Source organism: Pseudorca crassidens, chromosome 19 (assembly GCF_039906515.1).
Source record: "Pseudorca crassidens isolate mPseCra1 chromosome 19, mPseCra1.hap1, whole genome shotgun sequence".
In the NCBI taxonomy this organism is placed as follows: domain Eukaryota; kingdom Metazoa; phylum Chordata; class Mammalia; order Artiodactyla; family Delphinidae; genus Pseudorca; species Pseudorca crassidens.
Window position 1 is genome coordinate 36,207,150 of NC_090314.1, and position 1,018,932 is coordinate 37,226,081.

Genomic DNA, 1,018,932 nt, shown 5'->3' on the forward strand with positions numbered 1-1,018,932 from the left:
GAGATAGAAATAAGCAAAAAGTAATCATGAAAATATTTTTAAACAATATATTTATATATCTACATTTTCCTACAACATATTTTTCTTAAAATCTTATTTGCTGACCCACAGAATTTTATTTGTAAAATATCTATCTAAGATTTTGAATTATATGTAATGACATCTTTCTTGTTCAATTTCTATTACTGTTGTGATTACATAAATTCAGTGGGTATGAAATGCATGAAATTAGCTGTCATTTGTGATATGACAATTTCGTCATAATTGGTTTATGCAGAATGTGCTTCATAATGATCTAGAACATCTTTGGTAATCTGTCTGCTCCTGGAGCTGAGACTTGGCCACAAATGAAATTATTGCAGCCGTGGAAAAGAAATCCTCACCCATGAAGGATTCAGGTCGATTTAGCTTTATAATCTGGTTTAAAAGTTTTGAGTAGATGGAATTAGATTATTGTCTTTCATCTTTTCTCACCAGTGAGTTTTAGGGAAGAATATTTATTATTTTATATTTTATCAAGGAACTGAATCCCCTCAAATTCATAAATTACAAATTTTACTAAGAATGAGTTATTGTCAAACATTTTATACGTAAAGCAATTATTATAGGCTGTAAAATTTATTACTATAGTACCTATTTGAATGAAAATATTCACTTTAAAAATTATCTAGTACCTTTGTTTTTTTTACTATTTTCATTTAGATTTACATCTGAGTTTTTTTTCCAGCTTCATTGAAGTATAATTGACAAATAAAATTGTATATATTTAAGATGTACAATGTGATGTTTTGATATTTGATACATTGTGAAATAATTACTACCATCAGCCTAATTAATATATCCATCACCTCACATCGTTACCTTTTTTGTGTGTGTGGTGAGACAATTAAGATCTACTCTTTTAGCAAATTTCGAGTATGCAATACATTATTATTAACCATAGTTACCATGTTGTACATTAGGTCTCTAAAACTTATAACTGAAAGTATGTATCCTTTGACCAACGTCTCTCTATTTTTCTCACCTCTCCCTGCCCTACCCCTGGTAACCACCTTTTAACTCTCTGATTCAACGAATTAGACTTTTTCGGATTCCACATATAAGTGAGATCATGCAGTATTTGTATTTTGTGTCTGGCTTATTTCACTCAGCCTAATGATGCCCTCCAGATTCATCCCCGTTGTTGCAAATGGGAGGATTTCTTTCTTTTTTAGGGTGAGTAATATTTTATATCATATTTGAATATATATGCATATAACATATATACATATACACATATACATACACACCATATTTTCTTTACCCATTCATTCATTGACAGTACTTAGGTTGTTTTCATATCTTGGCTATTGTGAATAATGTTGAAATGAACTCAGGAGTACTCACATCTCTTCAAGATAGTGATTTCATTTCCTTTAGGTATATACCCAGAAATGGGATTGCTGGATCACATGGTAGTTCTATTTTTAATTTTTTTTAGGAACTTCCATACTGTTTTCCATATTGGCTATACCAATTTACATTTTCACTATAGTGTATAAGGGGTCCTTTTTCTCTATACCCTCTCCATCACTTATCTCTTATTTTTTAAATAACAGCTGCCCTAACAGATGTTGTTTTGCATTTCCCTGATTATAAGTGATGTTGAGCACCTTTTAATATACCCATTGCCCACTTGTATGTCTTCTTTGGAAAAAATGTCTGTTCAGTTCCTCTGCTCATTTTTAAATGGAATTATTTGGGTTTTTGCTGTTAGTAGTATGAGTTCCTTATATATATTTCTGGATATATAGTTTCCAAATATTTTCTTCCATTCCATTGGTTGTCTCTTCACTCTGATGATTGTTTCCTTTGCTATGCAGGAGCTTTTTTAGTTTGATGCAGTCCCACTTATTTATTTAGATTTTGCTATGCTTTTGGTGTCATATCCAAAAAATTATTGCCAAGACTAATGTCAAGGAGATTTTCCCCTATGTTTTCTTCTAAGAGTTTTACAGTTTCAGGTCATACATTTGAGTCTTGAACCTGTTTTGAGTTGATTTTCATGTATGATGTAAAAGAAGGATCCAGTTTTATCTTTTGCATGTGGATATCCAGTTTTCTCACCACCATTTCCTGAAGAGGCTAACCTTTCATCATTGTGTATTCTTGACTCCTTTGTCAAAGAATTAGCTGACTGTATATGTATGGGTTTATTGCTGGGATCTTTGTTCTGTTCCATTGGCCTTTGTGTCTGATTTTATGTCAGTACCATACTGTTTTGATTACTATAGATTTATAATATAATTTAAAATCAGGAAGTGTGATGCCTCCAGTTTTGTTCTTCTTTCTCAACATTTCTTTGGTTATTTGGGGCCTTTTCTAGTTTCATATGAAATTTAGGATTTTTTTGTTTTGTATTTCTGTTTTAAAAAATGCCATTGGAGGGGCTTCCCTGGTGGTGCAGTGGTTGAGAGTCTGCCTGCCGATGCAGGGGACACGGGTTCGTGCCCCAGTCTGGGAGGATCCCACATGCTGCGGAGCGCCTGGGCCCGTGAGCCATGGCCACTGAGCCTGCGTGTCCGGAGCCTGTGCTCCACAGCAGGAGAGGCCACAGCAGTGAGAGGCCCGTGTACCACAAAAAAAAAAAAAAAAAAAAAAAAAAAATGCCATTGGTATTTTTATGGGGATTGCATGAATTTGTAGATCACTTTGTGTAGTATGGAAATTTTAACAATAATAATTCTCTCAATCCATGTACAGATATCCTTCCATTTATTTGTGTCTTCTTCAATTTCATTCATTAATGTTTTATAGTTTTCGGTGTGAAGATCTTTCTTGTCCTTGGTTAAATTTATTTTTAAGTATTTTATCTTTATGATACTGTTATAAGTGGGATTGATTTCTTTTTTGGATAGTTTGCTGTTAATGTGTAGAAATACAACTGATCTTTATATGTTGATTTTGTGCCCTATAACTTTACTGAATTTATTTATTAGTTCTAACATTTTCTTGATGGAGTCTTTAGGGTTTTTATATAGAAGATCATGTCATCTGCAAGCAGAGTAATTTTACTTATTCCTTTCCAATTTGAATGCCTTTTATTTCTTTTTCCTGCTTGATTGTTTGGGCTAGGACTTCCAGTACTATGTTGAATAGCAGAGGTGAGAGTGGATATATTTGTCTTTTTCCTGACCTTAGAGGAAAATTCTTCAGATTTTCACCATTGGGTATGTTATTAGCCATAAGCTTGTCATATATGGCCACCATTATGTTGAGGTACAGTCCTTCTACACCTAATTTGTTGAGTTTTTATCATAAAAGAATGTTGAATTTTGTCAAATGCTTTTTCTGCTTCTATTGAGATGATCATATGATTTTTATCCTTCTTTCTCTTAATGTTGTGCATCACATTTATTGATTTGCATATGTTGCACCATTCTTGTATTCCAGAGATAAATCCCACTTGATCATGGTGTCTGATCCTTTTAATGTGCTGTTGAATTCAGTTTGCTAATATTTTTTGAAGATTTTTGCAACTATATTCATCAGGCATTTGACCTGTAATTCTTCTTCTTGTAGTATCCTTGTCTGGCTTTTTTGGTAGGGTAATGCTGGCCTCATAAAATGAGTTTGGAAGTGTTCCCTCCACTTCAATTTTTATGAGTTTGTGAAGAATTGATATTAATTCTTCTTTAAATATTTTGTGTATTTCACTTATGAAGCATCTGGTGCTGGGATTTTTTGGGGTGGAGGCGGGACAGTTTTTGATTATTGCTTCAATATCCTTAATAGTAATTCATGTGTTTGGGTTTTCTATTTCTTCATGATTTAGTCCTGGTAGATTGTACATTTCTAGGGATTTATCCATTTATTCTAGGTTACCCAATTTGTGTATAATTGTTCATAATAATCTTTTATGATCCTGTGTACCTCCGTGGTATCAGTAGTAATGTTTGCACTTTCATTTCTGATTTTATTTGAGTTCTTTCTCTTTTTTCCTTAGTCTAGCTAAAGATTTGTCAATGTCATTTACTTTTTTAAAAAACCAACTCTTACTTTCATTGATCTTTTCTACTGTTTTTCTAATCTCAGTTTCATTTTTTTCTGCTCTGATCTCTATTTCCTTCCTTCTGCTAACTTTGAGTTTAGGTTTTGTTTGTTTGTTTGTTCTAGTTCTGTGAGGTGTGAAATTAAATTGTTTAGTTGAGGTCATTTTACTTTTTTTTTTTTTTTTCTTTTGGCTGGGCTGAGCAGCATGTGGGATCTTAGTTCCCCAACCAGGGATGGAACCCGTGCTCCCTGCAGTGGAAGTGCGGATACTTAACCACTGGACCACCAGGGAAGTCCCTCATTGTACTTTTTTAATGTAGATGTTTATTGCTATAATTTCTCTGTAAGAACTGCTTTTGCTGTATCTCTCATGATTTATGTTGTGTTTCCATTTTTGCTTGTCTCAAGATAGTTTTTAATTTCTTCTTTGATTTCTTTTTTAACCCATTGGTTATTCAGGAACATGTTTAATTTTCACATATTTTGGGATTTTCCAGTTTTTCTCCTGTTACTGATTTCTGGTTTCATATCATTTGGGTCAGAAAAGACACTTGATAAGATTTCAGTCTTCTTAAATTTCTTAAGTCTAGTTTTGTGGCCTTACATATGATTTATCCTAGGAAAATTTAGTGTGCACTTGCACTTGAAAAAAATGTGTATTCTGCTGCTGTTGGATGGATTGTTCTGTTAGGTCCATTTGGTCTGAAGTGTAGTTCACATTCATTATTTCCTTATTGATTTTCTGTCTGGATGAACTATACCTTGTTGAAAGTGGAGTATTGAAGTCTTCTACTATTATTGTATTGCTGTCTACTCCTCCCCGCATATCTGTTAATATTTGATTTATATATTTAAGTGTAGTGATGATGGGTACATATATATTTACAGTTGTTATACCCTCTTGATGAATTCACCTCTTTATCATTATGAGATGATCTTCATTGTCTCTTGTGACAGTTTTTGACTTAAAGTCTATTCTGTCTGATTTAAAAATAGCTGCCCCCGGTCTCTTTTTGTTTCCATTTACATGAAATATCTCTTTCCATTTCTTCACTTTCAGCCAATGTGTGTCTTTATTTTTTATTTTTTTTTAACATCTTTATTGGAGTATAATTGCTTTACAATGTTGTGTTAGTTTCTGCTGTATAACAAAGTGAATCAGCTATACATATACATATATCCCCATATCCCCTCCCTCTTGTATCTCCCTCCCACCCTCCCTATCCCACCCCTCTAGGTGGTCACAAACAACCGAGCTGATCTCTCTGTGCTATGCAGCTACTTCCCACTAGCTATCTATTTTACATTTGGTAGTGTATATATGTCCATGCTGCTCTTGCACTTCATCCCAGCTTACCCTTCTCCCTCCCTGTGTCCTCAAGTCCATTCTCTACATCTGTGTCTTTATTCCTGTCCTACCCCTAGGTTCTTCAGAACGATTTTTTTTTTTTTAGATTCAATATATATGTGTTAGCATACGGTATTTGTTTTTCTCTTTCTGACTTACTTCACTCCGTATGACAGACTCTGGGTCCATCCACCTCACTACAAATAACTCAATTTCGTTTCTTTTTATGGCTGAGTAATATTCCATTGTATATATGTGCCACATCTTCTTTATCCATTCATCTGTTGATGGACATTTAGGTTGTTTCCATGTCCTGGCTATTGTAAGTAGTGCTGCAGTGAACATTGGGGTATGTGTGTCTTTTTGAATTATGGTTTTCTCAGGGTATATGCCCAGTAGTGGGATTGCTAGGTCATGTGGTAGTTCTATTTTTAGTTTTTTAAGGAACCGCCATACTGTTCTCCATAGTGGCTGTATCAATTTACATTCCCACCAACAGTGCAAGGGGGTTCCCTTTTCTCCACACCCTCTCCAGCATTTATTGTTTGTATATCTTTTGATGGTGGCCATTCTGACCCATGTGAGGTGATACCTCATTGTAGTTTTGATTTGCATTTCTCTAATGATTAGTGATGCTGAGCATCCTTTTATATGTTTGTAGGCCATCTGTATATCTTCTTTGCAGAAATTTATTCTTATGTCTTCTGCCCATTTTTGGATTGGGTTGTTTGTTTTTTTGACATTGAGCTGCATGAGCTGCTTGTATATTTTGGAGATTAATCCTTTGTCAGTTGCCTCATTTGCAAATATTTTCTCCCATTTTGAGGGTTGTCTTTTCATCTTGTTCATGGTTTCCTTTGCTGTGCAAGAAGCTTTTAAGTTTAATTAGGTCCCACTTATTTATTTTTGTTGTTATTTCCATTTCTCTAGGAGGTGAGTCAAAAAGGATGTTGCTGTGATTTATGTCATAGAGTGTTCTGCCTATGTTTTCCTCTAAGAGTTTTATAGTGTCTGGCCTTACGTTTAGGTCTTTAATCCATTTTGAGTTTATTTCTGTGTATGGTATTAGGTAGTGTTCTAATTTCATGCTTTTACTTGTAGCTGTCCAGTTTTCCGAGCACCACTTATTGAAGAAGCTGTCTTTTCTCCATTGTATATTCTTGCCTCCTTTATCAAAGATAAGGTGACCATATGTGTGTGGGTTTATCTCTGAGCTTTCTATCCTGTTCCATTGATCTATATATTCTGTTTTTGTGCCAGTACCATACTGTCTTGAGTACTGTAGCTTTTTAGTATACTCTGAAGTCAGGGAGACTGATTCCTCCAGCTCCCTTTTTCCTTCTTAAGATTGCTTTGGCTATTCGGAGTCTTTTGTGTTTCCATACAAATTGTGCAATTTTTTATTTAAGTTCTGTGAAAAATGCTATTGGTAGTTTGATAGGGATTGCGTTGATTCTGTAGATTGCTTTGGGTAGTATAGTCATTTTCACAATGTTGAGTCTTCCAATCCAAAAGCATGATATATCTCTCCATCTGTTTGTATCATCTTTAATTTCTTTCATCAGTGTCTTATAGTTTTCTGCATACAGGTCTTTTATCTCTTTATGTAGGTTTATTCCTAGGTATTTTATTATTCTTGTTGCAATGGTGAATGAGAGTGTTTCCTTAATTTCTTTCAGATTTTTTATTATTAGTTTATAGGAATGCAAGAGGTTTCTGTGCATTAATTTTGTATCCTGCTACTTTGCCAAATTCATTGATTAGCTCTAGTAGTTTTCTGGTAACATCTTTATGATTCTCTATGTATAGTATCATGTCATCTGCTAACAGTGACAGTTTCACTTCTTTTCCGATTTGGGTTCCTTTTATTTCTTTTTCTTCTCTGATTGCTGTGGCTAAAACTTTCAAAACTATGTTGAATAACAGTGGTGAGAGTGGGCAACCTTGTCTTGTACCTGATTTTAGTGGAAATGGTTTCAGTTTTTCACCACTGAGAACAATGTTGGCTGTGGGTTTGTCATATATGGCCTTTATTATGTTGAGGTAAGTTCCTTCTATGCCTACTTTCTGGAGGGGTTTTATCATAAATCGGTGTTGAATTTGGTTGAGAGCTTTTTCTGCATCTACTGAGATTATCATATTGTTTTTATCCTTCAATTTGTAATATGGTGTATCACATTGATTGATTTCAGTATATTGAAGAATCCTTGCATTCTCAGGATAAACCCCACTTGATCATGGTGTATGATCCTTTTAATGTGTTGTTGGATTCTGTTTGCTAGTATTTTGTTGAGGATTTTTGCATCTATGTTAATCAGTGATATTGGCCTGTAGTTTTCTTCCTTTGTGACATCTTTGTCTGGTTTTGGTATCAGGGTGATAGTGGCCTCATAGAATGAGTTTGGGAGTGTTCCTCCCTCTGCTATATTTTGGAAGAGTTTGAGAAAGATAAGTGTTAGCTCTTCTCTAAATGTTTGATAGAATTCACGTGTGAAGCCATCTGGTCCTGGGCTTTTGTTTGTTGGAAGATTTTTAAACACAGTTTCAATTTCAGTGCTTGTGATTTGTGTGCTTATATTTTTACTTCTTCCTGGTTCCGTCTCAGAAGGTTGTGCTTTTCTAAGAATTTATCAGTTTCTTCCAGGTTGTCCATTTTATTGGCATAGAGTTGCTTGTAGTAATCTCTCATGATCCTTTGTATTTCTGCAGTGTCAGTTGTCACTTCGCCTTTTTCAATTCTAATTCTATTGATTTGAGTCTTCTCCCTTTTTCTCTTGATGAGTCTGGCTAAGGGTTTATTAATTTTGTTTATCTTCTCAAAGAACCAGCTTTTAGTTTTATTGATGTTTGCTACTGTGTCCTTTATTTCTTTTTCATTCATTTTTGATCTGATTTTTCTGATATCTTTCCTTCTGCTAACTTGGGGGGGGGGTTTTTGTTCTTCTTTTTCTAATTGTTTTAGGTGCATGGTTAGGTTGTTTATTTGAGATGTTTCTTGTTTCTTAAGGTAGGATTGTTTTGCTGTAAACTTCTCTCTTAGGACTGCTTTTGCTGCATCCCTAGGTTTTGGGTCATCATGTGTCCATTGTCATTTGTTTCTAGGTATTTTTTGATTTCCTCTTTGATTTCTTCAGTGATTTCTTGGTTATGTACTAGTGTATTGTTTAGCCTTCATGTGTTTGTATTTTTTACAGTTCTTTTCCTGTAATTAATATCTAGTCATAGCATTGTGGTCGGAAAAGATACTTGATACGATTTCAATTTTCTTAAATTTACCAAGGCTTGATCTGTGACCCAAGATATGATCTATCCTGGGGAATGTTCCATGAGCACTTGAGAATAAAGTGTATTCTGTTGTTTTCGGATGGAATGTCCTATAAATATCAATTAAGTCCATCTTGTTGAATGTATCATTTAAAGCTTGTGTTTCCTTATTTATTTTCACTTTGGATGATCTGTCCATTGGTGAAAGTGGGGTGTTATAGTCCCCTATTATTATGGTATTACTGTCGATTTCCCCTTTTATGGCTGTTAGCATTTGCCTCATGTATTGAGGTGCTCCTATGTTGAGTGCATAAATATTTACAATTGTTATATCTTCTTCTTGGATTGATCCCTTGATCATTATGTAGTGTCCTTCTTTGTCTCTTGTAATAGTCTTTATTTTAAAGTCTATTTTGTCTGATATGAGAATTGCTACTCCAGCTTTCTTTTGATTTCTATTTGCATGGAATATCTTTTTCCATTCCCTCACTTTCAGTCTGTATGTGTCCCTAGGTCTGAAGTGGGTCTCTTGTAGACAGCATATATAGAGTCTTGTTTTTGTATCCATTCAGCCAGTCTCTGTCTTTTAGTTGGAGCATTTAATCCATTTACATTTAAGGTAATTATTAATATGTATGTCCCTATTACCATTTTCTTAATTGTTTTGGGTTCGTTTTTGTAGGTCTTTTCCTTCTCTTGTGTTTCCTGCCTAAAGAAGTTCCTTTAGCATTTGTTGTCAAGCTGGTTTTGTGGTGCTGAATTTTCTTAACTTCTTGTCTGTAAACGTTTTAATTTCTCTGTCAAATCTGAATGAGATCCTTGCTGGATAGAGTAACCTTGGTTGTAGGTTTTTCTCTTTCATCACTTTAAATATGTCCTGCCACTCCCTTCTGGCTTGTAGAGTTTCTGCTGAAAGATCAGCTGTTAACCTTATGAGGATTCTCTGTTTGTTATTTGTTGCTTTTCCCTTGTTGCTTTAAATATTTTTTCTTTGTACTTAATTTTTGTTAGTTTGATTAATATGTGTCTTGGCATGTTTCTCCTTGGTTTTATCCTGTATGGGACTCTCTGCACTTCCTGGACTTGATTGACTATTTCCTTTCCCATATTAGGGAAGTTTTCAACTATAATCTCTTCAAATATTTTCTCAGTCCCTTTCTTTTTCTCTTCTTCTGAGACCCCTATAATTCGAATATTGGTCCATTTAATGTTGTCCCAGAGGTCTCTCAGACTTTCTTAAATTCTCTTCATTCTTTTTTCTTTATTCTGCTCTGCTGTAGGTATTTCCACTATTTTGTCTTCCAGGTCACTTATCCGTTCTTCTGCCTCAGTTATTCTGCTATTGATTCCTTCTAGAGAATTTTTTATTTCATTTATTGTGTTGTTCATCATTGTTTGTTTGCTCTTTAGTTCTTCTAGGTCCTTGTTAAACGTTTCTTGTATTTTCTCCATTCTGCTTCCAAGATTTTGGATCATCTTTACTAGCATTACTCTGAATTCTTTTTCAGGTAGACTGCCTATTTCCTCTTCATCTGTTTAATCTGGTGGGTTTTTTGTATTAAGTTGGTTGGCTACGTTTCCCAATCTTGGAGAAGTAGCCTTATGTAGGAGACATCCAGTGGGGCCCAGCAGTGCACTGCCCTCTGGTTAACAGCGCTATGTGCTCTAGAGGTGTCCTCTATGTGGGCTGCATGTGCCCTTCTATTGTGGTGGGGCCATCTATTGTTGGCATGCTGTTAACCAGGGCTGGCCCCTGACCCAGGTGGCTGTTAGTTCCTACCTCATGCAGAGACTGCTAGCTCATTGGTTTGTGTGGCTGGGTCCTGGTGTGGCTTGCTGCTTGGCCTTGGGGAGTCCCAGGACTGGAGTCAACCAACTGGTAGGTGGATAAAACCCTGGAACTAATAGCCTAAAGGGAGGAGTCCAAAATGGTGTTGCCAACACTAGTGTCCTCATGATAGAACAAGCTCCCCAAAATGGCTACTTCCACTATCTATATTGCCAGGGGGAGTCCCAGCTGCCTCCTGTCTCTCTGGGAGACTCTTCCAGATCAGCAAGTGGGTCTAACCTAGGCTCCTTTCAAATTACTGCCTCTGCACTGGGTATCACAACATGTGAGACTTTTTTGTGAGCCCTTTAAGAGTGGATTCTCTGTTTCCTGCAGCCCTCATGCTCTCCCATACTCAAGCCCTGTTGGCCTTCAAAGCCAGACATTCTGGGGTCTTGTCTTCCTAGTCCAGGACTCCTGGATGGGGGAGCCAAATTAGACCCCTTGCTCATTGAAGAGAACCTCTGCAGTTGTGATTATCCTCCCATTTGTGGGTTACCTAACCAGGGATGTGGGTCTTGACTGTATCCTGTCTCCTCCCCTCCTACCCATCTTGTTGGTTCCTTCTTTATTTGTTGACAATCTTTTCTTCTTGTCTTTGATAGTTGCTCTGTAAATAGTTGTAATTTTGGTGGGAGGTGAGGTCAAGGTCTTTCTGTTCTTCCATCTTGGCCACATACCACCCCCTCTCACTCCCAATTAGGATTATTTTTGAAAACTTTCAGCTAACCTCATACTTAATGATGAGAAACTCAAAACTTTCCCACTAAGATCAGGTACAAAGCAAGGATGTTCTCTCTCATCACTCCTCTTCAACATTGTTCATTGAAATACTTAGTTATAAATCTAACAAAATATGTACAAGATCTATATGAGGAAAATTATAAAACTCTGATGAATGAAATCAGAGAACAATTAAATAATTAGAGAGATATTCCATGTTTATGGTTAGAAAGACTCAATATTGTCAAGATGTAAGTTCTCCCCAACTTGATCTATAGATTCAATACAATCTTAATCAAATCCCAGCAAGATATTTTATAGATATCAATAAACTGATTCTAAAGTTTATATGAAGAGGCCAAAGACCCGAATATCCAGCACAACATTGGGAACAATATGTAGGACTGAGACTACCCAACTTCAAGACTTACTAAGCTACAGTAATCAAGACAGTGTGATACTGGCAAAATAATAGACACATAGATCAATGGAACAGAATAAAGAGCCCAGAAATAGACCTCCATAAATATAGTCAACTGATATTTGACAAAGGAGCAAAAGGAGTATAATGGAGCAAAGATAGTCTCATCAACAAATGATGCTGGAACAACTGGACACTCACATGCAAAATCATTATCATGATCGTCATCATCATCTAGATACAGACCTTACATCCTTCACAAAAGTTAACTCAAAATGGATCACAGACCTAAATGTAAAATACGACAGTATAAAACTTCTATAAGATAACATAAGAGAAAACCTAGATTACCTGGGGTATATTGATGATGTTTCGTATACAACACCATGAAAGAAATAATTGATAATCTGAGCTTCATTAAAATAAAAACTTATGTTTTATGAAAGACAATATCAAAAGAATGGGAAGACAGTTCATAGCCTCAGAGAAAATATTTGCAAAAGATTCATCTGATAAAGGACTATTATCCAAAATATACGAGGAACTCTTAAAAACTCAACAAGAAGGAAACAACCCAATTTTAAAATGGGCCAAAGACCTTAGCAGACACCTCACCAAGGAAGATATACGGATGGCAAGTAAGCATATGAAAAGATACTCAACATCCTATATCATCAGGGAAATGAATATTTAAACAATGAGATACCACCAGACAACTATTAAACCAAAATCAGGAACACTGACAACACCAAATGCTGACAAGGATGTGGAGCAACAGGAATTTATTCATTGTTGGTGTAATGAAAATTGTAAAGCCACTTTAGAAGACAGTTTGGCAGTTTTTTACAAAACTAAATATACTCTTAGCATGCAATCCAGCAACTGTCCTGCTTGGTGTTTACTTAAAGGAGTTGAAATTTTAGTCCACACAAATTCTGCACCAGGATGCTTATAGCAGTTTTATTCATAATTGACAAAACTTGGAAGCAACCAAGAGATAACAAAGAAAGATACATTCAATAGGTGAATGGATGAATAAACTGTGATACATTCAGTCAATGGAATGTTATAATGGAATATTATTCAGCACCAGAGAGAAAGGAGCTATTAAGCTTTGGAAGGACACAGAGGAAACTTAAATGCATATCACTAATTATAAGAAGCCAATCTGGAAAGCCTACATACTGTATGATTCTAACTTTATGACATTCTAGAAAAGGCAAAACTATGGAGACAGTAAAATGATCAATGTGGTTGCAAGAGTTGGGATGAGGCAGATAAATAGGCAGAGCACAGAGGATTTCTGGGGCAATGAAAATACTCTTTTGATGTTATAATGAAGGATACATGTCATTATATAATTGTCTAAGTCCAAAGAATATGTAACACCAAGAGTGAACCCCAAGGTAAACTATGGATTTTGAGGGATTATGATGTGCCATTGTAACTTCATCTGTGGTAACAAATGTACCGCTCTGGTGAGTGTTTTTGGTAATGGGGGAGGCTGTGTATGTGTGGAGGTTGGAGGAATAATGAAAATCTCTGTACCTTCCTCTCAATTTTGCTGTGAACCTAACACTGCTATTTAAAAAAATAGTCTTTAATAATATTAGTAATAAGTTCAATCAGGAATAAACTTAATTATGGTGAAAGATTAAGTACTTTTCTCTAAGAGGAGCAAAATAAGGATATCTACTCTCACCACTTCTGTTCAACATTGTACTGGAGGGCCCAGCAGTGCAATGAGGAAAAAAAAAAAAAGTAAAGCATACAGATTGTAAAGGAATATGTAAATCTGTTTTTATCCACAGACATCATGATCACCTGTGTAGAAGATCATACAGAGTATACAAAAAAAAAAAAAGCTACTGGAACTAATCAGTATGCTTAATGAGGTCTTACAATACAAAATCATTACAAAAATAAATTATATTTTTATATAGTACTATTCCTTTTAGTATTTGTCTCCCAGTGATGAATTTTTTCAATATTCATTTGTCTGAAAATTCTCTTCTTTCACATTTATTTTTGAGGGATATTTTTACTGGGTATAGAATTCTAGGTTGTAGTTATTTTCTAGAACCATTTTGGAAATAGCAATCTTTTGTCTTCTGACTTCCATTGTTTTCATTGGAATGTCATCTGACCTTTCTTTCCTCTGGCTACTTCTAAAAATTTTTTTCTTTGTCTTTGGTTTTCAACACTTTTACTGTGATATTCCTAGTACACTTTTCTTTGTATTTATTGCTCCTGGGTATTAGCACTTCTTGAAAGTGTGGCTTGACATCTTTTGTGAGTTTTAGAAAATTCCCAGGAATTATCTCTTCAAATATTTCTTCTGTCGCATTCTCCCTTTCCTCTCCTTCTGGGACTTCAAAAAAGTCTCAGAATTTTTGTACCCAGCTTATTCCATGTTTACTGGAAAAAATTAACTAGAAGTGCCCTCATCTCTCTATGTTAATATTTTTTAGACTATCATGCTATAATTTTGTTGCATATTATAACAAAAATAATTCCTTACTTAAGATGGGTACCAAAGCTTTTGAATAACTTTCAAAAGAGTAAGTATAATTTTTCTTTATTTGATTTATATCTTCTTGTGAATTAAATGAATGTTTCAGCTTTAAAAAAGAAGCATCAGGGGCTTCCCTGGTGGCACAGTGGTTGAGAGTCCGCCTGCCAATGCAGGGGACATGGGTTCGTGCCCCAGTCCAGGAAGATCCCACATGCCGCAGAGCGGCTGGGCCCTTGAGCCATGGCTGCTGGGCCTGCGTGTCCGGAGCCTGCGCTCCGCAACAGGAGAGGCCACGGCGGTGAGAGGCCCGCGTACCACCAAAAAAAAAAAAAAAAAAAAAAAGAAGCATCAATCTTAAATACTGTTTTCGTAGTTTGTATTTTATAAGCATTAACTTCTATTCACCCACACTTATGGGAAAAGTCTGTATCCTTCATTTATTACTACCAGCCAGGGATATATGATTGTGGATGCATATTTCTGTTTCAACTTTTGTTTGAGCAGCTTCCAAAACATCATCCTATAGGTTTTTAGAATCTGTGCCAATTTTAGCTCAGATTAAGTTTCTTTGTTAGAATTGCTTTTTAAAGCATCTGGATCAGAAATCATATACCTCTGCTGCATAGCAAAGAAACATTTGGAAATCATCACAGACATCATAGTAGAGGATGATGATACTGTATGTTTTTTCTCAGTGTAGGTAAAGGCTACAACAAAAAAAATTTATTAAGAATTTAGAAAGTGTTGGGTTGATATGGTTAAAACATCTTAAGCAGCTGATAGCTTGCTTTGAAAATAATAATACTGTTCCTAAAGCTATCATGGAGTATTTCTGAGTAAAAATAGATATTTCTGCTTTTGCCTATTTTTAGTGCTACACACATACACACGCGTGCTCACGTTAAGAAGGTATGCAAGATTAAAAATTTTAGTTTAATTATAATTTTATCTTTGTTTCTTGCTCAAATTTGAATCAGAGACCTAAATTATTCTCATATCATTTCAACAAATAGCGTCCATTTGAGAAAAGAGGTTTTCTTGGGATGGTTTAGATTTCATTAGATGACAATAATCCATGTGCTCTCCTAAAGAGAAAGACCCATCTTTATTTAAAACAAACAAACAAAAAAGGAAAACAGAAAAACAAAACAAAACAAAATCTTCAAGGGAAGCCTTCCATTTCTAATATAGTATATTGTGTCATTTTCATAAATGGGCTAGAACTTTAAGAATAGTCTCAGAACTTTTTTACCTATGAAGCAAACTTAAATCTATGGTTTTTAGGCTCTCCAATAGTTTCCAAAATGATTTAACGGGTTTTGGAGAGATCATTTGATTATCCCATATATAGCCATAAGAAGTTACGTTTAGGTTGTGGTCTGGAAATCCAAATGATTTAGTGGATAAGCTCCTGACTGTGGAACCAGAAGAAAAGAGTTCTTTTTCTGGCTGGAGTGTGACCTTTGTCATGCTTCCTTCTGTGCTTTTCTTAAATTTAGAAATAATTTCTCTTCTATGTTTACTTCCAAAGGATAGCGCAAGCCTATGAAGTTATCAAGGTACATCACGACCTAAATGTACCTACTCGTGGCTATATCTGGTATAATCAAATGACATCTCCAAATCTTATCAGTCATGAAATTATACTAATTATGATTAGTATGACCATTTTGGTGCCAATTAAAATGTCTGTAGTTCTAATGTTTGTGAATCAGAGCCTTCATATTGGTAGAGCTATTTTTTCAAAATCCCTGATACATTTTTTTTTTCTCATCTTATTAGTCAAGGAAGATATTAGAGGAAAGGTGAACAGATTCTTCAGAGAGTAAGGAAATACACTTTTGCTTCTTTATAGTCTACCTTATCTCCACCTAAAAGACACAGCTAAAATGTGATGTCTGAAATATATGTAGCAATGAAGTTTTTATTGATTGATATAAATATGGGTGGCTTTGCTCAGCTGAATACTGCTGGTAGGAGTTAGTGGCGTACGTAATACATTATCTTATTACACTCATTTTATGGAAGCTGATCCTGATGGGACAGTGGAAGGAGAGCTTACTCTGGCTTTCTGGAAAAGCAATTAATCCTACTGCTTATGTATCAACCATGTCTTGGATCTCATTGGTGTGCTGGCACCCTTTCTCCTTTTATGAAAACAAAAATGCAGCTGCTGACCAGAAGGGCAGCTCTACAAGTGGGGCTTTCATTGTGTTAGTAAGAGATTCATATCCAGGGTTGACATCATTTCAGTTATGGCCTTTTCATTATTAAAGTTTGGAATTTCAAGTTTGTTTATTAAAGATTTAAAGCTGTAGATTAAATTACCAAATTGAAATCCACTTATTTTCCTATACTATGATAAGTGGATAGGTGTGCTGGAAAATGTATTTTTCAGATTTTACCAGCAGATGAATTATTTTAATTGTGAAATGCATTGTATCATAAAGAAACTGACTTTTTTTTCCTGAATCTTTAGCATTTCTTCTTTATGAGTAACTCTCCACATCCCTCAGTTTCTAGTAAGTAAATTTAGCAAATAAATTTAGCTCTAAGAAGAGCTACTGACTATTAAATGTTGGCAAAAATAGTAGCCAAGGCTTCTACTTAGCCCTTGTGGCAACTTTACTGTGTACATGATCTGTTTCTCATCAGTCTCTAAAATTGATAATTCTTTAAAACGTGTGGCATTTACCTCAGTATAGTCTTGTATATAAGGACTCTTAATTTGTAATCCTATCTTTTTCATGGCAGTGCATTTTTTTTGCAAAACAAAAATTAGCAGAATGCTTTTTATCTAAGGTTTAATGTAAATTCTATTTTAAATAGCAGAATTAACACTATAGTTAACAAAGACAATTTCACAAAGATATTAATGAAACAGAAAGTTCCAACTGCAATATGTTTTATATTTTTAAATTCCTAGTGTTTTGGGTTTTTGGCATTTTAGTTCTTGCTTTTCCATTAAATCAAAGGCTATTGGGCTTCAATTTTTATCTGTATAAAAAATAATTGTAAAAAAGACCATTGAATATATATATATATACAGTGGCTTTTATTCCCATGCCCCATGCATTCTGCATATGTATTAGTAGATGATAGTTGGTTTTTAAAAAATTGTTGCTGTTATTTATTTTTTCTGTTATTTAAGATGAAAATAACATTTAGAAAAAGCAACTGGAGTAATGGCTGTGATATCACTCTGACATATTTTCTTTAAAGACTATTTAAATTGTTTGGTTACATATTGAAGGGAGCAGGGTGGAAATAAATCCAAAAGTTTATAATTCTTTTCTTTAATATAAATGTATGTATGTATTTATTTATTTATTTACTGGCTGTGTTGGGTCTTTGTTGCTGCACGTGGGCTTTCTCTAGTTGCGATGAGCGGGGGCTACTCTTCATTGCGGCTTCTCATTGCAGTGGCTTCTCTTGCTGCAGAGCACAGGCTCTAGGCGTGTGGGATCAAGTAGTTGTGGCACGCTGGCTCAGTAGTTGTGATGTGCAGGCTCAGTAGTTGTGGCGCACGGGCTTAGTTGCTTCTTAGCCTGTGGGATCTTCCTGGACCAGGACTCGAACACATGTCCCCTGCATTGGCAGGTGGATTCTTAAGCACTGTGCAACCAGGGAAGTCCTTACAATTCTTGAGATAAAATTGTTTGTTGCTGGGTTCCAACACCAGTTCTCTGACACCAAATTGGTGGCCTGCAATTCAATTCAATTCTGATACCAATTACCCAGAGTTAGAGTCAAACTTTACAGGTTTAGGATAACATCCTTTACAAGACTACCCCCACTTCAGATGTCAGTCACAAGATTTGTGTTTTCACCAAAACACCCAACTTCTGCCTGGTCTATTACAGATTCAGGCAGGGCTTCCCACAGCCTCCTCAGGTTCAATAATTCAATAGAATGACTCACAGAACTCAAGAAAGTGCTGTTCTTATGACTGTCATTTTATTATAACAGGTACAAATGAACAGTCACATGAAGAGATACATAGAGCAAAATCTGGAAGTGCCTGGAGTGCAGGGCTTTTGTTGCTGTGGAGTCAGGGTGTGCCACCAGTAAATCTGTATGTTCACCAACCAGGAAGTTCCCCTGGGCCTGGATGTCCAGACAGTTTAATTACATAAGCAAAATTGCTCAAATCGAAGGATACTGGTTGAATGTTCAAGCCTATCTCCTTTCCCTGAAGGTTGGGCTGGCCCAAAGTCTCAACCTTGTTCTTTTTGGTGATTAACCCTATCCTGAAGCTTTCTTGGGTCCTGTCTTGAGTAACCTCCTTAGCATAACAAAGACACTCCTATCACTCAGGAAATATCCAGGGTTTTTGAAGCTCTGTGCCAAGAACCAGGGACAAAAGTCAGATATAGGTTTTAATTATACTACAGTTACATATTATAATGGCCATAATTATAAATAGTTGTCAGTGGGATAAAACACAAAGAGATATTTAAAAAGATAATTCTGATGGAATTTCACATGCAGAGGTAATCAGTAAATTAATGGCCGTCACACTGGGAAAGTCTCTTAATGGGAGTTGCAAGTTTTCAATTTCTATTTCTACATTTAAAGTAGATTTAAAGATCCATTATAACTGGTTACTTATTTGATGCAGAATCATGAAAATAATGTTCTGATTACAATCTTACATTTAAAAGACAACTTAAACTTCATAAAGTAAATGGCAAACATCATTCAGGGTACTTGAAATATGCAGTTTGTACCCACTGAAAACTTTTTATTTATCATTAGGCAACTTGTGTTTATGATATCCATGTCATTGCAATTTGCTAACATAAAGATCAGTTTATTTCTTCAGCCACATGTTGTTAGTGCCAGAAACTCAGATCTGAAAACTGATTTTCCACAAGCCTATGCTCAAAATGCTTATCCATAGTATAATTCAAGTTATTAAACTACAATTTTCTGTAAAATAATTTGATGTTCAGATGATAGCATGATATAATAATATTGCATTGTACGTATCACATTACCAAATCTTATTTTCCTTTTGTTACCCAAAAAACTGGGTTCGCCTCTTGGAAGGTATTAAGCCAAAAGACACAACCAAGCCAAAGGGTGGGAGAAAGAAGGATTTATTACTTGCAGCAAGTAAGGAGAACGCGGGGATCTGTCCCAAAGCAGTGTCTCCCTTAACAGCAAAATTGGGGTAGTTTCAAGCTAAGGGTACATGCATATTCATGAAGAGGCTTGAGCAGAGGAAAATTCAGCATAGAATTGGGGCAAAGGTCGACAGAGTCCAGGCTTTAGTTGACTGAAGTCAAGAGGGTCAACATCATCATTCCATCCTCCACCTGGGAGGGGCCCTTAGTTTCTGCAGAACTCAAAGACATGTATCAGATCGTTATGTGCATCCCTTGAGGAGGAACCAGGACTCTGCTTTATTGCTGAACTGTTGTTTCTTGACTGCTTTTTTCCTTTGCTCCTGATTTCCCTCACTTCCCTTAAGATCATGAATTACTGAGACCTGTTCAAGGACAAGCACTGTGACCAGGCCTAGATCACAAAATGGCTTAGGCCAAAAATGGCTTCTCTTATGTCAAGAAAGCCATGCCTGTTCTCTTCCTCCAGGGACCCCCTACGCTATCTGCTTACACTTTTGTTAATATCATTTCCAATTGACATAATAGATTTACTTATGAATAATGAATGAATGAATGTGTTCAGATCTTACACACATAGATACTGAACAACCATGCTGTTTTTATTTTAGAAGGGTAGGAGTTGAATTTAGCTTTCCTACTAAATTCCGGGTCTGTGTATAAATTGCTATACTAAATGTACCTTCTTTCTCCTAAAACAATTATAGGTTACAGAAAGATAGGAGGATTTATAATCTAGGAATGGCTGAGCATTAAAGTTGAGATAAGGCTGCTAACACCACCATGAGAAGAAATCAAGAATGATTTTTTTTTTTAAATCCTCTTTTATCAGTAACAACCATTTCTTTCTTCCAATGGAATTGGCAAATGTAGTAAAACACATGGTTTTCAATAAATTAATAAAATTAAATGTTTTAAGTAGTGAATTATTTGAGTGAAATTATTGCTGTATTATGGGATAATGTAGACCAACCATTAGAAAAGAGGATTAGTGATTTTAGTGGGAAAAATCAATTTCAGATAACCTAAAAAAAAATATTTATTTAGTTTTTTAGATTTCTTGTAAGGCAATAAGATAGGAACAAAGTATACTTACTATTTATATATAAAATTCTAAACAATTATATATTATATTTTAGAGTATATAATTTTTGTTATTATTTTAAAAATATTTTTGTTATTTTTCAAATATTTTAAAAAAAATTTATTTATTCATTCATTCATTCATTTGCCTGTGGTGGGTCTTAGTTGCAACATGCAGGATATTTAGTTGCAGCATGCGGGATCTAGTTCCCTGGCCAGGGATCAAACCCAGGCCCCCTGCATTAGGAACGTGGAGTCTTAACCACTGGACCACCAGGGAGGTCCCAATAGTATAAAATTTTGGAGAAATGTTATATACTTTGTATTGTGTGTGTGTGTGTGTGTGTGTGTATCCTACCTAGGGAGTGATTGAATTAAAGTGTATAAGACAACTAGAGAAGTAAGTTATATGATATTGGTGTGGAATGAGTTAGCCTCTCCAATGAGGTAGAATTTGTAAGTTTTAAAGAAAAAGCATGCAAATTTCTTCCTGAAATTTTATACAAACATTCCTGAAATCAGATCTTCTTTGTTTTCACTAGGAAATTATAACTTCTTTCCTAAAACTATGGTTACCACAATTCCTTTTACAGAGAAGCAGGTCTATTTTAATGCTAAAACATCACTATTTTTTGTTTTTCTAGAGTGTAGCTGTTAAAGATTTAAAGCCTTGCTTTTGCAACCCTTCCTGTGTCTGCTTCAAGAACCAGATAAAGTTAAGTTGATGTTTTCATTCAATCCCTGATATTAGGCTGCAAGTTCTCCTTTCTCTTTTGCCCCTCCCCTTTGTATAATAGATGAAGAAAAAAATATCAATAGAAAGTACATACAAAAACACTTAAATTATCAATGGAGATAAATTTTCAAGAAATAATTCCTCATGTTATTCCAAAACTATTAAAATTATTTCAGAAAACGTCAATTTTTAATATGAAAACTTTAAACTAAAATTAACATCCATTTGGTGACGGATGTTAACTAGAATTGTATAGATCAAGATTGTTTTACAATAGAGAAGTCATTTGTGGTCAGTGGGGCATAAAATGTGGTTTTAGATGTCAAAGTGTAATGAAATTAAATTTATGTCACTCTTTTTGCTTTCTTTTCTGTGGACTAATCATGAATCTACTATGTCACTCGAGTTTAACAGCTGGTGTTGATGAAAAGATATTGGTCTTCATATATAGTAAGGGTGGTTATAATAAACCTAGTACAATATGCTGAAAATTTTTATGAGTCAACTCATAATGTACATGTGAACTTGTCCAAAAAGAAATCAATACCTTAGTGAAGGATAAAGTTGGAAGGGATGGCTAGCATCAGAGTTTTTTGATTATTCTACCATTTGTTTTTAAATTTTTTGAAAGTAGCTATTTTAAAATTATATGTGGATTACATTTGCATATTTTCAGATGGCTATTTTGTCTTATTAGATTAGTAAACAAATCAAAGATACCTTATTAGAGAACTTTTCCCAATCTGATAGCTTCTAGGTGTTAAGAAAAATTAGGTATGATGATATTAATTTGCTGTTAACTAATGTCGTACAACATTGCTAAATGACAGTCCATCTATCAAATTAACGTCATGACATCCTACTGGTTATTTTAATATGTTATAAGGATGAAATGTGTTCTTTAGAAATGTTTTACATTTGCACTAAGTAATGGAAAGTACAATATATTATGTGCCTCTGCCCAGAGGAGGGTTCTTAACAAAAATAATTGAAGGTAATAAATTTTACCCCCTTTCCCTCTGTGTTGCCCCTACCCCAATATACCTTCTACATTATTCTATTATTCTATTTCCTATACATAGCAAGCTTGCTAGATAGTAACAAAGGCTCAGCACTATTGTGTGTATTTTAGAATAAAACCCATAATACTTGCCAAAAATTTGCCTTGCCCTGAAATGTGACTTTAATAAAAGCTCTCTGTGATCACTTTTATAATGATTTGATCCCAGCTTCTAAGATTGAAATGTGCTCTTGAATGATGTTGCTATTGAACATAAGACAGGTTTTTCAAATAATTAGGAACATCTACAAACTAATAAATCTCTCCTACAGTTTTAATTTGATTGTATACCTGGTAGGTGTTTTTGCTTAAGAGAGTGTGTATGAGGGTGCATGATTTATAATGTGCTTCAGTTTTTTGTTTGTTTGTTTAAATTGTCATAGGCAGCAGTGATAAAATTTGGTGCAAAGAAGTGATGCAATTCATATTTGGTGTATAACTTACCATTATCTTTAATCATGCCTTAATCTTGCCAACATTACATAATGTGAATTTTTAAAATTTGAAGATAGCTCATTTTAAGACACATTATTCTAACAACTGGTTTTCTTCATAATGCTTTGTTTTCATGTGTAAATATATAGTACATATGATTACTTTTAAAAATGATTACAGTTTCATAGCTTTTGTGTAACAATATCCAGAGCATTTTCAGTGTATATTTAATTGTCACATTTAATGTGACAGTATATTGTGAAAAGTGATTTTTTAAACTATTTAAATGGGATACTTTTCAACAAGAAATAATGATGTGAATGAAAACTAATCCAATATATATGAATGTAGCCCAGGCTTGCAATATTGGTTTATCCATTAATTTTCTTAGCCCAGGTGTTTGTTTAGCGGGAAGTCATCTCACAAAGTGATGATAGATGTATTTTACTCAGAACTGGTTATACAAGTCCAACATCTTGTACTTTTCATGCTCAAAACTGTTTGGTTAGGAACAATTGCCTATAAATGTTCAAAAGTCACAATTCAAGAAAATTGCTCATGATCTTTCAATAGAAGAAACACTTTCTAAAAGCTTTCAGTGAAAAAATTAGAACATTTAAAAACCTAGGTAGGAGTCAATTTTATTCATAATTTCATTATAAAAATATTATTAAGTAACATTAGAACAGAAATTTTTCTAAAATGGAAACACTTTACTGATTTTTCACACTTAAAAATAATACATTTTTGTTGTAAAAATCAAGCAATACAAAAATCTCAGAACTGGAAATTTTACCTATAATCTCACCTATCAGAGAAAACTATTGTTAAAACTCTGCTGTTGGGCTTCCCTGGTGGCGCAGTGGTTGAGAGTCCGCCTGCCGGTGCAGGGGACGTGGGTTCCTGACCCGGTCCGGGAAGATCCCACATGCCGCAGAGCGGCTAGGCCTGTGAGCCATGGCCGCTGGGCCTGCGCGTCCGGAGCCTGTGCTCCGCAACGGGAGAGGCCACAGCAGTGGGAGGCCCGCGTACCGCAAAAACAAAAACAAAAACTTTGCTGTATATCCATCCAGGACTTTTTTTAACAAAATACTTTTAAAATATACTTATGCATACTACTTTGCAAGATGCTTTTTTCACTTAATATATCATGGGTATCTTTCCATGTCAATACGGATAGCAATGATAATTTTTAATGATGACATAGTATTCTGGAGATAGTTAACTCCCTATAGGTAAACCACAATTTATTTAATGAATCTCTCTATTGACGGACATTTAGGTTGTGTCCAATTTTGTGCCATTATAAACAATGTTGCATTTGTTTAATGATTTCTTTGGAATAAATTTCTAAAAATTGAAATTACTGGATTAAGTGTTTAGATATTTTAAAGTTTTATATATCTTGTCAAATTGCTCTCTGAGAGTTATGCTCAGTTATGATCAGTTATGCTGATCGATATACAAATTTACAGTGCCACCAACAGCGTTTGAGAGTATATACCCTACCCTACCCTGAGTACAGTCCATGTTTCTAATATTTGCCCATTAGATGTGATGGAGTAGCACAACTTATACATGTATTGGTAATTTTAGATTTCTTTACTTGTGCAGTACCAGGAAATGCATACCTTTTCCCTAGCTTTCTAAGTATTCATCTTTTTCTTATTGATTGGTAAGAGGCTTGTAATGACAATACCAACCCTCTGTATATCATATGTTGAAGTTTATCCTTTAACTTGATTGATGTTATGTGTCAATTTGTGGTCCATTATGCAGCCAATTTTGTTAGTCTTTTTTTTTTTTTTTTTTTTTTTTTTTGCGGTATGCGGGCCTCTCACTGCTGTGGTCTCTCCCATTGCGGAGCACAGGCTCCGGATGCGCAGGCTCAGCAGCCATGGCTCACAGGCCCAGCCGCTCTGCGGCATGTGGGATCTTCCCAGACCAGGGCACGAACCCGTGTCCCCTGCGTCGGCAGGCGGACTCTCAACCACTGCGCCACCAGAGAAGCCCTTGTTAGTCTTTTTATTGATAGCTTCTAGCTTTAGTGCATGCTAAGAAAGTCTTCCTCACCCAGGTTATGAAAATAATATATTTTATTTTCTTCTAGTGCTTTGATAGTTTTGTTCCATTTATGTCATTTCTATTCATTTTTAACTGATATATAATTAACATACAATAAATTGCACATATTTAAAGTGTACAATTTGACATGTTTTGATATACTTGTAACCCATGAAATCATCAACACAATCGAGATAATGAACATATCTGCCACCTCAAAAAGTTGTTCCATGCCTCTTTGTAGTCCCTTCGTCCCTCCTCTGATCAGCTTTCTGTCACTGTAGATTAGTTTTCATTTTCTAGAATTCTATATGAATGGAATCATAGAGTATGTTTTTTTTTTTTGCCTAGCTTCTTTAACTTAGCATAATTATTTTTAGATTCATCTATGTTTTTGCATATAACAATAGTTCATTCTGTTTTATTGCTGAGTGGTGCTCCATTATATGAATATACTAAACTTTATTTATTCACATGTCAATAGATGTTTGGGTTATTTCCAGTTTTTGCTATTACCAATAAAGCTGCTATGACCACTCGTGAACAAGTCCTTGTATAGACATATACTTTCATTTCTCTTGGGTAAACATGTAGGAGTGGAATGGTTGAATATTATGCTAGGGGCATATTTAGCTTTTTGAGAAACTGCCAAACTTTCCCAAAGTCATTGTACCATTTTACATTCCTACCAACAAGGCATAAAAGTTTCAGTTCTTCCATGTTTTTGTCAACACTTGGTATGATCGGTTTTTAAAATTTTAGCCATTCTAGTTGTGCGGTAGTATTTTATTGTGATTTTGTTTTGTATTTCTCTAATAATTAATGATATTGAGTATCTTTTCATGTGTTTTCATGCTGTCTATATATTTTATTTGGTGAAGCGTCTGATCAAATCTTGTGCCCATTTTAAAAAGTTGGGTTGTTTTCTTATTATTAAGTTTTGAGAGTTCTCTCTGTATGATCTGGATTCGAGTCCTTTATCAGATATATGCTTTGCAAATATTTTTTTTCAGTCTGTACCTTGTCTTTCATTCTCATAACAGTGTTTTTCTAAAAAACAGAAGCTTTAGATTTTGATGAAGTCAAATTTGTCATTTTGTTTTTTGGATCATGCTTTGGTATCATAACTAAGAAATCTTTGCCTAACCCCAGGTTGCAGAGATTTTTCTCCTACATTTTCTAGAAGTTTTGGGTCTATGATGCACTTTGGGGTAGTGTTTGTATATGGTGCAAGATATGGGTCCAAGTTTATTTTTTTATATCCAATTGTTCCAGCAACATTTGTTGAAATGAATATCTTCTCTCCACTGGATTACCTTTGCATCTTTGTCAAAAATAAGTTGTCTGTATATGTGTGGGTCTATTTCTGAACTCTCTATTTTGTTCCATCTATTTATTTATCTCTCTTCAAAATACCACACTGTCTTGATTACTGTAGCTTTATAAATCTTGAAATCAGGTAGTGTTAATCCTCCAACTTTATTCTTCTTTATTGAAGTTGAATTTACCATTCTAGATCCTTTGCATTTCCATACGAATTTTAGAATCAGCTTGGCAATTTATACAAATAAGTTCACAGGAATTTTAAGGTTGCAGTTGGAAGAACTGACATCTTAAAAATATTGCATCATCTGTGCATGAACAGGTATATCTCTCCATTATTTGGGTCTTTTTTAATTTCTTTCAGCAATGTTTTATAGTTCTCATGTATAGGTCTTGCACATCTTTTGTCACATTTATTCTTAGATATTTCATATTTTATGCTATTATTTTTAATTTAAATTTCTGAGTGTATGTTGTCAGTATGTAAAAAAGACATCACTGATTTTTTTACACTTACTGTGTGTCCTGCAACCTTGCTAAACTCACTTACTAGTTCTAGTAAAGCTTTGTATGCTGCAATGGATATTCTTCATAAATGATCATGTCATCTGTGAATAAAGACTTCCTCTCAAACAAGAAGCTTTTAAATTCTTCTACTTGTTTATTACACTGGATAAAACCTCCAGTACAATATTGAATAGGCATGGTGAGAGGAGACAAATTTTGTCTTGTTATTGATTCTAGGGAGAAAGCATTCAGTCATTAACCATTAATTATGATGTTAGATATAGATTTTTTTTGTAAATAATTTTTAACAACTTGAAGAAGTTTTCTTTATTCCCATTTGCTGAGTGTTTTTATCAGGAATGAATGTTGGATTTTGTCAAATGTGTTTCCTGTATCTATGAGATGATCATGTAGTTCTTCTTTTTTTCATGTGTTGATAAAATGACTTACATCGATTTATTTTTGAACGTTAAACCTACCTTTCATTCCTGGGAGAAACCCAACTTTACTGTCACGTATATCCTTTTCATATATTGATAGATATGATTTGCTAAAATTTTATGTAGAATTTTTTTACATCTATGTTTGTTAGGACTATTAGTCTATAGTTTTTTCTTGTAATATTTTTGATGGCTGTGGTATCAAGGTGATGCTAGCCTCATAGAATGAGTTGACAAATTTTACCTACTCTTCACTTCTCTGGAAGTTTGTGTAGAATTGATGTTATTTCTTCCTTAAATGTTAGGTAGCATTCACAGTGGAGTTTTCTTCATGGGATTGTTTTTTAACAGTTTCACTTTCTAGATGTAGGTCTATTCAGGTTATCTATTTATTCTTTTTTTAATTTATTTATTTATTCATTTATTTAATTTTTGGCTGCATTGGGTCTTCGCGGCTGCACGCGGGCTTTCTCTAGTTGTAATGAGCGGGGGCTACTCTTTGTTGCGGGGCGCAGGCTTCTCATTGTGGTGGCTTCTCTTGTTGCAGAGCACAGGCTCTAGGCTCACGGGCTTCAGTAGTTGTGGCTCGCAGGCTCTAGAGCACAGGCTCAGTAGTTGTGGTGCATGGGCTTAGTTGCTCTGCAGCATGTGGGATCTTCCTGGACCAGGGCTCGAACCCCTGTCCCCTGCATTGGCAGGCGGATTCTTAACCACTGCACCACCAGGAAAGCTCTTATCTATTTATTCTTTACTGAGTTTTAGTAGATTGAGTGAAGGGATTTTTTCCACTTAATTTAAGATATCACATTTATGAGCATAAAATTGTTCATAGTTTTCCTTTATTATCTTTTCAATATCTATAGGATCTATAACAAAGTACTTTTATTCCAATATTAGTAATTTGTGTCTTCTCTCTTTTTCCTGATTAGTCTTGTTAGAGGTTTATCAATTATATTGATTTTCATACAGTGCTGGCTTTTGGTTTTATTGATTTTCTCTATTGCTTCCTTTTCTTTTATTGATTTCTACTCTGTTATTTATTATTACCTGCTTTTGCTTACTTTGGGTTTAATCTGCTCTTCCTTTTCTAGTTTCTTTTTTTTTTTTTTTTAATATCATTAATATTAATTATATTAAAACTTATATATGGCAAAGAAAATACATACCAGTGCCTCCCCTACCACACACGCAAAAGCACAGTCAATACAGACACGAATGCAAATTGAGACATTTGATATAATATGACAAAAAAGGGTTAATGCCTTTACTTTTTTTTTTTTTTTTTTTTTTTTTTTGGCGATAGGTATACCTGGATTTAATTCTCACTTCTACCGCTTGGTAGCTGGATAGCCTTAGGCAAGTTTCATACCTCCCTGAAATTCACTTAATTCAGTCTGTAAAATGGCATAATAACTTATTATAGCATCCTTTTAGGAATTTTAAATCAGTTCTTGAAATAAAAGTACACAATATATAGACAAGTATGGATTCCTCAATAGGTGTTTGACCTTTCATTTCTCCAGTATCCCACCCGCATCAAATAAAGAAAAATACTTTTTAAAATTTACGAATATTTCATTGTTGTAAAGTTAAAGCCATAAAAATAATCAAATGGCCTACTATCATACCGTTAGAAGAAAGAAAAAAAAAAAAAAAGGTGTTCATGAGAGTTCCATATTAGAATACAAGTTTTCCTTAGGCACCTGTTTATGTATGCTATTCTGCTCTTTACAATAAATAATTAAATTTAAAAGACTTAATTCCTCACTTTTAAGACCTTATTAGTTTACAAATTACATATTGACCTATGCTAAATTTTATACCGACCCATGCTAATGAATTCAGTACAGAAAACAAAAAACACTGCACTCAAGCAAACTATATATATATATATATATATATATATATATATATATATATATATATATATAACTTATATGAGAATTGCTACTCCAGCTTTCTTTTGGTTTCCATTTGCATGAAATACCTTTTTCCATCCCCTTACTTTCAGTTTGTATGTGTCTCTAGGTCTGAAGTGGGTCTCTTGTAGACAGCAAATATATGGGTCTTGTTTTTGTATCCATTCAGCCAATCTGTGTCTTTTGGTGGGAGCATTTAGTCCATTTACATTTAAGGTAATTATCGATATGTGTGTTCCCATTCCCATTTTCTTAATTGTTTTGGGTTTGTTATTGTAGGTCTTTTCCTTCTTTTGTGTTTCTTGCCTAGAGAAGTTCCTTTAGCAGTTGTTGTAGAGCTGGTTTGGTGGTGCTGAACTCTCTCAGCTTTTGCTTGTCTGTAAAGGTTTTAATTTCTCCATCAAATCTGAATGAGATCCTTGCTGGGTAGAGTAATCTTGGTTGCAGGTTTTTCTCCTTCAACACTTTCAATATGTCCTGCCACTCCCTTCTGCCTTGCAGAGTTTCTGCTGAAAGATCAGCTGTTAACCTTATGGGGATTCCCTTGTGTGTTATTTGTTGTTTTTCCCTTGCTGCTTTTAATATGTTTTCTTTGTATTTAATTCTTGACAGTTTGATTAATATGTGTCTTGGCGTATTTCTCCTTGGATTTATCCTGTATGGGACTCTCTGTGCTTCCTGGACTTGATTAACTATTTCCTTTCTCATATTAGGGAAGTTTTCAACTATAATCTCTTCAAATATTTTCTCAGTCCCTTTCTTTTTCTCTTCTTCTTCTGGAACCCCTATAATTCGAATGTTGGTGCGTTTAATGTTGTCCCAGAGGTCTCTGAGACTGTCCTCAGTTCTTTTCATTCTTTTTTCTTTATTCTGCTCTGCAGTAGTTATTTCCACTATTTTATCTTCCAGGTCACTTATCCGTTCTTCTGCCTCAGTTATTCTGCTATTGATCCCATCTAGAGTACTTTTAATTTCATTTATTGTGTTGTTCATCATTGCTTGTTTCATCTTTAGTTCTTCTAGGTCCTTGTTAACTGACTCTTGCATTTTGTCCATTCTATTGTCCATTCTATCTCCAAGATTTTGGATCAACCTTACTATCATTATTCTGAATTCTTTTTCAGGTAGACTGCCTATTTCCTCTTCATTTGTTAGGTCTGGTGGGTTTTTATCTTGCTCCTTCATCTGCTGTGTGTTTTTCTGTCTTTTCATTTTGCTTATCTTACTGTGTTTGTGGTCTCCTTTTTTGCAGGCTGAAGGTTCGTAGTTCCTGTTGTTTTTTGTGTCTGTCCCCAGTGGCTAAGGTTGGTTCAGTGGGTTGTGTAGGCTTCCTGGTGGAGGGTACTAGTGCCTGTGTTCTGGTGGATGAGGCTGGATCTTGTCTTTCTGGTGGGCAGGTCCACGTCTGGTGGTGTGTTTTGGGGTGTCTGTAGACTTATTATGATTTTGGGCAGCCTCTCTGCTAATGGGTGGGGTTGTGTTCCTGTCTTGCTAGTTGTTTGGCATAGGATGTCCAGCACTGTAGCTTGCTGGTCGTTGAGTGAAGCTGGGTGCTGGCGTTGAGATGGAGATCTCTCGGAGATTTTTGCTGTTTGATATTATGTGCAGCTGGGAGGCCTCTTGTGGACCAGTGTCCTGAAGTTGGCTCTCCCACCTCAGAGGCACAGCACTGACTCCTGGCTGCAGCACCAAGAGCCTTTCATCCACAGGGCTCCTTAATTTGGGATGATTCGTTGACTATTCAGGTATTCCACAGATGCAGGGTATATCAAGTTGATTGTGGAGCTTTAATCCGCTGCTTCTGAGGCTGCTGGGAGAGATTTCCCTTTCTCTTCTTTGTTCTCACAGCTCCCAGGGGCTCAGCTTTGGATTTGGCCCCGCCTGTGCGTGTAGGTCGCCGGAGGGCGTCTGTTCTTTGCTCAGACAGGACGGGGTTAAAGGAGCCGCTGATTCGGAGGCTCTGGCTCACTCAGGCCGGGGGGTAGGGAGGGTCACGGAGTGTGGGGCGGGCCTGCAGCGGCAGAGGCCGGGGTGACGTTGCAGCCTGAGGCGCGCCGTGCGTTCTCCCGGGGGAGTTGTCCCTGGATCCCGGGACCCTGGCAGTGGCGGGCTGCACAGGCTCCCCGGAAGGGCGTGTGGCTAGTGACCTGTGTTCGCACACAGGCCTCCTGGTGGCGGCAGCAGCGGCCTTAGCGTCTCATGTCTGTCTCTGGGCTCCGCACTTTTAGCCGCGGCTCGCGTCAAGCAGCGTTCTTAATCCCCTCTCCTCGTGCACCAGGAAACAAAGAGGGACGTAAAAGTCTCTTGCCTCTTCGGCAGGTCCAGACTTTTCCCCGGACTCTCTCCCGGCTAGCCGCGGTGCACTAACGCCCTGCAGGCTGTGTTCACGCCGCCAACCTCAGTCCTCTCCCGGCGCTCCGACAAAAGCCGGAGCCTCAGCTCCCAGTCCCGCCCGCCCCGGCGGGCGAGCAGACAAGCCTCTCGGCTGGTGAGTTCCGGTCGGCCCGATCCTCTGCGCTGGAATCTGTCCGCTTTGCCCTCCGCACCCCTGTTGCTGTGCTCTCCTCCGCGGCTCCCAAGCTCCCCCACTCCGCCTCCCGAAGTCTCCACCCGCGAAGGGGCTTCCTAGTGTGTGAACACTTTTCCTCCTTCACAGCTCTCTCCCGCTGGTGCAGGACCCGTCCCTATCCTTTTGTCTCTGTTTAGTTTTTTCTTTTGCCCTAACCAGGTACGTGGGGGGTTCCTTGCCTTTTGGGAGGTCTGAGGTCTTCTGCCAGCGTTCAGTAGGTGCTCCGTAGGAGTTGTTCCACGCGTAGATGTATTTCTGGTGTATCTGTGGGGAGGAAGGTGATCTCCGCGTCTTACTCTTCCGCCATCTTCCCGGAAGTCCCTCTAGTTTCTTAAGATATAAGTTGAGGTCAATCATTTGAGACCTTTCTTATTAAAAATTTCTCTCTAGGGACTTCCCTGGTGGCACAGTGGTTAATAATCCACCTACCAATGCAGCGGACACGGGTTTGAGCCCTGGTCCAGGGAGATCTCACATGCCACAGAGTAACTAAGCCCATGCACCACAACTACTGAGCCTGTGATCTAGAAGCCTGCACACCACAACAAAGAGTAACCCCCACTCACCACAACTAGAGAAAGCCTGACTGGCAGCAACAAAGACCCAACACAGCCAAAAATAAATAAATAAATATAATAAATAAATTAATTAATAAAAATTTCTCTCTAGTCAAAATACATTCTAATTTCCCTTGTGATTTTTTCTTTGACCCATGGGTTATTTAGAAGTATATTGTTTAGTTTCCAAATACCTGGGGTTTGTAAAGATGTCTTTCTGTTATTGATTTCTAATTAAATTGCATTGTGATCACAAACCATACTTTGTATTATTTACATCATTTTAAATTTATTGAGACTTGTGTTATGGCCCAGAATGTGATCTATCTTGGTAAATGTTCTATAAGCACTTGATATGAGTGTGCATTCTGCTGTTCTTGGTTGGAATGTCCAAGGTTGATAATGTATTCAAGTCTGTGTACCTATACTGGTTTTCTGTCAACTTGTTCTATCAATTATTGAGAGGGGTTTTAAAATCTCCTATATAATTGTAGGTTTATCTATCTTCCTTTCAGTTTTATCAGTTATTACTTCACGTATTTTGGAGTTCTGTTGATAAATTGAAAACATTTAGGATTGTCATCTTGATGAACTGAAATTATGTTTTAAAGGTTATAGTCCATTTAAATTTATTATAAAATATTGGCTATTTTTTAAGATTCCACATGTAAGTTATATCATACAGTATTTGTCTTTCTCTGTCTGACATTTCATTTAGCATAATACCCTCCAAGTTCATCCATGTTGTTGCAAATAGCAAAATTTCATTCTTTTCTATGACTGAGTAGTATTCCATTGTATGTATGTGTGTATATATATATGTATATATGTATACCACATCTCTTTATCCATTCATCTGTTGATGGACACTTAAGTTGCTTCCATATCTTGGCAATTGTAAATAACTCTGCTATGAACATCGGGGTGCGTGTATATTTTCAAATTAGTATTTTCGTTTTTTGTTTTTTTGGATATATACACAGGAATGGCATTTCTGGGTCCTACAGTAGTTCTAGTTTTAGTTTTCCAAGAAACCTCCATACTGTTTTCCACAGTGGCTGCACCAATTTACATTCCCACCAACAGTGTATCAGGGTTCACTTTTCTCCACATCCTCTCCAAAGTTTGTTGTGTTCTTTTTGATGATAGTCAAACATGAGCACCATGTTTGAAGTCCCTGAGAAAATAAAGAGCTTAGTGTATTCAAAGCCAGAGTTGCTGCAGCTCAGTGAGCAATGCTATAAGACAAGATTGGTGAAGTCATCAGGGACCAGATTATGAAAGGTCATGTAAGCTCTCTTAAGGATTTTAAATTTTATCCTAAGAAAAATGGGAAACAGTTGAAGAGTGTTAGACTGAGGACTAGCACGATCACATTGGAGTTTTGTTTTTGTTTTTTCTTTTCTCTAGTAGCTTTTCTTTTTTATTATTTATTTATTTATTTATTTTTGGCTGCATCATGTCTTAGTTGCAGCACGTGTGATCTTCATCGTGGCATGCAGGATCTTTCGTTCCCACACATGGGCTTCTCTTTAGTTGTGGTGTGCAGGTTTTTTCTTCTTTAGTTGTGGTGCACAGGCTCCAGGGAGCATGGGCTCTGTAGTTTGCGGCACACAGGCTCTCTAGTTGTGGCACATGGGCTTAGTTGCCCTGCGGCATGTGGGATCTTAGTTCCCTGACCAGGGATCGAACCTGCATTGGAAGATGGATTCTTTACCACTGGACCACCAGGGAAGTCCCCAGATTGGAGTTTTAAAAGATCTCTGTGGGGGGAATTCCCTGGTGGTCCAGTGGTTAAGACTCCAGCACTTTCACTGCCAAGGGCACAGGTTCAATCCCTGGTCAGGGAATTAAGGTCCTGCAAGCCTCATGGTGTGGCCAAAAAAAAAAAAAAGATCACTGTGGTTGCAATATGAAGAATGGATTAGATTTGAGGATGACCATAGTGGAAGCATGAAAGCTCTTGCAGTGGTCTGGGTAAGAAAAAAAGATTGCGGGTTAGATTAGGGGTGATGTCAGAATAGCTGTATAGAAATGAATCTAGATCTATCTTGGAAATAGAATTAACAAGACTGAATGATGAATAAAACATGTGGGAAAAGGGATAATGAATTAATTAGAGTTTTTTTTTTAAGGCAACCTTTTTCTTTATTTCATTTTCAACACAATTTTAGCTCAGACAGCAATTCACAGAGGGTTTCCCAGTAACCAATCTAAGTGGTCTTTTTTTTTTTTTGAAATATAGTTGATTTACAACATTGTGTTCATTTCTACTCTACAGCAAAGTGATTCAGTTTTATATATATATACACACATATGTATATATATATATATTCTTTTCTTAGCTGTAAAAAAGAAAAGTTGGACTAATATTATCTCCTTCTCAAACTGACTATTAAATGATCTAGATTAGACTGATTGGAGTAGAATATGTGGCTGAAGAGAAGTACCCAGAAATAAGATCTTTTACTCGGTTTATCCCCTGTGCTACAAAAAGCTAGATTATGGAGCTACTTTACCTACTATAATGTCAACCTATACTTAATTTTCTTTTTATAAATCTCAGTAAGTAGTAAAAAAAAATTTTCCCATTCAAAGAAGATAAGTATTTTGAGGGTGTGTTGCTACAGACAATTTAAAACAAGAAGTACAAGAGAAAAGAAGGGCTACCTTCCCAAGCTGTGAACACAGGAAGAAGCCTTAACCTATTGGGTGGTGGCAACAAAAGCAGGAGCTTAGTATTTCATCACAGAATGCAAGAGTGTAATCCCCATTTATGTGTGTAGAGAAGACAAGACGTTTAAACAATTTGTCTATTGCTACACAAGGAACTGCTATTGAACAATGGATTAAATCTAGTTCAGCTAGTATATGTAATCAGATGCAGTTACAATAACCTTTCAGGTAGCTAAATAAGCAGGAGGTAGAATATATAGCTCTGTTAATTTTGGTTAACGTCAAACTACGGTATTCTGCCTGTAACCAAGCAGGCTGTCATCTTAAGACCAGGGCCAGCCCCTCTATATACAGTGCTGTGAATCCCAAGGTATATAAGTTAAAGCTGGCCACTTATGGAGATCTCTTTGAGACTATGTACATGAAATCAATAATAGGGTTAAAATTTTAAAAATTAAATCCAGAGAGGTTTCCCAGAAGTTATGTATAAATCTTCATTAGGTAAAATTTCCATTTTGAATTCTGATGAATGGAAGCCAATAGTTGGTGAAGCCAGCACCACATACTTCAGTATACTCAATACTTAAATGCTCAGTATTTTCAGCTGAGTATAAAGCAGCATCTTTCAAGCCAAGTGAGAATAATGAATGAGAAAGTTTTCATAAGTAGAAACACCAATTTTAATAAGAAACTAGAATCCCATGATGCTTTGACACTTATCCCCAATTTTTAAGTGCATGGGAAGAAAATGTATTTATCTTTGATGGCTTTGGAGAAGAATACTTTGAGAATCCAAATAAAATAAATATATATATTTTTTTATTTTTAAATCTTCAGACTTAAGCAGTGAGTATATATATACACATATATATTTATACATACACAAGTATATATAAAACAAATTAAACAAACATATAATTATTTATCTTTGTTTTTATTTTTTTTGTTGTTTATTTATTTTTTATTTTTTTATTTTTTGCTGTAAGTGGGCCTCTCACTGTTGTGGCCTCTCCCGCTGCGGAGCACAGGCTCCGGACGCGCAGGCTCAGCGGCCATGGCTCACGGGCCCAGCTGCTTCGTGGCATGTGGGATCTTCCCGGACCGGGGCACGAACCTGTGTCCCCTGCATCGGCAGGCGGACTCTCAACCACTGCGCCACCAGGGAAGCCCTGTTAATGGTATCTTTTGATGCACAAGATTTAAAAATTTTATGGAGTCTAATTTGTCTATTTTGCTTTTTGTTGTCAGTGTCTTTGGTGTCATATCTAAGAAATCACTGCCAAATCCAATGTCATGAAGATTTTGCCCTGTTTTCTTCTAAGAGTTTTATAATTTTAGCTCTTATATATAGGTCTATGATTCATTTTGAATTAATTCTTGTATATGGTATTAGGTCAAGTCCAACTTCATTCTTTTGCACTTAGATGTTCAGTTTTCCCCAGCATGATTTGTTGAAGACTGTCCTTTCCCCCACTGGATGATCTTGGCATTCTTGTCAAAAATCATTTGACCTTATGTGCGAGGGTTTGTTTCTGGCCTTTCTATTCTATTTCATTGGTCTATATGTCTGTTTTTATGCAAGTACTACACTGTTTTGACTCTTGTGGCTTTGTAGAAAGTTTTGAAATCAGTAAGTGTGAATCCTCTAGCTTTGGTTTGTTTTCAAGATTGTTTTGGCAACTTGGGGTTTCTTGAGATTCCAAATGAATTTTAGGATGGATTTTTCTATTTCTGTAAAAAACATTGTTGGGATTTTGGTGGGATTGCATTGAATCTGTAGATTATTTTGAGTAATATCAACATCTTAACAATACTAAGATGAACAATCCATGAACATAGGATGTGTTTCCATTTATTTGTGTCTTTTTAATTTCTTTTATCAGTGTTTTGTAATTTTCATTGTACATGTCTTTCATCTCCTTAGTTAATTCCTAAGTATTTTATTCTTTTTAATACTATTGTAAAAGGAATTGTTTTCTTTTAAAAAAATTTTTAATGACATTATTTTTTTCTACTTTTACAAGCAATATATGTTCATTGCAGACAACTAGAAATGCATAGAAGCATAAAGTAAAAATTAATGCTCACCCATAATCCCCACCCCCAGAGATAACCATCATTAGCATTTTGATGCATTGGAATTGTTTTCTTTTTGGTTGCTCATTGTTAGTGTAAAAAATGCAACTGATTTTTGTGTGTTGACTTTGTGTCCTGCTACTTTGCTGAATTCAATTATTAGTTCTAATAATTTTTTTGTGTGTGAGATCTTTAGAGGTTTTTACATATAAGATCATATCATCTGTGAACAGAGATCATTTTACTTCTTCTTTTCCAATTTGAATGGTTTTTAAATTTATTTTTCTTGAATAATTGCTCTGGCTAGAACTTCTAGTACTATGTTAAATAGAAATGGCAAAAGTGGGCATCCTTGCCTTATTCCTGATCTTAGAAGAAAAGATTTCAGTCTTTCACCATTGAATATTATGTTCACTGTGGGTTTTTTATATATGGCTTTTATTATGTTGAGGTAGTTTCCTTCTATTCCTAGTTTCTTGAGTGTTTTTATCACGAAAGGGTGCTGAATTTTATCAAATGCTTTTTCTGCATCAATTGAGATGACCCTGTAGATTTTTCCTTCATTCAGTTAATGTGGTGTATTACACTGATAGATTTTCATATATTTAAACATCCTTGCATTCCAGGAATAAATCCCATTTGGTCAGTGTATAATCCTTTTAATATGTGGCTGAATTTGGCTTGCTAGTAACTTGTTGAGAATTTTTGCATTGATAAGTGTTGTTGAACCATAGTTTTCTTTTCTTGTAATGTCTTTGTCTGACTTTGATATCAAAGAATAAGTTAGGGTGTTTTCTTTCTTCAATTTTTCAAGAAAAGTTTGAGAAGGATTGATGTTACTTCTTATTTAAATATTTGATAGAATTCACTAGTGAAGACATCAGTTTCATTGATTTTCTTTGTCAGACTTTTTATTACTGATTCAATATCTTTACTAGTTATAGGTCTATTCAGATTTTCTATTGCTTCATGATTTTGTGTTTCTAGGTTTTGTGTTTCTAGGAATTTGTCCATTTCATCTAGGTTATCCAATTTGTTGGTGTACAATTGTTCATAGTACTCTCTTATAATCCTTTTTATTTCTGTAGAATCAGTAGTAACATCCCCGCTTTCATTTTTTTAGTCTTCTCCCTGTTTTTTTTAGTCCATCCAGCTAAAGATTTGTCAATTTTGTTCATCTTTTCAAAGAACCAACCTGGTTTATTGATTTTCTCTATTGTTTTCCTATTCTTATTTTGTTTATCTCTGCTTTCATCTTCATTATTTTCTTCCTTCTGCTAGATTCATTTGTTTGGATTTCATTTGTTCTTCTTTTTCTAGTTCCAAGTTGTAAAGTTAGGTTGTTGATTTGAGCTTTTTGTTTTTTTTCCTTTTAGCCCTTTAAATATATCAGCCAACTACCTTCCAGCTTCCAAAGTATCGAATGAGAAATCTGCTGATAATCCCATTGAAAAGCTCTTGTATGTGACAAGTTGCTTCCCTCTTTTTGCTTTCAAGACTCTCTCTTAGTGTTTATCTATCAGAAGTTTAATTATAATGTGTCTTGGTGTGGTTCTCTTTGAATCCATCTCTTTGGAGTTCCTTGAGCTTCTTGGATATTTATTTTTATGTCTTTTTTCAACTTGGGGAAGTTTCCAGCCATCATTTCTTCAAATATTCTCTCTACACCTTTCTAGCTCTCTCCTCTTGCAGAGAACCACACAATGGGTGTGTTGGTCCACTTGATTGTGTCTCACAGGTCCTTTATACTCTGTTCACCTTTCTTCAATCTTTTTTCTTTCTGTTCCTCAAACTCAATCATTTACATTGTCCTATCTTCAAGTTTACTGATTCTTTCTTTTGCTGGCTCAAATCTGCCTTTGAATCATTCTAATGAATTTTTAATTTCATTCATTGTGCTTTTCAGTTCCAGAATTTCTTTTTGGTTTCTTTTTAGGTTTTCTATCTCTTAATTGATATTTCCATTTTATTGATACATTGTTTTCTTGACTTTCTCCACATCTTCCTTTAGTTCTTTGAGCATCTTTAAGGGAATTGGTTTTTGTTTGTTTGTTTTTGTTTTGTTTTTTTGGCTGCACTGCACAGCATGTGGGATCTTAGTTCCCTGACCAGGGATAGAACCCCACCCCCTGCTGTGGAAGCATTGAGTCTTAACCACTGGGCCTCCAGGGAAGTCCCTTAAAGTCTTTGTCTAGTAGATCCACTATCAGGTCTTCTTCAAGGACAGTTTCTGTCGTTTTATTTTTTCAATTGAATGGGTCATACTTTCATGTTTCTTTGTATCTTGTGGGTTTTTGTTCAATACTGGACATTGAATAATGTGGTAACTCTGGAAATCAGATTCTCCTCCTTCCCAAGAATTGGCTGAGTTTTGTTTTTGTTTATTATTATTATCATTATTATTATTATTAGTGTTTCTCTGCCAAGGATTAGTCTGATGTGTTTAGTGCTTCTCAGGTCTTTTCTGAGCCTGTGCCTTTCCCTGGCCATACACAATGACTTTATGTTTTCCCTCATATCTGCAGTTCCTTTTGAATGTCCTAGTTTTTAATGTCTGGCTACCAAAAGGGAAAGAAAAATGAAGGGGAGATAGAAAGGTTCCAGTCTTTTAAATCCTCTGGAAGTCACTTCAGCTGAAGGGATGGAGGTTGCAACAATTGGGGGAGGTGCAACAACAATGGCCACAGATCCCTGATGTTTTGTGGACAGAGTTCTGTTTGCTACCTTGGCTCTTGCAAGCTGCATTGCAAGCTGCTCCTGGAATATGTGCACAGCTGCCTGCCAGGGGGCTGAGAGGTGGGGAGATGGGTAAGTGCTACTGTGCTAAGAGCTGAAATTGATCAAGATTAACCACAATTTACCATCCAAACCTTCCCTTGGAAGTTGCAAGTCTCCTGTAGACTCTTGAGTTCCAAAATAGTTACATCAAACAGATTCTGTCAGTGTAATTTTGTCTAGATGGGAGAGAGATTCCTTGTGCTTCCTACTTCACCATCTTCTCAGAATCCTCTCCATGAGTATCTTTAATTTCTTGATTTACTTTAAATAATTCCCCCAAACAGGGAATCATAGACAATGCATTTATGGATATTATTTATGTGAGAAAACTGAGACTGATTTCAATACACATATACCAACAACAGATCATAAAGAAAGGTTTAGGCCCTGTATCAAAGATTGGCAAATAAATGTACAGTTATATGTTTCAGATTAAAATAATGTGAAAGAATGTGATTTTGTTTATGATTATCCAATTTAATCACTTTTTCAATGAATTATTGACCAATTTCCAGGTCCCACTCAGAAAACATTAATTTAAAGTGTTTCTACTGTACTCTGGATAATCTATACCTTATATTCTGTAAATCCAGTAGATACTTTTCATTGCCAACCTTACCTGACCTCTTGGCAATATTTGACACTATTGACATCTGTATTTTTTAATGCTCTCTTTCTTTGGTCTCCATGCTACCACATTCTCCTGGTCTTCTTTCTGTCTGGCTTACTTCTCAGTTTCCTTTGTGGGCATCTCCTCTTCTGCCCAGCTCTTAAACATTGGTATATCTCAGGTGTTTTTCCTAGCTTTGTATTCTTTTCAGTCTGTACACTTACCTTAAATGATCTGATTCATTCCTGTTGCTGATGACTCACATATCTGTAATTCCAAGTCCAATCTTCATCCTGAGGCACACACTTATATATCCACTGCCTACTTAACACCTTCACTTGGATAACTCTCTGGTACCTTAAACATAGCATATTCAAAAATGAACTAACCACTTCTCCCCCACTGAATGATTAGAGCTCCTTCTTCAGTGTCCCGAGCACAGTGAGTGGCACGATCACACCCTTATTTTCAAACCAACAACCTAATAATTGTTCTTAACTCTTCTCTGTTCTTTTCTGTGACATCCAATGAATCTTCAAGTCCTGTTGTGTTTTTTTTTTTTAACCTGCTGAGTATTTCTCAAACCCATGTACTTCTCTCCATCTCTACTACCATCATTTTCTCCTAATTTTTGTAATAATAACCTACTAAATGTTCTCCCTACCTCCAGTCTCTCTTCTTACCAATTTATTCTGCAACTGAAGTTGCATACTCAAGCTTCAGTGTGTGTACAACTGAATTAGTAAAATGGCTTATTAAGCTCTGCATGGTCTGGCCTCTGCCAGTCTACTGTTGCTATTCCACCAAACACTCTAGCTCTACTGAATTTTTTTCAGTTCCTAGAACATCATCCTTCCTTTCCGTCAAGCATTCACATGCTTGCCCTCAAGCATTCCCCCTACCTGGAACACTCCTACTCATCTTTCAAATCTCAGCTTTAAAGTCATTTTCTCAAGAGAGTTAACCCTATCCCTAGACAGATCTCCCTGAAACATGTTCCCATTACACCTCTCTTTACTGTAATTACTTATTTAATATTTGTTCTCCTGACTAGATGAAGTTTCTATAAGAGTAGTGGCCATGTTTGTCCTACTCACTGCTGGATCCATAACCCAATGCCTATCACATAGTAGGTACTCAATAAATACTTGGTGAGCAAATGAATGAATAAGTAGCACTCAATAAATGTTTGTTGAATGAAACTGTTAAAAAAAATACACTGCAACTTTCTATTTGGAGCAGAATTGTCCTCAGCGAGCTCACTGACGTGGAAGATGTTATTCAAGTATTTGTAATTCTGGAATTGTTTTTGGAATTACCTTCAGAAATGCAATATGTTCTCTTAATACCCTAGACAGTGGCAAATATTTACCCTTTGAGGTTGGATTTTATTTTGGAAGTAGCAAAATCACTCAGAGTCGAGATGGGTAATTAATCTGGGTAATACTATCAGAGGTGAAAAATTATGTGTGACTGTAAATTAATGAGTCTGACTTTTTTGTATGGCTCATAAACTGGGTCTTAAGGCAATTCCAGAAGAGAAATTTCAAAAATGTTTTGAGCAATGGCAAGATTGTTAGAATGTTTGTATAGCTTCCCAAGGGAACTACTTTGCAGGGGGCACTGCTCATTTAGATATATACAGTCAAGAATGTTTTGTTTTGTTTAATAATTCTTGTTTCCTTTAGATACAGTTTCTACCAATGTGTGAGCTTTACTCAAAGCTTCAGAAAGAGCATGATATAGTAGTATACAGAGCCCAAAAATGTTAAGTAAATGTTACTTATCATCACCATTATTGAGAACATTTAATAATGAGCAAAGCACTTACAAATTAATCATCACTGTAATTTGGCCCATATCACCACAAAGAAAAGCTACTTTAGCCCACATACTTAACTACCTCCCCCAGCAAAAATGTTATGAAATATAGAGTAATCCTTTGCCAAATAAGATAGCTCTCAAGGGTACCAACCACTGTGAGATTTGGTTGGCTCAGTTTACTGAAGTTAATGAGTGAGACCAACTGCCACAGATGGTGCCTTCAGATTCTGGTCAGACATCTCAAAAATATGTATTATTGGTCACAAGGGAAATCATGGGCAAGACCAGAACTACAGAAATAAATCTATCTTCCCTATTAAAAGGAAAAATAATAAATCTCATTTAGATCCCCCTCTATGTGCCAGAAATTATGCTAAATTAAGCACTTAATGTACAAGTATTATTTTTTCATTTCAGAAACCAAAGCCAAGAGAGGTTAATTAATTTGTCCATTATCATACATCCAGCAGTTGGAAGAGTTAGACTGGGAACTCGTGATCTACATAATGCCAAAGCCCCAGTTCTTTCCACTTTACTCAAAGTACCTAATGAACTAAGGCCACATCATATGCAAAGACAGTACATTTTAAATCCCACCACTATCACTCTAATTCTTTTTGTGGCCCATCTTATCACCAGTGTCCCAGTCTTCTGGTGCCTCTACTTTCTTCAAAATGAGCATCAAGAGTTTTCTATTAAGTATATTTTTCTCAACTTTTTACTGTAAAATTGAGTGTTTTCTGACTGCATTCTCAGTAACTGTCTTTGAAGAATTATGCCTAACTTCTAACTTCATTGCCCCAAAAGTTGTTACTAAGGCTCAGATCCTGCTTCTATGACCTGCCCTATGGAAACTAACTTTCCATGATCTCTGCTTCCTATAGAATGGTAATGCACCAATCCTTTACGGGGAATTTTTCTTGCCTCCTGATATTGAGTCTCCTACGGGAAATGGGGTGGTTGATGGGACATTTCCAGTTACTAATCTGATGTCTATACCTTGTCCAAGCAAAGACTCCAACTTGGATGTTTACCTTGCTACAGACTGTCAGTTTCCCACAGAATACATTGACAGTCATAACATTTTTGTCATATCTCCATCTCGATTGTGCCATTATGTAGATGGAACCAAATTCATTTACCCCCCTTTTTTTTAACATCTTTATTGGAGTATAATTGCTTTACAATGGTGTGTTAGTTTCTGCTTTATAAGAAAGTGAATCAGCTATACATATACCTATATTCCCATATCTCCTCCCTCTTTTTTTTTTTTTTTTTGCGGTACGCGGGCCTCTCACTGTTGTGGCCTCTCCCGTTGCGGAGCACAGGCTCCGGAAGCGCAGGCTCAGCGGCCATGGCTCACGGGCCCAGCCGCTCCACGGCATGTGGGATCTTCCTGGACCGGGGCACAAACCCGTGTCCCCTGCATTGGCAGGCGGACTCTCAACCACTGCGCCACTAGGGAAGCCCTCTCCTCCCTCTTGCATCTCCTTCCCACCATCCCTATCCCACTCCTCTAGGTGGTCACAGAGCACCGAGCTGATCTCCCTTTTAACTTGATGCCCTTGGAGGAAAATATTTGTCTTGGATAGGTAGCTTGACACATTATCTCTGTCTTCTAGCTTAAAACTAGCAAAAAGACTATGATGCAAGAGCCTTTAGTTCCCAATGACAAGGAAACACCCAACTAAAGGAAATTAGAAAAGAATAGTAAAGCTTTGTGTCATAAAAATCAGCAGTACATTCAAATATATACCAAACTATAATTTTTTTTTTTATTATTTACAAGCTAGCATAATTTAACCCCATCTTTTTGTGTTTCTCCTCTTGTCTCTATTGCTGACTGATTTCATGGCATTTATTTTAAGGTCAGTAGAGTCTGTTTCTAGCACCTCATAAATTTTAACTCTTCATCTGTCCTTCATCATGATTTAATTATTTATTATAAGCATCTCTTAAGTCACATCTGTTCATAGTGCTCTTTTCTGGCCCTTAAAATGATATTGAACCTTCTAAATCATGCTCTATATTCTCAAAAAGCTTCTTGGATTGTAATAGGAAGATTACACACATAAAAAAAAAAACTTGGGCTTCCCTGGTGGCGCAGTGGTTGAGAGTCCGCCTGCCGATGCAGGGGACGCGGGTTCGTGCCCCGGTCCGGGAGGATCCCACGCGCCGTGGAGCGGCTGGACCTGTGAGCCGTGGCCGCTGAGCCTGCGCGTCCGGAGCCTGTGCTATGCAACGGGAGAGGCCACAACAGTGAGAGGCCCGCATACCGCGAAAAAAAAAAACTTACCTAAGACAAATATTTTTAAGGAACAGTCAAAAAGAGAATATGCAATGAAGAAAATTAATAAGGGTATTAAAATTGCTGTTTTAGCAGTTCTCTCCATCCATATATTTAGCCTTCTCTCGCTCAGAGCAGCCTACAGTATTATTAGTCTGCTAATATTAATTTTCCAAGGGTTCTGGAAAGTAATTTAGTAGCAGGAATTATTCTTACCAAATATACTGGGGAACTAAATCACAGCAGGACTTGTACAAGGTCTCCTGACAATCATAGAAATAATATTTAGACATCCTGACTTCCAGTTAATTATTTACTAAAAATAAGATGATTTCTAAGGAGGTTTAACTACACATTCCTTTGTTATCTGTTAGTATACAGTATTATTACACATTAGAATACTAATATATATGTTAGTATATGTTATCTGTTAGTACACCTATTTCTTCCTTCTGCAAAGCTTTAAGTATGAAAAATAGATTCTAGCATATGATAATTAGTGATAAAAGAGTCAAGGGTTACTAAGAAGAAAACCAAAGAAGAGAAACATGTACAAAATGTTAAAACTAGTAATGATTTTCATAATTATTTTACTCTAACTCAGTGCCTTTCAAACTTTTAAAACCATGATTCACATTAATAGATACATTTTATCTTAAGACTCAAAGTAGTTACTCTCACTATGTATAATGCACCTTTGATGCTATTTCTATTTCATTTTTAAAAATTCTGATCAGGACTTAATAAATGGGTGAAAATTCATAGTTTGAAAATCACTGCTTTAAACTGTCCATATCTACCAAAGGGGAGAAGAAGAAGGAGGAGGAGGAAAAAAAAGGAATAAGTTAATGATGACATAGGCTAGTCGAAGTCAAGTTTAGTACGAGATATTTAATATGATCATTTTTTCCCTCACTGACAAATATGTACATTTTCTTCCAAAGAAACCTAGTGTACTTGAATTCATATTTTACTATGACATTCATCTGGGAATGTAGAACACTGTGTTTACCAGCTATAAATCATACAAGAAACATTTTTTTCTGAATTTTATACCCAATTTTTGAAACAAAAGACATGATACAAAAGATATTCTAACTCCATTTAAAAAAAACTTTTCCAAAGAAGGAAGTTATGTTCCATATTTTTAAGATGCCGAAGAGTCTTTACTTAGGTTTCTTGTTCGTATTTCAAGTGATAGCCCAAAAGCAAAGATGTATTTGCTTTTTAAAAAAATCAACTAGTGTGAATTTTGAATACCAGATTTCTGCTTTCACAAATAAATCATTTGTGTCAAATTCATCTGTTCCTCTTCATATGGCATATCACAAGTGTATTGCAGCTGGCTGCTTTACAAACTGGAATTTGGATTCTATTAACAGCTCTGGTGAAAGTTTCCTCTCTAGTGTCTGGGCTTCTTCATTGCTGCACACACTGAACATGGCTTTAGCACAATTACTTAAAGCTCCTTCAATTAGAAATTACAAGACAGTTGTCATCAAACTTATGTAACACGGATCAACAAAGCATCTGGGAGAATTCGTATGTGCAACAGATCCAAACCCTGCAATGCATTCTCATCTTGAAGCATATACATTGATTTTATAGCTGATGGAAAAATCAGAAGTGTCTCTGTTTTCCTGGTTTTAAAAATACACATACAACAAACCAAATCTCAAAGTAAAATGCATGTTTTGTAAAAATTGCAGTTAGGAAGTACATAAAATAGCTTTATTTTCATCAGAGTGAAATTTTAGCATTACTTTTAAGACATGAAATATAAAAATCACAAAAAATTGGTAATTTTTGTATAAGTAACATCACTGCTAAGCATTTTGAATTTTGCCATCTGGAGAAACCATTTAAAAATTCACTCTAGGGGCTTCCCTGGTGGCGCAGTGGTTGAGAATCTGCCTGCTAATGCAGGGGACACGGGTTCGAGCCCTGGTCTGGGAGGATCCCACATGCCGCAGAGCAACTGGGCCCGTGAGCCACAATTACTGAGCCTGCGTGTCTGGAGCCTGTGCTCAGCAACAAGAGAGGCCGCGATAGTGAGAGGCCCACGCACTGCGATGAAGAGTGACCCCCGCTTGCCACAATTAGAGAAAGCCCTCACACAGAAACGAAGACCCAACACAGCAAAAAATAAATAAATTAATTAATAAACTCCTACCCCCAACATCTTAAAAAAAAAAAATTCACTCTACTTCTAAGCAATATTGTGTCATATAGTAGAACAGACAGTATAAAAGGCCTGGGATTTGGGCTTAGCTCATCCATTAACTGCTAATGTAAATTGGGGTGATTTGCTTAACATTTCTAGGCCTTGGTTTCCTAATTTTAAAAATGAAGATATTAAACCACATGGTTTCTAAATTCCATAATATCTTGGGAATAGTGAGGTGTGAGATAATTTAATCTACAAACGTTAACAGACAGAAATTATCCACTTTTTTCTTTCTGCATTAATTAGTGGGTACCCCTCATCATGTAGGTAGGAAGTAAAGCAGTATCTTTGCTTGAATGTAAGAGGATTTAATAAACCTTTTTAAAAAAATCTCTGACCCCACTTAGGAACTAAAAGAAAAGAGGTTTCCGAAAGCCTGTTCTGTTTATCTAGGCAAAGCTTTTGATCACTACAGTAAAAGAATAAATCCTGCAGAAAACACATTAGCAAAGACTGAAGTGAATAATAAGATAAAACAGTGTACTCATCCACCCATGTCAGTGAGAAAAGGCAATGTGTTTTTATACAATTGAATTGAACAAAAATTATACTAACATATGAATCCTAGGGCTGCCAGAGAGAGAGAATGGCGACCATCTGGAGGTAAGAAGTTTCTTCTTCATGGAATCACAGTGACGACATCATTCACAAGGGGCAGAACACAGTAAAGTATTTATCTTTCATTCCACAAGGTGGTGTGTTTTATGTATAAAAGATTTGAGGTAGTGTTTTTATTCTGAATCTAATGATGTGCTTTTTAAATGGTTTTCTTATTTTTGCCTTGTTAGTACATCACTTAATATCCTGCCTCTGGATCTAACAAATTGCCTGATGCCAATGTAGATACAAGTACTTGTTCCCAAATTGATAACATATGCCAAGATTTTCTGTATTGCTCTCCATAAACACACTTCTGGGGGTATTCTTGACCCTGATCTCAATGAGAACTTCAAATGTGTTCCCTCTCTGCAAGATCACTTTCCGTGTGCTTTTCCCCCTGTGGTTATGGCTTTAAAAATTAAATATACGTTAGAGAAATAATATGATCCTTTACTTAGAAATGTTATTTGCATATAGTATAGGACTGAATGAGATTTGTGAAATAATATTAGAAGTTACTTAAAACAAAAGTTGAAGAATTGTTGGCAATAAAGTTCACCAACTTTAACCTACGAATCTACTTAGAGCCTTCCAAACACCTAGGATTCTGCCTTTCTTCTCTTCCATAATGACTTCTTCAACCAAAACCCCTCCCAAATACTCTCAAAAGAGTCTAAGAATAGTTTCAAGGAGTCTGGGTTAAAGGTGTTTGATTTCTGGTTCTTTATGTTTGCCTCCTAGATCTTTGTTTCAGATACATCTGTAAACTGAACATCAGTGGGTAAGGTAAGGTACAGACATTCATAAACTGCAGTGTATATTTAGAGTACATTTGCCATTCATTCATTCATTCATTCATTCTCTCACTCATTTTTCAAATATTTATTAAATGCCTTCATTGTTCCAGGCATTGTGTGTTAAGACCGAGGGTACACAAATGTAAAATAGATAGCTAGTGGGAAGCAGCCACATAGCACAGGGAGATCAGCTTGGTGCTTTGTGTCCACCTAGAGGGGTGGGATAGGGAGGGTGGGAGGGAGAGGCAAGAGGGAAGAGATATGGAGATATATGTATATGTATAGCTGATTCACTTTGTTATAAAGCAGAAACTAACACACCATTGTAAAGCAATTATACTCCAATAAAGATATTAAAAAAAAAAAAGACTGAGGGTGCTAAACAGAATGAACTCTCTATTAAGAGTAATATTATAGTAATGATAGCATCAAACTTAATATTCAGCAAGGTAAATAAGAAAATAACTTTATTTTAATAAAATCTTAAAGATTTTCTCTATTTTTTCATTATGGATTTGAAATCATTTTTTCATTTATTTTCTGCTTTCCTGTCTTCAATGTAGTTTAAGCTAAGAATTATTTATGGTTTAAACACCACAACTTGCCAGGAAAAAAAAATGACCAGTAAGTGCATATGAGTTTTTAGTAACTCCTAATTGTTATTCCACTCTAACGTTTGCTTTAAAATAATTTTAGAATCTCATGGTATACTTGGGTCTTAAGATACTAGAAAAATGGAGGGAAATGTTCTCTGCCAGCAGGTCTATGGGGATTGGAACTTGGATATTATTTATTTAGAGAGAATTATAATAGATATGAGCTCAGAGATCAGGAGATGGTACACACTACAAAAGCAAATATAATTACTAATAGGATACATAATAGAAGGTTTAGCTGTGTATAAAACAGAAATGAATAGTCACTTTCCACCCTGGGAGGGACTGGTTGTCTTCTTAAACAGTGTCCTGGTTCAAAAAGTAAAACGAAGCTGTTGATCAAATGCTTTCCTAACTAGAGATTAGCTAGGTGTTTACCTTTGACAGTCCTACTCAGGGCATAAAAAATGGTGTGATAAAATGAAAAAACATTCTGTATACTGAGAGAAAACGATGCTGTTTAATGGTAAGATAATTCTTATTCAAACCAAAAATGTCCTTTTTTTCTTTCACTCAAATTGAATCATCAGAATGTTCGTATTATGCTTAAGCCAATAAAAGGAAGAAAGACTAAAATATTCAGAAGTTAAACATGTCCATACTTACACAGTTTCGTGTTAGAAATGGTTGGTTAATTATCTTATTAAGTTGCTATCCACTACAATATTTAGTGCTTTATATTTCTGAAGTGCTGCACAAATACTAACAAACTGATTCCGTAACACTCTGTAAAGTTTGTTAGTGTTGTCCCTGAGATTTCTAAAGCAAAGAGAAAAGAGATCATTTCAATGAGTGTACTTTGGGTTGAGGGGACTATAGCACGTTCAAGACACCCTTAAAATTAACCCTGTTTTGGAAGTAAGATATGCCCTTCTGGAACATTTAGGGAATCTTCAAGATTGGACATGATTGTGTACCAAAATAGACAATAAATGCTATAGATCAGAGTAGAGAAAACCAGATCTATAGTTTATCTTAGAGCAAAGAGCATTTTGCTTCTTAGAAACAGGAGGAAATAATATACCATGATTTTGTCTTCTACCCTAACTACTTCAGTAGTTACTTTGAGACCAGGGAAGGTAATTGCCCTCCTTCAGCTAACTCTGCACACATATGGAACATACTAGCCTTGTACTCAAAGTCAGTTACTTTAGCATCTAATATGGGTGCAGCACTGCTTGTCAAATTTTTCCAAAACAAGAGACAGTAAAAACTAGCCTTTCCCCAGGAGCAGAACTTCAAAATTAGATGCGTGATCAGAAACTTGGAGGAAAAAAAAAGAGTTGAGGCAACACTGTGCCGTTTTCTACATGAGCTCCCCGCACCCCCGGCCTTTTTAAAAAATAAATTAACTCATCATGAGATTTTCAAATGCATTCTTTTAACATATGGTAAGAGTGTAAACATACTGGATTTATTTCAGGGGAAAAAGTAACCTGATTGATTCAAACAGTACCTCAGAATTTATTCAGTAATGTCAAAAGTCACAACTTCTTTTTATCACTTTGGATTCACAAAATTGCATCAGGGGAAGATATATGCTTGAGTGTGATTGCTCCCAGACATGCATTTTTTCCTCCATCAAGGATCTGAAATAATACCAAAAAGCCAACTTGTATTTGTGTGGGTTTTGGCGGCACTCATCCAGAATGATTTCCCACTGAATGTTATGCCAAACCTGTAAAACAATAAGGATATATCCTGACAACAGTAATTTTCTCTCTGGCATCCAAAATTCAGATCCTTCTGTTGATAGAACTGTTCTCCGAATAAAACTATCCTGTATTGCCTCTGCTAGGTGAGGGGAGGAGTGCTGAGCAGGCAAGTATGGGAGTGAACATGTGAGAAATTAAAAGAACGTGAGCAATTGCTTAATAATAGAAGAGCTCTAATAGCAGAGATAATGGTATTCTTACACTTAGAAATGAGCAATGTGAAATTCAAAGCACAGTTTAGTTGAATGTAGAGAAAGTATACATTGGAATGAAGTCACGTACTGCCAAGGATTAAGTCTTCATTCCTTTTCACTAGGACGAGTCCCTCCGGTGCACACGTGTCGCCACACTAATAGGCAGCAGGAGACACTGTTGCACTGTTTTCTTCCCAACATGAGAGGCCTGAGGATGAAATCAGAGATCATCTGCTTGTGAATGTGGGGAAAAGAACCCATTTTTACTGCAAGGATTTAATGTGATGTTGATGGTAAGTGACATGATCACTGAAAACAGATGCCATCTGGAGTCTCACTGATTGATGTGCAAACCTCTGACAGCAGAAACCCATGTTGCCATTTTGCCTTCATGCTTGTCTTATTGAGATCTAGTCAGGAAAGGATCCTCTTCATTTCAAATGTTGGAACATGAATCACGCTGACAGAAAAATAAAAGGTCCTTCTATCTGGCGTTATTATTCCAAAGTGTAAGCAACAGAGGGAATTTTTCTAAAGGTGAGACTCAGAAATTTTGAAATCCCCTTTAACAAATTCTCCTCTTTAAATGAAGAACATTTTCACTAGAACCTGTTTTCTTGTTTAAAACAATGTTTTATTGTCCTTTCAGATGGTTGCTATAACTTTTATAGTGTTCGCTATTTTTCCAGTTCTATATGTGACAACTTTGATTAACTTGCAAAATGAGGAATTATGGGCCCTCATGCTTTTGTGTGAGCTTGGATGCTGCCATAGTACAAAGAGAAAACATGACTTCACCATGTGCAGTAAAAGAGGGACTGACTTGAATTAGGAAACCTCTCAGGAAGCAGCCAGAGAGCCTCTCCACCTGAACTAAGTTTGGGAGACGTGCAGTTTGGTTTTAATTGGTGCGGTCTGACCAAGCAACTCACAAGAATGAAGTATTTATAAGATCTAGAGTGAATGGTATTCTTTAGAATCTCAAAGAACGACATATTATGATAGATACTAATCGTACGTGATTCTGTAAAGAAAAGCACTTGGCAACAACATGAGAAAAGATGGCATTGGATAATATGTTGTAGTGAGTGGAAAGGCATCTGAACCCAAGCCTATAAATACTTCATTCCAAAGGTAGATCCTAATTATATTTTCTGAATTGGTTTTTGATTGGTTGGCCCATTTTATGTTTGTTTTAATAATAACATCTATTAAAGATTTTCTACTATAAAAGCAATATATTTTTCTCTTTTAAAAATTGGATAATTATAAGCAAAACCACCCATATTTTTACTACCCAAAGGCAACCAATATACTTTTCTATGCAGAAGTTTTTATATTTTTAAATATACACCACATATAATATTTTGTATTCTGCTTTTAAAACTTACTATATCACATAATATTTTTTGTATTAAATTCTAAATTTTCTTTTATTAGCTACCATGATAATCATCAAATGAAAGTACTATCATGTTCTTAATCTTTCGATCATTGATGTTTACCATTTCTTCTCATGATAACGAACGATTCTCTGCAAAGCTGTGTCTCTGGATCTTGGTTTATATTTATTTAACTGGTTTCCAGATATAGAATTATTAGTTTAAACTATAAAAAAATTTTAAAGGCTTTTGAGAGACACTGTGAAAGTGTTTTCTAGAACGGTTGTTTCAATTTACACTCTCTCTAGCAGAGTGTGATATTATTCATTTTCATGGTTCATTCAAATGACTGATTTTTTTAACTCTTTTGGGATTCTGTGAGGCACAGTGGAATTTGGAAAGAGATGTGATTGCAGTTTGGCCCTTTGCTTAACCCCCTTAATGTCTCCATGTACAATTTTCTTCATCATGAGATGAATTATAAAATATCTCACAAAATTATTGTATGAAAAGACAGTAAAAATCAATGGAAAATAACTCATAATTTAAAAATATCCCGTAAGCACCTGCTGTGTATGAGATTATTCTACATACAAGTATTTTTTTACAAGTATTTTTTTTAACAGGGAACACCTAACAAATTTTTATTTTCTCCAGATGATAGTAGTTTAGGGAAGGAGAGGATGAAAATTTTTGGTTAGAGAATCAGGAGACCCACTTTCTATTTTACTCGTGCACTAACTTACTGTGTGACCTTTTGCACAAATTACTTAATCTCTTTGGGTCTTTATTTCTTCATCAAGGAGGGCAGTGGATTTAACCAGATTATCTCTAAAGTGCTTTCTGACTCTAAGATTCTTTGATGCTATCAAAACCATTTTTCCAGAAAAGAATGACCTTTCTAACTACTCCTCCTTCCGAAATCCAAATGGAGAGTGTCTGCAATATTTATTTCCAAAACCTTTCAGTGAGTTCAAATCTATATGTCTATGCTGGCGTAACTTTCATGTTCCTATCCAAATTCACTTTAAAGAAATATCATGATGAGAGCATAATCTTTGTGTGATCCTTTTGTCAGTTAAACAAAAACAGAAGAAAGTTACAACAAAGAATCCTTTAAAAAATGTAAGTATACTGCAGAATGTGCCAAATTATTTCCTAAGTTTTGTAGCATAATGGTCACTGGTTTCAGTGGGAATTTCATACAGACCTCTCAGATTAGAATTTGGGGGTCATGACTACAGCACAGTAGATATCCTATCTCAAAAGATAGTAACACCTTATCTGGGCTGCAGGGAATATTTATCTTGTTGATTTCACTTTTGTATACACTCTTAAATATGATGCTGACAAAGAAAAAATCATATATCTTTTTCCTAGCAGGATTTTGTTACAGAACACTTAGCTAGATTATTTTAAAAATAACAGCTTTATTGAGATATAATTCACATATCATAAAATTCACCCTTTAAAGTGTATAATTCAGTAGTTTTTAGTATGTTCACTGAGCTGTAAAACCATCACCATCGATGTGTTTTTAAAACAAAATGAAAGTGTGTAGACAGTACACCAACCACTTGCTTCTGTTTATTGGATTTGGTATTACGTGTAGATTTTTTTTTTTTTCACTCAAGACATGGCTCAGTTGTAAGAATTTAAACTCTTCAGAGTTAATGAAATAATTGCTGTGTTGTGGGCACATTTTCAATTTAATTCAAAATCCACCATCTATCAAATCATACTTTGAAATCTTTTGTTTACATAATATAGAAAAATTGAAAGTGTGTGTGTCTGATGGTTTTGCAATACGATGAAAGGTGAATAAGAGGCTGAGGAGGATTCATGTGTTTTTCAATTTATTTAAAATATTTAGAGTCATTTAAAAATTTTGCCTCCCCCTGTTGACTTAGAATTCTAATGGATGATTAAATATCAAGGCCAGAGGTGGTGGGGACGGGGAGGGGAGGAACATCTGAAGGTGATGGAGGGATAATAATTGTCTTTTCAAGCCATGAAAAAAACCCAGAACAGGGCTTCCCTGGTGGCGCAGTGATTGAGAGTCCGCCTGCCGATGCAGGGGACACGGGTTCGTGCCCTGGTCTGGGAGGATCCCACATGCCGCGGAGCGGCTGGGCCTGTGAGCCATGGCCGCTGAGCCTGCGCGTCCGGAGCCTGTGCTCCGCAACGGGAGAGGCCACAACAGTGAGAGGCCCGCGTACCGCAAAAAAAAAAAAAAAACCCAGAACAACAAAACCCTTCTTATATTTTGAGAAAGCATAGGTATGACTCAAAGTGATAATAATAACTGAGACATTTATATTTTTATCCTAAACATTTCATAAGATCAATTATGAAAAAGTTAACTAGATTTTTCTTTTACTTAAGCCTTTGCAATAAGCTTGCTAGTAATCTTTTCTTAACTATTTTGTAAACAAGCTGAATGACTTACTACTGCATCGAATGACTTTTTAGTAACTTGTACTACTGATGCTATAAAAAACACAACACTACCTTTGTAAATATAGATAAAACCTTTTCTCTTTAACACTCCACTATAAACTTTTCAGTGTAGCATCTCATTTTTCTTTTCCAGCCCATCTCTTCAGAAATGAATGGGTTGTCATAAATTATTCTCTCACTGTTAAATTCTCTCACCCATGGAAAATTTGAAGTAAATCTCTCACTAGAGAGGTGAAAAAGAAGAGGCCTAACATTCTTGCTAGGACCTCAGGACAGACTGTAATGATAAGAGCCTCTTCTCTAAATGTTTATGCAAATTACTTGAAATGACCTTGAATAAGTCATTTAACATTCACATGCCTTATTTTCCTCATCCACCAAATGAGAGTGAAGAGTGGTCTAGTTAGGTGGTTGCTTATGATGATCAAAAATATAACATCAACTAATTGTATATCTTTTGTCCCTCAGAAAGACATTAAAAACTAATATTTTCAATATGACTAAATTTTCTATGATACCTTTATCTGTATTTGGGGAACTAGTTGAACTCAATCTAAAATACACTGAAACATTGGAAGGGTATAAATAAACTAACTCATATTATGGTATTGTAGAGACATTATAAACATTGATTTTTGTTCTTGAGTTTTTAGGTGAGCATTGAGATATATAGGACGCAAAGTTAGCTTGAGGAAAATAAAATGACTCATAATGAGACATAAGAAATATTCAGCAAAAGTGTGGGACAGTTAGCAGAGATTAAATACTTAGCTGAGAAAAAACAAACTTGGATACAATAGACACTGGTAATATTGGGCATGATTTTCATTTTTGTAAAATTGGTTGGTTATTTCTGGGAATGTTCTGTATTTTATAAATACGATTTATATCTTAGTTGGATGCTACTTACTGAGACAGCATTGTTCTCTAGAAAAAAGACTGATGCCCTCTACTGTCATCTTATTTCCTCTGCTTGCTGTCAAAACAGGAGGGAAAGGGCAAAACCCAAGAAAAGTGGTCATGGAGCAGTACTGTTAGTAGCACCCCATGGGCTGAATCATCTGCCTATGTCTGACTGTTTTATAACTTCACTCTGAAGTGAGTTCACATCATCATTAGAGGAACAAACATAACTGTTTTTAAAAGATTTTTTTAGTAATACCATCTGATAGAAATATATGCTGTAGAAATTCAGGAAAACTCATATGAGGTGGAAATATCTTTTGTATGAGGTTTCTCTTGAAGTGAAACTAAAATGGATTCCTTTGGTAATCAGAAGAAACCTTAGCCAAAAATTCTTTTGGAACTAATGAGTTTTGGAACTTACTCCACGAAGCGACCAAAAATATTTAAAGTGTATGCTGACCGGACAGGCCTAGAATTGTTATTTTTTATTATTTTATCAAGGCCCATGGAAAATTCTGGCTGTAGATGGCAGCATCACACTAACACATCCATTCTAAAGCCTCCTAGGGCGAATTTGCGAGAAAGATGCTAAAAGCTCTGGTGCCTGGAGGACTACAGTTCATTCACTAGAAACCAGCCACAATTTTTCTTTGTCAAGGATGAAAACTTTCCTGGACTCTGCAAGCATCCACCTCTGAATTCACTACATTTAGATTTATCCTCAAGGTTGTGAGTGTGTTCCTTTAGTTGTGGGGTTCAGCAGACACAAAGGATATGAATTTTATTAGAGCTTCTGAAAATACCAGTTGTAGGGCCTTTGAAAACCCAGAGTTGTCAGCATTTCACATTAATGGGTCTTTTATTTGTTTGTTTCTCTTCCTGATTTATAGACAACACCCCATTATAGAGGTAATATATCTTCATTTAAATAACTTTCAAGTTATTTATGACTGGCAATGACTTTGAGGCTGGGGTGTTTTACTTTGTTTTATTTTTGTTAACAGGTTCATTTCGGTGCTAGTGATAATACTATAGCCTAAAATAAAGGCAGCTTTACAGAGTTCTCTGGATGATTGGAATAATCTAGTTAATTGCATTAAAGACCCAAATTTTTCATGAAAAGTCCTTTTTCATTTCCAGCTATATTCGAACTTAAGTTTTTAACAAAAGCAAATAATAAGTAATCAACAAATGATGAAAACACACTATGGCACATACTAAGTATGGCTCTTTTATATCTTATTTTCTTTTTTTTTTTCTTTTTTTTTTTTTTTTTGCGGTACACGGGCCTCTCACTGTTGTGGCCTCTCCCGTTGCGGAGCACAGGCTCCGGACGCGCAAGCTTAGTGGCCATGGCTCACGGGCCCAGCCACTCCACAGCATGTGGGATCTTCCCGGACCGGGGCACGAACCCGTGTTCCCTGCATCGGCAGGTGGACTCTCAACCACTGCGCCACCAGGGAAGCCCTCTTATTTTCATTTAATCCTTTTTACAAACCTATAGTTATTCTTATTTTGCGCATAAGGAAGCAAGCGCAAAGAGTTCAGTGACTTGCCCAAGATTTCACATCTAATCGTGGTGGAGCGAAGCTGCAATACAGGTTATTTATTCTCAGGTCAGTTTCTTCAGAGCCATTGTAGCTGCTTCTCTGAGGAGACTGGTAAGACATGAGAGATTTAAAACAGGAAAATGGATATAATTTGTAAGCACTTGGAATGGGTAGGTGGGTGATTTTTAAAATTTGCTTCTTCATTCAATAGATATTTATTAAATGTCTGCTATGTTTTAGGCCCAGGATAAGAACTGAGGAAACACTGACATAGTCTAACATACATAGTTCTTGCCTTTTTGTAGTCTGTAGGGAGAAACTAACACACACATAGATTATAACATAACACAGTGTAGTCTATCATTGCATTTAGTACATTGTAATATGTGGTAATGTGGTAACACAGAGAAGGCAAATCTTACCTGGGATAGAGGGGAAGACAGTTTTCTTGAAGGAAATATTTCAGTTGTGTCTTATAGGCTGGACTAGACAATTGGAAGGGATAGAGGAGGGGCATTCCAAACAGTGGAGCAGCATAAACCAAAGACAGCATGGTACGCACATCAAATAACAATCTAGCTCTAATACTAAAGTGCAAAATCTAGAAAATAATTTTATTGAGTTCAAAGGGAAGAATCAGGGTCACTATTTTCTTGTCAACCCTTACTATAACCTAAAACCTATTATAATAATGCTAAATCTCAAGGACACTTACATTACAACCTTAACCATCAAAAATATAGTTAAGTACCTGGGAGAGGAAAGAAAATAAGAACATTGACAGTTCTTGAATAGCATTCATGCTGTCTCAACACTTCACATTAACTCTGTGATATTAATATTAATGTACCTGTTTTATGATAAGACTTAAAAACATTAAGGAACTTGCCCTTGGCAAGCTAGGAGAAGGTAGAGCCAGAGTTGGTGGTGCAGTGACTCTAAAGCCCATGGTTTTTTTATGCTTTTGCAGGAAAGGAAAAATATCTTTTCCCCCCTACCCTTCCAAGATCTTGACTGGGATCCCTGTAACAAAAGACAGATTAACAAGAGAAAAGCATACAAATTTATTTAATATGAGTTTTATGTGACACAGGAAGCTTTGTAAGGAAATGAAACCCTAAGAATGATTTTATGCAAGTGTAATGAAGAGTGGAAAGTCGTGGGAGAATGTGATAGGACAAAAAGAGTATAAGGCAAATGTAGTAAACTGGGGGAGACTTAGTAGGGCCTATTTGATCAGAGTCCTCTCAGCGTCCCTCTGTCTTCAGAGATAAGGATGCTCCTTTCCTCCAGGTACTGGAGGGGAGAACCTCTCACATGAGGGTCTTATGACCTGCTTCAGGGAGAGGTCAGAAAGTTCTTCCTGTACTTGCTGCGTCTCAAATTCCTTTAGCTTAAGATATTCACTATGCCAACAGGTAGCAGGTCCTGAACCCCATCACTTTCTTTCCTCATAGGAGCCAAAAGTTAAGCATTGCTAAGTCTAAACACTATGACTTCCTACACACTTCACCCGTAAGACAAGTTCCTTGAACTCTGACTCTGGTGGTTTACTTTCATAAATCACAAATCCAGTCTCATGCCTACTGCTCAACATCTCAGACATAGATTAAAAATTAACTTCCTCTCTCTGCCTCAGTCTTACCTCTCTCTGCCATCAGCACCACACTGCATACAACTTAAGTCATTTTCCTAAAACAGAACTAGTCACATCAATTATCCAAACAAAAACCTTTACTGCCTTCCAGTTTTCTTCATCATAAAGTTCAAACTCCTTAGCATAGTATTCAAGGCTATTCACTTAGACCTGGCTTTGTCTAGCTGTCTTTTTCTCTCCTTCCCTCCCTCTCTCCCCTTCTCCCTCTCTCTCTCTTTCTCCCTCTCCTTCTCCCTCTGTCTTTCCCACTTCTTCTGTCTTTCCCTCTCCATTTGTCTCTTCTTCTTCCTGTTTCCCCCCCGCCATCTCTGTGTCTCTCTCTATCTCATCCCCTTCCATTTTACCATGACTCTTGTCACACCAGAGTATTTATTGTTCCCTGAACATAGTATGTTCTCTTCCCCTAAAGTGTAATTTTCTATCTGATATGATCTGACAAAATCCAATTCATCTCTCAAGGCATATTTAAATGTCAGCAACCCTGTGACATCTTCCCCTCTCTCCCTGGTTAAATTAATAGTTCTTCTTCATACTACCACAATACTATTGTCACCTTTATTAGTGCACTTAGTGTTTTGTTTTACAGTTAGCTGTGTACATATATGCCTGTTAAATTGTGAGTGTGTTCATGCTCATCTTAGGGTACGAAAGTCATTAGCAGTACCTCAGAAACTAAATTGATGGACACTCAGAATGTTTATTGAATGAATGAAGCTCAGTTATCTGAATTCACAGAGGCATTAAATATAATGAATTAGGGTAGGAGTCAAGATGGTGGAGTAGGAAGACACGGAGTTCTCATCTCCTCACAAGTAGGGCACCTGCCAGGTGCTGGTGGGGGACCTCAGACACCTAAAGTGATGGGAGGAATCCCCAAGCGACCGGTGAGGAATCCCCGAGGATGTGGGGGCCAAGGAGGAGGGGAGGAAAAGTGGAGGCTGGATGGGACAGGCACCCCTGAGGGGCAGCTGGGGGAGGGGAGGGGTTCCCACACTCAGAGGGGCCCACCCATGGAGTGGGGATTAACAGGAATGGGGAGAGACCTTTGGGGTGTCAGGGGATCAGAGGGGAACGAGGCTAGAGTCTCCCCCACCCGCTCGAGCCCCAGTGAGACTGTTGGGGTCCCAGGACTAAACCTCAGCCCTCCAGGGCCCTCTTTGTCCAGGCTGAGCCTAGGCCCTGCCCCCCACCTAAGCCCCGGCCCCCAACCAAGGTCTTTTCTGGCTTTTTTTTTGCTCTCGTGGTTCTGTTTTGCTTTGTTGTTGTTTCATTTATACTTTTATTTTTTCTAACATATTTTTTATTTTTCTAATTTTCTTTTTAAAATTCATTTATTTATTTATTTTTGGCTGTGTTGGGTCTTTTCTGTGCATGGGCTTTCTCTAGTTGCGGCGAGTGGGGGCCACTCTTCATTGCAGTGCGCAGGCCTCTCACTGTCGTGGCCTCTCTTGTTGTGGAGCACAGGCTCCAGACGCGCAGGCTCAGTAGTTGTGGCTCACGGGCCTAGTCGCTCCGCGGCATGTGGGATCTTCCCAGACCAGGGCTCGAACCCGTGTCCCCTGCATTGGCAGGCAGACTCTCAACCACTGCGCCACCAGGGACGCCCTCTAATTTTTATTCTTTGTTATTGTTTGGCTCTTTTTCTTTTTCCTGCCACACAGTGCCGCTTGTGGGATCTTGATTCCCACTCTGGGGGTCAGGCCTGAGCTCCCGTGGTGGGAGCACCAAGTCCAAACCTCTGGACTAACAGAGAACCTCAGACCCCAGGGAATATTAATCGGTGTGAGGTCCCCCAGAGGTCCTCATCTTGGCACCAAGACCCAGCTCTACCCAACTGCCTGCAAACTCCAGTACTGGACGCCTCAGGCCATACAACCAGGAAGTCAGGAACACAGCCCCACCCATCAAAAAAAAAAAAAAAAAAAAGAGAAAACAAAAAAATAAGTTACAGTTGAAGGAGCAAGGTAAAAACCTACAAAACCAAATAAATGAAGAGGAAATAGTCAAACTACCTGAAAAAGAATTCAGAGTGATGATAGTAAAGATGATCCAAAATCTCAGAAATAGAATGGAGGCAGAGATCGAAAAAATACAAGAAATGTTTAACAAAGAACTAAAGAACAAACAAAGAGTGATGAACAACACAGTAACTGAAATGAAAAATACACTAGAAAGAATCAATAGCAGGATAACTGAAGCAGAAGAACAAATAAGTGAGCTGGAAGAAGAATGGTGGAAATAACTGCTGAGGAGCATAATAAAGAAAAAAGAATGAAAAGAATTGAGGACAGTCTCAGAGACCTCTGGGAGAACATTAAACTCACAAGCATATGAATTATAGGGGTCCCAGAAGAAAAAGAGAAAGAGACAGGGCCTGAGGAAATATTTGAAGAGATGATAGTCAAAAAATTACCTAACATGGGAAAGGAAATAGCCACCCAAGTTCAGGAAGCTCAGAAAGTCCCATAAAGGATAAACCCAAGGAGAAACACACCAAGACACATATTATCAAACTAACAAAAATTAAATTCAAAGAAAACATATTAAAAGCATCAAGGGAAAAGCAACAAATAACATACAAGGGAATCCCTATAAGGTTATCAGCTGATTTTTTAGCAGAAACTGCAAGCCAGAAGTGAGTGGCAGGACATATTTAAAGTGATGAAAGGGAAAAGCCTACAACCAAGATTACTCTACCAAACGAGGATCTCATTCAGATTTGACGGAGGGATCAAAATCTTTACAGACAAGCAAAATCTAAGAGAATTCATCTCCACCAAACCAGCTTTACAGCAAATGCTAAAGGAACTTCTCTAGGAAGGAAACACAAGAGAAGAAAAAGACCCACAAAAACAAACCCAAAACAATTAAGAAAATGGTAATAGGTACATATCGATAATTACCTTGAATGTAAATGAATTAAATGCTCCAACCAAAAGACACAGACTGGTTGAATGGATACAAAAACAAAACCCATATATATGCTGTCTACAAGAGACCCACTTCAGACCTAGGCACACATACAGACTGAAAGTGAGGGGATGGAAAAAGATATACCATGCAAATGGAAATCAAAAGAAAGCTGGAGTACCAATACTCATATCAGATAAAATAGACTTTAAAATAAAGACTGTTACAAGAGATAAGGAAGGACACTGCATAATGATCAAGGGAACAATCCAAGAGGAAGATATAACAATTATAAATATATATGCACCCAACATCGGAGCACCTCAATATTTAAGGCAAATGCTAACAGCCATAAAAAGGGAAATAGTAACACAATAATAGTGGGGGACTTTAACACCCCACTTACACCAATGGACAGATCATCCAGACAGAAAATACATAAAGAAATGCAAGCGCTAAATGACACAATAGACCAGATAGATTTAATTGATATTTATAGGACATTCCCCCTGAAAGCGGCAGAATACACTTTCTTCTCAAGTGCACACAGAAGATTATCCAGAACAGATCACATCTTGGGTCACAAATCAAGCCTCAGAAAATTTAAGAAAATTGAAATCATATCAAGCATATTTTCTGACCACAATGCTTTGAGATTAGAAATCAATTGCAGGAAAAAAAAACTGTCAAAAACACAAACATATGGAGGCTAAATAGTGTACTGCTAAATAACCAAGAGATCACTGAAGAAATGAAAGAGGAAATCAAAAAATACCTAGAAACAAATGACAATGAAAACATGACAACCCCAAACCTATGGAATGCAGCAAAAGCAGTTCTAAGAGGGAAGTTTATAGCAATTCAATCTCACCTCAGGAAATAAGAAAAATCTCAAGTAAACAATGTAACCTTACACGTAAAAAAACTAGAGAAAGAAGAAGAACAACAACAAAAAAAACCCCAAAGTTAATAGAAGGAAGGAAATTATAAAGATCAGAGCAGAAATAAATGAAATAGAAACAAAGAAAACAATAGCAAAGATCAATAAAGCTAAAAGTTGGTTCTTTGAGAAGCTAAAGGAAATTGATAAACCTTTTGCCAGACGCATCAAGAAAAATAGGGAGGGCTTCCCTGGTGGCGCAGTGGTTGAGAGTCCGCCTGCCGATGCAGGGGACACAGGTTCATGGCCCGGTTCGGGAGGATCCCACATGCTGTGGAGCGGCTGAGCCCGTGAGCCATGGCCGCTGAGCCTGCGCGTCCGGAGCCTGTGCTCCGCAACGGGAGAGGCCACAACAGTGAGAGGCCCGTGTACCGCAAAAAAGAAAAAAAAAAAAAAATGGAGAAGACTCAAATCAATAGAATTGGAAATGAAAAAGGAGAAATTACAACTGACACTGCAGACGTACAAAGGATCATAAGAGATTACTACAAGCAACTATATGCCAATAAAATGGACAACTGGAAGAAATGGGCAAATTCTTGGAAAGGTACAATTTTCCAAGACTGAACCAGGAAGAATTAGAAAATATAAACAGACCAATCACAAGTAATGAAATTGAAACTAATTTAAAATCTTCCAGCAAATAAAAGTCCAGGACCAGATGGCTTCACAGGTGAATTCTATCAAACATTTAGAGAAGACCTAACACCTATCCTTCTCAAACTCTTCCAAAAAATTGCAGAGGGAGGAACACTCCCTAACTCATTCTACAAGCCACCATCACTCTGATACTGAAACCAGACAAAGATATCACAAAAAAAGAAAATTACAGACCAATACCATTGATGAACATAGATGCAGAAATCTTCAACAAAATTCTAGCACACAGAATCCAACAACACATTAAAAGGATCATACACTATGATCAAGTGGGATTTATCCCAGCAATACAAGGATTCTTCAATATATGCAAATCAATCAATGTGTTACACCATATTAACAAACTGAAGGATAAAAACCATATGATCAACTCAATAGAGGCAGAAAAAGCTTTTGACCAAGGTCAATACCCATTTATGATAAAAACTCTCCAGAAAGTGGGCACAGAGGGAACCTACCTCAACATAATAAAGGCCATATATGACAAACCCACAGAAAACATCATTCTCAATGGTGAAAAACTGAAAGCATTTCCTCTAAGATCAGGAACAAGACAAAGATGTCCACTCTCACCACTATTATTCAACATAGTTTTGGAAGTCCTAGTCATGGCAATCAGAGATGAAAAAGAAATAAAAGGAATCAAAACTGGAAAAGAAGAAGTAAAACTGTCACTGTTTGTAGCTGACATGATACTATACATAGAGAATCCTAAAGATGCCACCAGAAAACTACTAGAGCTAATCAATGAATTTGGTAAAGTTTCAGGATACAAAATTTATGCACAGAAATCTCTTGCATTCCTATACACTAACAATGAAAGATCAGAAAGAGAAATTAAGGATACAACCCCATTTACCATCTCAACAAAAATAATAAAATACCTAGGAATAAACCTACCTAAGGAGGCAAAAGACCTGTACTCAGAAAACTCTAAAACACTGATGAAAGAAATCAATACAAACAGATGGAGAGAAATATGATACAAACAGATGGAGAGATATACCATGTTCTTGGATTGGAAGAATCAATATTGTGAAAATGACTATACTACCCAAAGCAATCTACAGATTCAGTGCAATCTCTATCAAATTACCTATGGCATTTTTCACAGAATTAGAACAAAAATTTTTACAATTTTTATGGAAACAAAAAAGACCCCAAATAGCCAAAGAAATCTTGAAAAAGAAAAAGGGAGCTGAAGGAATCAGGCTTCCTGACTTCAGACTGTACTACAAAGCTACAGTAATCAAGACAGTATGGGGACTTCCCTGGTAGCACAGTGGTTAAGAATCTGCCTGCCAGGGGACGTGAGTTAAATCCCTGGTCCAGGAAGATCCCACACGCTGTGGAGAAATAAAGCCCACAAGCCACAACTACTGAGCCCACGTGCTGCAATTACTGAAGCCCGTGCACCTAGAGGTCATGCTCCACAACAAGAGAAGCCACCGCAGCGAGAAGCCTGTGCATTGCAAGGAAGATAACCCCTGCTTGCCACAACTAGAGAAAGCCTGCGCACAGCAACGAAGACACAACGCAGCCAAAAAAAAAGACAGTATGGTATTGGCTCAAAAACAGAAATATAGATCAAAGGTACAGGATACAAAGCCCAGAGATAAGTCCATGCACCTATGGTCACCTAATCTATGACAAAGGAAGCAGGAATATACAAGGGAGAAAAGACAATCTCTTCGATAAGTGATGCTGGGAAAACTGGATAGCTACATGTAAAAGAATGAAATTAGAACACTCCCTAACACCATACACAAAAATATACTCAAAATTGATTAAAGACTTAAATGTAAGATGGGGCACTATAAAACTCTTAGAGGAAAGCATAAGAAAAACACTCTTTGACATAAATCACAGCAACATCCTTTTTGACCCACCTCCTAGAGAAATGGAAATAACAACAAAAATAAACAAGTGGGACCTAATTAAACTTAAAAGCTTCTTGCACAGCAAAGGAAACTATGAACAAGACGAAAAGACAACCCTCAAAATGGGAGAAAATATTTGCAAACGAAGCAACTGACAAAGGACTAATCTCCAAAATATACAAACAGCTCATGCAACTCAATATCAAAAAAATAAACAACCCAATCCAAAAATGGGCGGAAGACCTAAATAGACATTTCTCCAAAGAAGACATACAGATGGCCAAGAGGCACATGAAAAGATGCTCAACATCACTAATCATTAGAGAAATGCAAATCAAAACTACAATGAGGTATCACCTCACACAAGTCAGAATGGCCATCATCAAAAATCTACAAACAATAAATGCTGGAGAGGGTGTGGAGAAAAGGGAACACTCTTGCACTGTTGGTGGGAATGTAAATTGATACAGCCACTATGGAGAACAGTATGGACGATCATTAAAAAACTACAAATAGAAATACCATATGACCCAGCAATCCCACTATTGGGCATATACCCTGAGAAAACCATAATTCAAAAATACACACGTACCCCAATGTCCACTGTACTATTTACAATAGCCAAGACATGGAAACAACCTAAATGTCCATTGACAGATGAATGGTTAAAGAAGATGTGGTACAATATATACAATAGAATATTACTCAGCCATAACAAGGAACGAAATTGGGTCATTTGTAGAGATGTGGATGAACCTAGAGTTTGTCATACAGAGTGAAGTAAGTCAGAAAGAGAAAGACAAATATCGTATTTTAACGCACGTATGTGGAATCTAGAAAAATGGTACAGGTGAACCTATTTGCAGGGCAGGAGTAGAGATGCAAATGTAGGGAATGGGCATGTGGACACAAGGGTGGGGAAGGGGAGGGTGGGACAAACTGGGAGATTAGGATTGACATTTATACACTACCATGTTTAAAACAGATAGCTAGTGGGAACCTGCTGTATAACAGCTCAGCTCGGTGCTCTGTGTTGACCCAGATGGGTGGGATGTGTTGGGGGGCATGGGAGGGAGGTCCAAGAGGGAGGGGATATGTGTATACATACAGCTGATTCTCTTCATTGTACAGCAGAAACTAACACAACATTGTAAAGCAACTATACTGCAGTTAAAAAATAATAAAATAAAATAAAACCAGGCCACTTTCTCACTACATTAAAAATATATATATATAATGAATTAGGAAGGGAAAAATGAGATTACAAATTATGATAGGAATCCTGATTTTAGCAAAAATGACAGCTCTCAGCAAGGGGAAGATAGAAAACCATATAAAACACAAATAACTAAAAATACCAGTCTGGGACCGTTTCCTGTGGAGCCAAACATCCAATTTGTTTCAGCGTACCTTGAGTGGCACTATTACTACATAATACAATATAATTGTTACTAAGAGTAATGATCCTGTATCATTATGAAAGCATTTACAATTTGTTCTGTGTAGTGTGTTTAAGAAAGCATGGTAGAATAAAGATAGATGTATAGATATTAGTTCTAATGGAATAGAACTAAGAGTCCAGAAATAAACCCATGTGTCCATGGTCAACTTATTTTTGACAAGAGTGCCAAGACTATTCAATGAGGTAAGAATATCTTCAACAAATGGTGCTGGGACAACTGGAAAATAATTAAGTTGTGCTCCTACCTTACACCATATACAGAAATTAACTCAAAGTGGATCAAAGACCTAAATGTAAGCACTAGAACAGTACAGTTTTAGAAGAAAACTTAGGTGTCATTCTTTATGACCTTGGATTTGGGAATGGATTCTTAGATATGACACAAAAAGTATGGGCAACAAAAGAGAGAATAGATAAATTGGGCTTCATCGAAGTTTAAAACTTTGTATATCAAAGGACACTGTCAAGAAAATGAAAAGACAACCTAATGCATGGGAGACATTATTTGCATATCATGTATCTGATAAGCGTCTAGTATCTAGAATATAAAAAGAACTCTTACAGGACTTCCCTGGTTGCACAGTGGTTAAGAATCCACCTGCCTAAGACAGGAATAAAGATGCAGACCTACTGGAGATCGGACTTGAGGATATGGGGAGGGGGAAGGGTGAGCTGTGACAGGGCGAGAGAGAGTCATGGACATATACACACTAACAAACGTAGTAAGGTAGATAGCTAGTGGGAAGCAGCCGCATGGCACAGGGATATTGGCTCGGTGCTTTGTGACAGCCTGGAGGGGTGGGATAGGGAGGGTGGGAGGGAGGGAGACGCAAGAGGGAAGACATATGGGAACATATGTATATGTATAACTGATTCACTTTGTTATAAAGCAGAAACTAACATACCATTGTAAAGCAATTATACCCCAATAAAGATGTTAAAAAAAAAAAAAAAAGAATCCACCTGCCACTGCAGGGGACACGGGTTCGACCCCAGGCCACGGAAGATCCCACATGCAGTGGAGCAACTAAGCCCGTGCGTCACAACTACTGAGCCTGCGGTCTAGAACCCACGAGTCACAACTACTGAGCCCGCGAGCCACAACTACTGAAGACCGTGCACCTAGAGCCCTTGCCCCACAACAAGAGAAGCCACCGCAGTGAGAAGCCCACACACCACAACGAAGCATAGCCCCCACTCGCTGCAACTAGAGAAAGCCCGTGCACAGCAGTGAAGACCCAACGCAGACAAAATAAATAAATAAATAAATAAAATAAAAATAAAAGGTATCAAAAAAAAGAACTCTTACAACTCAACAGCAAAGGACACACAGTTCAATTTCAAAATGGGCAAAGGACTTGAATAGACAATGGTCAATAAGTACATGAAACGATGCTCAACAAAATTTGTCATTAGGACAATGCAAAGTAAAACCGCAATGAAATACCACTTTACATTCATTAGGATAGCTATAATTTTTTAAAAAAGGAAAAAGAAAATAATAAGTGTTGGTAAGGATGTACAGAAATTGGAACACTGTACTTTGCCTGTGTGAATATAAACGGATGCAGCTGCACCATTTTATATTAAAGCAGTTTGATGGTTCCTCAGAAAGGTATAGAATTACCATATGATCCACAAATTTTGGTCCTAGAATAAAGAATTGAAAACATGTGTTCATAAACAAATCTTCAAAGCAACAAAACGTAAACAAATCTTCAAAGCAACACTACTCATAATAACTAAAATGTGAAAATAATTCAAATATCCATCAACTAATGAATGGATTCAACAAATGTTAACATTTTGCTATGTTGGCTTTAGTTTTGTTTTTCAAGAAATAAAATATTACAAGTAAAGTCCCTTTTGTATCCCTCCTTCATCCCATTTCCCTCCCTCTTGCTCCCAGAGACAGCCACTGTCCTGAACTTGGTATGTGTGACTCAATCCCATTTATTTTTAAATACTTTTTTACATGTTGAATCCATGAACAATATATAGTATTGTTTGATGTGATTTTTAAACTTTATATGAAAAGTATCACACCTATCCAGCTGCATTTTGCTTTTATCACTCAACTTTTTAAATATATTATAAAATTTATGTAATTTTAAGACCTTAAAAGACTGTCGCAAATGTCTCCTAACTTTGTCTCCCTCCCTTTAGTGTTCCACTATCTCCAGTGCAACCCTGTTTAACTATTTCATCAGTTGAAAATTCTGATGAATCAAGGTAATATATGACATAAAAACCAATTCTGTAGTCCAAAAATACAGTCTTACTATGTTATACATATTTTTCTGTTATAACTAAAATTATAGAATTTAAGCTATAAGACATAAACCATTCAAAGAAAATCATAGTTAAAATGTTCAACAAGTACCCAAGAATCTTTGTTTAATTATATTTCAATTTCTGGAGAACATTGGCCATATATGTAATGCAAGTATTTATTTAAAAAATTAACACTATTGAGAAATGTAAGTATATTCAAAATGTTCAAATAATTTGGCAATAAAACCATACAAAGTCAAAAGTATGGGCTAGATCATAACTATATTTAATGTCAAACACACATGGTTCTGTGTGTTTGTATCTTTAAATCAGAACTTGCAAAGTTGTATACTCAGACCAATACTTCAGCTTCAACCATATTTGTTTTGAGAAACTAATTTTATCAAGGGGTGAACTTTGGTGTTTGATGGTTTTATACATCCTTCAGGTACCCCTACACCCCACTGGAGTCTGGCTATTTTTCATTACTGAGTATGTGACAAAGGCAACCTCTCTTTTGACTCAGGAAATACATTTATTCTGACCTGGAGTGTGATGTAAGTCCCTGATCTTCTCTTCCCTCTCCCATCTCATATTGTGCTCTTACTGTCAGCTACAAGAACTCAAAGATGGACCAGAGGTTTGGCTCCAATTAATATCCTCCGGTACCTGAGCATTAGGTTGGCAATTCATTTATGCATCTTTCTGCCTAATGCATGATCCGCCTCAATAACAGTATTTTCCTGGGTGGTATTTTTTTTTGTTGATCATTATGCTTAAATATGGGTTCTTATATTTCCCTGTGAATCATTATATCAACATAGGTGTGGTTAGGTAAACACAAAGGAGATAAATGAGCTAAATCTGAACCTGTAGAAACACTTTATTTTCAGTGCTTATAGTAATGACTTGCACATTTGTAATATTTCTTTCTGGCTTGTTTTCATGGGGCGGGGGAGGGCGGTATTGAGTGTGCAAGCAAAAAAAAAAAAAAAAGAAGAAGAAGATAGGTGGAGGTTGGTGGGGAATGCTTCCCACCAAGAGCTCAAGACATCTAAGGTGAAAATTGGCTTTTGAGTAACAAATATGCACGTGAAACACTTAAAAGAAAACAAAGATACCTAATAGTTCTCAGGTAGAATTAGTCATCATAACTTTGTAATACCTTCTAAAGTGTGCTTCTTTGAACTTTCAGTTGAAATGAAACCCGTGTCAATTAGCATGCAGCTTCTTGTCTTGGATATCAACACGTTTTAAAACCGGGTAGAGAAGTCAACTTCAGTGTTAATCTAGGAACACCCTAGATTAACCTTGAAACTTCTTTTAGCTTTAAAACATACAACCTCCCAACTCTACAGAAAAGTAGGTGTTCGTTGAGGAACTTTTCAGCTTGTTTGTGCTTCATCTTCATTGTTGGTTTTCATAGAGATAATAGTTCCTAATAATAATTGTTTCCAGTGAAAGGAAGTTCAAGGCAAGTTGAAAATACTTTTGAATGAGCTCAAACAATTTACAATTTCTATAGAATACAGCACTCGCCTACTCATAGGTAATATTGTTTGATCATTGTTAACATGTTAGGTACAAGATCAGTGATTTCTGCTTGATAATACCTTTCACTTTAAAGTGTATTTAGTGTTTGCTTATCATCTGGTTTTAATGTGGTAGAGTCATAATACATAAAAGAGTATTTTCACTAGGGACATCTTTTGGGTTACACCCATTAACACAAAAGTTGTAATGTTTTCCAAAATACCTTCATTTAATTACCAGTTATGCTGAACTTTTCACAAGTTGCATCAATGATGAATCACTTAAACTAAAATCCACGAATGTGTACAATAGAACAAAAGAGAGGCGCAAAAGAAGTTTCAGCCTCTAGACAAAAGTAGAATTTTTCAAAAGGTACAAAGAAATAACCTTTTGTCAACTTCTCATCCTATAGAAGAGCTGTAAAAGACTAAAGAGCCTAGTACCATGTAAACATTAATAGAAAACTAATATTTCAGCAGGTGTGCATGTTGCTTTTTAAACTGAATACAGTTATCCTTTGATCATATCTCTGAAAAGATTTTCTTTCCCAGATATGTTGCAGCAGCTTTTCTTAAAGGTATAGCTTTCCTTTCTGGAAATTTCTTGATATCGTTATTAGTTTTTGTTAAAAAAAAACTCAATAAAAGTAATTTGGAAAGAAATTATTGGCCATTCTGCTTTTAGAATTTCTCCTCTTTAGATAAATTTACTAACTTCTGCTATTAGTCATGCCATTAACTGATATTAAGTTTTAATACAGTCAGAATTATACTTTTCTTCATAAGGTCACATTATATTAATATAATAATTAAGCACACTAATCAAGTATTTATAGTATTCCTATTCCATATTTAGGACTGGACTATGTACTGTGTTAGGAAAATATAAGAAATGGTTACTGCCTTCAAGGAGCTTACAGTCTGAGGGAATGACATTAACATATATTAATATAGTATGTGCGGGATTAAAAATATACATGACACCAAAATAATAGCCAGCCAAATTGTCTACAATTAGAAAAGTCATTTAAAAAAAACTATAAAAATTTCTTTAAGCTATAAAATATATTAACATGTTTTGAAGGTACCACCACTGCAAAATGCTTTCACCAAGTTTTGTCAAGGCCCTATAGACACAGCCTAAGGACAAACCTCTCCATCTCTGCTACAAATACTTTCATTCAAACCTGCATCATATCTTGCCTACAAGCTAGAATTCCTGCCTCTCTATAACCTTATCTTCTCTTAAATCTGCCATCCATATTGCACCCAGAACAATCTGCCTACAACTGCTTGCTTAAAACTTCAGCAATTTCTCATTGCCAACTGAATAAAGCCCAAGTTCTTTAATGTGCATGTAAGACCTCTGGCCCCTCATTGCCCAATCCTTTCTTCTGCATCGCTCCATCTAGACTTTTATGTTCTAGTTATACTGGATTTTCTTTATTGTTGCAAATACACACATACTATTTCATACCTTTGGTGCCTTCTTTTCTTATGTTCCCTCTACCTGGATTGCCCTTCCCATGAATCTTTGTTTGTCTAATTCTTACTCATCTTTTAAGACTGCAATTCAGGCATCACTTTCTCCTGAGGTCCTAGGTTGAACTTAAAAGTCCCTTTCTCTGTGATCCCATAATGATCTCTGAAAATCTCTATCAGCATATAATGTATGTTGAAAGCATTCATATACATATAGAGAGAGGAAATGTCTTCTCTTTTATGTCATCAGTGCCTAATACTGAACTTAATGCATACATTTGTATGTTTTCTGGAGTAAACATATAATAGTTTAGTAGGTGTTTTCTTTCTTGTATATCGCTTTACTATTTTTTAGCTAATTGCCTAGGGCAAATCACTTGCCTCTTTGAAACAGTTTTTTCATCTTTAAAATGAAGATAATAACTTCTAATATTTATTGAACACCTGCTATGTTACAGGTATTCTTCTAAGTACTTTGCATGTGTGCACATCAATGCTGTGAGGTAGATACCATTATCATCCCTATTTGACAGATAAGCAAACTGAAGCATAAGGAAAGAAATTTAACCATTTTGCATAGTTAGTAAGTGGGGAAGCTGGCCTTCCAGCCTAAGCAGTCGGATTCCAGAATTCAGACTTTTAACAGCTGCACTACGCTGCAACACAGGAGAAAGGTTATCAGAAGGACCGAGTGAGATGCCAGTAAGGACACTTGGTAAAGCACATAGTATTATGCAAATAATAATAACTATAGTTTTTGAAGCACTAGTATGTGTTGTGCATAGTGCAAAGAAACTTACACATAGTATTAATTAATTTAATCCCGGGTACTGTTACAATCTCCTCTAAAGATAGACAATCAGGGCAAAGAAAAAACTGTACAGCAGTAGGTGATGCAGCCTGCATTCAAGCACAGCAGTCTGAGTTTACAGCCAAGTGTGCTTAACAGTGATGCTGCGCTGCCTCTCAAATATTAGTTATTTTAAATTAGTTGCTGTGTGCTCCCTACAGGGGAATTTTGTCACATAAATCTTCCCATTTACATTGCATGTATCTGAAATTATATATGCTTTAATCAAAGTGAGTTTCTTCCACTTGGAACCAAAAGGAAGTGTTACAAAGCAGAATATACCTGTCATGCAAGTGAGGACTTTCAGGATTGGCACCTTTAAAGAACTTGCTTACCTTCTTAAAGGCATGTATTTAAAGATGGAATAACATATATACTAAATGTACTTATGCATATGTTTTTTTTTTTTTTTTTTTTTTTTTTAGCGGTGCGTGGGCCTCTCACTGTTGAGGTCTCTCCCGCTGGGGAGCACAGGCTCCAGACGCGCAGGCTCAGCGGCCATGGCTCACGGGCCCAGCCACTCCGCGGCATGTGGGATCCTCCCGGACCGGGGCACGAACCCGCGTCCCCTGCATCAGCAGGCGGACTCTCTACCACTGCGCCACCAGGGAAACCCCTTTATGCATATGCTTTAATCAGTAGAGGAAATCAACAAAAAATTCAATTGTGATTTAGAAATCAAAGTCTCCAGTTCATTATTATCTAATTCGTTACTTCTTAAATAAATACCAGCATTATATCCTCTTCTGAAGAATTATAACATATGAAATACCCAGACACATTTTTTAAAAATCCTAAATTGGGATCCACTACTTAGTGGAAATAGAGAGATATGAGTTCCAAACACCCTGACTTTAGTGGGGTTAGGTGACAAAATAGAGTGATTTCATTTTAATGCTGGGTTTTAACATTTAATTTCCTTTTATAAGAGTAGTTTGACCTTTGCGGAACATGGGAAATGTAAAAGGACTGAAAGAAAGCCCCAGGGTTCTCTCCAGAACCAACTTCTCCAGAGGATCCCTCAAGCAGGCCACCTGCTTCAGTATTACTCAGATGGAGAGGCTTATATCTTCTAACAGCAAAACTGCGAACTGAATCTCCTACATGAGAGACCTGCTGGTTAATGTCCCTAGCAGCTATATACTCGGTATAATACGGCATGTTTACCTAACGGCTTGCTACGTGCTTAACATGTGAAGTTCCTTCTCATGGCTGTTTGTTTCTGTTGGACTGTATGTGTTAAAAATAATATAAGGTCAAATTCCATAGGAAAGCATGGTTCTGATTGAATTTCCAGTCCCAAACTCTGGACCTAAGCCAGTAGGATCTGGGAATGTGTCAGGGAGAGTATGCCTTACATGGCAGTGCTCAAAAGTGACTACTTAGGTTGATTAACTAGTGGTGAAGATAGGTTTGGAAAGATATTTCAACCAGACTAATTAGCAAGCAGTCAGATGTGACAGAAAAGTGAGTAAAATATATGCCATCTCTCTGGAAGGGAACGAAAGAAATTGCACTGGGAAAAGATGGAAATAAGTAAGATGTGTGCTGGAGCCATGGTGAGAAAAGTTAGCTCCATTGCCTGCCTCATGCTGTTTAAAAATAGAAGTGAGAGCTCCTAAACATGATTTGAGTTAGACTAAGAGTCCAAGCCCTAAGTATATGTGTTTAGCTATATAATTTTTGGTGTAATTTATTATAGGCAATGTTGCCTTTAAGTCCATTTTAAAGTTTGAAATAGGACATAAAATCTAAAAAAGAAAAAAAGAAGACTTTATGATGTCCCTCCAAACTGCATTAGTCTAAATTTAAGCTCGGAAAGGATCAGTTTATTATCTTTTTAATTTCCTTTGTAAAATGCCCAGCAAAACACATGTATTCATGCTGACACTTTTTGGAGTTAACAATACTTTTATATGAAACCATCTGCCCAAGAAAACTGCCCTTTAAAAAATGGATTATGATTGTGAAAATGATGACTTCTCTCACATGGCTCAAACAACTAAAACTTTAACCATTGCTTGGTCACCCTCACACTCAATTTTTGTTTCTTAGATTTTGATTCTCATTTATATTTCCACTCTGGGACACTTTCAGTTGTCTGCCTGGAATGCCTTTCTCAACTTTTTTTTTTTTTTTTGTGGTACGCGGGCCTCTCACTGTTGTGGCCTCTCCCGCTGTGGAGCACAGGCTCCGGACGCTCAGGTTCAGCGGCCATGGCTCACGGGCCCAGCTGCTCCGCAGCATGTGGGATCCTCCCGGACCGGGGCACGAACCCGTGTCCCCTGCATCGGCAGGCGGACTCTCAATCACTGCGCCACCAGGGAAGCCCTTTTTTCAACCTTTTTAGCTTAATAAAATCCTGTTCATCTTTTGAGGAATATTAAATATTATCTCTTACAGAAACTTTTCTCTGTTTCCCACCCTCCATTCTTCCCCCACAGAATTATTTCCCATACTCTGTGGTTCTATAGGATCTAGTACTGCTTCTATTACAGCACTTGTCGTATTATATTACAGGTAGTATGTATTTGTCATTCTCCCAAATTAACTGTAAGCTCTTTGATGGCAGGAACTGCTTTCTTTATGGTGGAACACTTATTCTCCCCGTTCAAGAAATTAACAGAAAGACTTTCACATGGTTGACAATATATTTTGAAACCAAAGGATCTTCAAAGTAGAAATTCTGGTGAGGGGGCAGCATCTTTCCAAACATTCTCCTGCTCTGTTATTGAACTAGGCTTCCTATTTGTCCACATTCTCCGCAATGTAGAGATGAGCTTTCCTTCTTACACCGGCAAATCTGTTTATCAATTGTTTTCACTGTGAGATTGGACATGTTACTTTGAATCCGTTTATTTATTCAGAAAGTATGTTTTGACTACCTACTATGGCATTGCTGAAATTTCCACCAACATTAACGCCTCGATTTTCTAAAATGCTGATAAATAATAATATCCACTACCACCACTGTTTGTACAGCATTTTGCTGCTTCCAAAACTCTCTCATTTCATTAAAATTTCCAAAATGGATGGAGTGGATATTATTATTATCTCAACTTTTAAGGCCTTTCTTAGATAGCTGGCTAACTTCATTGAAGAATGCTTTTGTTTTATCTAATTACAAAATTGAAGATCTGTAAGGGACCTTGAAGGGTTCTTCCCCTTCCTCTTACAGATAAGTAAAATGATATCTGGACAGATGAATTGGCTTCTCTGTCACATATTCTTAATAAATGGCAGAGTCTAAACTGCAATAAAACCTGTCTTCTGGTCCTACTTCTAGCCACTACCCCTACTGCCTCTAAGACAAAAAAGTTTGAGTACATCGTCCTCATTTTTGAGAAATTCTCTTTCTTCATTTTTGGGGAGTGTCATTTCTGACACAGTTTTGTAAATCTCGGTGTTCGTGTCATAGTCTTCTGCCTGGACTTGTATTCTCTTTTTCTTTTCTTTGTCTACTTTCACTCTCTGAAGTGTAACTCACACGCACACCTGCACCAGGTATTGTTACAATAACCTGTTCTATGCAATTTTCTCTCTAGTGGGCTCTATCTAACCATCATGTTTTTCAAATCTCCTAGTTTCTTGGCCTTTAGTTTCTAATTTCAATATTCAGATAGCTAGTTGGGTCATTTTATAACATTTACCCAAATGTCTACTGACAGAGCTGGGTGATGTGATATGTGGGCACCATTGTCTGGTACTCCTCCTTTGCTGAGAATTCAGAGAGTTTTAAACTGGAATGAATTATTAGAGATACTTGGTCTAATTCTGTTGTTTTCCAGATTAGGAGAATGAGCTCCGGTGGGGGAAAAAAAAACTTGCCTAAAGTTATATAGCCTGGATCCAAATCTAGGATTCTAACAATGGTCCTTCTACTATTTACATTGCTTGTGGAATGAAAATAAGATCTCCGAACAAGGGCAAGGGCATTAGTTGAGTACAGAGAAGGGAAAGCGAAAAGTTTGTGCTGACAAGGCTCCCAAACTCGATAATCAGCAACTGTTTAAAAATTTAAAAAATTGACCTTAATTTGCAACTAAACCTGGAGAAGTCTTCTGAAGAGCCTGACAAATCTTATTTTCCTATTCCAATTAATCAAATTATTAGAAATGTGATCATTTTTTTCCCTAAGGAAAATGATCGTCGTGTGACAATTTTCTAGCACTTTACGTCATCTTACCTCTAAAAGCAAGCCCTATTATTCTCTTCATGGCACATTATAGGGAAACACTGATAGTGTCTCAGCTGAGACTAGTTGAACTTAAACATAGTACATGAACCCTTTATAATTTATTAACAAGATTTGAGCATAGAGGCTGATTTTTGTAAAATTTGCTTCTGTGAGACAGAGTACTTTGCATTGATTTGGGATACTGACATGCAGACTGACACTTTCCAGACTTGAGTGTGTTCACATTTTTCATAGCTTAATTGTAAATCATCTTTCATTTAGAAGATTTAAAAACAGGCTAAAGACCTAAATCTTTTCAGTCACCCTCCTAACTGGGAAAAGCCTCTAGATGAGCCTTATTATGTTTTTTTCTAATGGATTAGAACAAATGGTTTGATACTGTTCAAATAGAACAAATACCATCGCAAGAAAAACAACTCTTTCCTCCAAGAGTTAAATGTAAAATTAGGTGTCATTATAGGGCATTTGGAAGATGTTTGAACGCCGTCTAGCCCAAGCAGGCCAAACCGCTCCACTGTAATGGGCAGCAAATCAAAACCAGAGTGGGAGGCTTGTTTTCCCCTATTTGTTTTGCTTCATTCTGCTTGATTATCTTGGCAAAGTTAAACTGAAATGGCAATGCTCTGAAGTTCTGTAAAGTTAAGCTTTTAATTAGGTAAAAGACTCTTTTGCAGCTCTTGTTGAGTGCTCATTTTGTGCTTGGAATGCTTTATTCCATACTTTGGTATGTTTTGAAAAGAGTTGTGGTACTCTGTGCCGACTCCCTCCAGTAGCCGTGAAAACCCTCCGTGGATGTTTTCCAAGTTTTATCTGCTTGGAGGTTGCTCTGTAGGTTCCTCGTGCATTTGAACATCTCTGGGATTTTCTGCACATTTGCACTATTAAAAGAAAACTGATTTCTGCTTAAAGTTAACTCTTTAAAGATCTTCTATTTTAAATCATTTTTACATTTTAAAAAGTTTTAATTAACCCTGCCTGTAAATGGTAGATTTTTCTCAGAAGCTTTTCTACTTTAAGCTTTCACTAATACTCTCTTAAGGGTTTAGCTGATAGGCACATGTTTTTATACCCATGGTTTTAACTAATAAATGGAACATAGGAGAAAAACAGTTATCAAATGATGGTACAAGGGCTTCCCTGGTGGCGTAGTGGTTGAGAGTCCGCCTGCCGATGCAGGGGACACGGGTTTGTGCCCCGGTCCAGGAAGATCCCACATGCTGCGGAGCGGCTGGGCCCGTGAGCCGTGGCTGCTGAGCCTGCGCGTCCAGAGCCTGTGCCCCGCAATGGGAGAGGCCACGGTAGTGAGAGGCCCGCGTACCACACACGCACAAAAAAATGATAGTACAAGACTGTGGCTGTGTGTGTGTGTGTGTGTGCGTGTGTTAAGAAGAAAATATGGTCTTTACATTAATATTTTTCATCTGGGTAAAAATATCTTTAAATAATACTCTCATGTACTAGGACTTTAAAAGGTTCAAGTCTCCCGTATGAAGAATTCATTTAAGCAATGTAAGGATCATGAGGAAAATCTTGATCAGAATCAAATAAGTGTGTGTGTAGAAACATTAAGTCACTTTTAGAGTTTTATAGGGGAAATCTCGAAATTGGATTCGTTCTGAAATAGGAAATATACTGTTTCTGAATTAGTAACCACAGTTAGCGGTTACTCTATTTTTGATTAGAATCTGGTCTGCTTTTTTCCTGGAATTTAACACTTGTCTACATTATAGAAAAAGCAGCCACCATTGTGAAAATAAATCCTGAAGCATGTGTGTCAATATTCAAATGTTAAGACTGTCTACAGAAAAGAAATTGCTACCAACAGACAATCTTATCACACTTACTCTTGGGAAACAGGTGTCTGAACTGATTTGGGAGCTTTGGTTTTATTTTTGTCAGTGTTTAATTTCCTGCCACGCAGATGCACTTCACGTTAAGGGATTTATGTGATTAAGTGGCAAAATGACAAACAAGGTTTGTCTGGTTTGGTGCTCATCTTCTCTCTTTAGTTGACTAATCACCTTTGGATTCTGGGCTCTGTCAGGGAGTCCCTTATGCAAGCAAGCCACATTTATCAATCTAGACATTTGATCTGTCCGTGACCACATTGTTAGAGGCGAAGTCCAAGATAAAAGTTACAGTTTGGATTTAGGAGGACATTTTATAATCCTGGGTTGGAAATGGTTTTCTTGGTTAGTGTAAGTGTCTTTCCTCCTGGTTATGTTGACAGCAGTATCCTGCACATGTACTTCAGCTTAAGTGGGAGTCACAACACTGTTGCCAAGATTTAAAGCCTCAAGAGAGGTAAAGTAGTCAAGATCACATCTTCTCATAGCAATTCAGAATCATTTTCTTAGAAGCGAAATGTTCACAGTGAAGGCTTGAGGCCTATACAGAATCATTCTGACACCAACACTATAGTTTGCATGTCTCTCACTTGCCCTTAACTTGACACACAACTTGAGGGATTTAAGGTGATTAACAGCTCTCCCCCTCTCTTTCTCCAAGGTGATGATTACCTCCCTGCAGCTACTATCATCCTAGTGTATTAGTGGTAGTAATGACCGGGATTTATGTAACACTCTCTTAAGGAAGACTGCAAAGTATTTTATGCTTATTGCATCCTCCCTTTGAGGTATAAGCCGGAATTGTTATTTAGAGCATTCTGATGGGGAAACTGAAGCACTGTATTTACAGGACTTGTCTTAGGTCCCACTGACAGGCAGTGGCATAAGCAAGGCTTAGATTTTTGATCTCCTGATTGCTAACCCGCTATTTCTCTAACAAGAATGCTGCTCCCTCTTCATTTTTCAAAGTGAATAGGAACCACCAGCTTTCACATTTCACCCCAAGCACTGAAAACAACAAAAATACATCTATGCACTACCTTGAATTTGTATTGTAGCACACCATTCTCTGCATATGGGTTGACATACCTTGCAACAAAAAAGTTTGTGACAGAGTGACCTGACTTTGAGCCGTCAAAGGTGAGGCATGGCGCTGCTGAACTTTCTTTGTATAGGCTGCTCAAATACACGTGTTGCATGTTGTGAATGTGACTGGATGATGCTAGAGATGGTTTGAGCCTCTTTTATGTTTGGGGCTTCAGTTTGTCTTGTTTTGAACTTTCATTGGATTCTTTCCCTCATCAGCCCCTGTACCAAACCACATATTCACACATGACTGTAGGAGCTGACTAAACTGTTTTGCAATTCTATCGAATTCCTTATACAAAATTTGGATTATGCCTTTGGTACTTATATGTACAACCAAACCCTCTAAAACCCGGTTCCTTTGGTCAGCATCAACCTTTAACTGCCTTTCTAGTGATAAAAACACAATCTGATGAAGAGAAGAATTTGGTTTGATTCACATTTGGCTTGAAAATATGTTGTTGATAAAGGATCCCACCTAGGCATAGTTTTAAACACAGATAACTCTAACTTTTAAAAAATTTTTATTTTATATTGGAATATCATTGACTTACAATGTTGTATTAGTTTCAGGTGTACAGCAAAGGAAATCAGTTATACATGTATCTATTCTTTTAAAAATTCATTTTCCATTTAGATTATTACAGAATATTGAGCAGAGTTCCCTGGGCTATACAGTAGGTCCTTGTTGGTTATCTATTTTAAATATAGCAGTGTGTACAAATCAATCCCAAATTCCCAATCTATCCCTCCCCCAACCCTTTCCCCCCATAACCATAAATTTGTTCTCTAAGTCTGTGAGTCTATTTCTGTTTGTTTTTTTAAAATATTTATTTATTTATTTGGCTGCGTCTAGTTCTTATTTGGGCACGCAGGATCTTTTTTTAGTTGTGGCATGCAGGCTCTTAGTTGCGACATGCAGGATCTAGTTCCCTGACCAGGGATAGAACCCAGGCCCCCTACATTGGGAGTGTGGAGTCTTAACCGCTGGACCACCAGGGAACTCCCCTGTTTTGTAAATAAGTTCCTTTGTGTCAGTTTTTTTTAGATTCCTCATATGAGCAATATCATATATTTGTCTTTCTCTGTCTGATTTACTTCACTTAGTATGATAATCTCCAGGTCCATCCATGTTGCTGCAAATGGCATTATTTCATTCTTTTTAATGGCTAAGTAATATTCCAGATAGCTCTTATTTTGAAGTGATTATTAATGTGTTCTTTGTAAAGGAAGGGAAGGGAAGAGAAGGGAGACTTAGACACATTGAGCACTGATTTTGTGCCAGTCTCTGTCATGTATGTTTTCATAAATGCTGTCTTATTCAAACCTCCTAAAACCTGCAAGGTAAACACTATTTTCTCCCATTTTAACAGAGGAGAAAATGTAGAGTCAGAGAGGTTAAGTGACTTGGACAAGTTACTTAGTAATGAACTAATAAATAGCAGAGCTCAAATTCAAGCCCTAGTGTGTCTGATAGTTATTAGCTAATCTATACTGGAGAGGCCCTTGGGTTAGTTTAAATGCTATAGATGAATAGCGTGGAAATAATGGAACTAAGGAGTTCTTAAAAAGAAAGGCCACTATATAGAGAGCTGTACCTATGCATATATTAAATATAAACACAAAAGAAATCTTTCCCAATCCTATAGGTTGTGGCAGTTGAGAAATCTTCTCACAAAACACCGCTTTTAAAAATAACTGTACTGGGCTTCCCTGGTGGCACAGTGGTTGAGAGTCCGCCTGCCAGTGCAGGGGACACGGGTTCGTGCCCTGGTCCGGGAGGGTCCCACAAGCCGCGGAGCGGCTGGGCCCGTGAGCCATGGCCGCTGATCCTGCGTGTCCAGAGCCTGTGCTCCACAACGGGAGAGACCACAACAGTGAGAGGCCCACGTACTGCAAAAAAACACAAAAACAACTGTACCGTTTTAAAATCTTCTGAGATAACTATGAGAAATCAGGGAAAATGAGTGTCAGAGGCTCAATGGCTTGAAAGAATCAAACATTTTTTGGATTCAGACTTTGTGGGGGAATAAATAGTAAGAAAATCTGGTGTTTTCAGTCAATATTTCAGCGTCTGGGTAAAGGAAAAATTATCTGAAAAGGGGACTATTTCTATTGACCATTTTGCATTTCTAAGCACTAACCATTTTAGATGGAGCACTTTTCTCTAGAGGCAGGAATGGATGTAAGAAAAAAAAAAAACACCCTCTCCCCTTTCTAAAGGGATCTAAGCATAGACTGGGAGACATAAGATAATAGATTACTTCCAACTCTTCGCATCAATGGATTTAAGTTGTGTAAACATTAAATTTGCTTGTAATTTTGCCTTGATAAAAGCCTCAGAAAAGATGTAAGCCTCAAAAAAAGAAAAAGAAAAAAAAATAGTAATCAGACCCAATACAGACTCGGCCAGAAGACAGCAGTAGGACAGGCACCTGGAGATTAAGAAGTAGTTCCAGGAATTGGGAGGAGACCGAGATTCTGCCTTATAAGCATATCTGCAGAGACTCCAGTGACACAACTATCCGTGTGCCTCTGAAAATTATTTCCAAACTTTGGCAGGCTGTAGATTGCACATGCTTGGTTGATGTTTTTCCGAATGTTTAATCCTAGAGTTGAAGCCATTCATATTCTTAACAGTAGAGGTCCTCAGTGCCACAGTTCTTCAACTAAGATGCTGAAAAATTCTCCCACCCTTGAATTATTTGGCATTTATAGGTACTTGTGGAATTTAAGTCATTTTGTGGATACCAGTGTCTATTTTTTTACGTCATTAATAAGTGAAAAAATTTTTAGCTTGCATTGTCTGATCTTGGCTTAAATTTTCACAATCTTTTGTAATAGCTGAAATGATGTGTCAAAATGAGTTGACCCAATAGTGGGATATTTGAAAAAATACATAAATTTATTATATATATAATATATAAAAATTTATTTATATATAAATATGTAAATCATTTTCTTGAAATTTTGGAAGGACCACGAGAAACTATTTAGAGAAAACTTTAAAGTTTCTTGAGATGAAGGACAACAATGATTGAGGGGGTGTGCCGGTTTAGGGGTTACCAGTTTGGTTTTCTAAAAACTGCCGAATTTTTTATTGTCCTTTGTGTTAAGAACTATATATGTACAAGATCCTTGAGGAGGGAGGGGGTAGGTTTTTTGAGTTTTGTTCCAGGGGTTTTTACTTGAATTTACTGCCCATAAACACAATTCATTGAGGACATCCCCACTTATCCTCTCTTTTCACCAGAATCTGACATTATCCTTAATTCCTCCCACTTCCTTACTCTCCATAGCTAAACAATCAGTACATCTTTCAATTCTATCTCCTGAATATTGCTTGCACCATTTCTTGCTTGCACCTTTAACTTAGCTATTGAAACTATCTTCAAACTAATCTATTTCCAGTCTCACCTCCTTCTAAACCATTCCCTGCATATTTACAAAACCACCTTTCTGAAATGCCATTTCCCTGCTTAACATTTTCAGTGGTTTGCCATCACTACTCAATAAAGCCCAAATTTTCTTAGCATAGCCTGCAAGTTCTTTTATAACCTTGTCCCTAACTACCTCTCCAGCTTTATTGCTTCCTTCTCCCTTCACCACAGCACTCAAACCTATGTTCCAACCATGTACTGAATTACTTAGCGTTCTTCAAATGCATCAAATTATTTCAACCTTTCTGTCTTTACATGCTGTAGTTCTAATACTACTATTCTTTCTTCTCTCACTCCTTGTTTGCCTGACAAACACCTAGTTCTTCCTTTAAGATCCAGGCCAAGTATCTTCTGCTTTGAAAAGCCTTTCCTGAACCCCAGGCAGGGTTAGCCCTTACCCTCTTTGTGCCAATACTCTACTGTATATATTCTTCCACTAACACACTCCCCATATTATATAGTTACTTCTCCTGCAAGACCAGTGGTTCTGGAGGGAAGCAGGGGCATTTGGCAATACGTGGAAACATTTTTTTTATTGTCACACAGCGGAGAGGGAGTGTTACTGGCATCTAGTGGGGTAGGAGACAGAGACTCAGCTAAACGTCCTATAATGCCCAAAACAATCTCCCACAACAAAGAATTACCCAATCAAAAATGTCGGGCTTCCCTGGTGGTGCAGTGATTGAGAGTCCGCTTGCCGATGCAGGGGACGCGGGTTCGTGCCCCGGTCCGGGAAGATCCCACATGCCACGGAGCGGCTGGGCCCGTGAGCCATGGCTGCTGAGCCTGTGCGTCCAGAGCCTGTGCTCCGCAACGGGAGAGGCCACAACAGTGAGAGGCCCGCGTACCGCAAAAAATAAAAAAATTAAAAAAAAAAAAGTCAATAATGCCAAGTTTGAGAAACTCTGCCAGACTATAAACTTGTGCCTTTTTTCAACTTTAGATCCTCAGGACGTAGAACAATGTCAACCAGAACTATACACTAAATGAATATGGTTCAGTGAGTAAAATATTTCATAGGATTCTCTGAAGGGAATTCATCCAAAGGTGGAAAAATAAGATTCTTTGAGAAAATTGCCAGAGCCCAAATTCAATCACATTCAAAGATGTAATTTGAAATTCATTAAAAAATTCTCTTTGTAAGGCATAGAGGCTAGATTAGAATTGGGATCTGATTATGTGCCTACTTCCTCTCTTAAAAAGTCATGTAAAATGTAAGAAAACATATGTTAAAGGAAGAAAAATTCATCAGATTAGATATTTTGAAGAATACCTACAGGAGAACACAGAGGATAAAAGGAAGAAAATAATTAAAGAAATAATAGAAGAAAGTTTCCTAGATCTAAATGAAAATAGAAGCCTTCAGACAGAAAGGGCTTATATCAGAATACCAAGGATGAAGAGAAATCTCAGAATACCCAGGATAAGGAGAGGAAAAACAAATTATCTACAAAGGAATAGATATCAGTTGGGCATTATATGTTTCATTACTAAGGCTGGATGCTAAAAGACAATGAAACAATATCTCAATATAAAGATGTAAAAGTATTTTAAAGCTAAAATCTTATTCCCACCCAAGTTAACATTTAAATGGGGGTGGGGTGGAGGTGCAAAATTAAACATTTTCAGACATATGAAGACTTGAAAGTTAATCACCCACAAACTTCCTCTTTAGAGAATTACTAAACAATGTAACTCAACCCCTCCTCCCCAAAAAGGAATTCATAGGAATATGAGAGATAAGGAACAAATGATCAGCAAAGAAACAAAACCTAAGTAAGTCTAATGATGCTCGTGAATAATAAGAAATAATTAACAACAACCTGGAACTAAAACACCAGATAATTTCAGTATGGGCAATAGGAGGGAAAAGATGAGAGCAGAGGGAAGTGAATGTATGCTTGCTAAGACTGTTCTGTTGTTGGGGGCAAGAGGTGTATTGATATATAGATTAATCGTTAGGAAAAATGATAGAAAAATAAAAATGTTTAAATCAATATTTAAAATGTAAGAGTAATCATTAGAAAAATAAAATATAGCTTTAAATCAGTCCAACAAAAGGCAATAAATAAGAAAATAGAAGAAATCACAGTAAATAAAAAACATAAAATAAAGTAGGAAGATTAAGTCCAAATATACCAGTAATCACAATTAATGTAAATAGGTTAACTTCTCCAATCAAAGGATAAAAATCTAATTGGGCTTCTCAAATCTTGCTGTATGCTGTTAAAAAAATATATATATATAATATATATATACATATATAAAATATTAAACATAAAGAAAATAAAATAAAGAAATGGAAAAATATATCTTATGTAAATGCTAACAGAAAGAAAGCAGTATAGGAATATTAATTTCAGACAAAATATTAGTTTCAGTTTAAAAAAAGTGAAAAGCAACAAAAGGGGCAAAGAGGGACTTTTCATATTGATAGAAAGTACAGTCCACCAAGAAGAAATAAAATTTTTGAACTTTCATCAACTAAGAACATAGCTTTGAAATATATAATAGTAAGTGAAATTTGATAGAAATACAAGGAGAAATTGACAAATTCACAATTAAACTGGGAGATTCTAACAACCTTTTCTCAGAAATCAGATAATCAAGTACACACACAAAAAGTAAAGATAGAGAGGATTTAAAGTACACAATCAAACAACTCTGTTTTAATGATACACATAGAATATTATACTCAACAAAGACGGAATACAACTATTTTTAAACATCCATGAAAGAAAGATTCTTAGAATTTAGCCATGTATTAAACTACAGAAGAAATTTTAACAGATACTAGAATAGAAAAATGTCTCTATGTTCTACAAATCTCTGACCACAATGCAAAAAAATAATGATTTGGAATTAATAATTAAAGGAAACCTCCCCGAATCTCTCTGCATGGAAAAAATTTAAATGTCCTAAATGCTATTGTATCAAATTACAGACTATTTAGAAATGGAAACCAATAAAAGCACAACGTATCAAAATCTGGTGGATTAGGCAAAGAGATATTTGGAGGAAATTTTCGAGCCTTAACTGCATTTATTAAAAAATAATAAAGATTTAAAATAAATTAATTTAGCATTCAACTCAGAAAACTAAGGGAAAAAACATAAAATAAACCCTAAAAGGAAGAAATAATTAATGAAGATGAAAGCAGATATTAATAGGAAGATCAAACTAGAAATCAATAAAACCAAAAATTGGAGGGTTTTTTTTTTTTAAGACCAATAAATAATACAAAACTTTGGCAAATCTGATCCAGAAAAAAGAAAGCACAAATAAACTCATTGGAAAAGATTTAAAGTTGTACTTACATACCCCAAATTTGAAAATCTAAATGAAATGAAAGACTTTCTAGAAAAGTATAACTTAGCAAAATCTACTCTACAAGATAAACAATTTAATATATCAAAAATAAAAAAAAATATAAAAGTGGGAAACAGTCTTCCTCTAAGAAAGCATCAAGCCCAGTTTTTTATAGATGAATTCTACAAAGCCTTAAGGAATAACTGTTTCTTTTGATGGATAAAATGCTCTAAAACATAGAGAATGAGCTCAGGCTTTCTAACTCAGCCTCCTAGGCTGAACCCAAATCTAGACAAGGGCAGTATACACTTAGATATACACTAATGTCATTTATGAAAGATTCAAAACTTTAAGTAATATATTCAAAAATCAAATCTAATGATTATTAAAAGGTAAATGCATTGTGTCCAATTAATATTTGTCTCAGAAATGCAAAAATAATTTAATATTCTATAAATTATCAGATTAACAGAGGAAAAAAAGGTGGTCTTCAAAGTCCCCAACTCAGAAAAGAACATTTAATATAACTGAGCACCATTCCACATTAAACAAATAAAAACCAATAATTTTCAGTAAATTTGAAATAGAAGTAGACTTCCTTAACTTGATCAAGTTTATCAGAAATATACAGCAAAATGGTTCTGAAGAACCTAGGGGTAGGACAGGAATAAAGGCACAGACGTAGAGAATGGACGTGAGGACACGGGGAGGGGGAAGGGTAAGCTGGGATGAAGTGAGGGAGTGGCATGGACATCTATACACTACCAAAGGTAAAATAGCTAGCTAGGGGGAAGCAGCCGCATAGCACAGGGAGATCAGCTCGGTGCTTTGTGACCACCTAGAGGGGTGGGATAGGGAGGGTGGGAGGGAGGGAGACGCAAGAGGGAGGAGATATGGGGATATATGTGTATGTATAGCTGACTCACTTTGTTATAAAGTAGAAACTAACACACCATTGTAAAGCAATTATACTCCAATAAAGATGTTAAAAAAAAAAGAAATTAAAACTAAAAAAAGAAATATACAGCAAACATATAAGCATTCCCTTCAAAATCTGGAACAAGGTAGGATGCCCACTACAATTACTGTTCAATGTTATAACTGAAAGCCAATGCAATACGAAAAGGAAAAGAAATGAGAATAATAAATATTGGAAACAGAGACAGAAGTGTCATTGTTTGCAGACTACATGAGAATCTGCTTAGAAAAATCAACAGCTCTAAAAACTAAGAGAATATAGCAAAATAGTTAACTAAAGATCATTATAGAAAGATCAACAGATTTCTTATATCCCAGAAATTACATGTAATGGATAAATTCCTAGGAATAAACCTAACAAGAAATGTGTATGACCTATATAAACTGCTGAACTTCAATGAAAGCCGTAAGAGAAGAATCAGTGGAGACAAATACCATGTTCTTGTATTGGCAGACCCTAAATTGTAAAGATGTCAGCTCTCCTCACATTGCCTATAAGTTTAATGCAATCCCAATCAAAATCCCAGTATTTTTCATGGAATTTGACAAGCTGATTCTCATTTAGTGAGGAGAAACTGACTGAGACCATAAAAGGACGGTTTGATACAGAACAATGAGGGGGGAATTGCCTTACCAGATATGAAAAAATACTGTAAACCTATGATAATTAAAACATTCTGACACTGGTGCAAGAATAGGCAATTAGGTTAATGGAACAAATGCAGAGCTCAGAAACACACACTCATATACAGAAACTTAGTTTATGATAAAAATGGTATTTTAAATGAGTGAGAAAATACTGCTGAGGTAATTAACTGTCAATTAGAGAAATAAAACAAAATCATATCACAATCTCACACCAAATATAAAACTAAATTCTAAATAAATTAGAAAGCTAAAATAATAAAAATATCAGGAGAAATGTAAATGAATATTCTAAATTTGGTCTGCAGAAGTCCTTCCTAAGCATAATGAAAAATCTAGAAGCCATAAAATAGATTGACAGTAAATGAAAACTACTGAAACTGAAAACACATAAAGTTTTAAAAAAATGACACAAGTGTAAACATGTATAAAAACTTTTGAACTCTATACCTACCATATGTAAATTATACCTCAAGTTTTGTTAAAAGGTAAGAAAAATGACAGGGAGAAAATAATTGCAGCATATGTAATAAATTTATTGAATGTAACATTCAAAATATAGAGTAATAAAAAGCAATCAGAGAAATTAGAAAACAAGAGTAAAAATGGCAATTGACAGAAGAAATTAAAATGACCAATTATCATCTGAAAAGATGTTCAAATGTGCTAGTAATCAGGAAAAGGCCAACATAAGCAACAATGAAATGCTACTTTCTGCCCATCTGATTGACCAAAATTTTTAAAAAGATAGGTAATATCCACTGTTGATGAGTATAAACGGTAGGCACTCGTATGAATCACTGAGAACTAGTGGAGTTTGAAAGGTGTTTTTAAGTTCTCATCAACCACTTCATCAACCTGTCTCTGCAGTTTCTTGGTTTTTAACCTAGATAAATCCTTGCACCTATAAATATTGAAATATATATGGGGATGTTTATTGAAGCTTTGTTTATAATAGCAAAAAACGAAAGAGAAATAACATAAATATTCCCAGAGCTAAGTAGACTAGGGCTCTATGGATTCATGGAATATGATCCCACTTATAAACAAGACCAAATATAAAAATATATAAACACACATATATAAGACATAAATATGTAGAAAAATAGTCAAGAAGGATATACCAAACTGTTAAGAGTAGTTACATCTTAGGGAGGGAATAGAATTGGAGATAGGGATGGGAAGAAAGAACTTTCTGATATTTATGCTATCTACTTGTGTATTTTTAAAAATTTCATGAGACTATATTTCTCACATAAATAATTTTAAATTTACATAAATGTTTGAAATGACACCGTTATTATAAAAGCAATGCCTTTTTATTATAGAAAATTCGGAGAAGGAAAATAGGAAAATAAAAATTAGCCTGTAATCCAGAAATATCCACTATTAACATTTTGATGTATAGCCCGCCAAATTATTTTATTCATATACATGCATTTTAAAATAGAAATGGCATTGTATATTGTGACCATCTTCCCTAATATAAAACTACTTGTGTTCAGTATCCTTTTTAAAAGGATATATTTTCCTTCATTTGTTCAGTAAGTACTAGGAATACAATTGTGAGTTAAAGTGTAATGTATTTAATTAATCGTCTGTTGTACTTTTAGATTTCTCCCAATATTTTGCAGTGTTGAAAGACCTCTTTAACTAAATTATTATTGTGATTTTATTTCCTCAGACTAATTCTTAAATTGCTGGAAGTGTTGTTGCTGGAGCAGATGCAATGTGCCTTTTCTAGGCCTTGGGTGTGTATTTCTACAAGACTTTTGGTAAATTACTGTTTAATACTCACCAGCAGTGCATGAGAGTAGCAGTTTCCCAGTTCCCTGACCAACACTGGATATTGCAATTTTTAAAAATATGAATTTAATAAGTAAAGTCTGGCATTTGTTTTTATTCATGCTAATCAATTCTTTGATTATGAATAAAGTTTAATACTAAGGATATTAACCCTTTGACAGTATATTGCAAACACACAAACTTTTTAGCCCCCAGCTGTAAACTAAGGTTACATTTGATTGCCTTTAGAAGTCTCAGTAATATTAATTGCGCAGCTATTATGTATGTGTGTGTGTGTGTGTGTGTGTGTGTGTGTGTGTGAAATACATCACTCTACATACAAAAAAATAACATTACCATCTTGGCTTGTGATTGACTCATATTCCCTTAGAGAAAAATTAATTTATTTTCCATCAGTTAACAATGTTTTAAAAATTAAAATGTTTTCTGGAAAACTACATTCTTTGGTAAACCTTTCTTCATGAGAGATTGAAATCTGCCTTAGACTTTTACATGGATTAAGTTTTAAATTAGCATAGAAGAATAACAATATGAATCAATTTGATCAAAGAAAAAGTGTCACTAATTATTTAAACAAGACACTTACAGCAGGGATTTAAAGGCAAAGCAGCGGATTTCCCTTGCATGTGGATCAAATCAGAAGTATCCCATAATTGACTCTTTACAAGACCCTGCTTCAGTATAATGGACTAGATATTAAAGCTCTAAGTATTTAAAGCTAGTTTCCGTCTTTCTCTAAATGGAGGCCCGCCACTAAGAGCTATTTTACAAGTCTGACACATTAGCTGCATCACGGGGAAATACACTGGCTCTGCTTCTAGGGCGCGGAATTTCAAGTGCTTTCAATAGTTAAATGGTGTGAAATGGGTAACGTTGAACCTGTGAGAAGCAATGAGTGCCTAAAAAATAAATTCCAGATGGGAAGTTTGATGGAAAGGGATATAGATACTGTAATGGTTCTTTCAATGAATTAATTCCAAAAAGAGCTCATACGTTTTGTGTGGGGTTTTTTGTATTTTTAGCCAACTTATCTGTGCATGACTTTGAGGGGGAAGAAACTGTAATTTTCCCTTTCTATTATTTAACATTGTTTGGAAACAAAGCAGGTTTTGTAAACTATTACTGTCAGATCAAACACAGGAATAGAATAAGACGAGTCATATAAGGAGTATTTTATAACTTTCTTAGACCAGTAAAGTCAAAGGGTCAAGTCCAGACCACAGCTCTTCCTTACAGGGTAACATTAGACTAAATAACTAACCGCTTTGTATGTTAGGATTCTCACTACAGAATAGAGGTTTTGATATCTACCACTGCAGTACATTATTCATCAGGACAGGATGTGTTTTAATGTTTTGATCTCATAGCATCTTTAGTAGTTCACACAAAGAACAACTCTGAAGAAGAATTGTAGTGTAGTGAAAAGAGTTTTAATGTTTGACTAGATGTGGGTTCAAATCCCAAATTTGCCACTTAGTAAATGATCTGGGTCATTTTACTTAATCTCTCAGGGCCTCAGTTTCCTCATTTATAAAATAGTCATATCACTAGGAATGTTGAGGGGATTATACAACGCAATGTCTGAAAAGCACTAAGCACTAACTTGTAAGTCCTCAAAAATCATAGCTCTTATTATTCACAGTAAATGTTTATTGAATTAATTTTCTTGTAATTATTCTTACCAATAATCAAAATAATTACTAATTGGTATTCAAAAGACGGCCCATTTTGACACTCAGATATTGGCCATTCTTTCTCCTGTACAGTATGCAGAATGTTGGAAAATATATTTGTGCTTCTACCACCCAATATAATGAATAGAATGGAGCCAATGCAACACGCTCAGAATGGGTTTTTGAAGTTCTAGCTTCACAACTTACCAACACAACTGCAAAAACCAATAGCTCCAAGGTACTGCAGTGTTCCATTAGTGTGAGAGTCACATCGGCCAGTGAAGGGGGGTTCACTCTGCAACCCCTCCTCTCCATCTGGCAGTAACTACTCGTAAGTGAAAGGTGCTGGAGGAGTCAGGATAGGGATCTGGCTCTGACTCTAGTTAAAGTTTTCCATGTTTTCATTACCAACTCCATTTTTATGGTTTAGATCTTGGCTGTAGTAAACTCCAGACTGAATAGACGCCTCACATATACATCTGAGACCAGCATTCAGTCTTAAATAGCAGACAAGTTGCCTGCAGATGCATTTTTTGAAATGGGGCATAGAAAGGGGTTTTTTTTTTTTTTTTTTTTTTTTATGTCAGGCATCAAGCAGCCTCACAAATCATTTTTACGTGGCTTCCTGGACCTTTGTTTTTAGCAAATCCTTTAACGGGGGATTGACTCATTTGTGTATTTCTTCAAAGGAAGGATTTTGCAGGTAGCTCTTCATGAGGTCTGTCACCTTCTAGGATTTGGGAGAAAGAGAGTTTTAAAAGAGTAGAGATGTTTACTTCTGAGAAGTCATTGTTTGGCACCTGCAGCCATTAGCTCAGGAACTAAACCACTGGCAATCTTGGGCATAAAAGTAGGTGTCTACGCCACAAGTCTGAGGTCCCAGGACTGAGCTGGAGACAAAGCAGTGATGTTTCAGAGACTCATTAGCATTTTTCAATATCACCGTTTCTTTTTTTCTCCAACTTTATTGAAATCTCATTAGCGTTGCTAATAAATGGACATGGTTCCATGTTAACCTAAGAGCAGATTGTGGCCTATTCATTTTATAAACATGAATTCTGTTGTATGATGCCTGCTTTGAAAGCAAAATCATTTAAACATTATGAAATTATTTTTCATCCCTTCATGTTGGGTTTTTGAAATAAAAATATAAATGTAATTTAGGTGGCTTGTGCCTCTAAGTTAAAACATAAGCAATTCTACTTAGCCAAAAAGCCAAATTTATTGTCATTTTATTAGGCAGGTGGTATACATATTAGATGATTTCCCTCTCGGGTTTTACATTTATTTCATGTGTTTTTCTCCAAAGAACAGGAGTTATTCTGTCAAAAGTGGGGAGGTGAAACCTCGGTTAAGGGGATACTGCAAATTCTACCCTTTCAGCAGAAGTAATTTATAGTTTCATAATATTCCAGAGTTTCTCTTTGTCTTTTACATGACAATTTATGACCAAGGTATTTTCATGTTTCCCTTCCTCCTTGCTACAAGCCTGAACAAATAAACTGTGTGCATGCAGCATCTTTTTCCCTGTGCTATTTTCCAGGTATCATTATTTTTTCTTCCCCTGACCTCATATGACATAAGCTGGATTCTGCATTGCATTATTTTAATCCAGAAAGCACATAATGTGAAACTAAACTAGTGAGAATGAGGTTTTTGTGTTATTTTGTCTAAAACTATTCTTTAAAACAATCCAATTGTTAAAATCCATATCCTGAATACTAAAAAAAAAGTTCTTGGCTGCCTGGATATATATATTTGGTATACCTAAAGAATGACTTTCTTCAGGCATCTGCCCTAAGGTTTTTTTTTTTTTTTTAATTGTTGTTACAGGTACAAAACTGGGGTAGGAAATAATACAACAAATACCTTTCTACTCACTGCCTAACTTAAGGAATGAAACCTTAGCAATAAATAGAGGTTCTCTGTGTGCCCCCTCTCCTTAGTTGCATCCTCCTTCCAATCCTCTAGATGAGGGAATCTGGAGTTTATCATTTTGAGGGATTTCTGTATATTTTTACTGCATATATATGTATCTCTAAATGATATTTAGTATTAATATCCATTTTTAAAACTTTATATACATGTTATCCTACTCGCTTGCTTTTTTCTTTCAACATTTTGTGTCTGAGATTGGTCCACATTGATATATGTGGCTCTGACTCATTAAGTTTCACTGACGTAAAGTATTATTCTGCATGGTTATACCACAATCTATTTAGACATTTCCTGTCAATGGACATTCAGCCTATTATTGTTTGCTGTTATTAACATTGCTGCTATGAATATTCTTGTGCATATATTTTATGCACACATGTAAGGATTTTTCTAGAATATATCCCCAAAGTAAATGCATATTCACTTTTTCTACTTATTGCCAATTTTTTCACCAAAGTGGTTGAAGCAAATTCAACCCCCACCAGCATGTTCTGCTTCACTATCTCACCGAAACTTAGTATTATAAGACTTTAATTTTGTTAATCTGATGGATGTGAAACAGCTCATTTCCCTGATCACTTAGTGAGGTTTAATATCTATTTGTTTATTGGCCACCCATGTTTTATCTTCTGTGAAATATAAGTTTATGTCTTTTGTCCTTGGCGGGGGCAAGGGGATTATTTGTCTTTTTCATACAGATTTGTAATATATCCTGAGCACTTATCTTTTGTTGGTTTTATGTATTACAAGTACGTTTTTCTAGTTTGTGTCTTCTCTTTTCACCTTTTCTGTGGTGTGTCCTTTGATAAGCTGAAGTTTTAATAGTTAAAATAGTCAAATATATCAATCTTTTCTTTATAGTTTATGCTTTTTATGTCTTGATTACTATAGCTTTATAATAAATCTTGATTTGGGGTGGGACAATTTTCTCCACCTTGTTTTTGGAGATGTCCTTGGACAAAATGATATCCTTGGATTTTTAAAGTGTGATTATTCCTGCTTTTCTAATAGTAGGACTTTATTTGAATATCCTTTTCTAGGCTTCTGATCATTTCCACAAATGCACTGATTATATCTTTCCTGCCTCTGCTCCTCCCCTACTCTATCTCCGTCCCAGTCTTTCTTCTGCCCACTCTGATTTCCAGAAAAATGTAAAAAATAGGGTTATCTCTATGCAGATTGCCAAATAAATGATCAGTTGCTCTATAAAGAGCCAAGATTCATACACTTTTAATGCTATTTAAAAATTTAATGCTAAAAGGAATCAGAGATTATTGATTTAAACCTCTTCATAAATGATATGAAGATGAGAAAATTTTTAATGAAATCAAATTTCTCTGAGTGATGGAAAACTAAGGATCAAATACAAAGAACATGTGCTTTGGATTCAGCTGTTCTTCCTCTTACTAGCTATGCTATTCAGCCTCTCTAAACTTTGTTTCTTCATCTATAGAATTATCTCAAAAGGTTTTTGTAAGCATTAAATGTTAAATATCCTGCATGATACCTGAAGTATGGGAGGTACTTAATGATGTTGTTCTCTCCCTGCCCCCGTGCTAACCTTTTCTCGTGGTGGTGAGCACAATGCTAGGGGAATACAGTTTTAGGGGATTCAAGAAAGCTTCCCAAAGAGGTGATGCTCAGCTGAAATTTGAAGAATGTGTAGTAGTTAGAGGGATAGGGAAGGGCCAAGGACACTCCAGGCCCAAGGAACAACATGTGTTTGGGAACAGTTCACAGTCTAGGTTTCTCTACGTAGACCACAGCTATCTTTTTGTTTGTTTGTTTGTTTGTTTTGCGGTACGCGGGCCTCTCACTGTTGTGGCCTCTCCCGTTGCGGAGCACAGGCTCCGGACGCGCAGGCTCAGCGGCCATGGCTCACGGGCCCAGCCGCTCCACGGCATGTGGGATCTTCCCGGACCGGGGCACGAACCTGTGTCCCCTGCATCGGCAGGTGGACTCTCAACCACTGCGCCACCAGGGAAGCCCTATATTTTGATAATTAATAGAGAAAAGGACTTCCAGAGGCTTCCCTGCAGGTTATGTACTATGGTGATGTGTTGGAACAAAGGGTTTAACTTTCTTTAATGAGTTTTGGATTTACGTTTCTTGCTAAGCATTTCGATTGGTTGTGGGTGTGTCAGCACAAAGGCCGTATGAAGCAGTGTACTTCAACTTGAACGCACCTCTGGGAGTTCCCAAGATCCCTTCATGGTGTCCACAAGGGCAAAACTATTTTCTTAACAATACTAAACATCATTTGCCTTTTCCACTATGTAGATATTTGCACTGATGTTTCAAAACAACGGTAGATAAAACTGCTGACACCAAATTGCAGTAGTAATCATTGCATTCTTCACCACTGCGTGCACACCACACACACACACACACACACACACACACAGCAACAAATAAAAACAGCCAGTTTTGTTTAAGGAATCCTTGATGAAGCAGTAAAAATCATTAATTTTTATTAACTCTCAACTCAAGTATAGGACTTTTTGAATAGTCTGTGTAACAAAAAAATGCATAAAGCTCTTCTGCTGCATACTAAAGTGTAATGGCTAGCTCCAGGAAAATTACTGTGCACTGGTTTGAGTTTCAAGTTGAACTAGCTGCTTTTTTCACAGAACCTTATTTTTACTTGAAAAAATGTCTGAGAGACAAGTTGTGGTTACTCAGATTTGGCAGATATTTTCTTTTGTTTTTTTTTAAATTTTATTTATTTTTGGCTGTGATGGGTCTTCATCACTGTGCGTGGGCTTTCTCTAGTTGTGGCAAGCGGGGGCTATCTGCGTTGCAGTGCGTGGGCTTCTCATTACGGTGGCTTCTCTTGTTGCAGAGCATGGGCTCTAGGTGCGTGGGCTTCAGTAGTTGTGGCACACGGGCTTAGTTGCTCCACAGCATGTGGGGTCTTCCCGGACCAGGGCTCGAACCTGTGTCCCCTGCCTTGGCAGGCGGATTCTTAACCACTGTGCCACCAGGAAAGTCCCAGATATTTTCTTTTCCTTTTTTTTTTTGGCGGTACGCGGGCCCCTCACTGTTGTGGCCTCTCCCGTTGCGGAGCACAGGCTCCGGATGCGCAGGCTGAGAGGCCATGGCCCATGGGCCTAGCCGCTCCGCGGCGTGTGGGATCCTCCCGCACCGGGGCACGAACCCGCGTTCCCTGCATCGGCGGGCAGACTCTCAACCACCGCGCCACCAGGGAAGCCCGATATTTTCTTAATGATGAAAAAAGGGAGCCAGTCATTTCAACAACTAATATAGTATTTGTTGCCAATGATAAAAGCCCAGCTTCCAAGCAAGAAGAAAATTTTGTAAAATTTTAGATATTTTTAATCACATCAGTGGTGATATTAACGTGTGATTTTTTTTACATTATATAATGAAATGTGTCAACATTTGGAAGATCTGAATAACTCAGTGAACCAATATTTTCCAAATTACCAACGAATGATGTTAAAAAAAAAGGATAAATGATCCATTCTAAGTGCATGAGAGACCAATGATTTTGATGTAAGGGAGTACAAAAAGTTCATTGATAAGGTTGCAGATTCCACCTGGCAACTAAACTTTAAGAAATTACCACTTGTCAATTTTTCGTGTAGCATCAAAGAAAAATAGCCACAACTATCTCCAAATCCTCCTTAAAACACTTTTTCAACTACAGGTCTGTATGAAGCTGCTTTTCTTTGTATACTTCAATCAAAACATTTCACAACAGATCAAATGCAGGAGCAGATATCAGAATCCCCTGTCTTCTATTAAATCAGACATTAAAGAGATTTGCAAAAATATAAAACATCCCTGCTATCTTTTTGTTTTGAAAATATAGTTTTTTAAAATAAATGTTACTTATATTAACATATAATGACATTAGTTTTTAATGAATTAATAAATACCTATATATAATTTTTCTCAATTTTAGTTTCTAGTACAGTAAATACTGATAGATATAACTTACATACATAAGAAGTCTTTGGGGTCCTCAATAATTTTTAAGAGTAAAGGGTCCTGAGACCAAAAAAGTTTGGTTCGCTCATATAGACAGAGAAGAAACTTCGAGATTTAAAGAAAAAAGTAACCAGTATGTTAGTATGGTTGATGCATTGTGTTGAATTAGGGCAAAACTATGATGTATTACAAGATAGCACAATGTATTAAAAAAAAAATCACTGGAGTCAAAACTGATTTCTCCTAATTCTACCGTTAAGCAACAGTTACTTCAAGTCAAGTAACTAGAAGTTACTTCCTTTTAGGGTTGCTAGATTTAGCAAATAAAAATACAGGACGCTCTGTTAAATTTGAATTTCAGATAAACAATGAATAATTAGTTAGTATAAGAATGTCCCAAATATTGCATGGGATTCATATTTAACCGAGTGTCCTGCATTTTTTCTGGCAGCCCTACTTCCTTTTCCAGGTCTTAATTTTCTCGTAAGTAAAATGAAGATGTAGGTGAAACTCCTATATGTCTACTCTTGTATTGATGCTGGTCTTTGATGGTAAAACAAGAAAATTTAGGAATATATATTGCACTTGTATGCATGTATTAATATAAAGTTGTAAACAGTCCTTTATTGAAAGGATTATCACTTATTTTGAGGTTATTCTTCTACGATATTAATTCATAGCTTGAGTGCCTACCATCTTCAAACCCACTTCTAATTCTAATTCCATTATTCCAAATTCTACTACTTGCTGCTCTAAAGTCCAAAATTTCTTCTCCCTCTGTACCAGCAGTTATCAAAATTTTTGGTCTCAGGGTGTTATAATATCCCTTTTTTCATGATATGACTGGTATTGTTTTTCTAATGTCCTTTTGGGGCAAGTATGATAGTTAATCCTTAAAATTGTTTTTGAAATTTTACTTGTATAAAATCCAAAAGATTGGAAACCACGGGACTAGATGGGATCTAAGTTTTCGCCTAGCTTTTACATCCTATGGACTTTGCTTTGGGGAGTCAGGGGAACACGAGAGGCACGCAGACTTTTCCGCCTATACTCCTAAGCGACTCTAGCATAATTTCTTTTCTAAGCCGCATTTCCTCACTATGTAATATAAAGAGAACAGCTCTCACTCCCTTCTCCTGCACTGTTCCTTACTGGGAGAGTGAATGAAGTCATGTCTGGAAAGTGCTCTGAGCTCTTCAGAGAAGTACCTAGAAAGGGAGGGAGGTGTCGTTACCCTGTACTGGGAGCAAGAGTTGAGTTTTTAGGATAAACTGAAAAGCTGAGAGTATGTTTAAAGTATTGTTTTTGATTTGCACATCTTCGGTTTGATCCCTAACAACATGTTTTCTATGATTCCAGGAATTTTGTGATCTTAGTTCAGTGTTGACATTTTACATCCTCCCTAGGACTCTAAGTACTCTTTAAGGAATGCGTGGTTAATGCAGTAGAAAGAAAAATCCAAAATCGCACTGTATCCGAGAGCCAAAAAGTCCAGCCTTTTTATTGGCTTCCAATACTGGCCTTAAACAAACATGACTCGTTTTTCTGGAAACACCTGTCAACTTAAAACAATCAAAAAGGACAAAGCCAGAATCCTCAAGATTCACTGAATAGCTATCAGCCATGATTTCTAATCTTCCAAAGGTTGTGATTGTTTGTTTATTTTTCCATACCATTTCTTAGGCTAACTTTCCCCCCAAATAAAGGCTAAATATGATGCATCATGGGCAGAGAATCCCTGATCCAAAGCCCCAGAGATAACCTGACTCGATTATTCCACATGCTCTGTATTCTCTACCAAAATAGACTTCTTTTTAACTAGAGTCCAATTTCCAATGGGTTTAACCTAGAAAAACAGCAAAAAGCTAATAAAAGCTCAGAGGCTGGTCCAAGGAAAGCATCGTGGCTGCTACACGTTTGGAGGCCTGGTCCAGCGGAGAGGTTTACAAAAGCTGCCAATTCCTCCAGTGAATTTGCTGTTCTCTGGGATGTGGCATGGGGTACCTGGTAGACTCCTGTTAAGTTCTCGTCCAGGAATAAATTATACTTGACTTCTTTCCTGTATTGCCAAAACCTGTAATAATTGTGATACTGGAGTTGCTAACAGACTTGATCTTTGAAAAGAAAGAGGGAGTGTGCAGATAACTTCTTCTACAGTTTCTTCCTACTCACTCTTCACCCAGATTAGGATTGTGACAGATTCATCTTTTGTGGCACATCTGAGAACCATATTTTATCAGAAAAACATATTTTAAACACCTGGAGTAATACCTACCACTCTCCTACTCATTCTCTACCATAGTATCCCACACTGGGGGGTTTCAGGAATTTTACTCAAGAGGTATAACTTACAGTCACTCACTCTTCAAACTTGAGTCGATTTCGCTGTTATCCGTAGCTAGGTAATCTCAGCCAGCATCAGATGGGTAATGACCTTTCTTACCTCGCTTCCCACGCCCTCCCCGCCTCCCTGTATTTACAAGATCTCTGAATTTGGTGCTCTAAGTCCTATTGTCAGGTTTAACCTCTTGTATCTACACGTACTGTATAGTACTGAATGGTAGATTTTACATCTGCATATAGTGTAGGGTCTGATCAGGAATTTCTTCTTTCTTTCCTGCCGAGTTTCAAAGTCTACTTGTTTTCCTTGTTCTCAGCGACTGACTGCAGACAAAGAGGTCCTACAAATTTGGCTGTCAAAACTATTAAAATGAGAGGGTTTTTTTGTTTTTGTTTTTTGCTGGATTAAGGACCTAGTATGTCTTAACATTTCTCTGAGTTCCAGGTTTCTTTGGCAGCTTCTTCTCCGTATCTTAGAAAAATTGATCGCACACTCTCTAGATGAGAGAACTTCTACCCAGTAAGTAAAACAAAAAATTATGAAACATCATGATTGTCAAGGAGGAAAGTAGACATCAAATACAAAATAGTAAATATCATTACGTAAAAACGTCTCCTTGAGGCTCAGGTTGATGTTACCATAAGAGGTCTCATTTCTAGTATACTATACATGTGGGATCCTAGTATCAGTTAGTGGCTTGGGAGGGCAAAGGCCAAACAGAGAAGTTTTTGTGTGAGATGAACTCAGCCTGCTGGGTTATGATGGGCCTGAACCACTGAGAAAGTCAAGTGATTCCAAACCAACTCCTACAACAGCTTCAGAGAATTTGCCTCTCTGCTGCCAGGGTGAGTTTACTAGATCTCTCTGATGGACCGTAGGAAAAATTGATAATTATCATCATTGAAAAACAAAACTCCGGCTTCCCTGGTGGCGCAGTGGTTGAGAGTCCGCCTGCTGATGCAGGGGACACGGGTTCGTGCCCCGGTCCGGGAAGATCCCACATGCTGTGGAGTGGCTGGGCCCGTGAGCCATGGCCGCTGAGCCTGCGCGTCCGGAGCCTGTGCTCCGCAACGGGAGAGGCCACAACAGTGAGAGGCCCGCGTACCGCAAAAAAAAAACCCCAAAAAGCAAAACTCATTTATTGAGAGCTTAACATGCGCTGTGACTATGCATATGTTATTCTATTCTCAAGACAATTCTGCAAATTAAGATGTTATTGTCCCCATTTTAGAAATAAGGAAACTTGCTTCAGAGAGATTAAAGGATTTATTCAAGTTAATGAGAGAACTGGAATTTAAAATCAATCCTATAGCCTTAGAAGTCCTTTGGTCTAAATTGGTCCTCTTTATACAAATAGGGAAACTGAATCCCAGAGAAAGAAAATGGACTTTCCAAGTCTATATTGTTGGTAAGTAGAGAAGCCGGAGTTAGAACCCAGTTGGATTGTATGATTGCATTTACAGGAAGGGTCTAGAAGAGGCAAATCTATAGAGACAGGAAACGATTAGTGGTTGCCTAAGGTGGAGTGCGTGAGGTATAAGGGATACAGGGCTTTTTGTGAGGTGATGAAAATGTCCTAGGGTTATTATGGTAATGGTTGACAGCTCTGTGAATATCCTAAAAATCAGTGAGTTGTGCACTTTAAATAGGTGAATTATATGGTGCATGAATTATATCTCAAAAAAGCTTTTAAAAAATGCATTAGTGGGCTTCCCTGGTGGCGCAGTGGTTGAGAGTCCGCCTGCCAATGCAGGGGATCGGGTTCGTGCCCCGGTCCGGGAAGATCCCACATGCCGCGGAGCGGCTGGGCCCGTGAGCCATGGCCGCTGAGCCTGCGCATCCGGGGCCTGTGCTCTGCAACGGGAGAGGCCACAACAGTGAGAGGCCCGCGTACCGCAAAAAAAAAAAAAAAAAATGCATTAGTGGCAGCGAGTATTATAATTAGAGCACCTACTCCTGTTAGTACTAGGTCAAACAAAGAAGGAACAAATAAAAGTTTTCCAAGTGTTTAAAAAGACGAAGCTTAGGGACTTCCCTGGCAGTTCAGCAGTTAAGACTCTGCACTCCCAATGCAGGGGGCGCAGGTTTGATTCCTGGTCGGGGAACTAAGATCCCACATGCTGTGTGGCACAGCCAAAAAAAAAACAACAACAACGAAGCTTAAATCTGAAAAAAAAAAAAAGAAAGAGAGAAAAAAGAAAAGTTAAGTGAGGTACAAATGTGAAAGCTCACAAAATCAAGGCTGTGGCTAAAATCAAATCACCTAATGTAGGTTCTCACCCCATGTGTTGAGATCTTTCTGTATATCACAAGGGCTTCCATTGTCAGTTTCAGGTCCTGTGTTTCTTCACACTTCTTTTAAAATTTTTGACCAAGAAGTAAAGGGTTTAGTTAGTGATAACAATGAGAGAAGAGGGAGAATGCCTTCTCGGGTCATGGAGTGGGTGGTTAAAAGGCATATCAAGAGCCTACTCTATGTTTTGTTCTAGGCTTTGTAGGAAACACAAAGATGAAAAAAATATGATATCCTTGTCCATCAGGAGCTTGCAGACTCTCGAAGAGATTCGACAGAGTAAGTGACCAAGCTCTTTGAGCTGGAGAACTGGAGGGAGGAGAGAATATCTACCTGACGTTTCCTGGCAAGTTTCATGTTTCACAAGGTTAAAAAATTGAAAAAATACTAACCCGACTGGTTATGTGCATGACAGTGTGTGATGGATGATTCTTTTTCACTTGTCTGGTCAGGTCAGTCTAAACTTTAGAGTGCAGATCCTCCAACAGATGCAACAATCTGTCTGTCTGCATTATGTGGTTTCTCGTTTCCTCCACCCTTTTTCCTTCATCATCTCATGTTGAACTCCCCACATCTAAGCGGAGGGCTCAGAGCAGAGTTCTTCCTGACCTTAATGATAGCAATCTCTATCTCCTGCAACAATCACAGTTTACCTGTTGGAGCCCCAAACTGGCCACTTGTTTCACACAAGGTTTCTGTTGCTTTTTTTTTTTTTTTTAAATAGAGCCGGTAATGTTCTGGATGACTCTGCAGTTAACTCTGGTCTGACCCTGCACCTCAGTGGTTTTATTAGCTGTGTGTTTGGCTCTGGGATCCTCTCTCTAGCTATTGTCGTTACTGAGACTATTTGTGTCTCCAGTGAATCTCTCCTAAATCCCTGCCTGTTATCTGGCCTGGGTATGTGTGTCTAAGAAGTGAGTGCATTCTTGTCTGAAGTATGTCCTGACTGTCTCTGATAGCAGCCATTTCTGACCTAACTTTACTGGGTACTCAGATTGATATGATTAAGATTAACGAGACTTACTCTCAGTCATGAACCTATTCAAGGATAAACTTGTAAATCCAGGGAGTTCTGAAGATGACTTGTTACTACTTACCTTTCAACCTTTAGGGGATTTGAGGGATGATTTATAACTACTCCTTCCCCCTCCAACAATATCATTAGAAAGATGTCGTGAAAGATACTCTGCTCCTGCAGCCCACAGATTATTTTTCATGAAAAATATGCTTTTATTAATAATAATCCATAAATTATATTTATGTGTTTGTAATGAACAGTGGTTCAGTGAAGTCATTGCCACAAAGACAGGACAACACATACACCAGCTGAAAAGTATACAGCTCTCATGATTTCTATGACAAAATCCTTCCTGGGTTGGATTTTCTTCAAAATGTCCACTGAGAGGACCATATAAAATCATCTACTAGAAAGACAGACATGAAAATTACAAAACTGCACTAACACAAAGTTGGGAAAAGTGTAAGGAGCCTGGTTATATGGTAGGTCCTGTGGCACTATGTATGTGGTCATTCCGGAGAGCTAAGTTTTCCAGGTAGCTGGGTGCTTGCCATTTAAGTACACTTTTCCATTAGTTTAACCAATGCAATTTCCCTGGCTTTTTTTTTTTTTTGCGATATGCGGGCCTCTCACTGCTGTGGCCTCTCCTGCTGCGGAGCACAGGCTCCAGACGCGCAGGCTCAGCGGCCATGCCTCACGGGCCCAGCTGCTCCGCGGCACGTGGGATCTTCCCGGACCGGAGCATGAACCCGTGTCCCCTGCATCAGCAGGCGGACTCTCAACCACTGCGCCACCAGGGAAGCCCCTTCCCTGGCTTTCTAAACAGTTATAAGTTAATCTTCTTTTAGTGACTCAGAGCCAGGTCTATGGATGTTGAGGCAGCATGACAGTGGGAAAAGCACAGGCTCTGGTCTGCAGACCTGCATTTGAATACTGGCTCCTGCTCTTCATAGCTATGTGATCTTGGGCAAATTTCTCGAAGTTTTTGCGCTCCAATTTCTCATTTATAAAATGACAATGGTAGAATGAAACTTAACAGTGATGATTTGAGGATTAAGTGATATAATGCAGTGGTTTTTAAGTATTTCTCATCCTAAAACTCTTTTTACAAATGAAATCTTACGCAGAGCCCCATTGTGAACAAATAGAAGTGGAAATGCTCTGAGTTTTAAAAGTCACTGCATCTGGTACAGAGCCTGACATGTAGTAGATACTATTGATATTTAAATGATAGCAGTTTAGTATTGTCATCACTTCATGTGAAGATTTTATTCATATTTGTGCTTTTATCCTCATATCTGGTTTTTTAAAATTGAAGTATAGTTGATTTACAATGTTTTGTTAGCTTCTGGTGTACAGCAAAATGATTCAGTTTTATATATATATATATATGTATATATATATATGTATGTGTATATATACATATATATATATATACACTTTTTCAGATTCTTTTCCACTATAGGTTATTACAAGATATTGAATATAGTTCCCTGTGATATACAGTAGATCCTCGTAGATCTATTTTATATATAGTAGTGTGTATCTGTTAATCCCAAACTCCTAATTTATCCCTTCCCTCCCCTTTCCCCTTCAGTAACCATAAGTTTGTTTTCTACGTCTGCTGTTTTGTAAGTTCATTTATATCATTTTTTTAGATTCACATGTAAGTGATATCATATGACATTTGTCTTTCTCTGTCTGACTTACTTCACTTAGTACGATAGTCTCTAGGTCCATCCATGTTGCTGCAAATGCCATTATTTCATTTTTATGGCTGAGTAATATTCCATTATACATATATACCACATCTTCTTTATCCATTCATCTGTCAATGGACACAGGTTGCTTCCATATCTAGGCTATTGTAAATAGTGTTGCAATGAACATGGGGGTCTCTTTTCAAATTAGAGTTTTCATCTTTCCCAGATATATGGCCAGGAGTGGGATTACTGGATCTTATGGCAATTCTATTTTTAGTTTTTTAAGGAACCTCCATACTGGTCTCCATAGTGGCTGCACCAATCTTATATCTGCTTTTTTTTTTTTTTTTTTTCTTTCTTAACGGTACGCGGGCCTTTCACTGTTGTGGCCTCTCCCGTTGCGGAGCACAGGCTCCGGACGCGCAGGCTCAGCAGCCATGGCTCACGGGCCCAGCCGCTCCACGGCATGTGGGATCTTCCCGGACCGGGGCACGAACCCGTGTCCTCTGCATCGGCAGGCAGACTCCCAACCACTGCGCCACCAGGGAAGCCCTATATCTGCTTTTTAATGTGGTCTTACCATCAAGTTGTCATTAGTCTCTTCTCACTGTAATCATTGTACTTGCTCACAGAAAACCTTCTCCCATCTTTTAATTCACCATTTCTTTCTAATCAGCTCTGGACTTAGACACCAGACAACCATGACTTAGAATGACATGTAAAGTAGAGCAACCAAGTTCTGCATGAGGGTTTCAGAATCCTAATGTGAGTAAAATATATGATCCCTTTTTTTTTTTTTCTTTTTGTGGTACACGGGCCCCTCACTGCTGCGGCCTCTCCTGCCGCGGAGCACAGGCTCCGGACGCGCAGGCTCAGCGGCCATGGCTCACGGGCCCAGCCGCTCCGCAGCGTGTGGGATCCCCCCGGACCGGGGCACGAACCTGCGTCCCCCGCACCGGCAAGCGGACTCTCAACCACTGCGCCACCAGGGAAGCCCTGATCACCTATTCTGAGCTCATATTTTGTAACACAAGTCTTGGTTATTCAGAGACCTTTTCAGAAAATAGTGTGTACAGTGGAAAGAAACTGAGTTTGGGAGTAAGACCTAAATCTGAATTTTAATTCCTCTACTTGTTAGTCATATGACCTTGGGCAAGTTACTTGACCTCACTGAACCTCAGATTTATCAGCTTTAAAATAGAGAAAAGAGAGCTTCCCTGGTGGCGCAGTGGTTGAGAGTCCGCCTGCTGATGCAGGGGACGCGGGTTCGTGCCCCGGTCCGGGAGGATCCCACATGCTGCGGAGCGGCTGGGCCCGTGAGCCATGGCCGCTGAGCCTGTGCGTCCGGAGCCTGTGCTCCGCAACGGGAGAGGCCACAGCAGTGAGAGGCCCGCGTACCGCCAAAAAAAGAAAAAAGAGAAAATAAAACCTGTATCATAGAATTACAATGATTAAATGAAGATATATATATATATACATACACACACGATGTAGTGGAGTCCTAGACACATCGTAGGTGATATGCAAAAATTCATTCTCTTTCTTTACTTCACCCTTCATTTTTCCTGGTTTTTCACTGTGTTTCTGGATAGATTAAGTTGCTGACTGGCTCAGGTGAGATATAATGGTATAAATTTTGGAATATGTTAGGGAAGGGGTAGCAGTGATACCAGAGAAGAGTGAAGACCATAAGAAGCTGAGAGATGGAGTGTGGCTATCATTTCTCACCCATAAAAGAAAAAAGGAAGAAAAAGGCCAAGAAGATAAGGCAGTTTTTCAAAGATCATAGCATAAAACGTCAGTAGCACAAACATCAGTACAATATATTCAGTTACAGGATGCTGCATCCTTAAGCAGGCACTATTCTGAACTATCCTCTCTGCTCATTTTTGACATAAAATCTTGCCTGGAATCCTGTTGGTTTGAGTAGCATCAATAGTTAAAGGGTTTTGTCTGTTTGAACTCAAGTCTTCATAAAGACTTTTAAAAGGATCTTTTGAGAATAACTATGTATTACAGAATGAACTATATTTTATCAAATAGTTAATTTAAACATAAATCTATAAACACAACTATAGTAATAAATAATATATTTCTGACATTAAGCACTGGCGGAATGACTCTCTCTTGGTCCTATTCAGACCCTCTTCTTCCATTGCCTGGCAGTACACTCTCTGCACATCTTCTGTGTCCCATGCTGTCTCGTAGCCCTCACTTTTCGACCTTGTCCAAATGCTTTTAGCTAATCGCAGAGAATTTTAGGCTTCTCTGTCTGCAATGGCTCAAAGTTTAGTCTTTAATTACAATCCTTTTGAACTGTATTTCCATAACACTAGCAAAACTGTTTTGCATCTGCTCCTGAGCAGAACCATTTAAAGCTCTTACATAGGAAGGTTTATTTTCTTTCACGGTGCTCCTTGCAAAATGTGTGCCACCACTGTCCACTCTTTGTCTTGCACAGCTTTGATATCTCTTGCTCTTCCTCCCTTGCTTGCATCCTCTGTCTCTGTGTGTCTCTCTGTTTCTTCTTTTAAGGATGAGACTAGTTTCCAGGTTGAAACAACTTGAAAAGTCTCCACTGTGCAGAAGAAATTATAGTCTGGCTGTAACAAACCAGAGTTTTGTTGTCTAATTATTTCAGGCCCATCTCTATGGGAGCATCAAATATCTAAGCATATTTTACTGAGTTATGCAAAATTTCCTAGTTGTTTCCTTTGTTTTATTGTTGTTTTACCTTACTGTTTTCCAATTAAATTCTGATCATGGAACAAGAGGTTTTATAAAACAATCTCTGAGGAAAAGAAAATTACTAAAACTAAAATTGGAGAAAGTGTAAAAGAAAAAGGAATTAAGTTAAACAACTTGTTTTAATTCCTTTTAAAAACGTATACGCTCATTTGAGCCTTCATTGCACCAATTCCAAGGTACTTTCTGAGATTCTCAGTAATAAAGAAATGATACGTGCTTTCTTTAGACAGTGAGCCTTTTTTAAAGTATAAAGTCAGTCTTTTATACTGAGAACCCATAAGGTGATGAGGATTCTACCATCTCCACCAGCCCTTCTTTCTTATTCCACAAAATTCATGGAATAGTGAAATGAGCACCAAACTTAGAATCAGGACATGGTTCAAGCCCCAGCTTTTCACGTACTAGCTATATGACCTTGGCCAAGTCACTTAACCTCTCTGAGTCTCAGTCTGTAACATGGAGATAACCTACCTTATAGGGATGCTCTGATTAAATCATGAGACCATACACTATAAAGCACCATGCAAATAAGTCATCAGTTTTGAAGTCATCAATTTCCATTCTTCTCTCCCTTGGGTTCAGTCATGGGCAGTCCTCCCAGAGCCAGTCCTCATAGGTCCTGATCCCCTCTCTTGATTCAGGAAGAAAGAGCACTGCCCTCACTCAATACTCACCTAGTGAGTGTCAAGCACTTTGCTTATATTACTTCATTTAATCTTCAAAACGATCCTGTGAGGTAGGTGCTGCAAGTATTTGAATCCAGGCAGCCTGACAGTGTCTGCACGCTTAAAGCCATGCTGATTTGAGGTACGTTTCAGGCAGGCATCATTACCTGTCACTCTTGCTGCCATGAAGGAAAAAGCTTCTGATAGAAGTTTTCTTTCAGGAGGATGTAAACTCAGCACCAGCCAAAGCCATCGGTAAATCGGGGGAGCCCTGGATACTTCAGGAATGGCGCCCTTCTGCGTCATGGGAAGGATTCACAGGAAGGCGGTAGCTGGACCTAGGATGATAGCTTGATGCAGTACCACTCAGGGCCACTTGGGAGATCTGAGGCTAGGAGGGCCTGGTAGAGGGCAGTCCAGGGCGGCACCAGAGAGCTTTGAAACCAGTAAGGCTTCCACAGGCTGGGCTCTGCAGCCAGCCAGGCTTCACACTGAACATCTCCAGATGGGCCTGCATCTGAGCTGCTTTCTTAGCTGGGCCAGAGGGAGGCTTGGGAGATCTGAGAGGAGAACAAGAGGCCCCAAAGAAAGCTGGACAGGAAGTTTCCTAGCACAGCAGAGGCCAGCAGCAGCAAGAGAATAGCACTACCCCCACCAGCACGCAACGTTCTACGAAGTGCAAAGATTGTGTCAGCGTTTCCATTTTAAACCCTTAATTTCATAGGCTTACAGCTCAAGTCATAAAAATTCACTCTGGGCTGAAGTTTGGCATCCAGTCTCTTAGCTGTTCTTGTGTGCTCAAAAACAGAGACGTTTCCAGTTTCATACATTTTGGGGACTTCTATAAACACCCCCAAAACTTCATTTGATAAAAAATGGGTTTCTAAGCTGTCGGCCTATATGCAGCGAAAGCCTGACTCTGTAAATATGCAGAAAATCTGTTTTGAAATAGTAATATTGTCCCAGTAGAAATATCGATTCCCTACACACTGAACTAGGGCAGTGGAAGTAAGTGGAATCTAATGTTATTGCATATTTAGAGTAAGATGTCATGTGACACGTGACCTTCACTGCCACTCACCACCAGGGGCTGAAGCTGTTCTCTCCCTAAAAGATATTTGGATTTCCAACTGGAGACAGTTTGGTAGAGGGTTGAAGTCAGCAATGGATTCCAGTTTTTACAAGTTACTGGGTCTTGACATATTTACACCTCAATTAGACTTTCCTTGCAGGTTTAGGTACAGACAGAAAAGATAACATATGTCAACACAGCCTGACATATAATAGACTGACCTTTATCGGTAGCAACTTATTGGTAACTCAGGGACGTGAGTATATGGTAGTCATGAGTGAAAAGTCCTCTAACCTCTTCATTTTAAGATTTCCACCCATTCTGCTCTTCCCCTAATACCTCTCACTGGCCCCTGAAGCTATAAAGACATTCAAAATATTAGGTAAATTGAAAAATAAATTCCCAAGAGAAAGCTCCCAAGAGTGACGTTATAAACCTCAATCTTTGAAAAATCAGACAAATGACTAGGAGTTAATAACTCTACACGTATGGCAGGGGTCTCCAAGACCTGTGAGAGCTCGAATCAGATAACTTAGCTCTGTAGGTAATGCTTGGGCACTTTGGCTCTTGTAACAGTCAGCCTGATTGGAGGGAAGTTAGAAGAGGCTGGTCTTCTCAAGTGCTGGGACTTTGGCAGCTAAGAATAGGAGCAATGACAGTCACTGAGGCAGATGCCTCAGCTGGAGAGAGGGCAGGGCAGGAGCAGGGCAGCCACTGTATGGACCACCCATCCCTGGGCAGGACGTTGCCCTGCTTCCCAAACACGCTGAGAGACTTGGGGAGTCAGTGCTAACCTCAGGGGAGAGAGAGGGAATGTCTGGCTGTGGGGCCTGGTTTGGGAGCCAGGAGAGGAATCCCTGGCTCTGAGCCCCAATTCCAGGCTGCCAACGTGATTTCCATCTCTGGAAACAAGTTTTCTATCAACAAAGGGATTTTCCAGAAACATCTTCTTCATTAACGGAGGCACTACTGAAATGTCCATGGAACATTTAGGGGTCAGTCAAACCTGAAGTTTAACTTTTACTTTTTAAATGTCAAAAGCAAACTGCAGATCTACGAACAGTTAACAATTTTACCTACTGCTGTCTAATCCTTTTATCCACTGCAAATTCCATTCCGAAGGGAGTCATCAAGGCAAAGTAAAAGTGTTTGGTGAATACTAACTGATTAGGGAGGGGAAGTTAGTGAAGTTTCTATTAAAACTAATGTGTTTCTAAGCCCTTCATACTCTTTCTTTCTTTATATTTTTAAATTATGCATTCAAAAGAATGCATATAAAGTATACATTAGGCAGAAGAATAAGATAAATGCTGGTATACCCAAAACACAGGCTACGAAACGAACACCATGCATATCCCCAAATACTCCTGTGAGCTCCTCCCCATTTCAAATTCTGCTCCCTCTTCCCTGGAGGTTACCCTATCCTGGTTGTCATGTTTATTACTCCTTGACTTTTCTCTAGCATGTAGCTCAGCTATGTGAGTACATATCTCTAAACTATACTGCTCAGTTTTTTCTTTTGAGCTTCATAAAAATGGTGTCATACTGTATTCTTCCACAACTTACTTCATTCATTCAACGTGCTTGCAATATTCACCCATGTTGATCTACATGGCTAAATTCATTTTCACTGCTGTGTAATATTCCATTGTTTGACCATACTAAAATGTATCCAACCATTGTCCTCTTAGATGTCTGGGTTGATTCCAATGTTTTGCTATCACAAACAGTTCTGCTTTGAAGCTCACTGTACCTATCCCTTGGGGAACATGACGAGAGTTTCTCTAGAAATTTATTTCTGCCAGGTCATAGAGTTTGCGCATCTTCAACATACCAAAAAATGCCAAATTATTTTCCAAATGTTTACACACAACCACCAGCACTGTGTATTTGTTCCAATTGCTCCATATCCTTTTAAATTCTTGGTTTTGTTTGACATTTTAAGTATTGGCAATCTAATGTATGTGAAATGTTATCCCTTTGCGATTTTAATTTGCATTCCACTGATTTCCAGTGAGGTTAAGCATCTTTTCATATGTTTATCAGTCAACTGTATTTGTTCCTTTGTGAGCCAGGTTTTCTATGGGATTGTTTGCCTTTTAGTAATTGCTAGAAATTCCTTCTATGTGCTTTATCCTTGTCACTTGATGTGTTGCAAATATATTTTCACTTATTTATGCTGACATTTGATAGGCAGAAGTTTTAACACAGTTTGTTTTCACTGTCTTTGTTCCTTTCTTCCATGGTTGCTTCTCACAGGAGGAAATACAAGCTGGAATTTAGTTCACCCTTGGTGAATGGCTCCCCTAGTCCCTCTTGGGTAGTATTGGTTGGGATGGATCTGGAGTTGATTCGGTTTGTTTTACACAGTTTTTTTTCCAAAGCAGGAGCATGTCTCTAGAGGCTCTCAGAAAGTACAGGCTTTTGTTGATAACTTTCACCTGTTTTGGGGGAATTCTGCTTAGTGTCAAACAGCCATCAGAGTCTCAGAAAGAGTCTTCTGTTCCTAAGAATCAGTAAGAAATTGGAAAAAGGAATCCTTATCCTTACTTAGGGTTCGTGGTGGTGTGGCAATATGGAGCCCCCAAACCTGGCATCTAAACCCTGTTCCAATCCTTATCCACTATGTAAGCTCTCAGAGCCTCAGTCTTGTCTGTACATGAAGACAATTACACTTGCCTTCCTCCCCTGTGAGACCCAATGAGATGATACACATCAAGTGCCTACATGACACACAGCTCTCAAAACTGTGTGTTCCCTTCACCTTAGGAAGCATAGTCCTTTGACAGCAGTCCACCTGTTCAGCGCATCTGTGATCTTTGGCCAAAAACCTTTCCTCCACTAATCTCGCCAAACCTGCACCTCACATTTGGCTTACGTGAAGACTAGAGTAGACAAATAATTGTTGTCTGGGGCTTCTGATATTTTTCTCTTATTTTTTATTTTTATTTATCTATTTTTAAAAACTTAATTTCTTTCTTTTCTTTTTGGCTGCGTTGGGCCTTTGTTGCTGCGGGCGGGCTTATCTCTAGCTGCGGCAAGTGGAGGTTACTCTTCATTGCGGTGCCCGGGCTTCTCGTTGAGGTGGCTTCTGTTTGTTGCAGAGCATGGGCTCTAGGTGTGTGGCCTTCAGTAGTTGTGGCACGGGGGCTCAGTAGTTGTGGTGCACGGGCTTAGTTGCTCTGCAGCATGTGGGATCTTCCCGGACCGAGGCACGAACCCGTGTCCCCTGCATCGGCAGGCGGACTCTCAACCACTGTGCCACCAGGGAAGCCCAGTCCCCTTCTCTTATGTTTTTAAATACTCAGAAATATGAGCACCATGTGCTTAATCATTCCAACTCACCTCTGTCACCATGTTCCATATATTTGTCAAATGAAAAGCCAGTTTTATTTTTATAAGCACATAATCTTAAGGAGGAACACTTACAACAAAGTACAATTGGACATTCTGATTTTCATTTTGTCAGTCACAAAGTCCACTCACAAATGCCACATAGACTTTCATTCATATTCTGTCTGTCTGTCTGTCTGTCTGTCTCTCTCTGTCTCTAGCTATGATCAGAATGACTCAGGAGCAGTTGCAGTGGTGTTCTGGTTAAAAGCTTCCAATTCCATCTTTACTACTTTTTATCACAGAATTTAAGAAGCTTTGTAAGGCCTTTCTCCTTGGTCAATCTTTTCATCAATTGACCCTGCCCTGGGTAGTACCAGCAGTTGTGATCTTGGTAACGAGATGACCTAGCATATATGCTGCTCAGTCTTTCTTTAGTCAAATTTAATTTTTAGTAAATGTACCAGTTCAGGATCTCAGATACTTTTTGTAAGCCGTTCATTCTTTTATCTTATAATCTTTCCTGCTTGATCAGTTGCACTGGTTCATTTATCACTTTCCCATTTTGAATTATTTTAACGAATTCTACATTCATTCATTCTTCATGTAATCAACATGTGTTGGGTGTTATGTTTTACTTTAAAAAACGTGCTCTTAAATTTACTATTGCAGAAATCATTGCTAGAGTTTAAAGTAACTCATAGCACATTTATCTGTTGTTGGTATGCACAGTGCTTTTGTTACGTATACACTCAGATGGTTCTATCTCATTCTACTTTCATTAATGTCAAAGCCCTCCCTTGATATGGTGACTCTCAGTGTCTCTGTTCTCCTATTCTGCTCTTTGTATATACCACTCTTACAGGATGTATTTTCCACCGCTTTGTATCATAGTTATGACTTTACTTGTGTTATCTCCCCTTCTAGATTGTAAGTGCGACTTAAATGTCTGCCTGGCCACCCCCCCCCATTCTTTTTTTTTTTTTTTTTTGACCACACCATGCGGCTTGTGGGATCTTAGTTCTCCGACCAGGGATTGAACCTGGGCTCTCAGCAGTGAAGCGCGGAGTCCTAACCACTGGACCACCAGGGAATTCCCTGGCTGCCTCCTTTTAAAGATCACTTTCTTCTGATATCCTGAGGAAAGAGCGTTTCATTTCAAGGGCACAATCTTGAATTGTCCTCCACACACTGCTGCTACCAGCCACGCTGCCTCAAGGGAGGTGATGTGGAGTAGACTTCATTTCTTTTATTGCCCTCACCCTTGGTTCCTGCAACATCACTTATGCCAGGCTGTTATGGATAGCATATCTTTATGGGGGACACAGATAGGTTAACAACGCAGTACAGTAAACAACTTAGAAGTGAACATCCCTGTCCCAAAGTCCCCAGGCCATCCCCATTACAGAGAATTTTTCCCAGAGAGAAAGGAACTTTCTTTCCTTCGGTTCCTGCTTCTTGTCATCTTCTTAGGCCCTCTTTTCTCCCTAGTCCCTCCTCATCTCTCCAGACATCTCTACCTTGTTGTCCCACCCCATCTCTTTCACAGTGATGCTTTACAGAATTTCAGACCTTCTCTCTTTCTTCCACAAAGAACTTCAGCTCTCCCTGTGTCTAGCACATCTAGGCTGATCCTTTCTCAGCCAAAAAGTTCAGCCAAAGAGTTTTCCTAAACAATAATGTTATGTACCCTGAAAATCAGTTTGGCAACTTCCCTATAGTAGAAGTGGCTGCAGTCAGGTGTTTTTTCTTTAATAGCGTCATTTCGCATCACTACAAACATGAGGACCATATCTTTCACACATCATACCATCATGCATATGAGAGGCTCTGATCTTGCTGTTTCACTCTTTTGGCCTTATTTAACAAAACCAGCTGCGTTTCAACGGTATGCGAAAAAGAGAGGTAAGATAAGAAAGGAGATGACTTTCACTCCAAGTTTTCCAGCTTAGGTGACCAAGTGATTGGTAAATCATCAGCCTTTGCTTAGGACACACAGGAGGAGGAACTTTTTTTGTGGGGAAAAGAGTTCAGTTTTAAGCATGTCAAGCTTCAGGTATCCATACGATCAGATATCAGATAACAATGCAGATAAATATTCAGGTATCAGATAATATTGCCAAACAGCAATAGGAATGCAGATGTTGGTCCTCAAGAGAGAAGTAATTTCTCTCTCTCTTTTTTTTAATTTATTTATTTTATTTATTTTATTTTTGGCTGTGTTGGGTCTTCGGTGCTGTGCGTGGGCTTTCTCTAGTTGCAGCGAGCAGGGACTACTCTTTGTTGCGGTGCGCGGGCTTCTCATCGCGGTGGCTTCTCTTGTTGTGGAACGCAGGCTTTAGCTGCATGGGCTTCAGTAGTTGTGGCGCACAGGCTTAGTTGCTCCGCAGCATGTGGGATCTTCCTGGGCCAGGGTTCAAACCCGTGTCCCCTGCATTGGCAGGCAGATTCTTAAGCACTGTGCCACCAGGGAAGCCCATTTTCTCTTGACTTGGGAATCATCGGTGTACGGGGCACTGGTTAAGCTATAAGAGAAGTCATGCAGAATGCCAAGAAAAAGAGAAAAACTACATTGAGAGAGACCATGACAGATATAGAACTCAGTGGATAAATGTTGCTCCTGGAAAGAATAGAATAAATGGGAACAGATGCAATAATCAAATATATAATAAAAAACATAAGGATAAAACACTAGGAGGATTTCTGTAGAAGTCAGGGTCAGGACAAGAAGGGTCGCTATCCCTACGCTTATTTATCGTTGTTAAAGTTAATTCTATCCAACAAAAAAATAGAAAAGAAGGAAGGGGTTGGGGGGGGAGAGGTGGGAAGATGATCAATATTTGCAAATGATAAGATTATCTAACTAGAAAATCCAAGAGAACCAAATAATTACTGCTAGAACCAAGAGAGTAATAGTATCTATTTACGAAATAAAAACTGTTTTCCTACTCTTTTTCAGAAACAACCACTTAGAAAATCTAATGGAAAAGTAATAAATACCATGTACAATGAAAATGAAAATAAGGAAAGAGCTACATTTGGAGATGCAGAAGAAGAAAGTTAAAGGAACTCCTTTCTTATGGTCCCTGTCACAGGTGGAGATTACGCTGCACATTTTTGCTGTTGCTGCACGTGTGCTAGCTCTGAGTCCCCAGTTAAACCACAAGCTTTTGGACCACAGGACCTGTCCTTCCTTCTGTTTCTCATCTGAAATCTACTAGAAAGCTAAGCACAGAGGAAAAGGGCTGAAACTACCTTATTCCTCCTGTTTTTGTGCATTTTTCTCAGTTTGACATAAACTTCAAGTAGAGACTTAACAGAAGGAAATAACTACTTTGTGAACTAATGAAAAAATACCACTATATCAAAATCATTCATCTAACTCCTTTCCCCCAACTTGAAAACTAACAGTTCCACACGACAAGATTTAGTGGCCACATTCCTGTTCACTTTCTTTGCTTCAACTAAGTACGTTTTATAAAAAGACCTTTTAAAAATGAATCTGCTGGAATAGCCATAAGACAGCCTCCTCAAGCAGACTAGGGTCAAGGGAAAGAGAAAGCAAAATCTTTCAAACCAGAGTCTCCTCTCTCCTGTCACTTCTCTCTCCTCACCTTCTTGCTGGCAGATAGATTACTTGGAGCAACAAGGAAGGTAATTAGTACATGTAAATCAGACATAGAAAGACAAATACTGTCTGATCTCACTTATACGTGGAATCTAAAAAACAACAACTTCCCAAAAAACCAAACTAATAGAAAAAGAGACCACCAGACTTGTGGTTATCAGAGGCATATGTGGGGGGAGGCAGAACTAGATGAAAGTGGTCAAAAGTTACAAATTTCCAGTTATAAGTATGAGGATGTACCATAGAACATGCTGACTAAAGCTAACACTGCTGCACAGTTGCTAAGAGTTCTCATCACAGGGAGGAAAGTTTTTCCTTTCTCCTTTTTTTCTTTCTTTTCTTTTTAATTGCATCCATATGAGAAGATGAATGTTAGCTGAACCTATTGTGGTAATTACTTCACAATGTATGTAAATCAAACCATCATGCTGTACACCTTCAACTTACACAGTGATGTGTGTCAATTCTCTCTCAATAAAACTGGGGTGGAGGTGGGATTCAGGTGAATCCAGGGTGATATATGAAGAACCATTTAAGACTATTCTAAATCACTGGTCTTTAACCTCATGGTTGACTGAGCCTAGATCCCTGCTTCAGTTAGAACAGTCACTTGAGAAGTAAAAATGCTTAAGGAAATTCAAACAAATGGGGTATCATAGTATTGTACTGTGGTTATAATCTGCATTTCCCTGATGACTATTGAAGTTGAGCACCTTTTCATAGAAGACTTTTGATGTTGACAATATTGTGACTTAGATAACCTGAAAATGCTTCAGCTCAAAAACCTCTCGAAAGATGGATAAGACGTAGCAACTTTCTGCTAAGAGAGTGGATCTTAAAAGTTCTCATCAAGAAAAAAAAAATGTGTAACTACATGTGTGATGGACATTAACTAAACTTTATTGTGATGATCATTTTGCAATCATGCATATATCAAATAATTAATTTGTACACCTAAAACTAATACAATGTCAATTATATCTCAATAGAAAAATATATAGCAATTTTCACTTAAATATATAGCTGAGCTTTTAAAAAAGTAAGAAAACCCCTCAAAAATGAAAAATGTAAGAGGAACTAGAAACAGTCAGTTGCAAATTTAAGCTGATGCTGGGACTACCTGGCATTAAAGAACCTATCTTACTAACCCAGGGGCTTGAGTTTTTGTCTTTTTAATTGGTTAAGGATTGTGTTTTTTTAATAAACTTTTTTAGTAAACTTTTTTGAAGTGTAACATGCATAACAGAAATTTGCACAAATCATAATTGTACAGTTTGGTGCATTGTAATGAGTGAACACACCCATGTAAACTAGTACCCACACCAAGAAACACACTTTTTCCTGGCACTCCAGAAGCCTCCCTTGTACCCCAGCCAATCACTACCCACCTCTCCAAGGGAAACCTCTATTCTAACTTCTAACAGCATCAAATTAGCTTTGCCTGTCTGGACTTTGTATAATGAAAACACATGGTATGTACTCATTTAAGTCTGGCTATTTTGTTTAACATTATCTTTGTAAGATATATCTACAATTTTGCATTAAGTTGTCATTCATTCATTCTCATTGCTGTGTAATAGTCCAGTGTATGAATATACCACAATTTGTTTATTCTTCCTATTGCAGATGAGATGGTGTTGTTCTCACTTTTGAGTTTAATGAATAGTGCGACTGTTAAGATTCTGTACAGACCTTTTTGTCAGCACACACATGCATTTCTTTTCTGTATGTACCTAAAAGGGGAATTGCTTAGCCATCTGGTATGTTCCCATGTTCCTACTAAACATAATTGTAGGATACTGACAAACAGTTTAGTAGATACTGCCAAATATTTTTCCAAAGCAGTTATGCCAATTTATATTCTCACCAGCTGTATTTGAAAGTTCCACCAACACTCTGTATTGTTTTTTTTTCTTTTTTCTTTTTTTTTTTGACCCTGCCTCGAGGCTGCAGGATCTCAGTTCCTCCACCAGGGATTTAACTCAGGTCACTGCAGTGAAAGTGCCCAGTCCTAACCACTGGACTGCCAGGGAACTCCCTTGTCTTTTTCATTTTAGCCATTCTGATGGGAGTACAGTAGTATTGCATTATGGTCATAATCTGCATTTTCCTGATCACTATTGAAGTTGAGCACCTTTTCATACATTTCCTGGAAATTTGGATATCCTTTTTTGCAAAGAGCCTGTACAAGTCTTTTGCCCATTTATCTATTGGTATGTCTGCCTTTCTCTTATTGATTTATGGGAGTTCTTTATTCTGGAGTTGATTCCATAAATATATACAAAAAATATCTTTAGGGCTTCACTGGTGGCGCAGTGGTTGAGAATCCACCTGCTGGTGCAGGGGACACTGGTTCGTGCCCCAGTCAGGGAAGATCCCACATGCCGCGGAGCGGCTGGGCCCATGAGCCATGGCCGCTGAGCCTGTGCGTCCGGAGCCTGTGCTCCACAACGGGAGAGGCCACAACAGTGAGAGGCCTGCGTACCGCAAAAAACAAAAACAAAAACAAAAAATATCTTTAATATCTTCTATTCTGTACTTAGATTTTCATTTTCTTAGTGAAGTCTTTTGATAAAGATAAGTTTAGGGACTTCCCTGGCAGTCCAGTGGTGAAGACTCTGTGCTTCTGATGCACGGGGCTCAGGTTCCATCCCTGGTCAGGGAACTAGGATCCCATAACAAAAAAAACTGTTATCATGGAAACTGACACTTACTAAAATTGACACTTATTACAGCTTTTTTAAAAAAAGATAAGTTTACAGTTCAATATAGACCAGTCTATCAGTTTCTTCCATTATGGTTCGTGCTTTTTGTGTTCTTTTTAAGAAATCTTTGCTTAGCTCAAAGTCATGGAGATATTCTTCTATGTTTTCTTTTAAACATTTTATTGTTTCATATTTCGATCACAATCCAACTGGAATTTACTTTTCTGTATGGTGTGAGTCAGGGGTCAAATACCATTTCGTTCCACATGGATAACCAATCAACACAGCGTCATCATTTTCCACTGCAATGCCATGTTTTTCATAATTCAGGTATTATATATGTGTGGGTCTGCTTCTGGACTCTCTGTTCTGTTCCACTGGTCTATGAAATCTGTCTTTGCACAAGTATCATACTGCTTTAATTGTTCTAGTTTTATGACAGTTCTCCTTACCTTATAGTATAAGTCCTCCAGTTTTATTCTTCTTCAATGTAAGGGACTTGAGCTTTTAACTGACATATAATGATAGGAAAGTAGAGAAGTTGATACTGAGACTCAGGAATAGCTAAAACCCTAAAAACTTCCAGCCAGCACAAGACAAATTTTTTCCTCCTTTGGGTTTCAGTGTCTGAATTTATTCTTCCTGCATAGTCTAAGAACCCAAGTTGAAAAGTCAACATAAAAGGTAATCTTCACGGCTTCCCTGGTGGCGCAGTGGTTGAGAGTCTGCCTGCCGACGCAGGGGATGCGGGTTCGTGCCCCGGTCCGGGAAGATCCCACATGCCGCGGAGCGGCTGGGCCCGTGAGCCATGGCCGCTGAGACTGCACATCCGGAGCCTGTGCTCCGCAACGGGAGAGGCCACAACAGTGAGAGGCCCGTGTACCGCAAAAAAAAAAGGTAATCTTCAAAAGCAAAACCAAAACTGCTCTTGTTGTGAAACATCAGTAGACCCAATAAATAGCAGAATTAGCTCCTCCTCCCCAAGGACCTCAGATAACAGAATTATCATCTAGAGATGATTTTAAAGCATGTTTAAGATAATTAAATACATAAAAAGAAGAGAGCACAAACAGAAAAGGCAATTTTTTTTTTTAAAAAAAGACTAAACTGACTTGGAGAAGAATCAAATAGAATTTCAAGGAGTGAAACATATACTCCTTAAAATTGAGAGTATTCATTGCTTCCATGAAAGTGGAAAGTCTTAGTTAAATAAATGACAGGTTTTAATCATAGAAGCATTAACATGACCCCTGATTATTGTCCTTTCCAACTGCAGGCATCAAGCAACCTTTCATCTTTGGTTGTGACATGATTAATACCAGAAGACATGGAATAAGCAGGAAATGTTCGGAATGGGCTGGGCATCCCAATTCATCTTCAGGGTATTTGTCTTAAATGTTAAAAGTGGCATTTGTAGTGAAACACCACCAAGAAGGTCATGCTCAAAAATGACCCAGAGAAATAGAAATTCAGAGGACGATTTCCTGGTGACTAAGTAGTTAGCGTTGGAGGGGGTTTTTAATGCCACATAAGCAAAATAAGTCCCATCTGGCTGATCCAGGCTTGGATTGTGTTGCAGGCAGCTGACATAATTCTCCATATTTAATTTCCCCAAGCTGGACAGTGGAACCAGGCTTTGGAGTCAGATCTGGATTTAAATTCTGGTTTTTGGTCCAGAGTTGGGCATCCAATCCCTAAGGCCTCCTTTCCCCTCCCACTTCCAGAACCCTTAACATAAGCCTGAGTACTGTACGCACAATGATGGTGCTTTTGCCTATCTGAGTCCTAAGGACCCTCACAAGGTAGTAGAGATGGCTGTTTACAAATCTTCGAGTCTGCCGCGGCCCTCGATGTTTTATATACATCCTTCCATTTCAGTCCTCACAATAACCCTGGGATAGAAACAGAGATAGAGATATAGAAGACAGAAAATCGACAGAGAAATAGAAAATTTCCCCCATTTTATTTGCCCAAGATCATATGCTAAATTGGGCCGGAGATGAGATTTGAACCCATGTGTGTTCTAGGTTCTTTCCATAACACTAAGTTGCCTGACTCGTGGCTTATTTCAATACTTTCTACATTCAACTTCCTTCTGAACAATGCATTTTCATGAAATCTTCAGCACTGACAAGGAAACAAAGGGGCTGGGCTGATTTTCTCCCAGGCGGCTCCGTGGTCTTCACAACAGCCATGTTCTGTCGCAGGGCTGGCTGTTCCCCTCAGCTGTGCGTTGCTGCCTGCTCTTATGTAAACCCCTCGTCCAGGACAGGCTTTACTGATGCCGCCTTCAAAGGCAAGGCGGCTATCTGAGAGGACGAAAGAAACCAGTAAAAATGGTATTCTGGGGAGCCATCCCAGGTAGAGTTGTGTTTTTATGCACCAGCACACTTGTGAAGCAAATTTGGTGCACTCATAAGGGCAGTTAATGAAGTTCAGTTAATGAAGTTCATTAAGTTCAGTTAATGAAGTTCAGTTCTTTGTGTAAACAAGGGAGACAGCATGTGTCTGAATGTAATTCCGACTGCATCAAGGTCATTTTAGAGCTCGTGGAGCTCTATTTGTCTTAGGAAATCTCGAAAACTTTTATAGGGAATTCGGAAAATATTTTCTGCCAGCAGGAAAGATAAAATCCCTGCACACAAAGTACAGGCATGGGCCCAGAGACTGAACAGACAGACTGCTGTAAAACCCCCATTTAATAAGGCATTAAAATGCCATCGACCTGGATACATTTTAAAAAAAAAGAGAGAGAGAGAGAGAAAGCTATGAAAACAAATACCATTCAAATAATTAGGATCTTATGCCTGAGGCCCGCCTTGATGCCAAGCAGAAACTTCCCTGCAGGAATTGGAGCTAAGCCTGATCCTCAAAAGGACGAACTGGCCAAGACAAAGGCAGCTCTGCACCCAGGTTTTTCCCAGTCCCCCTCTACCGCCTGCCCCTTGATGCTGCAGGCAGTGTGTTTGAAATTGTTTCCCTCGCCGACATCTTGGGTGACTCTGCAGTCCAGTGACTCGAGTGGGGAGTCCGGGCCCTGGTGGACTGCTGGCCTGTCTTCAGGAAGGGCCAACAGCGTAGTCCCTAAAGAGGCCGCGAAGCTGGGAGCATGGGCACTTGTGCCACCTGCTCTGTAAAGTCAAGGAGGCATTTGAAGGCCACTCTCTGGGATAAATATGCTGCAACTGGGGTAGGGGTTGGAGAGTGAACATTTGTTTGTGAACGTAGCTGTGAGGGGAAAAAAGGTATCTTTTCACCAGCGCCTGCAAATACGGAAGCTGCCACAGACCTATTTCCTGCCACCCAAGCTTCTGAAGAGTTGAAGGCCAGGTGCATAGCTGCATGTTTCATTATCCACCTCCCTCAAGGTAGTTCCCAAGGGCTCAGCCCCACAAATTTGAAATAAAGGATTTGTCATTATTTCTGGAGTGACTGTTTATTGGGGGGCACCCAGTGTTGTGTACAGAACTGCCTGTTATGAAATGATGCTTAGCAGGTCTAACTGAAGGAGCGTTCCTAAAATTGAATTTTAAATCAGATTACGTCTGTGATACAAGTTGAGTGGACCTTGTAGTTACTCTCATATGCATTTGTGTCACTGATCAGTAACTTTCCTTAAAGAATCCTGTAGAGAAACTCGTGACTATCTGAATGTTTCTCATACTTTATTTCTTCTTCCTGTTGTACGTTCCTTTTCTTCCAATAGATTGTAATCACCAGCAAAATTTGAAAATGAGAGCGTGGAGAAAGGGAGAGAAAAAGAAAGAGAGAAAGGAAAAAGAATGAAAGAAACAAAGTCTATGCATTCGCTGGGGTTGATTTCAATGGACCAGTTGGTTTCATTTTGCAATACAAACAAAAAATTCAGGGCTTAGGGCCTAACACTTTCATTAAATTAAGCTTTGGTGAGTTCTAATAATATAGCGGTTTATTAAAAGTGTGAACAATGTCATTGCAGAGGCCTTCCCTAAGCAGCAGCCTCACCTCATGACTCATGCTTCCTCCATGGCTGCCTGAGCTGTAAAGTTGTGGGCAGGATATTTAAGGTCCAGTGAACCAGCTTCTTGAGTCTTTCTTGCCGTTTGGCTGGGATCGTGTCCCGGTTAGCAATCTTGCCATCCAGAGGGGTAGCTGGACAGCAAACGTGAGAGAGGGGCTGGCTGCCTAGGGCTGTTGTAAAGGATGAGCCCAAAAGAGTAGTGAAAAGCTCAGAACTTAGTCCCCAGCAGGAGTCGGGCTGGAGGAAATGAAAGGATCAACAACAGAGGAGCGAGGAGCGCTGTGGCGATTGTTCCTGATCACAGCCACAGGCTCTTCCGCATCAGCCGGCAATCGACCTCATCAAAAGCTGAGGACGCAGGCGAGGCAAGGATCATGATAAGGCAGGTGATGATGCTAAATCATCCACGTCTCAGAGCTGATGAGATTGCTCAATACCTCACCACCATTCCCCTTCCTTAGTCTATAAAAAAAGCACTGTTTGTTTGTTTTTTTAACGAAAATGGAAAAATGAGCATGGATTGGTACTCACCAGACCAACAGGAAGCTTAATAATTGCAATCCCATCCACTTCTTACTAAGTATTTCTATGCAGAGCATCTCATTGGGCCCATGAACCGAACCTAGGAGGTCGGTGGCACAGGTATTACCCATATCTTTTTGTAAATGAGGACCTTGAAGCCAAGAGAGACTGAGAGACTTGTCCAAGGCCTCCAAAAATATAGTGGCCGAGTTGGGACTTTCTTTTAGGAATAGATTCGTTCCCAGTGTCACTGAGTTTGGCTATCGGTTCTGAATGAAGGGGCAGAAAACGCAACCCGTCCCTTCCTGGAGGCACTGGTAAAGATGGCCGGCTTCTCCTTTGCAGGGACACCCTTTCCTAACTGTTCTTGAATGTCGTCCTTACTGCTGGATAAGCCCCAAACCCTTGGGGTTGTGAGGTGCTCAGAGGGCTGAGAAGACCAAGCAGGATTCTTCCCGGCATCACCCTCCCACCCCCACTAGCATTGTATACCTAACTGCACATAGATCTAGGCTTTGGCATCTGTTAAAGGAGGCTTAACTGTGAGACAGGAGAAGCAATAAAGTCCTGAAAAGCAATAAAAGGAATTTCCTAGAAAAAAAAAGTCTCACATCTTTTTTTTTTGTTTGTTTTTGCGGTACGTGGGCCTCTCACTGTTGTGGCCTCTCCCGTTGCGGAGCACAGGCTCCGGACGCGCAGGCTCAACGGCCATGGCTCACGGGCCCAGCCGCTCCATGGCATGTGGGATCCTCCCGGACCGGGGCACGAACCCGTGTCCCCTGCATCGGCAGACGGACTCTCAACCACTGCGCCACCAGGGAAGCCCTAGTCTCACATCTTTTAAGCATCAAAAATAAAATCTGCGTAAACTGGCATTCCATGTGGGGGGAGGGGAGCACACTTTTATCTCTATTATCTTATTTAATCTTTTCTGTAACCTTGGAAGATAGGTAGCACTTCATTGCTCCTAATTAACACATGGGGAGATGTGGCAAACATCTAATAAGTGGTGGAGCTCCAGGCTCACTCTCTCTCCACTACCTCCCTGTGCCTCTCCATCCAAAGCTCTGGTAAACCATCTCTGGAAGGTCATGCAGATCAGAGCCTTATGGCAATTCCTCTATCATCCTGTAGTCGCCATACTTTTTCTTTCTTTTTTTTTTTGGCTGTGTTGTGCCTTTTTTGCTGCGCACGGCTTTCTCTAGTTGTGGTGAGTGGGGGCTCCTCCTCGTTGCGGTGCGCAGGCTTCTAATTGCGGTGGGTTATTCACGGAATCATAGACTTTCAGTGCTGCAAAGGATATGAGGAGACTCAGAGAGAGGGCAAATCACATAGCCAGCATGTGACAGAACTGGCGGTAGGGTCCACATCTCCTCACACCCAATCCCAAGCCCTTTTCACTGCTCTACACTGATGTAGATAGAAGCTGAAAGTTCATTTTCTTGGGCTAGAAAATGCACCGGGGTCTCCAGCATGACAGGCCAGAGCCTAAACACAATGCCTAACCCTTCAGCGCTGTGTCTGGAGTAAATTCAGGTCCATCGACTGCCCTAAAAATGCAGCCCCGGGCTTTTCAGTCCGGGCCGCAGCGCACATGCGCCAGGTCAACAGCGCATGCGCTCTAAGGAGAAGGAAGATTGTGCTATGCTGTATTTGATGCTATTAAAAGCAGCTCACAGGGCTTCCCTGGTGGCACAGTGGTTGAGAGTCCGCCTGCCGATGCAGGGGACACGGGTTCGTGCCCCGGTCCGGGAAGATCCCACACACCACGGAGCGGCTGGGCCCGTGAGCCATGGCCGCTGAGCCTGCGCGTCCGGAGCCTGTGCTCCGCAATGGGAGAAGCCACAACAGTGAGAGGCCCGCGTACAGCAAAAAAAAAAAAAAAAAAAAGCAGCTCACATAGTTTCTATCATTCCTAATGCCACAAGTTATTCACTGAATTATGTTTAGAGGGGCCTCCGAATTCCTTAGAGCCAAGCCTGAAGAAGTGTCACATTCGAGCACACGGAGGAGCCCATCTAGCACCACAGCTTGAGCGCAGGTAAGATGGTGAGCGTCTCAACGGCTGCTGTCCCACAGTTCATAGGAGCACCGTCATTTCCCAAGCGTGCACCCTTCCCAGAGGCTTACACAGGGAGCCATGTTTGGGGGCTTCTTGCCTTGGTTTGGTGTGGTTCTCTCTTCTTAAGAGAGAGACAAGGCCAGTCCTTTCTTGGAATAGGCTGAGTGGTCTCGCAGAAGGGGGTGGGGGAGGGGATAGTTTGGAATCCCCAGAAGAGAAAGAGATGTAGGGACATCGAAGGCAGTTGCTGGAAAACAGCCCCACTCTAGTACCGCTGGGGCTTATTTGCCCCTAGGAAGCAACTGGATAAGACGACAGAGAGCTGTCAGTGAGAGCATCACACTCTGGGTGCAGGCCTATCAGGGCAGGAGGTGCTCAGATAGCTCAGGACCCCGGGAGCTGGTCTGTGACCCTGAAGCTGAGCTGCAGGAGTGCACTGCTTCCTCATCACACCCATGACAGCAGCCAGAGCAGAGGACTCAGGCCACACCAAGCTGCAAACTGAGTCCCTGGTGGAGGCAGCATTCCTATCCTGTCTTCTGCTTGGGCAGTTCCCTGACTCATGTGTCTGAACAGCCGTCACCCCGTGATGGACACTTCACAACAGCCCAAAACTCTGCAGCCTCACGCGGCTGGCGCTAGAGGGCGGGCAGCCCAGACCCAAGGCTTTGCTGCTAGGCGGATATGCCGGGCCTGATGGAAGAGAGAAAAGTTGCGCAGATGTGAGCGCTCTTTACGAAGTAGAATCTGCGTAATTCAGCAAGCATTTGGGGTGGGCAGGTGGGGAGTCAGCACTGAAGCCCAGGTTTCTGAGTCGAGCAACGGGACGTTGGCTGGTGGCTCCATTCACCCAAAAGTAGAAGGCAAGGGGAGGTTTGGAGGGGGAGGACGGGTTCAAGTTTGAACAGGGGGAGCTGGAGATCCTGACATTTCTTAAGTAGAACGGTCCAGGAGACAGACTCAGGAGAGGGAAGTGAAATTAGACTTAAGATGCATTGGCATTTGTCGGTGAAAGAAGCTGTCGGGAACAGACGGCATCACCAAGGGAGAGCAGCTAGTTAGAAGAGAAGGCTAATATATAAAATTGATAAACAGTAAGGACTTGCTTACTGTATAGCACAGGGAACTGTATTCAATATCTTGTAATAAACTATAATGGAAAAGAATCTGAAAAAGAATAGATATAGATATAGATATATGTGTATATATATACAGATAGATACATATACCTATAACTGAACCATTTTGCTGTACAGCTGAAACTAACACATTGTAAATCAACTGTACTTCAATAAAAAATAAATAAATAATGAAGAAGGCTAAAGCCCCAGACCTTGAACAAGAGCAACGTTAAAGGCCTAGGCAGAAGAAGGGGTGTCTAAGAGGGAGACCCCGGAGTCAGGAGGCAAACAAGCAGAGAGAGGGGGCCCAGACGTCAGTCTCGGGCCACCTCACTAGCAGCCGCATCCACCTCCCAGAGTTACCTCTACAGCGTTTGGGCACAGTTTCTTTCACTCTTCTTTTATTTCAGGCACTTCTATAATCTTACCTTATTTTTCTTTTTTCTTTAATTAAAACTTTTCGTTTCAGAAGTAATACATGCTCATTGTAACAAGTCAAACAAAACAGAGATGTATGAGGGAACTATTAGAAACAGTTCCTCCTAAATCCTCTGTGCCCCTACTGCGCGTGAACGCACGTGCACACACACACAGAGATACACGTCACAGGCTCACACATCACACACCTTCATACGTACTCACACATCATGCATATATACTGCACACCCATATGTGCACACACACACAGAGGTGTTTTTTGTTTTATATTTCACACAATTGGGAAACCATACATATTACTCAGAAACTATTTTTCACATAATATATCATAGAAATATATATTTATATATTTCATTCTCTTGTTGATTGCTATTTAATGATCTATAGTTGGGCTATGCCAATTCTTTTTTTTCATTTTCTAATATTCTTGAGATCATACTCTATATTACGATCCTCTTTTTTCACTTAGCTTTAAATCAATTCCCCATGTCATTAAACACACTTTGTAAACACAGTGTCAGTGACTACATCATATTCCAGAATATGGGCATATCATAAGTTACTTTCTGACAATTTGGGGCTATTAAAAATAATACCACAATGAACATTATGGAGCATTAAGCTATGCCCACATTTCTGGATATTTTCTTTAGGATATGAACATTTTTAGAGTTTTTGTCCACACTCCCAAATTGCTTTCTCCAGAAATAACAATCTGTGCTCCCACCAGCAAGGACTAAAAGAAGCTGCCCACATCTTTTCTTAAATGTTGATTAGTTTGTTAGACGAAAGTGGTATTTTGGGCTTCCCTGGTGGCGCAGTGGTTGAGAGTCCGCCTGCCGATGCAGGGGACGCGGGTTTGTGCCCCGGTCCGGGGGGATTCCGCATGCCGCGGAGCGGCTGGGCCCGTGAGCCATGGCCACTGAGCCTGCGCGTCCGGATCCTGTGCTCCAAAGCGGGAGAGGCCACAACAGTGAGAAGCCCGTGTACCGCAAAAAAAAAAAAAAAAAAAAAGTGGTATTTTATCACTTTCCTTTGCATTTTCGGTTATTAGTGATGTTAGTCTTGTTCAGGTTAATTATCCATTTGCCATCCTTCTCTTAAGAATGATCTGCTCACCCATGGCTCTCATTTTCCACGTCAGCCCTTCCTCCTTCCTCATCACCCTGCCCCGGATGTTTACTCCTCGCCCTGGGCTCCAAGAGCACCCTGCCCCTCCTGTTTCTGCATCGCTTCCCATCTGCTCACAAGTCTCTCCTGTCCCCTCCACAGTCCGCTAGCTGGTCTCTCTCGGCTTCTGTGCCTGTGGGTACCCCTTCTCTACCTTCCCCAAACCCCAGCTCCCGAGAACCAAGCACGAGCCTAGAATTCTCGAGCAGGCTGCCAGCGTTCACCATCGGCCTGGGGTCCGCGCAGACCGCGGACACGCACGGCAGGGTCCTTCCTGCCCTGCGCTGGGTCCAGGTAACTGGGGGGCCCCGGCCGGGCATAACCAGCTGGGACTTTGCATGACCCTATCTCATCTTTCCCTTTCCCATTTTCCTCCTCTCCCCATGATTCCAACTCAGGCTTTAATTTTCACAAACGATACAATTTGGCGGTTTGGGGTTTCTGCAGGAGAATTTCTGTGCTCCTGAGAGCACTGGGGCCTGTTTGCTCTTGTTAGAGAAGAGGGACTCCGGACGCTCTGCAGACCCCGTCAGGCTGTGGTAATAAGCAGGGGCTGTTTGAGCGGCAAAGTGTAAACCTGGTCCTTCTTAGTGAGACTTCGCAGAAATCCCACTGGAGATTTTTCTGCCCCTGCCCTGTCTACTTTCCTTCATAATGATAAATGGCTGAAAAGAAAACTATCTAATCTCCAAACTGCTGGCTTTTTTTCGACTCTTTCTTCAAGGAGAGAAGGAAGAACACCGTCACATAAAACAGAGTCCTTCATCGCCTGCTCCTCAGGATGACGGTTCTTTCCCTTTTCATCCGGGCCTGTTTCTGATCTGTGATGGGCTCGCACTGAAAGCTCCAGCAGGGCCCTCTCTAATCAGCTGCGACAGACGCGGCAGTTGCTTGGGTTGCCCATCGAAATTGAATTGATTACCCGGCCCCTTTGCCATTTTGTTCTGCACACAATTGCTTAATAGCTGTCACCTTGGCTTTCAGTCGCAGCGGGCTTCAGGCTGACTGGTTCCCATTACTCAGGATGGCCAGTGCAAGTTCATCACCTTTACAGGATGTCCCTGATTGATTCCGTATGCCTTGGAGACCTGTAATATATTTGCATAGGAGGGAGGAGGGCGTCGTCGGGGGACCGAATAGAAATCTCTTGGCCTCGGGAACTGCCAGGTTTTGCTGTGGGGCTCACCGCATTTGAATCATTACCAGGCCTTCTTGTCAGGAGTCTGGCCTCTGCTGACATAGCGGCTAATGAATTTGCAGATTTTTTAAAAATACAAAACAATCCAGCCTGTCCTAACCTTTGCCGTCGCCACCTGCCGCCTGTAGGGTGCGGGCGGCCAACAGGACCCGCGCTTTTCCCGCCTAAGTTCCTGCTGGTTTTTGAAATGATGCCCTCTCTCTCCCCACCCCCTTCCCCGGGCCGCCAAGCAGGAGAACCCGGGCTTGGAGGGAGACATCTTTCAAGTGAAATCCTTTGCGCTGGGAACTACTTCAATTAGACAGCAGGGGGAATGTTAACATGCCCTCCGGCCTTTTAAGTGGGTTTTAATTTTATGTTGTAAGATAAGACACTGCAGGGCTGGGACTGCTACTCCTCCAGCAGGCTCCATTAGTGGGGAGAGGCGAGGCCTCTTGACCCCCTGAGGCCCAGTGGAGGCTGGAAGTTGGTTTGGTTTTTTAACAATTTGTCAGTCTGACCCAGCTTCTCTTTTCATTCTCCCTCTGGTTATTCCAGGCTCTTCTGTCGCTGGAGGGGCAGCTGGGTGGCTGAGCTGCGGCTAGGAGCCTAGTCCAGCTTACTCCGGGGGCCTGGCCCTGGGCTGAGGGCAGAGCCCTGGGGGCGGCCTGCCTATGGCTCACAGTTGAACGTTCATCGTTTCTTATTTCCCTTCCCAGGCAGGGCACAGCAGCAGCAGACACTTTTCATGTGGCAGGTTTCTGGCCCCATGATGTATGACCTGTTGGCGCTACTGAATGGTGCCCTTTGTTCCAGGGTATCCCATGTGCCCCCTTTTTATTGACTTGTTGACTCAGAGGGGCAGGAAAGTTCCACAAATCCCACTGCAGGCCCTGTTCTAGCCATGTCCAGCTGGGGAAGCCCACGGACCTCATGCTTCCCAGAAAGTTGGTAGGAAGCAGCGGGCTGCCTAAAGACAACATCTCTCTTAAGAAGCGGCTTTCTTTACCTCCAAGTCAGGCAACTGTGTGTCTGGAGAGAGCCTGGGAACATACGTCTAGCTCCCAGCCCCCTACACGTGGTTGTAGAAGGTATAGAGTATCCCAGAATGCTGTCTTCACCCAGAAAGAAAAGAGCGGTGCAGGTGTGGGTTAGGAAGAACCCCCCTCTTCCCTGTCTCCTGAGCCAAGTTAAGTTTTTCTCTGTGACCAACAAGCCCAAGGTGGGAGCCGACAGCAAAGGGAAAAAAGGAGCTTGGCCTCCTTCTGCAGGGAGGAGTCCAGCCAGAGAGCAACCCAGGGCCACAAGGGCAGGACCCTGGGGAAACAGGAGACGAGGTTGACTTTTTACCCAGCAGGAAATCTCATCTTAATCCTGGTGAGGACCAGCTTGAAAGGGCATCCCTTACCCCCTGCCTTCTCTTCTCATGGCTCCCTCCTGGAGATGGTGGGTGACAGGGAGCAGCTTTGGAAAAGGAACCAGGAGGGGAGGGGGCGAGAGGCAAGGGGTTGTGAGGAGGGAGACCCAACATGCCTTCCGACACCAGCTTCTCTTCTCATCTAGGAGGGTGAACCTGGACTGGACTTTGTCTCCTTTTATCCCACCCCCATCTTGAGGCCAACGTCAGGGAACTGGCAGAGGAGTAGACAAGCGGAGGTCTCTGCCAGGCCTGGATTCCTCCCCTGGGGGAGCAGGTGGTTGATGGGCTCACATAGCTGACTGCTTGCTCCAGGAAGCCCCGGGCTCTGACTCCAGCCTGCTCTTCAGTTCCTTCTCTGAGGCAGCTGCACAAATCCCACCAAGAACTCCCCACCTGGGAGCCCGTCTCCCCCAAACCACCAGGCTGCATGTCCACTACTAAAAGGTGACAGATTCTTGCGTACTGTCTGCCCTGCCCGTCTGGGGTCTTTGTGGGCCCTGGAATCCAGGTCCATCGTCTGGGGAGTAGCATGAGATCAAAGGTACAGTTGCTCCGTTGGTCCTAAATGACTTCACTCTGAGCTCAGAGGCTCCATGGAACAAACGCGCAGAGGCACTGAGGGCTCCACCTGGCCCTTGAGAAAATATATGAGCAAAGGGGAAGCAGAGACCATTGCTGAGCCAGGAAATGACAAGTCAGGAGTAAAAAGCATCCACACACTTCACAGTTGTAAAATGGCTTTATGTTCTGATATGTAAAATAAAATGTCCATGCTATATAACAAAACACTTGAAGTTCCATATCCCGTTAGCTAATGTGTCTTCTAATAAAGTGTAATCTGTAGTGTGTGTGTGTTTATATATAATTATTTATTTGTATGTTTTATCTAAACCATTCTTTGTTTTTAACATCAAATGTGTAATAAAGATTTAAATAGATGTCTTTCCAAACACCCTCTCCAACGTTCATTTTATTAAGTTTATTCATTTGTAAAAAAGCAAAGCTGAATTGGACATGTGGCCTGCATTTGTGAGATATATATATTTATATATTTTATTTTATTTATTTATTTATATAATATATAAATAGCTATTCAGCATGCAAAGAGTTTAGTGATTTCCCAAATTTGATTACAGAGTTCACACCAGCCACAGGGACGGTCTGGTGACTTTCAATGCTAAAGAGCTGAGCTGAGGACGAGATCCACCTCCCTGGAGAAGAATTATCCTTGCTCCTCTGAGCTCACTGGCTGAATTCACTGGAAGAAATGAATGTCTTCTGAGTTCTCATTTTAATTTCTGTTGGGCTTTCTTGCTCCAGAGGCGAGGATTTTCTGGGAGCAGAACGGGCTCTAGAGCTGCTGGGCAGCAGCTCCAGTGTGGTCTCCTGGGGACACTGCTAGGTCAAGTGTGCTTCCTACTGGCCAGTCGTAGGACGCAGATGGGGCCTGAGAGGTGAGTCTCGCGCACCAGAGAGGGTGAGGGGCTGTATACTGGGGACGGAGGGGGAAGGGCTTTGTACGTTATAAGAAAACCTGAATGATGCCAGAGATGCTACTGGTTGTGTTTTCCCTCCTCTTGAAGGAAAAAGCAATGTTTTAATACCCATCAGGTGGCACTTCGCCCATGACTCTCTCTCTAAAAATTGTCCCTCAGACCTCAGAGCTCCGGGGATCAATTTCCGGGCCACTAACTGAGCAGTCAGCGCTCCTCTCCCAGAAGGGCTTCGTGGCTTAGCTGAGCCCACCTCTCAGGTGGTCTCACAGAATCTCCGGAAGCCAAAGGAATGGGCCTCCTGCTCCCAAAACAAGATTCTCAGCTCCCTTGCAAGGCCAGGACTCTTAAGATGTGCAGAGACCCCTCCCACCCCGACTTCCCCTGCGGGAGAGACCTCACCACCTGAACTCTCCACTCCCATCCCATCCATGGGCATGCCAAGAGATATCAGATAACAGTGGATCCAGGTCCTGCAGCCAAAATCACTTCCGAGATAGTGTGTTTTTCCCTTTGTCATGGCCTCAGTCTTATGTCAGAAGATAGATGCCCTCCAAAGAAACGCTCACGCGCACTCGCACCCCACCCTTTATGATACCTTCCTGTGTTTCTTGGTAGTGCACGCCACCCTCAGAGGTTAATGCTGGGTCAACCCGGTACTGGGGCTGTGGGCGGGCCCTGAGAGTCATCCGTCAGTCCAGTTCTCGACAGTCCCCATTCCTGAATGATACTGTAAGGAGGCTTCCCGGGACAAGGAGAAGCTCTGCGAGTAGAGAAACTCGTTGGCAGCATTCAGGTGCGGCGAGGGCGGCTTCCGCTCGCACGCGGTGCCGGTGCCGGGGAAGCCGCGCTCCCTCGGGAAGGAGGCGCCGGGCCCCCGCTCTCGCTCTCGGACCTGAGACTGTGAGAGCTGATTGTAGACGCTGAAGTGGGCACTTCCGGGCGGCTGGGAGCTCGGAGCCGAGATGGGGGGCAGCCGGGGCATCATAGTGGTGGCGGTGAAGTGCGTGGGGAAGGACTGGTAAGGCACAGTCTCCACGGTCTGAACGCTGTAGCTCGTGTACGGCGACACTGACGTCCACATGTTACAGCTCAGTGGGGGCGGGGGCAAGTCGTCCACCCCGGACACACCGGCGATCTCGGTCCCTGAACCTGAGTACATGCAGGCTTCTCGTGGGGTCACCTCACTGCAGTAGGAGGGGCTCAGCATCTGTTGGTCGTAGGGAGGGGGAGACCGGAAATAATGATCCTCCCCCACTGCAGTGGGAGCTTCCAGATAAGATCTTTTGCAGGGTAAGTCCAGGTGGCGGGCACTGTCTGCCGGAAGACAAAGAAACCTCAGGAAGAGCCACTTCCGCCAGCCCAGGGCCCCGAATACCCCCGCTGGATGCTAGGACAGCCCATCCTTGTCATTCAGGGCCCCCACTGCCCCACGCTACCACGGCACTCCCAGAACCATTTTAATCAGCTACAGCTTTTCAAGGGCGGCCGCAGCCAAGAAGTGGTCCGATCATGGGCACGCTCAAAGGCCACGGGGCGCGCTGCATCACTGGACGCTGAGCGATGTGTTTAGCCCGGCAGTGGATAGCTTTGATCCTTTGCCACCCTGACTCTTGGGGATGGTAAAAGGCCTCAATGTGCACTGGCACTCTTAGGCTAGGCCCACCCTGGCCAAGGAAAGTGCAAGCCCCTGCCAGCCCAAACCGGGCCCGGAGGCTACATCTGCCTGAATTAGCCAGAAAATTAAAGCCTCCATGCTTCAGCCTCAATCCTCCACTCCCAGGAAGGCTCTAGCGAGACAAAGCTACTCACAGGCACGCTCCCATTGCTTTTAGAGGAGGAAGTACACCCTCCCTGTGTTCAAAGAAGCCCCATCAGATTGTAATTACACAGATTCCAACCTAACAGCGTTTACACAATTAAGAAATGGAGCTGTTAATAAGTAAAAGGTGACTGGTACTTTTAAGGCTAAGCTAATACTCTGTCTCAGGAAACGTGACATTAACTGCTCCAGACCATGGGTGTGTGTCTTTCAACATCCTCAAGCATGAGGGCTTGACTCTCTGGACCAGCACGGGCTCCCCTGGGATACAGGGATGACCCAGGCCTGAGGACTTGGGCGGCAGCCCACTCAACAAATTTAAGAACACTTGTCGGGTCGCTTGTCTTGGTCTCCCTCCTGCTGTTTTCTCTAGGGATTCTCAACAGGAAAGAGGCCACAGACAGTAGGTAAATAAATGTGTTTGGCTGTGTTCCAGTAAGACTTTATTTATGGATACCAAACTTTGAATTTCATATAATGTTCATGTATCATGAAAGAGTCTTGACTTTTTTCAACTATTTAAAATGTAAAAACCATTTTGTATGACTCACAGGCTGAACAAAAACAGACAGCAGGCCAGATTTGGTCCAAAGGCCACAGTTTGCCAGCCCCTGCTCTAGGTCACTAGTTCTACTGGACCTGGTGTGGTGGGTACTCAGGGGCCTGCCTGGCTGGTCCCTAGGAGCTGGGCTGAGAGAACATTCTGGATTGCAAGCAAAAGTCCCCAAACTCATTCCCAAGACAATTCAGTGGCCCTGTGAGGACTTCTGGTGTAATAACACTGATCATTCATATTTTATAGAGGGAAAAATCGAGACCTGGCACCAGAGCACATCTGGTTCTCGGCTCAGGGCTCCTCTTCCTCACAAAGAAGCCAGCACGGACAAGTCTGTTGCCTGTCTTCCTGGTCCCCAGTCTGCATCCACAACAGCTCCCTGCCACTTTCAAGAAGCCTTTGCAGATCTGGTGTGATGCGGTGGGGAGCCTGTGCTAGGGACTCCCTGTGTTAGGATGGAGGTCGCCTCCCTAAGTGGAAACCTCGGGATTGTGACGCTTCCACCTCCTCCCACACCTAGAGACAGAGCCTGGCTGACTCGTGTCCTCTGCCCACCCTGCTGAAAGCAGCACCTGGGGCCAGGGAGGGGTACCGGTGTCTGGGGACACCAAGGCCGCAAGCTGCCTGTGAGGGTTCTGAGGGCTGCGTGGAAAGCAAGAAGCGTATCCCTGCACTGAGCCTGGCCACGGTCCCCAACCCTTCAGGCTCGCTCTCCCAGGCCACACAATAACCAGGTGTGTGTGTGTGTGTGTGTGTGTGTGTGTGTGCACCCATGCGTGATCACATGTGCAGTGGGCAGTGTCTGTGGGGAGAGTGTCACCCCCTGACCCTCCAGGGCTTCTAGACCAGGAGAGAGGTACCTCGTCTTTTCAGGCAGTGATAGAAGAGGCTGGAGTCCCTCTGGGCTGGGAAGGTGTTGAGGGGAAGGTCCTGGGGCTCAGCTGCAGCGAACTGCATGTGAGCCCCGTTCTCGTACTGGTAGTGCTGGAGCGCCTGGTGAGCCCCATGCAGGGGGCTGACGTCAGGCTTGGATGCCAGCTGGGTGGAGACTAGCCTCTGCCTCATGATGCTTTTGGAGATCACGGGATATTCTTTGCTGGAGGAGAGGGGAGGACAGTCAGCGGGACACGGGAAGGGAGTGGAGATACCTTGAGGGTTACGGAGTCTCTGTGCTTGAACCCGGGACACCCGGTCCACCCGCCCCACCCCCAGGCCAGAGCAGCCCCACCTCTGCAGCCGGGCCACGCGCAGGTCACTGTCGTCACTGCCCCGGAACCCCTTGGCAAAAGGGTTGTTCTCAATTTTCAGCTGTGTGATCTGTCAGGACAGGATACACGGTAGAGTCACTGCGGGGAGAGGACTGGGCTGGCCTCTGGCCCTCCTCCCCGACCCCGGGCACATTCGGAACCCCCGGCAGTGTCTGGGGAAGTTGCGTCTTGCTGAGGCCTCCTTGGCCTTGCCCTTCACGTGGCCGGCTCCTATCCCTTCCACTTGCGGCAGAACCTCTGGTTCTGTCTCCCGCTCTCCCGCCGGCTGTGCTACCTCGATTCAGCCCCTCATCATCCTCTCCCAGCGGCCTGTAGCAGCTTCCCCTGCACATCATCCCCCTCTAGTGCAAATGCCACATCAGGTTCTGCGTGACTCTTCTAAATGCAGACCTGACTCTGTCACTCTTCTGCCTAAGATCCTTCCCCTGATCTGGCCAGTCCCACTGTGCAAATGTGAAAGCCTTCTGAGAAGGATGGCGTGGGCAAAGGCGGGGGGCAGGGGAGAGTGGCCCGGGAGGGGATCGGGAGGCAGTTTGGGGTGGTCGGCCTGGGGTGGAAGGTGGGCCAGGACATGCCAGGACCCTGTGGCCGCTGCCTGGGAAGGGCCTCCAGATGGCTCAGTCAGCTGCTCCCACACAGCTGGCAGTGCCCCAGGGCTCCTCCCCCTGTTCCATCCCCTTCTCTCTGCAGGTGCAGAACCCCACCCGGGAGAAGAAGACAGTAGAACGAAAGGGCCCAGCACTGAGCCACAGGGCAAGCTCCACGCTCCCGATCTTTACAGTTGCCAACTCTGTCCATCCCCAGCGCAGAGACCACAGTTACTCTGTGCTGGGGGTTCAGGGATCTGGTCTCCTTTCCTGCACATCACTCCATTTCTCACTGCTCTGCAGGGCTTAGCAGGTTCCTGAGGCGCCTTCCCTGCCTGCCTCAGCCCTGCTGCAACGGGGCTTCACTTCCTGCCTCTGTGGGGGTGCTGTACCTTGTGATTCTGGTAGGAGGTCACAGAGATGAAGGAAGTTTCTGGGAACACGTGGGTGCAGAAAGCTGTGTTTTTGGAGCCAAAAGCATTGTTCTCATCAGCCTTCACGATGTGTAGCCGCGGCTGGTACTTGTGCATGGAGTTGAGGATGATCTGGAAGAGAAGGGTCTCCTCTGAGCTCCGGGTCCCCACCCTCTTGTCTTCGGCCTCATTCAGCTGGCCTGGGGCTGGCTTTCCTTGTCCTAAACACCCGGGCTCCAGGGCCTGACCACAGGGGCTGAGCCCAGAAAGGTCCAAACCTCCCTTGAAGGTTGAAGAACCAGGCCCCTGGCCCCACTTGGACTCTGCTCCAGCACCAACTCCTGGTCCCAGGACCTCCCGGATGCTACAGACCCTTCAGTGTGGAAATGGGGACACAACCATTTAAAAGCCCCAATGAGCTCAGCACAGTGTAGTTGGAATTCTGAGCTGTAGGCGAAAGTCCAGGTGCCACTGACTCACTGTGTGACCTCAGGCAAGTCCCTCGACTTCTCTGAGCCTCAGCGCGCAGCCCGGCAGGCTGACTCTTCCCCGGGCCTCCCCCTGTCCTATCCAGCTCTTCTTCCCCTGCTCACCCCTCCCCACTTATGAGGGACCTGACTTTTGGAGAGTTGTCAGCGGTGGGCGGCGCTCAGCCCCTCCTCTCACATTTGTCAGCAACAAAAGCAGCTTCCCAGCCCAGGGTTTGCAAGATGGGGGAGGGGGGATGCTGAGGAGAATGGTGCACTCCGACCTGTTCCCTCGGGGCACTCCTTCCTTCATTCACAGAGGCCTGCTGAGGGGACACGGGACACCCAGAGGCACTGTGCCTTCAGACTTGTCCCAGGCAGCTCTCAGCCAGGAGTGGAGTGCCATCAGGAGGTAGGAGGAAGCCCGGAGGCCCCAGGCACCCCCAGCCCTTGAGGATGCCTGGGGCAAAAGGCAAAGAGCCCAGGAGACTTGGCCCAGAGCCCTGGGAGAAACACACGGTAGTTGTGGCCCCAAACCCACTCCATTTGGCTGTGCCCCACGGTAGCGCAGCATCACGTGCCATTAAAATGTATTTTTTATCGTTGACATTTACCAGACGCCCTTCCCACTGGAGGTAGGACCAGGCGTTTGGGGCATTTTATCAGCACCGCTGCTTTTGTTAACCCTTTGGCTCCTGTCCGGGCTGGGTGAGGCTGGTCCCCTCTGAGCTCCTTTCTCTCCGCAGGGAGTGCCCCTCCCTTGGGCTGTCTCTGCTGGCTCCTACCCTTCCAGGTTCCCAGGGGCCACGCCTGGGGCTGAGGCTTGGTGAAACATTTAACCCCTGAGTGACCAGAGTGCCAAGTCCCTGACTTCCATGGCAAGTCTGGGCTGAAGCCTTCGTCTGGCGAGGTTCTGCTCTCCTCACACCCTGGGGACAGAGGCAGCCCAGGGAGAGGCTCAGCCAGGGGCGTGGGTAGCCCAGGAGCTGGGCTGTAGGCTCTGACGTTCCCCGGGCTCCTCGGTTTGGCTGGGCAGCTCCGTCCAGCAGAAACTAGCTCTTCTGCACGGGCCACTCCTCACTCAGCCCTCAGTGACAAACCTCTGGACCCTCTTGGGGCAAGTACAGAGCTCCCCAAATCCCAAATCCCATCCTGCAGCTGGGGACCCACTGCCCAGCTGGGAGCCTGCCAAGCAAACCTCAGGGCACAAGTCCTGCCCGGGGAGGCCTCAACGGACTTCGTGTTCCAGGAGCCTGGGAAGGGGCCCCTCGGGAGAGGGGCTGGGGGTTGGGAAACACCTCCCAGACCCTTTAGGTTACTCTGTCATCCTGCACTGTACCCACGCTGCAGGAGCCCACAAAGGACCCCAGGGCCCAGAAGACCCAGCACCTGACTACCCGGGAGGCAGCCTAGATGCCAGATTTCCGCCTCTGCACCTGTGCACAGGCAGTTCCCTCTGCTGCCTTGATCTCCCTTTCCCATTCTCCCTCACCTTCTAGGCCTATCATCTCAAGGCCCAACTCTTCCAGGAAGCCTTCCCACACTACTAAGGCCTGCTCTGAACTCCCAGTTCATGAAACTCCCTTTCCACGCATTGTCTACTTGGCTTTGTGCTGCTTCCTAGCGGCCTCCCATTTCTTCTTGGCCCTTCAATTAAATTATAACTCCTCAAGAGAAAGGGTCATGTCTTTTATACCTTTTGTACCTCCAGGCTCCTCTCCTTCAAAACAGGAACAAGCAAGTGTGAGACCAGGATATGGGAGGAGAAAGACCTGGGCCATGACCACGAACTCTCTGTCCCCTCCGCCCTTGTCTTTCTTTGCTCACTAGAGACAGGATAACCTCTAAGGCACTTTTCAGGTCAAAAATAGTGATCAAACATGTGCACAGACAATCCTTCCATGACCACTCACACGCTCCAGCCCCTGACATGCAGGGCTAACCCTGCATCAGTCCAGCTCTCCTGGCAGCGGGTGGGGGGCGCCCAAGGGGAGAACACAGACGACGGGAGGACAGAACCCAAAGGAGGTGTTGCAGTCACCGTGCAGTAAGGCTGTGCCGTCCCTTAAGGACACCTGGGGACAAAAAGCACCCGCCCTGCTCCTCTGCCAGCTGGGCCGTCACAGGCTGTGACAGTCCACCAGAGCCCTGGGCATCATCAGTCCCCTCCCCCTCACTGTCACCCACCTCCAGGTCCAATCAGTGACCAAGGCCCGTGACTCCACCCGTAAAACAAAGGCTCCTCCATTCCCCCCCCCCCCACCCCGCGCAGCCCTGGCTCAGGCCCCGCCGCCTCTCACTGGGCTCTGCGGCAGCCCCCTCCCTGCCGCCATCTACTTCCTCTCCATTTCACCTGCTACACATCAGATCAGGTCACTCCCTTGCTTAGAACCTTCTGGCTCATCCAGGAAGACTGTACATTGCTTGAGAGCAGGGCCCTTTCTATTTCTTCCTCTTGCCTCCCTTGTCCGCTGGCCCCCAAACTCCTGCCAGTATTTAGGGCTCAGTAAATATCTTAAGTTCATGATGCCACCTTTGATGGCTCCCTCTTGCCCCCTGGGATAAAGGCCGAATCCTTAGCCTATCAGACAAGGCCCTGGATGACACGGGTGGTGAGACTGCCAAACACACCTTCTAGGAGAGGGAACCAAACAGGCTGGCAGGGAAATCTGGGAAGAGAGCAACTGCCAGACGTGCAAGGGCAGGTAGGGGCCACTGGGGAGCCCAATCCCAGCCACAGAGAAGCCAAGAGAGGCCCGGAAGCTTCTATGGATCTCTGCCCACCAGCTGCAAGTCCTGAGCAAGCTCTCCCCCTCCAGTCATCGGGGTCCCCCATCTGTAAAGTGAGGCCTTCGACTAAGTGGTCCCAAACACCCCTCCCGCCTCTGACAGTCTGGAACTTGGACAGGTGTGTGGAAGGAAGTCCCACCCATTGAACCAATGCAGACGCAAAGCACAGCATCGGTCCCGACGGCCTGGGAGAATGGGAAGCTACCTCAGTGACTCGCGCCTGGCTTTACTCGGAAGTTCCTCAGGCGCCGCGTTAAACTGTTTAGCTAGAATCTCACATCCATATTTCTTGCAGAGGATGTTGGGTCAAATGGGCCAGCCACGTCAAAAAACCCCACTACACGGCTGGTCCCGTCGTCATCACTGTTCTACAGAAATGGGATTCATTATGTTCTGGCTACAAGTCAGAGGCCTGTTCTATTTTCACAATTGTGATAGCGCCAAACATCCATCTCCTCAAGAGATCGCCACAGCGTGCTTGGCTAATGAGGCCCAGATTTATCTGTGTTGGAATCACAGCACATCAGGGCATGGAGGGACAGACCGTCGAGATCATTCTAGTTCACCTCCTAATTGTAAAGATGAGGAACAGGAGGCGAGTAGTGGGAACGTGACTTGCCCAAGGACACACAGCTGGCTGGAGGTTGAATCGGGGAAGATTCCAGATGGCCCTTGAGACAGCACACACTGCCCTCAACAACAAGCTCGGTAATTAAGGATAAGGTTTCAACCAAACACTGCGGGGGATGAGGATTCCCCAGGCCCTGTCACCCATGGTAGGGCACAGCGTATCTGGATGCTAGCCACACGACAAGTGGGGCTAATGTCTGTTTGTCATATATTAAAACCAAATTTTCTCCTGCATCACATGTTTACTTTCTAAGACGACCTTCTCCATCATCCTTCTTACCCCCTCCAGCCCTGTAAAGAGGTTTAGGAAAGAGACAGGATCCGCAACTTAGAGAAAAAAGAAAAAAACACAACAAAACTAAGACCGGAGAGACCCAAAGATTGGCCCGAAGAATATCTAGACTAGAACTGAGTCGGACAACCCATCAGCCGATTCAAGAGGCCTGGGCCAGACAGGCCTGAGGCCTCACGCCCAGGGCAGCAGCCTTCCCACCTTCTCTCCCAGTCACAGCAATGACAGCCAGCGTTGACTGAACACAGCCTCTGTGCCAGGCCCTGCGATGAGTATTCTACACACATCACACAGCTGACCTTACAACATCCCTGTAAAGGAGGTATCATGATTAGCCCCATTTTAACAGGCAAGGAACTGAGGCTCAAGCGGGGGAAGGCATCTGCCCAACCTCAGACAGCGACGGGAAGCAGAGCCGGCATCACTACTCTCCGAGCCTTAGCTCGTACCTGCACCTGCACCCGTGTGGCTGGGGAGGGTGAGGCCCGGTCTGGAGCCGGACGGGTGGTCTATGTCCCAGAGCGCCCGGCAAGGCGTGGCGCATTGTCGGGGCTCAGCAAACGTGGGAGGAAAAGAGGGAGACCAGTGGTTCTGGGTCCCCGCTGGCTGGCATATGCTTTGGGGGGACATCAGCCTCCAGCGGAGGAAGTGCCTTCTCTGTCTAAATAATCCCCCCGTCAGCAGGTTCACTCACTCACTGCTCACCACCACTCACACGGCCAGGCACCAGGACACAATGGTGATGAAAAACCTCACGGTTTACCGTCCAGTGGGGAAGTCACACGGTAATCCAAAAATCAAGCAAAAATCAGTGGGGAGAAAAAGTCGTGGACCCCAAACTGCATTGATAATAGTAACGAACAAGATGAAACAGCTCGCAGCACATGTGTAGGACCTCGGGAAGAAAACCTGAATACGCCTTTGAAGGACAAAAATCAGACTGCAACAAAGACAAAGGCATCCCTATCAATCCTCCCTAAGTAAATTTATAATTTAAAGTGATTCTAATAAAAATACAAGCAAGTTTCTTTCTCAACACTACAAGCTGATTCTAAAGCTCATATAAAAAAATAGACAAGACCAGCCAAGAAAACGCTGAAAAAAAAGAGCAATGCAGGGGGACCAAGCCTGCCAGACACTAAAACCTATTACGAAGGCTCAACAGTTAAGGCACTGGCACACGAACAGACACAGATTCAGAAGGGGATTTAGTGTACAGAAATAAGGCATCCTAAACCAGAGAGGGAAGGGGACCAGTCAGTTATTGGTGTTGGGAACCACTGGATAGCTCTCTAGAAAAAAAAAAAAAAGTTGGATTCACACCTCATATAGAATGCCAGAATAAATTCCAAAAGGATCAATGGTTAAAGTGTAATAATAATTCTGTAAAATACTAGAAGAAAACACAAGCAAACTCCCTTATAAGTAAAGAGTGGAGAGGGGCTTTCAATTACTCAAAATCCAGAACCCACAGAGAAAAGACCAATACATTCAATCAAAAACTTCTGTGTAGGGGGCTTCCCTGGTGGCGCAGTGGTTGAGAGTCTGTCTGCCGATGCAGGGGACACGGGTTCGTGCCCCGGTCCGGGAAGATCCCACATACCGCGGAGCAGCTAGGCCCGTGAGCCGTGGCCGCTGAGCCTGCGCGTCCGTAGCCTGTGCTCCGCAATGGGAGAGGCCACAACAGTGAGAGGCCCGCGTACCGCAAAAAAAAAACAACAAAAAAAACCACTTCTGTGTAGGAATACCACTATAGGCCAAACCAAAAGACAAGTGACAAACGGGGAAAACATATAAGCAATTCGACATCCCAGAGTAGGAGCGAAATCTTCCTAATTTATAAAAGCTCCTAGAATGGATAGGTGATTGAAAAAACAATCTAAGAGAAAAATGAGCAAAGGGTAAGGACCGAATAGGAGATACATATAAAAAAGATGCTTTGGAGCTTCCCTGGTGGCGCAGTGGTTGGGAGTCCGCCTGCCGATGCAGGGGACGTGGGTTCGTGACCCGGTCCGGGAGGATCCCACATGCCGCGGAGCGGCTGGGCCCGTGAGCCATGGCCGCTGAGCCTGCGCGTCCGGAGCCTGTGCTCCGCAATGGGAGAGGCCGCAGCAGTGAGAGGCCCGCTTACCACACACACACAAAAAAAGATGCTTAATCTCACTCATAATAAAGGAAATATAAATTGAAACTAAAACTGACATCTATATTTCACCCATCAAACTGGCAAAGATCCAAACCTTTCTCTCCCACCATGTTCGTGAGACTACAGTGATGGTGGGAATACACATCACTGGGACTCCAGTGGAGGGCAGAATTACAAATTGCAAATCCAAGCACCCCTTGGACAGGCAATTTATCAGAAAGAATACTTGCCATAGGTATAAAACGACGTATGTACAAGCTTAATCAAAAGAGCAAATATAGGAAAACATCTAATTCCTTCAATAAGGACTGGCTACATAATTAATGGAACGATCACATGATGAAATTCTATACAGCTGTAAAAAAAGGAATGCGGCAGCTCTATGTGACTGGAATGATCTCCATGATACATTAAGTTTACAAAGCAAGGTGCAAAGTGTTTACAGCATGTTACCTTTTGTGTGGAAAAGAAGGGATTTGAGACTCTGTATTCTGCCTGCATGTGCAAAAAGAAACACTGAGAAGAAATTAGTAACAATGGTTACCTGTGGCCAGAGCTGGAAAAAACTAGGTGGATGGGGAACCAGGGGACGGAAATGTCTCATTGCAGACGTGTTTTATTTATTCATTGATTGATTTTTAAACCATGTGAATGTATTTCCTATTCAAAAACAAATTTGACAAATAAGTATAAAATTATAACTGTGGTAAGTACTTGGACAGAAAGGTGCATGGTGCTCTGAGAGCATATAATGGGGACCCTGAACTGTCTCCCTGAAGACGTGGCATTTGAGCTTGGATTCCAAGGCTCGGCAGTAACGAACTAGGCTAAGAGGCCTGTGGCTGGAGAAGGAAACACACTGAGGGGATGGTGCATGTGCCACTTTGTGGCCTGGGAGCCCACACCCCCAGTCCGGGGCTAATTTTGCCTCTGGAACAGTGAGAACTACTATGCCCAAAATCAAAAGCTAATCTTCAGGCTTCCCTGGTGGCGCAGTGGTTGGGGGTCCGCCTGCCGATGCAGGGGACACGGGTTCATGCCCCGGTCCGGGAGGATCCCACATGCCGTGGAGCGGCTGGGCCCGTGAGCCATGGCCGCTGAGCCTGTGCGTCCGGAGCCTGTGCTCTGCAAGGGGAGAGGTCGCAACAGTGAGAGGCCCGCGTACCGCAAAAAAAAAAAAAAAAAAAAAGCTAACCTTCTACCCCGGCAATCTGGGAGTCCTGAGACACAAGAGGTGGTGAAGACGGCCATTCCCCTTCACACACACACACACACACACACACACACACACACACACACACACACACCCCTCACTGCAGCCATCCCCTCCCTGCCTCCAGATCAGGAGAAAAGTAAGACCCACGTGCCAGCCACCTCCATGTCCCGCTGCAGGACCCAGGCCCCACCCCAGTGAGGCCCTCTTCAATTTCCCGAAGCAGCTTCTCTTCCCATCACGTGGTCACCTGGCACAGGACCCTGCTAGGGGTAGGAGGGGTTGGCGAGTAGGAGGGGAGGATGGCAGGCGTCCTCTGTAGCCAGTGGAGCCACAGCAGTGGAGCTGAACTGGAGCAGCCCAGCCCGGCCCCAGCCCTGATCCTTTCTGCCCCTGCCGCCTGCCCGTCCTCTGCCCCTAGGCTTACACCCAGAACCCAGGGGTCACACCCTGAACCCACCCCTCAAGAACAGAGGGCTTTCCTGGACTCACAGCAAAAACCTACAGGAGTTTTCTAGTCAGAAGCCAACCCTGTCTTTTCAGAGCATGTGGCCCTGTGGCCGGAGGGGTTCCTGGACTCTGGGCCCTTCTCCTGGGGGAAGTCTGTAAATGGGAGACAGCTGCTAAAATCTCTGAGATACTGTGAGACCCAAGGGGAAAGTCCACAGTCCATTTGGCTGGAGAAAGTTCCCTGAGGTCTGGAAGCTTTTAGGAAACATTGCAAGTGTGGAGGTGAGCTGTGCAGAAGGACTTGTCTGGGGCAAGTTCTCAGTAGAAGATGGCTCTTTCCCAGGCTCTGCACCAAGAAGGGCGACTGGGAGAGCTCAGCACTCCAGGTGGCACAGACCAGGAGCAGAAAGCCAAGGTTCAAATGGGCCACTCTGCCTTGACATGTCGAGGAAGTTAGCTCATCCTCCACAGCCCTTGCCTGCGTGGTCAAAGGCTGCTCCCTCTCCAGTGATGCCCCAAATTGCTGAAGATCTGACAGCTCGAGCCCTGGGTACGGGAAGACAGGTGCAGAAGCCAAAGGAGCGCGGGACCAGGCATCAGAAGGCGGGGGTCCACGCTCTGCTCCTTTACTCCCAGCTCCTGAGACAAGCACCTCATCTCCCTGAGCCCTGCCACCCTACAAAGGGTGTTGTAACCAATAGATTGCAAGTGCTGGATAAATTCGGGGATGGGGAGAAGGAAGACGCTCTGCACCCAAACCCTCCAGGGAGGAAGCTGAGTTAGTATGGGGAACATCCCTCCTGCCAAGGAGAGGAGAGCCCCAGGCAGGCACGGCGAGTGTAGCCAGGGGCACCTCCAATGTCACGAGCCCAACACGCAGCCCCACAGGCCCAGACTCAAGACTATATGCAGGGTTATTGCAAACCTCTTATGGACTCCAGTAGAGCCACCAGACACAAGGCAGGCTGGGAAGCCTACTGCTGGGCTATGAAGGCCAGGTCTCCTGATTCCTAAAAATCCCAGCTTTTCAACCACCTGACTCTCTCCCCTGCCACATTCTGCAGGGGCCCAGGGAGGTGGAGGAGTCTTCAGAGGCATCCCTGCAGCTGGGAACCATGAGAGCAAGCTGTGCATCCGAAATTCTCCAGAGCTTCGGTTCCCTGGGTACTTCTGGTCACTCACCCAAAGATCCCGCTTCCGCCAAGCTCTGTGTTCACCCCAGTGGTCTGTCCCCTGGGGTCTGCGTGTGTGTGCAATCACGGGCAGAGATGTGGCTTCCCACTTCCCACCATCGAGGCCCTCGCTAACCTTTTGAGGTTGATCCCACAGCCTGGCCAAGCAGAGGAGGCCAGGTAGGAGCTGACCAGGAGCAAAGTCTTGGCCAGAATGGGAGGCCCCTCCGGCCCTCGGTTAAAAGACCCTGTGCTCTGAGAGATGGGGGCTCGGCTGACCCTTCCCGTTGGATGGTGGCTTGTCTCTGCCCCCTGGGAGAGGCTGGGGTTACATGAGTACACGTCACCATGCACACCTGCAGGTCTCTGTCACACACCCGACGGCATGGGCCTGCCCTGCACGGGAAAGCCCACGCCCCTCGCAAAACAGGTAAGTCAGGAGTTTATTATGTTAACGAAGCATTCTCCTAATTGCTGGTTTATAGATCACCAGTGACCCAGAAGAGAACTGAACAGACTCCGAGAAAATGAGAACTGAGAGCTGCTTGCCAGTTACACACCAATCAGTCAGAGATGAAGCGTCACTGGCATTTTCCACAAGGAACTATGATTCACAGAGTTCTGATTTGCACACAGCTCCCCAGAAATAGAACTGAGGCATAAAAGAGGCACATGCCTGCACAGCGCCCACCCCTGCTTCCCCCACCACCGTCCACATGGACAGTATGAGTGTTAGGGGTGCAGCCAGGGCAACTGCATCTAGGAGCCTCGACAGCACCCGCTCCACCACACCACACCCTGAGTTTCCAGGGTAACCGTGGGTAGCCTAGAGGGGCGAGGCCTGCTCCCTGGCAGATGACACCGGGTCCCTAGGCTTCTGTTTGCCACACACTTGAGCTAACAATTTCCACATAAAAAGCTTTTGTGGGCCTGCCAGGGACAGACGGGGAAAGAATGAGCTTCAGCGGCCTGGATGGGCATCAGCGGCAGGACCCCTGGGGCTCCAGAACCTCGTGACAGCCAGGTCCCGGTCAAGGCCAGGAAGGCGCTGACCCAGGAGCCCGAGCGAGGCCTTCCCTTCCAGGGCAGGTGGCTGCCGGGCCAGGCAGACGGTACGCGCCAGAGACAGGCTTCGGAACCCATCAGTGACTCTTTCTCAAGAAGGTTTACTTGTCTGAGGCTCCAGCAAGGCCAGATTTGGGGAAACTGAAGCTGAGATTTGGTCCATCATCATCGTTGCTGTCATAGTTGCCATGTATTTGGAGCCTCTTAGGTACAAAGTACCTCATGCGTAATCATTTAATTCTCACATGGTCATCTCCATGCTCTAGACAAGGAAACCAAGGCTCAAAAAGGCTAAGAGACTTGCCCAAAGTTACCCAGCCAGTAAGTGCTAGGGGAAGGATGTTCTGCTGTGGGACTCAGACCCTGTGCTCCTTCCACAAACCGGCCTGGAGCTGGATCCCGAGAATGGATTCTCCAGATCCCAGATCCCTGGACCGGCCCATCCCCAACACTGGCCCTGGACTCGCCCTCAAGGCCAGGCGGTCCCATGCTTACATGGCCGAAGGGGTCCAGGTGGTTGTTTGTCAGCTTCAGCTTCTGGAAGGAGACCAGCTGCCGCATCCAGTGGGCCCCAGTGGCAGGAGAATCCGGGTGGACGTAGAGCCTTCCGGGCATGGCCGGCTCAGCCTTCCCTGCCACCATCCTGCCAACAGAGCATGGAGAAGCCAGAGCAGTTGATTGCCCTGCAGCCTGGGGGAGCCCAGATTCTCTGTCCCCTCTGAGAGCAAATCCCCAGAGACCTGAGAAACAAATCACCGATGGTCCTATCAGACTGTCAATTTAGGGCTTTGGGGGTAAGAGGGAGGGACAGAGGAAAGAGTGCTGGGAAGGGAGAGCGTTTCTGAACCTCCTGTATTTCACTGCAAAAGAAAGAGAAAGTGAGATTACAGAGACATGTGATGATTTACTTGAAGGAACGGGGCTAATCACAAGTATGTTGTGGGGAGATTTAGGCACTGCCATGTATGTGTTATTTTTACAATTTTTAAATGTTATAAGTTTGGAGGTAGCTTCTCAGAGGATGTAGACAATTTTCAAATTGCTTGCCCCCAAAACAAACATAAGAAACGAACTGCTAGCTGTCCCCTGAGCCAGGAGCTGCTCCAGCCCAGAGACAGAACAGAGACAAGCCCTTGGCAGGACCTGGCCACCGAATCTGGCCTCCCGGGTCCAGGCTCTGCAGGCCTATTACTCATCCACCGCTGAGCCCACGTCCCGGGCTGTGGATTCATTCATCCCTCTCTCTCCCTGGGCGCTGTCCTGGGCTCTGGGGGCAGACAGGGTACTAACGGGATGGCCTCAGGAAAAGCAGCCCAGCGTTTTTTCACCCAGTCCCAGCTTGGTTTCGCCCTTCAACCTGACTGCTCTCTCTTGATGGGGGGCACAGCATAAGAGGGAAGCCTCTGCAGCCAAAGAGCAAATGAGCGGAGGAACAGGAGAGAGATGCCACAGCCCAGGTAACTGGGCCCCAACTATGGAATACCAAAGCCCCCAAGGAAAGTGGCTTCCATCTTCTGCCCCCCTCCCCGAGCACAGCACTGCCAGAGCCTAAACCTGCCCAGTGCTGGGGCTCATCTGTCATCCCAAAGCACAGGCACCCACCCTGTTCGTCCACAGCTGTGGGGCGAGCACAGACCCTTGAAATCCACCAGAAGCCCAAACACTGCGGCTCATTTTCAGCCAGCAGCAGGTGTGCGAACATTTGATGACCCTGTAGCCTCAGCAGGCCCGGCGCCCAAGGCTGCGGATCTGGCCAATCACTGGGACTAACTGGTAAGTCCCTGGGCCAAACGTCAGGTGGGGATGGGTGTGCGAGTGGGAAGGCGGGTGATGTGAGGGTCCCGGGTTCTTACCATTTGTTGTCACAGAACTTGTAGCGATGGTCATCCGCGGGGACGATGTCGATCAGCAGGATGTACTTGGTCTTGGGGTTCATGCCTGTGACTTTTACCTTGTAGCTGGGGAACATCCTCCTGGGGGAAGCCGAGAGATGACGCAGAGGCGTGGACAGAGCACCAGGAGAGGTGGCACAGAGTGGGCGAGGGGACAGAAGGCCTTAAGAGGCACTGCCCCTTTAGCAAGAGGTCTCGGCACTGGTCAGAGCTTTGTGACCTTGGGTAAGTTGCTTCCCTCTGTGGTCAGCCTCCCCCTCCATGAGGAAAGGGCTGCACAAGCTGCTCCCTCTGAGCCCCTGCAGTTGTCAGTCTGTGGTTGTGAGCAGCTAAAGCACAGAGACCCTGGTCAGGATGTGAGAGAGGATCTCAACACCAACAAGGCTGCCTTGATTTCCCTCCTGTCTGTCATCCATACACAACGAACGTTCTGGGGTGGGGGTGGGGGGGCATTACAGGGGCCCAGAGCAGAAGACCTGGGAGTCCCTGTCAGCTGCTTCCGTGAACAATGAGGTGCCTCCTCTGGGTCATGTCTCTATGGAAACCCCCAGGCCTCAAACCAACTCGTAGCAGAGCAGGAGTGCTGCTCGCTCTCCGGATGCCTCCTGTGTGTTTAGCAGAGGTGTTCATCCCTGTGAATGCCTTGCCTGGGCCTGTGCGCACTAACTGGGTGTCGGGGAAAGTCAGTCTAGGAGCCCTGAGGAGTAGAGCACGGATTCTAGAACCTCCCTGCCGTGGTCCACAGCCTGGCCCCACCACTGACACACCATGCTGCCTTGGCCAGCTTGCTTGGATCTCTCTATGCCTTGGTTTCCTTATCTCTAAAATGGGACTACCAATCTCATAGGTTGCTGTGTGGATTAAATGAGTCCACTTACAGCTCTTACCACTGACCCCCACTGCACTCCTTCCTCCGCAGACCAGTGGTATGACCTACCTCTACGAAAATAGAGTCAGCAAAAAAGCAGAAAGTTTTCCAGGTCCTGCAGCCCATGATGAAACTGTCCAGGACCCTGAGGCTCAGGGAACATTCTAGAGAAGAGCTTCCTCAGACTCCTCAGCACACCAAACATACAACAGCATGTACCCATACCTGCGGGGTACCCTCCCCTGGTCACCAGGTCCCTGACACCAGACTTCCTCAGAGGGGAACTTCCTCAGTCCTCCTCAGATGCTCCCACCCCCTCCTAGCTGATCTCCCCCAAAGATGTCCCCAAGAGAGAGGCAGAAGCCAAACCTAACTGAAGACACTAAGGCCACTGGGAGCCAAATCCCCTGAGCTGGGAGAAGCCCAAGCAGCTCTGGGAAAGCCATCAGGGGGTCCTCCGGCTCTCACGAAGCTGAGAGACAGCACGGGAACCCTCAGGAGAAGCTGTCCTAAACACCTCAAACAGATGATTGGAGTCCCCCATTTTGTCGACAGGGAACCAGCTTACCTTGACAGAGCAGGGCTTCCAGAGGGATCCAGGCCCCCACAAGGTGGCAGACCCTACAGCAAGCCCAGGCCAGGACGCTGAGGTGGAGGGTGCCCCAGCCCGTGCACCCTCTCTCGCTGGAGGGCAGGCCCATGAGTGCTGTGGTGGGCCAGGGGTGTGGGAGCTGTGTGACCATGTGTGTGCACGAGCACATGTGCTTGCGTACACGGTGGAGTGCGCGTGTGTGCGGCTGGAGAGAGGAGGGCAGTTCTAGCGGCAAGTCTAGGGACTCATAAACCGTGTGGAAGAATTTGTCTCAGATGTCAATTGAAAGCGTTTTCAAATGTCCACCCAACCCCCTCCCCAGGAACCCAATGCTGCCTCCTGCTTACCAGCCCCCTGCCCAGCCGGCCCTGGGGCACAGCTGGAGCCTGCACCACCCTCTTCCTGGCCCAGCCTCTCTCCAGGTGGGCCTAAGGCTGAAGGAGAGGGAGGCAGCAGTTTGCTCAGCTCCCGCCTCCCTGGGGGAAGGCCAAGAACCCCGTCCCCTGCAGCCTATCATTTTGTAACTGCTACAGAAACAGCCACAGAGTGGGGCAGCCCTGGCTGGGCTTAGGGTTGGCCTGGTACCAGTGGCCTGCACTCAGCCTGCTTCTCCTATAATCACTGCAGGTGGCGACAGCAGAGGGCAGGCACAGCTTCTCCCCGCTCCCCCCAGCCAGCGTCCACAAAGGGGGCCAGGAGAAAACTGCTCGCTGCCACTTCAACGGTCTTCATAACCTAGGCTGAGAGGGGGGTACGGGGTCCTGCCCTTGCCCTTCTACCCGCTACTGTACTTCACCTCAGCAGCTCAGGAGGCCAGGCGGACGTGACTAGTGCTTTTGAGAAGGCTGGCAAGGAGCTGTCCTCGGCCTCCCAAGGCATGGGGCTGGTGTCCCGTGATTTGGCCTCTCCTGGAAGCTGACCGTGGACCAGATTCCTGACGGATAACAGCCTCCAGGAGGTTTTAAGGAAGTTGGGGCAGGGAAGGAAGGTGTCTCCTAGCCACTGCCCTGCCTTTCCCTCTTCCTAGGGCAACTGCCCTCAGAAATCAGGAGGGACGATGAGATCTGTGGTTTGAATGGGGAGCTCAAAAGTCCTCTGTTCCGGGCTGAGCTGGCCTGAGCTGGCCAGGTGACACCGCTGCCTTCATGGACACAGGTATCTCCGTCTCTGTTAGCGTCCAGTTTGGTGGCCGCTTCTGGGCCATGGAGAGCACACCCAGTGGGGACCCTGGGCACTATCATTTCCCCACCTAGTGGGCTCCAGAGGATGAAGGTCCTGCCTGGTGTGCAGCTGAAGCACACACTCCTCCAGCCTCGCAGGCCTCCTGCCCGAGCTGAGGGCATCTGCCCTTGGTTCCAGAGGGTCCAAGGTTGGAGCCGAGAGGCCTGGCATGGGAGTGTTCACCAGGAGGGCAGGCCTCAGGAAGCTGAACTGGGAGCTGTGGCTTCCTCTGCGCTCACCCCGCCCTGTAAAGGTCTTCTCTATTGAAACAGATGAAACCATAGAGTGAATTGTAAATTGCTTCTGTGATTTAGGACCAAAAGAAAATGTACCTGAAAACCATCACCCATGTCGGGGAGGGGGGGCGGAAGTGAACACCTCAGTGGGACAGGGAGGGAGGGCCAAGCAGGGAAGTAGTGACTGCGCAGCCCGTACCCCACTCAGCCCTGCCACCGGCCAGCGCTGGTGACCGTGAAGCCCTGGCTCCCTGTCCTCAACACCCGGCAGCCACCCAGACCCCTGCTCGGTGCGCCCCTCCGCACCCCTTCCCCGTGCCCTGCGTGCCTTCTCTCTGCGGCCCTGGCGCCCTCTCCCGGCTCTGGTTCCCCGCCCGCCTCGGACTCCTGGTCCGCAGGCATCTGGGGCGCTCCCGGCCCCCGCGGAAACTGCTCCGCCAGGGAATAAACAAGCCGCCTGCCCCGCCGGCCCCGGGAGGAGATGAAAGCCGGGGGGGTCTCTCCTCTGATCATGAAGCAGGCTCTGAAAGGGTGCGGGCGTGGGGCCTTATCTACTTCATACTCGGAAATGGTTTTAGAATGAACTGCTAAGATAAGCTTCCTTGGACGTTTCTCGGTGTTGGAGGCTTGCGGGGCGCCGGGCAAGGGTTTGGGGCATTTTGATTTTGGCAACAAACCCGTAAAGACGCACTGAGAGAGAGGCCAAGTAAGTTTCAACTGGGCTCAGAGAGCCGCGGGGCGCCCGGTCCCGGGCCAAAGGGGTGGCCAAATTCAAGGTGCTGACCTATTCACTCCCCACCAATCCAAGGGGGTGGGGGGCAGGAAAGAACGAACCGAGGAGACCCACGAGATTCTCTCCAGTTAGCAGAGCCCCCCAACCCCAAATCCACCACACCCCCGGCTTCCTCAGGGGGATCCGGAACCCCAGGAGCGGCTATATGTGCCTTCCCTGAAATGTAGGTGCAAAACCAAATCGAAGGGCTGAGAAGTCTGGGGAGGGGATTCGAGGTGGGCAGAGGCGGTGACTGGGAGGGCAGACAAGAGGGATTCTGGGGGCCGGCAACGTGCTGTTTCTTTATCTGGGTGGCGCTAACACCAGTGTGTTCATTTTGTGAAAGTCTGTAGAGCTGTACGATCAAGCTTTGTTCACTTTTCTGCAGAAAGGTTCCACTTCAATAAAATTGATATTAAAAAATTATATGTGTGTGTGTATATATCATAAATACGTGTACATAAACACATACAGAGGCCCGTGGAGGCCAGAGTTTGAAAGGAAAGGGATGCAGGAAAGGGTAGGGGTCCACAGAAAACCCCATCCATTTTCTATCCCTAGTGTCTTGGGGTCTTAAAGAAGAATTCTGGGTGTGTTGGAAAGAAGCCAGGGCCTAGCAACTAAGGCTAAGTTTGGGGGTGGGAGGTAGGGGTGCCGTCTCTACTGAGACCAAAGCTTTTGTGGCCAAATGGTTTCTGAGAGCAATGACAGAGCTACGTAATTTATTTCCACTTTACACACACACAGAGTTTTCTACTTCACTCAAAGCATTTTTAAGAAATACTTTCCCTGAGGTGGGGGGCAGGAGAGAGGGTGTGTGGAATGGATGCTGTTTTGGAAGGCCAGTTGCTTCTCTCAGATTTTTTTGAAGACACTTCCTTCTGATAGACTTTTGCTTTCAGAAAATACTTTAGAAAGAGATCAAAGCACTCTCTCCCCAACCCACTTTCCCAGTGTCTTCAACCCTTACTTCTCTTATCACCCACGCCACTGGGCTCTGACGCTCTGTATACAGAGCAAGGGCAACTGGCTTTGAAGCCCCGGATTAAGCCGGGCCAAATCCTTGCCTCAGAATAACAAACAATACAGGTTCAACAGGAGTTCTCATCAGTAGTTCATTTTTCAAACACAAATTCACTGTCACTAACACAAGCAACATTGAACTCAACAGGCTATGAAGGCTGATAGTGGAGATTTATCTGGTGGCAAAACCATGACCTAGGAGTAGAGCAGTCAGACGGTTAGGAAATTTTCATATTGGGGAGGTTTATATTTAAATTTTGTAGAGCTCACTTTTATCTGTGTTTGGGAGAAAATGCAGTTTCTCACATGTATCAAGCTTGGCGGGGATGTGAGGAAGCAGAGAGGGCTCTGTTCTCTGCAGTTAAGGGCATAAACTCTCTGGGTGCAGGGGCCTAAGAGAGACAGAGACTGGCTAGGGAAGGCTGTGGCCCCATTATATACCTGACATCGGGGGACCCCGAGCGTTCAGAAATTGATGGCTTGAACTGCGGCTGGCATGTTAGTCACCAGCTCAAGTTGTTTGAGAATTCAAAATCACTATCCAATGAAGGGGACCCTTTTTTCCTTTGGCCTTCAGCTCTTCGGGGCTTAAGGCAGAGGCTTGTGACTAAGGACTCATACTGGCTTGAGAACATTCGGGCTCCTTTTCTCCAGCCCCTGCCCCCCCCCCCCCCACCATGCCTCCACGGGCCAACCAGAGAGCAATCACGCCCCTAACCAGCCAGGGTCCCTAGGGCAGAGCAGCAACTCCACCTTGCGCAGGTCCCCATAAACAAGCAGTCAAGGGAATTTCTCAGTTAGGGGCTTGTTCTGGGGGGAGGGGCATCATTGCTTGGCTCGCGTAGACCTGGCAGCTGCCTAACTCTGCTTCTATGGGCAAGGGCCAAATGCCCTCCCTTCTCAGGGGTTGGGTTTATGTTCTCTTGGTTCTCCTCCAGCTCAAGCGGTCTAGGAATCTATGATTCAAGGTTCAGGAGAAATGTCCAGGCCATCTGCTGAGAAATAGAAGTGTCCCAGGAAGTTGATGGTAGAGACACAAAGAGGAGGACAGGGAGAGGCATTGGACAGGACGCTGAAGGGCCACAAGCCCGAGCAAAACACAGTGCATTCCAAGGCTGCCATGGGAAGGAGGCAGCGGGGAGGAGGGGGACACGGGGTCAGAGCGGTGAAAGTGGTCTCTGAAGCCAGTGGGCAGCTACGCAGGAGAAAAAGGGTGTGTGAGAACCGTGCAGGCAGGGGATAAGGCTAGTGATTTTCCTAAGGACTAGACCTGGTGCAAGGATAACTTTCTGCCAGGGAAAGACTGTGATGAATCCCTAATGGGCCACCATCGTCATGGTCATTTAAAAATTATTATCATCATTCCCTGAGGCCTGCCTCTAAGCCTCTAGGGATGTGCCTCTTCTGTCACTAGGATCAGGCACAAATATCTGCCTGAAGCCCGTCACCTCTGGAAATGTGTGTGTGTGCGCGCATGTGTGCGCTCGCGTATGTGTGTTGGGGAAGGGAGGGAGGAGGACCCATGCAGGTGCAGGAAACCCCACTGAGGAGAATCACAAATGCCTTGTTTAAAATGGCAGGGGCCACACATGCCCAAAGAACATGCTGGTTCATTTTCAAGAGACAAGGTTATTTCTGCTGCCTCAAGATGGAAGTTCTGGATCCTTCTCTTCTTTTCTTCTCTACATCCCAGCAGTAACAAGAAATAAATCCCCTCTTCACACCTATAATCCGCTCAACAATTTACCAAGCACTGCTCATAAGGTCCCTGGTTTGAGTCTCACAGTAACTGAAAAAGGAAGGATGGCAGGTAGGTCTGCAGTCACCATCCTGTTTTACCTGACACCTCTGAGCCACAGGAAGCTTGGGGACTAGCCCAAGTGCACACAACTAGGCAGAGGCAGGCCTTGTGACACCTGATCCCCACTGTCCTCAACGACCGTTCCCCCACCAGGTTCCCCAGTGCATCCCGGGTTCCCCATCCCCAAAATGCAGCAAACTCCAGTCCAGACATTTCCTTGTTCCTTCCCCCGATAGAGGCCCTGGGTGGCCCTGCCACCTCCCTGACTTAGGCAAGAGGGCAGCCGAGTGCCTAGACCCCCTCCCCCAACAAAACAAAGGAAAATTTGCAAGGCCTCTCAGTAAGCAGACTGGAAGGACCCAGCAAACTGCCAGCTTTTTGTTTCCTCTGACCCATCATTCCCTAAGCAGTTCAGCAGAGCTCTCTAAAAAGTAGAACAAAACGCTGAGTAAATGCCAGACATTTCTCTAATTATGATGAACAGTATTCGCTAGCATTTATTGTGTGCTTACATGTGCCAGGAGCTGTGCTAAGGGCTTTACATGCAACTGTATAAAGAAAAACCTATTATTTTACAGATGGACATGAGGAAAGGGCATAGACTCTAAAGTACCTGGCCTGAGGGTGGCACAGATGGAAGCAGGTGAGCGGAACGGGTAGCCTGCCCCCACCCCAGGTCTGACTCCCCCACCCCGGCCCTTGAAGCTTCACCACCTTATTCCTCAGAAAACCCAACTACGGGTCCAGTGTCAGATAAAGGGACATTTTCACACCTAAACTGTACCCCGGGAACCAAAATCCAGTGTGAGTTTGTGGAGGAGGCAGAGTAGGGGGGAGAACGTTTCTGAACCTGAACCTTCCAGCTTCTCCATCTGCAGCCATCTCCCTTCACCTGGTAACCGCTCTCCTTGTGATTCCAACCCCACCCAGGGTGCACCGCCCCAGCGAATCTCTCCATCATGCCCCGTTCTGCATCTTCCTCCTCTTTCCCTCTCCTCCAGGCTCTCTCCCACAGACACCAGCACATTTTAAAGATGGTTCCACTTTATAAATCATCCCTCTCTGGCAGCCACCCGAGGGCTACTCCCCGAACAACACACACACAGGGCCCAACGGTGCCTTCCCCTTGGCCGAGGAGGGTGCTGGCAACTGGCGGAGCGGCGCCCGTGGGATGAGAGGCTTGGGGTTCGAGCTGCCCCGGGAAAAGCAATGGAAATAGGAAAACGTGGTCCCATTACCCTTTCCTCAGTCTGTTGAGGGGCATCTCCGGGTCCCCAGTCAATACAATCCTGAGAAACCCAGCAGCTCCCCAAAAGGAGGAGGACAAAGCAGCCCCCCAGGGGCCAAAAGTGCTGGAGCGGAGACCTCCAGCAACGCGACCCTGCTTGCGTTTCATTTGCATATCACTGCCCCTCCCCTCCCTCCATCCCGTGCCTCTCGATTGTGGTGTAGCCCCCCGCGGGCTTCCGAGGTCAGTTCTGATGCTGTGGCGGGACTTGGAGCTAAGGCCAGAATGGCGAAGGGGACTCCAGTCGCCCCCTGGGCTGAAGACCGAGAGGACTGCTGAGGGAGCCCCTGGGGCTCCCCACTGCCCCCATCCGTCATCCCCACCCCCGAAGTAAAACCAGCGCTGACCTGCCCGCCTTGGTGATGATCATCTCGGTGCCCGCCTCGTGAAACTTCTTCCAGAGCTCCTTCTCATGCAGGCCCACCTTGATGTTCTCGATAGTCTAGGGATGGGAGAGAGGGGACTTGTGTCGCCCTGCCCACGGCTCCACGCAGAGCCATCAGAAAGGGGAACACAGACCCAAGGGACCATGCAGGACACTGCCAGCCCCAGGTGCCCACGCCTCGAGATGTCGTTTCAAAAAATTATTCTGTACCACTGGTGAATTTTTAAAAATTTAATCAGTGGCTGAAATCCCCTTCTTCGGAGCTGCATCTACAGACGGGCCCGCAGAGGACACACTAACCGACCGTGCCAGGGTAGATGACACACCCTTGCACAAACATAAACACTGCACGTGGCCCGACATAGCCACAGGCTTGCGGGCAGACACACCAACACAGGATGGGCACACACACCCTCGGCCAGAGGCGCGCACCCGCAAACACCTCCTGCGGACCCGCACAGGCAGAGGGCGTGCACATGGTCACGGTGGTGTCCCCTAGGCCTCGGAGCTCGGCGGCGGCTCCCGCAAGCACCCGGCCAGGGGCTACTCACCCCGCCTGGTCCCAGGCTTTTGTCCCCGCCCTCTCAGGGTCGTCGGAGCTGGACTGTTTTCCTGGGCTCGCTCCGGCGCGGGCTCCCCTCCCCGGCCTGTCTCAGAGCAGCCTCAAGGGCTCGAGGTGGAGGAAGGACGAAGGGCAGAAGGCGAGCCCTGCCCAGGGGAGCGCGAACAGGCAGACAGTCCTGCCCGCAGTGGGGCGGTTGACAGACACAGGCGGCCCTGCAGACAAACCGACGCCCGACCTCCACCCGACGGCCTGCCCGGCCCGGCCCTACCTGCTCGGCGGCGGCAGCGGTGGCGATGTTGGCGCCGGGGCCCGGGGGGCTGCCAAGCGCGGCTCCGCTGAGGCCCGGCGCGGCCAGCGCGGGCTCGGGGGCGTTGGCGGCGTTGGCGGCGCTGGCCTCGCCGAGCACCGAGCCCGGGGCCCGGAAGGCCTCCTCGCTCTCCGACAGGCCCTTATCCTGCAGCATCTCCTGTGGGCACAGCACACGCGAGTCATATGCCCATGTCCACACGCGCCCGAGACCCGGCAGCCCTGGAGCCGAGCCGCGGCTGGCGGTGGGGGGTGCTTCGGGCACTGCTGGGAGGCCGCCCTGATGCACGTGGACCCCGCCCCCTCCCGAGCTGGAGGAGGGAGAATAGCGCGGTCAGGACCCTCGCCTCCTCCCTCTGGGTCTGGACCTGGGAGGGTTTGTGTGCGGTTCCAGGTCCTCCTGCCCTGGGTGTGGGGCTGTGTGACGAGTAGGTCTGGGGGAAGGACCGCCCTCTCAGCATTGCCCCAGCTGCACCCCCAGTGCGTCCTCCTGCTGGGCTCCAGTGGACCCTGGAGCCTGAAGTCTGGGTCTTTTTCGTCTGTTCCTAATAACTGGGGTCCAGGCTCACTCTTGGCCCAGGGCAGCCAGGACACCTTCTGGGTAGGGAGGAGAGGAGAGTCAGCCCAGGAGGGCAGGGCCTGGGCTCCCAGGGCTCCACAGTGGCAGAGAGGGCCTTCGGCTGAGCGGCCTCTCAGGCTCCTGGTCACTCATCTGCCCAAACCCACTCCCTCAGACAGCAGTCAGGTAGAGGCTTCCTGAACCAAAGGTTTTCCTTCCTGTACGTTCCCACTCCCTCAGATGCCTGTGTGGCACCCACGCAGGCACCCACGTCCTCACACACAGACACAGCACCTTCTCATAGCCTACAAGTCACCCAAGTAGCCACATTTTCCTAGGGCCACTCTGATTCAGGCCCCGAACTCAGCCAGGGGCCACCCCAGCCTTGCCCTCACATGCACACTGGCTGGCTCACTCACTCACACTTTAGATTTTAGCTTCAAAGGGCTCTGCTTTGAGGCAAAGGACTCAGACCCTTCCCAGCTAAGGACCAGGCCAGTTGAGTCCAGTTGACAGGCACAGCCTAGTCCTGCCCCAGGGCACAGCTACCCTTCCCCAAGCGACTAGGACTATTCACACGCCTGCTCATGTGCCTGCTTCCTTCCGGAAGCTGGTCCTGGGATATCAGGATGAGAGTCCCGCCTGCAAGGACCTGCCTGTCCTGCCTCATCGTGGGTGCAACCCTGCGTTATCCCTGCTTCTCCTTTCCACCTCCTAGCTCTTCTCCCTTCATGTGGATCTGGGCAAGTTCTGGGGAGGCTTTCTAAATGTCTGCCTGCCTTTCTTGCAGCTGAATGTTCCCTCTTTCTCCCCCTATCTTCTTTCTGTCCTCTCCTGGCTCTCCCTGGGCATTCCAAGGCCCAGGTCCCTCACCACTGGCCTCCCATCCCAGGCCTAGACATGGGCTCCCAGGGCCTCACAAAGTAAACAAGCCAAGTGCAACCGAGGAGATAAAAAGGGGCCGGGGCCAGTTGGGGCTGGGAAAAGCCCATAAAGATAAGGCTGACAGGCGGGTCGGTCCTCCAGCCACAGGCACTGAGGAGGAAGACTCGCCCGGCATGGCCAATGCCAGCACCGGCCTTGGGCCACATGCGGGTTCCGGGGCCGAGCCTGGAAACCCAGGAGACTCCAGGCAAGGGGACATTGTGCAACGGGGGTAGTTGTGCGCTCTGGCCCAACACGCTGGTTCCAACTATATCTGGGGTCAGCCGGGATGGGCACCCGCAATCCGCTGGTCCAGATGCTGCGGCCCGCGGGGCCAGGAGGGGCCGCCTGGCCTGATGCTGTCTTGGCCACTAGGTCCTCTGCGGACACTTGTCACACCCGGAGCTGTGCAGCGGCTCCCCGCGACTTGCGCCGCGCGCTCTCAGTCCTGCCCGGTGCTGAGCACATCCGCGGCCGGCGTCCACTGACGCCAGTTCCACCGCTACCACGCGGGACAAGGGCTGCGTTGGGCTTTCATTCCCCAACTCGAGGTTCGCCTCTTCCTTTTCTCTCCGCCACGCAGCCACATCCCGACATCGCGAAGATTCGCCTTCGCTGGAGCTCCCCGCTCGTTCCTTTTTCTTCCCGCCCGGCACGGCCATCCCCGCTGTCCGGTCCCGTCGGACCCCGAGCCCCGGCGCGCTGGGACGCCAATAGAGCGGGTCCCGCACCAGCCGGGGTGCGCGGCCCGCGCTCGCCCTTCTTCTGGAGCCCTCGGCGGACGCGGCCGGCCGGCTCCGCGCCCTGTGCGCTCGGGTCCGTCACTTTCAGTTGACTCGTTTTTTTAAGAAGAACAGCATTTTTCTTTTCATTTCTAGATTACTGGTGATACTTTTCTCGCACTGGGGGAATTGTTAATTTTTTATACTATTTTAATTATCTCTATTATCAGAGTAGTATTCTGGTCAATTCAATAACATTAAGACTACTTATTCTATCACACAAGCTATTAGTACGTTATTTTTAATACTGTATGGTTTAAGTACTGGTTTGATTTGTTAATTCATCATTATCAAATATGTTGTTATTGCTTTCCTGTCACTGCTCCATCATTCTAGGGCCTCCTGGCACATTCGTAATACTATTACTAAAACCTAGGCAATTATTAAATATAGTCTTCCAATAGGTCATGTTAATCTCTCATTATTTTTATTTTTACTCTGTATCCCTGAAATGTTTCCGTGCTGCCTCCTCAGTCTCTGTTTGTACTTTGTCACAGTTTCAGTAATTTATTTACCATAACTTGTAGTATTATTGTTCTCAATATTCACATTCATTTCCTTCATGTCCTTATAATACTTCTCGTTATTTTACCATTATTTGTTTTGTTAGGATTGTTCATAATACTCCAGGTATTCTTCATCACATCGTTACAATATCTTGTTACTTTGTCATTATTTGTAATGTTATGGATCTTAATTCGCTACTTATTTTTCAATGCATCATTACTTCTTGTTACTTTGTCATAATTTGTAATATTGTTGTAGCTCTTAATACTCTGTTTTCTCATCACATTGGTACAATACTTATTACTCTACCATTATTTATAATGTTGTTGGGACTATTAAAACCTTGGTCATAAATTGTCATATTACTCCAGTAATTCTTGTTGCTGTCTTTATTTATATTACTATTGTTCTTAAGATTTTGGTTAACATTTATTTTAATAATTCACTATAGTATCAATAATAAATTATATGATAGTATTCTGTCAATACTACTAATATTAGTATTTCCCTTATTAGTATTTTCATTGTTCACCTTTTTCCTACAGTTTTATGATTTTTACACTGTTACTATTTCTTATTCTATTGATTTTAATACAATAGTTCTTATCACATTGTTCCATCACTTTGTCTATGATTCTCTCAAATTTGTGATTACAATTTTCACTTGGTTTTGAGAGTGACTGTTATTTTATTGTTGTTTTAAAGTCCGAGTACTGTATTAGTTATGCCGCTTAGCCCTGCTTTTTGGGTAATTGCTCATATTTTGATAATTCTTGATCATGGATCATTATTTATATAGTATGCTCCTTGCTTTAATTTTGACGACCCTGTTGCATCAAAGGCACTGTAGTCCAGTGTTCTGATCACGAACATTTCCACATCGATATTCGCCAAGTACCTGGGCCCTCCTCCTTGGCCTTTCTTATTCTTCAAACACCAATTTCAAGGCCACCGCTCCACTTGTCTCGTCCTAACCTTGTTCCTTTGGCGCTGGCGCTGTCGTTTCTATGTTCTTGGGCCCTTAGACCCAATTCGTCCGGTTACTAGGAGGAGAGAAGGGCTCGAGCTCCGACCGCTGGGAGTCGGGCGAGGCGGCAGCCGGATTAGAAACTCTTCTCGCCGCCCTCTTGCCGCCTTGACTGTCCCCGAGGTTCTTACCCAGGTCCTGTTACTCTCCCCCTTTCCAGCTCATCCTCCCTGGTTTCGGGGTTGCCCCTCTCCCGCACTCCCGACTCACCCCCACCCACGCCGGGACCCTCACTCACCCTAACTGCGCTGCCGCATGCGTTGGCGCCTGCGGCCCGAGGTCCGCTGCAGGCTCGGGTCCGAGGAGCCCGGGTCAGCCGGGACTCCGACTCTGGGCAGCTGGGTCAGGGTTCCGCTGCCCGCCGCGCCCTCGTGGCCGCACACATCCCGGTTCTGGAGCGGGCCCTTGATCTCCGAGGCTGCACTTTGGGGCCTCAGCTCCCTCCTCCTCCCTCCCTCCCTCCCTCCGGGGCCGCACCCCCCTCCCCGCGCTGACGTCGCTGCTGTCAATCAGTCCGCGCCCGCCGCCCCCCGGGGAGGGGGCTCGAGGGTCCCCTGGCTCCATGGTCCGGGGACCCCGAGCTCGGAGTGGGCTGCCGCTCCACCAGCGCGCGGCCCGGTGCCCTCTCCGCGGCCCTCGGGCCCCGCCGGCCGGCTCGGGGTGGGAGCCCGCATGGTTTAGATTAGAGTGGGGGGGGAAGAGAGGGCGAGCGGCCTGGCGGCGCCGCGCGGCTCCCACCCGAGGCTCGACAACCAGAATGGCCGGCCAGGGGCGGCGGCGCAGCCCGCACCCAGGGGCGCCGCACGCCGGGCCGGCGGGGCCGGGGCCCACTTCCAGACGGCCGCCCTCCGCCGAGCCGCAGGCCGCGGGGCCCGCCTGCCCGCACGCACCGCGGTCCGAGCCCGCTCCCGGCCGTGCCCGCTTTCTTCGTGAGCCCGCTCGGCGGCCACAGCGCACACGCGCCCCACCGCCCCGCACGGCGGCTCCCGACCTTGCCCGCCTCACATTCTCACACCTCCGCGCGCTGGCGCGCGCTCGCTCCTGCTGTCGGGTTCCGGGCCCTCTCGCGACAGCCGGGCCGGGCCTCGTCTGGGACCGACTCCGCTGCTCACTGGCCCGCGCTCGTCCGGGCCCAGCGGGCAGCGGGCGCTGGAGTCGACCGCGGGGGTCACGGGTTAGGGCAGGCCCTGCGTGCGCTAGGGCGGTCCGGCCTGGAGCGGCGGCGGCGGCGGCGGCGGCGGCGGCGGCAGCGGCAGCGGCGGCGGCGGGGAGGTGCGGCGCCGGCCTGAATCCGAGCCCAGGCCCAGGCTCCGAGGTGCCAAGGCTTGGCAGAGCCTCTTGGGGAAACTGCGGACCAGGGCCAGGACTCTGCCAGCAGCTCCCCGAGATCTCGGAGGGCTGAAGAGGAAGCCCAGTGCCTGCTCCAGTCTAGGAAGCCCAGGCGGCTTCGCACTGAGCCAGACAGCCAAGGTGCCTCCGAAAGTGAGTGCCCCTCAGCCACCTGGACCTCCCGGTCCGGCCTCTGATTCCCTCTGTCTCACTTATCTCTTTTTCTCTGTGTCTGACTCTACCTCACCACAGGCTCCTGCAGCTGCACAGGCACACAGACCCATGTGGACCTCAGCCCATGCCCAAGCCTCACAGCCTGTAACATGCCCAGAACACTGGGGCCAGGATAGGTCTGCCTGCCCACCCATCTGCAAAGGCCCCAGAGTCCTCTGTCAATAGGATTCCCAGATTAGCCCCTCACTTCTCAGCATGGGCTGTATCCCTGCCTCCATGGTGTCCCAGCCTCTCCAATCAGCCTCTGTTCCTTTCCAGATTCTGACCTCAAAATCATATCGACGGGAACAGGACAGGGAAAATCCTGGATGGCTCTGTCCCTTTTATAATGCTAGGAAATGGAAAGCCAGAATCAGTGCTTTCCCCAGAACCCTGCACACAAAGGGGGAAGCAGAACACCACCTCAGAAAAGCCAGCTGCTGCTGTCAGGAGCCTGTAACCCAGCTCCACAAGGGCCCACTGCTCAAGAATCTTCATCTCCCCCAGCAGTACCAGATCCCACTGCCTCATCTTCCCTTCCTGACTTGTCTCATGGAGTCCCAAACCAGGAAGGGGAAGTAAGGTCTAAGAGGGGTGGAGAAGCTGAATCCTCCCCCAATCCTGCCTCCTCCTGGTGTGGAGAAAGGGAAGGCCCTGGTGTTTCAGGAGACGCCTGGGGAGTCATGTTTCCTGTGTTAGGGAGAACTGGATGACATGCCCACTTCTGCGCCCAAGCCCCCTCCCATGCCCTCTCCAACAGCCTGGAGGGAAATCCCTTGCAAGTAAATAGCGTACAGACCAACCAACTACTGTGTGGAATGGTGAACAGGGAGGGCAGTGAATCACCAGTTACCATGGGAAAACTAGACTTAGGCCAGACTCTGGAAGGAGTTTGATGACAGCCACTGGAGGAAGTTCATAATAAGACCATCTAAGGTAGCTCTTTAAAAAAACTAGAGTGGAAACCTCCTATGAGTGCAAGGCTTTCTGGAGACTCATGAGAGATAATCCAAATCAAAACTGACAGTTCATGATGATGTGGAGAAATGCGATATTGAAGAGACAGGCAAGGTTTGGGTGATGAAAAGGAAGGGGTGGGGGGGCTTCCCTGGTGGCGCAGTGGTTGAGAATCCGCCTGCCAATGCAGGGGACACAGGTTCGATCCCTGGTCCAGGAAGATCCTACATGCCGCGGAGCAACTAAGCCCGTGCGCCACAACTACTGAGCCTGCATGTCGCAACTACTGAAGCCCGTGCACCTAGAGGCTGCGCTCCACAACGAGAGAAGTCACCGCGATGAGAAGCCCGCGCACTGCAACAGAGAGTAGCCCCTGCTCGCCGCAACTAGAGAAAGCCTGCGCGCAGCAACGAAGACCCAACACAGCCAAAAATAAGTAAATAAAATAAATAAAAAAATAAGAAAAGGAAGGGGCAAACCAGCCAGCAATTGAGCAAGAAAAGAGGGGAGGTTATGTACACAAATTCTCCATTAGTAGGATGGAATACATCATTTTGTTGATTCTAAGACACACATTTTTCGCATTTTGACATCTCTGAAATTAGGATGCATCTTAACATCAATGGTGTGTCATAGTTTAAGTAGCAGGGTTTTTTTTTCTTAGTGGTACATAAAATAATAGAATAGCATACAATTGATGAAGTATGGTATTTGCTGATAAATGGCCTGTGGCGAAAGGAAAAAGACCAATTTTTCCCCCAAGACTTATTTGAGGAGTTCAAAGTACAAAAACTCTCCTCAACTAGCTAAGTAAATAGTTGACCATCACCAAGCATCTATCACACCAACTTGGGTTGCTTAGGGGAAAGGTCTCAGATTTGGTGTAGACTGGCCTTGGTTTTGAAATCTGGTTCTGAAATCTTAGCAGCTGTATGACCTTGAGCAAGTCCCTTGACACCTACATAAAATGGGGATAATCGCACCAACCTACTAGCTAGTCGTGAGATTTGGCTAAGTCAATACATGTGAATGCCTGGCATGTGGTAGGTAGATAATAAAGGTTAGTTCCCAAGTATTTTTAAAATTAATTTTACCCCACCTCTTTCCCAAAAAGGCTTGAGGTGGTTTATAACCAAAACAAGCTAATAAAAATACAGGTAGAAAGACAAAGTAGGGTCAAGGAAAAAGGAGAAAGAATATATGCTATCGCTAAGTGTTGACAAAGTTGCTATAATTGAGAGAGAAATCTGGCTTACTAGCAACAGGGCAAAATGGTAGTTCTCCATTTCAGAAATGTGGAAACACTATTTCCTTGGTGAAGGATGGGGGGAAAAACTTTACTCTGGCCCTAAATTTTAAAGTAGCTTCTCATGTAAATGTTATTCTTATATCTTTACAGTGTTTTATCATTTACAAAGTTCATAGCTACTATCTCATTTGATGCGGTATTAACTCCGTTTTATCTCCATTTTATGGATTCATTCACCCAAAGAAATATTTATCAAGTACTTACTATGTGCCAGACACATAAACAAGAGGAAAGGCCAACTAACCATTCTATTAATTAGTTACCCAGCTGATTAGCTAACCAGTTACTAACTGCAAATTCACTAACAAATGACCTACAAATGTACTAATTAATCACCTATATAATCAGTTCCAAAGGGAGCAGGGGCTACAGGATAAGCTAGAGAATCCCAGTCAGTACAATAAGGTGGCTTGTCCAGAACCCAGGGTGGGTTTGGCTGAAGATGATTACTTGAGTTGGCACCATACTGTAGTAAAAAGCAATTACATTTTTTTTTTAAATCCTAGGTTTTTGGAGAATTTAATAAATACCAATGTCAAGCCCCAACCCTGACCAACAGAGTCAGAATCTCTGAGAATAGAGCCGAGGTTGAGAACCACTGTTCTGTGCCAATCATGGAAATCCTGTTCCATGCTCTCATAGACTCCCTTCCTTGTAGCTAGGAGTGGTCATGTGACCCAGTGTTGGCCAATGAGGCCTAAGCAAAAGACTGGAGAGGAGAAAGGATGTGGAGAATTTTTTGCTTTCTTGAAAAAGGGGAAGACATAGTCTTCTTTTCCCCTGTGGATGAGATCCTTGGAGTTCTCACTCTCTAGAGACCTTGAGGCAAGAAAGATAAAGGCCAATATGCTAAGGATATCAGAGCAAAAAGAAAGAGTCTGGGTTCCTGATGGCATCACTGAGCAGGTAAACCTGCTCTTGTAATGTGAGAAGAAATAAACCCTATTTCTTTACATCATTGTTAGTCTGAGTCTCTGTTATTTACAGTCTTACTCCTGAGGCATATGCAAAGGTCCAGCTCAGTGCTGAGTGAGTCCTTGGGCATTTCATAGTGAAAGATACATATCTTAGTGTCCATATGTGTTCTTATGCACGTGCACATACCTTCTCATTCAAATCCAGGAAAGAACATCCCTCCACACTGCCTTCCCAGCCATGTTATTCTATGTGTGCTATAATCTAAGGCCTGGGATCCTTAGTAAGTCCCCCAAAGAGGAAAGATGGGTGAGGCAGCAGGGAATTCACCTGTCCCCTGTGGCTTTATTGTTACCCACTAACCCCAAATCTTGGTTCCAGATTCCCCAGCCCACATCCCGTTGAGATTATCAAACTCAGGACAGCTGGAGTTGGGGCAGGAGCTTGAGCTCACTCTGGAAATTGGAGGATTGACTAAGGAGAATGGGTAGTGGGTGGCAGCTACTGCTGCAGGTGCTTCCCCTCTTGCCACACGTGCAGCTCTGCACACCTGACCTCTCACCCTGGCCTCCCAGGCCTTCTCCCCCAAAGAGAATTAGGAAACTTCCAGTTAGAAGGAACTGAGGACTGGGCTGGCCTGATCCTGGACCTGGGTGAGGTAAGCTGGTCTGAGCCCCTCCTCAGGACTGAGGACAGGGGCGGTGATTCACCAGTAACACAGGTGGATTCCTACTATAACTCTCACTTGAGGAACTACAGGGATAAGGAATGAATAATCACATCTGGGTTTTGCACAGTCACAGGTAGCAATATAGACCTTCTGTTCCAGAGTCCTTATCAGTAGGTGGATTCACTGTAGACGATCACACTTTCTTCCCCATTACACTATATGCTCCTGAATTGCCACTTCCTTCCATTTCCTCCAGTAAGACTTCTCTGAAATACACATTTATTTTACAATCTGTCCGAGGAAGGTATATCCGCTAGGGTTGTGTTAGGTTAAAAACAAAATCCTAAGTCAGAGAAATTATTTAATGTTTCAATCCCCTCTGCCCCTTCTTTCCTCCTCTTTCTCCCTTCCATTCTTCCTAAGCATAGATTATCCAAAACTGGCTTTTAATTTGGGCCCTCAAGGATTTCTTTGAACCAGGGGCTGAAACAAATTAGAATTCAAGAATGAAAATATGTGCACTATTAGAAAGCCCTTGGAATTTGAAGTTTAAAAGCCTGAATTCTGGTCCTCAACATGCTGTTTATAGAGGGACCTAGAGCAAAATCTGCTTTAAGCCTCTTTCCTCATCTGTAAAATGAATTTAATAATAACAGCCACCTTACAGGGTAGAAGAAAGCATGAAGTGATATCACATAGATAAAAGTGCTTCCTGAGAAAAAGAAAAAAAAAAGTGCTTCCTGGCTTCCACCCCTCTTGCTGCAGTTGGTCCATTTTCTGCTTCTAAGCAATCAGAGGCATACCCCTGCTGTTAACTGGTCAGACCTCCATACTAAGTTTCCATTCCCTCACCCAAAGCTGGGCGGATGGAGCTGCCCAAGGAGCCCTGGGCTCAGGCGCCATGCCAACACTGGCACTGAACAGGGCACAGACCCCAGCCTGTGTGTTCCCGGGACGTAGTGCCCCTGACTGTGGCTCTTCTAGAATTCAACAAGACCTTGTTGAAGGCTGAGGTTTGTGCCCTGTTCAGTGAAGGCTGGAAGAAGTCCAGAGGCCCGACCCCCACGTCCCTGCATTTTCTGAAGTTTCTCCTTTGAACACATTCCTTTATTTACTGGGACTCATTTAACCTCAGCCATATCATTTATTTGGTAACTGTCACTCAGCCTGCTCTGGCATTAACCTCATAATCCTATTGATTTTCTCCAAGCTAGTTGGGGGCCTTCTCTACTTCTCCTTGGGCCAGCTGGGGCTGATTCCCAGTTCCGGTCATTACCGAGAAAGAGGCCCCAGACGGGTAAGGACCTGCCTGGAGGACCATCTGGGGGTTCCTTGTTTCCACCTTGGCCCTTCGAGGCTGCGAGAGACAAGATTGATGAGGCCCTGGTTGCTTAAGCGTGAGGTAAGGCGGCTGAGCGCTCACCTACACCACAAGGAGTTCCCTGAATGGCTACTGAGGCCGTCTTTCAGCACAAAAGACCTGTGCTTCACCAATCGCAGTTTCGCTTGGCCAGGAACCCCGCCTCTGTCCGCCATCTTGGATTCCGGAGGGCCCAATCACTGCGGGGGAAGCAGGGAGGGTGGGGCCGAATCTGCAGCTCGCACCGAAGTGGCCACAGGCTTGTGCCTTCTCGCCATCTGCAGCCCGAGTCTGGCCCCTCACAAGCTGCGGCTGCAGCTCCCAGACACCACCCCTGCCCGTCGCCAAGGGATTAGTGTCCGTCTGTCGTTTGGGACAGCCTTGGTGGGGGTTGTCCCAGACCAGGGCCTCCCCTTCGCCATTCCCCAGGACCACTCTCTCAAGAATCCAGCTTGGGCAGAAGGGATTGTGTTAGGGGGTCCAACAGCCTGGGGTGCTGTCTCTCCCAGAGCTGAGTGGGGTGACGGGAGTCCCCTTCCCCACCAGGCTTGAGCCACATGTGCTGGGAAGTTCATTTCCCCTTGTTCTGCAGAACGGGCTCAGGGATTGACCCCAGGAGTGACCCCAGTGTCAGGAGGTATTAATGATCTCCATACGGGCAATAAACAGGCAGACCGGCTGGCTTGGTGTGGAGGTGCCCTGGAATGGGGCCGCCTCATTAGCCTCACATTCGCTGGAGGGTAGAGGCTTGATTAGCGAGGGCTCCCTCATCTGTCTCTCCTCCCCCAAACCTCCTTGAGCTCCATGGGTACGTGGTTGGAGACACTGGAGACCTCCGGCTGGTTTCTCAAGAGGCAGCCTCTTCAGGTGTCCGCTCAGCCATTTGTCCACTTCTAACAGGACTTCCAGCTTGCTCCTGATAAAGTCTCCCTTGTTTTTAAAAGCCTGCAAAGGCCAAATCCATGCATTCTGAGTCACCTCACTTTTTTGTCTACAAGAACCCAGGAACAAGAAGACCTTCCTCTTCTATAACTTAAATCTCTCCAAGCCCTGTTTTCCCAAAGAGCAAAGGGAATAAGTAGGTGGTTACCTGCCTTTGGTGCGGGTGGGCAGTCTTTAGCCACTGCCTAGACTATGAAAAACACAATCTGGTTTATCACATCTCCCTCCAAATTCATTTCCATCAGGTTGGTTACTTGTTCTAGGTGTGTGACTTAACCTCCCAGTCTCATGGGATAGACAGACTTGTAAACAAATGCAGTAATAAAACAGGCCCAGGGCTATAATCTATTTCCATATTGAGTGTGATGAGACTACAAAAGAGGGAATAACCAATTCATCCTACCTTGTTCCACAGGGTTCCATGAGGAGATGACATCTGAGTTCATCTTTGGAAGATGAATATGTATGGGATCCTGAGAGATAGAGGATGTGAAAAGGGACTCCCAGGAGAGGGGAAGCACAAGTACAAAGGCACAAAGGGCATATCTGAGGAGCAGCGGGGCTGCAGTGGTGGAAATGAAGCTTTGTAGAAAGGTAAAGTTTGGAAAGGGTCCTGTAAACCCTGTTAATAACTTTATCTAGACAGCCATTGCAGGACACTGAGCTCCACAGAGACAGCACCAGGGCAAGTGAGAGCCAAACAGGTACTAGGTAACTCTGAGCCTCGCTGAGGAAAAATAATTAAACACGGGCAAGGAGAGCCTAAGAAACTGAGAGGCAAAATGTCGTCATATGCATCCTTTGCGCAAACTTGCTGGGAGAAGCACAAGAAGAAGCACCCAAATGCTTCAGTCAGCTTCTTGGAGTTTTCTATGGACTATGTCTACAAGGAGAAAGGAAAATTTGAAGACATGGTGAAGGTGGACAAGGCCCATTGTAAAAGAGACATGAAAACCTGTATCTCTTATAAAGGGGAAACAAAAAAGAAGTTCAAGGATCCCAATGTACCCAAGAGGCTTCCTTTGGCCTTTTTCTTATTTTGTTCTGAGTTTCACTCAAAAAATCAAAGGAGAACACCTGGGTCTATCCATTGGTGGTGTTGCAAAGAACCTGGGAGAGATGTGGAATAACACTGCAGCAGATGACAAGCGAGCAGCCTTATAAAAGAAGGCTGAAGGGAAAATATAGAAAGGATATTGCTGTCTACTGAGCTAAAGAAAAGCTGATGTAGAGAAAAAGAGAGTCATCAAGGCTGAAAAAAGCAAGAAAAAGAAGGAAGATGAGAAAGATGAAAAGGGGGAGGAGGAGAAAGATGAAGAAGATGATGATGAATAAGTTGGTTCTAAGTTTTTTTTTCTTGTCTTGTCTGTAAAGCATTTAACACCCCTGTACACAACTCACTCCTTTTTAAGAAAAAATTGAAATGTAAGGCTGTGTAAGATTTGTTTTAAAACCATACAGTGTCTTTTTCTGTATAGTTATGCTGCTGAATGTGTCTCTAGCTAACCCTGTCCTGGTGGTATTTTCAATGGCTGCTAACCTTGCGTGATACAGCGTTGGGAAGTAAATTGGCATGGAATTTTTTTTTTTTTTTTTCGGTACGCGGGCCTCGCACTGTTGTGGCCTCTCCCGTTGCGGAGCACAGGCTCCGGACGCGCAGGCTCAGCGGCCATGGCTCACGGGCCCAGCCGCTCCGCGGCATGCGGAATCTTCCCGGACCGGGGCACGAACCCGTGTCCCCTGCATCGGCAGGCAGACTCTCAACCACTGCGCCACCAGGGAAGCCCATGGCATGGAAATTTAAAGTAGGTTCTTGCTGGTACACAATACAAATGAGTCATGTATGGGGATAGTTTTTTCATCTTCAGTTGTCTCTGATGCAGCTTATATACGAAGTAATTGTTGTTCTGTTAACCGAATACCACTCTGTAATTGCAAAAAAAAAATAAAAAAAGTTGCAGCAATTTTGTTGACAATCTGAATGCCTCTAAGTAAATACAGTTTTTTAAAATTAGTATTGTCCTTTTCCTAGGTCTGAAACTTTTCTTATTGAGAGGAAGCTTGTCTTTTGCCTTTGCCCATTTTGGATCACATGAACTATTACAGTGTTTATCTTTTCAATATAGTTAGCTGATAAAAAGCTTTTGTCTACACACCCTGCATATGATGAGGGTAATAAAAGTTGAAATGAGACCCAAAAAACTCCACAGACTCCCCCCCAAAACCAAACCAAAACAAAAACAACAGCAAAAACGTTATCTAAGGGCAATGGGAAGCCATAAATGGTTTTTAGCAGGAAACGTTCTGGACTGATCAGATTTGTGTTTTAGACAATGATTGCTGGTAGGGTGGGAAGATCTGCGAGTGAGGAAGAGTAGCAAGAAGACCAGTTGTGAAGGCAGGGAAATTATTCAAAGGATATTTGGGAGAAGTGGAGTAGGAAAGAGGCTGGAGTTTAGGATGTCTCTGGGCAGGAATATGGTAGACATTTGTGATTTTGCACGTCCTGGGTCCACTCCTCTTTTTCAGGTTCAGAACCCCAATTGAGTTTTAGGGGAAAGAATCATTGCCATTGGTAAAGTTTGGTGGGAAGAGTTTCAGTGAAGGCGCTCCATCCCCAGCCAAGAACATGTTAAATGCTTTCTTCCTAGAATTCTAATCTTGAGCGTAAGGGCAGAAAGAATGGAGGCAGAGGAGTTGAATCATCCTTTTTGGGTCTCAGCTTCCTTACGCATACAGTTGATTTAAGCTTCAACCAACACTGCGTGGTAAGCAACAGTCCTTTTTTTTAAATTTTGTTTTATTAAAGTACAGTTGTTTTACAATGTTGTGTTAGTTTCCACTGTGCAGCAAAGTGATTCAGTTACACATACATATATTCTTTTTCAAATTCTTTTCCATTATGGGTTATCACAGGATATTGAATATAGTTCCCTGTGCTATACAGTAGGACCTTGTTGTTTATCCATTCTATATGTAATAGTTTGTATCTGTTCATCCCAAACTCCCAGTCCATCCCTCACCCATACCCCTTCACCCTTGGCAATATGGTAGGTAACATTCTCATTCTAGATTCTCCAGTCTTCATGCCCTGAAGGAGCCATTCACCTACACCCACCACTCAGCTCCCCAGAGCTGCTCCGGCCTCCGTCATTTCTGAGCCTGGATTTTGAGGCTTCACTTCAAGTTGGTGAGTTGCTTCATCCTTCCAGTAAACCCCTCTCTGCTTAAGCCAGCCAGGTGCATTTCAACAGCTTTGACAACAGAACCCTATCTGGTCCTGAGGACATTAAGTGAGAGAAGAGGCAGTGGGCGTGGGCAGAAATAAGTTTAGTTTTAGTCGTGACAGGACTTTAGTTGGAAATACAGGGGCTGAAGATTTGGGACACATCAGTACACAGTGGGGTTCACTGTGTTCACTGTAGCTGATGAGGCCACTAAGGGAGAAGTTATTTAAAAAAAAGAAAAGAAGGAGTCCAAGAAGAGAATCTGGAGGGTGTGGAAAAGAAGATAGGAAACCGGCAAAGTGACCCAAGAAGAATCAGTTAAAGGGCTGGCCAAGAAGGGGTGCAGTCCTGGCAGAAAAAGAACTTTTTCAGAGCAAGGGAGAGGTTAGTATAGTGTAAAATACCGGCAAGAGTGTCAAGGAGGAGAATGTAAATGACTGGCAAGGGGAGCACCAGGGACGTTAGAAAGAGCACACTGAGGGCGGGGGAGAGAAGAGACTACCTCCCTCCCAGACTGTTGGAGGCTCAGATGAGCTGGCTTTGGTGAACTGGGAGGGGGCCACCAAATAAGAAGCTTGCACTCTGATTTCCCGGGACTTCTGGAAAGAGCAGTAGTGCTTGCCTCCTGTACCATCCTCCCCTCTCACGGGCATTGACAAAAATATGCTGGCAAGTTCCTACACCCCACTGGAGCCCTCACCCACCCAGAGGGCCTGTCCTGGGGAGCTCTGTCTCAGTCACCTAGGAGCCCAGGGCCCAGCTGAGAGGCTGGAGACAACCCTGCCGTGGCCCTGGGTTCCTGCAGTGGACTCTCCTTCACAGCCCACCCTTCCACCCCGCTGTCACTAGCGTCCAAACTCATCCAACTCATCGTCTGACATTAGAGCCCTCCAAGACCAACTCCAAACCCCCTCCCACCCCCGTCGCGCTTCTCAGAAACCAAAGTTCCCTGAACACAGCACTCTCGAAATGGCCTACACAGTCCTGTTTCTGCACCTTTGTTCACACGACACACCTTCTCTCCTTTGATCTCCTGCCTACACGCACACTTCACAGTTTCCGAAGCATCTTCACATACCTGTGTTCACAACAGCCCTGAGGAGTAGGAAAGGAGGAAGTGGTATAGTTACGCCCCTTTTACAAATAAGGAAACTGAGGCTGGGGGGAGTAAAGGGACTTTCCCAAGGTCACACAACTAGGAAGTGGCCTGTGCAGACTTCTGGAGTCCAGTGGCTTCTAGAAGCCAGGCCCTGGAATCGTGAAGGTTAGTGCAATTGTAGCCTCCTTGCCAGCACAGGGCAGGCTGTTGGCTCCATGCAATTTGGCTAGAGGTGTTTGGGGGGCATCATGGGTGCAGTGGTCAAGAGCTGGCCTCTGGGTCCATAAGGCTTGGGTAACTTAGCCTCTCTGGGCCTCAGTTTCCTCATCTATAAAATGAACAAAACCCATTTACGTCATCAGGTCATTAACTATTTGGGAAGCATTTAGAACACTACATAGTAAACAGATTTACTTGAAAGAAATCAGTGAACCCAGTGATTTAGGCAAGATGGCAACTGGTTGAAAAGGACTAGACCCAATCACTTGTCCACAGCTTTACAGTAATGTCCTCCTGGTAGGGACTCTGGCAGTCACAGCAGGCTGCAGAGGAAACCAAAGAGATAACCACTGTCAGCATTTTGCCGTATTCCCTTCTCTTCTCTTTTTCTTAACTTAAAAAAATTTTTTTAATCTATTAAATTTTAATAAAACAGACCTAGAAAATTCAGTCATTAACTTTTCAGATGAGAATCATTCTGAGGAACGATTGAGCACCTTTTGTGCATATTTAAGCGCTGTTGCCCAGTTTTTATAATTTTTCAGGGTCTTGTTCCCTTCCCAACTAATATTTAGTCCATTACTTGTGCTCTTGACTACTTGTAAGAGCAAAGAGGTGGAACAACAGAAATGTTCCTTACTTAAATGATGGCCACTTACCAAACTGCATGTGATCCAAGTTTTATAAAAAATTAGACTAGAGAATTAAACACTTTTTTCATATGTTTAATTGCTGCTCGGTTATCCTCTTTGGTGAGACTTATTACCTTTTTATCCATTTTCTTCTGTCCATTCTTCTATTTATTTCTCCGCTCTTTTCTTGCTGATCTGTAAGAATTTTCTGTATATTATTTATACCAGTCTGTTGTATTGTATGTACTAGATGTCTGTGTGGCAAGTAGCTTCTTTCAACCTGGGGGTGGGGTTTTCACTCTATGAATGGATCTTTTGATGATCACATGTTCTAAATTTTAACATAAATTACTACAGCAGACATTTTTCTCTCAAAAAACAATTAGTTATATCTCTGCAAGGATCCATGGCAAGGTGTGACCAGTAGTTGTCTCAGGGAGGGTAGGGTTGTGGGTGTTCTGTTTTGCTCTTCTGTGGCTTATGTCTTCCTTTGGCTCATCTGTAAATTTTTCTGTAATGGATATGTATTGCTGTTTTCATAAGAAAACTAGAAATTAGAGCAATAAGAGCAATAATGAAGGGGCAATAATAAACCCTTACCATATTGCCAGTGTATTAAATGCTTGATATGAATTCCCTTAATGGGTGCAACAACATAATGTAGACACTGTTATCCACTTTCTAAAGTAAACTTTTTATTTCAGAATAGATTTATAGAAAAGTTGCAGAGATGTGCATAAACTCCCCAGATAGCTCACACCCAGTCTCCCCTACTGTTAACATCTCACGTCACGTGAATATCGTGTATTTGTCACAACTAATGAACGAATATTGATCGATAATATTAACTAAATAAAGTCCGTCCATACTTTATTCAGATTTCCTTAGTTTTTACCTAATGTCCTTTTTCTGCTCCAGAATCCCATCCAGGATATCACATTACATTTAGTCATCATCTCTCCCTAGGCTCCTCTTGGCTGTGACGGTTTCTCCAACTTTCCTTGTTTTTGAAGACGTTGACGGCTTTAAGGAGTGCTGGTCAGGTATTTGTAGACTGTCCCTTGATCAGGGTTTGTCTCGCGTTTCTCAGGATTGAAGGAATCTCAGGATTCCTTCCTTTGGGGGAGGAAAGCCGCAGCTGTGAAGCGCCCTTCTCATCACATCCTATCAAAGGGACGTGTTATCAAGATGACTTATCACTAATGATATTGACCTCGATCACTTAGCCGAGGCAGTGTTTGCCAGGTTTCGACTAGACTAAACGTTCTCCACTCTCTTTTCACACTGCAGTTGTCGGGAAGAAGTCGCTGAGCGCGGCCCTCACTTCAGGAATGGGGAGTTCTGCTCTCCTCCTGGAGGGAGGAGTATTTACGTAAATTATTTGACGTTCTTCACAGAAGATTTATCTATTCTCCTCAAATTTATTTATTTTTTCAATCATTTATTTATATCAGTATAACCTCATGGATATTCATTTTGTACTCTGGGTTATAATCCAATACTGTGTTATTTATTTTGTCACATTGTTGCAGTTTTGGCCATTGGGAGCTCTTTCAGCTGGTTCCTGTGTCCCTTTGATATCCTATCATTAACATCCACCTTTCACAGATGAAAAAAATAAAATTGAGAGAAGATGAATTACAGCATTGAGTCACACCACGTATGACCATTAGACACCGTTGTCTCCTCTAAACACACACACACACACACACACACACACACACACACACGCACACGTTTTAAGAAATTTTGGAGTTTGGATCAATTTTGCCCTGCTTGCAAAACTTTTCTAATTTCTCTTAATCCATAATCTTTGCTATGGTTTCCTTATCATGCCTGTGTGTGTGTGTGTGTGAACATCTAGTTTGTTCCCACAGATACTTGTGGTTATATATTAATTCTGTTTCAATAAATAAATACTTTATTGTTGGGCATTTCAGTTATTCCAAATTTTTGCTAATACATACAACACAGAGAAGAAATACTTAGCTATAAAAAATTAGAAATTAAAAAGTAGATTTAAAATGCCTTGAAAAGATGGGCAGAAATGCTTAAAGACATCTAAAGGTTGCAAAACCACTTCGCAAGCAACTGAAAATTCAAAGACTTTCGAAACACTGGCTTTGGATATGTGTTCGTTTCCAAGGCCATCCTGCTGATCAGCCTGTTTTGGGCCAACTGCCAGGAGCCCATCTACCAGCCCCTCTTTCCCAGATAACCTCCTACAGCACATGTGGCCTGGACGCACTTCCAGACCCCTGTACGGTTCCTGCCCCCTCGGTCTGAGAGCTGCAGGGAAGAGCTTCCTTGGAGGAAGGCGTCACTGGCCCAGCACCGTGATGCCGGCCACTCCCCCTCCTTCCTCCCGGAGGCCCTGTGATCTAGGCCAGGTGGGTGGTTTGCACCCTCATAGGTTACACCCTCCATCCTCTCCGCCCAGAGTTACCCTCCCTGCACCTGCCGCCACCTGGGTCACCCCTATATCTGCACACACCCTCCCATAACAACCCTGTGAAGGAGACAAGCACAGGAACCTGTGCCCAGAGGAGGGCCTGAGGAAACCAAGGCACAGAGGTTAAGTGAGCCAGTCAGAAGCAGAGTCAGGCAGAGCTAGAACCCAGGCGTCTCCCTCAAAATCCAGGGCTCCTTCCTACTCCCTTGCTGCAGGGGTCTCTGCTCTGGAAACTCTTCTGTGATGGGAGATACTGGCCCGAGACCCTGCCTGTCTCTCCCTGTGTTTGGCGTGGTGTCTGGGCCCGTCTTCAAGGGCAGTTATCTCCTTGCTTCTGCCAACAGAAGAGGATGCAATGGAGAGCTGAGGGGTCCCCAGCCTCTCCCCTCTGACAACAGCATCAAGGCCAGGACCAAAGTAGGTAGGAGGAAACACAAGTGCCAGGGCTGACACCCTGGGGTGCACCCCGGTGCAGCCCCGGAGAACTTAGACCAGGGTTTCTCAGCCTTGACACTATTGATATTTGGGGCCAAATAATTCTTTGTTTCAGGGGCTGCCCTGTGATTGTGGGACATTCAGCAGCATCCTGGCCTCTACCCACATCCCTACTCCAGGTTATGAAGACCCAAAACGTCTCCAAACATTGCCAGATATCCCTTGGGGGGGGGCTCAAAAATCACCCCCGTTTAGAAACACTGGCCTAAACAGACAACCACTGGGTTTTCAGGACAGTGTCGGCCTTGACTGCATTTTTTCCAGAAGTATAATTTATTCAATATGTAACCAACTGTGACTTGATTTGTATACATTTAAAGAACTTTTTGCATCGTTAAATAACAAATTTTTATCAAGCATGGTGTTCTGATTTGGGGGGTTTAAAATATGGTCTCCGTGGCATGTTCTCAAAGAGAGGACAGACCTGAACTCCGGTCCTTGGCCAAAGGTCCAGATCCTGGGGAGGAACCCGGCCAGATTTGGGAGGGGGTGGAGCTGCTGACCCAAGGTCCTGGGTCATCTCTGGCTGTGACACAAACCCTTTCTGAATGTTGTGTCCGCACTGCCACCACACAGCCTCCTGGTGAGCGGGCTTTGCCCATGAAAGCAGGATGGCTGTCTGCAGAATAGTGAGAGCTCACAGCAATGGTGACCTCGTCTCCCTGTGGCCTGAGTGAGCACAGGACGGAATTTACCCCACCCTCACATCCATCTTCCTACCACCAGCAGCGTGGGTAATGTGCTTCCTAGGTTAGCACTGAGTTCTCAGGCCACAGGAGCAGAAACACTGTCTCATCAAAGGACCAATATGTTTGGCCCACGTTGCAGACCCTTTCAATAAAACCTTTGACCTTCTGAAAGATGGTGGGATTGGGGGAGGAGGGGTGTCTGTTTTTTGTTTTTCCCAGGATGGACCGAGTCAACTAGAGAGCGTCACTTCTGGCAGACGGGCCGAGGTCTGGGACTGGAGGGAGAGGAGGCGCTGGTGAACTTGGACTCATTGGCCAGAGGCAGGGTGGGCAGGTGACCCTCCCTTCCAGTTCAAAGTCATCTCACCTAGCTTTGTAAGGTATTCCCACCTATGACTGAAATGGAGATCCAGTCAAGCACTTTCTCTAAACTTACCTGATCTGAAGATGTACCTGGGGCACTTGTTAAAAATAAAGATTCCTAGGCCCTTTCAGCAATTCTGACTCAGTAGGTCAGGGACTGAGCCCAGATGTTTTTAGTGCCTATAACAAACACCTCAGGCAAGTTGGGCAACACAGAGGAGGCAAATTCCTATACTTCGCCCTTGGCGTGTTATTTTCATCTAGCTCCTTTCTCTTTGAGAACTTGGCAAGTTCTCTTACAGCCCTGGGTCTCCTGAGGGTGGAACTTACCTTATCCACCTCCAGGGTCAACCAGATACCTGCAGTGATGGATGTTCAGTACATTTTTGTGGACTAAGTAAGTTCTCAAATAGGCCTCTCCACATGCAAGTCACATGTACTATTTTTCTTGGAGTAGAGGATGCCGTATTTAGGATCCAAAGCTTTATAGAATTTCTTTTAAATCTACTTTATTGAGATATAGTTTACATACAATAAAGTGTACCCATTTAAAGTATCAGTTGGATGAGTTCTGACAAGTGTGCGCTACATCGGTATAACCACAACCACAAGATACAGAATATTTCCATCAACCCCGAGTCCCCTCCTGTCCCTTTGCAGTCAGTCCCCGCTGGGCCCCGGCTCCAGACAGCTTCTCTTCTTCCTGTCACTATAGGTTAGTTTGCATCCTCTAGAATTACACGTAAACAGAATCGTACAGTATGTATTCTTTCGCATCTGGCTTCTTTCATTCAGCGTAATGATTTGAGATTCATCCGTACTGGTGGGTAAATCAGTCCTTCATATTGCCGAGTCGTAGTCCATTATATGGATATGACCCCAGTTTGTTTATTCAGTCACCTGTTGATGGGCATTTAGATTGTTTCCAGATTTGGCTGTTGTAAAGAAAACTTCTATAAACATTCATGTACAAGTCTTTGTGTGGACATATGTTTTCATTTCTCATGGAATTTTCTAGGACTGGGGTAGAGGTAGCCAGGAGTAGGGACCATCAGAAAAAGCCCTCCCTCATCTATTAAGTCAATAAACATTTACTAGGATGCTGATGTGCCAAGCCTGATTTACAGGCTAAGAAAGCCAGGTCAAAGAGAGCTCTCATGACCTTTCAGTGTGGTCAGCATCGTGGCAGAAATGCCCTCTGCGGAAGGGGCCAGCCCAGCCAAGGAGACCCAAGAGGGCCTCAAAAATCTTCAGACCACGTTCCGCTAAGGAGGCTTCATTTCGAATGCAGGTGTGTGAGGGAACATTTTTAATGGCTCAGAGGGAAAGACTCCTTAACTAAATTATCGCATTTTTTTCCTCTTAACGCCAAGGTAAATTTCCCTAAATGGGAGTTTCCACTGGGCAGAGAAAGAAATGTGGACAGACTCTTCTGGGAAAAGTGAGCCTGGGTAAGTTTTCTGGACAATCAGAAAGAAAAGTATATTAGTATATCACAAACTGGGTGGCTTAAACAGAAGACATTGATCCTCTCACGGTCCTGCAGACCAGAGTTTGGAGTCACGGTGCCTGTGGAGCCGCGCTCCCTCTGGAGGTTCTAAGGGAGAATCCTTCCTTCCTCCTTCCAGCTTCTAGTGGCTCCAGGAATTCTTTGGCCGTGGCAGCATCTAATCCCTGCCTCAGTTTTCACGTGACCTTCTTCCTTGTGTCCTTTTTATTGTAAGGACACGAGTCCAGTAGATTAGTGTCCACCCTAAATCCAGGATGATATCACCTTGAGATCCTGAACTGATTACATCTGCAGAGATCCTATCCAAGTAAGGTCACATTCACAGGTACTGGGGGATAAGGATTAGCTATATCTCTCTCAGGGTGGGCAGGGGAGGGGACACAATTCAACCCACCGCAGAAGAAAAACTACCAAGAGTTTAAAAGACTCTGGGCCAGAAACTAAATAAGATAAAAAAAATAAAAGTCAATATTATTTAGAGTTTCCTATGTGCTAAGAACTGTCCTAAACACTAGACATAAATTATCCCATTTAAACTCCTTGGCAGTTCTGGGGCAGGCGAGATCACTCGCTGCAATATGATGACGGAGGAAACCACAGGTGGTACCAGATGCTTCATTAACATGTTCACGGGTGGTCGCACAGCCTACAGATAAGCGGCCCAGGCCCAGAGCCACTGCATCACTTTACCTGCAGCAGGTGTTGAGGAGAAGTGCGTCGCAGTGCAGACTCTGCCCCTAAAGTTCTTGGAGGTCTTGGACATCTTTCTCCTTTCAGGGCTTGGGGGAGTTCTGTGTAAGGGGTGGGAGTGACCTCTCAGAGCCTAGACCTTGGGAAGCGAGCAGAGGCGGTGGGTGAATCTACTGCCGGCTGGCTCTGTCCACGACTTCTTTTAACCCTTGAGTCTGGGGGCCACAATTGAGGCAGAAGGGCCAGAGAGAAACCAACACAGAATCTTGGGAATAGAAGTTGAGGCAACATGTCAGTTTTGAAACATGCATTTTAAGAGTAGGGCAGCAGGTCCAGCATCCAAAAGGCGGCAAGAATGAGGGTGCACAGGGTGAGGCTGGCTTGCAGCTGGGGGCTGCCTTGGGAGTCCCAGCCACCTGGGGAAGAGGTTTGCCCTGCCTGGGAGCCAGGATGGGCCAGGCACCCACCTTCTTAGCCTGGTATCTAGGAATGGGCTGAGGAAAGTAAAATTCTGAAAGCACAAAAAATGACCAGCTAAGAGGCAAAGAGGAAGCAGTGGATAGAGGGGTCCTCTCCCAGTTCAGCCAGTCCTCCTTCCTCCCACTTGAAGGATTTATTCTCTTCTCCCTGTTCTTCCTTAATCAATCTACTTTCTTCAGGTAATCAATGATCTACCCATTACCCAGATCAACCTAGGAAAAGCTGAGGCCAGTAACTGACCAACCCCAGCTCCAGTGTGGAGTTGAGCAGTTTAGAAAAGCAGTCAGCACACATTCATTCATTCATTCATAGCCCAGCCGTCACCCTCCAGGTGATTCTGATGCAAGTTTGAAAACAACTGCCCTGCATCATCCAACCCCCTCAAAGATTCAGGCAGGCCAAAGTCATCTCATTTTCTTTTATAATAGGGTGCCCAGACTGGCAGATGAAGGAAACAGCCTCTCTCTGGAGTTTAGTAAAGCCTTTGAAAACTTTGAGGACAATGTGGGAAAATGTGGAGAAGACCAGTGAGGAAGGAGGCTGGATACAGCACGACAGTGTGCTGTCATTCCAGAGGCACAATTAGGACCAATGGCAGTTGGACGGTCACACCCAAAGAGTGTTAGTTAACAGGTTAGTTACAAATCTGGCAGGAGGTCTCTACTGAGGAGCCACAGGATTCTGCCCAGTTTGACCTTTTTAATCAACGCTGTGGAATATGGCATAGCATCTGCTCGGTAGGTGGCACAAACTGGGGGAGATGGCAAATATACTGGATAACAGAATGAGGACCAAACATGATTTTGACCAATCAGAAAGAGATATAAATATAAAATCCAGCACAAAGTCGCCATGTATGGTTGCGTAGGCTGTTGACTACCCAAGTGCATCTTCCGAGTTGAGGAACTAAATGGGGGCTGAAATTCAGCCAGCTCTCCACTCAATTCCACCCAAAAGAAGAGGACCCTTTTAAAATTTCACACTGAAGGTATTTTATGAATTTGCAGCAATGCTGGCTTATCATTTTTTCTACTGCGGTAAATATATATATATATATAACATAAAATTTGCCATTTTAATCATTTAAAAATGTTAAATTGTGGTACGATATACATAAGAGTTACCATTTTAATTTTTTTTAAGTGTACAGTTCCGTGGCATTAAGTATATTCACATTGTTTTGCAACCATCAGCAATATCTATTTCCAAAATATTTTCATCACCTTAAACAGAAACTGTACCCATTGAGAAACAACTCCTCATTTGCCCCTCCCCCCAGGCCCTGGTAATATCTGATCTACTTTGTCTCTATGAATTTGCCTATTTTAGATATTCCATGCAAGTGGAATCATACAATATTTGTCTTTTTGTATCTAGCTTATTTCACTTAGTGTGATGCCTTCAGGTTTTATCCATGTTGTAGTATGTATTGGAGCTCCGTTCCTTTTATGGCTGTATAATATTCTATTGTATGTATATACAGGCATACCTTGGAGATATTTTGGGTTTGGTTTCAGAGCACCACAATAAAGAAAATATCTCAATAAAGCAAGTCACATGAATTTTTTGGTTTCCCAGTGCATAGAAAAGCTATGTTTACACTATAGTGTAGTCTATTAAGTATGCAATAACATTATATCTGAAAAAACAATGTACATAACTGAATTAAAAAATACTTTATTGCCTAGAAATTCTAACCATTATCTAAGCCTTCAGCGAGTAATAATCTTTTTGCAAGAGTAACATCAAAAATCACTGATCACACATCACCATACAAGTATAATAATAATGAAGTTTGGGCTTCCCTGGTGGTACAGTGGTTAAGAATCCGCCTGCTGATGCAGGGGACACGGGTTCGACCCCTGGTCTGGGAAGATCCCACATGCTGCAGAGCAACAAAGCCCGGGTGCCACAACTACTGAGCCTGGGCTCTAGAGGCTGTGCACCACAACTACCGAGCCCGTGCACCTAGATCCTGTGCTCTGCAACAAGAGAAGCCACAGCAATGAGAAGCCCGCGCGCCGCAACAAAGAGTAGCCCCCACTCGCCGCAACCAGAGAAAAGCCCATGCACAGCAACAAAGACCCAATGCAGCCAAAAACAAAAATAATAAATTTATTTTTAAAAATAAATAATGAAGTTTGAATTACTGTGAGAATTACCAAAGTATGAGACAGAGACAGGAAGTGAGCAAATGCTGTTGGAAAAATGTCACTGATAGACTTCCTTGTTGCAAGGTTTCCACAAACCTTCAGTTTGTAAAAAAATGCAACATCTGCAAAGTGAATAAAGTGAAGCACAATAAAACAAAGTATGCCTATACCATACTTGATCCACTCATCTGTTGATGGACACGTGGGTTGTATCTGCCTTTGGACTGTTGTGAATAATGCTGTAATAAACACTGGTGTACAAGCGTTGGTTTGTGTCCCTGTTTTCAGTTCTTAAGGGTACATACATAGGAGTGGAATTGCTTGATCATATGGTAATTCTATGTTTAGATTTTTGAGGCACTGCCAAACTTGTCCACAGTGGCTGCACCATGTTAGATTCCCAACAGGATGGACAAAAGTTCCAATTTCTCCACATCCTTGCCAACACTTATTTTTTATTTTAATTAAAAAAAAAATTCTAGCCAGCCTTGCAGGTGTGAAGTGGTATCTAATGGTGGTTTTGATTTGCCTTTCCTTAATGACTAGTAATGTTGAATATCTTTTTAATGTGCTTATTGATTATTTGTATATCTTCTTTGGAGAAATGTCTATTCAAGGTCTTTTGACCATTTTTTAATTGGGGTGTTTGTCTCTTTCTTGTTGAGTTGTAGGAGTTCTTTATGTATTCTGGATATTAAATCCTTATCAGATAAATGATTTGCAAATATTTTTTCCATTCTGTTTGTTGTTTTTTCACCCTCTTGATAGTGTCTTTTGTTGTACAAAAGTATTTAATCTTGTGAAGTCCAACTTATTTATTTTTTTCTTTTGTCACTTGTGCATTTGGTATCATATTTAAGAGACCATTGCCAAATCTAACATCGTAAATATTTTCCCTTATGATTTCTTCTACAAGTTTTATAGTTTTAGCTCTTAAACGTAGGTCTTTTTTAAAAAATTTATTTATTTATTTATTTTTGGCTGTGTTGGGTCTTCGTTTCTGTGCGTGGGCTTTCTCTAGTTGTGGCGAGCGGCGGCCACTCTTCATCGCAGTGCGCGGGCCTCTCACTATCGCAGCCTCTCTTGTTGCAGAGCACAGGCTCCAGACGTGCAGGCTCAGTAGTTGTGGCTCACGGGCCCAGTTGCTCTGCAGCATGTGGGATCCTCCCAGACCAGGGCTCGAACCTGTGTCCCCTGCATTGGCAGGCAGATTCCCAACCACTGTGCCACCAGGGAAGCCCAAACGTAGGTCTTTTTGATTCATTTTTTAGTTTATATATGATATAAAGTAGGAGTCTAATTTCATTCTTTTGCATGTGGATATCCACTTTTCCCAGCACCATTTTTTGAAAAGTTTCGTTTTCCCATTGAATAGTCTTGGCACCTTTGTGGAAAGTCAGTTGACCATAAATTTGAGGGTTTATTTCTTGGCTCTCAATTCTGTTCCTTTAGTCTATATATCTATCCTGATGTCAATACCACACTGTTTTGATTACTGTAGATTTGTACTATGTTTTGAAATTGGGAAATGTGAGCCCCCCAACTTTCTTCTTCTTTTTAAGTTTTTTTTGGCTATTTAGGATTCCTTGATATAGAATTCCTTGATATTCTATATGAATTTTAGGATGGGTTTTTCCAAACACAGTTGACCCATCGCTTTTGATTTAAAAAAAAAAAATCAGTGTCATCTGTCCACAGTGGGGAGGGGATCTGGCATAGAACCAACTTGAGCCAATACTGCTCTGTGGTTGCCAAAGAGCAAGTGATGTTGGGCTGTGTTTAAGCCCATGCAGGAGGAGAGAGGGCCCTGTCTCCTGTGCTCTACCCACTGAGGCCCACATTTTTCTAGAGGATTCTTGAGACCATAGATGATGTTTCCAGAGACAGGATAATATATATAGTGAATAAACTCAATTGAGGAAACTTGGGATATGACTGGGTGGAGTTAGAGGAAGGGGGTACATGGTAACTTTCAAATATTTGGATGGCTCCACCCTCTACCCAAACTTTCTCTCTTCTCTTCCACCTATAAAACAAAAGCTCCCCCTACAGATGAATGAAGACAAACAAATGATCAGGAGCCAGCCAAAGCTGCCCTGTTTCTAACCATTGGTGTGGTTTTTAACTACTAGACCAGTTCAAATCTCTAACAAGCTGCCTACCTTGGGAGCGGGTGAGTTCCCTGGGATGAGCAGTGTCCAAACAGAGGCCAGGTGATGGGTTACTGAATCAGTACGGCAACAGGAGTCAATGACCCCAGAGACTCTTTCAATCATGGAGCAGGGCTTGTAAAAGATCTTGTCTGAGTGTGTGACCCCCTTCTCCTCCCAGGGCATCCTCTCTGTGACAGCTGCTGCAAAGTGTGCTGGGAATGATGTGGCTGCCAACAGGAATCTACTTCTTCAAGTGATGTTTCAATATCACTTTAAAAGGAGGCAGGGTGATGTTCTGGGAAGAGCAGACAGACGTAGGTTTGAATCCCAGCTGGGTCTCTAGCTATATAGCCCTGACAAGTTACCTAATCTCTGCAAGCCTCAGTTTCCTAATCTGTACAGTGGGAAAATTATACCAACTATAGCTGACCATATGCAATCTGTCAGCCCCCAGCCAGTTCTGGGGACACCAACCCCCACAGCTCTGTCTCACCCTCTTGCTGCAGGCAGGGGTGGGCATGTGACCTGGCCTGGCCAATTATGGTTGCCTTCCCCCTGTCCACTGAGTAGATATGGAACCCTCATAGGAGCTAGTCAGAGTCTCCCCAAGTGGTCTGCTCTACACACAGAGAGCAGGCCTCTTCCTCTGGGATTGAGTGATCTAAAGGCCATCTGGGCCTCAGCTGCCTTGGGCATCTTTCCTGCTTTGCAGGGAGAATGTGCCTGAGAGCAGAGCCAATATAGAGGGGAGTCAGGTTAAGAGCTGGAGCTAATGAGAGACAGCCCAGACTAATCTGACTCCCTGGACCCAGCTATGCCTAAAGTCCACTCCTATTTTTATCAATTATGTGAGCAATAAATTCCGGTTTGGGCTTAAGCTAATTTGAGTTGGGCTTCTGTCAGTAGGAACCCAAAAAGTCCTAACCAGTATATCTTTCTGCAGGGCAGTTGTGTGGATTCAAAGAAATATTGTCAAGCACCTGGCACTTAGGCAGGCATTTTGTGAGAGCCCAGCAAGCCTGGTTTTCTGGTGTAACCATAATGGACAACAGTGGAACAGGGTGTTTGTTCGGGTGTTTGAGACAAGCGAGAATGTGATCCCCGCTGCGCCAATCAGCGTTTCCCTGGGTTGTTCTGAGGGGTGCAGTGGGGCAATTTCTTCTCCCCTTGAGCCACGAAGCTGGATTTCTGTAACCACAGCTGTCCGCAGCCAAGCTCCCTGTCCCCTGAAGAAGCCCACATGCGGTGGGAGAGAATGACACCAACCCCCAAAGAGAAGAAATAAGAGAGCAGGTCAAGAGTGAGAGAGGGCTTCCCTGGTGGCGCAGTGGTTGAGAGTCCGCCTGCCGATGCAGGGGACATGGGTTCGTGCCCCGGTCCGGGAAGATCCCACATGCCGCAGAGCAGCTGGGCCCGTGAGCCATGGCCGCTGAGCCTGCGCGTCCAGAGCCTGTGCTCCACAACGGGAGAGGCCACAACAGTGAGAGGCCCGCGTACCGCAAAAAAAAAAAAAAAAAAAAAAAGAGTGAGAGAGTTGGGGACACGTGTGCCCAGCCGTGTGCCCAGCCACCAGAGTTCTGAAGGTGGGCTGCCCCCTCCCCTGCCCTTCCAGGTACCACATAAGCCAACAAACTGCTTTTTTCCTTCAGCCTGAGCTGTATTTCCATCCCTTGCCAATGAAGGATTCCTGACTAACGTGCCCAGAGGCCAGCTGAGGTGAGTCCACAAAAGACCCACTGGGTCAGCTCTGCCGCTGGGACAGTCCGTCCCTGGCTCCCGGCGTGGGAAAGGCCAGCATCCTTTCCTGTCAAGCAGCTCTCACATCTCACGTCCCTCCTGGAGGGGACAGATAGGGCCGATGCAGGACGCTGATGTCACAGTTGAACGCCCTCCCCAACTGCCACCGTTTAAACCCTTTGACTAAACTGTTGCCTTGTCTGTAAACTGTGTCCTATCCAGTAGGCAGGCCTGTTGTAAGGACTGCACAGCGTCCCGCCTAGTTTAGGGAGTAGCTTGGGTTCCCCTTTGCCCCTGGTGGGCGACGGTGAGAGCATGAGTGGTCTGGGCTGAGCCCCCATGACAAGTTTGACAGGCGGGGGCCTCGGTGATCCTCGGAGCGCCCTCACCCCAGGCCTCACCCTGTTCTGCCCTGTGCGCCCAGCACAGTGCCCTCCACCTCTTCATTCATGTGACCCCAAAGTGGTGAGAACCAGGGACAGCAGATCCCTCTGGGCCTGGCTAGTTCAGGTTTCTGAACAGGTGAGGATTCTCACTCAAATCCCACCTACTTCAGGGGACAGACGGATGAGCTCTGGGGAGGAAGGGGCACCTGGCCAAGGAGTAGACCCGTGACATAAAAGGAAGGATCCCAAGCTCCACGTTCTGCTTCCCTGGGCTGGTCCTTCACTTTTTCCCACTGGTGGAACCTGCGCTGGGCTCTCTGGACCTCAGTTTTCCTGCCCATCACTGGGGGAGAAGGGAAGTTAGCGCTCAGCCCTGGCAGGGGGCCTGATGGGGGCACAGGAGGAGGGGGAGGGGACTTCTGAGCCTCTGAAATGATGCCCTGGGACTCAGACCAGAGTCTGATCCCTAGGTGTTGATGGAAGCTGCCAGCGTGGCACCTGGAAGAGGGAGCACTAACTCTAGCCCTAACCCTCACCCTCACCCAGCCTGGCCCTGGGGGAGGGAGTCCTGGGAAGGGTAAGTTTCCACCAGTGAGCTAGGAAAGTGGGGAGGACCTGGAAAACAGGGTGTTGTCCAGAAACATGGGGGAATGGGCAGCCCTGGGCATTTAGGAGGTCACCGTGCAGGGCCGGGGAGGCATCCTGAGGACAAGCCACACTAACGCCACACACCAGCCTGAGGCTCAGGCCCGGCCTCGATGTGAAGAAAGGCGAGTTCTGCGTGCAGCTCAGCTGCTCTCATGCAGATGCCCTGTGGCAGCAGAGTGGGGGGAAATAGGGCCCACCGTGGGAGGCGTTGAGGGGAGCACTGTCGGGGGCAGAGATGCATCAAACATAGTCTACTCTTTGGGCTTCCCTGGTGGCGCAGTGGTTGAGAATCCGCCTGCCAATGCAGGGGACACGGGTTCGAGCCCTGGTCTGGGAATCTCCCACATGGCGCGGAGCAACTAAACCCGTGAGCCACAACTACCGAGCCTGGGCACCTGGAGCCTGTGCTCCGCAACAGGAGAGGCCGCGATAGTGAGAGGCCCGCGCACCGCGATGAAGAGTGGCCCCCGCTTGCCACAACTGGAGAAAGCCCTCGCACAGAAACGAAGAGCCAACACAGCAAAAATTAATTAATTAATTAATAAACTCCTACCCCCAACATCTAAAAAAAAAAAAAACATAGTCTACTCCCAGGCCCTCAAGGGAGGAGAGTTGTTGATGGTAAAACACATTGTCTCCTTAAACCTCAGGAGAGGTTGGGTGAGGAGTGGGGGAGGGGGACAACTTACTCCCATTTCCCAGGTGAGGAAACCAGAGATATGGAGCCATTTGCCTAAGGTGACCCAGCTGAGAAGTAGCAGAGCCAGGCGGAAGTCAGGTCCATCTGCCAGTCCAAGATCTTCCTACGCTGGCCCTGCTGGAAAGCCGAGCTGGGGGAAGAATGGAAAACCGTCCCCAGCAGGGCACCCAGCCCCATGGCGCATTCTGGTTCCACTGGATACGTCCGAGGTGGTGATGGAGGAGGGGATGGGGTGTGGTGGGGTGGGGAGGGCATGACCCTCAGAGAGGCTAGACTGGGCCCGGGCCCTGCTCCACCACTGTGGCCAGACAAGCTGCAGGTTTTGGATTTGGGGCTCCCAGTAGGCCCTCTCAGGGCCTCTCTCCCCAGGTCCTCTCCCCAGGACCTCTCTGCCCAGGTCTCCCAGCCACCTCCACCCTCCGGGACCTGCCTTCTTCTCCGAGGCTCCTAAGCAGAGGCCCCCCTCCCCCCTCCCCCTTTGAAAGGCCTTCCCATCTTTCAGGTCGCCTCTCTATGACGTCCTCCTCTTCTGGCAATGTTCCCGTATGTTCACTAAGCATCTGCCCTGTGCCAGAAGCCTGAACCCAGCCAAAATTCTGGGTTTGGGGAAAGGGACTTACCAGGATTGAGGGAGCCCAGACTGGAGGGAGGAGCCAGATGAGGCACCGGGAAGGAAAGGACTTTTGACCTGAGACTTCGAAAATACTGGTGCATTTAGATAAACAGGAGAGGAGGGACAGAGGGCCACTCCACGCAGACAGGAAGTGGGGTTTCCCTGTCGTGGAAGATGAACCGCCCAAAGCTCTTCCTTCCTACCTCCCTGTGGACCTGCCATCTTGTCTGTTGGCAGCCTGAGAAAGGGGACCAGGCCACGCTTCCTTGGGACCCCTCAGAGCCCTGAGAGCAAGAAGCTCCGGAGGGAGTATTGGATAGGACAAGCGGAGATCACTTTCGGCCCCTCCTCCTGGGTCAGCTGGTCCCACATCCTATGTGAGCATGAGGCACAGGCTTCAGCACACTTGCTGGTTCCCCCAACTCTGTGTGACCATCAGGGTGGCCCCATTTCCTCTCGCCCTTTGCAAGATAAATAGACGAGTCTATTTCAGAGATGAGGACCCTTGAGGCTCAAGGGGTCAAAGCCACAGAGCTAGAGGTGCAGCTGGGATTTGCACTCAGGTCTCTCTGGCTGCACAAGGTCTTTGCTCTTACTTCCCTCAGTGTCATTGCCTGGCAGCGGGACTAGCCAGAAATTAGGATGGAGGCACAGAGAGCAGGCCTGGATCCCCCCAGAGGCAGCAGCCAGCAGGCTGTGAACCCCTGTGAACAGGCCTGCAGCAGTGGGTGCAGGGGCTCTGGGCCCCAGACTCCAGGCCTGGATGACTCCAGATCTCCACCTAGTGGTAGCAGGGAGCTACTGCCACACCACCCAGGCAGCTCAATGAGACACAGATCTAGCCAGGTCACCAGTAACCCATCCTCCAGCAACAAACACCCTCTCCCTGGGCGTAGGTTCTTAGGAGAGAGAGGAGGTCCCATCAGCTGGCACTGGGGTTCATTGCCCTCATGATTTCTCTGTAGCGACATAGTCGCATGTCGGAGCTCTGTGCTCAGCCGCAGACACTCTATCCCACAGGCCCCTCTGGCTACATCTAGCCTAAACATCCAGGTCTAGGTCAGATTCCCCAGGCTCAGGGACTTGGCAGCCTGTCACCCCAGACAGCAGGGTCTCACTGGCCTGCACTGGCCTCCAGGGTAGAAGGGGTCACCCAGCTCTGGTGGGCTCAACCCTGGCTGCTGCCCAGACCAGAAGAGAATTTGCCCTGTCCCCGGATGGCCCCAGGCCCCCATCCTCAGGCTCCTCCAAAGGGGCAAGGCCTCCTCAGGAGGGGCAGGGAAGCAGCGTTCACTGTGCCAGGCGCTGTTCTACACAGCACCTCAGTTAATCCTCAAACAACCCCATGAGCTAGGTACTATTATCTCCAGTTTGAAGAGGTGATGGGGGAGGGGTAAACTAATTTGCCCAAGTCACACATTCATTAAATACTGACTATAAAACAATGTGCATGGGCACCACACTCAGAAGGGAGAAGGCCAATGGGAAGCTTCCTGGAGAAGGAAGTGATTCCAGGCAGAGGGCAGAACTATGGGTGTGAGAAGTCCCTGAGGCAAGGTCAGAAATGTTAACCTAGACCTGGGCAGGTGGACAGCAGAGCGGGCGGGGGGTGGGGCAGGGGGGAGTAGGCAGGACTCATACAAGCCCCACTGCCAGGCTAAGGAGTCTGGACTTGACCCCAAGAACACAGGAAGCCTTTGGAGGGCATTAAACAGGGCAGCGACCCCATCTCATCTGTGTTTGGGGAAGGTCCTGCTGGCAGGAGAGATCAGTGGGGAGACACACTGGGAGGCTCCCTACCGTCGCAGGTGCAGGGGCGTGCCCTGGAGTGGGGGGTTGGAGGGGCGTCTGTTGCTCAAGGCAGGGACTCAGTGGCAGCAAATGCCCAGAGGCCAGAGAGCCCCAGAGCCCCTAGGGAACAGAGAATCACCCAGCACAGCTGGAGAGCAGGGTTTGAGGGCTGGGAGGGCCCTCAGTCCATTCGGGCTGCTGTAACAAAATTCCACAGACTGGGTACCTTCTAAACAACAGACATTTATCTCTCCCAGTCCTGGAGGCAGGAAGTGTGACCTCAGGGTGCCAGCATGGTCCAGTGAGGACCTTCATCCGTGTCAGAGGTGTCCCATTGTATCCTCACGTGGTGAAAGGGGAGGGGCTCTCTTTTATAACAGCACTAATCCCATTCAGGAGGACTCCATCCTTACGACCTAAGCTCCTCCCAAAGGTTCCACCTCCGAACACCATCACCTTGGGAGTTAGGTTTCAACATGAATTTGGGGGGGACACAAATATTCAGACCACTGCAGCTTTGACCCTTCTCCTGCAGAGGCAAGTCCTCAGGCAAGATATACGTCCTCCTCCCTGGGCCTCAGTTCCTCAGGAGAGAGAGGAGGCCCCATTGGCCGGGACTGAGGCCCTTGGCCCTCAGGGGCTCTCTGTGCCGACACCAAGTGAACGTGGAACTTTTGGTCCAGGGCCTGGCAAACATATCCTGGCGGGGCCAGGTGTGGGCCCTGCTTCTGGAGGGTACATTTCACTTACTCATTCATTCATTTATTCAGCGAATGCTTTTTGCACCCCTTCCGTGTGTTAAGCAGTTTCAGGTCTGGAGACCCAGAAATAAGCAAAGCAGACACCAGCCCTTCCTTGAGGGAGCCAATGATCTCATAGGAAACAGAGACCTTAAGCAAATATATCCCTTCCCAGAGGAGATGTGGCAACACAGAGGGGTGGGGTGGGAAAGGGCTTGGCCCCAGCAAACTGAGGGCAGAGGGAGAGCCTCAGAGCCTCAGAGAGGCTGGGGAACTCGTTTCTCCATGGAAAATCATCCTACCAAGCGTCTCCATGTAGGCTTGTCTCTGTGTGTTTGCATGAACGTGTGTCTGTGTGGTAGGTACAGGTATGTGTCTGTGTCCATTTGTGAGTCTGAGTGTGTTTCTCTGTATGTCTCTGTGTGTTTGTATGTGGTTGTTAAGGAAGTGCCTCTGTGTGTTTGGGGGTGTGTCCATATATGATGACATTTGTGTGTCTGTGTGTGGGTGTTAGCATGCTAGGTATGGGTCTCCACGTGCATGCATGTGTGTGGGTGTCTTTGTGTGAGGGACAGGGTGACCTCCTGGGTGATTTGCTAAGATCTAAGGGGTTTCTCAGAACTTGATCTAGTGATACTAAAGTCAGAACTGCTAGGGACACACCATGACAGTTGCAGGAGACCAAAGCTGGGAGAGTGGACAGCCCCCCCGAGAAGGAAATGAGACCCAAAGTGGGGCAGGGCTAAGTAAGGACCAGTCCCACAAGAGTCCGCCATGGGGGGCTGGGCTGAATGCCCAGTGGCACTTGGAGGTCCTGGGGCTGTCACCTCAGACAGCAGGGTCTCACTGGCCTGCACTGGCCTCCAGGGTAGAAGGGGTCACCCTTTCTACCCTGTAGGAAAGAGGGCTCCAGGAAAGAGCTTAGGCTTAGGGTCTGCCAGACCTTGCCATGACCCGTGACCTGCTTCTTAGCAGCTTTATAACCTTGGGCAGGCCTAAGCCTTGGTTTTCTCTTCTATAAAATGGGGATGAGCATACCCACTACCCAGCTGAGAATGCAATAAGAAAAGGCATGCCCAGCGTTGAGCACATGGTGGGTGTTCCACAGTTCCTCCTCTCGAGCTGAGGAGAAGTTGTGGTGGGACCAGAGGACACCTTGTTCTCTTGGGGACTGAAATCAGCAATAAGGAGACCAAACATCCCTGAGCTTAGCACTTGCCACGTGACATTCCCCCTGCTATGGTTTACACAGAGGAAGCCCCTGCCCCCAGCAGGGGGTCCTGCCCCCTGATGGGCTGACATGAACAGGGGAGGCCACCCTTCCCCTGGTGTCCTAGTCTTGGGCTCCAAGTCAGGCTGCTTCTCCCATGGACACGCAGCCTGGCGGGCCACAGAGGGCACCCGGCCCCTTTGCCCTTTCCCAGCCATGAGGCTGACTCTCACCCGTCGTCACTTCATCAGCTAACATTTCCAAGGACCAGGCCGTGGGATTGTGAAAGAGCTCTTCCTTTATTTACTGGATGGCCTGGGGCACTTCACTTCACCTCCCTGAACCTCACTGTCATTGGCTGGGAAATGGGGATTCGCAGTCAACAGCCTGCCAGTGAGGGTTCAGTGAAAGCCCATGCACAGAAGTGCTTTGAATGCCCCCAAAGCCTTCCACCAGCTAAGGAATTAGCCCACTGGGTATCCCAGGGCTGGGGGGCACCTGAATGCCCTCCATCAGTATCCCCTTCTCTCTTTGGGAAGAAGCCACAGGCAGTGGGCAAACCGTGGTGCTGGGTGCCAAACCCACCCTCCACCAAGCTGTGCCTCTCCTCCAGTTTGTGCCAAGGTGGAAGGGGGTTGCAGGGCTGGGGTGGGGGGCAGGGAACCACATCCCACAAGGAGTGGAGGCAGCTGGAGCCAGCCGGTTCCCTGAGGGTTTCAGGACCTGGAATGTGATTTCCTAATTGTGAATTCATTCTGGCCACCAGCCTCACCCCCAACCCTAGGAATCTCAGCAGCAACAGCCTGGGTCTGTGGATAACCCCGCCTACCCTCCAGGCTTGGGTTCCTCAAACATTAAATGGAAGCAGAGTCCCAGCCTCTTATCTGAAGACGTTGAGACTGGGGGTCACTGGGCATTGGAGAGCGAGGTCACCTGCTCACTCACAGACCAATGTGATTTTACTCCAAACCACTTATCTTCAGGAGGAGGATTTGGCCCAGAGAAGAAAGTCACATTGTCCAAGGTCACACAGCAAGACTCACAGCTTGACTTTATACCTGTCTCTCCAGCTTCAGCGGTAGATGGACATGCAGATAACTACTAAATTACCATAGGTTTGATTCTATCCTGTGTTATACATTGAAGGGGAAAGAGCTGGAGGCCTAGGGCAGGAAGGACACTCGGCTGGGGTCACACAAGAAGCTGGTAACTGTGTTGCAGCTCTCTGGCTGTGTACCCTTAGTTAATAATAAGGGAGGTAATCTCCGAGAGTGCCAGAGCTCACCTGGGGACTTTAAGCGTCAGCTGGAATCAGCCTTCCAAACCTCGGCCCCTAATCAAACTGGCAATAGGACATTGGGCCTCACACTCGCCCGTCCCCATTCAAACCTGACCCAGAACCTTGGTGGCTTTTAAACCCGAGGGAGAGATTCTCAGGCTGACCCCTGTGCCCTCTCCAGTCCCCACCGCTTCCCACTGGAACAACGCAGACCCGAAGCCTCCCCAGGGCTTCTGGCACCGGGGCCCACGGAGGCAGGACCCTGGGGAAGCAGCTCCGCAAGTCTCGCCCCTGGGTGGCAGTGGGGGACCGGGGGCCCATCCTGCCCCTGAAGACGGGTGGGGGAGGAAGGTGCCTCGGTGCACCTCCCGGCGGGAGGCCCACTGGATCCCGCCCAGCACCCGGGAGCCTCCTCAACCTGCTATCCCCCAACCCCGCACCCTCGTGGGGGCCCCGCCGGGCAAAGCAGTTCGTCCGGCGCGCGATGGGTCCAAGCCCACAGACCCGCTTCTGAGACGTCCGGAAGGCGGGAGTCAGGCGGCCTCCTGCCCCGAGAAGGATCGCAAGGGCCCTAGCCCGCCCGGCACACAGAAGGCGGCCGGTGGGTGTTTGCAGCTGGGGCTTCGCAGGTCGGAGAGCTGGCCCGGCAGGGCGGCCCCGAGGAGAAGGGAAGCCCCCATCCCGAGCCTAGGGCAATCCCATCCTTGTGTCTGCAGCCGCTGTCCAGAGCTTCCTTCGGGCTCCGCGGAGCGCCTCTGTCTCTTGGCTGGCTGCCTGTGCCCGTGTCTGGCCTGGATCGACGGTAGTCTGTGGCTCTGCCTCCGTGCCGCTCTTGCTGCGGCTCTCGGTCCACCCCAGCTCTAGCCCGGGGCGGGCTGTCCGGCTGCAGCCCGGCCCCTGGCCTAGAGCGCCATCTGGTGGGCATGTGGAGAGTTGCCACGGTCCCCGGACAGGGCTCGCTCCAGGTCCGTTCCTGGCCGGGAGCTGAGGAAGGTACCAAAAGGAGGGGCCTGGAGAAGAGAGGCGGCCGTCGGCTCTGGGAACCTGGTGCTTCAGGAATGAGTGAGAGGTGGGGTGAGCGGGTCCGCGCCTCCAGAGAACCCAAAAGGAGCTCCAAGGGCAAATCAAAGTCCCCGGCGCGTTCAGACGGAGACAGGAACGTATTCAGTGAGGGTGACCAGGCTGCACTGCCAAGGGCCCTCCTGGGGGAGTGCCCAGAGAGGACCCGGAGCTCAGGGTCCTCAACCTTTGCCCCCTACCCCGGGTGCTCACAGGTCTCCCTTCTGCTGCCCAGGCCCTAGAGCACGGAGCCCTTGGCCCCTCGACGGACCTTGTATGCCGGGCTGGTGCTACGGACTTTGGGGTCCAGGACGGCGAAGGAGAGGACAGAGTGGGATTGGATTTGGGGTACTTCCTAGAGCAGTGAGGAAGGCAGGCTCAGAGTTTAAACCTCGGTTTCATCGAGACTCTGTCCCTTGAACCGTCCTATACCCGGGAAACGGGGGTGGGGGTGGGGCAGGCGGGGAGGGGCCTGCAGCTGGGGCTTTCACCTGTGGGTGTCAGGTGGCGCACCAAGCTGAACGCGCCCCTCTGTCTGCAAGGGGTGGCCTGCGTGGGCATTCGCGGTAAGCTGCGGAGGCGGGTCCCAGTTCTGGGCCCTTGGGGAGGACAGGGCGGGGCCACTGATGCTCAAGATTTTCCACGGCAGCCTTTTTGGGGGTTGGGTTGGCGGGGATGGGGGTAGGGGTAGGGGGATGACTTGAGGGCTCGGGAGACTCGGATTGGCAGAACAGGAAACAAGGTCCCCTAGGTCTCGCACTCCTCGCTGCCCATCCGCTAGGGGTCTCACGGAGCCCCCGACACCCACACCCCTAGCCTCCAAGCTCCCCTGTGAATCACACTCACAATCCCACGCCGACACGTATAATTCCCTCTCACACCCCGCAGTCCCAACGCACAGGGCCTCGCGCGACACACCAGGTCAGCAAGCCCTCCACACTCGTCCGCTGGGGATTCTGCCGTCTAGGGCGCCTGGTGCCAGGCCCTGAAGGGTTAAGGAGGTCTTGGGACACCGGAGCGGCGGGACGCGGGGAGCCTGGCCTAATTGGCGACCCCGGGAACAATGAAAGCTGGGAGGCGGGTGGCTTAATTGGGCCAGGGAGCGGCCTGGCCTTTGTCTGGGACTCGACCGCGCGGTTCCCGCAGCCGAACTCAGGCTCGCAGCTGGGACCCAGCGCAGAGGCGCGAGGGCGACTCAGGGAGGGGACTGTGCGATTGGGGGGTCAGGGGGGACGACTCTCCAAGCTGCGCTCGGGGCCCAGGGCCTCTCGAGGCCCTGAAGTATCACTCCACCCCACCCGGGGCGCTGCAGCCACCACGAGGTGAGAACGCGGCCGCAAACTGGCCGCTCTGCCCGGCTTTGACAGCGACCCTCCTCCGGTTTCCCATCTGCCCGCGGGCCCGCCCGCGGCTCCGGGTTGGTGCTGCCCCCTGGTGTCAGCAGCTCGCTCTGCAGCCTCTTCCCAATTCTTCCTAGACGGGCTGACAGTGAGAAACCGGAAGAAACCAACGCGCCCCTCTTCGAATTTTAGAGGCGTTTTTAGCTCAGAGCGACCTCGAATAAACACACTGTCCACAGAGGATTTTATTTGAGCTGAGAAAAGGACCTTTCTGCCCCACCTTGTTCCTGAAGTGCCCGCCTCGCTGTCCTGCACGCCCGAAGGTCAGAGGCATGGAAGCCGGAGCCCACCATCCGAGAGTGGGACAGCGTTCTGGCCCTCCCACCGGTTCACTGGCTGAGCCCCTCGCCGAATTCAGCGTGACCTGTGGCCAGCTCCCTCCCTGGAAGAGGCAAACATGATTCTCTTCCTTGCAAATGTGTCGGCCCAAGAAGGTGTCCTGGGAGCTTGGAGGCCAATTCCACCTCCGCCTTCACCCTTCCTCCACCTCACCATCCTTGATGGCCCCGGTGAACAGGAAGCCAAAGTCTCAAGTCCCCCGAAGTACCCAAGTTGAGCGTCCTGCTGGGCCAGGGTGTTACGGATCTGCAAGGCTTAATGAGGAAGGAACTGGGTTTGAAAGAGTGACCGCCCGTCTCCCATCCCTTCCACTGCTAGGATTTGGGGCTGGTGACACCTGTTGGCTCGCTGAAGAAGAGAGAAGATTCCGCCCTCATGGGATAGGGACAGGAGGCAGCTGTCCTCGCAGACGTGGGCCACGAGGAAGGAGGCCTAATGGAGACTGACACAGTGGGGCTCCCTGAGAGACCACCATCTGAACCCATTATTATACAAGGGGAAAGTGAGGCAGGAAAAGAAAGAGCCTAGTGACCCTCACTCCCCACACCCCCAAGAGGGATTTAGATGATTTCCACGGGAGAACTTTCAAGCTAGACTTTGCCACTCTAGTCAACAACCCTGATACGGAGAGAACGTTTCTTTTTGAGGTTCAGGAGACAGAGCGATGGAAAAGGATTCTAGGGTCCGCGGTATATGGGGGACCATGGCCAAACCTCTCCTCCGAAGGGAAAGAGGGAGCAGGCAGCACCCATCTTATCAGCCCCACCTACCCAGCGGCTCTGAAAGTGGGTGCAATTCCGCTGTGGTGCCCCGGACTGGGGGCGGGAGAGGCGGACAGAGGCTAGCGGCCAGCAGAGGGAGCCCGGCCCCCGGCCTGGGACGCGGACGCGCTGGGAGCGCGGGGGCTCGCGGCGGCTCGGCGCCGCCCGGCCCAGCCCGCAGCCCGCGCCGGCGCCGCCCGGCCTCGCAGCTCAGCTCGCTGCCCCAGCCTTGCAGCCGCCCCCGGGGAGCAGCTGCCGCCGAGCCCGGGGCGCCCAACCTTCGGTCCCCGACTCCAGTCCCGCCTGACGAGCTTGCGGTGCCCCTGCCCCGCGCGACCCACAGAGCGCACTGTGCCGTTCACTTTGCATTGTAGCGTTTTATTGTTTTCTCGAGTTTTTGTCGTTTCGTCTCGCTCCAGAGCGAAAAGTGAAAACCTGAGGTGGAGCCCGCGGGCCGGAAGAGCAAAGCCCGGGCGCAGGGGCCGAGGGGCTGGCGGGGTGGGAGCTCCTCCAGGGATCGGGGCCCTCTCCCGCAGCCAAGGAACCCCCAAGCCCTGTACAATATAGATGCTCATGTAAAATGAAAAAAAAATTAAATGCTATGAGTTAATCTCTAAATATTATGTACACAGCAATGTACACCTTTGAATAAATTAATACCAATTTGCATATTCTGGGAACCTTAAAGCTTATTTACACAAATTACCATTTATTTCATAAATATCTTTTTTTTTTTTCACCCTGGGGACTCAAGGCAGAAGTGCCACTCCCTCTGCTGACCCAGGGGTGGGAGGGGCGCCTGTCTGGGTGAAGAGGTGGAAGGACTAAAAGAACAGGTTCCTCTCAGCTCAAGTCTACACTGACTTGAATCTTCACTGACCCCAGCACCCCTCACCCCAGATTCTCAAGCGGTCCCAGCCCGAGGCTAGGGGTTCTGGGGCTCCCCCGCCTGACGCCTGCACCTTCTGGCTCCCGAAGAGCCAGCCTCTGGCTGGGCCAGGGACGAGGACTCCCCACAGTGCTGGAGGACCCGGAGAGGGCCCCGCCGATGACACCTTGACACGGGAGCAGGCTTGGACCAAATCCAGTGGCTCCAAAGCGACTGCGTTCCTGGCAGCTGGATTCCTTCTGAAGCCCAGGGAAGTGTCCCAGGCCCTGGCTGGCTGATCGGGGCTTCATTCCAGCCTCTGCAGCCCGCTTTTTCTCCTTTATTTAAATAAATACCCATTCTGTGCTGTACATGTCCCAAGCAGCAGGGGCAGGCAGCTCAGGAGGCCTGCGCGGCAGCGGAGCAGCTGAGCAGCCCCTCACTTGGGCGACTCCCTGCCGGGCGAGAGGGCTCGCTGGCTCTCCAGCCCACTCACCAGCCTCTGGATGCTCTGCAGTTCACTGGCTGCCTCTTTGGCTGAGCCGCTGGGCGACAGGGCCCCGCGGGGCGGGGCCCCCGCTTTGCGGAGAGCCAGCTCGGGCGGCGGGCTGGGCTCCCGGCTGTTGCCGCCTGCAGCCTTGGAGCCCTCGGCCGCCAGCCCAGTAGTGAGGAGGCTAGTGCTAGGTGGGATGGTGACTGGGATCTGGTAGGGGCTGAAGCGCAGGCGGGGCCGGGCACTGCCCAGAAAGGGACTCCGGGATAGGGAGCCTGCGGCAGCAGCGGCAGCCGCCGCAGCACTAGTGGCTGGCAAAGCGGAGGCCGCCGCGGCAGCAGCAGCCATGTAAGTGTAGGGGTAGGGGAAGAGGCCTCCGAAAGTGGGCATTGGGATTCCCTGGAAGAAACAGAACAAGACAAGGGTTAGGCATCCTGCCTGAGGTGTTTCTGCAGGTGATCTGGGCTCTAGGGGTGGTGCTACAACTGGAAATCCTTGCCCTACAGTTTTTAGGAATATGAGACCAGAGCTCACATGACCGTAATCCCCCAAAAGCACAGGTAGGCATGAGCCGGTATGCCTATGGCCAAACCCAGTCAGAAGGGGAGCTCACTTCAGGTTATGACGCACAGACCTGGCACCATCAAGCTCTGTGCCAGGTACTACAATCGGAGTATGGGAAGGCCATTACAGGCAGCTGAACTAGCATGGGCCTTGAGGGAGGAAACAGGGCTGGCACAGGGCCAGGTGGCCAGTAGGCATCTTTGGCTGTGCTGGGAGGGAGGTTCTGCTCACTTAGAACAGTGTCCTCCCCAGCCTTTCTATCCGCAGGTGCCCCGCGGGGCAGGGGAAGCACAGGCGAGGGGCGGGGTGGGGGCCGGGGGCCTTTGTAAATTCTCCCTCTGCCTGCCCACCTGCTCAGGGGTCTCCTGCCTGGACCAGGAGAAGGATCCAGATGCCAATCAGTTTATAAACTGGCCTGAATACAAAGGACTCCTGGCGGCACCTAAGAGGCAGCTGAGGAAGGAATGCAAGGCCTTTGCCTGTGGAAAGCACAGTAGCTGGGAAACCCTGGACAAACACTGCCTGAGTCCCTGAGGCCCGACTTTTGGATTATCTGACCTTTGAGATAATGTTCACTCCACAGAGTATGTGGGTATGGGGAGGAGGGCAGGAGCTGACTGGGCTGGGCTTCCGGGGAGCCTCAGGCCTGGCTCAGGCAGGGAGAACGAAGAGAAGTAGCTTAGTCAGGAATGAGAAAATATCCTTCCTGAGAAGGTCAAGCCCTACTGAGCATTCAGACATGGTGTCTCAGAGGAAGGAGGGAGGCTTCAGATCTCCCAGGTTTGGGCTCTTCCTGATGGCCAGAGGTGAGCTATCCTGGCTTGAGAACTTAACCATTAGCCGTCCACCAAGTGATGCGTCCTGAGTGCTGAGTACTTCTGCCCTGGCCTTACACCTGTGACCAGGCTGTGTCTAGAAGCCCTGACTTCCCTGTGACCTCTCTGATGCCCATGCTTATCACTAGAATTTGTCTGAGGAGGAGGCATCACATACACACCGACTCAAGGGTGCAGATTAAACCTCCAGGCCCTGAACTCCATTTTCTGGAGGCTTCCTTGCCAGCTCAGATCCCCAGATAGGTGATGTTAGTGCCTCAGACACTCACTCCACACGTCCCCAACGCTGAGCTCTATTTAAAACTCATTTCAGAATCCCCTCCCCCACTTTAAAAATATTTGCTTCTGAACCAAAGGAGCCTTCTCAGATCTGAACTCCTATTTTCCTTCCCTTAAGATAAGATCTCACGGGTTCAATTTGCCAGAAACCTCAGAGGGAGGAAAATGAATGTAGAGATTCCAAATCTTTCCACAGGGAATATTCCACCTAAGCAACCAAAGAGGCCGCTCTCCCCATCAGATCTTCTTATTTTGCTGCTGGCCACAGTTTCATAAACTTTCCCCTGGGAGCTCAGAATTTCAACTTGGGCCTGGGGAACCGAGCCCCTCGTCTCTGAGACATGTGGCTGGGAGAGTTGGGAAACCCGGTGTGGGGGAAGGGAGAACCCAGTCCTTTGTCAGGGCAGAGGACTTCCTGGGGGGTCTGAAAGGGGCCAGAGACATCTGGGAGGTGGGTCATTTGGGTGGTCAATTATCCAGAACATATTTCAAATTTTCCTACTCCTTTTGTCCAGCCACCTTAGCCTTTCAGGGACTGACAGTGAGCCAGGGATCTTTGTTCCCAAGAAAAATGTCCTGAGGCAGGCCAGGCAAGTGGACTTACAAAAGCCCGGGGCAGCCCCAGTCTGCCATAGCAGAAAGAGTCTAATGGGTTACACTCTATGCTAGGGTTATAGGGAAGGAAATAGGCCCAGAGAGGGTCAGGGACTTGCCCAAGGTCACACAGGAGTCAGAAGCAGTGCCCTTGCAGACCCTGGACCTACAGTCCTAGTCTCCCTGAACCTAGGTGTGTTCCAGAGGGTCCATTGGGTCTCCCCAGGAGGGAGTCCTTGCCGGCTGGAAGCACTGGAGCGCCTATGGCATTCTCAAGCCCTATGCCTGCCTCCTCTGCCCACCTCAGTCCTCCTCCCTCCATCGTGCTGCCACCAGCTCACAGGCCTTACCTGAGATGCCAGCATGTGCTGGGAGAGGTGGAACGGGAAGGGCCCGGCGGTGCTTGCCGCGCTGGCTGCGGGACCCAGCCCGCCTGCGTCCAGCCCGGTGGCTGTCCCTGGTCCGCCACCTCCTCCGCTGCCGCCGCCTGCCACCGAGGCCAGTAGGTGGCCCATGCCCATGGCGGAGAAGGCGCCGGGGCCCATGGCGAACTGTCCCGGGTGCAGAAAGAGCGGCTGGCCGGCCCCCAGAGGCCCGAAGAACTGCTGCCCGTGCAGGTGGCCGGAGAAAGCCAGGCCCGGCAGGTGTCCGGCGCCCAGGGGGGACGCACTGTCTGTCTGCACCACCAGTGGCGCCAGGCCGGGATCCTTGCCCTCGCCGGCCTCCTTGCGCCCCTCGTCCTTCCGCCGGGCTTCGGCGCGCTCCTTCTCTAGGCTCCGCAGGCCAAACAGGCCGTCCCCGCCGCTCTCGGCCGGCTCCTTGGCCCTCTCGGGGCTGCGCCGCTCCCGGGCGCGCTCGGGTTCGGTCAAGCGAGGGGGGCTGCCGCCGTCCAGGGCCGGGCTGCGGCCTAGCGCCTGCCCCGCGCGCTCCTCGCTCAGCCTCTCGGGCTCTGGGTCACTGTCCGCGGCGCACGACTTCTCCTCGGCTGCGGGGAGAGAGGACGCGCGGGGTTACGGCCTGGGAGAGACAGGAGCGAAGCCTCTCCCGGTGTCGGCGCCGGGCCGGAGAGACGTGCGAAAGCCTGCTCTCGGGGAGGCCAAGTCGGAGGAGCTTCTAGGGGCTCGTCGGGCTAGGGGCAGTTGTAGGTCACCTCATCCAAGACCCTTTATGTGCAGTGGGAGAAAGTGAACCCGGTAGAGAAAACCTTACTGCGCCAGAGTCACCCAGCGCCGGGGCCCTACCCCGGAGCCCAGCAGGATCTGCGGGCCACCTGGGACCGCCCTCACAGGAGAGTCCTGGGTTAGAGCCCTCCCAGGCTCACTGCTGACGCTTCTCCCAGGCCTTAAGTTAGCCGGATGTGGAGCACCGAGCCACCTGGCGCCCGGTGGACACCCTCCCCTTCTCTTCCCCGCCAGATCCGCACCTCTAGTCCGGTGCAGGCGCAGGGGACTAGGCGCTGTCCCCGGGGAGGGTGGCGGTTCCCGCGCGGGGGGAGGGTCGCAGGACGAGGCGTCCGACTCGGCACCGTCGCGCTCTGGCTTGCAATGCTCCTCGTACAAGCGCAACGACGGCAGCGTTAGCTGCTTCCTGGGGATAAGCGGACGGAGCGGGTCAGAGCGCAGCGCAGCACCCCCACCGCCCCCTTCCACGTCCTGTTCCCCCAGGCACCGCCATAGGTCGGTCCTGTACACCCTCACCTTTTCTCCCGCCGGCCATTCCCGGTGTCCCGGAAGCCCTTGGCAAACGGGTTGTTGTCGATCTTAAGCTGCGTGATCTGCGGGGACCGAGGGGGTGGCGCCAGGTCAGGATGCGGCTCTTCCAGCCTGGCCTGGGGCACCCGGAGGTCAGCGGCTGCCCACCCAGAGGAGAGCCCGGGGAGTGCACACTTGGTACCCGCCCACCTGGGATAGGACACTCCAAGCCACAAGGCAAGGTGAGGCCGGAGGGCGGGCCTCGAGGAAAGCGACCTCCAAAAACCTTATTCGAGGCATAATCCCTCAACTTGCACGCACAAGCCCAAAGCTCTTCGGCCAGAGTCGAAATGCGTCCAAGCGTGCACACAGGCCCACGAGGCCACTCAAGTTAAACTAACCCGGAACCTGAGCAGGGCGCAGACAGCAGAGCACACGCAGGTCAGCAGACACACACAGTCAACCACACTCACGGGCCGCGCACATGCAAGTACACACGGGCAAAACAAGTGCCCAGGAAACCAAACGAATTCACACGCCTCCACACGAATCTAAGGCACTCCAAATGGTGCGCGCATATCCGCGTGGGACAGACACATCGGTTCACAAGGACGGAGAAAACAACCGGCAGGACACTCAGACACTGTCGTTCAGCCGAGAGTCGCGCACATGGGCACAGGCCTAGTGGGGTGGTGATTTGCCTCTCTAGAGAGAGGGCGTAGAAGGGCAGCAAGCAGAAAAGGCCCTTTCACTTGACGGAAAAGCCTCTAAGCACCTCCCAAGGGGTCCCGGGCCTGGACCGACCCAGAGAGGGATGGCGGGGTGGGGGCTGTCACCTGTCCCGCCCTCTGGCTCCCCCAGGAGAGTGAAAACTGGGCCCCCTGCTCCTAGCGTTGGGTTCCTAGCAGCAGGAACGCCTGGGCAGATTGCCTCCGGCGCCCTCTTTTCATTTCAATTCCCATCCCTGAGCCAAGAAATAAACGAACAAAATGTAAAAATGTCAGCACGGCCCCGGAGTCTCTGCTAATTGCTAAGTAAATATCCCCACCCCAACGAGCGCCCAGCTGCTCGCGCGCCCGGGGGAGCTCGTGGGTATGTGTCGCGGGCTTGCGAGAGAGCCTGGGGGATTTCGGTGGCTGCTGCGCTTACAGACGTCAGGCTTGGTGCTCGGGAATGGGCCGTGAGGGAGCCGGGGGCTGCGGGCAGGTGTGAGTGGAGGGCTGGAGCCTGCACGTGGGGAGGGCGTCGGTGGAGGGGCTGGGCCCACCGCCGGTCCCGCGCACCTTGTCGTTCTGGTAGGCAGTGACCGCGATGAAGTCGGTCTCGGGGAACACGTAGGTACGAAAGGTGCTGTAAGGCAGCTTCAGGATGTCGTTGGCTCGCACGATGTGGAAGCGTGGTTGGTACTTGTGCATGGAGTTCAGGATGGTCTGCGGGGAGGGCGCGGGTCAGCCGACAGCACCCCCCCTCCCGCCAGCCTGTGACCCGAGCATTTCTGTTCTCTGGGGACCCGACCTCTTTCCATCTCTCTCTCTCTCTCTCAGGGTTTTGCCTTCCCCATTCCACCCCCCACCCTTCCCCGTTTTCTCCTGTCTTCTCTGCTTTTTTTCGCTCCTATATTACTTTTTCTTTTTTCTCTCAATTTTCTTCATCACAGTTTCTCTCCATTAAAAAAAAATTTACCCCAGTTGAAAACAGAAATAAAACAAAATAAAAACCCCTACAATGCCACTCTTAACCTCTCTTCCTGGGCTCACTGCTAAGACCCTAGTAACGCCACGGAGAGAAGACTGGGACCTTCGAGGGTTCACCGACTGCCCTACGTTCGGACAGGGAGTCCCTTCTGCCCCATGAACTTCCCCCCTCCCATTCGCTGGGGTCCTCGCTCAGGCAGAAATGATGAGAACCCCAAACTCCCTCCTCCTGGTCGGGCAATCTGCCTGTGGGAGGAGGGAAAGGAGTCTCAGAAAAGGTATGGAGGGGGCTGTTTTAACTTTTAAATCTCCACGTTTGGGGAGAGGGATGGGAACCCAGGTCTTGTTCACGGGGAAGGGTGAAGACAAGCTGAGGTCCTGGGCAGGGCTTCCAAGCTCAGAACCTAAAGACCAGCGGCTGCATGACCCAGTTCCGGCCACACCTGCCTCCCGCTGGACCCTAGGAGGGGCTGTGGAAGGCCTGAAGAGAGCTGAGGCTGTGAGCAGCCTGGAGCTTAGCGGCCCCCAACCCCCCCATTCTCCAGGCTTGCAGAGCAGAGCCCTCTGGGCCCAGGCCCAGCCGGCACAGGCCACAGGGCAGTGGCCTGGGCAGGGGCACCCTGCAGGTTCGGCAAGCGTTCCCCTCCGGGGAATCGTGCGGTCTCCTCTCCTCCCCCCACCCCCTGCAGTGCCCGGTGCTCAGTGTCCGACCCCCATCCGCACAACCGCCCTGCACTCACGAAGCCGTGCTTGTCGGAGATGTTGTTGGTCAGCTTCAGCTTATGGAAGGCCACCGGCTTGGCCATCCACTGCTCTCCCGTGGCCGGGCTGTCCGGGTGGATGTACATCCGTTTGGGCATCTCTGGGTCGGCCTTGCCCGCCACCATCCAGCGCGAGTTATGGAATTTATACCGGCAGTCATCAGCGGCCACGATGTCCATCAGCAGGATATATTTGGCCTTCTTGTCCAGGCCGCTGACTCGCACCTTGAAGGGAGGAAACATCCTCCTGCAAGAAAGGGAAAGATGGAGACGTCATGGGACCCGGCTCTCTGTCGGAGGACCCCCCCCCCACACCATTGCCTGGAGCTTCCCCACCTGTGTTCCGCTGTTGTCCCTGCTCTCCCCCTTAATACTGTCTGGGAGACACCACCTGCAGTTGTTATTCCTGGGAGACCCCATTTCTGCCTGTCAAGACCCTCTCCTATTATAAGGCTTCCCATCGGCCCTATGCTCAGATCTAGTGACCCTCTTTCTCCCTCATCTGAGATGAAAGCTGAGGTTTCAAGAAAGAAATCCAGGGCCTTTATAAATACACCCGCTTCTCTTGACTCTCCCTGAAATCCGTTCAGGGGATATATCCACTTGGGACCGAAGCTCTCAGAAATAAATTCGGATGTTGTTTGTTTGGGGGAAGGAACTGGGTTACAGTGCCGAACAAGGACCCTGACCCTGAAGTTCGGGGGAAGAGGGTGAGCCTGAGGCCTGGATTCTCCGTATCTGAGTCAAAGGCTTGAGTGGTTGGGGATTGTAGTTTTCTTCCGGCCTTAAGGCCTAGGGCGACGTGAGCGTCTGAAGGTTCTCGCTCCTCGGCGCGAACAAGGCTCCAGGCCGGGTCAGGCTGCAGCTGGGCCGGTTCGGGGCTCGCTGCCGAGAACGCAGCGACCGGCGGGAACCAGTGGGCCAGCCTGGGCCTAGCAGGGTGCGAGTCTCATTCTGGGCTCCAGGGTCGGAGGAGAGTGCGGGAGACGCTGCATCTGCCCAGAGCACCGAGCCAAACTCACAGGCAGGAGAGCGAGGCCGCGGGGCTGAGTTGCAGCCGAGACCGCTGGAGAGCAGCCAGGGCCGAGCCGCGGGGCCTCCTCGGCTTTGGGACTCATAACGATTGGGGCTATTTTGCAGGAGCATATTTTCGTTTTCATTTGGGAGATTTCGATGCTTTGGTTTAAAAAAATTCGTTCGCTGCCAAATAAGAAAGGTCAACTTGGTTGTCTAAGCGTGGTGCGGGGGCCCGAGCGAGCAGGGAGCCGCGAGCGGCGGGCTCGGCGCTGGTGTGTGCTGTCGGGTGCCCCTCTCGCCCACCCGCGCGCCCTCCGGCCAGCCGGCTGCCCTACCTCCCGGACTTGGTGATGACCATCTCGGTGCCCAGCTTGTGGAACTGGTCCCACAGCTCCTTGGCCTCCAGCGTCACCTTGGGGTCGTCCTCCACCTCGTCCTCGGGCTCCAGGCTCTTAAGCGAGCGCAGATGCGCAGCGGGCGGATGCGGGCCGAGTGCCGAGACGTGCAGCCCCGCCTCGGCCGCCGCCGCCGCCGCCGCAGCCGCCGCCGCCGCCGCCCCCGCCAAGCCGGGGTCGGGCAGAGGCTTGGCCAGCGCGCCGGGCGGCAGTGCGAGCGCCGGGAAGAAGGAGGGCTGCGCCGCCGCCAGAAAGGCGGACATGGGGAAGTCGGCCGGCCGTGGCGCGTGAAACGGGTGGTAAGCCATGGCGCTGGCCGCCAGCGCCGGCTCTCTCATCGGGACATCCGGCCCAGGCGCCCGGGGGCCGGGGCCGGGGGCGCGCGGCTCGGACCCCCGGCCCGGGCGGCGGCGCGCGCGGAGGAAGGGCGACCCGGGTGGCAAGCGCGGTGGCAGCTCCTCCCGGTTCCCCGTCCGGCGCACGGCGAGGGACGCGGGGCTCTGGGCGCGGGGGCGGCGGGGGCTCTGCGCGGGGCTGGGCTGGGCTGGCCCGCTCCGGCGCCGGGGACCACGCGCGACTGGTTAGATCTTGTCGTGATCTCTGGAAAACTGTGACTATCTCACATGTCCTGCCCTGCTCGGATCCCCTGCGCTAACGAGCCAGGCCCCCCTTGATTGCTGATTTTACGCTTTTTGGACCAATTGTGGGTCTCCGGGGGCGGGGTTTTGACAGCTCAGGCCAAGCTCCGGCCGGGAGGGGGGGCCGAGGAGAAGGTGTCGGAAGCCTCAGCAGTAAGAAAACATGTCAACAGAATAAAATATTAACCAATGACGGGCCAGCGAGCCCCGAGACCCCTCCCCCTGCCCCGGCCCCCACCCCGCCGCCCGCGCCCGCGGTTGCCTGCGCCCGGACAGGAAAGCGCGGCGGGTCGACCCGACTTGCCGAAAGGGCCTGAGGCGGGGGGCGCCCGGGTCCCAGGGCCCTGGGGAAGGACCCCCAGCCGCAGGCCGCCCCAAGTGCAAAGCATTGACACGGCCCAGAGAGGAGAGGGGGCGCCCTCCTTCTCCCGCGCCCGGCGGCCCGGCAGCTCTGGCCCGCGCCCCAGCTTGGCCTCCGACCCCACTCCCGGCCGTGGCGCCGCCCGGGCCCCTGCACTCCGGAGGGAGGCTGCGGGTGCTGGAAAGAGAGGCCGGTGGGCGGGCGAGTCGGGAGGCGCTGGCTGCCGAGGTCCCGGAGCGGAACCCAGGTGGCGGGAGCCGGTGAGTGGAGCCGTGGCAGAGCCCTGGAGGGGCCGGCGTGGGCGGGAGCGGGACGCGGCCTTTCACTCGGGAAACGCGGGGACCCCTTAGCCCGCGCCTCCCCTCACAGGAAGACTCAGGAGGAACCGGGAGTTCCGGGAAAGCCGTGGACTCAGCCCCGTATCCGCCTGCGTCCCCGACCTAAGCAGAGCTCTCCCACTGCCGGGAGAGCGGGTCCTCGGGGCTGGGAAGGTGTGAGTGCACCTTCCGCCGAGTACAGGGCGGCAAGGCGCGGGCGGATCCAGCCCCCAGGTTCTTGACCCGCGACCCAACGAATTTTCGCCGCATCCGGTACCAAAGACACAAGTATCCCTCATTCTAAACACCGGCATCCTCTCTCCTCCACTTTCCTAGAATTTGTTTCCAGCTCTCGAAAGCTCACGTCTCCCAGGTTCAGTAATGCCGAATAACGAGTGTGGGGGTCTGAGCATCTGTGCGCACCTGCGGTTGAGCCTCCACCCCCACCCCCTCCTACCCCCGCCTGCCGCAGTCGTTCTCAGGCACCACCAGTATTGCCTCCCGCCCTTGGGGTGTGTATGTGTTTGTGTGTGTGTGTGTGTGTGTTTCGCGCCCACTGTGGTGGTGCCTTCTGTGCGCAGCGGGAGCCGAACTTAAGGCGTGCGCCCAGTGAAGCGGCTACACACCTGCCTCGAATCAGTCTCAGGCCTGACACTGATTCCTGGAGGTCGCGTTCTGAAGGCAAGACGGACCACGCACTAGACACGGGTGACACTCCTGCCCGCACAACCAATGCAAAGGCGGGTGAGTTCTGCCGGAGCGGGTTTGCGCCGGCGTTGTGGGCGCGTACAGCCCACATCAAACAGTGTCCCATCCGCTGCGCACACCAGTCGCGGGGAATCCTGTCGCTGCACACGCAGACCTGCCGTGTAAAATCTGATCACCCCGGCAGTGCGGGTTGGGGACCGGCCGGAACGGTTTGTCCTCCCCGAACTTTTTTTCTACTTTTCTGAGCGGACCCCGGAGAGCTCGCTACCCCGCTACCCAGCGTGCAACAGGGCGCCGCCCCCAAAGGGTTTTTCTTCACGACCTCACTCTCTACTGGGTCGCTCCTCTCTTAGTGCCTCCTCTCTGTCCAGAACGAATCTTCGACTCCGCGCTGCGCAGTCTATGCAGCCGGGGCAGGATCCGTTGCAGCTTTGCACAGGCGAAGTCCTGCCGGCTCCGTCTTAGGCGAGATGTTGCCCCTGGGGATGGATGTGTGTGGACAGGTTTGAGCAGTTGGTGAGGTGACCAGATAATAGCCAGGGCAGCGTTCCGGAGCCAGGAATCCGGGCACAGGCCTGGGAATCCGTGCATGCACTCGCAAAGTCGTGTGTGTACACGTACTTTCGAACTTGCAAGAATGGCGTGTAGTACACCTAAGTGTGTGCAATTTGGACATTTTCCTGGAGAAGGTCTGTAGCTGGTCCGGGGTCCAAGGCCCAGGCAGTCTGAAACACGCTGGTACGGGTTGTTCGTCCAAGAAACCCCGCGGAGACGATGCAGCGGCTGCATTTGGGGACCACAATCCCACCTGGCCACAAGCACTGGGCCACGGACCTGCCCTCCGGCGGCCACAGGCTCTTTCCCGGCCCGGACCCCATCATCTGCCCTGCCCCGTCGTCCCGCAACCAACCCGAGGTCGCTACAGCCCCTCTTAATATTCCGAATTTCCATTCCCCTATACCCCTACCCCCAACACCTCCAGCCAAACTCTCCAGCGAGGAATATCCTTGGCTCAACGAAAACCCGCGAAGGGGAGGCCCGGGAGGCCCTGGTGCTGCGCCGTGCGGCGCGCATGTCCCGCTCGGCCCCTCCCCCACCACCCCCCGGGTCTGACCCTCCTCTTCCCGGGGACAGGCGCCTCTGGGGGGTCCCCGGGGTCTGAGAGTGCGTGTCTCTTTAAGAGGCCCTGGGGGGCGCCTCGCGAGCCGCCCGGGGCTGGAGGGGGAGGGCACGAGCGGGGGCGGCTGGCGCCAGGCGGCCGAGGCTCCACAGCAAAGCTCCGGCCCCTGTCACTTCGCATCGGCCGGGCCCCGCAGACAGGCGGGGGACGCGCGCTCAGCCGCCCCTCCCTCTCCTAGGCCGTCCAGGGCCCGGGCGTCGGGCGGGCTCGGGCCTCGGGCCTCCAGCCCGTTGCACGCGCTCAATTAGCTCTGTGCTTCCCGCAACCCGGAAATCGGGCGGGGGCGGCCTGGGCCGGGTGTGGCCGTGGTCCCGAGCCTGGCCGGGCTGCTGTCCGTCCTTGGCCCCCCGTAACCTTTCGCGGGGTCAAGGGCCACTGCTGGGACCTTCCCGGAATTGGTCCCCGCCCGGTGTCTTGGTCTGTGTGACCGGGCGTGGATCTGCGTGCTCCTACGTGGAGTGATGGCTTGGTGTGTACGGTCCTGTGGCAGAGGGGACGTGCGTCCGGGTAGCGGGGCGCTGGCGTGAGACTGGTACTGAGTGCGCGGTGGTTTCTGAGTGTGCCCGGGCTAAGCTCGGGTGCCGTGTGTGGCCCTATGCCGGTGACCAGTAGTGGAGGTGCCACTGGGCGCGTCCATCCTCGTCTTGGCCTGTGTGTGTAGGAAGAAGGGGAGGGGAGAATAGACAGAGTTGCTCCCCATCCCCGGCTTCCCGGCCGGACCCGCGCCTCCCGGAGCCTTGGCGCCAGCCAGCCCCGTTTAGTGGCCGGCCCGGCTCCCCCGCGGTCCCGGGTCTGGCTGGGGTGGGGGCCGCGGCCTCGATGACCCCGGCCCGCAGCGGCCCGGCCTGTCCCGTCCACTTAGACAAATTGCGGCTGACAGGCTCGCAGTCTCTCTGGAGTCGCCGCCCGTCCGTCGCCTCCCTCCCGACCCAATTACCCCGCGCAGGGTCGGGCCAAGTGGCTGGGATGGGGCGGGGGGCTCGGGGAGAGCGGGAGGCGCGACCTCTTCCCGGCTGCGTTGTGGCCCAGGCCTTGCGCCGGGACAGGCGGCGGGGCCACTTCTTCGGATCATGTCCCTGGAAGTGCCTGGGCAGCACGGCCTCTGCGGCCCAGTCCCCAGTCTTCCAGGCTGATGCGAAAGCAAGGCCCAGGCTGGCAGCTCTGGCGCGGGACAGCCCTGGCCCTTGAGGGTCGTCGCTGTGCACCTGAGGGCAAGCAAGGTCACAGGGCCCGGCAACCCAAGACTCATCCCCGCCGGATTTGGGACGACTTCCCCAGAGTTTTGGGGATTCCATAACCCTGAGAGCTCCGGACTACTCTATGCTCTGGGGTCGAGGTCCTCGGTTCGCAGCAGTCCGCTTGGGACGCAGGGGTCGGTAAAAGTGAGGTGCACATCTGTGAACCTGCCAGTGCGTGGACGAGCACGGGTGTGCGGTCATGGGTGTGGGTGCCTGGGATCGTGGCAGAGTGAACAGGCCACGCTGCTGTGTGGCTTGAGAAGGGGCAAAGCACAAAAAGGACCCCCCTAGGACCAGCCCACCTGCGAGAGAGGGGCGGGGCTGGCCTGCGCGCGCTCACCAGGCTCGATTAGCTTTCGCAGAAACGCTTTCGCCTGGAGCAGGGCCATGATTCCCTGGAGCAGCTTCGGGGGTAGTTCTCGACAATCCGGGCGGGCTCCGGCGTCGCCTCACCTGCCCTCCCTCTCCCCGCCAAAGAGCTACCTGGCCTCCGGTCAGCCTCTGGGCCTCCAACCAATCTTTCGCTTTTTTGACCTGCAGCTTCCTCTTTGCTTCCTTGGACCTTGTTGCTTTTCTCCGCTGGGTGTGCTCCCCTCCCCCCACTTTACAGATGAGCCCAGAGGTGCAGTAATTTACCCGAGGCCACACAGCTACCGGTGGCAGAGCTGGGATGGGACCCAAGGACCTTAAGAAACAGCAAGGCCACTCCTTAGAAGCTGGTGATGTCATTGCTGTCCCACTAGCTACACCTGCTCCTGCAGCAATGCAGTACTGAGACTCCAGGGCCCCACCCTCAGGCTGGGCTCTGACTTTGAATACAAGACGGTACAAGATGCTCTTCCCTTTTGCCCCCAGAGTTCCCAGCTCTAGGTCTGCAGGAGGGGGCTGCCTTCTCAGTTACACGGGGACAAAGGAGCAGCTGTAAAGCTAGCCAGGGGCCAGGGCTGGACGCTCTTAGGAGTAGGGAATGGGGGTGAGTGGCCTCAGAGTCTTGGACTGTGTGCGGGCCCAGGACAGGGAGGTCAGTGCAGAATGCAGTTCCTCTAAGGGAACTGGCCTGGGCATGTGAGGCAGCATGGAGCAGACAGGGGTCAGCAGATTAGCTGTGTGACTTCTTAACCTTGGGTGAGGCTTCTTTCAGGCTCAGGCTTCTCATCTGCAAAATGAGAACCGAATAGCGCTCTTTTGGGTGCCTTCTAGTTTAGAGATTCCCTGATCTGTGAAAATCAGAAAACTCAGCAGTGAGAAACCATTTCCAGTCTTAGACCGGCAGCTGCCTGCTCTGGCCTCTGCTTGCTTCCAGAGGAGCCGACACTAGTGTTTGACAGAGCGCCGTGCACCTGAATTTACCTTGGGACCACTGGGCCATTTCTCCAATCAGTCCCAGACAGTGCCCTCCCTCCCTGAGCTGCCACCCCAGCTACCATCAGCCTCCTCGCAAACCATGAAGGTATTTTTTCCTCCATCAAGTTGAGAGAAAGTCCATAGTGATTGCCTGTTGAGCAGGTAGGGCTGTAAGAATCAGGGAGGTCACATGGCTTCCTCAAGGTCACCTGGTCAGGCCACAGTTAGATGCATGTTCCGACGGCCTCCTAGGGTGATGCCATCATGGGGGTCTGCTGGGGCTGCTCGGGGTGAGGTGGACCTTGCCCTGGGTGTTATCTCTAGAGGACAGGAGGCTGGCTGCTCCCGGGCCAGTGGGCAGTAAAGCCCCCCACCCTGGGGCCCAGTCTCACTTCCAGCTGATTACAGGCTGTGGCAGGGTCTATAACCTCTCCAATTAGCCGGGGGCCAGACCCGAGGCCTCTCTGATAACCCCAGCTCCAGTGGCAGCCGCCATGGGGCCAGCTTATCTGGCCTCTCTTATCCTCCCCCTTCCCCCACATACTCAAAGAGTTGCCCTAGCTGTGAGCAGATGAATAACCAGATTGTCCTGCAAGCTCAGCCCTACACCCACCACTTTCCCTGACTGAAGGAGGCCACAGCTGTTTTGCACCCCCTGGAGGGAAAGGGCTGAGCCAGGGAGGACTCCTGGCTCTAAGCTGCCAGCCGGTCCCCTGTGTGGTTGGAGAGCGCTCCTGGCTGTCCATCTTTGCCCCATCCACGTGCCCTAGGTGGGTTCAGAGGGCCTGACCCTTCCTTGAGCTCCTTCCGTGGCCAGTGTGCATAGGCAATCTGGTGGCACGCCCCTCCCTCCCTCCCTGTCCCCTTTTGACGGAAACACTGCTCTGGCTGGGGTGGGGGGTATGCCAGGCACATCAGTGTCTCCAGTTGGGCTGGAACGGGAAAAGCTGCTGTTCCTCCCGCAGCCCCGACTGGGCCCAGGCCTCCTTCCGTTCCCAGCATGCCTCACTCTGGCATGTGATTCCTCACCCCGCAGGTTCCCAGGCAGGAGGGACTGGCTTCAGCCACCCTATGCAGGGCCATCTACTCAGCCTTCAGAGCCGAGTGTGATTCAGGTCCCCCTTCTGCTAGCATGCCCAACTGGTCGGGTGGAGGGCACTGAAGATTTAATCTCTCCGCAGGCGCCAGGGTTGGATGGGGTGCGTGCGAAGAGGGCGGGGGCCCTGGAGCTCCCCCGCTCTGGCTGGATGGCTGGATGGGAAGGCCTGCTTGTTTGTGAACTCTTCTGTGGCTGTTACATTAAACTTCACCCCAAACCACACCTGGATCAGTGGGTTTCCTTCAATCCTCCCAGGCCTCTCTGGGGTCTCAGGGAAGGCGGGACTGGGGCTACCCCTTTTCACTCCCCTGGCTCCTGTCTCCTTCCTGCCATTCACTTTAGGTCCAGAATTGGGAGGTGGGAGGGGAACCACATCAGGAACTTGTCATCCAAGGTTCCAGCCAGGTTTCCTGGGAGACCCACCTTCACCTGACCACCCGTCACCTTCTGAGTCTGAGGAGACGTAATGACAGGGAGCCTGTCCCAAAGACGAGGCCAGAGTCTTCATCAGGCTCTCCTTCCCACAGCAGCCCAGAAGCACATGCCAAGGACCTGACCAGCCCTGATGGCCACAGCCAGGGAGGGTCCGGGCCTGGGCTGCTCCCAGAACTCAATGGCTCTGGTAACAGGCAAGAAGGTCAGAGAATGGATTTAAGTCAGACCCTGCCCCAGTTCAAGAGTAAACATCTTCATTCTCCTTCCTCCCCCCTCCCAGACTCCCCCTCAGCTGCACGTGTGGAGCAGGGACACACGGTCAGGCCCACAGGACTCTGCTCAGCGCTTGGAGAGGACCCTGACCCCAGCAACTCAGGGATGGACACCAACTGCAGCGTGATTTATTGAACAAGACGTGCACTTTTTGACAGGGCCTCAGTAACCAGGGTTTCCTTCACTGAACAGTACAGGACCAGGGTAAAAGGGCTTACAGACAAGAAAGACAAATCCTTTCCATGAGCCAAAGGGGAAAGAAAAGAGGAAGGGGGGTTTCTTCTTCCTTCCTCCTTCCCTAATACGCTGGGCCTCAGTTCAACGCCAGAAGGAGGTTGGCCAAGGGAAGCTGGGCAGCGTGTGCCAAAGCCAGGAGTGAGCTGGGGCTGTCGCTCAGGGCCAAAGTGCCCGCCGGACCACCCACCCTCGCCCCACCCAGGCCCCCGAAGGGTTTGGTTAGAAAATACAAAAGCGGGTCCAATGCAGGACATCATGTGCAAACGGAGGAGGGGACGGAGCTTCTGCAGAGTCTCTCTCAGCCACGGCCCCGTTGATGGGGGGCAGAGGGCATGGTGAGCCAAGGTGCTTTGGAGAAGGGTCTCTTCTCAATCCAGGGAGGGGGGCGGCTGTTGTCAGGAAGCTTGGGGAAGGTGGTTGGTAAAAGACGAGCAGAGTCCGAAGGGCAGGACCAGAGCGGGGACTTCTCCCCTCCCCCCAGCAGGTGAGTGGGCCAGCCAGTCAGAAGCAGGTTGCTGGTACCTACGGGAAGCTGGTAGGGAAGAGGCTGAGGGGCTGACTCTCATTGGTGGGCAGTGGGGATCGGTAGCCATCGAAGTTTCTCGGGATGCTGCCGCTGGTGGAACCTGAGCTGTTACTCAGAGTCTCGATGCTTCCCTCTCGCTGTAGTTCTGCAAGACAGAAGAGCGGGCCAGGCCCGGTCAGAGTGCCGTCTTGGGGAGGCGGGGGTAGCCCTGGGCCGGGCTGCCTGCCTTGAGGCACCAATCTGGGTCCATTTACATCCTTCTGCGGGGGGAAGGACGGGCCGGGTGGCAGCTCGGGGCACAGGGAGGCTCCCCCTGAGGAGGGCGAAGCCCCCTTGGCTGGCGGGCTCCAGTTACTCCCTCATTGTGGGAGCCCCTTTAGCCAGAAGTACGGCCGCCCTGATGATTTGTCAGGACCACACTGCCATACATGGGGCATGTGCTCAGCCAGCATGCTCCCCCAACTCCATGAGAGGCTCCTATCCTGGAGCTACAAGTCTGGCAGGAGGGGAGAAGCCAGGACATGGGAAGGACCGACGCTTCCCTACCTGATCTGTCTCCCTCCCCTCCCCTGCCAGGGAGCTTCAACCCTGGCTTAGCCACTCGCTCACTCATTCTCACCCACACAGTCTGCCTGCTGGCCAGGCCCCGGTCCATCTGCGGCACCTCCTGGAAAGTGACCTGTTTCCCTTCAGGAGGGAATGCCAGGTTTGAGAGGGGCCTACGTGCCTGGAGTGCCTCCTTTCTCCCTTCCTCTGGGCTCCCAAGTGTCCTGGAGGCCCCCCAGAATTTCTATGCTCGGAGTCAACCTGGGAAGCAGGCAGGGAGGCTCCCATCTGCTCCTCTGCCCCTTCCCTGGCGTCAACACAGCCACGCTACCATCTTGGGTATGGCACCTGGCTCCCTCTCGTTCAACTCTGGGCAGCTTACCCAACTGCCCACCATCTCTTGATCCAAGACAAGTACTGGGGTAGGTGGGCTGGGGATAGACTTCCTGGCGTGCCGAATGCAAGGAAGAGAGAATTACTTCTTGGCTTTTTGAAAGTGGCCAGTTCCTATACCCTCTCCCTCACAGTGGGCTCTGAGATGTGGGCACACACATCCCTGGGCAAACTCTGGGCCCCAAGCCGAGATGTGGTACCCGCAACCTCTCCTTCCCCAAGGTACACCTGCCCGGGACTGAGGGGGTCTTGCGTGTCCACCCCAGGAGCCCAGGACCTCAAAGCAGTCATCTGAAACGGCAAGGTGTGCTCGAATGTTACACTTGTCTGGTCTCTTTTATCTCCAGCCTGCACCTGCTCCCTGGCTCCCTGCCACCGTACACACGCAGCACAGCTGGCTTTGGTTAGGGAATGGGTCATGGCCTTTGCTCCTGGGCCGGCCATCACCAGTCGGCCAGGAAATAACCACCGACCCCCCCCCCGCGGGTGACCCCCAAAGCATCGTGGTGACCCAGCAGAGGCAGCCACAGAACGGGCTGGGGGAGTCTGTGCTGCCCTCCTTCAGAGCAGGCTCCTGGTCCTGTGTGAGGCGTGAGGGGCCCTCAGGCTGGAAGGGTGTGTGTGCCTGGACACCAGAACCCCTCAGCAGATGGGGGCTGTGGACACAAGCTACAGGCTTGGTGATGGCCCCTGATCTCCAAGAGACACTGGCTGCCCCGTTGGGCCCAACCCTGAGATAAGTCGAGAGTTATCTAGATGTGGATCGCCCTCTAGCCTCACCCTCATCTGGGAGTCCAGGCCATTGTGCCGAGAGAGGGACGGGACAGGAAAGCAAAGAACAGGCCCCGGGATTTCTGTATGGAAGCGTCGGGCCGAGGAGTCTGTGGGAGATCTCTGATTCCAGAGGCCCTGGCCCTGGTGCAGGCTGTCCCAGCACTAGGGGGCGCTGGCAGCAGGGCCAGGAGGGCAGGAGACGGGAGCAGTGGCCGCAGCAAGAGGAGCAGGGGCTTCCTGAGCCAAGGGAGAAAGCCCCACGTGGAGGAGCAGAAAAGGCCACCGGCATGGGGAAGGCCGGCACCTCTCCAGAGCTGGAAGCCATGCCTGACGTTCTGGAGGCCCAGCGCCGGCACATCCCCACTAGTGAGGAAGCCGAGGGGCCGGAAGCCCAGGACCGAGCGTGGCACCCCCTCTGCCCCTCAGCACAGGCCTGCAGGGACCCCACCCCGCGAGTCTGGGCGGACGCCCGTCATCCCATCCTGTGACAGTGCAGGGACGGTTGCCAAAGGGACTTACAAGATGAGTTTGCTGCTCTCAGGGGCCAGGTAGAGCCTGAGCTGTCCTGCTCGTGTTTTCTCTTTACCAGTGAGGCCTGGGACGTGAGGGAAGTGGTCCCATCTCCCAGGGCGACCGAGCTCTGGTGAATTTATGTCCCGGACGTCTCCCCGGGCCTCTTCCCTCCTCCCCATGCCCACGGCCACTGCCGGGTTAGGCCTGTGCTTCCTGCCTGGATAAGTTCCAAAGTTCCCTACTGGTCTCCTGCCCTCCAGACCCCCCTCTCCAAGCCACCGCATCCCAAAGCTGGGGTGTTCTGTCTGTAGCACAAACCTCATCTTGCTTTTCCTCTGCTTAAAAATCTTCATCGACTCCTAAGCGTCCTCAGGATAAGGTCTAAACCCCTCAGCTCTATCGAACTGCCTTCCATGACTGACCCGCCCCCAGCAAGACCTCACTAACCTCTCCTGTTATTGCATTTGAGGAACCAGTAATGAGCTTGGGCAGTCTGGGGGCCTCTCCAGGCTGCCTTAGGCCTCTGGGCCGGTGCTCATCCAACTTCCTCTGACGGAAAAGCTCTTCCCAGGCTCCCTAGGCCCCTAGGGCGCCTACTCATCTTCAAAGCTAAGGGCAAGCAGGAGCCTGTGCTGTTGCCCTGGCAGAGCCGGCCAGGCCCCACTCCTGCCCTGGGCCCTCTAGCACACTGTGCACCGCCTGCTCACACGCGTGTCTCCATCCAGGTGGAGGGTCTCTCGGGGGCCAGTTCTGTGCTTTCTCTCTGTATTCCCTAGTGCCAACCGCAGGGCCTAGAAAACAGCTGGTGCTCAAAAAACATTTCTCGAATGAATGAGTGAACGATGTGGTAAGGAGATGTGGCGCTTTTCCTGCGCATGACTACCAGTACAAGAAGCAGGGGCCCGGCTGGGCTAGGCACTTTCCTACATGCCTCTGTCAAGTCCCTCTCTTCTTCTCGCTGAGACAGGATGAGCGTGTGCAGAAGCGGATGTGGACGTGTTCGAGGGGTGCACACACGGTTGCCCCTCAGGCCACCCAGCCGCCCAGCCCTCAGAACAAGCGGCAAACGGAAGTGTGTGGCCTTACCTTCCTCCATCCTGAACACATGCTTTGTGACTGTTGTTGCTCATGGACGCTGGGCTGTTGGCATTGTTTTTTTTTCCCTTGTGAAAAGAAGAGCATTGAGGAACCTTTTGGGAAAAGACCCGGACAATGATGGAGAAGTACACTGATCTCTGCAAGCAGGAGGAGAGGGTATCGGGAGGTGTGGGGAAGTCACACTGGGAGGAGGGTAAGCTTGCAGCAGAATTCTGTAGTGACATGCATGTGTAGGGGCCTGGGGACCAGTCTTGGGGTCCCAGAGATGGAAGTGTCGTGACACAGCCGAGACCCCCTTTGGTGAGGGTGACGGGTGGTGGGGGAGAGGGAAGGAGCCTCTGGCCCATGCAGTGCCGGCTGCGCCCCATGCACGTGGGATGCCAGGAGAGGAAGAGGAGACAGACAAAGGCTGAGTTTTTGGGGACGCCTCCGGATGTTCTGACTCAGTGGCCCAGTTTCTGGCTGCCACCCTCCTCCCCCAATCCCCAGACCCCTGGGTCTGAACAGCTCTCCTGCAGCTGAGGTGGACCTGTGGGGAAAGCCCACCAGAAACCTGCCAGGGCTGCAGGAGAGAGAGCTGGGGGCTCTGTGGTGGGGGACTAAGCAAGCATCCCTGGAAGCCTCCCCACTCAGCAGAAGTAGGTGGACTCTGGCCGGTGGGAAAAAGCTAGCTCTAAAGGAGGCTGCTCTCCAGGCCTCAGAGCGAGGTAGGGGATGAAGAGTAGCTCCTAGACAATGGACTGGACTCGGATAGAAAATCCTATTATGACCTCACATTCTCCAGCGCCTTCGTGCTCCTGGGAGGTGGGTGCTGGTCTCCCCACCTTGCAGGCAGCAAAACCAAGGAAGAGCAGGAAGCCATTGGCTCTGGGTACACAACCCCCCACGAGAGAGAACTGGGCCGCTGCAGGCCCCAGGACGGTGATGTGACGACTCCAGAAACCGCTAAGACTGGCGCCAGTGCTCCCCACTGGCTGTGTCCACCCATTCCCTGCTGGCTCTTTTTGGAAAATGGGCCTGCTGCCCCTCTATGCCCTGGGCCAGGATGGGTAAGCCACAGCGGGTAGGGGGGCAGTGGAATGAGCAACAAGCAGAAAGGAGGTGCCTTGGCTCTCATGAAGTAAGCAAAGGACCGAGAAAGCTCAGCCCTCGTGCTGCCCTCACTCTCTATGGAGCCTGGCAAATTTCGAAGGTGTCAGAGGCGGGCAAAGAGGTGGCTGGCCTTGTTAGGGAGAAGCGAGCCTGGTTCCCTGGGCGTGTATGCCAATGGAGACCCAGGGAGCATGTGAGGAGGCAGGAGCTTAGCTGCCCCATCTTGGGCTGGGCCACGCAGGATGAGGGAGCCTGTCTTCCGTCCTTCACTCCACCATCACCCCAGCCCCTCATCTCCCAGCAGGATACTGACGCCCCTTTGCAAAGGCAGGAGCAGCAGCCTGGCTCCTGCGAGCCGTGGGTGGGTGCCGATGAGCAGGGCAGGGCTCCACCCAGGGAGAGGCAGAGGATGAGGCAGGAAGGGGACCTTACACGGCACAGGAGATGGCACGGGGGGCAGGGCATGAGGAAGCCCCTCTCTCTGGTCCTCCCCGCTGGACTGCTGGTCCCCAAGGCTGCTTCACCCTGGAGGTTCTTCTCCCTGGGACAGTCCTCTCCCCTGGGTACAGACCCTTCACTCCCTGGAGGCCGTGCAGTGCCTGGTAAGACTGGGTGCAGGTCTCTCTTCACAGGAGCAGCCACTTTACTGAGCGCTATGGTCTTGGTTCCCTGATCCCTGGGGAGGGGGTGAAACGCTGAGGACACAGGGTCTATGTGAGCTTTGGGAGGAGCTGGGGGAGCCCAGGGGGGCAGGAGACCCCAGGGGGAAGGTCAGGAGTGAAGTCCTACTTTGGGCTTGACCTTCTCCAGGCCTCCTCCAGGCCGGGTGGCAGTGAGGGTGGCTGGCCAGAGACCCCGAGGGAAGCCCCTTTGGCTTCTGGTGGGTGAGGGCCCTGTGGAGAGCCCGTCTCGGGACTCGGCTGAGGAAGGTCTGTTTCCGGGACCTGATGGGGTCAGTGAGGGCAGTTCTGTGTGTGTGTTTGGGCGGAGGGTCCCTGGGACCCCTGGGGTTCAGTCCCCAGGCCTCCCTGGCACTACCCTTGCCACAAAAGGAGTAGCATTTACTGCCGGGCCCCTCTGGTGTGCTAGAGGCTCCAGCCGGCCCAGCTCTGCACACTCAGCCTCGATGCTGCTCATTAAAGGGATGAGCAGAGCACTTCTACTGGGCCCTGGCTGCAGCCACACACCCCCGTCCCAAGCTAACTGCCCAGGCGGCCTGCGGGGAGCAGGATTAGGCCTTGGGGTGGAGTCTTAGGTGGTACCCACCGCCCACTTCCAGCAGAGAGGAGGGAGAATGCCCCCCACCCTTACCCCTCAGCCTCAAGGGCCTGAGGAGTGGGGGGGGGACAATGTCGGCCCAGGCTGGGGAGGCAGATGAGGGCAGTGGTTAAGAGCACAGGCCCTGGGCCCTGCTACCTGGGAGATCTGGGGCAAGTTACTCAACCTCTGTGCCTCAGTCTCCTGCGCAGGAGGGTAACAGTGTCTCTTTCATAGTGTGGTCGTAGAATTAAATTAAACAATGCATGTAGAGCGCGTCATGAAGTGCTTAAAGCTTCCCGTCAGCAAATGTGAGTTACTCTCATTGCTGCAATTGTATTAGCGCCTGTGATTATCCACAGGACCTCGGGGTCCCTCTCCATCTTCCCTCCCCAGCAGGTGTCTCTGCCATCCAGGCCCCACCGGTTCGCGCTCCCCCTTCTCCACTGGATCTTGGGAAAGAGTCTTTCTTTTTAATCAAGAAATGGCCTGAAGAGGAAGATGGCAGATATGTGTTTACAGCTTTTCATCTCCCTCCTTGCCTCTTTGAAAATACCTTCTTCCGAGCTGGAAAATAAATTTCCAACCCTGTTGACGTGCATTGATTTTTCCCTCCTGCGTCCACCTCCCAGTTCTTCCCCATCAGCAGGGCCTGTGGTTAAGCTCCGTGTCTGGGTTGGGCTCAGTGGTACCCCAGGGGAGTGGGTGGCCCCAGAGCACGGAACTGTCAGCCAAACTGCCCCATCTTGCCCAGTGCCTGGCTCAGAGGTCTGCAAACAGAAATGGCTTCCATCCCCTTCTGCCGTGAGGGTTCTTGGCTGGGGGGTTGAGGTCAGGGAGTGGGGTGGGGGGAAGGAGGTCCTCTGAGCAGGAGATTAGCGATTTTTAGCATCTTCCCTGAAAGGGATATACAGAGAGGAGACCAGGGGACCACAGGACTGCTTCAAGCTCAGCAAGTGGATCTCAACGGGGTCTGCCCCAAGCAATGGACTTTGTCAGCAAGGGGCCTGCCAGCAAGGGCCTGGGACCAGCTATGCAAGCTGGGGCTCGGAGAGAGAGGCGCTGAGGAGGTGGGGGGCTTGGCTGCATCCTGCGGGTTCAGGAGGTTCGTCAGCTTCCTGGTGCTGGAACCCGAAGAGGTGATCCGGAGGCCAACTAGGGGGTGGACACGGCTAGGGGCTGCTTGTCTTACAGCAGCCCTGGGCCTGGAAACTACTGCTGTCTCTTCCAGAGAACAGGAGTGGCTCACAGAGGTGGGGGTCTCTTCAGGGAGACAGAGATGGAGTTGCCCGAGATGGCTTCTGGAAACCCTGACAGCTCTGTCACAGACCACACTCTGGGTTGGAGCCAGCCTCAGCCCCAGGGCACTTTTTAGGAGGTTAAAAGGGCAGCAGTTAAAGGAGGCAGCCTGTAGGGAGGCCTTGATTTTCCTCCCACCCTGACACACTGAACTGAGGCTGCATGGCCCCCCTGCACCTTCCCTTTTCCTGTCCTCTCAGCCCTGCCGTATCCCACCCTCAGGCACCCTCCCCAGGCTCCAGAGCCCGCAGAGAGGCCAACAGACCAGGGATCCTCTTCTTCCACCAACACCAGGTCTTGGAAGGATGGGGGCTGGGGGGTAGGGCTGAGAAGGTATCACCTTTCTCCTCCAGCAGGGGTTTTTATTCCCCTCCCGGGCACACTTGTGGAAGGAAGGAGGGCAGTTTCTCGAAGCTGAGGGGTTGAGGATGAAAAGGGCCTTCGGAGTTCAGATAATGGGAATCCTGGTCTGGGTGACGGAATGAGGGAGTGGAGAAGATAGCTAACAATGGCCTGGGTATCTCCAGGGCTTCACACCTGTGTCTGAGCACAGAGCCCTGGCCCACTGATTCCACCCGACTTCTGGTCATCTCACTGCACACTCAGCCTGGGGTCCCTGAGAGCTTGTGCCAACGGCCCGAGTCCTGCAGCCGGTGGGTAGGTACACGCCTTCCCTCCTGGCAGGAGTCTCTTCCAACCCACAGGGCTCCCACAAACACGCTTTCTTATCTCCTTGCCCAGCTCTTGTTCCTGACCCCGCAGGTACCGAGACCCAGAACGTCACAGGATGAGGCCAAGGCTACGTGGCCTGCCTTGCCCCTCGCCAAGCCCTCCCCCGCTGCCAGCTCCAAACATGAAGGGCAAATATCTGCTGCTCGTGGCTCAGGCACCTGGAAGTGTGTCCCTTGGCCACTGGGGCCACGCACAGCTGCCTAATTACCTCAGGGTTTTGGGGGGAGACCTGAGGCCTCAAGGAGACCTCAGACCCTTCTGGGCATCCACTGACCCCTCCCTGGAAGGTGAAAGTCACGATCAATACCTGGAAAGGATGGTTGAGGAAACTGGCAAGTGGAGAGCCCTCTCTGTGCCTTAGGCCCCACCCAGAAAAACTGGGGAAAAGGCACATCACCTTTCTTCCCTCCAACAGGAAAGGTCCTCAGGCCTCTGGAAACCCTATTCGTGACAGCAGGCCAGTCTGGCATTAATACATGAGACAGGGGCACAGAGGTAGGCTAGGTCCAGGATGTGCGCGCGCGCGCGCGCGCGTGCCTGCGTGCGTGCGTGCGCGTGTGTGTGTGTTGGGGGTGGAGAAGGGAGCAGAGCATCTGAGTTCCAGGCAGAGCAGCTCACAACCCAGCCCCGGATCCCTTCCAGGCTTAGGTGGTATTGGCCAGAGGGTAGGCTGGCCTGTCTGGGGCTGGAGCCTTCCCCCGGGTCCCTCCTACAACAGCCATGATAGGGCACCAGCCCCAGCCAGGGAAAGACCAGGAAGGCTGCCACAAGCTGCTCCCAGGCGACCCATGTGACCCAAGCCCTCTCAAGTCTTGGCTTAAGGAGAAGAGAGCAGGATCACCCACCCAGGTCACCTCGACCAGCACCCCATGTGTGGGGACCCTCTCGGTGTCACTACATCTGTCTAACTTTAAATCCTGACCCAGGCAGAGTATGTCCTGTCACAGCATATTATACTTGGGGATGGCAAAGGCTGAGCTGACCTGGCTCACGGGTCCCTGGTTTTGAGTTATGTGATAAATCTGGCTGAAACCATGCTTGAGATCAGCCAGATGTAGGAGCAGCCTTGAGCTGAACCTCCCTGTGGGTGTCGAGGAGGACTCGCTCTAGCCCCAGTCCTGCCGCCAACGTGCTGAATGGCCTGGGCAGGTTGCTTCACTTCTCATCTGCATCACCATCTGTCAGGCAGGAGGGGAGGGGCTGCTCTGCAGACCTCACGGGGCGTGTGAGGCTCTAAACAGAAGAGGATGTGAAGGTGCTTCAAGAAGCAGGATACGCCCGGAGCGCGTGGGAGAGACCACTCTCACTGCAGTGGGGTCCTGGGTAGAAAGCGGGGGTTGCCATCTCTGATGCTTCAGCAGGCTGAGGCCCTTGGAGAAGCGGTCCTCACCCAGGAGGGCCCAAAATGCCCCCTCTAGCTCCAGGCCAGCAGCACAACATGGGGGACAGAGCTGCGGCAGATGCCATCTGAGGTAGATGCAGGGGGGCAGCGTGGCGGTAGAGGACGCCCAGCCAGGTGCTGGACGGGCCTCCTTTGTGTGCGTCTGCATATGGGGCCCCGCGACCATGCCCACTCAGCATGGCTCTGGGGAGGACACAGAGCTTGGAAGCTGTCCCAGGGAACCAGGTGTCCGGCAGCCAGCCTCGACTTTCCTGCCTCCTGAAGTCCAGCCTTGAAGCTCGGAATACCCCACCGAGCTCCCGGGCGGGGTCTTCCCGAGCCGCCCTCTGGGGCTGTGAGACAGCGCGGGGGCCCATGGACCACAGGAGAGATGCTGCTCCTTGAACACGGCTGGCCTGATGGGCTCAAGCCACATCCGGTTCTCATTCAAATGTCCAAATGTAATTAAATTCTCTCCGATGCAGCGGAAGAGTTTGGTAAGATGTGGCTTTCCCCCTTCCATCAAGGTTAAGAAATCACCATCATCTCTCATTCCATGGCTGACCCAGTCTGCTCCCTGCCACTGATCTGTCCCGTTCTGTACAGTTAAGGCCTGTGCTCTGATCTGTTTTCTAGAGCTGATGGGGCGGGGGCCCATGCCGCGCCCTCTCCCCCACCATCCCACTTACCCACCTGAGAGGACGGCCAGCTGAGGCCCAAGCAGCAGGCTCGCTTTGACTGAACAAGTCAGTGCACTGTGGGCTGGGCAGGGGCGGGGAGGTGAGCGGCCCTGGGGACACGGCTGCCGAACCCAGGCTCGCCTCGGGGATGCACCAGTGTCCTCCTTCCACTGCCTGGATGTGCCTTGTCACGCCCTGCTGAGGGATCCCCTCTCTGTAGTTTCTCCCAACAGGATGCACTCGAGAGCCTCTGGCCTGGTCCCAGAGCCCTCTATGGAAAATGGAGCCTCTCACAGTCCGGGCAGGGTGAGGCAGCCTGCCTGCCCCTACGCACGGAGAAGAGGAGGGAGGCGTGAAGGAAGCAGAGGAACGGAGAAGGCCTGGGAGCCGTCTCCGGGAATCCCTGGGACCTCCACGTCTCACAGGATTGCTGGTCATTTCTGGCCTGTCAGGGCTCCGAACGGGTTAACGGGCAGCACGGTCCAAGGTGCCAGCCTCGGTGAGACGGAGGGTGGCCCATGCCACTCAATAGAAAGGAGGCGCACTCACCCGAGGCTTCGGTGCCTCTCCCCAGCCTCCCGTTCAGGACTTCCCTGAATTCAAGCAGAACATCCCCTAGACAGGCTGCCTTTTCCCGCTTCCCTTCCCAACTGAGCATCTCCAGTTTACGGCTTATTTTTACTTAGGGATTTATGACTTTCATGGTAATGGGTTCCATTCTACTTCCTCTATGTCTATTTTTCTAATCTTTGTGGTATAGACTTTACGAGACTTTCTTAATAAGTCGGGGTAGTAGTCTTTTTGAAACAAACTGTCCTGCAAGTTAATGACTTAGAGTGGGTGTGGATGCTCCCCAGAGACAAATGGGGGCTGGGGAGGGGATAACCAGGGTGGGGGTAGATAAGACTCTTCTAGATTGAATACAGGTCCCTTTAAGGCTCTCGGTCAGCTCCTGGACCAGAATCCCCCAGGCTGCTCACCAACATCCCCATCAGATCTAGGACCACTTTTAGGCACACGCGGCACTTCCACACCAAAGAGTGCTCACCCTGGAGATGGGCACAGCTCACAGCAATCCCAACACTGCTGACCTGCCTCTAAATAGGAAACATTTTGTATATTTGTTTCCAAATGGTAAACTTTAGTTTAGTAATGGATTTAATTTAATTGCTTGGTGGCATTACTGCCAAGGCCATAGGGCTGGTGCCTTCGTATCAGTGAAGGTTTTAAGGAAATGAACCTAGTTCTTAGTTCAGTTGTCCTAGGCCAAGCTTAGCTAGGACAGTGGTGATGGGGTCAAGGTCTCTGTTGCCTCTGTTAGGGTCCCCAGCCTATGATCTTGACCCCGTAGTCACGAGTTTCGATTAATTGCTGCGGTGCCGCCCGTCCAGATGAAAAAGCTGGGCGGATACACAAAGGCGGATGCTGCCTTTGTGCTCTGTCCACAGACTGGCTGCTGGTGCCGGGCCTCTATTCATTATTCAATTCAGCTCGCTCAGACGAGCCTTTCCATTTGCTCCTCCAGGAGAAATAACAAATCTAGAAATGCAATTCCACTTTGCTGTATTACAATATTGATTTGCCCGTCGAGTGGGAGTGCATTTGTTCTGTCAGCCCCCCTGTGGGCAGGAAGGGGTTAACCAAATGTTTATCACAAGGCTGGCTTCAGAGTTGAAAGTAATGTGATCAGTAATGAATTTTGTGTTACATTAGGTTGTATAAATGGACAGACAAGCGCAGACAACAAGTGGCCAGGAGTCGGGGCTAATCTAATGATGTAAAAATAGAGACAGCACCAATTATACTAGGGGCCAGCTCCAGGCTCCTGCAGGGACTGCAAATGAATAGGTACAAATCAAATTACTCACTAATAGACGCACTACAAGAGGGGCAGTCAATGGTAAATGCATTAGAGCCTAGTGACCTCTCTGCTCTGCACAGCAGAATCCGAAAATTTGACTTCCATCTTAAAAGTGGGGGGCAGGGAGTGAGGTTCTCAAAGAAACTCTTGTTGGGGGAAGCACGGCAGCTACTCCCCACCCCAAACCAGTCCGTCGCCAGAAGGTACCTCCTGTCTGAGCCGACCTCTTGCCCTCACTCCAATGCCTCCTGAAGCCTGAGCACCGGGGCAGGGGCGGGGGGCCTCTTGAGGGACCAAAAGAGCAGTGGATGAGGCCCTGCACGTAGGCAAAGACAGGAAGTTACATACCAACACACTTCACAGCCATGTGCCTCTCAGGGGTGATGGTTTTTGCTGCTATGTCAAGAGCTGTGTCCGTATTGAAAATAAAATATTTCTTTAAAGAGGATCACAACATGGACCTTTCAGAGAGCAGCGGTGCCAAGATCAAAGGGAGTAGATACGAAAATCTGGTTTGACCACTGAGCGCTTTGCGGGGAGTGCTAGTGGTCTGTTCCGAGGCACAGCACAGGCAGGGTTTTTGTTTTTTTTTTTACATCTTTATTGGAGTATAATTGCTCCACAATGGTGTGCTAGTTTCTCCTTTATAACAAAGTGAATCAGCTATACATATACATACGTCCCCACATCTCTTCCCTCTTGCATCTCTCTCGCTCCCACCCTCCCTATCCCACCCCTCTAGGTGGTCACAAAGCACCGAGCTGACCTCCCTGTGCCATGCGGCTGCTTCCCACTAGCTATCTATTTTATGTTTGGTAGTGTATATATGTCCATGCCAGTCAGGCAGGGTTTTATCTATTTCTTGCCAGCCTGAACTCGTCTGTCCTTCCCTCTGTTCCTTCTCCCAGTCCTGCCTTCGCCCTTACAAGGGAATGGGAGCAGAGAAGGATGTGGAGTTACCACTGGCACCGCAGCCCCTCAGGTTTTCTTCCTCCCTCTCGGGTTCTATGAATGTGGAAACCAGGCCTTAAGTTCCAAGCTGCTTGGCAGTGCTGCTGGGCTGCTCAGAGAAGGCTCATGGAGACGTGCTTAAACGCATGAACCATACGCTTAGATTCAGCTCCCAGTGGCTTGGGGAGGGATAAAGTATGAAACCAAAGGACCCAGGCCCATGCCCGGATGGAAGCGGGGGCGGGGGGGGGGTCTGGTAGGCTCAGCCCACCTGCTCCTCCCCACAACCCACCCCTAAGGCCAACACCAGTCACATACATCAAAGTGGAGATGGCAAGCTGGTCCTGGCCAACTGGAGATGATGGGAACCGGCCAGAAAAATGAGCCCCCTGGCCCCAACCTGGCGGGGGTGGGGCGGGCAGGCACAGAAGGGAAAAAATCATCCTGAACAAATGAAGCAACTGGATGTCAATTCTCCCCAAACTCAATTAAGCACACAGAGGGGTGCGACTGCAAGCTATCGGGCTACACTAAATAAAACATATGTGGGGGGAATCGGCGTAGGTCTGGGAAGCCTGGTGCCGGGAGATTCTACCAGGACATTTAAGAATGCTTTCTGTGGTGGGCCTGCAGGTCCCTGGGGGCAGGGGTGGGGTTCAAAGAGAAGTGGGCAGGAAGCAATCACCAAATGTCAGAGGTTAGACAGCTGACTCTGGGGTGGGTGCTCGGAAACGCCTCCCTCTGTAAATTCAATCTGATGGGCACGGCTTGGCCTCCTTCGTCCAGGACTCTTTTGCTTCAAGAGCCCAGGCTCTGGACTCCTAAAGGGTCAGAGGGCCACTTCCAACTTTCATTTTCTGTGTGTCTGTTTGTCTTTCCTCTGTCGCCAGCCATCCCGCCTGGGGTGGGGGCAGATGGTGGTCGACACCTCAGGCCACCTTCCGGGGCAGTAGAGGGGCAGAGGCAGGGGCAGAAGGGAAAGCTGGGTATTTAACCATCCATGACTGTGTTCAACTTTGTTCAGATCTCACACCTCGCAGAAAGGTCAATGGTTAAAGGTGAATTCTCTGGCAGAAGAGGAGGAACGGAGAGAAATCCTCCCGTTTGTTAACCATTTACCCATGTTCATGTCTTCAGAGAAGGCCCCTTATCTGGGGGTCCAACGGCCCTTCTCCACCCCTTGTCCAAGCCTGTCCGTTTTCCACAGGAATTCCTGCCCATGTGGGGCAACACCTGGAAAGGGGACTCTGAAGATTCACTGATGAGGTCACATGGGCACTTCCTCCTTGTCGACAGCAATCAGTGTGCTTTGGTTAAAGAATTCAAAGAAGACTTTGGGCAACTGAGAAATGTGCAGAGGAGCTTCTCAGCCCTAAACTTCCATTACAGCTCTGCCTTTGCCTGGGGCTTCCAGCGGCCTTAGGGGAAAAGGAGAGAGGGATGGAGGAGGCAGAAACTAACTATCTAGAACTGGCCAGAAACTGACAAGTGTGTCTTTTAAACACAATTCTTCTTTCCATTGCTCCGACTGGCTTTCATTTACCTCTCAGGAGCCACGAAAACCCATCCAGTCATTCAGCAAACATTAACTGGGGCTCAGCTTGGCTCCTGTCCCAGTGCTAGATGCTGGGCAGGGAAAGGCTGGTGGTTAGAGGTAACAAAGAGGAATCGGACTCAGTCCGAGGAACCGGAGTTGGGCTAAGACACACAGTATGGCTGACGGAGGGGCTGAAGAGACCACCAGAGTTGAGCCTTGCCCCAGTGGGATGGAGAAGGGAATCCGCCATTGCTAGTTAGTGGAAATGGCAACATGTACTACCTGCCCAGGGCCAAGTGTCAAGTGAGTAGGCGATGCAGAAATTCAGAGAAAGCTTCAGACAACGTGAGATTTGAGCTTGGTCTAAAAAGGTGACCGGGCAGTGGGTGAGGGCAGCAGGCCCTTGAACAGAGCCAGGTCAGCAGTGCCACGTGCTGGGGGTGATGGGTGAGGGTGTCTGCATGGAATATGAATAAGGGGCGACTGTGGAAGGGGTGTGGGGGGAGCAGGCTGGAAAGGAAGGTGAGGAAGGCCTGTAAGAGACTTGAAATATCACAGCAAGGAGCCCAGGCTGTCATGTGTGGGCCCTGGGCTCTTGTGAAGAGGGAAACAGGACAGGCAGAGGAGGCCCTGACAGTAAGGATGCCTTCCTTTTCTGGGTCTCCCTTCTCGGGAATAATATGTAGGAGTGATTGATAAACCCCTCGGACCAGGTGACAGGATCTTAAGAACTGGAAATTCTTCCTCCTTTTTTTGTTTTTTTTATAAATTTATTTTATTTTTGGCTGTGTTGGGTCTTCGTTGCTGCACACAGGCTTTCTTTAGTTGCGGCGAGCGGGGGGCTACTCTTCGTTGCGCAGGCTTCTCATTGTGGTGGCTTCTCTTGTTGCGGAGCACGGGATCTAGGCATGCGGGCTCAGTAGTTGTGGCTCACGGGCTCAGTAGTTGTGGCTCGCGGGCTCTAGAGTGCAGGCTCAGTAGTTGTGGCGCACGGGCTTAGTTGCTCTGCGGCACGTGGGATCTTCCTGGACCAGGGCTTGAACCCGTGTCCCCTACACTGGCAGGAGGATTCTTAACCACTGCGCTACCAGGGAAGCCCTGGATATCTCCTTTTAATCCCACATGTTTTAGTTATGATTTCATTTCAAAGCTTTAATTTTTCCTCCTTTGTACATCGCAGAGAGGAACGTCTACCCGGCGGTGGTGTGACAACTGTAGGATGCTCACATGGTTAGCATGGATTTGGAGCTGTAGAAGCCGTTTGGGAGGTGGCGGCCGTGAGGACAAAGGAGAGGAGGAAACAAGGCAACCAAAGCGCTCGGCACAGGGAACAGCGGCCAGGACATCACGGGAACAGGAGGCCAACATTTCCTGCACCTCCTGTCTTCCCTCTCCCTTGGACTTAGAGAGGAAGAAAGTGAGCTGAGAGAGGGAAAGCTTTATTCCCTGGAGGGCCAGCACCGTGCCCAGGGGTACCTCCAGAGAGCCCGCCTGCCTGCAGCGGCCCCGGAGAGAAGGTGAGGGCCTACTGAGGAGGTGGCTGACAGGAGCCCCTGAAAGCACTGAAGAAGGCGAGAAAATCCAGGGCCCGACTAGGTGAAGCAGAGGAAAGTACCTAAGGGACTGGCTAAGTTGCTTCCATGATAGTGCTTGCCTGAGAGCAGGGACGTCTAAAAGGTAAGAGAATTAATTCACTGCCCCATGCCTGCAATTACTGTCACGTGATCATGTGGCACCCTGAGATGGAAGGGGGCTGACACGGGTCCTACTGGAAATGCAGCCTTAGCACGAAAATGTTCCCAGCCCTCAGCAATGAGGCAAGCAGGAGTTCCAAGGCCCATTGGAAGAGCTAATCCTAGAGGTAGGATAGAGGGTCCAACATGGTCCAACATACTGGGTTATTTGTTTTGGGGTGCCCATCTGGTCAACTCCAGGAACAATAGCTAACATTTATCGAGATCTTAATTCTCACAGTCCTGAAATGAAAGATATTAGTGCGCATACACAAAAATAGTGCTTTTAGTTCATCTTTTTGCAAAACGTAGGTAGTCGATGGACTTTGTTAATGGCTATTTGTTAATTCACTTATTGAACCCTTCCTATGACCATTTAAAAGCTGTGTCTACTGTTCAAAATGTGCTTTCCATATTAAGGAGGAAAAAAGGTACAGCCCTTTCAAAAAGTAGAAGTAGTTTCTGACAGAAATCTTTGGAAGACCTTTCGCTGAAAAGAATCTCACAGCCTTTTCTGCTGAGTAATTACTATACACACAGGAAAACTCAGAGGATTTAGCAGAGTAAACTGGAGCACTGCTTTCCAAACTGTAGGTCACAATTCATTGATGTATTGTAAAGTCAGTTTAGTGAGTCATGACTGCATTTAAAAAAAATGTAGACAGCTGATTCACATCATTGTACAGCAGAAACGAACACAGTATTGCACAGCAACTATACCCCAATTTAAAAAAAAAAGAAATAAAATAGTACTAGAGTGTACTGCCTATACTATTGTTTTCTGAAAGTTTTATATATTTGAGCAAGGAAGTAAATGTATTTCTCATGGAAGGTAAGAGGTAAAGATTGAGCCCCCAGTGTGATCCCCAAGAGTAGCTGCTTCTGGACTAGGACAGAATCTATTAAAGAGACTCTAGACAGAAAAGGATGAGCCTCTTTCCTACCCTTAGTGCTGTGATCATAAAGGAGAATGAAACAGCATTCCCAGGACTGATGGAAGCCACAGTCATGGGGAAGAGTCAGTCCCCCTTGACCTTGACTGCTGACTTAGTGAGCTCTTAAGAGTCAACGGCAGCAAAGGGAGGCTGCCTGCAACAGAGATGTGTCAATACTTTAAACAGCTGCTCAGGACCTGTGAACTAGGCCTAGGGCTTTTGCTATTGGATGCGGGAGAAAGCCAAAAAAAGAAAGACAAGGTTTAGCTAAATAGTGATTGAAAGAGTTAAAGTGAAAATAAACTTAATATGTGTCCAGGTGTTTATGAAAAGTTTTTTGGTTTTAGGTTATACCTTTACTTAGACACAAAACAACTGGAATAAGTAAATGTTTTGCTTATCGAAAAAAATCCTATTTTTCTAGAAAAGGCAATATTGAAAGGCTTGTCTACTAAGCAGGAATTAGTCATGTTATTTTGAGGGGCTGAGAGAGGAGGGGCTGTAGGAGACAGCATTCCCGGCAGAAGGAGAAGTCTGTGCAGAGGCCCAGCAGGCAGAGGGAACACGTGTGCTTAGGGACCCTCCGGGGACTTCAGCTCGGCTGGAGCTCGCCCAGAGCAGTGAGAGAGGAGTCTGCAGACAGGGCAGCGGCTGGTCATGAAGGGCTTTGTACGTGATGAGATGGGGTGAATCTGGGAGAAGGACAGAGCTGGCGGGAGAGGAGTTCAGTTTTTGGACATGTGGAAACATCGACAGGTGACTGGTCTGGAGATCAGGAGAGGAAGCCAACTTGGAGAATCTTTGGAAATCATCGGTTTATGGGTAGTAACTGAGGCCGCGGAAGCAGAGGGGATGGCCCTGTTCGCACTGAGGGAGAGGAAAGAGGGCTAAGAAAGGGCCTGGAGAAATACATTGAAGGCCGACAGAGAAAGCAAGCCCGGGGAAAGGACGGAGAAGTAGCAGAGGCAGAAGAAAAACCATGAGAGTGTGGTGAAACAGGAACTACAGGGAAATCACTCCGAGATCACAGGGCCTGGCTCACCGGGCCAGCGCTGGGGCAAAATGGACATTCGGTGGTGACTCTGGGTATTGTGGCCGGGCAGGCTGGGGGTAGGAACTGCTCCTCCTCTGGACAGCAGGGGAGGGGACGTTGCTGCAGGGACGTTTAGGGTCTGGGTGCAGGAGGCCAAGGGATTGCTCAAATGGTGACCAGCATTTTCTGAGGGTGAGAGACAAGCTGGTGGGATAAGAGATTTGAGGGGAACGGGAAGTTTGACATAGCGTCCATGAAGAAGGAAAGAGACTGATTTCAAGATGCCGGGTGGACAGAGCACAGGTCCCATACCGAATAAAGCGCAGACTAATTCATACCAAATAAACAGCAATAATATGGAAAAAATAATAAAATACGAACTCTTAGAAGACCAGAGATCTGGGGAATCTCTAAGAGAATGAAAACGGGCCAGAAGCCACAGCAGTAAAGCTGCAGCAGAGCTGCTAACACCTAGGTTAAATGTACAATCCATTCACCCAGTAGTTACTGCACACCCCCTATGTGTCAGACACTGTTCTATGCACTGGGATCTGCTGCAAAAGATGAGTGCAAACTGAGGATCGGAAAAGGGGGCACTGGGAAAATGCAGAAGGACTGCCAGGGCTCACTGGACAGTACAGGCCGTATGTTTGTAGACATACCGATCTGAACAACTTATGATTTTTCTTCAGCAACCTAAGTGTACGAGCAGAGTTGACTTGACCTGGATTTTGTTTTCTTGACTGGGGACAGGGGAAAGGTAACAGGGGCAAGAGGTGTGAGGATATTAGAAAGAAAGCAATGCAGTCAGTTATTTTTTAGCTGGACTTTCAAATTTAATTTTGATCCAATTAGAGTAACTGGTCACAGCCATCCTGGAGGACAGAGCTAATGTCCGCCTCACAGGTCAACTATGTTTTAAAACGGGCCTTCTCAAACTTTAATGTGCATAGAGATCTTGTCAAAACGCAGGTGCTGATTCAGTAGGGCTGGATGGGGCCTGAGATTCTGCATGTTTAATCAGCTCCTGGATACAGACAGTGTTGCTGGTTCACAGACCACTCTGCGAATAGTAAGGTTTTGAAAGGTTTTGCTTTACTTTGGGGGAGAGTTGTTTTGCACTATGGTATGGCTTACCAGTGGGGTGCTGGGGCTGGCTGACTGCTACATTTTCAGGAATTCTGCTAGGTTGACTGACATCATGCTGATAGCTTGAAATTGGCCGTAATGGGAGGTTCTGTCCTATGGCAGTGCCCAACTGCTATAAATCAGGGCTTTCCTGCTTCCCTTTGGAGAGCTGGTTGTTAAACATTTACCGGCATATCACTAGGTAAACCTGTATAATAGTGAAGCACGGATACAATGGGCTTTGGTGTCAGGGGTCATGGAGCACCCGTCCCGGGTACTACACTAAACAAAGAGCCTGCTGCAAGCATTACAGAAACTGATCATCTCTGGTGCCTCGGAGGAACGAACAGAGGCACATGCTTGGGTCACCCTATCCCATGAGCACCTAGAGGAGCAGGTTGTGGAAAGCGAGAGTGGGACTGACAGGCTGCTCTGAGCAAAGGGTGACTTGCTGGAAATTCTCACCCACGTTGCCTGGCTATCTCTGGGCAGCAGGCTGACTCTGATGTGGGTGTGTCAGGCTGCCCTTTCAAGGCCCTGGGCTGCACGACCAGGCTGATACTTTATCTGGAGCTGCAAAATGCGAAAACTGATTCTCAACAAAGGCAGGGGGGACAGGTTAACTTCCATGATATCTGCTTAACTTACTGGCCTTTAAAATCGAGGCAGAGTTTAAAAACAACAACAAAAACATATATATGTGTGCACACATATAGACTGATAGATTTAATCTGGTCAAAGGAAACCAAATGAATCCCATTTGGTGACAGCTTGGGGAGGAAAATGAAATCCCTCTGCTCAAAAAGGGCATCTCCTATTTTCTGACCTATGGGTCATGCAGTTTTAATTTCCTCTCTCTCTCTCTCTCTTTTTTTTTTAATTTCATGAACCTGCTTAAGGCCACAAAGACTCTCCCGAATCCTTCAGCTGTCTGGCAGATGAATGGCTGCCAGCTTCGCTCAGGTTACCAATGGTCTGTGCCAGGCTGAAGTTCCCCAACTCTGCCTGAATGCGCCTTCCAATCTGTTGCTGGATGACACGGAGGTGCTCTAAGCGGCTTCTGAGGAAGGCGGCTGGGGAGGAGAGCTGACCCAGAGCTGCTCTGGTCCCTGGAAGGGTGGCTCCTTGGGAGTGTGTCTGGTGCCACCGGCTCTGGTTTGTGTGAGCTGGGGCTGGCCAGGGCCCAGAGATGTAAGGGAAAGCTGTGCTACGAGCAAGGTTCAGAAAGGGAAAAGATTATCTCCCTTCGGCCAGCTTCCAAGCAAAATGGGGTTAGAGCCCCTGTAAATGGCAGAGCTGCTTCTCATCTCCGGATCCAGGTGGGAGAACAATGGCATGATGACCTGCCATTCACTAGTTGGATGGCTTTACAATGGGGGTGGAGAGGTGGCGTGCCCACGTCTGTGCTTGTGGGAGTCGAGGGGGTGGGACATGGCTTGTTGCAGCTTCCATGGTGCACGTCTTCCTTTCCAGGGAAGAAGCGGGCACGGAGGGGGTCTGGTCCTCAGAGATGGCTGTCTCCTGTGGCCAGATAAAGCACCTCTCCATCTCTAGCCAACTCCCTCTCTTGCATCTATTCTGTTCATTTGCCAATTATCACACGAGAGCTATGGGCAGGCATGAAGCTAGTGCTGTGGAGAAAGAGATGAGGACAATGCATCTCTATCCTGTTAGTGTAGGAACAGAGGAACTGAATGGGATGGGAAAGAAGAGAGGGAAAAGGTTAACTGCTAAACCCAAATATCTAAAAGACCTGGAGGATCTGCAGGAAATTGGGACTGTGTAATAATGTCAGGCATTTTGAGCCCTGCCAAAAATGCTTTTTTTTTTTTTTTTGCGGTACGCGGGCCTCTCACTGCTGCGGCCTCTCCCGTCGCGGAGCACAGGCTCCGGACGCGCAGGCTCAGCGGCCATGGCTCACGGGCCCAGCCGCTCTGCGGCATGTGGGATCTTCCCGGACCGGGGCACGAACCCGTGTCCCCTGCATCGGCGGGCGGACTCTCAACCACTGCGCCACCAGGGAAGCCCCTTTTTTTTTTTTTTCCCAAAAATGCTTTGACTCTCGATCTTGCTTGTCCTGATTCCTGCCCCAGGGTTGTAAGTTTCTCCTCCCTGGAATCCCCTCTTCAGGTAGGCACGTGGATGGAGCAGTTCATGGTAAGGAATAACAGGCTTGAGGGGACTCAGGCAAGCAAGAGTGAGAAGGCCTGCAGCCAGGATTTGCTCCATCCCTGAACAAAGTTCCTGTTGACCTCAGAACACTGGCAAGAGGCCTGTGGGGCGGTCTTCCTCAGGGATAAAAGCCGGGCTAGAGCTGGCACTAACAGCACAGATGTCTAGAAGGAAGGGGTACTTTAGAAAAAAGGAGAGGCAGAAAAAAAAAAAAAAAAGAAAAAAGGAGAGGCAGGCTGTACTGTAATTCTGCAAAGATGGAAGGGTTGTGGGCTTTCCTAAGTGCATACGTGTGTGTGTGTGTGTGTGTGTGTACACCTGCTTGCCCGGGGCAGGGCTTACCCATCATCTAAGGATGTCTCTGCTCTATGGATGTGAGAAGCTACCCCAGGCCCCAGTTGCTGCACCGTCTCAGAGATAAGAGTACAGAGGCAAAAGGCAGCGTGAGAAAAAGCTGTCTGGGGGATCACACCAGCCTTGCCTGCTGCATCCTTGCTCCCTCCCCGAATGGCAGGGCCCACTGATACTCTCCAATCTATAAAGCCTGCAGCAGGGCAGAAGAAGGTGTGCTGCCTCACTGTTCAGTGCTCAAGGGCTGCTGAAACCTTAGGGACACCAAGGCTGTCCCTTCCCCTGGAGAAGGTGTCCTTCTGGGAGCCACCTATACAATACAATTGTGTAACCACAGCGTGTTCGTACGCATTAGTCCATGTAGGAGGGGTCGGTTCCCTGGGAACCCCCCTCTGCACGGGGTTTCCCAGTATCAGAAGCTTCCAAAATGGATGGCAATCAGAGTACTAACTAAAGAAACAAATGGTTAAAACACACACCCTCTCCCACCAGAGAAGCTCCATACCCACAGGAGCTATTCACGACCAAGCCAGGCTAGGAGCGTGAGGCCGCCTTTACCTGTTCCGGATCCCACCACGTCCCGGCTCGGTGACTCGGCCATGGCATCGGCCAGCCGCTCCCGCAGGCCCTCCTCCGTGTGCTCCATGGAGGCCATGTGCCGTAGCCCGAAGCCCTCCGGCCAGCTCCCACACACCTCCAGCAAGGTCACGCTCCGGTCGAAGGTACCTGCAGCGCACAAGGGACATCTGACGCTGAGTCACCTTGCAGAGAGCGGGCCGTTCTCTATGTCTGCTCACCGCCAACTCCCCGCCCTGCCCAGGGTCCATTTTAGCCCTTCCACAGGACGGATGAAGGAGGGAACGCCACGAAACACGGATGTGCAGGGCAGAACGAGACCGCTCATGCCACCAGATCAGAGCGTGTAGACCTCCGCGGCGTGGGCCTAGTGGTTTTTGAACTGTTTTCTTTTTTTGTTATTGTTGCATGGCTTGTAGGATCCTTGTTCCCCCACCAGGGATTGAAACCGGGCCCTCAGCAGTGAAAGCACAGAGTCCTAACCACTGGGCCGCCAGGGAACTCCCCCGAACTGTTTTCTGAGGACCTACAGGGTTCTCTGAAGTCTTCAGGGACTGCTTCAAGATCTAGGTCAAGGGTAGGAAACTTCTTTCCCAGGTTCAAGCAAACTGCCCTCGCCACTTTTCTCTGTTTGAGGCAATAGGGCTTCGCCTAAAGATTCTTTTTTTTTTTTGCGGTACGCGGGCCTCTCACTGTTGTGGCCTCTCCCATTGCGGAGCACAGGCTCCGGACGCGCAGGCTCAGCGGCCATGGCTCACGGGCCCAGCCACTCCGCGGCATGTGGGATCTTGCCGGACTGGGGCACGAACCCGTGTCCCCTGCATCGGCAGGTGGACCCTCAACCACTGCGCCACCAGGGAGGCCCTAAAGATTCATTTTTAAAAGGGGTTACATAGCTTAAATTTTTTTTAAAAAAGGCATTCTAAGTCACTATATCCTATCACCTATACCAAATGTCCTCAGAAAGGTTATGTCCCGATATCCAACGGAAAGTTTGTGGCAGGCTTGGTTCAAGAACTCAGATCTTCCGATGGCTCAGTCTAGAACTCATTCTACTCCACCACCTACAGTCCCCCAGCTGCCCCAGGACACGTGCACCACTGGGGCGCCATTTTCAGGACGGCAGCACGAGACTTGGGTGATAGCATCTTCAGCAAAGACCTTTCCTCGATCTGAAGCTGCTTCCCAATTCCAAAAAGTACACGGTGCTCTGCTGAATGCCAAGATTAGATTTTACATGCAAGATCACTTCAAAGGCTAAATTTAAATTATTCTCCTTTATTATACAGCAAGTCTTCTGTGAAAGCTTATTTCATCCACTCTCTCTTGGAAGGAGATTATAGTCATGCTCTGTTGCTTTAAGCACATACCATTTCCCCAGCGATTAGGTAACTGAATCCACTGCATTTATTGGGCTTGGTTCCTGCCAGCACCAGGAAGATGGGGAAAAAATGCAAATGCCAATGTTTCCCAAAGTTAAAAGAACACCACCACACACTCTTTTTATCAGGTCTTGCTTCTCCTCTTTGATCAGCCGTCAGAAACTATCTTCCCTCGGCGGTCAGGACTGAGCAGCGTCAGGGCACACTCTCTGCCAATGACAGGTGGTAATAGAGAGGGTGCGAGCCCCAGCCCCGGCAGGCGGCCCTGCCTCTGATAATGGCCAAAGCACTGAGGTGATAACCGTTCGTAAACACTCCGACAGTCGGTGACTCCATACATCAGCAAAGAGGGCCAGATAATCCTGAGCTCTCCTGACCAGACAAAGGCCCCTGGCCAGCCCGCTGGGATTTCTATGTGTGGCAAGGGTCACTCCTGGTTCCTGGATGTCATCAGCCAAGTTTGGCTTTGATTTATCTCTTGCCTAACTGGAGGGTAGATTCCTGGTGCCGGGGTAATGGGCAGCGTCTATAAATGCATCTCCCCAAGAAGAGGCCCACCTTGGGAGTGCGTTGCTGGGGATCAGCCTGTCAGGTGGGACTCAGGGACGGGGAGCTGCCCTATACCACCTTCTCTCTCCATCAGGTAGGGTCAGGCGGTGGGTCTGGGGAGCCAGGCGCTGGGCAGTGGGGGAGAGGTGCTCTGAGTGTCAGCCCTCTAAGGGCCTGGGCTGTGCCAGTGTTGCCCTAGAGCCCACACTCAACCGGCATCAGCCACGACTCAAAGGTGCCCAGTCCCCAAGGACACACAAGGAATGAAGACACACAGTGGACTGCTGATTCCAGTGCCCACTCACTAAGTGATGTGAGGCAAGTCCCTCCATCTCCTTTTTCCATCTCTGAAGTACAGTTGGTAACTCTCTGCCCTGTCTCAAAGGAGGGAAGAGATTAAGCGAGGTTCCTGCTGGGAGTCTGAGTTCTCCTCTAGCGCCACCCCACTCTTAGTTGACAAGATCAAGAGCTACAGCACCAGCGTTCCTGGTCTGCCTGGGGTCTGCCTGGGAAGTCTATGCTTAGTAATTTCCAGAACAGGAGATCAACAATAAAATGTGGGCACTCCTCCACCCTGTGCGCTCAGGGCCGGGGCGGCAACTTTTTATTTTATTTTTTTTTTATGGACAGAGATGTCCCAGAGCCTGGGGAAGGGAAGAGAATGATCTCACTTCACAGGAGCAGGGTGCCTGCCTCTAGAAAGGCGCTCAGTCAAGGATTGTACGTACTGTGTTTAGAGGTCAGGGCAGGTAAGCTGACAGCAGGGCCAAGAGGTGTATCAGAAGCCAAAGCAGGAAGAAAACGAAACAATCCAGCAAGACGTTATGGCAAGAAGCGTGCAGGTAAGAGGCCCTGTCCATGAGAGAGGGTAAAGGCCAGGGGAGTACGTAATATTGTAAGGGACAGAGTGACAGTATGCAGGAGAAAAGGATCATGAGCTAGTGTTATAGTGGAGAATGGAAACAGAAACACAGGCTCTAACACATATTACTTGTATGCGTATAGCTCTGGGCAAGCCCTTTACCTTTCTGAGCCTCTGATTTCTCATCCATAAAAATGGAAAAACGATACAATCTTATAGGGGTGTTATGGGGTTTGCATTAGATAAATAGCATATAGTGAGTGCTCTGCACATAAGGGGTAATGCTCGTGTATATGTTAATAATAACAAATATGTACAACTTTATACCACTTGAAGTGTCATCATAAATGTTGACTATCACAGTGATCCTGAAAGGCGAGATGGGTACCACTCCAATTTACGGGAGAGGAGCTGGAAGCGCAGAGAGATTCAGTGGCTTGCTCAAAGTCTCCAAGTGACAGATCTGGAACACAAGCTCCTAACTGTCATCTTGGAGATCATTCTATCAGCTGCATCTGGAGCTGCATCTGGAGAACTGTTATGGGGAGAAATCACCTCTATCTTTCCTAACTTGCTCTGAGAACTCCTGTCACCTTCAACCACGGCCTTTTAAAAATCTTTCCCACACCCAACCAGCCCAAGTTTCTTGGAGTATCCTGGTAACGCCGATGAGTCATCCTGTCGGATGGCACACAGGAGAAAAGAAAAATTGATAGAAGATCTAATCTGTTCTCTCTCAGCACGGGCACTGCGAGGAAGCTGTGAGTACGAGGCTGGGGATACAAAAAGTGCTCAGCAAAGGAGCATTTGATCATTTCGACAGTCCTGAGAGGTCACAGAGAGCACACAATCAGTGGTCCTGCTTATAGTGCTAGAGGGAGTCCCAGCAGAGGCCCAGCGATGCCCCCCTTCCTGCCCATCCTTCCACCCCTGCCAGTGCAGATGAGGGCAGCAAAGGCGCTCACGGGGTCCCCTCGTCTTGGAGGGAGAAAAGGGCTGCAGGTGTGTGCGTGTGCCAGCAGGGGCTGGGGTTAGAGGCTAAGCCCTCGGAGAGTGAGGTCACCTCTGGGCTCTTAGGCAACTGCGCATCTTGTCAGCGTGATCGGCACCGCTATCATTCATCTGGCCAGCCTAGAGACACTCCATCAGATGGGCTGGCCCTTTGAGCCCCATTACAGGGGAAAGGGTCAGTTTCAAGGGGGAGAAGACACTTAGTGCAGGTTGCTTGCAAAGCACAAAGTATATGTACTTAGCAAAAAACATCTTTAGCTGAAGCAATGCTCTGCTGTTTACCAAGCCCTCTCACGTTTATGATTTCGGTTAACTCACACATTCATCAAATATGGATTAGTGTCCACTGTGATATGAGTCAGGCCCCGTGCGGAGGGATGGGAATACAAAGTGAGAAAGAAAAAAAAAAAGCTCAAGGTCCACAAAACTCTGGGAAGCAGCAATGGTCACCATTTTACAGATCTGCATTTTTCTGAGACTGAGGGACGTGAGACAACTTAAGGTCACCGGTCCTAAGTGTGACAGTCTTCCCATGATGCTCCCTGGGGACCCCTTCCTTCAGGGCTGCCTGCCACCCCACTATTCTCTGAATATATTTTCTAAGATTCAGTTCAGGTCTCATTGGCTCAACAAAACCTTGTTATAATGATAATCTAAGTTATCATGAGCACTCTTCTACGAAGTCTGACTGTACGCGAAGTTCTTCACCTCTTGGGATGAAGCTGGTGAAAGTTATAAACTTACCCCCAAAATGTGTATTGGCAAACATGAAATGATACGAACAGTTTCAGGGTGCTGAGGGATGCCTCCGAAGCCCATCCTCAGATCCCAGGTTAGTGAGATCAGTGTCCTGGTGTTCTCCCCACACTGCCTTCTATGATTCTCATGATCTGCTCTTCAACCTAGTTTAGAAGCTGCTTTAGGGCATGGATTCCTCCACAAGCCGTAAGTCTGTAATAAGCACCGGACTTTGTGCATTGTGCTTGCTCCAAACATGTTTATTGACTGATTATGAACATCTGAGAAATCTGACAGTCACTCTGGAGTCAGTACCCTTTGGGTGCATTGCCCCAGAGACTAAACATCTAGGGCCAGGGCTGGGAGGCGGAGATGGAGGAAAGCAGAAAACGGAGCTAAAATTAAATAAGAGGAAGGAGACAAATTGTAAGTGAGCAGAAAACAATGTTGCGATATCATTCTACTACCCCCTGGAGACTTATTTTACAGGTGAGATTCTGGGAATTGGAAGAACCCGAACAATCTGCCTCGGATGACACAGAGAGCCAGGTTCATACAGGTGAGCTTCCCGAATCCTGCTTCCCAGCTTGGCATCCTGCATTACACTCTCTCCCCAGAGGAGAAATGGGTCAGGTTCTCGGGTTTCACGAACGCATTAAAGGCATGCCATGACAGCTGGCGAGCCAGCAAGCTCCAGGGGGAGGTGAGTGGCACACGTGCTCTGTCTTTTGTGCACCACCGTCAAGGGGCAGGGAAGCCCAGCGGTGGAGGCAGCTTGGGGGAGGTGGGATGTTCCTCTGAGCTGATAGCGTCTAATCACACCCTCGCTATTTAGGAGATTGTGGCTCAGCCTCCGCATTGCATCCATTAGATTCAGCCCAGGGTTTGGATGCTGATGAGAGCCTGTCGATCAGATTTCCAGCCACCAGGGAGGCCAGGTACCAAGAGCAAAACTTGTCATTAAACAACGCTCTTCAAGACAGAAGCCTTCCTGGGTGAGAGTTTGTGATGATAACGATGGCCACGATAACTAAGAAATGATCCCAGGCACGATGAGCGCGGCCATTGGAGAGGGTCCCCACCTGATCTGCAAACTAGGTCACCAAACTGAGCTTGAGACTGGTGCTTTCTCTGTGCTTACATGAACAGGTTGCTTCATATCAGCACAGGCTGAGGACATTAGCTTTGTGGTTATTAGATGTGGCCACAGGCATGTTTCACTGTCTCAACATGTGCTATGTCATGGCTAACAGACATGGGAGAGGGAGGCTGAGAGCATATGAGGACCCCATCTGTCCCTCTCAATCCTTTACGTTGGTTCCCAAGATAACAGTAACCCACATCCACAGACGTAGTACAGAGCAAAGAGGCCTAGACCCCAGCAATCTTTTATGACTCCGACTATCTAATGCTCACCAAACTTGTGACCGTGTACCATGTTTGTCCCATAGTCATCCGTTTGGCTGCGGGGTTTAGATTCGGCGGTTAGGTAATTAAAGGATCTACTATTCCAGTTCAGAAGTAAACTTAGCAATAGAAAGGAAAGGTACCAGCGAAGTACAGAAACACCCTTAGCTAATGGTGGCAAGCGAGGAGATGCTGGCGAGCCAGATGTGGTGATGCCACATCTGTCCTCACAGGCCCTCGGGGCCACTAGTGGGAAGGAATTAGTCACTGTTCATCAGAGGTCCATGAACAGACTACCATGTGGGGCACGTCAAAGGCACCTGAGACAGGGAAGAGAAATTCAACAGTAACTGAGACACTAAGAATTTATGTGCTATTTAAAATAGTCATTTTGACAACGATTTTAACTGCAATATATGATCACAACTCATACTTTAAAGCTTAGGATATAGATTACAAATCCAAACATCCAGGCTATAATTGGAATTCTCCCATTAACTTTTCTGGTTACTCTAGGCCTTAATTTCCCCACTTACCACATGGAGAATAAATGAGCAACTCTCATTTAAGGGGTTTGCTAATAGTTTCAATGTAATGAACAGTAATACACTAACAGAGCAATGGTGACATGATGTCTGAGGTTCCTAGGGTATCCAAGGGTACCAGATTTCATTTTCTATGAACCAGTTCCATAAGCAAGCAGCCACCCTGTAAAGGAGTCTTGGCTGGAGGAAGCAAGGAAGGATTCTCTCGTGGAGACTTTGGTGGAAGCGTGATGCTGCTGACACCTTGATTTTGAACTTCTGGCCCCCAGAAACATGAGAGAATAAATTTCTGTTGTTCTAAGTTACCAAGTTTGTAGTAATTTGTTACGGCAGCCCTAGGAAAATGATACACCTATAAAACAGGGAAATGAATGTTTGCCTTCCAGGGCTGTCATGAGCATCTGATCAGATAGGACATGAAAGAGTGCTTTGTAAAACTGCACGGGGCCACTCCAACATAGAGGACTACCCCAGGGTTCTGTGAGCAGCTCTTCTTAGGGGCAGTGGGATTCTGTGACAGGCTTAGAAAGTGAGTAGGGACACCTCTAGGCCAGAAGACAAGCAGCTTGAGGAGGATATTGGGTGGGAAAAAGTCACATCAGCTCCCAGTCTGGGCAACTCCATCGTGAAAGCTGAGTGGTTCTGTGTCATTACATAGCCAGAGCCTTTGATAGGGAGTTACAGCACCTACGTTGGGTATGTATCCTCCACTTCTCTGAGGATGACTGCAGAGGGCCCAGGAGAGCAGGGGAGGTGGTGTCTTAGCTCTGAGGTCAGGTCCCTCACATCCCCTGATCTCCCCACATCAGAGGGATAGGACATTTCTGTTCCCTAAATTCTTTAATGAATAAACAGAATCGTACTCAACACAGGTAAGGATGAAATGAAATAGGCTGTTGCTAATGGGAATATTATTGTTATAAACTATCTAAAGGGCAATTTGGCAAGATGGATAAAGAGCCTTTTAAAAACATGAAAGGCCACTTCTAGGAACCTAACCCAACCTAACCCTAATCTAAGATGCCAACAGCCTTCATGCATAAAGATGCTCACTGCTACTTGAATGCAGCCTTACAATAGGGTATTTGTTAAGTAAACTATGCTTCATAGCGGCAGTAGAATATTAGGTAGTCTTGGAAAATGATACTTATAACAGGAGAAATTCTATAAGAGATGATGTTAAATTATTTGGGATTAACAGACATACACTATTATATATAAAATAGATAAACAACAAGGACCTACTGTATAGCACAGGGAACTCTACTCAGTATCTTGTAATAACCTACAATGGAAAAGAATCTGAAAAAGAATACATATGTATATATAAAAATATGTAAATTTATATATACATATATATACATATATAACTGAATCACTTTGCTGTACACTTGAAACATTGTAAATGAGCTATACTTCAATTTTTAAAAAAATAAAACAAAATTGTACAGTTAGTATTACTGAACAATGTAAAGAAAGCATTAAAAAAAAAACATTTTAGGGCTTCCCTGGTGGCGCAGTGGTTGAGGGTCCGCCTGCCGATGCAGGGGATGCGTGTTCGTGCCCCGGTCCGGGAGGATCCCACATGCCGCGGGGCGGCTGGGCCCGTGAGCCATGGCTGCTGAGCCTGTGTGTCCGGAGCCTGTGCTCCGCAACCGGAGAGGCCACAACAGTGAGAGGCCCGCGTACCGCAAAAAACAAACAAACAAACAAAAACATTTTAAAAGAGTCATGACAAAATGTTATTAACCACGGTTGCCTCTGGGCAGTTGGGTTATATGGAACTCTCCTGTTACTTTAAACCTTTCTATTTGTTTCTTATAACTTCCGTAATCAGCATAAAGCAAACCAACAAATACTAAGAAAAAATTGGAGAGAAAAAAATGCCTATGGCAGCAACAGTCATGCTTGGACCTGGATCACAGCTGAGCCTGTGAAAAGCATTGGAGGGGAAGCCCTGACTCTGCTGAGCTGACTCCCTTGCCAAGCTCTGTGCTTGACTCACCCAGGGCAGGTGAGCCTGTGGCTCCAGGGCCCATATTTGACTTTCCTCCCAGTGGCCGTGGTTGGCTGCATGCGATGTTGACCCATCCCTGTGTACATTTGGCATATTTCTTATTAATTCATATCAGGAATGTGCACCAACTTGTGTGTGAAAAATGGCAGAAACAATTCCACCTCTGTACAAATTTCATACATCAGATCAGAGAGGGCAGGTAGAGCAACTCTGGAAGGAGCCGATTTTTACATCAAGTCCCTTTACCTGTCACCTTTGTCCCCACCCTGCCCTGCCCCCCACACTCCCACTATCCTTTGGATAAACAGGACACAGCTTCCTAGGAGACACCCTTCCATGACTGTCAAGGAAGGTCTGAGCCCCTTGCACATCATCAGGAGGTCACTGAGCAGGGCCCTGCCTCTTGCCTGGGAGCCCAAGAAATCAGTCATCACTGCAGGTCCCAGGGGAGTTACCACTGGCTTCACACTCAGACCAGACCCGAAGGTGCCTCAAACAGGAGAGCTTTCTGAGTCAGGTGGACATGGGCATTTCCCAGACAGGATCCCAGAGACCCTTTCCTCCTCTGCTTGAAACGTGGCACCATCAAGATTTCTCGCCGTCTAGGTGAGCAGAGAAGAATCATTTTGCAGCTAGGCTAACCCTCGGCATGTTTGGCCTGCTTCTGAGGGTGGAGAGGAAGTTTACACACAGCCCTCTGTCATAGGATTTCTATGGTAAGGCTCAGAATACACCGCAAGACAAACGGTATCTTCGGAAACCTAACAGCTCCTTGAATGGAAAAACTTCACGGAACTGTTCTCTCTCCAGACAGGTAAGCGCACAAACTAGGTTTTCCAGGACAGTCCCGATTCCACATAATTAGTTCTGTGATCAGATCAGGTATCAGGAAAGGCAAGAGAACGGACATTTGTCAAGTGTCTGTTTTGATCCAGGCATAGCTACTTCACGTGCATTACCCCATAGGAATCACCCCAACACGTCTGATGTTGGTATCAACATTCCCATTTTACAGATCAAGAAACTGAGGCAGAGAGACCTCACATTTTTGCTCAAGATGACAATATCAAGGGTATGGTCAGGATTCTGATTCTAGGTTCATCTGCCTCCAAAGCCTGTACTTTCCCCATGAAAATCCAGGCTGAATTTTGATTTTGAAAATATGGCTGCAGGACCAGCAAGGGGGTTTTCAGCTCAGTCTTCCCAGTCTCGAATTATAAAGTGGTTCTTGCCATTCAGCTGTGGTGGGGTGGGGGCAGCAACCCAACTTAAACCCTGTGTTTGTCTTGAAAGAGATTACAGTGCTCCACAAATAGGCCAAATTTGAGGCTCTCAACTGAGGAGAACTTTGAAGTCTGAAACCTGGGGCTAAGATGTCCTGTTTTTATTAATTAAAGAAGATGTTTCAAAACCATCAGATGCATCACAACTGGATTTCAGATGTGAAACCCAGTATACACATAGACGAGCATGGCTCGCCCTTTTGGGTTGTTTTCGCTCCTCCCTGAGGATCTGCATTTCCTCAGATGAGAGCGCTCTGCTTCCCGGTCTGGCTGAGGCGAATGGAGGCCCAACTTTGCAGGCCTGGGCCCTGCTGGCCTCAGGAGTTTTCAAAGGCCAGAGAGGGATGAGTGGGCAAAGTGGGTCCTGCTGCCATTTGCTCCTCTAAGCCCCCGGGGCAGTGGCTGTGGGGAAAGGGAGGGCCACCCTGTGCCGAAGGAGGGTCCACCCTGTGCCGAAGGAGGGTCCTGGGTGTGCGTACGGGCCCCAGAGCTGACTGGTTTGATACCCCGCCCATTTCTGGTTTTATTACTGGTAGACCCCTAACTCTGTGGCCTTGAAAATGGCGCCCCCAGCTTGGGCAACAGGCATTTCCATCTGTAACGTGTGGTCAAGCTTTCTACCAGTCTCTGCCACCAAAACCCATCAGTACTGACTCCACGGGGTAAACCTGAACCAGATTTTCCGCCGCAGGCATCTTGCGATGAAGATCTGGGCCTGGCCTGCCATTCTGACGTGGGGTCTATTATATAACAGGATCTCTACGTTCCAGGCCCTTCCAAAGAAGTTGTTCGGCAGAGACTTGGCCTCAGGGCCTGCAAGGAGGAAGATGAAAACCAGCACTGTTTGGACAGTGCGGGACCCCCACTGGAGCTGGGGTGCCTGGGGATGCTTTCCATCGGGCGTGGAGGTTGAGGTTGGTGGAGGACAACCCACGCTAGGGAAGGCAGCGGGCGGGGAGGTCTGAGCACAAAAATGAAAGCAAGGATGTTCCTCACGTGGGGCTGTGAGTCAACGCCACTGGAGCAGGAAGTCTCTCATGAAGAATAACAGCTCACATAATTCCGCAGAATCACTGCATATTTTCACACAGTTATTTCACTTTGATTCTAGGATCACAGCAATTTGTACCGTAGGCAGGACAGACACTGTCGACTCCATTTTACAGATGAGGATACTGAGGGTCAGGGAGGGTCTATGACTTGCCTCAGTCACCTTAGTTTCTTGCCTCACAGGGTAGCTGTGGAACCATCTGTGAAGGTCCTCAGTGGACAGACCAACACACTTCAGAAATATCATCGTGGCTGCCTGCGGTGGGCACAGAAGTGGGATCACAGCGTGGACTGGTGACCCACCTTGCTGAAAGCCTGGCTAGTGCTTTGCTTGGGTCCCTTGTCCTACAGGGACCTCCTTGACTTCTGGCCTCATTTCCTGGCCTGGCAGCCATGGGGGAGGGGGTGGGGCTCAGCTTGGTATCACTTGAATTTACCACACAAGGTGTGTTTGGGGCTTGTTCTGCACCTGAAACAGTGGGGTGCCCGGGAACTGTCATTTCCTGCCTTGACATGTCCAAGTATTTGTTTAACCCTGGCTGGTGACACTGACTAGCCGCCCAGGCATGGAAACAAAGGAGGATGTAGGGAAAAGTTGAGCCGCTGCAGGAACACACAGGGGGGAGCACCGAGGCATACAAATCTTCACAATGAAGATAATCCCTTACACTCACACTGCCTTACCCCTCACAAGGTGCTTTCACAGGCCTTTCTCCCCTTAATCCTCACAACACCCCTAGGGAGGAAGGCAAGGCAACTATTGCTAGTCCCTGTTTCACAGCTGACGAAATAAGTGCAGCGAGTTAAGTGGGGGGCAGAGCGTAGACAGGGGAAGCCCATCCTGTGCTCCACACCTGTGCTACTCAAAGTGCGGGCCCCCAACCAGCAGCAGCAGGAAGCCCATTAGAAATGGAGCCTCTCAGGCCCCACCCGAGAGGTGAATGAATCGGGATCTGCGTTTAAGTCGGATCCGCAGGGGATCCGTGTGCGCAATAAAGCCGGAGACCGCTGCTGACACGCCCTCCCCTCCCCTTGCCCTGTCCCACCAAACGTTCTTAGAGCATGCTTAGAGAAGCACCTTAGAGATGCTTCTATCTACTCATTTCAGACAAGGAAATTGGTCCAGGGAGGGGACGGGTCCTGGCCCCCGACGGCAGCAGGAATAGACAGAACCTTGATCTTGCTAATCAGTCCTGGGTCCCTTACATCCAGCTGACATTCAACTGGTACCTCCTTTGCCTTTCCATCCCCCTCCACACCCCACAGGTCACCCCTCAGACCACCCTCATCTGCCAGTCACTCAGCCTCTCCCCTTGGTTCCAGCCTTGTGCTAAGTGTTGACACAAGTTCTAAGGTCCGGGGTTAAAGCAAACAGAGAAGTTCATACCTCGTGCTAAGTCTAGGAGCCGAGTAGAGGGGTGTGTGTGTGTGTGTGTGTGTGCGCGTCAGGTGGGGAGGGCCAATGCTTGGGTTGTCTCTGCCCTTTCCCCTCCAGCCTTCTTGCCTACAGGAGAAGGCTGGGGAACTCTTGCTTGCCTGTGAAGGAGATTCTGCTTAGGCTTTGTAAAATGCCCACTTCATTAGTTAAGTGTGAAAATGTCCAAAAACTGTGTTAATCTGCTTATGATTTCCCCTCCACTCACTGGTCACACTCTGTGCCAAGTCTGGCACCTGGGTAAAGTGATTCGTATGCCGTGGCTGGAGCTTGGGGCCAGGATTTCCCCTCCTTTTCCTCTGCTTCTGCTCCACTGGGGCCAATCAGGATGTTATTCATTTCCCTAGTTGAGAAGCAAGTTCAAAAAGGCCAGCACAGCCTCCTCTACCCCTTCCCTGTGTAAGCAATGCCAATCCCTCCCACGAGGAGGAAGCGACATATTTTGTTTCTGCTACACTCACGCAAAGAGCAGGTTTACAGAGTTAGCCCAGAACGAGTGTGTTCGCGTGTTTGCTGAAACCTATCTTTTTATCTTTGGACCTAGGGTACACAATGAACTAGAGGAAGAGCAGAGTCATCCATAAGGGGGGGGAGAGAGAGAGAGAGAGAGAGAGAGAGAGAGAGAGAGAGAGAGAGAGAGAGAGAGAGAGAGAGAGAGAGAGAGAGAGAGGGAGCGCCAAGGCGTCAAGAGGCCCTTAGGAGGGGCCTGGATACCTCCTGTTGCCGTGTCAGACAGACACGGCCCTGTCATCTAACCGTGAGTTAGAGCTAACAGCTGAACGGAAGAATTAATTTCTCATTGTGCTTCATTTGAGTTTTAGAAATGCCTTCAGGGTAGAAAAGTTACTAGAATAGCTTTCTCATATGTCTCAGACTGTTAAAAAAAAAAAGGTAAATAAATAAAAACGAAGTCATCTTTCTTATATAAATACCTACCAAACAACTCAATGAACTTGCAAACTCACCAAAACCCTCCCGGGCAAGTCATTAATGAAGAGGCCTGGATATGAGCTCTATCAACATCTTCTAATGTAGGAGGTGACTCTCCTGCTCTCGAGTCAAGATGGGTGGTGGTACATCCCAGACTGGGTGAACCACCCCTCCTTCTCCTACCCCTGCCCGCGGTGTCTATCTTCAAGGCCCGAGTTGCTTGTACCCTTTGAATCTAGCTGCAATCTCTTCTCTTCACCTTATATCTTATTTTTTAAAGCATTGCGAGATGGGGCTGGGGGTCAGATCCTTTAGACAGACAAGGTGCTTATAAGGTCGACGAATTCTGCTGGTAGAAAGAGTACGTGGTAAGAGTGGGAAACTAAATACTAGCTTTGGCTCTGGTCTGTTCTGTGTGACCTTGTGCAGGTCACTCAGCCTCCAGGCACCTCAGTTTTCTCTACTGGAAAAGAGCAATAATAATGCTAGCTATTCTGGCTAGTTATTCGTAATTCTCAAAGTTATGTGAAGATTCAAATGACAGGGTACGAGATAGAACCTTCAAGATTACGATGTGTAATCTGCATGCAAAGTACTGATTTTGCCCTGAGAAGCCAGATGGCCCTAGGCTGGTGCTTTCACCACTTCCCTCCAGCTCCTTTGAGACATAAGGAGGATGTCTAAACGGTGTGGCTTCCTGTGGCATGGGAACATCCACATAGCTTAGCTCGCTGCTCATTTCTAAACCGGGAATGTGAAAGTCACCAGTAACGTCTTTACTGTAGCTTTCGTGTTGCACAAGATCCTCCACTGCTGCCCTCCAGGATCAAACAGGCTCCCCCTGAAGTTGTTCTGATGTCCCAGAGATACCTGAGAGCCAAGAGCCTGCAGCACAGATCTTGCCATATAATAGGTGCCCAGTAAATATTTATTGAATGAATGGATGAAAGAACAAGACTTCGTTATCTTTCAGTCTGAAGTATGTACGTGTCATGGGTATGAAGGGAGCTCCTAAGGGCATTTCTCAGCCACCCTCCTACCTCCAGGCAGCATCAGTCTTTCATTTTAAAATAACTACAAAAAGAAGAGGTCCCCACGCTCCTTAGAGGGACACTCCCGAGTTCTCTACCTCAGCAGGTACCTTCTGCCTGCAATATTAGCATAAGTCTAATTAATATCTCTATTTATCCTGGAAAGATAATGTCCCAAAGCCAATTGCTTAGGAAAGATGATCTATCTTGACTGTTCATTAAAGACAATGTTTGAATTTTATAGATTTGCAATTTCACACAAGGGGTGCAGGCCCTCTGAACAACTTCTATGCCTAATAAATACCTATGGTAGAGTCAAAGGCCTTATTTACAAAGACGCTCCAGAGAATAGACATTTTAAACATACCTCATGAATTTCACTGCTGGGACAGTGAGTGGTCTTAGCTCCTAAACATACAAATGGGTAGAGTCAGCTCCTGCCATGGCAGTAACTTTAAAATCTCTTCTTTGTCTACATGTGGTGTCTCTTCCAAACTACTTTAATAGTCAGCTTTTTAACATATGGTGGGTTTTTTTGTTTTTTTTTTTCATGCTGGATTACATTCAGTTCCATTATTCCACAAAGTGGAATAGGCAATGAGACTGTCTACACCAGAGGGCAGTGAGGGTGTTCCAGTCTAAATGCTTTCAGAGAAGTAGCGCTAGATCAATTATCTGTCTAAACGCAGGATTTCCACTGGATTCCCGAATACTCAGACAGTTGTTCAAAAACTCTCCATTAGATCAGTGGGTTAGCATTTCCATTTCCACACATTTGAGGAGTTCTACCAGTCACAGTGGCTCATAACTAACTCCAGGGGTTCTCCAGAGCCTTAGGTCAGAATTTGTGTGTAGGGTGGGAGGGTGGAGGTATGGCTGGTGGAGTCACAAAGAGCCCCAGGTTATGACGGAAGAACCTTCGGCCTGGAGCATCATTCTCAGACTTCCCTAATGAGAAGAATCACCAGGGTGCTTATTGAAAAACAGATTCTCAGGCCCGTCTCCAAGGTGTCCTAATAATAGAGTGGTTCTGGGATAGCGTCTGATTCTGACCTGGGAATTTTGGGAACCACGGTTCTAGAGCAGCCGGTGCTCAAATCTAGTCTTAAGAATCTCTCAAGATTGAAAAAGCATGCGACTGTCCCCCCATGACCGTGGTAGCTCAGTTACAACCATGTGGCAACTCAGATGCTATAAAGGAAAGCTGAGTGCGTCGGGAAGTTGCAGACTGCTCCCACTCTTTCCCAGTTTCCTCTGATTCTCCTCCTCCCTCTCTGACCACCCCCAAAGCCTCTCCCAAGGCTTTGGGAGACCCCAGCCTGAGCTCCTCCGGGAAGCCCTCCTGGAGTCACCTGCAGGGAACGGTCTACAATGCAAATCTGAGTATCTGCCTCATCTAGCCTCAGGATAAAGCCCAATCTCCTTAGCACCACTGTCATCACCTGGCCCTGGCCGGCTCTCCACACCCTCCACACCATACTCGCCCTGGCGCTTTGCCCCCTGTGCCACTGAAGCTGCGGCTCCCTCTGCCTGGGATGTGCTTCCCTGGCTAAGTCCTATTTATCCTTGAAGACTCAGATCAGCTGGGGAGTCCAGCGCTCTCCTTCTGGGGCTGATTCAGGTTTTCCAGCAGGCACCACAGCACCCTGGGCTTCCCTTCCCGAGAGCCCACATGTAGTCAATTCCACAACAGACCCTTACCGGGGGTCTATTACGGTCCAGCTACTGTGCTGAGCGCTGGGAGTTTTGGTAAAGGTGACAGGCTACAAAAAAGAACAATAAAGTATTTTCTGGTCTATCTTCTCACTAGACTGTACGTTCCTGGAGGGCAGCATCTGCTTCTTCTTCTTCTTTTTGGGACTTCGTTGCTGCACGTGGGCTTTCTCTAGTTGTGGCATGCGGGCTTCTTATTGCAGTGGCTTCTATTGTTGCGGAGCACAGGCTCTAGGCGCACGGGCTTCAGTAGTTGTGGCTCGTGGGTTCTAGAGCGCAGGTTCAGTAGTTGTGGCGCACGGGCTTAGTTGCTCCGCGGCATGTGGGATCTTCCTGGACCAGGGCTCGAACCCGTGTCCCCTGTGTTGGCAGGTGGATTCTTAACCATTGCGCCACCAGGGAAGCCATTCTTTTTAAAAAAGATCTCTGTATCCTAAACGCACAGCATGGTGCCTCAGTTCCTGGCACCCAGCAGGAAGGAAAGAGGGAGGGAAGAAACTGAGGCTGTTTAACCTGGAGAAGAGGTTCAGAGAGCTGAGATTCTAGAACTCAAACATTTGAAGAGCAGTTTTACAGAAAAGGGAATAGACGTGTGTGGTGTGTGTGTGTGTGTGTGTGTGTGTGTGTGTGTGTGTGTCTCACCAGGGGGCAACACAGGACACAGAGGGAGAAGACAATATGCTGCCACGTCTCAGACCAACACGAGAAGAGGTGCCAGCCAACACACAAGCTGCCGCCTGCAGCTGACACGACACGAGGCTCGACCCCAGCCTGAGCTCCTCCGGGAAGCCCTCCTGGAGTCACCTGCAGGGAACGGTCCTCCTGCTGCATCCCCACAGCACACGCACACCCTCCGTGGTGGGACTGTGGTCAAGTGAGCTGTTTCCATGTCTTTCAACAGCACTGTGAGTGTTTTGTCTTATTTTTGTATTCAGAGCCCAACAGAGGTAGAATGGGAAATGGTGAAAGGCTCAGACTTCTAGGGCCCTTCTTCTGTCATTTATAATAGTTGTATAAGTTGGGGAACTTAGTTATCTCTCCTGGTTCAACTTATACATCTATAAAATGGGAATAATTAAAAACAGTAAGGCTTAAACAAACGTGCCTTATACACAATACATGCTTAAAGGGACCACTATCCCACCGATTGTCACAACGACCCTGCATTATTCCGTTCTTCTGAGAAGTTCTTCTGTTTCAGAAAGAAGCTGAGGTATAAAGACACTCTGTACTAGGCCACAGAGCTGGACCTCGGGGCCAGGATTTGAGACATCTCATACAGTATTCCTTTCAGGCACTACAAAAACACTCTCTCCCTGATTTTTCAATCATACTAAAATGATCTGACAATAAAAGGAAGCACTGTCTTCTCCAAGGGAATGCAAATATTCTTTGTGAATGACATCACCTCTTCCAAAGGAATTATCTTACCAAGCAGGGGAGAAGCTCAGAGCTCACACAGCCTCTAGCATAGGGCTCCACATCCCCGTCACTGGACTCTACAGACCAAAGCAACGATCCCTCGACTTCAAAGAGGACTGTGGTGTTACAGCCCTGTCACCTTCTCAATTCCTGCCAAATGCTGAGAAAGCGTGGCGCTCAGGTGCCCGATCAAACCACCCCCCTTGGCCTCACGATTCACCAACCTCCACACACCAGTGACCTTCCCCTTCATTCCAGCCATTCGCTCACCTGGATCTTGCAATTGGCACTTGTAGTATTTGAAGCAAGAAACCCCACATTTTGATCGTGAAACTTCCTATTTGTCTCTCCCTCACACTTCCTCATTTCTACCAATGATGATTTTCAACTTCACCGAGACTGCCAGCCTCTGGAGCCCTCCACAATATTCCAAGCCACCAGCTCCCTCCTGCTGGCAGTTCTTCACCATCCATCCCAGCTCACAGGTCCAAGAACACTCTCGCCGAGCCCCCGTCACCCCCCCTCCTGGTCTATACGCCCCCCCGCTTTGCCAGACGCATGCGGGATGGTCCAGGCAACCATCGAACTTCTCTGCTCCTGGGCTGCTGAGCTGTGCTGGAGAAAAACCATACACTTGTGTCATCTGGCGCCATGACAAATTTATCAGCCAGGCCCTCCTTGTTCCTCAATCTTTTTTTTTTTTTTTTTCCTATTTGTTCCTGGTCAGTTTCCTCCTGTATTTTCCCCCTCTTCTCAAGCTCCCCAAACCTGTCACAGCTCTCTCCCTCATTCTCAGCAGATGACCTGCCAACTCACTGCCTTTGGGATTTCCTTTTTAGTTCTTTCTTTTAAAGATTCAAAAGTCCATGCATCTTAAAAGCAACCTGGTATGGAGTGACAAGCCCAAAACACAGCCCCTGAAGAATCGTCCAGCCAGCCAGTCAGGCAGAGCAGAAGCGGAGTCTCCTCCGGAACGAGAAAGCGGGAGCGGGGGGTGGCGGCTGGGAACAAGAGAACCGCTCTTCCCGCCTTTCCTTTCCCACTGAATACGTTCTGGAGAGTTTTTCATTTTGCCCTTGTCACTTCTATTCTTCATCAGCAGGCTGGTGCTGTGTGAGGCTGAGTGCCATCCTAAGGTGGAAGGAAAGATGATGACAGCAGGCGGGTGAGCCCCTGCCCCAGGCGGACGGTTTATAATCCAGATTACCCTGTGGCGCCTCCAAATGAGAAGGGACACAGCAGTAATCATTCCTGAGAGATTTGCGTGCACATGCGCGCGCACGCGCGTGTGTGTATCCATTTCAGAGTCATCCCAGGAGTCAGAAAATACCTGTCCGCAGTGGCAGACAAGGGGCTAGAATGTTGCCTCAACTGCTCGCCATGGTGGCCAAGTTCCTTGATGACCCGGCCCTGCTCACTCCTCCAGACTCATCGCTCCCCCCGCTCCCTTGTTCCTTGTGCTAAGCATAATGAACTTCTTCTTCTTCCTCCAGTGGATTGCTCCCTCTCACCTCTGGGCCTTCACATCTTCCCCCTGATGACAGCTTAAACAGAGCTTCTTCTGAGCCTTCCCTGACCCTCTATAGGTTAGCTCCAATGCCCCTCCTGTGTGCTTCCCACAGCAGAGACCCCTGAACCTACCTTATCACACACACTCCATGGGCACTGCTGGTTTGTCTGTTTTCCCTTCTACAATATAAGCCCACGAGGGTGGAGAGATCATCCGTCTTGCTCTTTACCGTATCCTCAAAACTTAGGGCCCACATTCCTAACGTCTTGATACCGATCCCTGAGAATCAAGGGTTCTAGAGGATAACAGAACACTAATATCAGTGCACAGAGGGAAGAAAGTCCCAGTGGAAATAACGCTGGGCCTAAAGGGGGAACCAGTCTCAACCAGAAGACCCAGAGTCGACCGTTGCTCGTTTCATGGTGCAATGGCTCCAACTTTCAGCTCAGGGTCTTGGATGAACAGGCCCATGTCTCTGACAAAGCAGAATAAACTGGTAAGAGGTTGGCCCTTTAAGACCCAGGGGATTTGATGTCAAAGGATGACGTAGGCGGGTGAACTCAGGTTCCTCTGTGTAAAGAGGGTTCCTGTGTTCCAGCTCCTTGTGGGTTATCGACGAGCCTCTCTCAGACTGGATCGCGGGCTCTTTGGGATCAGAGTTGGGTGCTGGTCTGGTCTGCACCCTCAGCCTGCTCTCCAGGCCCCTGGCCCCCGTCTCCTGGTCTCTGATTTGTCTTAGCCCACCCAGGACCTTCTTGCCAACCAGATTTCACCAGGCCATCTATAGCCGAGTCTGTATCCAGCCAGGCGCCCCGTCCTGCTAGAACGACCTGACTTCACCAACCAGGCACCAGACGAAGCACTGGACTTTGTGGCAGGAAGAGAAAGCGGGGAGGGGTACGAACAGAGACGGTGCCCCGTGGCGGCTGCAGAGCTGAGTCGAGCGAAGAACACCGCCACAGATTTGCTTCTCTCGTTCCAGGCAAAATGCCCGACTGGCGCTGTTTTCAGAGAAATTAAGCTGCTTTTGACTTAGACTGAGGATAATCACAAGTTCCTGGAGGATCACGCTGAGGAGGGAACTGTCAGGAGAGACATGTGATCACGCTGAGACCTGGGAGAGGAACGGCAGTGGGATGTCTGTCCAGCTGTCTGTCCTGCCGTCCAGCTGTCTGGCACAAACCCCTGCATACGCTTCCTCCAACAGTGCTTCTCACCTGGGGCGACACATCAGAATCCACTGGGGAGCTTTTCAAATATACGGAGGTGCGAGCCCCGTCCCAGATCATAATCTGAATCTCTGGGGCATAAGATTGGGGCCTGGGCATCTTTATCTTTGAAAAGCTCCCCTAATCCTGACCCTCACCTTCACCCTAACCCTAACCCAGGTGACTCTGAGGCACTCCCTGTTGCCATAAACCACGGCCAGGTCTCTACTGCTGTCTAAGTCAGTGCGTCTGCCTGAGACCATTACTACGTAGAGAGCAGGGCACACACCTGCATAATTCTCTCTGCTCAGACGCCACCCTGGTGCCATTTCCAACATGAAGCTCCATGAAGGGGCTGTGCTTCTGCTCCAGATGACATTTGTAGAAACACTACCGTCCCCACCCTGCATGGCAACAGCCTTGGCCAATGTGCCCATGAAGGCACACATGGACTGACGGAGGGATCTGGTGCCAACCCTCCACAAACCAACCCTCCTCCGTGGCCCAGCAAGCTGGGAAACTAGGGTGGGGTGGCTCAGAAGAGGTCACTTACTAGAGTATGAAGGAATATTCTCCTTTTCCTTCAGAAGAAAAATTTCTTCATACAGTGCATGGAGGAGAACCTCTAGCCCTCCACGGCATTCATTTCTGTAGTGTGCTGTTGACTGCTGTATGCCCAGAACTGCAACAGAGGTGATCAACACACGCTTGCTAAGTGAATGAGCAACAGAGACCCCTTCATCTTGGGCTCTCTGGCCCAGTGAGGGAGGAGGCACGGGGTAACTCGGCAGTTGGGAGATTCCTCAGCGGCGATACTGCCCCACTCACTCTGCCTGAGAATCGAGAACGAAACATTTTTAAGAACCAAGCTCTGAACCACCACCCTAAGTTCATGATTTCCATCATGGCCAACTGCCTGTCTACACGTCATAATAACTTTTCTGTCCATTGCTGCTAAAAAGGCACTTTCTAGGACACCTACATTCCTTAACACTAAAATATTGTGTTATTCCTATTTGGAAATTGTTTTCCAAATCATCCCTGAAAGGGAATGTCCACTTGTGTCTCACTGGTGGCTGCTAAGTTTAAGATATTTGGGGTACTACAGAGAATGGTCCTTAATATCTAGGTGGATCTGAGAGGGCAGAGTATAGGCCAGATGATCACCACTTCCCAGAACCTGTCTCTGGGTGCTGAATCTCAGGCTACGGGGGCAGCACGGGAAGAACAGTCATGACTCTGGATCAAGTGTGATTTCCTGGGTTCAGTGATAGGACTGCTGGCCTCCTGAAGGACGGCAGAACCGTGTGGTGAAAAGAGCACTGGGCTTGGAGTCAGGAGGCCTTGGGTCCATCACCAACTAGCTGAGTGTCACTGCACAAACCTTTCACCCCTGTGAGCTTCAGTGTCCTCGGGCGCGCAATACCTGCCCTCCCTACTTGAAGCATTGTTGAAAGGATCGAATAAAATAGGAAGTGCACATGCACGCGTTCTCCCTGTAAACCCTAAAGTGGTATATTTTGAGAAATCCCCGGCCCTCGTCTGAGGACCTGCCCGCCCAGCAATCCTCTCCTGACTCTCTCCCATGTCCCTTAGCCCCCGGGGTGGAGCTGGCGTCCTTCCGGCTCCTCACAGAGGCAGACCTCTCTTCTTCGTTTCAAAAAAGCTCCAGCTTTGACTCTGGTGCCATGAGACTAAACGGCCCCTCACCCCTCCTTCTCCAATTCCTGTCCCTCCATCACACCCCCCACTCCTCAAAGATTTTAGCTCCTTGTTGGTTCACTGCCACTCTCTCCATCACGCATCCTGTCATAAGTCACACAGATGGTCCTTCCAACAACTTGGCCTCTCAGTTCCTGAACTTCACTTGTAGTTTACCTCCATCACTCAGTCTCAGCCGTTTCTTTGATATAATTAACTGCAAACACTGTCACACTCTCAAAATCAAATATCCCACTCTGACCATCACCTCCTGTCTTTCTGGGTCTCTCCCTCTAGTACCCCAGCTCCAACAATCCTTCAACACCCCTCCAAGGTCTATAATCTGCTGGTTCCACTTGCTTTTCATCGCCCCTTGGTCCCCTCTGTCCTCTCCTCCCACACGTGTGCTGTTATACTCACGCCCTCGGATGAATATAAGAGTGCCCCTCTCTCCCTCTGCTATACTCGCCTGGTGAAACCACGATCTTGTTAAACCCACTCTCCACTTACTCCCTGGCCCCATGCAATTACTCATAGCTGGAAAAAAAAGCTCACTGTGTTAACCGGTCTTACTTTTAACTTGATGATCACTACCTTCAAATGGGCCTCTAACGCTGCCCTCTAATCATATTTCCTCGGTCCATCTGCTCTCCACTCTCTTGACTGATGCCTTCATATTTGCTCCTCTAGCCTCAAACCTCCAATACCTTCTCCATCCTTCTCACCTTCAGCTGAGGACGTATTATGACTTTGCCAAGAAAACGGAAGCAATGAGAAGGGAACTGAAAGTCCCTCTGCTGTATCTATCCACCTACCTCCATCTGAGTGTATGTGCTCACTCATCAAGGCCAATCCCCCCACCTGTGCGCTAGAGCCCGTATCCTCTTGCCATCATTCTGCTAGTTTTTCTTCCATGAAGAGAAAGGAAGACCCGGGCTTCCCTGGTGGAGCAGTGGTTAAGAATCCACCTGCCGGTGCAGGGGACATGGGTTCGAGCCCTGGTCAGGGAAGATCCCACATGCCACGAAGCAACTAAGCCCGTGCACCACGACTATTGAGCCTGTGCTCTAGAGCCCGCGAGCCACAACTACTGAGCCCGCGTGCTACAACTACTGAAGCCCGTGTGCCTAGAGCCCATGCTCCGCGACAAGAGAAACCAGAGACAAGAGAAACCGCAATGAGAAGCCCGCGCACCGCAACGAAGAGCAGCCCCCGCTCGCCGCAACTAGAGAAAAGCCCGCGCGCAGCAACGAAGACCCAATGCAGCCAAAAATAAATTAATTAAATAAATAAATTAAATAAATTAAAAAAAAAGGAAGACACTCTTGACCCTCCTCCCTCCTCTAGCTGCCTCCCCATTTCTGTCCTTCCCTTAAAATTCCTTGAAAGAGAGGTCTGGACTTGCTGTCTACAAGATCCTTCCTCCCATTCTCTCTTCGAACCCACTCAATCAGGGTGTTGCCCCCATCTCTCCACTGAAAAGGCTCTTCCACAGGCGCAACCTCCACGTTAGCATCCCATGGCTGCCTCTCAGTTATCATCCGACCTGACCGCTCAGCAGGTCAGGTGTGCATTTGATGCGGTTGATCCTTCTCTCCCCTTGGCTTTGACAGCACACTCACCTAGTTTTCCCCCCATCTTTCTAGCAGCTACTTTCAGTTGCTTTTGCTGACTCTTTTACTCTCCCCCTCAACCTCTAAATGTTGAAATGCCCAAGTTTACATGCAAAGCCACGGTCTGGTCAAGGAAGGATTACAGGGCAAGGGAAGCCCGCGTCTGAGCTCCTTCCCCGTTTTCCCACTGTATCCTTATCACCGGGGGCTGAAGGGTGCCAGTGCCTGAGCGCTCTCCCTCACTGCACCAAAACCTCTTCTTCGTTAGCGCTGCAGGTGTGACCTGGGGATGAAGGGGAGGCGGACACTGGAGGTGAGGCAGTAAAACAGACCGAGGGCAAGGGCAGCGGCCACTGTTGAATCAGTATTCAGGCTGAGAGCTGCGGCCCACGACGGTTGCCAGCCATCAGTTTCTGCAACCTCCACCGAACAACCTTCCCAGGAGGTCACGTGTTGCTTCTTGAATAGGCTGATTGAGTAACAGAGTCCAAGAGAACATGAGAAAATGGGAGAACCAGACAGGTTTTTGCAACCCTTCTTTTTTAAACCAAGATGTTAAGCTGTGGCTCACTGAGAAACTGAATACGAAGACGGACGTGACTGCCACGAAGGAGAGAAAACAAGGGTTCATTTTATTTGTTATTTTTCCTTTTTTTGGGGGGGGGTGTGTGGGTAAGGGCACCAGACAGGCTTCCCATTTGAGGACTGGTAAGGATTTGCTTTGGGACACTGAAAAAAAAATAACTTTTCTCACTGTCACGGGGGAAAAGGCATTCTTCCTGGGAAATGGAAAAGGCATTAGTCAGGGTGAGGGCAGAAGGATCTACTCCCACACGGGCCTGATTTGCCAGAGCCAATGGTGTCGGGCTGCCTCCTACCCCTGGGAGGGGCCTTCTCCTTTCAGGCTGGGCTTAGCTTGACTCACAGCTCAAAAGCCCCTACCTCCACTCAACAACAATGCCAGAAAAACATCTGCTACCCCTAACTCTCCACTTCCCAAAAGAAATGATTAAAAAGTTAGAGAAACACTTCCATATGGAAGAATCCACTCCCAACAGGTCACCACAAAGATACTTCAAACACAATAAGACAGGAAGGGCTAAAAAAAGCAGAGAAGTTCACAGAACCCACACAATCTTTTATACAGGAAAAAAAAAAAAAGCCACCCTGGTAACTTTACACAGTTCAGAACACCATTTGGCAGTTAAGTATGTCCTTCATCTGCTCAATTTGCTTATTATAGTAAAGGGTTAGGAGAATTTGAGAGTGGTGGCCAAAAATACTGCCATAATCTCTATTCCTAAAGTAAACTCACAAAGTGAATTAACTTCTTCAACTGAAATATTTCAAAGGTGAAAGTCTCTCCCCTCCCCCGCCCCACCTTCCGACATAGAGACTGGCCACAGGGAAGACACGGTCACTTAAAATCAGAAGCACGTTATTCATCCAACAAACATTCATTGGGCATCTAAATCAAACAAGGCCCAGGACTAGTCACCGGGATACAAAATGAAGCATGGCGCTCAACCTACCTTTGAGATGCTCACACCACAGAAGGGATGCTGCAGTTTCCAAATCAGAACTCAGACCTTCCAGAGGAGAAGGGATCGAATGCAAGCAGCAGGGGGAGAAGGTAGACAGCCCTGGCTTTGGAGTCACACTGATCTAGCTGCTTAAACCTTAGCCCCGCCGTGGCTGTGTGATACTGGACGGGCCCTCACTGAGCCTCGGCTTCCTTCACTATAAAACAGGGTTAGAACTAGTTTCCTTGCAGGGATCATATAATGATTAACAGAAACATACACAGGCACGCCACTGACTGTTGATACGAGGGAGACTTTTTCTGTCTCTAAAGCCCTGTGACGCGCCAAAAGGCTTCGGCTAAGAACCTTGTGGGTCTATAAGGCCAGAGGAGAAGGAGTGGACAAAGAATGACTTTTAACAAGTGAAAGCAAAAAAGAAAAAGGAAAAAAAATAACACCACAACCACCAAACAAAAAAGAAATTCCACCGATACTCAGTTTAGGTGGACTAGAGATGGTCATTTTCTTTGCAGAGAAACAAAACCAGAGGCAGCTCACGCGGAGCTTGGCAGGACGACGAGGGGGCACTCTGCTGCTCTGAAGGGAAGACGGGGACGGGAGGCGCTGGGCAGAGCCGGGCCTCCTTTCCAGGAGGCTGCGAGCTGACTTCTTTGACCACCTCCCCTGGGCCTTAAATTGCTTCCTGAGGCGAGGACCTGGCTAATGGTTTATTTACAACGGGAAGAAGCAATTACCTTGGAGAACACGGAGTCATATACCCCCCATCAGCCAGGAACACGGGCACTCTCCACCAATAACCCCGAAGATATACGGAGCAGCGACTGCCCCCATTTAAAGACACGGCCACCGCTCTCCTCCCCACGCCACCCCGGTGAGGTGACTGAGAATCAAGTATGAGAAGGGGAGCCCGGGGAAGCAGGACCAGGCTTTGAGGTGGGGAAGTATAAAGTCATTTTTGGTTCTGCCGCTGCCTTTTTGTGTGATGTTGGGCCTTTTTGGTGAGACCCTTGCCCTCTCTGGGCAAAAAGACATGACACATTCATGCCCCAAATCTAGCTTCCCCCAAAGAATGCCATCGGTAACGTTAAAACAAACAAAAAATCCTTGTGGGTGAGTGGAACGAAGCACTAGGACGAAGTCCTCAGGCCTGGGAGCGTGGGCAAGCCAGGCTTGGAATGAACGCATTGCACCTTGAAACTAGAAGGCGAGATGACCTGCTAGGGAAAAACTGGCAAGGCTGCCGCCAGGGTAGCTTACCTGCGGGGTGGGCATAGGTGGGTAGGGTTTCTAGCAAGCCCCAGAGAGAACAGGAGGAAAGCTGGAAGCTCTCTACGGGAGGAGGCTGACAAAGACAATGAGAAAGAAGCCTAAGGGAATGCAGGTTGTCTGTTCTGATATTTAATAACCAAGAACGAAAAAGGCAGAAGAGGTGCAAAAAGCTTAATAGTATTTGTAGTTCAAATTAAAGTGTTCAAAGCCCCATTATAGAGCAGGGTAACGTATGCAATGACATCTGGGACTGTAATCAGCAAAGTGCTTTCAGGAGCTGCCAAAGCAAACAGCCAAATAACAAATCCACTTTACAGATCATCAATCTGGTCCTGGACTTGCCAAGGTAAATAGTACAAGGCTGAAGTTTGCTTTGCAAACCAGGGAGCTGGGAGTTTAGCGAGGCCTTGATCCAGAGCAGCACCGTTGGGGCAGGGCCTCTGGAGCTTCCCTCCCTCGCATCAGGGAAGTTCTACAAGCCCTGCATCTGAGCAGAAGGCAGTCAGGAGGCCGGCAGAGCCCTCTGGGCCGGATGTGAACACCTCCGTGGTCTGCAGGCCGCTACAGCTGCCAGGCTGGGCTGTGCCCTCTCAGGTGCCCACTCTCCAGCCCAGACTCTGACCAGACTGAAGTTTGTAGATTTCTGAGAGAAAATCCAGCCTAGAGATGCTTTTGCTCCTGTTTCCCCTGTCACTGTGAACGGCCCTGAATTCCCAACGTGGGAAAGGCATCTCTCAGGAGTCAGTCAGCGTTCAGAGGAGACGCAGCCCTGGGCCGGGGATCAGGGGGGACGCTCTCCAGCTCAGTCATCGGGACTCCTTGCTGCTTCCGAGTCTGGAGCAGCCCTGAAGGACGGCACAGGGGTCCCCTGCGGGCACCGCTCAGAGCGTTAGGACTGGAGAAAAGGGGCCAGACCTTCTGGTCAGACCCAGCAGACGCCAGCCTCTCCTTCATTTCTGTGCCCAGCTAACCTCAGCAGCCTAGAAATACAGCCGTTTCTCTCCTCTCTCCTCCACCCAAAGGAGGAGAAAAGCCGTTGAGGGAAGCCCACGTTCTCCTTCCCTCAACGGCTTTTTGTCTTGATGCAATCTGCCCTCCTCCCTGAAGGGCAAGAGAAGGGAAATTTGTAATTAGATATTTATTTACGTGATTCTTTGCTTAATGTCTCTTTCCCCTGCTAGACTGGGCTAATGACTTCCTGGTTGCCTGGGTCTTCACCACGATGGTATCTCCAGGGCCCCCTGCAGAGTCTAGTCCACAGGAGGCCCTCAATAAATATTTGGGAGCTCTAAGGGCAGATGAACGAGAGCTACCATGTACTGAGCACCTCGTCTGGGCAACTCATCTAGGGACACTGTTTAATTCTTAGCAAGAGCTATACGAGGTATTACTACTGTGGCCATTTCCCAGATGAGAAAACTGAGGCCCACAAAGCAAAATAATCATTTAATTAAACTTCACTCAATGTGCCAACATTAATTACTTGGCAATAAGAACTCCTTTGGGAGGGAGACAGCCGCTTAGATGGTCCCTATACCTTGCATCTTTGCATTTCCCATAGTGTGGGGTTCAGAGAAGCAATGAAAGGAGTATCTGTTGAATGACCGGCAAAGAATAGCAGAGTCCACTTGCTTACATCTTACAACGCTAAGGATGTAGGGCAAAGACAGCTGTTTTGAGTGAAAGGGGATGAAGAGGTAGTCCTGAAAAATCAGGTGCCTTGACTGAAGGCACATTGTAAGTCAGCCCTGGAAAGTAGGACTCAGCGGCTAGGTCAGAGGGGAACGTCCCCGTTCCACCCGAGAGGAATCTGCTGCTCTGAATTTACATGGTTTTCATGGAAGCAGACTTGACTAAAACGGGGCCTCCTAAAGGGAGGTCTGCCTATGTCTACTTGATGAGAAAAAGCAATGGGCTGACAAAGATACAAGGCCATGCGGGTTGGGCAGTGATGTGCCTGAGGAAGAACTCCTCGGCCTGGTCTAGGACCTTCAGCGGTAACGAGAGTGCTGGGGCCATCAGAGCTTTACTTTTGAGTGACTGAGGCCCTGCACGGGATGCAGGCTCAGGCTCTTTCTATCCAGATGCCAACGTCTGCTCAGGAACCCCAGATCACAGCAGACGTCTCAGCCTCAGGTACAGGCCAAGGTCCACAACGGGTCAGGCATCTACTGGGCACTAATGAATACTAGTTGCTGTTATAATGAGTCATCTCTGTGACTCTTATTTTTCCAAAAATTGCAATTCAATAATCTCTGTGGCTCTTTTGCTTTCTATGACCTATGATGTGTAGGTATTGGCTCGATCCTTGAATACATTCTGTACTATCCTTACATTAAAACTCTGTAACATGGGCTTTATGATTCTGCTTCATAGATAAGGAAATTGAGCCTCAGAGAAGTTACAGAACTTGCCCGGGGTCATCCAGCTCACCTTGTCTCCCACATGCTTTTCCGTGACTTCTAAGGAATGAAGCCCACGTTCTCCTTCCCTCAACGGCTTTCGGTGGACACAGCTTTGACATGAGCTGGGAAACACTTTGTTGATGTCCCTACTGTATCATGCTCATCTGTTTACACATCTGTCTGCCTTGCTAGACTATGAACGTCTGGAGGGCAGTGTGATTGTGTCTGATCACCTTTCTGAACCTCTAGGGCTTGGGGCCCTAGAATCTGAATCTTGGGGACTCATCAAATTATAAGTTGAGTTAATATAAATGAATGAATTGATGCATGTGTGCTGACCTCATCTGTCAACCAGGGAAACAACGACCAGAAAGGTTCAGGAACTTGATAAAGCTGTATAGCTAGTCTAGCGGGCACAAAAGGGGCTCTTGGGCCTGGAGAGGAAGCAAGAGCTGGCATGATTGCATGGTATGCACGGGGTTGGTGAGGGCTGGGGGCAGCAGAGTGTGGGCCGAAAGGAAGGTATGCTATTGGTGATGGTGAAGCAGAGGCCCACCTGCCTCACAAAATGCCTCCATTCTGACCAGGGTCTGGCTTGAGGTCATGGCCAACTATGGCCTCATGAGAACTGGTACCCTCTGAAGATTACAGGTGGAGATTAGCAGTCGGGCACAAACCCCTTTGCAGATGGAGCTTCCCTAAGATCAACAGCCACAGCAGCAGTGGCTGACAGTCTGAGGCCCTGGGCAGTAACTGTACTTGTTCTCACAGGGATTTCATCTTTCTGCCCACACGGGCTTCTCTCCTGGCCCACATGCCAACCAAGGTCCAGAGATAGGCCTGAGGTGGCACCAGGGAGACAGGAAGAGCCTTGAAAGAGCACCTTGATGGGGTCTCTGCGGAAGGGGTAAGGAGCCACTAGGCTGCAGCCTGTAGGTCTGGGGAGGGCAGAATTCTAGAAGAGAACTCTGAACCTGGAGTTCGGAGGCCGGGATTTGGTCCTGGCCCTGCCTCTTACCGGCAGCAAGACTTCTCTGAACCTGCGGGAGGTTAATTCCCACTTCAGAGGGTGGCTGTAGGGATCAGTACAGGTAATGACTTTGAAAGAACTTTGTAGAATTGCAACATTACCCTTCACATGAGGTTTCTTTTTCTGCTGTCAAACTGCTTCCCTCCTTTCAGTCTGCAGCCATAAATCCTATGGATCTATTTGCCCTTCAGAAACATGGTGAGCAGGGGGCTCCATCCAGCTGGGGAGGGAAGCTGATTTCTAGGACGGTGAAGGGAGGCGAGAAGAGGACGTTGGTAGTCAGTGCAGGGAGTTCAAGGCCTAGAGGACTCCTCACCTGAGAGCCACACAAGGTCTGGCCAACAGCCGGGCACACCTTAGGCCCACTGTCCTGGCGACACTCTGCTCTGGCTGGGTCACCAGGCAGTAGCTGTTCAAAGGATGCCTTCTTCTCATGCCCCACTCAACCCAAAAGAGAAGCCCATCTGGGTGCCTCTCCACAGAGCCTTTCCGGAGAGAAGAGGCCTAAGGGGGGCTGCCCTCTTCAGAGAGCCAGACAGTGGCCCAGCTCCAGAGCCTGGCGGGCTGGGCAGCAACTCTCCGCGTTTGTCTGAGGCAGCCTCGCCGTCTCATGGGAGGTCGAGATGCACATGCCAAACCAGACACACATATGGAGAAGATTAGCCCAACGTGCAAAAGAGACAGACCAGCACAGGATGATCCATGGAAAAGGCTGGTTTGGTGCAAACCCAAAAAAGTACACCACCCGAGCTCATCGTAGGCTCGGGCATGGACAACGCTCTTGTCAGCCCCGGTGATGGGCTGAGGGTTCAGAACGGTAGTCGTTTCGGGCTAATAAGCAGAAGCCGTACACCTGCCGTGCGCTGAGTACACAGTGACAAGCCCACACGGGAAAAAATGACAGAAATGGCACTGAAATGTGTTCCTTGTTCATGGTTTTCTTGACAGGAATTCCCCTTTCATTTTCCCTTAGGACTAAGAAGGGTTATATTAACTGGACCTTTTCTTTCTGCCAAGGTGGGCAGGCAGGGCATTCTAGAACAAAGGGAGAGGGGCGTCTCACTGCTTTCCAACTCTCCGTCACCCCTAAGGAAATTTCAAAAGCTCCAGCGTGCGTTCCCTGTCACAAAGTGATTCAGAGAGTAGGATGTTCTGGAATGAAACAAGACAATGGGATTGCCACATACCTTAAAAAGGGGCAATTTCTCTGGAGATCAGTAGGAACCTTTGAAAACTGACCAAAGAACCCACCCCTCACTCCCAGCCTCCACCATTTCCACCCCTCCAGCCCTTTGTCCTGAGGGTTCTAGGGGTTGCTACTGTTCCACGGATACTTCTCTTGCCTTTCAGAAAGACTGGAAGCTCCTAGAAGGCAGGATAAAGTCTTACAGGCTTCTCTCACCTCTACCACACCCAGCACCCGTAGTAGGCTGGCAACAACAAACACGTGTGGAATACCTACTGTGTGCCTGACACTGTGGCTTCATGTGACCCATCGGGGAGATGGCAGAATTGTTTCACCATGATTGCAGGATGTCAAAGTTAGCAGGGACCACTCAGCCCCAGCTGCTGAGCTTGCAAATGAGGAAACCGAGGCCCAGAGAGGGAACGTCATCTGTCCCCGGTCACGCAATCAGCAGAGTGAGAGTGCCGGCCTTGCACTGTGCGTCCCCGAGGGTCCCTGTGCACATTAGGTGTCCCCCTGGGTGCTCACCAGCGTGTGTTGCTGATGGACGAGCAGGCAGGCTGGGGGACTCTCCTTGGGCCTGAGGTCTGAGAGGCTGTCAGGTCATCCACTCAGCCAACTGGCCACTGACTCATGCGTCTGCCTCCCACACCAGGCCTTGTGCTGAGGGCAAGAGCCTGCTGCCCAGTGAATGAAGGCCCGCATCTGGCGGCCCAGGACAATTCAGGGATGAACACTGCTCACAGCACATTCCTCCCAGCCTGTGAAAAGAAGCCAGAAATTTTGGGGACTTTCTTCATTGAATTGCAGGCTTTTCAACTTGGAAGAGACCCCAGGGCCTCTGGACTCAATTCTGTACTGCAATCGTTCGTTTCCTTGGCAATCTCTGCCCCTCCGGAGAAAGTTTCTTAAAGGCAGAGACTATCTTATTCACTCTTCTCCATTAGGCATCTCCAGTGCCTCATGAGGGCTGATAAAAGGAAATTCTCAATAAATGCTCATTAAACCGACACCCTGAATTTGATTAGCAGGAACAGAATCCTGGAAGAGCTGGCATTTGAGCATGGTCTTGCAGGATCCATGAGCAAGTGCAGCTGAGTCACACAGGTAAGCCCCGAGAAGGAGAAAGTAAAGAGCCCTTCCCCCACCTCATCACCATCGTCCAGGAGAGCTTGTTCCCAGCCAGTAGCTATTCCTGCCCCCTTACTTGTGTTCTCTTGGTAAAAGTCTTTACTGTTATTTCTGATTAGAAAAGTAACATATGTTAATTGCAAAATATATTAACTATAAAAGACCATGTAAGAGTGAGAATTCCCTTTTTTAACTTCCCCAGATAGCTACTATTCACTGAGTTTTGTTTTTATGCTAGCAATAGAATCATATTATACACATTGCTTTTCAATTGCTTTTTTTTAATCTAAAAATGTTCTTTTTAATACCTACATGCTATTGCTATGATATGGACATACCAAAATTTACTGTTACCCGTGCCTCTATTGATTGACAGCGGTGTTACTTATTATTAGTTTTTCTTTGCTATTACAACAGTGCTTTTCCCTATACCTTAGAAATTTTACCTATATTTTTATAGAATAAAGTCCTAGAAGATAAATTACTGGATCAAAAAGAATGAATTATTAATATATAATGGTTACTACCAAACTGCCTTCTAGAAAGGGTTACCCAGTTGACACTCCACTGCCAGTGTCTGAACGAGCACTACAAGCATTAAATAAAGTCAATGCCTACCGCTGACCTGCCGTGAACTGAACCGCTGCCCTCATCTGCACAAGGCCTTGGTCAGTTCCCTCATTTTCTATGGGTTCCACCTCTTCATTGCTACACACGACACACTTGGCTGTCATCTAACTCTCAACACAGTCTCATCACACTTCTAAAAAATCATGAACAGTTACACTTATTATATTCATTTGTAAATGTCTCCTTGCCTCTCAAAATAGATCTGAGCATGCCTCAAGGGAGAGGGGTATCTATTCTACCTTTCTGTCATCTCCCTTCCCTCTCTCCCCATCCCTCTCTGAGGAAACACCTAACCCAAACATCTCTTCTGTGCCGAAGACCCATAGATTCAACCCCACAGATGTGGAGTTTGCATCCTGACATCTCAATGGAAACTCAACGTGTCCAAGCCGCCTTCTCCACAACTGGCAACTCTCCGTGAATGAAGTGAATAGAGAAAAATAGGTCAGAAACCTGGGGACCACCCTCAACATCTCCTCCTCTCTCGCACCCATATTGATTCCATCACAAAATCCTTTGATTGTACCTCCTAAACATCATTGGCATCTGTCCGCTTCTGTTGGTTATTGATACCAACCTAATCCATTCCATCACCTCCTACTGGACTTCTGTAAAAGTCTGTCTTCCAGAGTGATCTTTTCAAATCTCAAATATGATCCTATCATTCTCTGCTGGAAATAGATTCCCCACTGCTTTTAGGATGAGACTAAAATCCTTCACAGGAGCAGCAAGTCCCCACAGCCTCACCCGTGCTATTCACCGCCCCTTCCTCCCCTTGGGCACTGAGCTGCAGCCACGCAGGCCCTCTTTCACCTTGACCACTCCCCTGACCTCTTGCACCCCTGCCCCCCTGGCTGACTTAACTCACCCCCTAGGGCTTAGCTTCAATGTGACTTCTCAGGAAAACTCTCCCCAAATAGCCCTTTCAGATGCTCTCATACCACGTGGAATTCTTCCTTCATAAGACTTCACACAATTTGTAATCATGTTTATTTGTGAGACTATTTGATTAATGTCTTTCCCCCTCCCTAGACCATAGACTCACAAGCCCCACTGTGTTCAAGCACAGTGCATGTAACAGTACCCACAGCAGCACTGAACAGCTATTTGATGGACGCTGAACTAACGAATGGCGGGTGCTCAGGAATGTATGACAACACGATTTCTCAATTATTTTCTGTCAAGGTTCCCTTGCTGGATATTTTAGCCAGATTCAATCACACATAGTGAGTCTTTTGGTGGGAGAAGCCTTCAGCACGACTGGTTCCCAGCTGACAGTCCCTAGGGACCACCCTATACTGTTTATCCTGCCACAGAGACCAGCAGAAATGGAGACTCTTTTCAAAAACACCTCCTTGAAAGAGCCCCAGCTTTGGAGAGCTGGCCCATCTCTCTCTCTCTCTCTCTCTCTCTCTCTCTCTCTCTCTCTCTCTCTCTCTCTCTCTCTCTCTCTCTCTCTCTCTCTCTCGCCAGTCAGGCCTGTTACTCCTGGAATCCAGCCAGTCATTTTTTGAAAAAGAACCCCTGTCACTTTAAGATTTGAGTCCCTTGCTTGGGCCATATATCAATGTTCCTCGCTGCAGTGGCTCTGCGGCCTGCTGTTCAAATTTGTCCAATTAGACACAGCCCCATGGGGTGGAATTCAGTGTGAAATCTGCCTGCCACTGACCAACAATGAATTGGTGTGTAGCTCCTCTGCTTTGCAAAGCCTTCGGGGAGCGCCAGCACAGGTCTTCCCGGAGACGGCTCACCACCCCCCAGGCAGTGCCCAGTGCCTTGAGGCTGAGGGTCACCCTTCCCACCCCAGCGGGGCCTGAGGACTGCACAGGGCAGGGCAGGGCAGCACGAGGCTGCCCAAGCAGGTTTGGGATGGGGTGGAGGTTGGGAGTCAGTTCCCACAGACGTGAAAGGGTCAGGGCACCGCTGGTTCTGCTCAGAGTTCCTTGTCATGGTCGCTATTCAAACAGCACAGAAACCAGGATTCTCTCGCTCCCTAAATGCAACTAAGCTACAGCCTGTGTCCTGTGCTGTGGGCCGTGGAGACACAGTCAAACACTCAAGCTCTCCGACCGGTAACTCAGCTGGCCACGGGAAGAGGGCCGGGTGCGTCTAAAGCACAGGCGAAGTGCTCATGATGGGACCCTCGTGGAAATGGGTCTTAAGGAAAGAATTTTTAACCAAAACCCTCCTTTGTAGTAACTCTCTGATTTTTAAAAATGTTTTAAAATTTCTCCTCAAGAAGCTAAAACTTTTAGAAACTCGTGAAATTCTTAGAGCATTAGACTTCTGAACATGGAGAGACTCAAGAGGTCAGCTGGTCTACATCCTTATTTGATAAACTAGGCGACTCATGTGAGGGAGAGGAAGTGACGTCATACAACGTCCAAGGTCATACAACCAGTCACTGGCAGGGCTGTAAGCCAGGCTGGTGACTCCAAGCGTGGCTCTTGCCTTCCTATTCGGTGCTGCCTTCCTTCCTGGGCTATTTCAGTTTGCTTTTTAAACACATGGCCAACTCTGAGTCAGGACATACATAGATGTACTAGAGTCAGGCTATGGTACAACTGAGATTACTTACGGGTATCATACACAATATATAAATATATGTATTTGTTATAAATACATATTTAATCCCAGTTCTAGTTTTCTCTGCATGATCAATTCACATAGGAGCCGTGGGCTTTGGTTTCAACAGTGGGTACAGGGAAGGAAGCTGGGGGCTGTAAGTACTCCAAGGTCTCCTATTCATTCATTCATTCATTCATTCCCTGAAACATTTACTGAGTGCTTAGCATGTGTTGGGCACTGGGAACACAGAGGTAGAGAAAGGAGGAGTCCTGACAGGAAGAGAGAGCCACGAAAGTGCTCTAGCAGACGCTTGTGAGGAGTGCCCTGGGAACACAGAGGAAGGAGGCCCGAGCTGAAGCAGTGTGAGGATTCCAGCTGGAAGCTAGGGTGAGCATGATGAAGGGACCCCAAACACCGCACAGACACTAGCAGCTCGAATCCTGTCTCCCACCCAAGCTCTGACAGTGAGTTATCATTCTCCCCCAGGAAGAATGTACAAACGGGAAGGGAACAGGTAGTCTAGGAAAGAGGGGAAACAAAGAGGTAGCTAACCCGCACGGGGACCAGGGGGCCCAAGGAAAAGTAGGGCTGCCTTCTTCTGCCGGATAGCTTACGAGCAGTGGAGCACAGCAGATGGGCCGCCTGCTTCCTGGGGATTCTGCACCGTGGTGATGAATGGTCTCTGGGTCCTCGGAGGGAAGTGGGGGCTACTAAGGAAACAGAGACCCAACTTTTGACTGAGATGCCATATGGAGGAAGGAAATGGGAAGCGTGTTCACCATTCTCTCCCCAAGTTCACCCCCACCACACACCTTCAAGTGTGTAATTTTAAGATTTTTTTTTTTGCCACGCCACGTCGCTTGTGGGATTTTAGTTCCCCGACCAGGGATTGAACCCAGGCCCACGGAAGTGAGAGCACAGAGTCTTAACCACTGGACCGCCAGGGAATTACCTAAGATATTTCTTTTTTTTTTTCCCCAAGATATTTCTGAAAGCACTTTACATTATCAACTAATTTTCTCCTTCAAACCAATCCTCAAGGTAGGAAGGATTTGTTTTATTGCTTCATTTTACAGAACAGAAAACCCAAGGCTGCTCAGCGCCATTCCTATGGCTACACAGCTTTCTAGGGAGTGTCAGAGCTGAGACTGGGACCCAGGGCTAGAACTCCCTGAGGCCAAATTCTCACTGCATTACTTATTTTCATGTTGTAGCAGAGTGCTCCACATATATTCATATTTAACCAGTGAGATTTCATAGGAAAAAATAATCAGAATGGGTTATAAATGAGTCCTTCCCCCTGGGGAAGTTTGGGCTCTAGACAAAAGTCTTCTCATCTTTAAAAGACTCCCTTTTGTGAAATGAACAATCTGGCCCGTGGTCATCAGCTGTCTAAAAGACCGCTGGGTTACAGCGAATTTCCCCATGTGATGCTAAATCCATGTGACCATTATCCTTTTTCTTTTTCTTTCTTAATTCCTTTCTTTCTTTCTTTCCTTCCTTCCTTCTTTCTTTCTCTTTGTTTATTTGTTTCTTTCTTTCCCTGTCTCTTTTTCCTTCCTTCCTTCTTTCTTTCTTTTTTAAACCAACTGCTTAGCAGCTCAATCAAATTAACTGTGGTGCTTTCAAAAGGCATCAAAATAGCCACGACTCTCCCTGAGAAAAAAAGGAAGGCGCCTTGTTTTCAGGAAAAGATGTAAAGTCCTCACTCTAGAGTACTCAAACAGATATTCATTCCATGACAAATCCTCCCTTTCTCCCAGAGCCTTTTTTTAAAATTTTTTATTTTAAAGAAAGACTTAAAAATATCAACACCAATAATGAGACTATATTCTCAGCTTACTTCTGGCCAAATTTTATTTTCAGCTTTGAGTAACTGGGAGTTCTTTATGGTCAAGGACAAAAAAACAAGAGGCTGGAAAAACCTCATTAAAGAGCTGAGCAACACAACTCACTTGTTCGAAATTGAAGTGGAGGCCGGAGAGGGGGAGGAGGAAGGGAAGAAGAGGGGGAGGCACGGGGAGGCCATGCACTCGGCCAAGCCTCGGGCCTGAAGAAACGTCCCAGCTGAATCGTGGCTGAGTTACAACCTCACTCCCAAGAGGCTGGCGGAAGGCTTGCAGGGATGGGTACAACCCCAGGAGGCAGTCCTGGCCCTCACCAAGAATGAGGAGAGGAAAGAATTCTTTCTGTTCCTATGAACTGCTCAGTTCGGCAGCTCCCCTAAAACAGAACGTTCCAGAGACTAGCACCTTCCCTCAGAGTGAGACCCTTTCATTTGGGTGGGCTTTACAATGAGCAAGGTGCCTTTACACGTGAGCTCATTCATTTTTTTTACATATTGGAGTATCGTTGATGAACAGTGTTGTGTTAGTTTCAGCAAAGTGAATCAGTCATACATATGCATGTATCTATTCTTTTTCCAATTATTTTCCCATTTAGGTTATTACAGAATATTGAGCAGCGTTTCCTGTGCCATACAGTAGGTCCTTGTTGGTTATCTATTTTAAATATAGCAGTGTGTCAATCCCAAACTCCCAGTCTAACTCTTCCCCCACCCCTTCCCCCCGAGTAACCGTAAGTTTGTTCTCTAACTCTACACATGAGCTCATTTTTGCCTCATCACTGTAACCTGAGGAAATAAGCGGGAATTCACGTTATCATCCATGTTTTACTGATGAAGAAACAAAGCTGAAACTTAGAGAGGTTGCCTAAGGTCACACAGGCTGCAAAGCCTAAATTCCAGCCGTCCGGGGTTCTTCATGCTACTCTCCCTTGTCTCCCAACCAAATCATAGGCCAGAGTGGAGAACAGCAGGCCAGGCTGGTTCTCATAGTCTAGAGTGGCCACAAGGACAACTCGCTGGTCGTTCTTCCTAGGGCTTGCTCCAGCATGAAGAATTTCTGATGACAAAGGCCCAAAAGCCAACCTAAGTGACAGCAGCGTGAGGTTCCCCAAAAGCACAGGGAGCCTAGTGGTCCACAGGGCTACCCGGATGCCCGTCAGGAGGAGAGGGCTTCCTGGCCAGAGCCTCACACCGCCCTAGGCCAAATGGCCTCTTCTTGGGGGTCATCAGCCATGCACCATCGCTGAATTTGCTCATGTGTTTCCTCCTGGCCTAGGACCACCACAAAGCTCTTTGAAAATGGAGGTCATGAGCTGCCCAAGAAGCCAAAGGATGGATGGGTACAGGGAGAGGGGGTGGGAGAGGAGGGGTGTGAGTCCATCTCTTAGTCAATTATTTGTTTTTTTTTTTTTTGCGGTACGCGAGCCTCTCACTGCCGCGGCCTCTCCTGTTGCGGAGCACAGGCTCCGGACGCGCAGGGCTCAGCGGCCATGGCTCACGGGCCCAGCCGCTCCGCGGCATGTGGGATCTTCCCAGACCGGGGCACGAACCTGTGTCCCCTGCATTGGCAGGCGGACTCTCAACCACTGCGCCACCAGGGAAGCCCTCTCAGTCAATTATAACCAGCATCTTGCTTCTTCTGCTACTGCTCTGTCCTTCCTTGGGTTAGTAAAGGGTGACCATTTAATTTCATGCCACATCTTTCCAAAGCACTGGGTGCTACAAGGAACTGAGAGCCTACTTTAAACAAATAAGCCAAAAAGGGAAATCGGAGATTTTTAGTTATGTTTGTAAAGCTCATAAGAAAACAAAGCTAGATTAAGGATTCAGAAGACTTGAATTCTAGTCTCTACGACTTACTAATTATATGATATGGAAAAATCTTAAATTCTTGAGGCCTCTTTTTTTAAAATCTGTAGTATGAACTGATAGCAATAATCCCTGCCTATGTCACCGCATGCTTAAAGGTTCATCTGGGATAAGGTATACGACAGCTATTTGTAAATGTTCCAGTATTATACACCTGTGATGTATTATTATTTTTATTATGACTGAAGAGCTTATTACACATGTTTCAGGCAGATTGAAGAAGTCCTCTTTGCCTGTTAAGAAAACATATGGAACATCCAAAGCAAATATTAGAGAAAGTCTAATTATATCCTCTGGGTCCTGTCACTAAAGCAGGTGAGTGTTTTGTGACTTAAGAAAAGTAAAAGAACTGCGCTGAAAAAAGAGCTTGCGGTCAAATACCTTCTTTCACCTGTGTCGCGTGGCTGAGAGTCCAGGGACAAGTGAGGAACCCAAGTCTTTTTGGCTTGAAGCGTAGCTCTCTAGGAAGAAATTGCTTGGTGCAGAAGAAAAAACTGGGTTTTAGAGTCAAAGCGACCTGAGTTCAAATTCTAGCTCTGCCAAAGTCTAGCCATGCACCTGGAGCAATTTATTTAACCTCTTTGGGCTTCAGCTGCTGACCTGAAAAATGGGGATGAGAATCTCTATTCGTGCAGAGTTGCCATAAGGATTTGAAATTATGTATGTAAAGTGACTGGCCTGTAGCAGATGTTCACTGTAAGTGATCTTATACCTTATCTCCTTATCTCCTAAAATGTCATAAAATTCTAGTGACTCGCTGAAGTAGGTAGATATGAGAGAAACAATGTAAAGACAATAGCATGGTAGCATGGAAAACCCAGGCTTTGAAGACCTGGGTTACTAGCTGTGAGACCACGGGCAGGGAACAGCCCAAATGTCCTCATCTGTAACAAAGGAAAAATACTGTACTGTCAATGTAAAGACTACAAGATGCAAACTAGGAAGAACTCTAGAATGTCAAGCATATAATAAGAGATCAATAAATATCAATTACAGGGCACAATTCATTTTCTCAATTTACCCCTTTTCAGTTCACTATGTCTGAACTTCCCCTGGGCAGGTATCATCATAACATATTACATGGACTTCTAAATTTCATTTGCTAATTGTTTCTCTAGATCTATACGGAAAAGCATATTTGTACAAAAGTGGCCAATTTTTTTTCCTGGCCCACCACGTAGAAAATGTCTTGGTTTTTCCTTCTTTTGGCAAACATCTGGGGTCTTGGACTTAAAATAATGGATAGCTTTATAGGACAACAAGAGTGTAACAAGCATTTGAGGATGATTCTAGAGAGTAAACATCAGAGATATAGGTGTATCTTGTGTACCTCAGACGTTTTCCCGTCTCTCATTTCCTATTCCTCCTGTTGCCATCCTTGGCCTCTTGTGCTCTTGGACAGCATTACATACACCTTTGCTGCCATATCTGTTCTCATAAATCTAATCCAGAAATGCCTCTTGTCTCTCAATTCCCATCTTGCCTACTTATCATCTTATTAGAATCCATCTCCTTAGCTGGACCAGGTCTCATTTCTAGTATTCTTAGAAATATAGTAGTTGACAAATAAACGTATGTTTATTTGCTATTTCTGTACTGGAAGAAGGGAACTAAAGTCTAGAGAACCAGTAAAAATACACTTTTCCCTATGGAAAATTTCTCATAATAAATGCATAGAAAAAACAGACTTCTTTTCTGAAAACTATGAGTTCACACTGAAAAAGACATTTGAAATCCACCTTCAAAGATACACACTACTTTTCATTTTAATGGAATTATAGCTATTAATCTGATTAACGGCTAACAGAGATAACAATACTGCACAAGAGAGGAAAAAGAAATTACTTTAGTCAATGTCAAAATGACAAGCCATCAAAAATTTGTGGTTTATTAAGAAAAAAAGAGAAGATCTCTTAAACAGACCTAGATGGCCTGGCAAACTTTTTAATTTAATCTTGTGATATACTGTAACAACAAAAGGCCTCTATAGCATATCAGGCAAATTTATAAGAATATGATCAATACATCTGACATATTATTTAATTATAATCTCTAGTGACAGAGACAATATGAAAACCTAGCATCAATATTCTGACAGTGGAATAAATAAATAGATATAATTATTCCTCATACCAATCCCAGCAGAATTGTAAATTATCAGGCCAGACTGTAGATCTGAGTTCTAAGGTTTCCTTAATATGATAGAGTTTGATGTAGGGGGTGTCATATCTCCAATATCATGCCTTTTTATTAGAATGTAAGGGTCTCTGAGGATTTCAAATTCAAACGGTCAGAACGACCCCAGGTTCTCTACATATTACTAGTATTCCCAGATCATGGCTTCCTACTGGGATACGCAGATGGGGGAGAATTCTGGGGAGGGAAGAAGGTCACAGGCAGGGGCAGAAGCAGGAGTTGAGAATCACTGTGCACCCTCTGAATCTTGGAATCTAGACTCAGAGGCAGGAGCCCTTACCCATCATTTCACGGAGCATGACAGTGAGAACCAGAGAAGAGAATGGACTTGCTCAAGGTCACAAGGCCTCCTGGCAGGACCAGGTCCAAACCCAAGTTTCATGATGCACAGTACAAAGCTCTTTCTATGTCACCATGGGAGAGAAAGCAATTGCTGAGGTGGTCAGCTAGAACACGGCCAATATAGCCATGGCTATTATCATACCGACAGAAGGAATGCACTCTTCAGCGAGAGCCAAGACAAATTATAGTTAACATTTAACATTATGGGACCAACTTCAAAGGTACTCCAGCTGGACTCTAATAATGGGAGATGAAACTGCTAACACTAGCAGAAAGTTGCAGGTGGACAACTTGGGCTGGAAATAGCGCACGTCCTTGGAACAGGAGTGCTCTGCAGAAACCCCACACGAGGCTGTCGCCTCACCACAGGGCGGGGAGAAATACGGGAATAACCTTTTGTCTGTTTGTGGTTCAAAATGTTATTAAGCTGTTCATCCCTTGTTAATGCTACAGGACACTTAGAAATGGCCACACTTGCCGTTTGGGGGAGCAGGGCATGGCTGCTGATGGCAATGGGAAAGGGAGATGGTGCTGCCTGGTGGGCGTCAAGAAAGACTACATTTTGCTACAACTAGAGGAGAGGAGGAGAGGAGACAGCTGCTGCTTGGATGCCCCCAAGGAGTAGAGATTGGACACTGCAAATCCTGGAGGCTGAGAAGGGAGGTTCCAATGTAGAAAAGTCAGTTAATTCTGGCACCTCTACTCCTGCCTCAAAAAAAGGGCAGAGTTCACCTGCGGAACCCTTACTAACTTTTGGCCACAGACAGTCTCTTAAATGAAGGGTTGATTCCACCTGGCAGGGAAACTGTCCATTCTTTTTCCAGCAGGTTCCAGTCCCTTCTAGCCAGGGGTTTGGTCCCCAGTGTGATGATGGAAGGGGAGGATGGGAAGGGTGGGACAGAGCTCTGGCAGCAGAGGAGGTCTCTGCCCCAGCGTCCTGTACATCCTGGGACGCCCAAAGCACAAACACTGCCCTTGTTGCCCCTCCACCACTTGGTTTGACTTGTCAGGCCTGCAGAGCCATGTCGGTCAGGGCAACCTGGCACGTTCTACCTGGTTCCTCCCACCCTCAGGTCTCACCCAGGTTCTTGGTCCAAGTCTGCCCTCAGGTGGGTGGAGGGGAAGAGATCAGCATCTGGCCCCCCATGGCAGGCTGTGCCTCTGCTCTAATAACTACGCTTCTGTTCCCTCCCTGAGGATGAGTCCCAGGGGTATCTGTGCACTGGATCCCTGCCCCGAGCAGCGTCAGCTGTCTAGGAACAAGACCGTGCCTTACCCTGCCAGCCACCATTCTCCTGCCCCACCTAGGAGAGTCTTGCTGGAGTCTCAGCCTGCTACAGGGCTCCACTGCCAGCCGTCCCTGCTGCTGTTACCAGCCCACCAGGTCAGGCCTAACTCTCAGCACAGGCCCACAAACAAGCAGGTGTTTGAGAAAGGCTGTTTGCTGATAAGGAAAATAACATCATCTGTAGATGAATGAATGAAAGCATAAAAGCATCTGACCTGGGCTTCCCTGGCGCAGTGGTTGAGAGTCCACCTGACGATGCAGGGGACATGGGTTCGTGCCCCGGTCCGGGAGGATCCCACATGTCGCGGAGCGGCTAGGCCCATGAGCCATGGCCGCTGAGCCTGCGCGTCCGGAGCCTGTGCTCCGCAACGGGAGAGGCCCGCGTACCGCAAAAAAAAAAAAAAAAAAAAAAAAAAAAAAAAAAATCCTGGCAATGGAATGCGCATATCAATCGAATACCTGGGAGGAAACAGCTAAATATAATATAATGGATATAATACATACGTATATTAAGTTTAGAGATCAAACACTAAGTATATACACAGCTCCATGACCCTATCTTTGTTGCTCTGAGAATGACATCTTAGGCTCCCCTCCCAAACAGCCCCCATTCAGTACACATTTGCTGAGTTCCTGCTGTAGATCAGACATGATTCTAAGCACCAGAGAATCCCAGATGGAAAGATCAAGTCCCATCCCTGAAGAAGTACAGTAACAGACGAGGGGGGACGATGAAACAGATGGGGGGACGATGGAGGTAGAGTTGAGATACTGGCCATGGGAACCACTGAGCTTACTGAGGGGTGAAGGACAAGGTTGTGCAAAGGTGCTGCCACTTGAGGGGGCTCCTGAAGGAGGAGCAGGTGGCATCTGGCAGATGGGAGGGAAGAGGAGGTGAGGCGAGGGGACATCCCAGGGACCGGCAGGAGCAAAGGCAAAGGGGCATGAGACGGGGGTCAGGGAACGACAAGCCATCTGGCCTGTTCAGAATCCAGGTCCCACGTGGGGGAGAAGTTAGGGGTGTGGGTCGAGAGACTCGAGGTCAGAGAGGATCGCTGGAGCTCACTGGCCTGTAATCCTGGGGCTGTTATTAACCAGCGACACTGTGCTGCCCCTTCCATGGGCTTCCCTGCTCTGAGGTGAGAGCACAGGCGCCAAGGCTGAGGGTCAGGTTCGCAGTTGTTCTTCAGGTTCTCCTGGGCCTCGGTACAGGGAGTGCAGGCTGAGATGGGCAGGGGTGCAGAAGGGCACGCCACTGGAATGTTTGGGAGAGGATTAAAGGCATTTTCTAAGCAAACAGTTGCTCAGATGGGTGAAGGGGAGCTCCAACATCAGACAAATGCTGTGCTTGCTAAGAGCATTCAAATCTGGAATTCCCTCTGGTGGCTGAAATCAACATCTCTAACAAAGGCAACCTGGACAAGCCGGATCTGTAAAGAGCATTATCCACTCCCTGGGTACGATTTATTGGCCCAGAATATCAGGTTAGCGAGCTCAAATAATTAAACATCAGGCCAGCTGTTTTAGGCAATTAGGTAACATTTTTCATTTAGGAGACCACACAACAGAGAGGAGAGAATCGAGAGATAAGACCTGCGTTTTGATTTACGGAGTCTCTGCTGCAGATAGAGCCCAGCTTTTTGGAATCCTTCAGGCAATTACTATTTCAGGCCTGGCAAGAAATGGAGGCTGAAAGTAACTATTGGGCTTGTCTTGGCAAGACTCAAAGTCACTGTAGTTGTACGGTTGTCCCGGGCAGCGGCGGAAGGGAAAGTCAGTGGCAAGAGGAAGCCAGGAACCGTAGGGCCATTAGGAGGGTTGTTGCAGGCTGGGAGCTCAGGGGAGGCCAAATCTAGCCTCCCACAACACGTTCTTAGAGAGGGAATGTGGTCAGATGGAGAAGGCCCAGCCCTGCTAGTCGGGACCCTGTGGTTCCCTTTCTGGCATCTGCTCTTGTCAGTTCTGTGGGTACTGCTGACACTCCCTGCCTTAGCATTCTCTGCTGTAAAAGAAGAGGAGGGCTGAGCGCACTTGTGTTTCGGGGGGGAGAAGGAAAGAAGTGTGACTGGCAGGTTGCCCAATGGTGCTGGCTTGGGACACTTGGAGGAGGAGGGGCGGGGGTGGATACAGACATCAGAAGACCTAGACTTTAATCTCCTCTCTACCCCTCACCTCGCTGGCAAAGAGACTTTGCTCAAGTCACTTCCCCTGTCTGGACCTCAGTTTCCACAGCATTAATCCAGCAGCTGGATTCGACGACACTCCTTGTTCTCACAGCCTACTCTTCTAAGACGCCAAAGAAGATAAATGGCTGGGCTGAAGGCATGCAAGTTTTTCTCTGAATGGAAAAGAGAAAAGGCCTGTGTGCTCCAGCTGACGTTCCCCACAAAATCCTGGAGCCAACGCTAAGTATGGGGCGGGGAGCGCGGGGCCGTCTGAGGAGACAGTGGGCCCGCGTGTGGTCACTGGCGACACTGGACTGAAACGTCTCTTGCGCGAGCTCTTCCACTTAATTGGGAGCTTGCCTTTCCAGTTGTATATTTTTATCCTGCACCCTGGAACCCAAACCATGAGGTCTGCTGCCAAGGGCTGCTTCTTGTTTAATCGTTAACTGCCTCGGCCCCGCCGAGCTCTACCCCAGCCGGAAAGGCCGCCTCCAGAGGCCGCACGTCCTCGGCAAGCGGGACTCGAGGGAGGATGCAGCGCTGGACCAGAATCCCAGCTCTGTCCTGCAGCTCTGGAAGTAAACCCCCTACGCTGTCTGGCCCACACAAATCCCAGTTCAGCCGGGCCTCTCCGGTGGGGTTATTCTGGTAACAAAATGCTGGAGATCAGCAATTCTTTTCTACTCTTACCCACTCTCAGCAAGGAGCCAACTGGGCTATTCCTCAGGCTCCACTTTCCGTGTCTGAAATGTGGTTGAAAACTAATATTCCAGATGTTTCCTCGTATTTTAAGTGGAGCCACAGATTACGCTTCCTGCAGGAAGGCAGTGTGGCACGGTGGGAGGAGGACAGGCTTTGGAGTCAGACAGGCATCCGAATTGGGGCTCTGGCCTGTAGAGCTGTATGGCCCTGAGAACCTCTTGATTCTTTGAACCTCGGTTTCCTCTTAATATGGAAATAACAGGATTCCTGTCGACTCGGTGGCAACCTCCATGAGCACAAAGGCTTGTCTGATTTGTTCATCATTACGTAGTCTATGCCTCACACAGAGTAGGTTTCTCGATTAGTACATAGCAAGTCTGTGATTAAAAACCTCACAGTATTTGGAGGAACCCAACAGGATTAAAGATATGAAGTGCCTAACCTAGTACCTGGGCTTGGAAAGTGCTTATTCACTAGTCTGCAGTGCCTGGAGACATATTCCTTCTACTGAGTGAAGTGGATGCTCAAAGAAGAAGACAAGTCCTTGGTTATGCTCATCGAAGTAATAATGAAGAGGCCACCTTCCCTTGTGGGAGAAAAGACAGGCACTTAGAAGCCTGTAGATTTGGGGATCTTTTGCTAAAGCTCACTCTCTGACCATGGAAAAAGAAGCCAATCTGATGCAAAGCCACTGATGTCACGGATGGCGGTAGGAAGGCGTCGGTAATACCAATGGCTTCCTGGCCTTAGGGTCTTCCAAGGAGATTCACACAGGCATGGAAACCAGATTTTCAAGGGCCCTGGGTACACTAGACTATTGTTCCAGGACAGAAACGACTCAGAACAAAATGATGAGTGGGATTTTCCTTGCATTGGCTACAATACATATGTTTGTTCAAGAAAAAAAAGTTGGAGTGAGAAGACATGAACGTCTGCTGCTAAAGAAAAGCCTGTTTGTGCCAGCCACAGTGGTGAGATTGTTCAGGGAGTTCATCTTGAAAGTCCAATTACCCCAACAGCATGGCCAAGGTCAGTGCCATTTTGGGGTGTGGCAACACTCCAGCCTCTTCAGTATCAGATGTGAATTACACAGGGTATCTGCCTTGTGGGAGAACTGGCATCCGCTAGACGGTCCAGCCTATCTGGCTGATACCACGGTTCTCCTTGCTCCATTCCGTTTCCTTGGACAGACCTGTCTAATGGATATGCCACAGGTTCTGTAACATGTAGGATCCTGGACTGGGATTTGGAGCTACTGTTCCTAGGGGGTAAATCAGGAAGAACTCTCCCAAGGGCCAGCTCCTCTTAATGACGACCCAGGGCTCACATTTAAGGAGCAAGAGATCAAAAGATCTTCCAGGGCTTCCCTGGTGGCGCAGTGGTTGAGAGTCCGCCTGCCGATGCAGGGGACATGGGTTCGTGCCCTGGTCCAGGAAGATCCCGCATGCCGCGGAGCGGCTGGGCCCGTGAGCCATGGCCGCTGAGCCTGCATGTCCGGAGCCTGTGCTCTGCCACGGGAGGGGCCACAACAGTGAGAGGCCCGCGTATCGCAAAAAAAAAAAAAAAAGAAAAAAAAGAAAAAGATCCTCCGGCTTCATTTCTAACTGCCAGAAACCACGTCAGTTTGGAGAAGTACAAGTCTCAGGAGGCTGAGATGTGAAATGACCTATGTGCCCTAACAGCTGACTTAAAAATGTATCTTTTCAATACAGGATGCCAAGGTCCCTTCTGCCCTATATTTCAGGGGGATATAAAAGCAACAATTTACCTACAAATTCTTCAAGCAGCCTAGGAATTAGTATACGGTGACTCCTTCAAATAGTGGATAATGTGTCCTGATGTGGATTTAAAAAACAAATATCTAAAATTTTCACAGACCAAACAGTTTGAATAGAGATCTCAAATTTGATCACTGAAGAATATAATTCCATCAACCAGAAGAAGACCCGATCTTAGAGAGGTGCCACCTCGTAGAATCTCCAATCTCTGAGGGGTTAGTTATAAAATTTCCCCAAAGAAAGTTAATTTTAAATCAATGTCATAAGATAAATCTGTATGTGCTGATATGGAAAGCAAGTTAGGCTCTCTGGAGAGTAGGAGCTTAAAGAAGAAAAAAGGATAGGTATACATATATCACATTTATATGCATTCACACAAAATATGTGAAAATAGTAATAACAGCTAATAATTATATACAGCATTTACTGTCAGGCAGTATTTTCTGTGTGGTGGGCAGGCAGTATTTTAAGTGTTCTACACATATTAACTCACTGAATCCTCACAACAACCCTCGGATGTAGGTATACTATTTTATGGATGAAGAAATGAGGCCCAGAGAGGTTAAGTAACTTGCCCAAGGTGACACAGCTAGTAAGAGGCAGAGCTGGGAACTGAAGTCAGAGCAGACTGCTCCAGAGCCCATGTTCTAATCCACTGAACTGCCACTAACGTCCTGGAAGATTCTCAGAAGCCATCTGGAACACAGTCTTCCCTCTTCTGCATTCTACCTTCCTGCCAGCTGCCTCCCCAAACACACACAGGGCAACAGAATTGGGAGTCCTTTTTCTCTCACAGTATTTGCCACTAGAATGATCTGTTTATACAGAACAAGACGGGGAGCTCTCGGAGGGCAGGGCGTGGAGGCAGGATCCTCATTATGTCTCTCACACCTCTAATTTTTTGTTCATAGCTTGGTTCGGTACCTGGGCTCGGGGGAAATACTGGTTTCTGAGAGATGGTTCACACACGGGCCAATGAGAGAGATTTGGGAGTTCTTTCAATGGTCTCATTTCTGATTATTCAAAAGACCCATCAAAACAGAGATGGATGAGTGGGTCAAAGAGATGGGAGCCCAATACATATATGCATAACAGGGAAGAAGGGCTGGAAATCTGGAAGCTGGGAGAAGGAAGAAATGTGATCTCTTTTGGTCCATCCACCCGGCAAACCTCTGGCAATCTCCACTGATAACTGAGAGCCAGGACCATGTTCATTAACCCCTGAATTCTTATATTTATTACTATGAACCATATGGACGGCAATGACTAATTCCCACCACATGGCTGGGATTCGGCTTCCTTACTAAGGAAACACAAGGTGGTAGCCTAAATGCTGTAGGTTTTTATAAGGAAAACTGCATTAAGCATAAGCCTTTCCTTTAACTTTATACCTTCGTCTTGAACCACCAACGTTCTCATTTGCCAGTGTTCACGGCTTACTTTTACAAATTACCATTTGACCTCATGAGCTGCTTCTTACAAGGGCGTGTAGATACATGGGAGCCTCCTGGTCTCCCTCTTGTCATCCTGTCCTTCCTCCTTAACCCATGAACCCATAAACAGGCCACTGCTTTCCCCCAGAAGCTACTTCACAATCCAAAAGCGCCTGGGTCACCTCTCCAGCTCCAGACGTTGCTCAGTGTGCCTCACATATGGGTTTTTCTTGGGAAGGATGCAGCTCAGGGAGAGGAGGCGAAGCCTATCTGAGATGGGACTCGTTTTTTCTCAGGGAGAACAAACACACGAAAGTGTTTTTTCATTCTATGATGAAGCTGGGATGCAGAGGGGTAACTGAGGCAGGGAAGGGTCGGGGCCACACTGGCCACGCCACGGCCCATCTGACACCCACTTCGGGTCCACTGATGCCCCTGTAAGTGGCTCCCTGCTATGTCTCCTACAAAAGGGCAATTTGGGGAGTAATGCTCTAGAGTGTAGTACCCCTGAGTTCTCCCCACACCAGTTCCCTCAAAAAATTTCTATTACCTCTACCTAATCCCTCATTATCAGAGAATGAATGGGGAGGAAAAAGGAGGCTCTGGATATCTCTTCCATCTTGCAAAATTTGAGATGTTTGCAAATCGGTGGAGAATTATCTAATTCCCCTATAAACATTCTCACACAGGCTAAGGTTCTTTTCTTTCCCCCCTATTACTAAACCCAGGGCTGAAAGGAACATTACTCCTTGTGGGGGAAAAATATTAACCCTTGTTTGGGGCAAGCATCATGGAATCCAAAAGGAAACAGGATTCCGTGCTTAAAACACTCAGAGGATGGGACAGATAGGTCCTCAGCATCTCTGCCGGAGGAGTCCATGTGGCCGGATGGAGGGGACACATATAATACTCCCCCAACCTACTCATACTTTGGTACGTAAACTTTATAAGTACAATGTTGCCAGATTCCGGTGCATAAAAAAGTAGCTGAAAAAACTCAAACCATAAATAATGCCAAGTAATAAAGGAGGTGAATGTTTCTGTTATTAGATTCTTTCATTGTATAAATCTGTTTAATAAGCTGGCTAGGAATCACTGATAGAAAACAGACTCAGTATGGTGTTACAGACCAACCCGTTCCAAAAGGCCAGCATGGGAACTCGTGCCAAGTTATATTTTTCTGTTCTTAACCAATGCGACTTAAAATGTAATTGTTGTTTCCTTGTTCAAAAATGGAAAATGTCTTATGAGGCTGTGTTTGGAGGGAGCAGATGGCACGCGTGCGTCGTGTCACACACACAGTGCTGGCCCCCCCCCCCCCCAAGAATACTCAGCATTTGAAGGCACTTTACCGTATTTATAGATCGTGCTGCCTTTTGTCTTACTCACTGAGAGGGACTGGGGTCTGTGTATAACTCCTACTTTTTAGAGTCCTATTTCTCAACATTTATATGTGTGTGTTTAGAAAAAATCCCTCCAAATATCCTCCTTTTGACCCAAGAACCATGGCAACCACTTTGGCTAAAGAAATTCACTGAACACTGAAGGGGGTGGGATGGGATGGGGGTGGTAGATAGAATGGAGGTCTCTGAGGTCACATTCATCTTCCAACACGATGGTTTCTAACGGCTTGATGTTTTTCTGGGGTTGGTTACTATCATCACGATGGGCTGTAAAATGAAATGTTATAAACTAGCTGAGGGCTTGAGGGGAAATATTTGCCAAATGGCATAGATGACAACACCGGGAGTCCCCACGCACTCAGCCACGCTCACAGGGCTGGGCCACCTGTACCCCCTCCACCGCTGGCCTGTCTACTTTCTGACCCTCATTCCCAGGTCCCTTTTCAGGAGGTCCACATACAGCTAACTAGATAAAACAGAAGGTAATTGGATGAAATAGGTATTTATCTGCCCCATTTAATTAGTGTTTGGAAAATTTGAGTCTCAACGGTATAAAGGTACATCATCTGAAGATGCTCATAAAACGGTGTTACATTTGTAACTCTGTATTGGATGTTTTGCTGTTAATTTTACACAGGTCATATGGAAGTGCCTAAAGAAGGTGTTCCCAGCAGTTAGTTAAAAGTTAGAGTTAAACACTTTTAATTTGGTTATTTCCCAATGAGTTGGCCATTACGTTCTTAGTCAGGAATGTAACTCCTTCTAGAACACTGTTTACGTGGGAAACAGTAATTCAGTGTAGAGCACTCGGACTGGAAATTAGCTAGAGCCTTCTCTGTAGTTTCTGGGATTTATATAGTTCTTTTTGTTCTGAACACTATTTGGTGGGGGGTGGCAAATCCCATTGAGGAAGATTGGGATTATTGCTGTTTTACACAGGTAGATGCCAAACACAGAAAATAAAGTTTAAAGGGGCCACTTAGTAATGTACAACATGACAACTATAGTTAACAATGCTGTATTGTGTATTTGAAAGTTGATGGAAGAGTAGACCTTAAGAGTTCTCATACAAGAAAAAAAAAATTGTAACTATGTGAGGTGATGAATGTTAACGTGTATCAAATCTTTATGTTGTACACCTTAAACTTATACAATGTTATGTGTCAATTATATTGCAATAAAACTGGAAAAAAAATGAAAGGGGCTGCTCGCATGTTGGCTAGAGGCTAAAGAAAGATAATTCCATGCTTATTATGCTTACAGTGTGGGAAATGCAATGGGAAAAAGAAAGGGTGGGTACGATGCTCCTCTGAGATTACTCTCAAAGAACCTGAGTCAAACTCTAGTAAATGCTAGTGACAGTAAGGGAGAAATGGGGAAAATGACAGGTAGTATTCACTGTTCTCCAAAGAGCAAACTAAAAACTGACAGAAAAATTTCCTTCTGGGAATAGTCCCAGAGGAATTACGTGGCTGAGGAAGACTGGAGTGTACTCTTCAGACAGATGGGAACCAACATTAGGTGCCAACCCAAGCGCAACAGTAGGCTGGGCTCTTAGCTTCATCCCTCCTTTTCTAATTCTGTGGCTCATGGGGAAGAAAAACCACAAGGACTCAGCAGAAATGACTCTCTGACGAACACTGTCAGACCTTTGAGAAAATCACAGAAGCTGAGGAAACTGGCCCAGAAGCTCTGATGCCAAATTGGCCAAGAGACCCAGAGCTGTTCCTAGAAAGATCTGACGCCAGGAAATAGCAGACTTAGAAATAACCATTCTACTTAAGTCTGGGGAAAAATCCAAAGTTCTGTTACGGAACGATTAATAAAAGTGAAGATCTACGGGCTTATTTTCCAAGAAATGTTTTAAAGAAAAGAGCTTCTTGAATTATCTTTGAAAATTAATACTTGGTGATACTGATTATGTTCTACTTCTCAAGGTGAGTTTTGTTTTCATTTGAAGACAAAGCAAAGCCTGCTCATCTCTAATAGCTAAATATAAGGCTGAAGTCTGGCTCCTGTATAGTTATAACCAAACCACTATTACAGTGCCAAAGTACTTTGACTGTGAGCAAAGTGTCCACAAGGACGTTAAAAAAGCACATCCAACAACAGAAAGTTCCATGTACACTTTAACCTCATGGGATCTTTACAACTCAGGGGCAGAGACTCTAAGGGTTCTGTCCAAGATCACACAGCTCCCAAGTAGAGAAACCAGGGCCAGGACCTGAGTGTACCTCCTTTTTTATACCACACTGCTTTCCCACATATAGGATTTGGGGCTTTATGATGCTCTCACCAACTGTTTGAAAACTGGAAACACATACTAGGGTGTTTGAATCAAAAGCCACCCAATGACGTGGAATTGGAAGTTAAGCCTCAGGGCCAAGTTAAGTGAAACAAGAGAAAACACACATAGAGCTCAGAGATTATGGCGTTCTCATTACACAACAACCTCTGTCTGGCGGGAGTGAGACAGGGAAAGTAACAACAAAGGCAGCCATCATTATTGATCACCTACTATGTGCTAGTGACTCTTCAAAGCATATAACATATATTTACTCACTTAATCCTTATCGCAATTCAGTGTGTACGCATGTTCAACAGAGGAGGAGGGGGTTTAAGGAACTTGCTCAATTTTCCACTGTTACGTGGCAAACAATGGATTTGAACCCAGGCTTGTCAATCTTTCAGAGACCATGCCGTTTCTACAATGCCTGGCTTTTTTCTGGTTGGGCTCAGCACTGCTTTTGGCTCACGGCCCCCCTTCACGGTATGTGACTGGCGCTCCACTGCATTCTCCATTCCTCACTCTATAGTGAGTGCAAAGGCAAGTGTTAACCCAACTGAGCAGCCGGGTCAGAGTTCAACGGATTCGTCATTTTCCTGGGATCATCTGGCAACCCCAAGAGATGCCTCCTCATTCACTAAGGCCAGTATCCCACCTGTAGAGGAGTAGGGCTCTATAGAAATGGCAATCCTCCTAAGAAAGGTCACACATACCTGTCACTTTGATCCTAATGTGAATAAAAACTTTAGAAAAGGATTGGGAAGGAAAATGGAGAGAATTTGAGGGTATTAAGCAATTGGAAGAGGCATGTTGGAAGTTCAATACCCTATGGAAGTGACTTCCCGTGCCTGGGACATTGAGGTGTATGTACAGAGTTCTGTAAAAGCCCCAGAGGAGATGTCCACTCTCTCCCTCTCCCTCACTCCCTTCCTTCCACGGGGAGACAGGATCAGACGAGGAAGTGGCATATGTCCTGAGCTTCACAGTATGACTGAGAATGGAAAAAGCAAAAGTGAGAGAGGCATCCTAGGCAGCAAACAGTATGACTCATATGGGGAACCATAAGAATTCAGGTGCCGCTGAAACATAAAATTCAAGGTAGGAAGTGGTCGGAGCCGTGGATGTAGAGGCAGGCAGAAGCCAGAGCAAGGAAAGGCTCTGCAGACGATGCTAAGAGCCGCTGTGGGCAAACAGGGAGCCTCAGACAGACCTCAGGCAGGACAGTGACAAGGTCAGAGCAGCAGTGTCACAGGACAGATAAATGGAAGCCAAAGTGAAGGTAGGAAGAGCAGACAATGACAATACTGAGGAAATAACCAGGCGGTGGTAATAGGAATGAAAAGGAGAAAGGACAAATTAGAGCAATTTTAGGGAAAAAGAAAATCAGCAGGAATTGGTGATTTATTTGTGTGGAGAAGGAGGCAGCAGTGAGGATGACCCCATATATTTCTAGTTCTGTTGACATGATGGGTGGTGGGGCTACCAGCCCCGACTGGAAAATAATGACAATGGTACTGTTGGAAGTGGAGCAGGGGTAGGACGGGTTAGGCTAGGAGAATGATGCCCACCCTTCATCCAGCCAGCCAACAAGTATTACGGAATACCTCTTTAGTGCCGGGCACAGAACTCGGTGCTGGGATCACAGAGATGACTTTTCAACCTCGACTGTTCAGGAGCTTACAATCCAGAAAGGAGTCAGAAATGTTAGCAGAAAACTACAGCACGTTGTGATACATGCTCAATACAGACGGAACAAAAGAGGATAGGGAAACACGGATTCCACCTCAATCCACGCAGAGCCAGACACAGGCGGAGGAAAAAGGGAAGCACCGTCCCGTACCTGGGCCCTCTTCCTGCGGGCTGGTCACTCCCCATTGCCCCCATACCCCTAAAACGAAGTCAAGGACAGAAATGAGAAATGACAGCAGGAGGAGAAAGCACCGAAGTCCAATTAACAACAGGTGGTAAGGCTGTCAGCTCAAATCACGGTCCTGGAAGCCAAGCAGAGTTGGGGCTGAATCAGACCAGGGCTAGATCAGAATTCAAACTCTATAGAAACCTACGGCACCGATCACTCAGTGAAGCCCATGTGTTCCTTCTCACACACTGTACGTTTCTCTGGCAGCTCAGAAGTTCCGGGCGGCTGCTGTGTGCCCACACACAGGCGCTTGTTTACATTTTTTCCCCCACTCTCATACATGAGGGACTATTTCTTTCCTTTTTTATTTTTAGGCCTCCTGCAGCAGTGTGTGGCTCTGCGTCCCCATACATTCTTTTCATTTTGTCTCAATAAGATGATGTTCAAATACTATTTGAAAAATCAATAATATCCCCTGCTTTGCTGTATCAGTAGAGCTGTTCAGCACACAGGACGGTGGCTACGGTGCTTACGAATCCATCTCTGAGGTCCCACTGCTGGACCAGCCTTTGCCTTTAATGACCCACCTGAAAGGCAGGCTGGGAACTCATCACAAGCTGGGCTTCCTCAACATCCTTTGCACTGAATATCCTAGAACACAGATGGTTAGATGACACTGGAAGGGGCCTTAAAGATGGTCTCCCTCAAAGCCCTGAGTGCCCAGATGAGAAAACTGGGAAATGATCTACAGCCTAGATCCCGAGTCTACAGTCAGAACTATTCCATTTCACTGTCTTTCTCTACAGTGTTTGAACTACTACAGGATTCTCTTAGATAAAAACACACCCAGGGGCCATAGCTGATCCTGAAAGTGAAGGGTCATATAAAGTAACGTCTTTTCTCTCCAAGTTGGAAAAAGAAATACAAGAATTCTGGAATTCTGTCATTTACCAGTGTAACCTAAACTCTCTCTATATTAGTTTTCTTCACAGTAAAATGGGAGTAACAATGACATGGACTTTCTGGGTCTGTTTATGTGTGGAACCTAATTTATGGCACAAATGAACCTATCTACAAAACAGAAACAGACACAGAGAACAGACTTGTGGTTGCCAAGGCGGCGGGGGTGGGTGGAGGGAGAGGAACGGACTGGGAGCTTGGGGTTAGTAGATGGAAACTATTACATGAAGAATGGGTAAACAAGAAGGTCCTACTGTACAGCACAGGGAACTACATCCAATCTCCCGGGATAAAACATAATGGAAAAGAATATAAAAAAAGAATGTGTACATGTGTATAACTGAGTCACTTTGCTGTACAGCAGAAATTAGCACGTTGTAAATCAACTATACTTTGATTTAAAAATATTAAATTAAATGAAGTGTAAGAAACTCTGTACCTTTATTTCTAGTTTTCAATTCATAATAAAGAGGATATTCCATTCCTCAAGAGTCTAAAAATGACCATACCAGAAAAAAAAAAAAAAAGAAAAAAGAAACAACCCAGAAAAATTTGCATTTCATTATTGGAATGGTGTGGTTAGCATGTTGAAGATTCTATTAGATGGTACCAATTTTCACAATAAGTGGACATGAGTTATTGCTGAATACTTGACGCTATCTCTGGAGAATAAGACATCATAGCCACACAAATGGTAAAGTCAGATCCCATGGCGTGTCTTGATGTGACATTAAAAGACAAGATGAGAAAAGTCAAGGTATGCACCGGAGAGGACGGAAGAAGCATAGGAGTGGGGGAGGGGAAGATTCTGGCTCTTTCTCCTGTCAGGGTGGGATGGGGCAGGGGTAATGAGCTGATTGTGCAGAGGATCTCAAATTTTTCTTAGCATGAGCTGACAGAAATAACCTTTCCTCAGCAAGACACTGGGTCTTTACAGAATGGTAATGAGAGTCCAAGGTGGCGCTGGAGTCCAAGGAGTCACCTGATTCTAGGGATGATCTAGCTTCTTTTTCATTTATCCCTTAAAAACCCCTTATATGAAAATATGAAATTACAATACACAAATTTGTGAGAGGGGGTAGAAAGGGAGAAGATTTTTCACACTGCAAAAGACTGATTTCCTTCTGATGAAAGGTCTTTTAAATTTTAATCCCATCCAGAGGTTACCAACGTGGGGTCCACAGGTTCCCAAGGGATCCATGGTTAACATTCAGGTGGTCTGTGGAGTTGGAAGGAAAAAAAGTTCCACCTATATTTTCAGTAACCTCTAACTGAAATTTAGCACTTACATCAATTATGAATGTAGGCAGCAAACATTAGTAGCGCCTACGACTGTCGTCAACAGAAATCACATTTTTATTGCACATTACTATTATTGCAATTTACACAAGGGATTGGGAAACTTTTTCTGTAAAGAACCAGATGCCCAATATTTTAGACTTTGAGGGCTATATGATCTCTCTCCAGCTGTTTGACTCTGCTATTGCAGCATGAAAGCAGGCAGAGATGACATGTAAATGAATGAGCATAGCTGTGTTGCAATAAAACTTTATTTACAAAAACAGTCTGTGGGCTGTAGTTTGCTAATCCCTGGTGTACACACATTATGACTTTATAGTAGCGATTAGTTCTGGTTATTATTATGCTAAAATATAAGTATTACTATATCATAAATGTGTAGGCATATAAAATATGTTAATAATTATGTTCCTATACATTTTATGCATTGAAAAATATCCTGTGAAGGGGTCCACAGGCTTTACTAAATTACCAATAGTCCATGGCAGAAAGATTTAGATGCCTTGTCGTAGATATATGTGCTTGTTGACAAATGACTGCTGGGCAGACTAGAGGTACTGGGGAAGAGGAAAGCTGGAGGAACAAAGCCAGCGTGGTAGAAGACACTGTCAACTTGAAGCTAATCAGATACGAAATAAAAACCTCCCTGGTCTTTCCATGGTAGGTGATGAGAAAAAAAGGAATTCTTTTCCGATTTTCAGTGACTACATAAAGTGAGTTCCACTTTCTGTACATTTCTTCTCTCTCAGTTTAAGAAGCACTCACGGACTTCCCTGGTGGCGCAGTGGTTAAGAATCCACCTGCCGATGCAGGGGACACGGGTTCGAGCCCTGGTCCGGGAAGATCCCACATACCGCAGAGCAACTAAGCCCGTGAGCCACAACTACTGAGCCTGTGCTCTAAAGCCCACGAGCCACAACTACTGAGGCCGCGTGCCACAACTACTGAAGCCCGCGTGCCTAGAGCCTGTGCTCCACAACAAGAGAAGCCACCTCAATGAGAAGCCCGTGCACCGCAACAAAGAGCAGCCCCCGCTCGCCACAACTAGAGAAAGCCCGCACAAACCAACAAAGATCCAACGCAACCAAAAATAAAATAAATAAATTTATAAGAAAAAAAAAAAGAAGCACTCACTATTCCCATCTTGCCTCCCCACGCCATCACTTCTTGCTGCCATGAATTTTTCTGAAGAGTTTACAGTGAAAATCTGTTCCTTAAGCACAATGGGTTTATACACCTCAGGTTGAAACTTGCTTTCTGATGATTTCTTCCCTCAAATGTCACCAGAACAATACCTTCTGGATATTAGGGAGCACGTGTTCTCTTAAGCTTTTTTTTGGCCATGCAGCGTGGCTTGTGGAATTCCCGGACCAGGGATCCAACCCTGGCTCTGGCGGTGAGAGCACCGACTCCTAACCACTGGACCACTAGAGAATTCCCTAGAATTTTTGATTTAGAAACTTGAGGTTGAAGGGACAGGGAAGCTGAAGGGAAAAAGGGGACAAGAGGACAAGGCCTCTCTGTGCCTGATCAAGGTCAAAGCTCTAGGAAAATATCCTTAGAGTCTCAGAACAGTGAAACCGACTGGGAATACACATGGCAAGTTACATACTTCTCATAAAAGACAGGCTGTTTTGTCCTTCAAGTATAAGCCGTATTTACTTCTAATAATGCAACAGCAAAATATAATGTGAGTAGAAAGCACCTTCTGCTTAGTACTGTACTAAACAGCTCTGGGTTGCATTTACAATTTTAATAAACTGATTTGTCAAAACTGTCAGAATCAAGGGAGATCATCTGGATACCAGATGAACAAAAATATCTGTAATTATAAGCTGTCCATTTTTCTCTTTCATCTTCTATATACGTATCTGTGAGCAGCTACATATTTTCATGCACATACATACACATAAATTTTAAATCATTTTTAAAAACCTGTCATAATAGAATTCAGGAGAGTAGAAAATACAGTTCTCCTGGGAGAGCAATGGGACTTGAAGGCTGAGCTACACTCCCCATTTTAGGACTAACATCCTTTTGCTGAACTATTCTGTCAGAGCCCAAACATTTCAGTTTCATTACCACCTGGATTGTTCCTCATCTTTCCTGAGCACTCACTGTGTGACCACATGCAAGTAACTAAACCTCTCTGGCTCTCTGATATCTGAATGTGAAATAAACATTTTGATAGATGTTAACTGCCCTACAAAAGTGGCATGAGTACTAATGAGATTCTTTTGGTAAAGAAGCCCAAACCCTCTGAAGAGTGCTATGAAATTGCCATGAATTTGTTATGACATAATTAATTCATACAGATACTTAACCCAAGTTAAATCAGAATCCCATCTTTTGCCATGTGATTGTTAAATTATATGTGACTACTGGGCTTCCCTGGTGGCGCAATGGTTAAAAATCCACCTGCCAATGCAGGGGACATGGGTGCGAGCCCTAGTCCGGGAAGATCCCACATGCCGTGGAGCAACTAAGCCCGTGCGCCACAACTACTGAGCCTGCACTCTAGAGCCCAGGAGCCACAACTACTGAGCCCACGTGACACAACTACCGAAGCCCGCACACCTAGAACCCATGCTCCACAACGGGAGAAGCCACCGCAATGAGAAGCCCACGCACCGCAACGAAGAGTAGCCCCTACTCGCCGCAACTAGAGAAAGCCTGCGCACAGCAACGAAGACCCAACACACCCAAAAAAAATTAAAAATAAATAAATAAAATTATACGTGACTACTCTCAACTGGAAGGTAGCCTGTATTTGAGGGCACTGAAATCTCTATTCCCATAGGAGAGGTGAGATGGATGAGTGGAAAGATGGAAGGATGCAGCCTGAGACACAAAAATTGGAGGAGCCTGAGTGCCATTCCCTGTGGGGGCTTGGATCTGACTCCCTTTTGGAAGTAGTTTGGAAAGACAGTGGGATAGTCATCAATGATCTTTTTCATCATTATTCTCGGGGCAGAGGATTTGAGCTGGAGAGTCAACTCACATGGAGAACGAAGTTGCTGAAAAGAGCCAGTGTTAACAGGGACAGAAAGATCAGGACATTTGGGAGAGCTTCCACATATTACAGCTCAACTTCCTTTTCATTTTAGTTTGCTTTTATTTGAAGATCAATAAGGAATGCAGCCTCTAGATGAGGCCAGCTAGGAAGCTGACTTTTTTAGGGAGAGGGACGCACGGATAGTGGATTTTTAAACGTGACATTCTAAATCACCCCTGCTGGGTTAAGGACTACAGTGAGTGTCTCTGTGGCAATTTTCCAGCCTTGCTACACACCAGGCACAGAATGTGCTGGGAAGTACCATTTACTGAAGTATTTTGCTGATGTCCAAGCCTGTGTCTTCGGTGAGTGAGAAGACCGTGCCATTCTAAGCAAGACGTGTGGCCTTTCCAAATCAGAAATGGACACAGATATAGAATGCTAATGCTGGAAGGGACCCTAGAAACAAGCTGGGATACGATACTTAACTTTCTGAAGGCAAAGGCTAAGGTCCAGAGAGGGTGAGTGATGGGCTCGATGCTCTGCAGTGGGCTGCTGATGAAGCTGGAGACGGGGACCCGAGTCAGTCTCCAGCTGCTGGTCCAGCGCACAGGCAATGGCAAAACGTGAACCAATGGTCCTTCTCTGAAACTATTCTCTCTGGATTATTTAGAAACAGTCTTTTTGAGGGCTGAAACACTTGACTATAGAGAAAAGTGGAATGTATTACCAACAATGGATAGAATAAAACATTTTTGAAAGCCTAGCCGTTGGGCAGAAGTTTCTCAGAATGAACGCAAACATCTGTACTTTTTCTAGACCGCCTGTTTTACCCTCTCCATCAGACTCGGGTCGCCTTGTTCTCTCTGTCCACCAACCCCTGGGGACCCACATCACACCGATCTTTCTGGCAAGAACACCAGGGCTTGGCTTTCTCCGTAGCCTTTGCTCCCTTGCCTATCCCTACAGGGGTCTAGGTGTCTGCCGACTGCCGCTTTAATCATTTGTTTGTTCATTTGCTTAAACATCTGGTCAAATTTTGGAAATAATCTCAACAGGAGGGTTTATGCTAACTTCTCTTGGATGTTGAGAGCTTCTACATGCCCCCCTCTCCCCTTCCTCCCGCCCCAAGCCAATCACCAAGGGCAGTGAGACAGTCTGAGCCAAGAAAGAGAAAGTCAAGGAGTATGACTTGCCCCTATTTCTCCTGGCTGTTTCTTAGGTTCCTTAAACTCAGTGTTACAAAGTAGATGTATCTTCTCTCCTCCCTCCCCACCCTCAATCTCTATGAGTAGTACTGCTTTCTACTCAGTTGCCCAACCAGACCTTGAGTATCACCCTGGACACTTCCCTCTTTATTACATCCTGGGCGCAAGATGGCATTTAACCCTCATAAAGCCCTCTAACTGTCTCTCATGTTTTGCATCTCCTCTCTACTCCCACTCCCACTACCTTACTTCAGGCATTCCTCTCTTATCATTTAGATTAATACAGTTACACTTGATGGTCTTCCTGGATCCAGCCTCACCCCACTTGAATCCATTTTCCACACTGTAGTCAAAGTGGTTTTTCGGAAACACATATCTGATCATACTGCCTTGCTTAAACTTCCACGGGAGCTCCCCAAAGCCTTCCGCCTCTCTACCGTGACACACCTCAACTCCTCATGTTCAGCCTTCTATTTCTCCCACCTCATCTCTCGTTTATGCCCTACAGCCTGGCCTTCCTGAACTAAATGAAGCTTGTGCTCTGGCCTCTCTTGTCAATGGACTTTGTCCCTCTTCACTGCTGCATGGCTAATTCCAACTTGTTCTTCAAGACTTGGTTCAAGCAATCATTCCTCCAGAAAGCTTCCCCTGGCACCTGGTGGGTGCTTAATAAATTTGTTGAATAAATGAATAAACTGAACAGATGGTAGGAAGATGTTCTGGTAAACACACCTCTCTCCTACAGAAGCCCAGTAATAACTGCAAAGGGAAAGGAAGGAATGTAGGCTGGGGAATAAGAACTTTGGCTAAATGTGATGTCATTATCATGGCTGGGGCAGAAGCATCCTGTTTCAGGTACCTTTGTCAGAATTGCCTTTTCAAAAGTGAGATGGAATCCTAAGGAACAGTCTCTCCTCAGAAGACCTGGAGCTTAGAACAGTAACATAACTGCCTGCCTTGGAAGCATTAGGAACCATCGAATCAGAGTGATCATGTTATTTGCCTTCACTGACTTTGCCAGCAATTGTCCTATTAAACTGTCATTAAGTCTAACTCAAGGTAACCACGAAGAACTTGGAGTATCCAAATGACCTCTGGGTCGAGGCTATATAATCTGATTGGGGGGATGAGGGAGTGGTGGAGGCAGATACGGTGATGACACACATCTAGATTCTGTTTCCCTAGGAAATATTTTTGGGAATATTTTACTAAATAACATCAGCAAGACAAAACTCATGTTCAAAGAAGAAAGGGAAACTTTTCAGGATCCCCTTGGGCCAGTGCAGGAGCTGTCTGAGCAACTGTTAGTGTTTAAAACTGTAATGATCTTTGGAAATTTCCAATGCAACAGACATCTCAGTAAGACTGGTCTTGACCTGCGTGGTAGCAGAAACAGGCTTTACCGTAAGCACGGAAAGAACTGGACAAAAGAACCTTCACCTGGGAGCCACTGCCTTGGCTCCTGGAGGAAACTCACAGAAAAGCAGCTCCCCCATGGCCTCAGAGACAGAGAGGCAGCTACTCTTCTAAAAGACACTCTCAGTCTGCCCTTGTGCCTTGGGGATAATGCTGGGCACGGTTTGTCTCGGAGATAGAGGTTCTCTAGCCCTTCGTTCCCCCCAGGAGCCAGACTGCTCTCTGGTAGAAGTCTCCATCACCAACACCTCCTTGCCGCCATCACCTGCTCGTTGTAAACCACTTCACTTGAGAATTCAGTTTCAGGAAAGGAGAAAGGGGTTGCTGGCTAGGCTGCCTAGTAATCCGGCGTGACCATTCCAGATGTTGTGACTCATTGAAAGGGAGTTCCTTGTCTGCATTGCCCATCTCAGGCAGCTTATTAGGGAGCGTGCCCTCCAAAGGTTTAGAGATAAGTCTCAGGGGGAGCACATTCCCCGATCAAGACTTCATCACCCAGCAGGGGCTATTTAGAAGCTGGGCTTCTCAGCTTGTCTCCTCCATAAAGTGACACCAAGACCTTCCTGTCAGCCACAGTCTTGAGTAGTGATGTCATCAAAGGCTTTGGTCATGTGGGTGGAGGCGGTCTTGGTTTTCTAAATTAGTGAGGGGGCTAAATGCTTAACTGACCTGCCCTACTCATAGCACCGCAGAAGCAGAGAGAACTGTCTTAGGGGCAAAGACCTCAAGGGTAAGAAACGAACCAGAAGTCTCAAGAGAAACTGTTTGTGAAAGACTGAGCTTATCCCCAAGCCCAGCTGTATCAAATGCAGGCTAGATCCCAGTGACGGCAGCTGGATGGAGCCTGGCAGAAAGGAAAGGAGCTGCCCAACTGCGTTTAAGTAACAACTTGAAAAATCTGACAAATATAGGGACAGGAGAGATGGAGCAGAAGAGTTCCCAACGGGATCAGGCATCTCTGCCACTGAGCCTAGGCCTGAAATCTCTTCTATATGTTTATTTCATCACTTTGGATTTCTCTATTTCTTTGCATCTCTGGGTATCCTTCAGTCTCCATTCTAAAACTCTGGAGGGGCTTCCCCGGTGGCACAGTGGTTAAGAATCCGCCTGTCAATGCAGGGGACACGGGTGTGAGCCCTGGTCCGGGAAGATCCTACGTGCCGCAGAGCAACTAAGCCCATGTACCACAACTACTGAGCCCGAGCTCTAGAGCCCGTGAGCCACAACTACTGAAGCCCACGTGCCTAAAACCCGTGCTCCGCAACAAGGGAAGCCACCGCAATAAGAGGCCTGCACACCGCAACGAAGAGTAGCCTCCGCTCGCCGCAACTAAAGAAAGCCCGCGCGCAGCAAGGAAGACCCAATGCAGCCAAAAATAAATAAATAAAATAAAATAAAATAAAATTCTGGAAGAGGATTTCTCAGACTCAGGCATTTCTGCCCACCAGTACCTGAAGGAGTACATTAAAACAGCCCTAGACAAAAGCTCTCTATTTCTTATCCCTCCTCAGGCTTCCTGAACTCATACTACCAGTGTGGAATTTTTTAATAACAAAAGGAATTCCAAATACATGCTGTAGGTAGCATAACTCTGCTTGTTCCTTGTATGGCTTAATCAGATACTTAAAGATACTCAGGATGGGTGATTCTTCCTGGGCTGGTGAGAAGTTCTGTGCCCCTCAAATACAGAAGCACAGGACCAGTGAGCATGGGGACATGACAGCGCTACTATCCATCTGGGGGCCTGGAATAAAAACATAGGCTATTCCATTCCAGTCTCTTTTCAAACGTAATAAGTAACTCTTTTATGAGTTTAACTATAGTAGCTGGGCATCTCTTCTATACATTTATTTTCTTTTTTAATAACCACTTATGTTGGTGACTGCAAGATGTAAGAATGAAATGCTGTAATCTATCACTCAACTCCGTGGACTGCAAACACAATGTACTTTCTAGCAAAATGGTTTGCTACTTCCAGTAGCTCTCTTGAATCCTGCTGCACATAATGGAATTTGAGCTTATGACCATACATAGTTCCTCACCAGCATCTCACCAGCAACATGGTCTTTTCCTCACAGCATCTCACCAGCAACATGGTCTTTTCTCTTTCCTACTTGACCATTGTGGATCCCCGGTTACCTGGTAACTGCACGAGGGTTGTGACGATGTCTTAGAAATGCCCGATTTGAGTTATGACAGAATACGAAGACCTTGTTCTCTTTTTTTCTATAGGAGTTTTCTGAGTCCTAGTTTTCTGATCTTAAAAATGAGTCAGTCTGGGACTTCCCTGGTGGCACAGTGGTTATGAATCCACCTGCCAATGCAAGGGGCACAGGTTTGAGCCCTGGTCCGGGAAGATCCCACATGCTGCAGAGCAACTAAGCCCATGTGCCACAACTACTGAGTCTGCGCTCTAGAGCCCACGAGCCACAACTACTGAGGCCACGTGCTGCAACTACTGAGCCTGTGTGCTACAGCTACTACAGCCCGTGCGCCTAGAGCCTGTGCTCCGCCACAAGAGAAGCCACTGCAGTGAGAAGCCCGCGCACCACAACGAAGAGCCAACGCAGCCAAAGATAAATAAATAAATAAATAAATAAAATTAAAACAAAATATGAGTCAGTCACAGACATAAAAAACAAACTTACGGTTAACAGATACACACTACATAAAACAGATAAACAACAAGGTCCTACTGTTTAGCACAGGGAACTATATTAATATCTAATAATAACCTATAATGGAAAAGAATCTGAAAAAGAATATATATATAGGTATATAACTGAATCACGTTGCTGTACACCGGAAATCAACACAACATTGTAAATCAACTATACTTCAGTAAAAAAAAAGAAGCCATGAAGCTTCAATTAGTGGTTCTTAATTTGTTTGTCTCCATCTCAACATATCTGAGAGACATGCATATCTCAGAGGAAGAGAGGGAATGATTTTTAAATTGGGGTGAGGAAGGTAAGAAACAAAAGTTACCAGACTGGAGGGGCAGGGGAATTTTCTCAAACTGTAAGTGAGATTTTCAGCTTAAAGGATTTCTAATATCCCTTCTCATTTTAAAACTTTGACTACCTCCACATCCCCTAATTTTCTCTCCACTGGGTCCCCAATGAGGTGAGGGTCACATCTCTTTCAAAATTGCATCAGTAATATTTTTTGCTAACATACTAGTGATCCCTGAACTTGCCCACAAAACACGAGTTCAAAGAAACTCTTCTGGTTGCCAAATTTTAGCCGTAATTGACATTTACACTTTGAGAAATCTTTATCAAAAATCTCATTAAAAAATCTTATACATATATCAAAAAATGCATTTGTCAAAAATAACTCCCCATAAATGATTTTTTTCCTGGCGTATACACTCATAGGTTATTGCTAAAGTTTATATGATTTAATTGGAGATTTTTAATCACCAACGGTTCAACTTTGCAAATATTCTGTACGTACTGATGAAAAACAGACATCCCGAGGCTGATTTTTAGAAATGAAATCCACATACTTTGTTACTTGCATGACATCATGTAAGTGATAGTTTGCAAGCCTATGGTAACTCATTCATCAAGGACAAATACTGGGCGCGTGACTAAGAGACCCTCTGTCTTCTCCCACCCTGGCCTCACCTACCCAGTCCCCAAGCATGCGGGACCAGCCCCACCCCCGCCGATCTCTTTTCAAACTAGGGAACTGTCTTTTTCTTTTAATTCTCTGCAAACCTACCTGAAAAAAAAAAACAAAGGGAAATACAAGAACTGCTGTGAGAAGGTTCAGTGGCAAAGAAGGCAAGTGAGGGTAGATGGGATTGGAACTCATCTAAAGAAAACATTGGGGTGATCCTCGAATCCTTTCTCCCGGAGGGGTCAGTGGGTGCCAAGTTCTGCATTTCTCCTAAATGATCCCAGCAGCTGCAGCACATTATATGTGGCAACTCTTTTAGGATCTGAAAGGGTTTTCAAAGTCATGCTGGCAGCTGCCTCCTGTCGCCCCACTCTGTAATCATTGGACCTCTTGTTCCTTTTATAGAGTTGTTCTCTCCTAATAAAACACTAAATGCTGGTCTGAGCAACTGTTCCCGGATCACTAGCTGCACTCCTCCCTCCCTCTTCCTCCTCGCCCGACGTGCCTTTTCTTCTCTGGCCACAGTGGAGCCCTGTGTAAATTGCTCCAGCGCGGACCTGTGGTGGCACTGGCACTCGCATGGCTCACACAAGCACCACCAAGCCCAACTCCACCGGGCCTGAACTCACATCCATTTCCAGCTATTTTCTGAGCTGCTACTTTGAAACTGGGCAACCATCCTAAATATATGAAGGCACACGAGAAGCACAAACTGCCATAAGCGAAGAGCCGCAATTCACTGTGTCAGGAGCCTGAGGAGGTGACAACTCCAAGCTGTTCGTCAGAACCCAAAGCTGCGACCTCTCAGCTTTTGGATGACAAGCACTACAAAATAAACTGGTTTTGTTGTTGTTGTTCTTGTTGTTTTCCTGGCCAATATGAACCATATTTTAAAGGTGTGAACTCCTTCCAGACTTCAAAATGCGGGTGGAAACAACACCGTCCCAATCTAGGAATCAGCTCAAAGAGGGTTCTCTGCTCATCTCCAACCTCACAGTCCTCCCAGCTGTGACCTGGGAGCCACAGAAAGCAAGCACGACTCCCTTTCCCACATCAAGTACAGCGACATTTAAAAGTGGCCTTGGTTTTCAAGGTTTCATGCCTACTTTACGTTTGATCTGGGTTTTTACATTCCCGTTTAAGGTCGTAAGCTTCTCAAGAGTGGGAACCCAGGTTATTCAGCTTTTTAGCACTGCCTGGGATGTAGCAGTTGTTCAGGAAATGTTTGCTGAATAAACAAGTGAAACCCTGAAAACAAAATTGACTTGGCTTGTGGGTGCTTGGTTAAAATAGGCAAACCGAAAAAGTCCCTTGATCACATTTGTTCCCAAGATTCTGAAGGCTTTTGGCTGAGCTTTTAAGTGAGGAAATCCCACCTTCTTGAAATAATTCTATTTAAGGAAGGGCCATTTGACTATAAATGAATATAACAGAATGAATCTTCAATCCCTAATGGGTAGTAAACAAATTACAGGCGCCCAGATTCTCTGTGCAGCTTTTCTTTATCTTAAGATCTCTCTGAAAGTATAAATAAAAAGGCTGTAATTGGTGATTTAATGCTTTAGCTCATACTGGTTAGCACTTTTTTATTCTTTACATTGAGTGCTGAGCATTTTATTTAAACTGATTTATTTGTTTTCTATTATGAAAATTTTTTTTAATATATAAGCAGAGAAAATGGTGTAATGAACCCTACATACTCATCACCAACTTTAATGACTATCAGTTCATGGCCTCTTATTTCACTTATATAAATTAGTTTTTAACGTAAGTTTTTTGACAATCAGACTTTTGCCTAGAGCTCCCCAATTAGTTTATAATTACTACCAACTTTTTAGTTTTGAGAAACCTCCCACTCAGAAGGTGGAAGTTTTGAGCCAAAATATGACATTTGACTTGGGTGCAGCTGCTTAAAATATGTCTTCATTAAAGTCAGATGAAGGAGATAAGCTTAGTCTTGGCCTCCAATGGAACGTAGTCAAAGTTTGCATTTTTTCTTTTAAGTATAAAAGTAGAACTGTTTCCACCACCACACTCCCTCCCATGCTCCCTTCATACACACACACACACACACACACGCACACACGCACACGCACGCACAGACACACACACAACTAATACCCTACGTTCTGAACAATTCCATGAAGAGCGCGTTCCCAGACCTCTGGGTCATGAGCACACATGTCTCCAGTTCCCAGGTTCTGTGCTCACACTTTGAAAGAACCTGAAGGCAAGGACACGGGGCAAAATAAATGCTCAAACAAATTGATTTTAAGGAACAGACCTTTATACATCTTTTCATTTTTATGGCTTAAGATGGTGCAAAAATGTTACTTACTCCCTAAACAGTTATTAGTCTCTGTAATGTAACATAGCAGATACTTTCTAAATCCTTTTAGCCTTCTCCCCCTTACTGGAAAGATCATCATTTTTTTTTTTTTTATTTCAAAGTGGATTTAATAAAGAAAAGGAGTGTGCTGTTAAAGTAATACGTGAGGCTTTGACATTAAGCAGCGCAACCCCAGAGAGTCGGCAAGAACAGGGTCTCTAATCTCCAGTGATTTATAGAGGCTCTTCCTTCATCTCTGTACTTGGGGAGGGCCAAAAAGTTTAGAGACAGCCTGGCGTCCCTCTTACTCCACACCACTAACTCCTGCTGGCCAGTCGGCCTGCTAAAACTTTTAACCCTTTAGCTGCCAGCTGCCAGCGCATGCATTAAAGCCAGTTTATTTGCTTTCAGAGGATGGAGGGGTTTCATATTGCAGTAATGCACACGGAGGTAAACATCGATGTCTGATACTGAGACATGATAAGCCAAGAGCAGGAAAAGAAGCTAAAAAACAAATCTGGTTCATCTTAAGATGTTTGGAAAAGGTCCGAAGAGGAGCCCCTTTTCGTGGGTGAATGAGAATTTACTGGGTCACATCCACACCCCAATCCCACCACTCTGAGTGAGCCCACAGAGTCATGGCGGCTGCATCCTCTCCTATGTAACGCTTAGTACTTGGAAACATAACTCAAGGTCAAAGTTCTAGAACACGATTAGAAGGAGACAACATGAAGAGTCTGAAACAAGTTGTTCCAACAAGTGGACTAAGGGGTGGGAAGGAAGGGACACTCCTTGGCCCTTTCGGAGGCCATATTCGGTGGCTGCCTCAGGCTTGGTTCCTAGTCTCTGTCACTCAGACAAGGAAGCAATCATCCTAACCCACCAGAAGTATAGGAGAAGTCAAGGTCTTGGGCTGAACTGCATCTTTTAAAAGATCAGAGCACAGCGTTTGCCAACAAGGCCTGACAGGGATCTGTGGTAGAAAGCACATGCCGATCTAAAGCCAGGACCGTCTGCAGCAGAGACGGCCCTGGGACAAAGCCCTTGCACTCCCTAACCTTGGGACCCTGCCGCCCGGGCCACTCCTGACAAAGGAAAGAGACTGAGCCCTACTTTAAGGGGCTCTCGGGAATCAAGTACCCAGGTCAAGAAGACTAACAGAGATCAATATCACTTACTCGAGGGCTGGCAGATGGCAAGTCGAGGCCACAAAATTCACAACTGACGGCAGCAACAGCAAGCAGCAAAAGACCTTCCTCTCTCCCTGGCCACAGCCCACGTGTTTTCTGTGACTCAAGAAGCTGGTTGAGCATCTCCCTTGATGGTGAGGCTCGGGAGGGAACTGAGGCAGAGACAGGAAGCAACTTGCTCACGAGCTGGCAGCCAGAGGGGGAGAGTCAGGACCGGAGCCCAGAGTTCCCGACTCTGATGAAGAGGAACAGGGGTCAGCGGGCTGTAGAGACGTCACACCCGAGTTCAAGTCCTGCTTCCTATCTTTGGCATCATCTCAAGCTTCAGTTTACTCCTCTTAAAATAGGAATAATAACTGTATCTATCCAATGCTGTGAAGATTCAACTGAGAGCGTGAACTAAAAGCCCTGAAATGGTACCTGGTATATGGTGCACCCTGAAAACGTGTTCTTAATTATTGGAGTTGTTGTTATTACTGGTTTTTTCCTTCAGAAATTCATGTGCTGGTCCCACTCAAGTGAAAAGGATAAGAAATGCATTTCTGTGGGACAGCACGTGGCCCAAGTTGCTCTGAACCAATGCAGTGTGGCCGACAATCTCCCCCATGACAGCCGTCACCATATGCTTCCTTACTGCTGCCATGACACAAACCACATTTGGTTGTAATTTAGCTCTGTGCGGATCTGCTCCCCAACTAGATGGAGTTCTCCTGGGGTAGAGTCCATAGCTTATTCCTAGTCACATCTCTAGGGTCTGGCTCCGTAGGTGGCCCACAAATGTTTATCGAATGAATAAATGAATGAATGTAGTTTAAAGGGCCTAGAAACCCTTCTGTCTTTCTTCGCTCTGGCCAGAGTGTAGCCTGTCTAAATGGTCTGCCTTCTCACTCAAGTGGGCCCAGGGCAGAGCTCAGATACCACATGTCTTTGCAGTCCAACCTTCTCTGAAGGTGACACGTTCAAGGAGTCCCTCTGTGACTCTTTCATCAGGCCGGGAAGTGAGCGTTGAACACATCACGCCTCTTAACAGCATCTCTCGGATCCTAGCCCACTGTTAGAGGTTAGTGTGGAAGTCCCTATTTTGTCATATTAGTTTCTGGTCCCACACCAAGTAGCAGCATGCTAATGTGAGAAAATCTGGAGAAACCCCTTCTAGGTTGAACTGTCGATGGCCTGCAGGGTCATATATACCACATCACAGTCCTTTTCTGTACTCGCCAGACACTTCACCAGCCCAGGAGTAGGCGCCGACATCAAGACAAACCCAACCACTGTTGCTCCATCTCATATGACGACTTCCAAATGCAGATTCAGCGGATTTATGAGCAAGAAGGAATTTGTCACACTCCCCATCCAGGCTCACCAAGGGCCAATGGCAAAGACCTTCCCTTCAAATATTGCAAAGCAATCCAGGAGGAAGATGTGTGTAGAGTTAAGCTGCTCTGTAAGCAGTCTTTTGACTCACACCCACACACTGGGAACTCTTTGGAGACAACTTCCCACCAGGTGTTTCCTTTCATGAAACATTTCTGGTCAACGAGTAGCCAAGGTGTCACAATATTCTGACAGCCACAGCCTGGCGCTGGTTTTAGGTCTAAGATTCCACAAGGCAAACTCCAATAGTCACTTGCCTTTTTATTTTTTAGACAAGCTTCCCAAGTTTTGAAAATCAAAAAGTTAAGTGGTGGAGCTCTAGAATTCGGAGGACTAAGCTGATTCGCCCAAAGTAGGGCCCAGAAACGGGGAAGTAGGTGGCAGAACTCGGCATGGGGGTGGAGGGAGTCTCGGCCGCAGGCTCTTTACCTCTGGAAAACTGCAGATCCCCAGCTCCGAGCACTCTGGCACCCTGAATAAACAGCCTGCTTTATCGGCCACCCACACTCCTTCAGTGAGTAAAAGGGCTTAGGAATGTAAATCACACTGGAGTGAAGTGTGATCCTAATTTGCACTTAATCAAAGCCAATTAGAGGGACATTATTTACACAAAGCCCATGCATCTCAATTATGCCTAGCACAGCCCAAGACAGTTTTGAGTCCAGACCTTAATTTTGCTTAATTAGAGACGTAAACATTTTCACTGAGTCAATCCCCCAGTCTCGTCTACAGCCTATGGGTAAACCGAACCAAACACGCGGAGCTCCGCACTTTAGGGCCAAGAAAATATAACTGACACCTGTTGGAAATCAGCAGAAAACAAAGAGAAGTATTCAGACCTGGGGGCTCCTCTGGGCCGGACAATGGCACTGGGTTCTCTCTTTAACATACACGTTTTAGCACCTACTCGGCCAGGCACCAAGTAGCATAATTGTGTCCCTTCGTTTCTGCATTTTAGCAAGATAAACCACAACCCAGGAGGATGGGAAAGCAAAGGACCCCAATTCAACTCTCAGCTGATACTTTTTTTCTTTTCTCTGGTTCTTGTGGTCCCTGGTCTACTGTGGTGGAGGCAGATTCAGGGTAGTTGGTTTGAGTCACCAGGGGACAGAAGAGGCCCCAAGGTCAGAGCCAGGCAGTAGGTCAGGAGAGAGCAGCTTCGTCTGAGTAGAGACTGAAGAGAGGAATTTAGGACAACAAGCCTTCCAGAAGCCTACAGACCAGATGGCCCGGAGAGGGCCTTGGTGACAACTGCTTGGGAACATCACTCACCCATCCATTCTACAAATAGGTGCTGGGGAAGCTTCTACTGCTCTTTCTGAGGAGGCCTCTCTGTGGTCACTGTGCTATGCCCTGTCCTATCTGGGCAAATCCCCCTCGCTTTTTGGTGAGCGGGGCATGGGGACTCTCCCAGCAGAGGCCCTGGCAGCTCATCTGAGGGTCCCTTCTCTCTGTGTTTACAGCCATCAGCAAGGCCTTAAGGGAACAAATCAATGCCCAGGCAGGTTGAAAAGCCGGTAGAGCTGAAGTCTAAACGGCATCCTCCGAAGCTCAGTTGGAGAAAGCAAAAAAGAAATGCAGCGAGAAAAGAAATGCAGCTGCATACTGCACTGCTGCTTCCAAGGAGCCCAGAGGCAGCAGGGGTCAACAGATCATAATACCAAAGGTATGATTAAAGCTGCCCAGGTGAGGGAGTTCAAGTTCCAACTTGAACTACAGTTCTCAAGTTCTAACCGCTGAAAGTCAACTTAACTTTTTTTGAACCTCATTTTGGTACAAATCCCCTCTAAATTCACCTGGCCATCCCTTTGCCACCTGTGCCTCCTTCCAAATAGGGACAGAGGAGGAGTGAAATAAATACAAAGTACCTGGCATGAAGTGGGTGCTTAATAAAGATCTGGTGGATCAACTGTAGGAGACCAAGACTAATTAGATTCATGGGTACTTTTCCAACACTAATGGTCCTATTAGTCCTAAAAAAAAAATAAAATGAAACGGTAAAATCTCTAAAGGGACTGGGCAGCATCACTGAACATCCCAGCAGCCCAACTGTTTCCACCACATAAAAGAGCAAAGTGAAATAGCCATCACAACTTCCAGTGTTATAACATCACAACATTATAGTATTATGTAGATATAAGATGTCATGAGTTGCTTTATTTTAAGTTTTAAAGAGGGAAAAATCATAGTCAAATCTACGTACATAAAATTTACCTCAATATAAATGTTTTAAAAATTCACATTTTAGGTAGATAAAGGGATAACATAATTTGTCCAATTCGTTAAGCCAGGATAGAACCAAAAATAATAGTGTTTAATTCTTCTCAAACTGAAGTATAGCAACTTTGGGAAGAGTTTGGTCCACAGCTCTCTGTGTTCACAGGCTTCCTTCTTTTTCATTCAACCCAACTCTTCTATTTTATTAACAGGGACCAATCTAAACACAACTTTCTATAACTTAGGCATTTAACATGTCCTTGGAGCCTTCATAGGTCAAGCAAGGGAATTTTCCCTTGCTGACACAGGAAGTCACATCTAAGAGTAAACCAACTTTAGTTCTCCAAAGACTTTGCCTTTGAACTCTTTGAGCACGATTCCAGTGACCTGCATTCTCTGTCCTTGCATATTAACCAAATGCCCCATCCACTTTTTCTAACCATCCAACTCTTAGAAGTTACCAGTTTGGACACTTGGGGAGAACCTCTTACCAAGGGCTCAGTCCTCCCCCTCCTTTGTCAGCTCCCAACCAGGAGGCTCAGGAAAGACTTCAGTTTGGTAAGATATTCCCAAAGAAGCACTAAAGGAAATTTCAGATTTATGAGGTTTGCTTTCTCCTAGAGACAAGTTTTATTTCAAACCTGAGACCAATTAGGGAGAAAAATAGCAAAAGCATGTATGGACGTGTTCACTGAAATTAACCCAAATGATTCCTTTACAGTTTAAAAAGTACTTTCTCACATATGACTTCATTTGATCTTATTAGATATTTACAAAAATCTGAGAGGCAGGTACACAGTAGATAACTGGTATGTGTATGTTACAGTGAGGCAATGAGGTATTCTGAATCCAAATTCAGTGTTTCTTCCACTAGATGCAACAGGCTAAATGCAAATAGTTGTTTAGGAAAAATGTTCCTGAGCATCTATTATGTGTGCAACCTTCTTGCAGAAAGGGAGTGACAGAGAGAAGAACGTGAAGATTTATCATGAAAACATAAGAGAATTTTGTAATCAATAGAGAAGGGGAGAAAGTTATTCTAAGTATAATGCAAATTCCCAAAACTGTTAAAAATTACTGATAAATTCAAACACATAAAAACTTAAAATATTGTATGGCAAAAAGTATCAAAAACATGTTAAAAGATATTGACAAAATAAGAAAAATATTTACAATACACCCACAAAATGCTAATTTGCTTAATATGTAGAAAGCTTCACCAAATCAATATGAATAAAACCAATCCCAATAACCAAAGAAAAATGAGCAAAGAACATGAACAGAGAATGCACAAAATATAGAATGTAAATATGTGAAAAGATACTCAATGCCAATCTAAGAGAAGTTCAAATTAAGATTACAATGAGGGCTTCCCTGGTGGTGCAGTGGTTGAGAGTCCGCCTGCCGATGCAGGGGACATGGGTTCGTGCCCCAGTCCGGGAGGATCCCACATGCCGCGGAGCGGCTGGGCCCGTAAGCCATGGCCGCTGAGCCTGCGCGCCCGGAGCCTGTGCTCCGCAACGGGAGAGGCCACAACAGTGAGAGGCCCGCGTACCGCAAAAAAAAAAAAAAAAAAAAATTACAATGAAATATCAATCTGAATCTATCTGATTAGCAAAACTCAAAAAATTTAATAACATGCTGTTTTGAAAAGGTATAGAGAAGCAAGCACTCTTATATATTGTTAGTGCGAGTATAAGTTAGTATAGCAACTATGATGGAAAATTAGGCATTAGGAAATAAAATTGCTCACAACACTGAAACTAACACAATATTGTAAATCAACTATACTTCAATAGATACTTTAAAAAGAAGAAAAACAAACAAAATAACCCAAATGCACATACCCTCTGATTTGGGAATTTTATTTCTAGGAACTGTGTAGCTACAATTATACAAATGCTCAAAGATGTAAAAGGATATTTACTTTAGCTTTAGTTTATAATGAAAAAAGACTGAAAACCATCTATATGTCCAACAATAGCGGTTCTAGGTAAATTATGGTATATCATTACAATGGAAAACTATGTAGTCTAAAAATAATAAGGAAATTCCATAAATACTAAAAAGAGAAAGGAAAAATATCTGAGATATATTGACATATAAAACTAATGTACAAAAGAGTGTGCATACTAGGGTGTCCTTTCGATGTAAAGAAAAAAGGATGTTTGTATGTGCACAGAATATCCTTGGAATGACACACAGGAAACTGGTAACAGTGATTACCTCTGGGGAAACGCTAGAAGATAGGGGTGCGAGACTTTTCACTACATACCATTTAGTGCCTAATATCACGTGGTACATAATACTGTTCAGAGCTGTGACTGGGCTTCCCTGGTGGCACAGTGTTTAAGAATCCGCCTGCCAATGCAGGAGACACGGGTCTGAGCCCTGGTCCGGGAAGATCCCACATGCCGTGGAGCAACTAAGCCCGTGCACCACAACTACTGAGCCTGTGCTCTAGAGCCCGTGAGCCACAACTACTGAGCCCGTGGGCCACAACTACTGAAGCCTGAGCGTCTAGAGCCCGTGCTCCGCAACAAGAAAAGCCACCACAATGAGAAGCCCGCGCACCACAACGAAGAGTAGCCCCCGCTCGCCGCAACTAGAGAAAGCCCACAGCAGCAACCAAGACCCAACGCAGCCAAAAATAAAATAAATAAATAAATTTATTAAAAAAAAAAAAGCTGAGGTACCACGTGAATAAAGTAGGCCAATGAGTTGAGACTTGCTGGAAAAAGGCTTTGACCTGTTAAAAGTCCAGAGATACACATATGGCTCCATCTTTGCTGCCCAAATGAGCAGGCATGTGTGAGAATAGCTGGCAGAGCCCTCGGCACTGGTGCTGCCCAAGTAAACACTACTCTGTCATAAGAACGTACTTGGAGGGGCCGCCTCTTAATCGGGCACAGACCCACAGACCCACAGACCCCCTACCCCCGCCCCCCACCCTCGAATGATATCAGTCTTTTCAGGTGAATATACCTTTCCTTTCAAGTTACAAGAAGCTTGTATACCCATCATTTCATCAAATCTTTACAAACACATTCCAAGGAAGGGACATTTTTTTTTTATATAGCAGGTTCTTATTAGTTATCCATTCTATACATTTTAGTGCCCTCCTGATATACAGATCTGTACACTGAAGCTCAAAAAATTTAAGTCATTCACCCAAGTTGCAAAATCTAAGTGGCAGACCTGTGACTCAAACCTAGATCCCCTGATCCAAATTAGATGTTCTTTCTACCTGGTCAACTACTTCACATTCCCTTCTGAAAAGAAATCAGTGACGACCCCTCCATGCTGAAGCTGTGGAAATTAAAAGCTATGAAGTAATTATTTTGCCTATACAACTCCCTGGATCCTGAGGCATCCAATAGCCTCCTGGACTTTAACAAACTATAATTGCCTTTCTCTGGGCATCCACGGTGCTCCAGGGTAAAGTAAGGAGATTGGACTATAAGAATTCTGAGATCCCTTACAACTCTACCCTTCAGTGAAATGGAGGATTTCCTGAGTTCTGCTGACAGTGGGGAGAGAATTACCCCAGGGGTGAGCGTTTAACTACAAAAAAAAGTACTCAGAGCTCTGGAGCTAAGCTAAACAAGGAGTTAACATAGAGAGAGACTGGGGGAGGGAGAAAGAGGGAGCCATATAGGTGCTTTAGCAAAACTCACACCGTCTCAGACATCCAGCCGGTCTGAAGAAGCCAAGTACAATGTGGCTTGTGGTTACCTGGCCGGCTTTTTTTACTCAAGCAGAGGAATCAGGGCCACCTCACCATGGAAGCCCAATGGCTTGGCCCACTATTTTAAACATGGTTTGTGGTCTATACCAGGATAGACTGAACAAGTCTGTGTCCTCCAAGGGATTAAGACTGAATGTAACATGTGCTTACCCCAATGGCAGTGATGGGGACAAGTGAAGAGACATTGGGCAACATCAACATTAGACACAAATTTTTGCTAAAAATATCATCTGCAAGGCCTCAGGGAGAAGTCTGCAACATACAAACAATGCCTAGTGAATCGTTAGCCACGACAGGCTAGGCAGAAGCTGCCATTCAAGAAGAAACCAAATGATAAGGAACAGAATGGAATTCCCCATCTGCTCACATACCTGCCCACAAAGGGAATCATTGAGAAAGAGAGAAGAAATAAGCAAGAGCTTCTATTCTGTTAAGAGTGTCAGTCCTAGGCCACACACATTTTAAAAACAACACAGCTTTACTGAGATATAATTCACCTACCATACATTCCATCCATTTAAAGGGTACAATTCAACAGCTGTTAGTATATTCATAGAACATGTAACCATCTATTTTAGAACAGTTTCATTACTTCAAAAACAAACCCTGTACCTCTTAGCCATTTCCTCCCAAACTCCCCGTCCCCCAGCCCCAGGCAACAAGGAATCTACTTTCTGTCTCTCTAGATTGGCCTATTCTGGACATTTCATATAAATGGAAACATACAATTGGTGGTCCTTTGTGACTGGCTTCTTTCAGTCACAAATGTTTTCAAGGTTCATTTATGTTGTAGCACAGATAAGAACTTCATTCCTTTTTATGGCTGAATAATAACCCATTGTACGGACATACTACATTATGTTTATCCATTAATCTGTTCATGACACTTGAGTTGTTTCCTCTTTTAGCTATTGTGAATAGTGTACAAGCATCTGTCTGAGTTCCTGCTTTCAAGTACTTTGGGTATATCCATTAATCAGTTGATAGACAGTTGTTTCTACTTCTTGGCTATTAATGGTTATTAATTACTACTTGAGATTAATGTTGCCATGAACATTCGTGTACAAATTTCCATTTCTGTTGGTTTCATTCCCTTTTACCTAGGTGTGATATTGCTGGATCATATGGCAACTCTATGTTTAAAAATCTGAGGAACTGGCAGACAGTTTGCCAAAGAAGCTGCACCACTTTACATTCCCAAGGGCAGTTCCAATTTCTCTACATCCTCAGCATCGCTTATTATCTTTTTGATTACAGCCATGCTAGTGGGTGCAGAGTGGTATCTCATTGTGGGTTTTTTAAAAAAAAATTTATTTATTTATTTATGACTGTGTTGGGTCTTCGCTGCTGCGTGCAGACTTTCTCTACAAGCAGCGAGTGGGGGTTACTCTTCGTTGTGGCGCACAGGCTTCTCATTGCGGTGGCTTCTCTTCTTGTGGAGCACGGGCTCTAGGCACACAGGCTTCAGTAGTTGTGGCATGCGGGCTCAGTAGCTGTGGCATGCGGGCTCAGTAGTTGTGGCTCATGGGCTTAGTTGCTCCGAGGCATGTGGGCTCTTCCCAGACTAGGGATCAAGCCTAGGTCCCCTGCATTGGCAGGTGGATTCTTAACCACTGCACCACCAGGGAAGTCCTCATTGTGGTTTTGAGTTGTGTTTCCCTGATGGTTAATAATGTTGAGCATCTTTTCACATGATTATTGGCCATTTGTATATCTTCTTTGGAGACCTGTCTATTCAGATCCTTTGCCCATTGTTATATTGGGTTATCTGTCATTTTATTGTCGAGTTGTAATAGCTATTTACGTTGTATAAATAAAAGTTCCTTTTTGGATATATGATTTGCAAAAATTTTCTCGTATTCTGTAGGTTGTCTTTTCACTTTGTGATATTATCCTTCAAGGCACAAAAGTTTTTAATTCTGATGAGGTCCAGCTTATCTATTTTTTATTATGTTTCTGCTTTTGGTATCATATCTAAGAAACCATTGCCTAATCCAAGGTCACAAAGATTTACACCAATGTCTTCCAAGAGTTTTATGGCTTCAGCTCTTGTATTTAAGTCTTTGATCCATTTTGAGTTAAGTTTTGTATATGACATAAGGTAGGGGTACAACTTCATTCTTTTGCATGTGAACCTGTAACAGTCCCATCACCATTTGTTAAAAAGACTATTCTTTTCCCAAAGAATTGTCTTGGCACCCTTGTTGAAAATCAATTGACCATAAATGAGGGTTTATTTCTAGGCTCTCAATTCTATTCCATTGATTTATGTGTCTGTCTTTATGCCAGTACTACAGTGCTTTGATTACTGTAACTTAGCAGTAAATTCTGAAATTGGGAAGTTGATGCCTATAACTTTGTTCTTCTTTTTCAAAATTGTTTTGACTATTCTGCATCCTTTGAATTTATATATGAATTTTAGGACCAGCTTGTTGATTTCTGCAAAATCAGTTGGGATTTTTAAAGGGACTTAGTCGAATACAAAGATCAATTTGGGGAATACTGTCATCTTAACAATATTGTCTTCCAATCAGTAACATAAGATGTCTTTCCATTTATTTAGGCCTTCCGTAATTTCTTTCAACACTTTGTAGTTTTCAGAGTATAAAGTTTATACTTCCTTTGTTAAATTTATTCCTAAATATTTTAATCTTTTTGGTGCTATTATAAGTAGAATTGTTTTCTTAGTTTCATTTTCGATTTGCTCATTACTACTGTATAGACATACAAGGTCTGGTCCCTACAATGAGACCCTTATTCTATAAAAGTGGTTCTGCTTCTATGATCAAAACCTATTTATGTTATTATAAACAATACCACTCTGTGTGGGATCTTGAACATTTGTTGGGACTGGGGTGTACGGGAACTCTCTGTGCTGTCCACTCAATTTTTCTGTGAACCTAAAATGGCTCTAAAAAATTGTCTATTAAAAAACAAATTAAAAAAATTTTTAAAGGATAAATACTGCATGATTTTACTTACATGAGGTAGGTAAAGTAGTCAAACTCGGAAACAGAAAGTAGAATGTGGTTACCAGGGGCCGGGGATAAGGGGAAAATGGAGAGTTGTTCAACGGGTAAAGAGTTACAGTTTTGCCAGATGAAAATTTCTAGACATCCGTTGTACAACAATATGCATAAAGTCCACACTACTGTACTATACACTTAAAAACAGTTAAATTGGGGGGAAATTGGATGAAGGTGGTCAAAGGTACAAACTTCCAGTTATAAGATAAGTAAGTACTGGGGATGTAATATATAACGTGATTAGTATAATGAACACTGTATGTTATATGTGAAAGTTAAGAGAGTAAATTCTGAGTTTTCATCACAAGGAAAAAACATTTTTTTGTTTTTCTATTATTTTGTATCCATATGAGATGATGGATATTTACTAAACTTATTGTGGTAATAATTTCACGAGGTATGTAAATCAAACCATTATGCTGTATATCTTACACTTATCCATTGCTGTATGTCACTGATATCTCAGTAAAATGAAGAAAAAAGGGGGAAAAATTGTAATGGTTAAAATGGCAAATTATATATATATATATATATATATATATATATATATATATATATAAATTTTAACCATGCACACAAAAATAATTTGAATCTGGTAAAGGGAAAGCAAAAGAAAACTTTAAAATGTGGTGGGGTGAGAGAGTTGGTGGTGGAGATACTATCATTTACTATATAATTCTGTCTTTCCATCTAGAATGAGGATATACCTTGATGATAAGAGTTCATGGCTTATTCATTTTCATGTCTGAGTAGTCAAGATTACCTTTAGTTAGGAAAAGTACTTGAATGAATGAATGAATAAATAAATGCAGAACAGGCAGGGATGGAACAAGTAAAGGTGTAAACAGTGCCCAAGGTCATAAATGACTGGGGAGACTGACTCCTTAGTGAGTGACAGAAGATCTGCGGCCTGAGGGACATCTACAAGTGAGTAACGGTTTCTCTCCAGGCACAAAATGTAGGACATGATATTAAATATTCAAGAGATACATGACCTAGTTTTTTGGGGGGCTGGGGGTATTGGGTTTTCAGTGAGCTCTGAGCATACACAGACCTATGTAGGACAGGTCCGTGGACACAGAGGAGAACAAAGCAAAGGAGAGCAGCCTTTTACCCCGTGGTCATGTTTCAGGTCAAGCAGTCCTCTCTTACATAACACTTCCTGGCTATGCTCTGGAAAATTCCATGTTTCATTCACCTCCTTGCCACCTCCCTCTTTGAACTTAGAATCAGACTGTAAGCCTGTGGGCATCTCATGCTTCTTGACAAGGATAATACATTTTGGCAGCATGGCATTCATTCATTTATTCACTCACTCACTCACCCACCCACCAACCACGGCTAAGATAATTCCTACCACTGTAGCTGTTGGTCAGGCCCCTGAATATTTTTGAGGGACCGGTCAATCTCTTGTTTAAGTTTCCAAAGAAATAAAAGCCTTGACATCACTACTTATTATCTCTGAAGGTACCAACCACCGTGGAAATTTAAAAACTAACTTTGCTATCCTAGTAGAGATGAGACAAGAAGAAAAGAACCTTACTCTTGGAATTCTGGCTTTATAAAGAAAATATGGAATGTCCCCATTTGAATGCATCCCTGGTGGGAGATAGTTAATCTCTGGCAATGTATGATATGCGTGTGTGAGGACACTGTTTATTCTAGACTTTCTGCAATTTACAAACTGAAACAAATAATGGTGGAGACATTTGCAACTATGGGAAAAAGGGTGTTTACAAAGTGGGAGAAAATAGACTAAATAGGCTTCAATTACAGAAAATTTCTAACACGGCAAGGGATGGACTCCATAACAGCAGAAGGTGCAAAGGGTTATGAGTCATACTTGTTGCAGCAAGTATGTCAGTTTCAGAAATGAGCATCTACATGCAAGGTCATGTTGGTAAACCCTGGGGACACCAGACAGGAAAATTTTCCTAGGCCTCTTGTTTTATCTCTCCAGCCTTAGATAGAGCTTCTCAAATACCAGGTCTTAGTTTAGTGTTAAATCATTCAAACTCAAGGGGCTTCTCACACTTTCCTTTGGAAACTAATTCTCCTTTCCTAAATCTTTCCTTAAATGGCATTGCTCACAGCAAGTCTCCTTGTGAGAAGCCTGCAACAAAGAAGATCTCCTTTCAAAATTCCCACACAGGTCATTTTCTTTGTCCACTTAGGCTTAGGTCTCTCTGTCTCCCTCTTTTTAAAGCCATCTGTCTCCTTTGCCTATTGCACTGCTTCCATTTTTAGCACTGAATGTCATATCTAACTCCCCAAATACTAGAGTAAAAATGAGGTCCAACTCCAAAGCACAATCCCTAATTTGCTATCTTGGTTGTTACAGAAGTGTTCATATGAAAAACATCAAATTGCTTGTTAATGGTCAAAAGGGGTCTGCCTAGAATAGAGAAATTTTAATGAAAGTGAGGACAAGTTTCCCCCATGTAGAAACTGATGTTGACTACACGGGCTTTCAAATGGATTTCATGTCTTTATAAAAACAATAATCAAACAGCAATTCATTAGAGATGAGGAAGGGAAACAGTTTAGTATCCATACTGGTTTTCATGAGAAAAAGACACTTATCTGTTATGGGGGGAAAGGAAAACTATTCTCCAGCTCAGTTAGCAAGAGAAGGTGTAAGTTCACAAGTGCATAATAGTCGAAGATTTTTTTAGGATAAAGGGAAGGACCATGGTCATTTGCTCTTTTTTATATAAAGCTCAAGACAGCAGTGCACACCCAAACACTGGGAAATATACCACTTGATGGAAAAAAAAAAAAGAATGATGATTTTATGCAGTGAGATTCTGCAGTTCATTTCTTTATCAAATGAGCTTGTTTCACTAAGTTTGGTTATGACTTGGCAATCCTTACTTAAAGTCAACATGAATTTGAGCCAAGAAAAGATTGTAGAAACCAGGCCCACGGAAGCAGAAATTTGGTCTAGAATATTTTCCAAGGAAAATATTGATTGGACATTTTTCTTCCTTGTACAAAAGGAAAAAGAATGGAACAATTATTGAATATTATGTATCAGGTCCTATGCTATATTATATACAGTATCTCATTTAATCCTCAAAATAGCCCAGTGAGATAACTAATGTTAAGTTGCTCTACGAAGTTACACAGCTAATAAAAAAAAAAAAAAAAAAAAAAAGTGGAATGGAACCCAGGGCTCTCTGCCACCAAAAACTAGATCCCTCTACAAGGTAGTTTCTTTCTATCATATTTCTAATAGCCCTTTTATATTTTTAAAACCTGACCATAACTCACCACATAGCTCTCTCTCCCTCTTGTTGATTCAGATTTTTTAAAGTGTTTTAAAAGATATAAAATATTACAGATACAGCTGAAATCTCTGTGTACCTTAACCCAGTCCCATTTCTCCTTCTATCCCAAGTGTCATACTATTCTTATTCCTCTGCAGTGTTTTTTCCCCCACATGTTTTTAAGATTTATCTATGTTGCTACATACAGCTTTAGTTCATTCATTTTTACTCTATATAAGGAACATACCATGATTTTTTAAAAGATCGATTCTTTTGCTCATCTGCAATGAACATTATTGTAGGAGTCTTCTTTTACATGAGTCAGAACTTTCCCTGGATTACATACCTAGGGATGGAACTGTAGGATCCTAGAAATAATAATGATAATAACTGACACGTAGTGCTTATTTTGTGCCAAACATTGTTCTAAATGGCTTATATTAAGTCATTTAATTTTCACAATAACCTTATGAGGATTCTGTTATTACCTCTATTTTACAGACAGGAAGTAGTTTGACTCTAGAATCTATGCAACTTTACTAGACATTGCCTAATCTAATCATTACCTCCTAAAATGATTACATCAATTCATACTTCCACCATCACTGTATGAGTTTCAACATCCTTGCCGACACTTTTGGTCAAAGTTTTTAATTTCTGCTATCCAAATATGAAGTACTAAGTTTTTCCTATATGGATAACCATTTGTCCTGGCACAATGTATTGACTAGTCCATCTTACAGCACTGATTTGTAGTGGTATCTCTATGATATTTCAAGTTTCCACACACATGTGGATTCTGTTCTACTGGTTGCCTCTGTAATGATACCATTCTGCCTTAATTATTATAGTTTATAATACATTTTAATATCTGGTAGGACAGAAATTAATTGAGATTCGAATGAAAATCATAATAGTCTGTTGTTCTCCAAAATTGCTCTTTGATGATTTCAACCCTTTGGTCTTCCACGTGAAGTTCAACACCACCTTGAAAATTTTTATGGAAAGAAATCTGTGCTGGATGTTCTGATTTCTCCTTCAGATCCCCTTTCTACTCTTCACCTTGCTCCATCCCCATGAGGCTGTCCTCCAGATGGACAGCATCAACTGGGTCCCTTCACCCTGGATTCAGCCACTGAGAGTCAATGACAGGAGAATGAAGAACAAGAAGGAAAACAGGTCAAGGCATTTTCCCCCACTGGCTTTCTTGCCACAGGGCCCAATCAGCAGTGGCTGTTCCTCTACCCAAGGCCTGGCAGATTTCTCCTAGATCTACAGCTACAGCACTCTCTGGGGTCTGACAACTGCTCCACCTCTTGCTGTTTCAGGCCGGGGGATGCTAAAGACTTCTTGCCTTTGATAGCTTAGGATGCTTCACCTTCCTCTGTTGGTTTCTTGCTTGTCCAGACCTTTGCAAATAAGCCCTTCATTGCCTCTCTTCAGTAAACACTTTGGTGTGTGCCATTGGTGTCCTGCCAGGCCTTTGACTAATTTAAAATCTATTACGACTTTGATTAAAATTTCATTTAATTTCTCAATTAATTTGAGGATAATGGACTTTTATATACTGAGTCTTCTTATCCATGAACATGCTATATCCATTTACTTAGGTCTTCTTTCATCCCTTCAATTTCCTTTTTTTTTTTTTGCTGTACGCGGGCCTCTCACTGTTGTGGCCTCTCCCGTTGCGGAGCACAGGCTCCGGACGCGCAGGCTCAGCGCCCATGGCTCACGGGCTTAGTTGCTCCGCGGCATGTGGGATCTTCCCCAACCAGGGCACGGACCCGTGTCCCCTGCGTCGGCAGGCGGACTCTCAACCACTGCGCCACCAGGGAAGCCCCTTTCAATTTCCTTTTATAAATTTTCTGTAAACATTCTGCATATCTTTTCTAAGGATTATTCCTAGCTTCTTTGTGCTTCACTGCTTTGGCAAAAAGGGTTGTTTCTTTAATTGGTTATTGCTGGCCTGTAGCAACACCATCAATTTCTGTATCCAGTAACAATTCTAATAGTTTGTTGATTCTCCTGGATTTTCTATGCAGCAAATCCTATCATCTACAAATAAGGTCAGCTATGTCTCTTTCCTTCCAAATCTTACATTTCTTATTGCTTGTTCTTACTTCATTGCATTGGCTAGTACTTCCATACAATGCTGAATAGAAACGGTGTTAATGGGCATCCTTGTCTCATCTCTCTTAGCTCTCTCTTCACTGAGTAAAACCACCGTAAATCCTAAAGCTATGCCTCCCAGCTTCCATTTGCCTTTAAATAATTATATTCAAATTAAATAAGTCATATTAGCCAAAAAGTCATGTGACTACCATATGCCCTGGAGCATACGATGTAACATTCTAATATAGAAATGACAGTCGCAGTCTACACTGAAATAGCCTTATGTGAGTTGTAAGCCTTGGCTTGGGTATAGCTAATTTAAACAATAGGGTTCAACCAATTCCTATATAAGCCACCATCAATTCATATACTAGAAATTGCAGAGGCGATCACACCAAACATCACATGATTTACCATGTTAGCTTTTGAAACTGGGGGGAAAACATGCAGAAAAGAAATAAACAGCTCTCTCTCTCTCTTTTAATGGATGTAATAACAGAAGAGTAATGAGGTTGGAAAACAGATGTGGACAAAAGAAAAGCCCATGCTACAGTGTGGCCCACACAATCTGGAAAGGAATGATAAAAAAAAAAAAAAAACAACTTTACAAGCTGTTTTGAGTCTTGAATTAAAAGGAGTAATCAAGCAAGGCTGACTTATAAAGGGTCAGAGGGTAGCATCCTGCAGCAGAGAATAAGCAGAACCCCTTTTCCTGAGCCGTCCCCTGCCCAGCTGAGCCCAGGAAGGAGGATTTTCCCGTGTAGCAGCCTCTCTGAACACATTCTAGATTCCGGGTTTAATAGCTGCCATCTAACCTCTTTCCCCTGCCCACCCGCTCCCCAGGGAGGTACTTCCTAATGGGTTGGACCTTTTCAGTCTGGTTTTAGTCTCTGGCTCTTTATATTCTGAATGGGGACACCTCAGTCTCTTTCTATGACTTCCAGGCAAATTGTGTCAAATTAGATAAATGTGTTTGATGCTGCTTTGGGAGCTCTCATTCTCTGATTCCTTCCCACACCCTGTTCACCACGTTTGCCTCCTAGAGTCAATTAGAATGTGTATAATCAAAGAATTCCAACTCAAATAGAGGGTTTTTAAAAAAAGAAAACAAAACTTTACCAGTATACATATAGTAAAGCAATATCAAGAGGCAGATGCAGCATATTGATAAAAGGAAGATAAAGCCTCATCCTGTTTCCAAGGAGATTAACCACACGAAGATAATTTTTTTTTCTGCTCCTATGGACACTGTTATTAATGGTGTTTTATGGAAGAATTGTCAGACGCTCATCAGTTTACCAAACTATGTTAGTCTGTACAAAGCGTCTCTCAAAATGGTCCTGTGAGAAAGCAGTCTGCTGCAGTTGTCTGACTGGGCCTCTGAAAGCTTTCAAACTCAGCTACTGAAGTCCAGCCAGCATCTAATTTTACCCGTGAGTTCCAGGAGAGAGGAAAGCTGGTGGGAAGATTACAGAGTTCCTTGAAGCTCTGACCTACAACAGGAAGAGAGTTGTCAGCCTTCATGTCTCTCACCCTAAATCCCAAGGCAAACAACAGTGGCGGGGCGTTTTATAACACGTTCCCATTGTAAAATTGCATATTTCAGAAACACGATGCTGGCTCCCTCATTTTCCATAGACCTCGTGTCAGTATAAATAGATGACCTTCAAATGAATATTTTTACTTAAGCTTTTCAATTTGAGTTTTTCTAATGTACTTGGGCTTCTCTGGGTTTTCTTATAAAATGGTAGACATCTACTGCTTTTGAACTGGCTAATGCCCCTACAGATTCAAGTCTGATCACTACATTAACGTCCCGGGAATTTCTGGTAATGTTAGTGTGAAATGCCACAGTGATTTCAGAGTTTCAGGGGCATTTTGAGCTTTTTGTAAACAGAGTGGAAAAATGGGGCTTTGAAGTTAAGTCTCGGCTTCTGCAGTTAGTAATTTGACCGAGTTACCTAACTTCCCCAATACATATCTGTAAAATGGGTGTAATAATACCTTCCTTAAAAGGCTGTATGGGGGACTCGTGACAATCAAGGTTAAGCAAACTGCCCAGTGCTTAAGTCACACAGTTCAATAAACGGTAGCTACTGCCAACCCGAAGTGATAGACGGCAAATCCACAGTTATCTACAGTAAAGATGGCACAGAGTGACACCTCCTAAGGAAAAAGATGACCTCAGGCGCCCCTAAGAGCACGTGGAGGATCAGCCAACAGGAGAGCAGAAGCGATAGCCAGTGTCTGGTGTCAGGGAGATCTCCAATATGATTGTCCCAGGCCAGTAATGGAGAGCTGCCTGCTCCAGGACTGGTGCCCTGGGAAAGAACATGAGCCTCTTCTTGCTGGTAGGCTGATGAAAGGGAAATAAACAAGAGAACCAGCTCCCGTGGGTAGAAAACTTAAATGGCTTCATTAAAATTCTTATGCTGATAACTTGTCTTCTGGAGCAGCAGTTCACACAGTAGCCAGTAACCTAAGGATGGACCATGACTTAGGCCACCCTCAGCTTCTCCAGAGTTAAACAGATGATCTGATGTTCTCAGCTTCTGTGGATAGGAACTGACAATTGCTATGCTATTAAAGTCAGAGCTGGACTCTAATCAGAACAAAGCACAAACCATACCGGAATGCTGACCATAACTCTGGGTCACTATCTGGCTGAATTTCAGTGTTCTCAAATTCTACGTGCCCTTGAGAAGAAGAGATATCAACACAGATTAGTTCTGTGAGTTCTGCTTACTGCCCCCAGCCTCTTCCGATGTAAATAAAAAGTAAAGATCGTACTACTGTTAACTAAGCAACTACAAAGTACCAGGAACTACTGCTAATCTACCCCCATACCACTCTTCTGTCTGCTAGAAAGAAACATTTTAGAAGGGGCTCAGCTACCAGAAATCTTCTTCAGTATCCAATAGACAATAACAAGGTTACTCCTGACATTCAAATAAGCTGTTTAGGAGAGAAGGGCAGTGTATACTTAGACCCTTGGGTTTAAGAAGGAAACATCTTTTAATCAGAAATGAAATAAGAATCCCCAAGAGCTCAAGGCTTGCTGCAACATCTGTCAGTTTAGAATGGATTAATAAAATTAAGAGGGACGGTAAAATCTTATCTAGAGGGAATTACAAATACAAATCCATATGCTGGAAGGGGATGGAAGAGTCAGTTAATATTTAGCTAGTGTTCTGTGATTCTTCCAAGAGTAACACTTGGCTTCCCAAATAAACTAAAGAGAGTGTATACCAATCCTCGTTACATTAGATGAGCCAACTAAAATTATTATCAATAAATCCCCTGTTTAGAAAATCATGGCAGAAAGGGTGAGCAGCAGAAAAGGCTACGAGGAGGAATGGTATTTGATCTAAAATTGGAAAGATGAGTAGCGCTTCTATAGGTGTGTACAAAGGGATACTGATGACAGAAGGGCTTTTCAGAGGAAGGAGACAATGTGCACAGAAATATGAAGGTGGCAAGGTGGAAGGCATGCTCAAGAGATGATAAATATTGGGTTGGCCAGAGAGTTCACATGAACTTTTTGGCCAACCCATTAATTAAATTCGGCACAAGCAAAGGGTTCATCTAAGCAAGGAGCAGGAGGTCAGATAGAAAAGATCGGTTTGAACCAAAGTGAAAATGGGAAGGGAGCCTCCAGTTTATCATTGTGAATATGAGGCACTGTGCTGTCATTTCATCTAGATTCATAGACTCCTTTGAGGTGGTTTGCTATTCACATTTGTATAGAAGAAGAAACAGGCTAAGTGAAAGTCCCACATTTACGGCAGAACAGAGTCATATTTTTGAATTATTTGATTGCTCCCCAATTCCATGTTCCCCCCACTACACTGTGTTACCTGCAACAAGAAATTAATGAATCTGGATTTCTATTATTTGAAGGTGACAACACTCAGTAAAGTTTTTGAGGGGAAAATATTTTGACATGATCAAACTATTTGCTATTTGGGGATACATAAAGACTCACCTGGGGCCGCTGAAGTCTTCCATTCAAAGGAAGGTAACTTGGTAAAAAGTTTTCTTGAAGGAATGACTGAGAATATGGGTTGAAGGCCAGGGTTCTGGCCTTTTTTAGCAATGTGATTTTAGATGAGTTTCTTTCTCTAAGCCTTATCGGCAAAATGGGGATGAAAACATCCATCTCACAGGTTTAGATTTAAAAGGGGGAAATGCTCTATAACTAGAGCATAATGTAAAATTTTTAAAAATCCAAAATTCTTGAGTTGGTAGAGAAAATACCTAAACAGAATTTGAGTTCACCCCCAGAAACGGTTCAGAGACACACATAAGTGCAGTAGTAAGGCCTACCCCTTACTTGTAGGCTGTTCAAAGACCATCTGCAGGGGTTTCCCTGGTGGCGCAGTGGTTAAGAATCCGCCTGCCAGTGCAGGGGACATGGGTTCGAGCCCTGGTCCGGGAAGATCCCACATGCCACGGAGCAACTAAACCCGTGCACCACAACTACTGAGCCCACGTGCCACAGCTACTGAAGTCCACGCACCTAGACCCTGTGCCCTGCAACAAAAGAAGCCACTGCAACGAGAAGCCCGTGCACCACAACAAAGAGTAGCCCCCGCTCGCCACAACTAGAGAAACCCGCACGCAGCAACGAAGACCCAACACAGCCAAAAATAAATAAATAAAATAAATAAATTTATTAAAACAAAAACAAAGACCATCTGTAGCGTTTGGGGGTTGGGTTTAAGGTTAAGGAAATTACTTTGGGTTCCTGTGCCACAGGATACAAACAACCCTAAAAACCCTTAGGTCCCTTTTTTTTTCTCTTTAACATTTCTTTTTCTTTTTTTTAATTGGAGTATAGTTGATTTACAATGTTGTGTTAGCTTCTACTGTACAGCAAAGTGAATCAATTACACATATACTGTTGTTTTAGGTTCTTTTCCCATACAGGTCATTACAGAGTATTGAGAAGAGTCCCTTTTGTAATGGTTATTTTTGTGTGGCCCTGTCTCTTGTTCACCTTTGTATCCTACTCATCTCTCTCCGGGCCCCAGACTCAATGGTTTTAAAGGCAAGAAGTGGGCATCAACCTCAAATGCATAGCACTCCACGGACAAAGACATTCTGTTTAAAGAAATCATGAAAAAAGAAACTACCTCTTGGCTTGAAGAAGGAAGGCTTAATGACCCCATGTCGTCTGGTCCAGCTCAGGGTCACTTTGAAGGCACTTTGAAACACAGCACTTCCATGTTAAAAAAGAAGCCTCAATTATGAGTCATTAGCCCGTTTAGCCTATGACTATGAGTAGAGGTTGACAATGGGCGGGAAACATTTTATTAAGTGTAAAAAGTAAAGTTTAAAGTCAGAAAATAAATATGATATACTTTTGACTTGGAGTTTCAGAAAATAAGCTTCTGGTTTGATCAGACTCAATTTTCAGGGGAAAATGGATAATGTGGCAACTCCCATCCCTCAAGTCTAGGAGCAAAGTTGCATGTAAGTAGCTTGGCAAGGAAACTAGCAAGGGCCCCCAAATTCCTGAGAGCCAAACGCCATCCACTTATTATTTTATTAGGTGTTTTTCACTGAACGTATAAACAAATTGCCAGGACTTTACTATAAATAGCTCAGGGAAAGAAAGCTGTGGTAAGGGTCTCCACATGAGCAGCTCAATCAGGAAATCTTTAGTCCCCAAACTCTACACACGGTGTGGTCAAGCAAACACGTCTTTAGAAAAGTCTTCCCAAAAAATGATCATTCTGATGGAAAAGCTTCACTCAATACATGCAGTTGGCACTTAAGTCAACTACCAAGAAGCACAAAGTCAAGTCTACTCTGATTCCAGGGCCCTCACTCACACCACAGGGTGCAATGATATGCCCACTGGGGTTCTAGAGAAGGATGGGAAGGCTTATGGGTGCTGATGATATTCAAAATCTCTGACCACTGGAAGTCACCACCAGTTTCCCACGATGATTTCCAGACATTGTCAAACTAAGAAGAAATGTAGGAAAGTGGAATGTGGAAACTAAAGAAAGTGTATCATGGATGTCTTTTAGAGGCTATAAGGAAAAGAGACTTGGGCGCACTCATCCAAACTCTCTTCTTACCTTGTCAGATGACCTTGAGATGAAGAGTTACCTCTTGAGATTTGCTTTTGCTCTTTGGAAAATTAGGAACGTGATTAGCTGCTGGGAAGGGTATGTTCGACAAGCATCAGAGAAGGGAAAGCTTTGATATTTTCATCCAACTCTGGGGCAGAGATGAGGATGGAGAATCGGTTCCAATCTACGGTAGCTCCAAACAGAGCAAAATCTGAAACTTCAATAAGTCTTTGTGCTCTTTCTGTGACAATTACAGCTCTTAGAAAAGCTGCTTCAGTGCCGTCAGAACAAATTTAGATTAATGAAACTAAAAAGAGTCCCAAAGAGGAAGGTACCAGGTGTTTCAATGTAGCCAGGCAATCCCAGAGCTTAAAACCTTAAAAGCGAAAAGCTAAAATATTCTTACTGAGAGTTGGGATGAATTTATGGTTGATTTTTCTAGGTAAATAATAATCAGTGTTGTTGTAGTATTGTTGTTGCTAAGTATGCAAGACCTTTCCAGCAATCATATACTATACTTACCTGCTATTTAAGCAGTGTAGTTAAATTTTCTAATCTTACCAACTACTTGGTCAATCATTTTAGAAAAACAGGAAAACTGATTTGACACAAGGGCGAAGGAGAGATAAAAGCTCAAGGAGGGCTTCCCTGGTGGTGCAGTGTTTAAGAATCCGCCTGCCAATGCAGGGGACAGGGTTCAAGCCCTGGTCCGGGAAGATCCCACATGCCGCGGAGAAACTAAGTCCATGTGCCACAACTACTGAGCCTGCGCTCTAGAGCCCATGAGCCACAACTACTGAGCCCGCATGCCACAGCTACTGAGCCTGCACTCTAGAGCCTGTGCTCTGCAACAAGAGAAGCCACCACAATGAGAAGCCCGCGCACCACAAGGAAGAGTAGCCCCCACTCGCGGCAACTAGAGAAAGCCCGCGCACAGCAACAAAGACCCAATGCTGCCAAAAATAAATAAATAAAATAAATAAATTTATATTTTAAAAAAAGCTCAAGGAAAAGACAATTGATGCATAAACTAAGAAAGTAATTTTACTTTTTAAACCAGTGAGCCTATGTTAAGCACAGAAATGTGCTTCTCACAGTTTTTAAAGCAACTGGGAAAGTAAGTCTTCTTTCAGGTAGTACCATATGAGGCCTCAAAGGACAATGCTTGGGGTGAGGCAGTAGCAGCCCAACAGGGTTAAGTCTCTTCAAGGTTTTAAATAAAAAACAAACATCCAAAAAATAAAAGCATGAAGCACAAAAAACAAAGCAAAACACCTCCCCCCCCCAAAAAAATCCACTTAATTTTTATAGGGATTGTTCTCTAATACCTAAGGAAGGGGTTGGTTCTCTTGAATTTTTCTTTAGGGTTGTCTCTGTGCTAAGGAATAAGGTCACAACTGGGGTTTTAATAGGGTCTCCGTGGGCCTAATGTAGAAGAAAAGCTAAAGGGCTGAGGTCTTGTGGGTATTATCCTCAGGCTCTTTCTCCTCCAGTCTTCTTTTATATATAAATAAGACAAGAGTTCCAGGCAATTGTGAAGTTAGGGCAGCAAAACATAAGGCAAATTTTATCTCTCTGAGCCTCAGTTTTCCCACATGTAAATTGAGGAGACTGAACTGTAATATATAATCACTCAATCATCCCCAAAGTCCCTTTCAACTGAAAGTACATAACAAAGATAAAAATGCAAAACAAAAACAAACATCAACAACAATCAAAGAAAAAAAAAACAACCCACTTCTAAACCTCTACTCCTCAGCTGGAATCTGATGGTAGGACTTCATGAAACACCAGCCCAGAGGTATTCATGACCCCTCAATCCTGGGTCTGACAGCCTCCTAGTGATAGAGCTCATGTTCCATCCCCCCCAGGTCCAAATTCCTGAGGGTGACTGTCGAAACAAGAGGGGTAACAATGACATCACAATGATAGTATTGATAATAAGGCCAATAAATGCTATTATTAATGATAATAACAGCTAACATTACTGAGCTCTTATTAAGGGCCAGCCACTAGAAACGTCACATCTATTTACTCAGTCAATTCTCGTAACAACTCTATGAGGAATTAACCCTGATATTATCTCCATTTTGCAGATGAGGAAACTGAGGCTGAGGCACAGAGCAGTTAGGCAAGTAGCAGGAGCAAATGATGCAGCAACAAATCACTGAATCGCCAAGATCCAAGGGGGAGGGGGTCCACAGGGCTCCTACACAGCACCGCAGGACGCTAAGGACAGGACAGAGCTCCCAAGAGAGAAGACTTAGCCCACCGAGGTGGAGCCAGTGGGGTTAGCCGACTGAGCACTGAGAGCTACGGGTTGCATCTTGACTCTGCCACTGCAGTTAATCCAAGTCAATTTCCTTGTCTGTAAGACAAGGGCAGAGGATGAGATAACCTTTAAGGCCCTTTTCAGCTCTGACATTCTCCATGAGGGACCATGTTCCATAAGGACTCAGCAACTGTTTGATTCCCAGGCTTTTTTTTTTTTTTAAGTTCTTCATTTCTATTTTAAAAAATTGCATGTTCCCGTGGCCCTGGAATGCCTGCCTCTGGCCCCTCTGGAGCCCTGGGTTATGTGAAAGCAGCCGTGCCAAGCTGGCCCATGGGCGGGGCCGAGTCTTCCTGGCTGGCCTGTGACATGTTCCTGACGTACTGTGTGGTCAAGGAGCTGGAACTGGGGGGGCTGAACAAGGGCCAAGCCTTGCACTTCAGCTTCCTGACCTGGCAGCCATTCAGAGAGACCCTGCTAAGTGCTATTTCCTAAATACACTCTCTTTTCATAACAATCTTACCACATTGCTTTCCTTTACAAGCGCTCTTAAAAAAGGGAACTGGACTCCTTCTGCTTAATCTACACAGACTACATTTGGAAACCATCAGAAACTGAACTCTAAACAAAACGTTATTAATGTGTTGTAATCTGCCCTCTATGTTGCAGATGAAAAGAAAATGTTTTATAGTTTCAGAGCATACGTTTTAATTGCCTTTTAAGAGTGCATATACTTTTAGTACTTAGTGTTATAAAACTGTAGTATCTGTTTCTTGATAACTGTTGAGTGATCTCAGCTATTTTTATTAGTTTTTTTTCCTTATCCTTTTCTCCCTTTTTCTCCTAAACTGCCACCCATCAAAGTTCCTTTAGATCAAGCTTGATAGAGGGCTCACATATTTGAGATCTTCCATTATAAATAGCTTCTTAACAACATCCACCTCACTATAAAACACTTGTTCCTGAAAATGAGTTCTATAAACAAAGATGGAGTGGGTGGCTTTGTCTAATAAGCCAGTATAGCTGGGAACTGTGCAGTCTAGCCTTTTCCCAGTTTGCTATTGCTTTTTTATGGGGGCCAGATGACCCACGGAGATCTGATGCTCTTGCTACTTTTCTCAACTGTACAGGCCTGTCCCAAGAGACTAACATATCAGTCATCAGCCCAGAGGTTTCAAGGGCAGAGTCTTGGACATACCAAGATCCAGTTTGCTCTTCAGCAAGGAATCCCAAATTCATTAGAATTAGGCCTGAAGTTAACAGAGGATTGGGCTCTCCACCAGCTTGTCACCAGGCTGACAACTCCCCGGAAGGCTGGGTCACTTGACAGAGTCTGAGGGGCTGAGGTCTCCATTGTCCCACCCTCCAGATGGACAAATGATGCCCAGCTCTTGGACCAGTGATATAAACCTGAATCACAGGCTCACAGGAAATGAAATGACCTTTCTGAGCGAAGGGTTTCTTGGGGCAGGGCCGGGGGATGGGAGCATTTGGCCATCTGGATTCCTGGCCAGGAGGAAACTGTCTCTTGAGTGGTCCAAGTATTAAGTACTCCCAGTGACACAAAGCACCACAATGGCAGCCACAAATGATAAAACCTTTCCAGGAACATCTAATATAACACAATGTTCAAAAACCAGATTTACAGAGACTCCTTCGACCAGAAGGATCCATGGAGATGATGTAGTCCATCACTCATTTTCAGGTGAGGAACTGAAGCCAACACGGGCAAGTTATTTACCCAAGGTCTCATGGCCTACGGGAGCTCAGAAACCTGGTTTCTAGTTCTCCACCTGGCTCTTCACCACCTACAGGATGACCATCGGTGAGTAAAGGAAGCGTCACTGGAAGGAATTCCCTTTAGTCATCTGAAAATGGGACCATGTGCCCTTTAATTTCAGTTTCTTTTCAGAGATAGCCATCTTCCTTATCTCAAACATTAACTCAAATGTTTCTTATGATGTCTCCAGTGTTTCCCTAATGTCTTCATGACTCACTGGATATTATGGCTTGATACAGTACAGAGCAGTGCTCAGTTACAACCTTAGTTTCTAAAGCAATTTTTTTTTTATGAAAAACAAGCCTTCCTCTCAGTTCCCTTGCCATCAAAACTTGCACAATATATTGAGAATTCTTGCAATGGCTCAGCAGGGCCGATTTTCATAATGTGTCAGAATCCACAATGTGAAGGAGCAGTTGTTTATAAATCTATCAAAACTGAATTTTTTTTTTTTTTGTCTGCATTGGGTCTTTGTTGCCGTGTGTGGGCTTTCTCTAGTTGCAGTGAGTGGGGGCTACTCTTCATCGCAGTGCTCAGGCTTCTCATTGCGGTGGCTTCTCTTGTTGCGGAGCACGGGCTCTAGGCGCGCAGGCTTCAGCAGTTGTGGCATGCGGGCTCAGTAGTTGTGGTTCGCAGGCTCTGGAGCGCAGGCTCAGTAGTTGTGGCACACGGGCTTAGTTGTCCCGCGGCATGTGGGATCTTCCCGGACCAGAGCTCGAACCCGTGTCCCCTGCATTGGCAGGCGGATTCTTAACCACTGTGCCACCAAGGAAGTCCCCAATTTGTGATTCGTAATCTCTGGGGCAGGTGACATTTTAATAACCGAAAAAAATTGGCTCAAAAGAAAGCTTTGAAAAATTGGGTCATCCTATTTTCATACTCCAGGGGTCTACAAGCTAGATATGGCAAGTCTTTCTCTTTTTTGACAGATCATAGGTCAAGTGGTTATAATTATAAAAAGATTGGACAGAGAACAGCTACTTAAACATCCTGGAAATAACTTCTTCTACCACCATTTTATAACCACTTCTAAAGAATTCTCTTCTGGGATGAAACAATGTGAAACCAAGAGTTTCCCTTAGACAGGTTAAGGGAAAGCCCTTCCATTCAGTCATTTTTGCATTCATTGGTGCTCCTAAAACAAACTGGGTTTTTTTGTTTGTTTTTTTTCCGCCGTGCCATGAGGCATGCGGGATCTTAGTTCCCCGACCAGGGATCAAACCCGTGCCCCCCGCAATGGAAGTGCTGAGTCTTAACCACTGGACCGACAGGGAAGTCTAAAACAAACTGTTTCTCCACCCAGGGAAATAATTCTGTGTTGGGATACTGGAGTCCATCTCTGCTGCTGAGATCTCTCTCCTTAAGATCTCAGCAATATAGTTTTTGGGTGTGTTTCATGACCTTTTGTGCTAGCAAATAAGCCTTTGGAGGATTAAAATTAACTTTCTCATCCTAGTTTAAAGAGTGCTCTGCTCTGGGAACATGAAAAAAAAAAAGCCCAAGTCCTGTGCCAAATACCCAGTCTAGCAGTGCTGATATTGCTTTCAAGGCTCTTACTTTAAAAATAAATTTTTACAGGAGTAGCAGAGAAAGTAGCAAAAGAATATACAAAAGCTCCTCTTTTTAAGATCAAAGAAGAATCAAGTTTTGTGTTACAAGTATTTGAGAATATACTACTACTTTAAACTACTCCAAGTGGTCTAAAGCATTAAATGTGCCTCAAACTTCCTGACCTATAGATCTAAAAGTAATCACTCACCTTGACCTATGTATCCTAATATGGACTAAATAGAATATTCAATGAAGTCCTGGTATCATATGTGTTAGGAGCCTTAAAATCAGGCTATCAGAACTGGTCATCTGCCCACAGAGCTGGCTAGATAAATTTCCACAATGACACACTCCTGGAATGAACATTGAGGGACTCAGGTCAGGGCCACTTCCTGTTACGAAAGCACAAGGCAGACAAATTCTCACCATATGGCCTTTACCCTCTGATCTTATATCTTACCTGTCCTCCCTTCAGCTTCAACTCAAAAATCTATTCCTTTACCTCTGGACAAGCAACACAGGGAAACTGTATTAAATCAGCCAAAGCAAAATACAGGCCTTTAAAGTGCTTCAACTTTCAAACTCAAACAGGGTGCCACCCTTGATACGTACAATCAGAAGAAGTTCCTTTGGCTGCCTTAGTGGGGCAAGGATTCAAGAAGTGTTCAGGAAGGCAGAAAGCTCTCCAAAAGAAGCTAATTCAAAAGAGATTTCCAAGTCAACATCCAAACCGAAGAGATGTGGAAAAATTCAGAAAAGCATCCTAACAAAACATCCCAACAAAGTACCCTAACTCCTTTTTGCAAACCCACAGCTGGTAGGAGCAAAGTTCTAATGTGACAGCCTTTTAAAGCAGCAAGTTGCAACCACAAGTGTGGTTGCTCTTCCAACATTATTTTCTTTGGGAAAATTACATGGGTGGGTAGGGAAGCAAACCCAAGAGGACTGCAGTTTACAAGTCCCGAGGCCTGGGAAGTAGGATGCACAGAACCTGGGAGTGGGGACCTCATGGTAGAGAGGGGAAATCTAACCTTCTTGTACAAGGTGGCTAAGATCTCTGGCCGCTCTTCAGGCAGAGTATACTGCTCTCTATGTGCAAAACTGATCAATAAAATTTTACTGGCAAGGCAAAAGGAGAAACATCTGCTCTAGTCAAGAGCAGCTGTGGTCAGCAATAAGGCAGCTGGCACAGGGTCAAGGCTGTTCTTGCTGGTAGGTGGTATTGTGGTCACCAGTAATTACTTTGGAGAATTTCACGGAGTCAAGGATAACTAAACAGACAAAGAACATTTTATTTTACTTTCTATCTTTAGCCCAGGAGCAAAAATCGTGACATGTTGTATAGAATTCAGAAGCCCGATGCAGTCCATATTTTTCATGGCAGAACTTTTTACCTCGAAGACTGGAAACCCTTAAATGTAAGTATTTCAAAAAATATGTTCTTGACAAGTGACCTCTCCACTCATTATTTCTGATTGAACAGTTCCTGTAGATTGCATTACTCTTTAAGTGTTTCCTTCTGAAAGATATAGTATAGAATACTTTAAAGAAAATGTGAAAATTATATTTAGCAAATCAATAAATGGTACAAGTTTTTAAAAACCTCATCTTTATCAAATTTCCATGATATCTTCAAAGTTAAATAAACCCTACAGTGAATGGGAATTTGGAATGTAAATATAAATCTGTTCAATGCATGCAGTTGATAATTTTTCATGGAATGATGAATGTGAGAAAGTAGCAGTTACATTAACATACACTGTACTTAAAAAATTAAACACTTGGGAAATAACCTGTTCAGCCGCTGGAAAATGACAAAGTCTAAGACATTTCAATCAAGTTAATTTCAGTAGGAAAGCAATGCATTTTTCCCACCAGAAACTATATGAAAAAACAAATTAACCAAAATGGGTCTCTGAATGATGGGATAACATCAGCCTCAAGGAGAACTTCATGACTGCTTGTCAATTAAGTTATTCTACACACATATTCATAGGCAAAACTAGCCACATTCATTTTAAATCATGTCAAGGCTGAATGGTCGATATTATATTAAAACGAAAGCATGATTTGCATTAAAAAAGAAAAGGAAATTCTCTTGCCAACCAAGAGAGCTCACCTGCAGCAGCTGGTATAATTCAGGTATTCAATCTCCAATCAGGCCATGCCAGGTAGGTCATGTCCAAAATATTACTGGATATACAATACTACCCCTAGTGTACCCTCTGACGGCTGGGGCTCCTCGAAATCCTTAGACAGTTTTGGAAGTGGAGGGAGAGACCCAGGGACCAATTTCAACCTACTTTAGACCTATTCCTAACTCAACCATCTCTAGAATGCCACCTTAGACCAGGTCTGGGGTCATGATAGGTCCAGGGTTCTCCCAGGACAGAAAACAATCCTTGATCAGTATGTAAGGAAGGCCAAATCCAGGTGCTAGAAGGCTGGGATTGTAAGTATCAGCCCTGTCAATCGCTGTACATAGATCACTTGAACCCTCAGAGTGTCAGGTTTTTCACATGTCAGAGTAGGAAGCCTTCCAGCTTTGACATTACATTGAGTCCACAAAGAACAGGTCTCTAGACCTAAAGAGGTGTCCCATCAGCTCCATATCCCTCAGGACTAGGCAGTAAGAGGTCCCCTAACAATCTCCTGTTGTTTTTTCTTTCAATGAGACTTTCACTACCATTAAAAAGAAGTACTAAATTTAGGTGTTCCCTGAGGAACTGGTTTTTATGATAGCCCAACATCTCACAGTTGTTACGTTAAAGCCTACCATCTGAAACCACTGAATAGTAGGCAGAGGACTTCTATGACTTTGAGTTTTACATATAAAATTTCGACCAGAGAGAAAAACTGATTGACATCAGATAATATGGGAACAACTTTTACATCTTCTAAAATAAGCAACTTTAGGACTTCCCTGGTGGTGCAGTGGTTAAGAATCCACCTGCCAATGCAGGGGACACGGGTTCGATCCCTGGTCCAGAAAGACCCCACATGTTGCGGAGCAATTAAGCCCATGCACCGCAACTACTGAGCCTGTGCTCTAGAGCCCACGAGCCACAACTACTGAAGCCCGTGAGCCTAGAGTCCATGCTCCGCAACAAGAGAAGTCACTGTAATGAGAAGCCCGCGCATCGCAACGAAGAGTAAGCCCCCGCTCGCCACAACTAGAGAAAGCCCACAGCAGCAACGAAGACCCAATGCAGCCTAAATAAATAAATAAATAAAATAAGCAACTTTATTAATTTATCAGTAATATTTGCTTAAATACTGCCTAAAATTATAGTCTATTACACTGCGTTTAGGAGGATGAATAGTGAAATCACAAATCCTATGGAGTTTCAGTTAAGTCTTAAAAAACATTGCTCCTTCCCTGTATATCCCATTTTGTAAAATGTAGAATAAATGAAGTCTGTGAGCATCAGGCAATTTTAATAATAAAGTAAAAATCTTCTGAATTTTACCTATTGTTTTTCTTTTATGACACATTTTTGCTAACTTCTAGTCACACTGTTTTCAAACTGATGCCTTTGCCGATGCTATTTCCACAGACTGAATGGACTTTCCTTAGTTTTTTTTTTGCTTTTTTTAGCGTGTTGAAAACCTACTTATTTGTCTTCTAAAGACACTATCTTCTAAAGAACTGGCAAAATAAATCCTGATATATCCAATAATGAGATAGTATGCAACCCATTATATGAGATTATAAAGTTCTCAATCTGTTTGGAAGAAACTGGGATTAGGGATTAGTTCATAAAGGCAGCGCGGGACATGACAATCTTTGGAAAACTGATCAACACTATTCCTTCTCCTAAACATCGGCTCAGAAGTGGGATAAACCTCTGTAAAAAAGCAGGTTGACTGGCAGAAGTGAGGCTCTGAAGGTGAATTTTTCCTTTAGCTTCCTGAATTCCAGGTTCTTTTCATCTCAGGAGATTGTTAACTGCAGGTTCTGTACAGCAGCTCTGTTAACTGCAGGTTCTGTACAGCAGCTCTTTGCTATAGCTTGCAGTCAGTGATGTCTTTCTAATCGGAGGAAGGGTCTAAGCGTCACGGGCTAGTCAGTGAAGAAGTTCTCATCATGTCTAAAGCATCAGATATAAAGGGAGGATAGCTATAATCTGGGTCTGGCAACATTAACCAAATATGGACTGAGTCCAAAATAGACATGAAAGTTATTAAAACACCACTCTAAACGTCTTTATGTGTTTTAGGTATAGTGACTTAGGGCTCATCGGGACATATCTAAGAGTCTCTTTTGGGTTCTGATATTTATACTGTCTTCTTCATGTTCTTGGCTTCTTCATCTTGAATAACAAGAGCCATTCTGGTCCTAGATATACTTATCACCGAGAAACCATTCCCCTTTAATTAAAACATACACACACACACACACACACACACACACTGAATCTTATTCTATTATCCTGAAGGCTCTTAGCCTTCTCAGAAAACTTAAGCATTTACTCAACAAACCTTGTTTCAACCCCTATGTGTCATATGCTATGAGTAGGGGAGAAAGTACAATTTTAAACTGGTTTTATCTCAAAATTATTATTTTATTAGGCTTATTTACTTTCTCTTCTCTTCTGTTATTAGCATAAGGAGATGGCTAAGTCATTTGGGGTGTGTGTATGCGTGTGTGTGTGTGTGTGTGTGTGTGTGCGTGTGTGTGTGTGTATTAAATCCTGGCACAAGACAACAAGTAGAGAACAGCAGAGACAAAGGGAGATACAGGCGCTCGGTGGTCAAACAGGCTGGTTCACTGGCTTTGCCACTCTCTCCTGTATACCAACCTACAAATCGGTAGAAAGAGCAAACTCCTTATTGATTTCCGGAATCACCTTCAAATAGTCAAACCTCTAATGTCAAATCTACCTAATTCAGTGTGTCTATCGTATTGAGGGTCCCCCAAAGAAAGCCTAATTGGATTGTAATTTCAGGTTGGCCTCTTCTGAAGGGTGAGAGACAGGGAGTGAGAGTTGTCGGGGAGGGAGCAGACAGTTTCTCATGGCAAGAGTCCTCTCCTGTCTAAACAGAGGAAAGTTCCCAAGTAAGGGTGGCATATTGAAATCTAATCAAATGGCTAGACTATTTTTACCCTTGAATTCATCAAAATCCTCTCAAGAACAACCACCCTTGGTACTATTTAAGAATGCTTCTTTTGGGGGAAGGTTTTAGTTAAGACTTACTTCAGTGTTTTTGAATTTAATTTAAAAGAAATGAGCCCTTTATAGTCAGTCACAGGGCTGAAAGACACAGGTAAATGAATCCAGTCTACTGAGTAAGATAAGATCGGTCTTGAACTTCTTAGAGTATGTGTGCTAAAATGGATAAGTTTTAAACGAGCATCAACTACAACTCATTCCATTGTAATATCATGGTGCAGTGGAAAGAATATGGACTTTGGGGTCAGATAATCCTGGGTTCAAAGCCTGGCCCTAACACTTATCTTAGGCTCAGTTCTCTTAAAAATATAAATACTATTCTATCTGGCAGGATAGTTGTGAGGATAAGAAAATATGCACATAAAGTCTTTATCACACACACGCAAAAAAAGTGTCCATCACAGAGTAGGCATTCAATAAATGGTAGTTACTGCTATTATTATTATTATTATATGAGGTGACATGCTTACAGTTCCCAAACATCCAAATACCCACACCAAAATGCAGGTCACAAGGAGAATGTAACTGCCCTCACAGAAAATCCCAATCAAAATATTTTTATCATATACATATTTAAAACTCAAGTATAAGACTTTTAGGCCTGCGAACTTCCAATACAACAGTATGGCTTCACACACCTGAGTGTTCTTTTAAAAAAATATATTCACATTTAAAAGGTCAAGTTGTAAAGCCATTTGATTAAAATAGTAATAAAAGAGTAAACATTAACTCACAATTTCTCCTTTGGTCTTTACTATTCCAAGCGGTATCACCTCCCGAATAAGTTGCACCTTAAGACATTGTAAGATTATCTTGATTAAAATCTTTAAGTTCTTAATTTTAAGTAGGGAAAACCTAATCTCCAAAAGCTAAGTTTAATACTTTTAGCATGATCTAGATCTTAACAGTAGCATGTTATCCTCTGCTACTCCTGAAACATGACTGCCCAAAATAAATGAAGTTCCCTTTTTATATTAATTTTAGAGCCACTGATAAAAATACAAATGATTAACATCAGAAAGGAAGAATTGCTCATCGTTAGGCCACCCAAATTTCCAAAAGCATCATAAGTTATAGAAAGCTTGTCTCTGGAATTTCAACAGTTTTCTCAAAGGTGTCAGAGCTATCTACTAGAGGCCTTGCAAATTGAATTAAATAACAAAATAAAGCAAACAAATACCCACCCCCCTAATCTGTCAGTATTTCAAACCTAGGCTTTCCTCTTGGGTATGTAACTATCCTTGATGATAATTCTGTTCAAGCTAGTATTTCCTCTCCAAATTCACTTTTAACCCAAGCTAAATAAGGATGTTGGTGCCAATCAACTCCCACTATCTACAGTATGGTAACCCATTTTATTCACTCTTGCTTTTGCTTCTCAAAAATAAACTCACTAAATCAGCACCTGATCTTCCCCTAAGAACTGTAAACCCATCCTATACGTAGGAAAAATTGACACAAAGATAGGTTATATTGCTTCCGTTGTTAAAAATATCCACTAGTAAAGTTAAAAATCTGAAGCATTCAAGCATTTCGATTTCTTATTTGCTTGTCTGGACTATCTGCAATACGCATTTCGATTTTTGCTATTTCTAGCCACAAAGCCATCACAGGAGTTGGCCTCAGGGCCCGGAGAGGAAATCTGGCTTCCACCTCTGGGACACACGTTTCAGCGCTTATGTCTGACTGACCCTGCCAATCACCCCTGCCAGAAGCCACAAGCCTGGCTTACAATAACAGAGTATATCAAAGAGGACAGGAAAGAAAACAAGACAGTGGCAGGGTCAGCAGAGGATAAGAACACGGTGAAGATGCCCTGTGGAAGCAGGGAACGGGGAGCCATATATTCATCGTATCGACTGTGTTTCTCAGAAAAGGCAAAGTCATAAATGCTTTGGACCTTGACTGCCAAAGTCGGCCCTGTACTACCATAAAATTACTGCCAGACGTAACTAGGAGAGCAGATTGTCTCGTTATGATGGGATGGGTCAAGAAGAAACACTCTTGTTCACACGAACTTGTAATTACAACCCATATGCTTAAACCAACTCAGAGTGGTGATCGTGGTAACTGTATATTGACCTCTGATATAAAGATCATCCATGTAAAGTGACTCTTTTCACTAGAACCATCCAGTTCAAGAACAGTGGTAATCCATGCTTGCCTCCATAGAAGAACATGCCTAATCCACTGTGCACTGTGATCATAAAGTCAGCAAATTTAAAAGGTGTAGAGAGGAGAACAGAAAAGTCGTTAAGAGTCGGGGAGAGGGTTTATAGTCAGTCTGGGTTTGACCTTGACTCTGCTACTTATGAGCTGTGTGATCTTGGGCAAGTTACTAGTTTCTCTGAATCGCAGTTTTCTCAGAGAATTATTATGAGCACTCAATGTCCAAAAAAAAAAGATAAACTTTCAATATATGTTAACTTATTATTAAAGACAGCTATGTATTATAAAAACAGAAGATAACTTTTAAAGGCCGCTCTCTTAGGCCTGACATTCCCAGACTACTTTTAGTCTCAATCAACTTTTTCAGCCTTCGCTTCTACTACTTCCCTTCACATCCACTATCCAACCTTCCTGCCTCTACTACTTTATTTGTGTCGTGCCCTCTGCATAAAATCACCATTAGAGTCACCTTTGAAGATTCAAGCCTACTGTTCAAATAACATCTTCTTCAAAAAGCCTTTTTTTTATCTTCCCCATCTCTCTCCACTAAATTACTCATAATATCTTGTAACCTTCTGACAACTATTTTATGCTGTCTGTTATAGGCATTTGTACATAAACAGAGTACCTAGCACAGGGCTTTGTCCACAGTAGCACTTAGTAAAGGTTAATTAGAGGAATAAACAAATAACAACAATTCTCTCTCTAATAAGAAAATGAGCAACTTGCCTTCACACTCCCACTTCCCTACAGAACCCCACGAAAACGCCGATGCCTCATTAACTCCGGCGGGACTGGAGAGACAGAGGCTGCCAGGAGCCCAAGCTGTGAGAGTTGGCACTTCTCTCTTTGCATCCAAGGAGTTAAACTGAGTCCCGGGGAGATAAAAATCTCCGGTTTTATTGTTTAGTGAGGCTGCCTGACAAACGAAGATCCAGCTGCAATTGTAACATTCCAAGCTCGGAAGGCGCCAAGTTTTACTAACTATAATTTAACTGGTCCGACTGCTGCAGTCCAAATTCTTGTTTGGATAATCAGTCTTTGTTTGAATATGTTCAAAAACAGCACAGACTAGCATTAGCCTCTGGGTATGTCATGTGAGATGATTACCCTGTGGCTCCCAGTAGCAGAAACTCATACACAAGAGGAGGATTATTTTCCTACTATTACTGTTACGCTAACATATAATCAGTCCTTTTCTCCCAGTCTCCACATCTCGTCCACAGCCTCCCCCAACCTTTTTTTTTTCCTCCTTTCTTTTTTCTTCTCTTTTTTCTCCCTCTCTCTCTTTTTTTTTTTATAATTCAAAAGTCTTCTTTCCAAGTTCAACCAAAGTTTAAAGGTGAAAAGGTCAAGAAAGTTTCATGGCTGTGGCTGTTTAGAAAAGGGTAGGACTAACTGTGGTCTCTAGCTCAGCCTCTACTAAAGGCTCAAGAAGCTCATATTTCACTGTACTTCTGCAGCGCCCAGTTGCCTTGACACAATCTGTTTGGAATGAAATTAAGCCCTTGTTAATCATTTTTAACATAATAGAATAATAATAACTTCACCTGCCAAACAATCATTTCATACTTAAGCAACTCAAGTGGCTCATTTGTTTGTTAAAAAAAAAAAAAAATCCAAATTCTCCAAGTTGTACGTTTTAACTGGAGGACACTCGTTTGGGATCTACCCACCCTGCCCGTCTGCAAGTCATTCGGCTCTCTCTAACAAGCCAAGAAGGATTCTGGAAACTCTGCACCTATCCTGTCACTTGGGCCTTGCTCTGGCCATTCTCAAAGAGCCCAAATGAGTTGACAGTGCCTGGCTGACAGAAAATGCTAGACAGTATTTGCCATTAGTATTTTGGAGGGGAAATCCTGACTCAGAGGTACAGTTCTAGCAATCAGTGGAAAAACTGCTGGTGGGGAAAAACCATGGCTCGGAAAAGGCTGGAATGATTAGCCATTGGTACATGGGTTGGCGAAATGCTGCAAACTGGGAAATTGAAGTGGGAGCTCTCAACTGGTCTGGAATTGTAGGTGTAAATCTGGTCCCAGCAGCTCCTGTATTGCTAGAGGGAAGGCCACCAAAGGAGAAGGAAACTCTGCTCCCTGGGAGGGATACCTGTTTATTTTACAATTAACAACAGCAAAGGAACGCTTTCTGAAATTCTTCCTGGAAGGCACAGAATTTAATCCTATACAACAGTTTGAATCTGCAAGGTCTTAGCTGAGATGACAGGTAGAAATCAGAGTACTTCAGAGCTGGCTCCAGTTACAGAGAGAGACATAAGGAACCAAGAAAAGCCCCTTCTGGGGCCAAAATTCTAAACTGTGCAGTGATCTAGGATTTGAGAGAGGAGGAGAAGAAAAAAGACGGCGCTGTGCATTAGGGCGCAGTGGGAAATGGATAGGAAGTGAGGTCTAATGGTTGAAGGTTTATCATTTATCTACTCCTCTGCATCCTTGCTCCATGCATTCTGGGGCAAAGGAAGAAGGTTTCTATTGTGAATTTCCACAACTTCTAATAGTTGTATGTTAGACATATACTCATCTTTAATATCAATGAATTACACCTTCTACTAATTTAAATCATGCTGAAATTTAAGACCATGTTTTTCCTCCCTTCTGTGGGTACTGAGTGAAAAAAAAACCCAGGCCCACTGATATTCATAGTGCTCAATTCACATTAATTAGAATTATAGAATGCCACAGCCGGAAGAGCTCTTAAAGAAAGGTTAACGTAGAAGTGTCTCAGGGGCCAGAACTGAGGCCACACAGGGATTTCCCCTGTACCCTCCATTAACAAAACATCTCCACCTGTATCTGTTTTATATATTGGGGTCCTGCAAAAATTTCACTAGAAGAAAAGGCTCTGCTGTTGGGGAGGAACGGGTAAGAGGGAGGTTTGAAAACCAAAGAGCTGGTCCAATCTTTCATTTTAAAGTTAACGAAACACGGGTCTGTGAGGCTGTGACTTGGCCAAGGTCCCTCAGTGAGTAGAGAACAGGGTTAAGACAAGAATTCCTCTGCAGCCCCCAGTTCAGTATGTGCTCCATCTCCAAACCATGTCTGTCTGCTCCACCTTTCAGGGAAGCCCTGCCTCCATTTACTGTGTTTGCATCACAAGACTGCAACCTAAAAAGAAACACTTTTTAGAAATATTTAACTGGCACAAGAAGTCAAATTAACGATCATTTTTTAGATCTGGACAATGAACTACGGCAAGCCTGGTTGATGGCCATCTTTAGTTGTAAAATCACTTCTGCTAAAGCCATTAGCCACGAAGTGTTCTGGGCAGCTCGGATTTTACAACAAAACCTGTAAAAGCTAGGGGTCAAAACTTTTCCCCGGGGCTTAAAGGTGTGAAGCTTCTGAAATGAAGCTTGGGTACTCAGAACCTTCCCAATCAGCTCTAATCTTCACCACCTCCTTTTGATTATCCCTTGAAGAGTGTTGCTAGATAATATGGAGGGGGAAAGAAAAAAAGCCCAATAAAAAAAGGAAGTATTTTTAGCCTCTTTTTAAGCGGTGACAAAGTTTATCACACTCCTACTCAAATTAGTCACACAGGTTAGTCCCAAGGGAGAGCAGTCTGGCTACAGATCATTGCAAAGGAATGACTTCTTGGAGGCCTAAAACAAACACTTAGGCACATGGTTCCATCTGGAAATATAGTCAAATAGAAGCAAATTCCACGAAATTCCCAACTGATGCAAGCAACATAATTTTGTATCTTACAATACTAGCTTGGACTAGCTGCTGTGGTCTGCTAAATAGATACATGACTCTAAAATGAGGATAAAGACAATAGTTACTTTAATAATGATAATAATAATAATTATTTCCAATATGCTTATTCACAAGGGTTGAAGATGCCGATACAGCAGCAATGGAGAAGAGAGAGAACAACTGAGGAGAAAACAAGACTTGCAAAGAATTTCCCACCATTTTGGTTCTTTCTCCTTTTAAGAAAGAGAAAATTGGTCCTGAATCCTCACGATGAAACTCAGGGACTTGAGGTTTTTTAAAGTTTTTCTTCACAAGCAAGAGGGTTTTCAGGGAAGGACTAGCACGTGGGCCATGCAATTGGTTATCTTCAAGGGTCTGTCAAAGTGCCATAAATGCAGCAAAGATTCCCACATGAGTCTCTGTTTCTCTGTTCAAATATGAAAACCACCCCTTCTTACCCTGCCAGATATAGCCCCCTATTCTTTTTTGCCAAAATGCATTAGTTATGAAGCATTACTGCCAGTAGGTACAGTTACATAAAACATGCATGCTTACCCAAAATTAATTGTTTCCAAGCTATGTGGGAAACTAAGCACCCGGTACATGAATAACTCATAGTCACTAACTTTGTGGAATATTTTAAAACTTACCTTCTTATTTCTTTTGAAGACAGGGTTGCCTTAATACCCAGCATGGTTTTGTATTATAGATTTGTACCTCGAGAAATTTCTAACACGGGTTAGAAATGGCTTTGCCACTCATGAACTTCATGAGTTTACGACCTTGAACAAGTAGCTGAACTTTATAAAACCTGTTTCTTATCTGTAAAATGGGAACAGAAGAGAGCAATAAAAAAATATAACCTTTATCAATGTTTGTGTTATTGTAGAATTTCTGGGGTTATCTCGTGGTGGGCCAGGGAGAGCTGCATTGCTTAAAATTTTTAGGGGAAAAAGTTAAGTAATTTGACAGACAAATAATTCATATGTTAAAACAAACATATACATTGTGGAAGAGAATACAATATCAACACTCATTTTAAGATAAAACCCTAGCTTCAAGAAAAATTTTAAGCCAGTAGCAGTCAAGGTTGTGGGTCCAGAGTTGGGGAATGAGCAAAGGGGACACATAAGCATCCCTCTTCTGCTATTCGAGGTACTTCAATGGAAAAGTTTTAGAAGCACAAGAAGGTGGTTCCCCAACTCAGACTGGGGCTGCTGAGGAGAAAAATTATTAAATTTAGACAGAAAATTGATGTGTGACTTAAAAGGTGACAGCTTTCATCCTTTAGGATAACATGCAATGATTTGGGAAAATACTGTAATTATTGGACCTATTACTTTAGTGCTTTTAAATCCTTTTAAAATACACTATGGGGGGACTTCCCTGGCAGTCCAGTGGTTAAGACTTTGCCTTCCAAAGCACGGGGGGCAGGTTCGATCCCTCATCAGGGAGCTAAGATCCCACATGCCTCGCGGCCAAAAATACAAAACATAAAACAGAAGCAATATCGTAGCAAATTCAATAGAGACTTAAAAATATATATACATTATAGGGCTTCCCTGATGGCGCAGTGGTTAAGAATCTGCCTGCCAATGCAGGGGACATGGGTTTGAGCCCTGGTCCGGGAAGATCCTACATGCCATGGAGCAACTAAGCCCGCAGGCCACAACTACTGAGCCCGTGTGCCACAACTACTGAAGCTTGAGTATCTAGAGCCCGTGCTCCGCAACAAGAGAAGCCACCGCAATGAGAAGCCCGCGCACCACAACGAAGGGTAGCCCCCGCTGGCCGCAACTAAAGAAAGCCCAGGCAGCAACGAAGACCCAACACAGCCAAAAATAAAATAAATAAGATAAATAAATTTAAAAAAATACACTATAAAGTATGCTTTCTTGTTAAAGGCAGCTTCTCTGGTTAAAGAGTTCAACGTGTCTAGTCTCCTTCACAATCTCTCAACACTACTGGGGCTTAAAGGAATCTCAAAGCAAGATAATAAAGTGCTCCTGAAGCCGTTCAAGGCTTCTTTAGCGAAGAGCCAGGTGACTGGTCCCACACACATGAGTCTCACTTGCCAAAATGAGGAATTTCCTACTGCTGGATTCTACTGGGCCTGGGGGCATGATGTAAGAATTTGTGGGAATGAGCGTAAAAGAACAGGTAGAACAAGATGCAAAAATCTTTAGGGCTAAAAATCTAAAAGGAGAGTCTCCAGGTGGGAAGGGAGTCTGTGTCTACACCTGTGGCTGAGCCTTTGCACTTTATCTCCCTGGGGTTCACTCTCAAGGAAGAGGAAAAGTACTGCTAACGCCACTGCACGAGCTGTTATTCCCTTTATAAAGGCTCAAGGATTTATTTGCAAAACTCCCTTTCTATATTGACCTCAGTCCAAATTTTACATAAAGCCAGGGAGAGAGAGAAAAAAATCATTAGAGAAAAAATGAGCAGCATAAAAAGCTATGTTTCCCAAGGTTTCTTTTTTTTCTTTTTCTTTTTTTTAACATCTTTATTGAAGTAGAATTGCTTCACAATGGTGTGTTAGTTTCTGCTTTATAACAAAGTGAATCAGTTATACATATACATATGTTCCCATATCTCTTCCCTCTTGCGTCTCCCTCCCTCCCACCCTCCCTATCCCACCCCTCTAGGTGGTCACAAAGCACCCAGCTGATCTCCCTGTGCTATGCGGCTGCTTCCCACTAGCTATCTGTTTTACGTTTCCCAAGGTTTCTGATCCTGAAAATCTCTCCTCAGAGCAGCAAGGGCTTTCCTGACATGGCGCCAGGTGCTCCGCCCTGCTGGACCCGTATATCCGTACAGGACCTTTGCCTGGTTTCTTCTCTTCTGGGTGCTGGCCCTTCTCTCAGCCAGGTGACCTCAGGCACACAAGGTCTCCCCAGTATCCAGGACTGGCTCTACTGTCCACCTGCTCATCTCACCTTGTAATATTCAAGGGCAAACACAAATTCTCCCCTTTTCTGTTTCAAATCTCCCACAGTCCCAAGGGTTTCTCTGCCATCATATCGTTTCTGGTCTGAGGGACATGTTCAGGTTATAACAGCATCAGTGACAACCACCCACCTGCAGAGGCCAAATCAATTATCTTAATCTGGGGTCCAGGAATGGATGTCAGAGGATCCCCAAATCCCTGAAAACGTACAAGATTGTGTGTCTGAGAGTGTCTGCACATTTCTTCTGGACCAGACTCACAAATTTCACTAGCTTCTCAGTGCTATGACCCCAAAATATTAGGAACCACTGACTTAGCTTTTCCATATTTAGGTGGTGGAACTTGTGCCCCTCTGGAACAGTCTGTGAGGACTCATTCATGTCATTCCACTACCCCTAGACAAAAGACAGTCTAGTCAAAATGCATCCATCCTGGCTAACAGTGTAACATTAGCTTAACATAGAGCAACCATAACCTATATGAAAGGGGCACTAGCACCCACATAAAACACCTCATAAATAGCCAACCTGGAACCCCTCTCCCAGTCTTCATCATTCTTTCCCTGAAGGAAAGCATATTCTATTTTATGCATAATCTAGTTACCTGGATTTCTGGTCCTCAGAAGTAGAAGCAACACATTTAAAAAGGAAAGGGATGATATAAGTAGATGCACGGAGAGCAACAAGAAAAACTTGGTCTCTCTAAGACTCAGTTCCCTCACCTGTAAAATGGATACAGTGAGAGCTCTCTCAGAGGGTCACTGTGAAGATTAAATGAAGTATCCAATGTAACACTATGTGCACCTGGCATATATTAATTACACAGTCAGTAAAAGATTTCTGTCTTTCTCCTAAGGTTGTCAGTCTTGATGGCAGAAAAATAAAAGTTACAGTTAATACACATCAGTGCTGGAGCTATTTTGCATCTGAGCAAAGAATATGACATAAAAAACCCTCAACCTTTAATATGCAAGACCCAGTACAACATTGTACGCTTATAACAATGAGTCATTCAATAACATACACGCAAATGTAGAAAAAGTATGAAATCATGAATAAATAGGATGATACATACCAAATTGAGGCTAATGATTACCTCTCGTAGCAGTAATGAGTTAGGAGGCTCTAGCTGTTTATTTCTTTTGGGAAAAATATAAGAACAAATATTAAATTGTTATTAAGTTTTAAAATTTGCACAATGGGTCCATGGGATGGTGGATACACTGCTGTTGTTACCATTATGTTCTGTACTTTTCTGTATGTTTGGAGTATTTCATAATTAAAAATTAAAAACAGATAAAAAGAAAAAATATGAGTCATTCAACAACTAAGAACTGCATGTCTAGGCCCTGTACTAGATCAAAGGGTACTCAAGAAGTAAGCAAGCATGAATCCACTTGAGAAAGAGCTCCATACAAAGGGTTAAAACATTAAAATAATTATCTGAACACTTTCTTCTCCAACTATGCACAAAAAGACAGTGTTAATATAAATGCTTCAGATATTGCCCTTTTTTTCTGACATGCTGGAGTCACCCGAAAAGTTGATATCACAGGACAAATTTTCCCAAATTCTCTATAGAAAGTATTATGGACGTAAAAGCAAGAATGTTAAAACGCGTATGATTGACACTCTTGTGGTCAGCAGGCGTTTTAGAAATCACGCTGTATTTCTGAATGTATAAATATTAACTCAGAATGAGCATGTGATAGAGAAAAAGGTGAACCTTAATTTGCAAAAGGACAATCATATATTCTGTAGCTGAAAATATATGAGTAGTCTCCGTAATACCATATGTAAAGAAAACAGACCCTCTGAACAATCACTAATAATTAAGCTCTCACCCTCCCTTCCTTGGCTGTGCCCACTGGAAACAGGAATAAATATCCCCTTCACCACTATACTAGATCATGCTAAGGTCTTAGGTGGAAAAGAAGCGGGGAGAGTAAACTGATTACACTGCATCAAGTACCAGCACATATAAGTGTTTCTGGATTGTAGGGATAAGATGCTCTGGGCTTATTACTGCTCCTTGATCCAGAGAGATTTAAGGATCTGGTTTCAATTAGATGCTTTAAGCCAGTAAAACTATATCCATAAAGACACACTTATAGAAGAACTTTAAGATAATTAGGATGCTGAGGAAACTGATGAATTCCATTCCTTTTCCTTCTCCTCCTTTATTTGCCATCCAGTTGAAAGAAGAAAAAAAATAGCCGTATGATTTTATGAATTAACCAATGGTGGCAAAATTAAATAAACGAATCCAGAGGGATCTTAACAAACTGAGCACTGATACAGCGAATCTTTGGGGAGGAAGTGTACAAGTTCATGACCTTTGACACAGTGTCCACTGGCTAAAACCAGCACAAGTGTAAAAGGTAAACTTTAGGAGCAATTGGAATTAGATCAGTGCTGGGAATTCAGACGGCCACTTATTAAGTGAAAAAGGGTAACTATTATATTTAGCAAATAATCTGTGTTCTTCTAAGGTTGTTAGACCTGAATACAAAGGCAGGCTGAGTCAAGAAAGAATAAAAGGAGAGATGAGTCTTATTTCTTTAAACAAATGCCTGAGCAAAACTCACATGTCGGGACTTCCCTGGTGGCTCAGTGGCTAAGAATCCGCCTGCCAATGCAAGGACACGGTTCAATCCCTGGTCCAGGAGGATCCCACATGCCGCGGAGCAACCAAGCCCGTGTGCCACAACTACTGAGCCTGCGCTCTAGTGCTCGCGACCCACAACTACTGAGCCCGCGGGCCACAACTACTGAAGCCCGCACGCCTACAGCCCGTGGTCTGCAACAAGAGAAGCCCCCACTCGCCACAACTAGAGAAAGCCCGCGTGCAGCAACAAAGACCCAACGCAGCCAAAAATAAATGAATAAATAAATTAATTTAAAAAAATAAACAAACAAAAAAACTCACACGTCCACCAGAACGGACTTGCTACCAGTGATTACTTTCATTCTAATCATCATTGCCAAATCTCTTGTGGCCAGCTAAGAACAAAATTTATTTGGATTAACTTCAGTCATGTCAAAAACATCTGTAAGTGGTAGCTATGGATATCAGCATGGCATGACTTTTGAGTTCAATTCAAATGTTTCACTCTTTGTGTTCATAAAACCCAAGGTGGTGGAGTAGAAGAAGGGGTTCTACATGTTGCAGATCTGTGCTGACAAGGTGTGACTGTCGAGCACGGGAAAGATGGCTAGTCCGAATCAAAATGTGCTGTAAGGATGAAATATACAGCAGATTTCCAAGACTAAGCATGGGAAAAAAGAATGTCAAATACTCTGTTAATCATTTTTATACTGATTAAACCTTGAAATGGTATTTTAGATATACTGGGTTAAATAAAGCATATTATTAAAATTCGTTTTAGCTGTTAGTTTTTACACACCAGGAAACCGAAGTGCAGAGAGGATAAGGAATTACCCAGGGTCACAGAGGTTAAGAAGTGGTGGAAGCAAGATTCAAATCCGACTGGCCAACTGACTCCAGAGGTAACATTCAAAACCCTATACTCTCTAGTCTAATTTACTTTTCAAACATTCTCTCCTTCTCCTCTCCTTGTCACACCATGTCCTACAGGCAAACCAAACCATCTACTTTCCCTGTATGTACATCATGTTTTCTGAGCATTGTTCTCCCTGCCAGGAACGACTTCCCTTTCCTATTTCCATATAACGAAACTCATCTCAAATGATACCTCTTCCAGGAAGCCTTCCCTGAACTTCCAGTAGAAACTTACTTCCCTTTCTTCTGAATGTCCCCCCCTATTTCACTTGTACTTCTGGTATTACTTGATAGTTACACGTGTACTTATAGTTTATCTTCCTGCTAAGAGGAACTTGGCATTGTGCATCTTTAAATCGCCTATGGTTCCTAGCACAGAGATGCACATGATAGGTACTCAAAAATTCCTTTTATAAATGAATGAGTAAATAATAAATATATAGGATGAAAATTAAAACCGCTTTCTATCCTCAATAGGTTTATGATTGAGTACAGAAGGAAAGATGGACTGCCCAAGTGATATAAAGCAAATGCCTTTTTTTGCCCCCAATTAGAGGTGGCTGAAGGGAATTGAAGAATGGCAACTTCACTGTCCCCTACGTCCTTCTATTCAAATCCTAGCACGTGATGATGCTTGGCAGACATCCATCAGACATGATCAGGCTATAACTGAGTTCTAGCTATAATGCCTGGTTGACATCTGTAGAAACAACTTTACATACCACAAAGAACCCAGGCTTAGGAAATCAGCTGTTCTGAAAATACCTGCGCTAACTCTTTCATCATCACGTGGCCACCTCACCAAAGGCTCTCAGAGATTCAAATATAAATTACTCCATATCGTGTTCTAAGAAATCAAGATATTCCTCCTTTCAAGTGTATCCTAATTGCTAGGTTTTTTAAAAATTTAATTAATTAATTAATTTATTTTTGGCTGCGTTGGGTCTTCGTTGCTGCGCGCAGGCTTTCTCTAGTTGTGGCGAGTGGGGGCTACTCTTCGTTGGGGTGCTCAGGCTTCTCACTGAGGTGGCTTCTCTTGCTGTGGAGCACGGGCTCTAGGTGTGCGGGCTTCAGTAGTTGCAGCACGCGGGCTCAGTAGTTGTGGCTCACGGGCTCTAGAGCTCAGGTTCAGTAGTTGTGGGGCATGGGCTTAGCTGCTCCGTGGCATGTGGGATCTTCCTGGACCAGGGATTGAACCCGTGTCCCCTGCACTGGCAGGCGGATTCTTAACCACTGTGCCACCAGGGAAGTCCCTAATTGCTAGTTTTAAATTTTTAAAAACTTGACATCATGAAAAGACACTATGCAGCCCTTCATAATGACTCACGGTTAAAGACATCTTTTAGCTAGATGTTGGCAGGTGGTATATAAAATAAGGAAATGCATGAGCATGTAGAGAGACAGTACCCAAGGCAGAGAGGAGAATGACTAGATCAGGCAGCTTGCAAGCCATCCAGGACCTTATTAGAGGTGTCTCTACTAAGTGACATTTTAAATATCTATAAAAAACAGCTCTGAATACTGTCACATATGGAAAGCAAAATAAATATTTCTAAGAAATCTATTCCACAATTACCATCTGCAGTTGTGATTAAGGAAAGGGAGATACTGCATTGGCGTTCTTCAAATGTGGAGGATTAAACTACTGAATTTGAGACCAACCAAACTGGGAAATGAGAAAAGCTCAAGGTGGAGTAATACTATCACTGGGGGAAACCTAAAGGGCTAGCTGTAGGTTATGCAGCCCACAAGTTACATTCCCATCTTTCAGAGAGGGCACAAACATGAAAGTAGAGGAAGCACAGGGAGCAGCAAATGGTTCTACTCAAGGCAGCCGAGTGAGGCAAAAGGGAGCTTCAAAGCAAACGTCAAAGCCAACAGGCATAGGAATCAACCTGGACTTGTGGACCGGCCAATGGCCCACCTTGACCAAGACCACTCATCGCATGATGTAACTTACAAAATCAGCCATAAAACAATAAGTTAACCACGTTGCCTACTGGTAAGCTATAGACAAAAGGCAGGAGTCTGAAATTTCACAGAAAGATCTATCAGGGCGGATCCACAAAACATCTTTACCTCAGGGAAAATACAATTGAGCAACTGTGAAAAGAGGAATGCCACTATTCTTTCTTTTTCAACAAACCTATAAAATTTTAGACCAGAAAATTCTCTGGAGACCATCTATTCCAATCTCCCACTTTAGAGAAAACTGAGGCCTTAAAGAAAGGAAAAACCATCCTAAGACCACAGTAGGTAGTCAAGCCTAATCTTGATTTTAGACTATAAAAGAGAATATAGAGTCTCAAAATTGAAATCTGTAGTTTGACAAGTCGAGGGGTGCTCTTTCTTTCAAAGGTTTGTGCTGAGTCTTTATTTTTATCATTTATTTACAGCTCCCCACCATTCTTTCGTATCTTGGTTAACTGATCTCATTCTGCCATTCTATGTCCTCTACCCCTGTATCTATATCTGATTGTATCTACGACTGCTAATAAATTCCCTAAATTAGGCACTTTGAACATATGCAGGGATTATTTATTGAGTACATTTATTGAGTACCAGGCATGTGTATTCTTAATAGAAATAGTAATATCAACGCCTGTTAACCAAGCACTTACCTATGTGCCAGGCACTGTGCATTTTCTTATTTAATCCCTAACAGTCTTATAAGTAGGTTACAATTCTCATTATAATTTTTATTTTATAAATGAGGAGGCTGAGGCAGAGGGAGGTAAATCCACTGGTTAGTTAGTGATGTGGTTAGCTTTCTCCCCGACTCTAGAACTCATACTCTTCATAATTACACTCTCCCATAGGCCATATTCTTGTGGTTTTTCCCTTTATATTATGTAGCCTCCTGCAGTTTTCTTTATTCAGGGCCTCGCAGAAGATCCCAAACACAGGCACATCGAATAAAGCCTGTTTTATGATCTTAGTTGGAGGAGCAGTCCCAATAGCAACATATCCAACAGCAGCTTTAGGAAAGGTAGCCAGCTGTAAGAAAGCAAATGGTAGACAGGCTTGGGCCTTCCCAAGAATCCATTTCTGAATGTGTCCCAGAGGTGTACTTTTTTTTCCTCTTACAACCTTGATAATCAAATTTATCCCTTAATAGCTAAAATCATGCCTCTGCTGGTGACAAGAAGAATCTTAAATCTCTGAAGGACAGATGATAACCTAGTACTATCAATTTGATTTGGGAAGAGAAGGCTGTGAAATGGCCTTAAGTGTCTGATAGGAGATTTTTCTCAGGCAGCCTGAAAAAAATCTGTGGAGGGTGATAATGATAAAAACCAATTCTAAGCAGGTAGAGCTTGAAGTGAAGGCAGTCTCTCTGTGACATTAGAAGGAAGTATTCTTAGATCTCCTTTAGAAAGAGCCAGGCAAACTGTTTCTATGTCCCTGAGAAGGGAAATGATGGAGAGAAACAATCACAGCCGCTGATGTCTGTACTGATACTTCCAGACCCCGGGATTCTACCAGGAACCACACTTTTAAAATGAAACACAGACATATTTTCCCCAGGGGTGGGGACTGGGGGTGGAGGGAGGAGTAGGACACGTGCCCTCCTGATTAGACTGAGTTCTTGTATCCCACTAAAAACTTTATTATTTCGGCCACTCTATTTTTTCTTCCATTTTTATCACCAGTTCCCTTTTGGGTACCCTGTTGACCTTGGGCACAGATATCAAGAACTTTCTTTGGTACCACAGCTGGGAGGTCAATGTCATATCATGTTTTCACCTCACTGTCTCTGTAAAGAGAATTCTTGGAAGGGTCGTTTTCCATCCCCTTTCACCCTAAGATTTGAGGTTTTAAGTTACTAGTTGGGAATTCAGTCACTTTGTTGCACCTGAAGGTCAAGTAATAGAACCCAAGCTGAAACGTCACTAATTCACTGTGCTTTAACTCTGGAGATGTATTTCATAAAAGCCCAGAGTATCATGAAATAGTCAAAAATTGTCTTCATGTGTGGAAAGGTGTTTTCCTCTTTCGTGTGCCTGTCAGCCATTAAATAAAACTCTAAAATGTGGGAAAGCTAAGAAATAGGGGCTCTGGGCATGGCATTCTCCAAATAGATTCTTGTGACTCCATCAAATGAGGACACTTTAGTTTTAACGATGCACCAGGAATTTTCTCTGAAAGGTTCTGGGAATGGCAGACTCATTCCTGGTTAGACCCCCTCTCTCCCTAACTCCCACAACCCGCCCTGTTTCTCCCTGCTCCCAACAGGATGGGAAGAAAACGTCCTTAGGAGACCTTTCCTTTTTTATATTACACAATCTCATCTCTGGAATTCAAGTCCTAGTACTGCTCAGACCAAATAAGAAGTGCTTGTCACCAGGAAGGCGGCCATCTAAACAAGCAGCAGCTAGATGAGAAAAGAGGGCATGTCAGCCCAGAGCAGCAGAGAGGGTTTCTCACGGCAGCTATTTGCAACCCTCCAAGGAGCTTCAGAGGCTGCCCATTAAAACCCTGTTAAAACACTTCTGATGTTGTCAGCAGCAGAGAGCTGAAATAGCACAGCGATCACTGAGATGCTATCTGCCTTGAGCAATTCAATGGTACTGTCAATACTATGAGCAAGGAGGTACAACATAAAGCAACAGCCTAATTTCTACATCAAAATTTCATAAGCTCCCTCAGCTGGCAGCACTCGTCATGGGGGCACATAGAGACCAAGCCAGTGGACCACCCTAGGAAGAGAAAGACCTTTATGTTCAGGTCTGGCCCCAAAGTCCTGAACCTGCACACGACTACTGAACCTGCAATACTCCCTAGGAACTTTGCCCAGAAAGGAATTACTGGAATGAATGTTCCTCTCCAGGGCACCACTGGGCACCAGTTAAGGCATGGGATTTCTGGATCAGGTTTCTTTCTTGGAGGTTGTATGTTCAGAAGACAGTTTGTTCCACCGACATCTACCCATGTTTGTTCCTCACGAGAAGAGTCCAACTGTATTGAAAAGGCTACAGAATTTGCCTGATTTCATACTTCACTGCTCTGTTTCTGATTTCCGATGACAATATTAGTTACAGAGACCAGAACCCTAATTCTAGAGCACCTTCCGTTGTCAGCAAACGTAAAGAAGAAGGTATCTTACGACTGTTTTGGATGCAAGTTGAAAACAGCAGGTAATACAGGCGAATTCCCCCGCTTTAGAAGCACACAGCCTGGTATCGTTCCATTTGATGGCGCTTTCTTTTGGCTAACATAGGGTGATAAATAGGGAGGCTGTCACCCACATCAGTGCACTTTTAAGGGTGAAATGAGCACCGCTAATTAAACTGACACGTGCAAGCAGGAGCTGGGTAGACTGGGACCTATGCTTAGCCGAGCTAAGTCCTCGCAGTAAATTGAGACTTGAAAAGTTATGTGATGGGATAGGAAATGAATAAGTGGCTATTTCCTCACAGAACGAACAGCAGGATGGAATGAAGATGCTCAGCCCACCAGCTGGATGTCTTACTTGCCTAATAACAAACGTCAGGCTGTTTGATCCACGGTGTCCATGCAGACAACTGTGCCGACTCAGCCCTGACCCCCGCTTCCCCGGCCCCGACCCCACCCCACCCCACCCCCAGGTGAGAGGAAGGAGGCGTTACCATGTGACTACAACGCAGTTACAATTATCCACTGCAACTTCACATGCAGGGTGCTGGGACAGCTAGCGAGCTGTCTCCAGGAAATTTACCTGAAGCCAAGAGCATGCTGGTCTCAGGGTCCTTTTCTCTGGCCCCAAGGACAGACCCAAGAGGACAGGCAGAATGGGGTTTGGGCATTTTCCACTGTGACAGAATTTAAGGTAATCCCAACACACTAAGGAGAATTCAGACTGTAGTCTTTCGGGTAGAGTCTTTGAGGGAAAGGAGTATTACCTAACCTTCTGGATGCTTCTAATCACTGTGATAATGGGCTCACAGGGTAATGGGGTAGGAGGGGGAGACTTCAGACGGAGAAAGCCAGTACAGCAAGCTCCACAAGGAACGAGAGATGGGTGCTCGATTCAATTTCCCATGACGCAACGCTTCGCATTTCTTCTTTTAACCATCTCAGTGGGTGTTCTGCCTGAAGACCATGATAGCATAACCAGACGATAAGCAAAGCAATATTAAGTGAAGAACTACTCGGAAAAGATCAGATAATCCCAAGAATTCTGGCAGTAACTAGTCGACTTAAATTATCAGTGGCCAATTATAATTGTTCATTCAAAACACGAAGGCCTCTCAGAGCAATAAACTCAGTAACCAAGACTTTTCAGAGGAAGTCTGACAGTTTTCTTGTATAGTTTATTTTGTGCCTGGCATTAACGCTTTTTTTAAAAAAAGCATTAGGCTTTTTTTAAAAGGCATTTTGAGGAAGGGAGAAAAAAAGGCTTCAAGGAGTTTAAGCAAAGCAATATGGGTTGCTACATGATGAAGAAAAATATTTCTCAAGCAAATTGACAAGTCAGAGGAATCTGCCTAATGATATCAGATGTGCAAAAGTGAACTTGGGATAAAAGGGGGGTAATTTTGGAGGGTGCCTAGGTCCTGGGAATATGCCCTTCATTTATTTGTCCATTCTTTCAATAGCTCCAAATAACCACGACAGGAGGAAAAGCACTTCTGCTCTCAGTTCCTGTTTATCTTTTTCAGGAAAGATTTCCTATAATTTACATTACTAAGGCAAGCCAAACTAAGCCACAATGATTCCTGGGTCACAATATCCTCACCAAACACTTCCAAACCATTGTAAGGACTGGAAATCATCCAGGTGGGAAAAGAATCTATTCTTTTCAGGAATCCAGATTTTTCACTATCACAAAAGGCAGAGGACACTTTAAAACTAGCGCTAACTTTAAACTCTACAAGGTAGGCAAACAACTTTGCAGACTGAGGACTTGATATTTAGATAAAGGAAAACCTGCACAAGACTGTACAGACTAGGGACTTCCCTGGTGGCACAGTGGTTAAGAATCTGCCTGCCAATGCAGGGAACACGGGTTCGAGCCCTGGTCCAGGAAGATCCCATATGCCGTGGAGCAACTAAGCCCGTGAGCCACAACTACTGAGCCTGAGTTCTAGAGCCTGCGAGCCACAACTACTGAGCTCACGTGCCACAACTACTGAAGCCCGCATGCCTAGAGCCCGTGCTCCACAACAAGAGAAGCCACCGCAATGAGAAGCCTGTGCACCGCAACAAAGAGTAGCCCCTGCTCGCTGCAACTAGCGAAAGCCTGCACGCAGCAACAAAGACCCAATGCAGCCAAAAATAAATAAAATAAATAAAATTTTTAAAAAAGAGTGTACAGACTCACTGTTAACAAATGCACATTTTAAATTCTGTATCTTAGAAGAGTGTGTTCGAAAATTATCTTTTTAAAAAAATTTTTTATTGAAGTATAATGGATTTACAATGTTGTGTTAATTTCTGTACAGCAGAAATTAACTTTGCTATACAGCAAAGTGCCTCAGTTATACATATATATATTCTTTTTCATATTCTTTTCCACTATGTGAGAATTCTCTTACTTCATACAAAATCAACAAGTATTTATTGAACTGCCTAGTTCATAGATACGATGACACAGGCTAGAATCCTACATGTGTTTCAATTTGGTATCTCCTTTCTGAACTGTTTTGTTTTGTTTTGCTTTGTACTTTAAACTTCCGTTAAGCGTAGGGTCAATTCTGGAAGAAAAAAGCTTCTCCCTCAATACTTTGTAAACCTGAGTTAAGGCAAATCTGACAAAACAGTGACATAAATCCCAATAGTGGTATCTTCTGTAGTACATAAACACATATCGACACCACTCTAAATCCACTCATATGTCCCAGACTATGCTCAATTTCTTGACATCCCATGATACACTAAGGAATCTCCCTCCTCACTTACTTAGAGTTTATTTCTAGGAAATGGGAATAGACAATTTATGTCATGCTGCCTAATCTGAAACGATGCTATACCTCCAAAGGAAGGGAAATGGCTATCAGAGAGATTAGTATGGAATAAAATATACAGTAAGATATTCAGCAAAATGTTCTGGAATATAAAAGACCTACTACTGGGGAAACCAACATAAATATATATTTTAATAAATTAGAAAAGTGAACTTATATATTACACTCTGAAAAGCAAAAGAGATCCAACTAAGACAGAGGTTTTCAAGTTCGGCCGTACACTGGAATCATCCAGAGAGTTTAAAAAATACTGATGTCTGTGCTTCAATCTCAACTGATCTGAGCGTGGTCTGGAGATAGGAATTTTTGGAACGGTCCCCAAGGAATTCTAATGTGCAGCCAAGGTTGAGAACCACTGCACAAGAGCTGCTGGTGTCCACATCTAATGGAGCCTGGATATGGTGAGCTGGGGGGGTTAGCAAATTAAGGAGGTGAATTGGAAAGAGATGGAAATTGGGAGAGGCTAATGTTAAACTTTCACTCTTCTTGTAAAAGATTACAGTTTACTTTGCAATTAAGTAGCTTTAAAAAATATGTCAAAAGATATTCCTCTGTATTCTAGAGTCTGCAGTGCAATGGACATTGGTTCCCACTTTATGCAGGGGGAGCAATGCATACACGTTTGGAGACATATTCAAGTGTCTGCATGTCTCAAGTGATGAAGCAACAGAATCACTACAAATCTGGGGGGAGGTCAGGAATCATCTAGTTTAGATGTTTCACAAAATACCAAACTGAAGTATAGAAAGGTAAAGTATCAGAAGAGATAACTAAAAACCAAAGACATCCAGATTCCCCATCCAGAGAAAGAATCAGCCAAGCAAGTTCTTTTCTCTTGTACTATGATGCCTGAAATATTTTCTCTAACCAATGGGTTTCAAGAGACTTTTGTTTCCCTCTCAAAAGATTTAAAAGCATTAGACATCGGTGAAATATATCCTTGTCCATTCTTTTTTTTTTTTTTAAGCGGTACGCGGGCCTCTCACTGTTGTGGCCTCTCCCGTTGCGGAGCACAGGCTCCGGACGCGCAGGCTCAGCGGCCATGGCTCACGGGCCCAGCCGCTCCGCAGCATGTGGGATCTTCCTGGACCGGGGCACGAACCTGTGTCCCCTGCATCGGCAGGTGGACTCTCAACCACTGCGCCACCAGGGAAGCCCCTTGTCCATTCTTAAGAAGCTAGCTCCCTGAACTGAAAAATATTAGACCAAGCCAAGGAGTAGACTAAGAAAAATCATAATAATAGACAATAAGTGAAATTAATCCTGGTTAGTTATATTTCCTGCTTATCTGTTCCAGCTATCAAAAGAGAGAGCCTGATTGGTTCCTTAAATTTTATCAGGTGGATGTAAGAGAAATGTAGGTTGTATTTACAGGGTAATCCTGTGCATTAAGTATATGCAAGTGGTTAATTTTCTGAGACGAAACCCCCAACAAACTTGTTATCACTAAATACTGCTCAGCGTCTGTATGGTACATTCATAGCCAGAGAATAGCCTTTTGAATAGTTATCTTTCAGTATTTTCCAGGAAAGCCACAGTTAATTCCAAGGAGTAGTTCCATTAGTATATTCCTTTACTTGGAATGAGCTTTGAAACCGGCCCTACAAGGAGTCCTGTGAGGTTAGTTAGCATCTCCAGCCCACTTTAAATCAAGCAACAGCTCTCAACAATCATTCTCTTGCCTTTCACTTTAGGAGGCATTCGGCTGCCAGAATTCCTCACTCACCCCTTTGCACTACATTACCATAGACCTTTCTCTGCCATCCTGGGACAATTGCAAAAGGGCAGAAGGCAGAGTTTAATATCTCATTCAGTTCCTCCTTGCCTGCCTCACATGCTGGGAGCTGCCATGGTTTGGAATTCATGATGGACTAAACCACATCCAGAAGACTCAAAACCTGTGAGTTCTAAACAGCTACCTAGGGACTTCCCTGGTGGTCCAGTGGTTAAGACTCCACACTCTCAGTGCAGGGGGTCCAGGTTTGATCCCTGGTCAGGGAACTAGATCCCACATGCATGCCACAGCTAAGAGTTCTCATGCCACAACTAAGGAGATGGAGAGCTGCAACTAAGGAGCCTGGCTGCTGCAACTAAGACCCGGTACAACCAAATAAATAAATAAATAATAATAAAGTAAACAGCTGCCTAGCACAAATGTCTGTCTGTCCATCTGTCTATCTATTCATCCTCCATCTTTCTTTCACAACTTTCAAAACAACTGTATTTTTCAAAAAGGAAAACATGTGACTATAAGACAGTTAAAGGTCAGGAAGAGAGATGAGCTACAATGCAGAGGTGGCAAAAGAAGATCATCCTTCTTGGAACTTGAGGTAAGATGGTTATTGTACTACTTTTGCTTTAAATTCTCATCATGCCTTACTTTTCTCATATGAAAAATTTATGGCTAAGAATTAAACAAGGGAAGGAAACTCACACTTACTGAGGCACTGAACAGTTGGCTAGGTTCTGAGGAACACAGAAAAAGTATTACATAGGTCCTGCCTCAAAGAAGTTAACTACCTTGTTGGAATTCAATTCTAAAACATAAAAGCACTTGCATACAGTATAATAATAAAAAAAAAGGTATTAACTAAATAAAGGAGGAACTCTCAAGAAAGACTTTTAGAAGAAAGGACCAGAAGGACATATAGATATAGGCAAAATTTGCCAAGGGAGCCCATAGATACAATGCTAATCAAATGCCATTGCCCAAAAATGGGACCTCCACAAAGGCCACTTCATTTTCTAGTGTGGTTTCTAAGAGAGGCTGAAAAACGGAAACTGGAAACTAACACCAGTGAGTCTAATAATCGCCCTGGTTATAATTAAGGCTGGCATAGTCTCTGCCTAAAGCAAAGCAAATATGAAGGCATCTTGGCTAAATCACTGACTTGCATAGACACACATACTTATATTTTATATACTTATATTTATTTATACATATATTATTATATATAATTTTTATATATTCAAGTGTACATATAAAAATAAAGTGGTAATGTGTGTGTATGTATATATAAAAATTTTATTCCATGCCTTGTCTTTTGCTGATATAGCAGACTTCAGATACCTCTTTGAAGGTATAGACAAATTCTTTGCTATAAACAAAGAATTTAGGGGGTTAGTACACATATCCTCTTATTTTTAAACTTGTTGATCTTCAAAATAGGATATCCTTCCAATGGAACAGATCTTTTCGCAGGTAGGCTTTTTGTAAACAGGATATGTATACTCTTTAAGGAGCAACAAGTTGAGGATATAAATCTGTCAAGTCTAGAATATTCCTACTGAGTTTTACAAATGGCAGAAAACAATAGTGTACCAGTTCTTTCTAACATTAGCTGCTTTGTTCCTCTCACAGCCTTATAGAAAAGTTGTTTGCAACTCTTCACATCCTTACAAAGTATTCAGATTCTTCAATGAAATGAGGTTCCCACATTGTGGATACACCCACACAGCAAACTGCTACAGTGAATGAAACGGATTATAGTCAGATCTTTGACGATACTAACTTTACGCTAAGGCCCTACTCTGGTGGGCAGCTTTCCCTCCAAATCTATGCCTGAAAAATGTTACCCAAGAAACAGACCCTAGACCTTCAGAAGAGCTGTTGAGTGGTTATTTGAGTTGAAACATTTCCTGTGTGGGAATAGACTGGTATAAGTACAATGATGGTTCCCTGGCTGAAATGTCAGACGCATTTTTTTTTTTTTTTTGGATGGAGAAACGACCTGGATACAAAGAAAAGATCCTGAGTCTAATGATGCATAACTCCTACTAGACCAACGCACATCTGCAAAACCAACCTCAGGAGAGCCTGCCTGCCTTATGCAGCCACCTCTGCTGCTCTAGATAGCACTCCTTTCAGCCAACAGCTCTTCCATGGAGCAACACTCACTTTAAATCAGCTTCCAAACAGCTATTCATCCAAGGGAGGACAATTCAAAGGGATCAAATTGGGCAGCTCAGAAATCTGTGGCTAGAGACATGACAAAAGAGGTCAGAAGGGACCCAGAGGGAGGGTGGCTCTCAAAAAGGGAGGAGAGTCTCTGGATGTTTACATTCTTGTTTGAAAAGTCTTCCAGGGCACAAGTACAGTCAGTAAGGAAGCACAACCACCTGGTGGCCAACTGGGCTGTCGTATGAACTAAGCAGGCAATGATTACTGATGACAGAGGGGAAAAGTGAAGGGGGGCTGGTTCCAGCAATTTTGAGGGGAGTGGGGAGAATGTTAATGTCATTCCATTTCTTCTGAAGAAGTGAGAATACTCTCCAGAACAGTTCCTCCCACCCCCACCCCAGGCTTTTTCTCCTTTCCTCCACCCAGGGCAGAGATCCTGGCTCAGAGAAGGCTGTGGGCAGCTAAGACTCTGGCTCACTTCCACCATCTCTGGGGGTGTGGGTCAAGCTTGGCCTGGGATAGACTGGAGGGAGAATCCTTTCAGTTCTGCTGAAGGAGGCTTACACACGCCTTCATCTCCCCATGATAACCTACACCTACCTGTGGAGAGTAGATTCCCTGCTTCTTCTGCACGATTCCTGACTCCCTGAGATGGGAGAGTGAGTTAGCAGCTGGAAGAGTCCCTTCCCTTTCGCTCTCTGTTCATGTCTGTTATAACTCAGAGTTAGGCAACCACTTTGTGATCCTATTTAAAAGCTATCCCTGAAATTGCCTCTGCTAAGTAGTTTACTACTACTATCACCACACAGGGAGGATTCTATGCTTAGCATCTGGTCACAGAGCAATTTCAGCAATAGGTCCTAGATTAGAACTTGGTGAACCTGAGGCTTTCACTGGTATTATTCCTAGCCACCAGGTATGAATCAGGGAAGAAATTCAGAACCTGGCCCTATCTTTCAAGACTTTACTTCAACATTCACTCCCTTAGGATTTCTGGATATCATCTAACAGACCATAAAGGTAAATCTCTAAACGGCTCCAAAGGGAGCTTTCAGAGTTAAAAAGCCACTCCATCACAAAAGCTACACATGTCCTTATTATACAACAGGAACAAATCCACTGGGTTACTTCACCTGCCAAGGGGTAAATTCGTCCTCTGCCTGATGGGAATGACATTAACTTCCACGGCGGTGACGTTGTAGTCACCTATCAAGTCATAGGTGCCAATATTCCTGATGAGAGCTGGCTCAGCTTTAACCTTCCTCACATTCTATCCTTTTGTGAACCCTGACACTTCCTCTCTGCAACTGATGGAATCAACTTCCAAACCTGGTGGATTTCATGTCTAATCAGAGCATTCTCCTGACCTTTTTCCTGTATAGGGGTGAAGGCTGGACCACTGTTCAAATGGCTTTCTGTTCAGCCTCTTTAAGCAGCAGTGGCAGCAGCTCTCCTACAAAATGGTCTAGGGCAGCCACCTAAAAGGGTGGGTGATCTTCATAAATGGACAGGAAACAGAAAAGACGAATATTTGGGTGGATGACAGATGCCTTAACTGGCCTTCAAGATATGAGCTGTTCTATTAAACATAGGGCCATTATGCTGGCCGGCCATCCACTTTAAACCCCAGAGTGATTAAAATGCTGGCAGGAAATGAAAGCTCTCTATTGAAGGTCCTTCCCTGAGGTCCTAATTTCAAACCAAATTTTACAGCACCGCACAGGAACAAAGGAAGCCCAGTCTTCCAAGTCTTCTTTTTGTCACTTTGGACAAAGACACCCCCTCATACTCTTCAAAGAACAATGGCCTCTGCAGAGCCACAGCCATGCCAAGAATGGGCACAAACCATACAGAAACACATTTTAAAAATACATTTTACACTGCCCTTGACATTTCGGATAAATAGAAACCACTGCACTGAAATTCCAAATATTTCATCCTTTCCCTCCTCCTTTGCCTCTATAATGAGAATTTTCCTATTCTCCCAATCTACTTGATCTTTGACATTTTGGCCTCTGTGAATGGAGGACACAGTTGAGTAGCCAAATAAATTAATTATTCAGATAATTGCGTTTTATTAAAATAATCACTGTCGCTGAGGCAATCGCATGATTTTCACCGTCAGAAGACAACATGGATGGCTACAAATCTTTTTTAATTGAAACATCGCCAGAGCCTTTCCTGTTCCACAGTCCACTACAAGCAAGCCAGGGAAAATATGTTATCAGGACAGGATTTCTTATTTCTTTACTAGCTGTTGTTTCGGGGTGGCCTTTTTTTTTTTTCCTCCTTCTTCTTCTTCAGCAAAAATAGCTTTTATGTTTTTACTGAACCACTTCAGATTCACTCTTCCACACAGTGGATGTTTACTTGGATTTGGCAGCCTGAGAACAGCTGGTTGTTTCCTAACGAATGGAACACGAAACCATATGTTTCAACATTTAAGCAATTTTGAACCAGAGGTATAATTCTGAGTGCCCTTTGTTGAAACTGTACATTAAATACCCAAAGGATCCAAGCTATACAAGAGATATGGCACCCCCCTCCCCTTCCTTTTTTAGCACATTTCCCTTAGCAACACCACCACTCCACACCACTTATATCACACACTCGCACCACAAGTTTGCAGGAGCGCTGGTGAGCTGACGACGGCTCTGCTTCAGGGGCAGCTGTATTTTAAACAGGAAAAGACAGCTAAGCAGACTTTTTCCTTCTAATTCTGTTTGGGAACGAAATGTGTCTGAGCCCCTCTGAGGGCACATCAACAATATGGATACCTATTTTTCTTCACAGAAGCATGGACCTAACAGATGTATAAAAGAGGAGGCTCTGATATTCGCATTTAGGATGACCAGACGCTTTGTCTCTCCCCTTTCCGTTTTAGAACATCCTCACGTGAAGCTGGGCTAGTGAGATTCAAGTTAAACTCACACCGAGGATGAGAAATGTCCTAAACAGAAGAACTTCTCATGAAACTTACTATCTCAGCTCTCTAATGAAACTTACTATATTTTTTTAAAAATTTGGTGCTTCAATATTAATCATTAAGAATGTTAGAAAACGAAACTATGGCTTTAAATTCAGGCTGAGTCAGAGCATTAGCAAGGCATTAGCGGTGCACCAAAAACAAGATTCTCTTGTTCCTGGAAGATGAGAGCTCAGCTTCAGAAAAAAATGAAATACTGTGAGAAGTCAAATATATGTAAATAGGCAACACAATAAGTAAAATACCAAGTGCAGGAGAGTGGGACAGGAAGCCACCAGCCTCTAGAAAGTCTGAGAGTTCATGAAACCTCCCTATTTTGAATTTAGATTTTGAAATAATAAATTGAAGTCAACACATTTTTAGACACCATTTTCTAAAATACTAAATGAGTTATTTATTAAGATATAATAGGTAAGAGGTAAAACTAAGTGAAAACAGGTTATTTCTACCCTAGATTCAGAGGCATTTCTTTAACTTCTTTCTGAGTTCCTAAACGTCCCAGTCTCTGTAAGTTTCTGCACATGTGGTTGGATATATTTTTCGAAGGGGATTTTTAAAATAGCCCTACTTACTATCATTACTATACACTTTAAAGATAACTTAAAGAGGTGATCAATATTACCTCCTAAGATTTTTCTTCTCCATCCAGGTTCTTATATGAAAGGAAGATTAGTAATACTAACAATACTTTTCTTCCTCTGATTCCACTTAAGTGCAAGAATCCTACTGAGAGTTTTACAAAGCCATGTTACTAATAAAATCTCAGCAAAACCAAAAACATTATCCCGCCCCACCACTTTCACCAAACAAGACACAAATATGTATATGCATTGTTTCTACCTTAGTTTAAATCTCACAGCTCCAAGAAAACTTGGGAAAATGGACCCTTTGACAGCTGAATTTCCTTGAGCCTTGTGACAGGGCAGATTTTCTCCTCTCCTGGGTTTTGAAGCAACACAGGGATTGCTTGGGGTAGGAGTGGCTGGAGAGGGCAGTTATATCCATGCTTTTAAGATGCTACTCAGTACACAAGGAAATAGGTACAAAGATGTTCACTGCAGCTTTGTTCATAGAAGCAAACATTTTTAAACCACTGCCACAGGGAGGCAGTTAAATCGATTATAATACCGCCATACAGCAGAATGCTATTGGAAAGAGCTCAATGAACAGGAACACAGGCCAATGAGCCAGAATATCTTGGTTTGAATCCAGCCTTGGCTTTTGCTGTCTCTGTAACCTTGGGCACATCTATAACCTTTTTTAAACTCAATTTCCTCATCTATCAATACTTATATCCTAAAGTTATAGTGAAGATTAAATGAATTAATACACAGCTGCCTCTAGAAATATTATCCATTATTATTAATATACAGACAGTAAAAAGAATAAGGTAGATCTATAAGTACAATATATACTGACAGGGAGACGGTACCTACCACATAAATTGGTGAGAGGAAAAACACAGGCTGGAGAGCAGTAGATATAGCAGTATGAGAACAGGGAAGAAAATTGAATTTCTATGCTTTTACGCATGTATAGATAAAAGTTTAAGAAACATCCCTGCTCCATTGACAGATGAATAGATAAGGAAGATGTGGTAAACATATACAATGGAATACTATTCAGCCATAAAAAAGAATGAAATAATGCCATTTGCACCAACATGGATGGACTCAGAGATTATCATACTAAGTGTAGAAAGTCAGACAGACAAATATCACATGATATCATATGTGGAATGTTAAAAAATGATACAAATGAACTTATTTACAAAACAGAAACAGACTCACAGACATAGAAAACAAACTTATGGTTATCAAAGGGGAAAGTGGGGTGGGAAGGGATAAATTAGGAGTTTGGGATTAACAGATACATACTACTATGTATAAAATACATAAACAACAAGGACCTATGATATAGCACAGGGAACTATACTCAATATCTTTTAATAACCTATAATGGAAGAGAATCTGTAAAAGAATACACACACACACATTACTGAATCACTCTGTGGTACATCTGAAACTAACACAACATTGTAAATCGACTAGTCTTCCGTTAAAAATTTTTTAATAAAATAAAATAATTAAAAAATAAGAAGAAACATCTCTGCTATCTTTGGCATACTGCAAGAGTTTATATGCAGAAAACTTGAAAAAGGTCTAAGAACAAATATTAATATTGTGTCTTCATATAAAAAGATACTTGAAAAACATACTCCTTTGTAGCTTTCATGTCAGTTGTTCCCCTAATACCCCTGTTCTTTCAAAACAAAATTATTTTGGATCTACATTGAATTCTTCAAGTTAAAAAAAGAACTAGATAGGGACTTCCCTGGTGGTCCAGTGGCTAAGGCTCCACGCTCCCAATGCAGCAGGCCCGGGTTCCATCCCTGGTCAGGGAACTAGATCCCGCCTGGCGCAACTAAGACCCGGCGCAGCCAAATAAATAAATGTTAAAAAAAAAAAGAAAAGAACTAGATAGAGCCAAAGTAAAACCTGCTACATTCATAGGGAAAAACCACCTCATGACTTTCTAACATTAAAAAGTAGTTTTAGTTAATATTATAGTTATTCGTAGTGCCACAAAAGAACTAGCATAATATATAGATCTATATATACAGATATACATACACACACAAAGCAAGATAAAATATGCCTACTTGTTGTAAAAATAAGTTGTTCCCAGAGCTCAAGAATCATCCAGACAGCTCTGATTCAGAATATGGGGAAGGCTGTGCATGCGATGCCCCAAAAATGCCCCAGGGTGCCACGAGCATCCCAGCTATTCCGACAGACAGTCACTCCAGTGTATGTGTCAAGGCATATGGCACTGCAAAAGCTAATGGATCGGTCTTAAGCTAAAAATCAAAGGTGTGATTTGATTTTAAGGTCCTGTTTCAAAGGTGATGATTTGATGGTACTAGGTAAGGCTCTTGCCTAGATTATGACTTACCCGACACATCCTGAATTGTGCAAGACTCACTCATTCAGCAACATTTATCAAGTGCCTATAACTAGAGTGCTAGAAACAGTCCTCTAAAACTTAGGCTAAAACCTGTGTTACCCAGATACGTGAAAAAACTACAGAAGTAAAAGAGAAGTATAATTCAGGAATATGCTCATCTCGCCCTTTAGGTGGGAAAAGAGATACCATTGTTTTTCCTTTAAAAGCTCAGATTCTACTGATCTGATGGACACAAATAGCATAAAGGCCTTTGGGGCAAAAATTATCTTCCTAATTGATAAAAAAAGCTGTCCCTCTGATTGTGTCTGCCTGAAACTCTGCTCCTGACACAGTTCACACCCTAAGAATACCAAGACGACTCGTCTGTTAAGTACTCGGGTAAAACTAGGTACACTCCACAGGTCCTACAAAGCTTAGGCCACTTTATTTATTTATGAATTAATAAATTTATTTATTAATTATTTATTTTTGGCTGCATTGGGTCTTCGTTGCTGTGCGCAGGCTTTCTCGCAGCGAGGGGGGGCTACACTTCCTTGCGGTGCGCGGGCTTCTCATTGCGGTGGCTTCTCTTGTCGTGGAGCACGGGCTCTAGGCACACGGGCTTCAGTAGTTGCGGCACGTGGGTTCAGTAGTTGTGGCTCACAGGCTCTAGAGTGCAGGCTCAGCAGTTGTGGCACATGGGCTTAGTTGCTCTGTAGCATGTGGAATCTTCACGGGCCAGAGCTCGAACCCGTGTCCCCTGCATTGGCAGGCGTATTCTTAACCACTGCGCCACCAGGGAAGTTGCTTAGGCCACTTTAAATTAGCCATTTTCAGACTAACCAGAGTGGGAAAAGCAGCTGAACAAGGGTCTAGAGAACATAAAAGAAGCACATTCTCTGATGAGCAGCTCTCTTTCCTGCCCACTTCCCTTTAGACCAATGGCGGTGTAAGAAAGCACGACAGCATGTGGTAGCAATCACAAAGCCCAATTTGTTCTGAGCATGTCAAGGTCAATGACATTATGGCTGAGGAGACTGTCTTGAGCATTGGAAGTCTGCAACAGTTCCTGAATGTCACACAGGATCACCTACGGTGTTTGTTTGCCATTTCCTCCATACTAGCTCTCTTAACAGCTATCTTTCCTGTAGACTTAGAAATACGCAGAAATGGAAGTACCTCATTCTGGTGGTCTTCTGTTGGTCAACAGATAAATGCTATTGATGTTGACAAGGTGGGAGGCCCACCAGGAAGTCCAGCTGGATTTGTTGAAATAAAACAAATTTTCCTTCCTAAAACACATTTTATCAGGAAACTGGTCCCTGCCTGTATCCCTCTTAGGAGATACTATCTGTTCTGGTTCTAGAAGACAGAAAAGGAGGAAAGAAATGATAGATGTTTGGTTTTTTTTCTTTCACTTTCAAACTTTTTTTTTTTGACAGGTAGAAAAGAGAAAAATAATACTTCTTGTATTTCCCAGACAGGTAAGTTCCAAAGAAAGTCACTTTTTTTATTACAAGAGAGTCTTAAAATTCTCTCCATTTTAACAGTGGACTGGAAAAATGAGCAGAGTAGGAGTAACCCATGGCATATTTGTCAGATCTTGCTACTTACTTAATTTCTTCTTAGTGTGAATCAGACGTTAGCCTTTGATTTCAGATGGAATTGGACTTCCTAATTTTTTATCCTATTACTCTTTAATTTTTCTTCCAATTATTCTTGATGTTTAATAAGTTCCAAGACATTTTTCCATTCTCAGCCAACGCAAAGATTGAATAATACAATGGGAATCAGATTTAAAGAAAAAAGCCCTGGTACTGTGTTTTCAAAGGTAATCGTATTCCAGAAATACTTAATGTAAGGGCTATAAACTCTGTTTTAAAGAAAGTTACAGTGATGAAGCAACAACAATTTTTGTTATTTTTAACATGGGTATTTTAGTTTAAAAAAGATTCCACTCAATGTTTCCCAAATTCAGTGTTTCACATAATGGTCAGTCCAATATGAATGTGGGAAAAAAAGACAAATCCAAACATGGAATATTATTTTCAAAAAATAGTTAACTAAATGTAAAGGTCCAGTAAAATGTGATATTCAGATTTTTCTGAACTCGTTCACATGACCTTCATTCTATTTATAGAAATGCAGCAATTCCCATTTGAATATAGAGCAATACCTTGTAGGAGAACTTGGTTTAGCCAAATAAACTTGGGGAAAGTGTTGACTTAAAAATAAAACACTGGAAGAGGAGGGAGGGGCTTCCCCCACGCCCACCCCTCCGCCCCTGTGAAAATTTCCGGAAAAGTTGTAAACAAAGGCAGGTTTGGCTCAGACCCTGAGTGACTCTGGTGAGCTGAGGAGGATGAAGAGTATATCAAACCTCCCAGAGTGAGGAAATGTTTGTAAAACAGTTAGTAAATCACAGGCAGCCAGGGTCACCATACTGAACAAGCCAAGGGACACGCAGCCAAAACCCCAGCTGTGAAAGAAGGGGGCCGGCATCCTTCACAACTTGAACCCCATTTTAAATGATCTCTTGGTTCCATTCTCTGCCCTTTCCCCTCTGTCACTTCAGAGCTTGGAGAGCTCTGCGATTAATTAGCTCAGGGCCAAGGGCAGGGCTGACTATCCCCTACTGACTGCCAAGGTGAGGATACTAGTACATTGAAAACGGAGTGATACTGATGGAGCCTTTGGTCCTAGGGACAAAGCTGAAAGTTCCAGCTGGAAAAAAAGAATCACACTCAACCTGGAAAAAAAAAAGTTTACAAAGATGAACAGAAAGCAAAATATGTAGCTGGAAGTTTCCATGTATTTCGAAATATCTTTTCAAGCCCTTTTGATCACTATTCTCCCTAACTATTCTGTGGTACATCTGTTAATTATTCTTTGCCTGATTTTACACAGATGACAATGTGGAAATTGTTAAGTTCTTCATAAACTGTCTTTTTTGTGCCCCATTGTCCCCCAGAAGTCAGGAAGACAAAAATAAAATAAAAGTAGTAATGAAGGGAGAGAGAGAAAGGAAAATACACTCTGCAGGACCCTTCTCAACTACTCAGGGCAGAAGGTTCTTCCTGGCTGGACTGACGTTTAGTTCTCTTCATTAATCTTTACTCTCTAAAAATGACTCTTTAAAGACTGCCTATTCTTTCTCTACACCAAACTCAATCTGCCCACGCAGAAACTGTTACTATGCACTTAAACTATGGAATGATTGAAGGATAGTTATTAATGGTTTTTAAAAATTCTTAAAGTGAAAAGTGTGATGATAGATGAAAATGTTTATTTTTTGAATACTGAATGAAAAGAAGGTGGAACAGACAAAAGCAGGTAGCCCTGATCACAACCAGCAGAGACCAAAGATGGACAGAGCAAGGTGTTTACATTTAAAAAATAACTCAAAAAAAAAAGAAGTCTTGAAATTGTAAGAAAACGGTTCCCTTTTAGATTTAGCAGGCACCAAAAAAATTTTTTTTGAAACGAGAGGTAATAAGCACAGGCATTAGAAAACTTCTCCAGCAATTATACATAATTTAATATGAGCCCTAATTCACAACAGAGGGCTAAGACCACCTTCGTCATGATGCTGATACTATAAATATAAACCTGCTCAGAGAAAATTCAGTATCTTGATTACCTAAATTGAAACAAGACAGATACAAAAGAGTCAGCTTTACTGTTGAAAAGCTACCGACTTGGTATAAGTTATTCAGGCTGTTTATTTCTACTTCTGATACATTACTTTTACTCCTTTTTTTTTTTTTTTTTTTTTTTTTTGCGGTACGCGGGCCTCTCACTGTTGTGGCCTCTCCCGTTGCGGAGCACAGGCTCTGGACGCGCAGGCTCAGCGGCCATGGCTCACGGGCCCAGCCGCTCCGTGGCATGTGGGATCTTCGCGGACCGGGGCACAAACCCGCATCCCCTGCATCGGCAGGCGGACTCTCAACCACTTGCACCACCAGGGAAGCCCTCTTTTACTCCTTTTAAATAGTCAGACCCTGTGAGAGCAACAGGACATGTGCTTTAGAGTTGCTTTTCTGGGTTGCCATTGAGTCAGACACACTCTCAGCTCATCTCTCACACTTTTGTCACAACAGCAGCCCAATGGTGATGCTATAAAATCCTCAGCTTTGCTTTATAAAAAATTCATTTGGCCCATCCAGAGATCAAACAAGATTTGGGGCCCAATGTATTCTTATTCTAACTAATGGAGTGATTAGCCCAGATAGCCTAGGGCAGAAAAACAAGGAAAATCAGAAGGAAAGTAAACTTGCTGTTGAGAGTTCTAGTGAATGCTTTGAATAATATTTCAAGGCAATTGAGAAAAGTATGGGTTTCGGAGCCAGATCTGGGATCAAATCCTGACCCCCAAACTTGATAGCTCTGTTGGACTGGGCAAGTCATTTCACGTATCATGTTTCCTCCTCTGCAAAATGGTGGTAAAAATCACTACCTACTATGAGTGTTAATAGAACTAAATGTGACACTTCTGGAATGGCATCCAACACATAAAAAGTACTCAAAAATGTGAGCTTCCTTTCCCCTACCACTCTCCTACCTCTCCCCCACCTCTCCCCTACCTCTCCCCTCATTTCTTCGGAGTATACAGAAAAGCCTTTAAAAGTCCCTGGCTTTTTTGGATTGCACATGGACTGTACGTCATGTACATGGAGCTGCACCATTCTCTCTCACCATCCACCACAACCTGGGCGAACTCTTTAGGCTTCCAGTCTCTCACCTCCTCCAGCACCACATCTGTTATACTCTAAGTCAAAGGGACTCCTTTAAGCCTCAAAGAAGAGAGTGTACCCCCCAAAATAAATGGACTTGACTCAAACTTTGGATATTTAGCGATTTAAACATGTTGCTCACAGCTCATGTTCTCAGCTTGAGGAATTCCTCTTGGATCCGTTCACAGTGGCAATGGATAGTTTCCACATTACATTCTTTGCCCCCTTATTCAGCTGGCAAGCCAGATAAAACAAAAATAAATTCAGAATACACACACACACTTCAGGGCTATTGTGAGACAGACAAGTAGGTGATTAACACAGTTTGGAGGTATGATTATTATTCACAGGCCTCCTGGTTCTGATTTTGCTACTAGTAGATATTTGCCAATGTCAGGTAGTCTGCATTTGAGAAAAAATATTGCTGTCATTGTTTGATTTTAGGTTTGAGTTACAATATATCTTAATGTTTTTTAAAAGCAAGATCTCATTTTTTTTTTTTTTTTTTGCGGTACGCGGGCCTCTCACTGTTGTGGCCTCTCCCGTTGCAGAGCACAGGCTCCAGACGCGCAGGCTCAGCGGCCACGGCTCACGGGCCCAGACGCTCCACGGCATGTGGGATCTTCCCGGACTGGAAGACGAACCCGTGTCCCCTGCATCGGCAGGCGGCCTCTCAACCACTGAGCCACCAGGGAAGCCCCAAGATCTCATAATTTTAATGGGACTGAAAGACAACTGAATAATGACCTATAAGTTTTTTACTATTTGTCCTCTTTTGCTCTCTCTGGTGGATGGGTGAACAATACTTCCTAAGGATCAAAGATAAACACCTGTCCTGCTAAAAATGTCTCAGAGCTTCTAACTTGGCCTCAAAATCCTTTGTGAGGGTTCCTTCCTTCCTTCCTTCCTTCCTTCCTTCCTTCCTTCCTTCCTCCCTCCCTCCCTCCCCTCTCCTAACCTTTCCATTCCTTTCCTTTCTTTTTTTTTTTTTTTTTGCGGTACGTGAGCCTCTCATTGTTGTGGCCTCTCGTTGCAGAGCACAGGCTCCGGATGCGCAGGCTCAGCGGCCATGACTCACGGGCCCAGCCGCACAGTGGCACGTGGGATCTTCCCAGACCGGGGCACGAACCCGTGTCCCCTGCATCGGCAGGCGGACTCTCAACCACTGCACCACCAGGGAAGCCCTCCTTTCCTTTCTAATGGGGATATTACTGGGCTCAGGCAGGGGTGGAGAGAGGTATCCCATCAAAAAAGTGCATTTTCCAATTCTATTTGTAGTTTCAGTACTTGATTATTAGGCTCAAAGAAGTTTCTTCATTTGGAGAACGAAAAATTCAGTCCAATCGTACCTGGCACCATGGGTGTGGCAAAGAAACAAAACCCAAATATCGGTTGGAACAAAAGCAAGACAATATAATAGTAAATAAAAACATATTAACAAAATGAGAGAGCCAGCCGGGCAGCCAAACAACTGAAGATATCTTACCACCCTAGTTGAGAATCTAAAGAAATTTGCTCCACTCCTAAAGCCTCTCCAATAGGAACGTTTGGTTGGCTGCAAAGGATCAGGATCCAGGAGGCTAACATTCCACACCAGCTTTGCCATTTATTTTCTATCTGGCTTTGGGCAGGTCAAGGACCTTTTCTGAAGCTCAAGTTCCTTTACTGTGAAATGAAGATAATCTCTCCCTCTCACTAAATTGATATGGTTATAAAATAATAAATGTGATAATGCTTTGTCAACAGTAAGTACCATATTGATGTTAGTTATTACTATTATCAAACAGCATACTGACCAGTAGGGCAAGAATATTAAGTTAACCAACCAATTCTATTAATCTACTTGTTAGTCACTCAAACCTTTCTGAATCTCTCTGATGTCTCAAGCAAGTTGTGTTGTGACCTAAATAAAAATTTTACCTACTAAGTCAACAGTAAATTCTAAGTTGTTGTTGCTGGTTTTTTGTTGTTGTTTTGGAGGACAAGAAATGAAGGGGCCAATTCAAACTGGCTTAGACAGGATGCTGTAGTTAGTTTTGTTAAGTTTTTTCCCAAGCATGTTTCTATTTAAAATCATCTTTTTGCATTATTCTGGAAGAGAGGGTAACTCTTATCTCATCCAAAATTGGTGTTTCCAATTTCCTTATATAACAAGGCTTGAATGTTGTGGAGGAAGTAGGCAAAAACTAAGGAACCAAGAAAGATCAAAAAGCAAGAGACCTCTAACCTGTAAGGTTAAGAGGTTATGACCCTAGGGCCCTGAAGTAAGGTGGAAGTCTAGAAAGATGTTTTCAGGTCCTTTTGGGCAACTAACTTTATGGGGCTTTTTGAAAAGTGATAGAGATAGAATCTAATGCTTAGGACAAGATTACAGGCATGAATACACTTTACAAAGATCATAGGGATCCATTCAAAATCAACCAGTCACTGTTTGAGAAAGGAGCTTCACCTTCTGTGTATGCTGTTTAAATATCAACATTTGTCCACCCTGAAAGTCCTTCTTTTGACTTGTTCGTCATTGTCCTAAACCTTTGATAAGGCACAGTCAGACCACAAATTACAAGGAAAAGTATATATGATTAGATAACCACACTGAATCACATACACACCTAAACAATGGTATTAATCGCATCCTAAATTTGGTTGTGATAGCTAGTATTCACCTTTAAACTAAGAGAGGAAAGTTCAGTCAATATATTGTCATTCATGTAACACCACAAGCTGGTTTCCTCCCTCTGTTTTTCTAATGTTTGGTAGAGAAGGGCTGGTAGCTTCTCCACACGCAGCTTGGAGAGGAAAGAGTAAGGCCGGCAGGTTGCACATATATTCTATACAATAGAATAGATATAAACACATGTATTATGTGGTTGTACATGGTATACAAATGGCTAAAAGAGGGAAAGAAAATGGAAGGAAGAAATACCTTTCTTATATATCCCAGCAAGGCTGCAATGTATTATAGATTGGGAAAGTTTTAAGAAACATAAAAATAAGATGCAGAGCTGCATTAACTAAATTCAGGAAGGATAGCCTCCACCAAATACTTTTATTCACTAAGAATTACAAGATATAGAAAATGTTTGTTTCAGTTGTATATTACTAGTAATCAGAGTATGGTAGAATATATTAAAAGTCTTTGGAGCTTGTAAACATCTATTAAAGACATTAGTCATCAGGGAAGAATCAGTGATTTCTAAGTATCATTATCTTAAAAGCTTTAGAAACATGCACCTTTCAAACCTCCAATTAGGTTAAACTAATCTGCATCAATCTAAGGAAACATTTAGACTCTCAGACTCAGGAAATTAAGCCACTAGTTCTTGAATTCTGAGCAACCTCTAAGCCTGTCTTGCTTTTGTACTTAATGTTTGTAGATAAATGCTAAGAAAATGTTTGAGACAAATTGAACAGTATATTAAAATCAAATAGAAGATTAACCAAAAGTAAGTGCACAGGAACTAAAAAAGGGCCAGGTTAATGGAACTGAAGGTGGCAGGAACAGCAATGATAACTTGTCAAAAACAAATTTTCCATACTCTCTCTCTCTCCTGCAAAATATAACTAACTGATCTACTATATAAATTAAGGTAATAAATAGTGCCTATCCTCCCCCCAAAAATTTAGCATAAAATGGATGCAGATATTATAGGAGAAAACATTTAAATGACTGAATGATTCGGAAATCAGCATTTCCTACACTTTAATTTCACAGCAGCAAACATCTACTGGGTACTTTCATACGTGCAAGACTCAGTGGATACAAACGTGAATAAGACCTAGTTTTCTTGCCCTCAAAATGCTTAAAAGCTAGAACTACCCAGACAGAGAAGACAGACTCCTAACACACGCCTAACACACCTAACTCACTCACCTTATGAGATCTCCAAGGAAATATGACTAAAACAATCTAGAAACCGTCAAAATATCTAATAAAATGTTGATGCTTCAGTGACACTTGCTTTGACACTGTAAGGCTGTAGTAAAGTAGGAAGTAAGTACAATTACACAGCAGATGTGGGTAAATCTGGGATCAACAGATAGAGCTGATGATTCAGGTCTTCTGCAGGCCTTTGTCCAGCTTGGCTTAGCACTATTCTTCCTCAGAACAGGGTCCTCTGTATAACTGCAGCTGGGAAATGCACAGCTGATGAGGGGTCCACGTCATCCTCCAGTCGCACATTCTACCCTTGAGATCTCTACTACTCTGGCAGTAAGATGAGAGGAGGTATCTGAGATGATCACTGAAGTTCCTTCTAGTTATAACATTCTATGAGTAAAGCTAAAATGTTTATTTTAGGCTGATCATTACAAGAAGAAAAATACATTATTTAACTTCTGTGTCGGACCAGCACATTCTCTAAGACGATGCCTCAATTTTGGCAAAAGACCCTAATTTATGTCTCTTTATGGATTCCAATATCATGAGTTCATCCTACACCTAAAAAATGTATTCATTATGTAAGCTTTCTCTTAAGCAAACATAAGGCTGGAGAGGAGGAAAGTGCTGCTTGCCATTCAATTTGGCTTCAGCAGAACTTTCCATTATCAGGAGGAAGCTGCCCATTTCTAGATAATGAGGACAAATTTTTCATCATCACTGTGGTGTCTTTTATTTCACTATGTCCCTCTGGAAGAGTTCGAAAGTCATATACTCTCCACCTTTGCCTCTTGTAGCATCAACAGGTTATAAAAATAATACTTTGTCTCATGGTATGCAACCTTAAGATGAACTCAGGAAAATGGTATTCGTTATTGTGTAGGATATATTAGATGTGCAATAACGATGTATTATAAAGTAAATCAAATTACAAAAATGAACCCCATCCCTTGGATAAAGTTCTGGGAGTGAGCCAACACCACAATTATTATCTTCTCTAGCACTGAATGTTCTACATAAGTGTTTGGAAGATGTAAACAGGACATAAATCTGAGATCGGTTCTTCAATCTGTCTACAAATAACCATGACATTATATATAAACTATGCTTTAGAGCATATATGCTTTCTGTTTAAGCAGTTAAGAAGTGTATTAGACACTATGATAAACAGAAAAAACGGAGCGTGAATACCGATAAATGCAAGCCTTCCGTCTCGGAAAGTCTTCACTTATTTGATTAAGTTAGGTGAAAAACAGAGCAGTCATGCTTGTAGCCTTTCTTCCTTTTCCCTTTCCTCTCCTCTTTTCATTTCTAATGCGAATCGGAAGTCTATGTGGAGCAGTCTGGCTAGCCCCAGTCTAACCTCCCCATCTGGAAGGGGACTAACCAGCCTTGGGGCTACTTCCAACCCTTCCCAGCTGTTGGGTTGGGGTTTTTTGTTTTTGTGGGCTTGAGAAAGCATATTTATATAAATGATTGCCATATCCTTTGCCAGCTGTTGACCCTGCTCTTGTCCCGGCTGGGGCATGGTTTTCATTTTTAGCGGCCACAGACTGGAACTGACCCTGATAGAGTTAGCACGCTACACAAACAGCTTTACGCGCTATTGCTGTGACAGTTCAGACAATGGATGCACAGTGTAATCCAAGGGACCGGTGTTTCCCTTTGGGCAAATGTCACAGAATCCAGAGCTGGAAGTATCAGTTGAAAAAATAAATTCTGAGATTCACTGTGTTATGGAATAGCTTCTCTTTAGTTATTCAGACTGCAGTGATTTCAGCTATAGTCACAGCAAGGATGTATCAGCAGCAACAAATGAGTTTTCTCATTTACATGTATGAATCTGAAAAGTGCCCTAGATGGATCTGCAGAGGTAACTGTCCCTACAGTTATGTGAAAGGTTAAAAAAAAAGCTATATTTTCAGTTTCAAAACTATGTATAAATACTTCTGATGCTGATGTCCATAAATTTTAAAAAATGAGATCCTTGTACCTTAATAGGACAAAAAGATAAAAATCAGTTTGGGCTTTTGATCATTATTACAGCCTGCAAATAAAATCATTCCTAAAGATCCAATCAGATCATTTCTTATGCACATTACCAACCAGAAAAAAAAAATCTATGTTTAATCTGTGGATAACTGTAGTCACAGCAAACTAGAAAGTTTAGAAATATTATTAGGGAGAGTACAGTTGGGGGAGGGGCCCCACAGGGATGGGAGGGAAGAATATTCCATTAAGGATAATTCATCCTGAACAACCAATTTTCATCTGTAGTTAAATGGGAATAAGAGCGTAAACAGCAAATTTTTACAACTTTCATAAATTTTAAGTCCTTCTGTCCATAAGCACAAACGCATATGTGAAGAATAAAGAAATTTAATTGAAAAGAAATAGATTGCTAATGCTTAAAGTGATACACTTCCAAAAAATGAAGATTTCTAATATTTGATAATTTACAGGGTCAGTCACTGCAACAGATTATTATTTAGAGAGTCTAATTGTAAAGGGAAACCAGCAAGATATCTAGCTTGTCAGAAAGAAGTCCTGTATTACATTCTCTCTTTCTCTCTCTGCAAGCCTGCACGCTGACTGGCTATGGCAGATGGAGACTGCCATACACATAACTGTAATTAAAATGTGAACCCCATCTTAGAGGTCAGAATAGAAGAGTTGACAAACAGGGAAGCCGGGAGATGGAAAGAGAAAATATTTCCTGACATAAGCATTTTCAGTCTTTGAAAAGTAATCCAAAAGGAAATTTAGCCTATGAATTTAAGCGTCACATACTTAGTATAACTTTAAAAAAATCCTCAGAAGCTTGAGGTCTGGAATTGCTGTAAAGGCAGCTCAGAATTTCAATCAGCTTTAGCACAATGAAAATTTCAAGTGCTGGGGGAATTAACTGATGGGATATTTGAAGCTTCTGTGAACTCTGATTGATGACAAAATTTGTGAAATTACAAGGCGATTTTTTTTTCTCTCATGCAAATATATTTGTAATAATGAGGAAAAGAAAATAAAGCCATTTGTTGCTAACAGTAGATTCTGACTGAAAATTTCACACCATTGGTAAAGCTAACAGCACAATCTCCAGATGTACTTTTTTTTGGTAAGCAGAATATGATTAGATTTTTAAGTTTAATATTATATCCCCTTTTATATTTATTTTGATCATTGATGTATTGGGGCTTATTTCTACCATCTTATTTTGTAAGATCTGTTCTCTCTTGCCTTCTATGGCACTGATAGTTTTCTATAATCATTTTTCTCTATATGTTTGGAAGCTATAGATTATGTTTCTGTTAATGGTTTACCCTTAATTTTTATCATAATATATACAACTATAAAAATCCCTAAGTTACTCAATATCACAATATTTGTCCTAAATATGCTTTAATTGCCACCGAACATCCTCACAGCTTCTTTGTCATTATTGTCTGGGATTTAAGTTCCATGAAACGTATTGTTATTATAACATTCAAAGCTAATTGCCAAAATAATTCTGTATCTTGCATATCACTCTTTCCCTCTGCACTCACATTTTCATGGTGAAGTACATCTTTAAAAGATATTTTTTCCAGCAAGAAAAAGTTGGTAGTAAACTCTTACTACCCCATGAAAGTACTGAATGATAATTTTAGCTGGGTATAGAATGGTAATTTAAGAGTTATTTTTGCTCAGCACTTTGGTGTATTACTCCATTGTCTTCTAGCATCTAATGTGACCAAACAGAAGTCTGCTAGCTATCTAATTTTCATACCTGTGTAGGTAATATAGCTTTTCTCTCTGCTAACTTTTAAAAATCAGGGATCTTCAATTTTACAATAAAATATGCAGATATGAATTTATTTATATATTCAGCTCAATACTCAAGTTATACTTTCAATCTGAGGACTAAATCTCTTCAATTCTAGAAAACTCTTAGTTATTATGTGAGCATCACTTCTTGGTCATTTTCTCTATTGTATTTTGGAACTCTTACTAGATATATATTGAAGTTTCTGAACTCCTTATTTCTTAACTATTATTTCTCTTTTTTATATCTCTGTACTGTTTTCTGAGAACTACTACCAAAAATACAGTCTAAAATTGTTACTGAGTTTTAAGTTTTCAATGTCTTTATTATTTTATTGTTACTACTATTGTTCTTTAGCTTTACCACGTCTCCTAAATTTTCTTTTCTTTTTTTTTCCTTTTATTTTTCCAGTAGTTTGTGATCAAAGTATAGACTTACAACATCATCTTTACTGAAAGAATTCTCCCAACCAACTTGTTAGTAATCTCTAAGTCATTCACCTTTTGATTTTCCTTGAAGCCAAACCGGCCTTATTATTGCTATGTCACAGATACTTACATACGCAGGCCATGCTGAAAATTTCTTATACTCAAAAAATTTCTTATAATTCATAATTATAATTGTAATTAATTTCTTATACGCTTAATTATTCAAGTAATGAGTGAAAGTACTCAAAAATATTCACTTAAATGATCAAAACAAATGAAAAATAATCAGCATCAAAGAAATGCAAACCTAAAGCGAAAGATACCTAACTTTTGCATATTGTATTATCAAATTCTCGCTTTAAAAGTTGAGAGTAAGAAGAAATCATTCTCTTATATGGCAGTGCAAACCTGACAATCTGAAATGTGATTAGGCAAATATACATCAAAGCCCAAAGAGAACCCCTACTCAATAGACAGCATTTCTACTTCTAGAAATTTATTGTGAGGAAATGAACAAAAATATATGAAAATGTACAAGGAATTCATTGTTTATAAAAGCAAAAAAACAAACCAACAATATCATAACAAACAAAAGCAAAGGAATAAACAAAATATTCATTAACATGAGACTGGTTAAATAAATTATGGAATACTACATAGTCACTGTAAAAATGCACCCATATACACAAAAGAGAGGTGAAAGTTTATACCAAAATGTTACCTCTGGAAGTATGTTAATGGGTAACCTATATTTTCTTTTCTTTCCTTTTTTTTTTTTTTTTTTTGGTAGTTATGGTATATTGCCACAGGACTATGTATGTATCTCTCTGTAAAAAGTAAAAAGTAGAGATGGGGGGAATAATTACTCTTAAATGCATAGAAGGCAAGAAAAGAGTGATAATATGAGCTTGAGACCAAGGAACTTAATCCCTCAGCTGATTGTCTATAAATGCAAATATATCCCCACATGCCTAGAGCTATTTCTTCTTATTACACAAATCTGAGCTCTCCTTCCTTCTTTTCAAGGCCTCCAAACCAATCTTCTCTTCCTTGTTTGGGATCTTGCTCTGTCAGGCATCCAATCTCTCTTCCATTTCTAACTCATTCCTTATTTCTGCATTTTCCCCTTCAGACCATGAGTATGCTCAAGTCTTTTTAAAGGAAAAAAAAAATCCGCTCTTTAAAATGACATCAAAACAGACACACCCCATGTCCTGTTTTCTCACCTCCTACTAATTCCTATTCACTCCATAATTTGTGGTAGTGTGGCTCTCACGTTTACTGCTATGTTCAAATTGCTCTTGCTAACACCTCTCGTGATTTGCCAATTGCTCAATTCAATATATACTTCTATCCTTGTCATCCAGGACGATTGCACGATCCTATATTTAATGACACTGCTGATCGAAACCCCCACGCCCACCCCGCCACGACTTCTGGTGGCACTGCACTTTGCGGGTTCTAGTCTTGATTCTTTCTCAGTTCTTTCTGAACAAATCGTCCTTTGTAGGCCTATGGTATTTTGCTGATTTTTGGGGTCTGCCCTTGACCCACCATTTTTCTCACTCCATACACTTTCTCTTTCGTCTGCACTGATAACTCCCAAATTTTTACTCAGGGCCAGGTGGTCTGCCTTGGTTGTCTCAAAAGTACATCAATTTCAACATTTCTAAAACAACAAGTATTAAGTTCCCCATTAAACTGCTTTTCTCCATTCAGTTAGCACAGGTAGAAACCTGGGATTCATATTAAACTCCTCCCTCTTCCTCATGCCTAATATCCAATCACCATGCCTGACAATTTTTACTCTCAAACACTTCTCAACTTTCTATCCTACATCTCTCCATTCTTCTCCTTTCATTTGCATTTACCACTGCCCTAGGTCAGGTCAACACTCTAAGTAGTCTCCCTGACTCTGGTCTTAACCTTTCTTCAAATCTGCTTTCTCTGCAGCTACCAAATTGCATTTGAAATGCAAGCCTGACTATGTCACTCCTCTTCTGCTTCAAATCTGTGTTCATACCTTATAAGATAAACTCCAAAATCCTCAACTAACACACACACTGCTCTGGATTCATCTCTTACAACTCCCTGCCTAGGAATTTATATTATGGTGACCTCTGTATGAGCCCATGGAACGTACCATGGGTTTTCTTGCCTCTATACCTTCACTTAGGCCATACTGTCTACCTGGATTGCTACCGACTCAACTCATCCTCATCCTGGGTGTCATATCTTTAGAAAGCTTTCCTTAAATATTCTTTCCCTTCCTCAACTCCAAGCACAGAAAGGAACTTAGCAACAAAGACCATACCCTTTGAAGTTTGCTGTTCTTTAGAGTATAATATTATTAGAAATCCAGTTGATTTTCATCTCTCCCTTATCAAAGGTTTCATATGTTTGAAATTTTATGTATATACTTTACTTTCCTCTCCTTCTTTTACCCACTAAGCTCAATACTGCACTCTGAGAAGTCTGCACTAAGGACTTTTCCCTGATTGTTTTACATTGTACCCATAGGGTATTCATTATATACTTATTCACAGGCTAAGGCCGACTGAGAAGGTTAGAGACAAAAAGAAAGCGAATCACAGACAGACAGCAATTGTTTGTTTGTTTGTTTTTTAAAGGTTTTTGTTTGTTTGTTTCGGCTGTCTTGGGTCTTTGTTGCTGAATGCAGGCTTTCGTTGAGGTGCGCGGGCTTCTCACTGCAGTGGCTTCTCTTGCTGTGGAGCACGGGCTCTAGGCACGTGGGCTCCAGTAGCTGTGGCACGTGGGCTCAGTGGTTGGGGTGCATGGGTTTAGTTGCTCCGCGGCATGTGGAATCTTCCTGGACCAGGGCTCAAACCCGTGTCCCCTAAATTGGCAGGTGGATTCTTAACCACTGCGCCATCAGGGAAGTCCCAGCAATAGTTTTTTAAAGTTAAGTAAAATCTCCTTCTAGTAATCGAATGAGAAACAATTTTGGTATAAAAGACCTAACATCGACTTAGCTTCTAGAGAGGGCTTGTGGTTCATACCAGAATAAAAACTAGGAATTGTGTGGAAATTCTCATGGAGACATTCCACAGGGAACACTTGCTACTGATACATGATGACTAATGAAACTACATTATAACAGGTGATTCTTTTTGCTGAAGAGTGGAGAGAAAAAGAATGTTTCAGATATCATGGCACCAACTAAATAGATACCTAAAGTTAAACAGCAACAAGAAAACTTGCTGGTTTAGGAGTTGGGTGTTGTTTATTAGCAAGATAGCAAAAGAAAATCAACCAACCAACCAAACAAAAAAAAAAATGGTTTAGGGAAGAATCCATCCCTGAAATCCTAAAATTCTGCTGTGTATTGGTTTGTATATTTTGGGTTTTTTGGTATGTATATATGTGGGGGGAAAAAACCTTAAGACTTCAAAAATAGAAGAAATAGCTGTATTTGTACATTGGGAAATGGATCTTAAATATCTGAAAAATTTTAAATCTTAGAAAAAGTTCACATTGCTTCATGGACAAGGAAAAGGGACTAGAAAGAGATCTGAATAGAGAAAAATATCTTTAATAAAATTTAAGAAAAAACTCAGATCAGAAAGGAGAAATTCTAAAAGTGGGCAAGATTAATTTGGCATGCTATACAAATAGGAGGAAATCTGCTAAAAAAAAAAAAAAGAAAAAAAACTTCGCTGCTAATCTTAGGTTAATAGTAAATGACCCCATCCACTCTTAACCTCAAAGACTGACCTCTTGACCCACAGCCAGTGGCCCTGTTCAGAAACATGTTGCCGCCAGAATAAATAAAAAGAGAACATAATGTGCTGAAATTGTTACTGCTAATGACAAGTGACACACACTTTATACTGCCAATGAGCAAGCCACCAATAAATAACCCTAAACATGTTTACAAATATTCTTCTAGGTTTTAGTTTCCTGTCCTGAATTTTTACATATTTATTTATTTATTACGGAAGAAGGATGGTAAAATTATTATTCTTTTATTATTATAAAAGTAAGGGAAGGGCTTCCCTGGTGGCGCAGTGGTTGAGAGTCCCCCTGCCGATGCAGGGGACGTGGGTTCGTGCCCCGGTCCGGGAAGATCCCACATGCCGCGGAGCGGCTGGGCCTGTGAGCCACGGTGGCTGAGCCTGCGCGTCCGGAGCCTGTGCTCCGCAATGGGAGAGGCCACAACAGTGAGAGGACCGCGTACAGCAAAAAAAAAAAAAAAAAAAGTAAGGGAAATACCACATGGGTAGATGTGTCGTTGATCGGCGTTACACAATAATTCATATCCATGCTCTTTCTAACTGTCATGGTCCATGCTAAAAGACAAGTGGTAAAAGATGTATTTCAGACATTCCAGAATTCTAGCCTAGAACACAGGTCATAGACATAAAGTCTAGAGATAGGAAACTCTAAAAGCCTGATATTCAGAATATTTTGAATAAGTTCTTAAAATCTCTTAGTGAAAGGTCTGTCATGATGTCCCTGATAACATTTAAGTCCCTGAGAGTTGGGACTTCCCTGGTGGCACAGTGGTTAAGAATCTGCCTACCAATGCAGGGGACATGGGTTTGAGCCCTGGTCCGGGAAGATCCCACATGCCACGGAGCAACTAAGCCTGTGCGCCACAACTACTGAGCCTGTGCTCTAGAGCCCACACGCCACAACTACTGAGCCCGCGTGCCACAACTACTGAAGCCCACGTGCCTAGAGCCCACTGCAACAAAGAGTAGCCCCCACTCGCCACAACTAGAGAAAGCCCACGCACAGCAACGAAGACCCAACACAGCCAAAAAATAAAATTAAAAAAAAAAAAAGAAAACTCTGAGAGTTGATTGATGTTGGCAAGTTGATTGTATAAAAACCAACATGTGGGGCCTCCCTGGTGGCGCAGTGGTTGAGTCTGCCTGCCGATGCAGGGGACACGGGTTCGTGCCCCGGTCCGGGAAGATCCCACATGCCGCGGAGCGGCTGGGCCCGTGAGCCATGGCCGCTGGGCCTGAGCGTCCGGAGCCTGTGCTCCGCAGCGGGAGAGGCCACAACAGTGAGAGGCCCGCGTACCGCAAAGAAAAAAAACAAAACCAACATGTGGAAAGTGATAGCACTTCAATAGTTTTGAAATTTTGAACCCCCCAATTTATAAATAAATTTTGCTTCAGTTTTTTTTTTTCCTCCACCCAAATAGATATTGTGTAAAACACTTTTGGAAGGATAAAGAAACTGATAATATTGTTGGCCTCCAAAGAGAGGAATTAGGTGACTGAGGGACAGGGATAGAAGAAAGATTTTTCAATTTTGTATGTTTTGAACCTATTAAAAATTTAGAAATATTAAAAGTAAAACAAAAATTCAAATGGACAAATAACACAAATTATGAGCATAACTATGGCCAAATTCAGAAAGCAGGAAAAAACATATTCAAGTGTAAAAAGATATGAATTACGAATGGGAAGTAGGCTCTAAGTTAAGCAGTATAAATTTGCATGTGTATACTAGTGAAAATAGAGGTAAGTGTAGGGACAGATAACTAATTTTAATAAAATAAACCTTAATACACAGGTTAAAAATGATTGTATAGAATGTGTATGAATCCACACATAAGATACAGTACAAATAAATAATAATTTAAGGGAGTAGAAAGAGCCGGAAAACTACATTTTTCAAAGTAGTTGGATATTAGCTGGAAAAATAAAAATTATACTTCATCCTACATCCCACTCCCACACTTCTCCCCAAGAAATACTATTTAGTAAGTGTACAGATAAAACCAAATTGTGTACACACAACTGTGAATTGTATATTTTCTTACATTTTGTACTTTCTTGTTATTAGGAATTTTCAACTTGAAGATGAAATGAAAAATTAAGGCTTTTTAGCACAGTTATAATCTGTAGCCAAACAAGAGCATATAAAATAATATAATCCACAATTCTCATAAATAAAATTAAACTGTATTTAACTGTAAAAGGTAACCAGTTTCTCTGAATTTCTCACTCAAATTTTTTATTTCTATAAAATGTTTTCTGCTTTAAAGTTGTTCAGGAGTAAAAGATGCTTGGACATGCTTTTAATTGATTCGTTTTACACTCAGAGGGAGGATAACAGTGATTTGTGAAAGGATTTTTTTCTGTCTTGCACACATCTCTCATTTGTCCATCTTAATTCAATTAAAGGAAATAAGGACAGTTTGACCGATGAATGAACCATATTTTAACCGAGGACACTTCTATTTAAACTGGAGTGTATCAACCACTGTAATTGTCAGTTAGTTACATCCGATCTCTAACTTTTGTTTTGAGAGGTCACAGCATGGTCATGAAAGAAGAACATATTAGAATATGGATAAGCATTTAAACCATTAGTCCATTAGCCATTTTAAGAAAGAGGATTTTTAATTCTTACTGGCTTATATGGTGATAACTCAACCCCACTAGTTGCTTTTGTTGTGCTGAAGGTCTACGAATACAAATACAATAAACTTTTATACTTGTAAGTTGAAAAATTAGGCACAAGTTTTATTATGCTAGGCCTTATAGGTTTTGGTAAGGAGTTTTGTTGTTGTTTTAATTAGCTTTACAGGGGCATTAATTTACCTTTAATTAAGCCTACCCATTTTAAGTGTTGCCTTTGAGGAGATTTTTGTTTGTTTGTTTCTGTCTTTAATGTATATAGTATGTAATCATCACCACAATCAAGATATAGAACATTTCCATCACTCCAAAAGGTCCATTCACGTCCCTTGGAAATCAATCTCTTTCTTCCAACTCCTGGTCCCCGGCAATCACTGATCTGCATTCTAGCTCTATAGTTTTGCCTTTCCTAGAATTTCATGTAAATAGAATCATGCAGTATGTGGTGTTTTATGTCTGTCCTTTTTCACTAAGCACAATGCTTTTGTAATTCATCCATGTTGCTATGTGTATCAATCAGTAGCCCCTTTCTTTTTATCGCTAAGTAGTGATAAAACGCAATTTTTTTTTTCTCTCTTCACAAACAGATGAACGTTTGGTTTGTTTAAAGATTTTGGCTATTATGAATGAAGCTGCAATAAACATTTGAGTACAAGTCTTTGTATAAACATATGTCTCCATTTCTCTTGGGTAAATACGTATGAGTAGAATGATGGAACCATATGGTAGGTATATGTTTAACTTTATAAGAAACTACCAAACTATATTACAAAGTGGTTATGCCATTCTGCATTTCTAACAATAATGTTTAAGGGTACCACAGTTTTTCCACATCCTCATCAACACCTGGTATTATTAGTCTTTTAAATTTTAGCCATTCTAGTAGTTCTAGTATCATTTCCCTAAGGACAAATGTCAGAGCATCTTTTCACATACTTGTCACTTTTTTATCTTCTTTGGTGAAGTCTCTGTTCAAATGCCCATTGTTTAATTGTTTTTCTCTTTACTGAGTTATAAGAGTTCTTTACATATTTTGCACATGATTCCTTTATTAAATAGAGTCAATTCTTGTTATCTGTGGTACTTATGTTCTATAAAGTCACCATGAACACTGAATTAATGAATACTGAAATTTCCTATGGGAGAAACAGAGTGAGGGACCTGTGAGCCTCTGGTTACAACATTTCCAACAAATAAATGAGAAGAGGCGTGCAGTGACCCTTCCCCATCTTGAACAGGCAAGGGAACTGAGTTCCTTTTGTAGCTATGCCATTGTGGAGAGTGTCTCCTGGCCCCATATGACCAGAAGGGATAGGAGAACACCTGGAAGTTGCATAAGTCCAGCAACGCTGGAGCTGAGAAATGGCCAGGCAGAGCTGACAGTCTGCAGAGCTAACCCAGTGGCCCTGTTCAGACAGGAAACTTGGGGTGCAGGTCAGCTTGAGTTAAGACAACAAATAAACAGATTTACCGGCTTTAGAGCTGCTTCTCCCACCACACCTGGGCAGGGAAACTAATTCATAGCCCTGCTCATTGCTGAAGATAGTCTTCAGCCCGCCCAACCAAGGAACCTAACCAGAGTACACGGGAAACTGCGTAGCCCATCGAAAAGCCCCACTTAACAGTGGCACTTGAAAAGAGAACATAACCCATGGCTTTCCCCATCTGCAGGGCAAAACTGGTGGCCTCACCTGACCAGGGAATTCAGTGCACACTCTTGCCTGATTCCAGTCCCCAAACAATGAGCCATATAGGCCCTGGGTCCCATCCTGTTGTCCTGCCAGAGCAGGGAAGCTCATTCATGGCCCCATCTACTACTGAATATAGTACCCAGTCCTGACCATCTAGTAAGCCTGACCAAGAATCCAGGCAAACATTGAGTTTCTTACAGCCTCACTTGAATAGGAAACCAAGCCAGCAGTCCTATCCAACAGTTCTCAGACAGCGGAACACCTGCCCCCCATCCCTGACCTCAGCGCTCAAATGGCCGCTGCTCCCAAAACAGACCATAACAGCAGGCCCCACCTGCCCAAGAACATTACCAGCAGACACACCCAGAAACCCAAACTGAGCTGACTAGTAAAGATCTGTCTCTGCCAAAGTTAACCTGTAAAGTCTAGAAGAGGAGACTGATTACTCAGATGTGCAGATATCAACATAAGGAATGAAGGACAACAAAAAAACAAGTAAATATGAGACTGCCAAAGGAAACTAATAAAGTTCTGATAATTGAGCCTATACAAACAGAAATCTACGAACTGTTAGACAAAGAATTCAGAATAATACTCATGAGGAAGTTTAGTGAGCTTCAAGAACACACAGACAACTAAACGAAATTAGGAAAACAGAGGATGAACAAAATGAGAAGTGTGACAAAGAAACAGAAACCACCAAAAACAAACAACAAACAAACAAAAAACCCAAATAAACAGAAATGAGAAATCTTAGAGTTGAAAAATACAATAACTGAACTGAAGAATTCAGTTTTTGAAACTCTCTAGAGTTTCAAAAGTGGACTCAACCACACAAAAGACAGAAACAGCAACCTGGAGGATAAGACATTAGAAATTATCCAGTCAGAGAAGCAAAAAGAAAAGAGAATGAAAAAGAGTGAAGAAAGTCTGTGGGACTTACGGGACACAATGAAAAGAAGCAATTATGGGAATTTTAGAAGGAAAAGAGAAAGAGAAGAGACAGAAAGTATATTTAAAGCAATAATGGCTGAAGACTTCCCAAACCTAGAAAGAGAAATGGACATCCAGAGCCATAAGGCCCAAAGGACCCCATGTAGGTTGAACCCAAATAGGGCTACACTGAGACATATGATAATTAAGTTCTTAAAAGTCAAAGGCAAAAAATGAATTTTAAAAGCATCAAGAGAAAACAGAGAAGTTATATACAAGGGAACCCCACAAGACCATCAGTAGATTTGTCAACAAAAACTTTTCAGGCCAGGAGAGAATGGGATAAACATCCTCAAAATATTGGGGGAGAGAACTGCCAACCAAGAATTCTATACCTGGCAAAGCTGTCCTTCAGAGTTGAAGGAGGAATAAAGACTTTCTCAAACAAACATGGCAAATCCATACTTTGTCCTGATCTTCTTAGAATCCTTCATTTGACCACAACCAATGGGCCTGCAATGTTTCAGGTCTTACCATGGGCTCAGGTCAGGATCAAATCATCTCTTGTCCCTCACCAGTCATGCCAATTAATTAATTAAAATTTTATATCAAACTGCCATTTTCTGCCAGGCACTGTTCCAACTTCTGGAAATTCAATGACAGAAGATAAGGCCTGGCCTCATGGAGCTTAAATTCTACCCTTGGGCTCTACATGGCTATGTTATTTCCCCCTCATTTCAAGGGCTGCATGGCTAGGATGACTTTATCCTGTGCCTAAAGCACAAAGTCTCCTGCAGGCAATGCTGTCTGTGAGGTTGAACTGCTGCTTTCTGTTCCACTGCAGAGGCACACAGAATGGGGCCAACGCCCCCTGGTAAAGGTAGCAAGTATGAGCCCCCATTTGCTATCAAGGCCCATCACTTGCTATAACAGTCCCTCTGAGTTGTTTCCTCACAGGTGTGAGGCACACCAGTTCTCCAAGTGACCTGACAATCAACTCCTGAACACCCTGGAGGCAAGTGACAACTTTCACTAATTCTTTCACAACCTCTGACAACACGGGGTCAAACTTTAAGCCAAATTATTTCTACCCAGTGGCTCCCAGTTTAATAGTATATGGGCTCAGTATTTATCACAGGCTTATTGGCTGAATAGCTTAATCGCTTATCCGTGGCCATAATCATTTTCTGTCTTGGCTTATCTGCCAAGATATTTTTAATGAAATGATATATCATCTTCTCAAACCACTCATTATAAAGAGAAAAGGGAATATGGTAAAGCTCTTGGGATTAATATAAAAACGTACAAGGGCTTCTCTGAGCTTTTAATCAGTCCTTCACAACAAGTCCCCAAAGCTAATGACTTAATGACGTTTGGCAAAACGAGGAGCTCTGAATCTGGTCTCAGACACTAGAATATCTTTAATACTGAAAATTAATTACATAGCAACTCTTTGCTAGTATCTATCTCTAAAAAAATCCCCGAGAGCAAGAGCTTGCAAACATATTTTTACAAAATATCATAGCAAACACAAAGGGCTCTCCGTGATATACGACTGAATATCCTGCTGAAAGTATCTAAAGGGAGTTTTTCTAGAAGATAGATGCTGCCAGGCCTTGAACAAGTTGGGCTACATGAAAAGGACAGTATCATTTCACCTGCAAATTTCTAGTAAGTACAGACATTCCCGGCTGCCCTCTGGAGCTCATAAGGATGTTCTTGTGTTAATGACCTCACACAGCAGACAGATCCAGTCTTTCTGCTTTTCTTTCTTGTAGAATGATTTCCCTAAAGCCAGTGTTGGGCAAAATGCCACTAATACTGCCATAAAGCTCCCACAGTGCTTGAAGGGGGAGGCAAGAGATAGAGGGGTTAGGAGGTAATCAAGCTTACAGATTAAAGCTTACTAAAGCTACAAGATGAGCACAGCTCTTGGTGTTTATTAACTCTTCTAGTACTGAGGACTCCTCCCCCACCCTCATGGCACAAAACACAAAGATCTTTTCATCAATGGACCTCAAAGGCAGGTCTGCTTTAACTTTCAGCTTCCAAGTACAGCATCTCTACTGAAGTGTTCTTTGGTACCCATCAGTCAGGCAACAGTTCCTGCTTTTCCATGTAATATTGGAGTTATTCACACCTGAAGATGGTGAGATTTTTCTATACATACACTGACATCTGTGAGGGCTGAGTATTATAAGCAGTATATTCTAGACTTCTTTTGAAAAAGGCCTTTTCCTAGACACACAGACACACAAAAAGACTTTTTCTGTGACAACAGGAGGCTGCAATAGGAAGAAGTTAAAATAACAAAAAAAAAAATAGTTCAGAGCAAAAAAAAGGACTAAATTTGATTATAATTCAATGGTCAGGACCTGCTCTACTAATCCACTCAGGTGGAGGTGTTCTCAAGATTAATTCTTTTTTTTCATAAAACATCCTGACGTTAGGCAGATCAGCCCACTTTACCAGTGTCGCATCTCAGTCTCTGAGTGCATTAAAACAAAAGGCAACAACTCCTTTCTCCCTCCAATTCCACAACCTTAGCCCAAGAAAAACAGTCACATAATTTTTAGAATTTAATCAACTATGGGATTTCTGTAATAAGCTAATGCTTCTTATTTTGCAAACCTCCAGCATCTTCATGTAGGGTATATAAACTTCATTATTATTTCCACTTGTGACATCTTGAGGGCTATACCCAGGTTGTTGAATTTGGGGGTACTAATTCCTGAGGGATATTTATTTGATTTGAAGCCATGAAAAATCTCCCACCTCTATTTGATAAATTATATGCCTTCATCCTCCCAACTAACTTAAAAGTTATGTAAATTATCCAGATGAACAAAAACAATTTACGATTATAACATTGTTAAATGAATTAGATAACAATGACTACAGCTTCCCAATTATAGTTTGAGACAGATAAATTTATACTTTATTGATAGCAGGAGCAGAAAGCCCTAATCACTAAACACCAGCACAGCCTGGTTTCTGTAAGGTAATGACCCATCTCTATATTCATAACAAGAATCTCATTCATCATAATTCACATTAAAAAAAAAAAGAAAAAGAACTCTAGTCAAGCTAATGGAGGAAACGTGTGAAAAGTGATTGGCTGGGAAAAACTCTGTATGCAGCTGGAGGGTCCTAATTGATTATATTGTGCTGCAACTAAGCCTTCTGCTAGTACAACAGATCTTTATCTAACCGCATTTCAATTGATTTTCACTGATAGCCTTCTTTCTTATGTCTAAGGCTTAAAGTACTAAACTAATAAAAGGATAAAAGACTTTGTAATACAGATTTCAAAATATAATGTCCAAGCAGGACTTCCATGGAGTAAGATGGCAGACCGGGTGTGTATAACCCACCAAACATCTAAGAGCCAGAACCTGTGAATTTGGGAGGTAATTAAAAAAAGAATGTTTAGGATTTTAGTCTGTATTTCAGAGTCCAAAAGCAAAACACTACCCTAAACATTCAAAGATACAGCAAGTGTCTAATGTTCACTTTATTTTAGGATGTAGACATGTAGGACATTTAGTAGCTGTTATACGTGTTCTCATGTAATATATCCTTTCTGTTGGTTTAGTACAGTATCAAGAGTTGGTTTCCTCATTAAACAGGGGTCAGTTTGGAAACAAGTCAGGTACAATGACTAGACAATGTTCATCTTTCAGATGAAAGACCTACTGGATTAACTGGAACGCTAAACCAAAAATCTCAAAATAGCATTGCTGTACAGAATTTAGAATGAGAGTGTAAACTGTCATCCTTGAGAATTTAACAGTTTAATTGACATGCAATAAACTGTGTATGTTAAAGTGTACAGTTAGATGTTCTGACATATGTATAAACCTATGAAACCATCACCACAATTATCAAGATAATGATCACGTCCTTCCCTGCCAAAGGTTTCCTCCTGCGGTAATCCATCTCTCACTTTGCCCGACCTCTAAATCCAGGAAGCTGTTTATTGACTTTCTATTACACAGATCTGTTAGCATTTTCTAGCATCTTATGTAAATGAAACTATATAGTATGTATTTGTTTGGTCTGGTTCCATTGACTTATTCTGAGATCCACCCATGTTACTGCATTTATCAAAACTTCCTTCATTTTTGGGGACTTCCCTGGAAGTCCAGTGGTTAAGACTCTGCACTTCCAACGCATGGGGTGCGGGTTCGATCCCTGGTCAGCTGGTCAGGGAACTAAAATCCCACATGCGGCACAGCCCACCAAAAAAAAAAAAATTTTAATTCATTTTAACTGCTGAGTAGTATTCAATTTTACAGATAAATACCAATTTGTCCACTCATTTGCAGATGGACATTTGAGTTGTTTCCAGGTCTTGGCTACTACAAATATGGCTTTTATTGAATTCTGATACATGAAAAAATTAAGGAACTGCCAAATTGTTTTTCAAAGTGTTTTGTAAGATTCTATATTTCCAACAGTAGTGTATGAGAGTTCCAGTTGCTCTATGTCCTTGCCAAGACTTGGTATGGTCAGTATTTTTAATATGAGACAATCTAATAAGTATGTAGTAGTATCTCATTATGGTTTTATTGCAATTCCCTAACGAATAATGATGTTGAACATCTTTGCATGTCCTTATTTGCCATCTGTGTTTCTTCTTCAGTGAAATCTGTTCAAATCGCCCCAATTTTTATTTGGTTGTCTTATTACTGAGTTTGAGTTTTTACATATTCACATATTCTGGATACAAGTCTTTTATCAGTTATGTAAATTGAAAATATTTTCTCTCAATGTGTGGCATTCCAGTATCAGCATCAGTAAAAGAACACATGTTCCTGATTTTGATGAAGTCAAATTTTAATTTGTCAATTTTTTCTTTTACGGAAAACACTTCTGTTACCAAAACTAAGAAATTATAGTTTCATTGATTTTCTCTATTGTTTTCTGTTTTTATTTGCTTTCTACTTTGATCCTTACTCTAGTCTAGGATGGGAGCTGAAGTCATGGATCTGAGACCTTCCTTCATTTCCAGTTAGGCATTTAGTACTATAAATTTCCTTCTAAGTACCACTTTAGTGCATCCTACAAATTTGTATATTCTGTGTCTTAATTTTTATTCAGTTCAAAATAATTTCCAAAAACAAAAAATTCTTCTTAGAACCATGAGTTTTTTTTAAATGTTAGTTTCCAAATATTTGGGGATTTTTCCAAATATCTTGTGGTAATTGATTTCTAATTTAATTGCATTGTGGTCAGAGAACAAAACTGTGTATGATTCAACTCTTTTAAATTTATTGAGGCTTGCTTTATGGTGCAGAATATGGATCATCATAAGAAATGTTTTCTGTGCACTTAAAAAGGATGTGGTTCTGGGGACTTCCCTCATGGCGCAGTGGTTAAGAATCTGCCAGCCAATGCAGGGGACACGGGTTTGAGCCCTAGTCCGGGAAGATCCTACATGTCACGGAGCAACTAAGCCCGTGCACCACAACTACTGAGCCTGTGTGCCACAACTACTGAAGCCTGTGTGCCTAGAGCCCGTGCTCCACAACAAGAAAAGCCACCACAATGAGAAACCCACGCATAGCAAGGAAGAGTAGCCCCTGCTCACCACAACTAGAGAAAGCCCACGCCCAGCAACGAAGACCCAAAGTAGCCAAAAATAAATAAAAATTAATTAATTAATTTTAAAAAAGTGAAGGTGGTTCTGGACTTCTCTGGCGGCTCACTGGTTAAGAATCCGCCTGCCAATGCAGGGAACACGAGTTCGAACCCTGGTCCAGGAAGATCCCACATGCCGCAGAGCAACTAAGCCTGTGTGCCACAACTACTGAGCCTGTGCTCTAGAGCCCGCGAGCCACAACTACTGAGTCCACATGCCACAACTACTGAAGCCCACACACCTAGAGCCCATGCTCTGCTACAAGAGAAGCCACCACAATGAGAAGCCTGTGCACCACGACGAAGAGTAGCCCCTGCTCACCACAACTAGAGAAAGGCTGCGTGCAGCAACGAAGACCCAATGCAGTCAAAAATAAATAAATAAATTTATTAAAAAAAAAAAAAAAAGGTGGTTCTGCTGTTGGTGGTGTTTTTTTTTTTTTAAATAAACGTATGTTAGGTTAAGTTGGTTATTAGTGTTATTCAAGTCTTCAGTATCCTTGCTGATCCTCTGTCTATTGGTTTATCAATTATTGAGAAAGGAATGTGGAAATCTCCAACTATGTGTTTGCCTAATTCTGCTTGTAGTCAGTTTTGTCTCATGTGGCTTGAAACTCCATAATCAGGAATATAAACCTTTAGAATTGATATGTACTCTTTATGAATTAACACCCTTAACATTATGAATGTCTCCTTATTCTGTAATATTTCTTCTGATGTCTATTTTGTCTATTAATATAAGAGTTACTGCTTTTTTAAATCTTATACAGTATATTATTTCCATCCCTTAACTCTTTTTAAAATTTAATTTATTTTTTATACAGCAGGTTCTTATTAGTTATCTATTTTATACATATTAGCATATATATGTCAATCCCAATCCATCCCTTTACTTTTATTCTATTTGTATGCTTATATTTAATTGGATTTCTTGTAGACATCCTATGGTTGAATCTTCCCTTTTTATCCAATTAGACAACTTCTGTCTAATTTTAATTGAGTCTTTTGGCCATTTACATTTAATATGATTTTTGTTATGTTGGGTTTAAATGCACCATTTTGCTATATGTTTACTATTTGCCTATATATATATTTTTTGGGGGGCGGGGTTCCTTTTTTTTCTCCCTGACTTCTTTGTCATTGAATATTTTTAGGATTCCATTTTATCTCATTTGTTGGCTTATCAGCTATATAATTTGTTCTTTTAGTAGTGGCTTTAGGGTTAATAGCATATATTTGTTACTCATCAAAGCCTATCTTTTAGGAATATTATACCACTTCATGGGTAGTATAAAAACCTTATAACTTTTAAACACTGGCTTAAAGCAATTTAATTATGACGTGGGTCATGCTTTTAAGTTATGTTAGGCAGAACTGGAACAGTATAGTGTAAGAGAAATTTTGCCCCACTGTGGAGGAAAAAACTTTCTGCATATTATCCCCATTTGCCTGTAAATTATGAGATTTTCCACTCTTGCTACTGGGAACAGAAACTATTCCCAGCCCTGTGTGAGTTCTAGTGAATGTTTGCTCTAACCCTTGTTGGTGGTTCTTTCCTGGGCCTTGGGTAGTTTCTCATGTGCTGATCAGTACTCAGCTGAAGGCTTACAGGATATCCTCTGCAGATCTCTAGAGCTATTTATCTGGACAGCTCTCTCCTCTCTGGTACTGTGCCCTGTGACTACGAGACACCTTGGCCTCCCCAAACTCCCAGCTTCGTCTTTTCCACTCAGAGAGAGTGCTGTGCTCTATGTGGATTCCCCTTCCCTACAATATGTCCTGGTAATGAGCCAGGACAATTGTAGGACTCACTTCATTTGTTTCCCATCTCTCAGGGATCACTGTCCTTGCTGCCTGATACCCAATACCTTGAAAACCACTGTATCATACAATTGTCTTGCTTATTTTTTTCAGGTGGAAGGGTAAGTCTGATGCCTGTATTTACTGAAGGCCTTGTAAAACTCCATGGATGGAGTATCCAATTAATGTTTATAAAATGAATGTTAATTATTTCACCTTTATGAAAATCAATTTACAGAAATTGAAAGGAACAAAATCTATTTTAAGTTAAGTTAGTGAAGGGACTTCCCTGGTGGTCCAGTGGTTAAGACTCCACGCTCCCAATGCAGGGGGCCTGGGTTCGATCCCTGGTCAGGAAACTAGGTCCCACATGCCGCAACTAAGAGTTCGCATGCAGCAACTAAAGATCCTGTATGCCGCAACTAAAGATTCTGCATGCCACAAATGAAAGATCCTACATGCCACAACTAAGAGCCAGTGCAGCCATATAAATAAATAAATATTACAAAAAATTAAAGGAGTAAACAATGATCCAACGTCCACAAATATCCTTAGCTTAAACTCTAATTCATTATCTTATCACTAACACCAATTTCTGCTTCTCAAATGGTCTTTAACATCTATGTAACAAATGAAAAAGTAGATTGATTTTTCTGATTTTGTGTCTATTTATGAAGATTGGTGTTGAGAGTTTCTAACGTATACTGAGGAATCCTTAAACAAAAGAATCATCTTATAGCAGTTAGGTTATCCATGTGCAAAACCCCAAACCAAGTTATTTCACTTCTGTGCAAAGGACTGGGTACACAAGATGTTATCTTCATTCTAGACTTCACAAAAAAATCTGCTAAGCTTAAAATGATTTGCTATTCTGCTTCAAGTAAAATACTTTAAAAGTCACTTAAAAGGAGGCTTGGGCTTCCCTGGTGGCACAGTGGTTAAGAATCCGCCTGTCAATGCAGGGGACACGGGTTCGAGCCCTGGTCCGGGAATACCCCACATGCTGTGGGGCAGCTAAGCCCATGCTCCACAACTACTGAGCCTGCACTCTAGAGCCCGCGAGCCACAACTACTGAAGCCCACGCGCCTAGAGCTTGTGCTCCACAACAGGAGAAGCCACCGCAATGAGAAGCCCACGCACCGCAACGAAGAGTAGCCCCCGCTCGCTGCAACTAGAGAAAGCCCACGTGCAGCAACGAAGACCCAAAGCAGCCAAAAATAAATAAATTTACAAAAAAAAAAGTAGGCTTATTAGCAATTTATGGTCAAAACAATATATGGTACTGTCTAAACACAGAAATGAAATTGGGTATTAGAATTGTTGAAAAGACACATATCTTGATAGTGAGGTCTTAAAAATTATCATGAAATACATTCCAGGGACTTGCCTGGCGGTCCAGTGGTTAAGAATCCACTCTTCCACTGCAGGGTACACAGGTTTGATCCCTTGTCGGGAAACTAAGATCTCACATGCCCCGAGGCGCGGCCAAAAAAAAAAAAGAAAAGAAAATACATTCTAATTTTCAATGATGTGTTAGCTGAAAGCACAATAAGAATCCCTTATATTGCTCTTTAATATAGATGATGGTTTTAGATGATTAGGTTAAGAACAGGCTCCTGCCTATTGTGCTCAAGGATGGGAGCATATTTATCCACACTAATATCTTAAGAGGTGAGATTTTCTGTTGTGGGCACTAAGAAACTAGGCAAAATGACCAGAAATCAGCTTACACTACTCTGGATCTTTCAACATTCTATATTACTCTAGGACATTACTGAAGTGTACATAAGTCATTGCAAAACCATACTATATTGTAATTAGAATATAAGGTATAGGCAGTTATATGTATAATGACTATAAGCCCTCAAAAGAAGTTAATGAACTGAGGCTGACCTTGATCACTGACTCAGATCTTGCAGCACAGGGCATTACCTGCTCCCTCTCCCACATTGGCCAACCTTTGCTACAGCAGTAATCAATTTGCCGTCTTGATCTCTCAAGCATATCATACATTTTTTGATCCATCATTAAGCCTCAAACTTGTGGCCTAATTAAATTACTGAGGAAAGACACTTTGGAATTCTAGACTTTGGCAGGAGAAAATGTAGAGATAAGATATTTGAATACAGTGAGAAAATTATGACCTAATCTCCATGCAGTTATTAATATTCAAAGTTGCTGTTCAAACTAAGCTTTTATTCGACTGCATTTTTTAAACACAAAATGATGTCAAACCATTTGTAGCATGGTAATTAAATGCCAAATATAAAACGTAGGAGAAGGAAGAAATAGAAAAGGCTCAAGGGACAAGGCAGCTCCACATGATAGGTGTGAACAGATACGGAGGGGCTGTCTGAGAGTCATCAAGGTGATTTCCAGAGTGTAGAAGTTACATGGGAGAAACTGTGGAGGGACAGAAAAAAGCCTAGAGATAGAGAAATGAAAGACAGAAAGACAGAGACAGATCGGAAGAAAGAAAAGTCAAGCTTGACCCAGCAAATAAAATAAGCTAATGATGAATTTTGTCAATAGGCATTAATTTCAATTGTTTCCAATGAATGATAAAAGCCAATGAGGAAGTCAAATTACTTCTAGAATCAAAAGACAGGCAGTGCCATTTTATGCCAGAGAGGAGAGACAACAAACCTGTAGTTACGGCAAATATCAAAAAGTAGGTTTTAGCAGCAAGGTAAAACCCCACGTAGACGTGGCTAAGATGGTGAAAAACAGGTATGGGGAACAGAGGTGAAATTAGAAAGAGTAAAGGGGGGATTCCCTGGCAGTCTGGTGTTTAGGGCTCTGCACTTTCACTGCAGGGGGCACGGGTTCCATCCCTAGTCGGGGAACTAAGATCCCGCATGCCCCAAAAATAAATAAATAAAAGAAAGAGTCAAGGAAAATAGGAACTAATTGTGAAAGCACTAAAAAACAGAAAATAAACCCTAGCATTTCCCTTTGCACCTAATGCCCTTCCAAACACTGCTGCACGTTCAAATACATCCCCTACAAGAAGCCCTAGTCCCCATTAACCCGATTTCTGCCCCCACCGCTGGGCACCCACAACATTATATTCATGTAAGGCTCTTCTGTGGCACTTAAGTTTATCTTGTAGTCCAGTTAACTGTATATATTCCTGCCCCAGTAGACTGTAAACTACTTGAGTCAAGGACCATTTTTTATAGGACCAGTACCTCCATGCCCAGGACACAGCAGGGTGCTGGATAAATATCCACTATATCATGTTGGAAACTTAAAAATACTGAGGGTGAGGTTTCACTTCTATCTCAAAAAATCTAAGTGATTACAGGTCAGGGAGGGAGTATACTTCCGGCAAGAGACTGGCAATGAAAAGATATGAATTTGAATTCCAGATATGACAATATCTTTCTGTATAAATTTATGCCTGTATATTAATCTTGCTGAGTTCTACCTTCTCTTAAGGTGGTAGGATTACACATTCTAAGACTATGATTCTCTCTTCCCTGAATGCAAAGCATTTACTACCTGTACTATTAATTTTGCAATTGATCATAGAATGTATTTCTTCATCTTTTAAGTAATTCAAGTGCTATGTCTCATCTTTCCCAACTACAGCTCTGTGAATTGAGAAAGGAACAAAGTTTTCTCATCTCCCACACTGCTAAGAACAGAAAGACAGAGAGAGACAGAGAGCATTGAATAAATACCAACCTATTTCACAAAATGAATCGATTCTTTAAGAAAATGCTCAGAGTGCTGTCACCTAGCATTTGGAGGCTCTATTGCAAGTTGCCTTTTAACTGGAAGGAGTTGGGAGGCAAGACTAATGAAGCCATCAGTTACAGAAGCTTCTTTATAGGACAAAAATATGCTAGGAAGGAATTCAAGGCTTTTTGCTTGTTGATAACCTGCCAAAAGGAGCTCCTGGGAAAGGTGTTTTGTTTTGCAAGGATGAAAAGGAACTGAGCAGGGACATCTCCTGAACCAGTAATAATAGGGGAAAACTTATCATGAGACTTAGTTTCCTTTGTTCATTGATAAGCCCAAGTAGCAATTACCTACTGTAGCAATGATCATTACCATCACAAAGAATTAGGCAGTGTCACATGGTGGCAGTATTTGGATTTACAGGACCTCAGTTTGACTCTCAGCTCTAACACTTGGTCACTATGCTGAAATTACTTAACATCTCTAAGCCTCAGTTTGCTCATTTATAAAATATAAAATAATAATTCCTGCCTGAGTCCATTCAAGCATCGAGGATGCAGCAACATGGATGGACCTAGAGATTATCATACTAAGTAAAGTAAGTCAAACAGAGAAAGGCAAATACCTTACGATATTGCTTACATGGGGAATCTAAAAAAATGATACAAATGAATTTATTTACAAAACAGAAACAGACTCACAGACATAGAAAACAAACTTATGGTTATCAAAGGGGAAAGGTGGGGAAGGATCAGTTAGGAATTTGGGATTAACAGACACACCACTATATATAAAATAAACAACAAGGACCTACTGTATAGCACAGGGAACTACTGTAATAACCTATAATAGAAAATAATCTGAAAAAGAATATAGATATATCTATAGATATATATGTATCTGTATAACTGAATCACTTTGCTGTACACCTGGAACATTGCAAATCAACTATACTTCAATCTATAAAAAATGAAGGAAATGTAAGTGATGTAAGTGAAGAGTTCTCTATAAATTAGAATGTTTTTTTAAAAATCACACAAATGCCCTCAGAGTGCCTGACACTCTTGAAGTACGTGTGGCCAAGCTAAAGAATGGTGGGCCGCAGGCTGCTACTTTCTAGAGAGCATCTGGGTGCTTAGGTGGGTTTGTTCTAATTCCTTCATATCCCGGGGCTCCCTTTGAGACAGAAGTCTCTAAGTACTCAGGGCCCTAACAAGGCTTCCTTTGCAACAAAACAGATAACTAAAGAAGCTCTAAGAGACAAGGGCAATGAAAGTGAACAGGCAGAAACTGTCACTGCAGGCACTCTCCTGGGAGTTCTGCTCTGCACTCTGCTTCCTGGATGACACCTAAATGGAGAACCAACTAGGGTTCAATACCTTTCAATCTGAATGCTGCTGGCTGTGGGGTCTCTTTGGTTCAGCTTTCTCATAACCGACAAAGAGAGTGGTCTAACCAGGAAATTCCACGTTGGGGTTAACAGAACATTCTTCTTAATGAAGAGGTATCATCATAGCTATCATATACTATCAGTAAGATACTAACTTGTAAGGAACTAGAAAATTATGAAGCATGTTTAATACAAAACTATACTGAGCATAATTTTTCTTTGATGATTTAGAAGACAGTTCAATATCTTGCCACTGTTTCAGAATCATTATATACACATGATTCCACGGTACTTTTGTTTATTTATTTTTAATTTTATTTATTGATTGATTTTTGGCTGCATTGGGTCTTTGTTTCTGTGTGCAGGTTTTCTCTAGTTGCAGCCAGCGGGGGCTACACTTCATTGCGGTGCGTGGGCTTCTTATTGCTGTAGCTTCTCTTGTTGTGGAGCACGGGCTCTAGGTGCGGGGGCTTCAGCAGTTGCAGCACGTGGGCTCAGCAGTTGTGGCTCACGGGCTCTAGAGCACAGGCTCAGTAGTTGTGTAGCACAGGCTTAGTTGCTCCGCGGCATGTGGGATCTTTCCGGACCAGGGATCGAACCCGTGACCCCTGCATTGGCAGGCAGATTCTTAACCACTGTGCCACCAGGGAAGTCCCGACTTTTATTGCTTTCTCTTAAGGGTTTTATAAATTTTCCAATATCAACATCTCCCCCCCCCAAAAAAAAGTCACGTCTTTATCACTGATTTCTGTGACTAACTGAAATATGATCACTTCAATTAAGTCTTTGGTTTGAGTTTTGTTTGTTTATTTTGTTGACTCCTGGACAAATGGAATATGACCACTCCTTAAGCTATATTCCAGAAAGATTATGGAATGAAGACTTTAAACTGCTGAAGAATCTGAGCAATTCTGCATTGGAAGAACATACTATAGTTATTCCTTCATACATAAAATACCTTGGCGTAAAGTGTTAAAAGAAACTATCCCATTTCTTGAGAGTTTAGAAATGTTGACCCCCTACATTTTAGTAAGAAATGTCTTAGTCAGCAGTATTTATCATGTGTGCTGCAGTGCTTTGCTCTTATGATAGAAACAACACCACCTACTCTGGCAGTAAACACATTCTAAGTATTCACTATTGTATTGCCCAATAGGTGTTCAACCAAAATTTGTTGAATGTGAATAAAATGTTGCCCTGATCTTTCACAAAGTAAGACTAAACTTACAGACCTATGACTACAACTTGAACAAGACATGTATGTATATAATTTTTTATACCATGTAGATCCTCCTGAATGTCTCAAATAATAAGACCTTAAGAATGTAAGTAATACCGTCTTTTCTCTCACATTCCAACATGAGTGGCTCCTTAGGCTCCAGCCTTGGCTAGAGAGACAGCTCCTCCCCAAGGAGGGCACTATGACAGGGAATCAGTTTCAGAAAGAGAAATATATCCCTAAACTGGTTTACTTATTATTTTTGTTTTCAACAACAAAAAGCTGAAAACTGCAAAAAGCTATCGGAGAAGTCTACTAAAATAAATGCAGAGTCCAAAAAAATCAGTGAACCATACCCATAAGGTTTATTACTGGGATCATCTTGGTCTTGCTGCGTATAACAGACTGTAACATGGAAAAAGGCAGGGAGGAATTCTGTCAGAACATCTCCAAATAAAATATGGTGTGTGTATCTGTCTAGAAAAATGGTACAGATGAACCGGTTTGCAAGGCAGAAATAGAGACACAGATGTAGAGAACAAACGTATGGACACCAAGGGGGGAAGCGGAGGATGGGGGGTAGGGGTGGGGTGAACTGGGAGATCGGGATTGACGTATATACAATAATATGTATAAAATAGATAAGTAATTGAAAAAAAATGAAGTTGCTAAGAGAGCAGATCTTAGAAGTTCTCAACACAAGAACAAAAATTTGTAACTGTGTGGTAATGGATGTTAGCTAGACTTACTCTGGTGATCATTTTGCAACATATACAAATATCAAATCATTTTATTGAACACCTGAATCTAATATAATGTGGTATGTCAATTATATCTCAATAAAAATGGTAAATTAAAAAAAATTAAAAAAAATATGGTGTGTGTATCTGTCCTTTCTCTATAACCATATAATAGGAGAAAATTCTCTTTCTGTGGAGGCAAATATATTTGAAACATCTCCTTCTTGGGAATTAAAAAAAAAAAAAACAACAGGTGTCAGGAACACTTCCACAATTCCATTGCAAGCCCTCCCTCACAAAATGATTCTCACCTACACCCATCCCACAGAGAAATCAAAATCTTCCTGAACCAGCCTCTTCAATAAGTGGTGCTGGGAAAACTGGACAGGTACATGTAAAAGTATGAAATTAGAACACTCCCTAACACCATACACAAAAATAAACTCAAAATGGATTAAAGACCTAAATGTAAGGCCAGACACTATCAAACTCTTAGAGGAAAACAGGCAGAACACCGTATGACATAAATCACAGCAACATCCTTTTTGACCCACCTCCTAGAAAATGGAAATAAAAACAAAAATAAACAAATGGGACCTAATGAAACTTAAAAGCTTTTGCACAGCAAAGGAAACCATAAACAAGACCAAAAGACAACCCTCAGAATGGGAGAAAATATTTGCAAATGAAGTAACTGACAAAGGATTAATCTCCAAAATTTACAAGCAGCTCATGCAGCTCAATATCAAAAAAACAAACAACCCAATCCAAAAATGGGCAGAAGACCTAAACAGACATTTCTCCAGAGAAGATATACAGATGGCCAACAAGCACATGAAAGAATGCTCAACATCATTAGAGAAATGCAAATCAAAACTACAATGAGATATCATCTCACACTGGTCAGAATGACCGTCATCAAAAAATCTAGAAACAATAAATGCTGGAGAGGGTGTGGGGAAAAGTGAACACTCTTGCACTGTTGGTGGGAATGTAAATTGATACAGCCACTATGGAGAACAATATGGAGGTTCCCTAAAAAACTAAAAATAGAACTACCATACAACCCAGCAATCCCACTACTGGGCATATACCCTGAGTCATGTACCACAATGTTCCTTGCAGCACTATTTACAATAGCCAGGACATGGAAGCAACCTAAGTGTCCATCGACAGATGAATGGATAAAGAAGATGTGGCACATATATACAATGGAATATTACTCAGCCATAGAAAGAAACGAAATTGAGTTATTTGTAGTGAGGTGGATGGACCCAGAGTCTGTCATACAGAGTAAAGTAAGTCAGAAAGAGAAAAACAAATACCGTATGCTAACACATATATATGGAATCTAAGAAAAAAAAAAAAAGGTCATGAAGATCCTAGGGGTAAGACGGGAATAAAGACACAGACCTACTAGAGAATGGACTTGAGGATATGGGGAGGGGGAAGGGTAAGCTGTGACAAAGTGAGAGAGTGGCATGGACATATATACACTACCAAAGGTAAAACAGATAGCTAGTGGGAAGCAGCCGCATAGCACAGGGAGATCAGCTTGGTGCTTTGTGACCACCTAGAGGGGTGGGAGGGAGGGTGGGAGGGAGGGAGACGCAAGAGGGAAGAGATATGGGAATATATGTATATGTATAACTGATTCACTTTGTTATAAAGCAGAAACTAACACACCATTGTAAAGCAATTATACTCCAATAAAGATGTTAAAAAAAAAACAAAAAAAAATGTGTCAGGAACACTTCCACAATTCCATTGCAAGCCCTCCCTCACAAAATGATTCTCACCTACCCCCATCCCACAGAGAAATCAAAATCTTCCTGAACCATACATACTCCTATAAGAATGGCAGCTCCATACACACTGCAGTCACTGTCAGTTTACTTACCCAAGATATTTTCCAATGAGAGGTCTTTAATTTTTACTTAAGAAAAAAATACTGCACGACCAGGATACATACATATCACTTGGGGGAGTAAAACCATCTACATACCGACCAAATTTTATATTCTGTGAACCAAATCTACAATCAGCCTGTAAATGTAAATCAGCTCTACATTTATCTGGCTATTAAGCACAAATTTAGGATTTCTTACTAGAAGGAATCCAATTTGGTTATGGCATTAAATGTGTGCTTTTTTCCTCTCTGAGAGACAGTAATATAATTGAATTCTGTCCATCACAGCAGATCAGGACTGCTCATCTTTGTGCAGCAATCATGTCTGTAAAGGCCAGAGAAGGCAGTACTGATACTTTTCCAGCACAAACTACTAGTTAAATATCAGCTGAGGAGAATGAGTTCAACCAACCAAACAGCAACTCAGGCACCATGAAACTGGATTTGCGGAGGCTGGTGTGTGTGTTGTAGGCGAAGGAGCAGATGACTACCCTCAACCAGCAAACACCCTTGCCCTCAGCTGACATCACCTTTCCAGATGGCTGGCTCAACCAGTGCTAGATTGTTTAAAATAAAGACATCGTCTGTGTTTTCACTTAGAAATGTGTACACTGAGGTGCAGAAGGAAAGAAAAAAAAAAAGTCACGGATATAATCACGTGATCGATCAAATACTGCTTAAACCTATAGTCACATTTGGTAGCACTGTCTCTGTCTTTTAAAGAATTGAAAAGCACTGTGCTCTGGGATAATGATATAAGAACAACTGCTTTAAATTAAATGCAACAAGTAGACCTTGTAACATGACCAAAATCCATCCCAGGCTTTTTCTAAATTCCAAAGGCACCAAATTCCTCTTTAACAGTATTTGATAAGAAATGCTTAACACTTTTCTTTTCATATATTTCCTGTAATTACACATTTATAACAAAATGTGGATTTACTTGGCAGCCAAACCAAAGTGTTTCATATTGCTCTTAGATTGCAACCCTTGCTGCTGAAATACAGTATACTAAAAATGAAATAACTTTTCCATTTTAATGTGGTTATAAGCTTCCTGCTAGGCAGCAACCTAATTGATACTTTTGATGTTAGCTTTTTTTAAGACACGCTATCCTTCATCATCTACAGAGTATTTTAACTATAGATCTCTTGCAGTCTTCCCAAAGTTGACAGAGAGAAGGGGGAAGGGGTGGGAGGAGGAAGGCCACTTTATCAAAGTCATTGGAAATACAAGGTATTAATTATGTTAAATGAAGAAATATGGGCATTTGGTTACTTTTGTGGGTCAGAAATATTTTAATCTGACACTGCCAGCCAGCTGCCTCTCCCTGAACAGCCCCCCCTGCATTTATATCAGTTGCAGGGACACATCAAAGCTCCAAAAAGTGAGGAAAGCCACCACCAGTGGGGCCTTTCCCCCTCCCCCCACCAAGGTCACAGTTTTAACTAGAGCGACCGCAGTGTTATCCACTACAATGAGTAATAAGGCCATGACCTTTTTTTACATTTTGGAAGTATGTATAGATGTTAGAAAAATTGGTAAACCCTTAGCCCAAAGGGTGGGGGGGAAGCCCCAGTCAGTGGATGGAAAATAAAACTTTTGTGATATTTAGAAAAGAAAACAAATGGTGTTCTCAATTGCTCCCAGTCAAAGCAGAGTTGGCTCACACAGATGCAGCTGACTTCTAAGCTTTGCTAAATCGGCCAAGCACACGGTCCAGGAGCAGAGTTACAGGGAGGGGAAACATAGCCCCGGTGCCCGAACGCGCTTTATTAAAGCGACGCATGGAAACTTTGGATATGAACAATCAAAGAAGCCAATAGCAATTACGTAAATGCAACGTATCTCTTGTATGACCAGGGCAGGGACTTCTACAAGGTCACCTAGTAACATTTTAAAAATCCATTCTGACTATTTCATAAAAGTTTTCTGATCAAGGGATCAGATAATGTGTTAAGAAGTCAGGTCACTACAACGTGTAATAATTGTGCAAAACAAAACAAAAAACAACAACCCTGCTTTAGACGATAAAAAACCACCTTTTCGTGAACTGTCCTTTATTTCTATTTTTGATTCCAGTAGCATATAAACATTTTGGGCAAATGTATTCATAGATGATTCTACTTTCAATAAATTTTTTATTTGAATCATAGATAAGTACCACATTTTTTCTTCTTTGACTTCAACTGCAGAAAATTCTCAAAGGAATTAATTGAACTACGGGTACTAATTTTAAGAAACTAACCCTTTGCATGTAATATTCAGGCAAACAGAACTTATCTGTTCTAGGATTCGGTTTTGAGAGTCCTTATGGTAGAATTTTTTAAAAATAGGAATTAATCAGCATAAAACAAGAATACACCATGCTTGTCTTGAACCTTATACATCACAGGTAGAGAGTGCGGCATCTTTTAGGTAAAAACACAACAAACAAAACACAATAACTAAACCCCACAAGAGACAAGTGAAAAGACAAAGGCCCTCCCTTTCCCTGCCTCTGAAAAGGAACGGGTGAAGCCAAGGGCCTTTTCACTCTTGTTGACTCATTTCAACCTTACCCACATGTTTGTGTTTCACTGTAGCTCTCCCACCTCCTCAAGGATGTTAAAAGTGCACAAGATCTCTGTATAAAGATATTCATTACGGAGCTGCCTGTACTTTTTCTAATCTTAATTCGATAAAAATCCACATATCATGAGTCAGGCTTACCAACTAATTTTAGGTCAGGAATAAAAGGATTTAGAAATACATTTGCCTGCAATCACTTTACAGTTTTCTTCCTTATTTCAGATACTACTTATTGGAATAAAAATGGAGTGATAAGAAATTTCACTTCTTTTGATAGTTCATTGCTGTTAGAGGTGACAGCCACCAGCACAAGGAATTTAAAACTAAACCGAACAGAACCTCTCTCAGCTGACGCTGGGTATACCTTCTCTGAAATTAGTACAGAGCAACGTTCAATTTTGAAAATAAGCAGAAGTAAACATATTGATTTTCTGTTCCTATGTGTAATTCTTATTAAGTAATCAAAGGCAGCAAAAAAAAAAAAGTCCTAGCTGAGACAGTGAGGACTGTAACGCTATTCTCAGGCTTTTAAAGGAGAAAATGTATTAATACGTATGGATTCATAAGTTTGTGCTTTAAATGAGAAAAATTATGGACATATATTTGATTTGTTGATGTCACATTGTGTCAAGAAAATATGCAAGCTGATATAGAAATAATTTTCCCTTATATACATACAAGAAAATACATTTCTGACAGTGAAACCTGTGAACTTCATATCAATTTTCTGAGCTTTTAGCATTTTCATTATTTGCTAACTTCTACATTTTCTAAATACGTAAGACCTTTATTTTAAAGAAATGTAGTCAGACTAGTCTGGTTTTTCCACTGATGTCTAAATAAAATTCCTTTACTAGAGTTTCCTTACTGCCTCATGTACTATGCCTCTCTCTCTTTAAGCAAATATCAGAATCAGGCTATTACTGCAACTTGAATTTCATTGTTAAGACATGAATGTGGAAATTATTCAAAAGTCTGGATGAAGATAGCCTGATATCTGATGCAGTATTAATGCAATCTGTCTAATCTCAGCTAAAGATTCACTACCAAAATTACCAACAATTATAATAGCTACATGAATTCAGTAAAATACTTTTGAAAAAGTTACCAGCCTTGTCGGTCTAATCTGATTTTTCAAAATGACTCAGAGATTTAGCTTAATTACATGAAAGCAGTCGATGTTGGATTAAAACAAATACCAACCACAAAAAGTCATGTACATATTCTAGGACGCTTTCTAAAAAATGACCGAAACGCTTCAAAAACTTGGCATAAAGGTGCAGGTACTAACGTTACAAGAGATTTGATGGGTCACGTAACGAATAAGAAATCATCTCCCAGAAGTTTGAAGGACAAGAAAATAAAGCTTTCTGTGAATGTAGAAAAAAATATCTGACTATAAGCAAAATATCCATGATTAAATAAATTGTAGGTGATTGAAATTGACTAGCATTTTACAATATTAATGCTAATGGTTCTTCATAGTCTTGTTTGCACGTTTAACAGCTCCCATTAAAAAGAAAAAAAAAGACTTGTATGCAGGAAGGAGAAGAGAAGGGAAAACTAAAGCCATACATGGTAAGGATGGAGATAGAAGAAATATCGAATCAGCTAGAAATATACAATAGCAGTTTCCAATGTTGAGTCAGGAAATAAGGTAGTTAGAGAAAAGTTGCAATCCAAAGAGAAAACACTTTTAGGAAATGGCAAAATTAAAACAGAAGTAGATATGTAAAATAGATGAATGAAGACAAGGTCTTCCTGCACCAAGGGAGTTGTTTAGGAGAAACAGTGTCCGTTTGTGGCCAGCGATAATACTTTCCATTCAATAGAGTTTGCAGCTTGCTGATTCATATGATTGCAGGCTGGCGCCCTGCTGGCGAGCCTCTCCACTGAAATTAAATCCACTCTCTTCAGTTATAAATTATAATGCTCTATAAACAACACTCCCATTGGGAATGGGGAGAGAGAGAAAGAGAAGAAGAGAAGGAGAGGGAAGAGTGGAAAAAAAAGAGGAAGAGAGGAAGGCAGAGAGAAAAAAAAAGAGCCGGAGAGGGAGAGCGTTTCTGCACAGTCCACTCACTGTTTAATGTTCTGCTCTTCTGCAACAAACAAGGGGAGTAGCTCTTCCCCAGATATCACTCCTGCTGTAATTCCTACACTGTTTGATGTAGAGCCCAGGGAGGAACGTGGGACAGTAATGTGAGTCTATAAGGAAAAGCACTTAGGAATCAATGAGTATGCAAGAAGATAAAACCATAAAATAGATTTTATACATGGATTTTTCAAATCCATCATTGAATATATCTTTGGAGTCCCAGGGGAGAACCAAAATAAAATAAAGTTCTTGATTCTATTTAGATAAATTAGATCTACACGTGGCACATCTTTTGATATCCAAATCAATCAGAGATATTCCCTCAAAATGCCCGGGCAGGCAAAGGAAACGTAGGAAAGCAAAGATAAAAAGAATCATGCCCAAACGGCCACAGACAAGGAGTCCAGGACGAAAAGAAAGTTCAATGATTTGATCATCCACAGCACGTAGAGATTAAACACATTTTTTAAAATGAATATCTATCTCAGAATTCAATGTTAAATTTATAGGAAAGTGAAACCTCAATTGTTTAATGCTGAAGAGTTTCTTCGTTTTTTTTTTAATAAAGGTGGTTTCAGAAGGAAAAAATTAGAAAATATTCAGTTTTGTCAATTTCCTAAATAACTCTTGAAAGAGTCCATCGTAGAGTTGGTTTGTATGCATCAGTTTCAGGGCATTAAATTATATCTATATTCCACATTTCTTTTGTGTGTCAGTCTTTCTTAGGACTGATTTATGCCCCAAAGTGGGGTAGAAACAATTATTGTCATATGCCAATTAGTATTCCAAAGGATCACGTCCACAGGTTACTCATCAACTACAAAAGGACACAGTTCCATATGAAAAAACACCTTTGAAATTTCTTACTAAACGATGAACCTGCACATAAAAAATGTCAGGGGAGGCAGGGGTTGGAGGGGATGAGAGAGAGAGGGACGGAAGAGGCGGGGAGAGAAGCAAACCCGGTCAAACCTAGGTTTGAATGTGATTTAGGAAAGCAGCAAACCTGCAAACCCAAGATGTGTTTCCAGTGAGGAAACTCAAGGCAAACAGAATCCTCCACAAACCCCAGATTCCCATTTCTCTTTTATTTACGCAGACCCAGTATTACTCCCATTTTCCTTCCGAAGTAACAAGATGAAAGACAACTCCAGTTTCCTACTTTAGTCACAGAGAGAAGAAAGAAAGGAAAGGGGACTGAGATTTCAGTTTTAGACCTGAAGGAACTGTACCAAGCTAAATTCCAAACTGTGAAAAAACCCAAAAACCAAAACTTTAAAACTGAAACATTGACCCAAACCTTAACCAGAATTAGGTTTAGGAACAACTCTGATTTTGCTCGCGCTCTCTCTCCTTTTTTTTTTTTTCAAACGTGTCTGGCTGACTGTCTCTCTCTGTCTCTCTGCTTTTGGTTGTGGTGCATACCAAGTAAATTATTTGCTGATAGGTGAATCTCAGCAAATGCTTTTCTTCCTTTGAATGCCTGGTGAGCTTGTTGGGAAAAGTCATTTAAGTCACTTAAAACAATCCCATGAAAAGTAAAACTCAATTCTGAAATAAGAGTATAACTTAGAGCTTAAAAATAAATTAAATAAAGGAAACATTAAAAGATAAATGGAGCAGGATGCTCTGTGGCTGAGGTAATCTGAGTGGAAAGGGAAGAAGGAGGGTTACGTTAATAAATGATTAAAAGGCCTTAACAAGGGCCTATCAGGTTGACCAGGAAAGCATTCTTCTCTTGGGCTCCTCCTCGAGACCACCTTTTTTACATTTGTTCTCAATGGTGATCAATATGGTTTTCATTTGCTGATTTCCATAATGCCATATGTGATCTGCCAGCCTGACATAATGAAGCTAGAAAGAGCTGAAGTCATTTGAGCATTCTCGCTTGCATGACTGTCGCCAGTTCACCAAATGCCTGTTACCTGAAAGTCAGTATTTTTCTTTTGCTTATTGACAAATACCAGCAGTGTTTGCCCCTAGACAGATGTAAAACCTCAGCACTGGGTGACAAATTCAAGTTAAGATTCAAGTTAAATAATACACTTTTTCTGGAGGGTTTTTTTTTTCTTTTTTTTGCCACCACTCAACCTGTAATTTAAGTTGGATTAAACACAGAAAAACAAGATTTAAGTGTGAATTATCCATTTCTGAACACAAATGCTCACTTCTGTTGATAAAGCAATAAATCACGAAGAATAAAGCACACATACTTGATGATGCCACCAAAGCCTCAGGACATATTTATTGCCCCAATTCAAGCTTTCCTATAAAGATACCAATTTAGTTGGCCCACTACTACTTGTCTCTGATAACGTTCACAGAAATTCATATCGAACGATGTTTATTAAATTTTTACTCCCTGTTAAAGTTTCTTTAATCTATGCTCTAGGATGGAGAAACATTTTTTTTTTTTTTTGCGGTACGCGGGCCTCTCACTGTTGTGGCCTCTCCCGTTGTGGAGCACAGGCTCCGGACGCGCAAGCTCAGCGGCCATGGCTCACGGGCTCAGCCACTCCGCGGCATGTGGGATCTTCCCGGACCGGGGCACGCACCCGTGTCCCCTGAATCGGCAGGCGGACTCTCAACGACTGTGCCACCTGGGAAGCCCCCTGGAGAAACATTTTTATCACATGTAAGCCTCTCACGCCTTTTTTTTTCATTGTACAGCAAAATGAGTTTGTTGAGGTCATCTCACATGAGGGAGCTATGCAAGAACCTTCCATGATGCCTGAAATGTCTCATTACAAATTCTCTGTATTGTGCATTGGTCACTTTCCCATATTCAAAAGACAATTTCAAGGAAAAGTGCCGACAGGAACACATTTCTGAAATGATTTCTTTTGTCTTTTGCAAGCCAAAAAAACCCCCCACAAAAAACAGTTGCATTCAATCAAAAGAACACTTCAAGTTTACATTTTAAAAACAAAACTATATTTAGTGACAGTAACTTCATTCACAATAGATTTTATTCCTTTTTACATTAAACACATTAAATAATGAATAATCTGGTGATTAAATGATAAACTCATGTTTTAGTTCTCAAGAATGTGAAAGTCTGTGGTGGTACTTTTGTCCCGGAACTATCAAAACAAAGTTACGGAGTTTTGCCAAAAAAATCTCCCTGAGTTTTCCCAAAAAGGTGAATGTGTCACGGCTGAGTCAGCGCCCAAAGTTTTATAAATAGTTCTATCTCCAAATATTGCATTTGCTCCAACACGCAGTTCAAAATCTTTGCTTTATTACATGGGTTTTCTTTTTCCTTCCTTCCTTCCTTCCTTCCTTCCTTTTCTTCGTTCCTTCCTTCCTTCCTTCCTTCCTTCCTTCCTTCCTCCCTCTCTTCTGTCTGTCCTTCCTCCCTTTCCTTGCTTCATTCCTTCCCTCCATCCTTCCTCCCTCCCTCCCTCCCTCCATCTCTTTTCTTCCTTCCTTCCTTCCTTCCTTCCTTTCTCCCTCCCTCCCTTTCTTCCTTCCACCCTCCCTCCCTTCCCTTTTTATACATGCTTATCCAGCAACGGACATAACTGGCTCAAAACAAAACAAAACAAAACTGAAGGAAGGCAGTGTGACATACATCTATAGGAAAAATCCTTCAAGAGAACCAAGCAGTCCCAGGGGATGAACACCAAGCTTACTTACTCAGCCCTTGCTTCCTTTCTTTAAAATGGATTGCTGTCTGTTTATTCTCCTTTCTCATAATTCCTTTATCACCAGTAAAGGGATACTTAAACGATGAGATCTTTAAACTGGCTAGTTGCAGAACATGGACTGTTCTGAAATGTTTGTTGGTGGTGGTGGTTGTTTGTTAATTCCTTTGGAAAACACTAGCAGATTCTACCCACAAATGGGAAGATAGGAGTTCAGATATCACCATGTTACTAAAGAATCTTATAAATGCCGTTGCGTTCTGATACTAAAGTTGATAATGAAGTTAAATAGTGAAGTTTAGCAAAAAATTCAGAAAACAACAGGCCAATACAAAGATTCTAAAGGCATACAGAGGTGGAAAGAATGCATTTCAGGGACCTTTCCCTGGGACTCTGAGATTTGGGGCTAATGAAAAAAGCAAAGGCTAAAGCACACGTGGTCTGTCCAAAAGTACCAAGCTACCTTCTCTTGTGAATTCCAAATTAAGTAAATAGGAGCTGTCACATTACAATGGGGGGGTTGGTGAGGTCAGATCTTTTAAGCACATTGAGTCATCTCTTTCCTTACGATAGTCATAGTAAAAACCGTAACCAATAGAAAACCAAGAGAAAAGGTAATTTTGCCTAGATGTGAACCAGGGTGAAAGGCAGGAGTGATATTCTTAAAGTCTAGTGGAACTGGTGGCAGACTACCCTATGGGGTATTTGGCCACTAACCTTTACGCTTTCCTTGAACATGGCCTCAGTTGCCTTAACTCTAAAATATCAGCCACCAAATCCAATTAGGAGAAGTTATACAAGTAACTGCCACACTGAGAGGTCAGATTAACACTCCTACCTCCTAACACGATGATAACAAGTTAGTCAGAATAGTTGAAAAGACTCACAAAAGATGGAATTATAATCAGAAGAGACTTCTAAAGTGAGGTAATGAGGTGGAGGGCATGGCAGGAAAGGGCCACTCTTATTTGCAGAAGCAACAAGAAGACAAAGAAAGTTCTATGGACAATGGACAGACGAGAAAACTATCAAGGTACTTCCGAGCACTAGTGAACTCAGGAGGATTAGGAGAAAAACTGTTAGAGTAAGAAGATGGAAGAAAAAAAATTTTTTTATAACTGTATATTGGTTTTTAATTAATTAATTATATTTTTGGCTGCATTGGGTCTTAGTTGCTGCGCATGGGCTTTCTCTAGTTGCGGTGAGCAGGAGCTACTCTGTTGTGGTGTGCGGGCTTCTCACTACGGTGGCTTCTCTTGCTGCGGAGCACGGGCTCTAGGTGTGCGGGCTTCAGTAGTTGAAGCACGCGGGCTCAGTAGCTGTGGCTCGCGGGCTCTAGAGTGCAGGCTCAGTAGTTGTGGCGCATGGGCTTAGTTGCTCCACGGCATGTGGGATCTTCCTGGACCAGGGCTCGAACCTGTGTCCCCTGCATTGGCAGGTGGATTCTTAACCACTGCACCACCAGGGATGTCCAGGAAGAAAATTTTTAAAAGAAGGACCAAGGAAAGGCATTATCTCCTGCAATGTCAAGACAGCATAAATAAGAAAGTTCAATAATAAGTGGTTCACATATAGAAAAAAATCTGTGAGGCTGTTGGTAGTTCCTCTGCCATGTGGGGCAATCCTATGTTTCACCGCTTTGTAGAGGGAGGTGTACCCACCAAACTCAAGGGCACCTTTCTCTCCAAAAGGAAAATGACCAGGAATCTGCAGTACTGGGATAGTTTTTGTTTTTTGTTTTGTTTTGTTTTGTTTTTAATGTAACCTCAAGATTTTACACTCTTCATAATAAAATGAAACATGAAGTTTAGAACTGGATCACTTGATTCTCTTATGTCCTTCCAGTTCAAGGAAAGGATAACCTAGTCTGCCTACTATAGCCTCTGCTTCTTGTCATAATGCTGCTCTCTGTGGGCAGAGGATCCTTGCCCTTCTTGTACTGGGTCACATAGTGGGGTTGGTGCTTGCCACACTTCTTACAGGAAGTTCGCTGGGTTTTAGCAACATTCGCCACACTCGGGGTAGCATGATCAGCTCGGAAAGCTGTGGTCTACTGTCATCGCCACTGTATCCACAGTACTTGCAAGAGCCCCCGAAATGGGGCAGTCATTCAAAACGTGGATGCTGAATGATGGAGATCTTTAGAAGCAACGAGAGGATGTGCAGAAGTCCTTAACGTGTTTTGTATTTTTTTAATAGCAGTAGCAAAATTAAAGAAGCAGGAGAAGCAGGAGGCAGTAGTAGCAGCAGCAGTAGCAGCAGCAGTAGCTGTGGTCATCACGGCCTGAAGGGACAAGCTGGCAGTGCAGGTGAAATCTGGTCGTCTAGATGTGGCTCCCCAGAAATCTGTGGCTCAGGGCCTTATCATCAGTAGAGATTTACGCCCCTTCAACCGGGCTCCCAGGAAACTCTGAACTACAAAAGAAGGTTTGAGCGAGGGTGGAAAACCAAGATCTTGAGTAACGGAAGGATTTATAGTCAAGTTTAGCAAGTGAGAAATGAAATGATGAGGTTAAGTACCTTATTAGTAATGCTCAGGTCAGGACCAGGTCAGGACCAGGTCAGGATGGGTTAAGACAGAAGAGCCAGGCCACAAGCTCCAGCAGCAGTCTGGATGGTGCAAGTCATTTTTAAACATGGCCTCAGTTTCCTGAACTCTAAAACAGCAGCCACCAAATCCAATTATTAAAAGGTCTACAAGAGCAAATCCAAGTGTAATCAAGGAAGGCAAAGGAACGGGGAGAGTTGAGAAACCTGTCTGTGGAAGGCAGATAAAAGAGAGGACTGTATTATTTTATCTCGTGATCAATGGGAATTCTACGCCGGGAGCAGAATTTCTATTTCTAGAGCAGGTAGGGCTCTATCACACAGCTTGTCCAATGGTTCCCACTTTTCAGTCCACGCGGGTGGTGGTGATTATTTTTAATGTATTCCTCCTTCAATAAGTCATAAATAAGCTTACCTATTCAAATGACCACAATAAATGATGAGAAATAGCACACTGACCCATAAGCAGCAAAGACCCAGAAGGCAACACTTAAAACATAAACTGCCAAGAGCAACTTGATCGGGTTTCATAAATCAGAGCGACCACGGCCCTAAAAAGTGGGAATGAGAGCTCCAGTAATTGCAGCCTTCTGTCTGGAAGCATACAGTAAAAATAGCCACAGTAAGCACTCCTCCTGACCAATCAATAGACTCCTATTAGCCTCCCGGCCAATTACAGGATGATTGGCTAAGCAAACAAAGAATTATTGGCTGTTTAGCTGGGACTTTATTCAGGCCTCCCTCTTCCCCTGTTTCTCATTCTGTTCCTCTCCTCCCCACCCCCTTTCCTGTGAGGAAAAAAACTTCTGCAAACACCTGATATTCATCTAAGTCTCTGCAGTTGTACAGTCTTGTTAAATTGTTACCACCTTTTCCACAAGCAGTTTTGGCAATTAACCTCATGGCCAGGGACTTCAAAGAAAACAACTGTTGAGTTTAACCTCTCTGAGCTACCATAGATTCTTTTATGATTTTTCCTGAAACACTTTCATCCAGAGAGGAAAAAATGCAGACTGATAAAATGAATGTTTATTTTAATATTTGGTTAATTAAGGAGATGAACGCCTCAGACATGCGCCATAAAGTGGTGTGCTCGCTTCTCAAAGTCTCCACAAAGTGAGGTTTTATTTTAATTTACATTCCCAACACATGTGTGCTTCTCTGCTTGTCCACAAATCCTACATTTGCTGGAATCCAAGGATTTGATACATTTGACCCTCTCTTGCCCCTGTTCACAAATCTCTCATATGTTTCTCCAAACTGTTTATAAGTTCAGAATGAAAAAGGCATGTAAAATTAATGCTAAGAACCAAAGTTGCCATTAAAAATCTATTTTCATTTTATATTTTTACCCTCATAGATACACTTTTTACATTAAAAGCAAGGCTAATCCCCAACTCTCAGGAGAATAAACTACTAGCAATAAAGATCAAAATATATGACTGAACAAGCAATACAATTCTTCTTGAGTAATCTTGTGGCCTAAGTGTTTCAATGCAATTTATGCTATGTAACCAGCTTTTTACAGCTGTATATAATAATAATCACGGGCCTGATCTTACCAGCTGAAGGCAGGTTTGTGGAGGTGTGTTAACTCCTTCAGGCCACAAAGTTCATATTAGAATTTTAACAAAAGTGATTGAATATTTAGTAGATCCTGAGAACTACAGATTTCTCCTCTGTCTCTGTCAAGGTCAGGCCTTGTAAAATTGCCACTAACACTTTTGCCACTCTGTGAAATGAAGAACTCTACAAACGGTTTAGAGTATTTGTGTAGCTCTTCTAGAAGTACAATGAGGTTGAAATAATAAATCTGCAGCAAAGGCAACAGAGCTTTTGTTTGATATTTATAGTCACCAATACCTTCTTGTTATAATTAACTCCCCTCAAGCCATACATAACTGTTCTCGGGAAGATGACACTCTACGGTACAGTAATACAAGATGTGATAATTTTGTTAAGGGCCTGGCTTTAACCAAACAGCACTTTTCTGCCAAAACTATCCCCAGCTCCATCCCCACAAATCTAGGGGAGAAAGGAGAGAGCCCAGTAACACCGTAGTTTTTGGAGATAGGCCTGGGGGTAAAGCTCTACTTTTGCTACTTATTGGCTATACTGAAAGTGGCCAGATACAAATAACTATCCCTATCTTGTAGGGATGTCGTGAGGATACAACGGGGTTGAGTATATAATGCAAAAGTCACAAACTTTTATTTGGCCTGTACTGGTTTAAAAATCAGGAAATATCCATAAAAATGTGAATTTCCTGTCTCTCTTGACTAAATGGAAGGTCTGGCAACAGCAACATGGAACGGAGTAGCGACAGAACCTTAAATGCAGGTAATTTGCTATATACAGTTCCCCGGCTTAAACCTGGCCATCGGAGCATCTGAGTTTTTGAACCCTCCATGGATAGCTTAAAACAGAGTTTGGAACTGTGTTTGGCGCACAGTGTTTGGTACATAGTAAGCACTCAATAAAAGAACTACTACACCAAATAAAATCCGTTGACTCCAAAATGGAGAGAGGTTTCACAGGTATCAGCTAAACATTTTACGTGGCACAGAATACATCAAGTGCTGGAAATAATTTTTTAAAACGTCCATGTATTTTGTTTTTATATATATATTTGGAAAGTTTTTTGAAAACAGCATATATATGTATATGTGCTGTCTTCAGACCTTCCAAATATCTCTACGATCTAAAGCTCCTATAGCACTTACTTTTTATCAAGCTTCTTCTGGAATTTAGCACATACGATTTTGTATTGGTATTTGCATCCCTAACCAACTTGTAAGCTCAAGTGTGTATTCCCGAAGCATTGTTGAGAACATAAAAATACCTCTAATTCAGGCAACTCAGGAAACCACTAGTCTCAAACAAGGAAACAGGTGAGTGCTACTTCAGAAGAATACTTGCTGAGAGGTAGAAGTCTGTTAGATCTACGCTGATAAAAGAAACACCTGTAACTAGGAATGCTGTACACAGCTAACTGTATCAGCAGAAGTGTTTGAAAAGTTTTCGTTTCTTCAGTAAACTAATATTTAAGATACCAATTTGTATAACAAAATTTACTTCCAGATAGTTCAATTCCGCATCAGCATACATTTGGAATTACCGGGATCCAAATTAGGGACTTGATGGTGTTATCACCCTTTCACTGGGATCACGAGGATTACAAGGAAAAAAATTGAAGAACATAGTGGAAGAGCGAAGCCTAGAATTCAAATCTGTCTCTCTAGCGGCAGGATTCTCTCATTTTTACTTTAATTACAGTCCCATACTCAAAGCCAGGCAAACAACCTACCATTTTGATTAGGTTGTCTCAGACAGCTGGGGAGGGAGTGGGTAGAAATAGGCCTATGAGGTCAGTCATTATAAACAATCTGTGTTCAAAAGCAATTTTCAGGCCGACCCAAACTGGTTCACAAGTACATAAGGGATCCTGTGCTACAAACAGTAACGCACCAGCTGTCTGTCTGGGGTAGACTGTGCAGAGAGGGATGAGTCCTCTGTAGAAGAGCTGAGGGGCTGCAGGGAAAAAGACAAAAATATGTCTCTACCAAGAAGAAGACAAAAGGCAACCTCAAATTTCAGGAGCATCTTAGCAGCAGCCAGGGAAGGTTTGGCAGTTTCTGCAAACAAGTGGCCTGGGTTGAAATTTGTGAAGGAAGAAAAAAAATGAAATCTGTCATGAACATGAAGTTCAGATCAAACCTAAAACTTCCTCTGTCCACTCTTGTTAAGAGGACTTTCCTATTCAGCAGAACTCTCCAGAGAGCCAAGTGATTTCTGGTCATTCTCACGGCGATAGTTCGCCTTTTCTTCCTTTTTAATTTTTATATTCTTTGTCAACTTGAGTCAAAGGGGGAGGGATATTTTTGCTGAACATTTAAGAACGATTTTAAGAAGGAACATTAAATGACACGAGGCTCTGGTGCTATGCTGTACAGTTCAATGAACTCCCGCGCAGATCAGCAAGATGGTTGGAAATGCCTCTCTCCGTCTGTTTTTCATCTCCAAAGTCTGTGTACTCAGTAGAGTGTGAAGAGAGCCTCTCTTTTCTTCAGAACATTCTCCCAACGGTCCTGCCCCCACCCCCACTCCCTCTCCGAAGCCCCTGCAGCAGAGAACAGGAACTAGAGCAAATGCTTTTGTGAATTAAGAGATCTTGTGAGCGTAAATTTGGTCAGGCTGCTCCTTTCTGCAGGCCAGACCCCGCTGCTGCCCCAGGATGTGAACTGTCAGTTTGCATAGCTGGTGATGAGTTGCAGAACCATCAGCAAAGGTGAAGACGGCAGAAACAAGAAAGATTCAAGACTGGTGGAAATCATTTCACAAGGAAAATTTCAGCCATCAGTGGGAGGAAGCTTTGAAAAATGCTGCCATTTCCGAGTCAGAATGAAGGAAAAATTAAATTACTGCCGGTGAGGCGAGCCAAAGTTGCATCTCCCTCCAGGGAGAGTTTTGATAATGGTAAACATTTGACAGCTGGCCTGGAGTTGTTATCTTGTTCTAACAGTTGTTATGGTCTAAATGAATATTTCTGATAAGGAAAGAGAAAGAAAAATTTAAACACTTTTATATTTTTTCTGTTTTAAACCTTAGGGGGTAAGCCAAACAAGTTTAGAGCCACTGAGAACGTACTCCAAATGCTGGAATGATCCTGGTCTGGAAATCTCACCAGTATCATTATTTCCATTAATCTAGATGATGTAATTCTTTGATGTAAATCAACTTACTAAGAAATTATCTTTAACCTTTAGCTTCCTCCGCCACTCAAAAACCATTCCAATTGTTGACTTGAAGTCAAGAAAATAAAGCGTTAATAAAAGCAAATGTAAAAGTCCAAGAACGGAAGCTCAAGACCATGCAGAGAAATGCTGTATTGTTACAGAATCGATTTTTTAGCTACTGAGGATCAATCATCAGAAAATTTTAATCTCTCACAGATTTTATTATTTTATGAAAACTATTGGGCCAAATATTTCAGAAAGGTAACAGAAATAAAGCAGCCAAAAGAAAGAATTTTAAACTTAAAAAGGACTGTTTACTGGGTGTCTGAGGGTTTTGCATCACCAGGAGATACAGAGTGCCTGGAGGGATATTTCATTATAAAACACTTGCTCAATTCCTATATATAGCATAAGAAAACAAGTCTGAGTTATTGTCTGAAATGTTCCAGGTCTTCACAGGCACTGGATCTATCACGGTATCTAGACATGAGCGCAGAAGGCTCGGAGGAGATGGGAAGCAGTCCGGCTACCTTATATGGATCTGCTGATAGTTGTGTCCTCAGAGAAAGCATTGAAGTCCTGAGAATACTATAACCCTCTCCATCTACGTTAAAAAAGAATATCTACACTCCTAAATTTATTCTGCCTCTGACATGCTACCAGATGGGAGTTTATCCCGGGTCAAGAAAAGAGGGACCATGGCAAAAAGCAAAGAGAAGGAAGGAATCAGAACACTGTCCTCCTCTGGAATGAACAGAAACGTAGAAGTTATTTTCAGCAAATTTTATAAAATTGGTACTTTACTTGCCTAAAGTATAACTGGCGTGAAGTCTGGGAAATTTAGTATAATATTTAGCATTCAGAAACAAATTCTTTGAGCATCTGCTTGGGGCTACAAATTGAGCATTTGGTCTCCCATCTTCACACACCACGGGAATCAGCCCACCTAATCTGTAGGTATCCTATATTTCTGTCGCTTGTATACTCAGAATGCATTTTTGCAAACATCATGCCCTAACCAAAGGAAACCTTTACCCAAAGTCTTTCCCTATTTTTCTTTAAAAAACAAAACCAGAAAAATCTACCTTGATTCTTGTATTTGTGGGAAGTAAGAGTTTCATTATTTTTTTCCCCAGGGACCCTGCCCTGCCTTAGTAGGAAAGTATATAAATCGATATTAAAGTATGGTATTTTGAGAATGTTTCAAAGTAAGGTCAAACTGGTGTTAAAAACCTTACTAGTGAAGGCTAAAATAACAGTCTGGCTGAACAGTCTTAAGTGCAGCTGACTCCAATTACTAAGTACATCCTAGCGATTTTTTTTTTTACTAACAAGAACAATGCAAGCAAGTCTTTGAGTTCAAAAATAATGTCAAAGAGAAGTTACTCATAAGAGAAATTAGATGAATTATCCCAACACTGCAGCCATATAGGCAGCTGACAGTTAGCTTTAGCACTGGAAAAGTTGAGTCCTTTCTTTAACAAATATTCAGAAAAAAGAGAGGAAGGAGATTCTAAGAGGGAATAAACGCGAGGAAAAAATGCTTCTCTTGACTAAAACATCCAAGAGACTTTTGGATAAGAAAACATATACATAATCTAACCACTACAAAATCATGAAAACAGGGCTTTCAAATTAAATTTCTAAAACATTTTATTATGAAGGATTTTGAACATACACCAAAATAGACAGAAAAATATAATAAAACCCAAGCATCCTTCACACCACCCAACAACCATCAAGCCATGGCCAATCCTGCCCCATCCACATCCACCTCTCTCCTCCTGTATTATTTTGAGGCAAATTCCAGATGTCATCAAATCAGACACAGTACATGAAAAAGCAGAGACCCTTCAAGTACACTATTCCACAGTGACGGCCTCTTTCGGCCTTCACGTCCACCCAAAAATCATTTTTTTCTGATGATAAACTTCTCCCCTTCCCCATAGGTCGTTGTTACTGGTACTAACTACCCAGGGCACTACCTGAATCTAGTTTGTTGTTTGTTTTGGCCATGTGGCATGCGGGATCTTAGTCCCCTGACCAGGGATTGAACCCCTGACCCCTTCAATGGAAGCGTGGAGTCCTAACCACTGGACGGCCAGGGATTTCCCTACATGAACCTAGATAAACCTAGCATGTCTCAGATACACAGGACTTTCGTTTGACATGAGGGCTGATGACCTCCATATACCCTTTCATTCTTAAAAGTCTATGACTCCTCTATGCAAACAGATATTTTGGACCAGTGTTCCTCCATTACCAAAACTGGGGTCACATCGTCTGGCACCAAGAAAGACACTCTACAGTGGTCAAGGAAGTACAGCGGTGAAGACATCAGCTTCAGTCATACAGACCTGGTTGTAAATTTGGCTCTGCCAATTACTAACTTTGTATCGTTGGGCAAGTTCCCTGTCTCCTCATCTCTAAAACTGGAATAATAATTCCCTCATAGAATTGTTGAGAAGATTAAATGAAATAATACGTGTAGAGTGCTTAGCCAAGAATAATAAATAATAAATGGTAGCTTACTTTTAAGAATTAAGTAAGAGAATCTTACATGTGATAAATATCAATAAAGAGAGGAGGTATGTATAAGGTGGAAAGGAGGAAGTGAAGGAAGAAATGGGGGTAAAAATATTCCATTTTTGTAAATCATAACCCTCAACAAACTTCTTTTAAGAACTTAAGTATTTCAGTATAATTGTTTAATGGGAACTTTCAATAAGCTCATAATCTAAAACAAAGGTGCTTCAACCTGTTTATAACTGTCGATCCTTAAAAAATCGAATGTCACATACACAAATGTAAGGAGCCTTGGTTGAAGAATGTAATATTAGGGCTTCCCTGGTGGCGCAGTGGTTGAGAGTCCGCCTGCTGATGGAGGGGACATGGGTTCGTGCCCCGGTCCGGGAAGATCCCACATGCCGCGGAGCGGCTGGGCCCGTGAGCCATGGCCACTGAGCCTGCGCGTCCGGAGCCTGTGCTCCGCAACGGGAGAGGCCACAACAGTGAGAGGCCCGCGTACCGCAAAAAAAAAAAAAAAAAAAAAAAAAAGAATGTAATATTAATATATTACATTATATTACATATAATTATATAATTAATTATATTAGTATTAATATATCGGGGTAAGGACTCAGGATAGAGGATGAATGCTTGCTGCCTGATCTAAATGAACCAGCCCAGTGCATCTGTACAGGTGAGCCACAGCAAAGCCAAGAAGTGACAGTACTGATAATGGAAAGTAGCAGTGGCGGCAATGGTCTCTCACTTGGCCTCAGCCTGCACCGTTTCAGTATTATACTTTTGAAAAAAATCACTCAGATGAACAAAGGGCATGGGGAGGCATGCTTTTCGTTCACTTAACATTTGCCAGGACACTTGCAGATTGGGACAAAATGTATCTTAAATCATGCACTACCAAATAACTACATTACAATCTGTAATGTGCCCAATGTCATACAGTCATTTAATAAGGAAAAGAACGGACATCCACATTTTATGTAAGAACAGTCTACCTACTTATTAATTAAAAAATCACAAACTAGAAGCTTTTTGCTGACTTTATAATGAGTATTCTTTTCTTTCTCTCTCTCTCTCTCTATTTTGCACTCCAAAGTTGTACAAAAGTTATCCTAAGATGGCCAAATGCCAGAGCACTGTTTCTTGGGGTCGAGGGGCGGGGATGGAGAGGAAAGATTAGCAACCTTTTTTTCCGAATTTTATTTATTTTTATACAGCAGGTTCTTATTATTTATCTATTTTTAAAATTTTTATTTATTTACTTTTGGCTGTGTGGGGTCTTTGTTGCTGGGTGCGGGCTTTCTCTAGTTGTGGCGAGCAGGGGCTACTCTTCGTTGTGGTGCTCGGGCTTTTCATTGCAGTGGCTTCTCCTGTTGCAGAGCACAGGCTCTATGCGTGCGGGCTTCAGTAGTTGTGGCACGTGGGCTCAGTAGTTGTGTCTCGCGGGCTCTAGAGCGCAGGCTCAGTAGTTGTGGTGCACGGGCTTAGTTGCTCTGAGGCATGCGGGATCTTCCCGGACCAGGGCTCGAACCCATGTCCCCTGCATTGGCAGGTGGATTCTTAACCACTGTGCCACCAGGGAAGTCCTAGTTACCTATTTTATACATATTAGTGTATATATGTCAATCCCTATCTCCCAATTCATCCCACCACCACCACTACCACCCCCCACTGCCCCACTTTCCCTCCTTGGTGTCCATACATTTGTTCTCTACATCTGTGTCTCTATTTCTGCCTTGCAAACCAGTTCATCTGCACCATTTTTCTAGATTCCACATATATGCGTTATGTGGCTTTACAAATCAAGCCTCTCTTGGTGTGATTACCAGGTAAATGGCTGACTGTGATAACCACTTAACAAGGTTACTTTTCTTTAGCCTTTACCACACCTATTCAATCCTGCTGCTAGGACAGTCTTCCTAAACAGATCACTCATCACCTCAAACACTTTTCATTCCTTGTCCTCTATTCCAACTCTTCTACCAGCACTTTCCTTTCACTGTCTGGTCATAACCTCCCTAGACAGCTGAAGCTCCCAAACTTCCCCGCACATATCCCCTCCTATATATTCAAAGCAGACTCCAGGTTGTCCTCAAATTATTATGTGTCTGACTTGGTGCCTTTGCTTCTTGCCAATAGGAGTCCATTTCTTGAATCGTTACCTATCAAAATTCTACCTATTTCTCAAAATTTAGCTCAAATGGCTTTTTTTTTTTTTTTTCCGCACAACTGTCTCTCATCGCCCCAGTTAGAACTCATCTTTCCCTTATTTGTACTCTGAGAGGACTTGATTGGTCTTGTACTATGGTCACTAGAGTTTGATTTTTATCCCCTGAATTCCAAGTTTCTAAGGGTCAGGGAGCATACCCTTTTCATTTTTTGTACCCCTTAGAGCATGGAGCACAGTGACTTTTAATCACACTGAACTGTGCTGCATATCTGATATCTAGGAAACCATCAGTAATAACATTTACATCTTTTCTGATAAGCAGTCCACACAAGGAATTCTTTGAGGGAAATTTCTTAACTGGCTCACCAACTCCTGGACTTTATGGTTTCTGCTACAAAGCCCCCACTGAGCCCATCTGATATACGCACAGTACACAGAAAGAGCAGCCAATTCTCTCCTGACAGAGTGAGTAAGAAACTGAAGAAGGAAGACACATGTGTAGGAGGAAATACCAAAACCACAAATATGGAAACAGTGTTTGTGAACCTCTTTCAGCCAGATCACAGACATCTTTAATTTCATCACACTTCCTTAAAAGGAGCAAGTCGGGAAATGGGGAAGGGAAAAAAATATCTTTATGCTTTTTTTTTCTTTTAAAGTCTTCCAAATTTTTAGATTAGGTCATCTGTAACTCTAAGGAGAATAATGTATAATCTTTGAGAATGCACCTTACGTTTCTTGGCCTTTTGGCTAAGATCAAGTGAAGAATGCACCTAGACTTCAGAATTTCAACCACTAGCAATTAATACAAGGTACATGCTAGGGCAAAATAAACATAAATAAAAAATTAACAGGAACTCTTGTTGGTTATCCATTTTAAATGCAGCACGAAATGCATATACTATTACTTTTAAAATATAACCACGGGACTTCCCTGGTGGCTCCGTGGTTAAGAATCCACCTGCCAATGCAGGGGACATGGGTTTGAGTCTGGGAAGATCCCACATGCTGCGGAGCAATTAAGCCCGTGTGCCACAACTACTGAGCCTGTGTGCCACAACTACCGAGCCTGTGTGCCACAACTACTGAGCCTGCACACCACAACTACTGAAGCCCTCATGCCTAGAGCCTGTGCTCCACAACACGAGAAGCCACCGCAACGAGAAGCCCGTGCACTGCAACGAAGAGTAGCCCCCACTCGCCGTAACGAGAGAGAGCCCACGCACAGCAACGAAGACCCAACGCAGCCAAAAATAAATAAATAAATAAAATAAAACTACCCTCGGGGGAAATCTAAGAGTTACTACTACAAACACATATATGCCAAAGCACACGTGCAGGCCCCAGTCCTTCCAACACCACGGACCCCTTTCTGTCCCCACCTCCCAGTTATATTTCTAAAATGGCACTTGGGATTGACATATACACAGTGCTATATTTAAAATAGACAACTATGGGACTTCCCTGGCAGTCCAGTGGTTAAGACTTCATCTTCCAATGCAGGGGGTGCAGGTTTGATCCCTGGTTGGGGAGCTAAGATCCCACATGCCTCGTGGCCAAAAACCCGAAACAAAACAGAAGCAATATTGTAACAAATAAAGACTTAAAAAATGGTCCACATCAAAAAAGAAATAGTAATACAAATAAAAAAAATAACATAGATAACCATCAGGACTTACTGTATAGCACAGGGCACTCTGCTCAATATTAACAATAGTAACAATCTATTACTAGGGAAAAGAATTTGAAAAAGAATAGATACAAGTATATGTATAACTGAATCACTTTGCTGTACACCTGAAACTAACACAACATTGCTAATCAGCTATACTCCAATATAAAATAAAAAGTCAAAAAGAAAACAATAACTCTTGAAAATCCAAAAATAAAACTCATCTCTGTCTCCTTATAATTGAGTTGCTTTTTTCCTAGATCTAATAGACGTAATGAACACACAAGCAAAGGCAAAAAATGAGTTTAAATATAACTTGTCAAAGATAATAGCTAATTTAGGGTGGCATTTGAAATAAAGTGTTTCTCTCCTTTTTATGAATGTGTTGCTGATGAAAATTTTACAACTTAATATTTTTATACTCATCATAATTAAAATATTATGAATACGAAAAGTATTCCAAAACACTACATCTTCTTTTCTTTTTTTTAAAAATTTTTACTGCATTGGGTCTGTTGCTGTGCGTGGGCTTTCTCTAGTTGTGGTGAGCAGGGGCTACTCTTTGTTGTGGTGCACAGGCTTCTCATTGTGGTGGCTTCTCCCGTTGCAGAGCACGGGCTCTAGGTGTGCGGGCTTCAGTAGTTGTGGCACGTGGGCTCAGTAGTTTTGGCACACGGGCTTAGTTGCTCCGTGGCACGTGGGATCTTCCTAGATCAGGGCTCGAACCTGTGTCCCCTGCATTGGCAGGTGGATTCTTAACCACTGTGCCACCAGGGAAGTCCCCCAAAACACTACATCTTCTGAAAGCAATATCCCCAAAGAAGAAAAATTTTGTTAGTTTTCTGCTGAATTCCTAAATATAGCTGTCATTTGGACCAAGAGCCAAAAATCAAATGTTATGGTAAGAATTCCTAGCATTTCAACAAAGTAAGACTCTTACTCCAACAACAATTCTTAAACACCTAAAACAATCAAATACACTACATTCTCCATTTTATTTCTCAATGTCTCAACATTGCCCCTGGATGGATAATTTATTTTATCACTATAATAATCAAGTCAACAGAAAAATGCAAAATTGCTTACTAGAAAATGTTTATAATTGTTGAAGTATATCCCCTACAGAGTAAGTTTGTCCTTCTACAAGTCACATAGCTGTAGTATAACAATAACTTATTCAATTGTGCTGTGAAAGTAGATATTCCTACACTCTCCATATGTATTCAACACTGGTCATTTATTCAATCTAAGACTGGGCTCCCTTTACTCAATCTGAAACTGGGGCCTCTGACCCCTAAGATATTTTCTGGGGTTAAGCTTAGATTTGTGGTTTTATCAAAGTGAAGACTTCTAAAGCTATGCTGTCCAATCTGATTGTCAGTAGACACAAATGGCTATTTAAATTTCAATGAATCATAATTAAATTTGAAATACAGTTCCTTAGTTACATTCATCACCCCTCCAGTGCTCAAAGGCTACACGTGGCTCTCATATTGGACAGCAAAGATCTAGCACTTTTCCATCATCACTGAAAGTTCTATTGCACAGTGCCACTCTAAGGATGACCGGTCTTATAGGTCATATTTGTTTTAGTGCCATGGCTTCAAGACAAAGTGAAAGATAGAACTGATAATGCCACCTATCAAGTTTGTTCTTTTATTTCTAGGCTGAGACTCAAATCGTTATGATGTTTCAGACTAGAGTCCCCACCACCTCAGGATCTAAAAACATGAAAAAAAAAAGTGGTCCCTTGGCAGACTCAAAGAAAACAAACCAACCAAAACAACTACAACTACAACAAAACAAAAACTCCACCATGGTCCATAGAGCATATGGGCTGTTCTACCAATGAGAAACTCAGTGCTAAGCATTTTGGACAAAAATAGTGTTCCCCTTATTTAAGAAATCCTCACATCTGCTATATACACATATTGTCCTTAGTAGGTATGTGCATTTTTGCCTAACCAAGAAGATAGGCTTCCTCTGGCTAATAACTGGCTTGCGGAAACAACATGGTCAAATGATACAAACAAAGGTTTTGAAACCAGATAGGAGCTAAGTCCTGTATCCCTTCATACATGCTCACTAGTTACATGACTTTTGAGCAAGTTACTGAATCTCTCTACATCTGAATTTGCCAAAAAAGAAAGAAGCAAAACTCAGGTCAACTTCCCAGGCTTGTTCAGTATTAAGAAGATAATGTATGTTTGGCATCAACTAGCACAGTATGTGACACAAGGAGTTGCACCAGCAACTATTCTACAAGACAAAAAAAACACAAAACACTCATTCACAGTACACAGTAACAGTGCCACTGGTAACAGCTATTAGTAAACCAAATCTTTTTATTTAAAAACAGCTTTATTGAGCTATATCTGACTCATCAAACAAATCACCCTTTTGAAGTGGAAAACTTCCCTAACATGGGAAAGGAAATAGTCACCCAAGTCCAGGAAGCACAGAGAGTCCCATACAGGATAAACCCTAGGAAAAACACACCAAGACACATGTTAATCAAACTAACAAAAATTAAATTCAAAGAAAAATTATTAAAAGCAGCAAGGGAAAAACAAAAAATAACATACAAGGAATCCCCATAAGGTTATCAGCTGATTTTTCAGTGGAAACACTGCAGCCCAGAAGGGAGTGGCAGGATGTACTTAAAATGATGAAAGAGAAAAACCTACAACCAAGATTACTCTACCCAGCAAGGATCATATTCAAATTCGAGGGAGAAGTCAAAAGCTTTTCAGACAAACAAAAGCTAAGAGAATTCAGAACCACCAAACCAGCTTTACAACACATGCTAAAGAAACTTCTCTAAGCAGAAAACACAACAGAAGAAAAAGACACACACAAAAAAACCCCAAAACAATTAAGAAAATGGTCATAGGAACATAGATATCAATAACAACCTTGAATGTAAATGGATTAAATGCCCCAACCAAAAGACACAGACTCGCTGAATGGACACAAAAACAAGACAGCATATATATATATATGCTGTCCACAAGAGACCCACTTCAGAACTAGGGACATGTACAGACTGAAAGTGAAGGGATGAAAAAAGATATTCCATGCAAATGGAAATCAAATGAAAGCTGAAGCAGCAATACTTGTATCAGGTAAAACAGACTTTAAAATAAAGACTGTTACAAGAGATAAGGAGGGACACTACATAATGACCAAAGGATCAATCCAAGAATAAGATATAACAATTATAAATGTTTATGCACCCACCACAGGAGCACCTTAACACGTAAGGCAAATGCTAACAACCATGAAAGGAGAAATCGACAGTAACCCAATAATATTAGGGGACTTTAACACACCACTTACACCAACGGACAGATCATCCAAACAGAAAATAAATAAGGAAACACAAGCTTTAAATGACACAATAGATCAGATAGATCTAATTGGTATTTATAGAACATTCCACCCAAAAGTGGCAGAATACACTTTCCTCTCAAGTGCACATGGAACATTCTCCTGGATAGATCACATCTTGGGTCACAAATCAAGCCTCAGAAAATTTAAGAAAACTGAAATCGTATCAAGCATCCTTTCTGACCACAACGCTATGAGATTGGAAATCAATTACAGGAAAAAATCTGTAAAAAAAAAACAAACACACACATGGAGGCTAAACAGTACGCTACTAAATAACCAAGAGATCACTGAAGAACTCAAAGAAGAAATAAAAAAATACATAGAAACAAATGACAACAAAAACATGATGACCCAAAACCTATGGGATGCAGCAAAAGCAGTTCTAAGAGGGAAGTTTATAGCAATTCAATCGCATCTCAAGAAACAAGAAAAATCTCAAGTAAACAATCTAACCCTACACTTAAAACAACTAGAGAAAGAAGAACAAAGAAAACCCAAAGTCAGTGGAAGGAAAGAAATCATAAAGATCAGAGCAGAAATAAATGAAATAGAAATAAAGAAAATAATAGCAAAGGTCAATAAAACTAAAAGCTGGCTCTTTGAGAAGATAAACAAAATTGATAAACACTTAGCCAGACTCCTCAAGAAAAGAGGGAGAGGATGCAAATCAATAAAATTAGAAATGAAAAAGGAGAAATCACAACCAACACTGCAGAAATACAAAGGATTATAAGAGACTACTACAAACAACTATATGCCAATAAAATGGACAACCACGAAGAAATGGACAAATTCTTGGAAAGGTGCAATTTTGCAAGACTGAACCAGAAAGAATTAGAAAATATAAACAGACCTATCACAAGTAATGAAATTGAAACCGTAAGTAAAAATCTTCCAACAAACAAAAGTCCAGGACCGGATGGCTTCACAGGCGAGTTCTATCAAACATTTAGAGATGAGCTAACACGGATCCTTCTCAAACTCTTCCAAACAATGGCAGAGGGAGAAACACTCCCAAATTCATTCTACAAAGCCACCATCACCCTGATAACAAAACCAGAAAAAGATATCACAAAAAAGAAAATTATAAACCAGTATCACTGATGAACATAGATGCAAAAATCCTGAACAAAAAACAAGCAAACAGAATCCAACAGCACATTAAAAGAATCATACACCACGATCAAGTGGGATTTATCCCAGGGATGCAAGGATTCTTCAATATATGCAAATCAATCAATATGATACACCACATTAACAAATTAAGAAATAAAAACCATATGATCATCTCAGTAGATGCAGAAAAAGCTTTTGACAAAATTCAACACCATTTATGATAAAAACTCTCCACAAAATGGGCATAGAGGGAACCTACCTCAACATAATAAAGGCCATATATGACAAACCCACAGCAAGCATCATACTCAATGGTGAAAAACTGAAAGCATTTCTACTAGGATCAGGAACAAGACAAGGATGTCCATTCTCGCCACTCTTATTCACCATAGTTTTGGAAGTCCTAGCCACGGCCATCAGAGAAGAAAAAGAAATAAAAGGAATACAAATTGGAAAAGAAGAAGTAAAACTGTCACTATTTGCCAATGACATGATATTATACATAGAAAATCCTAAATATGCCACCAGATAACTACTAGAACTAATCAGTGAATTTGGTAAGGTTGCAGGATACAACATTAATGCACACAAATCTCTGGCATTCCCATACACCAACAATGAAAAATCAGAAAGAGAAATTAAGGAAACACTCCCATTTACCCCTGCAACAAAAAGAATAAAATACCTAGGAATAAACCTGCCTAAGGAGGCAAAAGATTTGTACTCAGAAAACTGTAAAACACTGATGAGAGGAATCAAAGATGACATAAACAGATGGAGAAATATACCATGTTCTTGGATTGGAAGAATCAATATTGTGAAAATGACTATACTGCCCAAAGCAATCTACAGATTCAATGCAATCCCTATCAAACTACCAATGGCATTCTTCACAGAATTAGAAGAAAAAATCTTACTATTTGTATGGAAACACAAAAGACCCCGAATAGCCAAAGCAATCTTGAGAAAGAAAAATGGAGTTGGAGGAATCAGGCTCCCCAACTTCAAACTATACCACAAAGCTACAGTAATCAAGACAGTATGGTACAGGCACAAAAACATAAATATAGACCAATGGTACAGGATAGAATGCCCAGAGATAAACCCACGCACATATGGGCACCTAATTTATGACAAAGGAGGCAAGAACATACAATGGAGAACAGACAGCCTCTTCAGTAAGTGGTGTGGGGAAAACTGGACAGCTACATGTAAAAGAATGAAATTAGAACACTACTTAACACCATACACAAAAATAAACTCCAAATGGATTAAAGACTTAAATGTAAGACCAGACACTATAAAACTTTTAGAGGAAAACATAGGAAAAACACTCTTTGACATAAACCACAGCAAGATCTTTTTTGACCCACTTCCTAGAGTAACAGAAATAAAAACAAAAATAGACAAATGGGACTTAATTAAACTTAAAAGCTTTTGCACAGCAAAGGAAACCATAAACAGGACAAAAAGACAACTCTCAGAATGGCAGAAAATATTTGCAAGTGAAACAATAGACAAAGGATTAATCTACAGAATATACAAACAGTTCATGGGGCTCAATATCAAAAAAACAAACAATCCAGCTAAAAAATGGGCGGAAGATCTAAATAGACATTTCACCAGGGAAGACATACAGATGGCCAAGAGGCACATGAAAAGATGCTCATCATCACTAATTATTAGAGAAATGCAAATCAAAACTACAATGAGGGGCTTCCCTGGTGGCGCCGTGTTTGAGAGTCCGCCGGCCGATGCAGGGGACACGGGTTCGTGCCCTGGTCTGGGAAGATCCCACATGCCGCGGAGCGGCTGGGCCCGTGAGCCATGGCTGCTGAGCCTGCACGTCCAGTGCCTGTTCTCCGCAACGGGAGAGGTCACAACAGTGAGAGGCCTGTGTACCCCAAAAAAAAAAAAAAAAAAAAAAACTACAATGAGGTGTCACTTCACGCTGGTCAGAATAGCCATTATCAAAACACCTAGAAACAAAAAATGCTGGAAAGGGTGTGGTGAAAAGGCAACCCTCCTACACTGTTGTTGGGAATGTAAGTTGATACAACCAGTATTGAAAACAGTATGGAGGTTCCTTAAAAAACTAAAAATAGAACTACCATATGGGGAGCTCCCTGGTGGCGCAGTGGTTAAGAATCCACCTGCCAATGCAGGGGACACGGGTTTGAGCCCTGGTCCGGGAAAATCTCACATGCCGCAGAGCAACTAAGCCCATGTGCCACAACTACTGAGCCTGTGCTCTAGAGCCCGTGAGCCACAACTACTGAGCCTGAATGCCACAAATACTGAAGCCCATGTGCCACAACTACTGAAGCCCGCACGCCTAGAGCCCGTGCTCCATAACAAAGAGCAGCCTCCGCTGACCACAACCAGAGGAAGCTGGTGCGTGGCAACGAAGACCGAACACAGCCAAAAATTAATTAAAAATTATATTAAAAAAAAAAAGAACTATCATATGACCCAGTAATCCCACTACTGGGCATATACCCTGAGAAAACCATAATTCAAAAAGAGACATGCACCACAATGTTCACTGCAGCACTATTTACCATAGCCAGGACATGGAACCAACCTAAATGTCCATCAACAGATGAATGGATAAAGAAAATGTGGCACATATATACAATGGAATATTACTCAGCCATAAAAAACAAAATTGAGTTATTTGTAGTGAGGTGGATGGACCTAGAGTCTGTCATATGGAGTGAACTAGGTCAGAAAGAGAAAAACAAATACCGTATGCTAATGTGTTCATATGGAATCTAAAAATATATACGTATATATATGTAGGTTATATTCTGTTGGACAATATATCCTTATAGCTTATTTTTTTTTGAATTTTAGAATTTTATTTATTTTTTTATACAGCAGGTTCTTATTAGTTATCCATTTTATACCTATTAGTGTATATATGTCAATATAGCCAATATTTTATAAAAACTATAAATGGAGCATAACCTTTAAAAATTGTGAATCACTATATTGTATACCTGTAACTTATATAATATTGCACAGCAACTATACTAATAAAAATTTTTATTCCAGAAAAAGAAATGGTACTGATGAACCTAGTTGCAGGGCAGTAATAAAGAGGTAGATGTGGAGAATGGACTTGATGACATGGGGTGGGAGGGCGAAGCTGGGGCGAAGTGAGAGTAGCATCGACATATATACACTACCAAATGTAAAATAGTTGGCTGGTGGGAAGCAGCCGCATAGCACAGGGAGATCGGCTCGGTGCTTTGCGATGACCTAGAGGGGTGGGATAGGGAGGTTGGGAGGCAGACTCAAGAGGGAGGGGATATGGGGACATGTGTATGCACATGGGCAATTCGTTTTGTTGTGCAACAGAAAGTAACACGGTATTGTGGAGCAATTATACTCCAATAAAGATCTATTTAAAAAAAAAACAGCTTTATTGAGCAATATCTGACACATCATACAAATCATCCTTTTGAAGTGTACAATTAATTCAATGTGAATCAAGCCTTTTTTAAAAATTGAAAACTTTTGGCTGTGTTGGGTCTTCGTTGCTGCGCGTGGGCTTTCTCTAGTTGAGGTGAGCGGGGACTCCTGTTCGTTGCAGTGCGCGGGCTTCTTATTGTGGTGGCTTCTCTTGTTGTGGAGCACAGGCTCTAGGCATGCGGGCTTCAGTAGTTGTGGCATGCAGGCTCAGTAGCTGTGCTTCGTGGGCTCTAGAGTGCAGGCTCAGTAGTTGTGGCGCATGGGCTTATTTGCTCCGCGGCACATGGGATCTTCCCGGACCACGGCTTGAACCCGTGTCCCCTGCATTGGCAGGCGGTTTCTTAACCACTGACCCACACAGAGAAGCCCCTGAATCAAGTCTTTTAACACATAATTCAACATTACCCAGTACCCAGTATGGGCTACTGACTCTGTAAGGTTCTAGAGCAGTGGCTCTCAAATGGGGACAATTTTGCCCACCAGGACACATTTGGCAACGTTTGGAGACATTTTTGATTTTCATGATGGGTGGAAGCTATTACTATTTAGTGGATAGAGGCCGGGGATACTGCTAAACATCCTACAATGCACAGGACAGCCCCACAACAAAGAATTATCCAGTCCAAAATGCCAGTAGTGCTTAGGTTAAGAAACTTGTTCTTGGCATACAAAGATGAACAAGAGACAATATCTGTCTGCCCAAAGCTTACTGTCTGGTGAAAGAGTGCAAGGTGGAGACAGCACAGGATGCTAGGGTTGCAGAGAGAAGAGGACGCTTAAGCCAAAAAATATTGGAAGACAAACAGGAATTTGCCAGGGGTACTCAGGATGGAAAGGAGTGATTTCATGCAGAGGGACTAACGTGGAAAAATACTGATATGCAGAAAGCATGTTGGAGTCTAAGAAGTTCCAGGAGTTCAGAATAGTTACAGCTCAGGAGAGAACAAGAAAATAGAAGATTACACAGGAGCCCGATCATCATGGTTTTGTATGTCATGCTAGGAAAGAACTTGGACTTGATCTTATAATCAGTGGTCAACAAACATTTTCTGTAATGAACCAGATAGGAATATCTTTAGGCCATATGGTCTCTGTTACAACTACTCAACTCTGGGATCATAGTGAGGAGAAAGCAGCCATCGACAAGCCGTAAGTGCATAATGAATGTGGCTATGTTCCATTAAAACTTTACTTATGGGCACTAAAATTTGAATTGCATGTAATTTTCAGGGTTAATAAAATACTCTTGTCCTTTTGATTTTTTTCTTCCGTATAAAACTGTGAAAACCTTTCTGTACCTGTGGGCTGTAGCTGTACATAAGCAGATGGTGACAGTAGTTTGCCAAGCCCTGCTATAGTGAATACACAGGACTTCAAGGTGACAAGTCAGCTGATCAGATAAAAAATGAAGCGGGGCATTTTTCTTGAGATCTCTGGAGGGACGGACCATCTTCTAGCCATTCCTGCTAAAGAACAAATGGACTTGGGCCTAAATTTTGTCAATACCTTGCCTGTAATACTTACAATGAGGTGGTATGCTAACTAAAGGAAAGGAAAGCTCATTTTAGGCTACTGTGGTGAAATGACATTTACCTAATGCAGATATAAATTTCTTCATAATTAGTGGGCACTTGACACTAATGTAATCTGATTACTGCAGCAAAGTCATCTTTAAACTAAATCCCCAGTACTGACAGAGTATGTCCTTGAATTAAGCAAATGAGGGCTAAGTGACAAAAAGTACCAGCTATTAAGAAACAACTCCATATTTATAATCATCTGTTGTACTGAAGAGAAGACCAAATACCTCATAGTATCAATATGAGAAGTATGACACAGACCGCTTGACACATAGGTAAGGTGTCCTCACTATCTTAGCCCTGATATTATCCCAATTCAAATTCTAGAAACTTCAAGCTACTGGAAACCTCTTACTTTTAATTTGGAACTATTTTCAAGAGAGAGGTCTGATATCATGGATTCAAATTGTGAAGACAGTATGTCACTTTTACTCAATTTAAAAATGTTTTATTAAAAAATAAACTGTGTAAGAGAAAAGTACAAGAATACTGATCTAGAGAAACATTTCTTTAAAAAACTTGTTTCTTCCTGATTCCAATTTTGTATGATTTGTAATAGCCACAATGGTGTACTATTATAACTAAAGCCATTTCAAATCTAAACAACTGTCTTTTACATCTTTGATGTGGCTGACTCTTTATGAATAATTATGATCTTTCTTAGGGACAATAAACATACGTCAAAAGGATTGTTTTGAGGATTAATTGATCTGTTTGTAATTTAATTACATAGTGTCTGGTATAGAGTATATGCTCCATCGAGGTTAGGTATCATTAAACACGAAATGTATTACAATCACTACTTCAACTTCTCTCTAAATGTGTCACCACGACAGAGTTCTCACGACTTTAAAATACTTTTCAAAGAATTCAAGAATCGAAAGAACCTAGAAATTGCACGGTCCAGCTCTCATATTATATAAATGGATTGACTGACCGAAGTCACACAGGGAGATGATATATCTTGGTATAAAGAGCAAGGGCTCTGTAGTTGAACATGCCTGATTTTGAGTCCTGGCTCCACCAGCTGAGTTAACTCAGCCAAAACCTCAATTTTCTAATTTATAAAAATGTGGCTTAAATGAGATGATGCTCACAAAGTACTGAAGACAGTGACTAACATATTTTTTTAAATCAATAAATGTTCACTATTATTTTGATCTTAATTTTCCTACCATGAAATTATATTTCCTCTGTCCATCTTTTGAAGAAATGTGTGTAAATTGCTCCTGTATTTGTGCTGAACTTGACTCCTAGCTAACTATACTGACAGGCCACACCAGACTAAGGCAAATTATTTAAAATATTTATTTTCCAAATCCAGCAAACGCTACCTCTCCCTTTCTTCGTACAATTCCTTCGTTAGTATATACCTCAACTTCAAATTATTTTAGTAAGTCTTCCAATGCTTCAATTTCTCCAACTCTGCTCCATGGGTCCTGGGAACACATATGTAAAAACTGTGCTAAATATATCTGTGGAATGCCTTGTTAAAGATTACACAATAAGGAACAAAAGATGGTGTTTCTGGAGATTCCAAGCAGTTGTGGGCCAATGAACATCACAGAAAGCATCCTTCCAATTCATTTGCTTAAAAGGCTAAGGAAATAATCTATCTCCTTTTCTCTGTTTTCTATCTGGTTTCTCTGATGTGTTCCCAGATACTCAAAGAAAGATTCAGATATCCATGAAATCTTAATATGCCTGTTTGAAGCCAGGAAAAATAAAGAATAGTACGCCAATATTGAAGACCAGAAAAAGTCCATCAGTACTTGAGGGGGAATTTTGTTCAGTCTTGGAAATTACTGAAAGAGTCTACTTCCATGGTAACTGGGGAAGAAAATGCCAAACGGTTTAAATTTACACGGCATTCCACGACCCTGAAGCATGCTCCTGAAGTGATCCTACAAACTTGGCAATTACTCTAACAGCCTAAGTCTTCATCTGTTGCCAGATGAGCTGCAGCAATTTTTGGCCTTGCCTTACAGCCCTTGCACTTGACATCATTTAGCCTAGACTCAGCCCTTGACCTTGCCTTTATAGTTGGGGAAGAGTTCAGAGGGACCAAACCTCGATAGAAACAACCTAAGTGTGAAAGGTTTTACCCCAAGGCTTCTCTCAATGAGTGCTCTTTAATATTTAACGTTGATCTTTAATCTCATATGTTCATCAGAATGGGATAAGTGCAAACTCTCCCTTCTATCTAAGAAACATTAAGCTCATAATTTGTTGTTCTTATTTGTTTCTTTGTTTTTGTTTTGCCTTAAGGCAGAAGTAGAAGGCCATAATGGTAACTTGAAAGGCTCCTCTCACACTAAGGATTGTATCTTTTTTTTTTTTTTTTTTTTTTTTTTTTTTTTTTTTGCGGTATGCGGGCCTCTCACTGTTGTGGCCTCTCCCGTTGCGGAGCATAGGCTCCAGACGCGCAGGCTCAGCGGCCATGGCTCAGCGGCCCACATGCTCCGCGGCATGTGGGATCTTCCCAGACCAGGGCTCCAACCCGTGTCCCCTGCATTGGCAGGCGGACTCTCAACCACTGCGCCACCAGGGAAGCCCAGATTGTATCTTTTTATCAGCTTTGTTCATCTGATTGGATTCTATTTAAATTTTCCTTTAACCTTGGATGTTTGAGAGGTTCTTGAGCACACTGAGACTTTCTCCACAAAAAGGAAACCCCTTGATTGGATTAGAAACCACTACCTGCCTCTGGAAATCAAACCTTTCAGTAGGGTCAGATCAATCTGAACTTAAATTCTTTGATGTTTTCCTGTTAACCCAAGTAGATCTGCTCAGGAGCTTCTTATTAAGAAGGGCAGGGCTGGGGCTATATCTCCTACTTTTTGTCTTTCCTTCTCTCCATCTTGCCTTCTCAACATTGAACAAAGTATTGTGGGCGCCATGAAGTATTCTGGTGAACGAGAGCAGACTGTTACGCATGTACCTGGTTCAAGTGCTGCGTACTTTCTTCAATGTTGAGAAGGCAAGATGGAGACAAGGAAAGACAAAAAGTAGGAGATATAGCCCCAGCCCTGCCCTTCTTAATAACACTAGATTTGGAACTTTCGACCTAGTTGTGATTAAAATTACCAAGGGAGTAGGAATTTGTTCTTTCTACTGGCATTCTGTCTTGTAAAAAGAAGAAGAAGGGAAGGTGATTATAGGTACCTAACATCAAATTTAGTAAAAATCACTGAATAGAAAACCAGAAGTGTGATTTAATGACCTAAGAAATTAGGCAAAAGTGTCAAGTCTGAAGAATTTTAAAATGGTTATAGGTCAAAGCATTAAAAACTTCTTTGGGGATGGAGTGGCTATAAGGCGAACCCGGTTAGGAATCTGCCAGGGGTTAATTGCAACCCTGCATGAAAAGCAGTTAACAAGTGAGAATTAGAACACCCAGGAGGAAAAGAAAAATGTTTCCAGTGCCATAAGAAATAAACAACAAAGGAGAAATATTTCCTTTGGCTACCACTGCCTCCTTTTCAAAAGCTCAGAGGAGCTACGGGGAATGCCAAGGACTGGTTTTCTCTCAACTCCCTCTGAAACATTTGTCTTCATTACCACTCTTTTTAATCAGGGCTCCTTCATGAGTGTTTCTGCTCAGCCCCTAAGGGGCAGCTCTGGTCTGCGATAAATCAGAGTCCACACCGCAAGTCACTAATCAGCACTCCCAGGGAAAGAAAAACAGAGAAGTGCAGACCACTACACTGAAAAGGACTGGCGGCTCACAGGCCTCAAGGAAGAAAGGCCTTTATGTAGAAATAATAAATTAGTGGAGGTGGAATAGCACTCCAATGTCTAGGACTTATTTTAAAATCTCAAACGCAAATTGTTCACACTTAATCATAAGAGTTTAGAAGATAATTTCGTTTTAGCAATGTAAGGCAGATTATGAGTTTGCTTAATGAATCGAATTTGTACCCCCAGCTCAATGATTTTGATACCTAACTCAAAACTTAGTTAAGACTCAGAGATGTCATTGAGAAATAAAACAAAAAATTCCAGGTGAGGACTCTAATGTCTATAATATGACTGTTACTTTGCTTAAATGGAACTAGGATCATAAAATTATGAACATATTGTATTTTTTCTCTGGAAAGGATCTTAGAAATAATCTAAGAAAAAGACTAAATGGAGTGGCTAGAAGTCAGCAGAGCTTGTTAGTAGCACAGTTTACTCTAGAAACTAGGATTCCAAACATCTTACACAACTATAGATCTCATGCATGAGTCAATACTGAAAAATCACCACTTAACAGAGAAAAGTGAAGAGTAGAATATGAATCAGGAAATGTGGGCTACAGTCCTATGTCCACCACTTACTCGCTTACCTTGGCTAAATCACTGAACACTCTGAGTCTCAATTTCTTCACCTGTAAGACGGGGTTTACATATTTCCTGCATATATTATAGGGCTGCTGCAATATATATACAAGGTATTATTAAATTATTATAAATGACTTTTCTGAGAGGTAGAATGGGCTGAAGAGCTAACGGGATTCAGGTGAAGTAGAGAAAATTCACTTTTCAGAGGAAGACAGATACAGATTGTAGCAAATACTACTAGAATCCTAGGATACAAGCTTAGGTATGAAATCACCCCTGAGACACAAAATCAGACCATAGTGTGGAATGCAAATTAGCAAGCCAAGAGTTGAGTCCATGGCTTCCAAAATAGATGCTAACTTTTCTAATGGCAAACCTAAGACCTACTTTATATCTATCTGCCTATGACAAAGTGAGGATGGCATGGACTCCAGAAAGAAATCATAGGAGACACTTAGCCAAATACATGATGCCGTGTGGCAGTAAAGGCAACACGCCTGCCTAGGAGCCAAGACGTACTGCTGTTCCAGCTTTGTTGGTATGTTATTGCTTGTTGTCTGTGAAAGCTGAAGCATGATAATGTCATCTCACCATGGCCTGACAGATATGGATATTGTCCTTACACAGAGCACAGAGGAGCCCCCCTCTGAGGCAGAGTCATAGGTATGCAAAAATGCTAGTTTTCCTACACTCCAATATTATTAAAATATAACTAAGGAACTAGCATCCGTCAAAGTGATGAACACTTCCTGAATCTAACTGCATAAAACAGCCTCCTGTTTTTCCTAATGTAACCAGAACCTTTGTCTGTCATTAACTTTATGAAGAAAAACTCTCATAAGACCTCAGGAGAAACACTGTTTGATACTGATCTTAGGAGCCAGGATCTGACCTGCTTGGAGCCCAACTGAACTAAAAAGAAGGACAATTTGATTAGACTGCAGGTGTTTATAGAAGGGATATACAAGAAGCATGGCTAGAATTTTGAATCTTCATTCAAAATACTAGACTTCATATTGTAAAACGGGAGCAATGAAATGATGAAAGCAGTATTTGAGGAAGAAGTTTCTATCAGCATTATGTAGGATAAACTCAGGGAAGTGGCAGGTTCAGACAGACTGACATTTGGGGGACCAAGGTTGACACTGCTGCAGTGCTCCAGGCAAGAGGTAATTAAGAATCAGTTTTGTGGCCATTCTGATGAATGGGGGCAAGGGGTTTCCTTGGCTTGTACTGACTATTCTCTTGGATATAAGAGAATTAATCACACTGTAATAGGGAAGAACAAATCCAACTCCACATTAGATCTGTTTCTTTTACTTTAACCTCTGTATTCTATTGCTTTAAGAGTGTTGCCTATAGCCTGAAATATACAGAATAGCCCATTCTCAAGGCTCTGATCTTTAAGAGTATAACACTTTTTCATTCACATAGAGATAAAAAGTTGCAGAACAGAGAATAACATTTGTCTTGTTGGAGTTTTACAGGAACATTGAGACCTGACCTACCTAGACAGCTGCAAGAACAAAGGATTCCAACACCAAGAAGTGTGCAATAACCAACCATGCCCCTTCCCTCATCTTGCCTTTAAAAATACTTTGCTGAAACCCTTTAGGGAGTTCAGGGATGTTTAGGGCATAAGCCACCCATTCTCCCTGCTTGGCCCTGAAATAAACCTTTTTCTGTTCCAAATGTTGATGTTGTTTCGGTATTGCTTTGTACAGACTAATTGCTCATAGTTAACTGGGAAGATATTTTATATTTGTTGGTTTTTAAGGAGCTCTGAAAGTTAGAACTAAGAGGAATACTTATGCAATTATTATTAAATACTATTAAGAATTTGAAAGAGCTTTAGATTAAAAAGTATTGACAGTAAATTTAGAGTTAGTCATATAAGCTCAGTAAAGTTGAATGTGGGTCTTTCAGCTGTCTACCAAATATGTGATTAGAACAGCTGGGCAGATGCCATTAGGGAATCATCCATATGCTCTCGGGGACCTGCCAACTGTCTGAGCCACAGAAGCAGAGTGTGGGTGATAACGCTGAGAATCCAAAATGGCCTTTACAAACAACAACACACCAAGAATCACTCACGGTCTAAAGAAAAGCACCAGCAGATTTGTCAAGTACAGATACGGATTTTATTTTGCTTTTAAATGTTGGAATTAAACCAGATACAATTTCATGATGTGCTATGAGAAATGAATAAGTCTACCTTATACACAAAAATGGCTTCCGTAGACCCTGAAGAACAGCTCAGCAGAAGAAATAAATCGAGGTGTAGTTCCTAAATATGGGCAGAGAAGAACATAGAGAAGTTCATGGGACAATGAAAGGTGTCCAACAAAGGCGCTAAAACTGAGGATCTGCACCTCCCTGTACAGGACCTCGGGGTCTCCTCAACCTCACACGTGAGAGCAAAGCTCCTCCTCTCTGTTTTCCTGAGTACTGTAAGGAAAGGAGGCTCAAAGTCTTGGAGGTTGAAAATCAAGTCTGGCTGCTATAAAGCAACCCCTCTCAGATATATTCTCATTCCTGACAAATACCCACCCACCGGCAGGCCTGGGAGACACATGGCGACCAGAGCAAGTTGTCAAAACTTATCATTATAAAACGTCCATCTTCCCAAAGTACAACCTTTGCTCAACGCAGTGTTTTCCTTGGAAGACAGCTCTTCTGAGAGCTATAAAAAGGTGGTTAGAATTGATGAGGTAAGCTCTTGTAGTCAAGCTAACCATCATGTTAAAAATGTAAAGGTGAATAATGATGGTGGAATGCTTAACCAAAACCAAAAACTAATAACAACAACAAAATTCATTAATTATGTCCCTCTACTTCAAAGAATTTCATAATTCTTAGCATTCCTCTTTTGAGAAAAGAAAACTGCGTGCAAATTTTACGGCCCTCCTACTTTAATTTCCTTTCTTACGCCATACCCTCAGATGGCTAGCCTGGTGCTACGTGGCCTAGGCTACATACAAAATTCACAGCTCTTTGCCTGATCTCATGATCCTCTATCAAAAAACAGCACTTTCAAAAGTGTTTCCTGTCTAGTTCTGCCATTGCGTGAGTATTGCCTTGGCTGGATCCGCTGCCAAATTAAGTCCCTTTGGTAAAAAAAACTGCAGGGAACTCAATACAGCCCTGTCCCCCCTCTACCTTAGGTTTGACATCCGGAAGTGACTTAGGAAGTACTCTAATGGTTACCAAATTTTTGGAAACTGATTTAACTTTCCTGAGCTAAACATGTGTTTAGGAGAGACTACATCACTAATCATCACTTGACCCTGTGACAGACCAAAATTTGCTGATTTTTTTTTCCCTTAAAAAAAAAAGAAAGAGAGAAAAAAACAACTTTTATCAGCTAGCACAATGATGTAAATGCAAAATCATGTTGTGAGATGACTGCAAACATGCTGATTTCCAGATGTTGGACAAGATAGTGCAGAAACACCGAAAAGGACAGTTAACAGTTTCTGTCACAAACTCTGCTGGGTTACTTGCTTTCTGGGGACTTTACACAGCTGTCAAACCATTTAGGATAGAGAAGAACTGAAGGTTTCTTGTCAGTTGGCAAATTCTAATCCATCGACTCTGGGTAAAAAGAACTTTGTCTCTGAAAACACAGACAATTTTCCAAATCTATTATTATTACTGTGATCAGAAATAACTACAGTGTGTAATTTACTCAAATATATATTTATTGTTGCCATACGTTTTATTTAAATAAGCTTGTACACCAATCATAGAAGGTACAAATCTAGAGCAAAGCTCTGCACATTCCACTAAATATCCCCTCCATATATCAGCCATAGATAAAATCATGTCAAAACAGAATAGCTCAGGCTGTCCCTGCTGCATGGGCTTCTTTTTTATGGACTCATCCTTGACTCACACTATTCCTGGTGGGAGTCTTCCCCAAAAAATCCAGATTTAGTTGTCAGATTTACACTATCAAAAAATCTCTAAAATGAGTGGGTTCCTTAAAAGAAAAGCCAAACTCTGGGTAATTACATTCAAATTCCTTAATCACATTTTCTGAGCTCAATGGGAATTGTGGTGTTTCTTTCCTGAATATCTTCTCCAAAGCCACATAAATGCAATACAGATTCTTCCTCCAAAGGGATATGGAACATAAGGAGTCCCCCTTGGCAAAATGTTAGTTTCAAGTGTATGCTTCTTGTCTTTTTCATGCAGCTAGAAACAGTATATGTGTATGTATATATTCATGTAGGTGTGCATTTTTATCACCCTCCTCACATTTCACCCCCCCCCCAAAAGAAACAAGGGGGAAAAAAAGGATACAGAGCATCTCAGGAATATTTGCAAGCATATAGTTTACCAACAGTGTTAGACATTATTATTGCAAGTCAGTAATATTTGCTTCTTTCCCACCTCTGGGCTAATAAGAGGATTGTACTTCCCCATCCCCTTAAAGCTCTAGTCCATTAGTCTCAAACACAACTTTCTGTGATAATGGAAATGTTCTGTATTTTGTGTTGTCCAGGATGGTAGATTTATAATGCAGCTAGTGCCACTGAGGAACTGAAGGACAAATTTTGTTTAATTTTCATTAGTTAGAATTTAGATAAGCAAATGCAGCTAGTGGCTATTGCACTGGACAGCACAGTTCTAACCCATGAATTGTGAGCAGAAGTGACCAGTGTGAGACCTCCAGTGTCCCCTTCCCCTTGCCATGGTCACCTGCAATAATTTGATGATGACGCTTTAGTTAATTGAGGTCCAAGAGTGGAGACAGCATGGAGCAGAGACTTCTGCAACCTCTGATGGACAATAATTTAGCCAGAAAAGTCACAAAATATACAAGAAAAAGAGTAGAGCAAGTACTGATCTTTGTTAAAACCCTATGGGGCAAATATTACCCACGAAAAGGTCAAGAAGCTCCTACTTCGCATGTGCAGGTGGTGGTGGAATGAGGAGGAAATGTAGCTGCTCAAACAAACTAAAACTATTCCTTAAGATGTAACATAATATAAAACCTGTGATATAAAGGTAGAGATGATCTTTTGTACCTTACTATATTTTCATAATACAATGCCTGGGATAAAGGGTGGCTGATTTATGACATCGTACTAACTGCTCAGAAAAACAACCCAAGAAGAAATCTTAACACATTTTATGTTATTGTTGCCATGGAAGACATTTTTGTATTCCAAGTAGAAAAAATATGTTTGTGAGTAATATTTTTCCCACAAAGAGAAAAATCCCCTAGTCATGGAAGAGTTAAAAGAGACCAAAATTAGACACAGTTCATGTTAAAGGTTAGAAGAATAATCAGTCATTTGAAAAACACTACATAAACATTTTTCCGGATGCAATTTTCAGTCCAAGGATACATTTCCCAGTAGAAATCAGCAGCTAAAAAGGAAATCATTTCGTCTCCATAAGTGCCAAATTGTATCCTGATTTTTCCTGGTCTGGCTCAACTTTCAAAACTAGTGGTTCAACTTCTGCAATCTTTCACCCAATGACTATGTAAACACATCTTTATAAGACAGACATAATCCTTGGGTGGGCCAATTTATGTTGGATTATGAAAATACTTAAAATACAAAATCATATAATGACTGTTGTCCTTTGGTTTTTCACGAAAAGGAAAGGAAAATCCAGTTAACATAGGCAGCGGTTACTGTGAAGATAATATGACACATATACGTTGCTTTCTCTTTTTCCAATATCTTTGAAAATAAATATTACTGACAAATCAGTAAAGGACTGCATCATATTTTGGGAAGGTGGCATGTAAATTAAGAATCTGCAAATATACCTCTGATGTGCTCCATCACATGCCACACTGTACCACACAATTGGAATGAATTAAACTACTCACACGAGGCCAGGAAAAATTCTCACCCTTGGAAGTACTTTGGATCTTCTGTATTCGGTCAGAGGTTATAGAAACATTAGTTTTAAGGATAAAGTAATCTTAAGTAAAAACCAAAGATTCATTCAGAATTTATTACTGCCTCTGATTCATATATACCTCGGATTATTCAGAACTCTCCACAACACAATTCAAGCAGAATATCAAGCCTATAGCTCGGAAAAATCATAAATTTAAAATCTGCATAGAAAGATAAACTCTGCTTTTTCACTTCCCCCTTGAAATTCTAGAGCTTTTATAGTCAACTACAAAATGCATCATGAAAAGCCTATCTTCAATATTTAGCATGTGGTGGGGAAGAATTTTAACTTTTCCTCCAATGAATAAAGTTATGTAAAAGAAGACATTTGGGGAGTCTTCGGAGAGTGCAGAATAAATTATTGCTGTAAGATCTGGAAAAGTTTGGTAGGATGTTAAGAGATTTCCACATCTGTGTCTATACATTCATGTCTTGGGAATAATGTATCTTCAAAACCATTCACAGAAAAATGTTGTAAAGTACTCCTCCCTTCAGTAAGCAAAGCTTATGAGTTGCAATCACAAAGATTTCATTTCACCATACGTTATTGAGAATTAATCAAACATCCATGATTATATTCACAAAAATGATTTCTGTAAATATTGTTAAAAGTTATAACAAAGCAAAGAATTTTAAGTAGCTTAATTCTATAAATTTTTGACAATTTATAGTATAACTCTATGAATAATCTTCTAATGGCTATATTAGCCCTTCATCTTTGCTCCTGAGAAAACAAATAAATATGTCACTGAAGCAGCATGAACAGACTATAGAAATGAACACAGCACAATGCACATTTTCTTTCCTGTGCTAGGAGAGGCTGATGAATGATATAATTTTTTAATTCACAAAATTTTAACTGAATGTAAGAACATATTAGAGTTGCATTTTCCTGTTCAAATGACTCATTCTGTCCAAATCAGCATGAAGCATTTAATTAAATATTTTCATTTAACTCTAATTTGAAAGACACAAAAATTTTAACTTGTTTGCCAAAATTAGAAAATCCTTAGTTCTTCTGAAAAGAATATACATATATAAACGTTCAAAACTAAAAATTAAAGGTTGATTATTTAAATCTTGCTTTTAAATTAAAATATTTTGCATTCCTTTCTGATTTAAAACACTCTCCAATGAAAGCCACCATTATTTATAAGCGAAGAAAGAAAAGGGAATTTGTCTTACTTCTCCCCACTCCTCACTTTGCCATTGTCACCTGTATCTATTTCCAGGAAGCCAATATTCATTAGGGTTAATCTGCCTACTAAATGAATAAACAAAGGATTTCTCTGTCACTAAGAGGCCAGGTGAGCCGATAGCATCTTCTAACACAGAAAATCATCTGTACCATACAGCTCAGGAAATTACCTGCTGCAATCCCACACCTGGGATCATTTGGCAGGTAGATCTCTAATGTTGAGTAATACATGGAAAATTGACTATAACGATTTTTTCAAAGGACTGAAAATCTTACATATTTTAGAACAGAAGAACATTTTTATGGAATTAACTTTATAAGTCACCAAGGAAAACTAGTAAAAAAAAAAAAAAAGAAAAGTTTTCCATGATTTTCCCCTAAATACTAACAGTGGATGTAAGAACTAATGCCAAAGTGCCAAAATGCAATGAAATAAGAACCGATACAACACCAATATTTTCATGAATCACATGATCTTAAAAATATATATACATAACAATTCTAGAATAGAATGCAGTCAACAAACTAAATTTAAAAAATACATTATCATAATCCCTACCTGTACAGACTGATAAATTCAGACCAAATAAAGCTACATGAATGCAGTGGTTCATCAAGATGCCAGGAAAAGAACCCAAGGCCAATTATTTGTTAATACATTAAATTGATAACATTGCCTCTCCATGTTTCCCTTTATGGAGTAGAATCCCAGGTCTTACTTCCGTAAAGAAATCATTTTTCCAGCTAAATAATCCAACAGGAAACCATTGGTAATAAATAAGCAAAACAAAAGTAAAAGAAATGAGGTCAAAGATATGTGACCTCTCTCCAAATGTTGGGGGTGGGAGAAGAAATATATCCTAGGTATTACTTTTAAATAATATTTGATAGCTTAAAAACCATGTGGTATAAGCAGATAGAAGAACCAGAGGACTGATTTGATTAGGTACAAGACACTGCAGCAACAAAACTCATTTACAAAACATGAAAACAAATAGTGGTTAGGGATTATTACCCTCTCACATAGGTTCAATCCTACAAGTGGGCCTAGCTGTGATATAGAATGAAATAAGACTAAATCTATCAGCTTTTGTGCCAGTGAGAATCAACCAATGTGCGACCCTTGGCACAAGAGGCCATTACGTAGCTGAAACTGGTGCTATATTTATTCAAGTTTTAATAATACACTCGCTGAGAAAAGGAGTCAAACTACTAGGCAGATAATATATCATTCTCTAGAGGGAGTAGAGACTGAAGAATGAAAAGACTTAGGAAAAGGGTCAGTCAACATTTAATGAGTACTTACTGTTTGTCAAACCCCATAGGAAACAGGAGTGGGTTTGCTCAAGGGTGATAAAAAACAGATACAGTCTTTGTACACGGTATGTGTTATCAATATTATTATCAATGCATTTGAATTTCTTAGCTTCACAAGCGTTCCCTGGTTGTTTTTTATACTGTATGTGTCCGGAGAGGTGTCCATATAGGCTAGCAGTGCTATCAGTGGGAAACAGTGACAATGAGGACTGAGCCCCATGCACACTGCACCTAAGGAAGTGCAGAGTGGAAAAAAAGAAAAAGGACTTACTCAAAATGTGGGATCTTTCATAGTTTTTTATCTGTTGGGCCAGGTTTTCTGAAATCAGCCATTTAAACATAAGTCAAAGTAAATGCAAACTGTCTGCGACTCCCAATAGCCATCAGCTTATATTGTTGTATTGACAACAGCTGCAAAATATATGAATGTCATATATACATATTCCTGAATTTATTTTTGCTGAGAGGGTTTTTTGGTGTATGTGGGAAAATTCAGCATGTCAGTTTAAGGAAATGTATATGATTTCCCTTTCAAGATCCTACAAAAACATATGGAAGCAAGATAATGTTTGTCCTGACCTGCCAAAATCCTGGGGAGATCATCTCAAATCCACATCACATTCCTGAGTACTAATGCTCACACTGGGGCTTTTGCATTAGCAGATGTGTGAAAATGCATGTACTCAGAGAACTCCCTCATGGCTTCACATCTAAAGAAGCTCTTCTACAACAGCTATTCCAGCCAAAAGCTGAAATGATATTTCCAAGTTAAGTATACCTTCATTTAAGCCAGTGTCTGGACAGAAAAATTCAACTGAAGGGTTTGTTATTTGGCTCAGAACCAAGAGGAGCCTGAGCGAATGTTAGACAGATTTTCAGGAGGCCTCCCCCGCTCCATTCCCAGTCCTTGAGTTGCATCAAAGACTCTGGGAATTTTCCTTCACTCATGTAACAATTTCCCATTTCAAACCCATGCCTGAAAGAGGCATGCACTAGATTTTCGTTGTGATTAAAATAGGGGGCAGGGTCTGTTCGATACTGTCACTAGTTCATTATTTAGGCTGTGGCCAAAAACATACTAAGAACATTAACAAAACCAAACTACCTTTGCATACTTTCTTTAAAATTTTCCCTTGTAAAAAAATAACAGATTTTTAAGCCTTATGTAAGTAACACAAGCTCACTGTAGAAAACTTTGGAAAAACTTTAAAGAAGAAAGTTAAAAATGCCCCATATCCCACCACTCAGAGGTTAAATACTATTTATATTTTGCTCTGTTTCCTTCTAGTTTCTCAAATGTACAAAATACAGTTCTGTTATCCTTCTACACATTTATAATGGCAAAATGAAAAGCAGTGGTCACAATCTGAGTTAGAGAAAAAGCATTAAACAACAAAAAAAGCATTAAATCTAGAAATGTTAAAAAGGACACCTAGTACATTACATTCTACAATGAAGCCTTAGCAGTTATGCATATTTGTATATCACATAACATGGACATTATATGGCAAAACTACAGAAGTAGAAGGAGAAATAAAGAGAAAAGTATTAGTAGCATGAGAGTTTAATTCACCTTTCTAAGTCCAGGATAGGATACATACGGCATCAGAAGACACAAAAACATAATTAATGAGGTAAATCTAACTGATATAAACACAACTTTATATCTTGAAAACAGAGAATATATCCTTTTTTCAAGTGCGCATAATAAATATAAATTCACAGGAAGTAAGCATTTTCGCCACAAAATAAAATCTGATCTAAACAATCTTCCAGATCTAATTAACAATTTACAGGAAATTTCAGGGACAAAAGAACACCATGGGGATATAGTCAGCAAAATCCTATTTGTGGGAAGGGAAACACTACAGGATACATGTTTCTTTAAAAACTGATGGAATAGAACCCTATATTTTAAGATACTCTTATGAGAGATATCAACCAATTGGAATGTATGGGTCTTATTTGGAACATGATTTTTAAAAATGAGATAATCAGGGAAATTTAACATGAATTGGAAATTTGATATTAAAGCATTATTGCTATTTTTTTCAGGAGTGATAGTATTTTGCTTTAAAAGAAGTTTATTTTTTGGAGATATGTGTGGATATATTTACAGATGAAATAATGTCTGAAATTTGCTTCAAAATAATCTGGTGGGGTAGTGGGGTAAGATATGAAACTAGTCTGGCCATGAGTTCTTACTTGCTGAAGCTACCTGATTGTTAGGGGGTTTGTAATGTTATTCCTTCTATGTTTGCGTATATTTGAAATTTTGTATAATAAGGTGTTAAAGGAAGAGAGCGTGTATGTGCGCATGAACGCATGCATGCGCACACACGCGCAGACCCACAGAAACTGATGATAGCAAGTGTAGATAATTCTTTTGAGGAGTTATACTTTAAACGAAAGAAATGGGTCTGTAGTTGATATTGCTTTTAAAATGGACCTCATGGTTCATTCATTTTTATTTAAAGTTCTACTTTGTGTAGAGAGATATCAAAAATATTATCACTTCTTGAAATCTAGTGACTGTTTAGATATTTGCTATATTATATATTTATTTAAATTTTTTCTATAAGTTAGAAAATTTTCACAATAAAAAGTTATGAATTAAACTTCCTACTCATTGCCAAGACAAAAAATTATCTTAGCAATTCTTGCCTGTTGATACTTTCAAATGCAGTGTTAAGAGTCAAATAAAATCCACTGCTAGGGCTTCCCTGGTGGCGCAGTGGTGGAGAGTCCGCCTGCCGATGCAGGGGAGATGGGTTCGTGCCCCGGTCCGGGAAGATCCCACATGCCATGGAGCGGCTGGGCCCGTGAGCCATGGCCGCTGAGCCTGTGTGTCCGGAGCCTGTGCTCCGCAACGGGAGAGGCCACAACAGTGAGAGGCCTGCATACTGGGAAGAAAAAAAAAAAAAAAAAAAAAATCCACTGCTATTTTGACTGGGATTGTAAAAAAGTTCAGAACTAATTTTGGAATAACTGCAATTTTTACAATACTCAGTTTCCTTCTTCAGAAACCTGATATATTGTTAGTTTATGCAAATTATATTACTCTGAAGAGTTTCACCCTTTTTTTTTTTTTGGTACACTTTCTATATTTCTTCTTAGGGTTATTCCTAAGTACTTTATGTTTTCTGGTATTATTATGAGTACATTTTTAAAAAAATTAGATTACTTAATTAGTTTTCACTGTTTTACAGAAAGAGTATGGATGTTTTACATATGAACCAAGTATCTGATCAGTGTAATAAGTTCATTAAAACTTGATGCTCTTGAATTCTCTGTCAAAAAAAATTATATTGTCTGAAAACATAATTCAAAATCAATCTGTAAATGATTTTGTAACTATATCTCTTCCTTATGTTTTATATATTACTGCATTGTCTGGAATTTTCAGAGTAATTATATAAAAATGGTCATGGCATGATTGCCTTTTTCATGATTTTAGAAGGAATGCCGATAATATTCCACATTAAATATGATGCTGCTGTTTGGTTTAAGATTTGGTTTAAGATTCCTTATTATTTACAGAATTTACCTCTCTATTCCTAGTTATCTCAAGAGTAAATCTCATAAATAACTGCTGAATTTTATCAAATGCTCTTTCCGCAACTAGTGAGATTATTATGTTCTCTTAGTGGACCAATATTATATATTACGACAACAGATTTTTTAATATGGGAATAAATAATATTTGGTCATTGTAGATGATTCTTTTATCGTAGTGTTCAATTTTTTTTTTTTTTTTTTTTTTTGCGGTACGCGGGCCTCTCACTGTTGTGGCCTCTCTCGTTGCGGAGCACAGGCTCCGGACGCGCAGGCTCAGCGGCCATGGCTCACGGGCCCAGCCGCTCCGTGGCATGTGGGATCTTCCTGGACCGGGGCACGAACCCGTGTCCCCTGCATCGGCAGGCGGACTCTCAACCACTGCGCCACCAGGGAAGCCCCGTAATGTTCAATTTGGTTGGTTGGTATTTTACTTGATATTTATGAATCTAAATTCAAATGTAAGAATGATGCTTAGTTCTCTTTATTTTAATGCTATGTTTGTTAGGTTTTACTCATTCATTTTTAAAATGCTCTCTTATAGGGGATTAGAAAACTCCTGTCCTCAATAGGTGTTAAAAAGTTCCTGAATGCTAATGCTACTTATTATGAAATAGGAAAAGGCAAGAGGCCACAGTCTACAAGCACAAAGATGAGATAATGGCTTCCACATCACTTAACTGTCAGCCTTCCTTAGTGTGAAGTGTTGTATCTAGAGACTCCCAACCAAGCAACTGTTTAAAAATATTAAAGTAATTGACTAACAAAAGAGCTGTCAACTTTTTGGAAGATAACTTAAAAACTTTTTTTTGGCAAGGTCACTAAGGAATAAGAAACGAGAAAGCCAGATTAGAAACAAACAATATTCATTTCAAATTGTAGCACCAAAATCTTGAGAAGTTAGTGCTGATTTTGGTAAATGTTACTGAACATTTCTATAACTCACTGGAGTCCTTAGTACTAGTTTGCTACAGTTTATGATAGAATCTACATAGTGACCTGGAGAAAGGATAGGTTCTTTATGTTATAAGGTGCATTACATCCCTGAGTAATGACATTTCAATTGCAAGATATTCAGAACACAAAGGAACTAAATGGAGGCAGTAACTCAAGTCACCTACCATATGAGAGACAACAGTAGCTTACTGAGCTATGTGCTCATCTCTGCCGCTTTCTGTAGAGAAGCCTAAGTTTGAGGTCTCTGCAGATTTACTAGTCTTTAGCAGAGAAGAGATTGGTCTACAAATTCTATTTGTAAATGAATGAAGCCAGGTAAAAGAGATGGAGGGGAAGCAAAGCTGTGCTCCTACTTAGCAAGACTCAAGACCCCAAAGCCCATTTCATATTCAGTCAAGGCATATTCTATGTCCATCAATGTTTCAGTGTTTTACCCTCCCAGATTTTTGCAACATGTTTCAAAAAGAGAAACAGTGTTGACAAATTTTAGTTTAATGTACATGAAATGTCTAGCTTGGCTTTAAACTTGTGTCATATTGAACATGATGCTCTAAAAATACTGGTAAAGTAAAAGCAAGCAAGGAAGAATTGAAAAATTCAAATGTACCTACCATTACAGTATGGTCTTCAAAGTCTAAAATATTTACTGCGGAGGAAAAGCTTATTGACTCCTGATACTGACCAAATCGGGGACAAATTGTTCACATAAGATATATTTTCATACACATACAGACAGAAAAATGCATATATATTTTTGCCGAAAGATTTGAGTAAATTGCACAAACTGATTCCACTTAGTGGAAAATAGAGTAGATGTACGTTTCTCTACCTAAGTACAACTAAAAACCCTGGACATTAATTACAGCTGACCCTTGAATAACAGGAGTTTGAACTGGGTGGGTCCACTTACAGAGGAATTTTTTTTCAACAATAAATACTATAATACTACACAATCTGCTATGCAAAACCATGGGCATTAATTGCAGCTGACCCTTGAATAACATGGGCTTCAATTAGGTGGGTCCACTTATACGGGGATTTTTTTTTCCAACAGTAACTACTACAATACTATGCAACTTGCAGATGCAGAACCGGAACCGGGGGTATGGAGGGCCAATTTTAAGTCATACATGGATTTCCGACTCCGCAGTGAGTAAGCACCCCTAATGCCCACGATGTTCAATGGTCAGTTGTACGTACAAAATAAACATAAGACTCTGGAGGGTGAAGAAGAGGCGGCAGGACAGCTAGGACCTTCAGGACACAAAGAATAACACAAGGAACGTGAGGTCCTTGGGGTTTGTTTTTGCCTCAAATATCCCAGCTTTGGAGGTGAAGAGGCCAGCAACCTGAAAATGCCAATGGAAAAGGACAAAAAGAAGTCTGAACAAAAGCCTGATCTCTCTAGCCAAAGGAATAGGAAAGGGGCAGCCTTGCAAGGAAGAGACTTTTAGAAAATAACTGCTCTACTATAGACAAACACCAAAGGAAAAAACTGTGGCTCCACCACCACCCATGCCAGCAAAAGCCAAGTGGGGAGGCTGGACTTCCGCCCTCCTGAGACTATAACGAGATGCCCAACACCCAACTGAGGCGGTGCCAGAAAAGGCTAAGTAGGTTGTCAGGACTTGAATTCCTTCCAGCCATTAACAAGAACTAGCCCCCAATCCACGCAGTGGTGGTACAGAACAAACAGGGAACTTGGACTGCCCTCACTCGCTGCTCCCAGCAGTAGAGAGGCGCCCCTGCTCCTTCCCACTCGTGAGCTGTGAGTACAGGCCTAGAAGAGGGTCAGGAGGACTTCTGTCATCATTCAGCAGTAATGAAGCCACATGGTGAGCTGAACTACCATTTCTGCCCAATAGTCCCCTGACCTTGAAGAGTAACGTTGGCCAAGCAAGACTTCTACCTCCACTTGGCAGAGTGAGGCACAGTGCTCAACTTCCCTGCCACGGTGGTGTCAAGAAAGCCAGTTAAAACAAAAGCTTTAAATAAGATCCAAATCTTAGGAAAATGCCTAGGTTCAAACTGAAAATCACCGGACATACCAAGAACCTGGAAGATGTCAAACTGAATGAAAAAAGGACAATCAATAGACACTAACACCAAGATTACCAAGATGTTTAAATTATCTGTGAAAGATTTTTCAAATGCCGTGATAAAAATGTTTCAAAGAGCACCTATGAACATGCTAGAAACAAATGTAAAAATAGAAAGCTTCAGCAAAGAAAAAGAAACTCTCAGCAAAGAATTAGAAGATGTAAAGAAAAATCAAATGGAAATTCTGTACCTTCAACATACAATAAAATCAAAAGTTCAGTGGATAGATTCAATAGCAGAATGGAGGGACAGTAAAAAAGAATCAGTAAACTGTAAAAGAACAGTAGAAATTACCCAATCTGACAAAGACAGGAAAAACAGACTGAAAAATTAACAGAATCCCAGGGATTTGTGGGATTATTTTAAAAGATCTAACATGTGGGTCATAATGGGCCCAGAAGGGAAAGGGAAAGGAGATGGGACTGGAAAAGTATTTGAAAAAACAATGGCTGAAAACTAACTAAATTTTGCAAGAGACATAAATCTACAAAATAAAGAAGCTGGGTGAACCCATAACAGGACACTCTCAAAGACACCCATGAAAAGACATATCATAATGCAACTTCTGAAAACTAAAGACAGAAAGATACCTGAAGGCAGCCAGAGAAAAGTGACAGTTTACCTATAGGGGAAACACACCTCAAATGATAGCAGATTCCTCATCAAAAATACACGGAGGCTGGAAGAAACTGACACGGTATTTTTTTGAGTATTGAAAGAAAAGAACTGTCAACCCTGAATCCTGTACCCAGAGAAAATATATTTCATGAATGAAGGGGAAATCCAGACTTTCTCAGATGAACAAAAACAAAGAGAATTTGTTGTCAGCAGACTTACTCTAAAAGAATGGCTAAAGGAAGTTCTCCTAACAGAAAGAAAACAATAAAAGAAGGAACTTTAGAACACTGGATGGAAGAAAAAACATAGTAAACAAAAATATGAGTAAATATAATAGGTTGCGCTTCTCCTCTTGAGTTTTCTATATTATGTTTAAGAGCTGAAGAAAAAAGTAACACTCACCGATGTGGCTCAAATATATAAGATAATTATATTACAAATAGGGAGTGTAAAGGGACATAAAGGGAGGAAAGGCTTCACTCAATCTGGTAAAATGACACCAGTAGACTGTGATAAGTTATGCATAGTTAAGGTAATACACCTACAGCAACCACTAATAAAGCTATATAAAGTGGTATAATAAAAACAGGAAGGCAAGGGAAAGAAAACAAAAAACAAACAAAAACAGAATAGAGAATAAAAAATAAAAGAGCAGACTTACGCCCTAACATATAAATAATTACATTCAATATAAATTGTCCACAAACATGAAATAAAAGACAGAGGTTGGCAGAGAGAATTAAAAACATAAACTGTATGCTGTCTATAAGAAACTCATTGTAAGACATAATGATATACACAGACTGAAAGTAAAATTTGGAAAAAGGTATATGATCTTAAAATCAATGAGAATAGGAAAACTCCAGAAGGTAACAATGAACGGCTAATTAACATTTTCTCAAAGTCCAACATCAAAAGTAATCAAATGAGTATAAGTTAAACTTACTTTCCCCCCCAAAATAGAATGTGTTTATTTTTGATCTTTTAAGTATTAAATCATTTTTAAAAACTGAGGTGGTCAAAAGGTACAAACCTCCAGTTATAAGATAAATACGACTACAGATATAATGCACAACATAATTAATATAAGTAACACTGCTGTATGTTATGTATGAAAGTTGTTAAGAGAGTAAATCCTAAGACTTCTCATCACAAGGAAAAACATTTTTTTTTTCATTTTCTTCTATTTTGTATCTATATGAGATGATGGATGTTCACTAAACATATTATGATAATCATTTAATGTAAGTCAATTATGCTGTACACCTTAAGCCTATACAGTGCTGCATGTCAATGATATCTCAATAAAATGAGAAGAAAAAATATTTTAATTGAAATATAATTGACATATAACATTACTTTCAGATGTACAACATAATGTTTTGATATATGTATATATTGGGAAATGATCACAATAGTCTAGTTAACATCCAACACCAACTTATAGTTACAATTTTTTTCTGTGATGAGAACTTGTAAGATCTACCCTCTCAGCAACTTTCAAATACACAATGTAGTATTTTAACTATAGCCACCATGTTTTAACATTCCCAAGCCTCACTTATTTTTAAATTAGAATTTTGTACCTTTTGACCACCTTCACCCATTTCATCCATTTCCCTCCATCTATCAATACGTCCCCCCACCAGCAACCACCAGCCTGTTACCTGCATGTATGAGTTTTTGTTATTGTTTTTGTTTTTACTTAGATTCCACTTATAAAGTAAGGTCATATGGTATCTGTCTTTCTCTGTCTGACTGGCATAATACCCTCAAGGTCTATCCATGTTGTCACAAGGGCAGGATTTTCTTCTTTTTATGTCTGAATATTACAGTGTGTGTGTGTGTGTGTGTGTGTGTGTGTGTGTGTGTGTGTGTGTGTGTGTGTGTGTGTGTGTGTGTGTGTGTGTGTGTGTATAACATTTTCTTTACCCATTTATCCATCAACAGACACTTAGGTTGTATACATGTCTTGTCTACTGTAAATAATTCTGCAATGAACATGGGGATGCAGATATCTTTGTGAGTTAATGTGTTCCCCAGAGTGGACATTGCTGGATCATATGGCAGTTCTATTTTTAATTTTTTGAGGAACCTCCATACTGTTTTCCATAGTAGCTACACCAGCTTACACTCCGTAATCCTAGTTTACAGTACACAAGGATTCCCTTTTCTCCACATTCTTGCCAACACTTGTTATCTCTTGTCTTTTTCATGACAGCCATTCTAACAGGCTGTGAGATGATATCTCATTGTGCTTTTGATTTGTATTTCCCTGATAATTAGTGTGCTGAGCATATTTTCATGTACCTATTGGCCATTTGTATGTATTCTATGGGATTTCTCTTCAGATCCTCTGCCCATTTTTTAATCAGACATTTTTTTCTATTGAGTTGTATGAGATCTTTATATATTTTGGATATTATTCCTTATCAGATACATGATTTGCAAATACTTTCTCTCATTCTGCAGGATACCTGTATTTTGCAGGGGGGTGGGGGGGAGGGTTCTTTTGCTGTATAGAAACTTTTTAGTTTGATGTAGTCCCACTTGTTTGTTTTGCTTTTGTTGCCTTTGCTTTTGGTATCAAATAAAAAACCCAGTGTCAAGGAGCTTACCACCTATGTATTCATGAGTTCAGGTCTCATTCTGAGGTATTTAAACCATTCTCAGTTGATTTTTGTGCATAGGATAAGATAGTGGTCCATATTCTTGGCTTCTTTGTTGTAAATTAATTGACCATATATGCGAGGGTTTATTTCTAGGCTATCTATTCTGTTCTATTGATCTATTTTTTATGTCAATACTATATTTTTTTGATTACTATAGCTCTGTAATATAGTTTGAAATCAGGAAGCATGGTGCCTCCAACTTTGTTCTTTCTCAAGATTGCTTTTGCTATTTGGGGCCTCTTGCAGCTCCATACAGATTTTAAGATTGTTTTCTTTCTGTGAAAAATGCCATTGGAATTTTGATAGGGATTTCATTAAATCTGTAGATTGCTTTTGGTAGTATGGACATTTTAACAATATTAAATCTTCCAATCCATGATCATGGTATATCTTTCCATTTATAGGCACACCTCGTTTTATTGTACTTCACTTTATTGCACTTTGAAGATACTTTATTGCACTTTGAAGATACTGCATTTTTTACAAATTGAAGGTTTCTGGCAAACCTGTGTCAAGCAAGTTTACCAGCACCATTTTTCCAATAGCATTTGCTCCCTTCATATCTCTGTGTCACATTTTAATAATTCTCACATTATTTTAAACTCTTCACCAGCAAAAAGATTACTATTCCTTGAAGGCTCAGGTGAGGGTTAGCATTTTTTAGCAATATTTAAAAATTAAGGTACATACATTGTTTTTTTGGACATAATGTTAGTGCACACTTAACAGACTACAGTATATTGTAAACATAACTTTTGTATGTACTGGGAAACCAAAAAGTTCATGTGAAACACTTTATTTTGATATTCACTTTATTGCAGTGGTCTGGAACTGAAGAAGGTATGCCTGTATTTATGTCTTCTTCAGTTTCTTTCATCAATGTCTTAAGGTTTTCAGTGTACAGGTCTTTCACCTCCCTGACTAAATTTATACTTAGGTATTTCATTCTTTTTCATTTAATTTTAAGTGGGATTGTTTTATTAATTTCTCTTCTGATAGTTCAGTATAGTGTATGTAGTATATAGAAATGCAACTGATTTTTGTATGCTGCAACTTTACTGAATTTGTTTATTAATTCTCACAGTGTTTTGGTGGAGTTTTTAGAGCTTTCTATATATAATGTCATGTCATCTGTAAATAGTGACAGTTTTGCTTCTTCATTTCCAATTTGGATGCTTTTTATTTCTTTGTCTTGCCTAATAAATGGCAAGAGTGGGCATCCTTGTCTTATTCCTGACCTTGGAAGAAAATCTTTCAGCTTTTCACCATGTTGTTAGCTGTGGGCTTGTCATATATGGGCTTTATTAGGTTGAGGTATGTTCCCTGTATACCTCCTTTGTTGAGAGTTTTTATCATAAATGAATGTTGAATTTTGTCAAATGCTTTTTCTGCATCTATTGAGATGATCATATGATTTTTATCCTTCATTCTGTTAATGTGGTGTACCATACTGATTAATTTGTAGATGTTGACTCATCCTAGCATCCCTGGAATAAATCCCACTTAATCATGGTGGGTGCTCCTTTTTGTGTACTATTGAATTTGGTTTGCTAAATTTTGTTAAGGATCTCTACCTCTTGTTCATTAGGGATACTGGCCTGATTTTCTTTTCCTGTTGTGTCCTTGACTGGCTTTGGTAACAGGATAATGCTGACATCATGAAATGAGTTTAGAAGGGTTCTCTCTGCTTCTGTTTTTTGGAATGGTTGATAAGTACTGGTATTAATTCTTCTTTAAGTGTTTGGAAACATATAAACCAAAGATCTCTATATAGGAATTTTATTTATTCTTAATTAGTAGGGCAAAAAAAAATTAGAAATCGAAAAGTTTAAGGATAGAAGACTAGACAAATAAATGATTCAGAGGATATAACTATTAAAATATCTATGCCTTGAAAAATATTTAATGATTTGAAGGAAATATGCTGATGATAATAAATGAGGTAAGTTACAAAATATAATTTAATATTTTGTCAATTTAAAAAATATTATAGTTTTTAAATTTTATTCTTAATACTTTTCTGTATTTTCAAAAATTTCTAAGTCTAGGACAAAATAAAACACCAAATAAGTGACAAATGAACTCAACCAAGCTTCCCCCATCTCCTTTCTTTCCCAAAGTAGACCACTGCTAAAGCTCTTCCATCTTCCTTGTTTTTTCTTTTCTCCCCAACACTGAAAGCAGGAAGTATAAGAATTCTGTAAGTTTTTCCTCTAGTGTCAGCATAAGCATGGCTTTTCATGGGTCTGGTTTTCTAGCCACACTCAACTTTTACTGAAAACCTCACAAACGAAACTAGGTTCATCCTAAGTTTTTGTGTGATCATTTGGTTTAAAGAAATTAAAGGTCTGAGGAAAGGAAAGTCCAGGTTTTTGGGTAAACCACGTCGGTGGAAAACTGAGCTGGTGCAAGGCAGTTTTCAAAGTGCCATGCCCTGTGGCAGCATAGTTTTCAATAAACGTAAGTAGGAAATATTTAAATAGCACCCAATTTACATTTTAGTCTCATAAAGAGAGAGGGTTGAAAGAGTAGAGGTGCAGATATGGCTCCAATAAAAGCCCTAGCTGAGCCAACAGCAGGGAGGAAACGCATGGAGGCTGCCTGAAGTTTGTGTTATTCAACTTGTGATGATAAATGATTCACAACTTTTCATCTTCTCAGTTATGTCTAGGTTTATGATAATCTGGTAGCCTACTGAAGGACACTGCTTGCTTTGGACAGGAAATCCTTAAGTTTCTTCAGTGGTTCCTTGTAGAACCATCAGAAGCTAAGATTCACTGGCTCACATTTAAGAATGCTCAGGTCCAGGTCTGGGCAAAGCTACTCTGATAAGCAAAACTTAAGATAAAAGTTTTAACTATTGCGCTTCCCTGGTGGCGCAGCGGTTAAGAACCCGCCTGCCAATGCAGGGAACATGGGTTTCAGCCCGGGTCCGGGAAGATCCCACATGCTGCGGAGCAACTAAGCCCATGCACCACAACTACTGAGCCTGCACTCTAGAGCCTGCGAGCCACAGCTACTGAGCCTGCGTGCCACAACTACTGAAGCCCGCGTGCCTAGAGCCTGTGCTCCTTGACAAGAAAAGCCACTGCAATGAGAAGCCCGTGCACAGCAATGAAGAGTAGCCCCCGCTCGCTGCAACTAGAGAAAGCCCGTATGCAGCAATAAAGACCCAACACAGGGACTTCCCTGGTGGCACAGTGGTTAAGAATCTGCCTGCCAATGCAGGGGACACAGGTTCGAGCCCTGGCCCAGGAAGATCCCACATGCCACAGAGCAACTAAGCCCGTGCACCACAACTACTGAGCCTGCACTCTAGAGCCCGCGAGCCACAACTACTGAAGCTCGCGTGCTGCAACTACTGAAGCCCATGTGCCACAACTACTGAAGCCCGCGTGCCTAGAGCCCGTGCTCCGCAACAAGAGAAGCCACAGCAATGAGAAGCCCGCACACCGCAATGAAGAGTAGCCCCCGCTCAACGCAACTAGAGAAAGCCCGCGTGCAGCAACGAAGACCCCATGCAGCTAAAAAATTTAAAAATTAATAAATAAATAAATTTATAGAATAAAAAAAAGACCCAACACAGCCAAATATAAGTAAATAAATTTATTTTAAAAAAAGTTGCAAGCCTCAGAAGAGGCACACACTTAAAAAAAAAAGTTTTAAGTATTATTTTTATGAAGAGGGCAAACATTTTTCATTACACTGAAACCCACAGATACCCAGCAAAAATGAAGATGCTTAAATAAAGTCCTATAAGGAAGGAGGGCTGGAGAGGGGCAATGCAGAGAATCTCTTACAAGGTGACATATAACAGATAATTTGGATTTCAAGGTGCTGACATGGATCCTAAGTAAATGTGACTGCTATTTGATCCAATAAATGATGAAATGCAAGATTAAAATAACAGCAGGAAAGTGTGTCTTGCTTGCTCCTTGGTAAATGATTTGTCTCCTAGAAGACTGGAATTATGCTTCAAGCTCTTGGCATCTCTACCAACATGAGTGTGTGGGTGGGGAGGTGGAGTGGGAGAGAGGACATCAAGCCCACCCAACTCCTGGAAATTTTAAAGAAAAGACAAAACTTTCCAAGAGTAATAGTCATTTTGGTAAGTGAAACCATTTGTAACTTTAGAGGAGTTTTTTCTTTCCCTCCAACATATCATAAAAAAAAAAAATCCACACTGTGCTGTAATAGGCTATAAAGCTTTGGTTTAAAGAAGGGTCAACAAGAGCTAAAACCACTAATGTCATACTTGAAGAAGGAAGAGTGGAGGGCAGTGATGCCTCAACACTTTCATGATCCCAATGAAAAGTCTCACCGAGGTTAAAAACTATCTGCCAAATTTATGCCAAGGACAAATTTTACAGCCAAGCTAAATTCTTCTGTGCATATAAGGAGTGTTATAAAAAGAATGAACTATTCAGCATCCCTGGGAGAGACTTGCATTTAGAGAAAAAAAGGGGGGGCGGGATTATCAAAACAAAAAGATAGAACCTAGGAGGGAGAAACTGAAACACAAGACAAACTGAAACAGAGATATAGGGAAAAAAGAGTGAAAGGGAGACAATGACAGATCAGGACAGAGCCAAAAACGTTTAGGAGAGTGACTCCTCCTCTGGCAAACAGAACGGCTCCGTGTCTTCATCTTCTGTAGGCAGAACAAAATGTATTCACATGCAAAAACTAATACGACCAAAGTCAAATCCAACTGGGCAGAATTATTTTAAGGAGATGAAGAGGCTTAAGGAGGTAACTTGCATTCTGTTGTTCCCACCAAAAACCCCATGAAATAGTTAATTTCAGTTCACTATTGAAGTCAACATCTTCCCTATTTGGCCACGGTGATGAATACCTTTCCCTTAAAGGACTGTCAGAGCTGCCTCAGAATACTGCAAATGTATCCAAACAGTATAGCATCACAGATTTTAGAATCAGAAGGGTCTTTGTGAACATCTAATCGAACAAACTTATGGTAGGAATCAACTGAGGATCAGGAAAAGAACTGTCACACTGTCACATCTAAACCTGGAAGAAGTGGATGAGGGAGAAGGAGGGGGTGGGAGAATAATTTCTAGGATTAAGACCTAAAATATCAGAATCTCATCTATTGTTATTGGAACATATCCTCCAAGAAACTCATATATTAGTTAAGAAGGCAAGCTCTTTTATAAATCAACTATACTTCAATTAAAAAAAAACAGGGGAGGAGTCAAGATGGCAGTGTGGGAAGACACAGAGTTAGCATCTCCCCACAACTAGGGCACCTGCAGGCTACTGGTGGGGGACTCTGACCCCAAAGGAGACGGTAGGAACCCTAGAGTGAACCGGTAGGACGCAGGGAGACCGAAGGGGGAGGAGAAGTGGAGGTCAGACAAGACTGGCACACTGCTGAGCTCCCAGGCCGGTCCCCTGCCCTCCAAGGCACCCCATTCCCCACCATCAGCTGCATTGGTCCTGGGGGCATAGGAGGGAGGCCCGGGAGATCAGGAGAGGCAGGAGGGAGGGGCCCTCCCAGACCACAGACTGGAGGAGCAGGAGAGGAGAAGAGGGCATTTGCCGTGCCCACTCGATCCCAGGAAGCCTGCTGGGCTCCCAGGTGAGGTCCTATGCCCTCTGAGACCAGGGATGGGGGGCATGCCTGGGACCCTTCTTTTCCTTGATCCTAAGCCCCACCCCCCAACAGACCCTAGGGCCTTTTCCAGTCCTGTGGGTCCTGAGCATTGGACCCTCCCACTGCCCAAACCTCACCATTGCTTAGGCCCCGCCCTCCACAGTCAAGGCCTTCCCCCCCTCCGCCCCCCCACTTTTTTTCCCTCCTCCTCTTTTTCACTACTGTGGTACTGATGCACCTTCCGGTTGTTGATTCATATATATATATATATATATATATATATATTTTTATTATTAATTAATTAATTTATTTATTTTTGGCTGCGTTGGGTCTTCGTTTCTGTGTGAGGTCTTTCTCTAGTTGTGGCGAGCAGGGTCCACTCTTCATCGTGGTGCGCAGGCCTCTCACTGTCGCGGCCTCTCTTGTTGCGGAGCACAGGCTCCAGATGTGCAGGCTCAGTAGTTGTGGCTCACGGGCCTACGTGCTCCGCGGCATGTGGAATCTTCCCAGACCAGGGCTCAGACCCATGTCCCCTGTACTGGCAGGCAGATTCTCAACCACTGCGCCACCAGGGAAACCCCCCATCTATATTTTTATTTTTTACATTCTTTCTAAAATATCTGTTAGTTTCCAAGTTTAATTTTATTTTTTACTTTGTTATTCTTCTCCCTTTTTTCTTGCTGCCCCACGCAGCTTGTGGGATCTTGATTCGCAAGCCTGGGTCGGGGGGAAGCTCCTGCAGTGGGAGCTCCAAGTCCAAACCACTGGACTAACAGAGAGGCTCAGACCCCAGGGAACATTCATCAGAGTGAGGTCTCACAGAGTTCCTCATCTCAGCACCAAGACCCAGCTCTACCCAACAGCCTACAAACTCCAGTGCTGGAAGCCTCAGGCCAAACAACCAGTAACACCAGAACACAATGCCACTCATAAAAAAACAAAAATGAGACACCAAAAAAATATGTCACAGATGAAGGAGCAAGGTAAAAACCTACAAGACCAAATAAATGAAGAGGAAATAGGCAATCTACCTAAAAAAGAATTCAAAGTAATGATAGTGAAGATGATCCAGAATCTCGGAAATAGAACGGAAGCACAGATTGAGAAAATACAAGAAATGTTTAACAAAGATCTAGAAGAACTAAAGAACAAACAAACAAAGATGAACAACGCAACTGAAATGAAAAATACACTAGAAGGAAACAATAACAGAATAACGGAGGCAGAAGAACGAATAAGTGAGCTGGAAGACAAAATGGTGGAAATAACTGCCAAGGAGCAGAATAAAGAAAGAAGAATGAAAAGAATTGAAGACAATCTCAGAGACCTCTGGGACAACACTAAAGGCACTAACATTCGAATTATAGGGGTCCCAGAAGAAGAAGAGAAAAAGAAAGGATCTGAGAAAATATTTGAAGAGATTATAGTGGAAAACTTCCCTAACATGGGAAAAGAAATAGTCACCCAGGTCCAGGAAGCACAGAGAGTTCCATACAGGATAAACCCTAAGAAAAACACAACAAGGCTCATGTTAATCAAACTAACAAAAATTAAATTCAAAGAAAAATTATTAAAAGCAGCAAGGGAAAAACAAAAAATAACATACATTGAATCCCCATAAGGTTATCAGCTGATTTTTCAGTGGAAACTCTGCAGGACAAAAGGGAGTGGCAGGATACACTTAAAGTGATGAAAGAGAAAAACCTACAATCAAGATTACTCTACCCAGCAAGGATCGCATTCAAATTCGAGGGAGAAGTCAAAAGCTTTTCAGACAAACAAAAGCTAAGAGAATTCAGAACCACCAAGCCAGCTTTACAATACATGCTAAAGAAACTTCTCTAAGCAGAAAACACAACAGAAGAAAAAGACACACAAAAACAAACCCAAAACAATTAAGAAAATGGTCATAGGAACATATATATCAAGAATAACCTTGAATGTAAATGGCTTAAATGCTCCAACCAAAAGACAGAGACTGGCTGAATGGATACAAAAACAAGACCCATATATATGCTGTCTACAAGAGACCCACTTCAGAACTAGGGACACGTATAGACTGAAAGTGAAGGGATGAAAAAAGATATTCCGTGCAAATGGAAATCAAAAGAAAGCTGGAGTAGCAACACTTGCATCAGATAAAACAGACTTTAAAATAAAGACTGTTACAAGAGATAAGGAGGGACACTACATAATGACCAAAGGATCGATCGAAGAAGAAGAAATAACAATTATAAATGTTTATGCACCCAACACAGGAGCACCTCAACACATAAGGCAAATGCTAACAACCATGAAAGGAGAAATCGACAGTAACACAATAATACTAGGGGACTTCAACACACCACTTGCACCAATGGACAGATCAACCAAACAGAAAATAAATAAGGAAACACAAGCTTTAAATGACACAATAGACCAGATAGAGATCTAATTGGTATTTATAGAACATTCCACCCAAAAGTGGCAGAATACACTTTCCTCTAAAGTGCACATGGAACATTCTCCTGGATAGATCACATCTTGGGTCACAAATCAAGCCTCAGAAAATTTAAGAAAATTGAAATCGTATCAAGCATCCTTTCTGACCACAATGCTATGAGATTGGAAATTAATTACAGGAAAAAAACTGTAAAAGAAAAAAAAACAACCCAAATACATGGAGGCTAAACAGTGTGCTACTAAATAATGAAGAGATCACTGAAGAAAACAAAGAAGAAATAAAAAAATACATAGAAACAAATGACAACAAAAACACGATGACTAAAACCCTATGGGATGCAGCAAAAGCAGTTCTAAGAGGGAAGTTTATAGCAATTCAATCGCATCTCAAGAAACAAGAAAAATCTCAAGTAAACAATCTAACCCTACACTTAAAACAACTAGAGAAAGAAGAACAAAGAAAACCCAAAGTCAGTGGAAGGAAAGAAATCATAAAGATCAGAGCAGAAATAAATGAAATAGAAACAAAGAAAATAATAGCAAAGGTCAATAAAACTAAAAGCTGGCTCTTTGAGAAGATAAACAAAATTGATAAACACTTAGCCAGACTCCTCAAGAAAAGAGGGAGAGGATGCAAATCAATAAAATTAGAAATGAAAAAGGAGAAATCACAACCAACACTGCAGAAATACAAAGGATTATAAGAGACTACTACAAACAACTATATGCCAATAAAATGGACAACCACGAAGAAATGGACAAATTCTTGGAAAGGTACAATTTTGCAAGACTGAACCAGAAAGAATTAGAAAATATAAACAGACCTATCACAAGTAATGAAATTGAAACCGTAAGTAAAAATCTTCCAACAAACAAAAGTCCAGGACCGAATGGCTTCACAGGCGAGTTCTATCAAACATTTAGAGATGAGCTAACACGGATCCTTCTCAAACTCTTCCAAACAATGGCAGAGGGAGAAACACTCCCAAATTCATTCTACGAAGCCACCATCACCCTGATACCAAAACCAGAAAAGATATCACAAAAAAAGAAAATTATAAACCAATATCACTGATGAACATAGATGCAAAAATCCTGAACAAAACACTAGCACACAGAATCCAACAGCACATTAAAAGGATCATACACCACGATCAAGTGGGATTTATCCCAGGGATGCAAGGATTCTTCAATATATGCAAATCAATCAATATGATACACCACATTAACAAATTAAGAAATAAAAACCATATGATCATCTCAGTAGATGCAGAAAAAGCTTTTGACAAAATTCAACACCATTTATGATAAAAACTCTCCACAAAATGGGCATAGAGGGAATCTCCCTCAACATAATAAAGGCCATATATGACAAACCCACAGCAAGCATCATACTCAATGGTGAAAAACTGAAAGCATTTCTACTAGGATCAGGAACAAGACAAGGATGTCCATTCTCGCCACTCTTATTCACCATAGTTTTGGAAGTCCTAGCCACGGCCATCAGAGAAGAAAAAGAAATAAAAGGAATACAAATTGGAAAAGAAGAAGTAAAACTGTCACTATTTGCCAATGACATGATATTATACATAGAAAATCCTAAATATGCCACCAGATAACTACTAGAACTAATCAGTGAATTTGGTAAGGTTGCAGGATACAACATTAATGCACACAAATCTCTGGCATTCCCATACACCAACAATGAAAAATCAGAAAGAGAAATTAAGGAAACACTCCCATTTACCCCTGCAACAAAAAGAATAAAATACCTAGGAATAAACCTGCCTAAGGAGGCAAAAGATTTGTACTCAGAAAACTGTAAAACACTGATGAGAGGAATCAAAGATGACATAAACAGATGGAGAAATATACCATGTTCTTGGATTGGAAGAATCAATATTGTGAAAATGACTATACTGCCCAAAGCAATCTACAGAAATCTACAGATTCAGTGCCATCCCTATCAAACTACCAATGGCATCCTTCACAGATTTAGAAGAAAAAATCTTACTATTTGTATGGAAACACAAAAGACCCCAAATGGCCAAAGCAATCTTGAGAAAGAAAAATGGAGTTCGAGGAATCAGGCTCCCCAAATTCAAACTATACCACAAAACCACAGTAATCAAGACAGTATGGTACTGGCACAAAAACATAAATATAGATCAATGGTACAGGATAGAATGCCCAGAGATAAACCCACGCACATATGGGCATCTAATTTATGACAAAGGAGGCAAGAACATACAATGGAGAAAAGACAGCCTCTTCAGTAAGTGGTGTGGGGAAAACTGGACAGCTACCTGTAAAAGAATGAAATTAGAACACTACTTAACACCGTACACAAAAATAAACTCCAAATGGATTAAAGACTTAAATATAAGACCAGATACTATAAAACTTTTAGAGGAAAACATAGGAAAATCACTCTTTGACATAAACCACAGCAAGATCTTTTTTGACCCACCTCCTAGAGTAACAGAAATAAAAGCAAAAGTAAACAAATGGGACTTAAGTAAATTTAAAAGCTTTTGCACAGCAAAGGAAACCATAAACAAGACAAAAAGACAACCCTCAGAATGGGAGAAAATATTTGCAAGTGAAACAACAGAGGATTCATCTCCAAAATATACAAACAGCTCATTGGGCTCAATATCAAAAAAACAAACAATCCAGTTAAAAAATGGGCAGAAGACCTAAACAGACATTTCACCAAGGAAGACACACAGTTGGCCAAGAGGCACATGAAAAGATGCTCAACATCACTAATTATTAGAGAAATTTAAATCAAAACCACAATGAGGCATCACCTCACACGGGCCAGAATGGCCATTATCAAAAAACCTAGAAACAATAAATGCTGGAAAGGTTGTGGTGAAAAGGCAACCCTCCTACACTGTTGGTGGGAATGTAAATTGATACAACCACTATGGAAAACAGTATGGAGGTTCCTTAAAAAACTAAAAATAGAACTACCATATGACCAAGCAATCCCACTACTTGCATATACCCTGAGAAAATCATAATTCAAAATGAGACATGCACCACAATGTTCATTGCAGCACTATTTACAATAGCCAGGACGTGGAACCAACCTAAATGTCCATCGACAGATGAACAGATAAAGAAAGTGTGGCACATATATACAATGGAATATACTCAGCCATTAAAAGAAAACAAAATTGAGTTATTTGTAGTGAGGTGGATGGACCTAGAGTCTGTCATACAGAGTGAAGTAAGTCAGAAAGAGAAAAACAAATGCCGTATGCTAACACATATATATGGAATAATAATTTTTTAAAAAATGGTGGGCTTCCCTGGTGGCGCAGTGGTTGGGAGTCTGCCTGCCGAGGCAGGGGACGCGGGTTTGTGCCCCGGTTCGGGAAGATCCCACTTGCCGCAGAGCGGCTGGGCCCATGAGCCATGGCCACTGAGCCTGCGCGTCCAGAGCCTGTGCTCCGCAACGGGAGAGGCCACGACAGTAAGAGGTCCGCGTACCGCAAAAAAAAAAAAAAAAAGAAGTACTGATGAACCTAGTTGCAGGGCAGTAATAAAGAGGTAGGCGTTGAGAATCGACTTGTTGACATGGGGTGGGAGGGCGAAGCTGGGGTGAAGTGAGAGTAGCATCGACATATATACACTACTGAATGTAAAATAATTTGCTGGTGGGAAGCAGCCGCATAGCACAGGGAGATCAGCTGGGTGCTTTGCGATGACCTAGAGGGGTGGGATAGGGAGGGTGGGAGGGAGAGTCAAGAGGGAGCGGATATGGGGACACGTGTATGCAGATGGCCGATTCGCTTTGTTGTGCAACAGAAAGTAACACAGTATTGTGAAGCAATTATAGTCCAATGTATTAAAAAAGAAAAAAAATAAGCTCCGGAATTACACTACCAGGCCTCCAACCTGGCATCTACCACTTCTCTTTTTCCTCAGTTATAAAATAAGGACAATAGTATAATCATTCTCCATAGGGAGACTGAGGAATAAACATAATATACTAAAGAGCAAAACAAAAACATTGGGACGTAGTAAAAATTCCCCCTCCTCCCCCTCCTGCTCCTCCTCTTACTGAAATAAAGTAACAAGGAGGGAACTAACATTTAATGAGTCCTTGTTATGTATCCAAACAGTGGCCAGAAGATATACAAATGTTACGCCTATTAATTCTCACAACACAGTAGACAGGTATTTTCATACTATTCTTAAGGACAAAGAGACTGGAGGTAATAGAGCTGGCTGGCTACAGAAATGGAAATCAAACCTACATTTCATCACAAAGTTCATACACTACACACCTGTCTATCCCAAAAATGCATTTTAACAAATATCTGTGTAAAACATGTTCGTGATAAAGAAATTCAGATGGCACTGTCAAAATGGGAAGTAGTATAGTGTCCACAATTTCTCTTGAGCCATAGCTCCTTATTCTGAAAAAAGGAAATTATAACAATATGTTTATCTCACAGGATTTCTGTGAAGAATACAGAAGGTAATGCATGTGAAACTCCTAGCACAGTATGTTAAGCAACGAACTGTTACCAAAAACCACTATTATTCATTATATATGGAATTTAATATGCAGCACAGAAACTATATGGGCTGCATGTAACTCAAGATTTAAGTAGAGATGTTAAATATCCTATTTATTTCCCTTTACTTCTATAACTTTCCTAGAATAGTGTAGTTTGGTTTTCTTCAGAAGTAAGGAAGTGCGTAATTCAAAATTATATTAATTTACATTGATTTTGATGATCACAACCTCAAAATAATTTTGTCTCAGCTAAGTACATCTACTAATTTACAGAGAGCTATTTTTGTGAATGTAAATGGTACTATATTCATTGAGATATTTTAGTAATTTTTTATTTTGTCTCAGCTAATTACATCTCAGCTAAGTAATTTTGTCTCAGCTAAGTACATCTACTAATTTACAGAGAGCTATTTTTGTGAATGTAAATGGTACTATATTCATTGAGATATTTTAGTAATTTTTTATTCTTAAAACCATATTATTAAAATTAAACCATAATGAACCACTGTTTATTCTTGACACCATAGTAGTAAAGCAAACTACAGTGAAAATTCCACCATCAATAGCAGGAACTGATAGAAGTATCATCTTAGTACCTTTCAACTTATCAGTATTTCGATCATATTAATGAAACAGAAGGCAAAATTTAGTTACCATTTTGCACATGAAAATACAGAGGGATAGAATCGGTCAGTTTAAGACCCTGTAGTCCCGAAACATTAATGGACAAGAAAAGCAAAGCAAAAACATTTTTCTCTCAGGTATACTTTCATATCTGAGCTCTACTTTTTAAGTTTATTGAAAAGCCTAATATTATTATTCAGAATTTGACCAGTGTGGTACTTCTGAATGAACTATACTAAACAAACCAGAATAACTTTAACATGTAAAAACACAAGTCCAGTGGATGGGATCTGAACAGCTCTTAGCAAGTTTCAAAGCGACTAAAAACTCTTAAATCTTTATAGGAATAAATATTGTAGTGTGGAAAGGTCCATTGGGAACCTCCACTCATATGTTATGCCATGATAGAAGATCAAGGTGTCAGGTCCATTTAGAATCAGAGAGGTTTTTTTTGGCTTCTTTTATGCTTTTACCCATATTTTGAAAATGTAATTCACAATATTTCCAAGAGAAATATAATCACTCTGCCTCTCCCACCCCTCCCCCGCAAATACAGAATAAATTGTGAGTTTCAAACACTAGTATTCCTTTAGTTTGTGTTTTCCCACAAGTAGATGGGTAACGAAATGTGACCTTGGGCCATCACCATTCTTCAGTGAAAGCCTTTTTCAGCTTGAGAAAACATTACCTGATTGATGGTGGCTTTCCTAGCTGAAAATAAATGTTTACTGCTTGAAGGGTAAGAGTCTGTGAGCTGCAGGGATACCTAGGTGAGTCATGAGCACAACAGTCTTCAATCATCAAAACCTCATCAAAGAGGTTGGGCCAATGGCCTCTTAAAATAGAGGTGCCACTCAAAGAGTGGAGGTGCTGTATTTTGTGGTTTCTGTGATGTACACAGTCCATGTATAAGAAGTAAGTAAGGATAGTTCCTAGGTCAGACACCTACCCTGCTCCCTGCTGATTGTATGAACAAAATCAAGGTAGGCTATTGTGGCCGAGAATGGTATTCAATATCCTGGAGAAAGTAAAGGTCGTACTGATTCATACTTTGCTCTATCACCTACTAACTAGGTAACAATACACAAGTTATTGAACACCCTTTAATCTCAGTTTCTTTACTTGTATAAGTAAATAAACAATAATATCTTGTTGTTGACGGTAACCTGTCAAATTCTGGAAAATATGTCAGGTGTTAAGAAGAGCTTCATTTATGTTTTGCAAGGATACTGCACCTTCATGTTCTAAAAGGCTACAATGAAAAGAAAGTCTTCTTTTCACTTCTGTTCCCTAGCCATTCAGTTCCCCTCCTAGGAGGCAACTACTGTGCCCACTCAAATTCAAAAGTTTGGTTTCAATATTCCATGCTAAAATGCTGAATTCATTAAAATTTATTGAGTGCCTATTATGTGTCTGAACCATTCAGGGTGCTGCGGGGAGTTCAAAGATGAGCTCACAGTTTTGAAAGGGAAATGGTTCCCAACGAACTTTAATATGAGATGATAAATACAATAGTAAAAGTTTAAGAACAGAGGAGAAAGTAATTAATTTAATCAACGAGGTGGACTGGAAGAAAAAGTAAAATTAAGAACATGTTTCAAGGCAAATGAAAAGTTTCAGACACCTCACCAACATTTTTCTAAAGTCTCTCTGGCGTAGGCCCTCTGATTCAGGAACTGGGAACCTACCACGGGGATAAAAACTCTGATTAGAGGTATTCACTTATGGCTCAAAATGTCTGACATAGGAAAAGTCAGCCTGACAGGAGAATTTCAAAGGGATTATTGTGGATGTTCTAAGTGTCCTCTTTAGGTAGAGAGAAGCAGAAGGGTGAAGGAGTCTTTTCTCTTCCCAATCATACAAACATTCTTTACTTGAAAACTATATAAACTCATCTAAAAAATGGATGACTAAGTGGAGAGTTCAAGTTTCAAGCGCATCTTTTGGTATTCTCTACAATCATAACACTGAGCATTTATAGCATAAATGCCATCTCTCCAGTATTCTTAGAAACCAAAGTAAAACAGGTTTAAGACTCAAGATGGCGTGTTGCATAGGACTGCCTAGAACGTAAGTACAAGCCACTGGACTGTAACGGCATTACCAAAATGGTAGCAATTCAAAACAAAACTTTTTCGTTTAATGGAATTTAGGTCAGATCCCTATATGCCAATATCCTGGGCCCATGTATAAGATGGGCTAGACTTAAAAGACAGTCCCAAATATCCACAACACCATTTCTGGAAGCTAGCCTAGTATGACCAGAAGACAAAAGCAAGTCCATTCCTTTCAGTGGATGTTTGTCAGGCTTGACAACAGATCCCAGGAAGCAGGAATTTGCCAATTATTGCTTTATGAAGATAACCTTCAAACACAAATTTCCATGCCAGCCTAATAAGACTAAAGCATGACTGAGTTGAGGGCCATAATTTCTTTATTTTTATTGTCCAGTTATGTAAAAGTATCAAAGGTGAGAAACATACCACTCACACATAATGCTGCTTTTAAAAAAAATGACACGAAAGATCATTTGAAACGCTCTACAAAATATTTCAACTGATTACACAGTTTACCAAGGACCCAAACAAAGGAATAGTGACCATAAACATAATAGCAACCTAATAACAACCTTAATAATGGACTCTAGGTCAAGATTACATATTCTAGGTTTAAGTGAGGTAATGTATACACAAAGATGTAACATTATTAAATTTAAAACATTTTGTGGTATATTTAAAGACTTAGGGACTTCCCTAGTGGTGCAGTGGTTAAGAATCTGCCTGCCAATGCAGGGGACACGGGTTCAATCCCTGGTCCGGGAAGATCCCACGTTCCAAAGAGCAACTAAGCTCGTGCACCATGACTACTGAGCCTGCACTCTAGAGCCTGCGAGCCACAGTTACTGAGCCCGTATGCCACAACTACTGAAGCCCGTGTGCCTAGAGCCCGTGCTCTGCAACAAGAGAAGCCACTGCAATGAGAAGCCCCCGCTCGCTGCAACTAGAGAAAGCCTGCACAGAGCAACGAAGACCCAATGCAGCCAAAAATAAATTAATTAATTTAAAAAAAGACGTTTTATCAGAAATCAACAATGTGACAAATACTGATTATCTGCTCTGTGGCAGACACCAAAACCAGGCATGTGGAAATACAAAGACAGCCCTTGTTTTCAAATAGCCCTCTATTACAAGGCATTACTTTTCCCTTCTTTTTCAAGGCATCCTACGCATAAGGTAATCTAATAATAACGCCAGCCAGAGATATCTTAAGCCAAGCAGTGACAGAGAAATCAGGATCCACATTGACTGTTAAATGCTTTTATAACTCCACTTCTACTATTTTCTCATGGCAAGTTAATCTCGATCACAATATACTTAAACACATTGGAACGTAAAGTAACTTAAGATTTGCTACCAGTGTCACAGCCTTCTACTCACTCCCACCCATGGATCATGGATGCCATAACATCTGCTTACCCAATGTCTTTTTTCAGCATACACTTAGCTTCAGGAAAAGATCAAACCCAAATGCGTTATTATTTAAGCTGCACTTCAAATCCAAGTATTTGTTTTGTTTTTTAATATATTTATTTATTTATTTACTTTTTGGGGGGCTGTGTTGGGTCTCCGTTGCTGCGCGCGGGCTTTCTTTAGTTGCGGCGAGCAGGGGCTACTCTTCGTTGCGGTGCACAGGCTTCTCATTGTGGTGGCTTCTTTTGTTGCGGAGCGCGGGCTCTAGGTGCCAGGCTTCAGTAGTTGTGGCACACAGCTCAGGAGTTGTGGCACACGGGCTTAGTTGCTCCACAGCATGTGGGATCTTCCCGGACCAGGGCTCGAACCGGTGTCCCCTGCATTAGCAGGCGGATTCTCAACCACTGCGCCACCAGGGAAGTCTCTCAAATCCAAGTATTTAAATCAATGAAAAGAAATTCTACTTTGGAATTTGAAAAATCACAATCACAAGCTGCAAACACTGAAGACACGACTTCCGCATCAGAGGTAAAATTTAAACTTCAGCACCCAAAATCCTAAAGATACAATGTTCTAATCCTTTAAGAATACCCTGATCTGTGATTATTATGATAGCCTCTTAAATACTAGGAAGTAGAAAGAGAGGGACAAAGCCTCTATTTTTCTTCACTTCATTCACAACTTAGTCCCAAAGTTCTGAATATAAGCATTTTCTTTAACAATAAGCCACCTTTACAACATACAGATAATTACAGGTTCAGGTCAAGAACTCTAGACCATATTGATTACATCTCTATGCAATAAGGACCCTCCAGCACTGTCTGTATCAACTCTAACAGGGACAGCTTTTAAGTATCTGTGACACTAAGAATTTTCAGTCCTATCAATGCCAGAAATGGAAAGCCAATGACCAGTCAGGCCTGTCAGTCGTTGCCTGAAGCAATAAGGACAAGCTGGGAATTCATCACGCTGGAACTTCATCTGCCAGCTGCATTCACACATTTTCACCACCTGAATGGTTGATTCTCTTCAACTCCCACGTGGCTCATTTCAGCATACAGTGTTTTGAAATGAATATTTGATCAGGCAGGGTAAAAAGAGGTCTGGACTTATCTGAGGTGTCACCATAATGCACTTTAAGTATTTCTAAGTATCAGGAACTAGGTGTCTCGAAGCCCACTCTTTGCATATTTCTGAAATGGACCTGTGATCCTGATTAAATGAGATAAGCCATGCGAAAACACCTACCACAATGTTGGGCACATAGCTGTTTATAAGTAAATACTGGTTCCCCATTTCTTTTCCTTCTGTCTAACGGCAAATATCCTGAAGATTCCTCACGGAGCACTGGGAGACAGGGATCTCATACTGTCAAAGAAACTTAAAATCACCCTAATTTTGTCAAAACTTTAGATCCTCACCCAAATATGAACCTAAGAAATAAAGAAACATGGTAGGCTTGTTAAAATTGCTTCAAGATTTTGGCTCTGATATGCTACGGTATGGTTTTCTTTATATTTATCCTACTTGGGGCATGCTAAGCTTCTTGAAATTTGAGTTGATGTCTTTAATTTTAGAAAATTCTCAGCCCTTCATTTATTTCTTTTGCCTTATCCTCTCCTTCTTTCCATCCATGTGTAACAACTGCACATATGATAGACAGTTAAACATGACCCCACACACTTCTCACACTGAGTTCTGTTGCATTTCATTATTTTCTTCTTTCTCTACTTCAGTTTTGATAAGTTCTGACTTGTTTTTGAGTTTCTAATTCTTTCTTCTTATGCATCCAGTCAGCTGTTAAGCCCATTCAATAAATTATTTATTTAATAAATTATATTTTTCAGTTTTAGAATGTCAGATTGGTTCTTTTATGGATTTTGTCCATCTTTTTGCCATTCCAATGAAGGAATGATATAAGAATGTAGGAGTTCCAATATAGGAATAATACAATAGAGGAATGTGGGTTTTCATTTGTAAAAAACACCCAAAACAACTACATCTAACATTATATTTAATAGTGAAATATTAAACACTTCTCTCTAGGATTAAGAAGACAAGAATGTTCAATATCATCATTTCTACTCAGCATTGTACTAGAGATCTAAGCAAGTACAATAAGGGAGGAAAAGAAATAAAAGGTATAAAGATTGGAAAGAAATAAAACCATCTTTATTTGCAGATGACATGACTGCATAGCAGAAAATCCAAATGAATCTATTAGAATTAATACATGAACTTATAAAGGATTCTGGATACAATTTAAACATACCAAAAAAAAAAATCATTGTATTCTATATACTATGGAAAAATCCTGAAAAATAAAACATGCTATTTATAATGGCATCAAAACATCAAATAATTGAAATAAATTTTACAAAATATGTATGACTTTTACATTAAAAGTTAACAAATATTAGGAGAAATTAAAGAAGGCCTAAATAAATGGATAGCTAAAGAAGATTCATGTATTGAAAGATTCAATACGGTTACGATGTCAAATCTCCCAAATTTGATCCACAGATTCAGTGAAATGTGAATCAAATCTCACCTAAATTTCTGTAGAGATGAATATACATTTAATATGCGTGTGTGGGGCATATATATATATACACACACATATAATCTGTCTCTCTCTCAATAGTTTTCAAACATTCTTGGGAATCAAGACTCCTTTGTGCTCTTAAAGATTGAGGACACTGGGCTTCTCTGGTGGCGCAGTGGTTGAGACTCCGCCTGCCAATGTAGGCGACATGGGTTTGTGCCCCAGTCCGGGAAGATCCCACATGCCGCGGAGCGGCTGGGCCCGTGAGCCGTGGCCGCTGAGCCTGCGCTCCGCAACGGGAGAGGCCACAACAGTGAGAGGCCCGCGTACCGCAAAAAAAAAAAGATTGAGGACTCCAAAGAACTTTGGTTTATGTGATTATATCTATCAATATTGAAAATATTTATGTATTAACTCATTAAAAAACAACAAGAATCACTTTATGTATTAAACTAAGTGACATTTTAATTTTAAGCCATTACAAATAATGACATTCTTTCTTTCTTTCTTTGATGGTATATTACGTAAAATTTTATCAAAGTATAGATGATTTACAATATTATACTAGTTTCGGGTATACAACATAGAGATTCAGTATTTTTATACTCCATTTAAATTTATTACAAAATAATGACTATATACTTGTTGCTTATTTTATACACAGTAGTTTGTGCCTCTTAATCCCCTACCTACCTCTATCTTGCCCCTTCTTCTTTCCCTCTTCCCACTGGTAACTGGTAGTTTGATCTCTATATCTGTTAGTCTGTTTTTGTTTTGTTATATACATTCATTTGCCTTATTTTTTTGATTCCACATATAAGTGATAACATGGAGTATTTGTCTTTCTCTGTCTGACTTACTTCACTAAGCATAATGCTCTCCAAGTTCATCTACATTGTTGCAAATGGCAGAATATCATTCTTTATTATGGCTGAGTCATATTCCATTGTACATATATACCACATCTTCTTTATCCATTCATCTGTTGATGGGCACTTAGGTTGCTTCTATATCTTGACTATTGTGCATAATGCTACTATGAACATTGGGGTTCATATATCTTTTTGAATTAGTGCTTTTATTTCTTCAGATATATACCCAGGAGTGAAATTGCTGGATCATATGGAAGTTCTATTTTTAGTTTTCTGAGGAATATCAATACTGTTTCCCATAGTAGCTGCACCAAATTACAATCCCACCAACAGTGTACTAGGGTGCCCTTTTCTCCAACATTTGTTATTTGTAGACTTTTCGATGATAGCCTTTCTGACAGGTGTGAAGTGATATCTCATTGTGGTTTTGATTTGCATTTCTCCTTTGATTAGCAATGCTGAGCTTCTTTTCATGTGGTTTTTGGCCATCTGTATGTCTTCTTTGGGAAAATGTCTATTCAGGTCTTCTGCCCATTTTTTAATTGTTTTTTTTTTTTCTTTTGGATGAGCTATGTATATATTTTGGATATTAACTCCTATGGTCATATCATTGGTTAAGTTTATTTTATTCTTTTTAATCCAATTCTAAATTAACTGTTTCCTTAATTTCTCTTTCTGATAGTTCATTATTAGTGTATAGCTAAGCAACATATTTCTGTATATTAATCTTGTATCCTGCAACCTTGCTGAATTCATTTATTAGCTCTAATAGATTTTTGGTGGAAACTTTAGTATTTTCCATACATACAATATCCATACAATATCATGTAATCTGCAAATAGTGACAGTTTTATTTCTTCCCTTCCAATTTGAATGCATTTATTTCTTTTTCTTGTCTAATTTCTGTAGCTAGGACTTCCAGTACTATGTTAAATAGAAGTGATGAGAGTGGGGATCCTTGTCTTGTTCCTGATGTTAGAGGGAAAGCTTTCAGCTTTTCACAGTTGAGTATAATGTTAGCTGTGGGTCTGTCATAAATGGTCTTTATTATGTTGAGGTATGCTCCGCTGTACCCACTTTGATGAGAGTTTTTATCATGAATGGACATTGGATTTTGTCATGTGCTTTTTCTGCATCTATTGAGATGATCATATGGTTTTCATCCTTCCTTTTGTTAATATGGTGTATCACTTGATTGATTTGCAGATACTGAGCCATTCTTGCATCCCTGGAATAAATATCAGTTGATCATGGTGTATGATCCTTGTTATATACTGCTGAATTTAATTTGCTAATAATTTTTTGAGAATTTTTTGCATCTATATTTATCAGAGATATTGGCTTATATTTTTCTTTTTTTGTAGTGTCATTGTCTGGTTTTGGTATCACGGTAATGATGGCCCTATAGAATGAGTTTGGGGGTGTTCCATCCTCTTCAGTTTTTTAGACTAGCTTGAGGATAGCCCTTATATGTTTGGGAGAATTTCCCTGGGAAACTGTCCATTCCTGGACTTTTGTTTGCTAGGATTTTTAAAAAAATACAAATTCAATTTCACTACTAGTGATTGGTCTGGTTCAGTTTATTTCTTCCTGATTCAGTTTTGGAAGGTTATATGTTTCTAGAAATTTTTCCATTTCTCCTAGGTTGTCCAATTCGCTGGAATAGAACTGTTCATAGTATTCTCTTATGATTTTTTGTATCTCTGTGGCACTGGCTGTTTAAATAGTATTTTTATTAAAAATAATTTCCAAACTAATAGTGAGAAGAGTGACATTTTTATTTTTTTGGAGAGAAATCTTTATAATAGATAACAGGTAGATTCTCCTATCAGCTTATGTATTTGATCTGTTGTGATATGTTGTTTTGGTTGAAGTATGTGAAGACAAGTTGGCCTCGCTGAGAAATGTGATTGGAAAAGGATGTAGCACATTCATATTCTGAGCCTTTTCAGAGTCTGGGGATATTCGTCTTTGATATTACACTTAACAAATTAGTTACAATGATATCTGAAACCATACCAATTAACTTTTGTACTCTATCATATTAAAATCCTTTGTCCTATCTTGCACTTGGAATGAATCCATTACCCAGACATAATTTTATCATATCATAAGATTGGTCATTTGGAATATATATCAGACCTTCCAAATGTTGATTTATTTTATGATATAAAATATCACACTAGTCAACATCACCACCTATCTCATCAGAAATGTGTTTAAGTATTGGGAACGTGTTAAGCAGACTGGTTGGTACATGGTTTCCAAATTTCCAATCTTCAGCTGAAGACTAGAATTTCTACCATTGGTAGTAAATACTGCAAGTTGTCTTCTTTGAAATGACAGGCTTACTTTATTTTTGAGAAAATTTCTGCCAAATACCAATGTCTGAATAAACATAGTTTGTCAGCTGTTCTTTCAAGTAAAATTGCATTCCATGAAAACAGTTGCTAGTTCAGTGCACAACAAACACACAAGTGCATTTCCTCAAGACAACACTGTGCATTAATTCGACTGTGATATATAGAACATTAAAAAGAAGTACACAAGCATGAAAATTTAATTAAATGTATTAGATTTTAAAATTTAGTAAAATTAATAATGTTTACTATATCAAAGACAGCCTTAAGTAATTATATCTTTTTTTTTTTTTTAACTGTGAGTGAGTTGCATTGGCTGCAAGCATAGTTTGGTGCCACTGCTTTTAAGTATGCTAAGATGCCATCAGTTTTATCTACCATTGCTTCAGCACAATCTATACTAAATGTCAAGACAGTATAAAAAAGACAAATAATGACTTCATATTTATAAAAACAGTTTTCACGCACTGACCCCTTGGAAGTGTACTGGGGACTTCCAGATGTCCGTGGACCATACCATCCACCAGTATGTATGTACATATGCATGTGTGTGGAAATGCAAAGATAAACTGATACATGAATTTATATTCTATATTCTAGAATAGCCAAGATATACTTGAAAAAAAAAGTAGAGGGCTTCCCTAGTGGTGCAGTGGTTGAGAGTCTGCCTGCCGATGCAGGGGACACGGGTTTGTGCCCCGGTCTGGGAAGATCCCACATGCCGCGGAGCGGCTGGGCCTGTGAGCCATGGCCGCTGAGCCTGTGCATCTGGAGCCTGTGCTCCACAACGGGAGAGGCCAAAACAGTGAGAGGCCCGCGTACCGCAAAAAAAAAAAAAAAAAAAAAAAAAAGTAGAGACATTAATCTGCTACATTTCAAAACTTACTAAACAGCTCCAGTTTTCAAGATAGTATGATAGTGGTATAAAGACATATATATATACATATATATATGTGTATATATATATATATATATATATATACATACACATATGTGGAAGAAAATAGAGAACCCAGGAAAAATATGATTATTTTAAAAGGCATCATCGGGACTTCCCTGGTGGTGTAATGGTTAAGAATCCGCTTGCCAATTAAGGGGACACGGGTTCGAGCCCTGGTCCAGGAAGATCCCACATGCCGCTGAGCAACTAAGCCCGTGTACCACAACTACTGAGCCTGCGCTCTAGAGCCCGTGAACCACAACTACTGAAGCCCACACGCCCTAGAGCCCATGCTCTGCAACAGGAGAGGCCACTGCAATGAGAAGCCCACGCACCACAGCGAAGAGTAGCACCCGCTCGCCGCAACTAGAGAAAGCCGACGCAGCAACAAAGACCCAACACAGCCAAAAATAAATTCAAAAAAAAAAAAGAAAAGGTAGGCTTCCCTGGTGGCGCAGTGGTTGAGAGTCCGCCTGCCGATGCAGGGGACGCGGGTTTGTGCCCGGGTCCGGGAAGATCCCACATGCCGCGGAGTGGCTAGGCCCATGAGCCATGGCCGCTGAGCCTGCGCGTCCGGAGCCTGTGCTCCGCAATGGGAGAGGCCACGATAGTGAGAGGCCCGCGTACCGCAAAAAAAAAAAAAAAAAAAAAAGAAAGAAAAAAGGAAAGGCATCATCAAAAGGCATATATTTTCAATGAACAGTGCAGGAACAACGAGACATTTGTACGGAAGAAACTGAACCTTGATCCTTGCCTCATGTCGTAATAAAAAATAATTTGAAAAGGATAATAGACCTAAATGCAAAGGCCAAAACCATATAATTACTAGAGAAAAGCATCAGAAAACATAAAAGGGAAAACAATGGAAAGTTTGGGTTTCTGCTGTGTCAAAAAACACCAATAAGAAAGTGAAAAGGCAATGAACTGAAAGAACATACTGGCAAAATATCCAATGAAAGACCTTACCCAGAATAGTTAAAGAACCCTTGAAATTCAATAAAGACAGCAGACCCAACAAAAACTGGTGAAAGACTTCACAAATACATTGCAAAAGAAGATATCCAAATCGCCAGTAAGTATATTCAAGGTGCACAACATCAGTATTCATCAGAGAAAAGCAAATTAAAACCACAGTTTACATTCACTAGAATAGCTCCTACATTGCTGTTCAGAATGAAAAAATGGTATAGTCATTTAGGGATACTTTCTTGGCAGATCCTAATAAAGCTAAACACATGCCTACCTTGTGAGCCAGCACTTCCAATCCTAGGTATAGGCCCCAAAGATATGAACGTATATGCACCCCCCCAAAAAAAACAGACTTATACAGAAAAGTTTATAGAAGCTTTATTAATAATATGCCAAAAGCTAAAAACAACAGGGTAATGGATATATAAACTGTGTTACATTCAAACCACACTGCAATGTAGAAAAAAATGAACTAGTGACACATGTAATACCTGGATGAATCTCGAAAACATTAAGTTGAGTAAAAGAAGCCAGACACAAAAGAGTATGTACAGAATGATTCCATTTACACGAAGTTCAATATAGACAAAGCTAACTTATGATGATAAAAGCCATAGTCTAGGCCAAAGGTAGTCTTGACTGGAGGAGAAATAAAGGAACTTTCTGGCGTGATGGAAATATTCGAACTTGATCTGCCTGGTGATTACACGGGCATAAAAATTGATCAAGCTGTATGCTTAAGATATGTGCATTTTTGCTATATGTAAACTGTACCCTAATTTTAAAAAATTCTTCAAAGGTGATCTGAAGTACGGATGTATCAATTTTTCAAGCTGGAAGGGACTTTGCAAATAACCTACTTCAATTCTTTTCTTCATTTTATAGAAGCAAGCCTTGGGTTTTGAAGCAAATTCTTAAAGAGGTAGTTCCAAGCAGAGCTGAGACTAGAACCAAAGATTCGTAAGTGACTAGCCACTATTCCTTCCACTGCACCAAGCTTTGAAAACAAAACTGTTCCCGGGAACAATTATTTCCACTTTGATTATTTGCTTTAGTTTTTCTCTGACAGTTTTCAACAATATCCAGGGGAATATCAAGAGCTCTGGTTCCGACTAGTTGTCCGGGTGAGGTCCCAGGCTGGTTTTTAATTGCTCACTGGGCTTTCATATTCAATGGAGAGAGGCTCTTTTGTTTGTTTCTAAGTTTATAGATGGCACCTATAAGCATAAGCCTCAGGCTCTTGGACACAATTTAAAATAGTGTGGCACTAACAGTTTGACACTAATGTCACTAAGACAGATGGAATTCCCGGTTCAGACTTAAACAAATTCTAATACTGCCCCCAATATTGTCCCTCTGCCACCACAGTCTCAGGCAACAGACTACATAAACAGTCCAGCCTTCTGTTAAAGATGTAGTAATAAAGGTACAAAAAAGAAATGTTGGGTTTTTTGGCCCAAAAGTCCCATGTAAATATGTGGTAACCTGGTATATCAACAGCAGGGAGAATTCCATCAATTCCTTCTCAAAATGCTTAGGAAAGACTTAAAGTCATGTCAAGGACTTGGTGCTTGCAACAGAGAAAGCAAAGGCGAGGTTTCAGTTGACACAAAGATTTATTCAAAGAAGTAATGTGTCATCAGAAAAAACTTTCCCGGCAGCTTCTTCTACCTCTGTTTACAGTTTCTTCATTTTCAAGTGGGGCAATGATTTTTTCCTTAATTATGCTGAGCTAAAATTTTCCACATTGTTAACTTGAATTTCATCTTCTAACATCCTATAAATATTAGAAAGAAGAATGAGAGGAATATTTAAATCAGAAGGAGAGAGATGTGACTGAGCACTTTTCTGATGAGAAATCTAGGTCTTTTCCCTATATTCTTAATCTCTAAAATTTATTTTTGATTCTCTACAGGCAGTAGGTGTTCATTAGATTAGAGCTGAAATAATGCACAGACTTCCTCATTTCTAATTAAAAAGCCAATCTTAATATCTTAGTTTGAATATTTACTGTTTAAAGTATAAATAGTGTCAAAGTAAAAGTACTGACCTCTTTCTTCCCCTCTGAGGGACTCTGTTCACAGGTCAGGACTAAGCCTTCTTTTAATTTCACCCTCATCCATAATCCTCTTACTGATCCCACATAGGCTTTGAATACCCAAGGTACAAGTATGCCTGGAGTTTTCGTCACCTTATAATCACAAAGAATATCTGGAACTCTATTAAATGAAAACCATATTGTTTATTCAAAGAAATATCTCAACATTTCAAAAGAACTTTATATCCTTTATATCTGGGAATTATTTTAGGAAATAATTTGAACACATTCCTGCCAAAAGAGGTGAAACAAATTTTTACATAGGGAAACTTAAATTCTTTTTACAGATGCAGAGAAGAATGGATAGGTAGGAAACATGACTTGTTGAAGGTTTCAGCAAAAGTTCAAGACCATGATTATAACATCATGGCTTCTGTCACTCAGTTCTAGTTTTAAAATCATGGAGCTGGATTAATCTCCCAAATATATAAGCAGCTCGTGCAGCTCAATATCAAATAAACCAAACAACCCAATCCAAAAATGGTCAAAAGACCTAAAGAGACATTTCTCCAAAGAAGATATAGATTGCCAACAAATACATGAAAGGATGCTCAACATCACTAATCATTAGAGAAATTCAAATCAAAACTACAATGAGGGGCTTCCCTGGTGGCGCAGTGGTTGAGAGTCCGCCTGCCAATGCAGGGGACATGGGTTCGTGCCCTGGTCCGGGAAGATCCCACATGCCGTGGAGCGGCTGGGCCCGTGAGCCATGGCCACTAAGCCTGCGCGTCCGGAGCCTGTGCTCCCCAACGGGAGAGGCCGTAACAGTGAGAGGCCCACGTACCACAAAAAAAAAAAAAAAAAAAAAAAAACTACAATGAGGTATCACCTCACACTGGTCAGAATGGGCATCATCAAAAAGTCTACAAACAATAAATGCTGGAGAGGGTGTGGAGACAAGGGAACCCTCTTGCACTGTTGGTGGGAATGTAAATTGGTACAGCCACTATGGAGAACAGTATGGAGGTTCCTTAAAAAACTAAAAACAGAATTACCATATGACCCAGCAATCCCACTACTGGGCATACACCCAGAGAAAACCATAATTCAAAAAGAGTCATGTACCGCAATGTTCACTGCAGCGCTATTTACGATAGCCAGGACATGGAAGCAACCTAAGTGTCCATCGACAGATGAATGGATAAAGATGTGGCACATATATACAATGGAGTATTACTCAGCCATAGAAAGAAATGATACTGAGTTACTTGTAGTGAGGTGGATGGACCTAGAGTCTGTCATACAGAGTGAAGTAAGTCAGAAAGAGAAAAACAAATACCGTATGCTAATGCATATATATGGAATCTAAAAAAAAAAAAATCGTTCTGAAGAACCTAGGGGCAGAACAGGAATAAAGACGCAGACATAGAGAATGGACTTGAGGACATGGGGAGGGGGAAGGGTAAGCTGGGACGAAGTGAGAGAGTGGCGTGGACATATATACACTACCAAATGTGAAACAGATAGCTAGTGGAAAGCAGCCGCATAGCACAGGGCAATCAGCTTTGTGCTTTGTGACCACCTAGAGGGATGGGATAGGGAGGGTGGGAGGGAAACGCAAGAAAGAGGGGATATGGGGATATATGTATACATAGAGCTGATTCACTTTGTTACACAGCAGAAACTAACACACCATTGTAAAGCAGTTATACTCCAATAATGATGGTTAAAAAAAAAAAAGTCACGGAGCTAAGTGGCCTCACCATGGTAGACCAAATGGTGTTTCTTATAAATCTCTTGCTTCTTACCACCAGCAGCTCTTGTGCCTCTGATGGCTTTAAGATGCAATAACTAAGTTTGTCTGCCTCAGATTGAAATGGCAACTGTAGATACAGGGAAATACAGTCCTTAGGAATATGCTTCCCCCAGCGCATCAGAAAAATCTCTGTAAGATAAAAGCATGCCTCTATCAGAATGTCCCTCCAGCAGAAATCTGACTCCTCAAATAATATCCTTGTTGCCTACCCAACCATACTCTTCTAATGAGTATTATTTGTTCTTTTAAGGGTCTGATGCACCAAATGCCAAATACACAAAGTAGGCACAGGTGATCATTATAAAATCAATCAAATCAAACCAGTTTCCATTTTCTTCAAGCAAACATATTATTTCGCTTTCCAGAAGAATTGGTGCTGGAAGCCTGAATTAATTAATTCCTTAGAAATCATTTAGATGACTGCAATTGTACAACAAAAATAACATTTCTCTTGAGTCAAGAACAACAACAAATACCAGGTCTGCAACTCTGACCCTATTTAGTGGAATGCTTGAAGAAGCACCAATACCTTATGTACCAAAAAGCCTGCTCTAAAGAATAAGAACTCATTTTACTTATCTGTCACAATTTTCCCTCTCCTACTGTCATCTGCCTCAGGAATGTACATCAATGCTGCTCTTACCACTTCTAATAACATTTTCTCTATAAAATGTTTACTTTAGTAGAGTTTGACAAAGATGTCTGCTCTTCATACAAGTCAGGCATAAGTTTGTCTTTAAATCTCAGTTGCTTTGAGTTTTTTCTTGGTAAACACCAATTTCCATAGTAAAACTACAAACGAGGACAAACAAACTTAGGATGAACCAGATCTTTCTAGGCTCTTTGTGTGGATGACTCAAAAGCAATTAGAGTTGTTATTAAGTTATCCAACAAGTACAGCCTGCAAGGCCTGGAACAAGTACTTCAGTCACCAATGTGGGAAACAAGTTTGAACAGGACATTGACAGTATTTTTTTTTTCTCTTCAGGTCCTACACTTTTATCAAAAGAAGGACACATGTTATAAAGGACAAAGGGAAGAAATTCTTAGTTACCTAACCAGGAATGTTAGGAAAAAAAGGAATGTACAGAGGGAAAAAAAAAAAAAGTAAGTAATCCATGCATTGCTTTGTCTAGACATACTGTCTAAGATTCCGACACTGATGTCAATCAGTTGGACCGGAAAGATGGAGCAGTTCATTCAAATCCCATTTGTTCTGGGTAGCCCGTGTGTATGGATAAATCCTATAAAGTCCATTTCCAGAATGGTCTTCTCCTCAGTCAAGAAGGGAACCTCATACAATTATCTAAACTCAAAACCTGAGGTAGGGCAGTTATCTTTTGAAACTCCAAAGATCAGATGAAACATGTCATGGGAAGCAACATCTACATATAAAGCAGTATAGATCTGCTGAGTCTAAAATATACATATAGAGAGAGAGACAGCAAGAAGCTGGTTCATAGGTATCTAAAGGCATGGAATTTACACTGTGCCTAAATTATCAAAGTTAATAAGTGAAAAACATGTAGTTTAGGTAATATACTTCCATGTGAAGGAGTGAAGCACAAACATATTAGATGATCAAGAAAAAAAAAAAATTTGCTAGCAAGAGTGGCACAATGCCCTGCTGATCTCTTTTAGTTTCAGTAGAATAACACTGCAAGATACACATATACCTAAAACAGAACATACAGACCCAAGGTTTAAATAATATTTTCACTTTGAAAATTGTCACGGCCATCAAAAGATGTGATAGTGTCACATTAAACTTTTAAATACTATGCCTCTGAAAAGTAATTAGATGAAAAATAATTATACTACCACTGGTTTAGACAGACAGAGCAAGAGCTGCCACTAAAATAAAGGTAACCAGAATAAGGGTTACCTTTCACAATTGAAAGGGATTATAAACACATGAAAGTCTTTTCCCAGGAAGGTGATGTTGTTAAAAGAGAGATTCAAGAATATTTCAGATAACTTAATTGATGGCGGATGCATGTCAGGCTGTCAAAAGAAGATCTTCAGTGTTAACATTTTGAGACAACACTTACTGGAATGCTTAAATGATTGAGCTGCTCCAGGGTGACATTTTTCTCATATTTTTTACACTTTTACTGGTAATGGAGAAAAAAAATATGCCATAGGAACAATTAAAAAGACAATACGTTTAGTCGTATAAATTGCTTGACGGTAAGACAAAGCAATGAACCCTGATAAGAGGAGGTGCCACACTGGTCATATCCCTCTAAGCAAAGGCAATCAAAACTCCAGATTAGCATCTTCATAATATGCAGCTGCCTCCAATGCATGGGTCATAATCAGAGATGCACTTCCTGGTTTAGGAGCAATTATAAAAACATGTTATACTCTTTTTAGTAGAAGAATCTAAAACGGAATTTTCCCATAAACTTCCTTTCAGAAAGAACCCAAATCAGAGTTTGAGATTAGCAGATGCAAACTATTATATACAGAGTGGATAAACAATAAAGTCCTACTGTATACCACAGGGAACTATATTCAATATCCTGTGATAAACCACAATGGAAAAGAATATGAAAAAGAATGTATATATGTATAACTGAGTCACTTTGCTGTACAGCAGAAATTAACACAACATTGTAAATCAACTATACTTCAATAAAATAAATTTCAAAATGAGAACCCAAATCATCTAACCTCTATCTTGTTATCTCTATCTTTTCTCAATAGAAAGTAAGACTGTTAAATAAGTGGTCCTATTAGACAGAAGTAGATGAAGTTTCCCCAACAAAACATCATTCACCCACTTAAAAAACATGTTCAACAAAAGGGATGCAAACCATTTGAGAGGTAGAGGATAATTCATAGAAGTCTAATCCCTCATTTATGGGGTTTCTTTAGCTCAGCTAGAGAACGTAGCACGCACATTTCATTTCTCTGGCTGTCATTCTGAAAGGAGCTATAGTTTTCTGGAATGAAAAGAGGCCGAGAAAAATAATACAGCTTGGTCACCAAGAAGTCCTTTTCTACTCCAAAGATTAGTACTGTCAGGCAGAGGCTCAGAGTTGGAGAACAATATCCTAGAAACTCCTACATGTTTTTCTGATGGAAATCTGAGTAAATCAAAGGCAAAGACTGAATCCCCTGCTCAAACATCAACTTAAAAACTCTTCTTGCAACAGAGTAAAACAAAACTATGGTTGCAATAGTTCACTGAAGTTCCTTTCTGTGGCATGAGAGAACTTTACAAAGAGCTAAAATTGAGATAATGATATGTGATAAATACAAGTCTTAACCCAGAATTGTGCACTGAATATGGTACATTTAATAACACACATGGGAACTGCTTTAGTGACATGTGTTTCACTTGACAAATAGCTAGTTACCTGATACTAAAACATTAATAATATGGCAGTTTAATAACGTAAAAAAACAAAAAACCAATACCCCCAAACCAACAAAGCCTACTACTGAAATCTTGAATAAAATACTTCAGGTTAAAATACATCATTTCCAGGATTCACAATTGTAAATGATAATTTCATATGAGCAGGATCTGTTAGCATTGACAGACTGAAACTATCAAAAAGATTTATTGTTTAAGTCACCTATCTCAATATCTCATTCAGTGCAAGGCTAGAGACCTTAGATATTTCTGTGCTTGTTTCCAGGGGACTACCCTGGTTGCCAAGTTAAAGCAGAGGAACAAGTATGAGTTCTCCAAAGTAAGAGTTTACATTAAGAATGAAAGCACAGCCCGGAAGTGGATAGCTCAATCAGACACAAGGTACAGTCCACTGACAAATAGTTCAGAAAGCCAAGAAAACGTACGAAACCCATGAGCTTTCGAACTTCGAAACACATCCAGAGACAGAATCAGAAACAGAAGCTTTGGTCCTTTAAAAGAGACCCTCACAAATCAGGTTTGTGTTTGTTTCCTTTTTCTTTCACATTTTAAGCCTCAATCAAGTCAGCTGTCTCTAGGGATTTTGAAATTGCTATAGATTAAAATCCTCTCTGACTCAACTGTCTGACTAATGCCGAGGGTTTAATAATTCTACTTATAAGAGACTTTTTTGATGAAACCCTGCCGTATGCTGTCTTCAGATGCGCCACAGATGCACCATATATAAAGCATCACTGTCCTTATTTTCTTTATGACTGCATTTAGAGATGAGAAAATGTATTATTACGAGCAGTTCTATTATTTGGCAGACCTGGCAGAAAACAGTTTTACAATACTAATGTAGCAACTATCACCTATAGAGACAAAGACCTACTTCCAGGTACTGATGACACATATTCATGGCTTGCTTCCAAGGATAGGAAGTTAATCATTGTGATAGATAGAGTTAAGTTAATGAATTTCTAAACTTTATGCTTTCAATAATAAAACCATTTAAGCTATAGCATTTGGACTCTCTACTTCCACAGATCAGGCACTTTGATACTCAACAGGTTGAGTAAATTGAATCCATATATTGTATTTACGTTCTCTGTCAAGGTTGCTTCTCCACATTTGAGAGATCAAAGGCAAAACAGTCATCAACCTGTAGCCTTCAATACTGTGTTCCTGACATTTAATCAAGTGCCAACTCCACCGCATCATTCACCAACCTTAACAATATTTAAATGCATGGCGTCGTTTAGCAGCAAATGTAGGCACAGTACTGTTTTAATACACACACACACACACCCCTCACACGCACACGTGCACACACAAGTGCATGTGCACACACGCAGCCATCCCTCCCCACCACCCCCGAAAAAAGAAGAGGAAGATGGCAAAAAATATATACTCGCTACATTGTGCGAGAAAAGAAATTAAAAATGCACAGAAATACCCAGTAAACACTTTGGAGGTAGTTTTCTACCTGAGGCAGCATCAATCACGGTGGAAATTCCCCTTCGATCAGACACTGGACGGGATGACCCTGGCATGCTGACTGGGTCAGAGCGGACTGGCTGGATCCTGCAATGCAATTCAATTTAATTCACGTATGTTACTGGCATCAAAACTGTCGCTGGCTACAACAGATCTTAAATCAGGAACGCTGGAATAGCCCAATCCATTAAAGAACCATTCATTCTAAAACAAGGCAAACAGGGGAGCTGCAGTCCCTTATTCTCATAGAAGGCTAAAGCACAGCATTCTCTACACTCTAGACCTCTTCTTCTCTTTGTATGTTTTCAATAGGTTTTAAGCAAGGGACTGAAAAACTGAAATTAATTTAAAGGGATAAATTAAGCAGCATGGGAGAGGACACAAAACACATTATACTGAAAACTTTGGCATTTGCAAAGGAGATGAAAAGTTTTGAGAATCTTCAAATTCATGAATAGAACCATGCCTTCCTTAATAGATACAGATTTTGAGTCACTCCCTTAAAATCCTTAATGAAAGTTACTTTATATATGACAACAAGCATAGGATAACAAAGCTGTGCTGGGATCTGGCTGCCAGGGGGTTAGCTAGGATTACTACTGTCTAACTGAGTTACCTCCATAAAATCATCAATTAGCATTGAAGAATCAATTAGAGTCTCAGCAAAATTGCAGTTTACTACATACAATTTCAAGTTGCTTGGGAATGGCAAATCTATAAATGCCAAGAGTCTATTTCCAGTTGTATTAGATTAATACTATTCACACAAAAATTTCTGTATGGCTAAAAGACTTGAGAGGCCCAGGCAACTTAAAGGACTAAAGACTTGTTATAACAATATAAGCATGCATTTTTGGCGATTCGTTCATTCAGTAAGTATTTGCTGAATATTAATCATGTGTCAGTATTATTCTAGGAACAAGCAGAAACAAAACACGAAATACAAAGTCTGTGTGCAGATATATAGTATAGCATATGGACATTCAGGACTGATGCAAAAGAAAACTGGAGTGTGAAAATGAATGAAATAGGTAATGAAAGCTCAGAATGAAGAAATGGGGGAAGGAATGTACAGTCCACAGCAGATCGAGATGATCTTATGGCGCTATAACAGAAATTGGCCTGGAGGGGTGGGATAGGGAGTGTGGGAGGGAGGGAGACGCAAGGCGGAAGAGATATGGGAACATATGTATATGTATAACTGATTCACTTTGTTATAAAGCAGAAACTAACACACCATTGTAAAGCAATTATACTCCAATAAAGATGTAAAAAAAAAAAGAAATTGGACCTATATACAGTCTTAGGATGTGTATATATGCAAAGGGGCAAGAAGTGCCCTTTAAACATAGAACTAGAACAAGTGAACCCTTGGAATTGTGACCAAGCATGATAAATGGAGGGCATCTTGAGGAGCATGATTTGGCTTAAGCATAGGGTTTATAGTGGATACTGGTGGAAGATAAGAATCGATAAGCACCATGGGACAGATTATAGAAGCCTGACATACCAATTATGGACTACAGAAAAAGAGTCCTTTTTTTTTTTTTTAAATTTTGCTTTTTACATTTAGATCTGTGATCCATTGAGTTAATCTTTGTGAAGAGGTATTTTTGTATGTTTTTTAAATAAATTTATTTATTTATTTTTGGCTGCACTGGGTCTTCGCTGCTGTGCGGGGGTTTTTTCTAGTTGCAGAGAGTGGAGGCTCCTCTTCGTTGCGGTGCGCGGGCTTCTCATTGCGGTGGCTTCTCTTGTTGCGGAGCACGGGCTCTAGGCGCACGGGCTTCAGTAGTTGTGGCACACGGGCTCAGTACTTGTGGCTCACGGGCTCAGTAGTTGTGGCTCACGGGCTCTAGAGCGCGGGCTCAGTAGTTGTGGCACATGGGCTTGGTTGCTCCGTGGCATGTGGGAATTGACAGGCGGATTCTTAACCACTGCGCCACCAGGGAAGTCCCAAAAGAGTCCTTATTGAAAGCACAGCTCGAATGTATATGCATTTGTTGTATGAAAGAAAGAAATGGGGCGGGGGGGATGAAAAATGATGCATTTGATCTAGTACTGGAAGTTGGAAATGTTGATGATCACTGCTGTAGTGGACGATAATGGTGCCCTAACCAGTATGCCTTCTGCCCCAGGTCATTTTCCCAAGTCAGTCATGGTAATCCCATTATCTCATGGTGAGATTAATTAGCTCAGGGATGGGCAGGCCGAAGCAAATGAGGGCCAGTGAGAAGAGAGGAAGAGTTTATTTGAAGTTTCTAGAAGAGATGTTTTCTGGGTCTTATAAGAAACAAGAAGCTAGCCCGTTAGACATGCCCAGTGCATGCAAATCAAAGCTCCTTCCCAATCTAAATAATTTATGTGGCCTAATAATTTTCCTATTATTAACTCACTTTATAGCATTGGAGTTTCTGAATCATCCAGAGTTGTGGGTGGGGTATGGACTGGGCTATAGATGAAAGAAGACTGGCCAAGAATTGATGTGTTGAAGCTGGGCAACGGATACACAGGGGTTAATTCTATTATTCTCTTTAACTTTACGTATTTTTATATATGCTTGAAATTTTTCCATAATAATAATTTAAAAAAGACCCAAAAAAAACTGGTGGGGGTGATGGAAATGTCCTAGAATTAGACTGTAATAAAGCCACTGAATTGTACAGTGAATTTTATGTTATGTGAATTATATATCAATTAAAATAATATGGTTAAGGTGTGAAGATCTAATGTATCACACGGTGACTATGGTTAATAAAACTATATTATATAACTGAAGTTTGCTAAAAGAGTAGAAGTTAAATGTTCTCACACACAGAAAATTCACAACATACATATATAAAATACATCAGTTGATGGATGTATTAATTAACTAGATGAAAAAATAAAATGATAAAATGAAACTGATTTCTTAGGAGCTAATCTTGAATGGAAAACTAGGTTTTATATTTCACTTTCTTTTACATTATCTATTTCTCAGGTCTATTAATAAATATTTCATTGACCTTTTTAACGAGTTAAATCCCTATTCCAAATAAGGAGCTGGTATGAGGTTAGCCATGCCTAACAGCCATGCCTGTTATAGATAAGACAGCCACCAATACACCTGACTGTTGCCATTTTGGTTAGGATACAGGGAGGCAGAATACCACAGCATCAAGTAATCCTTAGCAATATGAGGTATAGGACAAGGTACCAGGTGTAAAGGGTCAGTTGAGCCAAAAAATCTGAACAAGTCTTCACAATTTAAAGGAGAAGGTACGGGGCCGCTTCCCTGGTGGCGCAGTGGTTAAGATTCCGCCTGCCAGTGCAGGGGACACGGGTTCGAGCCCTGGCCCGGGAAGATCCCACATGCCGCGGAGCAACTAAGCCCATGAGCCACAACTACTGAGCCTGCGCTCTAGAGCCCACGAGCCACAACTACTGAGCCCACGTGCCACAACTACTGAAGCCCGCGTGCCTAAAGCCCACGCTCGGCAACAAGAGAAGCCACCACAACGAAGTGTAGGCCCCGCTCACCACAACTAGGGAAAGCCCGTGCACAGCAAGGAAGACCCAACGCAGCCAAAAATAAATTAATAAAAATAAATTAAATAAATAAAGAAGAAGGTAAAGTCAACAGACATACTGCCATTGTGCATAAGCCTAAAGAAATGTAGAACCAGAGGTGAGGAGCTGGGATAAAGTGATAGTGGACAGGAGTGAGGAGAGTATAAAGAGTGGGATTTCTAACTGGATGCTGGGCAGGAAATGGTACTAAACAGGACACATAATTGAAATGATGTGAGGTAAATCTGAATTTTCCACCAAAACTGTGTTCTAATGGGGTTAAGGTCATAACCAAGAGCCTATATGCTTAAATGTTTAAATATAAACTACAAGTGAAATAAAAAAAAATTATAAACCTGGGACTAACATAAAGGTTTCTAATATTTATTTATTTATTATTATTATTATTTTTTGCTATACGTGGGCCTCTCACTGTTGTGGCCTCTCCCGTTGCGGAGCACAGGCTCCGGACGCACAGGCTCAGCGGCCATGGCTCACGGGCCCAGCCTCTCCGCGGCACGTGGGATCTTCCCAGACCGGGGCACGAACCCGTGTCCCCTGCATTGGCAGGCAGACTCTCAACCACTGTGCCACCAGGGAAGCCCGGTTTCTAATATTTATATGTTCCCAACAAACAGGACAGAAACAATTTAAATACCGGGAGCTCTTTAGTATAAGAAAAAGAAAAGTCCCTGAGGAAATTTCTGGAAGGATTTCAGGAATAAAGCTCTGTCTGAAGAAGCAAGTTAGAGAGCTTTTAAATGAAGAACTGTATCTGAAATAAGGGGTAAGAAAGCTAGGGGAGGTCAAAAACAAAGGAACAGGGGTAAGAACAGGGATAAGAAAGCTAGGGGAGGTCAAAAACAAAGGAACAGGGGACTTCCCTGGCAGTCCAGTGGTTAGGACTTCACCTTCCAGCGCAGGGGGTGCGTGTTCGACTCCTGGTCGGGGAGCTAAGATCCCACATGCCTTGTGGCCAAAAAACCAAAACAGAAAACAGAAGCAATATTGTAATAAATTCAATAAAGACTTTAAAAATGGTCCATATCAAAAAAAAAAAAAACTTTAAAAACAAAAAAAGAAACAAACAAAAAACCCAAAGGAACAGAGCTGTGTATACAGGAGCTGAGGATGTCCTCCAAAGAAAAGGGACAGGGTCTTATCAGAGTAGCGGGTGACAATCAACAGAAAGAAAAAAAGGTGGGGGGAGAATCTTGTGAATACTTTAGTAAAGAGAATAAACATAGTTTTATGGGTCTATTTTATTAACATTTAAGTAACAAAATAACCTATAAAAACATTTGAATATGCACTTATTCACTAAGCTAAGGACTGACTCTACTTGACTTTCTGAAACTGGATCATATTTTATAATTAGTACCTATGAAAAATGGTCTAGCACCCACTGTATTGTCACTATTGCCTCACATCTTAGGGAGAAGTGCCACTTCTAGAAAGCTGAAGAAAATATACTGAACCAAAAAACCCAAAAATGTATGGAAGAAATAAAATACAAAGAAAACTAAAATACTGGGCTTCCCTGGTGGAGCAGTGGTTGAGAGTCCGCCTGCCGATGCAGGGGACGCGGGTTCGTGCCCTAGTCCGGGAAGATCCCACATGCCACGGAGCGGCTGGGCCCGGGAGCCATGGCCGCTGAGCCTGTGCGTCCGGAGCCTGTGCTCCGCAACGAGAGAGGCCACAACAGTGAGAGGCCCACGTACCGCAATAAAAAAAAAAACAACACAAAACTAAAATACTTAGAAAGGTATTACAGGAGACATGCTTCATTATATGAGTTATTCTTAAAGAAGAAATATCTAGGCCTAATCCACCTCTGCAACAGCTTTTGCATTGTTATAAAGATTTGTTATTCATGTTGACGAAGTAGAATAAAAACATATTTCCAACATAGGATTGGGACACATTTTTCCACAATTTTTAAAAAAGAGATGCAAGAAAAAGGTCAGAGGGCTATTTTAGATTCAAATAAAAATACACTGTAGAATTCTTTTTTAAAAGAACACAGGAAAGGGAGATTATATTGCATTAGACTGAGCCCTTCACTGTCTGTTGTATCCTAATGTGTCAAGTCTTGGTGTAACAAATTAAACTGCTAAGCAAACAGAAAAGCACAAAAGTCAAAAAGTTCTCAATTACATTAAAAAAAATGCTAATAATAAAAAGCATACTCTGTAAACTACTGTGATTCTTACAAGTAAGAATCGAGAATATATATGATGAAAATATAGCAAGACAGATAAAGAGAGAGATATCAGAAATATGAGAGAGGCATCATAAAATAAGACGGCTTTAAAAAGTACACTGAATATTAGATTTAGGAAAGTACAATCCAGAACACAAATATTTATTGGATGTGATAAGATCTCACATAAGATCCCCAGTGATAATGATGAACCACAAGTTACACTGCATGTATTCTGCAACGTGATACAGCGTCAAAAGGGGAAATGCAAATATTATCTAAGATGTTAACGACAAATGAACATATTAATGTGTTCAAATCACTCTCTAGTTCTTATTTCTTACCTGAGACTGTTGAGATCAAGATCATCTGTATCAAAATCCGAAAGGGGCTGTGGAGTATCACTTGGACCATGAGACTGCAACACAGATGAACTGGATGATATGACTGTGGTTTGGCCTGAGGGATGGATGGTTTTGAACTGGAACTGTGGACCCATCCACAGACGTCTGTGGGGTCCGGTGTGCGTTACAATTTCTACCTGGAACAGATTAGGAATCATGATTGAAATATATTAGGCTCTCCCTTTGAGAGCCTTTCATGATCCACCCCCTCACCCCAGTCTCAGCTCTGAACACTCACATTCTCCAAGAAGCCCATCTTAACCAAGTGGAAGAGGGACAGGGCATCTACAATCAAAAGGTGATGACAGGGACTTCCCTGATGGTCCAGTGGTTAAGAATCTGTCTTGCAACGCAGGGGACACTGGTTCAATCCCTGGTCGGAGAACTAAGATCCCACATGCTGCAGGGCAACTAAGCCCGCATGCCGCAACTGGAGAGCCTGTGTGCTGCAACTACAGAGCCCATGTGCTCTGGAGCCTGCACACCGTAACAAAAGATCCCGTGTGCTGCAACTAAGACTAGGCGCAGTCAAAAAATAATAATAATAAATAAATAAATAAATATTTTTTAAAAAGGTGATGACAATAGCAACCTATAGAGACATTCACTACATCCCTCTACAGGTCCTCACCAAAATATATCAATACCAGAAACTCGTTTTGTGTATGTGTAAATATATGTGTGTATATGTAAACACAAATACACACACACACATGCACCCCACATATATAACACAAAAATCACATGAGAATAAAAGGATCAGTTGCCTGCCTCATATACCGAGCACTGGCTCCCTAGGGACTACGTTTTTCACTCATTCTAGACAGTACTTACCACTTTGTGGGCATGCAGTGAATACTACACCTATCAATCCACAGATTAAAAGTAATTCCTTCATTGAGGACCAAGCTCATGACAAATGTGAAGTTGTTCTTGAACTATCCAAGGAAAAGAAAAGGTCTGAAATAATTTAATACCCAAAGCCAGTTTCTTTCCACAATTAAACACTATAATATTTACTGCCCTCAAAATCCTCCAAATTTCATTTTTAATGTAAGAGAGGACTATATATTTTCCCTCAAACTAGATTTGTCTTCAAAATACCATTTCTTAATTAGATTGTTTTCTCAACTACCATGAACATTCACATAGGTATTTTAAATGCTGCAAAACAGTAATAACAGAATGCTTTATGAATTTCATGCTCTAAGGAGGGGGTATGGAATGTTGCCAATATTAGACAATGCAGAGAGTAAGACACAGGGTAAAACCTAAAAATAAACATGTGATTTTACAAATGAGCGACTTGAATAAGAGACTAAATATGCAAACCTTTGGTAAAACACTATTTCTCAATGTCTTGTAATTGCTACATCCACGTCTGTATACATACTTTATGGAACTGACTTGCCATGTGCCTTAGTTTTGCCCTGAGTTCTTTTATATTTAATCACATTTCTCTGATTGCAGTGATTAATTCTTAACAAAATGTAACTGAAAAGGTTCACGGAGTGCAGCTCTGTGTTTGTAAGTCCTAAAGGGCAAAAGCATCACGGTCTTGGAACAATATTCACATTCCCACTAAACACAGGGAGAAAACTACTCAGATTTAGGACAGTGATTTCTCATTCAAGAAGTTGTATTCAGCAATGTAAATGAGGCCACAGATAAAGCATTCTGTGTATTTTAAGCTCAAAACCATCAGTGTCACAGAGCCGAGAGGTAAACAGATGCCTGTGCAATTTCACTGAGGCAATGGCCAGATGTTCCTGCTCACTCTCCTGTTGTATGCAGTACAAACATATTGTAGATACTTTCACACTGACAGCACACATTACCCCTTTTCCTAATTGAAATGTGGAAGTGAAGGACAGTGGTTTCTTTGCCAGCATTCTTTTTTTTTTTTTTAAATTTATCGTGGTATCCTCAAGAAATGATGTATCTCCATACGCATCAAGATCCTTCAAGGATCTTCCTGGGAGTATTTTTGGTGTGATGAAATGTATGTCACCTAGAAACAATTTGATTCTCCAGTTCCCAGATTCCCTTTAGTTTTTCGGGCTCCCTTCCCTGAGAAAGCAATGAAACTGCACCCGGCCTCCACTGAGGCACCTGTCTGATGAAAAGCCGCTGGATTGGTAATCTGAGACCAGTCATTAACTTCACCAAATGATGTCAGACTTGAGACAGACATAACAGCATTTGTAATGAAGTCACTTGTAATCTCATCATTTTGAAATCTGCCTGAGTATCTTTTATTTCAAAGCCCTTGAGATGAAGACAGCTTCACCTAGCACGGAGAGGAAGGGTCAGTCGAAGCTGTTACAGGACTGGTTTTGAGACCGCTAGAAGCGGCATTACAGGAGCTTAGGAAAGGAAAGCCAGGCGGGCACTTGTGTAGATTAGAATGCCTAACTTTCCTAATCAAAGTATGGGCCCAATCTTCAGAAATTGTTGCCTCCACAAAAAAAAAAGCCCAAAGACTGCTGAAAGGCTTCACTGTTTTAACAAGGCCAATTCTTATTTTAATCCAAACAGTCCATCTGAAATCCAAGGTCCTGGGGGATATGAATGGATTGTTTGAAAGATAGCATATTTTATGCTCTCTGTGTGAACGCTAATGTACACACATATATACATATGTATATGTGTGTGTATAAAATATATGTATCCCTGCAGCAGTATTTATGAGAAATTCTTAATATGGAAAGACAATTGATTATTTCTTGGGGAACCTAAAAAAATCCCAATTCTGCCCATTTTCCTCTAAGGAAAATAATTTTTAAAATTCAAGAAAAAAAGAGCTAATGGATCTCTGTTTTCTGTCACTTTAATAGACCCAGTGTTTCAGAGTCTTACCTGAGACAGCCACTCTTCATCTTCCTGTCCACTATGGTCAGAAGCTAAACTGTCATAGGACCCATGCCGAGTAATGGGCCCAGGACTTCCAGGGGGAACCACTGCAGGAGAAAGAAAATGTATTTAAACAACTTTAATCCATTCAGTGAAAAAAATGAATGTGGGCATAACCATCCTGAATACTGTGGTAATTTATAAGCTAAAATAAGACATTCAATGCACAATTCAAATAATTAACGAACAAGAAAGACTGAGTTTCTGAGGAATAAGAAAAATCTCCAAATAAGAGTACACTTTAAAAAACATCTGCAGGAATTTAGTCATTACATATATCACTGTTAAAGAAATACACAACTAATTGCATCTTAACAGCACAAGTACATTAAGGAATAGTGACAATTCGATTGCCCATGCACCAATATAATTCCTAGCCTTTAGGACACTTCAGTCCTCTCCATCTAACAATGAAATTAATTTAATGCAGTTCCTATAATTCAGGAAGGGGTTTTTAAAACAAATATCAAATAAGATTCTTTAAGAGTTTATTTAATAGTTCATATAAAGGGAAGGCATTAAAATATTTTTAATTTTAAAACACTTTTAGTTCCTAAAACATTTCATTTATCCAAAGAAATGTTTCATTTTTTCTGGATACTTCAGTAGTTTCCCTGATTCTTAGGTGGTAGGATACAGGCTTTAAAACACAAAGAGGCTGCTTTCTCATAAAAAGAAGAACCTTTGCTTAGTCAAAGCAATAAAATGATTCAGCAAACATTTATTGAGTTCCTAATGAACCAAATACCATCCCAACAGAAACTTATTTAAAGTCCCATACTATTTTTTTAAATTTAATTTAATTTATTTATTTTTGGCTGCACTGGGGTCTTTGTTGCTGAGTGCAGGCTCACTCTAGCTGTGGCTTTCAGGGACCACTCCTCACCACGGTGTGCGGGCTTCTTATTGCGGTGGCCTCTCTTGTTGCGGAGCACGGGCTCTAGGGCGCGCAGGCTTCAGTAGCTGCGGCACTAGGGCTCAGTAGTTGTGGCTCCTGGGCTCCAGAGCGCAGGCTCAGTACCTGTGGCACACTGGCCCCGCAGCTCCGCGGCATGTGGGATCTTCCCAGACCAGGGCTCAAACCCACGTCCCCTGCACTGGCAGGCAGACTCCCAACCACTGTGCCACCCAGGGAAGTCCCTAAAATCCCATACTATTTATTTGCTTATTTTTATTATAAAATAGACTTCATTTTTAAGGACAATTTTAGGTTCAAAACAAAATGGATGAGAAGACAGAGATTCCCCATATATTCTCTCCCTCTGTATACATTTTAATACTAAGAGAAATAAAGCAATAAAGTACTGAGGGGAAATAGAGAAAAGAAAAGGAAGAGGACAGAAGAGGATGGAAAGTTGGTGAGTATTAAAGAAACCTAGAAGAAACAGAAAAGAATGAGAAAAAGAAAATAATCTCAGAATTTCTACCACCCAGAGATAGGTATATACTTCAGTATGTGCATTTTCCTTAGGCTACATTCCTAAAAATGAAATCAAAGGATATGAACATGTCTAAATTTCTTAATGCATATTCTCAGAAAGAGTTACACTTCCATGAGCAGTGACTGAGAATGCTAATCTCACAGCACTCTTGCCAGAACAAGGTATTTTGAAGAACTAAATCTCAGTGAAACAGATATTAGTGAAGTAGACAGAGCAGAACACAGGACAAGATTTTAAAGAAGACGTACTCACAAAAACCTTATCTTAACTATCTGGGAGAGGAGAAATGATACCAGTCAATTACTCATCAGAGGGAGATAAATAGTATTAAAATACAAGATTTGCAGTGGTTAAAACTATTAGCTATCAGTTCTTCAGATTCATAGTTCTACAGCTGAGAGGCATGCTGGCATCTGGCACAAAACACAAGTTATCACCAAAGCATAACACCTAATTTCTTAGGATTTTGAATATCATGAAGAAAAGAATACCATAATAATCAATTAATATTTAAGCATCCTTAATAATTTTGGTGTATACTGCAAAGATGGTAAGTAAATTTATGTTTGCAAAGGCTGAGTTATTCCCTAACCATTTGTATTCTTTTTAATAAATAAATTTGATATTAAATTCTTAATACAGAACAGAGCAAGAGTATGCCTCAAAACCCCACTCCCTAAATACTAGTCAAGAAGGCAACTATGGACAAATATCTAGAGGTCAGGACACACTTTGGAACGCAGTTGAGGTGAGAGAAGATTTTAAAGAGGTGAGGTATGAATAGGCCATGCAGATATCTGAGGGGAAACTGTTACAGAGAGAATACCAATTACAAACATTTTGAAGTGGGAACATAAAGGAAATGTTTCGGTAATGTCAGGAGGCCAGTGTGGTTGGGTGTGATGAGGCAAGTTGGGAGTGGAAGAAGAATCAGGAAGGCAAACGGGGCAGGGATCAGCAGATGGTTTACGGCTTTCTTTTTTTAAAAAAAATAAAGCTAGGGTAGACAGAAAGATATTGGAAAAACTTAAGAAGAAGTGAGAAATTATACCCTTGTGTTACCAACTAGTACCTAATGTGAATTTTTTCCAGGAGTTTACAATGTACTCTACATATGCTGAGCCTAGGCTACTACCTGTTGCAGAATAAGCATTCCATAAGTATTACGTGAATAAATGGAGTTTTGCATTCTGGAATAAGTAGTGATACCAGAATGGTAGAACACTTATTCATCCATCATCAAAATGGGATAAACCTGGGAATTCCCTGGAGGTCCAGTGGTTAGGACTCCATGCTTTCACTGCCGAGGGCCTGGGTTCAATCCCTGGTGGGGTAGCTAAGACCCTGAAAGCTGCAAGGCACAGCCAAAAAAAAGAAAAAGGCAAGGGGCGGGGTGGGAGGGGGGATAAACTTAAAAATAATCCAGGGCTTCCCTGGTGTCGCAGTGGTGGAGAGTCCGCCTGCCGATGCTACTCTTTGTTGTGGTGCGTGGGCTTCTCATTGCGGTGGCTTCTGTTATTGCAGAGCACGGGCTCTAGGCGCACGGGCTTCAGTAGCTGTGGCTCACGGCTCTAGAGCCCAGGCTCAGCAGTGTGGCGCACGGGCTTAGTTGCTCTGCAGCATGTGAGATCTTCCTGGGCCAGGGCTTGAACCCGTGTCCCCTGCATTGGCAGGTGGATTCTTAACCGCTGCGCCACCAGGGAAGTCCCATTGGATTATTATTATTATTATTTTTTTTTTTGCGGTACGTGGGCCTCTCACTGTTGTGGCCTCTCCTGTTGCGGAGCACAGGCTCCAGACGCGCAGGCTCAGCGGCCATGGCTCACGGGCCCAGCCGCTCCGCGGCATGTGGGATCCTCCCGGACCGGGGCACGAACCCGTGTGCCCCGCATTGGCAGGCGGACCCTCAACCACTGCGCCCCCAGGGAAGTCCTTTATATTCATTCTTGGGTAGAGTTCAAGGAAGTAGCAGGAGATTCCACATGTGCAACAGTAGAGAAGCTGTGCACATAGTGGGTCTGCACAGCTGAGCCTGTGACAATCTCTCTAAGTCCCCTATGGATGGGATGATGACTATTTACTATGTGTCCAAGAGTAATATGGACAAGGTCCAGGGAACTGTCAGACTTTGAAAAGGCTTTGAAACAAGGACGGATGTTGCAGAGATCTATATGAACCAATAGCCAATGATCAGGCAGGGAACTGGGACATCTCAGTGGTGAAAATGAAGATAAAATGATCCCTGGTCAGGGAACTAAGATCCCGCATGTCACGTGGCCAAATAAATACCAGCTATTATTTAAAAAAAGGTTATAGTTGATGAGATTAATTTTTCTGTACTTGTTAGGATGGAGGCACAAAAGAGGACTTAAGAGAGTTTATTTATAAAAAAAAAGTTACATATATTGCAAGCCTGAGTTTAATGGACCAATATACCTACCTTCTATCTAAAGAAAAATGGTTAGTATCTTTTACTTTTACCAACTGTTTTAGATAGTTAATAATCTTGGGTTAGGAAAAGGATATGGAATTTTGAAATAAAAATCTCTGCCATGTTCTATCCCTACCTTTAGTACAGTAATTTAAAACAAGCCTATCCATCTAACTAAAAAGGAAACACTGTCAATTTTCTTTAGAGAATACAACTTCAAAAGTACTGCCTGTACACACAGGCATTTGATAAGTATAGATCAACAACCAAGGGCAGGATGGGCAGATCGTTATGAGGTAACTGTGAGGTAGACTTTGTTTATATTGTGTTCTCAGGAAAGCAGATCATGCTTCTAGTGAGTAAATAAAAGCTAAGAAAAAAATCACTAAGTGTATTTTGCTGTCTTACAGTGATATATGAGTGTGTGTGTAGGTATGTGTGTATTCCTATGAATATATTTATATATTTTATATGTGTTTATGTACAAAGCAAACAAAAACAAATCTGCTTCAGCACTGACCTTTGCAAATTAGTCCTGTTAATCAAAACTCCCAAAAAACTTCCAAGTCAGTAGAACAACCTAAGTAAAATTATGAACAAAAAGATTAAATGGTCCTCTGATAATACCCCTACGTCTGAATCCCACGTAACAAAATTCTCAATTTGAAAATGGAAAATGTCAATTCATAATATAACATCTCAAATCCATAAGTAGTCAGGAAGAGGATCAATGAGTATAGAATTTTTACAAATTACCCACATAAAATATAGTAATTAGATAGAGTTATAAACATTGTATTAACAGATATCTAAAGTGACACGCTGAAATCTCCTTTTTTAAAAAATTTTATTTGTGGTATGTGGGCCTCTCACTGTTGTGGCCTCTCCCATTGTGGAGCACAGGCTCCGGACACGCAGGTTCAACGGCCATGGCTAACGGGCCCAGCCACTCCGCGGCATGTGGGATCCTCCCGGACCGGGGCACGAACCCATGTCCCCTGCATCGGCAGGCAGACTCTCAACCACTGCGTCACCAGGGAAGCCCAGAAATCTCCTTTTTAACACTAGTTAATGGAATATTTGAAGGTTAGGATATGTAGGTTTGAATCAAGGTTCCAAGAATGAGTTATTACTAGTCCTGGAGAAATGTAAAACTCTCGACATTTCAGGGTGTTTTACCCGAAGTAATAACAGTGTACCCTCAATTCCAGGGAATCAAATTCTTTCGAAAATCCCCAGAAAGTAACAGCTAGATCTCAATAGCCTAAGTTCATCCACAACAAATCTAACCTTCTAGTTGAAAGAGAGAGATACATTTTTACCATTAATATATTGAATACACTTTATATTAGAGCAGGTAATTACTTTTCTCAGTGTATTGGGCATGGTTTAGATACTCCAGAAAAAATCAGATCTCCTAACTATGGAGTTTATAACAGGGCACACAGGATCTAGATATTCCATTAAGATGAAAGAATAAAAGGAATAATTATTTGCTCCCAGCACCATCTGTCCTTAAAACAATGAAAGAGTTGACAATGCATATGAAAGTTAAAAGACTAACCACATACATGTTATAAGCATCCTTTTTATATAAACTGACACAAAGCATAATGCTGAACAATGAGCAGTGCTTATTTATGAACCCAATGAAGGGAAAATCTATTTGGTTCTGTTATGTTCTTGTTCTAGTCTTCCCTGCATCTCTTGAACTCCCAGTAATAAATTCTCTTAGCTTCAGAGGACACAGCTGCTAGTCAAGCACAGGCTCTCCTGGAGCGAACTCCATGCTCCCAACTTTAGGAGATGCTAAAAAGCTGCTCTACTCCCTGAAATGAATCTTGGTAGTACTGGAATCAGGGAAATCTACTTCTCAAATAAGGGGGCAAATGTTGATCCAAACAGTATCTCATTTTTTATGTGAGATGTAGCTCTCTGCTTTAGCTTCTATTGCAAAACCTAAAATATGTTCATATGCTGAATAAACAGCTCTAGAAAGAAACGCAGAGAGTCTTTTAATATGAAGAAACAAAAATGGATCCAAAGGTTTTTATTGGGAGAAGTGAGTGAGAGCTGGGTCATACCGACAGCAGAGTGGGCGGTAGAATAAAATATTCTTCAGATTCAGGACCAGACACAGCTTTTGTTTTCTCCTACTCCATACCATATCCCCACCAATCCTCTGTGAACAATAAAACCCTTACCATGCTGAAGTCTTTAGTGGAGACCTGAGAGGTGAATAATGTTGTGCCAGCATTATTCAGCCCTTTAAGTTATTTAGGGGAACAACAATTCCTTTTTCTAGCAACAGAGAAATTTGTGAGTTAAATGACATCATGCTGCCTTGAATGAAACAGCTCAGGCTCAAAGTTCACCCAAAGGCCAACAGTGATAAACTCTCATCCAAGGACAAACTTCAATATATTTTTGGTACTTATTAAAAACAGCATTTATATAGCAGCCATACAGTAAGAGAGGGTTCTTTACCAAACTCTGTTTCTGATCAGAAAGCACTCAGGATCTTAGGAAGAAATTCTGCTTGGGAATGTAGTTTCTTAGTACAGAAAATAAAATTTGCCTTTTAAGAAGAAAGGCTCAAATAGAAATAATCCGAAAGCAAAATAGTCTAAGGCATTTCCTAACGAACAAGCAATTCACAAAAGAGGAAATACAACAGCCGACAAACACACATAAATAGTAGTAATCAGAGATTTGCAAAATTTAAGAAGTTATGCTTTCATACTATCAAACTGACAAAAATTAAACCCTGGTCTTTTTAAAAATAATTTTTTAAAAAGGGAGAAGGCTCTCAGGTCAAAAATACCACACCTAACTACCTTAAGATAAAGGTACCTACTTATATTTATTGAGGGAGTGACTCTTACCTCTACTGAACTCTGTAAGTTTTCTCTGTAATTTATAAATGTTTCCATTTAAATGTAAAGGAATTCACTGGATTTCACACACAGAGTAATCAAGCAATAGCACGATATATTACTGGCTGATCTGTTTATTAGGAGCCATCTCCTGTATCCGTGCAACAACAACTGAAGTGTTACAATACATAAAAGGGAACAGGCTTTACCTATGTTATATATTAAACGGATCAATGATCTTCCTTGCACCCTGACCCTGCGGTACCATAGATGTTCTCTAATTAATTATTAAAGTTTTCTAACAGTCAGTCATTGTACATCTCTGGTTTCACTTTCCTTTCATTCTACATTCCCAGAAGAACAGTCACAAGCAATATATAATTAGAAAAATGACATACCCTCATTGTTTATGAGATAATAGATTTCACTGGATAACTGACAACCCAAGGTGCATCTCCTCCCTACCGTGCTCTGTCTCCCTTGCCCTACCCCTAAAGCATCATATAATATTCCCACAGAAGACATAAACTAAGGAGCTTTCATTTGTTATTCTTCCTACCATAACGGTCATTTGCCATTTCGTATCTGGACAAGTTGTACCTGGGGATAGACTGGAAGGGGTCACAATTTAGTTTTGCTCCTCAGTGTAACTCTACATATCATAAAATGAACAGAAAGAATAAAACACAATGGCTTCAGGCTGTCAGCAAGATCAGCTACTCCCCTGAAAATTTCGAACTGTCCCAACTTAATAGGCTGCGACAGTCCCTTCAAAACATCTGCAATTAAAGTCACCTGGAAAGATGTACACAATTTAATGTGTATTATGGCAACTCAATTCATAGTACAACTATATTATATATACATTAAACCAGTAGCAGGATAACCAGAAAAGTGAGTCCACCCTGACTATTTTAAAGGATCGTACTACGTCTGTATAATACCTTGCTTGCAGCTTAGAGATAACAATTTTGTCTTACCAAGGGTTAGATAATCTATCCAGAAAAATAAGTCTAAATAACAACAAAACCATTCTTATCAAAGTTCACCTTTACATAACTGTTACCTCATGGGAGGAAATGAACATGGCTGGGGACAGGGGTGACTCAGTTTCCACTAAATATTTCTTGGTACCTTTTAAATTGTGTATACCATGTACCTATTTAAAAATTTATAATTATAAAGTTGTGGAATAAGTACACTACAGTTAATATGGTTAGCGAAGTCAATCCAAGAAGTTAAGAAAGGAAAACAAAGAAATAAAATGTGTAACAATAAATGATGGAAACCAATGCATGAAACAACAGTTGAGCTTATAGCATATCGAGTCATACATTTCCCCCGTTTTCTTGGGTTTTGTGGCGTTTTCTCTAAAAAGGGAAATAGAAGTGCTTATATACACTCTTTCTCACACTCACTCTACATGTATCTGTTTATCATTATCTCTGTATTTACACACACATATCAAATATAGGACCAGCTTTTAGCAACTGCTCAAGTACACATGGTGGTGTATGTTTCTGTTGAGGGAAATGACTATTTGCTGGAAGCTAGAAGCTCTTTGGTGCTAATTCTCTGTAGAATTATGAGCTGTAATCTTTCGATAGTGGCAACTGTATTCTCACAGCTAACCCTATATGTTAGAGGCAGCTCTTTCAGGAATAATCAATTCTCTAAATTCAAGGAACACTCTAAAATATAATATCCTCTATGAGATTGAGATGAGTAGAGGTTAGGCAGAAAGTATTGCAAATTGATGTCTTGAAGGTAAAAAATCACTGTTTTGGATCATTAAACCACATTCAGTCATCAATGTACCAATCTGTACAAGTAGGCAATAGGCCAGTTATTGGAAACGTATTGTTCCCGATCTAACCTACAATGGCACAGTTGAAGGGCAAAGAGTCTAATGTACTCAGTCCAGCCTCCACAACAAGGTCTTACAAAACGAATATAAAGGGGAGGGAGTCGTTTGGAAATGTAAAAACGGCAAAGATCATTTTTTGCAAAGAGTTAATGCAGCTTCTTCCATGCTTCCCTTATTTATTATCTAGTTGCATACCAGATAAGGCCAGATCATTATACAGCAGGAAGAATTAAGTACAGATTTTCTCTTGCCTAAGCAAAAGAGGCAAAGTTCTCTTGGCATGGAGAGTTAAAAGCTTTTAGTTGTGGAAGACATCAACATTTTCAACCTATACTTAAGAACATAATTTAAAATCTTTCCAAACAATCATTAAGGATCCTTGATATGTTCCATAAAATAGAGAAATTAAATGTTTAAGATTTTTACCTCTAAATAAATCAGAAAAATCATAGAGCCAAGAGGACTGGGGAAAGAATGAGATGGAGAATACTGCCTTACAACCACCGTATGTTTTTCTCTCTTTCCAAATGCAGGAGAACATTTTCCAAGGCTTGCTCTTCCCTCTACTGCTGCACAATGTACAACTACTAGAAAGAGGTATCTCCTTATTATTAAGTCCTTGTCATTAGATACATACTAAAGTATTAATAGGTAAAAAGATACAAGAGTGGGTGGCTTTCTCACAATACTTTTATCCACCATACGTTAAAAAAAAAAAGATTTTAAGAGAACGTAAGAAACAAGAGTGGCAGAATGTTGTTAATTCTTCAAGCTGAGTAATAGGCAGACTCATACTATTCACTGTACTTCTGTGAATGTTTCAACATTTCCATAATAAAAAAAATTTTTTAAGTCTGTTGCATGAATGAAAAAAGCAGCAAACATTTCTTGACCCGCAGTTGGACACAGAGCCATCTTGATTCTTTTCTTGGCAAGACTAGGAGATCTATGAAGTATTCAGGACTATGTTGTTTTCCCACAGCACCATACGTGTGAGGATCATCCATGTTAATACCTTTAGCCTTAGTATAACATTTAATTTCTATGCTCTATAACAAATTGCAATATAGTCTGTCCTTCCGTCTCCCCTTCTTTCCCTCTTTCTTTTTTTTTAAAGATTTTTTTTTTTGGTTGCGTTGGGTCTTCATTGCTGTGCGCGGGCTTTCCCTAGTTGCGGCGAGCGGGGGCTACTCTTCGTTGTGGTGCACGGGCTTCTCATTGCAGTGGCTTCTCTTGTTGTGGAGCACGGGCTCTAGGCATGCAGGCTTCAGTAGTTGTGGCACGTGGGCTCAGTAGCTGTGGCTCGCAGGCTCAGCAGTCGTAGCTCGCAGGCTCTAGAGCGCAGGCTTAGTAGTTGTGGCGCACAGGCTTATTTGCTCCGCTGCATGTGGGATCTTCCCGGACCAGGGTTCAAACCCGTGTCCCCTGCATTGGCAAGCAGATTCTTAACCACTGCGCCACCAGGGAAGTCCCCTCTCCTTTCATTCTTTTTCTTTCTTCCTTTTCCCCTCCCTCCCTCTCTTCCTCTCTCATTGCCTTTAAAAAAAAAAAATCACCTAAATAATATTACATGAACACATGTTCACTATAAACTTCAAAAAATATGGAGTAAAAAACAAAAGGCTCACTGGAATAGTGAACAATGATTCTAATGACAAACTCAGAAAATCAAATGCCCTTCTGGCATTTCAGAAGTCTGGGGGTTGAGAATCTTACCTTTTATGTAAAAGTTTCAGAGTTTTAAGGCAATTATCCAGAGTAAAGCCTTTCAGAATGCAGTGGACACCAAGAAAAATCCCAATTCCTATAAATTACTAAGGTATTGAAGATGCTCAAAACAAATAGGTCTAAGAGAAATTTTCATTTGCATCAATAAATTAAAATTGCTAAGAAAAATTTCTTTCTATAGGTTTGAAAATGCTCAGGTTAGAGCCATACTTGTCCAGATGACCACTTAAAAACAGAAGAGACAGGATTTACCACAAATGTTTTCTCTTCACTGTTGTTTGTTAACAACAAAGCTGTGCCGACTAATAGTATCTCAGTCATAAAGCTCTTGGAAGGGATAGAGGCAAGAAAGACCTCAAAGGAGAACAAGAATACTATTTCTGTTAACACGACCTACAAACAAAAGCTAATCTTTGCTAAGTTTTTATTCTATCCAAGATAATGTGTAAAGCTTTTTGGATGAATTACCTCATTTAATCTAACACAATCTTGTAAGGTAAGTATTATTCCCATTTTAATGGCAGGTAAACTAAAGCCCAGAGAGGTTATCTGCCCAATGTCACCCAGCCAGCAAATAGCAGAAATGGAATTTAGAACTGCAAACTCCAAAGACCATGTTCTTAACCTGAAGTATAAACTGTTTCAATTCATGATGTCTCTACCTGGTAAGTTCATTATTTTAAATTAAAATTTTCATGTGAAACATCTGAGAGTTATTTATCCCCAAATATAAACTATATCACCGAGTTAGTCTCCATGATTCCTTTATTTCATGTCTTAATATAATCATTTTTCTCATCTTAATAAACATCTATGTATACTGATCAGAGATACCATATAAAGCTATGGAATAATGGGAAAAAATGACTGTGAACAGAAGTCCCAACACAAAGAAGTTACAGACATTCAAGGAAGCCTTACATGTAGTAACAGAAAAGAAAGTACCTTGAACCACACTTTACATTCTCTATAATACCCCTGAGGAATTAGAAGATTTCATTTTAGATAATATTGGTTTGGTTTTATACTTAAAGTATAAGTGACATAACCATGGGAGGACCACTGGTACCTAGGAACAGCCTTGGAAGGCAGCAGAGTGCCCAAGAGAAGAAAAAAACAGTAAACGCAAAATATTCTTAAAAATCTCAGCTCTGGAGCTTCCCTGGTGGCGCAGTGGTTGAGAGTCCGCCTGCCGATGCAGGGGACACGGGTTTATGCCCCGGTTCGGGAAGATTCCACATGCCACGGAGCGGCTAGGCCCGTGAGCCATGGCCACTGAGCCTGAGCGTCCAGAGCCTGTGCTCTGCAACAGGAGAGGCCACAGCAGTGAGAGGCCCGCGTCCGGCAAAAAAAAAAAAAAAAAAAAAAAAAATCTCAGCTCTGACCCAGACTTGACACCATGTAAGGGAGGTTCTGATGCTCTTCATGTGGTCATAAAATACAAAGAAAGCATAGTAGAAAAGGCAAGAAACTAATGGTACAAAGGCACTCCAGTGTTTCTCGTCTCTCCACCAACTTCCACAAAATCACATGGCAGAAAGCCTCCTGTCATATGTCAACAATAAGGAGAACAGACTCAAACTGGAGAGAGACAATCCACGGCATTCACCCACCTCCCTTCTGCCTTGGTCATTCGGTTGGTTACCTTCAGAAAGAAAGACCATGAGAAAAAGAAGAAATTCAGTGATGATAAAAGCTTATACACCATCAAAGCAAAAAGTAAAGCTTCTGACTTAAATGAGACTCCAAGGGCAAGATGGACAGACAGGGGTGCAGCTGAGAACCAAGGAGAAAGGCTGAGTTTCCCTGGTATTTTCTACTTTTCTGGAATAAGAACTAAAAACTATTATGCAGTCAGGAGGGCCTGAAACATATAACAGAGCAGAAATTATTATTTTTTTATGATTATGTAAAGGGCAGTGGCCAAGAGCAGCCCTTCTGTTAACAACAAAGAGGTGTAGGTAAACACATAAGCAATGCTACCATAAAGTGGAGATTTTTGTTTTAACAAAATCTATATTTATATGATTATATTTCCCATGGTTGAGAGCGGCTATAATTAATGGATTTCCCTCGTTCTCCTAATGCAGCCATTTGTCAATTCAAATACAGAATGTCCAATCAATTTTGATGTATTTAGTAAGCAATTTGTCAAATGGTGCTATAATCCAGTTAATATATTAATTCTTGTCATGGAGAGAGTTCTGACAACTACATGGTTTTCCATAACTGGTTTGGAAAGAAAAATCTGAGCTGGAACTCAACGGTCATTCTTTGGAGGTGACACCTCTGTGTCCCGGGATCTGAGAGCATGCCACAGTACATCATTTAATAGGAAAACTGCTTTGCTGAACTAGACATCTGGGGTCTACTGGACGGTGTGGCTGCCAGTTCATTGTAATACTGGTTTTCTTTGAATGCCTGTGTGTTTCATATATTTTAAATAAATTGATCAAGCCAATATATGTGACACAAAAAATGCAAAGTATGTAAGCTTCCAAGAGAGGAACAAGGCTTTACCAATGAAATGTATGCATCTTAAACTTAAAAAGTACTCTTATAAACACTTTCCCCTATTCTTAATGTTTCTTCATATGAACTGCTAAAGAAGTGGCTCTCAATCTTTTATTTTCCTATCCCAACATCCTTCAGGTAAATGACTGACTCCTAGCAGTACTTAACAGGGCACTGTACTGTTAAGGCCACATAGTTAGTAACCATTAGACAAGACTCTTAGAAGGCCACCTTCAGCTTATACAGTGTGAAGCTCCGGACATGACAGTTTTCTTACTTTATATTTCATCCAATAATCACTATGTTATCTCCATCTTTTCCCCAAGTCTATCTATGCACTGGGGGCTGGAGAGAGAACCACGGAGATTTCAAGTAGGTGGCCTAAATTTATATCACAGAAGAAATCTGGACTATAGTGATCAAGGAAGTATCAAGTTCTTTCTCAAACTTTTCAGTGGGATATTTAATCACTACCAGTTTGGGCACAGCAGGAAACAGAAGATAGGTTTTTAGTGTACCACAGATAACCTCCATGGGTGTATTTCGCAAATACTTTCCAAAGATGATGGCTCTATCCATTCACTGTGTCCAAATCTTTCCATATTTCTCTATCAGGAAATGCGAAAGCAGACATGAAGGCAAATCCTTTCTAGAAAACAATACTGAAAAACATGGCAAAAAAAAAATCTGTTTTAAACAGAAGAAAAAGAAAGAAAGAAAAGAGGAAAGGAATATTACATTCATCTTCCAGACATTAGGCTCCCCTTAGTACACTTATGAACCATGCAAGAGCAAATTGTCAGAGTGATTTGGCACAAGGCTGTGCATTTAAAAACCTGCCATGTGCACTAGTCCTCCAGACTACCAGACGTCCCATTGTTTGATGTGTCTGCTGAGAAAGGTGCCCTATGTGTCAGAAGAGCACACTGAATATTTTTCAATGACCCAGGGGGCAGAGGTCGCTTATTATAAATGGATAATGAGACCTAATGCAGTGCTCTGAGTATGGACAATGAAAGGGTCTATCCATAGCCCCTGGTGGATTGGTCATTCAGGCTTTTATTTCCTCTGCACACTTAATGGAGTCAAACAATTGATAGAAATTCTATAGAGAAGGCTGAAACTGAGAGAAACAACTGTATTCTAACTCTGACAGACAGATACAAATAGTGACCCTGAAATGGCGCCAGAACTCCCATCACCACTAACGTAGCAGACAGCTGTAGCATTCCCCCTAAATTCCCATTTAGTCATTTGTTAGCAATTAACCTTACTGATGGAAGTGATGGCACATCAAACCACAAGCTCCTGCCAATATCAACCCATTACATTATTGCAGGTAAGCAGACACAGACCATTCTTTTAGTTCCTTATTTTTGGAGAAAAAGGCAAACAGATATCCCTGTACCCTCCATCCTATATCCCCACTACTCAACTAACAAAATGCATATTCAGGGGTATCAGTATCTGAATATAAGAAACTTAAACTCTGGTGGGTTAGAATAAATGACAGCAGAAGCAGAGGTACTCATGGACTAGAGGCTTTATGACCAATAGATTATTTTTCTTTAATCTATCAGAATCAATGTTCTATCCCAGCCAAATCTGCCAATCTGATGGCAATGAATATTAATAGCATAAATGGAAAAGAATATACTGTCAACTGTACCTGAAAAAAAAGCAGGTCATAAAGCAACCTACAGGGCTTCCCGGTGGCACAATGGTTAAGAATCCGCCTGCCAATGCAGGGGACATGGTCCCGGAAGATCCCACATGCCACGGAGCAACTAAGCCCGTGTGCCACAACTACTGAGCCTGCACTCTAGTGCTTGCGACCCACAACTACTGAGACTGCGAGCCACAACTACTGAAGCCCACATGCCTAGAGCCCATGCTCCGCAACAAGAGAAGCCACTGCAATGAGAAGCCCGCTCACCACAATGAAGAGCAGCCCCCACTCACCACAACTAGAGAAAGTCTGCACGCAGCAACGGAGACCCAACGCAGCCAAAAATAAATAAATAAAATAAATAAATTTATTAAAAATAAAGCAACCAACAGGTACAGTAAGTTGTGATGTCACACAGTTGTGTAAAATAAAGTAAGCAAGATATTTAAAAGTACCAAAAAACCCTCTATAAAAACGTTTTTGTTTCATTTCAATTTTAAGAACAATTATGACAGGAAGGTGGTTTGACATGTAATTATGACAGGAAGGTGGTTTGACATCATTTCTCCAAATGATAAATACTAAAGCAAATGACAGAAATGCCAAGACTTACTTCAGAATGGAGTATAGGTCATTATGTTGTAAAAGAGAGGACTTTTGATGGTGAAACATCTCAACAATAAATCAACGATGACAGAGAAACCCAATGAACTATTCCATAGGTGTGAAGATCTATGTAAAGATACGGGTATCAATAAAAAGCATGTATCCCATTAAACACAAAGGGAAGGAAGAAGGAAAAGGGTACTCTAATCTAAACTTTTTGATTAACTATATGATATTTTTTCATTGAGGAAGACAATGTATTCAATTTCATAATGTTCTCCAAATTATACAACATATATATGGCTAAATTCAGGGTCAGTATGTCTCAAACTTCTAGTCTCCTGAAGAAAAACACCATTCGTTTCACTAAAATCATTTCTCTATGGAAGGACATGTCAGTGGATAAAATTAACTATAAATAAGAGAATCCATCAAATATAACTCAATATGAAGTGGTTTCTTAAGTACCTCAGATATTCAGACCTAGATAGAGCAGTATGACACACCCAATGACCAACAATGGACTATAAATACTCTATAAATAAGTCCTACATTACAAGTTTCCTCTACAGGAGAAAAACATTTCTTTCTTTCCCCTTCCACCCTACCCAATCTTGGGCAAATATTTATTATGGACAATGCAAGGAAATAGTGTTGAGTACCTCCACCATACTTGGTACATACCACAACAACGATGCAATCCAGGATGTTAGGTTAAATCTAATGTGACACTCCAAAGAGAGCAGCTCAGAAAACTGCTGCACATTTAACTGCTTTGCCAGGGTACTGATAATGACCCTGGTAGAGGAGAGCAATACTTTTTTCTTCCTTTTTGTATCAGTATGTTCAAAATAGATCACCACTGTATTGTAAAACCAATGAAACAAGACAGTAAAATAGGCTAAAAATGTCTTCAACTCTAAACCCCAAAGTGTGACTTTATATTACAAGGAAAAATATTTCCTATTTTTACTCTCACAGTTGTAGCCGGTAGGCCAGCAGCAAAAAATTTAGTTGGGAATTAAGATCTCTAGAATCTAACCTTAAATATGCTGCCTACTTGTGCTTTTCATACTTCTATGGGTAAGACAAATTTCAATACTAGCTTTAGGTATTATCTACTTCATTATATATACAGATTTAAACAAAAGTGCTAGTAAAGTCCAAGTGATCAGTAAAGCAAAAACGTTTTTAAAAAGCCGATATATCAATAGATAGCCCAGCTATTGAAAAGTAAGGTTTCAGGTGGAGCTTTTAGAATGATTAACACTGCCTTCTTACATGTTATGCTGTCTGTACCATAATGGAACCTCATCTCTTCTCTCTAAATTCTCTCTAGGATACAATTATTTCAGAGAAAGCTTACATCAATTACTAATTACATATCCAAACAATCTCAGAAAGGAGCTCAAATCTATAAATACACACATGGAAGGTTCTGAGTTATTTCCAAGAACCTACTGAATATTACCACCAGGATACATACTGCATGCACCAAAACAGATGCAACACTGCAATCAGCAATTCTCTCTCCTACTCTAGGCAACATATTTCTCTTTAATGTTTCAATGAATGGCATAACCTAGTGTTAAGCTAGTTATCCATTCCTCCTCACTTTTCTTCAGTAACCTCATATAGTCCCAAATCCTACAGAGGCAACTTGCTCAATTTCTCTGAAATTCAGCCACTTCTCTCCATCCCACTAACAATTAACTTCTTCCTTCTTTGAATTTCTTTTTTTTAAACTTTTTATATTGGAATATAGCCGATTAAAAATGTTGTGATAGTTTCAGGTGCACAGCAAAGCGACTCAGCCATACATATACATGTATCCAGTCTCCCCAAGACTCCCCTCCCATCCAGGCTGCCACATAACACTGTGTGTACATGTCAATCCCAAACTCCCTAACTATCCCTTCCCTCTACCCTCCCACCCCTGGTAACCATAAGTTCATTCTCTAAGTCTGTGAGTCCATTTCTGCTTTATAAATACGTTCATTTGTATCACTTCTTTTTAGATTCCACATATAAGTGATATACGATATTTCTCTTTCTCTGCGTGACTTACTTCACTCAGTATGACAATCTCTAGATCCATCCATGTTGCTGCAAATGGCATTATTTCATTCTTTTTTATGGTTGAATAATATTCCATTGTATATATTACCACATCTTCTTTATCCATTCCTCTTTCGATGGACATTTAGGTTGCTTCCATGCCTTGTCTATTGTAAATAGTGCTTCAATGAACACTGGGGTGCATGTATCTTTTCAAATTATGGTTTCCTAAGTCATTTCTGTCCCAGCAGCTATGGCTTGAATTCTCTGTACCTCCTTCATCCTTCACCATCCTTTCTATACCAATTAATTCATGCTATTAACAAGCACTTATCACAATGTGTTATAGATACTCATATACATGTTTTTTATTTCTATTTATGTTAGGGAAGGTAATGAGTCAAAAGTAAAGGCAGCAGAACTGGTATAATGTAATATCAAGATAATACATAGGATTTAAGGACAAGAAATGTAAAAATCAATTAGGGTCACCCATATCTACTACTGGCCACATAAAAGAGACTAGATTTACATTATCTCCTAAAATAATTAAATTAGTCCTAAGCAAAAGGTTATTTTGAACCCTCCATAACAAAGCTTAAAAATAAACAAAGAAAGAATCAAATTTTTTCCAAGTAATTTGACTACATCCTAGGAAAACAGAATAATCCACCACTCAAGAACATGAAACCAAAAATGCCCAGCATCCTATCAAAAATCATTAGGCACATAAAGAAGCAGGAAAGCACACCAAGAAGAAAAATCAATCAATAGAAAAAAAACCCAAGCAATACCAGGGTGAAAAGAATTAGCACACAAGGACTCTAAAACAACCATTACAAAATATATGTCTCGTATGTTCAAACAGGTATGTGATGTGGAAAGAAATGAAAGATATAAAAGAACATCCAAATGGAACTTATAGATGAAAAATATGGTATCTGGAATGAAGAATGTGTTGAATAAAACAGCAGATTAGACAGCAGAAGACAATATATATATAAATACATAGAAATATAAACTATACAAAATCAAACAGAGTGAAGGAAAGAGAATTTTTTAACTGAACAAAGAACCAGTGAGCTGGGAAAATATCAAGTTGTCAACAGACATATAATTGGAGTCACAAAAGGAGAGAAGCAGAGTGACAGAAAAAAATGTGAAGATGTAACTGTATTAAAATTTTCAAATCTGATGAAAATTAAAACTTCACAGATTGAAGAATCTCACAGACTCCAAGCAGAAGAAAACCACACCACAGCGTTATGGTTTAAATACTTTTTCCTATTTTTCTATATTATTTCTATTGTTTTTATGTTTTCTATTTCCTTGATTTCACTCATCTTTATTATTACCTTTTTTGTGTTTTAATTCCCTCTACTTTACTAGTTTCTGAATGTGAAAGCTGAGTCATTGATTTCATTTTATAACATGGGCATTTAGTCCTATAAATTTCACCTTGAGTAGTAATTTAATGCCATCCCACAAATGTTTCATTTTTCTATGAAGTTTTTATTTTGAAAGAATTACAGATTCATAAGAATTTGCTAAAATAGTAATCAAGATACAGAACGGTTCCATCACCATAAAGATCTACCGGACCCTTTATGGTCATATTCAAAACTCTCTGTCGTACTCTGTCTCTCCGCACGATGTTCTTAAGAATCATCCAACTTGTTGCATGTATTTATACTTCAATCTACTATTTTTTTCCCTGAATAGTAGTCTAAGATAGGGATGTGTTCTGTTTTCATTTTCATTCAGCTAAAAATAATCCTAATTTCCCTTTTGACTTTTCCTGTGAACCATGTATCATGTAGAAGTGTATTGTTTAGTTTCCAAATATTTGTAGATTTCTCAGAGACCTGTTAATCATTTCTTATTTAATTCCACCGTGGTCAGAGAATATACATACTTTGTATAACCTGAAAGCTTTTAAACTTATTGAGACTTGTTTTATGGCCCAGAAGAAGGTCTCTATTTGTCAATGTTCCCTGTGCACTTGAAAAGAATGTACGTTCTACTGTTGTTGGGTGGAGTGTTCTACTTAGTCTTATATTAATGTAGCAAGCGAGGGTTTAAAGTGGGTTTCTCCAGACTGGTGGTTGCCAAGGGGGAGGAGGTTGGGGTTAGCAGATATAAGCTTTTAGATATAGAACAGATAAACAACAAGGTCCTACTGTAGAGCACAGAGAACTATATTCCATATCCTATGATAAACCATAATGGAAAAGAATATATAACTTAATCACTTTGCTGTACAGCAGAAATTAACACAACATTTTAAGTCAACTATACTTCAATTAAAAAATGCTGATTAAAAAAAAGTGGGGGTTTCCCTGGTGGCGCAGTGGTTGAGAGTCCGCCTGCCGATGCAGGGGACACAGGTTCGTACCCCGGTCCGGGAAGATCCCACATGCTGCGGAGCGGCTGGGCCCGTGAGCCATGGCCACTGAGCCTGCGTGTCTGGAGTCTGTGCTCCTCAACAGGAGAGGCCACAACAGTGAGAGGCCCGCGTACCGCAAAAAAAAAAAAAATAAAGTGGGTTTCTCCTAAGCAGCATATAGCTGGGGTTTATTTTTTGATCCATGACTTGTTTAGATGTTTAGACCATTTATAACTAATGTGAGCACTGACATGCTTAGGGTTACATCAACTTGCTTATCTGTTAACATTTTATTTCCTTTTTGAGCACTTAGGTTTTTTTAAATTTCATTATATACATCTTTAACAACCTTCAAATGATGCTGAAGTCACATATACTATAAAAACTTACAATAGTATAGTTCCATTTCCCACACTCCTGGCCTTTGTGCTACTGTTGTCTCACACAGACACACACACACACGTATGTATGTGTTTTAAAGACCACAATACATTGATACTATTTTTGTGTTAACAATGAATTATATTTGAAAGAGTTAAATAATTAACAAAAACCCACATATATGCTTTAACCATTTTCAGTGTTCTTCATTCTCTTCCATCTAGTGTCAAAGGCTTTCCCCACCTTTCCTATAATGCCTTTATAAGTAGAGAAAAACAATTATATCCCCAATAAAACATTGGGAGGGGGTTCTATGGATCCCAGTCACCTTTCTATTGTGTATCAAAGCTATATTTCTGTTGAGTGATCCTTTGTTACCATTTAACAAAGAAAATTCAGTAAGCTTAGGGAGGAACTTCTCACAAACCCATGGATTATCTTGGAAGTTCAAAGTCTGACCTACCCCCAACAAAGCTAGTTAATGTCAGCAACTTAAAAAATACTGCTGCTGCCAAATTACCTGAAAGAAAAGGAGGAAACATTATTTTTGCCCTAAATAAAACGTTCCCAAGTAAGCCCTGTTTCTAATTTACAATTTGGGAAGCTCTGAAGCAGACTAAAGAAAAAGCATTGTCTACTCTGGATCACATTCAAAGCTGGTTGATATTTGTTAGTCTCGTCTAATGTTTATCTTTGTATTTGGCAAAGAAATACACTGAAATAAAAAGCCTATTTTAGAAAAGGTAACTATAGCATGCGTTTTTTTTTTTTCAGAAGGAAGAAAATATACCGTTAGCACAAAAATCACTAATCACCACTACTATAATCTTTTTATAAACGATTCCCAAGATTTCAACCCAGGCAAAACTTTTTTTTTTATATTAGATTCTTGACTTTTACCTTTACTGAGCTATATAGCAAGATTAGATTACCATCTGCATATCCACTTTGCACACATAAACTAGTCAATCTACTCAAACCATATGACGTTTTTTGCTTATTCTAAACAGCAGTTTCTTATGGCTTATCCTCCTAATGACAAAGGAGTGATTTCTATCTCCATAGTGAGGAGCTCTTGTAAGGAGCAGGCTACTATAAGTCAATTTATGATACACCCAAATTGCTCAATTTTGTATCATTCCATTCATTTAATATGGGTAGGAAGTGTGACTACAGTTAATGCAAAATTTGGAGTTTTAACTTACTTCACTAAATTTAGGTAAGAAGTCTTTAGCGTTCAGGCAGGTTTCCCTTTCCCTTACCACCAGTCACCCTTTTGCCACATATGCAGAACTTTGTTTACAACTAGTGGTGTATTTATTATGATTACAGGGCTGAAAGGGGAGTGGGGATTCCTTGCTAAACATCCTGCTCTCCTACTCTCCTCTCCCTGAGACAAAGTCTCTTTCGCATTTCCATTTACATCATTCTTTGTCCACTATTATTATAATTTCCGGAGTTTGAACAAGTCTGCTTCACTTGATCCACAGATCCAGATACAACCAAAGAAAATACTGACAACGTTTGTGAAGGTTGCATTACAGTTTTACTCCAAATGGTTATATTTGAAAATACCTTCAGTAATATATTTATCAACAGTTTGCAGGTTGGGAAGTAAGAAGTGATTTTCAATATGGTTGAATAAAACAAAAAACTTCCTGCCACCAGGTACAGTATACACGTCATCTTTTCAAATGGCTTCAGTAAGGGAAACCGGAGAGAAAGTCAAGCAAGAAGGTAATAAGAAAGTTTTCTTAATGAGGCTCTAACTTACAGAGGGCTCAACAGATGGGTAGGCAAAGGCATTCTCTCTAAACTGGCTCCAGCATTGCTTTCACCAATCATATTTCAGCTCTTACTCCTCTGATGCAGATGCCCATGTTTTGCATATTTAATTGCTTCAGTCATGAAATATACTATCTTGTTGAGGACTCTCAATCAAATAGCCTTTCTTTTTTTCTTTTTTTTTTTTTTTGCGGTACACGGGGCTCTCACTGCTGTGGCCTCTCCCATTGCGGAGCACAGGCTCTGGACGCGCAGGCTCAGCGGCCATGGCTCACGGGCCTAGCTGCTCTGCGGCATGTGGGATCTTCCCGGACCAGGGCACAAACCTGGGTCCCCTACATCGGCAGGCGGACTCTCAACCACTGCGCCACCAGGGAAGCCCCATATAGCCTTTCTTTATGTTGAAAACATGACTTTAAAAATCCAGGCTAAATCTGTGTCTCTACTGTCAATGTAAAGAAGCAATATAATAATTATTACAGAATTACCTGCCTCTTAGGTATTTTTTAACTTATTAAATTATATCTATACTAACATTTCACTAGATAAGAGGAAACATAATAATTATGTCAGTTAGATATATGACAGACATATTAAGTCTATCACTTAGATGACAGATCTGGCAACATCGTCAAAATCACATATTCAGAATAGGGATTCCATTGTTAAGTCCCTGAAGTCTATTATTTGAAGATACGCACTTCTGAGATAAGAAACAAAGGTTCAGAATGATGCTTAAATGTATAGATTATTTTAAAGTTTTTAAAGGACTTTAGCATCACTTCACTGACCATAGTAACACCTTCGTAAGAGCAAGTATCATTACTGATACTTTACATTTTCCAAGTTATTGAGAGGTGGTCTAGAACTGGAAACTAGGCCTTTTCATCCTTATCCCAATGCTAGTCCATCGGGAATTCAAAAGGTCTCACATAAAATGCATTATATTATGTATTTTATTTAGAAACCACAGAATCATCAGTGACTACCTTTCTTTCAAATTGTCTAATTCTGTTCTAGTCCGACTGTGCAACATCTCACAGGTTTGTCCTGTCTTCTCTGTAAACAGCCTTAACTAAAGCCCTCTCATCTTGCTCCAGGATCACTGTGACTCCACTCCCCCCACCACCCCCACCGAACCTCTTATTACAACACTGCCAGGGTGATCTTTCTAAGATGCAGTTCTGATGGTGCCGTTCCAATGCTTGAAAACAACTGATGGCTTGCTACTGCCTACAGTGGCGGTTCTTCAACCGTGCAAGTAGAGCTGCTAAAATAAAGTCATATCCATCAGCTTAATTCACTGGAACAAAAAAATTAAGGAATAGAGACAGTTGCTTTTTTATTATTTTTCCCCCCATATCTTTTTCTCACATATTTGGGACTTGCTACTGTTTGTCTACTGAGCAGACCTATCAAAATAACTAAACAAAGAAAACCAATATCAATTCTGAAAAAGTTACCTACACTTAATCCAACAATTAGTTATTTTCACCCCTATTGAGAAGTAGGGGGAAATGTTCTCGTGAACATTGATATTACATAAATGTCATGTATTTTCCAAGTCATATGATAGAGTTAAATATATGCTTAGATGACCTAGACCCTAACAACTTTTATGTACTCTGCTTCTTGGAACCAGAAAACCACTTACCTATTATCCCCCTGTGAAAGCTCATAATTCAATGAATAACCCTTCACTGATGCACCTGCCTCATTTCCTTTTATCTTTTAACACCTGTCTCCTGAATTAGATACTGAATTCATTGAGGACAGAAGCAACATACTATTCTCATTTAAACCACAAGTTCCTGACACATAGAAGTCACTCAATAAATACATGAAGAAGAAGAATCAGTGAGTTCTATTATACAAGAGAATGAGACTGCCAACTATTTGTTACAATTATAGAGTTTCGTAACTTTAGAGCAAAGTCAATATACTGTCTCTGTTTCCAGTATAACATATAACACGCTATAAACATAAAATAAAATTGTTTCACAAATATTTTACTTCATGCTGCATAATACAGCTAGGCAAGAAATGAAGTCTGATTCAACAAAACTCCATTAAAAACATGTCTGTTGATTTTTAGAAAGTTTCTTAAAAACATGCAGTACGCAGAGCCATCAAGTAAAATTAAGGATCCAGTGAATTCTACAAAACTGAATTATAATTGTAAAGAATTTTTAACTCTATGACCATAAACTGGATAATAAATATTAAATTATCTTTTCAGGCCTCACCTACAAAGAAGGCTGTTTCTAGTTCAATCTACATTTTTTCTCCTTAAGTAAAAAAAGAATCGAGATCAATCTCTACAAATGTTAGGGCTTAGGTATAGAAGTAAACAAACAAAATCCTGATGGAGCTGGAATCACTACTTCATTATTGCAAGTAAAATTCTACAAAGCAAAAAGCCTGCTGATACAATTTTCACAATGAAAAGTGCTTAACTTTTTTCATGTCAGAAACAAATTCCAATTTCATGAAACTTTATTATATCCTAGTATCCTCATTTTTTAAAAGAAATTTTGAGCCCACCAGATATCTCATGGCCAGGGAATGTGAACAGCTAGAGGCATACTTCATGTGTGCTAAAGCTTATGGTATACATTTGTATTAAATATCTTACTTGCCTCAGTCTGATTACTTATGGCCTCTGGCCTATGGACCAGTGGTAATATGCATGGTTGCATTAAAAGTCAGCATTTTAAAATGAAAGCTCAAAATACTCTATGGAAGGAAAAAAAATGAGAACTACTCACGGCCAGCAAGCAGAAACTGATAATACTGTACTGCATCTGCAGCGAGGAGCAGAGGGTGGTTTGCGTTAAATGGTGGTTGCAATTCATTCCATTGAGGAGTTCTAAGGAAACAGCAGAAGAATATTAATATTCAGGCTTAATAGATGGGATGTAAATCACCATCACTGTCACCACTTACAGACATTGATATAAACTCACACTATCTTTGTAATCATTAAAATGAACTTGTTGGAGTGCTGAAACCTGAAACACAAGGCCATCTGCTTAGAAAGAATAAAAGGTGGCAGTGAGTCATACAAATTACATACAGCCAATATTAGTTTAAAGCAGACGACCCTTCAATACGATAGACAAGACATTCAAAACACTGAACAGAGAGGAAGTGTGGAATTCAAATGTCACAACTAATTTTTACCTAATTTCTGACACTTGTTAGAGCTCTCTATTCTTAGAATATGTATACATTTTAAAATAAAATAAAAGCAGATAAAAATGGCTTAAAAAAACACAGTTAATGGTTGGCTTATTAAAGACCTAATTAGCATCTGAATGCCAAAATAAGCCACTTATTTCAATGATGGTGCAGTAATTTTAATTAGATCTGCCCATTCCTAAATAGCTTGATAAATAAGATATTGATCAGATCAATCCAGTGCAGTAAAGTACTAGTAAAGAATGGTAGAGCCTCCAAAAATCAATATAAGAATATTTTAAAATGTCATAAGAAGAGAGATCATTTTCATATCCATTTTTGTCTGTTTCCTTCCATACATGTCAGGACCAATTTTTTCTGTCTCTCCTATACTATTGTACACTATATTGAACGGATTTTATCCTAGATCTTATTTCTCCATCTTTATACTAGATTACAAAGGTTCTAATGATTATGTTCTTTTGAGAAGGACTCTAATTGTTAATAAACATTTTTATAGTGATAAGCCATTATATCTTGGGGAATCACTTTAAAGGAAACCTTCCAATCTATATATATTAGTTTCCATTCCCCATAATGGCTATCTCAATGTACTTTCTACTTGCAGTGAGCATGAGACTGGAAATAGGGGAAGCACTAAAGCTCTTTATGTGGGATAGGAAAAAAAAAACAAGTCCTAGAAAAGGTAACTCAAAGATGTGAGGAGAAAGAAGTTCAAAGGGAGGTCTTCTCCAAGGCATATACCAAAGACAACTGAATACATAGGACCACACAAAAATTTGTACATGAATATTCTCAGGAGCATAATTCATGACAACTAAACTGTGGAAATGCCCATCAACTGATGAATGGATAAACAAAATGTGGTATATCCATGCAATGGAATATTATTTGGCCATAAAAAAGGAATGAAGTTCTGCTACATGCTGCAACATGGATGGACCTTAAAAACATTATACTAAGTAAAGGAAATCAGATGCAACAGGTCACATTTTGCATGATTCCAATTATATGAGATGTCCAGAGTAGGCAAATCCAGAGACAGGAGATAAACTGGTGGTTGCCTAGGGCTGAAGGGTTGAAGAAAAATGGGGGCAGGGAGGGGATGACTGCTAATGGGTACGGGATTTCTTTGGGGGGTGATGAAAATTGATTGTGGTGATGGATGCACGACCTAGTGAAAATTCACTTTAAGTGGGTGAATTGTATTATATGTATTACATGTAAATTATATCTCAATTAGAAAAGGAATGGATTATAAAAAAACACAATAGGGATAAATCAAAATAATTTTGCTGGGAGAAAAAAGACAAAAAGACTATGCACTCTGATTCCATTTATATAAAATTCTAGAAATTATAAACTGATCTATAGTGACAGAGAACAGACCAGTGGTTGCCTGGGGCTCAGTGGGTGAAGTAGGGATAAAGGGGGGCAGGTGAGAGATTAGAAAGAGGCATAAGAAAACATTTGAGGTGATGGATATATATATAATGTTACTTATGGGGATGATTTCACAGCTGTATACATACGTCGTCAAACCTTACCAAATTGTACACTTTTAATATTTTATATCTCAACAAAGCTGTTAAAAAACCCCCAAAAAACAAAAAAACAAAAAGAGATACTACCTAACCAGAGTCCAGCTGGCTCGGGGAGATGTCATCATTTCCAGTGGGGTGTCATCGCTGATCTTGGGTGCAGTGCTAAGCGGTCGTGGCTCCATCATGTGCTCCACTAAGTTCCCGTAGCAGCTAATAATGTAGAGGGATTCAACTACAACTTGTTTGGACTGATCTACAAAACAGGAAAACAGATCCTGGATATGTGATATTGGCATAAAAGGAGCACAGCATCATTTTTACAAGTTATTGGCCCTTCAGTCCGTTCCTGAGGTTGCTGAGAGAAAATAAGAAGGCAGGAACTTTTTCACATGGTGCCTGCTCCTTGCCTAAAAATTGTCTCTTATAAGTAGACGCTAACGAATATGAAAAGTTCTATGCTATCAAAATATTTTTAAATTTAAGCAATTTATTTCAAGAACGACATAAATATACTCAAAATTCTAGTATGCTCAAACAATATTATAGTCTTTTGTATTTGCCTGAAGTGTAGTAATTTGTCCCACATTACGAAAAATGAATGGTATCAGGTGGGACAGGGAAGGATTGACAGAAAAGGAACCCTGTATGGACTAAGATTTAGTTACACTGGATGCACCAACTCAACTGCAGGAGAGACCCTTTGCCTAAATCAGCCTAACTTCTCATCTACTCTCTCTCAGAAAACTTCCTCCTTTAAACTTCTGGATTAAAACAAACAGACAAATGAAAAACACACACATGTCCTCCTCCCCCAAATCCTTGTCCTTCTTTCCTCTCAATCCTCTTCCTTCTTTCCTCCCACGGCAAATGAAGACTAGTCATACTTTGAGGTCAGGTGCTGAATATGGATCTAATCAAATGACTTTATAAGAAGTACACATGTCCTCACTACCAAACCAGGTTTAGTCCTCTATCTTGGGTTTTACAGTAAACCTAGGAGCATATAAAATCCCTCATGAATGCTGGGTGGGTTACCTTATCTCTATGCCAGAGGACTGGATTACAGCTGCTTTGAGAAAATGGCTAATGACCAGTAGTGGGACATAAAGGGGTAGCAAGTTAAAAGGGTAATTAGAACAGAAGCGAGAAGCATTTGAAATCGAGCTTCACAGAGGGTTTTAACTAGTAACAAAAAGTCATTTCGATAGCATCATTAAAGCTGAGGAGGTAACAAAAAAATAAAGATGGGATAAGAAAATGGAAGGCTTGCATACTTTACTGTATCCTCTCCCACTTAGGTAAAGAGCCTGCTGTGCCTGGGATCCTATTTCCAAGGAAAGGGCCACTGAAAGGCGATAACAAGGGAAAGGGCTGACGTCTGACTGCCAGTATTAAGCGTAAGGGAGAGCCATTTTGCCAAGAACAATACAGCCTGTGGAACCTGTCAGAAAAGTGCCTCACTAACAACTCAGTTTCTGACCTACTTTAATAGTATCACAATAATAAGAGGAAATTTTTAACACTCAAAATTAAACACTTGGTCCACGAATGCAGGCACTCTTTTCTAAACAGAAACAATGAGGAATCACATACTAAAAGAGTAATTATATAAGTTGACTCTGGTGGTCAAAGGAGAGATTTAAAAAAAAACAACAACAACACTATATAAATTCAAAGGGACAACGGTCACCATAAAAGATGATTCTTATTTCTGAGTGGGAGCCTGTTTTTATCTTTTAATTTATAACATGGCAGAGCTGTTGTAGATTATTTTTTAAGGACAGATTTAGCATTAGAAAACCTGGGTTCAAACTCTGATACCATAACCTACTAACTAGTGATCTTAGCTAAATTATTTAAACTTACTGATCTCAAATTCTTCATCTCTAAAATAGGGATAACAACGTTTTTCCTCTCCACACTTTATAGACAATGGCATGAAATTAGTTTGAGAAAAATGTAAAAGTTACATATAATGGTATGGAATTGACAGCACTGAGAACACCTGTATATTGTCACCAGCAAAACAAAATAAAAACACTCAGTGGCCAATTTATTCCACATTTACAGTGAGAGGATAGCCTGTCTTCTTGAGACTTGAATAGTTGAGGAGAGACATGCTAACTGAGTGGGAAAATTTTTTTCTATTTTTGGGCTCAAGATTATTCAAAGAGAACTGCTCTGAATTTTCCTCAAGAAACAAAAATTACAAATGGCAAGTTTAACTTCAATAAAAATACGTACCTTTTTCTCTTTTCAGACCTGCATTATTTGCAAACCACGATCGGGATGTCCCAAACGTCGCAGCCACGCAAAATTCTCCGCCCATTGATTTGCTGGGTGAAATTTGTGGAGGTGGTTTAACTTTGCTTAAAAAATAAAATGATAGTAAAAAAAGAAAAATTACCATGATAAAATCATGGTCCTTGATAAAATGACATATTTCCCTTAAAATTTGCCCCTAAGTATTCAAACGTTCCCACGTGGACATGCATTTTGCCGTAAGTATAACTGGTGGTTGTGAGACTGTGATCTGCAGTAAAAGTAAAACTAGTTCAAAGCTCCAGAGTATTATCGGAATAGCAACTTAGACCAAGAAAAATTAGCTTCTTTTTGAAGAATGTGCTGGCAAAATCCAAGTCAACCCATTTGAGATAGATAACATTTCCCTGGATATTTCAAAGTGGAACAGTAGAACCAGCAAAAACATCTCACGATAATAGAATAGTTTATCAGTTCACTTCAATATGTAAAATGTGGGACTGACAATACAGTTGAATGGAGACAGCATGTATGAAAACACGAGATGATACAGAATGGAATCCTGACAATGCTCTCAGACATATATGTATGGTTAGACAATGCCTGGTGAGTAGACCTAAAGATCTAGGGCGATTACAGTCACTGATCTTCCTATTTCTTGTTTATTTTTTCTTTGTGGATTTGTGAAGATGATAGGTCAATTTTTATTCTGCTTCTCCTATGTTTGAAGACACATTAAGTAACTCCTGCTACTTCACATAATTACCATAAAAAAGTACTTGCTGTCCTCTTTGTTTTCCCCAAATCAGCTTTCAGCTTCTAATACCATTGACTTCTGATATCAACCTTTCATCTTCTTGCAAATCCTGTATCTCTCTTCTCTCCCAATTTGTCAAAGACTGCCCCAAAGTTCTTTAGCAATTTTGTCAGGCACCTTAGAGAAATGGTGTATTATTGTCTCTGACTCGTAGACCAGGAAATAGCCCCACTGTACACTGGTCGAGATCACAGCCCAGTCGGAGCACAAGAATAATGTTTCGCCGCTGCTAGTCAGTCTCCAATGTCAAATAACATTATTTCTACCTTCGTTTGCTCACTATCCTTTATCTCTTTATCTTTTAATGAAGTACGGTTAGACAGAGAAAGACTGGGTTTTGGAGTCAGGTGGAAACACAAATCCGAATCCCAGTGCTGCCACTTTTTTATCTGTGTGAATTTTGATTAGGTTATTTAACCTCTCAGTGCTCAGACAACTAATATATAAAATATATAAAACAGAAAGACAGCAATGCCTACCTCTTAGGGTTATTTTACGGTTTACAGCATTTTATTTGTTCTCAAAGTGTGGTCCCTGGCTAGTAGCACTGAGAACCTCTTAGACATGCAAATATTCATCAGGCCACACCTCGCTCTGGAGGTGGGGCATGACAATCTGTGTTTTTAATAGCCCTCCAGGAGATTCTGGCACACGTTCAGGTTTACGAACCACTGTATTAGGTAACGTGTAGAAAGCGCTGTGAATTCCCATATCACAGAACTCAACGCTATCTCCTGTATAGCACACAGCCTTCAACTAATTTTCAAAAAATCAGACTTCACTTCGGCAATCTCATTTTCCAGGTGTTATGACACCTGAAATAGTCTCTCACATATTTTATTTCCTGAGCCTTCTGTTTTGATGTCTTCCTTGTAGGGAAAGCAAAAAGTCTGGATCAGAAACCACTCTGCTTGGTCTCTCTGCCTTTGACCAAATTCATGTAATGCACATTGCCGTATATGCAAAGGCCTCGTCTTTCCATCATTAACATTTCTTAAACACAACAAGTTATTACCCATAAAAATCACATCCATGCCTAAATCACCAACACTAGTCACAGTCAGACTTCCACTGATAGGGAATAAAATGACAGTTTTTTTATTTTTAAGTTTCTGTAAGAAAATGCATCTGTTTCTACCAACAATTTCACGTTTTCCTTGCTGCATTTGCCACAGCTGCAATAACCTTTGCAAAACCAACAGAAGAGAAGACTCCCCTCCACCTACACCTGAACAAACAAGCACCTTCCCTTGGTTTCTGGGTAACCGGCACCAGAATTGTTCTTTCTGGTTATGATGCTCTCTGTTGTACTACCTTAGAATGTAAATTTTGCTTCAAAGCCTTTATTTCCATCACTGAAATGCTGTAAGTTCCTGTAACTAGCATCTTTTAACTTCCATTGGTCAGTTTTTGGAGGCTGGAAGGCAGAGGAGAGAGGAAAAAAACATTCCAAAATTTTTTGAAAGGTGTTTCAACTGTGTGACTATGTTTTTACTAGAATCACCATCAAGCAACAATGATCCCACAAAATGTACGAGTTCAAAGTTCTTTGCAAATTAATGAATGCTATTTTTGTTTTTGTTTTTAAATCATGTGGTAAAAGCAACAAGACAGAAAACAAGTAGCATGCCACTTCTTAAGAGAGTCTATGGTGCATCTACGGAATGCATCCTAAATAGATTTTAAAAGTTGCTACTGGGCCACTTAGCTACCTTTGTAATATAATAATCAATTTAGTCTTTAGCCAAGCAAATATATATATTTTGTATGTTTATTAGCTTACAGTCTAATCAGTTAATGTCAAAAGCTAAAGTCTTTTAGGCTTCTTTAATGTTATACATAACTCAGCTTCTGAACACACAACTAAAAAGCACCAACACAGTATCAATTTACATAAACTCATTATCTCCTGCAGAGAATAAGTATCTTAGGTTAAAAGTATTCTTAAAATTATGAAAAAATGTTCATTTTTATTCTTATACTTCATTATTTCTTCTTGTTCTTCTGATAGGGCCTTCATAAATCACATTAGTACAAGTTTGTGTTTAATAAGTAGTTAAAAGGTTTTTATCCCTGAAAATAACTTGCTACCTCCTGCATGACACAGTGCTGTGTATTGGGTATCTAGCATATTTGGTGAACATATTCATAACAAGTTATTTCTATCATCAACCTACCTTTGGAATGACTGTGGTATTTAAGCAAAATAGAAATTTAAAATATGTGCTATGTGTACAAGATTTTCAGAAAAATAAAAAGGAGAAATAATCTAAAGAAAAGATTATTATTATTAAAGTATTTTCTATACAAAATACCCAAAGGGAGAAAATTTAACATTGATTCAATTTGCCCTTTATCCTAAAATTTTAAAAGACCAAGACCAGGAATGTTGGGTGGAAGCAGAACTGAACTTTTTCCACAATGACCCAGAATATTTCTATTGCAAAATCACCTTTTGTCGGCAGAAAGATAAAACATTGAAAAATGATACATACGTGAAAGGAACAAAAGAGAAAAGTGCTAGCCTTGCAAATCATGCTCACTTATAGACTGGTGACCCAACCATTTTAGGAAAGCATTCCAGTACTAGCCTTTTTTTCTTTCTTCCTCTCAATATCTCCCTTTATCCTCTGAAAGAGACAATAAATCCTATTACAAGACATTTGCAAGTATAAACGAATACCTCTGGGTGTTTATTAATTTATTAAATTAATAATTGATATAAAAAATAAAAATTTTCAATGTATATGGGGGTCCAGAAATTCAATTGTGTTGTGGTTATAAATGAGTACAAAACATACTGATAGTGCTGGTGGACTCCTTTCCACTGAGAACTCCTGCTCTTTACCCTCCTGAGCCATACATAACCCCATGTTCAAAAATTAAAAGAAAAATTTGCCTTAACTTGTGAGCAAAACATAAAGAACTATGGAATGAATTCAACCTTCACCACATCAGAAAACATCACATTTACTAAACTTGAGACAAGAGACAACATAATCAAAAGTAAAATTAATGTAGGATGAAAAAAACAACAGCAAATAAGGTGCTGAATTAAAACTCAGGAGTTTAACATTTTGTCATTTCTTCTGGGAGACCTAACCATCTAACCATAGAATGAGAATCATTTTTAATGCCATCAGATGTTCTACGGACATTAACATGATGACATCTTTAAAAATATTTACGAAGACTATTGAAGTTACCCATTGGCTTTTTCTGTATTATATAATTCAGTCAGAGAAACATATTGAATTTCTCTTGCCTGTTTTCTTTTCCTCCACACTCTACTGCAAACAGAAAAGAAAAAAAAAAAAAAAGCAAAACTCTAATGATATCGGCTTTAAAATTATAGCAAAATTATGTCTATCTGGATAATTTTACTATGTTCTATAAAATAGGATACAAGTGGTGAATCTGTGGATGGCATGAAAAGCAACAATGAGGTCCAGTGCCTTGTTTAGGACACAAGCATGGAAAAGAGCTAAACTGAGATAGAAGCACCGTTTTCTTTCCTTCTCTAAAACATAAGGGTACAGTCAATATTTCAGTTTAAATCTTAGACACAATATTGATGTAAGAATTACAAGTGGTATTACGTCTTTGTGTTAAGGAAGAAAAACTTTTCTTTATGCTCCTCACTATGACTGGGCTTTCAAAAGGAATTCAGCAGTTTTCTCTCATTCTCAACTGTGTATTCTAAAATAAAAACTAAGAGGGAAAATGAAAGTATTTATTTTTAAAAAAGATATTGATAATATATCTAAAATTATTCTATCACAAATTATTCTTAAAGATATGAGATTTCTGTAAACCTGCCAGATAAGATTCTCCTCTCCATATAAGTCTTTGCTTCTAAAAAGGAAATTATATTATTTTTTTCAATATTCTCAGAATAACAAGATTAATTTAAATTAGCTATTTATAAACAGATTGAAGACTCGGTGCTAATTAAAACTTTAAACATAATTTGACATCTAAGTTTTAACTCTTCTTTAAAATTAACCTTATACACTACAAAGATATATTCAAATGGACTACCTCTTGTCTACACTGTTGTGCATATATTTTTTCTTTTGCTAAGAAAATCAAAAATAGCAATAGTTTAAACATGATACTACATGCCAACTAGGAGCTCGATAAAAACTTGTTACTTATTTGTAATATTGAAAGCAAAATTCATTTTTAAAATTTCACAATGGCTATTTCTCTTAAAATTTCTGCATTAAAAACTGTATCATGTGTGTGATTCTTACATCATTTTATGCCATTATTTAAATTCATAAATCTTAGAGAATACATAATCTCCAGAATGTAGAAAATGGCTAAAGTGTCGAAGATGGTCTGCATAGTTAACTTTCCAACAAGCTTATTTGGTTGGCAAAGGAAAAGATATTATTATAAACTGACTCATCTGAAACTGCCTGAATTTAAATAATTAAAACAGTTTATCAAAGAATGAAGAATTAGTAGAAACTGTGATCAAACAAAAGTAAAATCTTAGCTAAATATAAATGTTTCAAATGAAAATTTATAAAAAAAATTTGTATGAAACTTACATAACATTGTAAGAGGAACTATAAAATTTGCATATTCTTCCAAAATACAAATATTATCCTATATTGGAAGTCCTATAACCTGATGAAATAAATGACTTTATTTAGCATAATGTTTTATTTCAAAACAGTAAATAAAAACATTCTCAGGTTGAATGCTAAATAGCATGAAAAAATAGTAAAAACTCTTAAAACAAAGAAGCTCTTATAAACAACATGGAAGAAGTTGTCAAATTTATATTCATTTTGCTGCCTTAATTTGAGGTTTCATTAAGATCTTAATGGGAAAAACATGCACCACCAGTAAAGGAACGTATTTTAAAGGAGGCTCTTTTAGGCTAGTATAAGTGACTAAAAACGAGTTTCTTGTGAGCTAACGATGGCATCAAACAAACCACAAAGCAGTCTTCTAAAAGACAAGCAATGATTTAAAAGTCTACTATATTTCATATATCCCTTTCTTTAATCTGGCTCTTTTAATCTTGTTTCAACCTCAAATCATTTCTGGTTGACAAGTACTTTTGCTTAAATTTGAGGAGCACATAAGCTGTTGAAGGCATGGGCTTTTCTTATTTCACATACAATGTTCGTCATTCTATCTTTACTTCTACGCTAAAACTTCAATCTTTATTAACATACTAAAACTTTTTTCTTTGTACTTAGAATGAGAAATTTATCCGAAGATGGAATTTAATTCTAAATTGAATCTACAAAGAAATGTTGTCATATGTTGAATCTGGCATTTAAAAATCAACTGTTCACTACAAGCTCCTGAGTAAGATCCATGTATTTTATTTGTTTTGGAAGAAATCCGGTTAACACAAAGAATGAAGGTTGACTTTCAGGGAATTTTTATTCCTGTATACCCTGATTTTGTTTACAATAGTTTCACAATCTATATCCTAATTTTGATGCTGCATTTCAAAGAGGAAATTTTTATGATGATTTATCACCCTATTCTAATATGACAATGAAATTTTCAGATGTTCCTGTGGCATATGAACACTGAAATTAGTTTGTGTCAAATTTTTAAGTTTCTTTTTGTCCAAGAGAAAAATGATTGGAAGGTTTTCTCCTAGTATAATGGGACAGTATGAGCAAGTCCCAGGAGCAGTTATGAGAGCTGCACATACATGTATTCTGACTAAATTTATAAAATTGATATAACTTACATTAACCAAAACTTCTTTTTGGGCTCACTCACTCTTAAAAGCAAAACAGACAAAAACAAAAACGAAAAACAAAACCATGATCTAACTTAAAGAAACTACTTTTCAAAAATGGAATTTTCCCCTTAAAGCAGAAAAGAAATCATAGCAGTAGCAGCGAGCATTTACTGAGCTCTTATTATGTGCCAGGCACTGTTCTAAGCAATTTATATTGTCGGTTCATTAACTCCTCATAATAAATCTATGAGGTAGGTGCTACTGGTAACTCCATTTAATGGAGATAAGGAAACTAAGATAAAGAGAGGTTTTAGAAAATTGCCCAAGATCATATAGGCAGTAAGTGTGTAAGCTGGGATTTAAGACCTAGGCAGTCTGATTATGGAGCCCTCTTTTTTTTTTTTTTTTTAAGTTTTTTTTGATGTGGACCATTTTTAAAGTCTTTATTGAATTTGTTACAATATTCTGTTTTATGTTTTGGTATTTTGGCCACGAGGCATGTGGGATCTTAGCTTCCCGACCAAGGATCGAACCTGCACCCCCTGCACTGGAAGGTGAAGTCTTAACCACTGGACCACCAGGGAAGTCCCCTGACTCTTAACTATTGTGCTAAACATATTATACCAGGTTCTAAATATATTCTATTTCATACCTTTACATAAAAGTATTAAACATACTGTTTCTTTTCTATGATCACCATGTCTAAGACTGACAAAAGTTGTATTTTATGCAGTCTTACATAAGAGTTTACTAAATAAGTTATGGTGGGGAGGTGCTAATAACTCGAAATAATAAGTTACGTAGGAGGTTTTATATGAAATACAAATTTCCTCATGTAGCTCCATAACTACCTAAACTACTCAAAACAGAACTGACTCTTGTTCCTTTGGCACCAAATAAAATGCAGTAAAAATTTATAGGGTATTTTTAGTATACCTTAAATATATTTACATTTCAAAATAAATCTTGTCTGCAAATGTTCAGCATGTCATGTAGGGAATTTCTATCACTAAAATACTCAAAGCTTTAAACTTGGGTGTTAGCCTTTGTCTTATGACATATACTAGCATTATTATGAGAATTCTTCTAATTTCTATTTTTTTAAATATTAATCTATGATTTTTATGTGACTTTTCAAGAAATGAAGTGAAACCAAGAAAACTAATCTTTTAAAGCTTAGACACCAACATTCACATCCCATCTACAAATTACTCAGTAATTCGGTGCATCTATCTGTGATCAGGCCATGCAACTGAAAACAAAGTACAAAACAGAGTTACTTTCTGAGAGTACAGCAAATGAATTAGGCATGCTGGACTGAACTGGGACTCACCATGGAGCTTTTATGGAAAAACACCCCGCTCCAAACAGATAAGGCCTTCATGGAAAAGGGGGGAAAATGCACAAAAAATTAGAGGAAAACTCATGTAACATTAACAAATACAGGTTTATTATACTGTTAAAGAGTATGGATAAAATAACTTTAAAAATTAGTAATCGTTTGCAATCCTGCCATAGATACTAACAAGTCTGATATAACCAATAAATAGAATGATGTGCAGTAACAAGGCCCTTAATTTTCATAGGGTTAGAGATTTCAAAATGCTCTATTTCTCCCCCTTTTCTGGAGCACCCCTGTAGGGTTCCTAAGGTAAAATAAAATAAAATCCACTTCAGAGGCCCTTTAAAACAAAGTACAAGTTAAATGGAATAATTGGATGCAGAAAAGAGTGGGACCAGTAGCGATAGATGTGTGGTTGTGTGACACGAAATGTTTAAAACTAGCGAAAGGGGACTCAATAAAAATTTGATAAGCATTGTTTGCTGTTCACCAGTTGTAGTCTCAGAGCCACAGAAAGAAAGTACATATTTTCTAAGCTGCTTAATTACAGTAAGTTGAACTGCATATTGCTGGTCAAAGGAGCTAACACTAAAACCAAGTCTGTGGTATGATTTACTTCCATTTTAGGGTCACATTCCAGGAAATTAGCATTACTCTTAATAATGATAGAAGAGGTTAGCTTCCTCTATCTGGCCTACACTGGGCTAGGTTGGAATACAGGAAACTAAAGCTACAACTGCTTGCTTTAAATACGGCTGGGGATACAAAGGCAGACTTCAATGTTACACATACTTCTTAATATTCTGTTCACAGCATTTAAGACACGCTATGCATATTTGCACACAGAACAAAATATTGCTGTTGCATCTGACATTTGGAAGGAAGACATAATAAACTGAGAAGGAAAGAGCACTGCATAACTTGGTAATTTTCTTCTTCAACTTTGGTGCTAGGAACATTAAAAAAGAAAAATCATGCTTATTAGCACCAATCTCCCAGTGAACTGAGCATATTCACAAAACTGAGTACAATTCTGAGGACTGAAGAACAGAAGATATGAAAAAGGGAACAGAAAAGCAAGATACTATTAGAAGAAAGAGTGAGTTGGAAGACAGAAATATTGGAAAAGAAAACTTTAGAGATGATGTCAATACAAAGCAAGGAAATCTCTCCCACAGTTAATGATAAGACCACAATCAGAGAAATGTCATCATTCAGATGTCATCATCCACATCTAAAACAATGTATTTCAAAAATTTTTTGACTATGACCCACAGAAATATACAGTTGGCCCTCCATATCCATAGGGCCCACATCCACAAACAACTATAGATCAAAAAAAAAAGAAAGTTCCAAAACGCAAAACTTGCTGTGCACCAGCAACTATTTACAATTTAGAAATGATTTAAAATATATGGGTAGATGTGTGTAGGTTATATGCAAATACTAAGCCATTTCATATAAGGAACTTGAGCATCCACGATTTTGGCACGGGGTGGGAACCAACCCCCTTTGGATACTGAGAGACAAATGTATTAACGTGTAAGCTGGTATGTACATGAACACACACAAATTGAAACAATTTAATGAATGTGGGTTTTTTTGGTGTGTAATCAACTTTATTATTCTCTATTTCAACGTTTTGTAAACATTAATGTTGGGATTTAGTTACAGTGAAGATTGTTGCATATAATGACAGGGTAGGTAGGTCTGAGTGGGGCCTTGGATTCTATATTTCTAACAAGCTCCTAGATAATGCCAAGGCTGTTAGTTTGCAGAACCAGTAGCGAAATTACATTCTATTATATTCTATTTCATTAATGAAAAAAAAGTTAGCCATGATCCCCTTGTCTTGATTTCATGATTCACTAATTACATCAGAAACAAAATGTTACTGGAGCTCACCCGGAACTTTGAGAAACACCATTTTAAATAAGTGTGACCACGTGAAGACTCCAGTGTCTCAACAGCACCGTGACGCCATAAAAAAAGGATCAGAAAATGGAAAGTTCAACACATTTCCGTATGCCCACAAATACCACCAAAATGAAGAAGTTATTGTTGGCACATACTACCCAACTCCCTTTCATTTTCTTCCTTAGGCAGACACCTGAATTAATCAAATAGTTCAAACGATTCTGACAGAAGCACTTGTCTGGAACGTCTGGGCATGAGTTGCTCTTTAGCATATATTGCATAGAAGCTAGACAGTCTCCCACCTCATTCCAAATATCAGAATACAACTGATTCACTGTAAAGAATTTGAAAGTTTTATCTTAATCCTTTATGACTTAAAAGGCTTCTAATTGACCCCCAAAATCAAACAAAAATGAAACAAAATTAAGTTTCTACATTTCGAAAGACCAGCTGATGTTCCCACCTACAGAGCTAGTAAATACCTTTTTCCAACTTTAAATTTCCTTATATATAAAAAAGAAACATATTAGCCAAACAAATTAAACACAAGTTTTTGGCGGTTTTTTTTTTTTTTTTTTTAAATATCCTAGATTTTCCTTCCCGGACAGTAGCAGCATGTTCCCAACAAGATTTCTACAACCCCACAATCTCAAAATGCACTGTTAACCCTCCAGACACTGTAGCAAACAGGCCTGCACTAAACAGCAGTGTGGTCAAGTTTAAAGACAACACAGTCCTCACTGTTCACAACATAACTCGGTTGTGTGAGTTACAAGCCATCCTTCTTTAGCCAAATAAGGATCTACAGGCTGACGCAGCTCAAGGAGAAAACAGGGGTTGGGGAAACAGGGTGAGGACCCGCTTTAGCACGTACATTTGGCATGGTCCCAATCTGTACTCACCCGCTTCTTACTCGTTCCGACAAACTGGACCTCTGCCACATACATGTAAAAGAAGAGCCACAAACTCCAACGAATTAGAGGGACTGACGTAACTACTGACTTTGCATGGGTGGTGTCAGCTGTTCTTTTGAAATGTGCCCGCTTCATCTTTCCTCAGTAGGGAAAGAATGAAAATATAAAGTCACAAAGGCCCAGTCCATGATCCAGCTGTCTTCACCTATGACTTTCCGCTCCTCTCCAAAATCCCGCAGCTGTAGTTTTACAGGGCGTGACTCAAAGGAGGAAGAGAGCGTGTGAGTAAGAGTGTATAGGGAATTTAAATGGTCTGAATTAACAAATGCAACTCAAATTATCATATTCAGGTATTAAGAATTTGTGTGTTTTCCAAACACTATTAAGTTTCAGCAGGTTGAACAATCCATATAAAACCTATCCACTTAAGTCATGATTATGTCCTTTTTAAGCTGAATTCTGATTGAAAAACATCAGGGCTGGCCAAGAGACTAAAAATACAGAAATGCTGGTCCAGCACAGAGTGACTTTGCCTTTGGCTCTCAAACGGTTTCTTCTGGAGACTGTCAGAAGACAGTTAGGAATTGTGCTTTATATCAAATCATTAATGCTATGTAACTCTTTAAACTCTGATTCATTTTTTCAAAGGCCACACAGTACCACAAAAGCTTTGGTCTTACTAGCTAAAAACAAGACAAATGTGAAGACTTTTTTTTTTATAGGTAAGGGAAAAGTAAATCTAGATTTGATTTGAACATGGTAAAATCTTTTATAACTTGACTCCAGTGCTGAAAGGCATTAATAATGATTAGATTTCATCATCTTCAGAGTTATGGAAACTAAAAAAATCTCTGAAAGTCCTATTTTCCAATTGATCATGTCCTATGAGAATTCAAGCACTATCACTTAACAGACATCAGAAAGAGCCCATATAAATATTAAACATAATGAACAGAGAAAGGGCTATACAACATTATGTGTAAATTGTAAAGTAAAGCCGTATTCTCTAACAAAATATTCCAGGAACCCTAATGACTCTGCTACACTCTCTATGCCCCCTGTTAAGCAGCATCTTTGATAGACACACATTTCCTACGTGGATGCAAGCAGATCAGTCCTCACATCATTTTCAAGTATTACTTTAAATTTTTCATTAATTTAATTTTAACCACTCACTACTACAGAGAACTATGGCATTATTGGCTCTCAAATTATTGATCTGAAGGCAAATTCAAGCTGAAATATACAGATAAATTGTCTAATCTGAGGTACGTTCAACATGCAAATTTAAATTACAAGGTCAAGATTTTCATTAGAAAAACACTAATGCTCAAATTCTGCCAGATGTGGCAGAAGAGAGACTAGAATAGTACACACAGATTGTCAAATTTCTATAGAAAGTAATGCTTACTGACTTGTATTACAGTATATAGGAGACTTAATCCCCTCACCGCTCCCATCCCCCCCAAATCCACAGATTTATGGTAAAAGGGAACAAACTATGGAGTGGTTTAAGGATTCTACTGATTTAGTACAAAAACTGAAAACTCAAACTATATATGTATATTGCACATGTAGACATATCCACCCTAATGAAAATACATTATCAATTACTTTATATCTGGAACCAAACATACACAGCTTAGCTATCAAGAAATAACACATAGGGCTTCCCTGGTGGCACAGTGGTTGAGAGTCCGCCTGCTGATGCAGGGGACACGGGTTCCTGCCCTGGTCCGGGAGGATCCCATATGCCGCGGAGCAGCTGGGCCCGTGGGCCATGGCCGCTGAGCCTGCGCGTCCAGAGCCTGCGCTCCACAACGGGAGAGGCCACAACAGTGAGAGGACCGCGTGCCACCAAAAAAAAAAAAAAAAGAAAAAAAAAAGAAATAACACATAGATAAGACAGGGCTGGGAGGTGGAGAATTACCATTTGCTACTGTATCTGGGGAATCTTTCTCCAAATCTTACCCATTTAACTCTTAGAACTTCACCTATAACATTTGGGGCTCAGGTCAAAGCATCTAAATAAGCCAAGGCAGACCTAACTGAATTAGGAGGAATAGACCTTCCTCAAGGACTATATGCCAATGTCATTTATTCACTTAGCAAGCTCTGACGGCAGATTTAGTCTACAAATTTCAATTACAGATAATCAAATAAATGCTATTAAATGCTTCCATTTCTAAATAAGAATAATCATCTATGTCTTCTAAATGGAGCTCTTGCGAAGCACTGGCCTAGGGCACAGCAATGAATGAGGCTCAGAAAGTAGGTAACAGGATCAAACACCTGGTGGGAATTCATACACTGTAAGTATGACAGATAATAATCCATACATACAAACTTTCATTTTTCAGATGAAGAAATTTACCTAGGACAACCAAGATGTGAAACCAGAGCTTCAGACTCCTAAGTCAGTATTCTTTTACTACATTATCTACTTCTACAGGGTCAGGCCAAAAGTTCCTAATACCTAGCTCGAATTGCTCACACAGAAATGAATAAATACAAAAATGGGGGGGAGGGAAGAAGGAGCAAAAAGCTGCTCGATTTAAGAAAAAGGAAACCTACGAAAGACAACAAGTCATACCAGGTTTACTTCACCAAAAACCTCAGCTAGTTAAGGGCAAGGAAGTAACTTCATTCCCAATTTCTATATTTTTATTCCCATGAAATTACTCTGACCACTCTTTTTTTGCACATTCCACATATACTGTTCTTTTTATTAATTAAGTAATTATTTATTTATATTTATGTATGTATGTATGGCTGTGTTGGCTCTCGAACCCATGTCCCCTGCATTGGCAGGTGGATTCTTAACCACTGCACCACCAAGGAAGTCCCCTGACCACTTTTTGAAATGTACTGTTCCCTGCTTGTGCCCACAAAATGATGTGTATATGTTAATAATTTTAGATTTGATGTACAAAAAATTAAGCATATTGATGAAAATTATCTATTTAGTAAGTTTTTACATAGGAAGCATTAAAAATTAACGCAACCAAACATCTATGGACTATTGCTTAGTAAATCCCTACTACAAAAACTTTACACTCCAAAACAATGAGCAATCCCTTAGCACCCAGTTTCACTTTTAATAGATGAAAACTACACTTATTCACACATGATAAAAACATGATGGAGGTCCTTCCAATCCTCCAGTCTCAGACTGGAAGAAATGGGTTTTGTTTGAATGAGTGACTGTTAAACCAAAAGATTCTTAGCACGTCTTTTGCCTTCACCAGTGTGTACTACAATCGGGTTAAGCAACAGCTGTTGCCAAAACAGGCCTTATTTCCTCCCAGTGCTGCTTCAAGGTACAGAATGTGAAGGTGCAAATACATCTGTCTTTTGCCATTTGTAGTTCTACTGGCCTTGCAAATGTCTTCGAATAAGACAGATGGTCCCTGACACCGCACAGGCTTTCAGGGATCTATATTTCCAAAAATAAGAGGGCAGACATGAAACACGGTAAGTACACGTCTATCCCCTGAAGGTCTGAGCTAAGGCTTCCATCTAAATTTGGTTATTTAAATATAGGATCCTAAGCAATCCTTGGAAATCTCTATGCTAGAGATATGATTTTTAATGTTTATTTCATGCCATTATGCCAAATATCTAGGACATGGAACAAATAATATATATTTTACTAGATATATTATCAGGTATATTTGAACTTACATGTCTATAAATGAGTCAGCTCTGTGTTCTCTTTCTACATAATTCATGTCAAATACTTCTGTTAATTTTATCTTTAAAATGTTAGGAAAGGCATTTCACTGAAGCACAGAGTAAATCAGGATTTCCACAATGACCTGGAAAATTAAAAGCCTGTTTGCTCCTCACTCTGGTGACCTTAATGTGGCAATCAAAATTCTCAGTGAATATATAAAATTTGATGGAAATAACGCAAGTGAGCTAAGGGCAGCTTGCGAACTGGTCACAGTAAAAAAAAATTTGTTTTCTTAATAAAAATGACATAAATATAAACTTACTATCTAATGGGAGAAATCTAATGACATAAAAATATCTGGGATGTGCTTCAAATCTCAGCATATGTCAAAAATGGAAATTTAGGGAATATATCTTACTCTCCCCCCAAAAATATTACTTTTGGTTAGGCAAAATACATGTATTTCAATGAAAATGCTAAATGTTAAGATAATAAAACCACAAACTATATTCTAAAAATTCTATGACCAAATGTTTGGGTGACTTACAGTAGTACTATAAGAATTATAAGTAAAGTCACAATAGCAATTTCTAAATATAATCAACAAACCCTTCAGAAAATGGCTTAAGGGTATTAAGTCTTGTAACCTAGCCATAGGCAAGCATAAGTTATGAATACTATCATCAAGGTGTTTTTGGTCACTGTAATCTTTGTTAATAGGAAGGGGAAAAAAGAATAGTAGGAGGGGAGGGAAAAAAAGAAGAGTGGGTGGGGTAATTTATGGAGCACTAAAGCTCTGCCATAGTAGAGAATTCATTACAGAAAACAACCATATAGAAGAAAAAAATACTAATAAAATGAGCTTTTGGTGGATGTGTGTGTGCATGTGTGTATGTGTGTGCCGAGTGAGAAAAGATAAATGATAAGGCAAATATGTTAAACTGCTAACATTTGGGAAATGTGGGTATACAGGAATTCCTTTTACTGGTCTTGTAACTTTTTTGGTAAGTTTGAATGAATCTCTATCAAAATGTTTAAAATTTTAAAGCCAAGCTTGTCACTGTGGGACAAGCAGTAATTATTCCTTCTAAACACTCCAAGATAGGGGACATGCCAAAAAGAATTCAAAAATTTGGAAAAAATAAAATGGTATGAGATCTGAGATAAAAAGCCCAGTAAAGAGGGAGGAGATATGGGGATATATGTATATGTATAGCTGATTCACTTTGTTATAAAGCTGAAACTAACACACCATTGTAAAGCAATTATACTCTAATAAAGATGTTAAAAAAAAAAAAGCCCAGTAACTAATAAGATACATGTATCTTGAACTAATATTAATTTCAAAGCACACAATTCAAATTCCTATCACTTAATTCATTAATAAATAATTATTAAACTGTCTAGAATATAAGGGAACATAATACACGTGCTCTGAAAATCTAGGAATTGTGACCAAGTTTTTTTTTTTTTTGCCTCTCCTGCTGCGGAGCACAGGCTCCGGACGCACAGGCTCTGCAACCATGGCTCACTGGCCCAGCCACTCCGTGGCATGTGGGATCCTCCCAGACCGGGGCACGAACCTGCGTCCCCTGCATCGGCAGGCAGACTCTCAACCACTGCGCCACCAGGGAAGCCCTGTGACCAAGTTTTTAACAAGAAAAGGAAACACAGAAGTTATCTAAGTTCATAAAGTATGGTAGTACAGGAAGACACCAGATGATTAATAGTTTCTACCCAACTAAAGACAAAGAGAAAGAGTAGCAAGAGAGACAGTGAAAGAGTGTGTGATACAGTTTATCTTTTTATTATGGAAAGTTTCAAATATATATAGAAGTAAACTCACTTTACAACCTCCCCACAAATATTTTGAATTAAACTCTAAGATCACGTGATTTCAGGCATAGAACTTCATTTAGGATCTTAGTGGTAAAATTAAAATCAAGAGGAACAATTTTGAGGTTAGATTCTTAGATTCAGGAAAGACTGACAAACACTTCGTAGAATTCTACAATGCTGGGTTGGATCAAGAAGGTATATTTATGTACTGACTGACTTCTGTGAGTGAAAAAATAACTTTTAAGATTATGATTCAAGATTTAGTCTCATTTTTATTTGATTCTACATCCCAGAAATGTATCATTACACAAAGAAAACAATGAGCCACCTGTAAATATAAGTTCATAACCCCTTTACTATCCATAGCCACTCTTATTTAACTTATTTTAAAATAAAGAAACTAAATAAGAGGAAAGGGAGGTAAAAATTCTATTTAAATTACACTACTAATGAAGAGTTAAAAAGCTGATATCAATTTTTAAAAATACAGGCAAATGATATGTATCATAAGATGTCTGATTTGGGAGCTCGGTTTGCTGTATTTTTCCCTTAATACACCACAACCTCAATTTCTGCATTCAGAAACAGGAATTTATAGGCAAACACAACTCCACTATGTAGAGGGTCAATTTCAGTGTAATGGTGAAATCTGGAGCTAAAAGGCCTCATCCTGGAGAATGAGTATTTCTTCTTACAAAAGCAGCTTCTGTAAACACTTCACCACCTAGCACAACAATATTAAAACATAATGATACAGCAGCCACATAATTAAGTCTATTCCTCTTATTGGAAAGACCTTGAAGACTATTTGAAGCCAAGATGGAGTTTTCTCTTGACTACCAAATACAGAATTTTAAGACAGTTGTTCCATTTCAAATTAGGCTAAACCTCAGGATTGCTTATTGATGAAAATAGGTAATTTGGCTATAGACATATATATTTTGGGGAACATAATGGAGTTTCACAGTTGTTATACAATTGAATATCTAATAATCTTATATCTTAGACACAGCACTTTATTTTCAGGAACCCAAAGAAGTGATAATTTTATATTCCTAACAGGTAGGAATTTGAAAAATTTTTAAATAGCTAAAATAAGCACAAAGATATCAAGTGAGTCATCAAGAGTCTCTGAGGATGTTAAGGACCAATCTGAGTAAAGCCTAAACCCTAGGACTCTGGATTTTGAAAACTATCCATAATATCACATTGTCCTGATACTAACAATAGATTATTATATGTAAATTGTACCTCAATGTAGATGATTTTTTTTTAAAGTATTAGAAACATGGTTGTCATATTAAGTTCTCTCCCTAGTATTGGTGTCAGTCAAAATTTAGGGGTCATTATAAATCCAGATCATGTCCACAAAAGCAAGAAAATGCAACTGCACTACTTTCAGACAAAGCCACAAGGCAGCAACTATAAGCCTGAGTAAATGGATCTGGTTTTTATTAGCCAATACTAGTTTTCACAACTTGTCACTGCTTTGTTTTTTCTGTGAATGTGTGTGTACATGGCTATGTATGAATGTGTTTGTGTATGTTCTATATTTTGTATTTAATCTGCTGCCATTAAGTCTCATGTGGGCTGTAAATGAAGAACATAATCAAAACCACCCAAAGAAAAAGTATGTTTTATTTTTGTGTATTTAATCCTCTAAAACAGCTACTAAAAAAGCATCAAGCCTGAGGCCTTACCCTGTTCGTTTGGTGATGGTTCCCAATGTCATTGGCTGCTTGATTTGTGCAAGAGGCATCAATACCATCAGGCTGGGGAGAGGAGAAAGCCGGGGGTTGCCAGGGTTGTTGTTGGCAAAATTATTGTAGGAGTCTTGGCTGTTGAGTTTCCCTACAAAGAGAAAAAAGAAAAGAAAAGCATCACCAAGCGAAGTTTCCTTCTCTGATAGGATTTGCACTGACTCCACTAATCTTTTAAGAAAGTTATTAAAGGCAGAAGGGATTCTAAAAGAATCATGGCTATATGGATGGAAGAAAAACAAAGGACTCTGGTAATACCAAATGTGCATTGATTATAAACAGAGACTGTAGTGTTTGAGGATGGAGGATTGGAGGATACAGAATTGGATAGATGTTACATGGTTATACAAATAATTGGTATAAAACTTAATTATAATTTTATGGTGCTATAAAGAAATATAGGATAGTAAAAGAAAATAAAATGGCAAGATCTAAATTAGTCTAGAGGAAGCATGGAACATTTCCCTAAACAAGCTTGAGAGTAAGTGGGGAGAATATTCCAGCCATGGCGACCTGCAAAGGCTCAGAGAGCAGAAGAAACATGAGTCATAAGGATGTGTATCCATAGAATGCACCACAGTAGACATAGGGTGAGACTGACAAAAGTCAATAGGCAAAAACATTGCCTTACTCCCAAAATGTACCACTCCCCACCATAAAATTAAAAAACATAAATCAATCCTTTATTTTATGATGGTATTAATACCAAAAAAAAAAAAAAAGAATAGGCATTATGGCTCATTAACAACCAGGAAAAACAAGCTCTGTGAAATAAAATCCGATCTGCAGTGAGAGTAATTACTCTGCTCTCACCAATAAGCCAAATTCCTCTCATGCACTTATCTTTTCTCCCTCTCCATGGCTTTGTATTTTCCGGAACATCCTATAAATGAAATCACAAAGTATGTACAGTATTGTCTTGCTTCTTTCACTTGCCAATAAGCATCTGAGATTCATCCACTCTACATTTTCCTACATGTATCAATTCTTTCCTTTTTATTCCTGAGTATGATCACATTGTATGGAAGTACTTCAGTTTGTTTACCCAGTCATTGGAGAAAGGACATTTGACTTGTTTCCAACTTTTAGTTATTACAAATAGAGCTGCTATAAACATTTTTGAACAGGTTTTTGTATGAATGTAAGTTTTTAAAAAACATATAAATAATCTAGGAATGGAGTTGCTGATCATAGTAAATGAATGTTTGCATAGACATAATAATTGTATGTTTAAGGTTATGAGAAAATGCCAAACAATTTGACAAAGTAGCTGATTTCATACTCCCACCAGCAAAGTATGACAGTTCCAGTTCTTCTGCATCCACACCAGAATTTGGTATTGTTACTCTTTTTGATTTTAGCTATTCTGGCTTTTATTTGGATTTCTCTAATGGTCAAAAATGTTTAGCTTGTTGTTGTTATTGTTCATGTACTTATTTGTCATCCATATATTTTCTTTGGTAAAGTACCTATGTAAAGCTTTTGCCAATTTTAAAAACTGGGTTAATATTTTTGCTGAGATATAATTCATATACCATAAAATTCACCCTTTTAAAATGTACAATTCCATGGTGTTTAGTATATTCTACAGAGTAGAATCATATACTATGATCACTATCTAATTTCAGAACATTTTCATCACCCAAAAAGAAAGCCCATACCCATTAGTAGTCACTCTTCCTTTGCCCCACCCATCGGCTTTTGATACAGGAATCTTTTCTGTTTCTGTAGATTTGCCTATTCTGGATGTTACCTATAAATGAAATCATACAGTGTAGCCTTTTGTGTGTTTCTTTCACTTACTATGTTTTCAAGGTTCATCCATGTTACCAAGTATCAATAGTTCAGTCCTTTAACTGGTTGAGTAATATTCCAATGTATGGATATACCACATTTATACCAGTTGATGACTATTTGGGTTGTTTTAACAGGCTACTATGAATAATGATTCTATGAACATTAGTGCACAGGTTTTTATGTGGACTTGTGCTTTCAATTTTCTTGGGTATATACACCTAGGAGTGCAACTGTTGGGTCTATGTTTAACCTTTTGAGGAACTGCTAAACTGTGGCTGCACCAGTGTATGAACGCTCCAAATTCTCCACATCCTCAACAATATTTGTTATGGTCTATCTTTTTTATTTTATCTATCCTAGTGGGTGTGAAGTGGTATCTCACTGTATTTTTGATTTGCATTTTACTAATGACTAATGATGTTAAACATCTTTTTCATGTGCATTTTGGTAATTTGTATACCTTCTTTGGAGAAATGTCTATCCAAAATGTTTACCCAAAATTGAGTTATCTTTTTATTGTTCAGTTGTAACAGCTAATTATATTCTCAGAATGTAAGTCCCTTATCAAATACATGATTTATAAATATTTTCTCCCATTCCATGTGTCATCTTTCACTTTCTTCATGGTATGCTTTGAAACATAAAAGTTTTTAATTTTGATGAACTCTTTATATTTTCTTTAGTTGCTTATTCTTTTGTTGTCATATCTAAGAAACCACTGCCCAGTCCAAGGACACAAAGATTTAGAGCTATGTTTTCTTCTAAGAGTTTTATATATTTTTAGCTCTAACATTTAGGTCTCTGACCAATTTTTTTTTTTTTTTTTTTTTTTTTTTGCGGTACGTGGGCCTCTCACTGTTGTGGCCCCTCCCATTGTGGAGCACAGGCTCCAGACACGCAGGTCCAGTGGCCACGGCTCACGGGCCCAGCCGCTCCGTGGCATGTGAGATCCTCCCGGACCGGGGCACAAACCCGCGTCCCCTGCATCGGCAGGTGGACTCTCAACCACTGCGTCACCAGGGAAGCCCTCTCTGACCAATTTTGAATTAATTTTTATAGATGGTGTGAGGTAGGGGTTCAACTTCATTCTTTTGAATGTTGAATATCCACTTGTTCCAGCATCATTTGTTGAAAAGATATTCTTTCCCACACCAATGGACTGGCCTGGTACCCTTGCTGAAAATCTAACGACTATAAATGTAAGGAATCATTTATGGATCTTACTCCCATATTTCAAAAGTTCTTATATATTCTGGATATAAACCTTTTATAAGATACATGATTCTTAAATATTTTCTACCCTGCTGCGACTTGTCTTTTTCTTCTCCTACAGATCTTTTAACAAGCAAAATATTTTTTCATAAATTCCACTTTATGAATTTGTTTCTTTTGTACATTTTTTGCTTCAAAAATTCAATCTAGGGGCTTCCCTGGTGGCGCAGCGGTTCGGAATCTGCCTGCCAATGCAGGGGACACGGGTTCGAGCCCTGGTCTGGGAAGATCCCACATGCTGCGGAGCAACTGGGCCCGTGAGCCACAACTACTGAGCCTGCGCATCTGGAGCCTGTGCCCCACAAGAGAGGCCACGATAGTGAAAGGCCCATGCACTGCAATAAAGAGTGGTCCCTGCTTGCTGCAACTGGAGAAGGCCCTCACACAGAAACGAAGACCCAACACAGCCATAAATAAATAAATAAATTTAATCTAAAAACTTTTTAACTTTTATATTTTACACTTATTTACCACAACCTTACAAATACGCATTTCGAATTTTTTTGTTTTTTAACCAGTGTCCTCAAAATAGTACCTATAATGTCTATTACTTCAATACTCTGACACTTGAAATCTGAGGCAAGTCAGGATCCATGATCTCTTTTGCTTTTTCCATTTAATGATATCCTGGCCTAATGACAAACTTAAAGCTAAATTTTGTTAAGCAGACATGTTATGTCAATTTGTACTGCTATCTGAAAATAAATAGAAAACACATATACTCACTGAAAAGAAAGAAAGGAGAATAGCAGAAGGGAACACACTATACTGTAGAGCAGAAGCACCCATTTGGACATTTACTATTTCTATATTATTTGATGTCACCAGCTTGTAAGCCTACCACTACAAAATTCAAATAAGTTACACATCTCACAGAGAGAAGGTTATGAAATATAAAGACAGAAGTTGGGATTACATTATCAATGTCCTCTTCAGATACAAGCCACATGGAATTAGAAAATTTAGATCAGTGTGTTTGTTGTTTTTCATTTCCAAATTGTTTTGAAATTCTGCCATATCAGGATGACTTCTAAAATAGCCATTACATAAACCCTTACCCAAACACACACATACAGAACTCACTGAAGACAATACTTTCAAAACTCCTATAACACTTATTCACTTTTTTCCAGGAAGAATAAGGACTGTGAAGCATCTCTGTCACTGCAAATAACGGTTTTTCAGAGGAACTTAAGATAGAAAAAAAAACAGAAAAATCATGCTGAATTCCTTTTCTTTCTAAGACAGTCAGTGGTCTGTTACGCTTCTTTGATGGATCATTATATCCAACAAAACTTGCTGCTTCCACCTATATTTTGTCATTATCTGCAAAAATGCCAGCTGGGATTTTGACAGGGATTGCACTGAATCTGTTGATCAGTATAGGGAGCACTGACATCTTAAGAATATTAATTCTTCCAAGCCAAGAACATTGGATGTCTTTCCACTTATGTAGGTATCCTTTAATTTCATTGAATACTGTTTGGATCTGAATCTAATTTGGATCTGAAATCAGACCACAACCAAGCCAAGAACATGGGATGTCTTTCCACTTATGTAGGTATCCTTTAATTTCTTTGAATATTGTTTGGATCTGAATCTAATTTGGATCTGAAATCAGACCGCAACACGAAATATGTCACAAGCTAATGAAATTCAAGGACTATGTTTAACACACACATTTCACAATGAGCAGTCAAATATTTGTTGAGTGCCTTAGCCTAAGATCACACACTGTGAGGACTGCATTCTTTGCTGTCACAAAGCTTACAGTCTAATATGCATGAAACAGGAATAATTAAGTGCTAATTGCCTAGCACTAAAGATAAGTACACACGGGATCAATTATTTGGAGAAGAGATCATAGAGCAGATGAGACATAACCTAGGCTTTGAAAGATGGGTATAATATGGATAAGAGCAGAAGAGTAGAAATATTCTGAGGATAAGGATAACATGAAGAGGAGAGCATGTAAAGTGATGCCACAGATGTGAGCAATAGTAAGAAATCTCTAACTAGGAGAGAATTATAATGGAAAGCAATGGGAAGATCATATATTTCAGTTTTAGAAGAATATTTCAATTGAGGCAGAGGAGTAGGAACTTAGGTACCTAAATTATTCAGCAAGGGAACAGAACAGATTTTGAGATCACTGAACTTTACGGATAGGATGCGTAGTCTAGAAAAAGGAAGTGATTTCACTGAGAAGCTCCAAATCTTGTGGTTTAGTTAGCCATAACTTAAAACCCTTTGCTGGCTCACCAAGATAAAACCACCTAAAGGGAGCATACAAAGTACATCACATCTATCCCTCGCAGCCTTCTATCTTATTGTCAAGCAACACTCAAGTATTTATGAGCTTTTATTCTTGGTGTCTGTGTTCATGGTGTAGCCTGTGAAACCCAGTGCATCTGAAAGAGTAAAATAAGTTGGGTATATTTCATAAGAATTCATAAGTGTCTGACATATTTTACTATGTGGTAAGCAATTTATAAAAATAGCTTTAATTAAAGAATAAATAAAATGGTCAACAATGACAAGGTTCAGAAAGGCAAACATAGAGAGAAAACTAGTAACTCTGGTAATCTTCAATAGGGTAGCTTCACTAAAGAGGTGACAAATCATATGGAAAGGGATAAGTAAAGGGAGCGTTGATAGGAAATGATTCCGGTAATGGATACAGAACACAAATTTAAGGACTTTGGAGCTGAAAAGAAGCCGTTAACAAGATGAGATACTGTACCAGGCAAAGGTTTCATTCAACATTCATTCTTTCAACTCACACTTTTTGAGCCTTATTGGTATGAGGCCCTGTTCCAGTCCTGGATAAATAAGTCCAACGGACTCCTAAAGAGGTCATAACATAATGAGACAGAAATACTACAGGTCTTTAAAGAATTTAATGGGAGAAAAAGTGCTAATAAAGATATCTGCAAAATGTCTCAGGAACAAAAAGGAAGGAGACGTTTTTCATTGTTGTTTTAAAGGGACGATATGCAAATTTTGAGTATAGAGGAAGGAACTTGGATCTTCTCATCTTCACTTTTCTAGTAGAAAATAAAGGATGAGAGCTGTGTGAACAATTAATTCAGGAATTAGTAAAATGAGGGAACTAGCTTAGACAAGACATCTCATTAACTCACACGTAATGATCTACGTATAAAAATATATGTTAAAAGCACAAAATTTAAAAATGAAAGTTCATACTGAATCAAATACACAAAAATAGTATAATGATCTTTTCTTCCCTTTTCAATTGTTCAAAGTCTTTGTTTAAAGACAATTTTCACTATCTCTTTCTTGTGTCATGGATTTTCTTTGAAAATGAAGTTAGAATCTAACAAACCCCCAGATTTACCCTCCACAAAAACTGTTAAGACTCCTCCAGAGTAGGAGCAGTATCTTACTAGTTGTTGACGGCTCAGTAAATGCTGAATGAAGGGAGGAAATATATTTTTTCTCATATCCAGGAAGTATAGGAAAATACAGCCCTATGATCTATAGAAAAAAAATTAATTTTGGAGGGGACACCCAAAGTCCTTCAGAAGATAGCCAGGTGCTGGAACCCATGGCTTTCACTAGTCTCCTTAGTCTTAGGTTGACTCGGCCAGGAGCCTAGACTTGGTAACTTTAAGAATAGATCCTCAGGGCTTCCCTGGTGGTACAGTGGTTGGGAGTCTGCCTGCCGATGCAGGGGACACGGGTTCGTGCCCCGGTCCGGGAAGATCCCACATGCCGCGGAGTGGCTGGGCCCATGAGCCATGGCCGCTGAGCCTGCACTCCGCAACGGGAGAGGCCACAGCGGTGGGAAGCCCGCGTACCGCAAAAAAAAAAAAAAAAAAAAAAAAAAAAAAGAACAGATCTTCAGACACTTCCTTATGGATATATCAAACCTAAATTTCTGGGCCAGGATTATTTTTGAAGCCTGAAGCTTCTTAATACAATGAGGCTCAGCAGAAGAAACTCGTAGTATCCTAAGTCTTGGACGCGGATTAAGCCTGTCCCTCCATTTTACACTTCAATTTCCCTTTGGACAGACAGGGAGAGCAGCACTTTCTTTGCTCCACCTTCTAGGCATATATATGATTGTAACAGTAAAATTAAAAATTTCTGAGATCAGTGAAGAGTCACTACATCAATTCTAAATGTCACCTTCAGCAACCATTCTTTACTATGCTTTTCTCTTTATTGTATGAGTGAAAACAGTGGAGGCTGTTTAATTGCAATTTCAGTAGTGGGCTTCATAAAACCTTAAAATACATATAATATTTCACACAGCATTATACTTACAAATTCCAGCTGGGAAAAGACCTGTAAGTGACAAATGCCATGAGAATGGATATTCTCACAGTATTTCTGGCACATCCAAACAGAGGAAGTCTCAAAAATCTCATGAGAAAATAAGCTCTTCTAAAACTCTCATCCCAGTTTTTTGGACTTACTCTATATAGATAAACTTCCATAAGCCTTCAGGCTTTTGGGTCTTTAACCAAATCCACCAGAGCTTTGATCCTTTAGAGGTTTACCAGTCCCCAAGATAGACAGAGCTCTCTTGGGGTGGGGGAAAAATCCCAAGTTCCAATAAAATGCTTTCTCAATAAATTAAAGCAGGAATTCTATTTGAGAATAGAAAATAATTTAAAAATCAGAATTTTCAAAACATCCTTTGATGTTTAAAGCGATATTTTGTTTTCAGTTGTTTATTTGTTTACAGTTATTATTGTTTTTAATGTCACAATACAAAGCCCGAAGCCAGAACAGTTCACATCGGGGTTTAACCACTGACTTTTTGTATTTACTTGTACAAGTTTGCATTTTTGAAAAAGGAATTATGAAAACAATCTCATGTGCTCCTTTTTTCTCCCCCGTTCTGCCTTTTGGATGAAGAATACCTGCAGGTACGTTGGGGAAAGAAACTTTCAATCTCCACATTAACACACAGCACCTCTGTCTGTGTGTGAGGCTGATGTGATGTAATCTCTGCTTACTAAAAATGCTTCTAACTTCAAAATGCCACCTTATCATGTATGCACTGTCCCGAAGTATGTTTTCCCAGACTTTCTATACTATAAACACACAGGGGGAAAATGGATGAAGTTGAGGATAAAAGAGAGAAAATAACAATGGGCTTTGTTGCTGTGCTGGAGGAACAGCCTGTCAGGTCAGCTTTGCAGAGGCATATTCCCAAACCAGTCATCATTAACGGACTCACTTCCACAGGAAAAAAAAAAAAAAAGACAGAGTCTGAAAACTCCGGACAAAAGAAATCCCTGCAGACAAAGTAAAAACAAATTAAAAGACCCATTATAAAACACAGATGCTACAAGGAAAATAAACTTTCCAAGATTTACTGGGCTTTGACAAACTTGAACATTTGTGGAAAAGACATCAGCAACAACTCCCAGGTAATGTGGCTGCAAAGCTAGACTCCTTTCTGTTTTATCTTTACCCTCCCTGCAGAAGCTGCCAGGTTGGTATTCTTAGCTTCTGAATGCATGATGTGAGAACATGTGAATGTGGCAAAGTGCCAGCCACAAGAAATTTCTAAAAGCCAGCAAGGTCCTGAGATTACTGCCCATTTCAGATTATGCTAAATATTAAAGTTAATACCAGTGTATCTGTGTGTACACCTTCATTTCTTCTCAAATGCAAACCAGAAGAGGAAAAATAAGACGTAAATGCAATTATAGGCCTCCTCCCTCCCCTTTAAAAAATTTCCCTATCTTACCATACAGCGAAGTAAGATGAATGAGTTCAGTTAAAATAACATTAAGCAATCAAGGAATCAGAGTTGTAGGTGAGAAAGTACCTTAAAACGGTATCACTTCAGTGAAAAAGAGAAAACTTTTTGTTATAGGATTCTAGAGGCACAAGCTACAAATTACTGCTAATGAGGGTCTGAGGAAGATTCTAGGAACAGAGGTGTAAGAAAATAAGAACTACAATGGAATCAAGGGGACCAAATGGAGAGTGTGGAGGATAAAGAAGCATTGTCTTTTATTGTCATTAGGGATGCAGGGATAAACATAAAAATGGCAAAGGTTCATGTGGAAAAAAGCAAAATGACACTAGGCAGTGTTGATGGTGTCCTAAGGGAGAGCACAGCTTTTAGGAGGTCTGCATTATCTTCTCACTTTTTTTTTTTTTTTGTGGTACGCGGGCCTCTCACTGCTGTGGCCTCTCCCACCGCGGAGCACAGGCTCCGGACGCGCAGGCCCAGTGGCCATGGCTCACGGGCCCAGCCGCTCCGCGGCATGTGGGATCCCCCGGACCGGGGCATGAACCCGTGTCCCCTGCATCGGCAGGCGGACTCTCAGCCACTGCACCACCAGGGAAGCCCATCTTCTCACTTTTTGACCCTTAACATGGACACAGACTTCATTCCTTTGGGCACTCCATTTTTTCTGAAGGTTTACTAAAGAAACATAGAAACGAGACTCCTACAATAGTTTCAAATTCTGTTCTCATCACCCTTCCACACACCTGTCCACAAGATCCACTCTTGTTCTAGGATATAAACCTCTCAGTCAGTGTCCTTGGTCTGCTAATATTTTGAACCCTTACATTTTGAAATTGGAGTAACGAGGCACACTAAGAGGCAATGTGGATGTGACAACCTGGCACCCCTGAGAAGATAAATATATAGGAAGAACCCTATTCCCAAATATCCCATTATTATCCTACTTCAACCAACTTCTTTACTCTAAGACCTCATGTAGATGGTCTACTCCCAACATCATGTCTTTCCAAAATAAAAATCAGGTAACAAGTTCATATGGGGCTTTTTTGGTGCTTTTTGCTTTCCACAGAAGACCAAAACGTTCGGTCTGCTTTTAGTATCCTGCTGTGGAATTGACAGGGATAAAAATCCAAAATATACCAATGAGTTTAACTAAGTTAACTCTGTAGTTGAACAGCTCCCGACTTCTTGACTCTGTCAAAAAGGGTACAATGGTAGCTTGTTTTGTAACAATCCCTGGAAATGTAGGCTCTGAAAACCTAAAAACACTGCTTAGCACTTGCTTGCCATCTAATTTAACATTAAAGCTTTCTCAGCCAAACACTCGATAATTATTTAATCAAAACCAAATAGAGTCCTTTTGGAATATATAAAAAGTATCCTGTGCAAACAGGAATTTCTTGAATGTGGGTTGTTTGGGGTTGACATTGGAGTCTCTGTTTCTCTTTTTCTTTCTTTCTCTCTTTTTTTCCCCTTTCCTAGATGAGAATGACAAGCTTCCCAGCTGCAGTTCCAGGACTTTCACCCTCCTTTTTGACCTTTTCTTAGGCGTATTCCAGTATAATCTGTAATCTACTCAAGTAGGAAGAGGAAACAGCAGCGCCCTGGTGAGAAACAGTGCCTTCTGACCCACATACCAAACTGGGCGGAAGCAATGCTTGTTCACAGAAGCCAAGGAGAGCAGAACACACACAATTAAAAGAAAATGAATAATACATCCCTATTTTTTGAAAGACTGTTAACAGAACAACCAAACAGTTTTGGTGACAAAGTACAAGATAGGAAGCGTTCAAGGACAATTCTGACTAGGCACTGACTTGTTTCTCCCTGTAAAATTTTTGGAGAGTAATAGGTGGTGAAGCAAAGATACTGCAAAAACATATATGCATTTCAAGCGAAACATTTGTTGCTTTTTCAAGTAAACAGTTCACAACACAACAGACAGGTACTTTGGGGGAGGGATGCGAAGGTAGAAAGATAAGAAATATTCCCCACAAAATTAACTTGAAAACAAGAACCCAATTTTTTTTTTTCTTTGCAAGATGGGGTTGAGGTTTTTAATGATACTGTCATTACTCTTCCCACTACATACAAAGTAGCTGCACGGAACTTTGCACTAGTACTAACTAAATGTCAGTAGAATTAAAACTTCACATTCTGGAGACTTGAAACTGTACTATTTTTCAGATATTAATCAATATATAAATTTATAGGGGCTCCCTGGTGGCACAGTGGTTAAGAATCCGCCTGCCAATGCAGGGGACACGGGTTTGAGCCCTGGTCCGGGAAGATCCCACATGCCACAGAGCAACTAAGCCCGTGCGCCACAACTACTAAGCCTGCACTCTAGAGCCCACAAGCCACAACTACTGAGCCTGCGCTCCACAACTACGGAAGCCCGCGTGCCTAGAGCCCGTGTTCTGCAACAAGAGAAGCCATAGCAATAAGAAGCCCGCGAACCGCAACAAAGAGTAGCCCCCGCTCGCTGCAACTAGAGAAAGCCCGTGTGCAGCAACGAAGACCCAACGCAGCCATTAATTAATTAATTAATTAAAAGTATATATATAAATTTATAAATATTCAAATACACAATGTGCTAGGTAGTTTCCTTTTCTAGTCTGAATACTTTTTTACCAGTTTATTATCTTAATGTGTTCACGACTGTTACATGTAAATGTGTTTTTCTTTCCTTAATCCAAAACTAAATAAATTTAGAAAATTTACACATAAAAATTAAAAGTCAAAAGGAACTAACTAACTGTTGCTAAAACTATATGTAGAACAAGATTAGTCTACACTACTCCAAAAAGATACTAAAGCTGTCTGAGAACAAGGATCCTTGGACTGCAAAAATAAGCCTAGAAGGGGAGATAAGTCAGAAACAACATTCAAAAAAATACAAATAAGAGGAAATAGGAAATATTTCCAAAAAGTTTCAGAGATAAAAAGTGTATGGGGACAAGCACTGAAATAAACTGCATGAAAATCTTCTGTCTGCATCTCCTCTCCACTATACTTTTGGCACCATTTGTTCACACAGCCAACCCAAATTTACAAGATGAATTTTAAAAATCTCCTCCCATAAGTGGGAAGTTCATTACCTTAGTTTATTATTCTTGCAGCATTCCAAGATTTGGGATGAAGACAATTTGTAAGAGCTGGTGCTCTTAATATTTAAGAAGTTTCAGCAATTTTTAATTCATTTTAAACCTTAGGATTGTAGTTTACCACTCTTTCCACAATGAAAAATCAAGGAAGACAGTCAATGGACTATATTTAACAGTAGAGGGAACAATGCAAACTGTTTGTATAAAGAAGGAGAATAAATGAAAAAGATCTTGGGATTTTACTTTAAGAATCAAGTTATTAAAAAAAAAAAAAGAATCAAGTTATTCCTAAAGACGTAAGCAACCTCAAAATTCCCCACTCTTCTGAATCGAAGAGTAGAGTTTTGGGACTAAGTGCTCAGAAGTGAAGACATTTAATAACCCTAGTGCAAAATCCCCAGAATTAAAAATCCCATAATCTAGCAGCACTTAGACCAAATCTGTGATTAAATGAGTTCCCCAAAGTATAAATAAATCCTCATTAAAATTATTTTTTGAAAATATTCCACACCCATATCTCCCATGCTTATCTCGCAATGAATTCTGTATCATGTCAACAGATCAAACAGAAGCACTTCACTGTTCAAGGAAAAAAAAAGGAAACTTATCTGCATCATTCAATAAACATAATGCTATTAAAACTGTTGAACCTATAAGATATGGAAAAATGGGAGCTGGTACTGAAATAAAAAGAAACACTGTAACAAGATAAAATACTGAATAAGTTGCAAGATTTAAGGTGTAATGTTTTTAGACTTGGAGGACTCAAAATAATTTAACATTTGCAGAACTGGTCTTTTTCCAGTACATTAAACACTGTATACTAAGGAAAAATTAAATATTAAAATCAAAGTATTTTCTGCTGAATAACAACGATCGTAGTAAAATGTAAGCAACTTTCATAATAATCAAAAAGATATAATTCAAAATAGCAAAGATGCTCCCCACAACCTCCTTCCCGCTCCCTTACCCCCACTCCACAGAAGCCTTCCTTCTTTTTACTTATGACTGTTAAGGATATTTTCTGGCTCTATTTCAGCATCATGACTCAGGTCATGAGAAGTGTCAAAGATGCATTTCCTTCAGATGGGAAAGAGCAACAGATTTTAACAACCATACAAAGATGGGAGTACTGTGCAAAAGAGCCAAATCAGCATTTTTGACAGCAGGGAAGATAAAACCTTTTATACTCACATATATTTTATTTCCAGCTTAAAAACATTTAAATATCATTCTATCAAAATATGCTCACATGTTCTGCTCAAGAAGAAAACAGGAAACCCATTCTCAATATAGCTGCCTAAATTATCAACAATTTGTGAGAGTATTGTTCACCGACAAAAAAAGAAAAAGAAAGAAATCAAAGTACACATATGAACATTAATAAATAGTTCGAGTCCTTGTCTTCCAAACTTATTTTTCCAAAGGCAAAACCATGAATTTACCTGTATGCATAAAAACTCCTTTGACAGAAAGTCCTTGAGAATGAAAATCACAAAGAGGAGTGATACCATGACCATATCTGGGCACCTGAGAATGACGACTCTACTTCTTTCCCTGTAATTCTTCTGCCTTAGCAGAAACACTTATTCTTAATCAGCTGGGTTATTGCCAGAAAACCATAATCATTTATCAGTACTGTTGTTTTATATTTTCTTTCATCCATGATTTTTTCAAAAGCGTACACATTTCAATCCATTCCAAATTGGACAGGAGTGAAATATTATTGAACATTTGTTAAGAATTCCCTACTCATGATGCTTCTCAACACTGAAAAGGGAATGGCCTGTCTCTTCTGAAGCTGCCAACAACAACAATGCCCACACTAAATCCACTCTATCCATTTTGAAATAGTTTCACTCTTGTGCCTCATTCTAGCTTCAATATTCTCACCTGCAAAAACACATCATCCAATGTTAATACCTCTTTCAATGAACCTTAAATCCCTTTCCTTTTCTCATCCTCTTCCAAATTCTAAATGTCATTTTATGCTAAGAACCTATTATGCTAAGAACCATAACGGTTTCTATTTCTCAGTATGTGTAATGCTGGCACAGCAGCGACTTCACTCTCCGTACCCTTTTGTAGTTTACAAACTATAAGCCAGCAGTCATATTTTTACTTCCTGCTCAGATTTTTAAGTTCAAGACTGCTCATGGCTGCTACTCCCAAGTCTCATAATTTCTAAATCTGTTTATTTGGGTCACTCATGAAGACACTGGTCATTGTGTATCCTAAGAAGCCCAATTCCTTCTCTCTTCTCCCCCTCCAATTTTTCTAAAACCAAATTTTGAAAAAATATTTCAATGGAACCTGACCAGAATTTTCTTACTTAATCGTCTTCCTCACTGGAAAAGTAAGGCTAACTTAACATGCAAATAGGTAAGCCAAATCCTCTTGTAATTAGTTATTCTAATCACCAGACTAAAACAATGTTGAAGGGTCAACTCCCTGAAAATTAACTTGTAATTCTATTGCCAGAACGTTTCTAGAGAATTCCTTCGTGGGGAAACTGACCAGTCAAAGTGAAAAGATCTACAAATACTATTGATTGGGAGGTACCCTAATAAAACTGATAGACCAGTTGGACCTATAAACTGGTATGAGCTACTTGTGCTCAAAGAGCTTCCAATCAGTTCTTTAGTATGGATGTGTTGATTAGGTGAATAAATATGAAATAACACAATAAATCAAATAATAATAAATTTTTTTAAATAAAATAAAAAATAAGAATGATCAGCCAAGGATTCCTACACATTCCGGCCAGTATTTTAGTTTAATCAGTCTGAGATTGGGCCTAGGCATCAGTACTTTTTTAATCTATCCAGGTAAATTATAATGTACAATCAGGGTTGAGAGTCCAAGATGAAAGATAATGATGACCACAAAAAAAACTGAAAAAGGAACTCAGAGGAAACAGATACTACCAGGAGCAAATAAGTGCATCCAAAATTATAACTATCTTTTAAAGAGATAAACAATTTTACATCTGTGAAATAAGAAAAGGATGTGAAAATAAGAGAAACATTCATAGGAAAGGTTATTAAAAACATATTGCACAAATAAAAATCTAATAAGAAGGTTAGGAGATAAAGTTGGGGATATTCTCTTAAAGTAAAACAAAAAGACAAAGAGACAGGAAATAGAAAAGAAAGTTAGGGGTTCAGTGTAGGTGATCCATTATCCAACCAAAATGATTTCCCGAAAGGGGCAAAAAAAAGAAAACAGCAAGAAATAAATTATGAAGAACTGAAAGAAGCAGACTCTGAGTGGGAGAAGTGGGTGCAGGAGAGTGCAATTTTTCTTTATAAAATTGTGGCATTATTTGACTTTTATAATAAATGTATGTATTGCTTTGATACAAAAATTATATATTGAATAGGTAAACAAAAACAATAAAACTACAATGAATGTTAACAGAAAAGAGAAGCAGAGATTAAGTATAAGGCCTAATGATGCCTCAGTAGTAGAGTGTAATCACTCTCGTCCCATAAAATACAGAGATAGGTCCTTGAATAGCAATGTATAGAGAAACAAAGAAAGGATCTTTTAGAACATACAGAAACCACTTACTCAGATGATTAACTAAAAGAGTTCCCTCCATTCATTCATAGGAGCTAGGTACCTGGACGGGGTACTAAAACTAGATAATAATTGATAGTAATATATTTCAAAAGTCCAATTCTCTAATAAGACTTTGAGGAATAAATCATAGAAAACATCATGAAAAGGAAGCTAGGCTATTATAAAATCTTAGACAACATCAACAACCATAGTACACCAAGTTCATGCCAGGGTTGCCATGATTGCCATCACAGGAAAGTTTAGAAAAGATCGCCCTCTAGAGGCATGTCTCATTAACCATTTAAAAACAAAACAAGAAACCTGGAGTCTATGATGTGCCAGTGTTAAAAATACAGAGAAAACACAAAATATTTCACGAACAGTAAAGAGGAAAACAAAACATGACAGTTTAGCTCCAAGTGCTAACTACCTGAGCCAGCATTTATTTTAAGGAATAAAAACGAGAGAAAAAAGTGTAGCATATTCCAAATAACAGACAAGAGATAAAGTATTCAAATAGACTTTAATCAGTTTTTATAGTATTAAATTTAACATAAAGTATAATTTAGAGACAATATAAGAGTGTTAGAAGATACTCCACAGGTAATTTTATTTTCCTCAAAAACTATGTTATCTGAAACTTCCTCTCAATTTTGCTGTGAACCTATAACTGCTCTATAAAACCGTCTATTAAAAAATGATGCTATCTTTACTTAGTAGGTGGTTTCTCCAATTAGGGCTTCTGAAATAAAAGAACTTTTCAGGATGGTATTAATTATAAGGCTTCTCTTTTCAATCCACTTTCCCTAAAGAACTCATCTGTTCTGAGAAACAATAGGAAGTGACATGAAAATATTTTAAATATGCATGATTTTGGTGTATAGATGTAAAGACACAAATTCACTAGGAAAACTTTAATAGACTTCAAAACAATAGATTAAAAACTTCATCTGAACTACAAGAAAGTACATGCAACCAGTAAAAAACCCAGGTACTAAACTAAGATAGCCTAAAAGAAGATTTTTATCCATTTACATGTATATACTGTATATATATATATATATATATATACGCTGTGTCATATGAGGCATAAAATTTAAAGCAGAGCTACAGTGCACATGATTGATTTTTCTTGGCAAAAATTAAAACATACAAATGGAAACTTCAATCCACAAGTAAACAGTGATGTGGAAAGAGAAGTCAAAAAACATCACATTATTATTGATTGTCTTAAGTAGGTGAAACTATATAAGGCTGAAATGGGCGGTTGCTTTGTATTTACAGTTGTGATGTGGTCTGTATCAAGAAAACTACTGATCAACAAAAGTAATTACAATAAACCAGCAAATGAAAGCTATAAACACAGTTTCTGAGTGGTAAAAAAAAAAAAAAAAAAAAGAATGCCTCATACAGATGCTAGGAAGAAAAGTGATGCTACCAGTTACTTAGAAGCAGTTTATTAAAATAGTGAGGCTTCAAGCCCAAGAAATCAGAGGCCCCCTCTACAGGACCCAGAGTCTCATCCATTCCTTCCATTTAGAAGAAGTAGAATCTGGAATTCAGATGCCTAAAGCTGTGACTCAATGATGACTCCTCCCTTCAGGACCAATGAGTTAATGGGAAGGCGACACTTCCGAGAACTGCTGAAGTAAATCCAGAATCCCTCTGTTAACGCAATGGAAATAGGAAAAAAACAAATTCCTTAAAAGCCCTATCACATAGTGACTGTCATATTCTTGAACCTAAACTGGAAAACTAATTTGCAAAATAAAGAAATGCAAAGGCTAGAGAATGGGTAGATTAATTTATACAACTATATTTCCTAATGTATGGTATTACAATGAGTAAAAACAGATGAAAAAGAAAAAATAATACTACCTTCACTTTCAATTTTGCGTTGGGTGTACCTTCATTTCAGAAACAATGTCAGAAGTCAACTCATCAATACTGAGTCTAATAATGCTACAAAAGCCTATGCACAATAAGGTCACGATTATATTTCAGTCACTTATTATTTGGTGAATTCTTCATTTATTCTCTTTTCTGCATAAGAGCCACTATACAAAAATATGAATAATGAATCAGTCCTACATACCTCCTTAGTAATAATCAGTATCAATAATGAAATTAATCATAGCAGCTAATCTTTTCCTGAGTTATTTCATGTGTGTCAGACACTATTCAAAATGCTTTGATCCTCACAGTAACTCTCTAAGGTAGGTAATTTTATTATCCCCATTTTACTGACAGAAAATTAAGGCACAGGTAGATTAAGTAATCTGTCTAAATTTACGGAGCCAGAAAGTCACAGAGGTTCTACCACAGGAAGTCAGACTCCAGGTCCTCCAACTGCCTCCCCAAGGAAGTTACAGTTAAAAATGGAGATCATCGAAAATAATAGGTAGAAGGCAGGAAGTGATAAGTATGGATAAATAGCTTACAGAAGAAACAAATACCAAAGTTAGACACTTTATGTTAAGAGGGAGAAAAGCACACTGTGAGCTGAGCTGAGCTGAGCTTCAAAGATTCATTCCACGTTTACCTGAAGAAATAAGCGGAAAACAATTCAGACGCAGGAACAAGGTGTTGATTGAAGCTGAAAAGCAAAAGCAAGTAATTAAATTTGCTTGGAGCATAAACAATAGTGGCAGAAATGGTTTCTTCATTCAGCAAAAATTTACTAACTGGTAAAGGGAATGCCTCATCTCCTAGAGGACTATTCACCTGCAAACATGCTCTCCTCCTATTTCTATGAGAAACAGAGGCAATCTCCTCTTTGCCCTCTAACTTTTCCCCATTTTCCTGTTCCCCTTTACATCAATGCTCATTGAAAGGCCTGTCAATACTGGCCTCCAATTTCTCTCTTCCCGTCCTTAATAAAATCCTCTCTTATCAGGCCCCTACCGCTTCAACAAAACTTGCTCTTATCAAAGCTACATGTCCTCTACATGACTAAATTTGATGGTATTCTATCTTTTTCTCAGTCCTTATCTTAATTGACCTATCAGCAGAATTTAACACATTAATCATTCCCTTTTCTCAGGAAAAAAAAACCAATGTCTTCATTTGGCTTATAGGATTTCTCATGTGTGGTTTTCCTTCTATGTCACAGGCTCAGTCCTGGGACATCTTCATCTTCTTTTCATACTCATTCACTTACTAGGTGATCTCATCCTGCTTTGGCTTTTTTTATCTATGCCTCCCCAACATTTATTCTCAGCCTATTCCTTCCCACTGAACTCCAGATTCATAAAACCAACTACCTACCTAACATCACTAGGAGGTCAAGACACATCTTAAACTAAACATGTCCAAAAGTCCTGATCTGTCTCTATCCCCAGAGCTGCTTTATCCTCGTGGTCCTCATTTCATGTGATGGCAGTCGCACCCTTCCAGCTGTTCGGGCCGAAAGCCTTACTGGTCACCCTGACTCCTCTCTTTTCTCTCCTGGATTTCTGCAATGCTCTCCTAACTGGTCTCACTAGACTTCTACTCTTGTCAGACTGCAGATGGTGCGTTCTCAATACAGATCACCATTCTGCTCCTGTCAAACCACAATCTGACCCCGTCACCCAAAACCCTCCACAGCTTTTCCACTTTACTCTGAGTAAAAGTCAAAGGCTGACATGATCTGGCCGCATTCCCTCTCCGACCTCATCTTCTACTCTGCACCTTGTACACTGTTCCTTGGCCACATGGGCCTCCTTGCCTCTCCATGAACACTCCAGACAGATTCCCAGCTCAGGGATTTTACACTGACTGTTTCTTCTGCCTGGAACATGTTCCGCAGACATCTGCATGACTTTCTCCCACACTTCCATCAGATCTTTATTCAAATGTCATCAACTCAGTAAGGCCTGCCAGGAGCATCCTAATTTCAAACTGCAATCTTCTCCAGGCATGCCCTATTCCCCTTCCTTTACTTTTCTCCATAGCATATAAAACTACCTGTTTATCCATCCATTTGTCCATCCATCCATCCATGAATCCATGAATCCATCCATCCATTCACCTATCATCTATTCTATGCATCACATATCCCGCCACTGGAAAGTCAGCTCCATGGGAACAGGGATGTTTTCCTCTTTTATTCACTGCTGTATCCTACAGCTCAGGAACAGTGCCTGGACATAGTAACACTAATTAATAGTTCTTGAATAAAATGAAAGAATCTTACAGATGTTAAAATGAAAAGCAATGTTACCATGAATGAAAATCTCTTCATTCTGACAAGTAATAAACTGTTTTTATTAGAACTTCTAAGTTCTAATAACTTTGAAAACTTTGGTTTGAAGCCTTAGAATCTACATTTTACCAAATACTATATGAGGTGCCAAGATAAAAATATAAACAAGAAAAAGACCCTCTCTTCATGGAGGTAAATCTACTGGGAGACACAGGCATGTCAATGAACATATTAACATATGTTAATATGAACAACTAACATTAAAATATAATAAAATCACATTCATAGTGCCAATACCAAGACTGATACAGAACATACAACATAAAGAGGTGTTTAAAAGAGGCTGAAGAGGAACTTCCCTGGTAGCACAATTAAGAATACACCTGCCAATGCAGGGGACACAGGTTCGATCCCTGGTCTGGAAAGACCCCACATGCTGCAGAGCAACTGAGCCCACGCGCCACAACTACTGAGCCCGCGGTCTAGAGCCGAGCCACAACTACTGAGCTCGCACACCGTAACTACTGAAGCCCACGCACCTAGAGCCCATGCTCTGCAACAAGAGAAGCCACCACAATGAGAAGCCTGAGCACCGCAACGAAGAGTAGCATCTGCTCACCACAACTAGAGAAAGCCCACGTGCAGCAACGAAGACCCAACGTGGCCAAAAATAAATAAATAAAAAACAAACAAAATAAGAGGCTGAAGAGATGAAGTGATACTTTTAGCTAGATCATAATGAAGTAGGGTTTCAGCAGGCATCCAAGGGAATAAAAATTATTTTGAGAAGAGTATGCAAACTTAAAAGGTGCCAAGAAATGAATACATGTGGCATTTTCAGGGAAGGGTACAGAAATGTAGGTGTGGTGGAACAAGAAGCTGAGAGTGAGATGGAACCTTCCCTAACATCCTAAAAGCATGGTGAGACACTGAAAGACTGAAAGCAGAAAAGTGGAATATTATCCTACTTACGGTTAACAAAGAAAATGCTTGCGATAGTTAAAAGAAAAAAAGAAGGCTGGAGGCTACAGAAACAGATGAGGTAAGAAATGATGATAAGAGGTTCTTAATCACTTTTGTCATGGACTACTTGGACAACCTGGAAAAGCCTGTGGACTCTTTCTCAGAATGATAATTTAAATGCATGGGATACAATACACAGAATTACAAAGAAAACCATATTATTATACTGAAGTATAGCTATCAGTTTATTTTAAAAATTAAGTTCTGCTATAGTAATATATGTAATATTAAAATCAGTAATATTATTACATTATATATATATATAAAATTTCCAAGCAATGGTGAGCATAAACAATATTTCAAAATACATCTCGACAAAACACTTCAAGATTTCTTTGTATATAATGTGATACAAAAACATCTGTGTTTTTATTGGTGACAATGTCACAAGTACTGCTGCTATAACTGTCATGTGTTGTCTATATTCATAATGAAAGAAAACATTTACTTTTGGGTAGAGGATAGTAATCCTAAAGATGAAATATTTTCCTATCCATGTTCACGGATCTTAAGAACCCCTTAAGACTAAGGTCCAGGCAACAAGACCAGAAATGAAAGAGATATTTAGAGAAAGTATATTTCAAATAAATAAACATCCTCTGTTAAGTAAAAATGGCAAATAGATAAAATAATCCTAACCTAAACTGGATTGCATCCAGAGAGTAAAAAGGAAATATCCTTATATCAACTGTTATTTAACAGTTTCCTTTACTTTGCTAAAAAGAGCACAGACAAACAACAGCAATAACCGCCAAACCATGATTCATTTTCAAGATGAATCCCTCCCTGTTCAAACGTTTACATTGTTTTTGACTAGCATCAGATTGTTTATCCACACAAACTGTAAATACATCATTTTTAGAACTAACCAACAACAATGCCCATTTTGTTTTGACATGTAAGGTACAAAAAGAACATAAAGAAAAATGACCATCACTCTAATGTCTGCACTTTAAAAATGAAAAAACTACAGAAAAAGGGGGTGAAATTCCAACATAATAAAAATTTAGCATGTGTTATCAGGAGGAAAACGTCTCCTGAAATTCCTTGCTTTCAAAAGGGAATTTAAGAACTGCAGTACTGCTAAACTGTCTATAATCTCCTCTCTGAGATGCCTTCTCTTAGTTTTATGGAAAAATATGAAGGAAGCTGTGAAAACAATAATGCTGAGAGAAAATAATATATTTTGACAATATTACTCTTCAACTGTTTGATCTTTTACAAATGACAAATCCTTAACTGACTGGCACTTTGCACCCTTCAGCAAAAATATATTGAAAGGTATTCATTCAGTCATTCAATATCCGTTTTGTTCCCTTAGACAAGGGCAGAGATGACCTTAATTTCTGTGCACAGTATGCCCAAAGCCTAGCACAGAACCTGGTATGTGGTATGCTTATTAGAGAAGGAAGAAGAGGAAGAAAAAAGGAACTCAAAAGAATGCTCTCTGAAGATGCATAAAGACTATAAATTCTTCCAAATTTTTCTACTAATACAGCTGGTTCTCTGGCCAACCTAGCTGCCCAATGTGCACACTAAATCTCGCTCCATAAACTGTATGGTGAAATTCAAGTTAAGAAAAATATTTAACACAAAAAGCAAGGCCCTCAAAGAACCTATACTACCATTTAGTTATATGACAAAACAGTCACACCTAAGAATGTAAGTAATTATTTCTGAAGTAAAATTTCTTGCAAATGGCTGAAAACATGAATATCTCATAGCTTTCTAAACTTTTTTTTAAATTTTAAATACTTTTTTATGATTTTTATTTGTAAAAATATTTATTTATTTATTATTTATTTCTTTTGTCTGCACCGGGTCTTAGTTGCAGCACACGGCATCTATGTTACGGCCATGATATCTTTGTCGTGGCATGCATACTCTTAGTTGCGTCATGCAAACTCTTAGTTACAGCGTGCATGCAGGATCTAGTTCCCCGATCAGGGATCGAACCCAGGCCCCCTGCAATGGGAGCGTGAAGTCTTACCCGCTGGACCACCAGGGAAGTCCCAATACTTTTTTAAATGACAGTTTTCACCCAGGACTTATTTCAACCTCAAAGATCATGGATCACTAGTTAAATATACATGAATAATAACTGTTCTTATAAAAATAATAGGGCCAGGGACTTCCCTGGTGGCGCAGTGGTTAAGAATCCACCTATCGGGCTTCCCTGGTGGCACAGTGGTTGAGAGTCTGCCTGCCGATGCAGGGGACACGGGTTCATGCCCCAGTCCGGGAAGATCCCACATGCCGCGGAGTGGCTAGGCCCGTGAGCCGTGGCTGCTGGGCCTGCACGTCCGGAGCCTGTGCTCCACAACGGGAGAGGCCACAACAGTGAGAGGCCCACGTACTGCAAAAAAAAGAAAGAAAAAAAAGAATCCACCTACCAATGCAGGGGACACGGGTTTGATTCCTGGTCTGGGAAGATCTCACATGCCACAGAGCAACTAAGCCCGTTTACCACAACTACTAAGCCTGCACTCTAGATCCCGCGAGCCACAACTACTGAGCCCGTGTACCACAACTACTGAAGCCTGTACACCTAGAACCCATGCTCCGCAACAAGAGAAGCCACCGCAATGAGAAGCCTGTGCACTGCAACAAGGAGTAGCCTCCGCTTGCCGTAACTAGAGAAAGCCCACGAGCAGCAACAAAGACCCAACACAGCCAAAAACAAATAAATTAATTAATAAAAAAAAATACTTCTAAATAAATAAATAAATAATAGGGCCAGGGACTTCCCTGGTGGTCCAATAGTTAAGAATCTGTCTTCCAATGCAGGGGATGCGGGTTTGATCCCTGGTCGGGGAACTAAGATCCCACACGCTGGGGGGCAACTAAGCCCACGTGACACAACTAGAGAGCCCAAGCGCCACAACTAGACAGCCTGCGTGCCGCAACTAGAAAGCCTGCACACAGCAACTACAGAGCCAACGTGCTCTGGAGCCTGTGCGCCACAATGAAAGATCCTGAATGCTGCAACTAAGACTCAATGCAGCCAAACACAAATAAAAATAAATATTAAAAAAATTATAATAGGGCCAAAGCACAAAATATCATCTAAGCAGAAAACAAAGGTCCCAAACTGTTTTGAGTTGCAGAATTTCTCCCCAGGATTCTATTTACCAATATATTTTTTCAGTCTATCTTAAAACTTCCTCCAGAAAAAATACATATGTTGAATTGATTAGGTATTACAAAAGGATGTGTGTTCAAGCACAAGCATTTTAGCTTCTTTAACTTCTTAGGGATATAGCCAGAAGAACTGCAAAGATGTACTCAAACAAGTACTTGTACACACATGTTCATAACAGCACTATCCACAAAATCAAAAGGTGGAAACAACTCAAATATCCATCAATGGATGAACGGATAAAAAACTGTGGTACATACATGTAATGGAATATTATTCAACCATAAAAAGTAATGAAGTACTGACACATACTACAATGTGGCTATACTTTTAAAACATTATGCTATGCAAAAGAAGCCAGAAACAAAAGGTCACATATTTTATGACTGCAGTTATATGAAATACCCATAACAGGTATATATTGAGATGGAAAGCAGACTGGTGGTTGCTACGGGCTTGGGGACAGAGGGGTGGGGAGGAACTGCTTAAAGAATATGCAGTTTGGGGGATTTCCCTGGCGGTCCAGCAGTTAAGACTCCGCCCTTCCAATGCAGGGGACACGGACTAGATCCCTGATTGGGGAACTAAGAGCCCACAGGCCATGCTGTGCAGCCCAAAAAAAAGAAAAAGAATATGCAGTTTTCATCTGGGGTGAAGACAATATATTTGGAACTAGACAGAAGCGGTAGTTGCATAATATTGTGATGTAATAAATCCCACTGAATTGTTAACATCTAAATGGTTAATTTTATGTCATGTGAATGTCAAATCAATTAAATAAGGGTTGTTTTCTGTAGGAACCATAATCTCGCTCTATAAAATTCCCTATACTTAAAAATCTAAATTGGTCATCTGTCAAGGAGAAACTGCAATACTCCAAAAAACAAAGTGTCATCTAATGTCAATGAATATCTTCTCTCATTCTGGTGGGTACAACCATTCTGGTATTATCAAGGCCAAGATTCACATACGTTGTTATCCAGCACTTCAATTCAAAAATAAAACAAAGTGAGAGAGTGGCATGGACATATATACACTACCAAATACAAAACCAATAGCTAGTGGGAAGCAGCCGCGTAGCACAGGGAGATCAGCTCGGGGCTTTGTGACCACCTAGAGGGGTGGGATAGGGAGGGTGGGAGGGAGACGCAAGAAGGAGGAGATATGGGGATATATGTAGATGTATAGCTGATTCACTTTGTTATACAGCAGAAACTAACACACCACTGTAAAGCAATTATACTCCAATAAAGATGTTAAAAAACAAAAACAAGACAAAAATAAGCACACATCTGCACTAAGAAACAAGGACAAAAATTTTCATCTCTTCATTACACATAATAGCTCCACATCAGAAACCACCCAAATATACATCAACAGTAGGAGAAAGGATAAATAAGTAAAAATATATTTGTACAATGGAATATGTAAGAGCAATGGAAATAAATGAATTAAACCTACATAAAAATACATGAATTAATCTCACAAACATGTTAAAGAAGTTGAATATATGAATATATACACACTCTGTTTTTAAAAAAAAGTGAACATTTCACTTTTTTAAAAAGTAAGGAAGTGATTACCCTGAAAGTCAGAATCACAGCTTACTTTTATGGAAAAGGGGCACAAATATGGAGTTCTAGTAATGTTTCCTTTATTGGTTGGAGTGACGGTTACACAACTATTTGCTCTAGATAAAATACTGACTGATACGTGGGTTTTTTAGAAATCCCCCAAAGATGTATTGGGTTGGCCAAAAAGTTCGTTCGGATTTTTCCGTAACATCTTACGAAAACCCAAATAAACTTTTTGGCCAACCTAGTATTTTAAAATAAAATGCAAATGCTGCTCTAAAATACATACGACTCAAGATTATTCCTCTCCAACAATAAATATTTCTTAATGAACTACAGCACTGATTCTGGTTAAAGCCAGAGTTTTCTGGAAAAGATCTATAGATATAAGATTCAATCTCCAAATTTATGAAAATAGTCTTGAACATCATATTCCATACATATGACATCAAGTAATTCTTATATACTGAAAAAGTTAGGGAGTCAGCTGAGTGCGGCAAGTGAGCTGAAGAGATCTGGTGCTTCCCCTGGGGCCAAGGAGAGTGGTGTGGCCTCTGCTAGGGTGGGGGAAGGGGGCAGTCATTGGGGAAGAAGGAGAGAACTTATCAAAAAATGCAAGGCAGAGTTCCCAGCACAACGGGAATGTTGAAGCCTGGGGACTACTGTTTCCATATTCGCTCACTCACACACTCCTCCATCCATCCATCCATCCATCCGTTCATTCATTCAACAGATCTCCATTTACTCTGCGCCTGGCAGGCACTGTAATAAGTTCTGTTCATACAGAATGGGCATTTAATAGAACTAATAGCCTGGTGGCAGAGACATATTTAAAACATAATCACATAAATAAATATTTAATTTAAAGTTGAAAAAAAAAGTTAGGGAGCTAATGTAGTATGGTAATGGTCACCATTACTACATTAACTTCAATTTATTAAATGATTTAATAAATTAAGAATGTTCCCGGGCTTCCCTGGTGGCGCAGTGGTTAATGACAATGCACGAGACATGGGTTCGATCCCTGGTCCGGGAAGATCCCACATGCCGCAAAGCAACTACGCCCGTGCACCAGAACTACTGAGCCTGTGATCTAGAGCCCGTGAGCCACAACTACTGAGCCCGCACAACACAACTACTGAAGCTCGTGCACCTAGAGCCTGTGCTCTGCAACAAGAGAGGCCACCGCAATGAGAAGCCTGTGCACCACAACGAAGAGAAGCCCCCACTCGCTGCAACTAGAGAAAGCCCAGGCACAGCAATGAAGACCCAACACAGCCAAAAATAAACAAACAAAATAAATAAATTAAAAAAAAAAGAAGGTCCCCAAATGAGCCCAAGATCTTATCTTCATATGAATGAATTAGAAAAATGGGTTAATTTTATTCCAGATCTCGAAAATGAAAGATAAAGGGAAGAAGTACTGTTGGGAATAGTGGAGAGAGAGAAAACTGGGTTTACCGTGCAGAGGAGATCCAGAAGGGCTGCTGGATAGACCTGGAACAGGGCTACAGCGACCTCCTTGCTTAGACGTCAGTTCCTGTTCAATCTCTTCCAGCCCAGCACTCTTCTGGAAACGGCTCATACGATTTACCACTCGTGGTGACATATGTGTTCGAACACAAGGCTGGCCACCATAAGGGTTGATTGGGAAAACGTGGGAAGTCCCCCGGAGTGTACTGACCACAACCCAGCGACAGTCATGGCTGAAGCATATGTCTTGTACCTAGAAATGAAACAAGGAAAAACAAAAAAAAGATTGAAACTATTTGGATTTACCTAGGAATATCACAAACATATTACTAAATATGAACAGAAATGCCTGCCTGGGGACTTCCCTGGTGGTGCAGTGGTTAAGAATCTGCCAAAAAAGACCCAAAGCAGCCAAAACCAACCAAATAAATAATAATAAATAATATAATTAATTAATTATTTATTTTTAGAAAAGAAATGCCTGCCTGGTTACCAAATTTACCTAACACCAGATTATATTTTCAAAATGTTTCATCTAAAGATCAGATTCATGGTGAATACTGATCAAAACTCCACATAAGGGATTTGATAAGATTTACAAGAGGGAATTCTGTCCCTTGCTGTATACAGTGCCAAGTCAGAAAATAGGACCTAGGTGGTTTTACCCTATAGAGCTATATTAAAAAAAAAAGATATATGGATAATGTTCATTTCTTTAAAGGAATTTACCTTCCAAAAAAGCATAGAAGAGTAAAAATTAAAACATACATTATACAAAGCAGGTGAAGTTATTAATCCAATCATTCACTCAACGAATACTCACTGGGTACCCTGCTAATAAACACTAGGAAAAGAGGTGGGTAAGAAATCGTCCTTGGGCTCACAGCCTACCAGGAAGAAAAGACATAAGAAATTTGCAAAAATATAACATATAAAAATGAAATAACTGTCTTACATTTGAGGCACAGTGGTAACAAAAAGGAAGGAAAATATGAAATCTGCTTCTGAGAGGTGAAAAGGAGATGTTCAAGAAGGTAGAGGGTTAGGAGTGGCACCAAAAACACATGATCTGAATAGCTCTGGGTTCTGGAACTGAGTTTTGAAGTAAGATATACTTACAAAGAAAGGAGCGATGGACATTCTAATTTAGATATATGCAGATATTCTACTTTTGATATAGATGCATAGACATAAGATGGAAATGATGAGCAAGTAGTTCAGTATGTCAGAAACAACATGAGAGTGAGCAAAAGCCAGCGCAAGAGGTGTCTGGATTTTATTTAAGAAATAAGGAGTCAAGATTTCAATTCTGGAAGGATGATTGTGGGAGTGAATGCAGGGGAATGGATGTGCAGTGGAGATGAGGGTAACTGAAGGAAAGTTAAGTAGAAGTTTCTTCAACAGACACAGATATAGGACCCTAAAGAGAGGTGGGAAGAGAAAATGTCTCAAAAACACCCAAATGACAATCCAAATGTCCATCAACAGATGAATGGAGAAAAAAGATGTGGCATGTATATATACACAACAGAATATTTCAGCCATGAGAAAAATGGATATCCTCCTAACTGTGACAGCATGGATGGACCTTGAACACATAATGCTAAATGTGGTAAGTCAGACAGAGAAATAACTTTACAGTATCACTTATATGTGAAATCTAAGAAAAGCAAACCTGTAAAAAACAGAGTAAAATATGGTGGTTACCAGGGGATGTGAGGCGGGGATAAGACTGACAGTGTTTAAGAGTACAAATTTATAACGAGTAGTAAATAAGCCATAGGGATCTAATGCACAGTATACTGATATAGACAATAATATTGTACAGTTATATAATGTGATAAATATGGGTACAATGGCAATCACATTGCAATGTATAAATGTATCAAAGTAACAAGTTGTACACCTTAAATTTACACAATGTTACATGTTAAACTTATTCAATTTAAAAAAAACCACTCTGATAACAATGAAAAAAAAAAGAAAAAACTTACGTATTTGCAGTGGTTGGCAAACACTACAGGCCATACGGTCTCGCTCAGCTATTTCCCTGCCCTTCCAGTGACAAAGTAGCCATAGAAAATATATGTAAATCAATGAATGCAGCTATGTTTGTAGAAAAAAATTTTACAGAAAAACTGACTGGCCACAAACTTGATCTAGGTAAAGTTAGTCACCAAATTGTATGACATTTATCAGGTACTGAAATACAGAAGTCCCAGTATTTTCAAATTAGCAAACTGAATTTATTACTTTCATCTTCATATCAATCTAATGATGACAACTTGAACAAAAATGTCTCTGTAGGGCTTCCCTGGTGGCACAGTGGTTGAGAGTCCGCCTGCCGATGCAGAGGTCTGGGAAGATCCCACATGCCGCGGAGCGACTAGGCCCGTGAGCCACGGCCGCTGAGCCTGCGCATCCGGAGCCTGTGCTCCGCAACGGGAGAGGCCACAACAGTGAGAGGCCCGCGTACCGCAAAGGAAAAAAAAAAGTCTGTTTACTTTTATACTTAAAAAAGACAGCTAAGGGCTTCCCTGGTGGCGCAGTGGTTGGGAGTCCGCCTGCCGATGCAGGAGGCGCAGATTCGTGCCCCTGTCCGGGAAGATCCCACAGGCCGTGGAGCGGCTAGGCCCGTGAGCCACGGCCACTGAGCCTGCGCGTCCGGAGCCTGTGCTCCGCAATAGGAGAGGGCACAACAGTGAGAGGCCGGCGTACCGCAAAAAAAAAATAAATAAAAATAAATACATAACCCAGACAAAAAAGTATAGTAAAATAAGATAAGATGTTTGTGAATAGGATTTAAAACTTGTGAGTAAAACTCCTCAAGCAGTCAAAGAAGCCGATTTTCAGTGTATTAAATCTTCAAATAAGCCTAAATTCTGCTTAAAATCTGGACCAATACTTCAGAAATATTCTACAAGCAAAAGCTATACGTATTCATCAAAGTACAAGAGCCTGGAATCTTTGAAATAAAAAAGAAATTTTAGTCTTACATCAAAACAGGATATTTAATTGCTAGACAATTGACAGACCAAAATTATCAATACATGGATAAACCCCAAACTGAGCCCCATGCCTGCCCATTTCAATTACTGTGACACATCCAAATGACACATTAATGTTATAATTAAAGAATCTCCTGATTCTTTACACTGAGAAATTTAACTCCCAGCAATTCTAGAATTACGAATAAAAAGTCATTCCTCAAGTGCTTTACCTCTCTACTTCACTTACACTGACTTTCAGCTAAACGACTTACAGAAAAGCAGGAGAAAAGGAAGGGGTAGGACAAAGAAAAGTGTAAACAGCAGAAGCAAGAGAAAAGAAACACAGTACCAGACAAATTTAATATTATAGTATCAAATGCATTAACACAAGCCAGAATCAAACATCTAAAGAAAACTATCTTTAGGCTTACTGAGTAACTTATGTTCCACCCACAGCGGAACTAAACCATGTCATCTAAAACCTTTTTCCAAAACACTTATAATCAAGATGACTTCCTGGTCTGTCAATGAAAAGAAGTTTCCTAATTTCATTTTAAGAATACTTCTGATATGAGGTGGTACTAACAAACAGTATCAAGGCAAGAAGACAGAATTCTACCTAAAAGCTTACTTAGAAAACTGCTATTAGAGAAGTAATTCTGCTCTGTGACCTTAAAGACACATCAGGATACATAAACGAGCAGAGAAGAGTTGCTAAACACATCAGCTGTCAAGAAACTAGAGAAAGTTTAATCCTTTAAATAACATTACGAAGGATAACAAGTTGCCTATCCACAAAATGCAAAATGATACAACTGTTCCTGTTATCAAACGAGTTGGGTGGTTTTTCATACATTATTAAAAATAAGAAAGACTGGGAACCCTCATTAGGACACTCATTATTATCAATTTGGAGCTTTTAAATAAGCAAATGTCAGAATTCTTAACTAATGAGATATAAATAAGAAATACAGAGTGCTTAATTAAATGTTTTGCAAATTTCTATTCGGTTATATAATTTATTGCTCTTTAAATGTATTATTTGGCATATTTATAACATCTCACACTTGCTTCTTATTGTAATGATGTAAAATTTGGCTATGAGAAACCAATTAGGCCTGTAGAAAGCTGAAGTATTTGTTCCTTAAAACATACTGCAGCTATATGTCAGTAATTCTAGTTTATACAAGTATTTTTTTCAGCAATCTAAATCAATTTCATTGATTTACTCATCCAAACAATATTTGGGGCAACCAAAATCTAATATAGCAGACATATATGGCATAATTACGTCCAACATTTTATCAAAACAAACAACCAAAAAAAAAAAAAAACCTCGAGTGTATATTTCATTCACAGAACAGGCTGAATTCAAATTACATATAAAACAAGAGTAATTGAGCACTAGAATTAAGTGTTACTACATTTAAGCATCTAAGATACAGAAATGAGCATCACACAAGCCTCCAAATTTATGCCGCAAATTTACCCCCAATCCCAATTAACTAATAATAGCAATTTTAAAATTCACTGTTATTTTAACATACTAAAATCTAAAGCAGAGATTCTCTAACTTTTAGTAGACTAAGAAGCACCTAGATTATTTGTAGGAAATACAGATCTTTTGGTCCCACCTTCAGAATTACGATTCAGGAGGTGTTGGGAGGTCTTGGGGGAGACGTGACCAAGAAATCTGCAGTTTTAGAACTCAGATAATGACTCTGATACTGGCCTGAAGTCTTTAATATGGAGCTAGAAAAAAAAATAAACTTACCAGAAATAGCAGTCCCCCAGCCCCACACCAAACCTTAGAAATTACATAAAAGATACTCTTTTTTAAAAATGAAGTAATGGCAATGATTTCCTAGGGTGTGAGTGGGGCAGAAGACTGACTGAAAAGGGCAGGAGGAAACTTTCTGAGATAATGAAAATGTTCTATACCTTGATTTGTGGTTGTACAGATGTAACTAGTGGATGGCAAATAGAACACCCAGCCTCCAACCTTCACTCCCTCACCTGCCACCACTACAGATACTTCCTATGTGCTTCCCAAAGCCTCTCTTACAGCAGGTGTTGAAAAGTATCCACTTTCTTGACAAAAGGAATTAACATCACTGAAGCTGTCCTTACTCCTTGAATTCACCTTACTGCTTTGAATTCAGAAATGATGCCCACTGGAGTGGCAATTATAAAGCGATCACAAGAAAAAGAACAAAAAAAGTCACTGAGACACTGTACCAAAACTGGCAGCAGCCTTCTTGTAAAGTGAGAAAAATAAACCCTGGGTTGTTTTTTTTAAAAACCATTGTTTTTGGTTCTGTAGGCAAATACATGCCTAATGATTCAATTACTAATTCCCTTTCCAACTCTCTTTTAAAAAGAAAGAAAACCCGAAAGCAGAGAGTACTTGGATAAAAAGTCTCAAATCCCAGAGTACTTATTCTTTCACAAGCCTGTAAGAATGGCAATTAAAACCGTAAAGACAAGTCCCATATCACAAAAACTAACTAGCCAAGGTCCTAGCCTTCAGATGAGGTTATGTTAATGGCAATAAGTTTGCTTGAGAATAAGATGCTTAGAATGGAGATGTGGTAAAGACAGATAATCCACACACACCCTCTATCTCATCTGTCTACTCCCTCCCCATATCAATTCTTCAGATTCATTTATTTATCCAATAATGCATTCATGGGAACCCTATTACATGTTTTGCACTCTTCTAGTTGCTAGAAATTTGAAAATGAGCTATCAAATAAACAGCATGCTGAACTCTTGGGCATCTATGCCAGAGAAATGAAAACTATGCTCACGTAACATGCTCATAATATCCCCAAACTGTAAATAGTCTGGGTGGATGTTTAAACAAACTGTAAAAGTTAGGTTACTTACAAAAGGGTAACATGAGGGAACTGTCCAGTATCTTGACAGCAGTGGTGGATACACAAACTGACACGTGATTAAATTATAAACACCTAAACACACACACATACACAAACACACACACACAAGCACATCTGGTAAAATCTGAAAAAATCAGTGCATTGCGCCCATGTCAATATGCTGGTTGCCATATACTCTAGTTTTTCAAAATGTTACCATTGGGATAAACTGGGTAAAGTGTACATGGGATCTCTTAGTACAATTTCTTAAAAGTGCCTATGAACCTATGATTATTTCAATAAAAATCTAAAAGTACAATTTCTTACAAGTGCCTATGAACCTATAATTATTTCAATAAAAATCTAAACAACAAAAAAAGCGAATGTGACACTTTGTAAACACCACAGAGCCAGCAGTGCTAGTGCAGCCGGCTCCTGCTGCAGCCTGAACTTGAGTGGAGACAAGGATGATGGGTGGCCCAAAATGCCAAGGAGTGCAGTGTGAACCGTGGCAGTGGGGGCAGAAAGGGGCTGTGATGCCTGGACACTCGCTGGAAGCCGGTGAGCAGCACCACTGCTCATCGGGAAATAACTGGCACCAACACTTGGCCAAGTGAGGAAAAACGGCTAACGCTCCTGGCTGCCCCCATAGTATCTACAGACTAGCCTCCCCTGCCACCAGGACAGGGGATAATGAGATCCCCTGGCAGCCGTCACTGGAAAAACTGGCATGTGCACCTTAAACACATTCGTCCATGTTCTTGTGTAGGGGGAAACAGCCCATGCCCTCGTAGGAGGAAAAATACCCTGGAACGAAGTGTAAGCACAGTTCACAGTAGGGAAGAGGAGCTAAGATGACCTTGCGGGTGTACTATTGTTGTCGTTTATGTTGATAAATGTATAACTAGTATTAATGGCTTAATTGATTGTACTTACATGGTTTTAAGTCAGGGGGTATCCTCTGCCATGCAGATCGAGGTGACAATGCGACAAGCCCACAACAGCTCACCTACTAGGCTTCCAGTTCCTTCCCATGTTATGTAATAGAAACAACAGAATCCCAGTAGGAAAAAGTTGAGGTAGAGACTTAATGGCTGCTGAAGTTCACAGCGGTGTTATCCCAGTACAACATCGCCACCTGCCTGATCCAGCAACCAAGTACGCTCCCTTTTTTTAGTTGGCAGCTACTAACCTGCTACCAGGTTCTTGTAACTGAACTGACCCATGGAGGCTGTGTGATTTTCCAGACCCACACTGGGATGAGTCAACTCAAATCTGATGATGAGCACGGTGGGAAGGGCCCGACAGGGCTTGCTAGTCAAGTGGGAATGGTATATTCCAGAATATGTTCCAGAATGGCCCTAGGAGCACCTTGTTTTTACCACTACTTTATCACCCACTCTACTGCTTGAAGCAATGCCACTGGTTCTATAAGCCCCTGAATCACAGAGTTTCCTTTAAATGCCTGATTGATGGTTTGGCTAAAATAAAAAGTGATGGTGTCCGCTGGCCCAGGGCAGCTGCACAGCACCAACAAAAACTGTGGATGGACAAATCTAAGTACCAGTCAACACAGCAGGATAAAGGAAAGCTGTCGCCTCTACTTTGAGGGGTCACTATAACTGTGGACCAATCATGCCCATTCATTAATGTATTATCTATGGATGTTTTTGCACTACAATGACAGAGGTAATACATGTAGAATGCAGAGTTATTTTACAATCTGGCCTTTTAAAGAAAACTCCTACTCCAAAGGACTAGAACTGTTATATTTATACCGAAACTTGTCATCTGCCTATGGCCTTGCCAATGGTCTGTTTGCCATGAAGTAGACTACATACTGGCAGATTGCAGATGTCCCTGTTGTAGGGCCATGAGCTGTGCAAGCAAATCATGGCTGGTAACTGAAGAATCTGGGTCACTAATGCCCAAGGTAAGAATCCACCCACTGATGAGAATGACTGGAATCAAGCCACTGATCAGGCCTGCTTTTTGCCCTGCCTTGTACAGTGATTTCCATCTAAATCCATCAATTATAAATCTTTGCCCCATCTATTATCCATTGTTTCATATCACTCAAAGTATACACGACGTCATAATTTAAAAGCATAAATATACTACAGGTGCTGGGGTTAGTTGCTGAACTTATCTATTAGGACAACATAGTTGACAGGATTGCTCAGATATTTGCCCTTTTTTCCTTATTTGTTCTATCAAATGTTGAGAAAGTGTTATTAAACTCAGTTTTAGGTGCATAGACATTGAAATCCTCCTGATAATTTGACTCGAACATTATGAAATAGCTCTGGTAACAGTCTTTGTCTTAACCTCTATTTTACTTGATATTAATATAGTCAAATCTTTAATATTCTTATGTTTATTATTTGCATGACATACCTTTTAACATGCTTTTACTACCATCATATTAAAGATTCAAAGAAAATCTTTAATAGATAACTTGTTCCTTTAGTTTGAAGTTCTTTAGATTGGAATATATTAAAATTTAATATAATTATTTATATGATTCAACTTTGATGTACCATTTAATGTTGTTTTCTGTTTATCCCCTCTGTTTCTTGTGCCTCTGCTCCTCCCTTTCTGCCTACTTTTGAATTAATTGAACATTTTTTAGAATTCCATTTTATATGAAGTTTTGTCTTTTTAGGTGTAGCACCTTGAACCTTGAAATAGTAATAGTTCCTTGCTCCCACAAAGCACCAATGGTCCATTATGCTACAGTTATATGCATTACATGTATACAATATAAACCTGAGAAAATGTTAAAATTTCTTACATATAAAAATTATTTTAACATTAAATTTAAAATTTTAACATTCCTACATATTTTAAATGAATTAAAAGAAAGAGAGAAAAAATGCTCTCTAATAAGAAATTGATCATTTCTCACATACTTCATTACTTCCAAGATATCTAAGTTTGCTCTGGTATCATTTCCCTGTGCATGATTTCTAGTGTGGATGTGCAAGGTTTACTGCTCACTCCTTCATTCTTAAATGATACTTTTGCTGGATGGAGAATTTTTGATTACCAGTACTTTTTTCTCTCAGTCCTGTAAACATGTTATTCCACTGCCTTCTGACTTCCATAGTTTCTGATGAGAAGTCAACAGTTTGTTCAAATGTTATTTCTCTGTATGCAATGTGTTATTTTCCGCTGGCTACTTTCAAGATTTGCTTTGGTTTGCAGAAAGTTTACTATGACATTTTTGTTAAACTTGTGTTTTGTCATATTCAATATTTTTTTTCAATAAATTTGGAAAGTTTTCCATCTTTATTTCTTCTTCTTTTTTTTTTTTTTCTGCCTCATTCTCTCTGTATCCTCTCCTTCTACACAGATTGAGAGGAATTTTGCTCCAGGATGGATCATACGCAGAGTCTCAACCATACCTGATTTGTATGATTTTGATGAGGAGATCTGAACTTTGGAGCTGATGATATTTTAAAGAAATTTTAGAGTTAGAGGAGATGTTGTAATGTGCTGAGATCTTCAGGGATGTTTGTATGGAGTAAATACATTTTACACATGAAGTAATCCTGAATTTGAAGGGTCAGAGGGTGGACTGTAGTGAGGCAAAGAGTGGCTCTAAAAAAGACACATCCAGATCCTAATCCCTGGAACCTACATACAGTACATTATAGACCCAAAGAGTGACTATTACATTATATGACAAAATATGTGATTGATTTCTAGATCTGGAGAAGTTATCCTGGATTATCAGTGTTGACATTAAAAGGAATCACAGGTACCCTTATAAGATACAAGGAGGAAAGGACAAAGAGAAGAGGAGGAGGAAATGAGACCATAGAGGCAGATACTGGAGTGACGCAGCCAAAAGGCAAGAAATGCTGAGGGTCACCAGAAGCTGGAAAAGGCAAAGAACAGATCTTTGTTAGAATTCTAGAGGGAGTGCAGCCTCACCAGCACCTTGATTTTGGACCTTTGCCTTCCAGGACTGTGAAAAAATAAATTTCTGTTATTTTAAGGCAATTTGGTTTTGTTCTGTTATTTTAAGGTAATTTGTTATGACTACCACAGGAAAGAAATGTGGAGTAAATTTGTATATCGTCCAGAACAATGTGAATTTAATGTTGTGGACTGCCTGTAACTGAGGTTGCTGGGTGGAATGGCAAGCTTATGTTAAGATTTTCATAAACTGCCAAACTATTTTCCAGAGTGGCAGCACCATTGTACATTCCCAACAGCACTGTGCGGAAGATCGAGTTCCTCCACTCATTGACTTTTTGAGAGTTCCTTAAAATGTGTTGTAGATACCAGACAACTTGTATCTAATCCAAAGGGTTCCTCCTATGTTTTCTTCTAAAAGCTTTATAATTGTAGATTTTATATTTAAATGTGATCCAATTTCAGTTTATTTTTATATATGGGATGAGATATGGATTAACACTTTTTTTTTTTTGGCACATCAATACCCAGACAGACAGTCTATTACCATTGTTGACTAACTTGTCTCCACTTTGCACCTTTGTCAAAAATCAATTGTACATATGTATGGAAATGTTCCTGAATGTTATTTAGCTTTAATAAGTCTTATTATCAGGTAGTGGTAACCCTCCAACTTTGTCTTTCTTTTTCAATATTATTTTGCCCAGTATAAGTCCTATGTACTTCCATATGAATTTGAGAACTAGCTTGTCAATATCTATCCAAAAATTTTTTTAAAAATCCTGCTGGGATTCTGATGGAGATTTCAATGAATATATAGATCAGTTTGGACAGAAATGATATTCTAATAATATTAAGTATTCCAGCCCAAGAATATGGTTTAACTCTTTTATTTATTCAGGTCTTTACTCTCAGCAATGTTTTATAGTTTTAGAATATAGTCTTGCACATGGTATAGTCACTATTTTAAAATTTTAACTAATTTTTTTAAAATCACCAATTATTTTTTCCTAGTATGTAGTACCCTGAAGTCTTGTTAAAATCACTTATTAGTTCTAACTTTTTTGTAGTATCCATTAGATTTTCTACACGTCATCTTTAAATAAACATAATTTTACTTCTTCCTTACTAGTATGATGTCATCCTTCCTGTGGCTGCAGATTTCTCTGCAGATCTCAGGGGTTCTTTCTTTGCAGCTTTCATCTCTCTGGTGCTCTGTCCTGAGAACTCGATGATCTTTGTCTCCCTGGACTCTCATCAACAAAGGGAGTCTACTAGGCTCCATCTGGGTTCCCCCTTCCTGCATCATGGACTCTTTTTTCCTGAACTGATCATCAGCTACTATCAATTAATAATATTAAATAGCTAGATACTTTCCCCCTTGAGTATTAAACATACTAATCATACCATTTTGCAGAACTGCTCTGATAAAGTAAAAGTAACACGTATGCAGAGGTTTCAAAAGCAAGTTTACCATTTATCAAAATTAGCATGTTAAGTACAAAAACTACTTGTGTCTGCTTCAGTAAGACTTTACAGAAGTATATTTTTTAAATATTGTAAGGTCTTACTATATACAACTTCATTGATGAAAACTAAGAATATTTTTCTAACTGCATATGTACTTTATGAGGAAAATTACTGTCAGATGCAGAGGATATCCTAAGTCACAGATCACAAAACAAGTTAATTCAACATAATTAGATCCACATATTTGATTTTTTTTCTTGCCTGATGAAAGTGCCCTCAGAATCCTTGGAAGATTCCAGAAGGACATGATTTTAAAATACTCAAAGACAGATAGATCACTTGCCATACAGATTTCAACATCGGTGTTAAATTTTATATATCATTTCAAAATTACTTTCAGTAGAAGTTTATAAAAATTAATTTTATGGTCATTAATTGAGTTTCCTTAGATCTTGATGTTTGATGTTTAAAATTTCCAGTCTCCTAAATTACAGGGTGTGAAATAGAACAACATAATTTTAATAATGTCTATTTGGTTTTCCTACCTGTTAAACAGGAATAGCATTGTCACTAGCAAACATGATTACCTACAAACGTTTGTCCATGTGCAGGGCACTGTTCTACAGATGAGAGACACCAAGAAGCTTAAGCAAGATCTCTATTTCCAGTTGGATGTAAAGGTAAATTAAGTGACAAATAATTCTAATGCAAAAGAGGTATCAAAAATAGGTGTAAATTTTTTTTAAAGGTGTGGGTGCTTAAAATAATTCTAGTAGATTGTAGCTGAGGTACAGCATATCAGTAAGTAGGGAGGGCAAGACAGGGATTAAAAAACCAGAGTTAAGAAATAAAATGTGCCCTGTATTGTACAACACAGAGAATATACCCAGTATTTTTAGTAACTATAAATGGAACATAATCTTCAAAAATTGTGAATCACTGTGTTGTAACATATAATATTGTACATCAACCATACTTCAACGAAAAAAAATTTTTTAAAAAGAAATAAAATGTGCCCAGCAGCATGTAGAAATAGTAAATTTTTACCTAAAATGCTCACCTAATTAAAAACTTCCATGCAAAAGAAACAAAAACAAATGGTTACTAAATAAGAGTAAGCAAGTTCATTGTACCAGAAAGTTAAGGACAATGTCAAAGAATAATGGAGATAGGTCAAAAGTACATAGATGTCAAGCTAATAGGCTCCAACTGGTCAAATCTGGGATATTTTGAGTATTAAAATAATTATTGAATGACTATAACTCATTTAATAAAGAATCTATTCAATCAAATGATATATGTAAATAAAAGAAGTAATACAAAGCTTGATGAGGAATGGGATATTTACATAGTTTTAACTGACTTCCCTTAACCCGCTATCCGCCCAGGGCACAGCATAGAGGCAGCAGACTAAAATGTCCTTCTCCCAATCTTCCCCTGAAAGAAGTACATTTGCGTACTTTAAAGACCACTGCCAGCTTCCTATCAGTCTGCATCTAGGTGCTGAGACACACACCACATTAACAAAATGAAATATGATCATCCCAATAGATGCAGAAAAAACATTTGACACAATTCAACATCCATTCATAATAAAAACTCAATAACGTGGGTATAGAGAGAATGTACCTCAACATAATAAAGGCCATATATGACAAGCCCACACCTAACATCATACTCAATGGTGAAAAGCTGAAAGTTTTTGTTTTAAGATGTGGAGCAAGACAAGGGTGCCCATTTGTGATTCTTTTATTAAACACAGTACTGGAAGTACTAGCCAGAGCGCTTAGGCAAGAAAAAAATAAACAAATAAAAGGCATTCAAACTGGAATGGAAGAAATAAAACTGTCTCTATTTGAAGATGACATGATCTTATATATACAAAAACCCTAAACACTACACCAAAAAACTGATAAAACTAATAAACAAATTCAGTAAAACTACAGGATACAAAATCAGTTCTGGTTCTTCACACTAATAACAAACTATCAGAAAGAGAAATTAAGAAAGTAATCCCATTTACAATTGCATCAAAAAGAATAAAATACGTAGGAAAATTTAACCAATGAGGTAAAAGACCTGCACACTGCAAACTATAAGACATTGATGAAACAAACTGAAGACACAAATAAATGAAAAAATAATCCATGCTCATGAATTAGAAGAGTATTGTTAAAATGTCCATACTACCCAAAGCAATCTACAGATCCAATGCAATCTCTATCAAAATTCAAATGGCATTTTTCACAGAACTAGAACAAAAAATCCTAAAATTTGTAGGAACTACCAAAGACCCCAAATAACAAAAGTGATCATGACAAAGAAGAACAAAGTTGGAAGCATCAAGTTTCTTGATTTCAAACTATATTATAAAGCTAAAGTAATAAAAACATCATGGTATTGGAGTAAAAACAGAAGCTAGCAGTACAGCAAAATAAGAAAGTAAAAAAAAGGAGGTATTATTAACAAAGAAAAGACTACAACTATCACTTGTATAGGTATACATTGTTTTAGAGTTCTGACCTAATGTAACAAGAAAAATAAAATTGAAAACAGTCAAAAGTTATCATAATTGTCAGAAAGTATGTTCTACTTATAAAATCCAAGAAAATGGTACAGAAGAAGTATTGGGTCTTACAGTAGAGTCTAGCAAAGCAGGAAGATACAAATTACAAATCTAATACAAAACAATCTATAGTTTATGATACCTCAGCATTAAATAACATTGGATGCAAAAATTCTACATTTAATGATGTGAATTCTAACTGTATTAAAATGTAATTTCAATGCAATCCAAATAAAAAACTTCAAAATATTCTTTATATAACTCAATAGGGTTACTCTAAAATGCATTTCAATGAGAAAATGCCAAAGAATAGCTGGGAAAGTTTTTGAAAATGAACAATAAATCTGCTAAAGTAAGTAAAACAGCATAAAGTTGGTAAAAGGTACTGATTTATTTTTACTTTCTATTTGAGGAATTTTTTTGTTTTTTGGCCACGCTGCACAACTTATGGAATCTTAGTTCCCCAACCAGGGATCGAACCCAATCCCCCCGTGGTGAAAGTGCTGAGTCCTAACTACTGAACCGCCAGGGAATTCCCTAGAAGAATTTCCTGATATACACTAAGTGCAGAGATTGCTTTAATGAACCACCAATATCAGCATCACCCAGCTTTGCATATTGTGTTCAATCTATCTCTTAGTTTGTTTTGTTTTACCAGAATATTCAAAGGCAAACTAGAGATATCATATCATATCGTTTCAACAATAACTACTTCAGCATGACTTCAGGTTATATGCCTAACAGATTAGGGCTTTAAAAAAAAAAGTAACACAATTACAGATCCAGCAAAATAAACTGGTTAAAATCATGTAACTCCCAGTTCAAGGTCAATTTTCTCTGTCTCAAAAATGTCTTTTTTATACCTTGTTTAAATCAGCCTCTAAACAAAGTTCACATATTGAATTTAGTTGGTAAATTGATATGTCTTTTAAGACTCTTGTAATCAATATAACCACATCCCTACTTGTCCTGTATTTGTTCTTTTATCTAACCAACACTCCCTTATGTCTAGATTATTTTAAAGCAAATTCCACACTCTTGTATGAATCACAAAAAAATAAGGATATTAAATTCCTTAATGGTATCTACTAAGCCAAATGTTCAAATCTCACCATTTGTATGAAAAATGTATTTTCATACTTGATTTGTATGAAACAGGGTTCAAACAAGGTCCACACCTTCTACTTAGATATTATTCTCTAAAATTACTTCTAAGCCCTGCCACACAGCCTGGTTTTTGTAATGAACTTCCCACATTTTAGATTTCACTAGTTGCACTCTCATGGTATTTAACTTGTCCCTCTATCTATGTATTTTGTTTAATGTGCTAATTAACAAAATTAATTAGCCGGTTTGCAAGGCAGAAATAGAGACACAGATGTAGAGAATGAACGTATGGACACCAAGGGGAGAAAGTGGGATGGGGTGGTGGTGGGATGAATTGGGAGATTGGTATTGACATATATACACTAATATGTATCAAATAGATAACTAATAAGAACCTGCTGTATAAATAAATAAATAATTTTTTTTTAAGAAGTGCTCATTGTATCTAGTGGCTGAATTAAATTCAGGTTTAATTTCATAGATGATGTCGTATACATCCTAATTACATCATATTGGGAAGCACATGATATAGGTAGGACTGATCCACATTGCTAACATTAAGACTCATTAGCCAAAACCACAGAGATGTTTGTTGCCTAGGTACATTGTTTCATTAGAAATAGCAACACAGTGATTCTTATATTTCTACGTTTTTTAAAAACTGAGGTACAACTGACAGTGACATTAGTTTCAGGTGCATACCATAATGTATATATTATAAAATGACGAACAAAATAAGTCTAATTTCCAACATCTTTTATTCTGAAATGCTTCAATAAGGAAAAACCTTCCCTCATCAACTACTTGGTCATCTTATTAAATTGATACAAGAAAGGCAGGGTACTTTCTCTTTAATTATCAATTTTTAGAATAATGAGTTTGCAAACAAGCAACATACAGTAATGTCCAATACCTTGTTTTTAAGTATCATTATAAATCATGGGTTTATATATATTAAAGATGTTTCATTCTATTATAGAAAATTTAATGCAAAGTCATGAAAAACAACATTTTAGACTACTGGGAAAGAATGGACTAGTCAATAAATGTTGCTGGGTCAATGAGCTATCTTTCAGAATAAACTATATACAGAAGTGTACTGGTATATGCATACCCACAGGCTCTGTGAAAGAGTATTTGGGATTTAAGGCTATTAAAAAGCATCTCAGTATCTACCAAGTGATACTAAGAGTATTAAATACATGTAATACACTCGGCATGGTGCTTAATTCAAATGCTCATTAAATTATATATATGGATGTGTGTGTATGTGTGTGCGTGCGCATGCACGCGCATGCATATGTGAGCAGTGATGTGCTAGTAAATGTTAAAAACTGGCTCCCTAAAGAAAAAACAGCCCTGATTTTTAGTGTTGCTGATTTCCATTGTGTAACCACTCCTAACGTGGATGATTTCAATCTACCAATATAATGTCACTACATCCAGAACTGGGGCTAGATGTGCATAACTGATCCTCACTAGCAACTGTGAGCTGGCTCCAGCATACCACTGAATATTATGCATATAAGTTATATACATTATAAAACTCGATTATTTTCTGGTATATGTGAATATGTATGTATTTACATGTATGTGTGTGTGTATGTATGCATGTATAGAATCAAAATGCCTAGGAGAAGGTCTGGAGAGATGGCTATCATATGGATGACAGCGTTTCCTCTGAGGCTAGAAATGGTATTATGGTAGGGGGAGAAGGATAAATGGAACTTCTGTCTTATCAACATTCATTGAATTGTTTACCTACTGCTTATATATTTACTGGATCAAAATAGGATAAAAACTCTTAATTATCTGACCCAGTCCAAAGAACAATATGAACTCACTAACATTAACGTTAAGCTCTTATATGATACAAATAACCAGCTGGATTAGATGTCATATTACACAAAGAAAACATCTTCTGAAAAATATAAAACTTACTTTGGCTTCAGTTTCTCCCCTGTGAAGAGTATACAGATGATGGACAGCACTTTGTGATGAGGACCAAGGATGAGTCAAAATTTGGAAGACATGGAAGTCATGGCCAAGGGTATCTGTCGTGACTAGAAGCATTCCTAAAGGACACACCAAAAAAGGGTAAAAATATAAACCATTATGTATGTGGATGAAATATTTTCACAAAGCATTAATCATGATTTAAAATATTACCAAAGGGAAAAAAATGACTAAATATATAAGAAACTTCCCAAAATAAAAAAATTAAAATGCAGTGTCTTTTTCCTACGGGAATACAAAACCTAGCACCACATCAGTATACAAGCATAGTGACATACTACATATCCAGGTTTTGTGATGTTCTCATATAACTGGTAGAGAAAAGTTTAAATGCCTGAATTTACAGAGTTCACAAGCATTTTCAGATAGCAAATCTGATAACAAAGAATGCAAAAGACTTTCCTCCATGGAATTAAACCCACTTCCACTTTTTCCATTTCTCAAAACCTGAATTATAAGTTCCAATTTATCTACTACTACAACTAGTAATATCCTACTCAATTCACCAGTTTAAAACTTGTTTCTACTCTATAGCATAATATTTACCTAAATTCCCAAGTGTCTTTCACAAAGCAAATTTTGATGAGATGTCATAGCTAAGAATTCTGTGCCCAACACAAGGTCACAAAAATTTTGTTTTCCTGTCCAATTTCTCAGTTTTGTATTTAACCTTTAGGTCTATCATCCATTTTGCGTTAATTTTTGTATAAAGTGTGAGGTATAAGACAAATTAAATTTTTTGCAAATAATGTCCAATTGTTTCAGCAGGATTACTTGAAGAGACTATTCTTTACCCATTAAATGTTTAATCTACTCTAAATCCACTGTCAACATGCCAAAGATCAACTGGCTATATTTGTGTAGTTCTTTTTCCGGAAGTTCTACTCTGTTGCATTGATTTCTATGTTTATACTTTCATTAATACCACACTTTCTTAATTTACGGTAACTTTGAGGGAAACTTTGAAATCAAGTAAAGCAAGTCCTCGTTTTCTGACCTTTTTCCAGATTGTTTTAGCTATTCCAATTCCTTTGCCTTTCCAAACACCGATTCAGCTTTTTGATATCTACAATGGCGATAATGGACATCTTAACAATATTGATTTTTCTGATATATGAACACCTCATATTTCTCTAATTTTTAAAAAATTTATTTTATTTATTTTTGGCTGTGTTGGGTCTTTGTTGCTGTGCATGGGCTTTCTCTAGTTGTGGCAAGCAGGAGCCACTCTTCGTTGAGGTATGCAGGCTTCTCATTGCAGTGGCTTCTCTTGTTACAGAGCACGGGCTCTAGGCATGTAAGCTTCAGTAGTTGTGGCATGTGGGTTCAGTAGTTGTGGCTCGCAGGCTCTAGAACGCAGGCTCAGTAGTTGTGGTGCACGGGCTTCATTGCTCCATGGCATGTGGGATCTTCCCAGACCAGGACTCGAACCCATGTCCCCTGCATTGGCAGGCGAATTCTTAACCACTGCACCACCAGGGAAGCCCCAGCACCTCATTTTCTTGATATGTGTGTTCTCTGACTTTTTTTTTTCTTGTTCAGCACATTGATTACAAATATATTTTCTTAGAGCTACTATAAATGGTACTCTATTTCAATTATCAATTTTTCCTTGTTAGTATATAGAGATATAATTGACATTTATATATACATGTGTGCATACCTATATAGTCTGCCAATTCTAGAAGTTTTTATGTAGATTACATGGAATTTTCTTTCCAAACATATAGTATGTGAATAGACATAGTTTGATTTTTTTCCTTTCCAAACCGTACTCCTTTTTTTTCTTTTTCTTGACTTACTACATTTGCTGAGGTAAACAGGAATGGTGAGAAGCAATATTCATGCCTTGTTTCATATTTTAGGAGAAAGTATTCAATCTTTAAGTATGATGCCAGCTGTAGATTTTTTGTAAATGCCCTGTATCAACTTAAGGACATTCCTTTCTACTTGTAATTTGTCGAGAGTTTTAAATAATGAACAGATGTCAAATTTTTCTAGTGCTTTTCTGCACCTATGAGATGATTACCTGGTTTTTCTTCTTTGGTCAATTAATATGGTAACTTTTAATAATGAAAAGTTATCAAATGTGGAACAATCTTGCATTCCTGGGATAAACTCCACTTGGTCAAAATCCTTTATTATATGCTGCTGCATTGAATTAGCTAAAATTTTGTTGAAGATTTTCGTGACTGTGTTCCTGAGGGATATTGATTTGTAGTTTTCTTTTCTAATAATGTGTTCGTCTATTTCTGGTATCAGGGTAAAGCTGGTCTTGTTGCAGAATGTTCCTTTTATTTTCTAGAAGAAATACTTAAATAAATTTCCAGTAGAATTTGCCAGTAAAACTATTTGGGCCTTTGTGTGTGTGTGTGAAGATTTTTAGATATTTATAATAATTTAATTTCTCTTTAATTTAAATTTTGTTAATTTAAAATGTAAAATGTAATTTTTCTTCTTGGAGGAATTACTCTCTATAACTCAAGGATACCGTCTGTAAGGTCTTTAGCACACTTTTTCATTCACGATAACCGAAAATTTGTGTCCTTTCTCTTCTTTTCTTGACAGTCTAGCTAGATCTTTTCAAGGAAACCATTTTGGTGTCATTGGTTTTCTCTTTTCCATTTCACTGATTTCTCTTATCTTCCTCCTTTTGCTATAAAGACCTTCTACTACTATATCCTTCATTTTACTTGCTTTAGTTACATTTCCTCTTTCTTTTTTCAAGTTTCTTAAGGTTGAAGCTTAGATTACTGTGTCAGGAAGATATGTTTTTTAGTTTCCAAATGTTTGGGTATCTTCCAGGTATCATTCATATATTGATTTCTAGTTTAATTCCATTACGACAAGAAATTAGTTTTATGTCTCAGAATGATATATCTTGGTAACTGTTCAATGTACACTTGAACACCTGGTGTGTCTTATCAGTGTCAATTTAATTTAATTGATAGTGTTATTTGGATCTTCAACATCCTTACTTATTGATTGCCTGCTTTCGTGTTCTATTACTGCGTAGAAGTCAACATCTCCAAGCATAATCATAAATATGCTTTTTTCCCAGTTATATAAGCTCCCTAAATACCAGACCTTTTTTTTTTTAATATAAATTTACTTATTTATTTATTTATGGCTGTGTTGGGTCTTTGTTGCTGAGCGCAGGCTTTCTCTAGTTGCAGTGAGCGGGGGCTACTCGTGGTTGTGGTGCGTGGGCTTCTCATCGTGGTGGCTTCTCTTGTTGTGGAGCACTAGGCTCTAGGCATGCAGGCTTCAGTAGTTGTGGCACGTGGGCTCAGTAGTTGTGGCTCGTGGGCTCTAGAGCACAGGCTCAGTAGTTGTGGCGCACAGGCTTAGTTGCTCCGCGGCACGTGGGATCTTCCCGGACCAGGGCTCAAACTTGTGTCCCCTGCATTGGCAGGCAGATTCTTAACCACTGTGCCACCAGGGAAGCCCCAGACCTACTTTTCTTTAAGTCCATACACACTTAGGATTATTATGAGTTCTTGGTGAATTACCTCTTTTATCATAATGTCCCATTTTAACCCTAATATTTCCCTTGTTCCGAAGTAAACTTTTTCTGATATTGATATCACCACTTCTGTTTTGCTTTGATTGGTATATGCATGGTATACACTTTTTTATTATTTTGCTTTCATAATCAATATATTATAAAATGACTGTGTTTTGGACAATCATCGGGATCTAGTTCTGGGGTTTTTTATTCCAATCTCAGACTTTTAATTGCTGTTTGTACATCATTCACATTTAGTGTGACTTATGGGTAGGGTTGAATTTACATCTATCATTTTGTTATTTTTTTATTGTACCCTTTTTTCTGATTATACCCTTGGGTTTTTTTCCTTTTTTTAAAATTTTTGTTTTATATTGGAGTACTGTTGATTCACAATGTTGTGTTAGTTTCAGGTGTACAGCAAAGTCATTCAGTTATACCTATACATGTATCTATTCTTTTTCAAGTTATTTTCCCATTTAAGTTATTACTGAATATCTAGCAGAGTTCCCTGTGCAATATATAGGTCCTTGTTGGTTATATATTTTAAGTTGTACCCTTGTTTTTGATTTTTGTTTATTTATCTGCTCTTGCTTCCTTCCCATTTTTGGATAATTTCACTGTTTTTCATATCCAATTTTAATTTGTCTATTGGTTTTTACTAGTTGTTCCAGAGATTATAATACACATATTTAAATTTGTGTGTGTTTGTTAATATTTTGTCCAGAATTTTTATTTGTTTTCTGTGGGAAACAGAAGCAGAATCATATTTTTTAATTCCTAAAACTTTTCTTTGCTGAAAGAAAAGATTATGAAAGAATATTAAGCACCTGTGGAAAGATAAAATAGGCATTTATATGGGAAGATGAAGTATATTTGAGTTTGCTATTTATTGGCTAATATAAGGTATAGCTCTAGTCATTACATTAGATTAAAACATAGCAATATTAGATGACAGTGTCTTGGCTATTTCCAAGAGAATACATTTGAGATGATGAAAGTGTCATTTATTGAGATCTACTTCAAATCTCTAACATTTTATATAACACTGCCACCCACTCTATGCCTAGCTATCATCATGAGGTCACTGACATACTTAATATTCTTTCCATATTGTTGTTGTTATTCAAACAATAAATTTCTAAGATGGGACATGTTCTTTCTTGTGGACAGTATTTGACTCCTACTTTTTGCTTAGTTATGGTAAGTTTGTATTATCACAATTCTACTTCTATGTTCCAATTCCACATTCCCACAAAATTATTTTCTGCATATGACAAACAATTCAGTGGAAACATTCTAACAGCAAATGTGATGAACTTATATTTATATATTACTCATCTACTGAACATAAACTTCACTTGGTTTCTTTTATTAGCATATCAATATTTTACTCATAATTAGCATTCAAATAGTAGTGCCTATTAAGCAAATCAAAACTATTATTGTTTTGCATATGAAAAATAATCACAGATGGAAACTTTTCAACGTACTCCTAGTTTTTCAAATTGACATCAATATCTGTTTGGTTTCTAATATGCAAAACAAACTGAAATTTTTAGAGAATTAGTCCTTTGAAAATTTATCCTTATTATTGTCTGTGTATCCTGTCTCAAAAGTTTTCTTTTTCCACTTCTCCATGCAAATGTGGCTTCTATAATCCAACAACGAGCTCACTTTTTTGACAAAACTTTAAAACAATTTTTTTTTAATTTTTAAAAAGTAGAGAGAAGTATAGTACTATACCAATAACATGCTTTCTTTTAATTTATAATTTCCTCTTTTGCACATCTGCTGGGAGAAATGACAAGCTCCTTTTTTCTAGAAAACAAGTTAAAAAGCAGATATACATAAAAGGAAAGACTTGTACAGAGTAGACTGTGGCTTGAGAACTATTTATGCAGCATCAGAAGACTAAACCAGACTCTAGCCTGGCCATAAACTAAACCCACGCCCCAGATGAGGTGCCAAGCCACAAAAAGCATTTGCGTCATCTGGGAATACAAGGAAAAGAAGGACTTCTAATTATAGGGCCTGGAAGCGGAAGCCTAGAGTGATTAGCTGTTTAGGCGCTGCTGTATGTTTATCTGGAAGCTTCCTCTCCTTCACTCTCAGCCTTAAGTTTGATAGATGAGCGTTAGCATTAGAGGGTGGGGACTAAAGCTGCTGATGGTACATGGTGTTCTCCAAAATCTGAGGTAGCTGGAGACTGAACATTAAGGCTTTTGCGGCCTCATAAGAACATAAGTCTTTTCAACTGGGCGTCAGCTGGTTAACCCAAAAGGCAAAATTAAAGAGTAGCAAACCTTGACTGGGCATATGCTATAAAATCTTGGAAACATGAGTAGGGAAGCCTTTTTTGCTATATACTATTTATAACACCTACCTAATTGTACGGTTCTTTATCAAATACACACATATGAACTGGAAGACAAATTACCAGCTATTCACACTCTCTCCAAAAAGAGACATATGCTGGGTCATATAGAAATCTTTACAGGAATTCAGATTATTATCACTCATAAAATAATTGTATGTTTTAGTATTAACTCTTGTGAATTTAATACTTCCCCTTCAATATTTATACGGATGGAAACTTAAAAATTATTAAAGTTTGTAATCTTTAAATGTCCTAACATCTTCATTTAAACAATTATTTTCTTCCTTTCATTTTGCATCATGAAATTGTTAAGCTTCTAAAGACATCTTTGGCCATATCCAATAGGTAAATATTCTAGTATTCATTACTTTCAACAGTTTATTCATCCAACAGACATAGAGGAAAAGTGGTAAATGTCTATGTATATCCTTATTGTTCCAAGTGGCTGGATATATTTCTTGTCACAAGCCAGAATACTTTTTAAACTGTATTAACCTTTATTAATGTGTAATTTATAAAAAACACACTCATTTAAAGTGTACAGTCTGATGACTATGACAAGTATGTATACCTCTGCAGCTACTACCATAATCAAGATAGAGAACATGTGAAAAAATTCCCTTGTGTCCACTTGCAGTCCATCCCCTCCCCATTGCCTGGCCCCAGGTTACCACTGATTGGCTTTCTGTCATTATGAATTAATATTGCCTACTTGAGCATTTCATGTAATGGAATCATGTAATATTTTGCTACACCTATTCACTACAGGTAAGAGTAGTCCGTGCACTTATTTATATTATTGAGTAGTGTTCCATTATATGGATATATGACAATTATATATCCATTAAGCAGTTGATTCTTGGTTTTGGCTGTTGTGGAGATTCAAGTACAAGTCTCTCTGTGGACATATGTTTTCATTTCTATTAGGTGAATATTTAGGAAGGGAATTGCTGGGTCATATGTACACTTAACTGTATAAGAAACTGGGGAAACGTTTTTCCAAAGCGGCTGTATCATCTTACCTTCCCGTGAACTCCATAATTTTGCAACATTTGGTATTGCCACTCTTTTTAAATTTAATCACTTCAGTGAGCACTTGGTGGTTTCTTGTGGTTTACATATGCCATGTTCCTTGGTGATCAGTGATGTTGGGGTGCTAAGTGGCTATTTACATATTTTCTTTTGTGACATGATTGTTCAAATCTTTTGCCCATTTTAAACTGTTTGGTCTTTATTTTATATACATTTAAAGTATATTTATATTACATTATAAAATACACATAAACTTATATATGTGTATATTTATCTCAAATATTTTCTCCCAGTTTATGGCACCCCACTTCATTTGCTTAACCGTATGTATCCCAAAAGGTTTAATGAAGACCAATCTGACGGTTTGTTTTTTTGGTGTCCTATCTGAGAAACCTTCCCCTATCCCTCCTGGCACAATAATATAATCCTTCTGTTTTCTTTTTGAAGGTTTATAGTTTCAGGTTTTAAATTAAGTCTATGATTGATTTTGAGTTAAATTTTTGTGTATGGTGTTAAAGAAAAGTTTATTTTTTCCCAAATGGATATGCCAGGTGCTCTAGCACCATTTGTTGAGAAAACTATGCTATCCCTAACAAATTACGTGACACTTTGGTCTAAAATCAAGTGACCATAAGTGTTTGATCAATTCCTGGATTCTATTCCATCCATCTATGACTATATTTACCCCAAACCATCTTTTCTACATTACTGTAGATTTATCAAGTAAATGAGAAATTTAGGTAGTTTCAGTTTTTAAAATTTACTCATCTTTTTCAAGATTGATTTGACTATTTTAGATCCTCTGAGTCTCCATATTATTTTAGAATAAGCTTCCGTTGATTATTTTTGGTTTAAACATTCGCTTTTAATAAAGCTAACTATTAGTGAACAATATTAACACAAAACACTCACAGGATATCAAAGCACAACAGTGATAAAACATTTTTATGTAAACATGGTTTTCTACCATAATTGAATTAATGAGTTTTCTCACCATATAATTAATTGTAACATCACAACACAGAAGGTCACTAGGATGGCAAAAATGTAAAATTTTTAGATAAAGCAGTTACCTTGGGAACATTCTTACGTACCAACACAATGCTACCATCCTCAAAGAAAAATTATATACACAGATACAGATAAACGCACACGCACACACACACACAGCAATACTAAATTAATGTCACAGACAATCATTGCTACAAGTTCATAATAAAATACGTTGCGAATTGAGGTTAATAGGATTTTGGTAGACAGATCAGTCTGCTTAGAAGATATATTTTATGTATTAAGCCTGTAAGATGTAAATTGAAAGGTAAATTTGGAAATTTAGGAATTTCCAAAGAAATGCCATTTGATGTGCTTCACAGATGTATGAAACAGAACTTTAAAATTTTCTGGTTGGAGTTTATGTGTGTCTGTAGATATATATATAGTTAGAAAATCACCAAGCTATACACTTAAGATTTGTACAATCTGTACCATATAACTACAGTTCAATAAAAATGAAGACGAACCAAAACAATAACAAGGGTGAGGAAACAAGATAACATTGATGATTTTATCTACAGTGAAAGAAGAGAGGAAAAAGATAAAGATGCTAAAGAGAGAAGTTAGAGAGTTAAAACACTAGCCCTATGGGGGAAAAAAAAAACACCAAAAAATAAAGAAAGAACATAGCAGTCATAGAGAGATGTATAAGAAATACAGATACATAGTGAGGAGTCAAGAAAGAGGTCTACAAGTCTCAGATGTTCAGCGTGGCCAAATGAGTGGTCAAAGCACCATTATTCATGAATTCCACTGTGTATATATGAAAATATAACAGATTTCATTCAGGGTTCTAACAGGGGAGATCAGAAACGATGTAACACATAATGATTAGATGGAAGATAAAATTTGGTCATCACTTAACACTTTTATTTTGGGTATATTTGCAAACATAGCAAATATTAGAAAATAGGTCTATATCTATATAGCCAAATACAATGGCTTCTTAGCCCATCAAAAAGATATGACTTAAAAAAAAAAAAGATATGACTTGAAAAAAAGAGAGACCAATAACAAGAACAATCAAAAACCTCCCATGAAATAATGGAGGTATGGGGTTGGGGGGAGTGAATTTAGTTCATTTTTAATTAAATAATAATTTTATTTTTTCTATGCTATTGGTAAGACTTTGTTAAGATTACATTTATTAATTTTGAATAGACTGCTGCTTTCACATTTTCCTTCTCTTCCTCCATTCCTGCACCCACTCCCATCCTTTCCCACAATAGGCACCCACCATACTGAATTTAATATATGTCCTTTGAAATATGCTTATCCTTGAAAAATACTTAAACTGTTTTAAGAGTACTGTTCAAAATGTTGAATAAAAAAATATTTAATATATGGCAAGAATACAGACCAATCTGAAAGAGGAAACTGAAACAAGCCTGAAGCTAGGGGAGGGCCAGAGCATTCTAGAAGAGTGGAAAGGAGAAGGGACAACAATATTCAAGTACTTTACTGTTTTAAAGTTGTCCTTTAAAAAGTTTAATTCAACCTTGGCTACTTTGCCTGTATGTACTTGGTTATAGATATCCTTCTTTACCTTCTTCAAAATTTAATACTGGGTCTATATTGTTGTTGTAGCTATAGTGTTACAGGCATATATATTTACTTCATGTTTTTACACAGTATGCCACTGTATGCATTCACATCTTTCATTAGTTCATTCAGTATTAATTGAGCATCTTTGCTGTGGCAGTGGTGGCAGTGAAGGAGCAGGGCCCCTCCTTACTAATGGACATGCAGGATTCCAAAGCTGGATTAGCACTTTCGTGGGCTCTGGACAATTTTGCCTTCGTTGACCCCCCCAACTCCTCCAGGAAAAAAATATTTTATGACTACTGTTGTTGGTTTTAAACGTGTATTAAGGCATTCTATCAACCTAAAAGTTTATATATATATATATATATATATATATATATATATATACACACACACATTTTTTTTTACATTTAAAAGGAATGAAACGTTTTGGTGGGACCCTAAAATTATTGTGGGCCCTAGGCATGGTGCCTACTGTACTTTATGGCACATCAAACCTGAAAAGTTTGACTCTCATACAAGCCTAGCACCACAATGAACAGAGCGAAGACAACAAATTCTCCAAGGAGCAATCCATTACATGAGTAAAAGACATCACTTCACAAGATGAAAAAACAGGAGAGTAACTACAGACCTCTAATGGAAACATCCCCTTGTTGGTGGGGGGGAGGGGTTGGCAATAAACTCTTCAAGCTGCTTTTGCATTGTTAATGATATAGTATGACTGACTAACAGTAATAAACCAAAGCTGTCACATGAGAGGAAAAATCTAAAGCCACATAATTCTATAAATCTACAAGGCATACACGTTAACAAAAAATCAAGACAAGGTATTTTTCTGACAACTTGCTATGATCAATGGGGAAAACTGTGCAAAAAAGAAAAATCCAACTTTTAAAATGATTAACCCAAGACCACCATCACCTTTCGATATATAGCATTTAAGTAACCAGAAAAATTTCAAGTCTGTTAAAGATGCAGTCAAGCATCCAAAGGGGTACATGTTTAATCTACTTTACTAGAGACCCAATGTTCATTTTCCTCTTATTAATGGATGGAAAAGCAATTTCCCTGCCAAGGAAGGGTAATTATTTTAAATGTAGCTGTGGGGGCTTCCCTGGTGGCGCAGTGGTTGAGAGTCCGCCTGCCGATGCAGGGGACACGGGTTTGTGCCCCAGTCTGGGAAGATCCCACATGCCGCGGAGCGGCTGGGCCCGTGAGCCGTGGCCGCTGGGCCTGCGCGTCCGGAGCCTGTGCTCCGCAACGGGAGAGGCCACAACAGTGAGAGGCCCACGTATCACAAAAACAAAATAAAATAAATAAAATAAAATAAAATAAAATAAAATGTAGATGTGTTGCCCTTCACAGCTCTAGGCTACTACTCAGTTGGCAGAAGTAACGCCTCTGGAAGGCAGATCAATTATTTGCCGAAGTAAAGACAACAGGTCTGTTTGAGAAACGTCAGGCTGACTGCAAGGAGTTGACAATTTCTTCCTTACATCTCTAATTTCCAATTTAATTAATAAAGAAATACATATCTTCTTTGGTGTCAAATGCCATACAATTAATAATATGCCAATCTAGCGTACCAAGTCACACAAATGTGATGTAGTTTCCGCAAGATATTTTAAATTTAATTTCAATATTAATTACATGTGATATGCATCTGCATTTAATATAACTGGCATCATGGAATAATCCCACAGTTGAGGGAGGGAGACAATTCTTGATCAAATCACAAATTGGAAGTTGGTTTTATTCAACAAATGACTAATTACATTAAATTAATGCCTTATCTCTGCCCTGCCAGAGTTTTCCCATAATTACTATGATAGAAAAAGACAATTAATTAATATAATTATTCAATGTGCACTTACTCACTATCAACTATGTGAAAATTACCAGGCTAATAATACCTGGGGATGAAATAAAAGTTTACCTCTAACAGAAAACATGTTGAAAGGATACTCTTGATGGATATAAATAAAAACTAGGATGAGGGAGGTTAATAATAATGAAAACAACAACTGAGACTTCAATAAATGTCTCAGTATATTTTAAGTATTGTTTAAGATGCCAGTATAGCCCTCATTTTACTGATGAGGAAACGGAAGTACTGTGAGTGATCCACGCAGATTAAGTAGCTTGCCTTATTAAGTAGCAGGATGAAGGGGTGACATGATATTTTACATAGGGTCAGGTAAGTCTTCCCAAAATGATACGTAAGATGGGATTCAACAGATAAATAAGAGCCAGGGAAAAGAAGCTTCCAGGCAGAGGTAAAATGATGTAACGTGTTTAAGGAGCTGAAAAATAACTAGAATGGCCAAATACGGGAAGAAAAATGTTGATCAGGTTGAAGCAGTAAACTTGTACCAGGCTGTAATACTTTTCGACAATACACTCAATAATAAGGAAGTTGCTGAAAGACAGAAGTATCATTAACATTTAACATTTCTTACAAAATATGTGAATATCTTAAAATGCAAGTAAACATGGAGCGTGATACAACAATCACAGTTGAACAGAATAACCTAGAATTGGGCTGTGATCAAACAAGACTTTCTAAAAACAAGAATAACTGAACGATTCTCATACATACTGTTATAGACTAAATGTCTGTACAGCCCCAAAATTCCTATATTGAAATGCTAAAAACCCAGTGTGGCTATATGTGGAATGGGAGGTGTGGGGGGGTGGTCTCTTTGGAAGTAACTAAGTTTAAATGAGGTCATAAGGGTGAGGCCCTGATCTGATAGTATTAGTATCCTGGTAAGAAGAGACACCACAGAGATCGCACTCTCTCTCTCTCTCTCTCTCTCTCTCTCTCTTTCTGTCTGTCTGTCTCTCTCCCTGCTCCCTTGTACCAAGGCAAGGCCATGTGATGACACATCGAGAAGGTGGCTATTTCTTAGCCAGGAAGAAACACCTCAGTAGAAACCATCAGCTGGAAACTTGATCTTGGACTTCCTGCCTCAATCACTGTGGGAAAAGAAATTTCTGTTGTTTAAGCCACCGAGCCTATGGTATTGCATTCTGGCAGCCTGAGATGACTAATACATGTACACAGGTTATTGTCTAAACCTAGTATCATAGAGAACATTTTACATGTCAAATGACCAGTGAGCAGGATTTGGGGATGGATTTATAAAATCAAAAGAGGCTATTGTTCTTGCTCTATAACAGACCGATGAAGAACATAATAAAGTTGTAAAAAATACTATTTGAAAGTTCAATAAGTAAAACTAGCTGCTCTCACCTTGAGCAGAACAGCAGGAGGAAGAGGGGTCCAAGATAGGTGAGGATAAGGAGAACTCAGCAACCTTTTGAAAAATTTTCAAGGGCTCAATTTGAGCTGACACGACAGATTAGAATACCACCCCCACAAAAGTACAACTCTGTACCCAACTAATCGAGAGGATTAAGATTAATAATGTCAAAAGCTGTGAATAAAGAAAGAGAGCTGACAGTTGCTGAAAGAAAAAATAACCACTGAACTAAACTATCATATCTAGTTGACATATTCCTCAAAATTATGAGCAAAATACAGATACTTTCAATCAAAAAAATGCTTTAAAAAAGTAATCTTTATCAGAGAAAGCAGAAATAGCCAACAGTAGTATGTTATTGAGGAAAGTACAAAAGCAATTCAATGGGCTTCCCTGGTGGCGCAGTGGTTGAGAGTCCGTCTGCCGATGTGGGGGACACGAGTTCGTGCCCCGGTCTGGGAAGATCCCACATGCCATGGAGCGGCTGGGCCCGTGAGCCATGGCCGCTGAGCCTGCGCGTTCGGAGCCTGTGCTCCGCAACAGGAGAGGCCACAACAGTGAGAGGCCTGCGTACCGCAAAAAAAAAAAAAAAAAAAAGGGAAAAAAGAAAAAAGCAATTCAATGGAGGAAGGATAGTATCTTGAAAAAATTATGAAGTAGCAAAGAATAGGGGAAAATCATGACCTAAACCTGGTCATAAACCTAAAATAACACAAAGGGGATCATAAATTTAAATATAAATACAGAGACTTCCCTGGTGGTCCAGTGGTTAAGAATTCTTCCAATGCAGGAGACACGGGTTCGATCCCTGGTCAGGGAACTAAGATCCCACATGCCAGGGCAACTAAGCCCATGTGCCACAACTACTGAGCCCATGCACCACAACTAGAGAGGCTGCATGCCCCAACTACTGAGCACGCACGCTCTGGAGCCCACAAACCACAATTAGAGAGAGCCCTCACCACAACAAAGCCCTCATCCCACATGCTGCAACAAAGATCTTGAGTGCTACAACTAAGACTCGACACAGCCAGGTAAATAAAATTTAAAAAAAAAAAAAAAAGAATGGGCTTCCCTGGTGGCGCAGTGGTTGAGAGTCCGCCTGCCGATGCAGGGGACCCGGGTTTGTGCCCTGGTCCGGGAAGATCCCACATGCTGCGGAGCGGCTGGGCCCGTGAGCCATGGCCGCTGAGCCTGCGCGTCCGGAGCCTGTGCTCTGCAATGGGAGAGGCCACAGCAGTGAGAGGCCCGTGTACCGAAAAATAATAATAATAATAATAATAATAATAAAAAAGTTCACAAATGTATAGCACAATCCCAAATTTACGAATAAAAATTATTTTAAAAATTGGGCTTCCCTGATTGTGCAATGGTTAAGAATCCGCCTGCCAATGCAAAGGACACGGGTTCAAGCCCTGGTCCGGGAAGATCCCACATGCCGCGGAGCAACTAAGCCCGTGCACCACAACTACTGAGCCTACGCTCTAGAGCCCACGAGACACAACTACTGAGCCTGTGTGCCACAACTACTGAAGCCCACGTGCCCTAGAGCCCATGCTCCGCAACAAGAGAAGCCACCGCAATGAGAGGCCCACACACCACATTGAAGAGTAGCCCCCACTCGCCACAACTAGAGAAAGCCCGTGCTCAGCAATGACGACCCAACACAGTCATAAATAAATAAATAAATAGATAAATAAATAGGAAAAAATGGATTTCACAAAAAGTAAAGAATTTTGCTCTGCAAAGGACCCTATTAAAAATACAAAAGGAGGGCTTCCCTGGTGGCGCAGTGGTTGAGAGTCCGCCTGCCGATGCAGGGGACGTGGGTTCGTGCCCCGGTCTGGGAGGATCCCACATGCCGCAGAGCGGCTGGGCCCGTGAGCCATGGCCGCTGACCCTGTGCGTCCGGAGCCTGTGCATCCGGAGCCTGTGCTCCGCAACGGGAGAGGCCACAACAGTGAGAGGCCCGCGTACAGCAAAAAAAAAAAAAAAAAAATACAAAAGGAAAAACTTCTTACTGGGAAAAAAGATTTCCACATCACATATCTTACAGAGGGCCTATATCTAGTGTATATATATACAAAATAGAAAATGATGAGACTACCAAATCCTAGCAAGGATACAGAGAAACCATGTCTAGAGGATTAAAGGGAAGTATGAGAATGTCTCACCAAGTAGGGAAAATCAATAAAGACATAACATTATAAAAAGAAACAAATACAAATCTGGAGTAGAAAAGTATTTACAATAACTGAAATGAAAAATTCAATAGAGGGGCTGGCTCGAAAAGCAGATTTAAACAGCAGAAGCAATCAATTGAGAGTATCCAGCTTAACAAAAAAAGAACGAGGAAAAATGAAGAGCCTCTGAGATCTGTGGGATACTATCGAGGAGGTGAATCTACAGGAGTCCAAGAAGGAAAGAAGAGGGGAAAAGAGGCAGAAATAATGACTGAGAAGTCTCAAATTTCATGAAAAACATTAAGGACAGTGAAACTACTTTGTATGATACTATAATGGTGAGTACATGTTCATATTAATTTGTTAAAACGCATAGAAATTACACCACCAAGAGTGAACCCTAATGTAAACTGTGGACTTTGGATGATAATAATGTGTCAACATGGGTTCATCAACTGTAAGAAAATGATCAATGTGGTGTGGAATGCTGTTAGCGTGGGAGATTGTTGGTGTGGGCCTGAGGGGTGGGGGGGATGGGAGAAAGGTGGAATACGAGAGCTCTCTGCACTTTCCATTCACTTTTGCTGTGGACCTAAAACTGCTCTAAAAAATAGTTTATTAATTTTAAAAGAAGTTCCCTAGAAAAGGTTGAAAATACAATATAAAATACACTCATCGTGTATCTAAATAATTGAAAGCAACAAACTTACACCACCCATATTGAATCTGCCTAGATCTAAGCATGATGCCTCTCCGGTTCTTCTAACCAAATCATAAATGTTGCCATTAAAATATTTATTTTAATTCAGGACTCACTCATAGCTAATAAACAAGAATGGGAAGGAGAAATTGAAAAACAAACTGAATGCAGCTGCTGAACTGAAAGTTTCACAGCTCTATTTAATGGTACCCCTTAATTTCTTTTCTGAATAGGTCCCATACAAGGCTGAACTGCATGCCACCCAGTCAAACAACCTACATTTTCTCCTTAATTCACTTTGCAGTGTTATTCCATCATGTACATTGTTTTTAAAATTTCTCAGGAGATGGACAGCATTCCTGGTTTGTTCTTGAATTTTGATACACAGGACATGGTAATAATTCTGGCAGTTAAAAATAGGCCTCTCTAAATAAAAGTAAAACAGTGATACATATATACAGGGAAACCAGTTAGAGAAAATCAGGTTTAAAAACAAAAAACAGGCAATCAACTTTTCTTATATGTTTTGTTAAACTTATTTTTTTAAGTGAACTTCCCTATGCCCATTAAGAGTACTTCAACAAGCACTATTGTTATTACTGGCCACATTACATACCAAATGAAAATGCCTTTAACCAAATAGAGAATTATTAGAGGGTTAGTTAAAACTTGAATATAAATAAATTTTGAAATATATATTGGATACATGTAAGGAAAAACTGGGGTATTACTAGAGGATTTACAAAGTTACATTTTGAAAAGGTACTATTTAAACAACAACAAAACAAGTGTTATGGCAAGGGCCTTTTAAATTAGATGCCTTCGTACAAAATAGCAATTAATGAAAGTTCAGAAGCTAACAGAAATAACTTAGCCAGAGAACAGAAAAGTGCCTCATCTTATAAGTAAATTCATAGAGAACTTAAATTTTGATAGAAAATACATTTGATCTCCCCAAAATATTTTTAAGTATTACATAAAAAATTACAAGGAAAAAAAATAACTACTACGGTATTCATGCATTTACAAATGGCAAAGAAGCCTCTTGCCTCAAATATTTCATATGTCTGTGTGTATGTCTGAATCCGAGAATGTTAGGATAAAACGAGAAACGTGATACAGAAACTAGACAAGCAAAATAAAATGTCACCTAGTGATAGGAGCTGGATAATAGTTAGCAGCCATAGCTGAGCGCAATACCTTTCTCTAAGACGTTGTGCAGCTACTGAATAGCTAAAATAAAATCAAGGTTTTCAAATCATTGAGAATTGAATATTTTATGTACATACTTGTTCATATTCAAACAATAAAAGTCATATTCTGAATGGCAAAAATACTCAGAGATGAACAGTAAATAACTAAGATGAATTGTAAGCAACTGCACTAAATCTGTGTCTACCAGCTTCTATAAAAGATTTTGCAAACCAATTTTGTGAGTGCTTGCTGAATTATGAACCCTCCATTTAATTCAAATTTTTACAGAGATACAAAGCATTTTATAAAATTTTGCAGAAATGTTGACACATTGAAAAATAAATCTGCCACATAACAAACTGATGAGTCCACTGTATAGCCTCTGCTTCAAAATCTATGTCAAATGTGCCATATTTTTTTTGCCTCATTCATTCAACTAATATTAATTTATATACCAGGCACTGAATCATTATTTCCTAATCATCTTTTGGTTCCAATTTAGAACTGACTTCCTTTTTAAGAACTTTCTCCAAAAGCAGAAGACCAAGTTAACATTCACCTCCTAGCACTCTGTCCTTACTCCCCAAAGGATTTATCTTCCTTTTTTAAAAAAAGTCCCTATGCCACCAGCAGACTCCATGGGTAGGGACTGAACCAGGCACTGTGAATGAAGTCTAGCTTCCAATGTGTTTAGTTTAAACAGGTGAAATCACACCAAGCATGAATGGGCTCATAAACATTTTAGTGCCATGAACCTTTTCGGCAACATGGTGAAGCCTAGGAACCTCTTTCTCAGAATAATATTTTTTTAAAGACAAAATAAAATACTTAGGGTTATAAAAATTGACATGTGGTAGAATATGTTTTTATTAATATATTAAAATATAGGCTCTACCATGATTTTGAACCATAAGCATTATTTAGAGAATTATATAAATAATATCAAAATGATATGAAAATATCCATTATTTCTATTACTCACAAACTCGCCAGCAAGCTAGTATTTCAGTGGTTTATTGTACATATTCATAAGTGAAAGAAATTTTCATTACAGGTTAAAGAAAATAAAGATGAATTTTTTTCTTTCTAGGTTCACATACTGTCTAAATATTACCCATGGACCTCTCAGACCCAGGTTAAGAAGCTCTATTTTAAATTCAAGAAGAACTGTAAGAGATCCTAAAACTCATAAAATAGTTCTCATAAAATTCTCTTCCCTCCAAGAAATTATAAGATTTGGTGTGAGACCAAATTAAGAATACAACAGTACAAGAATGTCAATTTATATGTATTGAACTGTTACATAACACACCAAAGGAAAGATCCAGCAAAGAAATAATCGATAAGTTGGATTTCATTAAAATTAAATACTTTGATTTTCAGAAATTTTCAAGAGAATGAGAAGACAAATCACAGACTGGGAGAAAATATGTACAAAACACATATTTGATACAGGAGTGTTATCCAAAATATACAAAGAACTCTTAAAACTCAACAATCAAAAAATGAACAAACCAATTAAAAAGCGGATGAAAGATACAGACAGCTCAATAAATAATATATCAGATGGTAAATAATGTATGATACATCCATACAATAGAATATTATTCAGTGCTAAAAAGAAATGAGCAATCAAGGCATGAAAAGACACAGAGGAGATTTAAATATCTGCATATTAGTAAGTGAAAGAAGCCAATCTGAAATGGCTACATACTGTAATATTCCAACTATATGACATTCTGAAACTATGAAAACTGGTACACAATGACACGATGATAGAAGTAACTAAAACATTCTTTAAGTTATATAAGATGTTCTGGTAACAATGGAAATTCATAGACAGGAGAAAATACAGCTTCAGACTTCTGCAGCACCCTAACTATGGCAATATGAAATATACATTAATACAAAGGAGATCTGACATAACAGATGGACTATCAAAATGAGTCATGCTGGTTACTCCAAGTAGAGTGCTATAAGTGACATAACTTCCAGACTGTTTCTTCAAATTTAACTAAATTCCCACAACATTCAGATCATTTCAATAAATCTTTGTCTTCATTAATTAAATCAATCCTAATGATCAACAATTACTACAAAATCTTCCTCTCTATTGAAAATACCTAAGATAATCAGAGGAAAATTATTCAAAATACTTTATATTATCCTCTTACCATCATTCTTTATCTGAAAAGATGAAAAGAAGGGGGAAAAGATGGGCCTTTCCATCAATTTTACCTAATACTCTGCAGAATAAGATAAAAATGGCAGTCTCTTCAGACCCACCAAGCAAGGAAAAGATTGCAAACTTACGTAGATTGTTTCAGCTCTGAAAGCATAAGAGCAATTTTATCTTCTATTCATAATCAAAGTATTTTAAAAATAAGTCCACTGAAGTGGAATTCCACCACTGGACGTATTAAACTAATTCCTAACTATGAAAATTGGTAAAGAGAAAGTATTACATTTTTGCCCTGTTTTTTGCATACAGGAGAACTATGGTTCATTTATGGTTGATGAGAGAAAAATCTTTTTTAAAATACAGCAGTTAATCAATACAGAAAATATGATAGAATTAGACAAACCACCATTCTATAGCCTTCAATGTAAGAAAACTATTTAGTAAAAAGTTGTTTCAGAAATGAGGCCAAAATAACACTCTGCACTTGCTAATCTCCACAAGACAACCTATTTGCAAAATGCAGATGTCTGATGGGTCACTAACTTATTCTTGTGATCAAACATAGCATCATAAATTGCAAGAGAGCCTGATATAATGTGTCTCCTGCTGGGATGAAATGATGTAGACAGCAATACTTAGGAAGTTTAAAAAAAAATCTTTAGGCCTGAATGTATTTAAAAGCCTTTTAGGGAATAAGGAAAACATTATTATAATGAAAAAAATATGTGACAAATGCAGAGTTTGGATAAGATAACTGCTCTGGACACTGAAATTTAGGGGGAAAAAGGTGAAAGTAATAAATTGGATTAAAAGGAGCTAAAGAGACATAAAATGTAAGGAGTAAACTTTAATTAGACCTTGATTTGAAGCAGTTAGAGAACCCATTTTTGAGACAATTGGGAAATTTTAAATTATGACTTGGATATTAGATAACATAATGTGTTACTTTTCTGAATATAATATAATATTTGCCTATAAAGTACAAGAAGGGCCTTACTCTTAGAAAATGCATGCTTAATTCGTAATGGGTGAAATGTCATCACGTATGTAACTTACATTCAAACAGTTCAGCAAAATACAAACACACACACACACACACACACACACTATATTAAAATGTGAAGACCTGTTTAATCAGGGTGACAGTACATCTGTCACTGTATTGTTAAAAAGAAACTTGAAGTTACAGAGAAAATGCCATTCACATACATATGTAGTTTCATATATTGAAGTCCTTACCTTACTAATAATACAGAAATTAATGCAGTTCAACAGCACTGTTTATCTACTATTATTTATCTACTGCTACTACTTAATCACAACTTTGCTCAGAGTAAAACTAATCTTTAGGGAGTTTCTAAATTTTTATTATAAATTCATTCATTCAATAATCACTTACTGAAAACTATTTACTTATCTCACATACACTAACACATATATTTCATATTTTCCATTTCCAAAAAATTGGTTGGAAAACCCATAACATAAATGGGGGGTGAAGGGGAGGGAAGGACATACCGCTTGTATTAAAAGCCATACAGCACACTGGTTTTTCATGAGCAGGGAAATGGGCCACGATGCCATCACTGTCAGAATCCTCACTCACAAGCACCTTTACAAAAAGGAAGAAGGCAAATGGAAGTTAACCAACTACTGAGCCTGAAGATATACACAGATACATCACTGCATCCCTGACCAAATAACATGTTTCCACTACATTTGAAGATTATTCTTGGCAATATAAGGTGAGAATGTCACTTCAGAAATAGGAAAAGATGTAACATGTCCCCAGCAGATCAATCATATAACCTCTAAAAACAGTTGGTTGACTTGACTGTACATGACAGAGAAAATAATTTCTTGACACGTAGATTCAGAAAAAAACGAAAAGCATAAAATCAGCTATGCAGAGCTTCATCTAAGAACAGGAGCAAGAGTTCTTATTGTGTTATGGCCTGCTGAAAAACTCTTGGCCATGACTGGAACAGAACAGTGAAAAACAACATAAGTTAAATACAAGCAAACAGCCATATATTAGAGGAATTATCAAAATATTTTTTACTTAAAGTACAAAAGTTATGGTCTTTTGTACTTTAATCTAACTCCTAGATTTTAGATGGACACATCACTTCTTTGAAAATATTACCAAGCAAAAGTATATTGGAACAGGCAGTTTTGTATCTCAAATTTATTCCCCTTAATTTTCTAAGCATATTGAAATACAATTTACATTCCATACAATTTGCCCATTGTGAGTACACTGTTCAATGATCCCTAAGGAAAAAAGTTTTAAAATAACATGTATTCGTTTTACAAAGCAAGTAATTAACTCAAGAAACAAAAAAGTTTCACATATCTAATGTTGCAAAGGAAAAACCTACTGCACCAATATTGGATCATGATCGACATAAAGAATTTAATCTGAAGTAATCCAGGAAGTAGTCCTACACTGGCAAAGTTAATTTTTCTTTTAGAGTAAAAAGCTTTACAGAGGTGTAATTTACATTCCATAAAAGTCACTTATTTTATGTTTACAATTCAATGATTTTATACAGTACTACAACCATTACAACAATCCGTTATATAGAAACATCTGATTTGTCACCCTTTCCTATCTTAATGCTTTAATCTTCTTGCCTTATTGTTCTGGCTAGAACCTGCAATTCAGTTAAGCTGCAGACTGATCATTTTTCTGTCTGTAGATTTTTTTCATTACCACTTAAACCATTTTTAAGTATCCACTTCAGTTCTGTGAAGTATACTCATATTGTTATCTAACAGATTTCTAGAACTTTTTCATCTTGCAAAACTTAAATTCTATACACACTAAACACTAATTCTTCCTCTTCCCTCCTCCCACCCTTAGTAACCACCTTTTAATTTTGTTTCCATGATTTTGACTACTTTAGATATTCAAAATAAAAGGAAGAATTTAGTATTTGTACTTCTGTGACTGGCTATTCCCTTAGCACAATGTCCTCAAGGTTCATCCACATTGTAACATGTAAAAAGATTTCCTTCTTTCCTAAGGTTGTGTAATATTATTACATTGTATGTATATACCACATTTCTCTTTATCCATTTATCTGGCAATGGACATTTGGATTGCTTCCACCTCCCGGGTACCGTGAATAACACTGCAAAGAACAGGAGTGTGTAAATATCTCTTCAAGATCCTGATTTGAATTATTCTGCATATAAATGCCGAAGTGGGATTACTGGATCACATGGTAATTCTATTTTTAATATTCTGAGAAACTTTCATACTGATTTCCATAATGGCTGCATCATTTTACACTCCCACCAAAAGTTCACAAGGGTTCCAACTTCTCCCCATCTTCTGTCAACACTGTTAAATTCTGTTCTGTTGATAGTGGTCATCCTGATAGGTAGGAGGTGGTATTTCACTGTGGTTTTGATTTGCTAATGATTAGTGATGTTGAGCATCTTTTCATATGCTTACTGGACATCGCTACATCTTCTTTGGAGAAGTTTCTATTCAAGTCCTATGCCCATTTGTTAATCGGGTTTTTTTTTTATTATTATTATTGTTGAGTTGTAGAAACTCCTTATTCATACTATATATTAATTCCTTATGAGCCATATGATTTACAATGATCTTCTCCCACTCCATAGGGTGCCTTTTCACTTGGTTGATTTGTTCCATTTAGACACAGAAGTTTTAAAGTCTGATGTAGCTCCATTTGTCTATTTTTTATTTTGTTACCTGTGCTTTTGGTTTAATATCTAAGAAATCATTGCCTGATCCAATGTCCTAAAGATTTTCTCCTATGTTTTCTTGTAGGAGTTTAATAGTTTCCAGTCTAATGGCTGGGTCTATAATCTATAATCATTTTTGTATATGGAATAAGGTAAGGGTCCAACTTCATTCTTTTGCAAGTAGCTATCCAGTTTTCCAAACCTCATCTGTTGAAGAGACTGCCGTTTCCCCACTGTGAGCTTTTTCCAACCTTGTCAAAAATCTTTTGGATGCATATGCATGGTGTTATTTCTGCACTCTCTATTCTGTTCCATTGGTCTACATATCTATCTTTACACCAGTAGCACATCATCTTAATTACCATTGCTTTGCAATATGATTTGAAATGAGGCAGAGTTGTGTTTTTCTTTTTCCAAGATTATTTCAGCTTTTCAGGGTCCCTTCAGATTCCATAAGAAAATTAGGACGGTTTTTTCTATTACTGCCACAAAATGTCATAGAGATTTTCATAGATATTGTATTTAATATCACATTAGGTGCTATGGATATTTTAACAACATTGTCTTCAAATCCACAAGCACGAGATGTTTTTCCCATATTTTGTATCTTCTTTCACTTCTTTTAACAATGTATTATAGTTTTCAGTGTACAAGTCTTTCATCTCCTTGTTTTTGTTTATCCCTAAGAGTTTGTTTTTTTTAAAAAAATAATCAACAAAATTGACAGCCCTTAATTAGACTAACAAAAAAAAGAGAGAAAATTCAAATAGCTAAAATTAGAAATGATTATTTAGTAACATATTGTTTAGCTTCCATGTGTTTGCGTTTTTTACATTTTTTTCCCCTGTAACTGATTTCTAATCTCATAGCATTGTGGTCAGAAAAGATGCTTGATATGACTTCAATTTTCTTAAATTTACTGAGGCTTGATTTGTGAACCAAGAAGTGATCTATCCTGGAGAATGTTCCATGCGCACTTGAGAAGAAAGTGTAATCTGCTGTTTTTTGGATTGAATGTCCTATAAATATCAATTATATCTATCTGGTCTATTGTGTCATTTAAAGCTTGTGTATCCTTATTAATTTTCTGTTCGGATGATCTGTCCATTGGTGTAAGTGAGGTGTTAAAGTCCCCCACTATTATTGTGTTACTGTCGATTTCCTCTTTTATGGCTCTTAGCGGTTGCCTTATGTATTGAGGTGCTCCTATGTTGGGCGCATATATATTTATAATTGTTATATCTTCTTCTTGGATTGATCCCTTGATCATTATGTAGTGTCCTTCCTTGTCTCTTGTAACATTCTTTATTTTAAAGTCTATTTTACCTGATATGAGTATTGCTACTCCAGCTTTCTTTTGATTTCCATTTGCATGGAATATCTTTTTCCATCCCCTCCCCTTCAGAATGGCCATCATCAAAAAATCTACAAACAATAAATGCTGGAGAGAGTGTGGAGAAAAGGGAACCCTCCTGAACTGTTGGTGGGAATGTAAATTGATTCAGCTATGGAGAACAGTACGGAGGTTCCTTAAAAAACTAAAAATAGAATTACCATATGACACAGCAATCCCACTACTGGGCATATACTCAGAGAAAACCATAATTCAAAAAAGACACATGCACCCCAATGTTCACTGCAGCGTTATTTACAATAGCCAGGTCACGGAAGCAACCTAAATGCCCATCAACAGACGAATGGATAAAGATGTGGTACATATATACAATGGAATATTACTCAGTCATAAAAAGGAACGAAATTGGGTCATTTGTAGAGACGTGGATGGATCTAGAGACTGTCATACAGAGTGAAGTAAGTCAGAAAGAGAAAAACAAATATCATATATTAATGCATATATGTGGAACCTAGAAAAATGGTACAGATGAACCGGTTTGCAGGACAGAAATAGAGACACAGATGTAGAGAACGTATGGACACCAAGGGGGGAAAGTGGCGGGGGTGTGTGCGATGAATTGGGAGATTGGGATTGACATATATACACTAATATATATAAAATGGATAACTAATAAGAACCTGCTGTATAAAAAATAAATAAAATTCAAAAATTCAAATAAAATAAAAATAAAATTAGAAATGAAACGAGAGCCATTAAAACTGATGTCACAGAAATAAAAAGGATTATAACATACATCTATAAGACCCTCATTGTCCTGAGACCAAAACAAGAGAAAGACAAAAAGAAAACTACAAATCAATATCCCTGATGAATAATGATGCAAAAATCTAAAAGAAAACAGGATCAAACAAAATTCAACACATTAAAAGGATCATACACCAAGAAAAGTGAGACTTACACTTGGCATGTAAGGATGGTTCAACATACAAAAATCAATTAATATAATATACCACATTAACAAACTGAAGAACAAAAGATGATTGATTGATCATCTCAATCAATGCAGAAAAATTATTTGACAAAATTCAACCACTTTCATGATAAAAACACTCAATAAACTAGGAATACATGGAAACTACCTCAATACAATAAAAGTTACATATGCAGAGTCCAAAGCTAATATTACATACAATGGGCAAGACTGAAAGATTTTCCTCTAAGATCAGTAAAAAGGCAAGGATGCCAACTCTCAGTACTACTATTCAACATAGTACTATAAGGTCTAGCCATAGCAACTAGACCAAAAGGGGGGGGAAAAAGAAAAAGAAAGAAATACAAGGCATACAAATTGGAAAAGAAAGAAAATTACCTCTGTAATAGATTTTGCAGATTACACACACACACACAATTCAACAAAGTTGCAGGATATAAAATTAGCACTCACAATCAGTTTCATTTCTATACACTAACAAAGACCAAATTAAAAAGGAAATTAAGAAAACAATCCCATTTGCTATATCATCAGATTTATCAACTTTGTTAATCTTTTCAAAGAACCAGTTTTGGATTTTCCCCATCATTTCACTGTTTGTTATTTTGTTGACTGCTGGTCATATTTCTATTATTTACTTCATTTGTCTTGCTTTGGTTATAATTTGCTGTTTTTGAAATCTCTTAATGGAGAGCTAAGATTATTAATTTAGGACCACTTTTCTACTATAACCATTTAAAGTTGTAATTTTCCCATTATTCAATAATATAGTTGCAATTATAATTTCTGATATGTTCTATTTCTATGTTCATTGCATTCAAAATATTTTCTAATTTACTTGAGACTCTTTCATTTCATAATTTCATTCTATTATTGATTTCCATTCTTTAGATTTGTTTTATGGCCAATCATATGGTCTATCTTGGAAAATGTTCCAGATGTTCTTGAAAACAATCTTACGTTTGTAGGTTTTGGGGGAAGATTTAGGTCATGTTGGTTGACAGTCTTAATCAAGTCTTCTGAATCTTTAAAAATTTTCTGTATAGTTTTTCCATCAATTATTGAAAGCACAGTATTTAAATCTCAAACTGTAAATGTTAGCTAGAATTTCTTCTTTCAATCTGTCAGATTTTGTTTAATGCTTGCTGCACTATGTTGTTAGGTGTTTACACATTATTAATTGTTTTATCTAGCTATTACATTGACTCTCTTATCATTATGAAACATCCCTCTTTTCCTCTGGCAATATTTCTTGACTTAAAGTCTTTTATCAGATATTAATATAGCCATTCCAATTCTATTATGGTTATTGTTTGCATGGTACATTTCTTCCATCCTTTTACTTGAAACAATTATGTCTTTGAATCTAAAGTGATTCTGGTCTGACAATCACTGTCTTTTAACTTGAGTCCATTTATAGTTAATATAATTACACATATAATTGGATTTAGGTCTGCCATTTTCCATTTATTTTTATGTCTCAGGTGTTTGTTGTTGCTCTGATCCTCTTCCTTTGTGTTAAACAATTATTTTTAATGTTTACTATTTTTATCTTCTGTTAATTCTTTGGATTAATTTCTTAAGTGGTTACTGTACAGGCTATATAAGGTGCTGTATAGACAACAAGATTACATGTTAATTCCACACTTAATTGCAATAAATTATAGCTCCTTGCTCCAGTATAGCTCCATTTCCTCCCCATTCCTTTGTGCTATTATTATCATGGGAATTATCAACTGAGAAACATCATTATTCCCTAAAACAATCTTCCAATTACATATATGTTGACATGTTTAATGTTGCCCCAAAGGCCTCTGAGACTCTATTTTTTTTTTAACTTTTTATTTTCTATTGGATATAGCAGATTAACAATGTTGTATTAGTTTCAGGTGTACAGCAAAGTGATTCAGTTATACATATACATGTATCTATTATTTTTCAAATTCTTCTCCCATTTAGGTTGTTACATAATATTAAACAGAGCTCCCTGTGCTATACAGTAGGTCCTGTTGGTTATCCATATTAAATATAGCAGTATGTACAGGTCAATCCCAAACTCCCTAACTATCCCTCCCCCTGACACTTCCCCCGTGGTAACCATAAGTTCACCATAAGTTCGTTCTCTAAGTCTGCGAGTCTGTGTCTGTTTTGTAAATAAGTTCATCTGTATCATTTTTTTTTTAGCTTCCACATATAAGCTATATCATACGATGTTTCTCCTTCTCTGACTTACTTCACTCAGTATGACAATTCCGTCCAGTAATGTACTTATTTTCTGGGGAAAAGATTTGCTTATCTCTTCACTTCATCATAGCTGGGAGTCATTCCCCAATGACCACAAAATTCATACATACAAATCACCCCATATAAGTGGATAGTGCTTAGTAAATTTATACAGTTGTATAACCATTACCACATTCTAGATTTAGAATACTTCCAACACCCTCCAAATTTCTTCATGATGACTTTAGAACACCAACCACAAGCCCCAGACAATCCCTAGTGTATATTTCATCTCATCTGCCTTTTCTAAAATTTTTCAAAATATTTCAAATAACTAGAACCATGCGATTTATCTTCCGTTTCTTTCTAAATATATAATTTTTTTGTTCAATCATATTGTTTCAGGTATCATTCATTTCTTTGTATTGCTTATGTGTATTCCACTGGATGGAGGGACCACAACATGTGGGTTCACCAAAAAATTCTTGGCAATTTGGATTATTTCCAATTGATTGCTATTATGCATAACACTGTTATGAATATCTGCACACACATCTTTTTTGTGAAACATGTTTTTATTTCTCTTGGGGAGATACCTAGAAGTGGATTTTCTCAGTCATATGGTAAATATATACTGAACTTTTTAAGAAATAGGAAAAACTGTTTTCCAAAGTATAGATACTTTCATATGTCCACCAATAGAGTATAAGGTTTCATCTCTCCACATCCTTTTCAACAGTTTATACTGTATGTCTTTTTAAGGAAGGGCAATCTATTGGAGACAGAAATTAGAATGGTGGTCAACAGGGAGTGTGAGAAGAGGGGGATGGGGAGTTACTGTTTAATGGGTACAGATGATGAAAAGTTCTGGACATGGATAATGGCAATGGTTGTACAACATTGTGAATGTACTTAATATCACTGAATTGTAAACTTAAAAATGGCTGAATGGCAAATTTTATGTTATATATATTTTACCACAAGTGGGGGAAACATGGGTTATAAATTATTTCTCTCATCTCTCTTTTCCATTCTTCCATTTGACTTTCAAAAATGTTAGGTAAGGAAAACAAGAAAAAGAGAAGAAACTTATAGGAGCAGTCTCCAGGAAAGTGTGTTAAACTAAGTCTGCTAAATAACTGATAGATTGCTTTAGGAAATATGGTATATATACAGAGTTGTGCAACCATTATGACAATCAAATTTAGAACACTTTCATCACCCAAAAGAAACTTCATAACCATTAACAGTCACTCCCCACCTGATTCCCTCCAAACTCCAAGCCCTAGGCAACCAATCTATTTCCTCTCTATGTAGATTTCCCTATTCTGGACATTTCATATAAATAGATTCATACAATATGTATTCATTTGCGACTGGCTTCTTCCACTAAGCGTAAGATTTTCAAGGTTCATTCATTTTGTAGCATGAATCACTACTTCACTTCTTCTTATTGCTAAATAATATTACACTGTATGTATATACCACATTTTATTTAACCATCCATCAATCAGTTGATGTACATTTGGGCTGCTCCTATTTTTTGGCTATTACAAATTATGCTGCTACGAACATTCATGTACAAGTTTTTACATGAAAATATATTTTCATTTCTTTTGGTAATATATCTCCTAAGAGCAAATCTCTTCAGAGACAAATTGCTGAGTCAAATGGTAATAACTCCTTTCCGAAGCGGCTGTACAATTTTATGTTCCCACCAGCAGTGTACCAGGGCTCTCATTTCTGCTTACTGGCCACTGGCATATCATATTTGGAAAGATGGCTATTCAAATCCTTTGCTCATTTTAAAATAAGGCTATTTATCTTTTTATTATTCAGTTATAGGAGTTCTTTCAATATTCTGGATACACTCACAAATGAATGCAAGTAAAACAAATGGTGAGAGCTGAATATGGTCTGTAGCCTAGTTAACAGTAAAGCGTCATTGTCAATATCCTGGTTTTGATATTTTACGACAGTTATATAAGATGTCACAGTTTGGGGAAACTATCTTCAACTTACTGTGAGTCTACAATTATTTCAAAATTAAAAGCGAAAAATGTAGAGCAGGGACTTCCCCGGTGATCCAATGGCTAAGACTCCACGCTCCCAATGCAGGGGGGGCTGGGTTTGATCCCTGGTCAGGGAACTAGATCCCACATGCTGCAACTAAAGATCCCGCGTGCCACAACTAAAACAAGATCCTGCATGCCGCAACTAATAAAAGATCCCACATGCCACAACTAAAAAGATCCCGCATGCCAGGCACAGCCAAATAAATAAATATATTCTTTTAAAAGAGTATTAAAAAAATGTAGAGTATACTGCAAGCTTTTTGATTTCTTTCATGCTGATAGGTGACAAGTGGTATCTTAGGGAAGTTTTGTCTTTCTCTCATAACAAGTCAAGTCTAAAGATTTTACACCATTTGTAAGTATTTTATTTTTTCACTGAAATATTTTGTCCTTTGCCCACTTCTCTATTTTAACTCAATCTTATGATTCCCTTTCCTTTCATATATTATAACCCTATACCTCTCCTTCCAATACAATTAGCACTGAGTACTCTACTTGATGGTACTAATACAGAAGCCATCCAGCAAAAAGGCTCATTAATCTTGGTGAATACCAAAACCTCATGCCACTATGTAGGATTCTTCGAATGTTCTCTTTATGAACTTCACAAATATAACAACCAGATACTTTTGTAGAGATTCTCTCCACTGCATCATCATCTTGCCTAAAATATCAATATCAAATCAATACCAGCGATATCCCAATACAGTTGTCCTGAGACATTTAATTTTTACTCACTACTTAACTAAACAGGCTAAACCCCCAAGTATACGTAGCAACAACTTGCGTTTGTTAAAACAAAGCAAAGCAAGGTGGATACAAGGTGGATAAGGCTTTATCATATGAACAAAAAGATAGACAAACACCATAGGAACCATCAAATTACTATGAATAACACTTGTATTTGCAACCAGGGCAAGAAATAGCTCTAGTTTATGTTATCATTCTGGAGCGTTTTTCTTTGATTAGAGACTTTGCCACCTTGTTAAACTAAAATTATATAAATTTATAAAGGCAAATTTTATCGCTTAACTTATCCTAGCCACGAAATGCTTTTAAATAAAACATGAAAGTAACACAGATAAAAATGGACAAAGTCAAGCAAATACATTCCCCTTTAATGCAGGTACCATACAGTGATCCTGTCACCATCAAATCAAACTAATCAATTCAGCATCAGAAAGATGGTGAATCAAATTTTATACACTATCCCTGTAAACATGAAAATATATTTATTAAAGGCTCAATGGCTTTAAACAGCAAAAGTGCACATAATGTCAGCTTTAGTTCCTGATATGTATAGGGACAAGAAGAAACACTACAGCTAAGGTCAAACATCAGTGGGAAAGGGCTAAAAGTGATAAATCCATGACATTAACCACTGCAGTCTTTCTAATACAATCCAGCATTAACCTAAAAACAGCTTTGTACTTCAACTGAACTATTTATTAGAGACAAAAATGTCTTCCTGACAAAAAACAGATTCACATTAATAAAAGAAGACAGTATTATATTGAGGAAATCTTATTGCTTAAAAAAATATTTATAATTCCTTAAAAATGCACATAGCAACTTATTATTTATTTCCTGTCTTTTAATAGAATTTTTAAATCAATCAAAACTGCAGAATATGTTATAAGTAGGAATGAAAAGAGATTATGCTCCCAACAAATAATAGAAAAGATAAAACTTTTCAGGTTGAGCAACACTTTCACTTTTTTAACTTTTAAAAGCTAACATTTCTATGATTCTTATTTCCTAATGAACTTTACTTGTTTCCAGGGTTAACAATGCACTTATACAGAAAAATGAACTTTTGTACAATCTACTGTTCACTTCCATATTCCAAATGTGAGAATTCCAATTTAAAGTTATAAAAAGTTAACAAAGAACTAGGGGAAAAAAACCCCCAAAGAAACCACATGTGAAAACACAAGACCAAATGCTATGCTTTTCGTATAAATTAAATTTTTCTTTTTACTCATTACATAAATTAATGAGTTATAGCTCTATTTCATCAAAAATAATGAGATAACATTTTCAACTTTTAAATTACCACAAATCAGTCTGTCAACAAATGCTAGATTCTTAACAGATTTCAATCCACTCACCAAACTAGACAGTGTTGAGGAGGGTTGTTACTACTTAGTAAATGTGGGTGGCCTTGGAGGTGAATTAATTAAGAATCGAAGGACAAAAGAAAATATTTTTTACTTTAACACTCATAAAACACTAAGGGTTTATATATTTAATTCCAATTTAAAAAGAGAACATCTGTATGTGTCTATCAACTTGAGCTAATTAACACAACTTAAAAAAAAAAGTCATTACAGTCAACTGAAAAGTTTGCTAGCACTTCATTAAAATGAGTTTTAAACAGGAATACAAGTCTGTAACATATCTGATTAACCACAAAGTTAAGATGGGAAAGGCAGAGAATTGTATTATTCAGATTTTAAATAAAATATAATAGCCAGATTCAATAACCCAGAAATTCAAAGATTTTTGGGGGTGTTTTAATTGCAGCACAGTCCATATTTTTTTGAAATGCCACCTGATCTTACTATAGGAATTAGTATATGAGTACCAGCCAAATGTAATCTTTCATCAAGATGTAGAACCACATATACTGGAAGCAGATTTTCTCAAAAGAACATGCAATATTTAGGGTTAATATTTTAATGGCTCACATAATTATGTTCTGAAAATGGAATTAAATATAAATTCTATATAAAATTAAAATAATTTCTATTTCCAAATCTTGCTCTACTCCTATCTCATTCTAGTAATCAGGTTTACATTGTGTATTTATAGCAAGGATCACAAACCATGAAAATTACCTTCCTTTCAGAAATGTATTTTAAAATTCATGACCGTGATTCAAAAGAAAATACTGTCTATGAATGTATGAGGGAGAAAAACAAAACCCAACTGGTTTCTTTCTAGCAAGACTTACATAAGCATAACGTATTTCTCCATGTTTATAATCACTCCTAAATGTTTCTGAACATAGGCTGTAAAAATCTATTTTATGTGAAGATATAAGATCTTATAATAAGTTATTACCATTTATATATTCTAATACACTCTTTGAGATTTTTTTATATTTTTCCATATTTATAAGGAGGTATCTGTAATAAAATTTGTAATACAATTTATTAATATTATTGTCATTTATTACCATCATAATTAGTCATAATTAGTCTAAGTTATAACAAGTGTCATTAAAAAAAAGAAACAGTACTAAACAGTATAAATGAGATATATAATTATTTATTTATGGAACAAATGTCCTGATGAAGAGATAGCAAGAGAATTCTATAGAACCTCAATTTTACCTTCAGGTTTGATACATTAACAATGTCTGAAATAATAGGTTTTAACATGTTACTCATCATTTTTTAAAAGGGTCTACACCATTTATAGTTTTTATAAAATATTGGCTATATTCCCTGTGTTGTACAATAATTACTCATCATTTTTTGAAAAAAACAAAATTCTAACCTGAGATAACCTTAATTTTCTACAATTCCAAATTAACACATCTCCAAATACATTTTGTATGATCTTGATCCCAAATGATATTGTTAGTTACTCCATCCTCTGCACAAAATGAACATTACATGCATCACATGTTCTTACCTGGCCCTCTCCAACTGTCTCAGTGTCGATTACTGTGATGATGCCTGGGACCAGAGGACTCCGCCTTGAATTACTATGGATGGCAACATCATCTTCTGTCACACCTGAAGGCAGCGTGCCTGTCAGCTGAGTCACCACCTTCCCAACCATTGTCAGGCCAGTTTTCAATGTCTATACAATGAAAGGTAAAATGTATGACTTCACATCAGTATTTGGATTCTAAATAGTAATACATGTTTTGTTAATTCACATTAAATTCTTTATTCTCTAACAAGCTTATATGTAGCAGTGCACTGTCACAGAAATTCAGTCTGATTTTTATACGATCTTAAATTTTAGTTAGAAAATTGGTATTAGATTGAGTGAATCAGTAGATTCCCCAAAGCCAGCATGGTGAGAATAAAGCTATAGGTAAATAATTAAAGAGTTTGTTTCACATGAGGATACAATTATACTTTTATTAACAGTATTTATTTTTCCCCTCTCCTCAATGCATATAACTTAAAATATGTGAAATATTAAGAAGTAGCAACTATGTGATGTTCTATTTTTTAAACAGTATAAATCTAATACTGAGTCAACTTTTTAGCAGGAAAAAGACTGAGATACTGGTAGAATTCATATGTGAAAACAACTTTGATTCCAAAGTAAATCTATAATATGATGTTATATAATATTGCACATCAAGATTTGGCATGTAGAAAATACAGTCTCCATCTAAGATACTTTTTACTAGATGAATGAAATGTCATATAAAATTAACCAAGAAGGTTCTTTTCTCTCTGCTAACAGAAAACAATTTAATGTAACGGTCCTAATATATTATTTCAATTAAAGACAACTTAAGACGTTTCAGAATTACATTTTAGTTCCATTTCATTGAAAACAAAGAGATGAAACTAACTCATGTGCATGTTTTCTTTTATGTGAATCTCATCTGATTATTCTCATAACCACTAACAAACAATCATGTTAAGTAACGGGGTTTTCTCTTTTTGTCCGAAAGGGAAGAAAGTGAAAACAAAGAGAAAATTATGTGATTCATAAACACATTAACATATCTAATCATTAGAGCCAAAATAAGTTGTTTAGATTACATGGACATATCAGAAATTATGTATGATACAATAGACACATATCCTCATACTGTGAGGAAAAGTTTTTATTAAAATACTTCAAATTAATCTTCAATACCATGACTTGCTCTTTTAAAATAATTATGGACCTATATTCTAGCATATGCTACAGCTAAATTTTAAAATGTATATTATATATACAGCATTTCAAATATTAATTTATAAATGCTACTAGGCAAAAAAAGGTTGTTTATAAAGGCCTAAATGTAATTTAAACAACAACCAGATGGAACTAAAAAAAAAAACGAAACAGGGCTTCCCTGGTGGCGCAGTGGTTGAGAGTCTGCCTGCCGATGCAGGGGACACGGGTTCGTGCCCCAATCCAGGAAGATCCCACATGCCGCGGAGCGGCTGGGCCCGTGAGCCATGGCCGCTGAGCCTGCGCGTCCGGAGCCTGTGCTCCGCAACGGGAGAGGCCACAACAGTGACAGGCCCACGTACCGCAAAAAAAAAAAAAAAAAAAAAAAAAAAGAAACATACATAATATATGTATTATTTTACTGTAGCTACGTTCCATGGAAACTTGATTATGAACTCAGAAATGGTTAAGGCTCTTTAACAAAAATGATCTGGATAGATATCCTCAAACACCTCTACTCTTTAAAGAAGAGAAAATTGAGGCTACAGAAGTTAAAGAAAATGGCAGCTCAAACAGCCAGCCAACGACAAAGCCAGAACTCAAAACCAGGACTATCTCCAAACCACTATCCAGTATTGCCTTGTAATCTATTCCTGTTACTACCTGTGATCTCACACACTTCATGAATTCAGTACACAAATGCATACTGGGAAGGAGAAATGAAAACCGTAATAGTGTATCCTAATAAATACTTAAATAAAATAATCAGCAAAGCCATTTGCTGAATTCAAGCAAAATGATATAACTTACAGCTGACTGAAACCAAGAAAAAGCCACAAATCAATTGTAACTGTTTTGTTTAGTGCTAAAAACTCAAACTGCAGTGATTATAAAACACATTAGTGCTCCTCAATTAGCAGCCAAACATTTATTTCAATAATTCACAAGAAATGACTTACACAAAGTCTGTTAGAGTGTTGTCAAGAAAGCCTCTGAAGGACCAACAAAACCAGGCGCCACAGTATATTGATGTCAAAAGCGGGCCAGGAAGCCTGATTAACCTCTGAGATGCTTCAGCTGATGTACTTACTCCATTAATGCTAATGGAGATGCTCCCACTTAAACGGAGCTATCCCTTTATCAAAGGAATGCCTTTCAGGTTTAAAGTCTTTAATTGTTTATCCTCCCTGTTTGCCCTTGAGCTAATTATTTCATGCTCTTATACCAATGAAAAGGAATAAAACTAAAATAACTGGAGCACACAGAAAGTGGAAGTAACATACCAAAGCAAACCACAAGATAAAGGGAAAAGTTAATAGAAGAGAACTAGGAAAAAAACTCCAGAAAGAGGGGAAAAAGAGTAGTATATTTCAGCGTTAAAGGCTAATATTACAGAAAGAGTTAATGATGCTTCTAAAAAAAAAAAACAACAACTTAGGACTATTGGTTGGGTCTTCTTATCAGTGGACAAAAAATTAAACCCAAAATTTAACAGTCATCAAATCTTTACTTTGTATAGTAAGTAACATGACGGTACTATCTATCATAGCTCATTAACTTTCAAATAAGGTCTAACGCAGGGTGTGAGAGAGGGGTGCTGGAAGCTTTCTACATTAGTAAAGACCTTTGCCTCTAGGAGAAATTTGTTTCCATGTTAGAGTCATATCAGCGAGCACTAATGTCCTCACAATCTGAAGAATATTACAAGAATATTCACATAACTAATCTGTACTGTAAAGTGCTGAACATAAGACTATAACGAATGTGTCAGATAATCTACTGTGACCAAAAATTCAAATGAGCATGGTTCTTATTCTGTTCTGTTGCAGACAGATTTGCCAAAGGGTCACTAGTCATCTTTAACCTTTCTCAGGCCATATCAGTTGTCCTCCCTATCCATTAGGACTAATGGTGCTGCTTTCACAAAAGCTGTTAGTTGTCATTAAGAAGTTATCAGATAACAGGAGAAAACAGAGGCATTTTTATTAAATCAATTTACAACGCTGGGGTTAAAACACATTAAAAGGAAAAATCAAATAAAACAGTTATAAGGTAACTAGAATATATGGACCAAGATTTAATGAATATTTCAAAATAATCCAATTTGAACAATTTCAATATTAAACTTCTTCCTTCAATACGACCTCAGAGAATTTTTCACTATTATATTCTTTATAAGGAAAGCCAAATTATTTGGAAAGATGAATTTTAAGTGCTATTTGAAAATCCAGGGGAAAAAAAAAGATTATTTCCTCTAAAGAGATCCAAACACATATACAATTAATATAATTTATACTTACAATTGTAATGTAAGACATAAAAGAGAATTAAAAATTTAATAATTATTCCTTCTATATAACAATGTGGTTAACCTATATGAAGCCACATGAGAAGCTATCAGAGAGAGAACAATATTAATGATTACTCTGTCAAAGGAAGTGTAGCATTCTTTTTTTTTCCAAATTCATTATTACATTTATTCCATTATTGAATTCATTTATTGACTGCTACATACTGGGTTTACAGAAATGAACAAAATATAGTCCCCGACCTCAAGGAATTCACCATCTAGTGGGAGAGACTAATAAACTGACAATCATAAACAATTATACACATACACATATGTTACCAAACCAGGTTCATCTTGCCCAACACACAGGAAGCCAAAAAGCTGAGACATCGAGGTTTGTAGCAAAGAGAAGTTTTCTTCACAATATAGCCAAGCAAGAAGACAGGAGAACAAATCTCAAATGCACCTCCCTGAAGGCAAGGGGCTCAGGGTATTTATGTGATAAAGAATAAAGAAGCAGGGCGGTCTGAGGTGTGGGGAGTGTGGGAAGCGTGGGGGAAAATGATTTGGAAAAAATGTACAGGCATAACAAAGCTACAGGTCTCTGCACATTCAAAAGGTCATGGAGCAGACCCTTGCACAGGCCCAGGTGAAGGGTAGGTGGCCCCATCCAGTCTTTTTTTCTTTTTCAATAAAAGTGTTTCTTTCATTTTTTTTAACTTTACTTTTTTTATACAGCTGGTTCTTATTAGTTATCTATTTTATACATATTAGTGTACACATGTCAATCCCAATCTCCCAATTCACACCACCACCTCCCCACCCCACTATCCCCGTGTGGTGTCCATCCGTTTTTTCTCTACATCTGTGTCTCTACTGCTGCCTTGCAAACCGGTTCATTTGTACCATTTTTCTAGATTCCACATATATGCATTAATATATTTGTTTTCCTCTTTCTGACTTCACTCCGTATGACAGTCTCTAGATCCATCCACGTCTCTACAAATGACCCAATTTCGTTCCTTTTTCTGGCTGAGTAATATTCCATTGTATATATGTACCACATCTTCTTTATCTATTCATCTGTCGATGGACACTTACGTTGCTTCCATGACCTGGGTATTGTAAATAGTGCTGCAATGTACATTGGGGTGCATGTGTCTTTTTGAATTATGGTTTTCTCTGGGTATATGCCCAGTAGTGGGATTGCTGTGTCATATGGTAATTCTATTTTTAGTTTTTTAAGGAACCTCCATACTGTTCTCCATAGTGGCTGTATCAATTTACATTCCCACCAACAGTGCAAGAGGGTTCCCTTTTCTCCACACCCTCTCCAGCATTTGTTGTTTGTAGATTTTCTGATGATGCCCATTCTAACCAGTGTGAGGTGATACCTCATTGTAGTTTTGATTTGCATTTCTCTAATAATTAGTGATGTTGAGCAGCTTTTCATGTGCTTCTTGGCCATCTGTATGTCTTCTTTGGAGAAATGTCTATTTAGGTCTTCTGCCCATTTTTTGATTGGGTTGTTTGTTTTTTTAATATTGAGCTGCATGAGCTGTTTATATATTTTAGAGATTAATCCTTTGTCCACTGATTCATTTGCAAATATTTTCTCACATTCTGAGGGTTGTTTTTTCATATTGTTTATAGTTTCCTTTGCTGCGCAAAAACTTTTAAGTTTCATTAAGTCCGTTTGTCCATTTCCATTGTTTATTTTTGTTTTTATTTCCATTACTCAAGGAGGTGGATCAAAAAAGATCTTGCTGTGATTTATGTCAAAGAGTGTTCTTCCTACGCTTTCCTCTAAGAGTTTTATAGTGTCTGGTCTTACATTTAGGTCTTTAATCCATTTGGAGTTTATTTTTGTGTATGGTGTTAGGAAGTGTTCTAATTTCATTCTTTTACATGTAGCTGTCCAGATTTCCCAGCACCACTTATTGAAGAGGCTGTCTTTTGTCTATTGTATATCCTTGCCTCCTTTACTGAATATAAGGTGACCATACGTGTGTAGGTTTATCTCTGGGCTTTCTATCCTGTTCCATCGATCTGTATTTATGTTTTTATGCCAGTACCATATTGTCTTGCTTACTGTGGCTTTGTAGTATAGTCTGAAGTCAGGGAGTCAGATTCCTCCAGCTCCGTTTTTTTCCCTCAAAATTACTTTGGCTATTCAGGGTCTTTTGAGTCTCCATACAAATTTTAAGATTTTTTGTTCTAGTTCTGTAAAAAATGCCATTGGTAATTTGATAGGGATTGCACTGACTCCGTAGATTGCTTTGGGTAGAACAGTCATTTTCACAATATTGATTCTTCCAATCCAAGAACATGGTATATCTCTCCACCTGTTTGTGTCATCTTTGATTTCTTTCACCAGTGTCTTATAGTTTTCTGAGTACAGGTCTTTTACCTCCTTAGGTAGGTTTATTCCTAGGTATTTTATTCTTTTTGTTGCCATGGTGAATGGGATTGTCTCCTTAATTTCTCTTTCTGATCTTTCGTTGTCAGTGTATAGGAATGCAAGAGATCTCTGTGCATTAATTCTGCATCCTGCAACTTTACCAAATTCATTGATTAGCTCTAGCAGCTTTCTGGTGGCATCTTTAGGATTCTCTATGTATAGTATCATGTCATCTGCAAATAGTGACAGTTTTACTTCTTCTTTTCCAATTTGTAGTCCTTTTATTTCTTTTTCTTCTCTAATTGCCATGGCTAGGACTTCTAAAACTATGTTGAATAACAGTGGCAAGAGTGGACATCTGTGTCTTGTTCCTGATCTTAGAGGAAATGCTTTCAGTTTTTCACCACTGAGAATGATGTTTGCTGTGGGTTTGTCGTATATGGGCCTTTATTATGTTGAGGTAGGTTCCCTCTGTGCCCCCTTTCTGGAGAGTTTTTATCATAAATAGGTGTTGAACTTTGTCAAAAGCTTTTTCAGCATCTATTGAGATGATCATATGGCTCTTATTCTTCAATTTATTAATATGGTATATCACACTGATTGATTTGCATATATTTAAGAATCCTTGCATCCCTGGGATAAATCCCACTTGACCATGGTGTATGATCCTTTTAATGTGTTGTTGGATTCTGTTTGCTAGTATTTTGTTGAGGATTTTTGCACCTATATTCGTCCGTGATATTGGTCTGTAATTTTTTTTGTTGTATCTTTTTCTGCTTTTGGTATCAGGGTGATGGTGGCCTAGTAGAATGAGTTTGGGAGTGTTTTAATAAATGTTTCAAAATAATCCAATTTGAACAATTTCAATATTAAAATTCTTCCTTCAATACGACCTCAGAGAATTGTCCACTATTATATTCTTCATAAGGAAAGCCAAATTATTTGGAAAGATGAATTTTAAGTGCTATTTGAAAATCCGGGGTGGGCAAAAAAGATTATTTCCTTGAAGGAGATCCAAGCACATATATAATTAATATAATTTATACTTACAATTATAATGTGAGGCATAAAAAAGAATTAAAAATTTAATAATTAATCCTTCTATATAACAAAGTGGTTAACCTATATGAAGCCACATGAGAAGCAGTCGTCAGAGAGAGAAAAATATTAATGATTACTCTGTCAAAGAAAGTGTAGTATTCTCTTAAGGAGCACATACTACATGGCTTTTCAAATATTCTCCATGTTATATATCTCATGGTAATATATCATATTACCTAGAAATTATTAAAATGGTAAGAAATAATAAGAAGAAATTTTATTTTCTATTTTCAGTAATGACAGGCTAGGTAAATCAGATCAATCCTACCAATGAAAACAAGTAGGAAAACCGGGGAGTTTATTTTTCTTTAATTCTGCTTGAAGTTACTGAATATTGAACAAAACAGTGATGAGTTACTAGGTCGAAATCCAAGAGAACAAGGAAATCCAGACATGTGAGCTGGTATTTAGGCCTAAATGCACAGGATGATTCTAGAGGGGGCTTCTAAGAGACTGAGTAGTGCTTTTGATAGACTTGTGGAACTAGGTAGTCATGTTCAAGGGGGTCTACTTTCCCTGCATGCTTTGGGTTGAAACATAAAGGGACATACAACAGAAATAAGAGTGAACCTGTAGTAATCAGGATCTTACAGCTATTTCAGGTGACCTTTATTTAAATAATTTAAGTAATCTCAATCTGTGAAATTGGATTAAGATGATCCAAGCCTAGATCTCAAACTCACATCTGTTTCTACAAATCTTTTTTAAAAATTCTAGCAAACAAGGAGTCAAGACATCATAAATGAGAACTAACAGTAAACAACAAAAACACAACTAAAAGGGAGCCAGATAGTGAAATGATCAGAAACAGACCATGTCTACTATGTTTAAATAGTTTGGCAATTTGAGAAAAACTGAATTCTAGAGAACCAGAAACTATCACTATTTACTAAAATGTTTTATCAATGCATATATGTTCGATTTTATCAAACGCTTTTGGTGCATATATTGAGATAATTTGTATCATTTTCTCCTTTATTCTGCTAATGTGGCAAATTACACTCACTGATTTTGAGTAGTAAACCAGCCTTAATTGTGGAATTATCCCAAATGGATTATGACACATTATCCCTCTGTGTATTTTTTTTTTCTGCTAGTATTTTGTTTAGGATTTTTCCTATCTATGTTAATGAGCAAGACAGGACTATAGCTTTCCTTTTTCATAATGCTCTTGTTAAGTTTCAATATCAAGGTGATCTTAAATCATGAAACAAGATGAGGCATAACCTGACCTTTTTATTCTATAGAAGAGTTTTCATAATATTGCCATTGTTTATTCTTTTTTTTTAACTGAATTATAGTTGATTTACAAGATTGTGTTAGTTTCAGGTGTATGGCAAAGTGATTCCACTACATATTTTTTTTCAGATTATTTTCCATTATAGGTTATTACAAGATATTGAATATAGTTCCCTGTGCTATACAGTAAATCCTTATTGTTTATCTATGCCATTGTTTATTCATAAACATTAGATAGAATTCTCTGGAGAAGGTATCTAAATATGACAGTATCTTTGTGAGATTTTTCTTTCCTTAGCAAAGTTCTATATCCACTTAGACAACAAAGTACAGGAATTATAAGTGTACACCATGATAAATTTTCACAAGTGAACATACTAATATAACAGGAGTGTAATCTATAATATAACAGTAAAAATTATAAAGTAATATATTTATAACTACACTACTTAATTATGGAAGTCATTTTTATGTTCTTATCATGGAAAACTGGAACTAAGTCGGCTAAATAACACTGATGCTGCCTAATTACTCTGTTTCAGATTTCTCTTCACTGAAATAACCATAATTTTTTCATACAGAGGAGAAAAGTAAACCATTCTTATAAAGATTCTGAAATCTAAAATATATGGGGCTGTAAGCAAAAAGCCATTCAATAATTCCCTTTGAGTGAAAAATATGTAATGCTTCTCTCATCAAACCACATCATGTAAGCATTTGTGATCAGTCTTGAAGTATTTTTGTATTTGTTTTACATAAAACAGTGTGACCTTTGATTCCCTCCCTGTGGTTTGTTTTAAACTGTTGTTCTTTTCTGAATAGTTGTGCTTTCTATTACATGCTGTCATTTAGATTCACTATGTCATCCCTATTATTAGAATTGTTTTGTTGTATACTTCACAATTCAAAAGGATGGTGATTATAAGGATACCTTATAATCAGCATAAAGTTTACGAGCCATCATCATAATTAACCCTCGCACATACACAAAAAGAATTCACTTGACAAACATGCAGGGGGCAGCTCTGTGTGACATGAAAGGATCTTTGAATGTGCCAGGAATTTCGCTCAAGTTTTGTTAAGGAATAATATTTTTTTTTATGTCAAGAAGATTCATAAATGTTCAAAAATGCAAAGGGATGTCAGTATAGGTAGAATGATGCAAATCACACACATACACACACACACACGCACACACACAAATCCAGAAGTTACTATTTAAAACATGTAAAGCTTCTTTCCAAAGTAATTAGATTACAGACTTTGACCTAGCTAACAGACTTAAATATTTTAAATTGGATAAATACAAACCTTATAATCATTACAATAGAATATAAAGTATGATTTAGGAAACTTAAGAGATTAAATACCTAATCATTTTAAGTCACCAGTTCTCTTGAGTGACAAAATAATTCTGACTTACTTAAGTTTGTTCGACCTTTGCAAATGAAAAGGGAACGTGATAATTACTCCACAAAATCGTACCTCCTAGAGACTACTGGATACTTACTTTAGCAGCACTAATGACTGTGGCAGTATAAGACTGAATGTTGTCTCCACAGGCTCCACCACGGGACTGATGACATCGAATCAACTGGAAAGAGAGAGAATGACCAGAAAGTTATTTCTATTAAACTGTTTAACTCTACAGGCTCTTAAGATAGAGCTTATTTACCATGCAGAATGATGGTGGTGGGTGGGAATGTTTGCATGAGTGTTTTCCAGACAAACAGCTAAAAGCCCTGCTGAGACACTTTTACCCCTTTTTATAATCTACTGGTGCCACTCAAGCAGTTTCATGCTCAAATACGATTTTTAATTACAAGATGAATAGTCTTTAAGAATTCATAAACTCTGAAATGGTAGGATTTGAGATCTGGCAGGCTTTCCACAAATAAATTTTAGAAACATAATCAAAGGACTTAGCCATGACTTCCTAACATTAAATATTTAACATGCTAACAAACTGGAGGTTTTGTCCTCTTAATTCCTACATAAAGATTGTAAAAGGAAACTTTAAAAAACAGACAAAAGAATGTGCCGTATTTCCATTTTCAATTGTGTTTGTGGGGAAGTGGCACAAATTATGCATAAATCAACTATGACACATAATAGCTGTCCACTTCAGAGGGCTCACCAGTTTTAACATTAGAATGAAAAAGACATGCCCTTATTCATAAATAAGTAAATCAAACTGTCAATTTCCAAAGTGAATCAGTAGTTTGACATGCATGATTCTCTCATGTGCTGAGCAATTAACCAAGACTAAATTCTCCACTGCTCCTACACTTCTAAATTTAAAGAAAAAATAGAAAGAAAAAGAAAGAAAAGAAGAAAGAGAAAGAACGAAAGGGAAATACAAAAATCATTAGCCAGATTTTTACACTTAAAATTTTCAATAAAACGGCAATAGTAGACTATTAGAACAGCTCCACATTGTGATATGAATATGAATTCAGAACAAATCTTCCTCTCCCAAAATATAAAAACAAAAAAAATGTTCTATATAATTTAAAACCAGGTCACTTGATAAAGATTAATATGTGAAACTTTTATTCTTTTATTATAAAATCAAACTTTTCTTCATCACTGATTTGTATTTAAAAAAAAAAAAAATCCCTTAAGACAATAGTGCTGTGGAATTTTCCAAATCGCAGGTGACTGGCAAATGTAGTTTCACACGGGAAAAGAGGGAGCTTGAAAAGTGATCACTTTAGCTAATAAAAAGAATCTCTCTCACTTACTCACCCAGTCACTCATTCATTCATTCACAAATACACATTTGAAGAATTATGAAAATTATCCCCTCTGCTGCCTTCTGAAGCATGTGCAAGGAAAGACATATCCTAGAAACACTATCTTTTCCCTGCTTCAGGTAATTAAAATAACCAAGGAAAACAAGCAATACTATCACCTTTTCAATTCATCTAAATCTGAGTCAGCATTTCTACATAAACATAACTAAGCCAGAAATTTCTTTAAAACTTAGACTCATTACAAAAGTTATATTTGCATCTCAGTACATCAAAATAAAAGATAAACCAGAAATTTCCATAGTGCAAAAATCTATCATGCCCAAATACCAGGAAATAATGGTAAGTGAAAAAAGCGACGTATAAAAGACCATGTATATAATGTTATCTTTGGGGAAATAAAGGGAAATATAAATATATCTATATAACATATGAGAAAATATATACGCATATAAATAAATATAAAGACAAATGTATACAATTATGTATCAAATGAAAACTGTAACAATGAAGGAAGGCAGAAAAAGGGGGATAAAGGACAAACTAACTAAAATAACCTATGAACACAGTATTTGATTGCATACCTTCCATTTTAGGCAGTAATGAAAGCAGAGAAAATTGCAAGAAAATCCTGAACTCTTTGTAGTTGGTTTGATTTTTGCAGTGGTATGAGCAAGCAACTCTGTAATTACTTTTTGGCATTATAGGATTGAAGAAATGAAGAAAACGTGCCGATGTCATGGTCTCCTATCCAAAACAAAGGACATACAAATAGGAAACGGGGGACAAAAAGAGAGAATCCTGTGGAAATACCAATATGACCTCTTCATTTCCAAAATGTACATGTGTATATGGGTATACATGGGTGCACAAATATGCATATATGTATATTTGCCTCTTTATGTGTATAATAAGTGTGTGTGGATATATAACATGCATATTTCTAAACTTTGTCCACTGAAAGAGTCTAGAAGCAAAAATACGCCAGTAACAATGAACACATCTACTGGACAACAGCTTAGTATCTAATACCATTGCCCATTAAAAAGAAACAGTAAAATCAGAAGAAGATGATTCCAGGGCTGGGACAAGGCAAGTACAAGATGGACCTGGACTTATTCTTATGATAGCAAGTAAGGAAATTATTTTTTTTTAATTTTGATGAAGCCACAACACAATGTCACAAGAAGCAGACTAAAGGGACTCTCATTGGTCAACTCTGGCATAATTTGAAAACCAAAATAATTAAAGACAGAAAAAAATTAAAAACTACTTAAAAAATAGGAATCATTAACCCCTATCAAAAATATAGAAACAGGAAGATTTAAAAAGAAGGGAAAGTTCTTGATTATGATAGAAAGCCAAATGCCTACAGGTAAATGTGTAGTGAGAAGTGGAAAACCATTAATTTGCAATCCTCATAGTAAAGACTGGTTCAGGCAGGAATCATCAATGGATGCTAAAATTAGGTAGGCTAAGATTTTGATAAAATGCAGGATATAAGCATGCTCTTTCCACATTATTAGTTACAAGAGGAAAAAATAGTACTTATTCAGTACAGAAACTGGACAAGACCTTGACAAAATTAGCATCACCAATAAAGGACAGACATATACCATGTGCCTCCAGATGTGACGCTGTGGGAAGTCCAGAACAGCACTCATACAATACTATAGTATTCCAGACAGAAATACATAACCCGAATATAATCAAGAGAAAACATCAAAACACTGAAAACAAAAAGCATTCTACTAAAAAGAATAAGGGGTAGATGTAGGGGGCTGTAGTCTTCAAAATTACCAATCCTGTAAAAGATAAAAAAAGAAGGGACACTCTTACAAGATATAATACCTGATCCTAGACTGGATCTGCACTATAGGAAAAAATTTTCTACAAATGATATGATAGGGTTAATTGACAAAATTGGAACATGGATGCTATAATAGATAAAAGTAGCTTATCAATATTAAATTGGCAGACTTCCCTGGTGGCGCAGTGGTTAAGAATCCGCCTGCCAATGCAGGGGACACAGGTTCAAGCCCTGGTCCGGGAAGACCCCACATGCTGTGGAGCAACTACGTCCATGCACCACAACTACTGAGCCTGTGCTTTAGAGCCCGCGAGCCACAACTACTGAGCCCACATGCCACAACTACTGAAGTCCACGTGCCTAGAGCCTGTGCTCTGCAACAAGAGAAGCCACTGCAATAAGAAGCCCACGCACCACAACGAAGAGTAGTCCCTGCTCACAACTAGAGAAAGCCCGCGCGCAGCAACGAAGACCCAACGCAGCCAAAAATAAAATAAATAAATTTTTTAAAAATTAAATTGGCTGATAACTTAAGTATTCTGGGGTAATGTGATATATGCAACTTACTCTGAGATTGTTCAGAGGTCAACCTAAGTAAAGAGTACATGGGTGTACTTTATAACATTTGTACTCTATTAATTCTTGCAGGTTTTCTGCAAGTCTTCCAAGTTAAAAGTACACTTAAAAATAGGCACTGAAAAACAAACACAATCAAGATAATATGGCCTCTTGGTTAAAACTGTAGTCAAAGAGCATTTTCACTGAAAGAAACTGTTGCTCCAAAATTTAATTTCTGCAGTTCCACACTCAGCCCAAATGCTACTACAATCAGAAACTGTTAACAAATACTAGCTCTTATGTAAATACCATGGAAACACATTTATCTGGAAATATTTCTTCCAAAGGATGGTACAACCATCTGATTAGTAAACTCCTTGTGAATGCCACTACACGTCCTGGTCTCCGTATATAACACTAGATATTACTGACACGTATCTCTACAAAGGCAAAGGCAAGACAAAGGCAAGACAACTGGCACACTTTGATGCTATGCATCTATGAAGGAAGTTTTTTCCATAAGAAAATAATATGTAACTATTTGCATAATACCTACAATCCTAAATGAGTAGTTTCCCACACATCACAATAAATCTGCAAGAGCCAAGGGACAATGTATTTATCTTCCTCTTGGAAGTCTTGGATGTCTCCGGCACTCAAAGAAATTTCCTACAGACATAATCATTAGAAGATACCATGATGTCAGCACACTGAATTGTATGCCTCTTGTCTTATTTGAAAAGAATGAATTTGAAAAGTGATATACTGGATAATCCAGAGAAAGAAGAGGGTAGAGTATAAATACAGCATTCACTAAAATGCAAAATACCTATATGTAGCGGACAGAATTCTGGAAAAAGCATCAAGGGATTCATCCAGAAAAATAAATTCCTCCAGTAGTTTCTTGATTTTGTGAATTCCAGAGGCTAGAGATATACTGTGGTTTCACCAAATAATTGTTGTACTTACCATATCCAGACTTGTGTCAAGAACTCTTCAATACATATTATTTCATATTATTCTCAATATACAGTAACCATACAAACAAGCAAAAAGGGAACAAAAAAATGATCTTCTTTGAAGTCTGTAATATTTTTTTAGGTTTCGTTCTATATTCATATGCAGGGCACTAAATGGCATAAAAAGGGATTTGCCCTTTGCTTTGAACTAGACATAAAAAAAGTTTCAATGTATAAATATAATATCTTCATTTACTATGATGACCTTAAGAGGTAAGTGAGATTGATAAATAACAACAAATGGCAGAACGCTTGTTTAGATTTAAATGTACACATACAGTTGAAGTCCATTAAATTATTCTATGCCTCAGGTTCCCAACCTACTACTAAAGACAGAAGTCATTCCTGCCTCCTGATTTCTAGCTCCACAGAAACTCCTGTGATGATATCAATGCTGTGATTTAAAATTAATGGAGTAAAGTTCTCTATATAAAACTAAGCCTGGAAAAGTAAGGCTGAGTCCAAATATTGATCCTGAGCAATAAGATCAGACAACTGGGTGCCCAATTAAAACAAAAACCAAACCAGAGAAAACAAACTAGTAAGTTAAACATTCATTATTGGTTGTTAATTACCTTTGGAAAACTCTTCAACACTTGCTCCATTACAAACATTCCAACACGGCCCTGCTTACCTTGTTTTCTGCATAAGCAAGCCAGCGGCTCCCAAGAGCAATAGGATTCATGTTGGGCCCGGGACAAGGGTAGCAGCCTGAAAATTTTCAAATGGCAATGTAAGAAATTTAATAATTTCCGTTGGTGCATCATATTTTGATGCCATAAAAACAGAATAATCAAATGCTTTTATTTTTTCAAGTCTCACATAAAATTCCCATAACCTAGTCATTATTTTAATAGCTAAAAGAGGTTCATTTTTTTCTCCTCTACAGTTTCCTTTGGGTTTTGACTCTGTTCCAATAAGAAATAAATCTGGGAAGAACTGGTATTCACTTTTCGCAAAAATTGGGCATTTTATACAGTTATTCCTGGAACAAGAGAGAGAAGCCAAGAAGAATCATTTAAAAATCATAAGCCTACAATTTCATAAGTCTAGCAAAACTGTTTAGAGAAGAAAGAGAAAGGATACAATTGGCTCAGGAATTTAAGGGCAAAGATAAGAAAGACATAACCCTAAAATAAAATGACAATAACAGGGGCAGGGTAGAACAAGTAACTTAGGTGTGGAGCTAATGGGGAGAAGTAATCCACAAAGGGTGCATCAGGAGATGTTGGGGAACTAATTTACATAATCCTATGCATTTACATTAAGCATTCAATTTCATTCTTCTTACTTTCAGCCCAGCCAAAAACAATCTAGTAGGTAGGATTATTTTGTGGTTCTCCAATTTCAAAAAAAAAATCACACATTCCTGACAGTGGTCACCAACACCATGGAAACACCAATGCCATCTTCCCGAACTCCACTAAACAAGACACAACACAATTCAGTCAAGTAAGTGATATCTGTCATCCGTGAGGGTCTCATCTCCCCTTCTGACTATACCAATAAGGTCTCTGAGTATAATGTCCTCATCTGTCAGCTACACAAAATAATATTACAGGGTTTCACAAAACTGCTTTTAAGGGACTACTCAAAGGAGACTGCAGAATCAAAGAACACAAAAAGCCTAACCTAAAGAATTCCTTGTTTATCATTCCACAAGTATCTGGTTAATATTTTCACAAATGTTTTTCCCTAAAATGTACACTAGCGGATCAAACTGAGGTTATCTATTTCATAGTTTAGGTCTCAATTTGGAATCTAAACTTATACGAGACAGGTTTTTATAAAAATAACCTTTTCTTCCCATGACAAAAAACAAAACAATACAAACAAAGAAAAACAGCCAAATTGCATGAAACACATGAGCGTACCAGGAAAAAATAGCTAATCTGAATAGCATGAACAGCACACCTGAAAATACCTTACCCAGCAGAAAGTCTCAGTCTAGTGCTGATCCTAACAGGAATAGAGTTATCAATGAATGAATAACTACTTTGACAAGTACTGTCAAAAATAAAAATAGGCTTCCCTGGTGGCGCAGTGGTTGAGTGTCCGCCTGCCGATGCAGGGGACACAGGTTCGAGCCCTGGTCCGGGAAGATCCCACATGCCGCGGAGTGGCTAGGCCCGTGAGCCATGGTCGCTGAGCCTGCACGTCCGGGAGAGGCCACAACAGTGAGAGGCCCGCGTACCGCAAAAATAAATAAATGAATAAAATAAATAAAAAATAAATAAAATTTATATGTTCTGTAATATATTTATTTATCTTTTTGCTTCTTTATTTTCTGTCTTCCTCCCACTTGATTAAGGTCGTGTTTGTGTCTTTTGTTCACAGTTAAATCTATACTGCTTAGAATAATACCTGAAAAATAGCTTAATAAATGTTTGAATAAATTAAACAATGCACCTAAATTAATCAAAGCATATGTATAAGACACACTTGCAAAAAAAAAAGTCATCTACAGAAGAAAAATTTTCAAATATTTTTCAAATATTGTGCTTGCCTATTCTTTAGGTTAGGCTTTTTGTGTTCATTTTAAAGCCATTTTTTAATAGAAATCTTCCTTAATTGTACATACATGCTTGCCTGAATTCAGAAAGCCTTTGAGTAGCAATCGTGGTGATTCTGAAATAGTAATGCCGTTGTGTTCACAGCCACTAGAGAAGCGCAAGTCGCTGTTGCTTTTGTTACTGCTAGTTTTCATTTCAGCTCCTTCAACTCCATCTACTTCGAGTTTTCTTTTTTCTTTTTTTTTTCGCCACACCGAGCAACCTGTGGGATCTTGGTTCCCTGACCAGGGACTGAACCCGGGCCCTCGGCACGGAGTCCTAACCACTAGACCACCAGGGAATTCCCTGAGTGTTCATTTTTAAAGAAGGTGAAGATAATAATCCTAAGAGAAAATCCATATGTCATACAAAATATAAGATGTAAGTTTTCTAATGTTTCACTCATTGTTTAAAAACTTTTTTTGTATTTCAGGGTTTAAAGTGGTGTGTTTGGAATGTTTGGATTTCTGGAAAATCAGCTTCTGGGTAACTGTGATGTTACTATAATCACTGAAGGCATATTATGGACACATATTATGGACATATACATAGAAAAAAAGGTCCACTAATATAATACAAAGACAACACACTCTAATGTATATATCACACAGTATTTACATAATAGATTTCATTATGACACCCACAACTAAATGTACTTTTTTCACACCAAAATGTACTTTTATATAAGTGTATATACATAGACCATATATAATTTCAGAACTGGAGAAATGAGCATAAACACTGTCTATAAGAAAATTTCCCCTTTTAAAATGTCATGAAAAAAATAACCAAATAAAAAACAGAAATAAATACCTGTGAATTGTGGCATTACATTAGAGGCAGCTAATCTCCTGAACTTTAAAGTCAACATAATCTAACTCAACCAACTCCGATAACTATTTTGCCTCAACAGATCCTAATAATATATAAGTATATCTGCCTTCCAAATACTAAAGAATACTAAGAAAAGATGTAGTTTACAATTCTCCATTTCACTTTTTGAGTCAATGTTTTTAGAAAGCTAGTGGATCTCAAGAATTATAGTGTATTGGAATGAAAGCAAATTGTTTTTCTGCTCTCCAAAAAACATTTTACAGCTGGAATCAGCAGACCATCAGCCTCTCAGCACTATCCCAACTTTATAAGCATGACTCCTTTAAAGATTAACCATTGCCTCCAGCTAAACTCTGAAAACAAGTGAAGAAAAAAGAAACAAAAAACAACAAAAAAAACACAACCCAAACCTCTATAATACTGGGACTAATTCTAACAAGGTTACAATGTTTGTGAACAAAGTAAAAGAGAGCTGGATATTTTAAAATATCAGGTTTCCAAATTTAAATAAAGGTAAAATCCACAAAAAGCATGCTACATGAAGATGATTCTATAACTAAAAGATTCTTGAGACTGATGCAATTTTACATGGCATCCTCCCAGAATGTTGGTCCTAGTGGGGAGAAGACCTGAACTCATTTTGAAAAACAAAGGATTTAACTACTCTCTGTAACACCCTGCCTTATTTTTCTTGGAAAAGACAACTCAAAAGATTTCAGACCTTTTTCGAAAAAACAGATGTCTGCATTTATGGTCAATTGGCTTTCAACAACGCTACCAAGACAAGTCAATGGGGAAAGAATAATCCTTTCAGCGAATGATGATAAGTCAACTGATATCCGCATGCAAACGAATGAAACTGAACCCTGGCCTCACACTACATACAAAGTCGAAATGAATCAAAGACTAAAGCTAATGTATTAACCTCCTGGAACAAACCATGGTAAATCTTCATAACCACAGGCAATGCTTTCTTAGATATGACACCAAAAGTACAAGTGATAAAAGAAAAAAATAGATAAATTAAACTTCATCAAAACTAAAATCTTTGTGCTTCAAACGACACCACCAAGAAACAGAAAAGACAACTCAGAGAATGGGAGTTGGGCAAAACATATATCTAATAACTGACTTGTATCTAAAATATAAACAGAACTAGTATAACTCCATAAAGACAAATAAATCAATGTAAAATTTGACAAAGAAGATAGAAGATGAGCATATGAAAAGATACTCAGCATCATTAGCCATAAGGAAATGCAAATCAAAAAAAAAATGGTACTGATGAACCTAGTTGCAGGGCAGGAATAAAGAGGTAGATGTAGAGAATGGACTTGAGGACACGGGGTGGGAGGGCTAAGCTGGGGCGAAGTGAGAGTAGCATCGACATATATACACTACCGAATGTAGAACAGTTGGTTGGTGGGAAGCAGCAGCATAGCACAGGAAAATCGGCTAGGTGCTGTGCGATGACCTAGAGGGGTGGGATAGGGAGGATGAGAGGGAGGCTCAAGAGGGAGGGGATATGGGGACACGTGTATGTGGCTGATTCGCTTTGTTGTGCAACAGAAGCTAACACAGTATTGTGAAGCAATTATACTCCAATAAAGATCTATCAAAACAAAGTATAAGGGACACTCTTGCACTGCTGGTGGGAATGTAAATTGGTACAGCCACTATGGAGAACAGTATGGAGGTTCCTTAAAAAACTACAAATAGAGCTACCATATGACCCAGCAATCCCACTACTGGGCATATACCCTGAGAAAACCATAATTCAAAAAGAGTCATGTACCAAAATGTTCATTGCAGCTCTATTTACCATAGCCAGGACATGGAAGCAACCTAAGTGTCCATCATCAGATGAATGGATAAAGAAGATGTGGCACATATATACAATGGAATATTACTCAGCCATAAAAAGAAACGAAATTGAGTTATTTGTAGTGAGATTGATGGACCTAGAGTCTGTCATACAGAGTGAAGTCAGAAAGAGAAAAACAAATATTGTATGCTAACACATATATATGGAATCTAAGGGGAAAAAAAGGGCATGAAGAACCTAGGGGTACGACAGGAATAAAGACACAGACCTACTAGAGAATGGACTTGAGGATATGGGGAGGGGGAAGGGTAAGCTGTGACAAAGTGAGAGAGTAGCATGGACATATATACACTACCAAACGTAAAACAGCTAGCTAGTGGGAAGCAGCCGCATAGCACAGGGAGATCAGCTCGGTGCTTTGTGACCCACCTAGAGGGGCGGGATAGGGAGGGTGGGAGGGAAGGAGACGCAAGAGGCAAGAGATATGGCAACATATGTATATGTATAACTGATTCACTTTGTTATAAAGCAGAAACTAACATACCATTGTAAAGCAATTATACTCCAATAAAGATTTAAAAAAAAGAATAATCAGATACTACTTTGTGAGATACCAACAGGATGTATATAACCTTATTAACAATCATTGGTGAGAAACTGGAACCCTCATACACTGCTGGTAGGAATGTAAAATGTGCAGTCACTGTGCCCAACAGCTCTTCAAATAGTTAAGGATAGAATTACCATATGACCCAGTAATTCGACTCCTGGGTACATACCCAAGAGAAACGAAAACATATCCACACAAATACTTATATCCAAGAGAATCAAAAATAGATGTCCCCATAAAAACCTTTCATTTATGAAAGCATTATTCATAAAACCCCCAAAATGGAAACAAACTAAATGGCCAGCAATAAAAAGAAATGACGTATAATATTCCACTGTCAGGATACACCACAGTTTATCCATTCACACACTGAAGGACACTTTGGTTGCTTCCACTTTTGGCAATGTGAATAAAGCTGCTATAAATATCTGTGTGAAGGCTGTGTGAACATAGTTTTCAACTCATTTGGTTAAATAACAAGAAGTGAGATTGCTGGATTGTATACTAAGAGTAGGTCTAGTTTTGTAAGAAACTATCAAATTGTATTCCAAAAGTGGCTGCACCATTTTGCCTGCCCACCAGCAATGAGAGTTCCTGTTGTTCCACAACTCTGACAGCACTGGTGTTCTCAGTGTTTTGGATTTTAGACGTGTGATGATTATCTCATTGTTTTAATTTGCATTTCTCTGACGACATATAATATGGAGTATCATATCATATGCTTATTATTCTTTGGTGAGGTGCCTGTCAAGAGTCACTGGCCCATTGTTTAATCAGGTTGTTTATTTTGTTCTTGCTGAATTTTAAGAGTTCTTTGTATATTTTGGATAACAGCCCATTATTAGGTTTGTCCTTTTTTTTTTTTTTTTTTTTTGTGGAGTATAGTTGATTTACAATGTTGTGTTAGTTTCAGGTGTACAGCAAAGTGAGTCAGTTATACATACATATAACCACTCTTTTTTTAGATTCTTTTACCATATAGGCCATTACAGAGTATTGAGTAGAGTTCCCTGTTCTACTGTGTTGTACAGTAGGTTCTTATTAGCTACCTATTTTATCTTATTTTTGGCTGCGTTGGGTCTTGGTTGCTGTGCATGGGCTTCCTCTAGTTGAGGCAAGCAGGGGCTACTCTTCGTTGCAGTGCGCGGGCTTCTCATTGCGGTGGCTTCTCTTGTTGCAGAACACGGGCCCTAGATGTGCGGGCTTCAGCAGTTGTGGCTCACGGACTCTAGAGCGCAAGCTCAGTAGTTGTGGCACATGGGCCCAGTTGCTCCGTGACATGTGGGATCTTCCCGCACCAGGGCTCGAACCCATGTCCCCTACATTGGCAGGAGGATTCTTAACCACTCCACCACTAGGGAAGTCCTAGTTATCTATTTTATATATAGTAGTGTATATATGTCAATTCCTATCTCCCAATTTATCCCTCCCCACCTTATCCCGTTAACCATATGTCTGTCTTCTACATCTGTGACTCTACTTCTGTTTTGTAGAGAAGGTAAGTTCATCTGTACCCCTTTTTTCAGATTCCACACATAAGCAATATCATGATATTTGTCTTTCTGTGTCTGACTTAACTTCACTCAGTATGATAATCTCCAGGTCCATCCATGTTGCTGCAAATGGTATTATTTTGTTCTTTTTTTATGGCTGAGTGATACTCCATTGTATATATGTACCACATCTTCTTTATCCATTCCTCCGTTGATGGACATTTAGGTTGCTTCCATGTCCTGCCTATTGTAAATACTGCTGCAGTGAACACTGGGGTGCCTGTATCTTTTCAAATTATGGTTTTCTCCAGGTATATCCTAGGAGTGGGATTCCTGGGTCATATGTTAGTTCAATTTTTAGTTTTTTAAGGAACCTCCATACTGTTCTCCATAGTGGCTGTACCAGTTTACATTCCCACCAAGAGTGTAGGAGGGTTCCCTTTTCTCCACACCCTCTCCAGCATTTATTGTTTGTAGATTTTTTTGATGATGGCCATCGTGACTGGTGTGAGGTGACACCTCATTGTAGTTTTGATTTGCATTTCTCTAATAATTAGCAATGTTGAGCATCTTTTCATGTGCTTTTTGGCATTCTGTACGTCTTCTTTGGAGAAATGTCTATTTAGATCTTCCACCCACTTTTTGATTGGTTTGTTTTTGATATTGAGCTGCATGAGCTGTTTGTATATTTTGGAGATTAATCCCTTGTCAGTTGCTTCGTTGGCAAATATTAATTTGTCTATTACAAATATCTTCTCTCAGTCTGTGGCCTTTCTTCTCATTTTCTTGACATTGTCTTTTGCAGAGCATAAGTTTTTAATTTTAGTGAAGCCCACTTTATCAGTTATTTCTTTTGTGCCTTTGGTGTTGTATCTAAAAAGTCATCACCATACCCAAGGTCATCTAGGTTTACACCTATGTTATCTTCTATAAATCTTATACTTTATGTATTACATTTAGGCCTGTGATATTTTTTGAGTTAATTTTTGTGAAGGATGTATAGTCTGTGTCTAAATTCAGTTTTATGCCCGTGAATGTCCAGTTGTTCAGTACCATTTGTTAAAGAGACTATCTCTGCTCCATCGTGCTACCTCTGCTTCTTCATCAAAGATTTATTTCTGGGCTCTCTATTCTGCTTGTCTATTCTTTTGCCAATGTCACACTGTCTTGACTACTGTAGCTTTACAGTAAATCTTGAAGTTGGGTAACAACATGGAGGAAACATGATATTATTCATTGAAAGAAGCCAATCAGAAAAGGCTACATACTATGATTCCAACTATATGACATTCTAGGAAATGCCATGGTTGCTGGGGGGAACGGGAGGGCAGAGATGAACAGGCAAAGCACAGAGGATTTTTAGGGCAGTGAAAATACTCTGTATGATATTACAATGATGGATATATGTCATTATACATTTACCCAAGCCCACTGATGTACACCACCAAGAGGGAATCCTAAGATAAACAATGGACTCTGAGTGATAATTATGTGTCAGTGTAGGTTCATCAAGTGTAACAAATGTACTACTCTGGTGAGGGATGCTGATAATGGGGGAGAGGGAGACTATGTATGTGTGGGGCTGGGGTTATATGGGAAATTTCTGTGTCTTCTGATTAATTTTGCTGTGAACCTAAAACTGCTCTAAAAAATATAATCTTCTACTATGTTCAGTGAAAGACACAAGTCACAAAAGACCACACACTGAATGAAGTTCAAAAAGGACTATGAAACCCCCTCCAGAAAGAATAAGCACATAAAATATTAAATATCATTTCAGAGATTTATTTGACCATCTTACTCCTGATTAATGACCCTCTTAAGGTTCCATGAGCTTTGAATTTAAAACTTGATTTTATTTTTGCTTTATTTTTTATGTATATGAAACAGAGTAATGCCATTCAAAGGCTCAACGGGTTCAATGGGTGGGAATTATGTGCAGAAAATATGAAAATCACGTTAGTTCATGGCATACATGTTATTTAGAGTCCACTTTATACTGAACACCTGCCTGGGCTCTGAAAACACCATGGCAGCCTAGTCTGTTGTATACAGATGGGAAACCAAAAGAACAGGGTTTTAACTTGAACTGGTCTTAGATGCCACATTAACCTGCCAATCTCTTCTTATCAATGTTACAAGCTTGCTTAGAAACATAAAAAGAAAGGTTCCTCTTCCCAAAATTAAAACTAATTTTACATTTTAAAGATCCTTAAAATACATTCCTTATTTGTAATTCACCATTAACATAAATGAAAAATACACATTCTAACCCTAAGAAATAACATTAGGATTGTAAGGAATAAATTTTCCTCCTCAAAGTAAAAACAGAAGCCAGTGGAAAGAGTTACTTCCTATACAATCCTTTGGTCTCTCTGGAGACTTCATATCTGCATTTAAACTTAAGCACACTGGAAATGACTGCTAATGACATCTATCAGTCTTGGTCTTTTGTTTTCTTAATCATACGTGGGTTTTGGATTTCCACATCAGACAGCTGCTCAAGGCCACCTTTTCTGTACAGCCAAATACGAAGGTGTCTCCTTTCTCATCATATTGGCTGTGTTCCCTTTCCAGTTCTCTATCAGCTCTCTTTACCTGCCCTTCCACCCTTTGGCACAAATTCCCATGGTGCTTTCTCTGATGGACACAGCTGTCTCTACTTATTTTACAGTCTCATCATTGTATTCATACACAACTTAGGCAATCATGATTGTATTACACAAGAGCTTTTCAAACTCTTTTAGAAATTAAATGCTTGCATGAACAAAACAATATCCTCATTAAGAATCTGTCATTCTACATGGGCTTTAGTACTAATTCTTTAATAACTAGAAACCAATCAATGGGGGAAAAAAACTAAATGGGCTACCACGAATGCTATTCTCAGTATGCCTATAAGCTCCCCTGTCCTCCAATCCCTATATCCTGTACTTCTCACTGTCCCAAGCAAAACTGGCTTACAAGCATGGAATAACCCAAATTCAGAGAAACACACATAACTTATACCATGCTTCTTTCCACCTGCCAAAAGTTTCAGTCTGTTTAAAGGAATGGGGATGGGGGTGGGGGTTGCAAAAATTAGGGGAAAATAAGCTTATTTAAAGTTAGGAAATGGCTCCATGTGTTCCTTGATTTTAAATATTAAGTCTTGCTCAATTTTGTTCAAAATGTTGATAAAAATCCCTTAAGGTGAAGTTGTATTTCAAAGAAAAGAAGCTAAATTTCTTCATACAAGCATGCGTTAAATATCATCAATATCACGAACCTAACAACCCTTGAATAAATCTGGTTTATAGGGTTTTCAAGTAAAGTAAAATAATATGTAACTAAGAATGGTGAGAAAATGGAAGTATGAAATGAGATATATAACTACTATTGGCCAGAGTATTATAGATGAAGGGTTTGGGGAGATCTGCTGTGAAATGCTACAATGAACGGCATTCAGAGTGTGAGGAGAGAAATCACAACTTTTGTTGTTCTTGATGCTTTCTGGACTCTTTTTTTAATGTAAACTATGTATTTAAATATAAAATAGATAAAGAAGTACCCAAGTCAACAAAGTAAACATATGCGTGCATAAAAGCAGCATCCAAAACAAAAAACAGGACATTATAGAATCCCAAAAGCCCCTTCTCATACCCCCTTCCAGGTTACGCAGGTGTGTTCTGACAACGATACTAGACATCTATCTTCAAAAGATATCACTGGATTTTAACACATAGTTTATTACACTTATTTCCATCATTTATCACCAAGAAATGACAGTTGTACTTTTATACTACCTCATTTTTCAACATTTAACATACATTTCAGACTTAAAGAAATCCATACTAAACAGACTTCATGGCATCCTCAAGCCACGAGACCCATTTTACAAGCAGTACAGTCACAGAATAAGTGATAATCCTAATGAATCAGAAATTACTGAAAATTCACTACTGTGGGCTCCACTCCACTTGACCAGGACTTGCTGCATGCCACTTATAAAGCACCTGACTGCAACACTAGACACACTAGTGATCCTTCCAGATCTCTTCTTCCTATCATGAACAATTCACACAATATGAGACTAATATTTTAATAATACTTGTTTCAACTGTTCAGTAGTCCAGCAATACAGAGGGAAGCATTTGGGACTATATGGCAAAGATCCTAAAACAATATTAACGTGTAAAAAAAAAAAGAACACTCATTTTTATCAAACTCAATTGATATTTTGTGCTTCCTAAAGGCTTAAAAAACAGAAGCTCCTGCTCCTGAAAGGGGAAACAATACTCCAGATACTGGAGAGATATTCAAGAGCTAATCACTACAAAGGTATAATTTTCAAATAAACTCACACTTCAGAAAAGCTGTGTACTTAACTCCAACATGAAAAAGAAACTTTGTTCATATATGCATTCATATATTCATTTCTTTAAATACCCACCAAATTTATAATTCCCAGTTTAAACCTATATCACTTTCTCTAGAGATGACTACTGATCCTATATGAATAACTTTCTTCCTTATCTGATAACTTTTGATACAGTTGTACTACATTCTCAACGCTTTTGGCTAGCTAAACATCTTGGAAAAGAACCACTGATGCTTTGAAAGTAGAAATAGTTGTGATAAATGTTTTCATCTTTAGCAAATTGAGTTTTATTATTGTAAGAACCAAAAATAAGCATCAGAAATATTTTTAAGTTAGCTAGAACAAATGGATATATTATACCTTGCATGACGGACCTACTTCCTTAATCCAAGTCAAGATGAATAACTTCGCTCTCAAGGAAATTACTATATAGCGGCAAAGACAGAACAAGTAGACAGAAGACACATACAATAACATAGAAATTAAGTGTCTTAACAGAGGGAAAAATTACACTATAAAAGCATTCCCAAAGGGTATTCGGTACTGTAATCTAATAAATCTAGGAAATATTGAAATATAGTAAATAAATTTAAACAAATTAAAATGCTAATCACCACTGGCATCCTCCAATAGAAGGCAGCATTTCCTAAGTTTATTTGACCAGGGCATCCTGATTTACACAGCATGTTGAAGGTCTACTGTTCTGTGGATAGATTTTGGGAATTGCTATCTTTGGGGATTTAGAAGAAGGAGAGCCTTCCTTAAACTAAGGGGATCAGGAAATACATCATATAAGAACTAACATCTACACTGGGGCTAGAAAGACATGTAGGATTAAGTCACTGTGGAAAGAGAGACTGCTAGTGAAAAGGCCATTTCAGGCAGGAAAACAGAGCACTTGCAAAGAACTGAGATTTATGAGTGGCTCAAAGAAAATGTAGCATAAGCAGCATGAAAATGGGTTGTAGAGATAAAGATTTAGCAAGGACACTGGATTTTGATAAAGAAGGTTTTGTATGCCAAAAACCTTGAGAGTTCAGTTGGAAGGAATGTACAAGTTTACACTTGTTGACCACAGTTACATCAAGTAAGGCCTTTGTTCCAATCAAAAGACCTCAGAGTTTAGACGATAAATTATTTGATCAATTGGTAATACAGAAATAATGATTTTGTAAGTTCTTATCATTTAAATATAGATAATAGATTAAATTATATGTCAGGGATATGCTTCAAAATAATTTGGGAAGGGTATAAATGAAAAAGATTGTCCACGAGTTGGTACTTATTGAAACTAGATGATAAATACATGGTGGTTCATTATACTACCGTCTTTAAATAATTGTATATATTTCCCCAAATAAATTTTTTTAAAAAAATAACATTTAGGGACTGTCCTGGTGGCACAGTGGTTAAGAATCCGCCTGTCAATGCGGGAGACACGGGTTCGAGCCCTGGTCCAGGAAGATCCCACATGCCGTGGAGCAACTAAGCCCGCGAGCCAAAACTACTGAGCCCACGTGCCACAACTACTGAAGCCCGCGCGCCTAGAACCTATGCTCCACAACAAGGGTAGACCCCGCCTGCCGCAAACAGAGAAAGCCCGTGCGCAGAAACAAAGACCCAACACAGCCAATAAATAAATAATTTTTTTTAAAAAAAGAAAAAAGGCATCAAAAAAATAACACTCATAGGAAATGAAATGGTATATCTATGGCTTTAGTAATTTAATAAAATGCAATATTTTTGCCATATCACTAAATGACTAATGTTTATCAAATAAGCAAAATGACTGAAAATCAAAGGTTCATTTCACCATTTTAACGTGACTAAAAATTCACCTTTCTACAAGAACTTCATGATTTCAAGTAAGACTGAAAAGTAAGAAGAATACATACTATAGTCTCTCATCTTCTGCTTAAAGGTATTTTCACTCTTATTTCCACTATAAATGGCTTAATTGAGAAAGTACAGTAAAATCCCATGAAAATATGAAATTTCTGTAATGTGCCAGTTTCTATATTGATCCTGCCAATTGACTCAAGGCCTTTAGGTACTTTCTGTAAGTTAACCCAAGTCAGGACATTCCAAAAACAAATTCTTCTATCGCAAAATCTCAGACTGCAAAATACTCTCCCAGAAAAGCTGCAAAATCATCAATGTGCAAAAACAAAACTCTCTTAAAAAATAAATTGTAATTATAGCCTACAGTGCATAGGGTTTTGTTTAAATCTTCTTATTTGTAGGTCCTTATTTGAAACAAATACATTTCTATCACCCATTAGTTAAATAACAGACATGCTGGTTGAGACAAATTTCACTCATACATAGATATAAACAATTAAAGATACAGGTTATATCTACATGATTTTATGTAAAATTTAATTAGATCATCTAAGCTTAAAAATTACTATTATAATATAAATATAATATTTACTATTATAATATAAATAATACATTGCCCATTTTCTCCAACAAAACAGAGTATTGTGAAAAGCCTATTCTGATTCCAATGTATCAAAATTATTACAAAGCCTATGTCCTTTGACTCTAACTATGAAATACACAAATCTAATTATTTCAATTCTTTCTTTATAATAAAGTTTAATTTTTTCTTTTAAAATTCTATAGTGGGTATTAATCAATGAAAAATCTATAAGGTTTATTTATCCACTAAAAAAAACTAGCATTATTATTTATGCTAGTTTTTTTTTAGTGGATAAAGAATAATAATAATATTATTAACTCTCCATTAGTAACTTACTTACATATATTAACTTCTCTTTAGTAACTGTGACAACTGACTTTATACCCTACCATTTATTACAGAGAAGAAAACTGAAATCTATTAGCAAGTGTAATATTACTTTCAACATGCACAGCGCAGTAGAGCCCAGTGTTTAAATAAGGTTTAAATTTCAAAACATATATTGTCATTTAAATAAACTATCTTAACAAATAATGATTTGAGAGTTCTCCCCAATTTAACACTCAGCTGAGGCAGCAAGAGCTATCTGTGAGTATAAAATTAAAATGGACCTGCAACAGAGATGTCTAACTTTGCAGAAGCCAACACACACATATCTTTGATTAACGATAAACAACAGAAGACTACTGATAAGATGTAAAGACAAATACTCAGGAAAAACTGGCATCTAAATCTGGCTGAAATATTCATACTCTGTTCTAATTCACTCCTCTGTAGCTCACACACCTGGAAGAAATGGAAAGACTCATACATGATTCCTCTATTTCTCTACTTGTTTCAATTTTAATAGTGAGTGATATAATTATAAGGTAATATATTAACGCATAAGATCTGTAAGAATTAATATGCTAAAACAGGCCATGTAATTTTCAAAGCTTACTATATTATATATATACTACATTTTTGAATGAAGATGTTATTAACAAATGTATGCTCCCCCAAAACTTTTAATTTATAGATAAAACAATAAAAGATCCTTCCTGGTAATCTATATTTAATCATTATTAAAACATTAGTAAATTTCTGATCAGTATGAAATAACTGACTGATAAGTGGGTTAATGTACTCAGTCATTCAAGAAATAGTTAATGAGAGCCTACATTGTGCCAGCCAATGTCCTAGGTGCTAGAGATACTAATGTAAATTTGTAAATGGTGTAAACTTGTGATAAAACAAAAATATGTCAATGAACATGATCTCCATTATTATCTCTGTAGATCTCTGAGAGAAAAGATTACAAGATCAAGGAGGTGAGTTGTATTCTTCTTCATAGGCTACAAAATGATAAACTATATATTACAATGAATTATTCATGTGTTATATATAGTATAGTATATATTATATAATGTATGCAATAACATATAGATTGCAAGATATTAACAAGAACATGAGCTCTAACCAGAAAGGAATAATGTCTCCTACTCAGAACTTAATACATGGATTAACATCTGATGAGTAAGTGTGTAAATAGTTCTGATATTTCAGGAGATGCAACAGTATGATTGGGATTCCCTACACATAACAAAAATGAGCTCTGTTCCAACAGAACTATTTCTGCAGCATACACATAACAGATTCTCTGAAAAAACAGCTATAGCTTTGATGGTGAGTGTTAAGAGTTAAAACACGAAAGAGTGAAAACTATTGTTTTACTAGGCTGTAGTAAAAAAAAAAAAAAAAAAAAAAAAAATCTAACTCCAGACAAGGCCCCTGTTGGAATTTCCAGCTTGCTGGACTGCCTTGCAAATCTTGGACTTGCCAGCTCCCACAACTGCACGGGCCAATTTTTTAAAAAATAGATCAACTGATCAAACAATCACTCTCTCTGTATGACTGTGTCTCTGTGTGTGTGTGTGTGTGTGTGTGTGTGTGTGTGTGTGTGTGTGTGTGTGTGTGTGTGTGTGTGTGTGTGTTTGGATCCAGAATCTAGGCTTATTTCTGCAAATCCAGGCAGAGTTGTGACAGGTGGGGGAAAGAAGGAGTGAAAGACTGACACATTTCCCTCATGAATGATAATCCAGTTATGTCCACAAGTATGTTATGTTAATTAAGTAATTTAACAATGTAGCTACACAAATCTAAATTAATCACAACGACTCAAGGAAAATATATAAGGAAAAGCTGAGGTATACAACAAGGCTTCCTCAGTAATATGAAGAAAATGCACTGTGGGTTGAACACATATACCATAAAATTATATTACTAAATAAGACATCACAGAAACATAAAAATACAGTAACTGAATAAGCATGAAATACTGATGTTATGATTCCAATTAGTCTGCTGATTCTATCAAGTAAGTAGTATAAACTCAATGCATATGATAGGAAATAAATCAAGTTGATACGTACTTGTAACAAAAAATTTTTTTGTGAAAGTACAGCTATCAAAGGCAGCAATTTTCTCCTGCAATACTACGACAAGGATCCTAAAATTAGAGGGAAAAAACCACAAAAGAAAATGTTAATGTGAAATTCTATAAACTGAACTATAAATAAGTTAAATCATCTAGATTTAAGTAAGTATATACCAAAGGAATTTTTAAAAATCAAACGCTTCTTAAAGCATATAGGCTAGAAACATCTGCTTATTAAATGTCAAAATACAGTCACAAAATCCTTAATATGATCAAGATAGACAAGATGAAAGGAAGAAAAGTCACAGGAGAACTACACCTCAAAATAAAATTTCATTTTCATTCATTATAAATCAAATGAACCTATCTTCATTAAGAATGTATGAGATCAATAAACTGCTGGCTATTTACTAAAAGTGTTTTTCCAGTGCTGGCTCAAAGTCATGGAATTAAACATAAAATGGATTTATACAACCTGGCACTTAAAATGATTGCTGAATTTCCCAACACAAGAGCCAAAATGAGAGCAGGAGGGAGGGAGAAAGGGAGGGAGGGAGGGAGGGAGGGAGAAAGGAAGCTCAGATAACTATTATTCAGTGTAAATGAGACATTTCTGATTATTGAAATATTAAAATTAATCAGAATCTGTATTTCTCCCAAAGTTCAAGATTTATAAATAATTAGGGAAAAGTTATAAATTTTCAGAATTAAAATGTATCTGAAATGAAGTTATTTTATAAACTGCATTTTAGAGTATTGCTCCTTACAACTGTTGTTAAATCTTTAACTACTAGATCCACCCATTTAAAAATGTTGATTTTTTAAATTTATTTTATTTATTTATTTATTTATTTTTGGCTACATTGGGTCTTCGTTGCTACACATGGCTTTCTCTAGTTGCGGCGAGCCGGGGCTACTCTTCATTGCGGTGCTCGGGCTTCTCACTGCGGTGGCTTCTATTCTTGCAGAGCAAGGGCTCTAGGCACACGGGCTTAAGTAGTTGTGGCTCGTGGGCTCTAGAGCACAGGCTCAGTAGTGGCACACGGGCTTAGTTGCTCCGCGGCATGTGGATCTTCCCGGACCAGGGCTCAAACCCATGTCTGCTGCACTGGCAGGCGGATTCTTAACCACTGTGCCACCAGGGAAGCCCCAAAATGTTAACTTTTAATAATTTAATATATCACTGAATAATTACATTATCCCAGAAATAACATGAGTATACCTCCTATGTCATATATAATTTTGTTTGATGTTATTTTAAGTTTAAATATACATAATAACTAGATCTTCATTATGAATTACACACTATCACTGAACTTTTCTTTGTCTTATTTCATATTTTTGTACTGAATTCAAATATTTTTATCATTAATATCAAAGTCTTGGTCTTTTAGTTTGTATTTGTCAGGTATGTGTTTACCCTTCCTTTTACATTCAAACTTTCTGAGTCACTTTTGAAATATCTCTTTAAAATCTAACCTGAGAGTCTTTTATTATAAAATTTATTTTTTGTTTTCCATGTTCCATGTGTTTGCTCTTTAATGAGATTCATAATTTGCAGCCATGACCTTGATAAGACATTTAGCATCATGGGGCTAGGAAAAATCTAGCTGGTCCCTCTTTTAGCTCCATTGTGAAGTGCAAAAAAATAAGAATATTTAAAAGCCTTTTTTACATTTCAGAAATAAGCTTTGTTTTGATGAATGCTAACAGGAAAATTACATTTCCCATCATAAACCAGTAAACATATAGAAGTACATATATTAAACAAAAAGTTATATATAAAATGTTATGTTATACATATAAAAAGGTTCCTCAAAGCAATATTTAACCTTCATATGTTTGCTCAGGCACTTTTATTCTTTTCCATTTCATTATTTCACTAATGGGTCAAGACAAAAAGTTTGAAAACATTAAGAAATCTTAAGAGCTACTTATATTTGGCAGAATTCCGAAGACATATTTGTGACTTTTTTATTATTATTATATCAAAGTCAATGATAATGGAAATGCACTACGTGCACAAGAGGTATGTTATCTTGCACAAGAAACACCTGAAAAATTGCTTACCTTTTGTTGCAATGGAGATCATAGATAGGTGTTTTAAACTGAATGGACTTGACCATCTCCCCAGTACGAAGTGAATATAAATCCACACAACAGTAAGGTGGACTTGTGCTAAAAAATAAATAAATAAATACATACATACATACATAAATAAACAAATAAATAAAGACAAAAGCCATTATGTTTTAACAGGTGGGAGGGGCAATAAATTTTCTTACTAACATAATACAAGCAATTGATTTGGACTTTAATCAACAAAATTAGCAATTGCATAATGATGAAATACTGAAAGCTTTCACCCTAAAATCAGGGATTAGAGAAGAACACTTGAAGAATATGGCCACTCTACTCAACACAGTATAGAAGGTATGTGCATAAGAAATTACTACAAGAAAGAAATAAAGCTGCAGTTATTTGTGAGAATTTGATTGTATAAGTATAAAACCTAGTAACACAAATTGCAATATATACACAAACCCATAATAAAAGACAAACCATTAATATAAGGGTTAATATGTAGATTGATACAGTTCAACCCTAATCAAGAATCTATCAGAAACGAGACCTCTTTCTAAAATGTACATAAATACGCATTCTAAATGATAAGATTTAAATTATAAAGACGTGTTCCTTCATACTAGAACAGATGAAGAGATCAATGTTTTCACCTTAAGAAAGTAGGAAAAGAGCAAGTTAAATCAAATGAAAGTGGAATGAGGGAATGAATAAAATACAACAAATCAATGAAACAAAACTTGAGTAAGCAAAGAAAAAAGTAAACTCAATTCTTTGAAATAGATAATTTGAATATTCCAGTATCTATAAAAGAAACCAAACTCATAATTTAAAACTTCTTACAAAGAAATCCTTAAAAATGGCTTCATTTGTAAATTCTACTAATCATTTAAACAAAAAAGTTTAGATATTCTACACAAACTCTTTTATAAGATAGGAGTCACCAACTTATTTTATGAGGCCAGTAACACATGATCCCAAAAATAAATACCTCACAAGAAACTACCGATATATTTATATGTCTCATGAATATACATAAAAAATCCTCAACAAAAACATTAACAAGTTGGGACTGCCCTGGTGGCGCAGTGGTTAAGAATCCACCTGCCGATGCAAGGGACACGGGTTTGAGCCCTGGACCAGGAAGATCCCACGTGCCACAGAGCAACTAAGCCCGTGCACCACAGCTACTGAGCCTGCGCTCTAGAGCCTGCAAGCCACAACTACTGAAGCCTGCGCACCTAGAGCCTGAGCTCCGCCACAAGAGAAGCCACCACAATGAGAAGCCCGTGCACCGCAAAGAAGAATATAGCCCTCGCTCGCCGCAACTAGAGAAGACAGCCCGCGCGCAGCAATGAAGACCCAACGCAGCCAAAAAAAATAAATAGGAAGCAGATCAGTGGTTGCCAGGGACCAGAAAAGGAGAGAAGCTACAGAGTACAAAGTGGCATGATGGGTGCCACTTTTAGGGCGACAGAAATGTTGCTGTGTCTTGATTGTGCTAGGGACTTACACAAGTGCATACAATTGGTGAAAGTGGAGATGGGAGAGAATCTAGTAAAACTTGAACTTCAACCTCTAAAATTGACACAAGGCAAAAATTCTTTTCTTAATGTTCCCAACTAATTAATCCAGTCCTCTGCTGAGAAGCAATGAGTTAATAATGAACGAAATCTAACATTTTGCCAGACCAACTGGGAAGGAAAAAACAGCTTGTCACCTTCAATTAGCAGCTCATTATAGCCACGGTACACTAGAAACTTGAATTCTGATCATTTCACTGGCATCCATACAATGTCACAACTGAGATTCTTCCTGCAGAGAGCCTTCAATAGAAGTAGACAAAACAAATGCTGTGAAGGCTCAGTTTAGAGTTGAATGAACAAGATTTGGTAGATCTAAAAATTCTATTTATATATGGAAAAAACCTCTTATTCAATGCCTAATAGAAAAAGATAATTCTTTTAAAATCAGAATTTTCAGAAAGTCACACATTCATAAAGGAGTCATGCTATCTGCCAATAACACAGTTGTGTACACGCCTGACATATCCTTTTGTTCTCTATTTTCTCTCTTTTTAAAAGCCTTGACTATTTCCCTGGGACACAGCAAGACAATCTTAATTTTCCTCATGGGTAGGCTGATGAGAAAGCTTTCTATAACATCAGCAGAATGCATGCCCCATAACAGAAAGGACGTGTGTTATTCTAAAATATAGAAACGAGCTTTTACTTTGTACTCTAGTATACACCAAGCAGTGTCAAAAGCTGTATACAGAAGTCTTCATTAGATTTCTAGAGCTCAAATGGGTTAACATTTTTACAGGTTTGCGCCTGACATTTAAACCTAAAATTGTGACTTCACTTTAAGATAAAACCTAATTAATACTTTAAGGAAAAAAAGTTCGCATAGAAATGCAGAGAATCTAATTTAGAATGTAACTGAATCTATTGCAAGCAAAACCAGAGTTGGAAAGAAAAGCAGAAATGACGTAATTTGTATTATTAAATCGTTGGTTAAAGGACTCTAAACTGTGCCCAGGCACCACTGCCTTTCCAACACATAAATATCAACAGGGGTAATATAAAGTTATTTAGTACTTTTAACGATAAATATATAATAGAAATGAATGCAAATTCTCCTTAACTGACCTTCCCTTTACCTATGTAACTTGTTTTATAGTGAGGAACCAGGACATATATTGAAAATTTTTGCATTGCAGCAATCTGTTACCTGCTGTATATATAACCTATACACATAAAGGAAGTTATAAAGCTTTTATTAGCAAAGGACTAGTCCTCCCAGAGCCAAAGGTATGGAATTTACAGTTCATTTCCGTGAAGAGTTGACTACAATTATTTAAAGAGTAAAATTTTTTAAAACTTCCATTACTGAAAGTGAAAAGGTTAAATTAAATATAAAACAAAATAGTTAAACTGGATTTCCTAAAAGCAAATCCTGAAACTATAGCATAGAAGATAAACCCAAGAAGAAAACACTAAATGTTTTCATCTAGGTACGTTGCCTATTTCATTATTTCTTACTTTCTCTGTAATCCTTCCCATCACATTTTTTTAAAAGTTTTAATATGCTTTATTTTTTAGAGCAGTTTTTGGTTCACAACAAAATTGAGAGGAAGGTACAAAGATTTTCCATATAGCCTCTGCCCCCATTCATGCATAGTCTACCCCATTATCAACGTCCCCTACCAAAGTGGAACATTTGCTACAACCTATAATGACACAATATAATCACCCAAACTCCATAGTTTTCATTATGGTTCACTCTTGGTGTTGTACATCGTATGGGTTTTGGACAAATTTATAACGACATATATCCAACATTACAGTAGCATACAGAATAGTCTCACTGCCCTAAAAATCCTTTGTTCTCTGCCTGTGCATCCCTCCTGGCGAACTCTGATCTTCTTACTGTCTTACTGTATTGCCTTTTCCAGAATGTTGTTTGGTTGGAATCATACAGTATGTATACTTTTCAGATTGGCTTCTTTCACTTAGTCATACACGGTTTTTTGGGGGGTTTTTGTGGGGTTTTTTTGCGGTACGCGGGCCTCTCACTGTTGTGGCCTCTCCCGTTGCGGAGCACAGGCTCCGGACGCGCAGGCTCAGCGGCCACGGCTCACGGGCCCAGCCGCTCCGCGGCATGTGGGATCCTCCCAGACCGGGGCACGAACCCGCGTCCCCTCCACCAGCGGGTGGACTCCCAACCACTGCGCCACCAGGGAAGCCCAGTAATACACTTTTAAAGTTTCCCCCCTTTCTTTTCATGGCTTGATAGCTTTTAGTCCAGAATAGCATTCCATTATCTGGATGTACCACATTTTATTTATCCATTCACCTACTGAAGGACATCTTGGTTACTTCCAAATTCTGGCAATTATGGATAAAGCTGATATAAACACCTGTGTGCAGTTTTTTGGGCAGACGTAACTCCTTCGGGTAAATACTATGCAGGACAATTGTTTGACTATGGTAAAAGTATGTTTAGTTTTGAACAAAACTGCCAAACTGTCTTCCAAAGTGGTTTTACCATTTTGCATTCCTACCAGAAATTAATGAGAGCTCCTGTTGCTCCACTTTACCAGCATTTGATATATTCAGTGAACTGAATTTTGGCCAGGTGTGTAGTAGTATGTCCTTGTTTCCCTGATGACATATGATATGGAGCACCTTTTCATATGTTTACTTGACATCTGTATATTGTCTTTGAGGTGAGGTCTTTTGCCCAATTTTTAATCAGGTTGTTCATTTTCTTATTTTTGATTTTTAAGAGCTTTGTGTATTTTGGATAACAGTCCTTTATCAGATATGTGTTTTGCAAGTGTTTTCTCCCATCCCAGTCTGTGTTTTTGAAGAGTGGGAGTATGTAATTTTAATGAAGTCCAAGTTTTATTCAGAAAATTGAAACTGTATAGGACAAACCTCGAAAAATTTCCAGAATGAAGAAGAAATAAGAGATGAAATGAAAGATAGCAGATTATAAAACTGAATATAGAGATTCAATTTATAAAAATTCATAATCCTGAAGAAATTCTACGTCAAGACTGCAGTATCAGTCTCTACCTGACAGTTTCCAGCCTGCTAGCCTACTCTACTTCTTACCTGCCAGCCCAGTCACATAAGCCAATTCCTTGAAATGAAAATCACATGTGTGTTTCTGTATATGCGTGTGTGTACACTGAATGATATACCAGGGAATCTAGAATACAGCACACATGCCCAGAGCCAATGCCGGCTCAACAAAGAACTGTGAAGACATTAGTCTTGCATCTCTGGCTGAGCTTTTGACTGCACAAGCCAGAGGTAAAGGCTACAACAGAGCTGTAGATGGTATCACTACACACTCAAAGGAGTGTCCCAAACACAGTCTTTACAAAAAGAGTTTGAAAAAGTCAATAAACAGTGTGTGGCTGCAGACCTCAACAAGCAAAACAGCAAACCCTGGGGAGGGGAGGACAATATGACGTTCAGAGTTGCCACATTATGATATTCAAAATGTCCACCAGGGCTTCCCTGGTGGCGCAGTGGTTGGGGGTCCGCCTACCGATGTAGGGGACACGGGTTCGTGCCCCGGTCTGGGAAGATCCCATATGCCGTGGAGCGGCTGGGCCCGTGAGCCATGTCCGCTGAGCCTGCTCGTCCAGAGCCTGTGCTCCGCAACAGGAGAGGCCACAACAGTGAGAGGCCCGCGTACCGCAAAAAAAAAAAAAAAAAAAAGTCCACCATTCAACAAAAAATCGCAAGGCACACAAAGAAACAGGAAGGTATAGCCCATACAAAGAACAAAAATAAACTGAGAGAAACTGACACTGAAGAACCTATATAAAGAATTTAAATCAACTTGTCTTATATATGCTCAAAAAGCTAAAAGAAATTATAGACAAAGAAATAAGGGAGAAAGATGAATTCACAAATTGAAAATATCAATAAAGATACTGGTTCGTTATGAAAAAGGAACCACATAGAATTAATAAAACAGAACAGTACAATAACTAAAATAAAAAAGGCACTAAAGGTTTCAAAAGCCTATCTGAATGTCAGAATAGACCAAAGAAAGAATTCACAAACTTGAAAATAAGATGAGTGAAATTACACATCAAAGTAGCAGAATGAAAAAAATGAAAGAAAAAAAAATGAACACAGCTTAAGATTAACAATATAAATCAACTAAACTCAACAAACCTATAGAAGACTCTACCCAATAATGGCAGAATACACATTCTTCTTCTACGTTAGCCACAAAACAAGTCTCACTAAATTTAAAAACAATGAAGACAATCTCTCTAACCAAGCTGGAATGACATTACAAATCAAAAGCAGGAGGAAAACTGTAAATTCATGAATATGTGATATTAAACATAGCATATCAAATAATCACCATGTCACAAATATGTGGAATTAAATAATAAACCCTTAACAGTCAACATCACATTAACAGAATGAAAGGGGGAAAAAACAACATGATCATCTCAACCAATACAGAAAAAGCATCTGCCAAAATTCAACACCCTTTCATAATTAAAAAAAAAAAAAACCACAGCAACAACAAAAAAAAATACAGGAAACTAGGAACAGAAGGGAACTTCCAAATATGATAAAGGGCATTTGCAAAACACTATACTAAGTGACAAAAGACTGAATGTTTTTCCGCTAATATCTGAAACAAGACAAGGATGCCTACAGTCAACACTGTGTTGAAAGATCTAACCAAAGCAATTAGGCAAGAAACTGAAAACTTCTAAATTGGAAAAGAAATAAAACTATCTCTATTCACAGACAACATGATGCTATATATAGAAAATTCCAAAGAATTCATAAAATAGTACTAGAACTGATAAATTCAGGAAAATTTCAGGGTACAAGATCAACATACATAAAACAGCAATTATCAATCCAAAATAAAAAGTTAAGAAAGCAGTTCTAGTTACAATAGCAATGCAATCTCTATCAACATTCCAATGGCTTTTGCAGAAGTGAAAAGCCAACCTAAAAACAAATGAAGTTGTAAGAGGTCCCAAATAAAAAAGAATTGGAGGACTCACGTTACCTGATTTCAAAAATTACAACAAAGCTACATTAATCAAAATACTGTGTTACTGACATCAGACATATAAACCAATGGAATAAAATTCAGAGTCCAGAAATAAACCCATACATCTATGATCAATTAATTTTTGAAAAAGGTACCAAATATCTTCAACAAATGGTACTGGGAAAACTGAAGTCCACATGCAAAAAAGTTGGACTACTATCTTAAATCATATATAAAAATTAACTCAAAATGTATTAAAGACCTAAATATAAGAGCTAAAACTATACAAGACGAACATATAGGGGTAAATCTTCATGATCTTGGATTTGACAATATTTTCAGATGTGACACCAAAAGCACAAGCAACAGAAGAAAAAAAATTATATTACATCAATATTTAAAACTGCTGTGTATCAAAGGGCATTATTTTAAAAAGTTAAAAGACAATAGAAAATATTTGTAAATCATATATCAGATAAGGGTCTAGTATCCAAAGTATATTGAGAACTCTTACTATTCAACATCTAGAAGATAAACAACCCAATTACAAAATGAGCACAGGATGTGAATAGACATTTCTCCAAAGAAGATATACAGATGGCCAACAAGTATATGAAAAGATTATCAAAATCATTGATCAGTGGTGAAATGCAAATCAAAACCACAGTGAGATACTACTTCACACCCACTAGGTTTGTTATAACAAAACAATTGAAAAGGAGCATGTATTTGCAAGGATACAGAAAAAGTAAAACCCTGATCCATTACTGGTGGGAATGTAAAATGGTGCAGTTACTGTGAAAAACAGTCTGGCAGTTCCTCAAAAAGCTAAAGATAGAATTACCATATGATCCAGCAAATCCACTCCTAGATGTATACCAAGAAATGAAAGCATGGGGCTTCCCTGGTGGCACAGTGGTTGAGAGTCCGTCTGCCGATGCAGGGGACACGGGTTCGTGCCCCGGTCGGGAAGATCCCACATGCCGCCGAGCGGTTAGGCCCGTGAGCCGTGGCCGCTGAGCCTGTGCTCCGCAACGGGAGAGGCTACAACGGTGAGAGGCCCATGTACCGCCAAAAAAAAAAAGAAATGAAAGCATATGTCGACAGAAAAACATGTACATGAATATTCATATCAGCATTATTCATAATAACCACAAAGTGGAAACAACCCTATGTCCTTTTTTTTTTTTTGCGGCACGCGGGACCCTCACCACTGCGGCCCCTCCCGCCGCGGAGCACAGGCTCCGGACACACAGGCCCAGCAGCCATGGCCCACGGGCCCAGCCGCTCCGCGGCACGCGGGACCCTCCTGGACCAGGGTACGAACCCGCGTCCCCCGCATCGGCAGGCGGACCCCCAACCACTGCGCCACCAGGGAAGCCCCATATGTCCTTTTAAATGATGAATGCATAAACAAACTGTCGTATACACATACAATGTAATATTATTTTGCCTTAAAAAGAAGTAAGTTCCAACGATATGACGTTCTGGAAAAGCAAATCTACAGAGACAGTAAAAAGACCTACTACTACCTTCAATAACATTCAGTTGCCTTTTCACTTACTTATTTGAATATTAAATTTCAGCAGTGTATGCTAGAGTCATGATTTACTGTTTACTCTTTCAATCTATCAAATTAATATCTTTCCTTTAAGTACTATATAGACAATTATGTTAAACTAATACACTTTTAAATAAATTTTTACTATTATAAACTATTCTGAAACAAATCTGAGTGGGCTTCCATTTCTCAGGTTTTTCTGTAACACACTAAAATTGTTGATAACCTTTTATTAAGCCAACATACTTTTATTAGGACAACAGAGAGTCTCCAAATAATAAAACTTTTAAAATGCTAAGCATTAAGTACTTTTAATCAAAAAGTTATTTTAATTTTCATTAGTTATACCAGTAATTTTTTCTTAATCGGGGTTACACAGTGAAAAGATTTGACCAACAATACATAACCACATAATTTGGTTGAGTGACTGTCAGAACTCTCAGTCCATGACTTCAGTTAGTTTTATATACAGATAATACTATACATGTTGTAAACATTGGGAAATATTCTGACAGTGTGTTTCAGATCCAACAATTACTATTTAAGGGAAAAGTCAGCAATACAGTGAGACCTAATCAAATGAACCACTAAATGGAGCAAGGAGCATGAAATGGTCAAAGAATAGAAATTAAATAAGATCTTTAGGTATGTGCAGTTAAGTATTCCTATTGAAGTACATATTTCCATAGAACATTCAATAATCCCTTTTCTAATGTCAAATGCTAGGTTATTAGCATGTAGAAAATGAGGAATGACCTAGGTATCTTGGGCTTTTTGTGAAGACTTAGAGTAATGGAAGAATGATAATGGTGACCTTACACTTTATCTTTGAAATTTAAACACTGATTGAAAATGTTGTATTAGATAGATGCAAACTATCTTTTATGCCTGATAGAAAACAAGAATCACAAATAATATATATTAATCCCCTAAACTTATAACTTTCTATCACAGAGTCACAGAGTCTACTTTTAATTTTTATACTAATTTTTTTCTTAATAGTCATATATTTTTTTAGAATCATAGCCATTTCTTACCCTGGACAATGTTTTCAAAATAGTTTTGGGGGGGACTTTCCTGGTGGCACAGTGGTTAAGAATCCACCTGCCAATGCAGGGGACACAGGTTTGATCCCTGGTCCGGAAGATCCCATATGCCATGGAGCAACTAAGCCCGTGCACCACAACTACTGAGCCTGTGCACCACAACTACTGAAGCCCACAAGCCTAGAGTCCGTGCTCTGCAACATGAGAAGCCACCACAGTGAGAAGCCCGTGCACCACAGCAAAGAGTAGCCCCCGATCACCACAACTAGAAAGACTGCACGCAGCAACGAAGACCCAACACAGTCATAAATAAATAAATAAATTGAAAAAAAAAGTTTTTTTGTAATGCAATACAATAAGCATCACGTTAAAGCAATGTGAGATATGGCTTTTATGACTTGAAAATTCTGAACATTAAAAACATTTTCCTTTACAAAGACTTTTATTATTTTTATTCATGATATTTAACAGATTGAACCAAAATTAGGAAAAGCGGAACAAAGTATTTGAGAAAGTGACATTTTCCAAGAATATGCATGTATAAGTGAAACACAAAATAGCAAAGACATCTTAAATCTACCACAAATTGCAAGAAGCATGGAAACACTTATTTTTAAATGGGAAAAAGCTGCACAACCTTCAACATGTGTTACTGAAGCTAATCCTTTAAATATAAGAGGAAACTTTTTGATAGTATTACATTATTTGTATTCTTATCCAGCTGCTAAAGAACAAAAGCCAGTTGGTGGCGTTTTTTTATTAAGTAATTAAAAAGAAAAAGCCAAGAAAATGGAAACTTAACCATATTAAAGACTAAATTTGTGATTAGCCTAGTTAATAATAACATTTTTCTTTTGCAAAGTTCAGAATAAACACTGGGTATTTAAACCCTCCAACACCACTACAAGTTGAGAGAGTGGTACTAACAATGCTTTTACATGGGGAGGTAACCAGGCAAGAAGAAGTAAAGTCTCCACATGAAAACAGGAGGTAATGTAAAATTGAGGTTGGAATCAGGTGTTCTTCAATAGGGTCATATACTACATAAGAAGCAAAGAGGTAATACACTGTATTTTTTTAATGTAAGAGTCTATTATTTGCAATTAAATATGAAGATGACTTAGAAATAGTCTACCTTCATGGAGATATCAAAAAATATTAGTTTTTTTTTTTTAAGGATAGAGAATAAATTTATAATACAAGTATGTTTAATATACCACAGTGAAGGGCTTCCCTAGTGGCGCAGTGGTTCAGAGTCTGCCTGCCGATGCAGGGCACACGGGTTCGTGCCCCGGTCCGGGAAGATCCCACATGCCGCGGAGCGGCTAGACCCCGTAAGCCATGGCCGCTGAGCCTGCGCGTCCAGAGCCTGTGCTCCGCAACGGGAGAGGCCACAACAGTGAGAGGCCCGTGTACAGCAAAAAAAAAAAAAAAAAAAACACCACAGCGAAAAACAAATGCAATGGAAATTCAAATTATGGAAGAGATGTTACAGGGAACAAAAAAAGTCTGCAGGTTAGTTCATATATCCATATATAAACAATATAAACATTACACAGTTTATACATTTATGATACTGTTTTTCATTTATGCCTAAATAATCTTTGTCCACTAAAAACTATTCCTAAATACAATACTTAAAATTTTAAGGGACTTCCCTGGTGGGGCAGTGGTTAAGAATCCGCCTGTCAATGCAGGGGACACGGGTTTGAGCCCTGATCCGGGAAGATCCCACATGCCACGGAGCAACTAAGCCCGTGCACCACAACTACTGAGCCTGCACTCTAGAGCCTGCCAGCCACAACTACTGAAGCCCGCACACCTAGAGCCTATGCTCCCAACAAGAGAAGCCACCACAATGAGAAGCCTGCCCACCACTACAAAGAGTAGCCCCCACTCACCGCAACCAGAGAAAAGCCCACGGTGCAGCAACGAAGACCCAACGCAGCCAAAAATAAAATAAATAAACTTATTAAAAAAAAATTTTCAAAAACTTTAGGGTATGGTAGAGATCAGCAAACTATGTCCCAAATCCAACACCAACTGCCAGTTTCACTGGAATATAGCCACACCCACTTATTTATTTTCTATGGTTGAGTTGAGTAGTTGCCAACTCAACCACAGAGACCACATAGTCCGCTGAGCACTTCATACATGGCAAAAACAAAACAAAACAAAACACCTTTGGGGCTTCCCTGGCGGCGCAGTGGTTGAGAGTCCGCCTGCCGATGCAGGGGACACGGGTTCATGCCCCGGTCCAGGAAGATCCCACATGCCGCAAAGCGGCTGGGCCCGTGAGCCATAGCCGCTGAGCCTGCGCGTCCGGAGCCTGTGCTCCGCAACGGGAGAGGCCACAACAGTGAGAGGCCCGCGTACCGGAAAAAAAAAAAACACCTTTACATGTTGAGGAAAGTACAAAAGTAATTCAACGGATTAAGGCTAATATCTTGAAAAAATGATGAAGTAGCAAAGAACAGGGAAAAACCATGACCTAAACCTGATACATTATACAAAAAATAACACAAAGGGGATCATAAATTTAAATATAAATGTAGGGACGTCCCTGCTGGTTCAGTGGTTAAGAATCCGCCTTCCAACGCAGGGGACATGGGTACGATCCCTGGTCGGGGAACTAAGATCCCACATGCCGTGAGGCAACTAAGCCCACGCGTCACAACTAGAGAGCCCACATGCCGCAACTACGGAGTCGACGTGCCACAACTAGAGAGAAGCCTGCATGCTGCAACGAAGAGTCCACGTGCCACAACTAAGACCCGACACAGCCAAATTAATCAATTTAAAATGGGGCGGGGGGAGACACCTTTACTGACCCCTGAAATATAGTTCTCCATTTCTAGTGTAACTGGGTTGCTTTACACTTTCTCAGGGGTCTTTTAGGTATGTGCTTCAGTTGAGGGGGATATGAAGTGAGCCTGAGTTCCTGAAATATAGGAACTCTACAATAATATATCTTGGGATTAAACATTCTGATGTTTGGCATTTCCTCCATTGCATTACTTTGCTTCTCTTATTTGGGAAATATGCAAATGTTCTAATTTTCTTCCCATTTTGCTCAAGCTCTCATTTTATTCAGTTTTCTGTCTAGTCTTCCTTCTCCACCTTCTAATTTCTTTGTCAGTTCTACGATGAATTTGTGGAGCTATGTCCTTCTGGTTCTTCCCATAGGTCATGTCTCTCATATTATCTCACCCTGTCTTCCCTAAGTTCTTGTATGTCTGTTTTGTACTCTTTCTTTATAGAAATAATTGTGAAATATCTATTTACAATTATGAACTACTCCATGGCAATATTATTCTACTGACTGGTCTTTACTTACCAATAACTTTTCACTAAGTTATTTTCCATTTGTCCATTTCATGTAAGCTTTCAAAGATAAAGGTGATCCTGATATTGCTTACTATCTTTAATGACCATAAGATCTGTAGTAATGCCCACTCTTAATATTGGTGATTTGTGTGGTTTTCAATCAGTCCTACTAATGATGTTTTCAAAGAACTAGTTTTTGACGTAACTGATTTTCTCTGTTGTTTGTCCATTTCCTTTCATTAATTTCCATTTATTATTTTCTTCCTTTTACTTATTTTAGGTAAACTTGCTCCTCTTTTTTAGATGCTTAAGGTGAAAGGTTTTAGACCTTCCTTCTTCCAAACATGAGCATTTAGCACTATAAACATCCCCTGTCTCTGCTTTAGTTACATTCCATTTTTCATATGCTGTGTTTTTTCAGTCTTTCAATTCAAAATCTGCTCTATTTTCTCTTGATCTCTGCTTTACCCATTGTTTAATTTCCAAACACTGTACAGGTTTTACAGAGAGATGTTTATTACTGAATTCTAACTTAACTGCACTGTGGTTATAAAACATACTCTGTTTTTGAGACTTGCTTTATCACCCAGCATATGGTCAGTCTTGGTCAATGCTGTATGTACAGTATGTGGATACAGTATTCTATAAATATCAGGTGAGTCAAAATGATGTTGTAGTTGATATCTTCTATATCCTGACTGATTTCCTATCTCCTAGTTGCATCATTTACTAAAAGAGGATTCCTCATCTCTAACTTTAATTGTTGATTTCTCTATTTTCCTTTCAGCTGTAATAGTGCTTCATGTATTTTTAAAATTCGTATTTTTTCAACATATTTGAATAGTCATTTTTTAAAAGATTGAACATATTCAAGGAAGAACAAATGTCTGTCAGTCATCTCCCCTAAAGAAATAAATATTAAATAATAAAATACTCATTACACATGAGTAGGTATTTTTATAATATATAAGTATGGTTATCTAAGGCAATTCCAAATAAATTGGATTAAAGTTCCAGTGAAGTAGGAGGTATGGTGCTCTGCTGGAAATAAAAGAGCTTTAAACAAAGTTATGAATGTTTGGAACAGCTAATCTGTCATCTTCTACTCCATCTGTTTATTAAATATATACGCCTTCTAATACGAGTTTACCATCCAAATCTAAATAGTTCAACTATTCTGACTTCTGCTAAGAAAAGTAAAATTTTCAGTAGATAAAAGGTCAAAGTGCAATCGTTCAAGAATAGAGCAAAATCCTCTGAATCTCCAAGAGATGAGATGATCAAGCCTCATTTCCCAATAACACAAAGGACAAGTTTGCCAACCTGTCAAATATCTCTTCAAAATGCAAAATCTAAGGATCTACCTCCTCCAAAAATAAATATCAATAAGAATTAGAACATTTTAAAACCTCTCAACTGGTTTTAACTAGACTAATGAGGTACAAGTGAAATATATTCTAACAAATAAATCTGCCTCTGCTATTCACAAAGTAAATATTATAATTAGCCATAACTGCAGTACAACTATTATACTGTATTCTTTGAAATTAATACTTCAGGATACTAAAATGTTACTTTGGGATTGGAGGAGGGAAAGATTGGGAGTTTGGGATTAGCAGATACAAACTGTTATATTTGGATGGATAAACAAGGTCCTGCTATACAGCACAGGGAACTAGATTCAATATCCTGTGATAAATCATGATGAAAAAGAAATATGTATAACTGAATAACTTTGCTGTACAGCAGAAATTAACACAACATTGTAAATCACTACACTTCAATAAAATTTTTAAAAAATAAATAAAATCTTACTTTGTAATTCCCAATGTAAAAGAAGATCAGTTTTTCTTAATAGAAGAAAATTAATAAATTGTTCATTATTTTATAATTTTTGAAGATATATGAATTTAGGGAGTCTAAATTCTACTACAACCTGTTGTTTCCTTTTCGGGGACAACATACTCCTCCATAAGGGAAACCACTGGCAGAGGGATACCGAAAAACAGAGGCAAAAAAGTTAAGTTAAAAATTAAAATTTTACTTAATGGTTAAGAAATGGATCACAAATACAGTTCCCTAAAACAAAAAGTTAATTTTGAGTCATGATATTGTAAAGAAACTTTGAAAACTAAAATAATATACTAAGAAAAATTTGTATATTCTTTAAGGCAGAAGCAATAACACTCCAAACAAAAACAAAGCAAAATCTTGCTTGAATTTATTTCCCTAGAAAGCAAGGTAATTTGTGAAATGCTCATCTGTCATGATAAACAAAGTATATACAGAATCATTTGCATATTAACAGATAAATATAACCATAGTTTAACTGAAAAATACGGGATACTGGAAATGAGAGCACTAAGTCTGGTTCAATTCACAAAAAAGATGTTAATTATACCAACTTCTGCCAAGCAAGCACAGACATCAAATATGCTCTACTGCATAAAAGCGTACCTGGTTTTATTATTCCAGTGTTACCCTAAAACTTCACCAATGTGCATGAAGTTTGCATATGAAATCAATACAAACCAACATAATAAACACGTCAAAGAAGCCAACAGATCATTACAGCATTTGAGACACACTGAGAAATTTAAACAAGCTAAAGCTAATAGATTATATGCAATCTATTTCTCAAAATCAAGGAATACCAAAACTTACCAAAAGATATTTTAGAAAAGGATATGTGTAAAAACTTATTACTTCTGATATTTCCCTTCTTCATACTTAAAATGACAACAGAAAATCTGAGCCCTTGCATTTATATATATTTTTAGAAGGTGCCTATATTGTTCTAAATCAATTCTTCTAATTTGACTTACTAAAGCACAAGAAAATCATTATTTGTACACTGTAGAGTATGTCTGTTTGAAACTTGTGAGGAATATTTACATTCCATAATACCTGATAAAGCCACATGATTGTCCTTTCTTTTTCCTGTGGTATCAGGTTTAGAAAAAAACAGCAGATGACCCTTTAAATATTTATAATAATATGCAAGGTTATTTTACAGTGAAGTATAAACTGAACTGCAACAACTCCAAATGCCATATAGATATGGTTAAAACTTAAAAGTCATTTTCCAGTTTGAACAGTATCATTACTATGAAAGATTACTTTTCTTAGTAGTTAAAACAAAAACGTTTTTCTAATTTGACTGCTCTTATAAAGGTAGGTGGAATGGGGCAGGGGGTGGGGGGATGAGAGGAATCAAACAACAAACAAAAGTTGTGAAATACACATATTACATCCAAAGTGGCTAATTATAATTTTGAAACAATATGTTAGAAGTGAAATGTATAACTGCCTTCCACTAATTAAAAAGTTTTTATAAAAATATATAGGGGAAGAAAGTGAAAATAAATTATTTGTAACATAATTTTGAAACGTTGGTAATTCAAAGAAATAATCCTCATTCACAATTTACAAATAAAACTACTATATGAATGGTCACAGAGGCAGATATACAAAATGCAAAATGCTAAGGTTATACTGGAGCAATCTGTAACCACAGCTTAACCACAGCAAGATGTGAATTTTTGATTCAAACTTGTAAGAAATTTTATATTTCATTATGAGGAATAAAAATTCTCTTTCTTGCCCAGGATCAAGAAAACTAACAACATACTAATTAAAGCTATCTATTCAATACCTAAATAAAAGACTGCCTAAATAAATTTCTTCCCAAGTGAAACCATGAGTATATTTGCCTTACAAAACAATAGTGCATAATTGTGTTTTTCAAGAATTATATAAAAGGTTTTAAGAAGATTAGTAAAGGGCTGGAACTGGAGATACAAGTTAGTACAGGCGTTCATATGACACAAGGGCAGACTAATTGAAATTCAGATTGTTTTAGAATACATAAAATGCAAGGTCAAAGTATTTATCCTATATATAGTATAGAAACACTAACTTTAAAAGAAAAGGATGAAAAGCAGGTGGTGACAGATGAATGGAAAGAAGTTTCAGAGAAATTAAAGGGAAATGTCTCTAAGGTTCTGGTCCCTGTGGGATGGAGAGTTAAAAATGGAAACTGGAAATTCCCATTTCAACTTCCAGGATTAAGCAGTTTAATAGTTATCAGTCTGATGCTCCTAAAGTGGTTAGGCTTTATTTTGAAAAGCATACTTTAAGATCTAAATTCTCCTCAGAAATGGGCAGAATGTTTCTTCTCCCTCACCAAAAATAACTTCTTTACATTTTGAACTTAGATTTTTAAATAAAGGAGAGACTTAAAAAAAAAAAAAAAGCATATCTCAGGCAAGGCTCAGTTCACTGGATCTATGTCACATTGATTTATAACAGTTATTTCTTAGGGGGAAAAAAGCACCCACAGATGCAAACAATTACTCTATTTTTGTAGGCAACAAGTGAGGTGGGTGGTAACTGAGAAATTTTTTTAAAATCCTGTCACAACATTCTGCTTTTTCTTAAGAAACCCTCCTCACACAACAAACGTTTGCCACATCAGAGAATTTCCAGGGCCCGAAGCACCACTTTGATTCCAGACCGCTGCAGGCATTAGCAGGAGGTAATTAGGGTAAAAAGTTCAGCCACAGTTCCATGTCTAGAGTCCTGCCAGAAATAAATTTCCTCTCTGTTCACTGGTTTCTACTGTACCCTCCCTAAGAATCATATTGAAAACACATTTATCTTTGTGGAGTTTGTTCCTCTTCTAATTAACGTTATGGCGTTTACAGTGTTTAATAATTTAAAACGTCCCCCATCGCGGCAGTTTTGTCTTTAACAGTGGAGGGGTGCATTATCATTTTTCCTATACTGCTGCTTCATTTGACAAGTGACTCACAGAAGTATGCAGTGCAGCTGTTCTCATCAAGCTCTCTGGTCATCATAAACTTTACTTTTATTTCCTTGTTTGAAAAAGGTGCATGGACGAAACTGACAAACAGATGCATTCAGTATGTGCTCGCTGAAATTTTTTAGGGAAATGAAGACTAACAAGTAAACAGTTAGAATAAAATAGGAAATGTTACTTTAACACATACAAATTTATTATATTTCATATTTCCACAGAGCTAAATACAAACTGTATATTTAAATAAGTGATAAAACCTAAATACACCACATGTTTAAGCACTTAAAAGTTTTTTTAAAAAACTCCAAAGGGACACTCAAAATACTGTCTCTTGTTCATTCCCCTCCACAAGCACATTTACCCACCCCACATCAGGAGGCTCTAATTAATATGCCAGTTATTGTAAAATAACTGTTTTAACCTTCCTTGGATATTGTGTTTGAAAAACAAGATGTTAGTAAAATTACTTGAATGCCAAGAAAAAAGACTCGTTATACCAAAAGTTACTGACAAAGAACAAAATCAGTTAACATTAAGATATACTCAAAAGACTAAAAAACAAAAACAAAAACAAAATCTTGCTTCTAGGATATTACATTGGTTGTGACAACCACCTTGAGGCCAGGAAATTTAGTTTTAAAATAACAATCTGTTTCTAAACATAAAACAATAATTCAAGTCATTTGTAATTTTTTTGAAGTTTTTCAGCACAGTGTAAGTCCAAAGGAGTTTTTGTGTATTGTGCCTCTGTATCCTAAGGTATATTCATCTTTACAAACTGAAATAAACAAGAAAATTGTGGCCCTCTGTAACATCCTGCACAGAATAAAAAACCAGGATCTTATCGCCTTAAAAAAAACAACCAATCTCCTCTACCATTGCACTTTCCCACCAAGTAATTATTCAGGACTTCCTATTTGTCCTTTCCCCCCCCTTCATGATCTGGATGGCTTCAAGAATTTCTGCCATCTTTGAGGGGAATTTTCCAACAAGACTTATAGAGCAATATCATGTTTTGTACCATTATAGTTGGATTTACATTTCTCGAACATTAAAAAAAAAAAAAAAAAGAAGCTATTTAAAGGTATGCTAGGGCTTCCCTGGTGGCGCAGTGGTTGAGAGTCCGCCTGCCGATGCAGGGGACACGGGTTCATGCCCCGGTCCGGGAAGATCCCACATGCCGCGGAGCGGCTGGGCCCGTGAGCCATGGCTGCTGAGCCTGTGCGTCCGGAGCCTGTGCTCCGCAACGGGAGAGGCCACAACAGTGAGAGGTCCGCGTACCGCAAAAAAAAAAAAGGTATTCTATCATTGGAATTAAACTAGGAAGAGAGACTGGGATTGACATATATACACTAATATGTATAAAATGGATAACTAATAAGAACCTGCTGTATAGAAAAATAAATAAAATAAAATTCAAAAAAACTAGGAAAAGAAATTAAGAAACGAAATAATATTTAAATGACTACAAAAGGAGAAAAAGCAAACCTAAGATTTCAAATCCTAATTTTTTAAGGCAGCCTTTATAAAACCCACGGTATCATCAACAAAGGAAATGATACACAGTTACTATATTGTTCCAATTATATGATAATTCCATATACTGACATTAAAGGTTCACAAAATAGTAAAATCCTGGTTTTCATTACATGTACATAACAGAATATCATATATAAGTCATACACCACCAAATCAAGCAATTTTCTACATAATATTGAAGCCAAAAGAATACAAATGTTTTTCTTTACAGTGAGTACATATTATGTTTTGTTTAGGGAATACCTGTCTACCTTAAAGTCATGAGGGGGACTTCCCTGGTGGTCCAGTGGTTAAGAATCTGCCTTCCAATGCAGGGAATGCGGGTTTGATCCCTGGCCAGAGAAGTAAGATCCCACATGTCACGGGACAACTAAGCCCGCAAGCTGCAACTACTGAGCCCCCACGCCACAACTAGAGAGAAGTCTGCATGCCACAATGAAAGATCCCTGGCTCCACAACTAAGACCCAATGTAGCCAAATAAATAAAAAAATAAATAAATAAAATTTTTTTAAGCCATGAGATATTTTCTTCATCTTCAAAATATTTTGTTTTTTCTCTCACCTTTAGGTCTACATCTTAAGTTGATTTTTGCATGATATGCAACAGGAAACAAGTTTCTTCATTTTCCATATGAATACCCAAATGACCCAGAACCATACATGAATTGCCTTTGTACTGCAGTGCCATTTTTATCATAAAAATATGTGAATCTGTTTCTGGACGCCCTACGTATTCCACTAATCTAATGGTCTCTCCTTATGCCAATGCAACTTTGACTATTGCTTTATAAATATCAAGTAGTATAACCCTACCAACTTTGTTCTTCAAAACTGTCTTGGCTATTCTTGGGCCTCTGTATTGATAACCATATACATTTTGGAGTCAGCTTCATGACCTTGAGGTAAACAGGATATAAAAAGCACTAATCAGGGACTTCCCTGGTGGTACAGTGGTTAAGAATCTGCCTGCCAATGCAAGGGACACGAGTACGATCCCTGGTCCGGGAAGATCCCACATGCCATGGGATCTTCAACGAAGCCTGAGCACCACAACTACTGAGTCTGTGCTCTAGAGCCCGTGTGCCACAACTACTGAGCCCACGTGCCACAACTACTGAAGCCCATGCACCTAGAGCCCGTGCTCTGCAACAAGAGAAGACATCACAATGAGAAGCCCGTGCATCACAACGAAGAGTAACCCCCGCTCGCCGCAACTAGAGAAAGCCCGCATGCAGCAATGGAGACCCAACACAGCCATAAATAAAAATAAATAAATAAATATTAAAAAAAACCAAGCACTAATCATAAAAGCATTGATAGGGGGCTCATATTAAAACTACTCCAACAAATGAATAAGAAAAGGACATTTAAAACAAAAGAAAGCGCTTCCCTGGTGGCACAGTGGTTGAGAGTCCACCTGCCAATGCAGGGGACATGGGTCCGCGCTCTGGTCCAGGAAGATCTCACATGCCATGGAGCGGCTGGGCCCGTGAGCCATGGCCGCTGAGCCTGCGCGTCCGGAGCCTGTGCTCCGCAACGGGAGAGGCCACAACAGTGAGAGGCCCACGTACCGCAAAAATAAATAAATAAATAAAACAAAAGAAAAATGGGCTTAAGACTTGGTCATGCACTTCAGAGGATGTTGAAATAGATTAAAATATATATAAAAGTATTTAAATTCATTAGCTGTCAGTAAAATGAAAACAAAAACCACATGAGATACCAATGCATGTTCACCAGAATGGCTAAAATGAAGACTATCAATGCCAAACTTTCACACAAAGTACTGCAACTGGAAGCCTTATGAACTGCCGGTAGGAAGGCAACTGGTAGAACCACTTTAGAAAACTGCTTGGTAATATCAAGCAAAGCATAACTTATGGCCTTGCAATTCCACTACTAGGTACATATACCAAACAGAAATGCACACCAAAAAATGTACTCCCATGTATACAAATGTTCATATCAGCACTGTTCACTATAGTCCAAAACAGCCAATTATCCAAATGTCCACCAACACCACATAGCATTGCCTTGTCCAACATTCTCTAACCACCTTCCCTAGTATTTTTTACACATCACTTGTTAACATACTATATATTTTACTTATTTGTTTCTCTCTCCCTGCTAGAAAGTCAGCTCAATCAATGCATAGATTCTTTGTCTCCTTAGATCCGAGTGTCTCAACCTTGGCCCTATGGGCATTTTAGGCTGGAAAATTCTTTGTTGTCAGGAGCTGATCTGCACATTATAGGACGTTTAGCATCATCCTTGACTCTGCTACAACACTAGCACCTCCCAGTCCCCAGATGTGACATCCAAAAATGTCGCCAGGCACTGCCAAGTGTCTCCTGGGGGTCAAAACCACCTCTCTCATCTCCCTCTCAGCTAAAAGCCACTGCCTTGGATTACTACTGAATTCCCACATACTATGAGAGCAGCTGAAATATAGCAGGTACCCATAAATAATACTGGTAGCTATAAACATTTCTTGAAAGAATATAAAATTCTTTCTTACAACAAAAGGAAGAAAAACATTAAAATAAAGCATTTTTTGAGATAGTAGCATAGGTAACCTATAGCAAACATTTTAAAATCATACACACAGGTATGATTTACCCAGTAGCAAACGAGGATTCCTTACTTCTCACAGAGGTGTATAGTAATTAATTTCCTATCAATTAATTAACATACTCTTTGACTATAACATACTTAAGTCTTAGTTAAAGCAAATTACCTTTCTCAATTCCCAATACTTTTTTTTTTTTTTCTGCTATGCAGGCCTCTCACTGCTGCAGCCTCTCCTGTTGTGGAGTACAGGCTCCGGACACGCAGGCCCAGCGGCCATGGCTCACGGGCCCAGCCGCTCCGCGGCATGTGGGACCTTCCCTGACTGGGGCACGAATCCACGACCCCTGCAGGCGGACTCTCAACCACTGCGCCACCAGGGAAGCCCTCCCAATACTTTAGATTCAAGAAAATCATCAAGTAACACAACTAGTGAGATTTAGCAAGATTTTTATTCTGGCTAAATACCCTACAGCTACATCATGAAAATATTTCCCCCAAAAAATTGTGGAATAATACATGATTTGGAAACTGACGTGGTTCTTCATAATGAATTCCCTAATTTTCATCATCAATTTTGTCTTTGGGATAGGAAGAACATAACAGTGATCTCTTCTTAAGGCTTATTCACTGTGTACATGCCCTGTTGCACCAGCAGTAGAATAAGCATGCCTGTACGGAATTCCACAAAGTCAGAATCTATACAGATGTTCTTGCCCTTTTGGTTTTCTTTAATTTGCAAATCTTGTAATCTAAGCCTGAAGTTGACTGAACCAACATTTAAACCAGTTTAGCAGTATCAGCCAAAAACTCAATCTGTTTTCTATTTATATGTCAAGACTGCATCCTTTTGGTGGCTGAAAAAAATTGTTGTTTTGAAATGATTACACAGAAAACTGCAACCCCTTTAGCTGTTTTCTGAACTGGTTCTAGAGGGAAAATGTTTCTTTTAAAGGGCCTTTAGTTTAAGATACAGAGCAGAAGAAAAAACAACTTTGAATTAAAGACTGCCACCTTTTGTTTCTGTTTTTTAAATTTATTTATTTACTTATTTATTTACTGGCTGTGTTGGGTCTTTGTTGCTGTGCGCAGGCTTTCTGTACTTGGAGCAAGTGGGGAATACTCTTCGTTGCAGTGCGCGGGCTTCTCATTGCACTGGCTTCTCTTATTGCGGAGCACAGGCTCTAGGTGGGAGGGCTTCAGTAGCTGTGGCCCACAGACTCTACAGAGCGTAGGCTCAGTAGTTGTGGCACACGGGCTTAGGTGCTCCGTGGCACGTGGGATCTTCCCGGACCAGGGCTCGAACCTGTGTCCCGTGAATTGGCAGGCAGATTCTTAACCACTGCGCCACCAGGGAAGCCCCCACCTTTTGTTTTTAGCTATATAATATAAAGTCATATTAAACTACATGACAGCAAAGTATCTCCCCTCAAAAAAGATCTCAGTGATACTGAGAGAGACTTATTACGTAGAAATGTGCTTTTATGGAGCACTGGGAGGGGCAGCAGGGGTGCATTATAAAGGGGCATGAGAAAACTATTGTGCGTGGTGGACATGCTCATTATCTTGACTGGAACGATGGTCTCATGGGTGTGCACATACGTCAAAATTTATCATACTGTACACTTGAAATATGTGCCATTTGTCATGTTTCAATTATACCTCAATAAAGATATAAATAAATATAACATGGGCTTTCTTGGGGAATATAAACAAATTACCATTTTCCAATGAAAGTAAAGGGCTCCAGTTCATCAGAGACAATATAAATACAGCACTAGGCTAGGGCATGAAGTCAGACAAACCTGTAGCGTGGATACTGGATAAACTGGGCATAGCCACACTCTTCCAAGAGTCATACAGGCAACACTTCAATTTACCTATACATTTACAGATAAATATATATTATATATATATAGTTCTTCATATATATATACACGAAAAGAAATTCCTAGTAAAGAGTGTTCCCTGGATACCCTTCGTATCTTTCTGACCAAATAATATGAGGTGCACCTAATATGGGCTTGACATTGTACTAAATATCTGAAAATACTGTCATATTCAATCCCCACAAGGACCTAGCACGAAGCTGTGTATGAGCACCACATTACAAATAAGGAAACTGAGCCTGAGAATTGTTGAATAATTTCACTCTAGTAATTCATATCTAGGTCTGTGTGACCCCCAAATCTCTGTTCTTTCCAGGGTTCTATACTTCTATCCATGGATTCAGGAGTGTCAATGAACACTACAGAGTACCTACCTTAGGCTAAATGCATTCAGAAAGGAAATAAGAGAACCCAAAATGAAAACCAGATCCATTAAATGTAAATATCACTATAGGTAGAGTTTCTTTTAGATTAACACAACAAAAGCTGCCACTGAAGGCCCACCATCATCCAGAATATCATAATGTCAAAATTCCTTTTTAATAAAGGCCTCCTTCTTCAACTATACATTACAGACTACTATTTTCTGGCAATCTTTGCTTTGTTAGATTTTTAGGAATTCCTGTAAAATTTCCTGGCTAATAGCAAAGGATTGATGAATCTATAGATCTGTACATGTAATAACAAATCATGATAGTTTTCCACAAAGAGGTAATCAGAAAGAGTCCAAATGTATACCCCTAGCCAAAAGCAAGGTGAGAGCAACATAGTCCAAAAGAAAGACAAAATGAGCTACACGTGTAATTTTTAATTTTCTAGTAGCCACGTTAGTAGCCACGTTAAAATATATTAATTTTAATATATTTAACTTAATATATCCATAGTATCAGCATTCCATTGGCACCAACCATGTTTCAAGTGTTTAATAGCCAAATCTGCTTAAACAGTACATGAAGAGAATTTCTAGCCAGCTAATAACTTAGGTGTACAGATCCTAAGGAAAAGTGATAACACATATAACACATCCCAAGAAAAGAGACATCATCATCCTCCCAGGTCATTGTAATGATGGGATTTCAATACTTACTTTCTGAATAAAGGTTCAAAAATTGATGTGGATTCATTCCCTAAGAACCTCTATTAAAATCAGGTAAAACCATACAACAAGAATTAGATGTACCTCTTGGAAAACACACCTCTTTGCAACGTGGCCACAGGAAACACATGCAGTAGTTAAATGGCGGGAGAGATGGTCCCGTTTTAATAAAATCTGTGGCTAATTTCTGTTCTCAACAAGTTTTGAATCAGACAGTATAGGAAACAAATCTTTCACAAGTGTTTTTTTCTTCTTTGCTTACCAGCATTCTCTGACACAAAATCTTAAAAAGCTGAACAAGAAATTCTTAGATATGGTGGCAGCACATGATGGCCTATTTTAAGCTTTAAGTTCTTTCCATTTATAACTAATATTTTAAAATATGTATATTAATGGAATATGTATTAAATGGGATAGTATACATAATAAGGTAGCACCAGTATTCACCATTAAATTAAAATATGCCATAATATATTAGTAAGAGGTAAAAACAAGCAAGGTGCAGATAAGAACAATGCAACTCAAATATCTTTACAAATGTGTTTGTGCATGTATATAAGGCCACCTAACTCTGAATCTCCAAATGCCTTTGAAAAACACCACCTATCGACAAGAAAAGCAAATGAAATCACCCTGAAATCACACTACATCATAACTATGAGAGGGATGAGAGAGAAAAGCCAAGAACTTTAAATAACATTTACGGGGCGGGGCGGGGGCGCCACGGGGGCCGCAGGGATCATGATTCAAAACTGGCAAAGCCTTCTCTGCTGGCTGGCAGCAAAGCGGAGATTACTTGGAAAACAAGGAGAGAATGCAATAGTCCTATTAGTGGTGGGGCATAGATAAAATCACCTAAGATTTACTCCCAGAAGGAAGTGGGTCTCACCCTGAGTAGGGAAATGCTACAAACAGGTCTAAGATCAGTTGGCTCAAAGCCTTGGCTACTAATGAATCAAAAGTAGGAGGATGAGGGTGTGTGCAGGACCAGAGATGCTTGTCAGAGGGAAAGCATCTGAGAGGAATCACATCAGACATGGGATGTATCTGTGGGAACTTAGCAGTGAAGGAAAAATAGAAGAAATGAGCTGAAAGTAAGGGTATTACAAGAAAACCACAGGAAGGACTGAAGCCATTGCACCAAGATGCCACTTATTAAAGAAACCCTGTACTTCCCTATACCTACAGAAAAAGACGCACTCCCACTAGGAAACCAGGTAAAGACCCAAATCCCTCCAACCACAACCCTTAACCTCTATAAAAATGATTATTAATACTGCCCCAGAAAAGTCATACTGAATATATCATGAAGGAAAAAAAAAGTAACAGCAACATTCACACAAAACTACCAGAAGAAAAACCAGAATTTCATCTTAATGAAAATATTCCCCCCAAGCCCCACAAAATAGAAAACTATAACCCAAATATGCAAGCCTCACTTAGTGACTTCTATTTGTTCCTGAAAGCTCTGCCACTAAATGAAAAGGCATTAAGTGTAAAATCATTTCCATTACTTTTAATGGGAAAAACTGGAATGAGTTCTATCTCAAACCGTATCTTTACAGAGAGAGAAAAATATATTAATTGAATATGAAAGTGTGTTTACATGAGAAACACTAATTTGAAAATATAGATTTTCAAATCTATATTTAATTAAAATTTATATTTTAATTAAAAAATAATGTAAGTTTATCACACTAGTCAAAGTAGAAAGACTTTATCATAAGTGGCTGTTGATAAAGAAGGGTGCCAGAGGGTTTTTTCTTTCTTTCTTTCTTTTTTTATTTTTTAACATCTTTATTGGAGTATAACTGCTTTACAATGGTGTGTTAGTTTCTGCGGTATAACGAAGTGAATCAGCTATACGTGTACATATATCTCCATATCCCCTCCCTCTTGCGTCTCCCTCCCACCCTCCCTATCCCACTCCTCTAGGTGGTCACAAAGCACCAAGCTGACCTCCCTGTGCAATGCAGCTGCTTCCCACTAGCTATCTATTTTATATTTGGTAGTGTACATATGTCCATGCTACTCTCTCACTTCGTCCCAGCTTACCCTTCCCCCTCCCCGTGTCCTCAAGTCCACTCGTTACATCTGTGTCTTTATTCCTGTCCTGCCCCTAGGTTCTTCAGAACCTTTTTTTTTGGATTCCATATATATGTGTTAGCATACGGTATTTGTTTTTCTCTTTCTGACTAACTTCACTCTGTATGACAGACTCTAGGTCCATCCACCTCACAACAAATCCCTCAATTTCATTTATTTTTATGGCTGAGTAATATTCCATTGTATATATGTGCCACATCTTCTTTATCCATTCATCTGTCAATGGGCACTTAGGTTGCTTCCATGTCCTGGCTATTGTAAATAGTGCTGCAATGAACATTCTGGTACATGACCCTTTTTGAATTATGGCTTTCTCAGCATATATGCCCAGTAGTGGGATTGCTGGGTCGTACTGTAGTTCTATTTTTAGTTATTTAACGAACCTCCATACTGTTCTCCATACTGAGAAGATCTTTTCTTGAAAGGCGAACCTACTTTCAGGTGATCTACGTTCAGATGGATATTCAATATCAGAATCTGACATGTTTGACAGGAAGTATCTTTTCCTTGACACTATAACTCTATAAAGTTTTTAACAGACAATCTGATCTAGCCATAAAAGAAGGATCTTTTAAAGGAGGCAAGAATATACAATGGAGAAAAGACAGCCTCTTAAATAAGTGGTGCTGGGAAAACTGGACAGCTACATGTAAAAGAATGAAATTAGAACACTCCCTAACACCATACACAAAAATAAACTCAAAATGGATTAAAGACCTAAATGTAACGCCAGACACTATAAAATTCTTAAAGGAAAACATAGGCAAAACACCCTATGACATAAATCACATCAAGATCCTTTTTGACCCACCTCCTAGAGAAATGGAATTAAAAACAAAAATAAACAAATGGGACCTAATGAAACCTAGAAGCTTTTGCACAGCAAAGGAAACCACAAACAAGATGAAGAGACAACCCTCAGAATGGGAGAAAATATTTGCCAACAAAGCAACTGACAAAGGATTAATCTCCAAAATTTAAAGTAGCTCATGCAGCTCAATATCAAAAAAACAAACAACCCAGAAGCAAGAGGGAAGAGATATGGGAACATATGTATATGTATAACTGATTCACTTTGTTATAAAGCAGAAACTAACACACCATTGTAAAGCAATTATACTCCAATAAAGATGTAAAAAAAAAAAACAACCAAACAACCCAATCCAAAAATAGGCAGAAGAGCTAAATAGACATTTCTCCAAAGAAGATAGACAGATTGCCAACAAACACATGAAAAGATGCTCAACATCACTAATCATTAGAGAAATGCAGATCAAAACTACAATGAGGTATCACCTCCCACCGGTCAGAATGGCCATCATCAAAAAATCCACAAACAATAAATGCTGGAGAGAGTGTGGAGAAAAGGGTACCCTCTTGCACTGTTGGTGGGAATGTAAATTGGTACAGCCACTATGGAGAACTGTATGGAGGTTCCTTAAAAAACTAAAAATAGAACTACCATATGACCCAGCAATCCCACTACTGGGCATATACCCTGAGAAAACCATAATTCAAAAAGATTCATGTACCAAAATGTTCATTGCAGCTCTATTTACAGTAGCCCGGAGATGGAAACAGCCTAAGTGTCCATCATCGGATGAATAGATAAAGAAGATGTGGCACATATATACAATGGAATATTACTCAGCCATAAAAAGAAATGAAACTGAGTTATTTGTAATGAGGTGGATGGACCTAGAGTTTGTCATGTCTTACAGAGCGTAGTAAGTCAGAAAGAGAAAAACAAATACCGTATGCTAACACATATATATGGAATCTAAAAAAAAAAAAAAAATGGTTCTGATGAACCTAGGGGCAGGACAGGAATAAAGACACAGACGTAGAGAATGGACTTGAGGACATGGGGATACGGAAGGGTAAGCTGGGACAAAGTGAGAGAGTAGCATGGACATATATACACTACCAAAAGTAAAACAGATAGCTAGTGGGATGCAGCTGCATAGCACAGGGAGATGAGCTCCGTGCTTTGCGGCCACCTAGAGGGCTGGGATAGGAAGGATGGGAGGGAGGGAGACACAAGAGGGAGGGGATATGGGGATATATGTATACGTTTGGCTGATTCACTTTGTTTACAACAGAAACTAACACACCATTGCAAAGCAATTATACTCCAATAAAGATGTTAAAAAAAATGCTTTGTGGCTTCATACACAAAATCTGTATATGCAAAAATAAATGGAGCACCTTGTCCACAAACAAAAGAAAAAAAAAACAGAAGAAGAAGAAGAAGAAGAAGGATCTTTGAAAAAATGTCCAAGGTGGAAGACTGGCAGCTGCCTCATAGTTTGATAATGTTAATCCACCATTGGTTTCATTCTCCATTTAATGTATTATATACATTTATTTTTAAGTTTCTCAAAAAACATGACTCCTTCTCACAACACAATGCAATTTTCTAGAACATACAACCAGTTCAGTAGAGTGAGCTAATTCTAAAGAAAATATACTTTTTAAATTCTATGTCCATTTTCAATCCTCTTTATAAGACCGTCTTTTGCTTAATTATTAAAGCTTTTTCCCTTTGCTTCCCTTGTACCTGCACCATCTCTTCACCAATTTTTCAACCTTTTGGGGACTCATAAAGCTCTTGCTCTCAAAACACACATTAAAAGTTGTAGCAGAAGGCTTCCCTGGTGGCACAGTGGTTAAGAATCCGCCTGCCTATGCAAGGGACATGGGTTCAAGACCCGGTCCGGGAAGATCCCACATGCCACGGAGCAAGTAAGCCCATGCTCCACTACTACTGAGCCTGTGCTCTAGAGCCCGCGAGCCGCAACTACTGAGCCCATGTTCCACAACTACTGAAGCCCACACACCTAGAGCCCATGCTCCACAACAAGAGAAGCCACAGCAATGAGAAGCCCATGCACTGCAATGAAGAGTAGCCCCTGCTCGCCGCAACCAGAGAAAGCCCGCATGAAGCAACAAAGACCCAATGCAGCCAAAAAAATTTTTTTAAGTTGTAGCAGAGAAAAACTGATTGGGACAAAATAAAAACTAAAATCAAGAATTCTCCAAAAGGGACTTCCCGGGCAGTCCAGTGGTTAAGACTCCACGCTTCCACTGCAGGGGGCATGGGTTCGATCCCAGGTCGGGGAACTAGGATCCTGAATGCTGCGCAGCATGGTACGGCCAAAAATAAATAAATAAAATAAAAAAGAATGCTCCAAAACACATGGAAGTAGTAACCATAAACAACAGACTACAGTCATTAGGTGCTACTACATCCTTCTCACTAGGTATACAAAGGAAGAGATAATATGGTTCATGCATCTAATGCTGTATGCCAAACCACTAGAAATCATACTGGCTTAGGACAATAACTTATTTCTCATGAAAGAAGAGTTAACTGAATTGAGGGTTGAGAATAACAAAAAATGGGGGACGTACAAATAGAAACCATAATGAGAATCCATTACGTATTTATTAGAATGGTTAAAATTTAAAAGGCTGATAAAGTCAAGGGCTGGTGAGGAAGTAGAGGAATTAGAAACCTCCTATATTGATGGTAGGAATGTAAAATGGGACAACCACTTTGAAAAACATACATCTAACATGTGATTCAGTCATTCTACTTGTATATATTTGACCAAGAGAAAAGAAAGTATATGTCTATACAAAGACTTGAACATTAGGTTCAAAGCAGCATTACCTGTAAAAGCCAAAACCTAGAAACAACCAAAATACCCATCAACAGGTGAACAGATAACCAAATTATGGTACACTCATATAGCACGATACTACTCAGCAATAAAGGTGAATGAGCTAATGATAAATGCAACAACATGAATGAATCTCAAAATAAATATGCTTCGTAAGAGAAGCCAGACCAAAAAAAGTACATACTATATGATTCCACTTACATAAAACTCCGGAAAATGCAAATTAATCTACAGTGACCGAAACCAGATCAGTAGTTATTTGAAAAAAAGGAGTTGGGAGGGAAAAATTATAAGGAGACATGAGGAATCTTTGGGGGTGATAGTTATATTCATTATCTTGTTTGTGGCAATGGCTTCATAGGTGTATACATATGCCAAACATATAAAACTGTACACTTTTAGGGGCTTCCCTGGTGGCGCAGTGGTTAAGAATCCACCTGCCAATGCAGGTGACACAGGTTCGAGCCCTGGTCTGGGAAGATCCCACATGCTGCAGAGCAACTAAGCCCATGGGCCACAACTACTGAGCCTGCGCTCTAGAGCCTGCGGGCCACAACTACTGAAGTCTGCATGCCTAGAGCCTGTGCTCCGCAGTGAGAGAAGCCACCGCAATGAGAAGCCCACGCACAGCAACAAAGCGTAGTCCCTGCTCGCCGCAACTAAAGAAAGCCTGCACACAGCAATGAAGACCCAATGCAGCCAAAAATAAATAAATTTATTTTTTAAAAAAGAATATATAGTTTATTGCATATCAATTACACCTCGTAAATCTGTTAAAAGTGTATACAAACACATCAGAGTCTGCTAAAATTTATGATTCTGAATGAGGAGTGACATCAGTAGTATTAATAAAGGAAGTGATATTAATAAAATTGACAGCACTTAGTCGTTCGTGTTACAATACAACATACAAAGTATATTTTGAACACAGAGTTCACTAGCTCAGTTGAATACAGAAAACCAGAAGGGACCAGGTTTGTCATGGCTCAGTTTGACCATGTGCTTAGGCAACAAGAAATGTTATAGCTTATTTCCACCTGGTCTTTGCCCATTTTGTTCTTACCGCTCTAACTTAACAGTCTCAACCCCTTCTTATACCCCCATTCCATCAAGGCTCCTTGGCCTTCTTTTTAAGGTAAAATTCCATATTTACTAGTAATTTTTAAATTAATATGAACATTCCTTTTTAAATTTTAATCAGGACTACTGCTCTGATTACACCATTGTATAAACTTTCTCCATATCTGTTTTCCCCATAATCTCAGTTTTAGGGTGCAATTTTGCAGAATATAATAAGCATGCTGCCCCTGTAAATACTCTGCTTTCAAGGGACCCAGCTCCCTGCCTTGGGAGACTGGCACATATCAAACGGATTGCATCCATGGGCTCCCTGAACTTTCAGAACCTCCAGCTTCTGGCTGGGCTCAGCCTGAGAGAGTCATCTGGAGAAATGACAGTAAGGCGGGGACACCCTGGCTGCTCCGCTGTCAGGTTATTGCAGATGGACCGAATCTCTCCACCAGAGGCCACAGCTCCTGTCAGGTAAACATCTTGAAAGGGCTCTCATTGGAGGTTCTGCTAATGGCTCTCACCCCTTGCTTAGAAATGGTAAAGGGTCTCAGCTCCTACTCACTTTATTTAAACTCTCCTCAAATTACCCAATTTGAGTATATCTTCTGTTTCTAGCTAGGACCCTAACAGGACAGGTTTTCAGGAATACAAATATCACGTAATAGCAAGAAAAAAAAAAGTTCTTCAAAAAATTAAAGCAGGATTCCTTTGGTTTAGTCACCTACATATAACCATTTTGGTGGGCCATTTGAAATTTGTACCAATTTCAGGCTCACAAGGAAATATACAACAATGTCTATAAAAACAATCTTACAACACACCACTAACTGGTGTCCATAGTTTAGATACTATATTTTTAAATAAATACATAAAAAAACAACTTTTACCTGTTACAGTAATGTCATCTTATTTCCTTAAGGTTTTATTACATCCATAATCAGATAAACAGGGTGTGCTCTATCATGCTCTGAGGGCTCTGGTGGTTCTAAGACAACACTAAAGTCAAGAGGTCTATGAACAATCCATGATATTGGATACCCCACTATCCTGACCCATCTCATTAAAAACCTCTGTGCCAGGGTGGCAGCTTTCAGCATAAATGGTATATCAAAGATGTAAAAGCCCAGTCTTTGAAAGCAGTAAAGAGAGTCACAAGGCCATACAGAGAGCTAGAAGAAAACGCAGAACACCCACAGAAATGTAAAAGACCAGTGAGATGAACAAGCGAAAGACTGGGTACTTGAAGGAAGGCCAAGGAATTACTCAAAAAGCTCATGTGTTAGAGCACCAAAGACTGGAAGAATGGCATAAACCTCTTTTTTGTATCTGCACAAGTAATGCCAGCTCAAACTGTGATTCCATCAGACCTCACAACACAACAGGATGAAAATCAGTTAAAACAAGGGCATCGTATGTAACGGCTCTGTGACGTTTCATTACAAGAAGAAATGTCAGATACTTAGTATCCCAAGCAACCTCCCTTCTAGTTCTATTTAACATAACCCTTATTTATTTTAGACACAAGTTGAAATAAACTCTCTTCAGCAACACTTCAGGACAGTGAAAACTGTGCTTAACCTCCACCTAAATAACTGCTGCTTTAGATCAGTGTCTACCAAACACCAGCCCTAGGAATGTCTATATGTGTATAACTGAGTCACTGTGCTGTACAGCAGAGAATGGCACAACACTGCACATCAACTATACTTCAAGAAAATTAAATAAATAAATAAAAACCAGTCCCACAGAATTCTGTCAATCCAAAATGACCTTTTTTAGCAATTGGTAACAAACTGCAAAACTATTAATACTGTGAACTAACTGTATCATATTTAATGAACAGTCCTTAATTTTGAAATTAAGTCTTCATTCCTATGCACCTATTAAAATTAATTAGCTTTTTTCAAGGTAAATTTAAGATGTCTTTGGTTGCCAAAATCTTAATCTCTCTGATTATTAAAATTCAATCTTGGAAATATGGCCATAGAGCGCTTATTTAATAAGAGATAAGGGATTCCTATCAAATTGAAATAAAGAAATTTTCTCACACTTTCATTTTATTTTATTTTAATATTTATTTATTTATTTGGCTGCGTCAGGTCGTAGTTGTGGCACGCGGGATCTTCGTTGCCACGTGTGGGATCTTCGTTGCCATGTGTGGGATCTTCGTTGCAGCATGCAGGATCTTTTCTGTTGCAGTGTGCAGAATCTTTAGTTGAGGCAGGCAAACTCTTAGTTGCGGCATGTGGGATCTAGTTCCCTGACCAGGAATTGAACCTGGGCCCCCTGCATTGGGAGTCTTAGCCACTGGACCACCAGGGAAGTCCCTCTCACTCTTTTAATTGAAGCATAGTTGACTTTCAATATTCGTTTCAGGTGTACAACACAGTGGTTCAATACTTTTATAGATTATACACCATACAAAGTTATTATAAAATCTGGACTTTATTCTGTGTTGTATATTACATCCCTGTATATATGATGTGATATATGATGTGAGTCTCTGGATAAGACTTCCTTTATCTGTAGCACATATCTTACGTGGTTTCAAGGTTCTTTCCACTACCAGCATTCTATGATTCTCTCTATGTAAAGATCACATCTTCACTCCAATAACGTGATGATATTATATTGGATTAAACATTCTTCAAGGTCTGTAGTCAGCTGTTGAATAACGTTACTCTTTTGCAATTATTCATAATACCCAACAAAATCCTAACCACAAAAAACTGCATTACTGGAACAGTTTAGCATGTAATACACAATGAGCTTTCATTTCCTAAGAAAGTGTATATTCCTTAGTATACTGTCCATACTTCTCCTCCCTCCCTCAAATTATTACACAAGGCACTGACTTAATCCCTGGATCAGTAGCACAATAAACGTTATGTCCCACCAAGCACTTAAATGGCTTATCTGGAATGATTATGAAACAGTGTATATGTCTCTCTCTCCCTTTCTCCCTCTCCCTCTCTCTTTCTCTCTACATAGACACATACACACAAAAAAAGACAACAACACTAGAATATTAAAAAAAATGAAAAAAACAAATTTAAAAACAAAAAAATGGCATTTTAATGACTGTCATGAATGCACTAACAGCCAGTATTAAAAATTGTGGGCTAAGTGTAATGTGTGTATACCTAAAGGATAAAAAATGAGGAAGGACTGCGATTATTTCCATAGTAATTCCCCCCCTTTCTTTGAAAAGTTATTATAAATTTAATATAAATAAGAAAATTTATACATCAAAAGGAAATTTTACTGAACTTTCCTAAGAAGAACTAAGTAGCATTAATTGTGAATATAAGCAACTGACAGTGTCCAAAGCACCTTGTGCTCAATAAAGCATTTGCCACGGAAATGAACAGCAACAGACATGTCTTGTACGTCTCCAAAGGGTGAAGGGGGTCCTAAAATTTTGTTCACCACAGGCTCTGAAGAAGACATCAACACCCAGGTTCAGGAGATGTGGTTCCTCAGATTAAGACATTTTCTCAACCATAAAAAAGTGTTACTAAGCAAGCTTACTAAAATTCATTTAGCAAAAAATAAATATTTTTGAGAGCCTGATAGTTAGAAGGCACTGTGCTTAAAACCAAGGAGGACTTCCCTGGTGGCACAGTGGTTAAGAATTAGCCTGCCAATGCAGGGGACACAGGTTCGAACCCAGGAAGATCCCACATGCTGCAAAGCAACCAAGCCGTGTGCCACAACTACTGAGCCTGCGCTCTAGAGCCCATGAGCCACAACTACTGAGCCTGCACACCACAACTGAAGTCCACGTGACCCAGAGCCGTGGAGCCACAACTACTCAAGCCCACACACCATGGGGCCCACGTGCCGCAACTACTGAAGCTTGCGCTCCTAGAGCCTGTGTTCCACAACAAGAGAGGCCACTGCAATGAGAAGTCTGCACACCACAACGAAGAGTAGCCCCTGCTCACCACAGCTAGAGAAAGCCCATGCAGCAACAAAGACCCAACGCAGCCAAAAGAAAAAAGCAAACAAACAAAAACAACAAAAAGAAAATATCTTTGCATTTATTTATCAATAACCATTCTTTTTTTTTTATAAGACTTTTTTTTTTAAGATGCTGGTAGGAGTTTATTAATTAATGTATTTATTTTTGCTGTGTTGGGTCTTCGTTTCTGTGCGAGGGCATTCTCTAGTTGTGGCAAGTGGGGGCCACTCTTCATCACGGTGCGCGGGCCTCTTACTATCGCGGCCTCTCGTTGTGTAGCACAGGCTCCAGACACGCAGGCTCAGTAGTTGTGGCTCACGGGCCTAGTTGCTCTGCGGCATGTGGGATCCTCCCAGACCAGGGCTCGAACCCGTGTCCCCTGCATTAGCAGGCAGATTCTCAACCACTGAGCCACCAGGGAAGCCCAATAACCATTCTTAAAACAACCCAGCAAATGATACAGACATATAGCAGTCTCTTTCCAGAATGATTCTCCTACTAGAAATAAATTAATGAGCAGAAATGGGACAGGGGAAATGAGTGCCTACAATAGACTTTTTTGAAATAGGTAAATGCTATTTTTTTTAATAAATTTATTTTTGGCTGTGTTGGGTCTTCGTTGCTGTTCACGGGCTTTCTTTAGTTGCAGAGAGCTGGGGCCACTCTTCATTGCAGTGCATGGGCTTCAGTAGTTGTGGCACATGGGCCCAGAAGTTGTGGCTCGTGGGCTCTAGAGCACAGGCTCAGCAGTTGTGGTGCACGGGCTTAGTTGCTCCACGGCATGTGGCATCTTCCCAGACCAGGGCTCAAACCCGTGTCCCCTGCCTTGGCAGGTGGATTCCCAACCACTACGCCACCAGGGAAGCCCAGCAAATGCTATTTTTTTTGGGGGGGGGGGGTGCTGCATTGGGTCTTCATTGCTGCCCATGGGCTTTCTCTAGTTGTGGTGAGCAGGGGCTACTCTTCGTTGTGGTGTGCAGGCTTCTCATTGCGGTGGCTTCTCTTGTTGTGGAGCACGGGCTCTAGGCACGCGGGCTCAGCAGTTGTGGCTCGCAGGCTCTAGAGTGCAGGTTCAGTAGTTTCGGCACAGGGGCCTTGCTGCTCCGCGGCATGTGGGAATCTTCCCAGACCAGGGCTCAAACCCGTGTCCCCTGCATTGGCAGGCGGATTCTTAACCACTGCGCCACCAGGGAAGTTCCGCAAATGCTATTTTAATCAGAACTATCTTCATTGCCCCTGTGGTCATTAATGTGTCAACTTGGCTAAGCCACAATAACCAGATTTGGTCAAATATTATTCTAGATGTTTCTCTGAAGGTATTTTTTATATAAGACTAACATTTCAATCAGCAGTTTGAGTAAAGCAGATTATGCTTCATAATGTGAGTGGGACTCATCCAATCAGTTCAAAGTTCTAATAAAATTTTAAAACATTGACTTCCTTGGAGGAAGAGGGAATTCTGTCTTTGGATTGAAATTGTAACTCTTCCCTCAGTCTCCAGATTTTGGATCTGCAGCCCTCACAATCATGTGAGACAATTTCTTAAAATCAATCCCCCACTCCCTCCCTCCCCACACACATACATCCCACATCCCACTAGTTCTGATTCTCCGGAGAACCCTGACTAATATAACCTGCATAACATCATGGTCATCCCTCAATAAATCATCTCATCACCTACTATATACAACCCTTCCTTTCGTGTCTTATTTTTTGATAAAGTGATACCTCAATAAATGAATCCTGTAAAAATAAAAACAATCTCCTTAATCATACAGTTAAGCAGGGTTGCTAAGGAATGGAAAATCTTTCAAAACCTGCAAAGCAAACTCAGTAGGTAGCTGAGCACCTTCCGTAAACACATCTTTTTGTGGGGCTTCAACAGGACTGGGTGCACCTGAATTACAGGGACCTAAACACCAGGAAGAGTGAAATCAACAAGGTTTTCTTTCACCACAGGTGTTTCCCCTCTTCTGCTTGGTTCCCTTTCCCTTTCAGCTCACTTGTCAACACACCAGTTCCCTGATACTTGTGCTGACTTGAATATGGTGTTGCGTTCTTCCGGAGAGTTTATTTCACCTTTTTTCTCTTCAACTCCAGAATTTCCATTTGGTTTTTCTACAATTTCTAATTTCTTATTGAGATTCTCTATTTGTTCAGTCACTGTTATCATACTTTCCTATCATTCCAGAAACGGTTCATTTAGTTCTTAGAACATATGTAGAATAATGGCTTTAAAGGCCCTGTCTACAAATTTTAACATTGGAAACAATCAGGAACACTTTCTATTGCCTACTTTTCTCAATATATCACACTTTCCTATTTCTTGGTATGTATCATAATTTTATGTTGAAAACTAGACATGTTATATAAAATAGTATAAGAATTCTGGAAATCTCTCTTCCTCCACAATGTGCAGTTACTAATGCCTCTGTTGAGTTTTACTTTTCTTTAATTCTTGTTTTCATTTTAAAGCCTGCTTGCCTGGGGGTTGCCCCTGTGTCTAAGTAGCTTAGTGATTTAGCCAAAGATTCGACAGGGAATTTGCTCAAATACCCTAAGTCAATAAAGGTTGTCATCCTTTCCAAAAGGATCTATGTGTGGGTAGAGGAACACGTTCAACAGGCAGACATTTTCAAGTCTTCCAGATTTTAGCTTTCCCTGGATGCTTTCATGGCTCCTCTGCCCCTACATGAAGCCTCAGCTAACCATGACTTTAGGCTAAAAGAGCCATGGGCCTGCACAAATCTCATGACCCCAAGACCATAACTTCCAGGGACAATGCTGCTGGGCATCATCATGACATTGCACACCCTGGAAAATCAAGCAAGTTGGAAGGGAAAAGGGTGGAGTGTGATGGGAGCAGCTTCCGGGCATGAATGTGACAGATTGCCACTGTTATGGCTTAATATTTACCGGTTTCTCAAACATAAACACTTTCCACATTGTTGGAAGCCTTTGGTTGAGTTCTAGAGCACTGAAATGGTTGTTATTACCTGTTTTGCAGATGGACTTCATTCTAAGTCACAAACCTCCATCTTTCCTAAGTATATTTATACCAGTGTCTGTTCCCCTTTTATAGCTTTATAACGTACTTTGGAAGTCCTTAGTCGTCTTCATGTACTGCCAAACTTTCTTATTCCTTTAGATCCAGCATAAGCTGTGCCTTCCTAATGAGGCCATCTCCCATTAATCCATGCACACTGATCTCTACCTTCTTTGAATTCCTATTACACATCATTATATCACAATCATTTTCTGTGTGCTATGTTTTTGTTTTCAGCAACATCCTTAAGTCTTTGGGACAAGGAATTCGGTTTTCATGCTTTGTATCCTCATCCCATACCTGGCAGAGTGATGAGCACAAAGTAAATTTTTGCCCACTTCAACCCAAAAATTTACACCGGAAGAAAACTGCCTTGTAATGCATGTATGTAGCCCAACCATTTCCCCAGAAAGCAACGATTAAGATTCCAAGACCTAATCATGTAACACCACTAGCACATTCTTCCCTTCTGCACTGCATCCATGACCTGGAGTGTACACTATCAGCTGAAAGTACAAGGCAGGGACTACTGGTTGCCAAGCCTAATATTCATTTTGATCCTCTACCTTACTAACAAAACCATAATCATATCCCTGCTTATCTTGTAGCTAGGAGTTCAAGTGGAGGAGAGGCACTAACTGAAAAGACAGTAGCCTTCTTGAGATCATTAGGGGAAGGGGTCAGATCCTAAAAGATGTCAAAACTAGAAATGGGAAGAACCTAGGTCATTAATGACATATCACAGAAACACTTCACTAGCCCTGGACTGCCTACCCAGTAACTTTCAATTACATGGTTTGTATAGGCCATTGAAATTTTACCAGCGGCTGAATTGGAATTACATAGTGAAAAGGTCACGACAAACCTGATAACTAAATCACCACAAGCCATTAAGAAGCACATATTCTCATTTATTATATAGAGAAAGTAGGGGAAAATCTGACTTCCTGAGTAATAACCATTAATCATCTTTGTCCATAGTCCTCTCATGGTCACAAATGTAACCAGCATGGAATTAAGAGAATGCTTGCTTGGGTTTGAATCCACAGCTCCACTGTGTGAATTCAGCACCTGAGTGTTTCTAAACTGCAAAATGGGACTAAGAACAGTATCTATTTCATAGTATTGCTGAAAGAAATGAAAGAGAAAATTCACGGAATGCCTTTAGAACAGTGTCAGGCACATGCTAGCTACAACAACAGTAAATGTTAATGGTGGTGGTGGTAGTGGTGGTGGTGGTGATGATGACTGATGATGACGACGATGGCCACCTAATAGTAAGTTCTAATCCACTGTAGAAGGCCACTATAAATAGTAAATAAACACATAAACTGAAACACATTTTTCTTAACGATGCTAATCTTTTATTTCAAGACTGAAGTCTGAGGTACTGCTGGCTTGCTTTCATGTTTTGCTATCACCCTACATTTGAGAAAACAGTGAGCAGAAAAATCCCAAGGACTGAGTGACAAAAACCCTAAATATGTTTTTATTTCCTTTCCCATCTGTCTTGTAAGAGCATACTCTTATGGTAAACAAAGATTTGAAGACATCAAAGTTCCCCCTCTGAAATAATACAAAATTTTAATAGTGGTTCAAAGAAATTTTTTTTAATTCCTTACCCAGAAGATCCAGTGCTCTTACAAACACCAAGAAGGGGCCTTTTTTCAGCAAAGTTGTCACACTTTTGAGCACCTGATGAGGAACATGAAATAAAATGTAAAATAAAACTTTGAGAAGTATTCTTGTATATTTCCCATTATTTTCATTCTCTCAAAACATTTACAGCTAAAGAGATAGCAAAACATTCATTTAAATTGATATATTTATACAGTTGACTGAACAAAAACTAGAAGAGCTATAAATAAACTTATAACTATTTTCAAAATTGAACCAACATTTAAAAACCTTTTTTTAAAATTAGCAACGTCAACCTTATACACATTCACCATGAAATCAGAAAACCACCCCCAATTCCACCAACTAATTACCTAAGAGTTGTATAACCTTGATTTCAAAACTAAATAAAGGAAGGTCACAACAGAAACTTTAAAAACTTCAAAATTTCAGGCCATTCTCAATACACAACAATGCAAAATCCTGAGAAAAGACTAGTAAAATGAATAGCAATGTATTAGAAAAAAAATTAAATCAGTCAGTCTGTGAAGAAAGACTGAAAGACATTGTCAACCAGAGAGCTCCAAGAAACAGCACACCAAAGCACCCGCAATAAAGTTAGAGGTTGGCAAACACATACACATTGCTTGCAATCAGCTTTTTAGTTTGCTGCTTACAAACAGGTACAAGCACCTGGAAAAGTGGTTAACTCTGTACAGGAAGAAAGTATCAAAAATTTTGAAACTATCATTAATAATTTTAAAAATATGAGAAGATATTTCAGGCATGAAGCAATATAAGAATGCAATGAAAAACTGACACTTAGAAAATAAAAGAGCTCTGGGAAGTTAAAAACAAGGTAGATATTATTTAAAAACTCAACACAAGCATCAGAGAAAGTTTCCCACAGAACACAGCAAAAACACCGAAAAAAAAAAAAAAGAAAAACAGCATTAATTTATACACACACACAAACACATACACAAGAGAAATGTTAAAGGAGAGCCTCAAAGTTCCAGTACGTAGGTAGGAATTCCAAAAAGAGAGAAAAGAGAAAAACAGAGGAGGAAAGAATCCATGAAATGTTTCAAAATTTTTCACAGAACAAACAAGGACAAACAAGAATTTTGCAAGAACGAGGCAAGGACTCCACTCTCACCAGTACTATTCAGTATAGTACTGGAAGTTCTAGACAAGGCAACGAAGCAGAAGAGAAAGGGGGAAAAAGTCATACAGATAAGAAAGGAAGAAATAAAACTCCCTATTTTCAGATAACATGATTGATACATTGAAAATCCCAAGGAATCAACAACAGCAAAAACTTCTACAGCTAGTGAGTTAGCTCAGCAAGGTCACCAGAGTCAAGATCAACATACAAAATATCAACCGTATTTCTATATACTAGCAACAAGCACACAGAATTCCAGATTAAAAATACAATACTGTTAATAACTTCTCAAAAGAACATTAAATACTCAGGTATAAATCTAAAATATATATTCAGGACTTAGAGACTGAAAACTACAAAATGCTGATGCAGGAAATGAAAGACAGTTTAAGTAAACGGATATATAAAGTTGACAGAAGATGCACAGATTAATGGAACTGAAGACAATCCAGAAACAGACCCAAACAAATATGGTCAACTGATTTTTGAAAGACGTGTAAAGGCAATTAAGTGGAATAAGACCGTTTAACCATTTCAACAAATGGTCCTGAGGCAGCTGCATACCCATAGGAAAAGAATAAAACTGGAAATAAAACACCTTACCTAAAATTAACTCAACATGGATCAGAGATTAAAATGTAAGACTATATAACTTTTAGAAGAAAACAAAAGAAAATCATAGGACCTAGGGCTTGGTGAAGAGGTCTCAGACATGACACAGAAAATATGATCCATGAGACCGAAAAAAGCAATAAGTTGGCTATAATTAAAATTAAAAACAAGCTACACGTTGGAAAAAATACTTGTAAAACACATATTTAACAAAGGACCCATCTAGAATATATGAAATAATCTCAACATACTCAAAACTAAAAAACAAAAATCCAACTTTAAATGGGCAAAAGACATGAGATATTTCACTGAAAATAAGATATGGAAAGCAGATATGCAAATGAAAAGATTTTCAACAACAGTAGCTACCAGGGAAATGTAAAAAGCAAATGCTGACAAAAAGTGCAGAGAACTTAGATCTTTCACACATTCCTGGTGGAAATATAAAATAGTACAGCCCCTTTAGAAAAGAGTGTGGCAGTTTCTTTAAAAGAGCAGAAACAAAAAACCTAAACATACACTTACCATATATCCCAGCAATCATACTACTGGGCATTTATCCCAGAAAAATAAAAACTACACCCACACAAACTTGTACACAAATTTCACAGTAGATTTATTTTAAACAGCAAAATAAGTGAAATCATCCCTGATGTCCTTCAGCAGATGAATTTTACCTCCACACCATGAAATATTAATCAGTAGTAAGAAGGAACTAACTATTGATACACTAAACAACTTGGATACACCTCAACAAACTTGTACTAAGTGAAAAAGCAATACTGTGTAAATCCACTTATGTAATACTCTTGAAATGACAAAATTAGTACAGAGATGGAAAACAGACTGATAAATTCCCAAAAGTTAGGGATGGTGGACGGAGATGGTGTCAGGGAGATTACTGTAGTGATGAAATAGATCTGTATCTTGATTATGGTAGTGGTTACATGAATGTACACATGTGATAAAATGACATGGAACTATGTGCACACATCCCACCAATGTCAGTTTCCTGGTTTTTATATTGTATATAAGATGTAACCAGCTGGGCAGAGGGTGCACAAGACCTGTCTGTAGTATTTTTGCAACTTTCTGGTAAATATGTAATATCTCAGAAGGCAGGTTATTTTTAAATGGAAGGTAGAATAAAGAGGATAAATATTTTCTTTTAATATTATGTAATTTAGTTTATGCTCTTTAAAAAGGTACATATGTCAAGAGTGAGACGAAAAGCCACAGACTTGGAGAAATACTTGCAAAAGACACATCTGATAAAGGAGTGTTATCCCAAATATAACAAAATACTTTTAAAACTAAACAGTAAGAATACGAACAGCCCAATTTAAAACTGAGAAAAAGATCTGAACAGACACTTAACCAAAGTAAATATACAGATGGCCAATAAGCATATGAAAAGATGCTCCACATCACAGGTCATCAGGGAAATTCAAATCAAAACAACAATAAGATACCACTCCACACATACTAGACCAGCCAAAATGTAAAACAATGACAACACCGGATGCTGACAAGGATGCAGACCAACAAGAACTCTCAATCATCGCTAGAGGGAATGCAAAACGGTACAGCCACATCGTAAGACAGTGTGGCAGTTTCTTACTAAACTAAACATGCTCTTACTACAAGATCCAGCAATCATGCTCCTTGGTATTTACCCAAAGGAGTTGAAAACTGTTTATACAAAAACCTGCACATGGACATTTATATCAGCTTTGTTCCCAGTTGCCAAAACTTGGAAGCAATCAAGATGCCCTTCAGTAGATGAGTGGATAAATAAACTGTGGTACCACCAGACAACGGAATATGACTCAGGACTAAAATGAAATGAGCTATCAAGCCATGAAAAAACACGGCGGAAACTTAAATACATACTGAATGGCTCTGGAAAAGGCAAAAGACAGTTACTGAGACAGTAAAAATACTGAGACGGTAAAAAGATGAGTGGTGGGCTTCCCTGGTGGCGCAGTGGTTGAGAGTCCGCCTGCCGATGCAGGGGACACGGGTTCATGCCCCAGTCCGGGAAGATCCCACATGCCGCAGAGCGGCTGGCCATGGCCAGCTCAGCCATGGCCGCTAAGCCTGCACGTCCGGAGCCTGTGCTCCGCAACGGAAGAGGCCACAACAGTGAGAGGCCCGCGTACTGCCAAAAAAAAAAAAAAAAAGATGAGTGGTCTTCAGGGGTTAAGAAGGAGGGAGGCATGAGTAAGTAAAGCACAGAGGATGCTTAGGGCAGGAAAACTATTCTGTTCAGACACTACAATGGTGGATACATGTCCTTATGCATTTGTCAAAACCTACTGAATGTACAACACCAATAGGGAACCCTAATGAGAATTATGGACTTTGGGTGATAATGATGTCAGTGTGGGTACCTCTGTGGTGCAGGGTATGAATAGTGGGGGAAGTTGTGAGATGTGAGGGGTCAGGAGATATACAGCAACTCTGTACTTTCTGCTCAATTCTGGTATCTATAAAATGCTCTTAGGGCTTCCCTGGTGGCACAGTGGTTGAGAGTCCGCCTGTCAATGCAGGGGACATGGGTTCGTGCCCCGGTCCAGGAAGATCCCACATGCCGCGGAGCAGCTGGGCCCGTGGGCCATGGCCGCTGAGCCTGTGCGTCCGGAGCCTGTGCTCCGCAACGGGAGAGGCCACAACAGTGAGAGGCCCGCGTACCGCAAAAAAAAAAGAAATGCTCTTAAAATATTAACTTTAAAAAGATGTAGCAAGCTCTTGAACACCCATGTTCACTAAAGAATCATTCACAATAGCAAAAGGTGGCAGCAACACAAATGTCCATCAAATGATGACTGGATAAAGAAAATGTATATATTAAAAAGGAAATCTTGTCACATGCTACACACAGATGAATCTTGAGGACATTATGCTAAATGAAATACACTATTCATGAAAAGACAAATACTCTATTATTCCACTTGTATGGGGAATCTAAAGTAGTCCAATTCCTAGAAACAGAAAGAAAAATGTGATGGGGACTAGTGATGGAGAGAGAAATGGAGAGCTGGTGTTCAATGGGTACAGAGTTCTTTGAATGCACTTAACACTGCCAAGCGGTACAATTAAAAGTTTGCCGGGAATTCCCTGGCAGTCCAATGGTTAGGGCTCTGTGCCTCCACTTCATGGGACCACGGGACACGGGTTCAATCCCTGGTCAGGGAACTAAGATCTCGCATGCTGCGCGGCACAGCTGGGCAGGAAAAAAAAAGTTTGTAAAGATTTAAAGATGGTAATTTTTTTTTTCTTTATGTTTGGCTGCCTTGGGTCTTTGCTGCTACATGCAGGCTTTCTTTAGTTGCGGTGCGCGGGCTTCTTACTGTGGTGGCTTCTCCTGTTGCAGAGCACAGGCTCCAAGCACACAGGCTTCAGTAATTGTGGCTCGCGGGCTCTAGAGCGCAGGCTCAGTAGTTTTGGCGCACGGGCTTAGCTGCTCCACAGCACGTGGAATCTTCCCAGACCAGAGCTCGAACCCATGTCCCCTGCATTGGCAAGCGGACTCTTAACCACTGCGTCACCAAGGAAGCCCTAACGACGGTAAATTTTATGTTATGTGATTTTTACCACAATTTTGAAAAAGGTACAAGTTGTGTGCTTGAACAAGTGTGTGCCCACATGAGTGTGTGTAGTTAGATGTATAGACAGATATTTAGTTATCTTAAGTGCTAAACACATAAACACCAATTTCAGGATAGGAATAGTCCTCTTAGGGGTTTAGGATGAAGACAATATTTGGGAGAGGTAGCCAGGGGACTTCAGCTCTCTTTTAATAATGTTTCATTTCTTTGCTAGATGGTAAACAGCAACTGTAATGTTAATGTTAATAATCCTCATTAATGGATCCCTCCAAAAATAATGAAGTTTAATCCAGAGGAGGACAGGTTAATGGTTACACATTTAGATTGTGATCTGACATAATATACTTTTAAATTGTTATAATAATTATACTAAATAGGTTAAGACAAGTTCTATGATCCACTAACAGACTGTATTATCACACCTTAAAAAGAGCAAAACTATTAAAAAAAAAGGATCCAAAACTATAAACAGTGTTGATGAATAAAGTTCTCCATAACTAATTTAAATTTTGAGAAGCTTATAAAGATCAGTGACTACATCTTCACCAAACATTAATTTACTACGGATTGTGTGCTCTTACCCCTGCTAAACAAATAAATCAGATTTCAGAATTAACAATATGACTTTCGAGCGAAGCACAAGTTAAAAATTAACTGGTCCAAAGCCCATAACATTTATTTTCCAAATTAATTACAATTGAACTTCAGCTATACAAGGCCAATTCTTCACTCCTCCATATTTCACCTTCACCTTTAACAATACCTATTTTCCCTCTGCATCCTGGTGTTCTGACAAGGTCTTTATGGTTTGTACCTGTATTATACATACCAATTTGATATTTTGATGAATGATACATCATGTCTTTAAAATGCAAATAATACTGGCAAGAATGGTTTGATTGTTTTTGTGTTTCTCAAACCTGAATTGAAGAATTCCATTGGTTTCCGCTGACCTACTGGGTTACAACAGTCCTACTGAATCTGTTCTCTAGGTCAGTCACCTGACGCTTACTAAAGATAAGCGTCATGGATATTCAGAAAAGGTAACCAAGCAAAAAATTTAAACTACAAAATAATGCCCTCACTTAAGAACAACATAAAGCCAAAAGCCCCCACTGTACTACCAAAACCTTGTAACTAGAAAAGACGAATCTTCAGTAAGCAAACAAACCATAACAAATCCTTCAAATATCTTTGAGGCACACTCTATATTAAATTTTTTCAAAGTTGGAAAACCATGTAACAAAACCTTAACTCTGCCTTAAATAATTTCTTTGTGGATGGTTTGAATAAATACAATTTTTTAAAGTGTTGGTATAAAAATTCTATAATCTCATGAACACCGTAGCTATTAACCTGATTTTTCTTGCAATATAAATAGCATGTACTCTCCAAGATGCCTAACGGAGTCATCACCCTCCCATAATGTAATCCTCCAAATTGTAGAGGATTAACTTTTTATACATAAAATTGTGTTTATTTGCATGTACAATAGAGAGAATGACGTTACACACACCTGTTCTACAGCATTTAACAGAATGTAGCATGATGATTGAAATGAAAAGCCGTTAGCTAAATCCATCAAATATAAAAACTATTGCAATCCTGTTGCAAAGTCCTTTTGTTAAACTCCTTTTATTCTAAATCCTTTTAATTCTGTCCTGTAACACTAAAACATTTATAAAAAGCTTAAAATCCTAATAAATCGCACAATTAAAGTAATGAAAATGTGCTTGCCCACCAAGTCACCAACTCCTCTCCCCCTCAACAAAATTCAAGACAGTTTGCATGTCAGAAAATGTTGAATAACACCCCCCATCATACACACTATTGTAAACTCATTAACTAAAGAGTTTAAGTTCATGGATCAGCCTTAAGGATTTCAAGATATCAAATAGAAACCACTCCTGTATGGATCCAAATCATATCCAGAGGCAAATAAACATCCAACTGATAATAAGATATTCCAGCTCTACTCTTTTGATGTTGAGGATGACTGGAAAACAGAGATTTTACACAAAAGTGTATTACGTAGGTACTAATTTTAACTGAGAGTGCCTTCTGCAGAAAGATTCCATTGAACAATTTAATTCATTTTATCAGTTAAACTGTTTCCAAGTCTTCCATTCCATTTGTTATTTTATTGAAATAATTCTTTTAGAAAATATTTAATTCAATGAGGTTGTCCAAACCCATTTTCATCATAGATTCTCTCAATGTGAGCTTCAAGTTGTAGTCATATCTGCAGATCTAAATTTTAGCTAGAAAGTATGATTCCACCGTTAGTTTGTAGTCAATACATTTTATTGTGTGTAATTTTAGATTCTGTGTGGATATTTTCCCACTAAAAAGTTCTATTTTATTACGCAATGTTCTATTTTGTGCTACAAAACAATCACCATTATGAACTGAATACTCTTCAGGTTTATTTCTCACCTTAACAGAGAAAAATGTGAGGAATTTTTTTAGGACAAAGAAGACAGAGATAAAGTGGAAGATGAGATGAAGAGAGAGAAATGGGAAAACAGACACATAGGCTGCGGGTGCCATCAACCAACCCCAAGAAAAACAGGACAGAAATGTTATTGCCTTGAACAGTTTTATCAAAACATGATCACCAGGTGGCGCACTGGTTAAGAATCCGCCTGCCAATGCAAGGAACACGGGTTCGAGCCCTGCTCTGGGAAAATCCCACACGCCACGGAGCAACTAAGCCTGTGCGCCACAACTACTGAGTCTGTACTCTAGAGCCCGTGAGCCAGAACTACTGAGCCCGCGTGCCACAACTACTGAAGCCCGCACACCTAGAGCCCATGCTCTGCAACAAGAGAAGCCACTGCAATGAGAAGCCCGAGCACCACAACGAAGAGTAGCCCCAGCTCGCCGCAACCAGAGAAAAGCCTGCGCACAGCAACAAAGACCCAACGCAGCAAAAAAAAAAAAAAAAAAAAAAAAAAACCATGAACATCAAGTAAATCTTTGCATCTGCCTCAAGTATCCAAAACATGAGTATACATTTTAGACTCCACCGTGACTTCAGAAAGTTTAAAATGTCAAACACACCATTTTTAAGTTGTTGCTCGCTTTATTATCTTCCTCCATAAGTTAAAATGTTCAGCATGTGAGGTATCCCTTAATATTTAGTGGCATCACATTATTTCTCTTCAAGGATCAGGCCTCTTGTGCTCTTTCACAGATTTGACTCACCAGACCTTAACAAACACAAAGTACAAATCATACATTTGACAAAGGAGTAAAATGAGACTTTGAGAGGCTAAATAATTCTCCCAAGTTATTGTGGTACTAAACCACGTGCGAACCAGAATTTGTTCCTCTGTTACCCTGGCTCACTGAAAAATCTACTGTCAGAAAGTTATGACCAAGAAGAACTCTGTTGGAAAATAAATAAATGTACTGATAAAGGCTAATGTATCTAATTCCTTAGTGCTTTAATTCTCTCATCTGTAAAGTGGAGATAAGTACCAATACCTCACATAGTATTGTTGTGAAGTTTAAAAAATATAAGATATGGATTGGACTAAACAAGGTGCTGCAACATGTAAGAACTCAATAAACTTTATGCAGTTATTATTGTTGCTGGCAACCGTCGTATTGTGAATCCATTCATTTACTTTCCTCGTAAGAAAAAAACACTGTTCATGTCCTTAACTCCTTTCTTGCTCTTCTATCATGGTATCAATATCTCTCTGACCTAGCCCTCTACCCTGCTCACCCACATTGGAATATGCCAAGCACACTCCTGCCTCAGGAACGCTCCATTTTCTGCTATCTCCTTGGAATTATCAAGTTATACCCTAGTTATCTCCATAGTTCTCTTACATACTTTTTTTAGGTCACTGCTAAAATATTTTCCGATCAGAAAGATCACCCTCTATCATGCTTCCGCTCCTTTTTTTTTTCTTTAAATCACTTAACAGAGCCTCATATTATACACATTCGATTGACTATCTGTCTCAGCTCACCCAAATGGTGACTCAAACTCCATGACACATAAAAACTTGTATTACAAAGTTCACAACAGCTTTATTCATAATAGCTCAAAAATATATATTCAACCCAACAGGAAAATGAATAATTAAATATATTCATAAAATGGAACACTACTCAGCAATAAAAAGGAAAGATACACTGATACATGTAACATCGTCAAGAACAGGGAAGACTACTCCTCTGAAGTGAAAGAAGTTGGAACAGTATATGCTTCCGAGGGGGTAAGGATGACTGGGAAAGGGCATGTAAGAACGTTCTGGGGTAACAGAAATAATCTTTAAGGAGGTATGGGTTACATAAGTGTATGTATTTGTCAAAACCCAAAACTGTAACAGGTAAATCTCTGCATTTCTCCACTGCAAATTACACCTGCATTAAAAAATTGAAGCAAATAAGCAAGTTGTTCAGTGGCAAAGGAAATAAACTGTGTGCATGACATTAATAGTGGTTGATTAGAGTGATTAGAAGCGGGCTAAAATGTGACCAAAATATTAGTAATTAGTCTAGGGCAAAGGTATACAGGAGTTTATTGTCCTACTCATTTCACCATTCTAGGGTTTTATGTTTTTGGCAAAAACAAGTTGGAATATGCATTCTAATATGCATTAGAATAAAAAGGATAATGGGATAAACATGAAGATGTAAAATATGATATCAAAAACACAAAGTGTGGGGGAGAGGAGTTAAAATACAGATCTTTTAGAATGTGTTAGAACTTAAACGATTACCAGTTTAAAACAGGAGATACAATTAAAGATCAACATATATGAACCCAATAGTAATAACAAATCAAAAACATACAACAAATACACAAAAAAGTAGAGAGAGGGCTTCCCTGGTGGCACAGTGGTTCAGAGTCCACCTGCCGATGCAGGGGACGCGGATTCGTGCCCCGGTTCAGGAGGATCCCGCATGCCACAGAGCGGCTGGGCCCGTGAGCCACGGCTGCTGAGCCTGCGCGTCCGGGGCCTGTGCTCCACAACGGGAGAGGCCACAGCAGTGAGAGGCCCGCATACCGCAAAAAAAAAAAAAAAAAAAAGTAGAGAGCAAGGAACACAAGCATACCACTAAAAAAAAAAAAAATCATCAAACCATAGGGAAGAAACTAAAAGAAGAGGAAAAGTACAGAGAAGAACTACAGAAACAACCAGAATACAGGGAACAAGATGGCAATAAGTACATACAAATCAAAAATCACTGGGTCTTCCCTGGTGGCACAATGGTTAAGAATCCGCCTGCCAATGCAGGGGATGTGGGTTTGAGCCCTGGTCCAGGAAGATCCAACATGCTGTGGAGCAACTAAGTCTGTGCGCCATAACTACTGAGCCTGTGCTCTAGAGCCTGCAAGCCACAACTACTGAGCCCACGTGCCACAACTACTGAAGCCCGAGCACCTAGAGCCCATGCTCTGCAACAAGAGAAGCCACCACAATGAGAAGCCCGCGCACTGCAATGAAGAGTAGCCCCCACTCGCTGCAGCTAGAGAAAGCCCGTGTGCAGCAACGAAGACCCAATGCAGCCAAAAATAAAATAATAAATTTTTTTAAACATCACTTTAAATGTCAATGGAATAAATGCTTCAATCAAAAGACACAAGGAGGATGACTGGATTAAAAAAAACCAAGACCCATCTATATTCTGCTTAAAAGAGCTAAAGACACACACACAAACTGAAAGCAAAGAGACGTAAAAAGAAATTTCTTGCAAATGTGGGGGGGAGCAATACTCATATCAGACAAAATAGACTTAATAACAAAGTCTATAACAAATGACAAAGAGGGCATTATTTAATGATAAAGTGATACAAGAAGAGGATATAATACTCACCAACATATATGCACCTAATACAGAAGCACGTAAATATATAAAGCAAATATTAACAGACATAAAGGGAGAAACTGGCAATAATACATTAATAGTAGGGGACTTTACGCCTCACTTACATCAATGGACGAAGCATCCATACAGAAAATCAAGAAGGAAACAATGGTCTTAAATGACGCATTAGACCGGTTAATCTTAATAGATATCTACAGGACATTCCATCCCAAAAGATCAGAATACACATTCTTATCAAGTACACATGGTATGTTCTCCAGAATAGATCATATGTTAGGCCAAAAATAACTCTCAACAAATTTCAGAGAATAGGAGTTGTATCAAGCATTTCTTCCAACCACAATGGTATAAAACTAGAAAGCAATTACAGGAAGAAAAATGGGAAAAATGAAACAATATGCTACTAAAAAACCAATGGGTCAATGAAGAAATTGAAAAGGAGATCAGAAAATACTTCAAGACAAATGAACATGGAAACCTAGCTTTCTAATACCTATGGGATGCAGCATTTGACAAAATTCAACATTCGTTCATGATAAAAACTTTCATCAAAGTGGGTATAGAGGGAACATATCTGAACATAATAAAGCCCATTTATGACAAACCCACAGCTAACATCATGCTCAATGGTGAAAAGCTGAAAGTTTTTCCTCTAACATCAGGAACAAGACAATGATGCCCATTCTTGCCGCTTTGGTTTAATATAGCATTGGAAGTCCTAGCCACAGCAAACAAAGAAAAAAAATTAAAGGCATCCAAATTTGGAAGGGAAGGAGTAAAACTGCCACTATTTGAAATGACATGATACCATATATAGAAAACCCTAAAGTCTCCACTATTAGAACTAATAAATGACTTAGGTAAAGTGGCAGGATACAAGATTAATACATTTAAAAAATCTATTGGGACTTCTCTGGTGGTCCAGTGGGTAAGACTCTTTGCTCCCAATGCAGGGGGCCCAAGTTCCATCCCTGGTTGGGGAACTAAATCCTGAATGCATGCCACAACTAAGAGTCTGCATGCCGCAACTAAGAGGTCCGCATGCCGCAACTAAGAAGTCCGCATGCCGCAACAAAGATCCAGCATGTCGCAACTAAGACCCAGCACAGCCAAAATAAATAAGTAAATAAATAAGTTTTTTTAGATCTATTGTTTTTCATACACTAATAATAAGCTATCAAAAAGAGAAAGCAAGAAGACAATCCCATTTAAAATCGCATCAAGGGCTTCCCTGGTGGTGCAGTGGTTAAGAATCCTCCTGCCAATGCAGGGAACATGGGTTCGAGCCCTGGTCTGGGAAGATCCCACATGCCGCAGAGCAACTAAGCTCGTGCACCACAACTACTGAGCCTGCGCTCTAGAACCCGCGAGCCACACTGCTGAGCCCGTGCACCACAACTACTGAGCCTATGTACCACAACTACTGAAGCCCGCATGCATAGAGCCCCTGCTCCGCAACAAGAGAAGCCACTGCAACGAGAAGCCTGCACACCATAATGAAGAGTAGTAGCCCCTGCTCGCCAAAACTAGAGAAAGCCCGCGTGCAGCAACAATAAATAAAATATAAATTAAAAATAAGTAAAAATAAAAGCAACTGCTGGAGGGGCAGGGCACAGCAGAATCTCCTCTTGGAGAGAAAGGCACTGGTGGATGCCATTACTGCACTCGCCTGGTACCCTGCTAGCATAGCTGGGCTAGATCAGAGGCAGCACCCTCCCTCCAATCTTGCTAAGACAATCAGGAGAAAGTGGTGGCAACCACTGCCTTGATGAAGCAGGAAAGCTCAGGGGGTTGCAGCACTTCCTCACTACTGGTTGGAGTGGATAAGCAGGAACAGACATTCTATCGCTGACATTCTATTGCTCCCTAGCTAAATTCCGGGGCCACATTCAGCCACTCCCTGGTTGAGGCTGACAAGCATGAGCAGTGTGGCATTCTCCCACTCCGAGACCAAAGCTGGTAGGGGTACAAAGGCAAGGCACTGTCCTGCGGCACTGCTGAAACCATGGGCATGTGTGGTAAAGACATTTTCCCACTGTGTTTGGAAAGCCGGGGGGCCAGCCTCACCGCTTACACTCTCCAGCTGACCTGCTAAAGCCAGCAGGCATGTGCAATACACACAAGGGCCACCCCTTGATTGCCCTCTCTGTTGTACAAGGAGGCTGACATTACTGAGCTCTAGGGGACTGTAACAATTGAAAAGACAGTTCTTGGCAGGCCACCATCCCCAGGGCATTGCACAGAAAACCGGAAGAAATTCAACCCCAGTCTTCCTGTGAAAGGGGCCTATTTACTTAGCCTGGAGCTTCAGCCTGAGGGACAGGTCTCAGGTTTCCCACACACCCAGGAGCTAAGGAGGTGCTCCCAGGGAGACACCCATCCCTGTTTTTCTTTGACCTTGCTACAGCTCTAAAAGACCTTCCAGAAAGGAGCTTGTACAACTGTCTAGAGCCCCAATTTTTGTAACTGTCACCCAGGGAACACCTACAGATCTCCTGGACTGGAGGCCAGTAGGAATTACAAATGTGACCCACAGGACTGTATATATTTCTATACAGATCCTGCCTGGGGGTCTGGCTTCCAATCAGCCTGAAACTAGGTGCTAAATGAGATTCCTCCTATTAACACACTGATAGGTCTTGGCACACCCTCAGCAAGCCTACAAGAATAAATCAAGAATAAATCAAGCAGTTTAGGGACTTCCCTGGTGGTCCAGTGGTTAAGAATCCGCCTTCCAATGCAGGGGATGCGGGTTCAATCTCTGGTCAAGGAACTAAGATCCCACATGCCGTGGGGCAACTAAGCCCACACGTCACAACTACTGAGACCGTGCACCACAACTACAGAGACCACACACCACAACTAGAGAGAAGCCCACGCACCGTAAAGAGCCCACACACCACAATGAAAGATCCCGTGTGCCTCAACTAAGACCCGACGCAGCCAAAAATAAATAAATAATTTTTTTTTAAAAAAAGGAAGCATTAAGACATTAAAAACACTAATAATGTATTAACCAAAAGGTATACTACAAAAATTATATTTAGATGTTCTTTCAATATCTGCCTAGAAAAAACTACTTTGGACACAAGGCAGTTTTACAATAAATAAGTGTTAACATGTACATAACCTATAGTTTATCTGCTCACACAACCGTATGCTACTTACAGCACACACTCAACAGGCATGCATAAACCACTCAATTCTATCCAAGAGAATCCTACTGCCTGGTAAAATGCTAGAGTTAGTGTTTTTACATGATAGGTAATTATATCCTCTTATAAAGAGATGTAAAACCTTTATGCCACCCAGGGATCAACTATATCAACTAGTAAACTTCGGGGATTTGTCCAGTTCCTCAAAAGATTTACAGACCGCAGGGAAATAAATCTTGCTGAAGAACACAAAGTTCTTGCTCAGTAAGCACCAACTTCCCCACATAATAATATCTGAAAAATGAGAACCAAAAACACAGAGTATGAAAATTAATAATGTGTAGATGGATCTCTATTAATTTGTGGCAAAATATTCATGAGGAAATAATCCTTTCATTTGAAAATAAAGTGATTAATTGGAATTCATTTAAATTGAGGTGATGAAGAGATAAGCCATGGACAGAAAAAAAATTTTTCAAAACATATATCCTACAAATGACTCAAAGCCAAAATATGTAAAAAACTCTCCAAATTCAACAGTAATTGGCAAAAGACATGAATAGACATATCACCAAAGAGGATATAAGGAAAAGAAAAGAACATTCCAAAAGAGATTGAGGATATAGGGAATTTTGCAGATGACAGGGACTTCCAGAGGGCCCAGTCAAAAGGCTTGTTGGAGTGAGTAGTGGAGGGAGTAGGGGAATCCACAGAGAGATTTCAAAAGTTTGACAACTGAATGCTATTTGGAGGAGAGTGTGAGGATGAGAGATGGTCTTTGGCTTCCTATGGTGACTGAGGTCAACAAGGATAAAAGTCCCCATGGTCTTAGACGGTGATGGCAACACTGTGAGTGTACCATGAGAGGGGGAAAGGCAGATGGTGATGGCGTAGACACCCAGAATTCTAGAGCCACTTACTCCCTCCTGCCAGTGGTGGAGTGGAGGCCATGGGGCGCCCTCTTGACATCTGCTCATTTTAGTCACTTCTGCAGGGAAATTTTCCAAAAAAAAATTATAGTTTACTTCATTTGTCCTCATGATAGCTCTGTGAAGTAGGATATAGAGGGATATTATTACACACCTCCAATCAATTAATCTTTGACAAAGGAGGCAAGAATATACGATGGAGAAAAAACAGTCTCTTCAGCAAGTGGTACTGGGCAAGTTGGAGAGCCATGGGTAAACCAATGAAGTTAGAACACTCCCTCACACCATACACCAGATTTGGCATGTACACTATGGAAAACAGTATGGAGGTTCCTCAAAAAACTAAAAATAGAGTTGCTGTATGATCCAGCAATCCCACTCCTGGGCATATATCCAGACAAAATTAAAATTCAGAAAGAAAGATGCACCCCATGCTCATAGCAGCACTATTTTACAATACCCAAGACATGGAAGCAACCTAAGTGTCCATCAACAGATGAATAGACAAAGAAGATGTGGCATGTGTGTGTGTGTGTGTGTGTGTGTGTGTGTGTACCATGGAATGTTATTCGGCCATAAAAAGAATGAAATAATGCCATTTGCAGCAATATGGATGGACCTAGAGATTATCATACTAAGTTAAGTCAGACAGAGAAAGACAAATATTATATGATATCATCTATATGTGGAATCTCAAAAAATGATACAAATGAACTTATATACAAAACAGAAACAGACTTAGACATAGAAAACAAACTTTGGTTACCAAAGGAGAAAGGGTGGGGGTACAATTAGGAGTTTCGGATTAGCAGGTACAAATTACTATATATAAAATAGATAAACAACAAGATCCTACTGTACAGCACAGGGAACTATATTCAATATCTTATAATAAACTATAATGGAAAAGAATCTGAAAAGAAGAATATGTATATATACAAATATATATAACTGAATCACTTTGCTGTATACCAGAAACTAACACAACATTGTAAATCAACTATGCCTCAATTTTAAAAAAATTTTAGGGGACTTCCCTGGCAGCGCAGTGGTTAAGAATCCGCCTGCCAATGCAGGGGACACGAGTTCGAGCCCTGGTCCGGGAAGATCCCACATGCCGCGGAGCAACTAAACCCGTGTGCCACAACTACTAAGCCTGCGCTCTAGAGCCCACAGGCCACAACTACTGAGCCCGCATGCCACAACGACTGAAGCCTGCACGCCTAGAGCCCATGCTCTGCAACAAGAGAAGCCACTACAATGAGAAGCCTGCGCACCACAACGAAGAGTAGCCCCCGCTCGTCGCAACTAGAGAAAGCCCGCACCCAGCCAACGAAAACCCAAAGCGGCCAAAAAATAAAGAAATTTAATAAATAAATAAATATTAATAAAAATTTTAAAAGAAGGATATTATTTACATTTGCAAGAGTATAAAACTATAGTATAAAAACTATAGTAGGTTAGATGATTAACTTGAGATCATACTACAGTAGCCCGTTCAATATATGAATAAAAATACCAAGAGCACATGTTAGCTGCAGTCATGTTCTGGTTAGAGAAAATATATAAGTACAGTACTTTGAAAATGCAGAACTGATTTAATACTGTTAAATTTAAAATATTAGCATCTTTAAGTAACACATCTTTATATAAGAAAATCTCCCAAGCCAAAATACATACAAAGAGAAATATCCCTCTCTTTTATTTCTTCACTATAAACTTTTAATTCTCATTTCTGATTTCCACTTCTGACCCAGTAAAGACTGCTGAATATGGTTTCTCTTGCTTGCATCTTTCTCCTCTCCACCTAAGGTCCCAAATACAAAGAACTAGACCATTAATAATTCTTGGCTCACTTCAACGTTGAATGCTTGGACCTCTTCTTTATATTTTAATAATATAATAAATACCTATGAACCCATCACCCAAGATGAGAAGTATAACATTACCAGTAATTTCCATTTACTAACATAGACTCATACATCCTAAACCCTGTCAGCCACCCACTGCTGGGTAGCCATTCTCCTAAATTTTGTGCTTCTCACTCCTTTGCAGACACACACACACAGAGTTGTAGTTTTTATTTTTGTATTATACAATTTGAGAGTTTTGATTAGTTCATGTGTCTGGCTGTTGCTGTAAACTATGAAGCTATATAAATTCACCTGGCCTCAGATTCTTTCCATGTTCCACAGGTGAAATAATGGAAATTCCAAAATACTTCCAAAGTGAACACATATATACATAAAAACTGGAAGACACAATAAAAGCAACAAGAGGTAAAATTTCAGTGAAAACTAGGTTAAACAGTAGGTGCCAAGAAGATATTCAAATGATAACAACTGAGGCCCAGTCCTCTTGTTTTTTAAGATTAAAAGCATCACAGGCAAAGAAAAAAGAAAAAAAGAAAAGCCATTCTCTATAAGGCAAGAATCATAGTAGTCCCTTGATAATAGTAAGAGGAGAAAGTTCAAGCCTCCTTTAACTATTCACAAAATCAAAAGAAAAAAAGAATCCCTTGGTGTTTTTATCATTTTCTTTTTCTACTACATCTAGCACCAGAGAGAAGAAAGCACAATTAAAATTACAATAACTCTAAAAATGCTTGCACCTTTTAAAGGATCTAAGATTCAGCTTCCCCAAAGACACATTAAAATTTAAACTATCTTGCAAACAAAATCCAAACCCAATTTATTTTTCTTTATCTACAAATAAAAACCCCACAAGCCCAAAATATTTCCTAGCTGACCCTTTAAGAAAATGTTAGCACACTCCTGCCCTAGGCTAAAGACTGTCCCAGACACACAAAACAAAAACGGAGTAATCTGACTATATCCCAGAACCAAGTCCAAAAATATTTAAAGGAATACAAAATACCAGCCCTGAGCAACATAAAATTCACAAAGTGTGTCATCCAAAGAAATGTTTCAAAGCATGCAAATAAGCAAGAAATTCTGACCCACAATTAGAAGATCAATCAATTGATAAAACAGATCGACTTTTTTTTTATTGAGGTAATCTTGATTTACAACATTATATAAGTTTCAGGGGTACAACACAGCGATTCATAATATAGTGATTCACAATATAATTATAAAATATTGGCTATATTCCCCATGCTGTACAATATATCCTTGTAGCTTAATTTTTTTAAATTGAAGTATAGTTGATTTACTATGTTGTGTTAGTTTCTAGTGTGCAGCAAAGTGATTCAGTTATATATACATATATATACATATTCTTTTTCAGATTCTTTTCCATTATAGTTTATTACAAGATATTGAATATAATAGTTCCCTGTGCTATACAGTAGAACCTTGTTGTTTATCTATTTTATATACAGTAGTTTGTATCTCCTTGCAGCTTATTTTATACCTACTAGCTTGTAACTCTTAATACCCTAACCCTATCTTGCCCCTCCCCACCGGTAACCACTAGTTTGTTCTCTATATCTGTAAGTCTGCTTTTTTTTGTTACATTCACTATTGTATTTTTTACATTCCAGATAGAAGTGGTTTTGTATAGCATTTGTCTTTCTCTGTCTGACTTATTTCACTAAGCATAATACCGTCTAAGTCCAATCATGTTGCTGCAAATGGCAAAATTGCATTGTGTGTGTGTGTGCGTGTATGTGTGTACATGTAAATCCACATCCTCCTTATCCATTCATCTGTTGATGGACACTTAGGCTGCTTCTATATCTTGGCTACTATAAATAGTGCTGCTGTGAACACTGCACTGGGGTGCATGAATCTTTTTGAATTAGTGTTTTTGTTTTATTTTCTTTTTCTGGATATATACCTAGGAGTGGAATTGCTGGATCATATGGTAGTTCCATTTTTAGTTTTTTGAGGAACCTCCATACTGTTCTCCATAGTGGCTGCACCAACTTACATTCCCACCAACAGTGTACAAGGATTCCCTTTTCTCACCAACATTTGTTATTTGTGGCATTTTTTATGGCAGCCATTCTGAGAGGCATGAGGTTTTGTGGTTTTGATTTGCATTTCTCTGATGACTGATGATGTTGAGCAACTTTTCATGTGCCTGTTGGCCATCTGTACATCTTCTTTGAGAAAATGTCTATTCAGGTCTTCTGTCCATTTTTTAATGGGGTTGTTTGCTTTTTTTATGTTGAGTTGTATGAGCTGTTTATATATTTTAGATATTAACCCCTTATCAGTCATATCATTGCATATCATTTCTCCCATTCAGTAGGTTTTCTTTCATTCCGTCAATGGTTTCCTTTGCTGTGCAAAAGTCTTTAAGTTTAATTAGGTCCCATTTGTTTATTTTTGCTTCTATTTCCTTTACTTTAGGAGACAGATACAAAAAAATATTGCTACAATTTATGTCAAGGAGTGTTTATGGTTTTGAGTCTTACATTTAGGTCTTTAATCCATTTTGAGCTTACTTTTGCATATGATGTGAGAAAATGTTCTAATTTCATTCTGTTACATGTAGCTGTCCAGTTTTCCCAGTGCCACTTATTGAAGAGACTATCTTTACTCCACTGTATATACTTGCCTCCTCTGCCACTGATCAATTGACCAAAAACGCATGGGTTTATTTCTCGGCTCTTTATTCTGTTCCACTGATCTATGTCTGTTTTTGTGCCAGTACCATACTGTTTGGATTACTGAAGTTTTGTAGTATAGTCTGAAGTCAGCAAGTGTGATACCTCCAGCTCTGTTCTTCTTTCTCAAGACTGTTTTGGCTGTTCAAGGTCGTTTGTGTTTCTATACATATTTTAAAATTATTTGTCATAGTTCTGTGAAAAATGTCATTGGTATTGTGACAGGTATTGCACTGAATCTATAGATTGCTTTGGGTAGCATGGTCATTTTACCAATTTTAATTCTTCCAATCCACAAACACAGTATATCTTTCCATAGAACAGGCTGACATTTAAACTCTCTGATAAACATACTCCATTTACTCAAGAAGGTAGAAGAGAATGTGAACATATTAAAAAGACATGGGAGGGACTTCCTTGGTGGTCCAGTGGCTGACTCTATGCTCCCAATGCAGGGGGCCTGAGTTCAATCCCTGGTCAGGGAACTAGATCCTGCACGCATGCTGCAACTAAGAGTCTGCATGCTGCAACTAAAGATCCCGCATGCCACAACTAAGGCCTGGCACAGCCTAAATAAATATTTTTTAAACAAAATACATGGGAGATCTCTCCATACAGAAACACACACACACACAACTTCTAAAAATGAAAAATGCAGTGTCTGAAATGAAAAATACACTGGATAGGGTAATGATATATTAGATACTGCAAAAAAGAAAAAGATCAGGAAATATGCAGAGACAGCAATAGAAACTACTGGAAACACAAAAGGAAAAAAAAGACGGAAAAAAAAAGATTAGGAAAGAGGCAGAGGCAGCAATAGAAACTACTGGAAACACAAAAGGGGAAAAAAAACAGGAAAATAATGAACACAGCATCAGTGAGTTGTGAGACAGCATCAAGTAAGCTAAAATACATGTAGGGAAGAGGAAAAAAACATTTTAATATGTTCTACAAGAGACACTGTGAGGAGAATAAGACAAGCCATGGACTGGGAAAAATATTATACACATGCACAGTTATCTGAAATATACAAAGAGCTCTTAGAACCCAACAACAAGAAAAGAAACAACCTAGGCTAAAGATCTGACAGATACCTCACCAAAGAAGACATATAGATGGCAAATAAGCATATGAAAAGATGTGTCCCATTAACCTCCAAAATATATAAACAGCTCATGCAGCTCAATATAAAAAAAACAAACAACCCAATCCAAAAATGGGCAGAAGACCTAAATAGACATTTCTCCAAAGAAGATATACAGATGGCCAAGAAGCACATGAAAAGCTGCTCAACATCACTAATTATTAGAGAAATGCAAATCAAAACTACAATGAGATATCACCTCACACCAGTTAGAATGGGCATCATCAGAAAAATCTACAAACAACAAATGCTGGAGAGGGTGTGGAGAAAAGGGAACCCTCTTGCACTGTTGGTGGGAATGTAAATTGATATAGCCACTATGGAGAACAGTATGGAGGTTCCTTAAAAAACTAAAAATAGAATTACCATATGATCCAGCAATCCCACTACTGGGCATATACCCAGAGAAAACCACAATTCAAAAAGACACATGCACCCCAATGTTGACTGCAGCACTATTTACAATAGCCAGGTCATGGAAGCAACCTAAATGCCCATCAACAGACGAATGGATAAAGAAGATGTGGTACATATATACAATGGAATATTACTCAGCCATAAAAAGGAACGAAACTGGGTCATTTGTAGAGACGTGGATGGATCTAGAGACTGTCATACAGAGCGTAGTAAGTCAGAAAGAGAAAAACAAATATTGTATATTAATGCATATATGTGGATCTAGAAAAATGGTACAGATGAACCGGTTTGCAGGGCAGAAATTGAGACACAGATGTAGAGAACAAATGTATGGAGACCAAGGGGGGAAAGCCGTGGGGGGGTGGGGGGGGTGGTGTGATGGATTGGGCGATTGGGATTGACATGTATATACTGATGTGTATAAAATTGATGACTAATAAGAACCTGCTGTATAAAAAAATTAAATTAAAAAATTTTTAAAAAAAGAGAACAGATGAAAAGCCAAAACTGATTATTTTATTCCTAGTGACATTTTATATGTTAACTGAAAAAAAAAAAAGATGTGTCCCATCATATGTTATCATGGAAAACAAATTCAAACAATGAAATACCATAACACAGGTAGTAGAACAATGATTGATATAATCAATGCTCATGAGGATGTGGAGCAACAGGAACTCTCATTTCAGGGAATATATGGGAACTCTATATTTTCTGCTCAATATTTCTGTGAGCTTAAAACTATTCTAAAAATAAAATCTATTAAAAGATATATCTATATATCCTATTTTAGAGTATCTATATATTCTAAATAAATAACCAATTTTTTTCACAAATCCACATTTTTGAGAAACCACCATTCCACTTTTCACAGTGGCTACACTACCAAAGCACATGGATTCCAATTTTTCCACATCCTCACCAACATTTCATTTTCTGTGGAGTTCTTTTCTTTTCTTTTCTTTTATTCTAGCCATTCTAATGGATGTGAAGTGGTATCTCTTTGTGGTTTTGATTTGCATTTCCCTAATGATGATGTTGAGCATCTTTTCACGTGCTTATGGGCCATTTGCATATCTTCTTTGGAGAAATGTCTACTCAAGTTCTTTGCCCATTCTTCAATCACATTTTTTTATCGTTGTTATGTATTTCAGATTTTTATACAATATATGAAATGGTATAATACTACTTGAAGGTAGGTTGTGATGAATTATAGATATATATTTTAAATCCTAAATTACCACTAAAAACAAAACGAGACAGTTAATAGAATACAGGAGATAAAGCGGAATCATTTTATAATTTAAATCCTGTAATACAAACGTTACACGTAAATGGTCTAAAACACAATTATAATCAGAGTGCAATGTTGGATAAAAAAGCAAGACACAATTATATGCTGCCTACAAGAAATGCATTTCACATATAAAGAAAATCAAAGGTTAAAAGTAAAAAAGATCGCAAGAGATATATCATACCAGCACTAGTCAAAAGAAAGCAACAGTGTCTACATTAATAACAGGAAAAGTGGGTTTCAGAGCAAGGAATATTACCAGGGATTTCACTAAAAACAAACAGATCAACACATAAAGAAGATTTTACCATCCTAAATGTTTTTGCTCCCAGTAACAGAGTGGTAAAACACATAAAGCAAAAACTGATAAAATTAAAAGAATTCACTAACTATTATTATGGGAGATCTCAACAACCATCTCCTATAACTGATAGAAGAAGCAGAAAGACAACCAGTAAGGATACAGAAGAAGGGAACAAGATAGACCATATTCAGGGACATAAAACAAATCGCAAAACACTTAACAGGACTGGAATCATATAAACTATGCCTTCTGATAAAAATGGGATTAAATTAGAAATTAATAATAGAAAGATATAGAAAATGGTACAGATGAATCAGTTTGCAGGGCAGAAACAGAGACACAGATGTAGAGAACAAACATATGGACACCAAGGGGGAAAAGTGATGGGGGTGAGAGTGGTGGTGGGACGAATTGGAAGATCAGCCATCTATTATTTTTTTGTTGTTTGCTTTTCGTTTTGGGGTTTTCCAGGTTTTTTTATTGTTATTATTGGAGTATAATTGCTTTACAATGTTGTGTTAGTTTCTACTGTACAGCAAAGTGAACCAGCTATACATATATATACATCCCCTCTTTTTTTGGATTTCCTTCCCATTTAGGTCACCACAGAGCATTGAGTAGAGTTCCTTGTGCTGTACAGTAGGTTCTCATTAGTTATCTATTTTATACATAGTATCAATAGTGTATATATCTCAATCTCAATCTCCCAATTCATCTCACCCCCGCTTTCCCCTTTGGTATCCATACATTTGTTCTCTACATCTGTGTTTCTATTTCTGCTTTGTAAATAAAATTGTCTATACCAATTTTTTTCAGATTCTGTAGTACGATATCTTAGTCAAATCACTATAAAATGTTACCCATCTTAACCTGTTCAATCCACATCCCATACATGGACCAGTGAACATGGGGTACCGAGCGTCAGCCCCAAGCCTCCCTCCTCAGCCTGGCCACCTAATCAACCTGGGGGAGGAAAAGCATGGATGTTGATAATGGGAGGTAAGGAGGGTATAGAGAAATCTATGTACCTTCTGCTCTATTTTGCTATGAACCTAAGGCTGCTCGAAAAAGTCTTTTTTTTTTCCAAAGCCCATTAAGGTGAGCCACATGAAGGAACACATCTTTGTACATATTTTACATTTATCTAAAATATATATAGAACTTCTACCTAAAATATATATAGAACTCTTATAACTCAGTAATAAAAAAAAACATTAAAATGGGCAATATTTTAAGAGCAATTTTATAAAAAAATAATAAAATGGTAAATAAGCAGAAGAAAACATGATCAGTATCATTTATCATTAGGGAAAACGGAACACTGCTGGTGGGAATGCAAATCAGAATAGCTACTTTAGAATTGCAATTTGGCATTTGCTTATAAAATTAAGCCTAACTTACTATAGGACCCAGTAATCTCACTCCTAAATACTGACCCAAGAGACATGAAAACATATATACACAAGCAACTATTCAGAGGAGCTTTATGCATAAGAGACAAAACTGGAAATAATCCAAATAACCATTCACTGATGAAAGGAAAAACAAGTTAGAGTATATCCAGACAATGGAATACTACTCAGAAATTTTAAAAAGGAATGAACAACTAAACTGAAACACACAACAACAGCTATGATTCTCAAAAGCATTATGTGAAATGAAAGAAACCAACCACATATAAATGTTATATATCCCATTTTTTTCAAATTCCAAAAAGGCAGAAACAATAGAGACATAAATCATATTAGTGGTTTTGGGACCCCAAGTTGGGGCCAGTTACAAGGATACAAGGGGACTTTTACATTAAGCAGATTACAATATGTACATTTCAATAGTTCCTAGCATATTTACAGAGTTGTGCAGCTATTACCATAATTAATTTTAGAACATTTTTATCAGCCCAAAAAATTAAAAACCTTTATACATTACCAGTCATTCCCCAACCTCTCAATCTCCCAGCCCCAGGCAACCACTAATCTGCTTTCATTCTCTATGAATCTGCCTATTCTGGATATTTCATATAAAAGGAAATCAATAATTTGTGGCCTTTTATAGCTGAGTTTTTTTAATTAGCATAATGTTTTCAAGATTCATCATGTTATAGCATTTATCAGAACTTCAATTCTATACGGTCAAGTAATATTCCATTGTATGGTTATACCACATTCTCTTTATCAGTTAACAGACATCTGGATTGTTTCTACCTTTTGACTAATATGAATAATGCTGCTATAAATATTCATGCACAAGTTTTTGTATAGGTGTTTGTTTTCATTTTTATTGGCTATACATCTAGGAGTGGAATTACTGGGACATATGGTAACTCTGTATTTAACATTTTAAGGAATTGTCAAGCTATTTTCCAGTGGCTGTACTATCTCACATTTGCATAAGCCACGTATGAAAGTCCCAAATTAGTCCACATCTCACCAACACTTGTTATTATCTCTCTTTTGGATATAGCCATTTTACTGGATGTAAAGTAGAAAAGGGGACTTCTTACAGTGATAAATGGCTTTGTGTTTTGATTGTGGTAGTAGTTACATAACGGTATCCATCTGGCAAACCTCATCAAATTTTATACTTATAATTGATGAGCTTCATTGCAGGTAAATTATTTCTAATAAAGACAAATCCTTTAAAAGACTTTCATACGGACCTGGAGGAATCAGGCTCCCTGACTTCAGACTATACTACAAAGCTACATTAATCAAGACAGTATGGTACTGGCACAAAAACAGAAATATAGATCAATGGAACAGGATAGAAAGCCCAGAGATAAACACATGCACATATGGTCACCTTATCTTTGATAAAGGAGGCAAGAATATACAGTGGAGAAAAGACAGCCTCTTCAATAAGTGGTGCTGGGAAAACTGGACAGGTACATGTAAAAGTATGAAATTAGAACACTCCCTAACACCATACACAAAAATGAACTCAAAATGGATTAAAGACCTAAATGTAAGGCCAGACACTATAAAACTCTTAGAGGAAAATATAGGCAGAACACTCTATGACAGAAATCACAGCAAGAACCTTTTTGACCCACCTCCTAGAGAAATGGAAATAAAAACAAAAATAAACAAATGGGATCTAATGAAACTTAAAAGCTTTTCCACAGCAAAGGAAACCATAAACAAGACGAAAAGACAACCCTCAGAATGGGAGAAAATATTTGCAAATGAAGCAATTGACAAAGGATTAATCTCCAAAATTTATAAGCAGCTTTAGGCAGCTCAATATCAAAAAAACAAACAACCCAATCCAAGTATGGGCAGAAGACCTAAATAGACATTTCTCCAAAGAAAATACACAGATTGCCAACAAATACATGAAAGAATGCTCAACATCATTAATCATTAGAGAAATGCAAATCAAAACTACAATGAGGGCTTCCCTGGTGGCGCAGCGGTTGAGAGTCCGCCTGCCGATGCAGGGGACACAGGTTCGTGCCCCCGTCTGGGAAGATCCCACATGCCATAGAGCGGCTGGGCCCGTGAGCCATGGCCGCTGAGCCTGCACGTCCGGAGCCTGTGCTCCGCAACGGGAGAGGCCACAACAGTGAGAGGCCTGCGTACCGAAAAAAAAAAAAAAAAAAACTACAATGAGATATCATCTCACACCGGTCAGAATGGCCATCATCAAAATATCTACAAACAATAAATGCTGGGGAGAGTGTGGAGAAAAGGGAACCCTCTTGCACTGTTGCTGGGAATGTAAATTGGTACAGCCACTATGGAGAACAGTATGGAGGTTCTTTAAAAAACTAAAAATAGAACTACCATATGACCCAGCAATCCCACTACTGGGCATATACCCTGAGAAGACCATAATTCAGAAAGAGTCATGTACCAAAATGTTCATTGCAGCTCTATTTACAATAGCCAGGACATGGAAGCAACCTACGTGTCCATCAACAGATGAATGGATAAAGAAGATGTGGCACATATATACAATGGAATATTACTCAGCCATAAAAAGAAACGAAATTGAGTTATTTGTAGTGAGGTGGATGGACCCAGAGTCTGTCATACAGCGTGAAGTAAGTCAGAAAGAGAAAAACAAATACCGTATGCTAACACATATATATGGAATCTAAGAAAAAAAAGGGCATGAAGAACCTAGGGGCAAGACGGGAATAAAGACACAGACCTACTGGAGAATGGACTTGAGGATATGGGAAGGGGGAAGGGTAAGCTGTGACTAAGTGAGAGAGTGGCATGGACATATATACACTACCAAAGGTAAAACAGATAGCTAGTGGGAAGCAGCCGCACAGCACAGGGAGATCAGCTTGGTGCTTTGTGACCACCTAGAGGGGTGGGATAGGGAGGGTGGGAGGGAGGGAGATGCAAGAGGGAAGAGATATGGGAACATATGTATATGTATAACTGATTCACTTTGTTATAAAGCAGAAATTAACACACAACTGTAAAGCAATTATACTCCAATAAAGATGTTAAAAAAAAAAGACTTTCATATATATTATTTATTTAACCGTGTCGGGTTTTAATTGCAGCACGCAGGATGTTTAGCTGCGGCATACAAATTCTTAGTTGCAGCATGTGGGATCTAGTTCCCTGACCAGGGATCAAACCCAGGCCCCCTGCATTGGGAGCATGGAGTCTTAGCCACTGGACCACCAGGGAAGTCCCTAAAAGACTTACTTTAAAATAACTATTATTTAGAAAATTATGAGTTTTCACTTTCACACCTAGGAATGTGTTGTGATAAATAAACACAGATTTCCAAGACCATAATTTGTCCAATTCACTAAGACTCCTACAATCTTCTTTACAGTTCTAAAGTAAAAAAGCATTTAAGCTGTACCGATAATAATCAGCATCTCCATTACAAGTCTGTTTATTTGGGTCAGAATCATTAAGCTCACATGTAATTTAGTTGCTTCATGTTACACCTTTGTTTTTATCTGATTCAAGATATCTGTCACTAATCCTTTTGATGTACTTTTAATAGTTTATACCAAGTCCTGTAAAGGGAACCAACGTTTCTTTTAAAGGGCTGATTTAATTTAGGGTGAATGTAACTTAAATACATTACAGCTGTCTCTGTGACATACTTTATCCCAACAGCTTAAAATTTTAAATACACTAATGTAGGATAATAGCTTTCCTATATATTGGTCCCGATATTGACTATTTTCAATGCTCTTCACCACTAGACTAAACAACCAAGGGCTCCAAATATAATGAAGACACAACTGAAGATATTTTAGACCTTCAAAAGTGGATGAAAACACAGAGAAAACAGAGCTACTTTTTACACATTTCAACTGATACACAACTGTTTGATTCCTGCTGTCAGAGACACAGCCTAGAAACACCTGAATTTGGTAAAAGTGCTTCCCTGTAATAATGGAAAAATCATATAATGGGACACAGTGAGGCCTAAATTATTAAGGAGCGAGCTTTAAAGTTCAATTTCCAGCTGGATCACTTATCAACTATGTGTCATGGCATTCACCTTGCAGAATAGCGGTAAAGTGGTGATAATGTTTATTATCAACCTAGAATTTTATCTGAAAAATACTAAGCAATATTATACACTTGATTTATCAATTTACTTCCTCTCTTTTCTGTTCAGTATACTTCCCACGCACTATAGCCCTCATTTGAAAAGTCCCTAACTACAGGGATCAAATATTTAGGTATAAACTGAGAATACTCTTAAATCAATTTCTCTAATACCATGACATCACCAAAAACTAAAAAAAAATTTTAAACTAAAAAAGCAGCACTTCTAAAGCAAATATTCTCTATTAGAAACACTGTCCTATGACCAAAAATATTAAATAAATTGATAGTGAACAGAACAAATGTTCCCAAGTTATAATTTATCTGAATAATGGGCTTAGCAAAATTTTGTAAAAATCTAAATGATCCCAAGTGATAAAGGCTCCACTGATAAGGACTAGGTGTTATGAAAAACATACACAAAGCAAACTGAGAAGTAATTAGAGCAGAAAACATTAGGGAAGCCCTAAATCTCATAGTTTGGCCATTTAAAATGTCGATAAGCCTGATTCCTCTTTGCAAAATACTGGTGATGACTGTAAGCAAATGTCAGTTGGCCTACTTTTGGAAGGTTGCTAGTGTTTTGGATGAACAGACTGTGAGTGTGTGTAAAGATTTACTTATTTAACCATAGTTATTACATTTTTACAGTAAAAAAAAACTTATGGCAAACCGTTCTGGAAAAGTTAAGCAGAATTTCTGAATTGATATGACTGAACAAATCAAAAGCTCTTCCTTGAATGTGACAAAAGCCACATTTAACTTGCTTGAAGAGGATGAAAGAGGTAACTTGTACATTGAGAAAAGTAATGAAAATTCAACACACAGAAAGTGCACCCTATATGAAAATATATCCCCCCTAAAAAAAGAAAATGAGAAAAAGTTTAACAATTCTAAAGGTGTTCTACTCATATTTGCTTCTAAAAAATAACTTAAGCCATTCATATCATAAAAAGTCAGCAACAATTAGTATTATTGACTGCATGGGTGGGCTGTTTACAATATTACAAGCTTCAGAAAATACATGGCATTTACACTCCACTAAGGGAAAAATGGGTTGGATCTTGGGGTTATTTTAAAACCTTTTAATATTTTAAGATGTGAAACTGTGAATTCCGTGCACAGCAGAACAAAAAACAATAGTACCTTTCCAGTAGTAAGTAATAACAAAATAAGCTAGAAGGAATAAGCCAAGTTGGCTACCCAGTGTTTTGGATGAGTATTAAGATTTTGGTTCACAGGCACTTGAGGAAACTGTATCTCCACAGAGTCCGTCTATTCCCAGAGTAAAGGCGCTAGTTTATAAGAATTTGCTCTAAAACAAGGAAGTTCAGATACTCAGTATATTGGACTCCTAAGAATAACGAGTAAGGTTCAATCTGCATTTCTAAGAAATCTGGTTCAGGTGAGAGGCCAAAATGATCGTCTACTCCATAATCAATAAGCAAACAGCATAAGCACAAGGCTAAGATAATTCCTAATAGAGTTATAAACTCAGAGTCAAAAGCGGCGCTATCCATTTGGTCACTGATAAATGACTAAAAAAGAGAAAAAAACTTTATACAAAAGTGGAGTTCTAGTTTTTCTTTTACAAAATACTGGATAAATTCATTTCGGGGGCACCACCCATATATATTCCACATATTATGCAAGGCACTGAAGAGAATGCAATGATTAATAAATCACTGTTCCTGTGATTCCAAAGGAACATATTATAGTAAGGGAAAGACCATAATAAAGGAGAAATTTCCCCCAAAAGCTATGAAAATCAGAGGTTGGCAAGAAACAATCAAGAAAATATAATAGAAAAAGAAAACAAATTAAAAAAAGAAAAAAAATACAACACTCAAAGAGAGTCATGATTTGAAATGACATGGTAAAATATGCAAAGTTTTTCTTTTTGTGAAACTAAAGATATATAACATAAAAAACTGATAGATTTCACCAAATAACAAGATAGGTTGCAAACTACACAGGAAGTCTACAGGACACATATCCATGATAATATTTCACTAAGAATAATCTAGTAGAGAGCTGAAATCAATAAGAGAAAAGAGTACAAACAAGCACAGTACTATGAGAATAAACAGCAAAAATATGAAGATTTTTCCAATCTTCCTAGCACTCAAAGACAGAAAAATTGCAAGAATAGGATTTTCCTGCATCACACAGGCCAAGACTGAAAAGATTCATAAGAGCCAGTAGAGGACAGAATTGGGGGAAAAAAAGGAATTCTCATATATAAATGACAACATATTCTCTCTGAGAAGCAATTTTACAACATGTATCAAAATTTTACATGTATACATTCTTTTACCCAGTAATTCCCCTTCTAGGAATTATCCTGAAAATATTTATACTTCCTTGTGTATTTTTTAAATGTACATATACAGAAGCATATAACTATATAACCTGTTATAGGGAAAAGGTTAAAATTAATATAAATGTTTATACAATGGAATGACATAATTTCTAGCAATGTTGAAAGTTTTGAAATGGAAAGACATTCATAATATAAACTGTTATGAAAAAACCTACATGTACACATCAATAGCAAATAAATATAATACATGTAAAGAACTTGAATCAGGTCCTGTTCATACTACTACAAGTTACTTTCATGCATGTATGAATAGCTTAGGGGGAAAAAAACAGGAAATACATACTCTAAGCTGTCAATACATGCTCAGTATCTAAAGAGAGAAAAGAAGGAAAGTAAAGAGGTAACCTGGGTTTATCTCTAATAACAGAATCATGTGAATTTTCACTTTCTACATTTCAGTATTCCTTGAATTTTTATAATGAATACTTTAGCTGGTTAGAATTAATTGTATGGTCTTTATATTAAGGAATTTAAAACATATTAAAATGTATATGTCCTCTGATCCCATTCCTTGGAAATAAGCATTATTAGCACAAAATCTACAGTCATATAAAATTTTTAACTTATATTAAATTTAACTTATATATTAAATCACACATATTGCTATATTCTATTTCACAAGTGAGGTACTGAGTTACTAAAAACCACTATGGCTCCTAAGAGTAACAAGGAAGAAGAATTTACTTGGAATTAAGTTCTAAAAAGACAGATTTGAAAGATAGTAACAGCTTTTATCTGACGTGAGAATACCAATTGATTGGTCATAGCTTCCTGGAAGACTGCACTGAAAAAAATTCTAAAGCAAGTGTAGGTTCATTAAAAACGTAATCAATGATTGTTAGTGACCATGAAAATATAGGGAAATACAAACTGTGTCGTTGGGAGTAAATGCCCATTAAATACAATAATGACCTTCTACAGTGTAAAAGAACATCCAAATCCTTCAGTTTTTCTGCTTTTAGTTAAGAGACAGGCTTTGCACAGAATCACCTACAGAAAGGAAACTTGCTTTTCTTCTAGATCATAACCTTCAAAACATTATACCATGCAGCAACATTCAAATATTTATTAACACCTTGTACCAAGTACTCTGTTAGGTACTGAAAATATGAAAACAGCCTATAAACCTAGCAATTAAGAGGCAACTGAGTAACTAAAATAAAAAACCAGTAAATCCCATGGAAGCACATACTACTGACATCGGAAAACAAGAAAGAAGGGTTAGGACATGAGTATTCTAGAAGAGGAAATAGCAAATGAAAAGGTCTGAAAGAAAGAAGATGGATCGCTTGAGGAAACGAAAGTTCAAAAAAACTATCACACACACACACAGAAAAAACTATTCCAAAGGAGTGAGCGTTGTTGGGGAGAGGAAGGCTTAGATAGGGGATACTGGTGACAGCTGAAAATAATGCTGGAAAAATACACTGTAAGGGAATCAGTTCACCAAAGATCCAATGACTCTGGTATGCAACAGCTCTATTTTTTTAAAAACATCTTTATTGGAGTATAATTGCTTCACAGTGGTGTGTTAGTTTCTGCTGTATAACAAAGTGAATTAGCTATATGCATAAGTATATCCCTATACACCCTCCCTCTTGCGTCTCCCTCCCACCCTCCCTATCCCACCCCTCTAGGTGGTCACAAAGCACCAAGCTGATCTCCCTGTGCCATGCAGCTGCTTCCCACTAGCTGTTTTACATTTGGTAGTGTATATATGTCCATGCCACTCTCTCACTTTGTCACAGCTTACCCTTCCCCCTCCCCATATCCTCAAGTCCATTCTCCAGTAGGTCTGTGTCTTTATTCCCATCTTGCCCCTAGGTTCTTCATGCCCTTTTTTTTTTTCTTAGATTCCATATATATGTTAGCATACGGTATTTGTTTTTCTCTTTCTGACTTACTTCACTCTGTATGACAGACTCTAGGTCCATCCACCTCACTACAAATAACTCAATTTCCTTTCTTTTTATGGCTGAGTAATATTCCATTGTATATATGTGCCACATCTTCTGTATCCATTCATCTGTCAGTGGGCACTTAGGTTGCTTCCATGTCCTGGCTATTGTAAATAGTGCTGCAATGAACATTGTGGTGCATGACTCTTTTCGAATTATGGTTTTCTCAGGGTATATGCCCAGTAGTGGGATTGCTGGGTCATATGGTAGTTCTATTTTTAGTTTTTTAAGGAACCTCCATACTGTTCTCCATAGTGGCTGTACCAATTTACATTCCCACCAACAGTGCAAGAGGTTACCCTTTTCTCCACACTCTCTCCAGCATTTATTGTTTGTAAATTTTTTGATGATGGCCATTCTGACCGGTGTGAGGTGATACCTCATTGTAGTTTTGATCTGCATTTCTCTAATGATTAGTGATGCTGAACATCTTTTCATGTGTTTGTTGGCAATCTGTCTATCTTCTTTGGAGAAATGTCTATTTAGGTCTTCTGCCTATTTTTGGATTGGGTTGTTTGTTTTTTTCATATTGAGCTGCATGAGCTGCTTGTAAATTTTGGAGATTAATCCTTTGTCAGTTGTTTCATTTGCAAATATTTTCTCCCATTCTGAGGGTTGTCTTTTCATCTTGTTTGTGGTTTCCTTTGCTGTGCAAAAGCTTCTAGGTTTCATTAGGTCCCATTTGTTTATTTTTGTTTTTATTTCCATTTCTCTAGGAGGTGGGTCAAAAAGGATCTTGCTGTGATTTATGTCATACGGTGTTCTGCCTGTTTTCCTCTAAGAGTTTTATAGTGTCTGGCCTTACATTTAGGTCTTTAATCCATTTTTAGTTTATTTTTATGTATGGTGCTAGGGAGTGTTCTAATTTCATCTTTTACATGTAGCTGTCCTCTTTTCCTAGCACCACTTATTGAAGAGGCTGACTTTTCTCCATTGTATAGTCTTGCCTCCTTTATCAAAGATAACGTGACCATATGTGCATGGGTTTATCTCTGGGCTTTCTATCCTGTTCCATTGATCTATACTTCTGTTTTTGTGCCAGTGCCATACTGTCTTGATTACTGTAGCTTTGTAGTACACTCTGAAGTCTGGGAGCCTGATTCCTCCAGCTCCTTTTTTCTTTCTCAAGATTGCTTTGGCTATTCGGGGTCTTTTCTGTTTCCATACAAATTGTGCAATTTTTTGTTCTAGGTCTGTGAAAAATGCCATTGGTAGTTTCATAGGGATTGCAATGAATCTGTATATTGCTTTGGGTGGTATAGTCATTTTCACAATGTTGATTCTTCCAATCCAAGAACATGGTATATCTCTCCATCTGTTTGTATCACCTTTAATTTCTTTCATTGGTGTCTTATACTTTTCTGCATACAGATTTTTTGTCTCCTTAAGTAGGTTTATTCCTAGGTATTTTATTCTTTTTGTTGCAATGGTAAGTGGTAGTGTTTCCTTAATTTCCCGTTCAGATTTTTCATCATTAGTGTATAAGAATGCAAGAGATTTCCGTGCAGTAATTTTGTATCCTGCTACTCTACCAAATTCATTGATTAGCTCTAGTAGTTTTCTAGTAGCATCTTTAGGATTCTTTATGTATAGTATCATGTCATCTGCAAACAGTGACAGTTTTACTTCTTCTTTTCCAATTTGGATTCCTTTTATTTCTTTTTCTTCTCTGATTGCTGTGGCTAACACTTCCAAAACTATGTTGAATAACAGTGGTGAGAATGCGCACCCTTGTTTTGTTCCTGATCTTAGAGGAAATGGTCTCAGTTTTTCACCATTGAGAACAATGTTGGCTGTGTGTTTGTCATATATGGCCTTTATTATGTTGAGGTAGGTTCCCTCTATGCCTACTTTCTTGAGAGTTCTTATCATAAATGGATGTTGAATTTTGTCAAAAGCTTTTCCTGCAACTACTGAGATTATCATATGGTTTTTATCCTCCAATTTGTTAGTATGGTGTATCACATTGATTGATTTGTGTACATTGAAGAATCCTTGCATTCCTGAGATAAATCCCACTTGATCATGGTGTATGATCCTTTTAATGTGCTATTGGATTCTGTTTGCTAGTATTTTCCTGAGGATTTTTGCAACAGCTCTTATTAATGACTTATTAATTGGGGCTTCCCTGGTGGGGCAGTGGTTAAGAATCCACCTGCCAATGCAGGGGACACGGGTTCAAGCCCTGGTCCGCGACGATCCCACATGCTGCGGAGCAACTAAGCCCGTGAGCCGCAGCTACTCAGCCTGCACTCTAGAGCCCACAAGCCACAACTACTGAAGCCCGCGCACCTAGAGCCTGTGCTCCACAACAAGAGAAGCCACTGCAATGAGAAGTCCGCACACCACAACAAAGAGCAGCCCCCACTCACCGCAACTAGAGAAAGGCCGCACACAGCAACGAAGACCCAACCCAGCCAAAAATAAATTAATTTTTTTAAAAAATCACTTCTTAATTCTAAGTTTGTAGATTGTTTTGTATTTTCTACATATACAATCAAATTATCTATGAATAAGATGATTTTATACCTTTCCTTCTAATATTTGCATCTCTTATTCATTTTTCTTGCCTTATTGTAATGGCTAGGACTTGAATTCAATGGTGAATAGAAGTAGTGATAGGATCCATCCCAAACTCAGTAGGAAAGTACAATATTTAATATATCATTATTGATTATAATGTTGGCTATAGATTTTTTTATGGATTATCTTTAGCATACTGAGGATGTTTCTTTCTACTTCTAATTTGCTAAAAGCTTTTTTTTAATCCTAAATGGCTATTAAATTTTGCCAAAGTTTTTTCCACTTCTATTGAGATGATCAACTGTGTTTTCTTCTTCATTCTACTAATATGGTGAATTACACTGATTTATTTTCAAAATGTTAACCGACCTTGTATTCCTGGAATATCTTTTACTTGGTCCTGATGTATAAATTTTTTATGGATCACTGGATTCTATTTGGTAATATTTACATGTAAATTACACCAAGAAAGAAAAACAGGAAGGGAGGGAAGGAGGGAGGAGGGAAAGTGGGGGGAGGGAGGGAAGTAGGGAGGAAGAAAGAAAAGGAAGGAAGGAAGAAGGGAGGGAGAGAGAAGGGGAGGGAAAGAGGGAGAGGGAAGGAGGAAGGGAGGGAGGGAAAGAGAGAGGAAGGGGAGGGAGGGAGGTGTTGGGCATGAGGAGAGGTTAAGAAAAAAAGACAGCAGAAAAGAATCATTTTGTGGGGCGGGTGGGGCACACCACAAGGCATGTGGGATCTTAGTTCCCCGACCAGGGACTGAACCCGTACCCCCTGCATTGAAAGCACAGAGTTTTAACCACTGGACCACCAGGGACATCCCAGCAAAGAATTATTCAAGAAGAGTTAGTAATCCATATTGAGACAATCTCCCAAACAGAACAGGGATGAAGTTATTTTTTAATTAATCATTCTAGGGGATATAACAGCCAAATAATACAAGTACCAGAAAGAGAGAACATGGAAAACTTAAGAGAAGAAACCATCAAAAAAGTAGTTTAAAGAATTTTCTCCCTTGACGCTTTGTGACGACCTAGAGGGGTGGGATAGGGAGGGTGGGAGGGAGGCTCAAGAGGGAGGGCATATGGGGATCTAGGTATACATATAGCTGATTCACTTTGTTGTACAGCAGAAACTAACCCAACATTGTAAAGCAATTATACTTCAATAAAGATATTAAAAAAAAAGAAAAAGAATTTTCTCATAACTATACTACTTGAATTTCTACATCGAAGAGGCCCAGAAAAACATAAGAACCAAGAAACAACAGTGCAAAATTTTGGAACACTGGGAACAAAGCCAACATTCTATTAGCTCCTGAGGAAAAAATAAGCCATATACAAAGAAAAAGGTGTCAAAATGTCTTAAGATTCTTCAACCATAACACCAGATCAATACCTTCAAATTTCTGACGTAACATTACTTACAAACAAGTATTTCTTACCCAGACAAATTGACAATCAAGAATTAAAGAAAAATAAAGACATCTTCAGATGAACAAGATCTACCACACATCCTTTTCCAGGAAGCTACCAAAGGACTTATTCCACCAAAGCGAGCGCAAAAGCAAAACGGGCAGAAGAGAGGAAAGGGGTATTCTATTTTCCATTACAAATTTTATCTGATCAGTTGCATGTTTGATGAAAATAAATCTAAAAAATTAAATACAATAAAAGCAACATGTAATTTCTGCAAGTCATACAACATTTTGTGAAATTACATCTTAAATCTAAAAAAAAGTGTATTTAAAGTATCTTATAGTGCATGTAAAAGTATATTATAGTTGGATTTCCCTGGTGGTACAGTGGTTAAGGATATGCCCGCCAACACAGGGGACATGGGTTCGATCCCTGGTCTGGGAAGATCCCACATGCCACAGAGCAACTAAGCCCATGAGCCACAACTACTGAGCCCGCGCTCTAGAGCCCACAAGCCACAACTACAGAGCCCGTGTGCCACAAGTACTTGAGCCCGCGTGCTGCAACTACTGAAGCCCAAACGCCTAAAGCCCGTGCTCCGCAACAAGAGAAGCCACCACAATGAAGAGTAGCGCCTGCTCGCCGCAACTAGAGAAAGCCCGCATGCAGCAATGAAGACCCAATACAACCAAAAAAATTTTTTTAAATAAATAAATAAATAAATGTATATTACAGTGGATGGAGAAATCTTTCTTTTAATTAGACAAAGTAAATTAAACAAATTCAAATTCTACTAGCAATATTAGCTTTTAAAGCTTTATACTCTCTCATATAGTTCTGCCCAAAGTAAAAAATTTGAGAAAAGTTGAACATTAATAATTGGCATAAAGAGGGGAATTTCTTGGCGGTCCAGTGGGTAGGACTCCGTGCTTCTACCGCAGGGGGCCAAGGTCCGATCTCTGGTTGGGGAACTATGATCCCACAAGCCATGCAGTGCGGCAAAAAAAAAATTAAAATATAAAAAATAAATAGGGTTTCCCTGGTGGCGCAGTGGTTAAGAATCCGCCTGCCAATGCAGGGGACACGGGTTTGAGCCCTGGTCCGGGAAGATCCCACATACCGCGGAGCAACTAACTCCGTGAGCCACAGCTACTAAGCCTGAGCTCTAGAGCCCACGATCCACAACTACTGAAGCCCACGTGCCTAAAGCCTGTGCTCCGCAACAACAGAAGCCACCGCAATGAGAAGCCCGCGCACCTCAACGAAGAGTAGCCCCCGCCCACTACTAGAGAAAGCCCTCTTGCAGCAACGAAGATCCAACACAGCCAAAAATAAATAAAATAAATTTTAAAAAAATAAATAATTGACATGAAGAAAAGAACTTCATAAATGAAATGAAAGGAGAAAAATCTGCCTCTGTGAATTACATACAAAAGAAACAAAGACATGGCAGAGTCCTTTAGTAATAAAGTTCTTTTTTTTTTTTTTTTTTTTTTTTTTGCGGTACACGGGCCTCTCCCTGTTGGGGCCTCTCCTGCTGCGGAGCACAGGCTCCGGACGTGCAGGCTCAGCAGCCATGGCTCACAGGCCTAGCTTCTCCGCAGCATGTGGGATCCTCCCCGACCGGGGCACGAACTCACGTCCCCTGCATCGGCAGGCGGACTCTCAACCACTGCACCACCAGGGAAGCCCTAAAGTTCTTCTTGATTCCAACCATCCAGTGAGGCTGGTTATTCCAAAACAATCTTCTTTGTCAAAAATTTCACCAAAACACAAATGCAACAGAAAACAGAGAGTGTAAAGCAGAGACAAAGTTGATAACTGTAGATGCCATACAGTTCAATAACAAGGAAAAATCTCCACGTGACTGCAGGATATTGTTGCCTTATTACCTCCACCCTTACTATTTCAATTAAGTAGATTTAATAATTAAATTAATCCCTAACATTAGTTATGCAAATAGTAGTACATTTTAATAAACATCATTCTCACCAATGTAGAGAAATAACTGCATAAAGAAGTATTATCAGGAAGATTTCCCAACTTCTGTACAAACTTGAAAAATATAATAGCATTAAAATATTTTAATATCCTCTTTTTAAGTATGCAAATGATATTAATATGATTGCTTTTAGTGCACATACAAAAGCATTACTGAGTGAACATAGGCAAATTAAAGAGAAAATACAACCCTTAGAAAGCTCAGATCATTAAAGAGTTGGGAATTACGCTTCCAAATAACAGATGTAATTTAACCATATATCTGATTTTTTAATTTTAAAAATACATAATATTTAAATACAACATTAAGAAGTTTTCATTATTAAAGCAGAGATCCAAGGTCAAAAGCCCGAAGCTGTACTTCTGCCATAGCTGTAAATACAGACAACAGACCCATCTACAATCGAGATAATGGTGAAAACCAAGCTCTTCAAGGCAGTAAGTATAACTAAGAGGAGCAAAGACACTGAGAACAACAGAGACTTGGGGAATACCCACAGAAGTAAGCTAAACCAGAAACATAACAAAAGCGGCACAGTCAGCAAGGAAGGGATATGGGAAGAGCACTGCCATGAAAACCAAGAGAGAAGAGGGCTTCAAGAAAGAGCCAGCAATGTCAGAAACTAAATGGAGATCAAAGAGGAGGAAGATAAATCAAAACCGCAGCAGAAAGTGAATGGCCATACTGAATTGGTTAAGATTACCTATTTCCATCTCAACTGACAGAACTAAGAGTTTATCTTGGAGGGAGGAGGGGAAGGAGTATGGACACGTGGAGGAAAACAGACTTTAGTTATCATTCTTGCTGTCTGTTGTCCAAGACCAATAAAAGAGAAACCTCTTTCTGAATGATTTGTTTCTTCTTAAGGGCTACACTCACCAAACTGTGGAGCAGGCAAGATTCTAGCTGCTCGAATTGGGCCATGTCGAACAGAAAAAAGCTCCTGTGCTTCCCCACTGATCTGCAGAAGACAGAAAAAAAATTCAGTAAATGAAAATGCAGGTCAGAACATTATTATACAAAAACAAGATCTCCTGAATTTTTATCACGATTTTTGGTCTGAAATGTAGTATATGTACATTCACACACCTATTTATGGCTGACCATACACATTAAGTATATTAATACCTTAAATTATCATAAATATTTTTAGAAAATTATAAGAGCATGCACTTAATATGAATAGGAAAATAAAAGGTCTGTTCTGAAAACCTGTAATTTTTATCTTTAATAAACTACCAGTTTGTTAAAGTCTGCTCGGTTCCTATGTGACTGCCTTCCATTTCAGAGCAAAGCAACTCTGATTTTTTTAATTAGTATTCAGTTTTCTATGTAAGAAAAACATAAATATTCTTAGCATTCTGAAAAGCAGAACTTAAATGTTGTAGTAACTTTCGCAAATTGTTATAAATGAAAAAGAGCAAAACATGTTGCAAAGAACACTGAGGTGGAGGGTAAATGACCTAGTTGCCAGTTATGGTTCTGCAACCCAACCTGTTAACTACGTTGAGTAAATCATTTAACCTCTATAAACCTTTATTACTTATTTTCTTTTCTAAATATATTTTAGTAAATATTGTATACATTTAGGTATACAACATGAAGATTTGATATACATATATATGGTGAAATGATTACCACAGTCACTTCCTCAGACTTACCTTCTGTGTGTGATAAGAGTATCTGAAATCTATCTTTCCAGTCTTCAATATAGTATTAACTGCAGTCATCATGCCTGAACATTACGTCCCCTGACTTGTACATCTTACAAAACTGCAACTTTGCACCGTTTGACCAACATCTCCACATTTCCCCTACCTCCTCTAAGCCTATATTCCTTTGCATTTATAAGCTGAGACTATAAAGGTGCTAAAGGACCTCAAGATGCTTTAAATTTCAGTATTCTATGCATAAAAAAATATGTACGCATCTTTAAATGTCATTATTCTTCTTACACACATAGATCAAACACGTATGAATGTCCGTTCATTTTCAGTAATATCAGATCTGTTCCTCAGATGTACAGCAGCCTATTAATCCCAAAGTAAAAGAGGTATTCTAATATTTGTGTCAAGTGTGAAAACAACTGCTTTTCAGAATTAGTGGTTCCAAAGAACAATTTGCTAATTGAAATACTGAACATATTAAATCATAATGTTAAGAAAGGCTTTCCAGATTACTATAAGTGGTAATGTAGTTCCCAATACATTTTCTTAATTCTCAAGTGTTTGATGGAATATGTAATATCAGATAGGGAAAATGGCAAATATTATAAAACTCATTCTAAATACCCGAAAACTTACAACAGATATAGAAATAACTCGTTCTAAATACCTAAGAACTTACAACAGATATAAAAATGATAAACATTCCATAAACACGCTGATGGTATTTTTTAAAAATAGGCCTGCCAAACAAGGAGTTTAAAATATCATCATTGTATACATTATAAAAGGCTTATCAATCTTCCAATATTAAACTATAAATCTGCAGAGCTGTCTTTTAGATTAACTACTTTTTTAGATCTTCAGCTTCTCTTCTACCCGAATTTAAGAGCTGCAAACTGTAAATATTTTTGTCTCTTAAAGAGCCATCATATTCATTTAGCTTATAAAAATTATTACAATGTATTTATTGGCCACAATGGCAAATCCCTCTATAGCACTTGGGAAGCAGAAGATACGAGGAATGCTAGGCTCTTCCCACTAACTATGCAACAATAGCACCACCTATCACCAATTAAACACACAAAAGCTACAAACTCAGTATAGCAAACTTAAATTTACTTCTTAAATTTACCTCTCTACAAATTCCTCTGTAAACATTAATTTTCTAAATAAAATACCATTGCCATTATATACTGCAGCTCCTAAGTCCACATTTTATTCTTATAGAACAGAATTTTCAGTTTAGAAAAATCCTTAAAGGGTCACTTTGTTCAATCTCCCACCCAATGCAGTAAATCACACATTCTCTGAAATCCAAAAATTACCATCACCTCTTTGATTTTAAGAACACTTTCACCGAAAGGTAAATCACTAATACAGTCCAATTACATTATAGATGCATTACTGGCTACCTCCAAAGCTGCCAAGTCATTTACTTTTTGAAAAGAGGTTGTTTGTTAGGCAATGGATAAACAGTATTCTTCAATATACATACTATTTCTACTAAGAACGCAATGAAAAATAAATTATAAAACAATACTGTAGGGCTTCCCTGGTGGCGCAGTGGTTGAGAATCTGCCTGCCAATGCAGGGGACACGGGTTCGAGCCCTGGTCTGGGAAGATCCCACATGCCGCGGAGCAACTAGGCCCATGAGCCACAACTACTGAGCCTGCGCGTCTGGAGCCTGTGCTCCGCAACAAGAGAGGCCGCGATAGTGAGAGGCCCGCGCGCTGCGATGAAAAGACGCCCCCACTTGCCGCAACTAGAGAAAGCCCTCGCACAGAAACGAAGACCCAGCACAGCCAAAAATTAAAAAATAAATATAAAAATAAATAAAATTAAAATTTAAAAAAAACAATACTGTAGAAATTGCACTGACATTATAATTCAGAGTAATGAAAACCACCTCTCACAAATAAGGTTTATACCTATAACAAATCATAGTATTCTAACACAAAATTCACTGCTCTGTACTATTATTTCCATATGCCACAAGTCTAGCATTTAGCTTTTGGTCCTATCAAATAAAGCCTTAAAGCTAAAAAGTCTAATCACATTTAACTGAGCTGCTATACTAAATTATACTAAACAATAAAGAATAAAACAAACCTGTCTTGGCCTATTCACAATATGATAAACGTTTGTTATCACTGGATTTAATACCCAAGAGCTTACTTTGATATACAAAAACATTCTGAAATCTGAACACACCATGCTTTTGAGCATAACGGCTTTTAAAACAAACCTAAATGCCCTATTCTATTCTAAGCTTCTACTCTAAATCCCTCTTTAAATGTACAGCAACAGGTAAGACAAAAAACATTAGGCGTGATTACAAAACGCATCTCCACATTCATTGCCGATCCTTCATTACCTCTAAGTTAAGGTCCTAGAATCTTTAATTATCACATCAGGGAAGGGAGGTGGGGGGAAGCACTATTACTATGTATAGAAGTTTGTGAATATGTTAAAATCAAAATTGTTAGAAGCATAATTCTAAAGTATCCTAAGTGAGTCACAAATGTCAAACTTCCCAGAGGAGAGAACTCTCCCAATAATATAGGCAAACTCTATACTGGAATACAAGTTCAGAACAGAGACAGTGCTAATAACGTGTATATAGATAAGACGTGCACATTTTAGGTAGGACACAGAGAGAATGGCTATGTCCTTATAGGCTCCGCTTTAGCTGCCGTTTTCAATTGCCTCTAATCATTTTATACAGTATGTTCACTGGCAATTTTGCTCTCAAATAAATGTCAAAACTGATGAAGTTTTTTTAAGGCTTTCAAAGTGATTTTTAGATTTCTTAGAAAGAGCTCATTGAAAACAGCAAAGAATCTCTGAGATGAGGATTTTACTGATCCTGAGAAGAATTACCAGGAGCTCTAAGTTCACTTTTAAACCAACAATAATAAATACAAGGGTAGAACTACAAGGAAGGCGTGTATCAAGCAATGTTCCAACTTCCTGGCAACTGCAGTAACTTGGGGAGAGGAGCAAACAGGGAGGAAACCTCTCCAATAGTTCCTCATGGGTCTCTGCCTTTGTTCTTACTGGCATTTTAATTTCTGATGACAGGCTTTTGTCGTTTGGAGCATAAACCGGACGTACCAGTTTGGAGGCACAATAAGGAGAACAAAGAATGATTTGTTCACACTGTTGGAAAAAAATCTTTTCCAACCATAGAAAATAGCTTTCACATGGTGAAAATATGCAAATTACATACCAAACCAAAAAGGGGTGGGGGGGAGTACAAGTTTAGAATCTCACAGCTCAACCTAAGGCAAAAGGAAATTATAACAGCCGAGACAATCATACACACAGAGAAAAGGCTATAAAAGCTGGGGGGGGAGGGGGGCTTTATAAGTGCTTTTAGAGAATTCTGAAAGCACATGAAGGTCATCTAGCCCTCAGAACCAAACTTATTTCTGAAATCCTGATGACTTTTCAAAGGCATCTGACTACAAAATAGAAAATTCAATCAAACACAAAGGACAATAATAATTATGCTCTACAAAGACACAGAATTAGGACAATAGTACATATTTACACCCCCAACTTCCCTTTTAGACACTGGTCAAATGGAGAATTGTGGTCTCCAATTGATTCTTTTTAGCAAACTTTACTGAAAGATAACAGACTTAGCAGTAATACATACATCTTAGGTATATGTACAGCTTAATGAATTTTCAATGTTAATACACCTCTGTTACCAGCAGAGACATCAAGAAACAGAACATTACAGATACTCAGAAGGTCCCTCCACACCCCTTCGCACTCACAAACCCAAGGCAAGAATAACCATAACCACTATCTTGACTTCTAACACTTCTCACACATAAGTTTTACTTCTTCAAATTTATTTAAATGGAATCACGTAGTATGTACTCTCTTGTGAATGGCTTCTTTCACACATTACATGCCTGTGAAATTCATTTGTATTGTTGCATATGATCGTAGTTTTTTATTTCTGTTGCTATATAGATTCCCATTGCATGAAAAGACCACAATTTATCTGTTCTACTGTTGGTTGCTGGACTTCTAGGTTGTTTCTAGTTTTGGGCTCATAAGATGTCAGGAAAAATTGCAACAAACTTTCAAATGGGAAAAAGATTACTGTGTGTTCTTCCAGTGGATTACCAAGAGTTATATAGTGGATCCTTTGGGATTATTTGATTCTATAAGAATCTGCACCTTTGTCTTGACTGGGCTATTTTACAATACTGTAAGTTGTAGAAAACGAATAGTAAGGCAATTGACTCTTGCCCACAGAAATGCAAATGAAACTTGTTTAGTAGATATACAATTGAATTCCACTCATAAAAAAGATTCCAAGCAGTATACACTTTCCCAACAGGCTATTAGCTAGGTTTGCATCTCTTAACAGGGTCATTTCAGCATTCCTAATTCCCTATATCTGTTCGTCAGATTCTCCTTTGAACCGGCGTTAACTTGTCCAACACCTCATTAATAAGTTAAATAAAATCTATGACACATGTCCATTTTACAGTTGTATGAGTGTCATGATTTTACCATTTTTTAACTGGTAACATCATAAGGAAGATTACTATGAATATTCTTGCACATGGCATTTAGTGACCATATTTAAGTATTTCTTTTGGGTATATACTACTGAAGTTGCTTCTGTGCATATTTTGTGCATATTTTGTAGATTTTAACAACAGTAACTGAACAATTTACCAGTGTAAAAGAGTTCTCAACCTGCTCCACATCCAACAGTTGGTGTCATTCTGGTGGATGTTCAGTGGGATTCTCACCGTCATTTTAATTTGCATTTTCTTCAAAGGAGGTTTCACCCTTTCATATTATTATTGGAATTTAGTTATACTCTCTCATGAGCAGTCTGATAAAGTCTCTTGCCCAATATATTTGCCTGATTTTAATAAATTTTTGATTTAGATCTATTATGCACAGTGAGTAAAATGCATAAATTAGCCTCCTTTGGAAAAGCAATGCTGCCTCAAACTAAATAAACAAACAGGCTTTATTATAGTGGCCCTCCATCAGGGCTCATGATGTAAGAGTTTTATCCTGGAGGACCCTTGATTTCCAGCATTATGACTGAATTCAAGAACTCATTTCAGCAGCTCTGGAAAAACTAGAGCTTTTTATACCTAACTGAATTCATATCTTAATTCCAAATCCAGTAATAAGCAATCTCTCCCCCCATATAAGGTACAATGATTGGGTTATAAAAAAATGATAGCCCTTGAAGTGGAAAAATGTTGATTTGTAAACATTCAAAGCAAATTCAGTCCCTATTAAAGATAGGAAACATACAAAAATTACTATCTTTCCCCTATAACTCAAGCAGTTCGAATACAAAAGGTATGATTAGCAGGTTTTTTCCTTGATAAATACATCAGCAAGGTTTAATCTCTAAAAAACTTAAAAAGAGGTATTAATTTACCTATTTTTCAAAATGGCTACATCACATACAGTAGGGATTTTTACACTGGAAATATAAATTAAAAGACCAAGGGCTTCCCTGGTGGCGCAGTGGTTGAGAATCTGCCTGCTAATGCAGGGGACACGGGTTCGAGTCCTGGTCTGAGAGGATCCCACATGGAGCGGAGCAACTGGGCCCGTGAGCCACAACTACTGAGCCTGCGTGTCTAGAGCCTGTGCTCCGCAACAAGAGAGGCCGCCATAGTGAGAGGCCCGTGCACCGCGATGAAGAGTGGCCCCCGCTTGCCACAACTAGAGAAAGACCTCGCACAGAAATGAAGACGCAACACAGCAAATATAAATTAATTAATTAATAAACTCCTACCCACAACATCTTCTTAAAAAAAAAAAAAAGACCAAGCCATCAGACATAAAAGACATCGGAAAAAGAATTCTTTGTGTTTATCTCAAGCACATCCTGACTTTCAGTCAAAAATATCTTTCACACCTGAGCTTTCCAAAAAGTAATGCCTCTGATTCCACTTGGAAAATCAAAGAGAGTAAAAGCAGCCCACAGGTAAGACCCTGAAAGTTTTATTCTTTTCCCAAAATCATGCATGGCCTATGGCAACAATGCCAACTGCGTACAGTATGACAGATAATCAGTTACAAAGATCACATCAGCAACATCAACGGTTCCAACAGTTTATTACAATAGAAAATAAACTGGACTTCTGTTTATAAACTATACAAATTTGCTAAATCTGAGTTTGGCTTTAAAATACGGGTAATGACATATCTATCTAACAAAGCAAAGGTGTTAAACTGTATATTTAAAATATGAAGCAAGAGAGTTAAATCAAGAAGATGCTTGTTAAATGAATGAACTGATAAATAAACGACTAAGTCTATGTTGGCATCATTATTCAATCTTAATGGTACTTAATTTGCCTTTGCCTCCCTGTTTTCAAAACATGTTGTTAACATTTAATACCTGGAAATTTGTTATAACACCACATCATAAAACACATTTTGGTACAATTCATTATTGAACCCACTGGTATATTACTTCCTAAGCTTTTCAGCTCTCAAGAAAAGGACTACTATCAGAGTGGCAAGCAGCACCTCATCTGGGCAGCAGGTTTCATCACACTGGTCTTCACACTCCCACTCAAGATCAAGGCAGTCGCCACTCTCGCCGGCAAATATCCCACGCTCAATCCAGCCTTTCTGGGTTAATGTAATGTTTTTACCTGCAACAGGTTTTCTTACCAAGAGTGACGTAAAAACTGTCCATTTAAATAAACAAATGTAGAATTATCAATCTATTCTAATTGTCTCACATGTACCAGCCACATAGACAGAGTTGAAATGAAGTCCTTAATAAGAACAGTGCTTCATTAAAGTTAAAAAGTAATAACAAATAAAACTTTTTCGTTAAGGAGAAAAATGTAAACTATGGACTATTATAGTTAATAATGTGTCAATACTGGTTCACCAATTTTAACAAATGTACCTCGGGAATTCCCTGGTGGTCCAGTGGTTAGGACTCAGCACTTTCACTGCCGTGGGCTAAGGTTCGATCCCTAGTCCAGGAACTAAGATCTTGTAAGCCACGTGGCGCATCACTAATGCAAGATGTTAATAGGGGAAAATGCAGGGGATGAGGGATACATGGAAATTCTCTGTACTTTCTGCTCAACTTTTATGTAAACCTAAAACTGCTTTAAAAATAGTATATTAGTGTTTATTTTCATATATATGAAAAATGTGAAAATTCCACAAATAAATTTTAACCTTCCTTAATACCCACCCCACCCAAAATAGGGATAAAAGGTAAAAATATAGAGAGATGGGAGGAGCGAAGAGCCGATAACATTTTACACTAATTAATTCAGTTCCCAAAGTAACAAAAGGACCTTACTTGGTCTATTTAAATAAACAAGTATATAAGTTATCACTTTGCTAATTGTTTCACATGTAGTAATCATACATACAACACAACTGAACTGATGAAGTTCTTTAAAATGAAGACTGGTTCATGACAGTTTTTGGTGTTCTTTTTTTTTAAATAAATTTACTTATTCTATTTATCTTATTTTTGGCTGCGCTGGGTATTCATTGCTATGTGTGGGCTTTCTCTAGCTGAGGCAAGCTGGGGCTACTCTTCGTTGCAGTGTGCAGGCTTCTCATTGCAGTGGCTTCTCTTGTTGCGGAGCATGGGCTCTAGGCGTGTGGGCTTCAGTAGTTGTGGCACACAGGCTCAGTAGTTGTGGCTTGCGGGTTCTACAGTGCAGGCTCAGTAGTTGTGGCGCATAGGCTTAGTTGCTCCGTGGCATGTGGGATCTTCCTGGACCAGGGCTTGAACCCGTGTCCCCTGCATTGGCAGGCGGATTCTTAACCACTGCACCACCAGGAAAGCCCTGGTCTTTTCTCTTTCTTTTTTTCCTGGGCACACTGTGCTAACCAGGGATAGAACCCGGGCCCCCTGCAGTGGAAGCCTGCGGAGTGCTAATCGCTGGACTGTCAGGGAATTCCTGCCAGTTTTTTTAACTTACAAAGTAACAACAATAATTTTTTTAAATAAGGAGAAAAGGTAAATACATATATATATATACACACACACATATATATATATGTATATTTTTTTTAGTTAGAAAGGGTAAAAATTAAAAAACATAAAACAAGAGATAGGGGAAGGAGAGGGAAGTATCATCTTATACTAAGGTATTTGGTTCCTAAGCAACAGAAGGACAGCACGTAGCTACATGAGTAATGATCACACTACAAAGCAAGCTCTCTCTCTAGCTCTCTCTCACCCTGTGAGCCAATCTGATGATATATTTTCATTTTAGACATAAGGAAACAGAGAAAAATATTCCCCCTAAATGACCAGATCAAAGAGGCATCAGAATCTCCATTAATACTGTATTCAAAAACAGTTTTTAAACTCGGGGTTTTTTTCTTGAACAAGTCACTGCCAGGTGGTCATTTTATGTGTTACAGTTCTGCTCCAACAATATCAAAAACTTAAGATAGCACACATTGAAGAAAGTATTCCTAATGGTAAAAATGTAATTCTTTTGAAAGCTCCTAAAAGTAGGAGGAAGGAGGGGACAAGCTTTTTGTTTTATTTCTGCCTAGCTAACCACAAATGATTCAGTTAATGTCAGAGTGTCAGTATCTCCATAACCTACTCTGTATGCCATCAAGAAAAAAATGCAAACCACAAAAACCACCTAAAATGCATATTTGTGAGGACTAACAACTTATAGAACAGATATTTGCTAACCACATAAAGCAGACAGCAACCGAGTCTGTATTTTGGTCTTGACACTAAATTCAAAATACAAAACTTGAAGCAAGAAGGAAGTAAGTTTCAAAAACAATATGAAAACCGCAGAACATAAATAATGAATGGAATTTGTAATCATATTTTCATACTTCCAAATTTTTACACACATAGAGAGGAATATTTTAAGGCAACTTTAACCTTTCTCCTTCAGCCTGATTTTTGAAAGGAAGATCAAAGAAAAGCAGTTTAAACTCACACGTTCCTCCGGTTATGCAACGCAGATTTAGACATTACACTTCAAAACCCGAGCCATTACTTCAGCATCACCAATCCAAATACCATTCCAGAGCTTTGAAGCAGCCCTAATGGTATCTTCCATTTGCAAGTAACACTTCTGTAGTCAAAAGATCTTACTCAGGGTGGATGTTAATGTAAAACCACTCAGACTACACAGACACACACGCCTGGAGGCAGACTGGAAGGTGTTCAGAAGCCAATGTAACACCATTACAGAGAGTGTCAGCCTAGCAGCTGTCATAAACACTTCATAATCACTCAGACACACAAACTGGATTCCCTTTAACTCATTATTTTATTTCATGCTGAATACATGTCCAATTGAAAAGGGAAAGAGAGAAAACAGTGCTGCAGATAAGCCAATTTTGGCTTATAGACTTTTTCCACTTTTAAAAGAGTTTGTCATATTATACTCGTATTGTAAACCTACCCTGATATCATCTGTTGATTGAAGATAGCTTTGCAGTAGATATCTAACCAAAGAGAAACGGATTATATCAAAAAGAAGCCTAAGGTTTTTTCCTTCTGTAAAACAGATATCACACAAACTTGTAATATTGACAAGATGATAAAAAAAATGACTGACAGGGGCTTCCCTGGTGGCACAGTGGTTAAGAATCCGCCTGCCAATGGAGGGGACACGGGTTCGAGCCCTAGTCCGGGAAGATCCCACATGCCGTGGAGCAACTAAGCCCATGCACCACAACTACTGAGGTTGCGCTCTAGAGCCCGCGAGCCACAACTACTGAGGCTGCGAGCCACAACTACTGAAGCCCGTGCACCTAGAGCCCGTGCTCTGCAATGAGAAGCCACTGCAACGAGAAGCCTTGCACTGCAACAAAGAGTAGTCCCGGCTCGCCACAACTAGACAAAGCCCGCGCACAGCAACAAAGACCCAATGCAGCCAAAAATAAATAAATTTATTAAAAAAAAAAAAGACTGACAGAACCAATGGTCGCAGGAAATGGAGCAATTAGAACTCTCAGATATTGTGGATGTAAGTGTGTAATGGTACAACCCCTTTGGAAAACTCCAGGTAATTTCTAATAAAGTTAAATACATGCCTAACCTATGACCCAGCAATTCTACTCCTAACGTACATAAATCTACAATTATGTTCATAGGAGCTTTATTTACTATAGCCAGAAGCCAGAAACACAAATCCTCATCAAAAGAAGAGCTAAACAAACTGTGGTACATTCGATCCATGGAATAAAACCCAGTAATGAAAAAAAATTAAAAATACAAACTACTGGTAGTAGTTTCCCTGGTGGTCCAGTGGTAAAGAATCCGCCTTCCAATGCAGGGGACGCAGGTTCGATCCCTGGTCCAGGAACTAAGATCCCACATGCCGCGGGGCAACTAAGCCCGCGTGCCACAACTATTGGGTGCACCTGCGTGCCACAAACTACAGCGCCTACACATCCTAGAGCTCGCGTGCCACAACTAGAGAGAGAAAACACGCACGCCACAACAAGAGAGAAGCGCACCCACCACAACGAAGAGACTGCGCACCACAACGAAAGATCTCGCATGCCTGAGCGAAGATCCCGTGTGCCACAACTAAGACCTGACGCAGCCAAAGAAAAAAGGAAAATAAATAAAAATTAAAAAACAACTACTGCAACATGCAACAACATGGGTGAATTTTTAAAAGACATAGTGCAAAGGACAGACACAAAGTAGCACATACTGTGTACCTCTACTTATGTGAAGTTCAATGAGGCAAAGCTAGTCTATGGTCAGAATAGTGATTACCTTGAGGCTAATAGTGACTGGGGAACTTTCTGAGTAAGAAAAATGTTCTACATTTTGTTCTCAATGGTAGTTTGACTTATTTGCATATAAACATATATAAAACACACCAACAGTCATCAAACTACAGACTTGAGATTTGTACATTTTATAGTATGTATATCTTAATTTTTTAAAAGTGTCTGTCATAAATAAACAGTGGTACCTCCAGACAGTGGAATATTACCCAGCACTAGAAACAAGTGCGCTATCAAGCCATGAAAAGACATGGGGAAAACTTAAATGCATATTACTAGGTGAAATAAGCCAATCTGAAATGGCTACATACTGTATGATTCCAGCTATATGACATTCTGAAAAAGGCAAAACTACATGGACAGTAAAAAGACCAGTGGTTGCCAGAGAAGGGTGCCCACAAGACTTTTAGAGCAGTGCATACATAGGCAGAACACAGAGGATATTTAGGGCAGTGAGATTATTCTGTATAACCCTATAATGGTGGGTACACGTCATTATACATCTGTCAAAACCCATAGCATGTACAACACTGGAAGTAAACCCTAATGTAAACCATGGACTCTTAGTGATCATGATGTGTCAGTGTCAGTTCATCGATTCTAACAATGCCCCACTCCTGATGTGGAATGCTGATAGCAGGGAGGCTGTGTGTTTGGGGGGACAGGAGGTATACGGGAACTCTTCGTACTTTCAGCTCAATTTTACTATGAACCTAAAACTGATCTAAAAGATAGTCTTTTGGGGGACTTCCCTGGTGGTGCAGTGGTTAAGAATCTACCTGCCAATGCAGGGAACACGGGTTCGAGCCCTGGTCCAGGAATATCCCACATGCACAGAGCAACTAAGGCCATGCGCCACAACTACTGAGACTGCACTCTACAACCTGCGAGCCACAACTACTGAAGGCCGCGCACCTAGAGCCCGTGCTCCACAACAAGAGAAGCCACCACAATGAGAAGCCCGCGCACCACAACAAAGAGTAGCCCCAGCTCGCCACAACTAGAAAAAGCCCACGCACAGCAACGAAGACCCAACACAGCCACAAATAAATAAATAAATTTATTTTTTAAAATAAATAAAAAATAGTCTCTTTTTTAAGGCATCTATTAAAGAAGCTGAGCTGGTTAAATATGAGCTTCAATTTTTTTCATCTGTAAAACAGGAATAACACTAACTAGTTAAATTGACAGGATAATGAGACAATAATGGGCAATGTGCCTAAAATAATGTGTGTGGTACATTCCAGTTATTTTTTTAAATAGTTGCCATTATTTATATTAATATTATGAAACTTCACTATGCAACACAAGTGTCAAAATTCCCCAAAGCATCCCAACACTGCTCAGCTACAGCACTCTATTCAACCCTCCAACGTAACACAAATCTCATAGACCAGGGCTTCTCAGCGCTACTGACATTTTGGACTGAACAATTTTTGTTGTGGGAGGTTGTCCTGTACATTGTAGGATGTTTAACAGCATCTCTGGCTTTTATCCACTAGATGCCAGTAGCAGCTCCTAATAGTGACAATAAAAAATGTCTGCAAACATAGACAAATGTTTCCTTGAGGGCAAAATCACTCCCATTTGGGAAGCACTGACATAGACTGCAATTATGTAGTGACATCGCGCACAAGTAAAATATGATCTCCTCAAGGCAGGGCTCAGCCCTTAGTTACATTTATACCTCCTAATACGTGGCATAGACCCTCAAGTTTCAGTATGGCTGAATGGAAAAATGAGACTTCTGTTAATTAATTTAAACAAGAAGATTTTAGGGAGAAGGGATGGAATGGAATGAGAGCAAACAGCAAAAGATTATGAAATTTAGTTTGGATCTTTCTGATATTGAGTCTCTAGCACACTTTGATGAAAACATCCAGCAAAAGGCTGAAATCTTGAAACACATTTATTAAACATATATACATGTGCATATATACATATACACGTACATATGTAAATATATATGTAAATAGACACACACACACAAACACACACACCCTACTAACTGTTAGACAATGTACTTGGCACCAGAGATACAAAGACCATTAGACATGATCACAGTTCTAGAGAGTCTTATGAAGAATTCTCCCAACTGCTAATGTAAAATCAAGATTCCCAGAAAATACTGAAACTCACAGGTAAATTGAATCAAAAATTAGGAAATCAGAAATTCTCCATTTCATTCCTTTGGTCCTATGTCCAAAATTCAAACATTAAATTGAATATGAACAAAATTTAGAAAATAGAAATCCTAGTTCCATTTCTTTTTAAGGTCCCCAGAAAACTAATACTTTCTATTATCTCACTCTTCCCATCTGAAAAAAATGAGACAACTGATTATTGACAATCAACTTGAATGAATATTAAGGGAAAGAACAGGTTTATAATGGATAGTTTATAATACAGTTTATAATGGATAGTTTATAATGGATTTTAATATTTAAAAATACAGATATTTCAGTTCCATTTTTAAACAATTCTTACTAAAGTGGGTGTGTGGTGTGGGTGTGTACATATATATGCACAGTAACTCTTTGGTATTCTTAACTACACGCAACAACTTTTCCCATCAAATTATATGTACCTAAGCCAGTAGTTTCAATCAAAATTTTCTCTGGAGTTGTGGTTCTTAACCAGAGGATGTTTGGCAATGTCTGGAAACGTTCTTAATTGTCACAATTCAGAGAGTTGCTTTGGGCATCTAGTAGATGGAGGCCACAGATGTGGCAACTACAATGTACAGAACAGCCCCCCATAACAAAGAATCATCTGGTCCAAAACGCCAATAATGGCAAGAATGAGTCACAAACATATATAATTTGTATTTGCATACCTTCATGCATTATAATTTTAGTTAATTTCTTATTTAAAAGAGTATTAGCCTTGGGCTTCCCTGGTGGTGCAGTGGTTGAGAGTCCGCCTGCCGATGCAGGGGACACAGGTTCGTGCCCTGGTCCGGGAAGATCCCACATGCCGCGGAGCGGCTGGGCCCGTGAGCCATGGCCGCTGAGCCTGCGCATCCGGAGCCTGTGCTCCGCAACGGGAGAGGCCACAACAGTGAGAGGCCCGCGTACCGTAAAAATAAATAAATAAATAAATAAAATAGTATTAGCCTTTTAAAATAATTATTTATTAATTTTGTTATCACTTCTGATAGTTCACATCAAGCTGACCAATACTCTTTAAACCAGAAATGTACACATAAGGAAAGAAGATAAAAAGCAAAGGCATAAATGAGAACCGTGTGATCAATGCACACTCTGTCTAGCTGCAAATAACCCCTAGGCCAGTGTTGAAGAATATTCATATGTGGTCAATCGAAAAAAAAAATGGGACTTAAGTCTCAAGATTAATCATTGTGTCTGCAGATGAAAATCTGAGTTCATATCCTATGAATCCATCTAGATAAAGTTCAAAATGGGCAAAACGACCATAATTTATGGTGTTAAAAATCAATGTGGGGGCGTGGGATGAATTGGGAGATTGGGATTGACATGTACACACTAATATGTATAAAGTAGATAACTAATGAGAACCTGCTGTATAAAAAATAAATAAATAAAATTTAAAAAAAGAATCAACATAGCGACTTCCCTGATGGTCCAGTGGTTAAGACTCTGTGCTTCCAATGCAGGGGACACCGGTTTGATCCCTGGTCAGGGTACTAAGATCCCACATGATGCTCAGCACAGCGAAAATAAAAGAAAAACAATATAGTAGGTCAATTATATCTAAATAAAACTGGAAAAGACAAACTACAAAATTTTTTGAAAAATCAATGTAAATGTCTATTTCCTGGTTTTGATATTGTACTACAGGTCACATAAGATGTCACCTCTGGGGGACCCTGGGGGAAGTGTACCCTGAACTCTAATATTCTGCAACTTCCCATGAGTCTATAATTATTTCAAAGTTAAAAGGTTTTAAAAATCAATTTGAAAAGAGACCAAAAAACAAAAAAGAAAGAGCAAAAACACAGAGCTGGCAAGAATTACATGCTCATATTTGGTGGGGAAAGAACGGTCCTTTCAGGAAATGGTGCTGAATGAGTTAGCTGTTTTTTTTTTTCTTTTTTTAATTCAAAAAAGCCTTGACCCCTATGTCATACCGTACACCAAAAATTTCAAAAGGATTATAAACCTAAAGATGATAACAACAACCTTCTAACAGAAAACACAGGAGAATATCTTCATGGCCTTAGAGTAAACAAGGATACAAAAAGCATTAAGAATAGAGTAAACCAGGCTTCCATGGTGGTGCAGTGGTTAAGAATCCGCCTGCCAATGCAGGGTACACGGGTTTGAGCCCTGGTTGGGGAAGATCCCACATGCCGCAGAGCAAATAAGCCCGTGCGCCACAACTACTGAGCCTGCGCTCTAGAGCCCGTGAGTCACAACTACTGAGCCCGCACACCAAAACTACTGAAGCCTGCGCGTCTAGAGCCCGTGCTCCACAACAAGAGAAGCCGCTGCAATGAGAAGGCCACGCACCACAACGAAGAGTATCTCCTGCTCGCCGCAACCAGAGAAAGCCCGTGCACAGCAACAAAGACCCAACGCAGCCAAAAATAAAAATAAAAAAAAATAGAGTAAACCACTTAAAATCTGATCTGGATTTCTTTCATCAAAAGAGAATATTAAGAAAGTGAAAATGTAGGAAAACCTATAAAGAAGACTATTAGGACAAATGATGAAACCGGAAAATGGACTGTGGATTACAAAATAGTATTGTATCAAATTTAAATGTCCTGGTTTTGATAATAGTGCTATGGTTGTAAAAGATAATGTGCTTACTCCCAGGAAATATATACTGAATTATTTATGGAAAAGAGGGGGGGCATAAATTCTCCTACTTATAAATGGTTCCGAAAAAAATCTTCACAGGAAAAAAATAAAAATGAGAGAATGATAAAGCAAAAGGGGCAAAATGTCCTTTATTGGTAAATCTGGGTAATGAGTAACAGGAGTTCCCTGTAACAGTTATAAAATTTTCTGAAAGTTTAAAATTATTGCAAAATAAAAGCATCTTTAAAACCCCACAATGAGATACCAACACATACACAAAAAAATTATTAAATTAGTAAGATTGACAATACTAAGAGCTAATGAAAATGTGGAGCAAATGAAACTTTCATACATTGCTGGTAGGAGTACATATCAGTAAAAACACTTTGGAAGACTGGTTGGCAATATCTACTAAAGTTAAACATACACCTACACTATGACACAGTAAATCCATTCCTAGGTCTATATCCAAGAGAAATGGGTGCAGCATATATCCACCAAGGAACACTTACAAGAACGTCAGAGCAGCTTTATCCATAATGCTCAAAAAGTAGAACCAACAAAAATGTCTATCAGGTGTATAACGAACTTTTAAAAATGCACTGTGGGACTTTCCTGGTGGTCCAGTGGTTGGGAGTCCACCCTCCAATGAAGTGGACACGGGTTCAATCCCTGGTCAAAGAACTAGGATCCTACATGCCGGGGACAGCTGGGCCTGCGCACCTCAACTACTGAGCCCGCGTGCTCTGGAGCCTGAGCGCCACAACTCAAGAGAAGCCTGAGTGCCACAACGAAGAGCCTGCGTGCCACAACCAAGACCCAACACAGCCAAATAAATAAATAAATAAATTTTAAAAAAATAAATAAAATAAAATGCATTGTATTCATGATAAGATAGTATATAGCAAAAATGAGAACAAATTACTTCTACGTACGATAACATGAAAGAATCTCATAGTCACACTGTTGAGAGAAAGAAGCCAGACACAAAAGAATAGATTGGGTTATCTATGTCCCCCCATCCCCCCCTTTTTTTAAGTTCAAGAATAGAAAAAGCTAATCTCTGGTGATAGAAGTCAGAATAGTGGTTACGTGGAGGTATGAGGACAGTATTGACAGGAAAGTGGCATGAGAGACTCCTGAGTTGCTCCAAATGTTCTGTCTTAATCTGAGTGGTGCCCAGAAGGTTACATACACATATAAAAATTCAGTCTGCACACTTACGATCTGTGCGCTTTATGATATTTAACATACGCAGTAACATTTATAAGAAAAGAAAAAGCTGTCTTCCACACACTCGTAAGTCAGCTTGTGTCCAAAGAATATCTTCCATTTTAGAGTAGAAAAACATAAAAATACTTCAAACAAGAAAAATACCAATTTATAATAAAATTTCAAACTCACTTTTCAAATCAACAAAAGTCACATAAAGCCACTATTTAAACATTGGAAAGACTAAACTTCAGATACAAGACTTCTCTAAAGTGACACCTTAAGAAACATACACTACAAAAAAAATTGCCTCTACTACTATGAATGGATTCCACAAGTTACTTCAATATTATTCTTCATTTCTGCTTCTATTCACTCCATGACACCCAAAGATCTTTCATTGCCAGGTGACTAAAGAGCCATCCATTACTTCTCCTTCCAGTAATAAGACAGTGGACCAAAAAAAATAAGATACTCTCAACAAAGGCAATTTTTTGATTTGGGTCCATATTCAAACTTTCTCTGCTTGCCAGTTACCCAAATCACTGACTTTATATTGTTCCCAAATGAAACCCATAAAAATTGTTTCCTGGCTAGCAATCTTGACATGGCAAGGTCTGTTGGCATCCAACTTCTAACAAATAATAAACTAATTGGAATTCACCTCAAATATGTCCTTGCATGTTTTCTCTAAAGTTTTTTGTGTAAAGGCAACACAAAAAGTGTAAAAGCTACACTAAAAGCTTTAGGGCAAATCTTTCAAGGGAACAGCTATACTTTTCTTAGCTCAATGTGTTAGCGACACCTAGTGTTATTCCTTTGCAGTATATTCAAAAGCTCCAAGAAAACACTTCAAATCTTAACTTACTGAACCTAAAAATATACTGTTTCATACAATGCAACTCTCATCTTCTAGGTGCTGTAATGAATACATTTTCAAGATGTGTTTAAGATATTAAGCATTTCAAAAGAGGATGAGAAAGCTAAGTAACCATTTAACAGCAAAAGAGTATGGAAAAATTTCAGGACTTTTTACAAAGGTACTATCTTGAAAATTTTTAATGGCAACACTTTATTATTTAAACTATACAGTGCAATTTTGCCTTATAAAATTTTCAACATAATGTAAGTCTAATTCTAATAATCAAATTCTACTTCTTCTAAAACTATGCCATCTTACGTACCAGGCAGCACCAGCCCCAAATCAAGATCTTGGAAACATCTTTGATTCTTCTCTTCTAAATGTTTTATCAGATACCAATACAACTAACTCAGTTCAGGCTCTCAACGTCTCCCAAGTAGACAATGTGAAACTGACGGGCCTCAGCCGACAAGAGGAGCTCAGACAGCTGGGACTTGTGAGGCTCGGGCTCCGTGCCCGCATCCAACAACAGGAACAGTGACAACCATCAACGGCCTTAGTTGCTCCACGGCATGTGGGACCTTCCTGGACCAGGGCTCAAACCCGTATGCCCTGCATTGGCAGGCGAATTAACCACTGTGCCACCAGGGAAGTGAAATTGACTCCTTACTGGCCTCATATCCTTTTCTTTTCTCCTTTACTCTCTATTCATTCCAAAGCCACTGCAAAACCAACCTTTATTAAATATGGATTTTGGAATGTATCTCTGTTACTCAAAGATTCTTAATGAATTCATACTGGCTGAAATATTAATAAATCCAAATCCTCATCCTGCAATTCAAATCTCCTCCCTGAAACTTCTATATCTCATTGCATGTCCACGGAGAGCTTACAACCACTAAAATGAATATTAATGATCATAGAGATGTAACTTGTGCTAAATGAAATAATACATGACGGCACAATGTCTAAAACACACTCATTGTCATGAACAACTCCTCCTCCAACTGGTTGCCCGCTGATACTGCTTGTCAAACCATGTTATGAAGGCTCAATTACTTTTTTTTTTTTTAATTTCCATTCTGGCACAAACAGATACGTCTGTAAATGACAAACACAGGTTTGGATGATGCGCAACTGGCAAACAGCTATAGGTTTCCAAAAGCTTACTCTCAACTTCTGTACTTATCTTGTTGCAAACAGTAACAAACATTTCACTGACTATCAACAGTTCATAGACGAGCAACAGTGCATAGTCCACAAACTCACCATCTTTCCACCCAAATCTGCTCCTTATCACTCCCTATTTTTTAAAATAAATTTATTTATTTTATTTATTTATTTTTGGCTGCGTTGGGTCTCTGTTGCTTCCTCTAGTTGCAGCGAGTGGGGTCTACTCTTTGTTGTGGTACGCAGTCTCCTCACTGCGGTGGCTTTTCTTGTTGCAGAGCACGGGCTCTAGGCGCGCGGGCTTCAGTAGTTGTGGCGCGTGGGCTCAGTAGCTGTCACACCCTATTTTTATAAGAGGCATCACTGTCTACCCCTGTTCAAAGTTCTCCATTGGCTTCTACAACTCAATTTTTTTAACTGGCAAAAAAACTGTACAGATAATCCCTAAAAGATATTCAAATGGCCAACAAATATATGAAAAAGCATTCAACATTATTAGTCATCAGGGAAATGCTAACTAAAACCGCAAGGTATCACCCACCAGAATGGCTAAAATTAAAAAGATGGGACTTCCCTGGTGGTCCAGTGGCTAAGACTCCACGCTCCCAATGCAGGGGGCTCGGGTTCAATCCTTGGTCAGGGAACTAGATCCCACATGCCACAACTAAGAGTTCGCATGCCGCAACTAAAAAAAAAAAAATTAAAATGATGGACACAACACCAAATGTTGGCAAGGATATAGTACAACTCATACATTGTTGGGGGAAATGTAAAACAATACAACTACTTTGGAAAAAAGGTTTGGAAGTCTATTATAAAACTAACTATATTCCTACCCTATGAAGCAACAATTCCACTTGTAGATATTTATCTAAGAGAAATAAATGCATATGTTTACAAAAAGACTTACAGAAGAATCTTCACAGCAGCTTCATTCATAACAGGCAAAAGCTATTAATAGGCCAGCTATCCCTCATTAAGAGAAGGGATAAACTATGGTATATTCATATATTGGAATACTATTCAGCAATTAAAAGGGACAATCAACAAGAGTGAATCTCATAAACATTATGCTGAGTGAAAGGAGCCTTACACAAAAAGAGTCCATACTGTATAATAGTACAGAAAGTTCTAAAACAGGCAAAACTAATCTACAATGGAAAAAAAAATAACAGTGGTTGTTTCATGGATGGGATGGAGGAAAAATTGAGAATAGGCATGAAGGAAATGTCTTGAGTGATAATCAAGATCTACTGTATATCTTGACAGAGATTTGGGTTGCCATGCACTTGTCAAAGTTCAGGAAATTTACATATTAAGATTTGTATATTTAATTGTGTGTAACTTTTACAATAAAAAACTAATCAATGGGGCTTCCCTGGTGGCGCAGTGGTTTAGAGTCCGCCTGCCGATGCAGGGGACACAGGTTCGTGCCCTGGTCCGGGAAGATCCCACATGCCACAGAGCAGCTGGGCCCGTGAGCCATGGCCGCTGAGCCTACGCGTCCAGAGCCTGTGCTCCGCAACGGGAGAGGCCACAACAGTGAGAGGCCCGTGTACTCCAAAAATAAATAAATAAATAATTTTTTAAAAACTCATCAAATATTGAACTTTAGTTAATGCAAAAGTAGTTAGGGGAAAGTATGCTGATGTTTGCAATTCACTTTGAAATGCATCCAATAAGATCTACAGGTGGAGACTAAGTATAGTAAAAATTTTCATGGTATAATCTAGGTGGTGGGCATAGGTGTTTTCCCTGCGAAACTTCTGAAGTTCTTCCAATGGTACAAAGCTCATTTTGTAAGCTTCTACCTTACAAAACTCTAGCCCACCACCACCTCTGAGACACCATTAGCATTCTCCACCTAGTTCCACCAAATTGCCTCCTTGCTGTTCTTTAATATAGGAAACATAATCCAGACTTCCCTGGTGGCTCAGTGGTTAAGAATCCGCCTGCCAATGCAGGGGACACGGGTTCAAGCCCTGGTCCGGGAAGATCCCACAGGCCATGCAGCAACTAAGCCCGTGTGTCACAACTATTGAGCCTGAGCTCTAGAGCCCGTGAGCCACAACTACTGAAGCCCGTGTGCCACAACTACTGAGCCCGCGCACCCTAGAGCCTGCGCTCTGCAACAAAAGAAGCCACCGCAATGAGAAGCCCACACACCGCAATGAAGAGTAGCCCCCGCTCGCCGCAACTAGAGAAAGCCTGCGCACAGCAACAAAGACCCAAAAATAAACAAAATTTTTAAAATAACAACATAATCCTATGAGAGAGCACTGCCTTTGAATGCCCCTCCCTCAAATACCCATAAGTATCACTCCTCCACACTTCTGCTCAGGGGGTCTTTGAGAGAGGCTTTCCAAGACCACCTCATATAATATAGCAACCCACAACAATATCAACCACCACACCTTAACACTTGGTAACTTGTTTATTATCCAAGCATGGTACATGTTTATTATCATCTTCCCCACCCTCCAACCCACCTACCTAGAATGGAAATTCCATAAGAATAATGGTTTTGTTTTGCTCATTGTTGTTTTCCCAGCACCTTGAACAGGGTCTGACATATAAAAGGCAATCAATAAATCTTTTCTGAGAGAATGAATTAATAAATGAATGAGGTGAGAATAAATGGCATGGCTTTACAAGAATGCAATTTGGTAAATCTATCAAGAGTTTTGGTATATTTACTTCTAATGAACTCTCCAAATTACATGATCATAAAGATATTTATCTCAATATTCTTTAAGAAGAAAAAAACTTAAGAAATCTAAATCAATGTCCCAGTAGAGAGAAAAGAACATTTCCACCTCAGAGCCTCTGACTTCACTACTTGCTGTTCCAATCTTACTGTGGCTAAATCTTAATTAACTTTTATGCCACTTCCTTATTATATATACTCTCTTATTATTTTCTTCATATTACAATTTGTCTATTAATTTTTTTTTTTTCCATACGCAGGCCTCTCACTGTTGTGGCCTCTCCCGTTGCGGAGCACAGGCTCCGGACGCGCAGGCTCAGCGGCCATGGCTCACGGGCCGAACCGCTCCGTGGCATGTGGGATCTTCCCGAACTGGGGCATGAACCTGTGTCCCCTGCATCGGCCGGCGGACTCTCAACCACTGCGCCACCAGGGAAGCCCTATTAATTTATTTTTATTTAAATCCATTTCTCCTACTAGCTCCATTTGAGCAAAGGCCATATCTATTTTGCTCAAAATACATACTTTATCCAAGAATTGTAATGAATAAATGAACAATTTTTACGTTCTCACAGTTCATGGCATCAAGTCAATCTATGTGTAAAACTGGCCGAAAAGAAAAATCAAGAGTGTAAGCAAGAGAGGGTGGGAGGAAGACGCAAGAGGGAGGAGATATGGGGATATACGTTTATGTACAGCTGATTCACTCTGTTATACAGCAGAAACTAACACAGCATTGTAAAGGAATTATACTCCAATAAAGATATTAAAAAAAAAAGAGAGAATGTAAGCAAGATATTTTAAAATAACTGAAGTCCCCACCAGGGACTTCCCTGGTAGTCCAGTGGTTAAAATTCCTCGCTCCCAATGCAGGGGGCCCGGGTTCGATCCCTGGTCTGGGAACTAGATCCCACATGCCGCAACTAAGAGCCCACATGCCGCAACTAAAGATCCTGCATGTGGCAGCAAAGATCCCGTGTGCTGCAACTAAGACCTGGCACAGCCAAATAAATAAATAAATAAATATTTTTTAAAATAAAATAACTGAAATAAATGCAAAGTTAACAAGAGCTGAAAGAACTATGGGAGTTAAGAAAGGAAGAATATACAACTACTGTTTTTTTCATATGACTCCCATAAAATTACTCGGTCTTTAGTCCATGCACATGTATAACTTTGACTTTTTTTTTTTTAATTAAGAATTTTAAGCAAGAGAGCCTATATTTACATTACCAAAAAGAGGCAATGTCACTGTTAGGCACAGGTGGGAAAAGGGCCTATGTATCCAGAATATCAACATCACAAATAATCATTCTTTCTTATGTTGCATCAGATGTGTTGAAAGAAGGGGCCTGACAGCTTGGGAAAGCTATGAAAGCTGGTGTTTTCCTGCAGCCATCTCATATACAAAGTGGTAGTGATTGGGCAGTAGAGAAATTACTTCTGCACAGTTCTGCTTCTGAGCTAACTCCACTTAACTATATTCCTAGATATCATCTAAGCTTTGTTCATATTTGTGCACTTACATAAATAGACAATTTTTTTACATGTTTAGCCAGGATGTTTATTTTCTTAATCTGAGACTCACAGGTGGGACAGTTAAATAAAATCAACAGAAGGGAACCCTGTGCACAAACTTGAAGAAAAAACTGAGCTGTAGTTTGGACAGGGTTTGATTTCTGGCCACCCGCACTTACTGAAAAGCAAATACAATTTATGGTCTGCGAAGATCCCTAAGAGCCAGGATTATTTCTAGGTTGACCAACATAAGCTCCCCAGTGTCTAGCACATGGTAACACTTAAATGATTACTGAATAACTGACTAGTGATAAACAAGTTTCAGAAGGGTTTAGTTAGAGTAATGGGTAACAGTCACACTAGTCTATAAAAGATGAATATATGAAGGTCCTTCGTAACCTATTACAATGAAAACTAAAACTAAGGTGCCATACTACTTGCATGGCATATCTTCTGCTATCACATAGGGGAAATAGAGCTCTTAGATCATGGGCTTTGAATCTGAAGTCAGAACTGGGTTTGAATTCCAATTCCACCTCTTATAAGTAGTGTGACCTTACCACCTGTAAAATAGGATAACTTCTCCCTCACAGTATACAACAGATGAGATAATGTGCATATAAAGTTCTCTGAACATAGTAAGAGCTCAATCAGTGCAACAGAAGGAGCTTATTTTACCAAACTGCCTTCTAATTCTTGAACCAGTCCTCACGGGGCTATACTACTACAACAGTAAACAACTGTCAGGGACTTCCCTAGGGGTCCAGTGGTTAAGAATCCACCTTCCAATGCAGGGGACTCAGGTTCGATCCTTAGTCAGGGAACTAAGATCCCACATGTCGCGGGGCAACTAAGCCTGCATGCTCTGGAGCCCACGCACCACAACTAGAGAGAAGACCGCGAGCTGCAACAAAAGATCCCGCATGCCACAATGAAGATCCCGCATGCCACAACTAAGACCCAATGCAGCCAAATAAATAAACAAATAAATAGAAAAAAAAAAAAAAAACAACTGTTAGTCAATGAAAATTCCATGAAGAAAAGATTATTTAAATCTCTCAAAATACAATCTGGGCATAAGAATTACTGTAAAGAAGTAACTTCCTCATAAGACCTTTAAGTTACTCAGAACCAGACACAAATTAACTATTAAAAGTGATACCTCTAATTATAACCAAAGCAAGTGGGTAGCCTGAGTACCACCAAAGAAATGTGCTCAATCCAGTCAACATCCCTAATCCCACAAGGCCCAAGCTTGTTAAAGCTCTAGCTTCCTCTTTGCCTTCAAGTCTGTCAACAGTGTAAAGAATCAAAATGTAGTCTCTATTAATAAGAAAAAGTTAAATTCACAAAATCCTCTCCTCTTGAACACAACCTAGAAATATTTCTCTTGGTAGGAAAAAGCAAGCAAGCAAAGACTGTCAACGCTTTTAAGTCCTTTGTCTATGCCTTTGGCGTGATACTTAAATTACAAACAACATTGCAGGGCCTTGAAAAAACGTCAACTACACACCCCCAAAGGCAAAAACACGAGGACACGCATTCCATGACATACCAACAGGATTCTTCTATCTCTGCAAAATAATGCCAATCTTTAAAAGAAAGAAATATAAAACCTAAAATCCTAAATACTAATAATATGATATATAATTATTATTAGATGGAAGACCAAAGTTCATTATAAGTGATTTATCAAAGAATAAACAATAATTTTACTTAGAATATTAAAGAATTATGCAGTTCAATGTATTCATTACTTAATAATCTTTTAGCCAAATTCTGCATTCAGGAACATCCTGAATTTCATTAAATTTGAGGTAATATATGTTTGCTTATAAATCCTTTAAGAAGTAACCATAATGTGCAAAAAAATCAAAAAGGGAAAAAAATTCTAGCTGAACCACCCACTAACAAGAGGCTTCAAACAATGTGGTAAATGCATCTATTAACGGCACAAATTAAAATTCTATTGGCTCCAGGCCTCTAACTGCAAAAAAAAAAACACACAATAAAGGGTCCACCCGCCAACTCCCCCCCACACCCCAAAATCTGGAGGAGAGACATGATATCTAGGCCATGCCAAAGAGCAGAATATAACTAAGTACACGCCAAAGTATGCAGTCCCTACTACACTTCACTGAGCTGTGATCCTACCAAGCCTCTTCCTCTTTTAGTACATTTTATTTTTGGTCATTCCAAAGAGGAACACGTAGGATTGAAGAGGGAAACTGGGAATAGAATTTGGCAATTTAAAACATTTATTAAAATTATGACTTATCCTATATAGATACACAGACACAAAACAACCTTTGTTCAAATTCATGTATTACATCACTGTTTCTAATAGCAGAAAGGGGGTGGAGGTGGGGGGGAATTTTAAGTTTTTCCAATAAAAGGAAACAAGTTATGTAAATTAAGGAAAATCCAAAAAACAGAATTATAAGCAGTTATAAATTCCATAGAGAAGCTCTCTGAATACTGATTTATAAGTAAAAAACAGCAATGTACAGACTGAGTTGTATAATATGTTCCCTTCTGTTAAGGAAGGGCAGGCTGGGAGAATTATATGTATATATGTTCTTATTAGCATAAAATATAGCTATAAGGAAAAGAAACATAACTAGAAATCCTAGAAAACTAGAAACTGCTCAAGATAAGGGAAATTGGGGAGAGTAGTGGTAGGGAGTTTTGTTACCCACTTATACCTCCTGAATTTTGAACCATGTGAATGTTTTAACTGATTCAAAAAATGATCACTATTTTTTTTAAAAGCCTTCTGTAAGCCTCTTTACTCTTCTGTAAAAATGCAGGAAAAGATAATAATAACACCAACTAGGTAGAGTTACTATGATAAGAAATTAGATATTCCATGTAAAGTGATTCCCACAATTGCTGGCCCACTTTACAAATCATTTACAACATCTTTAATTTCCCATTTTCCCCTTAGCCCTTGGGCCTAGTATGGGGTTCCACACACAGCGGTCTCTTAGCAATTGCTTGCAAAATAAATGGATGAGACCTTAGAGAAAATATCGCCAGGTTTCACACCAGCTAGCATGCTGAAAAGTATTATATTTCAGGGATTCAACCATCTTCATACTTACAGGGATGCTCCAGACCTGCATTCCATCACTGTAGCCAATCATAATCAGCAAAGGTGGCTCATTCCCTGTGCTATGTATTTCATGAAATTCCAGATTTCTTGATGTATCTACATTAGAATTAAGTAACAAAGGAGCAAATTAAAAAGACAACCCTCAGAATGGGAGAAAATATTAGCAAATGCAACAACAGACAAAGGATTAATCTCCAAAATATACAAACAGCTCATGGATCTCAATATCAAAAAAACAAAAAATCCAATTAAAAAATGAGCAGAAGACCTAAATAGACATTTCACCAAGGAAGACATACAGATGGCCAAGAGGCACATGAAAAGATGCTCAACATCACTAATTATTAGAGAAATGCAAATCAAAACTAAATGAGGTATCACCTAGTGCCGGTCAGAATGGCTATTATCAAAAAATCTAGAAACAATAAATGCTGGAAAGGGTGTGGTGAAAAGGGAACTCTCCTGCACTGCTGGTGGGAATGTAAACTGATACAACCACTATGGAAAACAGTATGGAGGTTCCTTAAAAAACTAAAAATTGAACTACCATATGACCCAGCAATCCCACTATTGGGCATATACCCTGAGAAAACCATAATTCAAAAAGAGACATGTACCACAATGTTCACTGCAGCACTATTTACAATAGCCGGGACGTGGAACCAACCTAAATGTCCATCGACAGATGAATGGATACAGAAGATGTGGCACATATATACAATGGAATATTACTCAGCCATAAAAAGAAACAAAACTGAGTTATTTGTAGTGAGCTGGATGGACCCAGAGTCTGTCATACAGAGTGAAGTAAGTCAGAGACAGAAAAACAAATACCGTATGCTAACACATATATATGGAATCTTAAAAAAAAAATGGTACTGATGAACCTAGTTGCAGGGCAGAATAAAGATGCAGACATAGAGAATGGACTTGAGGACATGGGGTGGGAGGGTTAAGCTGAGGCAAAGTAGGAGTAGCACTGACATATATACACTACCAAATGTAAAATAGTTAGCTAGTGGGAAACAGCAGCATAGCACAGGGAGATCAGCTCGGTGCTTTGCGATGACCTAGAGGGGTGGGATAGAGAGGGTGGGAGGGAGGTTCAAGAGGGAGGGGATATGGGGACAGATGTATGCATACGGCTGATTCACTTTGGTGTACAACAGAAACTAACACAGTATCGTGAAGCAATTATACTCCAATAAAGATCTATTAAAAAAAAAAACAATGCCAATCAACAAAAACAAGTACACTTCTTTAATGTTACTGGCGGTAACAACTGTTTAAATTGTTTTTCAATAAGTTCTGAAGTATTTGGAAGACATTTAAAGGAAAGCAAACAGGAAGCTGAAATCACAAAACTAGTATTTTTTTTTAACAGTACCTATAATTATCAGCACAAGTAAGGTTTTAAAACTCAAACTCTCTCAGTAGAGTACAAGTACCAAGTACCACCCCACTACACACAAAAAGTAGACTACAGAACCTAACACAGTGACAGCAGTACCCAGTAGGAAACTAGTGCCAAGTAAAAGCACAGAAGGAGAAGTGCCCAGCGGAAGCACACAACATAAACTGTGTGAGTTCACAAGTTGCATCTGGACACTCTGAGAAATAACAGGCAGAGGACAGGGAAGAGCAAGATGCGGAGAGGGTTTTGCAAACAGCTAGAGGTCTTGTATAAGTAGGTAGACACAAGAGTCTGTGAAATTTAGTACTGTTAATGTTCCTCAGTTTCCTCACCTGTAAAATGAAGGTAATCATACTCATATCTCAAAGGATTGTTGTAAGAGTTAAATGGGATAATACAAAAAGCATTTAGAATAGTATCAGGCATAGGAAGCCCTATGTTGATGTTATTACTGTTGTTATAAAATCATGCTGCAGTAAAAAAAAATAAATAAAAATCAAACTCTCACTTGATATCTAGGAAATACTAATATCAGGAATAAAACCACCTGTAAATGATAAATGAAAATAAAATATTTTACCAAAGTTAACTAAATATAAATATGACATATAACCATCTAGAATTTCTAATATATGCAAATTTAGCAATAGAAGAAAAATTATATTCCTTTACATATAAGAATTAAATCCTGCTATATCTGAACACACTGGGCATATAGTTCACTATAAAAGAATTGTGCGGTTTTTGTTTTTTTAATTTATTTTTGGCTGCGTTGGGTCTTCCTTGCTGCACGTGGGCTTTCTCTAGTTGCGGTGAGTGGGCCTATTCTTCATTGAGGTGCGCAGGCTTCTCATTGCAGTGGCTTCTCTTGTTGCAGAGCATGGGCTCTAGGCACACGGGCTCAGTAATTGTGGCTTGCAGACTCTAGAGCACAGGCTCGGTAGTTGTGGCACACGGGCTTAGTTGCCCCACGGCATGTGGGATCTTCCCAGACCAGGGATCGAACCCGTGTCCCCTGCATTGGCAGGCAGATTCTCAATCACTGAGCCACCAGGAAAGTCCGGATTATGTTTCCTATATTTAAGAATAGCAAGGAGGCAATTTGGTGGCGCTCTGTTAGGTTCTGTAGTCTACTCTTTGTGTGTAGTGGGGTGGTACTTGGTACTTGTACTCTACTGAGAGAGTTTGATCTTTAAAACCTTACTTGTGCTGATAATTATAAGTACTGTTAAAAAAAATACTAGTTTTGTGATTTCAGCTTCCTGTTTGCTTTCCTTTAAATGTCTTCCAAATACTTCAGAACTTCTTATTGAAAAACAATTTTTAAAATTTCAAATAAATCAATACCAGGGAATTTTAGATGTAAATGACGAAGGTAAAGTTAATAAAATACTAGAGGAACACCGTAGAAACGTATTTTCATGATCACGGTACAGGGAACAACTTTACAACTGAACACAAAAAAACTCTTAGCATAAAAGATAGGCAAATTCTACATTAAATTTATTACATTAAAATGAAGAACTTCTGTTACTCATGAGCCACCCTTACCAGAAGAGTGAAAAGCCAAGCCACAGCATGGGAGAAGAGACTACTATAACCACACAAGGATTCATCTAATACATATAACAAACATCAGTATGAAAAAGATAAGTCAGTAGAAAAATAGGCAGGAGACATGGAAAAACACTTCAAAAATAGGATAATCAAATCATTAGTGAACATGAAAAGTGGCTCAACCTCATCTGTAATCAAGGAAGTGCTAATTAAAACCACAATGACAAAACCAAGTGGTGGCAGGATATGGAGTGAAGAGGCTGCTTATTTATTGCTAGTAACTGTAAATCAGTACAATCACTTTGGAAAACAGTTTGACAATATATACTCAAGTTGAAGATACCATGCCCTTGACCAAGTAGTTCCACTCTAGGTATATACTCATTAGAAGCCTCAGCACATATACATCAAGAGACAAGAATACTCACAGCAGCATTACTATAAAGACCCAAAAGCTGGAATCTATCCAAATGTCCATCAAGAGGAGAATGGACAAGCACAGTGGTACACGGATACAATGGAAGACTATTCAGCACAGAAAAAAATGACCCACTACCATATACTGTAACATGGATGAACCTCACAGACATAATATGCAAAAAGCGTAATATGCTAGACACAAAAGCCTATATACCGAACAATTCTATTTACATGAAATTCAAAATCACTAGGCAATTAGGTAGCAACATTCCATTTCTTACCCTAGGTGTTGTCTACACAGGTGTTGGATTTGGAAAAATTCATTCATTGATCCATATTTTTGTGTTATTTACCATGATATATTTGCATAATAAGTTTTTTAAAAAAATCATAAAGCAGTAATATCCCTCCCCCTTTATTTGACTTCATTTCCTCTCCTTCTAGAAGCTAAATTCCTCATCTATTTATAACTGTCATCTGTTTTTCATCTCTCATTCACCCCGAATCCATTTCAGAATGTGTTTCTGCCCCTAACACTCCTCCCAAGTGACTTTTGCTACGGTCACCAATAACCTCCAAGTTGCTGAATCCAATATATGTTTTTCAAGCACATCTTGTTAAGATTATTCAGCAGCTATAACCGATGCTCACCATTTTCTCTGCTGGCTCATCCTTTTCTAACTACTCTTTAAATATTGGAGTTACTCAAAGCAAATTCCTAAACTCTGTTTTCTTCTCACAGTATACGCTCCCCAAGTGATCTCATTCCAACCATTGCTTCAGTCAGTATCTGCTAGTGACTTCCTCAGTGTGGGTTTTTGCATGTCTCAGTAGAAGATCAAATTCCACTCAAAGATCAGGATTTCCTCCCCAAACCTGATCTTCCAGAGCTCCCTATTTTGGTGAATAGCATGTTTATCTATGCAGATAGCAAGATCAGGAACCGCCTTCTTCCTTCCCTCTAGCAATAAATCTATGACCAAGCTCCTAAACAGCTCTCTTACATCACCACCACCCCTGTCTACAACATCTACTGAAAAAGCCTGAGTGGCTTCCTGCCTCCACCACTGCCTACCAAACTCCATATTTCAGTCAGAGTGCTCTTTTTAAAATACAAATAACGGGGAATTCCCTGGTGGCCCAGTGGTTAGGACTCTGTGCTCTCACTGCCAAGGGCCTGGGGTTCGATCCCTGGTCGGGGAACTAAAATCCCCAAACAAACAAACAGAAAAACAAAAAAAGGGACTTCCCTGGTGGCGCAGTGGTTAAGAATCCGCCTGCCAATGCAGGGGACATGGGTTCAAGCCCTTGTCTGGGAAGATCCCACATGCCGTGGAGCAACTAAGCCCGTGCATCACAACTACTGAGCCTGAGCTCTACAGCCCACGAGCCACAACTACTGAGCCCGCATGCCACAACTGCTGAAGCCTGTGTGCCTAGAGCCCGCGCTCCGCAACAAGAGAAGCCAGCGCAATGAGAAGCCAGCGCACCGCAACAAAGAATAGCCCCCGTTCGTGGGAACTAGAGAAAGACTGTGCGCAGCAACGAAGACCCAACGCAGCCAAAACTTAATTAATTAATTAAAAATAAATAAATAAATAACCTGCTTTGGCTACTTCTTATACCTTTTTCAGTACAGTGCCTTAAGAAAAACAATCTTAGGTATAAATCAGGCTGCCTGAAAGCAAAAACAGAACAATGACCATGATACAAAGGGCCTTAATCTCACTTTCTAATAAACTCCAAAAGTAGTAGTCTCTACCTAACACCAAACCAAAGTTAGTACATTGATTAGGAATGCAGATACCTGGAAGGATCCAGGACTGGAGAATCTCAATAAGCCAGGCTCCTTAGAAGTATCCCCTGTAAAAGTTGTTACCTACTCCACCCCCAAGCACAACAAGCCCATAATCAAATGGGCTGCAGCCTGGAGGTAAGGGGCCAACTGGCACCACTTTATAATTTCAAGCAGAAAAGCAGAGCTCTCAGGCCTGCTGGAATAAACAGAAAGCAATCACCAGAGCAGAGTTCAATTCGAACACTGCAAGTTTTAAATTAATAGCAACAGAGTTTCATTAATATGATAAAATAACTTAAATCTACAGACAGGTAGAAGACTTCTAACTTGTTTTGCCAGAAAAACTCCCAGTCTAGCAAAGAGAAGCCTAAATACCTAATACAATCTCTGGGTACCCATAACTGCTCTACAAAGAAGCAGCCTGCTAAGCTAATATGGCTGCAATCAGAAGAATCCCCTCCACTGTCTCCCTTAGGATATCATGAAAGACAAAGGCAATGAACAAGGAATTGCATCCCAGCTGCAGCAGGCACAACCAGGGAAGGGCAGACTGGCTGATCAAGAATCTCTAATGCAATGGAAAAGTTAGTCCTTGTTAGCTTTATTCAAGGAGATGTTGGACTTGCAGCCAATGAACCCTACTTTTTCTTTCCCACAGCCAAATTTTCTTTCAATTATAAATATCTCCAAAGGTCTGCCACACAAACACCTAAATAAAACATTCCTGAAGAAAGAACACAAATAAGAGACAAATTCAAGAAATGTTCTAAGAGGGACTTCCCTGGAGGTCCAATGGTTAAGACTCGATGCTCCCAACGCAGGGGGCACAGGTTCGATCCCTGGTCGGGGAACCAAGATCCCACATGCCACACCGCATGACCAAAAAAAAAAAGGAAATGTTATGAGAGATTGGGGCAGTTAAGGAGGATCAAATATCTTGGTAATATTTACTATTGCCTTAAAACAAACACAACCATACACATACATGTGCACACATGCACACACACCCCCTAGGGCTAGAGATAATAAAAAGTATATCCTTGAAAAACCAGGACAAAATTTCATACACTATCAATATGATATAGAAAGGAGAGACCAAAGGACAAGTGAATGTGCTAAAGTATTTAACAGGAAGATGTATAAACTTAAAAGTTTAATAAGTCAACGGGGATATGGGATACTAAATTAAGGACAACCATTATAAGTTCAACAGAACACAAAGTACCAAATAAGCAGTTTCCATCTACATTTCCAGATGCAGATGCATTTTACTTCAATAAAGCAAATGCTTTATAGAGCATTATTACACCAGCAATTCTTATTTGTTGTTTAAAAACAAAACAAAACAAAAAAAACCTTGCCTAAAGATTATTTTGATGACATTTTTTTAAAGATAACTTTGTGGTTGTTTTTTTTTTTTTTGGCCACGCTGCATGGCTTATGGGATTTTAGTTCCCTAACCAGGGATTGAACCCAGGCCCTCAGCAGTGAGAGTGTGAAGTCCTAACCACTGGACTGCCAGGAAATTCCCCAATTTTGTGATTTTTAAATTATTTTTAGCATTTTGCATACGCTGTACAAGTTTTTGCTATTATCTGGCTAATATTTTCAAGACCATGACCACATTTTCTTTGTTATTAAATCAAGAAAGTCCTCTAATACATTCCAACATCCACAAAGCAAATATACTTCCAGGAGGGAAAAGAGTATGAATTATGAGGAAACGGTGATAGAAAACAAAAGATGACCGACACTTAAATAGTTATTAATAAAGAAGGAAAAGGAAGAAAGAAAAGAAGAATATACTAGTAAACAAGGAAATTCGACAGTCATAAAAAGAAAGGAAATTTTAAATAGAATAAGCTTTCAAAGAGAAATAGTGTAGGAAAAGTTTATATATCATAAATAATCACCTATACAAATGAATGTGTTATTCTCCACAGAGGGCACAAGTTGTCATTTAAACAAACCAGCTGACAGAGAATCCAAAATTCAAAAGAAACCTATTTGCAGAAGTGACACAGCCTCCCGCATCCTGGACCGTAGCTTTTAAAGGAAAATATGGTATTTTAAAAGTCTCAGAGGAGACTAAGACTCAAGAGTATGGTATCCATCAAGGTCCAAGTGAAAACAACTCAGTGTATTCATAATTGGGAATTTAATACAGACAACTCGTTACACAGATTACAGAATTGCTAAGAAGCCAAAAAAGGAACTGTGAGGCAACCTACTGGATTAGCAATGGCAGGAAGCCATTACCACCCCTACACTAGGGAGACCGGGAGGAGGGCAGGGCGCTAGAGTCACCTGGCAGAAACTGGAACCCCAGTGGAGCTGCCGAGGTGAAGTGAAAACCACAGAGGAAATGCAGCTGCTGACAGAGAGGGAGAGGGAATAATACTCTTCCCTTTCTCCCATCCTCCCTTTCAATTACCCACCAGTGCCTCCCAAACCCTGCCAGAGGAAAACAGACATGGCAGCCTGGGAAACAGACAAGAAGCAGCCCCCTTGCAAGAGGGAGCAGGAAGGAGCAATGAAATGGAAGGTATCTGAGAACAAACAGGCCTTGAACTGGCACACGTTCTGCTCAGAAAAATAATTTTAAAGTCTAAAAAGTTCAACACTAATGATTATTTTGCAGTTATAAATCCTATACAAGTAACCAAACTGGAATTACAAAAACTTCTTTTCTAAGAAATTGTTATCTCACTTGGACTTGAAGTTTAAGGCTAGGCACTACATGTTACAGTGACTCTAAGACTTGTACAATACAATATTAGTTCTAATCAAGTTTCTGTAGTTGAATATGTTACTTTTTAAATTAAAAATAAATTTATTTTGAAAACTTAAAAAGTCACTTAAAGAAAAAGTAATCTGACGAAAAGTAAGCGTTCTTTTTTTGGAATCAGGTAAACCTCAAACAAACATTTAATTCATATGCCCCCCAAAAGTTAAAACCATACCATTTAAATCTGCATTTTCAAATCTGACCCAGACTATTTTCTCCTTTTCTTCTGTTAGAGGTGTTCCACTGTAAGCCTGCATAGTAAACAGAAACACTTGAATGAAAATGTTTTACAGTTCAAATATTAACTGATATTCAAAACAAAAAGTAACTTAAATAAGGCCAACACTATCCCCCTCCAACCTCACCAATCCTACATCTTGAGAACTAGCACATTTTGTAATATTTTTATTTTTAAAGAAACTTACCCAGGAGTCTGATAAGCTTGGTCAGAAAAGGGTTTTTAGCCTAAGAATTACAGAAACCTAAAATACAATAATCATAGTCTACTAGGAAGCATCACTCTAATTCAAAGGTACTCAAAAAACTAATCTCCTATACTGGTCAACAAATAAAACTGAAGAAATACACCAAACTACCACAGGTATCAATTTAGTTCCCAGGTGTTTATGATCAGGCAATTACACTCTACCTAGAATTGTCAAGAGCATTACTTTCTGCTAACCACCAGTTCCAGGTGGAGGGCATGGCCAGGGTTGGGGGGTAGAAAAAAACGTATTACTTTTCAGTCTCTTATCTGGCCTCTGGACCCAAACTATTAGCTTTCTTGCAAGCCTGCAAGGGTCACAAAGATAAGCATGAACTGCTGTGAAGTCACAGGAAAAGTATCAACGGTACCCATCAATATTCAAAGGGAGTCATCTCTCCTCAAATCAAATGTTTTTATTTAAAATTGTCTAGATTTTCTAGACTGTATACACTTGCAAGCACTTAGAACGTCAACAAAAAGCTGCAACGTTTTCAGTTATAAAGTGGTCTTCAGTTCACAGAACAATTATTTAATATAAGCTGGATCAAAAGCATTCAAAAACCACTATTCCATATATAATCTGTGTTATACACAACTTGCTTTAAATTTCCATGCAGTTTTACAGCCCTTTTCCTCTACCGCACAAGGTTAACGGCCATTGAAAATATTACTAAAAGACAGGGTTACTCTAATAGTAGGTTTACTATGCAAAAAGAAAAAAAAAGTTATCTTACACATCCTTATGATTTCAATTGTTTAAGAAAACAAGTTGTGTATAGGGCAGTTAATTCCTTTGGAGAAAAGGAAAACCTGCACTAGAACCAACTAATTCATCTACTTTATCTTCAACCATCTCATCCTCAACTTCTTCCTCTTCTCCCTTGGTCTTGCTCTCTTCATTCTTGAAAATTCTCCTTTTTAATATAAACTTCTTCTTTGGGAATAATTTTAGATTACTAAACAGTACAGAATTCTCATATACTCCTCAGCCAGTTTCCCCTACTGTTAACAATCTAACCTAACCAAATCTTACCCTACCATGGTACATTTGCCAAAGCTATGAGACTAACGCCAGTGCATTACCACTAATTAAAGCCCCAGACTTTATTTGGATTTCAGCAGTTTTTCCACTCATGTCCTTTCTCTGCTACAGGACCCAATCCAGGATACCACATTCATTTAGGACCACCTCTTTTTTCCTATGTCAGGCTCTCCCTTAATCTGGTAAAGCTATAACATATACAATATCTTCTTCCATTTAGCAGATTTATTACAAGGCTGCTAATCACCTGCATTACTCGACATTCTCCCAATTCCTCTGCAACATTTGCACGGTGCTCTCCTTTGATTTCTGGCCGATATGCAGCACGAAACAAGGTTAAAAGAGGCCTTTCAGTGAATTGAGATTCTTAAACTTTTTTCTTTCCGCTTCAGGGGGAAACAAAACTTTCATAATGAGGCCTGCATACTTTTGCTATGTCTTCAAGTTTTCCTCTCTCCTTAGCAGACACAGTGCTCTTTACTAAGCATTTTTTTAAAAATTCTGTGAAGTTGACTGAAGAGGGTTGCTTCTTGTGTGCCTTCCTGCAGACTGGCATCAAGAAGGCATATGACAGCATGTCATTTTGCCTCTCAGCTTTCTATGATATCCTTTGCTCATGTTTAGGTATTTTACTGTCAGTGAAGCACAGACTCACCCAGTGCCCATCCAGGTTTATTTGCTATCTTACTGGAGGGCAGTGCGCTGCCACACAAAAGTTTGTTATTTCTCCCCCCAGCACTGATTTTTAGCCCTCCTTCTCCAACCAAAATCCAACTGCTCTAGCTCTCTTATTTATGGTTGAAAACTTTCACCCCATTACTGAGTACAGGATTTATTTCTCCTTTTATTTCTTATCCGGTTTCTAACGCATATACACGTTCATAAGCACAAAGTTATTGTTCAATTTTAAAAAACACAGCAACAATCACTATAGATATGTTGTGTTTTATTTTTTCACTGGAGAGAAAGTAACTTCCATTGTGTGCTATTTGTCAAAAGTATAATTTTTAATCACAGCAAATTATTCTATAGGGGCAACATATCACAATTTGCTTGACTGCTACTGACATTTGGGCAGGCTACAATTTTTCACACTGAAACATGTCAAAATTTCTCACTGAAATGAAAAGTTCTGAGCTTTAATTTTTTTATTTGCTGAATTTTTTTAAAATAAATTTTCAGAAGTACAACTATTATATCAAACGGCACAGTTAGGGCTTCTACCAGCTGTCAATGACATCTGCGTCAATGACACAGTAGGAACTCACTCTATTTATGACAGCTGAAGAAGCTGATACCAGTCTAACAACACATTTTCTCCCATTTAGGCATATCTGGAGACCCAGAGAATAATTTCTAAGCTCCATGAATTTGATAATTCCCAGAACAGGGCAGGAGTTGGAACATAACATCAGCAAAAATATATCATTTTCCAAATGTATCACCACAAATTGCCAATGGGGGATTACAGATTAAATGTGGAAAAAAGGAGACCATGGGTCACCAAATCTGGCCACGACCTGTGTTCATAAGTAAAGTTTTATTTTAACACAGCCACACCCTTTCTTTTACATAAAAAGCAGTGCTGCGTAGTTGTAACAAACATTGTATGAGGGACTTCCCTGGTGGCGCCGTGGTTAAGAATCTGCCTGCCAATGCAGGGGACACAGGTTCAAGCCCTGGTCCAGGAAGATTCCACATGCCATGGAACAACTAAGCCCGTGAGCCACAACTACTGAGCCTAAACTCCGGAGCCCACGAGCCACAACTACTGAGCCCGCGTGCCACAACTACTGAAGCCTGCGTGCCTAGAGCCCATGCTCCACATCAAGAGAAGCCACTGCAATAAGAAGCCCGCGCACTGCAACAAAGAGTAGCCCCTGCTTGCTGCAAATAAAGCCCGCGCACAGCAACAAAGACCCCACGCAGCCAAAAATAAAAATTAAAAAGCAGGGCTTCCTTGGTGGCGCAGTGGTTGAGAATCCGCCTGCCACTGCAGGGGACACGGGTTCGTGACCCGGTCCGGGAAGATCCCACATGCTGCGAAGCGGCTAGGCCCGTGAGCCATGGCCGCTCAGCCTGCGCATCCGGAGCCTGTGCTCCGCAACGGTAGAGGCCACAACAGTGAGAGGCCTGCATACCAAAAAAAAAAAAAAATTAAAAAGCAAAAAATAACATTGTATGAATTGCAAAGCTTCTCTGGCCCTTTACAGAGTCTGCCTGATGGCTACACTAGACCATGAAGCCTTAAGGACAGGCACTGAGTATTCCCCAACTTAAGACAGCACCTGACCAGTAGTGCCTGAATTTTTGCTTTCTTTCCACAGTCACTAGAATGACTTACCTAACATAAATTTCTTAAATGAATATTCTAATTCTTAGATCCGGGACTACAACTTTACTTCTGAAGTGACTTAACTCTGATCCCAGTCTTCACAGTCAACTGCATAGATTATCCCCTTTCTAATGTATAATCCTCATAAAAATTAAGTTAACCTTCTACCTTCTGGCATTTTTACCCTATCAGTTTTAGCAGCCCCCTATTTTCAATCTATTGCTCAACCCAGTATTCTTGTTTCTCTAGCAAACTCTCCAACTATTCCCTCAAAGCCTCTGACCGCAGCCTCTCTCCTCCAGCCAACAAAAACTGCTTGCTACGCAGGGTTTCCACTAGCACAAAAGGTGCCTTTGTAAAAATCTGATAAAGGGGCACTCTATAGCAGGCAAATTACCAATATTTTTAAATGCCCCTTCCTTGGAACTAGCCTCACGTCAGGGCTCAGGGCTTAAGAGAAAGGTGCAGTTTGTAGAAGACCAAGTTGGATTTCGGCCCCTAATTGTTCTCTAAGTCTGTACTGTACAGAGTACAAGATTCTCCACAGCCACATATGGATATGCCTACCATATCCAGTTGGGCAGTTTCCTTTACCATCAGATTCCCAACCTTGCCATTCATTTCAACTAACGCTACTTCCAATGTCCTTCGGAACTTGACTCCTTCACGCTTTCTTTGCTATGCATTCCCTTAGCAATTACATATTCAGTCTGTACTATCATGTGCAACACTTAGTGATATGTTGCTATTACCTCTGACTGCTTCAAGCCATTTGACTTCCCTTCTTAACCAAGTTCCTCAAGAAAAGAAAGCATTTATTTTTCCTTACATGCCCCACAGACCTTGTCATTGTGGCCTATTTTCATTAAAGTTGACCGAACATAATAAAGGAATACCAAACATGCCTTGATACTTTCCCTTATTTGATGAATACAATTTATTAATACAACTGAAATCTGGATTTTAGACTTTTCTAGGTAGGACCTTCTCATAAAGCTGGGACACTGGATCTATGAATGTTCTTTTTTTTCTTTTTTTTTTTTTTTTTTGCGGTACGCGGGCCTCTCACTGTTGTGGCCTCTCCCGTTGCGGAGCACAAGCTCCGGATGCGCAGGATCAGCGGCCATGGCTCACGGGCCTAGCCGCTCGGCGGCATGTGGGATCTTCCCAGACCGGGACACGAACCCGTGTCCCCTGCACCGGCAGGCGGACTCTCAACCGCTGCACCACCAGGGAAGCCCTGAATGTTCTTTTTGAACAGTGCAATTACAGATACCACAGCAGTCTGAACACTGACATCATCACAGGAGAAAACACAGAAACCTTTTCCTTCAGTAGTTCCACTAAACAGTGTTTCCCAAAGATACTGTTTCACAAGAATCACCTGAGATTCTTCCTAGAGACACAAGTTATTGGATGCCACCTTAATTCCCCTGAGTCAAACTCACTGGGAGATGGGCCTGGAAATTATTATTTTTAACAAGTGTGCCAAGCGACACCTATGTTAATTTAAGTCTGAGAGACGGTGCACTAGAGGTGATCCCAGGAGGGTTCCTCTCATTCTTTATTCTCACATTTACATAGAGGGAACAGTAAAGGGCTTACTCTCTTATAAGTTAGAGTAACAAGGCAAGCTATAATTGGCATAAAACTACTGCTCAATGGGAAAGTGATATAGATTTGACCTCAGTGTAGTATTTAGTTAATATAGTATCTAGTTAACCAGATGCAAAGCATATATTGCTTATTTCACTTCCAACAGGCAACATTTAACTAGGACAAGAGAAAGATTTTGGAAAGAGAACCCAAATAGACAGTTCCAAGCCCCATCTCTCAGCTAATATCGCACCTTGATTACTCTTAGTAAAGCAAGGGCTAAGGAATAATAATTATGCCACCGTCAGCACAAAACTAAGGCACATCTAATAATAACAGCAAGTATGGTTCTACCCTACCAACGCTTGGGATGCTAAAACATCAAGTCTAAAGTTGGCGATACTGGTGTCAAGTTTAGGGAACAGAATATTTCAGAGCTTCCCTGGCCAACAGTAAAGCCTACTATTTCTGAAACCACACAGACACTTACCTGGGGCACAACATCCTGCAGAAAAGTCACGACACTTTCCATGTAGGACTGCTCCCTGAAAAAGGGTGAAATGGATAAAATTTATCATGACAGCTTAATATGAAACATGGAAAAGCTCTTTCTACAAGCCTTAATAAAGTTATTCATAATAGTAAAAAAAAGAAGAAACAACTCTCATCGTCTGATAATTCTGCTAACCTGCTTTCTTAATTTCTTTATATATGTTATTAAATGCAAATGAGATTTTAAAATTTTTTAACTTTATCTTTTCTTTTCTGTTTTTTTTTTTTTTTTTGGCCGCACCATGGGGCTCGTGGGATCTTAGTTCCCCAGCCAGGGACTGGACTGCCAAGGAATTCCCAAACATTATCTCTTCTTAAAAGTCATGCTCCATTTTTTTTTTAGGGACTTCCCTGGTGGCACAGTGGTTAAGAATCCGCCTGTCAATGCAGGGGACACGGGTTTGAGCCCTGGTCTGGGAAGATCCCACATGCCGCGGAGCAACTAAGCCTGTGCGCCAAAACTACTGAGTCTGCGCTCTACAGCCCACGAGCCACAACTACTGAAGCCTGCACGCCTAGAGCCCGTGCTCCAAAACCAGAGAAGCCACTGCAATGAGAAGCACGTGCACCGCAACGAAGAGTATTCTCCACTCGCTGCAACTAGAGAAAAGCCCGCGCACAGCAATGAAGACCCAACGCAGCCAAAAATAAATTTAAATTTTTAAAAGTAAAATAAAAATAAATAAAAAGTCATGCTCTATTTTTTTAAATTGAAGTACAGTTGATTTCCATTATTGTGTTATTTTCAGGTGTACAGCAAAGTAATTCAGTTATACATTTTTTCGATTCTTTTCCATTATAGGTTATTACCAGATATTAAATATAGTTCCCTGTGCTATACAGTAAATCCATGTTGTTTATGTATTTTATATATAGCAGTGTGTATCTGTTAATACCATACTCCTAATTTATCCCTCTCTCTCTCTCTCCTCTTTGGTAACCGTAAGTTTGTTTTCCATGTCTGTGACTCTGTTTCTGTTTTGAAATATAAAAGTTCATTTGCATTATTCTTTAGATTCCACGTATAAGTGATATCATATGACATTTGTCTTTCTCTGCCTGGCTTACTTCACTCAGTATGATAATCTCTAGGTCCATCCATGTTGCTGCAAATAGCAATAATTGATTCTTTTTTATGGCCGCACGCTCTCTTATTTTGATACAGATAGAACTTTTAACTCATATTTGAAAGAGTGCTGACAGAAGACTTGGCTAAAGCAAGACCGTCCTCTTGAGTCAGAGCAGAAGAATGCCCTAGTTAGAGCAAGAAAAACTGTTGCTGATGACTCAGTATTTAGTGACCTTCTCTTTAAACTGGTTAAGAACCTAGTCCCTTACCTGTATCTAGCAAAATGAATCTATATTTTGCTGCAGATGCAGGCATTAGAAGGAGTTATTAAACAGTCCTCACAGAACTTTTGGTGTGGATAAGGTATGGGAAAATATCAAAATGCATAAAGGTGAAGAACTATTAAGGACACTAAGATATTTTAAATGGGAAATATATGGAGATCAGCAAATGGAGGAAAAAAATTTTTCTTCAAAATATATACCAAATCAAATTCATTTCAGAGAAATGTGAAAAATTACATTTGAAGAAAATAATGTGAGTTACCCTAAATCCTATTTTTTAAAAAGGCAATATGCCTTAGATACCTACAAAAACTGAGTAGGCCTTAAAAAAAATTTTTGATTAGGCCTACCTCTCCAACCTCACTTTTCTCCCACTCTTGTAACTTACTCTGCTTCAGTCACATGCAACTTCAATTCTTAGACTACACCAAGCTCTTCTTTGAATCAAGACCTTTACACCAGCTTTTTTTCTGCATGGATCCCTTCGCAAATTCTTCCCTGCCTTTTAGATCTCCAGCCTAAGTGTTACCTCCTCAGAGAGGCCTTCCCTGACGGCCTTAAATCATACTCCCTAATGCTGTTCTCTAACATAGCACACTGGGCACTGATCAGAGCCTGTAATTACTTACTGTGTCCTCCACTAGAATGCAAAGTCTATTACAGAAAGGAATCCATCTCTCATATTTACCTTATATCTCCAGAATCTATAAGCCAGTACTTAGCCACAGAGTAGATGCTCAAGCATTATTGTTAAAAGAATACTGAATAAAGAACTTCAAAAAACACTAAAATTATGTATTGCGTAACAAAAAGCAATATATGTGGAATACCATATGGTGAGGCAGCATAGAATAGTGCATAAGCACACAGACTCTGAAGACAAACTGCCTGGGTTTGATCCAGGTTTCCCTTCTTGGATGTTACCAAGGAAAACTTTTCTCTCTCTGCTTTGGTTTCCTCATCTGTAAAATGAAGATTACAACAGTACCTAACTCATAGCTAATAATATGCTTAGCCAGTTGCCATGGTCCACAGTTAGCAAAGAAATATATAGCCCTGGGAAATGCAGGAGGGAAAAAAAAGCAAGTATAATGGTGAAATATCATACTATACATATATTTTTTGTTAGTCTGAGAAGGCAATTTTATGTAACATGCTAAACTGCTCAAGGGAAATAATTCAAAATGCTACAATTCCCTTATTAACACTTTGAAAGACAGAAAGCAAACTTTATCTCCTTAGCCAGGTATTCAAGGGTCTTAATTGTCCACCCCAACCTCCTTTAAATAGGTCAACTTCCCTAGATTCCATTTATGAAAATAGCTTGCCTTTCCCACCTCTGCTTACTCCATTGCCTTTGCCGAAAATGTGCCCTTGATTCTAATTGCCCAAATTGTATTCAGCCGTTAAATTACACGATAAATGTCAGCTTTTTCAAAATTTATTTATTTATTTTTGGCTTCATTGGGTCTTTGTTGCTGTGTGCAGGCTTTCTCTAGTTGCGGTGAGCGGGGGCTACTCTTCGCTGTGGTGCGTGGGCTTCTCGTTGTGGTGGCTTCTCTTGTTGCGGAGCACGGGCTCTAGGCACACAGACTTCAATATATGTGGCTCACAGGCTCTGGAGCGCAGGCTCAGTAGCTGTGGCGAACGGGCTTAGCTGCTCCACAGCATGTGGGACCTTCCCGGACCAGGGTTCGAACCCATGTCCCCTGCGTTGGCAGGCGGATTCTTAACCACTGCACCACCAGGGAAGTCCAAATGTTAGCTTCTTAATGAAACCTTTTCAGATCTAAAATACTCCCACTAAAATATTCCCTCCAATCAAAATTTTAAAAAAATAATAAGGACTTCCCTGGTGGCGCAGTGGTTAAGAATCCGCCTGCCAATGCAGGGGACATGGGTTTGAGCACTGGTCCAGAAAAATCCCACATGCCATGGAGCAACTAAGCCCGTGAACCACAACTACCGAGCCCACGTGCCACAACTACTGAAGCCCGCGTGCCTAGAGCCCATGCTCCGCAACAGAGAAGCCACACAATGAGAAGCCCGCGCACCGCAACGAAGAGTAGCTCCCGCTCACCACAACTAGAGAAAGCCTGCACATAGCAAAGATGACCCAACGCAGCCATAAATAAATAAAATTTTTAAATAAATAAATAATTAAAAAACACAAAATATTCCCTCTAAATTCCCATGCTGTTTTGCTGGCAACTTTTTTATTCATTAGAGTGCTTGCAAGTATACACAGCTTAAAACTACATTAGGGACTTCCCTGGCGGTCCAGTGGTTAAGAATCCGCCTTCCAATGCAGGAGACGCCAGTTCGATCCCTGGTCAGGGAACTGAGATCCCACATGCCGTGGGACAACTAAGCCCATGTGCACGCTAGAGCCCACAAGCCACAACTAGAGAGAAGCCCCCACACCACAACAAAGATCCCATGTGCCGCAATTAAGACCCGACGCAGCCAAAGAAAAAAAGAAAAAAAAACTACATTAGATTATAAGCTACTGCAAAGTATAGCCATGCTTTGTCAAAAAAATGCTTAAAATATAGAAATGTACTCTTTATGACATTCACTTTGAAACTTTCTGACTGAGACCTAGAGTGATACATCACAATCCAGAAAACATATACATACATATGAATGCATATTATCTATGTGCGTGTCAGAACACAATACTAACTCCCAACTATATTTTCTACTATATTCTATTTCATTTTTTGAATAATGGTCTTGATCCACTAAACTGATTTAATGACCCTAATTGTTAAACCTGAGGTTTGAAAAAGCAGTACTCAAGGACAAAATACAGTGCTTTTCAAGTACTCTATAAATGTGCTAAATACATCAAACTGACCCTCCAATTACTGCTTTTATTTGGCCTTGGCAACGATGTTTATCATCGTGTAAAGCCAAAATTAAACAGATTTTACAAAAGTAAGTACTGCTTCGAAAGGAAACCTAAATGTTAGTTACTATTCTGAGTAATCTTTCCTTTACCTATCAGGCTTATCTGAAATTTGCTTACGTGACAGCCTGAGGGCGAACCACGACTCCGCCAGTACAACGACTGGGTCTTCTGGGGGAATCTGTAGCCATTGCTTCATTCACAAAACCTGTTTCCAGAACAAAAAGACAGAAAATAATGGATCATTATTGTTGGGGGTCGGGAGAAAGATACATGGTTGCTCACTAGAGATCCCTTGTCACAAATACCTAAATGTTAGGTCCTAAAATGTAGGAAAATTTCCCAGCAATTCCTATTACACCTAAAAGAGGGGAGTGCAGAAGAGGAAGAAGTAGATAAAAGATTTTTCAAACTACTATGAGGTTTTCTTATTTGGACCAAGGCTCAGAACCACAAAACTAGTTAAGACCCTTGCAGGACCCTCTGACCTACTGCTTTTTTATTGTTTTTGTTTGTTTATTTTTGGCTGTGTTGGGTCTTCGTTGCTGCACTCGGGCTTTCTCTAGTTGTGGCGAGCAGGGGCTACTCTTCACTACGGTGCACAGGCCTCTCATTGCGGTGGCTTCTCTTCTCCATGTCGCAGAGCACGGGCTCTAGGTGCGTGGGCTTCAGTAGTTGTGGCACACGGGCTCAGTAGTTGTGGCTTGAGGGATCTAGAACATAGGCTCAGTAGTTGTGCAGCACGGGCTTAGTTGCTCCGCGGCATGTGGGATCTTCCCGGACCAGGGCTCGAACCTGTGTCCCCTGCATTGGCAGGTGGATTCTTAACCACTGCACCACCAAGGAAGTCCCTGATCTACTATTAACATAAACTAGGAAGGGATGGAAAGTCTAGCACAGGATCACTTCATAAAAACAAATATGCTAACTTTGCGAGCCAAAATTAAAGAATTTACTGAAATCTTATATTGAGATAATAAAAATATACATGGTATAATATTTTAAGACCAAATGGAACAGTGAGGTACTACCTTCCAACTAAGAGTGTTGGGAAAATAGGAGTAAAATGGCCTACGTATCCTGATGGATGTTAACTAGTCTTATTGTGGTGATATTTTGCAGTGTATACAAATATCGAATCATTATGTTGTACACCTGAAACTCATGTAATTTATATGTCAAATATATATATATATTTTAAAAAGACGGCAGTCACAATTTAACAAGACTATCAAAATCATATTTGTAACCTCATTTGTAATCATATTTGTAACCTCTGCTATTGTAACCTAATCACCAGAGTCTAAATAAGTAATAAAAACATATATGACATTAGAAGCCCTTCCAGTCTCATCACTGAATCCTGATCCTTGAATGTCTAATAAGCATCTGAATCACTGGGGAGGTTTTCAAAGCATGGACTGTATGTGGTTAAGGTTAAAAGAGACAGCAATATTAAAGATCTCTTACACGGCTCAGGAAAGCCCACAGCCTGGAACTAATCTTGAAAGCCCTTAAAAGCATCTCCTCTAAGCAGGGAGCATTCTATCACCTTATTTGAAAACTCGCAAACTGATGAGTCCCATCTGCTACAACCAAAACACCCTGTGCCCCAACTAGCCCAGGTACCCCTTCCTCAGTGGGTATCTTCACCTCCAGCCCCTGAGCCCTCTCATTTCCATTCCACCCTTTATTTCTCGAAACACAGGCTCCCAAGAACTGTCTTTAAGGGCCCTGTCTCCTGAGGACGACCCTCGCCAGCCCCTCAGGCCCCACTCTCCTGAAAGACATCAGCACGGCGTTACCCATTTCACCTCCAACGCTGAGCCACCGCTGTCCCCGGCCGCCCTCTGGCCCCTTGCCCTTCCTCCCCTCCCCCTCCGATTTCCACAGCTCTACCTCGTCGAATTCCTACCAGCCAAGCCCTCTCCCCTCACGCTGCTCGTCCCACGTCCTCGCCAAGCCTCCTCAAAGCCGCAGCACCGCCAGCCCTCTCACCGGCCGCGCCGCCGGTAAACGCTGCTCTCCAGCTCAAGACTCACTGTTTGGAGTCTCCCCTCGTGATTGACGGTTACCACTTCCTACCACGCCTCAGCGGAACTACCTTTCTAGCCAATCCCAGAAGCAAACTGGCCGCAGCTGGGCACCGCCCTTAGAGGTCAGCTTCGCCAACCAGCAAGTAGCAAAGAGGCGGACCCGCCTCCTGAAGTGATCCAATCCGCTGGGGCTCGAGGGAAAACACAACAGTATGTGAGTTCGGGTGAAGCCGGGGTGTAAGGTTCGGTTGCGAACGCAGGCAGGTAGGGAGGAGTTACAAACATGTCTGTTTTCCTTTGGACACAGCACCTTCGTGGCCTTGTCAAAAAGCATCATGCCGCAGAAGCCTGTGCACGTCACTTGGGTGTCTCAGGCTGGGAGTCGTACCTCACGGGGACCGGTCTGTTTACATCGAATTCTCGCGACAGCTGGTTCGAAGCTCAACGCACGTGGACATGGCAGCTGCCAATCACTTTTAGCTGGCCAGTCAACCATCCCGAACGCGCCTTCTGCCCCGCCCTTTTCAATGTGTTTACCTTCCGGGAGCTTAGGCTGGCTGACGCTGATGGGCTGCCCTGCAGCCAGGGTGGTGATCTGAATGACCGGTACGGCTTGTATTGTTTTCAATTTGACATGGGTTTGTGGACCACACCTGACTCCTTCCTAACTGTTTACACTTCCCGTAAGGAACATATTGAGATCGCCCTGGTGTCATTCCGTCGGTTACATTTCTTATATAATAATATTTATTGTTCTATCGAAGGAACGCTCAACATAGACTTAAGCACTTCATAAGTACTATCAAATTTAATACTCTTGACAATCCCATGAAAATATGGCTTATTAATAGGCATGGGGTTTGTAACAAAGTGGCTGATACAGCAGTAAAAACTTTTAAAAGGTTTTAGCACTGTGAAGGAGGGAAAAGTTTAGTAGAGAAAATACCTCACCAGAAATATGCAGTTAATCAGGTGCTGGACAGACGGATGATGATATAGATATAGATATAGCCAAGAAACCACCCATTTGCTTGTGATGCTCAATTAGTGCCAATAAAAAGGACACCCAAAGTAATATTTATCAGGCTAATGTTTGGACATTCATGTTCTTTCACTACACAAATTCCCAGCACTGTCGTCCTTTTAAGATTTGCTTCCTACATTAAACCCAGTAATGAAAGAATCTTTCCAGTATTTTGAATTCCCTTTGTTCTTATTGCTTTCACTGGCTTACTTCCTTGTTGTCTTTGAAATGTTTTTTGGTTATTTCTCTAATACATGTCTCATTTTCTCCCACTAGAAAGTTAAACTCCTCCTAGACATTAATAGACTAAGGCTTTCATGTTGTTGAATCCCCCTTTATACCTAACTACCCTGAACACAACAGATATTTCAAAATTCAGACTTACTTGAATTAAATAATTATTACTCTCATGTTGTCCCTGACCCAGAGCAGGAATAAAGAGAAAATCCAGAGGAGACCAATAGGTAATACTCACAAGCGGGATAACCAGCATTTGTATAAGGTTTTTCAGTTTAAATAGCTGTTTTACATGCATTGTTAAATTCCATAACTCTTTCACTATTCCTCTACAAAGTTGTGGAAGAAACAAGGAAACAAAAATCATAAACACAAATTCAATCATTCAATAAATATTTGAATGCCTACTAAGTGTCAGGCATGTTCTAGGCTCTGGAGATACAGCAATAAACAAATCAACCAATGTACTTGTCCTCAGCCAGAGAACTTGCATTCTGGTGGGAAGACAGAAATAAACACACAAACAGAGAAATTCAAGGAGTGTAAAATGGTATGGGAAAAAAATAAGCCAAATAAACAGAGGTCAGAGCTGGCTTATTTTAGGTAATGTGGTTAGGGAAGGCCTCTCAGGAGATGGCACTTGAGCTAAGACTTCAATGAAGTAGTAAGAAAGCTGCTCTGAGGGAAAAGCAGTCAGGATAAAAGAAACAACAGGTACAAAGGCCTTAAGAAAGGAATGAATTTTGAAGAAGAATGAGAAAAACATTGTTGTTAAAGTGAATTAAATAGAAAATGATAGCAAACTAGTTAGGAGAGGTAAGCAGTGGCCAAATGGAGTATAGTGTATAGAATTATAAGGAGTTTTAGTTTTATTCTAGGGTGGGACTCTATTGGAGGACTTTCAGCTAGGAAGTGTCATGATCATACTTATATTTCTAAAAGATCGTTCTATCTACTAAACAGAGAATAAACTGTCATTAGGGAGGGGACAAGAGTGGAAACAGTGGGTCAAGTAGGGAGGCTATTTCACTAGACCAGATGGGAGAGCTGTCTAGAACTGGGCCTAGAAGTGAAGCAGCAGAGGTGAAAAGTAATCACTTTCAGAATATTTTGGAAGACAGAACTAAAAGAACTTGATAATGGGTTGGATGTGGGATAGAAGGAAATGAGAGAATCAGGGACGATGCCTGTGCTTTGGGCTTGAACAACTGAGTGATGATGTTTACAGATAGGATGAACCCTGTTGAAGTTATACATTTTTTAGTGGGGATGAATTTCTGTGCCCTGATTTCATCCTTTGTAAATTGTAAAAAAAAAAAAATTATTAGCCTGATAGGATTTTTTTTATTAATGTGATGTTTTGATAGGAGGTTGTGTTTTATTTTATGTTTATTTATTTATTTGGCCACGTCATGGCATGCAGGATCTTAGTTCCAGACCAGCCATCGAACCTGTGCCCCCTGCAGTGGAAGCACAGAGACCCAACAACTGGACCCACCAGGGAATTCCCAGGATTTTAAAAAATTAATTTATTTACTTATTTATGGCTGCATTGTGTCTCTGTTGCTGTGCAAGGGCTTTCTCTAGTTGTGGTGAGTGGGGGCTGCTCTTCGTTGTGGTGCACAGGCTTCTCGTTGCTGTGGCTTCTCTTGTTGCAGAGCACGGGCTCTAGGCGCGTGGGCTTCAGTAGTTGCGGCATGTGGGCTCAGTAGTTGTGGCTCACGGGCTCTAGAGCACAGGCTCAGGAGCTGCGTCACACAGGTTTAGTTGCTCCACAGCATGTGGGATCTTTCCGGACCAGGGCTCGAACCCATGTCCCCTGCATTGGCAGGCGGACTCTTAACCACTGCACCACCAGGGACGTCCCAGCAGGATTTTTTTTTTTTAAGTTTTAAAATTTTGCAAAGTTTAATGTTGGTACTGTTTCTTTCCATATCAGTTGGTACAATTTACATCATATTTTATACTATTTAATCTTTGCAAAGACATCATATACACAAAGATACAAATTCGATAACTGAAAAATATGGAATGTTTCATGAATTTGCATGTAATCCTGTGCAAGGGCCATGCTAATCTTCTCTGTGTCATTCCAATTTTAGTATATGTGCTGCCAAAGTGAGCACAAGCCTCACAATTCCACAAGTGGGATTCTTATGAGGTGTAAATAAATTTAAACTTCTCAGAACCAGTTAGAAATTTATACAAATTAACTCATTGTAATTACTAACTTGCCAGTCTTACCAGGTTGAGAAGTTCCGAACATTAGGACCTGCTTTCCTTTCTTATCGAAGTTTTCCTGCCAGAACACCATATGTCATTACTTGCCTTGAGTTGGAAAACAGTTTGCATTCACATCTGTAAATGTATTCATCCTCTTAACTTATGTAAGGTTTTTGCACACAATTCTCAATTCTTGAAGAGATAACAACAGATTTTGGTTTTCTACTGTCATGTGAGAATATTAGGCCCCAGCAGTGTGCCATTGTGAGGAAGTAAAAGTGCTGCAGTAAACCGAAAAACAAAACAAAAGAAACCCAGCTATACTCCGTTTTTTCTCCACAAAGATGGTGTTCGATTCTCTCATCAGCCTTCAAATAGAGAGAAAATAGAATTTGTGGTGATCATGTTTTGAATGGACGTGAATTGTGGGTGCTTTGTCCATATTGCCAGCTGATGAGTCACTTCAGATTATTGGGACGCGGGGAAACGTTTCACAATCTGTTCTTGGGATTGAGCAATCCCAGCTAGGAAACTCATTTTCAGTATATAAGAAAGTAAACTTCAAGCTAGAGTCCTTTTTCTTCCAGTTGCTATAATGGCCCATTGTAATAAATCACTGATTACTAAAACTGCCTCTCCGGTGGCCATGCAAATCAAAAACAAAAGTTCCCAGTTCCCAGAGATTTGTCAGAGAACTATCCAAATGTCAAGGTCAGTTTATACTTTCTCCCCTCTTTTTGTTTGGTAGGATTAGGATTCTTTTTTCAGCCTCAAACAAGCCATTGCCTCACTTGTTTTGGCCACCAAAAACACTTGGACAAGAATCACATGATTTAAGCAGTGGTGAAATAATCTGATTTCACATAGAGCTATGGTGAACATTAATATTTTAATTGTCAGTCAAGCATAAGGAAAAACAAAGAGGGAATACCCTGGCGGTCCAGTGGTTAGGACTCTACACTTTCACTGCTGAGGGCAGGGGTTCAATCACTGGTGGGGGAACTAAGATCCTGCAGGCCGCGCCAAAAAAAAAAAGAAAAAAGGAAAACAGGTAAAAAAATCATCATCAAGTGTAAGTTCGTCAGTTGTTCAATGGTATCACTCTGGTTGGGGATGTTGTAGCAAGGGTGACTGTACGTGTGTTAAGGCAGGCCGTATATGGGAAATCTGTACCTTCTGCTCTAATTTTGCTGTGAACCTGAAACTGCTCTAGAAAATGTCTATTAAAAAATTACATTTCTCTAAAGTCCTCTAATTGTGAGGTAAAAATACATTAATTACTCACTCCATGGAGATTCTCTCGTGCATTCATCAGGCTGAAACTTTTGAACACTACCATTTGTGGTAATCGCCTAAAAATTATAATTCTAAACTTCAGAATTGCAAAACCAACATAATCCAAGGTTATATAACCTCACATCTCTTTAATTACAACGCCTGCCATTTGTCTGCCCTGCATATTACTAAATAACTGTGGTTTCTGAAACACCATTTCCCACATTTCTATTTGAAATTCTAAGTATTTGTTTACTATCTTGGGTCCCTTCACCCCAACCCACAGATCTCTTTAGCCCACTCTGCTCATTCTCAGGCCCAGCAAACTTGCTGAAAATACAGTGATAATTTTTTTTTGCTTTGTTATTCTCTTGAAACTAGTATTTATAAAGTGGCCATGTAATTTGTCATCCTGCCTAGGAAACCTTCATGGAATGAGGCTCTATTAATAATTAAACCAAAAAAATAAGGTAAAGTAGGACTGTCCCCTGCAAACCATGAAGTATGGTTACCCTTTATCTTTGACACATTAGTACTACTTTGTAACTGTTTTGTGCGTGATTATATATTTCTGCATGATTATAAGTCTATTGTCTATTTAGCTAAAATGTAAACTCTTTGACAGAAGTGATTATTTGTTACATTTCTATTCTCCATAAGACTCTGCTCACTAACAGGAAAAATTTCATGTCAGAACCCCAGTAATTTATCCTACAATTTGGAGCTGGTATTTATAATTAAAGATACCAGAAAGTAAAACTATTAACAAAGACCAAAAATTAGTTTCATCAACTGTTTTAATGATGGCCATGGCATAATTTATCTTCCCCTCATATACGTAAACCTGGATAAAGATTGCTTTAAATCAGTGAAAACTGAATATATAGTAACAGTTTTGAGAAGCTAAAATTTTAATATTAGGAAACATTTATAAACATTTATTTAGCACTATATACCTGCCATTGTAGTAGCATTATCTGCATTTTACAGGTGGGGACCAAAACTCAAAAGATGTTAAGCCATTTAGTCCCAAGTTCAGGCAAAGTGACAGAAGTGCATGGTTCCTGAAGCCTCAGCTTTCTGCCTGAAAAAGAAGAACCCCAAAGAAAGGGAAGGTACCATGGAGACTGTAGAGAGGGAGGAGCTCAGGAAAGCGACCCCACTGAGTACATTAGGCATGAATCTGATCTTAATCAGCATATTAAAGACTTTGAGAACTTAACTGGCAGATAGATCACTGCCCAGGTCCCCAACTAGCTACTGGGTGATGAACACATGGGACAGATCAAATTACACAATGGCAAAGGATTTGGAAAATGAACTGATATTGAAACCACAGACCACAGAAGGTGTGTTGGAATATGTGGCATTGAGACAGGAAGGGGGCAGGGCACAACCTTTTAAAGAATGACAGCCATTGAGGATGTGACATAAACTGGTTACCACAAACTAGGTCCAAGATGGCAGATGATTGACTTCCGCTAAAACTTGAGCCTCAGTATATGCTCAATGTAATACGTCAGCAAGCTAAATGACACACCCACAGGTGCCATGACAGTTCCAAGGCCCACCATAAAAGGCCAAAAAATGGGCGGTGGCCCAATTCCTGGAAATTCCCACCCCTTCCCCAAAATAGTTGGAATAATCCTCCCACTCATTAGCCTATGAAATTACCCACCACTATAAAACCTGACAACCCCACATCCTTAAGCCTCTGGCCTTCTGAGATGACCCACATTCAGTGTGTATCTCCCTGCGTAAGCTTTCTTTCACTTTATTATGGCTCGCTCTTGAATTATTTCCTGCACGAAGCCAAGAACTCACACTCAGCAGCCGTCCCAGGGACTTGCCTGAGACCTGGGATGGGACGTGACCATCCTCTTGTGCCCCACTTTCTTTCCTGCAACAGCGTGAATTAACCAGATTGACTATCTATTAAAACAATGATCTCCATAAGAGCTAAATAAGATTGTCATAATATTCAAATGTCTAGGATAGAATCCAAAATTACATGGTATACAAAGAACCAGGAAAACCTCCATTTGCATGACAAAAACAATTAACAGATGCCAATACCTAAAAGACAAAGAATAATATCTGACACTTTAAACCAATATTATACAAATGCTCTTGCAAGCAACTGTGAACACTCGACATGAATGGAAAAACAGAAAATCTCAAAAAAGAGAAGATATAAAGAACTGTAAGCAGATAGGGTAGGGGGTACTTGGAGAAAGAGAACCAGGCCTGGCTTTCTTGACATAAGAGAAACTATTTTGGCGTAAGCCATTTTGTGACCTGAGCCTGGTCACGAAGCTTGCCCTTGAACAGGTCTCAGTAATTAATGATATTAAGGGAAGTGAGGGAATTCAGGAACAATGGAAAAGCAGTCAAGAAACAATAGTTCAGTGATAAAAGTCCTAGTTCCTCCCCAAGGGGCGTACATATCCTCTGATACATATCTGGTACAAATACTTTCCATGTCCCCCATTTCTTGTTTGTAGGAAATAGGCTTCATTCAGCCTCCTGACCTTCCCTGAGTTCCAAAGAGCAGTTTCAAACTGCTGCTTAGCAGGGAAGGGGAGGGAAAGCAGAAACAAAGGGGGAGCAGTCAAGAAACGATAGTGCAGCTGTGGGGCAGGGTCCTGGTTTCTCCTCAAGGAAGATAACAATATCTTTGAGTTCTGTAGGAACTATGGCCCCCACTCGGGTGGAGAATGGTAACTTAAGGCTGAGCACAAGATTCCTTGAACACGGCTGTTACCTCACCATCGACCAATCAGAAGAAAGTCTGCACGTGGGAAGTCTGATCCCTCTTCCCAAAATGATTCTCCCTTTAAAACTTTCACGGTCAAGCAGAATCTTCAAAGTTGATTTTTGGACAGCAGTCCGTCTTCTCCCCAGATTGCTGACTTCCTGAATAAAGCAACTCTTCCTTTCCAACCAACACTCTCATCTCTTGAATATTGGTTTTCCAGCAGCGAGCAGCAGAACCTGAGTTCGGTAACACCACCACCTTCCTCCTGGGAGAAGAAGCTGGAGATTAAGTTAATAATTGATCATGCCTATATAATGAAGCCTCCATGAAAATCCCTGAACTGTGGGGTTTGGAGCTGCCAGACTGGTGAACAGACTCATGTGCTGGCAGGGTGGTACAACCCAAATCCATGGGGACAGAACCTCCTACACTTGGAACCCTTCTGGGCTTTCCTGATGTCTCTTCATCTAGCTGTTCATCTATATCTTTATTATATGATAAACCAGTAAACACATTTCCCTGAGTTCTGTGAGCTGTTCTAGCAAAGTATCAAACCTGAGGTGGTGATTGTGGGAATGCTGAATTATAGTCAGCCAGTCAGAAGAGTAGGTGACAACCTGGGACTTGCAATTGGCATCTGAAGTGGGGGCAGCACCATGAGACTGAGCCCTTAACTTGTGGGATCAGATGGATAGTGTCAGACTGAACTGAACTGTAGGACACCCAGTTGGTGTCTGCAGAATATTGCAGCATTGCTTGGTGTAGGAAAACCCACACATCTGGCATCTTAAGTATTTTGAGTGTGAGTAAAGGAAGAAATAGTGTTTGTTTTCCTTTCAGTGGACACGGTTAAGTAGTGGCATAGGTAAATAACATATCCAGAGTAGAATACAAAAGAAGGAGGAGGTGCTGTGATGTACTGATGTGGAAAAATCTTTAAGATATAAGATTAAGAGAGAAACAGATGTATAGTTGCATGTCTATGTACAGATTGGTTGGCTACCCTGGGGACTAAGGTGAGGGTAGTTTCATTACGTACCATTTTATAAATCATGAATTTTGCATCATGCATTATACTACTGATGTATACATTATAGGCAAATAAAATTTAATAAAAATAATATAAACATTAAAACATTATTTGTTAATTGCATAACATCTTTAACTCGTTAAAGGCCTAAAAACAGCCCTAGGTACACATACAAAAGAGAGCTAATTTTACCTTTTAGTTATGTTATCTCAAACCAAAAATGTTTCCAGTATTAGACAGCTATTAGTATGGTATGGAACTGGACTCTATGGCACTATAAATGTGACCTAGGAAAGAATGCTATGACATTTACATTAAAAAATTGATCTGAAAAATAAAGATGGAAAAATTCTTCACAAAAAATTGACTCCAAAAGTATATGCTACTTGCTATATGTCATTACCTTGGAAAGATCCGAAAAACAAACTCATTAGTTTTGAAAAACTAGCCAAAATTAATGTTTCACCTGAACCACTGGTTCTCAATCTTTTTTTTTTGAAGGAAATTTTTATTTATTTATTTGGCTGCATTGGGTCTTCATTGCTGCACGCGGGCTTTCTCTAGTTGCGGCGAGCGGGGGCTACTACTCTTTTTTTTTTTTTTTTTTTTTTTTTGCGGTACGCGGGCCTCTCACTGTTGTGGCCTCTCCCATTGCGGAGCACAGGCTCCGGACGTGCAAGCTCAGCGGCCATGGCTCACGGGCCCAGCCGCTCCGCGGCATGTGGGATCTTCCCGGACCGGGGCACAAACCTGTGTCCCCTGCATCGGCAGGCGGACTCTCAACCACTGCGCCACCAGGGACGCCCCGGGGCTACTCTTCATTGCGGTGTGCGGGCTTCTCATTGCAGTGGCTCCTCTTGTTGTGGAGCACGGGCTCTAGTCACGCAGGCTTCAGTAGTTGTGGCACACGGGCTCAGCAGTTGTGCTCGCAGGCTCTAGAGCACAGGCTCAGTAGTTGTGGTGCACGGGCTTAGTTGTTCTGTGGCATGTGGGATCTTGCCAGACCAGGGCTTGAACACATGTCCCCTGCACTGGCAGGCGGATTCTTAACCACTGCGCCACCAGGGAAGCCCTCAATTAATCCTCTTATGGAAAACTGGTGTGCTTCCAATTGCACAGTTCCTAGGATACTGTAGGTGCATGGTCAATGTTGAATGCATGGATTAACTCTTCAATGTCTCATTTAGAGTCCTATTCTAAATTAATAAATTTAAAAAATTTCTCTTTGTAGAACAATTTATCACACCAAAAGAACATACTCTTAGTATTTTGGTATTAGTTCCTTTTAGTTTTTTCTTATATTACCAAATAATAATTTTATTCATTTTTAATTGCTACATAATATTTCATCAAACTCTTATAAGCCACAACTGATCTAACCATATACTTATTATTGTATATTTAGCCTGATTTGATGTACTCTAAGTTAAAATTAAAAAGTCAAGATTGCAAAAATAAACATTACATGTATTTTAAGTTGTTACTCTAAAGCTTGATCATGGCCTAACAAAAAGTTAATATACACCATTTAAACAAACCACTAACAAAAATCCAGCAACATCAGTAACAGTTCACTGATTTTATTAGATGAACAAACATGTCCATATAATCAATGAAAACCATAGGATATATAAAATAATTTAAGAAATGTTGGGAATTAGCAGCACCATCCGTTATTGACATAGCAAGAAAAACTTCACATATTTTATGCAAACACTAGAAGAGGATATAGCTACTTTTAAGACCTACTAATGCCACTGAATGCCTGGGATGATTGAGAAGGGCATCTTTTTAGGCAAACCTACCTCCTTCTACTTCAAAGATTTGGTGAGCAAATCTGATGATTAATGTTTAGAAAAAATGCTACTGAATGAAATAAGAGATACTGCATAGTATTTTAATTAGGACAAGGAGACTAAAACCCAGCTGCTTTTGCATGGCTCAACACTTCTGCTTCTATGAAAAATTTAGTTCTGAATTATGAAATCAGAAATAAAGAATAATTTTTAAAAGACACTAGTTGTCTCTAAGAAACATTAAGTGGAACACAGGTCACTATGAAAATACATCACTTTTCCAGTTTGCTTCATAATTTACTTTAAAAAGTTGTGTAGTTTTCATCACAAGTGACTTATACAAATTTCTTAATAAGCATATTTAAAAGTTTAAATGTACTTCTAAGATCGAATAGATTCTTTTGATTTTTTTTTAAACCTTTAGCCCTGTTGTTACGTTTACTGTGTATCAGAGTAAGAGACTGAGTTTGTGTGAAGGATACAAATTTACACACATTTTATAGCAACTTATACCCTAACATCTACAAAATTCACATTTATAATACAAGCAAGTACAAGGCCAGGATAAAACTGTTGAATTCCAAAAAGTCAAACTGTATACTATTTTTATTTTGTCCCCTTAAAAAAAGTTCAACTTCGGCACCAAATTCAAAGAGCCCTCTTAGAAGTTTGGAAAAAAAAAAAAAATTCCAGATATATTTCAGCAAACACAAACAGTTTTTCTGTGCTGATGAAGTAAAGGATTTCCAATTTTCTTCTGGCCCCTAAGTCTGCGTCGCATGGTAAGTTTAACGGAGTTCTTTCGCTGTGAGTTTGTGGGGAGGCTTGCAGGCTGAGCACCACTACTTCGACTTAAACCATTTCGTCTATGCTTCTTCACAAGAGGGCCAGAGTTGGATTCTTCTAATGTCCTTTTGAAGTTTGTTGGAGGGGTTCTTTCAACTTCTTGAGCTTTCATTTGACCTGGGATCGACATCTTTAAATTTTTTTGGTCCATGATGGTGTTTGTTGAATTGGTAGGCACAAGGCCAACTGACAGGCTGTTATTCAAAGAATCATGTATCCTTAAAGTCAGGGCTTTAGTGCAATTTTCTTCAAGTGGCTCTGGATCTTTTGAGGATATGACTGCAGGCTGGACATTCCCTCGAGCTATCTCAGCTGGGACTTCTAAATAATTCTCTGAGAAGGCATTACTACGCATAAGGGCAGGTATGTGGTCCTTAGAGTTCAGCCTTGGCCATGGGTCCTCCTCCAGTGACTGAAAAACAAGAAGGTAAACAAAGTAAGAAATAATTTATCCTAGAATTCAGCGTAACCATTGGGGAAATGAAAAGATTTCATTAGAATAAGTGACAAATTTGTTTATTTGGGGGGTTTATTTCCTACTTTCTATATTTTAATTTCTGAATATTCAGTAGTGTGGAAAATGTGAAGTGCAACATTAAAGCAACTCTGTCATAATGGAAATTCAGACTGTTGCTTTGCACCCATCTCCCAAACACTAGGTACTGTTCTGTTATTTGAGAAAACAGGACATATGGGAATGTACTGAGTATGGCTGGGGCAACTTTCAAAGATATAAGTGAGGGCTTCCCTGGTGGCACAGTGGTTAAGAATCCGCCTGCCAATGCAAGGGACACAGGTTCAAGCCCTGGTCCGGGAAGATCCCACATGCCACGGAGCAACTAAGCCCATGAGCCACAACTACTAAACCTGCGCTCTAGAGCCCGCAAGCCACAACCACTGAGCCCACGTGCCACACCTACTGAAGCCCGCACACCTAGAGCCTGTGCTCCGCAACAAGAGAAGCCACCACAATGAGAAGCCTGCGCACCACAACAAAGAGTAGCCCCCCCTCACTGCAAAGAGAGAAAGCCTGCGCACAGCAACAAAGACCCAACACAGCCAAAAGTAAATAAATAAAATAAATTTATTTTTTTAAAAAAGATATAAGTGAAAATCATATGGAAACTTTCAGGTATTGTTTTTTAAAAAGCTTCACAGGAGGTTCAGATATGCACCACTCCTTTAGGTGTAGTGCCTCAGATCTATATGTATTCAGAATATCCTCCCATCTCCAGACAGATAAGAACATTCTTCCTATCAAATACAAATCTTCCACTATAATATTTTAGAAAAACATTGCTTTAATACTTTCTTAAGTACAAATTTTAAGCATAAATACTATCTCTTGCCCAAGTGTGTAACATTTCCCTCAATCATTTCCTCTCTCAATCAAATCAAATTTATTAAAATAGTAATATATTCTGAAGAGCCCAAGTAAACCATTTTGTAGAATGGTAAACAAAGACATATTATCTGGTCGCCCTCTGATATAAAATCCCCTAGGAATAAATGCCTTTCGAGAAAGTGCTCTATAAAAAAGCATATTTATAAAACTAATGTTCCCTTTAACGTTTCTAGATTTAAAAAGAAAAAGGCAAATTGAAGCAATCAAACGCATTTCAATTTAACCATGTAACATGAACATGCTTTACTGAAAAAAAATGAACTTTAGGTCCAGTGGAGGCTAGAGATGAGAAACCCTAAAGTTCCTATTTTGGTACTGCCCCAAATAGAATGCTGCTACCTTTTTTTAAAAAAAACTAAGAATATATTCTTCCTTTCTGGGGTCATTGGCTCATTTATTTATTTTATACTACATGGTTTACTGAAAGCCCAATTCTTATCTGTTTTAACACTGACTAGATGTTGGGCAGCAACCTTATTTCAAAATACCAGTGTTGAGAACGGATAACAGGACAGTCTCTGTTCTAGAATATTTACATCTGGCTTTCAATGATATCAACAACAACTTGTCTGTGAATTTATCCCCACTGCATTAGGTTGATTCCAATGCCTACTACCCTGATCACAAGCATGTTCTGACTGACCACAGAAAACTAGTCATTAGTAATTTTTGACTAAAAGTTCATCTTGGTTTAATATAGAAAAAGGATTTGCAACAAGACCAGGCAGCAGATAAATTCTGTAGACAGAAGGCTTCCTACTACCAAACAAGCACATCACTAATTTAGGCACAAGAAGAAAGGTACTAATCAAGCCACTTACAGAAATAGAACATATTGCTCTAGTTTATGCAACAACGTTAGACATTAGATGGAATTCCTTTACAAAAGAAAAACAATGGGATGATGTCAGAGTTAACACAATTTATTGTAATTTCCGTTGTGCTGTGTCTTTTTAAATTCACAAATTATTATTCTGATACTACAGGTGCATTGGCTTTTCTTCCCCCACTTTTTCCTTGAACTTTTCCTTCTCTTTTTATTGGCATTCTGTGGAAATACATTGCATCTGTTAGCTCAGGCAACTGCCTAGACTTCCTAGACTCATCCCAGATTAATGACTACTGTATTGCTAAGCCTTCTTACATGCTTATAAAACACTTGTGATATTGAGAGGTTACGTCCTAAAAACTCACACTTTAAAAGTTTCACTACTTCAGAGATCAGCTTTCTTGAGAGCTCCATATATTTTACAATCCAACAGTAAACAACTAATTACAAGTTGTGTCTAGAACACAACTGAAACTAAGTGTTAATCCTCTGGAAGAACTCTTTTCCTAATTCCTCCTTCCTATAGCTCTTGGCTTATTTAAAAAACAGCTAAATTTAGTTTTGCCCTAAAGAAAGGATAAAGAAATCTGTGCCATAGTAATATATCACAAACAGAAGTATTTCTACTATTATCTGTCCGAAAACAAGGATTTGACTACCAATTTAGCTTAGATTCAAACAGAAGTTGAATCTTCTGTTTAGATTCAAACAGAAGTTCACACGTCTATAGATAGATAACCTAGTCTCAAGTGCCTAGTCTAAATGTGGGTAGGTCTTAAAAACCATTCAAAATCAACCAAAATGTCATTTATATCTAGATGTTACTAAACATAGGATTACTGTAACAATGAAATACATCAGAGATACTTGTGAGTAGCCATGGTTAAGATAAACAAACAAAACACAATCTTTGGGGCAGAGATTTGTCTTTATTTACTTGTTAGGCCAGAGCCAACAATACTGATTGTTCTGAACGGCTCTAAATATTCTTTCATATTTAGGTGGGGCCAGATGGTTAACGAACAACCACGCCTACATATAAGTCAGTGCATACATAAATCTCCTAAGCTTTACTTTAGTAAAATTGTTAGATCATTATTTTTCAGAATTTTAAAGTATGTTTTAAAAATTATTTCTAGGTGCAATTTATGTTCAATTTTACTAATGCCAATCCACAGACGGCAATAAGTTTTGAGATCAATATTAAGAGTATTTATTCCTATCACAATATCTTCTATCCCCTCATCCTTACCTCCACCTTAACGCCTCCTTCTCTGTACTGCCTAAAGTTCAGTTATTCAAATACAAACACATTAGGAAACACGAAAGTAATGAATACATTCAAATACAGAAACCAGCGAATTCTCAAATGAACATAAGCTCCTTCATAACACTCAAAGAGAATGAAGAGACTTTAAAAGATTTCAATCTGCATTATTATTCAGGAGTTTTCAAAGCAAAGAAAGCTTTGACAAGAAATTCTTTTAAGAAAATAAGCATAAAATATTAATTTGTCAATTTCTAAATGAAGAGTCCATGTAAGGAAAATTAAGTTGCCATATATATAGTGAAGTAAAAGATAGGAAAGTGGTAATAGTAAACTTCCAAGTACTCCATATAGGATCACAATACCCAAAATTAAATAAATTCTTTGTACTGTGTAGCTTTGAACATCTTAAAAAACTGCCTGAATACATGACATAAAATTCCACTGTGGGGGCTTCCCTGGTGGCGCAGTGGTTGAGAGTCCGCCTGCCGATGCAGGGGACACGGGTTCGTGCCCCAGTCCGGGAAGATCTCACATGCCACGGAGCGGCTGGACTTGTAAGCCATGGCCGCTGAGCTTGCGCGTCCGGAGCCTGTGCTCCGCAATGGGAGAGGCCACAGCAGTGAGAGGCCCGCGTACCGCAAAAAAAAAAAAAAAAAAATTCCACTGTGTTTCCCATTTTATTGGTCATTCTTCTGAAAGCACGTTCTCAGAAGGCCAGGTATATCAAAACAGTTATCCATATTACTAATTATTAGCAGGAAAAAATTGGGATGAAATCAGAAAAAGGGAAATACAGTAGCATTTAAACTTGTTTATTTCACAGCACATCTTAAATTCATTCAATATTAACATGGATAAGAAATAGGAATGATGTTTCTTATCCATGTTAATAGACAACCAGTTCTAAAGTCTTATATCCTAAGGTCCAGTTCAGTCTTGATTCTGTATGATCTTATTCAAACTGCTCAATATCTCAGTTATATTATCTATAAAATGGAATAACATCTGCACTATTTAGCTTTCAGGGTTATGAGGTTCAAATGAAATACCACATATGGAAGTGCATCATAAAAAATGCTTACAAACTTTCATACTATCAGAAGGGAGTCAATAAGTTCCAAATATTAATATTGTTAATATTCTTCAGGGGCCATATCTAATCACTTTTCTATTAGGTGCTCTACATACAGCTGGCATTCAGTATAGTACCTATGTGTAGATGGCCTACTGACAATAAGTTACATGGCAAAGATCTATCACTTTCTTGACGGTAGCTCAAATCTGAAATTCTATTATATAAAGAATCTGAAAACTGTTTTCAGGTAATACTAACAGAGAAATTCTATTACAACTTAAATTCTAGAGAACTGTGTACCTTGACTGGTGGTGTAGAACACGGAGAAGAAGTCATCACGCAGGTTTCTTGACTATTATAGGAAGGGCTATCAGTCAGGTTCAGATAGAGCTCGTCTTCATTGGTGAAATCTCCCTGAGTGCCCGCTCCTGGAGAGATGCAGATTACTATGGCACTAGTATTATCTGCTCGAAGCATACGCTGCCTCCAGCGGCCTAGAGCTCGATTCACAAGCATTTTGGCACAAGACTGTCCATGCTCACCCTGTTTTTAAAAGAATAAGAAGGAAGATAACAACTCAGACCTTGCTGCCACTACACCTGTATCAAGTGAAAAATCACGTGTTCAACATGGCCTACATAAACAATTAAAATTTCAAACTTTATCCACAAACCCCATAACTATGCTAAAACAGTATTGCTCTGAATTAAAAAAATAATAAGACAAGGTCTTATCCTGTGGTTAAGTTTCACCTGTATTTTTATCTTTTTGGTAGCAAACTTGGTCTTCATTGTAAACTTACTCAGGAAAAGTTATACAGAAGTTATCTAAAAAGGGGAAGTAAATATCAAGTTATAATAGATAAACAATTCACAAATGAAATAATCACACATGGCAAAAATACTTATTGCAAAGGGCCAATTTCCTCCTAAAATAAGAGCTTCTGCAAATCAAAGACAATCCCAACATAAAAACTGTCAAAGGATATGAACAAAATTCAGAGACAAGGAAATAAAAGTGGTCATTAAATACATGTATACATATTGACATATATATATACATACATAGATATATGTATATATATTGACATATATATACACACATAGCCATTTATAGATATATAAATGGCTAATGTCACTCCTATGAAGAAAAAAGCAATACAATGAGTGGTTATAGTATAGAGATCAAATACATACAAACAGAGTAAAAAAACAAAAAAAAAATTAAATGAACTTGTGTTATACAAATAAATGTGGCTTGGAATAAAACTTACAGCATCATACATGGATTTAATAACTGCTAAGTTTCAAAGAACAGAAAAGAAAATGATGTGCTCCAGAAAAGAATTACTTATCTTAAAAAATACCTCTAGAAATAACTGAATAATGAAAATGAGTGGAAATGTTTGAAAAAGAAATGTGTCATGAACTATAAGGGGAAAAAAATTTTAATTAATATGTTATTTTATGTAATGTAATAAAATATATTAATGTCACAGGGAGCTCAGCTCGGTGCTCTGTAGTGACCTAGATGGACAGGATTGGCGGGTGGGAGGGAGGTCCAAGAGGGAGGGGATATATGTATGCATATAGCTGACTCACTTCATTGTACAGCAGAAACTAACACAACATTGTAAAGCAACTATACCCTAATTTAAAAAATGCATATATTAATGTATTATAAGTACAAAATATTAATGTACTATAATGTATACTATGTAATAATATATAATGTACTACCATACTATAAGCACTTTATTAAAAAAATATATAACGTATATGTCATTTAACTGTCAGCTATGTGCCTCAAGTTTATATATTGAAACCGGATAAAGAACTGGGCTTTTTTCATTCTTTCCTTGGGAAACAGGGAATCATTTTTATTTGGGATTGTCTGATCTTGGTCATATTACAGTATTCCAACACATTAATGATGGCAAACTGCAAAAAACTCCTCTCAGCTCCTTTAAAATCTTAATATTAAGCCATCCTTGCATTCGCAAGAAAAGTACCACTTTGTAAAGATGTTTTTAAACATTGCTTTGTTCCCCCCTTTCTAATATGAAAAAATATGCACTTCACAATTGATGAAAGGCAGCATTAATCTGTAATCCATGAATCTATTACATTCCCCAGTGTACGTGTTGCACCACTCTCCAAATACTAGCTCACTGAGAACTCACTGAAGGACTCCTTTACCTTTCCCTTTTTCAGTGTGCCTGTTTCCCTCCCAGCAAAGCTCCGTAAAAAAGAAATCTACATAAGCCATTTCTACTACCTTACTTGCATTTTCCCTCAGCCCACGGATTCTGTTGATTTGGGCCGCCCTTAACACTGTGTCCTTTTCTTCCACCCTACTGTCTCACTAGGTGATGTCATAAATTGTCACAACTTTAACTCCCGTTAACACTGAAATTAGCATTTCCAGGCATTGCCTTTCAGTAACTGCCTACTGAAAATATCTATCTAGATGAACCAAAGGCATGTCCTGTTCAACATGCCTATATGAATTATCCCTCCCTCCCCACAAAATAATGTGTTTCTTCTTGATAACAGCTTCCAGCCACCACTAAGAAGTTGGGGTGTCATAATATTCTCCCTCCTTAAAACCCAAGTTCTGTCAGTTCTACCACTTATGTATTTTTTTTAACATCTACATTTCTATTTACTTACTTACTTATTTATTTATGACTGTGTTGGGTCTTCATTGCTGCGTGCGGGCATCCTCTAGTTGCAGCGAGCGGGGGCTACTCTTCGTTGCGGTGGCTTCTTTTGTTGTGGAGCACCGGTTATAGGTGCGCGGGCTTCAGTAGTTGTGGCACAGGGGTTAATAATTGTGGCTCACAGGCTCTAGAGCTCAGGCTCAGTAGTTGTGGTGCACGGGCTTAGTTGCTCCACGGCATGTGGGATCTTCCGGGACCAGGGCTCTAACCCGTGTTCCCTGCATTGACAGACGGACTCTTAACCACTGCCCCACCAGGGGAGTCCCATATTTCTTTTTGGCTTGTATGTGCATATGTTTTCTTTTTCTTTCTTTTTTTTTTTAATCCATTGCTGCTTTAGCTCAAGCTTGCAAAAATTTTCATTTGGAACATAACAGCAGCTTCCAAAGAGGAAGCCTAATAGATCCATTAATAAAAATCAAGTCAGGGACTTCCCTTGTGGTCCAGTGGTTAAGACTCTGCACTCCCAATGCAGGGGGCCAGGGTTCTATCCCTGGTCAGGGAACTAGATCCCACAAGCCACAACTAGACCGGGTGCAGCCAAATAAATAAATATTTTTTTAAAAATTAAAATCAGGGGACTTCCCTAGTGGTCAAGTGGTTGAGAATCTGCCTGCCAATGCAGGGGACACGGGTTCGAGCCCTGGTCTGGGAAGATCCCACATGCCGCGTAGCAACTAAGCCCGTGAGCCACAACTACCGAGCCTGCGCGTCTGGAGCCTGCGCTCCGCAACAAGAGAGGCCGCGATAGTGAGAGGCCCGCGCACCGCGATGAAGAGTGGCCCCCACTTGCCGCAACTGGAGAAAGCCCTTGCACAGAAATGAAGACCCAACACAGCCATAAACAAACAAACAAATAAATAAATAAATAAAATTAAAATCAGGACTTCCCTGGTGGTGCAGTTGTTAAGAATCCTCCTGTCAATGCAGGGGACACGGGTTTGAGCCCTGGTCTGGGAAGATCCCACATGCCGTGGAGCAACTAAGCCCATGTGCCACAACTCCTGAGCCTGAGCTCTAGAGCCCACGAGACACAACTACTGAGCCCGCATGCCACAACTACTGAAACCCTCATGCCTAGAGCCCATGCTCTGCAACAAGAGAAGCCACCGCAATGAGAAGCCCATGCACCACAATGAAGAGTAGCCCCCGCTCACTGCAACTAGAGAAAGCCCGCGTGCAGCAACAAAGACCCAAGGGAGCCATTAATTAATTAATTAATAAAACTAAAATCAAATCAGATACTGTCAATAGGAATCAACATGTGAAGAGACGCAGAGACAGACCTTATAAATATGATTCCATTCATCAAAATTCACCTTCTCTCAGGGATTCTTCACTAATCACTCACTGCTGACACCCATTCTCTTTCATTGCCAACTTTGCATCAGTTTAATTTAGTAAGGGGCAAGATGTTTTTCCTACACCTCCTAATAAATAGAATTCTCACATCCATTATCATCTGCCCTCTATTCCACCCTGCCACGAGTATGCTTTCTAAAATGCGTATCTAAAATGCAGCTTTTCAATACTTTCCACTACCTGACTATTAAGACTTAACTTCATAACAGACCATTCAAAACCTTTTTGCCTCCTGTCTTCGAATCACATCAAGTTACTTGTGAAATCTGAATGTGCTGTACTTGTCTCTTCCCTCTGACTTTACACATTCTATTCCTTTGCCTGGAAAGCTTCACTCTCCTCGCTTCATCTCTTTACCTGGTAAATTCAACTCCACCTTTAAGACCTGCTCAAATACCACTCGCATCCATGAAACTTCCTTAGGCAGTCCTCATAAGTTTCCTATCTTCTCCCTCTCAGTTCTCAACACTTGTTATAAATATTGTTAGATGAATGCTTCCTTCAATACTCATTCTAAAAACACTTAGGTGTTTATGACACTTAGGTTCTCCCAACCCAATAAAACTGGCTTTTGGCTTCATCATGCCACTGAAATGTTTCTCTCTTCCTCTCTCATCATTAAAGAATTCTAAATCCAATAGACATGGAAATTCCCTGGCAGTACAGTAGTTAGGAGTCCGCGCTTTCACTGCCAAGGGCCCAGGTTTGATCCCTGGTAGGGGAGCTAAGATCCCGCAAGCCGGCGTAGCAAACAAACAAACAAACTCCAATAGACAAAATAGTCTTTATTTTATTTAATCTTTCTTTTATATCTGACATCACTGACCAAATGCATCATGCTAGCCCCAAGTTTGTAAAATTGAACAGATACATGACTCTTATCTTTAAACATCTCACAATCAAATGGTACTGATAGCTAGCTATATATCCTATTTGTAATAATATGGTAAATGCTAAGCAAGGACCATATTCTATTCACCTTTGCTTCCTTTGTACCTAGTGCCTAACATGTTAGTTGAGGGAATGAATGGAGGCAATTTAATACAAGTTCTTTCATGTTGCCTCCTTATCACCCCAAAATATAGTTTTACCATTCCTCCCATCTTAGAAAAAGATAATCTTTTCCAAGGAGCCATTGATTCCAGTTACTTCGATGTGCTCTGGACCTTCATTCCATCAACATCCCTTATTTCTCTTGTTCTGTCAATCTTTCTTGTAAGACTATAAAACTGCTTTCAAGACCCTCACTATCTTTTCAAGCTAACAAAGGCACATTCCCTTGTCTTCCTTAACACTCACTACATCTATTTCCTAGGCTCACAAAGTACTGTTTCATCATCACTCCAGTCTGCTAGCTAATGCCCTCATCACTTCAACCGAAACTCTTCATCCTTGAAGGTCACTAATAATAAAAGATCCTAAATGTAAAACCCAATACCCTGTTTTCATCCATCTGCCTCTACTTCTTTGTAGAATTTGACATTGCTGGCTACTACTCCAAAACACTCTCTTTCCTTGCCTTCAATAACATTGCACTTTCCAAATCTCCTTACTTTGTCATTGCTCAGAATGAAGATCAACTTTTAAGCAAGCCAGGAAGGAAAGAAAAGAATTTTCTCATTGATGGTTGTTTCTAGGTTTGCAATTGACTAAAACAATATAGGTGGCATAGAGTTACCACATGACCCAGGAATTCCACTCCTAGGTAGATACTTGAGAGATCTGAAAACATGTCCACACAAAAACTTGTACATGAATGTTAACAGCAGCATCATTCAAAATAGCCAAAAAGTGGAAACAACTAAAGTACCCACTGACTGATGAATGGATGGATAAATAAAATGTTATATATCCATCAATGGAAAATTATTCGGTCATAAAAAGGAATAAAGTACTGATACAAGCAACATGAATGAAGCTTGAAAACATTATGCTTAAGTGAAAGAAGTCAGACACAAAAGGCCACATATTGTATGATCTCATTTATACGCAGTATGCAAAACAGGCAAATACATAGAGACAAAAAAAATTAGTGGTTGCCAGGGAACAGGGGTGATAGTGAATGACTGCTAATGGTTATGGGGTTTGTTGGGGGCAGTGATGAAATGTTCTGGAATTAGTGGTGAGAGTTACATAACTTTGAGAATACCCTAAGAAACACTGACCTGAATACTTTAAAAAGGTAAATTTTATGGAATGTGAATTATATCTCAATTTATAAAAAGAAGGATCAGTGAGGGTTCCATAGGCCAGGAAGTCAAGGGCTGCTCATAATGAAGTCAGTGGCTGTATGTTTTGTTATCTAGTTTCATTCATCTATTTCCTGTCTTGTTCTCCTAATAAGCTTCAGAAATCTATATTTTACTTTCTTCTACAGCCAGGGCAAATGCAAAAATCTACTCAAGGTGAACATCCTTAGTTTATATTCAAGACCCCTGACAAAAGTACCAGAACAATGTGTAGATAATAATATCGAATTGAGTTATTTCTCACCATCAAGTATTTTTTCTCCTCTTGGTCCTGGCACATTGAGATGGCATCTTGAGGTGGAATCATATTCCAAAGACCATCACTCCCCAAGATAATATACTTGTGCTTCTGGGGATCAAGAGTGTGGACACTTGTGTCTGGTTCAGGTGACACCACAAACTCACCACTGAAGAAATCATAGCTCCACAAATCACCTGGGGAGCAGGAGGCAGAAAAAGCAAGAAGTATTATTTGCAAGCTAGTAGTATCATATCAACAGATTAAAGAAGAAAATCTACATGTTCATCTCAACAGATGCAGAAAAGCATTTGATAACATTCAAAATCCATTCATGATTTAAAATAAAAAAGACTTCTTAGCAAACTAGAAATTTGAAAAGGTAACTCCCTTATGAACCTGATAAAAGTATGCCTTCTATCACCACTTCTCTTCTAATTCTATATGAGGGATTCTTCTCAACACAGTAAGATAATAAAAATAAATGATATATGTGAATTGGAAAGGAGAAAATAAAACTATCATTACTTGAAGATAATTTTATTTCTACATGGGAAACCAAAAAGAAGTTAGATAAATTATCAGAACAGGAACACTTAGCAAGGTTGTTAAATACAAACCCAATATATAAAAGTCAGCTGTATCTCTATATAATAGCAAGAAATGGAAAATGTAAAATTTTAAACAATTCCATTTATAACAGTGAACCAAATATCAGGTACTGCGAAATTTAATAAAAGGTGTGCAAATCTTTTATGGACAAGATTATACAATTAGATTCCAAAGACTATCTAAATAAGTGGGGAAATAAACTATAATCAAAGATAGGAAGAGTTAACATTATGAAGATGTTAATTCTTCCAAAAATAACCTATAATGTCAATGTAATTCCATCCAAAATCCCAAAAGGACTTTTGTAGAATCTGACAAGCTGATTCTAAAACGTATAGGAAGGATCTACTCTATATACAGCACAGGGAACTCTACTCAATACTCTGTAATGACCTACGTGAGAAAAGAATCTAAAAAAGAGTGGATATATGTATAACTGATTCACTTCGCTGTACAGCAGAAACTAACACAACATTGTAAATCAACTATACTCCAATAAAAATTTTAAAAAATATATTTAAAAGTAGAAAAAAATAAAATGTATGGGGAAGAGCGAAGGGCCAAGATTAACTAAGATAACTGTAAAAAAAGATAAAATGTGGAGACGTTGCTCTACAAATAAGAGTCCTAGTGGCTAACTGAAAACCTCCTGTTAACCCCCTAGGTCAAGAAAATACCTACATCAAAACTGAAAGGATGGGTGCCAGTCACTTGGAAGAAAATTCCAGAGATAAAAATGAGCATTTTTATGCTTTTAACCTACCTAGCCTTTGGAGATCAATGACTAGCCTTTGGAGATCAATAGTTCACCCTTTCAGTGAGCCAGTAAAAGAAGATTCTTAAATAATTATCTTCCTTCTTGATTAGCTCCACATAAAACAATGCCTAACACTTCTGCTTTTTAGACGCATTAGATGTACACCTCAAAATGTTCAACATAAAAGAAGCTTTAGTTGACTCAGGTCATCTAAAAGATCAATAAAACTGAAATAGAAAAAAAAATTTATAGAAACCATCTACTCTTTTGTGATACATAAGATAAATAAGTAGGACAATATAAACTCTTCTGCGTCCAAAAACAGGAAGGAGGAGACAAGAAGGAGAAAACATTAATTTCCGCCTCTTTTATTTGTTGTGAAATACTTTAGGGAAAGACCTAATTAAGAGCAAAAGGTTTTCAGACAAGAGGATAAATTGTTTTTGCCGCTGTTAAGCAGGTCTGACTTTTGCTAAACAAGAGGAAGCTCTTTGTCCTCTCCCTTCCTTATTTAAACGTCATCATACCTCTCATCAGAAATACTGGCCAATCCAAATATGCTCAGAGTCCAAGGAAAGAATAATTCAAATCAATTACTCTACTCTGAAATAGCAAAATTCACTGCTAAACCAGCCTCTTGAAAGGGGCAATTCATCCTTCAGAGTAACAAAAGAGAACACATATGACCACTAAAAGCTAATTATAATCCAGGTCACCTCACAAAGACACATTTATTTCTTTATACCAGTAAAACAAAACTCTCTGGTTGATGAAACTATAAAAATGAACATGGATGGAAACAGTTAAGATAAATTTTAAGATAGCAATTACAGGGTTCATATGTGATGCTAAAAGCTTTCAAAAGCAATTTGCCCCCCAATATTTGAAATTAATATTGCCACTCCAAGTAAAAACATAAATTCATATAAAGCAGAATCCTTAATATGTCTAAACTTAAAATCTAGGTTAAAAAAGAAATTCCAATTTTGAATCTAATGCAAACTATATGACCTCAAAGAAGGGTCACAATTTCTCATATATAAACTAACATTAATATTGTTATAAATTTGAAAATATTTTAAAATAAGTTACTTGTTTATTTCACATGGCACGAAAACCAAAAGATACAAAAATCTCCTTTCCCATTCATGTCCTTTCTGGTTCTCCACTTAGGGAACAACTATTGTCCTTATGTACCCTTCTAGAGATGTCTACGGATATATACCCAATATATATGTATACTCCTTCCACAAAATTGTCCTCTCAAGCTCGCAACTCCGAAATCACTAGCCCCCAATATGTTGCCAATCTCTTTTTTCTTTCTCACTAAACCTCAATACATTTCCAGAAGAAAGGCGCATTTCTCCTAACTTAAATTTCTGAAACTGTTTTTTAAATTAATTATTTGTTTATTTTTAGTTTTTGGCTGGGCCACGTGGCATGGGGGATCTTAATTCCCTGTGAACCTGTGCCCCCCTGCAGTGGAAGCATGGAGTCCTAACCCCTGGACCGTCAGGGAATTCCCAAACTCTATTTTTTGTTTTTCATAATATTTACTGGAACTTCCCTGGTGTTCCAGTGTTAAGAATCGCCTTCCAATGCAGGGGACACGGGTTTGATCCCTGGTCAGGGGACTAACATCCCACATGCTGTGGGGCAACTAAGCCCATGCACCACAACTACTGAGCACGTGAGCCACAACTAGAGAGAAGCCCGTGCGCCACAACAAGGAGCCTGTGTGCCGCAACGAAAGATCCCACATGCTGCAACAAAAATCCCATGACTAAGACCTGACGCAGGCAAAAATTAAAAAAATATATTTAAAAAAATAATAATATTATTATTACCTTATTTATTTAGGCTGCACTGGGTCTTTGTTGCAACATGAGGGATCTTCAGTTGTGGCATGAGGACTTCTTAGTGGCGGCACGTGGACTCTTAGTTGCGGCATGCAAATGCTTAGTTGCAGCATGCATGCAGCATCTAGTTCCCAGACCAGGGATCAAACCTCAGCCCCCTCTTTGGGAGCGTGGAGTCTTACCCACTGGACCAGGAGGGAAGTCCCCCCAGATTCTGGGTTTTGAATGCGATTGCACTGAACCTATAGATTACTTCAGGGAGAAATGCCATCTTAACAATATTATATCTCCCAACCCAATAACATGTATCTCCTATTTAATCTCCTGAGCATAAGGATATTCTCCTATGTAGCCACAGTCAGAAAATTTCATGTTGATCCAGTATTGTGTAATATAAAATCTATGTTCAAATTTCCCCAGTTATCCCAATAATGCCTTTTTTATTTTGGCCGCACCACGTGGCTTTCAGGATCTTAATTCCCCCAACAGGGACCGAACCCAGGCCCCCTCAGTGAAAGTGCCAAGTCCTAACCCCTGGATCACCAGGGAATTCCCGCAATAATGTTTTTTTAATATCCAGGATCCACTCAGGGATCATTCATTACATTCAGTTGTCATATTTTTTAGTTGTTTTTAACCCAGAACAATTCTCTAGGTTTTGTGATTTGTTTTTGTCATTCATGACACTGACAGACAATTGTCAAAAGAGTCCAGGCCAGTTGTCTGCAGAGTGACCCTCAATTTGGATTTGTCTGACTGCTTCCTCGTGTCCGCAGGCTAGATATAAGGGTTTGTGTTCAGGTTAAACTTTTTTTTTGGCCAGAATACTACAATGCTGAAGTCATAGCCTTCTTAGTATGTCACATTAGGAGGCACAAAATGTCAGTCTGTCCTATTATTGGCAATGCCAAGCCTGATCATTCAGTTAAAGTGCTGCCTACCAGCACTGTAAAGATGCCCTAAGTAATCTATACAGTGATAGTTTGAGATTGTGTGAAATATCCTATTCCTCACCAAAATATGCCACATTTTAGCATTCATTAATGATTCTTGCACGAATCAAGTGCTATTGTCACGGTTGTAAACTGATGATAGAATTAGGACACTAACTACATTTATTAGTTGTCTTCTCTAAAGAAGAACTTTCCATTGTTCTCTCTACCTCTTTATAATCTTTTTGTACCAGTATGGACTTAGGGATTCTTTTTTTCCTCATTATACTATAACTTATTCCTGTTATCGTTTTGATGCTCAAGTTGCTTTATATTTGCCGGTAAAAGTCCCTAGAATTTGAATTTTTAATGAACTCACCATATGATCTGTATTCATAGCTAGATTTAGGAACAGAAGATAGAGCCAGTTCCCTTATTTTGCCAGTTCAGGTAATCTACATGGCTTTACCTGAGATCAAATGAGTAAGAATCAGAATTGAACTAAGTATTTTATTATTGGCCTAGTGTTTGTACACCATTATAGGATCACAGGAATGTCATTCCTCTATATATTAAAGGGAGGGGCCTTGAACATTGTGGCAGAGGTTGGTTGCCTGCTCAATAGCCATTTCCCTTTTGTTTTCAATAGGGGCACTGGAGTGATACCAGATGAGAAAGAGGCCTTTCTTCTGGTTTCAGTATGTTCTCTGCTTGCTGCTGGGGCATACTGCAGCCAGCAATGTGCAGGACACCTAGTGGTCCTTATCCTAGGGAATTTCAACATTCCTCCCCCACCCCCCTCCAGCTCTGTGAGTGGCTTCCCGTGGAGAGCTTCCCAGCAACTTTTGCCTCACCTAATCCATCCTCAAAACTGCAACCAAAATCATCTCTTTAAAACACAAATTTAAGATTGACGGTGGTGATGGTTGCACAACAATGTAAACGTACTTAATACCACTGAACTGTATACTTAAAATGGTTAAGATGGTAAATTTTGTTATATGTATTTTGCCATAATTAAAACACACACACACACCCCTACCTAGTTATGTTTCCCACCCCAACTCTGCAATAGTTTACTCTTGCATAACTCTTAACCACAGCCTATAAAAATGCAGTATTTTCTGACTTTATCTATGCCTCTTGTTCCCACATCTTTGTTCCACCTACCCTTCATCAGAGTCCCTTATATTCACCATGCCTCCTCCTATCACAGAGCTGTTCACAAAAGCAGTTCCTATGCCTAGAACACATTTTCTTCTTCTATTAACTTTTAGTAATTCTTAAGACCTCAGCTCAAACATCACTTCTCTGGCCTCTCCGGTTAGGTAAACTACTCCCATTTTAAGTTCCCACTAACAGATATACAAATAGTTAAGAGTTGTAATGTTTCAGTTCTTTTTGTGATCATTTGATGAATGCCTCTCCCCTCTCTAAACTGTAAGCTTCCATGAGGGCAAAGACCCTGTGCTTGGCACATACTGCACTCAAATGAATAAATGAATTGCAAGACTCACATGCAATTCCATCGGACAGCCACTAGGAGACACCTTTGCTACATTTGCACTCAGGTAATTTTGATCATCATCAGTACAAATTTTGATAAGCAAACTTCTCTCTTTCCCAAAAAACTGGAAGAAAAATGACTATTAACCATAAGAGTGGTGCTAAATTCTATAATTTAATTTACTATGGGCCAATAAGAATTACCATGCAACAAGTTAAACTTAAAAAGAAAGCTAGAGGGCTTCCCCGGTGGCGCAGTGGTTGAGAGTCCTCCTACCGCTGCAGGGGACGCAGGTTCGTGCCTCAGTCCCGGAAGGTCCCACATGCCGCAGAGCGTCCGGGCCCGTGAGCCATGGCCACTGAGCCTGCGCGTCCGGAGCCTGTGCTCCGCAGTGGGAGAGGCCACAGCAGTGAGAGGCCCGCGTACCACAAAAAAAAAAAAAAAAAGAAAGCTAGAACTTAAATAGTTAACTTTTTTCCCCCCAAGTGCCAAAATAAAGACAGGAAAAGTAATATGACAAAGCATTTCTTTCAGCTTAAATGTTCAAATCTAAAGGATATTCTCTTTTAAATGCTGTACGCCTTAAACTTATATACAGTGCTGTATGTCAGTTATATCTCAATAAAGTTTAAAAAAATAAAAAAGATATTTGAGAAAATATGTGATAGAAAAATAAAATCAAGAGAAAAAGCAGAAGCAATTTTTTTCCATTACTAAAACAAAACCATCTCTCCCACGTCTTTTTATATGAAAATATTCATTTATTTCCATACATTTGTTTACAAAATTATGTTACAATAATGTAATTGTCATAGGAAATAACTATAGCAATTGTATTTTATCTCCTACATGGAGTTTTCCCTGGTCTAGACGATCTTTCCCATCAACTGTTATTATTTCTTCCCTTTTAAAAATAACAGTAGCAAACCCTCTCTTGACGCTATTCTTTCTACTCCAGCTAAAGCCCCATCTCTTCCTTCCCAACCTAGGAAGAGTGTCTAAGACTTGCTATATCAAAATTTCCCCTTCTCACTCTTTCTTGAACCAACTCCAGTCACGATTGTGGTCTCAATATCCACCAAAAGCTACTTTGTCAAGGTCACCAACGACTTTCACATTGTTAAACCCAAAGGTCACTTCTCAGTCTTTCCTTTACCTGAACTATCAACAGTATTTGAAATTTTTTTTTTAATTGAGGTATAACTGACATATAACAAAATACCTTCTTGAAACAGTTTCTTCTCTTAGCTTTCAGGACACTCTCCTGAACCTTCTTGTATTTTACCTGTGGCTCTTTCTCAGTCTTGTTTTCCCTGTTCTTCCATTCATGCCCCCACCTCTTAACAGTGACAGTATCTCAGGGCTCAGTCACTGGACCCTTCCCTTTTCTTTTTTCCCCCCTTTTTTACCTACACTCAATCCCTTGATTCAGCCACAGACTGATATCTCTAGCCTGGCCCTCACCTAGTCAATTTTCATAACCAGAAGCCCAATGGATATCACCACTTTAATGTCTGATTAGCACCTTGAAGGTAAGTTGTCCAAAATTGAACTGACCTCCCCCTGCTACCTATACTCTGGTCTTTGCTACATCAGTTAATGGCAACTCCACCTTTCAAGCTGCTCAGTTAAAAAAAAAAATCATAAAAAGGACACTTTATATTTGTTGTTCCTTCTGCCTAATATCTTGCCCCAAACACCCACAGACCTTGATGCCTCATCTCTTCACTCAAATGTCATCTTTTCAGACCTCCTCTGACCATCCCATTTATTTATTTGTTTGTTTTATTTTTGGTTGTGTTGGGTCTTCATTGCTTCTTGTGGGCTTTCTCTAATTGCAGAGAGAGGGGTCTACTCTTCGTTGCAGTGCACAGGCTTCTCATTGTGATGGCTTCTCTTGTTGCAGAGCATGGGCTCTAGGCCAACGGGCTTCAGTAGTTGTGGCTCGTGGGCTCTAGAGCGCAGGCTCAGTAGTTGTGGCGCACAGGCTTAGTTGCTCCACGGCATGTGGGATCTTCTCGGACCAGGGCTCAAACCCGTGTCCCCTGCATTGGCAGGTGGATTCTTAACCACTGTGCCACTACGGAAGTCCCCTGACAATCCCATTGAAAATTACACTCCCACCCCCACAACGTTTCCTGCTTTATTTTTCACATTAGCACTTTTTACTATATACCACAATATATATTCTACTTATTTATTTTAGTTTATCATCTGTTTCCCCTCACTAGAAAGTAAGTTCCATGGGTCCAGGAATTTTCACCTGTCCATTGCAGAATCCTCAGAACCTAGAGCAATACCTGGCACACAGCAGGCATTTAATAAATATTTGGTGAATGAATAAACAATCACAAAGAAGTGGGGACTCTGTATGTGGTTTTATCCATTTTTTTTTAAGTTTATTTCTTTTTTGGCTGCATTGGATCTTTGTTGCTGTGCATGGGCTTTCTCTAGTTGTGGCAAGTGGGGGCTACTCTTTGTTCTGGTGCGCAGGCTTCTCTTTGCGGTGGCTTCTTTTGTTGCTGAGCATGGGCTGTAGGCACGTGGGCTTCAGTAGTTGTGGCATGCGGGCTCAGTAGTTGTGGCTCACGGGCTTAGTTGCTCCGCGGCATGTGGGATCTTCCCAGACCAGGGATCGAACCCCTGTCCCCTGCATTCACAGGCGGATTCTTAACCACTGCGCCACCAGGGAAGTCCCTGCCAGCCTATTTTTAAAAACATTTCATCTGGAGATCATTTCAAATGTATAAAGCTATAAAAATAAAACTATGACAAAGAACACCGATCTTTACTCAGATTCATCTATTGTTGACATTTTGCCCCATTCGCTTGTTTTCAATCTACATATATATAAAGATTCTGGGGCTTCTCTGGTGGCGCAGTGGTTGAGAGTCCACCTGCCGATGCAGGGGACACGGGTTCGTGCCCCGGTCTGGGAAGATCCCACATGCCACAGAGCGGCTGGGCCCATGAGCCATGGCCGCTGACCCTGTGCATCCGGAGCCTGTGCTCCTCAACGGGAGAGGCCACAACAGTGAGAGGCCCGTGTACCGGAAAAAAAAAAAAAAAGATTCTGTGTGTATATATAAAAAATATTTTAAATAATGGTCCTTTATCCCTAAATACTTCAAAGTGTATTTTCTAAGAATAAGGACACTGCAGTTATCAGCTTCATAAATTTATATTAATATAATATTTACCTAATATACCATCTACCATCCATATTCTGAATTATCAGATGGCCTAATAATATCCTTTATAGGATCCAGCCTAGGATCAGGAATAGCATATACTTGTAACATTTCTTTTCTTCTTCTTTTTTTCTTTACTTGTAACATTTCTTTAATCTCCTTTATCTAGATTGAGGCTATGCATTTTTGACCAGGGTACTACATAGGGGATATGTGTACCACACATCTGGAGGCATACAATGTCCAACTATTCCTCATTAGTGATGGTAACTGTCATCACCCAGTCAAAGTGTCTGATTTCTCTACTCTCTAATTACTATTTTTTCTCTCTGGCAACTAAAAGTAGTTAAACAATGCTAATATCTTGCTGCCTAAGTATTTTTGAATATTTGTATAATATACAAAACGAGGACCACGCACATTATTTCTTTCTCTAGGTAGTTAACAAATGTTGAAACTAAGCTAAGAAGAAAAACAGCATCACATCAATCAAGATCTCTCTCTCTAAATACACACCAATCTATTAATCAGTACCTTTTGTATTGATAAATACATTTCACCAACAACTCATCTAATGCTATTATTCAGTCTCCATTTCCCCACCCTTACACCATCCCAATAAAAACCAACAGAGTACATAAAAGAGAAACTTGACCTGGTAGCAGTTCATAAGAGAAATATCTAGAGATCTGAGCTTAATAAGCCAACTAATGTGTTAAGATTACAAAAAGCTAATGACAGGATTCTTGGACTCCATTATTAGAAGTACAATGTTCAGGTAGCAGGAACTAAATATTTCCATTGTACTTCAAACTGGTCAGACCACATCTTGCAGTGTCCTCAATTCCCAAATCACGTTTATTGAAGGAAACATCTAGAGGAATACGACAAGAATAATGAAGGGTCTGAAATTAGCCTAGAGAAACATGCTAGCCAATTCTGAATAGGTAAATGACTGTCATTATGCAAAAAGAAAAGGAAGTACACTGCCCTGTCTGAAAGCTTCATGGAAGCAGATTTTAACTCACAGAATTGTCTAATAATACAAGAATTTCTACTTTGAAACATTAAGGAAAGATTACTGAAGATATTCAAGCAGGTTGAATTACTTCTTGTCTGAATTACTCCAGAGCTATATCTGAACTAAGTAGGAATGTCTGAAATAGGAAAACCAGTTGGTTTTTCTGCTCTTTTTGCCACTCCATCACCTGTTCCTTCTCTTCCTCTCCACAATCACTTAAGGGTTTCAAGGCTTACTTGAAATGCTTGGCGCACACACACTTAACATATACAAAATAAATTGGCATCTACTTTCTAAACTGAAGGTTCACCTTACTTTTGAACCTGGAGTAAGACCTTGCCCTCAGTCCGTGTTGAGTTCCCCACAAAAATTCCCTCTATTTCTTTAGTAATATTAATTCCTTGCCTCCCATGCCTTCCTCCTAAGCTCACTAATGTTACAAATGGCAACAGTTAACTGGAAATTTACCATCTACCTGAAGTGTCAATAGCAGCTGACTATCTGTCATCCACCTTGCCCCCTTTTTCTCCTTGCTAACAATTGGAGGATCAATTATATCACATGTATACTATGAATGAATGGCTTGGGAAACGCAGACAAAAATCTGTAAAATATGTAAAGTGCTTAGAATACTGCTACAGGTCCCTAAATGGGACCCTGGCCTCCAATTTTATTACCCTATAATTTTAGCCATTATGATCTTTTAAAAACAAGCTGGATCAGCTAAAATGATCCTTTAAAAACATACTGGATCATGTCTCTGCCCTACTTCAGTACACAACAGTAATAAAAACAACTAACATTTACAGAGCACTTACTATGTGCCAGGCACTATTTTAAGCACTTTACACGTGCTAAGTTACCCAATACTCATGACAGTATGAAGCAGGCCCCACTTTACAGCTGAAAAAACTGTGCCACAATATATTAAGTAATTTGCCCAAGTTTGTACAGTAAATAACAGCACTGGGATTGGAAACTAGGAATTTTGGCTTCAAAGGCTACCTCTTAACCACTATGGCCTACTTCCTCTCCTATTCTTCAATCCCTTCCCAAAAGCATTTAAAATAAAATTCCTTATCATGGTCTAGAAAGCCTTGCAGGATTTAGTTTTTGCCTACCACTGGTAATGTCTTCACCAAACTCCTTACCTTAGCCTGCGCCACCCTCTTAATCAGGCAAGTGTCCTCATCCCCGCCTTCATCTTACATCTCTACCTCCTCTCTCTCACACTGGCTTCATTCTTGGTCCTTAAAGACAGCAAGTCCTTTCCTTTCTGCATTAGGATTCATTGCTAACAAACAACAATTTCCAGCTCAGGTTAACCTAGGCCAAAAAGGCAACTCAGAAGAAAATCAAGTAGCTCACACAGTAGACAAGAAGCTGGAGAACCAGGCAAGGAGACAGGGCAATTCCAAACAACTAGGCAGGAAAACCCAACCACATCAATGAGCACTGCCAAAGGAGGTCAGTATCACTAGGATGAATTCATTCCAACCACGTTTTTGGTTTTTAATGTTTATCCTTTCTAGATTCACAACTCAAAATCATGGAACAGGGAATCTAACTGATCTAGCTGGGGCCATATGCCTGACCTTTTATGTTTTATAAAAGGACCCTGAATAGGAATGTCTAAACTAAAACTGCACATAGTAGGGGAGATACAGTTTCCCAAAAGGAAGTCAGGGCATTATTCAGCAGGAAAAAAGAATATATGCTACACAACCCGCACCACCATCCCTCCAAAATCAAATGTCCACTAATTGCCTAACAGCCTTTGCAAGTGCTATGGCTTTGCTTTGACTTGGCCCCTTCTCCTCCTTTTAGGTCTTACTCACTCAAAATATCACTTTTTAAAAGAATGTTCCTTGGGCTTCCCTGATGGCACAGTGGTTAAGAATCTGCCTGCCAATGCTGGGACACGGGTTCAAGCCCTGGTCTGGGAAGATCCCGCATGCCGCAGAGCAACTAAGCCTGTGTGCCACAACTACTAAGCCTGCGTTCCAGAGCCCGTGAGACACAACTACTGAGCCTGAGTGCCACAACTACTGAAGCCCATGCGCCTAGAGCCCGTGCTCCGCAACAAGAGGAGCCACCGCAATAAGAAGCCTGCGCACCGCAACGAAGAGTAGCCCCCGCTCACCGCAACTAGAGAAAGCCCACGCACAGCAATGAAGACCCAACGGAGTCAAAAATAAATAAATTTATTAAAAAATAAATAAATAAAAGAATGTTCCTTAATCATCCTCTCCAAAGTAGCCCTCCTCTGCTACCCACTATCCCTCCCACCAATCAGTGGCATATCATACTGTTTAATTCCTTTATAATGCTTTTTAAAATAATTTTCTCACTTGTTTATTATCTATTCTCCCCATTAGATTATAGGCTCCATGAATATTGGGACTATATGTATATGATCACCAAAGATGAACAAAGATAGTAACATGATAGGTAGCATGATCTTTTAAAAATGCAAATCAGATAATGTTACTCCTTAGCTTAATATCCTTCAATGTTTCCCAGTGCCCTTAGACTAGAATGAAAACATCTGTGGCTCATGTTTGCCTCCTTAACTCCTGCCTTTTGATAATTCCTACAACAGGCCACGCTGTTTCCCAATTCAGGAACCATGCCTAGAATATTCAACAGGCTCTTCACAAGAATAACTCCTTCTCAGCCATCAAATCTCAGATAAAATAACACTTCCTAAAAGGATCATTTCCATCACACTATCTAAAATAGCTTTTACCTTCTAAATTATTCTTTATCATAGGACTTTCATATTTCCTAACCTGTAATTATTTCATTTACAAGCTTACTTTTTAAAAAACTAAAGTAGAATTGACTTGCAATGTTATATTACTTTCAGGACAAGTTTCCTTCTTTATTGCCCATCTCCCCAACTACTTAGTCTTGCTCCCTGAGGGCAGAGTCTATCTGTATAATCTCTCCAAAGCCTAAGGCAGTGCCTGGCACCAAGTCAGTTCTCAAGTATCTGTTAGAGGAAGAAGGAGAGAAGGGAAAAAGTGGTGTTTTCTAAAAGAAATTTTCCTTAGAAGAAAATTTAATTAGTACATCCAAGGTAAGGTATTTCTATAGCTATAATCCTCTAGCCTTCCTTTCAAAACCAGGTAGAACAGAAAATAAGCATGTTTATTTTGTCATGTACAATTTACTTTGCTAGCTAATGAAAAAAAAGAGCTTTGAAGGCTCTGAAGGGAAATATGAAGGGCTGAAGTAGGGAAGGACATTTAGAAATAGTTTTAAGGCTAACATCAAGCCTAGGCATACATTTACTTCCCTAGAAATAAATGGGAACTAGCAAAACATTGAACATAACTCATGATCAAAGAGCAATTGGCACTGAAACCCATACTTTAATTAGGTTTTCAATCATTTACTATAATTAGGTTTTCAATCATTTACTATAATGTCATATTTATACCTTCATTACGTGCCAAATGAGGGTTTAATTCTCAGTCTTCTCTTTTATTTTACCACCATATATTATAGAAAATCCAAGATGATTTCACCAAATATTAAGTCCTACTTACCAAGTGCTCTTGCTACTGCCAGAAATGGAATCTGGTCAATGACTGTGCTCCTTCTCACAGGTCCACTGTGAGTGAGCCGAGGTCGTTTCCAAACTACACGATTCACCCCAGACTTGTTCATCACGCTAAAAAATAGAGTTCACATAAATACTCTAAATGATTAAAATATAACAACTAAAGTAGTTTAACGTGTTAAATAGCTAATAAAATCAGATTATTGCAAAATAATGACTTATCTGTTTCAGATACAAAGATGCATAAACCAAAGCTCCTGTTCAGAAGGCAAAGACAAAATAGGGTAGATTAAGATGAAAATTTGGAGGTTATTGAGGTAGGCTAGACAGAATGGAATGGAAGCAATGGGAATAGAAATGAGTAGATATCATGTATGTAAAAAAGCAAGATAATTTTTTTTTAAGATCCAATGACAGGCACACACACACACACACACACACAAATGGAAATACACAGAAATAGACTACTGCAATAGGACATAATACATTTTTTCCTTTTCAAATCCATTTCAGTGGGATTCAGTGGTCTTAGTAATTTCTGCCACGATATTCATTTTGTGTTTCTTTTGGATTTTTTTAAAACATCTTTATTGGAGTATAATTGCTTTACAATGTTGTATTAGTTTCTGCTGTATAACAAAGTGAATCAGCTATATGTTTACATATACCCCCATATCCTCTCCCTCTTGCGTCTCCCTCCCACCCTCCCTATCCCACCCCTCTAGGTGGTCACAAAGCACCGAGCTGACCTCCCTGTGCTATGCAGCTGCTTCCCACTAGCTATCTATTTTACATTTGGTAGTATATATATATCCATGCTACTCTCTCACTTCGTTCCAGGTTACCCTTCCCCCTCCCCGTGTCCTCAAGTCCATTCGCTACGTCTGCGTCTTTTCTCTTTTTTAAAAATAAATAAATTTATTTATGTATTTATTTATTTTGGGCTGTGTTGGGTTTTTGTTGCTGTGCACGGGCTTTCTCTAGTTGCAGCGAGAGGGGGCCACCCTTCATTGTGGTGAGCAGGCTTCTCATTGCGGTGGCCTCTCCTGTTGTGGAGCACGGGCTCTAGGCATGCAGGGTTCAGTAGTTGTGGCTCGTGGGCTCTAGAGCACAGTCTCAGTAGTTGTGGCACATGGGCTTAGCTGCACCACAGCATGTGGGATCTTCCCAGACCAGGGATCGAACCCGTGTCTCCTGCATTGGCAGGCGGATTCTTAACCACTGCGCCATCAGGGAAGTCCTATGTCTGCGTCTTTATTCCTGTCCTGCCCCTAGGTTCTTCAGAACCTTTTTTTTTTTTTTTTTAGATTCCATATATATGTGTTAGCATACAGTATTTGTTTTTCTCTTTCTGACTTACTCCACTCTGTACAACAGACTCTAGGTTCATCCACCTCACTACAAATAACTCAATTTCATTTCTTTTTATGGCTCAGTAATATTCCATTGTATATATGTGCCACATCTTCTTTATTCATTCAGCTGTTGATGGACACTTAGGTTGCTTCCATGTCCTGGCTATTGTAAATGGTGCTGCAATCAACATTATAGTATATGACTCTAAAAAAGCAAGAAAATTTGATAACTAAAAAAACTGAGGGGAGGAAGAAGTGGTTAAAATTGAAGAGGGATTACATAATGATAAAAGAAATTGAAAAGGTTGTATACTTTTTGAAGGATTTAGGGGTATTGAAAATAGAACTTCAATTTTAATATTTTTGATCTGAGGAATTAATAATAAATTTCTCAATAGAAGTACCTATGTATTTAGATATTTTTATATTTAGAAGTGAGACTAGACTTTGGAAACAGATCAGCTGTAGAAATATAGATTTGGGGGTTACACAACAAGAAAACCCGCCTAGAAATTTGGTGTTGGAGCAACAGAAATCTGTAATTAATACACAAGAAGTCAGTACACTCCAGGGTGCCTAAAACATTGAGATATAGTCAAATATTGCAGCAAAAAAGTAATAAAACTCAACAGAGATGGTCTCTCAACCTATGCCTGAACGACTGAAATGGGAAACTGGCCCTTAAATCAATTTAATAATAATCTGCCTGGAATTTTAAAAAATAAATAAACAGAAGAAAAATGTTCCCCTGGAAGGCTTTAAAAAGGTGAGGGGAAGAGTGGCAAAGAGCATTCCCAAGAAACAGTATTAGCCTGCCTGATATTAGGTTCACCTGACAGATACATGCATAAGACACAAGTGGATTCTGAACTCTCAAAGATAGATGACATTAAGATAACTGAATTAAGTCTTCACACTAAGGTCACACGTGCACACTGAAACCCTCTGATTATAATCTGAAATTTCATTTCATCTATGGCAGGCCAGCTGACAATAATATGTGGTCTTCTTGTCAGTTACTGTTCTCATTATTAATGAGTACTAATGACATCCTGATGTATACATGAGTCTCTTAATAGCTTACTATGTTGACTGTGAGTAGTATGACTCTGTCCCCGTAAACCTGATGAACACTGAAACTAAACTGGCTTCAAGATATGGAAAGCTGAAGACAGGACAGATAGTGGTGACCATCTCCACAGGAATGTCAGTATGAAATGCTGTAGACCTCAGCAGCAGCCTCCAAGTTAACCTCCATCTGTGGCTTTTCTATTTCTGCTCTAACTTCAAAGGAATGAAGACACTAGGGAGAAGAGATAACAAATAGAACACAAGTTCTAAGAGAACCAAAATAAAGGCATAAACCTTCATAAATGAGAAAAAAAATCTTCCTCTGAGCCCAGAAAAACATGAATATGACAGAAGGAGAACAGCCTCAATCATCTTTCTTAAGTAGAAAACAAGCTCATGAGACAAGGGCAGGCCAGGAGATTTGAGCAGCTCTGTCTCATGAAACTTCCTGCAGTGATGGAAATGTTCACTAGGCACAGTCTGATACAGCAGGCACTAGCCATGTCCACCAACTGAACACTGTCAATGTGATTAGTGCAAATGAGGAACTCAATTTTTAATTTAATTAATTTATATTTAAATTCAAACAGTTATATGTGGTTAGTGGCTACTATACTGGACAGAACAGGGGGGAATGCAGCAAGTACAGGATGAGCAGAAAACTTTGTCAACATTAACCTAGAAGAGAAATTCAAGAGAGGTGTTCATTTACTAGCCCTTTTGGGAATTAGTTTAATTTGTAATACTGAAAGCAACATTGTTCTTGGTCATAGTAAGAGTATCGAAGGCCATCACTCTGTTATTTTATGCTTTCTTCAATGCTGATCCTCAAAAAGCAAACAGGAGAGTAAACATTGAATCTACAATTCACAAGAATCTGTGAAACATAAGAGTTCCAGGAGAAGAGACACCAACATTCTGCCTTCCTAACACCTTATGCCCTATTGTTCTTTCCTAAACCAGCTCCCTAAAAAGTAAGGCTTAATACTTAAGTAATTACAGTACCTACGCAAATTGCTTCCAACATAACTCTCCTAGGAGCTCTCTAGATACTTAATATTCAAAGATATTATGGTCTCTGTGTTTCTCAGAAACAAATGACAAAATAAGGGCACTAGCTAAAACAAAGTTTTAAATCCAGAATCAAAAAATCAAAGAAATGTTGCAAAAGATGCTGCTTTTATTGCACTTCCTGCTGTTGTCCTGCATGACTAATGGCATACACAAAGGATCAGCCTGATATGCAAAAGGCTGACTGAGCAGCAACAGAAGGCTGGAAAAACAGAGCACTGGCCAGTTGCCCAGGGTGAGGACAGAGGGAAAGGAGTAAATAGCTTACAATAAAACAGTTGAGGGACTTCCCTGGTGGCACAGTGGTTAAGAATCCACCTGCCAATGCAGGGGACATGGGTTCAAGCCCTGGTCCAGGAAGATCCCACATGCCGTGGAGCAACTAAGCCCGTGTGCCACAGCTACTGAGCCTGTGCTCTAGAGCCCACGAGCCACAACTAATGAGCCCACGTGCCACAACTACTGAAGCCTGCGTGCCCAGAGCCCGTGCTCCACAACAAGAGAAGCCACCACAATGAGAAGTCTGCACTCGGCAACGAAGCGTAGCCCCCGCTCACCGCAACTAGAGAAAGCCCGCACACAGCAACGAAGACCCAACACAGCCAACAATAAATAAATAAATAAATATTTATTTATTTTAAAAATAAAAAAAAAAAAGTTCAATTTGTGCAAAAAGACACCTGCTTTCAAATGGCAAACAGCATCTGTCCAACTATCCAGATGCTATTTTAAGTAACAGGACAAAAAAATAAACTCTAAAAGAAGTTATTAAAATAAAAATAATTTTAATATTCATAGTGAAAAATAAAGAACAGTCAAGAAAAGCATTTTTTTAAAGACTAATGAGAGGAGTCAGGCCTACCAATATTAAAAATTAAAATAAAGCCTCAATTTAAAATAATATGGGCTTCCCTGGTGGTGCAGTGGTTAAGAATCTGCCTGCCAATGCAGTGCACACGGGTTCGAGCAGCAATGAAGACCCAACGCAGCCAAAAATAAATAAATAAATTTATTAAAATAAAAATAAATAAAATAAGTATGGTACTGGTGCACGAATATACAGTATTAAAAAAAGAAAGCCCAGGGGCTTCCCTGGTGGCACAGTGGTTGAGAGTCCGCCTGCCGATGCAGAGGACGCGGGTTCGTGCCCCGTTCTGGGAGGATCCTGCATGCCACGGAGCGGCTGGGCCCGTGGGCCATGGCTGCTGGGCCTGCGCGTCCAGAGCCTGTGCTCCTCAGTGCCGCAGCAGTGAGAGGCCTGCATACCGCAAAAAAAAAAAAAAAAAAAAAAGCCCAGAAAAAGACCCAAATATATATAATTGCAAAGCTCAATTTGCATAACTATCAGTATTGGTCTCAGATACATACTGACCTTCACACTCATAGGATCAAATAAACTATAGCATGAAACCAGGCTCATTTAACTTTGTAGCATACAGGACAGGAAACAGAGTATGCCAGCACTGCTGCTTCAGTCGTGCTGTCTTCAGCAGTGATCCTTACAGAAATCCAGGAGCCAATTTCTAGGCACCACAAGTGAGCTTCGTATGCCATAAGAATCAGTATCTTAACAGCCCATGACTTGCTCGTCCCTGCACAAGTCAAACTGCATGTACACATGGCAGCTAAGGTCTCTGCTTCCCAAGAGAAATTTGTGGTCCATTCAAAATCTTTCCTATCCAGATGCAGTTCCATTCAAGGGTCATTCTAAAATAAGCAATGTTGCCTTATAACAGAGCTGACATTCCATATTTATCTTAACCAGAGAAAGAGTGCTAGAAGAGGATAAACTCAAGATCATCTTCCCATTGAAGAAGGGTTTTATGCCTGGTAAGCCTTCTAATCAGTAAGGAATGGTTGTTCAAGTGGCTACCAATGGCCAATGAGAAAAAAATATTAACATATCCCTACTACTCAGCTTTAATTTTATAATTCCAGAGCTATAAGATTAAAATGTAAATGATGGGACTTCCCTGGTGGCACAGTGGTTAAGAATCCACCTACCAATGCAGCGGACATGGGTTCAATCCCTGGTCCGGGAAGATCCCATGCGCCACGGAGCAACTAAGCCTGTGCACCACAACTACTGAGCCTGCGCTCTAGAGCCCACGTGCCACAACTAATGAGCCCACGTGCCACAACTACTGAAGCCTGTGTGCCTAGAGCCCATGCTCCACAACAAGAGAAGCCATTGCAATGAAAAGCCCGTGCACCACAACGAAGAGTAGTCCTCGATTGCTGCAAGTAGAGAAAGCCCACGCCCAGCAACAAAGATACAATACGGACACCCCATATTTAATTAATTAATTAACGAAAAATTTAAAAGAGGGACTGCTTAAAATGTGAATGATGAAACCACACAAATACTAGAAAGGTGGTTCTCAAAATATGGTTCAGGGATGCCGGGAGTCCCCCAGACCATTTCAGGGAGTCTGCAAGATCAAAATTATTTTCTTTTTCTTTTTTTAAATTTTATTTATTTATTTATTTTTTGGCTGTGCTGGGTCTTTGTTGCTGTGCTCGAGCGGGGGCTACTCTTCGTTCTGGTGTGCAGATTTCTCACTGCGGTGGCTTCTCTTGCTGCAGAGCCCAGGCTCTAGGCACGAGGGCTTCAGTAGTTGTGGCACATGGGCTCTAGAGCGCAGGCTCAGTAGTTGTGGTGCACAGGCTTATTTGCTCCACGGCATGTGGGATCTTCCCAGATCAGGGCTTGAACCTGTGTCCCCTGCATTGGCAGGAGGATTCTTAACCACTGTGCCACCAGGGAAGCCCTCAAAATTATTTTCATAATAATACTACGACCATGTGTATACAGTGGACTTTTTGAGCAGTTACAGGATTTGCTATATTGTATAATAAAATGTGTCAATATTTGGATGATCTACATAACTCAGCTAACCAATACTTTATAAATGACCAATACCTAGGTTTCAAAATCATGCATGGGGGTTATATACTATAGGATTCCAACTATATGACACTTTGGAAAAGGCAAAACTATGGAGACAATAAAAAGACCAGTGGTTGCCAGGAGTAAGAAGGGAGGAAGGGGGCTTCCCTGGTGGCACAGTGGTTGAGAGTCCGCCTGCCGATGCAGGGAACAAGGGTTCGTGCCCCGGTCCAGGAAGATCCCAAATGCCGCGGAGCGGCTGGGCTCGTGAGCCATGGCCACTGAGCCTGCGCGTCCAGAGCCTGTGCTCCGCAACGGGAGAGGCCACAACAGTGAGAGGCCCGCGTACCACAAAAAAAAAAAAAAAAAAATGGAGGGAGGAAGGGATAAATAGGCAGAGCACAGAAGCTTTTTAGGGCAGTGAAACTATTCTGTATGAAACTATAATGGTAAATACATGTCATTACACATTTGTCAAACCCTAGAATGCACAACACCAAAAGCAACCCTAACGTAAACTATGGACTTTGAGTGATAATGATGTGTCAATGTAGGGTCGTCAATTGTAACAAATGTACCACTGGGGAAGGATACTGATAGTGGAAGAGACTATGCGAGTAGAAGGAGGCAGGGAGTATACAGGAACTCTCTATACTTTCTGCTCAATTTTGCTATGAATCTAAAACTGCTTTAAACAACAAAAATCTACTAAGTAAAAAATCATGCATGGATAAAGATATTATTCAACCAATGGCTCTTGGTTGTAACTGATACACCTATGGCTCTCAGTGAAAGAGTATGAAAAAAGTCACTGATATGATTTCAGATACCACACTATTATTAACCTTTAAGAAACTCCCTCTTCGTGAATTTTAGAATAATATCAAAGAAGAATACCCCCAAAACATGGAAAAGCTTTTAAAATAGTCTCCATTTTCCACCTATAAATCTCTGTAAAACCAGACTTTACTTCAGATACTACAACCAAAATACCTTATCACAACAGATTGAATGTAGAAGCAAATACACGAATCTAGCAGTCGCCTATTAAGCGAGACAATAAAAAGACTTTTAAAAAATGTAAAACAATGCCAGTCCTCTCAAATGTTTGTTTTGGGGAAACAGCTATTTTTTCATAAAAATTTTCTTTATATTAACAAATAATGAGCCTAACATTGTTATTTTTCAGTAAATGAACAAATATTTGAAAATGTCTCCATTTTAATTCCTAATATGGTAGAATCAATACATATAACCCATATAAACAAAAAGCTCTTTGAGGGCCTCAATTTTTAAGAGTGTAAAGGGTTCCTAAGACCAAAGTATTCATAACTGCTGTACAAGAAGAAAATATAGAAGACTTTTTAATAACCTCAGAGTGAAGGAACTGTATGTATGGCACAAAACCCAAAAGTCATAATGGTAGAGACTGATCAGTTTAACTACATTAAAATAAACTGCCACATGGAAAAATATTCCAGGAGCAGAATCAAAACACAAACTGTGAAAACAACATCTGAAACTCATCAATTATATCAGTCTAATTTCTCTAATGTCTAAGTGGCTCCTACACATTAATACAAAAAAGGCTAACTACTCTCCCCCAAAATGAACAAAGAATATAAACAAAAAAAACACAGAAAAGGAAGTATAAATGGCTCTTAAATAAAAAGATATTCAACCTTTCTCAAGATAAATGCAAATGAAAACATCACCAAGATGCCTTTTTTTAACCTACAACTGGATATGATCAACTGTTGTCAGGGTCATCCACGTATCCTGATGATATAAGTATAAATTTGTACAATCTCCATGGAGACAAAGAGTTAGCAATGTAATTTTATATCCTGCTTATTGTGACCAATAAGCATTCTCCTATATTATTAAAAATTCCTGGTAGGGGAAAGGGGGAATTGGAGGAATGTGGTCAAAAGGTACAAATTTCCAGTTATAAGATAAATAAGTACTATGGATGTAATGTACAACATGATGACTATAGTTAATACTGCTACATTATATACAGGAAAGTTTTAAAGACAATAAATCCTAAGTGTTCTCATCACAAGGAGAATTTTTTTCCTTTATTCTCTCTTTTCTATTTATTGTATCTATATGAGAAGATGGATGTTAGCTGAACCTATTGTGGTAATCATTTCACAATATAAGTAAATGAAACCATCATGTGGCATGTCTTAAATTTATAGAGTGATATATGTCAATTATTTCTCAGTGAAACAGGGAAAAAAAATCATATATTAAAGAAAAATTCCCCATATGTATGGGAGTTCATTACACTATTCCACCTTTACTTTTTTTTTTTTTTTTTTTTTTTTGACTGCGCCACGCGGCCTGCAGGATCTTAGTTCCCCAACCAGGGATTGAACCCAGTCCCTCAGCAGTGAAAGTGCAGAGTCCTAACCACTGGACTGCCAGGGAGTTCCCCTACCTTTACTTTTATGTTTGAAATTCTTCATAACACCATGATTTTTAAAAATTTACATATAAAAATTAATGTTCATATCATATCCAATGTTATGAATATATATTAAATGTACTTAACCATTTTCCAGCTGTTGGGCCTTCAAGTTATTTTCAGCTAAATTAACAGTCAATAAACACAGCTGCAATCAATAGCTCCATTCAGATATTTTGGTCCACATTTCATATTTCTTCTTTAGAGTAGATTCCTTAAATTACTGAGTCTATATACATTTAAAATTAGTGGTGTTATATTTTGTGTAGGTCATACCAATATATAATCCTATCAACAGGATACCCATTACAACAAAAATATTGCTAACCCAACAGCAAAAAATATAATTTCATTTCAATAATGTTAAACATTTTTTCGAATGTTTATACTATTTTTTTGAGAATCTGTTTTTGTTCAAACTTCCTCTCCATTATCCATCTATCTGAAGGCAGCAGAGTTTTAGTGTTTTTCTTACTTATCTTTTGAACTCCTGGTAGTTTAAGGATGTTAATTCTTTCCTTCAGTTTATTATTTCTCTGAAAAAGACCATTTTGATTTAATAAAAGCAAGAAAGAGGGCTTCCCTGGTGGTGCAGTGGTTGAGAGTCCACCTGCTGAAGCAGGGGACACGGGTTCGTGCCCCGGTCCGGGAAGATCCCACATGCCACGGAGCGGCTGGGCCCGTGAGCCATGGCCGCTGAGCCTGCGCGTCCAGAGCCTGTGCTCCGCAACAGGAGAGGCCACAACAGTGAGAGGCCCCAGTACCACAAAAAAAAAAAAAGCAAGAAAGAGAGGAGGGACTTCCCTGGTGATCCAGTGGTAAAGAATCCGCCTTCCAATGCAGGGGACACAGGTTCAATCCCTGGTCAGGGAACTAAGGTCCCACACGCTGTGGGGCAACTAAGCCTGCACGCCATAACTACTGAGCTCGCGCATCTCAATGAGAGAGGCCACGTGCTACAAACTAAAGAGCCCATCCACCGCTCTGGAGCCCGCGCCATAAATAGAGAGAAGCCTGTATACCATAATGAAAGATCCTGCATGCCGCAACTAAGACCCGATGCAGCCGAAAAGAAAAAACAACGACAAAAACCTGGGGCTTCTTAAAAAAAAAAAAAAAAAAAAGCAAGAAAGAGGAGGCAAGTAATAATATCATTAAGACTTGAGTTAGAATGATTATTTAGAAAACACCAGACTCTGTTTAACTTGCCTTAATCCTTGATTTTTAAAAATTAGTATTGGAATAATTTTTAAATTTTCTTATGTTACTCATTCCTCTGATTTTTAGAATAATCTTACATTTTAGTTTGTAGCATAAAAATATGCTGAAGTCAAATTCAGTTCATAGTTTACAAACTATCTCGATACATATTGAGACAATAAGTTGAAACAGAGGTTTGCAGCATATATGACTCAGAAATAAAAGGGAAAAACTGAAAGCTAATTCTAACAAAATTCTATTCCCAAAGACAGATTCAAATTGTTCTACTCTGGGGGACTTCCCCAGAGTAGGTGGTCCAGTGGGTAGGACTCGAAGCTCCCAGTGCAAGGGGCCCAGGTTCGATCCCTGATCGGGGAACTAGATCCTGCATGCATGCTGCAACAAAGACGACCTAAGACCCAGCGCAGCCTAAAGAAATAAATATCAAATTGTTCTACTCTGGAACTATAAGGGCTGCTCTGTCCAGATTCTGAAGGGCATGCTGATCAGTATTTATGTAAAAGGTTTTAAATAAATCCTTGTATGTTTTGTTACTTGAGTAACAAAATTATTATTATTATTATTAGTTATATTATTATTATTATTTAATAATAATAATATTAAAATATTATTTCCCTTTGGAGCCATTATCAGAAATAAAACAGTCAACTCAAAATAATAAGATAAATATGAACATACATAAGTACTTCATCAGGCAAACTGAAAATCTGTAACTTCATTAAAAGGGAGGAGTAGGTCAATCTGGTAAATAAAGCAGAAAACGACTAAATAGAACCAAGAGAAGAAAGACAAAATAGGACAATAATTACCTCCCACCAAGTCCTTCAATTCGTTCTCTTTCCTTGGGAAGTTCTGGCTTATGGTCCTGTGTCACCTCCACAGCTCTGATAAAATCATCCTTTGGGTCATCCTGAATTCCAAGAACCACCCCTGAGTCACCCACATGAGCTACATACATCTTCAGGCCCCGTATGATGACCACACTGGCAGTTGTCCCTGACGTGCTGGGAAGACCTGTCATAGTCTTTGGCCATTCTGCTGTAATAAAAAATAAAACATTTTACTCTTTCAGGTGTATACATTAATCCTGTGGCAGAATAAAAATGCCAACATATGCTGAATTAGCATGTTAAATTTTGAATTAGCATAGGAAAATATTTAAGAAAAATATTTTGAAAGCTATTAAAGAAGGACTTGTATTAATCCCTTCATTCACATATTAATAAATTAATTTTATAAATAATGCAATTATATTATGACCATCAAGCTGATCCTAGGAGAAAAATGTTACAGCACAGATTTACTAATTCCACGTAAGTCTTAGTCTTAATTACATTTAGTGGCAAGGGTATGTTAAAAGTTTTGATACCATACTGCTAGCAGCTTATCATCTGTTTATTAATTTCACTTCAAGAAGATTTTCAGAAAAAGCTACTGGATTTGTTTTTAAAACAACTGTTGAATATTCATAATCTAATAAATAACATTTATTGAGCACTTACTGGATACCACTTTCTGTGCTAAGAGCTTTACATGTATTGTATTATCTCATATAATACACCTAAGTGATAGGTAAGATTAGTTCCATTATTTTCATTTTGCAGATGAGGAAACCAAAACTTTGAATGGTTAAGAAATTTGCTCAAAATAACTCAAGTATTTTAAGTGGCAAAGATCCCATATACCTAATTCCAAAACCTATACTGACTGACTATATTCACTATCATTTAAAATTCTGAAATATTCTGTAATATTAAACTTCAAGTTACAGTTCAAGACAGCAAACTAAGTCCAAACACTGACATATTCTCCCCACCAAAATCCTACTGAAAGGACAGAATATAAATATTAGAAAAAGTCCAGAGCAGTCATGAAACACAGAGAAGGGTCATAAGAAAATCTGAGGAATTCCTGGAATTTTAAACAAATGGAATTATATTGAGGGAAAAATCAGAATGCAAAATTTGTAATCCAACATAAGGAAAAAGCACAGTCAGTAAAGGAGGCAGTACATCAGTATTCCCCATTAACAGAGTTCCAGAAAAGTTCAAACTCAGAGGCAGTGGCAAAGGCTGAAGTCAGGAATGGATGGTAGAAGCCTGGCAGATTCATTTAAAACTGCAGGAGCTAGGTCAGTGCCTAAATTCCCTGCATGGTAAAAGGTGAAACATTTAAGTTCCTAAGATGCCAGTAACTATAATACCTCTCTTTTAAGAAAAGTGGTGCATCAGCTGATAGGGACAACAGGGTCTCAAAGGGGATGTGGTAGAAGAAATAAGCCCCCTCCCCAAATGGACAGGTGCCACACAACTTTTATAGCCACAAGCCTTCTCTAATATGTTTGGGCTAACTAGTTCTTTTCTTTTCCAATATTATATATGCTGAAAAGCCATCTCTTGAACACTACAGTGCATCTCCCCATCCCATCCCATCCCACAGATGGAACCCACCCTCCAGAGTGACCTGTCACTCACAACAGGGGGTTGCTTGCAGTATACGAAATAATGACCTTCACAAATGCTAAGGGAAACCAGAACAGCTACCAATATTGATGAAGCTAGAAATTCACACACACAGGCATATACACATGTAAAACATCAGCAACAGCACCAGACACATAGTTTGTGCTCAATAAACATTAGTTTTTGTTGTTATCACCATTATGTATTTAAGAAAAGCAACCAGCCTGAGAGGCACCAAGTGGAGTCGCCGAAACAAAGAAACAAAAAAAGGCCCTAAAGAAAACATTTGTGGATAGATTACTGGCATTGATAAAGTTCAATAAGGCTACTGGATATAAGTAGTTATATAAAATATGAATTCTATTTTTGTAAAACAGCAACAAAAAATTACAAAATGTAACTTAAAGAAAAAAGATCCCATTCACAATAACAGTGAAAGGTGTGATATACCTGCCAACAATGCTAACAAATCTCTAATAAGACCTGTATGGAAAAGTTGTAAGCCAGTGAACAAATACAACAGTGAGCACAGAGACAGATCCATGCATATTCAGACACTTGATATATGAACAGTGGAGAAAGGACAGTCAATAAATGGAAACGGGATAAAATTATAAAAAAACAACAACAACAACTTTGGGTCCCTGATGCCAAACACACACACACACACGCACACACAAAATCAATTCCAGGTACATTAAAGACCTGACATGAAAAGCAAAGCTAAAATGCTTAGATAATGCACAAGAAAGTACATTTACGATCTCAAGGTGGGGAAGGATTTCCGAAAGACAAAGAATGCACTAGCCATATAAGAAAATGATTGTGAAGTTGTACTACCATCAAAATTAAGAATTTCTGTTCATCAAAAGATATGATTACTAGAGTGAAAAGACAACTCACAGAATGGAAGATGATATATTTATAATATATACACACCAAAAGAATGGTATCCAGAATATATAAAATGCTAAAACAAATCAAATCAAGAAGACTACTCAATAGAAAAACGGATAAAGGTCCTGAACAGGCTTTTACAAATGAGGAAATCCAAAGAGCCAAAAAGCATGCAGAGGTGTTTGGCTTCTTTAATCATCACGGAAATACAAATTAAAAGCCATAATGAGGACTTCCCTGGTGGCACAGTGGTTAAGAATCTGCCTGTCAATGGAGGGGACACGGGTTCGAGCCCTGGTCTGGGAAGATCCCACATGCCGCGGAGCAACTAAACCCGTGTGCCACAACTACTGAGCCTGCGCTCTAAATCCCGTGAGCCACAACTACTGAAGCCCGCGAGCCACAACTACTGAAGCCCGCGCCCCTAGAGCCCGTGCTCTGCAACAAGGGAAACCACCGCAATGAGAAGCCTGCGCACCACAATGAAGAGTAGCCCCTGCTCGCCGCAACTAGAGAAAAGCCCGTGCTCAGCAATGAAGACCCAACGCAGCCATAAACAAATAACTCAATAAATAAATAAATAAAAGCCATAATGAGATACCACAACATAATTATCAGATTGCTGCATAAATTAAAGTTTGACAAGAGTTAACTTAAGAATGTGGAGTAACATGTTCTATCATCAACTACTGGTAGGAGTATAAACTGGTACAACTACTTTAGAAAACATCTAGGCATTATATGGTAAAGGTGAAGATATGTATACTCTTGACTACTCACTACCCATTGGTATATAGCATAAATTCATGACACACAATACATATGAATGTTCATACCAGCACTGTTCATATGGACTAAAAACGGGCAACAGCTCAAATGTCCTTCAACATAACAACAGACTATATTACATATAATGGGTGAGAATCTTACAAGAAGGATGAGATAAAAGAATACATTCAGCATGATTTTCTTCAGAAAAAAAAAACTATCATGTTTACAGACAAGAGGTAAAACTATTAAGAAAAATAAGTAAATCACTACAGACCTATAATCACAAAAGTCAAGCTTGTGGTTGCCTCTTGGGGGACGACAGAAATATGAGATCAGAAAGGGCATACAGGGGCTTCTGGTGTACAGGCAATGTTCTCTTTTGTAACTGGATGGTATTCATTTTATGATTATTTATTAAAGTGTACATTTATGTTTCATGGCCTTTTATGTATGCATGCTATGTTATATTTCACACCTTTTTTAAGTTAAAAGAAAAACAAGCAGCAGGAAGAAGGCTTCAATTTTACAAACATAGATCACAGCAGACAGTTCCCTAGCCCATGCAGTTTTGCAGTCTGGTTACAGACGTCATTTCCAGAAGCCCAGCATAGAATATGGTGTATGTTTCTTTAGTCCTTTCAATTATTTTATGGGTTAACTGTAGCTCTTGCTAAAACATTTTCTTTTTTCCTTTTTTTTTTTAAAAAAAAACAAACTAGAAAACATGGTTTTCTGCAGCTAAGAACCTGAAAAAAAAATCTATTATCATAATAAATGCAAACGAGGTGAACTCCCAGAAACAAGGGTTCTTAACTACATTCAGAAAATAAAATTTACCTACAGCATACAAGTAATTTAGCTGTTTGCAAAAAGCACCTAAAACAAGATGAAAAAGAGCTAAAAATAAAAAGGATATTCAAAGCAATGTTAATATTTAAATCACATTTTTTGTCAAAAGCACTAACATATTATGAAAGAAATTCTGCAATGATCTAAAAATACTGAATAATCCATGCTTTCCCTATTCATTTGAAATGTCACCTTTTATCATATGTTACATTTTGCCTCAGATCTATTTCTGGACTCATCCTACTAATCTATTTATGGTGCTTTTTAATAATAGGGAGTTTAAGTATCCGCCAATTATTCTTCTTTTTCAATATTCTCTTAAGTATTTTTCCATATGAACTTCAGAAGCAACTTGTAAAATTAAAAAACAAACCCTGTGGAGGTTCTGATTGAAACTGCAATAAACTTATATATTAAGGAACCTACCTCTTTAATTTGTCTTCCTTAGTTAGCCTTTCTTGTTTTCTACTTTACATTTTAATCTTTTAATTTAAAAAAATGACTTAAAACTAGGAGCATATTAAAAAGACAGTATCTGATAGTATATGAACTCTGACATAAGTATCCTTTAGGAAATGTGCATAAGTCATTAAAACAAAGACTAGGGGACTTCCCTGGTGGCACAGTGGTTAAGGATCTGCCTGCCAATGCATGGGACACAGGTTCGTGCCCTGGTCCGGGAAGATCCCACATGCCTCGGAGCTACTAAGCCCGTGCACCACAACTACTGAGACTGCACTCTAGAGCGCGCAAACCACAACTACTGAATCCTGCACGCCTAGATCCCGTGCTCCGCAACAAGAGAAGCCACTGCAATGAGAAGCCTGCACAACAGTCCCCTCTCGCCACAACTAGAAAAATCCTGTGTGCAGCAATGAAGACCCAGTGCAGCCAAAAATAAATAAATAAAATAAATTGAAAAAAAATCATTGTTATAAAAAAAAGTGATTTATGTACTTTTTTTCCCCCGCTTTGGCCATGCCACACGGCATGTGGCATCTTAGTTCCCCCATCAGGGATTGAACCGGTGCCCCCTGCAGTGGAAGCGCGGAGTCCTTTTTTTCCTTAATTTTTTTTTATTATTATTATTATTTGCTGGGTGGGGGGGCTGCATTGGGTCTTCGCTGCTGTGTGCGGGCATTCTCTATTTGTGGCGAGAGGGGGCTACTCTAAGTTGCGGTGCACAGCCTCCTCATTGCGGTGGCTTCTCTTGTCGTGGAGCACAGGCTCTAGGTGCACAGGCTTCAGTAGTTGCGGCTCGCAGGCTCTAGAGCGCGGGCTCAGTAGTTGTGGCGCACGGGCTTAGTTGCTCCGTGGCATGTGAGATCTTCCTGGACCAGGGCTTGAACCCGTGTCTCCAGCATTGGCAGGCAGATTCTTTTTTTTTCCTAAATAGATTTTATTTATTTATTTGTTTGTTTGTTTGTTTATTTATTTATTGCTTGCTTGCTTGCTTGATTGGCTGTGTTGGGTCTTCGTTGCTGTGTGCGGGCTTTCTTTAGTGGCGGCGAGCCAGGGCTTCTCATTGCGAGGGCTTCTCATTGCGAGGGCTTCTCTTGTTGCAGAGCACAGCTCCAGGCGCCCAGGCTTCAGTAGTTATGGCATGTGGGCTTCAGTAGTTGTGGCTCGCGGGCTCTAGAGCGCAGGCTTAGTAGTTGTGACGCACCGGCTTAGTTGCTCCGCGGCATGTGGGATCTCCCCAGACCAGGTCTCAAACCCGTGTCCCCTGCGCTGGCAGGCGGATTCTTAACCACTGCGCCACCAAGGAAGCCTGGAAGCGCGGAGCCTTAACCACTGGACCACCAGGGAAGTCCCTGTATGTTCTTTTTTTTTTTATTATTCTTTTCCATTATAGGTTATTACAAGATATTGAATATATTCCCTGTGCTATACAGTAAATCCTTATTGTTTGTCTATTTTATATATGGTACACTAAAATCTTTTAAACACATTTTACTGACTCTTCTCTCTAGGCAAGAAATACTAAGGGAAGAGGCTGCAATGAAAATGGGCTCCCTGATCTCTGTGGATAGGAGAACCTGAGGTGACAGAGATCAGATAGGAGCAGTTAATTACCCAAAGAAAATCTGGTACAGTTACCTCACTGACAAGAGGGCAGAAGAAAAATTGGATCTGCAGAATGGTCTTTCACAGAAAACAAAACAAAAAACAAAAAGAAAATCTTACACGTTTAAAGAATTGTTAACCTTCTTCAAAGTGATATGTGGCCATTTTCACATGTAGCTATACACCAAGGAAAAAGAAATACCCACAACATTGAGTAACTACTGAACGATGGCTCTAAGATAATAATTCTGGGGCTACAAAACACAGCCACAGTCCACTGATAAGACATAAGGCTCATGGAGGTCAGGTACTAAATAGGACTTTCAATCCAGTCCACCTCAGAACCAATGGAATCCCAAACCTATGCCACAGCTAGTTTGGTCCCCAAATAACCTCAGCAACTAATAGCTTCCCAATATAGCTCTTCATTGATTGGTCGAAAGCCTATTAGGGTAGAAAAGGCCAAGTGCAAGACCACCAATGATACTCTCTTCCAAAACAGAAAATTAAAAGCGTTATCACACCTCTCAAAGCATAACAAAGATTGGTGTCACCATTAAAACATAAGCTGAGGTGGTGATCCGATATATTCCAGTCTATAATTTGACCACTGCAAAAGTCTGATAGCTCTTGGAAAATGACAGGGAATTATAATCAAATGGTGATTCCAAATGCTGCTGCCAAGTTTCTGATTTAGTCTGTGTACTGAAACAAATAAATATAGCCTGGTACGCATCCAGCAGCAGGGCTCTGGTGAAACTGCTACCTAGATTCCTGAAGGTATCCAAGGTTTCTGATCTGAGACCTGCTTCTTCAGGTTTACTTTTTTTTTTTTTTCCCTAGGAATAATCCAAAGAATTTTTTTCTTGAACCAACAGAAAGCAAACTGCCAACAAAATATACCGTCACTCCCAAATATTATTATAGTATCTAATTCCTACAATACACCATGAAAATCAGGAAATTAACATTAATACCATACAACCATCTAATCCATATATCTCATGCAAATTACATCAACTATCCTAACAATATTTTTTATAGTAAAAGAATAAAATTCAGGATCCCTTGTTATATTTACTTATCATGTATCTTTATTTATCTTTATTCTCTTCCAATCTGGAACAATTCCTCAGTGTTTCCTTGATGCTTTTTAGTACTTGGCCAGTCATTTCAAGAATGTCTCACAGTTTGGGTTTGTTTCATATTTCCTCCTGTTTGTAATCAGATTACACATTTTTGGCAGGAATATCACAGAAGTATTAAATATGATCTTCTCCCTGCAGGCAGTATACAATTTCAATTTGTCCCGTTAAAAGTGATGATACTCTTGATCACTCGATTAAGGTGCTGTCTACCAGGTTTCCCCCTATAATCCTTTTCCTTTTGTAATTAATAAGTGTGCATGAGGAGATTATCTGAGACGACATAAATATCCTTGGAGTGGGTTGAGTGGTGCCCCCCCAACTTCAATAAAAGATATGCTCACCCACAACCTCTGAATGTGACCTTATTTGGGAAAAGGATCTTTGCGGATGTAATTAGGTTAAAGATCTTAAGAAGAGATCACCCTGGATTAGAGTGGGCCCTAAGTCCAAAGACAAGTGTCCTTAAAAGAGAAGAGCAAGGGGGCTTCCCTGGTGGCGCAGTGGTTGGGAGTCCGCCTGCCGATGCGGGGGATGCGGGTTCGTGCCCCGGTCCGGGAGGATCCCACGTGCCACGGAGCGGCTGGGCCCGTGGGCCGTGGCCGCTGGGCCTGTGCGTCCGGAGCCTGTGCTCCGCGGCGGGAGAGGCCGCAGCAGTGAGAGGCCCGCGTACCAAAAAAAAAAAAAAAGAAAAAAAAAAAAGAGAAGAGCAGGGGAGAAGACACAGAGGAGGCAATACAAAGACAGTGGAGACTGGGTGATGCATCTACAAGCCAAGAAATGACAAGGATTGCTGCCAGCCACCAGAAGCTAGGGGAGAGCATGGAACAGATCCTCCCTCAGAACCTCCAAAAAGGAATCAATCCTCCTGGCACCTGGATTTCAGACTTCTGGCCTCCAGAACCATGAGAGAATAAATTCCTGTGGTTTTAAGCCACCCAATTTGTGCTAATTTGTTACAGCACCTCTAGGAAAGTAATATAGCTGTTCCTCAAAGTTTTACCTACTAGTTGTAACATTTATTGATGTTTCTTGGCTGAATCAACTATTATGATGGTTACCAAATGAGATTTTCGAGTTCTATCATTCCTTCTACATTTAAAAAAATATATGGATTTGTTTATTTGGCTGCACTGGGTCTTAGTTGTGGCATGCAGGATCTTTTAGTTGCAGCATGCATGTGGGATCTAGTTCCCTGACCAGGGATCAAACCCAGGCCCCCATGCATTGGGAGCGTGGAGTCTCAACCACTCTACCACCAGGGAAGTCCCCATTCCTTCTACATTTATTAGTGGACTTCTGTAAAGAAAAGCTTTACATCACAGCTTTATTTGTAATAGCCAAAAGCTGTAGACAATCCAAATGCCCATCAATAGGTGAATGGAGGGCTTCCCTGGTGGCGCAGTGGTTAAGAATCCGCCTGTCAATGCAGGGGACACGGGTTCGAGCCCTGGTCCAGGAAGATCCCACATGCCGTGGAGCAGCTAAGCCTGTGCACCACAGCTACTAAGCCTGTGCTCTAGAGCCCGCGAGCCACAAATACTGAGCCCGTGTGCCACAACCACTGAAGCCCGTGCACCTAGAGCCTGTGCTCCACAAGAGAAGCCACCACAGTGAGAAGCCCGCACACAGCAACGAAGAGTAGGCCCCGTTCACTGTAACTAGAGAAAGCCCGTGTGGAGCAACGAAGACCCAACGCAGCCTAAATATATATATATATATATATGTATATATGTGTGTGTGTGTGTGTGTACATATATATATATAAAAAATAGGTGAATGGATAAACAAATTGTGGTACATCTAGACAACCGCATACTACTCAGTAATAAAAAAAGGAATGAACTATCGATATATGCAACAACATGTAGCAGAGATTATCTAATACTGATTGAAAGTAATGACTGATTAACAAAAATGGAAAAAACTGGTACTTGATAAATATGGCAAACTCATTCGGAACATGTGATGTGCGAGAGGGTGAAGGTCCTTGACGGTAAAAACTGAGAAATATCAAACTACAATAAAGATACAGGTTTAAAATTCTATGATTTAATAAAGGTTTTCTTCCAGTTTAGTTCTATCTGGCTTTCCCTGGCTTTCCCTTTACCCCTTCCACCCCTCTTCTGCATTTGTCTGTCTCCGTCTCTGTCTTTAAACTTAAGAGAATGAAAACTATGTGCCAAAACCAGAACCAACAATTTAGGTTAGGACCAGCTTCTTCATAATTCATTCATTTGGCCATATTCTTTTAAGTAGATGCTCTGATTTTCATTTGAACAAATTAAAAAAACAAAACGTCCCATATTTCATCTTCCTTTACAAATACTGTGGCAAATTTCCTGTAATCACATCAGAGATCACACTACATTTATTTCAAGAGTATGTCGTTATCTTTCTAATGGCTCTCTTGATAACATAAGTCAATGAACTTTGGCTCAGTGGAATAAAAGCTGCATGTTGTTCACTATCTTCTCTGAACTATCAAAAGAAAAGGATAATAAGAACATTATTTCAAATGAATAAACCTAAAGAAGCACACACAAACTTTGAAACATTATTTCTTAGAAGGCAAGCATAACACAAGAACGGTAAATCCAGACATAAGAAAATACATAAATCACACACATACTGCAACTTAAGATCAAGAAGTAATAAAAATATGAAAAAAAATACTTTTAAAAAAGGATATGTTGGGAATTCCCTGGCAGTCCAGTGGTTAGGACTCCCCGCTTCCACTGCTAGGGGTCCAGGTTCTATCCCTGGTCAGGGAGCTAAGATCCCACAAGCCGCATGGCACGGCCAAAAAAAACCCCAAAAGGATATACTCACATACTCTCTCACTCCATGCTATATTTATCAAATCCCTTGGCCTCAAGACAAAAATAAGTCATATAAAAATTTTTGGATAAATTAAGTTTTCCTTTTTTATTTGGCAAGAGTACACAAGCACTAGAACAAAGCTAGAGAGGTCAAGCTCAATGTTAATTAAATAAATCAAGAAGGGCTTAGGGGACTTCCCTGGCGGTCCAGTGGTTAAGACTCTGCGCTCCCCATCTCAATACATAAGGCAAATACTAACAGCCATAAAAGGGGAAATTGACGGTAACACAATCATAGTAGGCGACTTTAACACCCCACTTTCACCAATGGACAGATCATCCCAAATGAAAATAAATAAGGAAACACAAGCGTTAAATGATACATTAAACAAGATGGACTTAATTGATATTTATAGGACATTCCATCAATAAACAACAGAATATACATTTTTCTCAAGTGCTCATGGAACATTCTCCAGGAGAGATCATATCTTGGGTCACAAATCTAGCCTTGGTAAATTTAAGAAAATTGAAATCGTATCAAGGATCTTTTGCGACCACAACGCTATGAGACTAGATATCAATTACAGGAAAAGATTTGTAAAAAATACAAACACATGGAGGCTAAACAATACACTACTTAATAATGAAGTGATCACTGAGGAAATCAAAAAATACCTAGAAACAAATGACAATGGAGATATGATGACCCAAAACCTATAGGATGCAGCAAAAGCAGTTCTAAGAGGGAAGTTTATAGCAATACAGTCCTACCTTAAAAAACAGGAAACAGCTCAAATAAAAAACCTAACCTTGCATCTAAAGCAATTAGAGAAAGAAGAACAAAAAAACCCCAAAGTTAACAGAAGGAAAGAAATCATAAAGATCAGATCAGAAATAAATGAAAAAGGAATGAAGGAAACGATAGCAAAGATCAATAAAACTAAAAGCTGGTTCTTTGAGAAGATAAACAAAATTGATAAACCATTAGCCAGACTCATCAAGAAAAAAAGGGAGAACACTCAAATCAATAGAATTAGAAATGAAAAAGGAGAAGTAACAACTGACACTGCAAAAATACAAAAGATCATGAGAGATTACTACAAGCAACTCTATGCCAATAAAATGGGCAACCTGGAAGAAATGGACAAATTCTTAGAAAAGCACAACCTGCCGAGACTGAACCAGGAAGAAACAGAAAATATGAACAGACCAATCACAAGCACTGAAATTGAAACTGTGATTAAAAATCTTCCAACAAACAAAAGCCCAGGACCAGATGGCTTCACAGGGGAATTCTATCAAACATGTAGAGAAGAGCTAACACCTATCCTTCTCAAACTCTTCCAAAATATAGCAGAGGGAGGAACCCTCCTAAACTCATTCTACGAGGCCACCATCACTCTGATACCAAAACCAGACAAAGATGTCACAAAGAAAGAAAACTACAGGCCAATATCACTGATGAACACAAATGCAAAAATCCTCAACAAAATACTAGCCAACAGAATTCAACCGCACATTAAAAGGATCATACACCACGATCAAGTGGGGTTTATCCCAGGAATGCAAGGATTCTTCAATATACACAAATCAATCAATGTGATACACCATATTAACAAATTGAAGGAGAAAAACCATATGATCATCTCAATAGATGTAGAGAAAGCTTTCGACAAAATTCAACACCCATTTATGATAAAAACCCTGCAGAAAGTAGGCATAGAGGGAACTTTCCTCAACATAATAAAGGCCATATATGACAATCCCGCAGCCAACATCGTCCTCAATGGTGAAAAACTGAAACCATTTCCACTAAGATCAGGAACAAGACAAGGTTGCCCACTCTCACCACTCTTATTCAACATACTTTTGGACATTCTCGCCACAGCAATCAGAGAAGAAAAAGAAATAAAAGGAATCCAATTCGGAAAAGAAGTAAAGCTGTCACTGTTTGCAGATGACATGATACTATACATACAGAATCCTAAAGCTGCCACCAGAAAACTACTAGAGCTAATCAATGAATTTGGTAAAGTAGCAGGATAAAAAATTAATGCACAGCAATCTCTGGCATTTTTATACACTAATGATGAAAAATCTGAAAGTGAAATTAAGAAAACACTCCCATTTACCACTGCAACAAAAAGAATAAAATATCTAGGAATAAACCTACCTAAGGAGACAAAAGACCTGTATGCAGAAAATTATAAGACACTGATGAAAGAAATTAAAGATGATACAAATAGATGGAGAGATATACCATGTTCTTGGATTGGAAGAATCAACATTGTGAAAATGACTCTACTACCCAAAGTAATCTACAGATTCAGTGCAATCCCTATCAAACTACCACTGGCATTTTTCACAGAACTAGAACAAAAAATTTCACAATTTGTATGGCAACACAAAAGACCCCGAATAGCCAAAGCAATCTTGAGAAAGAAAAACAGAGCTGGAGGAATCAGGCTCCCTGATTTCAGACTATACTACAAAGCTACAGTAATCAAGACAGTATGGTACTGGCACAGAAACAGAAATATAGATCAATGGGACAGGATAGAAAGCCCAGAGATAAACCCACACACATATGGTCACCTTATCTTTGATAAAGGAGGGAAGAATATACAGTGGAGAAAAGACAGTCTTCAATAAGTGGTGCTGGGGTGGGGCTTCCCTGGTGGCACAGTGGTTGAGAGTCCGCCTGCCGATGCAGGGGACACGGGTTTGTGCCCCGGTCCGGGAAGATCCCACATGCCGCAGAGCAGCTGGGCCCGTGAGAAATGGCCGCTGGGCCTGCGCATCTGGAGCCTGTGCTCCGCAACAGGAGAGGCCACAACAGTGAGTGGCCCGCATACCGCAAAAAAAAAAAAAAAAAAAAAAGGCAAACCAGTTTAACTTAAGAATATCCTTGATGGGCTTCCCTGGTGGCACAGTGGTTGAGAATTTGCCTGCCAATGCAGGGGATACGGGTTCGAGCCCTGGTCTGGGAGGACCCCACATGCCGTGGAGCAACTGGGCCCATGAGCCACAACTACTGAGCCTGTGCCTCTGGAGTCTGTGCCCCACAACAAGAGAGGCCGCGATAGTGAAAGGCCCGTGCACCGCGATAAAGAGTGGCCCCCGCTTGCCGCAACTGGAGAAAGCCCTCGCACAGAAACGAAGAACCAACACAGCCAAAAATAAATAAATAAATAAATTTTAAAAATAATATCCTTGATGATGCAATAAAAATTAATTTTATTAAACTCCCACCCATGAATACATGTCTTTTTAACATTCTGTAAGACAAGAGAAGCATGAATAATAGACTTCTGTTACATACTAGGGCTGTATAGAGGAAAAGCACTTGTGATTGTGTGAGTTATGAAATGAAGTAGCCACAATTTTCACAGACCATCATTTTTACTTGAAAGACTGATAAAATGGGTTAATAAGACTTGGGCAGGGAGTTCCCTGATGGCCTAGTGGTTAGGATTCTGGCCTTTCACTGCCGTGTCCCTTGGTCGGGAAACTGAGATCTTGCAAGCAACATGGCGTGGCCAAAAAAAAAAAAATAAGAAGATGACTTGGCCATTTAGTGTACATTTTCTTCAAAATGAACAAAGTGAGTTTTTCATTTCAAGAGAAACAACTGACAGTATTTGTTGCCAGTGATAAATTTCTAACTGCTGCTTAAGACCTCTTATTTATTTATTTATTTAGGCCGTAGTAACATGTGGCATATGGGATCTTAGTTCCCCCACCAGGGATCAAACTCACATGCCCTGCATTGGACTGCCAGTGAAATCCCAAAACCTCGTATTTTAGAATATGTGTGTCCACTACAATGAACTTGATAACTTCCCAACCTTAAGATTTTTCTGAAGAGATTAGTGATATTAACAAATGTGGATACTTTAATATTGTATAATGAAATGCATCAATACTTGGAAGAGCCGCGTAATTCAGTGAACCATTATTTTCCAAATGACTAATGCACCATGTCACAAAATCACACATAGGTAAAAAATTGATTCAAAGTGCAAGAGAGACCAATGGCTCTTAATGTAAAAATAGAAAAGTTCATTGATGAGGTTTCATATTCTATTTTGACTACTCTTAAGAAACTATCACTTCGGTATAGAATATCCACAACTATCTGAAAAGACAAACTATTCCTCCCTTTTCCTACTATATATGTGTGTGAGACTGCCTTTCCTTTACATACTTCACCAGAAAACATAGCATAACAGACTGAATGCAGAGGCAGAGATGAGAATATTTCTTATTTCAATATTTATTTGGGGGAAAAACTGATTTTTCACTTAAAAATGTCAACATACAATAAGTTTATTTTTAATAGATTAATAAATATTTTTTAAATTTCTCAGTTCTAACTTCTCAAACAGTAAATATGATAGATGTAGCCCACATAAACAAAAGCTGTTTAGGACCCTAAATCATTTTTGAGTACAAAGGGTTCTGAGAGCAAAAAGTTTGAGAACCACTACAATAACCAAATGAGAATTACAAAAGTGGAAACTTGACACAGGGAGTTTCCTGTGTCAAGACTTCCATATACTCAGCATACTCTTTTTTTTTTTTAATTCAAGTTTTGATGATGGAGTACGAGGTTAACTGTGCAACAAAGCAAACTTTAACATTTGGTGTATAAATCTTGGTTCACAAAGTACATATATGTCAAAAAACATATACATTCACATTTAACAGCATGGTTTCTGCTTTATTAAAAATATGGTCAATGGGCTTCCCTGGTGGTGCAGTGGTTAAGAATCCGCCTGCCAACGCAGGAGACATGGGCTTGAGCCCTGGTCTGGGAGGATCCCACATGCCGCGGAGCAACTAAGCCCGTGAGCCACAACTACCAAGCCTGCGCTCTAGAGCCCGCGAGCCACAACTACAGAGCCCACGAGCCACAACTGCTGAGCCCACGTGCCACAACTACTGAAGCCCGCGCGCCTAGAGCCCGTGCTCAGCAACAAGAGACGCCACTGCTGTGAGAAGCCTGTGCACCACGACGAAGAGTAGCCCCCGCTCAGCGCAACTAGAGAAAGCCTGCGTGCAGCAACAAAGACCCAACGCAGCCAAAAATAAAAATAAATAAATTTACTTTAAAAAAATATATGTTCAAGTAACAGGGTTTATACTTTATCCTCTTAGTGAAAACATATGGCAAATTCACCTTGCCCCAAGTGTGCTGCAAAATAAACAGGACTCTAAATCGTTCTTTGTGTCTAATCTTCCTCTATCTTGTCTTGCTGTCCACTCCTACTTGCCCTGCAAGCAATGAAATGACAAATTTCTGGAATATACTCCTGGTGCTTTCAGCTGTGCTCTGCCTACACAAAAACAAAACAAATCTATAATAGGGACCTCTGGGATTGGATGGAAAAACGCCTCCCACCGGTGGACTGGTTGTTCTATGAGTCAATCAAATAATTCCTGGCAGAAAGCCAGGCAAATAGAAAACAGACTTTGAAAGAAGCTACTCTACAACTCTATGACAATACCTTTTTAAAATGTTCTGTATTTGACCAACCTTTACACTCTTCTCTACGTCTCTGTCCCTCTGCTGAAAATAAAGCAACACTATTCTTCCATAAACCACAGGACTTTTAAAACGACAGAAGTAGTATTACCTTTTCTCTAAAAAAAAGATTCAGACCATTCATTCACAGCAATGGGTAAGCAATTATAACTCTGTATGATAACATATGTTGGGTACAGGAACATAGTCTGCTTTAGAGAACACTTAAATCTTAGATGAAACTACAACTACACCAAATTTTTAGAAATGAAGGTCTCTCCTTTTGGCACATCAGTAATTCCTTACCTCTTGCTGCCTTGACGGGCAGCTACAATTTGCAGGTACTTTTAACTAGGAACTGTGGAGAACGACCTGACAGCAATTAGCTAAGGCAACTACCAAAGGGCGGGGTGGGGGGGGGGGCGGGGGCGGGGAAGCGCACTCTTAAAAAGCCCTAGCTGAATTTAACACATCGCCTTAACCCGGCCAGTTTAAGCGGTAGGAACGCATTCTGCGCTTTTGTTTTTCATAAGCCGTACAAGCATAAAGATCTTAGAAACATTTCATGACCACCACAGCGAATTCCTTCCAAGAGTTTAAGTCGCTAGATGATAACTTTTTAGACTTTCTGAATTATCCAACAGCTTGCTCCAACTACCAGCCACCCTGGATCAATTCTGGAGGACTGACACCACCAGTAGGAGGCAACCGACAGGGACAAGTCCTTCAAGAGCAAAATTATGACAGATCGGAAGGAAACACTCTAATTTTTGCCGTCTTGTCTACAGCCATACCACCCTGAACGCACCCGATCTCGTCTAATTTTTGCCACCTCCCGCTTCCTTCGCCTGTCCCAGATAGCAACGTGTCTTCAGTGCATCTTTTGGCCAAAATCTGGCTCCAGGTTTCAAACACGTTTCCGCTGGCGGCCGCCAAAGTGAAGTCCCGAAGGGAGAGGACTGCTCCCCATTGATCCTTGGGGCGGGAGGGAAGTAAAGCGAGGAGCGTTTGAAGGGAGACAACAATCCTATCCTTCCCAAAGCCACTTTGTTTGCCCGCACCTCCACCGTGGAAAGAGCGCTGAGACCCAGAAAAGTCTTCCCTCCCATCGACTGACACTGAGAGCGCTCTCCGTGCTGGGGGACCACGGGACTGGAGCTATAAAAGGCCCCAAACTGCCTGAAAAAGAGGCGGGCGCCAAACAAGCCGAGGAACTTACCCAGTTTCTTCCACATGGCGAGATGACAAGCGAGGAAGCCTTTGCGGATGGCAGCGCACACCTTCGCCGGCTCGGAAGAGGTGAAGCCCTTCTGCTTCTTGATGAAACCCCACAAGTGCTCCCGGGCAAACTGTGCCGCCTCCCGCCCGCCGTGCCCGTCGCACACGGCGAAAAAGGCCACCGAGGAACGGCGGCGGCAGCAGCAGCCGGGAGCCGGCGAGGCCCCGGCGTCCGGCGGCGCGTCGCGAGCCTCTCGGGCTGCCACCGCCGGGCCTTTCCCCGAGATTTCGCCGCCAGGAAGAGCCAGCGGTGACCGCTGCGGAGGCAACGGCTGAGAGAGAGACCGCCGCGGCGAGGGCTCTTCTTCAGCCGTGGGCTCGGGCTCCACCACGATCTGAGTAACGTCCTCCATGTACTTCCTCCCGCCCTGGTCTGAGAAGACGCTCACTCCCAGAGAGTACAGCCCCGCCATGGCAGGCTGGCCGAGATCCCGCCGGTCCCACGCAGCCCGCCGAATGCGGCGGCGGGATACACACTCGGCGCTCGCCGGCTAACTATTGTTTATCTTCGACTACGCAGAGAAGGGGGAGGGAGCGGTCCCGGAGGTGGGGGGGGCGCACGATGTCGAGACTTGTCCGCCAGAGCTGGGCAGAAGCGCCAGGGGGAAAGGAGCAGACCAGCTGCGTCTGCGCAATGCGCCTCCGCCGGCTGCCCGCGCCCACCACACAAATCAGCCGTTCTTCCCGGCTTACGTCACTCGGCTCTCTGGGCCCGACCAATCCGGAGTCGAGTTGGAGCGAACCCGCCCTCCGCCCTCAACCCTCGCTCCTCCCCGCAACGGCCGCCCTCAACCCTCGCTCCTCCCCGCAACGGCCGTCCTCCCTCCTCCCGCCGTGGGCGCAGGGCCCGCGCGCGACCTGGTTGGCTTTCGCTTTGCAGTGGGTGTTTTCGCCCTCCCACTTTTCGGCGGGTGCTAAACGCTTATCTACCAATTTGATGTCACCTTTTTGCTCAATCCCGGGGATCATGATGCAGTCTGCTGCCCTGGGCGTTCCGCTGCTCGCCTCGTGTGGGCTTGGGCCTCCCACGAGTGTAGAGAATCTGGGAGGAAAGACCTTCATTTCTTGAAGTTAAATGGCGGGAAACCTCACTTCGGAAGGTGGTTTGCGAACAGGCTGGAAAAAGCATGCCACAGCTGAACTGGATTTCGGTGGGATGGATCCGACCGGGAGTTGAGAGAGCAAATCCAGTTTGTGTTAAGAAAACTTGGGAAATTTCCACTATCGGCTGCACAGTCTCGTTTCATATACCTGGGTATGTCGGAGACTTAAAAGGCTTAACTGTTTTTTTAAACATCTTTTCAGCTTTTGTTAAAAGTAGTACTTTTTCCGACGAGCCCTGGGTGCAGCATTTTCCTCCTTAGGCGGGATCAGAAAATAGCTTACAAAAACTACCCAGCGCTCCAGTGCTCCAACAGTTCGGTTATCTTCTGTCTTCCTCCAGTAGGTTACAGTCTAAACCTTTGCACGGACTTCAACGGCATTAAAATAAGCCTCAGAGTGGGCAGATTGGTATGTTCTCAACAGCACACGTTCTTGTCGTGAATCAAAGTTCACTCTTCCAGTTTTGGGCCACATCACCATCAGCTCTCCTGGGTGCCCTTTCCTCTACAGCCTTGGAGTTATTTTCAAAAGGAATGATACTAGTTCTGAACTGGGAATGGGGAAAATGTTCATTTTTTCACATGTGACAAGAAATACAAATAGAAAAAAATCCTTATGCCAATAAACATATAAATAAAATCACCTGCGACTTCCCTGGTGGTGCAGTGGTTAAGAATCTGCCTGCCAATGCAGGGGACACGGGTTCGAGCCCTGATCCGGGAAGATCCCACATGCCGCGGAGCAAATAAGCCTGTGCACCACAGCTACTGAGCCTGTGCTCTAGAGCCCGCGAGCCACAACTCCGGAGCCCGCGTGCCAAAACTACTGAAGCCCGTGCGCCTAGAACCCGCACTCCGCAACAAGAGACGCCACCGCAATGAGTAGCCCGCGCACCGCAACGAAGAGTAGCCCCCACTCGCCGCAACTAAAGAAAGCCCGCGCACAGCAACAAAGACCCAACGCAGCCAAAAATAAATAAAAATAAAAATACAGTGGGTAGGGCTTCCCTAGTGGCACAATGGTTAAGAATCCGCCTGCCAACGCAGGACATGGGTTCAAACCCTGCTCCAGGAAGATCCCACATCCCGCTGAGCAACTACGCCTGTGTGCCACAATTACTGAGCCTGCGCTCTAGGGCCCGCGAGCCACAGCTACTGAACCCGCGCACCACAACAACTGTAGCCCCTGAGCCTAGAGCCCGTGCTCCGCAACAAGAGAAGCCACCGCAACGAGAAGCCCGCACAACAAAACGAGTGGGCCCTGCTCGCCGCAACTAGAGAAAGCCCACGCACAGCAACAAAGACCCAAACGCAGCCGAAAGTAAATAAATAAATTTTTAAAAATAAATTAAGTCACCTCAAAATGTAGCAAGTCTGACTAGATCAATTAAATTGAAAATGTAATCAAAGATATACCCTATGTCAAAATGCACTACTACACCAGATGGTTCCAGAGTGTAAAAACACCTAGAAAAAAATCCCAGCTTGTTTTGAAAGTTAATCATAATCCTGTTATTAAACCCTAATAATTGTAACGCTGGAAAGATATCTGTAGACCATATTTTATAACTAAATGCAAAAAACCTAAGTGAAATATTAGCAATTCTAGTTCAGTACCCTCCATAACACAAGACCTGCAAGAAACAACAGTTTGTGTAGCTCTCTATATTACTCATCTTAAACAGCTTACTCACCTTCCCTTCCACTCCTAGAGATTACAAAAAGTTAATTCCATCATGCTCTATAATCCTTTTCACTCAGTCACAACCGGTAGCCTCCAGGTTATCCACCATTACCCTGATTAGCATCTCCATGGTACTCTCTACTTCTATTAATCTGATTCAGTACTCTGCTCTTTACCAATCATCCTAACCATTTCACTCCACCCTTCAGATTTCAACATCTTTATCAGCCATTTCCTCTTTATTCTTAACCTCTTCTCTAAATGTCCCATCAACTTCCTCTTCCAACTGAAAACTGGTTTGTCGCCTAGCAAAACTACCTCCCTTACAACTTTTCAAGTACAGGAGATTGTTTTTCCTCTCACAGGTATTCTTATCTTCAAACCAACTTCTCTTGTTGCCCCCAAATCATTTCTCTTCCTTCCTCCTTCAAAAACCCAAGCTTGGGACTTCTGTGGTGGTCCAGTGGTTAAGACTCCACGCTCCCGATGCAGGGGGCCTGGGTTCGATTCCGGATTAGGGAACTAGATCCCACATGCTGCAGCTAAGACCCAGCGCAGCCAAATAAACAAATAAATATTTTTTAAAAAACACACGAAACCCAAGTTCTTTTAACGTTAATGCCAGCTGCCACCACACCAACATGCTGTCACCTACTGATCCCTGTTAACTCCCCCTTCATTTGTTCATGCCTCACTGAAATCCTTTCTTCCACTATTTATTCTTCAAAATGTTATCTACATTTTCCATCCAATATCCTGGCTTCTCAGTTCCTCATCCTCCTCTTCATGATGCCAAGGCTTTGCTACCATTAAAGGCAACCCTTCCATTTGTATTCTAGATCCCGTCTCCTCACTCCTTCTCAAGAGCTTTGCTCCACCAGTTATCCTTTCTTGCTCCTACCTCATCAATTTCTCTTTTTCTATGGGGTCATTTCCATCTTTGTACAAATGTGTTCTGGTTTCTATTTTAACAAACAACAAAAAAACTACCTTGACTCCTGATTCTACCCAATTTCTCTGCTCCCTGTCCCCAAAAAAATTTTTAAGGAGTTGTCTCAGGGACTTCTCTGGTGGAGCAGTGGTTAAGAAGGCTCCTGCCAGTGCAGTGGACACGGGTTCGAGCCCTGGTCTGCAAAGATCCCACATGCCGCGGAGCAACGAAGCCTGTGCGCCACAACTACTGAGCCTGCGCTCTAGAGCCTGCGAGCCACAATTACTGAGCCTGCGTGTCACAACAACTGAAGCCTGCACACCTAGAGCCCGTGCTCCACAACAGGAGAAACCACCGCAATGAGAAGCCTGCACACTGCAAAGAAGAGTAGCCCCCGCTCGCTGCAACTAGAGAAAGCCGTGAGCAGCAACGAAGACCCAACGCAGCCAAAAATAAATTAATTAATTTAAAAAAAAGAGTTTTCTCTATCTAGAGTCTACTTCCAATTCAACTGCATAATTTCCCCCTAACCCATTCCAGTCAAGCAACCATCCCCGTAATGCTGCTAAGACTGTTTTTAATGACATAACCAGACCTCTCTGTTTCTAAAGCTAAATGACGACTTTTCTGATCTTACTGACTCTGTTCCAACTGAAGCAGCAAGGGAACCACTGTTTCCTTCTTGAAACTTAGTAGCAATTCAAACCATTGCTTCTTTCTGGAAACTTTGTTCTCTTGGCTTGTAAGAGACCACACTATTCTTGGTTTCTTCCTACCACATAGACTGACCACCCCTTTTCATTTTCCTTTGCTTATTTATCCCCAGCTAGACCTCAGGTTGTTGGGAGTACTCAAGGCTTTGTCATAGGATCTCTTCTTTTCCTATACACTCTTCCCAGGTAACACCATCCAGGACTATAACTCTAAAAACTATTCACTGATGACTCCCCAAAATTTTTTTTAAATGCATAGTTTTTGTTTTGTTTTGTTTTGTGTTTTTTGCGGTACACAGGCCTCTCACTGTGGGCTCTGAACCGTCCCACATTGTTCTGTATTTCAGGGCTGCTTTCATCCCATGTAGTTTGTTCTGAGATTTCTGCTTCTTTGTGCTTCCTTTTGATATGTCCTAGTTTTTGCTTATGTACTAATTCAAATTACAGTTTTCATACACTGACAGTTTATTTATTGATTTATGTGTAGCAGAAAATTGTTCTTATGTTTACTACTCCCAGAAATTCCTATTACCTCAAGACCCTTCCTTCATTCACAAACTCGTGAACTCGCTTTGAGTTTACATCTCAGGAAAGTGATATTAGAGGGAAAAAAAAAGTTAAATATTCAACTTTCTTGTTTCAAAATCCTTGGTATGCAAAAATATATAATTCAATAGAGCCAGTTTTTGTGTGTAATCAAGGTGATAAAGATTTTACAAACTTACAAGAAGACATATGCAAGGATGTTCATTGCACCATTGTTTGCAATAGCAAAAATCAAAAACGTCCATCAAAAATGGAATAGGGACTTCCCTGGTGGTGCAGTGGTTAAGACTCTGCACTCCCAATGCAGGGGGTCTGGGTTCCATCCCTGGTCAGGGAAGTAGATCCCACATGCGTGCGGCAGCTAAGGGTTTGCATGCCACAACGAAGGAGCCAGAGAGCTGCAACTAAGGGGCCCGCATGCCACAACTAAGACCAAATAAATAAAATATTTTTTAAAAAATGGAATAGAGGGAATTCCATGGTAGTCCAGTGGTTAAGAGTCTGTGCTTCCACTGCAAGGGGCATGGGTTCGACCCCTAGTTGGGGAAGTAAGATCCAACATGCCCAGTGTCATGGCAAAAAAAAAAAAAAAAAGGAATAGATAAGAATATGTGGTGTATTCATGTGACTGTGATAGCAGTTGGAAGGAATGTTCTTTTAGGAATAGTGTGTCAGACATTATTTGACTGACCTACCAACCATTCATAACTCCTTTCTCCATTTGCTGTCTCCTCTGTAGAGGATTTAAAGGTTCAACACTCCCTTTCCTAAACTCTACTGCACCTGGGTCTTGAGATAATAAAGATCAATGAAATATAAATGGAAGTTTGTTGGGGGATTCTGAAGACAAATGTAGCTGGCACTGGCTTTTCCCTCAGCATACAACCATGAAGGAAATGCCAAGAGAAATATAGAGATTCTGGTCCTTACATTACTGAGCCATGGAAAAAATACCAACAGCTGTTTACCTCTAGAGTATTTGTTATGTGAGGAAAAAAATCCTTCTTTAAGTCACCCTTGGTTGGATTTTATACTATTCTCAGCCAGAAGCATCACTAACTGTTATGCTCTGTCAATATGGATGCATCTCAAAAATAATGTTACAAGATATAAGATGAATAATGTTGGGGACTTCCCTGGTGGCACAGTGGTTAAGAATCTGCCTGCCAATACAGGGGACACGGGTTCGAGCCCTGTTCCGGGTAGATCCCACATGCCACGGAGCAACGAAGCCCGTGCACCACAACTACTGAGCCTGCGCTCTAGAGCCCACGAGCCACAACTGCTGAGCCCGTGTGCCACAACGACTGAAGGCCGTGCACCTAGGACCCGTGCTCCACAACAAGAGAAGCCACCACAATGAGAAGCCCCCACACCTGAACGAAGAGTAGCCCCCGCTCACTGCAACTAGAGACAGCCAGCATGGAGCAACAAAGACTAAACGCAGCCAAAATCAAAAATAAATAAATTTATTTTAAAAAAAAAGCCAAAGGAGAAGAATGTTAAGAAGGCAAACATGGTCAGTAGTGTCAAATGCTGTAGAGAGGTCAAGTAAGTTTATGACTAAAAACCATTCACTAGATTTATCGCTAAAGGGGTTACTTGTTACTTTTGCCCCAAAAGTTCCAGTAGGTGGTAAAGGCCGAAGTTTGGCAGATATGGATTGAGTGAGTGAGAGGTGATGACCAAGAGACCCTGATTATAGTGTAGGCAAGTCATTCAAGAAGCTTGTCTGTGAATGGAAGGGGAAAGAGAAGGAGCTGAAGGGTTAAGGGAATAATTTGTTAGTTTTTTTTCTGCCAAGCCACTCAGCTTCCAGGATCTCAGTTCCCCTACCAGGGATTGAACCTGGGCCACGGCAGTGAAAGCTGGGAATCCTAACTACTAGGCCACCAGGGAACTCCCCAATAATTCGTTTTTAAATAATGAAGAGACAGGGAACTTCCCTGGCAGTCCAGTGGTGAGGACTACGTGCTTTCACTGTGGTGGATCCAGGTTCGATCCCTGGTCAGGGAACTAAAATCCCATAAGTCACATGGCATGGCCCGGAAAAAAAAAGAAGAGAAAGGTAATTTTAAAATGCCGACAGGAAGGATCCAAAAGAGAGTAAAAAGTGAAAGGGAGACGGGGAATGTGGATGGTCCCTGAGAAGAGAATGCTATCTAGAGCAGTTTCTCAAACTTTAATATACTGGGGATATTGGAGTCACCTGTGGGATTAAGCCTACATTTCTAACAAGCTCCCAGGTGATGCCAATGCTGCCAGTCATGGGCTCCACTTTGAATAGTAAGAATTTAGAGCAGTGGTTCTCAAACTTCAGTGTGCATCAGAATTACCTTGTGGGCTTGTTAAAACAGGTTCCTGGGACCTACTCCCAGAGTTTCTGCTTCAGTACTTCCCGAATGGGGCACAAGAATTTACATTTCTATAAGTTTCCAGGTACTGCTGATGCTTCCAGTCCTGGGATCACATCTGAGAACCATTGATTTAGTAAATAAATGGAGAAAATCACCTTAGAACAGAGATAGCTTCACCACTGAGGAGATAAGGAAAAGGCAGAGATTGACAGGGTTGCAGATAAGTTTGTAGATTTGTGGGGAGGTAGGATGCTGAGGAGTTTACTGCCCATTGGCCTATATCGTCTCAGCGAAGTAGGAGTGAAATCAGCTGGGAGCAAGGGAGAGACTGATGGGTTCAGGAACTATAAATATTAGGTGAAGGCTATTGCTCTATAATTAGCTATTCTCATAACACTGCACAAAAGGTCAATTTGTTTTTTTACTTATTAAAGGAATGTTTTTCAATTAATTCATCCAGACAAGTTGACAAGGAAGTTATACGGTGCAGTGGAAGAATTATTAAGATTTTCCTGTGGCAGGTAACTAGAAACACCTGCTTTGGGAATTGCCAAGCCCGAATCTTGTTGCTATGTGCTTTGATGAAGAAATTTAGGAATACAATTTGTTTTATTTATTTATTTTAAAATATTTATTTTTAGTTTTGGCTGCATTGGGTCTTCGCTGCTGTGTGTGGGCTTTCCCTAGTTTGAGTTATTTTTTTTGTGTGCTAGGCATTATTTTAAGCACTTTACACATATGAATTCAGTTGATTCTCACAATAGCTCCATAAGATGGGTTCTATTATTCTCCCCATTTTGCAAATGAGGAAACTGGCACTTGAAGAAAATAATTTGCTTAAGGTCACACAAAAAATAAGTGGTAGAGTTTGATCCCACGCAGTCTAACTCCAGGACTATATACTCAAACCAACTCAGAATATAGCCTCTTTGGGGCTCTGTAATGTGAATTCACTTCAGATTATGTGTCAAATAAGTGGATCAGATGAGGTAGCTGTCATTTGGTATTAAAGAACTTAGGATTTCAGAATCTAGGATATGGTTTCAGGAACAAGCTCTTTCTTTTTTAAAATAATTTAATTAATTTTTGGCTGCTTTGGGTCTTCACTGCTGAGCGCGGGCTTTCTCTAGCTGCCGTGAACAGGGGGCTACTCTTCATTGCCATGCACAGCCTTCTCTTTGTTGCGGTGGCTTCTCTTGATGCGGAGCACGGGCTCTAGGCACGTGGGCTTCAGTAGTTGTGGCACTTGGGCTCAGTAGTTGTGGTGCACGGGCTCAGTTGCTCTGCAGTATGTGGGGTCTTCCCGGACCAGGGCTCGAACATGTGTTCCCTGCGTTGGCAGGCGGATTCTTAACCACTGCGCCACCAGGGAAGTCCAGGAACAAGCTCTTTCTGTTTTCGCTCAGATCCCAAGAAGATGACCTTGGAGTGACCACCAGGGCGTGGTACCAATTAACCAGTTATTAGCTTTAAGCATATTATTTTACACAAAATCTCGATAGTCTACTATTGAGGTAGCCAAATAATTATCCTTATTTAACTGGACTGTTATGATACTTAAGTAATATAGTTTATGTGGATTGAAAATTATAATAATGATTACTATTTGTTGAAGGCCTATTTCATGCTAGATCCCTAATATACCATAGGCTTAATACAATTGTTCTGCAAAGGTAAATATTAATACATCATTTAACAGATTAAAATCTGAAGTTAAGAATTTGTTTGAGGTCGGGAATTCCCTAGTGGTCCAGTGGTTAGGACTTGGTGCTTTCACTGCCGGGGCCCGGTTCGATCCGTGGTTGGGGAGCTAAGATCCCGCAAGATGCGTGACACAGCCAAAAAACAAAAAAAAAAATTTTTTTTTTTTTTGCTTGAGGTCAACAAAGTTTTCCTATTTCCCAAATTTTAGACTGAAAATAATTATTTCAAGACAAAGTAGTGTACATTGAACTTCAGGACTTTGGGGTCTGTCAATCTCCCTAACAGAGCTTTACCTTCAATTTTTGAGGTGTTATTTCCGTCTGGTTCTGAGTAATTAATGGTAATCCTATTCAGCACCTTCTCTACTGCAGCAAAGAGAGGAGGAAACAAATCAATCAACAAATATAGTACAAAATAGTGAAATCCCCAAAGGACAAGTGACAATGTCATTGAGATTATATCTGTGAGAAAAAATTCAGAAGATGAAGTGAGATGAGGATATGTCAGAATTGTTGGGTAATTTGATGGAGATGATGGTAGGGAGTGAGGTGGGGGGCAGGAAGAGTCTCTGTTTAAAAGAAAGACTTTTTCCTCCACCTCATCTGTCAATGGATTGATTTCCCTACATTCATTTCAGAAGCTTGACTCTCATGTAGACCGTTCATTGAGTGACTTTTTTAGACATGTTCCAGGGGACAGAGTACAATGAGTTCTTCCTCCTCCAACGCCCTTTCAACAAACACACCCTCCTATCCAAGATTAAGTTCATCTGGTCAATACCTTTGCCTTTGGGCAGGACAGTCTCTCAGCCACTCTAGTTCTCTGAGGCGGCCAACTCTCAGCCCCACCCCATTTCCCAGTTTTATGACTGTCGAAATGGGAAAGGAAGGAAAAATAGCTGAGATCTTCTAGGCCTTTCAGTCCTTTGGAGACTTCACCTATTTTCTTTGGTTACACCCAGTCCCTCTTTCATTGGACAAATAATGAGTATACATTGAACACGTACTGTACACAACGGCTTGGAAATTTTTGAATGATAGAGCCAAACTAGACCTGCTCCAACATGCTCACCCCAGCTCCCTAGCCTGCATATCATGATACAGAATCCACTGAGACTTTATCTGAATATAGCTATATCAGAATATCAGACATACCTGAACAGGTCACCAGAGTTTTGTATAGAGGTCAGCTGAACTCACCTATCATTCTTGGATTTTACCCGAAATATGGGCAGCTCATCACTTAGCTTCTGTATCCCCCACTCTTTTCCTCTCCCAGACTTCCAGACCAAAGCCACTTTATTCTCTTCCCTGACTCATCTTCCCATTGCTCTCTTCCCTAAAATATTTTTCCACTGTGCCTTCTCGATATTTACTTCCATTATAAACAAACTCCTCCACATTTTCTTCTCCTCTATAATCTTCCCCCCCTCCCTTCATGTTTTATCTCAAAAATCCTGCTCCTGGGACTACTCTTTTCAAGTTAGGGGGCTCATGGTCTCCCATAATCCACACATTATAGGGGCTGGAGGGAACTTTGCATTTTTTTCATTCCCATTATTACTAAGCCAGTACTCCTCTCAGGTGGGTAAAAATTCTTCCACCGCTTTTCTTTCTCATCTACCAGTTTATGGTTCTATTCTACATTTATAAGAGCTTGTAGCACCTGGCTCCTATCTACTGCTAACCACCCCCCCCAAGTGTGCCAGCACCCAGATAACTTCATTTTCCCTTGAAAGAACCATTAAACAAACCTCATAACCTCACACTTCAGTGGCTTATGCAACTCAAGTGACATATAGTTTCACTCCAGGTCAATCAGACTCATACGTGACCATGCTAAAAACTACTCCATATTAGAAATCTTTGGGGAATTCCCTGGCGGTCCAGTGGTTAGGACTCTGTGCTTCCAGGGACCCGGGTTCGACCCCTGGTCAGGGAACTAAGATCCCTCAAGCCGCGCAGCACAGCCAAAAATAAATATAATAATAATAATAATAGAATAAAATTAAAATAGAAACCTTTGACTTCAGTGTACCTACCATTCTCTATTTCCACCTCCTCCAAGCCCTAATTGTTATTACTACCGTTCTTAGGTCATACAGAGTCCTATAGGTTCTTTTTTTCCCCAGCTTTATTGAGGTTTGACTGACAAATAAAAAAGAGACATATAGGTTTTCTTTTTTTATTGAAGTATAGTTAATTTACAATGTTGTGTAAATTTCTGGAGACATATAGGTTCTTGATCTTTCTTTCCTCAACCTATCACTGCCTCACTTCCTTCACTCTTTAATCTGACCTCCCCGGTTTATCACCTCAACTACTCTTTCAGGAGCACTTTCACCTCCCTCACATCACTTCCTTCTTCTATCAACCTGGATATCAAACACCTTCTCGAAAACAAATCCTATGCCGGCTTCTCTGCCCCTATACCAAGAATGATGAGGAATGCTACAAGGATAAATGTTGCCTCAAATTCCTGGATCTGTACGCCCAGAGCATTACTCAAGAACCTCATTCCTTGCCCTTGATCGATTCTCTTCCTCTTCCATTCTACTCTCACACCTTTCCGAGGCTTCCCCCACTCCCCTCAAGCCCCCTTAAATCCAAAGCTACTCACTCTGCAGCTTACTCTTTTTTTTTTTCAACCTTTGTTTTTGGCTGTGTTGGGTCTTCGTGTTGCCCGCGGGCTTTCACTCCTTGCGGTGAGCGGGGGCTACTCTTCATTGCGGTGCACGGGCTTCACATTGCGGTGGCTTCTCTTGTGGAGCACGGGCTCTAGGAGTGAGAGCTTCAGTAGTTGTGGCACGCGGGCTCAGCAGTTGTGGCTCGTGGGCTCCAGAACGCAGGCTCAGTAGTTGTGGCGCACGGGCTTAGTTGCTCCGCGGCATGTGGGATCTTCCCGGACCGGGGCACGAATCCGTGTCCCCTGCATCGGCAGGCGGACTCTCAACCACTGCGCCACCAGGGAAGCCCTGGCAGGCAGATTTTTAACCACTGAGCCGCCAGGGAAGTCCTGCAGCTTACTCTTTAACTAGTTTTTAAACTAGCTTTTAACTAGTTTTTTTGTTGTTGTTGTTTCTGGCTGCGCCTGCGGCTTACAAGATCTTAGTTCCCCAACCAGGGATTGAACTTGGACCCCCGGCAGTGTAAGTGCCAAGTCCTAACCACTGGACCGCCAGGGAATTCCCTCTCAACTAGTTTTTAGATCACTTTCATTTTATGCATTTGTACAGATCTTTATTGGTCAGTTTTACTTTATTTTTCCCAAACCTTTTGCTTAATCCAGCTTTCCAATATAATATATTTCTTTAAATTTGCATCTGTGGATTGAAAGTGACTGAATCATAGAGAAGAGCTGAGAAAAGAGATGGAAGAAAAAGATCACATTACTTCCCCTTTTGATTCACCAGTCCTCCGTTATTTGAGCTAATAAACTTTTTCCACTTAAGATAGTTTAGATTGGATTTCTGTCACGACTGAAAGTATCTTAGCTAATATAGCTATCTCTGTGTATGCCATGTTTATCTTTTTCTTCTGTGATTCATAACATTCATAGATCCAGTGTTCTTCCTCATTATACATACATATATTTATAAATTGAAGTATAATTGATTACAATGTTGTGTTTCTTCTTACTCATATTTGAGTGAGGATAAGTCTAGATCAGCAAACTACAGCCCGTGAGCCGTATCTGGCCAGCCACCTGTTTTGTTTTTACAGCCCACAAGCTAAAAATGGTTTTTACTTTTTCTTTTTTTGGCTGCATTGCGTCTTCGTTGCTGCGCGCGGGCTTTCTCTACTTGCGGCAAGTGGGGGCTACTCTTCGTTGCGGTGTGTGGGCTTCTCATTGCGGTGGCTTCTCTTGTCACGGAGCACGGGCTCTAGGTGTGCGGGCTTCAGTAGTTGAAGCACGCGGGCTCAGTAGTTGTGGCACACGGGCTTAGTTGCTCCGCAGCATGTGGGATCTTCCGGGACCAGGGCTCGAACCTGTGTCCCCTGCATTAGCAGGCGGATTCTTAACCACTGCGCCAACAGGGAAGTCCCTGGTTTTTACATTTTTAAAAAATGATTACAGTTTAAAATAGTTATATAAGTACCTGCATAATAGCCTTGATTGTGTCTCTTGGCCCACAAAGCCTAAAATGTTTACTTATCTGGCCCTATAAGAAAAACCTTGCCAACCTCTGATTTGGAAAGACTTCATAATCGACTAAAAATATTATGCATTTATTTTCCTTGGGTTTCTCTATTTACCCAGCTGCTCTTAGAGTCCTTCATTATGTGGGTTTAAATAATAAGTTCAGAGTGTCAGCTTCCTGCACAGGGTTGAGAGAAAGTTAGAGTCATGGTCATCTTATCTAGAAGTTTGTCTTGGTAGATCTTTACCTATTGTTTGTTCAAATTGCTGTTCCTGGTAATAGTTTTTTGGTATCTGAATTTTTGGCCTGGCTTCTACTTTAGGTACAGGTGTATGGCTGTCTCCCTGGCTGTGTTGTAAGTTGAGTTGCCTCATGGGGTCAGTTGCCCCTAAAAATAAGAAAACTTCTCCCAGCATTGAGATGAGCTACCTGCTTTAATGAGATGTACAGTCAGGGAAAGACCTCTCCACAGGTTCTTCTGTTTTCATGGCCTCCTTTTGTTCTCTAAACTATGTGCAACTGCCTTCGGGTGCTATTGATCTGTAGTGTCAAAAGCAATTCCAAGTATTCAATAGAAATGGCCCCATCCTTCCAAAAAACAGCTTTTTCTAGGAGATCTTATTTCTCTGATTAGTGGGGATCCGCTAGGATTCCCTCTACTCAGTTTTCATGATACTGCACTTGTCTCTTGGAAATGATACATACGGGTTTTAGTCTTACCTTGAGTCCCAGGTGACCATTATCCAGCAGAAATGATTGTGGTGTGTATCTATGACTCCCCTCCATTGTTTCAACAGTTATGTATATTTTCATCATTGATATTAATTTTCCTTTCATTATTTAAATCAATTGCATGGAGATAGAGGAGTTGGTGTCTATTTCTTTCACTCACATTCAATCATTGGAGGACAACAAAAACTCACTAAAGACAGAAAGCTTTGGCAGATTACCAGCTGGGACCCCAAAAAGGCACAGTTCATGTCCCAGCAGTAAAGTCATGAATGACATGGACACAATATGAACTGATTCTTAGGAGAATGAATGAGAAATCCGGAGAAAAGGCATTATTGATTGGCTCCACTAATGCCAGGTGAAAGGTCCAGAGCTAAGAAGGATTAGCACCTCGTCCTAAATAGCCCATGATGCTTTCTTTTCCGCACAGGTAGCAATGATGGATCAAGGACACGTCCTGGATGACAAGACAGATGAAAAACAGAAGTAAAAGAATCTACTGGCATTTGTTCCAGCCAGGGCACTTGTACAGAGAACTTGACAGTACTCGAGTTATCACCTTCTGTCCACGGTGCTGCTGTACAGTAACTTGTACTGCACAGCAGGCTAGGGGGATGCTCCTGATGAAATATGTTCCAATGACCTCTGGGAGTTCCATTTAAGAGAACCATACACCTTAAGGATAACTGGGATATTCCACGTCAGAATAAGCTTATATCACACTGACCTTGAAGCAGGACAAACTTTAAATAAAGACTGCTGAGAGACGTAGGATACGTGAGAAGAGCCACGATTAGGAATGAGCTTGCCTGGAAGTCAACTTCCAGAATAGCAGACTGAGGAGCTCAGTGAACTCACTTTCCCACAAAAACAATAAAAATGCGGGCAAAACAATGAAAATCAACCATTTTAGAACTTTGGAAACCAATCAAAGCCACAGAAAAACTGAAAATCATCTATCCAAGCAAAACAACTGAAGTTTGGTTACAAAATGGGATCTGTGATATTTTAACTTATGAATGGAATACTATTCCCATTCACCCTCCCTCCCCAGCTCAGTTTCACGGTAGCCACAAAAAGCCAGCAGTCTCACAGCCAATGGAGAGGACTGACCTCTTGCAGAGCTCAGTTAAAAGCAACATCCCCAGAGCACAGTCAATATTTTGTCTGAGCTTGCAGCTCCCTGGAAAATCTCTATTCTTAGGTAGTTTTGACTATTTGATTTGACTCAGAGTTCAGCTGAGCAGAAAAAAAATACTCTGCTCCCAGGGCATTATCAAAACAATAGCCATCTGCTGGCAACGTAGGAGTTGCCTAAGGCTATGCTTTCAGTTGGGGTTAGCGAGAGACAGGCTGGGAATCTGAGTACACCTTGGAGAACTAGATAACCAGAAGGAGCTCTGAAAATCTCTAGCATATTCCAGCAGTTCTAAGAGGCTGTTTGAATGCACAACGCTTTGCACATGCACAGGAGAGACAAGGGAAGGGAGAAGGTCCTAGTTACTCATTTCTGGCTGACTTTAAGGCTCTTTGCAAACAGAAAGTGAAAGCTAAGGCTGTCTGGCAAACTGCCTGAAGTTTGAAGGCACACCTTCTCACAGATTCCCTTGGCAAAGCTGGAAGCCATAAAGATATCCATAGTGGGACTTCCCTGGTGGTACAGTGGTTAAGAACCCGCCTGCCAATGCAGGGGACTCGGGTTTGAACCCTGGTCCAGGAAGATCCCACATGCCGCAGAGCAACTGAGCCCATGTGCCACAACTACTGAGCCCATGTGCCACAACTACTGAGCCCACATGCCACAACTATTGAAGCCCGGGCACCCTAGAGACTTAGAGCCTGTGCTCTGTAGCAAGAGAAGCCACCGCAATGAGAAGCCCGTGCACCACAACTAGAGAAAGCCCACGCGCAGCAACGAACATCAATGCAGCCATAAATAAATAAATAAATAAATTTATTTTTTAAAAAAAGAAAAAGATATCCACAGTAAAGGATACCCCCTGCTCCTAATGAACTTTAATCTTTTCTTCATAAGTTTAAGGAATGGGTAACAGGATCTAGAACTCCATTCCCAAGAAGTGTGAGAAGAGGGAACTTATTCCTCTGGACAAATTAGACAGTGAAATGGGGAAAGTGATATAATAGTGTGATCCTGTGAGGGTTACCAAGTGACCCTGGCACTGAGGCTGGGCCACAACTCCTGAACCTGAGAATCAAATATACAGGAGGAAAGTGAAGATCTCATTGGCCTTTGCCATCCTCTAATCTACCATGAAAATCTATCCTATAGTCAGCTGGGGGTATCAAGAAAAGCAGGGAGACAAGGGGCTAAGGAAGGGTAGGAATGAACTAAGGATCCTTGGGGATAAGGCCTGGACTATGCACTCCCTTCTCTCCTTAGAATTTTCTTATTTGTCATATATCATCTCTGGAATGGAGACAATAGCCGTGACTGCATGCTCCTGCTTATGTTAGGGCTCACAGAATCATTGGAGCTATCAGAATAAGAATTAGGAGGGGGCTTCCCTGGCGGCGCAGTGGTTGAGAGTCTGCCTGCCGATACAGGGGACGCGGGTTCGTGCTGCGGTCCGGGAAGATCCCACATGCCGCGGAGTGGCCCGCGTACCGCAGGAAAAAAAAAAAGAATTAGGAGGACAATAGGAAGGTGGGTAATATGTCAATATAGCCTCAGCACAGTCTTGAGCTAGCCTCCTCCCTGGAGTGAAGGTCGATATTCCCTTTTGTATGGTCCAGGATCCCCATTCACCCTCTTCCCCATTCCATCAAAGCCTTTCCTCTTCTGCCTTTTCTGGTTCTGGATTCTTTTCTCTCCTCCTTTATCTGTTCTCTGCAGAATTCTCCCCTACTCACAGCCATCAGTTTGTTCCCACATGTCCCCAGCCATAGTTCCTTAGGGGGACCGGGTGCCAAGATATCTAAGTCCCTGTACAGAGAATACCAATGATGACTACTGAGTTCACCTGAAAGCAGAGCCTAAGACAAAGAACTGAGTGAAGGTAGTTTATTTGGAAGATGATCACAGGAGGGACTGAGGAGAATGAAATAGAGAAGGAAAAGATCATATAAGGGTCATTATCTAGATTGTTGCTGTGGGCAACGGGGGCTCCAGTTATCCAGAGCCTCCTGAGAAACTAGAGAATGCCTCCCAGAACGGTCCATCTGAATGACGGGAGGCTGGATCATCATCCACTCCCATTCCCCTTTGGAGGAATTTGCCCCGGCCTACACTTGTCTATGGGTCTAGCTGATTCCTGTGGCATTGGAGAATGTCCTGGGGCAGAATATGCAAGGTGCACCGTGGATAGTCATGGGCTATCTGGTTAGTTAGTGCTAGGTGCATCTGAGCTCACATGGAACTATCCACCACAACTGTTTCTGAAAGCAGAGATGGGTCAAGGGGACCTCACGTGAGAGCCCAGCACGTCTGCCGTAGGCCCTCCTCTGATTTTTAAAACTTTCTCATCAGAAACCACTATTGATGACATAACTTCTAATGGGTGTTTATTTGTGCCACTTCCTTTAGCTGAAGTTCAAATATGAAGTTCCTGGTTGGCAGAGAGGGAGAAAATATACTCCTCCACTAAACCTAGCATAGAGCAACAAGAGGGAAGAAACAGAAAAGAGCTGTAATGGGCTGCCATGTGACTCATGAAGGTCAAGTCATAAATAACTTGGAGTTTCGAGTACTTTCATAAGTTTCAGATAATTTTTCTGCCTAAACCCAGAAATTGGATTTCAGTTTTACTCTGATATTTCTCAAGATAAGATTTCAAGGATCTTATCTATAAATGTTCTATGTCTGAGGTCATGGAATGCTTCCTACATTTGTTTAAAAGATTTCCAGAGCTCTTCGTTGCTACTATTATGGATGGGGAGAAGAAGTCCTGATTTCTATTTTTTTGCAAACAATAAGGCACCTATTGAATTCTCACATGATATATGGACTTTTTGGTTTAGAGATTTTCCTGTTGGGTATGAGTATTCTATGCTTTTGGAGAGTGAATATATTAATTACTAACTTCCCGTCGTTGCCTAGCACCTGAGCCTTTACTCCATATACTTTCCCCAAATATCTTGCTTACCACAATAGCCAACAACTTGGACAGCATGATAACATGCATTGCAACAACAAATATTTTCCTTTTAATGATTATATCATGATTAATTTGGAGGGAAGCAGAAAAGACAAGAGAAAAGGGGGTGGAGTCATCTGAGGCCCTTTAAGGCTGATCTGTGTTGTGAGTAGACCCAAGTGGAGGGTTTGTTCACCCCCTGGACTCACTCTATTATCCGCAGTGACATTTTGTAGCTGGTTGTTATACTAGTTCTGTCTACCAGGGGGCATTTGCAAAATAGAATATATATCGTAAAATTATGTTGCAAGATTCACTCTTGCCTAATTGGGGAATGATCCAAAGTTATAAAGTTGACATCTAGTTTCAGAGAGGGTGTGCCCCTTTTGAAGAAACCGGGCCCTTTGTCGATACTTGTGGGTAGACAAGAAAGATATTACATATGGTCAGGATATAAGAGAGATTTCTGTTGTCTACTGTGAACTACAGAGACACAGGTGTCATCTGAGTTCCAGGTCTCAGTACAGGAAGGACTTGATGACCCTGATTTTTCTTAGGATCGTAAGTATGTTCTGTTTGGTTAGGAGTACCTGAGCTCCCCCTTCTCTCTTGGACATTACGTATAATGCTTTGATCCCAAACAGAAAATTTGCTTATTGCCTTACAGAAATCCTCATCCACGCTGAGTGGACAGGAAAGTACCAGCATTGAACTTTTTACTTAGCTCCAGGAAATCAGTAAGAGAACAGACACCTAGATCAACCTTTGCAGACCAGATTGGCGGTTTGTTTGTACGTACTGCTTTTATCATCTTGGCATTTCTGCCATCGCTTTCTTCTGGTAGCCGACTTACTCTCTAGGCAGAGAGAAGGTCTATGGCCCAAGCTAGGCTAATCTTACAACACCTCACCCACAAGGATTAGGCCACCAGAAGCCATGGGCATATGCAGATTCTACCTCCCAGGAATTGCAGACTTGAATGGAGACACATAGAAATAGTTTAGAATGGAGATATCTTATGGCAACATCCTAAAGAGAAGTTCTGTGAGGTAATTGGGCTGCTCTAATTCTAGTTCATTCCAATCTAGAGAGAGCAAACAGGCAAGAGAAAGAAATAAAAGGTATCCAAATTGGAAAGAAAGAAGTAAAACTATCTCTGTTTGCAAATGATATGATCTTATATGTAGAACACCCTACAGAATCCACACACACACGAAAAACTATTAGAGCTAATAAATAATTTTAATAAAATAACAGGATACAAAATAAAGACACAAAAATCAGTTGTATTTCTATACACCAGTTACAAAAAATATAAAAAGGAAATTAAGAAAACAATTCCAAATAAGTCATGGGGATGTAATGTAGAGCATGGTAACTATAGTTAGTAATACTGTATTGCATATTGGCAAGTTGCTGAGAGAATAAATCCTAAAAGTCCAAATCACAATAGCATCAAAACGGATAAAATACTTCAGAATAAATTTAACCAAGGAGGTGTAAGACTTGTATATTGAAACTATAAGACATGGCTGTATGAAATTAAAGACCTAAATAAATGGAAAGATATGCTGTGTAATGGACTGGAAGACAATACTGTTAAGATGTCAGTACTACTCAGAATGATCTACAGATTCAATGCAATCTCTAGCAAATTCTCTTTTTTTTTTTCAGAAATAGAAAAAGGCAAGATTATTTTATCTATTCTAAGTTTCCTGATATGATCACACTTAAGAACTACTTTCTAAATCACATAAAGAATCAGTAAAAATCAAATGTTGCTTAAAAATGAATTTATGGGAAACAGTATGGTGGTTTCTCAAAAAATTAAACACAGAATTAGCATATGATCAGCAAGTCCTGGGTATATACCACAAGAACTGAAAACAGGGACTCAAACAGATATATGTACACCCATGTTCACAGCAGCATTATTCACCACAGCCAAAAATTGAAGCAGCCCAAGTGTCCACCCAAAGATAAATGGATAAACAAATGTGGTGTATATAAACAGTGGAATATTACTCAGCTAAAAAGGAATGAAGTTCTGATACATACTACAACATGGATGAACCTTGAAAGCTATGTGAAATAAGCCAGACACAAAAGGAAAAATATTGTATGATTCCAATTATATGAGTTACCTAGAGTAGTTAAATTCGTAGAAACAGAAAGTAAAATAGAGTTTACTAGGGGCTGGGAGAATGGGAGAATACGGAGCTATTGCTTAATGAGTGCAAAGTTTCTGTGTGGGGTGATGAAAAAGTTTTGGAAATAAATAGTGCTAACAATTGCACAATATTGTGGTTGTAATTAGTGCCACTGAGTGGTACACTTAAAAATGGTCAAACAGCAACAACAAAAATAGACTGCTATTTTTTCCAAGATTTGTGAGCTACTTCAACATCAAATTCCATTTCTTGTTTTTTTTTTTTCTCCCTTAACATGTAGCAGTCATTTTCTGTATTTAAATTCAAAGGAATTTAACTGATACACAGCCACCACTTTCCCATTCTTTGCTGATTAGGGATCCTGAGTGGTCATTCTGTCAGTTCAACCACAGTGGATGGAAAGAATCCATGGGAACTTTGTGTGGCTTCTTGAAAAAAGGTGGGAGGAAAATGAGTGACACTTTTGGTCTTTAGGTTTATGAAATTTCATTTAAAAAGAATCTGCATTTGGAGTCCTCAGCTTTATGAATTAGGTTGAAAGAGATGCAAGAAGAACCTCTGGCAGAAAGAAGAGCACCTTACAGGAAACTTTAAACAAAGAAACAAACAGCATTTTTTTTTTTCAGTACGCAGGCCTCTCACTGTTGTGGCCTCTCCCATTGCAGAGCACAGGCTCCGGACGCGCAGGCTCAGCGGTCATGGCTCACGGGCCCAGCCGCTCCACGGCATGTGGGATCTTCCCAGACCGGGGCACGAACCCGTGTCCCCTGCATCGGCAGGCAGACTCTCAACCACTGCACCACCAGGAAAGCCCTACAAACAGCACTTTTTATACAGAGTTGGCAGAGGGTAGACTAGAGGTTATCAGGATGTGAGGGAGGAGAGGGGCCTATCAGAGACAAAGGCTGTGCTCTTTCAGTGAAAGGGAAATATGAAAAAACTTTTACTCAGATATAACAGCCTTGGAAAACAGGCGTTCTATCACATGTTACTATTTCAGGGACACCAGGGATGTTTGGGACCCCAAAAGATTTAACAAACGAGTGGTCAAGTAGTAATCCCAGAAGTAGCTGAATCTTCCCCAGAAAAACCCAAAGTTCAGGAAATCATTGAAAAGTATCCTCTGAAATCAACAAACAAAGAACAGGGTTGGTACTCGGGTAAGGTGAGTGAGATACTTAGCATGCACAATTAAAAAGGTGCTCGCTCTTAGGGTCCTACAAGTGTAGGGTGTGTATAAAATAGAACTATTTTCTATGATTCAATCGTAATTTCTGACCTCAAGTCCCCATCCTTGCCAATTTAAGGCAAACAATTCAATTCAATTCTACCTCAATTCATGTTTAAAATACAGTGTGTTTAGGTTTGTTCCTACTTGGTCCTTTCTTCCCTTTGGAGTTTAAACTCCTGTGAGAGGGAGTGGGAGGGAGGAGAGATTGTCAGTTTCTCAATCTCTACCTGTCTAGTCCTCTGCCAGCTGTTTTTATCTACTTTCTTAATATTTTTTTGCTTTATGATATAGAAATAGATTTTGAGCTTACAAAGAAAAATTTATTGGAATTTCTTGATCGTCCAGTGGTTAGGGCTCTGCACTTCCACTGCGGGGGCATGGGTTTGATCCCTGGTCGGGGAACTAAGATCCTGCATGCTGGGCCATGCAGCCAAAAACAAAACAAAACCAACAAAAATTTATTGACTTTTGTTCCTGACATTGCACAGTGATGTCTCCACCCTCCACCCCCATTTTCCCAAAGCTGTGGGAAATTCAGAACTAATTGTAGGTTGTGGAAAAATCTCTTCTGGAAGAAGAAGAAGAAAAAAAAAGATCTGGAGGATAAGGAAATATACAGTAACATCTGAAATTTTATAGCCCATCACTCACACCATGACATATATTACAAGTAGCATGCTTAGATGTGTACAAAGCTGGGCTTAGGATGTATATGACGCTAAGGGAAACCACAAGTGTTGAGATCCATGAAACAGGAGCCAGACAGCACCACAAATGGTCATGTGTGAGACTGGGTTGGATGCTGGGCTGACAGTGGAAGGCTAGTTCCTTGACTACTCTACCAAGGAGGTGCTGGGTTAAGAGGAATTTTTCAGACCTCAAACTCAAGGAATCATATCTCCCTCTTGGAAGATCCCCACAAGGCAGGAGTTAGAATAATATATTATGAAAATAATTCTATGTTCCTTTGATAGTTTCCTAGGTCTACTGTAGCAAATTACCACAAACTGAATATCTTTAAATGAGAGAAATTTATGCTCTCAAAGTTCTGGAGGCAAGAAGTCCAACGTCAGGGTGTTGACAGGGCCATGATCTCTGTGAAGGCTCTAGGAGGATTCTTCCCTGCCTCTTCCTAGCTTATGGTGGTGGCTGGCAATCCTTGGTGTTCCTTGGTTTGTAGATGCACAACTTCAATCTCAACCTCCGTTGTTATACGGTGTTCTCCTGTCTGTGTCTCTGTCCAAATTTCCTCTTCTTATTATGATAACAGTCATGGATTAGAGCCCACTCTAATCCAGTATGATCTCATTTTGACTTGATTACATCTACAAAGACCTTGGTTCCAAATAAGGTCACATTCTGAAGTACTGGGGGATAGAACTTCAACATATCTTTTGGAGGGACACAATTCAACCTTAATAGTGCCTGAAAGCAGAGAAAAAATATAGGTGGTTCAGTGCTAACATTTTTTAAAAACTAGCTTTATTAAGGTATAATTTATATACTATAAAATGCACCCATTTTAAATACACAGTTCTGTGTGTTTAAACAAATGTATACACCCATGTAACCACTATCACAACCAGCACAAAAAAGTTCCCTTATCTTTTCGTGCAGTAAATCCCCCTATCCACAGCTCCAGGAACCCACTGATCTGTTTTCTGTCACTATACTTTTTTTTTTTTTTTTTTTTTGGCTGCATCAGGTCTTAGTTCTGGAGTGAGGGATCTTTTGTTGTGGTGCACAGGGTTCTCACTATTTGTGGCATGCGGATTTTCTTTTCTCTAGTTGTGGCGCGTGGGCTCTGTAGTTTGCAGCACCCGGGCTCTCTAGTTGAGACGCAGGTTCTCTAGTTGAGGCGCGTGAGCTCAGTAGTTGTGGCACACGGGCTTAGTTGCCCTGTGGCATGTGGGATCTTAGTTCCCTGACCAGGGATCGAACCCCCATTCCCTGCATTGGAAGGTGGATTCTTTACCAGTGGATCACCAGGGAAGTCCCTGTCACTATATTTTATATTTGCCTTTCCTATAGTTACATATAAATGCAAACATACAGTATGTAGCTTTTTGTAAGTGTTTTTTTTTTTTTTTCTGGCTGTGTTGAGTATTCGTTGCTGCGCGTGGGTTTTCTCTGGTTGCGGCCAGTGGGGGCTACTCTTCCTTGCAGTGCGTGGGCTTCTCATAGCGGTGGCTTCTCTTGTTGCGGAGCATGGGCTCTAGGTGCACGGGCTTCAGTAGTTGTGGCTCACAGGCTCTAGAGTGCAGGCTCAGTAGTTGTGGCGCACGGGCTTAGTTGTTCCGCGGCATGTGGAATCTTCCCGGACCAGGGCTTGAACCCGTGTCCCCTGCACTGGCAGGCGGATTCTTAACCACTGTGCCACCTGGGAAGCCCTGTAACTGTCTTGTAATAATAACATAATAATCTTGAGATTCATTCATGTGGTCATTTGTATCAATAGTTTGTTGCATTTAATTTCTGAATTTAATTTCATTGTAGGCATATACCACAATTTGTTTATTCATTTGGACATCTGGGTTATTTCCAGCCAGTCCAGGAATGCACACAATGGAACCACAGAACCAGGAAACACAGCTGTAAGGAACTGTGGAGCTGAAGCAGCATCAGCATCCACTGCAGCATACACAATAGCAAACAGCGGCAGAGGACGTGGATGAAATGTGGGGAATACAAAACTGTAAACTTTGGGACTTCTCTGGTAGTCCAGTGGTTAAGACTCCGAGCTCCCAATGCGGGGGGCCCAGGTTAGATCCCTGGTCAGGGAACTAGATCCCGCATGCCACAACTAAGACCTGGCGCAGCCAAATAAATAAATAAATATTAAACAAAACAAAACTGTAAACTTTGCTTGGAGATATGCCTTTTATAAATACGTGGAATCATATCCCTAAAGGAAAATGGAGGCCACACCCTAAGACTCTCTTTGGCATTGTTCCAGGAATACAGGAACCAAAGATGAAATGGAAATTCATAGGTTTTAAATATGAGATAAACACAAAGGAAGCAGAAAGAAGATGTAGTAAACCGTCTGTTGCTATTTCTGGCTAACATTAATCCTCCTTTTATAGGGGTATCGCTCACTTTGTATAGTCTTGCGATTGGCTCACAGAATCAAAGCTATACTGGAGAATCAGGCTCAGAAAACCAACAGAGGCCAAGACCACTCAGGCCTAAGAAGCAGGAGTCACCACAGCTGTCTTTTATCAAGAAGTGTTTACTGACCCTGACATGGCAAGACACTGCCACTGTAGCCCCTCTTGTGAGTGAATTCTGGCCATCGTTTTTTCATCACTCACTCAAGACTCAAATTCCTGGGTAGGAACATTTATTTGGTCTTGTGTTCTGACTGCTGGGAAGGGGAAGAGGGTAGGAAGAATTTGCCTCTTTGGTTTCTGTAGTGGGAGGTGAGCTACTTTCTTTCACTATGGAAGAGGTTGGATGATGGATAGAAAAAAAAAGCCCACTAGTCTGGGTCTTTGGAATAACCATTACAAGTTTTCTTCTTTTTTTTTGCAGGGAGACAAGTAATTCAGATGCTGTTGTCTAGGAAGTGGAAGTTTATATGCGAGGGCTATATATATATATATATGTGTGTGTGTGTGTGTGTGTGTGTGTGTGTGTGTATACACACACACACCTATATATGTGTTTTGGTCGTACCACGTGGCATGCGGGATCTTAGTTCCCAGACCAGGGATAAACCCTCGCCCCCTGCAGTGGAAGCATGTAGTGTTAACGACACTGGACTGCCAGGGAATTCCCAGTGTCATGACTTCTTACTGTGGATCTTCTGCCAAGAAGAGAAGATATATTATGTTGACATATTTTCATGTGTTCTTCTAGAACTCAGGAAAAGTACAGAATTGGGTTGGGACATTCTGCGAGGGGCTGGAAGAACTGCAGTGAGTCTAGTGAAAGATGGATAGAGTTGCAGTTGTCAAAGAAAGAACTCTGACAATAAGCTGGCACCTGAATGAGACTTCTCCAGCTAGAGCCTTGAATAAGGAGAAGTGGTAAAGGGGAAATTTGGGGATTTTAATGCTTCTTTGGGTGTAAAAAAGGAGAGATTCATTGGGGGCACATGAATTTCTCTTCAATATAAGGGCTAAGCATCATTCTGTTACAGTCCAAATGTTACCGTTTTAAAAAATAGCTGGCCTGGTATTATTTGGGTGGTGTCATCCAATAAACTAAATTTGAAAATATAACTGAGCAGGAAATAAGGTGTGACATCTCACGTAGTATATAATGTGGCTTTTGGACTAAAAAGTGAATGTTCTGCCTTAATCCATTTCAAAGGCTTCAGAGGCCAGGATCAAAGAAGCATTCATAAAGGCCTTGAGGAGTTAGACTGCTTGTCTTATTTGCTCCAGACCAGTGTCTGGGAGGCTGGCCCAGGATGTGTGGGCAGAATTTGTCTAATACCTTGATCTCCTCCCCTAGAACATCCCAAGGGGTACACTGTGTTCCAGGAAAAACTAGTACAAAATAGTCAACACAAGACAAATTCTGAAAAACTTGCCTACTGGACTTCAAGTCTGACAAGATACTAGAAAACGTTAAAAACAAAACAGAACACATGAAAATTTAAACTGCTTCTTCTAAGGCCAAAAATCTCCATAAATGAAAACAAACTCCAAATGACAAACCAGGCAAAATATTTTCCACCACTTGATAAAGGGTTAGTATTCTTAACACATATATTAGTAAGTAAACCATTCTCTACGGGAAAAAGGAGGAGAAAAACATAAAAAAGCTGCTCATAAAAAATAATAAACAGGGACTTCCCTAGCAGTCCAGTGGTTAGGACTCCAGCTTCCACTGTAAGGGGGCACAGATTCCATCCCTGGTCCGGGAACTAAGATCCTGCATGCTGCGCAGTGTGGCCAAAAAAAAAACCCCACCAAAAAACAAAAACAACAACAACAAAAATTGTTAATAACGTGAAAAAGTTTTCAACTCCACCAATAATTTTAAAGGAGTAAAAGTGGCTTTTCGACGACCGTGAAGCTGGGGAGATCCCGGCCTGGAGAAGGATGTCAGATCTCATTGTCCTCCCAGCCCTTCGACCCTCCCTGGAAGCCCCTCAATAAAATGGCTTGGTCTCTCCCCGCCCCCCACATAAATAAATAACAAAGAAATAAAGAAATAAGCAAGCAAGTAAATAAATAAATAAATAAGTGTACAAATGAATGCAGCAATGAAGAAATGTTTTTACCTACTAGAGAGGCAGCAATTAAAAGACCAATACTACCCAGTGAATTTCCAGGTTATGGAAATTAAGCAGTCATGTCCTGTTGGTGCAAATGCAAACTGGTACAGCTTTTCTGCGGGGTTATAAAACAATGCCCATCAACCTTTACGAAGTCTATTCCTTTCTTTTTGGCTGTGCCTTGGAGCTCCCCGAGCTGGGAAAGCGTGGAGTCCTAACCACTGGACCACCAGGGAATTCCCGTGCATTCCTTTTAAAGCATCATTCTTCTACTAGGAATGTATCTTACAGATATATTTATACAAATGGAAAAAGATATATTACAAGGTTGTTCATTACAACATTATAATAGGAATAAAAACCTAAGTTCAGTGTGAATGTCCAATTAATAGAAAAAAATCAGTGAATTAGTAAACATTTATCCAGTGGAAGACGCTGGAGCCATTCAAAATAATAAGATCAATATATTTTTACTGCATCGGTGTTCAGCTCAATAAATTATTACAAAGCAATTACACCCATTAACAGCTCAGATGCCCCCTCATGCACCCTCCTAGTCACAAGCAACCTCTTTTGAGGTGACTGCATCCTGATTTCTACCACTATACACTAGTTTTGCCTGTTTTGAACTTTATATGAATGTGATCATAGAGTATATTTTCTTTTGTATCTGGCTTCTTTGGTTATTATTGTGAGATAGATTCATATTGAATGCTGCTATAATTTGTTAACTTCTGTTGCTATCTGGTATTTTTATTAAACATACCAAAATTTATCTGTTCTACAACTTAGTTGTCTCTAGTTTTGAGTTATTATGAATAATGTTCTATGAATGTTTCTTTTATATATTTTCTACATATGCCTACATTTCTGTTGGATATACACCCAGGAGTAAAACTACTGTGTGTCTTTGTGTATATTATTATTTTGGTAGTTGCTACCAAATAGTTTTCCAACATGGTTGTGCCACCATCAGTGTATGAGAGTTTCAGTGGCTTAGATAAAAAATTCGGAAGTATATTTATTAAGCTTAACAACAGCTACATCTGCGGAGTGGGATTAGGGAAGAATGGAGGGTTGTATAGTTTATACATTAAAGTACTTGTGGGTTTTTTTAATAACAGCGTTATTTCTTTTTAAAAAACGAATAATATTTTTCTTCTTTTCCATATTCCATTGATTTTGTAATTTTAAAAAGTAAAGTAAAATATAAGGACAGAGATCTGGTGCAAAGAAAGGGAAAAGACAGGCTAGTAAGAGTTCAGTGAGTAGCCATCAAATTTAACTTTGAGCTTCCTGACAGTCCAGGCAGGATATATTCTGAGTAATTCAAGGTAAATAGGTGTTCTCAATACTGATAAGATGTGACAAGAGCATGGGGAGCATGATTCATCATGTGTTGCCCGATTAGGCAGTGGCCAGTTTTTTGGCATAGTTGAAGACCGGATTTCAAGAAATAGGGGAGTGGGGTAGGAGGTAGGGTAGGAATAGTGAAAGGTGGAAATGTAGGTTTGGGTTAGATTGTGAAGGGCTTTAAAAGCCAAATCAGGAAGTGTGGACTTTATGATTTGGGCAATGATGAATCATCAGAGGTCTTTAATCAGGGAAGTAAAACCACATATATACATTTAAAAAATATTTATTTATTTTTGACTGCATCGGGTCTTAGTTGCGGCATGCGAGACCTTTCGTTGTGGCCCGTGGGCTCTCTAGTTGTGGTGCGTGGGCTTAGTTGCCCCACAGCATGTGGGATCTTAGTTCTCCAACCAGGGATCGAACCCATGTCCCCTGCACTGCAAGGCAGATTCTTAACCACTGGACCACCAGGGAAGTACCCTAAAACCATGTATTTATACTTTAGAAATATACCCTGGTATCAGTAACCATGTTAACAGTTAGTCAACACCTCACCTTTCTAGTTACTTTCCTGAAGAAATACAGCTTAATACAACCAATGGCACAGGGATCAGGTCTCTGTGGATGGGGAACATCCATACAGTGGACCAACAGACCAACAGGAAAGCAGAGATGAGCCCTTCCAATCTTCAGTCAAGTATTTTTCAAACCAAGAGAAAAAGACTTAGGTTCTCTTCCTCAACAAAAGAATCCTTCAGGACTGCCTCTTAGTAAGCCCTTCTTCATAACGAATCAAATAGAATATCTCCTTCATCTGTTACAGGGAGGAGTAATTCCACTTTGGAGGTATTTCAAAGGGGCTTCACTTTTTGGGTGGGTTAGGGTTTTGAGATTTAGCTCCTGCTGTTGGAAACCAGACTCGTCACGACCAGTGGAAATTGGGGAGGATAGATTTTTGGAACTTTCATTTATAAAAGGAAGGGAATTTCATTTTTCAACTTTTATTTCTCTGCAAGAAAGCCTGAGTGTGTGGGTCACAAGGTCTGGATTCAGGCTGGGAATAAAAGTCTTTATTTCAGTCTCAGACCTAAGCTAAATTACAGCTTAGCATTGGAGCACAGGGCTGTTGTCCATATTCATGGAACTGTACTTCAATTCTCATTTGACCAATTTTTGGGGGAAGTGTATGTTCTTCATTAATCAGAATTGGAGTTGTAGCTGGGGAAAGGAGCATTCAAAGTCTTCAACAACACTATTCAGTGTACATTGAAGGTGTACATTGGCATGAGGTTTATTGAAGGAAATTTGGCAGTATTTATCAAGCTTTTATATGCACATACCCTTTGACTCAGCAATTTCGTTTCTAGGAATTTATCTTAAAGATAACACACAGGTAGGCAGAGATGTAAGGAATGTTTGTTGTAATACTATTAATAATATTAAAAACTGGAAATAATTTAAATGTCCAAGGAAAAGACAGGTTAAATTATGGTATATCCATTTTACACTATTACAATTCTTCTGATTGCAAGCAAAAGAAAAAGGTTCTGGGTGGTTTTGGGGGGAAATGAGAATATACTAAAAATATACTATATTTCATGAAAAAGAAGGAAAAGTTGAAGCATAAATACTCAGGAATGAATGTAATCAGGGCAGTTTCAGAAATGGGGGAGCTGTCCTATTTACTTCATACAATTCTGAAGTGTCTGTGTGTGCATATGTATAATGAGAAGGACTCATAATGTTTATAATTTTAAAATCTTTAAGAAAGACTTGGTTTTAGGTTTTGTTTACACAAAAGCTAGCATAAATAATGTATTCTTAGGGCAGTAGTTTAGATTCATTAGGCCTAGTTTTACTGTTTGTGCAGACCTCAAGTAACTCTTTCAAAATTCTTCTAGACATAGTAGATTGTTATTATTATTTTTTAATTATTTATTATTTATTTTTGGTTGCATTGGGTCTTTGTTGCTGTGCGTGGGCTTTCTCTAGTTGTGGCGAGCAGGGGTTACTCTTTGCTGTGGTGCATGGGCCTCTCATTGCAGTGGCTTCTCTTGTGGAGCACGGGCTCTAGGTGCATGGGCTTCAGTAGTTGTGGCACACGGGCTCAGCAGTTGTGGCTCACAGATTCTAGAGTGCAGGCTCAGTAGTTGTGGTGCACAGGCCTAGTTGCTCTGCAGCATGTGGGATCTTCCTAGACCAGGGCTCGAACCTGTGTCCGCTGTATTGGCAGGAGGGTTCTTAACCACTGCGCCACCAGGGAAGCCCTCATAGTAGATTAGTTATTTACTACTGCATAGCAAATTATTCCAAAATTTGATGGTTTAAAATAGCAAATATATATTATTTCACAGTTTGTATTGGTCAAGCATTCAGAAGGCGCCTTGCTCGGTGGTTCTGACTTAGGGTCTGTCTTGAGATTGCAATTCAGGTGTCAACTGGGGCTGCAGTCATTTTAAGATTTGCTGGGGCTGGAGAATCCACTGCCAAGATGGTTCACTCACACGGCTGTTAGCAGGAGGCTTCAGTTTCTTGCTGGCTGTTGGCTGAGGGCCTCAGTTCCTCACTACATGGATCTCTCTATAGGGCTGCTTGAGTGTCTTCACAACATAGTAGCTGCCCTCCCACGAACCTTCCAGGGAGTGATGCAAGAGAGAGCAAGGCAAAAGCCATAATGTCTTATGATACCCTAGTCTCAGAATGAACATACCATTACTACTACAGTAGTCTACTGGTCACACAGACCAACCCTGATCCAGTGTGAGAGGGGATTATACAAGAGAGTTGTTTAGGAAGATGTACTGTTTTCCTTTACTCTCACAGTCTAATTCTGGTCACCAAATATGTGGGGGTTTTCCCACACTGACCAGTATTCCAACACCAGCTGGTTGTCCTTTAATTCAATTCAGTTCTGACACTATCTACCTAGAGCTGGTGTCAGATGCCATAAGTTAGGGGCTTGGTCCCATACGACTGTCCTCACTTCAGATGTCAGTCGCAAGTACCAGGTTGTCACCTGTATTTCTGATGACTGACAAGTTATAAATTAGGGTTCCCACAACCCCATCCTCAGGTTTGATAATTTGCTAGAATAGCTCACGGAACTCAGGGAAACACTTATGTTTGCCATTTTATTATGTAATAAAGGATACGATGAATGATACAGACGAACAGCTAGATGAAGAGATACATAGGGGGAGGTCTGGAAGCGTCCTAGACACTTCTGTCCCTGTGGAGTTGGGATGTGCCACCCTCCCGGCATGTGGATGTGTTCACCAACCCAGAAGCTCCTTGAACCCTATATATACTTCAGGGATTTTTACAGAGGCTTCATCATGTAGGCATGATTGGTTATTAACTCAGTCTCCAGCCCATCTCCTCTCTTCAGGTAGGAGGTGAGGCTGAAAGCTCCAAGCTTCTAATCATAGCTTAGTCTGTATGGTGACCAGCCCCTATCTGAAGCTATCCAGGAGCTGACCAAGTGTCACGTCATTAGAGCAAAAGATGTTCCTATCATCCAAGAAATTCCAAAGGATTGAGGAACTCTGTGTCAAGAATCAGGGTCAAAGGCCAAATGCCAAAACCAAAATGGGTAATTCCCTGGCGGTCCAGTGGTTAGGACTCGGTTCTTTCACAGCCCAGGGCGCAGATTCAATCGCTGGTCAGAGAGCTAAGATTCCGCAAGCCGCGCGGCCAAAAAAAAAAAAAAAAAGATGTTCCTAGCTCCTTTTTCACTTAGAAAATTACAAAGGTTTTCATTGCACTGGCCAAAGGTCTAGGGATGAAAACCAAAATATATACTTAGATTTTATCACAATATCAGAGGAGTCACTACCAGGAGTCAGGGGTCACTGAAGGCCAGCTTGGAGGCTTCTGGGGAGCGGAAATACATGGTTTGGGGCCAGTGCAGGAAAGGAAGCTTCTCCCTGTATATGCTTTATGTATGTATGTATGTATGTATGTATTTATTTTTGGCTGCGCTGGGTCTTCGTTGTGGCACACGGGCTTCTCTAGTTGAGGCGTGAAGGATCTAGAGTGGGCAGGGCTCAGTAGTTGTGGTGCACGTGCTTAGTCGCGATATGTGAGATCTTAGTTCCCTGACCAGGGATCGAACGTGGGCCCCCTGCATTGGGAGTGCAGAGTCTTAACCTCTGGACCACCAGGAAAGTCCCCATATGCTTTTGTATTTTAAAAATTTTGACCCATGTTGAATGTAACACCTATTTAATAGAGTAAAGGAAAAAAATTCTCCCACCAGTTCCCTGTTATTTAGACTGGTCATTCTCAAATTTAGCATGTATCAGAATCACCTGAAAGGCTTGTTAAAACACAGATTGCAGGACTGCACCATCAGAGTTTCTGATTCAGTAGGTCTGGGGCAGGGATTGAGAATTTTTATTTCTAACAAGTTTTAGGGTGATGGTGATGTTGCTGGTCCAGGGACCACACTTTGAAAACCATAGATTTAGATCCTCTTGGTCCAATATGATAGCCACTAGCCACATGTGATTATTAAGCGCTTCAAATGTGTCTAGTCCAAATTGTGATGTGCTGTGTAACATACACACTGGATTTTAAAGACTTAGTAAAATATCTCCTTTGTAATTTTTAAAATTGATTCTATGTTGAAATGATTTTATATATATATATATGGGGTTAAAGAAAATATATTAAAAATAATTTCACCTGTTTCTTTTTACTTTTAAAATTTTTTATTGAAATATAATATAGTTGATTTACAATGTGTTAGTTCCAGGTGTACAGCAAAGTGATATATCTATATCTATACACACATATACATATATGAATATATTCTTTTATATATATATTCTTTTTTAGATTCTTTTCCATTATAAATTATTACAGAATATTGAGTATAGTTCCCTGTGCTATAGAGTAGGTCCTTCCTTGTTGGTTTGTTTCTTTTTACTTGTTGGTTTGTTTCTTTTTACATGTTGGTTTGTTCCTTTTTACTTGTTGGTTTGTTCCTCTTTACTTGTTGGTTACTGGAAAATTTCACGTTAACATATAAGGCTGGTACTATGTTTCTATTGTACATTGTTGATTAGATCATTCTTCTCTCCTGTTCAGTGCTTACTATTTCTGTGTCCTTCAATACCAGGAGTATGCTAAGAGATAAACTGGTAAACTAAATTGTTAATAAGTGATGATGACTTAGTAAATTCACTCCCAGTTAAACTATTTTTATTTTAACAGGAGGCTCTAATGGTCACATAAAAAAGAGTAACTAATAGGAGGATTTTTCTGACATCTTGACAGCCAGGTGAAAAAGGTACCTTTGGTCAGGCAGACCTTTTTTTTTTTTTTTTTACCGGTACGCGGGCCTTTCACTGCCGTGGCCTCTCCCGTTGCAGAGCACAGGCTCCGGACGCGCAGGCTCAGCGGCCATGGGTCACGGGCCCAGCCGCTCCGCAGCATGTGGGATCCTCCCGGACCGGGGCACAAACCCGTGTCCCCTGCATCGGCAGGCGGACTCTCAACCACTGCGCCGCCAGGAAAGCCCCAGGCAGACCTTTTCAATCCTTCCCAGCTTCCACTAAACTCCAACCACTTACATGGCCTCAGTATATTGCAGGAGAGGGCCTGGAGGGCAAAGAAGAATTCACTCCTTTTTCTCAGGCTTGAAAGAAGTTTTTTCTTGTAATGCAGGCATATTAAAAAAGAAAAGCTAAATTAATGTGAACTACACAACCGTTCTTTTAAAGGCTTTTCAGTTATTACTTCATGAATGTCATGTTCTTTTCTTTAAGTGGGTCAAAAGAATTCACTGAATTCATTCAGTAGTAAACATTTTCACATTTTAACTTAATCATGTTTTAGTTACTGTATCAAGGAGAAAAATTAGCTTTTAATTTCCATATAAGAATTCCAACAAATTGAGTCATATGAGTTAATTATTAATATAGTACCCTTAATAGAATTATGTAAAATATTTTGTAATTAGTTTTCTCAAAGTTATACATTCATTTAATTTGAGTCAAGATGTTCTATTATAGTTTTATTATGTCAGACAGCAGTCCTCCTTTCTATTTTCTGTTCTCAGATTGTTGTAGATTGGAAATAGATTTTTCCCTCAAGGTCATTCACCAAGTCTATACACTAATTAAAAGGTTTCCAACAACAGTGCTCCTATTGGGAAGTCTTATGCCTTTGTTATCTGTCCACCCTTTAATGAAATATTTTCCCAAGTGGCAACCAAATTTCACTTCTCAAGTGATTTTTTGGGAATTTACCTCCCTATCTCTAAAATAACATGCATTGCTGCTTCTTATTTTTCAAATTCAGGCATCATCTATTGTCTTCCTTTCATGAAAGATGAGGATTTAACTCTTTTGCCATCCCCTACCATGTCACATATGCACCCTTCCCATTTCCTTATCCTTCTTGTACATTTAATTTATAATTTCAATAGATCAACATATAGCATTTATTTTATTATGGCTATGTAAATGCTAGTCTTATCAAATTTAGTATTATACTATGAGTCCTTTTCATTTCTTTCACATTTTGTCTTTTGTGGGGTTATCGTGTTTTTTAGATTATTTAGCTTTCTACTTATTTATTATTAATTTAACCCCAAACTTCCTCTGGCTATATAAATCTCCCAAAACATTTAAAAACAGTAGTATTCTAGCAGTAATATTCTTTCAATTTAATCTTATTTTAGACATCTTTTCCAGAGTCTTCTTATTGGCTCTAGTCTATACTGGTTCCTCTTCAGGCCTGTGCCACTGTCTTGTTGGAGCTGCCTTTGCTATCATCCTAGAGTTTTACTTTTTAGCTCTGTTTTGGTTGGACCCTCAATATTGTGTCATATTCTTTCCTCCTTGGTTTATTCCTTCGTTTTGGTGGAGTCCATTCCTTAGTTGTTTTTGAGAGTAGGTAAATGAGGAGCAATTGTTTTTTGAGATGTTCTATGTCTGAAAATATTTTTACCTTACTTTCACACTTAATTCATAATTTGGCTGAGTAGAGAATTCTAGGTTGGAAATTATTTTCTCTCAAAGGAATTTCCTGAGACCATACATTAATAAATATTTTCACAGTAGTGTTGCTATTGACAAGTTTGATGTCTCTTTGATTTTTTTTTTTGTTGTTGTTGTTGGTTTTGGTTTGGTTTTTTTTTTTAACATCTTTATTGGAGTATAATTGCTTCTTTGATTGTTTTTTAAAATCTTTCTGGAAGGATATGTCCTTGGTGTTCTGAAATTTCATAGTGATGAACCTTGGTAGATGTTCATCTTTCATGCATTTTGCTAGGCACTTGGTAGGCCCTTTCTGTCTGGAAACTCATGTACTGTGGTTTGGGAAAATAATTCTAAATTATGTCTAGATTATTTTCTCCTCTCTATTTTTCTCTATTCTTTTTTCTTTCCTTTTTTTCACCTCCTAATATTTGAAAATGTCATCCATTTCAGCCTGATCCCCTATATTTTTCTCTTCTATTCCCTATCAGTTTTTTTTTTTCAACTTTCTGGGAGCTTTCCTCAAAGTTAACTTCCAAAACAGCTATTGAGATTTTAACTTCTGTGATCATGTGTTTAATTTCCAAGAGCTCTTATTGCTCTCTAAGATCTAGAATTTAAGTCCCTTTTAAAATTGTATCTTATTCTTGTTTAACAGATAAAATATCTCTGAAGATATGAGACATAGTTTTTGTGTTTTCTTCTCGCTCAACATACAGGTTTCCTCCAAGTGGCTTTTTCTGTTTGCTTTGGTTACTGTGTTTTATATTAGATGCATGGCTGTGTGCTCATATTTAATTGAGCTGCCTCTAGGTTCTGTCTGCAGGTGGGACTTATTCACTGTGGGCCTTTATTATTGGGTTGGCCAAAAACTTCCTTCAGTTTTTAAGTAAAAATAAAAGACACATTCATCATTTTCACCAAGAGCTTTATTGAACAACATATTCACCATTTTGTGGACTTCCCCAGTGGTCCAGTGGTTAAGACTCCGCCCTTCCACTGCAGGGGGCACGGGTTCGATCCCTGGTCGGGGAAGTTCCACATGCATGCTGCGTGGTGTTGTCAAAAAAACCAAAACAAACAAAAACATATTCACCGTTTTGTGCTACTACCTTCTGCCATTGTGCAGGCAACTTCATAATTCCATCTACCCAAAACATTTTATCTTTTTGGGCAAAGAACTGTTCCATGTGCATTTTACAGCCTTCCAGGGAATTGAAATTTTTTCCATTAAGAGAATTTTGTAAAGACCAAAATAAATGGAAATCCAAAGGTGCAATGTCTGGTGAATAAGGCGGATGAATCTCAGCCAAGCTGTAACAATTTTTTCCTGGTCATCAAAGAAACATGCGGCGTTGCATTATCCTGATGGAAGATTATGTGTTTTCTGTTGACTAGTTCTGGACGCTTTTCGTTGAGTGCTGCTTTCAGTTGTTCTAACTGGGAGCAGTACTTGTTGGAATTAATTGTTTAGTTTTCCAGAAGGAGCTCATAATAGAGGACTCGCTTCCAATCCCACCATAAACACAACATTACCTCCTTCGGATGAAGACCGGACTTTGGTGTGGTTGGTGGTGGTTCATTTCGCTCACCCCACGATCTCTTCTGTTCCACGTTATTGTACAGTATCCACTTTTCATCACCCGTCACAATTTGTTTTAAAAGCGGAACATTTTCATTACGTTTAAATAGAGAATTGCATGCAGAAATGTGGTCAAGAAGCTTTTTTTGCTTAACGTATGTGAAACCCAAACACCAAAGCGATTAACATAACCAGTCGGTGCAAATGATTTTCAGCGCTTGATTTGGATATTTTGAGTATGTCGGCTGTCTCCTAAGTGGTATACGTTGATTTTTCTCAATTAATGTCCCAATGTGATCGCTTTCAACTTCAACTGGTCTACCTGACCATGGAGCACCATCCAGCGAGACTTCACAAACCACTTTTGACATGTTTGATCAGTCACAGCACCTTCTTCATATACTGCACAAATCTTTTTTTGTGTTTCGGTTGCGTTTTTACCTTTCTTGAAATAATAAAGCATAATATGCCCAAAATGTTGTTTTTTTCTTCCACCTTCAATATTAAAATGGCTACACAAAAATTCACCACTTTTGATGTTTTTTTTTTTAATGCATGCTGATATGACAGCTGTCACAATACAATCTAACAGAATTGTTTCGAATGAAGTTAAACACAACTCATCGTTATAGACCCAGCCATCAGCATTCTGGAAGCTGAGGCAGGAAGAAAGCTAGGAAGTAGGGGAAGCATCTTAACATTTATTATAAAAATTTTTTACTTACTAAACCTGTCTTTAGCATGAAACTCCTACCTTCAACTGAACCTGGCATCCCCCAGACCAGAGACCCTATGTTTTACCCTTTCGGAAGATTAAGCTTCCATTCTCCTGCCAGGATGGAAGAAGCAGAGTGGTTTGTCAGCATGTGTGAAGGTTAGCATCTAGGAGCCTAACATTTCCTATTCATATTTTCAGTCAGTCTTCCTGTTTTTAGCCACTCCTTTCTCCCCAATTCCAGAGGTACCTGGTGCCAACAATTCCTGAGTCTTCTATGAGTTCTCTGACATAAATCAGATTGATGCTCTACTTTCTCCATTGCTGGTTGAAGATTGTGCTTTCTTAGGTCTTACTAAGTCAGTTAATACCCATCCATTCCATCTACATTCCAGCAGCCAAAGTATTGTTGTTGTTGCCTCCCTTCTTGTTTTCTGTATTCCTGCTGGTTTATGCCTCTTAAAAAAAAAAAAAAAAAAAGGGGCTTCCCTGGTGGCGCAGTGGTTGAGAGTCCGCCTGCCGATGCAGGGGACATGGGTTCGTGCCCCGGTCCGGGAAGATCCCACATGCCGTGGAGCGGCTAGGCCCGTGAGCCATGGCCGCTGAGCCTGCACGTCCGGAGCCTGTGCTCCGCAACGGGAGAGGCCACAACAGTGAGAGGCCCACGCACCGCAAAAAAAAAAAAAAGAAAGAAAGAATCCACCTTCTAATGCAGGGGACATGGGTTCGATCCCCGGTGGGGGAACTGAGATCCCACATGCCACAGGGCAACTAAGCCCGCGCACCACAACTACTGAGCTCGCGTACCTCAGCTAGACAGCCAGCTTGCCGCAGACTACAGCGCCCACGTGCTCTGGAGCCCGTGCACACAACTAAAGAAGAGAAAACCCGCATGCCACAACTAGGGAGAAACCTGCGTGCCGCAACGAAAAATCCTGCATGCCTCAACAAAGATCCTGCGTGCTGCAACTAAGACCCGACGCAGCAAAAAAACCAGATAAATAATAAATAAATAAATAAACATTTAAAAAATAGAGGGCATGCACACATTAAAAAAAACAGATGTTGAATTGTCCAAGGTGGTGAACAAATCACACACATTCTACCTCCTATCTCTCCAATTTCCTGATGAAATGATTCAAGAGTTGTAAAAAGGAAAAATTTTATCATGCTTCCAGAAACTAAAGAGGAACCCCTTTCACACCTTAGCCTTCAAGTAATTCTTATGGAGCTGAGTCACATGAAAGGTTTGGAGGAGTGTAGCACTTATACAGGCAATTTTTAAAAGTCTGGGATTAACTCATTTAAGGATGAAAAAGAGGGCTTTCCCACGGATTACCTTTCTTTGGGAAAAAATATAAGCTGTTATCATCTTTATTTTTGGTTATTGAAAGATAAGCCACATCTAAGTATATCCTACTCAACAACATTGCAAAATGTTGATCACAGTTGTAGCTGGATGATGTGTACATAGCAATTTATTATGCTTTTTATTTTCTACTTCTTTTCAAAAATCACATGGTAAGAATTTTTTAATCTAAGAAAATATATATCCTACTCATTATATTCAACAGATATTCATTGAGCACCTATTATGTGTTGAGTACTGTTCTAGACACTGGAGATAGAATAGTGAACACAACAGACAAAATTGCTACCCTTGTAGAAGTTATGTTCCAGCAGGAGGAGAGGTAATAAATCATCAACATAATAATTACCGGTTTATGTGGTATGTTGGAAGATGGTAAGTGCTATGGGAAAAAATAAAGCAGAGGACGGAGAAGATCAGGAGCAAATTGGTTGGAGGACTAGTTACAACATTATTTAGGGTGATCAGGGAGGGCCTCATTTGAAAGGCATCATTTGAGTGAAGACTTGGAGACGTGAGAAAGTTAATAGTGAAGTTATTTGTGGGAAGAGTGTTCCAGGCAGAGAGAACATTAGAGCAAGGTGACCACTGTGTCTGGAATAGAGTGAGGTGGAAAGCAGTAGGAGATTAAGTCAGGGAGGTGAGGTGGGGTGGAGGGAACTTCAAATCATATGGAGTCTTGTTGGCCATTGTAAGGACTTTTGTTTTTACTTGGAGTGAATGAAGTGAGATCATTTTAGGAGACTATCTCAGTCATCCAGATGACAACTGATAGTGGCTTAGACTGGGGTGGTCACAATAGACATGGTGAAAGGTATTTCACATCAGTGAAATTCCTTAAGCCTCCACCACCTCCCTTGTTTTCTTGCTCTGGGAGGGTCTTCACTTGCAGGCCTCTTCCATGCCCATGGCTTTACCCTGGGGGTAAAGCCAGCAGAATGCTGTAGGCTTGGAGTGAGAGGCCTTCCTCAGGGGAAACTCAGGTCAGTGACTGATACAAGTTCTGAGGAAGTACAAACCATCTGTCAACAGAGATTTTTTTCCTTAAGGAAGTACTGCAGCACAATAAAAAATGAATCACAATAAAGAGGACAAAAAGGGGAAGCATGATTTATTAGAAACTGTGATAAGCAAAGAAATCAACAAAGCTTACAGTTAAGTATAAATAGTTTTTGATAAAGTGATTTTGAAGTTTAATGCAATTCTTCAGAAGAGATCTTAAAATAAAAGAGAACAAATAAGAAAAATTAATAACAATCTTGAACTGAATCACGATAAAAGTGGAAGTGAGGTATAAAGTAGGGGAGAATGAAATCTTGTTAAAAGTATCCTGTGTAGGGTAGCAAAATTATAGATAAACTATCTTGATGCTCATAAACATATTGGCTCATATCATAATTCTTAACAAATTATGGGCAACCACAAGTAAAAAAAGATTTAAACAGAAATTGCAAACCCAAATGTCCACAGGGGCCAGAGAGGTAATGTACATTTTTTTTCTTGAAAAAATAGTATATTATAGTTATCTTGGGCTGCCATACAAAGTACCATAAGCTGGTTGGCTTAAACAACAGAAATTAATTTTCTCACAGTACTAGAGGCTGGAAGTCTGAGATCGGGGCGGCATGGTGGGATCTTAGTTCCCCGACCAGGGATCCAACCCATGTCCCCTGCATTGGAAGGCAGATTCTTAACCATTGGACCACCAGGAAAGTCTCCATATTCCAGACTTTTAAATGTTGACTCAAAATTGTTAAATACCCTATAAGACAAACACCCCAACCATATCTGTGGGTTGAATATAAAGCTATCAATTTGCAACCTCTGAGGTAAGACTTCAAACTTACTAAAGAATAAAGCAAAATACATAGACTGCATGAGCCAAAATAGTGAGAATAAAAACAAATATATGATTAATCACTATAAGAGCAAATATAGTAAATTCTTCCTATCAGAGGCATAGGTATGTTGAGAAAAGAAAAAACAACAAAACCCCAGCTAAAGAGGCAGCTAAAACGACATGACTAAGAAAGTTTGAAAATAACGGGAGATGTTCATTTCAAAGCATATACTAACAAAAGGAAGGCTTTTGCGGCTAAAATGGTAAGGAAATGCATTGGCTCATATAACTGGAAGGCTAAAGTTAAGGTGGGGTTTATGGTTATTTGTTTCTGTAGCTCAATAATTTTATCAAGGACCCAATTTATTTGCTCTATCTGATTTGCCACCTGCCAGATTATATTCATCCTAAAGTTGGCCTCTTTTATGACGACAGGATGGCTGCCAATTACAATATGAATATAGATTTTCATGTTTATGGGTAGTGGAAGACAGTTGCTTACCCAACTGTTTTTAAAAAAAAGAGGAAGCCCATCCCGTTTGTCCAGTTGGGACAGTTTAGTAAATTGCCTATTCCTAAATGGATAAAGTTTACCTGGAATGCCACATTCTGATTGGCTTAGGTCTAGATTCCTAAACCAACTTGTTTTAGTTATCTATTACCATATAACAAATTACCCTAAAACTTCATGGCTTAAAGGAACAATAAACATTTAGTATCTCTCAAGGTTTCCATGGGTCAGGAGAAGCTTAGCTGAGCTGTGCTGGCTTAGGATCTCACATGAAGATTCAGCCAAGAAGTCAGGTAGAGCTGCAGTCCTCTGAAAGCTCAACTGAGGCTGGAGGATTTCTTTTCAAGGTGGCTCGCTCACATGGCTGATGCCTCAGTTCCTCTCTTCAGGGTCCTTTCCATGAGGCTGCTTGAGTATCCTCACAACATGGTGGCTGGCTTCCTGATTCATTCTATGAATGACTCAAGAAGGAAAGCGCAGAGTAGAAGTTATGTCCTTGGAAGTCACATAGCACCATTTTCATCATATTCTATGTTTTAGATGTGGGTCATAGTAGAAATGAACTTCTTTTTCCCAATATGCAATTTCAACCAAAGTTGCAGAATTGTTTCCTGTTAGCCTTTCCTGGGCCATCATTACTCTGACCAAAACTAAGTCTTGTGCTAGCCCTTAGAGCTGAGGCATTGGATCAGTCTCATCTGAAACACATGGACTGAAAGTGGGGGAGAGAGAGTTCCCCAAAGCAAAATCAGGGTATCATTTCCAGAAGAAGAAGGACTAGATACTGGACGAGCAAAAATAAAAGATGCCCACTATAGTGTCTTTGTATTATTTGAAATTGTTACAGGAAGCATGCTTTACTTTTAGTAAAAAAAAATTAATTTCAATACACAAAAAGTTTAAAGATATTAATGGTGGTTATCTCTGCATAGTGGGATTACAGTAAAATTTTTCCTAGTTTTCTGTTTATTCCAAATATTCTTTCATGGGCATGTCTTACTTTTATAATCAGAAAATAGTAATAACTACTATTTTATAAAAGATAAAATTCACCACTATAAGAATGGAAATAGAATGCAGTACTGCAAAAATAGAATGCAATACTATATTTTTAAAAAATAAATTTATTTATTTTTGGCTGCGTTGGGTCTTTGTTGCTGCACGTGGGCTTTCTCTAGTTGTGGCGAATAGGGGGTACTCTTCGTTGCGGTGCATGGACTTCTCATTGCGGTGTCTTCTCTTGTTCCGGAGCACGGGCTCTAGGTGCATGGGCTTCAGTTGTTGTGGCATGCGGGCCTCAGTAGTTGTGGCTCGCAGGCTCTAGAGCGCAGGCTCAGTAGTTGTGGTGCATGGGCTTAGCTGCTCCGTGGCAAGTGGGATCTTCCCAGACCAGGGTTCGAACCCGTGTCCCCTGCATTGGCAGGCAGATTCTTAACCACTGCACCACCAGGGAAGCCCAGTACTACATTTTTTTAAAAAACCTATATAGCCAAAGTCACAGACAGAGAAAAGAAAGAAAGCAAGACTATACAATGGGTGGAAAATGTAAACCATGATTGCTGGAGCAAAATCAGATATACCAGTAGTTAATATATGAATTTTTTTAAAGGTAAATTCCAGCTATATGTTATATTGACCACAAAAATGATGCGGAATTGTTGAGAATTAAGTAGAAATTAAGTATAATTAAGTAGAAATCACATAATTACAAAATTGTCTTTCTGGGAACAAAGCATGTCCCTCCTTTCATTAAAAGCCTCTTTTGTATCCCTTTATTGTTTTGTGGCTATTCTCACATAGGTCTTTCACATTTCTTATTGACTTTATCCCTTATTCTTATTCTTTATTCTATATTCTTAATCTTTTTCAGTTTTCATTGCTTTTGTAATCTTTCTTTCCATTATGTTTCCTAACTTGCTATGATTTGTATATAGGAAAATCACTGCCACTACTGTCAGGAATGTAAATTAATAGAGTACTAAATACTTTCCAAATAGTCAAATCTACAGGAAGGAAGGTAAGAGCATCAGGAGTTGTAAATAAGCAGGAAAACATAAAAGACTGCTTTCTTTCTTGTAATTCACTTGAAAGACAGTAACTGTTAAAACAAATGTAAGGAGGGGCTTATAATGGAGAAGGAAAGGATATGAACATATTCATATAAAGTATAAGAGGGTAGGTGAATTTATTTGTAAATTTTTATTTGTTATAAAATTATTTCATTGTGAGGCAGGAAGTGTCAGGTAAGTAGGATAAGTCTTAAGTAGAAAGTGGGAAATGGGAAGAGATATATTTAGTATTGACTCTAAATAGACTCTGATAAATTAAGAATACATATTATGAGCCTTAGAGGAAACACTGAAAAAGTAATAAAAAGAGCTATAGCTAAGCAGCTGATAGGAAATAAAATGAAATATTTAGAATATTAGATTATTATTCCATTTATAAGAAATTCTAAAACAGAATTAATCAATAGTACTAGAAAATCACATTGGTGGTTGCCTGGGGTGGGGCAGCTGGGGAGATTGACTGCAAATGGGGCACCAGGGAACTTCTGGGGAGATGGAAATATATACCTTGATTGGGGTGGTGGTTACATACATGTGTACATTTGTCAAAAGTCATCAACCTGTTCACTTAAGACACATAACTTTTATTGTATATAAATTATGCCTTAATGAAGTTGATTTTTTCCAAAAATTATTATATCTTTGAAGAGTAAATCCACTTGGTGACTTCAGCTGTGGTATACATCTGTAGTTTTTGCTTGCTGGCTATCTCTGACCTCATCTTTTGGTAATATCATCTGATGTTATTTTCTTAGGTAACTACCACTTTTCTACTTGAGATAGTCTTTTTTTTTTTTAACTGTTTTATTTATTTCTGGATCCCCACATCCAGAATGTGGTCTGGAATACAATGTATGTTCATTAAACACATTTTTTTAAAATAAATTTATTTGTTTTCTTTGTTTGTTTTTGGCTGTGTTGGGTCTTCGTTGCTGTGCGCGGGCCTTCCCTAGTTGCAGCGAGAGGGGGCTACTCTTCGTTGTGGTGCGCGGGCTTCTCGTTGTGGCTTCTCCTCTTGCAGAGCATGGGCTCTAGGCACACGGGATTCAGTAGCTGTGGCACACGGGCTCACCTGTTGTGACTCACGGGCTCTAGAGCGCAGGCTCAGTAGTTGTGGCGCACGGGCTTAGCTGCTCCGCGGCATGTGGGATCTTCCTGGAGCAGGGATCGAACCCGTGTCCCCTGCATCGCAGGCAGATTCTTAACCACTGTGCCACCAGGGAAGCCCCACATTTTTTTTTTTAATTGGGGTATAGTTGCTTTACAATGTTGTGTTAGTTTCTGCTGTACAGCAAAGTGAATCAGCTATATGTATACATATATCCCCTCCTTTTTGGATTTCCTTCCCATTTAAGTCACCATCTACTTGATATAATCTTGGTGAATAGTCATATATATTGCCTTGTCCTCCTCTGGCCGAAGTTGGACATGTGACCCAAGCTAGCCAGTATGACCTTCTATCCTTGGAATTTGAATCTTGGGTCGTGTGATCCAAGGACCAGAAATGGTTGGAGCTGTTTTATCCTGCTAGTGATCAGCTTTTCCGAGATGGTCCATGCCCATCACTGCTTTTGGATCTCAGAGCTTCTTGAGAGACAGATTTCTCTCTCTCCTCCGTGAAGGGCCCTCTCTGTTACATGGGAATTGTCAGCCCCTGTGACAGGCTGCCAGTGGCCAGCTCTGGGAGGCTGTCTCAGGTTCTTGGGTATACAGAAATCATTCTGCTGTTCTGAGCAACTCTTCTTGGGTTGCTCAAAGCCCTTCACAAATGCCGGTTATCCCCAGGTAGTCATTATACCACTCCCATATCATGCTGGGGTGCCCTGTGACGTTGTCTAAGGCCCATCTGCCTGGGCCTATTAAGCCGCATTTCCTACTATGTGTTCTTACTCCCTTTATGGGTTCTAATACTTATGAAAGCAGACCTTCTGCATTCAACAACCCCTCGCCCCAAATCTGTTTTTCGTTCCTACTCTAGGACCCATGCAGGGCTGTGGGGGTGAGGGGTGGAGGCGGTGAAGGCACAGGGTACAGGGCACTTCCACATAATCAGTTTCCTATACTTTCCACTTTGGGCTTTCCCGCTTCTTCCTTTCTCCTTTCCAGTAAAAACAGGCTTGTGTAAGGGATGGGGAAACTGTTTTCATCAAATCTACTGTGCTGTCCATGTATATAAGTTCTTTCTATTCCCCAGCAGAGCCCAGACTTTTGAAATACACAAGCAAAGAAAAGGATCCTTGTTTCCCTCTTCTGTGTCCTGTCATTTAAAACAAATGAGCATAGAACCATTCTATCTACTGCCTCAGTGGGGGGAAGGGTTGTTGTTCATATTTTAAAATGAATATCTTACCACATAAACAAACCGTATGAACATCTTTATACATGTCAGTTTAAACATGTGAGGAAACATCTATAAATTAAGTTGGAATTTGCACATTTTTTAAGGCTCTTGATATGTATTGCCTAAATGTTTTTTCCAACATAACTTTACTGTCTTCAGCTATGTATTTAATACACTTTGTCTTCTTATTGGGCTAGCTGATCACTCTAATGTGAATTTTTGTGAAATACAAAGATATTTTAATACCACTTCGTGTTCATTACGATGGCTAATTATCAAAAAAAAAAGGAAAATAACAAGTGTGAGGATGTGGAGAAATTGGAACGTGTATGCATTGCTGGTGGGAATATAAAATGGTACATGTTGTGGAAAACAGTTTGGCAGTTCCTCAAGAAGTTAGAAGTAGAATTACCATATGAGCTAGCAATTCTACTTCAAGGTATACACCCAAAAGAATTGAAAACGACTCAACGGATGTTTGTATACTTTGTTCATAGCGTTATTCACAATTGCCAAAATGTGGAAACAACCCAAATGTCTATGAACAGATGAATGGATAAACAAATGTGGTATATACATACAATTGAGTATTATTTAGCCTTGAAAAGGAATGAAATTCTGATATAAGCTACAACATGGATGAACCTTGAAAACATGCTAAATGAAATAAGCCAGACACAAAAGGACAAATATTGTATGATTCTAATTAGTTGAGGCACCTAGAATAGGTGAACTCACAGAGACAGAAAGCAGATTAGAAATTACCAGGGGCTGGGAAGAGGGGGGATATGTGGAATTACTGTTTATTTATTTATTTAATTTATTTATTTTTGGCTGCTTTGGGTCTTTCGTTGCTGCGCATGGGCTTTCTCTAGTTGCAGCGAGCAGGGGCTACTCTTCATTGTGGTGCGCGAACTTCTCATTGCGGTGGCTTCTCTTGTTGTGGAGCACGGGCTCTAGACACGCGGGCTCAGTAGTTGTGGCTCGTGGGCTCTAGAGCACAGGCTCAGTAGTTGTGGCACACGGGCTTAGTTGCTCCACGGCCTGTGGGATCTTCGTGGACCAGGGCTCAAACCTGTGTCCCCTGCATTGGCAGGTGGATTCTTAACCACTGCGCCACCAGGGAAGTCCCCACAACATTTATTGTCTTGTCCTCAAGATGCTTAGAGGTCTATTGGGGAGATAAGGCAACCACACATGATGTAATTAAATTATAAGATATCATTATAAGAGATGTTACATGGAAGATTATAATGTGATCTTTTAACTTTTTCTTTTCTCTTGAATTATACGTTCTCCCTCTCTTTTGATATACTCTTTTTACTCTCTTATCTTTAACTATCCTCAAAAATTATCAAGTTTTCCACCCCTGCCCCCAGTCTTGAAACCTTTCCCAAGTCTGACTGTGTATCTCATAGAAACCTCATCCTTAAAAAATCCAAAACTGGACCCAAACTCCTCACTATGTTGTTAAGTTCAGTAAATGACCTCACCACATATTTTGTCTTCTAGGTTAAAAATCTGTATCATTTGCATATTTTGACTAAAAAGTTTGGTGGGGAGTCGGATGTGATTGGAATGCCCTTAGGTAGGATAATATCTATACAAGATGGCTCAAGAGTTATATGACTATATCACTTTGTGTATAGTTTACTTTGTTCCCATTTTCTATCTCATTGAAAAGTTACAACTTTTCACTGTCACAAATAAAGAACCACAACTTTGTTTCACAATTTTGCATGTATGTTTTTACATTCTGAAAATTAGAAAATTTCCTAGAACTTGGAGGTATAGTGTCAAGGTGAAATGAACTCACTTATACTGTAATTGCTCAAGTAAATCTATTCGTGTTATTTTCCTATGAACTTTTTTTTTTAAGGATTTTATTTATTTATTTATTTGGCTGCGTTGGGTCTTTGTTGCTGCACGTGGGCTTTCTCTAGTTGTGGCGAGCGGGGACTACATTTTGTTGCGGAGCGCAGGCTTCTCATTGTGGTGGCTTCTCTTGTTATGGAGCATGGGCTGTAGGTGCATGGGCTTCTGTAGTTGTGGCACGTGGGCTCAGTAGTTGTGGTTTGCATGCTCTAGAGCACAGACTCAGTAGTTGTGGCTCACAGGTTTATTTGCCCTGCAGCATGTGGGATCTTCCCCGACCAGGGCTCAAACCCATGTCCCCTGTATTGGCCGGTGGATCCCCAACCACTGTACCACCAGGGAAGTCCTGAACTTTTTTTTAACTCTTATTGCCTTTATTTTAAAAAAATTTTTATTGGAGTATAGTTGATTTACAATGTTGTGTTAGTTTCAGGTGTATATTTTCCTATGAACTTCATTGCAACTGAAAATACTTTGAGAATTGACCTATTTTGGAACTTTCTATGACTATTACATCCAAAACCAACTTGTTATCTCCTCACTACTCTCATGATATCCTGTGCAAAGTCTATCACAGTATTTCTCACATTATATTGTGATTATTGATTACATGTTTGTCTTTCCAAGAATGACCCTTAAGCCTTTATTCCATGCACTGGACCAGCACTAGCAGCACAAATACAAAACCACTCAGACCTTCTTTGCTAATTCTCTACTTCTGATTGTCAGGGTTAGTAGACAGACTGCATACAGGGCAGGTTCCAAGTGGATTTCCTCAAAATAAGGACTGGTAAATGATAGGTTTTATTTTCCATTGCTCTTAGGGCCAAATGGGGGTGTTATGTATGTGAATGAAGACAGTAGAGATCAAGAATTGGGGGAGCATCCTAGTAGGTAGCTGTTTGGATTAACTTTGGAGACAGGAAGCCACATGTAGCAAGCAGAGTGAATTTAAAGGGGTCAAGACAAGATGGACAGTAACTATGAACATGTCCAAAAATCTCCTGAGTTTTCTGCAGATATGGGTGATGGTACTGAGGGATGAGAAGTGGGCAGGATTTCCCATCTTCGTTGTTTCCCTAAGTGACAAGAACTGGTTGGCAAAGCCTTGCTCTGTTCTTTGATGGTTGCTAGTATCAGGACCCAGTCATTTTGCCTATGTGATGTGTGCTGCCACAGGTGTGCCTTGATGATTCTATTTATGAGGTCCATGTGATTGTTGGCCTGTGGTTGATGGGTGTTGATTATGTGGATTTAGACTTGGAGGGCTCTGAAAAAGGCTCTTCAAATTTAGGACAAGAATCATTGTTTCCATTCTGATTCTCTTTGGTTAGGCAGTTCACTCTTATAAGTAGTATAGCAGAGCCATTGTCAGAAAGTTAAGAAAACTGTCCAACACAGGTTATCAATTGTCTCATTCTCATGAATGAATTCATATGTTTAGTAATGTATAACCCTGAGAGGGAATAGGTTGACTATGGAGTCTAAAGCGATGGATTCCTGGGAACTTTAGGGGATTGAAATGGGGTGTTCCAGTGACCTGCTGTGGCATAACCACTATAACCTTAGTGATATAAATGAAGAACCATTTTATATGCTCCTGTGGGTCAGGAATTCAGACCAGAGCAGGGATACTTGTCTCAATCAGTTCCCTGATGCTTGGATCCTCATCTGGAAAGACTGGTGTGGCTGAAGGTAACTCAAATGTCTTAGAGATGAGGAATCATCTGGAGGTTTCTTCACTGAAACAACTGATACCTGAGCTGGGATGACTCAAAGGCTGCATTCGGCTGGGATTGTTGACTGGGAGTGCTTACACGTAGCCTCTCCGTGTGGCTTGGGCTTACTCAGAGCATGGTGGCCTCAATGCAGATCATCTTTTTACATGGTGGCTCAGGAATCCGAGAGTGAGTATTCCAGAGAACAGGGTAGACTCCATATGGCCTCTTCTGGCCTAGCATCACTTCTGCGGTACTCCATTTGTTGAAACAGACACAATCCAACCAGAGTCAAGAGCAAGGTATTGCTCAATACTTAGACCCCCACATCTCAATGAAGGGAGAACCTGCAATTTAAAAATGGTCAAAATGTGTATTGCCTCTTAGGATTTTCAGGATTCCTTCTGGACCAAGTTCACATCTCATACAGCTCTGTATAGTGCAAGGCTCTCTGCCAAATTTGAGGCCACCAGTAGTCAAGGGTTAAAGATCTGGTGGACTGTAGGGATTACATTGTGATACAAAGGACCTCTGTCCGCCAAAATGTATAGATGGCCATGACAGTTTAGCAGTCCTCTTCTGTATTCTATCCTTCTGTAGCTGGGAGTGCATGATTCGAGATCTTCCTCTGGCTCTGCTGGTCATAGATGATTACTGTCTTCTTGCTGACACACAAATCTGATCCTTTTGCTTCTTTACAATCCTTTAAGGATTCCCTATCATCTCCAAGATGAAGTCCAAGGTCATTAGCATCATATTAGCCCCTTCATAATCTGACCCTGACCACTGAAAACTCAGATGTTATGCTATCATTCAGAATATGAAAGGCAGTATTTATATAATTATTGAGTTCAAATACCAGCTCTGCTGGGACTCGTTAATTTTCTAGAGTACACGGGAGAAGCTTTCTTCCCTCAATTGAGGACAGTCCACAACAAAAATGGCCTAGTTTCCACTAGTTTCTCTGTTCATCCGGTTCACAAGGGCCTGGCCTGCCGATGGATTCGCATTCTGGATTTAGTGCCTTAAGGTAGGGATTCGTTGTTCATGTGAAATTAAAATGTAACTGGGCATTTGTATTTTTTTACTTGCCAATTCTGGCAACCCTACCTTAAGGCCAACCACAGCTTTCCCAGGTTCATGGACTACAGAGTAAGAACTGGTACAGATTGAGAAGAGGACTAAGTGTGTTTCCTTCTTTCTTTCTGACCAAACTATTTAACCATTTAACATTGAAATAGCAGGGTGAACTGGAAGAGCCACTTCCAATTCCTTTAGCTCTAAATGTCAGCACATTATCATCATTGTTTTCAGGTTTTACATTGCTACAGCGTGACTACTAGATTGACAGTGTCACCAATTACGGCCAGTAATTTCCTTGTTAAATTCCTAGAGCAGAAAGATGTTGCATAAAGTTCTTGAAATCACAGACTTGGAAAATTAAGTTACATAAGTAGCAGATATTCAGGCTGAGGACGGAAGGAAACAGATATTTTCATTTCTGTTTTACCACAGTCATATCACAGTTACCATTTAGCCCTTTTTCTCTCACCACTATTTGTAAATCCATAATAAGGCTAACCTTCCCAACAAATTCTTCTAAAGCAGTTCTTTTCCCTTTTTTTTTGTAAGTTTCATTTAGAAAAAGAAACATAGTAAAGTTCAAACAGGGCAAATGGTTACACAATGCAAGTCTCCCTTCCATCCTGATCCCTAGTTCCTGGGCCGAAGGTTCCTAACTTGGCTTAGGGACTGGAGTCTAAGGGAGGGTTTCCAGAGTAATGTGAATTCTCTGAATGCATGATTTTTAATGGACTGATAACTCTGCACCCAAACTTCTACCTGAGCCTGGAAAGGGTCCGTGCCTAAGAACCCCCCAAGCAGGATCGGCAGAAAGGACTGATGCGGCCGGTGACTCGGAAGGAGCTGCTTAAAAACCTGTCATAACTTGTCGCAGTGAAAAAAGCTCACCCCCATCCACCGAACTCCAGCGCCCTCGGAAAGTATGTTCCCCGAGGGCGGGATCACGGATCTTTTCTTCCCAAGTTTTTTGCCTGCCGCATTCCTTCCCTCCAGCGCGTCGGCGTATGCTGACGCCATGACGCCGCACACGTAGTCCCGCCCCTGCAGAGAGAGGCACTGGGACGGATCCCAGGGTGCTTGCAAACACGGAATGTGAGGCCTTGGCCCGGTTGCTCCCGGATCCCCGGCCCGCTCTGTACACGGGCCTGCGCCCGCTGCCGCCGCCCCCAGCTCGCCCGGAGGAGCCAGGGCAGCCGCGCCCTTCTGCTGTGTGCCCGCGTGGCCGCCGCCGCCCCTCGGAATCCTCCGGGGCCGCCGAGGAGTTCGCTACGGAGGGAGGCGGGGGCCTTCGGGAGGAGGAGGCGGAGGAGGCGGAGGAGGAGGGAAGGAAGATGGCGGCCGTGGAACTAGAGTGGATCCCAGAGACCCTCTATAACACCGCCATCTCCGCTGTCGTGGACAACTACATCCGCTCACGCCGAGACATCCGCTCCTTACCCGAGAACATTCAATTCGATGTTTACTATAAGGTACGGAACGTGGGCCAGCATTCTGCTCTCCTGCAGCAACCCCTGGGGCCGCACCCCCTTCCACGTCCGCGAACCCCCGCGTTTAACCCCTTACCCCTTGTAGCAGGGTCGTCTTCCGAGACATATGGGGCGGTGTCGGGGTGACCAGTATAGAAACACCCCATCTGGTAGCCTCTGTCTTGCAAGATCTTGGGCCTTGATGGATACGTCTTCCTAATGAGTCTTTTCCCCCTTTTGGTGTTCCCTCCTACATTGGGGCCCCTTTGGGGAGGCCTTTTGCGTGGACTTCCTCTATTGCGCCCTTGTCCCACTCAGTCCTTCCCTTCTAGCCTGTGTCTTCGGGATGTTTTCTGCCCTCCCTTCCCAATTAAGTGTCACCATCAGTTGGACTTTTCTTTGCTCTTTTCCCCTCCTTTCTAGTTTCTTTTCTCGCCGCCCTCCCCAAGTTTTTTTTCTTTTTTCTTCTGCTTTTTGTTCCTTAGCTTTACCTATTTCTGCCTAATTGGGAGGGAGTTGAGGAATTATTGGAAGTAGTCATCTGTCTTATTCGCATCTCTTTTAAAGCTTTGGTTTTTGTATATACTAGGGGTTGAATAGGGGTTTTTATTAACATGGGAGTGGTGATAAACTACTTGAAATGGGGAAAATCCTTAAAAAAAAAAAAACTTTAGAATTTAAAGTATGTTCATATATTTGCAAGTTGTAATCTTGCAGCATTCCTAAATCGCTCCCCCTCAGAAATCTGAACAAAAAGTTTCCAAGTCAGTCTCCAAGTAGTTTCAGGGGTAAGTGTCTTTAGACGTGGACAGTTTTGCAGTGTTTAGAGAGGGAGGAGAACTTTATGGACTGGGAGCCTCCCTTTTCCTCTCCCCCCACATTTGAATGTGAACAGTGGACTTATTATTCAGTCCTCTTTGCCTTGAATCGGCGTGGATAACGCCTCTTCTCCTGTAGCCACCCACGCAAAATTTGACTAGAAGTGTGATTTATTTTTTAGATCTAAACACTTCCTCTTGACGTGTGAGTTGGCTGGAACATTGTAAACTGATATTTAACAGATGTGTATGTTCTTATATATGTATGATGTTTTGTGGCAGTTGTTTCATCGGGAAGGTTGCCCACTTCTCCACCCCGAATATTTTTTCAGAAAGCAGCTGACTTGCTGCATTCTACTAAATCCAGCTGCTTTACACCAATTCTAACAATTAAATTTTTTTCCCCCTAGATATTTGGGGAATATTCATTTTGGTCATTTATGTTATTATTTGGGGAGAGGGGAAGTTAGAGAAAAATCTCCCTTTGTTCCAGATCCCTTTGATACATTGATTTACTTTTGTGCATATCTAAGGAAGTTTTGTATATTTAAGATTCATTCCTCCCAAGAAGGATGAGTTGGATTTCTTTCTCAACCTGGGAAACTGCAGCTTTTCGTGTATGCTAACTCTATCTTTTAATAAATCGTGTGTTATCTTTTACACTTTCTAGAGAAAATCATTGGAAATTTAATCAAAGTATATTTAGTGGTTGAATTCCCTCAAAGTACTTGGATATCTTCTAGTAACTTTTATTTCTAATTGAAGCTTTTCATTTATGGATTATTAATAGTGAGTATGAACAGATGGTGCTTTTGCCACATTTTCTGTTTCACATAGTCCACAAAGGTTTAATATGGTGTCTTTTTTGGTACACTTGTACTCCTTAATAGCTGTGTGCCTGTAGGGAATATGGCACTGTGCTAAGGTGAAGGGAGGTGTTTAACATGTGCCCGGAACTGTAAGTGCTTTTACACAGTTATTTTGTTTAAGCCTCACAATTAAACTGTAAAGTGGGGTATAACCCTGTTTTATAGGTGAGAAAGTTAAGTAATTTAGTCTAGGTCTCATACCTAGTATTTAGTTCCTGTGTACCTTGCTTTCTTGCTTAATGTTTACAGTTTCCACTTTTCTCCAATTTAGAGCCAAGGAGAAACTCACAGTCAGATCCCTCCCTCCAGCTGTCCCAACTTCCATCAATAGGCATAGTCATAGACGAAATAATAGTATTTGTGCAATCAAAAATTTCCCCATCCTGATTTACCATAGTCCAGTGTCACTATGTTAGTTTTTGTCAGTAGCTTCAGGTGAAGGCACACTCATAAAGCTTTAGGAAATGGGGTTATGGAATGAATGGGAGTTGAAGAAGTAGACAGGCTGACTACTCCCTAAAAAGGGAAGGGAGAGAGGTATTGATATTTAGAAAGGGTAAAATGTGAAAGTTGTTCTTTTTTAAGAATGGAAGATGTTAGAATATATTTATTGGCTGAATGGCAGAAACCAAAACGGAATGAGAGGTTGAATATACAAGTAAGGCAGGAAATAAATTATGGAGCAGAGTCCTTGAGTAGGAGTGTTAAATTAATGAGCCTTGCCCCTTCCTTCACCCTGCATAAATTAAGGTATTAGTCTTTTTAAAAAAAATTTATTTTAATTTATTTATTTTTGGCTGCATTGGGTCTTGGTTGCTGCGCACGGGCTTTCTCTAGTTGCGGCGAGCGGGGGCTACTCTTCGTTGCGGTGGCTTCTCTTGTTGCGGAGCATGGGCTGTAGGTGCGCGGGCTTCAGTAGTTGTGGCTCGCGGGCTCTAGAGCACAGGCTTAGTAGTTGTGATGCGTGGGCTTAGTTGCTCCACGGCATGTGGGACCTTCCCGGACCAGGACTCGAACCCGTGTCCCCTGCATTGGCAGGCGGATTCTTAACCACTGCGCTACCAGGGAAGTCCAAGGTATTAGTCTTACATTGGAGTTGAGGAAGGAATACTTCTTTCTCTAAGATCAGATGCAAAGAGTTAAAGACACAAAGTGTCTACATAACTAAGTTTGCAAAGAATGGTAGTTATGAATTAGGAGGTAAGATCATTTGCTGAGAATCAGGGATAGAAGTGGTGGCTTTTATGTAGAAAGGCTAAACAGAAGTTGGAAATGGCTACTAAGTTATATAGAAAGGGAGGCTCAGTAAAAATATGTTTAAAAAAATGATAGGAGATATAGATGGTTCCATAAAAGAGTATCCTACAGGATAATGTCTTTGAATCAGAATGGGTTTTCTCTACGGGTACTCAACAATTTGGGTATAGAAGTACATAAAGTGAATAGAAAGCATTGTAAAATTGTAGACAAACTGAAGGCAAATAGAGTGAAGGGCTGGGTTCTTCAAAGAGTGAAGTTTATTAACTTTTCTTTTTATTGTAACTGCTGAATGGTCTATTTTATCCTGTTCCAATTACAGAATTTTCCATAGAGTTTTAAGTTTTGACCCAGTGAAGTGTTTCCATAATGTGTTCTATTTATTGTTTTCAGTCTTAAACTTAATAATTTGGGATTTTAAAAAATTATTATTGTAAGTCTCATGCTGAAAACCATACAAATTAATGCCTGATTTAGTATTAGAGTTGAATTAATTTTTTCTTTTTCTGTGTTTATTTCCATTCTTAGTTATAAACAGCCTCAACTAATATTTTTTTTTGATTGGCTTGTAACAAATTGAAAAAAAATTCTTGCAACGTATTTGACAGCCAAAGAGTTAATATTCTTTTCACATAAAAAACTCTTAGGCTTAATAAATTGAGAGCAAAAACTTTAGGGGAGGCAGGGCGTAAAAAAACATAAATAGCCAGCCATACCATGTATCTGGATGAGAAGGTAATATGTTATAAATATGTCCACTCATGTCAGTTTAAGCTGTGAATTTATTACAACTTGAATCAGAATCTCAGAATTTTATTGGGTATAGGAAACTGATTAAATATATTTATATGGAGGAATTAATTACATGAGAATAAATGAGCCAAGGAAATTTTTAAGATGTACAGTATTTAGGATAGTCAAGTGTATTAGAAGGCTATATATTTTATTTTATTTTATTTTATTTATTTATTTTTGCGGTATGCGGGCCTCTCACTGCTGCGGCCTCTCCCGCTGCGGAGCAGAGGCTGCGGATGCGCAGGCTCAGCGGCCATGGCTCACGGGCCCAGCCGCTCCGCGGCATGTGGGATCCTCCCAGACCGGGGCACGAACCCACGTCCCCTGCATCTGCAGGCGGACTCTCCACCACTGCGCCACCAGGGAAGCCCAGAAGGCTATATATTTTAAAACAACATGGTATTGGCACAAGAACAGCAAAGAGGGAAATTGATTTATAGAACATAGTAGACAGAACATTACTAGAACATAGAAGACAGACTAGATAGAAACCAAAGCATATTTAAGAATATATTACATAATAAAGTTATAGGACAGTGCTGTATTTTAAATAAATGGGGAAAAATTGGTTATTTGGGGGGAATGTTAGACTTCTACTTCACACCTTATACCAAAATGAATTCCAGGTGAATTAAAGATTTAAATATGGCAAATGAAATCATAAAAGTATCAGAATAAAGTGTTGGGTATCTTAGAGTGGGAAATGACTGAAATTCTTTTTTAAAGAAATTATTGAGGTAATTTACAAATTTAAAAAATGTCAAACTTTATAAAAATGAGTAATGTAAAACGTGAAGTCCTGTTACTCATCTTGCCAACACTAATGCTGTCTTGGCATAGAGAAGGCTTTTCTAAGCCTGAAACCAAAACCCAGGAGGAAAAAAAGAAATTGATACTTTTGAGTACATTAAAAAATAGGGGGAAAATTGTAAGCACATTTTTTAAAAAGACTATGTAAATGGCAACATTTGTCACATGAAGAGTGAATTTCCTAATACAGAAAGATCTAATACTAATTAGTATGTAAAGGACAACCAACTTGTTTTCAGAAGACCTGAACAGCTAGCTCATACAAGAAGAAAACATCTAATACTAATCATAATAAATATCAAAAGATGCTCAGATGAAATGCAAATTAAAATGCAGTGTCAAGCCAAGTCAACCATGAAGAAGAAGGAAAATCTGGAGGGCTTACACCATCAAATATCAGGCTGTAACAAGATAAGATGGTTTTGGCACATGGGTAGACAAATAGGCCAATGGAGCAATACAGTCCAGAAACAGACTGACACATGTATACTGTCAGCTGGTTTATAATAAAAGTGACACAGCAGTACAATGGAGAAAGGAAAATCAAATAATGGTGTTGGTCAGTTAGATATCCATGTAGGGGGAGAAGGATCACGATCTTACCTTATATCATACACAGTTACCATTTTTGGGTGGATTGCTGATCTAAATGTGAAAAAACAGTTTTTTAGGAAAAAAAGTTTTCACTGTGTCAGCAAAGATTTATGAGATAGGATACAAATGAGCTAAATATAAAGATAACTTGAAAAATTGGACTACATTAAGATGAAGAATATCTATTCATAAAAAATACCATTAAAAGGGAAAAGCTGGGGCTTTCCTGGCAACGCAGTGGTTAAGAATCTGCCTGCTAGTGCAGGGTACACAGTTCGAGCCCTGGTCCAGGAAGATCCCACATGCTGCGGAGCAACTAAGCCCGTGCGCCACATCTACTGAGCCTGCGCGCCACACTGCTGAAGCTTGCGCACCTAGAGCCCATGCTCTGCAACAAGAGAAGCCACCACAACGAGAAGCCCACGCACTGCAGTGAAAAGTAACCCCCGCTCACTGCAACTAGAGAAAGCCCACGCGCAGCAACAAAGACCCAGTTCAGCCATAAATAGATAGATAGATAGATACCATTAAAAGGGAAAAGCCAGGGCTTCCCTGGTTGCGCAGTGGTTAAGAATCTGCCTGCCAATGCAGGGGACATGGGTTCGACCCCTGGTCCAGGAAGATCCCACATGCTGCGGAGCAGATAATCCCGTGCGCCACACCTACTGAGCCTGCGCGCCACAACTACTGAAGCCTGCGCACCTAGAGCCTGCGCTCCACAACAAGAGAAACCTCCGCAGTGAGAAGGCCGCGCACAGCAACAAAGAGTAGCCCCCGCTCACCGCAACTAAAGAAAGCCCGCACGCAGCAACGAAGACCCAACACAGCCAAAGATAAAAATAAATAAATAAATTTATTTTTGAAAAAGGGAAAAGCCATGCCACAGAGTAGAAGATATTTGTAGCACATATATCTGACAAAGGAATCATCCTGCATCTAAAGAACTAGAAATTAAGAAAATAAGAACCCATTTTTTTTAATGGAGAAATAACTTCAATAGATATCCAAAAGGGGACATTCCAAGGACCTGTCAAACATTTGGAAAAATGCTCAACCTCATTTTGTCTTCAGGGAAATCGCTGTCCTCCTGTACTTTCCTCAGAATGAGTAAATGAAAAAGAAAAAAGTGTTGGTAAGGATATGGAGCAATCAGAACTCTCATATACTGTTAGTGGGAATGTAAATTGATAAACCATTTTGGAAAACTAGCATCATCTACTAAAACTGAACATATATATACCCTATAATTCCATCTCAAGATATATACACTTAAGAACGTTCAGGGAGTCCCCTGGTGGTCTAGTGATTAGGATTTGGTGCTTTCACTGCCATGGCCCAGGTTCAATCCTTGGTTGGGGAACTGAGATTCCACAAGCTGTGCAGTGTGACCAAAAAAAAAAAAAAAGGTCATAGCAATACTATTCATGATAACCAGAAAGTGGAGACTATCCCAATGTCTATCAGTAGGAGAATTAATAAATAAATTGTGGAGTAGTCGTATAGTAGAATATTTTGCAATGAAAATGAATGAATTGCAACTGTTAGAAACCATATGGATGAATCTCACAAATGGTATTGAGTGAAAGAAATCAGTCATAGGAGTATGTATCAGAGGCTCCCAAACTCTCTCCCCTCATAGCACCCTTAGGCCAAAAGAAATACCTAACAGTTCTGTTCATTAAGTAGATATAAACAATTAATAATACTTACGTCCTAACAACTTAAGAGCCATTAAAAGAATAGTGCACAAAAATTGAAAGAACAAAGAGTAGTGTACTTCATTCTTAAATAACCACAATTACTTATTACTGGGTTGTGTGTGTTTGTCGGCACTGTACAACTTCTCACATCTTGGAATCGGATTGGTCACCACCATTCCATTTTCTGTTCCATAATGATTTTTGCACATTACTTTTATTATAGCAACCACTGAAAATGCTGCTTCACAAAGATAAGATGTTGTTGAAAGGAATATAGCAATCTAGTATTTGGCATGGTTTAATACAGATGTGGAATATTGTTTCTTTCAAACTTCAAATATCTTGCAATGCCCCAGGGAACCTTGGTGCAGTTTGGAAAATGTGGATATGTAGTGTGATTCCATTTGTTTAAAGTTCAAAAACAGGCAAAATTAATCATAAGTATTGTAAGTCAGGAGCAGTTATCCTTGGAGGATAGTGACTATGCAGAGGCACAAAGGGAGATGTCTGGGATTCTGATAATATTCTATTTTATGATCTGTATGTTGGTTATGGGTGTGTTCACTTTGTGAAAATTTATTGAGCTTTACATTTTATTCTTTCATTTTCTTTTTAAAATTATATACATATATATATATGTATATATATATATACACACATATATATAGTTTTTTTTTTTCGGTACGCAGGCGTCTCACTGTTGTGGCCTCCCCCGTTGCGGAGCACAGGCTCCGGACGCGCAGGCTCAGCGGCCATGGCTCACGGGCCCAGCCGCTCCGCGGCACATGGGATCCTCCCGGACTGGGGAACCTGTATCCCCTGCATCAGCATGCGGACTCTCAACCACTGCGCCACCAGGGAAGCCCCATATATTTTTTAATTAATTATTTTTAGCTGCATTGGGTCTTCGTTGCTGCACGTGGGCTTTCTCTAGATGCCGCGAGCGGGGGCTACTCTTTGTTGCGCTATGTGGGCTTCTCATTGCGGTGGTTTCTCTTGTTGTGGAACACGGGCTCTAGGTGTGTGGGCTTCATTAGTTGTGGCACGTGGGCTCAGTAGTTGTGGCTCACGGGCTCTAGAGCACAGGCTCTGTAGCTGTGGTGCACGGGCTTAGTTGCTCCGTGCCATGTGGGATCTTCCCGGACCAGGGCTCTAACCTGTGTCCCCTGCATTGGCAGGCGGATTCTAAACCACTGCTCCACCAGAGAAGTCCTAAATTATATATATTTTTTATTGAAGTATAGTTGCTGTACAATATTATACAAATTACAGGTGTACAATATAGTGATTCACAATTTTTAAAGGTTATACTCCATTTATAGTTCATATAAAATATTGGTGATATTCCCTGTGTTGTACAATATATCCTTGTAGCTTATTTTGTACATAATAGTTTGTACCTCTTAGAGCTTTATATTTTAAATATGAATTGTGCACTCATCTATGTGTATGTTATACTTCAATAAAAAGGTTTAAAAATTAACATTCATCTTCACTTACTAGATTGTCATGGTTTAATCATTCAAATAACTCATACCCTTTAATCCACAATACCATTAAATTTTTTTTTTTTCCTACAGGAATGCTTGTTGACTGTGCAGAAAATTCTATTTGGGAATATTAAGTACAGTATTGTTTATGATGGCAAAAATTGGAAACAACTACATGCTAATCAATCAGGAATGGAATATCATACTGCAGTTAGAAAGAATGAGGATGCTGGGACTTCCCTGGTGGTCTAGTGGTTAAGACTCCGTGCTTCCACTGCAGGGGGCACGGGTTTGATTCCTGGTTGGGGAACTAAGATCCCACATCCCACGTAGCGTGGCCAGAAAAAAAAAAAAAAGAAAGAATGAGGATGCTGTGTATACTGAAGTAGAGAGCACATGGGGAGAATAAAAAGCTTGTTACAAAGTAGTGTGAATAATATAATCCTGTTGTTTTTAAATGGAGGAATATATGTGTACATTTGTATATGTGTTGAAAAAAATTAGAGGAACACAAAATTTCATACTGTTTATTCAAGGGATAGGATTATAGTCATTTTTAACTTTGTACATATATTCTCTCTTAAATAAATTATATCCATTTATTGATGTTACTATTGGCTTATTGTAATATTCTAAGTAGAATAAATTCCTCAAATTATCAATTTTATCATGCTCGCTATATTACCTTTAAAAAGTTTTAAAATTAAAATAATTTAAAATGTTTCCTTAGCTTCCAAGACATTTGAGAGTAGGAAAAGAGAATCCACTCAAACATCCTTTGACAGAGTTCTTTAAAGAAACTTGGATCAACAAAATTATTTCCTAAAGTATCTTCCAAATATTCGAAAATCCAGGAGCATTATTAATATTTTAATTTAGTAGGCTGTGTTTTACACTTAATATTGATAAAGATCTCTATTTTTAAAAAAGATAACAAGCAAAGTACTTATTATGTTATGTTGTTCTTGTTTATTTTCTTTTTTTTATACTGCTTGGATTTTTATGACTGTATTATTTTGATATATAAAAGAAGTAAAATTGAATTTTTAAGAATAAAATATCTGGGACATGAAGTTGTACTAAGAGGGGAATAGCCTAAAAATTGATATTCTAAAATATTAGCGTGACCAAGAAATAAGTTGAGGGACTTCCCTGGTGGCTCAGTGGTTAAGAATCCTCCTGCCAATGCAGGGGACACGGGTTTGAACCCTGGTCCAGGAAGATTCCCCATGCCACGGAGCAACTAAGCCCTTGCGCCACAACTACTGAGCCTGCGCTCTAGAGCCCGCGAGCCACAACTACTGAAGCCCGCGCTCCTAGAGCCTGTGCTCCGCAACAAGAGAAGCCACCGCAGTGAGAAGCCCGCACATCGCAATGAAGAGTAGCCCCTGCTTGCTGCAACTAGAGAAAGCCCACATGCAGCAATGAAGACCCAACGCAGCCAAAAATAAATAAATAAAATTAATAAATTTATTTTTTTAAAAGTCTTAAAAAAAAAGAAATAAGTTGAGGTGATTGGTTTAAAAGAAAAGTAAATAATTCAACTAACTAAGTAGTTAATTCACTAGCTAGCCAGATCAGCAAGTGTGAGAGAAAGCTCACATTCTCAAAATTAGGAATGAGAAAGTAAAAACAACCATAGATACAGTGGAAAGCGGAAAAATAGCTTTTTAAGTTATAGAATAGCTTCTTTAGATGTACAGTAGCTTATGTAATTCTGTGCTAATCAGTCTGCAAACCTTACTGAAATTTTGTTTCTAGGAAGATACAAATGATCCAAGAGAGAAGTTGATAGACTAAAAACTGTAAAAGAATTGAGAAATTATACTTTTCTCTTTGTTCACATGCCTCCTCCCTCAGCAGACAAAACTCGCACCAATTTTAGATACTTTCTTGAGTATATTCAAATAACATTTGATATTACTGGTATTTAAGTGATTTTCAGACTTATTTCTGGAGCTGTATGCTACATATTCAACATTCTTGAAGGGCTAACCAATACAGTTAGAATAAGAAAAATCCAGCAAAATCAAGTGAAAAACTACAATAAGATAATTCAGTAGGAGGATGATTACACATTTATAATTAAAAATTTGATAATTTTTTTATATGCAATATAGGAAAGAATATGTTTTACTCGTTAAAAGAAAACATGCCATGGAGTAAATCCAAAAAGAGGGGTACAGAAATCTGAAGGTCTTCAATAAGTGTAGAAGAAGCATATTTTCTTCTTAGATTGGAAGATTCAGAGTTTTAAAGATATGATTTCTCTCTAACTCTTGTGTCTTGGAACCAAGTTTAATAACTTAAAAATGTGTAATGAAAAAAAAAGTTTTTAACATCCATAATGGAGAATTAAAATTTATGAAACATACTGAAAACTCCTGCAAATCACTAAGAAAAAGAGGACCAAAAAGAAACGTGTTGTCATGTTGACAGTGATTTTCTCTAGATGGTAAAATTGAATGAATGTTATTTTTTATAAATTCTTTTCTATATTTTCTAATTTAAAAATGTATATGCAGTTCTGGGATCAAAGGGAAAAATGTTTTAAAGTTGGCTATCTAGAATACAGAATGAGTTTTTTTTGTTTGTTTTTTACAATTAAAAAAAAATTGCAGTATAGTTGATTTACAGTGTTTCAGTTGTAGAGAATGAGTTTTCTTATAGAGGCAGAATGTTTTGTTATAACCATACTATCTTCTTTCTAGTGCTTCATGGATACACTCCTAATTTTCACCAAGATTGGTAGTGAAGGTTTAAGAAGAGAAGTTGAGAAACTTCTTACCCAAATGTAGAGATCACTGATACATATTGAGTTTTATGTGGCTGGTTATCACTGTTGGTTAGATTGTACATCCAACTAGTTTTTTGTTTTGACCTTCCATTTGTACCATGGTAGCATCTTCTACCATTAACACAATCATGGTATCTTGAAAATTATGCCATTGACCCATCACGCGAGAGACAGAGTTAGAGAATCTGTGTATTAGACATAAGTTCATTCTTGTAATGATTGAGGAAAAAACTCAATTTCTCTTTTAATGGATGGCAAATCTAGTATCTTTATATGTGGACAGTGTATTTAAACGTTAGGAAAGGGTTACCTTCCCATTTGAGAGTTAACTGTTTCTTGTGCTTTAAATAATGTGAACATTTCCACTTAACCTTTTGCTTACTTAACCAATAAGCAAAGCACCTTGCCCTGGAAGATACAAAAATCATGTTGGTCAGTTGTATTTTTTTTTAAAGTATGACATAGAACCAATGAGTGGAACAGCTGAGCAATTAAAATGTTATAAGAAGCAAGAAATTAAAATATTTGGTTTACCTCCAGAAGAAAGCATTTATTGGGTTGGCTTAAAGGTTCCTTTGGTTTTTAGGTAAAAATAAAAGACACATTTTTCATTTTCATCAAAAACTTTATTAAACAACATATTCACCATTTTGTTCCACTACCTTCTGCCATTTTTCAGGCAGCTTCATAATTCCTTCTTCCCAAAACATTTTATCTTTTTGTGTAAAGAACTGTTCCAGGTGCTTTTTACAGTCTTCCAGGGAATTGAAATTTTTTTCATTAAAAAAATTTTGTAAAGACTGAAATAAATGGAAATCTGGAGGTGCAATGTCTGGTAAATACAGTGGAAGAATCAGAACTTCCCAGCCAAGCTGTAACAGTTTTTACCTGGTCATCAGAGACATGCAGTCTTGCGTTATCCTGATGGAAGATTATGTGTTTTTTGTTGACTAATTCCGAACGCTTTTCATTGAGTGCTGCTTTCAGTTATTCTAACTGGGAGCAGTACTTTTTGGAATTAATTGTTTGGTTTTCCGGAAGGAGCTCATAATAGAGGACTCGCTTCCAATCCCATCATATACACAACATCACCTTCTTTGGATGAAGACCGGGCTTTAGTGTGGTTGGTGGTGGTTCATTTCGCTTGCCCGACGATCTCTTCTGTTCCACGTTATTGTACAGTATCCACATTTCATCACCCATCAAAATTTGTTTTAAAAACTGAACATTTTCGTTACATCTAAATAGAGAATTGCATGTGGAAATATGGTCAGGAAGCTTTTTTCGCTTAACTTAACGTGAAACCCAAACATCAAAGCGATTAACATAACCAGGCTGGTGCAAATGATTTTCAACGCTTGATTTGGATATTTTGAGTATGTCGGCTATCTCCCGCATGGTATAATGTTGATTGTCCTCAATTAATGTCTCGATTTGATTGCTTTCAACTTCAACTGGTCTCCCCGACCGTTGAGCATCATCCAGCGAGAAATCTCCAGTACAGAACATCGCAAACCACTTTTGACACGTTCCATCAGTCACAGCACCTTCTTCATACACTGCATAAATCTTTTTTTGTGTTTCAGTTGCGTTTTTACCTTTCTTGAAATGATAAAGCATAATATGCTGAAAATGTTGCTTTTTTCTTCCATCTTCAATATTAAAATGGCTACACAAAAATTACCCAATTTTGATAAGTTTTTTTTTAATGCTCGCTGATATGACAGCTGTCACAATACTATCTAACAAAATTGTTTCGAATGAAGTTAAAGAAAACTAAGTGCTATTAGAGCCATTTTACAGGAAAAAACGAATGAACTTTTTTGCCAACCCAATGCTTTTTAATTAAGTGTGTGTTATATTAAAATACTTCTGTGGTACTTTAATCCAAGAATGTGTAATCTGACAACACGTTAAGATTGTAATCAAACAACAGATAAAGGACATTACATGTAATTTACAGTGTAATATGAGAGCAAAGTAAAGGAATATCAAGTTATATGCCAAAGTTAATTTTTTCGGAGCTACATTTCAAGTGAATTTTGAGATTAGAGAACAATAATAAATGTATCTTATGTGTGTTAAACAAAACAAAATATTACTTTATTTTTATTTATTTTCTTTTGGTTGCGTTGGGTCTTCATTGCTGGGCACGAGCTTTCTCTCGTTGCAGCAGGCAGGGACTACTCTTTGTTGCAGTGAGTGCTCTCGTTACAGTGGCTTCTTCTGTTGCGGAGCACGGGCTCTAGAGCACAGGCTCAGTAGTTGTGGCACATGGCTTTAATTGCTCTGTGGCATGTGGGATCTTCCCAGACCAGGGCTCGAACCCGTGTCCCCTGCATTGGCAAGCAGATTCTTAACTACTGCGCCACCAGGGAAGTCACTAGACCATAGTTTTGAACTTGATTTCTTTTATATCTTTTTCTAAACCTTTCTGAGTTGTTTTTTGTTTGTTTGTTTGTTTTTGTTTTTTTGCGGTACGTGGGCCTGTCACTGTTGTGGCCTCTCCCGCTGCGGAGCACAGGCTCCAGACACAGAGGCTCAGTGGCCATGGCTCACGGGCCCAGCCGCTCCGCGGCACATGGGATCCTCCCGGACTGGGGCACAAACCAGCGTCCCTCGCATTGGCAGGCGGACTCAACCACTGCGCCACCAGGGAAGCCCCTGAGTTTTTGTTTTTGGGAATAAGCCTAGATTATTTTGGGTTGGTTTTGTTTTTTGTTTTTTTTCTTTTCCATTATTATTTATCATGGGATATTGAATATAGTTCTCTGTGCTATACAGTAGGACGTTGTTGTTTGTCCATCCTATTATATATATAATAGTTTACATCTGCTAATCCCAAACTCCCAGTCCTTCCCTCTGCCCTCCCCCTCCCCCTCGGCAACCACAAATCTGTTCTCTATGTCTGAGAGTCTGTTTCTGTTTTGTAGATAGGTTCATTTGTGCCATATTTTATATTCAACATGTAAGTGATATCCTATGGTATTTGTCTTTCTGACTGACTTCACTTAGTATGATAATCTCTAGTTCCATCCATGTTGCTGCAGATGGCATTATTTCATTCTTTTTTATGGCTGAGTAGTATTCCATTGTGTATATATACCTCATCTTCTTTATCCATTCATCTTTTGATGCACATTTAGGAGGTTTCCATGTTTTTAGCCTAAATTATTTTGTATGCTAATTTGATATTAACACTAAACTGTTCACTCAGCCTGGTAATTTTGGATTGGCTGCAGAGCAGCCACGTCAATTCAAAATCCCTTGGGGTAAGGCAGGCTTTCATCCCTATCTTTAGCTCCCAGAGAGTTCTCCGGTTTGGGGGATGTCTTGTATTGCCATTGCAATAGCTGCCTTCAGTTTTCTGTAAAAATTTTACTTTAGGGGACTTCCCTGGTGGTGCAGTGGTTAAGAATCCGCCTGCCAATGCAGGGGACGTGGGTTCGAGCCATGGTCCGGGAAGATCCCATGTACCGCGGAGCAACTAACTCCATGCACCACAACTACTGAGCCTGCACTCTAGAGCCCGCAAGCCACAACTACTGAAGCCTGCACGCCTAGAGCCCGTGCTCTGCAACAAAGAGAAGCCACCGTAATGAGAAGCCTGCACACTGTGATGGCGAGTGGCCCCCACTCGCCGCAACTAGAGAAAGCCCGCGCGCAGCAACGAAGACCCAACGCAGCCAACAGCAAATAAATAAGTGTGCTGTTGGCTGCGTTGGGTCTTCGTTGCTGCGTGCGGGCTTTCTCTAGTTGCGGCGAGTGGGGGCCACTGTTCGTCGTGGTGCGCAGACCTCTCACTGTCGTGGCCTGCCTTGTTGCGGAGCACAGGCTCCAGACGCGTAGGTTCAGTAGTTGTGGCTCATGGGCCTAGTTGCTCTGCGGCATGTGGGATCTTCCCAGATCAGGGCTCGAACCCGTGTCCCCTGCATTGGCAGGCGGATTCTCAACCACTGCGCCACCAGGGAAGCCCCAAATAAATATTTTTTAAAGAAAGAAAATTTTTCTTTAGTCTCTGAAAGTCCTTGCTTCTAAAATATCACCAGGAGTTTCACCCATTTATGTATTAAAGATATTAAAACTTGCACAAATGTGTTACTAATATTTTACTTACTTTTATTGTATGTTTAATTTTTATTTACAGTATTTTATTTTATTATTTATTTATTTTAAAAATTTATTTATTTGTTTCTTTTATTTTTGATTGTGTTGGGTCTTCATTGCTGCGCGCAGTCTTTCTCTAGTTGTGGTGAGCAGGGGTTACTCTTTGTTGCGGTGCACGGGCTTCTCATTGCAGTGGCTTCTCTTGTTGCAGAGCACAGGCTCTAGGCACACAGGCTTCAGTAGTTGTGGCACGTGGGCTCAGTAGTTGTGGCTTGCAGGCTCCGAGTGCAGGCTCAGTAGTTGTGGCACATGGGCTTACTTGCTCCGCGGCATGTGGGATCTTCCCAGGCCAGGGCTCGAACCCGTGTCCCTTGCATTGGCAGGCAGATTGTTAACCACTGCACCACGAGGGAAGCCCTATTTACAGTATTTTATATTCATGGACATTTTTGGTGTTTATCACGTCACATATCTCTTCCTTTATGATTTTTGCCTGTGGTATATAATGCTTAGAAAGGCAGTGTTACCAGGTAGCTTTTAACACTGCCATGATTTAATTGTTTAATATTTAAAACTTCGATAAATCTGGAATTTATTTTTGTTCTATTTTATCAGGAGGTACCTTACTTTGTTTTCCCATTTTTATGCACTCTTTATTAACTAATTTTTTGTTTCTTTCAGTGATTTTTAAAATGCTTCCTTTATCATATGTTAATTTTTTTATGTATACTAAAATCTGCTTTTGAACTTTGCGTTTTGTTCCATTGATTAGTCTACATGCCTGTACAGTATTGTTGATGTTTTTACATAATATTTTTATTGTCTGTTTCATATCTTTTGGGAGATAATTTACCTACTTATAAAATAAACTTGTTTTTTCTTATTTTCCTTAAGGTACCAGTAGCTAAAAGAAGTTGCTAGTCCTTTGATAGCCTCATTACCCAGTGGGTGCAAAATTTATTTATTAAAAAAATTTTTTGTATTGGAGCATAATTGCTTTACAATGTTGTGTTAGTTTTTGCTGTACAATAATGTGAATCAGCTATATGTATACATATATCCCCTCCCTCTTGAACCTCCCTCCCACCCCAATGCCCCCCACCCTGTCCCACCCCTTAGGTCATCACAGAGCACCGAGCTGAGCTCCCTGTGCTGTACAGTAGCTTCCCACGGGCTATTTTATAGATTGTAGTGAATATATGTTGGTGCTACTCTCTGTTTGTCCCACCCTCCCCTTCCCCTCCCCCGGGTCCACAAGCCCATTCTCTACATCTGAATCTCTTTTCCTGCTCAGAATTTAATATTAAAACACATGTAATAATGAACTAAAATAAGTCAAATTTTAAAAATTTGGTATAAGAATCATTACCAAAGAACCTAGAGCCTCAGTTTTCTTTCTTCTAAGCTCTACTCCATAAGATGTGTGACTCTATGAAGGGATTAATCTTCTATTATTTCTTCTTTTTTTTTGCCTGTGCTTTGTGGCATGAGGGATCTTAGTTCCCTGACCAGGGATCCAACCTATGCCCCCTGCATTGGGAGCATGGAGTCTTAACCACTGGACTGCCAGGGAAGTCCCTCTTCTATTATTTCTATAAAAATGTTTTAAATTGCCCATTTTATACTCTTTCTTACTTCCTGATATAAAACCGTCTAAAAGCATTGTACTGTAAGTTATTAGGAACATGGATGTAAGGATAGACTGCTTGGAGCCAGATTGTTGCCTTGCCGCTTTTTTTTTTTTTTTTTGAGGGTACGTGGGCCTCTCACTGTTGTGGCCTCTCCCGTTGCGGAGCACAGGCTCCGGACGCGCAGGCTCAGCGGCCATGGCTCACAGGCCTAGCTGCTCCGCGGCACGTGGGATCCTCCCGGACCAGGGCACGAACCCGTGTCCCCTGCATCGGCAGGCGGACTCTCAACCACTGCGCCACCAGGGAAGCCCCTTTTTTTTTTTAATTGAAGTATAGTTGATGTACAATGTTGTGCCAATCTCTGCTGTACAGTAAAGTGACTCAGTTATACACATAGAGACATTCTTTTTTAATATTCTTTTCCATTATGATTTATTACAGGATATTGAATATCATTCCTTGTGCTATACAGTAGGACCTTGTTGTTTATCCATTCTCTATGTAATAGTTTGCCTCTACCAAACACAAACTCCCAGTCCATCCCTCTCCTTCCCCCGTCCTCCTTGGCAACCACAAGTCTGTTCTCTATATCTATGAATCTGTTTCTGTTTTGTAGATAGGTTCATTTGTGCCATATTTTAGATTCCACCTATAAGTGATACCATATGGTATTTGTCTTTCTCTTTCTGACTTCCTTCACTTAGTGTGATAATCTCTAGTTGCATCCATGTTGCTGCAAATGCCTTGCCACTTCTTAATTATGTGATTTAGACCAGGTTATTTAACTTTATATGTCTCAGTTTCCTCATCTGTGGAAGGACAGAGTGAGTTGCTTATGAAAAGCACTTAGAACAGTGCCTGGCACATACATATAAGATCTCTGTAAGGATTTAATGCTCTTTTTCTTCTGGATTGGTATTCAAAAATCCCATTCATAAAATTTAGAAATTTTCATTTTGGGGGATAAGCCTAGTAAGGATTTTTTTTTTTTGAATTATAGTTGCTGTACAGGAAAGGATGATTTGAAACAGTTAAGTCACTACTCTCTCCCCAGAATTTAAATGCGGACCCCTTTTTAGCTAGAAAAATTAAACAGCTGAGAGGAAAAAAAAAAGCTTGTGTTTGTTAATAGGCATACTTATACTTAAAATTGTAACTAAGGTTACTACTTTCCTAAATTTTAGTTTCAAATCCATTTGTTAGGAAATTTTCAGTATTAAAGGGATACTATGAGTTGTAGAACATATAAAGTTTAGTTTAATTGTCTTTATTTGACTAGTAAGTGTAGGCAAAAAAAGTTGTACAACTTTCCATTTCTTCTATCTTACAAAAGAAATTCTAAGCCTTAAGTTTGCTAATGATGAGTTACTTTGATAAGAAACTAAGGTTTTTTGGTCCTGTACTGTTTTTGGAGTATGTGTGTGTATATTTTGATAAGTGCATTTGTTTTTCTCCCTCAAATCAGAAATGTATCACATTGTTAAGCCCCCAAATAGGATGTGATTATAAATTCTCAGCTTTATTTTCCCTGAGTTATTCTTCATTGGTTAACTGTGAAGGTATATGTGATGGAAGGGAATTTTATCATATACATTCCCAGAAGCTTTTTTTTTTTTTTTTTTTGGCCACACTGTGTGGCTTGCGGGATCCTAGTTCCCTGACCAGGGATTGAACCTGTGCCCCTTGCAGTGGGAGCGTGGAGTCCCAGCTACTGGACTGCCAGGGAAGTCCCTGTTTTTCTAACCTCAGAAAACATAATCATCTCCAAAAATAGCAAATCTTCCCTTATGAAAGTTTATGGTTAAGATGAATATCCAATCACTGTTTGAAGATAACATTTCTGCCTCCCCTTCCTGAGCACGTGGCACTCCCTGTCCCCTCTCCCTTCCAGCAGTCATTATTGATTTGTATTCCTGTATCTACCTAATCTGACCTGGCCTCCATTATGAATAGTGATTTATGCCCAAGAGTTTGCTAAATGAGTTTGTAGTATGTTTTCCCTGTGCAAAGTTAACTGGCCCATTTGGCAGATGAATTCAGGATCATGTCCTCTTTCTGAAACCCATGTTTTTGTCAAATGAACTAAGTGTTAAGTGCTTACTAATGTAAAATGAGTTGATATAATAAAATTCCTGCCTTCTAAGGCACTGTATTTATATAGCTATATAAATTCAGTAACATTTGGTGAAGTTGAGGCAGGGGAAAGAGGGGCAGTAGTATTTTTTTTTTAACTGTGTACATGTATTTTTTGGGATAAACATTTAACACATTTATTAAAATACTATTTTAAATGGAAGTTTTAAAAAATCAGATCTTGAGTTGCAGTGTCAGGGACAGTGCTTCCGCACACGGCCCGGCCCGCTGAGCTGAGGTGTCAGCGCAGCCATTTCTCACTAGGCACTCTGATCCAAAGTGCCGGGTGTGAGGCCTCTGCATGAAGCACCCTGTGAACAAGTGAAACTAGACAAAGCACAAAGGAAAAGAAAAAAAAAAAGCAAGCTCTGCAAATCCTCTGAAAAAAATGCCTCTGCACCTCTAGCTCTTGCGGAGATTGGTGTCTTCAGTGGAGTCTCCTATTTCAGGGGGACCTTCAAGATGGCAGAGGAGTGGGATGTAGAGATCACCTTCCTCCCCACAAATACATCAAAAATACATCTACATGTGGACCAACTACAGAACACATACTGAACACTGGCAGAAGACCTCAGACGTCCCCAAAGGCAAGAAAATCCCCACGTACCTTGCAGTGTGGCTGACAGGGTCTTGGTGCTCCGGCCTGGTGTCAGGCCTGCGCCTCCAAGGTGGGAGAGCCGAGTTCAGAACATTGGACCACCGGAGACCTCCCCGCCCCACGTAATAGCAATCGGCGAGAGCTCTCCCAGAGATCTCCATCTCAACACTAAGACCCAGGTCGACCCAACAGCCAGCAAGCTCCAGTGCTGGACACCCCATGCCAAACAAACAGGAACACAACCCCACCCATTAGCAGAGAGGCTGCCTAAAATCATACTAAGTTCACAGATACCCCAAAACACACGGCCAGACGCGGCCCTGCCCACCAGAACACAGGCACCAGTCCCCTCCACCAGAAAGCCTACACAAGCCACTGAACCAATCTCACCCACTGGGGGCAGACATCAAAAACAACAGGAACTACAAACCTGCAGCCCATGAAAAGGAGACCCCAAACAAAGTAAGTTAAACAAAATGAGAACACAGAGAAATATGCAGCAGATGAAGGAGAAAGGTAAAAACCCCCCAGACCAAATGAAGAAGAAATAGGCAGTCTACCTGAAAAAGAATTCAGAGTAATGAGAGTAAAGATGATCTAAAATCTTGGAAATAGAATAGAGAAAATACAAGAAACGTTTAACAAGGACTTAGAAGAACTAAAGAACAAACAAACAGTGATGAACAGCACAATAAATAAATTAAAAATACTCTAGAAGGAGTCAATAGCAGAATAACTGAGGCAGAACGGATAAGTGACCTGGAAGATAAAATAGTGGAACTAACTACCGCAGAGCAGAATAAAGAAAAAAGAATGAAAAGAATTGAGGACAGTCTCAGAGACCTCTGGGACAATATTAAATGCACCAACATTCGAATTATAGGTGTCTCAGAAGAAGAAGAGAAGAAGAAAGGGTCTGAGAAAATATTTGAAGAGATTATAGTTGAAAACTTCCCTAACAAGGGAAAGGAAATAATCAAGTACAGGAAGTGCAGAGAGTCCCATACAGGATAAATCCAAGGAGAAACATGCCAAGACACATATTAATCAAACTATCAAAAATTATATACAAAGAAAAAAATATTAAAAGCAGCAAGGGAAAAGCAACAAATAACATACAAGGGAGTCCCCATAAGGTTAACAGCTGATCTTTCAGCAGAAACTCTGCAAGCCAGAAGGGAGTGGCAGGACATATTTAAAGTAATGAAAGGGGGCTTCCCTGGTGGCACAGTGGTAACGAATCTGCCTACCAGTGCAGTGGACACAGATTCAGTCCCTGGTCCCGGAAGATCCCACGTGCCACAGAGCAGATAAGCCTTGTGCTAAAACTACTCAGCCTGTGCTCTAGAGCCTGCGAGCCACAACTACTGAGCCTGCGAGCCACAACTACTGAGCCTGCATGCCACAACTACTGAAGCCCACATGCCTAGAGTCCGTGCTCCGCAACAAGAGAAGCCACTGCAATGAGAACCCTATGCACCACAACGAAGAATAGCCCCTGCTCGCCACACTATAGAAAGCCTGTGCACAACAATGAAGACCCAGGGGCTTCCCTGGTGGCGCAGTGGTTGAGAATCCGCCTGCCAATGCAGGGGACACGGGTTTGAGCCCTGGTCCAGGAAGATCCCACATGCCATGGAGCAACTAAGCCTGTGAACCACAACTACTGAGCCTGTGCTCTAGAGCCTGCGAGCCACAACTACTGAGCCCACGTGCGACAACTGCTGTAGCCCGTGCACCTAGAGCCTGTGCTCTGCAACAAGAGAAGCCACTGCAATGAAAAGCCCGTGCACTGCAAAGAAGAGTAGCCCCCTTGCGCAGCAACGAAGACCCAACACAGCCAAAAATAAAAAAGCAAATATATAAATTTATTTAAAACATAAAAAAACAGTGAAGACCCAAACATGGCCAAAAATAAATAAGGAAATATCAAAAAAAAAAAAAAAAAAAAAAAAAAAAAACCTACAACAAAGATTACTCTACCCAGCAAGGACCTCATTCAGATTTGACAGAGAAATTAAAACCTTTACAGACAAGCAAAAGTTAAGAGAATTCAACACCACCAAACAAGCTTAACAATAAGTGCTAAAGGAACTTCTCTAGGCAGGAAACACAAGAGAAGGAAAAGATCTGCAATAACAAACCTAAAACAATTAAGAAAATGGTGATAGGAACATACATACTGATAATTACCTTAAATGTAAATGGATTAAATGCTCCAACCGAAGGACATAGACTAGCTAAATGGATACAAAAACAAGACCCGTACATATGCTGTCTACAAGAGACCCACTTCAGACCTTGGGACACATACAGACTGAAAGTGAGGGGATGGAAAAAGATATTCCATGCAAATGGAAATCAAAAGAAAACTGGAGTAGCAATTCTCATATCAGACAAGTAGACTTTAACATAAAGACTATTACAAGAGACAAAGAATGAATCTACATTAATGATCAAGGGATCAATCCAAGAAGAAGATATAACAATTGTAAATATTACACACCTAACATAGGAAGACCTCAGTACATAAGGCAAATGCTAACATCCATAAAAAGGGAAATCAACAGTAACACAATAATAATAGGGGACTTTAACACTCCACTCTCACCAATGGACAGATCATCCACAATGAAAATAAATAAGGAGACACAAGCTTTAAATGACACATTAGACAAGATGGACTTAATTGATATTTAGAGGACATACCATCCAAAAACAACAGAATACACTTTCTTCTCAAGTGCTGATGGAACATTCTCCAGGATCATATCATGGGTCACAAATCAAGCCTTGGTAAATTTAAGAAAATTGAAATCATATCAAGTATCTTTTCTGACCACAACGCTGTGAGACTATATATCAATTACAGGGAAGAAAAGCTGTAAAAAATACAAACACATGGAGGCTAAACAATATACTACTAAATAACCAAGAGATCACTGAGGAAATTAAAAAATACCGAGAAACAGATGACAATAAACACATGACGACCCAAAACCTATGGGATGCAGCAAAAGCAGTTCTAAGAGGGAAGTGTATAGCAATACAATCCTACCTCAAGAAACAAGAAACATCCCAAATAAACAACCTAACCTTGCACCTAAAGCAATCATAGAAAGAAGAACAAAAAACCCCCAAAGTTAGCAGAAGGAAAGAAATCATAAAGATCAGATCAGAAATAAATGAAAAAGAAATGAAGGAAACAGTAGCAAAGATCAATAAAACTAAAAGCTGGTTCTTTGAGAAGATAAACAAAATTGATAAACTATTAGCCAGGCTCATTAAGAAAAAAAGGGAGAAGACTCAAATCAATAGAATTAGAAATGAAAAAGAAGTAACAACTGACACTGCAGAAATACAAACGATCATGAGAGATTACTACAAGCAACTCTATGCCAATAAAATGGACAACCTGGAAGAAATGGACAAATTCTTAGAAAACCACAATCTTCTGAGACTGAACCAGGAACAAGCAGAAAATAAAAACAGACCAGTCACAAGCACTGAAATTGAGACTGTGCTTAAAAATCTTCCAACAAACAAAAGCCCAGGACCAGATGGCTTCACAGGTGAATGCTATCAAACACTTAGAGAAGAGCTAACACCTATCCTTTTCAAACACTTCCAAAATATAGCAGAGGGGGGAACATTCCCAAACTCATTCTATGAGGCCACCATCACCCTGATACCAAAACCAGACAAAGATGTCACAAAAAAAAGAAAACTACAGGCCAATATCACTGATGAACATAGATGCAAAAATCCTCAACGAAATACTAGCCAACAGAATCCAACCGCACATTAAAAGGATCATACGCCATGATCAAGTGGGGTTTATCCCAGGAATGCAGGGATTCTTCAATATACCAGATCAATCAATGTGATACACCATATTAACAAACTGAAGGATAAAAATCATATGATAATCTCAATCGAAGCAGAAAAAGCTTTTGACAGAATTCAGCACCCATTTATGTTAAAAACTCTCCAGAAAGTGTGCATAGAGGGAACTTTCCTCAACATAATAAAGGCCATAGATGACAAACCCACAGCCAACATCGTTCTCAGTGGTGATAAACTGAAACCATTTCCTCTAAGATCAGGAGCAAGACAAGGATGTCCACTCTCACCACTGTTATTCAACATGGTTTTGGAAGTTTTAGCCACGGCAATCGAAAGAAAAAGAAATAAAAGGAATCCAAATTGGAAAAGAAGAAGTAAAACTGTCACTGTTTGCAGATGACATGATACTATACATAGAGAATCCTAAAGATGCTACCAGAACACTACTAGAGCTAATCAACGAATTTGGTAAAGTAGCAGGATACAAAATTATTGCACACATCTCTTGCATTCCTATACACTAACGACGAAAAATCTGCAAGAAATTAGGGAAACACTCCCATTTACCATTGCAACAAAAAGAATAAAATATCTAGGAATAAACCTACCTAAGGAGACAAAAGACCTGTATGCAGAAAACTACAAGACACTGATAAAAGAAATTAAAGACGATACAAACAGATAGAGAGATATACCATGTTCTTGGATTGGAAGAATCAGCATTGTGAAAATGACTATACTACCCAAAGTGATCTACAGATTCAGTGCAATCCCTATCAAACTACCAATGGCATTTTTCACAGAACTAGAACAAAAAACTTCACCATTTGTATGGCAACACAAAACACCCCGAATAGCCAAAGCAATCTTGAGGGGAAAAAAACGGAGCTGGAGGAATCAGGCTCCCGGATTTCAGACTATACTACAAAGCTACAGTAATCAAGACAGTATGGTACTGCAACAAAACAGAAATACAGATCAATGAACAGGATAGAAAGCCCAGAGATAAATCCATGCACATATGGGTCTTATCGTTGATAAAGGAGGCAAGAACATACAGTGGAGAAAAGACAGCCTCTTCAATAAGTGATGCTGGGAAAACTGGACAGTTACATGTAAAAGAATGAAATCAGAACACTTCCTAACACCATACACAGAAATAAACTCAAAATGGATTAAAGACCTAAATGTAGGGCTAGACACCATCAAACTCTTAGAGGAAAACATAGGCAGAACACTCTATGACATAAATCACAGCAAGATCCTTTTTGACCCACCTCCTAGAGTAATGGAAATAAAAACAAAAATAAACAAATGGGACCTAATGAAACTTAAAAGCTTTTGCACAGCAAAGGAAACCATAAACAAGACAAATAGACAACCCTCATAATGGGAGAAAATATTTGCAAATGAAGCAACTGACAAAGGATTAATCTCTAAAATGTACAAGCAGCTCAATATCAAAAAAACAAACAACCCAATCCAGAAATGGGCAGAAGACCTAAATAGACATTTCTGCATAGAAGATATACAGATTGCCAACAAACACATGAAAAGAGGCTCAGCATCACTAATCATTAGAGAAATGCAAATCAAAACTACAGTGAGGTATCACCTCACAGGGGTCAGAATGGCCATCATGAAAAGATCTACAAACAGTAAAAGCTGGCGAGGGTGTGGAGAAAAGGGAGCCCTCTTGCACTGTTGGTAGGAATGTAAATTGATACAGTCACGGAGAACAGTATGAAGGTTCTTTAAAAAACTAAAAGAACTACCATATGACCCAGCAATCCCACTACTGGACATGTACCCTGAGAAAGCCATAATTCAAAAAGAGACATGTACCACAGTCAGTGTTCATTACAGCACTATTTACAATAGCCGGGACATGGAAGCAACCTAAGTGTCCATCAACAGATGAATGGATAAAGAAGATGTGGCACATATATACAATGTAATATTACTCAGCCATAAAAAGAAACGAAATTGAACTAGTTGTAGTGAGTTGGAAGGACTTAGAGTCTGTCATACGGAGTGAAGTAATTCAAAAAGAGAAAAACAAATACCATATGCTAACATGTATATATGGAATCTAAAAAAAAAAAAAGGTTCTGATGAACCTAGGGGCAGGACAGGAATAAAGATGCAGACATAGCCAATGGAGTTGAGGACACGGGGAGGGGGCGGGTAACCTGGGACGAAGTGAGAGAGTAGCATTGACATATATACACTACCAAATGTGAAATAGATAGCTAGTGGGAAGCAGCTGCATCGCACAGGGAGATCGGCTCGGTGCTTTGTGACCACCTAGAGGGGTGAGACAGGGAGCGTGGGAAGGAGATGCAAGAGGGAGGGGATATGGTGATATATGTATACATATAGCTGATTCACTTTCGTTACACAGCAGAAATTAACAGGACATTGTAAAGCAATTACACTCCAATAAAGATGTTAAAGAAAAAAAAAAGTCAGGCAAAAGGAGTAAATGATTGTGACATGATCAGAAATCCTGCCATGCTGGATTACTTTAGATATAATTTACTGTTAGTCTGCTTGTGAAGTTTCATGCCTGGAACTGAACTGAGGTTTTTGTGGTCTGAAGAGCCCTTAGTGGGGCATAGTGACCAGTTCTGGCTTCTGGATATTATCTTTGCTATCATTTTGATAATTTTACTTTACCCAGTTTTGTTTAAGAAAAAAAGAAGTTAAAAAAAAAAGTTTCAGACTTCCCTGGTGGCGCACTCGTTGAGAGTCTGCCTGCCAATGCAGGGAACACGGGTTCGAGCCCTGGTCTGGGAGGATCCCACATGCCGCGGAGCAACTAGGCCCACGAGTCACAGCTACTGAGCCTGCGCGTCTGGAGCCTGTGCGCCGCAACAAGAGAGGCCGCGACAGTGAGAGGCCCGCGCACCGTGATGAAGAGTGGCCCCCGCTTGCCACAACTAGAGAAAGCCCTCACACAGAAACGAAGACCCAGCACAGCCAAAAATAAATAAATAATTTTTTTAAAAAAAAGTTTAGTTTTTTGAATATAATTGTTCTTTTTTAATCAATTTATTTGTTTATTTTTTGGCTGCATTGGGTCTTCGTTGCTGTGCGTGGGCTTTTTCTAGTTGGCGGCGAGCGGCGGCTATTCTTCGTTGTGGTGCATGGGCTTCTCATTGCGGTGGCTTCTCTTTGTCGTGGAGCATGGGCTCTAGGCACTCTTACTTTAGTAGTTGTGGAACGCGGGCTCAGTAGTTGTGGCGCACGGGCTTAGTTGCTCCGCAGCATGTGAGATATTCCCAGACCAGGGATCGAACCGTGTCCTCTGCATTGGCAGGAGGATTCTTAACCCCTGTTCCACCAGGGAAGTCCTGAGTATAACTGATTTTAGTGTTTAATAAATAAAGTAATTATATAGCACTTTTTAGTACTTAGCATGTACCGTATACTGTTATACAAATATTAATTTCTAAATATTATGTACAACTATTAAAGTGTTCTCTATGAATTATGGAGATTTGTTAAGTTAGCGTTACATTTCTTTTAGCATAAGCATCTTCCCTGATATTACTGTGTAATCTTAACTTTGAGTAATAGTCATAAATTCATCAAATATTAACTCCATCAAATTATATTCATAAGTAAAGTAGAAATTGAAATTAAATTAAAAATTTTAAATGTTATCTTTTTTTGTTTGTTTTTAATTTCAGCTGTACCAACAGGGACGCTTATGTCAACTGGGCAGTGAATTTTGTGAATTGGAAGTTTTTGCTAAAGTATTGAGAGCTTTGGATAAAAGGTAAACTCATTTTGTAACAATTGTGGTAAACTATACATATCTGAATTTTACCACTGTGACCATATTTTAAGCGTACAGTTCAGTAGCAGTAAGTACATTCGTACTGTTTTGAAACCATCAGTACCAACCACCCTTGCTTTTTGTGTTCAAGAAAGACTGAATTCATCTACCCCGTTCTGGCTATTATGTAGTAGGAGTTACATGTGGATGTAGGTGACATGGCCTTTGATTGTCCTTGCTGTTCTCTTTAGCATTCTTCCCTAAATTTGCTTGAAATGCCATTTCTTTTTCCTAACCTACATTTCTGGGAAAATAAGAATATAGTTTTACAAAATATTGTTAATCTCTAATATGAATGTTGCCAAGTTAAGTAAATACTTGTTAGAATGCGTAGTGTATGTCAAGTACTATTCTAGATGCCGGGGTTACAGCAGTGAATAAGTTTTACAAGGTCTCTTCCTCATGGAGTTTGTATTTTAGAGAAGATAAAATAATCAACAAGTAACATGTTAACAAATTAACATGATTTCATTGTTTAGGGATACCTTTGGATGTGACCTGTGTACTAAGCCTAAGAGAAATTTCTTGGTTAGTTGACTAATTAAAAATTAATCTGTTAAAAAATAATAGATGAGAGTTTCATTTTGGGACAAGAAGGCCATAGAAAAACTTAAAAAAAAATTCTTTACTCTTGGAAAAGGTTAGCTTTCTAGGATTTGAATTTCTCTGTGCAGTTCTAAAGATGGCCATTATAAAGATTTAGTGGACTACCTCTCTTTCATCTCTCAGGTTATCTTTTTACCAAGTCCAGATCCCTTGGTAAGTGTTTAATATATTTGTGAAACTAAACGCATGTAGTTTGACTTTTCTTCCCCCTTTATGCAAAGCAGTGACTTGGTTATTTACAATTTTGTTTAAAGCAGTTTTTTTATTGAGATAATTCACATACCATAAATTCATCATTTTAAATTGTACAATTCATTAGTTTTTAGTATATTCACAAATGTTTGCAACTATCACCACTATCTAATTCTAGAATACTTTCATCATCCCCAAAAGAAACCCTGTACCCATTAACAGTCACTCCCTATTTCCCCTTACCCCTGGTCTCTAGCCTACCATTAATCTACTCTCTGTTTCTGAGTTTATCTGCTCTAGACATTTCATATAAATGGAACTATACAGTATGTGGTCTTTTGTGACTGGATTCTGCCTATAATGTTTTCAAGGTTCATTCATGGCTGTTGTTTGTATCAGTTTTCCATTGTGTGGATGTACTATGTTTTGGTTATCTAGTCATCTGTTGATGGACATTTGGGTTGTTTCTACCTTTTGGCCGTTATGAATAATGCTGCTATGAATGCTCATGGACAAGATTCTGTGTGGATGTATGTTTTCAGTTCTCTTGTATGTATATATAACGAGGGTAAACCTACGTTTAACTTTTTGAGTAACTCCTAAATTGTTTCCCACAGCAGCTGCACCGTTTTATTGGGTTGACCAAAAAAGTGCCTTTGGTTTTTAAGTAAAGGTAAAAGACACATTTTTCATTTTCACCAAAAACTTTATTAAACAACATATTCACCATTTTGTTCCACTATCTTCTGCCATTTTTCAGGCAACTTTATAATTCCATATTCTCAAAACTTTTTATCTTTTTGAGCAAAGAACTGTTCCAGGTGCCTTTTACTGTCTCCCAGGGAATTGAAAGTTTTTCCATTAAGAGAATTTTGTAAAGACTGAAATAAATGGAAATCAGAAGGTGCAATGTCTGGTGAATACAGCGGACAAATCAGAACTTCCCAGCCAAGCTGTAACAGTTTTTGCCTAGTCATCAAAGAAACATGCGGTCTTGCATTATCCTGATAGAAGATTACGTGTTTTCTGTTGACTAGTTCTGGATGCTTTTCATTGAGTGCTGCTTTCAGTTGTTCTAACTGGGAGCAGTACTTGTTGGAATTAATTGTTTGGTTTTCCAGAAGGAGCTCATAATAGAGGACTCGCTTTCAATCCCACCATATACACAATATCACCTTCCTTGGGTGAAGACCGGGCTTTGGTTTGGTTGTTGGTGGTTCATTTTGCTTGCCCCGTGATCTGTTCCATTCCACGTTATTGTACAGTATCCACATTTCATCACCCGTCACAATTTGTTTTAAAAATGGAACGTTTTCATTACATTTAAGTAGAGAATCCATGCAGAAATACAGTCAAGAAGGTTTTTTTTCTTAACTGATGTGGAACCCAAACATCAAAGCAATGAACATAACATAACCAAGCTGGTGCAAATGATTTTCAACCCTTGATTTGGATGTTTTGAGTATGTTAGCTATCTCCTGCACCATATAACGTTGATTGTTCTCAGTCAATGTCTCGATTTGATTGCTTTCAGCTTCAACTGGTCTACCTAACAGTGGAACATCATCCAGTGAGAAATCTCCAGCACGAAACTTCGCAAACCACTTTTGACATGTTCAATCAGTCACAGCACCTTTTCCATATACTGCACAAATATTTTTTTGTGTTTCAGTTGCGTTTTTACTTTTCTTGAAATAATAAAGCATAATATGCTGAAAATGTTGCTTTTTCTCTTCCATCTTAAATATTAAAATGGCTACACAAAAATTCACCAATTTTGATAAGTATTTTTTTAAGTGCACGCTGATATGACAGCTGTCACATACAGTCTAACAAAATTGTTTTCAATGAAGCTAAAGACAACTAAGTGCTGCTAGAGCCATCTTTCGGAAAAAACCAAATGAACCTTTTGGCCAACCCAATATGTCCCTATTACCAACGTATGAGGGTTCCAGTTTTTCCATATCCTTGCCATCAACTGTTTTTTAAAAAGTAGTATTATAGCCATCCTAGATAGTGTGAAGTCGTATCTCATTGTGAGTTTGATTTGCATTTCCCTAATCACTAATGATATTGAGCATCTTTTCTTGTGCTTATTGGCCTTTGTATATTTTCTTTGGAGGAATCTCTGTTCAAGTCTATTGCCCATTTTATAATTGGGTCATTGTTGAATTACAAGACAATTTGGTTTTTAAGATTGATGTTAGAAGTTGTTTTCATCCTTCACTGTCATCAGTTTACATATACAGAATCACTCAGTGATCCACTGAGTAAAAGATACTAGGCTAAATTGTGAATTATTATGACCTCATAATTCATAAGACAAACAGTTGATTTTTATCTTATTCCATCTTTGAAAATAATGGTACTGTTATTTCAGAAGAGCAAGTTAGCACTTTCTTTTTTTTTCTTTTTAGATTACAAGTTTTATTTTTGAATCCCCATTGAAATAAATATGTTAATCTTTGGAAAATATTTGGTTATATGCCACTAAAATTGTGCCTAGAGCCCCCAGTGATAGTCATGCCCCATTCTGGAAAACACTACCATAGGGAATTACTGGAGGTACCCTGGGGAGGTAGGATGAGGCCACTGTTTGTTGGGCAAAGGTCATCTGTGTCCCAGGTGAGCTGCCTGCTGCTATTCATAATTCTCTAGCCCCAGACCTACCAGCATATTTGATCTTATCTTTCCTGGCTGGCAACACTTTGGTGGCTGCCTATTCTCTTCTAGATAGAAGAGTAAATGCCTTAACATAACCTACAAGGTCCTTGGGGATCCTGGGATAGGCCTGCCGTGGCCCCATCAGGCTGGTGAAGAGAGGGAGACAGGAGACAGGGAGGATCTCCTGGCGGAAGTGACATTTGAGCTGAAGTCTAACCGATTTAGGGGAGAGAACTAGGTGATGGTGGTGAAAAGCTTTTTTAGGTAGAAGGAACAGCATGTGCAAATTTCCTGAGGCAGGAAGGAACAATGTGCATGAAAGTTAGCACTTTCTAAAAGGACAAAATATGTTACCTTTATAAAAACAAAAATGACCTTTTCCTTCTCTTTCAGACATTTGCTTCATCATTGTTTCCAGGCTTTGATGGATCATGGTGTGAAAGTTGCTTCAGTCTTAGCCTACTCATTCAGTAGACGGTGCTCTTACATAGCGGAATCAGATGCTGCAGTAAAGGAAAAAGCCATTCAGGTTGGCTTTGTTTTAGGTAAGTAATGGTAAAACAGAGGGGTGTTTTGTCCTGTGACATGACTCAGAACTAAGCCTGCTGGCATTAAAGGATTCTCACAGGACATTCCCAAAGTCAACGTGGGAGGTTATGAGAGGAACTAGATGTGATATATTGAACATTAACTTTGTGCTGAGTACTGTACTATGTATCTAAATGCTGTCTTTCGAGAAAATCCTCATGACATTCCACTGATGTGAAGGTATTAATAGAGTTTTAGAAATGAGGAAACAGACTCAGAAAAGTTGAGTAACTTGCTAAAGTCACATAGTAATGGAGCTAAGTTTAGAATCCTGTGGCGCTGTGATTCCAAACCACTTACGTTTCTACCATGTCAAGCTGCTACCAACCTCTCTCACCAGCTTACTGTGTGTTGTGACGTGGGACTTAATCCTTTTGGGACCTCAGTTTTCCCCTCTCTAAAATGAGGGTAGATCTCCATTTCCTCATGGGTATGAGAATACTAAAAACATGAATGGAGAAGGATTCTGAAAAGGCTTTGTATGCTATACACGTAGAAAGATATCGTTTAATGTTGCATAACATTTTAGTATGGCTTTTACAAATCTACATAGATAAGTATGTCTCAGGCAATTATTTATTCAAGTTATTGCTACCTTTTTACTTTGTGGAAAAATTTTTATTTTGAAATGATTGTAGATTTACAGACAATATCAAAACCAGGAAATTGATACTGGTTTAATACTGTTACGTAGACTATAGACCTTATTTAACTTTCATTGGTTTTTACATATACTCATTTGTGTGTGTGTGTTTTATTTAAATGTAGTTGACATACAGTATTATGTTGGTTTCAGGTGTACTACATAGTGATTTGGAATTTGCATACTTTATGAAATGATTGCCACGACAAGTATAGTCCCTGTACAGAGTTATTACAATATTATTGACCATGTTCCTTAGGCTGTATATTACATTCCCATGGCTTATTTATTTTCTAACTGGAGGCTCAGACCTCTTAATCCCCTTCACCTATTTCACCCCACACCCCACCTCCTTTCTCTGGCAACCAACTGTTTGGTCTCTGTATCTGCGAGTCTATTTTCATTTTGTTTTGTTTGTTTGTTTTGATTTTTAGAGTCTACGTATAAGTGAGATCATATGGTATTTGTCTTTCTCTGTCTGACTTATTTCACTTAGCATGATACCCTCTAGATCCATCTGTGTTGTCACAAGATTTCTTTTCTTTTTTTTTTTTATGTTTAATTTTTGTGGTTGGGTAATATTCCACCGTTGTGTGTGTAAATATATCTCACGCCTTCTTTATCCATTCATTCATCTGTTGATGGACATTTAGGTTGCTTACACATCTTGGCTATTATAAATAATGCTTCACTGAACACTGAGGTGCATATATCTTTTATGAGTTAGTGTTTTTGCCGTTTTTGGATAAATACCCAGAAGTGAAATTGCTAGATCATGTGGCAGTTCTATATTAAATGTTTTGAGCAACCTCCACACGGTTCTCCATAGTGGCTGTGCCAATTTACAGCCCCACCAGCAGTGCAGGAGGGTTCCCTTGTCTCCACACCCTCGCGAACACTCGTTATTTGTGTTTTCTGGTGATGACAGCCGCCTGACAGGTGTGAGGTGGTATCTCATTGTGGTTTTGATTTGCATTTCCCTGATTAGTGATGTGGAGCATCTTTTCATGTATCTGTTGGCCATCTGTATGTCTTTTTTGGAAAAATGTCTATTCAGATCCTCTGCCCATTTTTTTATTTTATAAATTTGTTTATTTTATTTATTTATTTTTGGCTGCATTGGGTCTTTGTTGCTGCACGCAGGCTTTCTCTAGTTGCGGGGAGTGGGGGGCTACTCTTTGTTGCGGTGCGCAGGCTTCTCATTGTGGTAGCTCCTCTCGTTGCAGAGCACAGGCTCTAGGCGCGAGGGTTTCAGTAGTTGCAGTGCACGGGCTTAGTCGCTCCGCAGCATGTAGGATCTTCCCGGACCAGGGCTCAAACCCGTGTCCCGTGCATTGGCAGGTGGATTCTTAACCACTGCGCCACCAGGGAAGCTCTACCTTTCATTTTTAACTTCTCACATTAATGTGTGTGTGTGTGCATGTTTTCTCTCTCTCTCTCTCTTTGGCACGTGCACATTTACTTTCTTTGCCAAGTTTTCATGATCATTTCCTTCAGTATTAGGAAAAAAATTTTTTTTTGTAGTGGTCATAGAGAGTTTGCTTGGAGGAACTTAAGAACATTCTTTTCCGAAAACAACCCTCAGCATTTATCCTTTGATAGTCCTGTGGAATATAAATTGCAACAAAGAATTGTGACTAAAGAATGTCTCTTAATAGAGTGTTCGTGACCTAGATGAATGTTAATATTGACATCCACTTAGTCCTAGGTAGTCATGTAAAAATCTATGTGGGAGATATTTAGTGTCAAGGAAGCTGAAAGGCAGGAAGGCTAATGTTCACTGAGGTCCTCTGTCGTCTCTTCACTTGTACCAGTCTGGCCACTGTAAGGAGCCAGATTGAACAAGTATCCTGGAGTTAGAACCAAGTCCTAACAGATTCAGTTATATTATCAGTCTTGATCCTAAAATTACCAAAACAGTGAAAACACTTCATACCAGAAGTATACATGATGGAAACTTTTAAAAAATGACAGCTTTATTGAGTTATAATTCACATACCGTACAGTGCACCCATTTAAAGTATATAATTTAAAGGTCTTTAGTATTTTCACAGCGTTCAGTCCCTGGTCGGGGAACTAAGATCCCACAGGCTGCATGGCGTGGCCAAAAGAAAAAAAAAAAAAAGAAGCTTGAGGAGGTACCTCGCAGAGCTGGGATGTTGCTTGGCTGGTACAGGTGCCTCAGAGTTCTGAGAAGGGAGCTCGTGGGTCTAGAATCTCGACCTCTAGGAGGGACACCTGACTGGCTGGTACTAGTGTCTCTCTGATGGGGTGCTGTGAATCAAGTTCTGTAAGTGTTGGAAAACTGCAGCTGGAATTGGCTTACTGAGATGAATTGCCACTGCCAGAGTAAAGAAACATTACTCTGGGACACTGCTGTTAGCAGGGGCGTTGCTGGCAGAAACTGGAAGCTAGCAGGGAGTGTCTCTTACTTCTCCAGGCTTACAGTCTTTCTCTCTAGTGCCTTCTTTGGTAGAGACTACTAGGGAGCCAGCTGGCAGAGGAGAAATGTGGTTATAGAGTCCTAGCCCAGTGTCATAGAACAGTCTAGAAGGGTTGGTTTGAAACTGAGAGATAATAGCCTAATAACCCAGCACAGTGCACAATATGTTGAGATAATGAGTAGGAGGTTGCTTCATATGAATATTATAATCTCATTATTCCAGTCATTCAGTGAGGACCCTAAAATGTCATATTTGGGGGGATAAAAAAGTGTTCTAAAGCACACTTCTCTCCAGTTAAATATTTGTTTCATTTCATATAGCTTTAATTAAACATGAAACACCAGTCTGAGCAAAATACATTTTTTCTTGACCCAGATACTATTGACACTATTAAGATTAGTTGACACTATCAAAAAATGTATTAAACTATTAGGAGCGGGTCAGGAGCCTCTAAAAAATGGACAGTATCCTAAGGAAATGATGCCCACATGCCCCATTACGACTGTTGGAGGACAGCAGTTTAATTTTTTGCTAAAAAAAAATTAAGATGAGCAAGCACTACTGTCTCTTTTATCTGTCTATCTTCTATGATGTGCTGTTATGCTAAGGAGATTAAGTTTATTCAGATGTCTTTATCCTCTTTGGGATTGGGTATGGAGAGATTGGAAAGTTATGTTTACCCTGCATGATTAAAATGTTAGACAAATCACTAAATATAGTGGTTAATTAGCTGGAAAATGTCAACTCTTAGGTGATGAAGTACATTTGGAGGGCTAAAACTTTTTTTTTTAATTTATTTATTTAATTTATTTTTGGCTGCATTGGGTCTTCATTGATGTGCTGGCTTTCTCTAGTTGGGGTGAGCGGGGGCTACCCTTCGTTGCTGTGCGCAGGCTTCTCATTGCGGTGCTTCTCTTGCTTCAGAGCACTGGCTCTAGGTGCGCAGGCTTAGTAGCTGTGGCGAGTGGGCTCAGTAGTTGTGGCTTGCGGGCTCTAGAGTGCAGGCTCAGTAGTTGTGGCACACGGGCTTAGTTGCTCCGAGGCATGTGGGATCTTCCCAGACCAGGGATCGAACCCATGTCCCCTGCATTGGCAGGCGGATTCTTAACCACTGTGCCACCAGGGAAGCCCAAGGCTAAAACTCTTGACTCCTGAGACTTCCCTGGTGGCACATTGGTTAAGAATCCGCCTGCCAGTGCAGGGGACATGGGTTTGATCCCTGGTTGGGGAAGATCCCACATGCCGCCGAGCCACTAAGCCTGTGCGCCACAGCTACTGAGCCTGTGTGCCACAACTAATGAAGCCCGCGCACCTAGAGCCTGTGCTCCACAGCAAGAGAAGCCACCGCAACAAGAAGCCCGCGCACCGCAACGAAGAGTAGCCCCTGCTCGCCGCAACTAGAGAAAGCCCGCGCGCAGCAATGAAGACCCAATACAGCCGAAAGTAAAAAAACAAAACAAAACAAAAACTCTTTACTCCTTATTCAGGATCTCAACTTTGATCTAATTTCCCTAGTTTGAGTTCCTTTTTTTTTTTTTAATTTCACAATTAGTATCTTTGTTTCAGACTAAACAGAGGTTTTTTCATTTTAGGTAATAATCATTGTAAGCATGTCATTTTAGCTTTCAAGTGATTTATTAAATTATCTAAAGTTTTTGGTTTTTCTTGTCCCTTAGGTGGCTTTCTTTCAGATGCAGGCTGGTACAGTGATGCTGAGAAAGTTTTCCTGTCTTGCCTTCAGTTGTGTACTCTACATGATGAGATGCTTCATTGGTTTCGTGCAGTAGAATGTTGTGTGAGGTAAGTTGGAACAGTCCTTTAATTACATGCTGTAATGGTATTAGTGGCTTTTTTTAAAAAAATTATTTATTTATTTTAGACTGTGTTGGGTCTTTGTTGCTGCATGCAGGCTTTCTCTAGTGCAGTGAGCGGGGGCTACTCTTCGTTGTGGTGTGTGGGCTTCTCCTTGCGGCGGCTTCTCTTGTTGTGGAGCATGGGCTTCAGTAGTTGTGGCGTGCGAGCTCAGTTGTGGCACACGGGTTTAGTTGCTCCGTGGCATGTGGGATCTTCCTGGACCAGGGATCAAACCATTGTCCCCTGCATTGGCAGGCAGATTCTTGACCACTGTGCCACGAAGGAAGTCGCTTCTTGGGTTTTATGTGTGTGTGTGTGTGTTTTGTTTTGTTTTGTTTTGTTTTGTTTTGTTTTTACTGTGCTCCGTTTACATTTCTGGAATTGTACATAACCTGATTAATATTTTACTATTTTACTTCTAAATAATTTTTTTAAAAAAAATCTTCATTTATTATTTATTTGGCTGCACGGGGTCTTAGCTGCGGCACGCGGGAATCTTCGTTGCTGCTTGCGGGATCTTCGTTGAGGTGTGTGGGATCTTTAGTTGTGGGATCTTTTGTTTTTAGTTGCGGCATGTGGGATCTAGTTCCCTGACCAGGGATCGAACCTGGGCCCCCTGCATTGGGAGCGTGGAGTCTTAACCACTGGACCACCAGGGAAGTCCCTAACCTTTCTTTTTTTTTTTGATGTGGACAATTTTTTTAAAGTCTTTATTGAATTTGTTACAGTATTGCTTCTGTTTTATGTTTTGGATTTTTGGCTGCGAGGCACCTGGGGTCTTAGCTCCCTGACCAGGGATTGAACCCACACCCCTGCATTGGAAGGTGAAGTCTTAACCACTGGACAGCCAGCGAAGTCCCCCTAACCTTTCTTTAAAATACATTTTTTAACAGATGTACTTAAATGAAAGGCAAGCAAATCCAGAAGCAACTCTTTGATTTTACTGTCTTTATTATTTTTGTATATGTAACATTTAGTTTGAGCTATTTTCATGTAGGTTTTCTCTCTGTCCCCCCATTTGATTTGACATTTCTTAAAAAGAATTTTTATATGAAACTAAAGGGAAATCAAAATAAAGTTTAAAAAATAACAAAATAATGCTTTGTCCTAAGTTAACTAGAGTCTGGTCAGTTACTGAATTGATAGTCTTCTATTTTTTTTGAATAAGGGGTCATATTTTTTTTGTACCTTAGAGATGAGTTAATTAAATCTGCACCTCTTCAGAACTAGAATACAGGTTCTTCTATATAAAACCATTGTTGATTTATGCTACCATTGACTAAAGCTCTCTCTGCTCAATCTTTTGAGGCTATTACCCCGTTTTATACAGGGCTTACCTGTGTTAGACAAACATTCAAATCCTGAAGTTAATTTTATAATGTGCAAACTTAATTATAAATAATATTTTAGGAGCTTAGTATAATTTCCCACAGATATTTTTTTTTTTTTTTTTTTTTTTCCGCAGTATGCGGGCTTCTCACTGTTGTGGCCTCTCCCGTTGCGGAGCACAGGCTCCGGACGCGCAGGCTCAGTGGCCATGGCTCACGGGCCCAGCCGCTCCGCGGCATGTGGGATCTTCCTGGACCGGGGCACGAACCCGTGTCCCCTGCATCGGCAGGCAGACTCTCAACCACTGCGCCACCAGGGAAGCCCCACCCACAGATATTTATGATAAATTATAGTAATACTTATGTGCAGAAACTATAAAAGGGTTGTTATTGGGCCTGTAATTTGTAGTACTGATAATCTGTGTCATCTTTCCTCCCCACTTCTGCCTGTCCTAGGAATAGAAGACTAGACTATCTCATAGGGATTTTAGGGTCTAGCTAAATGTTTCTTTGTGTATGAACTAGTTAATTTAGAACAGAAAACCCATTTTGTATGATTTCATTGTAGATTGCTCTTTCACTGCAAGCAGTCTTTTGACCAAAAGGTAAAACATTTTCTTCTTGTAAGTGCTTGCTTTTTATGCACAAAGTCAGAAGATTTATTTCATCCAGATAACTAACATTTCTCCTATCTGTCTGATTTTAAGGCTTTTATATAAATTTTGCATTAATATAACCAAAAGATTTAGTTTTCTCAAAGAACCAGGGCTCCTCTTCTTTTTCCTATCTTGTCATCTTTAGCATGTAGCTCACGTCATTATGTTTGCAAATGCTACAGGCAAGGAGAAGGGCAAAGGGCTCATGCCCGCTGAGTCTGCTTCCTTTTCCTTTTTTTTTTTTTTCCAGTCAGAAAAAATAGCTTTCCCAGAGGCCTAGCCTTATCTTCTTTACTTATTACCTCTCTTTGAAACTGGGAAACTGGGACACATTCTGCACATCCTCCAACCAGTATAAGGTGGTCTGGAGAGCAAAACGTTTTTAACTGTGCATTTTGCTGCCCCAAATGAACTCATGGGTCTACATTAAGGAAGGAGGAGAGGGGAATATTGGACAGGTAACTGTAAATACTGTGAGTGCTCGGGCTGTTTTCAGAACAAGCACATGTGAATAGGAAAATACCTGTGCCAAGAAACAAAGCTATTTATACCCGCTTACTGCCTGTATACCTAGACATCTTGTTCTCAAGAATTTTAAATTTCAAAATAAAATTTGCTTCTACACGGCTTTGCTTGCTAAATTCTTGGCCATTACAGCCGTTAAGATAATTTTTATTATTATAGTAGTATTTTTTGAAAAAAATTAAATTATTCTTACTTAGCTTTTAACTGATTTGGGAGAGGATTATTTTGGAGAACAGATACTAATGAAATCCTTTAGCCAATCCCAGGAGCTTTGAGCCTAATGTAACAGTGTGTTTTTAACTTTAATAGCACAAAACCATTCTCTAATCTGGGGCTGGCATGGAAGCAGTATAGAGCAAATGTCAGAGACTCTGCTTGTTAAACCTGGTACCATTTCTCAGTCTTTGTTTTATTCCTTGAAGACTCTGCCTAGTTTCGTTTACTTTACTTGCTTTCTATTTAATAGCTTTGTTTGTTCTTCTCATGTGCGTGTCTATTACCAAACAAATTGAAAACATACAGAAAACTATGAAGAAGAAAATAAATATTATCTGTAACCCTGCTGCCTAGAAATAACCACAATTATTATTTTGGTGTATTTTGGGGATTTTAAGTGAAAAATGGAACTTCCTGAACTGGAGGGAAAAGACTTGAATCTAGATTGAAAAAGAACCTTGAGCCCGAAGCAGGTGAATTTCTTGAAATCCAAGGATAAATAGGAGTTAGAAGCTAAGAGAGAAGAGCAGTATCTCAATTACTGAGAAAATACTACACTTCACAAACTTTTAGGATAAAATTCAAATTTTTCAAATTTGTAGATACCAAATATACCTCCAGGTACTTTATCTGAGGAAAATAGTCAAGGAATATCTCTGACCAAATAAAAGTTCAATAGTAACAAATCTCACGACAGGGGAAGATGGTGTAGAAACAGTGGTAAGCAGTGAATATTGTAATATATAGTTAGACATAATGGAGTGGAAAGAATGAAGAACAAATGGTGAATTTGTAATATGTCTTATGTAAGGATTTTTTTTCAAACTGGAAATGAAAGGGAAATTTTAGAAATACCAAGACAGAAATTCTCAGTTACCACATACTGTTAAATGTAAGATAAGTTTGTTTGTGTTTTTTCCACCTGAAAATTGAAAAAATAGTTGCCTTACAAAATCCCTCACGTTATGTGATGTTCTTTCAAGTCTCTTGTTTTGAACAACAAAGTACTCTTTGGGAAAGAAATGTTAGCCTGAAACTCAGCCAGTGCCAATACCAGGAAGCTCATAGAGGTCACCTGGCAGAATTTTCTTTTTACGGAAGTAATGGAATTTAACATAATTTAACACAAAATTTAGAATTATTCTAGGGGTCATAACCTTATAGTTGTGTTAGATATCTTTATTAACTGGCTTCTTGAATATTACTTTGAAATGTGATGCATTAAGTGGTTTGGTTGTGGAGATTATGGGTGTCTACTTATCTTAGGTGGAATGGGAAAGCCCAACTGTCTTAATGCTTTGCAAATGGTTGCTGGTACCTTTGGATAACGTTTCTAGGGACATGATACCAGACTCAAAAGTGCTGATTTTCAAGCAAGTGAAAATGTTTTACTCTGAAAAACTGTTAGATGACTCAGAAGTAGTTTGGTGATTATGAAGATAAATGTTTTAAGATGCATGTGAATAGTTTGGGTAACATTTCATAAATTACAAGAAGGAGAATTTTTGAAAATTTAGTTTAGATTTTAAATATGTATTTATAACATAACATAAAGATGATTTAAATATTATAAATTTCAAAATGTTATCATATATATCCCTAAAACCTGATGTATTCAAGTTAGCAAAAAACCTTTTTGGATGGAAAATTGAGGCTCATGTTATTATGTTCAGGTTGCTTGCTGTTGGGCATATATTATATAATAGCCTATTTTAAAAATAAACATTTGGGAAAATGTAGTAGTATAAGAAAGTATTATAAAGGTCTCATCTTGGTAAGGGGAATATGAATGCCTGTCATTTAATGTTCAAACATTGTCATTGCTAGGGAGGGGTATATAATAAATTGACTAATGGAAAAATACGATAGACATTCCAAATTAGAATAGTGGGAATAGGGGTAAGAATGATTGGAAACTTGTCCAAGGTAGATAGATAAGCAAAGAGAATAGAGGAAATAACTAAGTATGATAACTGAAAAATGTGAAACAATTAAAACCAAATACAACTATGACCATGTAAATGGGCTCAATTCCCCTATCTAGAAACAGCGACTGCCAAGAAGGTTAAAAAATGAAACCCAGGGACTTCCCTGGTGGTCCAGTGGTTAAGAATCTGCCTTCCAATGCAGGGGACGTGGGTTCTATCCCTGGTCGGGGAACTAAGATCCCACATGCCACGGGGCAGCTAAGCCCACATTCCTCAACTAGAGAGCCCGTGTGCTGCAAACTACAGAGCCTGCATGCTCTGGAGCCCATGCACTGCAAACAAAAGATCCCACATGCTGCAAGGCAGATCCCACAACTAAGACCCGACGTAGCCAAAAATTTAAAAATAAAACAATTCTTTAAAAATAATAATAATAAAATAAATAAAAAATGAAACCCAGCTATATATTGTTAAAAGAAAATACCCCTAGACAATAATATTAACAATAAAAGCAGAATTCAGGATAAAAACCATTAGTTGATAAAAAAGGGATATTGATAATGTACAATCCACAAAAAAGTCATAAACCCATGTATAGCAAATAAGATAGTAGCCCTCTACATAAACACAGCACCCTAAAAATACAAAGAATTTGATTAAAAAGATAATCAATACAAAGTCGAGTACCTCCAGGATGGGTTAATTCAGAATTCATAGAGGTTATCAGGGAACTAGGTTTTTTCCATCTTCTGGCTCCTCTGTCCCCAGTGGTTGTAAGACTGCTGCTGTGGTTTGAGGTATCACATGCAGATTCCACATTGTCCAGCAGAAGAAAGACCATATTTTATCTCTAATGACAAAGGAGCCTTTCTCAGAAACCACCTAGCTGACGTACCCTTGAGTCTCATTAACCAGAGCTAGGTCATTTGTTGACCTCTGAATCAATCAGTGGCAGTCTGAATGGGATCACCATGTTAGTATTGGCTTAAACTAATCATGATTTACTTATGAATCCTATGAGAAGGGGGTCAGCGTCTAACAAAATCAGGGTTCTGCCAACAAGCATGAGATGGGAAGGATGACTTGGTTAGGGAGCCAGCAGTATCTGCTACATCTCACAGTGCTTTGCTTCCCCACTTAAAATTAAAACCACACCAGACAGGTATTTCTTAGAAATACACAAGTTACCTAAACTGACCCAAGAAAAAAATTAAAATTCTGAACAAGCCTATAACAAAGAGATTGAATCAGTAATCAAAAACCTTCCAAAAAAGAAAAGTCCAAGACCAGAAGACTTCAGTAGTGAATTGTACCAAACATTAAAAGAAGATAGGGACTTCCCTGGTGGTCCATTGGTTAAGAATCTGCCTTCCAATGCAGGGGACGCGGGTTCGATCCCTGGTCAAGGAACTAAGATCCCATGTGCTGTGGGGCAACTAAGCCTGAGCACAGCTAGAGAGAAGCCCGTGCACTGCAACAAAGACCCTTTTGCCGCGACGAAAGATCCACCGCCACAATGAAGATTGTGCGTGCTGCAACTAAGACCCGATGCAGCCAAATAAATAAATAAATATTTTTAAAAAAATAAAAGAATTAACACCAGTTCTTCTCAAAGTCTTAAAAAAAATCAAGAGGAAGGAACACTTCCTAACTTACTCTATGAGGCCAGCATTAACCTATATCAAAACCAGAAAAAAGACATGAGAAGAAAAAAGAAAAGAAAATTACAGACTAATATCTCCTATCAATATAAATGCAGAAAGTATCAACAAAATACTAGCAAATTGGATGCAATAGAATATAGAAGGATTATGCACCATTACTAAGTGGGATTTATCCCAGGAACGCAGAAGTGATTCAACCTAAGAAAATTAATGCAGTATACACCACATTAGTAGAATGAAGGGTGAAAACCATGATTATCTCAATTGACACAAAAGACATTTGACAAAATCCAGCACTTTTTCATGATAGAAACATTCAGAAAACTAGGAATAGAGGAACCTTCCTTAATATGATAAAAGGCATTTATGAAAAACCCACAGCTAACATTATATTCAAATCTTCCTCCCTGAGATCAAGAACATGACAAGGATGCCTGCTTTCACTACTACTATTCATCTTTGTCCTGAAAGTTCTAGCCAAAACAATTAGACAAAAATAAAATAAAATGCATCTGTGTTGGAAAGAAAGAAGTAAAACTATCTCTGTTCACAGGCGAATTGGAATTTGCCAATATTAAAAACTTTTGTACATCAGAGGACATTATCAAGAAAGTGAAAAGACAGCCTATGGAATAGGAGAAATATTTGTAAATCATATATCAAATAAGGGTCTAGTATTCAGAATATTTCAAGTACTACAATTCAACAACAATCAACCCAATTAAAAAATGGGTAAGGGATTTGAATAGACATTTCTCCAAAGAAGATATGTAAATGGCCAATAAGCATCATTTGTCATTAGGGAAATGCAAATCAAAAACAATGAAATACCACTTCACATCTGCCAATTTGGCTGTAATGTAAGAAAGAAAAGAAAAGAAAACGAAAGGGGGGGAGGGAAGGAAGGAAGGAGGAACAAGAGAGAGGGAGGGAGGGAGAGCAAAGAAGGAAGGGAGGGAAGGAAGAAACAAAATAAGTATTAATAAGAATGGAGAAATTGGAATCCTCATGCATTGCTAATGGGAATGTAAAATGGAGCAGCTGGTATGGAATAGTTTGGTGGTTCCTTAAAAAGCTGAGCAAAAAAAATTACCATATGACCCAGCCGTTTCAGTCCTAAGTATATATATCGCAAAGAATTGAAAACTGGGACACAAACAGATACCTGTGTGTTAGGGTTCATTGCAGAATATTTCACATTAGCCAAAAGGTGGAAATGACCCAAGTATCCATCAACAAAAGAACCCTTAAACAACGTGGGTTTGAACAGCAAGTGTCCACTTAATACACGGATTTTTTTTTTCCAGTACATACATACTACAGTACTACACAGTCTACTCTTGGTTGAATCCACAGATACAAAGGGCTGACTGTAAAGTTATATGTGGATTTTTTTTTTTATTGCCCTGGAGGGTCAGTGTCCCTAACCTCCCCCCGCCACGTTGTTCAAGGGTCAACCGTATATACAGTGGAATATTATTCTGCCAGTTTTGATGGCTGCTACAACATAGGTGAATTTTGAAAGTAATATTCTAAGTGAAATGAGACAGATATATAAAGACAAATACTGTATGATTTTACTTAAATACCTAGAATAGACAAATTGATAGAAACGAGAAATAGATTAAAGGTTACCAGGAGCTGGGGGGTGTAAGGAGAGAATGGGAAGCTATTGCATATTATAGTGTGTGTTTGGGGTGATGAAAAGTTATGGAAATGCATGGTGGTAATGGTTGTAAACGTGGTAAATATAATTAATACCACCAAGCTGTACATTTAAAAATGGTTAATATGGCAAATTTCATGTTATATATTTCACTACAATTTTTTTAAAAGCCCACCAGTCTTTTTTTTTAATTACCCAACCCTCCCCTTTCAGTTTATCGTTTATTTCTAAAATTCTTAAGTAGTTCATAGAAAAATATGCTTGCATAAGCAGGAGAGAAATTTTTTCCTTTGGGTTTACTTTTAAGATTTTATTTTTGTCATGTCTATCTAATGAGGATCTAACTAGTCATCTTGCTCAATCTTATAGTAAATATATTTATAAACTAGTGACCTCTAGATTTGTATATTTTCCACTTCAAACAATGAATAACTTAACTAATTAAATAGTAATTGCTTTTTTAAATTTATTTTTTAAATTTACTTATTTATTTATTTTTGGCTGCATTGGGTCTTTGTTCCTGCACACGGGCTTTCTCTAGTTGTGGCGAGCATGGGCTACTCTTTGTTGCAGTGCGCAGGCATCTCATTCAGGTGGCTTTTGTTGCGGAGCACGGGCTCTAGGCGACGGGCTTCAATAGTTGTAGCTCGTGGACTCTAGATCGCAGGCTCAGTAGCTTTGGCACATGGGCTTAGTTGCTCCACGGCATGTGGGATCTTCCCGGACCAGGGATCGAACCCATGTTCCCTGCATTGGCAGGTGGATTCTTAACCACTGCACCACCAGGGAGGTCCCATAGTAATTGCTTTTGATAATAGCTATTGATCAAGTAGCTATGATTTTACGTTGTCATAAAGATAAAATACTATGGGGCTAGAGGCATATGGGAAATCTCTGTATCTTCTCAGTTTTGCTGTGAATCTAAAACTGCTCTAGAAAATAAAATCTATCTTTAAAAACTATTAAAATAAAATACTGTGCTTACATGGTAGTGCCACATTTGGAGAGCCTTGAGAACCTGCCTTTTTATTAGGCTGAACGTTGAGGCAAAATTAGATCCTCAGTTGGACCAAAAGTTTTTTGGATCCTGCATCCTGCTCATTGTCAGCGCAGATGGACACACAGACCCTGAAGAGTCTCCAAATGTTGAATTTGCCCTTTTGTTTCAATAGATCATCAGTGGAGACTGGAGAAAATATCAAGCTGTGCTTTTCTGGCATAAAATATGTAGTCTGCTACTCCCACCAATTACTAAATAATTTCCAGAAACTAATTTTTAGGCAGAATACCTATAGCGAAGTTTGCTGGAAATGCAGTTCTTCGTATTGTAGAAATGATTGGTGAGCACTGTTCTTTTCATTCTCTAAATTTAACTTTTTTCTCATTCAGCCATTTGGATAACTATCAAATCTGTATTTCTTATACCAATCCTTTTTTTCTCAAGGGTTTTTTTTCTGGGCTGTTGTAATATCTTCTGTCCTGGTTGCCTTGCTTCCGCTCTTGGCTTTACTATAATCCATTCTCCACACTGCAACCAGAGCAATCTTTGTAGAGTTGCACTGTTCAGTATGGTAGCCATTAACCATATGTGACTATTTAAATTAACATTATGGGACTTCCCTGGTGGCACAGTGGTTAACAATATGCTGCCAATGCAGGGGACACCGGTTCGAGCCCTGGTCCGGGAAGATCCCACATGCCACGGAGAAACTAAGCCCATGCGCCACAACTACTGAGCCCATGTGCCACAGTTACTGAAGCCCACGCACCTAGAGCCCGTGCTCCACAACAAGAGAAGCCACTGCAATGAGAAGCCCGTGCACCGTAACAAAGAGTAGACCCCGCTTGCCACAATTAAAGAAAGCCCGCACACAGCAACGAAGACACAATGCAACCAAAAATAAATAAGTAAATAAATTTTAAAAATTAAAAAAAAAAAATTAATTAACGTTAAAAATTTAAAGTCAGTCCTCAGTCACACTAGGCAGATTTCAGATACTCAGTAGCCACTTGTGGCTACCAAATTGAGCAGAGCAGGTATAGAACATTTCAGGAAGTTCTATTAGATAGCGTTGTTCTACGGCATAAATCAAGTAATCTCACTTTTGCAACCAAAATGACTTACCATGGCCAGTAAGACCCTATAAAAATCTTTCTTTTCTCTACTTTCTCATCTCTCTTTATATAATCTGTTATTCAAAATATTCCAGACACATTGGCCTTCTTACTGTTCTTTGATTATGCCAGAACTTTTTTCCCTGTCTCAGGGCCTTTGCACTCATTATTCCTTCTTTTTGGAACATGCTTCCCCCATGATTGCCTCTTCATCATTAAGTGTCAACTCAAATGTTACCTCTGCAAGAGAATTCTTCCCTATCTACCGTAAGCCCTTCCTTTAAGAAGGCTTTGATCATATCACCCCGTTTTTATCATCTTCGTAGCATTTATCTTTGTCTTACTTAATTGGTGTGTGTCTGCCTAATACACTTTTCCCCACTAGAATGAAGCTTTTTTTTCTTTCAGCTTTATTGAGATATAATTGACATATAGCACTGTGTAAGTTTAAGGTGTACAACAAAATGATTTGACTTAGATACATTGAGAAATGATTATCACAAGTGTAGTGAGCATCTATCATCTCATACAGATACAAAATTAAAGAAATAGAAAAAAATTTTTTCCTTGTGAGGCAAATTCTTAAGAGTTACTCTTAACAACTTTCATATATAACATACAGTAGTGTTAATTTATCATGTTATAAATTATATCCCTAGTACTTATTTATCTTATAACTGGAAGTTTGTACTTTTTGTCTGCCTTCATCCGATTCCCCCTCCCCCCACCTCTTACCTTTGTTAATCACAAATCTCTTTTTCAATGAGTTTGTTTTTGATGTATAATTGACCTACAACACTATGTTAGTTCCTGTTACACAACATAGTGATTCGATATTTCTGTACAACTCAAATGATCACCAGATAAGTCTAGTTACAATGTGTCACCATACAAAGATATTACAGTTATTGACTGTATTCCCCATACTGCACATTTCATACCTGTGACTCATTTATTTTGCAGCTGGAAGTTTGCACCTCTTAATCTCCCTCACCTATTTCTTTCCCTACCCCCTTCCCCTCTGGTAACCACCTGTTCATTCTCTTTGTCTGTAACTCTGTTTCTGTTTTGTTATGTTCATTTGTTTTGTTTTTTAGATTCCACCTATAAGTGAAGTCATACAGTATTTGTCTTTCTCTGTCTGACTTATTTCACTTGGCATAATACCCTCTGGTTCCATCCATGTTGTTATAGATGGCAAGGTTTCATTCTTTTTTATGGCTAATATTCCATCGTGTATATATATCACATCTTCTTTATCCATTATCTGTTGATGGGCACTTAGGTAGCTTCCATATTTTGGCTGTTGTAGATAATGCTGCAATGAGCATAGGGGTGCGTATATCTTTTCTAATTAGTGTTTTTGTTTTCTTTGGGTAAATACCTAGGATCTTTGCCCATTTTTTAATCGGGTTGTTTGTTTTGTTGATGTTGAGTTTTATGGGTTCTTTGTATATTTTGAATATTAACCCCTTACCAGACGTATTGTTTGCAAGTATCCTCTCCCATTCAGTAGGTGGCCTTTTTGGGTTTTTGATAGTTTTCCTTGCTGTGCAAAAGCTTTGTAGTTTGATGTGGTCCCATTTGTTTACTTTTGATTTTGTTTCCCTTGCCTGAGGAGATATATCCAAAAAAAAAAAATTACAAAGACTGATGTCAGAGAGCTTACTACCTATGTTTTCTTCTAGAAGTTTTGTGGTTTCAAGACTTAACACTTAAGCCTTTAATCCATTTTGAATTTATTTTTTATGGTATAAGCAAGTAGTCCAGTTTGATTCTTTTGCATGTAGCTGTCCAGTCTTCTCAACACCATTTATTGAAGAGGCTGTCTTTCCCCCATTATATAGTGCCTCCGTTATTAGAATGAAGCTTCTTATGGTCATGAATTCTTTCTCTCCTGTTTACCACTAGATCCCTTGCACCTAGAGAAATAGAAATGACTGGCACATATAGGTGTTCAGTCAATACTTGACTATGAGAGTCTCTGAAAACTTTATCATCTGAAGTATATATTTCTTTTTACTATAATATTTTACTAGATTTCACTTTTTTTTCATAGTGACAGGGATCATTGCAGACTGCTTGGTCATTAGATCAGCAATTTGACTGTCAAGTGATATTGTCTCTTTATTCTGTATGAGTATACTTACTTTAGCATGAAAAGTTGCCTGTATACAAAACATATTTTTTCTACTTTTATATTTCCGCTTTAACATATAAATCTAATCAACTCACCATTCTAGAGTTGCCTGATAATTATATTTATTTCTTCTTTAAGTTGAAATTTTGTAATATGAAAGATACTCCATTCAGATTTTTTTTGGCCACACTGGGTCTTCGTTGTGGTGTGCAGATTCTTCTTCATTGCGGTATGCGGGCTTCTCTGGTTGTGGCGTGTGGGCTCAGTAGTTGTGGTGTGCAGGCTCTCTGGTTGTGGTACTCGGGCTCCAGAGTGCTCAGGCTCAGTAGTTGTGGCATGCGGGCTTAGTTACCCTGCGGCATGTGGGGTCTTAGTTCCCCGACCAGGGATCGAGCCCACGTCCCCTGCATTGGAAGTCTGATTCTTAATCACTGGGCCACCAGGGAAGTCCCCAGAACTTTTTATTAACTTCAATACTGTATTATTTTATTTGAGGGCTTTAGTCTTTTCTAAAAGCAGGTAACTGTATTGTGAGTGTTGGGAGGATACACAGTGGCATTGTGTAATATTTGCTACCTTATTGAATAGTACTGATAATTTAAAATTACTCTCTTTTAGAATAGACTGGTGGCTGCCAAGGGGGGAGGGGAGCGGGAGAGGGATGGATTGGGAGTTTGTGATTAGCAGATGCAAACTGGTATATATAGAATGGATAAACAACAGGTCTTACTGTATAGCACAGGGAACTATATTCAGTATCCTGTGATTAAACCATAATGGAAAAGAATATGAGAAAGAATGTGTATATATATGTATATATGTATAACAGAGTCACTTTGCTGTATAGCAGTAATTAACACAACATTGTAAATCAGCTGGACTTCAATTTTTAAAAAAGTAAATTAAAAGTACTCTCTTTTTTCTCACTGTACAATGGAATGATAGACATCAGAAGATTGTTAAGAGTGTTTCTCATCTTGGGTCATTGATCTGTTAATATTTTTGGAATAGATATAAAAATTAGATTTTAAGTATCTGGGTTTTATTTAATACTCCTGAAGAATGCTTCCTAACCTCTTCATACTTGGTTTTCTTTTTTTAATACTTGGTTTTCTTTTAAATTACGTTTATATTTTGTTCCATCTCAGGGCTGAGCATTTTCAGAAAATTGTCATGATACATGGACATAATGTTTAGCATGATATATGGACATAATGTTTTAGCCAACATTATAATAGATACATAAATATATGTCCAGTCCTCACTCTGTTCTCCTGTCTTGTATGGTCTGTACAGATGTATAGTCTGTTGCTATCTTGACCTCATTCTGACCTAAAGCATTTTACTACTCTTACATATCACTAGGTAGCATGGTTTTGGGACTTCCCTGGTGGTCCAGTGGGTAACATTCTGCACTTCCAGTTCGGGGTGTCCGGGTTCGATCCCTGGTTGGGGAACTAGATCCCACATGCATGCTGTAACTATGAGTTCACATGACGCAACTAAGAGTCCGCATGCTGCAACTAAAGATCCCACGTGCCACAACTAAGACCCAGTGCAGCCTAAATAAATAAATATTTTTAAAAAACCAACAACAACTAGATAGCATGGTTTTACAGATACTTTGTGTAAAGAATTCTGTATTTTTCCACCATAGAGGATAAAGGTTATAAAAGAAAGAACTGGCAGTACCACTATTTTCAGTGAACTTATCTTACTGGAAAGATAAGTAAAAACAACTTTTATGAAGCAACATAAAATGAGTGGTAACTGATCAAGGGTTGCACGAATATACTAAAAAAAAAGAATGGAAAGTAATGGTAGGTAATAGAATTTCATGTTGATTTTTATTGTCTTCATTGTTTTCCAAATTTTTTATAATGAAACTGCATTACTTTGGGATTTGGAACAAAAAGAATTAAGTGATAAATGTAGCACATGGTAAGTCACAAATACACAAAATATTTAGAGAAGATAAGGAATCAAAGTTGGATGAGATAACCATAGGTAGCTTTCTGGAACGAGCATATACTTTTTTCTGTGCATTAGTTGGTCCCAGCTTCAGCTGGATGGTTGTTTTCCAGTGCTGCCTCATTTCTTCTGTCTCGCGACCTTAACTCATTTGGGTGCTACATAGTGATCAGTAAGAGGTTATCAGTTCTCCCATGCTGGAAATAGCTATCAGAAATAGAGTAATGTTATTTGTGCTTCTGCAGATTGCTTCATGTGCGAAATGGAAACTGCAAATATCATTTGGGTGAAGAAACATTTAAGTTAGCTCAGACATACATGGATAAACTCTCAAAACATGGCCAGCAAGCAAACAGAGCTGCACTCTATGGAGAACTGTGTGCACTCCTATTTGCAAAAAGTCACTATGATGAGGTGAGTGTTTTGAAGAACATTTCACTGTGACCAGTAAGTATCTATAAAACAAAAGATAAATCGTATAATGTCATATTTGTTTTAATAGATCTCATTTTGACATATTAGGTTTACTTAAAGCAATATACATTTGTAATGGAATATTTTAAATTAGGCAAAAGGATTATTCTGTGAGATGGATTTTAAACATACATATACAGTTTAGAGCCTGTTTTTGTTTTTAATTTGACCAAATGTATCTCTGCATAAATTATTTTGAGGGCATGCTCTATTAAATGAACCTTTAATAGGTGCTTTTTTATTGGATGTGTAGCTCTGGGTGAATTCTCATAACTTGAAGGCATTCATTTCAGTGGGAACCTAGATTTTATTTATACTTTATTGCATTGTTTTGCTTCTGTCTCTTCATTATGAGAAAGATAGCCTCATTCTTGGCTTTATACTGTTAAATTAAGGCTTTGGAGCTAATGAATACATAGTTGAGAAGTGAGCTGTGTAAGCTTAACTCCTTTATTTATGGAAGAATATCATAATTACTTTATGCTGTCAGATAGCTGTCATTTAGCTTTCGTATTTTAAAATTATCCCTATCTCAATTTTTACCCTGTAATATAAATATGTGTATGTTCCATATTTAAAAGAAAGTCACCATTAGAAGTGAAACTGGAGAATTCTAGAATAATTGTGAAGTGATGTTTACAATCCCAGTGCTAGGATCATCCTGCTTTTTTTTTTTTTTTTTTTTTTTCATCCTGCTTTTAATATCTAAGAGGTATCATCAGGGAATGCATTTGTTGAATCGTATGGTGAGAGTATAAGTTTTTTAAGGAGCTGCCAAACTGTCTGTACCAGTGTACATCCCACCAGCGGTGAATGAGAGCTCCTGTTGCTCCATATCCTTGCTAGCATTTGGTGTTGTCAGTGTTTTAGATTTTTGCCATTCTAATAGGCATGCCTCATTGTTTACATTAACTATTTTTGAAAGCTTAACAATTCATTATAAGATGAGTAAGTTCTGAGGATCTAACGTACAGTGTGGTGACTATAGTTAATACTGTATTGTGTATTTGAAATTTGCTAAGAGTAGATCTTAAGTGTGCTCATCACACACAAAAAAGGTAACAGGGTGAGGTGATGGATGTGTTAATTAGATTGTGATAATCATTTCACAGTGTATATGTATATCAAGTCATCATGAACACCTTAAATATATACAATTTTTATTTGTCAGTTATACGTCAATAAAGTTGGGGGGAAATTTTTTTAAGTCGTTAAGTGTATGTGTTAAAATCTAAAATCCTTATCAGCATGCCTCAGTTTTCTCAGGAGGTTTATGTAAGTTCTTCGGTTATTTTTGATGCTGAGTTGCTGTGTCTGCTGAACTCGTTCTGTCGATGGATTATTTTGCCGCCCCTTTTATGCAGACTATTCCATAGCTTATTGACCCAGATATAGAATTTGGCCCCTTTCTATGATTTCCACACACCAGAAACAAAGAACCCCATTCACAGAGGGCCTTTGTGTGGATAGCCTTTACTAGAAATGAGAATGAAGTAAACAGCAACAGTTCAAGTATTAGAAATACCTACCTTAAAAGTTCTTCTGGGAATTGCCTGGCGGTCCCGTGGTTAGGGCTCAGTGCTTTCATTGCCAGGGTCCCGGGTTCAGTCCCTGATTGAGGAGCTAAGATCCCGCAAGCCGCATGGTACACCCAAAAGAAAAAAAAAATTCTTCAGGTGCCCCACCATCTTTTTATCTCTCTGCATATGTCCTCCTCATCTTGGCCATCTCTGTTTCCTCTTTCATTGTTTCTTTTCATCCTTGTTTTTCATACTGCCCTGCATCCTTCTTTCTGTTCTATAAAGTGAGTCATGTCTTGCCATTTTTTACTCATGTACTCAGCTCCAGACCCACCTTAATATGTCCAGACTCACTGATGTATTCAGTGGAAGAAAAGTACCTTTTATTCACCAGTTTCCACTTTCTTTCTTTCTTTTTTTAATATTTAATTTTATTTATTTACTTATTTTGGCTGCACTGGGTCTTCATTGCGGCACTCAGGATCCTTGCTGCAGCGTGTTTAGTTGCGGCATGCGGGCTCATAGTTGCCTCATGTGGGATCTAGTTCCCCATCCAGGGATCGAACCCAGGGCTCCTGCATTGGGAGGGCAGAGTCTTACCCACTGGACCACCAAGGAAGTCCCACCAGTTTCCACTTTCTTTACTAGGCAGTTACTATTTAATTGACGGTTATTTTCTTTCTGAACATTTGAATTGGGGTGTCGTACTGTGTCCTATTCATGATCTTTGCAACTCGCACATTCATGAGGAATATTTAAGTCTATAGATGTTTCTTGGATAATCTCGATAGTTTATAAATTTGTCGTTGTATCTACAGAAAAGTACACAAATCTTGAGGATATATCAATAGTTTGATGAATTATCACCATATTCTGTTATTAGTCCATGTAGGCTAGGTTATGCTAAGGTAGTATCAACCTCTAAACAGCACTGACTTGGAATAAAGAAGGTTATTTCTTGCTCATGCTACATCCCATCTTGGGATCTCTGTGGCTCTGCTTAACATCCCCTCTATACTTTGATCAAAACCCTGCGTTGTGGAACAGCCTGTATCTAGAACATTACCAGCCTTGAGCAAAGGCAGAAGCATTATGGGGAAGGGATTACTGGTTCTTAGAGCTTTCTCCCAGAAATGCCATGTTTCAACTCTGCTTATATTTTAATTAATATTTTGGCTAAAGGAACTCACATAACCATTCTCGTCTTTAATGTGGAAGGGAACTTTATCTTTCCCCGAGGAGGGGCAGTAAATATTTTAAAAGCAGTATTACTTACAACTTACCATAGATTTTACCTTCTTATTCTGGAACAAAATCAGCTTATTTAGTGTCTTACAAACAAATCAGGTTTTTTGGCCTATATCTCATATATTTCCTTTTTGTATCAAAATTGCTTCTGAATAGCTACATCTTTTAGGTGGAATGGAAGAGATGGAAGCTTACAGAGGAAAACAAATGTTTACTTTGTAATATTTTCAATTTGTTTTCCCCACATTTTTTGTGATCCCTTCATAATATTATTTTGTTTCTTTGAAGCAGTTCTTATTATCTATAAAGTAATTTATTTTGCTTTTTTCCCCCACTAAGCACTAGGAGACGAAGGACATTTTCTGTTGTGCTCCCCAGTAGATACCTATGTGCCAGCACATTGCCTAGTACTTAACCTCTCTGCACCTCGTTTTCCTATAATAATAGTACATATCTCAAAGGGGTGTTGTGTCAATTAAATGTGTGTTAGTGCACATTAAGTGCTTAGAACAATAATTGGCACAAAGTAAGCACTCAACTAAACAAGCAATTAAGATACAAAATAATAAGTGTTACAGTAGGGGAAGGAAAGTACAGGAAACCGAGTCTAGGGCTGAAACCTGAAGGACAACTTAGGTGGTTTAAGGGGTCGGAGGGCGGAGGGGAATGTATTTTAAGGCAGAGGGAACAGTATGTGCAAAGTCTTCTGGGCCACAAAGAACATGCAGAACATGCCTCTGATTTCCTGAATATGTGTCACATATCCAAAGAAAAATGTAACAAACTTACACTTTCAAGAAGACTCAGCCTCTGAGAGAAAATTTTAAGTGTAAATATTTTATATGTGTTCTTATTCAAGTACTTGTAAGCTTGCAGGAAAAATTCATAATCACTTCATTAAATATTGTCAATTTGATATATCACAGGTTTTGCTCTTCTGTAAATATTTTTTAGGCATACAAATGGTGCATTGAGGCAATGAAAGAAATCACAACAGGTTTACCAGTCAAAGTCGTGGTGGATGTTTTAAGACAAGCTTCTAAGGTGAATATAATGTTGAAATTATTAAATGGATTATAGGATTTAGTAAGCTTTAAATTTGTGTAAATTAACCTACTATTTAACAAATCAGGTATTGCATACTCATGGATAACAAAGTCTATTTTCTAAGTTTCTCTGCTCAGTTTTAGAAGTCTGGCTTCTTTCTTAAACCTTTACAGCAACCTGAATTCCTTTTGTCATGGTTATATAGGCTTTCGTCACTTTTCTCCTAAAAAATAGCCTGGTATTAAATCTTTTAGTCACAGTATTGGCAGTGTCACAGTGTGATAGCTTTTTTTTCTTGACTTGGTAGGCAATACTTACTTGATTTTTACTCTAGTTTCTTCTTACTCTGTAAAAAAAAATGCATTAAGTCTTTGAAGCCATTTAGTAATATTTAAAAATTGCTGCTTTGGTACACTGAGGCTTTGAAGCACTGATGTACTTTTCATATATACTCTTTCTACCCAGAGGTTTTTCAGTTTTGAATATTCCATTTTGGTTGGTTTTACTTATGGAAATTTCAATTAGAAGAATTATTCTAAAATTATAGATTTAGAAGAGTTTAAGATTTCTGCGAAATTTATGAAATAAGTCATTTTAGAGCAAGTAAACAGCATAAATATTCAGGTCATTATTAGAGCTAGAAGAGACATTAATATGTTTTTAATTAATTTAAAACATTGAATATACATTTAATATAAAGACAGCTTAATATATATGCAAGATTTACATTTCTGTATGCAAATAATATTTACAGTTAAAGACTACTGGCTGTCTCATGAATCAAAATATTTTAAGAAGTAATAGGAGTACTTGGAATTCTGTGCATTTAAAAGTTATTAGATGGAAAACTACAAAATAGTTGTAAGCCACCGTAGAACGGGGATATAAATAAGTACCTTAGAAAATAATACGGTGAACCCTCCCCACCTCTGTTTTAATAATATGTAAGGATGGGAATATACCAGCTTTTTAAGGTAACTTTGTTGTAACAGGTTTGTTCTGGGCATGACTATCAAAATTTTAAGTTTTGTAATTTCCCAGGGTATGTACAGATCTGTTTATAATGGAATTTTCAAATACTTGGAAGGAAAGAAATTACAAATAGAACCATTCTATTTATGTTTGAAGATGCTTTTTTCAACCATTATAGTTTGACTATATCAGTATAAGCTATACTTGTTTCAACACACTAATTAATTGTTTCAGAGTTATTTAACAATTTTTCACTTTATCTTTAGGCTTGTGTTGTAAAACGTGAATTTAAGAAGGCAGAACAGTTAATTAAGCATGCAGTGTATTTGGCACGGTAGGTGATTGTTATTAAAAATACCATTTCAAATTGTTTCTTTCTACTCTATATCCTAATAGTTTTGTATCTTTTTATAGGGATCATTTTGGATCCAAACACCCAAAGTATTCTGATACACTGCTAGATTATGGGTTCTACTTACTCAATGTAGATAATATCTGTCAGTCTGTTGCAATTTATCAGGTATGTTAATAGTTACACTTTTTTTCTTTCAACCTAAATTGACTTGCTGACCTGTAATTTGTGATGTATAAACCACTGTCTAAAAATAACTCTTTCTGAGCCCTTCCTCATATATGGTACTCCATTATTTTACTAAATAGTACCTAGAAGGCTTAAAACTTAATGTTTTAGGAATTAAAGAGTATCATCCAGGAAAAAAGTTCAGGGGTTGTGGGTCAGTATTTAAGAGTAGTTTTCCATTTTTCATTTACCGAGATGATGGCTTGTCTTTGTTGTTGATTTATCTCAAATCATTATAGCTGCCTTTGTAGTAGCAAGGAGGCTTGATAGCAATTATTTTAGGCCTTATCTCAGTCCGTCTCAGGAAAATGATGTGTTATGCCATCACTCTGGACAAGGTATCCTTGATTTTATAGTGTACTTCCGAAGAGGTCATAGAGAAAAACACTAATGTAATTCCTAAGACATGTGAATGATTTTATTATGAAGCCATTGCCTTTTAAGTCAAACTTACTCTTTAGAAAATCAGGCTGTAGGTGAATTTTATGTTCTGTTGTGATTTAAATACAGCAGGACTTTTTTCAAAACTGATGGGATTGAGTATATAGAATCTATATTTAAATTACTAGGATGCTTAATTTAACTGGGTAGTGTCTTTTAAGGATTCACAGTATTACCAGTTATTCTCATGACTCTTTCAGGCAGCCCTTGACATTCGGCAGTCAGTGTTTGGTGGCAAAAATATCCATGTAGCAACAGCTCATGAAGACTTGGCTTATTCTTCTTATGTTCACCAGTATAGCTCTGGGAAATTTGACAATGCACTGTAAGTTCCACTTTCCTTTTCAGTGAGGGATTAAATACTGTTGCTATATTTTGTTTTGTTTTTTCCTAGTGCAATACTTTTCAGTGTATCTTATGGATTAAATTTGATCTCCTGGAACTTGAACAAGATACCTAAAATGTTCTTGAAGTCATTTAAAATCATATCAATTTATAAGCCATTTGTTTAGATCTTATGTGGTTTAATGTTGAGACATAGATCTCCATATAGAATATGACTTATTTTTTAAGTGTCTCCTTCAGTAATTTTTCTTTGACTAATACAGTAGTGTCTGGTTAAATGACAGACTTAACCTAAAAACTTGCTCATAACATGCAGAAATACTGAATAATGTAACAATCATCTTTTTAAATGCATAACTGAGCTTGTAAGATAGAGAAGAAATCCCCAAGGGCCAGTAATGGACTAAAATCCAAAAAGGGTAGGCATGAACTACAGTATGAGTGTTCTGGGGTGGAAAGGCTTGGAAGGCTTAGAAGTTTCTGTAACCTTGGTTGAACAGCAATCCTGGGTTTAAGAGACAAGGCATTTAGCCCATAGGAAGCTGTGGCTTAGAAGTGAAACCCTCACATGAAGCCAAGATCAAGGCTACACCCTCGGAGAAAGAGTAGACTAGGGGAAAAAACTGCCCACTGGCAAGAGAGGTGACATGGAAATTTGTCCAACTTAAGTTGGGCCCTCAGTTGAAAAAAAAAGGAGCCTCACAGGGGTATTTATAATTTATAGATGTCTACGTTGTGTTTGGGCATCATGCATGCAGGAACCCCCAAACTGAGGGAAACATTAAGAAGCACGTTGGGACTGCTAGTTCTCCTGGGATGCTTTTCAGGAGAAAATGCAAAACTCTTGGAAATAATTAACCTTCCGTCCAAGCCATACAGACTTCCCATAGATCTAGCTGTACCTGAGATGAACTCATCATAAAAAATATTTAAATAAGGGAACATTTCCCCCATGGGTGAGTCAGCAGACATAATGATCAAGATTAGAACACTAGAAATATCAGTTAACAGAACTTTATGGCTGATACTATAAAGTAAGGTTTCTTAAATGTTTAAAGATATAAAACGGGTTGGCAAACTATGGCCTGAAGGCAAAATAAAGGTTTATTGGAACATAGCAGTGCTCATGCACTCATGTATTGTCTATGGTTGCTTTTATGCTGTAACAGCAGAGTTGAGTAGTTGGGACAGAGTGTAGCCGCATAATCTGAGATATTTACTATATGGCCCTTTACAGAAAAAAATGTGCTGGCGCTGATATAAAAGAAGAAATCAGTAATATTTTGGAGGGAAAATGAAGGAAAAAAGGCAGATTTAAAAATAAAACAACTGAGGGAACTATACTCGGTATTTTGTAATAACCTATAAGGGAAAAGGAATCTGAAAAAAATATATATATGTATGTATAACCGAATCACTTGGCCATACACCTGAAACTAACACAACATTGTAAATCAACTATACTTCAATTAAAAAAATAAAACAACTGATGCATCCTACAGCATGAATGAACCTTTAAAACATTGTGCTAAGTGAAAGCAGCCAGTTACAAAGGACCACATATTGTATAATTTCATTTATATGAACTCTCTAGATACAGGCAAACAAGTAGAAACAGAAAGTAAGTTGGTGGTTGCCTAGGGCTGGTGGAGTTGGAGGAAAAGGAAATGACTCCTAAAGGGCACAAGGTTTCTTTCTGAGGTGATGAAAATATTCTGAAATTAATCGTGATGGGTACATAACTCTGTAATATACTAAAAACCTTCAATTGTACACTTTAAATGGGTGAATTTTGTTGGTATGAATTGTCTTAATAAGCACTTTTATTACAAAAACCATTATAATAGCTGGAATTGGAAAATAGTCATTGACATTAAAACTCAGTAGACAAGTTAAACAGCAGATTAGACACAACTAAAGAGACAGTGAACTGGAAGACAGATCTGAGAAAACTAATGATTACCTGGAAGCTGGGAATAGAAGGCGTGGAGTTGTTTGAGATTATCTGGCAGATAAAATAGACAAACAGCTTGCTTTCTGTTTGAGGAGATGGGCCATGAACAAATAACCAAACATGTCAGGTGAGAATACATGCTATGAAGGAGAATAAAGTAAGCTGAGAGTTTAAAGCGTGATGGTAGATTTTTTAGGGTCTTTTGTATAGGCTGGTCTGGAAAAACTTCAGTGTGGGTAAGCCATGTGGATATTTAGGGGACAGCCATTACAGAGAGACAGTAAAGTGAGCGCAAGAGTCATAGGTGAGCACGTGCTTTACATGTTCAGAAAACTGCAGTTCCTGTGTGCCTGGAAGGAAAAGAGGGGATTGTTTCTGAGAATGATAGGAGATGAGGTCAGAGAGGTAGCCCAGTGAAAGATCATATTATATTGAGCCTTAGGCTGTGATAGCAACTTCACAGTTGATTCTGAGGGAGATGGGAATCCACTGGATGTTTAAAAGTTCAGTCTACAAAAGATTGGAACTTTAAAACAAAAAAAAAACTGGTCCTTTTCCACAGATAGTTTTAGAAATTCAGTATTATAAATTGTGATTTTTTTTAATGCTTAAATTATTTGTAACTTAAAAGAAATGCCAGAGTATATCTATCTGTATTGCAGATTTCATGCAGAAAGAGCTATTGGTATCATTACCCACATCCTACCTGAAGATCATCTTCTTTTGGCTTCTTCAAAGAGGGTGAAAGGTACCCTTTGTAATCTAGTCTCTCATATATATATATATATATATACACACACACATGTATGTATGTTTTTTTTTTAAGATTTCTTTTGCTGTCAATTATAATAGATGTCTACTCTCTGATAACTTTAAAATCGATGGTATATGGTATAAAATAGGGGTATTTGTTTAGTTCCTCAGGATTAGACTGCATATTACTAAAATAGCCAATTCACTGATTTAAAGTATTTGCCTACAACTCTAAGAATTTACAGGTTGTTCACATCTCTCATATAACATTGTTAATAGGCCAGAATACATTTCTTTTGCCTCTTTCTTTACCTTTTCCTACCTTCCTTCCTCTCTTTCCTTTCACTCATTCATTCAGTCAGTCAGTCCTTTCTTTTGAGGAGAGGATGGAAGAATCACAAATTATTACTGTGCAGTGACAAGGGTAGGAAACTGAAGATGGGTTTTTCTCATACCTTCAGTTTTATCATGCAAGCTTCTGAAACTCAGTTTCATATCAGGTTACCCTTAATGTTGTAAGGCTCTTACCACATACCACTTTCTTCTTTTCTTATTAACTCTTCTGCAAATCACTACCAAGGCTTTCATTTTGCCAACATGATTGGGTCACCCATGTGGTAATTCCATGCATGTTGGATAACTTTTACCTTAATTCTGGAACTGGGTTTTACCTCCCCTCTAGGTTTGCATTTTTAAAGTCATGCAAGTAATACACGATTAATGTCAAAAATTAAAAGTTAGAAAAGAGAAAAAATTAAGTTACCTGAAATCTCATCGATCCAGAATCAACATTTTGGTGAATATTCTTTTAAACTTTTCTTTCTTCAAATGCTGAAATGAGTGAATAATTTTTTTTAGTTCTGTAATCTGCTTTGTTCAATTAATATATTATCAACATTTTCCCATTTCAGTACATGTAGGTATATATCTTTTTTTCTAATGTTCTTAACCTCACCTGTCTTATTGGACCTTTAAATTGTTTTTTAACCTTTTGTTGTTTAAAAATGCTACAGTGAACTAAATCTCTTTTTACTTTTGTGCACATGGACAATTTTCCTAGAAATAAAATTGCCTGGGAAAAGAATATGTGTTTTTAAGACTTTAAATGGAATTTGAGGGTCTTGAATGGGACTTTGAAGTTAAATTATCTTCTTGACTGGTTTGAGTGGTCAAGTGAGTTAGGAGGAAACCAGTTCTTTTAGTTGTATTTGGTTAAAGGTTATATAATTTACAAAGTGTGGTTTCAAAATTTTCAGCAGTGCTTAGGTACTCCTTGACAACTTTTTCACAACTTTAAAAAATTTGCCTCTTTATTCTTGTCTTCCTTGTATTTGCTTAAACAACAAATTCACATCAGCAAAGCATAACAGGTCTGGTAAAATAGAGAGTAATTCTACAAAATAATTTGTTGTATACCATTGTTTTTCTTAAATTTGAAATTCATTATACTGTGCAAAATAGAATGACCAAAAGTGTATTTTTTCATTAAAATGGAATACTTTCATCTTTACCAGTTCTGTGGCATGGGATATGGTTTATGGTTCTAAACCATAAGCATATAAAAGTATATACAACTAACATCTGTAAAATTTAGTTTTAAATTTTATGTTCTGATTAGCTTTGATACATGGTTTGGAAATGCACTAATTTTATTGCCTTCTTATTCAGCACTTATTTTAGAGGAGATTGCAATTGACTGTCATAATAAAGAAACTGAACAGAGGTTGCTTCAAGAAGCTCATGATTTGCACCTGTCTTCACTCCAGCTAGCTAAAAAAGCTTTTGGGGAATTTAATGTACAGACTGCAAAACACTATGGAAACCTTGGAAGACTTTATCAGTCAATGAGAAAATTTAAGGTTAGAAGCACATTTTACTATATTTTTCTCTCTCTAAATAATCTTAGGTAATAAAGTATAATCTTAAATAATAAGTAAATCTTAAATAATGCTTCTTTAGTAATCTTAAATAATAAGGTATACATTTATTATACTCCTATATTATTTCACATAAGAATTGAGAAAATGGCTAGTATAAAACGACGGGGGCTTCCCTGGTGGTGCAGTGGTTAAGAATCCACCTGCCAATGCAGGGGACGCGGGTTCAAGTCCTGGTCTGGGAAAATCCCACATGCCACGGAGCAGCTAAGCCCGTGAGCCACAACTACTGAAGCCTGCGCGCCTAGAGCCCATGCTCCGCAACAGGAGCAGCCACTGCAATGAGAAGCCTGCACACTGCAACGAAGAGTAGCCCCCTCTCGCCTCAACTAGAGAAAGCCCGCGCGCAGCAACAAAGGCCCACCGCAGCCAAAATTCATAAGTAAATAAATAATTTTTTTGAAAAAGACAGTCAAAATATAAATAAAATTCAAAAATACAGACCCTAGAAAAATAAATATATCAAACCATAAAGACTAAAACAGTTATTATAGTTAGACTTAAAACATAGCTCTTAGCTAGTAGTTTAAGTTAGACTTAAAACATAGCTCTTAGCTAGTAGTTTAAGTTAGACTTAAAACATAAGCTCTTAGATAGTAGTTTAAGTACAGCACTTAGCAGAATGCCTGCCACGTAATAGGTATGTAAGAAATATAAGATATTGCAAGTGTTATTAATTGTAGTGATGATAAAAATTTACTGAATTTAGTTCCCTTTTAGAATTTTGGGTCATAGATTCTTATTGTCCATTACAGGGTCACAATAAGGAAGGGATGAGAGTTGCTGCTTAAGACATTCATTTTTATCTAAAAATCAGTTTACACATTTCTCAATTAATCTGAATTTGGTTTGTTGGAATAAAAATTGTCAAAACTCCAAAAAATAAAATAAAGTGTACTTCTATGTAAAATAACATACTATAGTGTAGAGTTTCTTAACAAGGTTCAGTTAAATTTTAGAGTGTATTAACTGAAAGAAGAAATTTTCATTTTAGAATATTTTGATGTTAATTTCTTCTAACAATTTTTTATTACAAGGACAGGTTTTCTTTTGTCATTTTGGTATACAACACTATTACTTTCATCAGCTTGTGTGCACAGCTTCCCCAAACTAGTAAGGCTTCCCGTAGGCAACTTTTGGAAGAATATAGTGTGTTCTCTGATCAGATTACCTTATGCCATCCATAAGACGTCTTTGGCATTTAGAAGAATCTTACTCATGGGGTAAGAATTGTTGACATAAGAAAAACTATAATCTAATAGTTAATACACCTTAATTGTTTTTCAGGAAGCGGAAGAAATGCACATCAAAGCAATTCAGATTAAAGAGCAACTTCTTGGTCAAGAAGATTATGAAGTAGCCCTTTCAGTGGGACATCTGGCTTCTTTATATAATTATGACATGAATCAGTATGAAAATGCTGAGAAACTTTATCTGCGATCTATAGCAATTGGTATGTTACTTTAAAATTTTCTTAGTCAATTGATTAGAGATGAACGTGTCTTATATGTTGTATAGGGAAGTGTTATTATTAAGACTTAAATGAGTTTAGAGCTGCTAAGGATATCCAGAAACCACTCAGAAATCATCTGAAACATTTTGCTAAAGATTATTTATTGATGTTGAAGCCACTAGTAAGAAATATGACAGTAGGGTGTCAAGTAAAGGCAAAAGTAGTTATTTTTAAATATTTGTGTAAACACTACCCCCAGCCCATCCTCTCCCTTCTTCTGATTTTAACATAGACCCAGTTTGCCTGTTTTTTAACTTGATATAAATGAAATCATACAATGTATATTTTTATATGCCTGGTTTCTTTTGGTGAACATCAATTGTGAGATACATCTGTGTTGTTCATATCACTGTTGCTTGTTAATTTCCAGTGCTGTGTAATATTGTATTGGATTAGTATATCATTATTTAATCCATTTTACTGTTAATGGGTATTTGGAACATTTGAATTGTTTTCAGTTCAGCCCTATTACAAAATAAGATGCTGTGGTCATCATCTGAATGTTGTGCCTATTAAAACTCTTCCCCATTTTTATATTGACTTGTCTGTCATTTTCTTATTGGTTTATAGAAGTTCTTTATATACTTTGGATGTATCTGTTGGTTAAATGTGTTGCAGATAACTCTCACTCTACTGCTTCTTCCTTCCTTCCTCCCTCCCTCCCTCCCTTTCTTTCTTTTTTGATTGGTTGTACCGGGACTTAGTTGCAGCAGGCGGGCTCCTTAGTTGTGATGTGTGAACCCTGTCTTTTTTTAATTTTTTAAAATTTTTATTTATTTATTTATTTTTGGCTGCATTGGGTCTTTGTTGCTGCGTGCAGGCTTTCTCTAGTTGCGGCAAGTGGGGGCTACTCTTCGCTGCGGTGCATGGGCTTCTCATCGGGGTGGCTTCTCTTGTTGTGGAGCACAGGCTCTAGGCATGCCAGCTTCGGGAGTTGTGGCACGCAGGCTCAGCAGTTGTGGCTTGTGGGCTTCAGTAGTTGTGGCTCGCAGGCTCTAGAGCGCAGGCTCAGTAGTTGTGCATGGGCTAAGTTGCTCTGCGGCATGTGGGATCTTCCCGGACCAGGGCTTGAACCCGTGTCCCCTACATTGGCAGGCGGATTCTTAACCAAAGCACCACCAGGGAAGTCCACGTGCGAACTCTTGGTTGCAGCATGCATGTGGGATATAGTTCCCTAACCAGGGATCAAACCCGGGCCCCCTGCATTGGGAGCATGGAGTCTTAACCCACTGCGCCACCAGGAAAGTCCCTACTTCTTACTTCTTAATGGTGCCTTTCAAAGACCAGAAGTTCTTAGATATTAATGTAATCAAATATTGCTCTTTTCTTTTATGGTTAACACTTTTTGTATTCTGTTTAGGAAATCTTTTCCTACCCCAAAGTCATGGAGATACTCTTTTGGAAGATTATCTTCTGGAAACTTTATTTTACCATTCACATTTAGATCCACAGCCCTGAAATTGATTTTTGTTTATGGTGTAAGGTAGCAATCAAATCCCCCACCCCCTGCCTTTTTTTTCCTCCGTATGGATATACAGTTGACCAGGACCATTTTTTCAAAGGACTGTCCTTTCCCCTCTGCTGTGCTACCTTTGCCAATAAATCATATATTCATGTATGTGAGATTGCTCATTATCTGTAATATATTACCTTGCTCAATCCTGGAAGTCCCATATTTTCTGTGTATCTTTTTGCACAAATGTTCAGAGACATAAATATTTTATTTTCCCTTTTATACATAAAAGGTGGCAAACTCTTGGTACTTTTTTGTACTTCACTTTTTTTTTAACTCAACAGTATACCCTATAAATGACTCCATGTCAGTTCATAAAGAGCTGGGAGCTCCCTCCTCTGTTTATAGCTGCATAGTATGCCTTGAATGGATGTTCCATAGTTGAGTAGATGTTCCATAGTAGATTGAAACAAATCTTCATTTGTTTCTACTATTTCGCACTTATAAACAATGCTGTAATAAATAGCCTTGTGCATATGTATTTTTCTACTGTTGAAGGTGCTGCCATTCTTTAGATCTCTTTTAAGTCCTAGAGGTAGATTATGGTTAGGACTATGTTGGTGAATGCTGATAAAAGAATTGAATCTATTCCTTTTAAGGGAATAAAACGAAGCTACCTTATTTTAAAGAACTGAGCTTGTGTTGTGGAAACTACTTGTTATTTCATTATTTATTTGAGTTTTCTTTCTTTTTATGTTTACTTTCAGGGAAGAAACTTTTTGGTGAAGGCTACAGTGGACTAGAATATGATTACCGAGGTCTCATTAAACTTTACAACTCCGTTGGAAATTACGAGAAAGTGTTTGAATATCACAATGTTCTGTCTAACTGGAACCGGCTGCGAGATCGGCAGTATTCAGTGACCGATGCTCTTGAAGATGTCAACACCAGCCCCCAGTCCACTGAAGAAGTGGTGCAGTCCTTCCTGATTTCTCAGAATGTTGAGGGACCGAGCTGCTGAGGGAGGACCTCAGTTAACTAATTTACCTTTTCCCAGATTCCAGGGAATTCATACTGTGAAATCAAAATCATGTTGTTTTTTCGGGGCTGGAATTTGCATTGAAACACTGGTCCAGTCCATTGACCCTATTTGGGTGATCCCTATCTTGCAGAGTGTCCATAGGAATAAGCATATATTCAGTTATATTCAGCATGTACCGCATGTGTAAGTAATCTGGCCCATATTTTCAACCTAGTAGAACAAACAACAGGAATTTTTTTTTTCTTTTTAAAAAATAATTCATTTTGCAGAAAGCCTGAAAGAAAAATAGAACCCCTAAATAAAACTATTTAAGAGTTTAAAAGAGTTGCATTCTTATTATGTAAGGATGATTTTAACAACTTTTTAACATATAATTCTTCCTTGAGGAGGTATTCAATACTGTATTGTAAAGAAATTTTATGGGGAAAATCTTTATATGCAGTATAGAAAAGTTAACACAAGTACTAATAGAAGAGGGACATCCAGACTTAGGTTTGGCTACCTTACCCAGAGAAGTGGATACAACCACTCCAGAGCTCTGTTACAAGGGAAGGACTGTCAGATTCATCTGAACTGGACCAGTGTTGATCTGTAAGTAACAGGAAAGCTGATAAACCAGCAGTTCTAACTCTTTGGTTGTTTTGGTTTTGTTGTGTTTTTTTGGGGTACAAAAATGCAAGATGCTCTGATAGCGTTTGCTAACAGGACCAGGAGGATCTGAAAAGGACCAGCCTAATGTAGAAAGGGGTTATTTGGACCAGAAGCTTTAGATTATATTTTAGCCCCTGCCTATACTTTTATCAGTAGAATGATTTCATTTAGATGTATAATGAAAAGTGATCATGCAAAAGTTATATTCATGTAATAGACACCAAACTAGGGGAATTTGGCAATTTCAGTGGCATATTTTAGTCAAGGTACACAGATGGCAATGCCATAAGCAAGTCTATAAATATCTGCTGCAGCCATCTCCCTCATTTTAAATGTTACCCTAATAAGCAACACAGTTAGCAAGTATATTGGCTAAGAGTCATGAAATAGCTCATGTCCAGATGGGAATTATAGGTTACTGTGTGGTTTATGGGGATTAATGGAAAAATGAATTCCGAAAAACAGCAAGTCTTCTTAGAAATCCTTCATGTTTATGGTAAATAATAGTGCAACTAGGTCATTTTATTTGAAATTCAAGAGTCAAGTGGAAAGATTTCCCTAATGATTTATCTATTTCACTAACTTGTCTTTCTGTTTATTGGGTTTTGATTTTTTTTTTTAAGCCAGTCAGGTTATTTAATGTTGAGGTAATATTCAAATTTGAGAAGTTGTGACATGTAGCAATCCAAGAAACAAAAAAGGTCTTTTGCTGTTACCTCAGTTCTTATTATAGTGGCCTATTTGGTGCCTCTATAGTTAAGAATCAGGGTTTTTCCCCCCTATTTTCAGGGGTTCATGACTTGGCTGTTAGAGATGTTGCTCCTGGCTAATGCTGGGAGTGGTCTGTGGGTGAGTGGATGTGTGCTGAATTTTGGTTTTCTTTTAACAGGCATGTTGGGGTGGGAGGGGGAAAAAATCTAAACTGTCCACCACATTGACTACAGAAAAAGTAATTGGAGATTCCAGATAAATTTGATTTTAAACACTTTTTTGGACTTCCTAAGTACAACCTTGTTTAAAACTGTTATTTGCCGTCTTGTTAGTTATGAGCCGGTGTTTTTAAGTCCCCAAGTGGGCATTGACTAGGGGAGGTACCTAAAGAGATGAAGCAAGCCCAGACCCTAAGATTATAGCTATGTGATTTTGAAACCTGGGTTTAATCCTCAAATTGAATTATTTTTAATTTTGAAAAGAGTACATTGGCACACCTGCACCTCCCCCTTCCAGTTTATTACAATCTAATGCCAAGAGGCACCTCTTTATTAATTACCAAATAGTCTGTGTGACCAAGGACTAACATTTTTAAGTTACTCAGCTCTATCCTCATGGGCCTATATATTTAATACCTCCAAAGATACTTTAAGGATAGGCTTTGTACACTTTTGTTGGTTATTTAGAGTCCTGTGGTATGTTTGTGGTATAGGAATGTCATGGTAAATTGTTTTTCAATAAATATTTTGAAACTTATGTTTTCATATGAAGTTTTTTTTTTAATCTATATTTTTGGTTTTGTGCACATATAGCATTTCCTAGGATAAAATCAAGCAAATGACTTAAGGCCTCATCTTCTCTAATTCAGTCTGAACTCAGCTTAGCTCACTCAGTGATAAAGCAACATGATATTTAGAAGCCTAGGATCACAGGGTGATAATATTAAACAGCTGCCAGTTTTTCTTAAAAAAAAAAAGTCATTATTGGTAGTTCCCCCTTATTGCCACTGCTTTAATGTAGTTTTCTGTAAATCCATATACTTTGACTTAATGCAGACACTCTAGGTTGAGAAGAGAAATTGCCAGTTTCTGTTAGTGATATAACTTAATGTGCTATTATTTCTGGTTTTAATGAAGAATAATACCCTAATAATTTTTAAGTGTGTGATTTATCCTTTCAGTAGGGATGTTTAGGATAAGTTAGGGAGGTAAATATCATCATGATTTTTGGGGTTAGACAAAATCTCAAAGCAAAGAATAAAATTACCTCACAATAGCCAGTTGCTTGCACAAACTTTTTATATATGGTGGGGTTGTGTGTCAGAAATCCTAGACCAACTTAAAAGATTTTTCTGGAAGTTCAGCAAAGTAATATTAAATAAGGGGCCTTTGGTCTCATCCTTTCCTGGCTTTCATTTTTTCTCTCTTACCCAGTCTTTTGGCTAAAGTTTGGTGCTACTCAAGTTGGGTGCATCAGGGAGCCCCGTAACATTCGTGAGCCACACAGGTGGTCGGTCACTCCTACGTTCAGTTTAGGAGAGCCAGTTGGGTTTTTTAGACCATAATTTTTATGGGTCCCCAAAGCTGACTTTGCCTGAAGCATTAAGACCCTTATTATCATCAAATTTTGCCTCTGTTCAGCAAAAAATGAACTCATTATTGCTTTGGGGTAATCCCCACACAGGTGTGCTTTCACTTGTGAAAATGAAAGATTTGACAAAGACCTTTGTTCTTAGCCTGTTAGAGAAGGGTTCATAATATTGTGAAAACCAGGTCCAGCGGCTGCAATCATAAATAATGAGAGTGCCATCTGGCTGCGCCTTATAGTGCAGACAGAATGCTGAACAGTAAACACATGCCTAGAACATGATTGAAGCTTTTGGCCATACTTTACAGATTGAAAGATTGGTTTGCTGAGTAGCAGGTAGAGGCTTTCACCGCTATCCAAAAGTAGAGCGTTCCCATGAAACCTCTTTAAGCCAAAACAGGTGAACAGCAGAGAGGCAGTTACCTTAGGACATGTCTTGCTAATGGATGCACAAAATAAATTGAGATAATGCACAGAAACTGGCACAGTTGTGGCTTGAAGCTGAGATACTGAGCGTAGTTCTAGGGGAGGAGCTTGGCAGTGCCACTCTCGCTCAGGGTGCCACTGCCTCTATAACAGCTGTCTGCAAAACAAGCGCTGCATGCTAATTTTGCTTTTCACCTTTTTTCGTAAGAGTGAAGATCCTTTTGGATTTTTTTCGGTTAGCAAAAACAGGTGCTAATGTAGGTCTTTCATAAAAGCAGAGTAGCATAAAGTGAACTTTCAGAAAGCAGAGGATACCTGTATTAACTGCTACTCAGTTTTGTTGGTTTTTTTCCCCTGAATTTGTAGCCTTGCTGCTTCCAAACTGTTCTTTTTCTGGATGGCAAAGTTACTACTGGAAAAATACTTATTTATAAGTAAAAACGTTTTTAAGAGTTTTATTTTTGCTTTAAGAATTAACATGTATATTTCACCTCTTGGCTTTGGAGGACCTCAGTTCTTGCTAGAAAATTCCTTTTTTTATCTGACATTTGAATTAATCTCCAGCTTGAACACTAGTAGTTGTATTGTCCACAGATCTCAGGAATGTTTTAGGCAGAAAACTGGTTTTACCCTGTTGGTGATCTGAAGGAGTGTGCTTTGGCATTTTTTAAAATAATGCTATTCTTTAATTACAGTCCTAGGCATCTATAGCATGAGTGGCCTTAGTGAGTTTTTTGAAGTGCACATTTTTTTTTCAAAAGTAAAATTTAAGATTAAAAATATATGCTATATATAGGTATCTAGAAAACTTGGTTTGTGGTGCACAAGTGTTGGATCACTAAATAACTTTGCAGGTACCATTTGTGTAACATTACTCATTTCTGTAGATTTCTTTTATGGGAAGATATGTTGCCATGGTAACTAAAACTTTTCAATTTAGTTCCACTTTTATGATGTGAATGAATGCTATGTTTTATTAAATATTACCAGGTCAGTACTATTTTTATACTTTACTAAGCAACAGGGGATTTTAGTTTAATAGACTCAAAAATCTCTTAATGAAACAAAAGCAAATCACTGTCAATTCTTTACATGAAAATCCCCACTAATAGTGCCACAGTAATTTCTATAGAAATACCTAAGGTCATTGATAGATTTTTTAAAGGCAGTTAATTCTTCATTGTGTCAGAATGACCTTTCATGTCATCCTTATCACAAACTTGTAGTGCCCACCATTATTTGTAACCATTAAACCATACTAAGTATGTTTGTAATCAGCATTGTGATATATTCTGTACTTGTATTGCTAAAAATGAATTATTGACTTAATAAATATAGTGTTCCTGCATTCATAGTGTATCTGTTTCCAATTTAGTTGTGCTCACTTTTGGTTGGGACTTGGGATTGTTGAAACATCACAGACTTTTTATTAGAGAACAGTGTGAGAGAAACTGTTGGAACTAGAACAACAGTGTTCTTGCTCAACAAAAGTGAGCTGTGTGGCAGAGAAGACACATGGTAACAGCATCTGGAGATGGTGCTCGTGAAAGTACTTTGGAAACGATAAGCACTGCATTAATGCAGGGGACTTTCTGATCTTTACAGAATTAATCACACCACTCTTTTCCCTAGTCTTCTAACTCTAAAAGGCTGAGAATGGGTGATGAGACCTGGTGAAGTTCTGCTGGTGACAATGGAGAAAACCCTGGGTGTGGGTTAGGGTTCAAGCCCTGCCTGTCAACAGTAGGAATTTGAGATATGTCATTATAAGCCTCTTTGTGTTTTATTTCCTCCTATGAATGGCGGGGTCACATTAGGTCTTTTTAAAAATCCACCATGAAACAGCATGAATCTAAAGCACTCAGGAAATGAAACGCGATTTTAAAAGATTACAAAGAAAATTGATCAACATTTAGACAAAATCCCACCTGCACTTGGAATAGTCAGCACTGACTTCGTCACCTGCCACCTTTAGTGATAATGAACTTTTTTTTTTTGTCTGCGCTGTGCGACTTGCAGGATCTTAGTTCCCCGACCAGGGATTGAACCCAGCCCTCCACAGTGAAAGCATGGAGTCCTAACCGCTGGACCACCAGGGAGTTCCCTGGTGATACTGAATTTAAATTTTTTTCCTTTCACATCTCCATGACTTTGAACATGCTATTTCCTCTGTTGTATGGAATGCCATTTCTTGTATAAAATCTCCCTCATCGAGCTGAAAGGACAAGGGAAGCTTTCCCTTAAAGCTTGAGTTGCCACTTCTTGGTACTTATGCAGCATTTTATTTAAAGCTTTGTTAAAGCCATTGTCATGATCATATGTACACCCGCGTTCATAGCAGCATTATTCGCAATAGCCAAAAGGTGGAAGTAATCCAAATGTCCATCAATGGATGAACGCATAAAAAATGGATAAAAATGTGGTACATACATACAATGGAATGTTCTTCAGCCTTAAACAGGAAGGGAATTCTGATGCATGCTACAACATGGATGAACTTTGAGGGCATTATGCTAACTGATATAAGCCAGTCACAAAAGGGAGAGGAGAGCGAGTAAATACTGGATGGTTCCACTTACATGAGCTATCTAGAGGAGTCAGAAAGTAGAAGAGTGGTTGTCAAGGCTGGAGGGGAGGAAAATGGGGAGAGGCTGCTTAATGGGTGTAGTAGAGTTTCAGTTTTGCAAGATGAGAGTTCCGGAGATCAGTTGCACAACAATGAATATAATTAACAGTACTGTGCACTTAAAAATAGTTAAGATGGTTAAGTTTTATGAGTTCCCACAATTTTAAAAAATTTCTGGACAACTGCATAAAATAGTTAAGCCGGACAGGATATATAAAGTTTGAAAAGAATGTGATCACTTCCAGACAGTACCTTATTTTTTTTTAAAGGAGGGTTTTTTAAATATATAAATTTATTTATTTATTTATGGCTGCATTGGGTCTTCGTTGCGGTGCGCGAGCTTCTCATTGCGGTGGCTGCTCTTGTTGCAGAGCACGGGCTCTAGGCGCACGGGCTTCAGTAGCTGTGGCTCGTGGGCTCTAGAGTCCAGGCTCAGTAGTTGTGGTGCATGGGCTTAGTTGCTCCGCGGCATGTGGGATCTTCCTGGACCAGGGCTCCAACTCGTGTCCCCTGCATTGGCAGGCAGATTCTTAAACACTGCACCACAGGGAAGTCCTGGATTATTTTAAATCAAATCCAAGAATCATTGTTTTGTCTAGAAATATTTTACTGTTTATCTTTAAAATATAAAGACTTTAAAAATACGTAGGGCTTCCCTGGTGGCGCAGTGGTTGAGAGTCCGCCTGCCGATGCAGGGGACACGGGTTCGTGCCCTGGTCCGAGAAGATCCTACATGCCACGGAGCGGCTGGGCCTGTGAGCCATGGCCGCTGAGCCTGCGCGTCCGGAGCCTGTGCTCCACAACGGGAGAGGCCACAGCAGTGAGAAGCCCGCGTACTGCAAAAAAAAAAAAAAAAATATATATATATATATATATATATATAACTCCAGGGACTTCCCTGGTGGTCCAGTGGTTAAGACTCCATGCTTCCACTGTAGCGGGCAGGGGTTCAAACTCTGGTCGGGGAACTAAGATCCCTCATGCCATGCAGCATGGCCAAAAAAAATTAAAAACCTTATATATATATCTCCAAAATACTATTACCGCACTTAAGAAATATTAACTTATCCTTTTATATCATCAAATTTGTCAGCCCATGTTCAATTTCCCTGAATGTTTCAGAAACGTTTTTGTAGAACTGGTTTGTTCCAATCAGGGTGCAAACATGGTCCTCTTATGTCCTTTGGTCATAGTTCTTCAATCTCTTTTAATTTTTAGATTTTCTCTTCCTCTTTTTTCCCCCCTTTGAAGTTTATATATTAAAGTAACTGGTTTGTTTGTTCTGTGAATTTTCACATCTTCAAGAGTTTGCTGATTCTGTCCCCATGGTATCATTTAATGTGCTCCTCAGTCCCTTGTATTTCCTATGAGCTGGTAATAGAGCTAGAAATCTAATCAGATTCAGTTTCAAATTTTTTGCAAACATACTGCTTAGCTGGAGGCCCATAATGTCTGGTTACAGTATTTTGCTTTATGATGTCAAGATTAATCTGTGAATTCAGATGTTGTCTTCTGTTTAACTTGACTATTAAGTTTTTAATATCAATAATTATTTTTCATTTTAAAATTTTCATTTGGTTCTTTTTAGAATCTGTATACTCTTTTCCTATCATATCCTGTTTTGTTATTGTATATCTTTTTCTCCTTTTTCATTAAAACCCAACTCTACATGAACAGACAGATCAATAGACCAGAACAGAAAGTTCAGAAATAGACCCAAGTAAGTCAGGAACTTAATATATAAGGATGACATTTCAAAACAGTGTAGAAAAGGTGGATTTTTCCCTTATATGTTATATCCTATAAATACATTCCCACATGCGCAAGGATAACCATTTAGCCACCTGAAAAATATATATATTGGAATCCTATTACACAACTTAAATCAAAATAAATTTCAGATAGACCAAAGATTTAAATGTAAAAACTGAAATCCTAGTGCTAGAAGAAGGAAAGATAGAATTTTAAATATTCTCTGAGTGAGGAAGACCTTTCGAAGTCATAAAGAAGCCTTAAAAGAAAAGACTGATAATTTAACTATATAAAAATAGGAAATGTCTGCCCGCACAAAGAAAAAAAATTGTAAAGTCAAAACCCAGGAGTACTGGATGTGGAGTCAGGAGACCTGGAAAGCCCATCTCTCAATTCAGCTGTGGTAGCCCCTAAGGCCCTCCTTTCTTCTCTGTAATGGGGCAGAATCTCCCTCACAAGTTTGACATGAAGGTCCGAGGAGAATGGATGCAAAGCACTTTGCCATCTCTCCTGAGTCATAGCATTTGCCGCAGTGTTATTACGAAGAGAAGACGGCCAGGAGACTCTGGTAGCCTGGGGTGGGCGTGGGTCAGGTAGCAGTTAATCATTACATCTGTGGTCAGGAGACTCTTCTGTTTGAGACTTTAGGGAAAGTATCCATTATTCACTAGGACAGGAGCCATCAGTGAGGCATGTTCCTCAGGGTGAGCCTATCCACAGGCAGCTTAGGTCAAGGTGTGGTTTGGGGTTTCCACCAAGGCTCCCCACCCCCAAATAACCTCCCCCACCCACTATTTCTGGTGTTCCCAAGTCCACCTTAGAGATATCGTTACTAAGAAAATACAGCCGATCCTAGGAGAAGTCATACATTGGGTCTTGTGTGTTACTGACATTTTGTGGGAAGTGAGCATGTTGGCTGAGAGCAGGTGGAACGTGTGTCCTTGGTGTGTGGTATGTGTACTGGCCTGGGGTCATCAGGTCTGAATTCTCGTCCCCCTTCTGGCATTGACTTCCTTCTCAACCTTGGAGAAGTAACCTTTCCTCTTGGGCCTCTTTTATCCCCTCTGAACCAGGTGGTGTTTGGGTGAAAGGTCTATTTTGGTTCATTTATTCATTAAATCATTCATTCATCAAATGTGTGTTAAGTGCCTGCTACATGCTGGGTACTATTGTAATTACTTGGGAAGAACATTCCAGACAGAGGAAACAGCCAGTGAAAAAGCCCTCAGGCCGGAGTATGCTTGACAGGTATGAGAAAAGCAAGGATGAGGGCAGAGAGGCAACAGAATGGACAGGGATAGATCATCGAGGGCCTTGCAGGCCCTCGCAAAGACTGGCTTTTAACATGCATGAGGGAAAAAGCTTTTGGAAGGTTTTGCTTGCTTGTTTGTTTTAATACATTATTTTCAGAGAAGTTTTAGGTTCACAGAAAAATTGAGCAGGAGGTACACAGATTTCCTGTATACTGCCATCCCCACACGTGCACAGCCTTTCCCATTACCCACATCCCCCATGAGGGGGTAGATTGATTACAACTGATGAAACCTGCATGGCTACAACATAATCACCCAGCGTCCATAATTTACATTAGGGTTCACTCTTGGTGTTGCACATTCTATGGGTCTGGACAAATGTATAATGACATGTATCCACGATTCTAGAATCGTATAGGGTATTTTCACTGCCCTAAAAAGCCTCTGTGCTGTTGGAGGGTTTTGAGCAGAGCAATGTCATGTGATCTGCCTTTTTAGAATTCTGAGATCCTACTGAATTTGAGGAAGGAGTTAAGGAGCCTCCAAAACGAAGCCTCACCTGTTGCCCATTTTGCTTTCAGGCCTCCTGATTGTCCTCAAGGCTGGTAGGAAGCTCCCCCATTTCCTCCTGGTCTCCATCTCTTTCCACGGGAAGAAGAAGGCTGTAGAGTTCCATATTTCCTCTAGGTGGCGGTGCTGCCTCGCACACAGGGTTCACCTTCTTCTGTTCCGTTCCCCAGACAGCCAGCCCTTTCCCTGGGACTTGTCAGTGAAATCTCTCAGAGTGGAGAAAATTGGAGAGCCCCCAGTCGTCAGGGTTACCCTCCAGCCTGCTTGCCCTTCTCTCACAAATCCTCCCTGCTTTTTTTAAAAAACTTAATTCTTATTTTATGTTGGAGTATAGTTGATTTACAATGTTGTGTTTGTTTCAGGTGTACAGCAAAGTGATTCAATTATACATATGCATATACCCATTCTTTTTCAGATTCTTTTCCCATATAAAATCCTCCCTGCTTTGTCAGGACTGTCAGGAACACCCAGTAAGGCTGATCCCAGGCCCCTGCCTTAGCCTCTCATTTTGCTTCTGGGAGGCAATGGGTACCAGGAACAAAGAAGCAGCTGGGGCTGCCACCTCCTTCCCTATTTATGCTTCCCTGTACTTGGTCTTCAAGTCTAGACTGATACTCATTTTAACATTTTAAATCTTTGATGATATTCACTCCTGAGTACAAATTGAGAGAGGAAAGGAAAAAGGGTCACACACATTTGTTCTGGTCCCTTCCGCTCCAGCCCATACTGGGCACTGTATGTTGCTGCCGCTAGCAGAGTCCTGATTCTTCTGTGTTCTTGGAATACAATTGGACGGGCTTCTCCTCCTGGAATTGACCTCCATCCACATGGCCTTTCTAGCTAGAAACAATGTACCACCTTCACTTTCTCCCCTTCCCTTCCTTTCTCATCTCCCACTTCTGTCACCAAAAACTGTCAACTTTACCTTAGTCTCACAAATTCACTCCTCCCCCATTCATGCACAGCTTCATTGCATTTGTATATACCCTAAGGATAACAAATACTAAAGGCTAAAAGGATCAAAAGGTGATAGAAAGGAAGTGAAGAAGGCCAGTGTGTAAGGCAACCGGGAGGGTGGGGACTGTGGTGAACTGGAAAGAGTATCAGTGAAACCTGAGCCCCATGTGTGTCTCAGCCCCAGCCAGGTGTGGTCATTTGAGAAGACAGGTCCAAGTGTGGCCGGTTTTTTAAACTGCTATTGTTTATAATGTGAAATGTACCAAGTTAATATTGGCAACTGACTTTCTTTATAAAAATGTTTTAAACAAGTAGACCACCACAAGGGGCAAACAAAACACATCAGTGGTCTGAATTCAGCACATGGGCTGCCAATTTTGGACCACAGGTTTGAACCAACATCCTAGCTAAGACTTTTTTTTTTAATTTTTAAAAATTGAAATACAGTTGATTTACAATATCGTGTTAGTTTCAGGTGTACAGCACAGTGGTTCAGTTATACATATGTATGCTATTCTTCAGATTCTCTTCCCTTATAGCTTATTACATAATATTGAGTATAGTTCCTAGCTAAGACTATTAATATGGTTACTTCTTTGGTCTCCTGCCTCTACTCTCTCTCACTTCCGTGCACTTTGCCTGATAACCGAGTCACACCAGCTCATTCCTGGCATCTCCCTTCTCACTGTCCCCCCGCTAACTTTCCCACGAGATCAAGGGCAGATGATTTAGGCAGGCGCCAGTTATCACTCTCTGACTTACCCCAGGCCCGTTCCACTCCCACCTGTGCTCTTCCCTGGCAAACACATCAGTGCCTGTGTTACCTCCCCTGAGGTCTTCCCCAGGCACCTGTGTCACCCCGTTGTAATGTCTATTTACATGTATCTCCACCCAGACTGATGGTCCTTGACACAGTGACCACCTTAGCCAAGTCAAACTGTATTAAGGATGTTTATTTCCTTGCCCCATTTATACATAATTAAGACCTGAGCGTCCTTTTGACAGAGACAATTTCTTCTTTCCCCTCATTGGTCCCCCATGCCCTCAGGTACAAGTGCTCTGGGATCCAGGGCGAGCCGGCCCTCTGCCCCAGCTGGGTATTCTTGTGGGCAGGTCTCTGGAGTTTCTGGGGCTTCCTTAATCCTCTTTCTCTTGAGTTTTGGTTGTTGAGGAAGTTTCCTTAAAGAACCTGAGAAAGGGAAAGTCAGAGACAGTGCTGATGACATCACAAATAGTTAGAGAATCTCAGTCTGTAACATGTGGGGGGCATGGTAAGGAATCAAAGGAAGGACAACAAAATCTTATCTTGCTTCCAACCTATGTCCCTTACTCTTTTCTCACAGAAACCCTGTGGGGTAGGGAGATGGTATCCCTCCAATTTACAGTTGGGGGATCTCACACAGGCACAGAGTAAGGAAATGGGCTGCTGTTCAAAGCCTAATCCAAGCTAGGGGTACAGTCGGGACTAGACCTCTGGCTTCCGACTCTGATTCCTCCCCACTCCTCTCTCTAGTTCCACAGCCCAATTCCCAGTACTTTGTTGCTGGGTTGTTTGCAAACACCGTTGCCATCTTTTTCCTTAAGAACTGACTCATGAACGTGGTGCCCAAGAAACACCGTGCAGGTCACTTTTAACTGCACGATAGACTTGGTGATTCACTCAGTCATGGTGGCTCTACCAGGTGATATGTGTTATCTCATGTAACACAATGTGAAAAACACAGCCTCGTCTGTAACATATCCCAGCCAAAAACATGTTTAACATGAATTCATCGAGACTCATGACCTACAATCCTGCTCCTGGATAGAAGAACAAGCTTCAAAGATACCAAAAGGAAGTAATAAGAAAAAAGCAGAAATTGGAACATTCTGCAAAATAGCCTGATCTCTTCGACAGGCCAGGGTGTAAAAAAGGGGACTCGGTTAGGTTAAAAGAGGCTTAAGAGACATAACCAGGTGAAACACAGGGTTTGGGAAACCAGTGCAAAAGATGTCTTTGCTGGGAAAATTTGAAAGTGGAGTATTTAATTCAACAATTAGATGAAATGAAGATGTTAACATGGAAGGTTTCTATAACTGAAAAAAGCAAGTTCAAATCAAAATCCTATATACGGCATGGTCTCATTTTTGTTTAATATAGGTATTTATATACATAAAAAACATCTGGGAAGTACTAACTGGATGACAATGTTTATATTTTCTTATTGTTTGCTGATCTGAATTATCTAATTTTCTAGGATATGCTTATGCTTGTAATAAAATGTTATTTTAAGAATTACAATTTCAAGCCCAATTTCTTATCCCACCATCCAAGCCTTTTTCCTGTTACACGCCAGCCTGCACCTCTGCAATGTGCTCGGCCATTCAACCCTGAGCCCAGCCTGTCTACTCACTGCCCCCTCACCTCCACACACACGTCCCTCCCACCTCTTTCCCCTTCCCCCTCCCTCTCCTTATTCCTTTCTTTAAATCCTGTCCCAAACCTACCTCCTCCAGACCTACCCTTTACCCTGTATTCTGAGATTGTGCATTTGTAGGAGGGGGATAATAATGCCCATCTCATCAGGATGCTGCAGGGTTTGGGTGAAATTAAGAGATACAAAGCTCTTGGTACAGGGAGACGCTGGCCCAAAAGCCTGCACCTCACTATCCTCATCTGATTCATGGACAGCTTGGCCTAGATCATTTTTTAAAATCAAGTAATTAATTTTATTTATTTGGTTGTATCAGGTCTTAGTTGTGGCAGGCAGGCTTCTTAGTTGCGGCTCTCTGGCTCCTTAGTTGTGGCACGTGAACTCTTAGTTGTGGCATGCATGTGGGATCTAGTTCCCTGACCAGGGATCGAACCTGGGCCCCCTGCATTGGGAGCACGGAGTCTTAACCACTGTGCCACGAGGGAAGTCCCTGACCTACATCATATTAATGATGGACTGGCCTTCATTCCACTGTATGTTTTGCTTCCTCAATTTAAACAATAGGCACTGGGACCACGGGCCCCTGCAGAGCCCAGGCAGAGTTCTGGGTCTCGGTAGCTGCCTGACCTGGGCCCTCTGTACCTGACCCATCCTCATTCCTGCCCTCCCACTTGGTCCAAGTGACTGGTGGACTGTGACTGGTGAAGATGCCCTGAGGGCTGCCCCAGCCAGCCTGGCCTTCAGAGGAACACCTGGGTCCAGTTTAGGACCATGCTCTGCGGTCCTAGGCTACCATTTGCCTTCATCTTCTCCCCCAGGAGCTAAGCAAAAAGCCAGTTCCAGAAGGGTGAGAGGTAGGTGGCCCAACACCCCTCTGCACCTCAGTGCACAGGAGGGGCCTTCATAGGTTCCAACCTTGGCTGGGGTCCCTCTCACTGAAGAGTCTCTGTCCCCTAATCCCACACCCTCTGTCCAGAGAGCCAGGCCGGGAAGTCGGTTCCCAGGCCAGCTGGCTGGACGGCCTCCTCCCTGGTGGAATGAACCCCTCCTCTGCCTATACCCTGCCCAAAGCTGAGGGGACATTCTGCTGCTGCTTGGACACTTCCCGGGAGTCCCTGCTCTTAGCCTCTAGAAACATCTCTGCTCTGCTTCTGGTTGTACGGGAAAGTGCTTTGTTTACATGTTAACTGAAAAAGGCATGTTTCCTGAGGCCTCCAGGTTGGGGGGTTGGGATGAAACAGAACAGTGAAGGGAACACACCTAAATGTTAATAGTCATACCTGTGGGTGATGGGTAATTTTCCTCTCTTCTATTTTATACTATCTGTACATTTCAAACTTTCTATAATGAGCATACCTGCGGGGAAAGGGGGAAAAAGAGAAAAGAAAGAGTGGAGAGGGGAAAGGAAAATGGACGGAAAGAGAAATGCAGGGATGGGACTTCCCTGGTGGCACAGTGGTTAAGAATCCGCCTGCCAGTGCAGGAGACACGGGTTCGAGCCCTGGTCCAGGAAGATCCCACATGCCACGGAGCAGCTAAGCCCGTGTGCCACAACTACTGAGCCTGCACCCTAAAGTCCATGAGCCACAACTACTGAGCCCACGTTTCACAACTACTGAAGCCCACGCGCACCTAGAGCCCATGCTCCACAGCAAGAGAAGCCATCGCAATGAGAAGTCCGTGCGCGGCAACGAAGACCCAACACAGCCAACAATAAATAAATAAATAAATGTAAATAAATAAATTTATAAAAAAAAAGAAAACAGAAATGCAGGGATGGGGACTCCCCTGGTAGTCTAGTGGTTAAGACTCCACGCTGTGAATGCAGGGGGCGCGGTTCGACCCCTGCTCTGGGAAATAGATCCCACATGCCACGTGGTACGGCCAATAAATAAATAAATAAATAAATGAATAAGTAAAAGAAATGAAGGGATGAAGAGAAGATGGGGAGGAGGGATGAAGACTATGTCAGGTGTTCCACGGGACACACAGGCCCCTCCTTCAGGCATTACCTCTCCTGCCGTGGCCCTCAGCTCTCAGCTCCCCGAGCAGGGAGACCTGGCAGCCCGGGGCATGCATCTTGGACAGCCTCTCCTTCATGGCACTGAGGTGACTGTGCAGCCCCCAGGCAGTGCAGAGCTTGGGCAGACTGTCCTCCTTGTTGGCAGGCAAGGAGCTCTCCGGGATGTCCAAAGGGTAGAAGGCTACCTGCAAGGGGGCCACAGTGTTGAGCAGAAGAGAGGGGCCCATGTGCCAGAGCCCCAGCCCTGCCCTTGTTAGGCAACAGCTTCGGCCCGACTGCACCTCACACCTGCGTAGCCAGAAGGATGGAGGGCCACAGATGGGGACCATGGGGACGTTGAGACCAGGCTGCCAACTGTCCCTTCTTGGGTGTCTCTTTCCGTTGGGATATGTCCTTCATCTCTTTTTTGAGTATAGTGTCTTATGTGTTTGTAATGAAACAGTGGTACTTGTTTTAAAGTCCTTTGCAAAATTAAAATTGAGAGCCTGAAAACATCTTTTGAAATTTTCCTGCTGCTGAAATCCAAGAATCACCAAAATGGCAGCTCCTTATATTCAGAAGGGGAATCACTGAATCCACTCATTCATGTTCAGAGGTAGAAATAAAGACCCAGAGAAAGAGAGGATTTGGTTAAGGCTGCACAGCTATAGCAGTGGGTGGGGTGAGGTCAGGGCGGGGCTTTCCTTTGAACTAGATTATGTTTGAATCCAGTTCTTCCCTCCCGCTTGCTATGTGGCTTGGGTCAAGTTACTTTACCTCACCACCTTCATTTACACACTGTGGACAATAATTCTAATTACCACTTAGGGTTACTTTTTTTTTTTTTTTTTTTTTTTTTTTTGCGGTACGCGGGCCTCTCACTGTTGTGGCCTCTCCCGCTGCGGAGCAACAGGTTCCGGACGCGCAGGCCCAGCGGCCACGGCTCACGGGCGCAGCCGCCCCGCGGCATGTGGGATCCTCCCCGACCGGGGCACGAACCCGCGTCCCCTGCGTCGGCAGGCGGACTCCCAACCATTGCGCCACCAGGGAAGCCCTAGTGTTACTTTTGAAGATGACATGAGGGAACATAATGTGCCTGGTACCTAAAAACTGTTATCTGTGATTATTCCTTTGGATCAGTGGTTCTCATAGTGTGCTCTATGAAATACTCTAACCTCACAGACCCCCTGAAAAGTGGGGTCCACTCAAAGTGCAAGAGAGAAACCAATGGATTCTAATGTAACCTAGTGTGAAAAGTTCATTGCTACAAATCTGAAAAGGCTACATACTGTATGATGCCAACTACATGGATATTCCAGAAAAGGAAAAACTATGGAGACAATAAAAAGATGAGTGATTGCCAGGCGTCTGGGGGAAGGAGGGAGGAATGAAGAGGTGGAGCACAGGGGATTTTTAGGGCAATGAAACTATTCTGTTTGCTACTGTAATGGTGGATACATGTTATTGTACATTTGTCAAAACCTATAGAATGTGCAAAACAAAGAGTGCACCCTAATGTAAACTATGGACATTATTTTTTTAGTTAATAGTGTATCAATATTGGCTCATCAAAGATACAAATGTACCCCTCTAATGCAAGGTGCTAATAATAAGGAAGACAGAAAAGGGTGGGATATGGGAACTCTGTATTGGGTTGGCCAAAATGTTGGTTCGGGTTTTTCCGTAACATTATATGGAAAAAACCGAACTAACTTTTTGGCTAACCCTATACCTTATACTCAATTTTTCTGTAAACTTAAAACTGGTTTAAAAAAAAAATGTCTGGGACTTCCCTGGTGGCACAGTGGTTAAGAATCCGCCTACCAATGCAGGGGACACAGGTTCCGGGAAGATCCCACATGCCGCGGAGCAACTAAGCCTGTGCACCACAACTACTGAGCACACATGCCACAAGTACTGAAGCCCGTGCGCCTAGAGCCTGAGCTCTGAAACAAGAGAAGCCACTGCAATGAGAAGCCCTCGCACCACAACAAAGAGTAGCCCCCGCTCGCAGCGACTGGAGAAAGCCCAAGCACAGGAGCGAACACCCAACAATGACGACCCGACGCAGCCAAAAATAAAATTAATTAAAAAAAATTTTTTTAATTCTATTTTAAAACATTCATCAATATGGTTTCAGATTCCACACTGCATTAAGTAACTGCCACTTTCTGAGTTTTGGTGTGGTAGCAAAGAAAACTATCCACGATTATCGGAAAACAGTAATAAATTGCTCCTCTCTTTTAACTATATATCTGTATGAGGCTGGGTTTTCTTCATGCACTTTAACCAAATCACTATATCATAAGAGATTGAGCAGAAGCAGATATGAGAATCCAACTGTCTTCTATTAAGCCAGACACTAAAGAGATTTGCAAAAATGTCAAACAATGCCACTCTTCTCTCTAAATCTTTTTGTTTTGGAAAATATAGTTAACGCTCGTAAAAATTATGTTAATATATAATGGACTCCTTGTTTTTATTTTTAAATGAATCAGTAAATACATATTTTGAATTATTTCTTTAGCTTTAATTTCTAGTAGGGCAAATAAATATCAATAGATGTAACCTACAGGAATACAGGTTTTGGGGGGTTCCCAATGATTTTTAAGAGGGTAGAAGTGACCCAAGACCAAAATGTTTGAGAAGCACTGTTTTTGGACAAAGCCTGCCCAGGATCTTTTTTTTTTTTTTTTTAATTTTTTGGCCATGCCTCATGGCACGTGAGATCTTAGTTCCCCGACCAAGGATCGAACCACACCCCCTGCATTGGAAGCTCGGAGTCTTAACAACTGGACCACCAGGGAAGTCCCTGCCCAGGAATTTGTCCTCTGTCCTCTGTCCTCTGTCCTCTGCAACAATCTCCAGTCTCCCCCAAGCTGGCTGTGCCTTTCTGCCTGGCCCCAATCATCCCTGCCCATGGCTCTCCAAGGACTGTGAACAGTCCTTGCCCCTGTTCACATCAGGGTGTGGGTGTGGAGGATGAATAAATATCTAGAACTTGAAGCTGAGTCTCTGCCCTCTTCAGCCCCACTCTGTGCCCACCGCAGGGGCAGTGGCGTCTTCCTCAGGCAGTGAGTGTGGAAGGGACTGAGGGGTGCTGGCTATATCAGAGGGCCCCTCAGGGAATTCCCTGGTGGTCCCGTGGTTAGGATTCCCGGCTTTCACAGCAGGGGGCGCCGGTTTGATCCCAGGTTGGGGAATTAAGATCCCAAATGCCGCCCTTCAGTTGCAGGCCTCCCCTCACAATTTAAGAACACACCAACCAGCCCTCAGCTGGACCCTGGAGGAACCTCACCGGGAACTTGGCCGTCTGGCTGTTCTTGATATACTTGTAGAGCCTGTAAAGCTGCTTCGCCTCCAGTTCTGAGAAGAGGGAGACAAATCTCCAGAGCTTCCTGCAGGGGAGAAGTCCAAGCCCAAGGCTGAGGGGGGCGGAGCACAGCCCCTCTCCCTCCAGCGTTTGTCCTGTGGCCAGAACCACCCATGGGGAAATGCTGCCTCCTTAGTGTTTGGTTGGGGACATGGAGTAATGGGGATTTGCCAGACCTTGGATACCCTGTATCGGTGAGGAGCCCCCCACACCACACAGCAGTTATTCGATCAGAGGCCATTCCCTCCGGGGTCAGGCGAGTCCTCTGTCCACTCACTGCTGCCCAGAGTCGCAAGCAGACCCTGTTCTCCCCATCCCCCTTCACCATGCTCACTCCAGGATCCTGACTCTTTCACACTAAGATAAAGAACTAGGAGATTTTCACTAAGGTGTGACCTTGATTCTAGAGGGGTCGGCCCAGGAGTGAGTGTAATGGTAAGGGTAGGGAGGCTGCCCTACTTCCTCCAGTGCTTGACTTCCCAGGCTCGGCAGTAGTGCTGCAGAAAGGTGTTGATGTGGTCCCCTAGGACCACCAGGCTCTGCTTCATGTACTTTAGCTTCTTCTCCTGGGGAAGGTCCCTCGGTGGGTGCAACCTTCGCAGGAACTTCTTCAGCGGCCTTAAACATTCTTTACACTTAGGAGGCAACAGGTGAAGTGAGAGGCCACAGGAAAAACAAGAGGCAGCTGGGCAGCCCCACAGAGCCAGCAGGTTGGCCCAGCTGCAACCCTTATGGCCCAGGAAGTGTTGAGGAGGCTCCCGTCAACCTCTTACCCCACTTCCTTCCCAAGAGTGTGTCAAGCGGGGCTGTGAACTATGAGTCTGAGGCCTGCCAACTACTGACCCAGGTCTCCTGACCTGTGGGGAATGGGGACAGGGTCCTGGGCTGGCCCCTTACTCACAATTTTGAAGGTGTCCTTGTCCAGGCCCTTGGCCTGGCACACAAGTGAGTCTCTGGCAGGGATGGTGCTGGAGCTCCCCTCTAAGCAGGGTCCATCCGTCCCCTGGGAGGAGGCAGGGGCAGGAGTCAGCTGGGGGGCTTGGGCTACTGCTCCTGAGGGGCAGTGCTGGGCAACCACTGGTCCAGATGCCAGCCAAAGCCCTTCTCCGTTTTCCCAGTGACCTCGTCCTTGAGCCAGCACTCAGGTGAGTGAGCCCCAGGCAAAGAAAACCATCTCTGAGAATCCCAGCTTAGAAAACCTAGAACGCCCAATCCATTTCTTTTATAGTAATTGTAGCACAGTATACTAGCTAACTTTGCAAAGCACTTGATAAACATTAACCCATTCTATTCTCCCACAGATTCTGTGAGGCTAGAAATCATTATTCCTGGTTACAGATGAGAGCACTAATGGCACCAAGAAGTTTAAGTAACTCCTTGGAGGGAATGATTAGGGATTCATTTACTCATTCATTCAGCACTTATTGAGTGCCTAAAAATCCCAGGCCCATGGGCTAATGGGCACTCAGAAAGCGTATGACGGTGATGGTCATGATGAGAAGGAACTTTCTGACAGCAAGCTGGGGCAAAAAAAGCTGAAAATTAATAACGACGAAGTGACTGTGGAATAATACTTGAAGTCATAGCACAGGATTAGACTGACACGAGATTCACACCTGACCTTTCAAAAGCCTCTCAGAAAAGTGAGCATTAATTCCTGCCTGTGTTCAGGGGGCACAAGGAAGATCCAGGCCCAGACTCTGAAGGGATAGACCAGGGAAAGGGAGGGAGAAAGATGGAGAGGGAACGGGACACAGGCTCCTCCAGACCCGAGAGAGAGGGGACTCTGGCTGATCAATTCCATAAACACACCACACAAATCAGACAGACCTCACAGACCATAACGCACGTGCACACACACACACACCCGAGCCTGTGTATCTTCATAAACAGCAATCATCTTGCCGAGAACCTTCCCATCATCTTGCCAGATATATATGTCCTCGATAAACATCTGTCTGAATGAATTAACCTTCTCTTGTTCTTTCAGTCTCTTGCCAACTCGTGTACCTCACCCTTTTTCTTTCTTCTCTCCTTCCTTGAGTTCATACTCTCTGCCTTCCCAAACCAGCCCCTCCAGGGCCCTCCTTTCCTCACTCCCTCACATCCCCAACCCCACTGCACCTTCTCTAGTGGCTGGTGCCCTTCACCCCCGTGTCCATCTAAGGCTTCCATCTCAACAGGTGTGCCGATGGGCTCCAGAGGTAGCACTCCTCAGCCCCCTCGGGCTTCTGACCTACTGCTTCTGGAACCTGAGTGTCTCAGGGAGTGGGCAGGTTGACACTCAGAACTCGGAGCAAAACCATGGCAACTGCCAACACAGAGTGCCGTGCCCCTCCCCCTCCCCGACCCTCCTCCACCCCTTCCCCGGGTGACCAGCCTCTCCTTCAACTGGGACTGGCCTAGGGAAGTGAGCAGGTTGTGCCAGGTAGATCCCAGACTTTGTCAGAGTGCACAGCTGGACAGGAGGGGCTGGCACCCCTTCTCCCAAGAGAACTGTCAGATGCTGTCCATTTTGAACCCGGTTAAGGCATTTGAAGTCATTTTCCTGCGTGTGTACCATTCATGCCCCTTCAGTTTCAGCGTAGGCTTCCCGAGAGTGAGGACCAGGTTTTGTAACATCCCTTTCCCGACTGGGGACGATGGACTAGAGGGTATAGGGAGAAGGGAACACTGTAAATCTGTCCTGGGATAGATCTTCTCTTCCATCCACCGTAATCTCCAGGAAGGGAAGGAGCCCGTTGTGTTGGGTGGTGGTGGTGTTTCTAGAGAGGTGTACAGAAATACTAGCCACCATATATTATCTCAATTAACGCTCACAACAGTCTTCCCCGGGGTAGGTCCCAGCAGTGATCCGTATTCATAGAAGACTAGCTGAGACGCACAGAGGTCCCGTAAATTGCCTTGGGTCCGCTGCCAGTAGGTGGGGCGCGAGGGTCTGGGTCAGATTCCGACCGCCCTGGCTTTTCCCTCCTGCGTCGCCCTCGGGAGGATCAAAGGTCGCGGGGAGGTCCTCGGAGGCTCTCGGGGGCGCGGGTCCAAGCCACCCCCTCATCCCTACCGCGGTCCCGGTGGCCGCTCAGGGCGCACAGCGGGTCGGGGCGCTGGTAAGACCGTGCGGCCTCAGTTCCCTCACCTGACCCGCATCTTCTTCCTTGGATCGCGGAACTTCCTCTTCTGGCCCTTGCCTTTCTGTCCTCTGGGTCCGGGTCCTGTTTTCCCCACTCCGTTTGGCCCTCTACCTCCCCTGCCTTCGCGGGCACTGGGTCGGACGGCCGTCGGCCAACCCAGCCCGGGCTGAGGCTGCGGCACGGTCCTCCCACGTTTCCCTCTCGCCATCTGGCAGCAGTAGCCGCGTTTGACAGGGGTATTTAGCTCCTGACGTTCCTAGGGGACAAGGTGGCTTTGCCTCCAAACTGGAGCACCAATTCAAGATTATTTTGCGGCTGTTAAGAAGGATAATTACACTGGCAAGAGTGAGGGGAAAGGAGCTCTTTTACAAACTTCTATAGGGAGTAATAATTAGTAAAAAAAAAATAATAATAATTTAAAATGTTAAATATGCATTCCCTTTTTTGTTTTTTTTTTTTTTTGGCGGTACGCGGGCCTCTCACTGTTGTGGCCTCGCCCGTTGCGGAGCAACAGGCTCCGGACGCGTAGGCTCAGCGGCCATGGCTCACGGGCCCAGCCGCTCCGCGGCATGTGGGATCTTCCTGGACCAGGGCACGAACCCATGTCCCTTAGCATCTGCAGGCGGACTCTCAACCACTGCGCCACCAGGGAAGCTCTGCATTCCCTTTGACTCACAAATTCTACTTCTAGGAATTAGCCCTACGGAGAGATATATGTATGAGGACTGTTACAGTGGTGACAATTTGTAAACAACTGAAGTGTAATCCATAGGAAAGGGTAAATACAGTGTGGCACACACATACTTAAAAATACTACTCTAGGGCTTCCCTGGTGGCGCAGTGGTTGAGAGTCCGCCTGCCGATGCAGGGGACATGGGTTCGTGTCCCGGTCCGGGAAGATCCCACATGCCGCGGAGCGGCTGGGCCCGTGAGCCATGGCCGCCGAACCTGCGCGTCCAGAGCCTGTGCTCCGCAACGGGAGAGGCCACAACAGTGAGAGGCCCGCGTACCGCAAAAAAAAAAAAAAATACTACTCTAATATTAAGGTTAAGATTAATTTAAAAAATACTTTACTGGGCTTCCCTGTTGGCGCAGTGGTTAAGAATCCGCCTGCCAATGCAGGGGACATGGGAAGATCCCACATGCCGCGGAGAGACTAAGCCCGTGCGCCACAATTACTGAGCCTGTGCTCTAGAGCCCAAGAACCACAACTGTGGAGCCTGCGAGCCACAACTTCTGAAGCCCGTGCGCGCCTAGAGCCTTTGCTCCATAAGGAGAGAAGCCACCACAATGAGAAGCCTGGGCACCTCAATGAAGAGTAGCCCTGGCTCACAGCAACTAGAGAAAGCCTGCACACAGCAACAAAGACCCAACACAGCCAAAAAAAAAAAAACAAAAAAACTTTACTACTAAAATACTACTAATTATTAAAATACTACCCTACCAAATTAAATTTATAAGAATAAATTTAAATTAAATATGAATTGAAATTTAAAAATTTTAAATTGCTTATCTATATCTGTATTTAATGACATGGAAAACAGGAACTGGAATAGCATGTATGGTATGATCCCATTTATTTTAAAATTTATTTTATTGAAGTATAGTTGATTTACAATGTGTTAATTTCTGCTGTACAGCAAAGTGATTCAGTTATACATATATTTACATTCTTTTTCATATTCTTTTCCATTAGGGTTTATCATGGGATATTGAATATTGTATTGTGCACCTTGTTGTTTATCCATTCTCTATGTAATAGTTTGCATCTACTAATCCCATACCCCGAATCCATCCCTCTCCCACACCCCCTCCCTCTTGGCAACCACAAGTCTGTTCTCTATGTCTGTGAGTCTGCTTCTGTTTCATGGATAAGTTCATTTGTGTCATACTTTATTTATTTTAAATTTATTTATTATTTATTTTTGGCTGCATTGGGTCTTCACTGCTGCACGCGGGCTTTCTCTAGTTGTGGCGAGCAAGGGCTACTCTTCGTTGCAATGCGTGGGCTTCTCATTGCAGTGGCTTCTCTTGTTGTGGAGCATGGGCTCTAGGCGTGCAGGCTTCAGTAGTTGTGGCTCATGGGCTCTAGAGTGTAGACTCAGTAGTTGTGGCACAGGGGCTTAGTTGCTCCAAGGCATGTGGGATCTTCCTGAACTAGGGCTCAAACCCATGTCTCCTGCATTGGCAGGCAGATTCTTAACCACTCCACCACCAGGGAAGTCCCTGTGTCATATTTTAGATTCCACATATAAGTGATATCATATGGTATTTGCCTTTCTCTTTCTGACTTACTTCACTTAGTATGATAATCTCTAGGTCCATCTGTGTTGCTGCAAATAGCATTATTATTATTATTTATGGCTGAGTAATATTCCATCGTATATCCATTGTATACCACATCTTCTTTATCCATTCATCTGTTGATGGACATTTAGGTTGTTTCCATGTTTTGGCTATTGTGAGTAGTGCTGCTATGAACATAGGGGTGCATGTATCTTTTTGGATTATAGTTTTATCCAGATATGTGCCCAGGAGTGGGATTGCTGGATCATATGGCAACTCTATTTTTAGTTTTTTGAGGAACGTCCGTACCATTTTCCATTTATACCAATTTACATTCCCACCAACAGTGTAGGAGTGTTCCCTTTTCTCCACACCATCTCCAGCATTTGTTATTTGTAGATTTTTTTGTAATGGCCATTTTGACTGGTGTGAAGTGATACCTCATTGTGGTTTTGATTTGCATTTCTCTATTGATTAGTGATGTTGAGCATCTTTTCACATGCCTGTTGGCCATCTATATGTCTTCTTTGGAGAAATGTCTATTTAGACCTTCTGCCCATTTTTTGATTGGGTTGTTTGTTATTTTGTTGTTGAGTTGTACGAGCTGTTTGTATATTTTGGAAATTAAGCCCTTGTTGGTCGCCTCATTTGCAAATGTTTTCTCCCAGTCCATAGGCTGTCTTTTTGTTTTGTTTATGGTTTCCTTTGCTGTGCAAAATTTGTAAGTTTGATTAGTTCCCATTTGTTTATTTTTGCTTTTATTTCTATTGCCTTGGGAGACTGACATAAGAAAATATTAGTATGATTTATGTCAGAGAATGTTTTGCCTGTGTTCTCTTCTAGGAGTTTTATGGTGTCATGTCTCATATTTAAGTCTTTAAGCCATTTTGAGTTTATTTTTCTGTATTGTGTGAGGGTGTGTTCTAACTTCATTGATTTACATGCAGTTGTCCAACTTTCTTAACACCACTTGCTGAAGAGACTGTCTTTTTTCCATTGTATGTTCTTGCCTCCTTTGTCGAAGGTTAATTGACCATAGGTGTGTGGGTCTATTTCTGAGTTCTCTATTCTGTTCCATTGATCTGTATGTCTCTTTTTGTGCCAATACCATGCTCTTTTGATTACTGTAGCGTTGTAGTATTGTCTGAAGTCAAAGCAGGAGGGTTATGCTTCCTGCTTTGTTCTTTTTACTCAGGATTGCTTTGGCAATTCTGGGTCTTTTATGGTTCTGTATACATTTTAGGATTATTTGTTCTAGTTCTGTGAAAACTTTCATGGGTAATTTGATAGGGTGGTATGATCCCTTTTTTTTTTTTTTTTTTTGCGGTACTGAGGCCTCTCACTGTTGTGGCCTCTCCCGTTGCGGAGCACAGGCTCCGGATGCTTAGGCTCAGTGGCCATGGCTCACAGGCCCAGCCGCTCCATGGCATATGGGATCTTCCCGGACTGGGGCACGAACCCGTGTCCCCTGTATCAGCAGGCAGACTCTCAACCACTGTGCCACCAGGGAAGCCCTGATTCCATTTTTTTTTTTTTTTTAATTTTTTGTGGTAAGCGGGCCTCTCACTGTTGTGGCCTCTCCCGTTGCGGAGCACAGGCTCCGGACGACGCGCAGGCTCAGCGGCCATGGCTCATGGGCCCAGCTGCTCTGCGGCATGTGGGATCTTCCCGGACCGGGGCACGAACCCGTGTCCCCTGAATAGGCAGGCGGACTCTCAACCACTGCGCCACCAAGGAAGCCCTGATTCCATTTTTGTAGGTATTTATATGCACATAGAAAAAAGTTTTGAAGGCTACACTTCAAAATATTGAGGGTGATTTTTCACTTTCTTTGCATATTATCAGCATTTTAAAAAATAATGAATATGGGGTTTCCCTGGTGGCACAGTGGTTAAGAATCCGCCTGCCAATGCAGGGGACATGGGTTCAAGCCCTGGTCCAGGAAGATCCCACATGCTGCAGAGCAACAATGCCCGTGTGCCACAGATACAGACCCTGCACTCTAGAGCCCACGAACCACAACTACTGAGCCCATGTGCCACAACTACTGAAATCCACACGCCTAGAGCCTGTGCTCTGCAAAAAGAGAAGCCACCTCAATGAGAAGCCTGCGCACTGCAATGAAGAGTAGCCCCCGCTCGCCGCAACTAGAGAAAGCCCGCACGTAGCAGTGAAGACCCAACACAGCCAAAAATAAAATAAATAAATAAAAATAAATTATTTAAAAAAAAACATAGTGCTAAAAATAATGAATATGCTTTAGATTTACAGTCAGAAAGAAAGGAGAGCTCTGTTTTTAAAAGCTGTTTAAGGAATAAATAACATCATTAAAGATGTAATATAATGCTAAGTTTAAGAACATAATGCAAAAGAGTATTAGGGCTTCCCTGGTGGCGCAGTGGTTGAGAGTCCACCTGCCGATTCAGGGCACACGGGTCATGACCCGGTCCGGGAAGATCCCACGTGCCGCGGGAGCGGCTGGGCCCGTGAGCCATGGCCACTGAGCCTGCGCGCGTCCGGAGCCTGTACTCCGCAACGGGAGAGGCCACAACAGTGAGAGGCCAGCGTACCGCAAAAAAAAAAGAGTATTACATTATAACTCATACTTAGGTAAGTGGATGTGAATATGGACCAAGACTGGATGAAAACAGAAAAAAAAAGAGAAGAAACAAAGAATATATGTACATTTATTCCTCCACCAGCCCCAAACAATATCTAAAATTCAGAAGGGGGAATTAAGTATCAGAACCCCAAAGCTTATCTGTCTCTGCCTGCTCCCTCACCGCACTCCACCCCTCCTTTTCTCTCCCATAGCCTCCGGCAAATCCTAGACTCTGGATGTCTGCCCTATTCCCATAATGGTTGTATTATAAACCATAGGAAGTAGCCTGAAGAGACAATTAAATCTAACAGCAGTCACAAATAATGGCTCAAAGCTCAACGTTAACTAAGACAAAATGAAAATCCATTGCCTTTGGGAAACACTCTTCAAAGTCCAATTGGTCAGGGTTCCCTGGTGGTGCAGTGGTTAAGAATCCGCCTGCCAATGAAGGGGACAGGGGTTCGAGCCCTGGCAGGAAGATTGCACATGCCACGAAGCAATTAAGCCCGTGCACTACAACTACTGAGCCTGCACTCTAGAGCCCGCGTGCCACAACTACTGAAGCCTGCGCACCTAGAGCCCGTGCTCCGCAACAAGGGAAGCCACCGCAATGAGAAGCCCGCACACCGCAACGAAGAGTAGCCCCTGCTCACCGCAACTAGAGAAAGCCCATACGCAGCAATGAAGACCCAACAGAGCCCAAAATTAATTAATTAATTAATTTTAAAAAATCCAGTTGGTCAGCATAAAATGACTCTATAGGGCAAGACAACTCTTTCAACAGTCATTCCTCCAATATTTAATTTAAAAAATAATCCTGTGTGCCACATACTTTAGGCAGGAGGAGATGGGGGTAGAAAGGTGTGTGAATTTGTCCACCCTCCACTTTCTGCAGGCTGGCATGTTCCTTGATAGTATGGACCAATTTCATAATCATCACATCTCACCCCCACTGTAACCTGAAAACTGGGTTCACCTCTTGGTGGGTGTCGAGCCAAAAGACACAACCAAGCCAAAGACTGGGAGAAGGAAGGATTTATTACTTGCAGCAAGGAAGGAGAACACCGGGGATCTTTCCCAAAACAGTGTCTCCCAACGGCATAAGTGGGGAAGTTTTAAGCTAAGGGTACATGCATCTTCGTGAAGGGGCTTGGGCAAAGAATTCAGCATAAAATTGGGGCAAAGATTGAGAGTCCAAGCTTCAGTTGATTGACATCATAGGGTCAGAAAAGGTCAACATCATCATTCCAACCCCTTAGATCCTGCAGAACTCAAAGATAAGTATCAGATTTTTATGTGTATCCCTTGAGGAGGAACTAGGACTCTGTTTTATCACTGAACTATTGTTTCTTTTTCTTTCTTTTTTTTATACTTTCTTCTTTTTAAAAAAATAATTTTTATAGATTTATTTATTTTTATTTATTTATTTTTGGCTGCATTGGGTCTTCGTTGCTGCTCGCAGGCTTTCTCTAGTTGTGGTGAATGGGGGCTACTCTTCCTTCCGGTGCGCCGGCTTCTCATTGCGGTGGATTCTCTTGTTGCGGAGCACGAACTCTAGCCGCACGGGCTTCAGTTGTGGCTCGCAGGCTTAGTTGCTCCGCGGAATGTGGGGTCTTCGCGGACCACGGCTCTGAACCCATGTTCCCTGTATTGGCAGGCAGATTCTTAACCACTGCGCCACCAGGGAAGTCCCTGAACTATTGTTTCTTGACTGCTTTTCCTTTGTTCCTGCTTTCTCTCACTTTCCTTAAGATCATTAATTACTGAGACCTGTTGAAGGGCAAGCATTGCAGCCAGGCTTAGATGACAAAATGGCCTGGGCTAAGCATCTTTTTTTTTTTTTTTTTTTTTTTTTGCGGTACGCGGGCTCTCACTGCTGCGGCCTCTCCCTCTGCGGAGCACAGGCTCCGGACGCGCAGGCCCAGCGTCCACGGCTCACGGGCCCAGCCGCTCCGCGGCACGCGGGACCCTCCCGGACCGGGGCACGAACCCGTGCCCCCCGCATCAGCAGGCGGACTCCCAACCACTGCGCCACCAGGGAAGCCCTAAACTGGCTTCTTTTATGTCAAGAAAGCCATGACTGGTTATTTTGTCCGGGGATCTCCTACTCTATCTGCTTATACCACCCCCCAGTGCACATGGTAGAGCTCACAAAATTCTATGCTCTGGATTCAGTGGACATGGAAAATGACTTGAGCATCTACTGCCTACGCTTCCTCTCATAGACTTGAAGATTTTCCCATCTCTCTTTCTCTCTGGGTTAAACAGTGACTTAGAGACCTTTTATTCCCCAAAAGAACTCTGCTCTATTCCTCTTGATGATAAGAAACCCCAGGGAATTCTAGCATTGATCTTACTTTGAATTATCCAATTATCCAAATAGAATTATATCAAGACTTCAAGAAAAAGAGGGTCATTCAATTTCCTGTCATAGCTGGAGTGCTGGATCTTCAGGGCTTGAGACAGTTCCCAGTGGAGGGCCAAGGTATCCCTACTCCAAAGCTACCAGGGTCTGAATCACTACCTAATGCACAGTCTCTTTCTCTCTCTCTCTCTCTCTTTTTTTTTTTAATTTTTACTGAAGTATAGTTGATTTACAATGTTGTGTTAGTTTCAGTTGTACGCAAAGTGATTCAGTTATGCATATAAATATATATATTCTTTTTTTCATTCTCTTCCATTATAGGTTATTACAAGATATTGAGTATAGTTCCCTGTGCTATATAGTAGGTCCTTGTTGGTTATCTAATTTATATATAGTAGTGTGTATATTTTAATCCCCAAAAGAGTCTCTGAATATGGATCCACTGACGGGCTTGAGGAAGTCAACAAGCCCTTTGAAACTCTAACTAGCAAATTGTATGTGGGGACCCACAGCCTTCATCAGGCAATCAGAGAAGTCTATAGCCCCCAGAAAGTTAGGAACCAGTGATCTAAGAGGTTGCACCTAAGAGTGTGAACCTTCTCAGCCGTAGTTTTCCAGACGGGTCTTTAAATCTGAGCTTGTGGAAGCAAATAGAGACACTGAGAAATGCCAGAAACACAGGTAGTCTGGAGAGAAACAGGATGGAGGAAGAAGGCAAGGGGTTTTAAGGCCTAACTAACCATATTCCAGATCCAACCGAAGAAACCAGGGACTAAGCAGAAGGCCAGTGAGGTCCTTGACCATGTCCAGTAAAGCTAAAGCACTGTGTCCCCTGCCAGGGACCTACAGCCAGCCCTTACCAGTGGGAAGGAAGTACCTCTTGTACTAATACAAGGGTGAGAGCTGTCAGGACAGGGCTGTCTGCATGAGGCTTTTCCCTCCGTCGCTGGCAGGACCCGGGCACATCTGTGCATGCTGATCAGCCACCGCAATGGGAAGCCCGCGCACCGCAGTGAAGAGTAGCCCCCTCTCGCCGCAACTAGAGAAAGCCCACACGGCAACAAAGACACAACGCAGCCAAAACTAATTAATTTTTAAAAAGTCATCTCTAAAAAATAAATAAATAAAATAAAAATAAAAATTTATGTATCAGAATTTAGGCATTAAAATGAGTACTGGTATTCAAAGTATTCTCTGTTAAAAAAAAAAAAAAAGTCCCAAAGGACTTATGCTCACCTCCCCTCTTCCAAGGCACCATATTTGTACCCCCTGCCTTCAGGCCTAGGTTTGTTGGTACTGGAGGCTCATATCAGGTTTTCCAGACTGAGACAAATTCTGATGAGTAAAATCACTTCACCTCAAAGCTTCGGAATCAGAATCTCCCACGAGGGCCTGGGAATCACTATTTTAATGGATGTCCCAGGCAATTCTTATCATCAGGCACATTTGAAAGATGCTGGAGTTGCATCCCAAATTGGCCCTTGTTGGGTCTAATTTACTAAATAAGGCACTCTCCAGCGTTGTGCTAGAGCTAGCTCTGACAGGCCCTAACAGGCTCTCCAGAGCTGATTGGTAAATTTTCAGGGATTTTGTCAGCTGTTTGTTAAACACAGACATTAAATGATATTGAAACTCCACATACTTGTACACTAATGTGCATAGCAACATTATTATCAATAGCTAAAAGGTGGAAATAACCCAAGTGTCCATCAACAGGTGAATGGATAAACAAAATGTTGTATATACATACAATAGAATTTTATTCAGCCATAAAAAGGAATGAAAAAACAATTTTAATTTTATTGAAGTATAGTTGATTTACAATGTTGTGTTAATTTCTGCTGTACAGCAAAGTGATTCAGTTATACACATATATATTTTATTTTTTTATTGAAGTATAGTTGATTTACAATATCATGCCAACCTCTTCTGTACAGCAAAGTGACTCAGTTATACACATATACACATTCTTTTTTTATATTCTTTTCCATTTTGGTTTATCCCAGGAGATTGGATATGGTTCCCTGTGCTATACAGTAGGACCTTGTTGTTTATCCATCCTATATATAACAGTTTGCATCTGCTAATCCCAAACTCCAATCCTTTCTTCCCCCTTGGCAACCACAAGTCTGTTCTCCATATCTGTGAGTTTGCTTGTTTTGTAGCTATGTTCATTTGTGTCATATTTTAGATTCCACATATAAGTGGTATCATATGGTATTTGTCTTTCTGACTTTCTTTGCTTAGTACGATAATCTCTAGGTCCATCCATGTTGCTGCAAATGGCATTATTTTATAAGGAATGAAATTTTTATATATGGATTTTACAATATGGATGAACCTTGAAAACATTATGCTAAGTGAAATAAGCCAGATACAAAAGAACAAATATTGTATGATTCCACTTATATTAAAAAGACCGAAAGGAAAATAAAAGTTACCAGCATCTGGGAGAAAGAAGGAATAGTTACAGTTTCTTCTGGGGATGATGGAAAAGTTTATTGTTGGAAATAGATAATGGTGATAGCGATACAACATTGTGAATATACTTAATGCCACTGAATTGTACACTTAAAAATGGTTAAGGGCTTCCCTGGCGGCGCAGTGGTTGAGAATCTGCCTGCCAATGCAAGGGACATGGGTTCGATCCCTGGCCCGCATACCCAGAGCCCATGCTTCGTAACAAGAGAAGCCACCACAATGAGAAGCCCGCTCACTGCAACAAGGAGTGGCCCCCGCTCGCCGCAGCTAGGGAGAGCCCACACACAGCAACGAAGACCCAGTGCAGGCAAAAAAAAAATTAATTAAAAAAATTTTTTTAAATGGTTAAAATGGTAAATTTTGTGTAATGTATGTTTTACCACAATAAAGAAGTTAATTCTGGGACTTCCCTAGCGGTCCAGTGGTTAGGACTGCCCTTCCAATGCTGGGGACGTGGGTTCGATCCCTGGTTGGGGAACTAAGATCCCATATGCCATGCAGTGCAGCCAAAAAAAAAGAGGTTAATTCTGTAAAAATAAAATTATAAACTTAGTTAAATAAATTATATCGGAAAGAAAATAATATTCAAAACTCAGCACTTCTTGATTATTTTTGTACATTTTACAATGATCTTTGCCTGGGAGGTTTTTATGTCTATTGTATCTGTTTGGTGGAGATACTATATCACGGTATCCTGTTAAGCATCTCTTCCCATCTCCAAATTCAGTGATGTCATATTGGTAGCTGGATGTTGGCTGCAGTAGGAGTATTTACACAGCAGAAACCCAAAACACTACAAATCAGGGTCTTCCCACCAAATTGTTGGTTAAGCATTTACCAGCACCCCACTGTCTCTAAGCCATAATTTCCTCAATGGTCAAAAGGAGATAACAAAACCTACCTTACAGAGTTTCTCTGAGGATTAAATAAAGATAATTCTTTATGTGAGGTGAGGGATGTTAATTAAACTTACTGTGGTGATCATTTCTCAGTATATACATATGTCAAATCATTATGTTGTACACATTAATACAATGTTAGAGAGCAATAAAAAATTAGAACGAACAAATAAAGTTTGTTCAGGTAAAGGGGCCCATTCACATGCCTGCTGCACAGGAAGTGCTTGGTTGGCGTCCCCTTCTCTAGAGACCGTGAGCTCCTCCAGGAACTTTATAACTCTGGGGGCAGAAGGTGATACCTGCAGGCAAGGAGCCTTATCACCAAAAAGAGATAGCTAGGATGATGTGAAAGAGAAAATGAGAAGAATTTGGCCTTTGTTCTTACTTTCAGTCTAGAATGCCAGGGGAATTCCCTGGCGGTCCAGAGGTTAAGACTCCACACTTCCACTACCTTGGCCTTTGTTTGATCCCTGGTCGGGGAGCTAAGATCCCGCAAGCTGCAGTGCAGCAATCCATCAAGGCATGCCAGAAGGGAGAGGAAGAAAGAGGGGACACTGCAGAGCGAGAAGCCAGCAAAACAGCTAATGAGAAGCTGGCTCACTGTGGGGTGAGTTGGAAGTTGGGTCAGACAGAGACTACACTTCCCATAAGACATTCCTGGGAAAGGGTGGCCAAAGGGATTAATATGGATTGTATTCACTGGCTGTAAGGTCCAAGATGCAACCCTTCACTAAAACCCTTCATGTCTACTCTACTCAACAGCCTCGGATTCGTGTTTCTTTGGGAATGAGATGAATCAAAAAGAATCTAAACTATCTTATTTTGGGCCCTGGTTGCCAGTGAGAGATAAAGGGACAGCTAAAAGATAAGGTACAGAGGGAAAAATTCAATCAGAAGGTATCACCATGGTGACATAAATTCCTGGGAATTTGGAGAAACCTTGAAAAACACTTTGAACTTCTGTCCTCTACAGATTGGAGATCTGCATAAATTTTCTCTATATTTTAAGAAGCTGGGAGATCTCAGCTGTCAATAGATTGCATTCAATTTTGTTAAAATTTTTAGAGCTATGTAATGTTGCATTGCTTGACAAGTGAGCATTAATACATTTTGGTTTATTTCTATAGTTCAGAAGGTCAGACTTCCAGAAGATTCTTTGTCTTTTTGGACTCCTTTTGGAATTAGGAATATTTTGAGTAAATCCATAAAACCTAAGGCCATTATAGTGTCAAATTACCCTGCTCTCTTTACAAAATGGTATTTGATGCCCATCAAGATCCGAGCTATCCAAAGAATAGAGTAGGAACAGGGAATGTTAGTAACTTTACAGTGGAGAAGACTGGTAACACTAAATCAACCTAATGATGAAGGTTAATATTACCAATGATGTCATGTGGTTTTCATGTATGCATTCCCAAATATGAAGTGTGATGAGAAGGGCAGTTCAGCTTCACAGTATTTTTCAAAAAACCCATAACCCCAGTCTAATCATGAGAAAAACATCAGAAAAAACAAGACTGGGAGACATTCTACAAGATATCTGGCCGGTCTTCCTCAAGACTGTTAAGGCCATGAAAAATAAGGAAAGACCAATAAACTGTCATGGACTAGAGAGGACAAGGGAAACATGACAACTAAATGCAAAATGGTACTCTGCGTTGGATCCTGGAACAGAAAGTGAACATTAATGGAAAAACTGGTGAAATCCAAATAAAGCCTGGAGTTTAGATAATAATAATATACCAATGTCTATTTCTTGGCTTTGACAAATGTATCATGATAATATAAGATGTTAACAATGGTGGAAGTTGAGTAAGGACTATATAGAAACTCTCTATAAAACCTTTGCAACTTTTCTGTAAATTAAAAAAATTTATTTTATTGAAGTATAGCTGATTTACAATGTTGTGTTAATTTCTGCTGTACAGCAAATTGATTCAGTTATACACATATATACATTCTTTTCGTATTCTTTTCCATTATGGTTTATCACAGGATATTGAATATAGTTCCCTGTGCTATACAGTAGGACCTTGTTGTTAAAAAGTTTATTTTTAAAAATCTGGGACTTCCCTGGCGGTCCATTGGTTAAGACTCTGCGCCTGCAATGCAGGGGGTGCGGGTTTGATCCCTGGTCGGGGAACTAAGATCCCACATGCTGTGTGGCGTGGCAAAAATAAATAAATAAATAAATAAAGTAGGGGTGGAAGTGACCAGCTCTCCACTTAAAAATTTAAAAAATAAATAAATAACCTGAATTACATGGCCTTTGGCCTAACCCAGGGAACCCACATATCCTTATGTTCTGGGCTTTTCTGTTTAAGGAAATATAATCCTATGGTTTATTTGTGCCACCTGGCAGAGTATGTTTCAAGGAATCTTCATTTATCCCCACTGGCAAAGAAAATGGGAGTCTCCTAGCCCACAAAAAAGAGATGCATTTGGGAACCTGGTCTCACAAAAGACATTCTCCGTTAAGCTGTTTCAGTAGGATCAAACCTGGCTTCCTTTCCAGGCCTGCACTTGGGATGAATTACCCATTGATGTTTCACTTGTACAACTGTAATATATTGAGATTGAGTGCAACTCTGCGCAGAATTCTGTCCTGAGTAGTTGCATGAGATACAACTACAAGGGATCAACTTGTAGTTGATCAGCTACAACTACAACTACAAGATACAACAGATACAAGGGAAAGAAGCAAGCAGGTACCATTTGGAAGGAGTTCATAGTTAGTGGAAAGCACATAACTTCATACAAATCCATCATGATGATACAAGTGGGTAACGTCTCCATAAGTGCAAAGTCCCCATGTTTCAGGTTGAATCCAAAGGGCTGGTGAGAAGCAGAGCATAGAGATTGAGAAATGTTAGGTAAGAATGATTTCCTAAAATAAATAATTTATAGGCCAAATCTGATGGATTGGCAAGAAGGGATTAGGATTTCTCTGTGGAAGGAATAGCATAGGCAAAGTCACGGAGATGGTAAAAAAGGAAGAATTGTGTGCAGGAAAGGGATCACATTAGCTTGACTGGAGTGGAGAAGACAGATTAGAGTGAAGAGATGAGAATGTCAAGGAGGATAGCCACCCAAACCAAGGGCAGCATCTCTGATGTCATCTACAGGTAGAGAAGTGAGCCAGTTAAAGAAGAGAGATGGGCTAGGGATGGGAAATGGGAAGAGAAGGGGAAGGGAGAGAGAACACTCACAAAGGGCATGGCCGAGTGAGGTATCTGAGGCCATAGTTTCTCCACCTGTTGGACAGAAGGGACTCAATTTCTTTCTTTCTTTTTTTTTTATTGGAGTATAGTTGATTTACAATGTTGTGTTAGTTTCTGTTGTACAGCAAAGTGAATCAGTTATACATACACATAGATCCACTTTTTTTTAGATTCTTTGCCCACATAGGTCATTACAGAGTTCCCTGTGTTATACAGTAGTGAGACTCAATTTCTTATCTGTGAAGGATTTTGTATTTATAGGACTAGCTTGTGTACGTTGAATGATGTAGAGAATTCATTTACCAGATACGTATATTTACACTGTGCCAACCACTATGCTAGACTCTGGGGATATAGAAGTGAGTGAAACAAGCCCAGTCTCTGCCCTTGGGGAGCTTTATTGTCTACTGGAAGAGAAAGATGTCAGTCAAGTACTCCCAGAAATTTGTAATTAGAGTGACAAGAATGACATCAGGTATCATGAGAGCTATAACAAAAGGACCTGCTGACCAAAAAAATTTTCAGATTATTAATTTAGTTTCCCAGGTTCCTTGATGCTGGAAAGGGGAAATTCTTTGTTTATTTATTTATTTTTGCTGTGCCACGTGGCTCGTGGGATCTTAGTTCCCTGACCAGGGATTGAACCCAGGCCATCGGGAGCGAGAGCACGGAATCTTAACCACTGAACAGACAGGGAAGTCCTGGGAAATTCTTTTTTTGTCTTTTTTTTAAATTTAATTAATTTTTTTGGCTGTGTTGGGTCTTCTGTTGCTGTGCGCGGGCTTTCCCTAGTTGCGGCGAGTGGGGACTACTCTTCGTTGCGGTGCGCGGGCTTCTCATTATGGTGGCTTCTCTTGTTGCGGAGCACAGGCTCTAGGCACCCAGGGTTTGGTAGCTGTGGCACGTGGGCTTAGTTGCTACGTGGCATGTGGGATCTTCCCGGACCAGGGATTGATCCTGTGTCCCCTGCATTGGCAGGCGGATTCTTAACCACTGCACCACCAGGGAAGTCCCTGGTAAATTCTTAATAGAGACTAATATTATCATATATCCTGGAAGAAATTTCTCCTATATAAAAGGCGCTAACCATTTAGGTATGTATATTTGTTTCATGGGATTTTTTTTTCAGTTTAAAATTCAACTTTACTGAGGTAAAGTGAACCCATTTCAAGCACAGGGTTCCGTATTATCAAATACACCCTTATAACATATAGAGCTACAATCAAGATATAGAACATTCCCATCATACCAAAATTTCCCTTCTCCTTTCCCATCCAACCTTCACTCCTCCCTCCTCCTTCTGCCCTCACCCCCAGGCCCAGGCAGCTATTGGTCTGCTTTCCATCATCATCAATTGTCTCTTCTACAGTTTCATATGAATAAATCATACAGGATGTACTTTTCACACCTGATTTCTTTTGCTCAGCAGAATGTTTTTGAGATTCTTCCATGTTGTCACATGGATGTATAGTCTGTTCCTTTTTATTGCTGAGTTGTATTCTATTGTATGAATATATCAGTTTGGAGGGAGTTTTGTTTGTTTGTTTGTTTTCTAAATGGCTACCCAGTTGTTCCAGTACTATTTGTTGAAGAGGTTCTTGCATGAGTTATCTGCTGCTGCTGGAAAATACATTGTTTTAAATTTTAATGGCTTAAGACAATCAATACTTATTATCTGACACAATTTCTGTGGGTCAAGAATCTAGCAGTGGCTTAGTTTGGTGAGTCTGACAATGTTTCTCAGGAAGTTGCAGTCAAGATGTCAGCCAGGGCTGCGTCATCTGAAGACTTGACAGGGGCTGGAGCATCCACTTCCAAGGTGACTTGCTTGTGTGCCTGGCAGCTTAGTGCTGGTTGTTGGTGGGAGGCCTCAGTTCCTCATTAGCTGGACCTCTCCATAAGGATTTTCGAGTCTCCTCAAGATGACAGTCACGTCAGACTTCTAGCCTACAGAACTGTAAGAGAATAAATTTTGTGTTGTTTTCAGACACCAAGTTTGTGTTAAATTATTACTGCAATAGAAAAGGAATATACTAGGTCATAAAAGGCATGTGCCTTCTTCCTTGCAGCCTCTGTTTTTTCTCTCCGAACACTTGCTTTGGGGGAAGCTAGCTGCCATGTTGAACTTTTCGTTTCAGGTATTATATTTTTCACCTTTAGAAGTTTTATTTGGTTCTTATATCTTCCATTTCTTTCCTCATTATGTTTGTGTTTTCCTTTAAATACCCCAGTGTAGTTATAATAGCTGTTTTATCATTCTTGTCTGCTCATTCCATCATCTCTGTCATTTCTGGGTCTGTTTCTGTTGATTGGTTTTTCTCCTGGTTAGGCTATTCTTTTTCCTGCTTCTTGGCATATATGGTAATTTTTTATCAGATGCTAGGATATTAACATTGTCGAGTGCCTGAATTTTGTAGTCTTCCCTTAAACACCATAGGCCTTTGTTTTACCAGACATTTAGGTTACTTTCAGATTAATATGATGTTTTCGAGGCTTGTTTTAAAGTTTTGTTAAAGCAGGTCTAGAGTATAATTTACTCTAGAAGTAGTTTAGACCAACTGGTAATGTTTGACACTTCTGAGGTCTCTCTTGAACGTCTTGGGTAGTCAGTGAGGTCTTTCTACTCAGACAGGTCAGAATGTTTCTTAGCCCTGTATGAGCTCTGGGAATTGTTCAGTTATATCTCTTTGATTATTCCATGCTCACTCTCCTGGAATTTAACTCTACATATGGCCACATTAGTATCCAGCAAAGACTCAAGGCCCTCAGCAGATTTTTGGAGCTCTTATTATATAACTTCTTCCATTTTGCTATTTTGTCTAGCAACTTCCAGCTGCCACAGAGACCCTGAACTCCAATCTCTGTCTTCTCAACTCAGTGAGACTGCTGTGTTCTGCCGTGTTGTGAATTTATGATCCAGAATGTGCTTCTAGGCATAAAGCCAGGGCAATTGTAGAGCTCAGCTCATTTGTTTTTCTTCTCTCAACGATGTCAGTTCTGGACTCCCTATTGTCCAATGTCTAAAAAGAATTGTTTTATATATTTTGTTTAGTTTCCTAGTTGTTATGGCGGAGGGTTAGGTCCCTTTAACTGCATCATGGTCAGAAACAAAGGTCCTCTGTTTCATGGTCATTTTATTAGCATAATCCAGTCTGTGAGAAATGATCAGTCTGATAAAATGGAGTTTGTAAACCTAAAAGTTCCTCAAGTGAGGTGACTGCACTAAGATTAGTGTCAACCTGGGAAGGCTTTTATGGGCAGCTAACAAATCTGTCCAGGTGGCATCTCACCCCAATTTCTTACCCCATATGGTTATTTGACAAACGTTTGTTGAATAAATGAATTACTAAATGAACATAATTACATTTAAGCGAGGTCATTCTAGGATCCAAAAGAACGGCCAGACTGATTTGCTCTATCCTAAGAATTTACTAACTCCTTGATCTATGAGTCTAATGGCAAAGAAGTTATCTAAGCATACTCATCATGAGAAACAATGCTAATTTACCAAAGAATGAATGTTCAGCATACGTGTGGGCAAAACTCATCAATGTTCTCACAAAGGAAAAATAACTCACAAAGTAGCAACATGCTTAAGTTCATACTTTATTTTATTTTATAATCCATAGTGTAAGTATAGGTTATGAGCATGATTCTGGATCTAGATTGCCTGGGTTCAAATCCTAGTTCCATTAACTAGTTGTATGACTCTGGGCAAATTATTTAAACCTGTTAAACTTCAATTTTCTTCATCTGTAAAATGGAGATAATGATAATATATACCTCATAGGGCTGTTGTGAAGATTAATGATTTGGGACTTCCCTGGTGGTTCAGTGGATAAGAATCTGCCTGCCAATGCAGGGGACACAGGTTCGATCCCTGGTCCAGGAAGATCCCACATTCTGCAGAGCAACTAAATCCATGCGCCACAACTAATGAGCCTGTGCTCTAGAGCCTGCGTGACCTGGAGCCCATGCTCCATAATAAGAGAAGCCACCGCAGTTAGAAGCCCATGCACCAGCGTACCACAATAAAGAGTAGCCCCTGCTCGCTGCAACTAGAGAAAGCCCGCGTGTAGCAACAAAGACTCAACGCAACCAAAAAAAAAAAAAAAAGATTAAATGATTTAACAATATATATAAAAGACCTTAATCCAGTGTCTGACACATATAAGAAGAGCTCAATAAGTGCTAACAATTATTATTAAATTGTTTAAGAGGATGATCCTTGATTACATATCTCGCAAATGAACTCTTTATACATCTTCGGTATAGCTAATACTAATTTTTAGGTGATAACACATCTGGTGTTGATGCAAGGATTTCAGAATAATCAGTTTTGAATGAATAAAATTGTATATATGATGGCCGTGAATAAATTTATTAAATGGCCAGCATGTGCTTGTAGAGGTACTAACAGTTCCTAAACTGGGGCTTTTACTAGTGATTATTCTTTGCTTGTTTGGGGATTGTGACACTGACTAAAAAGACTCGCCTTCTCTAGTTTGAAAAGTGTCCTTTTCAAACTAGAAACATGAGAAAGTTGTTTCTGGGCAGCCACTATTTTTAGAGTTTGTGTCTGGGAGCACAGTGATGGTTCTTCAAGAGAGTTAATTCCAGTCTCTTTTTGTTACAAGGAGGCTGATGTGCAACTCTCTGTAATTTCTCCAAAAGCCGAGCCACTCTTACAGATGCCTTTAGTGTGTAGGTAATGCAAAGACCATGGAAAAGCTTAGTCTCAGCGAGGCCAAATGTCCCCTCTCAGACAGGGATCTTTCTAAGACTAGCTCTTTAAGGAAATGGGATGTGGAGGAATGTAGGCTAAAGTATGGGAGGTGATGGTGTCTTCTTGAAGACATCTGGGAAAAGGGAGAATTAAAGGGTCTTAATGTCCAAAAGTTAATAGAAAGGTCAAGTCAGGACTTGCCCCTTGAATGAAATATATCAAAATATTAATGCTCAGAGCCTATTTCATTTTTTTGAATTTTGACTGTTTCACTTTTTTATTTGGAATTAATTTCAAGCTTACAGGAAAGTTGCAAAAATAAGAATAGTACAAATAATACTTGTATGCCCTTTACTCAGATTCATGTATTGTTAATATTTTACTGAATTTGCTTTATCATTTGCATTCTCCCTCTCTCCCATTCTCTTTATATATTTATATATATAAATACATATGTACATATATATACACACACTACATATATATGTGCCTACAATACATATATATATATATATATATATATATATATATATATTCTATCCTCAGATGTAACACAGTGCCATTTCTGCTACATTCTATTCATTGAAGCAATCACGAATTTCTGCTCAGGCTCAAGGAGTGGGGAAATTGTTTCCAGAAATTGTGTGTGTATAAAAATAGTCTTTTCCTGAACCATTTAAAAGTAACTTCCGAGCTTCCCTGGTGGCGCAGTCGTTGAGAGTCCGCCTGCCGATGCAGGGGACACGGGTTCGTGCCCCGGTCCAGGAAGATCCCACATGCCGCGGAGCGGCTGGGCCCGTGAGCCATGGCCGCTGAGCCTGCGCGTCCGGAGCCTGTGCTCCGCAACGGGAGTGGCCACAACAGCGAGAGGCCCGCGTACCGCAAAAAAAAAAAAAAAAAGATTGTTCCATACATCATGGTCCCTTTTCCCTGAATAACCTCAGTGTATATTTACAAAGAACAGGTGATCAAGTCAAAAGATACTGTATTCAAAACACAACCGAGGAGCCTCACTCACAACTGGACCTGTTCTAGATGATGAGATCCCAGACTCCATGTCTGATCCTGATGTCATGACAGGAATTTTGGAGAAAAGGGTGAAGGTATATTGCATATGGGAAGAATGTAAATTCTTGTGACCAGAGGGCAGACTGTGGCACAGCACTGTTTCTGGAGACTATTTCCCTTCCCTTTGAACCTGGGCAGAACTCTGTGACTGTTTCAATGATTAGAATGCTGCAGAAGTGACACTGCATTATATATAAGGCTACGTCATAAAAGGCGATATAGCTTAGGCTAATCCTCCCCCGCCCTGCTCATCTTTGGAAGCTAGCCACAACATTGTGAGGAAAGAAGAAACACATTACACGTGTAATCATTCCACTTGACAGTTCCAGCTACGGTCTCAGTCAAAACCAGGATCAACTGCCAGGCACGTGAGTGATCAAACCCTCAGAGGATTCCTACTTCCTAGCTTTCAAGCTGTTGCAGCTGACACTAAATGGACCAGAGGTTAGTTATCCCCACTGAACCTTGCCCAAATTGCAGCTTCATGAGCAAAATCAATGTTGTCATTGTTTTAAGCCACTAAGTTTTGGGGGGTAATTTCTTGTGCAGCAGTAATAACCAGAATCACATACAGTAGCATAGGCATACTGACTCATGCAAGCAAAGACATACGTACTAGAATGTAATTACAATGAGTGCTCTAGCACTTCAGAAGAGTGAAAAGGTTGAAGATCAATGAGGGATGGAGTATTGAGGATAGAGAAAATCCTTGCACTAGTGTTTGTATAATGCTAAGTTGGGTGCCGTTAAATAAATGCACACAGGGGCCTATTAACTAGAATTTAACTCTGCCCATCTTTGTTTTTGTTCCATAGCCACAGAAACTAGAAGATTTAGGTTAATTCAACACCCTTTTTTTCAGAAGGTTGCCCATGAGTCCAGGACGTGGTCTGAGCTACTAATTAAACGATAGTTTGACTGAGTGGAGGAAATTTGAACCATTTCCCTATGGATTTTCTGGGAACAATCTTTGTATTTATTGGCTACTCTCTTAGATTTTTGTATGAATTAATTGGGATGTCAGTATTATTTACTAATGTACACAAAAGTATGGGCCTCAACAATCTCTTCTGAGTGACATCCAGGCTAAAGTTCATGCATTTGTAGAGATCTACTTTCAACCATTAATTTTTTTTTTTTGGCTACGCTGCTCGCAGGGTCTTAGTTCCCCGACCAGGGATTGAACCCTCAGCAGTGAAAGCGCAGAGTTCTAACCACTGGACCACAGGGGAATTCCCTCAACCATTAATTATTATACTTTAGCCTAATTCATTCTTTTAGATCAAATTTCAATGGTGCCTCTTGTCCCGAGAACCTCCTGTCCAGTATTGCCCACTGACAAGCTCAAAGACATCACAGCAAAATAGAAATCTCACAAAAACAAAGTTCTAAAAAAATCTACCTGAAAGCATTCCTCAAATGCTTATAATTCTTACCGAGTGGTAAAAGTGAGCACTGTTGCCTTGCTAGTTAATAATGGATTTTGATTTTTCAGTTGTTTTAGCAGCTAGCTTTGATTTTGTTGGTACAAAAGGCATTTCTTTTTTTTTTAAATTTATTTTTGCCTGTGTTGGGTCTTCATTGCTGCGTGCAGGCTTTCTCTAGTTGCAGTGAGCTGGGCTACTCTTCGTTGTGGTGCAGGGACTTCTCATTGCGGTGGCTTCTCTTACAGTGAATCACAGGCTCTAGGCGTGCAGGCTTCAGTAGTTGCAGCACACGGGCTCAGTAGTTGTGTTGCATGGGCTTAGTTGCTTTGCGGCGTGTGGGATCTTCCCGACCCAGGGATAGAACCCGTGTCCTTTGCATTGGCAGGTGGATTCTCAACCACTGCACCACCAGGGAAGCCCTGGTACAAAAGGCATTTCTGATGAAGCAGACCTTCTTTGGAGTTCTACTTTATATCTCTGTGCCTTTATGCACACTCTTCTTCTTTCTTGGCACGCCCCCTCCCCTTATTTGCTTTCCTACCTCCCTGACTTCACCTTCTCACTAAGTCTTCTTGCTTGTTCCCCATCTCTGAACTTCTAATGTTGGAAGCCCTTTGGGAGAGGAACATGTCCTTGGAGATCTTACCCAGTCTCGTGACTTTAAATGCCATCAATCTCTAATGACTCTTCAATTTATGTCTCCAGCCTGGACTCTTTCTAACGTCAGACAAGTATTTAACTCTATTCACCTGGGGGTCTAACAGGCATCTCAAACATAACAGGTCCAAAGCTGAGCTCCTGATCTTGCCCCACAAACCGCTCTTCCAATTGCCTTTCTCGTCTCGGTGAATTGCAATTCTATCCTTCTAGTTACCTGGGCCACCAACCTGGGAGTCACTCTTGAATATTCTCTCAGACATCGCAATCCAATCTGTCAATAAGTCCTGTTGGCTGTTCCTTCAAATTATTATCTTGGACTCAGCCTCTCACCCCTCAACCTCGCTGCTTGGATATCTGTAATTGCCTCTTAACTGGTCTCCCTGTGTTTACCCTGTTTTTATCTCTCCTCTCACCTGCCCATTTTCAACAGAGCAATTAAGAAATCGTTTAAAAATAGGGAGTTCCCTAGTCGTCCAGTGATTAGGACTTGGTGTTTTCACTGCTGTGGCCCAGGTTCAATCCCTGGTTGGGGAACTAAGATCTCACATGCCGTGCCAAAAAGTTTAAAAAAAAAAAAAAAAAAAAGAGTGAATGAATGGCTGATTTCTTATTCATCCTTCAAGACTCCCATCGCCCAAGACTTCCCTCCCTCCCTACTTCTTCAGTTTGGCCTAACACCTCTCCCTACTTTCGGTTCCCATAACATACTGTGTTTATCCTGATCATAGTTCTTCCCACAGGATTTAAAAAGTTCATCTTTGATTCAGCACAGTCCTTTGCACACAGAAAAATGCTTAATGTTAAAATGAACTATTTGCAACATTCATACCAAATGTAGGAGCAGTGGGAAGATGTTAAATAGGAAGGAGTGAGGAACTTGTCAACTTCCTGTTTTATTATGAGAATTTCCTTCCTCTTTCAAAGAAATCCAGATTTGATTCTAATCCCCAACCCCTGGGGGGCCAGTAATTGAACATAACTGCCAGGAAACTTTTGACCAAATGCTATTGTATAGCTTTCCAATCTTTTTAGAAGAAAATACTGGGATTTTTTTAAAAAATTAATTAATTTATTTATTTTTGGCTGCATTGGGTCTTCGTTGCTGCGCGTGGGCTTTCTCTAGTTGCGGCGAGAGGGGGCTACTCTTCGAGGCAGTGCGCGGGCTTCTCATCACCGTGGCTTGTCTTGTTGTGGAGCACGGGCTCTGGGTGCACAGGCTTCAGTAGTGTGGCTCGATTCTTAACCACTGCGCCACCAGGGAAGCCCAATACTGGGACTTTAAACGATGTTAGTTTTTGGATCAGTAACATCAAACAAGCGTTTCACCTAAACCTACAATCACAACTTACACATACTGTATAGCTAGCTTCACCTCCTAACTCCTTTTAAGGCTCCAATGATTTACTCCATCCTCACTTCCACTGTAAACCCCTGAGTTTTCAAAGTATAGCGCAATTACTAACTATTAAAAACTGATATGTAGGCAGGCGTATCTCTGTATCAGAATTTTTGAGTATCAGACTTTATTTTTTTGAGCAGTTTTAGGTTCACAGCAGAATTAAGCAGAAGGCACAGAGATTTCCCACTTACCCCCTGCCACCACACATGCATAGACTCCTCCATCAAAATAATAGTTATTGATCAAAAGGAAGCCTCAAGAGATGGAGGACAGTTAGACAAACAGCAGACTGGGAGTTCAGTAAAAGGTGGGAAACAGAATAGAAACATTGCATTAATTAGCCATGTGAGAAAAAAAACTCAGCCTGAACTAAAAATAAAAACAGATTTGAGGATTTCCCTGGTGGCGCACAGGTTCGAGCCCTGGTCCGGGAAGATCCCACATGCAGCAGAGCAACTAAGCCCGTGCACCACAACTACTGAGACTGTGAGCCACAACTACTGAAGCCCGCATGCCTAGAGCCTGTGCTCCGCAACAAGAGAAGCCACTGCAATGAGAAGCCCGCGCACCGCAACGAAGAGTAGCCGCAACTAGAGAGAGCCTACACGCAGCAACGAAGCCCCAGCACAGCCAAAAACAAATAAATAAATAAATTAAAAAACCGAACAAACAACCCCCCGAAAGACCAGATCTGAGCTGGCAAGAGAATATACATTTCAAGAGACAGTAAGATCATAGAATTTAAGACCTGAGAAAAGGCTGAGTTTAAATTGCTCATCTACTAGATGAAGAAATCAAAGTCAAAGGTACATTTGGCATTTCTCAGATATCTAAGAAAGCATATTAGACTGATAAACTGGACTTTGGATGACTTGACAAAGCTATTTAGAACCTAGAAGCTGAAGTAAGTTATATCCTATCTGTTCAGAGCTGGATTCTGTATTATTCTATGTTTTAATTGCTGTGTGGAATTCAATTAATGGACTTATTCAAAAACTTGTAGTTCCAATTTTGCTGGAAAAGACTGGCCTAAGAGTACAATGAAACTGCCATATCGGAAGGAATTAGGAGATCAGAGGAGGACTAAAAGGAAGCTGATTGATTTTTCAGTAGCTGACAAGAAAAAGCAGCCACTGATGGTCCTGTCCTTAAGATCCATTGCCTAACATTTGTAAACTATTAATTTAAAAAAGACACAAATACAAGTTAATTGCAGGTGGGGTGGAGGAGGGCAACAGAGGAGCATTATAAAGGCAAAACATCTACTCACAGGTTCAGTGGGTAGTGTAAAATGTTTGCTAAGCATGGACTGTGGTTAAGACAGAAGAAAACTTCTAAAGTAGGTCTAAGTTAAAGGCCCTCACTCTGAATGTTGTACTTCTTTCCCATTCTTAGTTTTAGCTTAGGTATCTTGTGAGTTGGAAGCTCTTAGGGGATGGGCCCTGTTGAAATCTTGCCAATTTTAGGCACCTTTTTTTAAAAAAATTATTTATTTATTCATTTATTTAATTTTTGGCTGCATTGGGTCTTCACTGCTGCACGCAGGTTTTTCTCTAGTTGCTGAGAGCAGGGGCTACTCTTTGTTGCGGTGCGCGGGCTTCTCATTGTGGTGGCTTCTCTTGTTGCGGAGCACGGGCTCTAGGCTCACAGGCTTCAGTAGTTGTGGCACACCGGCTTAGTTGCTCCGCAGCATGTGAGATCTTCCCGGCCCAGGGCTCGAACCCATGTCTCCTGCATTGGCAGGTGGATTCTTAACCACTGTGCCACCAGGGAAGCCCCTAGGCACCTTTTTAAGAATGATAAATAGGAAAGAGAAACATCTCTAACTGCTGATTAGAGAATGACATCTCTTTAGTCATTCTTCAAATATTTTGTCCAGGTTTAAAATGAAAATGAATTTCATGTCTAGAAAAGCAGGGGTTCAATTCTTTGTTCATAGGATTTGTAATAGGTAAACGATAATAACAAAAATCAGCTTAACTTGATATTAATGTTAGCAAGGGTGAGGGGAAACTGGCTTTCTCAGATACTCTTGATTAGAATGTAAATTTTATTTTTATTTTAGCTTTTTAGATTAGAATGTAAATTGATCCAACTTTTTAGGCAGGCAACTTGGCAACATCTATTAAAACTTAAAAGGTGCATACTCCCAGACTCTGCTATTCCACTTCTGGAAATTCCATCTACAGATACACTCACATATGTAAAGAAGGATATATATACTAGGATGTTTATTGCAACAGTATTTGTCATACTGAAACACTTGAAACAATCTAATGTTCATCAATAGGTAATTGGTCAATTACACATTAAATACAGCATACTATGCTTCTGTTAAAAAGAATAAGATAGATCTGTATGCTGAGATGAAAAGCAGTCTGTGATATTCTATTAAGTGAAGAAAGAAACTGCAGATCAGTAGGTAGACTGAAAAATATGTCTAAAAATAAAGGGAGCATAGATGCATATCTTATATTCATGAAAAATATGGTGGGTATAGTCACAGAAAAGTGGAAAGATACACACTCCTAAGGAATGAGACTGGGTGAAGCAGGGAGTGTGATCTTTTGTTTTAGATACATCAGTTTTGTACTGATGGAAAAATTTTTTTACAATGAGTGGTATTATTTTCATTAAAAAATAGCTTATGGGACTTCCCTGGTGGCACACTGGTTAGGAATCTCCCTGCCAATGCAGGAGACACAGGTTCGATCCCTGGTCAGGGAAGATCCCACATGCCGCGGAGCAACTAAGCCCGTGTGCCACAACTGCTGAGCCTGTGCTCTAGAGCTCGTGAGCCACAACTACTGAGTGCGTGTGCCACAACTGTTGAGGCCCGCGTGCCTAGAGTCCATGCTCCATAACAAGAGAAGCCACAGCAATGAGAAGCCCACACACCACAACGTAGAGTGGCCCCCGCTCGCTGCAACTAGAGGAAGCCCGCGCACAGAAACGAAGACCCAACGCAGCCAAAAATAAATTAATAAATTTATTTTTAAAAAACCCAAAAAACTTAAAATGCTTTAAATAAAAATATAATACAAGTAGGGAATTCCCTGGCAGTCCAGTGGTTAGGATTTGGTGCTTTCACTGACGTGGCCCTGGGGAACTAAGATCCTGCAAGCCATGAAGCACGGCCCCCCAAAAAATGTATATATGGTGACCACAACTTCACATTGTGTCGCCATAAGGTAACAAGTCCCTAATTCTGGAAAATCAGTTCTCTTATTGTAGAGTCATACTTCCTACAGTGTTGGCCTCACTTTGTGGCAATCCAATTATACAAAAGTCAGGTGCTGTTCTGCCCCTTCTTTGTTGTAGTGACCTCCCTGTCTGTGACTTAAGTTTCTTTGGTAAGTACTAAAATGACTCTATCCTATTCCTATGTCAATTCTCTGGGAATATAAACTGAGGAACACTGTCATTTGGATTGCCCAACTGGAAGTAGAAATTACATACCAATCTCCCATGCTTTACATCTTCGTATGGATAACTCTTTCACAGACATGTAATCATAGTTAAAGCAATGGTTGCCCAAGTGCGACCTAAAGCTTAAAGTCAGGGGGCTGGTCAACTCTTCAATGGATGAAGTGAAAGATGATGAAACTGAACAAACGAAATGATTAATAGAATTCCTTTCAGCATGACAGGTAGGCTTTAGATTTTCTACATCATCAAACTTAAGTGCTATATCAATTTTAAGTTATAGAGGGATGTTTAACATTTGACTGCCTGACACCGTGTAATACAAACCGAAAGGCAGGTTTTAATCCCAGCTTAACATTTAAAATTCTCATCAGACATAACTATCTGCTTCACTGCCTTCAATAATATGCTTAATTTAACTTAGACAAGGGAGAAATAGTATTTCCTAGTTTTCTACCTCAACCCATAATTTTGAGTTGTGCTTAATCCATGGTAAACTCTGTGATGGGGTGAATTTTTTTATGGCTCTAGGGGAAGCTGGGCCTAAAACCAAGGAGGAAATCTTAAAAGTTCCTGTGTATTAGTACTGCTCTTAAATCTTTCATTATATAGTTTATCTTCTATTCTTTCCTGAGTACTTTGTAATGATTTACTATTTCATGAGATAGATTAATTCCAACCCAATCCCACCTTTCAAGCGGGGCAAGTACTACAAAGAGATAAAACAATTTGCTTCCAATTCTACTGTAAATCAAGAGGGTAGATCATCACCCAGGTCTGTCCTTCGTACAGCAAGGTCGCCTCTAGGTACTGATTATTTAGGACAGTAATAATGCCAAGGCATTTTGCAATTAAACTCTTGAGGGTCCTTTCTCCACAGCTGAGCCCTTTCTTAAGATTCACTTCCCATTAATTACTATAATCTAACTGCAGGCTGAAGATGACTGAGTTGTTTTGTCTGGAGACTTATGTCTATGCCGAACTAATCACCCGGAAATTAAAGGCTTTGAAGTACATTCCCAACCCCCTTATTCATGGCCTTTTAGTAGTGAAACTAATCTGAGGCCTTAAAATTAACTACCTCACTGTGAACTGGAAAGGGCAGCACTGTGACTAATGCCACGCCACTGATCTAGTCTGCCAGGAAAGATGAGTAGAGAAAAGAGTTATTACCTTCTCTCTCTAGCAGGACATATAGTTGGCTTTAGGACATATGTTGGCTTTAGGAACTAAAAATCCTTTTGCTGCCCCTCAATTACCTAAGTAGCACCCTGAGTCTAATCTAATCCAAATGCTTATTTTTCAAATAAATGGTTGTGTTTCCTTATCCAGAAGTTTGATGCTGTGGCTTTCAGGGTGAAGACTAATGAAAGCAAACTGAATTAAAAAAAGCAAGGAACTGAATGTATTCCATTGTACGCATATACTGTATTTATTTATTCATCTGTCGATGGACGAATTGCTTCTACCTTTTGCTTACTGTGAATCATATTCTATCAACACAGATGTATAAATATCTGTTCCTGTCCCTGTTTTCAATTCTTTTGGGTATAATTTCACAAGTGGAATTGCTGGGTCATATGGTAAACCTGGGAAATTCTGATATTGTGCTGCAACACGGACAAAACTTGAGGACATTATGCTAAGTGAAATAAGCCATTCACAAAAAGGGAAGTACTGTATAATTCTGCCCTTGAGATATTTAAAAATGGTTGGCATGGCCAATTCTCTTATACCTTACCACAATTAAAAAAATAATAATTAAAAAAAGCGTAAGAAACGCTGTTATCAGTCTTGTAACTCCCACATTTCTGGCAGGGAGCAACTCTTGCAGATCAGCAAGCTAAGCCTTTGCATTAACAGCTTCCAAAGTCT

At 40.7% G+C, this 1,018,932-nt stretch overlaps 6 protein-coding genes, 1 long non-coding RNA gene, 2 other non-coding genes and 1 pseudogene across 22 annotated transcripts; 3 read left to right on the top strand and 7 right to left on the bottom strand.

Moving 5' to 3' along the window:
* Positions 1–131,348: 131,348 nt before the first annotated feature.
* Positions 131,349–163,862, bottom strand: TBX4 (T-box transcription factor 4). 2 transcript variants are annotated; one of them, XM_067716384.1, is made up of 9 exons: positions 163,706–163,862; positions 157,904–158,101; positions 157,033–157,127; positions 148,846–148,965; positions 147,488–147,635; positions 136,747–136,899; positions 135,728–135,816; positions 135,360–135,595; positions 131,349–133,438 (listed from the first exon to the last, which is right to left on the bottom strand). In XM_067716384.1, exons 1-9 carry the CDS (start codon positions 163,811–163,813, stop codon positions 132,807–132,809), a joined length of 1,779 nt encoding a protein of 592 aa, XP_067572485.1. In that variant the 5' UTR covers positions 163,814–163,862; the 3' UTR covers positions 131,349–132,806. The 2 variants fall into 2 exon arrangements, with proteins under 2 accessions (XP_067572485.1, XP_067572486.1); XM_067716385.1 differs by lacking the exon at positions 163,706–163,862 and adding an exon at positions 161,979–162,147.
* Positions 163,009–171,399, top strand: LOC137212700 (high mobility group protein B1 pseudogene; annotated as a pseudogene).
* Positions 171,400–198,622: 27,223 nt separating this feature from the next.
* TBX2 (T-box transcription factor 2) lies at positions 198,623–208,249 on the bottom strand. Of its 2 annotated transcripts, none has more exons than XM_067714256.1 (7): positions 207,393–208,249; positions 206,020–206,287; positions 204,869–205,015; positions 203,592–203,668; positions 203,318–203,481; positions 202,245–202,879; positions 198,623–200,020 (listed from the first exon to the last, which is right to left on the bottom strand). In XM_067714256.1, exons 1-7 carry the CDS (start codon positions 207,788–207,790, stop codon positions 199,568–199,570), a joined length of 2,142 nt encoding a protein of 713 aa, XP_067570357.1. In that variant the 5' UTR covers positions 207,791–208,249; the 3' UTR covers positions 198,623–199,567. The 2 variants fall into 2 exon arrangements, with proteins under 2 accessions (XP_067570357.1, XP_067570358.1); XM_067714257.1 differs by lacking the exon at positions 207,393–208,249 and adding an exon at positions 206,730–207,337.
* A 6,902-nt stretch (positions 208,250–215,151) lies between these two features.
* BCAS3 (BCAS3 microtubule associated cell migration factor) lies at positions 215,152–788,097 on the bottom strand. Of its 11 annotated transcripts, none has more exons than XM_067716301.1 (26): positions 788,003–788,097; positions 786,125–786,212; positions 781,679–781,733; positions 775,904–775,979; positions 767,741–767,847; positions 740,815–740,896; positions 701,060–701,132; positions 661,153–661,260; positions 659,078–659,154; positions 643,202–643,278; positions 637,938–638,021; positions 628,182–628,352; positions 615,692–615,785; positions 595,053–595,186; positions 578,164–578,428; positions 551,241–551,391; positions 541,186–541,230; positions 533,296–533,420; positions 531,139–531,304; positions 529,075–529,175; positions 504,510–504,610; positions 501,591–501,787; positions 495,484–495,581; positions 340,552–340,608; positions 237,833–238,000; positions 215,152–215,953 (listed from the first exon to the last, which is right to left on the bottom strand). In XM_067716301.1, exons 2-26 carry the CDS (start codon positions 786,193–786,195, stop codon positions 215,805–215,807), a joined length of 2,832 nt encoding a protein of 943 aa, XP_067572402.1. In that variant the 5' UTR covers positions 786,196–786,212; positions 788,003–788,097; the 3' UTR covers positions 215,152–215,804. The 11 variants fall into 11 exon arrangements, with proteins under 11 accessions (XP_067572402.1, XP_067572400.1, XP_067572401.1 ...); XM_067716299.1 differs by having other exon boundaries at positions 787,920–788,086; XM_067716300.1 differs by having other exon boundaries at positions 787,904–788,086.
* Positions 332,973–346,170, top strand: LOC137212674 (uncharacterized). The gene is made up of 3 exons (XR_010937576.1): positions 332,973–333,137; positions 335,957–336,061; positions 345,835–346,170. It is a non-coding gene; the product is annotated as an uncharacterized lncRNA (long non-coding RNA).
* A 3,224-nt stretch (positions 788,098–791,321) lies between the features above and the next one.
* On the bottom strand, positions 791,322–791,427 carry LOC137213700 (U6 spliceosomal RNA). Its single transcript, XR_010938323.1, has one exon. It is a non-coding gene; the product is annotated as a U6 spliceosomal RNA (small nuclear RNA).
* A 6,724-nt stretch (positions 791,428–798,151) lies between these two features.
* On the bottom strand, positions 798,152–852,353 carry PPM1D (protein phosphatase, Mg2+/Mn2+ dependent 1D). The gene is made up of 6 exons (XM_067714194.1): positions 851,670–852,353; positions 834,717–834,945; positions 823,813–823,937; positions 810,386–810,576; positions 804,109–804,351; positions 798,152–799,641 (listed from the first exon to the last, which is right to left on the bottom strand). The coding sequence occupies exons 1-6, from the start codon at positions 852,139–852,141 to the stop codon at positions 799,084–799,086; spliced, it is 1,818 nt and encodes a 605-aa protein (XP_067570295.1). The 5' UTR covers positions 852,142–852,353; the 3' UTR covers positions 798,152–799,083.
* Positions 852,354–902,829: 50,476 nt separating this feature from the next.
* On the top strand, positions 902,830–973,767 carry APPBP2 (amyloid beta precursor protein binding protein 2). 2 transcript variants are annotated; one of them, XM_067714915.1, is made up of 13 exons: positions 902,831–903,279; positions 930,417–930,505; positions 934,421–934,572; positions 939,379–939,502; positions 954,011–954,179; positions 957,962–958,051; positions 959,293–959,360; positions 959,441–959,546; positions 960,248–960,372; positions 963,009–963,094; positions 964,768–964,958; positions 966,324–966,489; positions 968,770–973,767. In XM_067714915.1, the coding sequence occupies exons 1-13, from the start codon at positions 903,142–903,144 to the stop codon at positions 969,021–969,023; spliced, it is 1,758 nt and encodes a 585-aa protein (XP_067571016.1). In that variant the 5' UTR covers positions 902,831–903,141; the 3' UTR covers positions 969,024–973,767. The 2 variants fall into 2 exon arrangements, with proteins under 2 accessions (XP_067571017.1, XP_067571016.1); XM_067714916.1 differs by lacking the exon at positions 930,417–930,505 and having other exon boundaries at positions 902,830–903,279.
* On the bottom strand, positions 940,143–940,215 carry TRNAW-CCA (transfer RNA tryptophan (anticodon CCA)). Its single transcript has one exon. It is a non-coding gene; the product is annotated as a tRNA-Trp (tRNA).
* Positions 973,768–980,602: 6,835 nt separating the features above from the next.
* On the bottom strand, positions 980,603–989,556 carry CHCT1 (CHD1 helical C-terminal domain containing 1). Its single transcript, XM_067714209.1, has 6 exons — positions 989,491–989,556; positions 988,268–988,369; positions 987,826–988,001; positions 987,292–987,391; positions 984,004–984,199; positions 980,603–980,766 (listed from the first exon to the last, which is right to left on the bottom strand). Exons 1-6 carry the CDS (start codon positions 989,539–989,541, stop codon positions 980,603–980,605), a joined length of 789 nt encoding a protein of 262 aa, XP_067570310.1. The 5' UTR covers positions 989,542–989,556.
* Between the last annotated feature and the right edge of the window lie 29,376 nt (positions 989,557–1,018,932).

Excerpts from the sequence above, each read along its gene's own strand:
- TBX2 (XM_067714256.1), bottom strand. The coding sequence starts at position 207,790 with ATGAGAGAGCCGGCGCTGGCGGCCAGCGCCATGGCTTACCACCCGTTT. Across the intron at positions 203,669-204,868 it reads CTGCCTACCAGAACGACAAG|ATCACGCAGCTTAAGATCGA; the intron begins GTGCGCGGGACC and ends CGGTCCCCGCAG. Across the intron at positions 200,021-202,244 it reads AGCACATGCTGGCATCTCAG|GGAATCCCAATGCCCACTTT; the intron begins GTAAGGCCTGTG and ends TGTTTCTTCCAG.
- APPBP2 (XM_067714915.1), top strand. The coding sequence starts at position 903,142 with ATGGCGGCCGTGGAACTAGAGTGGATCCCAGAGACCCTCTATAACACC. Across the intron at positions 958,052-959,292 it reads TTTTAAGACAAGCTTCTAAG|GCTTGTGTTGTAAAACGTGA; the intron begins GTGAATATAATG and ends CTTTATCTTTAG. Across the intron at positions 964,959-966,323 it reads AGTCAATGAGAAAATTTAAG|GAAGCGGAAGAAATGCACAT; the intron begins GTTAGAAGCACA and ends ATTGTTTTTCAG.
- PPM1D (XM_067714194.1), bottom strand. The coding sequence starts at position 852,141 with ATGGCGGGGCTGTACTCTCTGGGAGTGAGCGTCTTCTCAGACCAGGGC. Across the intron at positions 823,938-834,716 it reads ATTGAAGGACTTGGTGGGAG|CGTGATGAACAAGTCTGGGG; the intron begins GTAATTATTGTC and ends TCTATTTTTTAG. Across the intron at positions 810,577-823,812 it reads GGCAGTAGCAAGAGCACTTG|GTGATTTGTGGAGCTATGAT; the intron begins GTAAGTAGGACT and ends CCTGCTCCCCAG.
- BCAS3 (XM_067716301.1), bottom strand. The coding sequence starts at position 786,195 with ATGGCTACAGATTCCCCCAGAAGACCCAGTCGTTGTACTGGCGGAGTC. Across the intron at positions 740,897-767,740 it reads TGCAGGTCTGGAGCATCCCT|ATCAGTGGGGAAGCACAGGA; the intron begins GTAAGTATGAAG and ends TGTCTTCTGCAG. Across the intron at positions 531,305-533,295 it reads AGGTCTGAAAAGAGAAAAAG|ATCAGTCCAAACAAGTTGTA; the intron begins GTACGTATTTTT and ends CCTGTTTTGTAG.
- CHCT1 (XM_067714209.1), bottom strand. The coding sequence starts at position 989,541 with ATGGAAGCCTTAGATGGACACGGGGGTGAAGGGCACCAGCCACTAGAG. Across the intron at positions 988,370-989,490 it reads GGCACCAGCCACTAGAGAAG|GGGACGGATGGACCCTGCTT; the intron begins GTGCAGTGGGGT and ends GCCTCCTCCCAG. Across the intron at positions 988,002-988,267 it reads ACAAGGACACCTTCAAAATT|TGTAAAGAATGTTTAAGGCC; the intron begins GTGAGTAAGGGG and ends TTGCCTCCTAAG.
- TBX4 (XM_067716384.1), bottom strand. The coding sequence starts at position 163,813 with ATGAGGCAGTGGGATCTGGTACTGCTGGGGGAGATGAAGATTCTTGAG. Across the intron at positions 136,900-147,487 it reads ACCTGGACCCCTTCGGCCAT|ATCATCCTCAACTCCATGCA; the intron begins GTAAGCATGGGA and ends CTTCTCTTCCAG. Across the intron at positions 133,439-135,359 it reads TCACTGCCTGAAAAGACGAG|ACAGTGCCCGCCACCTGGAC; the intron begins GTACCTCTCTCC and ends GTCTTCCGGCAG.